Consider the following 1139627-nt stretch of genomic DNA (forward strand, 5'->3'; position numbering starts at 1 on the left):
TTTCCATTTTGAGGCCCTACCACCGCCTGGTCTAACTATCATCTTCTACACTCATTTAATAGGAGGGGAAAGAGACCCCATGAAAGGCATAACCACTCCTCAAAAGCCTTGGCCTGGAAGTGACACACGTTACTTCTGCTCCCATTCCATTGGCAAGAACGTGGCATGGGGCCAAGGGGGCCTGGGAAATGTGGTCCCTGGCTCGGCAACTGCTTCCCAGTGACAGCAACACTGGAAAGGAGAGTTCAGATGTTGCTCTCCCTGCCACTGAGCTCTGTTGAGTTTTCACCAGTCAGGTGGCCTTACTTTTAAACTGTGCAGAGCTCTCTGGATGTGAAGAGTTATCTCCCACTCCATCACCAGCATGGTTTCTTACTGTCTCCTCCATTGCTGAGGTTGTTACAGGCTCTTTTCCAGCCCCTCCCTCCTCCCTCAGCCACCCGGGGTCCCCCTCCTTCTAGTCGCTTGCCTAAACCTGACCTCCTCCAAGACACTTTTCAAGGATCTCAGCATCTTCCATTCTCTGGGCACCCTGTTTGCCATAAACACAAGTAGGAGCACTGTTTGGAGAACATATGTGCCCCTCTCTCATCTGCTTGCTAATGTTTGGTATTCTTCAACAGAGCACCAAGGTTTTCTCCCCACGATCAACACCAAGACTTCAGATGCGTGTACCCAACACTAAGACTTCAGATACATGCACCCTGGGGGAGAGGGCAGATCTTCTCGCACACAGGGGAGTGGTTGACTGGGGGATCCTTATAAGTCCTTGCAGAGGGGAGGGAAGGAGAGCAAGGGGACCCTGGGCAGGGGCAGACAAGGGAGCCAGCTATTGAAAGGGAGGCTTTGGCTATATTTTTCAATTAGCTCTATTTTTCAGTCATATGTTGAGCATCTTCAACTTTTTCTAAACAGACTAATCAAATAGTGTCCACTTATTAAATGCTGATATGGTTTGGCTGTGTCCCCAACCAAATCTCATTTTGATTTGTAGCTTCCATAATTCCCACGTGTTTTGGGAGGGACCCGGTGGGAGATCATTGAATCACGGGGGCGGTTTCTCCCATACTGTTCAAATGACAGTGAATAAGTCTCATGAGAGCTGATGGTTGTACAAGGGGAAACCCCTTTCACTTGCTTCCCTCATTCTCTTTTTGCCTGCCACCATGTAAGACATGCCTTTTGCCTTCCATCATGATTGTGAGGCCTCCCCAGCCACGTAGAATTGTGAGTCCATTAAACCTCTTTTTCTTTATAAATTACCCAGTCTTGGATATGTCTTTATTAGCAGCGTGAAAGCAGACTAATACAAATGCCAACCTTGTGCTGGGCACCACTAGCTCTTTTTATAAGCATGGTCTGATTTATCTTCCCAACAACCTCGTGAGGTAGGAACTCTTATTTTATCCCCGTTTGGCACAGGAGAAAAGCAAGACTCAGAGACATTTAGTAATTTTCCCAAGGTCACATAGCTTCTAGTCATTCTAGAAGAGCTTGGGTTTGAACCTAGATATCCAGCCTCAAAGTCCTCCAGTCCTCTGTGCCTGTGTCTCCTCTTCCCCTGGGATACCCAGCATGGCAGAGGCACTCAATGCTCATTGACTACTCATGTCCTCCTCCACACTTCCCAGCCTTCCGTGCAGTCAGGGTGGGGTCATGAGGCAAACTCTGACCAACAGGCTGTGAATGGAAGTGACAGGTGTCATTTCTGGACCGAAACACTGAAGTGCTGCTGTCCAACCCTCCTGTTCTCTCTTGGCCTTTAGTGGCAACCACAGATGCCATGGTTTGAAATGGTAGAGCCACTAGAAGGAAGTAGCCTGTACAAGGGACAGCTAACCTGGACAGTTACCCAACCTGCAGCAGTTTTGTGTGAACGAGAAAAATACACCTTTGTTGCATCAAGAAGCCGCTAAGATTTGGAGGTCAATGTTTACCTCAGCACACTATAGCCTCTCCTGACCAATACACCAGAACAGGACACTAGATAGAGTAGGGTTCCACTCAGTTGGTTACTAACAAGGTGGTGCTCTCAGACATTTTGTTTTATAAACTTTACAGTGCTCCAGAGTAAGGATGGAACTGAAGGACTTTCTAAAACACAAGTTCCCAGCTGGGCGCAGTGGCTCACGTCTGTAATCCCAGCACTTTGGGAGGCCAAGGTGGGCGGATCACTTGAGGTCAGGAGTTCGAGACCAGCCTGGCCAATATGGTGAAACCCCATCTCTACTAAAAATATAAAAATTAGCTGGGCGTGGTGGCGGGCGCTATAATCCCAGCTACTCAGGAGGCTGAGGCAGGAGAATCACTTGAACCTGGGAGGTGGAGGTTTTAGTGAGCCAAGATTGCACCACTGCATTCCAGCCTGGGCGACAAAGTGAGACTCAGTCCAGTCTCAAAACAAAACAAAACACCAAAACACAACAACAAAAACACCACAAGCTCCCAGAGGCAGGTGGGAGAACACCAAGGGTCTTCATCAGCCCCCTGGGGAGCAGGAGCCCCTTGCCCAGCCTCCCATCCCAGGTTCCCCTCTGCCCTGCATCAAACTTCTCCCTGTTGCTGGTTTCTAGAGCTGTTCCCTCTCTGGCACAGCCCCTCTGTCTCCACCCCGCAGCAGCCGGCTTCCAGAAGCTAAAGCTCAGACACCACTGGCCCCTCCCCAGATGCAACCAAGTACCTGGAAGTCTCCCCACGCCTCACATTGTCTTTGCTTCACATTGTCTTTCAGATGAGTCCCTGGGGATGCGGAGCTCTTGCGATTCTGCCATCTGATCCTGCAATACAGGAAATCACCACTTTCTGGCCTCTGCTGACTGGAGAGCCAGTGTGGCAGGCAGGAAGCTCCAGTCTGGGCTGTCCACTGCCAGGTCAGGTCTGGGGAGAAGGTGGAGAGTCCCAGGCCCGAGATGGGCTCCTGGTTGGGGTGGGGAGGGCCAGGACAGCCAGCGTGTTCACTCCTCCCACAGACGGTTCTACAAACCCTCGTGGAAACTTTCTGTGCGGCTGGCCCTGTGCTTGGTGCTGTGGGAGCACAAAGGCAAGAGATCATGGCACCTGACTTCCAGGAGCCTCCATCCTGCAGGTCCAAGTAGGACATTAGCTGCAGAGAAACAGAGCAAAGGAATAAATAGCAGTCAGGGATTTTTCACTTGCAAGTGACGTGAACCCAGGGCCAGAGTAAGATCTATAGAGAGGCTGGGCGCGGTGGCTCACGTCTGTAATCCCAGCACTTTGAGAGGCTGAGGTGGGCGGATCACTTGAGGTCAGGAGTTTGAGACCAGCCTGGCCAACATGGTGAAACCCTGTCTCTATTAAAAATACAAAAATTAGCTGGGTGTGGTGGCATGCGCCTGTAATCCCAGCTACCCAGGACGCTGAGGCAGGAAAATCACCTGAACCTGGGAGGCGGAGGTTGCAGTGAGATCACACCACTGTACTCCAGCCTGGGCGACAGAGGGTGACTCTGTCTCAAAAAACAACAACAAAACAAAAAAAAAAAAAAAAAGGGAAAGAAAGAAAGAAAGAAAGAATGAACCAGCATGGCACATGTATACATATGTAACTAACCTGCACATTGTGCACATGTACCCTAAAACTTAAAGTATAATAATAATAAATAAATTAAAAAAAGAAAGAAAGAAAGAAGAAAGAAAGAGAGAGAAAGAAAGGAAGAAAGAAAGAAGGAAAGAAAGAAAGAAAGGAAGAAAGAAAGAAAGAAAGGAAGGAAGGAAGGAAGGAAGGAAGAAAGAAAGAAAGAAAGAAAGAAAGAAAGAAAGAAAGAAAGAAAGAAAGAAAGAAAGAGGAAAAAAGCCCTGATATAGCTCTGGCTGTGACTGAGTCACAGCCCCATACCTGAACTGATCCCATAGCAAGCACAGGGTTCAGAAGTGGAGGGGGTAGGAGAAAAGATGGGCTACTCCGACTTCGAGGCCTGGGCCTTATGAGCCTCTCTGGATCCTGGGAGTGGAATCAGCTTCTTCTGGACCACATGTCTGAAGGTGGGCGACAGATATTTCTCATGGAATATTGGAGTGTTTTGATCAGAAGGAGGAAGGATGCTGGGTAGGGTCACAACCAAGGTCTGCTGCTGGTGGGAGAATGGAATACGCCCTCAGAGAAGTATGAACCAAGGGCTGTGGGAATTCAGAAGAGGGAGATGTCATGTCCAGCTGAGGGGGTCAAGGAAGGCTTCATGGAGGAGGAGGCATCTGGGCTGGGCCTTGAAGGATGACCAGAGTTTGGGCATTGGATCTCTTAGGATGGGAGGAAAGGGCATTGTGGGCATAGGGAACAATGTGAGCAGAAACCTGGATGTAAGCCAGAGAGAAGCAGGGGCTGAAGCCAGATGAAGGAAAGGCCTCGAATGCCAAGCTAAGGGGCATGGATTGAATTTGTGGAGCCAAGGATGGGATCATCAGATCTGAGCCCCTGGAAACGCATACTACCCACTCAGGGGCCCGGCTCCCCACCCCCACCCCTGGCCTGCTCTGGGTGCCCACAGATCCCTTTTCCTTTCGTTGAGCTCAGACAAGTCTGGAGTTTTCCAATAGAAATGCTTACTCAGAAATGGAAGAAAAGTGAAAACAGAAAGTGTGATTACAGACCTTAGCTTTCTCCTGCCAAAGTAGACAAGCTTGGTACCTGTGACAGTCCCTCTTCTCTGGGCTGAACCTGCCCTCTCCCCTCTGCCTGCTGAGCCCCAGGAGAGGCGGGGGCTGTGCTGGGGGTAGACAGCGTGCTCTCCCTGTGGGACCCTCAGGCTCTCCAGGGTCCATTCCTGCCCTGCCCTGAATAGTACTTTCTCTGCAGCTGCCCTGGCTCAGGGCAAGGGGGGGCACCCCCAATTCTCACCCCCTAAATTCCTCCCCGACCCTGGAGCCACACTGCTCTTATTATGTCACCAGGAGGTTTTTCCAAGACGTCTGCTAAGAATCAGGTGAAAATCAGCTGAAGGCTGAGTCTGCGCCAGTTCTCAGCCCCTGAAGGGTGGGTAGGGCCATGTCCCAGTCAAAGGTGTGGACTGTGGATTCCACCTCTGTTGCTAAGATGGGACAGAGAAGTCCCATAGCCTCCCGGAGCCTCAGTTTTCTCTTCTGCAATAGAGAACTAATAAGCTCCAGCTCGTAGGATTTGTTGGAGGATTAAACAGTATCCCAGAAGTCACTTACAGGCATGGGACATGTCTGCAGTACGTGGTGACAATGAGGATGATGAAGAAGAAGATAATGGAGATGAAGGAACCACCAGGAGGGGAGACATGGACCAGCAGGGTCTTTTACTTTGGATTGCTCTGAGGTGACACCAGGTGTGTGTGAGTCCACATTGACAGGCTGGGCAGATGGATGGGCGGGGGGTCAGGACGCAGCATGGGGGCTGAGGGCAGCACCATCCCGAACCACACTCCTGGGCTCTGAGCTCGCCTCACGCTGCTGGACTCAGGAGAACCTCAGCATGAACACTCATCATGTCCTCTAGCCTGGAGCTTCCCAAATTAAGGAAGGGGTGGCCTCTGGGTCATTCCAGAAAGCCCTGTGATTCAGACCGTGCCGATGTTACCCTGGGTGGACTCCCTCAGCCTCAGCCTCCCTCATCAGTTAGGGGATCCCAATCAGACTTTTTGGAGGTCAGAGGCTGCCAGGAAAGAGGGCTTTTAACAAGGTTTCTACAAACCTTGAGATTGCTAGAAAGGGCCTGATGGACGGGGTGGGGCAGGCGGGGAGAGGGGGGAGGGGGAGGAAGGCTCAGGTCAGGGGTCACCAGGCCTTAATGATCCCTCTCAGCAAACTAACTTGAGGATGTATTCCAATTGTATTTGCTTATTTATGTCAGGAACATAAACTATTGCATTAATATATTATGCCTATTATAAAAATACGTATAAAACGAAAATTTTAAGAGATATCAATAGGAAACAAGTTAAACAAATGACGTCCCATGCATACAATCAACTATGACTGACCTATTTTTTAAAATGATGTCTTATAACTCGATAATAAGAAGACAAACAACTAAATGTAAAGATGGACAAAACAACCCAGGCGTGGTGGCTCATGTCTGTAATCCCAGCACTTTGGGAGGCCGAGACAAGTGGATTGCTTGAGGCTAGGAGTTTGAGACCAGCCTGGGCAACATGGTGAAACCCCATCTCTACTAAAATTACAAAAACTAGCCAGGTGTGCTGGCAGGCGCCTGTAATCCCAGCTACTTAGGAGGCTGATGCAGGAGAATCGCTTGAACCCAGGTGGCAGAGGTTGTGGTGAGTCAAGGTTGTGCCACTACCCTCCAGCCTGGGCAACAGAGCAAGACTCCCCCACCGCCACCACAAAACTCCCGCTGCAAAAAAAAAAAAAAGATGAAAGACTCTAATAGACATTTTTTTCAAAGAAAATATATGGGCTGGCATGGCTCAGGATATTGTGACACATGCCTGTAATCCCAGCACTTCAGGAGCCGAGGCAGGAGGATTGCTTGAGGCCAGGAGTTTGAGACCAGCCTGGTCAACATAGCAAAACCCCATCTCTACAAAAAAAAAAAAAAATTAGCCGATATAGTGGTGTGTATCTATAGTCCCAGCTACTCAGGAGGCTGAGGCAGGAGGATCTTTTGGGCTCAGAAGCTCAAGGCTGCAGTGAGCTATGATTGTGCCACTGCACTCCAGCCTGGGTGACAGAGGAAAACCCTCTCTCTCCTAACAATAATAAAAAAGAATGGTTAATAAGCACACAAAAATGTTCAATTTCAATTTGTTATTTGAAAAATGCAAATTAAAACCACAATGAGATACCATTTCAAACCCACCAGGATGGCTATAATCAAAAAGACAGATAATAATAACAAGTGTGGTGGAGAATGTAGAGAAAGTGGAAGCCTCATACATTGCTGTTGGGAATGTAACATGATGCAGCCACTTTGGAAAACAGCTTGGCAGTTGCTTAAAAAGTTAAACAGAAACTACCCAAGAGAAGTAAAAATGTGGCCACACAAAGACCTGAATGCTCATAGCAGCATTGTACATTTTAAAAACCCTGTAAATCATCCAAATATGCAAAAGCTGGTAACTGGATAAACAAAATGTGAAATATCCATTCAGTGTAATACTACTCAGCAATAAAAAGGAACAAACTGGCCGAGCGCAGTGGCTCACATTCGTAATCTCAGCACTTCGGGAGGTCGAGGCAGGTGAATCACCTGAGGCCAGGAGTTTGAGACTAGCCTGGCCAACATGGTGAAACACCATCTCTACTAAAAATACAAAAATTAGCCGGGAGTGGTGGCGCACGCCTGTCGTCCCAACTACTCAGGAGGCTGAGGCACAAGAATCGATTGAACCTGGGAGGTGGAGGTTACAGTGAGCCGAGATCGCACCACTGCACTCCAGCCTTGGCGACAGAGTGAGACTCGGTATCAAAAAAACAAAAAACAAAAAGCAAAAAAGGAACAAACTTCTTAAATGAGCTACGACATAGATGAACTTCAAAAATATTATGCTCAGTAAAAGAAGCTAGACACAAAAGACCACATATTGTGTGCTTCCATTTATATGAAATTTCCAGAAAACACAAATCTGTAGAGAAAGCAAATCTGTCATTGCTGGAGCTGGGATGGCTGTGAGGATTCACTGCAGATGGATCCAACAGGACTTTGGGGGATGATGGCAATGTTATAAAACTGGCTTGTGGTGATAGCTGCCCAACTCTATACATTTAAAAAAAAACTGTTGAATAGTACATTTACAATGGATGTGTTTTATGTAAATTATATCATATCTCAATGAAGTTGTTAAAAAAAAAATGAGGAAGCTTGTTAGGTACTGGTTTAGAAAGGTCTCCAAGATTTTTTTTTTCTTTTTGAGACAGAGTGTTGCTCTGTCACCCAGGCTGGAGTGCAGTGGCATGAACTCTGCTTACTGCAACCTCTGCCTCCCAGGTTCAAGAAGCGATTATCCTGCCTTAGCCTCCCCAGTAGCTGGGATTACAGGCATCTGCCACCATGCCCAGCTAACTTTTGTATTTTTAGTAGAGACGGGGTTTCAACATGTTTGTCAGGCTGGTCTCGAACTCCTGACCTCAGGTGATCCACCTGTTTCGGCCTTCCAAAGTGTTAGGATTACAGGTGTGAGCCACCACGCTTGGCCTCCAAGGTGTATTTTTAAATGGAAAAACAAAGCACAGAATACGCTACCATTGGTTTTTTTTTTTTTTTTGGTGTTTTTTTTGTTTGTTTGTTTTTGTTTTTTTTGTGATGGAGTTTCGCTCTTTTGCCCAGGCTGGAGTGAAGTGGCACAATCTCGGCTCACTGCAACCTCCACCTCCCAGTTCAAGCGATTCTCCTGCCTCAGCCTCCGGAGTAGCTGGTATTATCGGTGCCTGCCACCACGCCCGGCTAATTTTTCTTTTTCTTTTTCTTTTTTTTTTTTGTGAGACAGAGTCTTACTCTGTCACCCATGCTGGAGTGCAGTGGCGCTATCTGCTCACTGCAAGCTCCGCCTCCCGGGTTCATGCCATTCTCCTGCCTCAGCCTCCTGAATAGCTGGGACTACAGGCACCTGCCACCACGCCCAGCTAATTTTTTTGTATTTTTTAGTAGAGACAGGGTTTCGCCATGTTGGCCAGGCTGGTCTCGAACTCCTGACCTCAAGTGATCTGCCTGCCTCGGCCTCCCAAAGTGCTGGGATTACAGGTGTGAGCCACCGTGCCCAGCCCCACTGTTTTTTTTTAAAGAGGAACAGGTGTGTATATATAGACTATTATGCAGATTTATATTTATATGTTTATACTTACACATGCCTATATGGATTTGCACAGACGCTCTGGAAGGATACACGAAAACTGGTGAGACTAGGTGTTTTGGGTGAAGGAAGTGGATGGCTTGCAGGCCAGGACTGGGAGAGTGACTTTTGTACCTTTAAATTTTTTCTTTTTAATTTTGGTAAAACACACATAACAAAGTTTACCATCTTAGCTATTTTTTAAGTGTACAGTTGAGTGGTGCTAAGTACATTCGCCTTTTGGTACAACCATCACCACCATCCATTTCCAGAGCTCTTTTCATCTTGCGAAACTGAAACTCTGTACCCGTAAAAGAACTCCACTTCCCCTCTCCCTAGGTTCCTGGCACCCCCGTTTCTCTGTGAAGAAGCCTGCTCCAGACACCTCATATAGTGGAATCACACAGTATTCGTATTTCTGTGACAAGCTGATTTCACGGAGCACAATGTCCTCAAGGTTCACCCATGTTGTAGCATGTGACAGAAGCGCCTTCCCTTTTAAGGCTGAATAATATATGCGTGGGCCACATTTTGTTTATCCATTCATCTCTCCATAGATATTTGGGTTGCTTCCACCTTTTGGCCAATGTGAATAATGCTGCTATGAACATGGGTGTACAAATATCTCTTCCAGATCTTTATATCTTTATTTTATTTTATTTGTCGAGACGGGGGGTCTCCCTCTGTCGCCCAGACTGCCCTCCAACTCCTGGTCTCAGGCAATCCTCCTGCCTCAGCCTCCCAGCGTGCCGGGGTTACAGGCGTGTGAGGCACCGCTCCCGGCCGCTTTACATTTTTAAAGCATATGAAGGTACTACCTATTTGAAAATAAATTTAAACGTAAAAGGAAGAAATACAAATAAATACAAATGGAAGGTGTACAGTTTCTTCCCATATCCCCTACCAAGGTCCCAGCGGGTGGGTCCCCCGCAGGGCAGCAGCCGGCTCGCCCGCGCAGGGGGTCCCTGCTGAGTCACGCGCAGCGGCTCAGCCCGGAGGTGCCCTCGCCTGCCCGCCGCCCACCCGCTCCCCGCCGATTGGCGAGGCCGCATTCCTGCGCGCTGCCCGCGGCCGTCCGGGTGACTCACGGTGCAGGCAGCTCAGGAACGCCCGCTCGCGGGATGAGGCTGCGGCTCGCCCGGCCACGTCCTGAGGCCTGCAGCCGCTGGTTTTCCTATTTGGAAACTCCTTAGACGTCTCCGCTTCCAACAAGCTGGTCTCCTCCCTGGCCCCCAGCAGGCAGGGAAGCCTGCGGAGGAAGCGCCCTCTCTCTCTGTGCGGGGATTCTCAGGCCTGATCTCCTAAGGAACCACGTTCTCCTCTCCTCAATTCCAGATTCCCCAAATGCCTGAAAACCGAGCTTACAGGATGGCGAAATCTGACCTGAACCAACCTGAGATTAAGTTGCAGTTTCACTTATCTGGCTGCACGTGAATACTTACATGTTTGCTGATGGAAAAAAAAAGAAAAAGAAAAAAAAAGTACATGTTTGATTACAAGAATGCGGTCCCAGGTACCCTGAGGGTGCCATTCTATACACGCACCAAATTGTTTCTAAAATCTAAAGAATTCTGAATTCCAAAGCACATCTGGCCCCAAGGTTTTAAGTAAGAAACTGTGGGTCTGTGTTATACCCATTTTACAGAGCAGCCCGGGCTCAGAGAGGTCAAGTCACAGCCGGAAACAAGCCAGTGGGTCTAAGCCCGAGTTCCTGTCTTCCTCACGGGGCTGCACACAAGGCTCTGCCTACCCTGTCTGTCCCACTCCCTCTCCTGTCCTTCCTCTGGGAAGCTCTCCTTGTCCACTACAGCCAAAGACATCATCCTTCTTGGCAAACGACCTTTCCCCTCCTGGGTCACAGAGCCAATGCCTACCACTTACAGGCAGTTGTTGGGAGACAAGAAATCTCAAGTGACTAAGCCCAGACTCAGGGCTCCAGCTCCCCAGGCCCTAGCCTTGGTTTGGCCACTTTTCAGCTGTGTGACCTTGGGTAGGTTACCTAGCCCTTCTGTGCCTCAGTTCCCGCATCCATAAAGGGGCATAATAATGATACCCCCAGCCAGGCGTGGTGGCTCACGCTTGTAATCCCAACATTTTGGGAGGCCAAGGCGGGAGGATCACTTGAGGTCAGGAGTTTGAGACCAGCCTGGCCAACATGGTGAAACTCCGTCTCTACTAAAAATACAAAAATTAGCCGGGTATGGTGGTGCGTGCCTGTAATCCCAGCTACTCTGGAGGCTGAGACAGGAGAATCACTTGAACCTGGGAGGCAGAGGTTCCAGTGAGCCAAGACTGTGACATTGCACTCCAGCCTGGGCGACAGAGTGAGACTCCGTCTCAAAAAAAAAAAAAAAAAAAAAATGAAGGAGGCCTCAGCCCACCCCAAGCCACCCACATTCTCTCCCCATTTCGCTAGTGAATGGAGCAAGTTGGGAGGTGGTAGGTCTAGCTGCGGTGAGGCCCAGACAGGTCATGGTGGATCCGGGCTGACCCTACCCTCATCTTTAAGAACACCTCCTGGGCATTCGTCCGGCCAGCCGACTGCTTTTGGGAGCTAAGAGAAAGAGCTTGAGGTGAATAATCTTTCTGGTGATGCTGGGAGAGCAGAGGACCTTCAAGATCACCTGACCTGACATTTGGTGGATGAGAAAACTGAGTACTCAGGAGGGAAGTGACCTATGAAAGTCACAAAAATCTTTCCTGGTGCAGCGGCTACCAAAAGCCAGTCCAGAGTCCCTGCCCCACCCCCACCCCTACCCCCTGGGTATGGTGTTAGAGGAGAAGGACCCAGTGAATTCAGGACCTGGGAGTTCACAGCCCTCCCCTTACCCAGCTGGGAATCCCCACTGGGAGCGGGGGTCATCTGGGAGGCCTCCTTTCTCCCACATCCCCCACGCAAGTTTCAGTGTGTTTCAGGCCCTGGGCTGGGGCCACCAGGCCTCTGTCTGCCTCCCTGAACAGGAGAGCCACTGAACGTCAACCTCAAACGAATGAGAAAGCTGGCCTTGAACAAGTTTCACTTCCCAAGGGCTGTGGTGGCTACAATCTGGGCAGCGGCATCCCCAGTGCTCTCTTGCCAGCTCCTTGCAAAACCCCGCCCGGCTCACTGAATGCAGGACCCTCCTTCTCCCTTCTCCCTGGCCCCAGGGACTGATCCAGGCCCCCAGCAGGGGAGAAGGGGCCTCCTGAGCATGTACCTCTCCAGCCCATAGAGCCCCCCTTCCAACCCAGCAGTTCCCCAGCCTCTGCCTGCGCAAGCTGGGGTGTCCATGCCAGATAGGACAACACTTTGACCTTCCCAGCATGTCTCCTCTCTGTTCCATCCCCATCCACACATCCACCGCCTTAGCAGAGACCCTCTCCTCTCTTTCCCTGCAGCCTGGCAGCGTGTGGAGTCCTAGTGTGTAGACTTTGTCATCAGACACCCCACGTTCACCTTCTGATGCCACCACTCCTAGCTGTTTGGCAGTTCTAAATGTCTGCAAATTATCTGGCACTCCTCCCGTCAAGAACTGAAGTCTGGCCAGGCACAGTGCTCACTCCTGTAATCCCAGCACTTTGGGAGGCCGAGGCGGGCAGATCACTTGAGGTCAGGAGTTTGAGACCAGCCTGGCCAACATGTCGAAACCCCATCTCAACTAAAAATACAAAAACCAGCTGGGTGTGGTAGCGTGTGCCTGTAATCCCAGCTACTTGGGAGGCTGAGGTAGGAGAATCACTTGAACCTGGGAGGCGGAGATTGCAGTGAGCCAAGATCACGCCATTCTACTCCAGCCTGGGTAACAGTGAGACTTCGTCTCAAAAAAAAAAAAAAAAAAGAAAAGAAACTGAAGTCTGTGTCTTTTCTCCTCAAAGCCGGCACAAGACCTTTTCTCCTGGGTCTCTCTGGCTCTTCAATCCCAAACCCTTTGCTTTTTATAAGCCCTCAGACTCCCTCAGGGCGGTCAGCATTTGTGGAGTCATCTTATTTATTTATTTTGTGGATTTGGCAGTTACATGGGAGTTGTATTTCTATTTTAGTCAGTATCTTTAGATATTTCATTTTAGGAAGACATTTATTTATTTATTCATTTATATTATTTATTGATTGATTTTTCTTTTTGTTGTTGTTTTCGTTTTTGTTTTTTGAGACAGTCTCGCTCTGTTGCCCAGGCTGGAGTGCAGTGGTACGATCTCGGCTCACTGCAACCCCTGCCTCCTGGGTTCAAGCAATTCTCCTGCCTCAGCCTCCTGAGTAGCTGGGATTACAGGTGTGCACCACCACGACTGGCTAATTTTTGTACTTTTGAGAGATGGGGTTTTGCTACTTTGGCCAGGCTGGCCTTGAACTCCTGACTTCAAGTGATCTGCCCACCTTGGCCTCCCAAAGTGCTGGGGTTATAGGGGTGAGCCACTGTGCCTGGCCTATTTATATTTATTTTGAGACAGGGTCTTGTTCTGTTACCCAGGCTAGAGTGCAGTAGCAGGATCACAGCTCACTGCAGCCTGGAACTCCTGGGCTCAAGCGATCCTCCCATCTCAGCCTCTGGAGTTGCTGGGACTACAGGTGTATGTAACCATATCCAGCTAATTTTTTAAATTTTTTTTGTAGAGATTGGGGGGTGTCTCACTATGTTACCCAGGCTGGTCTTGAACTTCTGAACTCAAGTGATCCTCTTGCCTCAGCCTCCCAAAGTGCTGGGATTACAGGCGAGAGCCACTGCGCCTGGTGGTCTGTGATGTTAAACCACGTCAGCTCTTTTTACTATTTAGCTCTCTCCCCTATCCCCCCCCATTAGAGTGTGAGCTCCATGAAGGCAGGGAGGTTTCTTTGCATTGTAATCTGCTGCATCCTCAATGCCTACAACAGTGCCTAGCACATAATAGGTGCTTAATAAACATTCCTTGAATGCATAAGTGAATGGATGCATAACGTGCCCACTACTGTGGGGCCAAAACCAGCTGTAGACTGGGCACTGCTCTCTCCTCTGTGAAATGGAAGCTGTGGCACTGCCTACCCATCAGGGGTGTGGTGAGGTCACTGGAAAGGGTGACCTAATACGTTGCTAATGCTCAGATGGGGATTGCTGGGAGTGTTGCCTTTCTCAGTTGTCACAGGGCCACTAGGCGAGTCCCTCCATCTGGAAAGACAAATCCAGGCTTCCTGTTGCCCCTGGCCCAGACTCCATGAAGACACAAAACCTGTGAGCTTCCTTAGAGATCCCATACTCCCTCCCTGTTTGTACTCCAATTCCAGCTCTGGCCCACTGATCACTTGTTGAAATCCTGGAGTTTCAGGACCAGGCTTCATCCCCTTTATCCCAGGGTCTATCCCCCCTCCTGCCCAGCGCTGGAGAATGGACAATGAGTTGTTCAGAGCGTCCATTGAGATCACCTGATGAAAGAAAGAAAGAAAGGAAGGAAAGAAAGGACAGGAAAGGAAAAGAAAAAGAAAAAGCCAAGACGATGGATCACACAGCCAATGTCTTCCCATTTCCTGCCCAGAAGGTAGGAATCTCATGCTGAGCCTATCAGGACAAAGGAAATGCTGACGTTAAACAGGCCCCACCTGCACACACAGACAAGGTAGCGGTGGCCCTCTGGGAGGCACCTGCTTTCTCTTCAAACAGAGCAGAGAATGAGGGGGTCCTGGTGGCTAATACAGAGCCCCAGGCTCCCCCAACCCTCCTGACGGTTGAAGAGCAGTTTCTGTGCCGTTAGGTGGCACCTCTCTGGTGCCTGCAGAGATTATCTACAAAGGAGCAGGGCTGAAGGGATGGGGCCTGCCCCCTGTGCCTTTCAGCTGTTTACACCTGGCTCTGCCCCAGAGTGTAGAGGAAGGGAGTGAACTGGGGGAGACTAGTGTTGTTGGCCTGGAAAGACCTAGGCAAAACTCAATTTGAGCAGTTTAGGGGTTAAAGGCCGTCCTAGAAAAGCTAGCCTCTGCTAACAGCTAGTTAACTTTGCACCCTCCTTGGGACCCTCCCTCCCTCCAGTGTTATCCTCCCACCATCCCCACATCCTTATCTTACCCCCACCTCTCACTCCTGGCCCTGGGGGGAAGCGTCCCAGCAGCCCTGTTCAGAGGAAGCACCTCGTTGCCAGGACGTGGAGGTAGGCCAATTCCAAACCCTTCTTCCTTCAACCCTTGGCTGCTGCTGCTTTTTTTTTTTTTTTTTTTTTAGAGGCAGGGTCTTGTTCTGTCACCCAGGCTGGAGTGCAGTGGGGTGATCAAAGCTCACTGCAGCCTTGAACTCCTGGGCTCAAGCAATCCTCCTACCTCAGCCTCCTGCATAGCTAGGACTACAGGCACATGCCACCAGACTCACCTAATTTTTTTCTTGAGGTGGAGTCTCGCCGTGTCGCCCAGGCTGGCGTGCAATGGTACAATCTTGGCTCACTGCAACCTCCACCTCCCGGATTCAAGCGATTCTCCTGCCTCAGCCTCCCGAGTAGCTGGGACTACAGGCGTGTGTCACCATGCCTGGCTAATTTTTGTATTCTTAGTAGAGACAGGGTTTCACCGTGTTAGCCAGGATGGTCCTGATCTCCTAATCTCGTGATCCGCCCGCCTCAGCCTCCCAAAGTGCTGGGATTACAGGCGGGAGCCACCACGCCCGGCTACAGCTAATTTTTAAACCATGTGTAGAGACGGGGTTCTTACTATGTTGCTAAGGCTGGTCTTCAACTTCTGCCTCAAGGGATCTTTCCACCTCCGCCTCTCAAAGTGCCTGGATTACAGGTGTAAGCCACCTCGCCCAGCCCCTCGGTTCCTCTGAACACACCAACCACCCATGCCCCTGCCAGTGCTGGTGCCCCCCACCTCCCAGCCACTCCCCCTCACTGGGGCACCTTTAGCTCCTGGCTCACTGCCTGTGGTCCACCCAGCCTCATTCAAAATGACTCTAACATCCACACGGTGCCTCGTCTGCATCCTGACCTCCTCGCCTCCAGACATTACTTTCTCCACTGCACCCAGCTGTCCACTCCCACCGTCACATCCTACACCTTGTCCTCTTTTCTCACAGCACCATCCCTGAATTTTTACCCTGACCACACCTCTTATCCTTCCAGTTCTCTTTCTCTGGGGCAGGTTCCTTCTAAAGTTCTACTTTCTCTCCGGCCATCCAACCCCCCCTTCTTTCCCTCCTTTTCCACCTTGGGGTCCCTGGTCTACCATGTTGATTATTGTCTTGCAACAGCCCCAGCTCTTGTTTCTTGCTCCCCTTGTCGTCTTCAGCTGGCAGAACCTCACTGTGGCAAAGCCAACTGTGCACTTTTCCCCCGGCTGCACCAGGGAAGCCGAAGTTGCTGAGCCTATCTCATAGCCAGGCTGCCTGATGGTGCACATTAACCTGAAATGCACGCATGGCACTGCCTGGAAGCTGTTCCACTTTCTTGCCGGACACTGTCAGAGCTGATCGAATGTAAGAGGTGAAAGAGAGAAGGGATGCAGAAATTAGAAATTTCTGGCTGGGGCAATAGAGTTCTAGTAGTACCATTTTCTGAAATGATGGGGAGAAAGCGGTTTGGAAGAGAAATAATGGCTTCCGCAGTTGGTTCCACAGTTTTACCTCCTACATAGACCCTAAGCTAATGCCAGTCTTTCTGCATCCTCTAACTCTAGCTTGGCCCCATGATCTTGTTAAAATGTCAACCAGAATGCATCCCTCACCTTTGTAGAGGCTTTCTGTGGATTTGCATCTCACTGCAGAATTAATCCAGATGTCTACAAGCCTTTCCCAGTCTGGCTGCTGGCTCCTACCTCAAACCTTCCACTTCCCACTTCACCCCCATCAAACATTCCCATTCTCCGTAGACACCGACCACCTTCCTCTCCTCCTCCAGTGCCTGAGCACTGTCCCACCCAGGACCTTTGTACCTGCCGTGTTCCCTGCCTGTCAATGATTGCACAAATAAAGGGATGTGTGGATGGATGGATCCCTTTCTCTAGGGATGCTGGTACTGGATGGAAAATCACTCTGGAAACTGCCTCATGCTGCACATGGTAGGTGTTTTGCCCTGGCACCACACCTGACACACAGTAAGTGCTAAATAAGTGCTGATAAATGAACTTGTGTCACACGAGGCGGGATTTAGGGTGTGTAGGAAGTGTACACAAAGAGCCAGGGGCAGTGGGGTCTCAGAATAGGAAGGGGGTGAGGGAGGGTGAGGGCTCCCACTGCCCGGCCCTGCCCTGCCTGCTGGGCACTCCATCCTCCGACTGTCTACTCCAACTGCATCCCATCCCCCTCACACATCCTGCTGGTTCCCTGTGCCAGGCCTCTGCTCACCAAGGACCTCCATCCTAGAATGCCTTCAGAAGGGCCAGCTTTCACGGAGCCCTCCCAAGCTAGCTCAGCAATTGCCTGATTCCTTTGCAGTTGTTGATTAAACAGCTACTGTATGTTCACCATGGTCCTGAGCATTCATAATTGGGGAAACAGCTGAGGACAAGATGGAGGGCCCTGCCCTCATGCAGCTCACATTCTAGTGGGACAGAGCAAACTCACCAGAAATCAAAACGTCAACCTCCTCCAGGAAGCCTTCCCTACCCTTGTCCCCAAATCTCTGGTCTCCCTCAGGCCCTATGCCCCTCCCCCACGACACGCACCATCCTGTACTGTGAATTTCTCTCTGTATCTGACTCCGCGTGGGAGATAAGAAGACAGGGTTCTTGCCGTTTCCATCTTATTCTGACCAGCACAAGGCCAGCACTTGGTGGTAACTGTACCTGTGGGTTGACTTCCACCGGTGGAAAAGGTGGGGCTGAGGGACGGGCATGGCCACAGCCAGGGGCTGTGTAAGTGCCTGCATATTTGGGGAGAGCAAGGAGTGCAGGGGAGCGGGGTGAAGTGAGATGCTCATTGTCTCGCCAGATCTTGGAGGGCAGCACAGGTTTCAAAGGGGTTCTATGGCAATTTTCTTGTTAAAGGAATATGGCCCAATTTATCAAACCACAAAGGGAACTGTGAACTCAGTCACACGCAAAGTCATATCAAAACAAGGTGCCCCTTTCTTCCCCCTGCACCTGCTGATTACTTATAAAAGTTTAAAATAAAGCGCCGAGTGTGGTGGCTCAAGCCTGTAATCCCAGCACTTTGGGAGGCCAAGGCGGGCGAATCACTTGAGGTCAGGAGTTCAAGACCAGCCTGGCCAATATGATGAAACCCCATCTCTACTAAAAATACAAAAATTGCTGGGTGTGGTGGTGCACACCTGTGGTCCCAACTGTTCGGGAGGCTGAGGCAGGAGAATGGCTTGAACCTGGAAACTGGAGGTTTCAGTGAGCCGAGATGGCACAACTACACTCCAGCCATGGTGACAGAACAAGACTCCATCTCAAAAAAAATAAAAGCATCCCTTTCTTATGCAGCAAGTGCCTGGCTTAGGGAACCTGTTACCCTTCTGCAATGAAGTAGAAGTTGGAGGTGCTCTTATGGGTGACCTATCCATATAGGGTGCTAAAGGGAACTGGAATGACTTGGGGACATCCCTAACCTTTGAGGCTGACGTCATGGTGATAACCACTCACCCACAACACATCTTGTGGTGCCAGTTCTCCATAAGATGGATAAGGTCCCTAAACACACGGCTGCACGTCTGATGTTCTTATGAGCACGCAAAAGGAACCAGGCCCTCCCTGCCAGGAAGCTGCAGGGAAATTAGAATCATTTGACGAGTTGTCCATTCTTTCATTTGTCTAGTAAGGAGGTACTGAAAGCCTCCTCCTAGGAGCCGAGTATGGTGCCAACAGCTACAGGAATGGCAAACCATATAAATAGCCCAAACAGGATATAATTAGCGTCGGACGTGCACATGTCATGGGTGGAATGATGCAGAAAGAGTGATGCAGCCCCCATCTGGGGCTGGCATCACATGGGACGAGGCGCTTGAGCTAGACATGGAAGGATGAGCAGTGTGATCGCCAGGTGGAAAGGCATTACAGAGGAACGGCATGTGCAAACACCTGGGGGTGCAAGGAGGTGTGTGTGAAACAGCAGGGCTGGTTCAGGGAGCAGCAGGCAGCTATCCCACTCACGCAGTGTGTTTAGTGCTGGGCCTCTTCATCCCCCGACTTAGCAAGTCCATCATTCTCTAAGGTGATTTATAGGTAAGGAAGCTGATGCTCAGAGAGTCTGGGTAACTTGCTTAGAGTGCCACAGCCAGTGGCACAGCTCAGATTCAAAGTCAAGTTTGTCAACTTCACAAATCTGTGTTCTTTTTTTTTAAGCTCCCCTTTCCCAAATCTGTGCTCTCAACTACCATGCGGAACTGTCTTTATAATATGATGCAGGACCTCTAAGCCAGGCATGGCAATTTGGACTTGATCCAAGGCAAAGTTCCTCCAAATACCTGCTATTTGCACTGTACCTTCAAGTTAAAGCTGTCAGAGCCTAGAACTTTCATTTTCTTTCTTTCTTTTTTTTTGTTTTGAGACGGAGTTTCATTCTTGTTGCTCCGGGCTGGAGTGCAGTGACGCAATCTCGGCTCACTGCAACCTCCGCCTTGCTGTTTCAAGCGATTCTCCTGCCTCAACCTCTCAAGTAGCTGGGATTATAGGCACCTGCCACCACGCCTGGCTATTTTTTTTGTATTTTTAATAGAGACAGGGTTTCTCCATGTTGGGCAGCCTGGTCTTGAACTCCTGACCTCGGATGATCCGCCTGCCTTGGCCTTCCAGAGTGCTGAGATTACAGGCGTGAGCCACCACGCCCGGCATCATTTTCTTAATGTTTGTCTTTAAATGTTTCACGTTAAAAAACAAAAAGCAAACAAACAAAAACCCAAAATTTAAGTAATTTTGGTTGATCACGGTGGCTTACCACCGTGGCAAACCCAGAAATTTGGGAGGCCGAGGCGGGAGGATCACTTGAGGCCAGGAGTTCAAGACCAGCCTGGGCAACAAAGTGAGACTCCTGTCTCTACACAGAATCAAATAATTTGCCGGGTGTGGTGATGTGCACCTCTGGTCCCAGCTACATAGGAGGCTGAGCCAGGAGGATCACCTGAGCTCAGGAGGTCGAGGATCGCCTGAACTCAGGAGGTCAAGGCTGCAGTGAGCTGTGATAGCACCACTGCACTCCAGCCTGGGCCACAGAGAAAGACTCTGTCTCAAAAAAAAATTTAAATAATTTTTTATTGATGCATAATGTACATATGAAAGAGTACACAAATCAATCACTTTTCATTTGTGTAAGAACACAATAATTTTTCACCCAGGTCCAAAACAGAATATTATGAGTCTTCAGCAGCCCCCTCCAATGAACAACTCCACAGGGTAACCACTCTCCAAGCTTTAACAGCATAGATTAATTTTGCCTGCTTTTGAGTTTTATATAAATGGAACCATAACAACTGCTCTTTTTTGTGCCTGGCTTCTTTTGCTCAGCATTTGTGTGGCTTAATTCATTTTCACTTGATACAGAATTCTATTATGTGAATATACCACGTTACCCATTCTACTGATGAACATACAGGTTATTTTTCATTTTTGGCTGTGATGAATAAAGCTGCTATGAACATGCTTGTGCATGACTTTGGTAAATGCCATGTACTCATTTCTGCTGGAATTATACCTAGGCATTGAATTCCTGGGTCATAGGGTAGTGTAGATATGTTTAGCTTCAGCAGATATGGCCAGTTTCCAACGTAGTTGTTACAGTTTATATCTTCACTGGAAGTAAATCAGACTTCCAATTGTTCCACACCCCTGCCAACATTCGATACTGTCTTTTTCGCTTTAGCCCTGTGGGTGTATAGTGATATCATGCTGTGGTTTTGCATATCTCTGAGACTAATGAAATTGATCACTTTTCATGTTTATTGGCCACTCACATATCCTCTTTTGTTAAGTTTTAAGGCCTTTGCCCATTTTTATTTCTATTGATTTTTTAAATTGATAAGTAAGAGTTTTTTTTTGTTTTTTTTTTTTGAGACAGGGTTTCACTCTGTCACCCAGGCTGGAGTACAGTGGTGCAATCTTGGCTCACTGCAACCTTCGCCTCCTGGGCTCAAGTGATTCTCATGCCTCAGCTTCCTGAGTAGCTGGAATTACAGGCGTACACCACCATGCCCAGCTAATTTTTGCATTTTTAGTAGAGACAGGTTTTGCCATGTTGGCCAGCCTAGTCTCGAACTCCTGGCCTCAAGTGATCCATCAGCCTCAGCCTCCCAAAGTGCTGAGCCACCGCACCCCGCCAAGAGTTCTTGATATATTTGGGATGTTATTTCTTTGATAGATATGCAATTTGCAATATTGTCTCCCAAATAAATTTATTTTATGGAACATTACTACCATAACTAAAGACCCAATATCACATGTCACATATAGTAGGTAACTGTAAAATAAATAAAATTAAGACCATGTTATCTTTCCATTCTAGCTTGATATCTTGCTGCTGGTGGCTGTGGCTGGGATCCTGATCCCTGCAAAAACGAGAGATTAGCAAGAGAAAAACAGATGTGAAGGATAACAGGGAGACTCTCCTTGGTGTACTCAAAAGGCTGGACAGAGTTAGAGAAGAAACAAGTTCCTCATTTTGCAACTACTAAAGATCACTGCAGTGCACCTTTGGTACATGGTATGGGGGTCCTTGAACCTCCTAGAATCATGCCATATGCCACTCACTTTGTGAGTCCTCCACTTAGGGAAACACAACTGTATGGGATGTGGATGCAATGAGGTTGGTAAGCAGGGGTTGACATAATAAGAGTGGTGTTTTAGAGAAATCAAGTGGCAATGAGCACAGAAGCAAAGGCGGAGGAGGGGAGCCTGAGGGAGGAGCAGTTGAGGAGATCCAGGTGGCAAACGGGGAGGGTCTAAGCCAGGAGTGAGCCAGGGGCTGGGGTGGCGTGGGGTGGGAAAGATTGGAGGTAGAATCTGGGAAAGCAGTGACTGGTTGATGGGTTGATGTGTTAAGTGACACTGGGATTTCTTTTTTTTTTTTTTTTTTTGAGTTGGAGTCTCACTCTGTCACCCAGGCTGGAGTGCAGTGGCACGATCTCCGCTCACTGCAAGCTCCACCTCCCAGGTTCACACCATTCTCCTGCCTCAACCTCCTGAGTAGCTGGGACTACAGGTGCCCGCCACCACTCCCGGCTAATTTTTTGTATTTTTAGTAGAGACGGGGTTTCATCGTGTTAGCCAGGATGGTCTCGATCTCCTGACCTCATGATCCACCTGCCTCGGCCTCCCAAAGTGCTGGGATTACAGGCGTGAGCCACCGTGCCCAGCCAACACTGGGATTTCTAAACTGGGGGACTGGGAGGAGAGAGGTAGCAAAGACAGGAGAAGGAAATTATGGGGAGAGAGGAGATGACAAAATCAATCTGGGATACATTGAATTGGAAGTGTTTACATGACCTCAGAGGGAGATTCATTCATTCATTCATTCATTCGTTCATTCATTCATTCATATTTACCGAACATGTGCTGGCACCAGGCATGCAGCTGTCCATCAGACAGACAAAATTCCTGCTGTAATGGAGCTTAACGTTTGTGGGAAAGACAGATGGGGGAAGGACAGATAAAGACAAGCAAATAAAGAGGAAGTGGTGGGAGGTATGCCTGGGGCTCAGGGCTCCAGGCTGTGGAATGGATTTGGGGCCTGGCAGCAGAAGGGCAGCAGTTACAGCTGGCTGGATGGGTGAGCTTGCCTAGGGAGGGGGCAGAGTGAGCTGAGCAGAGGAGAGGGCGGCCTGCCAGCATTTACAGGCCACAGGGGAACGAGTGCCCACAAGGAAAACCACCAAGGAGCAATCAGAGGGGCAACCAGTCACAGGAGGAGGCTTCAAAGATATGACAACTGGCACATTCATGCATTTATTCAATCTAACTTCACTTGACCCCTTCTGTGTGCCAAGCTCTGGGTGATCAGAAATGAATGAGAAGCCTCTGGAGGTGACAGGTGTGTTGTGTGCCAGTGACGAGACCAGGCCACATGAAGGAGATTCTATTACGAAGTCCACATGCCCATGCATTGTGGGGGCACAGATGATGGGGGCTCACATTTTTTAAGCCTGATATATGCAAGGCCCTGGGGAAGGCTTCGTGGTGGTGGGGCAGGAGGCAGAGAATGGGGGCGAGGGCGTGGCGGCGAGACCCACATGGCTTGCACGGACAGCAGAGGCATCCCGGGAGGCTGGGCATTGGCGTGAGAGCGGAGAGAGTCAGCCAGAGGACAAGGAGCCGAGGACGGGGCAAAGATCGCACAGGGAGAGTGAGCTGAGCTCTGAAGGGCATGGAGGACCCGTGCGGGTTTTGAGGAGAGTACCTGCTGCTCAGGAATGTTCCACCAAGCAGACAGGAGTCAGAGGCGGCTGAATGCCAAGGCCCCTGGGATACTGGGGACAGAGCACCTCTTCCTGGCTCCTCAGCACTTAGCAGGTGCCAGAGCTCAGTAAGCGCCCACTCTGCGCCCTGCACAAGTGCGGGATCCACGCAGCCCACAGCATGCTGGGTAAGGCACTGAGTGGGGGGCGGTGGGGCATCTGGAAAGGCATCTTGCAGGGAGGCAAGAGCCAGGTATAGAGCGTGGGAGCAAAGAGGGGCTAGCACACGCTCCAGGGTCTGGGGAGACTTCTCTTGGGAGAATCCTTGGTTGCTGAGGATGGGAAGGATGGGTGAGGCAGAGGTGCCAATGCCCGGCCCGGTGGCCTGAGCCCAGATCCGCCCTCTGATGGGGAACCCCAGGCCCACAGGGACCTCCCTCTGCCTGACCCCAGACCTCCTCTTCCTGGTCCAAGCCTCACCTCACCTTCTCCTCGACTACATGTCATCAGCCTCATCCCCCAGCCTCGAAGCTCAGGATTGGCCGGAAACATGGGGGCTGGGGTCAAGAGAGGGCGAAGACTTCAGGATTCTCTTGGCCCCATGCATAGCAGCCCAAAACTCCCTCTAACACTCCCTGCTGTTCCCGCCTCGGAATCGCCCCTTGGGCAAAAGGCCTCTGGCGCCCCCTACTGGCAGTTCAGCTTCAAGACTCCCAAGCCCTCACGCTTCAACCCTGTCTGAAGTGAGGTCCAGCCTGAACACTTCTAGGGCCAATTCCAGGCTGCAGAGAGGTGGTGTGGGGCCTGGGCCAGGACGGAAGTCTTGTGATATTTCCTTGAACACCAGCAGCTTCCTAATTGGTCCCCTCCCTCCCTCCTTCAGCCACAGCTGGGAAAATCTCTTTAAAAGCATATTTGTAGGATACCACTCAGGAGTAACAAGTAATGAACTATTGATACCCAACAATGACTTGAATGGATCCTAAGGGCATTATGCAGAGTGCAAAAAGCCAGCCTTGCAAGGTTGCATACTGTATATTTCCATCCATTAACATTCTCAAAAGAAGCAAATTATAGAGATGGATAAAGACAAGGTTGCCAGGGATTAGGGAAGGAGCGGGAGGATGTCAGTGGAAAGGGAAGCATAAGAAGTTTCTTTTGAGATGATGGAACATTCTGTATCTTGGTTGCTGCAGTGCTGGCTATACATGAATCTATGCATGTGATAAAATGTCATGGAATTATACACAAAGACAAACAAAAATGAGTGCATGCAAAGAATGGTGAAATCAAGCAAGGTCTATAGTTAGTTACATCGCTTTCCTGGTTTTGATAAGGCACAATGGTTACGTAAGACGGCACCACCAGGGGAAGCCAGGTGCTGGCTGCACCAGGCCTGTCTGTACTATTTATGTAACTTCTTGTAAGTCAATAATTCTTTCAAAATAAAAAGTTTATAAAAACGGAAAAGCATCTCTGGCCATATTGTCCACCTGGTCATCACCTAGTGGCACCCACTGGGCCATAAAGGATGAAGTCCATTCTCCCAGCAGGGCACAGAGCCCTTCATGGGCTGGCCCTTTCTTCTGGAATGACATTTGCCATCTCTCTTAATATACCAAGCCCTGCTCTGAGACTGGCAACGAAACAAGAATATCCACTCTTGGAGGACACAGGGGGCTGTACCTCACTCACAGCTCCAGTTCTACCCGGCAGGGCCTCTCTTGTTGATACCAGTGGGTCCCCTCCTGTACTGGCCTGAGGAGACAGTCATCTGCTTCTGATGCTCTTGCCCAAGCCAGACAAAAGTACCTTTCCCTACAACACTGCTGGACTGAAGACTTGAAAAAGGACGGCTCCAGTGCTCTGAAAACCAAAGAGTCACTGGCTCAATGTGCTCTACTGTCCACCAGGCGATCTGGCTGCACCCCAGGGGCTCCTCTACAGCCCTTCCACGTCTTGTCCCACCGCAGAGGCTGTCTCACCCCAGGACCCAGGACTATCCTTGGGCCTGAGGAACAAAGACTATCAAGACTTTGCAAATGTTCCAGGTGCAAATGTTCCACCACCAGGTGCTGGGCCGTGCGTGTTGCACATGTCATTTTATAATGGTGAGAAGTTTCTGAGGTAGGCGTGAATTCCTAACTTTACAGATGAGCACACTGAAGTGAACCACTTGCCCAAGATCACTTTATAGGAAATGGCAGAGCTAGGGATTGAACTCCAGCTGTCTTCCTTTTCGTGTATCAGCTCATTAATGGGTATCTTTTAAACACCTTTTTTTTTTTTTTTTTGACGGAGTCTTGCTCTGCCGCCCAGGCTGGAGTGCAGTGGTGCGATTTTGGCTCTCTGCAAGCTCCGCCTCCTGGGTTCACGCCATTCTCCTGCCTCAGCCTCCCGAGTAGCTAGAACTACAGGCGCCTGCCACCATGCCCAGCTAATTTTTTGTATTTTTATAGAGACAGGGTTTCACCGTGTTAGCCAGGATGGTCTCGATGTCCTGACCTCGTGATCCGCCTGCCTCGGCCTCCCAAAGTGCTGGGATTACAGGCATGAGCCACCGCACGTGGCCTCTTAAACACCTTTTATGTGCCAGGCACTGTGCATACGATGGTGAGCAACGACAGAGTCCCCACCATTCTGGGCTTATAGTATCATGGCAGGGAAGTCCAGACAGCAATAAATAATCATGATATATGAGGGTAAAATGACAAATTTAGATAAGAGAAGCATATGGGTCTTTGATGATGTGTAGCAAACAACGCTGACCTAGCTGGGCATTGGAAGGAGCTGCCCAAGGAAGTTACCTGAGCACAGTGCTAAAAGATGACTAAGTAAAGGGAGAAGAGAACTACAAAGAGAACACAGCACATGCAAAGGTCCTGGGGCAGAGGGAGTGTGAAACATTTGTGAAATCGATGGGAGGCCAGTGTAGCTGCAGTCCAGAAACCAAAGAGCATGTAAGGCACAGGACCGAGCAAGTGTTCACTGCAGCCAGACTGTGTTCTCAGAGCCTTGTGAGTATTGTCTCATGGCATCTTCACAACCACCTGCTGCTATTGCATCCCCATTCTCCAGGTGAAAAAACTGGGGCACAAAGGAATGAGTCAGTTATCCAGAAGCATCTGGCAAGGGCAATGTGGAGCTCACATTTGAATCCAGGGAGCCTGACTCCAGAGCCCATGCTCTGAGCCACTGCCTCACACTGGTTCACGAGAGAAGGCAGGCCATGCTGAAGCTTGGTCTTTTCCTTAGATGAGAGGAAAGGTTTTTAGGCAGGGTGATAACTTAATCAGACATGTGTTTTGAAATGAGGCTGGATGCAGTGGGGGCAATGAGGACGCGGGATGGGGAAGGGGGCTGGGAGCTGCTGCAGGGTCCAGGCCGGAGATATTAACCCCTTAGACCAGGAAGGGGCCCTAGTGATGGAGAGGGGTGGATCAGACAGGAAGGACTAACAGATACAGATCGGGCATGGAGGCAGGAGAGACAGATGAGATGGAGGGAGCAGGCCACATTCCCAGGTTTCTGGCTCACCTGACTCGGGGGATGATGGACCCTTTGCCTGGGACAGGTAAAACCCTGGAGGAGTACAAGGTTTGGGGAAAATCACAAATCCAGTCTTGGGCTGAGGACCGTCCCAGAGCAGATGTCAGGTTGTCAGAGGACACCAGGATTGGGAGCTTAGAGAGCAGTCAGGCCAGGCACTATGGATCAGTGAGTCACTGATGCTGTGGGTGTAGCCAGTCTCATCCAGGGAGGGAGGACAGCAGAGGAGGGGTGGACCCCAAGGACTCTGCTTGTACTGGCTGTGCAGCAGAGAATGAGACACATGGCCCGAGGTGGGAGGAAAATGAGGGGAATCTGCAAGCCAAGAGAAAGGGAACATTTCCAAGAATGGGGTGGTCAGCAGAGGATAGGGTGCCACTAAAAAGGCAATTAATACACAGACCCCCAAATATCCAGCAGCTATCAATGGGAAATCATCAGTGAGTTTAGGGGAAGAAACTCAGTGGTGTGATGTGGGCGGGGGGTGGGGTTGAGAAGCGAACAAGAGAAGCGGATGGATACCGTGAGTTTAGATGACTTCTGAGAAGTTTGGCTGCAAAGGGGAGGAGGAGGAGGATGGTGGCAGCTGCAGAGAGACGTGGGGTTGTAGGGGGTTTCAGAGAGAGGCACTTCAGCGTGTTCCCGTGGCAAGGGGAAGTGGCCAGTATGATGCAGTGGATACCATGGGTGCTGCTCAGATGCCCTCTTCCAGCACTGAGCGATGATTTCCCAAAGGACAGGGAGGGTCAGCAGCCAATAGCACTCATCTGAGCCTCTCTCCAGGATGTGTCCTGGGCTGAAGAGAGCTGCTCTGCCCAAATCCATGCCCTCCCTTCTCCCACCTTACAAGGCAGCCCATATCCAGTGGCCTGGCCCCCTGGCCATAATGGGACACAAGACTGAGGCTGTCCCAGCTCCAGGGCTTCCCATGGGGTGGCTGAGGCCTTAGAAGGGGCTGTGCCCCAGCTCAGCTTCTCCCTCAGCCACTCCTGCTGGCTCCACCCCTCAGGCATTGGTCCCGAGATCACGCCCAGCAAGCCCCCTGCCAACGTCTCTGTTTCCTGGGACATTCAACCTGAGACAGCAGCTAAATAGCAAGAAGAGGGGCCAGTGATCATGGATATTTCCTGAAAAAACAGATGAGCTGTACCCTGGAGAAATGTCTGCTCTGAGGTACCGAGGAAAGGAGGCCAGTGAGGCCGTGGTGAGGGAGGGCTGAGCTTTGTGATGGGATGTTAAGTGTGTCCACCATTCCGGGAGGTGGAGGTGGGTCACCTGTTGAGAGAGGGAAGGCTGGGAGGGCCAGGGGTTGGAGGGAATGAAGACCCAAAACAATTGTTGCAGAAGGCGAGAGGGAACAGAAACCCTCAAACATAGCTGGTGGGAGATTGTGCAGCTATAGAAAACAATTTGATGGTTCCTCAAAAGGTTAAAGGTAGAGTTACCTTTTATTCCAGCAATTTAATCCAGCAAACTCCTGGAAAATAATTAATAAAACATGAGTCATAGACTGAGTGTTTGTGCCTCCCACCCCATTAATATGTTGAAGCCCTAACCCTCAATGTGATGGCATCGAGGTGGGGCCTTTGGCAGGTGATTAGGTTCATGTGAGACCATAAAGGTGAGATTAGTGTCCTTGTAATAAATGGAAGTGACTGGAGCTCGCTCTCTTTGTGCCACTTAAGGACATAGTGAGAAGGTGGCTGTCCGCAAGCTGGGAAGAGAGCCCTTATCAGAACCTGACTGTACCGGCCCCTTACTCGAACTTCCAGCCTCCAAAACTGTGAGAAATAAATCTTCTGTTGTTTTAGCCACCCAGTCTATGGTATTTTGTTATGGTAGCCCTAGCTGACCGAAATGATATGTCCACAGAAAAACTTGTACGTGAGTGTTCATGGCAGCATTATTCATATTAGCCAAAAAGTGGAAAAAACCCGGCTGGGTGCAGTGGCTCACATCTGTAATCCCAGCACTTTGGAAGGCCAAGGCAGGTGGATCACGGAGTCAGGAGTTCAAGACCAGCCTGGCCAAGATGGTGAAACCCCATCGATACTAAAAATACAAAAAAAAAAAAAAAATTAGTCGGGTGTGGTGGCGGGCGCCTGTAATCCCAGCTACTCGGGAGGCTGAGGCAGATAATTGCTTGAACCTGGTAGGTGGAGGTTGCAGTGAGCCAAGATCATGCCTCTGCACTTCAGCCTGGGAGACAGAGTGAGACTCTGTCTCAGGAAAAAAAAAAAAAAAAAAAGTGGAAACAACCCAAATGTCCATCAATTGACACATGGATAAACAAAATGTGATGTATCCATACAATGGAACGTTATTTGACAATAAAAAAGAATGAGGGCCAGGTGTGGTGGCTCACGCCTCTAATCTCAGCACTTTGAGAGGCAGAGGCCGGAGGATTGTTTGCGCTCAGCAGTCCGGGACCAGCCTGGGCAACATGGTAAGACCTTGTCTCTACAAACAATACAAAAGTTAAGTGTGGTGGTACACGCCTATAGTCCCAGCTACTTGGGAGGCTGAGATGGAAAGATTGCTTGAGCTTGGGAGGTGGAGGTTGCAGTGAACTAAGATTGCACCACTGCACTCCAGCCTGGGTGACAGAGTGAGACTCTGTCTCAAAAATAAATAAATAAATACAATAAATACAATAAAAAGGAATGAGGTAATGATGCAGGCTATGACCTGGATAAAACTTGCAAACTTCTGTGAGCCCACAGCCCAGTGGGAAGGCCTGGCCACGGAAGCACAATCATATCCAGTGAGCTAAGTGTGATGAGAGAGACACACGCATGAGATCTGAGGAGGGTGTAGGGGGCAGGTGTGAGCTGAGGCTTGGGGGAGGAGGAGGAGGAACTGGCCAGGGGAAAGGGAAGGAGGCAGGAAGACTGTTGGCCCAAAAGTATCGAGGCAAGAAGCAACCTGGAGTGTCCCGGGGCAGCGTGGGCACAGCTGGTATGCATAGGTGGGAGGGGTGGCTGCTGGGTGGAGGATTAAATGGGGAGGAGAGCACCCATTCAGAGGCTGCTGTGATCACCCAGATGAGGGAGACTGATGGAGGATGGGACATATTTAGGAGTAGAAGATTGGGACTCTGGGGACTGGGGCTGCCATGCTCAGAGACAGGGAGCAGGGGTGGTTTGAGCTTTGTTGCAGATGGGTTGCACTTTGGGTGTCTGGCAGCCATCCACATGGAAGTGTCTCCTGAGCAGGTAGATTTTGCACATGACTCGCGAGAGAGCACTCCAAGCTGGTGCTAGAGATTTGGGTGACACCAGTGCAGGCTTGGTGGCTGAGTCTGCAGGGTGGAATGGATGACGGATGGTGGAAGGGAGAGAGAAGCGGGCCAAGGGCACAATCTGGGAGTGGGGGCATCACCATGTATAGGGCAAGCAGAGCACACAGGGAGCTGAGAAGGGAGGGGTGGAGTGGTAGAGAAGACTCATGTAAGCCAGGCACAGTGACTCATACTGTAATCTCAGTGCCTTGGGAGGCTGAGGCAGGAGGATCACTGGAGGCCAGGAGTTTGAGACCAGCCTGAGTAACACAGTGAGATCCCATCTCTACAAAAAGTCAGGCATGGTGGTGTGTGCCTGTGGTTCCAGCTGCTTGAGAGGCTGAGGCAAGAGGATGGTTTGAGCCTGGGAGGTTGGGGCTGCAGTGAGCTATGATCGCACCACTGCACTCCAGCCTGGGCAACAGAGTGAGACCTTGTCTCAAACAAAAAAAAAAAAAAAAGAAAGAAAAAGAAAAAGGAAACCCCATGTTGCTGCAGGCAAAGGAACAGACAGTCCATGTCTCAAGAAGGACAACAGACAGTCCATGTGTTTACTTGCACAGGATTGGGCACGTCCCCAGACTTAGCAACCAAGTGGGCACCATGGCCTTTCTGAGAGTAGCTTCAGGGGCAGACTATAGGCTGCAGGAGGACTTAAGGGCATCTGCTGAGAGGCAGTGGGCTTGGGGAGAGATCCCCGTGGCAGCCCTTATCAGCTGTGCCACTGTCGCTCCTTTTTATAGCTCTCCCCATCCAGACGGAGCTTCAAGAGGGAAGACACCACTTCTACATTCTTTGTGTTTCAGAACAATCCAATTCATTCCAAACCTATTCGATGCACACCTACAGTGCTCACCATGCATGTGCTCAGGGCTGGGGACGTATGACTGAGCCTCGGACTTCTGGTGAGGGGCACGGTAGGTCCCTAGACTGTGCAAATGAAGCTCTGGGCCAGGTTCTGCCACCAACCTGCCATGTGGCTGCAGGTGATTTATGATGTTCTCTCTAGAGGTTTCCTCATTGGTGGTAGGTGATTTCTGAAGCTCCCCTTCATGACAAAAATGTGATAATTCTAGGACCTCTCTGCCTGCTGCTGTATTATTTGCCCACTGAGGCCTTGGCAGGGTCAGAAGCCTGGGGTGGTGAAGGAGATGGTGAGCGGACACCTTTCCAAGATCTCCCTGCCTTTCAGCTCCTTGTCTTGGGGACCCAATGTCCTTGGCCTTAAGGCCCCACATGCTCTGTCCCTTACAGCTCTCCAGCCTCACCTCATACCCATGCTCCCTGGTTTTCTGGGCTCCAGTTACAATGGTCTTCTCTCAGATTTTGTTCTCCCCACAAGCTTTCCTGCCCCAGAGCCTTTACACATGCCACTCCCACTGACTAGCACCCTTCCCTTAACCCCTCTGCTCGACTCCTCTTCATTCTTTACTGCTTCTCTCAAATGTGGCTTCTGCAGAAGCATCTCAGGTCCCTGGGCAACATTCACACCCCATGACACACCTTCCGAGCACTCTACACTTCTGCTAGCTCTTGTACAAATGTGATAACCAAGTAATTATCTGCTTACTGTCTATCTAGTTTCACCCTTGGACTCAAATGAGAGGGGTCCCTGCCATGGGTCCTCTTGCAGGAGAAGGCTCCTGTGTCTGTGGCTCTCCCCACAGGGTGAGGAATCTGGGGAGCCCTCTTGAAGCCTGGACCTGCCCTTTAGAACATGCTTCTGATACATGGGGCCCCAGCATGCCCCGCCCAAATAGCTCCAAGCCCATTCCCTCAAGGGTGGACTACGTCACCAGTGGGGTAGCCAAGCGGCAGCTGGCTGCAGGGGGTATGGGCAGTTGGCACACATGGACTACGATGTCCACATATGTGCCCGTGAGCCTCTGCTTGGGGGAGGAGGGCTCTGTGGGAGGGAAGATGAGAGGGAAGGCTGAGCCCAGGGCCTGCCCTTCTCCGGCCACCACATTTGGGCATGGAACTTGGAAAAGTCAAAGAAGTTTAAATTAGAACCTGGCCTTCCAGGTCATTATCAAGACACATTTGTCAAAGTAGGAGAATAGAACATATTTTATTTAACAGTTGTTAGCTTGATTGATAACTTTTAAATATTTAGACATATGGTATGAGGCCCCTGTGTGTACTCTTGCCCTGGCCCTGTTGGCAATGGGGTGGGCTTGGGTCAGCCTCACCCATCAGACCACAAGCTCCACCAGGGCAGGCAGCCCATGCAGTGCCCCTGCCCAGAGCACAGCACCTGGCACAGAGGAGCAGACAATAAATACCGGCTGTGAGAAACAAATGGGATAATCCAAGCCGAATGCTTGGCATGGTGCAAATGTCCAATAAATATCAGCTGTCATTGTCTGTTGAATAAATGAACAGGTGGGTTGGTGGGGCTGGGGGCCAAGAGCCACAAGCTGAGGTGGCTTGTGTCTGAGGAGGGAAGGGACCCGCTGTTCCCTGGGGTTCACGCTTCCTTTCTTGAGGTTGTGTCCTCCTTCCCCACACCCTGCAGGCCTGCCCAGCTCTTCGTGGCAAAGCGGGCCCCAGATGGGTGTACTTGTGTGTCAGAGTGCCAAGAGGGGCTGGGAGCTCCTGCTAGGGCTATGTCCCCCTCCCCTAGGACAGAACAGCTGGGACAGTTTCCCTCTTTGCCTTCAGGGGCCTCCCCAGGTCCAGACAGAACACACCCAGCTTAGTTCCTTTCTTTTCACATAGGCCCAAAGGTTGGATGGGTGGTAGCTGAAAGAACTGATTTTCCCCCTACCCAGGCTGTACTCTGGTGTGGGAGGAGCCTTTTCTGGGGAATGAGGTCACTCACTGGACCTTGAGCAAGTCACACTGCTGCTGCAGGCCTCAGCGTCCTTGTCTGTAAAATGGGATGGTGTGTGGAACTGGTGCATGCCGAGCGGCAGATGCAAGGTGTGCACTTGGTGAATGGGAAGAAGCCTTGCACAGAACACCAGTGGGTCAAGGACAGCAGAGGCCCGGGACCCCCAACAGGAAAGCAGATGAAACTGGCCCACAGCCAGCCTGTGAGAGGCTCAGGCAGGAGGTCATCCCTGAGGCCTGAGGAGGATAGCTTCAGCAGCCCACACTGAAGGCTGGGTCAGTCCTGTTTCCACAGTGGGGAAGTGATCAGAGCTGCCTCATGACTGGCACAGTGCCAGCACAGGGCCAGGGCCCACAGGGTCTCTGTGAAGGCCTCCACGAGGTGAGGGCCAGAAGCAGCCAGGAAGCCCTCCATCAAACTCCTCCTCCCAGCACCTACCATTCCAGAAAACAAACTCTCACCCCCACACACGCTATCGCACACGCACAGTAGGCGCGATGCAACAGAGAAAAAACCGAATTAACCCCCAAACAGGACGTGACGGGAAGGGAAGGGGGGATGGGGAGTTGGGAAGAAGGAATCACATTTTGCAAACTGCCCACTAGGGGTCACCGTACCCTCAGAACCGAGGGTGCAGAAGTCACACCGGCCTGCGGCTATGCGCTGGCGGAGGGTCCCAGAGAGAAGAAGGCCCGGCTGCGTGGCCTCCGCCGCCCAGCTTGTGTGGCAGGACCGCGGCCGCCGCCCCAGTCACAGGCCAGCAGTCAGTGCGGCGGGAAGATGTCCGCGCACTGCTGCAGGATGAGCTCCACCACCTGGTTCTGGAACACCATGGTCATGGGCATGCTGGTCTCTTCCACCTCGGGCCGCAGCAGCGTGGGCCCGAACACAATGGCCACGCTCTGCACCGACATGCGGTTCTGCTCGCCGTGCTCGATCACCCTGTGGCAGGGGTGGGTGGGTTCAGGGCTCCGAACTGCGAACTGCGGGGAGGCGCTGGGGGCTTCAGCCGGGACCTGCCTCCCCCTTCCCGCGCGGGCCGCCCGGCTCACCGGCAGAGGTGCTGGAAGAGCATCCGCAGAGTGTCGTGGTTGGGAGCGGGCAGCGAGCGCACCAAGTCACGCACACAGCGGCTGCGCCGGGCCTGGTCCTGCAACTCTGGGTGAGGGAAGGTTTAGAGGGAGGGAGTCGGAACGGGAGGTAGGGGGTATCGGCTGGGCGAGGGGAGCCTGCTAAAGGGGTGCCCCGCCACGCCCCTACCCCATCCGCCCCACCTGCCCCAGGTGCTCACTGATGGCCGCAATGAACTGGCGGAAGTGCGAGAAGGGGAAGAGGGGCTCGGGCAGCTCCCGAAAGAAGAGCTTCAGGGCTCCGGTGATAACGTGGACGTCCTCCCAGCGCCCGTCATCCAGGTCAAGGCGCTCATCTGTGGCGGAGGAAGGGAGGAGGACGGAAGGGAAATCAGTACCCCTTGCGCCTTCAGGCCCTGGGGCAGGGGTTGGGGACGGGCCTCACCGTGGTCCACCTTATAGCGTAGCTTCTGGATGGTGGCCAGGTTTCCACTGATGCGGTACAGCCCGTCGATGTCCAGCCCTGGGCCAGAGGGAGGCGCTGATCCCGGGTTCAGGGATGGGGATAGGGTGGGGCTACGGGTCCCTGCTATGACTCCCACTCGGGGCCTCCCGTACTTTCCCCCTGGACCCTGCGTCCATCCAGGGGTCTCCAGCCTGCGGTCCTGGCAGGAGGCCTGCGGGCACCCCAATGCCTGCCGCCCTCACCCCCGCAGCGCACGTACCGCGGGCCTCGACGGCGCGGATGCACTGCTGCACGAAGCGTGGCACCCGGCTCCTCTCGCGCTCACACAGCGCGGCCAGCGCGCAGCCGAACACCTGGTCTAGGGCAGAGGCTCATCAGCTCCTGCCCAGCCTGCGCCCCGTCCCGGTCCCGGGTCCCCGCCCCCCGCAGGCCTCGGGTACCTTTGATGTAGCCCTTCTCCCGCAGCGACTGCAGTGTGGGCCGCCTCTGGAGGAACTTGCGGAGCTTGTGCCGGACCTTGCTCAAGTCGCTCTCCAGGCCCACGGGGCCCAGGGCGGGCGCGGCTGCCGCGGGGAAAGGCAGGACTGAGTCAGGAGGCAGCGCCAGGGCAGGCCAGGCAGGCCCCAGCAACCGTCACTCCCCAGGAGAGGCCTCCTGGAGCCCCCACCCCATCCTGCCTTGCGCACACCTGCATTCGGTCGCGCGTCCTCCTCTTTCTCCTGCCAGCTTCCCAAGCGCTCGCTCGACCCGAAGTCCACTCTGCTGCTCTCGCTCTCCTCTGGGGGCAGCTCTGCGGACTGGATTCCCATAGCCTCAGAGAGGCGGGGCCTTGAGCCAGCTGCGGGTCCTTCCAGGATGGGGCAAGGGACCCGAAATGCACTCCCAACAGGCATGGCCTGGAGACCCTCAGCGAAGAGTCCTCTCTTCCCTTAACCAGGTTAACTCTCCTTACCTCCACCAGTGAGCCTGAGAACATTCACCTCCCTTAGCTGCATGGAGCCCTTAAGGTGCAGAGACAGTCATCCTGTTCTCCCACACCCCTTCCTATCCTGGGGACTCCTACCCACCTGGTGCCTTCTTTCTCTATTTTCCTCAGCTCCTCTAACTGGGTCAGCATTCCTCAATACGTGGCTCCCAGTTCTGAGCCTGCACCTCCAGCTGTGGCCGGAGCACTGCCAACAACTGCACCAATATCACCTCTCTGGCTCTGGATTCCTACCTCTATTAATACAGCCAAAAGCTTCACTCAATGTTGGCTCATAGGGAATTAAGGGTCAAAAAGCCCCAGGTCATTTCCAGGTCAGTAGTTGTCAGAGGGCCCCTGTCCTAGCTCTACTTATGCAATTGGTGTTTTCAGCCTTAAAAAAATGGTCGACTATTGAAATCAATCCTTTAAAATTTTATCTGCTAGTTTCAGCCTGCCATTGGTTGGCTTGCAGAGTATTTATTTGGCCTTCTGCCTCCCGTGAAATGGGAACTTCCTTTAGAATGTGCCCTACCCTCACCTGGAGAGTCTTCCTGCAGGGCCAACCCCAGGGCTGGATTCACAGACTTACAGAAGGCAGTTTCTTCAGCCGCCTACCCTGCCATCCTAGCCATTAGTGGGGACTGCATTTGCATTACCCACTGGTACCTTAGAGCTCCCTGAGCCTGAGCAGAGGGCCCCACTCATAATGGCCACCCCCTCCCCACTGCCCCTAGAGGCCCTGGGCTCTGCTTACCAGCTCCTGGATGCCCTGAGCAATGGCCTTATGCCAGGTGCTGATGATGGCCTCCGAGTCGTGCTGGATCAGGTACTCAGAGCCATCTCGGCTCCGTAGCTGGAGGGACACAAGTCAGTGGGTCATCTCTGGTACCCTGGGTCTGCCCTGGGGGTTGGCCCTAGTTGGGGGTAGGTACAGAGATAGAGGTGACCTGTCCCTGCCCCCAGGCACTCAGAGCTTAATGGAGCAAGGGCCTCACCCCAGGCTAAGTCTTGGATCTCTGCCTCACGTAAAGCAGTGGCTGACAGCATCTCTGTGTTACAGATGAGCAAACTGAGGCTCAGCAAGTTTTAGCTGCTTCCTCATGGGCACACAGCTAGTGAGTGATGAGCACAGAGCTGCATGGCTCAATTGTCTGGTACACTTTCCCTCCCCCATCCTGCCTCCCTGCAAGCCACAGAACATGGCAGGCCTCATGCAGAGCACTGGCCTGCAAACTAAGTGAAAGAAACTTCCTATGTGAGGCCAGGCACGATGGCTCATACCTGTAATCCCAGCACTTTGGGAGGCCGAGGCGGGCAGATCATGAGGTCAGGAGTTTGAGACCAGCCTGGCCAACATGGTGAAACCCCGTCTCTACTAAAAATACAAAAATTAGCCAGGCATGGTGGCGGGCTCCTGTAATCCCAGCTACTTGGGAAGCTGAGGCAGAAGAACTGCTTGAACCCGGGAAGCGGAGGTTACCGTGAGCCGAGATCATGCCACTGCACTTCACCCTGGGCGACAGAGCAAGACTCCGTCTCAAAAAAAAAAAAACAAAACAAAACCCAGAAACTTCCTATGTTGAGACCCCTGTCTACTAGAAGCAACAGTGAATATAGGGAGAGAGGATTTGAAAGCTGATCATGGCTGATCCCAGGGAAAGAAAGGTCTCCCCTTGCCCCTCCCCATACACACACTGAGGACTCAGAAACGTTGTCCCACCTTCTGCAGCCAGGAGTCCCCACCACCTCCCACACTCCAGCCTGGGCAACACATCTTCTGTTAGCCCGCTTCATCATGAAGCATAAATTAAACAGAACACCAGAGGGAAACTTGCCACCATAGGACTGACGCTCAAAGCCCTTTCTGAGTTGGATGGCAGCTTAGTTGGATTCCTTATCAGCCTCTGGCTCTGAGGACCCAGTGTTCCAGGTTAATGTGAATGTTTGGCGGCAACAGCTCACACCAACCCTGCCCTTTTGGTTCAGCGAGAGTCAGAGACAACAGAAACTGTCTCAGACCCCAGGACACAACTTCTAGAATTGGATTGGACTATCTTTGCTGTCCTTTTAAACTTATACTTGAAGACTATTTAAACTGCTTTTTAAAATGAAATGAGGCTGGGCGCAGTGGCTCATGCCTGTAATCCCAGCACTTTGGGAGGCTGAGGCGGGTGGATCATGAGGTCAGGAGATGGAGACCATTCTGGCTAACACAGTGAAACCCTGCCACTACTAAAAATGCAAAAAATTAGCTGGGCCTGGTGGCACGCACCTGTAGTCCCAGCTACTCGGGAGGCTGAGGCAGGAGAATCGCTTGAACCCGGGAGGCAGAGATTGCAGTGAGCCGAGATCGCACCACTGCACTCCAGCCAGGGCAACAGAGCAACACTCTGTCTCAAAGAAAAGAAAAGAAAAGAAAAGAAAAGAAAATGGCATATCTCATCCCCTAGCCCTCCCCTGCAAAGGACAGAGAACCTTCAAGAGGCAGATAACACAGCCTCACTCTAATCAAAGCAGACAAGAGCCCTGCTCAAGATTATCCCAGAGAATGGCTTGACAACACTTCTAAAACAACAGCCATGATTTTTGGCAGCTCTCTCAAAACATAATCAGTTCATATTTGCAAGTTTCATATAGAGGGCAAAGCTGTATCATTACATAGCAATGTATTTCACAAAATATTCACCCCCAGCCAGGCACAACGGCTCATGCCCATAATCCTAGTGCTTTGGAAGGGCAAGGTGGGAGGAGTCCTTGAGACCAGGAGTTCAATCCTGGGCAATATAGTGAGACCCTATATCTAGAAAAATTTTTACAAATTAGCCAGACATGCTAGTGTGCACCTGTACTTCCAGCTACTGGGGAGGCTGAAGTGACAGCATCACTTCAGTCCAGGAGTTGGAAGCTGCAGTGAGCTACGATCAAGCCACTGCACTCCAGCCTGGGCAACACAGTAAGACCCTATCTCTAAGAACAAACAAATAAACAAAACATTTATCCTGCTGACCGCACAGGCAAATGCTAGCAGCTTTTGGCGGACTGTTGCTGAAGTTTTCTGTAACTCGGGGTGACTAGAAAGACCTGCTGTGAAAATTTCCTGGGCCCAACAAAGCCATCCATCCTCAATGATATAAAATTTGGGGCTGTCTCTTGAGGAAAACCCTGGAGCTGCCTACAGGCCGCCCTGCATGGAGGGAGGATGGCCAGCAGTCAACCAGGAGGCAGGGGCTTGTGATTTCCATTCAGGCCTGCCCACCTTCCCACTGGCCTGAGCAGCACCTGCCTTCCAGTCCTTGCCAGCAAAGACAACTCAAAAAGCCCTATTCTGAAACTTTCATCAAAAGTCCATCAGTGATGATCTTCATTGAGAACTGTTTGAAGGATATACCTATCCCTCAAAGTCAGGGGAGAAACATGACTAGCACAGGTGATGTCTCAGACCGGGCATGGTGGCTCACACCTGTAATCCCAGCACTTTGGGAGGCCAAGGCAGGTAAATCACCTGAGGCCAGTAGATTGAGACCATCCTGGCCAACATGGTAAAACCCTGTCTTTACTAAATACAAAAAAATTAGCCGGGTATGGTGGCAGGCGCCTGTAGTCCCAGCTACTCGGGACGCTGAGGCAGGAGACTCACTTGAATCCGAGAGGCAGAGGTTGCAGTGAGCCAAGATTGCACCACTGCACTTCAGCCTGGGCAACAGAGTGAGACTCTGGATAATAATCATAATCATAATCATAATCATAATCATAATAGTGATGTCTCTCCTCAATTTAACACCATAGCAGATATTGTTAGTTGATCACAGAACTCTATCCTGCCAAGCCCAGAGAAGCCTTCAGAATTCTTCTCAAGAAGGCTCCAGGCTAGGCACAGTGGCTCACACCTGTAATCTCAACCCTTTGGGAGGCCAAGGCTGGAGGATCACTTGAGGCCATGAGTTTGAGACCTGCCTGGGCAACATAGTGAGCCCCCATCTCTATAAAAACTAAAATTAGCCAGATGTGATGGAACGCGCCTGTAGTCCTAGCTACTCGGAAGCCTTAGGTGGGAAGATCGCTTGAGCCCAGGGGCTTGTGGTTTCAGTGAGCTCTGACCGTGCCACTGCACTTCAGCCTGGGCAACAGAGCAAGACCTTGTCTCTAAAAACAGAAACAAAAAATAAAAACAAAAACAAAACCCCACAAGACTCCAGACCTACTCATCAGAGTAGCTCATGAGATGAAACCAGTTTTCCAACTTTGCTTTATAGATATCCTGGCTCTAGAACTGAATGGAGCTTGGTGAATAATCAGGAAACTACACTCTCAGGTTCCTTGCAGAACTGTTTTTTCTGAGCTTAGACATGAGGTCATGCTCTTGGCCTTCATCATAATGATGCTACCTGAAGCAGTCCCGGATCCTGAATTAAACCTTCCTGGAGCTGTTTTGCAGGGTACCTGGCATGTGCTTCTAGATCCCATGTTCATGGAGCTACATACAAGAAATTTAAGAGTGAAGGGTTAGGAAAAAGCTTTGATTCCCTCAACATCTGGGTGGGTTTTATTATTTGTTCAACAACAAAGAGACATGCACCTGATAGCCCTTCTCTTTTCACCTCACCTAGCAGGAAAGTCGGAGCTAAATTTTCTTCAGTAACCACCACCTTAGCACCCATACATCATCTGCCCCCTAATTCCTCTCCATCTTGAGTCCCATCTCTTACTTGTTTTTCATGGTCCTGGCTTTTCAGTTAATTTGACAGTTCACCACGTGTGTTTCTGTTGTGATCTGCCTCAAACCTTCTAGGTACTGAGGTCAGGGTAAGAGTAGTTTAAAAACAAGACAACACATGGACAGTGAAGGGTGTGGCATTGGGAGTACCCTTTCTGGGTCTTCTCTCCCTTCCTGCGGGGGTAGCATGGTAGTCTTCTCCACTGCCCCAGTTTATTCACTGGGGATGCGGTCCAGTCGGAAATGGGGCTCTGGCTCAGGGGCAGGGAAAGGGACCTGGGGAGAAAGAGGTTTCCCAACCAGGCCTGTCACAGTAAGCAGCCAGGGACAGGGAGCCTCCTGTCTCTCTCAGGCTGGGACGAGGGCTGCCATTCTAGTCATGAGAATTTCCTCTCCCAGAGGCCCTACTCCTCACCACCCTCCAGGGCAAGGATTATTATTAACTCAGCTCCTGGAGAGGGAACTGCAGAATATGTGATGTTAGAAACAAAGGACAGGTCCCCTGGGGCGGGGGTGCAGCGTTGGCCTTGAGCCCTGAGAATGGTAGCCCCAATTCTTCCCAGGTCCTCCTTCTTGGGGCTTGCCTACAGTAAGGGTCCCACAGCACTGCCAACAACTGCACCAATATCACCTCTCTGGCTCTGGGTTCCTACCTCTATTAATACAGCCAAAAGCTGCACTCAGTGTTGGCTCATAGGGAATTAAGGGTCAAAAACCCCCAGGTCATTTCCAGGTCAATAGTTGTCAGAGAGCTGGCAGGCATCACTAAGCCCCTTCCCTCCTTCTCCCCAACCCCGCCACTCACCTCCAGCACATTCTTCCTACTGGATTTGTCTTTGGGGGCCCAGGAGAGAGTGGCCCCCCTCAGCTCCACTGTGTACTCAGGGGTGGAAAACTTGGAAGGCTGCCTCTGTGGGAGAGGGAGGAAGGTCACAGGGAGCCCTCAGTTCAGATGTGTCTGCTGTGGCACTCTGACCCTAGGAATAGGATGGGGTCACTGGCATGGCCAGGAAACAACTCTGGGGAAAAGTGCCCCAAGTGTTCCTGAACCCAGAGACCCTGATGCTTCTTAACCATGGAGCCTGCTGGCTGGCATGTCCACTGCTGCCCACCCACCCAGGGGAGGACAGGAAAGGAGTGCAGTCTGCATCCCTGCAAGCAGGTGTGCCCACCCCCAGCCTCCCTGCCCTCCAGGCTGGAGCTGGCCACCCTCAAGACTGTTCCCCATCTCCAGTGGGCTAAAACTACTTGTCTTGGAGTGAATCTGCCAGTATCACCCCCTTCCTGCCAAGGCCCAGCTCCTCTGACACTCATGGACCACTCTCTCAGACCTGGTCATCTCCAAGCCAGATTAGATAGAGCAGATGGGGGCTGGGCACAGTGGCTCACGCCTGTAATCTCAGCACTTGAGGAGGTCGAGGTGGGCGGATCACCTGAGGTCAAGAGTCCAAGACCAGTCTGGCCAACATAGTAAAACCCTATCTCTACTAAAAACACAAAAATTAGCCGCACATGGTGGCACATGCCTGTAGTCCTAGCTACTCGAGAGGCTGAGGCAGGAGCACTCAGGAGGGAGAGGTTGCAGTGAGCCGAGATTACACCACTACACTCCAGCCTGGGTGACAGAGCGAGACTCCGTCTCAAAAAAAATAAAAATAAAAATAAAAAAAAGCAGATGGGATGGTCCCTGCCCTGAGGGCCTGGCCTTACCAGGCCGCCTGCAGCCGAGGTCTTTGAGTCCTTGAAGAATGTCAGGACGCCACCCTCCAGCACAGTCCAGGAGGCACTCCAGTGCTTCTTCCTAGGTGGGGGTGGGGAAGTGGGGGTGGCAGGACTTAGATTTGGTCCTGGGCTGAGGGCCCCTCCTACCCCAGGAACAAGTCAGAGCTTAGGAACACAGGCTAGGGCACCCCATTATGAGGGCTGGAATCCCGACTCTAACACCTAGCAGCCGAGGGACCTTGAGCAAGTCACTTTATCTCACAGTGTCTCAGGGTCCACAGAGGACCACTCACGAAGTTGTTGTGAGGATTAATAAGAGCCTGGCATACAGGAAGTGCTCAGTGAACATCGTCACCAAGGCCCACCCTGCCCCGGCCTGAGTGTAGATGGGCTCTCACCGGAGCCGCTTTCCCTTGTCTGCCGTCTTGGTGCGATGGAGCACCCCTGCCTTGTCCAAGGTCTTGGTCTAAGAGAGAGAAGAGAGAGCAGGCGCAAGAGTGTGTAGTTAAGGGGTGAGCTATGGGGAGTAGAGGCTGGTCACCTGCTCAGCTGCCACTCTCTATGGTCTGGGCCCGTGTCTCCACTGAACCCTCCTCGCCAGCACCACCACCTGGCTGGGGGTAGGGGGTGATGCCTACCCTCACAGCAGCTGTGGCAGGAGAGACTTCCTCCCAGCTCCCAACCTCATCCAGCTCTGCTGGGACCTATGGGGGAAGACAGATAGATCCCACCAAGTCCCTCCTCCCAGGAACTCCAGAAGCCCCCCACTGCTTCTGTGGTGGTCCTGCCAGGACCTCAATGGCTCCTCCCCTACCTTCTCCTCTGGAGGGCTGGCCTGGGCTGGGGTGTCACCATCCTGGCTGGATTTATGGATGCTTCGAGGGGCAGGGACAGGGACCTGGGGAGAAAGACACAGTCGTATATGATCTCTTCCTCTCTCCCCAACACCCCCCTTTCCCCAGGTTGTTACCTGGGGCAGCTCCCATCGAACAGAGGAGTCCTCTGGATTGTAGAAGTATGGCTTCCCGTGGGGGTCCTCCAGCCTCACCCACTGTGGGGAGAGGAATGGTCAGGGCCTCCAGCCCAGCTTATGAGAGGGGAGGAAAAGTTTCCCTCTAACCAGGTTCCAAGACAGCACCAGGGAGTCTGGAGGGGCAGGTGCAGGTGACTGTGTTTGGCTGGTTTAGGCTCTGTGTGGGAGCTGCGGTTTAGAGCACTGAGGCGACCTATTAGTGAGGAAGGTTGTGGGGAGGACTCTGAGGCTGTCCGGGTCCATCTGCCCCCTGCCCCTACCTGCTCCTGAGTGAAGTGGTTGGTGTAGAGCATCTGCTTGTCCTGGCTGACATGACAAGACCAGCCGGGGGGTGTGGTCAAGGGAGAGGTAGGGCCGGGCTCACCGAAAGAGCCCACGGGAGAATAGTCCTCCTCGGGGTAACTGGTCAGCGACTCGGGGTAGTCCGTCTCGGGAGTGGGGGGCTGCGGGGAACAGAAGGTGGAGTCAGAGGCTCTGAGTGCCAGTACTGCCTGCTGGCCCTGCCGTTTTGGACCAGGCCCACCCCCTTGCCTTCTGGTCCCTGAGGCTGTGGGAGCAGGAGGCGGGGTCAGAAGCGCTCAGAGGTAGCTCCGCACCTCACCCTCTGGTCCCTGGGGCTGTGGGAGCAGAAGGCGTCAGAGGTAGCCCCGCCCACTCCAGCCCTGCCCCTCACCTTCTGGTCCCTGGGTCTGCAGAAACAGGAGGCGGGGTCAGAAGCGCTTAGAGGTAGCCCCACCCATCCTGCCCCACCCCTCACCCTCTGGTCCTTAGGTCTGTGGGAGCAGGAGGTGGGGTCAAAGGCGCTCAGAGGTAGCCCCGCCCACTCCAGCCCCGCCCTTCACCCTGGGGTCCCTGGGTCTGTGGGAGCAGGAGAAGGGGTCAAAGGCTCTCAGAGGTAGCCCCGCCCACCCATCACCACCCCCTCACCCGTGTGTCCCTGGGCCTCTGGGAGCAGGAGGCGGGATCAGAGGCGCTCAGAGGTAGAACCGCCCACTCTGGCCCTGCCCCTCACCCGCGGGTCCCCTGGGCTGCCAGGGCTCAGGCCCGGCTGCATCTCCAACTCCTCCTCGGGCTCGTTCTCGGCCTCGTCCTCCCAGGCCGTCTCGCCCGTCAGCGGGTTGTAGAAGAACACCCTGCGGCTCTCCTCATCCCAGTACTGGCCCCACTCGGTCTCAAGGCTCACGTGGCTGTCCACCGAGGCAGGGGAGGTGGCTGGGCTGGCGGCACCCTCGGCAGCCTCAAAGGGCGACTCCCAGGTGGTAACTCCCGTGTCTGGGTTGTAGTAGTAGGGGCGCCCGGTGCCCGCGTCCGTGTGCGTCTCCCACACCGGGCTGGGAAGGGGGGCTGCAGCGGCGCCCGGTGAAGTGGCCCGGGGCTGCCTCTCTATGTTCGCGTACACGGGCTCCGGTGGGTCGTCCACCTGCGGGAGGAGAAAGGAGGAATTTTGTGTTTTCAGAAACCTTCCAAAATGGTAACAGAGGTCCCCTCTGGGCAGTGCGATTATAGGGGTTTATTTGTTTTCGCTTTATTTTCTTTAAACTTTTCTGCAGCCTCAAAATTTTGTACAACAAAGCATTTTAAAAATCACGTAAGTTCTTCTGCTCACTGTGACACCATCACTAAGCCGTAAACTCCTTGAAAGGGGAAGTGCCTGTTAGAAGTGGCCTCTTCTTGAGCTTTAGCCCCTTGGGCGACCTTCAGGAAGTCACACTACCTCTCTGCCTCAGTTTCCTGGGTGTAAAATGTCTGCTCTGTCCATTCCGGAAACTGTAGTGAAGAGTGAATGAGGAAATGCTCTTGAAAGTACTTTGTAAAGTATTTAGTGCCCCAGACGGGTGGGTCAATTACATTAATTATATTTATCAATAATAATAAAACATCGATAACCCAGTTCTCACAACTGTGCACTCACAGAGGCAAGTCAGAGGTTGGGCAGGAACTGAGAAGTGGTCTGGGGCGTGCCCCTGTTTATGGTGCCCATTCAGGGCCCTGCTGCATTCTTTTTTTTGAGATGGGGTCTAGCTCTGTCACCCAGGCTGGAGTGCAGTGGCGCAATCTTGGCTCACTGCAACCACCACCTCCTGGATTCAAGCTGCATTCTTACAGCTCCACTGAGAGCTCCCACCCCACCCCACTCTCAGCCCAGAAAGCTCTGGGATTGGAATCAGCACCCTGTCTGGATTTGGGGACTGAACTTTCCAAGGTGAAGTTTGCAGGTGTCAGAACCAATTCCAGACAAGAGAGGGAGACAGGACAGCCAGATGGGCTGGAGAATGGAGGGGCAAAGAGAGGTGAATTGTTTTACTCCACCCCAAAGGAGAGTGAGGGCAGCTGGGGGTTCAATCACATAGAACATAAACCTAGCCATGCGTAAGCCTCCCGGAACAGAGGCTCTCCTGATTCACACCTCAGAGCTCCCTGCTGGCTGCAGGGCAAAGTCTAAGCCCTTAACCAGGCACAAGAGACCGTCCCTCACCGGCCTGTGCTTCCACTATTATTTCCTGCCACTCCTTGCCCCTTGCCTTGAACTTTAAGCTCCAGTAGCACCAGTTGCTAGAGGTCCCCACCGTCCCTGCTGTGTTTCCTCCAGGCCTAGGCTCATCTGCAGCCTGCCCAGGCCCATCTCCACCCCTTTTTTTGCCTGGCTGACTCCAATTCCTTCTTCAGGATTCAGCTGAGGTGCCAGGTTCCAGCCTTTTCCTGAGATTCCCCCCATCCCCGTGCCCCCACATTCAGCCCAGCACCCTTGGCCCCACAGAGGGACAGATGACTACATTCTCAAACCCCAGGCAGCAGCATGGCATACGGAGATTACTACTATTTTCTTTTCTTTTCTTTTTCTTTTTCTTTTTTTTCTTTTTTTTTTTTTGAGATGGAGTCTCGCTCTGTCGTCCAGACTGGAGTGGAATGGTGTGATCTCGGCTCACTGCAACCTCCGCCTCCTGGGTTCAAGCGATTCTCATGCCTCAGCCTCCCAAGTAGCTGGCATTGCAGGCACGCACCACCACGCCTGGCTAATTTTTGTATTTTAGTAGAGATGGGGTTTTGCCCTGTTGGCCAGGCTGGTCTTGAACTCCTGACCTCAGGTGATCCGCCCACCAGGGCCTCCCAAAGTGCTGGGATTACAGGTGTGAGCCACCGCACCTGGCCAATTACTACTATTTTCTAAGCATACACAATACTTCAGGGGAAAGCAGATTTCCACATTTCAATTTTGTGTTTTCGGAAACTTTCCAAAATGCTAACAGAGGTCCCTTCTGAGCACTGTGATTATAGGGGTTTGTTTTTGTTTTGTTTTCTTTGAACTTTCCTGCAGCCTCAAAATTTTGTACTACAAAACTTTTAAAAATTCACAGAAGTTCCTCTGCTGACTGTGACACCATCACTAAGCTGTAAACTCCTCGAAAGAGGAAGCACCTGTTCAGGGTGGTCTCTCCCTGAGCCTTAGGCAGATGCCAAAAAAAAAAAAAAATTCATTTTTCACCAAACTGATGCCAAAAAAGCAAACCAAACCAAAACAATGAAAAGAAGAAGGAAAAGAAGAACATTTGTTTACCCAACAAAGATTCACCTGCTCTGTGCCAGGCACTGTTTGAGGCACGGGGAATACAGCAGGGAAGAAAGGGACACAAATCCTTCCCTGGCAGAGCTGGCACTCAAGTGCACCTGTGTGTAAATGGTGGGGGTGATGAGTAAATGGACAGCATGTCAGTGCTGATCACTGCTAAGCAAGAAATGAAAACACTGTCAATGAAGAGGATGTTACAGTTTTAGACAGGGTGCCAGTCCCCAGGCGCCTGGGGGACAGGGAGAGCTGGGGATCCCAGCCCATCAGTTCTTCTCTCCTCTCCCCTTCCTCCAGGCTGCTGTGTGGCTGAGAGGGGACCCTCCACCCCACTTGTCCTTTCTCTACCCCCACCATAGCTCTGATGTGGCATCCTGTAGTCCAACCACAACAGGCCTCTCACCGGCCCCCAACAGAAAAGGCATCCTCCCACCTCGAAGCGTTTGCTCCAGCCATTCCCTCAGCCTGGAATTCCCTTCTCTGGTTCTCTGCCTACCCAAATCCTGCTCTCTCACGGTGCTCAGCTGACAAGCCTCTCCAGGGAGAGGTCAAACCTGCTGGCACTCTGCTCACTGCTCTGTTGAGGCCCAATGGCGTTCTGCCTTGGTGGGCAGCCAGTTGTCCAACCATCTGCCCACCTCCTCTGCCCCAAAAGGCAGGATTTTCTTGAGAGCAAGACTAAGGATAATGTAGCTGATTCCATTTGCCCCCCAGCAGCTGGGCCAATGCCCTGAAGCACATAGCAGGTCTGCCACAAACTGCTTGTGTACACAAGTCTAACCCATGCCCAGTTTCAGCAACAAACATGCCTGACATGACAGAAGAGCCTGGAATGAGCTTGAGCTTTCTGAGGAGGAGGGTCGGAGCCACAGAAACCAGGAGATTCCTGGGGAGGGCAGGATGGAAGCAGCGGGGAGAGGAAGGCAGAGGAACCAGACACACCTCCCATCCTCCCAGCTGAACGCACTGGGGCAGGAGTTGAAAGGCTCCACCAGGGGTGGATGAGCTGATAAGGAACAGGCTCTTTGGAGCAGGAATTTCTACTTGGCAGGCTGTGGGCCATGGCTCTGGGTCCACGAGGAGTCCCAGGCCAGTGAGGCTGATGGGGTCCTCACACGAAGGAATGTCCCCAGCAGGTACAGAGGAGATTTCGGAGGTAGAAGTTTAGGTCCCCAGCATGACAGGGCTGTCACAAGGAAGAGAAGATGGGGTATCATGCTGCAGGGGCACAGCAGCATTCCTCTGAAGGAAGCATTCTGAGGACTAGGGCTGCCAGAGACACAGGCTGCTTCTGGAGGTAGTGAGGGGCCCTCACTGGAGGTGACTGAGCAGAGTCTACTCCCTGTTAGGGAAGCCATAGCCCTGTGGTGGGTGTTGAACTGCAGTGTCCTTCAGGCCCCTTCAAACTCTGGAACTCTCGGCAGACCCTGCACAGTGCTGAGATAGAGATGCTCTCCTCTCCTGGCAGAGCCTCAGCTGGGTTCTAACCAGCTCCTGGGGCCAGGTGCAGTCACGCCCTCCACATCCTCTGGCCTTCAAGGAGTTACAGGCGCCTGCCACCCCTACCCTCCTCCTTGCTCCTGTTCATGGAGGCCCAGACAAGACCCAGATGCAGCTCATAAGCAGGGGCCTGACTACGGGATCAATGGCTCTTGGGTCGCATCCTAGAGACAAGAAGTGGCCTTCCGACCTCAGGCCAGAGGAGGAGCCAAGAGGGACCTGGCTCTCAGGCTCCAGGCTGCCCAGCCCCCTGGTACTGCCTTACAGTGGTTCACCCCTTATCTCCAGTTCCCTCCCCTGTCCACAAGCAGGTGGCAGCCCTGCCACTCTTGCCCCAAGCTGACCACCTCTTGGATGGGCAGGGCCTCCGAGAAGGAAAGAGAAAAGGAAGTATGAGCCCCAACTTCCAAGAGGCTCCCTGCTCTAAGCCCCAGCTCACCCAGCTCCTAACAGGGCTTGTGGTAGAGGCCCACCGGGCACCCCTTGACCCCAGCATCCCCTACCTGTGCCGGCAAGGCTCGACTCTGCCTCCTGGTCACTTTGGCGATTATGTCCACCATCCTGGCCCCTCTGAACTGCCGGGACAGAGCCCTGGGAAGGTTTTGGGGGTAGAGCCCAGGGGCACTACCCCAGTGCTGGCACAGGGCAACAGGGAAACAAGAAGTTGCCGAGATGGCGGGAGGCTGAGACTCCAGCCCATTTCCTGTCAGGGCTGCGGAAGTGCTGCCTGAGTTGGGGCGGGTGGGGTGGAGGGGCCTCAGGTTGAGGGTATTTTTATGCTTCTAGAAACACTGCTGGCTGCCCCACTCAGTGCTCTAATGACCAGTGAGCCGCATCCGAGGCCCAGACATAGCCATGGTGTGGGCTGCACAGAGGAAGATCACGGCCAGACCCAGCCACAGCATGAACTGCACAGAGAGAATCACGGCTGAGCCTGTGGGGGAGGGGCGCGCTTGCACAGACAGGGTGGGCAGAGGGGGCGCTGAGTGCTGGGGGCCTGGGCTGGCCTGGAGTGGCTCCTGGGGCGGAAACAGGACAATGAGTGGTTGTCCACTCCCTCTAGGCCCAGGGAGGGTGTAATGGGAAAGAGGAAGCTTGTGGGGGGGAGGGGAAGAGTTCCCAAAGAGGAAGGGGTCTGGGCAGATGTGATATCACAGGGAGCTGGCATCTGGACTGTGCCAGCCCCGAGGAGGACAGGAAGGATTCTGACCACATCACTATCTGCCCGCCTGACCACCTGGGTCTGTCTCCTCCAGACTCGGTCACCAAGATGCATATGCCCTCCCACGCCTGCATGCCCACATGTGCCCACTCTCACTTGCGTGTCCACATACGTGTACAAGTATGCCCGTGCCTGTCCCCTCCTCTCTAAGGACCCAGAGAAGAGGGCCAGGCACCAGCTTCTTCCAGGAGGAAGGTTAAATCTTCTTCCTGGCCTCTCTTCCCTTCACCCCCTCGTGTGGGGATGACAGACCCCAGCCACGCACAGTGGACACATGCCCTGAGTAAGAAGTTACAGCCCCTCCTCTGAGCCCATGGGTCCATCTTGTCTTCCCTCCTCCCTTAGAAGTGCTTCCTCCCCAGGCTTAAGGGCCAGGCAGCACTAAGCCCACCAGCCCACCCCTGCTGAAGTCCACCTCCTTTCCTGGTCAGGCTCTGACCCCCACCCTTCCACTCTAGGCCCATTCTTCCTCCTCTGGCCCCCACCCTGGATCTCTTTTTCTCCCCTGCCATGTCTCTCAGCCCCTCTTCTCCTGTACCCACTGTGGGCTGGGGACAAGGACCCCAAGCAGAGCCAGGCACAGTGTGAATGTGGGGCACGAGACACTTGTAGAGATCACACTAGGAGCAAGACTGGGCCCCATGCCCTGCTCTGCCCACAAAAGCTCTCATACCAGTGTCCCATCCCCTGTACCCGACTCAGAAGCCCAGACCCCAGGGGTAGACTAATCCCCTCCTCGCTATCAGGGTGGAGGACAGCAGGAATCACAGAAGGCTGGAGGCCTCATGCTTATCACACACCTGACCCATCTCTCTGTCCCCACCCTGAGGCCAGGGATGAGGACTCACACACACACACACACACACACACTACACACGTGTGCGTGCATATGACAGGTCACCAAGGGTTATGCAACCAGGCCTCAGAGACAGGAATAGCCTCTGTAAATTCCAGAGAGGCCAGAAACTCTGAGCCACCAGGGAGGAGCTGGGTGGAGAGGGGAGAGAAGAGGACAGGTGTGGAACTCAGGCCCTCAGCATTGCCCTGCAGGTAGCATGGGGGGCAGGGACTCCCTATGGCAGAGCCAGGAGTGTCAGTGTCAGGGCTGGGACTGCAGAATGGGCAGCCAGCAACTCACCTGGCATCTCACCTGCTTCTCTTCCCCAGTAGGAAGCTGGGCCCCCATGATGGGGGTCTCCCAGGGGGCTCCAGCCCCAAACTATAGGGAGTGAACAAACTCACACAGTTCCTGCCTGCTCTTGGCCACAGAAGTTGGCTCTCAGGCCCTGTCTCGGATTCCCTCCCCCCAGTGAGAGGAGGTGATGACCACAGTGGCTCCCCAGAGGGGTCCACCTCCCTCCACCACACCCTCATGCCTCTGAGAGGCACAAGGGGGAGGGTCAGGAGAGGTTCTAGAACAAACCAGCTGCACAACACCCCTCCTTTCCCCACTCTGACCTCACTCTTCCCTCCCAAACCCTCATAGGAAGTGCTGGGGCAGGAGCAGGTGCACTAGGAAGACCCAGTCCTCTGGGGCTAGAGGCAAAATGAACGCCTCCAAACCAGGACTTGGCCCAGGAACTGGCTCAGGGGCTGGCGAGGGGACATGGTGTCCTTTGTTGACTCAGTGAGTCTGCTCTGTGCCACCCAAGCCAGGTGGAGGGAGAGCCAGAAGGAATGGTGATCTTTGCCTCAAGGAGCTCAGTCATGTCCACACGACAGGTCCCTCCCCCAAACACATGTTCTCCAGGACAGAAACTGGGTCTCCCTTTAACCATCCCGGCCTGGCCCAGAGCTACATGTCCAGGGGCAGGATCGGAGGAGCTGGGGGTGACCCCACAGGATCCTGGGCCTCAGGCCTCAGTAGGCTTTGGGGAACTGTGCCTAGCTCAGCCCTCTGAGATTCTGATGGAAGTGGTTTGGGCCGGGACCTGGGGAAAGTGTTTAATTTTAAGCCTCCTTGGGTGATTTGACTGTGCCTCCCAGGTGTGGCACCACGGCTCAGTATAATCTTTTTTTTTTTTTTTTTTTTTTTTTTTTTTTTTTTTTAATGGAGTCTCACTCTGTCACCCAGGCTGGGGTGCAGTGGCTCGATCTCAGCTCACTGCAACCTCTGCCTCCCAGGCTCAAGTGATTCTCCTGCCTCAGCTTCCTGAGTAGCTAGGATTACAGGTGCCTGCCACCATGCCCAGCTAATTTTTGTACTTTTAGTAGAGATGGGGTTTCATCGTGTTGGCCAGGCTGGTCTCAAACTCCTCACCTCAAGTGATCCGCCGCCTTGGTCTCCCAAAATGCTGGGATTACAGGCATGAGCAGCCCGGCTGACTCAGTGTAATCTTATTGCATGGATGTGGGGTGAGATTCCAAATGTAACGGTTTCAGGTGAGACCCTTTTCTTGGGCTTGGGGCAGAAGCTTCCATTGATTCAGAGGGAAAAAGAGTGGAGCCGGAGACCAGAGACTTGGACTCTTGTCTAGACTCTACTTCAGCTTCTCGCTGAGCAGCTGCTTGAATTTCTGGGCCTCAGTTTCTTCATGTGTAGAACAGAGCTGTCAACCCTACTCCGTCACAGGGCTGGTTCTATGAAAGAACTGAGCGGGCCTTGGGTTCCCACACCCATGGGGATTGGGGGAAAGCAGGCCTGCACTTCTGCTTTTCTGACTTCGGGTTTCGATTGGGTGCCCTCGGCTCTGGACTCTGTCCCCAGCCTCTGGGTGACCTCATGGGGCTGCTTGCCTGGCCTGCTCCTCCAGGGCGGGGTGGGAGCTGGGGTGGGGCATCCTCAGGGCTCACAACGCTTGTGCTCTAAGTAAGGCTGGCAGACACCCAGCAGGGCTGCTGGGGCCAGGAGGGATCAGAAATGGTCCATGAGGGGCTGGGTGCGGTGGCTCAGGCCTGTAATCCCAGCACTTTGGAAGGCCGAGGCAGGAGGATCACTTGAGGTCAGGAGTTTCAGACCAGCCTGGCCAACATAGCGAAACCTTGTCTCTACTAAAAATACAAAAATTAGCTGGGCGTGGTGGCGTGCGCCTGTAATTCCAGCTACTCGGGAGGCTGAGGCAAGAGAATTGCCTGAACCTGGGAGGCAGAGGTTACAGTGAACCAAGATCGCACCATTGCACTCCAGCCTGGGTGACAGAGCGAGACTCCATCTCAAAAAAAAAAAAAGAAATGGTCCATGAGGGAACCTCCCAGCCAGCGAAGGCTGTAGGGATGAGCCAGACTAGGGAGGTGGGAAAATGAGACCAAGGAATGATCACCTTCTGCCCTCCCCCTCAAACGTATCTGTGTTTGCACCCACCATTCCTTCCCCCTCCCCCAGTGGAAGGCACAGGGGCCTGCCGTCCAAGCCAACCTCCTCAGCCCGGTCCTGAAGGACCCCATAGCCTCCCGCTTGCTCGGAAGTGGCCTCACCTCAAATTTCCAACCCTTCCTTTCTGACTACCTTTGTCCCTTTCTCATTTCAACAAACTCAAGGCCTCTCCATGTTGGTTTTTTTTTTTTTTAGACAGCGTCTTGCTCTGTCACCCAGGCTGGAGGGCAGTGGCACGATCATGGTTCACTGCAGCTTTGACTTCTTGGACTCAAGCAATCCTTCTGCCTCAGCCTCCCAGGTAGCTGGCTAGCTGGCAGTACAGGCCCACACCACCACGCCCGGCTAATTTTTTTTTTTTTTTTTTTAGAGACAGGGTCTGACTATGTTGTCCAGGCTGGTCTTGATCTCCTGAGCTCAAGAAATCCTCCCACCTCAGCCTCCCAAAGTGCTGGGATTACAGGCCTGAGCCACTGCACCCAATTGGTCTCTCCATCTTAAAAAGAAAATGTTGACTGGGCACAGTGGCTCACGCCTGAAATCCCAGCACTTTGGAGGCTGAGCAGGTGGATCGCTTGAGGTCAGGAGTTCAAGACCAGCTGGCCAACATGGTGAAACCCCATCTCTACTAAAAATACCAAAAAAAAAAAAAAAAAAAAAATAGGCGTGGTGGCAGTTGCCTGTAGTCCCAGCTGCTTGGGAGGCTGAAGCAGGAGAACCACTTGAACCCCAGAGGTTGCAGTGAGTAGAGATCACACCATTGCTCTCTAGCCTGGGTGACAGAGAGAGAGTCCATCTCAAAAAAAAAAAAAAAAAAAAAGTTTTGTTCCCTGGACCCAGCTCTGCATCTCCTTTTAACAACTAATTCCTTTTTCCCTTCCTCCTTTTTGAGCCAACTTCTCTGTTCCCTCACTTAGACAATCAGCCCACTGCTTAGAGGCCTTCTACCACTTCCTTGATGATAGATCTGGTCCTCCTCTGGCCTGACTTCTCTCCAGTGTTTGCTCTTTAAAATCCTCTCCTTCTTGGGCTTCCTCAGGCCAGGCCTCCTAGTTTTCCTTCTTTTTCTTTGCTACTGCTCAGCAATTGGGCCCCAGGCTCCACCTCCTCTGCCACGGCCTCATGCTTGGTGTCTCACCTGGCTTCTCACTCCACCGCCTTGGGAGAGCCCAGCCCCACCGGCTGTAGATCAACAACTCGCAGCACAGTCTCCAGGCTCACATAGCCCATTGCCATCTGGATGTCCTTTGTACATGTCGAAAACCGTGTGCCCCAAATCAAATTTGTCCTCTCCCTCCTCCTTCCCCGATCTTAGCATCTGAGTGACATCTACCTCTGTCACTCAAGGTAGAATCATCCTTGCCTCCTGCTGGCTTTGCCTCATCTGACACTGAGCCCCATTGATCCGACCAGCCTAAGCCTTGCAGACCTGCCTACCAGTTCTCAGGTAACACCAAGGTTAGAGGAAGACGGAAACACTGCTGCAAGGAAGCAAATAGACACCTTGCAGGCAGGGCAATGAGTCAATGTCCAGGCAGAAAGAAAGGGTAGGGCTCTTCAAGGGAGATTGAAGAGACAGCCAGATACAAGGCATGGACTTGGACGGGATCCTGAACCAAACAAACCAGCTGTGAGAGAGATGTTTTAGGATAAGGCAGAAATCTGACGATGGCTTAGGTCATAGATGACACTAAGGAATTATTGTTAATTTTCTCAGATATAATAATGGTAGGGTGTTTACTTTTCAGAGATGCATGCTGAAGTTTTTGTTTTTTTTTTTTGTTTGTTTTTTGTTTTTTTGAGACGGAGTCTGGCTCTGTCGCCCAGGCTGGAGTGCAGTGGCATGATCTCGGCTCACTGCAGGCTCCGCCTCCCGGGTTCACGCCATTCTCCTGCCTCAGCTTCCCGAGTAGCTGGGACTACAGGCGCACGCCACCAGGCCCAGCTAATTTTTTTGTATTTTTTTTTTTTTAGTAGAGACGGGGTTTCACCGTGTTAGCCAGGATGGTCTCAATCTCCTGACCTCGTGATCCGCCCACCTCAGCCTCCCAAAGTGCTGGGATTACAGGCGTGAGCCACCGCGCCCAGCCTCATGCTGAAGTTTTTAGGGGTGAAATATGATGTCTAGAATTTATAATTCATCAGCAATAAATAAATAAAAATAAACACGGCAAATATTGTTTTTTCTCTTTTCTCTCTCTCTCTTTTTTTTTTTTCTAGTAGAGCAGCCAGCAAGGAGTTGGCTCCTTGCTATTGTTAAATCTAGGCAATAAGTAACTGTATTCTTTTTTTAATTTTTTTTTGAGATGGAGTCTAGCTCTGTCGCCCAGGCTGGAGTACAGTGGCGCAATCTTGACTCACTGCAACCTCTGCCTCCCAGGTTCAAGCAATTCTCTGCCTCTGCCTCCAGAGTAGCTGGGATCACAGGCGCCCACCACCACACTCAGCTAATTTTTTGTATTTTTAGTAGAGACAGGGTTTCACAATCTTGGCCAGGCTGGTCTCAAACTCCTGACCTTGTGATTCACCCGCCTCAGCCTCTCAAAGTCCTGGGATTACAGGCGTGAGCCACCGCGCCCGGCCTGTATTCATTTCTTAAAAATATTATTGGCCGGGCGCGGTGGCTCATGCCTGTAATCCCAGTATTTTGGGAGGCTGGGGCAGGCGGATCACCTGAGGTCGAGAGTTTGAGACCAGCCTGACCAACATGGAGAAACCCCGTCTCTACTAAAAATACAAGAAAATTAGCTGGGCATGGTGGCCCATGCTTGTAATCCCAGCTACTTGGGAGGCTGAGGCAGAGAATCACTTGAACCCAGGAGGCGGAGGTTGTGGTGAGCCGAGATCGAGCCATTGCACTCCAGCCTAGGCAACAAAAGCTAAACTCTGTCTCAAAAAAAAAAACAAAAATTATTTTTGGCTGGGCGTGGTGGCTTATGCCTGTAATCCCAGCACTTTGGGAGGCCGAGGCAGGCAGATCACCTGAGGTCAGACTTTCAAGACCAGCCTGACCAACATGGCGAAACCCCTCCTCTATTAAAAATACAAAAATTAGTGGGGCATGGTGGCATATGCCTGTAATCCCAGCTACTTGGGAGGGTAAGGCAGGAGTATCACTTGAACCCGGGAGGCAGAGGTTGCAATAAGACAAGATTGTGCCATTGCACTCCAGGCTGGGCGACAGAGCAAGACTCAGTATCAAAAAAAAAAAAATTCTTTTTGTCTGGGCATGGTGGCTCACACCTGTAATCCCAGCACCTTGGGAGGCAGAGGTAGGTGGATCATTTGAGATCAGGAGTTCGAGACCAGCCTGGCCAACATGGTGAAACTCCGTCTCTACTAAAAATACAAAAATTAGCCAGGTGTGGTGGCACTTGCTACTCGGGAGGCTGAGACATGAGAATCGCTTGAACCTGGAAGGTAGAGATTGCAGTGAGCTGAGATTGTGCCACAGCCCTCCAGCCTGGGTGACAGAGCAAGATTCTGTCTCAAAAAAAAAAAAAATTTTGGCCGGGTATGGTGGCTCACGCCTGTAATCCCAGCACTTTGGGAGGCGGAGGCGGGTGGATCACAAGGTCAGGAGATCGAGACCATCATGGCTAACACGGTGAAACCCCGTCTCTACTAAAAATATAAAAAAATTAGCCGGGCACAGTGGCAGGCGCCTATAGTCCCAGCTACTTGGGAAGCTGAGGCAGGAGAATGGCGTGAACTCGGGAGCGGAGATCGTGCCACTGCACTCCAGCCTGGGCGACAAAGCGAGACTCTGTCTCAAAAAAAAAAAAAAAAAATTTTTTTACTTTTCTTCATGTTGGACATTTTCTTTTTTTTTCAGTTTTAAATTTGTTTACTTATTTTTAATATAGAGGCGAGGTCTCACTGCGTTTTTCAGGCTGGTCTTGAACTCCTGAGTTCAAGCAGTCCTCCCGCTTCGGCCTCCCAAAGTGCTAAGATTATAGGTGTGAGCCACCAGGCCCAGCCTATTTGGACATTTTCATAATAAAAAGTAAAAAAAAAAAAAAAAAAAAATCCCTTAAACTTTTTTACTATTCTCCATCCTCACTGTCACTACCATATAAGCGTGTGGTCTCAGCTATTTGGGAGGACCAAGCGGGAGGACTGCTTGAGCCCAGGAGGTTGAGGCTGCAGTGAGCCGTGATCGCACCACTGCACTCCAGCCTGGGTGACAGAGCGAGACCCTGTCTCAAAAAAGAAAAGAAAAAAAAGTTGTTCATTATTTCTCACCTGGAAACAGACTTGCCCTTCCAGCTCCCCCCACCCCCGAAGTGTTACAAAGTAGTTCCTCTCCCTTTCAGACACAGCTCTGGAGCCAGGATTCTGGGAATAAGGCCACTTAAACACGCCCTGTTTCCCCTCTGCTGCCAACTGCGACCTGCTACTGCCTGAGTCAAGCAGAGGCTGGGACAGTGGGTGGGTGGGACCTGGCTGGCACAGGTGAGAGGCTGTGTCTGAGGTGGAGGCTCCCAGGGGAACCTTGGGGCAGGCTGGCCCATCATGGGACCCTGGGGAGAAGGCAGGGTGGCTTTTGTACCCTTGAGCCCAGGAGCTGAGGAGGGCCAAACAGGTGGGCCAGGTAGTCTCTACCCGTAAGGCCAGGGCACCAAGGAGACAGGGAGAATTCCTGCTGGTGTTTTGACATCACAGATGCCCCATGCCCACAGGCCCACTGGCAGAGACCACCATCTCTTCTCCACTCTAGGGCCCCCCCACCAAGTGGGTACTCCTGCAGCTCGACCCCAGCTCTGGGGAGCAAAGTCATATAAACTCACTCTGTGACAGCTCAGCAGGGGGAACAGAGAGAACCACCAAACCAGTTGCCGCCACCAGACCCCAGCACAGCCGGGACCCAGGACGCACTAAAGATGCCATCACAGGTCATGGGGAAAGACAAACTTGTCAGTGAAAGGTCACAGGACAACTGGCTGCCCATCCAGAGATAAACATAAATAAACAAGTATATAAGTAAGGGAGGGTCCACATCTCACTCTGTCCATGCACAATAACCCTCAAAGGATTAAAGATTTAAGTTTTTAAAAACGAAGCCATAAATACAAAGAAGAAAACAAAATCTAATATGCTGTATGTATATACCTATATATAAGCCTATATATTTTATATATGTGTCTCTTTATATAGATAAAAGACTTCAATATGCTGTATGTACATATAAATATATACAATATATACTATGCTGTGTGTGTATATATATAAAAGACTTATGCTGTATGTATATATATATATATATATATATATATATATATATATATATATATGACTTTGTAACAAAGATGCAAAATATAAAAGCCATAAAATAAATGAGTGATACATTGGACTACATAAGTATATTTTAAGAAAACTTGTGTGGCAAAATAATGCTATTAGCAGAGTCAAAAGACAACTCAGGGTGGGGGAGGGAATTACAACTCATGTAATAATAGACAAAGGATTATTTTCCCTAGTATAGAAAAAGCTACTAGAACTCAATAAGAAAAAAGCCCAACAACCCAATACAGAAACAGGCAAAGGATATAAATAGACCATTCACAGAAAAAAAAGGGGGGGAACAAACAGCCCTTAAATATATGAAAAGATAATCTTACTGGAAAGAGAAATGCAAATTTAAAGTACCTTAAGATAATACATTTTATGGTCAGGTTGGCAGAAAACAAAAGTTTGACAACAGTCAGTTGGCAAGGCTTTGGGGACCAGACACTAATTTGTGTTGGTGAGGGCACATTGGTATATGCCTCATGGGACATACTCATCAAATATCTAATATTTATCTTTTGACCCCAAAATCCCACTTCTGCAATTTTTCCTACTTCTACCTGTACATATATAACAGTATTCATTATGACATTGTTGTAACAGCAAAAAATGGGAAATATTCCAAATGCCTGTCAACAGGAGACTGGTAAAATGGATTATTTGTAGTTGTAGGGAAGGAGACAGAACCTCTCTAGGTACAATCTCCAAGATACATTGTCAAAGAAATAAAAAGTAAACAAGGTTTTTGTTTTGTTTTGTTTTGTTTTTTACCTTGTTTTACACATAGGACGGTGTTGCTTGAGAGAGAAAATTAAGTAATCAGATACATAATTATACTAGTTTGTACTCAGAAACTTTGGAAGAATGAAGAAAGAATGAATGAAAGTGGTGACTTTTGAGTTGATGGAGAACAGAGCAGGGAAACAGTGTACATGTGACATTTTTACTATAGACTTTAAAATATTGCTTTGATTTAAAAAAAAACCTGTAAAAATACTATCTAGTAAAATAAATTCAAGGCTATTGGCAAAATAGAGGGGCTGGAGAATGCAATTACAATTTGAATACAAACTCTTAAGGAGACTCAAATCAAGCAGAGTTTTAAAAAAGGACTGATTTTGGCCGGGCGCAGTGGCTCACGCCTGTAATCCCAGCACTTTGGGAGGATGAGGCAGGCGGATCATGAGGTCAGGAGATTGAGACCATCCTGGCTAACACGGTGAAACCCCGTCTCTACTAAAAATACAAAAAATTAGCCGGGCATGTTGGGGGGCGCCTGTAGTCCCAGCTACTCAGGAGGCTGAGGCAGAATGGCGTGAACCCGGGAAGCGGAGCTTGCAGTGAGCCGAGATCATGCCACTGCACTCCAGCCTGGGCGACAGAGCAAGACTCCATCTCAAAAAAAAAAAAAAAAAAGACTGATTTTTAGAACTTAAAATATGTCATTGTACTAGTTGAAGGAGAAGAAATTCACTCTTGAGATTCAAATTTGCAGCCTGGAAGGTCAAGAAGAAACATCAAACCTCAGAGCAAAAGTACAACAAGAATGAAATAAAGAGACCAAAGATAAACTGGGGGGGACCCAGTTGGGAGCGCTCACATGCAAAGGAAAGAAAAGGTAAAAGAAACAATAATCGAGCAACAGTCCGGGCGCAGTGGCTCATGCCTGTAATCCCAGAACTTTGGGAGGCCAAGGCAGGCAGATTGCTTGAGCCCAGAAATTTAAGACCAGCCTGGGCAACAAGGTGAAACCTTGTCTCTCCATAAAATACAAACAAAATTAGCTGGGCACGGTGGCGTGCGCCTGTATTCCCAGCTTCTCAGGAGACTGAGGTGGGAGGATCACTTGAACCCAGGAGGTCGAGGCTGCAGTGAGCCGTGATCGTGCCATAGCACTCCAGCCTGGGTGGCACAGTAGACCCTGTCTCAAAAAAATAAAAAATAAAGAAACAATAATCAAATCAAGCAACAAATAGATGTTCCTAAGCTGAGAAAAGACCGGAGTCTACAGAGTGACAGGTTCTGTAAGCTCCAAATGAGGGTGCTGAGAAAAGAATCCCCATCGAGGCATGTGCTAAAGAATATGTGTTTGATTAGGAACCCCAGAGAAGGGACAGCTGCCAATAATGAAATGGAAAGTGTAACAGGAAGAAAAAGGAAATCGATAACCAGATCAGAGGGAAAAAAACTGCAAGATAAACCAATAAATGTAAAATAAGCCAAAGGTAATCAAATCAAGTACAGTAGATCAATTGTTAAATGAAATGTGAACAGATTGAATTCTCCCACTAAAAGACAAAGAGTCAGCTTGGGTTTAAAAATACAGTGATAGGCTGGGTGCAGTGCCTCATACCTGTAATCCCAGCACTTTGGGAGGGTGAGGCAGGTGGATCACTTGAGGTCAGGAGTTTGAGACCAGCCTGACCAATGTGGTGAAACCCTATCTCTACTAAAAATACAAAAATTAGTTGGATGTGGTGGCGTGTGCCTGTAATCCCAGTTAATCAGGAGGTTGGGGCAGGAGAATCAGTTGAATCTGGCAGGCGGAGGTTGCAGTGAGCCAAGATCGCACCACTGCACACCAGCCTGAGTGACACAGCGAGACTCCATCTCAAAAAACAAACAAAAATCCATGAAAATAATAAAAATACAGTGGTGGCGGGCAACACGAAGAAACCCCATCACTACAAAAAATACCAAAAAAAAAAAAAATTAGCTGGGCATGGTGGCACGTGGGCCATGTGGTCCCACGTTCTCAAGGTGCTGAGGCAGGAGAATTGCCTCAGCCAGGGAGGCTGAGGCTGCAGAGAGCCATGATCACACCACTGCACTCCAACCTGGGCAACAGAGGGAGACCCTATCTCAAACAAAACAAAACAGTGATGTGACATATACAAGAAATTAGTAGTTTCAAAAAATGATAATAGTAGGAAATAAAAGAATGCTAAGCAAGTACAAAAAAAAGATAAAGTAAAATAAGGAGTGGTCATATAAACAATAGAAGGGTGAAATTTAAGGTTAAGCACTAGAATAGGATAAAGAGGGACACCACGTAATGATAGAAAAGCACAATTTGTAACGAAAGAACGCTCGAAATCTGCATCCTCCTGACAGCGTCGTAGTTAAATATAAAAAGCAAAAACTAGGAAAAGCCCCAGAAGAGCTTTATAGAGAAAATGTGAGAGGAAGGTTTAACATAACACATCTCTATCAGAATTAGAGTAAAAGACCCCTGCCCCCAAGCAAAGGATACAAAGGAAATGAAAGTTTGAATAATACAATCAATAAACATGATTTGATGCAGATAGTACCTTATATCCCTTAAATAGAAAATATGCATTTTTCCGGCCAGGCGTGGTGGCTCACACCTGTAATCCCAGCACTTTGGGAGGCTGAGGTGGGTGGATCACTTGAGGTCAGGAGTTGCAGACCAGCCTGGCCAACATGGCAAAATCACCTCTGTACTAAAAATACAAAAATTAGCCCGGTGTGGTGGCGCACACCTGTAATCCCAGCTACTCAGGAGGCTGAGGCAGGAGAATCACTTGAACCCAGGAGGTGGAGGTTGCGGTGAGCCGAGACCACGCCACTGCACTCCAGCCTGGGCGACATCTCAAAAAAATAAAATTAAAATAAAAATAAAAAAAGAAAATACGCATTTTTCTTATGTGTCTGTGAAAAACTTAGCAAAATCATTTACTTGGTCACAAAGAAATTCATAATAAATTTTAAAAGTGGAGAGTTTACACATCTGGAGAAAATGAATGCTTTCCTAGTAAAATATAAAATGGCCAAAATTAACTAGAAGGTGAGTAGAAACTTAAATAAACTAATTACCATTGATGAGAAAAAAAATCTGCCACTGAAAAAGGCACCCGGTCCAGAGGGTTTCATGAGCGGGAACTGTAGAAACCTTTCGAATTCAACTCTGCCAACACCTTCCTCCTCCAGGAAGCACTCCTGGATTTCCCTCTTGCCAACAAGATTCTGGGAGGGCAGCTCCTCCAACATGCCCCCAACAGCTCTCTGCAGACATATCATATCATATCATATCTTCCATACCATAACTGCCATGCCATACAATATCATAACTGGATCTGCTGTTCAATTTCTCCTGGACAGTAAGCTACCTGAGGGCAGGAACCATCCTTTATTTTTCATTGCTCCCTAGCCCCCAGTACAGCGGCTGACATTCACTGACTAGGTGAATATGGTAAATGAAAAAGCAGAAGGCACAATCGTCATTACACTGTGATGTCTCTACGGGAACTGCCCAAGAGATACGCATAAGAAGGCAGAATAAATGGGAAGAAACCAACATGCTCACAGTCATTCGATTGAGATTTCCTCCTATTATTCAAATATTTGTAATGGAGTTAAGCTATTTTTATAGGGAGGGAATAGTAATTTACACATTTAACTGGGCCAAGGAGGAGAAAGGAAGGGGGAGGCTGGGATGATTCTGCAGGCAGGCCCTTCTGCTACCTCTGCTTCCTCTCTCTGGCCCAGTCCCTAGACAGACATGGAGGCCTGGGCAGGGGCCCCTGCCCCCCTCCTTTCATGCCTCACAGGGGACCCCCAGCCAGGAGAGGGCAAGGAGGCAGGGTGGGCACCCACAGCAGCCTCAGCTGGACAGAAGGGTCCTGCAGGCCTCACCCGGCTCAGGCAACAGTTCTGGAAGTTCCCTCAACACCAGAATCCTTCTGCAATCTGGAAACAGAGCTTCCCAAATTTTAGCAAGAGCACCTCTGTGCCTGTGCCCCAGAGCCCTAGTCCTGGCAGCCCTGTTTCCCCTTCAATATGAACCAACAGCCACTGACCTCTCACTCCCCGGCACAGATCCAGCTCCCAATCTCCCTAACATTCAGGCATGGAGACTCGACCACATCCCTGATCATCAGCTACGCCCTGGTCACGATCATGGACTTTCCCATTCCCCAGGGCCTGGCACTGACCACCCATCCAGGCTGGCATTCAGTACTGATGCCCACCCCTCCCTGTACTGGACGCAGTCAGCTCTAGGAAGGGCAGAGAAAACAGGTCTATGGGAGCTAAGCTATGAGGATGCAAAGGCCTAAGAATGATATAATGGATTTTGGGGACTTGGGAGTGGGGGAAGGGTGGGAGGGGGGTGAGGGATAAAAGACTACACATTGGGTACAGTGCACACCAGTCGGGTGACGGGTGCACCAAAATCTCAGAAATAGCCACTAAAGAACTTATTCACGTAACCAAACACCACCTGCTCCGCAAAACCATTGAAATAAACATTACAAAAAACAGGTCTAGAGTGAGGTCAACTGCTGAGGCCTGGGAAGAAAGTGAGGGGGCAGGTGGGCTTGTCCTGGGGCCCATCGCAGGCCCCTGGGCGCTGAAGGGAGCCAAGGACTAAGAGGTGAGAGCCAGGCACAGGCTCCAGCGAGACCTGAAGAGATCATGGGGCCTGCAGGAGAGCCAGGGGGTGCGGGGGGTGGGCAGGGAGATCTCTGGGTGGACAGCAATGTGGGGTGAGGGTGGGAGGGAGATCCAAGAAGCTGCTGTCTCCTAAGTCAGGTCCTAGGCAGGCAGAGGGGCTCCTGGGACAGCCTGGGGCTGCAGGTGAGTCACCGGGAGGGAACTGGGTCAGGTGTAAAGAAACCAGCAGGGCCACCCCAGGGTGGCTGCCCCACCTGGGGGTTGGGGGTGGGGGGTGCCGGAGGAGGGAGTACGAGCAAGGGGCTAGCTAGAGTCCCTTCAACTTGGCCTCAGCTTCCTGCTGTTACCAACACCCCTTGCCAAAGTCCCCCTAGCTGGCCCCGAAGGGGGACAGGAGGGTCTGTCCCAAGGCCAGTTCCTTTCTCTCAGTCACAGTGGCCTCGGGCTGCCCTTGGAGTTTGTCCTAGGAAGTGGGTGCTGGGCCTGGATCCAGAGGGGAGGGGCCCCCAGATGGGTTTTAGGATTCGGGAAAGGGAGGGGAGAGATTGGGGAAACTGCTGTGGCCACCCCCTAGTCCCCCAGGGGCGAGGACTCACTCAGTTCCCAGTGGAGGAGAAGGAATGAGGGCCCCGGGCTCCTTCCAGTCGGGGCTGCCTGCTCATGTGCGGCGCCTCCGGGGCTGCTTGTATAAGAAGGTGCAGCAGCCCGGCTGGAACTTCCCTCCCAGCGGCCAATGCCCCAGCAGCAGGGGCGGGCTCCAGGCCAGCTCCACCTGCCTGGGCCTTCCCACCTCTGGGCGGGGATGGTGACCGCACCCTGAAATCCCAGAGTCAGGACCAAGGGAAGAGTCTCAGAGGCCCCTTTATTGCACTGGCTTTGGCCTGGCTTCCCAGAGCTCCCTGAGTGGCCTCTTTGTGGGAGAGGAGGAGTCATCCCTGCTTACCTCCCCCGTCTCCCTCTATCCCCTCTCAGAAGGGTTTGCTTCTGCCCTCTCCTGGGCAGCAAAAGAACAGGAGATGTCCCTCCTGGGACATCAACTCTTCCACAACAGGGCTGGGCACGCAGGACGCTCAGAAGAAGGAGCATGTGCCTGCCTTCAGCTTGTACTGTTCTTGTTGAGGGGAACAGGGTGGCCAACCCTAAAGGCCACCAGGCTGAAACTGAACCTGCTGGCCAGGGTGGGGCTTGGGGTCAGGGGGCCTGGAACTGTCCTGAACACAGCCACTTCCTGGCCGTGTGAGCTTCGTCGTGTCACTAAACCTCTCTGAACCTCTGTTTGTACTCAGGGCAAATGGAGGTGCCTACGCCTGCCTTCCAAGCTGCTGGGAGCTTAACCCTGGGTTACAAGCCTTTCAGCAAGAGCCCACAGGACTGTTAGCCCCTTTGGGACTGCATCTTACCACACTTTGTCCCCAGTGTCCAGCACAGTGACCAGCCCACCCCAAGTGCTCAATATGCGCGATTAGAGTGCATGGGGAGTGACAAGGCTGTAAAACACCATCCATGGCAGGAGCTCCTCTGTTCTGGGGGTCCCTGGCCCTGTCTGGTAGCCTGCCCTAAGCCCTGAGCTGCTGCCTGACAGAAGGGCATCCCCACACACTCCCCAGTGCCCCCGTGCCATGCCATCCCCACATCCTGCCCCCTCTGTTCTGCACCCACTTTCTTCTGAGATCCCTTCTCAGCAACAACCTTCTCCCCATCTTTAGCCTCCCCATCTCCTGCCCACCCACCTGAGCCTGGGGACGGTTCCATCCATGACCCTACACCCCCTCTGGCCACACTGTGTCTCTCTCCTTCTGCCCGTTGTCCACACACTCAATTCGCACCCTCACTTCACTACTGACCACTGCCCTCTGCCTTCAGCAGCCCCCTGACCAGCTGAGCGTCTAGTGGTCACTTAGGGTAAGTGTTATACGGCCTTTCTCTCACATGACCTTCCTGTGCGTCCTTCTTCTGGACACTTCTTGGCCTCTGAGCCAGCACTCTCATGCTTCTCTTCCCTTTGGCACCTAAATCCAGGTGGGCCCCATCTTTTTTCCACTCTGCTCCTCCCCAAGTCATCCCCCCGTCAGGAAGCAGCACCACTGTCTGCCCACGAGTGCCAGCTGGGAATCTAGAACTCAACCTGATTTCCCTCCCACCTCCCTCGGCCCCCAGACCCTGCCCATCCATCTCCCAAACCTCTGTTTCCACACATGCCCACGAGACCACCAAGAGCTTCAGCCATTCTTGAAGCCCTGGCCACAGGGATTTTTTTCTCAATCCCATTCCTGTCTCTGCTAAAAGCCTCACAGCGGCTGCAGGATAATGTGCACATTCCTGGCAAGGGCCCACGAGGCCCTGCCCGGGTGGGCACCCACTCTCAACCCTATGCTCCACTCTGAGCCCCGGCCCCATGTCTTCTCTTGCTGGCCTCCTATCCAAGAGGGTGAGTCCCCCAGGATCGTGGCTGTGCCTCAGTCCTCTCCAGATCCGAAGGCTCACCAGGGCTTGGCAGGTATTCAGCTAGTTGATGCCTAATGAAGGAGTGAATGGGCCTGGAGGATCATGGTGGGGAAACTCTGCCTGGGACAACTAAGAGCAGGGATGGGGTTCCCTTGCGGGGGCAGGGCCAACTCCCTACCCTGGACTTTGTTGGGGGTGGAGCACCAGGGAGACCCACAGCTGCCTCTTGAATAAAGCTCTGTGGCAGGGAACGTGGTATTATTGCACACATCGCACAGGGGAGGAAACAGGACCAGAGATGCAAAGCGACTTGTGGAGGTCACAAGTGGGGCCAGAGAGCTGCCTGTCTCTGGCCAATGTCCTAGATTCCCCCCCTGGGTAAGTCCCCTACCCCTATCATCGGTGCCCCTCCCTCCATATGCCACTGCAACTGGGAACCTGCTGGGAGCTGGAGGAAGGATGGGCAGAGGGGCCACCTGGCAGGCGCCCTGGCAGCCGGGGTGATCTGTCTTCTCAGGAGATGTCAGGACCTGGGCAGTCTCCTTCCTCTTTGGTCCTGGGGCCTGGGGTGTTGGCCCTTGCAGACCTACAGAGCCCTGGCTCATAGGTAAAGGGCTGCCGCACCTCTGCGCTTCTCAACACACACTCTCTGTGCACTCTGTTTGAGCCAGACCCTGGGCCAGATGCGAGGTTCAAAGAGCAAGGCCATTCCCCCACCTCCAGGGGCTCTGCTCAGATGGGCAGGCACCCTCCCACCGTCACTAGGACAGAGTGGCAGTGCCCAGCCCCGCCCGCCGGGTGCCGTTCCCCACCCTGGCCACAAGGCGGCGGGCTACCGCTGCAGAAGCCTGAGTGAAGGCGGCGGAGACCCAGGGAAGCCAAACCAGGACTACCCAGACAGCCTGGGTGGACCCCCTGCTGCTGTCAAGCGCTTCGAAGCCTTACCTCGTTTAAGGCTCACAACCCTAATCCTTAAGTATTGTGCTTACACCAGAGGACGCTGGGCCTGGGGGAACGTCCTCGCGTGTAAGTTAAGTGGCTGTCAGCAGCTGGCAGGTGACCCAGCAGAATCCAGTTCCCCTTTCCCTAGTCTCAAAACCTGAGCTCTGCATTGTAACGAGTCGGGCGGAGGGAACACCCAGCAGCGGGCCTACGGAGGCGTGTCTCCTTCGTCTGGGCATCCCGGACTCAGTCCTGGCACATAGTGGGCATCAGTGTTCATGGTAATGACATCAGGTACAGCGAAAGAAATCAGAGGCTCCCGAGGATCAGAGGTCATCTGTCCAACCCCTCCCTTTGGGCTAAAGAACAAACCGAGACCCTAAGAGAGGAAAAGAACTGCCCCTAGATCATCACACGGCCGGTGGCAGATGGCAGAACGGTTCTGAGCATCTTTTTTTCCCCTCGGGCTGCCCCTCTCTGAAAAGTTCCTAAAGTTCAAAATGTCAGGGTCGCCTAGAGTGTTCTGAGGATGTAAGACCTGTTTTTAAAACGTGCTCTATTTTCGATTTCCCAGATGAACACAACTGGACTCTGAAGAGGGGGAAAAAAACAACCTCACTTAACCGGACGTCTTTCTGAAACAAACCCATCAAGAGTTCTTTAAAAAAAGGAACTGAAATGCTGGAAGCACCCTCAAAGGGAAGCAGACGCCTGACTTTCACATCCACCCTCTCATCTGACCCCAGACTCCTGGGAGACGGGCAAGTCGGTTGGGCCGGGGCAGGCCCGCAATCCCCCGTTCCGTGCCCAGATGCGCTTCGGAATACAGAACAGCTGGGACTTGGAAAGATAATATGGGGCACACACCTGCAGTAGGTTATATAACCTCCCAGCAGGGCTTGGGGCAGCAGCCGACCATCGAGCTCATTTGCATTTCTGCAGCGAAACATGAATATTCACACAAGTGCGATAAATAAAGACCATCAGCAGCCTCACATCAGTTCAAGCGCAATTTTGCCACCAATTGGATTACGAAAAGCCTCTGGGCTTCCAGGGAGCTTTGGAGCTTGGGAATTGCTGATGAGGGACTGCGGGCGTGCACCCCTCACGTTTCGCGGTTGGGGAGAGGGAGCTCATCCGAAGTCTTCGGACAGAGGTGGGCGTCGTGCCCGACGCTGAGCGGAGCGGGTCTCCTTGCGCCCCGGCTCCGTGCGGGCGCGGTCCCTAGCGCGCCACCCGCCTCCGCGCCCCAGCGCCCGGGGAGGTACCTGCTCTGCGCTCTCCTCCGGCGGCGGGACGTGCAAGTCCTGGATGACCTCGTAGACGTTCTCTGAGTCGCTGCGCGCCAGAGGCCGCGGGCACACCCAGGAGCCCGCCACGCTGCAGGCCTTGAAGCTGCCGCTGCTTCCTAGGAGGCCGGCGGGAGGCGAGACGGCGGCGCAGGCCAGGTCGTTCAGGGACTGCGCGGGCCGCACGGGCGCCGCGGGCCGCAGGTACAGGCAGGCTGGCAGGCCGGGCGCCAGGCTGCTGCGCTGGGTCGCGGCGCCGCGTTGCGCAGGGCCGCACAGGGAGCTGGCTCGGCCTCCGGACTCCTCGGGGGCGCCGTCGGGGCCCGCGGTCGCCGCCGCGCTCACAAACCGGTAGTCGTAGGCGAGCGGCTCAGGGGCCGCGGGGCTCGGGTGGGGACCTGGCGGCGCGGCGGCGGCAGGGTTGCCCAGCGCGGGCAGCTCGCGCACGTACTGCGCAGGCAGGTAGAAGGGGCGGCCGCCGGGCTCACGCCGCACGTGCCACCAGTGCTCGGTGCTGCGCCGCAGCAGCCGGTAGCGCTCATTCGGCCGGATGGCCACGCGGCGCCCGTCCTTGCCGGTGTACTCGAAGGGGTGCTCCACCAGCACGTACACGTCCCCCACCACGTCCGCCGCCATCGCAGCCGCGGCGTTTTCCTGCGGGCAACAAGAAGGAGGGCCGCGGAGGTCAAGACCACCGAGCCTGGAATAGCCCCGCACTCGGGGACAGACTTGGGTTCGAGTCCCGATCCTGCACTCGCCGTTCGCCTTCGGGCCTCAGTTTTCCCATCTCTAAAATGGGAACTTGCATAAAATCACATGTAAGGCTTCCATTCTTACACTCAGTGCTGGAATTAGGACAGCCCTTCGTTCTGTGGGGTTGATTCTAAGATTTGACCCTTGCTTCAGTCCTGCGGTGGGGAGATTGTGGGTAGTCTTGGTCCAAATCGACTGCGAGGGAAGCCTTGGCTTTAAAACGAGGGGTGATTGCCCGCTCTAAGGTCGACACCACGCTTGCTTAATAGTTGACTGCGCCTTAGTTTTCCGTCAGTCAAGTAGGAAGAACACCCCATTTACTGCCGCTCCCCGGCTCTGTCCCGCCTGGAAGCCTCCCGCCCGCAGAGAATCAGCAGAGGGTCTCGTAGCACTGCCTCCCTCCAGCAGCTTGCGCCCCGACCCCCTGGTCAGAGTTGGAATGTGGGCTCTGTAGGGGGCCGAGCGAACAGCTCTACCTGGGGGCTGTCGCTGCCCCCCTTAGTCCGAGGGCCTTGCTGTAGAGGCCTCCGCTGCCAATGCAGGGGAACCGGTTCTCTCGGTTTCTCTTTCCTTCCCCAGCTGCATCACCGCAGACGTGAGCCCGAGCCCGGCCCGCCCAGCCCGGCCCGCACCGCCCCCTGCTCTCCAGCTCTCACGCCGCCCCCCGAGAAAGGCCCTGCCCCTGTGGCCTGTCCACCTGCCCTGTGACCCCTACAGTGTCCCCACGAGTGGCTCCTGGAGAATGCACTCTGAGACAGTGACTATAAGTGCGGAGTCCCAGAGCAGGGCCACCCAAAGCTCTCCGGAGTGGTGGTCATAAGCCCCGCTCCCGCCCGGGCTTCGGGGTGTCAGGGATGGGGGAGAGCCTAACTAAATCTGTCTGCGCCCCTCCACCAAAGCCATGAGTCGGTTTTCTCCGGAAGTGCATGGCCCCTCCAAACTCCCACACTGACCACACCTCTTCCTGCCCCCTAAGGTGGCCCGGACCCGGGGCCAGGAGACCGCCGCTTGCCGAGGCAGAGGAGCAGGTTCCAACGGGGGCCCCAGCAGGGCTCCTCCGCCACTTTGTCAAGCGTTCCTCGACGAGGAAAGGGTGTAAACTGAGTCACTAAGCACGCTGGGCCCCGGAGGCGGGGTCATCGAGCTGCCCGGTGCTGAACCAACAAACCCCAAGCAGGACACTCCCCCGGCGCCCCCTCCCCTTGGACCCCGCAGCGCACTCACGTCGGCTGGGCGGGCCTCAGGGAGCCCATGGGCTGGGTGGGCGGAGCCGGCGGTGGCTGCAGGTTAGGCCCCTACCATCGCCCTGGGCGGGGTTTCCAGGGGCGAGGCCGGAGAGGCTGCGCGGAACAGGAGCTGGCAAGCAGAGCGAAGAGGGACAGGGACGCTCAGGAGTGCTGTCACCGATACCCAAAGCAGCCGTGTCTGGGTGGGGCGAGGAGGAGCCTGAATGCCTCTGCTGGGGACCTTGGGGGGCATTGGGACGAGGCCCAGAGCAGAAGGCCGGCACCTGGAGCCGGGACTGCTGCGTCTGAAGGGGCACTGGCAGGTCGCGAGCGGAGCCCAAGGAGGATGGGACCGCCCCCGCTCCGCCTTCCCCCTCTATTCCCCGCCCCCCCACCCCCCACCCCCCGGGATTTGCTGTCCGGGAGTGCCTGCGTCCCTCCTGTGCGCGGCTCTGGGAATGCCGGGCTGGGGCTGGTTGTCTCGTGCGGGCGTTCCTGTTCCCGGGGAGGTCATTTGCACCCTGAATCACCCACTGCGAGCCCTTCCAACCGGATTGCAAATCCGCCCGCTCCGGGCCCACCTCTTCCCTCACCAGGGCCTTTCCCGGAGCAGCCCGGCCGGGCCTGGAAAAACTCCGAGCGGGATTCCCAGCGCAGGGACGCCCACCGGAGCTCGATGTCTCGGGCTGGATAAGAAGGGGACCGGACCTCGGTTCCTTCCCCGACCCTGGGGAAACGCAGAGAAGGGGAGGGATTGGGGAAGCCGGGAGGATCCCTGGAGCGCGACAGCGCACCAGTCGCCAGGAGGTCCCCTGCGTCCACTGCCCAGGCGACTCAAGCTACAGGGGCGTCAACGCCTGGGTCGGCGCTGGGGGCCTGGGCCTGCTTCCCTCCAGCCCCCAGATGGAGGGCAGCCCTTCGCCTACCTTCTCCTCCCCGTGGGATGCGGCCCGCGCAGCTCCCGCCCCAGCGCGGAGACAAGGGGAGCAGGCGCGCGGAGCTCCCGGGTGCGGACCCGCCACCTGCCGCACCCTTCCCTTCCCAACCCTGCCCTTTCCCCACCCCCACCCCACTTCCCACCCCCAACCCCCGCTCGGCGCCCCACTCCCGACCCTGCCTGCCCGGGCACCTCGGGGCGTCCGCTCGCCGGCTTCGCCTCCACTTGCCCCGGCAGGCGCGCGTGGGCTCGGCGTCCCGCGCTCCCTCCTCGACTGTGCGGCTCCCGCGCTGCCGGGTTTCCTGTTCAACAATATAACCAGGGAGGCACCGGCGGAGAGCGCCGGGCAGAACTTCCTCCCGGACTGGGGCTGGGCTGCGGTTGCGAGAGACAATCCCCGGTGTCCTGGCTTCCTGTCCCCTCTGGGCCGGGCCAGCGCCTGAGGAGCGAAGACGCCACCCCCTCCCCTGCCTTTCCCGGGATCCTGGGCCGCACCTGGCTGTCTCCAGGGAGAAAGAGGCTGCGGGGCTGAGATGGTGGGACTGGGGAGGGCGGGAGCCTCCCCCGCAGGTTCGCCTGGCCAGATTGCCCTCCCACCATCCCCCACCCCCTCTTGATCCTTGTGGGGAAGGAGGGCCACCCTCCAATCCGTCCACAGGGTAAGCTCAGAACAACCTCCAGGAGTCCAGCCCCAGGGCCCTCCGCCTTGGGGGTCTTCTGTTGGAGAATTTTCTGCCTCTCTGGACAAGCAGCCTCGCCCTGATCTGAGCCTGCACTCACTCCAGACATTACAAGCCACAGCCCCAGCACACCCCCTGCCCTCAGGGGCCCCAAGGAACAGTTGTGCCTGTGGACCTGGCTGTGTGTGCCAAGAGCTGGCTGATTCAGGCCAGTGTTCTGGGAGGAAGAAGGGCCCGCATCCCAGGCCATGGCCTCTCTTGACACCACCTCCTGGGGACCCAGGGTTGGGTGGGAAGCTGAATCTGGCCACCCAGATTCAGAGGAACTCCCTTACCTCTATATCTTTGTAAGATATAGTAAGTAAGGAACTCCCTTACCTCTATATCTTTGTAAGATATAGTAAGTAAGGAACTCCCTTACCTCTATATCTTTGCCTCTGCTAGGCATTGCCCACCTGTGAGTCCACACTTCCTCTGAGAATCTGTGTGTCTGAGCCTTGGTGGCACCTTGGGACCCTCCAGGGTGGGCACACAGCAGAACTCAGCACTGGTCTTTGGTGCCCGACATGCTTAGAAAATAGTGGCTGGTGCCGGGCACGGTGGCTCACGCCTATAATCCCAGCACTTTGGGAGGCCGAGGCGGGCGGATCATGAGGTCAGGAGATTGAGAAACCCTGGCTAACACGGTGAAACCCCGGCTAACACGGTGAAACCCCGTCTCTACTAAAAATATAAAACATTAGCCGGGCGTGGTGGCGGGAGCCTGTAGTCCCAGCTACTCCGGAGGCTGAGGCAGGAGAATGGTGTGAACCTGGGAGGCGGAGACTGCCGTGAGCCATGATCGTGCCACTGCACTTCAGCCTGGGCGACAGAGCAAGACTCCGTCTCAAAAAACAACAACCAAAAAAGAAAAAAAGAAAATCGTGGCTGGAGGAATCTTCTCTCCCTCCCTACCTTTTAGGTCCCTCTCCACCTGCAGCACAGCCAGGCAGTGGCTGGCAGTGGTGATGGTCTTTGCGTGGGGTCAGGCAGGTATGATGCCCCACTCTGCTGCTTGGCGGCTGGTAGGCCTTGGGAGTTCTGCCTTATCTCTGCAGCTCAGATTTCTTTCCTGTCAATGGGATAGTAACACCCACTTCACTGGATTATTGGGAAGATTAAATGAGGTCCACTAAGCAGTGCTTACCACATGCCCAGCGCACACAATATATCAGCTATTTTTTTTAAGACAGAGTCTCACTCTGTCTCCCAGGCCGAAGTGCAGCGGCACGATCTTGGCTCACTGCAACCTCCGCCTCCGGGTTCAAGTGGTTCTCCTGCCTCAGCTTCCTGAGTAGCTGGGATTACAGGCACCCGCCATCATGCCCAGTTAATTTTTGTATTTTTGTAGAGACGGGGTTTCACCATGTTGGCCAGGCTGGTCTTGAACTTCTGACCTCAGATGATCCAACCTCCTCGGCCTCCCAAAATGCTGGGATTACAGGTGTGAGCCACCATGCCGGGGTACATCAGCTATTATGACTACTTACATTATATGATAAGCTCTTGGGGGTTGGATTGGAATCTCCAAACCACCTGTCCTCCTTCAGAGAGAAGAGGAAAAGGGGAAGTCTCAGCTACTCAGGAGGCTGAGGCAGGAGAATTGCTTGAACCCGGGAAGTGGAGGTTGCAGTGAGCCAAGATCACGCCACTGCACTCCAGCCTGGGCATTGGAGTGAGACTGTATCCAAAAAAAAAAAAAAAAAAAAGGGAGGGGAGAAGGGGAAACAAGTGGCCTCAGGGGCGCTTTGCTGAGGCTGGAGAGGGCCTGAACCCACCGGCAGGGCAGCACCAGGTCACGTGCTGTGGCCCTCCTCTGGGCCTCCCTCTCCCAGTTTCTCTTCTCTTCTCCGGGCCTACCATCTACTGTCCTGGAGGGAGGTGAAGCCCTTGGGGGAAGCTGGGGCACCTAGATTGGCAGAGGGTGCCACCTTGTAATCTGAAAGGGGCCTTTAAGGACAGGAAATCTCAGACCTGAATGTTGTCTGTTTCCATCCCATTTTACTGCAACCTGATTTCCCTGAGAATTAAGTCTGTTTCCTGCTCCTGTTCTTAAAATGGACAGTGGTGTGGGCCTCCCCTTGGAGGGGTCCCCTGGGCTTCTCCTGGAACTTCTGAGGAAGGTCAGCAGCCAAGTAAAAGTCATTTTGAGCCCTAAAACCATGAGCCCTGAATCGGGGGATCCACTTAAATAACCCTTCTTTCCTGAGCCCCATCTCTCCTTTATTTCTCCTCTGAGAAATGTCCCCTGTATCCTGAGGTTTCACATGATCCAGTGTCAAGGGTCTGTGTTTTGACATTTAAGTCACAGGAAAAGAAGCCACCGGCGTGGGATCAGCTTGAGTTGTTATACAAGTGTGGGTACACCTCCCCAGAGACCCTGAGATCCTACCCCAGGAAGAGCCTGACTGCTGGGCTTGGCAAGGTGGTTTTCTTACTCTCTTCTCCCTGCCCACTCCTGGCATGCAAGCCCTCTGCCTACAAGTGTTTGCCACGGACCTCCCAAGCCTTCCCCCGTGCCAGGGACTAACATGAGGGTAGGGGACCCTGACAGATGGTAACAGATGGCTGGTGGTCTCCCCCCTGGCCGTGGCAGTGTTAGAATTCAGAAGCCAGACCAGTGATGAGAAAGATCAGGTCTTTACTGCAAAATCATTCAAAACTCACACGGCAGCAATTCCTTCAATACATTGCAAAGACTCCTCAGGGCCAGAGCCCTGCTCACTAGGAACAGTGTATTGCATAAAATAACATTTTAAAAATAGTGTGGGCACTACCTTTCTGAGGGAGGGGAGGCGGGAAGAGTCAATGCATCTGAAAGCACTGGCAGCTTCTGGGGAACGGGCCCCCCAGGGCCTCAAACCTGCTGCCTCCGAGGGCACCTTCGGGGAGAATCCTCACAGGCCCAAGCCCTCCCCAGGCCAGGCTCCTGCCCACTCAGGGATGGGGCAATGAGGGCTCTGACTAGGCTGGGCTTGTGGTGGAGCGTTAATGTGGGCCATGGCGGTGCATAACCCAGCTCCTGGCTTAGGAGGCATTGGCGTCTGGGCACAGGTGTGTGCCATGACCGGGAGAAGCTGTGCGCAGCCTCCACCTGCCTGCCACCGTTGCCTCTGTTCTGCTGCACAGGCATCCAGCTCCAAGGCTGGGTGGGTGACTCAGCAGCTAATCGCCCCCAGGGAAGGGTGGGGGTGGGCTCATCTCTGACAGTGACATGCGGCTCTCCACCTGAGGCCTGACTCCAAGCTGAGCGCAGGTAAGACAGCTAGGACTGAGGGCCTGCTAGGTCCAGGAGAGGTGGGGGAAGGCGACAGAGAGACCAGCAAACCCACATTTCCCCGAAGCCTGGAGGGTCTGACCATCACTTTGAAAACAATTCCAGACTCCCACCCCAGCCCCAAGGCCCCTTCAAAGGCAGTCCTGCTCCGGGGAACTTCTTCAGTCTCCAGTGTCCCGGCTGGGCAAGTTCAGTGATGCTTTGGGAATTCATGGCTTTGTGAGGTGGTGGCTGCATCCACAGGGCAGTTCCCCCGCACGCCCTGCACAGCTTAGGACCAGGTCACTTCTCCACAGTGCAGGGCGTGGCTGCCTGCCCTCTCTGGGGTCCTGCCTATCTGTGCCCTGGCAGGGGTCAGTCAGGCAGAGAGTGTGACCCCGGGCACCCACCAAGGTGGGCCTGGAGCATCTGCAGCAGCGCCCCTGTCTGTAGAGGGGTGAGGAGCGCACGGGGATCGGGGGTGGGCAAGACGGCGACCCTCCATAAACCGAGGAGGGCTCAAAGTGCTGACAGTGCTGGTTTCCAGTCATTTCTCCTTCTCCTAATGGGGCCAAGGCCCCAGGCTAGAGAAGAGCTAGGGGCTCTGACGCTGAGAAAGCGGTGGGCTCAGCAGGCGAGACGCACTGGGGTGGGGAGTAAAGAGGACACAGAGGAACCGGGGTCGCCAGGACTGGCCCTGCCCTGCTGAGGGGCGGTTTGGCACTGGCAGTGAGGGCCAAGGAAAGGCACTGGGTGGGCCCATAGACCCTGTCCCAGCAGTGGCCTGCCCACCAGCCACCCGCTACCTCTAAGCCAGGCCTGAGTGGCTCCTGTGCATCCGCTGGGGGTGAGAATGTCTGGATTTCATGGGTGACTCACGTAGGGTCAAGAATAAAAAAATACTTTCTGTTGAAATATGAATGGGAAAAACCCACCTTAAAAAACTAGACCTTTTAATCAGGAATGTGGAATTGAAAATGCTCCCCAAGTCCCCTTTCCACAGTGTTTGGGCAGCCCTAACGGAGGCGCCGGGACGCTGGTGAGCCAGGGCCTGGTGAGTAAACGGCCCTGCCTGCCCCAGACAGGGAGCATCTGGTGGTGGCCACGCCTCCTGCAGCAGAGGGGTGGGGGGAGGGCCAGGGGACACCACGGGGACTTCCTGGGCTTTCTCTGGGAGGCCGGTGCTCTGGCCACATCTGAGGGTCTTCCTGACAAGGGGACACAGCTGTGACACGGTGAGTATCCTGGGCTGATGGCAAACCCAGCCGGGATGGCTGAGCCACACTCACCCCCGGCTTTCAGAGCGGGGTCAGCAGATGGGCATCAGGCGAAAATGTTCTGTTCCTGGTACTTGCGCCGGCGGGCACAGCGGGGGCAGCCCTTCTTCACCACAGCCTGGCAGCTCTGGTGGAAGACGGTCTTGCACTCGGCACACCTGGGGAGAGAGCAGTAGGCCTGCTGGTGCCGGCTGGGCTGGAGGTTGCCCTGTGGCCACGCTGGCCAGCCCTTTTGACCAGAACCCACGATACGGCTGTGATGTACTGTGTAACCCATGCACGCACACCGTGCCTCTCCGTTCTGGAACAGGAGAGTCTTGAAACAGTGCTTACCCATACGTCACACAATGCACACTGATATTCTCTGTCCTATTGCATTTTTTATAAATGCTGCTTGAGATTCATTAAAGATCTCTTGCCTATATTTAAAAAATATTTACGGCCAGGCGCAGTGGCTCACGCCTTTAATCCCAGCACTTTGGGAGGCCGAGGTGGGCGGGTCACAAGGTCAGGAGATCGAGACCATCCTGGCTAACACAGTGAAACCCTGTCTCTACTAAAAATACAAAAATTAGCCGGGCGTGGCGGTGTGTGCCTGTAGCCCCAGCTGCTGGGGAGGCTGAGGCAGGAGAATGGCATGAACCCGGGAGGCAGAGCTTGCAGTGAGCCGAGACTGCACCATTGCACTCCAGCCTGGGCGACAGAGCAAGACTCCATCTCAAAAAGAAAAAAAAAATTTTTTTTACTTACTTTATTTATTTATTTTTCAGAGTCTTGCTCTGTTGCCCAGGCTGGAGTGCAGTGGCACGATCTCGGCTCACTGCAACCTCTGCCTCCCGAATTCAAGTGATTCCCCTGCCTCAGCCTCCCAAGTAGCTGGGATTACAGGTGCCCACCACCACACCTGGCTTACTTTTGTGTTTTTAGTGGAGACGGGGTTTCACCATGTTGGCCAGGCTGGTCTTGAACTCCTGACCTCAAGTGATCCACCTGCCTTGGCCTCCCAAAGTTGTGGGATTACAGGCGTGAGCCACCACGCCCGGCCAAGATGGTATAATTTTAAAAACTCAGCCCCAGGCCCATTCAGGGCTGCATCCCGGCCAGTGGACACCGACAGAAAAAGAACTAATGTTCCCAGTTCAGTTTTCTGCTCCCACATGGGTTGCAGGAAGGTCTGGACAAATTTTTCCATTGAGAGGTTGCGGATAATGAGCAATAACTGGGAACAAGAGTGATCATTTCAGCAACAGACACAGTGGCAGTGGCAGGTACCACCCACCAGGTGCCACTTTGTGCCTGGTCTCATGCCAACAGTGCAGGGTGGTAACTCATACAACCCTCCTCAACCCATGCATACACTGAGGCGCCAGGAGGCTCCACTCAGAGAGCCGGCAGCCACCTCTTCTTTAGGAAGAGAGATGGTTCCATAGAGGCAGAGGAGTCCTGGGAAAGCTTGTCTTGTCCCCTGAGCTGGACTGGAGCTGGCCATGACTGCCCAGAGCATGGGCTGCCCCAACAACTGCACCACCCCTTGGCACAGCACAAAGTGGATGTTCAATAAGTTCCTGCCCACAGAGCGAAGCCTGCTGCCCTGCGTGCTTGGGCCAGGCTGTGGGTGTGGGGAAGGGTGGGGCTGGAAGGCGGCTGGCTGGGTGTCCCGCATACCTGACTGTGGTGTCAAACTCAAAGGGGAAGATGATGTCGTGGTGCTGGCAGATCTGGCAGATGAAGCCGCGCTGGGTGCACAGGTCGCAGTGGTAGACATGCTGGGAGGCAAATTCAATCAGGGCCTTGAGGAATCCTTCATACACCCCGTCTGCGATCTGCGGAGGGCAAGTAGGAATCCTTCATACACCCCGTCTGCGATCTGCGGAGGGCTGGTAAACTGAGGCCCCAGGCCTTTCAAGCAGCTGCACTGAGGTGCCATGGCACCCTGCCTGGAGAACTTCTACCCCCCGTTTCCACACGGGCAAGAAAAGAAAACCTCCCTGAATCAGGCTGAGCAATGCCAGCGTCCAGCCCGTGGGCACTGAGGTCACTGGGGGCTAATGGGATTTATAGCTGAGACCCAAATTCACTGTACCCTCCCCTTGGGGAAAGGAGTATTCCAAACTCTCTTCCCTGTGATCCTGGGGTTGCTGGAGTGCTTGTTTATTCCAGGGGTGCTGGGGGTATCCGTCCCTGCCCAGGAAGCTGGGGCAGCAGGGCAACCCACCCTGAGCTGCAGAAAAGCTACAGACTGCTGTCTTCTTCAGTAAACTACAGACACCCCCTCTTCCATCTTCCTTGCTGACTTCTCTGGGAATGAAGTCTCTCTAGAGGTCTGGGCGGGGGAAGCATGACACTCTTACCTGTTGGAGGTCAGCAACACTGAACCTATGCGGAGATTCCAAGAGATAATTCCTGTGGTTGAGCCTTCAAACAAAACACAAGCGATTCTTTAGAAAGGTTTCCAGAACCCAGGCTAGCCTGTGTTGTTTGTTTACACTCCCCTGGCGCTGCTCACCAGGCAGACACCCCCCGCCTGGGCGGGGCAGGGGCTAGGAGTGTAATTCGGCCTGCCTGGGCTTGGGGCCTGGTCTTCAACGTAACTAACTAGCTGGTGGGACCTTGGGCACGTTACTTAACCTCTCTGAACCTTGGGTTTCCCTCTCTGGGAAATGGAGTTGTCTGGATTAAGTAACTTATTTAAAGCATTTGGCTTGGTGCCAAGCTCACAGTAAACACGTAATTAATCATGAGAAGGAGGATGGGTGCAGACACCTGGGACCAGGAACTGGGCTAAGAGCTTCATACGCATTCATTCATTTGATCCTCACAATAATTCTGTGAGGCTGGTACTATCACAATCCCAACTCTGAGAAGAGGAAACAGAGAGGTTAAATCACTTGCCTGAGGTCACACAGCTAGTAGGTGGGAGAGCTGGAGTTTGAACACAGGGGCCTGGCTCCAGAGCCTGCACCCCTGTCCACCTAGCAAATGCCTAGAGATGCAGGCTGTTGTCATTATTGCCACCATTACATACCAGGGACAGTGCTGGGGACAGCAATGCACAGGATATGGCCTCTGCCCTCCTGTGGCCCCTGGTTTGGCCGAGGGACAGACATTCAAGTGTCTGGTTTCAGTGCTACACTGGTTTCAGTGCTGAGACGTGTCCTAAGCACAGCAGATCCCATTTCAGAGGTGGCCGGGGGAGCAGAGAACAAGGGCTCAGCCGCCAACGCAGCTCTAGTTTCTACCACACCAATGGGAGGGATCCAGGGGGCCCCATCCTGATGGGGAGGAAACACCTGCAGAAAGTCCCTTAGTGCAAAACCTGCCTGGCCTGGCTGTGTGTGTTTACATGGGTACTGGGGGTGGGAGGTTACTCCAAGTCAGAGGATGCTTGGGAACCTGCCCCAGGATGCCCCAGACATCTGGGGACAGGATGGTGCCAGCCCTGGGTCTGGGCCTCCGGGGTGCAAACTGTGGAGCATCTGGAATGGGGGCTTGGCCTTGTCCCAGCTGGTGGCTCAGCTGTGGTCCAGGGGAGCCCAATCCGGGGTGGAGAGGGTGAGTCTCACCAAGCAGCCACACAGGCCAAGATGCCAACTGGCCCCTCAGTTTACCATGCTGGTGTCCCCAGTAAACTTCCTGCACTCTAGGAAGGGAAGCTGCCATTTGTCACCAAGAAAACATGGGACACAGCAGGCTGGGGGGACACAGGTTGGCCTTCAGCTGGCAGGAGGGTGGGCGGATCTGGATGGAGAATTAGCTTTGCCATCTGTCCTCTGACCACAGTCGTGGAAGCCCTGGGAGCCCCTGTGCCCTGGGCCTGTCACCCTCTCAGCAAGGACTTGGAAGTGGCTTCTCCGCAGTGCTCAGTCAAGGCCAGAGGGGAGAGGGCGCTGACCCAGGGGTGAGAGGCCACTTCTCCTGGCCTCCAGGAGAGAAACTCTCATGCACTGGGGCACAGTCAGGCCTACTTGGGGCCTCAGTTTCTCCACCCACACAATGAGGAGAACCCTCTTTGTCCTCTGGCGTGAGGCTGGCTACCTGGGAAAGAGACCAGAGGAATCTGGACGGCTCTCCGGGAGAGAAGAAGATGAGGGGAAAGGTCGAATCTTAGTTCCTGGAACCGATGAAGTGATGGGGAAGGAAAGGGCCAGGCAAGGGCTGGAAGATCCGGGGGACATGGGTGGGGGGCCTGGGTGCCACCTGTCTCCTGAGCCCTGGCTCCTCCTCTGCCCACCCCTTCCCGGCTGTCGGGAGGGACAATGAGGTCTGGTGGGTGGACAGGGTGTGGGGCATTTCTGTGATGGCTTCCTCCCAAGGGCTGGAGAGGACACTGTCAGGGGCTTCTCTGGCCCTTGGAGACATGTCCCAGGTCTGCCGGAGAGAACCCTGCCAGGCAGCTGCCACTAGTGCAGGACAGCTCCTCCCTGACTCCCTGACATCCAAGACCTTCCCATGTCTCAGCCCTCTCCTCTCAACCTTCCCTCTGGCTGACTCGGTCCAGGCCCAGCTCCCTGGGCTAATTACTAACACCAGCTGCCACCCAGGGCTCTCCCCTTCACCAACTGCACTCCACTGGGGCCAGAATGGTCTTTTTGTGTGTTTGTTTTGTGTTTTTGAGACAGAGTCTCACTCTGTCTCCCAGCCTGGAGTGCAGTGGCGTGATCTTGGCTCACTCCAACCTCTGCCTCCTGGGTTCAAGTGATTCTCCTGCCTCAGCCTCCCTAGTAGCTGGGATTACAGGTGCCTGCCACCACGCCCGGCTAATTTTGTACTTTTAGTAGAGACGGGGTTTCACTATGTTGGCCAGGCTGGTCTCAAAATCCTGACCGTAGGTGATCCAACCACCTTGGCCTCCCAAAGTGCTGGGATTACAGGCATGAGCCACCGCACCTGGTCTTTTCAGAGTGGTCTTTTCTAAGCCGCTGACCGGAAGTGACAGCCCTATGCTCAAAACCCTTCAATGGTTCCCCACAGGTGGCAGATCAAATCCAAAGGCCTCGAGGGCCCTTTGAGTTCTGGGCCCTGCACCTGAAGCCCAGCTGCCCAGAGCCCCTCAAGGGTGTCAGTGAGCTGTGCTCCTGCCAGCCTCTTGCTACCGGTCTCTTAGCCAGGAAAGCCAGGTTCTCCTCTGCCCTTTCTACTCTTTTCTCATTTTTCTAAGCCCCAGTTCAACAGACACACAATGCCACTGGTGTGGCAACATGTGTGTGTGGATGGAGTGAGGTGCAGAAACAGGTGGTGGTGGGCTCTGAGAAGGGCTGATTGAATGGTCTGCTTTATTCCCTTTCATAAATTTTCCTCGCTTGGAAGATTGACCTTTGTAAAGAAGAAAAACATTTTAGAAGGAAAAAGGAAAATATCTCTGCATGCCCTCAGCTCAGATGCCATCTCCTCTGGGAGCTCCTCTGGCCCCTGCCAAGGCTGGATCAGGTGCCCTCAGGGCACACACGATGCTGACCCAGGGCCATCTGTGGCCCAGACTCTGGGTCCCTCATGCAGCTCTCACCACTGCTCAGGAGGCCACAGGAACAGAGGAATCACTGGCCCATTTTATAGACGGGAAAGCTGGACCCGGAGAAGTGAAGCAACTTTCCTGACTCACAGTGGGTGAGGGCCTCCCACACTCTTTCCCCTGCCCCATGCTGTTTCCATGGGACTTCCACAGGCATGGGAAGCAGGCTGAGCGCCTAGCAGGAGTACAGCGCTGCTGCCCAGGGATGGAGCAGGAGGGTCAGGGAGAGAGACAGGGCTGCCCCTGGTGCCCACAGAGACAGGTCTGTAAAGCCGATGAACAGACTCTCTCAGCAGGGTGGGGATGGGTGAATGGGGCTGGGGTCCACAACCCACCCCACAGGCATCTGGTCTACACAGGTCTGCATGCCTGTGCAGGTACCTGGCTCCTTGACCAAGGAGGGTGATAAGGCCCCACCTGACCCCAGAGATTTCACCACCTGGTTAGGTGGGCAGGAGGATAGTCTCTCTGGAGCCCTGGGTCATGGACTCTCAGAGGTAGGGAGTAAGTCAGCGCTTGCCAAGAGGTGGAGACCCAGTCACCCACGATGCTTGGGATGGGCAGAGCCTCCTGGGGTGAAGTCTTCTAGGGTCTAGGGTCCCACATGGTGGTCCCTGGAAGGCTTTCTGTTCTTCCAGGCCCTACAGAGGAGACCAAGGCTCAGCTGGCAGCTGTGGGGCCAAATTCTCCTCTCTGCCTAGGGGAGAGCCCCCTGCAGTACCCCTTGAGAGCCCCTGGGGACCTGCTCGAGGCACACCCTGGCCCTGAGGAGGCCCGGCTCTGGGAGCACTGCAGCCAGGATGGAGGAGGCAGTCTTCAGAGAGGCGCTCTCTGGGCCAGCCCTGTGGGGAGGGAAGGCCAGACGGGGGAACCTGGAGGGGCTTGTGAACTGGTCCCTGCCCCCAGAAACCCAGCAGAGGTTGATTTGAAGCCCATTCTGGGCAGTAGGCACCGGCAGGCTTCTCCGCCTGAGGTCTGCCCTCCTGAGGGTGCTGGGAGAGTACAGCCCTGGGAAGACTGCAGCCTGGGCGTGACCTGAGGACTAGGAAGCGTTTATGACAGGCATGGAGAGGCCTAAGTCCCTGTTGAAGCCCAGCATCACATCCCATTCCTGAGCACCAAAGGCCCCAGGCCCTGGGTAAGAGAAGCTTCCTGAAGGGCATCCTGAGGGCCCCGCCCGGATCACGTCTTCTTTGGAGAATTTCAGGAGGGAGGCTGGCATGGGCCAGACGACTGGCTGGTACAGGGAAGAGATGGGAACATCTGGCCCTCACCTGCCTCTCGCCACACTCCCCACTTCCCTCCTCACTGTAGCCAAAGTTCTCCCTGGGCTTTCCACCAACGGTGCCTTCGTTCATGGCCTGTGCGTGCCATTCCTTCTGTCTAGAATGCTCTTTCCCCCTTTGCTTCTCCTTTCTGATTCTTCCTAATTTTTCAAGTCTCACCTTATAAGTCACTTCCTCCAGGAAGTCCTTCCTGCTTTGTCCTCCTCTGATCTGGGCTGGATGTCAAGCCTCTGTGGTTCCAGGACGTCCTGCCTCTCACCCTCACCCCCAGATGGAGTTGCTGGCTTTCCCACCTGTCTCCCTCTCACCCTCACCCCCGGATGGAGTTGCTGGCTTTCCCACCTGTCTCCCTCTCACCCTCACCCCCGGATGGAGTTGCTGGCTTTCCTACTTGTCTTCCCTGCCAGGCCAGAGACTTCCGGCGGGTCGGCCCTGGCTCTGTCCTGCTCATTGTTGGAGCCTACATGCCTCGCCAGGTGTGCAGTGCTTAGTATGTTCTCAGTCCATGTTTTTGAGTGAACAAATAGATACATGAACAAAACCCCAAAATCACCCCCAAAAGATGTGATCATTTCGCAGGCCCAGTGGGAAGATCTCTGCCCAGGTTTCCTCCAGGTGGACGCCTTGCCCTGGGCACTGCCCCTGTGTGTGTGTGCATGTGCACGAGTGCCTGCATGTGTGTACATTTGTGCACATGTGCATGGGTGTGGATGTCTATGCATTTGTGTATAAATTTATGTGTGTGGGTATGTGTGCACATGTGTATGTGTGTCTGTGTGTACATGTGCATATAAGTATGTGTTTGTGTGCATGCATGTGCGTGTGTACGTGCACTCACACGCATACACGTAGAGGTTGCTCACCTCTTGCTGAGCTCCTTCAGGGCGCCACTCCGGCACAGGCCCAGGTAATCCCCCAGGAGCTTCAGCTGCTCCCGTCTCCTCCCAATGAGGTGCATCCGCTCCACATGCTCGTACAGAGACGCGTTCACCATCTGCAGGTTGATGAGGGGCTGGGCCCGGATCTGTGTCAGAAACTTCAGGGCCTGCCTGCAGATCTGGGGGTACCACCAGGCATTGGGGATGGGAAGGAATGGCTGTTCAGTGAGCACTGCCTGGCCAGGTGCCACATGACCTGCTCACTTACCTGAGGGGCTATCTTCATTTTACAGATGGGGAAACTGAGGCTCAAGGAGATGAAGAGATTTGGCTAGGGTCACCCAGCTTGTAAATGGTACAGTCAAGCTCTGAACCCAGTTTATCTGACTCCCAAACCCGCTCTCCCTCTAATGACAAGGGTCACTGCCCCCTCCCCAATCATGCTGAGATGAGGGAGGGACTGCTCTGATAACGCCCCCTCCCTCTGGGCCTCACAGATCCTTCCCACTCTTTCCTGTCCTCCCAGCCCCTATTTCCCCCCACTGAAGGAAACAGGCACTCCCTTCTGTGCCCTGACTCAGGAACCAGGTGACGGGCTGAGTCAGGCTCCAGCCACAGGAAGCTACAGATCAGACACAGCTCACCAACAGGCTTCCCTGAGCTCCCTCGGCTCACACCAGTAGCAACACCGGGACTCCGTGTGCAGCTGAGTGATCCATCTCAGTCTCTCCTGGCTGACAGGGTGTTGAAGGTTCTACCCTTGGCCCTGATCCTAATACCAATGCCAATAATCGAGCGCCTACTATTTGCAAAACACTGGGTCAGGAACTTGACCACATCCTCCCGTCATTCTCAGAACAACACGTTAGGGAGGGTGTCCCTGTCCCCGTTTTCTAGATAAGGAAACGGAGGCTTAGAGGGGCTAACGTAGCTTATACAACCTGCCTGCAGAACCTGCCAGGTTTGAGCTGAGGTGTCATCTCTGAACACCAGGCTGCTGCACTAATCAGAAGCCCCCTCCCCTGCAGTGATCTCGCTGTATCATAAGGACGGAGGAGCTGTTGTCTCCACAGCCGACAAGTGCACAGTGACTAGAAGTCTGGCTTTGGCCTGGCTCAGATCTTTAACATCTTAACTAGTCCTCTCGTTACATATTTTATTTCTGGTGGCTTTGTTTTTGATACTATTATAAGTGATTATCTTTTAAAATAGTAATTTGTTTGCTGATATATAGAAATGAAATTGATTTATTTGACTGTCGTATCCAGCAACCTTTTCAAATTCTGATAAATTGTGTAGGGGAAAAAAAGTCTGGCTTCGGAGTCAGAATGGAATTGAATCCTGCCTCCACCACTTTATACCTGTATGAATTGGTGAAACTTATCCCTCTCTGTGACTCAGTTTCCTCATCTGTAAAATGGGGAAAATGAGAGCAATTAAGGCTCACGGGTTTGGGGCCTTTTCGTTCGCTGCTGCTGCTTTAGTGCTTTGGCCCGGCACTCGGCAGGATGTCAGCCCAGGACTGGAGCTTCTTTTTCATGGGATTATTTTGAATTCAGATTAAAAGAGGTATTCCAGGAGAGCTCCTGGCATAGGGCCTGGCAGGTGGCACATCCCCAGTAAATGTGAGCTGCTATCAGCTGCTGTGTGAGTGCCTGGTGTGGCCCTGTTGTCCCCTTGAGGGTTGGGGGACTAAACTGGCCCTCAGGAGACCTGCCCCTGTATTTGGGGGCTGAGGGGGCCTCTGACCTCTTGTCTCCCAGCTCCACCAGCATCTCTCACCTCCCCCAGCAATGGACAACCTCTTCTTTTCCCAAAGCCTGGGGCCCTGAGGTACCAGCCCCCCAGCCCAGGGACAGCCCAATGGCAAACTCCTGGTGACTTGGGTCAAGCTGCTGTTCTCCAGTCCTAACTCAGCTCTTCCCATGACTTGGCCCCAGGCCTTGGGTGAGGCTCCAGTGAAATAACACACAGGAATGTGCGCTGAACACTGCCAAACACTGCAGATGGGCAGGGGCTTTGTGCTCCCCAGCGACTGTTCCTATCCTGCGGGAATGGAGGAGACAGAAAGAAGCCCCACTCCTGGGCTGACATCCTGCCAGTGCCAGCCAGGCCTCAGCACCAGTGGGTCAGCCAGGCCTCAGCACCAGTGGGTCAGCCAGAACAGCAACGGCGAACAATAAGGCCCCAAACCCGTGGGCCCCCTACTTTCTATCTTGAGTTTCCCTGTCTTTCCTAGGCCAGCAATCTTTGAGAGGGAGAGCGAGCTGAGGATTTCCTGATCTCAGATATGCCTAGAAAACGATTGTACTTTTCTTTTTTTTTTTTTTGAGGTGGGGTTTCGCTCTTGTTGCCCAGGCTGGAGTGCAATGGCGCAATCTCAGCTCACCACAATATCCGCCTCCCAGGTTCAAGAGATCCTCCTACCTCAGCCTCCGGATTAGCTGGATTACAAACATGCGCCACCACGCCCAGCTAATTTTTGTATTTTTTAGTAGAGACAGGGTTTCTCCACGTTGGTCAGGCTGGTCTCAACTCCCGACCTCAGGTGATCCGCCCACCTCAGCCTCCCAAAGTGCTGGGATTACAGGCATGAGCCGCTGTGCCCAGCTAGGATTGTACTTTTCTAGTTAGAAAAGGAAGTGGCACAAGGATGAGGGCAGTGAATAAGGAGATGGCTCAACGGAAGTATCAGGGTCCTGTAAATAGTTAACGTGTTTTATGATCAAAGGGTTCTTTGCATTTTTGGTGATTTTGAGGCTTAATTTCCTCTATGTAGTTAGTTAAATATTTAACACTGAGAGCGAGGGCGGGGACAAGGCAAACAACAAAAAAATCAAAATGAAGCCAACTTCTGCGGGGTTTCCCCGCCCCAGGGAGGTGGAGGTTGAGGTAGAACTGACTGAGAGAATCACCCTGCACTATGATGAAGACACATCCACACATCAGGACTACATAGCTGGCAGGCCCTGGCTCTCCAGAGGAGCAAACAGCTTCTTCCTTGTGTTTCTGTGTCTGTCTTAGTAGAAATCTGTGCCCTTGGAAGAAAACCAAATTTGCACCCCTTGAGGCAGACACTAACCAAGTGAATTAGGTAGATGGGTGGATGGGTGGGTGAATATAGGCAGGAGGTGTGACAGGCCCCAGGGAGAGAAAGGACACTGTTCTTACTGACAGGCACACACTGCCACACCTGCCCTCCCAACAACCCCGACACAGACACTGTTGTTAACCCTCCTTTTACAGATGAGGAAACTGAAGCTAATTTGCTCATGGTAACACAGGTAGGAAAGTGGCTAAGTTCAGCTGGAGAAAAGGAAAATTCTGAAAGACTTTAAGATACATCTTATTCAAAAGCATTTGGTGAACATAAAAAAGTACCCAAGGCATAATATTAAGTGAACCAAGCTTCTTATAAAGCAGTATGAGTCCTGTGTGATCCCAACTTTATAAAAAATAGATGCATATGTCAATAAATGCACAGAAAAGGGTATACCCCGAAATGTTAATAATGGTGATCTCTTGGTTATGACACAGAATTTTGATTGGTCTTTGGGTTTTTCTGTAACTTTAAAATGTTAAACAATAACTGTGTATTATCTTAATAATGGGGGAAGTCACAGAAAAAGTGCTTTTCAAAAACATGAAATAAATAAGCCCATGTAGGGCCTACAGGGGAGTGCAGTCACCTGGGCCTCATAGGGTTGGCAAAGGCAAGGATGACTGCTCCAAGGTATAGCCCTGGCCAGCCCATCTACCCATCCACCTACCTATTCACCCATCCACCCAGCCATCTACCCACCGTCCACCCATCTACCCATCTACCTACCCATCTACCCATTCACCTAACCATCTACCCATCTAGCCATCTGCCCATTCACCCACCCATCTACCCATCTACCTACCCATCTACCCATTCACCTAACCATCTACCCATCTAGCCATCTGCCCATTCACCCACCTATCTACCTATCTACCTACCCATCCACCTACCCACCAAGCCATCCACTCATCCACCTAACCATTTACCCATCTGCCTATCTAGGCACCCATCTACCTACCTATCCACCCATTCACCAATCTACCCAACCACCTACCCATCCATCCATCCACCAACCCATCCACCTAGCCACCTGCTCATTCACCTACCTACCTACCCATCCACCTAACCATCCACCTAGCCACCTGCTCATCCACCTACCTACCTGCCCATCCACCTAGCCACCTGCTCATTCACCTACTTACCTACCCATCCACCTACCTACCTGCCCATCCACCTAGCCACCTGCTCATTCACCTACCTACCTACCCATCCACCTAGCCACCTGCTCAGCCACCTACCTACCTGCCCATCCACCTAGCCACCTGCTCATTCACCTACCTACCTATCCATCCACCTAACCATCCACCTAGCCACCTGTTCATCCACCTAACTACCTGCCCATCCACCCATCCACCTACCCATCCACCCACCCACCTAGCCACCACCTGCTCATTCACCTACCTACCTACCCATCCACCTAACCATCTGCTCATCCACCTACCTACCTACCCATCCACCTAACCATCTGCTCATCCACCTAACCATCCACCTAACCACCTGCTCATTCACCTACCTACCTACCCATCCACCTAGCCGCCTGCTCATCCACCTAGCCACCTGCTCATTCACCTACCTACCTATCCATCCACCTAACCATCCACCTAGCCACCTGCTCATCCACCTACCTACCTGCCCAGCCCCCTAACCATCCACCTAGCCACCTGCTCATCCACCTACCTACCTGACCATCCACCATCCATCTATCTAATCTATCAAATCTATTTTATCTATCTATCTATCATTTATCTGCTGGTGCCTTAAGCAGTTATGTTTGTAGCTGCAGGAAACCATCCTCAAACTCTTTCCTCCTGGGGACCAAGACAGCCACCGATAGAGCCCTGCCCAAGGCTGTGGACAGGCACCAAGCTTTTCTCTTGGTTAGCTCCCCAACATCACAGTGCCTGAACCAGTGACCCTGGCTTCCCTTGTTTAGAGGAGCCAAACTCCTCTAAACAGATGAACAGCAGCAGCAAAGAGGAGTGAACACCCCTCTGTCCCTCAGCAGCTGGGCTGCTGGGCTTGAGACTTACCGGGCGCTTGGTGAGGTCCCAGTTGTGGATGATCCTGGCCGGAATCACTGAGGCATCGTCTTGGTGGCAGATGTCACAGTAATAGAGGCCAGAGAAGGCACAGAGCTTGGGTCGTACAAAGGAGAAGCCGATCTGCCGGGAGCAGCCTGGGGAGATGGGTGGAGAGTGAGTGGTGTGGCCAGAGTCAGCTCCTAGTAACTTGGGAGCTGCTGTGGTGGAAAGGATCTGCTGGTTGATTTTTTTTTAAGGTAGGCACAAACACAAGAATAACCACCACTCGTATTTCCACCACTCAGAACTCCCCTACTAATTAATCTTTACAACAACACACTGTAAGAACTATCATTATTTTACAGCTGAAGAAATGGATGCTCAGAGAGGTTAGGAAATCTGTCTGGTCACATAGTGATGAAGTGGCATGGCTGGCATTCAGATCTGGGTTTGGCTGGTTCCAGAGCCTGAGTTCTGCTCCACTACCCCTTGCTGCCTGTGTCCGGTGTCCCCACTGCTGGCTTGGCAATGCCAGCCTCCTCTAGGTCCACCCCTCCACTCGGGCCCCAGAATGGAAGCAGCAGAGTAGGGGCTGTGGCAAGCAGCGAAGTAGCTGGGGGACAGGGACCAGGGTCGGGGCTGGCAACAGGGAGCGGATGGGCAGCCAGCAGGGGGCAGGGGAGTGTGCACAGTGTCTGATGCCTCGGGACTGTGGGGTAGGGCTGGCTTCAGCCCCCTTGGTTGGAGGTGTCTCCACAGCCGGAGCCAGTGGGAATGGGAGTGGGATGTGCCCTGGGCAAAAAGCAGAGGCCCTGACTCAAACCCTGAACATGTGCCCTAACTCCTCCAAGGGCAGGCAGAAGGGTCCCCGGGCCTTGGGACCAGAGGGCGGGTTCTGCTCCTCACCAGCTGCCTCACCCTGACCTTCACCTGATTTCTTCAAGGTTCCATTTCAGTGACTGTAAAATTCAGCTACTACCAGCTATTTTGTGGGGTTATTACAAAGCTTAAATGAGACAAGGTTCTGCAAGTACCCTGCAAATTATGAAATACAACCCAGATGCCAGTGGTTGGTGTCTGCCACTGAGCCATGCCTGCTGGGTAGAAAGGAAACCCAAACTCCCCGGTGGCACAGTCCCACCCGCTGGTGGGTGGCAGCCATGGTGAGAGTTGCCCCCGCAGCATTCACACCCACAGGCGAGGAACCCTTTCTTGCAAGCCCTGGAGTCCTGGCCCCCTCAGAGCCTGGCCTTCACAGGCTGAAGAGCAAAGTGTGAGCGCTGGGGCAGGCGGGGGAGAGGTCAAGCGAGGCTTGCAGGTGTTTTCTGCAGGAAGCTCTGTTCTGCCTAGCTTCTCCCATCCTCGCGGGGCCAACCGCAGACCAATTCCTTTCAGATGCTTGAAACAGGCTTCCCTCCAGTCTGTGCCAACAGGACAGCTCCCAAACCAAGGCTCAGCTTCTTGCTCTGGCCTTCTGCAGCAGGACAACCCCCTCACAGGTCACCTAAGGGTCCCATGGTGATGGGATGCCATCTGCCCCTGGATGGTGGGGGGAGTGGGAGGGGCTAACAATGGAACATGGGCAGGGGGATGTCACTCAACCTTGAATAAGACCCTAGAGGGATGCCCTCTAGGGTCCTGCCTATGAGCAAAGGCTCTGGGGCCTGACTGTCAGGGTCCCATTTCTGCCTCTGGCCAGGCATGGTTGCTGATATCTGTAATCCCAGCACTTTGGGAGGCTGAAGCAGGAGGAACACTTGAGCCTAGGAGTTCAAGACTAGCTTGAGCAACAGGGGGAGACCCCATCTCTACTAAAACAAACAAACAAACAAACAAAAAAGGAAAATTCTGCCTCTGCCACTTACTAGCTGTGTGAGCTCAGTAGCAGACACCAACCAGGTACTTACCAGCTCTGTGCTTCAGTTTCCTCCCCTATCAACAGAGATGATAATAGTAGCGCCTATCTCTACAGGGTTGTTATGAGACTTAAATGAGATAATCCAAATAAAGCAGCTGGCCCAGTGCCCAGCACAGAAGTATTAGATTTGATGATGAGGAAGACATAGCAGATGTACTGACTTGGAATAACATCCACAGTGTAGGAAAAAACCAAGTTGTGGAACAATATATCCAGCATTCAACACAGCAGCCAAGAGCCCCGTGTGTCCCCTTTAAATGCAAATGAATTTAAATAGAAAATTCAGTTGCTTAACCACACTAGCCACACTTTAAGCACCTGGTAGCACTACATGGCTCGCAGCTATGGCACTGGACACACAGATCTAGGACATTTTCATCATCACAGAAAGTTCTATTGGACAGCACTGAATAGCACGAGCCCATTTTTATAATTAAAAAAAAGGGTGTACACTTATAAAAGCAGCAGAAATATTTGGAAGGAAACCATGCCCCTGCTCTGAAAGAACAGGACGGTAGAGCAAGAAGAAAATGAAGCAGGCTGGGACTCCCTGAGCAGCGCAGTGAGTAGCCAGCCTGCCGCCCATCAGTGGGAGGTGGCAGGAGAGGGACGGGTGAGCAGGGCCCACTGCCTATGAGCAGGGCACTGGCCCCAGCCGGGGCTGGGGAGGAGCAGAAGCTGTAGGGCAAGCCTGATCTGTGGCCTCATCCCTAGGGGAAGGATGGGGGCATTTGCGGGGAGGCAGAAGGGTGGGGAGCCTAAATCAGGAACCAGCAGGAGGTGGAGTGAGGCTGGCAGGCTGGGGGTGGCAGCAGAGCAAATCGGCACCTGCGCAGAAGCAGCCTTGGGAGTCAAGGCCTTTCTCCATGGGGATAGCCACCAGGTACTGCAGCAGGAAGCCATTCTCCCGGGTGGCAAATTTCAGCACCTCCTGACAGTTTTCATCCAGGCTCCCGCCCAGGGTCACCGCCTCCTCGGCTGTCTCCAAGTAGGATGCCAGGACTTTGCGGACCAGATCCCTCCACAGGGCGGCTTCCTCGGCGTTTCCGGCCTGCAGCTTCAGGACAGCCTTGGCCGTGATGATTTTGAAGAAGGATGGGCCCCCAAGGCTGGTGTCTGGCAGGATGTCCCGGATGGTCTCCACGCCGTGGCTGTCACTCAGCATCTTCTCATTGTTCCTGATGCGGAAACATTTCAGAGCCTCCAAGGACAGAGAAAATATATAGGGCATCCAGGTCCTGTCCATGTACAAGTACAGCAGGGACTCCTTGATGGCATCTGGCTCTGGAACCTGGGCGGACGACCAGTCAAACTGTGTGCCCTGGAGGGCCGCGGGCTCCGAGAGCAGGTCTGAGGGAGAGAGGCAGCCCTGGGGCGCCTCGGGGGGTTCCTCAGGCTGGTCTGGGTACTGCACGTTCACCCACTCATCCTCCTGCTGAGGCCGGACCTTCTGCAGGGCCTCCCGCACCCGGTCCAGCCAGTCCTCAGCTTCGTCCTGGGAGGAGGCGCGCAGGGCCAGCTTCTTGCCAGAGAAGACCAGCTCAAAGCGCCCATCACTATGGGCTGGCCCCACAGACTCACAGCGAAGCAGCGAGCAGTTCTCCACACAGGTGTGCTCCTCGTTGCTCAGGTAGAGGCGGAACTCCAGCGGGGAGAGCTCGCAGAAGAGCTCCTTCCAGATGCCCATTGCCCCCCGCCGCTCCACGGTGCCCAGCTTCATGAGACCCCGGAATGGGTTGGACAGTCCTGGAGGCAGAGGCAAAAAGGGGCACATTAGTTGGCGGGCCTGTCTCTGTCCTGCCCAAGGCAGCCTCTGCTGCCTGATGCCCTGCAGTGCATGTGGCCAGTGACTGTCCCCAGAACACAGGCCAGCCACGGGGCACTATCACATGGGACCCTGAAAGCTGGATGGGAACATCCCCATTCTCACCGTCCACTGCTGCTCTTGCGTCCTGTATTTCACTGAGAAAATAAGAGCACCCAAAAGATCCCCTCCACACGCCCTGTTCCCTACACCCACGCCTTCCCTCCTGCTGCCAGGGATGAACCAAGTGTGCTTCTTTCTGCGTGAGGCCAAACCCTCCATTTGTGCAGGAGGTCTCTCCCTTGGCCAACTACTCAAGGACAAGGAGCAGTCCTCTCCTCTGTCACTGCTTTCTTCCTTCTCTATGGGGTGACTCCCATCGGCACACATGCACGCTGTCATTTCTCCCATCTTTAGAAACACCTCTCGTCTCCATGCACTTCCCTAATGACCACCATATTTCTCAGGCCCCTTTACAGAAAACCTGTTTGAAGAGGCATCAAAACTGTTCATCTTGGCCGGAAGCGGTGGCTCATGCCTGTAATCCCAGCACTTCGGGAGGCTGAGGTGGGTGGATCACTTGAGGTCAGGAGTTTGAGACCAGCTTGGTGAACACGGTGAAACCCCGTCTCTACTAAAAATACAAAAATTAGCCAGGTGTGGTGAGCACCTGTAATCCCAGCTACTAGGGAGGCTGAGGCAGGAGAATGGCTTGAACCGGGAAGGCAGGGGATTGCAGTGAGCTGAGGTCACTCCACTGCACTTCAGCCTGGGTGACAGAGGAGTGAGACTCCGTCTCAACAAAACAAAAAACCTCTTGGTCTCTAGTTTCCCTGCTCCCATTCCTTCTCGAACCTGCTCCAAGTAGGCTTCTCTCCCCCCATTCTACTGACACTGTTTCTGAGATGGTCAATGCCCTCCTCGTTGCCAAACCCCAAGGCCACTCCTCAGCCCTCGCCCCCACCCTTCTATCTCTCTGGCTCGGTCCTCCCTGTGGCCTCTCACGTTAGAGTGCCCAGATGTCAGTCCTGGGTCCTTGTCTCCTCTCTGTAGATGCCACTTTCTCACCACTCTACCTGCTCTCAGGCTTTAGCTCCCAATTTTTATCGCCAGCCTGGACCTTGTTCTTGAAATCCACATTCATATATCCACCTGTGCCATACATGTCCACTAGGATCTCAGCTGACATGTCCAGGATGAATTCCTGCTGCCAGCCTGCTTCCTCCTGAATGGTCCTCATCTCACCAAATAGCAAAATTCATCCTTCCAGATGCCTGGGCTAAAAATCTTGGTGTTACCCCAGGTTTTCTTTCTTTCGCAGCCTACATCAGCAAATCCCATTGGCTCTGCCTTCCACACATCCGGAATCCCCGCCTCTCCCCAGCTGCACCCCACCCACTGTCATCTCTGGCCTGGCTTGTGATGACAACCTCCTAACTGGTCTTTCTCCCCTTCTCCCCTGTAGTCCCTCAGCGTAGGAGCCATGATGACCCATTTAAAGGGAAGTCAGAGCATGTCCCTCTGCCCCAAAACTCCACAGTGGCGGCCATCTCCCTTAGCTGAAGCCAAAGTGCTTCCAGTGGCCCACAGGCCTCGTCAGATTGACCTCATCGCTCACTGCCACGCCCCCATCTCCTCTCTCCTGCCACTCTGGTCTCCACTGTCCCTGGATGTGTCAAGCGCAGCCCCAGCGCAGGGTCTTTGCATTTGTTCTCCTTGCTTGAAACACGTACATTGCCTCATGACTCCTTCCCTCTCTCCCCTTGCATCTCCTCAAACATCCCCTTATTGGTGAGGGCTTTTCTGGCCATCCTATATGCAGTGGTCCACTCTCTACCTCTGTAGACAGGTAGAGATTTACTGTCCTCCATAGCACTTATGACCACCTGACCACACACTATGCTTACTTGTTAATTTTATTTCCCGTCTCCTCTACTAGAATCTAAATCCCATGAAGACAGGGACACTGCTTTGCTGCCTGCTATGTCTCCAGCACTTAGAACAGTGCCTGGCACATCACAGAGCCTCAATAATATTTGCTGAATGAATGAGCAGGTGAGTGCCTATGTATCACATGTTGCCCACAGCTCCCTGCTGCCTGGGGTGTGACAACAACCAGGGTGTCCAAAGGACACACAATTCTCTCTCCGCCAGCCTGGAATAGCCTTGGAGATTTCACACTATTCTATGGGGGTTCCCTGCCCCTCAAGAAACCTGATGGCCTAGACCTGAAGCACAGCTTCGCTGGCAGGTTAGAGACCACAGCCATCACACGGGCCAACAGACAAACCTAACAGAAGCCAGCCCGGAGACCGGGCTCTACCCACACAACCCATGCCAGGGCTACCCACAGCAAGGCCCCCTGAGCTGGGCAGGATTCTCTGCTGGGTCACTGCAGACAGAAAATGAGGAGAGAAAGAGACCAATTCTAGAGCGTACTTTTTTTGTTTGTTTTGAAGAGGAAACCCATCATGAAGGTTACTGAAAAATTTGGTTATGGTTATTTAAGGCTTTCTGGAATTTCAGTGTGTGGAGATCAAGCTGACCTTGCTGTAAAAAGCACTGGGGAGGTCGGGCATAGTGGCTCACACCTGTAATCCCAGCACTTTTGGAGGCCAAGGTGGGTGGATCACATGAGGCCAAGAGTTCAGACCAGTGTGGCCAACATGGCAAAATCCTATGTCCACTGGAAATACAAGAATCACCTGGGTGTGGCAGTGCATGTCTGTAATCCCAGCTCCTGGAGAGACTGAGGCACTTGAGCTGGGAGGCAAAGGCTGCAGTGAGCTGAGATTATACCACTGTACTCCAGCCTGGGTGACAGAGCAAGACTCTGCCTCAGAAAAAAAAAAAAAAAAAAAAAGAAGCACTGGAGGACATTAAACAAATAGCAGATCCTCCAGCCTGGCCAACATAGCAAAACACCATCTTTATTAAAAATGCAAAAATTGGCCAGGCGCAGTGGCTCATGCCTGTAATCCCAGCACTTTAGGAGGCCGAGGCGGGGTGGATCACCGGAGGTCGGGAGTTGGAGACCAGCCTAACCAATTTCGAGAAACCCCGTCTCTACTAATACAAAATGAGCCAGGCATGGTGGCTCATGCCTGTAATCCCAACTACTCGGGTGGCTAAAGCAGAAGAATTGCTTGAACACGGGAGGCGGAGGTTGTGGTGAGCTGAGATCACATGATTGCACTCCAGCCTGGGCAACAAAAGGGAAACTCCACCTCAAAAAAAAAAAAAAATTAGCCAGGTGTGGTGGCAGGTACCTGTAATCCCAGCTATTTGGGAGGCTGAGACAGGAGAATTGCTTGAACCCAGGAGGCTGAGGTTGCAGTGAGCAGAGATCATGCCACTGCACTCCAGCCTGGGCAACAAAGGGAGACTCCATCTCAAAACAAACAAACAAACAAAACAAATAGCAGATTTGATCAAGCCACCCAGAGCTGTTACATAAACCAACTACTGAGGGTAAACACGTTTGGAAGGACCATTTAAAACACCTGGGGCTTCATGGGGCCGGATGTGCTCTGAGCTACAGGTGGAATCAAGAGTTTTCTATAATCATAAATTGCATAGTTTTCAGGGAAAATATTTTCCTATTTGACTGGTGAAACAGTATTTTTGTCCTCTGTAGGCAGTTTTGAGACAATATACTACTTTTCCTGAAATGCTTCCCTGAATGAACATGATTATGATGGCATTCTGGAATGAGGTTTTATAACACTTGTGGGAACACACTACCCCTTTAGCAATGGAAAACAGAACTTCACAGCTGCCTTCTGAAAGGCCTGGTCCCTGCAGATGGGACCCACCCGGGACCCTCCTGGTAACCTACCCATCTGTCTCCGGTGTACCACCCGGAAGCTCTTATGCCCCTGGGATGGGGCTGCCTGGGCTTGCCTTCTTCCTGGGGAAGGTACACACGCTTGGTCTAACGCCCCCAGGGAGCAGTTTTTTCTTGGTTCTTGAGAAAAATGCCTGTGGAGACCAGGCCTTGACCCTGGAGTCCCCCTGTAAGAAGCTATTGGGTGGTCTGAAGCACTCTCCAGGGGTTGCTCCCGGGAAGGCCGGTAGAAGTCATCCTCTGAGATCCAGCTCTTGTTTTTCTGTTGGGAAAGAAGACAACAGTTGTTTGTTTTAAAGTTTTTTTGTTTTGAGACGGAGTCTCGCTCTGTTGCCCAGGCTGGAGTGCAATCGCGCAACCTCGGCTCACTGCAACCTCTGACTCCTGGGTTCAAGCGATTCTCCTGCCCCAGTCTCCTGAGTAGCTGGGATTACAGGCGCCCACCACCATGCCCAGCTAATTTTTGTATTTTTAGTAGAGGCGGGGTTTCACCATGTTGGCCAGGCTGGTCTAGAACTCCTGACTTCAGGTGAGCCACCCACCTCGGCCTCCCAAAGTGTTGGGATTACAGGTGTGAGTCACTGTGCCCAGCCTGAAGTTTTTTTTTTTTTTAAGTCTTTATCTAGATATGGCTCTTATATCATAAAATTAACCCACTTAAAGTATGTAATTCGGCCAGCCATGGTGGCTCACACCTGTAATCCCAGCACTTTGGGAGGCTGAGGTGAGAGGATCACCTGAGCCCAGGAGTTTGAGACCAACCTGGGCAACACAGTGAGAACCCATCTCTACAAAAAATAACTAGCTGGGTGTGATGGCACACACCTGTAGTCTCAGCTACTGAGGAGGCTGAAGCGGGAGAATCGCTTGAGCCAGGGAGGTCAAGGCTGCAGTGAGCCGTGATCACGCCACTGCCCTCCAGCCTGGTTGCAGCCTAGGCAACAGAATGAGACCCCATCTCTAAAAAAATAAATAAATAAAGTGTCCAATTCAAACATTTTGGCTTAGTCAGAGTTGGGCAATCGTCACCACCATCTAAGTTTAGCAAATTTTCCTCACCCAAAAAGGAAACCCCGTACCCATTAGCCGTCATCCCCATTTCCCCTGGCCACTCTCAGCTCTAGGCACCTACTTACCTACTTTCAGTCCCTACACACCTGCCTGTTCTGGACATCTCATATAGATGGAACCATACGACACGTGACCTTTTGTGCCTGCTTCTTTCTCTTAGTGGGAGGTTTTCCAGGTGCATCCATGTTATATAAGCATGTTTAAGTGTTCATTCCTTTTTATTGCCAAATAATATTCCATTGTCTCGATCCACCACATTTGGCTTATCCACTCCTCGGCTGATGGACATTTGGGTTGTTTCTACTTTTTGTCAATTATGAATAGTGCTGCTATGATCACTTATACACAAGTTTTTGTGTAGACATGTTTCATTGTCTTGGGTATATACTTAGGAGTAGACTTGCTGGGTCATGTGTAACTCTATGTTTCCCTTCTTGAGGAACTACCAAGCTGTTTTCCAAAGTGGCCGCACCATTTTATATTCCCACCAGCAATGTACGAGGGTTCCAATTTCTCTCCTTGGGAAATCTATCCAAATCCATTGGAATCTACTGAAATCCATTGTCTGTCTTAAAATGGGGCTGTCTTTTTGTTGCTGAGTTGTGTTGTGGGTTGAATTGTGACCCCCCCACAAAAGGACATGTTGAAACCCTACCCCCCAGTACCTCAGAATGTGACCTTTTTTGGAAATAGAGTCTTTGCAGAAGTAATTAGTTAAGATGAGGTCATGTTGGAGTAGAATGGGCTGTTCATCCAGTATGACTGATGTCCTTATAAGAGGAGGAGAAAAGATACACAAAGAGAGGAGAACACCAAGTGAAGACAGAGATACAGAGGAAGAACTTGTATGACAGTAGAACATGTGTGACAGCAGAGGGGAGACAGGAGTGACATGTCTACAAGCCAAGGAATGCAAACGAGCACCTGCAACGCCACCCAGGAGAAAGGCGGGAACAGATTCTTCCTTAGATTCTCCAGAAGGAGCCTCCAGAACGATCAGAGAATAAATACCAGTTTTGTTTTGTTTTTGAGACAGAACCTCACTCTGTCACCCAGGCTGGAGTGCAATGGTGCAATCTCAGCTCACTGCAACCCCCGCCTCCCAGGTTCAAGCAATTCTGCTGCCTCGGCCTCCCGAGTAGCTGGGGTTACAGATGCTTGCCACCATGCCCGGCTAATTTTTGTATTTCTAGTAGAGACAAAACCTTGTCGGCCAGGCTGGTCTTGAACTCCTGACCTCAGGTGACCCACTTGCCTCAGCCTTCCAAAGTGCTGGGATTACAGGCGTGAGCCACTGTGCCTGGCCTATTTTGTTTTGTTTTGTTTTGAGGCAGGGTCTCGCTCTTTGCCCAGACTGGAGTACAGTGGCGCAATCAGGGCTCATTGCAGCCTTGACTGCCCAGGCTCAAGCAATCCTCCTGCTTTAGCCCCACTGAATAGCTGAGACTACAGGCATGCACCAGCATGCCCAGCAAATTTTTTATATTTTTAGTAGAGATGGGGTTTCACCATGTTGGCCAGGCTGGTCTTGCACTCCTGGACTCAAGTGATCCGCCCACCCTTGCCTCCCAAAGTGCTGAGGTCACAGGCATGAGCCACCTGCCCAGCAATGTCTGTTTTTGTTTTTTGTTTTGTTGTTGTTGTTATTGTTGTTGAGACAGAGTCTTGCTCTGTCGCCCAGGCTGGAGTGCAGTGGCACAATCCTGGCTCACTGCAAGCTCCGCTTCCCGGGTTCACGCCATTCTCCTGCCTCAGCCTCCTGAGTAGCTGGGACTACAGGTGCCTGCCACCACGCCTGGCTAATTTTGTTTTGTATTTTTAGTAGAGACGGTGTTTCACCATGTTAGCCAGGATGGTCTCGATCTCCTGACCTCATGATCCACCCGCCTCGGCCTCCCAAAGTGCTGGGATTGCAGGCATGAGCGACCGCGCCCAGCCAATGTCTGTTGTTTTAAACCACCCTGTGTATGGTACTTTGTTATGGTGGCCCTAGGGACTAATTCAAGTTGTAAGGTGCTTTATATATTCTGAATACGAGACCCTTATCAGATTTACGATTTGCAAATAATTTCTCCCATTCTGTGAGGTGTCTTTTCATTTTCCGGATGGTGTGCCCTCTGGAGCACATAAGTTGTTAGTTTTGATAAAGTCTAGTTTATCTATTTTTGTTGTTGTTTTTGTGCTTCTGGTGTTGCATCTTAAAAAACCATTGCCTAAGTCAGTATCACAGATTTACTTCTGTGTTTTCTGCCAAGAGCTGTATAGTTTTAGCTCTTACATTTAGGTTTCTGGTCCATTTTGAGTTAGTTTTTGTGTAAGGTGTAAGGAAGGGGTGTTATTATTTTGCATGTGGGTATTCAGCTGTCCCAGCATGTAGGGTTTCTCAGTCCTGCTTTTGGGTTTGAGATGAGGGAGTCCTGGCGAGCAGGCCTCAGGGTCCTCATTGGCCGCCTCTGTCTCTGCCGCCCACTTCTGTGCAGGCCCCTGCAACCCCAGGCAGCCAGGCCCTGCCCCTTCCCTTCGTTGTTCTCTTTTGAATCTGAAGCTGCTCACTGGCTGGGGAAGATGGGGTTGCGGGGAGCATCTGGGGTGAGTGGGCTTGTGGGAGTGGATTCTGGTTCCTTTTCTCCAGTATTTCAAGTCCTCCCTGGCATTCTGTGCCTCAACATGGAAGGGCAGAGGCAAGGAAGCTGGCTGGGCCACTCTAAGTGGCTGTGTACACAGAGGAAATGAGTCACACAAGCAGTGGGACCAGCCCCACTGTTTTGTTAAGTGCCACTAACCTCACCCTGACATCGCTATTTCCAGTCCCTGAATCAAGACTGCACTCCCTGCTTTGTAAACAGGGAAGGGTTGGTTTGGACAGTTGGATCCATTCAGATGCTACACGACTCCTCAAGCCAAGGGTGGCAAGTTCTGACTCAGGCAACTTGAGGGGTAGCTCACAGAACTAGGTCCCCAGAGACTCCTCCACGGGGCCTTCAGAATTGGCAGGTGCTTCCCCCCTGCCAGTGACAGATGATGTGTCAGTCAGGGCAGCCACTGGGGACCATCCACAACACTAGATTCTGAGCAAAGCCTGCCTAGGTCATCAAGAACTGGGGGACCCCCCTGAGGAAAATGGGTGGGAGAAACAGCTCCCTGGCAACCATGTGGCTGTCCTGGCAGCCTCACATATACCTGGGAAGTTGTGTGATCTCCAGCGCCTGGTGGGAGAGGGCACTGTCCCTGAAGACTCAGCTCAGGAGACATCCATCGCCTCTGCCTGGAAGCTTCTCTCACCCTTCCCCAGCCTCCACCCCTTCCCACCCCCTAGCTGGGTTAGGGCCCCTACTGGGATCCCACAATATTCTGTGCTTACCCTCATTCTAGCATTTATAAGGCTGTTTGGAATGGTTTTCTTGATATCTCCAGCAAGTGCCTGCCCGAGTCATACAAGATGAGGGAATAAATCATGACCATCACAATGTCTTTAACATAAAATAACAAAGGTGGGTCAAGTGGACTGGAAGGAAGGAGACAAATGTAAATTTTAAGATTATGGACATTCAGAATGGGCATGATGGATCATGCCTGTAATCCCAGCACTTTGGGAGGCCGAGGCAGGAAAATTGCTTGAGGCCAGAAGTTTGAGACCAGCCTGGCCAACATGGAGAAACCCCATCTCTACTAAAAGTACAAAAATTAGCTGGGCATGGTGGTGCATGCCTGTAATCTCAGCTACTCGGGAGGCTGAGGCACAAGAATTGCTTGAGCCTTGGAGGCAGAGGTTGCAGTGAGCCGAGATGGATGGAGCTATTGCACTCCCACCTGGGCAACAGCACAAGAGTCTGTGTCAAAAAAAAAAAAAAAAAAGTATATGGACATTCACTGGGGAGGACTTCTCTCTCCTTTGAGGAAAAAGACTACTAGGAAATGTTCAGACACAGTCCATTGAGCACAGCTGCCAGGAAATGAAACTAGGGAACATCTTTTACTCTCTTAAGCAACAGGGAAAAAACAGTGGAAATGCAGGTTCCTCGGAGCTTCTGCACATGGGCCTGGACAGAGCTCTGAGGCTGTGTGCCCCTGGCCCCAGGCAGGTGGGGAGCAGAGAGAGGGTGTGAGAGAGAGTGCATGCATGAACACCACTGTTTCTCTCTTCTCTCCTTTTTTTCTTTTAGAGATGGAGTCTTACTCTGTTGCCCAGGCTGGATCACAGTGGTGTGATCTCGGCTCACTGCAACATTTGCCTCCCAGTTTCAAGTGATTCTCCTACCTCAGCCTCCTGAGTAGCTGGGATAACAGGCTCACGCCATCATGCCCGGCTAATTTTTGTATTTTTAGTACAGACGGGGTTTCACCATATTGGTCAGGCTGGTCTCAAACTCCCGACTTCAGGTGATCCACCTGCCTCAGCCTCCCAAAGTGCTGGGATTACAGGCGTGAGCCACTGCACCCGGCCCCCTTCTCTCCTTTTTTCCCACCACCTTCCGACAACCTGCTCACTCAGGGTCCATGTCTGGCCAGCACCCCGCCCTTTAACAGTGGAGAGAAACCATCATCGACGAAGGATCTATACCAGAGCTGCAACTGCCACCAGCGACCCAAGACAGAGAAATGCCACCTTGCGTTACTAAAGGGCTCATGACACCATATACAACAGCTGAATCCCCAAGAGGAGTGTGGCTGAGGAGTGAGACGAAGGTCTCTGGGACACTTTCAGAAGGATGAGACTTTGTCCAGCCAGTCCTCATTATGCCAGGCAAAGGAACTGCCTGTACTCATAACTGTGGAAGGGGAACCACATACCATGGGCAGGTGGTCCATGGGGGCAGTGATTAAGAGCAAGTCCTAGAACTCACACTGCCTTTTGGGAGTTAAACTGAAACGAACTCACAACCCCCAGATCCCAGACATGCATCACCCTTGAGAGGCCCCTACTCCCTGCACCTCTCCTTCCCAGTGCTTAGCACAAGTGTAATTATGATGTGGATAATCATTTGTCTAATTTAATGTCTGTCCCCAAAGGGCCTTTGTCTGTCCTGTTGTATCACTCTACCCCTAGGACCTAACATGGTGCTTGGCTTATAGTAGGTGCTTTGGGTTCAATGAATTAAAAATAAATGTTTTTAAAAGAAAGACTGAATGGGTCTCTACACTATAAAACTTGACAGCGACCCCAACATCTCCCCCAAAATAACATCAAATAAAAAGCACGTGGCTAACTGATAGAAGTACAGAAAGATGAGGACCACAGGGGCAGACATGCAGGGCACAGCCTGGCACTGTCCACAGGCCAGGAGCCCAGCAGGCCCACATGAGCTGGCAGGCTATTCAGTGGCACCTGGTGACTACCTACTGAATAAGCAGTGAATGAATCCACAACTTCCCTGTGAGACAGACACAGGACGGGGGCAGGATCCGAGATTCTCACATCGGATTCAGCACCAAGCGCTTAGATGTCACATTCCCTAAGCAACCTTCCAGCAATCAGAGTCCCCTGTAGCTGGCACAGAGGCAGAGCCTGCCATGATCACACCAACCTGACCACCCTGTCCACTCGATGGTACACTTCGATGACCCACTTTGGCCTCCCAAATTGCTAGGATTAGAGGCGTGAGCTATCACGCCTCGCCTGAACGTCCATAATCTTAAGTTTCACATTTGTCTCCTTCCTTCCAGTCCCCTTGACTTATCTTTGTTACTTTATATTAAAGACATTGGGATGGTCATGATTTATTCACACATCTTGTATGATTCTGGGCCAGGTACTTGCTGGAGATACCAAGAAAAAGAACCATTCCAAACAGCCTTATAGCTAGGATGGGGGAACAAAATAAACTTAGGAATTGGCATCTCAAGAGTCTCTTGGGAGTTCAAGAACTATTCATCCATGCCTACTTTCTCCCAGGTACAGTGCTTGGTGCTGACAATACAGAAGTGAACAGGCCTGGTGCTCTGTATCATAGAGCTAATATTCTAGTAAGGAAGACAGAAAATAAACAAGGAGACAAAGAGATAATATACTGTAATTGCACATAGTGATGAGTGTTATAAGCAAAGTCAAGCAGATGAATGGGACAGAGAGTCACTGGGGATGGTGCTTTTGAGCTACGGGGGTCCGGTCAGGGAAGGCTGAGACAACAATGAAGTGAGTCGGGAAAGAAGGAACAGCAAATGTAAAACCCTGAGGCTGGGCCGGGCACGGTGGCTCATGCCTGTAATCCCAGCACTTTGGGAGGCCAAAGTGGGCAGATCACTTGAGGCCAGGAGTTTGAGACCAGCCTGGTCAACATGGTGAAACCCCATAATTTTGTAAAAATACAAAAATTAGCTGGGCATGGTGGTAGGCATCTGTAATCCCAGCTACTTGGGAGGCTGAGGCATGAGAATCAGTTGAACTTAGGAGGCGGAGGTTTCAGTGAGCTGAGATTGCACCACTGTACTTCAGCCTGGGTGACAGAGTGAGACTCTGCCTCAAAAAAATTTTTTTTTTTAAAAGAAGCCTGATGTTGGAAGGAGTTCGCTTGGACTATAGAGCTGCAAGGAGGCCGGTGGGTCAGAGCTTAGTGAGCAAAGATGCTATTCTGTCCCACCAGCTTTGAGGCCCTGGCAAGATAAGATGCCTGAGCCTGCAAAGCAGAAGCTAGACCATGGGCAGGAGTGAACTCAACATGCTTAGTGCCACTCTGGAGTCCTGTGGGGCGCACAGCCTGCATCCCCAGCAGACGTCACTCTGCCTCCAGCTTGAGGAAGGGGCTGCAGAGCTTTCCTCTTCAGCCTTCAGCTTGAGTTGGCAGGTGCACAGTCACAACCTTCAGGGTCCTAGAGCATTCATTTTCAGGAAGCAAATCTTCAGGATGTACTGAAGCATCTTCAGGATAGCAAATTCGAAGACTCTGACCCACACTGACAGTTTTGTGATTTACATGGTCATATTCAAGAAACAGTGAGGCCAATCAGATATCCATATGGAAAAATATGAGGTTTGACTTCTAACACCACACACAAAAATTAATCCCAGAAAGATCATAAACCTAATTTTGAAAGATAAATCACTAAAGCTTCTAGAAGATAATATAGGCAAATACCTTCAGATCCTTGGGGGAGATGAATATCTCTTAAATGGGACAAAAACCAAGCAAACCATAAACAAAAAGACTGATAAACTGCACATCATTAAAAGAACCTCTGTTCAATAAAAATACTATTAGGAGGTTTAAAAGTCAAGCCTTATAGACTAGAAAAAGATACTTGATAAATATACTATTTTTGTCCAATAAAAGACTTATATCTGTAATATATAAAGAGTTCCTACAAATCAACACATACACATACAACTCAATTTAAGACCGGAATGACAACTTGGACAGACATTCTATAAAAGAGGATTGACTGGCCAATAAGCAAATGAAAAGGTATCATCATTTAGTCATCAAGGATATGAAAATTAAAACCACTACACATCTACCAGAGTGGCTAAAATTAAAAAGATTGGTAACACCATTGGCCAGGATAAAGAGCAACTAGAATGCTCATTTGTTGCCAATATGAGTATAAATTAGCACAAACACTTTAGAAAACTGTTTGGTGGTGGTATCTATTAAAGGTAAACATAAGCCACCCAAGGACCTAGCAATTCCATTCCCAGGTATATATACCCACAGAAATAAGCACCGAGGTTCTCCAAAAGCATGTATGAGAATGTTCACTACAGCTTTCTTCATAATAGTCAAAACCTGGAAACAACCCAAATGTCCATTAACAGGAGAATGGGTAATAGGTTGCAATATATTTTTACAATGGAATACTGCAGAACAATGGAAAAGAATTAACTACAGCCTCATGCTATATGTACAGCCACACACCACCATGCCCAGCTAATTTTTGTATTTTTTGTACAGATGGGGTCTCACTTTGTTACCCAGGTTGGTCTCCAACTCCTGGGCTCAAGCAGTCCTCCCTCTTGGTCTCCCAAAGCGCTGGGGTTACAGGTGTGAGCCACCACACCCAGCCCCCAAATATTTTCATTTTAACTTGTAATCCATAAAAATGAGATTTTCTATTCTTTTATCATACTAAGTTATTGAAATCCAGCGCTTATTTCACATGGCACATCTCCATTTGGACTTGCCACATTTTAAGTGTTCAACAGCCACACGTGGCTTGTAGCTGCCATATTGGACAGCACGGCTCTAAAACCTGGGTCATGTTGCAAAGTGAGTATGCTCAAGGCCTAGTATTTTCTAAAAACATTAATTTAATAGGCTGAGTGCACCAGCTCATGCCTGTAATCCCAGCACTTCAGGAGGCCCAGGCAAGAAGATCGAGACCAGCCTGGCCAACATGATGAAACCCCATCTCTACTAAAAACACAAAACTTAGCCAGACATGGAGGTGGGCACCTGTAATCCCAGCTACTCAGGAGGCTGAGGCAGGAGAATTGCTTGAACCCAGGAGGCGAAGGTGGCAGTGAGCAGAGATTGTGCCACTGCACTCCAGCCTGGGCAACAGAGCAAGACTCCATCTGAAAAAAATACCAAAAACCAAAAATCAAAAAATATTAATTTAATAATAACAAGTACTAAGGAGGAAATGAAGGTTCAGAGAGCTGAAGTGACTTGCCCAAGGCCTTATGCTGGTGAGTGGTAGTGGTTAAAGAGCTGAGACTGCGGTCAGACAAGAACAACCTTCACAAAGTGACGTGAAAATGACAGGAGATACACACGGGAAGTGATCAGCACAGTGCCGGGCTTATATCTACAGCTCACATGCCAAGAAACAGCCGGGCTTATATCTACAGCTCACATGCCAAGAAACATGAGCCCCATCATCATGATGCTATTAACACTATCACTATGCAGGGAGAGGAAGGCTAACAGGGAAAAGGCAGAGACCACTCAGGGTCACTAGCTGGGGAAACCCTGTGTCAGCTGACATTTCCCAAGACTGCCCCCTGAACGGCTTGCACCACTCACCGGACTGGTGGGTGAGGAAACTACCAGCTTCAGACCAGCTCCGTCATGAGCCTGGGCCTTCTGCAGGCCATTCCCTTGGCCCACTTCTCTGGCTGTCTCGCTGACAGTACTAGAAGGCTGCTGGCCTGAGGTGCTCTCTACAGGCTGCTGTAAGTCCAGGGGGCTGGGCGCCTGGGGACGCGGCTCCTGCACGTGGACACCATCTTGAGTTCCAGAGGCTGCCTGGGCAGGAAGGGGCTCTGCAGGTGCCTCACAGTGCAGGTATGTGCTGGTGTTGAGGCCATGGAGGGAGAGCGAGGCCTGTGGTGTGGGGATCTCTGTTTCTTGGCTCAGTCCGTTGGTTGGCACAGAGTTTACCTGGGCTTTGCTGAATTCCAACAATACCCTAGAAGTTTTAAACAAAGAAACCTGTGTGACAGGTTGTCTGCGATAATGCCCAAGGCAACTGGGGCAGAGGGAAGAATGCAAAACTGCTGTTTTATGATTTAAAACAACCCACACCCTCTAAATGATCCACTGCACTCCCCCTCACGCAGTCCTCCTCTGACACTCCCACCACGTTTTTCCTGGCCAGGATTTAGGCAGACTGCGTGGACAGGTGATTTGTGGAGCCTGGGATCTCAGGCGAAAAAGCTCCCCAGCAGAGGAAGAGGACTTGGTATGAATGAGGACTTACTGGCATTCTGAGCAGGCTAGCTGTGGGCCTGGAGAGCTTGCTCAGCCAAACACATGGTTGTGTGGGCAATCGTTTCCCCAAACATGGTATGCAGCAGAGCCTCCTCCTCCACAGCACAGGGAGTAGAGATGCCAGGACTCTGCCCTGGGGCAGGGACTAGGAGAAGCGAGGGCTAGGCAGGTTTCCTAAGCAAGGTCATACTTTGTTCCTGTGCAGGCACTGGGACAGCAAGGGGAGGTGCAAGGGCTGGTCCCCTCAGAGCTGGACTGGATGTGGAGACAGAGAAGCTTCACATCCCCAGAAACTGCTGCTGGAGCTCAATGTATACCAGGTGTGTGAGGGTGGATATGAGTACACACGAGATGTGCCCCTGCTCACTCTCTATGGTGGGACTGCCACTCCCTGTCTCCTCCGTGCTGCTTCCTGGGGCCACAGGGAGCAAATGTTACTGCCTTGGTACACGTGCATGCACACCACACTCACACATACACACTGCACAGAAACATGCCCTGGGCCCTCTGGAATGTGCACTGACTAGCAACTGCTCCTCCCTCTCCTGAGGCTTCTTCTGAGGATCCAAGCTCCATTTTGAAAATAAACCCGTTTGCTATCTCTTCTGCTTATAAAACCAGTGGAGCATGTCATGGGCAAAGCCTGGTTCAGGTGGCCACAGGCTGTCTAAGGCCCCAAAGCCTCCCTGCATCTGCCCTGATGGCTTGGACTGGGTCCAGAAGATACATGAAGCTCTGCTTAATTTGGGCTTAGGGAAATGAGGATTTTAGAATTCAAGTTGCTTACCTGATTGTCTTTCCAGTGAGCTCTGCACCATCTTAACCCCAAACAACATTTCAAGACATTATGGTCAAGAATAGGTGGCCAATCCATACATGTATAAGTAACTGATTTTGGCCGGGTGTGGTGGCTCACATCTGCAATCCCAGCACTTTGGGAGGCTGAGGTGGGTAGAACCACAAGATCAGGAGTTCAAGACTAGCATGGCCAAGATGGTAAAACCCCGTCTCTACTAAAAATACAAAAATTAGCCAGGCTTGGTGGCAGGCGCCTGTAATCCCAGCTACTCAGGAGGCTGAGGCAGAGAATTGCTTGAACCCGGAAGGTGGAGGTTGCAGTGAGCCGAGATTGTGCCACTGCAATCCAGCCTGGGTGAAAGAGCGAGACTCCATCTCAAAAAAAAAAAGAGTAACTGATTTTCAACATAGACACCAACACATTTTAATGGGGAGGGAATAGTCTTTTCAACAATTGTGCTGAGATAAGTGGATAATCACATGCAAAAGAAAAAAGCTGGACTGCTATCTCACATTGTATACAAAAATTAACTCAAAGTGGATTAAAGACCTAAAGGTAAGAGCTAAAACTGTAAAACTCTTAGAAGGAAAGAGAGGTATAAACTTCATGTCTTTGGATTAGGCAATGGTTTCTTAGATGTGAGATCTACAGCATAAGAAAGCAATAAAAAATAAATTGTAATCCCAGCACTTTGGAGGCCAAGGCGGGTGGATCACCTGAGGCCAGGAGTTCGAGATCAGCCTGGCCAACATAGTGAAACCCTGTTTCTAATAAAAATACAAAAATTAGTTGGGCGTGGTGGTGCGCACCTGTAATCCCAGCTACTTGGGGGGCTAAGGCAGGAGAATCACTTGAACCCGGGACGGGGAGGCTGCAGTGAGCCGAGATCACACCACTGCACTCCAGCCTGGGCAACAAAGTGAAACTCTGTTTCAAAAAACAAAAATAAAAAACGTTTGTGTGGTTTTTTTTTTTTTTATTTGAGACTGAGTCTCACTCTGTCGCCCAGGCTGGAGTGCAGTGGCGCCATCTCGGCTCACTGCAAGCTCCGCCTCCCGGGTTCATGCCATTCTCCTGCCTCAGACTCCCGATTAGCTAGGACTACAGACGCCCGCCACAACGCCCAGCTAATTTTTTGTATTGTTTTTTTTTTAGTAGAGATGGAGTTTCACCGTTTTAACCAGGATGGTCTCGATCTCCTGACCTCGTGATCCGCCTGCTTTGGCCTCACAAAGTGATGGGATTACAGGAGTGAGCCACTGTGCCTGGCCAAAACGTTTGTGTTTTAAAGGATACTATCAAGACAGTAAAAAGACAATTCAAAGAATGGGGGGAAATATTTTTAAATTATACAGAAGGGCCTATTATCCAGAATATATACAGAACACTTACAAATCAACAATAAAAAGACAAATAACTAAATGTTTAAATGGGCAAACGATCTGAACAGACATTTCTCCAAAGAAGATATCCAAATGTTTGATAAGCACATGAAAAGACACTCAACAGCATCAGTCATCAGAGAAATGCAAATCAAAACTACAATGAAATACCACTTTATACCCACTGGGTTGATTGTAATAAAAAAGACAGAAAATAATAAGGGTGGGAAAAGATGTAGAGAAATTAAAGCTTGTATATATTAGTGGGTGGGGGATGTAAAATGATGCAACTACTGCAGAAAACAATTTGGTAGTTCCTCAAGAAGTTAAACATAGAGTTACATATGACCCAGCAATTCCACCCCTAGGTATGTAACTAAGAGAATTAAAAACATGTCTACCCAGGCTGGGCATGGTGGCTCATGCCTGTAATCCCAGCACTTTGAGAGGCTGAGCCAGGCGGATCACCTGAGGTCAGGAGTTCACCTGGCCAACATAGTGAAACCCTTTCTCTACAACAAGTACAAAAATTAGCTGGGTGTGGTGGCAGGCCCCTATAATCCCAGCTACTCGGGAGGCTGAGGCAGGAGAATCGCATGAACCCAGGAGGCGGAGGTTGCAGTGAGCCGAGATCATGCCACTGCACTCCAGCCTGGGGGACAGAGCGAGACTCCGTTTCAAAAAATAAATAAAATATTGAATAAAATAAAATACAACAATACCATCAATTGAGCACTATTGATGCCTCTGTGCCAGGGACCATTCTAAGTACTTAAATCTAAGTACTTAAACCCTCCAGACTATACCTATGCCACTCAGTGATGATTATAATACAGATCCAATCTACACGGAAGAAGCTATTTAGGACAGTCAATTCACTAGGCCAACTGCAATTTGGTTTCTGCCAAACAGAACCGCTTTATATTAATAAATTTCATTTTGAATGTTGTGTCTTTTATGCTTTTCTTTATGTTTGATTTGTGGATGTTTTGATTTTATATGTGTAATGATAAGCACAAGGAATTTATGTCTAATTTAAAGTTACAAATATTTAAATAATGTAACAACTTTGATGAACTCTAAATGTCGGTGAGAACATTTTACCCTTGAAATATACACTTCAAGAAATGCTGGTCTCTGTGGATGCTCAAGGACTAACTTCAAGGCCCAGCTCTATGAATGCTGGTGCTGGCTGTGTGTTTGTGCATCTGTATGTCTTACATTTGCCAGTTACTCACACCACTGTCCGGCATTTGTCTATACATCCTGACCCTTGACCCTCCAGTTTCCCCATAATAGCCGGGACAACACTTCCTGCACAGAGAGGATGGTCACTGATTCAGTGACCTTAAGCTGGAATTTTCCATCACAAGACACATGAGATAAAGGCGAGACATATGACAAGGGATGGCTGGCTGGTCTGCAGAGGAGGCAGACACACAGGAAGGGCTAAGACAGGTGAGTGAACCTAGGTCATGCCCTGTGCCTGGGTCACACTGCAGGCCTGTCATGCCATGGTCCCAGTGGTCACAGGAGGCAGACACTGTTCCTCCCCAATGTATTCTATCTAAATTCCTCCATTTAACATTTGAAAACTCCACCTAATATGCTCAGAAGCCATTTCTGGGACTACGAGACAATCTCCTATATTGTTTGACTAACAAACAATGTGCCTGACCTTCCTGGGCTTGTAAGTGGTGGAACAGGACTCGAAACTAGGTCGGCTCCAAGCCCAGTCCGTAACACCACCCAACGCTGGTGCTCTTTCCATGGTGGGTGAGAACCCTGGAGGGACCTGAACCAAGGCGAGGGCACAGGGCGAGTGGAAAGAAGGTCCCAAACACGTGGGACCTTCTTTTCCGCTGATGCAGCATGGATCCAGCTGAAGGAGGCTTTTAATAAGAAGTTCCCATTTTCCACCTATCAGATGAGCAAATATCCAAAAGTTCACTAATACCATCAGTTGGCAAGGCTAAGAAACAAGGACATTCCTGGTGGAGTGTAAATGGGCAATAATCTGTGAACATTCCATATTAGTCTATCCTTTTGCTCGGCAATTTTGCTTCTGGGAGTTTATGGAACAGAGATAGCTACGCAGAACTAAAAGACCACATACACAAGGTTATTTATGAAAACACAGGCCCCAGCACCCATTAAATACTGGGCTGATTAAGTAAACTAAGGTACATTCATACACTAGAACAATATGCAATAGAAAAAAAAAGAATGAGGCTGGGCGCAGTGGCTCACGCCTGTAATCCCCAGCAATTTGGGAGCCTGAGGCAGGAAGATCTCTTGAGCCCAGGAGTTCAAGACCAGCCTGGGCAACACAGTGAGACCCCCGTCTCTATAAAAAATAAAAATAAAAGAATGAAGAAGCTCTGAAATGAAAAGATCTTCTCCAAAACAAGATATAGAACAGTGTGTATATACTGCCTTTGTAGGAGAGAAAGTAATAAATAAGGAAGAAATTTTAAAAATCTTTTATTTTTTTTTTTTTGGGACAGAGTCTCACTCTGTCACCCAGGCTGGAGTGCAGTGGCACGATCTCGGCTCACTGCAAGCTCCGCCTCCTGGGTCCACACCATTCTCCTGCCTCAGCCTCCTGAGTAGCTGGGACTTCAGGCGCCCGCCACCACGCCCGGCTAATTTTTTGTATTTTTAGTAGAGATGGGGTTTCACCGTGTTAGCCAGAAAGGTCTCGATCTCTTGCCTTTGTGATCCGCCCGCCTCGGCCTCCCAAAGTGCTGGGATTACAGGCGTGAGCCACTGCGCCCAGCTGAAAATCTTTATACTGGTATTTGTTGTAGATGCATTTAGAAATTTGGAAGAATATACAGGAAATTATTATGGTTTTAGGGGTGGGAGGAAAGAACAGGGTAGAGGGAGAACAGGAATGGGAAAGGCTTTCACTGTATATGTTTTAGATTTTTTTTAACCATAAAAAGATTATCTATGCAAATTTTTTATTTTATTTATTTATTTATTTTTTTTTTTTGAGACAGAGTCTTACTCTGTCACCCAGGCTGGAGTGCAGTGGTGCGGTCTCAGCTCACTGCAAGCTCCACCTCCCGGGTTCATGCCATTCTCCTGCCTCAGCCGCCCATGTAGCTGGGACTACAAGGCGCCCGCCACCATGCCCAGCTAATTTTTTGTATTTTTAGTAGAGACGGGGTTTCACCATGTTAGTCAGGATGGTCTCAATCTCCTGACCTTGTGATCCACCTGCCTTGGCCTCCCAAGGTGCTGGGATTACAGGCGTGAGCCACCGTGCCCAGCTGCAAAAAAATGTTTAAAAGGCTGTGTGAAGAAGGCTCTGCCCAGTTCTCTCTTCAGCCTAGTTCATCTGCCCCACATACTCTTCCACACATCTGTCTGTCCCCACCTGTCCACCACCTCCTGCATGCAGCACTCAGGTCCTGTGTCCCCCAGGAGGTATTCTGTGAAGTCACACTCTTATGCGTTATGTTTCATCTATTTGTTGGACGTTTTAAATGTACTCTGACCTATTAGTTTCCTTCCTTCTAGATGAAGACAACAATATTTTACACTGTGCCTTGTAGAGACTAAGTATCTTGTTTTTTTGTTGTTATTGTTTGTTTTCAGTTTTTGTTTTATTTATTTATTTATTTTTAATTTAGAGGCAGGATCTTGCTACATTGCCCAGGCTGGCCTCGAACTGCTGGGCTCAAGCAATCCTCCTGTATCAGCCTCCCAAGTGCTGGGATTTCAGGCATGAGCCACCGCACCCGGCCAAGTAACTTGCTAAAAGTCACCGGGGCAGAGCTGGAGCCCAAACCAGCTCTAAGCTGTTCTAAGTCCACTTTCTCCACTATGCCTGTATTGCCTGCTACAGTTCCCAGCTACTCCAGTCCCTGGAGAAGTCGATGACTCCCTTGGCTTTCTTTAATTACTAATAGAGTTCAGTAACAGACAATCACATGCTATGGGAAGAAAGGGAGGAGGAGAGGAAAGAAAGGAGGGAAGAGAGAAGATGGGAAGGAGTGGGGGCAGCGTACTCACTCTTGCAGAGACCGGTCTGAGTCCTCAGCATTTGCTGTGCCCAGGTCTGAGTCACAGGACATGGGCTCCTCGCAATGGTCTGGACTCTTGGAGCCATTCTCTTGGAGTAAGCAGCTATCAGAGTTTAGGCTGCAGGACAGCTGGGATGAACTGGCCGTGTCCAGGCTGAGGGAGGAGGCAGTCAGCTTCTGGTTCCTCCGTATCTTATGGCCCGAGTGATGGACTTCGATGTCTTCAGAGCCTGAAGAATGGGAAATGGAATCCAGAGATTCCTTCCGCTGTAGTTCTGCACCAGAGGTAGAGAGAGGGTCCAGCTCAGAAAGCGGGCAAAGCCCAGACAGGGCCAATGGGGTGAGCGTCCACTCATTTAAGATGGCAGACTTGTAGGAGAGTTCGAAGGACAAGGACGTGAGGCCCTGCAGGAAGCTAAGGAGGAACTCGCCCTCCTCAGCATCCCGGAGCAGGGCGGTGGGCTGGTAGTACTCATGCAAGCGGGCCTGCTCCTGCAGCAGCAGCTTCAGGTAGCACTCCATCAGGCCATCGTTCAGGGCCAGCCGCAGCCATGCCCGGCAGCGGCCCACATCCGTGTTGACAAACGTCAGGTGCTCCAACTCTGAGATGATGTGTCTGGGAAGGGAGAACAGACGTGTTTCAAGAAACTACCCCAAATCACAGAGATGTGCTTTTATCCACTGGTTAGCAGGAACCAGGAATAACTACTGCAAATAGATACAGGCATGAAAAAATATTGGGTAATAGTGTTTTAGGCCAGATGTGGTGGCTCACACCTGTAATCCCAGCACTTTGGGAGGCCAAGGCAGGTGGATCACTTGAGCTCAGGAATTCGTGACCAGCCTGGGCAACAGGACGAAACTCTGTCTCTACAACAACAACATAGCCAGATGTGGTGGCTTGCACGTGTAGTCCCAGCTACCCAGCTACTCGGGAGGTTGAGGTGGAAGGATAGCTTGAGCCTGGGAAGCAAAGGTCACAGTGAGCGGAGATTGGACCACTGCACTCCAGCCTAGGCAATATATATATATATATTTATATTTATATATAATAAATATATAAATATAAATTATATATATTTATACATTATATATATATATATATTTTGAGATTGGAATTGTGAAAGATAATTTCCATGTTCATTCCAACTACCACGGGGCCCCTGACACATCTGCTCATCTAAGGCATGCTGTCAGAGCTCCTTAAGTGCAAAGTCCTTGGAGCAATGAAGATGCAGGGTAAAGACATGGTCCCTGCCCTCAGGCACAAGGGACTGATGGAAAAAGGCATAAAGTGTAGGAAATCAACAACCCTGTAAGAGGATTGGGGAGCGCTCCAATTACAGCATGTGGCGGAAAAGTGGGTGGTTTGGTTGCAAGGCCAGGAAAGAGAGGGTCTTAAATATCAAATCAATAAGGCAACACGGGGTAATGGCCCCACACCCAGCTGTGCACCAGAACCCCCTGGGGAACTTGAGCAGGATACAAGTTCTGGGACCCCAACCTAGTGAATCAGTCTCCAGGCTAGCATCTGGGAGCCTGTAGGCTACAGATTTTTGTTTAGAAAAGTGACTTGACCACAGTCATGCAGACTGCAGGGTAGATGTTCTGCATAAGGAGATCAGACCCCAGGTGTACCAAACTCAGTCCCAGAATGCCTCCGTCTGATGTACATGCCCCTCTGAGCTACCACAGTCCCTAGCGCAGGTTTATCTCCTCCATGGGAATGTAGACCGCACTCTACTAGGCTCAGTGAGTAAGCTCCAGGGAGCTTCAGCTCAGTAAATGTTGACCAGATGATGGACTCAAGGAAAGACAGAGTGAGATAAGGGGGACAAATAGAAAGCCAGTGTCACCCAGGAAAGAAGAACGTGAGACAAGGCAGTGGCAATCTGCATGGAAAGGAAGATTAGAGACTGACAAGGCTTCTTTTGGGCTGAAGGTGGCATTTAGTAGTCCTCAGAGGCACAGTGCCAGCTACTTGCTCAAAAGCCCAGACAGTTAGGGGCCAAAGAGATAAGTGTCTCAGGGTGAATATTCATATGCTTTTCCTGATTCCACTCTTTATATAATCCCAGCACTTTGGGAGGCGGAGGTAGGCAGATCACAAGGTCAGGAGTTTGAGAGCAGCCTGACCAACATAGCAAAACCCCTCTCTACTAAAAATACAAAAATTAGCTGGGCGTGATGGTGCGCGCCTGTTGTCCCAGTTACTCAGGAGGCTGAGGCAGGAGAATTGCTTGAACCTGGGAAGCAGAGGTGCCAGTGAACCGAGATCGCGCCATTGCACTCCAGCCTGAGTGACAGAGCGAAACTCCATCCCAAAAAAAAAAAAAAAGATTTACAATTCGGATGTTTGAATAATCTAAGGCAGGGTCAGCAAATCCAAGGCAGGGTCAGCCCTTCTGTAAAGGGCCAGATAGTATATTCTTCAGGCTTTGCAGGCCACACAACCTCTGTTGTAACTATGTAACTCTGCCCCAGTGTGGCAAAAAAGGCTGTTCCTGCTAAAGGTGGCCAGTCTCACCTGCTTTTTGTGACCAGTCTCAAAGCAGCCACAGGCTCTTGCCTGAGTGCTGAGGGTCTCAAGATCTGCTGGCACACTGGCTGGGAAGCTTGGTCTAGAGATAAGCCTTTCTAGAAGACACTTTCAACCCCTACCTCACCCTCTCTCTATGCTAGAACACAGGGCACCTCTGTTGGCTTCCTGAACAGCTGGGGAGGAAAAGCCAAGTGTCCCATAGTCTGCTGCTCCTCCGCAAAGCAAAACCTCTCCAGCTAAATCTCACTTGTGGGTGACAGCTTTCAGGAGGGGCCAGAAGACAGGCTGGGGCAGAGGCTTCTGGTGGGCACTTTTCTTCCTTTTTCCTCCGGCCTCAGCTCGGATGTGCTTGGCGTGCAGGCCATGGATAAATACGGCCTCCAGGGCGCTGCACATGGTGTTGGCATCTCCGTCTTCACTAGTGACCACCGTGTCCAGGGACACGTACTGCTTCTGCAAGGCCTTCACGGATCCCACCAGCTTCTTCTTGATGACCTAGGCAGCACCACACAGAACACAGGCCTTTAGCGGAAAATCCTATGGAGAGTCCCTAGAGTGTAATCCTTTAGCTGGTGCCAAATACGTGTGCAACCACATGCACACACATCTATGTGTGTGTCTGTAGATTCCTTCTGCAAAATTAGCACATTGTTAACTACAGCAAAGAAAGATAAAGCATAGAGAAGAAAAGGAAAATCACACACACTACCCAGAGATAATTACTGTTATTGTTTGTTTCATATGTCCTTTAGTATAGATACTTTTTGTTTTTTAGACCAAACTTAAGTGAACTTAGAGCCATATAATCTTGTGTTTAAATATTGGCCCCATCATAGCTGCAGTGATGGGAGCTTGGGTAAATCCATCTAGGACAAGGGTGGGGCTTCCCACCTTTTTTACATGGACAAGCTTCTGTAGAGAATCAATAAGCCAAGAGGCAAAAACAAACAAACAATAAACACCCACACTGCTTTAGAACAATAAAAACATGAGGAGAACAGGAGCATGGTTTACTTTAAGAAAGATCCTAGGCTGGGCGTGGTGGCTCAAACCTGTAATCCCAGAACTTTGGGAGGTCAGAGGCAGGAGGACTGCTTGAGTCCAGGAGTTCAAGGCTGCAGTGAGCTGTGATCACACCACTGTACTCCAGCCTGGGCAACATAGCAAGACCTTGTCTCAAAAAAAGAAAGATCCTAGGCCTGGAAGCCAGAGGACTAGGCTCAGTCCTAGCTGCCAGTAACCAGATGGGCCTCCTCAGACATTCCACTTAACCGCTTTGAGCCTCAATTTCCTTATCTGTTAAAGTGGAAATAATACTTTCTGATTTATAGTACTATGAGGATTCTCCTGAGGACAGGACTACCTTTTTTTTTCTTTTTTTTTTTGGGAAGTGGTTTCTGGTGAAAACCAGAAAACCTACTAGATAAATTCTAAAAAGAGGCTGGGTGTGGTGGCTCACACCTGTAATCCCAACACTTTGGGAGGCCAAGGCAGGCGGATCACTTGAGGTTAGGAGTTTGAGATCAGCCTGGCAAACATGATGAAACCCTGTCTCTACTAAAAATGCAAAAATTAGCCAGGTGTGGGCCGGGCACGGTGGCTCACGCCTGTAACCCCAGCACTTTGGGAGGCCGAGGTGGGCGGATCACGAGGTCAGAAGATCGAGACCATCCTGGATAACAGGCTGAAACCCCATCTCTACTAAAAATGCAAAAAAATAGCTGGGCGTGGTGGCAGCGCCTGTAGTCCCAGCTACGCGGGAGGCTGAGGCAGGAGAATGGCGTGAACTCAGGAGGCGGAGTTTCCAGTGAGCCAAGATCGCACCACTGCACTCCAGCCTGGGCGACAGAGCGAGACTCCGCCTCAAAAAAAAAAAAAAAAAAAATAGCCAGGTGTGGTGGTGAGTGCCTGTAATCCCAGCTACTTAGGAGGCTGAGGCAGGAGAATCACTTAAACCCAGGAGGCAGAGGTTGTACTGAGCCAAAATCGTGCCACTGCATTCCAGCCTGGGTGGCAGAGTGAGACTCCATCTCAGAAAAACAAAACAAAACAAAACAAAACAAAACAAAAAACATATATATAAAAGAGCTGAGTGTGGCACTAAGACTAGTGTTTTATTCATCCTTGTGTCAACACTTGGCACTGTGCCTGGCACATAGAAATACTCAATAAATGTTTGTTAAATGATACACCACAAAATGTACATAGAGTCTTTTGGAAATATAGAGTAAAAATTGAGCATAATTATAAGCATGTGAAAATCACATAAGTGATTGGAAAAGGACTGGAAGGGATTACAGAAAAACTGGTTTGAATTGTTGGGTGATAGGATTATGGCTACATATTTTAATCTTTTATTTTGATTTCAGCCAAAACACTAAATGTTAACATTCTTTGAAAAGTTAAATTTGAAAAAATATAACGGTTTTAATGAGATATAATTCATATACCATAAAATACACCCATTTAAAGTATACAGTTCAATTGTTTCTAGTATATTCACACAATTGTGCAACCATCACCACTACCTAATTTTAGAAGATTTTCTGGCCGGGCACAGTGGCTCACGCCTATAATCCCAGCACTTCGGGAGGCCAAGACGAGTGGATCACCTGAGGTCAGGAGTTCGAGACCAGCCTGGCCAACATGGTGAAACCCCCATCTCTACCAAAAATACAAAAATTAGCCGGGCATGGTGGTGCACACCCATAATCCCAGCTACTTGGGAGGCAGAGGCATGAGAATCACTTGAACCTGGGAGGTGGAGTTTGTAGTGAGTCAAGATTGTGCCACTGCACTCCAGCCTGGGCAGCAGAGGGAGACTCCGTCTCAAAAAAACAAAAAAACAAAAAAACAAAAAAACAAACAAAAAAAACGATTTTCATCACCCCAAAAAGAAATACTGTATATTAGTGATTGCCAGGGGCTGGGAGAAAGGGGAATACGAAGTGAATGCAGTCACTAATCTATTTTCTGTTTCTGTGGCTTTGCATATTTTGTACATCTCACATGAATAGATATCAATACAGCATATGACCCTTTGAATCTGACTTATTTCACTTAGCATATTTTCCATCATGTTGTAGCATGTATCAGGACTTCATCCCTTTTTATTGCCAGAAAATATTCCGCTGCCTAGATATACCACATTTTATTCATCCATTCATCAGTTAATAGACATTTGGGTTGTTTCTACTCTTTTGCTATTATCAATAATGCTGCTATGAACATCCATGTACAAGTTTTTGAGTGGACTTATATTTCTAGTTCTCTTGGGTATATATCTAGGAGTGGAACTGTACACATAACCCTATGTTTAACTTATCAAGGAACTGCCAAACTGTGTGCCAAAGTGGCTGCACTATTTTACATTCCCACCAGCAATATATGAGTTCCAATCTCTCCACATTTTTGCCAGCACTAGTTATTGCCTTTTTTATTACAGCCATCCTAGGGGGTGTGAAGTAGTATCTCACTGTGGTTTCGATGTGCATTTTCCTGATGTCTAATGATAATGAGCATCTTTATTGGCCATGTGTGTATCTTCTTTGGAGAAGGGTCTATTTAAATCCTTTACCCATTTTATAACTGGATTATTTGTCTTTTTATTGTTGAGTTATAAGTGTTCTTTATACATTCTGGATACTAGACCCTTATCAGATATTTGATTTGCAAATATTTTCTCCCATTCTGTGGGTTGTCTTTTCATTTTCTTGGTAGTATCCTTTGAAGCTCAAAAGTTTTTAATCTTGAAATAGTCTAATTTTAAATGTTCTTTTAAAAGCAAGATGTTATTTGTATATTATATTTAAAAAGTACATACATACTTCGTTCAATTGAGCACCTACTAGGTGTTGGGTTAGGGTATACAGGGAGAAATAAGGCATACCCTCAAGAAAGGCATACCCTCATGGAGTCAGTTTGTGCAGCTGTTGTTAGAAGGCTGGGTTGGCCAGGCTTCTGCCCTAGCTCTGGAGGGTCCTGGGGTGGGATTCGGCAGGCACTGGGGGTGGGAGAGTGGGGGTGCAGAGGGGAGGGAAGAGCCTCTGCATGAAAGCCAGCTGGGAAACAGGTGGAGCTGGACTCTCCTGTGGCCAGGACGGGGAAAGGCACGTCTCTGAGAGCTACAGTTTCTTTCAAGCAGAGTTCTCTGAGCTGGGAAGCAGCAGTGGGGAGGAAAGGAAATCCTGGCTTCTCCCCGAAAGCCATCTCAGGATGCTGCTAAGGGACCAGCCCCAAAGCTACCTGACTTCCTGCCTCTCCAAGAGAACAGAGAGCTCTATCTGGAGTACCCAAGATAGCCCAGGAGGGTGCAAAGGGCTGTCCAAGAAAAGGTCCTAGGGGGCTCCAGTGAACTGCTCACAAATAATTACATTTAGAATATCCTAGAAAATGGTAAGTGTTCAGATACATGTAAGTTACCAATTTACCCCCATTACTGAAACAACAAACCAGTGCCTGGGAATATCTGTTTCCCACCCATTCAGTGCTTTGGCCAGACTGTGACCAAATCATGGCCTAAGGGCAGAGGGCTGAAGGGCTGAATGGAAATCCTTGGTCTTCAGGTTACTGATCTTAAATTCCCACTGCTTTTCATAAATCTCCATCTTATCACCAATAAGGTGATCTAGAAAAGACAGGGTCTCCTCAGAGCCTGCTTGTGCTGTAACTTTTTCTCAACCTGGTCTCTCTTGCAGGACAGTGCCCAAGGAAGTGAGCCAAGCCGATGATACAACTGTCCCCTGCAGCCCTTCCCCGCCCTTGATCCTCCCTCACCCACCTACCGGGATGGCAGCCTGGGGGTCCAGTCCATTCTCCACCACTGAAAGCATCTCCACTCACGCAGCTGCTCCCTCAGAGAATCACATGACACCTGAAGAGACAGATGGCAGCCAGATGAATGGGCAGGGAACTTTCCCCCAGCCAGAGTCCATTCCCAGCAAGCAGCAGGAGGTCAGCCTCTCTTACTCAAACTGCAACCAAAAAGGCCTTTGCAGAACACAAAAGTAAAAACTGATAATAGATTTGAAGGAAAGAAACAAGGAAGGAAAGCCCAGGGGGCTTAGTCGTTGGGAGGCAAGGAGTCCTGGGTGCCAGGGGTGGGTCCACCCCAAGGAGTAGGTGGTAAGGGCGCTTCACATCAAATGCTGCCCAGAAAGCCAAGGCCCTGTAGGATTGAAACCTGTAGGCAGGGAACGACAGGCTGATTCAGATACGGAGCTGCAGGTTCGAGGGGGAGGCTGCAGCTGAAGGTGGCAGGAACCCAATGGGACCAGGAAGCAGGGGCTCACAGGCTCACACATCACATTCAGGGGCTGGGTCCTGCAACACCCTGCCCCCACCCCTCACTCCTGTCCCAGTCCAACATCTGCCAGCTCAGCAGTAAAAAGTACCACTGGAACGGCTTCAAAAGGGGAGGGCTCCCTTGCTACACTTCTGCTCCTCATTTGGGCTTCGAGGGTCTGGCTTGAGCAGCACAGACAGGGACGTGTCTAACCGGGATGACCATGAGGTCTCATCGCAGTTTGCCACTAACCAGGTAGGCATGCTCAGACCTCTCAGATGGAGAATGTGTAAAATGCCTGTCACGGGGCCTGATATGTACCTGTACCTGATATGTTGTACCTGGCATCTGTCATCCCAGTGGATGTGGCCACCTAAACCTACAGACCAAGAATGTCATCACCTAAATGAGTATGCAGGAAGAGCTGAAGTCAGTGAGTGGTTAAATCCCTCAGGGCTGCCAGCTTCCTCCTGGAAGTGGGTGGGGTGGGGTGGGGTGGGGTGGGGTGGGGCGGGTGGGGTGGGGACTTTAGCCTGAGCCTGAGGGGGCTGCTGACTGGCTTGGCCCCACCACAGCAACTTGGACAGACCTGGGCCAGGCAGGCACATTCACACGTAAACAAATCTCTAGCCAACTCCTGGCTGAGCATCAGGGGAAAGGGAAAGGTGATGTCTGTCTCAGCTCTCAATCACCGCACAAAGAAGTTAACAAAACCAAGAAAAGTTAAATGGGCTCAGTTCTCTTTACATATATTGCCTAATTTATGTTCCTCCTAAGGACCCTAGGAGTGCTGTTTTATTGTCTCCACCTGACAGATAAGGAAATGGCAGCTGACCCAGGTCAAGGAAGTTCCTGAGGTCCCAGGGCTGATAAGCGGCCTGACTCCACCACCAGCCCCCAGGAGGAAGCCAACCCCAGCCCTAGGAAAACCCGATTCCTGAGTGAGTGCTGTAAACCAAAAATAAAATTCTAAGCTCCCCAACTGCCTGAATGGGCCCCCCTTGGCCAAAGGGATTTCAAAAAAACTGAAAACTGAGTTCAGGCCATGACACGAAGTGGGGCGTGGGCCATGCCTCATCCTAGCCTCTCCCTTTTGGAGCTTAGACACAACTGACCAGCATTAACATTAAAACAGACTCCTAAGACTGACAGAACAGACTCTCAGCAATTAAGATACCAACTCCAACCTGACTGGTCTAACATCACATGGGAGATAACAGGCCCTAAGGAAATCAAAGTATCTTACCCCCAAGTATATTTTTGACATAGTTTGGAATGGCCCTGCAAAGCCATCTCTTGTTGGGAAAATTTATGTCCTGCAGAGATTCCCTTCCCTTTCTAGGCCTTTTCCTGATTTAGAGGAGATTTAACTAAGAGTCTGACACCTTAGAGACATTTACCATCTATTCTCTTGAAGGCTTCATCTACGTTACATGAACCTTGGCTTTCACAACCCACCTTATCTTAACCCCAAGCTTTTCTTCTGCTGACTTTTAACTCTTTAGGCAAAGTTTAACTTTTTCAGCCAATTGCCAATCAGGAAAATCTTTTAATCCACCTTACCCTGTCCCCACCAATGTATACCTTACATATATCAATTTATGTCTTTGCCTGTAACTTCTGCCTGTAACTTGGATAAAAATCAAGCTGTACCCCAATCACCTTGGGCACATGTTCTCAGGACCTCCCAGGACTATGTCACAGGTCATGGCCCTCACATTTGGCTCAGAATAAACCTCTTCGAATATTTAACAGAGTTTGGCTTTTTCATCAACAGTGCCATCACCTCAGAGCTAGGATTCCAGGGGTGGTCTGGGAAGACCCTTTCGCTGGGGGCCGGGAACAGGGGGTGCAGGGGAACATTAAGGCCAGTGTGGCAGGAAAGGTTTCCTGGACAGCCCTGGAGCAGCATGAGGTTTGGAAAGCAGACAGGCAGGCTGGCCCTAAATGGTGGAAGGTGCTCTGATTGGATCTCTGGCTTCTGGGGATAGCAGAGGGCAAACAGGACACAGGGAGTCAGGACCCAGAGCCAACCTCCCTAAGTCAGGTCCCTCAGGAGGAAGCAGGCATGTATGGAGGATGGTTCCTGCAGACCCAGTAACAGGCCGGGTGCTGCAGATGGCCAGAAGAGCCCTCAGTCCTGACTACAGCCCCATCTGACTGCCTCACCCTTCACCATAGTCTGCTCCCAGCTACCCAGGGATTCTCAGAGCCCTCCTCTGGAGACCAGTTCCACATTCTGGCCACGGGGTGACAGGAAAAGGGGGTTGTATGCTGCAGTGACTCTGCATCTAGGGTCACTTCCAGAAACAGGCCTGGTCTTGAGGTCAGGCTCCATCAAGGCTACCCTTTTGCAGCTCAGCAGGCCACGTCCAGCTTCTCTGGCTCCGAAACCCTGGGCTCCAATCCCAGTCCACAATTTCCAGTGGCCTGAGGCCCTCAGGCCCACCCTTCTAGAGAGAGCCCGAAGCCCCAAAGTTGCCCTTCCCTTAACCAGCTACAGGGCCGGGACCCTAAGGACTTAGACCCAATAATTTGAATTATAGCCCAGGCCCATTAAGACCTCATTAACTAATTAGCTGAGAGTGATAGAGTATTCACAGAGTATTCACTGGGAGGAGCAGGCCATTGGTAAGTGAGTGCTCTGGCCAAGTAACAGTATGCTAAGAAGACAAAATAGGCCAGGTGCCGTGGCCCACACCTGTAATCCCAGCACTTTGGGAGGCCGAGGCAGGAGGATCACTTGAGGTCAGGAGTTTGAGACCAGCCTGGCCAACATGGTGAAACCCTATCTCTAATTAAAAAAAAAAACAAAAATTAGCCAGGCATGGTGGCCCATGCCTGTAATACCAGCTACTGGTATTACCAGCTACCATACCGGCTGAGGCAGGAGAACCACTTGAACCCAGGAGGCGGAGGTTGCAGTGAGTCGAGATCATGCCACTGCACTCCAGCCGGGGCAGCAAAGCAAGAATAAATAAATAAATAAATAATTTATGGCATGGCGCCGTGGCTCACGCCTGTAATCCCAGCACTTTGGGAGGCCGAGGCCGGCGGATCACGAGGTCAGGAGATCGAGACCATCCTGGCTAACACGGTGAAACCCCGTCTCTACTAAAAATACAAAAAAATTAGCCGGGTGCAGTGGTGAGCGCCTGTAGTCCCAGCTACTCGGGAGGCTGAGGCAGGAGAATGGCGTGAACCTGGGAGGCGGAGCTTGCAGTGAGCCGAGATCCCGCCACTGCACTCCAGCCTAGGCGACAGAGAGAGACTCCGTCTCAAAAAAAAAAAGATAAAATAAAAAAATAATAATAATAATAATAATTTATGTCTCAAATAAATAAATAAATAATAAACTGAAGCTGGCTGGGCGCGGTGGCTCACGCCTGTAATCCCAGCACTTTGGGAGGCCGAGGCGGGTGGATCACGAGGTCAGGAGATCGAGACCATCCTGGCTAACACGGTGAAACCCCATCTCTACTAAAAATACAAAAAATTAGCCGGGCGGGCACCTGTAGTCCCAGCTACTTGGGAGGCTGAGGCAGGAGAATGGCGTGGACCCAGGAGGTGGAGCTTGCAGTGAGCCAAGATTGTGCCACTGCACCCCAGCTTGGGCAACAGAGCGAGACTCCATCTCAAAAAAAAAAATTAATAATAATAAACTGAAGCTAAGAGAGACAGGGCCAGACAAGAGAAGGGTCACTTGGCCTAAAACAGAGTCAGAAATGCCACAAAATGACTGACAAGAGCTCAGAGAAATCCAGCAGAAGAGCCACTTGAAAATTCACAAGACAGGACTGAGCCTCTGGGGTTCCAGCCACAATGCAGGACACCTCTGTTTGTAGGCAGCCATAGCACCCCACCTATCTGTATCTGTTCCATCATGCTCAGGGAGGCAGGGCTCAGATGGTCAGTGACATAAGAACTCACGGCGGGAATCAGAAGGAGGCTTTGTGTCTCTTGACTGTGGGGACAGTACTGCGTCACCCACCCTGGTGGCCCAGATTCTGAATCTACCATCCTATGGAACTGGTTCCACTTTCTGTCCTCAAAACGCTCTTCATTGACACAAAGAACCAAAGTGAAGAGAGGTGTGGCTTCAAGGAGACCTACCTGAAGGGAGTGAGGCAAAGCTGGGCAACAGTACCAAAGGGCTCTTGAACATGACGGGTGAAATCTTAGCAGGGGAAAGGTGACTGGTGCCATTTAGGAAGCCCCAAACCACACCAAGTCTACTGCCACCCTGTGTATTCATTCGCCTTCACATAGCTCTCCAGAGTGCAGAAAGCAAGCTTCTCTGATGTCCCTCTCTAACCTCATTTAATTCTCACAGCAATCCCGTGAGAGAGTGATTATCCCTGTTTTACAGAGGACAAAACTGAGGCTCAGTAGCAATGGGTCTCGGGTAAGGGACAGAACTCTCTGGTTTCTTCATCCCAACTCCTGCATCTTTCCCTGGACCAAAAGGCCTCAGGTCTTTGGCTCAAATTCAGACAAACTATTACTTCTTCTTTAGAGGTACTCGGAAGCTCCATTTCATCACAGAAGGTCTGAAACCAACAAGAAACAGTTCTGCCAATCAGGTTTATAGCCCCAACCAGCTGAGACCAGGTCCTACCAATGCTCCTAAAGTCTCAGAGCTATACTTTCTTAAATGTTCCAACATAGTTAGGAAGGAACAGTTCCGGTTGGTTTCCTGCATTATACTGCCTGGCCTTCTCTATATGTCCAATTTCACTTCCTCCAGAGATCAAGGAAGCAAAAAAAGAGAATGACTTGGATGAGACTTACGTTAAAAGAAGAAAGGGATAACCTGGTTCCACCACTCTCAAAACACTCCACCATCAGTGAACAGCAACCTCTTCTCTTGAGGGACTCCTCAGCCACTCCCCACGGCCTTCTCTCCACTGCCTGAATTGTGTAACTGGCTGTTCAGAGCCACAGCCTGGCTTTAAGCCATCCAACTGCTGTACCAATTGATGAGTCATGTTTTTTCAATTGGAAAAGAATGACAAAGTTATCCTCTGATTCAGAAAGGCAGCTGATCTTTCAGGCATGTGAGTGCTGACTGAGGAAACTGCACCTCTGTCCACCTGAGGAAAGCTGGATTTCTGTGATGGGTGGAGTGGTGGGGGTTGGAGCTTTGAAGCAATTAAATACCAGATGAAGGGTGAGAAACTTTTAGCTTGTGATTCCCAGACTCAGGGCTAGTGGATGAGGGCAGAATTGTGGAGTCAGTGAACACTAGCTATCTTTCTTTCCTCCCTCCTTCCTTCCATCCAGTATCACCCAGCTTTCCTGTATTCTTGTCCCATATCCCAGAGGATTCTAACAAGGACCAAACTCTGAATGAATGAAAACAGGACCGTTGCCTGACCCATTCACCATTGTATTTCTAGTACCTGGAACAGTGTTTGTCACACACTGGTGCTCAAAAAATAAGCTGTTGAATGAATTGATTAATAAAATAAAAACAAGGCACGGGGTAAGTACCTCCACTTCACACACTGTGGGAAGTTGGGGTATACAACTCTTAAGTGCTGGGGCAACTGTGGAGCTCCTGTCATTAAGCCAAGCTGCCAATAAGGCTGAAAACAACTTAAATATACTGCATATTAATGGGAGGACATTGAAGGTAAACAGCATTCACTTTTCAAAGGAATACGACTATAAGTGGCAAGCAGAGACAGTGTTCTTTGGGGCTCTTTAAAACTGCAATCAGCCAGGTGCGGCGGCTCACGCCCGTAATCCCAGCACTTTGGGAGGCCGAGGTGGGTGGATCACCTGAGGTCGGGAGTTGGAGACCAGCCTGATCAACACAGAGAAACCCCCATCTCTACTAAAAATACAAAACTAGCCGGGCATGGTGGTGTATGCCTGTAATCCCAGCTACTCGGGAGGCTGAGGCAGGAGAATCGCTTGAACCTGGGAGGCAGAGGTTGCGGTGAGCCGAGATCATGCCACTGCACTCCAGGCTGGGGAACAAGAGTAAACTCCGTCGAAAAAAAGAAAGAAAGAAAGAAAAAAGCTGCAATCAAATGGCCCACCCATCTGATGCCGGGTCCTCAGGATTCAGAGAAAATGTGTACCAAAAAGCCCCCAGGAAACTATAAATGCTGAGCATGGGACTTGGGTGCCTCTGGAATGTCCTTCTGCCTCAGCTACTCTGAGATAACATGGTTCCCTGTGTTCATGGAACCCAGATGGCCAAAAGTCAATGATCCAGCACTTAAAAGAAAAGAAAGCGATTCAAGAGCCTCTGTACCCACCTAGGCCTCAGCCTCCCCAGGACCTACTCACCTATACTCTTCACAACAGGTAACGTTGCCTCTGGCACCCATCATATCCCCTGAATTCAGCATCAGGACTGATCTGCCATCAGCTCTGGCAGGGAGAGGCCCTTACAAGTGCCAAGAAAAGGAACACGAACAATATTCTGTGACCACAGCCAACACCACACAGAACTTCCCAGAAGCTCTCCAGGGCGAGAACACCAACCAGAAGGAAGTGACAGCTTCCATCATTCTGTGCTAAGTGAGCTGAGTGAGTGGCCGTCTCTCACCTTCCAGATATTTGAATGATACCTACCATTCCAGCAGCCAGCACAAGTCATTTAATATGAATGCCAAAAACACAATCCCTGAGGACAGGTGCAGGAGACCAGATGCCAGGAAAAACCCCGGCCCCACCCAAGAGTTGGGGAGAGCCCACTGCTCCTCCACCCTTATTTACCACCTGAGCCCCTGCACCCGCCAATCATGCTGCTCAGTCTGTAACTGCGGGTCTGAGTGAGCACCTACATTTGGCTGTTGAGGGGCAGCTGGTGGAGTTGGCAGGCGACTCTGCACTAAGTTCTCAGGTTGAATGGGAGTTGGGTCGAGGGAAGCAATGGACGCAGAGTTGGGGTGAAGAGTTGCGGTGGGTCAGCGGGGGTGAAAGGACATGGAGATGTCATTTTTAACAAGATTGGGTGAGGGTGGTAGGAAAGGAGGCAGCAAGAGTTCGGGACAGTTTGGCAAAGACTTAGGGATGGGCTGTCCTCAGTACGGCAGGAGACGCAAAGGAAGGTATACAGTGGCTAGGAGACTAAGGACGAGAAGACACAGTTAAGACTTGGAATAAGGCTGAGATCGGAGTTATCCAGAAGAAAGCGGTGAGCTCAACAGGGCACCTACTTTGGGGGTGGGTCTTAGATGAGAGGGCGGAGGTAGAATGTTTGGGATGAGCAGATCTTGGGGAGCTAGACGGGGGATGGGGGTGACTGGGATAAGAAAGCTGAGCCAGAAAAGGGGAAACCTGAATGGTGGGTCTCGGGGAGGTAAGCGCGGAGCATCGGGATTACCAGAGGGGTGGGGAGAGAGGATGAGGTGTGTCAGGGCGGGGCGAAGGGACGTGGCCGAGATCGGTGTTGGAACTGGGGTAAAGTGGGGTCACGAGTGAAGCTGCATTTAAGCAAGACCGCTGGTGAGGGGATGCGGGCGCGGGCTGGGGGCTGGACAGACGGAGGGGACGGGGCCACAGCGGCGGTGCAGGGGGAAGGCTGGGTCGGAGAGGAGCGGGCGCGGGCTGGACAGGGCTGAGGGCCCTGAAGCCGGGCAGTCTCAGGGTAACCAGGGGCTGGGAATCGCGGAGGGAGCGGGAGGCCCACCGCCCGTTCGCGCCTCGGCCCTCCCACCACTCCGCCGCCCTCCTCGCATCTTGACCCCCTAACTCACCAAGCGGAGCGAGGAGCGAGGCGAGGGGCGCTCCCGGCCGCGGCAGCCCCTCAGCCTCCGAGCCGACGATGCGGTCTCTCGGCCACTGACAACAGGAAGCGGCGCCCCGGCCCCTGACGCCATCACGTTGGCTCGGCGCTCCGGCCCTGCCCCGGCCCGCGGTGCCAATCGCGCAGCCCGAAGGAGCCTTGGGGCGGGGCCAGCTGCTCCCGGAAGTCCCTGGGAGCTGAGCCCCGGGGCAGATGCGAGGTCTGGGAGGCTGGGGAACTGGGGGCGCCTGCAGGGCGCAGAGAGGCGAAGGCACCGGTGTCAGGGAGAACGCATCCGTTACCGCCCGCCTCCCGCAGGTCTGCGTCAAACTAGATCCTGGCTTCTGGGTTCCTGACCTCGTTTGGCCTCAGAACCATCTGTGCAACATTGGGGCTGTCACTTCGCCTCCCTCAGCTGAAGAGTTCCCACTTGTGAGTGGGACTAATAACGCCTGCCCTATCTTTGCCTCTCCGAGGGCAGCAGTGCAGCCCGTGGGGCGGAGCCCGGGCCCAAATTGGAGCCTCCGCCTTGCGCTTTCAGGATAAACATAGCTGTTTTGACCACACTTTATCCCAAGGGAACGCCTTGAGGTCCCCTTGGGCACTCTCCCGTGTGTAACTCGCCCATTAGCACCGCCTGGCTTGAAGCTTAGGGGTCTGGTTATTCTCTTCTAGCCCGTGTAGAGGATTTCTTTCTTCCTTTCTGCTTTTTTTTTGAGACAGGGTCTCACTCTGTCGCCCAGACTGGAGTGCTGTGGCACGATCACGGCTCACCACAGCTTTGACCTCACGGACTAAGTGGTTCTCCCACCTCAGCCTCCAAGCAGCTGGGACTACAGGCGTGCACCACCACGCCCAGCTAATTTTTTCTTTTTTCTTTTTTTTTTTTTTTTTGCGACGGAGTCTGGCTCTGTCGCCCAGGCTGGAGTGCAATGGCGCGATCTCGGCTCACTGCAAGCTCCGCCTCCTGGATTGACGCCATTCTCCTGCCTCAGCCTCCCGAGTAGCTGGGACTACAGGAGCCCGCCACCACGCCCGGCTAATTTTTTTATGTTTTTAGTAGAGATGGGGTTTCACCGTGTTAGCCAGGATGGTCTCGATCTCCTGACCTGGTGATCCACCCGCCTCGGCCTCCCAAAGTGCTGGGATCACAGGCGTGAGCCACCGCGCCCGGCCAATCTTTTCATTTTTAAAAAAATTTGTTTATTTTGTAGAGACAGGGGTCTCACTGTGTTACCTAACCTGGTCTCCAACTCCTGGCCTCAGGCGATCCTCCTGACTCGGCCTCCCAAAGTGCTGGGATTACAGGCATGAACCACCACACCTGGCCTGTATATCTTCTTTCTAACGCAAAAGTGACATTTCTCTTTCAGATGAACTCGGAACAAAATGTCATAAGTGGTGGCCACAGGTAGTGAAGAGCAGGGCAGGGAGTGTTGGCAGGGACCCATGCTCTGGACACTTTATACTTGCAGGCTTTGGTCAATTGGGAGCCTAGGGCCTGAGTGTGGATGAGGAGAGGTACTGCTACATGCCAGTCCTAAGTGGGCACAGGGGTTGGCTGGGGAACGGGCCAGTTCTTGGAAGCAAGCTTCACTGCCCTCGGCCTGGGCGTCCTGTGCTCTTTTGGCTTCTCTGGGTAGGAAGGTGTCCCTCTTATCTCTGCAAAGTTCAGAGTCCCACTGTCTGCTTTCAAGTATAAAACCAGCACTTGGGGGTATGACCCTGGACTGTATGAGGGCCGCCCTTTCAGTAATTCTCTCTCCAGGAGTGAGAACCTCCCCTTCTCAATTTTAGACTAGATGGGTCTGAGTGTGTTTACTGCAGTTAATGGTTGAGCAGGAAGATTAGAAATAAGGACATAGAGACAAACTATTCTCTCGGTGTTAAACTCATTTTAAACAAAGTGGAAAGTAAGGGATTTAGTAGGGAAATCCTTTCACCTTGGCAAAACGATAGTATACAACTGGCACAGCATAATCCTTGGTGGCTTGGCACAAGCATTCCCTGTCCCCCATCAAGCACATAATGTCCCTCAGTAATTCCACTGCATTTTTGTGCAGCGGCTGTGTGCTGGAGCTGTGGGGAACCCCTCGGTAATCTCTTGTCTGCTTTTTAGGAGCCCCTATCTCCTGGTCTTCTCTTACTTCCCAAGCTACCCTGCTTCTTTGAAAAGTCTTCAGGCTTGCCTACCTCTTCTCAGCTTGCTCTGCATGCCTTGGGGAAGCTGCATAAAGCATGGATCATGAAGGAGGGGGCGCAGAGGAGAGGGAAATGCATGTTTGCACAAATGGACCCTGAGCCCACCAGGCAGGCTCCAGATGGGGGGGAAAAAAAAAAAAAAAACCCTTACATTATCACGTGACTTGCGCAAGAAAAAAGGTACCTGCAAAGGGCCAAGGGACCAGAGAGGAGAACTTGAGAGGTATTCTGGAGGAGGCGACTTTTGATATGAGCTTTCTAGGTGAGTAAAGGGTATTGCAGCTGAAGGGACTGGCTGGTAAGTGGCCAGCACATAGGAATACAGGCTGAGCTCAGGGAAGGGTGCACCCAGAGGTGGGGAGGAAGGTGGGAAGTGAAAAAGGAGGCTGGGCACGGTGGGTCATGCCTGTAATCCCAGCACTTTGGGTGGCCGAAGCTGGTGGATCACTTGAGGTCAGGAGTTCGAGACCTGCCTGGCCAACATGGTGAAAGCCCATCTCTACTAAAAATACAAAAATTAGCCAGGTGTGGTGGTGTGTGTCTGTAGTCCCAGCTACTAAGGAGGCTGAGGTATGAGAATTGCTTGAACCCGGGAGGCGGAGATTGCAGTGAGCCAAGATAATGCCACTGCACTACAGCCTGGGCGACAGAGTGAGATCCTGTCTCAAAAAAAATTTTTTTTAAATAATAATAAAAATAAATAAAAATAAAAGGAAGTGAAAAAGGAAAGGGTAAGGGGAGAGGGCCAGAATGGAAGGGGAGCTGAAGACTGAGCAAGGCAAAGTTGGAGGCCAGTGCAGAAAGGGCTCAAACCATTTGCAAGGATGGTTCACATCCCACTGGTCTGTCAGCTTGGATTTAAAGCACTACCCAGCGTTATTCAAAGCCACACAGGAGAACTGTAGGCATCAGAATGCCCTGGGGACAGGTCCAAAATGCAGATTCCTAAGCCCCACACTAACCCTAAAGAGTCACTCTAGGATGAGGTCCAAGAATTTGGGCTTCACCCCACCTCTCCTGTCCCCTGCCCTCACCACTGAGGACCTAAAGGATAATGAAAGGGGGAAATCTGTGCCCTAAATAATCCCTTTTGGCAGTTACTTTCTGTTTTCAAAGTTCAAGTCTGTCCTCCGGGACTAACCTAGGAGATGAGGGATAAGGGAATTAACATTTATGGAAAATGGAAGAACATACATAGGCACCTGTGTTCACCTAATATTCCTTACCAGCCACCTGAAAGGTGGGTGCTGCCATTATCTCTATTGTATGGATGAGAAAATAGGCTTAAAAGAGGTTAAGTGGCCAGGTGCGGTGGCTCATGCCTGTAATCCCAGCACTTTGGGAGGCCGAGGTGGGTGGATCATGAGATCAAGAGATCCAGACCATCCTGGCCAACATGGTGAAACCCTGTCTCTACTAAAATACAAAGAATTAGCTGGGCGTGGTAGCACGCATCTGTAGTCCCAGCTACTTGGGAGGCTGAAGCAGGAGAATCGCTTGAACCCAGGAGGCAGAGGTTGCAGTGAACCGAGATCACGCCACTGCACTCCAGCCTGGTGACAGAGCGAGACTTCATCTCTTAAAAAAAAAAAAAAAAGAGGTTAAGTAACTTGCGGGGGGGCCACAGCCACAGAAGTAGTAAGTGCTAGAAGTAGGATTCTTACCTAGTTCTTTCTGATTCTAGTTTCAGCTTTGTTCAGTGGATTTTAGAGCCAGGGCTGTTTAGGTTTGAATCTCATCTCTATCCCATATTGTTTGCTGGGACTTCCTTAAAACAGTGTGGGGCCCAGGGCAACCCAATGAGTATGGGGCTAAGATAGCTGACAGCTGCCACCGAGTCAGCATTTTTCACAGGCCCGTTGAGATCGCACTGAAGACAGAAATTTCTAAATTGAATTTTATTGATGTTCAGGAAAGAGAAGTAAGTCACAACGCCCCTTCGCCCTCAGCCCCAAGCAGAGAGCCCAGAGTGTGTGACCTCAGGCAAGTGCCAAAACCTCTCTGAGCCTCAGTTCCTCATTGTAAATAGGGGCTAATGTCAGTTGATGTGAGGAGTAAATATCATGATATCCTGGCTGGGCACAGTGGCTCACGCCTGTAATCCCATAACTTTGGGAGGCTGAGGTGGGTGGATTACTTGAGGCCAGGAGTTCGAAACCAGCCTGGCCAACATGGTGAAACCCCATCTCTACCAAAGATACAAAAATTAGCCAGGCATGGTGGTTCATGCCTGTAGTCCCAGGTACTTGTGAGGCTGAGGCACAAGAATCGCTTGAACCTGGGAGGCTGAGGTTGCAGTGAGCTGAGATTGCGCCACTGCACTGCAGCCTACATGACAGAGTGAGACTCTGTTCCAAAACAACAACAACAAAAAAAAAAAAAAAAAAAGGAAAAGAAAAAAAGAAAAGAAAAAGATGATATCCTTAATGCAAGTTCTGGCCTGTAGTAAGTGCTCAAAGATGAACAGTTGTTACTATTCTAGTTGTGGCTAATTTTCACCCTGCCAATTGGGCAGGTCCTTGCCTTCCATTGCTCTTGTAAGCACTTGAATGAGAGCCTTTCTTGTCTGAACCCCAGATATATTCTTGCTTGGCATCTGATTGAAATAATAAAACTAGTGTTAATGCACCCTCCTCTCTGGACACTGTAATCACTGGTGTGCTCTTCAGTTCTGTTGTAGGAAGCGGTTTCTTTCCACTCTCTCTTTTTTAAAAAATTGATTAAAAAGTGTTGTTATACACACGGTTTACAATTCAATAAAATGAAACGGAATGGGGATGAAACATAACGAACAACAGCAGTTCATTGTCCCTATTGTTCCCACCCTTCTGGGGAGCAGGCTTTCAGCAGAATCTTCTGGTGCTTCTCCCCACATCTCCTGCACGTCTCATTGTTTGTATTTTATTATTTTTTTGAGACACAGTCTCACTCTGTCACCCAGGCTGGAGTGCAGTGGTGCCATCTTGGCTCACTGCAACCTCCCCCTCCTGGGTTCAAGCAATGCTCCTGCCTCAGCCTCCCTACTAGCTGGGATTACAGGCACCTGCCACCATGCCCAGCTAATTTGATATTTTTAGTAGACGCGGGGTTTCACCATGTTGTCAAGGCTGATCTCAAACTCCTGACCTCACGTGATCCACCTGCCTTGGCCTCCCAAAGTGCTGGGATTACAGGCGTGAGCCACCGCGCCCAGCTGTCTCATAGTTTTAGACACTGTCTGTTGCCTTCCTGGTAAACCTGGCAAGGACTTAGCTCTTTTACACCCCAGCCCTGTCCATTCTTGAGGTTTGGGTTTGCCACAATTTGTAGAAAATGAACAGTGTTTACAGAATTGTGACTATATAAATATTATTCACCACAGAGCTTAATAATGTGCTGTGAGGTCAGGCATGGTGGCTCACGCCTGTAATCCCAGCACTTCGGGAGGCCAAGGTGGGCGGATCACCTGAGGTCGGGAGTTCAAGACCAACCTGGCCAACATGGAGAAACCCCATCTCTACTAAAAATACAAAAATTAGCCGGTGTGGTGGTGCCCCCTGTAGTCTCAGCTACTTGGGAGGCTGAGGCAGAGAATCACTGGAACCTGGGAGGTGGAGGTTGCAGTGAGCCGAGATCATGCCACTGCACTCCAGCCTGGGCAACAGAGTGAGACTCTATCTCAAAATATAATAAAATAAAAATAAAATACACTCTGATGATGGCTGCTTCCCCCAAGGGTGCCTCAAGCTCTCTCCTTTTCTTTCAGTGCCATCTGCCATTATCGTGCCATCGTTCTCTTCCAGTGCTCTGGTGGAGCAGGTGGCGCCCAGGCCCACAGTGCCCTCTCCAAGTTCTGTCCTCCATGTGCTCAAGTTATCCCCTAAACTTGTCACATGTGGTCATCCTGGAACTTTGCTTAACTGCTTCCTGGGTTGGGGCCTTTATTTCCTGGCTCCCTTCTCTTCTTGCTTAATTTCCCCTCCCTTTGCTGCAGCACATACTCAGTTAAGAATCCCTTTCTAACATTAAAAAAAGAAAAAGAGAATAGTTCTTGGATCTCCTCATGATAGAAATTATATCTTTAGGCCGGGTGTGGTGGCTCACGTGTGTAATCCCAGCAGTTTGGGAGGCCGAGGCAGGTGGATCACTTGAGCTCAGGAGTTCAAAACCAGCGTGAGCAACATGGTAAAACCCTATCTCTACAAAAAGTACAAAAATTAGCCAGGTGTGGTTGCATGTACCTGCAATCCCAGCTACTCAGGAAGCTGAGGGAGGAGAATCTCTTGAACCCAGGAGGTGGAGGTTGCAATGAGCTCTGATCATGCCACTGCACTCCAGCCTGGGCGACAGAGTGAGACCCTGTCTCAAAAAAAACAAAATAAAGTTGTATCTTTAATATCCATTAACTGAAAAATAAAAATAAAAATAAGGACCAAAAATTACTATGAGGACACACATGCTTTTAAATGAATTTGTGTGTTATTAACCACAGTAACATCTATGAACTTGTGAAAAACTGTTACTGGTTTAGGCTTAAGGGTTTGCCCAGTCTAGCTTCAATGTTCAATGGGTGGGCACGGTGGCTCACACTTTGGGAGGTGGCCAAGGCAGGCAGATCGCTTAGTCCAGGAGTTGGAGACCAGCCTGAGCCACATAGTGAAACCCTATCTCTACAAAAAATTTAAAAATTAGCTGTGCGCGGTCACGCGCACCTGTAGTCCCAGATATTGGAGGGCAGTGGGGGTTGGCGCTGAGGTGGGAGGATCACTTGAGGCCAGAAGGTCAAGGCTGCAGTGAGCCGAGGCTGAGTCACTGCACTCCAGCCTGGGTGGCACAGCAAAACTCTGTCAAAAAAACAAAACAAAACAAAACAGACAAACAAGAACCAAAGTTGGATGCAGTGGCTCATATCTGTAATCCCAACAACTCGGAAGGCTCAGGCAGGAGGATTGCTTGAGGCCAGGAGTTCAAGGCCAGCCTGGGCAACATGCTGAGACCCTTGCCTCTGAAAAAATTAAATATTAATAAAAACAAACCCTAGTAGCTTCAGTCTTTGATTCTCCATCCCTCATTTCATCCCTTTGTCTTCTGGTAATAGAATTTCCTTCTTGTTTTTCTTTTGGGATGAGCCACCTTCGCTCCCTGGGATTCTGCTGGGATTGAGTTACCGCCTTCCGGGCTCAAGCGATCCTCCCACCTCAGCCTCCCAAGTCGCTAAGACCATAGGTGCATGCCACCATGCCTGGCTAATGTTTTGTATTTTCTGTAGAGCCGGCGTTTTGCCCTGTTGCCCAGGAGTTTTTCCTTTAATGTTCTCCTGCTACTTACTAATTCACTTTGTCACCCTGTGAGCTCATAAGAGCAGAGAGATAGCAACAGGAGCTAAAAAAACTCTAAGCTGTGAAAAAATATTAAATATGAAATCATGATAGCTATTAGCTTAATTTGTTTTAGGCAAATTGCAAAGTAATTTTTTGGGAATCAGTGTCCCACTGCAGTGATTCCATATGGGGATTCCTAATTCCCAGTATGTTTTTAAAATAATTTGTAAACACCTAGTACAAACGCATGATATGAAATTCAAGAGGTACAAAAGGGCATACAGCCCTGCACTCTCCCAGTTTCCCTCCCCGAAGGCAACCGCCATTACCAGTTTCTCGTGTGTGCTTCCAGAGGTATTCTTGTCCAACAGAACTTCAGTGATGAAAACAGTTGCCTGTGCTGCCAGTTTGGAAGCCATTAGCCACACGGGGCAGTTGAGCACTTGATATGTGGCTAGTGTGTCTTAGCAGCTGACTTTAAAAAAAATTTTTTTTTTTTTAAAGACTCAGCGTCTTGCTCTGTTTACCAGACTGGACTGCAGTGAGTGTGAACATGGCCTCAAACTCCTATTTATTTATTTTTTGAGACAGGGCCTCACTCTGTTGTCCAGGCTGGAGTGCAGTGGTGCAGTCATAGGTCACTGCAACCTTGACCTCCTGGGCTCAAGAAATCCTCCCACCTCAGCCTCCTAAGTTGCTGGGACTACAGATGAATGCCACCATGTTTGGCTGATTTTTACTATTTTAAATTTTTTGCCTGGGCGCAGTGGCTCATGCCTGTAATCTCAGCACTTTGGGAGGCTGAGGCGGGCAGATCACCTGAGGTCAGGAGTTCGAGACCAGCCTGGCCAACATGGCGAAACCTTGTCTCTACCAAAAATACAAAAATTTGCTGGGTATGGTGGTGCGTGCCTGTAGTCCCAGCTACTTGGAGGCTGAGGCACGATAATCGCTTGAACCCAGGAGACAGATGTTGTAATAAGCTGAGACTGCGCCACTGCACTGCAGCCTGGGTGACAGAGTGAGACCCGTCTCAAAAAAAATAAAAATAAATAAATTTTTTGTAGAAAAGGGGCTTCACTATGTTGCCCAGGGTGTTCTTGAACTATTGGCCTCAAGCTATCCTCCCACTTGGCCTCCCAAAGTGCTAGGATTACAGGCATGAGCCACTGTGGCCAACCTAAGTTTATATGTAAATAGCCATATGTGGCTAGTGGCTACTGTATCAGACCTCACAGTTCTGTACAGATAACGCACAGTGCACAGTAGCATACTATACACGCCCTACTAAATCTTGCTTTGTTCCCTTAACAGCACCTATGCATCTTGGAGATAGATTGTCCCAGTCTGCCTCATTTTTAAAAACTGCTGCATAATATCCTCTTGTAATCCACAAAGGCAATCCCAGACCCAGCCTGGGGGGCCATGGGTCATCACTTTTTACAACAAGCTCTAAAATCTTCCACATATACCATAATCAAGGCACTTCAGAACAACCCTAGGTTCCTCATGCCTCTACTTTTATTAGCCTGGGCCTGACATAGTTGGACATTGAATAGTCACTTCTGGGGGCTGGTGGAAATAATTTACCATGAGTGACTGCCCTAAAATATACTCTCCACCCACGTGGCCCGTGCCTGGCATTCACTAGTGCTGGTGGCATTCTTTAAGGTTGCTCATATCTCTAAGTGGTTCTCCTTTAAAGAGCAAAGTCTCCTGGGAAAGGTGGTCATTAAGCAGAACATCTGGGGCTCATCTTGCTTTTGCCCTGTTGAGAGGGGCCAAGGGACTTGGTAGAGCAGCAGGGGCTCTGACGGTGAACCTCATTGTTTTTAAAATTATTCTTAAGAGGCCAGGTGCGTTGGCTCACACCTGTAGTCCCAGGACTTTGAGAAGCAGAGGCAGGAGGATCGTTTGAGTCCAGGAGTTCAAGATTAGACTGAGCAACACGGGGAGACCTCATCTCTACAAAAAATTTAAAAGAAAATTAATTGGGCATCATGGCACGAGCCTGTGGTTCCCGCTACTTGGGAGGCTGAGGTGGGAGGATCACCTGAGCCCAGGAGGTTGAGTCTTGCAGTGAGCTGAGTTCACACCACTGTACTCGAGCCTTGATGACAGAATGAGACTGTCTCAAAAAAAAAAAAATGTCCTTAAGTCCATGTGGACCCCTGACTAGGTTTGTGCCCTAGACAGCCGTCCTCTGAGGGCAATTCAGGTGGTGAGACTCCAGGTTTAAATGGCCTCCACAGAAATTTCACTAACCTGCCTTGGTGTTTGACCCTGTATAACCCCTTTCTTCTGGAGGTCCCTTTGGGTGGCAGTAGATACAGGATTTGGTGTCTGACAGCTCTGGGGACAGATCCCAGCTCCAAATGGCAGAGTCTCTACAGATTACAAGCCAAATACTTAGCACTATGTGCTGATCTTCAGGAAGTCAGTCTATATTTCATAACAAGTCACATGGGGATAATGAAGGAATGGCCTAAAATGCTCTCAGTAATATTCCTGAGTCATCCCTCAGGGCTGGGCTTGGTGTTATGCATGGCGGGGAAGGGAGCAGAGCTGTGTGCAGAGGAAGATGCAGTTCTTGCCTTGTCAGGATCCCTGACCTGATGGCGACCCATGGTGGAGTCTTCATAGTGACAGACACCACTGTAAAAGCAGATCCAGGTTGTGCAACCCTCAAAGCAGGTCTCCTCACTCACCGGGATAGATAGACTATTGGCCGTACCTGCATCCACCGCTTGCCATGGTTTCGTTGTGGGTGGAGGATACTTTCCTGTCCCCTGGCTTTGGGTTTGCCCACGTGGCTTGCTCTGGCCTTGGAATGAAGCAGAAACGAAAGGCTGCCAGTTCCGAGCCCACGTCTGAAGTCGCCTTAGGTGGTTCCGCGGGCCCCGTGCGCTCCCACCTTCACCCAGAGGGCCTTCTCTGGTGCAGCCGCTGCTTCTTCAGCCTCCGCCCAAAAGGAACGGAGCCCCCTGGCCGATCCGCAGGCCTACAGGGAGCCACAGAGCGCAGCGGCTGGACCAGCATTCAAGCCCAAGCACAGGCCTGCGAGAACCTTGTTCGAGCCGCCGTTTAGGATGGTTGATTAGGACGCGTTGCAGTGGCGGTAGCTCACCAATCCAGTGCGTGCACCCGCTCCTTTATTAGGCTAAAGAACCAGTGGCTCCCACAGGGACCTGATACAACAGTGCGTTAAATAAGGAGCTTATTGAGCTCTCATGTCCTAAGTCAGTGGAGAAGTCCAGGGCTAGTGTGGGGGCTCCGGCGGGGGCTGTGGCCCCCATCCGCATGGAGCCTCCCCATGGTTCACAGGTCTCAGTCTTCGGAGCCTTCGGCCCTGCGAGCCCGAACGGTCCACAGGGCGGCGCCAGACCCTCTTTCGAACGCCATCCTCTTAAAGCCTCGGCTCCAACCGGTTCCACTTCTTCAGGCTCAGGATTTTCACTCTTCTCGAATGGGGGTGGCCCTCCCCCAATCTTCTGAGTCGCAACAGCATCTCCCTCCCTCCAGGACCTCAGAGCCAGAGCTGGGCGAGAGGCCCTAACCTCCGGGGTAGGGTGGAAGCGTCCCTGTGAAGGTGCAGTCCTGCCTCCCATCCCCAGGCGCCGGGCCTCTCCCACCCTCAGCGCCCTGCTCACCTCCAGCTGAAGATGCCAGGGCACCTCTGCTTCCTCCCTGCCCTCTCTGCAGTACCGCCGAGTGTGCATAAAAGGGTTTAATATAGGCTTTGCCGGGCGCGGGGACTCCCACCTGTAATCCCAGTACGTTGAGAGACCAAGGCGGGAGGATCACTTGAGGCCAGGAGTTCAAAAGCAGCCTGGGCAACAAAGTGAGGCCTGTGGAAAAAAAAAAAAAAAAAAAAAAAAAAGAATAAAAGAGGTCCCTTTTTCTGGGAGATTGATATAGGGGAGTGTGAGTTAGAAGGGAGGCATTGAGGATCAGTCATTTAAAGCAGCATCCAAGGATGTTCAAGGCTAGAGATCCACAGGTGTATTTTCAGAAACTGAATTTCCTGGCGGGGCACAGTGACTCATGCCTGTAATCCTAGCACTTTGGGAGGCCAAGGTGAGCAGATCACTTGAGGTCAGGAGTTCAAGACTAGCCTGGCCAACATGGTGAAACTGTTTTTAGAGAAAAAAAAAATTGGCCAGGCATGGTGGTGGGTGCCTGTAATCCCAGCTATTCGGGAGGCTGAGGCAGGAGAATCACTGGAACCCGGAAGGCAGAGGTTGCAGTCAACCGAGATCACGCTACTGCACTCCAGCCTGGGTGACAGAGACTGTCTCCAAAAACAAACAAACAAACACAAAAAAACCCCAAAACCCAAAACAAGCCAGGCGTGGTAGCTCGCACCTGTAATCTCAGCCCTTTGGGAGGCCAGGGCGGGTGGATTACCTGAGGTCAGGAGTTCGAGACCAGCCTGACCAACATGGTGAAACCCCGTCTCTACTAAAAATACAAAAATTAGCCGGGCATGGTGGCGCATGCCTGTAACCCCAGCTACTAGGGAGGCTGAGGCAGGAGACTTGCTTGAACCCAGGAGGCAGAGGATGCAGTGAGCTGAGATCGTGCCATTGCATTCCAGACTGAGCAACAAGAGCAAAACTCCACCTTAAAAGAAAAAAAAAAGAAAAAACAAACAAAACTCCTGAATTTCCCTGTGGATATCTTTTCTCTGGTAGCCTTTTTCAATGAGGGCTAAGTTTTCTCCAATACTATATGGCCTGCAGACCGCTCAGCTTTCATTCCAGTGAAAACATTCCAGAAAAAACTCTGAATCAATCCCAGGTGTTTCTCCAATCAGCTCAGGATGATTGTGTGTTACCTGCTGCCCAGCTAGTGACACCTCTCCAGGCCTCTGACTTAGCTAGGTCTCCATGTCACTCCACCGTAGACTCCCCGCCTTCTTCTTTTGCAAAGCCTCGGACACCCAAACACCTACCAAAAGTGGGTAGGGTGCCAGGACACCTCCAAGTGTAAGTGGGGCTCTCCAGCACACCTGGATGTGGAGGTGTGATGCAGAGTGGTGGCTGCTCGTGACACTCATTTCACCCCTTTCTGTGCAGGTGCCAGAAGCCCAGGAAGCACACATCAAGGCTCGCTTGCCAGCGGGGTGCTGCCAATAAAATGTAGTCACGTGGAATTTGGAATGTGGAAAGGAGGTAGAAGTCATCCTTTCCTCCCCCATAGCAGCAGGTGTGCAGGCTCTGGTGGTCAGCTGGACTCCATACTCCCCCACCAGTCACCAGCCTGGGGACCGTGGGGCTGCAAGGACCTCAGCAGCGGTTTCCCAAGTTTCCTGACTTCTTCCATCCTCTGGAAATCAGCTGTGGTAAAGTAGCCTGAAAGCCAGTGGTGCAACCCCTTCCCCACAACCTTCACCACCTCTAGCCCCTCCAGTGATAAGCACTAATTGCCTATATACAACCCTTTTTTGTTTGAAATATCTAATTTCTGTTTTCCTATCTGGGGTAGTGTAACATAAGAAGAAATATATATTTGGTCTCTGCCCCCAGTTCCTACCACAAAGCTCCTAAAACCCTTGGAAATTCCTGAATGATGGCGGTGCTAAGAGCATTGTCCTTTGTTAGTTTATCATTTTTCTTTTCTCCTAGGTGTTTTTTCCTTTTTAAACTTTTCTTTTAGGTTAGGGGGTACATATGCACGTTCGTTATATAGCTAAACTTGTGTCATGGGGGTTTGTTGTACAGATTATTTCATCACCCAGGTACCAAGCCTAGTACCCAATAGTTTTTTCTGCTCCTCTCCCTCCTCCCACCCTACACCCTCAGGTAGGGCCCAGTGTCTGTTGTTTATGAGTTCTCATCATTTTGCTCCCACTTACAAGAACATGCAGTATTTGGTTTTCTGTTCCTGTCTTAGTTTGCTGAGGATAATGGCCTCTAGCTCCATCTGTGTTCCTGCAAAAGACATGATCTCGCTGTTTTTTATGGTTGCACATCTTTTGTTCTAACATTTGGTCCTTAAACCTGGTTCCTGATACAGAGCTCCTAAATCCCTTGGAATTTTCTGGGTGATAGAAGCGTCCTTTGTTCTCATGAGGTGACTCTTGGTGGGCTCCTTATTTGGGGACTGGTCACCAAAAAGACCTATGGTTGGAAGCGTTGTGCTGTCAGCCCCATTCCCCATCCTCTGGCGTGGGGAATGGAGCTGGAGCTCAATCATGCCTATGTGATAAAGCCTCCAGAAAACTCCTTAAAAGACAGGACTTGGAGAGCTTCCGGGTTGGCGAACACATCCATGTTCCAGGAGAGTGGTGCACCCCAACTCCACAAGGACCCTTCCAGACCTCACCCTGTGTATCTCTTCATCTGGCTTCATCATTTGTGTCCTTTAAAATATCCTTTGTAATAAATCAGCACTAGTAAGAAAACTGTTTTCCTGGGTTCCATGAGCTGTTCTAGCAAATGTTCAAACCTGAGGAGGGAGTTGTGGGGACCTCCAATTTACAGCCAGTTGGTCAGATGCATAGGAGATGCTTGGCCTTGCACCTGGGGTCTGACATGGGGATGGTCCTGTGTGACTGAGCCCTTAACCTGTGGAGTCTGGTGCTCACTCTGCTTAGGGCTTCTCTGCCTTTTTAGTGTCCTTCTAGAAGGCCTTTCCTTCCTCTTGTCAGCTCAGAAAACTTTTCTTCCACTTCCCTTCTTCTAAACCATCCCTTACATCTACTCCTTTCCAGTCGACCAAGAGCAGAACCACGGCTGGCTCCACTGCCACCATGCTGTCCCACACTGTCTCCTCAGGATGTATTCAGATGTCCAGCCCTCCCCCCAGTCTAGGAGCCCCCCCTTTGAGGAAAGGGATGCTGGCCTAGTCAACTCTTTCCCAGCACCAGGCACAGCATCTGGCACGTTCCATCTTTTTCGTGGACTCCCCCCAGGCGGCCTGACCTTCCCTCCTCTGAACCGGTGCATTTCTTGTCTGCATCATGTTTGCCCTAATCAGATATCGCCTTATTTCCATCTTTTAAAAAATGCTTTATTTCTCTGGCAGGCTTCATCGGAATCACAATTTTCATTCATTTAGTAACTGTTGGCCTTGTATCCACCCCTCTCTGGCACTCAGGTCTCACTTAAGAGCTGGCTGTCTGAGCTGTGATTTGCGATCAGTGAGATGGAGACAGAGGCAGCCCTAGGCAGTCATGTTTTGTTCCACCTGACCCTGGGCGCCACTCCCCCTCCCAGGCTACAGGCAGGCATGGGCACCAGCCAGGGAGAGACAGCTCATCCATACTCTGGCCCAGCAGAAACTCTGGGCTTAGACAAAACTGCTCAATTGAGGACAAACTGGGCAAAGTAGAATCTTTCTTTGGGAGTTTTTAGAAATATGGTGGGGTGGCATTTGGGAATAATAAGAATAGTAGCTGGGCATGGTGGTACGCGCCTGTAGACCCCCAGCTCTGGAGGCTGAGGTAGGAGGATCTTTGGAGCCCAAGAGCTTGAGGCAGCAGTGAGCTATGAAGGCACCACTGCACTCCAGCCTGGGTGACAGATCAAGACCCTGTCTGAAAAAAAAAATGTACACATTTGAGATGCATAAAATTTTCTTGTTATATAAAAAAATTATAAGCATCGAAATGCGAAATTATGTAAATATGCCAAAATAGAAACCTGGAGGTGCTTGGAATCCAGACTTTGAGAGCCCAGCAGTGGAAGGATCTCTAGTGTTGGCTTTTTTTTTTTTTTGAGATGGAATCTCGCTCTGTTGCCCAGGCTAGTGTGCAGTGGCCCATTATAAGCTCACTGCAAGCTCCGCCTCCCAGGTTCAAGCAATTCTCCCTCCCTCAGCTTCCTGAGTAACTGGGATTACAGGCGTGCATCACCACCCCCAGCTAATTTTTGTAATTTTTAGTAGAGACAGGGTTTTGCCATATTGGCCGGGGTGGTCTTGAACTCCTGCCTCAGGTGGTCCACCTACCTCAGCCTCCCAAAGTGCTGGGATTACAAGCATGAGTCACTGCAACCGGCCTTGTCTTGGCTTCTTCTCAGCTCCCTGCTTATGTCCAACACTCACCCCTATTAGAGCTGGTGTGGGGAGCTTCTGTTCTGATGACTTAACAGTGTAATTATAGTGCTTAGCGCTGTACCTGGACCACAGCTGGTGCCAATAAACAGGAGCTGCCATCCATCTGCATGTTATTGTTATATTAACTCTTTGATGGCAACCATGGCTTATCCCCCCATCTCCCCATGCCCTACAGCAGGGCAGTAGAATGGTTAAGAGGCTTTGAAGTCTAACAGTGCTAGCTTAAAACCCTAATTTGTTGCTTTGTATGTGTGGCTTTGGACACTTTGGGCAGGTCACCTTCGTTCTTCGAGCCCTGTATCCTTATCTGTCAGATGATGATTTTTTTTTTTTTTTTTTTTTGAGATGGAGTCTCACTTGCCCAGGCTGGAGTGCAGTGGCGTGATCTCAGCTCACTGTAAGCTCCACCTTCCAGGTTCACACCATTCTCCTGCCTCAGCTTCCTGAGTAGCTGGGACTACAGGCTCCTGCCACCACGCCCGGCTAATTTTTTTGTATTTTTAGTGGAGACAGGGTTTCACCATGTTAGCCAGGATGGTCTCAATCTCCTGACCTCGTGATCCGCCCGCCTCAGCCTCCCAAAGTGTCAGATGATTTTAACAACTATGCTTCCATGACTTGCTGGGCTAGATGATATGACTGTAAAATGCCAAACCCACGGTTTAGCATCAAGTAAGCAAATTGTAAATGGTAGCGCTGCTCTGCCTATGACTAGTCTTGTGCTTTAAACTCAAATATTTGTTGGCCTACTGAAGTCACCACACAGAGAAAGATGCTTTTCATTCTCAGTAAAGAACTTTGGGAGATAACTGGGGCAGGCAGCAAGAGAACAGATGTCATATGTCTAGCATCAGCAAACTCATCGGAACTGATGGGCAGCTCACTTTGCTTAGAACCTGCACCAGCATACACACGGGGCTGCTTCCCAGTCACACTGCTCCTGGGAAGGTAGGGGGGCTGCTGTTCTGCAATTAGCGTGGTTCTTTACCTCCTATTACTGAACTGCCAGAGTTCATTTGTGTTCAGTTAGGTAGATGACCAATTCTTGTTCATTCCTATTTTCTTTTGCTCACTAATGTGTTTAACATTCACTAACCTACCAAATGTGATTTATTAGCGACTTTTTCTTTGAAGATGGAGTGGAGGAATCCTAGCACTTTCTGCAACATTCTACTGCTGTTATGGAACAGTGCAGTTATGGATGAGCGTCAGCCGGGGATGGGGAGAGGCTAGGGCAGTACATGTGAATTGAGAGGTAGCCCCACCAGTGTGTTTTCTGAAATACAGTCCCACAGAGGGCAGTCTTGGGAAATTACTGTTCTCACACTCTTCTTGACTCTACCCCTCCAGCACCTCCCTGCTATCCAAGGGTTGGGATTTTTAAAAAGAAAAACAAATTTTTAAAAAAGCAATGTGAATCTTTTGCCATCTTGTAAGGGTGAAAAGCCCCCTACCAAGTCGGGATGAACACTCATGCGTGTGCTTGAGGGCTTGGGAAAAAGACAGGGCTTGGCCCCACAGTGCAGGTAGGCCCAGTGATCCTATGATAGGGGCCAGGAGATGGGAGGTCCCCTGTGGGCAGGAGTTCAAATCTGTGGTATTATATGACTGATGCTTGATGAAGCAAGGGAGAGGGCACCAAAAACAATGGTAATTGTAAAATCTCCACCCCCTGAGGATATGTTTTCAGGTCTGGGTGACTAATTAGACTGGGAAACAAGGGCAGGAACGATGGCCCTGTGCTTGCTCTGCCCGCTGCCTCTGTGGATGTGTGGGCCGCTGGCTTCAGTCCTGCTTTTCTTTCTGATGGTATTGTTTATGCTATGTGTTTTTGCAGGAGGCCTGAGGTGGGCTGGGTTCTCCTCCTATGGCAGGGCTTCACTCTCCTCCCCCTTCTCTGTTGGGGCTTCGCTGTCCCTGGGATAAGAATAACAATGCCAAGGTTTTGATTCTTGAAAGGAGCAATTAAGCTTCTCACCCCCTCCTCATTTTAGATGGGACCTGTGAGGGCTCCGTCATTTACCCAGGGTCCCTGTTGAGGATCTCGTCCTCATTAGATGACTTCTTGTGCAGCTTCCATGCGTGATTATTTACTCTTGTGGCACTGAGAGGTTTGTACATATCTTTAAGCCAGAGCGGCCGTCTGAATGAAAAAAGTCCATCCTAGAAGATAGAAAGGGAAATACTAATTTTGCATGTCCTCTGCCTTCCCTGGCCACAGCAATGAATCCTCCAATGTACCTGACTCTCCCTTCGTGAAGAGCATCTCCTCCGTGGCAGAAACCTGAAAATGCCCCTGGGGAGACACATGCACAAGACAGTGAGTGATGCAGCCATTTCCCACGTATCTCACAATGTACTTCTCTGGTCTTACTAGGACTAAATGAGTATCTCAGTCCATAATCACAGGGAGAAGAACCACCACAGACCACATACCTGGGGTCTTGAAAATAATTCCATGCATGTGGGACTTTCAGAAGCTCTCCCATGTCTGTCCAGAAGGGCCCCACAATATAATGGGGGGACTTTGTATGTGGCTCAGCATGGAGCAGGGGCAGGATGTTCAGTCCCACTCACTCCCTTGGCCAAGTGCCCTTGTGCAGTGAACAAACTGCACAACCATGCTGGGCGGAAGCATTTTATATCAGTCCCCTTTGGACTTAGTCTCACAGGCATCATTTGATGGGGGGGTGGGAGATGAAGTGGTTCTTCCTTTTCTAGATACTTTATTCTATAAGTTGGATCACCTCAAGCAAATGTCTGAGTGCAGCTAGCCAAGTTCTCTATCTCAGTCTTCATACGGCTGGCTGTCGCTGATGAGTGAGTGAGCTACGAAATCAGCTTAAAGCACAACATGTTATTTTTGAATTTGAATAAAATAGGAAAAGGCAGAGTGCATTGTGTGACCATGGGGTAAGACACTCTCCCTTTCTCCTTCTCAGTTTTCCTGTCATAAAAGGACAAACTACTATCTAAGGTCTCCGTAGTTAAAATTCTTTTTTGTTGTTTTTTTTATTTGAGACAGTTTGGCTCATTCCCCAGGCTGGAGTGCAATGGTGCTATCTTGGCTCCCTGCAACCTGTGCCTCCTGGGTTCAAGCAGTTCTCCTGCCTCAGCCTCCCAAGTAGCTGGGATTACAGGCCTGCGCCACCACACCCAGCTAATTTAGTATTTTTAGTAGAGATGGGGTTTCACCATGTTGGTCAGGCTGGTCACGAGCTCCTAACCTCAAGTGATCCCAAAGTGCTGTGATTACAGGCGTGAGCCATCCTGCCTGGCCTTTCTGGTTAAAATTCTGTGAGGTTTGCCTAAAAGGAATAGAGTAGGGACACAAAAACCAGTAAGATGAGAAAATAGTGTTTCCTCAGTTCTAGGATCCAGGGGAAAAAATAAATAAATAAAAGAGAAAATACTGTTTCCTGCCACTTAAGAGGAAGGACTCACATATCCTACCTTCCATCAGCCTTGAAGGAGACAAGTGCCCTCTCTCTCACACCCGGTGGCCTTCCCTTCCCCTTTCCCAGAGCCTCCAAGAAGGCCCCTGGCCTGGCCTGATGCCCACCATCAGCAGCAATAGGCACCAAAACCTTTCTCCTTCCTATCCCTCCCCACCTCCCGAAAGGGCTGGGGACAGCAGGTGTGTCCTTGTTAGTTCCATCCAGCTCAGCTTTGGCTGGGGAGCTAATTTCACTGGAGCCAGGCTAAGCATTAGGGTAAGTAAGTATTTGTCCTGTCTTGGGCAGTTTCCTCACTGAAAAATGAGGGCAGAGTTCTAAGCCCTCCTCTAATTCTAAAATTCTAATTAAAACGTCGCGAGACTAGTGGTGGTGCATGCCTGTAATCCCAGCTACTCGGGAGGCTGAGGCAGGAGAATCGCTTGAACCTGGTAAGTGGAGGTTGCCGTGAGCCGAGATCGCGTCATTGCACTCCAGCCTGGCAACAAGAGGGAAACTCCGTCTGAAAAGAAAAGAAAAAAAAAAATCACCAGACTAATATTTACCTTGAGAATCCTTCTTCATCTTCTTGTAATGACCTTCGGTGACAACACATCTGTTTTAGAAGAAAACGCAATTAAGATTATCTATGACAACAACCACCATCTCCAAATCTGTATTGATTCATTTTATTCATTATAAGTCTCATCTACCTGATGAGGTAACTTTTTTGAAGACAGGAATTGCATACTGTGTAACACTGCTTTGATTCTTCCATAGTTCAGTCATCCTTGCTATCTTGCGGGGGATTGGTTCTAGGATACCGCCCCCACACCATACCAGAATCTGTGGATGCTCAATCCCTTACACATAATGGTGTAGTATTTGCTTATAACCAACACGCATCCCCCCTATACTTTATTTACTTAGCGACAGGATTGCCCTCTGTTGCTTACGCTGGAGTGCAGTGTCATCCTCTGTTACTCAGGATGGAGTGCGGTGTCATGATCACAGCTCACTGTAGCCTCAACCTCCTGGGCTCCAGTGATCCGCCCACCTCAGCCTCTTGAGTAGCTGAGACTACAGGTGCATACTACCACACCTGGCTATTTTTTTTTTTAATTTTTAATAAAGACAAGGTCTCACTATGCTGCCCAGGTTGGCCTCCCAATGTGTTGGGATTACAAGTGTGAGCCACCATGCCTGGCCCCATGTAATTTAAGTCATCACTAATAAAATGTATACATATTGTACAGTGGTGACAGTTGTTATATTGTACTTTCTGTTTGTATTTTTATTGTTTTTTTTTCTTCAAATATTCAGCCTGATCTAGTTGAATCTGAAGATGTGGACCTGCTGATGAAGAGGGCTGACTGTATCTAACTTAGGGTCTTGCATGCAGCTGGCACTTAATACATTTTATTGACTGTTTTAGATAACATTCAACAGATAATTCCTAATAAAAACTCTTAAAAGTAGGAGAAAAAGGAAACCTGAGTCCTTCCTCTGAAGTGGCAGGAAAACTAGCCTGGGCAACATAGCAAGACCTTGTCTCTACAAACACATTTTTTAAATTAGCTGCCTGCCTGTAGTCCCAGCCACTCAGGAAGCTGAGGCAGGAGGATCCCTTAAGCCCAGGAGTTTGATGTTACAGTGAGCTAGGTCACACCATTGCTCTCCAGCCTGGGTGACAACAAGGCCCTGAGAAGGGAAAAAAAAGGAAAGGAAAGGAAAGGAAAAAGGAAAAGGGAAAGGAAGGAAAGAGTAGAAGTATTGGAAAGGAAGAGACAAAACTATCATTATTTGCATATTAAATGAAAAATGTTAGCCAAAGAAGCCTAAGAGAATCAACTAAGATTTTACTGGAAGTAATGAGAATTCAATACAGTGGCTATCTACAAAATCAAGAAATCAGCACACAAACCTCAAATACTTTTCCCATGTACCACCAATAACTAATTAGAAAATGGAAGAAAGATCCCATTTACAATGGCAATACAAATGTATGAAGAATTTAGGAACAAAAATACAAAGATCTTTTATCTAATAAAAGATGTGTAAGATCTATATATGGAAACACTAAAGCTCTTCTGAAAGACATTAACAAGAAATGAATACATGACATGAGATAGCACGTTCCTAGAATGTTCTACAGATGTAAATTCTCAAATTAATCTACAAATTTAACATAATCCTATTCAAATCCCAAGATAGTTTTTGGTGGTGGTTGTTTTTAAGACAGGGCCTCGCTGTGTTGCCCAGGCTAGAGTGCAGTGGTACGACCACAGCTTACTGCATTCTCGACCTCCCAGGCTCAAGCGATCCTCCCACTTCAGCCTCTGAAGTCTCTCATATGGTGTCCAAGAAATGGTGACAAATCTCACAAAGGGACTAGGCTCAGCAGGGCTGGAATATTCAGGGAAGGTGTCAAGAAGAAAGATGAACTTGAGTTGGCTTTTGAGAGATGCATAGGACTCCCACAGGCAGAGTGAAATAAGGGCATTTTAGATGGACAAACACACAGACAAAAGCAGAAATGTGGGTGGTGTGACTGGGGTATGGTGAGGGGCTGCTGTGGCTGGAATGGAGGGCTGCCACAATAATGGAAATGGTAAATGAGGCAAATAAGGTTGGACTGGTGGCATAGCGTCAAGGTTGCCAGCTTTATTAAATCACTCTTCCAATATGCTAGCACTGGCCTGTTGGGAAAAGTAATATATCATGTAATCGAACAAAAGACAAACAGAGGCAAGCTCCAGGAATGGGCACTGTAAACAGGACTTGCCCCAGAGTAGCCAGATGTAGGCTTTAGATAAGTTGATGCAGGCTGAGCATCTCTAATCTGAGGGGGAATGTCTCACGTGGTGTCCAAGAAATGGTGACACATCTCACAGAGGGTCTAGGCTCAAGAGGGCTAGAGTATGAGACGTTCCCCCTCGCCTGCGAACTTAAAAATGTGGCCAACAATTTTTGTAAAAGATGGCTACTCTGTAGTGCTTTAACTGGACCTATTTAGACAATGCCTTACACACTGGAGGACGATACTGTGTAAATCTAATAAGTCTACAAGACAATACTTCTGTCTTTTGGCTCTCTCCTTCCTCTCCAGGGTGATGACAAATCCGTGAGGGTGGAGATTATACCTCTCTCATCATTTCAGCACCAAGGAAATAAATTAGTGGCAGAGTAAGGGTGACTTGATGAGTACATCCAATTGTTGACATAGTTTTGGGTGGAGAAATTTTGCTATTATATCGACTTCTTAAAATAGTCTAGTGGGATTAACTTGGTTTCAATTCACAGAGATCTGGAAGCGAGGATCTTTTAAAAATCCTGAAATATACACTGCAATAAAAGAACAAAGCATACACCTCAGCCTTAAATGACTGAAGAAGTATGTCAAGTAGCAGCAGGTGGGAAAGTGGCTTTGGTTTTCAGTTTGTGAGCTCTGAATCCACACAAAAACAGGACTGCATTCTGAAAACCTGAATTAATTATTGTCCTTACCACAATGAGGCAGAAAAGTATAATCAAAATCATTAGTATTTCAGTCACAATTAATGCCAAGATGAGTTTGTCAGTATAGCCGTATCCTGGAACTTCTTTTGTGAGCTAAAAAAAACAAAAAAACAAAAAAAAAACACACCAGAATGAGAGCTAACTATTCAAAACCCCAGTATTCCAGGTGAGTAGCTTACAGGTTCTATTTTATTTTTTTGAAAGAGGGTCTCACTCTGTTACCCAGGCTGGGGTACAGTGGTGCAATCACCGTTCACTAGACTCGACCTCCCTGGGCTCAGGTGATCCTCCCACCTCAGCCTCCCAAGTAGCTGGGACTACAGGCACGTGTCATCAACCCAGCTAATTTTTTTATTTTTTGTGGAGACAGGCTTTCACTATGTTGGCCAAGCTGGTCTCAAACTCCTGACTTCAAGTAATCCACCCACCTTGGCCTCCCAAAGTGCTGAGATTACAGGCATGAGCTACCACCCCCGGCCTACAGTTCATCTTGTGCCCTAATCTATATTTCACTCTCTACATGAGCAAAGTGGGAGATCACTGTCATGACCAAAGTTACATGGCCAAGATAAGCTATGGCCTGGGAGTCCCAGATTCTTCTGTGTGGGCACTTTCCTGGGATATGCTAAATGATGGGAAATCTGGGTCTCATGTTTCTGTGTGGTCCTCACCTCAAGCGACTTCTCTTTCTGTTCACTCTGGGCTTCCGTGCTCTCATTAATGTAGTTCTCAGTCTTCCATTGGTCCGTATCCCATTCTATCTCAGATGCCTTTACTTCCTGCTGCCCACTGAGAAGCTTCATCAGGTGGCCTGTCCTGGAGATGAGCTTGGCACAGGTCACTTGCACATGGGCCCCAGAGCAGTCCATCTTCAAGGTCCGGATAACATGAGAAATGAGCCTTCTCACATTGTTGTTGGGGATAAGGGACTGTAGCTGCTGGGTTAGCTGAATTTCAAACTGAGCAATGGGTAATTGAAGCTTTTGGGCTCGGGGGACAGGTCAGTGCCCACGTTGTTGTATTCCCATTTTGTCTCAGTTTGTTTAACAGTTGGCCCTAAGTTGAATGCAGTCCCAGCGGAATCTGCCTCAGGAGGATGATTGTAGTTTGTGTTTTCAGAGATGGTGACTTCTGGCATGTTAGTGTTTTCCATAAAAACATTTTCTTCCAAGGCATTTCTTGCAGTTGTGTCTTTTATATTAGTGGTTTCTATAAAATGTTCTGAAGGAGCAGATACTTCCAGAAAAGGGTTTTCTTGAGGACTCAGGTCTCCTAAGGATGAAAAAGCCCCTTGTGAAGGGGAATTTATGAGGCTCTTCGCTGCAGAGAACGGAGGCCTGTTTGCGAGCATCAGTCTACTCAGATAACTTTTCTTTCTGAACTTTGGACTCTTTTTGACCTTGGGTGTTCTGTGGGTCATGCGGAGCGAGTTTTGTGAAAGCGGTATTTTTTTCTGGAATGTGAAATTGGTTTAGAAGCCTTCATATTTGTAACTCTAGCCTTTGCACTTTCTAAAATGGAAATAGTGTGTGTTGTCTTTCAATCTGTCTCTCACCTGTGGTAGGGCTTTTGCAGGGCTGGAGGTAGAAGGCGCGCCCTTGGAGAAGGGTGTCAGCACAGAGACTGCTGCCTTATGCTCTTGGCTGAACGAAGGCTTGGTGTAGATGGCGTTTCCCGCTAACTTCTCAGGCCCCTGCTGTGTGTGAGGCTGTTCCAGCTCCCTTGGGGCTGGACTCCCGAGCCTTTTTTCTTCGGCAGCGTTCTCCACAGATGCCTGGGCACCCTGTTCCCTCCTGATGCTCTGCCTTCCCACCTCTTTGAAGTGCCTTTTCTGGATGCTCATTGGGCCCATGAGGACTCTATTCACTTTTTGCCAGTTTTGGCCTACAGTTTGAATCTTTGCCAGGCTGTTTCCTGTGGTTGGCAGTTTAATGAACGGTAGTAACATTGATTCCACATCTAGGTTTACTGCTGAGAAATATGGCAAATGTAACTTAGTGCACTGATAACATCACTCTCGTCATTGGTGTCTAGCTGCTCACTCCCAAAGCCTGACAAGTTGATGCCACTGCTGTCTGAGGGCTCCTCCGGCTCAACAGTCAGCTCAGTGCTTGTGTAATTCTTCCGGGCTTGTAACATCTTCATGAATGCTCCTTCTGGATTCCCTACAGATTCTTCTTCAGCTGTCAAAAAAGAGACTGCTTTGCTCGTGAAAGATGATGGGATGGGATGCATCAGTCCATAGCTGTACACCCCAGTCACGCAGAGTAGGAGTCAGCAAACATTTGAGTGCCATTCAGAGAGGAGACACACACACCCAATCCTAAACCTATGAAATGGCAACAACAAAAGGAGAAAATATATCTTTTGAAAACACGGCCATCTACTTGGAACATTCCATAGTGTGACATAGAGTAACTCTGCTTAGGATTATTTCATTGATCCCCAGGGTCCAATTGCCCAGTGCTCAGTCAAAGCCCAAGGTGGAAGACAAGTGCTTCCCTGATGAGCTGATGAGCTGGCCTCTCTGCAGACTGCTCCATACCCTGTGCTGTCCTGCCTCAGATGCAGAGAGAGCACAAGGCTCCCGCTCTCCTCGTCCTCGGTGCGCCTGTGTTCTTGCTACCATCACAGCTGAATGCAATGAAAGGCGGTCCTCTGAGAGGAGCAGGGTGGAGATGCTAAAGTGGAGGCCCCCTCCCATTGCTGATAGATCCTCATCTGGCATGCGCTCCACCCTCCCCATTCTCTGCTCCCACATATCGTAGCCCCATCACAGAAGATGCGACATGGAAAAAAGCACTGTGTCCACCCTAGTTCTTAAATTTGGGCAGGGATTTGGGGTGTATGTTAAGAGTTTTTCAAATTTGCCAGATTGTATGCCTATGTTGTTAAATACACAGTGAATCTCTGGTATGATAGCAGTTTCTGGTGGGAGATGCATAGGACTCCCACAGGCAGAGTGAAATAAGGGCATTTTAGATGGACAAACACACAGACAAAAGCAGAAATGTGGGTGGTGTGACTGGGGTATGGTGAGGGGCTGCTGTGGCTGGAATGGAGGGCTGCCACAATAATGGAAATGGTAAATGAGGCAAATAAGGTTGGACTGGTGGCATAGCGTCAAGGTTGCCAGCTTTATTAAATCACTCTTCCAATATGCTAGCACTGGCCTGTTGGGAAAAGTAATATATCATGTAATCGAACAAAAGACAAACAGAGGCAAGCTCCAGGAATGGGCACTGTAAACAGGACTTGCCCCAGAGTAGCCAGATGTAGGCTTTAGATAAGTTGATGCAGGCTGAGCATCTCTAATCTGAGGGGGAATGTCTCACGTGGTGTCCAAGAAATGGTGACACATCTCACAGAGGGTCTAGGCTCAGGAGGGCTAGAGTATGAGACGTTCCCCCTCGCCTGCGAACTTAAAAATGTGGCCAACAATTTTTGTAAAAGATGGCTACTCTGTAGTGCTTTAACTGGACCTATTTAGACAATGCCTTACACACTGGAGGACGATACTGTGTAAATCTAATAAGTCTACAAGACAATACTTCTGTCTTTTGGCTCTCTCCTTCCTCTCCAGGGTGATGACAAATCCGTGAGGGTGGAGATTATACCTCTCTCATCATTTCAGCACCAAGGAAATAAATTAGTGGCAGAGTAAGGGTGACTTGATGAGTACATCCAATTGTTGACATAGTTTTGGGTGGAGAAATTTTGCTATTATATCGACTTCTTAAAATAGTCTAGTGGGATTAACTTGGTTTCAATTCACAGAGATCTGGAAGCGAGGATCTTTTAAAAATCCTGAAATATACACTGCAATAAAAGAACAAAGCATACACCTCAGCCTTAAATGACTGAAGAAGTATGTCAAGTAGCAGCAGGTGGGAAAGTGGCTTTGGTTTTCAGTTTGTGAGCTCTGAATCCACACAAAAACAGGACTGCATTCTGAAAACCTGAATTAATTATTGTCCTTACCACAATGAGGCAGAAAAGTATAATCAAAATCATTAGTATTTCAGTCACAATTAATGCCAAGATGAGTTTGTCAGTATAGCCGTATCCTGGAACTTCTTTTGTGAGCTAAAAAAAACAAAAAAACAAAAAAAAAACACACCAGAATGAGAGCTAACTATTCAAAACCCCAGTATTCCAGGTGAGTAGCTTACAGGTTCTTTTTTATTTTTTTGAAAGAGGGTCTCACTCTGTTACCCAGGCTGGGGTACAGTGGTGCAATCACCGTTCACTAGACTCGACCTCCCTGGGCTCAGGTGATCCTCCCACCTCAGCCTCCCAAGTAGCTGGGACTACAGGCACGTGTCATCAACCCAGCTAATTTTTTTATTTTTTGTGGAGACAGGCTTTCACTATGTTGGCCAAGCTGGTCTCAAACTCCTGACTTCAAGTAATCCACCCACCTTGGCCTCCCAAAGTGCTGAGATTACAGGCATGAGCTACCACCCCCGGCCTACAGTTCATCTTGTGCCCTAATCTATATTTCACTCTCTACATGAGCAAAGTGGGAGATCACTGTCATGACCAAAGTTACATGGCCAAGATAAGCTATGGCCTGGGAGTCCCAGATTCTTCTGTGTGGGCACTTTCCTGGGATATGCTAAATGATGGGAAATCTGGGTCTCATGTTTCTGTGTGGTCCTCACCTCAAGCGACTTCTCTTTCTGTTCACTCTGGGCTTCCGTGCTCTCATTAATGTAGTTCTCAGTCTTCCATTGGTCCGTATCCCATTCTATCTCAGATGCCTTTACTTCCTGCTGCCCACTGAGAAGCTTCATCAGGTGGCCTGTCCTGGAGATGAGCTTGGCACAGGTCACTTGCACATGGGCCCCAGAGCAGTCCATCTTCAAGGTCCGGATAACATGAGAAATGAGCCTTCTCACATTGTTGTTGGGGATAAGGGACTGTAGCTGCTGGGTTAGCTGAATTTCAAACTGAGCAATGGGTAATTGAAGCTTTTGGGCTCGGGGGACAGGTCAGTGCCCACGTTGTTGTATTCCCATTTTGTCTCAGTTTGTTTAACAGTTGGCCCTAAGTTGAATGCAGTCCCAGCGGAATCTGCCTCAGGAGGATGATTGTAGTTTGTGTTTTCAGAGATGGTGACTTCTGGCATGTTAGTGTTTTCCATAAAAACATTTTCTTCCAAGGCATTTCTTGCAGTTGTGTCTTTTATATTAGTGGTTTCTATAAAATGTTCTGAAGGAGCAGATACTTCCAGAAAAGGGTTTTCTTGAGGACTCAGGTCTCCTAAGGATGAAAAAGCCCCTTGTGAAGGGGAATTTATGAGGCTCTTCGCTGCAGAGAACGGAGGCCTGTTTGCGAGCATCAGTCTACTCAGATAACTTTTCTTTCTGAACTTTGGACTCTTTTTGACCTTGGGTGTTCTGTGGGTCATGCGGAGCGAGTTTTGTGAAAGCGGTATTTTTTTCTGGAATGTGAAATTGGTTTAGAAGCCTTCATATTTGTAACTCTAGCCTTTGCACTTTCTAAAATGGAAATAGTGTGTGTTGTCTTTCAATCTGTCTCTCATCTGTGGTAGGGCTTTTGCAGGGCTGGAGGTAGAAGGCGCGCCCTTGGAGAAGGGTGTCAGCACAGAGACTGCTGCCTTATGCTCTTGGCTGAACGAAGGCTTGGTGTAGATGGCGTTTCCCGCTAACTTCTCAGGCCCCTGCTGTGTGTGAGGCTGTTCCAGCTCCCTTGGGGCTGGACTCCCGAGCCTTTTTTCTTCGGCAGCGTTCTCCACAGATGCCTGGGCACCCTGTTCCCTCCTGATGCTCTGCCTTCCCACCTCTTTGAAGTGCCTTTTCTGGATGCTCATTGGGCCCATGAGGACTCTATTCACTTTTTGCCGGTTTTGGCCTACAGTTTGAATCTTTGCCAGGCTGTTTCCTGTGGTTGGCAGTTTAATGAACGGTAGTAACATTGATTCCACATCTAGGTTTACTGCTGAGAAATATGGCAAATGTAACTTAGTGCACTGATAACATCACTCTCGTCATTGGTGTCTAGCTGCTCACTCCCAAAGCCTGACAAGTTGATGCCACTGCTGTCTGAGGGCTCCTCCGGCTCAACAGTCAGCTCAGTGCTTGTGTAATTCTTCCGGGCTTGTAACATCTTCATGAATGCTCCTTCTGGATTCCCTACAGATTCTTCTTCAGCTGTCAAAAAAGAGACTGCTTTGCTCGTGAAAGATGATGGGATGGGATGCATCAGTCCATAGCTGTACACCCCAGTCACGCAGAGTAGGAGTCAGCAAACATTTGAGTGCCATTCAGAGAGGAGACACACACACCCAATCCTAAACCTATGAAATGGCAACAACAAAAGGAGAAAATATATCTTTTGAAAACACGGCCATCTACTTGGAACATTCCATAGTGTGACATAGAGTAACTCTGCTTAGGATTATTTCATTGATCCCCAGGGTCCAATTGCCCAGTGCTCAGTCAAAGCCCAAGGTGGAAGACAAGTGCTTCCCTGATGAGCTGATGAGCTGGCCTCTCTGCAGACTGCTCCATACCCTGTGCTGTCCTGCCTCAGATGCAGAGAGAGCACAAGGCTCCCGCTCTCCTCGTCCTCGGTGCGCCTGTGTTCTTGCTACCATCACAGCTGAATGCAATGAAAGGCGGTCCTCTGAGAGGAGCAGGGTGGAGATGCTAAAGTGGAGGCCCCCTCCCATTGCTGATAGATCCTCATCTGGCATGCGCTCCACCCTCCCCATTCTCTGCTCCCACATATCGTAGCCCCATCACAGAAGATGCGACATGGAAAAAAGCACTGTGTCCACCCTAGTTCTTAAATTTGGGCAGGGATTTGGGGTGTATGTTAAGAGTTTTTCAAATTTGCCAGATTGTATGCCTATGTTGTTAAATACACAGTGAATCTCTGGTATGATAGCAGTTTCTGGATAAACATTACTTGAGGTCCTAAAATGCAGAAGGGAAAAAGCAACTTTTGTCAGATGCCTACTTTGCTTTCATTTCATCTCTAATATTTTGGATGGGGAATCAGCCAAGGCTTCTGACTGCAGGAAGGTCAAGTGTGCCAGTGTGCAGCTGGGTTTCTTTTCCAGAATTAAAAGCATTTTGGGTGGTGGTGAGGGTCAGAGGAAGAAGTAAAGATTGTGAGAAAGTGGAAGAAGCATGGGCTTGGGGAGAACCCAGAATTGGGGCCAGAAGACCTGGCACTAGGCTACAGCACTTAGCACCTCTGATCTTGTTTTTCTTCATCTGTAAAAGGAGGTTAACAAAGCTTTTCTGCCCACTTCTTGGGGAGAAGGGAATAATATAATTGGTAAAAAAAAAAAAAAGTTTTGAAAAATAAGCAACACTGACTTTATGTAACCAAGCATTATTAATTCTCCACCCCATATCACTGGTAGATACCTGTATTCAAGCTATCTGGACATGAAAGCAGTCACATTTTAGAAGTCATGAAGTTGATGCTAATAAACCTAATCTACAGAAACACTCTTGAAAGCCCTTGAGCGTTTGTTCTGTGAACAGAAAGGTTTGAGATTCAGAGCAAGTTCAGAGTTGGATGGTCTAAGAATGGAAAAGACCTCCATTCTATTAGAAGAGTCAGGTAGCAATTTCTGGTTATGGAACCAGAAGCTCTCAGGCTTCAAATAAAACAGCATCACTTGTACTCTCATAAAACTGTAAAAACAGAAAAACCGAAACCGTATCTACATCTGTCCTATAAGGCAGAGAGTACTTGAGACCTCATGAATTTAAAACCACCTTACAAACTACATTGCACTATATGAAGAAATTATCACTGTGGGCAAAGCATCAAGCAGAGAGCACAGTACACAGTGTGTGGATGTTAATGTTATTCTCTAGCCTTCCCATTCCTTTGTCTTGGTCCTTTGTGCATATGGAACAGTTCTATTATTAAATTTTGTAATAGTAACTGAGAACCTGACTCTCAGCAAGGGAGTAGTTCAGAAATTGAGGGAGTTTAACTCTGAATGAGTAAATAAAAATAAAGCAATTATGTCATTAGCTTAAAATTTTATCATCATTAAAAATAAAAAGTTTAAAAACAAATACTTAATGTAACAATTTATCACCGCGCAATTTGGACTCACGACAATGTATGGTGTTTGTCAGACATGCACTGTTGCAATGCAGCTTGACTGTCTTGCAGACAGCCTCAATGCTGTTTTTAAGTTGGCAGAGGCAGCAGGCCATATGGCTAGGTAAGATCCTATAGATGAAAACAGAGAGCAATAAATTAGCGGTAAAGCGGTTACTTGAGTAGGTAAAGGAGGCAGCCAACGCTACCACAGGTGTGGGAAAAAGGTGTCATTGAAGCCTATGGACTGGACAGTTGGGTAGGAACCAGAAGGCCAATAGGAAGGAGGGCAAAGGTGCCCAACTGAAGGGTAAGCATGGCAGTGAGTATGGTATGCCTAGAATAAAGATGGTTGGGATTAGAATTGGGTGACAGTGATTAGTAGTTTAATTCAGAAGTATCTCTTCCCAACTCAAAAGTCTCACTTTGGGCTGAAAGTACAGAGGAAGAAGGTAGACTTTTAAGAAGTCTGAATAAGCCCCCAACTTCTGGAGTCCCTTTCTCAATTCCTGTTGGGAGTGGGAAATATTATAAATTACTCTGGGCATTAAAAATAGCTTAGTTTAACCTCGATTGTGGAGTTAAAAAATAACAAAGATTGCATTGGTCAAATCTGGACAATTTGAGCATTCAAAAGAATAACAACAATAAGTTACAACATATTTAATATAAAGAAGAATCCACGAAGAGTGATATAGAAAAAGAAAGAGGGGGAGTTCTTCTTCAATGAAATAATGCCAGCTAGTAAATGTAGAAGGAATGACAGAATTTTTAAAAGTGTCACTTTGCAACCATCAGTGTAATACAAATTCATTCAGACAAGGATTATCACTGATGCACATTTGGGTGAAAAGACATTTGAGAACAGGATCTTCACTGAACTCAAAGTAACAACCCACAGATTATTTATTAATTACCAAGCGGAAAATTATTATTTTTTATTTTTATTTTGTCACCCAGGCTGAAATACAGTGGCAAAATTATACCTCATTGCAGCCTCAACCCCCCTGGGCTCAAGGGATCCTCCAAATTCAGTCCCCCGAGTAGCTGGGAGTATAGGCTTGCACCACCATGCCCAGCTAATTTTTTTTTTTTTTTTGTACTTTTGTATTTTCAGTAGTGACAGGGTTTCCCCATGTTGCTCAGGCTGGTGTAGAACTCCTGGGCTCAAGCAATCCTCCCACCTCAGCCTTCCAAAGTGCTGGGATTACAAGTGGGAGCCACTGTACCCAGCAAAATAATTACAATGGAGAGATCTGGAAGTTCACCTTGGTCAAGTGATCAAACTTAGTATTACAGGCCATCTGCAGTTACGAGGCAGGAAGGATACATCACCTATGCAGTATTTTTCCCAAAAATGCTTAACTTGAATTTCGTCATGAGGAAACAGACAAATCCGGATTGTGGGACAATTTACAAGACAACTATCTTTGACTCTTAAAAAATGCCAATGTCATGAAAGATCAAAGAAAGTAGAAGCATGTTTTAGATTAAAGGAAATGAAGACATGACATGCAGTGCCTGATCTTTGATTAGATTCTGTACTATTCTTTCATCTTTCTGGCTTGTTTGAATTTTTTTCAATACGTAAATTTGGGCAAAAGAGGTAACTGAGACAATTGATTAATTTATTGTTGTGGCTTATTGGGGGCACTTTCAGAGAGATAAAAACAATCCCTGTAACTGAAGTAAAAGGTTAATCTTAGGCAGTATAGCATGGTCATTAAGAATACAGATTCCATAGCCAGACTATGCTTCAATCTCAGCTCTGCTAATAATGTGAATTTGGGCAAATTGTTAAATCTCTGTTCCTTGGCCTTGTCATTATAATAGTACCTACCTCTAATGAATTTTGAGGATCAAATGAATCCATACCTGAAAAATGCCTGGTGCACAGTGAGTGCTCAATAAGAGTTAACTATAATTATTATGTTGCAGAGGTTGTGGGGGGCCTTTTCTGAGTCCTCCAAAAGGATGGCTTTATTGGGGCCACATTGAGACTGTGAAAACAGAAGAGGGTTTCATGGATACAAGAAGTCTATGAGTTGGGGGTACAATGTATAGAGTTTTAGATTAAAACTGCATCCAATGAGTTGGCCTGACACATCTTTCAAACCTATAGAGGAACAATCACAAGTGACTAGTATTATTCCTTTGGGTCCAGTGGAAGCCTCTGATCTTCATATGGAATGGACCCGGAACCGTAACCCAGCATTTTGTTATATAGCAACCTTACCTCTGCCACAAAGGTGTTTCTTTTGTTTATTTTGAGGCCGGGTCTCGCTCTGTTACACAGGCTGAGTGCAGTGGTGCAATCTTGGCTCACTGCAGCCTCTGCCTCCTGTGCTCAAGTGATCCTCCCACCTCAGCCTCATGAGTAGCTAGAACTACAGGTGTGTGCCACCACGCCTGGCTAATTTTTGTATATTTTGTAGAAATGGGGTTTCACCATGTTGTCCAGGCTGGTCTCGAACTCCTGGGCTCAAGCCACCCTCTCTCTTTGGCCTCCCAAAGTGCTGGGATTACAGGCATGAGCCCAAAATTTTTGGTATTCTTTTTCTGCCCCCAACTTTTTATTTTAAACATTTTCTTTTTTTCCTTTAAGCCTTAGGATGGTTGGGAAACATTTTCAAATGGTATAATGAACACCTGTATAACTTTAATCTGGAATCAGTAGTTGCTAATACTTTGCCACATTTGCTTTCCGTGTGTGTATGTCTATACATTTTCTGGACAAAACCATTTGAGAGTCAGTTGCAGACATAATGACCCTTCACCATTGAAGACTTCAGTGTGCAGCCCCTAAGAACCAAGGCATTCTCCGACATAACCAGAGGACTATCATCACCCAATGGAACTTCATATTATCATTGTCTACTATGTGGTCCATATACACATTTTCACAATTGTCCCAATCATAACATGGCTTAAAAAATTCAGAATCCAATCAAACATCAGACATTACACTTAGTACATGATTCTTTAGTCTCCTTCAATCTAGAACTGTTACCAGGATTGTTTTAAAGTATACTGACAAACCTTTCAGACTACAAGGAAAAAAAAAGTGGATAGCAAAGAAAAAATATGCCACAGAACTTTTCAGGTCAAAAACCCTAAAAGTGACTATGTTGGTAGGAAGCCCTGACTGTGGAGGAAACACTATTTCTAGCATCCTCCATAATTCAAGTTGCTCATCATAATTCGTTGTTCATCTATTTTTTTTTTTTTTTTTGAGATGGAGTCTCACTCTTGTTGCCCAGGCTGGAGTGCAATGGCTTGATCTTGGCTGACTGCAACCTCAGCCTCCCAGGTTCAAGTGATTCTCCTGTTCTGCCTCAGCCTTCCGAGTAGCTGGGATTACAGGCACCCACCACCATGCCCAGCTAATTTTTGTATTTTTAGTAGAGACGGGGTTTTACCATGTTGGCCAGGCTGGTTTTGAACTCCTGACCTCAGGTGATCTACCTGCCTCAGCCTCCCAAACTGATAGGATTACCAGCATGAGCCACTGGGCTGGATGCTTGTCTTTTATCTTTATAAAGTTTTTAAAATTCATGGCTTAATTTGCACAGTTAAAAAAAATAGGACCAATTCTTTTGCTTTATAGCCAAAGAAGAAGGAATAAATCTAAGAGGAGGAACTGGTCAAAACCATACTCCCACTTGTCTTCTTGTATGACATCACAGCCTTTCTTACATTGCATGTAATCACCTGTCCACTTGTGAGGCTCCTGGACTATGAGCGCTTTGAGGGCAGAGACCACATTTTTTTATTTTCCTGAGATGGAGTCTCACTCTGTCGCCCGGGCTGGAGTGCAGTGGCGCAATCTTGGCTCACTGCAATCTCCGCCTCCCGGGTTCAAGCAATTCTCCTGCCTTAGCCTCCCGAGTAGCTGGGATTACAGGTGCCCGCCACCATGCCCTGTCATCCCCGTGCCTGGCATGATGTCTGAAATGTATTAGGCATTTAACAAATGTTTATTGAATAAACAAATGACATTTTGTTTGTATGTCAATAAAATGAATAAATTGATTTTGATGCAAATTTTTATTCCAAAATGCTAGAATCGATTTTCTTTTTAATTCTTTAAGGTGAACAAGAAAAATAAAAGAAACAGGAAGAAATAAAAGAAAATCTGCCTTTAGGTTGACCCAAGAATCATCTTTGTACTTAGGCAGAAATTATAAAAATAATAATTATTACAGTGAGTATCTACTGGGTTGCCAGGTATTTGTGATCAGCAAACACCTTATGTGGTAGATATTATTATTGCCCTATTTTTAAATGAGGAAACTGAGGCACAGAGAGGTTATATAACTTGTCCTAGGTCACCAAGCTATTAAGCAGCAAAGCTGTAATTTGAACTCATGTGTTTATGTATGAAGAAAAAGGGTTTATTTTAACCTTAGGTTTTTAAAAAATTTTTATTTTCGTTCTTCATTCTTTTTCTTTCTCTCTCTTTTTCCTTCCTTCCTTCCCTCCCCCTTCCTTCTTTCTATTTTCTTTCCTTTCCTTTCTTTCCTTTCTCCTCTCCCGTCCACTCCCCTCCCCTCCCCACCCAAACAGGGTCTTGCTCCATTGACCAGGCTGGAGTGCAGTGGCGTGATCTTGGCTCACTGCAACCTCCTCTTCCCAAGCTCAGGTAACCCTCCTTCCTCAGTCTCCCAAATTGCTGGGACTATAGGCACGCACCACCACGCCTGGCTATTTTTTGTGTTTTTAGTAGAGATGGGAGTTTCGCCATGTTTGCCAGGCTGGTCTTGAACTCCTGATCTCAAGTGATCCACCTGCCTTGGCCTCCCAAAGTGCTGGTGTGAGCCACTGGGCCCAGCCTTAATATTGAGAAGACTAAATACAGAAGTGCCTTTCAACCTTCTTCTACTCCTCTGGGAGGACCTCTATGAGAATTACAATTTCTCATTAGCAGGGCATGGCAGCGCTTGCCTGTAATTCCAGCTGTTTCAGAGGCTGAGGCAGGAGAATTGCTTGAACCCGGGAGGCGGAGGTTGCAGTGAGCCAAGATCAAGCCACTGTACTCCAGCCTGGGCGATAGAGCAAAAAAAAGTGGATTACAGTTTCTCTTTTTATGTCTTTCCCCTAATCATTTCCCATGATTAAATAGTTAATTAGTCTATGGTCGATGAGACTTCTTTTTTTAAGAGACACATTCTCACTCACTGTGTTGCCCAGGCTGGAGAGCAGTGGCTATTCACAGCCATGATCCCACTAGTGATCAGCATGGGAGTTTTGACCTGCTCTATTCCTGAACTGGGCTGGTACACCCCTTTTTAGGCAACCTGGTGGTCTCCTTTTCCCGGGAGGTCACCATACTGATGCTGAACTTAGTGCGGACACCCAATCAGCATAGCATGCTACAGCCCAGAATTCCTGGACTCGAAGGATCCTTCTTCCTTTGCCTCCCGAGTATCTGGGACTACAGGCATGTGCCCAGTGAGCCTTCAGACATTTAAAACCATGTTGTAAGTGACATCAGTGAAAATGGTGGAATAAAGACATCGAGGCTGGGCGCAGTGGCTCACGCCTGTAATCCCAGCACTTTGGGAGGCTGAGGCAGGTGGATCACGAGGTCAGGGGATCGAGACCATCCTGGCTAACAAGGCGAAACCCCGTCTGTACTAAATATACAAAAATTAGCTGGGCGTGGTGGCAGGCGCCTGTAGTCCCAGCCACTCGGGAGGCTGAGGCAGGAGAATTGTGTGAACCCAGGAGGTGGAGCTTGCAGTGAGACGAGATTGCGCCACTGCACACTCCAGCCTGGGCAACAGAGTGAGACTCTGTCTCAAAAAAAAAAAAAAAAAAAAAAAAAAAAAAAAAAAAAAGAGACATCCAAAAATTCATCCCTTCATAAAAGCAACAAACACCAAGAAAAGGGCAAAAAAAAAAATTGACCATAATAAACTTTTTCAGAACTCTAGAAATGTAACCAAAGTCTTGCAGCAACCCGAGGAGCATTTATTCAAGAAAAATTTCTGTAAGAACAGTGAGATTTGTGTTAACTTGCCTTAGACCATTCCTCACTCTCTAGCTCAGTAGTTGCCTTGAAAAACAGCCCACATCCCCAAGCAGAGGGAGCAGAATGGAGCTGGAGCTCCTTCAAAGCCTTATTCTCAGTTAACTGTCATGATGTCATCTGTCTGGTGGTTCCCTGGAAGACCTCATTTGAAAGGTTTGTCTTTATTTGACCAGAATGAAAGCTGTCTAGTGCTAAAGCCTCTCCACAGAGGGTGTTTTTGGAAAACAATTACAGACAAGTGTTTTAACATGGCAACTGTATTCGGCAATGAATAACAGTTTGGGGAAAAAAAGCCTAATCGAAAAGCTTAATAGGAAAAGCTGAGTAATAAGATGTCCACAGGAATTTTGAAACACTCTGATATATGCTTGGGAAACTAGAAGTCCATAAGACATATTCCTGGCAATTTGCAATGTCATGCGCATGCATAGGGCAGGCTGCCAGCATGGTCAGGAAAGACCTACTAAGTTCATAAACTCTCACCCCTGGCTGATCTTGAGGTTCTGCACAAGCAAGAAGTGAAAGCTAAGGCATGGCTGTAAATTGTCTAGCTGAGTGCTGAAGGTATGCCCCAACATGTACACAGAGCCCCTTGGCAAAAACTAGGAGACTTATCAGTTCCAAGAATTTAAGTAAATCTTCATTTAATCATTAGCTGATCGGTAAGCTAACCAAGGAGATACTTTAGTGGCAACACATGACATATAATGCAACACTTTACAGAAGAAGTTCAGAAAAGTCACTAAATAAATAGCAACTACTAACACAAGCAGCAGTAACACCAAACCCTGGCAGCATGGATCTGATTTTCAGAATTGCTACATTATATTATTTAAAATATTCAATTTTTAACAAACATTTATGAAAGATGCAAGGAAACAAAGTATGGCCCAAACACTTGGTGGGGGGAGAAATAAGCAGAAATTGTCCCTGAGAAAGACCAGATATTAGACTTACTAGACAAAGATTTTTTTATTTTTTATAGTTGGGGTCTTGCGAAGTTACCCAGGGTGGTCTTGAACTCCTGGCCTCAGCCTCAACCTCAGCCTCAGCCTCCCAAAGTGCTGGGATTATAGGCATGAGCCACCATGCCTGGCCTAGAGAAGGATTTAATTCAGCTATTTAAAATATATTCAAAGAGATAAGAGAAATGATTCAGTTCTGTAGACTAGAAAACTAAAGGAAAGTATGAAAGCAATGTCTCATCAAATAGAGAATATCAATAAAGAGATAGAAACCATAAAAAGGAGTCAAATAGAAATTCTAGAGTTGAAAAGTATGGTAACTGAAATGGAAAAATTATTAGAGGTTCTCAATGGCACATTACAGCAAGCCGAAGGAAGAATGGGGAACTTGAAGGTTAATTGAGATTGTTGACTCTGAGGAACAGAAATAAAAATGAATGAAAGTGAATGGAATCTCAGAGACCTGTTTGTGGAACACATCATCAAGCTTACTAACATACACATAATGAGAGTCCCAGGAGAAGAAAAACAGAAAAAAGGAGAAAGAATATTTGAAGAAATAATGGCCCCAAACTTCCCAAACATGATGAAAAACAATCTGCATATTCAAGAAGCTCAAGGAACTACAAGTAGGAAAAACTGAGGGATCCACATCTAAACATACTGTAATCAAACTGACAGAAGCCAAAGACAGAATATCTTGAAAGCAGCAAGAGAAAAGCAACTCATCACATACAAGGGATCCTCAATAAGATTAATAGCTGATTTCTCTTCAAAAACAATGGAGATGCTGGGCATGGTTGCTCACACCTGTACTCCCAGTGCCTTGGGAGGCTTGAGGCTCAAGAATTGCTTGAAGCCAGGAGTTGGATACCAGCACTGGCAATAGAGTAAAACCCTGTCTCTACAAAAAATTTAAAAATAACTGGGCATGGTGGTGCATGCCTGCAGTCTCAGCTACCCAGGAGGCTGAGGTGACAGCATTGCTTAAGCCTGGGAAGTGGAGGCTGCAACGATGTGAGTGGTTGCACCACTGCACTCCAGCCTGGGTAACAGAGCAAGTCCCTGTCTAAAAACAAAGCAACCACACACAACAGTGGAGGACAAAAGGCAATGAAATGGCATATTCAAAGTGCTGAAGAAACTGTCAACCAATAATTCTATACCTGGCAAAACTACCTTTGAAATTGAAGAGAAATTAAGATATTCTAGATAAATAAAAACTGAGAGACTTTGTTGCTAGAAGACCTGCCCTATAAGGAGTACTAACGTGAATCTGCACAAAGAAATAAAAAGCACTTGCTGGGCGCAGTGGCTCAGGCCTGTAATCCCAGCACTTTGGGAGGCTGAGGCTGGAGGATCACTTGAGGTCAAGAGGTTGAGACCAGCCTGGCAAACATGGTGAAACCCTGTCTCTACTAAAAATACAAAAATTAGCTGGGTGTGGTGTTACGTGCCTGCAGTCCCAGCTACTCAGGAGGCTGAGGCACTAGAATCGCTTGAACCTGGGAGGCAGAGGTTGTGGCGAGTAAAGATTGTGCCACTGCACTCTAGCCTGGGCAACAGAGTGAGACTCTGTCCCAAAATAAAGAAAAAAAAATAAGAAAAAGATACTTACATAATGCAATAATTATAAATCTAGTTGATGAACATAAAGTATATAAAGATGTAATGTGTGACAATAACAGTATAAAGGAGGGGGTGAGAGTGGAGCTTTAGAGAAGCGAAGTTTTTGTATACCATTGAAACAAAGTTGGAATTAATCTGAACTACAACGTTATAAAATTAAGATGTAGCTGAGACTACAGGTGCGCACCACCACACTCGGCTAACTAAAAAAAATTTTTAGAGATAGGGTCTCACTATGTTGCCCAGGCTGGTCTCAAACTCCTGGCCTCAAGCAATCCTCCTTCCTTGGCCTCCCAAAGTACAGGGATTATAGGTATGCACCACTGCATCTGGCCACAAACATTTTGTTTTTTTACTGTTCATTTTTCTTTTTTTTTTGAGACGGAGTCTCGCTCTGTCGCCCAGGCTGGAGTGCAATGGCGTGACCTCGGCTTACTGCAACCTCCACCTCCTGGGTTCAAGTGATTCTCCTACCTCAGCCTCCTGAGTAGCTGGGATTACAGGTGCCTGCCACCACCCCCTGCTAATTTTTGTACTTTTAGTAGACACGGGGTTTCACCATGTTGTCCAGGCTGGTCTCTAACTCCTGACCTCAGGCAATCCACCTGCCTCAGCCTCCCAAAGTGCTGGGATTACAGGTGTGAGCCACTGCGCCCTGCTAACATATCCTCTTTCTAAAAAGCTACATATATTGCAAAGTATTGGAATAGGAATAACATAGCAGTTAGGTTGGGCGTTTGGGTTGATTACATATCTTTGCTATTATCAGTACAATTCTTATCAAAATCCCAGCTGGCTTCTTTCCAGAAAGTGACAAGCTAGTTCTAAAATTATAATGCAATTTAAGGCACCCTAAATAGCAAAATAATCTTGTAAAATAACAAAGTGGGAAGACTCAAATGTCCCAATTTCAAAACCCAAATCAAATCTACAGCAATCACAGTGTGATACTGGAATGTGGACAGACAAATAAATCAATAGAATAGAATTGACAACCCAGAAATAAACCCTCACATTTATGGAAAATTGATTTTTGACAAGGGTGCTACAACAATTCTACGTGGAAATAATGTTTTTTTTTTTTTAAATGGTGCTGGAACAACTGAACATCTATGTGCAAAATAATGAAGGTGGACCCCCTACATCTCACACGATTATAAGAATTGATGCAAAATATGTCAAATACCTAAATGTAAGAGCCAAAACGATAAGACTCTTACACAAAAACATGAGAGTAAATCTCATGACCTTAAATTAGACAACAGTTTTTTCTTCTCCAAACTGGATTTTTTTTCTTTTAAAACAATTTTGTCTTTTGAATTTAATGAAGTATTACTAGCTGAAGGCAGCCTGACATGGTGACAAGAATGTCAGACAGATGAAAGGGACACAGCCTGATTTAAAACCAAACACTGAACCTTTTTAAAGAAGAATAAGACATTTTATACACACACATGACACCAAAAGCACAAACAACCAAAGGAAAAATAGATACATTAGATTTTATCAAAATTAAAAACTTTTGTGCATCAAAGGACACTGGCAAGAAAGTCACAGAACTCACAGGATGAGAGAAAATATTGGCAAATTATCTGTTAAGGTCTAATATCCAGAGTATCCAGAAGATATAGAGAAATTCCTATAATTCAATAAAAAGACAAATCAATTTTTTAAATGGGCAGAGGATGTGAATAAATATTTCTTCAAAGAAGATATATAAATGGCTCATATACACATAAAAATGTTGAATGTCTTAAATCATTAGGGAAATGTCCATCAAAAACTGCAGCGAGATACTACTTTACACTCACTGGGATGGCTATGAGAAGAGACAGACAACGACAGTGTTGACAAAGACCAGGAGAAATTGAAACCCTCAAACATTGCAGATGGAAGTGTAAAATGGAGCAGCCACTGTGGAAATCAGCCTGACAGGTCCTCAAAAAGTTAAACATAAGAGTTGCCATACGATCTAGCAATTCTGCTAGGGATGCACCCTAGAATTAAAAACATGTCCACGCAAAAAGTAGTACATGCATGTCCATAGCAGCATTATTCATAAAAGCCAAAATAAAGTAGAAACAACCACATGTCCACTAAGTGATGAATGGATGAACGGATATAGTGATGGCTCCATACAATGGAATATCACTCAGCCTTGCAAAGGAATGATCCATGCTGCAGCATGGGAGGACCTTAGAAACAACATGCTTCGTGAAAAGAAACTAGACACAAAAGGCCACATACTGTATGATTCGTTTATATGAAAGATCTAGAATAGGCAAATCCATAGGGACTCAAAGTAGATTAGTAGTTACCTGGGCCTGCGGGAAGACAGCACTGGGGAGTGATGGCTAATGGGTACCATGTTTCTTTTTGGGATGATGAAAATGTTCTGGGGTTAGATAATGGTGATTGTTTGCTATACAACCTTGAGAATATACTAACCACCACTGAATTGTACACTTTATAATACTGCGTTGATGGTATGTGGATCAAGTCTCAATGTAACACAAAGAAGCATGTTGTACTGTATAGAACACCAGGTGCCAGAAGACCAAACATGCTGGCAGATGGAAAAAAGAGGAGTGAAGATTCACTCTCCCTTGACCAAGATCAGAGTGAGTCAGTGGCGAGGCTGGGAGCCACACAGCTTGTCCTGCCTTGTGATCCCCCTCCTCTTCCTATTCCAGATGGTTTTTCAGTGCCATTAACTTGTTTTGTAACACTAATATTCAATAAGATGATGTTACAAAGAGAAAGAATGTGAGTGCCACATGACTGGTTAAGTATGGATTCTCAAACTAGGGCTTTAAATATCCTTCGTGATTTTTTTTGGCATGAAAACTTGTAAGACCACTGGTGGGCTCTGTACAAAGTCGGCTACCCCTTCATTCTATATCTTCCTCTGCCCACTTTCCTCCCAGCTATTAAAAATGAATGTAGGCTGGGCACAGCATCTCAAGCCTGTAATCTCAGCACTTTGGGAGGCCAAAGCAGAAGGAGAGCTTGAGCCCAGGAGTTTGAGACCAGCCTGGGTAACAAAGTGAGACCCTGTTTCTATTTTTTTTTAAACACCAAAAATAATGACTGTAAGGCAGTATGTAGCCAAACAACTTGGCAAAGTTTGTTATCTTTCCTCCAAAATTCTCTCACTCTCCAACCTTCCCTCTTTCTTGATAGCTCATCCATAGCCTTGAGCTCAGCATTACCTCTGAACTAGGAAGCTCTTCTCCAGCTGACATTAGGATCTTTGCATTTGTCCCTAATGAAATCAAAATATAGGGCCATTCGATATTATCCTCTTTTCCTCCTGTTCTAAGGCATTCTTTTCTTGACTAAGGTTGTGCCTGGGCCATGGAGAGACTGAGTGGGAACTGGCTCAACGGCTCAAGTTTGAGGACTCTACAGCAACTCTTTTCCACAAACCAAATGATATGAATGTTTTTATTTATTTATATTTATGTTTCCACTTTTTAAAAGTCTTTTTGTAGAGATTGGGGTCTCACTTTGTTGCCCAGGCTGAACTTGAACTCCAGGGGCTCAAGCGATCTGCCTGTCTTGGCCTCCTAAAGTGCTGGGATTACAGGCATGAGCCAGCGCGCCCAGCCTCGAGTGTTTTTAGATTCACAGTAGATGACCATTTCCATTTCTGGTTCAAGTCCTTCATTTTATACATTAAACTAAGGTGCACTGACTCCCAGTCCATCGCCTTTTTGGTATCTTTATGGAAGTAAAATGTGGCAAGCTTTTTTTCAGCCTCAAAGACTGTCTCAGAGTAAAAGTTTAAGAAGTACTGCTCTAAATAATTTTATTAAATATGCCTTATTAGATGAGGAAAACTGAAATATTTTTATACAAGCCTTTTGCTGTAGAACAATGGGACAGAATAAAGGTAGCTCACAAAATAAGGGAACATTTCTTGCCTGTTTTTTTTTTTTCCCTCCAAATTCTTCTGTACAGGTCCAGATAGATGAGCTATGTTTCCTTTCTATTAACTGAGGAGACAGAGATGAAAGGACTGGAGCATGTCATCACTGTCTTAAATGTACTGAAATCCTAACAGCTCTAGCTGAAAAAATGTCCAAAGCAGGCCGTGAAAATAAATTTAAATGACAAACTCCAAAATGATCTATGCTAGAATCCCAAGGCTGTCAGGGAAAACTGGTTCCATGGAAGAAGGTAGTCAAAGAAATAAGCAGATGACCTAGACCCTCACCCAATATGCGCGATGTACTTGGGGAGAAAGTAACCTCTTTCCTTTATTCACCTACATAGGTTCGTGAGCCACACATCTCCCCACACCAAGCTCCTCCATACAAGACCTCGGACTGCATCATGTAAATGCTTTTTCAGGGGCAAAAACTAGAGAATCTGAAATGGTGAGCCTTTTTCCTTTTTTTTTTTTTTTTTTGAGATGAAGTCTCACTCTGTTGCCCAGGCTGGAGTGCAGTGCAGTGGTGTGATCTTGGCTCACTGCAACCTCCACCTCCTGGAGTCAAGTGATTCTCCTGCCTCAGCCTTCAGAGTAGCTGGGATCATAGATGCCCGTCCCCATGCCTGGTTAATTTTTGTATTTTTAGTAGAGACAGGGTTTCACCATGTTGGCCAGGCTGGTCTCGAACTTCTGAGCTCAAGTGATCCACCCACCTTGGCCTCCCAAAGTGCTGAGATTACAGCATGAGACACCATGCCCAGCTGTGAGCCTGTATCTTAATCAAAGTCCTGAGAATAACCTTGAAGAAGACTCCCTTGCAATGAGCAACAACAGAAGAAGCAAGGGACCTGGAATCTGGCAGACCTGGGTTTGAATTCTGGCTCTGTCACTTTCTGGTGAAGTGACTTGAGTAATGAACATGAGCCTTTCTGGGTAGCATTTACAGCACAAAGCAATTTGAGGAATAAATGAAAGAGCACGTGTCTAGTGCCTAGCAATGCGCTGGACACAGTGCCGGTGCTCAGCCATCATGTCACACCAGCACTGACCGGTGAGCATAAACCCTGGGGATGCCCAGAGCTGGTACAGCCAGGAGCTCCAGAAGCGTGGGATTCTCAGAGGGAAGTGGAGCTCACTGCTCTACAGGTCCTATTCAAGTTAGAAAGTAAGATACAATGCACACAAAGCCAAATTGTCATCATTCAGCTCCTATTACAGGGGAACTAAGAGCTGCATTGAAAATTACTTGCAAAGCTTGTAAGTGGTTCTGCCACTTATTAGCCGTGTGAACCTTAGCAAATTACCTAGCATCTCTGAGTTTCAACTTCCTCATCTGCAAAATAGAAATGATAATAATAACTGCATCGCAAGAGTTGTTGGAAAAATAAAAATGAGGTATCATAGGAGGTAACATGTATGGAGCATTTACCATAGGCCAAGCACTGTTCTAAGAACTTCGGACATGTTATCTCACTGGTATAAGTACTTAGGTGCCTACAACATAAACAGCACCTGGTAAATTAAGTATTGAAAAAAATGCTATGGGGCAGAGGAAGAAATGCTAAGCTTCTGTGAGAAGAGAAGACAGCTTGTTACACAGGTGAAAAGAACAAGCTGCAGCTGAGAGAAGAAAAGTATGAGTTGCTAGGTGTGACAATCTCAAGACTTTTCAACCACTACAAATTTAAACAGCCACCCTAAATCACCCCAAAGGACAGACTCGAGTTGTTCTTTTTGTCTTTAATGTTTGCGCCTCTCCGAATCAGAGAAGAAGCTGCCAGGATTCCAGTACATACCAAAACATGATGACAATACCCTCAACTGTGCAAACTTTTGTGCATCTACCGCTATGTAAAGGAAGCTGATGTCAGTAGACTGGGGGGAACAGTAAGGCATGTTTGTGACCGAAGCTCAATTTGCCATCACAGTGTGGCCACACCTACCTCACTAATATTCTAATAGTGGGATAAATAATTCAATAGGGATAAAGCCTGGATTTTCCTCTTATTCTCTCTTAGTGCTTACATTCTTGGCATGATATCGATGTGCCATAGACAAGCCAATATGTGAGTGTACTCTATCTGAATAAAGTATAGCCTTTCTACATTGCAAAGTCATCCAGTTTCTAAAATTATTGTTAGAACCAATGAAGTGACTAAGAGAATTTTAAAAAATAAGCCATCAGTCTGGACCTGTGTATAGGAATGAAGGAGAAGCACTTTAAAGTCAGGGAAAAAATATAAACATACTTAACATTTAGGATTATCAACCATTGCTGCTTTTCCATAAACCATTTCATTCATGATTTCATCTGTAAGAGATATGATTATTGCCCCCATTCAGTGAGGGACTTTGATAGTTAGCCGCCTGGTCCTTCTTGCTTGGATGCCCTGCAAATAAATGTCCTCCTTTCCCCAGTGCAAAACCTCGATATGGTTGTTTGACTTTACTGCGCTTGGGCCAGCAGAATCCAGTTAAGTCCACTAATAAGCTCTTGGCCTGTCTTTGAGATGGATTTCAGATTCAAAATAGACTGACCCTATCACCCTGCTAACTTGGCCAGTCAGTATTTGTCAATAACATAGAGGCTTCATTCAAGAGATTTACTGGGTTGTAACTATTGGAACCCAGGGATGATTTCAGGATTTTGTGGGGCCTGAGCCTTATCTAGTAAAAACATTAAAAAAATTATGACTACAAAAATTTCCAGGGGCCCTCCCAGGACCTTGGAAGGGCCTGTGCAAGTGAGAAGCCTGGAAGGTTAGGCTCTATTCAATTCATCATCGATCAACCACAGCTGGGGCCTCTTTTTTTGTTTGTTTTTTATAAACTTGTGTAATGCAGGGAAATATATTGTTTCAACTTACAAACACCACAAAATGGTGTCATATTGGTCATAAAATTACTGGCACCTTCCCTTGGCATCTTGCCTTTGGAAGGAAATGCAGTGGGCCTATATGTCACATATGCCAAATATGACTGCAGTGTAGCTTTGTTTACCAGGAAGATTTGACTCCAACGGAGCCCAGCCCCTAACATACACTTGATGTGTTGAGACCCTTGTGCCAATCTTTGAAAGTAACTGTGACTTAGTTTGAAGGGTACAGCTCTATTCTGTTTATATGAAATGAGTGCTAGTTTCCAATATCAGCTAGCTCTGATTTTTTCATCACCATGAAGCAAATGCCTTTTTCTGTTCTTTAAGATGAACACAGAAACTCAAGATAAGCAAGTTAGTGTCTCTCAAGTCTTTCTTAACCCAGCCCCCATTCCTGCTTTGTCTTCTCCTTGTCACCCTGCCGTACAGATCCCCACATGGCTCTCATATGTTTTCCCATCAGCATCCGCTTCCTCCTTGAGGAATGAAAGTCCCCTGGGGACAAAGTCCTCATCTTGGTGTGTCTTTGAGATGGATTTTGTAGCCCCAGCACTTAGTACAGTACGTGGCACAAATGGACATGGCACTCTGAATGTTTTTGAATGAATTCATTAATTTTTATCAACTGTGATTCCAGTGTTTTCCTGGTGTTGCCTACGTAATTGTAGTGAAGCTGGCTAGATGATGATGATGATGATGATTATTATTATTATTATTATTATTTGAGACAGAGTCTCACTCTGTCCCTCAGGCTGGAGTGCAATGGTGCCATCTCGGCTCACTGCAACCTCCGCCTCCTGGTTTCAAGTGATTCTTCTGCCTCAGCCTCCTGAGTACCTAGGATTACAGTTGCCTGCCACCATGCCCAGCTAATTTTTGTATTTTTAGTAGAGACAGGTTTCACCATGTTGGTCAGGCTGGTCTTGAACTCCTGACCTCAGGTGATCCACCCACCTCAGCAAAGTGCTGGAATTACAGGCATGAGCCACTGCTCCCGGCCACCAGATTTTTATGAGGGACTCCCAGTGGTATAAAGTGCTTAGTAAAGATGGTGAGTTTAAAACATTTGTATTGATGCTACCTAAACCTCTTGGTGGAGGGACCTAATGAGCCTGTTCTCTGGTGTGAGGGCAAAAGAAAAACAGACCTTTAGTGTACTTTTCCTAAGTTATGCATCAGCAAATTAATGAGGACAGAGGGGAGCATGTGCAGAAACTGCTGCTCTAGTCCAGACACATCCTGAATGCCTCCCTCTAACTTGAAATGAACTGTGTGAAACTAGATTTCTGAACCACAAGGCAGGTGGAAAGTCTTTTCTAAAGTCAGATGTAGAGGAGAATCTTCACCTTGAGTCCCCTTCAGGCCACTGAATATACCCACTCTGATTTGATGGGTATGTTATACAGAGAAATCATAGAATTTTTGCAATTATGGTAGAAGAGTAGTCAGGAAAGTATATGGAATTAAGATACAGCGATATATTTTCTTTACAAAAGTTTTTTTTTGCACAATAGCTTAACATAAACACCATCTTGGCCAGGCATGGTGGCTCACACCTGTAACCCCAGCACTTTGGGAGGCTGAGGTGGGCGGATCACCTGAGGTCAGAGGAGTTTGAGACCAGCCTGGAGGGGAGGTTGGAGGGTAGTGGCACAATCTCGGCTCACTGCAACTTCCACCTCCCGGGTTCAAGCCATTCTCGTGCCTCAGCCTCCCGATAGCTAGGATCACAGGTGCCCGCCACCATGACCTGCTAATTTTTGTATTTTTAGTAGAGATGAGGTTTTGCCATGTTGGCCAGGCTGGTCTCAAACTCCTGACCTCCAGTGATCCTCCCACCTTGGCCTCCCAAGGTGCTGGGATTACAGGCATGAGCCACCATTCTGGCCCTACAACTTTGGATTTGATTCCTGCTCATATGCAGAGTTTCTAACTGCTTAAATGTCTGCAACATTTAGCTGCAAGGAAGGAAGCTTAACACAAAGTCCTCCAGGGAGCAAAAAACTGCACCACCACGCCCAGCTAATTTTTTTGTATTTATAGTAGGGACAGGGTTTCACTATGTTGGCCAGGCTGGTGTTGAATTCCTGACCTCGGGTGATCCACCCACCTCGGCTCCCAAAGTTCTGGGATTACAGGTCTGAGCCACCCCGCCCAGCAACAAGGCTAATTTGAGGGTCACTTCTTTGATGCCTTTTCTTGCCCATGCTATAGGTCAGAACTAGGACAAGCAGAGGAGGTCATATATAAGCTACGTAAGTCTCTTGGCCTCTTTGTACCTTAGCTTCCCCATTTGAGAAAAATGAATGGATCTTAAGACACGCTTTTCAGAGTTGATAATGGGCTTATACCCAGCTACCCAATAATTGTATGAGTTTTTGTACATAAATAGTTGTTTACATGTATTCATCTTCTATTTCACTTACAACTTATGTAAAAACTGCATTCCGTGCCAGGCCTGAAATGTTCCAAAGCTGAGTTCTGTAATTACATTGCAACTAAGATTTCTAAAAAAAAAAGACACAAGCCAAAGAAAAAAAAAATTATTTCAGAACATTTATCATTTGCCATGATTCTAATTTATATAGGATGGAACATAACCTCAATCCTTTCTCTATGCACTAAGGAAATCTGACTGTGGAAGATACTGGCTTATGATTTATACTTTAACACTGCACATGTGGTGCATTAGATACAAAACAGTGAATGCTCAGTAAATACCTGTGTTAAGTGATCTTTATTTCTCTAGAACAGGATTTCACAACTTCAGTGCCATCAACATTTTGGACTATATAACTCTTTGCCATGGGGGTTTGTCTTATACCTTGAAGGATGTTTAGCAGCATCTCTGGCCTTTGCCCACCAGATGCCAGGAGCACACCCACAGTTTTGTCAACCAAAACTGTCTCCGGACATTACCAAATGCCACCTGAGTGCAAAATCACACCACCTGAGAACCACTGCTCTCTGATGATTCACTAAGATCTGTGTAATAATTCTCACAATAATCCTTGCTAGAGACAAAAAGGATTTGCTGTATAATTTTAGTAGCTTTCTACTGGTAAAATTTTAATCATATTTCAAGAATAGCAAAAAGGTTTATAATTAAGTTTTATAAAAATTCCAAATGTAATCAAGTTATATTTGTAACTTACATAAACTTCAAAAATGGTAGTGGTTCAAATGTATGTCTTTCAATAGACTGTATTTTATTGCAGGATAAATCTCTAGGAAAACAAAAATATTGCCTTGATTAGTTATTAAATGTCAATTGGTATGAATAACAGCAAGAGTTTAGAATAATACTGAATACCTATTTTTCATCTCAACTCTAAACGTTTGGACTTGTATTGGAACATTCCAGAGCCCCTAACCCTGCCCATACCTCTCCTAGAGTCTCACCTTCATGGTTTTAATAAATATACAACATAATAGACTTTGGAATTAATTTTTCCTGAGAGCAGTAGACTTGATTAGATGCCCTTTTGTAGTGTCATCAAATCTTAGATTATGAGCTCAAAGATTTTATCTCTATATACACAATTTCTAATATTAAAAAAAATAGTCGGGCCGGGTGCGGTGGCTCAGGCCTGTAATCCAGCACTTTCGGAGGCCGAGGCTGGCAGATCCTGAGGTCAGGATATCGAGACCATCCTGGCTAACACGGTGAAACCCTGTCTCTACAAAAAAAAAAAAAAAATTAGCTGGGCCTAGTGGCACGTGCCTGTAGTCCTAGCTGCTCAGGAGGCTGAGGCAGGAGAATGGCATGAACCCAGGAGGCGGACCTTGCAGTGAGCCAAGATTGCACCACTGCACTCCAGCCTGGGCGACAGAGCGAGATTCCGTCTCAAACAAACAAACAAACAAACAAACAAGTCTCACATTTCTACACCTTCTTAGTTTAGGTCTGTTTTCCTAAGCCACTTCAATATCAGAAGAAATAAAAGACATCCTTTCACATCATTTGAAAGGAAGCTACCCCTTTACCTAATACATAACTTTGAACTAATTCAAATCATATTAATAGAATTAATTTCTATCATATTAATAGAAATTCATTTTTGGTTTTGTATTGCTTTAATATTTCATAAAAAAAAAATTTCTTCAGTTATACAGTGATGGAGTTTGTCCCTCCCTCTTTACCTGGATGGTGTAACGTTGTCTGGCTGATATCTCCATCTCTAGTCTCTCCCTACCTAAACTATCCTGCACACAGTCATCATATAAACTCTCCAGAAGTGGCTTGCAAAGACCAGCATCTCCTGGGAAATTACTGAAGATGCAAATTCTTGGTCCCACTCTAGACCAACTGAATCAGTAACTACGAGGGTGGAGTCCAGAACTGAGTTCTAACGTGCCCTCTCAATGACTGTGATGCAGATCTACCTTACAGCGCTGCTGTGGTAACACGGTTCCCCATGTTGGCTCCTCAGCTTGGCATTCAAAGCTCTAGAAGATCTGGCTCCATTTTCCTACTCTCCCTTCTTGTACTCTACGGGTACTCATGGCATTCCTTGAATACTTTCCTGTGTTTTGCCCTCCCATTTTCCTTTTGCAAGTTTAGAGTATTTTCCCCAAGATGTCTGTCTGATGTTACACAATGGCCCTTCAAAGTCCTATTCAAATGGCATTGTTCTAGTAACATCCTCCTGGGTCCAAATTGAAGGCATTTTTTCCTCTTCTATGTTCGAGAAACAATTTATCCCTCCTAGTGCCCACATCCATTTCTTCTTCTTAATGTAGTTATTTTTTATCCCATTTCTTCTGAGCATAAACTCCCTGAAAGCATGGACTAGGTCTTGCTCATCTGCATTGCCCACCATGTTTAAAACTGACACATGGAAATAAAGCAAACTCAAATATTTGTAAAATAAATGAATAGCTGGGGGAGTGAGTAGAAGGAAAATAACTATTTTAAAGGAAATGTAGTTTTATTATTTCATGGTCTCTGTAGCACTTTGGCATCCACCTGAGGGTCTTTACACCCACTTTCCTTAAGCCTTCTATATTTGAAAGAATCTGTTTGCAAAAGAGCATCACTAATGAGCTTAATAAGGATTAATGACATACAGACCTCTATGGACAAAGGGTAAGAATCAAGCTTTCATAGCAATGAACATAGTATCTTCTTGTCTCTAAACAGACAGAAATACAGGGATCCCTTTCTGGTAACAGGGCTGGGGCGATCGTTATTTTGTAATTAGTGAAGAGTTAGGGGCATTTCTGATGTGCTTCTTAGTGTAAACATTTCTAGCTCTACCAGTTAACCATCATTTTAAACATCTGTTTTAATATAACAATTCCTGAAATGAAATCCTTAATACCAGTCTATTCTCTTGGTAGCTTAATATTCTTGATAATATTATTGATATAATTCAGCTATTTTTAATATTTAAATGTTAATTTAATTCCGATTAAATTACCAAAAAATTCTGGATTAATGATGTTCAAATGAATGCAGGTGGTCTCCATTTTCTTCTCCTTTAGGCAACCATCTGAAGTTAACTTTAGTTCCTTTCATCCTACTAAACCAACTTTTTGAAATTTTTTTTGGTGAAGGTCAGACAGTAAATATTTTAGGTTTTATGGGCCACATATGATCTCTCGCATATTTCTTTGTTTCTTTTCTTTTTCTTTCACAGTCCCTTTAAAAATGCAAAACCCATTCTTAACTTAATGGGCTATTTAAAAATAGACCATAAATTAGATTGGATCTATTGGTTGTAGACTGAATAGAAAAAGAATGATATGTGAACCCTTATAAAACAAGGTTCATATGGGTGTCAGTCACTGCTCAGATTTTCTTACCATGTGAAATGTTTTTGTCTGTATTTTGTCTATATAACTTAAAAACTGAAAATGCACAGGAGGTAGCTAGTGCTAGAGATGGGCTGAGACCCTATACAAACTTACAGAATTGCAGAATTTTATTGCTCAAAGAAATCTGAGAGATTATCTAATTTGAACCCCTTATTCATTTTACAGATAATATGACTAAAAACTCATAAATATAATTAACTAACTTACAAATACTGGAGGGATAGCAGGCCTTCAAATGAATCCTTGTGTAATTCAGTCAAGTTATTTTCTCTGAGAATTCTGGAAAATGAAGAAGTTATTTCTAGATTAAAATGCAAACTACAACTATTTGCTACACAGAACCATCTCCTGCATGTGGAGGAAAGCTGGGTCATGGTCACTTCAAGATGGTGGGATCTGCTCTGCTTTCATTCAAACCTTTTCTTATATTTTCCTTTTTGTGTCCATCTCTCTCCACCACCACCACAAACACACACACACACACTCAAGCACACCCCTTGAAGAGTGGGTTTCTTCCCACCAAATTCTATTATTTCATGCCTCCTCTCTAGATCACAAAATCCCTTTTAGAATCCAACTCTGGGTGGCACCAAGATCAGCAGAACCTCCATTTCCTCCTCTCTTTTCCCAAACCTTATTATGAAAGCCCCACATGGAACCATGTCAGGGCTGCAAGTGAAGCCATTCAACCTTTTTCCCCCCATCAAAAAAATTGGAGAACTATAATGTGCATAAAGTGCACATAACATAAATGTTGTTTATATTTAATTTAATTTAATTTTTGAGACAGGGTCTCACTCTGTTCCCAGACTGGTCTCAAACTCCTGGCTCAAGTGATCCTCCTGTGTCTGCTTCCCAAAGTGCTGTGACTGCAGACATGAGCCACCTCACCTGGCCAAAATATTCAGTTTAATAATTATGAAGCAGATACCCATGTAAACATCGTTACAAAAGATCATTGCTAGCATGCCAGAAGCCCCAGTGTGCCCCTTTCCAATCATATCCCTCTCTCTAACCCTAATAGGTAACCACTATCCTGACCTTTGTAATAATTTTCTTGTTTTTAAAATGTAGTTCTGGCCTGGCGTGGTGGCTCATGCCTGTAATCCCAGCACTCTGGAAAGCCAAGGTGGGTGAATCACCCACGGTCATGAGTTTGAGACCAGCCTGGCCAACATGGTGAAACCCTGTCTCTACTAAAAATATAAAAATTAGCTGGGTGTGATGGAGGGCACCTGTAATTCCAGCTACCCAGGAGGCTGAGGCAGGAGAATCGCTTGAACCCGGGAGGTGGAGGTTGCAGTGAGCCAAGATCGCACCATTGCACTCCAGCCTGGGCAACAAGAACAAAATTCCATCTGAAAAAATAAATAAAGCCATTCTCCTGCCTCAGCTTCCCAAGTAGATGGGATTACAGGCACCCACCACCACGCCTGGCTACTTTTTGTATTTTTAGTAGAGATGGGGTTTCGCCCTATCGGCCAGGCTGGTCTCAAACTCCTGACCTCAGGTGATCCGCCTACCTCCCAAGGTGCTGGGATTAAAGGTGTGAGCCACCGCGCCTAGCATATGTTTATTTTTAATTTAGAACTCATCGTGGCTTGTCTATGTACATTGAAATAATGATGTGACACACAAACTGTTGTGAAAAATGTCAGTTACTTTGAATGTAAGCATTTTTTCCAAAATCACTTATGTGTCTAAACCAATTCCTTCTATAAATCAGTAAGAAAATGATAAAACAATTCAACAGGAAAATGAACAAAGGCCAGAAAACTCAGAGAAGAAACACAAATGTTCAATAAACATATAAAGATACTAAATTAAATTCATGAGTAATCAGAAAAATTCACATTTAGATGGAATCCCTTTTATTCATCCATAACTTCAGCAAAAAGTTGGAGAATACCCAGCGGTGAAAAGGTGTTGGGAAATGAATGCTGTCATATTCTGCTGACAATAGAGTAAGTTGGCACAAAATTTTTGAAGGCAATTAAAATTTTATATCTACATAGTCTTCACCCCAAGAATTCCATTTCCAGATATCTATGCTACAGGAATACTTGCACATGTTCACAAAGAAGCATGTACAGGGATTTCATTGCAGCAATGCATGTAACAAGAAAACTAAGCATAATCTAAACATTCATCAATGGGGGAATTATTAAATAAACCATGATGCATCCATACTATGGATTATGCAGGAGTTTAAATGAATGGGGTGACCCTCTAAGTACTGGGAAGGAAAGAAATCTAAGGCATATCATGAAGTGAAAGAATTAAGTTGCAAGATGTTACCCTTTATGCGAAGAAAAAATTTTAAAACCACAAAACAAATCTATTTTGCTTTATGTAAATATGTATGTAGGTAAATGAGGAAAAGTCTGGAAGCATGTATACTAAATGCAGAGTAGCATTACTTCAGGGATGAGGGAGTAGGGCACAAGGAGAGTTTTTGTTATATCTGTTATTGCATTTTTATATATTAAAAATGGAATCATGGGCTGCGGGTGGTGGCTCATGCCTGTAATATGAACACTTTAAGAGGCCAAAGTGGGAGGATCACTTGAGCCCAGGAGTTCAAGACCAGCCTAAGCAGCATAGGAAGACCCTGTCTCTACAAAAAATACAAAATTAGGTGGGTGTGGTGGCATGCACCTGTGGTCCCAGCTACTGGGGAGGCTGAGGTGAGAGGATCACTTGGGCCTGGGAGGTGAAGGCTGCAGTGAGCTGTGATTGTGCCACTGCACTGCAGCCCAGAGGACAAAGTAAGACCCTGTCTCTGAAAAAAAAACAAAAAAGAGAACAAAAAGGAATATAACCATGTACTATTTGTATGATAAAAAATAAATTTAAATTGCCTCTTATTTTAAAGAGAGCCTACCAAATTTAATTTTAAAATGACCATACAATTGCAATCAACAGTGGTTGATTTGGGGCATGGAGGAGAAATATCTTTCCTCAGAGGTACCGACCTCAAAATTCTGGACCAAGAAGGATCTTACAATGCAGTTAGCTTTTTGTCATATTTGGAGAGAATATACTCACAGTTTCTCAGTCCAACTGTATGCTTTCCATACATTTCCATCAATGTAAGAAATATAGTTTCCTTGGAAATTTCTGTGAAGAAACACAGTTTATATCCTTGAATAGGTAGGAAAACAATGAACACGATAAGTAAAAGAATCATTGCAACCTTGTTGGGGATATTCAGAAACAGAAAATAACACCTGCTTTCTCATTTCCAGAGCTATCAGCTTCCCAGTTTGCACAATTCATCAAGAAATTATGCGGGGTCACTGGCACAAATGATGAGGCATCTCCTGGAAGCTTAACTTCTTATCCATCCCATCTCTTGGACAGATGATGCCAGTTAATTACTTTGAATGTAAGTATTTTATCTAAAAGCACTTATGTGTCTAAACAGACTTCTACAAATCAGTACCAAAATGGTAAATAATTCCACAGAAATATGGGCAAAAGCTTATCATTATCAACAAATGAGAAGAAAGAAACCCTATGCCAGGTAACACCAAAGCTTTGGCCCAGTGCCCTCTGTTGAAACATCCTAGGCTTTTTCTTTCCACTCCTATTACAACTGATCTGATTTGGCCCCTTCACACTTCACTCCTAGATTTTGCTAGACCTTTCTATTTTGTCTCCCTGAATTAAGCTTTTCCTTTTGGACACTTTACATATGGATTCTAAAACAATCCTCTGCATGTCTACACTTGCACATAATGCAAAAAACAAAATAAAATAATCTTCCTGTTTTGATCATGTAATCTCTCTTGCTTGGAAACTTTCAATGGCTTTCCATACCTCATTGTGTAACTTTCAAACTCCTATAGCTGATAATCAAGGTTTTACAGAATCGTATCTTCATTGCTCCCTCACCTAATTCTTTGTAGCCACATTGGTCTACTAAATTCCAACCATACCTGTAGCCATGCGTTTGCCTAGACTGTACTCCCATTTTTCTTCTATTTAACAAATTATAGCTACTCTTTAAGACCCAAGTAAAGTTTTAGCTTACCCATGTAGCATCTCCACACCTCAAGGATCACAGATTCTGGCAAATTCTAGCACCAATGGTCTGCATTATCTTTTAGTACTTAATTATATATACCTCCCTTTTTATGCCTATTCTCTTTCTTCCCTCCTATCATTTTTTTTTTTTTTTTTTTTTGAGATGGAGTCTTGCTCTGTCACCCAGGCTGGAGTGCAGTGGTGCAATCTCGGCTCACTGCAAGCTCTGCCTCCCAGGTTCACGCCATTCTCCTGCCTCAGCCTCCCGAGTAGCTGGGACTCCAGGCACCCACCACCATGCCTGACTAATTTTTTTCTGTATTTTTAGTAGAGATGGGGTTTCACCATGTTAGCCAGGATGGTCTTGATCTCCTGACCTCATGATCCGCCCGCCTCGGCCTCCCAAAGTGCTGGGATTACAGGCGTGAGCCACCACACCCAGCCTCTTCCCTCCTATCATTTTCGTGTTCTGGAGACAGTAGCATACTTGGCCCTGGGTTTGACATAAAACTAGTTCTACATATAGAAAGCTAGGGACAAAAATGAGTTCTGGACAAAACTAAAGGACTGAATAATCATGTGAACAGCCAACTCTCCTACATATGCTAAGCACTGATGAAGTGTTTCATATATTCACTCACCTAAATTTCACAACAATCCTATGAAATGCTAACTAGCATGATCCCCAGTTTAAAGGTGAGGAAATTGAGTCACAGGCAGAATAACTTGCTCTGGGTCACCAAGCTAATAAATAGATCTGGGTTCAAACCCAGGCAGCCTGGCTCCGGAATCAACTCTTAACCACTTAGAGCATCATCACTGAGATCGGGAGAGGGACAGGCTGCTGTAAAGAGGGTGAAGCGAAAATGGGAGGAGAGCAGCGGTTAAGCAATGATGTGATGGGGCTAAATAAAAATGGATACAAAAACGAGTAAAAGACCAGAGTAAAAGGAAAAGACTGGAGAAGGGACCTAACATTAAAAGAGAATGAGGAGAAGGGAGAGTTGACAAGCAAAGGTGAAAGCAGAAAGTCAGTTGTCCATATGGCTTGGGGAGATAAAGAAGGCCCAGGAAGGCCTCCAGGAAAAGGCTGCCATGTCAGGCAGGACACAGAGGACAATTGAGGAAAAGTGATTCTTACAAGATGGTGAAGGTGCCATTGTGGGTGTTGGGCTCTGGCACAGGCACTTGGCGGAGCCTCTGCTCTGGGTTGAGATCAATACATGACAACATCTCATCTCCGCAGGTACAGAGCTCACATATGTTGGTGCTTGTGGAGGCCTTCTGTTCCTCTGGTGCAGTTAAAGCCTTATTTTGGGTGTAACTTTCAGACTGCACCAGTGAATCCTGAGCAGGTTCTAGTTCAGTAGGTGGACCTGTGACTTCAGTCAGGCTTCGATGCAGACTCTGAACCCGGTCTGGATGAGGAGCTGTAGTCTTCTCCAGGGCTGTAGAATGTCCAGTCTCTGTAGTGGGTTCTGGAATGATGGCAAGTCCCAGGTCTGGAGGCTGAGTTGAGGTCTCCTCTGTGGTTGGAGATGGTTTAACCTCTGTAGTAGGTTTTGTAGTTATGGTAAGCTCCAGGTCCAGAGGTTGAACGGTGGCTTGAGTCAGGTGTGAATGCTGAGCCTGACCCTTGTCTGAAGGTGGAAGTGTCACCTCAGGGTGTCCTGGAGGAGGAGCTGTAGTCATCAGGGCTGTAGAAGGTTCAACCTCTGTCATGGATTTTGGAGTGATGGTAAACCCCAGGTCCAAAGGTTGAACTGTGGCTCGAGTCAGGTGTGAATGCTGAGTCTGAACCTGGTCTGGATGTGGAAGTGTCACCTCAGGATGCTTTGGAGAAACTATAGTCCTCTTCGGGGCTGTAGAATGTCCAACCTCCGTAGTGGGTTCTGGAGTGATGGTAAGTCCCAGGTCCAAAAGTTGAACTGTAACGCTGGGTGACACTGGATGCTGAGCTTGATCCTGACCTGGTGTTGGATTTGTTACCCCTTGATATACTCGAAGTTGGGGTACAACTTTCTTAGGAGGCTGAGTTGGGGTCTCCTTCATGGTTGGAGAAAGTTCAACCTCTGTCATGGATTCTGGAGTGATGGTAAACCCCAGATCCAAAGGTTGAACTGTGGCTTGAGTCAGGTGTGAATGCTCTGGAGGTTGAGCTACAACTACATTAGGGAACTCTGGAGTCTGAGCTGGGGCCTCCTGATGGGTTAGGGAAGACTCACCCTCCTCAGCGGTCTGTGGATGCTCAGCTGCAGCCTCCTGCTGGGTTGGAGAGGGGTTCTCATTATTAATAGGTTCCGGAGATTGAAATGAAGTCTCCTGTTGAACTGCTAAAGGTCCAGCTTCTTCTGATGACTCTGGAAGCAGAGGTGGGCCCCCGTGCTGGATGGCGGGAGGTTCTACATCATTACCTGACCCTGAGAGCCGAGCTGTAGCCTCCTGGTGGACTAGAGAAGTTCCCACCTCTGCACTAGGCTCTGCTGCTATGGTGAGCTGCACGTCTGGAGGCTTCACAGAGACACTGGGTGAATCTAAATGATGAGTTTGATGGTGACCTGGAGGTGAAACTGTGACTTCATGATGTTCTGGAGGCTGACCTGGGGTCTCCTGCTGGGTCAGAGAAGATTCGACCTCCCTAGAAGACTCAGAAGGCTGAACTGGCTGCTGCTGCTCACTGATGGAAAGTTCATGCTCCATAGGAGAAACTGGAGGCTCAATTGGGGCCTCCTGTTGGGTTGCAGAAGGTTCCACCTCCTCTGGAAACTGAATTGGGGTCTCCTGCTGGGCTTGGGAAGATTCTGTCTCATTGGTAGGCTCTGAAGTTATGGTAACCTCCACATCTGCAGGTTTAACTGTAATGTTGGGCAAGTGATAATAAGCTTGATCCTCACCTGGAGGTTGAACTGACACCTCATGATTCGGTAGAGTTAGACTCTCCATAGAGGACTCTGGAGGCAGAGCTGGGGCCTCCTGCTGCATTGAAGAAGGTTCTTCCTCAAGGAGCTGTGGAAGCTGTGCTGGGGCTTCTTGCTGGAGTGAAGAGGACTGGATGTCTTCAAGGGTCTCTGGATTTTGAGTTTCGGGCTCTAGATGGAATTGAGAAGGTCCAACTTGCTCAGAGGGCCCTGGAGGCTCATCTGACTTCACCCGGAGTTCTGGAGGCAGGCTACTGGGATACGGTGTATCTGTACTGGAATATTCATTCTGCAAAGTCTGTTTCTGACTCTGAGGTGTGGATAATTGGCGTGCAATTCCAATAATCTCAGCAAGGCTCCAACGCTGAGCTGGATCTTTCTTCAGCTTCTTGGGCGAAACAGGGAGTCTTTCCTGTGGACTCAGCTTGTCCTTTAAATCCTGCTGTGAAGCCAAGAACTGCTCTGGCTCCAGGGGCTGCTCTCCAGCTGAATCCCAGGTGTCCAGGAATGGAACCAAATTTTCAGTCGATTCCTGGGGTGGGGCTGGCATCTCTGAGGAAGCAGAGGGCCCCAGGTGATCAAAGTCCCACGGGTCTGCTGGGAGAGTAGGCGCATGGGGAGATTCCCGTGGGAAATGGGAGGAGTGGGAAGACCAGGACTCAGGCGGCCCCAGGGGATTAGAGGTGAGCTGGAGCGGGTCCTTGACCCACTCCAGAGGCTGAGCCTCCTTAACTAGTAGCCACAATAGTTGCCACATAAGGAGGGGCCATGGGCCCCAGAAACGCAGCCGGGACATGACACACACTAGTGCCGGGCACTGAGCAGAAGACATTCTGGCAGCTCCGAGACGCTCGTGCCCCTTCTAAGCGTGAGCCCCGCCCTGTCTTTATGACACCTTTATTTATGTCACAGATCTGCTCCATGTCACCAGGGCACTCTTATGTCACAATCCCGCCCAAGCACGCCTTCCCATCCTGCCCTGCCGGAACACCCCTCTCCTCCCCTTAGTGAGGAAGGATTTGGGCCTCAGACCCTGGTGGTCCCAGGACTCCAGCGCCTGCTGTGGTGGGGTAGGGTGGGGTAGGGTGGGGTGGGGGCGTGGCAGAGCTTCCCAAGGAAGTCACCGGACCTCGCCTCAGGATATTCAGAAGTGCTAGTTCAGTTCTGGCAGCCTTCCTCCTTTAAGGTGAAATCCGAGAACACTCTTCCTTCCAGGGAGAGCAACTGACCTGCAAAATGGGCGCCAGGATGCACATTACAGTCACTTATTCCAAAGTGTTGCCATTTTCGCTAAACTGTCGCATGTTTGATAATTAATTCACCACCCTATTAGGTAGGGGCTGCCAGGGAATAAGCGAGGACTCCAAATTTTCTGTAGGAGGGGTGTTGGGAGTTGGCAATTCGGTCTGGGAGAGAAGGTTTTAATCCGAGTGAAGAGCCCTTTGCACTAGCCTGGGAGGAGGCTGAACTGTCATCCTGCCTTGACTCAACACAGCCATTCCCCTAGAAGTTACAGCACTTCTAGGGTCACCTGTGTTCAGAGATCTACCCTGTGTGCACACATGGAGAAGAGGCTTAGGTTGTTAAAGTCAGCATGTTAAATCATTTCCTGAAATGCGACTGTAACTAGAACCCAGCTGACTTCCCCCACAGCCGTTCTTACCTATTTTATTACTGTCTGGCATAATTACCAGCATGTAAACTCCAAGAAGGTGCTTCATCTTATTTTAGTGCCTGGCATAGACATAGGGTGCATAGTGATGGCTTTAAAATTGAAGGGGGGCCGGGTGTGGTGGCTCACACCCATAATCCCAGAACTTTGGGAGGCCGAGGTGGGGGGATCACTGAGGTCAGAAGTTCGAGACCAGCCTAACCAACATGGTGAAACTCCGTCTCTACTAAAAATACAAAATTAGCCAGGTGTGGTGGTGCATACCTGCAATCCCAGCTACTCAGGAGGCCAAAGCAGGAGAATCGCTTGAACCTGGGAGGCAGAGGTTGCAGTGAGCCGAGATCACAACATTGCACTTCAGCCTGGGCAACAAGAGAGAAACTCCATCTCAAAAAAATAAAATAAAATAAAATGGAAGAGATTCCAAGATTCACCTCATTTAGGGATGGAGCTATTGTTATAATCAGATTTCTGAAATGAGTGCTGACTTCCTCTCACATTTCACAGGAAGCTAGACTTCTTAAAGCTTGAAGTCTCCTTGGTGGGTTTTATTTAAATTGAATTAAAATAATTATTTTACAGGGAAAAATTTCAAAACACTTTGCAACTTTGGGGTAAAAGTTAAATAAAACACTGTAGCCCCAAGTTAAGTTCCCACTGAAATGAGACTTTTGCTCCTTTTTTTAAAAAAAATTCCATAAATAGTAAATAATGACTGTTTTGAGATTAATTTAGAAACAATCCCTATTTAAGAGCTTTCATATGCAGTCATGCATTGCTTGCCACGTGAGGAGCTTGAGAAATGGGTCACTAGGTGATTTCACCATTGTGCTAATATCATAGCGTATACTTACACAAACCTAGGTGGTGTAGCCACCATACCTAGGGTACACGGTATGGCTTAGGACTCCTAGGCTACAAACCTGTACTGTATGTTACTGTACTGAATACTAAAGGCAACTGTCACAGAATGGCAGGTATTTGTGTATGTAAACATGGAAAATATATAGTTAAAATACTGTGTAAAAGATAAAAATGGGGCCTGGGCACAGTGGCTCATGCCTGTAATCCCAGCACTTTGGGACGCCAAGGTGGGTGGATCACTTGAGCTCAGGAGTTCAAGACCAGCCTGGCCAACATGATGAAACCCCATCTCTACTAAAAATACAAAAATTAGCTGAGTGTGGTGACGCGTGTCTATAATCCCAGCTACTCAGGAGGCTGAGGTAGGAGAATCACTTGAACCTGGGAGGTGGAGGTTGCAATGAGCTGGGATCATACCACCGCACTCCAGCCTGGACAACAGAGTGAGACTCCATCTCAAAAAAAAAAAAAAAAAAAAAAAAAAAAAAAAGATAAAAATGGTATACCTATATAGGGATAGCTCCATTATACGCTTACGGAACCACCATCATATATGTGGTCTACTGTTGACGCAAACTTCATTTTGCAGCACATGATTGTAAATGATTGACAGAAAGATCTTCAGCAAAATATTCCACCCAAGATACGTGGGAGATATTGAGATCCAAGCAATAAGCCATATTTGAAAGGCATTATAGTTTTCAAAAGCTGTAGCGCAATCATTCTTAAGGCCAGTTACCTTCTCCCCACATCTCTGGGATCCTGTTTGAAGGGAGTTCTAACAAGGCCTGTGTTCGAGCAGCCCAGCATCCCTTACTCCTGGAGCGGGGGGAGACTAACCCCTCTCCTGTGTCCACAACTGTAGTAATACAATCCTCGGTTCTGCTCTCCAAACTTCAAATAAGGGGTCAGAGCCAAGGGTTAAGACTTTAGGAAAAGCCCCGGAAATACCCTGCACTCAAAAAGCAGTTTCAGAGTTTCACATTTTCCTGAGAATTAAACAAATTATCCTCCAAATTCTGCTGCTTGTTTTGAATTATGGTTATACTGGCAATGTTATCCAACCCTTGAGTTGTTTTTCTTTTCTTTTTTTTTTTTTCCTCGAGAGAGTGTCTTGCTCTGTCACCCAGGCTGGAATGCAGTGGCATGATCTCGGCTCACTGCAACCTCCGCCTCCTGGGTTCTAGTGGTTTTCATGCCTCAGTTTCCCAAGTAGCTGGGATTACAGGTGCCCACCACCACACCCAGCCAATTTTTGTATTTTTAGTAGAGACAGGGTTTCACCATATTGGCCAGGCTGGTCTTGAACTCCTGACCTCATGATCCACCCACCTCGGCCTCCCAAAGTGCTGGGATTACAGGTGTGAGCCACAGCGCCTGGCCTGTTTGTTTTTTGAGATAGAGTTTCACTCTTGTTGCCCAGGCTGGAGTGCAATGGTGTGATCTTGGCTTACCGGAACCTCCGCTTCCCGGGTCCAAGCGATTCTCCTGCCTCAGCCTCCCGAGTAGCTGGGATTACAGGCATGTGCCACCATTTCTCCATGTTGGTCAGTCTGATCTTGAACTCCTGACCTCAGGTGATCCACCCGCCTCAGCCTCCCAAAGCACTGGCATTACAGGTGTGAGCCACTGTGCCCGGCCCTGTTACCTTTGAGTTTTTATCTCCACATACTTATATTAAACCGTGTAGTTCTTCTTCCCATCTGACATCTACAATCTCTTCACTGGGTCTGTACTCCATAGCTATTTTACCACTTTCTGAAATAAAGTTAGCAAGGATGAATTCAGAATCTTTTTCATTCCAAAACTTCCTGCATATAATGGTAGCAACCCACAATGAGACATTCTTTTAGTTTCTAAAAGCAGGAAATAAGCATTTTCCTGAAAGTTTCCTCATCTCTTCATCATACACTTCGATTTTTGTTTTTCTTTTTTCTTTTAGACAGGGTCTCACTCTGTCACCCAGGCTGGAGTACAGTGGCACTATCATAGCTCACTGTAGCCTGGAATTCCTGGGCTCAAGTCATCCTCCTGCTTCAGCCTCCAGAGTAGCAGGCACTATATCACTGTGCCCGTCTAATTCTCTTTTTTAGAGACATGGTCCCGCTTTGTTTTCCAGGCTGGTCTCGAACTCCTGGCTTGAAGTGATCCTTCTGTCTTGGCCTCCCGAAATGCTGAGATTTCAAGCGTGAGTCATCATGTCTGGTCTCACAGCTCAGTTTTTAACATATGTATGAAATATCAACTGTGTTTGGTTCAAAGGACTTTATGATCTTACAGATAGGAACTAAGGAATAATAACGTAAGAAATAAAAAATGTGGAAATAAAAATGTTCAATCATAACATGATTAAAAGGTAAGGCACCAGGTGGGGGGTCGAAGTAAGTTCAAATCCAAAATAGAGACCACTGGGCTAGTAGACACTTCACATTAGAAGCATGGCTAGGTGTCTACTCCCTGAGAACCAAAATTCCACCAGATACAATGAACAAAGCTTTAGAGAGAGAAAACATTTGAACATTTTACGGGCAGAAAATGGCCCACATACTCTATAGACAATACAATTTCCTTCAAGGCAAACTAGAACTATAAGGCTTTTGGTCTAAGAAGTGAGTGTGTGCAAGGGATACCTTTGCATACTAGGGAGGGGTAGACAACCCACACATTTAGCTTGGTTATTAAATGTCATTACTCAGACTTGACAGTTGATGACCAAGGAAGTAAGACTTTCACTAGAAGGGCTGCCCAGGTTGGAAAGCTGAGAGCAATCAGGGCCACCTCTTACAAGCAAATAAAGGTCTGTAGTAACTTAATTACAATCTCAGTCTCTAAGCCTTCAGGGTTGTGAAGCAGAAAGGCAACTCTGTTCAGGGACTCGTTAAACACCAGGTTTCCTTTGGGCACAGGCTATGACATTTGTGCCACTGTAGAACTGAATAGGAAATACAAGCAGTGCCATTCAACAGCATGACCACTTCCAAGGCTCACAGCAAAGCAGCTGATTATTGTATAAGAATCATATTTGGCCAATATGTCAGTGCCAGAAATGAGAGCTGGAACTGAATTCTCGATTCGAGAAACATAATCTAATAAATTCTTCAGCAGAGTTTATTTATTCAGAGAGAAAACAATCACAACAATAGCATATTTTGTCTGCTTACCTTGTAAGTATAGTTCTGAGTTTTTACACTTGTCATCTCATTTTTTCTTACAATATCAGCAATAAGGTTGATTGGATTACTAACCCCAGTTTGCAGATAAAGATTGCAGCTTAGAGATATTAAATATCTTCAAATCTCTCTGGCCATAAGACCTAAAACTGCATACAAAAATCTAAGAGACAGAGTTAGGACTCAAATCCATGTGTCCAGGGCTTATAATCACTATTCTGTACGATAGGCATGCAATTAAAGAAGACCTGCCTCAAACATTTTCTGTGTGACCTGAGGCAAGTCCTTTTATAGCTATAAACTAGGGACAATATTTGCTGTCATTTTTTCTACAAATGTCACAAAGAACAAATTTGAGCCTGTCGCTGTGAAAGAACTTAGCAAATGAAAGCATCCTAGGGAGTGTTTTAGATATCGATATTTTTATCCAATTAACTTTTCAAAATGAGTTTATTTGCTCACTGAAACTGAAGTACTTCAACGACGATTAAGAAAGTTTTACCTAGAACCACAATCAACAGTTTCTGGAATGCATCTGACAAAGCCTTCTCAATAGCAATCTGGGCTATCTTCCCTTTCATAGGAATGACAACGGTCTTAAATCCAACCCAAACTAATGGATTTAAGATGCCTATCTGAGTGATCATTGCTACATGTTGGTTAAAAAATAAAAATGCATCCACGAATCTTAGCTCATAATCTTCGTGATTAAAGGCAGACAGCACAAGGGTATGGTTGAACGTCTCTGTTATAGGTACATCCTGGCAGGGCCCATTTTTACTGCCTCCATCTAGTTGGGAAGTTCCTAAAGTACTAGAGGGAGACATAAGCCAAGAACCTGGCACATATCTCACATCACCCAGAGATTTAATTCATCAGTTAAGGCTACACTCCTATGGACCCCACCCTCCTATGCATCAAGGGCTGGAATCACTCACTGAAAAAAAGCTTTGTTGGCTGGACACGGTGGCCCATGCCTGTAATCCCAGCACTTTAGGATGCCAAGGCGGGTTGAGGCCAGGAGTTCAAGAACAGCCTAGCCAACGTGGTGAAACCCCATCTCTCCTAAAAATACAAAAATTAGCCGAGTGTGGTGGCACACACCTGTAATCCCAGCTACCTGGGAGTCTGAGGCACAAGAATAGCTTGAACCGGGAGGCGGAGGTTGCAGTGAGCCGAGATCATTCCACTGCACTCCAGCCTGGGTGACAGAGTAAGACTATTTTCAAAAAGAGGCCAGGCACAGTGGCTCATATCTGTAATCCCAGTACTTTGAGAGGCCAAGATGGGCAGATCACTTGAGGTCAGGAGTTTGAGACCAGCCTGAGCAACATGATGAAACCCTGTCTCTACTAAAAAATTTTTTAAAAATTAAAAATTGGCTGAGTGTGGTGGTGGGCAGGAGGGAGGTGAACTGCTTGAACCTGGGAGGTGGAGGTTGCAGTGAGCCGAGATCACACCGGTGCACTCCAGCCTGGGCGACAGAGCAAGACTCTGTCTCAAAAAAACAAAAAAGGTTTGGTACAGATAATCTGGCTCCTCCCTGGGCATCATCCATGAAAGCCTACTCCCCTCCATTAGCCTACAGCCCTGCCTCTGACTTCAAACCCTAAGCCTGAGGGCCATGAATACTAGAAAAAAATCTCAACGTCAGTTATCAATTGAGTACCCTTTCTAGTATCTCTAGTAGACTCTTGTTCCACTGAAGCCCTTCTACGAGTAAAAAAAAGGCTGAATGGGCCGGGCGCAGTTGCTCATGCCTGTAATCCTAGCACTTTCAGAGGCCAAGGCAGATGGATCACGAGGTCAGGAGTTTGAGACCGGCCTGACCAACACAATGAAACCCCATCTCTACTAAAAATACAAAGATTAGCCAGGCATGGTGGTGCATGCCTGTAATCCCAGCTACCCAGGAGTGTCAGGCAGGAGAATCACTTGAACCTGGGAGGTGGAGGTTGCAGTGAGCCGAGATCACACCACTGCACTCCAGCCTGCGCGACAGGGCAAGACTCTGCTTCAAAAAAAAAAAAAAGACAATGTTTACACAAAACTTTCTGTAAATCTTTACATGATGACTTGGCATGGTGGGTGGCTCATGCCTATAACTCCAGCACCTTGGGATCCTGGGGGAAGAGGATCACTTGAGGCCAGGAGTTTGAGACCAGGCAGGACAACACAGCAAGACCCCATCTCCAGAAAAAATAATTAGCCACATGTGGTGGCACACGCCTGTAGTCCTGGCTAGTCAGGAGGCTAAGGTGGGAGGATCCCTTGAGCCCAGCAGTTTGAGGTTGCAATGAGCTATGAGCATGCTACTGCACTCTAGCCTGGGCAACAGAGCAAGACCCTGTCTCTAAAAAATAATAATAAATAGATAAACAAATCTTTAGATAATTTTGTTGGGATAACTGAAGGCTATAAGAGATACATATTTGAAGGACTATTTTAGACGAGATTGGGCGCGTTCAGGGTGGTATGGCTGTAGACTTGAAGGACTATTTTAATACAAAGCAAGTTCTTAACCGAAAACTGGAAAAACATTACTTCCTTCTTCCTCCTACGCTTCTTGGCAGGAAGTACACTGTACAATTTTAAATTTAAAGGTTCTGGCCGGGTGGGGTGGCTCACACTTGTAATCCCAGCACTTTGGGAGGCCAAGGCAGGCAGATCACGAGGTCAGGAGATCGAGACCATCCTGGCCAACATGGTGAAACCCCATCTCTACTAAAAATACAAAAATTAGCTGGGTGTGGTGGTGGGCGCCTGTAATCCCAGCTACTCAGGAGGCTGAGGCAGGAGAATGCCTTGAACCCGGGAGGCGGAGGTTGCAGTGAGCCGAGATCACGCCACTGCACTCCAGCCTGGTGACAGAGCAAGACTCTCTCTCAAAATTAGTTAATTAATAAATCAATTTATTAAATAAATTTATTAATTAATAAATCAATGTATTAAATCAATTTATTAAAGCAATTTATTTACTTATTTAAAGGCTCTGTCAGGTATTGCCTAAGGTAAAAGTCTGTATTGTAAGACAGAAAACCTCTGCCCAGGACTTCAGTAGCTCAGAGAGGGAAAGGCTTGATATGTGTCTGAAAAGACAAGTTTTAGACAGCAAGAAAAAAGAGATCCTTCCCATTTCAACTCCTTACCCTCCTCTACCCCCAATGAAAACAGACCTTCCTTCGCCTTATCCACAGGCTCCTCCACCAAGCCAAGGCCAGACTCCTGCAATCATAGGATGGCAACACCACCTCTAAAGCACAGAACTTCAGGCTTTGCTTCGGAAGTGGCACCATGGTCTCTTCATTTTCCCTTTCTTCAAGGTCAGAAAACTGAAGCTGTTAGGAGTTTTAGTGTTAAGTTCCTTCCGAGGATGTTAATTAGGCTTCAAACTGTTTTGTTCTGAGAAATAAAAACTAAACTCCAGTCATTCAAGCTAACAGTTGAGGTGTTCTATGGCTTCAAAATCAAGTAAGATTTGTAAATGAATTGCTAGGTGCAACCATTACTTATTATATGCCACACAAACAGTGGAGAAAATTATGGACACCACCATCCAAGTGATTGAGATTATTAATTTTAGGTAGCAGGCCAATTCAGACATGTCCACTTATCCTCAATGGCAGGGGGCCTCTCACATCCCCTCCCTGTAACCCAGTTCAATACTTCTGTCTAAAGTCTAGAATTTCAATGTTGAAAGGAGAGCGTGGTTAGTGAGAGAAAATCCACAAAGTTTATCCTGATGATCCTTTCTGACCATCCATTGAAACCAAAGTAGTAATTCACCAGTTCTTGGCATCAGGAGCTGTTTCAGGCAAGGGCCTGATGTGCAACTGCCTTATGTCTGCTGCCAAGAGGAACCTAAAGTCACAAGAGACAGACCCACAAATATCACAGCCTGCCAGAGATTTTATTTTGGATACACCTGAGATTTATCAATACCAACTGTGCAAAGAAAAGAAATTGTTTCAGTCTTCCCATTCAGTAGCTCCTTCTTGAGAACATGACCTGAAGAATAGATAAGATGAACCCACCCATCCCCCACCCCAAGTTACCCCTGCTTAAAGAGGAAATACACATACCTCTATACATTTTACAAGCAACTAAAACAACTAGAGGTTCATCTGCATTTATAAGCTTCTTTGACAATGCAAATATCTACTGAGTGTTAATTCTTGAAATATTTTACACATTTCTGTGAATTTCTTACATCACCAGTTCTTTCTTATGTCTATTTCATTTTGTAAGTGTAGAATATGATTATATTCATGAAACTCAAATGATACAAATAGTCAAATTTATTGTATTAGAAATTAATAAGAATAGTAAAGTTAATTCTTTGTTGATTTGTTTATGCACCTTCCTCTGTCACTGGTTTATAAGCTCCATAAGTGCCAGAGGAAAACATATCTTATTCTTTTTTCATTCCCAGAACAAAGCACAGTTCTTGGCATACAATACAGGATAGATGATCTGTTGATTGAGTGAATGAATAAAACAATGAGCAAGTAAAAAATGAAATTACTTTTTCCCACTGAAGAGAAAGAGAAATGCTTGTTGGGAAGGAGAAATGAAGACTATTTTTTTTTTTTTTTTGAGACGGAGTCTCCCTCTGTCGCCCAGGCTGGAGTGCAGTGGCACGATCTCGGCTCACTGCAAGCTCCGCCTCCCGGGTTCACGCCATTCTCCTGCCTCAGCCTCCAGAGTAGCTGGGACTACAGGTGCCCCCCCACCACTGCCGGCTAATTTTTTGTATTTTTAGTAGAGATGGGGTTTCACCGTGTTAGCCAGGATGATCTCCATCTCCTGACATCGGGATCCACCCACCTCAGCCTCCCAAAGTGCTGGGATTACAGGCGTGAGCCACCACGCCTGGCAATGAAGACTAATTTTTAAACGTTGAGTGCTACCACGGAGACCAGCCTGTATCATGAGTCACAGTGGAGACTTTCGGAACATCTAGGAAACTTCAGAAGGGCTCTGAGCCCCTGGGTGGTACAGACAGTTGTCACCTTGGATAACGTTGCCACAGTTCTTGCTGGCGACCATTTCCCTTCATTTCACTGAAACAAAAACAAAAACAAAAAACCCTCACAGATGCCTTAGGCCTTTCCTTGATTTTAAAACATTATTCTCTTTTCTGTATTTATAAAAACCAAAAAAGACAGGAACTAGGTGCATGTGCTAAAGTAGAAAAGAACACTTAAGGCCAGGAGCAGTTGCTCATGCCTGTAATCCCAGCACTTTGGGAGGCTGAGGTGGGCAGACTGCCTGAGGTCAGGAGTTCGAGACCAGCCTGACCAATATGGTGAAACCCTGTCTCTACTAAAAATACAAAAACTAGCAGGGCGTGGTGGTGGGTACCTATAATCCCAGCTACTTGGGAGGCTGAGACAGGAGAATCTGGGAGGCGGAGATTGCAGTGAGCAGAGACCGGGCCATTGCACTCTAGCCTGGGGAACAAGAGTGAAACTCCACCTCAAAAAAACAAAAAATAAAAGGACCCTTAAACTAGATAACAGTGGGGGTCAAGTAGTAACCCAAGGCTCTGAGTTCAGTAAGTAAATAAATCTAATATGAATGCCCTCTCCTCTCACTCATCTATTAACTTGTAGAACATTTCCTTCATTACTGCATCAGCGATGAGCTTTATGCTGTGAAATTCTCAAAATCTAAAGCTTATGAAGTGGTCTCAAGGTCCAAAGCACACTAAAAACTCATTACTTACAAAATGATACCAAGTAACTGTTTCATCATCTTTACCGTACCTTTACCATATTTGAGTGGCTATGTGAAATGGTCACAGGTTAGAAACACATCATAGTCCAAAAGTTGAAGAATATTCCACAGGTAATCATTTCAGTCACAGGAAGTGGAACCAGGATTGAAGAGGGTGTTGAATAAGCTACAAAAGTGGGTATAGTATACCTGGAGTCATTACTAAGCAGAGTTCTCAGATTTGATCAAGGTTAATTCAATGAGAAATGGAATATATATAGACAATAGGCAACAAGATTAGCAGGAAGCAGTCAGATCAAGTAGCCAATCAGGAATTGAAATCGGTCCTTGAAAATGGAAAGGTGATTGAATTGAGGCATACAATGAGATATCCTTCTGTGGCTCTGGGAAAGTAAAATTGGTTGGCATGTTAACATGGAATAGGATTTCTACAAGGCCGCTTAAAGAATGTTTCCATCCTCTGAGAACTGAAGGGAGTTCCAAATAGGCAGTTTGTGACTGATGATGAGCATGTTGATGATAAAGTCTCCTTTATATAACAGCCGGCAGACGACTTGGTCACACCCACACATCTTAAATTCACATAAAGGTAAATATATGGTCAGGCGTGGTGGCCCACACCTGTAGTCTCAGCACTTTGGGAGGCGAAGGCGGGGGTGGATCATTTGAGGTCAGGAGTTCAAGACCAGTCTGGCCAACATGGTGAAACTCCATCTCTACTAAAATACAAAAATTAGCCAGGCATGGTGGTGCATGCCTGTGGTCCCAGCTACTCAGGAGGCCGAGGCAGGAGAATCACGTGAACCCGGGAGGCGGAGGTTGCAGTGAGCCAAGATCGCACCACTGCCCTCCAGCCTAGGCAACAGAGACTCCGTCTCAAAAACAAGTCAATATAGCTGGGCATGGTGGCTTGTACCTAGCTACTTAAGAGGCTGAGGCAGGAGGATTGCTTGAGGTCAGGATTTAGAGACCAGCCTGGGCAACACAGGGATACTCTGTCTCTAAAAAAATTTTAAGAAGTACCACCACCATGCCCAGCTAATTTTTTTTGTATTTTTAATAGAGACGGGGTCTCACCATGTTAGCCAGGCTGGTCTCAAACTCCTCACCTCAGGTGATCCACCCGCTTCAGCCTCCCAAAGTGCTGGGATTACAGGCATGAGCCACAGTGCCCAGCCGAGAACTTGCATTTCTAACAATTCCCAGATTGTGCTGTTTGGGGAACCATACTTTGAGAAACACTTCCCTATAACCTGATAGGTTATTTCCCCTAAGATCCAGATGAGTAAAAATTAATACACATTAGATGAAATTCCAGAAGTTATCTTCGAACTCTGCTACTCATTGAATGTCATGAAGATATTGGAAAAAAAAGAAAAAAACAAAAAACAACCTTGCTACTCAACGAGGGATTTGCTATTATCACGTTTCAGAGAAATTCAGAACCTCAGGCCTAAACGCAGGCCTACTAAATTAGGAACTGCAGTTTCTCACAATCTTCAGGTGATTTCTATGGTCATTAAAGTTTGAAAAGCTGCCTTGAAACAGTCCTTCCTAAAACTGAAGTGGAGGTGCCGCAAAAATCATCTGGTAAATTGTTTAAAGTAATCCCAAATGCAACTCAAATCTACAGAATCCCAGGTGAAGCTCAGTAATCTGTATTTTTATCCTTCTCCCCAAATAATTCTGATGTGCAGGCAAGTTTGAAAACCACTGCTTTAAAGAAAATGGATACTCCCCTTACCAAGCAGAAAGTAGGATTTTGGAAACTGATGCAAGGGAAGCAAAAAGATGCCTCAGGAGGCACGATTACAACAGGATTGATGCAAACGGAAGCTGAAGCTTAACCAAAGACATTAATATACGCCCACAAAAGAAAATGCTAAGGAAGTCAAGTGGTCTGCATGAATTCTGAAGAAAAATGGAGAACCAAAGAACAAAATTTGTCAATGAATTTCCAGCACAGTCTAGGTTAAGGGAGTGAATTTCTTGACTGAATGGCACAGACTCTGTACCACCTGATTGGCTGTTACCTTAATGGAGGAATTATATTACAATGTATAGGTACTTTAATTAGAATGACCTGGCAGTTACTGAGGCAAAATTTTCCGCTCCTTTGTATTCTGTAATACAAGAAGGATCTACATGGATGTTCTGTTCTCTGAACTGTCTGGATGAACCGGTCAATGGCACTCATCATACCTTAGTTTTTAAATCTGCATTGTGGTCATAATCTGTTATTTAATTAATTTCTCGTATTTTTAATAAAAACGTTGCCTATATATTTTAGACAGAAATTGCCTTACTTTGCTGAAATGCTGAGAAATCCTAGACAGTTTTCAAGGCTTGGCTCAAATGTCACCTCTACTACCCTTTGCTGTGCCTCCTGGCACTGTGCTTCTGACACTTTGTACGGTCCTCCATGACAGCGTGAGCACAATTATATTACAGGCAATTACTCATGCCCCCCTGGCTCAACTGTGGACTCCTTTAGAGCACAGATCATGTTTTATTTATTGTAGCAACTAAAACAATTATTTATTCAACCAATGACACCCATAAACAAAACTACCTGCAGAGGGCAGAGATGCAGGGGTAAAGTCATGCCAAGATTAAACCCCAGAAACCACTGTAGATTTTTCAGAGTTGACTCCTACGTTTTCAGACTTCTAGACTTCAAAAAACAACTCTCTATAAAATGTATGTTTCTAGAAGGAAGAAGTGTAACATTGTCCCCCATTTTTTTTTTTTTTGAGCTGGAGTCTTGCTCTGTCGACCAGGCTGGAGTGCAGTGGTGCAATCTTGGCTCCCTGCAACCTCCACCTCCCAGGTTCAAGCCACTCGCCTGCCTCACTTCAAGTAGCTGGGATTACAGGAGCCCACCACCACACCCGGCTAATTTTTATATTTTTAGTAGAGACGGGGTCTCACCATGTTGGCCAGGCTGGTCTCAAATACCTGACCTCAAGTGATCCACGTGCCTAGGCCTCCCAAAGTGCTGGGATTACAGGCGTGAGCCACCATGCCTGGCCTATAGAGTGCTTTCTATTTGCCAGACATTGTGCTAAGCACTTTAAAATGCATTATTTCATTTTATCCTCAGATCAGCTCCATAAAATAACTACATTACCTCTACATGTATATAGATATATGTATCTATATATACGTATATCTACATACATTGAAAGTCTCACCAGTGTTTTAACTTTTGCTTTCAACCACTATACATATTTTAAAGAGCTTAAGAGGAGAAACAACCGTTTGCGTTTTTAAATTTTCCCAGATACCATTTCTGCTGCTCTTTATCTCTGAAGTTCTAGTATTACCACTGGCATAATTTTCCTTTGGCCTAAAGACCTTCTTTTACTTTTATTTTAGAGCAGAACTTCCGCCAACACATTCTCTTAGATTTTCTTCATCCAAAATGTCTTTCTTCTTTTTCTTTTTGCCTTAATTGTTAAAGGGTATTTTTGCTGGATATAGAATTCTGGATTGACATTTCTCTCAGTACTTTAAAGATGTTCTGTAGTTACTTGAATCGCTGAAAGGCTTAAAGTTGGGGACTGGCTCTATCACATATACGTTTTATAGAAAGGTTCATTACTTTCATATCTTCATTGTGGACCATAGCCTTTATCATCACAAAATTTTGTCTCATTTATGAGTTTTTAAATTTTGCTTTGAACCTAAACTTTTATAACTCCTTTCTATTTCCTACAATGTGGAGTTTATCGCGGACAGCACAGGCAGTTGGAAATATATATCTGGAGTTTAGCAAAGAGGTCTAGGTAGGAAAATGGATCTACAAGTCATTGATATTTTGGCCGGGCGTGGTGGCTCATGCCTGTAATCCCTGCACTTTGGGAGGTTGAGGCAGGCTGATCACAAGGTCAAGAGATTGAAACCATCCTGGCCAACATGGTGAAACCCCGTCTCTACTAAAAATACAAAAATTAGCTGGGTGTGTTGGCACACACCTGTAGTCCCAGCTACTCGGGAGGCTGAGGGAGGAGAATCACTTGGACTCAGGAGGCAGAGGTTGCAGTGAGCCAAGATCATGCCACTGCACTCCAGCCTGGTGACAGAGTGAGACTCTGTCTCAAAAAAGTCATCGATATTTTGGTGGTAATTGAGTCAACTGTTAATTAGGGTAAAGTTGGGGAAACTAAATGCTGAGGACTATCACGTGTAAGAGGGATGTTTGAAGGAGGAATAACTGGTCAAGGAAATCGGGTCATAAGTGGCAACAGGAAATTTAAGAAGGATGTAGTAGTCAAAGGTATCATACATGCATTGTATATGTATGTAGATATATATCTTTCAATGTATGTAGATATACGTCTACATACATACACAATGTATGCATGTAGATATACATTGAAAGTATAGATACATATCTATCTACATACATTGAAAGTGTATATAGATATATACACACATACACACACACACATACATACAATTATAAGGGGGGGCTAGAATAAAGAAACCTATATGTTTGCAATACTTTTACATTTTATTTAGAGGTAAAATGCTAACTCTAAGTAGGCAGGTTAGGTATATATTTTGTAATTCCTACAGCAAAAACATAGCACAGATATAACCAAAAGCCAATTAATAAAACATAACACTAAAAAATATTCAGTTAATCCAAAAATAGGCAGAAAAAAGAAACAGAAGAAACCCCCCAAAAAAGAAATAATCAGAAAACAAATAATAAAAAGGAAACCTAAATCCAATCATTATCAATCATATTAAATGTAAATGGTCCAAAACACATTAATTAAAAGACGCTGTCAGATTACATTTAAAAGAAAAACGAAAAAACAAGAAACCATTTGAAAATATAATGATATGGCCAAGTATGGTGGCTCATGCCTATAATCCCAGCGTTTTGGGAGGCTGAGGTGGGCAGGTGGCTTGAGCCCAGGAATTCAAGACCAGCCTGGGCAACATGGCGAAACCCCATCTCTATTTTTACAAATTAAAAAATAAATGAATATCATGATATCTAGATTAAAAGCAAAAGGGTAGAGAAAGATGTCATTTTAACACTAGTCAAAAACAGTATTATACTACTAATATAGAACACTAATTTTATATTAATATTAAATAATTTTTTTTTCCCCCGAGATGGAGTCTTGCTCTGTTACCCAGGCTAGAGTGCAATGGCATGATCTTGGCTTACTGCAACCTCTGCCTCCCGGCTTCAAGCAATTCTCTGGCCTCAGCCTCCCAAGTACTTGGGATTACAGGCAGCTGCCACCGTGCCTGGCTAACTTTTGTATTTTTAGTAGAGACGGGGTTTCACCATCTTAGCCAGGCTGGTCTCGAACTCCCGACCTCAGGTGATTCACCTGCCTCAGCCTTCCAAAGTGCTGGGTTTACAGGCATGAGCCACTGCACCTGGCCTGTTTGGGTTTTTTTTTTTTTTTCTTTTGAGATGGAGTCTTGCTCCGCTTCCCAGGCTGGGGTGCAGTGGCGTGATCTCGGCTCACTGCAATATCCAACTCCTGGATTCAAGTGATTATCTTGCCTCAACCTTCTGAGTAGCTGGGACTACAGACGTGTGCCACCACACTAGGCTATTTTTCTCTTTTTAGTAGAGATGGGGTTTCGCCATGTTGTCCGGTCTGGACTCGAACTCCTGACCTCAGGTGATCCACCCGCCTCGGCCTCCCAAAGTGCTGGGATTACAGGCATGAGCCACCATGCCTGGCCAAATAATGGTTTTTAATATAATTATTATTACCAGAAATAAAGGTTATTTCAGAATGACAAAGGGGTCAAATAATCGAGGACAAAACTGTAAATGTTTCTGCATCTAATAACAGTGCCTCAAAATACAGGAAGCATAAACAGACAGAATTTCAAGGAGAAAGAGAACAAACCCATAACAATAGTTGCAGACTTCAACACTCCTTTCTCAGTAATCACTAGAACAAGCAGACAGGAAATCAGCAAGGATAGGGAAGACCTTAACACGATCAACCAACTTGACCTAATTATTATTTATGAAACACTTTACCTAACGGCAGCAGAACACATCTTTCCTATTACAAACTGAACATTGACCTAAACAAACAATGTTTCAGGCCATATACAAACCTCTACATTTTTTTTAATTCATCATAATGAGTATGTTCCCTAACCATAATGGAATTAAATTAGAAACCAACAACAAAGATGTCTGGGAAATCCCTAAATGTTTGAAAATTAAACAATACGTTTTAAAACAAATCATGGGTCAAAGAGTAAGTCATAGTAGAAATTTTACAATATTGTGAACCAAATGAAAATGAAAATAAAACATGTATCACAAATTCTAAGATTTGTTTTTAAAAGTGCACAAAGGGGCTGGGTGCACTGGCTCATGCCTGTAGTCCCATCACTTTGGGAGGCCAAGGCAGATGAATCACCCGAGGTCAGGAGTTCGAGACCAGCCTGGCCAACATGGTGAAACCTCATCTCTACTAAAAATACAAAAATTAGCTGGGCGTGGTGGTGGGCGCCTGTAATCCCAGCTACTTGGGAGGCTGAGGCACGAGAATAATTTCAACCTGGGAGGTGGAGGCTTCAGTGAGCCAAGATCGCACCACTGCACTCCAGCCTGGGCAACAGAGCAAGATTTTGTCTTTAAAAACAAAAACAAAAAAATGCATAAAGGAGCACAGTGGTTTAGCCTGGAATCCCAGCACTTTGGGAGGCCAAGGCAGGAGGATTGCTTGAGCAAAAAAATTCAAGACCAGCCTGGGCAGTATAGTGAGAACTCATCTCTATTTAAAAAGAAAGAAAGAAAAATCAAAGAAAATGAGGTATATATGCACAAGAGGATATTATTCAGCCATTTAAAAAGTGAAGTCATCTATAAAGCTTAAGGTTTGGAAAATAAAATCTGTTTGCAGCAACATGGATAGAACTGGAGGACATTATGTTAAGTGAAATAGGCCAAGGGCAGAAAGACAAGTATCACATATTCTCATTCATATACGAGAGACTAAGAAGTTGATTTCATGGAGATAGGCAGTAGAATGATGGTTACCGGGGGCTGGGAAGCAGGTAGGGATGAAGACAAGTTGATTCATGGGCATAAAAATTCAGTCAGATAGAAGGAATACGTTTTAGTTTTTGTTTGCACAGTAGGGTGACTAGAGTCAACAATAACTTAGTGTATATTTTAAAATAGCTAGAACATTTGTTATCTTCCCAATACAAAAAAAAAGGATAAACATCTGAGATGATGGATACCCTAATTAACCTGATTTGATCATTACACACTGTATGAATCTATCAAAATATTACATGTACCCTTATAAATATGTACACTCTACCTTAAGGAAACAGTGAAAAAAGAAGGTGTGGAACAACGACCACAACAAAATCAAAGAGGAAACTCTTTGTGAACTTGGGTTTGTCAGGCCAGGAATCAGCAAACCATGGCCAATCCACTACCTGTTTTTGTAATAATCAAAACAATATAATTGATAATTTGTAAATTATGTGAAATTCAAACTGCAGTGTTCATAAAGTTTTATTGGAACAGCTATTATTCATTTACATATTGTCTATGGCTGCTTTCATTGCTACAATGGCAGAGCTGCAACAGGGACAGCAAGGCTGAAATATTTACTATCTGACCTTTTACAGAAAAAGTCTGGCAAGGTCTGGGTTAGGTAAAGTTGTTAGATGAACACCAAATGTGTAAAAGAAAAAATGTGGTAAATCAGACTTCATCAAAATTTAAAACTTATGCTCTGGGAAAAAGACACCGCTAAGACAATGAACAACAAGGCACAGATGGGGAGAAAATGTATGAACATCACACAGCCTAACAAAGCACTTATATCCAAAATATATAAAGAACTCTTACTACCCAATAGTAAGAAATTGGCCAGGCATGGTGGCTCATGCCTGTAATCCCAGCACTTTGGGAGGCCAAGGTAGGCAGATTGCTTGAGCTCAGGAGTTCAAGACCAGCCTGGGCAACATAGCGAAACCCCATCTCTATTAAAAATACAAAAATTAGCCACACATGGTGGCATGCATCTGTGGTCCTAACTACTTCGGAGGCTGAGGTGGTGGGAGGATCACCTTGAACCTGGGGTCGGGGGGAATGACAGGCTGCAGTGAGCCAAGATCATGCCACTGCACTCCAGCGTGGGTGAAAGAAGGAGACTCTGTCTAAAAAAATAAAAGAGGCCTGGCGTGGTGGCTCACGCCTGTAATCCAGCACTTTGGGAGGCCGAGGCAGGAGGATCACGAGGTCAGGAGATCAAGACCATCCTGGCTAACATGGTGAAACCCCGTCTCTACTAAAAATACAAAAAATTAGCTGGGCGTGGTGGCGGGTGCCTGTAGTCCCAGCTACTTGGGAGGCTGAGGCAGGAGAATGGTGTGAACCCGGGAGGGGGAGCTTGCAGTGAGCCAAGATCGCGCCACTGCACTCCAGCCTGGCGACACAGCGAGACTCCGTCTCAAATAAATAAATAAATTAATTAATTAAATAAAAGAAGAATAACAATAAAGAAAGCAACCCAATTAAACATCTTAAATAAAGATTTTGGTATCTTGGCCAGGCATGGTGGCTCATGCCTGTAATCTCAGCACTTTGGGAGGCCGAGGCAGGCAGATCGCTTGAGCCCAGGATTCGAAATCAGTCTGGGCAACATATCAAAACCCCATCTCTATTAAAAAAAAAAAAACTAGCCAGGTGTGGTGGTGCGCACTTGCAATCCCAGTTACTTGGGAGGCCGAGAGGTGGGAGGATGGCTTGAACCCAGAAGGTGGCGGCTGCAGTGAGTGGTGACTGTGCCACTGCTCTCCAGCCTGGGCAACAGAGCAAGACTCTGTCTCAAAAAAAAAAAAAAAAGATTTTAGTATTTTTCCATAAACAATGATATACAGATGGCAAATCAAAAGATGCACATAAAAAGAGGCTCAGAACCATTAGTCATTAGGGACAAGGAAATTAAAACCAGAAGAAGCTACCACCATATACTTATTAAGGTGGCAAAAAAAAAAAAAAAAAAACTTGAGGCCGGGCGCGGTGGCTCACGTCTGTAATCCCAGCACTTTGGAAGGCCGAGGCGGGCGGATCACGAGGTCAGCATATCGAGACCATCCTCGCTAACATGGTGAAACCCCGTCTCTACTAAATATACAAAAAAATTAGCCGGGCGTGGTGGCGGGCACCTGTAGTCCCAGCTACACAGGAGGCTGAGGCAGGAGAATGGCGTGAACCCGGGAGGCGGAGCTTGCAGTGAGCCGAGATCGCGCTCCAGCCTGGGTGACAGAGCCAGACTCCATCTCAAAAAAACAAAAACAAAAACAAAAACAAAACCTGACAATATCAAGTGCTAGGGAGGATACAGGGCAACCGGAACTCTTCATACATTTGCAGGTAAGAATGCAAAATGGTACAGCTACTTTGGAAAACAGTTTTGGCAGTTTCTTATAAACATACAACCCAGAAATCATACTCCTAGGTATTTACTCAAGAGAAACAAGAATTGTGTTCAGACAAAAAACATTATGGAAATGTTTACGGCAGCTTTATTCATAGCTGCCACAAACTAGAAATAATTGAAATATTCAACTATTGAACAGATAAATGCACTGTGATACACTCATATAAGGGACTGCTACTCAGCAATAAAAAAACTACTGATACAACAACATAGATGAATCTTAAATACATTATGCACTGTACACGTATAAACTAAAAAATTAAAATACCTTTTTAAAAGTCAAACAGGCCGGGCGCGATGGCTCACACCTGTAATCCCGGCACTATGGGAGGCCGAGGCTGGCGGATTACCTGAGGTCAGGAGTTCAAGACCAGCCTGGCCAACATGGTGAAACCCTGTCTCTACTAAAAATACCAAAAATTAGCCAGGCGTAGTGGCGGGCGCCTGTAATCCCAGCCACTCAGGAGGCTGAGACAGGAGAATCGCTTGAACCTGGGAAGCGGAGGTTGTGGTGAGCTGAGATCGCGCCACTGCACTCCACCCTGGGCAACAAGAGCGAAACTCTGTCTCAAAACTAAATAAATAAAGTCAAACAGTACATGAAAAAATAATATGATTAAGAGAGGTTCACTGCAAGAATGTAAGGGTGAATCAATATAACATCTAGTAATATAATTCTATGAATATACACTACTGTAATTAATATGTAGCATGCAGGACGAAAACTATATGATCATCTCAAAAGATGCTCAGGTGTCATTTAACAAAATATAATAGCCATATCTGATTTAAAAAAAAAAAACTTAAACAGAAAAAAAATTGAAATAGGTGAATATACTCAACACACTAAAGGTCTCAAACCAACAGTTAACCATTAAATATCTGCATCAGTTCCATTAAATTGGGATAGCATACTAAGATGCCTATCATTATAACTAACATTTGACATTGTTTTGGAGGAGGTGGTAGGGAATGCAATTTTTTTCTTTTTTCTTTATTACCCAGGTTCCCATCAATGGTAAAGGCAATGTAATTTGAAGAGAAAAAGGAGATATAAATATAAGAAAATCAGATGTGTACATGATTCATGTTTGCAGATGACACAACTTTATTCCTAGAATAAAGTTATTCCAATCAAAGCAAAAGCTACAAGAAACAATTAGAAAAAAGAATAGGTGGCTGAATTCAAAATTAATTTTTTAAATTAATGAGTTTTCAACTAGAAGTCCCCTAGCAGAGCAGGTATTTTCATAGACAAATTAAAGATTAAATAAGATATCATGGCATAAGTGAAAATATTTAGCAAATAAATTATACTTCATCCAATTTTGTAAAAAGTACGTACATATACATGTGCCAGGTGCGGTGGCTCACGCCTATAATCCCAACACTTTGGGAAGCTGAGGCGGGCGAATCACCTGAGCTCAGGAGTTCGACACCAGCCTGGGCAACACGGTGAAACTCCATCTCTATTAAAAAATACAAAAAATTAGCTGGGTGTGGCAGCGAGCACCTGTAGTCCCAGCTACTCAGGAGGCTGAGGCAGGAGAATCGCTTGAACCTGGGAGGTGGAGGTTGCAGTGAGCCGAGATCGCGCCACTGCACTCCAGCCTGGGTGGCAGAAGAGAAAAAAAGAAAAAGTATGTACTTTTTTGCTCAAAAGAAAAAAAAAAAGGTATGTATGTATGTACACATGTCCACCCAAAGATGGTTAACTAATGAGAGGAACCAAAATATTAATGTTCTGGGTTTTCTAAATTTTCTACATTACTTTCCTGATAAAGGGAAAAAGCAAAAATAAAATGTAAAGGTTTTTTTTTTTTTTTTTTTGAGATGAAGTCTCACTCTGTCACCCAGGCTGAAGTGCAGTGGCACGATATCGGCTCACTGCAACCTCCGCCTCCTGAGTTTAAGCGATTCTCCTGCCTCAGCCTCCCAAGTAGCTGGGACTACAGGCACCTACCACCACGCCCGGCTAATTTTTTGTATTTTTAGTAGAGACGGGGTTTCACCATGTTGGCCAGGCTGGTCTCGAACTCTCGAGCTCAGGCAATCCACCCGCCTTGGCCTCCCAAAGTGCTGGGATTACAGGTGTGAGCCACCACGCCTGGCCAAAATTTAAAGGTTTTACTAGATTTCCAGAAGCATTATTTATGAAAGTCAAAGCTTTTTTCCTAAACTAATTATCGAAATCACAGACTAAAGAATGTCAAGAGCTCAAAAATGGGGTGAACAAACTATGGCCGGCCACAGCCTGTTTTTGGAAATAAAGTTTTACTGGAACACAGCCACACTCATTTGTTTACTTATTGTCTATGGCTGCTTTCATCCTACAAGGGCCGAGCTGAGCAGCTGTGACATAGCCAGGTGGCCTGCAAAACCTAAAATATTTACTAATTGGTGCCCTAAGAACAAGTTTGCCAATCCCCTGACCATTAGATCATCTAGTCCATCCTATACTGTACAGGTGAGTAAACTGAGGTCCACACAAGAATGACTTCTCTATGGTCCAAACTCAAGTTAAGTAAGAAGCAAGGAAGACTCCATTTCCATGGTACTTTCCACCACTTGGCCAGGAAACTCTCAAAACAGACATCCTGCTGTTTGGGAGGTAAACCTCAGGGTCTCATATCACATCGCAAGTGAGTGTATTTGCCAATATATTGATGAGAAGAGGACTTTGGGCCTAGTCAGTATCCAAGAACAACTGCTAAAGGTCTGAGTAAACCTTAGTAGACTAGAAAAAGTTAATTTAAAAACCACACAGGCCAGGCGCAGTGGCTCACGCCTGTAATCCCAGCACTTTGGGAGGCCCAGGCGGGCGGATTGCCTGAGGTCAGGAGTTTGAGACCAGTCTGGCCAACATGGTGAAACCCTGTCTCTACTAAAAATACAAAAAAATAAGCCGGGTATGGTGGCATGTGACTGTAATCCCAGCTACCTGAAAGGCTGAGGCAGGAGAACTGCTTGAACCAGGGAGGTGGAGGTTGCAGTGAGCCGAGATCACACCACTGTATTCCCGCCTGGGTGACAGAGGGAGACTCCATCTCAAAAAACAAACAAACAAACAAAAAACAAACAAGCAAACAAAACACATAAGCACAGACTAGGGAAGGTTTAAAAACAAACAGATGCTGAGAGTATAATCTGGTTCAGTCTTTTAAATAGCACACACTGTAACCCAACAATCCAATCCCACTCCTAGGAACCTACCCTACAGAAACACCAGCTTAAGTGACTAAAGATACATCTCTAGCATATTTAAGACAGCACTGTCTGTAAAAGCAAAAAGGGCCTGAATTCTAGGCAAATAAATATTATCAGCAAATGCAGTTATGTGTTAATAAAGAAGGGGGCACTTCATGCCTTTACCTTACAGAGGGTCCTGACCTTCTGCGCATGTAAATTTGTGACCCTTGCCATAAACAATTTCCACTGTTAGGTTTCTTCCGAGACAGAGAAGATTCACAACTCATGCCATTAAGGCAGTTAAGGACAACCAATATACCTGGAAGACGGTAATCTTCCAAGTTACAGAGGATCAGAAATCCAATGCATTTCACCTGGATAATTCAGACTCAAAAGTTCAAATATTTATCTGAAATTACAGTAAAGCCACTTTAAAACTTTTTATTCTTTGTGCAGCACTTTGAAAGCACAGTACAGTCATAAGGTGGAGAAATGAGTAACTTACTGAATGAGACTTTCAGAAGTGTGTGAAATAGTTTTCATGTCTACAAAAACAGGGAAAACTGCACTTTCTTTCTAGTTGTTCTCTTGATTACTGTGAGAAGAGTGTTGAAGTCTACAATATTGTTAAGGATGTGTCTGTTTCTCCTTGGAGTTCTATGAGTCCTCATGTATTTTGAGGCTCTGTTATTAAGTTCATAAACCTTTAGGAAGGATTGTTTTTGGATGGGCTAAGATATTATTCGCTATTTTAAATGTTGGACCATCTCTTGAGACAAATATCCAAGCAAGAATTAGAGAGGAAAAAGGATAAGAGAAATTCCACACAGATTAATATATGCATTTCTGAAATACTTTTTAACTTCCATAAATAGAATATACACACAGACCTCAAAAGAGGCACTATGAACATAGTGAAATTGAGCAAGAAGCCATTATTTCTAGTAAATCATATAAACTGCACCTACTGAATGTTGCCATTTGGTATGAATCACATGGCCAAGCCGTTTCCCAAGTGTGGGAATTACAGAACATATCCATGAGTAGAGAGGAGTCTAAGCATAACTTTCTTAGCAAATCTCAGGGGGGTTCCACAGACAAATAATTTGGCCAGTGACTCCTGCGTAAGAGGTTTTATATAGGAGAACCCAGACACACTACGACATACTAACATCTCACAATTCAGTTTGCATATCAATATTTACACTTTTATAACACTGAAATTCTCTGAGTTATCAAATTTAATTTCTCAACCAAAAGTCTCTGAATCCTAATCCTTCCTTCCCTTCTGGCCTACATATATGACTCTTAGCTTACTTTTACCAGGACTGTGGCAGATTTTCTAACTATGTGTTAACTGACTGCCTCTTCACCCTACCACCAAGAACAACAAATAATGGAAAGTCATCTCACACATGACCCCAAATCTTATTGCAGAAATGCAATACCATCACATACACAAATAATGCTGGGCCCAGAGTCTCCACAAAGGAGGACCTCACTCAGCCAGACCGCTGGGGCTACCCAAGCTGTGCAGGATTTAGGGCAAATAAAAGGCTAGAAAAGGAGATGTTAGGTAAATTCTCACTGGTCTAACAGAGGCAGACTGACTACAGTGAGTCCAGGAGAACTTTCTGTAATGATATGAAATGCCCCAAATGCTCTACCTTTGTGTGGTGCAATACACGTGGCTACAGAGCACTTGAAATGAATGTATAACAGCTAGTGCCACTGGAGAAACTGAAGTTTTCATTTTACTTAATTTTTTTTTTAAGAGATGGGTTCTCACTCTGTCACCCAGTCTGGAGTGTGGTGGCACAGTCCATAGCTGACTAGAGCCTCAAACTCCTGGGCTCAAGCAATCCTCCCACCTCAGCCTCCCAAGCAGGTAGAACTACAGGCATGCCATCCTATGCCCAACTATTTTAATTCTTTTGTGAAGACAGGGTTTTTACAAAACCCTGTTGCTCAGGCTGGTCTTTAACTGATGCCTCAAGTGATTTCCCACCTCAGCCTCCCAAAGTATTGAGACTACAGGTGTGAGCCACCACACCTGGCCTACTTAGTTTTAATTAATTTAACTCTCCACATGTGGCTAGTAGCTACCATACTGGACAGTACAGAGGATGAAAACAACCCACAGGCTTTATTTGACTCAACATTCAGTTCCACAATTACCTGTGCTGCCTACTGCATTCAAGAGATTTAACCAGGCACTCCAGAGACTGAATGGGACTTTCCCTGCCCAAAGTAGGTTGTAATGAAGGAAGGGCCAGATCATTAAAAGGCCATTTCAGTTCCACCTCTTAACAGATATAGATATAGATAAAGGGGTTAAATAATTAAGAGGATAAAACAATCCTTCCTAAAGGTTTATGGACTTTAGGAAGGAGCCTCAAAATACATAGATGCAGAGCCTCAAAATACGTGAAGATTGCTAGAACTTCAAGGAGAAACAGACAAATCCTTCACAATAGCTGTAGACTTCAACACTTCCCTCAGTAATCAACAAAACAAGTAGAAAGTCAGACAGATCTTAATAACACTATCAACAAACTTGACGTAATTGATATTTATGCAATACTCCACCCGACAAGAGCAGAATACAAAATTCTTTTCAAGTACATATGGAATATTCACTTAGACTGACAAAATTTTGGGGTGCAAAACCTCTAAAAATGTTTTACAAAATTAAAGTCATACAAAGTATGCTCTCTGAACAAAATGAAATTAAATTAGAAACCAGTAACTGAAAGATACCTAAAAAAAAAAATCCCCAAATATTTGGCTAAAACAATTAATGCACGAGGTCCTGGAGGTTAAGGGGGTGGGAAACAAAGGAACTCAGCCCCAACTGGGGGTAAAGGGAATGGTGATCAGAGAAGGCAGGCTGGAGAGGGTGATGGATGGGTGACTAGGAGGTGGGTCTGTGAGAACTACGAAGAAATAAGTATTACTAGATCAATTTGAGATGAAGAGAAGAAATAAGGAGTGAACAAGGAAAAGAGAAATAAGGGGGATGTAAAAAGTAAAGTAGAGGTTCCTCTTCAAGACTTTCCTCTCTAATTAAGAATAAATAGTAACTTCTCTTAGAAGCAAAATTTATTCAAAGACCTGTGCTAACATTCTTAAATATCTGCTAGCCATAATAAAGAAATCAATGTACTTTATGTTCTTAGCTCCCACAATTTAGCCTAAATATTTGCCCTGGCACGCTTAGGCTGGTCCAAGCAAGCATTAGGTCATAGCCTGTTCCTCTTCCTTATTTAAAAGTGTTTTTACCTTTCTCAACATTCCACAAGTTACTTCCTCCTTCCTTTGTTCCCCTCTACCTTTGCCTCTTTTAAAAAGTTCTAAGTTACTAACCAATCGGGACAAATACAGAATGTGAGGTCCCGTTCCAGCCAAAGGAAACCGGAAACAGCAGTAAGGTAGATGCGTCAGGTTATAAATGACCCTATCTCCTTTGTTGGGTGTACTCTCATGGCAAAACTGCCCGTGAGTGTACCCTTTCTGCAGGAAGTAAAAATGGCCTTACTAAGTAAACTAAATTTATGTTCAAGTGCTGTTTCTTCACGGCACCGGGGAACAAGCATTTCAAACAGGAGATTTAGAAGTCAGTTCATCCTTGACTCCTTTCCTCCCGCTCACCACATCCCAGCCTAACCAATCTATCTCATTCAGGATTCATTCTAATGCCTGAATTATTTTCTGCCAGGTGCTGTGGCTCACACCTGTAATCCCAGCACTTTGGGAGGCCAAGGCGGGTGGATCACTTGAGGTCAGAAGTTCAAGACCAGCCTGGCCACTTGAACCGAGGAAGAGGTTGCAGTGAGCCAAGGTCATGCCACTGTACTCCAGCCTGGGCGACAGAGTGAGACTCTGTGTCAAAAAAAAAAAGAAAAGAAAAGAAATTAAAATTGAATTTGCAATAATCCAGCAAATAATCCTATTTATATACCTAAGAGAAATGAAAATATATGTATAGATAAAAACATGTACACGAATGTGCTCAGCAGCATTATTCATAATAGCCAAAAAGTGGAAACAGTTCAAATGTCCATGAACTTACGAAATGGATAAGCAAAACATGGTCTCTGGGCACAGAGGTGTGTGCCTGTAACTCTAGCTACTCTGGAGGCTGGAAGGCTGAGGCAGGAAGCCTGAGCCCAGGAGTTTCAGGTCAGCCTGGGCAACATTGCAAGACCCTGTCTCCATTTAAAAAAAAAAAAGTGGTACAGCCATACAATGAAGTGTTATTCAAATATAGTACTGATACATGCTAAGATATGCATAAACCTTAAAAACAGTAGGCTAAATGACAGAAGCCATACATTATATGATTCCACTTAATAAGAAATGTCCGTAAGAGGCAAATCAACAGCAAATGAACGTAATTACTGGCTGCCAGGGGAGAGCAGGAGGGAGGTGAAGAACAGGGAGTGACGCCATAGGCATGGGCTTCTTTTGCAGGGGCGTAAAAACAAGCTGGAATTAGGTAGTGTTAATGGTTGCACAACTCTGTCAATACACTAAAAAAAACCACTAAATTGCATACTTTACAAGGGTACATTTTACAGTATGTAAATTATATCTCCATAAAGCTGTTACCTTTTAAAAACTGAATTTTCATAAATATTGCTTGAAAATCATTCTGCAATTTAAAAGATGTTCAATAAATGTTAACTATTACTGTCGCTATTTTTAAAATGTGACACTCTCAAAATAATATTTGAATATAACTATCAAGAAAAACATAAAAATTGTAGATATATACCAGCAGACAAAACAATTGAAACATTATATTTACACGCATTTTAATTCTTTCTATATGGTCACTTTCGATCTTTTAAAGTGTATTTTAATGTATAATTTTTTTTTAAGTTAAGAAACATGCTGCCTCCTGATGCTTATGTTAAAGAACCAAAAGCATGAAAAAAACTAGAGGCCGGGTGTGTTGGCTCAGGCCTGTAATCCCAGCACTTTGGGAAGCCGAGGCAGGTGGATCACGAGGTCAGGAGTTCAAGACCAGCCTGGCCAACACAGTAAAACCCTGTCTCTATTAAAAAGTACAAACATTAGCCGGGTGTGGTGGTGGGCGCCTGTAGTCCCAGCCACTCAGAAGGCTGAGGCAGGAGAATAGCTTGAACCCAGGAGGTGGAGGTTGCAGTGAGCTGAGATTGTGTCACTGCACTCTAGCCTGGGCGACAGAGTGAGACTCCATCTCAAAAGAAAAAAAAAATAGAATAATTAGTGTCAGTGTTAAGCTAGTGCTGAGATCATAACCACTGTCAACAGGCACTCAAAGAGAAGGAAGAACAAGGTGCGCAACAGGACTCAAGGAAGATCTCCCAGGAAGAGGGATTCGAGCCTGGCTAAGGAGCAGGAAGGGAAAAGGGCATCAGCTAGGATTTGTTCCTGTGTCACCCAGATTACCACTTGCTCACCATGACTACCACTCTCTCACCCCCATGTCTCCATCATTAAGGGTCTTTAGTCAAAGGGAAGACACAGGGTCTTGAGGACTGAGGAAAGGAGGACCTAACAGAAGAGACCAGAGCTCCTGGTCTTAACATCCCCAGTCCTGTTATATGCATGTTTCAACACAAACTTCCAAACATGCCCATGGGTGAGCAGAATTGAACAGCACGAACTGTATGCAAGACTATTTATCACTGCGTAACTAGGACATGCCTCTCCACTACTCACAAATCATGTTGCCCAACTTTTTCAAAACCCTTTTGGCTCTCACTTTAATTATCATGTTTAATCTCTTGAGGTACTGATACCTGAAAACAGATGTCATTAATTTCCCTTATAATCTTGACCTCCCTATTGTTACTGAAAGTACTACCATTCTTAGGGAGGTGTAGGTGATGCATTCCTCTCTCTACATTCTATGTGTCAAGGCCAGAAGAACTCTAGAGTACCTCCTGGACTGATCTTCCATTTAGGACTACAAAACCCACCAGCTATCTTGTCCTTGTCAATCCATCCTGCAGAACAGAAGCTATGCTTCAAGATCTTCTGATCATCCCAATACCCAAAATTAAACAGATTCGAAACAGATTTGAGAGAGAGGGCTACACCAGTGGTTCAACAGCATCTCTGTAATTTGATGTGGTTCTGTTTCATGTTTATGCATGGTGCTGCTGGGAATACAGCATATCTTCTCGGGGTGTCAGGAGTGAAAAAGGCCTGAGGATCACGATCCAGCCCAATCCCTATTCTACAGAAGAGGGGGAAAGTACAGTTGCTATAGCCTGATCCTCTAAGTACTGCCCAACACAACATACAAGGGAGTTTTGATTAATTTCCTATTCACACACTCAGGCTCTTGTTACACCGAGTTACTTGAGACTGCCCACACTTTACTATCAGTGCCTGCCGCTCCCTCCCGCTCTCTCCCCCTCCCTCCCTCAATCTGCCTGTCCTTACTCTCCACATGCCCATCCAGGAAGCCTACACCCACACCAATCCCCTTAAACAGGGTATATAATCTCACCCTCCTTTAAATGCCCACTGCACTTTGTACCTCACTTGTAACGATCAGAAATTATACTGAAAAGATATTAAGTTGACACTGGTGGGAATAATATTGTCAAACCAGTGACAAATTCTGTTTGAGGTAAATCTATGGTTCATTGATGGCATCTCTGCCACTGATCTCCACTGTCACAATCCTTAGAGGACATAAATCACTAACTGTCCCAGGATAACACCAGGGCTTTTGTTTTATGAAGTCATCAGAGGTTCCAAGTTTTAAAATTCCAGGTAAGTATTCTCAGAAGTCTCACATAAGACTGAGACTGAAACACAAGAACCATTCTGTTTTACATACAATTTCTTAAAATTAGCAAATGCTTAATTTCAAAGTGCTGTCAGAACTTTACCAAATGCCTATTGAAAACACTTCCTATATAATCCTTCTCATTATATCGGCAATGTCATAAAATCTATAGGCTGAAGTAATTCTAAATTTAAAAAGTAAAAATAAATTAAAGCATTATTCAGCCATATGCTTTCGGCTAAAGCAAAACTAGGTGGTTGCAATTTTATACTAAAAAGTTGTCATCCTTACATTTTTTCCATAAAAGGAAAACAATCTTCAATAAATAAACCTTTCATGACTTTAGTAATATCAATTAATGCCTCTGCATTGTTATATAACCTACAAAATACTGAGTTATTTCTTATATTAGGAGTTATTTCTTATGTTAGGAATGTCACATGTCAGTAATTAAGCCAACGCTGTAAACTATAAAAATTAATCAAATTACTCTAAATTACCAATAAAGTAAATTCCTCTTTCAGCCTTTGCAGTACAACAGGATTCAAATTCATCAATCATACTTCTTTGTGTGTTATTCAGATATCTTAAACCAGTTCTAAAATTTTTTTCTTCCATCTACACATTTACCTGACAGCCTTCCACCCAGGAAGTACAGACTATAAAACCAATGAAACTAGTACTTAGCCTAAACAACTCACTGTCACGCGTTGTTACTCATTCGAGGCAAGTGGGCATGTTCTAAAAGTTTGGAACTCAAAATGTCACTCACATCCGGGGGGTGGGGGGCGAGGGGAGGGAACTTAAAGAGTGGGTCAATAGGTGCAGCAATCCACCATGGCACACGTATACCTATGCAACAAACCTGCACGTTCTGCACATGTACTCCATTTTGTTTTTAGAAGAAATAAGGAAAAAAAAAAGTCACATCCATTTTACCATAATCTTAAGAAATAATGCTTTGCAAAAGGTAAAACATCCAAATTAACATCACAGCCAATAAAGGAAAACGCCTGGCAAGCAATATGAAATAGCAACTCAAAAACAAAGTAACTCTTGCAATGAAAAACATTCACTGGGCCAGGCCAGGTGGCTCATGCCTGTAATCCTAGCACTTTGGGAGGCTGAGGCGGGCGGATTGCCTGAGTTCAGGAGTTCAAGAACAGTGTGGGCAACATGGTGAAACCCCATCTCTACTAAAATACAAAAAATTAGCTGGGTGTGGCAGCGTGCACCTGTAGTCCCAACTACTCAGGAGGCTGAGGCAGGAGAATTGCTTGAACCCGGGAGGTGGAGGTTGTGGTGAGCCAAGATCGTGCGTGCCATTGCACTCCTCCCTGGGCAACAGAGCGAGACATTCACTGATCAAATTGTCCATCAAAATCCAATTAGAAAAGAACAACAACAACAAAAAACCAATTAGGACAATTTTTAGTTTCCTAAATCCAAAATATTTAGGGGTTATGACACCCACTGTAGAATTATCGAAACTTCATGTACTACAAGTTCTCATCTACTAACAATAATTTATCCAACCAATCTTTGATGAGCACTTGCTATGTGCAAAACACTTACAGGAGCTGCAGAGGGAATACGCTCAATACCTATCTCTACAGAGTTAATAATTTCATATAAGGATAGGACAAGTAGACACACAGTAGGCTACAGGTGTCATTAAGAAAAACAAAATCTCAGGCCAGGCATGGTGGCTCACGCTTGTAGGCCCAGCACCTTGGTAGGCTGAGGCAGACGGATCGCCTGAGGTCGGGAGTTTGAGACCAGCCTGACCAACGTGGAGAAACCCCGTCTCTACTAAAAATACAAAATTAGCCAGGCGTGGTGGTGCATGCCTGTAATCTCAGCTACTTGGGAGGCTGAGGCAGGAGAATTGCTTGAACTTGGGAGGCAGAGGTTGCATTGAGCCAAGATCGAGATTCTACCATTGCACTCCAGCCTGGGCACCAAAAGCAAAACTCCTTCTCAAAAAAAGAAAAACAAAATGTCACAAAAGTATCAAAAGTAAACACATTTTTTTAAAGAACACCTAGCTACAAATTGTAATTTAAGTCAGCATATGCACAGCCATCAATCCTAAATATTATTTGCTAGGCCTTCAAATACGACTTAAAGTTAGCTGAACTGCCCTGCCAAAATGTCTCAGCTCTGTCTAACCAGAAAAAACTTCCTCCAGGGGTGTATGCAATCCAGTCTCCATGTTTCAATTACCGGCTCTGGGTACAAAGACCAACATGTGATTTCTTAAGGTAAAAATTATTACTATAAAAGATGTACTAGCCCAGGCACGGTGGCTCACGCCTTTAGTCCCAGCACTTTGGGAAGCTGAGGTGGGCGGATCATGAGGTCAGGAGTTCGAGACCAGCCTGGCCAACATGGTGAAACCCCATCTCTACTAAAAATACAAACATTAGCCAGGCGTGCTGGTGGGCGCCTGTAATCCCAGCTGCTGGGGAGCCTGAGGCAGGAGAATCACTTGAGTCCGGGAGGTGAAGGTTGCAGTGAGCCAAGATTGCGCCATTGCACTCCAGCCTAGGCGACAGAGCAAGACTCCTTTAAAAAAAAAAAAAAAAGCACTAAAATTAAGTTGGCAAGAATTTACATGTACTCCTTTTTACATATAAGACATAAATATCTGACATTTGATTCATTCCCTTCATTCTCCAGCCAGCCTCCCAGGGCAAGTCTGGCGAGGATTCTGACCATCGGGCAAAAGAAATTACCTTTTTTCAGTTTATGTTAGGACAACCTACGTGGGTTTACATTTGGCTTAATATAATACTACCCTACTTCTCCAATAAGTATTTAAGCATTTATTAAAAAACAGAAACTTTTCAATTTAACCACTTCTACTACCCTAGTCTCTCTGAGAAAGACAGGACACACCTCACTTCAAGGAAAAAAGGGTCCTTTTTCCTCACAAATACTTCCTCATAAACTTTATTTTAAAAATGATTTTAAAACCAGATTCTAATTTAATTAATTTAGATTTGCAAAATTATAAAGGACAAGTCTTGCCGGTTGTTGCTTCGGTTATGTTAATTTCACAATTTAGTACACTGCAACTACGTATTTAATACAAAGCAGCCTTTGGGCGGGGCGGGGCGGGGCGGGGCGGTTAACAAAATGCATCTCAGCACCAGCCTAGAGAAACTTTTCTGTGTGTAAACAGAAGAGGGGTTACCATGGAGAAATTCATTACGGATTTCGGGAGGGCTTTTTCCTCAGAAATAGAGTGAAAAGAATAAGTCGTTGTGTAATAAATCTGATACTGACGCTGTGTGACTTAGAAGTTGGTCCAAAAGTTCATCTTAGGCACTTATGCCTAGATGATCAACTACACATCTTCTGCAACAGGTGACACGAACCTGCATTTCCCAAGCAAGGCAAAGCGATCAAATGAGTTAAGACGCGTGTTCCTGCGGTCTTGTAAATTTTTGATTTAACCAAAACAATTTTGAATCAGATGAATTACCAAATTTCGTTGGGTCTTGTTTGGCTTTCTGCTTTGCTTTTTAATCAGCCATTTACCAGAAACTGTTGCACGGGCCCGTTAGCACTCGAAGAATAAAAACAAACACACAAGACCAGATAAGGTTCCCCTACTAACCCAAATGATCCGTTTCCTTAACATAATTTTAAAACCACAGCTAGGGGTGTGAAAACAGATTGTGGCACACAATCTGTCCAAATCCTTAATTCCCTTTTAAGGAACAGATATATAATAAAAATCCGAAAGGAACCACATTAGAAATGAAAAGAGGTTTGCAAAACAAGAGGCTTCTTTCATTCCAGAAAACTACCAAAACAAGGGGAAAAAATGAAAGCAATGGATATGTGTTTGCCCAAGTTTCAATCTTGCCCGGTGGAGACACTACACTGGTACAAATTCTGAGGAGGAAAAAGAGGAGGTTGGCGGGAGGCGGGAAGAGAGAGCGAGTGTGGCCCGCCAACTGCAACAATGCAATCTCCATTTTGAACAATGCGCCTCTTTCCTCCTATAAATCTGGTTTTTTGCCACTTGATGTGCCCTCGCATTTCCCCTCTGGGGGTCGGCGGGGTTGGGGGGAGATCGGAGCAGGATGCACAGCACACGAGTGAGCAAAGGGGGAGGGCAGAGAAGGTGGGGAAGGAGTCTGCAGCAACTGGGCTGAGTGGGTACCTGGAGTGCTGCTGTAGGTACTATGGCTCCTGACGCTGCTTTCCGTGCAGTAACTGGCGTCCTCCTACACCACTTTGTTGACAGCCCTCCAGACCGCAGCCGTCCGGGCCAGGTGGCTGCCCCCGCCTCCCCCCGGCCGGGGCGCTGGTGCTGGGGTGGGGCCGGCGGCGGCGGCTTTCTCCGGCTACTGCTGCCCATCCTGGGCGAGCTCAGGCGCGTCTTGGGCGCCACCTCAGCCTGGCGGCGACCCACCTGCCCGGGCTGCTACCGCGTTGCCGCGAGCGGAACCCCGGATGGGTCCGGACGTGGGCAGCGGCAGCGGCGGCGGGGCCGGGGCGCAGCGCTCCGCAGAGGGAGCCGCGGGCTGCTTGGTCGGCCTGCCCCGCCGGCCCCTCATGTTGGAGCCGAGGCGGAGGGAGAAGGGAAAGCGGCCGGGAAGGGGCGGGCGCAATGGGCGCAGTGGGGGCGGCTGGGGCCGGGTGGGGAGGCCAGAGGGGCAGGGCAGGAGGGGCCCGGCCTGCGGAAGCGGTTGGAGGGAGAAGGCTCAATCCGAATGGCTGGGGCCCCACTGCGGATCGCCTTCAGCCTCCATCTCGTTTCTTCCGTTAACGGAGCGCGGTCACGTGAGCTGAGCAGCCTACGAGCCTGGGACGGGGCGAGGTGGCGCAGCGGCTGCTTGGGGGAGCGCGGGAGCATTGAGTCGGGGGCAGAGAGCCTGGGGCGCCGGGGCTGGGCGCAGCGAGGCGCGGCTGGACTCCGGGCTTGGTGGCGCGGTTGAGAGAGACGCGCAGCTGGCGAAATGCCCCGCGTCTAAGGCCTTCGGAGACCATAGTCTCCGCGGACCCCTGGCTGGAGCCCAAAGCCGGTCGGACCTCCTCCCTGCGTCTCCCCTTCCGCGGCTCGGAGAGGAAGGCAGGAGAGCCCCCAAATATTCCCCTCCCGCCCTCTAGGGAAACTGAAGCTGAAAGAACCAGCGAAAGAAAAAAAAGTCTCGGAGTGGGGCGGCCCGAGCGACCTAAGGGACGGGGCAGTGGCAGCGACCGAGGGAAATTAGTCGGGGTGGGGGAACAGGGAGACAAGCCCCCAGAATTTAGGAAACTCCTAAATTCTACTAAAAATACAAAAATTACCTGGGCATGGTGGCGGGTGCCTGTAATCCCAGCTACTTGGGAGGCTGAGGCAGGAGAATCGCTTGAACCCGGGAGGCGGAGGTTGCGGTGAGCCAAGATCCTGCCATTGCACTCCAGCCTGGAGAACAAGAGTGAAACTACGTCTCAAAAAAAAAGAGAATAGAGAGCCATGCAGTCCACGCGGGATTGTGAGCTGTGGTGTGAGAGGGTGAAGCCAGAGAACAAGGCGGCGCTGGAGGCGTGGGTCAGGCAGACAGGCATCGCCTGGTGCAGGTGAACGGGCAGAGGAAGTATGGCGGGCCACCCCCAGGCTGGGTGGGCAGCCCGCCGCCGGCTGGGTCAGAGGTGTTCATCGGGCGGCTGCCTCAGGAAGTGTATGAGCACCAGCTATCCTGCTGTTCCAGCGCGTGGGCCGCCTCTACGAGTTCCGCCTGATGATGACCTTCAGCGGCCTGAACCGCGGCTTCGCATATGCCCGCTGCAGCTCGCGGCGCGGCGCGCAGGCCGCCATCGCCCGCTGCACAACCACCCGCTGCGGCCGTCCTGCCCGCTGCTTCTGTGCCGCAGCACCGGGAAGTGTGAGCTGAGCGTTGACTGCCTGCCGCCGAATCTGACCCGCACCGCGCTGCAGCCCGCGCTGCAGCCGCTGGGTCCCGGCCTGCAGGAGGCGCGGCTGCTGCCCAGCCCCGGACCGGCGCCCGGGCAGATCGCTCTGCTCAAATTCAGCTCGCACTGGACCGCTGCCATGGCCAAAAAGGCCCTGGAGGAAGGGCAGCCACACCTCTGTGGAGAGCAGGTGGCTGTGGAGTGGCTCAAGCCAGAACTGAAGCAGCGACTTCGCCAGCAGCTTGTGGGTCCCTCCTTGTGGTCCCCACAGCCAGACGGCAGCCAGTTGGCCTTGGCAAGGGACAAGTTAGGGTCCCAAGGGGCTCGGGCTACCCTGCAGTTGCTGTGCCAACGAATGAAGCTGGGCAGCTCTGTGTTCCTCACCAAGTGTTTGGGCATAGGACCTGCTGGCTGGCACCGCTTCTGGTACCAGGTGGTGATTCCTGGGCATCCGGTGCCCTTCAGCGGCCTCATCTGGGTTGTGCTGATCCTAGATGGCCGGGATGGGCATGAGGTGGCCAAGGATGCTGTGTCTGTACGGCTGCTGCAGGCACTCATTGAGTCTGGGGCCAACCTCCTGTGGTCTGCTGGGGCTGAGGCAGGTAGCATGGTTAAACAGTGACTCCATTCTCTCTCCACAGGCAGCCCGAATGGGCATGCACAGCCTGTGTCAGGCCCCAACCCAGCAGACCTGGGTGGCCACTATCTGACCCCCAAAGGTGGGGAGGGGCATGGGCCCAGGCCCATCAGCCTCCCTGCTGGGACAGGGACCTATGGCACCTGGGGGCAGCTTAGGTTTTGCTTAAGTTGTGGTGATGGGCCTTGCCCTCCCCCTCCCAGCCCAGGGTCCAACCTGACCCAGTTATCTTCCCTGGCCATTCCTTGTCCCACCCCCACCCGATCATACCTTCCCCCCTCTGCCACAGCTTAGCATGAATCTTCTTTATTGTCCTGATTTGTCCTGTTTGTTGGTTTTTATTTGTGGGGAAGGGCAGCTGAGCCAAAGGGGTCAGGAATTATGCCCTTTGCCTCCACCACATGGCATTCTGGTTTTGGTTTCTGTATAGTTTTGGGTCTTTCTATGCTGGTTGTATTTATATTAAACCCCTGGTTAGTAAAAAAAAAAAAAAAAAAAAAAAAAAGGCCGGGTGCGGTGGCTCACGCCTGTAATCCCAGCACTTTGGGAGGCTGAGGCGGGTGGATCACGAGGTCAGGAGATCGAGACCATCCTGGCTAACATGGTGAAACCCGGTCTCTACTAAAAATACAAAAAAAAAAAAAAAAATTAGCCAGGCATGGTGGCAAGCGCCTGTAGTCTCAGCTACTTGGGAGGCTGAGGCAGGAGAATGGTGTGAACCCAGGAGGCAGAGCTTGCAGTGAGCCAAGATTGCGCAACTGCACTCCAGCCTGGGTGACCGAGTGAGACTCTATCTCAAAAAAAAAAAAAAAAACAAGAATAATAGTCTCCAATCCCGTCCAGGTTGCTGCAAATGCCATTAATTCATTCCTTTTTATGACTGAGTAGTATTCCACTGTATATCTATACCACAGTTTCTTTAGCCACTCATTGATGGGCATTTGGGTTGGTTCCACATTTTTACAATTGTGAATAGTGCTACTATAAACATGTGTGTGCAAGAATCTTTTTCGGCCAGGAGCGGTGGCTCACTCCTGTAATCCCAGCACTTTGGGAGGCCAAGGTGGGTGGATCACAAGGTCAAGAGATCAAGACCATCCTGGCCAACATGGTGAAACCCCGTCTCTATTAAAAGTACAGAAATTAGCTGGGCATAGTGGCACACGCCTGTAATCCCAGCTACTTGGGAGGCTGAGGCAGGAGAATCACTTGAACCCGGGAGGCAGAGGTTGCAGTGAGCTGGGATCGTGCTGCTGCACTCCAGCCTGGCGACAGAGCGAGACTCCATCTCAAAAAAAAAAAAAAAGAATCTTTTTCATATAATGACTTAGAAAGACTGAACTCTTACCTGGGCTGTGTGTGTTCTCTCTCTTTTTTAGTTCATTCACTCTAGCTATGTGGGGAGGACATTCAGGCAGTGTGTGGAGAAGTCCAGGTAGTAAGCCAATGAAGTCTTCAACCAATATTCAGTGAGGAACTACAGCCTGCCAACAACCAACGAGTGACCTTGAATGCATATTTTCTCCCAATTGAGTCTTCAGATAAGAGTGCAGCCCCAGGCCACTGCTTGACTGAAACATCCCAAGAGAACTGAGCAGAACCACCCAGCTAAGTCCCTCCCAGATTCCTGACCCACAGAAAGTGTGATATAATAAATGTTTTTTGTTTTAAGCTGCTAAATGTTGGGGATAATTTTTTTTTTTTGACATGGGCCTCACTCTGTCGCCTAGGCTGGAGTGCAGTGGTATGATCATGGCTCATTGCAGCCTCAACCTCCAAGGCTCAAGGGATCCTCCCATCTCAGCCTCCCAAGTAGCTGGGATCACAGGTGTGTACCACCACACCTGACTTTGGTTTTTTTTTTTAAAGTAGAAACAAAGTCTTGCTTTGTTGTCCAGGCTGGTCTGGAACTCCTGGGTTCAAGTAATCCTCCATCTTCACGCTCCCAAAGTGCTGGTATTACAGGCATGAGCCACCATGCCTGGCCCAATTGTTAAATCTTTTTTAAATTTTATTATTTTTTTCTTTTTTGTTCAAAGTGTTAATTTTTTTTTTTTTTTTTTTTTTTTTGAGACAGAGTCTAACTCTGTTGCCTGGGCTAGAGTGCAGTGGCACGATCTTGGCTCACTGCAACCTCCGCCTCCCAGGTTTAGTTCAAGCAATTCTCCTGCCTCAGCCTCCCGAGTAACTGGGATTACAAACACGTGCCACCACACCCAGCTAATTTTTTGTATTTTTAGTAGAGACAGGGTTTTGCCATGTTGGCCAGTCTGGTCTTGAACTCCTGACCTCAGGTGATCCACCCTCCTCGGCCTCCCAAAGTGCTGGGATTACAGGTGTGAGCCACCATGCCCAGCCTAGTGTTAAATCTTTATAACAACATAAGTACGAGGTTGAGACTTATTACCCTGTTTTACAGATGAGTAACTGAGGCACAGAAAGGTTGAGTTACTTGGCCAAGGTTATACAACTAATAATTACAGGATACCAAAACCGCTAGCTTCTGCCAGTGCTCTTAATATAAGGTTGAAAGAAAAAAGAAAAGAGCCAATTAACATAAAACATAGCTGTTAGAAGCCTCCTTCTACAAATGGCGATGAAGTCTAAGTTGATAATCATAGCCGCCTTCTTCCACCACTTCTTCCAATCCCCTTTCGAAGGGTTCTGTGCCTCATAGGGACACTCAATACTTTATTCCATAAGACCTGACTTCTTGGTGGTCTTGTTTTTATTGGGTTGCTCTACTTTTCCATTAACCAGGTCTTAGGGTCAAGAGCCTGCTAAGATGTGTCCCCAGTGAATTTTTGGCTTTCAGACATAGCCTCCTTCCTCTACTAAGTAACAGAGCCATTTTCCTCTTGCTAATCATAGGTAAAGAGGCTAGTTCGGTGATGGTTTTAGTTAGCTCAGGCTGCTATTACATACTGGGTGGCTTAAACAACAGACATTGATTTCTCACAGTTCTGGAGGCTGGGAAGTCCCATATCAGGGTGATAGCATGATTGGGTGCTGGCAAGGGCTCTTTTCCTAGCTTGCAGATGGCTGCCTTCTTGCTATATCTTCACTTGGTGGACAAAGAGAAGAAAGGCTCTCTGGTCTCTTCTTTTTTTTTTTTTTCTTTTTGTTTTGAGACAGAGACTCTCAGATGCTCTCTCTGTCCAGGCTGGAGGCTGGAGTGCAATGACATGATCTGGGCTCACTGCAACCTCCACCTCCCGGGTTCAAGCGATTCTCCCACCTCAGCCTCCCAAGTAGCTGGGATTACAGACTTGCGCCACCACGCCCAGCTAATTTTTGTATTTTTAGTAGAGATGGCTTTTCACCATATTGCCCAGGCTGGTCTCAAACGCCTGATCTCAAGTGATCCACCCACCTTGGCCTCCCAAAGTGCTGAGATTTCAGGGGTGAGCCACTAGCCAGACCACCTGGTCTTTTCTCCCAAAGTGCTGAGATTTCAGGGGTGAGCCACTAGCCAGACCACCTGGTCTTTTCTTTTAAGACACTCATCCCATCATGGGGCACTGTCAGCCTAATTACGTCCCAAAGACCCCACCTTCTAATACCATCACATGGAGGTGAGGGCTTCAACATAAGAATTTGGGGGTCGAGGCGGGGCGCGGTGGCTCACGCCTGTAATCCCAGCACTTTGGGAGGCCGAGGCGGGCAGATCACGAGGTCAGGAGATCGAGACCATCCTGGCTAACACGGTGAAACCCCGTGTCCACTAAAAATACAAAAAATTAGCCAGGCGTGGTGGCGGGCGCCTGTAGTCCCAGCTACTCGGGAGGCTGAGGCAGGAGAATGGCGTGAACCCGGGAAGCAGAGCTTGCAGTGAGCCAAGATCATGCCACTGCACTCCAGCCTGGGTGACAGAGCAAGACTCCGTCTCAAAAAAAAAAAAAAAAAAAAACAATTTGGGGGCTGGGCGTGGTGGCTCATGCCGGTAATCCCAGCACTTTGGGAGGCTGAAGTCAGCAGATCACCTGAGGTCGGGAGTTTGAGACCAGCCTGACCAACATGGAGAAACCCCATCTCTACTAAAAATACAAAATTAGCCGGGTGTGGTGGCGTATGCCTGTAATCCCAGCTAACTCGGGAGGCTGAGGCAGGAGAATCACTTGAACCTGGGAGGTGGAGGTTGCAGTGAGCAGAGATCGCGCCACTGCACTCTAGCCTGGGCAACAAGAGCAAAACTCCATCTCAAAAAAAAAAAAGAATTTGGGGAGGATGCAAACACTTAGCCCATAATAGTAGCCGCCTTCCATCCTTATTGATTCAGCAGCATGAGGAACTTTAAATGGCCAGCTTCGGCTGGGCAAGGTGGCTCATGCTTGTAATCCAAGCACATTGGGAGGCCGAGGAAGGAAGATCACTTGAGCCCAGGAGTTCCAGAGCACTCTTGGGCAGCATACTTGCCCATAGTGTAAAAATTAGCTGGGCAGGGCTGGGCTTGATGGCTCACACCTATAATCCCAGCACTTTGGGAGGCCGAGGTGGGTGGATCACCTGAAGTCAGGAGTTTGAGACCAGCCTGGCCAATACAGTGAAACCCCACCTCTACTAAAAATACAAAAATTAGCTGGGCATAGTGGCGTGCGCCTATAATCCCAGCTACTTGGGAGGCTAAGGCAGGAGAATCGCTTGAACCCAGGAGGCAGAGGTTGCAGTGAGCTGAGATCACACCACTGCACTCCAGCCTGGGTGACAGAGACTCTGTCAGAAAACAAAACAAAACAAAAAAAAAAACAGGCGCGGTGGCTTATGTCTGCAATCCCAGCGCTTTGGGAGGCTGAGGCAGGCGGATCACAAGGTCAGGAGTTGAGACCAGCCTGGCCAACATGGTGAAACCCCGCCTCTACTAAAAAAAAAAATTGCCAGGCGCGGTGGCACATGCCTGTAATCCCAGCTACTCCGGAGGCTGAGACAGGAGAATCGCTTCAACCCAGGAGGTGGAGGTTGCAGTGAGCCAAGACCGCGCCACTGCACTCTAGCCTGGGCAACAAAATGAGACTGCGTCTCAAAAAAAAAAAAAAAAAAGAAAAAAAATTAGCTGGGCAAGGTGGCATGCGACTGTAGTACCAGCTACTCAGGAGGCTAAGGTAGGAGGATCTCTTGAGCCTGGGAGCCTGGGAAACAAGAGTGAGATTCTGTCTCAAAATAAATAAATAAATAAATAAATAAATAGATAGATAAATAAATACATACAATAAATGGCCAGCCTCGGCTTCCAGTTGAATAAAACCATAATAGTATTTCCTGATCTACACATTTCTTCCTTTGGCACTAGGACCTCTGGACCCACTGAGTCCCGGGTCCCTGGCAAGGAAAGCAAAAATTCTTCATGTGAATTATTAGGGGCCACAGTGGGAGGAGCCACTCCCATCTCCTCTCCTCGGTTCCTGGACTCATTCTAGCATGGTCTAAGTCTAGGAACGGCAGTGCTAGCAGAAGTCCCGCAGGCAAGGGAGGCAAATCCACACCCAGAACACAGGTCTGTCGTTGTGAGGATGAGGCACTGTCCTTACACCCCAGTCTGGTCCTACAAAAAAGGATGGCCTCTCAGGGTGCAACCTTCACCTTGGAGCAGCGCCCTCTGCTGGCCGCCTCTAAGATCTGTGGCTACTTGCATCCCCCTTCTAATCTTTCCCTACCTCTGTTGGTTCAAATCATCTCTCAGTTTATTAATCCTTGGAAAGAATTACATAGCGGTTATTCACAGCTTGTAAATTACAATAGAAAGGTTCCTTTCAAATGGTAGAGTTGCACTAAAGAGGAAATTGGGTTTATAAGAAAATGGAGGCAAAGAACTTAAGTTTTAAGAAAAAGCACTTCAAAACAGAAGGGCAAATGGAAAAGGGGGATATAAAACAAACCAATAAAAATACCATCTGAGGGTGTTACTGTCCAAAATTAAAGAATAAGATGCATCACTAAGCCCTTTGCACTCGTGTTGACCTCGTAAGTAAAAATTATTACTTAGAATAATAATAAGTGGTGCACACTACATTCCCTGTCCCTCTTCTAGACTTTTTTTTTGTAGAAGAATCAGAAAACAATTTACTAACCTCCCTGTTTGATATTAAAAACTCAATAGGAAGGTTTTTAATATTTTCTGTCAGTACAAGTTGAACTTGATTGTGTCAACTGAAACCCTAGAGGTTTGTGTATCAGTAGAATGCAAGAACATTGTTAAAGTTGCTTACAATCTTTTTTGTTTTCCTTTCCATTCCATTGTATCAATTTTTTGAGTAACTTTCAAATGGCTAGAAAATGGTCTTTTTGCTTTGCCCTTTTATAGCTGAAATAACCAGCTCCATTCTTTTCATGAGTAGTAAGTTGATATATTTATTTATCAGGTATCTTTCAGTTGTCACTAAATACTGTAGTTTTCTTGTGTTGTATGGAAATTATAGTTCAATTATTCTAATGTGATGGAGTGCAACGAGTCATTGTAGAACTTTTCACCTGTTAATGTTGAAGTTATACCTCTGAACTTCTGCTGTGGATATCAAGGAAATAATAAAGCGAAAACCCTAAGACATTTGAAAAAAAAAAAACCCAGCCTGGGAAACATGATGAAAACCCATCTCTACAAAAAATACAAAAATTAGCCGGGCATGGTGGCACACACCTGTATTTCCAGCTACTTGGGAGGCTGAGGCGGGAGAATCACTTAAGCCCAGGAAGTGGAGGTTGCGGTGAACTGAGATTATGCCACTGCACTCCAACGTGGGTGACAGAGCAAGATCCTGTCTGAAAAAAAAAATCAATGAATCAAAGAATGGTGACCCTAGTAAATACCTGATACTTTATTTATTTGGCTCAATGAAAATAAAAAAGAGAATTTTATGCAAAAATTTCAGACAACTGAATTTTGCCAAATGATTCCATTTACTAAGGATTCCATCTTTGGTTCTAATGTAGCATATATTCCCTGTGGAGGAAATGGATTTCTCCAAATAACTGGATCCATAGTCATGTAATGCTAGTGGGGACAATCACCCCAGCTTAGATACCATCAAATGAATTCCAACATATGTGGGCTCTCCCATTATTTGTCTTCTCACCTGCCAGCCTGCCTCTCTTGGCAATGCTAGGATTCCAGAATCAGGCCCTAAGCTCAGCAAGGGCCTCCATGAGGGCCATATTACACCCTAAGATTCCCAGATGTCTATTTGGAACCACCTTTGACTTACTCCCTTATTTTGCCCCTGAAACTGCATGGGGACAAAGAAGAAATCATAAAAACAGGGATAATGGATATGGCCCTAAGTATTTTAATGTGGCCTATCAATAGTGTCGTCATACCATCCCTGTTTACCAAGCCTTTATGGCAATTTCTTCACCTTGATACTGTTGACATTTTTGGCTGGTCATCATTTTTTTATGGGGGAATTGTCCTGTGTGTTTTAAGACGTTAAGCAGGACAGGTGAGGTGGCTCACACCTGTAATCCCAGCACTTTGGGAGGCTGAGGCGGGCTGATCACCTAAGGTTGGGAGTTTGAGACCAGCCTGACCAACATGGAGAAACCCCATCTCTACTAAAAATACAAAATTAGCCAGGCGTGATGGTGCATGCCCATAATCCCAGCTACTCGGGAGGCTGAGGCAGGAGAATCGCTTGAACCCGGCAGAGGTTGCAGTGAGGCGAGAGCGTGCCATTTCACTCCAGCCTGGGCAACAAGAGCAAAACTGTGTCTCAAAAAAAAAAAAAAAGATGTTAAGCAGCGTCCTTGACCTCTGCCCAGATATTGCCAAATGTCACTTGGGGAGCAAAATTGGCCCAGTTGAGAACCACGGGACTAAAGTAAGCAGAATTATCAGGATAAAACAGACAATTCACCTCTATCATACCAGAGTTTTTTGTTTGTTTTTTGAGACAGGGTCTTGCTCTGTCACCCAGGCAGGAGTGTGGTAGTGTGATCATAGCTCACTGCAGCCTCAAACTCCTGGGCTCTCAGGAGGCTGAGAAGCAGTGAGTCACAATTGTGCCACTACAATCCAGCCTTGGCAACAGAGTGAGAACCTTTCTCAAACAAACAAGAGGAAGAAGAGGAAGAGGAAGGAGAGGAAGAGGAGGAAGAGGAAGAGAAGGAAGAGGAAGAGGAGAAAGGGGAAGGGAAGAGAAGGACAAGGAGAAGGAGAAGAAGAAGATTCTGGGGCTCAAGCCATCCTCCTGCCTGAGCCTCCCAAAGTACTGGGATTACAGGTGTGAGTCACCGAGCGTATTAGTCAGGGTTCTCTAGAGGGACAGAATTAATGGAATATATACAGGAGTTTATTAAGTATTAACTCACAGGATCACAAGGTCCCACAATAGGCCATCTGCAGGCTGAGGAGCAAGGAGAGCCAGTCTGAGTTCCAAAACTGAAGAACTTGGAGTCCGATGTTGGAGGGTAGGAAGCATCCAGCACGGGAGAAAGATGTTGGCTGGGAGGCTAAGCCAGTCTCTCACATTTTTCTGCCTGCTTATATTCTAGCCTTGCTGGCAGCTGATTAGCTTGTGCCCACCCAGATTAAGGGTGGGTCTGCCTTTCTCAGCCCGCTGACTCAAATGTTAATCTCCTTTGGGAACACCCTCACAGACACACCCAAGATCAATACTTTGTATCCTTCAATCCAATCAAGTTGACACTCAGTATTAACCATCACACTGAGCCTGGCCAAAGCTGGACTACTTGTAAGCTTTTGTCTGGAACCGTGATTTGGGAGCAAGTGGCCCGAGGACGATGAAAACTATCAGAGGTGGCTGGGCACAGTGGTTCATGCCTGTAATCCCAGCACTTTGGGAGGCGGAGGTGGATGGATCACTTGAGGTCAGGAGTTTGAGACCAACCTGGCCAACATGGCAAAGCCAGTCTCTACTAAATATACAAAAACTGGCCAGGCATGGTGGCTCACGCCTGTAATCCCAGCACTTTGGGAGGCCGAGGCAAGTGGATCGCCTGGGGTCAGGAGTTCGAGAGAAACATGTTGAAACCCCATCTCTATTAAAAATATAAAGAACTAATCAGGCATGGTGGCAGGCTCCTGTAGTCCCAGTTACTCGGGAGGCTGAGGCAGGAGAATTGCTTGAACCCAGGAGGTGGAGGTTGCAGTGAGCCGAGATCATACCACTGCACTCCAGCCTGGGCGACAGAGCGAGACTCCATCTCAAAAACAAACAATCAGAGGCGCTGACTGCAGTGACAGCCATCCGGCTCTGACAGTTCCTGTGCTTCCAGCTTCTTGCTATTTCAGGGGCTCTGGTCTTGATTCTTGCAGGTTCCCAAACCTGGTCCTACAGCTCCCCACCTCCTGTCTCTTTAGTGGTTTAGTGGGCGCCCCCTCCCCTGTATCTTTCTAGTGAGTTTTAATGTGCTTTGCTTAGGTAGGGCTGGTTTGTTTCCATTATTGGCAACAAGAAGGAATTCGTCAAGGAGTCTAAGAAGTTGTCTGGAGAACCAAGAAAAAGATTTCCTGGAAGCATAGAAAGAGTGCATTTCCGGAAGAAAGATTCATCAAGAATTTCAAACATCAGGGCCAAGTCAAGCAGGACAGGAACTGAAAGGTGCTCCTCAAATTTGCCTATGAAGAGGCCACTGCTGGGGAGGAGTGTGTCAGGCAGCAGTGGAGGGAGGACAGCAAGTGTAAAGGAGACTCTGCAACTTCCACCTCCCAGCTTCAAGCACTTCTCATGCCTCAGCCTCCTGAGTAGCTGAGATTACAGGCGTGTGCCACCACACCTGGCTAATTTGTGTATTTTTAGTAGAGATGGGGTTTCCACACAACCGGAATACTACTGAGCAATAAAAAGGAGTGAACAGTTGTCCCTCGGCATCTGCAGGGTATTGGCTCCAGGACCCCCTGCCGACACCAAAGTCCACAGATGCTGAAGTCTTTTCTATGAAATGACATAATGTTTGTATATAGCCTCAGGTATGCTTTAAATACCTAATACAGTGTAAATGGTATGTAAATAATTATACTGTATTTTAAATTTTCTACTGTTTTTGTTGTCTTACAGTTATTTTATATATTTCATTTTTTTCAAGTATTCTCCATCCATGTTTAGTTGAATCCATGGATGAGGAACCTGCAGATCTGGAGGGCCAGCTGTAGTGATGGGTGCAGCAACATGGATGGTAGCATAATTTCAAAAAATAATATGATAAGTGAGGCCAGGTGAGGTGGCTCACACGTGTAATCCTAGCACTTTGGGAAGCCAAGGCGGGCGGATCACTTGAGGTCAGGACTTCGAAACCAGCCTGGCCAACATGGTGAAACCTCGTCTCTACTAAAAATACAAAACTTAGCCAGGCGTGGTGGCAGGTGCCTGTAATCCCAGCTACTCAGGAGGCTGAGGCAGGAGAATCACTTGAACCTGGGAGGTGGAGGTTGCAGTGAGTCTAGGTCATGCCGCTGCACTGCAGCCTGGGCAACAGTGAGACTCCATCTCAAAAAAGAAAAAATTATGCTAAGTGAAAGAAGTCAAATACAAGAGGCTACATGCTATATGATTTCATTTATAAGATATTCTGGAAAAGGCAAAACTATAGGAAATCAGATTAGTAGCTAACAGGGGCTGATGGTGGGAGGAGGTGATTGACTACAAAGGGACACGAGGGACCTTTTTGAGGTGACAGAAATGCTTTATATTGGGAATGTGGTGGTGGTTATGTAACTATACATTTGTCAAAACTCATCAAATTGTACACTTAAAAAGGGTGAATGTTAGTATATGAAAATTATATCTCAATAAACCTGACTTAAGAAAATAATAAAACAAACCTAAAAACGCAACAAGGTGAAAATAAGTCTAAGAAAAAAATAACTTACAGTTTTTCCAGTTCAACGGTCATCATGAGAATGTTCTTAAGTGTTGTAAGTGGGACTTGCGTTGTTCCCACGTCTCTGAAGAAGAAAGCCGAAACAGTCATGATATGAACCCCAATAAAAAATTCTGTACTTAAAAAGATAATTCAAGGACATGTGATTACTTCAATTTTGGCTTCCCTATAAAACAAGCCAGTTCAACAGTTTATTTGCCGCAAAATTCCAGAGAGCTCTTATTAAAGAAATTAAAGTTGATTTGCATCATCAAATTAATGATATTCAAGAGTAGGTCTTACACTGTTTTTTTTTTTTTTTTACCATTATCTTACTTCTCAGTTTCATATTGCATTCACCCATCTTGAATATTTACTCTTTTCTTCCTTTTTAGAATAATGAACACCTTTTCCCCTTTGCTTTCTTGGTTAAGTAATATTCCTCCATGTGTCTACATGTTCCAAATCTATATGGGTTCTTCAACACTGTTCTCTTTCCCCTGCTGGCTATCTTGACCATTACACATCCTTTCCTTTGCCAATAATGTTTTTCAATAACTCAGTTAAAATTTAAATTATGACATTTTAGCCTAAATGCAAAATACTTAATCTTTGATGAAAAATTTAAAAAGAGTATAAATCATCTCATGACTCCCAAGAGTACTATAGTACTTACCGATATTTTAATGCCAGTAATTTAAAGAGATACGGATCTTCAACAGTTGTCAGAGGATTGCGATTGAGAATTCTGAAAAATGCAATGGAATTAAAATAACCTGCATTTTCAATGTGTGAAACTGCATAAGAAGTTTACATTCATTTTTTGGTATGGAACTTGTGGGTAAAAAAAAAAATCATTTTCTGTTTTTACCTAATAAATCAACATTAGACTCTGTAAAGCATTATTCCTTCGGGAACTACCTAGATCTCTAGGAGATAAAGTAGAGGAGAGAAAGAGGGGGAAAAATAGGGAAAAAAAAGTGGATAGCAAAGAAACAATATGCCACAGAACTTTTCAGGTCGAAAACCCTAGAAGTGACTATGTTGGTAGGAAGCCCTGATTCTGTAGGAAACACTATTTCTAGTGTCCTCCATAATTCAAGTTGCTCATCTTCTTGTTTTGTTTTGTTTTGAGACAGAGTCTTGCTCTGTAGCCCAGGCTGGAGAGCAATGGCTCCATCTCATCTCACTGCAAACTCCACCTCCCAGGTTCAAGCGATTCTCCTGCCTCAGCCTCCTGAGTAGCTGGGATTACAGGTGCCTGCCACCACACCTAGCTAATTTTTGTATTTTTAGTAGAGACAGGGTTTCGCGATGTTGGCCAGGCTGGTCTCGAACTCCTGATCTCAGGTGATCCACCTGCCTCGGCCTCCCAAAGTGTTGGGATTATAGGTGTGAGCCACTGAATCTGACCGCTTGCCTTTTATCTTTATAAAGTTATTAAAATTTATGGTTTAATTTGCAAAGTTAAGAAAAAAAAATAGGACCAATTCTTTTGCTTTATAGCCAAAGAAAAAGGGATAAATCTAAGAGGAGGAACTGGTCAAAACCATACTCCCATCACATACTCCCACTTGTCTTCTTGTATGACATCATAGCCTTTGTTACATTGCATGTAATCACCTGTCTACTTGTCAGTCTCCTGGACTATCAGCTCCCTGAGGGCAGAGACCACATCTTATTGTCATTGTCATCCCTGTGCCTGGCATGATGTCTGAAATTTACCAGACATTTAATAAATGTTTATTGAATAAACAAATGACATTTTATTTGTATGTCAATAAAATGAATAAATTCTTTTTGATGCAAATTTTTATTCCAAAATGCTGGAATCAATTTTCTTTTTAATTCTTTAAAGTGAACAAGGAAAAGAAAAGAAACAGGAAGAAATAAAAGAAAATCTGCCTTTAGGTTAACCCAAGAATCATCACCATACTTTTGCAGAAATTATAAAAATAATAATTATTACAGTGAGTATCTATTGGGCTGCTAGGTATTTGTGATCAGCATTTCACATTTAATCCTCACAATGCCTTATGGGCTAGATATTATCATTGCCCTATTTTATAAATGAGGAAACTGAGGCACAGAGAGGTTACATAACGTCCTACATCACCAAGCTATTAAGAAGCAAAGCTGTAATTTGAAGTCATGTGTTTTAATCTGTATGAAGAAAAAGGGTTTACTTTAACCTTATGGTTTTTTAATTTTTATTTTATTTCTCTTTCTTTCTTTCTTTTTCTTTCCTTCTTTCTTTCTATTTCCCTCCCTCCCTCCTTCTTTCCCTTTCTTCCTCCCTTCCCTCCCTCCCTCTCTTCCTTCCTTCCTGCCTCCCTCCCTCCCTCCCTTTTCTTTTCTTTTTTTTTTTTTTTTTTTTGACAGGAAATGGCACTTTAATAGTTGGGGCCAGGGTGACAGGACCAAGATGGGGCTAGCCTGTGTCAGTCAGGAAGCCTCCCTCTCCTGCTGGGATAGGGCCTTGCGGCAGCTCCTCCTCCCCGCTGAGGTCCTAGGCCTGCCACAGGCTAGCATGCCAGTGAGGTCGGTGGCAGGAGCCACCCAGAAGCCCCGCAGATGACAGAGCTGAGAACAGGGACTTCACTTCCATGTGTTGCCATTTCCTCACTGGAAAGTCCTTGGGAGGTGGCTGGGCTCAGCCTGAGCTCAGGGTTCTTCGGTGGGTGTTGGGACGGGGCAGGGCGGGCACTTGCAGGTGGCACAGGCTTCATCAAGGCAGGACATGGGCTTCATCAAGGCAGGAGCCAGAGCACCCGAGCCCTGGCAGGGGAGGTATGGCCCAGGATGGGGCAGGGCCGTGTGCTCCTGGAACGGACATCCTTCTCTGCCAGAGACCTGCTCCCCAAGCCCTGTCCCTCCCAATCCCCAGGCAGCCCACTCTGCCCTCCATAGATGAATCTAATCCCATATATTACAATAAACTGCATTTGCCTCTCCCCATTGCCCCACCCTCCCCTACCCTGAGCCAGCGGCCCCCACTTCCTCATCCCCTGGCGGTGGCAGGTGCCCCTCCTCAAGCAGTGCCACATCCTGTCAGCAGCCAGCTGTCCTGGCACTGGCCTGAGGGCCGGGGGACGCAGAGGGCGGGGCTGCGCGGCTACTCCAGGTAGATATCTTCTGTGGGGCAGGTGTACTCCACAAACTGCTTGTGAAACTGCTGGAATGCTCTCCCCACGGACTCTGCCAGGGCTTTGGTGGAGTCTTCAGACACAAAGACGTGGCAGGCAAACCGGTGGTCGGCGAGGTGCTTGGTGATGAACCCAAAGTACTTGTTGTTCTTTGGATGATATCCGCGGAAAGAGATGTTTTTTAACTGGAAAAAGTGGCTACATTTATTCCCCTTGGCCTCCTGGGAGTCATCGGCCTTGACACCTATCTTCACACCCCGCACGCTGATCTCCAGGACACAGCTGGAGGGCGGGTTAAAGTGCACGGTTAGCCGGCGGGTGGTGGCAATCTTTTGCATAGCGGCAGAGAGGACGACATCGCCCTTGTGATAGGGAACCTGGACTGAGCCCAGGAACTTCACCCGGAACTGGTCCACCCAGTCACTGTTTTTAGCCAGGGCTGCCATGTGCTCGGGCTCCTTGGTGACTTCGATGGCGTAATAGGCAGTAAAGAAGCCCCGGGCACCAGTGCGCATGTTGTAGGCCTCGTACCAGTAGTCTTCAGCCTGGAGCTCCACTAGCAGAGGGTCATCCACTTCCAGCTCAGGTTCGTCTTCGTGTCGAGGCACAAACCTGAATATGGTCCGGTGGGTCTGCTCCTGCTCCTCCCGGTTGATGATGCAGGAGAACAGCCCGAAGGACTCGGCACTGGAGGAGCGGGAGCGGCCACTCATGAAGATGTTCAGGAACTTCTTGGAGAAATGGACGTCGGGTTCGTCAGGCGTGGAGTCCTTGGAGAGGCAGGCAGGAGGCTGGGGCCGGGAGGCCTCCTCATATTCCTCTCCGATGGCTGACTCATAGGGCGAGGAGACGGAGGCACAGTTGTCATAGACGATGGCCGAGTCACTCTCGTCACTGTAGTCTCCGAAGCACGGCCGCAGGCTCACCGGCTCCAGCTGCGCGTGCTCATCTACCAGCAGCGTGGGCTGTTGGTGGAGGTGCCTCGATCTGTGGTGGGGGCGGGGCTGCTCTGGGGGGGCAGCTCATCGCTCAGGCAAATGGGTTCATGCGGTGGTGTCTGCTCCCCTGTCTTCAGGGGTGAGGATGATCGAGACACCCGATCCTGCCAACTGTACTTTTTGCCCAGAGAATTATTATTCAGTGTGTCCTGAGACAACTGCACCTGCGGAAAGAGGTTGAGCGTGGTGGGCCGCTTGGGCCGGTACGTGTCCCCGCTGCCCGGGCCCTGGCTCTGGCCTTGGCTCTGGCCCTGGCCGCGGGACGCCGGCTCCTGGCCGGACTCGGCCTTGGGCGGCCCCGCTCCCGGCCGCCGGGCCGCGCGCTCCTCGTCGTCGTCCTCCTCGTCGTCCTCGGCCCCGGGAGTGTCCCCCGTCGCGTCGATCAGGTCCATCTGCAGCATCTCGGCCTGCAACCGGCTCCCCGCGCCGCCGCCACCCGCAGAGCCCTCCCTTTTCTTTTCTTTTTTCTTTTCTTTTCTTCTTTCTTTCTTTATTCTCTTCATGTCCCTTCCTCCCTCCTTCTTTCCCTTTCTTCCATCCTTCCCTCCCTCCTTCCTTCCTCCCTCCTTTTCTTCTTTCTTTTTTCTTTCTTTCTTTTTTCTTTCTTTCCTTCATTTCCCTCCCTCCCTCCTTCTTTCCCTTTCTTCGTTCCTTCCTCCCTCCTTTTCTTCTTTCTTTCTTTCCTTCCTTCTTCTTTCTTTTCTTCCTCTCCCTCCCTTTCCCTTCTTCCCTCCTTCTTTTCCTTCCTTCCCTCCCCTTCCTTCTTTCTCTCTCTTTTTCTCTCTCTTTTCTTTCACTCTTTTCGCCTTCCTTCCTTTTTTCCTTCCTTCCCTCCCTCCCTCCTCTTTCTCTCTCTCGCAAAAAAAGAGTAAGCAGACATAATATCAATATATTCATTTACCTCAAGGACTGAGAATAATGAATTTAGTTCATGCAACTATGATTCTTCTTGTCATTTATTCAAGAAACTTTGAGATTCATTCCCATTATAGCTAAACACTCTTGACACTGGGAATATAAAGATAAATAACTCACAGTCCCCACCCTCAAAGGTTTATAATAGAGTAGGAGAAGGGAAACAGTAAACAAAAGTTTGAAGTGTGATATAGTGAAATATATATATTTGGTCTTTGACCTCATTTCCTCGTATACACTTAGAATCTCCAAAGTGATATCTTCTTGTATGCAAACAAATTGACTGGTAGCTTCAGGATGGGGGCTGGCGGCAAAAGACCAAAGCAGGATTAGAGGGTTGGGACTTTTCTTCCCCACCCCCCAACCTCCCAGGAGGTGAGAGGAGCTGAAGATTAAGTTCAGGGACAGAAAAAGCTGCCCTTGAAAATTCAAGGCCTTGAAAATGCAGAATTAAGTTTGAATATGAAAGGGAATAATAGACCCAGTGCTTTGGGAGGCTGAAGCAGGAGGATCCTTTGAAACCAGGAGTTCAAGACCAGCCTGGGCAAGGTAGGGATGCCCTGTCTCTACAAAAAAAATAGAAAAATTAGCTGGGCATGGTGGCATATGCCTTTAATCCCAGCTACTTGAGAGGCTAAGGTGGGAGAATCATCTGAGCCCAGGGAGGTTGAGGCTGCAGTGAGCCATGATTGCACCATTGCACTCCAGCCTGGGTGACAGACCCAGCACTTTGGGAAGCCAAGGCGGGTAGAACGCAAGGTCAGGAGTTCAAGACCAGCCTGGCCAAGATGGTGAAACCCCATCTCTACTAAAAATACAAAAACTAGCCAGGCGTGGTGGCAGGCGCCTGTAATCCCAGCTACTTGGGAGGCTGAGGCAGAGAATTGCTTGAACCCGGGAGGCAGAGGTTGCAGTGAGCCAAGATCATGCTGCTGCACTCCAGCCTGGGTGACAGAGTGAGACTTCGTCTCAAAAAAAAAAAAAAAAGAATAGATTTCCTGTGACCAATTTCGATATTATTTATTTTTAGCCAAACTTATTGACCCAGAATGACCAGTTTAGATAAATCGTGGTCCTGGGATGGAACACAAAAAAGTGGAATTTTATTAGAAAAGGAGAAGGGGAGTGGCTATTGAATATTGATGTTGTGTTCAATATAGTGAGGGTTTTTTATTTTGTTTTTTGAGACAGGGTCTCAGGGTCTTGCTCTGTCTCCCAGGCTGGAGTGCAGTGCACTGGCATGATCATAACACTGTAGCCTTGAACTCTTCAGGCTCAAGTGACCTTCCCACCTCAGCCTCCTGAGTAGCCAGGACTACAGGCATGCACTGCCACACCTGGCTCATTTTTCAATTTTTTGTAGAGATGCGATCTCACTATGTTGACCCGGCTTGTCTCAAACTCCTGGGCTCAAGCAATCCTCCGACCTTAGCCTCCCAATGCACTGGGATTATAGGCAAAAGCCACTACACCTGGCCTGAACTTTTTTATTCTAAGGATTTGCAGAGTTTCTGTTTAAGCCATTATCTTCAAATAATGGTTTTAATTTCTTTTTAATCCTTATGTAAAATACCTTATTTCTTTCTTTCTTTCTTTTTTTTTTTTAGATGGAATTTCGCTCTTGTTGCCCAGGCTGGAGTGCAATAGCACGATCTTGGCTCACCACAACCTCCACCTCCCAGGTTCAAGCGATTCTCCTGCCTCAGCCTCCCGAGTAACTGGGATTACAGGTATGTGCCACCACGACCTGCTAATATTGTATTTTTAGTGTAGATGGGGTTTCTCCATGTTGGTCAGGCTGGTCGCGAACTCCCAACCTCAGGTGATCCATCCATCTTGGCCTCCCAAAGTGCTGGGATTACAGGCATGAGCCATCGTGCCCAGCCCTATTATTCTTTTTTAAAATTTTTTTAAAATTGAGATGGGATTTTGCCATGTTACCTAGGCTGGCCTCAAACTCCTGGGTTCAAGCAATCCTGCCACCTCTTTCTCCCGAAGTGTGGGATTACAGGTGTGAGCCAGCGTGCTTGGCTCTTTATTTTATTTTATTTTATTTTATTTTATTTTATTTTATTTTATTTTATTTTATTTTTTGAGAGAGAGTCTTGCTCTGTCACCCAGGCTGGAGTGCAGTGGTGTGATCTTGGCTCACTGCAACCTCCACCTCCCAGGTTCAGTGATTCTCCTGCCTCCCTCTCAAATACCTGGGATTACAGGTGCCCACCACCACGCCTGGCGAATTTTTGTAGTTTTAGTAGAGATGTGGTTTCATCATGTTGACCAGGCTGGTCTTGAACTGCTGACCTCAGGTGATCTGCCCACCTTTGCCTCCCAACATGCTGGGAGGGTGTGAGCCACGGTGCCCAGCCTTTTATTTTTTATTTTTTATTTTTAATCTGTCTTGATTTTGCTTCCTTCCTAAACAGTTTTGGCTTCGTGATCACGTAAACCAAGAGTCACAAACTGAAATGCCATCAAGGGGCCAAGCAGGTAACAAAATTCAAGTCATACAGGTTCAATGTCTTAGTCACCCCAGGCTACAACAGAATATCATAGACTGGGTAGCCTAATAATACAGATCATTTTCTCAGGGTTCTAGAGGCTAGAAAGTCCAAGATCGAGATTCCCAAAGGGTTAAGTTTCTGGTGTTGATGCAGGGCAGGTAAGCCACAAAACTGGGGCTTAGACTGAGAGGGTTCTTGGCTTCACCCAGGAAATAATTCAAGGGCAAACCGAAGGTGTTAGAGGCCAACTTTTTTTTGTTTCGGGACAGGGTCTCACTCTGTCACCCAGGCTGGAGTGCAGTGGCTCACTGCAGACTCTGCCTCCTGGGTTCAAGTGATTCTCCCGCCTCAACCTCCTGAGTAGCTGGGAGTGCAGGTGTGCGCCAAAACACCCAACTAATTTTTTTGTATTTTTAGTAGAGATGGGGTTTCACCATGTTGACCAGGCTGGTCTCAAACTCCTGGCCTCAAATGATCCACCCGCCTCAGCCTCCTAGAGTGCTGGGATTACAGGTATTACTCACTGCACCTGGCCTAGATGCCAACTTTTATTGAAGCAGTGGCCTATAGCAACAGCAGAGGGACTGCTCCTTGCAGAGCAGGGCTACCCTGTAGGTAGTGTGACCAGAGTAGCAGCTCAGGGCAGTTCTGCAGTCATATTTACATTGACCTTTAATTATATGCAAATTAAGGGGCAGACTATACAGACATTTCTAGAAAAAGGCTGATAACTTCTGGGTTGTCAAGTTGTTGCCATTGAAAGGGGTGGTAGGCTGAGCACAGTGGCTCATGCCTGTAATTCCAGCACTTTGGGAGGCCAAGGCAGGTGGATCATGAGGTCAAAAGTTCAAGACCAGCCTGGCCAAGATGGTGAAACACTGTCTCTACTAAAAATACGAAAATCAGTTTGGCGCTGTGGCAGGCGCCTGTAATCCCAGCTACTCCGGAGGCTGAGGCAGGAGAATTGCTTGAACCTGGGGGGTGGAGCTTGCAGGGAGCCAAGACTGTGCCACTGCACTCCAGCCTGGGCGACAGAGTGAGACTCCGTCTCAAAAAAAAAAAAAAAAAAAAAAGGCGGTGGGGTGGTAACTCTGGGTTCTGCCATGGAAATGGTGGTAAACTGACATGGCGCACTGGTGAGCGTGTCTTATGGAAAGCTGCTTTCATCCTGTCCCTGTTTCAGCTAGTCATCAATTTGGTCTGGTGTCCAAGCCCCATCTCTGGAGTCCAGTTCCACCTCCTACCTCAGCGTGGGCTTTATTACCTGGCTTGCCTTCTTGAAGTAGCTTCATGTGGCAGAGAGAAAGCTAGGGAGCTCTCTGGGTTCTCGTCTCATAAAGACACTAATTCTATTAGATCAGTGCCCAGCTTTATGACCTCATTTGACCTTAATTACTTCCCATAAATCCCCTTTTTTTTTTTTTTTGAGACAGAGTCTTACTCTGTCACCCTGGCTGGAGTGCAGTGGCATGCTCTCGACTCACTGCAACCTCTGCCTCCCAGGTTCAAGCAATTCTCCTTCCTCACCCTCCTGAGTAGCTGGGACGAGAGGTGCGCACCACCATGCCTGGCTAATTTTCGTTTATTTTTTTTTGAGATGGAGTCTTGCTCTGTCGCCCAGGCTGGAGTGCAGTGGTGTGATCTCGGCTCACTGCAACCTCTGTCTCCCGGGTTCAAGTGATTCTCCTGCCTCAGCCTCCCAAGTAGCTGGGACTACAGGCGTGTGCCACGACACCTGGCTAATTTTTTTTTTTTTTTTTGTATTTTTAGTAGAGATGGGGTTTCACTGTGTTAGCCAGGATGGTCTTGATCTCCTGACCTCGTGATCTGCCCGCCTCGGCCTCCCAAAGTGGTGAGATTACAGGTGTGAGCCACTGCACTCCGCCAAGTTTTTATATTTTTAGTAGAGATGTTTTTAGTAGAGATGGGGTTTCACCATATTGGCCAGGCTGGTCTTGAACACCTGACCTCAAATGGTCCACCCGCCTTGGCCTCCCAAAGTGCTGTGATTACAGGCTTGAGCCATCGCATCCAGCCCCACAGTTAATACTTAATGATGAAAGACTGTAAGTTTTTCTCCTAAGATCAGGAAGAAGACAAGGATATTCACTCTTGCCACCTCTATTCAACATTATACTTAAATTTCTAGCCAGGAAATTAGCAAGAAAAAGAAATAAAAGCCACACAAATTAGAAAGGAAGAAATAAAACCATATGTATTTGCATATGACATGATCTCGTATGTAGGAAATTCTAAGGAATCCACAAAACCGTTAGAACAAGTAAACAAATTCAGCAAAGTTGCAGGTGTAAGAGTGATATAAAAAAAATTGGCCTGGCGCAGTGGCTCATGCCTGTAATCCCAGCACTTTGGGAGGCCTAGGTGGGTAGATCATGAGGTCAGGAGTTCGAGACTAACCTGACCAACATGGTGAAAACCCATCTCTACTAAAAATACAAAAATTAGCTGGGGGTTGTGGCACGCACCTGTAATCACAGCTATTCGGGAGACTGAGGCAAGAGAATCGCTTGAACCCAGGAGGCAGAGGTTGCAGTGAGCCGAGATCACACCACTGCACTCCAGCCTGGGTAACAGAGCGAGACTGTCTCAAAAAAAAAAAAAAAGTAAATAAATAAATAAATTGTATTTCTATACAGTAACAATTAGCAAGCTGAAAATGAAACTAAGAAAATTCATTTACAATATCGTTTACAAACACACACTTAGGAATAAATTTGACCAAAGTGCTAGACCTTTTTCTTATTTATTTATCTTTTGGTTCCTAAAGTATCCACACCAAACACAAAATAAAGCAAAATCTTTTTTTTTTTTTTTTTTTTTTTTTTGAGACGGAGTCTCACTCTTTTGCCCAGGCCGGACTGCAGTGGCGCTATCTTGGCTCACTGCAAGCTCCGCCACCCGGGTTCACACCATTCTCCTGCCTCAGCCTCCCGAGTAGCTGGGACTACAGGAGCCTGCCACCGCGCCTGGCTAATTTTTTGTATTTTTAGTAGAAACGGGGTTTCACCGTGTTAGCCAGGATGGTCTCGATCTCCTGACCTGGTGATCTGCCTGCCTGGGCCTCCCAAAGTGCTGGGATTACAGGCATGAGCCACCGTGCCCGGCCACAAAATCTTAATAGTAATAAATTAATTTTGCAAAGTTGGAGGATACAAGATCAACGTACAAAAATCAGTTGTTTATTTATTTTTTAAGAGACAAGACCGCTCCTCTCTCCGGTCCGTGCCTCCAAGATGACAAAGAAAAGAAGGAACAATGGTCGTGCCAAAAAGGGCCGCGGCCACGTGCAGCCTATTCGCTGCACTAACTGTGCCCGATGCGTGCCCAAGGACAAGGCCATTAAGAAATTCGTCATTCGAAACATAGTGGAGGCCGCAGCAGTCAGGGACATTTCTGAAGTGAGCGTCTTCGATGCCTATGTGCTTCCCAAACTGTATGTGAAGCTACATTACTGTGTGAGTTGTGCAATTCACAGCAAAGTAGTCAGGAATCGATCTCGTGAAGCCCGCAAGGACCGAACACCCCCACCCCGATTTAGACCTGCGGGTGCTGCCCCAGGTCCCCCACCAAAGCCCATGTAAGGAGCTGAGTTCTTAAAGACTGAAGACAGGCTATTCTCTGGAGAAAAATAAAATGGAAATTGTACTTAAAAAAAAAAAAAAAAAAGAGACAAGACCGCACTATGTTGCCGAGGCTAGAATGCAGTGATCATTTAAAGGCACAATTATAATGCACTATAGCCTCAAACATGGCCGCAAGCAATCCTCCTGACTCAGCCTCCCAAGTAGCTGGTACTACAGGTGGTGCACCACTACACCTGGCTCAGTTGAATTTCTATACACCAGAAATGAACAATCCAAAAATGAAATTAATAAAACAATTCCATTTGTAATGGCACCAAAAAAAAACTTAGGAATAAATTTAACCAAGGAAGTGCAAACTACAAAACATTATTGAAAGAAATTAAACTTAAATACATGAAAAGACATTGTGTGTTCATGGATTGAAAGACTTACTACTCTTCACATAGCAATGCTTCCCAAATTGATCTACAGACTCAACACAATCTCTATCAAAATCCCAACTACCTTTTTTGCAAAAATGGACAAGCTGATTCTAAAATTCACATTAAATTGTAAGGAACTTCAAATAGACAAAACAATCTTGAAAAATAAGAACAAAATTGGAAGACTCACGCTTCTTGATTCAAAATCTAATTCAAAGTACCAGTAGTTGAGCCCCTGGGCACTGGCATAAGGACTGACATATAGATCAATGGAATAGAATTGAAAGTCCAGAAATGAGTGCCCACATTACGATCAACTGATTTTTTTTCTTTTTTGAGACAGGGTCTCACTCTGTCACCCAGGCTGGAGTGCAGTGATCAAGGCTCACTGCAGCCTCCGTCTCCCGATCCCCCTGCCTCAGCCTCCTAAGTCACTGGGACCACAGGTATGTGCCACCACGCCCAGCTAATCTTTTTTTTTTTTTTTTTGAGACAGAGTTTCGTTCTTGTTGCCCAGGCTGGAGTGCAATGGCGCAATCTCGGCTCACCACAACCTCCGCCTTCTGGGTTCAAGCGATTCTTCTGCCTCAGCCTCCCTAGTAGCTGGGATTACAGGCATGAGTCACCACACCAGACTAATTTTGTATTTTTAGCAGAAATGGGGTTTCTCCATGTTGGTCAGGCTGGTCTCGAACTTCTGACCTCAGGTGATCCACCTGCATTGGCCTCCCAAAGTGCTGGGATTACAGGCGTGAGCCACCATGTCTGGCTTGCCCAGCTAATCTTTTTAATTATTATTTTTAGAAATGGAGTGTGCCTATATTGCCCAGGCCGGTTTTGAACTTCTGGGGCTCAAATGGTCTTCTTGCCTTGGCCTCCCAAAATACTGGGATTACAGGTGTGAACCATGGTGCCCAGCCAAGGTCAACTGATTTTTAACAAATATGCCAAGACAATTCAATGAGAGAAAGTGTAGGAAAAAAAGTCTTTTCAAACAATGGTCCTGGGACAACTGGATACCCACACACAATAGAATGAAGTTGAACCCTCACCTCATATTATCTATAAAAATTAACTCAAAATATAACAAAGCCTTTGTTTATAAAACATTTGTTAGACTGAAAAGTAGAAAACTCTTTTTTTTGTTTTTAGATGGAGTCTTGCTCTGTTGCTCTGTTGCCAGGCTGGAGTGCAGTGGCATGATCTCAGCTCACTGCAACCTCCACCTCCTGGGTTCAAGCCATTCTCCTGCCTCAGCCTCTGGAGTAGCTGGGACTACAGGTGCGTGCCACCACGCCCAACTAATTTTTTTTTTTTTTTTTTTTTTGAGACCGAGTTTTGCTCTTGTTGCCCAGGCTGGAGTGCAATGGCACGATCTTGGCTCACCGCAACCTCTGCCTCCTGGGTTCAAGCGATTCTCCTGCCTCAGCTCCCAAGTAGCTGAGATTACAGGCATGCGCCACCATGCCCCGCTAATTTTTTTGTATTTTTAGTAGAGACGGGGTTTCTGCATGTTGATCAGGCTGGCCTCGAACTCCCGACCACAGGTGATCCACCCACCTTGGCCTCCCAAAGTGCTGGGATTACAGGCATGAGCCACCGTGCCCAGCCCAGTTTTTTGTATTTTTTTAATAGAGACGGTGTTTCACCATGTTGGCCTTAGAGGAAAACATAGACATACATCTTTATGACCTTTGGATTAGCAAGTTTTCTTAGATATGACACAAGTGTTTAACACAGAGCTCCCATATGACCCAGTAATTCCATTCCTAGGTATATATGCAAGAGAAACGAAACAGAAAAACTTAAAACACACACACATATGGCGAAACCCTATCTCTACTAAAAATACAAAAATTTTGCTGGTGTAGTGGCTCATGCATGTAATCCCAGCACTTTGGCAGGCTGAAGAAGGTGGATCATTTGAGGTCAGGAGTTTGAGATCAGCCTGGACAACATGGTGAAACCCCATCTCTACTAAAAAATACAAAAATTAGCTGGGTGTGGTGGCACACGCTTGTAATCCCAGCTACTTGGGAGGCTGAGGCAGGAGAATCTCTTGAACCCAGGAGGTGGAGCTTGCAGTGAGCCGAGATCACACCACTGCACTCCATCCTGGGCAACAGAGACTCTATCTCAAAAAAAAAAAAAAAAAAAAAGAAAGAAAAATTAGCCGGGCATGGTGACAGGTGCCTATAATCCCAGCTACTTGGGAGATTGAGGTGGGAGGATCAGCTGAACCTGGGAAGCAGAGGTTGCAGCCAGCCAGGATTGTGCCACTGCACTCCAGCCTGGGCAACAGAGTGAGACTCCGTCTCAAAAAATAAAAATAAAAATAATACACACACACATATACACATACACCTCTTTATTTCTTCAGTGAGACCTGAAGATATATATCCATAACATAAGAACAGGATGCTATAAAAAATGAACAATAAGAAAGCAAGAAAAACTATCATAAATTAGAAATATGATAGCCAAGGCTGGGTGCAGTGGCTCACACCTGTAATCTCAGCACCTTGGGAGGCTGAGGCGTGTGGATCACTTGAGGCCAGGAGTTTGAGACCAACCTGGCCAATATGGTGAAACCCCGTCTCTACTGAAAATACAAAAATAAGCTGGGCATGGTGGCCCACGCCTGCAATCCCAGCTACTCAGGAGGCTGAGGCAGGAGAATCACTTGAACCCAGGAGGCGGAGGTTGCAGTGAGCTGAGATCAAGCCACCGCATTCCAACCTGGGTGACAGAGTGAGAACCTGTCTCAAAAAAAAATAAATAAATAAAAGCCAAAATTAAAAATTCAATACAAAATTTGAAGGTTGAAGAAATCTCCTAGAGTGTAGTATTTAAATTCTTTTTCTTTTGAGACAAGGTCTTGCTCTGTCTCCCAAGCTGCTGTGCCGTGGCGCCATTCTAGCTTACTGCAAGCCTCAAACTCCTGGCCTCAAGCAAGTCTCATATCTCAACCTCTCAAAGTGCTGGATTATAGGCATGAGCCACTGCAGCTGGCCAGAATGTAGAATTTAAAAGGTGTTGAAAAATATAAAAAATAAGAAAATTGGAGGATTGAGGCTGGTTGAAGGCAGAGGCAGGAGAATAGCTTGAGCCCAGGAGCTTGAGTATAGCCTGGGAAACACAGAAAGCCCATCTCTATATTAAAAAAAAAAATTCTTTTTTTTTTTTTTTTTTTTTTTTTAAGAGAGAGTCTTGCTCTGTCACCCAGGCTGGAGTGCAGTGGTGCGATCTTGGCTCACTGCAACCTCCACCTTCCGGGCTCAAGCAATTCTTATGCCTCAGCCTCCCATGTAGCTGAGATTATAGGTGTGTGCCACCACACCCGGCTAATTTTTGTATTTTTAGTAGAGACAGGGTGGGGGAGTGTTGGGGGAGATGGGGCATGGCAGGGAGGGGATGGCGGGTTTTACCATGTTGGCCAGGCTGGTCTTGAGCTCCTGGCTTCAGGTGATCCTCCCACCTCAGCCTCTAAAAGTGGGATTACAGACATAAGCCACTGCGCCCAGCATTTTTTTTTTTTTTTTAGACAGTGTTGCTGTGTTGCCCAGGCTGGAGTGCAGTGGCACAATCTCGGCTCACTGCAACGTCTGCCTCCTGGGCTCCAGCGATTGTCGTGCCTCAGCCCCCCAGTAGCTGGGATTACAGGTGCACACCATCATGCCTGGCTAACTGTATTTTTAGTAGAGATGGGGTTTCACCATGTTGGCCAGGCTGCTCTCAAACTCCTGGCTTCAAGCAATCCACCTGCCTCAGCCTCCCACAGTGCTGGGATTACAGGCCTGAGCCACTGCACCAAGCCCCAGCTCCAGATTGTGAGTTTCAGAGCCAGGCTAGATAGGATTCAGACTCAGAACTGTGAGATTTCTGCTGCTCAGGCTGTTAACCAGTGACTCATGGTTTTTTTTTTTTTAGGCAGAGTTTTACTCTTGTTGCCCAGGCTGGAGTGCGATGGCTCGATCCCAGCTCATTGCAACCTCCGCCTCCCAGGTTCAAGTGATTCTCCTGCCTCAGCCTCCCAAGTAGCTGGGATTACAGGTGCCCGCCACCATGCCCAGCTAATTTTTGAATTTTTAGTAGAGACGGGGTTTCACCATGTTGGCCAGGCTGGTCTCGAGCTCCTGACTTCGTGATCTGCCCACCTCGGCCTCCCAAAGTGCTGGAATTACAAGCGTGAGCCACCGCGCCCTGCCTGACTTGTGGTCTTTTGAGATTATTTCTGATGTCCCATAGACATTTCAAAAGCAAAATGTCAAAAGCTACACTTGCCTCTCAAACCTTCATTCTCTCTGTGTGATAGGCACCCTCCTTCCCATCTTCCTTCGCTTCCATGGGTCACTCAAAGCTGAAGACCTGCAAGCCATCTCAGGATCCTGTCCTGTATCCCATCAACACTCATCACACCCTCTCAATTCTGGCTCCTAAATACCCCTTGGATTTGGCCTCTCCTCCCCGTTCCCCACTGGCATTGTTTTATTTCAGGTCTTTATGATTTCTTGCCTGGGTTTCTGCAGCAGCCTCCTAACTGCTCTCCCTGACTCCAGTCTTGCCCTCTCTGTTTCATTTTTCATATTGCACACAGGGTGATTTTTCTAAAATGTAAATGTGACCACATCTCTTGCAGGCTTAAAACCTCTCAAAGGTTCTTCACCTCCTCAAGGCTGCAGCACACACCTCCCAGCACAGCTCTGCAAGTTGACCCCGCCCTTCTTCTCCATCGGTGGTTCTCAGAGTGTAGCCCTAAGAGCAGCAGCACTCTGACCCGCTCCATCAAGATCTCTAGGCTTGGAGCTTGCGAGACTATGTAAACAAGGCCAGTTTTTTGTTCGTTTGTTTGTTTTTTGGAGACAGAGTCTCGCTGTGTCACCCAGGCTGGAGTGCAGTGGCTTGATCTTGGCTTACTCCATCTCCACCTCCCAGGTTGAAGTGATTCTCCCGCCTCAACCTCCTGAGCAGCTGGGACTATAGGTGTGCACCACCACACCCAGCTAATTTTTGCATTTTTAGTAGAAATGGGGTTTCAGGCCGGGCGCGGTGGCTCACGCCTGTAATCCTAGCACTTTGGGAGGCCAAGGCGGACGGATCACGAGGTCAGGAGATCGAGACCATCCTGGCTAACATGGTGAAACCCCGTCTCTACTAAAAATACAAAAAATTTAGCCGGGCATGGTAGCGGGTGCCTGTAGTCCCAGCTACTCGGGAGGCTGAGGTAGGAGAATGGCGTGAACCCAGGAGGCGGAGCTTGCAGTGAGCCGAGATCACGCCACTGCACTCCAGCCTGGACGACAGCGAGACTCTGTCTCAAAAAAAAAAAAAAAAAAAAAAAAAAAAAGAAAGAAAAAGAAAAAAAAAAGAAATGGGGTTTCACCACATTGGCCAGGCTAGTTTCGAACTCCTGACCTCAAGCGATCCACCCGCCTTGACCTCCCAAAGTGCTTGGATTACCGGTGTGAGTCACTGTGCCCAGCCAACAAGGCCAGTTTTTATGCACATTTAAGTTTGAGAACCACATTGCAGTTAATCTCATCTGGTTTCCTTTCTTGAACTCCATGCTTTAGCCTCATTGAACCATCAGTTTCTGGAAAATGGTATATTATCCCTCACCTTCTATAATTTGCACATGCTATTCTCTGCCCTTATCCCATGGCAATGGCTTTGTCTGCTTTTATCCATATTCCCCACCTCTGTGGAAACTGGAAGGCAGGGTCACCACCTTATTCATCTTTACATCTTTAGGGTCTTGGACCTGACATACAGTAGGTGCTCAATAACTATTTTATTTCTCTCTCTCTCTCTTTTTTTTTTAGAGAAGGGGTCTCACTCTGTCACCTAGGCTGGAGTGCAGTGGCTCAATCATGGCTCACCTCCCCCTCAACCTCCTGGGCTCAAGCAATCCTCCTGCCTCAGCCTCCCAAGTAGCTGAGACTACAGGCACTCACCACCATGGCCAGCTAATTTTTAATTTTTTTGTAGAGATGGGGGTCTTGTTATGTTGCCCTGGCTGGTCTCCAAATATTGGCCTTAAGTGATCCTTCCACCTCAGCCTCCCAAAAGCGCCACTGCACTACAGCCTGGGCGACAGAGTAAGATTCCATCTCAAAAAATAAAAATAAAGATAATACACACACACATATACACATACACCTCTTTATTTCTTCAGCGAGACCTGAAGATATATATGCATAATATAAGAACAGGATGCTATAAAAAATGAACAATAAGAAAACAAGGAAAACTATTATAAATTAGAAATATGATAACCAAGGCTGGGTGCGGTGGCTCACGCCTGTAATCTATTACAGGCGTGAGCCAGTGAGCCTGGCCATTCAATAACTATTTTCTTAATGAACATTGAGGGTGAGATGAGCAGAAACGTAACTGCTAAAAGCAGGCAACATTCAGCTACCAGGATTTATGAGGGAGAACACAGTAAACTGTGCTATTACTTAGGAATACCTAGAGTCAATGTACATTTATTTTCATTTTACTCTAGCCCCACTGGTGATCTCTGCCCAGTAATCTAACTAAATTGATGACAGTGGGAATAAAAGGAAATCATAGATATGTATTATTGTAAAGGAAAAGAAATGCAAATGAATGGGTACAGGGACAGTCTATACAATTGAAGATCTCATCTCTTCATATATATATATATATTTTTTTTTCTTTTTTTTTTCAAGACAGGATCTTAGCACCTACTATTTGCAAGACTCCCCCTATGTTAACCTTTACAGCAACTCTCGGATGGATGTTTTATTATTGAGAGAACTGAGAGACAGAGGTCATTAAATATTTGTCCAAGATCCTACAGCTGCAACATGGTAAATCCACTGCTATTGGAACTTCCTGTTAAGTGAGTTCCATGGCCCCAAACTGCATTCCCACCCATGTTGCTCACAGATTGGTCACAATGTGGCTCACAGTCATAGGCACAGGTGAATGGAACAACCATTATTTTCGATAATGATTCTGGGGTATCATCTTTGACTCAAAAACGCAAACTGTTATTATTATCTATGCAGTCTACAGCCCTCTGCTCTACCAGCTGAGCTATCGAAGAGTGCACAAGCTGTTATTATATCACAAGATTTTTTTTTTCAGACAGGGTCTTATTCTGCGGCCCAGGCTGAAGTGAAGTGGCTCGATGGTAGCTCACTGCAGCCTTGAACTCCTGGGGTCAAGCGATCCTCCTACCTCAGCCTCCCAAGTAGCCGAAACTACAGGCAGGCACCACTATGCCTGGCTGACTTTTGTATTTTTTGTAGAGACGGGGTTTCGCCATGTTGCCAGGCTAATCTGCAACTCCTGGGCTCAAGCAGTCTGCCCACTTCACCCTCCCAAAGTGCTGGGATTTCAGGCTAGAGCCACCATGCCCAGCCCACAAGATCTAAACGCTACTGTTGAAGCAAAAAGACTTGAAGACAGAATTTGCCCTCCTAATATAAGCCCATGGTAACCTGAACCTCCTTCACCCTAACTCTCATCACAGTGTATTGTGATTACTTATTGAGGATGAAATTTGATTTTCCTTTTTGATGTACTTCTCCAACACAGTACCTGGTATGTGGAAGGCACTCAAACTAGGGCCAACCTGGTGCCAGCTAACCTGGGACTAGTGCAAGCTCCTGAAATTCACCTGGTCAAGGGACACATGTTCACAGGATCTCCTGGGGTTGTGTCACCAAAAAAAAAAAAAAAAAAATTTCACCTGGTGTCTCTAGTCACCATGATTTTCTCTAAAATGCCACACAGAATTCTATGTATGGAATTTTTTTCTTTTCTTTTTTCTTTTTCTTTCTTTTTTTTTTTTTTGAGACAGTCTGTCGCCAGTCTGGAGTGCAGTGGCGTGATCTCGGCTCACTGCAGTCTCCTCCTCCCGGGTTCAAGCGGTTCTCCTGCCTCAGCCTCCCGAGTAGCTAGGACTACAGGTCCGTGCCACCACGCCCAGCTAATTTTTGTATTTTTAGTGGAGATGGGGTTTCACCATGTTGGCAAGGATGGTCTAGATCTCTTGACCTTGTGATCTGCCCGCCTCAGCCTCCCAAAGTGCTGGGATTACAGGCGTGAGCCACCGCGCCCGGCCAAAATTTTTTAAAAATAAGGAAAGTTCAAGTTTACTTTAGATACCATAGTTCAGGATTTAAACTCCTGTCCTTACTTTGGAATGTCATTTTAGATACTTATGTGATTGACTGAGGAAAAAGACATTGTAACTGATCTTATCCCCTTTTAAAAAAAAAACCAGCTAACAATTATTCATTTAGTCTTCTGTACATTGTGTGAAATAAAATATAGAAGACTAGGGGACAGTTTCTGCCCTCAAGGAGCTTATGTGGTTTTTTTCGTGCGTTTTTTTGTTGTTGTTGTTTTTGTTTGTTTGTTTGTTTTTTGACATGTTCTTACACTGTCACCCAGGCTGAAATGCAGTGGTGAGATCTCGGCTGACTGCAACCTCTGCCTCCCAGGCTCAAGCGACCCTCACCTCAGTCTCCTGAGTAGCTGGGACTACAGGCATGCACCATCATGCCCAGCTAATTTTTGTGTGTGTGTTTTTGTAGAGACGAGGTCTCGCCCTGTTGCCCAGGCTGGTCTCGAACTCCTGGCTTCAAGTGATTCACCTGCCTCAGCCTCTCAAAGTGCTGCGATTACAGTCATGAGCCGCCTCACCCCGCCAGTCAGGCTCTTAAAAAATCCATCACACAGGCCGGGCGCCATGGCTCATGCCTGTAATCCCAGCACTTGGGAGGCCAAGTCGGGCGGATCACGAGGTCAGGAGATTGAGACCATCCTGGCTAACACGGTGAAACCCCGTATCTACTAAAAATAACAAAAAATTAGTCGGGCATGCTGGCGGACGCCTGTAGTCCCAGCTACTCAGGAGGCTGAGACAGGAGAATGGCGTGAACCCGGAAGGCGGAGCTTGCAGTGAGCTGAGATAGTGCCACTGCACTCCAGCCTGGGAGACAGAGCGAGACTGTGTCTCAAAAAAAAGAGAAAAGAAAAAAAATCCATCATATGTATTCACTAATTTAATCTTCACAACAACTCTAAAGGGTAGGAACTATTTTTTTTGCCCCATTTTACAGATATGAAATGAGAGGCTGTGTTGAAGGTGTTTTCTGGGGTTGATTTAAATAGAATTAATAAACTCAGAAAAAAGATTCTTAATCGATAAAGGTGGTTTTTTTTTTTTTTTTTTTTGGTTTTTTTTTTTTTTTTTTGAGTCGGAGTCTCACTCTGTCATCCAGGCTGGAGTGCAGTGGCGTGATATCGGCTCACTGGAACCTCTGACTCCCTGGTTCAAGCAATTCTCCTGCCTCAGCCTCCCGAGTAGCTGGGATTACAGGCATGCGCCACCATGCCCGTGGTTTCACCATGTTGGCCAGGATGGTCTTGATCTCCTGACCTTGTGATCCGCCCACCTTGGCCTCCCAAAATGCTGGGATTACAGGCGTGAGCCACCGTGCCCGGCCTTGGCTTTCATTCTTATTGTCCCATGGTTACCAGAGCCTAAAGAGGTAAAGAGGTAAGACCTATGAGGCTCTCACAGTTTTTTTTTTTTTTTTTTTTTTTTGAAACAGGGTCTCGCTCTGTCGCCCAGGCTGGAGTGCAGTGGCGCGATCTTGGCTCACTGCAGCCTCCGCCTCCCGGTTCAAGCAATTCTCCCACCTCAGCCTTTCCAGTAGCTGGGATTACAGAGGCGCGCCACCACGCTTGGCTAATTTTTTTTTTGCATTTCTATTAGAGATCGGGTTTCACCATGCTGCGCAGGCTGGTCTCGAACTCCTGACCTCAGGTGATCCACCCACCTTGGCCTCCCAAAGTGCTGGGATTACAGGTGTGAGCCACCGTGCCCGGCCTCTCTCATAGTTTTATTATTCTATTTTCCACAGACCCTTCCTCCCTTAATTTTCATGCCTCTTTAATATTGTTTCTTTTACCTCACTGACATTCTTTTTCGTCCTCCTACCTTTTACTGTGGGTGTCTTATTACCCTTCTTTGGGAGTTTATCCTTTAGCATGTCATAGATCACTATCTTTAGGCAGAGGACCCTGCATCTTCTCTAGTCCTGATTGTCTACCCTTTCTCAAGTTCCATAACTTCAGTTGCCTCTGGGACACCTTCACTGGGTTTTACAAAACCCTGTTACCGGGAACTGAACATATTAAAAGCTAAGATTCCTCCCCAAATCTGCATGTTGCGCCAATTTTCCTGCCCAATTATCTTGTCTGTCCCCTGGTTTTGCGACCTTATTTAAACATTTAAATCCTTTTCTTTAAATTGGAATCTTGATGAGTGGTGCAAAAATCAATGGATACAAATGATATGCCGAGATATGTAAGTCTTCCGCCCACTGGTTCCCTAGGCACTCAGTTCCTCTCCCAGGAGGTAACCACTGTTGCCAGCTCTTAGAGTGATTTTTGATTCCTTCTTCTACCGGCTCTATCTCAAGTCCTTCCCTGTCTGTGAGATGTGTGCCCTTTCCTTTCCAGGCCCTAGTGAACTGATATCTGGTTGAGTTTATATATAAACATTTATATGTGTATATTTTATATACATATATAACATCTCTCCCTATGGCCTTCCGGCCTGGAGTTTTCATCACGTCGCTTCCTGGATGAAAGAATCTCGAGGGGTGAGGGGCAGGGGTTGGGGGTGATGGAGAAGAGAACCTAAAGGGGACTTAGGTAGGGGGTTCAGAGTTGCCAACTGGCGTGACGCTCTGTCAGGATTCCTATTCCTATTCCTCCCACCTCAGGCCCCCTTCTAGTCCTCTCAGCCAAAAGCCTCTCGTTTCCAAGGGCTGAGACAGAGACAGAGACAACGAGATGCACAGAGACAGAGACGCCAAGGCACCTGCATCCCTCTTCCCCTTCTGTCCCGCCCCATCGCTCTGACGGACACCATTGCTCAGCCAATGGCGCTCACGATGTGCCCCTGAAGGGCCAATGAGCGCCAGAGGAGGGCGGAAGATTCCCCGCCCCCACTTCTAGGCTTGGTTGAACCGTGCAGGTAGGTCCGGGGCTGGGGGAGCTGCCTTTGGCACTGGTGCCCCTGGGGGTGGGGGCACGAGTGGGCCAGGGTGATGGTGAGGTAGAGGAGGTGTCCCTGACCCGACGAGCTCGAGGGAGCGGCCTGGCTGGGAGGCGGGGGGCCGCGGGGCCCGGGGAGCGGGCGCCGCCGAGGGCCCTGGAAGCGGCGGGGCTGGGGGAGAGGGGACGCGTGTGTGGGGCACGGGGACGCCCGCCCAGCGCCCACTCGTAGGCCTGGGACGCGGGCTGCCGGCCGAGTGGCCTGAGGGCCTGGCTGCCCGGGGGGCGGGCCGGGGCCGCGGCCGGGGGCGCGGAGCGGAGCTCGGGGCGCCAGGCCGAGCCGAGGTGGGACGGACCGACGCGGAGAGGAAGGGAAGCCGCATCCCGCGGGGCGCCCCTCCTGAAGCGAGCCGGGCAGCGGCCGCGGGCGCCCCTGCCCTGAGCCCACCCCGCGCTCTGCCCTCCCTAACAATGGGAATGGGGCAGAAGGAGGCGCCCCACTGCGGGGAGGTGAGGGGTGGGTTTGGGACTGGGGTCCGCGGTGGGGGGAGGTGCGATCTCGGGCTCTCGCCTCTCCGCTCCCTCTGGCTCTGGAGTTGGGGGCCCCTGTGGGGCTCTGAAGTCCGCCTGAGACTTGGGTCAAGAGTCAAACTGTCGCCCCCCGCTCCTCCCCCAAAATCCGGTGAGCGGTAAGGAAAGTGATGCCAAGTCTTCGAAGCCTCAGTGACAAACGCATAGCAAGAACACATCCACTCCAGAGGTGTTTATTTTTTATTTTTATTTAAAAAGGGGTACTTTTCGACATTTATTTTTAAGAAGTGGGTGCTGTTATTTTTGTCCCTACGCGGGCAAGCCTCCATTTTAAGCGAAGCAGTAACTGGTTAAGCTGGAATTGTATACAGGCCCAGGACTTGAACGAGGATCCTACCAGAGGTCATTTAGTCCATCCTCCTGCCTCCAGGCAAATTTACCTTCCTCCCACCCTCAAAATTAAGTTGCTCGGTCTGCTTTTAACGATCTCTGGGGAAGAAGGGTCCTTTATTTGTTTCTAGTACTTCAGTCAAGAATAGGTTTTACTTTTCATGTGGAATTGACTCTGAAACTTAAGCATAATCTTGGGACAGTCGGGATGATTAGAGAAGTTTTACTTTACTAAATATAATTAAATGTGGCAAGGGTCTTTTTTAGACGGTTAATTAACAAATCACGTTTAGTGTTTATGAAGTACCCTGGAAAATTACTTTATTCTCTCTGGGATTTTGGCTAATTGTTTGATAAGCAATTTTACATTATCTAAAATACGTGTTACATATTTATTTCTCTTTTTATGTAAAGTATGTTTCTACACACATATATATGGAGACACACATTTGCCCTTTTCTAAAGGGGACTGTATTTTCTATACTTTTTTAGTGCGATGAGGCAAATAGTACTTCAAAATCCCTGCCCAGGTAGCTTAAACTATTTGCATTGTCTTGATTATTTTTTAGTCTAAATGAAAATCCTCTCTTTCAGATACCTTCTCGAAACAAAAGATTTTCCTACCTGCTTATACTTGGTAACCGAGGGAATTTCTAAGACTTCTTGCTCATTTCTGAGTATTGTCTTTATATCCTGACACTATGAATGCTACTTGGATGCCTCTTAAGGTAAGATGTGTTATTTTTTCATTACCAGCCTCATTTTATTCATTTTTCTTTAGAATTGGGAATATTGTAGTTTTTGAATTTGCTATTCTTCACTTCCTTTACCTGCCATTTCTCTTGCCTCTTGTGTTTGCTTCCTAGGATTGATTGGCTATATCTTACTTTGTATCTCTACTGTTCTTTGATTATCGGTGTGAATGTTTTAATGAAGTTCTCAAATTAACTTCCATTATAATGAAAGGCAGTGATCTTTTTAACTTTAAATTATGGCAACTTACATAGTTGTAAAATTATGTTCCGGTCTTAGGATGGGTTGGCAATTCAAACATCTAGGTCCACTTTTCAAACAGGTACTTTAGAGTCATAGGTACTAGGGTGTGTCCCACTCTTGCAAATCAGTAGCTGATTCACGTGTTACAAAAGATGTGTCATTAACCATTTGTTTACTCTGAAACTTCATATAGTATATTAGGGCATTCTAAGACCTGCTGGTTTACACGTATGACTCTTTCAGAGTCCTCCTGCTGCACCCCAGTCCTTTGTGTGACATTTCATACTATTTTTCTCAGCAGGTAGCACTTACACCAAGTTTTATTTCACAGGGTAAACCTCATTTGGACAGTGTGGACAGATGACCTTTAGATGAAAAAGCTCCCATTGATGTGGTTCTCCAGTCTCTTTGGCTCCTCTAATCTCTTGTACATAGATGGCCAAAGAACTCTCCATTAGGACTAAGCAAAGGGCAGAGCTTAAGACTTAAGTAGGTGGCTTCTTTGATTTTCTTGTGACTAAAAATACATTAAAAAATAAAATTAAATAAAAACAAACAGAAAAGACGTAAGGAGGGGATGGGAGGAAGGACAGAGAAGGATAAGGAGTCTTGGAAACCCTCCACCAGCTTCGCCTTTCTTCAGAGTTGGATACTAGCTTAGTTAAGATTGTTGGGTGCTAATCTGCTCTGTGGACTTCCAGATTGATGCAGAGGAGAAATCAGACAATAGTGCAGTGTGTGTAACCTATATATCTGGACTTGTGGGAAATCTTAGGTCATGTAGGCTGAGTTCTCATCTTCATTTATGTTTCAGCTGCTATTGCTGGATAAGAGTGCTTATATTAATATACAGGAAGCCAAAGTGACACAGTTTTTCCAGCATTCTCCCTGTAGAGTTGGAGGGGTTGCATGGGGAATGCAACCAGAAGTTCTGAACCCGTTAAGAATCAGAGGACCTGTGTAAGAGTGTTTCGACTTAGCAAGTGTTGAGCACCAGTGTTGGTGGCCTCTGTCCTCTTTAGGAAGCAGGCAAGGGGATTGAGATCAATACATTGGATTTCATTTTATAGTTTCCTAGGTTTTAACGAATGTATTTGGTACACAAAGCCCTACTTTTAAAGCTATTTCCAGTGTTTAAGGTTTTACCTCTAAATCTCTCTGAACCTGGGTTGTAATACAGTAACCTCAGAAGTTCTACTAGAGGTCTCTGGCATGGCAGGAATAGAGAAAGGAAATCAGCTCCATATCGTGAGTTACCACCTGTTACTACTTAAGAATGCAGTTAGGTGGTTGCCTTAATATTATGTTCCTTACCAATCCTTTGCTCAGTGGGAAACATCTTCTAAGTGTAAACCAATTTTTGGGGGTAATGTTTTCTTCCTATTTTTATTACTTAGAAACCTTAAAAATTACAGTGTTCGTCTGGTCAGAAAAAAAGGTCCTTTTTGCGGGGAGGATAGCATTGAGTTTGTGGGCTGGAAAATAGAAGTGGGGAGAGGGAACTTTATTCTCTTTTTCATTGGTGAATATCCTTAAAACATTTCTAAGATGTAGTTTCAGATTGGAGCTACTTAATTTAAGTAAAAAGAAATGATAGGTTAATTAAAGTGCATATTTTGGAGCCCAAATGTTTATTTTATATAGATCTTATATTTTGTTTCCAATTATCTTATTGTAGAATGAACTCTGTCGTTCTGTCAGGCATTGCGTAAATGTTAGACTGAGTATGTGCTTGTTTCCATGCGTATAGAAAATAGCGTCACACTCACTCAGTCTTCACAAATGAAAATGCCAGAGGAGGCAAGTAACAAGGAAGAATAACTCCAAACCAAAACTCCTCAATTTAAGGCACTCTCGTTAATTAGAAGTTCTCATGGAAATTATTATTTATCCCTTTTTCTCTGTGTTAGGGGTCTGTACCTTTTTAAAGCCTGAATATTTCTAGCCACGACTAAGCAATGTCAGTGATGTTACTAGGGTCTAGTTGTCAGGGTTAGGGCTAAGGAGTGGGTGAGATGGGAGAGGAATAGGGAAAGGAAGGAGAATTGAGTGAGTTGGAGAAAAGAGTGAAATGAAGATGAGGAGGAGAGAAAAGATACAGGGTCTTTAGTGTGTAGCATGGAGCCATCATCAGTTGTCTCAGGTAGTTCTTAGGGCTGCTGGATGCCTTGTGTGCTAGACTGAACTATGGTGAAATGAAGTAAAAACTGTTCTTGACAAGCAAAACGAGAGAATTAAAACATAATTTAATATGATATAGAAAGATCTGCAAGGCAGACAGTTAAGTGATGAAAGCAAGATGCAGAACAGTATGTATGATTTGATACCCTTTGTGTTTTTTGGGAAAAAAAAACAGGAGAAAAAGATAATTTGCATTGGTGTATGTATGCAAAAAAACAAAAAAGATATTTAGGGCTGGGCATGGTGGCTCACACGTGTAATCCCAGCACTTTGGGAGGCCAAGGTGGGTGGATTACCTGAGGTCAGGAGTTTGAGACCAGCCTGGCCAATATGGTGAAACCCCGTCTCTACTGAAAATATAAAAACTAGCTGGGGCGTGGTGGCACACACCTGTAATCCCAGCTACTCGGGAGGCTGAGGCAGGAGAATTGCTTGAGCCTGGGAGACGGAGCTTGCAGTGAGCTGAGATCACGCCACTGTACTCCAGCCTGGCTGACCAAGCGAGACTCTGTCTCAAACAACAGCAACAACACAAAACTTTAGAAAAATAAATAAGAAAATGGTGGCACTGGTTACCTGTTAGGTCTAGGAATTGTTCAGGTAGAGGACAGAGTAGGGAGGAGACTTCTCATTGCATTATATCTTTTTACACTTTCTGATGTTTGTATCAGATTTTAAAAATTAAATAGAAAATTGAAAATTTTAGCTGGGCGCAGTGGCTCACGCCTGTAATCCCAGCACTTTGGGAGGCCGAGGAGGGCGGATCATGAGGCAACATGGCAAAACCCCATCTCTACTAAAAATACAAAAGAAAATTAGCCAGGCATGGTGGTGTGCACCTGTACTTGCAGCTACTTGAGAGGCTGAGGTGGGAGGATGGCTCGAGCCTGGGAGGTGGAGGTTGCAGTGAACTGTGATTGCGCCCCTGCAGTCCAGCCTGGGTGATAGAGCCAGACCTTGTCTCTTGTCTCATTAAAGAAAAAAAAAAATTAACTTGTTCTTAAAGTTTTAGTAAAAACAGGTTTTCATTGTATATCCCCTTAAGTTAGCAATTAGATATAATCTCAGCATTCTTCTTCTTTTTTTTTTTTTTTTATGAAACAGAGTCTCGCTTTGTTGTCCAGGTGATCTTGGCTCACTGCAACCTCCACTTCCTGGGTTCAAGTGATTCTCCTGCCTCAGCCTCCCGAGTAGCTGGGATTACAGGCGCCTGTCACCATGGCCAGCTAATTTTTTTTTTATTTTTAGAGAGATGGGGTTTCACCAGCTTGGCCAGGCTGGTCTTAAACTCCTGACCTCAGGTGATCCACCCGCCTCGGCCTCCCAAAGTGCTGGGATTACAAGCATGAGCCACCGTGCCCGGCCTAATCTCAGCACTCTTAACCGTGTGACTTTGGGCGATTTCTTAATCTCTTAATTTCTTAATCTCTCTGAGATTCAGGTTCCTCCTTCATACTGGAAATAATAACACTTACTTCAGAGGACTTTTGTATTATATCTGTAAAGGACATAGGGCAGTGTTTGGCTCAGTGGACTACTACTTATCGTAATTACTAATTTTTTTTTTTTTTGAGATGGAGTCTTGCTGTGTCGCCCAGGCTGGAGTTCAGTGGCACGATCTCGGCTCACTGCAACCTGCGTCTCCTGAGTTCAAGCAATTCTCCTGCCTCAGCCTCTCAAGTAGCTGGGATTACAGGCACATGCCAGCATGCCCGGCTTGTTTTTCTATTTTTAGTAGAGACGGGGTTTCACTATGTTGGCCAGGCTGGTCTCAAACTCCTGGCCTCAAGTGATCCACCCGCCGTGGCCTCCCAAAGTGCTGGGATTACAGGCGTGAGCCACCACGCTAGCTCTTATTGTAATTACTGTTAATAATAGCTCCTCATAGCCTAGTGGTGAGAGAGAGGGCTCTGGCTATGTGATATTGGGTAAGCTCATTAACCTCTTAGAACCTCGGCATCCACACCGTAAAAAGGGTGTAATGATAGTACCTAGATCCTAGAGTGGACTTTATAAGGATTAAATGAGTTTATTCACGCAGAGTGTTTAGAACAGTACCTGGTAGGTACTTAGTAAACCTGAGCTGCGAATTTTCTTATGACATCTGTTTGCTAAGGCTGCTGCCACAGAGTGACATATGCTGAGTGGCTTAAATAACAGAAATTTATTGTCTCCCTGTTCTGGAGGCTAGAAATCTAAGGGCAGAGGCATGCTTTCTCTGAAGCTACTGGGACAGGATCTGTTTCAAGCCTCTCTTCTAGCTTCTGGTGGCAGCATAACTCCAGTCCTTATGTAGAGTTCTCCCTGTGTATATTTCTTTTGTTTTTTTAGACAAAGTCTTGCTCTGTTGCCCAGGCTGGAGTGCAGTGGCATAATATTGGTTCACTGCAACCTCTGCCTCTCAGGTTCAGGTGATTCTCCTTCCTTAGCCTCCTAAGTAGCTGGGATTACAGTCACGTGTCACCATGCCCAGGTAATTTTTTGTATTTTTTGTAGAAACAGGGTTTCACCATGTTGCCCAGGCCGGTCTTGAACTCCTGACCTCAGGTGATCTGCCTGCCTTGGCCTCCCAAAGTGCTGGGATTACAGGCATGAGCCACAGCACCCAGCCTAAATTTTGTATTTTTTGTAGAGGCAGGGCTGCACCTTGTTGCCCAGGCTGGTCTCAAACTCCTGACCTTAAGTGATCTGCCCACCTCAGCCTCCCAAAGTGCTGGGATTACAGGCGTGAGCCACTGCGCCCAGCCTCCCTGTGTGTATTTCTTTGTGTCCACAATTTCCCCTTTTTTATAAGGACAAGTCATAATGGGATTAGAGTCCTCCCTGATGACCTCATTTTAACTTTATGACCTCTTTGGAGATCTTATCTCTTTCTTTTTTTTCAGAGTCTCTCTTTGTTGCCCAGGCTGGAGTACAGTGGGGTGATCTCAGCTCACTGCAACCTCCTCCTCCTAGGTTCAAGTGATTCTTCTGCCTTAGCCTTCCAAGTAGCTGGAGTTACAGGTGCTCGCCACCATGCCTAGCTAATTTTTACATTTTTGGTAGAGATGGGGTTTCTCCACATTGGCCAGGCTGGTCTCGAACTCCTGACCTCAAGTGGTCCACCCACCTCGGCCTCTTAAAGTGCTGAGATTGCAGGCGTGAGCCACCGCACCTGGTCTGAAGATCCCATCTCTAAGATCACATTCTGAGGTACTGAATGTTAGGAGTACTACATATCTCTTTTTTTTTTTTTTTTGAGACAGGGTCTCCCTTTGTCATTCAGGCTGGAGTGCAGTGGCACTTGGATCACTGCAACCTCCAGCCCCCCATCCTCCCGTATACTCTAAATCAGTGGTCCCCAACCTTTTTGGCACCAGGGACTAGTTTCGTGAAATATAATTTTTCCACAGAGCCGGGGGCCGGAGAGGGGGATCAGGGATAGTTTTGGGATGATTCAGCACATTGCATTTACTGTGCACTTTATTTCTATTATTATTACGTTATAATATATAATGAAGTAATTATACAAACTCACTGTAATGTAGAATCAGTGGGAGCCTGAGCTTGTTTTGCTGCAACTAGATGGTTCCATCTGGGGGTGATGGGAGACAGTGACAGATCATCAGGCATTAGATTCTCATAGGAGCACGCAGTGTAGATCCCTCACGTGCAGTTCACAATAGGGTTCACCCTCCTATGAGAATCTAATGCTGCAGCTGATCTGACAGGAGGTGGAGCTCAGTTGGTAATGTGAGCCATGGGAATGGGACGCGGCTGTAAATACCGATGAGGCTTCTCTCACTCACCTGCTGCTCACCTCCTGCTGTGCAGCCCCATTCCTAACAGGCCCAGTTCTTAAGAGTACTGGTCTGTGCCCCAAGGGTTGGGGACCCCTGCTTTAAATCACCTCTAGATTAGTTATAATGCTGAATACAACATAAATGCTGTATAAATAGTTGTGAAACGCTATTGTTCATGGAATAATGACAAGAAAAAAGTCTGTACATGTTCAGCACAGATGTAGTTTTTTTTTTTTTCCTGAATAATTTCTATCTGTGGTTGGTTGAATCCATGGATATGGAACCCATGGATGTGGAGGGCCAATTCTATAGTAACAAGTCACTGTCTCATTCCTGTCCCTTAACCATTCGGTTCCCCTCGCATAGACAACTTTTTTTTTTTTTTTTGAGACAGAGTTTTGCTCTTGTTGCCCAGGCTGGAGTGCAATGGCTCGATCTCGGCTCACTGTGACCCCTGCCTCCTGGGTTCAAGCGATTCTCCTGCCTCAGCCTCCTGAGTAGCTGGGACTACAGGTGTGTGCTACCATGCCCAGCTCATTTTTGTATTTTTACTAGAGATGGGGTTTCACCATGTTGGCCAGGCTGGTCTCAAACTCCTGACCTCAGGTGATTTGCCCACTTCGGCCTCCCAAAGTTCTGGGATTATAGGCATGAGCCACCATGCCTGGCTGACAAACATTTTTATTTCTTATATATCTGTCCAGACATATTTTATGTATATACTGGCAGCTCTATATACATATATTCCCATTAAAAAACACATTAGTAGTATACTATTCATGTGTAAATATACTTTTTTTTTTTTGAGATGGAGTTTCACTCTTGTTGCCCAGGCTGGAGTGCAATGGTGCGATCTCGGCTCACTGCAACCTCTGCCTCCCAGGTTCAAGCGATTCTCCTGCTTCAGCCTCCCGAGTAGCTGGGATTACAGGCGTGTGCCACCACGCCCAGCTAATTTTGTATTTTTAGTAGAGATGGGGTTTCTCCATGTTGGTCAGGCTGGTCTTGAACTCCCGACCTCAGGTGATCCACCCGCCTCGGCCTCCCAAAGTGCTGGGATTACAGGCATGAGCCACTGCGCCCGGCTGTAAATATGCTTTTTGTAGGTTCTCTTAGTTCAGATGTAGGACCAGTCTGATGTTAGGTTCTTAGGTAAGGACCTATATAAAGATAGTATAAAATGGTACCTAATATTACAAAGCTTTTTTAGGAATGGCAAAGGGATAATATGGCAGCTTCCTCCCTGTCAGTTCTGCATTGGTGACTAAGGATCTCAAATTTCTGGATAATCTGGCTTGCTTAGTTACGACGAGAGACCAGAACTTGCTGATAGCATATGAAATCTTCGGGGGAGTTTTGAATGTTTTTCATTTTTTAATCTGATATGATGTAGCAGACATGACATTGACTCACATGCAAGCCCCAAACATGCCGAAGCTGCGGGAGCTCTCTATCAGCCATAGTAGGCTGCTCTGTTGCCGTTGGTTCAGGCAGCTGTTGAGTGGGCCTGGGAGGCACGGAGGGAAAGGGAAGAGGGCCGGCACTGGTTTACTCTCCTAGACATAGTCGTGAAATCTCATGGTCAAAGGAAACCAAGAAGTCATCTTATCCTGCTACTATTTTCCTTCCAGGGTCTCTTCTGCAGGGTCCCCATGAATTGTGGCTGAAGTTGTGCACAAACAAGTATCTCCAGTGACAGGAGTGCCTTCTGAGGCAGCCATTGCATCTTCATCTGCTGACACTCTGCTAGGCTGACTTCTGTAGTTTTCACCACTGATCTTCAGTCCACCTCACAGAGCTCTATAAAACGCTTAAATCCTCTTTACATCATAGACTTTCAGCTACTTGAAGATAGCCATCAGCCGCTACGTGACTCTTTTCTCCAGGTAAAATCTCCAATTATAGCAGCTGTTCTTCATATGGCCTAGTGTCTAATGCCTTTGCTCTCCTGATCATTTTTTGAATTTTTTCAGTTTGCCCCGGTCTCAGAGTGTGGGATCCAGCACTGCCCATATAACGTTCCCAGGATGTTCTGACTGATGTAGAGTAAGCCTGGTATCACCCATGTCCTAGGAACTGAGACCCCGTCACTACTGGTGATGCAGCCTAGGATCAAACTGTTCTTTTGGCAGCCACTTCACATTTTTGTGTTAAGGGCTTACTCTTAGCCAAACACAAATTTTGTTTTGTTTTGTTTTTTGTTTTTTCCGAGACAGGTTCTCACTCTGTCACCTAAGCTGGAGTGCAGTGGCACCATCTCAGCTCACTGCAACTGCTGCCTCCCGGGTTCAAGCAATTCTTTTACCTCAGCCCCCCCAGTAGCTGGGATCACAGGTACGCGTCACCACGCCTGGCTAATTTTTGTATTTTTAGTAGAGATGGGGTTTTGCCAAGTTGGCCTGGCTGGTTTCGAACCCCTGACCTCAAGTCATCTGCCCACCTTGGCTTCCTGAAGTGCTGGGATTACAGGCCTGAGCCACCACACCTGGCTGACAGATTGTTGTTATCATTAATGTCACATGAACTACTGCCAAAGGCGTCTCCCCTTCTTGTGCTTGGAGGGTGTGTTGGATGCCACCTGTGCCCCTCCCTGGAGATGCTTTTGGCCCCACAGCTTCCTCCAGCCAATGTAGCAGTGACTGGGTCTGTGCAGGTTTTGGTCACCTTCACTCAGGTGTGATGGGGTGGTGCCTTTCTTTGGCCTGCCCCAGGTATCTTTTACTTTTTGGGATGTATTTGATGCTATAGTATGGAATGCTGCAGAGACTTCCGGCACCAACCCCCTGGAGTTGGACTTTATTTCACAGGTTGAGGGCACCATCCTCCACAAGAATCCCCAACTTCAGCCACCAGCTGGCAACAGGTTTGGGGGTCCTCAGCCCACCCTCACTTCTGGCCAGATGGCTACAAATTTGGCGATTTCCACTACCCCCTCAGGTTTGATCACTTGTCAGAATGATTCACAGAATTCAGGGACATGCTATGCTTACAACTACAGTTTTATTAATTGATCAATAAAGCAAAAGGATATAAATGAACCAGTCAAAGGGAAAGACACATAGATCTGGGAGGACACCAAACGCAAAGCTTTCATTGTTCTCTCCCCGTGGAGTCAGGGGCTGTTACCTTTCCAGCACATCGATGCGTGACAATGTATAGAGTATTGCCAACCAGGGACGTGCTCCTGAGCTTCAGTATTTGTCATTTTTATTGGGGCTTCCTTGCATAGGTACGATTGATTGAATCATTGGCCATGTGACTCAAACTTTAGCACCCTCATTTCCCCAGAGGTGATCTTGTTAGCATCCACTATCTAGGGGCCCACTCTGAGTCACCTTGTTAGCATCAACTTAGAGGTGTGGGCCCGCTATGATAACAAAGATACTGCTGATCGGGCGCGGTGGCTCACGCCTGTAATCCCAGCACTTTGGGAGGCCGAGGCGGGCGGATCACAAGGTCAGGAGATCGAAACCATCCTGGCTAACATGGTGAAACCTTGTCTCTACTGAAAATACAAAAAATTAGCCGGGTACGGTAGCGGGCGCCTGTAGTCCCAGCTGCTCGGGAGGCTGAGGCAGGAGAATGGTGCAAACCCGAGAGGCGGAGCTTGCAGTGAGCCAAGATCGCGCCACTGCACTCCAGCCTGGCGGACAGAGCCAGACTCCGTCTCAAAAAAAAAAAAAAAAAAAAAAAAAAAAAGATACTGCTATCACTCTGAAAAGTCCAAGGGTTTAGAGGCTACCTTCTAGAAACTGGGGACAAAGACCAGCCAAATTCATTACTATAAGATGCCCATAGGAATCTCTTGGTGTTCATACCAATGTGACCCAGAAGTATGGGTGGCCTAACACCTGTTGAGTTGTTCTTGAGCAACAGGGAATGGGTACTGAAGGATACTTGTTTCCTCTTTTGTCCTCTGGGTGGACAGTTCTGACAGGCATTTGATATGGCTTCTTAGAATGTCCAACAACGGTGAGCAGTGGTCCCATAGTGGGGGCCCAGCTTGATAACTCGTCCTTCTATTGTCTGTCCCTCCTGCCCTGTTTTACTCCCTCAGCCCCTCATTCCTGATCTCTGGGATCACTTCCCAAAGAACGTACCTGCACTTAAGCTTTTGTCTCAAGTTTTGCTTTAGAGGGCTAGCCCTAGAATGCTTTTATTATACTAAACTTTACATGTTTTAAAAAACAATGTTTTGGCCAGGGGCAGTGTCTCACGCCTATAATCCTAGCACTTTGGGAGGCTAAGGCAGGCAGATCACCTGAGGTCAGGAGTTCGAGACCAGCCTGACCAATATGGTGAAACCTCGTCTCTACTAAAAATACAAAAATAAGCAGGGTGTGATGGTGTGCCTATATTCGCAGCTAATCGGGAGGCTGAGACAGGAGAATTGCTTGAACCCAGGAGGTGGAGGTTGCAGTGAGCCGAGGTCACGCCACTGCATTCCAGCCTGGGCTGCAGCAAGACTCCATCTCAAAATAAATAAATTAATTAATTAAAAAAAAGTTTTTTTCCCTGACGTGGAAATTAAGTGATTAGAAAACGAGACTAACTTTTTCAGGATATATTCTTGTTGTTAATATGGTGCAGGGCTGTGATGCTTCTGCAAAATGTAAGTTGAGTGTATAGCAGGCCTCCTAACTCTAGAGATGATGTATCCTTCCGTATCGATTGCCTTTGTGAAGTCACACACATAAGCAGGGAGAAGTCGTGAAGATACATAAACAGCTGCGTTTTCCAGGCTCAGATCACTAACATGCTCGTGATTTCTTTCTAGGTCTGATTTTTATGGTTGACAGTAATGACAGAGAGCAGATTGATGAGGCCTGGGAAGTGCTAACTTACTTGTTAGAGGACGATGAGCTCAGAAATGCAGTTTTATTGGTATTTGCCAATAAACAAGTATGTTGTTATTGGCTTTCTGAATGCTGGAACTGAAATTTACTGCCAAATGTCTCACTTGTAAATACAGACATTTAAATGAGATGTCTGCCTCCCTCTCTCCAGTACCAACCATAATATCTCCCACCATCTCCTTGCTAGAATGTCTTTTTTTTTATTGAGACAGAGTCTCACTCTGTTGCCCAGGCTGGAGTACAGTGGTGTGATCTCAGCTCACTGTGACCTCCACCTCCCGGGTTCAAGTGATTCTCCTGCCCCAGCCTCCCAAGTAACTGGGATTACAGGCATGCGCCGCCATGCCCACCTAATTTTTGTATTTTTAATAGAGACTGGGTTTCACCATGTTGGCCAGGCTGGTCTGGAACTCCTGACTTCAAGTGATCTGCCCACCTCGACCTCCCAAATTGCTAGGATTACAGGTGTGAGCCACTGAGCATCTACTAAGTTCCAGACTTGGTTTTAGGCTTAAACCAAGACAGATAAAGTCCTTGTGTTCTTGGAGTTTACGTTGCTAGTGGGAAGAGAGTCAACCAATAAATAACATGAAATGTGCCAGGTGTGGTGGCTCATGCCTGTACTCCCTACACTTTGGGAGGCTGAAGCGGGGGGAATCACTTGAGCCCAGGAGTTCAAGACCAGCCTGGGCAACATAGTGAAACCCCATCTCTACAAAAAAGTACAAACATTAGCTGGATGTGGTAGCATGCACCTGTGGTCCCAGCTATTCAGGAGGCTGAGGTGGGAGGATCACTTAAGCCTGGAAGTTCGGGGCTGCAGTGAGATGAGATTATTCCATTACGCTCCATCCTGGGCTACAGAGTAAAATAAATAATAATACGTGTCAAATGGTTTTTAAGTGTTGTGGAAGAAGCAAAAGCATAGTAAAGGGGCAGGGCGGGTGTGGGAAAGACTGGGAATGCCTCTCTGATGAGATGACATCTGAGCGGAGACCAGAAGGCTGGGAGGAAGGGAGCCACACGATTCTAGGAACAGCATGGGAGCCAGTGCAGCTGGAACAGAATGAGCAGGGGAGAGAGAGAGGAGATGAGATTGAATCATATAGGGCCTGTTTTGGAGGAGGAAAAGGGCTTGTACATAAATGTAAAACAGTAAAAGAAACATGGGAGGAAGACCAAGCGTAGAACTATCCAGCCTCAGGACTCTGAGCTAAACTAAGCATGAAAAAGAAGGTAGAAAGAACCACGTGGAATTGTACCAGTCTGAGATGACCACCGTCACATTCTGACATCCTTCCTTCACTTTCTCTTCCATGAGTGCATTCATTATGTAATTGTGATCATACTGTTGTGACAATGTTGCATCCTGTTTTATCACTTTAGATTTATCAAAATCATTGTCTCTTGTTTTCCAACTCTTTGTAGACCTGATTTTAAACGGTGGATGGATCATCATTTGTACAACCGTTACTCTCACTGTTCAGGTTCAATGTCAGTCCAGAGTTTGCACTAGTGAACATATGACTATTAAAGAAAGAAAATGACTCTGGAGGGTGTGTGTGTGTATGTGTGTGTGATTTTTTTGTTTTGTTTTGTTTTGAGACAGGGTCTTACTCTGTCGCCCAGGCTGGAGTGGAGTGGTGCGATCACAGTTCACTGCAGCCTCGAACTCCTGGGCTCAAGTGATCCTTCTTCCTCAGCCTCCCAAGTAGCTGGGACTGCAGGCACGTGCCACCATGCCCAGCTAATTTTTTAATTTTTTTGTAGAGCTGAGATCTTGCTATGTTGCCCAGGCTGGTCTCAAACACCTGTGCTCAAGCTGTCCTCCCACCTCAGCCCCGCAAAGTGCTGGGATTATAGGTATAAGCTACCGTGCTTGGTGCCTCTGTTGTTTTCAATGATAAAAACAGAATGTTCTCATGGTATAAATACGCATACAGTTGAGAATATTCAAGTGAAATATTCTGGTGCTACTATTCATTGTTAAATTTATTCTTTCTCTTTCCAGAGGTCCAACTTTCTCTGCCTGTGTAAACAATTGTATGATTATGTTCTTTCACTTAGTATATCTTGGAAGTCCTTCCATATCAGTACATCTACAGCTACTTTAATTAATTAATTAATTTATTTATTTATTTATTGAGATGGAGTTTCACTCTTGTTGTCCAGGCTGGAGTGCAATGGCGCTACCTTGGCTCACCGCAACTTCCGCCTCCTGGGCTCAAGCAATTCTCCTGCCTCAGCCTCCCGAGTAGCTGGGATTACAGGCATGCGCCACCACTCCTGGCTAATTTTGTATTTTTAGTAGAGACGGGGTTTCTCCATGTTGGTCAGGCTGGTATAGAACTACCAACCTCAGGTGATCCGACCACCTCGGCCTCTCAAAGTGCTGGGATTACAGGTGTGAGCCACCGTGTCCAGCCTTACTTTGTTCTTTAATGCTGATTTATTCAAATTTAGTTTGAGCTTATTCTGTGCCAAGCACATTTCAAGGCACTTGGGATACATCAGAGGACGAGATAGACCAAGATTCCTGCCCTTGTAAAGCTTGCATTCTAGTTAGGGGAGACAGATAGATAGTCAATAATAAATATACTTAAATAAGTAAATGTCGTGATATAGTAATGTATGGTGAGTGCCATATTGAAAAGATGGAACAGACCACTTCGTTGAGGTCTCCGGTCCAGGAGGCTTTGTGGACCATAAGGACTCTGACTCGTATCCTGAGAGAGGGGGAGCTGTTGCAGTTTTGATAGAAGAATGATTCAATCTGATTCACCGATGGCTGGGTTGAGAATAGGCTTCACGGGAGCAAGAGCAGAGAAGTAGGGAGGACAGTTAGGAAGTTATTTCAGTCATCCAGGTGAGAAGCGATGTGGTGTCAGATCACGGCGACAGCTGTGGAGTTAGTAAGTGGTCAGATTCTGGATAAATTTTGATAGTGGAACCGTTAGGAGTTCCTGACAGATTGGCTGTGACATTGAGAGTAAAAAAGTAAGGATAATTTCAAGCTTTTTGGCCTGAGCAACTGGAAGGTTGGAGTTGCCATCAACAGAGAAGACTGTGGGTTTGGGCACGTTTAACAGGGAAGAGCATATTTCGCTATATGGATACAACAGTATACATTGACTTTTGAATGTTCTTTTTCAAGGATCTCCCTAATACTATGAACGCGGCAGAGATAACGGACAAGCTCGGCCTCCATTCCCTCCGCTACAGAAACTGGCACATTCAGGCTACTTGTGCCACTACTGGACATGGGCTTTACGAAGGCCTGAACTGGCTCGCCAACCAGTTCCAGAACCAGAACTGATCAGAAGGATCTATTCTTTGTGCCTTGTGGCCACATCAGCTAGCCTCTGCTGTGTGCACGTGTACGTGTGTGCTGGGAGTGGAGGCAGCTTTCTCACAGTGCCTTATCCATGCCATAAGAAAAGCAGTGTTACATTTTAAGAAACCCAGTGTTAAGTTTTAAACACCACCTTCCATTTCAGTAGCTTTGATGATCATTTTTGCAATTGATGGAGAAGTCCAGAGGGCTTGCTGGTGCTCGAAGGCCAGAGCGGGCTTCATGGAGGCGAGTTGGAGCGGGGACTGAGTTCAGCTGTTGCAATCCTGGTCTGGCGTCTGGAGTCCTGTTAGTCTTTGGCATCCTTTCGTAAAAAGGAAGGAATTGTCATTCTTTTTTTTTTAAAACCATATTTTTACTGTACCTTTTCATGTTTATTTATTTTTTATTAAAAAAATTTTTTTTGAAACAGCCTCCCACTCTGTCGCCCAAGCTGGAGTGCAGTGGTGCGATCTCAGCTCACTGCAACCTCCGTCTCTCGGGCTCAAGCAATCCTCCCACCTCAGCCCCCTGAGTAGCTGAGACTATGGGTGTGCACCACCACACCTGGCTAATTTTTGTATTTTTTGTGGAGACAGGGTCTTGCCATGTTGCCCAGGCTGGTCTGTAACTCCTGAGCTCAAGGGATCCACCCACCTCAGCCTTCCAAAATGCTGGGATTACAGGCATGAGCCACTGCGCTACCGAGAAATCGTCATTCTTTACCACCACTGCTGCAGCTAGCAGCTCACTCTTCAGTGCTTTAAGCAAATGATCCTCAGGAAAGAAAAGGTATTTGCTTATTGCAGGTGCAAAGAGGCTCAGATTGGAACTTTTCCCTGAAACTATATTGTAGCCCAGAGTTCCTGATGTAAGACGCTTTATTTAAAGACATCCGTGAGCTTTTTCACTGGCATATCAATACTTCATAACACTAGGAAGGTATCCAGCCTTTTCCTTATGCTAGTTCCTTCCCTTATTTGCCAGATGGGGACCCTGTGGGGAGGTGACCCAGTGTGAGGCCGAAGCTCTTTCCCAGAGCCCCACAGGCCAGTGGAGGGTCGTGTTTGTGCTCTGGGCATCACCGTCTTGGGTCTCGGTCCCCTGCGACTGCAGCTGCTACATCCCTCCCTGCTCTGAGATAAATGTTCTTCCCATGAAGCAGACGGTTCACTTTTGGGATGGCGCTGTCTCCAGGTTTGGCTGTCTCAGTCCAGATGATGTTTGGTTAGTTTCCATTCCCAGAACCACAAGCCTTTGAGTTCTGAAAGTTTGTGACAGAATCAAGAGGCTAATTTGGGAGATGTGAGATTCCCAGCCCACCTGGTATTGCCCTCGAGTTAGTGGTAAATTTTGCTATGGAAAATATCTCTTGTCAAGACCAAGCTCCGGCGCATTGCCTCCCTCTTTTGGATGGCCATGGCATCTCATGAACCACTTGGAAATGTGTTTTATGTTGTTCTCCAAATATTAATAAAAATATCCCGGAGAGGAGGTTCACTAAGTAGCCTAGAGCTCGTTTGTCCAGACAATTGTTGGCCATATTAGTACCTAAGCACTTCTATTTAAACTTTTTCTTCTTTTTTTTTTTCTTTTTGAGATGGAGTCTTGCTCTATCACCCTGGCTAGAGTACAGTGGCGTGATCTTGGCTCACAGCAACCTCTGCCTCCCGGGTTCAAGCGATTCTCCTGCCTCAGCCTCCTGAGTAGCTGGGACTATAGGCGCCCGCCACCACGCCCAGCTAAATTTTGTATTTTTAGTAGAGACAGGGTTTCATCATGTTGGCCAGGCTGGTCTTTAATTCCTGACCTCAAGTGATTCACCTGCCTCGGCCTCCCAAAGTGCTGGGATTATAGGCGTGAGCCACCACGCCTGGCCTATTTAACCTTCTAAAACTACTTTTTCAAGAAATATTTATTCGAATTATAGAAGATTGGCCAGGCACAGTGGCTCATGCCTGTAATCCCAGCACTTTGGGAGGCCAAGGTGGGAGAGTCGCTTGAGCCCAGAGTTTGAGATCAGCCTGGGCAACATGGCAAGAACCTGTCCCAAATTTAATATAATAAATTTTAAATAAAATTTTAAAAATAAAATTAAATAAAAAATTATACAGGAGGGCCATGTCAGGTGAATTTTAACTGAAGCAAACCTTATTTATTCATAACAATGAAGTTTATATTACTAGGAAAAAATTTCATTCCATGATAAATGTGTGGTATCATGTTTTTCTTCAAAATATTGAATTTAAAGAATGTTCATTGCAATACTGGCAACTAAGTCCAGATTTGCTTTTTAACCATGGAGTAATTTCTGAGAAATATTTGTTTTATTTTATTTTATTTTATTTTATTTATGTTATTTATGTTATTTATGTTATGTTATGTTATGTTATGTTATGTTATGTTATGTTATGTTATGTTATTTTTTTGAAACAGAGTCTTGCTCTTGTTGCCCAGGCTGGAGTGCAATGGTGTGATCTCTGCCTCCTGGGTTCAAGCGATTCTCCTGCCTCAAGCTCCTGAGTAGCTGGGATTACAGGCGCCCTCCACCACGCCCGGCGAATTTTTGTATCTTTAGTAGAGACAGGGTTTCACCACGTTGGCCAGGTTGGTCTTGAACTCCTGACCTCATGATCCGCCTGCCTCGGCCTCCCAAAGTGTTGGGATTACAGGTGTGAGCCACCGCACCCGGCCTCTGAGAAATATTTAGATTGTACGCCTCAAATGGGCAGGGACTGTGTCTTACACTTTTGTATTTATGCTACAGCTTACCTAATACAGTGCCAGGCCTCGTTAAACACTTATTGATTGCTCAGACGATAAAGAACTTGCTTTGGAAGGAGGAGAGGATAGTCATGTGCTTCTGAATGTATTGAACTTCTTGAAATCTCTTTCCTCATCAATTTTAGCAGAGTTTCTATTGAAACTCCTAGGGTGTGTTTATGGAAGACAAACTGAGATGTGCTGTCCCAGCCTTAGGCCCTGGCAGTACGCCTTGCCTTTTCACGGCACACCCACTACAGCCTTTCCCACACTGTGACACTGGAGCTGGTGAGTCAAAGTAAGTATAAGTGGGGAGCACTTTTCAGTACAGTAGTTTTAAGGAAAGACTTGGGTCTCTGAAAGCCATGTTTGCATCCCTGCCATGTCCCTCACTGGCTGCTAGCCTCAGGCCACTGACTCTTAGCCTCTGTATCTCGGAGCCTCAGTTTGCTTAACTGTTAAATGGGGATACTGATACCTGCCTCATAGAGTTATGAGGATTAAGTGTCTCCTACCTTTGAATGTCTTGCTCCGGTGTTTCCCTGGAGATATCTTGTCCAAGTATGAACAGCAGTGCTGGCCACAAACTCATCAGCATTATTATTATTATTATTATCATTATCATTATTATTATTATTATTATTGAGACAGAGTTTCACTCTGTCACCCAGGCTGGAGTGCAGTGGCACAATCTCAGCTCACTGCAACCTCTGCCTCCTGGGTTCAAGCGATTCTCGTGCCTCAGCTGCCCGAGTAGCTGGGATTACAGGCGTGCACCACCACATCTGGCTAATTTTTGTATGAGTAGTAGAGACGGGGATGCACTATGTTGGCCAGGCTGGCCTTGAACTCCTGACCTCAAGCGATCTGCCCGCCTTGGCCTCCCAAAGTGCTGAGATTACAGGCGTGAATCACTGCGCCTGGCCACTTTTAAAACATTTCTATCACCCTGAAAAGAAACCCTGTACCCTTTAGCAGTCACTCCTCATTTCCCCTGTCCTCCGCAGCACTGGGCAACCACTAACCACTGACCTACTTCCTGTCTCTAGATCTGGTGGAGATGCTTTTTAAACTTTTTTTTACTACCCTGTGGTCCCTGAGGAGCATTACACTGAGAAGTTTTCTCCTATTTTGTCTTTCATTCTCCACATCCTCTTTTGTTCTAGTGCATGGCATGGGAAGCCCTCTCTAGGAGGATGCTGTGGCCACACAAGTGCTGGACGAACCGCTGGAGTAGGTGACTTCCAAGGTGTCCTGATGTAGTAGCTATTAGACAAGCTCCTGCATTTGGCCAGTAATTAGCATGCTGCTGCACATTGCCACTAGGTGGTGCTGCTGCTCCATTCCCAAGTAACCCACATGCATCCCTGGCTGGGGTCAGCCTTGGGGTTTCCCAAGTGTAGAGGAATCCATCTCTGTGCCTGTGGTAATGGCTGGACACCAGGAGAGACCCAGAAAACAGGGATATCCTAGAAGAGAAAGGCAAAATAAGCACTCAGAGCAGAGGACATTTGAGTGTCAATAATGAAGGTGGCAGCAGTAATCATGGCTATCATTTACTAAAAATAGTGGATATTGGCCAGACATGGTGGCTCACACCTGTAATCCCAGCATTTTGGGAGACCAAGGTGGGTGGATCACTTGAGGTCAGCAGTTCGAGACCAGCCCGGCCAACATGGTGAAACTATCTACTAAAAATACAAAAATTAGCCAGGTGTGGTGGTGCACGCCTGTAGTCCCAGCTACTTGGGAGGCTGAGGAAGGAGAATCACTTGAACCTGGGAGGTGGAGGCTGTAGTGAGCTGAGATCGCATCACTGCACTCCAGCCTGGACAACAGAGCAAGACTGTCTCAAAAAAAAAAAGTAGATACTGTGCTAGTCACTTGATACACATCATCTCTGATCTTTGCACTGAGCGAGGCATGTGTATTATGTCTGCATTACAAAAGGGGAAAAATTAAGGTTCAAGAAGATAAAGTCACCAGGCATGGTGGCGCATGCCTGTGATCGCAGCACTTTAAGAGGCTGAGACAGGCGGATTGGTTGAATCCAGGAGTTCAAGACCAGCCTGGGCAACATAGTGAGACCTCATCTCTACAAAAAAAATAAAATTAGCTGGGTGTGGTGGTGTGTGCCTGTAGTCACAGCTCCTCGGGAGGCTGATGTGGAAGGATCACTTGAGCCCGGGAGATAGAGGCTGCAGTGAGATGAGACTGAGCCATTGCACTCAGCCTAGGCAACAGAGTGAGACCCTGTCTCAAAACAAAACAGAAATAACAAAAAATAAGGTGACTTGCTGGAGGCCACATGGCTGTGAGCCAAATACAGGTCTGGGTTATCAGGGCTCACATACTTCTAAGTACACCCTACTGCCTTGGAATCTGCTGAAGACCAAGCCCCTGCCCCCAAGCCATGGCAAAGAAGGAGGGAAGGAAGCAAAGGTGCCCAGCGGGGACAACTCGGGGAGGGGCGAGGTGCCCAGGGCCCAGGAAGGCCAAGCAGCATGTGGCAGGGCAGCATCAGGTGACTCCCAAGAAGGAATGAGGAGAGGATATGAGGAAAGAGCCACAGCACAGAGGCCTGCTGTTAGGTCAGCGGAGACCACGGCCCATGGGACCTGGATCTACCCTTGATGCTAACAATGTTCTTTGGGGAAAAAATCTATAATCACAAAGTTTCTGCAACTGGACTGTAGTCATGGTTGCAGAACTGTATAGATTTACTAGGAACCATCAAATTGTTCACTTACAATGGGTAAATTGTACAGTACATAGGTTATCCCTCAGTAAAGCTGTATGAAATTTATAGTCATGAAACTAATAGTGACAAACGAGCTGGGTAAGTAGGTCTCAGCTGTTCTGTAGGCACTTTGAGAAGAGGAAGAGTAGCATCTCGGTTTTAATAAAAGAAAGCCTGGCCCATGGCGTCCAGCTTCTGCTTGAATACTTTCAGTGCCCGGGAGCTCAGTATCTCAAAGCAGCCCACTCCTGTTTAAGAGAACTCTAAACCTTAGAATGTTGAAATACATCATTATTATTCTAGTACTGCTGTGAAAAATAAATGTCTTTGTTTTGCCACATAACATTTCTCTGAGAGCTTGAGGACAGTTATTGCATTTTCCCAAGTCATTTTTATCTCAGACAGAATTCCCTGATGACCTGTAGGTTTTTTGTTTTTTTGTCTTGTTTTGTGTGTGTGTGTGTGTGTGTGTGTGTGTGTGTGTGTGTGTGTGTGTGTGTGTGTTTTGGAGATGGAGTCTCTGTCGCCCAGGCTGGAGTGCGGTAGCATGATCTTGGCTCACTGCAGCCTCCACATTCCGAGTTCAAGCAATTCTCCTGCCTCAGCCTCCCAAATAGCTGGGATTACAGGCGTGAGCCGCCACACCTGGCTAATTTTTGTATTTTTAGTAGAGATGGAGTTTCACCACATTGGCCAGGCTAGTCTCGAACTCCTGGTTTCAGGTGATCCGCCCTCCTCGGCCTCCCAAAGTGCTGAAATTACAGGTGTGAGCCATTGTACTTGGCTCTCCTTGTGTTTTTTACAGGACAAGATTTCCAGCCTCTCCCATTCTCCCATTCTCCTGGTAGCTCTCCAGGAGCTACCCCTTTGATCTGTCCACATCCTTCTTAAAATGTGGGGACCCATGGGGAACCTGAGATTCTGCAGATGCCAGCCCAGTGCTGTGTGGTTAACAATTTGGATCCTAGCATTAAGACCCCGGGTTCAAATCCTTGCTCCACTGTAGGCCAGCTGTGTGACCATGGTTAAAAACATCTACCTTACTGAGCTCTAATGTCATCATCTAAGTTATTGTGAGGATTGTACTGACCCACACTTTCTATCTGCCCAATCCCTTGAGGTGGGCTCAACCTGGGTTGGCAATGGTTGGGCAAGGGAGAGCGATCAAAACAGCAAACTGTCACACTGCTGATAAGCCAAGCAGAGACACAGCCACCATTAGGAGAAGGGGCTCTTCCATCTCTATCTATCAGGCTTTTCTCTCATGGAGCTGTAACCCCTGGTAAAGGAGGTGAGGAACTTGCTGGGGGGAGCACACAAACACCTGCTGATGTGCCTGACTTGGATACCCAGGAAGTTGCTGGCTTTCTCTTCCTTTCCCCAACATTTTTATTTGTTTGTTTGAGGCAGAGTCTTGCTCTGTCACCCAGCCTGGAGTGCAAAGGCGTGATCTTGGCTGAGTGCAATGGCATGATCTTGGCTCACTGCAACCTCCGCCTCCTGAGTTCAAGTGATTCTCCTGCCTCAGCCTCCTGAGTATTTGGGACTACAGGCGTGCGCCACCTCACCCGGCTAATTTTTGTATATTTAGTAGAGATGGGGTTTTGTCATGTTGGCCAGGCTGGTCTCGAACTCCTGACCTCAGGGGATCCACCCGCCTCGGCCTCCCAAAGGGTTGGGATTACAGGCATGAGCCACTGCGCCTGGCTGGCATTTTTTTTTTTCAACATAGTCTCCTCTTGATCTCATCCTTTGTCCACTGCACAAACCCCTCCCCAAAACGATCCCCAAGGAGGGGGGCTCCCGAACTAGATCATCCTAGGGTAGGCCTACCCGGTTCAATCTTAGCCGGGTCTATGGTGCCATCTGATTGAAATCTAACTTGACTCTCTTCTCACTGACCTCTTCGGGGTCCCAGGGGTGTAAACATCCTGCAGCCTTCCGCCAGCCTTGTGTCTTCAATGTTCCCCTCCATTCATGACTCTCCTCACTGTATTTCTACTAACTTACTCTTACATACAAAACAGATCTTTCCCCCTTCCTGTACATCAGATATCATTTTGGATCGATACTACACCCAAGGCTGGGTGTGGTGGCTCATGCCTGTAATCCCAGCACTTTGGGAGGCCGAGGCAGGCAGATTACTTGAGGTCAGGAGTTTGAGACCAGCCTGGCCAACATGGTGAAACCCCATCGCTACTAAAAATACAAACTTAGCCAGGCATGGTGGCGCGCGCCTGTAGTCCCAGCTACTTGGGAGGCTGAGAAATGAGAATCACTTGAACCCAGGAGGTGGAGGCTACAGTGAGCCAAGACTTCACCACTGCACTCCAGCCTGGGCAACAGAGGAAGACCTTGTCTCAAAAAAAAAAAAAAAAAGAAAAAAGAAAAAGAAAGCAGACTACACCCCCGGGTACTTACATAAATGAGATCATTTCTGTAAACACAGCGCAGTAGCAGCATCTAGTATAATAAGCACTCAATAAATACGAGCTATTATTGCTGAGGCAATGCATATTGGGGCTCTTTTTCTCCATCCTCTTGTGTAGCCTAAGTTTGCAGCTGTGTTTGGCAGCCGCCTCATACTAATGAAGCACACTGGGCTTGGGATCATTTCAGACCTGCAGATCTCTTTTGCATGAAATGCAATGGGGCCGGGGCTCCCTCTTCTGCATTTGTGCACCTGCTTTTAAGAACATAATGAATGATTGGCATTTGTCTCTTTTCATTTCATCTAGGCTTTGGCCCATCATCCTAACCTGTTGGCTTCATTTTGAATTTTGGATTTTGTTATTGAATGCATCAGATCTCCCTCCAAGCTTTGCTTCCTATAAATTTGATACCCATGACTCATAAGTCATCATCTGAGTCATGATAAAAAATACTGAATAAGGCTGGGCACGGTGGCTTACACCTGTAATCCCAGCACTTTGGGAGGCCAAGGCAGGTGATCACTTGAGGTCAGGAGTTGGAGACCAGCCTGGCCAACATGGTGAAACCCCATCTCTACCCAAAATACAAAAATTAGCTGGGTGTGGTGGCACCCACCTGTAGTCCCAGCTGCCTGGGAGGCTGAGGCATGCAAATTGCTTGACTTTGGAAGGTGGAGGTTATACTGAGCTAAGATGGCACCACTGCACTCCAGCCTGGGTGACAGAGGAAGTCTCTGTCTGTCTGTCTCTCTCTCTCTCTCCATATATATATATAAAATTAGATGGGGACATACCATCAGAAACTTCCCTCCAGCTTGATTCATTTGTGTAACAGTAACAGATATTTACTAAGCACCTATAATGTGCTCTGTAGTGGACACTGTTCCATTCATTAGATGTGGATGTTCAGCCATCTATGTAACTTGGCTAATCATACTTTAAATCTAGCCCTTATTTCTCCATCTTATCCACCAGGAATCCTGAAAGATTCTATCAAGTGCTTTGCTAAAATTAAGTATACAATATGCGTAGCAATGCCTTCATGTACCAATCCCTCAGCAATGGAAATAAGGTTAATTTGACTAATTACTCCTAGTAAGCCGCTTTGACCACTGGTAACATCTGCCATCTTTTATAAGCCTATCTGATTGCAGATCAACCTCAGACATACCCATCTGTAGTTTCTGGAATCCACCTTCTCTCTCTCACAAACCTGGGCGACATTTGCTCATCTCTAATTTTTCTCCACCCTTCTCAGCTTCCTGACTTCTCAATATTTACAGTAGGAGTTTGCAATCACACAGTAAAGGTCTTGGATATATTTAGTTGGAGTTAAGAGCGTTGGGCTCCCATAAAGCAGTAGGGCTCTCCTTGAGTTTAGTTTATATATATTTAGTTGGAGTTAAGAGTGTTGGGCTCCCATAAAGCGGAAGGGTTCTCCTTGAGTGCTGCATCATCTGTCTTAGATCCCGATTTCCCCATAATCATGTTTATTATCCTTTCCAGGTTGAAGATTATTCTCTCTTCTAAAGAAAATAGAAGAATATTAGGAGAAAAGACACTTGAAAATGTTCACTCTTTTATTCACATTACATCATCTGTCTTGAATAATGGGTCTATCTCTTTCCTGTTGCTCTGGCCCTGAAAAAAAAATTAGCTTTTTAAGGCTGCTTTTGTTACGTGTGCATTTTCTTGTAATCCCGTCATTCTGGGATTTAATAATAATAGTATTAATACCACCTACCATTTGTTGGTTACTTACTGTGTTTTAGGCACTGTGCTAAACGCCTTCCATGTATTCATCTCATTAGTAAACATTTCTGAAACTATTCTTACAATTTGTCTTTTAGTTTTTCTTGTTCTTGTCCTCTTAAAATCTGAGCTTAGCCATGAGCTCTCAGTGAAGCTGCTTGTATTTCTTTAAAAACCCTCTTTGCTTCCTCCAAGTGGAGTGGGTTGTACTTCTGAGGTCAGGACAAACTGGGCACCGGAGGAGTTCAGCCTTCCGAGGCTGCAGGAGGGGTGGGTCCCCTGAGGCGAGCAAGATGATGTAAGGCCTTGACTTGGGGTAACAGACAGCCACAGATGGGAAGAGAGAAGCCAACATTTAACCACGGAAGGATGTGAAGGGCGGAGAGGTGGGTTGAGCACTGGGCCCCGGGTGCGGGGAGTGGGAAAAGGTCCAAAGGTGAAACCTGGGAAGCCTGGGCTTGGGTCTGGAAGTGGAGAGAAGGAAGTCGTTCCAGGGGGAGCTGTGAGCAATGTGAACCCATCATTTCTGTTTTCACCAGCGAGGGTGAGAATTGAGTCCACAGGAGTGGCTCCCTCCTCTGCTTCCTCGACCTGCAGAGGGCTAAGTGGGGCAACGAGCAGGGTAAAACTTTTCAAGATGCTCTGCTCTTAGCAGAATGAGCTGTTCTGACCATTTCCCAAGAGCCAAATTTCCTCATCAGTCCTGAATGTTGCCTCTGTGCTATGATTTGCGTTAAAAAAAAGATACAGTCTCCCCACTGTGTTGTCAAATCTGAAATAAGGGACTGTGTTTTTGCAAAATTCTCTTCCAAGGCCAAGCACAGGGTCAATGTTCAGCAAATATTTGGTGAGTTAATGAATGAAATGAAAGCACTCTCCTTATGCTCCTTGGCTGAGTGATGTGGAGAAGAGTTCCAGAACAATATAATTTAGTTTCTTTCTCCTTTTAACCGAGCCTAGAAATTCTCCACAAGGCATATGCAAATACCCCAGACATGTATTTTTCCAGGCGTGTGTTTTATGTGCAAATACTCCTGCATATGTATGATTTTATTTTACTTTTTGAGACAAGGTTCATTGTCCAGGCATTGTCTAATGCACCAGTGCATTGGTGCCATCTCGGCTCACTGCAGGCTTGACTTTCCGAGCTCAGGTGGTCCTCCCACCTCAGCCTCCCAAGTAGCTGGGATGACAGGTGCACACCACCATGCCCAGCTAATTTTTTGTATTTTTAGTAGAGGTGGGGTTTCACTATGTTGTCCAGGCTGGTCTTGAACTCCTGGGCTCTAGCAATCTGCCCACCTTGGCCTCCTAAAGTGCTGGGATTACAGGCATGAGCTTCTGCTCATATACGTTACTTGTTCATCTGACTGAAGACCCCAAAAGAGACCAGCACCCCAAAGAAGCATGTATTTCTCTTTGGAACCAGAAGCAAACATCCTTCTGTTTGCTTGGGATGCATGGGATGAGCATGCAGTAGGTGTTTAATAAATACTTGTTGACTAATTAGGGGGCATAAATATGTAAAAGTGGTAAATTAGCAAGAAAGAGCTGCAGTGTAGATAATCAAATAACAAAGTTGTCTAGGACAAGAGAATCTATCTCTGAGGGCTCTGTGTAGGAGGAGAGGTGGTGTTGGCTAGTGAGGCAGATCTGCCTTCTAATTAGGCTCCAATCAGGATAGTATTGCAATTAGCTCGGGATATTATAGCAGTTAGCTTCTATTCTTGGAACAAATTCCTGGGAGATTTAAGTTGGGTGGTAAAAGAAGGTTGTCCCAGGAATAAATTTGCTGTGAACCGCTTTGGAGTGACTACTTCATATGTGCCTAATTGAACCGCCAATGTAAACCTGATTGGATTGTTTCCTTCTTTATCAGCGACACTTAAACATGAGCTCAGGAATTTGGACAGCCACTTAACAACAGAACACAGCTCGGGAAATTGCAGATTTCAAATTTCAGAAAAGTCGATGAATTTAGACAACTTGAGTGTCTTCTTTGTGTTAGGGTAGACAGGCTTTGGCCTCCAAGATCTGGCTGACAAGTGCTTGCTGCTGAGACAGGCACTGAAAAGAGTAAAAAATATAATGTCTTCAATTATCTTCCCAGTTATTGAGACACTTAAAAACTCCACCCCAGCCCACCCTGACAGTCTCCTGTAAGGAGCTCAGTTTTCTCTGTGTCAACCTGATGACAGACCCAGGAGGATGTTGTGTCTGGGAATGTTTGCTCTTCCTGGCTGGGGTGAGTAGGGCTTGGCAGCAGAGACAGTGCGAACAGAACCAAGCCACGAATCCTGGCTCTCAGTCCATCCAGCCAGCAGCTTTTCGCTTCATCCTTCACCCTCCACACTTCTTCTCTTTCTTCTGCATCAGGAGAGGCAGATGTAGAGCCCAGAGTTTTTTGTCAAAGAGCCTGAGTTGGAATCCTGCCTGGCACCATCGCTGGGGGGTGACTGGCTTTCTGAGGCCCAGTTTCGTCATCTGTAAAATGGGCATGATAATATCTGCCCAAATCATTTCAGGAGGTTGGTTGTTGAGAAGAGGTGGTGCCTGTACGACTGCCCTAAGCTTGAAAGGACAGCAATCGGTGCCGGCTTTGTAGCTCACAAACTTTACCTTAAATGCTGACCATCACAGGGTCTTGGGACAGGCCCTAGGACCAGCCCCCCCACCCTTGCTGGTGCAGGGCTTCCCTGCAGATGGCGCTGTGCCTGGAGAATGCAGCCAGCAGTAAATCAGGGCAGCTTGATTAAACATGTCCAAGTCTAGTCAAGCCAGACTAGATGTGGGCGTGTTTGGCACTATAGGTGGATCCAGTCTGGATTTCCTTTACCTGCATGTCCTGGGTGTGTATCCCTCACAAAAGTTCCCCCCGCCATCACATTCACACCTCACCAAATTAAGCCACCCAGCCCCCACTTGGCCCCCTAGGAACCACTGCAGCAGGCAGTGTGTTTAATCCCTGTGAAGCATTTTAGCATTAGATGAAGATGACGCCTTGGGCTCCCATCCGCCTGTGACAGAGGCTGCCAGCTCCACTCTTGGAAACACCCTTGTTTTGACTTAGTTTCCCATCCAAGATGAAGGTAGGCAGACTGAAAAAGCCAATGCTAAAAGAAAGAAGACCCCAAGACCCCTGTATGAAGCTTAGAAGGCAAAGGCCTGTCTTCACAGAGCCAGCTAAAGAGCTAGGCTTTGGCGCCACCACATCCTGTTTGGAATCCAAGCTCCACCGTTTAGCATTTGTGTGACCAGGGGCTTGTTAAGGAAGGCCCCAAGGCTCCCTTCCCTGCGTATAAAAAGAAGAGATGGTACCTGCTTTATAGGATGCAGTGGTGAGGGTTCAATGAGAAGAGGCTTGCAATAGGCTTGGTATAGTGCCTGGCACATGGGGATATTCAAATAGTGCTGACTATTAGATCAGGAGCAGACATTGGGGTAGGAGGTATCAGCCCGGGGAGGAGACGACAAGGAGAGTTAGGGAGGGAAGGACGTGCCAGGGAAGAGACGGTGGGCTCTGCAGAGGAAGGCTTCTTGGTACCTCTCGAAAGCTGCTGTGGGAACACACCTTTACTCTGCTGACATTTTCAGACAGCCGTGCTGGCAGGGATCTGGGCACCTGGCAAAGCGAGCTGACCATCTGGCCGGCTGTTTCTGCAACAAAAAGAGATGGTGTCAAAGGTTTTGGGAGCTGGGCTCCTTTGACCCACAGTTGGCACCGGAGGCCAAATAAGTCCTCCTGGAGACCATCACCTTCTCATCAGCAATCTTCCAGCCAGCACACTGCAGCGGCCAGGGAGTGCAGGATTGTCTCCAGGAAGCCAGTGCCAAGGCCAGAGGCCCAGAGCCTGCACTGAGCAAATCGCCAGGGAGTAGTGACAGCCCTTCCTTCCTGGTCAGTGCTCTTGTCCCATGGGGCTACTATCTCCTCTGGATCCTATGAAGACTGCTCCCTGCCACGGCCATGATTACGTGTCACACTGCATGGTTAGAAGGGCAGGTTCTGAGGCCAGGCTGCCTGGGTTCATGCATTAGCTGTGTGGCCTTGGGCAAGTTACTTAGCCACATTTTGCCTCAGTTTTCTGGACTACAAAATGGAGTTGTGAGAGTTCACCAAGTTCATGCTTATAAGGAGATGGCAGCAGTGCCTGGCATTTAAAAAGTGCCCCACAGGTGTTATCTGGGGCTGTTGTCATCTCTGTGGCCAATTGTGCATCGGTTCCAGGTCTTGGGGTCATGTCTGTGTGCTTGGTGCCCTAGGTGCCCCAATATCTAGTCTCTTTTTCTCCCATTAAAAAATCAATCTCACTTCTCTGTCTCCCTATCTTTCTCCCTTTCATCTTCCCTTTCTTAGCACATTATTTATTCAACAAACACGGATGAAGTGCCTGCCCTGTGCCAGGCGCTGGGGAGGGGGAGGATGGGGGGCTACAGAGATGGAATAAACAGTGAGCCCTGCACAGGACCCTCCGAGTGCCCACAGCTAGGCAGAACAGCAGTTAGTCCATGCTGATGCAGGATTCATCATCGTCACGGGGGAGCCAGAATCTGGAGACACCCAGGCCCTGAAGACGGAGCCTGCCCAGCCCCCACCGAAAAGAGAGCTGCTATTGGCCTCAGCGTCCAGGAAGAGCCGGGTGATTCAGCGGGATGGAGATCCTCCTTCCCAAGACAAGATGGGGGCAGCAGAGGTGAGATTCTGGCTGGGAGTGAATGGGTCTGCTGGCTGACAGCTTGGCTGTCACATTCGAAAGCTTATCCGTGGACAGTGCCCCTCTGCCCTGCTAATGACAGGGATGTCACTCACAGGTCTCCCCTGGATTGTGCAGAACCAGACATTGCTGCCTTTGCCTAGGCAGGGTAATAGATATCATGAGGGCTTGGGAAGCTTCGGGGGGAAAGTTAGGCTATCTGCCCACCCCTCAATCATGCCACGCATCCCCAGAGTCACACAGAAATGTTCTTACACACCTCTGTGCCTTGGCATGGCTGCTCCCTCTGCCCAGCCTGCCCTCCCCTGGATCGGGCCTTCTCCATCTGAGCGTCCCACATGTCCCCAAGCCTCAGTCCCCAGGAAGCTCTGGGAGCCTGCAGTGCTCCAGGATCACGGGAGTCCCTACCTCCCACCAGTGGCCCTGATGCCTTGGACATGCTTTTACTACCACACTGTCACACTGGGTGGTCATTATTTGTTTAGGTGTCTGTTCTCCTTACCCTAGACCTTGAGTTCTTGAGGCCAAGAACAGCCAAGTCTCAGCTTTCTCTGCAGGACCGAGCACATAGTGGCACTCCGCAAATGCGTGCTGAGGAATGGATTGTCATTACTGATGTCATCATCCACCCCTGCACAAGTCTTGACACGGAGCAGCCTCCCACCCCTGCTGGAAGCCTGGCTTAAAGTGACCAACCTGCTTTAGTGAAGGGTTGGGGTTTGGAAGGCCCGCTGGATACAAGGATCTAGAATGAGGAGGTCTTTTCCTATTGAGGACCAAAGCTCTCAACTCTTTTTTCCTAATAAACTAGGAGAGACCAGTTTGGAATTGTCTCTAAATGTACAGGATGAGTTTGAGTTTAGGGGTAGCGGAGCCTCTTGTTCCCAACTGAAGGCACTCACGAAACCTGAACTGCACCCACTTGGAGGAAAGTGAGACGGGGCTTCCCAGTGAGAACCCAGGGAGATGCGTCAAAGGCTACAGAGGGAACAAACAAACAAGCAATTTAGTTTAGATTTTTTAATGCAGAAATGAAGTGTTCCGCTTGTTTGCTTTTAAAATGGAGAACAGAGAACATAAAATGACTTCACAAATGAAGGAAGTAATTAGAAAAAATTCCTCCAGTTCTATGTGATGGCCAGTAAAGGAAGAGAGAGCACAGAAAAGATAGAACGGGAAGGGCAGATGGGAAGGAAGGAGAGTACGACACAGAGATGATGACGCAAAGAGAGAGAGTGAAGAAGAGATGAACATGGAACCATCCCTCCACACACACACATTTTGATCTTATGGAAAACCTGCTTTGTAAAATTAAAGTTTGTCTTTTGTTGTTTTTACACTGTAAGAGAGCGATTTGAATACATTTATTGTTTTCTGACTTCTAGAATAAGAAGTTGCCAGGGAGAAGTCCAATGCCATTCTTAGTCTTGATCTTTTTTTATAATCTTTTATTTTGCTCTGTGGAAAATTTTAAGTGTTTTTTTTTTTTTGAGATGGAGTCTCACTCTGTCACCCAGGCTGGAGTCCAGTGGTGCGATCTCTGCTGACTGCAACTTCCGCCTCTCAGGTTCAAGCAATTCTTGTGCCTCAGCCTCCCAAGTAGCTGGGATTACAGGCATGTGCCACCACGGCCAGCTAATTTTTGTATTTTTAACAGAGATGGGGTTTCACCATGTTGGCCAGGCTGGTTTTGAACTCCTGACCTCAAGTGTTCCGCTTGCCTTGGCCTCCCAAACTGCTAGGATTACAGGCGTAAGCCACTATGCCTGGCCTAAATTTTAAGATTTTACCTTCATATACATCACTATGAAATTAGCGTGGGCCTTTTTTCATTCATTGTATTGGGTGCACAATGGGCTCGTAAACTCTGCAGATGCAGGTCATTCAGTCCTAGGAAGTGATTTTGTATTATTTCTTTGATAATGGACTCTCCTCCATTTCTTCTACTCCCTATTCCTTTTGCTGGGCCTCCTAGATGGATCTTCTGCTTTTCTATTTTCTCTCTGATTTTCCATACCTTTATTTTTTTTCCTCTTCCAGGTAGATTTCCTTGACCTTATCTTCCAAATCTTCTACTGACTATTTTATTTATGGGATCAAATTTTCAGTACTTTGCACTGTTTTTCTGATTATTCTTTTTTTTAAAAAAAGTTTTATTGGAGGTACACTTTACATACTCTAAAATTCACTCATTTTAAGTGTCTAATTCAATGATTTTTAGTAAATTTACAGAGGTCTGTAACCATCACCACAATCCAGTTTAAATTATTCTTTTGTGTATAGTTGTTTGTTTTGGTATCATGGGTGAAATGTCTCCTCTTATCTTTGTGTGTGTGTGTGTGTGTGTGTGTGTATGTGTATGTGTGAGACGGAGTCTCACTCTGTTGCCCAGGCTGGAGTGCAGTGGCGCAACCTTGGCTCACTGCAACCTCCACCTCCCAGGTTCAAGCACTTCTCCTGCCTCAGCCTCCCAAGTAGCTAGGATTACAGGTGCCCGTGGCTACGCTCGACTAATTTTTTGTATTAGTAGAGATGAGGTTTCACCATGTTGGCCAGGCTGGTCTCGAACTCCTGACCTCAAGTGATCCACCCACCTCAGCCTCCCAAAGTGCTGGTATTATAGGCATGAGCCACTGTGCCCGGCCATCCTCCACCTGTTACAATGCAGCCAAAAGGCCCTCACTAAATGCTGTCCCCTAATTTCAGACTTCCCAGCCTCTGGAACTGTGAACCAAATAAACTTCTATTGTTTATAAATTACCCAACCCCTGGCATTCTGTTATAACAGCAAAAAATGGACCAAGACAAGGTGATATCTATCCTTGCAGATCCCTAAAAAAAGAGTTCCTGGGAGTTGATGGATCTTTAATACCTGCTTGAGGGACAAACCAGATACTCTTTTGAGAGCCCATCTAATTCTGGGATTCTACCCTCAAGTGGGTCGAGGGGCTCAGAGTTTGCAAAGCTAGAGAGCATCAGGACCAGGGACAGATCCAGGTTTTGTGAAACCTGAAGCTTATACAATTTTCGGTGCTTTGTATAAGAAAAATAATGCAAAATTATGGATGTCAAATTAGATACGGGGCCTAGGAAGGGGCTCGTAAACTCTGCAGTAGTGGGCCTTAAGCATAAGCTTATTAGCCTCCCAATAAAGCCTCCTCTGTCTAGGACAGAACCATATTCCTTTGGAGCCAGTAGATGTCAATGTGTTTTCCCCCAACAGACTTGGTCTTCCAGATTCTACATCTCCCTCATGATTTCCCCCACCCCCCAAATTTCTAACTCAGCAAAAGCTTATTGAATGCCCACTGTGTGCAAGGCATTGGGTTGGGCCACTTCATTACTTGCCTCTGTGGCAGGACTGAGATTATCACCCACCCAGGGAGAAGCACATCTGACTCAAGATGCCCCTGAGTCTGTGCAGGTACCATCAAGGCAGAGGAAGAGTAGGATGGGCACAGAAAACCAGATGGGAAGCAGGGCCACATCTGATCTAAGGACACAGGTGGTCTCCTGAGGACATCAGGCCCCTGTGCTCAGAGGAGAAATCCATGCTGCCCTCTGTCTCACTTCTAAAAGGAATTGTTGCCGCAGAAACTGCACAGAGACGTCAGAAACCTGAGTTGGAGTGGAAGGCTCAGCTGTCTTCCTGCTGCCCCTTTGTCAGACACATCACCCCTCTTGTGGGACTGGAGTCAAATGTCATCACTCAGAGTCAGCAGCCCTGCACTTGGTCTGGAGCCCCGCTGCCAGCCCTGTCCCCACAGTTGTCCCCGGCCCTGTCTGGGCCTTTTTGAGCTGATTGAACTACAGCATCTAGAAAACTCCAGGCCAATTCTAGGTTCTGTCTACAATCTCTGAGTGTTTTCTTTTCTCTTGGAATGTTTAACCAGCAGAAAAGCACACGCCAGCAGTGGTTTCTGAGGCCCTCTTCACCTTGCCAGATGACCAGGCCTTGCCAGGGACCCACTGGGTCTCTGTCATCTCCCCGAGCCTTTTTCCTCATCTGTAAAACTGAGACGAGAACCCCTATGAAGGGCTAGTTTTATGACTGTGGTCAAGGTCAACCTGGGTCTGGGTGTGGGAAGGGGTTACTGATATCTCACAGTCTATCTTCTGGTCTAGCTGCACAGGTGATAGCCACAGGTCCCCACCAGTTAGATGTAGTGTTGGAGATAATCAGGCAGGTCAGGGCCCTCGGATGCCCCAAATTTGCTTTATGGTTTATGACATTCTCCCTTGGTTTGTACTGACAATGCTGGCTGGGAAGGAATAAAAACAGCCAAACTTCTTAAGGTGATTTGCCAGAGAATTTTTATTTGGATACACACTGTACTGAACACAGACCTGAAAATGCATTTTAAAAGGCTTTCTAATGAAGCGAATACAAAACAACTCACACATTAGACAAACCTCTGTGGTATAGCCATACTGGGGAGAGCAGAGGCTTTCTCAGAGAAGGTGGGCCAAGGAAGAGGTGGGGGAGATGTGAGGATGGCCCAAGAAGGTTTAGGGAGGGATGGTTTGGGCTCCCCTCTGAAGTTCACTGTGACCCCTATGTCCACCCAGAGAGCTCAGTGCCCTATCTCTGTTATTTATACTAGTTGCTTCCCAAGCTTCCTGGGCTTTTCTCTAATTTGGGGTGCAATTTAGAGGCCCCACTGATGAACTTTAAAATCCATTGATATTGGGCCAGGTGTGGTAGCTCACACCTGTAACCTCAGCACTTTGGCAGGCAAAGGTGGGAGGATTGCTTGAGGCTAAGAGTTCAAGACCAGCCTGGGCAACATAGTGAGACCCCCATCTCTACAAAAATTTTTAAAATAAATTAGCCAGGCATAGTGGCCTGAGCCTGTAGTCCCAGCTACTTGAGAGGCTGAGGCAGGAGGATCGATTGAGCCCAGGAATTTGAGGCTACAGTGAGCCAAGATTATGCTACTGCACTCCAGCCTGGGCAACAGAGGGAGAACCTGTCTCAAGAAAAGAAAATCCGTTGATATTATATGCAAAACTTTATGGGTGTGAAAAAAATCTTACGTGGCCGGGTTTAGAATTCTTTTCTGGGAAGGGGGCCTGAGCTTTTACCTGCTCTCCAGTGGGTTCAGCACCCACCATGGAAACCATCATGGTAGACCATGCTAAGGCAGGAAAAGGTGGGCCAGCACATGATTCCAGCAGGGCCACTGCAAGAGTGGGGAATGCAGACCACCTCCAGTTTCGGGGTGGGCTGGGTACCCAAAGGAAGATGGAGACTCAAGCCCCAGGATGTCGTTTCCCTCACAAGGTCCATCCCCATGCTACCTGGACAGTAGTCAAGACCCTTCTACGGATGATCCCATTCAAAGCACCTGTTTGGCACCCCTGATGAACCTGGCACTTGTGGGGAACATGAGGAAGGTCAGACATGACCCTTGTCAGCCTGTATGGCGCTCCTAGTCTAGGGGGCTGGGGAAACAGGCACCCAGAGAAATTACAGGGTGCTGTGGAGTGTGCTACACATGAAGGTAAAATAACCGGGCAGCACGGAGGGAAAAGTTAGCTCAGCTCATTCGGGAAGCTGGAAGCCACCCATGGACCTTAGAGTGAAACACCAGCCACCCATGGGCCTTAGCATGAAACACCAGGCTGTGTGACTTCTGAGGACCTCAGTTTCCTTATTAGTACCATATGGCAGTAACTATTTATGGAGTTGGGAGAGTCACATGAAGTCATGTCCACACAGTGCATCCATGGATTGGACCTTCAAGCGGAATTTGCCTTGTGGAAAGATCTAGAAGGACACCAAAAGCAGCAAGGGCAACATGGATAGAGGCATGGCTCGGCAGGGCACTTTGTGCCGACTCAGCGATGGGTCCATGCTGTGACTTGGAGAGACTCACTTTTGATGGTCCAGCAGCGTTCAGGTTCAATGACTCAGTAATTCTTGATTCAATGATGTGGTCATTTGAAGATTTGTGGGTACCGGCGATTAAGTAAGCAGAGTGTTTATAAATCTAGGCTGCTGATAATCATAATAATAATCGCTGCTAAAAAATGATTGAGAGCTTACTATGTGCCAGGCTGCGCACAGCATTTATGGATTAACTCACGGAATCATTAGGTCACGCTAATGGAAGGGACTTGGGTAATCCCTTTGCCAAGGAGCCACCTGTCACCTTTAGTTTCAGTTTATTCCTCCCCCTCCCATTCTTACTCAGGCCTCCCCACCCTTACCTCCCCATAAGTCATGACCCTCTCCTAAAAGTCCTAGAAGTTCAGAGCCAGAAGGGACTTGGAAGATCCCTAGTCCAGTTCCTTTTTATTTTTATTTTTTTTGAGACAGGTCTCACTCTCCTGTCCAGGCTGGAGTGCAGTGATGGGGTGATCACAGCTCACTGAAGCCTTGACCTCCTGGGCCCAAGTGATCCTCCCACCTTAGCCTTCCAAGTAGCTGGGACTACAGTTGCATGCCACCACACCCAGCTATTTTTTTTTATTTTTATAGAGACAGGGTCTCACTATGTTTCCCAGGCTGGTCTCAAATTCCTGGGCTCAAGCAATCCTCCCGCCATGGCCTCCCAAAGTGCTGGGATTACAGGCATGAGCCACCACACCTGGCCTCAGCTCCTCATTTTATACAGGAGGAAATTAAGCCCACAAAAGGAAGGGACTTGCTTTTCTAGAGTACAGAGAAAGGGCCTCTGAGCACCTGTGTAGGTGCTTGGTGAATCCAGCCAGGAGGCCTGATTATCCTTCATTGACTATCCATGTGATCTTGGGTGAGGTTCAGAGTAACAGTCAAGCCAGTGCTCAGCTGGGTGTGTCCACACCTCCCTGGTACTCACATGCACTCCGCTCTTCTTCTGGCTGTCAAGTCCCTAGATGACCCAGGCCACCTCGTTTTCCCTCAGGTCAAGCAGCTGAGGTGGGGGTTCAGGCCTCTCCAGGGCTGTAGCTCAGGCCTCAGGAGGTGCAGGAGACACCTGGGAGGTTCAGAGAGGCACAGTAACTTTAGATGTGTGCAGGTGGCCAGAAATAGCCACTGAGCAGTTCTATGGCCCTGCCCAGGCCAGTACCGTGGCCAGCCTGGGAAGCTAAATCTTCAAGACTAGCTTAGTTAGGATTGCAGTCTGGTTTCCCCAAATCCTTCAAACCCAGAGCCATCCCAGGCTGGAGTGCAGTAGCATAATCATAGTAGCCTGAGCTGTCTTCCTCTGTCTAATCCCTTGACTGTATTCCAATGTCTTCAACCCTGAGATAGACTTACTGATACCCCTGAACTTGTACCTTCTCCCCTTCTCTGTCCCTCACGCCTGCCTGGCCCCATCACGGTCCTTTGCCCTTCCCAGTTGAGCCTCAGCTCTTGCCTGGCTTCACAGGGGTCTCCTCCCTGACGCCTGTTCTCACTTCACAGCCACCTGTAAGTCGACCCTGCCTTAATCTTCCACCAGCAGAATTTGTGTGGGAAAATAGACATAACATAAAATTTACCATTTACCTTTTTAATCATTTTTTTGTTTGTTTTTGTTTTTTGTTTTGTTTTTGAGACTGAGTCTCACTCTGCTGCCCGGGCTGGAGTGCAGTGGCACAATTTTGGCTCACTGCAACCTCTGCCTCCTGGGTTTAAGTCATTCTCCTGCCTCAGCCTCCCGAGGAGCTGGGAATACAGGCATGCGCCACCATACCCGGCTAATTTTTGTATTTTTAGTAGAGACGGGGTTTTGTCATGTTGGCTAGGCTGGTCTCGAACCCTGACCTGAAGCAATCCTTCTGCCTCAGCCTCCCAAAGTGCTGGGATTACAGGCGTAAGCCACCGCACATGGCCCATTTTAATCATTTTTAAGGGGATAATTTAGGGGCATCAATCACATTCAGGATGTTGTACAATCATCACCACTATCTATTTCTAAAACTTTTTCATTGCCCCAAACAGAAACTCTGAACCAATTAAGCAACATCTCCACATCCCCCACACCACCCAACCCCTAGTAACCTCTAATCAATGTTTCTGTCCTGCTAATTTGCCTATTCTAGGTACCTCATATAAGTGAAATATTTGTCCCTCTATATTTGGCTTCTTTCACTTAGCACAATGTCAAGGTTCATCCATGTTGTAGCATGTGTCAGAACATCATTCCTTTTTATGGCTGAATAATATTCCATTGTCTATATACACTTTGTTTATCCATTCATTTACTGATAACACTGGGTAGTTTCCATCTTTTGACTATCATGAATAATGCTGCTGTGAATATTTGTGTACAAGTATCTTGTTTGAGTTCCTGCTTTCTTTCTTTTTTTTTTTTTTTCTGAGACAGAGTCTTGCTGTTGTCACCAAGGCTGGAGTGCAGTGGCAAGATCTCAGCTGACAGCAACCTCTGCCTCCCAGCTTCAAGCAATTCTCCTGCCTCGGCCTCCCAGGTAGCTGGGATTATGGGCATTTGCCACTATGCCTGGCTTACGCCTGGCTAATTTTGGTATTTTTAGTAGAGATGGGGTTTCACCATGTTAGTCAGGCTGGTCTCAAACTCCTGACCTCAGGTGATCCACCTGCCTCGGTCTCCCAAAGTGCTGGGATTACAGGCATGAGCCACCGCGCCCAGTCTTGGGTTCCTGCTTTCGATTCCTTTGGGTACATACCTAGGAGTGGAATGGCTGGATCAAATGATAATTCTATGTTTAGCTTTTTAAGGAACCACCAAACTGCTTTCCCCAGTGAGAGCACCATTTTACATTCTCACCAGCAACATGTATGGGTTCTGATTTCTCCATCCTGAACAACTCTTGTTATTTTTGAAACAGGTTTCTTTCCTTTTCTTTCTTTCTTGTTGTTGTTGAGAAGGAGTTTCGCTCTTGTTGCCCAGGCTGGAGTGCAATGGCACGATCTCCACTCCTCACAACCTCTGCCTCCCTGGTTCAAGCGATTCTCCTGCCTCGGCCTCCCGAGTAGCTGGGGGATTACAGGCATGCGCCACCATGCCCGGCTAATTTTGTATTTTTATTAGAGACGGGGTTTCTCCATGTTGGTCAGGTTGGTCTTGAACTCCCGACCTCAGGTAATTTGCCTGTCTCAGCCTCCCAAAGTGCTGGGATTACAGGCATGAGCCACGGCACCCAGCCGAAACAGGTTTCTTATTCTTTCTAGCAACAGCCCCCTCTGGGTCATCTTCAGGAGGTTTCTGTTCTCTTTAGAACTCGACCTCAAATGGTCCCATCACATCCCAAGTCTCCTTAGCCCAACTGCTGCTGCAGTAGCCCAGGAAGTGGGGTGCTGAGATGAAGGTCCACATCAGCAGGTCTAGGGTGGGGCCCTGGAACTGGCATTTCTAACAACTTTCCAGCAGGTGCTGATGCTGCTGGTCTGGGGATCACTGGAGAACCAAGGCTTGAAGGCATCACATTTTATATTTTGCTCTAGGAGGTTTCTGCTTAGTTCTTTCCCTTCCACATTTGCATAAAACAGAAGCCCCGCAACTCAAGATCTTGTTAGGCTCCGGGGAGGAAGACAGGGAAGGGATTCCTTTCCTTCCTCAATTCCCAGACTCTCTGTCCTGCTCCGTCTGGAATATGAGTGTCCCCTGTTCTGTCTCTGCAAACAAGTCAGGGCCTTTGCTGGGGCCAACAGCGGCACAAGAATTAAAGTTCCAAGTTAGCTTTGGATCAGCTTCAATCGACTTTTCACTCTGGAGCTGTTCTAGGTGAGGCATTGGCATTTTATTCAGTGTGTTAAATGGCTGACAGGCGTTGAGTCTGGTGAAAGATTGCCCTGAAATACCTCCCCCAAGGCCTGGTGTGGGAAAAAAACAATGAAAGCCTGGCCTCTCCTCTGGAGCAGAGAGCCTTTCATCCAGGCCCCAGAGCCGTCCACTGAAGCTCTGTCCAAGGTAGCCAGTCACAGGGTCCTCTGCTTCAGAGCTCCCAACTCTGGCTCCCTCTGACCCGCCCCTTTCTCTTTCCCCCAAACTCTAGCTTTGGAGACCTTTGCCTACTGTTGGCCTCTGGTTTTGGCAAACAGTTTCCAACATCTCAGATTTCCCCATTTTGCATACAAATCACTTCCCTTCTGTGGGCCTCAGTTTCCCCATTGTTCAAATTAAAGAAACGACGAGAGCAATGATTTTGTAACCATGTTCCACAGAGCTCGAGGATTCGCTGAAGGCCAAGGTATACCCCGAGTTCGCCACCTCTGCTTTATTAGAGTGGCCTCGTTTGTATTTGATATCTGAAAGTTCTATGTAAACATCTCATTTGGAAGACAAAGTTCTGCTGGGAAAAAGTAGTTTGAAAATCAACAGCCGAGATGATCTTGAACATTTTCCCCTCTGGTTTCATCTTCTATATTCTATAGTTCTTTGACCATTACATCTTTTCCAAGTCCCAGCCTGCATGTGACACCAGTCTTGAATTTTCCTTGAGCTTCTGGAACTCAATGCTCAGGAACACGTGTTTCTTCCATGACAGGGATAGGGCAGTGGCCGGCTGGCTGAGTGGTGACTGCTGCAGCCCTCTGGCCAGTCTAGGAGGGCATGGCACCTCAAGCAAGGTGGAGTGGGGCTGAGTAGGGGAAGGAGGTTGCAGTGGTCACTACGAGCCTTCCCGGGTGTGTTTGTGTGTGTGTTTTCCACTTGGAAGACGCCACTCGCGAAGGAGTAGGAACCCGTTTCACAGTTCCCGTGACAGTCCTGTGTGAAACACCAGTGAACTCCCAGGCCCAGTGGAGGGTGAGAAGGGAGGTCAAGTGGGAGCCACCCACAAGGATGTTTTCTGGCTATCAAATTGGCCTCATGGGCCTGAAGTTGACACGCATCAGCACGATGAATGAGCCTGTAATACCTGATCATCAGGACAGAAGCAAGCGTACCTGGGATGCTTCTCTGGGAGCCAGAAGGGTGGTAGGAAGAGGGTAAAATATGCTGAGTTGAAATAGCTGAGGCTGTTTCTTCTGGAGAAGAGCAGGCAGAAGGCTAGGGTGGGTAGATGGGGGACTATCTATTTATCAGGCTCAGGTACACGTATCCTTATTGCAGGAAATGTGATGTACAGGCTTCTGGATTTATGGTGAGGGAGAGGCAGGACTCTAAATCATTTTGCAGACCCTGAAGCCCTGACTGGAGGCTTCTCAGGCTGGAATACATTACGTGGTGGGAGCTCCTCCAGTGATGCACCATCAATTGTGGCACCGTGGCTACTCCAGAGGCACTGGAAATATTCAAAGGGAGGAAGGAAGATGGGAACTGTGCAATGGCATTGTATGTGTAAAGGGAGTGCCCAGGCGCCTGGGGTGAGGGTGAAGCTCCCACTGGAGTTCCCATAGTTCTAGCTGTGCTCTGGCACTTAGCTCTGTAAATCTGCCCAAAGACCCTGACAATGGAGTAGAAAGGGCTTTGCAGTCAGACGAATTTGGGCTTGAATCCTAGCTCTACCGATTGGCAGCTAGATGACCTTGAGCAACTTATTTGAAAACTCCTAAATCTGTTTCCTTAGCTGTAAAGTAGGAATAATACCCAAGGATGTCACTGTTTGTTTTTCATCCACAAGCCAATCTCCCTTTCTCCTTTGATTTTGTTTAGATGAAACATTAGGGAAGAAGGGCCTCTCCTGCAGCTTCAGCAAGATAAACTGCAATTGGTCGGATCTAAGCATAATCATGTCATTTTCTTTTAGCTATTGATTGGTTTAGGAGAGGGCATGTGACCTAATTTTAACCAATGAGATTTTTCTTTCTGATTATGTCAAAGAGTCCTACTGTCATCTTCCTACCATAATGTGGTTGGGTGAGGATGTGATGCTTGGAGCTGTGGCAGCCATTCTGCAACCATGAGGTGATAAGCCTAAGAAAGAAAAGAAAACACAGCAAGGATGGTGATGCAGAAAAATAGAAAGAAGCTGGGTCCTTGAGCATTTTGCTGAGCTGTGGAACTGTAATAGGTTCATTGCTCAATGTGCGAGGCAAGTCAATATGCTGAGACACTAGGTTGCAGCAGAGAAAGAAGTTTAATCATAGGGTTGCTGGATGAAGAGAAGGGAAGGAACTTCAAATTTATCTCCCTGAGGAGTTTGGGGCTAGGGTTTTTAAAGGATTTTGGAGTGGGCCAAACTGTGGAGATCATTGATTGGCTGAAGAGTACAGGGTGAAGTCATGGGACAGGGAGATGAAGAAGCTGAATTCTCTTACTGATCCCATTCCTCTGTGAAAAACATCCGAAGTGATCCTTAAACAAAAGCCTTATGATTTTTTTTTGGAGGGGCTGTTAACAGCTTTATTGAGACATATACTACACATACCATACAATTCACCCACTTAAAGTATTCCTAGTATCTTCACAGAGTTGTGCAAACTTCACTACAACCAATTTTAGAATATTTTCTTCACCTCAAAAAGAAACTCTCTATGCTTTTGCTATCACTCCCCAACCCCCTACATCCCCAAGCTTTAAGCAACTATTAATCCACTTTTTCTCTCTATGGATATACCTATTTTGGGCATTTCACATAAGGAATCTAATATATAGTATTTATGACTGGCTTCTTTTACTTAGCATAATGTTTTCAAGGTTTATCCATGTTATAGTGTGTATCACTACTTTATTCATTTTTATGGCTGAATATTATTTCATTGTATGGATACGCTACATAAAATTTTAGGATTCGGCCAGGCGCGGTGGCTCACACCTGTAATCACAGCACTTTGGGAAGCTGAGGGGGGTGGCTCATTTGATGTCAGGAGTGTGAGACCAGCCTGGCCAACATGGTGAAACCCCGTCTCTACTAAAAATACAAAAATTAGCCAGGTGTGGTGGGGGGCGCCTGTAATCACAGCTACTTGGGACACTGAGTCAGAAGAATTGCTTGAACTCGGGAGGTGGAGGTTGCAGTGAACCGAGATTGTGCCACTGCACTCCAGCATGGCGACAAGAGTGAAACTCTGTCTCAAAAAAAAAAAAAAAAAAAAAAAAAAGCTTTAGGATTCTGATGTCAGAGACCCTGTCTGTAGGAGCAATGGGGATGCAAACAGTCAGGATCTAGCACTACCCGACCTTTAGCAACAAGGAAATGGGCCAAAGTGCAGCCTGATTAGTGCTGAATTCTAACTATATTTCTGTCCAGAACCTGGCATGCAACCCTTGTCAACCCTCTGGGGGCAGTGTCAGTTGCTGCATGGACTCTGGGATTGTGTGTGTCTCCAGACTTCTTATCTGAGAGTGAAGAATCTTTATTCCATATGACATTGGCAATTGGGTATTCCATTACCTGCACCTAAAGCATTCCTCCCTGTAGTACAGCAATCTCACAGGGTTGTTGTGAGCATTAAATAAGATAACAAATATGCAAAAATTCCAAGCCTAGAACTTGGTTTAGTGTAGGTGTTCAATACATGCTAATTTCTTCCCTCTCCTCTATTTTAATCTCTTAACTTTAGATTTTTTTTCTACTCTACCAATCTCACAAGATTGTGCTAAAAAACAAATGAGATCATTGTTATTTATTGCCACAATAATGCTGTATAACAAATAGCCACAAAACCTGAGTGGCATACCACAATAAACATTTCTTTAGCCCACAAACGGGAGACACTGTTAACTTGGGTAACAAAGGGGCGGATGCACAGGCCTGTGAATCTACTAAAAGCCATTGAATTAAATGGGTGAATTTTATGGTATGTGAATTACATCTCAACAAAGCAGCTAAAAAGAAAAAAGGAGGATGATTGCAGAGTAGGGAGAGGAGGGAAGAATTACTAGGTGGTGGTGATACCATCCATTTCCTATAAGGCTGCTGGGGCCCCACCATGCAGGACCATTCACAACCCTGCTTGTTAAGGTTTTCTCTGCCATCCTTGAAAATAATCACTGGTTGCATAACGGACGCTGTGGGGAAAGATTCTGCTGACAGCAATTCACTCTGTGGCTGACTTTGCTGGAGCACAAGCCCCCCTATCCCACAGGCCCAGACAGGAGCTGGGATCTCAGTGCATACAAGGAAGTAGAGGCACCAGATGAGAGATGGGAGCATCATCCCAGGGCTGCCTCCTTGGCCAGAAGGTGGCATTAAGGGCTTCTGTCCTGCTGTGTATTTGGAGAGGCAGAGGCATGTGGGAAAGGGAGAAAACGTTAGCGTGTAACAGCGACGAAGGGGCTGGAGCATGGGACCTACAGGGAAGGATGAAATGAACCGGGGTTATGAGCTAGAGAAGAGCAGCAGGAGGGGCAGCTTCACAACTATCTTCAGGAAACAGTTGGGTTATTAACCCCTGCAAGGGGTTATTAACCCCTGTATTAACCCCTGCGAGGGGGCCATGACAGGCTGCTCTCCAGTCTCTTTGAACTTGAGTCTGTAGGAAGCAAAGTTGCTTTCACAGGAAACTGGCAACTGCCTGCAGCATCTGAGCAAGTGCATAGGTCCCTGGTCCATGTGGACATGAGGTTCCCCCTTCCTGTGGAACATTCCCACCCCCACTGAAAAGCAGCCACAGACAGCATGTAAATGAATGGGCACGGCTGTGTTCTAATAACACTTTATTTATAAAAACAGGCCCAGTGAGTGTAGACTCCTGGAGAAAGACAGAACTGGGAGGGCCTCAGAGACCAGTGATTTCTAGTCCTGCCCGCATAGTAAAGTCACCTGAGAAACTTTCAAACACTACTCATATCTGGGCCCCATGTAGAAAGTCAATTTCGTCAACTTTCTGGGGGCCAGACCTGAGCATGGGCATTTATTCAAGTTCCCCAGGTGGTTCTGACATGCAGTCTGGGGTTAAGAGCCACTGCCCCAATCCAACTGCATCATTTTATACATCAGGAAACCGAAGCCCGGAGACAGCCAGCAGGTCTACGTTCTTACAGTCAGTCTGATTTAAGGGACTCCTCCAAAGCGGCAAAGTGCCATTTGGGTCAGATCTCTGACCTGAGCTGCCTCTCGGGGCTGTCATCTTTCTCTCCTCCTGACAGGTGGATTTTCCCATGTAAACTTTAGATCGGCTGATCTAGGAACTAAAATGAAAATGGGGCACCCTGAGGGCCCACTGGGGAACAGAGTTTGGGAGGGAACATGGAGGGCAGTTTTTTGTAAAGGTAGGTTTTAGAGAGAAACAACTCAATTTACTAGCTTTGTGTGACATGGGCAGGTTACCTAATCCAAGACTTTGTTTCTCCATTTATAGAATAGGGCTGATCATAATGTCTGCCTTGTGAGGGTGTTGTAAGGATTAGAAGGGATTATCCATGTAAAATGTTTAGCATTGTTCCTGGCACACAACCAGTGCTAATAAACAGCAGCATTTACAAGTATTTTTATTTTATCTTGGTATTAGATCCATTGCTGTGGGTGCACTTAGCAAAGTCAGAAGCAGGAATCCAGCTGGAAGGTAGAGGGCAGTCCAGGCATGGGCAATGGCCAAAGAAAGGCCATGAGGTGGGGGTGAGCAAGCTGTGATGAGACCCAGCTCTGGGGACCCATTCAAATGTCACCAAACCTGCCTGTGTCCAGACTGCCACCTGGAACCTGCTCCTCCTCTCCCCCAGCTCCTGAGCTTCTGTTCCGCTGTGGTCAGGGTCTTTACTGCACCCTGCTGGATTGGGGAAACTGCCCCTGGTGAGGGCAGGTGTGCCCTGTGTGTTGGTAGCCTCCAAGGGGCCTTGTACCTTGTGTGGCACACAATAGGCGTAGCCAGTCAGGCTGAAAAGGAAGCAGCTTCTAATAAACATTAAAATAAGAGAGGCACAGCAGGGAAAAGCCGTGGCAGGATGGCCAAGGAGCTTCTGTTTGATGCCATGGATGGGAAGCAAGAAGCTGTACTTGGCTGGAGCTCCCCACATACCCCTAAGGGATCCCGTGCTGCTCTGACCCAGGGCCATTTGCTCTGGGAAGAGAGTGCCTTGGTCCTGGGCTGGGACAGGAAGTCTTCCCTGACCATCACTGTCACATCCTTCCATGTGCTCTGCCTGTGGCAGCCCCTCCTCCAGAACTTGCAATCCACCCCGTCCTCACTACTAAGGCCGGGCCCAAGGTGTCTGAGCCCACCGCAGCCACCCTACCTGACACCTGGGCAGCCTTCCCATAGACCAGGGAGCGGGGGAGGAGGGAACAGACCAGTGGGCCTGGAAGGGGACTGGATAGTTGATTTGGGGTCCACCCAATTAGGCTCCAGGTGACTGTAACTGCATTCAGAATCCTGATGCCACCCCACCCAGCTGTACTAACATAGCAGCTTCATGTTCACAGGTGCTTTACTATGACTTGCCTCACTCCAGCTTCTCAAGCCATGCTCTTAACCTCTGATTCCTTTCTCAGGGTTCAGAGCTCTTTTTCAGGTGGGTCACGTGGGGGAAAAGGTTGATTTTTCAGCTGGTGCTGATGTGCCCTAGCCTACCATGCCTGACTGACCCCATTGAGATAAAGGGGACAGAAGACCCCCTGTCTCCTGGCTCCCCAAGACTTGCCTGGAGATTGGGGTGTCATGGGGAATGGCACAGAGAGCACACTAGGTGTTTTTTCTCCAGGCTTGCAAACCCAGCCTGAGGAGGCACCCCATTATCTTAGCTTCAGGGATTGTCCTTCTCCTCCAAGGACCCTCTCCCTGGGCCAGTGTCCCTTCCTCCTTAGTCCCACCAGGGTGGGGAGGCTGCAGAATCCATCTGGAGACAGAGAGCGTGGGATTGATGTGCTGTTTTTAGTTCCGTGGGAGAACTCACAACAAGGGGTTGTAATTTCTCTGCAATTTCCCTCCTTGATGAGGCATCTGTTGGCATGCTGTGAGGAAATTCTCATTGGAGCAGACAGGGCACGTCTATGGAGCCACTTGCATGGGTGTGACAAGGCCTCATCACTGTTTCTGCCTCTCAGAGGTCCTGGGCTTTGCTCTGAATCAGAGGAGCTCTGAATCTGGGGCCCATCCTCCTTCTCTACCTCTGTCCTCCTCCTCTACCACCTTCTCTGCCTCCCTCTCTGGCTGACTCACGTGTGGCCTCCAGCTGTCTCTGCCATGGGTGGCACCTGCCTGTGCCTCGGTCACCTCTTGTTTCTTGCACTGTCCGAGCCTGATGGTCCCCTCAATGGTGACCTCTGAGCTCCAGCACATCCACAAGCTCAGCTGATACTTTCACCCATACCATGTCCTGGAGCTCCAGGGATGAACAGGGAGCCCCCTCTCCACCCACTCACCCTCAGGTAGCTGAGTGCGTGGGTGGGAGGGAAGGCAAGACACTAACGTGAGATGCCTGTGCTTATGGTACAATGCACAGTGGAGTTTGGGAGCTCAAAGAGGGAAACCCTCATCTCTTGGAAGCACAGTGATTGGCAGAGCTGGAGGTCAGACAATTGGAGTTTTGCCCCAGGCCAGCCAAATACACAGGCTATGACATTTGGGGGAAATGATTAGATGTGTGATGGGGAATGTTACACTTACAGGATAGGACATGCTCTCCCATGCAGCAAGTACTTGGCAGGAATGGTTATTTACAATAGGAAGCTCCCAGGCAGTGCACATAATACTATCCTGCTCCTCACTGTCTCCCCAGCCACAACCAGGCACTCCCAAGCTGATGTGAGGACACCTTTATCATCCTTGTCCTGGGCATCAAGGTTGCCAGTTATAGTTCTGGTGGCTCAGGGTGCACCAGGGAGCAGGTGATGCTTTGCCTGAGTCTTGACGGGTGGGCAGGGGTTTGCCAGGCCGGTGAGGGGATGGAGTGCAGGGAGTTCCAGGTAGGAGATGGAGGTGGGCATCATATTCGGAAGAATATACATGGTTTGACCTGGCGAGGGCTTGAGGGTAAAAGGGCAGGAGATGTCCTCAAATGCTGGGTGGAGCCAAACCCTGAAGGCCTTGAATGTCACACTGAGAGGTCATGGCTTTTCACCTCCAGGCCTTTGCTCATCATAGACTGTGCCCCCTCAGGAGCAGGACAAGCAAGGTGCAAAATTTACGGAGACACTCACTCTCAGCCGCACCAGTGCACGCCGGCACCTGATAATGACTGCCTCCTTACTTTGCATCCTAGGTCCCCTTCCTAGGTCACCCTACACACAGCCCTGCTTAGGAGGGAGGTCACTTTCTATTCATCTTTGAGCGTGGGGCCTGAAACAGTGCCCAACCAGAGTAGAAGAGCAAGAAATGCATATAGAATTAATGAACAAATGAATGAACAAATGTTGTTCTCTCTGTCTGGAACATGTTTACCTTCCTCTTGGCCAGTCAAGGTGTGTCATTTTTTTTTTTTTCAGCTTACCTCTTCCCTGCAGCCCCTCCAGGCAATGCTGTCCTGAGTCCTCAGCTCTTATGTTGTATATATGTCCTATTTCCCAGCTGGGTGGTGTTCTTCTGTCTGGAAAAGGACATAGACACGGCAGGTGCCCTGTAACATCTGGGCATCATTGAATGTATCCCAGGCCCTTGGGTGGGAAATAGCCACTGCTGCTGCTGCTGCTGCTGTGAGTTTTGGTTTCCCTCCCTCCACTTCCTTCCCTCTCCTTCATGGGGCTAGACTCAGAGAAGGCTCCTGGAGGTGGTTGCTCCAAACTGCCCCTCCATAGATACAACGCATTTGCTCAGTTCGAGTTCCTGATTCCCCGCTTTGGATGGCTCCCAGCCAGCTGATGCTCATGCAGTCTGGAAGGCTCCAGAGGTCTTCTGATTTGCCCACACCCCCCATCCTCTGGATGGCACTCCTCATCAGGTATGAAACCCATGGGGTCTTGGCTAAAAAAACGAGGTTAAACACAACCACTCCTGGGCTGCAGAAACTCCGCGGATAATCAATGATGTTCCCCAGAAGGGGTCAAGACATTCACATTTTTTTGTCCAGTAGAGAATCTGTTTCAATCAGGAAGCTACTCTTGCTGTCCAGAAAAGTGGGTCAGTCCCCTCCCATGCTCACCTCGTGAGAACAGGGAGGACAGGCACAGGGCATCACGAGGGTAGCATAATTACAGAGTGCCCAGGTCAGGGCGCTGAGCCTGTACATCAAGAAGGAGGCCATGCCCTGGCATCCATCAGAACCTGGCATCCTGCATACTACATCTCAGAGGGCAAAAACCTCCTTGGGAATGCTGTTGCTAAAGAACCAGTGCTCAGGTGAACTTGAAGCAACTGCAGACAGAGAATGAGCAACAAAGGGCTTAGAGACAGTGCCAAACCCCAAACCTCCTGTGCAGCACAAAGACCTTGGGGCCCCCTGAGGAGGTCCAAGCTCCCCCAAATAAGGAACAAACTCCAATTCAATCAGGGAAAGAGCCGGGCATCCTCTTAGCCATTCCTGATAATAGGTTTTTTACTAGCTGTGTGCTTGTTAATTATGCCTGAGTTGCGAGAAAGTTTAAGGCATTGGTAACGAGCTCTGCCATTTACTAGCTCTGTTCCCTCAGGCAAGTTATCTAGCCTTGCTGGACCTTAGTTTCTCCATCTGTAAAACGGAGATAATTCTATCTACCCTCAAAAGGTCTAATGATTCAATAAGTCCTTAGAAAGTCTGGCACATCGTGGATACTATTAAGTATTGCCTGATAAGGATAATCAAAATATTTTCCATATAGTTTAATTACATTGAGCTCTCATTTTGAGTCTGTGAGGGCTAAGTCATTAAAACATCAATCATTTGTACTTTTCATAAAGTCCAAGTTCAAGAACATGTGTAGGTATTACAGCTACCTGAGCCAGGGGGCCGAACCTGACTTCCGAGAGCCAAGATTCTGACGCCCAGGAGGGCAGAACTAGGTAAGCAGCATCCCCTCCTTCCTGGATCCTATTCTTTTAAGGTCCATCCCTGCCAGGTTGGCTTCAAGTCACACAGACACAGCCCACCTTGGCTTTTTCGACCAGGCTGAAGGCAGCCCTAGTGTGTACGGAGTTGGTTCCTTCCGGTGGGTTCGTGGTCTCACCAACTTCAGGAATGGAGCCACGGACCTTCGCATGAGTGTTACAGCTCTTAAAGATGGCACGGACCCAAAGAGCCAGCAGCAGCAAGATTTATTGTGAAAAGCGAAAGAACAAACCTTCAACAAAGCTTCCACAGCATGGAACAGGGACCCAGGAGGTTGCCTGCTGGCTGAGGTTGGGTGGGCTTAGGGGGTGGCTAGCTTTATTCCCTGATTGTCCCCTCCCATGTTCTGTTTCTGTCCTATCAGAGTGCCCTTTTTTCAATCCTCCCCGCAATTGGCTACTTTTAGAATCCTGCTGATTGGTGCATTTTACAGAGCGTTGATTGGCTCATTTTACAGAGCGCTGATTGGTGCGTTTTTCTTTTTTGAGATGGAGTCTTGCTCTGTCGCCCAAGCTGGAGTGCAGTGGCGCAATCTCGGCTCACTGCAAGCTCCGCCCACCGGGTTCAGGCCATTCTCCTGCCTCAGCTTCCCAAGTAGCTGGGACTACAGGCGCCCGCCACCACACCCGGCTAATTTTTTGTATTTTTAGTAGAGATGGGGTTTCACCGTGTTAGCCAGGATGGTCTCGATCTCCTGACCTCGTGATCCGCCCGCCTTGGCCTCCCAAAGTGCTGGGATTACAGGCGTAAGCCACCACGCCCAGCCGATTGGTGCATTTTACAATCCTCTTGTCAGACAGGAAAGTTCCCCAAGTCCCCACTCTACCCAGGAAGTCCAGCTGGCCTCACCTCCAACTAGACTCGGCCATGGGGACCCTGCTTCACCGTTCTGAGTGTCTGCTTCTCTTGGCAATGGCAGAGAAGTTTATCTCCCCTGCTGTGGGGCAGTGGCAAAGTGGAAAGGAGAAAAGTTCAGTATCTGGCAGGAATGTGTTTCTTTAACATTTCTCTGTGCGAGAATGGGAAGAGTGGCACTGGGATGGGTTTTCTGCCATCACTGCTCAGGGCCTAAGAGCCAGGGTGGAGTAGCCCCCTTGCCCTGCTGAACTCGTGAAGGTGAGAATACCATAGGCAGCCCTTGGAGGGTAGGGGAGGGAATGAATAGGGTGGTTTGAAGAAAACTGATCTTGGCTCTGCTGACCCTGGCCTGGGCCAGGCAGCTCCCTAAGGGCATTGTATTATAACTGTTGGTAGAGGGGCTGCAAGATTGTGGGAGCATCCCCACAACCGGGTTGTGTCCAGAAAGTGTTCCCGCCCCTGCCCTTTTTTTTTTGAGACTGGGTTTTCTTATGTTGACCAGGCTGGTCTCGAACTCCTGAGTTCAAGCAATCCTCCTGCCTCAGCCTCTCGAGTAGCTGGGACCACAAGCACGCGCCACCACGCCCAGCTTTCCCACCCTCTTCTTCATCATTTTGCTTTCCTGGCCACAGGAGCAGAGGCTTTTGTGCCTGGCATCTCACCCCTTGGCCCTCTTCCAACCCCAGCTCCAGCAGCTGCCCCTCACTGTGCCTTTTCGGCTCAGTCCTTGCACAGGTGCAACCTGGAATGGCAATGGTGGGAGGAGGAAGTGGGAGGCAAGAGGAGGGGGATAGGTGCTTCAGCCTCCCGGCCTTCAGGGAGTCGATTCTGATGTGTACTCCACACCGCTTCAGGCCCACTTAAGAACCACCTCATTAACCCTCCTCACCCCCTGATTGCTTCACATGGTTGCCTCCCCGGTTAACCACCTGCATCCAAGTTGTCTCTGGCCCTGCTTCCTGGGAGCTGCACGCTCAGATCGCACGTGACTGCCATCCCCGTGAAGGTGATTGGCCAAAAGATAGAGTGTGTCCCCAAGCAGGGCCAATCAGAATCCTCCCCTGGGCAAACACGAGCTGCTCACGTGTAGGCACTGCGTAGGCTGCAGGTGGTGCCCAGCACGTGGAGGCGGCGGGATCTGGGATGTGCGAGAGAGGGTGAGACCCCTGCGAAAGAAGAGACAAGCAGGCGTGAGAGACTAGGGGAGCGTCTTGGGGTTTTGAGCACCTGAGGCTCTGGTTGCTTCCTTGGGTCTATGAGTCCCAGCTTTCCCAGCCACATGAGGTCTAACTTTCCTGGAGCTGGGGTGAACTGGGTCTGTTACTCAACTGAGAGAGACCAGGCTAAGAGGATGTTTCTGTCTTCCCTCAGGAACGAGGGGTCCCTGAGGGAAAGGACTGGGGCTCCTTCATCTCTATGATCCTAGTGCAGTGTCTGAAGGCATCAGGTACGTCATGATGAATGAATGAGTGAATGAATGAGTGAATGAGTGAATGAATGAATGAATGAAGAAAGGAGCGAACGAGAGAGTGGGTACATTGTGGATATCTTTTGCTGTTCTTCCTCCCTGCCATCACTGGGCCTACCTTCAACAGTCTCTTTTCCTATGAAATAGAAACAAGATAATTAGGCTTTAGATGGTGAAGTATTGCAGAGTAAAAAAACTTGAGTAAATGATTCAGGTCCCTTGTATAGGAGAAAAGGTGGGGCAAAGGAAAGATGGAAACCGAAGGCACCTAGTGATGCACACTCTTGATACATTACTTTAAAAATTTTTGACAACCCCACGGAGTAGGCATTATCCCTGTCTTACAACTGTGTAAACTGAGGCACAGGGTGGTCAAGTACTTTGCCTGAGGTTTTACAGATAGTAATCAGTAGACCCGGGGTTTGATTTAAGCCGTTCTCATAGGTGTTAGGTGGTATCTTGTAGCTTTAATTTGTATTTTCCTAATGTCTAATATTGTTGGGCATCTTCTATGTCCTTATTTGCCATCTTGTTTAGTTCATACTTGTTCAAATTTTTTGTCCATTAAAAAAATTGGTTGTTTACTGGTTGTTTATTGGCTTGCTATTGAGTTTTGAGAGCGTTTTTTTTTTAATTTTCTGGATACTAGTCCTTTATCAGATATACGTTTTGCAGATAGTTTCTTTTTTTTATATTTTTTTAAATTATACTTTAAGTTCTAGGGTACATGTGCACAATGTGCAGGTTTGTTATGTACGTATACATGTGCCATGTTGGTGTGCTGCACCCATTAACTCGTCATTTACATTAGATATATCTCCTAATGCTATCCATCCCCCCTCCCCCGACCCCATGACAGGCCCCGGTGTGTGATGTTCCCCACCCTGTGTCCAAGTGTTCTCATTGTTCAGTTCCCACCTATGAGTGAGAACAAGCTGTGTTTGGTTTTCTGTCCTCGCGATAGTTTGCTGAGAATGATGGTTTCCAACTTCATCCATGTCCCTACAAAGGACATGAATTCATCCTTTTTTATGGCTGCATAGTATTCCATGGTGTATATGTGCCACATTTTCTTAATCCAGTCTATCATTGATGGACATTTGGGTTGGTTCCAAGTATTTGCTATTGTGTATAGTGTCACAATAAACATACGTGTGCATGTGTCTTTATAGTAGCATGATTTATAATCTTTGTGTATATACCCAGTAATGGGATTGCTGGGTCAAATGGTATCTCTAGTTTTTGCAGATAGTTTCTATCAGCCTATAGCCTTCTTCATTTTCTTAATGGTATGTCTTGAAGAGCAGAGTTTTTTTTTATCTTGATATAGTACAGCTTATCCATTTTTACTTTTATGCTTGGTCCTTTTTGTGCCCTGGACCTGGAATCTAAACCCAGATCTGTGAATGTCAAAGTCCTTCTTCTTATTACATCTCACGTAGTGTTGCCTCAAAGTCTATTCTAAGGCCAGTGCCAGGCACCATGAGAGTCACCCAAGGAGCTTGCTTACAACTGTGGAGAATCTGCTTCTATGGGCCTGGGTAGACCTGGGAACCTGCATATTTTATAAACTCTCCAGGTGACTGGGTGATCAGCCAGGTGTGGAAGGGGCTCTAATGCAGGGACCCTGACACCCCTGAGCCTTTAGACCTGGTGGCTTCTTGGCCTCTTTTCTCCTCTCCTCTCCTCTTCTTTTTCTCTCTCTCTTTTTTTTTTTTTTTTTTTTTTGGTGGAGTCTTACGCTGTCACCTAGGCTGGAGTGCAGTGGCACAATCTTGGCTCACTACAACTCCACCTCCTGGGTTCAAATGATTCTCCTGCCTCAGCCTCCCGAGTAGCTGGGATTATAGGTGCGCGCCACCATGCCTAGCTAATTTTTGTATTTTTAGTAGAGACAGGGCTTCACCATGTTGGCCAGGCTGGTCTCGAACTCCTGACCTCAGGTGATCAACCCGCCTCGGCCTCCCAAAGTGCTGGGATTACAGGCATGAGCCACCACACCTGGCCTTCTTGGCCTCTTTCTAGCTGCCTCCTGTAAAGTGCTGGTGATGGTGACATTTCTAGGTCTGTTTCTTATGTGTCCCTTCCCCTGCCTTCCTCCCCAGCTCCTTAACACAGTATTTGACATTCAGCAGATGATGAAGACATGCTTTTAAACCAAGCGACCCACTCTCTACCAGTAGAGGCGAGTGGCAACCTCACTCCACAGCTGGCACTAAGCGAGCCAAGTAGAAACCATATAATTACTGACCTTGGTTTAGAGTGCTCTCCTTTAGCTCCTTCCCTCCCCAGCCGTGGGCGGCCACTTAAGCCGGTTGCCTCACCCTCTAGCCCAGCCAGAGGCTTCCACACCTAGAGAAACTGTTATTTTAAAGTAGCTCCAAGATTGGCTCACGGAGTTGAAAAGGACACTTGTGTAAGTGAACAGCTATGGCAGCCTCCAAATAAAAGAAAACTGGATTAATTTGGAACAGGGGATGGGAGTGGGGAAACGAAGTGTGTTTTGGCTTAGGAGCAAAACAAGCATCTAGAGGTTTAGCAACTTTCTCTGGCATGTCAGATTGTGACATGTCATAGGGTCAGAAGTGAATGCTGTAGGGTGACAAAGATGGTCACCTGCTTTCCCCCAGCCAACTGGGACTTCTTGGGGAACAGAAATGATTTCCTTCCCCCACCCTCAAAGGGAGCAGCAATAAGAAAACTAAGATCTATTGCCAGGGTTTTATATTTTATTTAATCCTTCCAATAACCCATAGGGTCAATATTATTCACATTTTTCACATGGGCAAACTGAGGCTCAAGAGGTTATAAGGATAGCCAGGATATGCTGGAGCCAGGATTAGGAATGTAGCAGAGGCTGAGCCATGTAATAAAGAGGCCTCAAAATACACTGCTTTAAAGAATGTTGACAGTTATTTCTTCCTCATAAAACATCTCCAGGTCAGTAGGAAAGCTCTGCTCCAGGCAGTCACTCAGGGACTCAGGATCCTGCTATCTGTGGCTTCACAGGTTTCTGGAATTGGGGTCAGCAATCTTTTTCTGTAAAGAGCTCGATTGTATTTTAGACCATGCAAGGCACGTGGTCTCTGTCCTGACTACTCAACTCTTGTATTGTGACAGTAGACATAGACAATATGTAAATCAGTGGGCATGGCTGTGTTTTAATAAAACTTTATTTACAAAACAGGCTGGATTTTTGGTTCAAGGGCTGTAGTTTGTTGATCACCATCCTAGGAGGGTGGTTCTCAAAGTATACTCCCAGGGAACTAGCAGTATCAGGGTCATTTGGAAACAGAAGTACAGCTTTTGCGGTGAGTGCCAAGGCCCTACTGAATTAGAAACTCTGGGGTTGAGACCCAGTGATGTGTGTTTTAACAAGTCCTCCAGGTGATTCGTATGCATGCTGCGGTTTAAGCATCATCACTGTTATGGGGTCCTACCTCTCAGCCCTGGCTGCATCTGAGCATCACCTGGAGAGTTTTAAAAACTCCTAATGCCTGGGCCATATCTCAGGGCCATTACCTTGGACTCTCTAGGGGTGGAACCAGAACTTTTAAAGCTGCCTGCTGATTCCAGAGTATTGCAAAGCACTGGCCTAGAGCGGCGTTATCACTGGTGTGGTTAAAGCTGGCTTGCCACCTGGCTTCCAACCACACCTGCTTCTCCAAGGTGGGGCACCCAGTGCTCCCTGAGATCTGGGTTTTGGTTTTTTCCTTTGTCTTATCCCCCAACCCCCTGGCACCCTGGCTCCTTCCTAGAAACTCTCTATGGGGCTTTGTGATTAGGGAGGACCTCAGTTCAAGTTTGTCGACTAACCGATCTCTGGTTAGGAGTGTTGCAATACGGGGTTGGGGGGATGACCTGTGCGGGTGAAGGAGTGTGGAATGGAAACAAACCAGGAGAGGAAGGAGGGAGGGGAGAGAGCAGGAGGAGGACTTGGATGTAGAAGCACCTGGCACAGTGGCATGTCACCAAGATTCAGTGAAGGCCAGTTCCCTTCCCCGCCTTTTCCTCCCCAGCTCCATCCAGCACCTGGTAGGTGCACAGCCTTCTGGAGGGAAGGGAATGCTATAGGGTGACAAAGAGCAGTCCCTGGGTGCTGCCAAGCCTTCCTTTATACAGTGAGCACTTAGCGTTGACAGTGTGCCTGGTAGTACAGTTGTCCCCCAGTATCTGTGGGAGATTTGTTCCAGGACCCCCATGAATACCAAGATTATCAGGTGCTCAGATCCTTTAGTATTCTAAATGCTTTATATGAATTAATGCATTAAATCCTCACGGCAACCCGGAGGGTAGGCACTGTAATTACCTCCATTTTACAGATGGGGAGCTGAGGCTTTAAGAAGTTAGGTGACCTGCACATGGTTACACAGGTGGTAAGTGGTTGAGCCAGGAGTCAATTCAGGAAGTTTGGCTCCAGAGCTAAGCTCTGCTGTCTTCTCTTCATAACTGCAATGGTGGCCTTTTTTTTTTTTTTTTTTTTTTTTTTTTTTGAGACGGAGTTTTGCTCTTGTTGCCCAGGCTGGAGTGCAATGGTGCAATCTTGGCTCACCACTACCTTTGCCTCCCGGGTTCAAGCGATTCTCTTGCCTCAGCCTTCCAAATAGCTGAGATTACAGACATGCGCCACCACGCCTGGCTAATTTTTTTTTTTTTTTTTAGCAGAGACGAGGGTTCTCTGTGTTGGTCAGGCTGGTCTCGAACTCCCGACCTCAGGTGATCCACCCTCCTTGGCCTCCCAAAGTGCAGGAATTACAGGCGTGAGCCACTGCGCCTGGGCCCGTGGTGGTATTTTTATTCCCATTTTACAGATGAAGAAACTGGGGCCATGCAACTTGCTCAAGATCACAGAGCCAGGAGGTGGTAGAGGCAGGACTCGAACCCAGATCTCCCTGCCAGCAAAGCCCTTGGATTTGCCAGCTTGCCCCACAGCCTGCATCAGGTTCCCCTCCCTTCTTCCCTCCATCTGTCCACCCAGCTTATTCTGGGTTTGCACGTGTGGGGCTGACTCATAGGGAGCAGGAGAGCCCATCCTCTGGAGTGAGAAGGCAGATTTTATTTCTGTTCAGAGCATCTTGGGCTGGTGCTGGGAGAGCTGCCAAGCCCAGCTGACACATTTTCTTCTGCCAAGGCTACTGAGTGGGTAGGCAGCCCCGGGGGGCTCTAGAGGGCCCCAAGACACCAACTCCTCAGATGTGTCTCAGCACCTAGGGGAAAGATGGGGATACCTGCTTCCTCTGCCTTAACTGCCATCTCTTTCCCTAAGGGAGTTTCCTGGGGCTAAAATTCCAGTTGCTAAAATCTTCCTCATTTCTCTGCTCTGGTCCAAAGCTGAAAGGAACCCCAAGAAGCCATTTGTTCAAGGCTTTTGCTTTTAGGCAATCAAGGTAGTCCTGGTTGTTCCCATTTTACAGATCACAGAAGCCAGCTGTGGTTCTCACTGGCTTGTCCTCCTTCCCGTTAGCCCTATGATACTTCCCAAATGTCCTTTTTCCTATCAGATCATTTCTCCTATCAAATGAGCATAAGAATCCCAGGGCACTTGCTAACTTTCTGGATCACCTGTCCGCTGCTGTAAAAAATTAGGAAGCAGTCGGTTAGAGCTGGGGCCCTTTACCAGATGCAGTGGCTAATGCCTGTAATCTCAGCACTTTGGGAGGCTGAGGCAGGTGGATCACCTGAGATCAGGAGTTGAAGACCAGCATGGCCAACATGGTGAAACCCCATCTCTACTAAAAATACAAAAATTAGCTGGGCGTGGTGGTGGGCGCCTGTAATCCCAGCTACTCGGGAGGTTGAACCTGGGAGGCAGAGGTTGCAGTGAGCCGAGATTGCACCACTGCACTCCAGCCTGGGTGACAGAGTGACACTCCATCTCAAAAAAACAAAAAAGAGCTGGGGCCCTTTAACAAGCACTGCAGGTGACTCTCATCATCTGGGATAATGGGAAATACTGGCACACAGAGACCTCCCAATGGGTGCCAGGATTCTCCCCCACTTAAGGTTCAAACCCCGACTGACTGTCTTAGCTGTGCCCCAAATTGTTACAATTGCCCCCCGCCTCTTGGATGAGTCTTGTGGGTTTGGCGGCTCATTCCCCTCCAAGCCCAACTCAGGCCATTAGAATGGGGCTGCAGGATGGTGTGGTGTGCCTGCATCCCCCACCCCGCCCACCCTTGCCCCTGGCCAGTCCTGCCTTATCCTCCAGGGGCTGTTCGCTGAGGATCATGGAGACCTTGGCAGTGTCCTCAGATCTATGGCTATCTTAGCCTCACTTCAGCCAGACACGCCAACACTCAGGGCTCCCCATTTGCCAAGGGTCCCTAGCCCATTTGTTTCTGTTCTATGTAAGAAAAGCCAAAAGTCACTGGAGAGGACATTTGTTTCAAGTTGTGATGGTTTCATAATATGTCTAAAAATTCGTTGAGCCTCCTTCCTGAAGTGGCAGAGCCTAATTTTCCTCTCCTTGAGTGTGGGTGGACTCAGTGACTTCCTTCTAATGCAGAAAGTAGAAACAAGAATATGTGACTTCTGAGACTAGGTCATGAAAGGCACCATGGCTTCCTTCTCTTTCCTGGATTACTCACTGCAAGGGAAAGCCAGCTGCCATGTTGTGAGGATACTCAAGCAACCCAGTGGAGAGATGGTGAGAAACTGAAGCCTCCTGCCAATAGCTAGCAAAGAAACGAGGCCTTTTGCCAAGAGCTGTGGGAATAAGCCATCTTGGAAGCCGAACCACCATCCCCAGTCAAGCCTTCGGAGAACTGCAGCCCAGGCCAATGTTTTGTCTGCAACCTCATTAGAGACCCTAAGCCAGAACCACCCAGCCAAGCTGCTGCTGAATCTCTGATTCACAGAAGCTGTGAGATACCAAACGTTTGTTGTTTTAAGCTACTAAGTTGTGGGTCATTTTTTAAATGCAATGATGGGAAACTAATACACAAGTCAGGAGCCACAGCCTTCATCGACAAGCTGAGTGGGTAGGTGAGAGGACTGAGGCAGGCGTGGTACCCAAAGACCTGGACAGAGAACCAGCATTTGTCAGGATGGAGTGCAGTGCTTGGATGTGTGTCCTTCCATTTACTGTTAGTGCTATTACCCCTGTTGTCCATGTCAGGAAACTGGGGCTCAGATAGGTCAGGTCATGTGACCAAGGTTGCCGAGCTCATCGGTGGCACAGCCAGGATTTGAGCCCAGTCTGTCTGCTCTGGTCCATACTTTCCCACTCTTGATGCTGTCTTGATGATCTCAGTGATTTTTGGGCAAGACCCACCGCTTTTGGGGCTTGCATAGAACTTGAGCCGACTGCATGCATATTGATGAGAAGGTTGAACCTGGTGCTCTCTGGCCCTGGATTCTCTAAGTAAGGTGTGTGAACCCTGCTCTCATAGCCTTTGCCCTGTAGGGTGCCCCAGGGTAGGTCAGCTCTGTCTGCTAAAGATCTAGTGAGCCAAGGATGAGGATGTGACAGCTTGGCTTTAAGAGCTCCTGTGCAAACGTGTAGCTTCCTTCAGCAATACCATCTCCTGATTCTCCCTCACAGACATGTGTGCCCAGGTCTGTTTGCAATGACACCAACATCACCCCTGCCCTTGGCCTTGCCCCTCTCTTCACCTCCGTCCTGATTCCTGCTCTGTAGCCACACAGATGCCAACAGCTGGCACTTGTCCAAGAAACATGTGCTCAAGGTCAGGTGCAGTGGCTCATGCCTGTAATCCTAGGTTTTTGGGAAGCTGAGGAGGGAGGATTGCTTGAGGCCAGGAGTTCAAGACCAGCCTGGGCAACATGGGGGTCCTTGTCTCTACTAAAAAAAAAAAAAAAAAAAAAAAAGCTGCACATAGTGCCATGCCTATGGTCCCGGCTACTTGGGAGGCTGAGGCAGGAGGATTGCTTGACTTAAAGAGATTGAGGCTACTATGAACCATAATCATGCCACTACACTTCAGCCCGGGTAACAGAGCGAGACCCTGTCTCAAAAAAAAAAAAAAAAAAAAAACAGAAAAAGAAACGTGCTTGGGGTAATGCATGTTGACTCCATCTTGTCACCCAGAGCTCAGCAGGAGGCACCTTCCTGGGAGAGTCAGATCAGGAGTGCACAGGGCTGGACACAAGCACCTGGGGCAGCCTCGGGAAGCTACTGCTCAGCGGCATCAGAAGATCCTGCCCCTCTCCCGGGGCCTGGGGCATTGCACTTGGCATCTGAAGCCCTTCCTCCACACCCCCTTCTGCAGGTGGGGGCAGAGCCCACTCTGGGATGCCTCCCTCTCCACAGCTCCATGCTTTGATGGGACACTCCCCTGCCACCTCTCTCCCAACCACAGCTTCTACCATAGCCATGGCCAACAGCCTCCATTAGCCTGTGCTTGCAGGACAGTCGAGGGGCTGCCTGGAGCCTCCTGCAACTCCACCCTCATCCTGCTCCACCCTCTCCCTGAAGAACCTCCACAGGCTCTTTGGTCCTGTTTGTGAGGAACCTGGCCCCTCATCCTGCTATTCAGGGCCCTCCAAGCTCTTTCCTGGGCCCTACACCGCACCATCCCTTTTCACAGCAGCCTCTTCCTAAGTGGTTTGAATTTTGGGTCCCCAGGCCTCCTCAAACTGAAACCCCATCTGTAGACACCCTGACTCCCCTCCACCCACCTCCCACACTAGAAGTAGAGGAAAGGCAGATGGATGGGGTGTCTGCCCAGCCTGAGGGGCAAGGTGTGGGGACAGGCAGGGAGGGCAGGCCCCAGGATGGACAGATGGACAAGGCATCTGGCTCTCCCTTTTCCTGAATGGCCATGGGAGGAATGAGGTTGCCACCCCATGCCTCTCACAGAGATGCTGTGAGTGTGAATGAGAACAGCTTGTGAGGGGTTCTGACAGGCATAGCCTGGTGCGGAGACCTTTTGTAACCTTCCGGACCTGGCATTGAACCAGAGGACGGATCATGTGACCCATGTTGCTCGGCCCTTTTAGCCTTCCCGGCTCATGGCTCACATCCCAAATACCCTCACGCTCTGCAGGCGCTCTTAACCTGGGGAGGGGTATGGATTTGTTTGAGGGTAGGAGATGCATTGCCTGTCTTAAATCTACAGCTGTATGCACAAATACTTTTTTATTTTTTTCTGGAGTGTTTGCCGCTTTTCAAAGGCTTTGCGAACCATAAAATGGTCTAACTAACTTGGTACCAGCTTTCCAGTCTAGGCCCACCTGGATGTTTACTCCCAGCAAATCTGGTTTCCAAGCTTAAGGGCTGTCAGCATCCATCCTGATGAAGCACTCGCCTCTTCACTTTGAAATTCTAACACCTAACCTGCTTCAGGGAGATCTGAGATCAGATCGGCACAGTGGGTACATCCTCTATCCTTCTCCTCCTAGGCTGACCTCAGTTTCCCTGCATCCAAATGGATCAGTGTCGGGTTACAGCTACACTCCAGGCTACTGACAATGTTCCCAGTGACAGGTAAATCTCCATCCCATGCAAACATCTTGCATCTGAGCAGCCCCTTTCCAAAGATGTTTTCTTTTGTTTCAAACACGAGGGCTTCTGCCTTGTGCAGGAGTTTTAGTGTGTTTCCCAGAACAGAACTCAGCCTCCTAACCTTAAGTATAAATAGGGTTGTTCACAAGCTAATGACTCTGATCATGGCAAGATGACTTCTATCTTGATCTCACCTAAATTCCTCCTCAATCCGTCTTTAACCTGAGGTCTGAAAGCTGACCACAGCATGTTCACAAAAGCTAAGCAGCAAAGAGAAATGGCTTCCCCAAAGACTGTCCTATCCCAGTACAACTTTGTCTTCTTCTTATTATTATTTTAGATGGAGTCTCGCTCTGTCACCCAGGCTGGAGTGCAGTGGCGCAATCTCAGCTCATTGCAACCTCCTCCTCCCGGGTTCAAGTAATTCTCCTGTCTCAGCCTCCCGAGTAGCTGGGATTACAGGTACCCACCACCACGCCCTGCTAATTTTTTGTATTTTTAGTAGAGACGGGGTTTCACCATGTTGGCCACACTGGTCTCGAACTCCTGACCTTGCGATGTGCCCGCCTCGGCCTCCCAAAGTGCTGGGATTACAGGCATGAGCCACTGCACCCAGCCATTTTTTTTTCACATATAATAAGTTCCTGAAAATGTCTAAGAATATAAATGTATCAAAGTTAGATAATAATCTTACACTATGCAAGAAGGAGGAGAGCCTGGCGGTTAAGAATGTGGACAGTGACCTACCTACACGGGCATAAATCTGCCACTTCCTAGGTGTGTGGCTGAGACCTCTCTGTGCCTCAGTTTTCTGAAAGACGGAATGATTATAGAAACCACCTTATAGGGTTCTTGTGCAAATTAAGTAATATATATATAAAGCGCTCAGAACAGGGTCGTATGCACTGAATATGTTAATAATTATTATTTTATGTTTTAAGGTGGATTCTATACTCAGCTAAAAATAATGACAACTCCCTAATTATATTTTGCTTCTAAGAACATTGATCACTTATAATTTATTTCTAAGGCCTTATTTTCTGGCTGAGTGCAGTAGCTCAAGCCTGTAATCTCAGCACTTTGGGAGGCTGAGGTGGGAGGATTGCTTGAGCCCAGAAGTTTGAGACCAGCCTGGGCAAAATAGTGAGACCGCCATCTCTACAAAAAAAAAAAGTAAAAAGTTAGCCAGGTGTGGTGGCACAAGCCTGTAAGTCCCAGCTACTTGGGAGGCTGAGGTAGAAGATCACTGGAACCCAGGAGGTCAAGGCTGCGTAGGCCATGATCATGTCACATCACTCCAGCCTGGGTGACAGTGAGACCCTAAAAAAGAACAACTATTTTACCCCTCACACATGAATCCAGTCAACCAACTTGAGTTAAATGAACACTGGGCTAAAATGAAAACAACTTTCATTTTTTATTTTTATTTTTAATTAATTAATTAATTAATTTTTTGAGACAGTCTTGCTGTATTGGCCAGGCTGGAGTGCAGTGGCACGATCTCAGCTCACTGCAGCCTCTGCCTCTCAGGTTCAAGAGAATCTCCTGCCTCGGCCTCCCAAGTAACTGAGGCCACAGGTGTGCCACCATGCCCAGTTAATTTTTGCATTTTTTAGTAAAAGCCAAATTTTGCCATGTTGGCCCGGCTGGTCTCAAAACTCCTGACCTGAGGTGATCCTCCCGCCTCAGCATCCCAAAGTGCTGGGATTACAGGCATGAGCCACTGTGCCTGGCCTCATTTTAATTTTAATTATATTAACTTTTTGAGACCCTTTCTTGTTTATTACCTAGTACCTATACTTTAAATTTTCCATTTTTGCTCATTTTTACTATCAATAAACACAACAACATATTCAAACAATTGCATCAACAGGCTATACAATATGAGCCAAGTGGAATAGAGATACTTCAAAAATGGGGCTGCTGGCTGGTAGTTTATGTCACCTCATGACATCCCAACATATTTGCCAGTGGATGTGAAAAAGTCCAGATTTGGTGAAGAAAAATCAATTTAGGAATGTCAAAGTCCAAACCTATAACAGTGGTGATGGTTCAAAAGCCAAAAATCCTTGAGGCTGGGACGTATGTCTGGGTTCATGTCAATGATCTTGTTGGAAGAGCAATTTGTTACCATGAAGTAGGAGACAGATAGTCTTCACTTTGATAACAGACCCATTCCAAGAGAGCTGGCTATAAAGAAACTATTCATAGTGTGAGTCACATTTTTTTAAAAATTCCATTATAAAACTAAGACGGTCTTCTAAAGGAAAATGGAGAGCTTTGAAAAGTTTTGGTGGATAGGGCCAGGTCTTTGTCATGCTGGGATTATGGTGAGAGAGATTTGAAAGCACTTTTAGTAATTGCTGTTCCTTCCTGTAGCTGAAGCTTCAAGGGGAGCTTCTTTTCTTTTTTCTTTTTTTTTTAAACACAAGTTTCCACTTTTATTAGTTTTATATAATGATGCACCAAGGTTCGTCTTGGGCCTCAGAATTTAGCTAATGTATGTGTTTTCTTTTCTTTCTTTTTTTTTAAATTTTATTATTATTATACTTTAAGTTCTAGGGTACATGTGCACAACGTGCAGGTTTGTTACACATGTATACATGTGCCACGTTGGTGTGCTGCACCCATTAACTCGTCATTTAGCATTAGGTATATCTCCTAATGCTATCCCTCCCCACTCCCCCTACCCCACAACAGTCCCCGGTGTGTGATGTTCCCCTTCCTGGTCCGTGTGTTCTCATTGTTCAATTCCCACCTGTGAGTGAGAACATGCGGTGTTTGGTTTTTTTGTCCTTACGATAGTTTGCCGAGAATGATGGTTTCCAGCTTCTGGAAATACGGTGAAATTTACGGCAGACTGCCTAAGTTTACAAGGAGCAACAGATACTCCAGGCTACCTCCTCAGTGTGGCCTGATCCCTCCCCCTTTTATTCTCCTAGAGAGTGTCTCACATTATAGCTGATAACACTCACTAATGTCTCCATTTCTTTTTTCTTTTCTTTTCGTTTTTTGAAGACAGGTTTGTTTTGTTGCCTAGGCTGGAGTGCAATGGTGCAGTCATGGCTTATTGCAGCTGTAATCTCACAGACTCAAATGATCCTCTAGCCTCAGTCTCCCAAGTACTTGGGACTGCAGGCATGAGCCACCAGGCCCAGCTAATTTATTTTTATTTTCATTTTTGTGGAGACAGGGTCCCTCTATGTTGTCCAGGTTGGTCTCCATCTCCTGGGATCAAGCAGTCCTCCTGCTTTGGCCTCCCAAAGTGTTAGGATTACAGGCGTGAGCCCCCGCACCTGGCCTTCAGTTCTTTTTCACCACATTTCATTGTGTCCTTTTGCGATTGGGGTTTAGATAGCTAGAGGTGGAGTTCTTTACTTTCCTGACAGTTAGGGTTTATGCAGTCTTGGTATGCTCCCTTCTTTGATGGCTACATTCTGGAAGCTGGGGAAGACGCGTGTAAGCCTGAGCAGTATGTCTGGCACCGAAACATCAAGAGAGCCCTGATGCCACCCGAGGCCTTCACATGTTGACGAGATGGCTATGTATACACAAGGGCTCCTGCGGCGGGCGGAGTGGGGGATGCCATCACCAGATAGAACTTCATAAGACAAAACATCAAATTCCTTCCTTCCCCTCTCTTAGTAATGGTCCGCCCTATTTAATCCTGGGATGTGAGTTCTTTTGGTGATGGGGGTTTGCTGAATTGATAGGGAATGGTGCCAGTGGTTATGTCCGAGTGGCATTGAACCATAGAAACATTTCTGAATGTTTCTTCTATTTCTATCCCCTAATCTTTTCATGCCACTAGGCATGTGAGGCCAACATGGCCTTCTAAGCTTCTACAGTCAGCCTGGCTGCCACTGTCCCTGCATGATTTTGGCGACTCTAAGGAAGTCCCAGAGACCAAGGAGAGTCCAGTCTTGTGGTCCTGGCCAGAACTGAAATTTCACCATTGACTTTGTCATCGTGCTGTGTGCTTCTCCAAACCACAAGGGTTCCTCCTGCTTCCGGGGGCCTCAGCTCTATCCTTGCAGCTCTCGTGAGCCTCAAGTTCTCATGCAGTTTTCAGATTAGGTGGTTCCAGGAACTCACACCTATCTCCTTTCTCCTGTGCCATTGTCAGAGATGACAGCAGATCATGTTCCACAGTGGGAATGGCCAGTTAACATATGCAACACTTCCCTTTGAAAGCACCTTAAGTGGAGAATTCTAGAAAATAAACCAGGCTGGGCATGATGGCTCATGCCTATAATCCCAGCACTTTGGGAGGCCGAGGTGAGAGGCTGCCGAGGTGAGAGGCTCACGAGGTCAGGAGTTTGAGACCAGCCTGACCAACATGGTGAAACCCTGTCTCTACTAAGAATACAAAAATTAGCTGGGCATGGCGGCACACACCTGAAATCCCAGCTACTCAGGAGGCTGAGGCCGGAGAATTGCTAGAACCCGGGAGGCGAAAGTTGCAGTGAGCTGAGATCATACCACTGCACTCCAGTCTGGGTGACAGCAAGACTCCATCTCAAAAAAAAAAAAAAAAAAAAAAAAGAGAGAAAAAAACTTGCCCACTTTCATCAATCTTGGAAGCTCAGACCTTAGTAAAATTTATTTATTTCAAAGAAGGTGCAATAAAATTGTTCAAGCCCACTTGGAAATCCATTGTAAGAGGTGCTGGCATTTTGAAAAATCATTTTGCTGATTGCGAGAGTAATACATGCTCATTGCAAATAATTAAGAAAATACAAAAAGGTACATAGAAATAAAATCTCCCAAGATGTTACCTCTCAGAAATAACCATTATTAGCATTTAATATGCCACTCCTTTTTCTGTGCACAGCAATTTATAAAATTACATGGTACTTTATCTACAATTTTTCATCTTGCTTTTTTCACCTTAAACAACCAGAACATTCTTCCATGTCATCGTCTACTCTTCAAAAACACCGTTTTAATGACTACATAATATTTCATTGTCTGGTTGTACCAGGATTTATTTAGCCAGTTCTCTATTTGCAGGCTTCTAGGAGGTTTCTTATTTTTCATGATTATAAATGATGCTGCAGTGAATATTCTTGTCCAGGAAATCTTTATCTGGGTTTCTGATAATTTCCTTAGAAGAGATTCCAAGAAGGGAAATTGTGGAGTCTCAATTCTGCTGGGTGTTACCTGTCTCCTATGGATGCTCAGAAAGGCGGAGTGGCTCCTGTTACCCTGAGTGGGTAGCATTTCCTGCCGCTAAGGCCTCCTAAAGGCCTAGACCACACAATTTTTATTCCTGCTGGGGAGAGATGGAAAAGGGGCCCCTGAGCCTCCCCAGACAGATCCCAACTACTCACCTGAACCTGCTCCGTACAAAGCAGAGCATCCCCCTGCAGGACTCATTTCATAATTAACTTAGAGACTAAAGCATATTTAATTAACCATGGAAACCCTCCCAGCCATCTGCCTCTGTTTTTATTTTGAGGAAAATGGCAGATTTTTTTTTTTTTCCTTAACTCCCTCTTTTTGGGGATGGAGCTCATTTCCAGCATCTTGGTTCTTGTATAGAGCTGGGTCCTCTCCCCTGCTGATGGCCACTCCAGAGTGTCAGAGTCAGGGGTTAGCTTGAGGTGGGAGGCTGGGTGAGAGGTTGCACAAGGGCCTGGGCTTGGCCTCTAAGGCCAAGTCCCTGCCTGGGGTGAGCTCAGCCAGGCAAAGGTGGCACCCATGCACTACAGTGTGGACCTTCAAGGACCTAGCCTCAGACTCTTGGCTGCTGTCCTAAACTTACAGGGCTGCAGAGAGGGGCAGAGCTCAGAGAAAGAAGCCAACACTCTCATTCCACAGGTGAGGAAACTGAGGCCCAGACAGGCTCCAGGTCAAGCCTGAGCACAGAGATTTTCAGGCCCCTTGTTTGCTTCTTTGTTGTAGCCTCAAAGGAGTGGGGACGGCTTTGATTTCACTGCACTCCAAGGTCAGGGGATTTAAACGGAGTTCTGGGGGCTGTAACAGCCCACAATGTTGGAGCACTTTGAAATGTGCAAAACGCGTTTGCAGATCACATCTCGCTGAATACTCAACCCAGGCTCCAGAGACTCCGGGGTCACGTGACATGCATATAGTCACACAGCTGGTGAGTGTTGAGGCTGTGATGGAAACGAGAAGTGCTTTGGTCTGAATTCCCAATGTAGCAGAATGGCTTTTGTTCTCACAGTATTCGTCAGAGGCCCTGGACTGGGAACTCATAGCGGAAAGGCCTGAAGGAATATTAGTCCAGTTATTTCTAGTGACATCACCTCCTCCAGGAACCTTTCCTGGGCTATCGCCCCAGGCTGAGTTGGGAGGGAGGGCTGGATCTCTGACCTTTTATCAACCCCCACACACCACAGCATTATACCCTAGGGCGCAATACTTCATGCTATACTCCAGGTTCTAGCAAAGGGTCTGGCTTATACTAGTTGATCAGTAAGTGGTATTGAATTGAATGAGATCAAATGTGGACGCCGGTGTAATTGCTTCAGCGCCTCACTTTTCCTTCCCTCAGGAGGTCATCTGAGAGCTCTCTCGGGGTGGATGTCACATGTGCTTTGGGATGGTCCCCAAGGGCTGCCATATGGACCGATCTATGTGCCAGGCTGGCCATGTGCCCCGGATCCTGGAGCTGTCAGAAGGGCTGGAGATCTAGCCCACAGACCCCGGCCAGGTAGCATCACCTTTAATAGATGTGTGGCCAGGCCTGGCAGGGGACTGGGGACATCTGCCACCTGTGCTTTTAGTAAATCATGCCCACCCTCTGAGACTCATTTGCTCCTCTATCAGATGAAGGCAATTTGATTGGACCCTTCCAGCCCTGATGATCCATGTCCTATGACTTTATAATGTCCCCAGGCAGGGGCCAGGAGTGGCAGAGAACCAATCCTCCCTCCCAAATCAGTTTTGGGGGTTAGTCCAGGAAAGCTTTCTGGAAGAGGAGATCTTAGAAATAACTGGACTAATGTTCCATTGGACCTTTCCTCTGTGAGCTCCCAGTTCAGGACCTCTGATAGGGACCAGGGCAAAAAGACGGAGAGTCAACTCCAGCCAGAAGTCAGAAAGCTGGAGCTGCTAACCAAGCTAAAATGTATCCTGCATAGAAAAGACAGTAAAGTACCAGGTTTCCTGGAGCCACTTTAATGTTCCTGCCAGGCTGAAAATCTCTCTCCTTTTAAGATATAAAAGATTTGCTCCCTGACACTCATCTTCAATCATTTTCTGTCTCTCTTCAGCCACTACAGCCTGCATTGAAGGCGAGGGAATCCACGGTGATGAATTAGGCATCTGTAGATATTTCTCCAGAGCTGCATCTGTTAAACCCAAAGCAGGTCTTGGCTCCACTGAAATCAAATTCAACATGAAAAGCCCTCAATGTGGAGCCCTGGGGCACCCCCAGCCCAGAGCCACGCTGCAGCCTCCCCCTGATCCCCGCTCCGTGGCACATCGCACATCACATGGGCCACCTATTCTGTAAATTACTGTAAAATTCTAGTAGAGAACTTATCTTTTTTCCTATCAAGAGAATGACCTACAGAATGAAAAAATAATTCAATGGAGGAAGATGAAAGTAAAATGCAGCTTCATTCAGGGAGCTTTTGGGAGAGAAAAATAGAAAATGCCTCTGTCATTTGCTTTTAAAAATCAAGAATGGGGAGCATGTAACTCTCTCCAGTAAATACAACTAGTAATACAAATGCTCTTTAGTTGTATGCTGTGGCCGGTTCTTGGAGAGAGGCTGAAGGGGAAGGAGGAGGAAGGGGCTCAAGAAGTAGGACAGGGGGAGAGAAGCAGCCAGAAACAGGTGACTAGAAAGAAGGAAAAAAAAATCAAAACTCCGTAAAAGAGAGGGCATGAATGACAGTCGCAGGCAAAGCAACACAAAAATACAGACAAAGAGAAGCATGCACACATCACAGCCCAGCCACTTGATAGGAGAGAGACGGAGATGGGGAGGCTAGAGGAAGAGAAGCAGACACAGAGAGGGACATGGGAGGGAGACAGGCGAAGATGGGCTCAGCAAGCAATACAGCTATTTAAAAACAACCAACACCACAATCGAGGCTTGTTTTTGTTTTTAAAGAAGCAAACATTATCAGAATTATGTTTTCCCAGCATTACTTTTTAATGTGTTTGCATTCCTGTCCAACTTTGAGAAGCTCAGGCATTCTTAAAAATCCATTCTCCTCATTTGCCACCCAGAGAACTCCTCGTTAACAGTTCCCGGCAAGGAGATCTCACACCTCGTGCTGTAACCTTTTCAGATGATGCCGCTGAAAACCTTAAAGTACTGTTGTGTTTTCACAGTGCTGTTGTGTTTTCACGTGGTCACACCTCTCTGTGCAGCTCTATGGGTGCCTTTTGCTCAACCCCATCCCGCCTTTGCAGAGACCACAGATTCAGAATCGAGGATGATCCAGCCAGGGCCAGAGCTGACCATTCCATGCTGCTTGGTGACAAGGTTTGCTCAGCAAATAAGTAATGAAAATAAGATGACAGCGGATGTGTAGAATGAATGAAAAGAAGGAGTGCCAGGCCCTCCAGCCGCATCATACCCAGTAAAAGCTTCCCAAACCTGCCAAGCGCTCTCGCACCTCGCTGCCAGAAACTCCTCTTTCCTCCCCTGCCTCTGCTGTGGGAAACCCTTCCCACCCATCGTTCATCAATCAATTCATTGTATTAAGCATCTCCTCTGGGAATTTTTTCCCAACCCTCCTCCTCCCTGGGGGTTAATCGTTCCTTCATTTGGCTTCCTGTCTTGCTACCTCTGCCGTAGGTCTTAGCATATTTCATTAGAGCAAGATTTCTCAACCTTGCCCTGTTATTTTGGGCCAGATACTGCTTTGTTGGAGGGCAGGGAGGGGCTGTCCTGTGCACTGCAGCTTTAGCAGCATCCCTCTCCTCTGCCCACTGGATGCCAGCAGCCCCACTCCCCTGGTCGCAACTACCAAAACAATCTCCAGCCGTTGCCAGATATCCCTCAAATCACACCCAAAGACACCAAGTGAGAGCAGTTGTTGGGGGTGTCAGCCTCAGAGACAGTGTGGCCTCTGGAGTCTCAGTGTTAGAACAGTGGATGGCATAGAGGAAGCACCTGGATTCTGTAGAAGAAGAATCCGGATGCTTGGACTCTGCCCGTGGGTGGGTAGATAATGAACTGGCCAGTTGCACACGAGCCATGTTGATCGTTGAAACAGGAGTGTTGGTGCATTAGGTCCAAAAGCAAATCCACCAGTCTATTGAATGATGTGTGGGAGACACAAGGAATAAGAAAGAAAGCATCTCTGTTTAAGGCTTTTGTGATCTAGTTCATCAGAAAAGGCCTGTAGCCACGGGACGCTGATGTAAGAATAACGGGCAGTTTGTAATGAGTTCTGAAGCAGTGCAGGTTCCTCTACATGGGTTTAGGTATTTAGAAAAGGGGAAGCCAGGGTGGGCTACTTTTCCTGTGGAGGGCCTAGGGGGCTCCATGGAACTTGACCAGGGCCTTTAAAGATGGGATGGACTTGAGGTTGCGGGGTGAGTGTGGTGTGGCTTACAGCAGAAAGTGTTTACTCCAAGGGGCAGATCCAGCCAGGCCCATAAGTTGGGTCTTGATGCTAGGAGGCCAAGTCTCTTCAAATATGTCCTGAACAGCCTGCAGCAGGGTCGCCTGGGGTTGCTGGTCATAAATGCAGATTCCTGAACCCCCCAGGCTTAGTGACTTGCTATCCCTGGGGTGGGCCCAGGACCCTATTCTGTTTTTTTCACATGCCCCGCCACCCAGCTGATTCTGATGCTCTGTGAAGTTTGAGACCCATTTCCTTGTGGTTGGTGGGGAGTGATTGAACAGTCCTGGTAATAAACTTGGCCTTCCATTGTGTGTAGCCTGTAGGGTTGACTTGGTCCAGCAGAGCAGTTAAGTACACAGGTTGTAGTGCCAGGCTGCCAGGGTGCAAATCTTGGTCCTGTCATTTCTAGCTGTGCAACCTTGGGCCAGTCACTTGAAATCTCTGTGCCTCAAACTTTTCATCCATAATATGGGGTTAACAAGTCCCTACCTCACAAGATATTTGGGAAAATTAAATTAAGTCAAACATATAAATGCTTAGCATGGAGCCTGGCAGATAGTAAACACTCACTCATAAATATAAGTCATCACCATCATCATTATTTTAGCATTTGAGGCTTGCAAAGAGTTTGACAAAGCTGAAGTCTCCTTTATTAAAAATGTGGTCTGTCATCCATGGCCCTCCTCTGCTCCCCTCAGCTTGCCTCTAGTTCCTCCAAAACCTGAAGTTTAATTGCCTGAGCCCTTCTCCAGGAGGAAGATGGACCCTGAGGTGCTCTGAGTGGAGGAGCAGTGTTGGGACGAACAAGGGAGTGTCCCTGGCAGTGTCAGGCCCCTCCCAGTCTTTGGCTCGGAGAGGAAACACTTCTTGCCTCCCCAGCCCTGGGATGGACATATTGGAGGCCCAGAACATCCTTTTGCCACTACCAGATGGCCGTGCCACTCCTCAGCAAGTCTCTCCCAGAGGGAGGCCTGAGCCAGGGCAGAAAAGAGGGAAGAGCAGAAAACAGCTCCGTCTGTGGCAGATGCCATACCCCAGTCTTCTGGTTTTTTGTTTTGTTTTTATATATTTATTTATTTTTTTTTTGAGACAGGGACTCACTCTGTCTCCCAGGCTGGAGTGCAGTGGCATGAACTCGGCTCACTGCAACTTCTGCCTCCCAGGTTCAAGTGATTCTCTCACCTCAGCCTCTTGAGTAGCTGGGACTACAGACGTGCACCACCATGCCTGGCTAATTTTTGTATTTTTAGTACAGATAGGATTTCACCATGTTGTCCAGGCTAGTCTCAAACTCCTGACCTCAAGTGACCCACCCGCCTCGGCCTCCCAAAGTGCTGGGATTACAGGCATGAGCCACCACACCCGGCCCATATCCCAGCCTTCTAAGAGTATAATGTGGCGTTCAAAACCTGGCACACATGCCTTCCTTAGAGTCTTACAATGACCCCAGGAAGTGGGTGGGGAGGCCTTGCCCACCCATTTACAAAAATAACAGCTTTTTGGAGATAAAATTTACATACCATAAAATTCATCCTTTTGAAGTATACAATTCAATGGCTTATAGTATATTCACGGAGTTGTGCAGCCGTCTCCTCTAGCCAATTTTAGAACATTTCATCACCCCCTAAAAAGAACATTTTAATCACTCCCATTTCCCCCTCCTTCCAGCCCTTGACAACCACGAATGTCTTCTCTGTCTCTATGGATTTGCCCACTCTGGACATTTCATATACAAATGGATTCATGCAATATGTGGACATTTGTGTCTGGATTCCTTCACTCAGCACAGTGTTTTCAAGGTTCATACATGTCGTACCATGTGTCGGTATTTTTGTTCCTTTTCTTTTTAGTACTTTATTCCTTTTTATGGTTAAGTAATATTCTGTTGTATGGACATATGACATTTTGTTTATCCATGCATCTGTTGATGGACATTTGGGTTCTTTAAACTTTTTGGCTATTATGGATAATGCTGCTATGAACATTCACATACAAGTTTTTATATGGATGTACATTTTCATTTGTCTTGGGTATAAACCTAGGAGTGGAATTGCTGAGTCATAAGGTAACTCTATGTTTAAACTTTTGAGGAATCACCAGATTGATTTCCATGGTGGCTGCACCATTTATAATCTCAAAAAAAGGGCATAAGCATTCCTGTTTTTTCCATGTTCTTGCCAGTACTTATTACAGGTTGAGCACCCCTAATCCAAAAATCCCAAATCCCAAATGCTCTAAAATCTGAAACTTTTTGAGTGTTGACATGATGCCATCAGTGGGAAACTCCCATGTGACCGCCTGCAGTCAAAACACCATCAAAACCTTGTTTTATGCACAAGATTATTTAAAATACTGTGGAAAATCACCTTCAGACTATTTGTATTAGGTGTGTATGAAACATAAATAAATTTCATGTTTAAACTTGGGTCCCATCCCCAAGATATCTCTTTATATATATGCAAATTTTCCAAAATCTGAAAATTTTTGGTCCCAACATTTCATGTAAGGGGTACTCAACCTGTATCTGTCCTTTTGATTACAGCCGTCCTATTGGGTGTGAATTGGTATGTCATTGTAGGTTCACTCCTTATAGATGAGGAAATTAAGGCTCAAGAGGCAAAGCAACTTGGCCAAGTACACTCAGATAGCCAGGGGCAAAGCCAGAATTCAAACCAGACACATCTCACTTCAACATCCATTTTCTTGTTTTCCTCTTACATCAGGCAGCCCTCCAGCTGAATGATTTTTGTCTGTGCCTGGCCCAGTCCCTGAGTCCAAAGTGGTTTTTAGGATTCACATCGGTTACAGGACCGGGCCATGGTCTGCCCACCTGAAGCTGACCACCTGGTCACTGTTCACTCTCCCAGCCAGTCTGCCGGCCAAAGTCCATTGAACGCCTACTGTGTGCCGAGCTCAGGAGCTGTAAGTAGATTAAGGACGGCACAGAGCCCACTCTCAAAAATGGACTGATTGCTTTTAATGTGTCTCATCAAATGAAAGATGAAATTTTAGACTCTAGATTTACACGGTGCCAGAAAAGTGCAGAAAGCTGACCTGGGAGGAGAAGTGAAAAAGAAGAATGGCAAGGGACCCCCGGCTGGAGAGTTGAAGGGCGATGGCCTGAGCCAGTTTCAGAAAGATTTGGTGCCAATGCTGAGGGCCATGGCCAGGAAGAAGAGGACCACGTTAGAGAGGTAGGTTGGAACTGCTTTCAGGGATGGGGTTTAGCAAGAAACTGAGGAGCAATTAAGAGGGAAAAATAAAGGAGTCAGAAGGAGGAGGGGAGAAAGAACAAGGGCTAATCTGTGTAATTATACAAATATACAGCTTCCATTTAGCAGGCCTCTCTGAGGGGCAGGATCTGTGCTGAGCGCTTTGCATACCCTGCAAGGTACATTGTTAATATTCTTATTTTATAGACAGGAAACTGAGGCTCAGAGATATTAAGTGCTTTCGCCAAGGAATACAGTTGGTAACATTCAATCAGACTTTAAATCCTATTCTCTTAACCACTCGAACGTCTACTGAGTGAGTAACCAAGGGATGCTTATGAGGGAACGTGCCGTCAGGGGTGCTGGAAATAGGAACCAGGCTCAGCTTTCCCTCTGGAAGGCTGGTATTTTTGGAAATAGAAATGCTTTGGAGCTAATGGTTTTTCCTGTAATGGTTTCAGCCTGTTTGGGGTTTTCACGCTTCAGTTTACAGTCTGAGCCACTGGTGTGTACTCATTTATTCCTTTTTACAGGAAAAAAAAAAACCCCAATGAATTTTTGATCAAATTGAGCTTGACTATTTGACCAGTGAATCAGAAAGTCTTCCAAGTCTTAGGAAGGAGGTGGAAGTGAAGATGGAAAATGTATACCCATCTCTCTTCAAGAAGGTAGAGTGAGGGAGGCCCCTCCTGGGGGTTCTGGGACAAAAGGAGTGGAAATTAAACCCACAGGCTGTCTGCAGCAGGATCACCAAGCGCTCTAGGTCATTGCGTCTCTCAGGGGATAGCAACTGGTCAAGATTCTGCTGGTACATCAAACATTCAGCTGCATGATGATGGTCTAGACCAGGGCAGCACATTTTTCTATAAAGAGCCAGATAATTGTAGGCTTTGCAGGACACCTATGGTCCCCATCACACATTTGTGTCTTCCTCCTTCCCCTTCCTCATTTCCTTCTCTTTCCTCTTCTTCCAGAAGCATTTAAAAATGCAAAAAAAAATTAAATTCTTAGCTGGAGGGCTATACAGAAAACAGACTATGGGTCAGATTTGCCTGATGGCCATAATTGGCCAACCCCTGGTCTAGATATCTTTTGGAAACTAACTTGGATGAATTGCTTAACTTTCTGGAGCATTATATAATGTATCTATTGAACACCTACTGTACACATAGCTTCATACCAGTTGCAATAGAAAGAACACAAAGATAAATGAATGAAGAAGCTTTGCTGTAGCTGCTGTGGGTGTAATGTAGGGGAAACAGCAGCAGACCTAGAGCCAGAAGACTTGGATACCAAGCCTACTTCAGTCCCTGAAGAGCCTGCAGAGCCACATCTGTAAATGGGGAAAATAAAGCATCCTTTGCCTGATTAAATAAGCTCAGGAGTAAAGTCATTTTGAAAAGCACTACATAATAGGAACTATATTTAGAGAGTTGAGGTTACACATGCCTATGAATAGTTGACTCACAATATAAAGACTGTATAAAGCTATGATGTCAGAGGTGTTAAGAGAGAAAAGAGATTGACACACTGTCATATAGGACTCCCTATGCCAGGTACTCTCACCTGTGTTAGCCTGTGAGTGATTTAGGCAGTGTACCCATTAGAATTGGGTTTGGCTGCTTCCTACAGGAAGCCCAAAGTAAAAATGGTCTAACCAAGACAAAAATATAACTCTTAGCCTGGGCAATAAAGTGAGACCTTGTCACTATTTTTAAAAATTTTAAAAATAGCCAGGCATGGTAGTGCACACCTGTGGTCCCAGCTACTCAGTAGGCTGAGGCAGGAAGATGGCCTGAATCCAGGAGTTCAAGGCCACAGTGAGCTTATAATTGTGCCACTGCACTCCAGCCTGGGTGACAGAGTGAGACTCTGTCTCAAAAAAGAAAGAGAGAGAGGGAGAGAGAGAGGGAGGGAGGGGAGGGGGGGAGGGGAGGGGAGGGAAAGGGATGCTGTCATTTGAAGTGGAGGTATGCAGTCCAGAACGTGGAGAGCATCCCCACAGTGTCAGGAACCCAGGGTCCTTCTCCTTTGCTCCATTATCCTTGCATGTAACTCCCATTCAACAAAGACATCTCATAGGCCAAAATGGCTGCTTGACCTCCAGCCATTACATCTGCATTCCAGGCATGTGAAAGGAGGAAGGAACAAAGAAGAAAGGGCTAAAGGACATATGCTAGGAGCCTTTCACAAAAATGTACTGGAAGCTGGCTCCAAATACTGCTCCTTATATCTAATTTGCTATACTTAGCAACAAAAGAGACTGTGAAAACCAGTCTTTATTGTGGGTGGCCATGTGCCCAGGTAAAACTACAAGGTTCTGTTTTTAAAGAGGAGGATAATCAACCCTGGGATAAGCAACTAGCTATGGCTATCATAGGTAACAAGTTCATAGAAAGACAAAGTCAGGGAAGGCTTTATTAAGAGAGTGAGATAGCATGGCTTGAGGAAATGAGTTGGAGGTCTGGAGGGAGATAGTGGGCAAACTAGTCTAGTCTAGACTACTCTTGTAGAGGAGGTTTCAGGTTTTAATGCTGGAAAAGATACTAATTAAAATAATACTATAACCAGTTGGGTACCCTACCACCTTGGGTGATGCACCACCCCTTGATGACTTTGTGACTCCTCAGAAGCTCCTCCCCTCCTCCCCCTCCTCTTCCCCTTCCTTCAATATGTCACCCACACAGCCTTCTTCTGCTAGGGCTGCCACTTCCCAGGAGGTGGTCCTCAGGTCTTCCTGAGTGGGTCCCTCAATGCAGCTCAAGCCCATCCACCTTCCCCTGCATCTCCCAGTCCTTGGAGAGACTTGTATCTTTGCTGCACTAAACTCTACAAGTGAGGATTGTTTCCTGCTCAGTACTCTCTTTCTCTCAGCTGTAGACACAGGCTGCTCCAGTTCTCTTGACTTGAGACTCTTTGGGAGGTGACTGGTTGGGCCCTAGTTTCTGTGTTCTTCCAGCTCTGCGGGTTGCAGGTCAGGTTCTTCCCTATATCTCTCATTCCAGCTCCATGACGGCATCCAGCCAGTGGAACACCCACAGTTAGCTTGGGGAGATGGAGATGGGGAGGCCCTGGGTCATCCCAGGCCTCACTACTAGCTGAGAAGTCTAAAAATCCCCACCTCCCTCTAATCACCTCGATGAACCTCTAGCCTTCTCTTTGGCATGGGCTAAGGTGTAATGGGGCAGGGGATGCAGAACCAGTGAGGGACCATTCTCAGCAAGTCCCAACTGGATGGTCTGGCATCTCCCTTCACAGTGTGTGGGCAATTCACACCTGAAGTTCTCAGCCTTGGGACCTCAGAGGAGATTCTAAAACAACAGGGCAAGCCCCTGGTGAATGTCCTCTTAAATATATTCCATTTATTGACTTCTAACTATGTGTCAGGCACAACTAACCCACTACCAATGAAGTCTTTACAGGTAAAGAGACTGATGATGGTGGAAAGGCAGGTGAGGACTGGACGATTCCAGAAAGAAGTCATGAGAAATGAGGCCAGGAAAGAGAGGTGGAGGCAGATGGCAGAGGCTTTAGTGCGGGACTGAGAAGCTCTGACCTTCTCCTGTAAGTGCAGGGAACCATCGAAGGATTCTAAGCATATGTGACGTGGTCTCAGTTGTGGTTTTGGAAACTATCTCCAAGTAGAGTGTGGGAAGGATTGGAAAGAGAGGGCCAAATGTCTTTCCATTAGAGCGTGAGTCCTGGGAAGCAGTGGAGAGGGACTGGGTATGGGGAAAAGAATGAGGAGGAAGAGGAAGGAAGATATAGGGGAAGAGAGGAAGGAGAGGGGACAAGAGAAGGAAAGGGGAAGAAGAAGGGGGAGGAAGAAAGCGAGGAGATTTGATTCCTCTCTTCCTCTCTTTCCTGTCCTCTCCTCTCCTCTTTTTTTCTTTTCTTCTCCTTTTTTTTTTTGAGACAGAGTTTCACTCTATCGCCCAGGCTGGAAAGCAATGGTGTGATCTCAGCTCACTGCAACCTCTGCCTCCTGGGTTCAAGCAATTCTCCTGCCTCAGCCTCCTGAGTAGCTGGGACTACAGGCATGCACTACCATACCCAGCTTTTTTTTTTTTTTTTTTTTTTTTGGATTTTTCATAGAGACAGGGTTTCACCATTTTGGCCAGGCTGGTCTTGAACTCCTGACCTCAGGTGATCCGCCCACCTTGGCCTCCCAAAGTGCTAAGATTACAGGCATAAGCCACTGCGCCCAGCCTGGTCCTTCTATTTCATTTGCTCAACAGAAACATACAATTTGTGAGCACCCACCACATGTGAGAGGGGCTTGGACAAACAAGGTGGACCATCATGGTCCTTGTGAGAGCTCATAACGAGGAAGGGAAGAGGGAAGAGGATGCCAATTGATGTGTACAGGGTCCTCTGGAGCTGACAAATGGCCTTGACAAATACTATCTCCCTCCATCCCTGCACCCGTTCTGTAAAATAAGCAGGACAGACATGCTTATGCTCATTTCATAAATGAGAGAACTCAGCACTGGTTAACTTACTCAGGGTTCTACAGCTGGGAGAAGGCGGAGCTGGGATTCAAATCCAGTGCTGTTTCTGCTACATCAAGTACACACAGGAAAGGTACCCAGAGCTCAAGGGGAAGGTAGAATTTGGCAGAGTGATTAAGGGCTGGATTCCGGAGTCCGACTGTCTGGCTCCAAAGCCTGTCTCCATCTCGCTGTGTGTGAACCGTAGATGAGTTTCTTAACTCTCTATGCTTTAGCCCCTTCACCTGTAACATGTGAAGAATGGTGCCCACCTCCTAGGGTTGCATGAGGCTCACATAAGCTATAGTTCAGGCCTGGCCCAAAGTAAGCACTCTGAAAGGGATTCTGCCATTACCATTACATTTTGAGGTGGGTGGGTACAGGGAGGTGGTCCAGGCAGAAGCAATGAGCCATCTCAAGGGGAAGTGCAGGGACCCAGGCCACTGTCAGGACCTCCTTTCTGGGCCCAGACCCCCTAGATGCCCTGGACCTAGTCTTTTGCTTCCTCTCCTGTATCCTTGCCCATCATCCTCTTCCTCTCCCTTTCTTTGTTCCATCCATTTCCCCTTTCTTCCCTGCTGATCCTTGCTCAGTTCTGTTGAGCCCTGGAGGCTGAAGACTGTGCTAACACTTCCCCACCACCCCCATGTGACTATGGGCCAAGAACCAGCCTTCCAAATTGCTTTGACATCCACTGAGGAGCATGTTCCAGGAATATCAGCTGTTCAGCCGGTCTGCTAAAGGGCATGGTCAGAGCACCTGGCTTTTCCTGTGGGGAGAGGCTTCTGCAGGCAAACGCCTCTCCCTCCTCACTGCCCCTTATCCTGCTTCCCAGTCTGCATGGTCTCTTTTTTATTAAAGGAGACTGGGAGAGAGGCTGAGAGAGAGGGAGGGAAATATTAGAAATATTGTCACAACCTGCTCCCCGGCTTCACAGAAGGTAATCATCAGGAAAGAGACGAGAAGAGAACTGGGCTCTGTGGTTATCTCAGCTATTAGTAGGAGATTATTTGTTCATCAGCCTGTAAAAAGTTCCCAGCTTTGGCAAAGGTAATTACCAGCCTAGGTGGCTGGGCCAGGTCGGGACATGGGGGGAGGTGAAGCTGTCATTTCCAATTCACCAGCCTCCATTTGCTGTTTGGTCAAGAGGTTCAAATGAAAAGGTTAATTAAGAATCAGAGGATTTGCTCATCAGGTTAAGTCATGTATACACAGCACAAAGGGCATGTCTATACATGATAACTGCTTTTAAAGAAACCAATTCAATTCAGCATGCATTTGTTGACACACTCACCTCCCCCACCCCCAACACACTTACAACCTCTCGGGGTTAGGTGTGTGCTAGCCTCTTTGTTTGTTACAGGGGATATGATAGCCGGTGAGGTATGGGTACTTGCTTGGGATATATGGCTCCCTCTGCAATGGAGATCAGCCCACAAATGTGGGGGCTCCAGTCAAACTAGCTACTTGCCTACTGTGTGTCCCTTGGGCAAATAACTCTCTGTCTTGGAGGAGGTTAGAGTAGATCTGCAATTCCTAGTCATAATAGTCTGCGGATTGGGGAAAAGGAGATGCAATAGAACCATTCTGGACAACTTTTAAAAATATACTCCCTACAGGAATTCTGATAGTTGCCCTTCTCCCAATTTCATCCAAGTCTCTTGGTACATGTAGTGGATGCTGTAGAATGTCAACCTGGTCCCTCCTTCAGGATTGAGGTCCTCACTTCTCCAGTTGCAGCTAGGAGTATTGACAGATGATGTCTCTCAGCTAGGTCCCTCTCTAGGAATTGCCTCAGCCAAGGAGAGCCAAGTTCACTTCCTTGGGGCAGCCTGCATCAAACTGTGGATGTGGGGGTGTAAATACCCATTCCTTTTGCTTCAGGACAGGACAACTTAGAAGGCCATCCTAGCTCCAGAACTCCCGGTAGGCTTGGCTGGGACCCTTCATCCCAGCTCAGTTTCTCTCTCTGCCTAATCCCATTTCCTTCCCTCTCCTCCACACCCCCTTCCCTCTCCTCCCCACCCCAAGTTGTTGATGCCAAAAGCAACCTCAATAAATTTCCTGCATGAAAATATCCATTTCAGAGTCTGTTTCCCAGGAAACCCAACCCAAGGCAGCACACACAAAAAATTGAGACTCACCAGATCCAATGATCGGCAGGAGCCGTTCATCCATTCAGCAAACGAGTGTTTGGCACCTATGTTAACTCTAGCCCTAGAAGACGTCCTGGGTGAGGAAAGATTCCAAGTGGGCCTCAAAGAGTGGGCAGAGTGTGGAAGGAGGAGGAGAGGCAATGAATTTAGTGGAATCATTGTGTGTTTTGGAGTGCACACGTGGAGTGACCAACTAGATGTCTGAAATTATCCTGGAGTGCCGAATTACTAATTCCAGCTCTGGAGTGTCCCTATCTGACCTTTAGTGGGTGCAGGATTATTGCCTGTGGAAAATTCTGTCTTGCTTCTGCCATGTGTTATGTCCCAATGGCAACCTGTCCTCACACCCTACCTTTAAAGAGGTGATCTGTCTCCATCTCACAGCCAACATCAACAAGGGAAAGCTCCTACCTCCATGGTATTATTTGCAGCCTTTGTTCTGAACCTATCAATCGCTTCACCCTCTTGGAATCTTCTCTGAATTGTTCCTGAGGCCTCAGCTGCCAGCCTCTTGCCCTACCCCCTGACCAGGGCCTTGCAGGCTCTCCTTGACCCTGATGACTGATGTTTCCCTCCCAACCCTCAGCCTTTGACTCCCCACTCATTTATAATCCAGACACATTCTTCATCACATCTGTCTTCTGCCATGCCAGGGGTCTCCCCAGCCCAGCCTGTCCCAGGCTTTACCTCAGCACTGCCCCAGATGGTCAGGTGCTCTGCTGGCCTATAAGCCCTGTGACCTCAGACTGACTGTGTAGTGTTTAGAGGGGGATCTGGAGCTCTAAAAGGAGTTGGGGATTGTGACTATGACTGGGGCACATGACTGAGATGGTCCTCTTATTCTAATAACAGCAGGAAATGCTGTTAGGTCACCTCCTTTCCAGGGTTCTGCATCTTTACTCCCACCTGGCATAGTTTGGCTTCTGGCTTCCAGTCCAGTATCCCCAGGAAACAGGCAGACTTGAGCAGAGCTGAATCCTCAGTGAGGCACTGGAGACTTTGTCTTAAAGGAAATCAGGAAGGAGAGACACAAAATAGAAAACAGCCTGGGAAGAAGGGGTTCTGTCCATGGTTCTGAAAAAACAATCCCAGGAATACTGTGATTACTTGCTGACCTTCCACCTGAGGCTCAGCGCTCAGCTGTACATTGTGAGGAGCCCAAAGGACATGGGATCCCAGTTCCTGCCATAAAAGGTCCTTTAGGCAAGTTGGACACAATAAAACACCTACATGAGAACACACAGGAATAATTCTGAGCAGTCCAAATAATGATGGGTCTCAGAAAACTGCACATAGGAGAGTTCTGGCTGCCTTGATAAAGGGGACCTTGAGGCAAACCCCATTTTAGGCTCTAGGCCCTTTGAAGAAAAAACCACTTTGTAATGAAATGCTCTTTCTTTAGTCACCATACCATTCCCTGCAGTATTTAAAACCTAAAGGTCTTGGATATAAAACTAGTTTATCTAAATGCAGCAGTGCAGCAGTTTAAATTTAGGTGCTAATGCTATGTTTGAAATGTAAGCATACCATTGGCTTTTAGTTATGTCTTTAAAAAAGGATTGGTGAGTCATTTTTGTCTGGGTGCCCCAGCTCCAGGCCATATGGCCACGGTCTCTCAACCCTTGCTTGTCATAGTCACACAGAGCTGACCCTATAAGCAAGAGGCTCCAGAGCCTCACTTTCCAGGGCAGCCTGAGGCCCTGGGACATGTACACAGCAGCGTGTCTGCCACACCCACTGCTGATGGGAGTGCGCTCCCTCCCCAGGCGCTGCTCTGTCCTCAGCATTGTGAGGATCTTAGTATGCAGAGACAACGCATGGCCTCCCTGCTCTGCTCCCAGCAGGTGCCCTCCCTTGCCTTGCATGAGGAAAGGCTGCAACTTTGAGCTCCCTCTTTAGCTAGGGAGCCTCCCTTGCCTCCCTCACTGGGTCTCAGGAGGAAAGAGCTTGCGTACATCTTCATCCAGCCTCTGTATCTTTGTGGAGGTCTTCTCATTCACAGACAAAAGGAACTGCTTTAGGTCTATCTTCGGAATTGGAAAAATTAATATTCATAAGACAAATACCCTGATCCCTGACCAACCTGATGTCTGAGGGGCAGATCACACATCTATTGACCTCAGTTTCTCCTTTAAAACAAGAGGAGCTGACTGGATGATCAAACAGGTTTCTGCTGATTCATCCTAACAGTCTCTGAATCAGAAGGAGTGGGATGAGTCCTTCTTTACCTTAGATAAATATGTACCCTATCCATCTACCCCACTCCCTGAAGTCTTACCTCCCTGAGAGCCAATACTCAGGGAATTCTGTGTCCATGAGAACACTTCTTTTTTTCCTCTCATCTGGGACTGTTGCTCTCTATTCCATTTGATTTCCTACCTATGGAACTGGGGTAGAAAACATGGATCCTATAGGAACCCTTCACTTATCTCTCCTGAGACCTTCACTAGAGCCAGCCTCTCTTTTGAGCTCTGCTTTAATTTCTTCTAACTACCAAGAGGAAGGGCAGAGGGCATGTCCTGCTCCACAGCCTCACCACCTTGGGAAGATAAAAAAAGAGAAGAAAGAGTCGATTTCCACTCTTCCAGACAAATCCCTCATTTCAAAACCTTCAGGAAAAAACTGGGTGATCCCAGGAGGAGGCTGGCACACAGGGAAGGGTGTGGGAAAAAGACATAAACCTCAATTCAGTGGGTGGTAAAGATTACCCAAGAAGGTTTCTCAGAGAAGCTATCAGAACAGGCATTGAATGAGGATCTGTAGAGATATAGGGAGAAGACAGAGGCATACCTTGTAAAGACAGAAGCAGTAATTGGCAAGTCACTTGTATTTGGGGAGCGGGAGAGTTCCAGTGGGCTCCAGCGGGCTGCGGGAAGAGAGTGAGATGCATTTGGCGAGATGCAGGATTGTGGGGCGGGCAAATGATGAGGGCCTTGCATGCTGGAGTCTATTTTCTGCAATAGGAACAAGAAGGACGTTGATCCTGATGCCGGGTCTCTGTGGGTTGGGTGTTTGTCCTGGGACTCCCAAACTTGGGGAGAATGTAGGGCTCAGACATAAGTTTGTGTAAGTGTGTGAACATGCATGGGAAATGCAATGGATACAGAGTTTCATTTGAGCCATTCTGGCTTGGTCCAAATTTATTTTAATTTGGTCAAGAGTATGAAATCCACATTACTAGTCATTGGTAACTCAAGCCGAGGCTCCAGTGACTGTCAGGCTGCGTGATTGCTTCCCTGCAAGGACAAAGGAGAATGAAGCTTACATGCTTGGTAAATATTGGGGTGGGGAAGAGAAATGGATGTTTTTTCTTTTCAGTCCATCGATTTTGTTATTCTCAATTGCTGTCCCAGTGGACCCACATGCTCCACACATCCCTGAATATTCTCTCACATCTGGCACGACTTGGGACAGGAGCGGAAATGCTGGGAGGGGTATCTGGAGAAGAGTCTGGAATGCTTCTTGGAGGTTCAGCCACGTTTGAATGTGCAGCAGGACTGCCCCAGCCACTCAGGGCCAGTCATCTCTCACTCTTGCTTCCAGTCCCATTTTCTGCCCTACTTTCCAAATGTGATAGTTGCTTTTAGTAGAAATCCACAAGCATTTGCCTTCAGGGCCTCCAAGAGCTCCCCTTCCAGTCTCCCACTGGCTCCCCCTCCACCTGCAGCAACACAGGAGCCAAACCTGGGATTTACCACTGCTGCCCCATCTGCATCAGGGGCCAGTCTTGGGACCTGCAGGAAGGGTGGGGAAAGTATGTTGGGCCTGTTGACATAAGTGAGTCACTGTGAGTGGGAGCAGATGACAGGGAGAGTATGACTCAGTGAAGGGAATACAATGTGGGTGAACACAAGGGGTTTGCAAATTTTTACCTGCCCAAGGGAATGTGGAAACTCAGGGGACTTGGAGCAGGCCCAGCTGGTGCTTACTGATGCCATGTTGGCCCAATGGTGCTGCTGTTTTCAGGTTCTCTCTGGGTAACCAATACGTATGTGGTAGTCTTCCTGAACTTGTCTCTTCTGCATTCTTTGGTGACTCCTTGTATCTTGACCCCTTTAGTCCTTCTTTGCCAGGGAGGGTGGTGAACAGAGGCCTCAAGGAATCCTCAGCCAGTGTCCCAGCTACTGGGTCCACATCCATCAGAGGAGCATGGAGCTGGGACCAGTGTCTTGATCTGAGTTTCAGAACAGAGTCTGCCATAGGGAAAGGCTCTTAAGCATCTGACTTAGTCACTGAACATTGTGATGCTCTGCATAGGTCTCTCTTTTTGGAATATGGGAAGAGGGACAGTATCCTAGATGCTAAGGGCTGCTGCCTTCCTTCTTTGGCCAGCAGCTTGTTGGGAGCAGGAGAGTAAAGTCGTCCAAGCTATACAAGGAAGAAGAGCAGGGGAACGCTGCCACAAGCCTCATGACACTGGCAGCCACCTGCCTCAGGGCCTTTGCACATGCTCTCCCCCTTCCCTTCACATGGAAGGCTCCTCCCCATACACCTGCATGGCCAGTGTCCTCACCTCCTTTAGATCTTTGTTCAGATGTCACATTTTTGGTGAGGCTTCCCTGACCACAGTATTTAAAATGCCACCCTACCCACAGCATTTTCCGTCTTCCTTTCCTGCCTTATTTTTTCCCCATATGCCTTCTCACCAACTAATATACTGTTACTCATTTACTATGTTTATTTTATACCTCCTCCTATTAGAATGCAGGCTTCATGAGGATAGGCATTCAGTCTGTTTTGTTCATTGCAGTATCTCCAATCCCTAGAACAGTGCCTGGCACAAAGAAGGTTCCCATTAATCTTAGTTGAAGATTTAGTGAATTGACCAAGAATATTCTGAGTGCTAGTAGGAAAGGTTATATGCCCAGGCAGGGGTTACCCACTGCAGAGGATGGAGTGGACAAAGAAAGGCTCAGACTGGGATTCAGGGGAGCTGGGTGCAAGCCCCAGCCCTGGCCCTCTCCAGCAGCAAAGTGGAGATAAGCCAGCCCACTCTGCATCCTCTGGGTAATGGAAGTATCATCACTTTGTAAATTATAAAGAGTGGCCTGTATGGCTCTCATCCTGACTCCACTGTGGTGTATGGGCTGACCCTGAGTTGCAGTGTGATCAGATGGGGTTGGGGTTAGTAGAGAAGGTTTTGTGGAGGAAGTGCGTCTTGGGATGGGCTCTAGATATGCAGGGAACCGCACTGGCAAAGGCCCAGAGGAACAAGGAGTTTGGGGTGGGAGACAGGCAGGGCCTCTGTGGAGATTGTTCTGATGCTAATTCAGAGGCACCAGGGACTAGGGAAGCTTCTGCCTTTCGTGGCCACAATTCTCAGGCTAGTTGCCCGGGTGTGAGCTATAGTCTGCTCAAGCCGTGCTTGTTACAGGGAACTGCGACCCACTGCGCTGCCTTGAGTGAAGGGGTGTTGCTGATTGTCAAAGATGACAAACAGGCAGCCTCAAGGCTGTGGAATGGGCTTTTGGAGGCTGGAGCTGGATGAGCAGGGAGCCCTTCTCCTGGGCCCCGTCAGCCTACTCACTTTTCATAAGGTCCAACTTAGCGGCCACTGTCTTTTCCCCCTGTTTGGTTTCAGTCTCCATTCCTGACTATGGATTTCTGTGTGTCTCAATGTTCTCAAAAGAGAAAGCATTTCTAATGCCCTTGAATCAGCCTATGGATGGGAGAGTCACTTGCTCACCTCTCATCCATCTCCTGTAGCCTAGAGGGGACAAAGTCGCATGGTACATGACGGGAGGGCTTCCCTCTTCAGTGCCAGCAGAAAGGAGTATGGATCTAGGAAGGCAGTTGGGCAGGGAAGGCCAAATGGCTAGGACTCAGGCACAAGTCCTAAGACCATCCTGCAGACCAGGGCTCCCAGTGTGGATTCAGGGAGAAAAATAAAAGGGCTGTTTCCACAGTGACCCTGCCTGAACTTTAGGCTGTATCTTATTTTTTTAAATTTCTTTTTCTCTTTTCCCCCCTCATTCTTGCTGTCATCTTATAAGCTTTATCTTTGTGGTCTCTTCACTCCAGCCCGACTCACCCACTCACCAGTGCCTACTTCTGCTCATGTCCTCTCCCTGGCCAACTCATTTCCATTGATTCAAATCCTATCCATCCTTCCAAGCTCAGCTCTGCCCCATCTCCTGCCGGGGTACTGCCTTGATCACTCCAGCCCTTCCATCTCCCCTCCTCTCTTCCTCTCATTCTTATGTCTCTTCCTGGTTATTTTCAGCTTCCCTGACCCTTCATGTAAACTGTCTGGTGATAGATGGCCTTTGTAGGGTCGTCTTGTATTGCCACTTATTTCTGGTAATTTTTCATGCCTTGCTTTCCAATTGGTCAACAGGACAAACATCACACACCCCCTCAGGTCTTTCCTGGGCACATAAAGATCCTTGTAGACATGCACAGCCATTTGCCTTTGGGGCAAGAAGGCTTTAACCACCATCAGGTCAAATCTGAGAGATGAGGAAACAGAAGTCTAGAGAAGAGGAGTATTTTGCCCCAAATCACATAGTCAAGGTCAGCGTGGAATTCAGGTCTCTTGGCTCTTTACCCAGGCAAGAACTATGAGAAGCAGCTTTGGCTGTGAAGTTGGTACCATAGTGTTGCAAAGTACACCAGAGCCAAGGTGGCCAGTGGCAGTTGGGGAGGTCTCATGCATCAGAGAGTGAGTGGCTGCCCACCTGGGTGGATGCATCCCCTGCCTCCTTGCAGGGTCCCAGAGCCTCATATTCTGCCAGGAGCCATCTGTTCCTTTGGAAACTGCCATTTCCCCCACTCAGTTTCCTCTTTTAAAATGCAAACTCCTAAGAGATGGGCTCAAGGGCACAGGCTGGCAGGGAACTCTGGCTGGGTCCCCCTTGGAAGGAGAGGGGGAGTGGTGGCAGAGGAGCCTTACAACTTCACCGTGTCCACTGCCAAAGTGCGCATTTCCTGATTGGCAGGTGGACCAAATAAAAGCCAGCCCAGGGATCTGGGGAGAATAAATCTCAATGAAATGTTTTTTATCAGGGTTCTGCTGCTCTACAAGGAAGATGTGCAGGTTAAGCTGGACAAATAGCAGGCTGAGTGCGGCTGGGCTTTTCCCAGTCTCCAGGGAGGACTCAGGATTGAGCTGCAGGGCCTGGTGATCATCCCAGCCTCAAGGCAAGGGCACAGCTGCGATCCTGCTTGATCTCACCCTGCTTTGTCTGCTTCCTGTGGAGAGCTCCCGCCTTGAGAGTGGGAAGGAATGTGTGATCATCCCCATTGTACAGAAGGGAAGAGTGAGACCCACAGTGACTAAGTGAGTACAGAGAGAATGAGGAAGCAGAAAAGGAATTGGATTGGGGTCTGGGCTTCTGGTCCAGGCTCCACCCTAACCTGCTGTGTGATTTTGTCCAAACCTTTTATCTTTTCTGGGTTTCTTCACTCGAGTGTGAACTTTGGACCAGATCAGTGACTTCCAGATCACTTTTCCTAACCACAATGGGCACATGTTAGCCCTTTCCATGGGCCCGGGCCACTTCCAGTACCCCTATAGGGGCTGTAATGCAAACCCTTATTCCTTTTCCAGAAAGATCATCAGAACAGAGAACCCTGAGAATTGCATTGCAGGGATACCCTTGCCTCTGTTCTAATTTATATAACAAATTCCAAAGCCTTTGCACTCAGTGTTTGGGAATGAATGACCTACAGGGCACCTGGGTCACTGTCTTGAGAATCTTTAGCTTTCCTGGGTTCCTCACTGAGGTGCTAAGATGCCAGGATCCTGGGCATCTGAGTGTACCCTGAGGTCTGGTCTCATCCACTGAGGCAGGAGGCAGAGCTGGGCAAGCCTGGGTGTCCAGCCTCCATGCCCCTCACTGATCAGGGGTCACTGTGGCCCCTCACTCTACCTGCCGCACCTTTCCCAGCAGATGGTAGCTGGGAAAGCAAGTCAAATGCCTGTTTCCTCCGGTGGACTTGGGCAGATCATGCTCTGAGTGCTCCCCAGCCCTTTTCCCTGGATCTCTGAGCTGGCTTTCTCCAAATCTCCACCTCCCTTTCTCTGCGTCTCCGGTGAATACTGCCACACAGGGAGCCTGCTTTACCAAGCCTTACTTGAGTCTTGAGATGCTAATAGATCCCCTGGGAATGGCAGGCTGGAGTGGAACCTGGCATGGGGAAGACAGACTGCGCCAGCTCCCACCAGAGCACGGAGCACTGCAGCTCTGGCACCACTGAGACCCCTGATCAAGGCCATTTCTACCTCTAGGTGGACAAGCCAGGCTCAGGGGCACTGCTGGATTGCCCTGTGGGGGCCTCTAGGCAGCACAAAGGGCCTCCCTGCTGAGCTCAGGCTGGGAATTCTTCTTGCCCTAGGCCCAAACCAGCACTGATTTCAGTCTGAATGTGGTGGCTGCAGTGCAGGGCCCACCGTTCTGATGGAACCTAAAGTCAGAGGAAGAAGGAAGAAAATGACCACTGATTAGTACCTGAGGAGGACAGTGACCTCTTCAGGGATCATCTCATTCATTCCTTACCTCCCAACGGCACTGTGCTGCAGGCAGTACTATTCTATTTACAGGCACAGAGACTGCAACTTGGGGAGGCCAAGCAGTTGGCCCAGGGTCACACAGCCGGCCAGAGGCAGAGCAGGGATTCTGCCAGGCCTATTGCTCTTCCCACTTCACCATATCAGGGGCCTAAACCACAGTAAAGAAAGCCAGGAATTGGAACCCCATTGGTTGGTGGCCCTGTTTCTTCCTTCCTTTGCCCGGGGTGGGTGACGATGCTCTTTCTGCACCACTGCACAACTTGTCATCCCTTCTAAGATCCCAGCCAGGGCAATGCCTACTGTTCAAGAAAGAGAACCCTCATCTCCCACCAGCAGAAATCAATAATTTATGAAATACTGCTTTAGCCAGAGCAGAGAGTGATATATTATAATGCTTCTTAAAATCCAATATTAACAAGTTTTCTAAAGGGTGAAAATATTTGAATTAGGGGAAATGAATGTTTTACAAGCCAGCAGGGGAGCCATCCCCTGAGATGGGCAGGGGGATGGCCGGGGAGGTGGGAGAGCATTGGACTGGGGCTGGGTCAACTGTCCTGAGGCTTTAAGCCAGAAGCCACCATAACTCAAAAGGGATGTGCCCTGGGCAGAGTGGGTGCAGAATCGCATTCCGCAAAGGGTCCCAAAGGGCGTTTATGCTAGATGCCTGCTGGGCAATGGCCAGGGGTGTCGAAGTCTAAGACTATTGTGGTCTTTAAATTCTGCCTATTGGGACCTGCCCCTTTAGAGCAGCTGGTCCTCCAGGCCTTTCTGCCCAGGGGGCTGCAGGCAGGATCACCCTCTGTGCTCAACTATGTTATTGTTCAGCAAATATTTACTGTCCCCTCCTCACTGGGCAGCTTGAGTGGACTGCCTGATGATCCTACAGACCTTGGCTTGGGCTGATGGAATGTGGAGGGCAGGCATATGACTAAGGGCTCCTCCAAGCAGAGGCCTTGAGTGAGTTCATGTGGAAAGCTGGGGCTCTTGGGCTCCAGTCCTGCACTCTGAGAAGAGGCTGTGCCCCAAGGAAGTCACTGTTCCTCACACCTGGATCTGGGATGAGACACCCATGGGGCCAAGCCAGGAGCAGTCACCACAGCCAACCTGCAGGCTTATGAGCTCATTGGTGTAAGACACTGAGATGTAGAGTTGTTTGTCATAAGGCATCGTCACAGAAAAGTCAGCACACCCTCCCCTCCCCACCACCTCCATGCCCTGTTGGAAAAGCATCTCCTGGCCGCTTATCCAGGCACTTTGTTGTCAAATTCATGCCCTTTGAAGGGTACCTGCTTCCCTGCCAGACATGCTCCCCGCAAGGAGAGCAGAACAAGCTCTCCAACTTCTTCCATTGTGAAAGCCCATTTATAGCATCAAATGTTGTCTCTGCCCCCTAAGGTTCAGTGGCTATATTTTTGTAGCCATTGATTGGGACTAGGTGTGGGGAGGAGCACAGTGAGAATAGGCAACTATGAATCAGTTACCCTTTAAAATTGATTATGCTTTAATGTATATTTTATCCAACAGAACAACAGTTTACAAATATTTGAAAAGCAGTATATGAACATAAAAGGGGTAGTGTTTATTCCCTCACTGCTGCTTACCCCTCAGATTCATGGACTCCTTGCAATCTGAGACTCATAGGGACTGCGGAAAGAGAGTGAATTTTGTTGTGAGATCGATTACTTCCCAGCCACTTCAACTGCCTGGATCTCAGATCTCAGTTTCTTCTTCTGTAAAATAAGCACATCTCTGCTGCAGGGTTTTCTGAAGTATTAAGGCGAGCACAGGAATGGTAATATACATGGCAGACATGGGATATACTCAACAATCACATCTTTTTAATTTTGTCTCTGCTGTTTATTCCGCCCTGTGACCTTGGGCCAGATTTGGAGATGACTCTCAGCCTTAGTTCCTTCCTCTGCAAAATGAGGAGCATCATACCTATCTCAGGGGAGACACAGAGTCCTGAACGAGAATGCACCTGGAGCACAGTCAGTGCTGAAATAATTTTCTCCGTCCTTTCTTCTCTGCCAGCCCCTCCTGTCTTCCATGGCCACATGCAAGGCACAGCTTCTCCAAACAGCCTTCCCAAGGCCCCCACTCCACTCAGGAGTCTCCTTTAGGACAAAGCTCCTCTCCAGAAGTGCATTCGTCACAAGCTAAACACCCAACAGCTGATATCAGTAACAGAGGACCGAATCGCAGATTAATTAAAGATCCTGTTTACTCGCCTGCCTCCACCGTGTCATGTGCTCCTTCAACCTACAGCCCTGCACCTTAATTGAAGAGTGTGCAGCAGTTAGGGACAGGCTGGACTTCTCAAACTTCTGCCAGTTTCACACTTGCTTGCATTACCCGGGACAGGCCGAGCCAGCCTGTCCACACCTGGTGGTTTAAAGTGTGGCCAGGCTCTCACCTAAGCCACTTGATTAGTCTTCACAGTGGAATTAGAAATAGAATCCCACCAAATCAGGGCAAAACAAGGCAGGAAGAGTATTTGGTGAAAGCAGGGACCACACCTTTTTTTAAATTTTTTTTCCAAGCACCAATCTTGTATTTTTCTTGCCAATAACTAGGCCACAGTGACCTCCTGCTTCAGTCTCCTGGGGCCAGGACAGGTACTCCTCACCTCTGAGCCCTTGACTGTATCCTCTTGCCTCAGACTTTGCTCTCTGCTCTGAGGACAGTGGCAGGATAGTAATATGAGTAATAGTTAGGACCGGCTGAGCACTCAGTGAGGCACTTAAAGGCAGTTCTACGTGTAGTGGTGAAGAGCACCAGTTCTGAAAAGAAGTTGGGCAAGGCATGGCAGCTCGTGCTTGTAATCCCAGCATTTTGGGAGGCCAAGGCTGGAGGATTGCTTGAGCTCAGGAGTTTGAGACCAGTCTGGGCAACATGATGAGACCCCCATCTCTGAAAAAAAAAAAAGTAGCCAGGCATGGTGGTATTCGACTGTGGTCCCAGCTCCTTGGAAGTCTGAGGTGGGAAGATTGCTTGAACCCGGGAGATCAAGGCTGCAGTGAGCTCTGTTAGCAACACTGTACTCCAGCCTGGGTGACAGAGAGAGACCCAGTTAAAAAAAAAAAAAAGAGAGAAGATGTACAAATGGCCAAAAAGTACATGCAAAAATGCTCTCAACATCACTAATCATCAGGGAAATGCAAATGAAAACTGCTGTGAGATATCACCTCACACCTGTTAGAATGGCTATTATCAAAAAGATGAAAGATAACAAGTGCTGGAGAGGGTGTGGAGAAAAGTGAACCCAGGTAAACTGTTGGTGGGAATGTAAATTAGTACAGCCATTATGTAAAACAGTATGGAAGTTCCTCAAAAAATTAAAAATAGAACTCTCATATTACCCAGCAACCCCACTACTGGGTATATCCAAAGGAAATCAAATTAGTATGGCAGAGGTATTTACACTACCATATTTATTGCAGCACTGTTCACAATAGCCAAGATATGGAATCAACCCAAGCATCTATCCATGAATGAATGGATAAAGAAAATGTGCCTTATAGACACACTGGAACATTATACAGCCTTTTAAAAGAAGGAAATCGTGTCATTGGCAACAACATGGATAAACGTTATGTTAAGTGAAATAAACCAGGCACGGAAAGAAAATGCTGCATGATCACACTTATATGTGGAATCATAAAACGCTAAACTCATAGAAGTAGAGAGTCGAATAGTTGTTACCAGGGACTGGCCAGGGGCGGGGGCCAGGTGCAGAGAGGTTGGGGAGATATTCGTCAAAGAATACAAAATTTCTGTAGATATGAGGAATAAATTCAAGAGATGTATTGTACCACTCGGTGATTATAGTTAATAACCATGTATTGCATTCTTGAAAATTGCTGAAAGTAGATTTTGAGTGTTCTTACCACAAAAAAGGGTAAGTATGTAAAGTAATGCATATGTTGATTAGCTTAATTTAGCCATTCCACATTGTATACATATTTCGAACAACATATTTTATGAAGTAAATGCGTACACTCTTTATCTATTAGAAATATAAATTAAGAAAAAAAAAAGAAAAAGCATACCAGTTCTGATTTTGGGTCTGGTCTCTGGCTGTGTGACCCTGAACACATGACCTAATCTCTCTAAGTCTCAGTTAGGAAACTCATCAGTAAACCAGGGCTGTCACAGCACCAGCTGGCAGGGCTGTCATGGGGACTAAAGGAAGAAATGCTTGTAGAGTGATCGGTGCAGTGACTGGCGCATATGAAGAACCCAGTAAATATTAGACATCATTATATTTTGATAAGATGACTTCTGCCAGTGACCCTGTGGAATAGCTGATCTTATCCCCTGTTACAAGTGAGGAAACACAGACTGGGGAAGTTAAGTAACTTGCCCAAGGTCACACGGCAAATAAGAGGCACCGAGCCCAGCTTTGCGTGCTCATGACCATAGGAAGACACTCTGCAAATGAAGAGATAAATGCCTGCCTGGATGTCCACCACGGAGCCCTATCTGTGTTAGGACATTCTTGCATTTCCATAAAGAAATACCTGAAAAAGAAAAAACAAACAAAAAACCCCAAACAACAAAGTTTAACAAAAGAAAAAGAAATAGGGAAAAAAGTAAAAAATGAAATACCTGGGGCTGGTTAATCTATAGAGAAAAGAGGCCTAATTGGCTCATGGTTCCACGGGCTGTACAGAAAGGATGGTGCCGGCATCTGCTCAGCTTCTGGGACGCCTCAGGAAGCTTCCAATCATGGTAGAAGGCAAAGGGGCAGCTGGCATATTACATAGCCAGAGCAGGGGCAAGGGGCAGGGGAGATGCCACACACTTTTAACCAGATCTTGAGAGAACTCAGTCACCATCACAAGGACAGCACCAAGACATTCATGAGGGATCCACTCCCATGACCCAAACACCTCTCAGCAGGCCCCACCTCCAACACTGGGGATTGCATTTCAATATGAGATTTGGAGAGAACAAACATTCAACCTATAGCACCGTCTCGTGCCTACTGCCTTAAGTGAGTGGCAGAGAGTGGACTGAGGCCTTGGGGAAAGCAGTGAAAAGACTGGGATCAGAGCCACACCCCTCAGGGTTGGCGACCTGCTCTGAGCTTCACTGACTTTAGGACTTTGCAGCCTGAGTTCCCTTGTCTGCACAGTGGGTATGAATGATGCCTACCTGTGGTAAGGATTATGTGAACGCTGGGTGCAAAGCAACACAGCACCATTGTTTAGCAATGTATATGTGGCACATAGTAGATGCTCAAGAAATGTGAACTCCTCTTTCTTCTCCCCTTAAGGTTTTGAAGTTGGGGGGTCCCTCAGTCACCCCAACACCACCCAGGCTGCCTCCTACTCTTCTGAAATGCCAGCCCATCAATCCTGGGCACTTCTGTGGGGCCTTTGGTCTGTGTTCAGCCATCCTGCAGCACAGGCTTGACTGTGGGTGACACTCTGCCAGCTCTTTTCTAGTTCTCTGGGTGACCTTGGTGAATCACTTCTTTTCTATGGGACTCAGTTTCCCTACCTGCCCATAAGTGGCTTGCCCTGGTTCAAGACCCCAGACAGCACCTCTTGGATAGGCTACATCAGCATCATCTGGAAAAATATTTAAAATGCTGAATCCTTGACCCCACTTTCTGGAGGCTCTGCTTCAGTGGATGGGATGGGCCCTGGGAACCTGTATTTTTAATGTTTGGGAACCATCAGCCTGGTCTCTCAGCTCCCCCGCAGTTCCTGTAGGCTGCTCTTCCAAGTGAGGACCATGCGGCTTGCCTTTGTGTGCTCCCCTCCCTTGAGTGGCATGCTGCACCCCAGCCTGAGCTAGGTGGTCCCAGCAAGGGATTAGGGAATGCCGATGGGAAGGAGGAATGACTTTCCAAGCCCAACAGGAATCTTGCCAGATGCCTCGGGACAATCATAAGCTCCATGGGACCTGTTCCCATTTTCTACTAGTGATGTGGCACTTCTCAGCTGGGAAAATGCACGCTGATGTGGGTGGATTTCCTTCTCCTTTTGCCCCCAGACCTGCCTCCACACACACGGGTGTGAGCATACACACACACACTAACATTCACACACACACCAAGGAATCTGATCTGAGGGATTGTCCTGGCCTTGGCCTTGTCTGCTCTTTGAAACAGCCGGATGTATGGAAGTTGCTGGGGGGTGGGGTGGGAGGAGGGGGCAGCTTAACTGTCTCATTTGTTTCAGTGGCTGTGGCTTCATCTACCCGCCAGCGGATGTTGGAGGGGGTCTCTTCCAGAGGGTAGTGGTGAAGCCCAGGAGGGTTCCAGGAACTCCCTCCATGGGAAATGCATGCTTTGTTTGTTTGTTTGTTTTGTTTGTTTGTTTTTAGAAGGAGTCTCACTCTGTCGCACAGGCTGGAGAGCAGTGGCGTGATCTCGGCTCACTGCAACCTCAGCTTCCCAGGTTCAAGCGATTCTCCTGCCTCAGCCTCCCAAGTAGCTGAGACTACAGGCAAGAGCCATCACACCCGGCTAATTTTTGTATTTTTAGTAGAGATGGGGTTTTACCATGTTGGCGAGGCTGGTCTCGAACTCCTGACCTCAAGTGATCCGCCCGCCTCGGCCTCCCGAAGTGCTGAAATTATAGGCCACTGCGCCTGGCCGGTTTTTTTTCGAGAGTGGTGGGGATGGATCATCAGAGTGGGCTTTGAAATGAGGCCAGCAGCAAAGAATCAACAAGAAATGAGGATCCACCGTGCCAGGAAAGCTCAGGGAGACTGCAGGAAGAACTGGGTTTTGTTGCTTTTAAATGATTTCATTTGTTAGAACAAAATCTAAAACCTACAAAAGGGTATCCTGTGGAAAGTGTCCTTTTCTTTCCAGACACACAGCCCCACCCCACATTAGCCACCGTTCCACTTTCTCACAGATCCTTTCAGAGACAGCCTGTGTCGATAAATGCATATGTGTGAAAATTACTTTTATTTTCCTGGAACAGGTAACACAGTTACACACCATGCATATACTTTGTGGGTTTTTTTTTTTTGGCTCCTTGATTTTTTCACTTATCCTGAAGATCTTTCAGCACACAGAGAGAGTTGCAACAGTTTTTATTTATTTATTTATTTAGAGACAGGGTCTCACCCTGTTGCCCAGGCTGGAGTGCAATGGCGCGATCTCGGCTCACTGCAATCTCTGCCTCCTGGGCTCACACGATCCTCCTGCTTCAGTTTCCTGAGTAGCTGGGACTACAGGCATGAGCCACCACACCCAGCTAATTTTTGTATATATATATATACATATATATATATACACATATACATATATATATACATATACATATATATGTGTGTATATATATATGTATATATGTGTATATATATATATATGTATATATGTATATATATATATGTATATATGTATATATATATATATATATATATTTTTTTTTTTTTTTTGTAGAGATGGGGTTTTGCCATGTTGCTCAGGTTGGTCTCAAACTCCTGAGCTCAAGCGATCTGTCCATCTCGGCCTCCCAAAGTGCTGGGATTACAGGCGTGAGCCATTGCACCTAGCCTAGTAGCCACAGTTTTTAAACAGTTGCTTGTATTCTATTTTACAGATAATTCATTTAGTCAATTCCTCCCTTAGCCATTTATCTTGTTTTTCAAGAGATGCTTCAATACAACAGCCCTGCATATACACCCTTTTACATTTAATCTGTGGGATAAATAACTAGGAGGAGAATTTCTGGGTCAGAGGGCATATACATGTTTAATTCTGATAGAGCCAACTTACCTTCTTCAGAGATTGTACTAATTTACACTCTCACCAGCAATGTATGAGGATATGTTACTTTGCTGATTTGACAGGTGAAAAAACACTATCCCCTTGTAGCATAATTTGCATTTCTTTTATGAGTGAGGTTGAACGTTTTTTCACCTGTTTAAAAACCACTAGTTCTTCTTTGTGAACTCTTCTTCTCCTTCTCCTCCTTCTCCTCCTCCTCATTCTCCTCTTCCTTCTCCTCCTCCTCCTCTGCCTCCTTCTTCTTCTTCTTTTTTGCTTCTTGTGAGGTTTTTCCTTTTTTTTTTTTTTTTTTAAGACAGGGTCTCACTCTATTGCCCAGGCTGGAGTGCAGTGGCATGATCTCAGCTCACTGCAACCTCTGCCTCCCAGGCTCAAGCAATCCTCCCACCTCAGCCTCCTGAGTAGCTGGGACTACAGACAGTGCCACCAAACCTGGCTAATTTTTGTATTTTTTGTAGAGACAGGGTTTTGCCATGTTGCCCAGGCTGGTCTCAGACTCCTAGGCTCAAGCAATCCACCCACCTTGGCCTCCCAAAGTGCTAGGATTATAGGCATGAGCCACCATACCACACTGTGAACTGTTCTTATGGCTCTGGAGGAATCTTCATATATATATATATAAAACTAAACCCTTTCCCTGTTCAAAGAGATGCCAGTTTGTTGTTTGCTTATGATATTTTTCCCCTGGAGGAAATATGACTTTTATATAGTCAAATTTGTCAACTTTTTCTTTATGCTTTCTAGGTTTTGTACCCTATTTTTTAAAGGTCTTTCCATCTCCATTTAATTTTTAAAATCTCTCGGTAGTATTTTTATGACTCATTTATATATTTAAGACTTTAAAGCATCTGAGATTTAGATAAGGTACAATGTTTGGGCAAGTGCTTCGTATGTTTTCAAGTATTTTTTCTTTAATGCCAATTAGTTACGAAATTCAGCCCCATAAAAATTCTTTGGGGCATGCAAATGAGATTGCATTTGCTCTAGTTTTTGGGTAAAGAGAGGCTTTTTTTAGAGCAACTTTGTTTTCCAGATAACTACTGAGTTGTTCAATTTTTAAAATACGTAATCCATCGTATCCCCAGTGATTTGAAACACATTCTTTACCACATACCAGATTGGTGTTTCTTTCTGGTTTCATTCTATACTTTTTTTTTCTGTTCCATTGATCTATCTACTCGTGTTGTTTTAATTGCCATTTCTTTATACTGTTTTAAATATCTGGTAGGTCTGGGCCCCCTCACTATTCTTTTTTAGAATATGCCTATTCTTGCTTGGTTATTTTTCTCTATAAACTTTAGAATGGGCTTTACTAATTCCAAAAAGGAAGAACCGGTACAGCTGGTGTGGGTGAGCAGGGGATGCCACCTGCCTCCTCTGGTCCTGGTATGCAGAGTCCAGCAGAAAGAATGATGTCATGCTGCACAGTTACAGGTGGCTCAGGAATGTTCTCCTTTCTCTCCTGCTTAATCAAGGAGGGCTTCAGTGGAAAAGGCAGAGAGGGGAAGAAGAAGCAAGAGAAAAAGGAGAGGTGGAAGAGAATTTTGAAGCAAGGAAGAAGAGGCTTCCTGGCAGAAAGGACTGAAGACACTCTGGGGGAGAAGAGACAGAGAGAGATGAAGCATCAGAAATCAAGGCTGCAGGGAGGGTTCCTTGCGGAGATTGGAAAATGGTGGGTGGGAGAGGAGGTGGAGGCCAGCTGGAAGGCTTGAGCCTAAGGCAGGTTGGGGGTGGCCTGGAACTGATGGAAGATGTGGTTAGAGGGAGTCAGTCTGCCTCTGAGTCATGCGCATAGGACTTCAGTCAGCAAGCTGCCCTGGCTGAGTGGAAGACAGACAGAAATGGAATGAAAGCCAGAAACTCCAACTGTCTTCTCAGGCTGGCCACCAGAGGTGCAGTCTCATGTTCCTTCTGGTTACAAATGATCCCTACCTCCCAGGAAACCACAGTGTGGGGTTTTGAATAGACTGCTGTGCATTTACTCATGGAGAGGAGTCGGAAGCTAATTTTGAGAGTGTATGAAGTAGTTTTACATCCTGGGCTACAACAGAAGCATATCCTGGCACAGGGGTGTTGTGGCTGTGTTTCATTAGGAGCTGTAATTCTCCAGACCAAAGAAAGTGGCAGGGAGCTCAGCCCTGGGAACAGTGGGCACAGAGTCAGGGGATGCCCAGGATAGGGGCGATGCTGGCACTGCGGAAGGAAGCTAGGCCTGCAGGAGCCCGAGTTTGGGCCACATTCAGCCTTGTCAGGGTTGCAAGAAAGGGTGGATGATGAGTGCACGGGCAAAAATGGGCCTGCGGGTTCTCTGTCAAGAGCTTCACTCGCTTCCAGCTAGAGCCCCTGGCAAATGACTTCTCACACCAGGAAGACACCCCTGTGGGAAGACACTCCCAGACCCAGCAGGCCCACGTGCTCCGCAAACGGACCCTGTGCCACAGTTTTTCTCTGCTGCAGTGCCCGGCTTCAGAGCCCCCGTACAGGGTGGCTGGGAAGACCTCTTCCCTGTGCCCCCGCTCAAGCTGGCTCTTCTCTCTGCTGTCTTCTGGGCTGGGCTGACCGGGAAACAGGATACTGCTTTGCCTGCCCTATTGGCCTAAAAACGTTTCCTTCCTCTGCAATTAGAATCATGGAATATCACCGGATCCAATTCCCTCTGAAATTTCTCCCTGAAATTTCAAAGCTCAGAAAGGGCACCCGAGGGTCCCACAGCCACACGAAGTTCTAGGTGTGACCTGCGTCAAAGAACCAAATTTCAACAAGTTGAGTTTAGTAAGTTTAATAATAAGGCCCAATGACACTGTCATCTAATTGACTTTTATTAGGGATTTATGAATCAGGCAGTATTCCATCTAGGAAATGTCTAGAAAGGTGCTCCACCCCATTGGCAGAACAGTTGTTTGAGATTTGTTGTTGTTATTTTGCTTTGTTTTGAGACAGGGCCTCACTCTGTCACCCAGGATGAAGTGCAGTGGCACAATTATGCCTCACTACAGCAGCCTCGAACTCCTGGGCTCAAGTGATCCTCCCACCTCAGCCTCCTGAGTAGCTGAGACTATAGGCGCACATCACCATGCCCAGCCAATTTTAAATTTTTTTCTTTTATAGAGCCAGGGTCTCACTACATTACCTAGGCTAGTCTCAAAACTCCTGGCTTCAAGCAATCTTCCTGCCTTGGCTTCTCAACGTGCTGGGATTACAGGCATGAGCCACTGCACCTGGCCAAGGACAGTTGGTTTTTGTATGGTAACTTGAGCAGGAACAAGAAAACAGCATAGTACAAAAAAGAAGATTGGTTAACATTAGGTTACTTCAGGTTACTTTCCTCGTAAGGGTTAATGCAGAGACTTTCTTCTTCAGCCAACTAAAACTGGCCTGTTTGGGGATTTGGCTACCATCTCTCTCCTGATTTCTTGGAAGGTCAGATCTCATAAGTAAACAACTTAGGTTTCGGTTTGGTCATGTAACCTTAGCATGAGTGACTCCATTTTGGGTTGAGCTATTAGAGCCTAGTGCAGGAGCTTAGTCCAAATCAATGCCCTCCCATACATTTTATTTAACACCAGAATCCAGGTCATTGGCTTCTAGCCACTGGTCTGTCACCTAGTCTAGGTCTCCTCCTGTGTACCACAGGGCACATTCAGTATCCCACCAGGGTGTGGAAGTCGTCTTCCTTCCAGAGAGTCAGGAAACCTTGCTTTTAATGAGCTCAGGGGCCAGCATCTTGAGGGCCTGCGTTTATTTTCAGTTAGAGCGGATGGAATGTTGTTTGTGGTTTGCTTTTTTAATACAAAATGGGCTGTGGAAATGAAGCTGCCTATACAACTCTGTAGGGAGCTGGCCGGCTTTAGCAGAAAATGTTCTTGCCGGGGACCCGAGACTTAAGCTCTATCTGGAAGTTCCTTCCCTGCTCTTGGCCTCAATTTCCATTCTGTAGATGGAGAAGGTTGGATTGAGGAGTGTCTGAAGGCCCTTCTGGCTCTGACTTGCTTTGCTTTTGTGAAAGGGCTATAAGGCCCTTGTCACCGTCCCCAGCACCACAGTGGAGACGGGGTGAGACCCTCCAAAGTCTTTTCCCACAGATGGAGTTGGCATGATTTGTATGAAGCACTCTCAGGCCTCCCCAGGGGGGCCACTCCTGTGCCTTCTGCTCAGCAGGTCTTCATGGGGTGGGGCTGACAGTCTACTCTCCTGGCACTTCACACACAGCTCATCTTTAGAAGGACAGTGGCTTTAGACAGTCTCCCTGGGACCCAGCCTGAGGCCACTGTCCAGCAGGGGGAGAGACAGCCCAGAGATGGAAGCAGCCGGGAGAGCAAAACACTCCTCACCACCAGGCTGGCCCAGCTGGGCTCTTCCTGGCCCAGCGCTGCCCTCCATCGTCCGTGTAGCGGTGGAGCCCCCAGTAAAAGCACTTGCTTTCAAAGTGCCTCAGAGGGAAAAATACAACACTTCACGACATTAGAAACGTGAGAATGGTCACAAGTACATGAAAGCCGTGATGTAAGTCGTGAAATAAAAGTCCAAGTTCTATATGTGTTGAAATAGTATTTAAAAAAGAAAAAACCAGCCAGGCGTGGTGGCTCACACCTGTAATCCCAGCCCTTTGGGAGGCAGAGGCAGGAGGATCGCTTGAACCCAGGAGTTCAAGACCAGCCTGGGCAGCATGTGAGACCCCATCTCTACAACACAATTTAAAAATCAGCCAGGCGTGGTGGCGTGCACATGTGGTCCCAGCTGTTCAGGAGGTTGAAGTGGGAGAATTGCTTGAGCCTGGGAGTTCCAGGCTGCAGTAAGCCATGATTGTGCCACTGCACTCCAGCCTGGGTGACAGAGTGAAAACTGTCTCATGAAAAAATAAAAAGGAAAAAACCAAATTAGGAAAAACTGTAACCCTGCAGCAGCGTAAAACAGGTGACAATGACACTTCTATTACATCACCTGTGACAGACCCCTTATCCTTCATGGATTTTGGTTCATGCCAGTGTGTTGTAGAGTTTTGCATCTGACTCCCTCTCAGTAATCAGCTGGGGATTTTCCTTGGTGTATTAGTTAGTATAAGCCAGGCTGTTGTCACAAACCACCTAACAAAAACTCAGAAGATAGAAGTTGAATTCTCTTTCCTCTAATCAGGTGGATATTTCAAGTCAGTGGGTGACTTCACTCACACAGAAGAACAGGGATCCAGATTCCTTCTGTGGTGTGGCTCTGTTGACCCCTAGTTTAGGTGTCCATGGAGGCATACCCGCTGTCTTAGGGCTTATCTTAGTCCATTCATGCTGCTGTACAAAAATACCTTAGACTGGGTAGCTTATAAACAACAGAAATTTATTGCTCACAGTTCTAGAAGCTGGGAAGTTCAAGATCAAGGTGGCAGCAGATTCGGTGCCTGGTAAGGTCTCACTCTCCGCCTCATAGATGGCACCTTCTCGCTGGCTTTGCATGGTGGAATGGTGGAAGAAGGGAACAAGCTCCCTTGGGCCTCTTTTATAAGGGCATTAATTCCTTAAAAAAGGTGGAGCCCTCATCACCTAATCGTCTTCCACAGTCCCCAACTCTTAATACTATTGTATTGGGGATCAGGTATCAACACAATTCTGGGGAAACATGAACATTCAGGCCAGGGTTCCAGCCTGGAAGTGAGCACCCTTTTTGCTCACATTCTGTTGATGAGAACTTAGGGCTGTGGTCACATCTAACTGCCACGGAGGCTGACTAATGTGGTTCTTAGCCAGGTTCGCACATGCTCAAATCCAACTGTATTACTGAGGAAGAAAGAGAATATATAATTTCATAAATTACCAGCAGTCTCTGTAGCTTTCAAAACTATGTCAACCCAAAAGTTTGTATTTTTCCTCTGCCAGTCCCTTCTTGTGACAATGTCTTTTTAGCAGCATTTCTCCACTATTTACCATCTCTCCCTCACTCTTCTTTCCCCTCCTTCTTTCTTTCCCTCAACACACCCCTCACTCTCACTGTTTTACCTCTTCCCTCACTGAGTACAGAATCCCTAGGATAAACAGGATGGAGTTTCCAAGTTCCATGGGTCAGGACACACCAGACTGGGTTATGGATAAGGACAATGGTATACATTCCTGCCTTCTTTGCCTACACTAGCCCATGAGCACTTCACCCATGCTAAGCCATCTTCGGCCCAAATGGCCCTTGAGCATGCATTTGAAAAACAGGTGGAAGATAAAACAAGAAGCATGCATTGGTTTTGCAGGTGGAAGACCTAGATTTCATGTCCTGCCAGTTACTAATTGTGTGGTCCTGAGTAGGTCTCCTCACTTCTGCTCTGAGTATCTCTTCATTGAAAAAATGGAGCAAATGCAATTTCACCTGCAAACCCCAGAGTTTTTATGAGGCTGAAGCAGGATAATGTTTGGCAAGAGCTTTTTATATTTTCAAGTATTTTTCTTTAATTTAAGCATATTTATTTTATAGTCTGAATTTTATAATTTCAATAGCTGAGGTCTTCTGAAGGTCTAATTCTGCTGTTTGTTTTATCTGCTGATTTTTCACTCAAGGTGGTTTATTTTATCGTGTACCTTGTAATTGTAGGTTGTGAGCTCATATTCACAACCTCTCTCTGTGAGAATCCTGTTAAGTATGACTTAAAAGCGTCAGCTTCAGGGCTGGGCGTAGTGGCTCATGCCTGTAATCCCAGCACTTTGGGAGGCTGAGATGGGCAGATCACTTGAGGTCAGGAGTTTGAGACCAGCCTGGGTAATATGGTGAAACCCCATCTCTACCAAACATACAAAAAAAATTAGCCAGGAGTGGTGGCACATGCCTGTAGTCCCAGCTACTTGGGAGGCTGAGGCAGAAGGATTGCTTGAGCCTGGGAGAAGGAGGTTGCAGTGAGCTGAGATCATGCCAGTGCATTCCAGCCTGGGCTACAGAGCCACTCTGTCTTAAAAAAAAAAAAAAAGTGTCAGCTTCAAAGAGGATTAACATTAACACTCCTGAGTGCTACCAACCTGATCCCACTTTGTAAGTAAATTTCTCAGTTTGGAGTTTTCCAAATCACATATGCAGTCTACCTTAAAACCCCAACCCTCAGAGGAGAAGAGCCTATGACTCTATGATTCCAAATTCTCAGTGAAGGCTGGTTTTTTTCAACTCAGAGCCCAGATCAAGACAGACATATTTCCTTCAGTCCCTCTTTGCTGATGAGTCTACTTTTCCCTCCAAATGTAACCTTTCAAGGATCTAGATTTTATGCTGTGGTCTCACTTCCACCTTCTCACATTGCTTGAGTCCCCATGTGGACTTTAAAATTCAAGACTCTGTGAAGTAACTGAGCTAATGCCTCAAGGGGAGCTTTCACCCTCAGTGTCATCTTAGCATTCTTACTTCCTGTTCTCTTCTCATTTGGGACCCCTGAAGATTGCCATCATTTTCCTGTGAGTTTAGCGCTCACAAGAAGGGTGTTTGTTGTATTTTGTCCAGCATTTCTAGGTGTTGTGCAGTGGGAGGGCTTCTCAGGATGGCCAATGGACTCTGAAATCTCACTGTCTTTCATGCGTTCTTTAATTCCTTTTTCTAATTTTTCCCTTTTCCTCTCTTGTCCTTCCTGTCTCTTGCTCCTTCTCTCCACATTTATCTGCCGGATCTCAGCTGCTGGCACTGTGTGTTCTCAGGGGATACTCTGTCAGGTGTTTTTCAAGGCTCCTGGCTGACCCTCCCCAGCTTCTCCCTTTGGTTCTCTAGCTCCAGACCCCTAACATGGCCACTAAACACCCCCAGCAGGCACCCCACTGCCCCAGATCTGTGCCGTTGGGCTTTATCTTCCGTGCAAACTTGTCAGCATCCCTTTTTATTCATCCAGAGCTCTTCATTCCATCACTATTCAACTTGTCAAAATGTGCTCAGCCAGGAACAAGTTTAGGTCAGAGATTTTAATAATCTCTTCAGAGCTTTCCTCTTTTGAATCATTGTGAATATTATGCATCAGAAAAACTCCAGATTTTGAGCCTCAGACTGGGAGGCACAATTAGGTGCTCAGAGAGGCCAGAATTTGGCCAACTTCTCATTCCCCAAATGGACTCAAGGAATATGAGAGAATTCTGAATGAGAGAGCAGGCAAAATTACCCAAGAGGGAATGAGGCTCTTTGGCTCTAATTTGAGGGTCATTTTTCTTCTTGCTGGCACTTCTCTTCCCCCTGGATTGGGCCCCAAGACCATTCAAGCAGGCTTCTAAGAAGGATTCACTGAAGTGATTTCCCTAGAGGATTGACAGGGACTTTGAAATGTGCTGCCTCTTTTAGAGACTTTGCCTGGTAAGAGGAGGCAAAACCTTAAACCAAAAGGACAAGGAAAAGGAAATCAAACATTGGGGATCGGGGGCCTCCTTCCCAAGGCTACTAGAAGGCTGCCTCTGGATACTCCAGTGTAGAGGCACTGTGACCCCCGCCCACTTCCTCTGCAGTGTCTCATCTGATGCTCATGACCACCCTGTTGACATCATGTAGCTCATGTTTTGTGGGAAACAGGCTGAGCAAGGCAACAGAGGTCCTGTATTGGCTAAGTGCTGAGCCTCATTTAGACTCCAAGCCGGACTTTGAGAAAACCTGTTGATATGGTCAGGCTTTCTGTGCGCACTCAAATCTCATCTTGAATTGTAATCCCCGCATGTGGAGGGAGGGACTTGTAATCCCCACATGTCAAGGGAGGGAGGTGATTGGATCATGGGGGGGTTTCCCCCATGCTATTCTCACAATAGTGAGTTCTCAGGAGATCATATGGTTTTATAAGTGTTTGACAGTCCCTCCTACATGTGCTTTCTTCTCTCTCTTGCCACCGTGTGAAGGTCTTTGCTTCCCCTTCCCCTTTTGCCATGATTGTAAGTTTCCTGAGGTCTCCCCAGCCATGTGGAACTGTGAGTCAATTAAACCTCTTTCCTTTGTAAATTACCTAGTCTTGGATATTTCTTTATAGCCATGTGAAAATGGACTAATACATCTGTCCTCTACCTACCATGCCCAGTCCTCTCCAGGATGCCACAAGATGGGTTGGAAGGCCGATTACTGCAATTGTCCAGGAAAGAGCTGACATCTGTACATCACACTCCAAGAGGCAGCAGACACAGGGGTGAAGCCCAAGGGCTCTAGAGCCAGACAGGCCAAGTTCAAATTCCAACTGTACCACTGAACTAGCTGAGCAACATTGGGCGATGCTTTACTCCAACCACCACTCCTAGCCTTTCCTCCCCGGCAGCCCGTGGAGACTAAAACACCAACCAAATCATTTCACTCCTCTGGTCTCAACTTTCCAACAGCTTCTCATCACTTCTAGAATAAAATCCAAGTGCCTCCTCAAAGCCTTCCAGGCCTACAGCAGAGGCAGCCAGTGCTCACCAAACTCTACATTCTCCTCTTTGTCCCAGGCTCCCTGCTGTGCCACATTTCTCTGCTTCTTTGCGTGGGTGGGGTGATGGTGGATGCGGAGACTTATGCCTTATTCTTGTCAATGGAGTGTGAGTGGAGGTGACATGTGTTAACCCAGGTCGAAGTGGTTGAGAGCAGTGTGCCTTCTCCACACTTTCCCCACATGCCAGCTGGATGGACATCCAGTGAGGACCCTGAGGAAATGGCAGAGTCACACAGTGGAAGATGCCTGGATCCCCAAGTATGCGAATCAGAACTCCTGTACCTGTCTTGTGACAACACTAACTGAACTACTACACAAGCAAAAATTGATTCTTTATTGTGTCACGTCACTGAAACTTGGGTTTTTTTTTTTTTTTTTTACAGCAGCTGGCTTATCCTAACACGAGGCCCTACATCAGTCGACCTCAGTCCAAACCCATGCCTGCTCACCCTCTCCCTCACTGTGCCCCACCACACCACCTTCTCGTAGCTCCTCAGACTCCAAGCTCATTCCCATCTAGTGCCTTGGCCAGGCCGTGTTCCCTCCTCCTGGAATGCTCTTCCACAAAGCTTTACATGATGTTTTTTCTCAGTTTTGCCAGATTTCTGGTCAAATTTTATCTCCTCAGAGGGAGAAGCCCCGACTCCCCTTTTAGGCAGGCCCACCCTCACCAGGCATCACCTTCCCTGTGCTATTTTTCTCCAGAGAAGTTATCAATGACTTACCAGTCTATCAGAAATATGTCTTTGTTAAAATATTTATTATATAGCTCCTCCCTGTGTCTGTCTATCCTGGTGTCTAGAAGAGTGACTGGCACATAGTAAGTCCTCAATAAATATTCTCTGAGTGGATCAATGATCACTGTTTTCTCTGCATCTTTATCCATTTCTCTTTCCTTTTTCTCCTCTGTAAGTTGAGTGTTGTATGCTGAAGACAAAAGGGGATAATGCAGGTTAGTGTGGAACATCCTGGCACAACAGATGTCTGGGAACTGCAGATTCTGTCCTATGTAGGGATAGCTCCACAAGAAAGCCCAGGCTAGTGTCCATGGGTTGCCTGCACCAGAGCCCAGGAGGGTGGTTTAAGCAGGAAGGTTCTTGTTGCTGCCCTCCCAAGAGAGGGAGTGGGGCTGAGCCAGCTGTGGAGCTTGGGGCTGGCTGCCAGCTGCTGAGGTTGACAGCCACATGGAACTTCACCGGGGCAGGTAATTGAACTAGTGGAGTGGGCTGACCAAGAGGAGGGGAGCGTTCCCAGCATTGGGGTGATGAGCCATGGAATTGGCATTGGAGTGGCTGTAGTCACAAGTGGAAGGAATTCATCTGCTGGCACATCCAGCCTGCAGGGAGAGGACCCAGGGGCGCCTGCACTTGTGGCCTGGAGGGAGATGGACAACTTCTGGGGTGCCCTCTGGTTGTTGGAGATGGAGGGCATTGAAGGAGGAGGGGACGGCACATGCGAAGGCATGGAGTTGTGAAATGAGTGCTTGGCAGTTAGAATGGTGAAGTGAGGTAGTGCTGGTGGCCCTAGGATGTAGGTGGAATCAGGACTTGACCCCAGAAAAGCCACATGTGGGGAAAGGGTGAGCGCTGGGCTAGGAGCCAGGAGACCTGACTTTCCACTCCCAGGTCTACCACGATCCATGTATCCTTGAGCTCAAGTGTATCCATGATCCTGCTCAGGTGTTTCACTGCATGACACACAGATGAGGAAACTGAGGCACAGAGAAAGTGATACACAGTTGCATAGTCACTTTCTCTGTGCCTCAGTTACCTCATCTGTCAAACTGATGATAGTTCCCCTCACATGGGGGTGAGGAGAAGAAGAATAAAAAGTGGATGCCTATGCAATTTTCTCCTCACAATGTTTTCAGTTATTATGACTGAGAGGTGGCCAGGAGGAGCTGAGGAATTCCCCTAGGACTTGTGTGTTGGGAGGGCCAAGGGCCAACTGGAAGTGACTGTTGCTGAGAAGAGAGTGGGAGAAAACAGCAGGAGGAAAGCCAACGTGGAGAGGTGGGGGAAGGGAGGAGCTGGAAGCAGTTCCAGCAGGAGACCAAATGTGGGCAGTGGCAGGAGTGTTGATGTTTCCTGGCAGGTGCAGTCCAGTTGCTTTCTATGCCTGCAGTGTGCAAGTGGATTGGGTCCTTGTGCTTGTCCGTGGACCAAGCACAAACATTCTGGTTGCATCTCCATCTAGGTACACGGTAGGATTGCATCCTCCATGCTTTTGAAGTTCTGCCTGCCCACGTGACTTGCTTTAACAAATGATGTGAGTGGAAGTGGTACATGTCACTTCCGGGTGGAAGGTTGAAAAGCTTGTGCCTGATTCACCTTTGAGGCTGATTCTGTCAGTGTCCCTTGGACCCTCCCTGCTGAATTCTACCTGCCAGTGTCTGCATCTCTGTGCCTGAGGGATTTCTCCAGGCCCAAAAAAGACAGCTCAGCCTACATGCACTACCAGCCAGAAGTGCAGGGGAATTACACATTATCACCTTCATCAGCTCTCAGTCAGTGACTCTGGGGAATTGAGACACAAATACCCAGGCTCCCTCGCTCCATGCTGCAGGTGGGATCACTCTGCAGTATGTGCTCCTCACTCTTTCCCTGGGGTATCCCACGGGATTAAGTTCATTCACCCACAGAGGTACCTGGCTTCATATGCATCTTGTATTAGCTGCTTTCCCTTCCCAGTTGCACTTTTCTACTTGATACCAGTGTTTCCTGCACCTCCCAAATAAACGATTGCGCTCACACTGTTGTTTCTGGATCAGCCATGTTCCTCTTTCCTGCTGTCATGACAGTCCGTTGGCCAACCAACTGGCAATTTCCCTGGGGGTGGCTACTCTGTCATTCCAGGCCTTGGGGTAAGGATGAGTAAAAGCTGGTGGACTTATCATGGGCAGGTGGCATGAGTCAGAAACCCATTGAAATTTGGGGGCTGCTTGTTACTACAGCCCAACCTCACCCACCCTGACTGATACAGCCCCTGGCTTCTCACCAAACACCAAAATGATGCATCTAATTTAAGGCATCTTATGAGAAGGAAGGAAGGAAGGAAGAAGGGAAAGGAAGGAAGGAAGGAAGGAAGGAAGGAAGGAAGGAAGGAAGGAAGGAAGGAAGGAGACAGAAGAGACAGAGAACATTTGTGAGTGTGCATGTGTGTGTGCACACTGGGGCAGAATGGAAGGGAAGAGAGGGACAAGTTTGAAGGGAAGACTGGGACAGGAAAAGAGGTGCCCAAGAACCCACTGGAGAGGAGACTTAGAAAGGATAAAAGAACAAGAGGCCCAGATATACAGTGAGAAGAATCCCAGGTCACACAGCAAGTCAGGGGTTGAATTAAGCCTAGGACTTGGGCTTCCCAACTTCCAATCTAGCGCTCTTTCCTCTGAGCTCACTTCCTCCAGAAGGCCCATGGCTGGAATGTCCCTTCTTTCAAGCTCCCTGGGATTGTAGAAAGAAGCACACAGCCCATGGTTCATGGGACCCTAATTACCTCTAGCTGCCACCTTGTTCTCACATCTGGATGACAGAGGCACATCTGTATCACACTGGGCTACAGGCTGGCCTCTGAAGGGTCCATGGGAATGAAAGTTAAGGTTCTTTTGCTTGAAAGCAACACAGATAAACTTTAGCCAGCTCAAGCCACAAGAGGGGATGAACTGGAGAGTGTATTAGGCCATTCTTTGTGTTGCTATAAATAAATACCTGAGGCTGAGTAATTTATAAAGAAAAGAGGTTTGGTTGACTTGTGGTTCTTCTGGCTGTACAAACATAGCCCCAGCATCTGTTCAGCTTCTGGGGAGGCCTCAGGGAACTTTCATTCATGGCAGAAAGCAAAGCAGAAGTAGGCACATCATAGGGCAAAAGCAGGAGCAAGAGGGAGAGTGGATTGTAGGGTGTGCCACACATTCAAACAACCAGATCTAATGAGCACTCACTCACTATCACAAGGACAATACCAGGCCATGAGCAATCTGCCCCCATGACCCAAATACCTCTCACCAGACCCCACCTTCAACATTGGGAATTACAATTCAACATGAGATTTGGCAGGGCCATATATTCAAACTATATCAGGGAGAGACTATGGCTTTTAGCTAACAACATAGGCCTTGGGAGGAAGAGCAACAGAAGCAGCTCTGGAAACCATGGTGCTCTTGTTTGCTCACTGTACAGATAAAACCAATCCACTGAGACAGCAGTACCGCAGTAGAGAAAGAGTTTAATAATCACAGGGCTAGTTAAGTGGAAGGATGGGAGTTTATTACTCAAATCACCCTCCCCAAAAGCTCAAAGGTTAGGGTTTTTCAAAGATAGTTTGGCAGTCAAGGGGCTAGGGAATGGGGGATGCTGATTGGTTGGGCCAGGGATGAAATTACAGAGGGTTGAAGCTGTCTTCTTGTGTTGAGTCAGTTCCTGGGTGGAAGTCACAGAAGCAGTTGAATTAGTTCCTTGGTATGAGTTATGGGCCCAGGTGAAGTCAGTCTGTTACTAGAATGCAAAAGTCCAAAAAATATCTCAAAGACCAATCTTTCATTTTTACAATAGTGATGTCATCTATCAGAGCAATTGGGGAATTTACAAATATTGTGATCTCTGGAGCAGTAAATGATTACAGAAATTCAAGCTAGGGAACAATGGCTGGTTATCATTTAACTACACCTGCATCTTAGCAGAATTCAGGCCTCTCCTATGATCCTAATCTTGTGGACTTTCATTAGTCTTACAAAGGCAGTTTTGTTTTTTTTTGTTTTTTGAGACGACGTTTTGCTCTGTTGCCCAGGCTAGAGTGCAGTGGCACTATCTCGGCTCACTACAACTTCTGCCTCCTGGGTTCAAGTGATTCTTCTGCCTCAGCCTCTGGAGTAGCTAGAATTACAGGCATGCACCACCATGTCCAGCTAATTTTTGTATTTTTAGCAGAGACAAGGTTTCACCATGTTGGCCAGGCTAGTCTGGAACTCCTGACCTCAAGTAATCCATCTGCCTCGGCCTCCCAAAGTGCTGGGATTACAGGCGTGAGCCGCCATACACAGCCTTACAGAGGCAGTTTTGGTCATCAAGCAAGAAGGGGGTTAGTTTTGGGAAGGGATTGTTATCATCTCTGTTTTAAAGTTAACAAAGGCAGTTAGCTTGTGAAGTTGGAGTCAGTTAGCTTAGATTTCTCTCACTGATGCACTTTTTGTAAAGGTGGTTTCACCCTGTGCCCATGGACCTTCCTTCCAGGGGTCACCATTTATGCCTCTCACCTGCTATGTCTCTCAGGTTAAAAGTTCACATTCCTAGGAGAAAAGAATCTGACTGGCAAGCTTCAGTCAGATGCTCTTTGGTCCAGTGAGCTAAGCCCCGGGGTTTTAGCTGGGACCCATGGTTGAGGATGGCCAGTTCCTGGAGAATGGGAGAGGGCACTGTGTGTGAGGCAGACAATGGGGAGTCATGTTTGTGAATGGAGTCTTCTGCCAGTGACTCATATCTCCTCTCAGAAGGTCCTCCTCTTCCTTTTTCCAGACAGCAGGGTTTTCTGTCACTTGATTCAACCCTTACTGAGGCTGTAATTGATGTCTCACAGGTACCGGCCTCTGTGGAGGATTCTGAGATGAAGACAGTCCTCACACCCCTGTGAAGACGAGTGAGTTCACCAAGCACAGCCACGCAAGGTTGAGGGGCCTGGAGCCCTGGGAGAGCCTGGCTGTGGGGGGGTCTGTCGCTGCCAGCTCTGCCTCTTGGTCTCTCCACCCAGACGGGAGATGATCAGGACTGACCAAACTGAGCCACCCAACACAGTCTCTTGTGGACAGGGAAGGCTTCAGCTTTGCCAAGAATTCCAGAGCTGGATTTTATTGACTCATCATACTTGAGATTATGTCAGTGGAGTCCTTTCTGGAGAGGGAGGCCTGCCCTTTGACCTAGCTGTAGAATTGCCCCAGCATTCCCTTAGCTCAATCCCTCCCCTGACCCCCACGCCCTTGGGACTCTCTGTGGCTGTCTCTAGGCCAAAATATCCTCCCACTGTTCAGGAGGGGCCTGGCCAGAGACTCTGTTGTTATTTTCACACCTGTTCTTATAACAATCCCTGCGGAAGAAAAGAAAAATGTCACCTAGATAAAGACAAAAAGCATAAAAAAGAAAAAAGAAAAAAAAAGAGTGACATTTGGAAAAGTTTAGACAGGAATGGCCTGGCCGGGGCTGAAATTGGGAGGAGGGAGAAGGTCAGAGGCTGGGGGATTAGGGACATCTGAGTGCTGACTTGGAAACAGGGGACTCTGGGTTTCTCTTTCATAAGGACCAAAGGCTGCTCATATATGCTAAGCACCTTTCATTCATTGTCTCACCAACAACCATAGGAGGCAGTTACTATTATTAACTCAGATAGAAATAGGGAAACTGAGGTTCAGGGAGGTTAAGTAATTTCCCAGGGTCTCATATTCAGCCTGGACACCGTCTCATATCTGGCTCTAAATAGTAGCCTCTAAGGCTCATTGGATTGGCACTTGCCTCCCAGGACCCCTGTGGTTATGAGATTCAGAGTCCTGAGATGTCTGAGCTGGTCAAAAGCTTTGGGTAATCTTTAAATAAGCAGCTGTGCCTTGCTAAGAGAATGGGAGGCTCCTGGAGAATAGGGTGGCCAACTAGAAAGAAACTAGCTTGGAAGTAAGAAATGACTGGGTCCCATACCAAGCCTGCCTCTTATTACCATGTTACCTCGAACAACTGACTTTACTTGTGTGAGCCTCAGTTTTCTCCTCTGAAAAATGGACTAATAACATTTACACTGGAGTGTGCTATCCAGTGCAGCTCAGGTGCTCCATAAGTGAAAAGATGGTTCCTACCTTATTGCTTCCTTGGGATCTTCCTCCCCAGCACGTAGGCTTTCAGAGCCTCAGTACCATCTCTGATGACTTTTTTGCCAGGGCTCATCAGATGGGGTAGAACTTTCTGATCAGGAACCCACAGCGCACACACACACACAAGCCTCCCCTCATCCTGCGTACAGAGCCAGCTTTGCTCGGGCTTCTGGGAAAGGGGAGTATGGGGATTACTTATTGACTCCAGTATCCAAACCACTGGCTGGACAAGAATGCAGCCAGCCTCAGGAATGACTTAAACCAGGGACTCTGGGGCCACCAGGCATCCCTCCTACTGCCTGGTTCTCTAGGTGTCAGCTCCCTGCTTAGTTAGATAGCTTCTCCCGTGCTGCTGGTCCAAGGCCTAATACTCTCAGTTTCATCACAGTAGACAAAACTCCAATTCCAGTTACAACCAACCAACCAACCAATAGGAGAAGACTCCAATTGGCTAGGCTTGAATTACCCATCACCTTCTCAACCAATTATTGAAACTCAGAGGTAGAAAGGTACTATGATTGGTCAGGGCTGGATCAGGTGATCACACCCAGGCCAATAATTGTTCCAAAATGGCCACTTTACATTTAGATCGCCTAACTAGAATGGGAATGCACAGTGCTTTGCAGAAAACAGTGGTGAAAGTTCATGACTGGCCCGGGCAACTGATATGGTTAGGCTTTGTGTCCCCACCCAAATCTCATCTTGAATTATAATCTCCATAATCCCCACATGTCGAGGGAGAGACCAGGTGGAGATAATTGAATCATGGGGGCAATTCCCCCATGCTGTTCTCGTGATAGTGAGTGAGCTCTCACAAGATCTGATGGTTTTATAAGGGCCTCTTCCCACTTCGCTTGGCACTTCTCCTTCCTGCTGCCTTGTGAAGAAGGTGCCTTGCTTCTCCTTCACCTTCCACCATGATTGTAAGTTTGCCAAGGCTTCCCCAGCTGTGCAGAACCGTGAGTCAATTAAACCTCTTTCCTTTATAAATTACCCAGTCTTGGGCAGTTCTTTATAGCAGTATGAAAACAGACTAATACAGCAACATAGTGAGATGTCATCTCTAACAAATTTAATTAATTTTTAAAGTGGTGAAACGTCCTAGGCAAATGAATAAATATCTTTTACCTTTCAAATCTCAATTCTCTTTCTTTCTAATCATTCCCATCCAATCCTGGAGCACTACACTACTGATATCTTCATTCTGCCATTTCCTGTCCCCTACCCTGGTGTTTAAATCTCTCCACTCTACCTATTGGGCACAGCTGGCCTGATGAATCAACCCAGCCTGCAGGCCTGATGGATTTTCAGAGTTCAAGGAAGTTCTTCCTTTTCCAGCCATCTTAAATGTCTTCCTACCTCTGCCTGCTGTATCAGCAATTTCACTATTGGTGGTTCATTTTTTAGCTTACTATGACTTGTTCCCATTAAAATGCACATCCCTTTGTGAGTATGCACTCACTGTCTGAACAATTATTTATGATTAGTATTAGTGCTTTATCAGCTTTTTTACATTTTGGTGGGGGAAAGGAGGAGAGACTACAGAGGGCTTACTCGTGTTGGAGGGAGGAAGAGAGGCTGTAGAACCTGGAAGCCAATTCTCCTGATTCAATGAGTCTGTTTCAGGTAAGTCCAGGTGATTGTCGGGAAGCCATGGCCATTCTTATTTTATCTTGGAGAAGCAGCAGCGTTTTATCTTTTTTCTGTCTTCAAAGTTTAAATTTTCTTACCTAAAATTTTAAATTTTGAGGTAATTGGGGAATCCTCTACTCAGTTTCCCATGATAGCAACTTGCAAAACTATAATATTACAACCAAGATATTGATGTTAACACAGTCAGGATACAGAACGTTTCTATCACCATGAGGATCTTCATGTTGCCCTTTTATAGCCATATCTACTTCCCTCCCATCCCTATCTTCTCCTTAACTGATGGCAACCACTGATCTGTTATCCATTTCCATAATGTTGTCATTTCCAGAATGTTATATAAATGGAATCATATGTAACTTTGGGGGATTGGCTTTTCTCACTCAGCATAATTCTCTGGAGATTCATCCAGGTTGTTTTGTGTATCAGTAGTTCTTTCTGACTGTATTAATCCATTCTCACACTGCTATAAAGCTACTACCCGAGACTGGGTAATTTATAAACAAATGAGGTTTAATTGACTCACAGTTCCACATGGCTGGGGAGGCCTCAGGAAACTTACAATCTTGGCAGAAGGGGGAGCAGGCACATATTACACGGCAGCAGGTGAGAGACAGTGAGCAAGTGCAGGGAAAACTGTCTTATAAAACCATTAGATCTCGTGAGAACTCACTATCATGAGAGAAGCATAGGGGAAACTGTCCCTGTGATCCAATCACCTCCTACCAGTTCTCTTCCTCAATACCTCGGGATTACAATTTAAGATGAAATTTGGATGGGGACACAAAGCCTAACAGTGTCACTGAGTATTAGATCATGGTAGGATATACCCCAGTTTATTTAATCATTTCTGTGTTGAAGGACAAGTGGATCATTTTCAGTCTGGGGCTAATACAAATAAATAAAGCATCTATAAACATTTATATACAAGTCTTCATTTCTCTGGGATAAATGCCCAGAAGTACAATTGCTGGGTTGTACAGTAGTTGTATGTTTAGTTTTTGAAAGAAACTGCCAAACTGTTTTCCACGGTGCCTGTACCATTTTACATTCCCACCAGCAATGTATGAGTGACTCAGTTTCTCTGAATCCTTGTCAGCATTTAGTATTATTACTGTTTTATGTTAGCCATCCTGATAGGTACATAGTGATTCTCATTGTGATTGTAACTTGCATTCCCTTAATGATGAACAATGAGCATCTTTTTATGTGCTATTTGCCATATGATGTCTTCTTTGGTGAAATATGTCTTTATGTCTCTTACCTATTTTCTAATTGGATTGTTCGTTTTCTGACTGCTGAGTTTTGAGTGTTCTTTATATATTCTACATACTAGTTCTTTGTTGGATATATGGTTTGCAAATATTTTTCCCAGTATGTAGCTTTTTTTCATCTTTTTAATGCTTTTTAATGGGCCTTTCACAAAACAGAAGCTTTTGTGATGAAGTCCAATTTATTAATTTTTCCTTTTATGGGTGATGCTTTGGGTGTTGAACCTAAGAACTCTTTGCATAGACCTACATCCTGAAGACTTCCTCCTGTTTTTTCAGAAGTTTTATAGTTTTATGTTCTACATTTAAGTTAATGATCCATTTTGAGTTAATTTTAGTATAAGGCGTACGTAAGACTTAGAGGCTTTTTTTTTTTTTAGCACCATTTGTTGAAAAGGCTATTTTCCTCCATTGAATTAGTTTTGTACGTTTGTCAAAAATTAGTTGGGCATATTTGTGTGGGTCTATTTCTGGTTTCTCCATTCTGTTCCATTGATGTATATCTCTCTGCCAATAACATACAGTCTTGTAAGTTATCTTGTATCTTGTATGCCAATAACATTCAGTCTTACTGTAGCTATACAGTGATTACTGTAGCTTGATATGAGATGGACTGATTCCTCCCAATTTATTCTTTTTTTTTTCCAAAATTGCTATTCCTATGGTTTGGATGTTTGTCTCATCTAAATCTCATGTTGAAATTTAATTCTCAATGTTGGAGGTGGGGCCTAATGGGTGTTTTGGTCATAGAGGTGGATCTCTCATGAATAGATTAATGGCCTTCTCTGGAGTGAGTGAGTTCTCATTCAATTAATTCCTGTGAGAGCTGGTTGTTAAAAGAGCCTAGCACACCCTCCTTTTCCTCCTCTCTCTCACAATGCCATCTCTGCACACTCTGGCTCCCTTTTGCCTTCTGCTATGAGCAGAAGTAGCCTGAGGCCCTCGTCGGATGCAGATGCCTAATCTTGAACTTGTAGCCATGAGAATCATGAGCCAAATAAACCATTTTTCTTTAAAAATTACCCAGCCTCTAGTATTTCTTTATAGCAACACAAAACAGACTAAGATAGCTATTCTAGTTCCTTTGTCTTTCCACATAAATTTTAGAGTAATATTGTGTATAGCTACAAAAACTTTTGCAAGATTTTAAAAGGAATTGCATTAAACTCATATATCCTTTTGCGGAGTAAGTCAACATCTTTACTATGTTGAATCTTTCAATCCATGAACATAATACATCTCTCCATTTATTTAGCTGTTCTTTGACTTGTTTAATCTTCTTTTTGTAGTTTTCAGCATACAAATCCTGTAGATTTACACTTAAGTATCTCTTCTTTTTCTTTTTGTAGTTGCACATGGTATTGTATTTTTAATTTTGATATCCAGGTGTTCATTTCTAGTACATAGGAATACAACAGATTTTTGTATGTTTATCTCGTATTCTGTGACCTTGCTGAATTCACTTACTAGTACTAATATTTTGTATATCCCTTGGGAACTTCTACAAAAGCAATCATGTTCTTTTCAAATAGGAACAGTTTTTATTTCTTCCTTTTTAATCTGTATGCCTTTTAATTTCTTGCCTTATTGCACTGGCTAAAACTTTCACAGCACTATGTCATATAAAAGTGGTGACAGCAGACATTTTTGCTTTGTTTTCATCTAAGGCAAAAGCATTCAGTCTTTCACCATTAAGTATAATGTTAGCTGTAGGGTTCTCGTTGATGCTTTTCATCAAGTTGAGAAAGTTCTATTCCAATTTTTCTTTGAATTTTATAATGGATGAGTATTGAATTGTTGTTTAATGGGTGTTGACTTTTCAGCATCAATTGATATAATCATGTTAATGTGGTGGACAACTGGTAAATGGATAAACAAACTGAGCAGCCATTTATACATTGTATGGATGTACCAGTTTATTTATCCATTTACCAGCTGAAGGACATTTGGGGAGTTCCCTGTTTTTGGTGATTATAAATGAAGTCTGTATAAACATTCACAAACAGGTCTTTGTATGTAAATGGTTTTCGTTTCCCTTGGGAAACGAAATGCTACTCAAATACCTATGACTGGCATTGCTAATTTGTATGGTGAGTACATGTTCAACTTTATAAGAAACTGCCAAATTGTTTTCAAAACTGTGCGTCATTTTGCATTACCAAGCAATGTGTGCGAGTTCCAGCTTTGTTCAGCTGGTACTTGATATTGTACCTCAGACTTTCAGAGCCCTTCTTTCTATCTCTGCTGTCTCCCCTTCCTGAGTGCCAGAGAAGAGTGGGTATAGTCACAATAGCAATTTTCCAGAAGCAGAAGGGCTGGCTCTCATAATTCCCCTGCACACTACGAACTTCAGAACTGCAGTTTTTGGGAAGGTGTGACAAGTGTGTTGAGCAGAATCAGGACAAGGGCCAAGGCAGAAGGAGTAGTGGGGGCACAGGGTTGGCAGTGAAGGGTCCAAGTGGCAGCAGTCCACAGTGGCAGGACCTGGAACACTTCGTCTGCTCAGGGCTTGTTGGTAGTGGGAAAGGATCACTTGGGGCCCAGGAGGGGGTCCTGCTGCCTCAGCACCCTCCCTCTGCCCTCCTAAGGTTTCCAGCCATTTCTAACAGAGGAAACTGCAATCTCTTGAGATTCCTGCAGGCCCCAGGGAGGGGGAGAGTTGCCTGAGAACCAGAGGCCTGGCTTGGGGCCCAGTTATGTGACACCTGAATCTTGGGGAGAGTGGCTGTGGGACCAGGCCCCTGGGGCCTCCTGGGACAGTTGGGAACAGGGAGGGGCAGCTCAGGTTTCCTCACTGCTTGGTGTGTGACCTGGGCTCCACCCAGGCAGCAGAATAATGCCAGGCCTTAGCCCCTGCGGTGTAACACCTTTCACCAAGAAATTGCTGTCCCGCTCCTGTTCCACAGGGACTGCTCTGGCCTGGACTTTGGGTCCTGTGGCCTAGAAGTAAAGGGACCAGATCTTAGTCAGGCCTCAGGACAGAAGCCGAGCCAGTCAAATCTGGAGGAGGTGCGTGAGGTGTGTGTGTGTATCTGCGGGGTGGGGAGAGGTGTCATGTGGGGACCAGGAGCTGCCCAATATTCAGTTTCAGTTGATTAGCTGTGTGGCCTTGGACAAGTAATTTAGCCTTTTTAGGCCTGGGTTTGCCTGTTTTTGACTTAAAGGTTTGGACTAGATGGGTGATTTCTCAATTGCATTGAATGTCAGCATTACCTGGGACTTGTTTTTATAAACTACAGATCCCTGGGCTCCACCACAAACCTATTGAATCAGCATCTGTGGGCCTGGGGTCCTGGCTTCTGGCTGTGTAACGGGCTCCAGCCGGTTTTTATATGGCCAGTGTGTCACTGATATCTCCAGACCCACTTACCTAAAAGTTCACCAAGTCCAGCAGCCTAGGGCAACCTCTGGTGGAAGACAGAAAGGCAGGTCCAGGAAGGAGGGAGGAGCCAGAGAAGGGGAGCCAATCAGGGGTCAGAAAGATGGGGGGAGGAACCTGAGAAAGGGAGCCAATCAGTGGCCAGGAAGGTGAGAGGAGGAGCCACTCAGTGGCCTGAAAGGAGGAAGAGGAGCCAGAGAGGGAGAACCAATCAGGAAAAGAGGATGCGGCAGGCTGGGATTCTTCTTGCAAGGGAACCTGAAGCTTTAGTCTGGGCAGGCAGCGAGCTGGACTGGTATCAGAGGAAAAGAAGTCTCTACTTTGGCTGCTTCTGTTTGAGTGTGTCTCCCAGCACCATAAGGCAGGTAGAGAGGGCATCACCTTTGTGGTTCAGGAGAAGGGTTAGCACATCCCTTGTCTGTTTGGAGGCTCAAAGTGGGTCTAGGAGAAACTATATCTGCCTAGAGGGAAAACATATCCTGCAAACCCTAAATAGCCATGGGGAATAAATAGCACTTGGGCCCCGGCCATTCCACCCCCTCTGTGTCTGACTCAGCTTGGAGGACAAAAGAGTCCCCATCTGCTGCTTACTGGCTTTGCGTGTGTGAGCAAGTCACTCAACCTTTCTGACTCTGTTGCCTCCTCTGTAAAATGGGAATAATAATTATACCTGCCCTACCCCCACAAGGCATTGCTCTGGGCATCACCTAAGACAAGGGAGGCGAGGGTGCTCCATCAACTGCAGCATGCTGTGCAATCCATTGGGGCTAGGCACTACCAGAACCCCAGGGAGGAAGGGATGGATGGACAACCCTCCCTTGTCCCACAGTTGGAGCATCTGTGCTTAAAAGAAAACCACTCGAGTGATTATCTTTTATAAATTGTTAGATGGTCACAGATAATCTTCCCTCTGACAACCCACCTCAGTTTCAGAGGCAACAAGTACTATATGAATTTGGTGTGATCCTTTCACACTTAAAAATTTTTTTTCACATATATGCGTGGGCTCATGGGAAATATATATTGTGTGTCAGCACGTGTGTGTGTATGTGTGGCTTGTTTTACACAGAGGGTGGCGCAGTTACATATCACACAGCAAAATGCCTTTTTTAAACTCAAGGTTGTATGTTTGAGATCTAATTAGGTCATTTCTTTTATCTGCCATGTACTGTTCTACCTTGAGTCTCTCTCACATGGCATCTGTTTTGCCTGATGTTAAAATTGTTATGGCGCTAAATCATGTCTTTTCTTACCCCTGGCACAGCCAGATGGGCTGCCTTTGGTTGCAAGCCCAGCAGAGTCAGAAAGAAACTAAGGCTGTCAAGGAAACCTAAGGGTAGGTCTTCAACTCTGGGCCCGGAAGGAGCATCACCTCCACCTGGCCTTGTCTGGTTCATTTACAGCCTGCAGGAAGGAGAGGCGGGGAGACGGGGAGATGGGAGAAGGAGGGAGAGAGAGAGAGAGAGAGAATGTGAATATGAGAACGCTGCCCTGCTCCAAGCTCACCTCGCACCTCTGTCTGGGGAAAGTGGAATGGGAAGAAGCAGGTGGCATCCCCATCATCCCAAGGTGCCCTGCTGCCAACAAGACCTTGGGTGTCCATCCTTCTAGTGCAGTAGCACCACCACCGCCACCCCCCTTCAGGTGAAGGTTGCTAACTTTGAAATCAGGATGGGCTACATAATTTGCAGAGCCCAGTGCACATAAAAATGCAGGGCACTTCTTCAAGAAATATTAAGAATGCATTAGGCCAAAGGCAGACTCCTTCTAAGCATGTGGCTCTGCCTGACTGCACAGGTGGCATTCCCATGAAGCTGGTCCTGCCTGAAACTATCCTCTAAGGGAGTCCTGTTAAGGTGTGGGAGAAAGTGCGCAAAGCTCTGCAAAGGGAAATAGCTGTCATTTTGGAAGCCATCAGGATCTTTTAGTGCAGTCAAGCTGAACCATGGAGGTCATGATGACTAACAGTTCCAGACAGGTTGAAAAGCTCTGATTTGTCCCCTCTAGGGTGGGAACTAAGGACTGGAGAGGCTGCAGAGCCAGCAGATAACTCAGAAGGCCAGGGTACAAATCCTCCCTCTGTCCCTGAGGAGCTGAATGACCATGAGTTTGTTGCTTAGCTTCTCTGTGCCTCAGTTTCCTTATTAAGATAAGGTGCCCTCTTCATAGGATTGCTTGGAAGATTAACCCTAAAACTATGGAGAAGCTGAGGACATTTCCTGGCATATAATGTTCGATAATCTGGGCTGATGTTAGATATCCTTTCTGTGAGCTTTGGTTTCTTTCCTAGGATAATATAATGGGGAAAGGTAGAAGGTAAAGATGGATCTAGAGTCAGGAGTTCTGGGTTCTCTGCTACTAACCACCTGCTTACCAAGGCAGGTCACTGTCCCCTTAAGAGTCTCACTTCTAAAATTTAAGGGAGGGGGTGAGGTATGACTTTCCTTCCAGCTTTATAATTCTGTTTCCAAGGAATTCCACCTGTTCCTCTCATTGGTTTATCCCAGTGTACCCAGTGTATTAGTCTGCTTTCATGCTGCTGATAAAGAAATACCCGAGACCGGGCAATTTACAAAAGAAAGAGGTTTAATTGGACTTACAGTTCTATGTGGCTGGGGAAGCCTCACAATCATTGTGGAAGGCAAGGAGGAGCAAGTCACATCTTACGTGGATGGTGGCAGACAAACAGAGTGAGCTTATGCAGGCAAACTCCCATGTTTTAAAACCATCAGATCTCATGAGAGTCATTCACTATCATGAGAACAGCACAGGAAAGACCCGCCCCCATAATTCAATCACCTCCCACCGGGTTCCTCCCATGACACGTGGGAATTGTGGGAGTTACAATTCAAGATGAGATTTGGGTGGGGACACAGCCAAACCATATCACCCGACATTTATTTTCTCTGAGGTTTAAGAAATTTCTCCGCTTATCTGACTGCAAATCTTTCTCATTAGTTAAAGTCCACTTCTTTTCCTGCCCTTTGTGTGAAAACAACTGGTTGGTGACCCATTTTACAGACTCAGAAACTGAGGCACATTGAGAACCATCTGCTCTCCAGGTGGAACAACCCCAGTCCCTTTAATATGCCCTTGCATTGGCCCTTCACTGCACTGTGACCTCTGCCCACTGCACATCCCAGGAATGTCCACCACTCCTGCATTTAGAGACCCACACAGGTCACTCCTGCCAGCCAGGCACAGGGCTCGGCCCCTCAGATCTGTCTAATATTCTCAGTGCCTGTAGGGAAGCAGATCTTGTTACATATCTTGTTTTCCAGCTAGAGAAGCGGGCTCCTGGAGCCCAGACTGAGGGTGGAGTGAGGTTCCTGTAGGTAACTTGTGAGACCCCCTAATGCTGTGAGGCAGAGCCCCAGACCCTGCGACCCTGTGGGGGTCAGCCTTTCCTGGAGAAAAGCTTTCTCCCAGCACTTACCAAGCCTCTCTCCCTGCAGCTGGCATGAGGGATGTTGCTCCTCTGCCAAACCCACACTCTGGGGTGAACACAGCTCTGGGCATGCCAGCTGCTGCCCTGGCCCCTTTACTGCCACTCAGGAAGACACACGTGAGTGCCATTCAGTGCCAGTGTCCTTGTCAGGGGGCAAGCCTCAAACCTGTCCCCTTCCTACCAGGCCCCTGATCAGCTCCAGCACTAGCACAATGCAGAATCAATATCTATTTGGGGGGATTATTGAATGTCCATCTCCTCCACTAAAATAACCTCTTTGGGTGGTGTGTTGGGGCGGGGGCATGACTTGTTCACGGAAATATGCCCAGAGTCTAACACACTTCCTGGCACAAGGAGGTGCTCAGTACACATTCAATGTGTGAGCACATGGATCTGCTGTGATTTATTTATTTTTTAAACTTTATTTATTTATTTGTATTTTGAGACAGGGTCTCACTCTGCCACCCAGGCAGAAGTGCAGTGGCACAATCATGGCTCACTGCAGCCTCAACCTCCTGGGCTCAAGAGATCCTCCCACCTCAGCCTCCCAAGGTAGCTGAGACCACAGGTATGTGCCACCACGCCCAGCTAATTTTTGACTTTTTGTAGAGACGGAGCCTAGGCTGGTCTTGAACTCTTGGGCTCAAGTGCTTCTTCTGCCTTGGCTTCCCAAAGTGTTGGGATTACAGGTGTGAGCCACCATGCCTGGCCCCACTGTGATTTATTGAAAGTCAACCTCTGGCCCAGGCATGGTGGCTCATGACTGTAATCCTAGCACTTTGGGAGGCCGAGGTGGGTGGATAACCTGAGGTCAGGAGTTTGAAACCAGCCTGGCCAACATGGTGAAACCCTGTCACCACAAAAAATACAAAAATTAGCTGGGTGTGGTGGTGCACACCTGGAATCTAAGCTACTAGGGAGGCTGAAGCTGGAGAATCACTTGAGCCCGGGAGGCGGAGGTTGCAGTGAGCTGAGATTGCATCATTGCACTCCAGCCTGGGCAACAAAGTGAGACTCTCTCAAAAAAAAAAAGAGGAAGAAGAAGAAGAAAGTCAGCATCTGGCAGATACTGGCCCTTTACTTTATTAGCAAATTCCTGGAGGCCCATCTTTCACGGGATTACTACACAGGGGTGCTGATTTAGAAAAGTGCTATTTTATGTGTTATGCTCTGAGGGTTCATTCATGCAGGCAGTGTGTAATGAGCACTCGCTACATGCCAGGCCCTGAGGACAGAGCAGTAAAGGAGCCGATGTCCTTGCCTGCATGGAGGTCCCATCCAAGTGAGGAGACAGTTAAAATGCAAACACAGCTGCACGATATTGTCAGGTGATGCTTTGTGCTGAGAAGGATGAAGCGGTAGGGGGGATGGAGAGAGTGGGGTGGGTGGGGTGCTATTTCAGATTGAAGGGTCAGCGAGGTCCTGCAGAAGAGCTTCAATTTAAATGGAAGCCACCACTGAGAACGAATAGGGGGGATTTGGGGCATCCCAGGTGAGGAGTGGGATTCAGAAAGAAGAATTCCTTGACATCCCAGGCTCCTTGGTGAGCCAGTGGGGACACATTCTGCTTGTCATCAAAGTGAATTACAAACTCATCCAGCTCAGAGCCTCTGCCAGAGCCATCTGGGCTGCAGTGGCCTCTTTCAAAGAAAAGAGTTCGCCAACAAGAAAGCGGCACGGCATCCTGATGAGGACTGGGGCTTTAGAGTTCTGGGCAGAAACGTGTTGAAATCCCAGCTCAGGCATGATTGAGGTTCATGTCTTAATCCCTGAGAGCTTTGGTTTCTTTATATGTAGTCGGGAATGATAACAGTGCTTCTCCCAGAGGGTTGTTGTAAGTCTTCAAAGAAACAGCCTGTGTAAAGTGCTGAGCACAGATAAACAGTGGCCTTTACTGCCATTGTCATTCTCTTAGCTCCCAGTGGGGTTCTTTGCTTCTCTTTCATTCATTCCACAATAACTGAGCACCTACTCATTGTCAGGCTCTAGATGCTAGGGTACCCAGAGGAGGAACACCTAAGCTATCCAAATGTGAGCCAGAGAGTGCACCCATCCAAGAGGCAGGGCCCTGGGCATGCATTCCTGCCATTCCAGCTGTGTGAACTTGGCCATGTGGTTTCATCGCCCTGGGCCTCAGCTTTCCCCACTGCAAATAGAGGGCTCAGCTTGCCAATCACTGGGTGATTCTCCTGCTGAGCTCCTGGGCTGAGGCTGGGGCACAACTGTGGAGGGAGCATCTGTAGCCCCAGGTGACCTGAGCCTCAGAGAAAGCTAGCCTGCCTGGCCCGGAGGCTCTGCTGGGAGTGGGGTGGGAAGAAGCCCATGTGCTCGGAAATGGGCCAGGGTCAGTGCTGGGGCCTGTCGCCCCCAAGGACCCTCCCACATCAACCAGAGCTCCTCATGGGGAGGCAGAGGGTACAGCCGCTGAACGTGCCTTCCCAGGAGAAGCTTGAAGTGTACTCAGGATCTTGGCAGGCATCGGGGTTCTGAGGGGTCGTAAGAGGGGCCGCTAGGGACAGGGCTCCAGAGAGGCCTGATGAAGGTGGAGACAGAGGAAGAGGATATCTAGGAGAAGGGGTTTGTCCTATTTCCTCCCAAGTGCCACTTGCACTTCTAGTGCTGGGAGTCATTCATTATACAGATGATTATACAGTCATTCATTATACAGATGGCTGGGGCCACCACACTTCTTCTTTCCTTGCCCTTCTCCTCCTTTCCTACCCCTCACCCTGGGAGTGCCTTGGACCCTGGGATGACCCATTCTAATTTCTTCTCCTTCCACTTACCTGTGCTGGCCGGGTACGGTGGCTCACACCTGTAATCCCAGCACTTTGGGAGGCTGAGGTGGGCAGATCACCTGAGATCAGGAGTTCAAGACCAGCCTGGCCAACATGGCAAAACCCCGTCACTACTAAAAATACAAAAATTAGCCTGGTGTGGTGGCAGGTACCTGTAATCTCAGCTATTTGTGAGGCTGAGGCAGGAGAACTGCTTAAACCTGGGAGGTGGAGGTTGCACTGAGCCAAGATTGTGCCACTGCACTCCAGCCTGGGTGACAGAGTGAGACTCCGTCTCCAAAAAAATCCAAAACCGAAACAACAACAACCAAAAAAAAAAAAAAAAAAAAAAAAACTTACCTATGCTGTGTACCTGCCTCTCTGTGCTATGGGAAACTAAGCCCTAAATAATCTAAATAATTCATTTTATTCAAAAAGCTTTTTTTTTTTTCCTTAGAGACAGGGTCTTAGTCACCCAGGCTGGAGTGAAGTGGCATGATCATAGGTCATTGCAGCCTCCAACTCCTAAGCTCAACCAATCCTCCTGCCTCGGCCTCCCAAGTAGCTGAAACTACAGGCAAGTGTTGCCATGCCCAGCTAATTTTTAAAAATTTTTTGTAGGAACTGTTGACCAGGCTGGTCTCAAACTTTTGGCCTCAACCACTCCTCCCACCTTGGTTTTCCAAAGTGCTGGGATTATAGGCATGAGCCACCACACCTGGCCTCAAAAAGCATTTAATGAGTTCTGTTTAAGGGACTCTTTGGGTGTGATATAGTAAACAAAACAAAGAATCCATATCCTTGTGGAGCTTGCATTTCAGAAAGTGAGTGGACAATAGCAGCTTAACGCAGCACTTCTCCAACCTAGAGGTGCATATGGGATCACTTGGGCATCTTGTTAAAATGCACATTCTCATTCAGGAGATCAGGGATGGGCCTGAGATTCCAACAAATGATGCCTAATGTTGCTAGGCCATAGTTTGAGTGGCAAGGGGTTTTATGTGTTATCCCTCCTGAGATAGCAATGACATGTTCGAAGGAATGGCTCTCTAATATGGAACCCTAGGGAGGTGTTGGTGGAGGTGGCTGGGTATTGAGGACACTGGGGACTCTGGACTGGTCTCCTGGGTGGCTGCCTGCCTTTCTGTGCAGAAGGCTGGCTCAGCTTTCCAGCCCTGGCTTCTTAGCTCCCCACTGTTCCTCCTCAGCCAGGCTGTGGGTGGGAACATCTGGAAGGGATCCCCCGGAACTGGGGGAATTTCCAGGCACATGAGGCTCTGTCAACCCAGCCAGGAACATCCGCCCCTGCCATCTGCTCCAGACGTCATTGCAGAGTCTGTGTGAGAGGAACCCGACAGTTTCCAGCTCCTCCAAGGAGCGTCTGTCTGTGTCTCTGGGTCCTGCCCTGGGCATGTGAGGGGCCTGCCTCTGCTACTGCTGGGGGAGTCTGTTGGGGGCCTAAGTTCCCAAGTGCAAGTCCTGCGTTTTATCTGCTGGGAGATGAGGTGTCTCCAAATTCCAAAGATGCCCTGGGGGTCTTCCCTAGGACGATGAAGGAGGGAGAAGCTGCCCTGGTTGTTGAGAAGCCTCAGCCCAGAATTTTCTCACCCTCATGAGGCAAATTTGTCCAACACACGCTGTGCTCTGCCCTGTGCAACATCTCAGTAATAAATGCCCAGTTTTGTGCACTGATGGCCTGTGCACCGGAGGCTTTACAGCTTGACCTCACTTGATCTGCATGGAAACTGTGAAACTGCTCTTACTCTCACCTCCATACCGATAAGGATGAAGCAGCTCAGAAAAGTCAGGTTACCTATAGGAAGTAGCAGAGCCAGGATTTGAACCCAAAGTCACTGGATACCAAAGCCCAGTGTTAACTCTTCAGTTACATTGGCTCCTTACATATCCTCTAAGAGCAGGTGCTAGCTAAGAGCAGGACTGGATGGGACTCATCCAGCTGAAAGTCTTGCTTCTTCAAACTCCAAGACTTCTCCTGGAGCTTCTCCTCCAGCCCTGTGGGAAGCTCCCGGTCCACGGTTTGGGGTGGTTGTGCCCAGCCCTGTTCATCACATGCAGCTGCATAAGTCTGGGCAGCCTCTCCCTGTTAATGAGAGCGACGAATGACTCTCATCAAGTCTGGGAGTTACTCAGCACCAGAGACAGGTCTCTGGATGTGACTTCCTTCTTAAGAGCAAATGCAAACAGTGGAATGCCTAATCTCAAAGCAAGAGGCCTGGGTGCTCGCTTGGGAACTCCCAGGGGACTCCTGAGAGCAGCTGGCCCAGTCATGGGACGGTGGGGTGGGACAGCCAGGGCTTGGGGTCTGCTCTCTAAGGGAGCCGAGGCTGCAGCAGCTGTCCTCTCCATCCCCTAGCTCCACCGGGATAATTGACGGGGAGAGTATCACCTGATGTTAAAGCCCAGTGTTTATTCCTCTGTTACGTTTCGTTCTCTCTGCCACCATCTCTCAATCCAGCCTCTTAGCATGGGTGCCCCTAGCCCAGGAGCCCTATGCTGAGCTGGCAGGTGGGTTAACGAGTCTTAATGTATAGAACTTGTGCCAACCACAGTGTCGTAGACCCCGCAGGCCTCTAAAGGCCTGTCTGCCTCCCTACCCCTATCATGGGTCAGGCCGGAACTGCAGGACTCAGCAGGCACCATGGTGGCTTGGTCTGTGCCCGTCCTACCCTCTTTGTCTGCTGTGCCCTCAGCTTTAAACCTGAGCCGGGCAGTTGTGACAAGGGAAGAGGGCTCCTTAACCACGATTTGCCAAGAGATGAAGGGCCCCTGAGGAAAGGCTTTTATTTCTGTATTTCAGTTTCACAGCTTGGGGAGATGGGAGATAGCTCATGTTCCCCTGAGGCTGCAAAAGTTCTATGACAGCCAGTCAGTGAGGCTGTTCCCGGTAATGGGAGGAGAGACATTGTCATTGAAGGGGCTGTGCCATCTCGCCTCTGGGGGAGGATGAGGCAGCAGCCCCGCTAGGACACGGGGCAGGGGACGGAATCTCAGCATGTCCGAAAGCAGGTCCAGGCAGTAGACTCGCTGTGTGCCCGGACCAGTGAGGCACTTCTCTGGGCCTCAGATCCCAGTGGGAGGAAGGAGGGAATAATGTCAGAAGTACAGAGAGTTGGTGAGAGAAGAGAGGCTGGGGAGATATCTGCAGGATGGAAGGGAGAAGGACAGGGAACTGGGAAGCAGGTAGCAGGCAAGGACTGAACAGGCCATGGTGTGCTGTCCCAGAGGCTGAAGGACCTCTCTCCATTGGCCCCATACTGCCTGCTGCTCCTGCCTCCTGGCACAGATGCCCCTGCTCTGAGAGACTGTGCAGAGAGAGCAGGTGGGTAAACAAGTCCTTATGTGTAGAATTTGTGCCAGCCACAGTGCCATAGACCCCACAGGCCTCCAGAGGCCTGCCTGCCTCCCTGCCCCACCCTACAGTGGGGGCCAATCTGCTTACATCTGTAGGATCCGCCTACCTCAATCCTGTTTCCAGATGGAGGGTATTTCTGGGGGTTGGTAGATTCTGTATCCAGTCACCTGTTATCTTCTTAGTTCTTTGAAACCCAACCTTCACCTTGGTCCCAGTTCCAGTCTTGGGTTTGGATCCCAGCTCTACAGCCGTCTACGTCTACACCTACCTTCTGCCGTGAGCCCCAAGTCCCTCTTTTTTTGAAATGATCATAGTAGTAGTGCCTCTCTCTTAGGGATCTTTGAGGATTAAATGAGATAACTGGAGCTCCCAGCAAAATACCCAGACATAGGGGTTCCATGATGGCTAGATCACTTCTCCCTCACCCCTCTCAATTAGCCTCTTTGGGTTGCGCTTGTTTCCAGAGGCCTGGGCCAGACAGTTAATAGTTAGGGTGTGTGGAGTGACTGCCCACTGCTGCCTTCAGCAGTAAAGGCGAGGGGAGGAACAAGAGCTGTCATTTATTGGACACTTTCAGAGGGCCAGACCATTGGCATGCAAGCATCATCATCCTCACACCAACCCTGTAAGGAGGATTTTATGAGCCCCTTTTTAGAGATGAGCAGACAGAAGCCCAGGCTTCTTGAATACCCTGCCTGGATCCCATAGCCAGTGAGTGGTGGAGACTGAATTCAGATCCAGCCCCCATTCCCAAGCCGGCTGGGCCCTTGCCACTGTCCCACTCAGTAAGACACAGTGACACTCAGGGGCTGGGTGGCCAAAGGCCACCGGTACCAGGTGAAGAGCACCTATTCTGGAGGCAAAGTCCTCAAATTATCAAAGCTAGGGCAGCAAAGCATGCTCAGATGAACACAGAAACCCAGAGGGGGACAAGGCAAATTATTCCAGGGACCCAAGACCTGCAGGGACGGAAGACTGGTGGGTGGAGACCCAGGTACAGCAGCACCCACAGGACACGGTGCTCCCTGTAGTGCAGGGAAACGCTGGAGAAGCCGGGCCAGCGTGCCCGGGAATGCGGAGGGAGAGGGCCTGTGCTCCTCCTTCTGAGAAACACATGGTTTCCCCAATCTAACAGCGGCCAAAAGGAAAAACTATGTACTCTACAAAATCCACAGTATACACACGACCCGCCAACATTTCAGCATCATCTCTCCGAGAGATCTCTCCCAGAATCCCGCGAAAGAGCCAGGCAACACGCACACTTGCCCAAGGTCAAAGACACTATTCCAGGTATGAATTTTATGGGTAACCAGATGACACTTGAAGCGGCTCAGAAGTTGGCGTGAGAAAAGTCCCCAGTTGTTATTACTTAGTGCGGCCTGGGAGGAAGAAAGGATTCTTTGTAGAGCAATGAAAAGGACCCAGATAGAGGCAAGCCCCTGCCCTCCTGAGCAGAAATCGTCTTTTCCATCAACAGTTTGTGCTCTGCACCGCCCAGCCTCATTGTTCTGTGGCATTCCGCCGGGGGCAAGAACACATTGGGATGCCTCGCCTTCTCAGCACACCGCTGCCTGGATTTCTGTGCAAGGACTTGAATGTAGATTTATCCTAGTCGTCATTATTTAGAAATATTTTGACAAAGTAGTTTATTTAAAGGTACTATGAGTCCCCTCCCTGTTTTTTGCTGTTTATCTTTTCTTTTAAATTTTCTCCCAGAAACAGTGTAATCCTCTAACACAGTTTGCATTGTAAGGCCAGGACAACAACACTGAAATGCAGCGGTGGGGGCCAGGTAGACACATAGGGCACATATCCCCAAGAGAGGCATAAATCCAGGTGGCCGCCAGCACCGAGGGCTCCAAGGCCTGCCATGGCCACAGCCCCTGGGGTATGCTCCTCTCCATCCTCCACCTCCATCTGGGCCAGCACCTGGGCTCTGGTGGTGAGGTGCTAGGACCTCTTTCCACTCCAGAGGGCCAGGGACCAGGATACTCAATAAGGATGTGTTGAGGAGCTGGGGGTATCTGGTGCAGAAGACCAATGAGTCCAGTCGAGGAGCGCTGATTCAGGAAACAAAACACCCAAAATGTCAAAGCCAGGACAGCAAGGCGTAAAAGAGACCGTCTCGACCTTGAAGGGTTTACATTTCCAGCTAAGTAGGTGAGACAAGCATTCTGACATGTTACTGAGGCTGCGGCCTCCATGCAGAAGGCAGTGACAGTGACAGGAAGGTTGTCAGGTTGACTAACATGGGAGAGGGGGTAAAACACACAGCTGCTGCCCTCAGGTGAGTGGCAGCTGGCGGGGGGTGGCATGATCCCAGCATGGCTGCCTTCCATTCTCTCCTTTTCAGTGTCACTTGTCACTCCTCCCGTTGAGGGGTGGAATCTGTGCCTCCCCTCTGCTTGAATCAGGGCTTCTCCCTAGTGATTTGCGCAACCTATAAAATGTGGCGGAAGTGATGTTCAGGATTTCTAAGGCAACGTCCTAAGAACCTTGCAGCTTCTGCCTGGAACTCTAGAGACTCTTGGCACCCAGAGACCTCCATGCAGTGAGGAAGCCCAAGGTGGCCACGAGGAGAGACTGTAGGGGGAAGAGGGTGGAGACCTGTCTGGCCCCCCATTCCTGTTCCCAGCCATTTGAGCCATCCGAGCTTCAGCCATAAACATCCAGGGGCAGAGAGGAGCCATTCCCTCTGTGCCCTGTCCAGGTTCCTGATCCACAGAATCGTGAGACATGATAAAAGCAAAGTATTGTTTTAAGGCACTGAGATTGGGGTTATGTGTGCCATACGTACATCCACAGATAACCAGAACTGGGTGAGGGGACATATGCCAGGGCCAGGGACTCTGTTGACCCAACCCTTTCTCCTTGAGACCACACCTGCCCTCTCTGGCCCCAGACTCCTCCACCATGGCCTCCCTAAGTGCTGACACTCCCATCCCTGGGACCAATCCCAATGCCTGGGCACTTCCATCCCTGGGACCAATCCCAATGCCTGGGCACTTCCCCTTTGAACCCCAATTTGAGAGCAGATTTGCTGCTGAGGTTGGGGGGGAACTAGGGGAACCCCGGGACGGGACAAAGATTCTGGGTAACCACCTCTGGGGCAGGTGTGGGGAGACTGGCCGGGGCAAGGAAGTGGCTGCACAGGGGAAGGAGTGAGCCGTGTGCGCATGGATGGGGGAAGGAGTGAGCCGTGTGCGCATGGATGGGGGAAGGAGTGAGCCGTGTGCGCATGGATGGGGGAGGGAGTGAGCCGTGTGCGCATGGATGGGGGAGGGAGTGAGCCGTGTGCGCATGGATGGGGGAAGGAGTGAGCCGTGTGTGCTCGTGGCTGTGTGCCTTCCTCCATGGAAGAGCTCCCTCGTGCCTGTCTTCCAGAACTCAGGTCCAGCGTTTCCAGCCACCTGCTGGACTCTCCTCAGAACCTCCCACAGGCCCCCCAAATCCAGCACATCTCAAACCAGAACCTGCTCTAAACCCACCCCCAAGGCAATTCCCTGTCATTCCCTATTTCTGCCAAGGGTGCTGAAGTCACCAGGGCCCGTCCAGGTGTGGGCAGCCAACCCTCTAGTGGAGCTGGAGCAGCAATACCTTGCCCACATGGCAGGTGGAGATAGGGGGACCTGTGGGTAGGGACTGAGGTGGGAAGAGTTGTGGCGAAGGAGGTGGGCAGAGCCTGGCCAAGCTCATAGGCAGCCCTAGGATTCCTCCCGGAGAGGTAAGGGGCTTTGGGCTGTGTCCTGGGGGCTGGAGATACCCACAGGAGGCTAACAATAGCTCATCCAGCCTCAGCATCCTCTCTGCCTCTTTGCCACCCCCTTTTGCTCCTGGAGCAGCCATAGGGAAACCCTGCAGCTTCCAGCTCTGCAGGGCCCTCATTCCCCTCCTTCCCCTTCCACTCCACCCATCGCCCGCCCCCACCTCCCCTAAGCCCAGCCTCCTACCACCCCCACACCCATTTGACCCTTTCTCTTCCCCCCTTCCCCTCAAGGCTGCCGACCCGCTGCCCACTGTGGGAGCCAGCTGCCGCCTGTGGCTGGGGACACTGGGAAGGGGGCTGGTGCCACTGGGGAACTACACTTTTAATTTGATTTGCATTAACCTAGATTTTAAAACTGATAATCAATTCGGTTATTGAAAAACTTTTAGGCTGGGTGTGGTAGCCTAAAAGGTGGGAGGATTGCTTGAGGCCAGGAGTTTGAGACCAGCCTGGACAACATAGCATGATCTCATTCCTACAAAAAATAAAAAAATGAGCCAGGCATGGTGGTGCACGCATGTAGTCCCAGCTACTTGGGAGGCTGAGGTGGGAGGATCGCTTGAGACCAGGAGTTTGAGTCTGCAGTGAGCCATGATTTTGCCACTGCACTCTAGCCTGGGTGATAGAGCAAGAACCTGTCTCAAACAACAACAACAAAAACCCTTTTAAATATGTTTGGAACAACTTGGGTATGTGAACCTACCTTTTCGACTGTAAATTTAACAAAATCTAACTGCAGATCTAGCTTATCCAGTGAAATCCTTGTGTGTGAATTAGCGCCCCCATAGTTGCCATATGTATAAAAGAAAGCAAAAAAAAGAATAACATTCTCATTAATAATTTTTATTGATTACATGTTGAAACGATCATATTTAGGATCTATTGAGCTAATACAATAAGCAAAAATATATCTTAAAATTGATTTCATCTGTTTTCTGTTTACTTTTCAATGTGGCTACTGGAAAATTTAAAATTATATACACGGCTGGAGTTCTGTTTCTATCGGACAGCACTTCTTTAGAGCGTGGATCTGCACTCGATCAACAATTCAGCCCTGTGCTGTCCCTGGCTAACCCTTTCCCACCTCCGCCACTTCCTCAGGCTCAATCGCAGCTGCCTTGGGCTCATGTATGGCTGATACCTGGGTGCTGACCTTGGTATAACACACACATGTTTGCAAATACATGTGTGTATTTGTGTGTCATGTGCACGCCTGTCTCTATCCACATGCTCATGTGTACACATCTGCATCCAGACATTATCCTGTTCTCTGCGTGTGAGCACACTCGGGCCAGCCCTTGCTGGACCAGGTGTGCACAGGCAGCATCTGAATGGGAGCCGGGTGCCCATGGGGAGTTGACATGGGGACAGGGCCTCGGGCATAAAGCCTTGGGGCCAGTCATTCATCCCCAGGGGAGGCTGGAACAGACAGTGTTTCCTTGGCAAGTTGATGAGAATGTCATGTAGGACAGAACCCACAGCCGCCCTGAAATCAAGATCGATGACAGCTGCCTTCCCATCCCTTACTGATGAGGTCCATCATTCTATCACGGGAGAGAAAATTAAATTGGTCTGGCAGAGTTTCCTGTTCCTAAAGCCAATTTGGTCGCCACTGTGTAGTGTGTTATACACTTCTGGGTGGCATCTAATCATTTTGTTTATTCATAAATTTCCAAGGTATGGTCTGCAGAGCTAACCACACCACAGGAAATCAGGAGGAGGTACTTGCTCCTCTTCTAAAGATAGGAGGCAGCCTATCCATCCACCATCTGCCCAGCCACCCAGCCATGTATCCATTCATCCATTGGGTCATACAGTTTTTCAACCTGTATATACAGAGCGCCTCCTCCATGCTGGGCAGCGTGTCAAATAGAAAGAACCATGGGATGAGATTAGATTCCAGCACCCACCCCTGGGCAGGTCTCTGGCTTCTCCAGGCCTCAGTTTCTCTCTGTTAATGAGGGAGTTGGACCACAGAGCTCAAGGCCCCTCCTAGCTCTGGCACTTCAGGGCCTGGGGCTGATTTTCCAGGCAGAGAGAGAGGCCCCCTCCCAGACTCCAGGGGCTGCTTGGGGTCAAGAAGGGAACCGAAGAGGACCCCAGGACCATGGGCATCACTAACTCCCACGGCTGAGGTCCCGACTGACAGGAATGGGGTGGCCCTGGAATTTAGAGGAAAAGCTCCCTCGTGCCTCCTTCCCAGAACCCCAATTTGAGAGCAGATTTGAGTTGGCTCAAGTGGGTGTTTGTGGGATTGGTTATGTCTCAGAGATTTGGGGGATCAGGCCAATCAGCAGACTCTGAAATTCGTATTTTGGAGGCTGTGTCTTAGAGTCCCCCACCCTCCAGGGCCGGAGGGTCTCTGGAAGCTCTTTCTGGTTCCTCTCCATCTCCATGGCCAGCATCCGTGTTTGGGCAGTTCCCAGGCTCCCTGCCTTCTTATACCAATAAGCATTCACCACTTGTGGACTTGTCCCGCACTGCCTCCCCAGCCTGCCTGCCACCCTGGACCTGGCCTCATTTCTGGGTCTGCTTCTCCGTGTGCCCATACTGGCTGGGGAGCCCACTCCTGGGCTCTGGCCATCTCATTCAGCTGGCAATCCCAGGTCCCCAGGACCAATGAATTCCAGGCCCTCTCAGAAACCTTTTGCCACAAACCTGGTGATTGGTGGGGAGTAACGGAGCTGTGTTGATCTAGTTACCAAGAGCTCTAAATTACTACCATCAAAATCAGACACAGCAAAACCTTGCTCAGATCCCTGTCTGGTAACATCAGTCTTCATAATGAAGGTGCCTGATTGCAGGCTGTCTTGGCTGTCGGTGGGTGGAAGCAGAGGGACAGGGATGGGGAGAGGGGAGAGGCTTTGTTTCTGAGCTTCACGGCTTTGATCTGCCAGCGAAGAGCAATTTCCTCCGACTTCTCGTCCAACATTCAACCCCCTGCCAGCAAACCCACAAACACAACCCGGGAGGATGATGGCATGGAGAGCATCTCTGAATTCAGGGAAAGGATGGGAGGAAAAGAAGGTGTTGAGAGTGTCTACACTCACCTCCCCAAAAATCCCTCTCTCCACCTGACCTCCTCGCCTCTGTAATGTAGACCATGAATGGACTCTGTTTCAGTCCTGATATCTGCTGCATCCTCTGAGCCTAGCTCAGGGCCAGGCATAGAGTAGTTCCATACATATTGTTGAACAGATGGATTTCTAGCTCTAGGATCACTCTAAGAAGATTCCTGGGCCAGGTGCAGTGGCTCACACCTGTAATCCCAGCACTTTGGGAGGCCAAGGCGGGCAGATCACGAGGTCAGGAGATCGAGACCATCCTGGCTAAAACGGTAAAACCTGTCTCTACTAAAAATACAAAAAATTAGCCAGGCGTGGTGGCAGGTGCCTGTAGTCCCAGCTACTTGGGAGGCTGAGGCAGGTGAATGGCGTGAACCCAGGAGGTGGAGCTTGCAGTGAGCCGAGATTGTGCCACTGTACTCCAGCCTGGGCAACAGAGCAAGACTCAGTCTCAAAAAAAAAAAAAAAAAGAAAAGAAAGAGAAGATTCCTGGTAGTGATCCAATGCAGGAATGGCTGATGGTATCATTTCTTCATTTAATAAACATTTCTTAGGCAGCTCTTAGGTTCCTGGCACCGTGCCAGGCCAAGGACTGAGATGACTAGAAAATCAAATTGTTCAATAGGAGGCATCGAGCTCCTGCTCCACACCAGGCACTGAGATGAACAGGACAGATATTCCTACCTCCATAGAGCTCACACGTTCCTCTCCATGGGAGACAGACAATAAGCAGGTAAATAGATAAATAAGCAAGATGGTTCTGGATTGTGAAGGTGCTATGAAGGAAATACACAGGGTGCTGTGATGAAGAGCAGTTGGGCAGCTTCCTTTGGACAGGGGCAATGCAGGGAGGGCTCTCTAGGACCTGAAGAGTAAAGAGAAAGAGCCAGGAACCAGGAGAGAGCACAGCAAGTGCAAAGGCCCCAGGGCCGGGAACAGCTCCGTAGGTTTGAGGAATGGAAAGGAGGCCAGTGAAGCAGGTGTATAAGATCGAGCGTGAAGCGGTGCTAGCGGAGGTTGGTTAAGTCACTGTCCTCCAGTGGTGATGGCAGACCAGGGAACTATCAGAGCAGAAAGGCCAGTGCTGCCGTGGAAGTGGAATGTGCAGGGAAGCCCGGAACTCAGCCCAGAGGAGGCAACATTGGCGCTGAGACCTAAGACTGCGTGGAATATCTCTTAGGCCCAGCATGGCTTTCCTTCTTGCCATCACTTTGGACATTGCTCCAGGGACTGACTTCCTCTCCCTCCCAGCCAGGAGCAGGGCTCTGGGGCAGTGCCAGCTGGACCCTGCTCCAGCCCAGAGGGACTCCTCCATACGACTTCCCTGCGCTGAAGTTTCTGTCAACCTCTGCTGCTGCTGCAGACAGCTACTGGTTGGCGGTGGCTGGAGTACTCAGGGTAAGCGCTTGTGGCAGATGTTGCTGCGGTGGGGTAATGGCACTAACACGGCGAGTCCCTTTCTTTCATCTCCCTGGTCTCCCTGGACCTTTAACTATCACTGAGCCCAGCATCTAGCAAATAGCCTCATTGCTGTCTTTTATCTAGCTGGCTTTCAACTTGAGACACTCTAAGGGCCTTGCCTGATAGCAGCACCAGGACCATCAGAACTACAGTCCTCAGAGTGGGCTGTTCCAGGCGTTTGAGTAATAATAATAATTATTATTATTGCTATAATAATATATACAATTATAATATCTATATATAATATTTACATAAATTATTGATATGATAATTATTGATGTAATAATTATTGATATTTTTGATGTAATAATTATTGATGTAATTACTGATATTAATGTTGGTGTAATAATAATTATTATTGATATAATAACTGCAACATCAGCTCCCTATTTATTAGGGTCTGGGCATGCCAGACACTGTGCTAAAAAGTTTCTATGCATCATTTTATGTAATTCTCACTACCACATTATAAGGCAGGTATTGGTATGAGGCTCGGAGAGGTTAAGTAACTTGGCCAAGGTTTCACAGCAAACAAGTGCTGGAATTGACGTTAGAGCTAGGGCTGTTCAGGTCCACAGACTCCTTCCTCCGTATTCTAGTGGTTCCCGGTGTCGGGCTGACTGCAGTGGAATCAGCAGGGGAACTGTTTGGAAAGTAAGATTTCCATCCTGGCTAACACGGTGAAACCCCGTCTCTACTAAAAATACAAAAAAATAGCTGGGTGTGGTGGCACCCGCCTGTAATCCCAGCTACTAGGGAGGCTGAGGCAGGAGAATCGCTTGAACCCAGGAGGAGGAGGTTACGGTGAGCCAAGACCACGCCACTGCACTCCAGCCTGGGTGACAGAGCAAGACTCTGTCTCAAAAAACAAACAAACAAAAACAACAAAAATTGGTTGGGGGTGGTGGCTTGTGCCTATAGTCCCAGCTACTTGGGAGGCTGAGGTGGAGGGATTGCTTGAGCCTAGGAGGTCAAGGCTGCAGCCTGGGCAGTGGAGTAAGACCCTATTTCAAAAAAATACAAAGCGTTCTGGAGGTGGTTGCACAACAATGCGAATGTACTTGATGCTACTGAACTATACGCTTGAAAATGGTTAAGATGGTGAATTGTGTGTTATCCTAATAAATTTTTAAAAATTGTTTAAAAAGGAAGAGGAAAACTAAGTGTTAAATTGTGTGGGGATGGTAGACATTGGTAGTTCCCCAGTATTCATTCTCCCCCCTTTTTATTTACTTATTTTTAGAGATTGCTATGTTACCCAGGCTGATCTCAAACTCCTGGCCTCAAGCAATCCTCCTGCCTCAGCCCCGAAGTAGCTGGGATTGCAGGCATGAGCCACTGTACCCAGCTTTCCCCTTTTAGCTGAGTACATGGCTGCCCAGATTAGACACTACATTTCCCAACATCCTTTGCAGGTAGGTATGGCCATATGGCTAAGTTCTGACCAATGGCTATAAGTGGTAAGGTCCTGTGAAAGCCTCCAGAACCTTCCTTAAGCGACAGTGTCTGTCTATTCCTCCATTGGCTGCCAGGAGCATGGGTGCTGCCATTTTGGATCATGAAGTTGGAGTCACACTTGGCAGAGCAATAACATGTGAGATCCTAAAGTTGACACACCCTATTATCTCTTAATTACCTGCTGGGACGCATGAAAGAGAAACAAACTGTGATCTCCTTCAAGCCACACTATTTTGATTTTCTATTATGTGTACCTAAACATAATCCTAATGAATACAGAGGGGTAGAATGAATGCTACTGGGGTTTCGAGAAACAGAAAGGACCAGGAGGGTTGGAACATTCAAAGAAGGCTGTATGGCTAAGGTTGGCCCTGAGCTGTCCTGATGGATGCTGTGCTGCAAGATGAATGAGGCATGGCCCATGTCTTTGAGGGGCTCAGGGTCTAGTGGGAGAAACACAGGTAGACAAATATCTATAGCCAGGGCCATTGCAATTAGCTGACATATGGGCAGCCCTTGGCATCCACCAGGCTGATTACATGGCTCATATTTATTTTTATGTTACGTTACGTTACGTTACGTTACGTTACGTTACGTTATGTTATGTCATGTTATTTTTTGAGATGGAGTCTCACTCTGTCACCCAGGCTGGAGTACAGTGGCGCGATCTCTGCTCACTGCAAGCTCCGCCTCCAAGGTTCAAGCAGTTCTCCTGCCTCAGCCTCGCGAGTAGCTGGGACTACAGGAGCCCGCTACCACACCCAGCTAATTTTCTTTATATTTTTAGTAGAGACGGGACTTCACCATGTTAGCCAGATGGTCTCGATCTCCTGACCTCGTGATCTGCCCACCTCAGCCTCCCAAAGTGCTGGGATTACAGGTGTGAGCCACTGTGCCCAGCCTTTATTTTTATTTTTTTGTGACGGAGTTTCACTCTTGTTGCCCAGGCTGGAGTGCAATGGCGCAATCTTGGCTCACTACAACCTCCGTCTCCTGGATTCAAGCAATTCTCCTGCCTCAGCCTCCCAAGTAGCTGGGATTTCAGGCATGTGCCACCACACCCAGCTAATTTTGTATTTTTAGTAGAGATGGGGTTTCCCCATGTTGGTCAGGCTGGTCTCGAACTCCAGACCTCAGGTGATCCGTCTGCCTGGGCCTCCCAAAGTGCTGGGATTACAAGTGTGAGCCACCGCACCAGCTCATGCCTCAGCCACATCACTGGCAGAGTGTCAAGGGACGCAACAGGAAATTCATGCTAAGTTGTCGAGTTCTGGAAAGCTCTGTGCAGGAAGTGATGTTTTTCTGAGCCTTGAAGAAGGCATGATGGGGAGGGGCATTCCAGGGCAGAGGCACACAAGAGGCAACGGCGTGAGGGTAGTCTGGTGAGGCTGGGCCGGTGGTGGCTCACGCCTATAATCTCAGCACTTTGGGAGGCCAAGGCGGGTGGATCACCTGAGGCCGGGAGTTCGAGACCAGCCTGGACAACATGGCAAAACCCCATCTCTACTAAAAATACAAAAATTAGCCAGGCATGGTAGCATGCACTTGTAGTCCCACCTACTCAGGAGGCTGAGGCAGGAGAATCACTTGAACCCAGGAGGCGGACGTTGCAGTGAGCCGAGATTACACCACTGCACTTCAGCCTCGGTGACAGAGCGAGACTCTGTCTCAAAAAGAAAAAGTGTGGTGCGAGAGACCTGGCAAAGCAGAACAGTCCATCCCTGCACAAGCGGTTTGGGCCTTGTTTACAGGAAGCCATCACACGGACCTGAGAGTGTTCTTGATTAAAAGGAGACTATACCTGGGATGATGGATCTTTCAGATACATGATTATTTAATTTTTTTTTTTAAAGGCCAAATTCTTCCTGGGAAGAAAGAATCAGCAAGGTGCAGAGGAGGCAGGTGAGGTCCTGCCTAGATCGTTAGAAGTCAATGGCTCCGTCGGCATGGCAGGGGAGAGGTCTGCAAAAAGGCCTTTAAAAAAGAAAAATTGCAAATGGTTTGCAAATGTTTATGGATAGGTCCAGAACCATGAATTTTGACAACTAAAGGATTTCCAGAGAGGCTGAGGGAAAAGCCAGAATTGAGTTAAGCAGAGATTTATAACAGTTTTTATTGGATGGAAGGTCCCCATCTGTACTCAGAGATCTGGGTTACATTAAATATCACTTCCAATGAGATCTTGTCTTAAATTTAATGGGCAAAAGAGAGGAGTTAGATAAGTGTTTGTATCATTATTTTAACAAGTCTCTGCTTTATGAGAAAAAAAAATCTGTTTAAGAATAGCAGTGGGTAAATTGTCACAGTTCAGTTACCTGTTCCTGAAGAATCGACTCTCCCCTGGCTCAGGCTCTGTGGTGGTAGCTACTTGATTTACAGACAGGTGGCCAGAGAGAAACTAGCCAGCCCCTCTAGGGCACTGTCCCACCTTGCCAATTCCACCCCTGTTTCCAGAACAGAACATGGGTAGGATGAGGACCAGTGCGAAGGAGAGGGAGGAGGCACGTGTGAGTGAGGGGGCATCTGACTGGGGAGAAGGGCTGTTCTGCAAAGTGGTGGGTATCAACGGCCTTTCATCCTCCTCCCTTGCCCCTGGGGGAGACTTAGATTCTGCAAAATGCTTTTTTCTTTTTTTTTTAAATTAAACTGTTATCACAACTTCCTATGGAGTAGGCAAAGGCATCCACAAAGTGTTATTATCCCGGTTTGAAAGAAAGGTAAGCATCAGACAGGTGATGTGGCTTCCCCAGGTCTAATAGCTGCCAGGCAGTGAAGGAAAGGCCCCAGCACCAGGCAGGGGAAGGTGGGTAACCCAAGGGAAGCCTGGAGTCCATGCAGACGTCCCAGCAGAGGCATGGCCGAGGGAAGAAGCCTCTGCTCCCACTCAGGGGGGCTCATGGGAGCGAAGAAGTGGCAGAGACTGAAGTCTGAAGACCTCCGCTCTGCCTTTCTGGCCCCTGTGTCTTTTTCATGCCTGCTCACCCACCCACAGTGCCCTCCTCCCCCCGGGGGGAGGGGCCGCCCCTTCCTCCCAGGGGCTGTGCCCAATACTAAACAATTTCTGCCCAGGTTCCTGTCTCCACAGGCATCCATTGTCATTATTCTTTTTTTAAAAAAATCGGAATGGATTTTATTAAGAGAAAATCAATACACACAACATAACCTGCAGCAGATAAAGCAGATAAGCTTTCAATGCACAGTCTCGGTGCCTTTTCCCAGGTGTTCCTTCCACTCCCTTAGCCAGAAGCCTTTGTCCGTGGGCATCTGATGAGCCACTTCTGGGAAGCCAGCCTCCCTGCTCCTCTTACCAGCAGCTTTGTTCAGCAGCCCCTTCCCACCTCCCGTCTCGGCTCTGTGCTCCATCCTGGCGGCTAGCCCCAGACCCAGCCAGACCAGCCGCCTGTAGACTCACTCGTCTTTGGCCTCAGGTCAAGGGCCTCCCCAGCAGGCCAGCCCATTGCCGCCTCCCTCCATCACTACATCAGTGTCACTCCTCCAAGAAGCAGGCACTTTGGGGTCAATAGCCTCTGGTCTCCATTCATTCCTGTGTGGCCTTGGACCCATTGCATAACCTCTCTGAGCCTCAGGTTCCTCATAGGTAATAATCTAGACAATAACACTCTTTTCCCTGCATTTTGGGACCAAGGAAATTACCTGGTATACGCAGCAGGCCTAATCTGTGCTCGGCACATAGTAAGCACATGGTGGTGTTTAACTTCCTTCTCGGGGTCCACCTGTGTCCCTGCTCCTTCATTCCATCTTTCTGAGCACTGAATTGCCAGAAGGCTTATCCTCAGAACAGAGCAGCCTACCCCTGTCTGCTCTCCTTGGTGTACCAAGTGCAGTGGGCATCAAGCTCCCCATGAAAGTCCTTGTGCCGAGTCCCCTTAGGAGGGACAGAGCTGGAATTTGGATGTAATGAGCACTCAGAGCATGCCAATGAGAGACAGGGACCAGAAAGTTAGAGAAGGTGAGGGGGAGAAGGAATGAATAAAGGGAGAAGAAAGAAAGAAATCATGGGGGCAGGAAGGAAAGGAAAAAATCTTTTTTTTTTTTTTCTTTTAAGAGACAAGGTCTCACTATGTTGCCCAGGCTGGTCTCCAACTCCTGGGCTCAAGTGATCCTCCCACCTTGGCCTCCCAAAGTGTTAGGATTACAGGCGTGAGCCACCACGCCTGGCCGGAAGGAATCTTTCATTAGCAACAGACATCTTGTTAATTATACAGTGACTGGTACAGAGGAGGGACTCAAGGCCCTTTGTAGTAACAGATGATGGATGGATGGATGGATGGATGGATGGATGGATGGATGGATGGATGGGTATATGGCTAAATGGAGGGAAAGAAGACAGGGAGGAAAGGAAGGAAGAGGGAAGAGGGAGGGAGGGAGAAAAGGTGGAGGTAGTCTGTGTTCTCCTGGTCTGGGCTCCTCTTCCTGTCCAGCTCTGCTCTGCCTTGAGGGGAGATGGGGCTTCCAGGTAAGAGCCGCTCTGAGGAGTCCTGCAGCAAGGACACCTATTTGATTTTGACTCACTGCTTCCCAAACCTCTACCATCATGTAACTTTTTCTTTTTTTAATTAAGAGCACTTACTTTGCATCCTGAAGATACTAAAGTTTTGTACAGTGCAGTTTAAAAATGTTGCTGTGGACTAGAGAATAGAATATTCACACTGGAAGATTGAAGGGGTCATTGAGGTCTCTCTTGAAAACTCCTACTCACCCTTTGAAGCCCACTTCAAATGCCCTTGGCACTGAGTGGTGTTTCCCTACTTTTCCCCCAGGGAGAATTAACTAGTATCTTTATCTGTGCCTCCATGACCCTTATACACCACTTTATTCTGTTTCCTTCACATGGAGTTGGCTGGTTGTGCCCATCCCTGCCAGACAGAAAACTCTTTGAGGGCAGGAATTATGTGCTGCTCAACTGTTTCCCTAGCATCTGGCATGTAATAGGTCCTCAAAACACATTTATCAGCTGAATTAGTCCAAGATCTTTATTTTATAAAGAAGTAAACTAAGACCTAGGCAGCCACCAGGCCTGGCCCCAGGGTTCACCAGCGAAGCTTGGCAGTGGTGTGTGCCAGCCTAGGTTCCAGCTCCCTGACCCTGAGCTGGCTGCCACAATTGCTGGGTTTTCTCTCAGCATTTCTGTTAACAGTCGAGTAAAGAAAGGACTCAGGTAGGGATAAACTGTAGCTAATACCTCACCTTGGTTAAGCAGATGTCAGGGTGGCCATTTCTGTTCCTACATTAACACCACATTTATGTTACTGGCAGCTGCAGGTTTGCTTTAAGGGCTAATAGGCCCTAACTAGGGTCCTGCCCTGAGCCTAGTTGCATAGAGGATTGTGCTTTCTCTTATTCTTCTGTGTCTCTGACTGCTAGTGCCCTAGTGAGGACAGTAGCCCTCAGTTCAATAAGCGGACTGCTAGTGCCCTAGTGAGGGCAGTAGCCCTCAGTTAAATAAGCTGACTGCTAGTTCCCTAGTGAGGACAGTAGCCCTCAGTTAAATAAGGTAGGTGGAGGGATAGCATCTTGAAGATGAGAGGAGGCCACAGAGAACCTAGTCAGCAAGGAGGCCAGGGCTGACCCCTAAAGGACCCACTTCTCCCAAGTCTTCCTCATGGGCCTTGGGGAGGGGGAGCCTGGAGCTCTGAACCAACCTGGTGGGGACAGGGTGGGGAAAGCAGATGTAGGGAGCTGGAAGAGGGTCCTGGGGCCCCGAGGGCCAACACCACCCCTAGACCTGCTTCTGCCCACCTGCAGAGCCTTCGCCCCAGCCTGGGTTGGTTCCTAGCATCTATGTCTGTGCCCCCAGTGAGTGTGGCCTTGTCTCTACATGGAGTTCACATGCAGGGTGTGGCTTCTGGGGGACAAGGGCGGAATCTTATGTTCGATCGGTTAAACAATTCTGGAGGGGGCATGTTTTGTGTGATGCCTGGAGGGTGGGTGGTGACGGGCACAAAGGTTGTGCCACAGGTAGTTTCCTTTTAGGGCGTTTAGGGTCTTGTGACCCTAGATGTGCCTCTCTACCTTCCCCAGGGCTTAGCAGCTAGGAGGGACCCTGCAGGGGCAGAGTGATCGGTGCCAGCCTGGGGCGGGGCTGTGGGGTGGGCAGCCCCCTTCACAGGCTGTCCATGCACTGGGGTGAGATGGGGCCCAGGGAGGGGTGTGGGGGGAAGGATGATCAGATTTTCCCAATGTGAAGGTGTGGGGCAACAGGGATCCCTATGTTTCTAGAGGAGGGGATGGCAGATGTCACCAGTGCCCTACCCTCGTGCCCTCCACTGGGATGACTCTGAGCTGGGGGTCCCACATGCCTCCCTGAGCTCCTCAATGGGATTAAGGTCCAGTCATCAGGCTTTCCTCCCTCCCCTGCCCGCCTTCCCCACCTCCCTACTGGGACCTCCTGGGATTACCTCCCAAATAAACAACCTGCCCTTGAATCTTTTTCACAGGTCCTGCTTCTGGGGAAACTCAAGACAGTATAAATTGGTGCAATCTATTTGGAGAAAGATTCAGCAATAAGTATCAAAATTATAAATGTACGTGTTCACGGGCCAGCAGCTCCACTTCTGGGAATTTATGCCATAAATATAACCTTTCATATGCCATATGATCTATGAATGAGGTTATTTATGGCAGCACTACTTTTAAGAGCCAAAGATTGAAAACACCTAAATGCCCATCGCTGGGGATGAGTTCGGCAGATCAGGGTTCATTCAACTGGCAGAATATTATGCAATCATTAAAAAGGAATGGAGGGGGCTACTCTTTATGGACTGATTTGGAACAATCTCCAAGATAAATTGCTAAGTGGGAAAAAAAGCAAGGTATAGAAGAGCACGTTTGTATAAAACAAAAAGAATATATAGCCGTAATTGCTTACTTATTGGATCGACGATCTCTGCAAATCTACCAAGAAACTGATAACCTTGGAGCCTGTGGAGAGAGGAATTAGGTGGCTGGGAGTGGGGAAGGGAGGGAGATTTTCAGGATATTTCCTATGCACCTTTTGATTTTTGCATCATGTGCAAGTTTGCATTATCTATTTAAAATGTAGTCTATGCAACTAAAAAAAATTATGAAGAATAATCATATACCTGGGTGCCTGCTATAATGATCAGTCCAATTTTAGCTTGTCTCGGGAAAGTTGAACCCATGGCTGGCAGCTTTCAACCTTCTCTTTCTCATTTACCACTCCCATAAGGTGGTTCTGCATCATTACTCCAGGGTTTCTAAATAATTAAAGTAGGCCTGAGTCCAGCCTTCCCCCAAGATGCTGAGAGTCCAAGCCGTCCTTCCCCTATCCCCTACCTGAGACATCAGAAGCTTCTTAAATAGTCCTGACTATTTAAGGGAAGAAGGACAGTTGCAGCCCTTCCTTTCTCGAGTGATTTGAAATGCAGACCACGGTTTTTGGAGAGGAGGAGATGAGGCAGGAGGCTGGAAGAAATGACCTTTTCACATCAGCTCTTCCTGGGTGGGTACCTATATTCCAGGGGCCTGGCGCAGTACCTGGCGCGTTTGTTGGCTGGCTGGCTGAATGTCTTTTTGTCCCAGAATTCCAGGCATGCAGGAACAAGGGGAAAGATGACCCCTCCTTCCAGTTCCTGGGGTCCTAGTCAATAATGGTTGGTGAGCAGAGCTCTGAAGTTGGACACTTTCGGGTAAAAATCCCAGCTGTAGCCTCCTTACTGCTATGAGACCTTAGGTGAATATCTACCCGAGCCTCAGTTTCCTCATCTACGCAATGGAGACAGAGGCCCCCTTTGCAAAGGATTAAATAAGGTTGCATCGGGGTGCTGCACAGTGTGCCCAGCACATAGTAGGCTTTGCTAGGTGTCTGCATATCTCTCCCCCTCCCTTGGCAGAAGGATGACCACTGCCACTGCTGAGACCAGACACTGTCCCCTCCTTGCCACCCTTGACTTGAGGGTGGAAGGAGGACCACCCTCAAGTCAAGGAGGTCCTCCTTCCATCTAACTGAAAACTCTCCGCTGTTACCCAGGCCGGTGCCCTCCTATGCTACTGTCATGCACAAGAGAAAAAGCTCTCAGCTTGTTCCCACTGAGCCTCTTCCAGATCTGAAGCCCCAAGGAAAGTCAAGGTTGAGTCCTGTGGGCCCAACAATGGGCAGCCCCAGGCCCTCTCTCTTTGCTTCCAATCCAGTCTCATCACTTTTCTCCTCTCTGCCCCCTCCTGGGCAGAGCGACTCTTGGTGCAAGGTCAGCTGTGAGCTGTCCAGGGTCCCTGGGCACACTCCTGCTCCTTCTCTGCCCCATTTCCTTCCCCTGCACCCAGGGAGTTGGGAAATAGCTCAGATTCCGATGACAAGGAGACTGGGCCCTAGGCAGAGCAGTGGCTGACAAGTTGCATGTTACAATAAATCCCCACAATTAGACCCTGCAAACAACACCGCTGCTGTCGCATCCCTAATATACAGCAGGGAGTCGGCTCAGTGTTCCTGGCAACCAATTCTTGAACTAAAAATAGTTGGCTGTGGCTTCACCTTTCCCTCCTCAGCATCCAGTCTCCATAGGTGCCAGGGAGGGAATGACCCTGGTGTCCAGGTCCTGCCCTGGTGCTGGAGGGCAGAGCATCAAGGGTTAACCCAGCCTTCACTAATGTGACTGTCAAGGAATTGCCCGCAGGGTAGGGAGTGGGGGTCTTCTGTGGGGGACGGGAGCCGGCCTGAGCTGTTTTAAAGCAAGTAAGGCTTTTTGAGTAGGCAGCCACCTCCTGAGGCCTCCCAATACCACCTCTTCAGCACCCTCTCGCATCCCCACCCGTCCAGCAGCAGCACAAAGGGGCCCGAAGGTGCAGCATTAGGGAATCTAATGGCCTGAGGAATAAGTTCTCGCCCACTGTGACTCCTTGGGCCAGTCACATCTCTGGATTTCGGCTGCCTCATCTGCAAACGAAGGATTCAATAAGTTGATCTGTTTCTGTCTAGATCCTCAGGCATGGTGAGCCTCACAATGGCAAGTACTCTGTCCCAAGTATGCTCACATGCGTCAAAGTCTCTGAAATGCTGACACGTGGGTGTGCAACCCCCCTCGCAGAGCAGTGGTCAGCACGTACAGAGAAGCAGCCCAGCCCTATGTCAGACCCTCTGCCTTAGAACCACTTGCCAATAATAAATCACCCACCACCCCTATGAAACAGGTGGTTCATGAAGTCTTGTCAATCAGTCATACCTTAGTCTAGAAGTCCTTTCCTGGGAGACAGGGGGAAGCATGGAGTCTGGGGTTCCTCCTGGGGCTGTTGGGATATCAAAAGCCTTACCTGGCTTCCCACCATCCCTGTGGAAATCCCCCAAGTGGAAGCCATGGGCCGCCACAAGACGTGGCCCCAGCCCAGCTTTCCAATCTCAGAACGTCATCCCCTGTCCTGGGGTCCTAGGACTCCTCGCTGTTCCCCAAACAGACGGAGCACAGTCCCACCTCCCGGCCTTTGCTCACAATGGTGCCTCCACCTGGAATGCTGTTGCCCCTTCTCCCCTCTGTCTCTCTCCCCTCTGTCCCCTACATTTCTATGTTGGTAGAAATCCTGCTCATCTTTTAAAGTACAAATGGACCGGGTGCAGTGGCTCACACCTGTAATCTCAGCACTCTGGGAGGCCGAGGCAGGCGGATCGCAAGGTCAGGAGATTGAGACCATCCTGGCTAACACGGTGAAACCCCATTTCTACTAAAAATACAAAAAATTAGCCAGGTGTGGTGGCGGGTGCCTGTAGTCCCAGCTACTCCGGAGGCTGAGGCAGGAGAATGGCGTGAACCCGGTAGGTGGAGCTTGCAGTGAGCCGAGATGGCGCCACTGCCCTCCAGCCTGGGCGACAGAGCGAGACTCCGTCTCAAAAAAAAAAAAAAGAAAAAAGAAAAAAAAGAAAGTACAAGTGCCACCAACTCTTTGATGAAGTTTTCCCTATCCCGTGGCTAGAATGAGCCCCTCAGTGTCCCTCTTCTAACAGCATTTGAAACGATGTAGTTTTGGAACCAGAAGAATCTTAGGGACCATGTACAACAGCGTTTCCCAAGATATTTTGACTGTGACTCATCGTAAGAAATCCACTCTGTTGTGACCCAGCACACACACACACACACACAGAGACACACAAGTGCATAAAACACATGTGCATATACATATAGTCCACACTCAACCATAGACACAAATAGACACACGTACACATACATGCAGGTACCTGTGGAAACATGTACAAGAGATGTGCAGCCAAAAGAAGTTTTTTTGTTTCTTTTTGTTTGTTTGTTTGTTTGTTTGTTTGTTTGTTTTTGAGACAGGGCCTCACTCTGTCACCCAGGCTGGAGTGCAGTGGCACAATCTCAACTCACTGCAGCCTCAATCTCCTGAGCTCAAGCGATCCTCCTGCTTGAGCTCTCAAGTAGCTCGGACTACAGGCATGCACCATCATGACTGGCTAATTTTTATATTTTTGCAGAGATGGGATTTCACAACATTACCCAGGCTGGTCTTGAACTCCTGAGCTCAAGCGATCTGCCCACCTCGACCTTCCAAACTGCTCTGGGGTTGCAGGTGTGAGCCACCGTGTCAGCCCAATAAGTTTCTTTGTGTAATACTTACCTCTATTGTGTGCCGTGTTCTGATGCAGTTGCTTAAAGTTTTTTTCTTTCTTCGAATGTTGGTTCTGACACTAAATTTATCTCCCCATCCTGTAATGGGTTGCAAACTGCAGTTTGGAAAATACTGAACAAGTTCGACCCCTTATTTGCAGATAGAAGTACCAAGGTCCAGAGGGAGGAAGGGACTGGATCAAGGTCATGCAGCCAGTTGGTGGCCAGACTCGGACCACAGTCCAGTGTCCTTGATTCACAGCAGCGACCTTTCCTCTGTCACAGAGCCGCTGATGCTATAGCTATTCCTGCAAGGTTGCAGCTCCACAAGTGAAAGGACCTTGTCCCCAGCACCCCCCACCCTGCCCCAAGGGCCTTGTCTATAGTAGGTGCCCAATAAACGGCTCCATTGGACTGACTGCACAATGATGCAAAAGTGGTTTGGAAGTCAATGAGGTCTCTGCTGGAGTGAGGGGTTAATACATTCAGCTGCTGCGGCCTGGAGACAAGGTCAGCTTTAGCTCATTAGTGGGGCTGGGCTTTCCCAGGGCTTAGGGATTCTGCAATTCACAGTGGAGCAGAAATCCTGCGGCTGAGCTGAGGGGGAGGGGCAGAGACAGGGAGGAAGGGAGGCTGGAAGAGAGGTGGAGATCGATCAGCAGGGAGGGGACGTTTTGGGGAAGGAAGGTGGTCAGGGTGGCTGTGATGGTGACAGCGGGTGGCAGGATATGACGGGATATGAGGGGGTCTGCAGCTCATTGAAAATCTGAACAAGCTCCAAAGAGGATGGAACTCAGTCTCCCCCCAGCTCCTCCTGTCTTCCTCTGAGAAGTGGCAGGGGAGGTTGGCGAGGCAATGTGCTGATGAGCACAGAGAAATGAGGGGCGGCGGAGATGCAGAAATGAGTAATTTCCACACAGCTCTGCTTAATATCAGAGTCTGCGCTGCTCAGAGATGGCCAAGGAGCCACTTGAGGCCTCTACAGCCCCCTCCTTCCTGCGACACTCCCCCCTTCCACCCATCAGAGCTCAGGACACTCATCTGTTAATGAGACGGGCAGCTGGTTCCCCACACCCATCCTCGGATGGAGCTGGCAGGCACGGACTCCTCAGGGGCTGGGGGTGCTAAGCCATCCCCTGTGGCCGCCCCTCTGCTTCCCAATGAGGGGTGTGATTGGCACAGATCACAGAGAAAGGAGACAAGCAGGGTAGCCTGGCAGGAGCAGAGTCCTGGCCATTGGTTTACTCATTCATTTGGTGAGTATCCATTAAGCTCCTGCTGTGTGCCGGGCCCAGTGTGAGGTGTGCAGGAGTGTAGCTGTGAACAAGACTGTTGAGAATGTAGCAGAGAAAACGGGCTTTAGACCTTGCTTTGAGCAAGGGAGAGGCCCACAGGAGGCACTGGTGAAGGCTTCCTAGAGGGGGTGAGGTTTAAGGCAAAATTTCCAAAGAAGTTGAGGAGTCTGGAGTCCAGGTGAGGAGTTGAGATGGGACGGGTGGCTGAGGAGGCCTCTCATATATGTGGTTTGGTGGGGCCTCCTCAGCCCCGTGTCTGGGCCTCAGCTTTGCAGCATGGGGAGCTCTGTTGTTTCAGTCGCCTTTAATGGGAATTCGACTCACAATAAACACACCTTCCAAAGACTGAGTCGTACATCAAAATGTCAATTCATTTTTTTTTAATGGAAATATATTTGACAAGCTAAACCTTATCAGCAGCCTGCTTCAGGATCAGAAATCCAGAGTGTGAGCCTCCATGCCACATCACACCAACTAGGAAACTCTGGGCAAACCTTTCATCTTCTATGAGCTTCAGTTTCCTCATCTGAAAATAGGGTTAATCATAGGACTTACCTAGGGGCATGAGGAGGATAAAGTGAGCTATTATGTGTCAAAGTGCTTCATCTCTATAGAAGGACTATACACAAGCTGGTGAGTTCATAAATTTGCATTTATTTATTTATTTATTTTTATTTATTTACCATTTTGAGACAGAGTCTCACTCCGTCACCCAGGCTGGAGTGCAGTGGCATGATCTTGGCTCACTGCAGCCTTGATCTCTCAGGCTCAAGCAATCCTCTGACCTCAGCCTCCCAAGTAGCTGGGACCACAGATGTGCACCCCCATGACTGGATACTTTTTTTTTTTTTAAGACAGAGTCTTACCATATTGCCCAGGCTGGTCTGAAACTCCTGTGTTCAAGTGATCTGCCCGCCTCAGCTTCCCAAAGTGCTGGGACTACAGGCATGAGCCACCACGCCCAGCCTACATTTATTTTCTTGGTAGATGATGAATGTGCATGGTACAAATTCCAAAGGTACCAAAGGACATAAGTTGACCAGTGAGTCTCCTCCCTGGTCCTCACCCTGCCTCAATCATTAGCTACCCAGTTCCCCTCTTTGGAAGCAACCCAAATTATCAGTCTTTGTGTATAACTTTTTTTCTAAAAAGACTCTTTCATATTACAATAATAACGTGTGGTATAAAAAAAATCCAAAGGGAATAAAATGAACACCTTTTATTCCTTCCAGGCTCCCACCCCAGAGGTAACTGTGGGGCAGTCTCTCGTTTAAAGGATAACTATTATTGCTAGTCCTGGATGTACCTCTCAGGGGCAGCCTACTCAGGAGACCAGGTTATAAATGAGAACATGCTGGATTTGCCAGGAAATGGGAAGAAATGATGTCAGGTTCCCAGGGGATATTTTTATCAACTTAGTGAGAGGTGAAGCCAGCTGGACTTCCCAATTCTAGTGAGGACTTGGAGAACTTTTCTGTCTTATAAGAGGTTTGTAAAATGCACCAATCAGTGCTCTGTAAAAATGCACCAATCGGTGCTCTGTAGCTAGCTAGAGGTTTGTAAAATGCACCAATCCGTGCTCTGTAAAAATGCACCAATCAGTGCTATGTAGCTAGCTAGAGGTTTGTAAAATGGACCAATCAGCATTCTGTAAAATGGACCAATCAGCAGGACATGGGTGGGGACAAATAAGGGAATAAAAGCTGGTCACCTCCCCCCTGCCCCCCATCCCCCCCACCCAACCAGCCAGTAGTGGCAACCAGCTCAGGTCTCCTTCCACGCTGTGGAAGCTTCCTTCTTTCACTCTTCCGCTCTTCATGATAAATCTTGCTGCTGCTCACTATTTTTGGGTCTGTGCCACCGTTAAGAGCTGTAACACTCACCGCGAAGGTCCACAGCTTCATTCTTGAAGTCAGCGGCACCACAAACCCACTGGAAGGAAAAAACTCTGGACACATTAGGGCCAAGGAATGAATGGCCCCTGGTCACTCTAGAAAGATTTACCATCCACCAGTCCTTCTGGTGGGGCCCTCTACAGGGTGCTGTGGAGAACACAAAGATGAATGAGAGAAGCATGCGTCTTTCATCTTTTATTAGTAGGACAAAGGACTTAGGTCCGTGGATTCATCCAAGTCTGAAAGGGACAGGAGAGGTCCCCTAATTACCTCTCAGCACCACTGCTATTTCACAGACCAGGAAACCGAGATCCAGAAGACATGATGTGCCCAAGGCCACACAGCAAGGGGATGGCTGGGTCAGGTCTGGCAGGCAGATTTGGGGATACAACCCTAAAAAAGGTGGGAGCTGATGCATGAGAGTGGGGGGCCTGGAGTGTGTGACAATCCAGAAGAGAAGGAAGGAAGGGTACTCCAGGCAGAGCTTGAGGAAAAGCCCCAGAGCAGGGGGCTTGGGAGTGCACAGGATTCACTCTGACTCCCAGCAGGAGGACCCGGAGCAAGGCTGGGAAGGAGGGGTGGACAGAGGTTCTGTTCCAGCCAGGGAGAGTCACCGTAGGAATACAGCAGCCAGAGGCTCAGGGCCCCCAGTGCTGTTAAACTCCAGAGAACATGTTCCTTCTGCAGCCTGCATGGACGCACCTCTGGAGTCTGCACCACACCACTCCCCCTCTGTATAGTTGGCACAGCTGGAGAGGCATGGCCAGAGCTTCACCTTCACTGCTTTTCTTCCTTGAGCCTCTCTGCCTCCTGCCTCTTTCACCCCATAACAGCATCCTTCCCGTGAGGGGAGACTCCCAGGTCTCCTCTGTGACACCCCTATCAATAAGTCCTCCACCTGCATTTCCTCCACGGGGATCTCTGCTAATTTATTTGGGGTGACTCCCATCCTACCTTCACCCCCTTGCCTTGGGACTGTCCCATCAGGCCCCCTGGGGTGGCCTCCCCATCCCTCCAGTTTGCTGGAATCACAGGCAAGGAAAGCCTCATCATGCACTAGCATTTGCAAACTCAGCTCCCAAGCAGCCTGCAGTCGCCAAGGTCTTAGCGGGAAGCGATGGCCCAAGCCCACTAGTATCTGGATAATTTGAGAAGGTCTTGTTACGGGGACTATTTACAAATATGTGCACAAGGTGGGGAGACCTCAAGGGGACATGCAACATCTTGAGGCCAGTGGGAACTCAGCTGTGACCATTGTTAGGTCCAAAAGAAAAAGGGGAGGGAGGGGTTACCACACCCGGTAGAAGAGCCATGGAGAGAGGCTGCCACGGGAGCCGCAAGGACCTCAGTCAAGGGACACAGCCAGCCCATGGCCAACCCACAGGGAGAGAGTTGGAGGGATAAGTACCCAACCTCACCCTCCTTGCTCCAGCCTGGGCTTCCTATTGGCTGAGCCCAGCCAGAGTGGGAAGGTGACGGAGACCTTAGACAGCCCTGAGCACAGAGCAGACAGGGAGGGTGAAGGGTGGATGTGGAGGGGAATGGGAGATCCCCAGCATAGCCACCTACTTCCTTCACCATGGACTGACGCCCATCCTCCCTCCTGTCCTCACGAGTTCTACCAGGCTGTATGCAGCTGATGAATCCTCGTCTCCCAGGTAACACCTCCTTTCCCTCCCCTCCTCGCCACATGACTTAGGAGCCCTCTGTGCTCCTCCTGCAGCTGGTCTGCAGGTGGGAACCATAACCTAAGCCATTATCACCCCCTTGCCCCAACCCCAGGGGAACAGAACCATCTAGCCAGGCTCAGACCAGTCCTCTCATGAAGGAGGGACTCGGGAAGGGGTGGGCATGAGGCCTTCCTCTTCTGGAATGAGCTGCTGCTGTGTAGCCAGTGGGCTGATCCCTGGTCAGCACTTCCCTGGCTCAGGCATGCCTGGAAGGTGCTGGCCCCCATCCAGCTGAGCCACTGGGGCCTGGCCAGATGGCAGGCAGCAATGCCAAAGCTGGCTCTGAGCCACAGGCCTGGCTGTGAAAATTGAGCAACGGGTGGCCCAAGGGAGGCAGATGCCCTCAGCCACCTAGGGCAGAGCCCCAGGTGGCCCAGCCCCATCCTGCTGTGGCTCACCAGACTTAGACTTCAGGTCCACTGAGTCTGGCAGGGGCCCTGGGGCAGCAGCCATGCCCTGGGAAGGCAATGTGGTACAGAGCCAGGGAGGCTGAGAGCTGGGAGCCCGGGCTCGGCTCTGCGCTGCCCCCACACACATGGTCTTTGGAAAATTGCTTCCTCTTCTGAGCAGAACCTTTCTCCCAAATTGAGATCTCCTATAGAACCCCACTATATAAAACTGGTTGAAACAGAAGTGCACCCCACAGCCCCCTCCCTGGGCTCCCCTTCACCACCCCCTCCCTGCACCCAACCTTCAGCACCAGTCCTAAGGCATCTTTTTGGAATCTTGGGTTCCACAGAAAACGGTTTGGACACCATGGTCTGCGTGCTCCCTGAGTGGTCCCAGGCAGCTCCCACAGGCTGTAAGATTTTTAAATGCATATAAAAATAGGCAAAATGTTATAAACTCCCCATGTACCCATCACTTGGATTCCACAATTAACAACTCACAGCCAATCTTATTTCATCAATATCCTCACCTGCTTCCTCCTTTCCCATAGTATTCAGCAAATTCTGGACATCATGTCATTTCATCTATAAATATTTCAGTCTGTATCTCTAAAAGATAATGACTCATTTTAAATATATAACCACAATGTCATCATTACACCTTTAAAAATTAACAACCATTCCTGAAATCATCAAATATCTAAGCAGGGTTCATATTTCCAATTGTCTGTTTATAGGTTTTTGGTTGTTTTTTAAAATCTGTTAAAAGAGTCAGAGTCCAAATGTCCACATAACATATTGCGGCTGGTTGATATGTCTCTTTGGTCTCTCTTTGTCTTGCTCTGGGAGTTAGAAGTGGCCACTGAAGGTCAGGGTGGCCATTTGCATGGGCTTCCTCGGGGGCAGTGAAGACACTCCCAAGAGCCTGGAGGGGAGATTTGTCCTGCCCTGACCCCTTTGTAAGGCCAGAGGGAAAAGGAGAGGAGGGAAGGAGTGAAGGGCTGGGTGAGGCTGCCGCTGCGTCTTCCCACCAGGAGGCTGTAGCTGCCTGACCGGGGTTGGGTGTGGGGCTGTTCCCATCCAGGACTGGGTGGCCTTGAACCCCAGAAAAGGGGGGTGCCTCACTATAGTGAGCAGGACTCAGAAGAGGATGGTGCTCAGAGAGTGCGCTGCCCTGGAGGCAGGAGCCTGGGGCCTAAGCCGCTGGTAAAAATGACCATTAACCAAAAACATTTCGTTTGGCATCTGCTGAGATATGACTTTGCCAGAGGCTGGGACTGCAGTGACGACTGGAAAGCAGTCTCTGCCCTCTGGGAGCTTGACGCACTTGGAATCAGCTAAGCACATACCTTGTGTATTTAACCTCTAGATTTCAATATACCTATCTGTAAAATGGAAAAATAGTACCTCATCTATTAGAGCAGCTGGTTTCTACCAAAGCGCTTTCTAGCTCTAAAGTGGGATTTTATGAAGAGGGAAAAAAGGGACAACCTATACCTATAGTAGAGATGAGGGGAGGGCAGGGTGAGGAACATCCACACTGAAAGCCCAGAGTCTCAAGTCCTGGCTTGCCTGACTACCAGCTGATGCTCCACCATGGCTATCACCCCAGTGCCTTCCCATGGCCCCAGTGCTCCAGAAATGATGGAGTTCAGGAAATGCAGAGTGGTGGACCCTAGCCTCTTCAGACAGGATGGGTCTGGATCACAACCTCACGGAGGAGCCGCATTTCTGCTGTCCATGGTGCCACACTGTTGACAAGGCCAGGATTCCTCAACCTCAGCACATGGGTATTTTGGGCCAGATAATTCTGTGTTGTGAGGGCTGTCTTGTGCACTGCAGGATGTTTAGCTGGACCACAGCCTCTACCCACCAAATGCCAGTAGCACTCCTTCAGCTATGACAACCCAAAATGTCTTTGGATATTGTGAAACGTCCCCCCGGGAGAGAGCCACTGGTCTGGGCTGGAGGGACGCAACTTCTCTGTAAAGATAAGTGGATGTGTGCAGGTCCTGTCCACGCTGATCTTCTGGCTGACATCTATGATGTGTTTTCACTTCCAAGACGCCTTCTCATTCGCCCAACTCTTCTTATTTCAAACCTCACCTTTAAAAAGTGTTTTTTTGTTTTCTCGTTTGTTTGTTTTTTGAGACAGAGTCTTGCTCTGTCACCCAGGCTGGAGTGCAGTGGCACAATCTCAGCTCACTGCAGCCTCCGCCTCCTGGGTTCACGCCATTCTCCTGCCTCAACCTCCCAAGTAGCTGGGACTACAGGCGCCCGCCACCACACCCAGCTAATTTTTTGTATTTTTAGTAGAGACGGGGTTTCACCATGTTAGCCAGGATGGTCTCAATCTCTTGACCTCATGATCCGCCCGCCTTGGCCGCCCAAAGTGCTGGGATTACAGGTATAAGTCACTACACCCAGCCAAAAAGTGTTCTTAAAAAAAAAAAAAAAAAGCAACAAACTTCAATGGCCCTCTTGGCCACACTTAATAAATGCAAAATATGGTAATTGTGCCCAGGGTAAGTTCTCTTGCCCTTGAGTGGTACAGAGTCAGACTTGGAGGGAGGAGGAGGAGCCCTCTGTGGCCCTCACCTGTTGTCACTGCCAACCTCTGTCCCATGGCTTGTCTCCACTCCCCCCTTTAGCCCATCCACTGGGGAAAGCAAAAAGGGAAGACTAACCCCAGAGCATCATTTTCCTGGAGCTGGAGCCTCCTATAGGTGATACCCCAGCTCACCAGAGGGCTAGGCTCAGGTCACCTCTCCATGGTACACTGGAAAATATCTGGAGTGGGAGTTGGGGACGTGAGGTTCCGATCCTGTCTGTGCGGAAGCCAGCTGTGTGACCTTGGGCTCAGAGGTACTGACCTCTGAACTCAGCCTTCTCATCGGTAAAGTGAGGCTGTTAATACCTCCTTCATGGAGTTATTAAAAGAATTAAATGGGAAAATGTTTGTGAAGGAACTACATAGTGCAAATTGCAAGACAAATCTTAATTATTATTATTATCTGTTGTTCTAAGTGAGAGAATGAAGAACATCACACCCCTTATCCAAAGGCCTGGAAAACCCACAGCCCCTCCCCTGCAACCCCCCAGCCTCATCCCATCTCCTGTTCCCAGCCGACCAGCCCCCTCCCCTGCAGCCCCCCAGCGTCATCCCATCTCCTGTTCCCATCAGACCAGCCCCCTCCCCTGCCCTATACTTGTTCCTTGGGCTCTGTCTCTAAGCGACCCTCCCGCCTTGAAAGTCTCCCTCTCTCACATGTCCATACCCACTTCCTTCAATACCCAGCTCCCAACCCACCTCTTCCAGAAAAATCTTTCCTCTGACAAAGGGGGTGAGCTCAAAGCCAGATCACCTCTTTCCCCAACTGAATTACCTATTGTGACCTCCACAACCCCATGCCAAACTAAGCACACTGCCAGGCAGATCTAGGTGAATAGTAACAATGACAATGACGATCATTCATAATATTGAATAATAAAAATAGCAAACATTTGAAGCATTTACTATGTGCTAGGCACTGCGCTAAGCACTTTACGTATTTTAATTCCTCTATCAAATGCCGGTTGGCCACATGGGATTAAACACCTGCCTCTGCCTCCAAACCCCAGCACAAGCATCACCTCCTTGGTAGAGTCTTCCCCATTGGTCTCAGGCAGAATTAATATTCCTGCCTCCACACCCGCAGTGCCTGGTCTATTGTTGACCTAATTTCACTAGCTCTTAATTATTTATCAAAGTGGCTGCTTCCCATTCCAGCCTGTGAACATCTTGAGGGCCAGGACCCTGTTATATTTATCTTTATTAGCCTCAGTGTCCAACAGTGACTGGTACCTAGTTGCTCCTCATTAAATGTTTGTTGAATGAATGCACAGATGAATGGAGTAATTAATACAATATCCCCCAATGTTCATGGGATTTTAAAGAGGCCACTTTCCTAGCCTCATGCTTCACAAACATTCCAGACCAGTGCTACTCCAAGCATGATCTACAGACCGGCACCTGTCTGCAAACTGTGTTGCCAGTTTATGACCTGGTAAGTGCAGAAATTGAGCATAAGCATTTAGACTTTTTTTTTTTTTTTTTTTTTTTTGGAGTGAGAGTTTTGCTCTTGTCACCCAGGCTGGTGTGCAATGGCGTGATCTCAGCGCACTACAACCTACGCCTCCTGGGTTCAAGCGATTCTCCTGCCTCAGCCTCCCAAGTAGCTGGGATTACAGGCATGCGCCACCATGCCCAGCTAATTTTATATTTTTAGTAGAGATGGGGTTTCTCCATGTTGGTCAGGCTGGTCTCGAACTCCCAACCTCAGGTGATCTGCCTGCCTGGGCCTCCCAAAGTGCTGGGATTATAGGCGTGAGCCATGGCACCCGACCCATGGCTCATATTTAATCTCCACAACTATTGCTATCATCCTATTTTTCAGGGGGAACTGAGGCTTATTGAAGTTAAGCAACTCCCCAAGGTCCTAGAGAGCAGTGGTAGGGCAGAGGTGGTGACCCAAGCACTTTGATCCACAGCTCACGCCTCAGCCACATCACTGGCAGAGAGTCAAGGGACTCAACAGAAACATTCATGCTAACTTCTCGGGTTCTGGAAAGCTCTATGCAGGAGGTGATGTTTGTTCTGAGCCTTGAAGAAGGCATAATGGGGAGGGGCATTCCAAGGCAGAGGCACACAGGAGGCAACCGCGTGAGGGGAGTCTGGTGAGGTTGGGCCGGGTGCGGTGGCTGGTTTCAAACTCCTGACTTCAGGTGATCCACCCTTCTCAGCCTCCCAAAGTGCTGGGATTACAGGTGTGAGCCACTGCACCTAGCTACATTTTGACATTTTTAAGCCATTAGACAGAATAGTTTTATGTCCATTTGATGTGCTAGTGTTTAAAACAGGGCTTTCATTTTGTCTTTTTTTCTTTCTTTCTTTCTTTCTTTTTTTCTTTTTTTTTTTGACTGAGTCTCACTCTGTTGCCCAGGCTGGAGTGCTGTGGCAGGATCTGGGTTCACTGCAACCTCCTCCTCCCAGGTTCCAGCGATTCTCCTGCCTCAGCCTCCCAAGTAGCTGGGATTACAGGCTCGTGCCACTATGCCCGGCTAATTTTTGTACTTTTAGTAGGGATAGGGTTTCACCATGTTGGCCAGGCTAGTCTCAAACTCCTGACCTCAAGTGATCCACCTGCCTTGGCCTCCCAAAGTACTGGGATTACAGGCAATGAGCCACCACATCTGGCCTTTTATTGCATTTTTCTAATAATTCATTCCCGCAGTGTTTTGCAATCGCATTGGCCTGTGACAGATTAGAAATTTTAAAATACAGAACCAGTTCTTTGCCACAGTTGTCTGAGAAGTATGGTTCCAGACCAGCAACCTCCCGGGGATGGTTAAGCCAGTGGAACCCCACAGGTAGGAAGTGCCTATTCAGCCCTGCCTCCCTGGGTCTCACCCATCATTACATCAAATCTGTCTCTCCTACTGTTGGGAAGGACATGTGATTGTCTTTTATTCCTGTTTGGAATCCTCACATTTCTCCTGTCTTCCAAATCTGGCAGATTAAATGAATGAAAGCTGATTCTGCTGCTGGCTGGACAGGAAGGGGTGAGAAGGCAAGGGAGGGATGGGATGAGAAGAGAGTTTGGAAAAGGCCATCCTGGGAAAAGAATGCTGGAATGGAGTAGGAGCCTATCCTGAGGAGGGTGTGCAGAGGCTGCTCTGGCTGGGGCTGAGGGAAGGAAGGGTGTAGGAGGGAGGGACAGGGCAGACACTAGCACCTTCACCAAGCCCAGCAGATGAGAGCCAGGCCCTTGAAGGTGAAAGGAAGTAGTTTCAGGACAAATGAAAGGGGATATTGAACCTTTTTACAGAAGGAATGTTAAACGCCAAACTTTCATAACCCCCCTGAGGCTGCCAAGGCCAAAACTATAAATAAGTAGGTCGAGGAATTAGGCAGAAGCCTCCTCCCCTGACCTGTCCGTCAGCGGGATGTGGTGGGGTGGAGGTTAAGTCAGTGAAATCAACACAGACAGGATGAAATGAGCTATCTGTAGACGCCACTTCAGAAAGCGAGAAGGTCTGACTCCTGGGCAAAAAAGTCAGGAAGAGCAAGACTTGATTGCAGTCCAATCAATGGCATTAGCATATTTAAAGATCATGTCAAGGGGAGGATAATGGGGCTCAGAGAGGCAAAATTTGATGGTGTTTATTAAGCAGAGAGAAACACAGAAGCTGGAGCCGTCTAGTCCTTAGAGAGTGTGCTCCAAGGTGGGACCAGGGAGGGAGCAAGGCCTTGGCTGGGCCTGGGCAAAGCTACCAGAGGACCAACCGGCTTCCTCTCCTCTGATTCCACAGCCTACTGCTGCTGGTGAATTTCTGATCAAGAATTCTGCTCCCCACAAAGAACTGCCTAGAGGGTGGGACCAAGCCACCCCTCACACTTGAGCATCCAGTCCACTCCATCGTGATGATGATGATGATCATAGTATTGGTGACTACAGCTAACCCTCATTAAGCTCTCACTATGTGCCAGGCTCCGTTCCAAGCTCTTTACAAATACCAACTCCTTCAAACTCCCCAACCACCCTCAGAAGTAGCGTTTCTACCCCGATTTTATAGATGAGAAAATTGAGGCATTGTTAAATAACTCTCCAAGTTTATACAGCTTGTAAGTGGAAAAGCCAAGATTCAAACTCAGGCCATCTGACTCCAGAACCTGCACATCAGACTGCCCCGCACTTAACTGTTGTTGGTAACAGTTAGTTGTCCATCTGCTTAGCATGTCCATCCCTTCTGGGGTTGGCTGGGGCAAGTCAGGGCCCAACTCGGCACAGCCAGCTCCGGAGCACTAACCTAATGGGGGTTTTGCAAGACTCGGGACTGTGTGCTTCACCTGGAAAGTGCCAGGTGTGTGGATAAGCCATGTGAGCAGCTGGCTTCCTGGGCAATGCCCCTCCCCACTTCAGTGTCCCAGGCCCCTTTAGGGCCCAGCCCTCCAGGCACTGTGAGCTGGGAATGAGGTGAAGGAGGACTAGGCTTACCCTCTGTGTGCCTCCATTTTCTCACCAGTAAACTGTGTGTGTTGGATCTTACGATCTTCTAAAATAACTCCAGCTCCAAATGAAGGCCAGTGGACCCATGAACACGCTGGCTCTTGCCCAGTGTGCTGAGAAGAGGGCAGGAGGGAGGAGTAGGGTGGGCACGGCAGGGCACAGGGTGCAGGGCAGGTGGGTTCAGTTTGATTTCAAAGCCGACTGCCCGCCGCCCCAGGTGCTCTGGTGTACCCAATAGGGGCTGCATTGGCCAGGCGGCCTAGGCTCTGCGGGTGGAGTGAAGATTTCTCTACCTCCCAGTTTCTCCCTTTTCAGCTCTGGTAGGAGAGAGGAAGAGTGAAGAGGAAGTCAAAAGTTCTGTTCATCTGGAAGGGCTGGGAGTTGCTTCCTGGGATGGGGAGCTCCGAAGCCAATTCAGAAGACGGCCCCGGGGTCTGGCGGGGAGGCCCACCGCTGCCCAGAGGGCTCGGCCGGCCGGGAGGGGGCGCTGTGTCCTCCCCACGCCCTGCCCGCGGGCTCCTAGCAGCGTTCGCCGCGCTGCAACGCAATGCGCGCCCGGCTTTCCCCTGGGCAGCGTTCAGTGCCCGCTTGTCCTGCAGGGCACCGCCGTCTCCCTTTCATCCTGGGGCTCCCAGGTCCAAAGGGTTCCCAGATCCAGCCTCTTGCCTGAACCAAAGTGGCCAGGCACTCAGTTTGTAAGATGAACAAATGAAGGAAAGAAGGAACGAATGAATAAGGGCTCATCTTGCAGAGCGTTCGCGTCTCAGCGCGCACCAGGCACATCAGTGCCAAAGGTGCTGGGGGTCGGGCCCAGCGCCCGGCGCGGCTGGAATGGGGGCGGCGAGGAGCTCCTCCTAGCCAGCCGCAGGGCGGGAACTGCCCAAACGCAGGTCGCAGCCTCACTGGGTTCCGCGGCGGCTCCGCTCAGTAGGGACCGCCCTGTTCCCTAGCCCCCAATAGCCTCGCCCTCATAAATTCACCTGAGCACCCTGGCCCAAGTCACCCCAGATCCCTGGGACTTCCCAGGCCCCGACCTCGGCCGGGCGGGAGGCTGATCCTTTACCGCGGCCCCCTTCCCCCATTCCCGGCTTCTCCCCGGGCTGCGGCGGCCGCCACTGCTGCCAGCGCGCCCCGAGGACTGCCGCAAACCCCGGGCGCAGGGAAAGGGGATCCTGGCGGCGGGACACAGAGAGCGGGCCGGGGGAAGGGGAGGGAACGGAGGAGGCGAGGAGGAGCTGGGAGGGAGCCGAGGGGCGAGGCGCGGAGGAGGGACCGAAGGGGAGCGGAGGGGAGAGGGAGGGGGAGGAAGGGGAGGGGACGAGCTGGGCGAGGGGGCGGGGAGCCGAGGCGAGGAGCGGCGCGGACCGTGGGGGAGGTGGCGGGGGCGAGGCCGGCAAGAGGCGGCCGCGGGCCGGGCTGCGTCGGGAAACGGCGGCCAGACTTCCCCGGGAAGGGGCGAGCGAGAGCCGGGCCGGGCCGGGCCGGGCCGCGGGGCCGGGAAGCGCCGAGCCGGGCATCTCCTCACCAGGCAGCGACCGAGGAGCCCGGCCGCCCACCCCGTGCCGCCCGAGCCCGCAGCCGCCCGCCGGTCCCTCTGGGATGTCCGTAGGACCCGGGCATTCAGGACGGTAGCCGAGCGAGCCCGAGGATGGGAGGGCACCCGCAGCTCCGTCTCGTCAAGGTAACAGCCCGCCGGCCATCCCTCGAGCGCTGGCGCCCCCGGCCCCTGGCGGACGCGGGACGGGGCTGGGCTGTGGGTGTGATGGGGGCGGGGGCGCTGGGAGAGCCGTGCTTAGGTCGGGGAAGGCTGGGCTCCGGGGCAGCCTAACTCTCTGGACCTTTGGAGCCAGGGTTGGGTAGGCAGGGGGAGACTCAGGTGAGAAAAGAAATCGTGGCGAAGCCGCCGGGATGTTGGCGGAGGAGGGGGTCCGCCCACCCGGGTAGCCGGCTCCGCGCCAAGAATCGCTCTAGGCTCTCGGGCAGACGCCTAGGGGAGGGGAGGTTCCACCTCCCACGCCCTTCCTGCAGACCTCGGCCCCGGGACTGGAGACTCTGAAGCGGGGTTCCCACCTCGCCCCAGCGCCCCCAAACAGCTCCCCGACTCCGCACGCCCCCGCCCTAGTCTTGGGAGCGCGTCCTGCCCCTTCCCCTCCGCGGCGAGCTGCGAGTCCGGAGAGATGAATGCCGCCCGCGCCTGCGAGCCCTTGATCAATATCGCAGTCTCGGGGGAGGAGACGGTGCCTCTGGCGGCAGTTCCTGTTCCCCGACCGCGGCTGGGAGCGCGACGCTCGTTCTCCGAGCCTGGGCACCCGCGATCCCCGCGCTGCGCGGCCGACCCTGCGACGCGGATCGGGCGCTGGAGTTTAGGAAAGTAGCCAGACCGCACGTCCAGCGTCTGCCCGCTGAAGTTCGTGGGCGGTGGGGGCGGCCCGCGGGTTGTGTGAGCCAGGGAAGGGCCGGGAGGCCGGCAGTCCGGCCCGCCGCTCGTGTCAGGCGTCACTTGCAGCCCCAAGCGCTTTCCAGAGCGTTTTGGTTTTGCAGGGTATAGGCGCGCCCGCTGCAGCCGGCCGGAGAGGCGGGTGGGCCTCTGCGCTGCTGCCGGGACACCCCGCTTCGCGCCAGTCTGGGCATCGCCTCACCCGGGGCTCGGGACTCCGCAGGGTCCGCTCCAGCCACAAACATAGACACCAGCTTGACCCGGCTCAGGGCATTCAGAGCGATTACATTCAAGAGACTTCGGTGGATTTGGGGGAGGGGTGCGGATTGGCGGAATTTCATTTTTCCATCAGTTATTAAACCAACTGTACGTATACCGGCTTACCAAGTGGTTTGAGTTAAACCACCAAGATTTTTAAATGCAGCAGCTGCTGCTTCCTTAGTTGAGACGTTACAAGTTACTGAGATTTTTCTCTAATCCTGCCCCTCCCCAAATATTTATAAATTGATTCTTAAAATGATCAAGGGTTGGTCTTACTGAACCCACATCCCCTCCCCCATCCGTTACCTGAGGGCTAGGGATGAACTCAGATTATTTTCTGGGCGTTCGAGGAGACAGACAGGTGAGGAAGGTAGAAGAAAAACATCCAGAGAGGTCGAGTAGTTGGCACTGAATGGGAATAGTTTCCAAAAGGCTCGCGTGTACCGAAGCCTGGTCTAAATGCACAAACCAGTTAGACCAAATTCAGTCTTTTAAATGGATTCAAAGAACTGAACTGCGGGTGTTTTCTTTTCTTTTTTTTTTTTTCAGGTTTACGCGGAAATAGATCAATGTTCTTTTTCTGGCCTTTCATAGAATTGTGTGCAAATCTCTGTTTAGAATGATCATGTTTTCCTTAAAAAAGTCTTTTTATTTCCTTTGTTCCTACTAGATGGTGGGGTGTTTGCCCTTTATGCCTGGCCTAATAAACTCAGTAGGCATTCAATAAATTCCAGATGAATGTGGGGCAGTGAGTGAATGGCCAGCGAATGCTGGTTTCAAACGTTGGTTACAATTAAATAGTTGCTTTTCTTCTTTTATTTATGTAGCATGTACAATTCACTGGGCATTATTCTACCTGCTTTGCAAATATTAAGTCATTTAGTCCTCCTAACAGCCCTAGGAAGTAGGAATTATTCCTGAGACACAGAGAGGCTAAGTAACTGGTTCAAGGTCACACAGCCAGTGAGTAGTGAAGTCAGAATTCAAACCCAGACACTCTGATAAAAGGCTTTGTTTTGTTTGCTTTTACCAGAAAATATCCTTTTTTTTTTTTTTTTTTTTCAAGACAGGGTCCCACTCTGTCGCCCAGGTTGGAGTGTAATGGTGTGATCATGGCTCACTGAAGCCTCAACCTCCCTAGGCTCTGGTGATCCTCCCACCCCAGCCTCCAGAATAGCTGGGACCACAGGCATGCACCACCACACCCAGCTAATCTTTGTATTTTTTGTAGAGATGGGGTTTCCCCATATTGCCCTGGCTGGTCTCAAACTCCTGGGCTCAAGCGATCAGCCAGCCTCGGCCTCCCAAAGTGCTAGGATTACAGGCATGAGCCACCATGCCCGGCCATTACCAGAAAATATTCGAAGCCACCTAAATCTCACTCTAGAGCTCAGCCAGATGAGAGCTCAGGTAGTTTTGTCAGCATGAGAGTACAAATCTAGGGGATTTAGGGTTAATCCCAAATCCAGCTCCATCCCCAACAAGTCAGCCAGTGTTGGGAAAGGGTCCACTCTGGGGCCTATATTGTGGGCCTCACACTATAACAGTTACAGAGTCCTGGGGGAAAATGTGTGTGAATGGGGAGAGACAGGGTGTGTGAAAGTGTGTGTGTGAGTGGGGAGAGACGATGTGTGTACAAGTGGCCATGAGTCAGGAGAAGACAGACAAGACATTGTCTCTATCCCCAGGGAGGGGCAGGGGCCTGAGCACCTCGGAGTCAGCCACACACCCACTGCATCTCCTCGTAGGGAGATGGAGTGTGGCTGTAAACATGGGTCCCAGTGTCTGTGAGGGGTGCAGAAGGCAAGGCCTCTGGATGGATTCTAACAGGAGAGTGAGCTCCCAGGAGGGAGCTGGCTATTGTTATTCTTATATAAGCCAATTTAGCAGCAATAGGCAAAGTTTGAAAACCAGAATGGAAAATGATTGCAACCTCACTCTTTTAATCTGGCTACTGTATAATTCATTTAAAAAATAACCCCCACAGGTCCCCTTCTCAAGCACCTGTCTGGGCACAGCTGTGGCCATTGGGCAGCCCTCTCCTCAGTGTCACAGCCCAAGTCTGTTTCACGTTACTCCCGAGGCTCTGCAGGAGACTGTCAATGTCTGCATGTTGCCTGTGAGTGAATGGACTTTGCCATCCCTATATCGGTGCATATCTGGGCCATTTCCAAGTTGTTTCTTTGATTAAACGATATAGAGCCAGGTTTTCGAGGGGAGCGTTGGCAAGAGGCATGAGGAACGCGAAACAGTGAGCCCAGGGTGGGCCAGTGGGCTGCTGTGGCGTGCGGGACTGCTGGCCTGGCCACAGACTGGGGGCAAAGACAGGGAGGGGCCAAAAGCCAGGCCAAGCCCCTTGGATTTGAAATGACCAGCCATAGAGAGGAGTGTGTAGATTATGGAAAAGTTGAACACTCACCCAGAGCCAGTGAGGACGAGCTCAAGTGGAAAATCCATTTCTCACCCTCTCTAACATTTGGCTCCTCAAAAGCATCAACCTCCAGGTTCAGCCACACATAAGGAGTTTGGGGGTCAAGGTGCCACCACCCCAAGTGCCCGTGTGGCCTAGAAGGAAGCAGTTAGGTGCCGGGCTGATAATTTCAGCAGCTATTGAAGGGGAAAGACCATCAGCCTGGGAGTCAGTGAACCTGACTCTGATCCCAGCTCTGCCTCCAATCAGCTGTGTGATGACAGGTAGGTCACCTTCCCTCTCTGAGCCACAGTTTATCTGTCTGTAAACAGGGGTATTGGACTGGATTCTCTGTTATCTCTCATGTCTCTGTGAAAGGTCTGTGTTTTCAAATACTCCTTAGGGACATGACCTCACATAGAAAGAGGGGGGTGCCACGAACTGGATTCCCAGCACTCCCCCTTCCCAGCTCTGCTCAAGCTGAGGGACCTTGGAACATGGTACTTGGACCTAAGTACTCTCTCTGGGCTTCAGTGTCCCCAGCTATAAAATGGGGGAAATGCCTAACTCAGGAGGTTGAGGTAAGGACAAAAGGAATTAATACATGGAAAGTGCCTGGAACAGTGCCTGGCACAGTCTGCTTTCAGAAAAAGCTGCAAGGTGGCTACTCTCAGCAGATATAAGTTAATGCAGGAACAGCAACTAGCAGCTCTTGGACATGCAATATATTATATATTTTTTGCATCTTTTACCCTTCACGGCACTGAGCCTCACAATCCGTTGCACAGAGTAGGTGTTTAACAAATGTTTGTCGACTTCATGGATGAGTTTATTGTTGCTTCTTCCATTTGGTATTGTACAATTGGAAAGAACCCGTTTCTGTTCCCACCAGATGCAGATGTCAGGTCGAAACAGAAGGCTGAGAGATGCTTAAACCACCCTAGCAGAAAAGCCATCTCTGATGCAGAAAGGACTAGAACTCCCCCTTAAGCCCACTGTGGTTATTAAAAAAGAGAAAACAACACACAACCAGTGCAGCACCCCAGTGATCTGGAGAATCCCTTGAGGGTAGAGCCTCAGCCAGTGAAACTCCAGCGCTTTTGCCGTGTCTGGAGGAGGGCAGGTCACTAACAGTGATCTGGGCCGTTTCTTCCTCAGTGAAAAGAGGGAGTAGGGTGATCTCTCCCAGCTCTGATTCTACCCTAACTGCTCACGGTATCAACCAAAGAAGGGTGAGCCCATTTTGAACGTAAGGCCAGGTCGAGATTTCAGCTGCAGTTTTAATAGTCAAACAATGAATTTGTTAACTACAAATCATTCTTGTCTACCTAAATTCAGGGAGGTCCCTGTCAGCAGAGTCCCTAGGAATTTTTTTTTTTTTTTTGGAGACAGGGTCTCACTCTGTTGCCCAGGCTGGAGTGCAGTGGTGTGAACACAGCTCACTGCAGCGTCAACCTTGTGGGCTCAAGTGATCCTCCCACCTCAGCCTCCCAAGTAGCTGGGACTATAGGTGTGCATCACCACACCTAGCTAATTTTAAATTTTTTTGTAGAAACGGTCTTGCCGTATTGCCCAGGCTGGTCTCGAATTCTCAAACTCCTGGGCTCAAGCGATCCTCCCACCTCAGCCTCCCAAAGTGTAGGGTTACAGGCGTAAGCCACAGTGCCCAGCCTTCATCCTTTTAAAATGCTTGTCTTTGGACTTGTTGCTCTAGGCCAGCCATCCCTTACCCCACCCAGTGTGGCAGTCAACATCTTCTTGTATGGGTGGGAACAGCAGATGAAGCAAATGTGGGCTTGAATCCTTACTCTGCCCTGAAGCTGTGGGCAAGTCACCTCTTCATCTGTCTAAAGCGGGGGAAATAATACCTGCTTTATGGCATAATCATAATGACCATGAGATGCCAGGTGTGAAATTATGCACAGTTGCACAGTGTCTGGCACACAGTAAGTGCATAATAAATATTAGCTATAGTAGTCACTTAATAAATCTTACCAACTTCCTCAGTCTAAGAAAGGCCATCAAAAGGAGAAGTGGTGAGGGGATGGGGGTAGAGGAAGGGTATTTGGCGTATAGAATCTCTTCCTGCGTCAGAGCACTTTTCACAGTCCCTGGGGAAAAGGGATCAGCTACCAGCCATCAGCTGAGCTTGAAGGTCATAGACAGACCTGAACATCTGGGATATGGAAAAACCTGACAGTAAAAGTAGATATGTAGGGAGGATAATACGAAATGATTCACTCACTGATGCAAACAATCATTTTGAAAATAACTAGCTGGATTCTATTAGACAACAGATTCTTAATCACTTGTTTTCTGAGTATGTGGTATCCGCTTCCACAAAATTGAATGGATGGCAGGAAGGGAGGGAGGCAGACTTCATGAAACAGGCATGTCAGAATCTGGCTTTGGAAGACGGGTTCCCCTTCACGTAGAACTGCGGATTCAAATGCTTTAGCCAAACATGTTCTTTGGCAACTGTCCACCCAGCAGCCATAAAACTGTTTCTGGGACAAATGAAGATGTTTGCGGCTGTTCTTTCTGCCCTATAAGCACAGGCAATTTGTCCATCTCACCCGCCTGGCACTGTTGGGCCCAGAGAGAAGCCTCAGCGAGGTGCTTTGAGATGGGATTTGTGGGGTGTGCATCTGCCCCCCTCCGCATGTCAGCTGGTTTCCAAGCCCCAGCCAGTCTGGTTGGGAGCCAGTGCGCCTAGGTCAGAGCCCAGAAAAACTGGCTAGACTGGTCCAGTCACTTCGTGGCTGCAGAACCAGGGAGGCAGGGCTTGTTCTAGACTGACCGCTATACTTTAGAGTCTACCCACTGGAGTTTTAAGAGGTAGTGGGGGCTATCAGGAAGCACAGTGAGAATCTTAGTTGAACCTTTGAGTGCTGGGATGTCAGGGGCTTTAGGAGAATTGGGACAATATATTGGTCATCATCCCTGGTCAGTACCAAAGCCCACAGAGCTGAAAGGCACCTGCCCAGGGTGAAAGGCTGGGACAAGTGATGGCCGCAGCATTGCCATTTCCAGTGGGGAGTGCCCTCCCTCTGTGATCCATCCACCTCTCCCTCCCTGTTTTCCCAGCCTCTTTGGCAAGGTGTGTGAAGGGCTCATTTCTAGAAAGCCCTTCCTAGCTCAGCAGAGGCCAGAGGTACCAGGCTGGGTGGGGAGCCTGTGCACAGAGACAGGGAAAAGGAGTGTGGCTGGGGGACAAGGGGCTGGGCTGGGTGGGCTGGAAAAGCAAACCGGGTCCAGGCGGGGTTTTACCCTGGGGAAAGGGCTTTAGGAGAGTCCAGGGCCATCTGAGGCACAGTCCTTACAGGTCCAGGCCCCCTGCACTGGGGACCCAACTGCACTCAGAGCACGGGCCTGGCAGGGTGCCCAAGGGCTCGCTCAGGGTGGATGATTTCACTCTTACGGAAGATGCGGAGACAGACAGACAGTGAGAGAAGCAAAAGGGGAGGGAGAAGAAAAAGACCTGCCTGCCTGCCTTGGTCATTCTTGCTTTTAACTTTCTCCCTAGCATCCAAGAGAGCCTATGCCCGGGTTCTGAGGCCAGCGGTGGCATCTCCTGGAAACTTCCTCTCTGTTTCTCACAAGAATTCCTCCACCCATCCCTATCCTGGTGCCTGGGTGCCCGAAGCCGTCCTCAGCTGTTAGGAGAGCCTTCGGCGCAGAGATGCCCCAGATGAGCTCCCGCCATGATCCCTTCCACCACCCCCAGGGCTGCTCCTCCTCCCCAGAAGCAGGGTGCAGAAGGGACAGGATCTGTTGCCTCTGTGGGCCTGTGTGTTTCTCAGTGGGCATTTTTTTCTCTCTCTCTCTTTCTCTCTCTCTCTCTCTCTCACACACACACACACACACACACACACACACACGCTGGTACCCTGGCGAGTGAGCTACTTTGCAGTGTTTGTAACACCCGCACCTGCCACCTCCCTCAGAAGCCACTGTGTGGTCACCACCTCTCCTCTGAGCATAGCCAGACCTGTACGGCAGGTGTGCAATGCCACCTCAAGGCCAGGGTTAGAGGCTGACTTCCAGAGGAGCAGCTGGGCACCTGGGGACCACGGGCTTAGCTGGGTGAGTGACTAGCAGGTTAGACAGCCTCCCCGGCATCCCTCAGCTGCCCGTGCCTGGCTGGGAGCCCGAGAGACTCAGCCACTCCTTCATCTTCCCAGACGGGTAGGGCAAGGCTGGTCCTTGGAGGGAGGCTGGTCCTTGCGTCCTGGGCTTGGTCTTGGTCTAAGCCACGCCCTTCCCCTTCCTCTTTCTGCCAACTCTGCTCCTGTCCCTTGCCTACGCCTCCCAGGTTCTTTTAAGCAGGTACACTGTTTACTGGCCAGGTGCGCCATTTACTGAGCTGCTGTTGCACTAAGGCCCACACAAGTGACCCCATTGAGTCCTCCCATCCCCTTCTAGAGGGGAAAGAACCTGATGCTCCCCTAATCTCTTGCTCCTCACTCCTGGCCCTCTGCCTGAGTCGCACTGTTCTCCTTCCTCCCCTGCCAACCCCTACCCAGCAGAATATACATATATGACACTTCTCTTACAGGAGCTTCTGCCCCCAAGTCTTTCTGTGCCAATCTTCATCTGTCATGTCCACCAAAGTCTTCCTGAACTGGCCCCACCTCCTCCTCCAGGAAGCCCTCCAGTCTAAATCTGTCTCTCACTGGTTGTTCCTTTGTTCTCACCTCATCCCGTCCCCTGGTGTGAGCCTCTAGCTCATCGTGGATCCTGGGCTGTCCCACAACATGGGGTCTTACAGCTCTTTGATGTATCCCCCCACAGGGGGCTCAAAAACACCTACTAACCAGATTCCACATGGACCCCTGGTGACCCACATCTAACCTGAGCCCTTGTTCCCACCGTAGACTATGAGCTCTGCCTAGACCAGAAAGATTCCCTTACAAAACAAAACAAAACAAAAAAATAACAAAACCTCTGTGTGCCCAGAACTTAGTCCAGAACTGTGCACACAGTAGGTGCACAGTAGATGCTGAACTAAATGGAGGGTCTCTCCCTGCTCCCACTCCCCAATGAACGTCTGTCTGAGTGTGGAAGTGCTATGGCGACAGAAGACACAAGTGGCAAGCCAGACAGATAGGTCCCTCTCTGCCTCCGCGTGTGGATTTGTGACTCAACGGCTTATCAAGGGCTACGCGGCAGCGCGGCTTAGTAACATTAAAAGATTCCAGCACTGCCCTGTGTTCCGCCTCCGGTCCCCATAGCACTGGGGGCGTTGTCCACGTGCACGCAAGGGCAGCATGTTGCTTCATGAGCGGTTCTGGACAGGGATGGTGGGAGATGTTGCTAGAGGGAATTGTGGCCCTGGGCTTAGAAACAAAGGGGCAAGAAGGTCTCAGAAGCTGGGGCCTCCAGAGAGCAGGGTCAGGGCACTCTAGCCTCCAAATGGGGACTGGGGAGGCGGCCTAGGTGGCATCCTGGGGTTCCCTCCCTGGTGCTGTCCTGGTTCTGCTGGTCATGAGGCAGGAGTAGCCAGGCAAGGCAGGGGCGCCAAGAGCACTGGCATTCCTGGTACCTTCGTGAGATCCCGTCCGTTGGCATCCCACCCCTCCAGCTCCCTGTGAGTCGGTGTGGGGGTGCAGCCTGGGGCGTCTTTTCTCTCCTGATGGCTGGGGCCTCATGGCCTGACTGTGGAAGCTGCTGCAAGGCTGTGAAATGCAGGGCAGGGGGGCCTAGGAGTGGTGGGGCTCACATGCACCCTGGAGGAAGGACCACTGTCCCTAAAGCTGACAGGGCAGGAGACCTGGGGTTGGAGCTGACTCAGCCACTTCTTGGATGGGTGACCTTAGGCAAATCACATGACCTCTCTGGACCCTTGTGTCCTCTTTACTGGACCGACCACAATGCAGAATGAAAGAGGAAATGCCTGTGCTGCTGCAAGGGGCCTGCTCCCACCAAAGGCCAGTGAGACCTGCTGTTTTCATGGGTGGGAGTCCCACCCCAGGACTCCCCTCAGAACTAAGCCCAACTATCACTCAAGACCCGCCTCCTCCATGAGGCCTTCCCTGGTGAGCCAGGCATCACACTCTGTCCTCCAGCCAAAGCAGGGCTCTCAAACCAGCTGTGGGGAAGGACCACATGGATTTTTCCAATCCATGGCCAACTGGCGTGTGGTCCTGCTGTGTAGCCTGCACCACGTGATTCACCTGGCAAGTCTGACAGCATCTGAATTGGTCTAGACCCTGTTTGACGAGATGAGTCTTGACTGCATGCTCGGATGTCACCGCAGGGATGGATTCACATGAAATGCTTACTCTCCAGTTTTGTACTTCTCAAGTTGTAGACCAGGAACCAATTGTTGGTAGGTTGGCAAACTTGACCAGTCGGACCAGTCCTCACCACCCTTTGAATAGCACGGGCCTAAAGCCCTCCTTTGGGGCCAGAATTCACTGCCTGGCCCAGATCTCTGGTTCACCCTTCACACAGCCTGCCCCTCCTGCCATGCTTCTTGCACTTGTGTGTCTCCATTGCATGGATGTGAGTGATGTAGTGGCTCTTTCTGGCAGCCAAGGCTGGGCGACGGAAGAAGGAAGAACCCTTGTCCAGGAGGAGGAAACTCTTTGGTTTACTCAGACCCCTTACCCAGTGGCGGGTTCTGAGCAGGCCCCTTCCCCCTCCTTGTCACACTCATCAATCTGCACTTGGTGACAAGGTGAGCTGAGGACCCATGATCAGTGGTCGCAGCCCCTAGTGGGGCAAGGGCAGCCTTGCTCTGTGTGGGTTCCCCAAAGCTCACAGGACTTAGCCCCATGCTGTTCTACCCCTTGTCCCCGCACTCATCCAAGGTAAAGGAATCCCACTTCTCCAGGGCCCAGGGCCCAGGACCCGGCTCTGCCTCCTGCCTCTGAGGTGCCGGCCCTGGAGAGGCTCTGGTGGAGCCTCAGCTGGGTGAGCTCAGCTCGCTGACTCTGGGAAGAGGCTGCTGTTCAAGCTCTTTCTGGGCTGCCTCATTCCTCAACTTTGGCTGCATCAGCAGGCAGACCTTCCTGCATCTCCTGTGCACCCCCTGCAGGAGGAGATCTGGAGGAGCTGACCCAGCAGGGCCAGGACAGAGTGAGTCAGGGGAAGGAGTTCCCATCTGCCCAGCTGGCCAGGAAAGGTCGTTTCCACCAGTCCGCTGCCTTCAGACTGAGGCCAGGAGGTGGGAGACTGACTGATCCAAGGTCGCACAGGGCATTCACCAAGAAGAGTGCAATCCAGGTCCTCTTCCTGCCTTGAAGGTGCCTCTCTCTTGTAATCCCACACTCTTCCCAAGGTCCACTCTACAGCCACCTTCCTCCCCTGCCCCGCCCCCATAATGGGCAGGCAGGCAAGTGTCTTCAAAGCTGGGATGGAGCATTGAAACCCTCCAACCCAGGGCTTCCCAACCTCAGCACTATTGACATTTGGGGCCAGATAATCCTTCACTGTGGGGGCTGGCCTGTGCATTTTAGGATGTTTATCAGCATTCCTGGCCTTTACCCATTAAATGCCAGTCGCACCTCCCCCTTCCTGATTATAGCAACCAAGAATATCTTCAGACATCACCAAACGTCCCCCGGGAGGCAAAATGGCCTCCAGGTGAGAATCTCTGAGCTGGCTGAGTTATCCTCACTTCTGTTGATGCTTCAGAATCACTGGAACGCATTTAAAAAACATAAGGGTCCCTGGGCTCCCCACAGGCCTATTGAACCCCAATTTTGGGGGTGAGTTGTGAGAAATGGGATTTTCTGTCTCCCAGGTCAGGTGTCAAGCACTGTCTGGAAATTCTGATTTTGTCTAAGTCACTGCCTTTACAAGCAAAGAATCAGAGGACGGGGCCGTTGCTTGTTTTATGTCTGGTTAGTCCTTATTTCTGCCCTAAATATTCCCTGTTCGGTGGGGTTTGGCGGTCCAGCAGCCCTCTTTAAACTGACCTTTGGCCTTAGAAGGCAGTCGTTTTTCCAGGAAAAACAGCCCCAAAGCCTTTAGCATTTTTAAATAAAGTAGAACCTAATTTTCAGCCACCAGTTTCACTCTTCCTTTCTGGCCCTCTTTAAATCCCTTTTAAAACGCAGCTCCATAAAGGACATCTTTTCTCTGCCGACACCGAAATCCCCCTCACTTTACACTTGTCAGAGAGCGGCTGAGCCGAGAGCACAGCTGATAGTGTCACCTGCGTAGCTGGTGTCTCTGCGGCTGTCCCCACACCTCGGCTGTGCCTCCCACCCACTCAGGGACAGTTTCCCAGTGTCTGGGAGCCACTCACAGCTAACAGCTCCCAGGGGCAGGCACTGGATCAGAACCCTGGGCTGGGCTCCCCTCTTCTGTGAGAGCCAAACAGAGCCCTTCCTGAGTCCCATCCATTGGCAGGGTCCTACTGTTGTCCGCCCCCTCGTTCCCACTGCCAGCTCTGGGGGAGCTGGGCTGCAGCCAGGAGCCAGAGTTTGAAAGGCAAAGGAAACCTGTACCTATGTGTCTTTTGGAGGATCCAGGCTTGTGATGAGGAAGAGGAGGGAAGGGAAGGCAGGCAGGGCAGGCAGGGAAACAGGCTGTGCTGCCCAGGGGCAGGAGCATGGCTCCAATCCCAGTCCCTCCAGTTACTGCAGTCAAAACCCTGGGTAAGTTACTGTCTCCGGGTGCACCAGTCTCTCGTTTGAACAGTGGGGAGATAGTAAAGGCTCTGACTTGCAGGGGTCGAGAAGGATTAAATGAAGAAATTCACAGGGCCTGGCACTGTGCAAGCCTTCAGTAAAGGCTGAAGAAAGAAAGAAGGAAGAAAGAAAGGAAGGAAAGAAGGGAGGGAGGAAAATGGAAGCCAGGGAAGACTGAGAAAGGTAGAGTGGTTAAGACAGGGAGAGAGCAAGATGGGGAGGAGAGAGGCAGGAGGCCGAGAAGGCACGGGCTACAAGAACATATCCATGAGTCAATTTGAGAGCAAATCATACAAAGACGGGGAGCAAGTGAATGCATGAGAGGCAGAAATGAAGGGAAGACAAGGAGGATGGGAGCTACGCTCCGGGCACCCCCTGCCCCCATGCTTAGCAAATCCATATCATTGACCTGGATGTACACTCCATTCCTGTAGGTGACCACTGCTGGCTTCTGGGAAAGAGTGGAGCTGGAAAGTGGGGTACATGCCCTGAGTGGGCAGGGGGCTGGGCAAGGGGCACTTCTGGGAAGAAAAGCCAAGTCAGGAAGGAAGAACGTGCAAAGTTGAGTAACAGAGTGGTGACCATTTGTGCGGCCTGCGCACCTAGTCCCATGCTGTTTTTTCTTTTTCTTTCTTTCTTTTTTTTTTTTTTTTTTTTTTTTTGAGACGGAGTCTCGCTGTGTCACCCAGGCTGGAGTGCAGTGGCACGATCTCGGCTCACTGCAAGCTCCGCCTCCCGGGTTCATGCCATTCTCCTGCCTCAGCCTCCCGAGGAGCTGGGACTACAGGCGCCCGCCACCACGCCCAGCTAGTTTTTTGTATTTTTAGTAGAGACGGGGTTTCACTGTGGTCTCAATCTCCTGACCTCATGATCCGCCCACCTCGGCCTCCCAAAGTGCTGGGATTACAGGCATGAGCCACCACGCCCGGCCCCATGCAGTTTTATATGCACCATATTGTTGAATCTCTCCAGGAGCTTTGGGATGTGAATATTTTATCCCTATCAGCCCCATTTACAGATGGGGAAAATGAGGCTTGGAGAAGTTCGGTGATTCTCCCAAGGTCACACAGGTAGGAGGGGGCAGATAAAAGATTCCAACAAGCATCTCTCCAGCCCCAAGTTTAGAGATTTGAATTTCTACTCTCCTGTACATCCTGGAGCCAGGGCATATTCAGACCTGGAAAGGAATGTAGAGAACACAGTGACCTCCCCATTTTACAGATGAGGTAACTGAGGTGGGGAGGTGACTTCTCTACCATCACGGAGCAAGTTCAGCAGAGTCAGCCCTGTGCTTCCCACCCAGAGTGCTTTTTCCTCTAGCACATCCTTCTGGAGTCCAAGGTGCGGGGCTATGGCGGGAGCAAGGAGAGGAGAGGGAGCTCCTGCTGAGCAGGAGGAATAGAGAGGAAAATGAGAAAAAGGAAACAGCCCCCTACAATCTCCTGCTGGGAATCATCATGAGACCCCATGGTCAGAGGGGGCAGAAAGTGAAAACCCATCTGTTCACTTATTCATTCAGTCATTTATTCATTCAACAAACATGTTGGGGCCTGCTCTGTATCGGGCCCCACTGAGGATACAAAAATAGCCAAACACGGGCTGGGCAGGGTGGCTCACGCCTGTAATCCCAGCACTTTGGGAGGCCGAGGTAGGTGGATCATCTGAGGTCAGGAGTTCGAGACCAGCATGGCCAACATGGCGAAACCCCATCTCTAATAAAAATATAAAAATTAGCCAGGTGTGATGGTGGGTGCCTGTAATCCCAGCTACTCAGGAGGCTGAGGCATGAGAATCTCTTTAACCCAGGAGGTAGAGGTTGCAGTGAGCCAAGATCGCGCCACTGCACTCCAGCCTGGGCGACAAGGCGAGACTCCGTCTCGGGAAAAAAAAAAAAAAAAAGCCAAACACAGGCCTTGCCTGCAGGGAGCTTACAACTCAAGCTTATAACAGTACATCTGGAACCTTGGAGGGGCGTGTGTGACTCTGGAGCTGGGGTCTCATGGCCCTTGCTGCCCTGGGGTGGGAGAGGCAGGTGACCCACTATTTCTAGCCCTGCTGCAAGGTTTTCTTAGGGGAGTAGAGGCGTGAAGTAGCAGGGAGGGCGGGCGGGGGCACCCTGAGCCGGGGCCCCAGGGAGAAAGGCCGGGGGCGGGGAACACCCAGGCTTCCCCCCTCCCTTAACTGTAGGCAGGAGATTTTCCTTTCCATTTTTTCTTCTCTGTACAACAGCAATTTAAGTTAATTAAATGTAACAATAAATTATTTCTCGCCTGCCTGGAATAATCTTTCAGTGCTCACCCACTTTGAGGGGAAGCACTGGCTCTTTGCCTTGAGATGGGAACTGGTTGTGGCTGTCACAGAAAGAGGCTGTGGGAGGAGGGCCAGGCCCGAGGCGGGATGGGGAGAAGCCTGGGCAGTCAAGAGGGCTGAGAAAGGACCCCTGGCATCTCTGTCCTCTGTGCCTAGTCTAGTTTTACTCTGGCTGGTCTCCACCTGTGGGTGGATGAGAAAAAGGTGCCCCATGAGGGTGCCCCTCTGCTGGTACACATCTTGCAAGTCTATCCCCCACTGACCCCTCCACTTGGCACTTCTGTAGCAAGAAATTCTGCAGAAACCACACAATTGCGTGTGGGGCCTGCCCTGCTCTTGTATTCAATTAGTCCGTAACTACAGATATATCCCCCGTAGGTACAGAGACGTTTCTGAAGAGTTGATTGCACTGACGCTTTATTTCTGCAAACCAGATCCCAGTATTTAAATGCAACGGCGGACCCAGCTTTTTACAGAAATCTTCATTTATGACCTCATTTCTTTTTCGCGTTTAGATTTTCTTCTCTTGCCTTTGCTTAAAATAGGCTCCACCTGAACACAGTGCAAAGCAAAGCAGAGTCAGAAGGGTCGGATATTGGGATTGTGGAGCCTGCAGGACCCCAGGACCCAGGACCTTGGCCAGCAGATGGAAAGTGTGGGCTGGGGCCCTTGCCTCTGGGGTCACCAGGTACATCTTCGATCTTGGCCACACTGGAGAGTCAAGGGCTTCTCTGGGCCCCGAGTCAGGGTCCGCCAGAGTCTCCCAGGCCAGGGAAGGCAACAAGGCCTGGTTTCACTCTGACCTGCTGAACCGCCTCCGTGGAACAGGTGACTGTCGGCTGTCTCGCTGGGATGATGAGGGTGACAAGCTGGGATAATTCACTGCTCAGGAACCTGCCATGGTGCTCCAGGCCGACTGGATCCATCTCAACCCAGTGTCTGAGGCCCTCCGCAGGCAGCCTGCCACACCCCTACAAGCTCAGGACCCTCCCCTTGCCGGGAAGGCCCTCTCCCTCCCTCTGACAGCCACGTCCACTCTGCCCCGACCTCCAGCTCACCTCCTCCAGGAAGCCTGCCCTCATGGCCATGGTGCTGACCCCATCTGAAACTCCATGGTCCCCCTGCCCTCAGTCTGTGCCTCATCTTGCCATCGTCATGTATGTGTGTGTCTGTCTGTCCTTCCCCATCTCTTCTGAGTTCCTTTCCTTTTTTCCAAATCATGTACTTAGTCCTGGACTCTTTGAATGAAGGATCCCAGACCACCAAGGGGGTTGGAGACACCACTCAATCCAGTGGATTTCAAACCTAAAAAGCAACTTACCTTTTAAATGGAAAAACTCCTTCCCAAAGCAAGGCTTCCTGAGAAGGCAGAAGGACCTGGCGGAAGATGAGGAGAGGCCAGGTCCAGCCTGCGGGGCCTCCCCCAGGGCCCGGAAGGGACATCAGGAAAGCTGCTCCAGGCCAGCCCTCTGCAGTGGAGGTGCATTCTGGGGCCCAGAACAGCCAAGCTGGGCTGATGACCCTGCCGATGCTTGTAGGGACTTTATATTGCAGATGCAGGTCTCCTGGTTCCCCACAAATGGTCCATCTCCCAGTGAAGTGGGTAAGAAAGACCACATTGCCCCCACTTCACAGATGAGGATGTTGAGTCTCAGAGGAGTCAGGTGACTCACCGAAAGCCACACAGCCAGTGACAGGACTGCCTTGGGGCTCAGCAGAAGGGCGAGGGACCGTGTTGAAGGATGGCTGTCCAGCTGTGGCTCTGCCGAAGGCCAGTGCGGTCCCTGACCCCTGGGGGCTCTGGGGACTCTCCCAAGCTGAGCATCAGTGCTAGCTGTGAAAGGAGAGAGAAAACAGGCTCCCTTTTCCCTGTTCCCCAGGAACTTGTAGGAACCAGGCCTGAGATGCCTCAGCTGCCTCCAGGCCACCCCTCCCTCCCTCCAGTGGCCTTCAGGACCCTCCCCAAAAGGTTAATTACCGAATCATCACATCAAAGGAAATTGCACTTTTGTGCCTTAAAGACCAAACTGAGCTTCAACAACACGGTTATTTATGGTCTCTGATAAGCATTTTCTGGGTGTGATTAACCTTTGTACCAAAATCACACTGGGAATTGGGATGGCAGCTTCATTCCAGCCCCATTCTGTGCTGGCCCTGGGGGTGGGGGTGTGGGTAGCAGCTGCTGCAGGCTGGAGCAGGCCATGTCAGAACCTGGCCCTCCACCCCCTCCACAGGCTCCTGCACCACCTTCCTCCCCACTGCCCATCCCTTCTTCCAAGGCGCTGTCTTGACCTGCGCCTGGCCAGCCAGAAGGCGCGACTGTCTTCATGGTTCATCTCCTTGAAAGACAGCAGGAGCACCTGCTTACTGAATCCCAGCTCCTAAAAACAGTTATGTGACATTGGGTACATCAACTACCCCAGACTTAAAATGGGAGCATGATACCCGCCCAGTCTGCTTTCCCTTCCATCCCAGGGACCCACTAGATCTTTGGAAAATCCTTTTACGCGATGCTATAATTGAGCCGCACGCACCCTTGGCCTCAGACTTTAACCTTGAAGGTTTGGCTCTTTGGTGAGTGGAGAGATTTGTAGCTCAGCTGCAAGTTTTATTTGGAGCCTTGGGGCTGCCAGGCTGTGCACGGAAGTGAGGCATTAGCCAGTGAGTGAACCTCGTGCTCTGCCAGCTTCAGCTTCAGTGCCGTTTTGATTTTCTCTACTAGTTGGAAGATAGTAAATCACATGAAGTCTTGAAAACTTGGTTCTGAAAGGAGCGCCAGTGGCTGGGACTGGTGATGGAGTGGAGGAGCAAGAGGCATCTGAGAAAGGCCAAAAGCACTTTGGTTTGATTTCAGAGAAGATGACATGTTCAGTTCACCCCATTTACCATATGCTTCGACTGTAGTTCCCACTGTTTCAGGGTGCTAGTTGTTGGTGAGAAGTGGAGGAAGCCAAGAACCCTCCCCGGGAAAATGGTTTTCATCACACACACCAACTGCATTTATTTGCAAATCTTCACACTGCCCGCTCCCCAGGTTAAGAATTCTCCGTGTTTTTTTTTTTGTTTGTTTTGTTTTTTGTTGTTTTAGCCCAGCATGGTGGCTCACTCCTGTAATCCCAGCACTTTGGGAGGCCGAGGCGGGCTGATCACTTGAAGTCAGGAGTTTGAGACCAGCCTGGCCAACAGGGTGAAACCTCATCTCTACTGAAAACACAAAACTTAGCTGGGCATGGTGGTGCAGGCCTGTAATCCCAGCTACTTGGGAGGCTGAGGCAGGAGAATTGCTTGAACCCAGGAGACAGAGGTTGGAGTGAGCGGAGGTCGCACCACTGCACTCTAGCCTGGGCGACAGAGCAAGACTGTCTCAAAAAACAAACAAACAAAAAAATTCTCCATTTTAAGGGCAAACAAACAACATCCTTGAAACTTTGGGGGCCTGTTCCTGCCAGTGCAGTAATTGCCTATTGATGGAGATAGAAAACCACAGTGGAGCTTGAAGAGGAGATCAGCGGATGGTGAAGAGGAGATCAGCGGATGGTGGGAGGAAAAATGCAGGAAATCTCTGGACTTTTCATGGAAGTATGATTCAGGAATAAGGCAGAAGCCCTCACAAACCTTCCACAGAGCAAGAGGTGGCACAGGCACAGATTCTGCTACAGAGCAGACCTTTCCAGAGAGGAAAGGTTGGTTTGGGAATTTTAAGAAGCATTTTTCTTTGCATAACGCAACACCAGTCCTCTGTGTTTAGAAAATGCCTGTGTGAACCATCACATTCAAGAGAGGGACACAAGTGTCAGGGTTCTAGGCAGCCAAGGGAAGACTAGCCCTTTGCCTGGAATTTGGCTTCATTTTCTGACGAATCAAGATTTGCTCTGCTCCTCTGTGCACGCCAGGACATTAAGATGCGAGAATAAGAACTTATAGCCTGTATATTTGCCATCTAATTAGTGTCTTGGGTCCTAAGTGCTTTGTGCCGAGGTGGTTTTCGTGCACTTAGGCTGGTCTAAGTGCTCTACTTGTGAGCCTCACGGGCACAGGGTCCAGTGAGTGTACAGAGTGCACTGGGAAAAGGGGTACATTGGAGGGAGAACTGAGCTGCTTTGCTTTGGAGAGTTGGGCAGGTACTACTAAGCAGACGGGCCCTGGAACTGGCCTCTGAAGAATGCAGAGTTGACCAGGTGACCAGGGGTGGGGGGTGGCACAGACTGCATGGGCAGAGGGTTGCAGACATGAGAAGGATCCCAGATACTGGGAGATAATAAGTAATTGGATGGAAATAGAACGTGATGTGCCTTCAAGGTGGGGGATATGAAAGACCGGAGCACGAAGCACAGCTTAAGGATTAGATGGATAAGTGGAATGTCAGGCAATGGGGCTGATATTGTCAAATAGGATGCCTCCAGTTTCTTTTCTTTCTTTTTTATTTATTTTATTTATTTATTTATTTTGAGATGGAATCTTGCTCTGTTGCCCAGGCTGGAGTGCAATGGCGTGATCTCGGCTCACTGCAACCTCCACCTCCTGGGTTCAAGCAATTCTCCTGCCTCAGCCTCCTGAGTAGCTGGGATTACAGGCATGCCACCATGCCCAGCTAATTTTTGTATTTTTAGTAGAGATGGGGGTTTCACCCTATTGGCCAGGCTGGTCTCAAACTCCCGACCTCAGGTGATCCGCCTGCCTTGGCCTCCCAAAGTGCTGGGATTACAGGCGTGAGCCACTGCACCTGGCCAGTGTCTCCAGTTTCTTTAATTTGCCTGTGGCTGAGCTGGCTCTGGGAGCCCTAGTTTGAGAGAGAGAGTGCGTGTGTGTGTGTGTGTGTGCGTGCGCGTGCGCGTGTGTGCATGTGTGTGTGTTGGGAGGTGGCGTGGGCAGATGTGGGGTGGGAAACGAGGAGTGATGATTTCTAGTCCCCTTCTAGAAGGGGCCTCTGGCCCTAGCATCTGAACTGCCCCTCTCCGGGGACAGAGCCGAGCCTGGGTCCTTGCTGATTGCTGAGCGGGCAGTGCAGCTTTGTCATGAGGACACTTTGCTTTCTGCTTAGCTGGCAAGAGCCACCGGCTGGCCTGGTGGCCTCCTCCTCTCTCTACTTCTGCATTTTCACTTGGAAAATGAGGGTAAAGATATTTCTCCATCTCTCTGGAGACTGTGAAGTTTAATTACTGATTAATAAAGTGTTGGAAGTTCCTTGAGGCCAGAGAGATGAATGGGTTTGTTATCATCACTCCTGAGTCCCAGGCGCGAGTTGGCTAACCCCAGTGCCATCTTGCTGAGTGTCCCGTGTGCAGAGCACAGGATGGGGGTGTGAGGCTGGGGTTATGCTTCAGAACCTGGAGCTTGGTCCAGGGCAGAGAGACCCCTATGAGAGTATCAGCAAGGGAATGGAGTGAACAAAACCACTACAAACTCAGGCACTACCGACTCGGGGGACCATGTGGGTGAGTCATGGGTAGTGGGGACCAGGCTCTGACGAGGAGTGGGCACTCTTCCCCTGGACCTTGGAATGTGGGTGGGAGAGAGGGGAGCAGAGTCTGCCTTCATCATCGGGACAGGACTGGGAGGGAGTGGGTACCGTGAAAGGGGGTGGCCCTGGTGGGGTGGGGTGAGATAAGGGAGAACATTCCCGGCAGGTGAACATGGAAAAGGCAGGTCAGTTTGCTTCTAAGGACAGGGAGAAGGTCCTGAGATCCGAAAAGGGTGAGTGGAGAGGAGTCCAGGGAAGAGAGGATGGACACCCCTGAAGGATATGGGGCAGGCAGGGAAGGAGGGATGGCGTCTGGCTTGGGAAGATGGCGCATGAGTGGGGCCCGACTGGAGTGAAGCAAGTGAGGCATTTCCTCAAACCTCAGTAATCGCAATAGATAATTTTTTTTTTTTTTGAGATAGAGTATTACTCTATCGCCCAGGCTGGAGTGCAGTGGCGTGATCTCGGCTCACTACAACCTCAACCTCCCGGGTTCATGCAATTCTCCTGCCTCAGCCTCCCGAATAGCTGGGATTACAGGTGCCTGCCACCATACCTGGCTAATTTTTGTATTTTTAGTAGAGACGGGGCTTCACCATGTTGGCCAGGCTGGTCTTGAACTGCTGACCTCGTGATCTGGCCTCCCAAAGTGCTGGGATTACAGGCATGAGCCACTGCACCCGGCCATGATAGATAATATTTTAATATCATTACTGACTTTTTCCCTTTTTGCCCCAAGCTCCAACATGGCCCAGCACTGTTACTGAGCCTATCTTTCCTTTAAAAAGTTTTTGATATTTTGCTCATCATGGATTTTTTGGCGTTAATCTTTATTTTAAAAAAATAATTATGTTAAAATATTCCGTATCTTGACGACTAAGATTTTCGATGCTCCCTTCACTTTTGCACTCACCACGTGGAGTCCCGGCCCCTTGTGAGAAGGCTGCGTGCTGCCTGGGCTGGCCACCGACCTGCTTCTAGCCTACACCCTAGAAGTCTTTGCTCACCAAGGGACTTGACAAGCCCCTACCTCTCTCCCGATCTTATTTTCCTGCTGTGAAATCCCAAGCTGGCTTCCAGAGCTAAGGGTCTGTGTCTGAGGCTCTGTAGTGAAATTTGCAGTTGGTACAGAAATGGGCTGGGGCTGAGACACCTGGCCATGGGGTTGGGGGCCTCAGAAGGAGCAGACCCCAAGAAGAAACAGCAGAGAAGTGATGAAGAGAGCAGCCTCCCATGAGGCCTCTTGGGCTTCAGGCTCACCACCCTGTCTGGGAACTCTGCTGGTGGCCGGGCACCCAGCTCCCCACAGCCAGAGGGGAGGACCGGTTACAATGCTCCCCTCTCCCTGCCCCTCACTCATGCTTCTTAACCCCTTTTGAATCAAATCCCAGGGGAAACAGCCACCTCTCCTCCAACAACTAAATAAAAACCACTAAGTTCAGATCAGTTAACATATCCTTCTTGAGTGCCTATTGTATACCAGAAACACAATGTCATTCATTCATTTCTTCAGCAAAATTGAGTGCAATGAACAAAATCCCTGCCCCTACAGAGCATGCAGGGCTATTTAAAGGACTTCAATATACATACATCATGTAAGCTTAAAGGGGGTGGGACAGTTAGACCCATTTTTACAGGTGAGGACACTGAGGCACACAGAGGTCAAGTCCCCTGCCCATGGCAACACAGCGTAACGGGGGGCTAGACACTCGGCCTCTCTCTTGACTCTAACCCTGTCGGGAGGGGGGTAATGCGATGGTTGTGTGGGTGGGTTTAGTTGAAGAAGGGGCAGCCCTCCAGGTATAGGGCCTATGCCACTCCCTTCCCAACTGGGCTAAAATTCTGGAATCAGAGTGACACGGAGCCTTCAGGGAGGTTAAAGGGCAAAGGTCTGCCCTAGAATAGGGTGTCCATCTTTCCAGACACATTTATCCCTTACCTCTCTGTGCCTCAGTTTCCTCATCTGCAAATAGGCACAGCCACACCAACCCCAGGGAAAATTTAGTGTCACGGCAGATGTACAAGAGCTTGATAAATGGTGAGGCACAATTTGTGATGACGGATAATTAGGCAGGCGGGGATGAGGGCCCAGGAAACTGTTCACAAAACAAGAGGCCAGCTCTGGAGGAAGGGAGGGAAGTGGGTGCACGCATGGGGATGTCAGCGGCCATGGTGGTCAGCGGGCCGGTGGGAGGGTGTGTGTGTGTGTGCACATGCACACGTGTATATGGTGGGACACCGTTGGACCATGTTCAGGATTCCATGGGGATGGAGGTGGCTTCCTCTGGCCGCACTCAGCCCCTAGGGGTAAAATTCGCCTCTTCCCTAGGAGCCTGGGCTCCTGATCCTGTCAGCTTCCCTGCCAGGCCCCTCCAAGAGCAGGGCAACTCCAGACCCTCCAGGCAGAGAGGACCCAGAAGGAGGAGAGAGGAGATGAGGGGCGGGTGTCTGGGAAGCGACTGGATGTGTGACAGGGTGGGAGGGGAGGCAGGCAGGTGCAGTGTCACCCCTGCAGTTTTCCTGGGTGATGGAGCAACATGCTCATGGCTCATGGCACCTGCCTAATGTGTCCTTCGCCTCCTGTGCCTGCAGGCCCTTCTCCTTCTGGGGCTGAACCCCGTCTCTGCCTCCCTCCAGGACCAGCACTGCGAGAGCCTGTCCCTGGCCAGCAACATCTCAGGTGAGTCCCCTCAACCCCCTCCTGCAAGATTCCTGGTCACCACAATGCCCCCTACCCCAGGTATCCCAGAGCCTGCACACAGAACCATGCCCTAAGGCAGGATTTGCAGAGTCATTTCCTCTCCAGGGCTCCAAGCAATTCTTCACATCTCCACCGAGCACCGTGTTGAGAAGGATCCTGAGGTTGGGTGTAAGGTTGGTGGGGAAGAGCTGCAGTTGGTTAGTAGCACCTGCCGTGGGCACAGGAGTTTGCAGCAAGGATTCTGAGTAGTTATCTTCCCTGCTTTAGGGTGGGCACAGGGGAGGGCATCCCAGCCCTTGCTGCTGAGTTGTGACTCGGGGAGGCATCAAGGGACGGAGGAAAGGCTGCCACAGTCTGTGGCTAAAAATGCCCAGAGTGTAATACTCCACGGTGCTAACCCGTGCCAGGCACTGATCAAGGACTGGAGCTGTATTAACCCAATTTGCACAATGTCCCTCTGAAGTAGGTGCTGTTGCCCCCATTTTACACATAAGAAAACTGAGGCACAGAGAACTAGTAAGCGCCAGAGCCCTGAGTGGAGCACGGGCAGCCCAGCTTCTGGTTGTGGTCTCCAGCGCCGTGCTCTGTATCTCTCCAATAGAAAAGACAGCATAGCTGCAAATATTATTAATATCTGTGTCACTTTACCATTTACAGAGTGCTTTTGCATAATCATCTCGTTTCATCCTCACAAGAGTGTAAAGCCGAACGTTTGTACAGTTGAGGAAACTGAGGCATGGGAGAGTTACATAACCCCCATGGCACCATGCAGCCAGTACATGGCAGTGACTGGGACCCAAATCTAGGTGTTTGGGCTGCCTAGGGCATGTCTTTTAAAACTTTGGGTGTGGTCCTGGGCATGGCTGCTGCTGGGCAAAAATGGAGAGGGTCCCTGCACCTGAGTGTCTTTGGAAGGCTTGTGGACCTTCTATTTAAGTCTTCAAGCCTCTCCTTGATTCACACCAACTCTTTCATGAAGCACCTACTACACAGCAGGCCCCACGCAGGGCACTGGGGGAAACAAGGGGGCTCACAGGCTAGTCTGGGCATCGAATCCACAAATGCATGTGCGATGAGGCAGAGTGGAAGACGCATGCTTGCAAAGAAACAGACGCAAGTGTCTGCAGGCGGGCAGGAGGCCTTCATTTCTGAAGGTGGCTCTGTGGGAACAGGAGGCCTCCACATCTCATGGTAGCTGCTTCCTGGCCAGCTGTTCCTTCACTAGGGAGAGCCTGGGGGCAGAGGAACAAGCCCTGGACTTGGAGAAGGCACACTGGGTCCCTGTGCTGGCTCACAGAAGGTGCCTGGTCATGTCCCGGCTAGGGGTGGGTACTGGTAGCCACAGGGATGAGCATACCCTCAACCCCTCTTGAACCTCACCTTGCCCAAGTGTAGAGGGATAGGGGGGCTGTTACCTGCCCCAAGGATCTCTTATGAGATTCAATGTACTAAGTTTTATGGCAATATTTCACAAACTGTAAACTGTAGAGTGTCATGCCAGTACTAGGTTTGGTTTGGTTTGGTTTGGTTTGGTTTGGTTTGGTTTTAGAGATGGGATCTCACTCTATCACCTAGGCTGAAGTGCAGTGGCACAATCATAGTTTAGTGCAGCCTCGATCTTCTGATCTCAAGGAATCCTCCTCTCTCAGCCTCCTGAGAAGCTAGGACTACGTGCACACCACCATACCTGGCCTAATTTTTAAAATTGTTTTGTAAAGACAGGGTCTCAGTTGCCCAGGCTGGAGTGCAGTGGCACAATCATAGCTCACTGCAGCCCAGATCTGGGCTCAGGTGATCCTCCTGTCTCAGCCTCAGCAGGCTTTTAAAAGGCTTACTGTATAGCTGGAATGAAGGGAAGGTACTTGCCAGTAATTGCTCATAATGATGGAGGGAGCAGGGAGGCTAAGCAGGGGTGGTGCAAATCCAGGGAGGCTTCCTGAAGGAGGAATTTTCAAGGTGAATATTAAGAGACACTGTTAGTGTGAACTGGCAGAAGAGAGCCAGTGCTGTGAGCTACAGCAGGAGGTGAGCAAGGACCAGTAGGTGGGTTTGGCGGAAGGACCAGGAAGAAGTGAGGAGGGAGGAGTGGGAAACTGAGAAGGTGCTAGGAGCCCAGAGCATCTGGCTGCAAAGTTGATTAAGCTGTGCTTGGGGAATGGGGAAGTAAGTTCTTGAGCATGAGTCTGGAGTTCTAGGAGAGAGAGATGGGGAGGGAGGAGAGCTGCTCAGAGGCTGGGCCTGAGAGGAAAGGCCCTATCCCCAGCTCCCCCATGCTCTGGGGCCAGGTTAGGCTCTATCAACTTGTTCGTTATGCTCAGGAGGAGAGACATCCCTGAGCCCACAGAGGTGTCACCTGTCCTTGGAGCCAGCAGGCCATGATGAATAGTGTTCATTCCCTAGTGATTTGTACTCTGTGCCCGTGCCCCCAGCCCAGCCCAGCCTGCCTGGCTGCATGGCACGCGATCCATCACCCTCCACGATGGCCTCTGATAATGGGCCATTTGTCTTCTGACTCGTAGACCTACCCAGACCGACGGGCACTGGTAGAGACAGATGGTGAGGGTGGGGCGGAGGGGCGAGACAGATGGATGGGCGTCTGGCCGGGGCGGCTGGCACCGAGCCAGGGCCTTTGGGGGGCCTTTTACGTGCCTCATGCCAGGAACTGGGAGAGAGTGGGTCCCCAGGGCTGAGGCCTATCATGTGGCAGACCACAGACTTGGCGACTCATAAAATCATGGCATGAGTATGACAATGCCAGGAGGTAATAGAATCATTTACTAATGACATCACAGACAAATAGAATCTGAGTTGACAATTACCTGGGTTCATCAGTTCTCATCTCTGGTCTTAAGGTAGTGAATGATAATTAATAATAGCTAGGCCAGGCACGGTGGCTCACGCCTGTAATCCCAGCGCTTTGGGAGGCCGAGGCGGTCGGATCACTTGAGGTCAGGTGTTCGAGACCAGCCTGGCCAACATGGTGAAACCCCGTCTCTACTAAAAATAAAAATAAAAAATTAGCCGGGCTTGGTGGTGGGCGCCTATAATCCCAGCTACTCAGGAGGCTGAGGCATGAGAATCGCTTGAGCCTCAGAGGCCGAGGTTGCAGTGAGCCCAGATCACGCCACTGCACTCCAATCTGGGCGACAGAGCGAGACTCTGTCTCAAATAATAATAATAATAATAATAGCTAATGTTTATTTAGTGTCCACTGTGTGTTGGACGCCATTCCAAGTGCTTTAATCTCATTCAATCATTACAATACTGTAGTCAGGAATATTTTTATCCACATGTTACAGTAGAGGAACCTAAGGCTCAGAGAAGTTAAACGAGTTGCCCAAACACACTAAGCAGTTACTAAGCAGTGGCTGCAAGATATGAACCATGTGGGCCTGACTTCAGATTTTGCCACCAGCACTGCGTTATGCGGCCACTCAGAGCCAGGGTGCCCAGGGCCCGGTGTAGTCAGCCGTCTAGGGGTGCAGGGCCACCCCTGCAGTTTTCCGTACCCACACTAGGTTTGCACACGGCCCCATATTCTCCTCCATGCCTCCCGTATGCCTGGCACTGTACTAGCTGCTGGGAAGGCAAAAGTGAAGAGCCCACAGACCCGCAGGACAGGAGGGCCATCCACTTGTCCTGATGGATCACACACCCTACAGAGGCAGCTTTCTTCTCTGCCCAGCCAAACAGAAGGCAGCTCAGCCATGAGGTGGCCGAGCAAAGACCAGGTTTCTGCCACCCTCTCCATGCCAGGGGACCCAGGCAGAGGCCCTGCCCATTCATCCCACAGCACATTCCTCTGACTGGGCAAGAACGTGTGTTTCACAGGCTGCCCTTGGGCCACCTGGCTGCTCCCCCTCTGGACAGCCTGGGCTGAGTCCCCCTCCTGGGTTTAAGCCAAATAGGGGGAAGGGCTTCCCAGCCTCAGGGCTGCTGCCAAGTGCCCACCTCCAGAAGCCGCTGATGGGAGACCCGACGTAACTGGGACAGAGCCAGGTTCCAGCTTCCTCTGAAGTTATCTACCATGGGCGGATCTGCCAAGCACACGTGGACCCTGAGCCTGATGGGAGGCAAACTGTGTAACCTACCTGGGGGAAGAAGCCAGTGCCTGATTGTGCACAGCACTAAATAGGCCACCTTCAAAGGGCTCTTACCTGTTCACTAAAGCAGCCCTCCCAGGACCCTGACCCCGCAGGGTTTCTTCCCTGGCAGGTGGGAGCCCTCCACACCTCTCCTCTGCTCTCCCTTTGCAGGGATTTGAGGCAGTCTGACCAGAATGCGGGCCCCACGCATTTGTTCTGTGCATGTATGGGGAAGGAGGAAGATATAGGACCGGTTTTTGCATTACTTTAGTCCACTTGACTCCAGCAGCTCACCCCCAACCTAAAGGCCTGTGGTGACGTGCGCTGGTGAGTGGGTTGGTTCTACTCCCACATCCCCAACCAGGAAAGACCCTGAAGGCGTCTACCTGCCCCGTGAATGAGGGAGTGAGCCACAGAGTGATAGGAACGTTGACACCTCAGACACACCAAGCACACACCTGCTCCGGGGGTCCTTGTACTTGCAGTTGCCTCTGCTGAGAACACTTTCCCCGCAGGTTTTCTCCCTCACTTCCTTTAGGTATCTGCTTAAATGGTAGTACTTTAGAAGCCACCACACTAAAAGAGCACCTTGGTCAGCCTTTATCTCTTTGCACTGCTTAGTTTTTCTCCATAGTATTTCTCACTGGTTAACAGAAATGTGTGTGTGTGTTTGCTGCCTCTCCACTAGAATGTAAGCACCATGAGGACAGGGCATTTATTTGATTCATTATTATATCCCAAGCCCCTTGAACATTTCTTAGGTAGTCAGTAAATAACAGCTGTCTCTTGGTATCCATGGGGCACTGGTTCCAGAACTCCCCATGGATATCAAAATGCAGGGATGCCCAAGTCACTGATATAAAATGGAGTAGTATTTGCATATAACCTATGCACATCCTCCTGTATACTTTAAATCATCTCTAGATTATTTCTAATACCTACTACAATGTAAATGTTATATAAATATAAATAGCTGTTATACTGTACTGTTTAGGGAATAATTTCAAGAAAAAAGTCTGTACGTGTTCAGTACACTTTTCCCCAAAACCTATGGATATGGAGAAACAATTGTACTTGTTAAATAAAGAGCAAAGTCACTATTCCTTAATTTACCAGGAGAGGCACTGTGGGACAGGGAGCTGTCAGGAGGCGTTGGCACCTAACAGCACCTCTGCCTTTGTGCAGCTGGTTGGTAAATTGGCTTGGCTATTTGCAAGGTTGGATTACTCTGGTCCAAATTCCTCCTCATCCCAGGACTATGACGGCTGACTAGGAAAATACCTCCACCTGCCAGGAGAGCAGAAGAGGTCAGGCTTTTGTGGCACTGGAACTGGAGGGAGGGGACATTGGCCCAAGAATCAGAAGGTCCTTGAGGTCCTTATAGCCATCAAGCTGAGTGACACAGAAACTGACTTCCTGCCTTCTCCCCTTCCCAGCTAGGGGATGGACACCCTCTCTGTCCCCAGCACCTGTGAAATGATCTTTCTCTCTGCCTCCTTCTCCTGACTTCCCGCCTGCCTCTCTCTATTTCTTCCTTAGTGTCTTCTTCTCCATCTTTTTTCCTCTGTCTCCCCACCTCTCTCCTGGCCCACTTGGCCTCCCACCTCCCTCCCTCTCCGCCTGTTTTCTCCTCCTCATTGTAGTCGGGTGGCTTAAGTGAGTGGCATGAATTAAGTCGTGCAAAGCGCCTTTCACAGTGCCTGGTTTATATTATAGTAGTGTCCAACAAATGATCCCCCTCAAGTCCTATACACAATTTCCCTTCTGAGGCCTTGTCCCTACAGGGTCCCAGGGACCCCCCACTCTCCTCCTCCCTGGACTCGGTGTCCGCAGGACGCAGGATGGCGATCTGAAATCCTTGTGGGGATTTCAGACACAGAGACACTAAGGCCCAGAGAGGGCAGGACCCCGAGGCCTTATGGGAAGGCACCGAGCCCACAAGGCAGTCCCAGGCCGGGAAGTCCAGTGGACAGTGCCAACTGGCCAGGAGCGTGGCGCCTGAGGCCCTGTCCTGCTGCCTCCTCCCTGCCCTTGTCCTCTAGGTCCCCTCCCTTCTAACTCCACTCCGCGGCTGAGGCCCTTGTGCCTTTGGCCACGCCCCCCCAACCCCCCCACCCCAAGCCCCTGACCCAGCAGGAGTGCTGACCTTTCACTCGGGGATGGGGGAACTTTGTCTCCTCGCCCCTTTTCATTTGGCTTCTCCTCCCCGTTCTTGCAGCCTCTCTCTCCCTTTCTTCCCGTCTCACACAGACTTTCAATTCCTTCCAGGATTTTCTGGGCTCTTAATGTAAAGGTTGCCACTGATGCTGTGTCACCAGCGCCCCCTCTGTGCATCCTTAGGAGCTGCGGGGGCCAGGAGGGAGGGGGAGGCGCGGCGCTGCTGGGGAACTGGAGTCGCAGCTCTGCGATCGAGGGGCAGCTGCCCAGATCAGGGCCAGCTGTGCAGCTGTGGGCAGCACCCTGAGCTGGCATCAAAAGATGAGCATTGAAAATCCACTCCCGTCTCAGTATCTTTGGTTACTGATTGTCTTGGAATAAGCCATTTGGCCACTTTGGCCTCAGTTTTCTTATCTGTAAAACAAGAGAGAATTAGCACCCATGGTGGCATAGTAGGTGGCTGGGAACCATACCACAGAGGAGAGGCAAATGGCTTCTGACCTGCCCACCCCTTGAAGGTCTCCACGTCCCTGGCCAGCTGTGGACGGGGTCAGGCCTTTGGTTAGAGCCCTTAGAGCTCCCAGCAGTGGCCGGTGCAGGTCCTCTAGGCCAGAAGGCCTATCCTCAGTGGCTGGCCTCTGCCTCGGCTCTGGCCTCGTCCTCGCTGTGGCTGGTGCCCAGTCCTTTCCTGCCCTCCGTGCCTTGCGAAAGCAAGGCGCAAGAAGACTGGCCGGGGAAGGGAAGAAGGAAGGGCAGGGGCCACACTGATGGAGAGGGTGTGTTCCGTGTGTTCATTCCAGACGCTGCCACATGGAACATTACATTTGAGCCTAGCTCCCTAGATACTGTGGATGAATGAGTGAGGAGTGAATGAGCAAGCTACTGAGGAAGGTACAATGGTGCCATTAAATGAGATGGCATATGTCATGTGTGCCTGGCACACAGTCAGCCCTCAACAAACGCTGCTCCCTTCCTGCTGCCCCCTTAACTGTCCCTCACCCCCTGTGACTGACTCACAATGTGGCGTAATGGAAAGAGCACTAGATTTAGAGTCCAAAATACCTGCCTATGAGTCTTGGTTCTTTCACCCATTGACCCATGACCTTGGAAAAGTCACCTAACTTCCCTGGGCCTCAATTTCTTCATCTGTAGAAAGGAAATAATCACATTGCCAGATGTATGAAGATCAAACGAAATAGATGAAGAGCTTTGAAACAGCAGGGCATGGCCTCTATACGATCCTCCCCTCCCCGCGGCCACATGCCCCCAGCTCTCCCCCCAAGTCCCTGTCCCCGGGCTCAACACTGTCAGCAGGATCCAGGACAGGTTAAAATCCCAGCCTGGTACGCCGTTGCCTCGGATGGCCCTGCTTCCTCACTCCACTGCTTCCACTGCCACTCCGTGATAACATTCACAGAGACTCCGCTGTGGCACAGCACCTGGGCTTGGCCCACTCCAGCCGCCTGGCCCGCAGTCACCTCGTGTCCATTAAGCCCCAATCCAGATTTCTTTCTCTTTCAATTAAGCCACTTGGCCTGAAGGCCTCTGCCCCTTGAGTCCTGATTTGCACAAATGCCCTATGAATAGCTTTGATTAGAAAGAAAAACCAGCATTTGGTACAAGTGCTGCTCGGCACTGCCCTGAGTCCAGCAGAGAAAGGGAGCCAATTTAACCCAGTGCTGTTTCCTGAGAGACTGGGGACAAGCTAATTTGGGGAGGAGATGGCAGGCAGCCCCAGCCAGGGCTTGGCAGCTGCTAAGGCCTCGGCCCAGGCCTGAAGAGGCTGCCCCCACACGCGCTGGTTCATGGTTCCTGGCCCTCCGTGGCTTGTCTGTCCACTCTTGTGCCAATTCTAGGTTATTAACCTGGGGACACTGGGGCTCAAAAGGACTGGTGTGCCAGCCTCACTCAGAGGGAGGCACTAAAAGGCAGAGAAAGAAGGGGCAGCCTCAGGGGGGTGCCAGGACTGTGCCAGCCCCCACCCTTTGGAGGCCATATCCACCCTCCCCTCCTGAAGTGTCACTGGGCCTCAACTCTGCCCCAACATCCTCTCTCTCTCGCGTGCTCTCTCTCTCTCCTCCAAAAAGCAAATATTTGGAAGGGGACTTTGACATCTTCTTTCTAGTTCAGATGTTTATATCTCTTTGAGTCACAGACCCCTTTGAGAATCTAATGAAAGCCGTGGGCCCATTTCCCCATTAAAATGCATGTATACACCAATATTTTCATTACATTCAGGGTCTCTGTGAACTGTTGAAGTTTCCAGTGGGCTGAGATTAAGAATTTCTGATCTGGTTCAACCACTTGATTTTATTATAGATGAAGACAAGACACTAAGGCCCAGAGAGGGCAAGTGACTTGCCTATGATCTCACAGCAAATTAGTGGCACAGCCCATTCTGAAGCAGTGGGCCCAGACTCCCAGTTCAGTGTGTCCTTTCCACTCCCCCAGATGGTGTCTCCCTCCCTTTCCTCTCCATAGCTCACTTCTCCATCAGTCCTGTCCTAGGGCCCTGCACAGAACAAAGTACACGTGACGTATGGTCAGTAAGTGTGGTTAACAGGCCAGCCGGAAGAAGGAACAGGCCAGCCGGAAGGAGGGCCAACTTCATTTAGCTGATTCTTCCCTGCAGGGCCAGGGTAGATGTGGTTTGATTGCAGAGACGTGAGGGGCTAGGTCAATGATTGGATGGGTCTGTTCCAGGGTGTTCCTGTGATGTCTCAGAGCTCCAGGCTGTCACCATGCGAGGGACCAAGAGAAGTGTCCTTAGGCTACAGAGCAGGGGACCAGAAGCATGCCCAGGCTTCCTCTAAATGCCAGGACCTTAGCTTTTAACACCACCTCCAGCCATCTCTCTTCCTCCTCTGCTCTGGAACCCATGCTGGCTCCCTAGTACCATAGCATCAGATTCAGATTTCTTCCCCTTGTGTCTTCTTTGCATAGGATGAGCTCATTTCTGCACTGGTCATTGTTGTCATCCTGTCCCTAGCTGGTGTGAGTGGGAACGAGTGGGGAGGTGGGCAGAACTCTGGAATGTCCTCTGCCTGCCTGGGGCCTTGGCCGGATATCTTGCTGTGCCTTACCAGCCGTCTCTGCCCCCAGGACTGCAGTGCAACGCATCCGTGGACCTCATTGGCACCTGCTGGCCCCGCAGCCCTGCGGGGCAGCTAGTGGTTCGGCCCTGCCCTGCCTTTTTCTATGGTGTCCGCTACAATACCACAAGTAAGGAAGAAGTGGAGGGTGGACCATCTGCTGGGAGGTGGGACAGGATGGGGAGAGCTTGGAGGTGGGGGAAGGAAGAATGACGATGACAATAACAGTAATACCTCTTGTGGGGATCGCCCCTGTTTTCCAAAGGTCAGCGCTGTATTCTCCTGGGTGCCCTGTGCTCATTACTCGTGATTCTCACAATACCCTTGCAAGACACTATCACGCCTCCTATAACTAAGGCCCCTGGGGCTCAGGGAGGTTAGGGAACTTGCCCCATTGGCAGCTGGTAAGGGGTGAAGCTGGAATTTGCATCCACGTCTGTCTGGCACTTTCTTCTGCCATTAAACTTCAGGTTAGTCTGTTTGAGCCTACTGTAATACCATGAAGCAGGGCAGGAATCATCAGAGCCCCAGCTGTGTGGATAAGAACCTTGAGTCGAGAGGTTCTGAGGCCTACCCCGGGCCCTCCAGCCAGGAGGCAGGGGACCCAGAGTTTCAGATGCACAGGCACAGGCTCAACTTGCATCCTGGATTTGTAGGTGGAGTGGGGCAGGACGGGGTTGACCCAGGGTCCGTCGGATACTTGATCCTCATGTAAACACCTGGCTCCCCGGAGGCCCGAAACCCCCAGAGCCGGGCTTTGCAGCTCCCTGCTATTCCGCCTGCCACTCTCAGAATTAATTTGCTCTCCCCTGTCAATGAGTCAGGTCCCTGCTTATCAAGAGAGCAACAGCTGTGGGCCAGGAGCCCTAACCTACCTGAGGGGAGGCTGGGGGCCTGATCCCTGCAATTGGGGCCTCCTGTGTGCACCCTTGGGTCCTTGTGGTCTTGAACTCAGAGTCCCAAGAGGGCACAGGGGTGAGCCCAGACACCATGTAGTTTACTCCAAGACTCACTGTGTGACCTCCCAGCACATTGTTGCCCCTCATCTGGCCCTCAGCCCCTCATCTGAGGATGGAGAGGGCTGGATGGCTTGGCTTCTAAGATGTCTTCCAGCTCAAAACTCCCAGATTCCTTCTCCTGCCCCTCTTTCCTCTACCAGATGGATTTGGGGTGTTAAGGTTGGGGGCTACAGCAGAGGAGTAGGAAGACCCAGCCAGAAAGTGACTCCCCAGGGAGTGACTTGGGAGGCCAGGGCAGGGCAGGAGGCTGGGGCAGCCAGATCTAGCAGCCTCGTGTGTCTGTACCATGTCCTGGCCATGGGAGGGACTCGGGAGAGGGAGAAGACACACTGGGAGGGGCTTGGGGGCCAAGGGGAGGAAGTGCAGAAAGGAAGAAGGGCCTCTTGGCCAGGTCAGTCCAAGGGGTGCACAGTTGGCCAGCCCCCAATATAGTCAGGCCCATTTTGTAATAAGGAAATTGAGGCACAGAGAGGCTAATAACCTATCGGAGGTCGCAGAGCCTGGAGGCAGGGTCACAGCCCAGGGACGATAACTCTCACGATGCTGGGGGCTGAGTCCTTCTGGAGCCCCTAGGAAGGAGGCAGCATCTGCACATCAGAGGAGCTTCCAGGAGGAGGCACCAGTTCCTGTCATGTCCACTTCCAGAGTGATCCTCGTGTCTGGGCCTACCTGCCCCCACTCCCCAGCGCCACCGCCCAGCCTCAGGTTTCAGATCTGAGTTGGTCACTCCTTCACTTGGAACCCACTCTTGTGTGGCCTCCGTGTTCAGGCTGCTGGGTGGGGCCGGCCAGGCTGTCTGTGGTCATGGCCCTGTCACCTTTTGCAGCCAGCCCTGGCCACCCCCCATGAGTTCCCTCTGCTCCCGTTGCAAAGGGTTACTTGACATGCTCCAGATAAACATTTTCAGCCCTCAGTGCCTGGGCACACACTTCACTTGCTGGCCCTGCCTGAAGTGGCAGTCAGGAGTCCTAAGTTCTCATTCCAGCTGCATCTGCAGCTGGTTAAGTAGCCCTTGGCACAGACCTTCTGTGGGCCTCAGTTTCTACACCTGCAGAATGGGTGGGAGGATTGAGTGTGGTGCTCTCTAGGCTCCCCCGCACTTCCCTCTGTGATCCCAGGAAAGGAGCTGGGGTGATGGCCTCTCGACATGGGGTCAGTCTGTGAGGGCAGGGCTGGAAGACCCCTTTCCAGGTGCCTCCAGCGCCAGATGAGGTGGAGCACGCCCGTGCAGTCAGTCACAAGTGGGTACCCAGAGCTGCACCTCATCATTAAGCACTAATTAATCCATTTACTGATGAGTTGCTGCCAGGACTTCTAGGCCTTCTCCCTAATGCCCTCCCTCCTGCTGCATCTGATCTTCAAAGGGATGGGAAGCATTTCCAAAAATATCTATTTTCCCGTGATTCTTTGGGAGGACTGCTCAGCTCAGCAATTAAAGACAAGGAGGTCGCATCCTCCCTGGCAACGGCTCCCTGCTTGTTGGGCCTGCTTTCTTTCGGATCACCTCCTTTCTCCCCATCAAAGCCTGCTCCCTCTGGGTGACCCAGCCTCTGATGGGACTCCTGACTCTCCCCCACATGTCAAGGGGGGCAAGGGTGTTGAGCAAAGGGGCTCCTCCCACAATATCCACCGGTACCCTTTGATGGGGACAAGGGACACGCTCTGAGTCTCACGTAAGGTTATATAAATACAGCTCCAAGACAATAATAATAAAAATAACAGCCAACATCACATCCCAGGTACAGTTCCAAGCACCTTGTGCATGTTAACTAAAAATATTCAACTCTTGATGTAGGAGCTGCTATTCAGATGCTCTCACTTACAGAGGAGGAAGCTGACAGGTTTCGGGATTTGCCCAAGGTCACACAGCTAGTGGAAGGTAGTGCCAGGATTTGATGCTAGGCTGTCTGGGTCCAGGGGCCACGCTCTTAGCACTACTCCATGCTGCCTCTTAACTCAAGAACCACCCCACCCCATCCCACCACCCCCGGGCCCCTTCCAGCCGGATCTCTGTCCCAAAGCCCCTATCCCTGGAGGTATTTCAGAGCAGCCTCTGGTCCCGGGACTTCCCAGCCATGGCAGAGACACTGGGTTCTCCTGGTTCCTCGTCTCACCCTCCCCTCAGACCTCCATGAAAACCCACTGGGTGAGCCTCAGCCCTCCGGTAACTCATCCCTCATTTGGCAATTGGAGAGAATCAGCAGCCTCTTCACCAACTCTGCCCAAGGGCCTGAGGCTCCCTGAGACTGCGGTCCACTGACATGGAAGAGCTTTAAAAATCCATTTAGCCGGATCTCCCACTGGCCAGCTGTAGCTGAGCAGCTCCTCAGCAGGGGGACCAGGGAGGGGAATGGAGGGGAGTAGTGCGAGAGAGGAGAGGCCACATCTACTTTTCAGCCCTGGAGGCCAGGACGGGCTCCCTATCATCACCTTCTTGTCCTGATGCTGCCAGCAGAGGCAGCTCCCAGGCTGGATGGTCCCTTGGGGATCAGCCAGTCCAGCCCCTCCTTTTATAAATGAGAAGGGGTCCCCAGAGGTCAGTCATGCAGCACGGCAGCAGCTCAGCTGGTCCCAGGGCCCCAGCCTCTAGATCCTCACAGGGTTCTGCCCCATGGGGCTCCAGACTCAAGGACTGGGACTCCAGCAGCTTTCCCAGCCCTGTTCCAGCCCCAAGGGCCACTGGGAGCCACAGGAAGGCCTACAGTGAGGGAGGCTCCAGGTGAGATACTCAGGGCTTCATTTCTCTGCCAGGCAGTTCTGCCTGAAGTCAGAGCCAGAATTAACTCAAGGAAGCATGTTTAGAGCTACTGATGCCAGAGCCGGGTACAGGGTGGGGTGGGGCAACCTCTGCCAGCAGAGAAGATGAGATGGAATTTAGAACTCATGCTGTCCCTTCCCAGCTAGGTTTTAGGACCCTGGAGCTCAAGCCTGGTAGGCATGAAGGAGGGTAAGGGGAACACGTTGGGCAGCTCTGCCCATCCCAGGGCCCTAAAGCCAGGCATCAATTCAGCTCACAGGGCCCCTCCCCATCTCCTTAGAAGGTGACAGGTTCTGGGCCACAGTCCAGGCCGGTGGCTGCACAAACCTCCATATGTCCCTGGGCCACTCTCCTGCCTTCCTCCTTGAGTGACATGGGCCAGGCTAGGAGCAGCTGTGACAGACCTGAGTGATGACATCTCCCCACACACGCCTGTCACCTGTCATTTTCTGTCCAAGAGACCTCCATCATGGATGTTCCCCCCACCCACAGACCACGACCTTCCAACACAGGCCCGCTATGGGGAAGTGCCACCATGGGACCTTCCCCAAGATCTGCCCCATGAACTCTGAGCCCCCATGTGCAGCACAGCCAGTGAGGACCTCCCACGGCAGCCTCTGTGAGATGGCTCTACCACAAGAAGCCCTGTCATGCCACCTGCCACGCGAGCTGTCACCGCATACCCTTCCACCGTGTCATGCCCAGCCTCGTGAAAATTGACTCATGAGGTCTCACCATTTTTTTGCTGTCTTGCAAGACCCCTGAAAAGGAGATTTCTCAGAAGAGCACCTACCTGTCATCTGCCACCACATAATGACTTGCAAAGGAACAGCCCAGGGAGCTGGTCAAGCCTGTCCACGGGCCAGTCCTGTGGGCATGATCATGCCAGCTTGAGTGGGCAGAGCCGGGGGAGCCACCAACCCCTGCTGGAGGCCAATGGGCAGAAAGAGGCAGGAAGATGGGGGTGGTAAGGAAGCCCCTCTCCCCAGCTTCACTACACAACCCCCAGCCAGCAGGTGCCTGTACTGGCCATCTACAGATCCATCTACGCATCCATCTGGGCCAGGATGGTCAGGCAGGGGCCGGGGCTGCCCCGCCATCACTGCCTCTCTCTTCCTTTTCCAGACAATGGCTACCGGGAGTGCCTGGCCAATGGCAGCTGGGCCGCCCGCGTGAATTACTCCGAGTGCCAGGAGATCCTCAATGAGGAGGTGAGGCTGAGCCGAACAAGGCTGCCCATATGGAGGGGAGTCCAGGGTCCCCAGCAGAGTTTTGTGCCTGCTACTTGGAGTCAGGGAGCCAGAGGCTAATGTCAAGGCCCTGCTCTAGTGAAGCTGACTGGGGAGCTGGAGCTGTCAACTTGGAAAAGGCCCATGAGCAGGCGCCCTCGAGGGCAGGCTGGACCAATGGGGCACTGGGCAGGCTCTGATGGTGATGAGATGGGTCCTTGTTCCTTCCTTCCTTCTCCCTGTGCTCATCGGGCAGCCGCTTGCACTGGGCATGGGACTGTCCTGGGGGTGCAAAGGGAGACCAGACTCGGTCACAGGAGTCCCACCCTTTTCCACAACACATGCCTGAGAGATACATCCAGTTCCAGCCACAGGGCTGTATGGAAACCAGGGACGGGATGGAGGTAGCAATGCAGTTTGAAAAAGCCCTTGGAAAGCCTTTTAAAATGTTAAATGTTTTTGAGCAGATATTGCTTACACAGAACTCAGAAGGTACAAATGGGAATACAATGTCCCCTCCCACCCCGTCCCCAGCCACTGGATTCCCTCCCAGAGGCAACCATTTTGCCAATTTCACAAGTGTCCTTCCAGAGACATTCTCCGCATACACGAGTAATTTTGTATACGTATTCTTTTTTGTTTTTACCTGAATGTTGCATGTTATACACACTGTCTACACCTTGCTTTTTTCATATAATCATCTATCTTAGAGATGGTTCCATATCAGTACATAAAGAGCATCTTCATTCTTTTTGCATTTGCATAATATCACAAAATGTACCATAACTTATTTAAACCAGTCTTTATTCTCAGTCTTTAGTTATTACAAATGCTGCTGCAATGAATAATCTTTGAAGGGTGATATTTGGCAGAGGCACAAATATATCTATCCTGGAGCTGCTACTGCCCTCGGTCTCTCCCACCCTGTCTCCTTTCCCACCCGACGCTTTCTCCCTTGGTGCTGAGGAAGACGGGGGTCAAAGGGCAGAAGGGGGGACACCCCAGGCTGTCCGAGGGCCAGGGATTCTGATTGTGGAAGAGAGAGACTGACCTAAGCAGTCCCAAGAATCCCGTCGCCTAAAGATCAGAGCTGGAAGGGACCGTGGAGACTCTCCTTCCCATCTTGAGGTTCCCAGACTTGCCTGGTTATAAGAATCGTCCAGAGGCAGATCTCCTGAGGTCAGGAGTTCAAGACCAGCCTGTCCAACATGGTGAAACCCCATCTCTACTAAAAATACAAAATTAGCCGGGTGTGGCGGGATTACACCTGTAATCCCAGCTACACGGGAGGCTGAGGCAGGAGAATCGCTTGAAACCAGGAGGCGGAGGTTGCAGTGAGCCGAGATTGTGCCATTGCACTCCAGCCTGGGCAAAAAGAGCGAAATTCCATTAAAAAAAAAAGTGGGGCCAAGTGCGGTGGCTCACGCCTGTAATCCCAGCACTTTGGGAGGACGAGGCAGGCAGATCACGAGGTCAGGAGATCGAGACCATCCTGGCCAACATGGTGAAACCTCATCTCTGCTAAAAATACAAAAATTAGCCGAGCATGGTGGCGCATCCCTGTAATCGCAGCTACTCAGGAGGCTGAGGCAGGAGAATCACTTGAACCAGGGAGGCGGAGGTTGCAGTGAGCCCAGATCGCGCCACAGCACTCCAGCCTGGCGACAGAGCAAGACTCTGTCTCAAAAAAAAAAAAAAAAATGGAATCTCCCAGAGCACTTGTCCAAATACAGGTCCCAGGGCCACACCCAACACCTAAGAAATCACACTGTCCAAGGAGGACCTGGGAATCTGTGTCTTTCATGAGTGCCCCAGGGGAGCCTTCTGATGGGGCAAAAGTGAGAAACTCTAATCTAGTGCGACCCGTTCACACTACAGATGGGGAGACTGGGGCCCAGAAAAGGGGAATGATTCACACAAGGTCACGTGGCTCTGGGACATTCCCTTTTTTTTTTTTTTTTTTTTTTTGAGACAGAGTCTTCCTCTGTCGCCAGGCTGGAGTGCTGTGGCGCGATGTCGGCTCATTGCAACCTCCACCTCCCTGGTTCAAGTGATTCTCCTGCCTCAGCCTCCTGAGTAGCTGCGATTACAGGAATGCACCACCATGCTGGGCTAATTTTTGTATTTTTGGCAGTTAAGTCAGAGCCCGGAACCCAGGGCTTTGGAGCCCAGGCTCCGGAGCACAGGCTCTGCAGCCCAGGCTCTGCTTTGCCCACTGCCAGGTATCTGGCGTGAAACAAAGTTAACGGAGAAAGAATCACTTTCCTTCACCTGTAGCTCCCACCCCGGCCTGGCAAGCTTTGGTTAGCCCCACCCCTGGCTTCCTGGCCTCAAGTCACTGAGCTAATGCGGGGCTCTGCTGTCTCCTTCCGGAAGCTGCAGCTAGGTCAATGCCTAGCTTAAAAGACTCACGAGTTCTTCCACGGTGCTGCTCTGGCAGGGCGAGGGGCTGCCTGGCATCTCAGATCCCACAGGCCAGACCTTTGGGTGGCACTCAAGGCTGGGGTGGGTTGGTCAGGCTCCCTGATGATCTGATCTGAGCAGGGAAAGCCCTCAGCTTGCTAAGCCCCCACACAGAGAGCCCACCTGGGAAGTCCTGGGATTGGGAGGAGGGCTCCTCCTGGACTGGGGGAAGGAGGTGGGGTTCCAGGTTAGGAGACTTAGTTGGGCCAGAGGAGATGGCCTTGGCCTTGGCTGGTGGGGTGGGAGTGGGCAAGACCGTTCAGGGATGTGAGGAGCCCGTAGCCTGGCACACAGTAGAGGAGGTGGGAGGAAAGGAAACAGGGCTGGTGCTCAGAGGAGCGGGTCAGTGCTGTCAGTGACTCAGGACCACACGCCATTGCAGAGAGGGATGGTGTCCAGGAGGCACAGCTAAGCCATGAGGTCAGGCTGCAGGCCGCACTGTCTGTCCCAGCTTCACGCCCTGCACTCAACCCTCCTGAGGGTCAGCGCGGGGTCTTCGTGGTTCACCTGTCTCTCCTGCTCTATTGCAAGCCCCTTCTTTTCAGTTGGCTGATGGGGACACTCGGCAGCCCCCATTTTCCCCAGCACCCTTCAAAGGCCTAAGGGCAGTAGGTTAGCCACCCTCAGCCTGCCCTGCAACACCCAACCCTGCCAGGACAGGGGTCTCTACCTCTGTCCACCAGCAGGGTTAGGACAAGGAAGAGGATCGGGAGCCCGGTCTCATCAGCCCCCTCTTTGCATTGCAGTGGGAATAGCACGGACCTTAGGGTTTGGGTTTCAACGGGAACCTGCTGCATGACCTTGAGGAGGCAACTTAACCTCACCAAGTTCCCAAAAATGGTGGCCAGGAATTCAGATCTCTGCCTTCTGGGGATGGAAGGGTGGTGTTGGCCTGTCTTGGCCTATGGGAGACGTTCCATTCACCTGCCGCCCCCTGTCTCTCATCTCCCCTGTGAGGTCAGGGGAGGTTGTAGTGTACACCTGGGGGAGTGACCCGCCCCACCCCCCAGCCCATCCGTGCCTGGCTCTGCCATCTCTTTCCTCTGCAGCCCCTGCTGGCCTGGTGCCTAGCACTCTGGGTAATCGATTAGTTTAATTAGTGAAAATGCCATTCCCTTCTGCCAGCCCCCAGCCTCGCCAGACCCCTCCCAGAACTGCAGAGGAAAGTATCCAATTAATTGAGTGGTAGGTTTCTCAGCTCTGGGCCTGGGCTAAGCCCTAATTAAGCTCCAGCGCCCTGGGGTATCGCAGATAATGGATTCGCAGAAGTCTGCCTGTGAAATGGGACTTGCAAGGGCACCTCAAGGCCAGGCACCCCAGGAGATCTGCCCGCAGCCAGCACCACCAGGGGACAGGCCCCCAACTGTTGCATGCATGGCTGGCCGGGGGATGGCACTGAGCCCCCAGCACCACCCCTACACCTGCTGCCTGTATCAGCACCCTCTCCTCCCCCCACCACCTCCCGCTACTACTGTTCACTCCCTTCCCCACCGTCCAGCCTTCCCCCACCCACCCAACACTTGCACACACTCTATCCCCTTTCCCCACGTTCTGCTGCGCACAGGAGCCTGGGCCTCAGGCACAGCCTGGGAGAGCACACCGTGGTGGGACATGAAACGGATTCTGGGGGTCTGGTTTGTGGACCAAGGTTCACTGCTCACCGTGTGGGGAGAGGTGAGTGGTGGTTGGACCAGGGCTTCTGAACTGCAGAGGTGCTTTTTCCTAAAACCAAGCTCCGATTCCATGGGCCTGGCGTAGGGCATACATTCCACTTTCCTCAAGATCTCTGCGTGCTCCTCTGCGTGCTGTTGCTGGGCCAGGGGCCACCCTTTGAGGATCGAGGGGCTGGAGTGAGTGCCCACTGCAGGGTAAGAGGAGTAGCTCTGGAAGCCTCGGTGGAGAGGACGTGCCAGAATGGAGTGGGCACCAGTGGGGAGCTTGGAAGGGAGGTCTCATTGCCACCAACCCAGAGAGGCATCAGGACGGATCTGGCACTGCAGCGCCTGGGACGAGGTGGTGTCCTGCAGAGAGTCCAGTCAGAGTCAGCCGGGCACAAATTGCTTATTCAATTCAGATCACTGAGGGTACAGCGGAGTGGCCTCTGCCAAGTACCACGCTGTGCCACCCTCCTTAGGGCGGGGTGCCTGCTGGTCTTAGGTCTCCAGACTGGATGGAGATGGAGTGCTGGTCAGGGCCCGAGGGGTAGCTGTGCCCATTTGTCCTTCGGACATCCCAGCTGCTTTGCTGTTATCGTGGCCATCGGTCGGGGTGTCACTGGCTGTCCCTGGGGGTGCTGCTGACTCTCCTCTCCAGGTATCACTGGCCACCTCTCAGGGTGTTCCTGGGTGCCTCTTAAGGCCTTGCTGTCTCTCTAAATAATGCTGGCCAGAACTCTGGTTGTTATTGGAAATGTCACAGTGTCACTGGCTTCTGTCTGGGTGTCGCAGGATGTATTTGTCTCAGGGTATCAGCAGCCATCCCTCAGGCTGTCTCTCCAGCTGTCTTCTCAGGTTGCATGATGCTGATGTGGCCGATGAGAGACAGGGCTTGAACCCGGCCCAGGCCCGACTGCTCAGGGAGGCACACTGAGACTTTGTCCCCCGGGAATGGTTTGGCCTGATTCTCCCTCAGGCTCTTGGAGGAAAGCCCTCTTGGGCGCTATTGTCCCAGCAGGAGGTCCCCCGAGGCTCCTGGGCCCAAAGTGGCGTGAGACCACCCCAGAGAGTGCCTCTGCTTTCAATTCCTGCTTGTCCCCCAAGAAATGTCGCAGGGGGCCGGACACGGTGGCTCACGCCTGTAATCCCAGCACTTTGGGAGGCCGAGACAGGTGGATTGCCTGAGCTCAGGAGTTCGAGACCAGCCTGGGCAACATGGCAAAACCCCATCTCTACCAAAAAATACAAAATATTAGCTGGGCATGGTGGTGCATGCCTGTGATCCCAGCTACTCGGGAGGCTGAGGCAGGAGAATCACTTGAACCCAGGAAGCAGAGGCTGCAGTGAGCTGAGATCCTGCCACTGCACCACTCCAGACTGGGCGACAGAGTGAGACTCCATCCCTCCCCCACCCAAAAAAAGAAATGTCCCTGGGAAACAGGGAAAAGAGGGAGCTTAAAGCCAGGCAGACCCAGGTTCCAGATACCGGCTGCGTGGCGTGGCCAATTATTCAGTCTCTTCTACGGAAAGAACTGGGATGAGAGGAGCAGTCTCCAAGGGCAGCTGTGGGAAAGAAAAGCAGTAGTGTCTGCAGAGCTCCTGGCACAGTGCTCAGCATACAGCAGGTGCTTAACAGATAACTCCTCCCCACTCCAACCCCAAGGGCCCGGTACGGCCTGACTCGGGAGTGAGGCAGGGGCCCTGGAAGGCAGCACTGAAGGGTCTCCCTGCACACTGCGCTCCTCCCGCCCAGCCTGGGCCTGTGAACAAGGCCGGGGTGTTGTGCCATGCTCGGCTCCACACATGTTGTCATTACCCAGGGGCTTCTCAGCATGGATTTGTGGAAAATTTAATAAAAGGATATTAAATACCAGCTCCAGACAGCCTGTGATGTGTGCATATCTTCCAGAGCCTCCGGATTGGGGCATCTGCCGCCAGGCGCTCAGAGACCCTCCCCACTTGCACGGGTGATAGGTACCCTCTCCTCACTCCCCTCTCTGTCTCTGTCTCTCCTGCCTTCATTTACACCTCCCTGGATCCCAGTCCTTTGGAGGCTGGAGTTGCTAATGTAATTACCTGCCATGTTCCAGAAAGCCTCTGCCTGGAAACCAGCTCCAAGAACAGAGCTTCTGTAGCAGCCTCTGGAGAGGTTCCCCAATGAGGGTGCTCCTTCAGAAGGGCCTTGGTGGCCGGGCGGAACTGGGCATAGGGTCTTGGCTTCTCCTGGGATGCCTGGTGGATAGGGCTGGACTTGATCTCTGGTTTCAAGTGGGTTCTGTAATTCCAACAGGAAGGCCTATGGAGTAGCTCCTTGGTGGCCAGTAGCTCCTTGGTGGCTCTGAGAAGATGATGAGGGCCGTTGTGAGCTCAGTGCTTCTCAGCACTTGCATGTCACCCACCTTTGTGCCTCATGATCATTCAGCCCCACCCTAGAGCCTAGAAACGGGGAGGAAGGGAGGTGCTGCCAGGGACCCCTCCCTTCTCAAAGTCACCTGCTTTTCAACACCCGTCTTTCCTTCCTTCACTCACACACTGCTTTGGAGTTTGACTGCGTGTCAAGCTCTTGGTTTCTAGGCCCTGCTTCTTGGGACCTATAAAAGTGTGGATGGGGGCTGTGCTCTTGGGCAGGAGTCTGCAGAGAGCTGGGCATGGGGACTGACCAGTCCCCTATTATGGGCTGGGGACCTGTTTGCAGCCTTCGTATCTTGCCAATCTACATGTGCAGGCAAGAGGTGGTTTTGGAGTTGCGCGACCTCCAGCGCGTCAGCATAACCTCTGTGCTGTTTTCCTACAAAATAAAGCCCAGATGCCTTTCCGGCTCCCCCCACGGGGTTGCCCTGATGGTTTAAGACGATAACAGATATGAAAATCCTCTGTAAACAGGAAGGCTTCACCACTCTTGGAACTCAAGATTGCTGTAAAGAGGAGGGCAGTGACCTCCATCAGTATATTAAATTCATTAAGAAATAAACCCGGGGAATGTGTTACAGTCCTGGGAGAGGATCCTGCTCACTCTGCACAGATCCCCTTGGGCCAGGGATGGGGAAGGCCCCGGAAAGTGAGTTATGGAGCCTAAGGAGACTTTTCTGTGGTTTCTGCTGATTCTGTGGATGCCAGAGCCCAGCAGCTGCCCGGCCCCTCCTTGCTCACAGGAGCAGGCGGCATTGCAGCAGGAGGGATTTAGGGGTGGCTGAGAAGGTGGTGACTCAGTTCAGAAATGGGTGGAGAAGAGAAATCCCGGGAGTTTGGTGTCTCTGCAGCTGAGAGGTCCACCTGGTGTTCTGACTGGGTGGCAGCATGGGTAGATGCGAGTGTGAGGGCGCACCTGTGAGCCGGCCACATGTGCTTGTGCATGCAGGGGCGGGGGGTCCATGTGGAGTGGGGAATCCCACGTGATGTGGAGATTCAGTTCGACACAACACGGAGCAGTGAACACAGCATGGGATTCAGGGACAAGCAGAGCCTCAAACTGGACGGCGTTGCTCTGCAGCGAGGCCTGACCCTCAGCAGATGCTCAGGAAGGGGGAGTGGCCCTTGAGATCATGACCCGCTCCATCCCAGCCACCCCTAGGCGATGTCCTCACAGAGCAGCTCCCATCCAGCAGAAGGCTCACCTCTGCCCCTCTCTCCTGCTCCAGAAAAAAAGCAAGGTGCACTACCATGTCGCAGTCATCATCAACTACCTGGGCCACTGTATCTCCCTGGTGGCCCTCCTGGTGGCCTTTGTCCTCTTTCTGCGGCTCAGGTGAGAAGACCCCAGCACTGCCTCCTCCTGTCCCCAGGACCTAGAGCAGAAGCAGGGTGGAGAAGTGAGAGGAGCAGCTCTAGGTTGGGGTGGGGGTTGCTGGGAGAGGGTGGCAGGGGCTGGCTTATCTGAGAGTCTCAGGTCTCTGGGAACCTCTGGCAGAGCCGCTCTGCCCTCTCCCCAGTAGCTGCTGGAATGGTGGGGAGGGACAAAACTTGTCTTATGTCACCCATACCCAGGCCAGGCTGCACCCATTGGGGTGACCAGGCAGATGGAGCCCTGGAGGTGGGGGCTCCATGGAGTGGTGCCCCATTTCAGGTTCGAAGGTACCTGGGCCCCAGCACTACCGCCAAGGATGCAGGTGGCAGAGCCGGGGATGGGGATGGTTGGGATCAGGAGCCGAGCATCAGGGCTGGAGGCTGGGAGCAGGGCTGACCCCTGTGACTGTCCATCCTGGAATGGCAGGGAGTAGAAGGCACCCCCAGGGGAAGCGGGCATCGCCAGGAATCCAGCTGCCCTGGTCCATGGAGCACAGGCTCCATGGAGTGCCAGGCTCTGCCTGGGGCTTATGTCTGGGTGGGCTGCAGGCAGGAAGGGCTCCATGGGGCATTAGGAGAGCCTGGCTGTCACCTCCCTGTGTGACTTGGCCAGTCAGCCCCACCCTGTGCCTCAGTTTCCTCATCTACACATCTGGGCTGGGGTGATGGAGGTGGCCTACCCCTCATCCTCTCTCTCCTATCGCTCCCATCATCCACCCGCCCTGCTGCACCAGGAGCATCCGGTGCCTGCGAAACATCATCCACTGGAACCTCATCTCCGCCTTCATCCTGCGCAACGCCACCTGGTTCGTGGTCCAGCTAACCATGAGCCCCGAGGTCCACCAGAGCAACGTGGTACGTCCTGGCAGGGGAGCGGGGAGCAGGTCAGGCCAAACCCAGGTCAGAGGAGGGGCCCGCCTGCCCTGCAGAGGAGGAGCCCACAGAACAGGAGTGGGATCCCAGGGTATGCCCTGTCCTGCCCTGGGGAGGCCCAGGCCCAGGGTTTGGTGCCTCCCCTGCCCCCCATCATCATCTCTGGTTGGGGGTGGGGTGGCAGGGCTGGTGCAGGTTGGTGACAGCCGCCTACAACTACTTCCATGTGACCAACTTCTTCTGGATGTTCGGCGAGGGCTGCTACCTGCACACAGCCATCGTGCTCACCTACTCCACTGACCGGCTGCGCAAATGGATGTTCATCTGCATTGGCTGGGGTGAGCTGGGCAGCCACCTCCGCAGCCTGGGCAGTGGCGGCCGCCGGGCTGCCCTCTCCTCCAGACTCAGGCCAGCGGGCTGGGGGGCCTGAGGGATGGAGGTCGGGTTGGGGCGGTAAGGTGTGCACGATAGCCCTCTGCTCCTCTTGGGGGTGGGCGGCAGTAGAAGCACCTTGAAGGAGGTGTGTGAGTTTGAGATCCACCCTGAGTAACCCCAGACCCCCTGGAGCCTGGGCTGCACTGGGGTTCTCCAGGCCCACATCCTCCAGCCCCCGCTGAGGGCTCTGTGACAGCCCATCTCTCCCCCAGGTGTGCCCTTCCCCATCATTGTGGCCTGGGCCATTGGGAAGCTGTACTACGACAATGAGAAGTAAGTCATCTCCTTTCCCTTCCTGACCCCAAGGTTTAGGCTCCCAGCCCAGCTTGGTGACACTCCCCACGGGCATTGGCCATGCTGGCTTTTTCCCCTCAGGACCATGGTTTCTGCATCTATAAAGGGAGAGATCTGGGGGCTGGACTCATTCAGAGGGTCCCTGCCTGTGCTCTGCCTGGGTGGGGCTGGACAAGCAGGACCCAGCCTCCTTTATCTGCCTTGAGCTTACACAGGAAGCAGCCTGGAGCCAGACTGCCCAGGTTCAAATAGCTGTGTGACCTTGGACAGATTACTGCAGTGTGCCTCAGTTTCCTCATCTGTAAAATGGACATGCTACTGCCTCAAAGGGCTGTTGTGGGGTGATATGAGTCCATCTATATTAAGCATTTACAATAGCTCCTGGCACATAGAGTAAATGCTATATAAATGTGTTCTATTAATATTAAGACATCTTAATAAAAGAGTCCATGAATTTAATAGAAGTGGACCTAGATGATCTCAGAGGCTTCTTCCAGCTCTGAAGTTCTTTGGTTCCTTATGAAATGGACTCAGATGTTTCCAATCGTGCCTGGAAACTTGATTTCTGCTGCAGTGGAGCTCAACTTTGGCTCACATTAGAATCACCTGGAATGCTTGGAAAAGTACCAATGCCCAGGCTTCACCCTCAGAGAATCAGGCGCAATTGGTCTGGGGTGTGGCCTGGCACCCAGAAGTCTTGAAAACTGCCCAGGTGATTCTAATGTGCAGCTCAGATTGAGAACCACTGAGAGAGAGCGGGGCAGAAAAGGTGGACATGGATGGCAGGGGAGCCCCAGGACCTTCTTTGCCAAACAAGTGTTCCCGGGAACCTATCTGACTGACGGACCTGGCGTCCAAGTGGCCTCCACCACAGTGACAAGCCCTCTCCTCCCCCATGGAGGGGAGGGGGCCTGCACGGCTTCATTGGGCTGAAAGAGGAGCCTGGAAGATTATCTTGCGTGTTTATGTGGTTGACTCCCTCCTGACTCCCTCCTGACTCAGGCTGGCTGAGGCCTTGGGAAGCCGAGGCAGGCGGATCACTTGAGGTCAGGAGTTTGAGACCAGCCTGGCTAACATGGTGAAACCCCGTATCTACTAAAAAAAAAACAAAAAAACAAAAATTAGCTGGGTGTGGTGGTGCGCACCTGTAGTCCAGCTACTCGGGAAGGCTGAGGCAGGAGAATCTCTTGAACCCAGGAGGCAGAGGTTGCAGTGAGCCAAGATCGTGCCACTGCACTCCAGCCTGGGCAACAGAGTGAGACTCCATGAGTCTCAAAAAACAAAGCAAAACAAAAACTGTTTGGGCTAAAGGAGAAAGTGAGTCTGAGCGGCTCTGAAGCTCCACCTGGTGGTGAGAATTCAACACTGCAACAGAGAGGATCTGGGTGTGAGAAACCAGAAACGAACTTGCAGACCAGAGGCCCGAGGACTGGACCCGGCCCTCAGAAGCTGTGTGTGGCCAGCATGGTGTTTTCTGAAAACTCGATTTTGTAGCCAACCTTTAAAAAATCCAAAGGTTTCATTTACAAATCTCAATTTCTGGCTTATGAGATCTAGCCACTGGGGGTCTTCATACCCACGAGGACATAAGGGCTTCCAGTTTGTCTGGTCCCCACCCACTCCCCAGGCCTCCCTGGAGCTTGCTGGAGGGACACTCGGGAAAATGCAAAGCAATTACCTCCTGCAGCAGGTAGAACCTGTGCAAGTATTCCTCTCAAGGTTGTTCAGGCTGTGACTGGACAGATTCAGGCTGAGATTGCGAACTGCTGGGTGCCCACTGGGTGACAGGTGTGGTGCCACTCCCACCAGCAGCCCCCCAGAGGGCATGCTGGGCCTCAGCCACTGCCAGGGGACTGTGAGGAGGAGCCGAGGATGCAGCCTCGTGTTGGGCCCATGCCCGTTCCCAGCCACTCAGTCTTTCCCACTGTCTACCTCCTGCCCCGGTGCTTGCTTCCAACTTTGCATCTCATCACAGAGGATGCTGTCCGTTCTGCAGATGGGACAATTGAGGCATGGCAGTGGGATCAAGTGACTTGACCTTCTGCCAGGGTTGGAATTGGGACATCTACCTCTTGGCCTCCAGCCCCAGTCCTGTCCTGGCCAAGCACTGTCCCTCCCCATGCCATCGAGGTGGACGCAGATGACCCTTCCTCCCCTTTCCTCTGTGGCCTTCTAGGTGCTGGTTTGGCAAAAGGCCTGGGGTGTACACCGACTACATCTACCAGGGCCCCATGATCCTGGTCCTGCTGGTAAGAACCTGGGTAGGGGCAGGAGACAGGGCCCAGTGGGGAGGGGCAATCAGTGCCAACCGTGGACAGAAAGGACTCCTCTACCTAGAGGTGGGGGCCACCCAAAGAGGGGGCATGGGTCAGAGATGTGCAGGTGCTCATGAGGAGGAGGGAGAACAGCAGGGGCACTGAGGCCAGAGCTGAGAAGCCTGGGTCCCAAGCCTCTTGCACACTCCGGCCCGCTGGTGTGCTCAAATTGCAGATCAATTTCATCTTCCTTTTCAACATCGTCCGCATCCTCATGACCAAGCTCCGGGCATCCACCACGTCTGAGACCATTCAGTACAGGTAACCGGGTACCACCTTCCTCAGGCCTCCCCCTGATGAAACCCCTGCTCCCCATGCCTCTCACGTGCCAGAGACCTGCCACTCCCTCCCCCGACCTGGCCCTCTTTGCCGAGCCAGCGGGCAGCCCGTCCTGGGGTGGGCTGTGACTCCGAGCCTCCCCACCCGCCCCACCCCAGGAAGGCTGTGAAAGCCACTCTGGTGCTGCTGCCCCTCCTGGGCATCACCTACATGCTGTTCTTCGTCAATCCCGGGGAGGATGAGGTCTCCCGGGTCGTCTTCATCTACTTCAACTCCTTCCTGGAATCCTTCCAGGTACAGCCCTGGAGGGACACATCAGCACCTCCTTGGGTGGGGATTCTGCCAAGCAGAGGCCTGGAGGGCAGGAGGCCAGGGAGAAGCAAGGGGCAGCCCAGAGGCTGGGTGGGCAACACCTGCAGCCGACCTTTGACGCCTCCTCTCTCCTCCCCAGGGCTTCTTTGTGTCTGTGTTCTACTGTTTCCTCAATAGTGAGGTGAGGACCCGGGGGCCCTGCAGCGGGGTTCAGGGCTGTGAGGCCTGTTGGGACTGGCGATTGTCTAGAGCCTTCTCCTCCCCTCCCAGGGCTGCCTCTCTCCCTCCCTGCTCCTAGGTCCCTAGGGGTATGCTGCTGGGAGCCCCAGGGTGGCCCCTCCCACCTGTCCACTCCCACAGTGACAGCCCCCTCCTTTGCTCTCAGAGGCCGCTGGCACCAGGCTGGAAGCCAGAGCTCCAGTATCTTTGATGAGCCTGTGAAAACCAGGAAGGGCTGAGCCCTGGGCAGGGGATACATGTGGGTTGAGGGCAGGGAGCCTTCATGGCAAAGGGCATATGGTGCCTTCGTGTGGGTTAGAAAAGGGTGCCCCTTCCCCAGGACATTTGAGAAACCTGTTCCGACAAATATGCAAAGCAGTCGTGTTAAGGCTGTGAGTGTCATCCCCTACTGAGGACTTCCATGTACTCAGCTGACCTGCACAGCCGCTTACCTGCACAGCTGCTCGTGGCGGCCCAGGGGAGGGAGGGGGTCCTGAGCCACAGGCTCAGATGTCGTGCTCCTCCCTGTGCCCACAGGTCCGTTCTGCCATCCGGAAGAGGTGGCACCGGTGGCAGGACAAGCACTCGATCCGTGCCCGAGTGGCCCGTGCCATGTCCATCCCCACCTCCCCAACCCGTGTCAGCTTTCACAGCATCAAGCAGTCCACAGCAGTCTGAGCTGGCAGGTCATGGAGCAGCCCCCAAAGAGCTGTGGCTGGGGGGATGACGGCCAGGCTCCCTGACCACCCTGCCTGTGGAGGTGACCTGTTAGGTCTCATGCCCACTCCCCCAGGAGCAGCTGGCACTGACAGCCTGGGGGGGCCGCTCTCCCCCTGCAGCCGTGCAGGACTCTAGCTCATGAGTGGAAAGTCACCTACAGGACTGGGCCGGGCCCAGGGCCTCTGGCTTCCCTGCCCAATCCTCCCTGGAGAAGGGACATGGGAATGAATTGAAATGGGGCGCTGGACACCTACAGCAGCACGCATGTCCCTCCAAGGCTGTCTTCTCCCAGAGCACAAGAAGGCCAGCCCACTGGGCCCTGGGGCTGCCCTCGGCAACCGTGGGGAGGCCATTTGCTGCCCTGGGGCATCATGGGCAACTCGTGACAGCCTCTGACTCACCACGATGACGCCTCTGGACCTCGGTGATGCCTTCCGACACCACTGGGAACCAAGGGCCCTCACTCAGGAACCCTGGAGACAGAAGTCAGGTGTCATCATCAGACTTGCGGCCACAGCACTAGAGTCACCCCCCCAGGCCTCCAGAACCTTACTGGCACTGTGGCACTGCCACCAGCAATGCCCTGCCTTGCTGCCTTCACCCTGAACATTTAGTACCCTGCAGGCCAGGCCAGCTTCCCCTCACTTAACCACCCCATACCAGTCACCTCCTGCTCCTTTTCCTCTTTTGTGAGAAGATGGGGGCTGGAGGGGGCAGAGTGGCCTGTGAGCAAGAGCCAGGGGTGTCCCAGTCCCAGCCTCTGGGGCAGAGCTTGTAGCCCTGGATGGCCTCTGGGGCAGGACCACTAGCTAAGCAAGCCAGGAGAAGACCCCTGCCCAAGTGGCTCTTGGGACAACGTGCTGCTTACACTCCAGGTGTGGACCGGCCGCAGCCCCCACTGACCTGCCCATGTCCAGAGGGACTGGACAGCCAGGGCAGGGCTTTGGGGGGCACTAGAAGATGAGGGTGTCGGCTGTGAGGCGGGTGGCTGGTATAAATAATATTTATCTTTTCAACCAGCATTTGTGAAGGCCTGGACTCCACAGGGGGCTGGATGGAGAGGGTGTCTCACAGAGGTGGGGGCTGCTTCCCAGCTTTCAGGGGCTGCTGTGTTGCTGAGAAACCTGACCCCACTCTCACCCCGGCAAGGATGGTGCCAGGAGAGCCCCTGAGGGCCGGGAGAGGGGTGAGGGCAGGAGGGAGGGCTTCGAGGAACAGGTGGGTCTGGCCAGGGCCCCCTTAGTTAGGGACAGCTTGTTGTGAGGAGGTGAATTAGAGGGAGAGGAGGGCCACGGTTAGGGATGCAGAGGAGGGACACCATGGGTCAGGGGAAGGAACAAAGGAGACGGGAGTGTGTCCCAGCCCCAGGCAGGAGCTGTGCTGATTGGTGGGAAGCAGAATTAGGATGCTGGGCCACTGGACAGGCTGTGAATGCAGCTGTCTCCACTAGGGCCGCCACAAGAAGCCATCCCTGAGACCCTGAGGTTTCTTGTGCAAACTCGAGGGAAGGGGAGTACAGAGAGGGCAACAGGGAGTGAAGCCAGGCAAGGAAGGCAGGGGAAAGGTGGGGGCTAGAGGGGGACACGGTAGCCTGTGAGCAAGAGACAGGTATGCCCCAGCCCTGGCCAGTGCCGCTCTGAGGTGGGTGGCACACTCAGGCTCCCCTGGCTTGCTGGCTTCAGTGCCCCCAACTCCGGGCCAGAGCTTGTATAGCCCTGGGTGGCCTCTGGGGCAGGACTGACACTCCAACACTGTTGTGGGCGCCTGGAGCTCCCTTCCGCTGGGGAAGCCCTCCCTCATCCCACCCAACAGGTGAGGGAGCTGGGGTATTTATCCACCATCTCCCATCAGCTGCGGGTTGAGGGCTGCTCCCAGGGGGACATGAACTCTTCTGCATTCCCACATCAGGCTACAGAGGGCCAGAGAGAGTTCTCCGGCACAGTGATGTGCGGGTGGGTGGAAGCCAGTGTGTGCTGCATTGGAGGGGCAGGGGGTGTGGGTGGAACACCAGAACTGGACACAGGGCCCCACTGCAGCCCGGGCCTTGTCTCTGGGTCTCTCTAACCAGGGAGGAGAGCCCCGTGGGTGGGACGTGTGTATACACATGTGCACTTGTGCACCCAGGCGCACACAAGAGCTTGCAGTGTCAGGACACCAGGAACAGACAAAGGTGACACAGTGCCGAAAGCCCCGCAGCTCCTGCTGAGGGAGGGCACGTTTCGTTGGGGAGGGCCTGGGCCCGGGTGTAGCTAAGGATATCCTTGAAGGCCCTATGGGGTACTCTGCTCTGCCAATTCTCCAAGCTCTGTGCCCTGAAGTAGAGAGATGGGGTGGGGGACCCAGGGAGCACCGTGACAGAGGTAGGCTGGAGGCTTCCAGAGCAACGTGGGGGATATTGTGGGGAGTGGGAAGAAGCCCAGTAAAGGGTCCTGGCTGCCTGGAGAGACTAGAAGTGACCTGAGTCTCTAATGGCCACAACGGAGACAGCTTTCCCAACTCTGCCTCTCACCCAGTGAAGGTGGAGAAGTGAGAAGGCGAGGCTTTCCCGAGACAATGCCAGTGGGGATGGGATGAGGGTCGCACCGCAGGGGTGGAGGAGCCGAGAGGGTGGGGGTGAGGGGAAGACAGGGAAGGGACGGTACAGACCAGGAAGTGTGGATAAGCCCAGCCAGGCCGCACCCCGCTTTCCTGAGTGGGCTTCCTGGCTGCTCTCACTGCCAGGCACCTTCTGGGCACCTACTGTGTGCTCAGCACTGTGCTAGGTCTTGGGTGAGAGATGAGCAGCCACCCAGGGGGGACCCCAGGGACCCCCCAAAAAACACAAAGCTCAGAGCCTCTGGCTCTGGAAGGCCACCAAGAGGACAGCTCCAAGACAAGTCTGAGGGTCATCGGAGAAGCTGGAGGCGGAATCCCTGGGCAGGCAGATGGAGCCTGGGGCTCCCCTCCCATTGAGAGAATCTGAGGGCGGAGGGGCTGCTTCAGGGAACAGCCAGGAACATCTGAGCCTCAGAACCTGCAGCCCAGAGGCCCAGAGTTCTATCATCTCCCATGGCAGACATGCGCTCTGGGCTTCGTCGCAGAGAAGGCAGCCCTGAGACCAGGCATCTGGGCCATTCTGCTCAGGTTCAGCTTGGGGTGGCGAGGCCCCTGTGGGAGTGAGTGGGGTGTGATGAGCCGAAAAACACACATGCGACTACACAAAGTTGGGGGAGCCACTGGGGACCCTCCAAGCTGCAGTGGTGGGGGAAGGTCGCTGGAGGCCCTCCCAGACCCGGAAGACCTCATGCCTGGAAGAATTTCTCTCCACACCATGCCTAAAGGCTGCGGTCCCCTAATGCTACCCCCACCTGAGCCCATTTCTCCTTGACGTCCTCCTTCATGGGCACAGAACAGTAGTGGAGGAAAAGCCCCACTGTTTTTCCAGTTCAGGCCACCCCCTCCCCGTCCCTTAGTGTGACAGCACAGCCCCTGCCCAGAGGTCCTCAGCCTCCCCTCCAGGCCTCCTTCTCTAGCCCCCTGCTACTGATGGCTCAGCTCTCCTGGGACCAGGACTGGGTGGAGAGTCAGATGGGGAAAACCATGTGTTAGCAGATGAGGTGGGTTTGGAATCCATAGAATAATACCTTCATTGTGGGTATTGTAGATTACTTTGCCATCCACAAACATCCTTATAACATTTGTCTTTTTTTTTTTTTTTTTTTTTTTTACTACGTGGGTAAATCTCTGTTCGGGGCTCTCAGCTCTGAAGGCTGTGAGACCCCTGATTTCCCACTTCACATCTCTATATTTGTGTGTGTGTGTCTTTATTTGTTTATTTTTATTATACTTTAAGTTCTAGGGTAATCCTCAACTAGCCCACAGAGGTAGTAACCCACCTGTTTTGCAGCCAGGGAAACTGAGGCCTGGCAGCTCCCCTAAGATTGAAGGTCTGGTTCCAAGTCTAAGGCTTTTTTCACCCCTCAGTGAACTGAAGGGGCTTGGGTTCTGGGAGGCCAGAACCAATGAAGAGCTCTGTGGCAAGAGGGCAGCAAGGAGGCCTCAGGGTCTCCGTGATCTGGGACGTGCCCCACGTGAAGATGGGACTTCCCCAAAGATGGCCCCACCAGTGTCCAGCCGCCGAGCAATGAGAGTTCTGTGGATCCAGCATCTCCTTCCCCAGCTTCCTGACATCCTCCACCCCCCAGCTCCTTAAAATGATGCTTAATTTCAAACAATGCAGCCGGGGCCACCATCAGCCACAGTGGGCCCCCCTACACCCCAGCCAAGGAGTGTGCTGCTGGCCTCCAGCCCAGGGGTACCTCAGAGCCAGCTCATCCAAACTGCCAACTGACTTCCAACTCAGCTGCCCACACTTGCTTCAAACCGAGGAGAATGCTTTCTACAATTTGCTAACAGCAACACTGATCATTATTGATTGTTTACCGGGCATCAGGTGCTGCTTAGCCCCTCACATGTTTATCTCATTGACTCTTTATACTGCCCTATGAGGCGGGGCTGTTATCCCCATTTAACAGATAAGGCAAATAAAACCCAGAGAGGTTAAGATACCTGCCTGATGGCACCCACGGATGGATGAAAAGCCAGGGAGGCCACACTAGGCATCCGTGAAGCTTAACCCCTATGCAGTGGGAGTTCTTAGTAAGGCTGTCCTCCCAGCCCCACTGCCCCTTCCAATCCCCTCCCCAGGGAAATCCTTCCATCCCCAGTCTGTGGTCAAACAGCATTCAGAGATGAGCTAGCTGAAGGAATTGGAGCCTGCGGAGCGTGGGCCTCGGGCAGCCCACTCCCCAAATCTGGCCTCCAAGCCAGCTCCACCTGCCAGTCTCCCGTCCCCAGCCCCATCCCAGCTCTACCTCAGAGCATCACCTCCCACCCCTGCCCTCAGCTCACCAACACCTGCAGGTCCTGCTGGCAGACCAGGCTCAAGAGAGGCCTGGGCCATATATATTTATCAAAGCTCTCAGTGGCTTGGGAACACCAATGAGACTATTATTTGGAGATAAGGCCAGAGACCACCCTTGGCTGCCAGATAGCAGCCCTACCGGCTTCTGTCCCTCCAAGGGGTCCTTGACTGATCCCTGCTGCCCAGCCTCATTGCCCATTGGGCCAAGGCAGGTGGAGCAGAAGAAGGGGTGGTGGCCTCTTAGGTGCCTAAGGAGCCCAGGTTGGGGGCACGGCAGGCATCAGCTAGGGTGAGGGGGCATGGGGGCAGCAGCTGGTGGGCCTGCCTGGCTCATCCTCATCACAGGGGAAGGGGGAGGGAGTGGATGGCAATCCACTCTAGAACATGCAGCGGGGAAGCTGCTGGGCAGGGCAGCAAGGGCAGGTGAGGGGCCAGGTGAACTAGGCCCCTTCCCCACCCTTCCTGAGACCTGCTGCCTGGGGCCTGCTGGCCCTGCTGCCCTGTGTGTTGAAGATAAATGTTCCAGGTGCACCTAGGTCCTCAAGTAGAAGGCAGAGACACTACCCCAGCCTGCTCTGGGCAGCCACCCCGAGAGCCCAGGCCATAGCTGAGGGGGCAGTAGGGTGGGGGGAGGGAGGGGGAGTTGTGGGGAGCAAAGTCACAGATACAGGGGGTGCCCTCCAGGAAAGGAGTTGAATCTGGAGTGGGGGTGGGGAGGGTGGCGGGACTGAAGTCTTGGAGCGGGATTTCAGCCTGGCAGTGGGCCATGGCCCCAAGGGGCATCAGCCACTCATGTGAGGGCACTGACCAGTGCTCTGAGTGGCCACCAGAGGAATGATTCCAGGGCTGATGGATGGGGGTGGGCACAGGGATGGGGGACCTGGGGAAGCAATGATCAAACATACCCACGAAAGCCTTCTGTGAGTGGGGTCCCAGGCAGAGTCTCGGAGGGAATGAGCCTTCTGCGAATTATCTGGGCCCTGGGCAACCAGTCCACGGGTAGATCTGGGAGAAGGGGCAGGAGCAAGCTCTGCTTGAGGTGTCTGTGCAGACCCCCAAATTGGGGCATGTGCTGGTGTGATGGAGTCCAGAAGAACTAAAATGAGACCTGTCCTGAGGAGAGAGCAGCTGGAGGGGACTGGAGTTGCTCCATTTCGTCTGGGCGCTGTGGCTCACACCTGTAATCCCAGCACTTTGGGAGGCCAAGGTGGGTGAATCACTTGAGGCCAGGAGTTCGAGACCAGCCTGGCCAACATGGTGAAACCCTGTCTCTCCTAAAAATACGAAAATTAGCTGGGCATGGTGGTGGTGCATGCCTGTAATCCCAGCTACTCGGGAGGCTAAGGCAGGAGAATCACTTGAACCCGGGAGGTGGAGGTTGCAGTGAGCTGAGATTGTACCACTGCACTCCAGCCTGAGGGACAAGAGCGAAATTCCATCTCAAAAAAAAGTCCCATTTCAACCATGTTAGTGCACAATTCAGTGACTTTAAATACACAATGTCGTGCAACTGAAACCACTGAGATAGAAAAAGTTCTGGAACTTCTTCATCACCCCAGATGGAAATCCCATACCCACCAGTCACTCCTCATTCTCCCCTCCCCCAGCCCCTGCCCGCCACGAATCTGCTCTCTGCCTCTGTAGATCTGCCTGTTTTGGCTGTTTCACGTAAGTGGAATTAATCGTACAATATGTGTCCTTTTGTGTCTGGCGTCTTCATTTAGCATAATGTGTTTCCACTTAGCATAATGTGTTTCGGCTTAGCATAATGTTTTCAAGGTCCATCCACATGGTAGCAGGTATCAAAACGTCATTCCTTCTTATGGCTGAATGCTATTCCCTTGTGTGGAGAGACCGCAGTTTCTCCATTCATCAGTGGATGGACATATGGGTTCTCTCCACCTATTCCAAGTTATCATGAATAGTCCTGCTATGAGCATGCATGTACACGCTTTTGTTTGAAGGCCTGATTTCAATTCTTTGGGATATATAGCTGGGAGTATAAGTGCTGGGTCATATGATAACTCTGCTTAACTTATCTAGGAACCACCAAGCTGTTTCCTGCAGCGGCTGCACAATTTTCCATTCCCACCAGCAGTGTATGAGGGTCCCAACTTCCCTATATCCTCGACAAAGCTTGTGATTGTCTGGGTTTTGTGACAAAGTGGGTGTGCTGGTTCTTGTTTTTTAAAAGATCCACGACTCCCTGCGTGGAGAACAGGGCCTGGAGTGAGGGTCTAGGTTGCCCATTCGTTGCTGGGGGGCCAGAAAGGGTTTTACTGTCACAGCCCTCCTGTGGCCTACAGGCGAGCCTCCCTCTCCTAACCACCCTCCTGCCAACCTCCCCTTTGAAATGGGAGCACTCGGAAGGGACAGCTGGCAGCCTCCTCCCCTGGGCTCTGCCTGCTTCTCCTCACACCGGCTGGTGGTTTGTTTGCCAGTCACTTGTATTTGTTCCTGAACATGTTTCTGACAGTTCACTTGTCATTGTAATTACTGTCGTAATCTAACTAAATGTTATATTACTGATGAATCAGAAGTGCACTAACAAGGAGAGATGTTTCTTATGAAAATTCAGTCTAATGCTTTGAAGGATACTTTACAAATGAGTCACCAAAAATATTGGCAAATTAGGTGTGGGTGAGATGAGTGTAAATAACTGGGTGAGAGAGAATTGTCAGAATCTCAGATGGGTTCCACTTGCTGACCACTTCACATGGCCCTTTAAACTCACCCTCCACTTCAAAGAATCCACAGCTGATGTTGGAGATGATGTTTCATCCCTGTGGATTTCCCAAGGAAAGCAGTTTGGGACTGCAAGAGATGGACCCGTAATAGAAGGAGAGGCCTTGACAGGCACGGTGGCTCACGCCTGTAATCCCAGCACTTTGGGGGACCAAGGTGGCTGGATCACCTGAGGCCAGGAGTTTGAGACCAGCCTGGCTAACATGGTGAAACCCCATGTCTACTAAAAATACAAAAATTAGCCAGGTATGGTGGTGGGCGCCTATAATCTCAGCTACTTGGGAGGCTGAGGCAGGAGAATCGCTTGAACTTGGGAGGTGGAGGTTGCAGTGAGCCAAGATTGTGCCACTGCACTCCAGCCTGCCTAGGGGACAGAGTGAGACTCCATCTCAAAGAGAAAAGAAGGAGAGTCCTTGAGAAAGATCAGTGATTGGCCAGGCACAGTGGCTTGTGCCTGTAATCTCAGCACCTCGGGAGGCTGAGGTGGGCGATTCACTTAAGGCCAGGAGTTCGAGACCAGCCTGGGCAAAATGGTGAGACACCATCTGTACTAAAATCACAAAAATTAGCTGGGCATGGTGGCACACACCTGTAATCCCAGCTACTCGGGAGGCTGGGTCGGGGGAGAATTGCTTGAAACCAGGAGGTGGAGTTTGCAGTGAGCTGAGATCGTGCCACTGCACTCCAGCCGAGCAACAGAGCAAGACCCTGTCTCAAAAAAAAAAAAAAAAAAAAATCAGCATGCTTACTCCTTAGAGGTTAAAATTACATGTGTGTTGTGGGGCTGCCCACAATTGTGCCCCCAAATAGGCATGTTGAAGTCCTAAACCCCAGTACCTGTTAATGCGACCTTATTTGGAAGTAGGGTGTTTGCAGACATAATCAAGTTAAGATGGTGTCATTAGGGTGGGCCCTAATCCATTATAACTATGTCTTTATAAAGAAGAGAAGAGACACAGAGACACACAGGGAGAATGCCATGTGACAACCTATGCAGAGACTGGAGTGACAGGCCAGGCCAGTGGGGAGAACATGAGGACAATGGAACCTGGACTGCCAAGCTCCAGCCCCCAAATCCCTCCCTTCTGGTTCCGGAGGCCCCAGGGTTACTCTCCCGCACACTAACTGCTTTGAAAACCTCATTCCTCAAATCTACTCCATCATGGGTGGCCTGAAGAAGCCTGGACAGGAGGTCCTGGGTGACCTGTGAGGGCATACACCACAGAGCTGGGTGCAAACCTGCAGAGCCAAAACCTGGGGCTCCTGGCTTCAAATCCACCTCTCACCAGTATTTGAGTTCTCTTTCCAGCGGAAAGTCTGCCCGGCCTCAGAGTTGCAGCCAGGAGAGTGGCTCAGAATCCAGCATGAAAACATTTGGAAGACATCAAGGTCCATTTAACCAGCACAAGAGCCCCAGCCTTCTTTGCTGTGTCAATGTGGGCTTCTCCAAGCCTCAGTTTTACTTATCCATGAAGTGGGTGTATTAAGGTAACGTTAAGTGGCTATAACAAAGAGACTCATGACAAATCAATGCCTTAAGGAAGATCATGTCTCTCTCTTGTAACAGTCCATAGTGCACATCCTGGGCTACTGTTCCACATGGAATCCAGGGACCTGGTTCCCTTCACTTTCTTCCTCTCCATTCCTTAGGACATTGTCCTCCTCGTCATAGACAGACACATCACAGGCCCGTCCTTGTTCTGACTCCTGAGAAAGGGAAAGAGAGGGTAAACCAGGAGCCCCACGGTCTGTCAGCCTAAGCCCCTGATGTAAAGAGTTCACATCATTTTTGCTTAATTTCTCCTGGTCACCTGTCCGTTCCCAACTGTAAATGGAGTTGGAGGTGAATTCTGGTCATGTGCCTGGTAGAAATGGGGACCAACTTTGAGGGACAGCCTCAGGCTGTGCAGATATAATGACACCTCCTTGCAACTGTGCAATAGGTACAGCTAGGGTACCTGGCGCCTAGTAAGCCCTCGGTAAAAGTGCTCAATGTTACTGAGCTCAGAGCTCCAAGGGACCTTAGAAACTCTCTGGCCCAACGTCCTCATTTCTTTACAGCTAAAGAAACAGGCCTAGAGAGGAGTGACATTGGCCTGTGTTCCCCATGGGTAAGGAGAAAAGTTGGTTCAGAATCCTATCTGGCCTGCAAACCCCATGCTCACACCTTTTATTTCAAAGTACCTGGTCTAAACCCACTAGGGTCTGGGCAGAGAGCAGGGTCCATATGACCTCTCCCCTGGTCTCCCAGGGTTGGGGGGCATCATTCTAGAGGGACCCTGTGCCCCACAGCAGCGCCCTCGGCTGGGGACCACACAGCTTTATGACTAGGTAGGTGTGGCCCTGGTTTCCAGGACAGGTGGCCAGACTGCTCTGTGACAAAGGGCCACGCCTGCCCCTGGGAGGGGTATTGGGCTGCCGCCCGCAGATGTTGCAGTAGGAACTGAAGAAGATGGCGTGCCTGGGCTTCCTCCTCCCCGTGGGCTTCCTCCTCCTCATCAGCACCGTGGCCGGGGGAAAGTACGGCGTGGCCCACGTGGTGTCGGAGAATTGGAGCAAGGACTACTGTATCCTGTTCAGCTCCGACTACATCACCCTCCCCCGGGACCTGCACCACGCCCCACTCCTGCCCCTGTATGATGGCACCAAGGCACCCTGGTGCCCGGGTGAGGATTCCCCCCACCAGGCCCAGCTCCGCTCCCCCAGCCAGCGGCCCCTCCGCCAGACCACTGCCATGGTCATGAGGGGTAACTGCAGCTTCCACACGAAAGGCTGGCTGGCTCAGGGCCAAGGTGCCCACGGGCTGCTCATCGTGAGCCGGGTCAGTGACCAACAGTGCTCAGACACCACCCTGGCACCCCAGGATCCCCGCCAGCCCCTGGCAGACCTCACCATCCCTGTGGCTATGCTCCACTATGCTGACATGCTGGACATCCTCAGCCACACTCGTGGGGAGGCCGTCGTCCGCGTGGCCATGTACGCACCCCCAGAGCCCATCATCGACTACAACATGCTGGTCATCTTCATCCTGGCTGTGGGCACAGTGGCTGCAGGCGGCTACTGGGCCGGCCTGACCGAAGCCAACCGGCTACAGCGGCGCCGTGCCCGAAGAGGAGGGGGGTCTGGTGGTCACCATCAGCTGCAGGAAGCTGCAGCAGCTGAGGGAGCCCAGAAGGAAGATAATGAGGACATCCCAGTGGACTTCACGCCGGCCATGACAGGCGTGGTGGTCACCCTGTCCTGCTCGCTCATGCTGCTGCTCTACTTCTTCTATGACCACTTTGTCTATGTCACCATTGGGATCTTTGGCCTGGGTGCTGGCATTGGCCTCTACAGCTGCCTGTCACCCCTGGTGTGCCGCCTGTCCCTGCGGCAATACCAGAGGCCTCCGCACAGCCTCTGGGCCTCTCTGCCGCTGCCTCTGCTGCTGCTGGCGAGCCTGTGCGCAACCGTGATCATCTTCTGGGTGGCCTACCGCAATGAGGACCGCTGGGCGTGGCTCCTGCAGGACACACTGGGCATTTCCTACTGCCTGTTCGTCCTGCACCGTGTGCGGCTGCCCACTCTCAAGAACTGCTCCTCCTTCCTGCTGGCCCTGCTGGCCTTTGATGTCTTCTTTGTCTTCGTCACCCCCTTCTTCACCAAAACCGGTGAGAGCATCATGGCGCAGGTTGCCTTGGGCCCTGCAGAGTCTTCAAGCCATGAGAGGCTGCCCATGGTACTCAAAGTGCCCCGGCTAAGAGTCTCCGCCTTGACCCTGTGCAGCCAGCCCTTCTCCATCCTTGGCTTCGGTGACATTGTGGTCCCCGGCTTCCTGGTTGCTTACTGTTGCCGCTTTGATGTGCAAGTCTGCTCCCGTCAGATCTACTTCGTGGCCTGCACCGTGGCCTATGCTGTGGGCCTGCTGGTCACATTCATGGCCATGGTCCTCATGCAGATGGGCCAACCTGCCTTGCTCTACCTAGTGTCCAGCACCCTGCTCACCAGCCTGGCTGTGGCTGCCTGCCGCCAAGAGCTCAGCCTCTTCTGGACTGGCCAGGGCAGAGCTAAGATGTGTGGGCTCGGCTGTGCCCCTTCAGCTGGCTCTAGGCAGAAGCAGGAGGGCGCAGCAGATGCCCACACAGCCAGCACACTTGAGAGAGGCACCAGCCGAGGAGCAGGGGACTTAGACAGCAACCCTGGAGAAGACACCACTGAGATTGTCACCATATCTGAGAATGAAGCCACCAATCCAGAGGACCGCAGTGATAGCTCCGAGGGCTGGAGTGACGCCCACTTGGATCCTAATGAGCTGCCCTTCATCCCCCCTGGGGCCTCGGAGGAGCTGATGCCACTGATGCCAATGGCCATGCTGATCCCACTCATGCCCCTGATGCCCCCGCCCTCAGAGCTGGGCCATGTCCATGCCCAGGCCCAGGCCCACGAGACTGGCCTGCCCTGGGCGGGACTCCACAAGAGGAAGGGTTTGAAAGTAAGAAAGAGCATGTCGACCCAGGCTCCCTTGTGAACTGGAGGCACTGGGACACACGCCTCTCAAAGGGCTGGTGGAACATTGCAGAGCAAAGCCATGCATGGCAACAAGAAATCAGGGTATCAAAGAGATTTCATATCTACCCAAGGAGTCTCTCTGTTTGTCGGGAGTGCAAGAGAGCAGCAACCACATAATAAGAGTGTGCAGGGCTCGAAGGGTCCTTAGGAGTGGGCACCACCCCCAAATAATGAAGGGGGGAAACTGAGGCTCCAAGAGGGCCTATGACTTGCACAAGTTCAAGCGGCAAGGTCGGGATTTGCATCCAGGGCTCACTGGGCAGCTACTCCCCTCTGCCTGCTTGCCCAACCCCTTCCCAATCCAGAGTGGCAGCTTCTTAGCCTGGCACACAGCCCCCATCCCATCCCTGCCACCCACCCTAGGCTCATTGCCCATCTTCTCTCCATGCTCAGGTCAAACAGAACTCCTTGTCCTCCCCACCCGCTCTCTCTGCATATGCTGTTCCCTCCAGCTGGGATGCCCTTCCCTCTCCAGACAGAAACACTCCAGCCTGGCTCCCTGACTCACTAGAAGATTCCGAAGCATCCTTTACTCCTCAGCTCACATCCATTCTGCAAAACGTCTCTGTTCAAGAATCCCAGGCAGCAGCACCAAGCCCAGCAAGTTCCTGTATGCACCACCCATTCCATCTTCAGGCATTGAGTATGCCCCTACTATGTGCATCGCCATGTGGTGGGCACAGGGAAGGCCTCTGTCTAGCTGGGGGAGGGGGAGGGGTGGGCAGACAAGAAACAAACTTAGAATTGTCTCAAAGAGGTCGGGAGGGGTTGGAGAGGTTGGGCCCAGGGTGGAAGAATTCCGGAGACCAAGGCCTCCCTCACTGACTCTAAGTAATGTTCAAGCCTCGTTGGGTCTCTGTAGTCTCATCTGCAAAATGAGACTTATAATACCATTTCCATCTGGAGGCAGGGGCATGGACGAGATGACCTCCTAAGGACTCTACAGGCTTTTAGGCCATGTAGGGTGCTGATGTGTTGCTTAATCAGAGCAGACAAACTCTGGGGTGAGAAGGCTTCCTGGAGGAGGTGTTTTTGGAGGGGAGGAAAGTGTATCCCAAGAGGCGGTGTGGTTCAGTGGTTAGGGTTCTACAGCCAGGCTGCCTACCACAAATCCCAGCCCTACCACTGACTTGGAGTATCTCACTGAGCAAATGACTTATCCATTCAGTGCCTCTGTTTTCTTGTGTGTGAAATGGGATAATAGGACCTACCATCTGGTTCTTAGGAAGTTTGAACGAGTTGGCCTATGTCAGGTGATTGGCACAATGCCCTGCCTGTCCGAAGAGCCCCCTGCACGTGAGCTATGTTTATATTGCTCCCCTAGTGAAAGCCTCACAGACTCAAACCCAGCTCCTACAAGACCTTGAGGTCCCAGCCCAACGGCCCTCTTCCACCCCTCCAAACCCCTACCGCCACAAGCACACGCCAGACCCACCACACCCCCCATGCTTTTTCCTCTTCTTGGAACTCTCTTTCTGCCCCTTCCTTACCACGCCCCGTGAACTTGGCCTGGCTGGCTGCTCCTCTTCGCAGCCTTTCCTAAAGCATCCCTGTCTCAATCACACGACCAGGCACCTTTAGTTTTCCGATCTTCCCCGGTAGAGGGCCAGCTTTGGAAGGGCAGGGGCCTTGCCCATCTTGTTCATCTGTGTAATTTCAGGGCTCAGAACAGCCCCTGGAGTGTTACAGGTGCTTGATGTATTTGCTGGAGGAATGAACGGATGGATGAATGAATGAATGAATGAATGAGGAGTTGACCAGCCTGAACTGCAGAGGAGGGAATGCTATGAGGGAAGGCCCCACTGCCCAGGCCACCTCACAGGCTTCCTGCAGGACCTTGGTCAGTGTTGACGTGAGACTTGGCAGGCCTGGCTGGGCCCTGGAGTGGGGAGAGAGTCCCAGGGAGGCAGTGCAGGTGGTGGGCCTCTCAAAGCCCCGCTTGCCAGGGAAGAAGTGCAGCCTCTCGGTACACAGCAGCTGAAGGCCCGCTAGACAAGGGAAGCTTGGAGAACCCGGCCAGGCCACTGCGGAGGTGTTGGCAGCCCCTCCCACCGGAGCAGTGGCCATCTGGCCTGGACAGAGGGCCCTCCGCAGGCCCTGGCTCAGCCCCAGCCTGGGCAGCCTCCCTGCTGCTGGCCTGCGTCACGGGGCCTGCCGAGGGCAGCTGCACCCTCTGCCAGGCCCGATGGGAAGGGCTGGACAGAGCCGAGGCCTCCTGGGCTCCCTGGCCCCCACATCCCCCAAAGCAGGAGGTCAGGATAAAGGAACTTCTCTTTCCCAGAAATCCAGTCTGAGGGCTCTGAGGATGCAGGCCTGGAGCTCCGCAGGCCTGCAGGGAGGCCAATGCCTACCTCCAAGGAGAGGGGATTCAGGGAGGGTCTGGGTCAGGAGGCCTCCCCCTTCCCGGCATCCAGACCTGATGGGGAGGTGAGGGCCCACACGGCCTGGATCTGCTGCCTCCATCCCTCTTCCCCAACCCCCAGCTTGCTGCACTGTGCTTGGGCAGCAGAACTGAGGTGCTCACAGGGTCCCAAGGCCAGGCCTGGGGTGGACAGCAGCCCAGGGTGCAGTGGCATCACAGTGCCCAGGTAGCTCTCAGCTCTGCTTCTCACTGGGAATTCGTCCTAGTCACCTAAGTTTCACCACCCCCTCCCCCTGCTGGTTCCCTAGTGTGGCCACAGCCAGGACTGACCAATGTCGGGGACCTCTATGAAGGACACCCCAGCTCCAGAGCTCCCGAGGGCTCACTGGGGCCCCAGCCAACCGGCCCCGAGGCCCAGCTTCATCCTCACCTTCCTGCAGACCTCACTCCCTCGCAAGCATCTCCCCTGAGACCACTGCCCAGCACCTCCCACCCAGCATGCTCCTGAGGTTCATTCCCAGGGAGCCCAAGCTAAGACACAGGGACAGCTGCCTTCTACGTGTGAACTGGAAAAACTATGTGAGTCCCCCCACACACCCCTACATCCTCCAAGCTCTTCTGCCCTGCTCAGGAAACAAGTGTGGAGACGGGGCTGGAGGCAGGTGATGGGCAGGACCTTTCTTCTTCCTCCCAAGAATACTCTGCAGCAACTCTGCCCATTTCACAGATGGGGCTGGGCAAGGACTCTGGGTCTAGAGGCAGCTTGAGGGTTTAGAAAGAGGCACCCAAGCACGGCTGCAGGTCAGAATCATTGGGGCACCTGCCAAAAATCTGGATTCCTGGCCCCACCGATTCTGAGTTGACAGGTCTGGGGTGGGACCAGGCATCAACCATTTTGAGGGACCCCCACCCCCACCCCAGGGTGAACACCTTTAGAGTTTGGCTTCAGCCTCTTGTCTTGGCTGGGCCAGGAGGAGATGGGGAGGAGGGAGACCAAGGCTTCAAGGTGCCGGGGGCCCAAGGCAGGTCCTGCCTTCCATCCTGACATACACATTCAGCTGGGGGCCCTGCAGGCTCCCCTCCCTGAGCCCTGGGTACACCTGACCACACCCGGAGGCTCAACCTCCACCTTGCTCCCCTGGCCAATCCCGGTCTGGGGCAGGAGAAATTGAAGCAACTTTACCAACCAACAATCTTCACTTAACCGCCACATTTCTCAACCCCCACCCCACTCTCTAGCATGTCCTCTGAGGCAGACTTTGTCCTGTTTTGTTCATCATGCACTGGACCTGGCACATAGTAGGTGCTCAATAAAACATCTGTTGAATGAATTCACTGGCTGGATGAATGTCCCCCTTACTAGCTGTGTGACTTTGAGGATGCAAAAGTCTCCTTACCATAAAGTGGGCGTAATAACACCTCCTGCCCCAGGGGTTGTGGTAAGTAATAAGCCATATGGGTGAGGAGCTGAGCCCAGTGCCCGGCACAGAGTCAAGTCTCCTAGATCTTGCCCTGCTGCCCCTGCTGTGCCCTCTGATGGCCCAATGTCCCTACTCCTGCCCAGAGGCCTCCTCTTACTCTGCCAGTCCTCTTCCCAGAGGACAGGGCCAACTCCAGGTGTCCAGACCACGCTGCCACCTGCCAGCGGTGCCCAAAGCTGGAAGCCCCTGCCTGAATGCCAGAGGGACACAAGATACTGCGCATGGGCATATACACACACGCATGCACACACATTTGCATACATACATATACACATGGGCACATACCCATGCTGCACACTTCACACACCCCCACACCCCACACCTGCACACATATACACCCATGCGCACATCCACACACATATACCTGTACTGAACACATGCACATGCCCCGTGCACACCTGTTCACACCCAACACGTGCACACACACACACACACCTCTGGGCTCTGACCTGCTGCGTGTGGTTCCCTACAGATCCAGCCTTTCCCCACCAGGCCTTTCCTGGGCTTACAGGAGTGGGGGTGCTGATCCCTGGATTTCCCATCCCAAAGGACAGGGTGGTCAAGGTCCCTCCCTGCAGGCCTACCCCTTTCCTGGTGGAACAGATCCCCCTTCAAGACAGAACTCGCTGCCCAGCTGCTCTGAGGAGTGTGGTTCGAGGACAGCCTCCTGGGGGCACCTCAGCTTTCTAGCCCGGCTCACTCGTGCTCTTCAGGGGAGGGGGCACAAAGGGCCGGTTACTGGCTGAGCAAGACAGGGGCCCAGGCCCTGGCTGTCTCCACCCAGAGTGGTCTTTGCTTTGATCCCATGGGCTGGCAGAGGCAGCACAGGGCTGCATCCCAGGCTGCCGGCTCCCCGTGCTGCAAGCTGCTTCCTCCTGGCTCCACCACTAACCACCACAGCACCTGCTTCCTGGACAGCCTCACCTGTGATAGGTGAACCCTCAGATGAGACCAGGGCAGGAATAGCCTCCTCAAGGCCACCCCCAGGGCCCCAGGTGGCCCAGCCTCAGGGTCGAGCTGTTTTACACAGGCCAACTGGCATTTCTGTCTGTGACCTTGGTAATCCCAGCACCAGCTTTATGAGCATGGGCTTGGTTTTCTTTTGTTCATGAGAGGGTTTAGTACTGGAGCTTCTGGATTTCTGGGACAGTGGGGACCAGCAAGGACCTGTGAGATGATCTCATCCACAGATGAGGAAAGGAAAGCCCAGAGAGGGCCAGGACCTGCCCAAGGTCACACAGCAATGGGACAGCAGAAACGAAATGCAAGTCTGGTCTCCTGCCTCCCAGCCCAGCAGCTGGGACCAGCTCTCATCCTCAACAGCCCCTCCCTCCACACACCCTGGTCTCTGATTTTGTTCCTCTGAAATCACACCTCCCCCAGGAAAACTCTGGGTCTACCCACTCCTGTGCCCTGGGAGGTATAGCCCCACATTCTCCTTGAGAAGTATCTGTGTGTGTTGCTTGATAAAGGTTCAGCATCAATCCGCTTGCCAGCTAGAAGGAGAACACAGCTGGACTTTGAGACCTGGGTTCAAAGCCCCACATTGCTTTCTCTTGTCATGTGATGCTGGACAACAGAAGCCAGCCCTCTGAGCTTCAATTTTCTCATCTGTAAAATGGGCTGCTAAGACTCACCTAATGGTTCGTTGTAAGGATTAAATGAAGTGAAGTATGTGTATGAACAGCTAACACTGGCTAAGCACTTACAGCAGGGCAGATAAATGCATTATCTCATTACGTGTGACCCAGGTTTGGGGAAAAACTTTCCAGGACAGCACCTGACATACCCCCAAATGCCGTCTTCCCCAAATGAGCTCCCGGAAGTGGAGTCATCCTCTTCCCTTGGTCTCCCCTGCCCACGCTCACTGGGATGTGGTGTGTGGGTGGGTGCCTGGTGGTAAGCAGGGCACCACCGCAGAGCCAAGAAAAGGTTTCCCAAATTCCCCCACGTACTGGGTCCTGCAGTTTAACTGAACCACCAACGTTTTGCGCCTTTTTTCCTGCAACCCTGAACCTTGAATGCTCCTGTGCTGCCACCTACTGGCCAGGAAGATAAGAGCAAGCAGGGGCTCATGGAATTTGGGGATAATTATAATCAGTAATGATATTTAAAATATGTTTAATAAACTAGCAATCAGCAGAGTTCTGAAGCCCCTATTGGGCTCAAGGTTAACGCTTTAGAATCTGGGTTGTTAGAAGGGTGAGGTGCCCTGGAGGAGGTTATTTTGATATTTTATTGAATGAAATAGCCCAAAACAGCATCACTGAATGTCCTTAATGCCTAAAGACGGTCCATGCCCTGACACTTACCCCACCCCATAGAATCAGACCACCATGAATAAGTGTCCTCAGGCCCCCCGGTTCCTGGACTATTTGTACGCAAGATGAGGAGACTCCCCATATGGCCCCTCCCCACCCCCACCCCCAGGTCCAGACCCAGTCCTTGCCCCTGGAACGGGACCTGGAAGGGAAGCAGACAGCTGGGGCTGCTGCTGAGAGAACCTTGGGCTGCTAAAATCTGAGACGTTCTGAGTTTTTGTTTTTGTTTTGGTTTGGCTTGGTTTGGTTTGTTTTTTGAGACAGGATCTTGCTCTGTCACCAAGGCTGGTGTGCAGTGGCATGATCACAGCCCACTGCAGCCTCAACCTTCCAGGCTCAGGTGATCCTCCCACCTCAGCCTCCCCAGTAGCTGGAACTACAGGCATGCGCCACCATGCCCTGCTAATCTTTGTGTATTTTTTGTAGAGATCGGGTTTTGCCATGTTGCCCAGACTGGTCTCCTAGGCTCAAACAATCCTCCCGCCTTGGCCTCCCAAAGTGTTGGGATTACAGGTGTGAGCCACTGAGCCTGACCTGAGACCTTGTTCTGAGAAATGCCTTTAAGTAGTATTCCCCAGGCTCCCAAAGACTTGAATGGCAGCAAAGATTGGTGGGGTTTGGGGGATTGCAGTGAGGTCTGAATAATGGTGTTGGCAGAGCCTCCAGTGATCATCCAGAACTGAGGACAGAGAGGGAAAGCAGCCTGCCCAAGGTCAGACAGCAGACCCAGTGACAAGCCCAAGGCAACCGAGAACCTGGAAACTAATGCAGAAACCCTTCGTAAACAGGAGACGCTTTCTGGTTTGCCTTTCAGAGGCTGCTTCATGAAGCCCCCAAATTCCCCCACATACTGGGTCTTCTTAAAGCAGGAGGCCCCTGGGTCCAGAGAGAAAAGAACTCTGAGCAAAACCCTCAGTCCCTCGTCCAGCCTGGACCCAGGCTTGGCCCTGCCTGCAGTTCCTGACTTGACCCAGACACTGTAGTGAACTCAGGCAGGAGGGGCCACACCTGAGAACCCTCACCCATCACAGCCCAGGTTCTCTTCCCGGCTATCCCCCGGGACAGCCCCAGAGCATGAGCCAAGGGAGTCTGGTCTCCACCTACCTTGCTTAATCCTTAAAGCCAGTTGTGACACATTGAATAATGTCCTCCCCCAAAAATTTGGAACCTGTGATCATTACCTTCCATGAAAGGGAGCAAAGGAGAAAGGACTTTGCGGAAGTGACTAAGCGAAGGATCCTGAGATGGGGAGATAATCCTCTATCGTCCTAGCGGGCCCTAAACGCAAGCACATGGGCCCTTATGAGAGAGAGAGGGAGAGAGAGAGAGACAGAGACAGAGGAGAAGCTGGGCGCAGTGGCTCACGCCTGTAATCCCAGCACTTTGGAGCCCAAGGCAGGTGGATCAATTGAGGTCAGGAGTTTGAGACCAGACTGGCCAACACAGCGAAACCCTGTCTCTATTAAAAACACAAAAATTAGCCAGGCATGGTGGCACATGTCTGTAATCCCAGCTACTTGGGAGGCTGAGGCAGGAGAGAAAGCTTGAATCCCAGAGGCGGAGGTTGCAGTGAGGGGAGATTGCACCACCGCACTCCGGCCTTGGTGACGGAGTGAGACTCCATCTCAATAAAAAAAAAAAAGAGAGAGAGAGGACTGGGTGCAGTGGCTTATGCTTGTAATCCCAGCACTTTGGAAAGCCGAGGCAAGTGGATCACCTGAGGTCAGGAGTTCGAGACCAGCTTGGACAACATGGTGTAACCCTGTCTCTACTAAAAATACAAAAATTAACCGAGCATGGTGGTGGGTGCCTGTAATCCCAGCTGCTTGGGAGGCTGAGGTAGGAGAACTGCTTGAACCCGGGAGGTGGAGGTTGCAGCGAGCCGAGATTGCGCCACTGCACTCCAGCCTGGGCAACAGAGCGAAGCTCTGTCTCAAAAAAAAAAAAAAAAAGAGCTAGAGAGAGAGACAGAGGAGACAGCAGGATTACACACATGGAAGTGGAGAAGGCAATGTGGTGATGGAGACAGATTGGAGTGATGTGGCCACAAGCCAAGGACTGCCAGCAGCCAGCACGAGCTGGAAGGGGTAAGGAATGAATTCCCCCTAGAGCTTCCAGAGGGAACACAGCCCTGACCCCTTGATTTCAGCCCAATGATCCTGATTCCAGACTTCTGGCCCCCAGAGCCGTGAGAGGGTATATTTCTGTCGTTTGAAGCCATCAGGCGTGTGATCATCTATACAGCAGCCACAGACGCGAATCCAGGGTTCAACAGACATCTGTGGCACAGGCTGCCCTTGCGCCCAGAGCTGTGCCTGAGAAGTAAATGGCTCACAGAGCAGACAAGATGAAGACATAACCCAACCACAAAAGCCCCCTGGCCCGCCGGGTATACTTTCCTGCAGGGGAAAGGTGGGCACAGGGGAGTCAGGGAAAGAGAGGCGAGAACTGGAGTCTTGGCTGCAACAGCCAGTGAGTGCATTCTCAGTTCAAGCCACTGCACTGGGCTCCAGGGACTTCTTTCCACTGTTATTGATTGCACTCTAGAGGAAAATTGGAAAGCACAGGAAAGTAGAAAAAAAAATCCACATTACTATAAGCTTTTGTTTTATTTCCATCCAGTCATTTGTTTTCCCCACGCATAAGGGTTTGGTTTTGTTTTTATTTTTTTAATTGTGGTAAAATACACATAACAAAATTTATCAAAGTGTACAGCTCAGCAATATTATTGAATACACTTACAATGTTGTGCAACTAGCACCACCATCCATTTCTAGAACTCTTCATCTTGTCAAACGAAATTCCATACCCACAAACAATAACTCTCATGCCTTCCTCCCCAGCCTCTGGCAACCACCATTCTACTTCCTGTCTCTATGATTTTGACTACCCTAAGTGCCTCATATAAGTGGAATCACACAGAATTTGTCTTTTTGTGACTGACTCATTTCATTTAGCATAATGGCCTTAAGGCTCATCCATGTGGCAGCATACTGCAGGATTCCTTTCCTTTTTAAGGATGAGTAACATTCACTGTGTGTATGCACCACATTTTGCCTAGCCATTCATTCCTCTGTTGGTGGAAACTTGGGTTACTATAAACATTGGTGTGCAAATATTAGATAGTGCAAAATTTATTGTGGTTTTTGCCATTACTTTCAATATCTCTGAGGCCCTGTTTTTAGTTCTTTGGGTTATATACCCAGAAGTGCAATTTCTGAATCACATGGTAATTCTATGTTCAATTTTTTGTTTATGTATGTATGTATGTATTTATTTATGTATGTATGTATGTATGTATGTATTTATTGGGAATGGGGTCTTGCTGCATTGCTCAGGGTGGTCTCGAACTCCTGGGCTCAAGCAATCCTCCCTCAACCTCCCAAGTAGCGGGGATTACAGGCATGAGCCCCTGGCTTTATGGTGTTTGTTTGTTTGTTTGTTTGAGACAGGGTCTTGCTCAGTAATCCAGGCTGGAGTGCAGTGGCACGATCACTGCTCACTGTAGCCTTGACTTCCTGGGCTCAAGCAATCCTCCCACTTCAGTCCCCCAAGTAGCTGGAACTACAGGTGCACACCACTATGCATGGCTAATTTTTTTTTTTTTTTTTTTTAGTGGAGATGCGGTCTCACTATGTTGCTCAGGCTGGTTGTGAGCTCCTGAGCTCAATCGATCCTCCTGCCTCAGCCTCTCAAAGTGCTGGGATTACAGGTGTAAGCCACGGTGCCCAGCCTCTGTTTAATTTTTTAAGAGATTGCCATACTGTTTCCATAGAGACTATAGCATTTTACATTCCCACCAATAGTGCACATGTGTTCCAATTTCTCTACATCTTCATCAATACCTATTTTCTGGTTTTGGGTTTTTGTTGTTGTTGTTTGTTTGTTTGTTTGTTTTGAGACAGAGTTTCGCTCTTGTCGCCCAGGTTAGAGTACAGTGGCACGATCTCGGCTCATGCAACTTCCACCTCCTGGGTCCAAGCCATTCTCCTGCCTCAGCCTCCCAAGTAGTTGTGGTTACAGGTGTGCACCACCACGCCTGGCTAATTTTTGTGTTTTTAGTAGAGACAAGGTTTCACCATGTTGGCCAGGCTGGTCTCAAACTCCTGACCTCAGGTGATCCATCTCCCTCAGCCTCCAAAACTGCTGGGATTATAGGCATAAGCCACCATGTCCAGCCAATTTTCTGGGGTTTTTTTGTATTGTTTTTTTGTTTTTTTTTTTTAATAGCAGTCTTCTTAATAGATATGAGGTAATATCTCATTATAGTTTTGATTGGCATTTTTCTAATGCTCATTTTTCCATGTGCTTATTGGCCATTTGTCTTTTTAAATGGAGAAATGTATTTTCAAAACCTTTGTCCTTTTTTGAATCAGGTTGTTTGTCTTTTAGTTGTTGAGTTTTAGAAGTTCTCTATATATTCTAAATATTAATCCTTTATCAGATATATAATTTGCAAATATTTTCCTCCATACTGTGGGTTGCCTTTTTACTCTGTTGATAGTGTCTTAGGATTAACAAAATTTTTTTAACTTTTATGAAGTCTAGTTTTTCTTTTTTATGAAGTCTGTTGTCTGTGCCTTTGGTGTCATATCTAAGAAATCATTGCCAAATTCGATGTTGGTAAGCTTTTGCCTGATGTTTTCTTGTAAGAGTTCCATGCATAGGTTTATTATTTGTTCATTTCAGTCCCAAGATGTCATCTGTCACCCAGGCCATCTGAATCCTTGTTAAAGAAAAGGGCACAACTGTTCTTTGTCATGTCCATCCAGCTGCAGGACTTCTGATACCTCCCTACCATTTGTCAAACCAACCCCAACTCCTCAGCCTGGTGTTTAAGGCCATCTGCATCCAGCCTTCCCTCCTGACTGGCCTTCCCTCCACTGGCCCCTATACATCCTGTTCACATGGCTCTTCTCACACGCTCACCCTTGCTCCGTGCCTCTGCTCACCTGGAATGAGCTTCTTCCACCTTCCTCTAATTCCTATAAACAAGAATCCACTGAGACAGTCCACATTCCAGGGCCCCTGTGCTGGGCCCTGTCCAAGGTCCTGGAGATGAACATAAACAAGATGTGAGAGTGGCGGGAGAGGGTCATGGATGCATTCTCTTTAAGACTCTTTCGGCTTTGAAGAATAAGAAACTGCTCAAAGTAGCTTAAGCCAAAAGAGAAGCATATTTGAAGGGACACAGGAATTTCTCAGAACAGAAGGGCAAACAGCCCAGTCAGGGCTCATGGGAACTGGGAATTAGAAAGCTTTCTGCCTCGCCGAGCTTCATAATCTCTGGGCCTCCACTTCCTCTTCTCCCCTCCCTGGGCTGGCTGCCTCTGCTCACCCATTTTGCCCTTGTCTCGTCATGCCACTGGCCCCCAACTCCACGTCATTGCCTCTCAGCCCAGGGGTCACCAACAACAGGCAACGGTGTCTATGCAGCCACATTTCAGACTCTCTCGAGAGAATCTACCTGGCTTCCACACTCTCTAGGGACCCTATTTGTTTGGCATCCTGTCACTGACTGTGGGTGAGCCCATGGGTCCCTGACTCAGGTGCCCACCCCAGGTCCAATCAGCTGTGGCTGGAGAGGGAGGGTGAGGAAGGCAGGGGCCACTGGATCACAAGGTTGTTCTTCCTGGAGATTGCTTCTCCCGGATCAGAGTCTGAATTTTATCAGGATCCCTGGGTGAATCATGGGCAGATTAAAGTGTAAGAAGCAGGCCGGGTGCAGTGGCTCAGCCCTGTAATCCCAGCACTTTGGGCCAAGGCAGGAGGATCACTTGAGGTCAGGAGTTCGAGACCAGCCTGGATAACGTGGCAAAACCCTGTCTCTACTAAAAATACAAAAATTAGCCAGGAGTGGTGGTGCGTGCCTGTAATTCCAGCTACTCAAAAGGCTGAGGCAGGAGAATCACTTGAACCCAGGAGGCAGAGGTTGTAGTAAGCCGAGATTGTGCCACTGCACTCTACCCTGGGCGACTGAGACTCTGTCTCAAAAAATAAATAAATAAGTGAAAACAAAAATAATAAAGTGTAAGAAGTGCAGCTGTGGAGCTGCGGTTCTCCGAGAGTGGTCCCTGATCCAGCAGCCTCTGCATCACTGGGCAACTTGTTAGAAATGCAGATTATGGGCCGGGTGCGGCGGCGCATGCCTGTAACCCCAGCACTTCCGGAGGGCGAGGCGGGTGGATCACCTGAGGTCAGGAGTTCAAGACCAGCCTGGCCAACATGGTGAAACCCCGTCTCTACTAAAAATACAAAAAATCAGCCTGGCATGGTGGCGTGTGCCTGTAATCCCAGCTACTCGGGAGGCTGAGGCAGGAGAATCACTTGAACCTGGGCGGCAGAGGTTACAGTGAGCCAAGATCACACCACTGCATTCCAGCCTTGGCAACAGAGTGACACTCTGTCTCAAAAACAAAAGAAACAAACAAACAAAAAAATGCAGATTATGAAGCCCTATCTTAGACCTGCTGAATCTGAAACTCTGGGGGTGGGGCCCAGTCCTTTGTTTTCACAGCCCTCCAGGTGACTCAGATGGGCACCAAAGTTTGAGAACTATTGCCCTAAAGCAGGGATTGGCAAGCTTTTCCTCTAAAGGGCTAGATGGTAAATACTTTAGACTTGGTGGCCTCAACTCTGCTGTCATAGCACTTAAGCAGCCATAACAATAGATAATAAAGAATAGGCACATGTGGCAGGCAGGATTCTCAGGCAAGTCTGGGCCCTTTTTGATTTTTGCTGCCATGTCTTGGCTGACCTCAGTTTCTGGACTTCTGGTTTCTGCTTGACTTGTCATCAAATGACCTTTGTTCTCTCATGGATCTAACACTTGCTCTTCTTGTCTTTATTGGGAGCTCACCTCTCCAGTCTGCCCACAGCTCCCACATGGCTGCCTGGTGGCCAGCACAGCTCAGAAGCATGGGTGACGGGTAGGAAGTGTTGTAGGAACAACAGGTTTGTATGCCCACTGTGCGCTAACAGACCCAGTAACTGAGACAGCAGCGTTGACAGGGAGAAAGAGTTTAATGATCGCAGGGCACCAAGTGAGGAGATGGAGACCCTCAAATCCATCTCCCACAGTAGTTTTGGGTGAGGTCTCTAAGGGGATTGTGGAGGGTGAGCTAGTGAAGAACTGGGGCTGTTGACTGGTTGGATCCTTTCAAGAATCATGAGTTTCAGTGCCCTGGTTGGTTCCTACCTGCGCTCATGCCCCACGGTTGGTATAACAAATTTCCACAAACCAGGTGGCTTAAGACAACAGACATTTCTTTTCTCCCCATCTGGAGCACAGAAGTCTGAAGTTTAGGTGTGCCCAGCAGGGCTGTACTCCCCATAAAGGCTCTGGGAGGAGTCCTGTGTTTCCTCTCCCCACCTCTGGTGACTTTAGGCACTCCTTGGCTTGTGGCAACATCGCTCCAATTTCCACCTCCACTGATATGTGACCTCCTCCGCACCTTTGCGCATTTCAAATCTCCCCCTGCCTTTCTCTCATGGTGCACTTGTCACTGGATTTAGGGCCTGCCTGGAGATCCAGGATGATCTCATTTTGAAGCTCTTCACTAATTACATCTGCAAGACCCATTTTCCAAATAAGGTCACATCCACAGCTTCCTGTGGACATCTATTTGGTGGTTGAGGCACACTATTCAAACCCTTACACCACCCTCCCCATCAAACACACAGGACCAGACTAGGGACAATTGGTGTCTCCACTCCACCTCCATCCTAATCAGAACTACAAAGGACAAGGTTTCTGGTCATCCCCATACTACAGCCAGAGCCAGAAGAACATCTGAGAAATAAGGCATGGCCCCTCTTCTCCAGGAACCCATGGCTCAATGGAAGCAGAGCTGCCAAGAGGAGTGCCATATTTCTACCCCACTATGGCAGTGCCTACCCCTGCCCACTAGCTCCTTTCAGGTTCTGGAGCTATGCCCAGAGGATGAGATAACGCCCACGGGGAGCCGGAGCATCCTGGAGAGCATCCCATCCTGGATGGATGGGTCTTGCAGGGCGCCCAGTGATCCTGACACACACACAAACTCCCTTCTGCAGCTTCCGTTCTCCTAGTGCAGGAGATTTTACAGTTGCCAGGATGGCAATTAGGAAGGGAACGAGCAGCCAAATGGCGCATTCTTGGGCCCCGCAGCCAGCATTCTGTGCTGCCCGTCTCAGTGCCAGGAGGATGAGACTTTCCAGAAAGCAAGCTATGTCCAGACAAGATCCATCCTGAACATTAGCTCAGCAACAATGAGGGAAATGAAGAGTAAGCAGGCCTGGCCTGCTGTGCTTCTCTGACAGATGCTGATAAGAATGGTCCAGCTGGGGACTGCTATACATGGGCCCAGGGAAGAGAGAAGCAGCTGAGAGTTAAGGAGAATTGAGGACAGAGCGTCATGGCAGGAATAAGTAAATAGGTTAGACTTGGGTTATCTTCCCAGATCTGCTACTAATTCGCTGTGCAAGCTTGGAAAGGTTCGAAAAGAACCCCTACCAATCGTTAGAAAAACAAATAATCCAACAGAGAAAATGATGGGCAAAGAATTTGAATAGGCATTTTACATAAAAAATACAGATGGTCCAAAAAATATGAAAAGATGTTCTATCTTCCTAGTCATTAAGGAAGTAAAATTTAAAATAACCAGAACACTAGTCAAAAAAGTAGTGACATCTGAATTAAGTCCATAGTTTAATTAATAGCATTGTTCCAGTGTTAATTTCTTTGTTTTGGTCACTGTGTGTCCACAGTCGGTTCCTTCCAGTGGGTTCGTGGTCTTGCTGACTTCCAGAATGAAGCCTCGGACCCTCGCAGTGAGTGTTACAGCTCTTAAAGATGGCACGAACTCAAAGAATAAACGCAAGATTTACTGTGAAGACTGAAAAGCCAAAGAATAAACCTGCCACAGCGTTGAAGGGGACCCAAGCAGATTGCCGCTGCTGGCTGGGAGAGGCTGTGTTGGGTGGCGGGGATGGGGTTGGCCAGCTTTTATTCCGTTATTTGCCCCCGCCCATGTTCCATTTCTGTCCTATCAGAATGCCCTTTTTTCAATCCTCCCCGCGATTGGCTACTTTTAGGATCCTGCTGATTGGTGTGTTTTAGAGAGCGCTGATTGGTACATTTTACAGGGTGCTGATCGGTGCGTTTTACAGAGTGCTGACTGGTGCATTTTACAATCATCTTGCTAGCTACAGAGTGCTGATTGGTGCATTTTTACAGGGTGCTGATTGGTGCATTTTACAGTCCTCTTGCTAGCTACAGAGCGCTGATTGGTGCATTTTACAATCCTCTTGTAAGACAGAAAAGTTCTCCAAGTCCCCACTCACCCAGAAAGTCCAGCTGGCTTCACCTCTCAATTGTATTGTGGTTAGGTAAGATGCTCACATTAGGAAAAGCTGGAGAAACGGTCTGTGAGAACACTGTATCTTTATAACTTTCTGCAAGCCTAAACTTATTTCAAAATGAAAAGGTAGGCCACGCATGGTAGCTTGCACCTGTAAAAATCCCAGCATTTCAGGAGGACATGGCAAGAGGATTGCTTGAGTCCAGGAGTTCAAGACCCAGCCTGGACAACATAGTGAGACCCCGTCTCTACTAAAAAAGAAAAGATAAACAACAATAACAGAAAACAACAAAGAAAACTGTTTACCCATCTGATACAAAGTTTTTTGGAGAGCACTTTGGCAGTTTGGATTACCGTTTCACTGTGTGTGCCCCTTGACCCAGGAATTCCACAACTTGGTATTCACCCTCCACAAATCCTTGCACTTGTATTCAAAGAGATGTGGCCAAGGGTATTTGTGATAGCCAGGAGCAACCTAAATGACCACCAACAGGGAAAAGTTAAATGATACAGCGTAACTAACCATGAACTACTATGCAGCAGGTAGAAAGAATGCCATATGCTATGTGAGCAAAAATGCAAAGGTTTCCAAAGCAAAAAAGTAAGCTGCAAAACAATATATACGGTATGATCTTATGGATGTAAAGGAAAAGCACAAATAAAGCCATACATCTCTAAATGTATGTATACAAATGTACGTGCCCATCCAAAGTCAGGAAAGATCTCCCCAACATCCCATTAGCCAGAGTTCCCTCTGGAGAGGGCAGTGGGACTGGAGATTGGAATAGATAGGACAGGCGGAGGTCATGACGAAGACTCACTTTTTCTGTATTCTTCAAATTTTTAACAATAAGACTTTCATGTATTATTTGTGCAGTGTTTGTTGTTGTTGTTTTGGGTTTGTTTGTTTGTTTTTTTGTTTTTTGAGACAGGGTCTCGCTCTGTCGCCCAGGCTGGAGTGCAGTGACGCAATCATGGCTCACTGCAGCCTCAATCTCCTGGGCTCAAGTGATCCTCCCACCTCAGCCTCCCGAGTAGCTGGGAGATGCGTGCCACTGCACCCAACTAATTTTTTTTGTAGAGACAGGGTTTCACTATGTTGTCCAGGTTGTATTTTTTTGTAGAGACGGGGTTTCACTATGTTGTCCAGGTTGATCTCAAACTCCTGAGCTCAAGCAATCTCCCCACCTCAGCCTCCTAAGGTGCTGGGATTACAGGTGTGAGCCACCAACAGGTGCTAACCTTCTCCGGCATGCAGTTTTCTTGTTTTTAAAATAGAGTTGGGGCAGGGCCCCCCGAGAGGCTGCTTCCAGCTCTGACTTTCTCTTTACCATGAAGCTGAGGTTGTGTCCTATTATGCCCTCTTTCCACACTCCCCCTCCCCACTCTGCAGCACACTGGTCCAACCAGCTGGCTTCTCTCTATTCCTCAAATTTTCCAGCTCATTCCTGACGTAGGGCCTTTGTCCTGTGGTCGCCTCCACTGGCAAGCTCTTCCCACAGCCTCAGATAGCTGGCTCCTTCTTACCGTGCATAGCTCAGCTTAAAGTTCACCTCTGCAGGGAGGCCTCCCTGACTGTGCAGAGTAACAACAAGGTGGGAGAGAAGGGCAGAGCTGAATCAGAAAGGGCCTGTGGACTAGAGTGAGGAGTTAGGGGTTCAGCCTCAGGAGGGTTTGAAATGCTCAAGGAGGAGGCTAGGAGATGAGGAGTGGGGCTGGGCTGCCTCTGCACATCATCAAAGCCAACACTCAGTCTAATCCAAATCTTGCTAGAGCATAGAACATAAGGTAGAATGAGTCTTTAAGCAACTGGGAGTCATCTCGAGGTAAACAGAACTCCAAGAGTAACGAAGGCCCAGAGTGAATTTATTTTGAGAGAGTTTCCTGTTGGAGTAGCAGACACTCTGCAGTAGTGTTTTTCTCTCTCCTGGGTGGGACTGCCCTGCCTATATGCACTTAAGGCATAGAGTTTCCTGTTCTTGCCTCTTCTCAGAGCCTTGCATTGAAACTCAAATGTATTCTCAGAAATTTCTCTCCACACAATGACATATCGCCTCTGTGCTTTTACTCTCTTTGTCTTTCTCTTTCTCTCAACCATTGTTTTCCACCCATCCTCTTTTTCCTAAACTTCTTAAGATTGTTGGCCATTTCCCTTTCTCCCTCCCCTCTCTATGTTTCTGTGTGAGATCTGCCATCCTTTAACCATTCCTCTTCCCCGGGGTAGCCGGTTGTAGCTGATCCTGCCCACCCTTTCCGGTGGTCTCTCAGCCTGGCCACACCTTCCACGGCTGGGCCCCCCTCACCTGCTCACAGCTGGATTCCCCCAGGCTGAACCCCCAGACCAGCTTGCAGGGCTTCCTCTCTCTTCATTCTTCCCACAAGCCTAGCCAAGAGCTTAACACTCACCAGATGCAAATGGTTAAGTGCAACTCGCTTGGGAAGAGGGGGTGTTGTTGGTTCATAACGAACTGCAGAGGGCGAGGGGCAGGGAAAGCTCCAGCCATGACTCAAACCCCATCGGGCATCTCTCCCCTCCTGTTTCTGTTTCTCTCGGGTGGGCTTTCTCTGGAAGGCTAGAACCATGGACACTGCAGAGTGAGGGTTCATTCCTTCCCAGCTTGGCCATCTGAGAGTAGAGGAGCCTCTTCCTCCAGTTCCAACTAGAAAAATCCCAGGGGTCGGCCAAGCTTGGATCACAGGCTCACTTGCACAGCCAGAGGGATGGCCACCATAGTAGAAGACCCTGACCAGAACCACATAGGGGTATTTCTCCTAAAGACAAGGACATCTATGCTCTAGAAAGGGGAAAAGAGTCCCAGGCAGACAAAACAACAGGTGTCCACACTGCCCCATGTTCAGCCTGGGAACCCAAAAGTCTCAATCAATTTCGAAAGCTTATTTTGCCAAGGTTAAGGAAGCACCCATGACAGCCTCAGGAGGTCCTGATGACACATGCCCCAGGTGGTCGGGGCACAGCTTGCTTTTATACATTTTAGGGATACGTGAGACATCAATCAATATGTGTAAAATGTACATTGGTTCTGTCCGGAGAGGTGGGACAACTCGAAGCGGGGAGCCTTCCAGGTCATAGGTAGGTAATAGACAAACAGTTGCATTTTTTGGGGTATTTGATCAGCCTTTCACCAAATACACAATTTACATATGAGAGGGGATAGAGGAATAGTCCCTTATGCCTTAATGTGGCTCAGTGAATCTGCATTTTTACGTAAACAATAGGGCAGAGGAAGCAATTGGATATGAGTTTGTCTTGGGTGAGCAAAAGAATGACTTTGAGTTCTGTCCTTTGTCCCATACCTGTGAAGATAAGCTATCAATTTACATTGCCAGGGTGAAATTCCACAGAACTGTTTTAGGGTAAAGATCTTGAGGCCCACAAGGAATTTCTTTGTGGACAAATTGTGAGGGGGGTATGGAGCTTTTTAAAAAAATCTTTGTAGCTATCTTACTTAGGAATTAAATGAGAGGCAGTTTGACTGACACACTTCCTGGCTTGACTTTTCCCTTTGGCTTAGTGATTTGGGGGTCCCGAGACTTAACTTTCCTTTCACAAGCCCACATGGCCTGGTCTTGGTGTGTGTGAAGACAGGCTTCTCGGCAGGCAGGTGAGCCCTTGGGAACACGAGCTGCTTCACTTCCCCACCCAGTTGCTGTCTTCAAGAGCAAGTGCTGGCTCCAACAGCCCCTCCTGCAAGGCATTCACTTCTAAGGCACCAGAACCCTTGGAGCTGCCAAGTCTGACTTTTGTCAGCAACAAACCCATACAGGCGAAAGTCATTTTTTATTTTAAACTGTCAAATCTGGGGGCCGATTGTCTCAGAAATGCATCATTTGAATACAAAAGATGGGCTCACACTTCTCTCTAGGATGCTGCTTCTTGAAGAATCATAGTTATTTTTTAGAGCTAAGACCCTTAGAGGTCTTCTATTCCAACCCCCTCATTCTTACAAACAAGGCAATGGGCATAGAGAGGTTGAGCATTTTGCCCAGTTATACCAGATAGTAAGAAGCAAGGGCAATAAGGGAATCCAAAAGTACTAACTACTTAACTAATCCTAACTACTAGGTAGTTAGTAAGTAGTCGGGCAATAAGGGAATCAACACTAGGGGTTTCCATCTGATATTTGCAAACCAGTTCAGAGAAAAACGTGGTAACAAACAATTCTCCTGGTAAAGTGTGCCTCACTTTTTTTTTACTATTTTTTTTTATTTTCGTAGAGACAATGTCTCACTATGTTGCCCAGGCTGGTCTCAAACTCCTGGGCTCAAGCAATCCTCCCACCTTGGCCTCCCAAAGTGTTGGGATTACAGATGTGAGCCACCACGACCAGCCTCACTTTTTTTTTAAGGCTTCAGATTTAAGCCATAGATACTTTTAAACTATATTAATATTAAATCTTAACTTTTCTCTCTTGTGAATTCATCTATAAAATGCTTCATCCTTGTATGTGATTGATCTTCAGTGGTCATGAATCCCAGCTTTACATTTCTCTGGCCATCACCACTACCTAGGGCATTTCGGGACCTGTAAATAAACACTTCAGGGCACCATGGGAATGACGGCTAAAGGAGTTCTTTGTAAAAGGTTCCCTTCAGCCACTGGTCACTCTACCTGGTTAATCTAGTTCGGAGTTTCACGCTTGTCTTCCTCAAAGAGGAATACACCCTTATATTTATAATCGTTCAGTATAATTTTTCTTCTTTAGTTGGTTCTTAATTTTGTTTTCATATTCCAAACCCAAAGTCACCAGCCCTAACTTGCAAGAGAAAGAAGTTACTGTGGATGAACAAGCAAAGCACGTGGGGCCCAAGATGCTATTGTTGGACACAAAAGCCCTTCTATGGCTTTGGGAGAGCCAATCCCCCATCACACAGCGCAGGAAGAAGGGCACTCACTGTGCTCACGCTCTGTGCAGCCCTCCTGAATTTGTAAACAACCCAAACGTTACACAAACAAGTTGTTGTTTTTCTTAGCTTGCTGGTGTTTTTAACTCAATAAAATGTCAATTAACTTCGTGAGCTTTCCTTTAACTCTATATAATCTTTGCGTTTGAATGGCTGCCAATCAAACGCAAAGATAGATGTTTTCTTTGAATATGGGCCAATTTCCGTGTATGCACCTTGTTGTCAGGATCAGCTAGATTATGGTGTAGTAACAATGTCGATATCTCAATGGCTTGACAAAAGTTTGGTTTCCGCTCATGCTACGTGTTCTGTGAGATCAGTGGGGAGCTCGGAGTTTCCACAGTTACCAGCAAACGGAGAGAATTCTGGAGGGCCTCGAACAGGCAAGCAAATGATCTAGCCCGGAAGTGATGTTTGTCACTTTCCTTCACATCTCATTGGTCTGAACTGGTCACATGACCCCAGGCAACCCCAGAGGGCCAGGAAATTCGGGCTCCTTGTGCTTGCCAGGAAAGGAGAGTGGCCCTGTTGAAACCGCCTGTGACTGAGACAGTGAAAGAAATTTGACCTAACCAACTCCATCTTGCTTCTAGCCTCCAAGTTGTCCTTGTTCATTCCTAGGCACAGGCTGAACTAACTTTGGGAGGAGATTATTATAGTTTATAGTTTAAAACAAAGACAATAACAGCACTTTCCCAAAAGAAATTTCCTTCTTGCCTGAGGACTAAACTGCCTTTGTAGGACTGACAAATTAGCCACAAGATTAGAAATTATGCTTTAGGAGTCATGCAGCTGAAAGCTACAAGATTCTGACCCTCCTTAAACTGCTCCTAAGATCAGTGTTTGAGACATTTTGCAGACCCTGCACTTGATGGATCAGCTGGCACCACCCAGATCAATTAAATGGCTCATCTGATCTTGTGGCCCCCGCCCAGGAACTGACTCAGCGCAAGAGGACAGCTTCAATTCCCTATTACTTCATCTCCTACCTAACCAATCAGCACTCCTGGCTCACTGGCTTCCGCCCCACCAAGTTGTCCTTAAAAACTCTAATCCCCGAAACCTCAGGAAGACTGAGTTGAGTAATAATAAAACTCTGGTCTCCCCCACAGCTGGCTCTGGGTGAATTACTCTTTCTCTACTGCAATTCCCCTGTCTTGAGAAATCAGCTCTGTTTAGTCAGCAGGCAAGGTGAACCCACTGGACGGTTACACTGTTGCTCAGCACAGAACTCAGTGTACCCACAACGCTGCACGCCAGAATCCCACCTTCATACCAGGTCCAGGTAACAGCATCTTTGAGGAGAGCCCAGAGCTGAAGCAATTAGTCAAAGGTTTAAGTACCAATTATGAGAGAGGCCCTGGACAGGACTGAGGAGTAAGGAATAGGTATTTAGACCAAAGTGATAGAGGTGCTATAGCATCTAGTGGGTAGAGGCCAGGGGAACTGCTACACATCCTACAACACACAGGACACCCCCACAATAAGACTTACATGTGGCTGGGCACAGAGACTCATGTGTGCAATCCCAGTGGTTTGGGAGGCCAAGGTGGCAGAATCACTTGAGGTCAGGAGTCTGAGACCAGCCTGGGCAACATAGCAAGAACCTTCTCTACAAAAGTAAAAATAAAAGTTTGGGCGCTGTGATTCACGCCTGTAATCCCAGCACTTTGGTAGGCCAAGGCAGGAGAATCACTTGAACTCAGAAGGCCGAGACCAGCTTGGGCAACATGGCAAAACCCTGTCTCTAAAAAAAATACAAAAAATTAGCGGGCATCGTAACACAAGCCTGTAGGCCCGGCTACTTGTGGGGCTGAGGCGGGAGGATCGCTTGAGCCTGGGAGGTCAGGCTGCAGTGAGTTGATATCGTACCACTGCACTCCAGCCTGGGTGACAAAGTGAGACCGTGTTTCAAAAAAATATAAAAAATAAAAAAATTAGCTAGGCATGGTGGTGCCCACCTGTAGTTCCAGCTACTCAAGAGGCTGAAACAGGAGGATCACTTTAGCCCAGGAGTTCAAGGCTGCAGTGAGCTATGATCCCGCCACTGCGCTCCAGCCTGACCTACAGAGCAAGACCTTGTCTCTAAAAAATTTTTTTTAATTTAAAAAACAAAGATGCATGTGGTCTAAAATTGTGCCATGGTCCAGAAATTCTAGATCAGAGTAATGCAAAGTTCACATTTTGGGGGTCGGGGAAGCAAAACAAAAACAAAAATAAATCCCCAAAACACAACAAGCAAAAACATCTGCCTGGAGTTCCACCCCTGAGTGCTGGATTAGCGACCAGGCCACAGCTGCCCTTGTAAGAGGCACGCAGGAGGCCCATGAGGTGAGCTGCTGCAGGGCCTTGGGCACGGCCAGGGACCGGGTACGGGTTACCACTGGCCTTTACTCTCCAAATGTCAGGAGCACTACCTCCCATCAGTGACAACTAAAAATGTCTCCAGACATTAACAAATGTCCCGGGGCAAAATCTCCCCAGGTGAGAACTCTCCTCTAATAGAACTTCCAAGTTGGCCCCGCAGGCACTATTTTGGTGCAGAGGAACCCGTCAAGCTTGACTTTAAATCTGGCTCTGCCACTAAATCACCCAGGGCCTTTCCTCTTTGGGCCCCCGTTTCCCTGTCTGTAAAATGAGAGGATTGAACAGGGCAGTCCCTAGAGTCTGTTCAGAAGTTCTCAGACTGGGACTTGGGTTCTTGCACTTTTCATTTTGTCACTGTTGATGTCATCACACACACACCCACGCACAGAGTGGAGTGAGGATTTCGGCTGCACAGCAGGATGGCCCAGATGATAGGAGGAGGCAGGGGGCGATCACTGGCTGGGAGGATGGCTGGGAAAAGAGGAGGAAGGGGAAAGGCACGCGAGGTCACAAATGCACCAAAAGGCATTTCCTGGCCTAGCCCTGTGCCTCCCTTCTAAAGAGCCATCACAGGACCTAAGGAATAAGAGACAGAGAGGGACTGGTAAAGGATTTTGGGAGGAGAAGTTAAGAGGATAAACAGCAAGCAGTATATACCCAGAAAAGTGCAATGTGCCCAAGAATAGGAGGGAAGTTTGTGGGGTGTGTGTGTGTGGGTGTGTGTGTGTGTGTGTGTTTGTGTGTGTGTGTGCTGTATCCTTGCTATTGGCAAGAAGAATTGAACAGCTTCAATTCAGTTTGAATCAGCCTGTAGCTTAGGAAAAAGTCATTATCGAGGGATTATTGAGTTTGCTGATCTCTTACCGGCCTCTTGCCCCTTGTTCAGTTGTAATCAAAAGACAGGGGTGGGAGGGGGGAAAGGAAGAGATGCCCCCTGCTCCTTAACATTCACGTTTCCTTCTGGTCCATCTCAGAATGCAATAAAGTTTGACAGTGACCTTGAAAGGGAGTGAGTGTTATTTAATAAAAGGCTGTTCAGTCTAAACAATGATTCAGGACTTTTTGAAAGCCAGAAGAGACAGCCTGAATGCCCTTTTCCATGCTAGGTCCTCTAAAAAGGGTTTATGTATATCTTTTATTTGTCTTAGGTCTGTACCTGTTTCCCACCCCCGACCCCCACCTCTCCCCAACCCCCACTAACTGAACACTTTTCTGGGTTGCTAATAAACTGAGCTCCCAGGCTATGCTATGCTCCACAATAGCACCTGTTTCTCAGAAGTATTTCACCCGGCTGTTCTTTCATCCATCCAGTCTGTCAGCCATTCATCAGCTATTTTCAAAGAACCTACTGTGCATCCAGGGCTGTTGATATGGTTTGGCTTTGTGTCCCCACCCAAATCTCATCTCAAATTGTAATCCTTGTGTGTCGAGGGCAGGACCTGGTGGGAGGTGATTGGATCATGGGGATGGTTTCCCCCATGCTGTTCTCATGATAGTGAGGGCATTCTCACAATAGCTGATGGTTTTTAAAGTGTTTGGCAGTTCCACGGCCAGGCATGGTAGCTCACGCCTGTAATCCCAACACTTTGGGAGGCTGAGGCAGGTGGATCACCTGAGGTCAAGAGTTCGAGACCAGCCTGGCCAACACAGTGAAACTCCATCTCTACTAAAAACACAAAAATTAGCCTGGGGTGGTGACGCATGCCTGTAATCCCAGCTACTCAGGAGGCTGAGGCAGGAGAATCACTTGAATCTGGGAGGTGGAGGTTGCAGTGGGCTGAGATCACGCCACTGCATTCCAGCCTCAGTGACAGAGCAAGACTCTGTCTCAAAAAAAAAAAAAGCGTTTGACAGTTCTCCCTTTGCTGTCTCCTGCCACCATGGAAGACGTGCCTTGCTTCCCCTTTGCCTTTCACCATGATTTGAGTTTCCTAAGGCCTCTCCAGTCATGCAAACCTGTGAGTCAATTAAACCTCTTTTGTTTATAAATTACCCAGTCCCAGGTAGTATCTTTATAGCAGTGTGAGAATGGACTAATACAACTGTGTTATGGGTGGAGGGTACAATGGTGAGTAAAATACAGGCCAGGCATTCTGAGTCATCACACGAGAGTGGGCATAGGTATGTTCACAGGCGATCACACCCCAGCGTGGTGAGTGTGGTGAGTGGGACACCCACGGCAACTCCTGACCCTAAAAAGGGAGGGGAGGCCTCCATAGAAGGAGCCCCTGAGCTGAGCCTTGAAGGACACAGGGACTACTCAGGCAGAGATAAGAGAATGATCCGGGCTGTGAAAGACATGAAAGAGACTGGTGATTCATTGAACTGTGGAGAGCAAGATGTGTTAGCATAGTAGCCAGCAAAGTGGGGATGGTGAGGACTGAGACCAAGCTGGCCAACCGAGGCCACATCTGCCCTGTCAAGGGGCTCTGCTCTAGGGCTCTGTCCCTCGTTACCAAGCTATGGTCCATTTTAAGGATTTGCAGTGGCCATGTCCCACGAAGTTACCATGAACACTGAATGAATGAAAGCTGAACCGGGGCTCCTAGGGGAAATACAGCATTAGATTCCTGCCGGCCTCTGATAACATCATCATCAATTGATCAATACATAACCTTTTTATGTGCATTTCTGTTTTAAAATATTATTTAATATATGCTGTTCATTCATTAACATCAAACTCACAGCCAACAGCACCATAATTCATACCTGAATAAAGCTTATCTAACGCACATATTTTCTCTATAAGGCACATCACAGACTTCTTTTTTACTTTTTTCTTTCCTTTAGAAACAGGGTCTCACTTTGTTGCCCAGGCTGAAGTGCAGTGTAGCAATTATAGCTCATTGCAGCCTCAACCTCCTGGGCTCAATAGATCCTCCCATCTCAGCCTCCTGAGTAGCTGGGACTATAAGTGTAAGCCACTACACTCAGTTAATTAAAAAAATTTTTTTTGTAGAGACAGGGTCTCACTATGTTGTCCAGGCTAGCCTCTAACTCCTGGCCTCAAGTGATTCTCCTGTCTCGGCCTTCCAAAGCACTGGGATTACAGGTGTAAGCCACTAAGCCTGCCCCAATCGCAGCCTTCTTGAGCATAGAAACACTAGACAGCACTTCAGCACTGCATTGGAGGGCCATTTTAAACAGTGAAATTGGCCAGGCATGGTGGCTCACAGCTGTAATCCAGCACTTTGTGAGGCCGAGGTGGGCAGATCACCTGAGGCCAGGAGCTCGAGACCAACGTGGCCAACATGGTGAAACCCCATCTCTACTAAAACTACAAAAAAAAAATAGCCAGGCATGGTGCCAGGCACCTGTAATCCCAGCTACTCAGGAGGCTGACGCAGAAGGATTGCTTGAACCCAGGAGACGGAGGTTGCAGTGAGCCAAGATCGTGCCATTGCACTCCAGCCTGGGCAACAGAGTGAGATTCCATCAAAAAAAACAAAAACATAACAACAACAACAAAAAAAAAACAATGAAATCACCAATAAAAAGTACAAAAGTGAAATGCAAAAAATATGTGGCACTAAATAGACCATGAAAAGGACACTCATTACAGTATGAGAGCTGAACAAGAAGGCAGGGTGTTGCTTTGTTTGAGCTCAGCTGGGAACATGTCTCAGAGTAAGCAAAGTCTTTGCCACCCTGCACATGTCCATGAATAGCCACAAAAGTGCCCTGAGCCTTGATTTGGGGGTTACAAACCCATTTTTAGCAAGTAGAAAGATTAGCAAATATTAGAATTATGAATAATGAGGATCCAAACCATAAATATGAACCCCTAAATTCTCTGTACAGCCAATGACTACGATGTGCATGAGAATATTTTACTAGAATATTTTTACTCTCTCTACAGAGATTTCTCCTCTAATATAGAAGAAAGACATGAGTGAATTTAGGGATATCTATGGGTTGAAGGCTAAAGATATGGGAACTCATATACAGCCACACTATACTACAGCAGTGTCCAAACAGACACTGTGTCAGCCTAGAGACAGCCTGTCAGAGGGTGACTTACAGCTCATTTCCTGATGCGAGGCAAGCCAGACAAGATCGAAACCTCAGAGCCCCCAGGGTTTCTCTGCTGTGTCAGCTGTCAGCACTGACACTCTCTGCGTTCATTCCTATGTGGAGGAGCGTCAGGAAGTCAGTGTGTCTTGGACCCACCAGTTGCAGACCGAAACGCAGCAGCCCACCCAGCAATGTGTTGAGAGAACAGTCTGGGCAGCCTGATGCTTCAGAATTTTCCAGAACAGAGTGATAAGTAAACTCCTGGAGCTGCTCAGGCCCAGGGATTCTTGTAGGGCAATTGTGTATTTGAAATGCCAGACATTGCGCTGACAGGTTTTATTTACTATTTTAAAGTACATATTAGAAATCATAAGTGTCAACGTATTTTTTTAAAAAAAGAAAAAAGTAGTATTTGAAAGCACAGATAGTTTCCTGTATGGGGAAAAAAGGTATAGAACACAATTCCTTCAGAGTATAATCTCCAAGCTGATCTGCTGAACTCAGCAGGGACTTTCCTTTGTCATTGAAGTGTATAATTTGTTGCTTAGAATTTCATTTTTAAAGGACGTATGCTACACACAATAGTTGAAAGTGATCATCTGAAGCTTCGCAGAGGGTATCTAACCCCCAATTTTTGTGGATTTCCCCAGTTATGTTTTAATTTTTTTTTTTTTTTTTTTTTGAGACAGATTCTCACTCTGTTGCTCAGGCTGGAGTGCAGTGGCATGATCCTGGCTCACTGCAGCCTCGACCTCCTGGACTCAGGTGATCCTCCCACTTCAGCCTCCTGAGTAGCTGGGACCACCATGCCCCCAAGCCCAGATAAGTCTTGTATTTTTTGCAGAGACAGGGTTTTGCCATGTTGCACAGGCTGGTCTCGAACTTCTGAGCTCAAGCTGTCTGCCATCTCAGGCTCCCAAAGTGCTGGGATTACAGGCGTGAGCCACCATGCCAATCTATTTTTTCATTTTTAATTTAAAACATAGACTACTTTTTAGAGCAATTTTAAGTTCACAGCAAAATTGAGCAGAAAGTACAGAAAATCCCCGTATACCCTCTGCTCTATACAGCCTCCCGCACTATCGACATCCCCCACCAGAGTGGTACATTTCTTACAATCCATGAACCTACCTTGACATGTCATTATAACCCAAAGTCCATAGTTTATATTAGGGCTCACTCTTGCTGTTGTATACTCTATAGGTTTTGACAAATATACAATCACATGTATCCACGATTATACTAGCATACAGAACAGTCTCATTGCCCTAAAAATCCCCCGTGCTCTGCCTATCCATCCCTCCCTCCCTGCTAACCCCTGGCAGCCACTGATCTTTTTGCTGCCTCCATAGTTTTGCCTTTTCCAGAATTTCATATCGTTGAATCCTACAGTATGTAGCCTTTTCAGAGTAGTTATCCCCAAATTCTTGAAATCAATATAAATATTTATTTATTTACTTATTTTTTGAGACAGAGTCTTGCTGTCATCCAGGCTGGAGTGCAGGCACTATCTCGGCTCACTCCAACCTCCGCCTCCCGGATTCAAGCGATTCTCCTGCCTCAGCCTCCCAAGTAGCTGGGATTACAGGCATGTACCACCACGCTTCGCTAATTTTTGTATTTTTAGAAGAGACAGGGTTTCACCATGTTCTCAGGCTGGTCTCGAACTCCTGACCTCAGGTGATCCACCCGCCTCGGCCTCCCAAAGTGCTAGGATTACAGGTGTGAGCCACCATGCCTAGCTAGACCAATATAAATTAATAGGCTGGGTGCGGTGGCTCAGCTTGTAATCCCAGGACTTTGGGAGGCCAAGGCGGGCGGCTCATGAGGTCAGGAGACTGAGACCATCCTGGCTAACATGGTGAAACCCTGTCTCTACTAAAAAATACAAAACATTAGCTGGGCGTGGTGGCAGGCACCTGTAGTCCCAGCTACTTGGGAGGCTGAGGCAGGAGAATGGCGTGAACCCGGGAGGCGGAGCTTGCAGTGAGCCGAGATCGCACCACTGCACTCCAGCCTGGACGACAGAGCAAGACTCCGTCTCAAAAAACCAACCAACAAACTATATATATATATATATATAACTCACCTGCAAATCACTACATTGTAAGCAACTTAAGATCTTAGTCCTCATTGTATTCACGGTGTACAGGGACACTCAAACACCTGTTGAATGGATGGAAAGATGAATAGCCTGCCTCTCCGATTTCAAAAGAAAAACCAGAACACTAATCTAGTAACAGTGAGTGGTTGTACTTAGTATTACTTAGAAAAAGAGATGCTAATTCTTTTTATTCCGAATAAAGAACAGCTTGTAAAAAATGAAGCCCAAGCCAGGAACAGTGGCTTACACCTGTAGTCCCAGCTACTTGGGAGTCTGAGGCAGGAGGATGGCTTGAACCCAGGAGTTCAAGACCAGCCTGGGCAACACAGTGAGAACCTGTCTCCACACACACACACAAATTATCTAGACATGGTGGTGCGCGCTTGTAGTCCCAGCTACTCGGATGGCTGAGTTGGGAGGATCGCCTGAACCCAGAAGATCGAGGCTACAGTGAGGTCTGATCACAGTATTACACTTCAGCCTGGGTGACAGAGTGAGACCCTGTATCTAAATAAAATAAGTATCAATGCCAGACTATAGGTCATGAGATTTGACTCAGATCTTAATATTTTGGTAACTTTTAAATTTCCGATTATATCTTCCATAAAGTAGGATTTCACAACTGATAGCATGGTTTCTGTGAAAGGGATTTCTGCTCACCCTTTTCAAGTTTTGTATTTGGGGCACTCTTCAAATGATCTGTCATTCCCCTATGCCAGGATATCCAGAGTGTCTGCACAAAGCCAAATATGATGAGAAGATGAGCTCATGGATCGGTGATGCCTTGTCCCTATTTCTGGACCCCAGGATCATCCTTGCTTTTTTGACGATAGAGTCATGCTGCTGAGTCATGGGTAACTCAAACCCTCATCTGCAGTTACCTTCTTCTTGCTAGAACCCGGGAAACCTGGACAAGGGGCAGTTGTCACTGGCAGGATAATGGAGGGAAGGGCAGGTGGGAAGGAGGCATCCAGGAAATAGACACACAGAAAGGAACATGTGGGTCTAAACAATAATCAGTGAGAGGTAAGTCCAGGGAAATGAAAGCATGGATCTGCCTCACGTTATATAATTAAGATGTTGAAAATGTCCGCATAAACCAACTCACATTTCATTTGCAACAGGAGAACTGACATTAGGGGAACCTGGTAATGGTTCATTTTGTAGAGTGAAGTATTTGTCTGTAATGTTAATACTCTCTTTCTAATTTAGCTGTATTTTATATTGATATTTCCCAATATTGGCTTTGAGAGAGGGCTGTCGTGTCTCATCAAAGCACCCTGTTTAGCAGACAATTAGGCAGAACAAATGCATGTTAGTCTGTCTAAATATGCCCTGAATTTGGTGTCTGAATTTACAATAGAAAATAAAGGAATGTTAGTCTTGAAGGCTGTCATCTGTTTCGGTAGAAAATGCCTTTTTATGAAAGTGTTTTCATGAAACTATTTCAAAGAGTAAGCTGCTCATGATAACTGGGAAGAATTACCAAGTATGATGGCCTCTTAGCATTATTGTGGCTGTTCCCCAATGTCCCCTTCTCCTCCTATAGCTGGTATTTAGCTGGACACAAGTCCCTGTAATAAAAATATATTTTCCAGCCTCGATGGCAACTTTGTGTGGTAATGTCTAAATTCTGGCCAATAGGATGTTAGCAAGGATGTCATATGTGACTTCCAGGAAATGTCCTTAAAGTAAAGTTGTTCTCTTCCTCATCTCTTCCTTCTTTCTGGGGGCTAGAATGCAGATGTAATGACTGGAGCTCAGGCAGCTGTTTTGGACTATGAGGCAGCATGCTAAGGATGGTAGAGAAATCATACAGCTGGATAAGAGCTCCCTGATGGTCTTGGAGCTTCTAAAACAGCCTTTGACTCCTACTTCTGGACTTCTATGTAAGAGAGAAATAAGAGAAATTGCTGTCCCTTAGCAATCATGGTTGGGCAAGGGAGTAGCAACCGGTGCCCAGGTAACAAACGTGTTCCTCCCTGCTGCACTGTATAATTGCAGCCCTACTTCCTGCTAATGACTAAAGTTAATTATCCCTTCCAAGATGGTAACTTTTCTTTTTGCCTGCTGATGTCTGGACCTAAGGAAGCAGAAGGGCTCAGGCAGCAGCCACAGCTGATAGTTCAATAAAACTGTGCTGTGTCCCCTGGTGGAAGTTTTCCCTTTGGGAGACCAGGACCTCTAACCCTGAAGAGCTTAGAGCTGTAATGATGTGGCGGTAAATGCGGCCACTTCAGTTTTCACCCTTGGTTCCCAAACCCATGTATTTTTTCCTGTCGGGGTTTGTTTTCTATCGCTGCTGGAACCAATTAAAGACTGGGATACGTTCTAAGAAATGCTTCATTAGGTGATTTCTTCATGTGAGCGTCATAGAGTGCACTTACACAGCCTAGATGGCACTAGGTACTACTAAATGCCTGGGCTATATGGTATAGCCTTTTGCTCCTAGGCTACAAACCTGTACAGCATGTTACTGTACTGAGTACTGCAGCAACGGTAACACAATAGTAAGTATTTGTGTATCTAAATGTGTCTAAACATAGTAAATGTATAGTAAAAGCAGTATAAAATAGTATAAACGCAGCGGCTCATGCCAGTAATCCCAGCACTTTGGGAGGCCCAGCCAGGAAGATCACTTGAGCCCAGGAGTTCGAGATCAGCCTAGGCAACACAGCGAGACCTTGTCTCTACAAAAAATCAAAAATTAGCCAGGTATGGTGGCATGCACCTGCAATCCCAGCTACCCAGGAGGCTGAGGTAGGAGGATTGCTTGAGCCCAGGAGTTCAAGGTTGCAGTGAGCCATGATTGCACCACTGCACTCTACCCTGGCAGACAGAGTGAGACTCTATCTCAAAAAATAAAATAAAATAAAATAAAATAAAAAGTTGAAAAACAGTACCTCTGTTTAGGACACTTACCATGAATGGAACTTGTAGGACTGGAAGTTGCTCTGGGTGAGTCAGTGAGTGAGTGGTGAGTGAATGTAAAGGCCTAGGACATCACTGTACACTACTGTTGACTTTTTTTTTTTTTTTTGAGATGGAATTTCACTCTTCTTGCCCAGGCTGGAGTGCAATGGCAGGAGCTTGGCTCACCGCAACCTCTGCCTCCCGGGTTCAAGAGATTCTCCTACCTCAGCCTCCCAAGTAGCTGGGATTACAGGCATGCACCACCACACCCAGATAATTTTTTGTATTTTTAGTAGAGATTGGGTTTCTCAATGGTGGTCAGGCTGGTCTTGAACTCCTGACCTCAGGTGACCCACCCGCCTCAGCCTCCCAAAGTGCTGGGATTACAGGTGTGAGCCACAGCTCCCAGCCTGCTATCAACTTTATAAACACTGTACATTTAGTCCATATTAAAGTTATTAAAATTATTTTTCTTCAACAATAAATTAAACTTAGCACACTGTAACTTGTTTTGCTTTATAAACTCTTAAATTTTTAAACCTTTTTGACTTTTGTAGTAACGTTTAGCTTAAAACACAAATACATTTTCAGCTGTACAAAAATTCTTTCTTTATGTCCTTATCCTATAAGCTTTTTTCTATTTTGTTTTTTTTTACTTGTTACACTTTTCTTGGTAAAAACTAAGACATCAACACACATATTAGCCTAGTCCTACAAAGGGTCAAGGTCATCAGTATCACCACCATCTTCTACCTCCCCATCTTGTCCCACTGGAAGGTCTTCAGGGGCAGTAACATGCATGAAGCCGTCATCTCCTATTATAACAATGCCTTCTTCTGGAATCCCTCACGAAGGCCCTGCCTGAGGCTGTTTCACAGTTAACTTTTTTTTTTAATAAGTAGAAGAAGTACACTCTAGAATAATAATAAAAAATATAGTATAGTAAGTACCCAAACCAGTAACACAGTCGTTTATTATCATTATCCAATTTTTTTTTTCAAATGGAGTCTCACTCTGTTGCCCAGGCTGGAGTGCAATGGCGCGATCTCCACTCACTGCAACCTCCACCTCCCATGTTCAAGTGATTCTCCTGCCTCAGCCTCCTGAGTAGCTGCAATTGCAGGTGCCCGCTACCACGCCCGGCTAATTTTTGTATTTTTAGTAGAAACAGGGTTTCACCATGTTGGCCAGGGTGGTCTCAAACTCCTGACCTCAGGTGATCCACCCACCTTGGCCTCCCAGAGTGCTGGGATTACAGGTATGAGCCATTGCACCCAGCCATCATTATCCAATATTATGTACTGTACATAATTGTATGTGCTAGACTTTTATACAACAGCCAGCAAGTAGGTTTGCATACCGGCATCATCACAAACACAGGAGTAATGTATTGTGCTACAACATCATCACCGCTATGAAGTCACTAGGCAGTAGGGATTTTTCAGCTCCAGTGTAATCTTATGGGACTGCCGTCATAAATGCAGTCCATTGTGGTTGTCTGGTGTATGGCTGTGCTACAAACTCAGTGGCTTAAAACAATGCAAATATATCATCTTAGAGTTCTGTAGGTCAGAAGTCCAACAAAGACCTCACTAGGCTAAAATCAAGGTGTCGACAGGGAGGCTCTAGCAGAGGATCCTGCATCCTTTGTAAAGAATTTTTACCCTTGTAAAGAATTGATGGTTCGGCTGTGCCTTCCAAGCTGTGCTTGACCAATTCTCTCAGGGTAGCCGCTTCTAGATGGAGAAGCCTATGATATAACCAGTGGATCCCGTGGCTGTGGGTTCACTCCCACCCCTCCCCTGCTTCACCTCTTCCAGTTTCTAGAGTAGGTGGACTCCTTAGCACTTGGCCTCTTCCTCATCTTCAAAGCCAGCAACATCACGGCCGGGTGCTGTGGCTCATGCCTGTAATCCCAGCACTTTGGGAGACTGAGGCTGGTGGATCACTTGAGGCCAGGAGTTTCAGACCAGCCTGACCAACATGGCAAAACCCTGTCTCTACTAAAAGTACAAAAAAAAATAAAATAAAATTAGCTGGGCGTGGTGGCACACGCCTGTGATCTCAGCTACTCGGGAGGCTGAGGCAGGAGAATCGCTTGAACCCAGGAGATGGAGGTTGCAGTGAGCTGAGATGTCGCTACTGCACTCCAGCCTGGGTGACAGAGTGAGACCCTGTCTCAAAAAAAAAAAAAAAAAAAAAAGCCAGCAACGTTACATCTCTCTGATCCTTCTTCTGTGTCACATCTCTCACTCTTACTGCAGCCAGGAAATTATTTCCACTTTTAAGGACTCTTGTGACTATACTGGGCTCACCTGGATAATCGGGGATCCACCCGTCATCTCAAGGTCCCTACTTTTCATCACATTTGCAAAGTTCCTTTTGCTATGTACACTAACACATTCACAGGTCCCACATGGTGAAACCCCGTTTCTACTAAAAACACAAAAATTAGTCAGGTGTGGTGGTGTGCACCTGCAGTCCCAGCTACTCGGGAGGCTGAGGCAGGAGAATTCCTTGAGCCCAGGAGGCGGAGGCTGCGGTGAGCCAAGATTGCGCCACTGCACTCCAGCCTGGGCAACAGAGCGAGACCCCATCTCAAAACAAACAAACAAACACACAAACACAAACAAACAAACAAAAACCACATTCACAGGTCCCAGGGACTTGGGCATGAACTTCTTTAGGGCCATTTTTCTACCACAAGGCTGTAAAAAGGTCTTTGATTCAAGGTCTGTCCTGCATCCTGGAGTACGTCTCCTACCCTTGTAAAGAATTGATGGTTCAGGTGTGCCTTCCAAACTCAGGGCAGCTGCTTCTAGATGGAGAAGCCTATGAATTAACTAGAGGATCCCGTGGCTGTGGGTTCAGTCCCACCCCTCCCCTGCTGTAAAGCAGTTCCCTTGGTCTCATGTGACACTATGTGGGACCCTGTACTGGAGAATCAAACACACTGTAAGCCCTCAGATAAGGATACTGGCTTAGGCACCGAAGGCAGGAAAGGCAAATCCGTACTCAGATCATGGGTCTACTCCTGTCAGAACAAATTACTGGGCCTTATGTGTGGAGGGACCCCAACAAAGTCAACCTGCCGGTTCGTCTTTTTGAGAAATGGTCCATTCTGAAGACTTAGCACTGGTCTCTGTTGCGGGAGGTTGGACATTTGGTGGCAGCGGTAGCCTTGGTACATGGGACCCATCCTGCACATAGCATCCATTTCTGTCACCACTGCTGCTTCATTCGTATGTCCATCAGGTCAGCATTGGGACGGCCCATGGCAGAGGCCAACTGGCATCCCCCACTCTCGTCCTCTTGTCTACTTGGTTGTCCACTGTCTCTTCCATAGTAGGTCATCTCTAGTGGGCATTAACACGTGGCACAAAGATCAAGCTTTGTGTGCTCTTTTTTTTTTTTTTTTTTTTCTGGAGACAGAGTTGCTCTTTCGCCCAGGCTGGAGTGCAGTGACGCGATCTTGGCTCACTGCAACCTCTGCCTCCCAGGTTCAAACCATTGTCCTGCCTCAGCCTCCCAAGTAGCTGGGATTATAGGCACGGGCCACCACACCCAGCTAATTTTTGTATTTTTACTAGATACGAGGTTTCACCATGTTGGCCAGGCTGTTCTCGAACTCCTGACCTCAGGTGATCCACCTGCCTCGGCCTCCCAAAGTGCTGGGATTACAGGTACCAGCCACCAGGCCTGGCCCTTTGTGTACTCTTGCCTTTGTCATCCACATGCCTCTGCCCAGATCTCCTTGTCTCCAGTCTTCTAATTGTTCCCTTTCCACATCTATGATCAGCTGGCCAGGCCATTCACCACTACCCAAAAGTTTGTATATATTCTCACCTTGAGCTCTGCTCTGTCCATACAAAATGGGTGAACAGCTACACCACCCAAATCCCTGCCCATTAGGAGGGTTTTGCCTTGCCACTCTCTTTCAAGGCCACCCTTGAGTGAGATTGTAGTACATTTCCTGTCGTTTTCAGCCTAAACCCACAAACCAAGCCAAGCCATTCACAAACCAAACTTGCTCTTTCCTCTTCCATCAGCTGGTCAGAAGGACCCCTCCTATAACCTTAGGTGTGTGTAGAGGGAGGGTGCTGGTGCAACTCCGGTGGGTGGCTTGGGAGTCTGAACAGACTGCACGTGCAGCTTGCTTGTGGCCCAGGTCCTGTCCATGCTCAATCCCAGATGTACAACTTCCATCTAACAATGGATTGTTGCTGGGCTTGCCTAACCTTATAATTTAACTCATCTGATGTAACCCAGTTAATGAAGGGCAGTTCCAGGTGCAAGATCAGTTGGTATCCCACCATCAGGTGCTCCATTTCTACCAGGGCACAGCAGCGTGCCAGGAGTTGTTTTGCCAAAGGCATATGATCCTCCACTGCAGATGGCATGGCCTTGCTCCAGAACCCTGGGAGCCTGCACTGTGACTCTCCCACTGGGGCATGCTACAAGCTCTACACAGCATCTTCTTCATCATCATGCCTTTTGTACTATAGAGTCTGCTGGGTTGATGGCTCAATCGCAAGGCTACTTGCACTGCTGCCTGGACCTACTGCAGAGCCCTTTCCTGTTCTGGGCCCCAATTCAAGCTGACAGCCTTTCAGGTTAACTGGTTATTATTGGTCAAGTGGTATTCCCAGGTGTGGAATATGCTATCTCCAGAAGCCAAAGAGAATGTCTAAGTTTTGTGCTTCCTTCTTCATGGTGAGAAATATGAGATGCAATCATTTGATTTTGACTTTGGATGGACTGTCCTGACATGCTCCTGTCCACAGGACCCCTAAAATTGTTCCTGGTGTGCAGGCTCCTAAATATCTGTAGTATTCATCTCCCACCCTCTAGAGTGTGTGTAACCTACCAATGCCTTTAACATGCTAGCCACTTTTTGCTCCTTTGGCCCATTTAGCAGGATGTCATTCACATAACAGATCAAGGCCATGTTCTGCAAAATGTCCAGATGGCCCAGATCTCTTTGTATCATTCAGGGTCCAAAACAGGGACAGAAGCCACAGAGTAATTTGAACAGGAAAAGTTTAAGATAAAGAAGCAGTGATTCCAACAGAGGAGGAATTATAAGGGTGCTGGTGAGCAGTGCACAGAGGTAGTCGGGGCATCAGGAGCCTGCTTGCACTGAGGCAGAGTAAGGACTGAGGTGTGCCATATCTGTATTAGGGGGGCCCCAGGAAGCAACCCTGCATTATACAGGTGAGCCAGTGCTGGAAGGTGGATGCACAGGAGGAGTCGGTGTGTCAGGAGCTTGATCCCTAGCAGAGCAGTGTAAATCCTGGGTGCATGTAACCTCATTGGGAGAGCCACAGTGAGCTGGGCACCTAGCTGGGGCCAATGCTGTGAGCTCACCAAGGACCCCACACTCTGCGTATGGAGCTGGGGCAGAGGCCCTCTCTCCTGTGCCTCTGGCAACCATACAGTAGAGGCAAGAAGAAGCAAAACCCAAGCATGACAGAAACAGCAAGAAAAGCCTTTTCTTTTCTTTTCTTTTTCTTTTTTCTTTTTTCTTTTTTTTTGAGATGGAGTCTCACTCTATTGCCCAGGCTGGAGTGCAGTGGTGTGATCTTGGCTCACTGCAAGCTCCACCTCCTGGATTCAAGTGATTCTCCTGCCTCAGCCTCCTGAGTAGCTGGGATTACAGGTGCATGCCACCATACCCAGCTAATTTTTGTATTTTTAGTAGAGACAAGGTTTCACCATGTTGGCCAGGCAGGTCTTGAACTCCTGACCTCAGGTGATCCACCTGCCTCAGCCTCCCAAAGTGCTAGGATTACAGGCATGAGCCACCACACCCAGCTGGAAAGGCTTTTCTTTCTGCTTTGTCGCTCTAGGGCATCTACAACAAAGCTTAACCTGATGCTCACCACAAGGGAGAAATGCTTAAAGTGTCTAGCTCCATTATCACAAAGCAGGTAATGCAGGGTGACTTGGAGATGAGAGTCAATACATTGAAAAACTGGCACAGACCAGACTGTGACAGACGGTGGGAAAGTTAATGTATGGGGGGGAGTTGTAAATGTATACTGTTGTCCATTCCATGTGAATGTGGACTATTTTGAATCCTCTTTTCAGATAGGAAGAGAAAAGAATGAATTCTCTAACAATGGCCACACACTATGTGTCTGAAACTGTTCATCTATTCTAGCAAAGATCTGGCATGGTAGGTGCAATGGCAGCTACTACTCCATTTACTTTGCAGTAGTCTAGTGTCATTCCATAGAATCCCTCTTCTCCTACATGAACCATACTAGAGACATGAAGGTAACTATTACCCTTGCATCCTTCAGTTCCCCAAGGGTGGCATTAACCTTCTCAACTCTTTCATCCCGGGATGCAATATTGTTTCTGATTTATTATGTTGACCTGGGTTGGAAGGGGACTGCTTGGAGGCTTCTCAACTACTATAGCTCTTACTCCACAAGCCAGCTCAGTGTGTATATAGGAGAGGATCACACACACTCCAAGAATTCATCCTTGGTTTCTTTTGATGGTGCAGGTTGAGCAGTCCCGTTTTCAGTCTCCCATCTCTCTTTGCCCTCAGGGACTCTGTGCTCTATTACCCACTTCCACAACTCTCTGTAGATCAGGCTCCTGGGCTGTCACTCCACCTGTAGATCACATCCGGGTCAAATATTTCTATCTCGATTTTTCATGTGGGAGATAATGACTGGATGGGGTCCGTGGACCCAGTGGACTCACTGTCAGCCAGACCTTGGCCGGGACTCAATTTATTACCAGGTCTCCAAATACTTCCTCTCTAACGAAGGCCGTGATGATACTTCAGGCCTCTGGTTATCAATGCCAGCTCAGACACTGTGTCTTACAGTCCTCAGGATATTTGGGTATTCCTCTTTTCCCATTTGCCATGGTGCTGCACAGTCCTTCTTAATGAGGAGCCAGGCTTCTTCTCAATCAATTGGTTCTGGATCTGAAAACTACCTCAGGTCTGAAAACTGGGCAACGTGTGACTTTTTACTGGGGTGTCTGCCTTAGCTTCCTGATCATTCATCATGATTTATTCTAATGGTGCAGGTTGAGCAGTACCCTTTTGGGTCTCCCATCTCTTTTTCTTTTCTTTGTTTGTTTTTGTTTTTTTGTGAGACAGAGTCTTGCTCTGTCACCCAGGCTGGATTGCAGTGGCACAAGGTCGGCTCACTGCAACCTCCGCCTCCCAGGTTCAAATGATTCTCCTGCCTCAGCCTCCTGAGTAGCTGGCCCTTCAGGTGCCCGCCACCACGCCCGGCTAATTTTTGTATTTTTGGTAGAGATGGGGTTTCACCATATTGACTAGGCTGGTCTCAAACTCCTGACCTTGTGATCTGCCCACCTCAGCCTCCCAAAGTGCTGGTATTACAGGCATGAGCCACCTCGCCTGGCCTGGTCTCCCATCTCTTTTGCCCCCATGGACTCTGTGCTCTATCACCCACTTCCATAACTCTCTGTAGACCAGGCTCCTGGGCTGCCACTCCAACCTGGCCAGTTACTACAATCAGTGCACTTGCCTGGCTTCTGATGGTGCCCCAGTTGTGCCTCCTCAGGTAGTGGAAGGAATCACAAGAAGACTCCTGAAAGTATACTCACATAGGGCTTTCATAAAACTAAAGAAAATAATATAGCAGGATAAAGGCAAACACCAGGGAGCTGTCCGACATCCAGGCGCATCTTCCTTTCAGGTACATAGGATGTACTTGATCTTAGGATGATAAACCACCAAGATACATGCAAAATGCCTTGGTCTCAGGGAAGTCACAATCTCATCTAAGATGGTTTTTAATATCCTTCTGGTCACATAGCCAAAACCAGCTTGCATGATCAGGCTCAACTAAGATAATCTAACAGAAACCAGGTGAAAATAATCAATCTGTACATTTTCACTTAACAATGGTGACAAGTTGGTACAGAATATCTGTAGTAGTTTTTGGACTCAGTACAGAACTACACTAATCAATGGTTTGCAAATTCCATTCTGGATGGATCACGACTCAGCACTATGGCTTCGGGATCCCCTAGAGATAAGCACAAGGTTGCAGCCAGGAAAAATGACCCCCATACCCACACAGATAGTTAAGGGCCAAACCACCTCTGTTGTTTTGGGTCCTATCATTCTCTCTGCTATCAGTAGGCCTTATTCTATAAGAACTTCTTCAATCCAGTATTGGCCTACAGAGACAGCTAAGTCTACATTTTATTTATTTATTTATTTATTTATTTATTTATTTATTTACTTATGACACAGGTTCTTGCTCTTTCCCCCAGGCTGGAGTGCAGTAGGTGTGATCTTGGCTCATTGCAGCCTTGAACTTCCAGGCCCTGCCTCAGCCTCCCAAGTGGCTGGGACTACAGGTGTGCGCCACAAAGCCTGGTTAATTTTTGCATTTTTTTGCAGAAACGGGGTTTTGCCACATTGCCCAGGTTGGTCTCTCACTCCTGGGCTCTAGTGATCCTTCTGCCTTGGCCTCCCAAAGTATTGAGATTACAGGTGTGAGCCACCCTACCCGGCCTGAATTTTTTATTGATGCTGGTGTCCCCTCTCATCAGTACACTCTGATGTCCTCAGAATGGTTGTCCTCTGCGCCTCCCTATGGAACATTACCATCAGGTGGGTTTTCTGGACTTTTTGCAGTGTGTCTACTCCAGAAGGTTACTGCCCTTCCCCTTGTGACACCTTCCTCTACTGTCCACCAGGACAATGATGGCATTTCTACCCCATTTACTACGGGCTTTATTTTTTATTTTTATTTATTTATTTATTTATTTTTTGAGACAACAGTCTCACTCTGTTGTCCAGGCTGTAGTGCAGTGGCACGATCTCAGCTCACTGCAACCTCCGCCTCCCAGGTTCAAGCAGTCTTTCTGCCTCAGTCCACCAGTAGCTGGGATTACAGGCATTTGCCACCATGCCCGGCTTGTTTTTGTATTTTTTTTTTTTAGTAGAGACAGGGTTTCACCACGTTGGCCAGGCTGGTCTCAAACTCCTGACTTCAGGTGATCCACCTGCCTCAGCCTCCCAAAGTGCTGGGATTACAGATGTGAGCCACTGCACCCAGCAGGCCTTTATTTTTTTCATGCTTCTAAGAGTGAGTTCATAGAATCTCTGGGAGCCTTTGCTAGGATGTTAAATTGTGTATTATGGGATAGAATGCTCCCAAGTCAACACAGTCTCCCTCATCCAATCTCATGTTCTGGCCACCTTGATCAAGCACCCTCAGCATTCAGTCCCACATGTCCTTCCCAGCTTCTTGCTGGTGTATGCTGGTTAGGTCTTGCAGCTACTTTGGGGTATAATCCCTTTTCTCCTTTATTAGGCCCATCATGTCCCTGAGTTATACTGTGACTTAACCCTAGTTTACATTTCATGGCCAGGAGGGGAGGTGGGTTCCTTGTTGACTGTGGGAAAAAGCCTTGGCATTTTCGAGTAGGAGCCAGGGAAGGGCACTTCTGCAGGCTCAGAGCATTCAAGAGAATCTGGAAATCCAAGATTTTCAGGGGCATCAACTCAGATGTCCCTGTTTCACATGTCAGGGTCCCATCCTTTCCCAACAAGGGCTCTGACCTTGATATAGCAGGCCTACCTTGCTTGGAAGCTGCATTCGTCCTTTCTCATGCTGCTAATAAAGACATACCAAAGATTGGGTAATTTATAAAGGAAAAAGGTTTAATTGACTCACAGTTCAGCATGTCTGGGGAAGTGTTAGGAAACTTACAATCATGGCAGAAGAGAAAGCAAACCATCCTTTCTCACATGGTGACAGGAAGAGCAAAGCGGGGTAAGCCCCTTACAAAACCACCAGATCTCATGAGAACTCACTATCACGAGAACACCATGGAGGTAACTGCCCCCATGATTCAATTACCTCCCACCAGGTCCCTCCCACGACATGTGGGGATTATGCGAACTCCAACTCAAGATGAGATTTGGGTGGGGACACAGCCAAACCATATCAGAAGCTTAACCTTCTTTGGAGCATGATTATTCAGTTGAACCTAAGTTCAGTAGTCACCCAGTTATGCTGTCTTCAGCTACTATTTTCCATATGTTTCTCAAACATCTGATATATCACACTGGCTAGTGCACTTTCTTCCACCAGCATACCATCTCAATTTACCACTTTAACAATTGGACTGCCACTTTGTGTCAGGGACTATCTGTGCTCCAACTACTACAAGTGATAAGGTCCTCACTGACAGCCAGGGAGCAAGTGATCCAGCTCTAAAACTCACCTTATCATCTGCTTTCCTAGACCACTCCTAACAACCAACTATTCTGGGTTGAGTTCTCCAAGAGGCAGAGAGTTCAGGATACAGAATGTTGTTTTGTTTTTGTTGTTGTTGCTGTTGTTGTTTGTGTGTGTGTTTGGGCTTTTTTGAGACGGAGTCTCACTCTGTTGCCCAGGTAGAAGTGCAGTGGCATGATCTCAGCTCCCTGCAACCTCCACCTCCTGGGTTTAAGTGATTCCCCTGCCTCCACCTCCTGAGTAGCTGGGACTACAAGTGTGCGCCACCACACCCAGCTAATTTTTGTGTTTTTAGTAGAAATGGGGTTTTACCATGTTGGCTAGGCTGCTCCCAAACTCCTGACCTCCAGTGATCCACCTACCTCTGCCTCCCAAAGTGCTGGGATTACAGGCGTGAGCCACCACACCCAGCCCAGAATGTTTATTAGAATGCACAATTAATACCAGAGGCAGTGGGGAAGGAAGGACTGAGCAGAGGAGGAAGTTGAGTTGTGATTCAACCCAACAACTGCCTGGCTGGCATGGGGAGCTCTGGAGTTAAATAGGGCCATCAGACTTTCCCAGTGTGGGGCCAACATGACTGGGTCTTTATACCCCCACCTCTGTCAGTCACTCAACGTGGTCTCCCTGCAACAAGGTGACTCTTGCAGCCGAGACAATCCCTGAAGGGACAGAGGGCTGAAGCCTGTCTGCCAACAGCACTCCCAGTGGCTGGAACAAGTCCTTCCCTATAGGGGAATCTGGGCGGCACACCTCCATCTCCATGTCCATCACATACGATATCACAGACATTTAAATATTTTGATAACTGTACATAAGAGTTTCCTTTATAATCTTATAGATCTTATTTTATGCATTTGAAAATATTCTTCTGAGACAGGGCTTTTATCATATTGCCATAGGGTGCCACGATATAAAAAAGGTTAAATACTCTCTGATTCAGAAGTATCCAATGATGACTTCTCTCTCATGCATTTAATTGAAAATCTGGTTTTTCTCCTTCTCTGCTAGTTCTCTACCTCTCTCCCCACCTCCCACATCATAGCCTATTCACATATGTCTGAATCTCATGATAGACAAGTTCAGGTTCTTTTCCCAGGTTCTTTTTACCACATCCCCCCACCCCCACATAAAAAGTATATATGGCACAGCCTAGGTTCCACCCAAATCCTTTCTCCTCTTCTTCCTGGGCCCACAACTCTCCTACATACATTGGTATACCTTGCGCTTAGGGATGGCCATGTGACTAAGTTCTAACAGTGGAACATGATCAGATGCCACTTCCAGCCTCTAAGACAGCCAGTGTGTTTCCTCCATAAGCTCCTTCTCTTCCTCCCAACTGGAGACTCTAAATGATGACCCTGCCTCAAGCAAGCAAACAACAAGTCCCTCAGGGGTGGTGTAGGCTGCAAATGGAAGGAGCTTGAGTCCCAAACCTTCCACGGAGAAGGCTGGCTACCAACCTGGATCACTCACCCAAGACTGCTCGAAGAGTTGGTTTGAACCATTGTGTTTTGGGGTCTATTTATTACAACAGTTTAGCTTGCTTTGTGAATAGATTTAGTGGCAGAGCCTCCAAATTCTATAGATACATTGATCTCAGTCCTAACCGCATCTGGAACACCATTAAATAAAGGAATTGCAAACCCAGAGAAGGTAATGAATTTGTCTAAGGTCATACAAGATGGCTAGGATCAGGACCCAACTCTCCAGTTTTCTTTCTTCTCTGCTATTCTGCCTTCTGTGATCCTACATAAGTGGGCATGATTGTATAACATATGCGGCCATGAGATTTCTCTTTCAGCAAGAGAAAGGGACAGGAAGAAAGAGAGGGAATGCATTTTCTTGGCCTGAATTAGTGTGAGCCATTAGTTACCTACATTGACTAAATTATCTGGAATGAACATTCAACTCTACATCACATATAGTTAAAATGACAGATCTGCTTAAGATTGTTTCTAGCATACGTTATTTCAATTTAGGCAAATGTGACCATTCAGTGTGAGGGGACCATACTGTCATTAGGTCCCTGTCAGTTCTCAATTATACTGTTATCTTAGAGGGGGAAAAATGTGAAATTTGAATGTAGACGAGTGTTGATTTGACTGCTACAGTTTATTTTACGTATAGAAATAAAATAATGTGTAGCAAAAGCATTATTACAAAGATGATAATGAAATAACTAGTATTTATAATAGTATAATAGTATAGTATTTATAATAGTATGATAGTTTAATGACTATTTGTCAGATGTTGTGTAAGAAACTTTATACACACACACACACACACCTCATTTAATTCCTGTATCAATCAGGATACAGGACGCTGTGGTAACAACTCCTCAAATCTCGGTGGCTTGCACAACAAATGCTTATTTCTTTTTTTTTTTTGACACCAAGTCTTGCTCTGTAACAGGCTGGAGTGCAATGGTGCAATCTCGGCTCACTGCAGCCTCTGCCTCCTGGGTTCAAGCGATTCTCCTGCCTCAGTCTCTCGAGTAGCTGGGAACACAGGCACGCGCCACCACATCTGGCTAATTTTTGTGATTTTAGTAGAGATGGGATTTCACCATGTTGCTCAGGCTGGCCTTGAACTCCTGACCTCAAGCGATCCACCCACCTCAGCCTCCCAAAGTGCTGGGATTACAGGCATGAGCCACTGCGCCCAGCCCCAAATGTTTATTTCTTGCTCATGTGACATGTACTTCCTCGAGTTTTTCCTTCCTGAGATCTAAGCTGAAGGAACAGCTCTCTGGAGCCACGCCATTCTGGTGGCGGAAAGGAAGAGTAAAAGTGGTAGAACCTTGCAATGCTCTTGAAGCGCCTATTTGGAATGTCTACATCATGTAAATGGTAATGGACAAGTATGTATAATCCCCACACCAAAAAAAGGGGACACTATTGGGGACAATAACCACATTTCAATGCTGCAAGACGGATATTGACTGCACCCCCTTCCCACTTTCAGAAAGAAGAAGAGTAATTTTGCTGAACTCCTTCTAGAGACTGGAAATGTCCCTTCCAGTTGGGGTGATTAGGGAAGGCTTTGGTAAAATTTGAGCTAGAGTTTGAAGGTTAGGTAGACTACTGGTGGGTGAAGAAAGAACAAGGACCTTTGTAGGCAAAGGAAAACCTCAGAATTACAGAGGTGGAAAAAGAGTTCTAGTCAAGCCACTTCAGCTGGCTACAGAGTAGGTGGGAAAGAAAATGGGAGGACAAGGGCTCAGATGATGGGGGGTTGGGGCATTGGGGGGACACTTGAAAGCTAAACTAAGGGGTTGAACTTAATTTAGGAGGCAGTTAGAAGCTTTTACATATTTTTGAGCAAGAGAGTGACATAATTAAAATGATCTGGGCCAGGTGTGGTGGCTCACACCTGTAATCCCAGCACTTTGGGAGGCTGAGGAGCTTGGGTCACCTGAGGTCAGGAGATCGAGACCAGCCTGGCCAACATGGTGAAATCCCGTCCTACTAAAAATACAAAAATTAGCCGGGAGTGGTGGCATATGCCTGTAATCCCAGTAGCTGGGAGGCTGAGACAGGAAAATCGCTTGAACCCGGGAAACAGGTTGCAGTGAGCCGAGATCGTGCCACTGCACTCCAGCCTGGGCAACAGAGCGAGACTCCATCTCAAAAAAACAAAACAAACACACACAAAAAACCAAAAATAAATAAATAAAATGATCACTTCTGAATACTGATCTAACTAGGGGTTGCAGGGTGGGCTGATATAGGGAGAAACTGGAGAGCAAGGAGATCACTAAGGTCCCTACATGTCCAGAACCAAGATAGAGGTCTTGAACTAGGATGGTGGCAGTTAGAACAACAACAACAAAAAGTCAATTCCAGGCTGAGTGCAGTGGCTCATGCCTGTAATCCCAACGCTTTGGGAGGCTGAGGTGGGAGTTAGAAAGCAGCCTGGGCAACACTGCAAGACCTCCTCTCTAAAAAAAAAAAAAAAAAAAAGTTAGCCAGGTGTGGTGGTGCCCACCTGTAGTCCCAGCAACTCAGAAGGCTGAGGTGGGAAGATTGCTTGAGCCCCAGGAGTTCAAGCTTGCCGTGAGCTACGATTGTGCCACTGCACTCCAGCCTGAGCAAGACCTTGTCTCCAAAAAAAGGTCAATTCCACTGACTTTTCTAAGGTGTACACCATCAAGGGGCAGCTCCATCTCCAGGCCATTGGCTCATGAGACATTCTGTAGTCAGAAGGCTAGGGCAGATTGCTTTGAGCAAGCCCCCATGGTGGTTCTCACTCCTACTTCTTTGGGTATATGCCCCTCTGTTTAAAAATAAAGTTAATATGCATTTAAAAAAAAAAAGGAGAAAAAGGTCAGTTCCAGAAACTGTGTGAATAAAGCATTTTACTTGCTTTTTCTATTAATCTATAACATATGTTGATTTTTTAAAAAGAATATAAGAGCTATGCAAATTGGAGCTTCAAGACAACTTCCCATCTCCCTAGGAGGAGATGGCTGCCCTAAACCCCCCTACATAGAAATCATCCCACTGCTTGGGCTTAAACTTGATGTTGGGGAAATGAAAAATCCAAGCTAAGGCCGAAGCCTGGGGCCTGGGCGACCAGCAGAATGAGGACCACTGGTCAGTTTCAGGCTGAGGTGCGTCTTCCAGGGGACAATCTCTAGCTGGCCCTTAAACATTCAGACTTCAAGCTCTATTTACAGCATAAAGGTGTTTCAAAAGACGTGATACAAATAACTGCAAATGCTCTGCGATGTGTTAAGCACTGTTTGAAATTCGTCTAATTTAAGATTTTTTTTTCTGACGTAACGGTTAGATTCACGTTTCTTTTTTTTTAAGTACAGTTCTACTGTATTGTAACTGAGTTAGCTTGCTTTAAGCCGATTTGTTAAGGAAAGGATTCACCTTGGTCAGTAACAAAAAAGGTGGGAAAAAAGCAAGGAGAAAGGAAGCAGCCTGGGGGAAAGAGACCTTAGCCAGGGGGGCGGTTTCGGGACTACGAAGGGTCGGGGCGGACGGACTCGAGGGCCGGCCACGTGGAAGGCCGCTCAGGACTTCTGTAGGAGAGGACACCGCCCCAGGCTGACTGAAAGTAAAGGGCAGCGGACCCAGCGGCGGAGCCACTGGCCTTGCCCCGACCCCGCATGGCCCGAAGGAGGACACCCACCCCCGCAACGACACAAAGACTCCAACTACAGGAGGTGGAGAAAGCGCGTGCGCCACGGAACGCGCGTGCGCGCTGCGGTCAGCGCCGCGGCCTGAGGCGTAGCGGGAGGGGGACCGCGAAAGGGCAGCGCCGAGAGGAACGAGCCGGGAGACGCCGGACGGCCGAGCGGCAGGGCGCTCGCGCGCGCCCACTAGTGGCCGGAGGAGAAGGCTCCCGCGGAGGCCGCGCTGCCCGCCCCCTCCCCTGGGGAGGCTCGCGTTCCCGCTGCTCGCGCCTGCGCCGCCCGCCGGCCTCAGGAACGCGCCCTCTTCGCCGGCGCGCGCCCTCGCAGTCACCGCCACCCACCAGCTCCGGCACCAACAGCAGCGCCGCTGCCACCGCCCACCTTCTGCCGCCGCCACCACAGCCACCTTCTCCTCCTCCGCTGTCCTCTCCCGTCCTCGCCTCTGTCGACTATCAGGTAAGCGCCGCGGCTCCGAAATCTGCCTCGCCGTCCGCCTCTGTGCACCCCTGCGCCGCCGCCCCTCGCCCTCCCTCTCCGCAGACTGGGGCTTCGTGCGCCGGGCATCGGTCGGGGCCACCGCAGGGCCCCTCCCTGCCTCCCCTGCTCGGGGGCTGGGGCCAGGGCGGCCTGGAAAGGGACCTGAGCAAGGGATGCACGCACGCGTGAGTGCGCGCGTGTGTGTGTGCTGGAGGGTCTTCACCACCAGATTCGCGCAGACCCCAGGTGGAGGCTGTGCCGGCAGGGTGGGGCGCGGCGGCGGTGACTTGGGGGAGGGGGCTGCCCTTCACTCTCGACTGCAGCCTTTTGCCGCAATGGGCGTGTGTGTGTGTGTGTGTGTGTGTGTGTGTGTGTGTGTGTGTGGAGGGGTCCGATAACGACCCCCGAAACCGAATCTGAAATCCGCTGTCCCTGCCGCTGTTCGCCATCAGCTCTAAGAAAGACGTGGATCGGGTTCTAGAAAAGATGACTCCCTGCACGCCCCTCCCTGCACCTCCCGAGCAGTGATTCCGACAGGGCCTTCACTGCCCCTGATTTTAGGCGGGGGCCGGCCCCCTCCCCTTTTCCTCCTTCAGAAACCCGTAGGGGACATTTGGGGGCTGGGAGAAATCGAGGAGATGGGGAGGGGTCCACGCGCTGTCACTTTAGTTGCCCTTCCCCCTGCGCACGCCTGGCACAGAGACGCGAGCAGCGCCGTGCCTGAGAACAGTGCGCGGATCCCACTGTGCACGCTCGCAAAGGCAGGGTTCACCTGGCCTGGCGATGTGGACGGACTCGGCGGCCGCTGGTCCCCGTTCGCGGGCACGCACAGCCGCAGCCACGCACGGATGGGCGCGGGGCTGCAGGTGCATCTCGGGGCGGATTTCTTTCTCAGCGCTCGGAGCGCAGGGCGCCCGGCGTGTGCGCTCCCTGCCGGAGGCGCGGGGCTGGCGCGCAGGGCTCGCCCCTCACTGCGGCAGTGGGTGTGGACCCTGGTGGGCGAGGAAGGGGGAGGATAGGCTGTGCCTCCTCCCACTCCCGCCCCCAGCCCCCCTTTTTTTCCCCCTCGGAACGCGAGGTGCCATCTTTTTTCGGCGTGTCACGTCTTTACGGTGCCATGCCAAACCGGGTGGCCGGGCTTCATAGGACAGGGCGGGGCCTGGCATTAAAGGGAGGGGGACAATCAGCGCTGAAATCTTGGCGTTTTGCTGCTGCGGGCGTGAGCACTGGGGGCGTTCGCCCAGCACCTTCTTCGGGGGCTCTTTGCTTTGTCTGTAGAGGTTACGTGATCTGCGCTCCCAGCCCTGGTTTCTGGCTTTTATTCTGAGGGTGTTCAGTCAACCTCCCCCCTACGCCCATGCGCCTCTCTTTCCTTTTTCGCTCCTCATTTCCGAGCCCATTGTTGGATCTCGAGGCTTGCTGGGTTCGATGAACTCGAGTCAACCCCCCGACCCCCGGCACGCATGGAACGGGCGTGACCGCGCGCAGCCTCGTCTCGGAGTCTGCCGGCGCCGGGAAGCTTCTGAAGGGATGGGATTCGAGTCTCCGTGCGCGCTGCGGGCGGCGGCAGAGGGATCTCGCCCCTCCCTACACCCCAAGTGTCCTGAGGGCCACGCCACACCAGGTTGCCCAGCGAGGGACGCTGGCTACCCATCCGGGGATGGGTGGGGAGCCCTGGCGGGGCCTCTCCGGCTTTACGCCCTGTTGCTTCGCCTGGCCGGAGAATGTGAGGAAGGGGCATAAGGTTACTGGTGCTTCGGCCACACCCATCTTTCTGAGCCCACTGGACTGGGCGCAGAGGGGGGATTGCCATGGAAACCACAGGTGTCCGGAGAGGGGATCTTGGGGCTGGCCTCACCCCTTCCCTGCGGAGATTGGGGACCCTGGGGTAGGGGGAGCCGCGCCCAGTCGGCCTCCTGGAGGACACGGGAGGAAGCCCCGAACCCCCGCGCCTGAGGCTGTTTCTGATTGGCCCCTGGAGGCCGCAGACACGCAGATAGGCGGCCCTGGGTGTATTTTTATTAATATTATGTCCGTACTGATTAATATTATTTATCTTAAATAAATTTCACCCGTGTCCAAGTTCACCGCGCCCCCAAAACCGAGTCTGGGGCGGCAGGGGGAACTCCTGGCCAACGAATCCATGCCTCGCCCTCCTGTGATGAACCTGGTACGCACGGTTTTCTGGTTAATTCTATCGCTGAAAACTGGTGCGGGGGGCGCACTTCTGAGACGGAAGAGCATCTAGGAGCTGAATCCTCCACGCGGGTCGCCCAGGTTGATCTGAATTTCTGGGGAATGGCTTGGCTGCCCGCCCGGGACCAGGCCGACCCTCCTTGACGGTGGCGTAGAGGGCTGGAGCCTGGGTACTGCGAGGCTCCTCGCATGGCTGGGCCCGCCGCGAGGGGTTGCAGAGCGGCTCAGGGATCGATTCAAGCATCGTCTCTCCTCCCTCGCCCCCAGACAGAGCTGGGCGCGGGGTTCCCCTTCCAGATGGAGCGAGGGTCTCGGGGTGGCCCCGGAAAAGGGGAGCCCGCGGCCACGGCTACGTATTGCCATCTCGCGAGCAGAGATGTCACCTCCTGCCTTTGGAGGAAAGGGAGCCCGGTGGGGATGAGCGCATTTAGCCCAATGCTGGGAACAAAGCGCACTCCGCGCTTCTGCGATTTCGCTCCATTTTGAAATGTGTTGGCGCTTTGGTGGGGCCGCTGCGGTGGGCAAGGCCGGGGGCGCTGTTAATGGAGGAACCTCAGGGGGACGGTCCTTCGTAGGAAACTCTATCCTGGCTCTGCGCGCGCTTTAAGGAAATGGCTTCCCTCCAGGACCTCGAGGGATGCAGCTTTTGCGCGGATGACGGTGGGGTGCTGAACCAGCCGGTGCGCCTCTGGAAATGTCTGGGCACGGATCCTGGGGCCATCGACGACTCCTCCCCATTCCCAGCAGGCGGGAGCTCTTACATTCCGAGCGAGTGACCCCTCTCACCCTCTGGCGCTCACACACCTGTAACTCCAAACCTCCGTCTCAGAATGGTCCAGGCTGGAAGGGATGATGGGGGCTCCGACAGCGACTGCCTAGCTCACCCCTCTGCGTGCTCAGGCTCCAGGCTCAGCAGGACCAATTTGAGTTCTATCTGATCCCCCTCGGCCCCTTAACTGACCCATCCTACAGGAGACAGGGAAATGTCTTTCCTACCGCGGTTGATTCTGGGGTGTCATTTTGTGTTTTGTGATGGCTGCTTATATTTACTGTATAAGCATTGTATTTACTGTATAAGCATTGTATTATAATTACTGTATAAGCTGCTTATATTTACTGTATAAGCATCTCCAAATCCTCCCTCTACGTAAACAAATTAATGGATAAACAGATAAGTGTATCCCCTGCCCCCACCCCTGCTACGCAGGTCCGGAGTGACTCTTGAAGCTCATACATTCCTTGGCCAAGTTTGCTTCTCTAACAGATGTTTATATAGCAATAACCTGGCTTGGCTCTTGGGTTCACCTTTGGACGATTTGGGGAAGGGGCTTGTTGGCTTTGCTGGGTTTTGGATGAGTGACAGTCCATGACTGTTCCTGCTGGAAGGGCGTGACTTTTAAGTGGTTTCTAATATCAGGCATTGCTCCTCCGACAGGAACAAAAGAAATGGATACTGCCCATAAATTGTTAGAAAACTTAGAATCGCTTTGATTGAGGAAAGGTTAGATTTATTCCGGTTGGAAAAAGTGGCCTTTCTATTAAACGTGCCCTTTGACCCTCATGCCCTTGGAGGTCGGTGCCAGCCTGGAGATGGGATAAGATTGTGGTTTTCCTTCTGCCTTTTTAACATCTGTTGTTACAGTCCATTTGTTGAAAATTTAAAGAAACTGTTTTATTCCACTTTCCCTCAGCATTTATGTGTGTGGTTTCAGTAGCTCTGTGGCTATATGTACGAACACGTGTTATTTTTCCAATTGGACATGTGATAATTTTCCAACTGGACCTTGCCTTCTATTGATGTATTTATTTAGCATCTTCCTTACTCCCTCCTTGAAAAAGAATCACTCAAAAACAAATAAAAACAGCCGTAGGGGCCTAATACAGTGCTAGACATACAAGAGGTATTCGGTCCATACCAAATGGATTTTATCCATGAAGGATAAATGGGGAAATACAGTGGGAAGCAGGTGGGAAACTGCGTTTGACTCTGCTCTTTCCTCCACCACCACTTTCCTCATCACCGTGTTCAGAGACCCCCAAAGCCCCCTCACACTCCCAGAAACACCCCCCTGGCCACTCCTAACTTGCCATGCCCAGGAGTTAGGTGCTTCCACTAGTGACATGGAGCTGGCGTTTGGGGGGCACCTCAGCAGGTGACGGGAAGAGAAGACCCCAGCCTCACCAGCTGGGCTGCAGCAGGGAGAGGAGTCCTCATGTTCCAGCAGGGACTCTCAGCTGTTTTCCTGTAAAACCATGGTTCTCAACTGGGGGCCACTGAGATGTCTAGAGAGATGTTTTTGTTTTCACAACTCGGGGAGGGTGCTACTGACATCTTGTGGGTAGAGGCCAGGAATGCTGTTAAACATCCTACAAGGAAGGCACAGGACAGTCTCCTACATCAAAATATGACCCAGTCCCAATGTCACCACTGCTGGGGTTGACACTGGCACTGCTATCTTAATTACATTCATTGAGTGTCTTTTAGGAGGCCCTATTCTAAGTGCTTGCTAAGATTATCTCATTTAATCCTCACAACACTTCCGCTATGTAGCAGGTGCTGTTATTATCTCCGTGATGGGGAAACTGAAGCACAGAGAGGGTTAGTAACTTGCTAAAGGTCACAGAGCCAGTGGGTGGTGGAGCTGGTTGCCTGACACTAGTTCCCTCCCCTCTCAGCCACATGTGGGTTTACTTGGCCATTGTGGACTAGTCTGGGAACCCAGATATGATCTATAACATTGACCCAGTAGAATATTGATTCCAAAACCACTGTCTCACAAATGAATTTTTACAAGAGTCTGTAATCGGAGCATGACCCAGAATAAGGTTAGGGAGATGTGGAGTTAAAGCTCTCAATTTCTTATCTGGCCCCGACACAGAGAGCAAGGCATTTCACTCTACATTGGTGCTCTGTTTATAAAACAAAGAGCAAATATCTCTTCCTAAGGTCCTTAAACCTCTTCCCCCAATCCAGGGTTTCTGGACTGCTCTGCCATATGACGGGGCAGCTGGTTTGATTGACCCAGGGAAGGCTGGAAATCAAGACTGGGGGATCAAGACGTAGATTCAGTGTGGCCAAGGTCAAGTCTCTGAGGTTTAGGGACATCAGATCCCCAGCTTAGGTTCTGTACCTCGGCAAGGTGAAAGCGTTGGCGCCCACTGATGAGGCCTGCTCTGAGATTGTGGGTGTGGGTTGAGTTGGGTGGGCATAGGCAAGTCCTCTTGTAAGAATCTTTTGGCAAAGATGGGCCTGGGAGGCTTTTCTCACTTCCTGGGGCCCAGGCTTTGCAATAAGTATTCCATTATACTGTGGTACCTTGGGGCTACCTGAGAATCCTCTGTCTCGCCCCTGTTGCCTTGCCAAAGAGTTTGCTGTCCAAGAATTCCTTTCCTGTCTCCAGGTGCCATGCTCCTGCCACCTCTGCCAGGTTCCCTGCCTGCCCAGATGGCTCCCAACTGAGTGTGAGGAGGAATTTGAGACAGGTTTTGAGCTTTCTGGGTTCTCCAGTTAGGAAACTTTCTGTAAGCATGCAGATAGAATGGGCTTCAGCAAAATACAAACTCGAACAACTTCCATGTATAGTCCCTTAATTTTCTTTGCTTTTTTCATATTTCATCAGGCTCCATGCTGAGCCCAATCAGGGACCCGATAGAAATCCAAACACCATGTCAGCGAGTCCCCAAGAAATGCATTTTGTGCCAAGGCTATTCAAGGAAGGTTTGGGAGCAGCTCAAGGGCAGACACTGTTACCCTCCCCCAGGTCCCCAGTGCAGGGCAGTGTTCTGCATGTGGAGGCAGTTTGGCCTAATGGTTAAGGAGGTAGGCTCTGATCGGGCCTCCTGGGCACAAATCCCAGCTCCCTGCTCACTGTGAGACCTAAGCCATATTGTTTAGCTGCTTGGAGAGTTTTTTGTCATCCACAACTTGGAGTATGATGGTACCTGTCTCACGGGTTGCCATGGGGTTCACACAAGCTAACCCGGTACTCACTAGGGCCAAGCACATAGTAACTGCTCAGTAAATGGCATCATCGGCGGTGTCCTGTGGATGAGTGCTTGTGATTGGCTGAATGACCAGAGGGGTCTAAAGATCCTGGTGATGGAATCAGTTGTACAGATAAATTGTTACACTGAGTAGGGATCAAGATAGGAAAAGTCGGCAACTACCCAGCTCCCCTGCACCAAACTGGGCAGAAGTGGATCCTCTGAAAATTGCACACACCCATGTTTAAATGTACACACAGAACTCTTGCCACAGGCAAGCGGAGATTTGTCATCTGCTGTCCCTGCCTCATCTTCTTCCTGAAATCCACTCCATGCCAGGAATAAACTGCATGCTCTCCACCAGCCCAAACTGACCTGCCTTCCCGCCAGCCATCCCGGGCAGGGTGACCTGGCTTAGTACATCGGGTTCAGAGATCTTTCCAGTTTACTCGTTGAATAAAAAGTGAGGGCTGATCGAGAAAGTAATGGCAGTCAGGGAAGGCGAAGGAGGTAAAGAAGAGATTTTACAAATGAAGTAATTCAACAGAGTGCTGACATTGGTAAACTGGCAAACAGATTTCAGGGTGGTTGGTTGAGAGTAGAGTAGAAAAGGATTAAATAAAGCAAACTTGTGGTGTACTGAATCTTAGGAATTCCATGTATCCAATAAGTATAGTCATTTATGAATTAATAAATTCGGCCTAAGAAGCCTTCTTATCGCTTAAATCAAGACTAAGTAACAATATATCAGTTTTAAAAAGTCATTATATCAGAAAATCATTTAAATGATACACATAGATTTCCAAGATTTTACTTTAACCGAAACTATATAAATGTGAATTTGTTCACCCATCTTTTGACACAGGGCTCAGGTCTTCTCTTGGTGTCTGGATCAGCCAGTTGAAATTTCTTGTCTGTTTTGCCTATGCCACATTAATAATGCACTGTCTGGGTCCTCCGATTTCAGTTTGGATTTTGGGTTTACATTGTGGAGTCATCTGAATGCAGAATCCTTCAGGGATTTTACTTTTTTTTTTTTTTTTCATGGTCTTTACCATCCCATTTGATAGTAAATATTACTCACCTTTATGAAGTCTTTCCAAAACATTCAACTAAATTTTCTTAAAATCATTGAATGATTTGAAGAGCTTATTCCTCAGCACTTTTACTCCATCAGCTTGCACCTTATTTTTTAATCTTTTTTTGAGACGGAGTCTCGCTCTATCGCCCAGGCTTAAGTGCAATGGCGCGATCTTGGCTCACTGCGACCTCCACCTCCTGGGTTCAAGCAATTCCGCCTCAGCCTCCGCCGTAGCCGGGACTACAGGTACACACCATAATGCTCGGCTGATTTTTGTATTTTTGTAGGGATGGGGTATCGCCATGTTGGCCAGGCTGGTCCCGAACTTCTGACCCAAGTGATCCACCCACCTCGGCCTCCCAAAGTGCTGGGATTACAGGTGTGAGCCACCGCGCCCGGCCAGCTTGCACCTTATTTAGGATATGTGATTATTATAGCAAGTCTGGTGTACATACAAGATTTTGAATGGGCACAGATGACCTTTAGTAAGTGCTTGGCTGTGATAAGAGGCAGTCCTGACTGCAGATCAGGCTGTGTGGACCCCAGCCTTGCATGTTTACAGACCTTCATGTCTTATTCTTACAGGGTATCAGAAGAACACCTACTGGGGAAACTTATAAATTAGTAAAAGGTGGGCATTCTCCCCGCCCATCTTCTGTCTGTCTGCCAGGACTAGCACAGCACTTTGAAGTCATTCACATAGAATCCCAACTTAAGAGGGTAAAATCCTCCTCAACAGACTGAAAATAAGTTTAAATTCCCTTTGCTATATTAACTCCCCTGAGGAAAGAGTCTTAGATCAATGTCCAACACTAAAAACAGTTTTAAATCAGCAAGTGAGAATTAAATCTGAAGCAATTGATAATAATGTTTCATTCATTCCTCTCCTTTGGCCCCGTCCACCCTACTGCTAAATCCAGGCATCAAAGAGAAGAGGGACATAATTATCTCTAGTCCCAGCTGCTGGTTTTCCTTCCAGCCTATGGCCCAGTTTTCTGTTTTACTGAGAAGGCTGGTGATGTTATCTTGGGATCTAAGTCTGCAGTTTCACCACAAAAAGTCCAGGGATGCACTTTCATGCTTGTGTCCTCCTCCCTGGGATAGCAAGGATATTAGAAGACCCCTGGCTCTGTAATTGCTTGTCATGTGCTCTACAGACGCCACAGAATGCCAAGAACGAAGTGCTGGGAAGGACAAATTCATGGAACCGTGGGACGGTGCTCCTCCCCCAGCGTAAAGGACAGCTCCTCCTCCTGAATTGGAGCCAGCGTTCTAAATCATGTGTCAACAGAGTTGTCCTGGATCGGATCCAGTTCTGCCATTGATTTGCAGGTCATTTCAGTGGTACCTGTTTCCAGTTGTTCTTAATTGAACAGTGGCACCAAACTATTGTCTTGCCTCATCCCCCTCCCATGGCCTGTCCCCCAAAAAGAGACTTCTTGGGTAATTAATCAGGGCAACATCAGGCAGTCTGGGCGCGGTGGCTCACGCCTGTAATCCCAGCACTTTGGGAGGCCGAGGCGGGCAGATCATGAGGTTAGGAGATTGAGACCATCCTGGCTTTGTGAAACCCCGTCTCTACTAAAAATACAAAAAATTAGCCGGGCGTGGTGGCGGGCGCCTGTAGTCCCAGCTACTCGAGAGGCTGAGGCAGGGGAATGGCGTGAACCCGGGAGGTGGAGGTTGCAGTGAGCCGAGATCGCACCACTGCACTCTAGCCTGGGCGACAGAGCTAGACTTCTTCTCAAAAAAAAAAAAAAAAAGGAATCTCTTTGGTTTTATATATATTTTTTTTATATATATAATATATATTAAAATATAATATATATATTTATATAATATAATATATAAATATATTATATATTATATATTTTATATATTATATATTATATATATTATATATTATATATTTATATATTTATATATTATATATATTTATATATTATATATTTATATATATTATATATTTATATATAATATATATTATATATTATATATTATATATTATATATTATATATTTATATATATTATATATTATATATATTATATATTATATATTTATATATTATATATTTATATATATTATATATTATATATTATATATTTATATATTATATATTTATATATTATATATATTTATATATATTATATATTATATATTATATATGTATATATTATATATGTTATATATTATATATATTTATATATATAATATATTGTATATATTATATATCTAATATATTATATATATTATATATATTATATATTATAATATATATTATATATTATATATTATATATATTTTTATATATATAATATGTATAATATATAATATATATAAAAACATATATAATATATATTATATATTATATATATATTATATATATTATATATATTAAATATATTTTATATATATTATATATATATACACATATATATATATAAATGAGGCCAGGCTCGGTGGCTCACACTTGTAATCCCAGCACTGTGGGAGGATCACTTGAAGCCAGGAGTCTGAGACTAGCCTGGGCAACAAAACAAGATCCTGTCTCTACAAAAGGAAACTGTAAAAATTAGCTGGGCATGATGGCATGTGTCTGTAGCCCTAGCTACTTGGGAGGCCGAAGCAGGAGGATCGCTTGAGCCCAGGAGTTCAAGGCTACAGTGAGCTATGATTGTCCCATAGCACTCCAGCCTGGGTAACACAGCAAGGCCCTGTCTCTAAACTTTTTTTTTTTAATTCTATTTATATTTACATGTATTTAAATGTGAATATTCACTACCTATTTGTTGCATGCCTGCATTTTTTATACTGGGCTTGCCAAAAACCCGAACAGCTTTCTACTTTGACAATGTATCAGAATTTAAATCAGCAATATGTTAATAAGCCAAGCAAAGGTTATATATGCAAATAAAACTGTTGTCTATAACCTCCTGTTACACTGGGGCACAGCAAAAGTCATGGTGTAGTCGCATGTGAACCTGTCCCTTTCATAGCTGCTCATTGCCAGGAAACATCAGGAATAGCCATTTGGAAGAGTCATCAGCCCTCCCACCATCCGTTTTCTGTCTTGTCTTTTCCCTATGAGCAGGGGAAATTCCACGCTGGCCCCAATCCCCAGTGCAGCGGCTCAGCCTCTGCCTCTGCTGCTGGTCCCCATGAGGCCAGCTTAGAAACGGAGGATTTTGCAGAACATCCCTAAATCCGCTTGAATAATGAAGTGATCATTCATAAACTCACCTGAACCTTATTAAAACCTATTTAATATTTTTCCTGGATAATCCTATAGGGATAACTTGCCTCCTGGGCTTCTCTCCACCGGGTTCAGTTCTTCCTTTAGTGGTGAAGTTCCTCCCTTCTTAGCATCTCAACTGTGCCTGAGAAAAGGCCAGTGGCGGCTGCACTCTGTTCCCTGTGGAGTGTTAATAAAGACTGAATAAATTGAAATAAATCCCTTTCAATGTCATTAAGTGCTATAAATAATCATGAACCAATGTTCGATGGCTGATGAGAAATGCAAGAAAAAATTTTTAATCAGTAGGATTCATAAGTTGACAATCTGGGCCAAGTTAAAAAAAATAAAAATAAAAAGACTTTTAAAAAGATCTTATCGTTTGTTACCAGTAAGACTGAATTCCAGAAGCAAGCTACTCCCTCATTTGTGGGCCCCTGTTATCACTGGCTGCTTAGGGTTGCCAAGCCCTGAATTCATTTGTCAACTAAGAGATTTTTGGCCAAGATTAAGATTTCCCATGCCTCCATATTTCCATCTGAGAAATGGAGATTATACTGTCTTCCCCCTCAGAATGGATGATAATGTGGTCTCTCTTCTGTTCGCATAGTCATAGAACTGAAATAAAACAACTTAAGAGAATTCCTTTGAGCTTCTCAGAAGTGCTGCAGGGCTGGGGGATGCCTCCCAGGAGCCGCAGTCAGGTGCTGATCTGAAGTCTTTGGTGGGCTGACTTTAGCCTGACCTGAAATAGTATAGCTGCTGCCACCTGGCTCCCTTAGCGTCAGTCAGACGGTGCAGCTGGTTCCTAGGGGTGAGGGCTGAGCCAGCAGGGTCCGTGCCCAGGAGGGATGCATGGGTGGCCACAGCCCAGCCTGCACTGATCTTGTCTGTCCCCTTCTTTGGAAGGAAGGAGCCCCAAACCAGGGTGCAAGACAGTGGGTGGGGGTGCCTTGAGCATGACCTCAAGTGATTTCCAGCCCCTGCCAGTGCTGACTTCTCTGGGGAAGGGCTGGGACTTCCTTCTGGGCTCAAGTCACGACCCTTGGATGGAATTTCCTGGGAGCTTTTCTGTTTTTTCTGGAGTTTTCAGTTTTTTCCTAACCAGACAGGGACTTGGTACAGAATCTCATATTCTAATTATGCCTAGGAGCAGCCTCTCCCCACCACTCACAGTGTTTAGCATGTGACAGGAATCGATTAAGGCATGAGTGATTAAATTAAAGCCAGGCATTGACTTGGATGGTGTAATATTCTGACATCTGTTTGGTGTCAAAGGCACGGGGCAGGCGCGTTAATTGAACTGCTTGCACCTGGCATTTGAATTGAGCCAGAGCGGGGCTAAAGTCAGTTTGCCTTCACCCTGTAAATGGAGGGTTTCTCCGGAGCGTGGATGGTGGGAGGTATTTCAGGGTGTATGCATAACCCCCACCCTGACAATGGCCCATCTCTTCTCCAGCGTGGCCAGGTTTGAGTGCCAGTCCTGGGTGTCCAGTGGCCCCATAGCCTTGCGTTTTAGTAAAATGCTGCCCCCATTACCACCTGGTCTGTGCACTTCGGTCACTGGAATTTGCCATCTTCCAGTCCCGAATGTGGCAAGCCATGGAGCCTTAAGCTCTTCTCCCTCCACATCCTGGAACAGACCCGCCAGTTTCTTCCAGGCATTGCCTCAGTTTGCCCCTCTGTTTCCAGTCACACTCTCACCAGCGATAAAATGATTTTAGACCTTATCATCTCACCCTCGGATCCTTATGGAAACAATAATGAGTTGTTCCCTGTTTCAATTCCAAAATTCATATCCAATCCGTTTTGCATGCCATTGCCAAATTCCTCCCAGAGCAACCCCGTCACCTGCCCTGGCCCTCTCCAAGTGTGGTCCTGCCATGGGCATCGCCTGCTAAGCCAAGCTGGCCTCGAGCTGCCTGCCCGGGTCCCCACACCTTGGCTCACCTCCCTGCCCAGTCCCGCCTCCTGCCAGCCTGCCCTGTGGCTCCTTCATAGATGCCGTGCTCTTTCTGCCCCTTGCTCACCCATGGCAGCCTTGCCCCTCTCTCCCTGCCCCACCCCCTATTTAAATTGACCTGACCTTCCTCAGTGTCCATCTTCCCCGAAGCTTTCCCCAGCCTTGGCACTCAAGGTCCAGAGGCTACGCGTTTCCTCTCACCTGTGGCAGCGCCGTGCTCCCCAGTGCCTCACAGTTTCCTTCTTGCCCCCGCTTCCTGTGTAGGACTCATCTGCCCACAGGTTGCACGTCCTGTGAGGGCAAGGACTGTGTCTTATGTGACTTTCCTTCTCCAGTCACAGAGCTGGGCACATAGATAGCTCAAAACCCTCTTTATTAACACAGTTGGATGTTGAGAAATCAAACAGGCCAATGTCAAATGAGCTCTCCTTATTTAAATCAAGTCAGTTCTCCACCTCCTAGCACTCAGTTCCAGTACTCTATATACATGGAAATAATAAAAAACACATTTCCTTTGAAACATTCTATAATCGTTCCTTTGCCCTACTTCAGACCAACTTAACGCACTCCCCATTGGTCCAAATGAGTTTTGCTATACGAAGATGCTGATAATAATAGCAGCAGTGGATTATTCTGCTAAAACCATTGCCTCGTTAATCCTCAGTCCCGAGGTGGGGATTATTATCCTCATTTTGCAGAGAAGCAAACTGAGACTCAGAGATTTCACAGCTGGGGAGGGAGCCAGCTCATCCCTCTGTCCAGGCCCAAGCTCTCTCCCGCTTGCCTTCCTGCCTCTGCAACCTCAGAGCATCCCCCATCTGGTTCTACTGCCTGTGCTAGTCGTGCAGGAGCCAAAAGACACGTCTTTAGTGCTAAGGACTGGAGAAGCCATGCCCTCCAGCCTCTGTGAATGGGTCATATGTAACATGAGCCTGGAGAAATTATTTGAAACCAAAGGCAAGCCTCTAAACCAGGCTGCTGCTTCATGGCGCCGGTGACGGCAGAACCAAATTTAGTGCTGTGGGCAGGTCCACACTTATCAAATAGAGAAGCTCATTTTTCTTCCGGCTCACATCAAGCATGAAAAATGTTCACACATACCCCCCACACACACATGCTTTCCGGAGGGGTCCATGTGGCTAGAGGCTGGAAGATGTGGATGAGAGGAGCCTGGCAGGTAAGCCCAGGGAAGATGACATTCAGCTTCCCAGACAGCATCTACAGGGAGAAATTTAATTAAAAGTGGGGCGGTTTCCCTGAGCAAGGCAGACAAAGTCAGCCCTCTACTGTTAAGAAAAAGGGTCACAGTGAGAGGGGAGGTGAGGAGACTGAGTCTGTATTTTCTAGTCTGTTGGGCTACACTACCTGATCCCCCTTCCTCAAAAATCCACTTTACTTTCCCCATGTCTACACCAATGTGGTTCACACTCTGGGACCAGGAAAAGGGGGAGTGATGGGGAACAGAGAAGGGAGGAGCTCACACAGCTGAGGCTGGGGTTATGCATATCGAATTACTTAGAATTTGCAACCTCACAGGGTACTTTCATGGCGTTGAAATACACTTCCCACAGCCACCCTCCCTCTAACTAAAAGCAAGAGTCATTTCTCAGTTCTGGTCTTGCCTCCCACGTTCTCCTCCACATTTAAGAAAATCCACCAGCTACAAAGTGAAGATACCATATGTGATATCCCACCCTAGTTTCTGTTTTATCAGGGTTTGGAGCAGGTGGAGCAGGCAGAGGGATCATTTCAGCCTATAAATTGTATTAAGGGTGAGTACTGAGTCATTCTTCAAGAAAAGTTTTAGAAGCATCCAAAACTGAAGGGTGGAGCCACCTGGAGACAGTATCATCAGTCCTGGCCCCGAGCATGGCCTGCATAGGCCCCCATGGATCCCAGCGGGAGCTGCAGAGTGCGGGCACCTTGGCACACAGCCCTGAGTGCAAAATTAGGAGCTGGGCAGAGGGCATCTCTCTGTCGCCATTGGGCAGCCCAGGGCACACTGGTCATAGCCTTAGACCACGAACACCCTGTGCCCGGGGGACAGATGCAACCAGTGTGCCCTGGGCTGCCCAATGGCAACAGAGAGATCGACACCTGGACCCCATGTCACGGGGACTCCACTACTAAGGCTCCTAAGACTGCCACCTTCCAGTGGGATAAGCCCTGCCTCCTACTGGGCCCACAATGTGCAGAGAACACTTGGGACTACCTGGCTTTCTGGATACACAAATATTGATCCAATCTGGACTAATTAGAAGGTCAGTCCCAATAACAAATCGAAGTCAGCTGGGCGTGATGGCTCACTCCTATAATCCCAGCACTTTGGGAGGCTGAGGTGGGCAGATCATTTGAAGCCAGAAGTTCAAGACCAGCCTGGGCAACATAGCAAAACCCTGTCTCTACTAAAAATACAAATAATTAGGCTGGGTGTGGTGGCTCATGCCTGTAATCCCAACAGTTTGGGAGGCTGAGGCAGGTGGTCACCTGAGGTCAGGAGTTTGAGACCAGCCTGGCCAACAGGGTGAAACCCCGTGTCTACTAAAAACATAAAAATTAGCCAAGCATGATGGCATGTGCCTATAATCCTGGCTACTAGGGAGGCTGAGACAGGAGAGAATCGCTTGAATCCAGGAGGTGGTTGCAGTGAGCTGAGATGGTGCCACTGCACTCCAGCCTGGTTGACAGAGCAAGACTCTGTCTCAAAAAAAAAAAAAAAAAAAAAAAAGCCATGCCTGGTGGAGCACTACGTGTAATCTCAGCTATTTGGGAGGCTGAGGCACGAGAATCACTTGAACCTGGGAGGCAGTGGTTGCAGTGAGCTGAGATCGCGCCACTGCACTCCAGCCTGGGCGACAGAGTGAGTGAGACTCCATTTCAAAAAAATAATAAATCTGAGTCACTTTAATATTGTTATTTGGATGTCAACCTCTAGGTGTTTGAGACAGGAGAGTGATATGGGGGCACTGGAAACACACAGGCACGGGGTGTCCTCACACTTGGGTAGCCCACACGATGTGATTTCAGGGTGCTGGGAGGTCCCCCCACTCCCCAAATTACTAACAAGTGGATAGTACTTTACAGTTTATATGATCTCATTTGATTCTTAACATGAGCCTGTGAGTGAAAAATTCCTTCCCCTCTTCTACAGATTAGGACGTTGAGATTCAGGGAGGTTCAGAGGGATTCAGGGAAGTCAAGTGGCACCTGGAGTCCCGTGGCTAATTTGAGGCCGGTAGGGGATTCGAACCCAGGATTTGTGCTTCTTATGCCTGGGCTTCTGCTCCCTGGGGCATGGTCTTCCCCCTAGCTTTCCCATTCACTGCTTTAGCCTAGGGGTCCTACCCTTTATTAAACTGCCAGTGCCTCACTGCTTTTCTCCCCCAAAGACAAAAAAAAAGTGTTTTTGCTTTTGTTTTGTTTTTCATGGGCAGAGACCTGGAATTTCAGCTTGAGAATTTGTGCCATATGATAAATAAATCAACAGATGGCTTTTTCCTTAAAAAAAAAAAAAAAAAAAACTAAGATGTATTTGCAGTGAGGCATAATTTGTACCAAAAAGTGCTCACCACACTGTAGTCATGGGGGCAGGAGGCAGCCGCGGGTGAAGGGAGAAATCTTGGAGTCCAGGCAGCCCCCTTCTGGGCTGAACTGGGGAGCTGGGGGTGCTGCCAGCCCTGCCAGGTTCTCCTAGGAGGCGGCAGCTCATATGGCTGTGGGAGGAGGCAGAGGGAGCCTCATATGCACCCACATTTCCAGGGATCTAGAAGACAGAAGGAGGAAAACCACCATCATGTTAAAGCAGACAGTTAGGTAACACATCCTGTAATACAAGTTATTTTTTCCACATCTAAAGGCTAAAAATAGTTGTTAGAATTTAAAGATAATTGGTAAATGAGTTTCTATCCTTCTAGTTTCACATCAAATGGAATCATGCTGCCTTCACATCACTAGTGCCCGTTATTTGTGTTTAATTTCCACAATGTTGTCTAATTCCACTCTTTGGGCTTCCCCAGGGATCCAGCCTCCCTCACTCGCCCATCGCAGGGAGATGCTTTATTCATCTTTGTGTCTTCTGTGCCGGGCATAGCGCATGGCACAGAATAAGCACTCAGTAATTGATTCACGAGTGAATAAATGGATGAGTGGGTGAGTTCAATATTGACTACAAAAACCCTAAGGCCACACTGGTGAGTGGCTGCGCCTGTAGTCCCAGCTGCTGGGGAATCTGAGGCAGGAGGATCTCTTGAGCCCAGGAGTTTGAAACTAGCCTGGGCGATATAGCGAGAACCTGTCTCAAATGACAAAAACAGGGCCAGGTGCAGTGGCTCACGCCTGGAATCCCAGCACTTTAGGAGGCCAAGATGGGAGGATCACTTGAGGCCAGGAGTCCGAGACCAGCCTGGGCAACATAGGGAGACCCTGTCTCTACAAAAAATTTTTTAAAAATTAGCTGGGCATGGCGGTGTGCGCTTGTAGTCCCAGCTACTCAGGAGGCTGAGGCAGGAGGATCACTTGAGCCCAGGAAATTGAGGCTGCAGCGAGCCATGATGGCACCACTGCACTGCAGCCTGGGCGTCAGAACGAGACCTGCTCTCAAAAAAACAAACAAACAACAAAAAAAAAGGCTTTCTTAAAGAGACTTGAGAACAGAAAGGGGAACAGATACATAACTTATATATTTATTTGTTCATCTTTCCACCTTCCTGGAGGGTGGAGGGGAACAGGTCTGTATTTGGAGTTTTGAATGCTAAAAGTGGGAATACATGTACTGTTTGCCATGATCTGTTCAAAAGTTAAGCCAAATGCCTTAGATTCTCCTGAAAACTGGAATGCCACTGTAAACTATAAGCCCCACTTCAAAGATAAAAGATCTTGATGAACAGGGCTGGGTCTGTGGACTGGGCCTCTCCCCACCACACAAGGAAGGGTGGTGCCAGTTGAAGGAAAATCACTTAAATCCTTGCTGTCTCCTAATAAGGTGTGGTCCCAGGTAGGGCTGTCAGAATTAGCAAATTAAAACACAGGGCATCTGTGAAAATTAGAATTTCAGATAACAACAAATAATTGGCATAGGCTGCATAATGTCCCTCAAAGATATCAGGTCCTAATCTCCAGAACCTGTAAATGTGATCTTATTTGGAAAAGGGGTCTTTGTAGATGTGGTTAAATTAAGGATTTTGAGATGGGGGGATTATCCTGTATTATCTAGGTAGGTCCTAAATGCAGTCACACTCATCCTTGTAAGAGGAAGGAAGAGAGAGATGGAAAACACAGAAGAGAAGACAATGTGGTGATGGAGGCAGAGATTGGAGTGAGGTGGCCACAAGCCAAGGACTGCTGGCAGCTACCAGCAGCCAGAAAAGTCCAGGAACCAATTCTCTCTTGGAGCTCCAGAGGGAGTGTGGCCCTGCTGACACCTTAGCTTCAACCTAGTGATCCTGATTTTGGACTTTGGCCTTCAGAAGTGTGAGGGAATGAATATCTGTTGTTTTAAGCCACCAAGTTTATGGTCATTTCCTACAGCAGCCACAGGAATCAAAAACAGTAAGTATGTCCCATGCAATGTTTGTGACACACACCAAAAATATTACTTGTTGTTCACCTGAAATTCAAATTTAACTGGGTCTCCTGTATTTTATTTGGCCAACCTAGTTCCCAGGCCCAAAGAAAGAGGCTTTTGAAATTTGCAAGAAAGCTGGTTGGAGCTGTCAGAAAGTGGACTTTGTAAACACAGTACCACCGAACCAATTTGAACTGTACTACCTCTAGACAAAAGAGAGGGCAGTCAGACAGTTGTTCGTGATTTCTTCTTTCAACAGTCATTTGAGCACTTACTACAAAACAGAAGCTATGTGTAAGGGTGGAGGCGTTAGCTGTTAATCAGGACCTCCAGGCTAAGTTTCTGTATTAGTCCGTTTTCACGCTGCTGATAAAGACATACCCGAGACTGGGGAATTTACAAAAGAAAGAGGTTTAATTGGACTTACAGTTCCAAGTGGCTGGGGAAGCCTCACAATCATGGCAGAAGGCAAGGAGGAGCAAGCCACATCTTACATGGATGGCAGCAGACAGACAGGGAGAGAGAGCTTGTGCAGGGGAACTCCTCTTTTTAAAACCATCAGATCTCGTTAGACTTATTCACTATCAAGAGAACAGCACAGAAAAGACCTGCCCCCATGATTCAGTTACTTCCCACCAGATCCCTCCCACAACATGTGGGAATTCAAGATGAGATTTGTTACCATATCAGTTACCAACCCTTCCAGATAAATCACGTGAAATATCGCCATTAACAGAGTGAGCTCAGGTGGTTCTTCAGTGCATTTCTGATACCTGAACCTTCCCTGGGAATTTCACAGACCATCAGGCTCTCCACCCTTTGATAGCAGGATAGCAGGGCCCAGGTTCTGCAGGAGGAGATGTTACCACAGGCCTGAAAGGGAGGGAGGGGCAGATGCTACAGGAAGATGCTGGCTCTGGATTCGCTGGAGGAGCTTTCAAGGGAAGTAGATACACACTGTCTCCATCATTTCATGTCCATCACACTCTAAAATGCTTTGGACAAGAAGCAAATGTTAAAGACAAATGTGGCCCATTTTCCTGTACAAAGAGGGCTGCTCCCATGCCAGGCTATTGGCACTGGTGGGCATGAGGCTTCTCTGCTGCCCTGGCCGGGGGGTTCTCTCACTCACCATTGGCTCTCTGACACCTGGAGAGACCACCACCCTTGGGCTTTCATGATGCTCACAGAATCCACACTGTTGGAGCTTTAAGGAGCCTGGATCAACTGGAACAGGCAGGGAGTACTAGGACAGCCCAGCATTGCCCCAAAATATCCAGGCCTGATAAAAGAGAAAAACAGGTAGCTCACAGGAAAAGGATAAAAAAAGGAGGAGGGATTTAACATGAAAAGGTGCTTGATCTCCCTCATAATAAAAAGACTGCTGATTCCATCCAGGCAAGTGACAGAAAAAAAAAAATTAATTTAAAAAGACTGCTGATAAAACCACAGCGAGACACTGCTGCTCAGGGATCTGAGGGTGTGGGCAGCCAGGCTGCCACGCATCATGGGTCGGAGAGGAAGACCACACCCCTGGAGCAGAGGGCGGCTGATCTGTCAGATGCCCTTTGACAGCACCTCAGCTTCCAAGAATTAACCCTTTCTATGTGAGCAGAGGCATCCATGGGGGGACACACTGGTGAATCATCTGTTATGTAGAAGTCTGGAAAACATCAGGATGGAACTGGTGAAATAAGTGTGGCCTCTGACGGAATGGAGCGGTCCGTCTGCACTGCTGCGGGTGCCCCTCAGATCCTGTGGGTCAGTGAGAAAAGCAGTGAGGAACAAGGCAGGTACTGTGTACTGTCCTCTGCGTGCAAGGAAGGCCAGCGCATGCAACAGAGTCCACACAGACATAGCCTAACTCTGGAAGGAAGAATGAGAATGCAGTTTCAGTGGTGGCCTCTGGTGGGGAGAAACTGGGTGAAGGGAGATGTCATTTCCATTTCTCTACTATTAATTTTGTATTACCATGCTTAAATGTTACTTTTTACCTTTTTTTTTTTTTTTGAGACAGGGTCTCTCTCTGTTGCCCAGGCAGGAGTGCAGTGGTACAATCATGGTTCACTGCAGCCTGAACCTCCCAGGCTCAAGCAATCCTCCCACCTCAGCCTCCTGAGTAGCTGGGACTATAGGCACGCATACCACCGTGCCCAGCTATTTTTTTTAATCAAGATGGAGTTTTTCTATGTTGCCCAGGCTGGTCTCAAGCTCCTGGACTCAAGCAATCCTCCTGCCTCAGCCTCCCAAAGGGCTGAGATTAAAACGTGAGTCACCCTGCCCAGCCAATTGCTTTTTAAAAAAGATTAAATGCATGTATACGCTCAGGCATCAGCACACTTGGAAAGGATGAAAATATCCGGAAGAAGGGTTCTTTTAAAAGGCTCCTCAAGTGATGCTGGCAGGCATGACGAATGTCCCTGGTCACAAAAGCTCTGATCTGGCCTAACCCTGTCATGTTAGAGACTGGAGTGCGTGTGTGTGCGCGCAAAGTGTGGGGGGATGGGGGTGAGTGTGTGTGGTGTGTAAGCATGAGTGTGTATGTGTGTGGTGTGGGGGTGTGTGCTGTGTGAGCGTGTGTGAGTCTGTGTGTGTAGTGTGTGTGTGAAGTATGTGGTGTGTATGTGTGACGTGAGGTGTGTGTGGTGTGTGAGTTGTGTATGGTGTGTGCATGAGCATGTGTGTGGGCATGTGATGTGTGTGTGGTGTGTAAGCATGTGTGAGTGTGTATGTTTGAGCATGTGTGGTGTGTTGTGATATGTGTGTGGTGTGTGAGCATGTGTGTGTGATGTGTCTGTGTGTGGTGTGTGTGAGCATGTGTGTTGTGTGTGTGGTGCATGTGTGTGGCGTGTGAGCGTGTGTGTGCATTGTGTCTGTGAGCATGTGTGAGTGTGTGTGTGTTCAGCATATATAAGGCATGTAACTGAACACAGCACTTTAGAGGGCTCTCCTGGAGTCAGAGGGGGTGGGTAGGAGGAGAAGGGAGGTGGGCTAGTGTGCTGAAGTATCTACTCCTTGTCATAGTCTGTGACAACCCAGACTAGCCCATGAGCCACCCTGTTCCCTGCATTTCCAATGAGACCTCGGTGGACATGTTCCCTGAGGTGAGGCTGACTGATGTCATTTGACGATCTTGATGCCAAATCCTTTTATATCAAAAACAACCAGAACACTCTCTTTTCTCTTAGTGCTTTCACCCAGATGACCACATTTCATCCTCCCAGCCACTCTGGGCCAGGTGGCACTGCTGGTTTGAAAGGGAGGTCTCCCCTGGAGTAACTTCCGTGGGCGGATTCACACCCTGCCCACAGTCCTGTCCCAGTCAGCCCACCATGGTGGTCTCCGGTTCCTCCAGAATTCCCGCTTTTCAGCTCATCCCCACATTCCCGGAGGGACTGAGAGCGCAGCCCCAGGGCCCTGCTCTTTGGGGGCCGTCTCTACACCCAGAGAAGCAGCAAGGCATTCCTAGGTTTCTCTTTCAGATGCAGAACTTCAGTGTTCAGAGATGTTCCCACTGGTCCTGAGAGGGCTCAGTTCAGCTTTAATGACTGCGCTGTTGCGTGTGCTCTGCAGAGGGCGGGTGGCCCAGCGTGGCTGACTGCAGTTTTCCTGACGTGGAGCCCGAGCCTGCCCCGCTGTTTATTAATTAAGGATCACTCTGCTTGCAGAACCCTGAACTCCCCAGAACTGTGAGGTGGGAGAACCCCGAGAGGCCACCTGGCCCCACTTCCCACCTGCTGCCCAAACCCCCTCTCTGCCTTCCTGACAGTCACCCCAACTCCCAGTGATCCCCATCAACCATCTGACAAGGGGACTGAGAGGGAAGAGAAAGGAGGGGCCCAAAGAGGAAGGTAAAACTGTCGGGAACAGCCCCCAAATGTGTGACAGCCTTCAGTGGAGTTGCCCACTTTCCCTTTTCTCCTCCCTGCAGGACCTCCCTTCTCCCCAGTCCTCCCCAACTTCTGAGGTTACATTGAGAAAAGTCTGCAGAGAGGTGCCAGCATCACAAGGTGTTAAGGACCACGAGTTTGGCATTTTAACAGATGCCAGAGCCACTTGAGAAATGTGGTAACTAAGCCCAGAGAGGTACAGTTAACCTCCCCAGAGTCACACAGCAGGTTCATGGCAAAGCTGGACTAGCACAGGTGTCCTTCCCCTGCAGATCCCCTTCTGTGCCCCACATCACCTCCCTCCAGTGTCTGGGCCACCTGGAGATGGGCCCTCAGACTCACCCGGCCAGAGGTGCCATCTCATGGGAGAGGTCTGGCCAGGAAGCATCGATATTTGAGATCCCAAGAAATGAAGACTTGGCCTGTCAGATGACAGACTTCGGTCATGGGAACACGTGATCTGTTTTACACATGCGTCCCCTCAGCAGCAGCTTTCCAGAACATTCCCACTTTCTTCTGTAGTGAGAAGAACTCTTTCCCTGCAGCCTCCTGCCCAACTCCTCCTTCAGTGTCTTTGCTTCAGTGTCTTTGATAAACCATTCTGCTTTGCAGAGTGCGAGCTCTGCCTTGCAGGGTTCGCATCTGCCTGTGCTGAGTAACCAACGCTAAGGTCGAGTGGTCGGTCACCTCTCATAAGAGCTAGGGTTGTCTCATGCTGATGACTAGGACTTGCCCTCAAGGAGAAAAATAAATCAAAACAAAAGCAAAAACAGCAAACATGCATCTCTTAAAGAAGGCTCTGAGTCCAGGTAAATTTCCTTCCACTGAAGCAGCCAGGCTGAATTCGAATTATCTTTGCCCCTGCTTAAAAACTAATGCAAATTTTCCTAGAGAATATCCACTAATTCCTGGAGGGGGCATGGGCATTCCTGATGCCCATGAGAGGACCATTTGCTCTTCCCTCAGTATGCTAAATAACAGAAGCGACATTTGTTGCTGGAAAGTATCAGTGAAGTTAATAAGGTTTTTCTTGCCCAGGGTGAGGGAACAGTTCCCAATGACAAATGCTGTATGGGAAGGGGCTGTAGAACTGCCAGCCCCTTTGGTCCATCCGTAAAGTGAACTCTGTGGATCCTGGAGGATTCCAGCGTCTTTTTTTTTTTTTCTTTTTTTTTAAGACAGAGCCTTGCTGTCACCCAGGCTGGAGTGCAGTGGCACGATCTCAGTTCACTGCAACCTCCGCCTCCCGGGTTCAAGCGATTCTCATGTCTCGGCCTCCCGAGCAGCAAGACTACAGGTGCGCACCACCATGCCCGACTAATTTTTGTATTATTAGTAGAGACGGGGGTTTCACTCTGTTGGCCAGGCTGGTCTCAAACTCCTGACCTCAGGTGATCCACCCGCCTCAGCCTCCCAAAGTGCTGGGATTACAGGCATGAGCCACCATGCCCAGCCAGCATCTTTCATTTTTCTGTCTGCTTTGGCCCTTTCCTCTCTCACTGTCTTCCTTTTCCATTTCCAAAGTCAGTCCATCTCACTATTAGCACAAAAACTGCTAGAGCGCTTGTCATTGGTCATCTCTCCCTGCACCTGGCTGGTCTGTTCTTGGCCACTGAAGCGTTTCCCCCAGCTGTTGCTTTAATCATTTTATTGTTATTATGCCTTACTTAAGAAATGGATATGAGATGCATTTACCTGTCTCTTCCTGCCACTCTGCAGAGCCAGTAAGATGTGGTGGAAAGGGCCCAGGCTTTGGAGGAGGGCTGGCTGGGGTTGGATCTTGGCTGCCCCCTACTAGCTGTGTGACCTTGGGTAAGTAGCTGGACCTCTCTGAGCCTGGTTCGGAATCATAGCACCTCTCTTTCAGGGCTGCTGTAAGGAATAGCAGTGGTGTGTATAAAGCAGAGCGCACAGCCAGCAACTGGCCCCTAGCCACACTGCTGAGCACCTACTGTGATAAGCTGCCATTGTGGTGTGTGAAGCAAAGGGGAAACATGCCTGCTGTAGTGAGCTTCCTGTAGGGCAGGTTGTAGAACCAGAGGTGGGTTCCAAGGTTACAAAGGGACTCTTAGTGTATTAGTCTGTTCTCACATTACTATAAAGACCTACCTGAGACTGGATCATTTATAAAGAAAAGAGGTTTAATTGGCTCACATTGGCTGGGTGCGGTGGCTCACGCCTGTAATCCCAGCATTTTGGGAGGCCAAGGCCGGCGGATCACTTGAGGTCAGGAATTTGAGACCAGCCTGGCCAACATGGTGAAACCCTGTCTCTTCTAAAATAAAATACAAAAATTAGCTGGCCATGGTGGTGTGCGCCTGGAATCCCAGCTACTCAGGAGGCTGAGGTGGAAGAATTGCTTGAGCCCGGGAGGTGGAGGTTGCAGTGAGCCAAGATCGCCCCACTGCACTCTAGCCTGGGCAGCAGACTGAGACTCTGTCTCAATAAAAAAAAAAAAAAAGAAAAGAAAAAGAATTGCAAGAAATAAATTATTGTTTATGAGCTATATGGTCTGTGGTACCTTGTTGTGGGACTGGGAGTCTTGGCGTCTCCCTGACCCTGCCTGTTGCTGCAGCACCGCTCAGCCCTGCCTGCTCCCTACCTGCCTCCCCTCGGCCTCTCCTGCCTCCACCGGGCCCCTGGTGCCTCCTCTAGAGACAGTCCTCCTGGGACCGATTGTGTTCTCACTTACACGAGGCATCCAGGACTACAGATAACCAGAGGAAGGGGCGCCCCCCCCGCCTGCCCTCCTCCCTGGCATCCTCACGCTGCAGAGGTCAGAGCCTCATCCCAGCCCCTTACCTGCCCCTACTCTGTGGAGAACCGTGGTCAGTTCGCCAGGCCGGATCCACGAACGGCCTTGTGGAAGATGGTGAGCTCACACCCAGAGCTGGCTCCGATGACCCTGTCTCCTTTACATGTTTCTACCTTCCCCTCCCTACCTTCCCCCACTGCTGGGCGCAGAGTGGAGGCAGATGAGGTTTAAAGCTCAGAAGGGCTTAAACGGGTTGGGGCGCAGTGGCTCATGCCTGTAATCCCGGCACTTTGGGAGGCCAAGGCAGAGGATCACTTGAGCCCAGGAGTTCGAGACCAACCTGAGCAACATAGTGAGACCGCGTCTCTACAAAAAATAAAATAAATAAAATTAGCTTTGCAGGGTGGCATGCACCTGCAGTCCCTGCTACTCAGAAGGCTGAGGTGGGAGGATCGCTTGTGCCCAGGAGTTTGAGGCTGCAGTGAGCTATGCTGGCACCACAGCACTCCAGCCTGAGTAACAGAATGAGATCCTGTCTCAAAACAAACAAACAAACAAACAAAAGAAGGCTTAAAGGGGGCTCCAGGTGGGCTTGGCAGCACAAAGCTATGAAGTTCTATCTTAGACACAAGTTCTGTTACTGGGCCTTTGCAGGCTGGCCTGGGTACCTGGCTGCCATAGACAGGGAACCTTCCAGATGAGCTGCAGGCGTGGAGCACAGGAGCCAGGGTGCTCTTCCTGGGCTCTGTCCACAGGCAGAACGTACACAGTCTTTGTACACGTCCGGCGGCTCTGGTGCCTATTTTTGTTTGTGTTTTTCTTTTGTTTGGGGGGATGGATTTGGTTTCCCCCGAGCCCTCTGTCCTCCTGTCACCTGGCTGGTGCTCGGCAATGTTGACCAGCTGCCTGGCTGGAGTTGGCAGTGGCTAAGGCTGTGACAGCTAACATGTTCCTGAGTCCTCTCATTTCTTCACCATAATGCCCTGTTGAGTTTGCAGATACTGTCTCTGTTTTTATCTCCCGGGGAAACTGAGGCTCAGAGTGGCTAGGCCACCTTCCCATGGTCCCTCAGCTCATGAGGGCCACACAGGGCATTGCGGTGGCCTTCTCCTCAGCCTTGACCCTCCGGCCCCAGCATTGCTGCCTCAAGGGGTCTCCTCTGCTGAGCCGTGCACCTTCTGCCTGGCAGCTCCAACTCTGTGGCTGTGTTCAGTGGCTCAGCACTGCCCCTTGACCCTCCCTGGCCTTCTGCGGATGCCAGACTGGAGCACTCTGACAAGGTCTGGGGTGGTTGTATGGGTCCTGTGACCTCTATACACCTCCCAGTGCCTGGGAATCCTGCAGATACACCCTCCTTAGCCGTCCCTAACCATAGAGGACATTTCTGAGGTCCCCGAGAGAGTGGGGCACCCCTGCAGGATCCAACTGCTGGGCCCAGGAAGGATAGCAGCAGCATGAGGGGTTCCATTAGCCACAAACTCACGGCATGGAACCTTCACCCACCTCGCCCCTCATCTGCTGTTTAGCACCTGGCACGCCGTGTATACTTACTGATTATTACATTTTAATGGCAAATTATAGTGGCAAACGTATGCATCTTTGCACAATTGTTGTACAGCATGATGAACAAGTCATTAATAGTAAAGAATAAATGTGAAAGTGAGAAAAATCTGACTGCCAAAGTTTTTACTCCTTCCTTCCCTCCCCAGACTTTTAAATGAAAGTTTAGGGATAATCCCTTAGTTGTCCTGCTAGTAGGACTTGCAATTAAAAGAATTGGGCCAAGAACACTTCTACGCTTCTCCTTTTAGGTTTGGGTGTAAATTCGGGGTATTTCTCACTGATGAAAGCCTGGTGCAGGGCAGACCGTGGGAAGCTTTCATTTCCGGAATGGACCATCAACATCCCTTGGAGAAGAATTCTCTTCTCCAGACCCAGACCTGGTGTCCTGGCACCCATTGGGCAAGTGGGTCCTAGAAGACAAACCTGGTCAGAGCCTGGAGGCTGCTTAGCATTCCCCACGCACATTAGCAGCTCGGAGAGCTCAGGAAGCCGCAGCCCCTCCTTGCCTCACCAGCCTGGATCAGGACAGCATCCCCTGGAAGACACACAGGGCCTGGCCTCTGATTACCCAGCCTGGAGGGAAAGCTCAATCGAGCATCATGTCACCCGGTGCCCCCATGCAGGGTGGCACTGGTGAGACCCCCAAGCCAATGATACCACCTCACAGGAGTGCAGGCCCATTGTGGCCAGATCATCTTGACTTTTCAAGATAAATCAGAAATCGTATTTCCATGAGATATCCCTATTTGCAAGTGATGGTGACTAAATTAGAAGTTTTTGAATATTGTAACATGTTCGTAGGCTGTTTGTCTGGTTTAAACTCTATCTGGAGGAATTCAAGCTAGACTTCAGGAATAACTTCTTGAGGCAAGGATTTTGAGACCTTAGGGAAAGAAGGACGTCTTGGGGGTATTCTGACTGTTGTCCTCCTGGAAGGGAAGAACAGAGAACTAGAAGACTGCCCTTAGCGAAGTTCAAAGCACCTAAGCCCGGGACCCTCAGCAAGTGTTCTTGAGTCACAGATTCTCCCTGAGGCGCCTCTTTCTGGCTCCATAGAATGGCTGATTCTGTAACTCGGTGAGTTTGCTTTTTTTTTTTCCTCCATCACCCAGGCTGGAGTGCAGTGAAGCTGGAGTGCCGTGGAGCGATCACTGCAACCTCTGTCTCCCAGGTTCAAGCAATTCTCCTTCCTCAGCCTCCCAAGTAGCTGGGATTACAAGCATGCAGCACCACACCTGGCTAATTTTTGTGTTTTTAATAGAGACGGCCCGAAGTGCTAGGATTACAGGCATGAGCCACCGCGGCCAGCCATAACTCTGTGACTCTTGTTACAAAGGCCTTATATTTTGCTCTTTGAGGGTGGTTTTGGTTTGATGCCTGTTGGTTGCCATCTTTTAACTAGGGATGTTTTATCAAAATGCCCAGCCAAAGTGTCCAAACAAATTATACCTTAAAGTTTGAAAATGTCTGGCACTTCTAATTCAATGCCTGTTGTGCCAGGCACTGGGCTGCTGAGGAACTGAGTCCCGTCCCTGCAGGCTAGCTAGAGAACACACACACACACACACACACACACACACACAGAGTGGTCTTACAAGTCAGTTTTATATTCTACCTATATGCAATAAAGGTATTATTATGTTGAGGTGCCTTGATATAAAAATTTTTCTTAAAGGAGAGGATGCCTAAAACAGGCATTACCTGAAACCTCCTCTCTCCAGCATTGGTTGTCTTCTGTCATGACTCAGGGTTTTCACTGAGAATGGGATGGAAATGTGGTCTAAAGATAGGGCCAATGTTGGGACTGGATCCCCTCTGGGAAGTCAGACCAGGCTAGGGCAGGTCCTTGAAGCCATCAGGAAAAGCCTCTGGAGCCAGAAACAAAACAAAAAAAAAATGGTGTTAACTAAACTCAGTCTCAAATCCTGAATAGGACTCAAGTCAAGCAAAATAATTAAAGGAGTTAGCAAAGGGCAAGTCAGAGAGACCGAGCAACACCAATGTCTTCCGGGAGCCCTGTGGCGAGTGACAGAGCCTGGACTCTGGAGTAGAACTCATCTTGTGTCTTCTTCTGCCACTCGTTAGCTGGGTGACCTTGAGCCAAGCCCCTTAACCTCTTGGACCCTATGTTCTTATCTCTAAGTAGGGGCTGGTAATATCTTCCCCTTTGAGGAATGCCCTCTAAGGGGTGTTGTGAAGATTCGGTAAGGTGGCAGGGGTAGGACTCCTGGCCAGAAACAGGCACATAATAAATGCTAAGTCTCTCCTTCTCTCCACCTGCTGGATGCTGTAGATACTAAGGATTTCGATGTGAATGAGACAAAACCCCTGCCTTCCAGGAGCCTTTGAGAATCAGAGAACTAGACCCATTTCCAGAACAAGGGGATGCAGGGTCTGGATAAAGTTTTGGGGATCAATAGAGCAGAGGGCTCCCAGAGGATCCCATAGGGTTGACTCCTAACTCAAGGGCATGAGACAACCCCCAGGAAGGGCACCCTGGAAGGGGTCCGGCTGTCCCTGATTTACTTGTGGGCACTGGGGGAATGCCCGGAGCCATCCAGCCCTCAGGGCTCTGTGTGATTCTGGGTTCCTCCCATAAAAGATAATCAGATTCTTTCACGTTAATGTCTTTCTCCACCTCATTGCACATCATGCAGCTATTCATTGACTCAGCAAGTATCAGCTTTGCATGCGACCTTGGCCTACCCACTTTAGCTTTTAGTAATAGCTCCCTTCTTGAATAATACAACCAGTGGGGAAACAGAACCTAACTCTTACCTCTGGGAGGCTTATTTGCTTTGAGAACATATGTCCTGCAGTTTTGTTCATATGGCAGTGAAGTTTCGTGCACACACTCTAGAGCCAGGCAGCCTGGGTTCAAAGCGCAGCTCTGCCAGGTCCTAACTGCATGAATTTGGGCAAGTCGCTCAACCTCTCCATGCCTGAGTTTCCTCATCTGTAAGATTGGAGCAATGGTAATACCTGCTTTTTAGGGTTGAGAAGAGAATTAAATGAATTAAGATGGGTAAAGTGCTTAGAGTGGAGCTTTGCAAGTAGTAAGTGCTATGTAAGTGTTCGATTTAAAATGAAAGACCCTTAAATACATTCTTTGTTCATTTCACAAGCCCTTCATTTCACAACCTTACATTTCACAACCAAGCTCTGTCTCCCCTGGAATCCAGCCATAACTCTGCTCACAAGTGTGAGACAGGCCCCAGCAGAGCTGCACGAAGAGGAGAGAAGGCAGCCCCCCAGACTCCCAACCCCCTGTCCAAGATGGCAAAACCAGAACACAGCCTCTGTACCACCCCAGCAGGTATTCAGAATCTGCAATCTCCAAAGCCCACTTCAATTGTAAATGTAGAGCCACGTGCGCTTTAAGTCACCTGTCACTCTGGAGGCTCTTTTGCTCAGTTCCTCACCATTAGCAGGGATGACAGGGAGTGCAGGAGTGCGGTCGACTCCCAGATATTGGAGAGCGCTGGGCTAGCTGCCCATTCTCCCGGCCTCCACTCCTCTTTGCTGTCCAGCCATCACTTGCTCTTTGAAGGCAAACAAAACAGAAAACAGTGCCAAAAGTATGGGAAGAAAGCCAGCTTCTCCCCTGGGGTGCCTGTGATGCCATGCCCACCCTCCCTGACCACGCAGCCCCTGTGGACCCTCAGGGCCCCAAGCCCCCATTTCCATCACATGCGTACACCCATGTGTGTCCATAGCCGCCCATCTCAGTCAATAAGGCTGCTCCTGCCCACTTGGAATAGTGGTGACAACCAGGAGTGGCTTATGGGAACTATCCCAATGGCCTGACAGCATGTCCGCTGCAAACCGCTGAGGTAGGACACTGCCCTCATGTCTAGCTGATCAGCAAGAGGCGCAGTTGCTTTCTTAGGTAACATTGCTGCTGTGTCCTGGCCATTGCTGGGGGGTGGCACTTAATCTACACCAGAATTTTCCCTCCTGTATCTTCCAAGCTGCTTGGATCTTGGTGCTGAATTAGGTTGGACTTTGTCTTGTGGGGAAGGGAGGACTATAGACCCTCAACGTAAGCAATGGTCAGACTATTCTAAGAAAACTCGCCGAATTAAAGCATGAGGTAAATTTAGTTCTGACTTCTGTCCACCCCACTGCCACTGTCCCCTTTTATCCCATGATCCCTTGCTTTTCTTTTCCTCCTCTCTCCCTATCTCTTGTGTTTGACGCATGATAGGAATTCAGAAATATATGTTTGTGGATTTGTTTATTCACGTAGCAAACCATTTCTTGAGTGCCTACCATGGGCCAGGTAGAATGGGCGGCCCCGGGCTGCAGTGGTTTCTTCAGCCCCTCTCCAGGGTTTACACTGTGCAAGACGGTTTGTGATGGGTCCTCCCATCGAGGACCACACTCTTCTTTCTCTGTGCCCCTTGGTCCTCAGTCTCTGACCCCACTTCAAAGGCAGCATTCACTCAGGGAAGCTCCCATACAATGCTAGTCAGAGTAAAAGTTTGGACAAATTGCCAGGAAGCAGCTTGTCAGTATGCATAAACAGCCTTTAAAATATTACTACTCTTTGACCCAGAATTTCACTTCTAGGAATCTGTCCTAAGGAAGTAGTCACATGCAAAAGATTTATGTACCAAGATGTTCATCAAAGTGTTGTTTTATAACAGGAAGTCTCAGAAGCTGGATAAATATCCAACCTCTGGAAATGGTTAGATAGAATAGTATGTAGCCATTAGAAAATTATGTCTATGGGGTTTAAAATGTCATGGGAAAACACTTCTGACATAAAAGAGCATGAGAACTGTATATTTAGCATAATCTTAACTATGTTTTAGAATGCACAGGAAAAAAATGTACAAACATATTCATAGTGATGTCTCTGGTGGTAGGATTATGATCAGTAAGTACTTCTGTCTCTTCATATTTTCCTGTATTTGATAATACATGCATATGTTGTTTTTAAAATAAGAAAAATTTTAAGTTTAAAATTGGAGCTGAAAAGTGTTTTTAGGTCAGGCGAGGTGGCTCACACCTGTAATAGCACCACTTTGGGAGGCTGAGGCAGTCAGATCACTTGAGCCCAGGAGTTCGAGACCAGCCTGGCCAACATGGTGAAACCCCATCTCTACTAAAAATAAAAAAATTAGCCATGTGTGGTGGCACACATCTGTAATCCCAGCTACTTGGGAGGCTGAGGCATGAGAATTGCTTGAACCCAGGAGGTGGAGGTTGCAGTGAGCCAAGATCGTGCCACTGCACTCTAGTCTGGGCAACAGAGTAAGACTCTATGTCAAAGAAAAAAAAAAAAGAAAAGCCTTTTTAAACAGTAGCAGACATAACTATATAATCCTTACTAAGCTGTCGGTCAAATTTTTATTTATATATTTATTTTATTCATTTATTATTTTTAGACAGGGTCTCACTCTGTTGCCCAGGCTGGAGTACAGTGGCGTGATCATGGCTCTCTTCAAACTTGACCTCCCGGGCTCAAGTGATCCTCCCATCTTAGCCTCCCAAGTAGATGGGACCACAGGTGCATACCACCACACCTGGCTAATTTTTTTTATTTTTTATTTTTAGAGATGGTGTTTACTATGTTGCCCAGGCTAGTCTCAAACTCCTGGGCTCAAGCTATCCTCCCACCTCGGCCTCCCGAAGTGCTGGGGTTACCAGCATGAGCCACTGTACCCAGCCCTCAAATTTTTAAAAATCTATAAGAGACATTATTGGACAATTAGAGAAATTCACATATGGACTTATAATAGTATCAGAGTGTGTGGTGTGATGGTTCTGGAGGGAATGGACTTTTTCTTTGGAGACAGGCTTTTCTATGCCCACCCTTTTATCTTGCTAACTTATCATCATCCAGGTTCCAGCAGAAACATTACTTCCCCCAGGAAATTTCTTAAGGGTGCAGTATCATGATGTCTGCAGCAAATTCTCAAATAGCTCAGGAAAAAAGTACGTGTGTGGTATGAGTGTGTGTATGTATGTGTGTATATATATACACATATATACACATATATATACATATATGTGTATATATATACATATATGTGTATATATATACACACACATACACATATATATACACACACACATACATACATGTATTTTTATATAATTATATATGCAGAGAGTGCAAATGTTGCCAAGTTAAAGATTGGTGAGTCTAGGTGAAGGGAATATGGTATTTATTGTATTATTTGTGCAACTTTTCTTAAGTTTGAAAATTTTCAAAACAAAAAATTGGAGGAAGAAGGCATGCCAGTCTACCCCAAGCCCTCCATTGGAATGCTGAAAATCTAAACAATGTGATTTGGCAATTTCATTTCTTTTCTGTTGTGGGCCAGTAGTCCTTAGATGTTGGGGAAGGGGGTAGTCGCTGAGGTGTGGTTGACTTAGGATGGAAGAAGCAGAAGTCAAGACTCCCAGGGTCAAAGTGGTTTGCTCTGCTGACCCAAGTGTGGGAGGCCCAGAGTCAGCGTTTCAGGTGTGCTAATTCAGCATGGTTCTATTCACGGCCAAAGTCCACCCTGGGCACCTCTCTGGCAGCAATCTTGGGTGACTCTACTAAGGCCAGGCCTCCATGACCCTATGTCTGGATCCCATATCTCCACCTCTCCCACTGTCTCAGGAACGGTGCTTAGCTTTTTCTTTTCCCTCTCCTGTCTTCTTTGCCAGCATGTAGAAAGTTTAAATAATTCCCCTCTTTACAACAAAACAAAACATACCCCCTTCAGTCAACCACCCTAGCTCTCTTCTCCTTTTCCCAGCCAGATTTTTTTAAAAGCATCCTAGGCCAGGCGCGGTGACTCACGCCTGTAATTCCAGCACTTTGGGAGGCCAAGGTGGGTGGATCACAAGGTCAGGAGATCGAGACCATCCTGGCTAACATGGTGAAACCCCATCTCTACTAAAAATACAAAAAAGTAGCCGGGAGTGGTGGCAGGTGCCTGTAGTCCCAGCTACTCGGGAGGCTGAGGCAGGAGAATGGCGTGAACCTGGTAGGCGGAGGTTGCAGTGAGCCGAGATGGCGCCACTGCACTCCAGCCTGGGTGACAGAGTGAGACTCCGTCTCAGGAAAAAAAAAAAAAAAAAAAAAAAAAGCATCCTCAGCACTTTGGCAACTCCATCTCCTCCCAACATGTCCCTGTTACTGGAATCCAGCCAGGACTCAGCCCCGATCTTTCTACTCTAACCAGTTGTCTCAGTTAACAAGGACAGGTTTATGCTGCAGTGACAAACAAGATCCCAAATTCTTGTGGCTTCACACATCTGGCACCACCTCATCTTCCAGCCTTAGGAGTCATCTTTTAGTTCCTTGAAAACTCTTTACAGTTTTCTGTTGGGGCCTTGTCATATACTATTCCCCTGGAATGTTCTTTCCTATCCCCTCCCTTTCACCTTGCTAACTTGTGCCCATCCTTCAGGTCTCAGCAGAAACATCACTTCCTTGGGGAAGTTTTCTCCAACACCCACACTACACAGGTGTCCCATCTACACTCCTATGACTTTGTGGTACTTGTCTCACTTCATTTTCCACTGCCTTCCCCACAAGGCACCTGCACAAGGGCAAGGACCGTACCACTGTACCTATGTCACTCATTGCTGTGGTCACCTGCACTCTGGCTGCCTACCTTAACTACACATTAGAATCACCTGAGGAGCTTTTAAAGCCACAATGCAAGACTCCACCCTAGGCCAATTGGATCCAAATCCCTGGGGTAGGGCCAGACATCAGTGGAGTTATATATACATATATATATTTTGTTTGTTTGTTTGTTTGTTTTTTGAGACAGAGTTTTGCTCTGTCACCCAGGCTGGAGTGCAGTGGCGCGATCTTGGCTCACTGCAAGCTCCGCCTCTCGGGTTCACACCATTCTCCTGCCTCAGCCTCCTGAGTGGCTGGAACTACAAGTGCTCGCCACCACGCCCAGCTAATTTTTTTGTGTTTTTAGTAGAGATGGGGTTTCACCGTGTTAGCCAGGATGGTCTCGATCTCCTGACCTCATGATCTGCCTGCCTCATCAGCCTCCCAGAGTGCTGGGATTACAGGCATGAGCCACTGCACCCGGCCATCAGTGGATATATTTTTAAAGCACTGCAGAGAATTCTGTTGCATCAGCTTGAGAACCACTGATCTGCCTTGTGCTTCACATTTAAAACTTTTTTTTAATGAATAAATAAACCCCAAAAAATTAATCTCCCTAAGCCTCCCTAGAAGATAGGATGGTAAGGATATTTTCCTAGGTAAAAATATGTTAATTTCATATTTCATGAAATTTCATGTTTCATTTCAATCAAGCTCTGTCATACACCTTACATGGGGCAAGCCCAGTGCCTGGGCAGGGTGTAATTATACTCATTACACAGGCAAGGAAAAGTCACATTAGGTGATGGAGCACAAATAGGCAGTTAATGGTTTCAGGGCTAGTTAGGATATGTTTGTCTTTCAATTGCAAGTAATAGAAGCCCAAAGAAATTGGTTATTTATATAATATAATTGATTGGTTCCCAAATTTGAAAAATTCAGGAATAGACCCAGCTTAGGTACAGCTGGATCCAGTCACTCAAACAATGTCACAAAGAACCCTTTGACAGGAATGTATCCTGTGTTGACTCTACTTTGCTCTGAGTAGTCTTTCCCCAGGTGATGATAAAAATGGTCATCATCGCCAGGCTTGTGTCCTGTTTAGTAGGAATATACAAGAAGAGCTCAGTAAATGCTGGCCCCACCACTAAGCAAAAACAAAACTTTTGTTGTTGTTATTGTTGTTTTAAATAACAGCTTAGACCTTTCTTCTTTCCTTGTTATTCTCTTTCATCTGTAATCCAGTTTTCTACTTCTGAAGTATAGAATGTTCTGATGATTTATTCTTCATTACCCACAACTTGCACATGTTTATTTAAAAATGCCAGGATTGCCTGGCCGTTGTGTGCTGTTAACCTTTGTTTGCTGTTAGTGGATCCCTGAAGTTCAGGCTCCCAGGGGAGCAGATAATGGGTATCCAGTTCCTGCAATATCCACCCTCTGGCAAGCCAAGTTCCTTCCTGGGTAAGGTTTTGCCTACCTGCATTCCTAGGGAAGTTTCTGGGCCTGACCACCAAGCCAGCTCTGAGAAGGGGTGCATAAGCCCCACCATGCTTTGGCTCTGTCCCTATAGAATATTTTATGTTGTTACTGAAAACTAAAGGAAGATGGGTGCGGTGGCTCATGCCTGTAATCCCAGCACTTTGGGAGGCCAAGACAGATTGATCACTCGATGCCAGGAGTTCAAGACCAGCCTGGCCAACATGGTGAAACCTTGTCTCTACAAAAACAAAACAAAACAAAAATTAGCCGGGTATGGTGGCATGCACCTGTGGTACCAGCTACTCAAGAGGCTGAGGCACAAGAATCTCTTGAACCTGGGAGGTAGAGGTTGCAGTGAGCCGAGATCGCACTACTGCATTCCAGCCTGGGTGACAGAGCAAGATTCTGTCTCCAAAAAAAAAAAAAAAAAGAAAAGGAAAGCTAAAGGAGAGAGACTAAAATGATATCAGGTTCCTGGAGAACAAACAGACATGATTTTGCTTCATGGCAGGACAGCCGGAAGAAGTGGGATTATATCCTCACATTACAAATAAGAAAACTGAGACTCAGAATGGTTAAGTCACTTGTCCCAGGCCACACAGCCAGTAAATTACAGAAACAGAATTTGAACCCAAATCTTCCAGCTCCAAAGCTTGTGTTCTTTTCACTACCTCCTGCTTAATTTTTTAATTTCTAAGATTAGACCCTTCATCTATCCATGACACCTGCCTGTCATCCCCTGAAAAAAGGTGAACGCCGTTCAGAAATTTTTCTAGCCTGAGCTCACTCCCAGTTCACTTATTTTTGCTTTGTCATGGCTGCCCAGTCCCCACTTGTAGACCAGGAATAGGTCATGGCTGCGGGGACTACACGCTGTCGCTGCTGCAAGGGCCGGCCTCTGTTTCCGGGGCTGAGTGGGGGCCAGACCTGCCAGGAGCACCATCTTCTGTGGGTCCTGCCTGGATGTCACATCCCGGCCCCAAGAAGTCACTGCAAACCTTCGTATTATTGAGCTTCACATCCTAGAATTTGCTGTCACTGTGGCTGCTGCATGAAGTTGTCCTGAGAGAAACGGGCATTGTCATTAACAGGGAAATTGATGGTCTGGGGGAAAAGTCATCCTCATTCTCTTGCAGATCTATGGGTGATTGAGACTGGCTGATGTTGAAGGGGTTTCTCAGCCATCGTGTGCCATGTTATGGAACAGTGGTGTAGCCAGCCATTTGACACCCAGCGCTGACCTTTGTTTAACAACCTCACCTATATATGACAAAATGATTGTCAGAAATAATCGTGTAATGAAATGACTGTAATAATGGCCAGAAAAGAAACGCAGATAGTAAAATGTTTCTCTTGTTGAACTCTGTACATATAATTGCACCAGGATTTTTTTCAAATAAAAAGTAAATATTATACTACAAAAAAGGGAAAAAGCACAAGCATTTATTAAATAGCTTTCTATATCTTTCTGAGTTTTGATCCTTTGATTGCAGACTGATGTAATATTTTATGTAAATCATTGCTTGGTTACTAAGTGAACTTTAAGAAAAGTGAGACGTCTGCAGAAGTTGCCCATAATTTAGCAGCTACTGTATTGTACCATTGATGTACGGCTTTATTTTCTTGATTAATTATTTAAACAATATAATTCACAATTTTAAAATAATAAATTTCCACTTAAAATGGTATTTAAACTCAGCAAAATATATCATCTATGAGTAAAATTTGTATTTACCAAGCAAAAATATTACAGTTTGTGGTTCACATGCTGTCTCACTGTTTTAAATTTTAAATACAAAAACTCCAAGTAGGCTGGGTGTGGTGGCTCACACCTGTAATCCCAGTACTTTGGGAGGCTGAGGCAGGCATATCGCTTGAGTTCAGGAGTTCAAGATTTGCCTGGGCAACATAGTGAGATCCTGTCTCTACTGAAAACAATTAGCTGGGTGTGGTGGCACATGCCTGCGGTCCCAGCTACTCAGGAGGCTGAGATAGGAGGATCACTTGAACCCTGGGGGACAGAGGTTGCAGTGAGGCAAGATTGCACCACTGCACTCCAGCCTGGGTGACAGATTGAGACCCTGTCTCAAAAAAAGAAAAAAAAAAAAGAAACACAAAAACTCCAGGTGGTCGCACAGAATGACAGGACTGAAGTAACTTAGCTCCAATTTCTGTCTTCATAATCACTGTCCTACCATTGTCTGTGCTTAGAATCTACTTGCTTAATGCAGGAACATGTGTTCTCACAGAGATGGAAAATGCAAATGGCGCCAGAAGCAAGCTGGAAATTCTGAACCATTAAGAATTTACTCTCTGCCAGGCACGGTGGCTCACGCCTGTAATCCCAGGACTTTGGGAGGCTGAGGCAGGCAGATCATCTGAGGTCAGGAGTTCAAGACCAGCCTGGCCAACATGGTGAAACTTCATCTCTACAAAAATACAAAAATTAGCCAGGCATGATGGTGGGTGCCTGTAATCCCAGCTACTCGGGAGGCTGAGGCAGGAGAATCGCTTGCACCTGAGAGGTGGAGGTTGCAGTGAGCCGAGATCTATCTGCACCATTGCACTTCAGCCTGGGAGACAGAGTAAGACTCCATCTCAAAAAAAAAAAAAAAAAAAAAGAACTTACTCTCAAAATAAATACGTGTGGCTGACTCCACATATGGTAGGGCCAACTGTATAACTAGAAGTTCTCCAAATAACTTCTGTGGAGAAAAAAAAGTTTATTAAAGGTTAACTTTTTTAAAGTGCTAACTAGAACCTTACTAACACTGAGATCGCACCAATTGTTTATAACTTAGACAGGGCCGGGTGCAGTGGCTCATGCCTATAATCCCAACACTTTGGGAGGCCGAGGCAGGTGGATCACTTGATGTCAGGAGTTCGAGACCAGCCTAACCAACATGATGAAACCCCATCTCTACTAAAAATACAAAAATTAGCCAGGCACGGTGGTACACGCCTGTAATCCCAGCTACTGGGGAGGGTGAGGCAGGAGAATCTCTTGAACCCAGGAGGCGGAGATTGCAGTGGGCCAAGATCGCACCATTGCACTCTAGCCCCAGCAACAAGAGTGAAACTCTGTTTCAAACAAACAAACAAAAAAAAAAACCTCTTGGACCAGGAAAATATTTTTTAAGGGAGGAGTATTTTATCACTGGCATTGTTTAGGATTGCAGGCACATGATGCTAATGAAAAGCAGACTAACTATTAGTTGGTTTTATTACTGTTTTTGAACTCTCTCTCTCCCTTTTTTTTTTTTTTGAGACAGAGTCTCTCTCTCTGTCACCCAGGCTGGAATGCAGTGACTGCAGTCTCAGCTCACTACATCCTCTGCCTCCTCAGTTCAAGTGATTCTCGTGCCTCAGCCTCCCGAGTAGCTGGGATTACAGGGCACCACACCAGGCTAAGTTTTTGTATTTTTAGTAGAGGCAGGGTTTCACCATGTTGCCCAGGCTGGTCTCAAACTCCTGGCCTCAAGCGATCTGCCCATCTTGACCTCCCAAAGTGTTGGGATTACAGGCGTGAGCCACCGTGCCTAGCCCTGTTTTTGAACTCTCTAGAGACAGTCCAGCCCCTTATTACTTGTCCTGAGGCAGCTGCTCCCTTCACCTGGCCCCCCGCATTGTGTTCCGGACCCTTGTCCTGGTGGTGCTAAAGAATATCTCTGTCGATCCTTTGGGGACTGGGGAAACTGAGGCCCAGTGCCACGCGATGCCATTTGTTCAGGGAAGATTAGGTCATCTGCTAGGTCCCCAGTCACTTGACCTTCTTCCCAGACAGGAAGAAGCTGCTCTGGGTCTCTCAGTGCTCCACGTGTCTTTGCACATTGAAATGTTTTCTGATTTTTTTTTTTTTTTTTTGCTGTTACATTTACTTTTAAAAAATAACAAGCAATAAAATGTTACATTTGAGAAGGTTGAAATGAGAATTGATTTGAGTTAAATTCTAGCAGATTTTTCTTAGAAGAATGATATCATCATCTCCAGCTACCTGCAATTGATCTACTCTGAATTAAGAAAGAGACTTCCATTTGTTGTTTATATTTTGCACTCTTGATGTGTTTCTTTAAATTATGGTCATGGGCCAGGTGTAGGAGCTCACACCTGTAATCCCAGCACCTTGGGACTCTGAGGAGGGAGGATCACTGGAGGCCAGGAGTTCAAGACCTCGTCTGTACAGTAAATTTTAAAAATTAGCCAGGCATGGTAGCATTCACCTGTAGTCTTAGCTACTTGGGAGGCTGAGATGGGAGGATTGCTTGAGCCAGAACTTTGAGGCTACAGTGAGTTATTTTCACGCCACTGCCCTCTAGCCTGGCTGACAGAGCAAGACCTGCCTCAAAAAAATAAGTAAAAAATAAATTAAATTTCAATCATTAGCAGTCATTAGGATATTTAAATACAGTATGTTGAATCAAAGTTACGCATGTGTGTATTTTTTTTTCCAGAGAGTTGTTTATCATGTGGGTTTTAATTTAACTTTAAAAAAATGTTGGCTGGACAGTTGCCCAAATGGTATCATCAGCCATTTGGTTGAGAACGTATGTCCTGCGGGCTCCTCTGTCACTGGAGTTTTGCTAGCTGACAGCCACTGGCTAGTTAGAGACTGCAGTCAGCACAGATGCAGGCGTGGACTTGCGCACGTAACCATGTCAATGCAAAGCCATCACTTCTTAAAAATTCTGAACCCTGCTGTCTGAGATGGTGGTGCAGCGGATAGAACTCTGCTCTAAGAGGCAGTAGCTAATTCCATGTCTTCTTTGCCCTTGACTAGCTGAGTGACTTTGCACATGGGGCTTGCCTCTCTGTTGCCTTGTCTGCAAAGTGGAATCATCTTTTCCTTGCTAGACAGAAGGTGGACCCTGGACCTATGGCCTTTTTGAGTTTCCCCCCCGCTTCTTAGAAGGACCTCTGATCCTACTGAGTTTAATACCCACGGGTTAATAATTGGGAAAAGCAAAGGAAGCGCTTCTGTTTAGGTAATTATATGCATGTTTTTGTCTTTTTCTGGCTGGAAAGATATCCAAGCCACTGGGAAGGTCCGTGGCTACCCAGGGTAGCCCTCTCTGGGGAGGGCTGCTATATCCAAGAGCCCCTCATGAGAATTTGAAAATCGACCATGGTAGGGCCTGCTGACTTTTGACAGCTAATGGTGTGCTGAGAATTGTCCCTCCAAAGATGCCTTTCCATTCCCTCGGGAGAGTCTGGGCAGCCCCTACTGGGGGCTGGGATGCTGGCTCTTCCCTCAGCCTCCACCCCAACTGCTCTCTTCCCTCCTCCCCTCCCCAGCCCCCTAATTTCTCTCACAAGGCTTTGTTCTGCAGCAACCTTTCCTAATGCAGTCCTGGCCTCTTCGCAGCTTCATTACATAACCTTCCGTGGACTCCTGGTCCAAGGATCACCCCAGAAAGCCAGTCAGAGGTAGGCACGCAGCTGGGGTCCATTTACTTACCTTCCCCACCCCCTCGGAACTCAGAGGTGGTGCAGGAATTTGGACTCCAAGAATTAACAGCTCCACCACCATCACCAGAGCCAAAACTCAGGATGCATGTGCTTCATCTGCTGCTTATTTCCAGCTGAGAGCCAGTGGTGCCATGGTTCCTTAGGGAGCCGGTCCCCTGATGCCGGCTCCTGGCCCCAAATCTCTCTGATCCGGGCTCTTCCAGAATGTCTTGTCTCCACCATCGCCTTTGACCAATGGTGTCCCTTTGCCTGGTAATGTCCCCTTTGCCTGATGATGGCCCTGTCACTCCTCTCTTTAGCACAGAGGAGGCTGTTTCATCCCTTCAAGCCTGCCCTCCCTTCAAGTCTTAGCTCAAGTTCACCTTCTCCGCAGAGCCTTCTCCAATCTTCTTGACTACGTCTCCTCTCAGCTCCAGCAACCTCTGTCTCTGGCACTGATTCCTTACTTAGCTAAGAGAATCACAGACACTTGGGGCTCAGGACAATCTGCTTTCTCTCTTCTTACCCATGGCCTTGGACTGTGTGTACCTCTTTGTCTCCACTCCCAAACCCAACCCCCAGAGGGCAGAGAGCATGTTGTCTGTCCCTTTGCTCAGCATGAAGCCATGCGTGTGGTAGATCGGCAGAGTTCCATAACTTGTGTTGACCGAGGGGTCACTTTGCTCTGAAATTACCCCTGTGTCCTTCAGTATTTGCACAGATAGCTTCCTGGCCAGACCGAATATATCCAAGGGCATGGCCCACCTCTGCTCCTGTTTCCAGGTCCCTGGTGGGGGTTAGTTCATGCCTTCCTCATAATCTGCCCACTGGCCTGGTCCTCAAGGTCTTCCCAACTGCTCAGCCAGAGTTGAGAAAATGGGTCGCTCCATCCTGTTTGTGTCGTTCTCTCCTTCCTGGCCCACTCTCCTGCCCACAGGTATCCAGGGGCTGCCTGTAGCATTAGAGGACATACATGCACATGCGTGGGCATGGGACACTCACGTAGCCTCCAAGCACAGCATCAATAATGCATTCTGTGCTTTATAGCATGGAAAGCTGCTCTAAACTTTATTACACAGTGGACATGTCTGAAGCAGCTCCCAAATCCACCCCTGAGTGTGTTGGAATTGGCAAGCCTATCACTTGGGAGTCTAGTTTTTTTGTTCGTTAATAATAGATGCTTCCTGTGGCCCCAGCTTGGCAATTTTGATTTAAAGTGATCTTAACTGAAGAGACTAATGGACGGGTCTGAATTTGTGCCTTTTAAGCACAAAGTATTGCTCTTAATTAACTGGATTCTATCCTTTGAGCAGGCAGAGGCCTTCCCCCAAGGGCGTCATTAACGATCCACATCTGGACATCTTCCAAAGCCTTCTTCTGTTTCAGGCCAACCGCAGGTGTGTTCCTGAACACCCAGGAGGCTATGAGAGCCACATATGCCTCCCAAATACACACAGTGTGCATGCCCAGGGACATAGAGCAGTGTGCAAAGTCCCATTCCATCTCTCTCCACCTGGGAGAGGATGGCTCTTCTGTCTGATTCATGGCTCAAAGTGGTAAAGGAGCTCCCCACTCCCCGTCCCACGCCTACTCAGAGTCTGCAAATATGTATGCGATATGAGAGCTCGTCAGTTAGCTGTCTTCAGTGTGGCGCACATTTGAGGAGTCTGACTCCCCTCCAGCACAGGCCAATGTGCACTGCTCTCCTATCTTTGTACCCCCACTGTTGCACTGTGCAGAGGTTGGAGCCATAGAAGTACCAGAGCTGTGAAAGGAGAGGCCCCCTCTCACCTCTGCCCTGGTCTCCATCCCCACTTTCTCTAGGAAGCTAGTAGGTGCTGACAGGGGAGAGAAGGGAGGGGAGGGGTCCAGAAACAGTGGCTCATGCCTGCAATCCTAGCACTTTGGGAGGCTGAGGCAGGAGGATCATTTGAGGTCAGGAGTTTGAGACCAGCCTGGGCAATGTAGCAAGACCCTATCTCTACAAAAAGAAAAAATGTAATTAGCTGGGTGTGGTGGTGGGCACCTGTAGTCCTAGCTACTTGGGAGGATGAGGTGGGAGGATTGCTTGAGCCCAAGAGTTTGAGGTTACAGTAAGCTGTGATTGCACCACTGCACTCCAGCCTGGGCAACAGAGCTGAGACCCTATCTCAAAAAAAGAAAAAAAAAAAGAAAGGAGAGAGAGAGAAAGAAAAGAAAAGAAAAAAAAAAAAGAAGGGAAGGGAAAGCCCAGAAGAGTGTGGGGAGAGGAGGCGGCCGTCATTCTGGGGCCCTCAGTGTGCACAACCAGATAACACATGCTCTGTGGGCTTTTGTACCATTTTGCTTGAGCATAAAGAAAGGAAGGCTGCCCCTAAATAGAAAGCACTCTGGAGGCAAACAAATCTGACTCCAATCCTGGCCCTGCCACTTTCCCAGCTGAGGACTTAGACAAGCACCCTAGCCTCTTGGACATTCTCAGAGCCATCTGCTGCAAGTGGGTGCTGCCATACCCACCTTACTGGGCAGGCTTGGGGGACCAAGGGTGGTAAATGGCTCAGTCTTTCATGATGCGGCCACACAGCAGGTGCGCCATCCAGGTCCATTTCTTTCCTTCCTTTCCCCCAAATCAAGTTGTCATTAAAGTACTAGTCCACATTAATGAAATCAACTGTATTAATTTTCTATTTGCTGCTATAATAAATCATCAGAAATTTAGTGGCTTAAACCAACACAAATGTATTACCTTACAGTTCTGGAGGCCAGAAGCCCTCCATAGGTGTCACTGGGCTGAAATCAAGGTTTTGGCAAGGTTGCGGTCCTTTCTGGAGGGTCCAGGGGAGAATCCATTTTCTTCCTTTTTCCAGCTTCTAAAGGTTTCATGCATTCCTTGGCTCATGATCTTCTATAGCTATAGTCAGAAAAATTTTCCATCAATCATCTTCAAAGCCAGCAATGGCAGGATGAGTCCTCACATCACCTTGCTCTGACACCAGTTCTCTGCCTCCCTCTTCCACATGTCAGGACCCTCATGATTACTTTGGGCTCACTCTGATAATCTGGGATGATCTCTCTATTTTAGAGTCAGCTGACTGGGAACCTTAATTCCATCTACAACCCCAATTCCTCTTTGCCATGTACAGTGACATATTCACAGGTTCTGGGGATTAGGACGAGCCTGTCTCTGAAAGGCTACTTTACATGAAAATTCATTTTTTTAATTAAGATTTTTTTTTCCTCTTGAGACAAGGTCTCACTCTATGGTTCAGGCTGGAGTGCAGTGGTATGATCACAGCTCACTGCAGCCTCGACGTCTCTGGGCTCAGGTGATCCTCCCACCTCAGCTTCCCTAGTAGCTGGAACTACAGGGGTGAGCCCCCATGCCCAGCTAATTTTTTTTTTTTTTTTTTTTTGAGACAGAGTCTCACTCAGTCACCCAGGCTGGTGTGCAGTGGTGCAATCTCAGCTCACAGCAACCTCCGCCTCCTGGGTTCAAGTGATTCTTGTGCCTCAGCCTCCCAAGGAGCTGGGACTACAGGTGTGCACCACCACGCCCGACTAATTTTTGTATTTTTAGTAAAGATGGGGTTTCACCATGTTGGCCAGGCTGGTCTCAAACTCCTGATCTCAAGTGATCCACCAACCTCAGCCTCTCAAAGTGCTGGGATTACAGGTGTAAGCCAACATGCCCGGCCCCAGCTAATTTTTAAATATTTTTTTTGTAGAGATGGGGTTTTACCATTTTGTCTAGGCTGGTCTTGAACTCCTGGGCTCAAGCAAACCTCCCACCTTGGTCTCCCAAAGTGCTGGGATTACAGCATGAGCCACTGCACTCGGCCTTAAGAGAAGATTTAATAATTAATACTTTACAACAAGATCTGGAAGAGGTGGGATGAGTAACTAAATGAGGATACAAGTAACCCGGGTCATATTTGCTAATACCCTTGGTCACATTGAACTTGATATCTTATCAGATTTTCCTAATCAGCTCCTTTAGCAGCAGTGTTGCAGCATCTTATCTCATTTTGTTTTTTGTTTTTTTGCCTAGCACATGCCTGTAAATCACTGGATTGAGGTGTTTAGATGTTTGTTGTCCTTTGGATGCTTCTTATAAATCCATATTTCATGGCTCCCTGGAAAGTGCTATGCAAATGATAAGCTGCAAGGATGGAAAGGAAATTGCAGTGCTCCTGAATTGTAAATGGGCTTTTACGAGGAGGTTTCTAATTACTCGCTCTTTCTCTTGAACTGAGGAGTTGAAGTGTAGGTGGCAGATCCATAACAGATAATCATGTGTGTGATGTGACTTCAGCCTGAGCGTCGAGGACCAAGTCACAGAGCAGGAACAGCCACTCTCCAGTGTCCTTGGGGCTACGTCTGAGGAGAACCTGGGATTTCATATATGACCTGCACTGGCTGGGGGGCTCTCTTGACGTAACGTGTTCCCTCTGAGCATGTTACAGATTCTGACATTCTTATGTTCCTTCTGTGGAGAGACATGTACTTAGTGACCTAACTCACTTTAGCATATTTTTGCTCATCGTTTGTGTAGCTTAAAGGAATCAGATAATTACCCCCTCCCCACTACTTTCGGAAGCACAAATGCAATGCCCTAGAATTGTACTGGGGACTCAAAAAGAAAAGAGAGTAGTAAAATCTATTAAAGGGGACAAAGACAGCCTATATACTACAAGCTTTCTATTTTTATGGCAGAGAATGCCATTTTCTAAGTAAACAGAGAACTGCATTTGACCTGCAATATCAAATGCATGGATTTGATGCTTTGGAAAGCAACTGTTTTCTGCGTTAATCTGGGTGTCTTCCGTGAAATGTCCTCCTGCCTTTGGCTTAAACACTAGCTTTGTCTACAGCCATTCCATCCTGAACCTGCCCAATCTTGTCTGAATCCTGGTTTCACCACTGACAAGCTGTGTGTCCTTGGGCAAGTTACTTCACCTGTCTGTGCTTCAGAGTCCTCATCTGTGAGTTGGGGAATCTGGACAGAATCTACCCCATAGGGCGTAGTGAGGATGTGTTGAATTATCCCAAGTGGCTACACAGAGTAAGCACTCAAATGATGTCATCGTTGTCATGATTGCTGTTACCAGAGCCTAGAGTTCATTCTGATACTCGAGTCTGTGGCCCATCCAGCCCAGGTAAGGAATAGTTGGAGGAGTTGGGCATGTTCAGCTTGAAGAGGAGACGACAGGGGATATGGGATAGTTGAATCTGTGAAGGGCCCCCTGGGATGAAGAACTGGCATGTTCTGTGTGGCTCCAGGGCACTGAGCAGGACCCATTTGCCAAAGTCTCAGGGACACAGTTTCTAGCTATAGACAGAAAAATTTTCTGTCACTCAGAGGATGAAAATAGAATGAGCCCCCTTAAGAGGTAATGAGCTCCCTGTCATTGGAAGGATTCCAGAAGAGCTAGGTAACCACTTTAGGTGCTATCAAGGGGCTTTTTTCTTTAAAGTCCTTTCCAAAAGCTTCTGAGATTGCATAAACAATAGGAAGCCATCTTGGTGCTTTAACACAAACTCTCCCCAGTGATGAGGGTTGAGCCAAAGCCAGATTGGCAAGCAGAGAGGAGACTTGTGTACAAGGAGTTCCTCGAGTCAATTGCTTTTTCCTTGTTCTAGCCAGCCAGAGGGCTCCTGTTGGAAAACAGGAGACCGGAGAGGCTGAGGCCTGACCAAACCAGCTTCTGCAGGCCAGCTGGGAGGCCACAACTCCTACCTACGGGAAAACTGAAGGGCATCTCTATTTTTAGATTAGCAAAAGAAAATAAATTTAAGTTTGAGTCTCCTTTGCAACTTTTAAAAGACATCTTTATTGAGATGATCATTCACATTCTATAAAATTCCCCCACTTTGAGTTACAATTCAGTGGTTTTAGTCTTCCTTGATGATTTTGATGGTCTTTTCTTAAGGCTCTTGGAAGACCCAGAAGCCTCTCAGACACAGGTGGGTGTGGAGGGCGTAGCACAGAGGCAGACTTCTCATTTCCTGGGTCTCCCCTTTAATGACTCTCAGAGACCCCTCCTTCCCCCTGCCCCTGGCTTCTACCCCAGGGGTGTAGAGTTTTGCCATTTTCCAAGCAGAACTTCATTTCCTCTTCTGTGTCTACACTCTTTGTGCTTCTTTCTTGCCAGCTTTTTCTCCTTTGCCCGCCCTTCCTTCCTTCCTTCCCTCCCTCCCCCCTTCCCTCCTTCCCTCTTTCCCTCCTTCCCCCCTTCCACCCTTCCCCCCTTCCCCCCTTCCCTCCTTCCTTCCTTCCTTCCTGCCTGCCTTCCTTCCTTCCTTCCTTCCTTCCTTCCTTCCTTCCTTCCTTCCTTCCTGGTATGTGACTAATTTCTGTTTCAGGACATAAATGTTGTCCAGGCTGTTCTTTGGTCTTTCTGTTGGATAATGGACATTTGGCATTGAGAGAGGCTGCTTTTTCTGAAATCATGTTCTTGGGGCCCAGAACCTAGGTGTGTGCTTCTGACTTTGTTTTCTTCCTGATCCAAATTCTGATATGTCCATTTAAATTGATCTAGACCCACAGGGCACTGTGGGACAGATCCTCAGTGGAACATGACTCTGTAACGAGAGCATTTTGTTTTGTCAAAATGAGAACATATTATTGCCTTTCATCTGATTGTAAACATAATACATGTTTATAAAACAGTATAATGAGACAAAAATGTAGACACTAATAAGGGAAAATCTCCCTAATTGTATTTCTCTTCACAGAGAAAGCCCCTGTTGGGCATATATACTCTAGTTTGTTTATTTGTTTGACTACACATATATGTATTCTTTTCTTATGTATAAAAATTCTGAACATGCACATTTCTGCAACTACTGTTTTCACTTGATGATGCATGGACCTCTCTAGAGTGTACGTTTCTTCTTCCTTACAAAGCAGTTGGCTTCGCCCAGGGTGCACCAGGACACGGTTTTGGCTCTGTCCCCAGGGTGTCACGGGACCAGGGGATGATCTCACAGGGTCTGCCATCTGCCCTGCCTGGCCGGAGGCTGCATCGAGAGGGCCAAGGGGCACCACGTGTCGTGGGTACTGTCAAACAAGAGCCTTCAGAGCCTTCCACAGTCTTTCTTTTGCTTCCCAGCATTGCTTCCCCGCTGGTGGACTCTGAATCTAGAACTAGCTCCAGGCGCCTCTCCAAATTCAGACGGGAGCTGGGGCACTATTATAATGCAAATCTAGGCAAAGCCCTCCCAATACCAGGATCCAGAATGGGGTGGGGCCCTTTGCCCTGAAAAGCTGTTTAGTTTGAAAATACAAACAGGAGACAGAAAAGTTTGGCTAAATTAATGGATAAAGTTTTAACGATGGTAACCATAGTAGGGTTCATCGACAGCCAGCGATGGTTCTGAACACTTGACATGTATTAACTCACCTAATCCCCACATTTTACAGACAATGCAAAGGAGGCTCTGGGAGGTTGAGTGACTTGCCCCAAAGTCGCACAGCTCCTAAGTGAAGGATTCGGAGTGGACTCCAGGCAGCCTGGTCTGACTCCCTGCACTGCGCTGTGCTTATCTCTGGCCCCAATGCCGCCATGCAGAAGTGTCTGGGGGCACTTTGTCTCTGTCAGACAGAATTCGGAGATGTGTATGCTTGCCCTGGTATGGCACTTCTCTTTTTTTGAGACAGAATCTCACTCTGTCACCCTGGCTGGAGTGCAGTGGCATGATCTCAGCTCACTGCAACCTCCGCCTCCCAGGTTCAAGCAATTCTTGTGCCTCAGCCTCCCAAGTAGCTGGGATTATAGATGTGCACCATCGTGCCTAGCTAAATTTTTGTACTTTTAGTAAAGATGTTGTTTTGCTGTGTTGGCCAAGCTGATCTCGAACTTTTGGCCTCAAGTGATCTGCCTACCTCAGCCTCCCAAAGTGCTGGGATTACAGGCATGAGCCACCATGCCTGGCAGTGTGGCACTTCTTACGTGTGTTCAGCGGACACTGTTTATCTTCTGTCCCTCCAAGACGGTGCTGAGCTCAGGTCGTTCATTACTGGCAGACAACTGCTGATTTCCAACAGAATTGCCATCCTCTTCTCCCCTGCGACTTTCAGAGTGTGACCTCAGACTCAAAAATTAGAAGTGAAAACATCTTAAAAACTATCACCTTTTCTTCCTAATCCTCCTCTCCCCTCCCTGTCTTCCTTGTTGTCCCCATCTAATGAACTATCATGGCAAAAAGAGCCCATTTCTGGTCATTTTCTGTGGCCTTTCAAACTCCCACCTACCCCACTGCTCCTGGGTGCATTACCCGAAAGCTGAGACTTCAGTGCAGAAAGTGCCAGGCCCTCTGTCCCCCCAGATCGCCTTCCTTGTCTTCCCTGTGCTTGCCTGTCACATTGTGTGGGTTCCAGCGCTGGAAGGAATGAGGAACAGATTCTCTGGTTCTCCTTTTGAAGTTTACCTTCGCTCCACCACTTCTGAGACCTTCCCGGAAGTTGCCCCTTGTTTCTCTCCTCTCCAGGGCTGCCCCAGAGCTGCCTCTCACCTCTTCCTGCTGTCACCCCACCACCATCAGGGCAGAAGTTGGGACAAAGCCTCTCCTACTGGCTCCTGCTTTTCTCCCTTAGGTCCAGCCTCCTCTTCTCCATCTTCAGGAGTCTCCTTCTCCACTCACACGTCATGACTTCAGCACCTCGCATCAGTCCAGAATATGACTGCTTGTTCAAGTGCCACCTTTCTCATGCATTTTTTTCTAGTGACAATCACAGCCACCCTGTGGGGCAGGAGTGTCATCATCCCCATGTTTCAAATGAAGAATTGCAGTTCAGAGAGGGCAAGTGACTGGCCCAGCCTCAACAGCTAGCCAGTGGACCCCACCAGGGCTTCTGACTCCAGTCCGGGTTCCCTTTCCACCCAAATCCATGGAGGGAGCTGAGCCGAGAACAGGTGTCCTTCAGGAAGACGTGAAGCCAAAGCCTCCACCTCCAAACTCAGGGGCCCAGGGAGTCCAGGCACCCATCCACTCACAAGGCTGGATATGGTGCATTCCAGGAGAGGGGTTGGGGGCGAGTGGCCTCTCTGTGTACCCGTGGGGATAGATGCGCAAGTGGCATCGCCACATCGTGAGTCCTGGCTTCATGGGTGAGCTCCAGGTCCAACGAGAAGCCAAGCAGGGGGCCCTTCAAGCTCAGCTTTGGGCCCGGGTCGGGGTACAGGGTAGAGCGGGCCTCCCCAGCCCCTGCCATGAGGCCAAGGCAGTGCATCGTTCGCAGCGTACATTCAGAAACCAAAGCCTAGGAGCTGGTTATCATTCCGGTTTACAGCTGATGGAAGAGCAGGTGCTTCCGAGAACCCACAGTGCTCTTTGGCCAGTGACCCAAGGGTGCCTCTGAGAGGCCTCGCAGCACCCGGAGGTGCTGCTGAGGCAACGCCCTGACTGTAAGAAGGACCATTCATCCTCAGAGAGTGGCCGTGATGCTGCTGCGACAGTCCCACCATCCCTCCCGACTCTCACTCCCAACAGACTTCCCACTGTAAAGCTGAACTCTCCAGCAAATCACCTCTCGCCAGACTCTCTCCTCACTCTCTCTGGGTCCACTAGAGGTTCCTCAGCCTCTCTTTGCCTTGGTTTTCCCAGCTGTAAAATGGAGCAAAGAGGGCCTATGTACCCACAAAGGTGTGGTTGGAGCGACTCCTCCTACATTAGGGCCTCGAGTGGGGCTTCATGATTGGTTGGTGGAGGTCTCCAAACCCACCCAGTGCCACCGAAGGCTGAGACTGCAGATGCAATGCCACAGGTGTCCTTCCTCAGCCTGGGCAGCTGAACATCATGTGTAAAACGGGGATAATAAGATAATAACAGCCCCTTGCACCTATGTGGCTGTGAGGATTAAACAAGATAAATGTGTAACAGTGCCTGGCTATAGAAATATTTACTCTTGTTATTAAGGGAAGAATATGTGTGGCTAAAAAGGGATCGAAGATGTAAAAGCCAATCCCTCCCCCTCTAGCATATTTAAGGGTAATGTTGAGTTGGTTTGTGGACCATTTGCTGCCTGTTAGAGCTGGAAGGTAGGGACCCCCTCTCAACAGCGATGCTACAAATTATACCCATTGGAGGTCAACCAAAAGACAAAGCTTATTGGCTGGACATGGTGGCTCACACCTGTAATCCTAGCACTTTGGGAGGCCAAGGCAGGCGGATCACTTGAGATCAGGAGTTCGAGACCAGCCTGGCCAACATGGTGAAACCCCATCCCTACTAAAAATACAAAAATTAGCTGGGCGTGGTGGTGCACACCTGTAATCCCAGCTACTCAGGAGGCTGAGGCAGGAGAATCACTAGAACCCAGGAGGTGAAGGTTGCAGTGAGCCGAGATCGCACCACTGTACTCAAACCGAGGCAACAGAGGGAGACGCAATCTCAAAAAAAAAGAAAAAAAGACAAAGCTTGTTAATACCAGCATATTGTTAAGGGAATAAAGTAGGCTGCAGAACAACTGGTGTAATATGGTGCCATGTAGGGAAAATTACATGTGTGCATAGGAGAGGGGTCTGCAAGGTTGTGCCCTAAGATGTTAGAGTGGTTCCTTTGCTTTTCTCTTTTATAATTTTGTATTTGACTTTTAAATAAGGACCATAAATCACTTTTATAAAATACATTCTCTCCAGCCCCTACTACTCCTTTAAAGAATAAGAGTGGTTTGCCCAAGAAAGACAGTTTTTTTTGCTCTGGTTTTCTTGATTCTGACATCAGAGGAAACTGCTTCTCATCCACTTGGGGCTCTGGGTTCAGGGGATTCATTTCAGGCAGATTAAAGTGGTGACCAGGGGCATTCGTGGACACAGGGAGGGACAGGAGCACCATCAGTTTGTCTCACACAACCACTGTCATCCTCACTGAAGGCTGTTGCCTGATCAAAAACAGTATTGGGCCAGGCACGGTGGCTCACACCTGTAATACCACCACTTTGGGAGGCTGAGGTGAGTGGATCACTTGAGGTCAGGAGTTCGAGATCAACCTGGCCAACATGGTGAAACCTTGTCTCTACTAAAAGTTCAAAAATTAGCCAGGCGTGGTGGGTGCCTGTAGTCCCAGCTACTTGGGAGGCTGAGGCAGGAGAATTGCTTGAACCCGAGAGGTAGAGGTTGCAGTGAGCCGAGATGGCACCACCACACTCCAGCCTGGGCGACCGAGGGGGACTCTGTCTTAAAAAAAAAAAAAAAAAATATATATATATATATATATATATGTCAAAAATGGGGTAGTTTTTAGATCTATAGTAGTTCTAAAAACAAAGGCCATCCAAGCATGACAGATTTACAAGCACTATTGGCTATTCCAGTAGTTACAATGGAGGAGAGAAGCTTTTAGTTAAAACAAACAAACAACACAACAAACCCAGAAACCTTAGGTCAAAACCAAAATTGTCCTCTCAGACACAATCTGGGAATTTTCTCATGACAGTGGGCATTAGCCAACTGACATCAGCAGCAACCATCCGTGTGCACACAGTGGCACCACCTCCTCCCAAAAAGCAGCCTTCATCTATGCCCTCATACAATCGTTGATTATTCTCTTTGGATTGAGGCCCGGAATTATTTAAGTTTCTTCTTGCCAGCATGAGTCTTTCCTTTCTGTATGCTCCTTATCTTCTCTCTTTAATTTGGCAGTTCTGCTTGAAATCTGGGTCTTTCATTAGTAGTAGTTCAATTTGGTTCCAGAACATTCTGTGGTGTGATGCAATGTGACCAGAGCTCACACTTCAGAGCTCTTCAAGGGCCAGTCTTACTGAGCACCTCCCAGTGGCTGCCTGTGTGCTGGGCGCCACTTGTGGTGGGCAGGAGAGAGGAGGGGACACAAAAGGAGACACAGCTCCTTCTTAGAAGCTCAAAGTTGGGGACCAGCTGCCACAGAAGAGTATGTTTAGCATCTGAGACACCAAGATCCAGCGTCACAAGGGTGTTTATTAAGCCTCCTCATCTCTTTCTTTTTCTTTTTTTTTTTTTTTTTCCTCAGGCAGTCTTACTCTGTCACCCAGGCTGGAGTGCAGTGGCATGATCTCGGCTCACTGCATGCAACCACCACCTCCCGGGTTTAAGCAATTCTCCTGCCTCAGCCTCCCCAGTAGCTGGGATTACAGGTGCCCACCACCACACCCAGCTAATTTTTGTGTTTTTAGTAGAGACAGGGTTTCACCATGTTGGTCAGGCTGGTCTCGAACTCCTGACCTCAGATGATTCACCCACCTCGGCCTCCCAGTGTGCTGGGATTACAGGTGTGAGCCACCGCGCCTGGCCTTGCTGTTGATTCATCTATAGTATGTTTGACTTGATGACCTCCAGTTACCTTAGACAGAGGTTCTCATCTAAGCTCCAACTTTCCATTTCCTTTGTCCTCGTCTTTCCCCTTAACCCCTCCACATTTCTCTCAAAATCACCCCACTTCTAAAAAATACTGTTTATTTTTCTTTTAAATTTCAAATTATCTATACTCATTGAAATAAATCAAAATAGCATGGAATAAGCGAAAAAAATGGATCCCACCCTTCCCCACTCCCATTCCCTAGGGCTAACCATAGTTAACCATTTAATGACTAGGTTTTTTTGTTGTTGTTATTTTTTATTTATTTATTTTGAGACAGAGTCTTACTCTGTCACCCAGGCTGGAGTGCAGTGGTGTGATCTCGGCTCACTGCAACCTCTGCCTCCCAGGTTCAAGCATTCTCCTGCCTCTGCCTCCTGAGTAGCTGGGATTACAGGTGCCTGCCACCACACCTGGCTAATTTTTGTACTTTTGGTAGAGACAGGGTTTCTCAATGTTAGCCAGGCTGGTCTCGAACTCCTGGCCTCAAGTGATCTGCCCACCTTGGCCTTCCAAAATACTGGGATTAAGGTATGAGCCACCGCACCCAGCCCTCCTGGGCTCTTTTCCTTTAGTTGCACTCGCTCCCCGCTCCTGGAGTAGAGGGATTTCCGAGAGACTGTGGGCTCCAGCCTTCACCTAGGCCCAGGACTAGGATGCCTGCCCTAACATTTATCTTTATACCTTAAAGCAAAACAGCTGGACCATAAGCATTCAAGAACAAACTGTGAATAAGGAGAAAGTTCTCCCAGGAAACAAGAGCTTTAGTTCTGTTGGGCCAGCCCTTATATTCCTTAGCTGTTACCAGTCACTGCTTGATTTAATCTCGGCTATCACTTGGCCTGACAGGTCTGCTGCTGGTGCCAGGATGTCTGGGTTTTGAAGCCTGGCTCCATTACATACTTCCTGTGTGACCTTGGGCAACTTACTCAACCTGTCTGTTCCTCAGTTTCCCCAGCTGTATTATGTCAGCATAATAGTTTGTTGTGTGAATTAAATGAGGTAATAACTGGAAATGCTTCAAACATGGTTCCTATCATGAGAAATCCTGCTTTCCGCCTAAATGTGCTGGAAAATTCCTGGTGGTGCAGAACAGGAGACCAGAGCAAAGGAAAGACAGGGTGCAGAAGCCAAAAATTACCTTGGAGAACAAAGCGCATGTTAAGGTTATTTTTGGATTCTAGGTTTATCTCTGCTTGGTCTTCAGTTACCTGCAAGAGATCCATTTAGGGGATTTTTGTTTGTTTTTAACGATAGCTTTATTGAGATATAATTCATATGCCATAAAAGTCACTCTTTTAAAATGTTTCCGGTATATTCACAAGGCTGTGCAGCCTTCCCTGTCCTTGATTCCAGTCTGAGTTTTTAACTGAAGGGATAAGGAGGACCACGCTTTCCCCAGACCAGAACCGCGGGCCAGGGGGCGATTCTGCTGAGTCACCGCGGGCGCCTGGTGCGCGGCGGCGGAGCCCGGGACCTTCCTTGGCTGCCCCCTAGCGAGGGCCGCAGCGCAGCCTGAGACACCCGCCGGGGCCGCTCCACGGCCGTCGGATTTAGACTGGAAGCTCGGTCCAGGTCCCCAGCTTGATGCGCCCGCGGTGTAGGAGACCAGCCCGACTCGGGCTTCCCCTGAGCCCCTGGACTCTTGACTCCAGCAGGGCCTGGGTAATGAACGTCAGCTCCCCTTTCCCAAAGGGGTTGCTCTGTTGGGAAGGCACCCGTTTGATACAGTAGCATAGAGATGGGTTTTAGCATCAAAATATCAGAATTCAAGCCTTGCTCTCTGCTTACTAGCTGTGTGACCCTAAAAAGGTTTCTGAACGTCTCTGAGCTTCAGTTTCCTCATCATTCCTTCTCACGGGGTGGTTGTGAGCATTACAGAGATCCTCTCTGTGAAGCCCCTGTGAGTGGCTCATCCTGAGGGCTGAAATAAACATGTTATTAATAATCCAAAACTGGCAAGGGATGTTGACTGGTCCCCCTCCCTTGCCCAAGGAGCTTTCTAGAACCTGAGTTATCATTACCAAACTGTACTGCCTTGAGTAAGAAAGTTAGAAGGAATGGGAAGGATGGTGGCAGGTGGAGGAAGGCGGATTGGTCATCACCTCCTTGCAGCAAGAAACAGCCCCAGATCGTGGGAAACCTACAGACCTGCTAGACAGACTAGGAGCAAAAGCTGGGGCTTTAAGAATCCCCAGGGAGGTTCTCCTGAGAGAGTAGCCAGTTGGATTTTGTAAGCAGAGATTTGTTTGGGGAGGAGGTGACAACGTAGGGAGCAGAGGGGCAAAGCTGTCGGGAATCCTGCCTTGAGGGCAGGGATGTGTGTTGGGGGGAGTTGGGTCACTGGGGCTCGGTGGCCTTGGGCAAGTTTCTACCTCTCAGGTCCTTTACCCACCTAGGGTCGCCATCCTGCCCACCTCACAGGTTACAGTGAGCCTGGATGCACTGTCATGGGCAGGTGCCCAGGAAAATGGCAGACATGTTCCAAACAGCACGCAGCATTCCCCAGTGATGCCCAGGGTCACCTTGGAGGTGGGCGAGATGCCTGGGGTTTCTCGTCCACCCCACAACACCTCAGGGGACAGCCAAAGCTGTCCCTTCAGGTAAGCTGCACAGAAGATGTGAACTCTGCTGCAAAGACTCTATTCTTTGGGAGCAAAAGGGACCCAGGGTCTCACCTGCACATCCCTGTCCCTGAGGGCCTAGGGGTTCTTGGAGGCCCCAGCCTTGGCAAAATGAGGAAGAAGGTGAAGGTTGTCTGGGCCCCTGCCAGGCTCCTTCCTCGGCCACGCACTCCCCTTCCTGCACACACACCCTTCTCCCTCCACCCCATCTCCATTGTTGTCAGAAAAGTCACAATAAAAAGGTCCATATTGTCTAGTTCCCATACTTTTAATTTTTAAAATTTTATTTATTTATTTATTTATGTATTTTTTGAGACAGAGTCTTAACCCAGGCTGGAGTTCAGTGGCATGATCTAGGCTCACTGCAACCTCTCCCTCCTGGGTTCAAGTGATTCTCATGCCTCAGCCTCCCGAGTAGCTGAGATTACAGATATGTGCCACTATGCCCAGCTAATTTTTGTATTTTTAGTAGAGACGGGGTTTCACCATGTTGGCCAGGCTGGTCTCGAACTCCTGGCCTCAAGTGATCTGCCTGCCTGAGCCTCCGGAAGTGCTGGGATTTCAGGTGTGAGCCACCGCACTCGGCTCCACACTTTTCACTTATTAAAAGACTGTGGTGTCCATCAATGGATGAATGAATAAACCAATGTGGACTATCCCTCCCATTACCCAAGGAATGAAGCACGGAGCCGTGCCAAGATCTGGATTCACAGTGAAAGAAGCCAGTCACCAAAAGCCACGTGCTGTGTGACTTCCCTTATACGAAATATCCAGAAGAGATACATCCATGGTGACAGAAAGTAGATGAGCAGCTGGGGACTGGCGAAGGGGAGAAGGGGGAGCAGCTGTCTATGAGGTCCAGCCTTTCTTCTGGGTTTGGTGAGAATGTTTTGGAACTAGATAGAGGTGATAGTTGTACAACATTGTGAATGTACTAAATGCCACTGAATCATTCATTTTAAATCGTTCTTTACGTTGCATGAATTTTAAGTCAATCAAAAACAGTTGTTTGAAAAGAGAAAAGCCTATGGGTAGCGGCAGCAGTGATTGGATTTATGATTCGATTCCATGGCTCATCCCTCCCCTGCCTCACCCCCTCGCCCTCCGACGTCTTCTTCTTTTACTCTGAACTGTTATCTTTGTTCTCATCTCTCTCTCTCTCTCTCAACCCTGCAGACACTTTTCCCTTTCTTTGTCTGCCCCCACCCTCCAGATTTCCGTGTCTCCAGTGTCTCCCTACGAGGCATGAATTGAGACTGGGAGGGTGTGATTCTGAAGAAGGCACCAACAGTGACTCAGCTAGCCCCTTCCCCCACCCCGCCCCCCGGGCCTCAATTTAGCTAAAAAACCACAGGGACGGACTCAGGAGGCAATACCTTTCCAAGGGTCCCTAAAAAATGTCCCATTTTAGTGTCCAGGTTTCACTCAACTTTAGTGCCTCCCCTAAAATGTGTTCCTTACCTCCCACCCCACTGCATCTAAGTCACTGCCTGAGAAAACAGGATTGAGGAAAGGAGAAAGGAAGAGAGAGAGAGAGGAGGAGAGAGAGAGAGAGGGAGGAAGGCTGATGGATTTAGAAAAGAAGAAAACAAGTGGTCTGAGGAAAACAGCCTTGGTGTGTTTATTTTCCTGTCTGTGTATCGCTTCTCGGCCTTTTGGCTAAGATCAAGTGTATTTTCCTGTCTGTGTGTCTCGCTTAGATTACAGGGATCTGTGGGTGATGACACGTCTGGTCCAGGCTGCGTAGTCACCTCAAGGGCATGCTTATTGATGTGTTTTTCAATTCACTATCTTTGCATGGGAGTCCCAGGCCAAGAGGCACAGCTGCGCCATTTGTCTGTTGGTTTAGATATCCTTTATCCAGTTCTTCCAGAGAAATCATCCTGCCCTTCTGGAGGAGGTGGGCAGCAGGGGTCAGAGATGGGAGGGAAAGGAAGGAGCCAGGTCCTTGGCTAGGATGCCAGGGTCCCCTGCCTCTCACCTGGCCTGGGCTGGAGGCCTCCTGCTGTCCTGTCACTGATCACTACCCCGCCCCAGCCTCCTGAGTTAGAAGACACAGGCTAAAGTAGAGTATTTCTTCATTGAAAAACCCATACAAAATAAAGGTTCATAAAAAATAAAAATTTAGACTGGGTGCTGTGGCTCACACCTGTGATCCCAGCACTTTGGGAGGCCAAGGCAGGTGGATCGCTTGAGCCCTGGGGTTCATGACCAGCCTGGGCAACATAGTGAAACCCCATCTCTACAAAAAATACAAAAAATTAGCCAGGCATGGTGGTGCATACCTGTGGTCCCAGCTTCTCAGCCTATGGACCCACATAGAATACAATGTCAGCATAAGAAGGGAGCCCTGGGGTCACCAAATGGTTTGGGCGGCAAAGAACCTGAAGGTTGAGAGAAGTGGCTTGGTTACCCAGCTGTTGGATGTGAGACCTGGCCACTGCTTCTTCCATACCCTAGACCTGCACCCTGACATCTCAAGTAAAAAGTTGGGGGATGTTTTATGGTCCAGGATGAAGGAAGGGCAGTGAGGGGCAGCGGAGCATCACTTTGCATTTCTGTCTGCCTCTTACTGGCTGTGTGACCTGGGGCAGGTAACTTCCCAGACTCCTGGGAATCATAACACCTATGATGATGATGATGATGATGATGATGATGACACCTACCTCAAGGATTGCCCTGAAGGGTCACAGAGATGCCTGCAAGGCACCTGCATGGAGCAAGCGCCCCTTCTCTGGCAGGTGCTGGGTGAGCACTACCTGCTGCCAGGCCCTGGGGCTATGGCACTGCGTGACCCTGCAAGTCCTACCTGGCGAAGCTGTCGTTCTTGTGCTCAGTCAGTGTTGGTTGTAAGACTGAGAAGAGTCACTTCATTTTGCTCTCCAGGGACATCTTTCTGGGTCCTATTTTCTGCCTATGTCAAGTAGCGCCTCAAGGATGCTCCTGAAAATGGGCTTGTCTTTCTTAACATGGCAGGTAGGTCCCAAAGCATTAGCATGGGGCAGCTGACCTAGCCCAGCCAATGCAGTGCAGTGACTCTTGCAACCGAGTCTAATCAGAAGGTCCATGAACCTACGAGCATTTCCTGTCCCAGGATCAGGGTGGAGGCTGAGCCTCCCTGCTTAGAGATTCTTCCCATGCATTCCACTTTTTTCCCCAAAAGAAAATATTGACCCTTGAGAGGCACACAGTTTATTTATTTTGCATAGTAAATAGTAGCCTGTATTTTAAGGATGAGTTGATTTCTGCATCAGCCCCTGTAGGTCATCAGCCTTCTATTGGTGCATCTGACTCTCTCTAGCCCTGCAGGGATGGTGGAGGGGGAGGGGAAGGAGGGATCTTTATTGGAAACCAGGACAGTGAGACTCATTGCCCTGTCATCTGCTCTGTGGTGCTGAATGAGGCAGCCCAACAGAGAAATACCCTGAGCGAGCATCCCCAGCCTCCAAAACAGTGGCGCATTGCCCTGAGTCCTGGGAATGACCTTTGATTCTCCTGCTCCTGACTTGGAACCCATGGAAACCTCTAGAAGCAGCTGAGGAAAACCCAACATGAAAAGCAGAACTCCACACTGAGAATATAGGAGGTGATCGGAACATACAATGATTCTTGCTAAGACCGATTCACAGTTTTTCTTTTTTTTCGATCGAAGAAATACTGGAGAAGCCTAAAGAAGGAGTCTAAAAACTCTGGCACGTGGGCCAAAACTGTCCTTGAGCTAAGAATGATTTTCACATTTTTAAGTGGTTGAAAAATGAAATAAAATAAGATGATGTTTTGTGACACATGAAAGCTATGGGAAATTCAAATTCTAATATCTATAAATAGTGTTTTATCAGAACACAGTCATGCTCATTTATTTATGCTCGATGGCTGCTTTCCCGCTACAATTACGTTGAGCAGTTACAACAGAGACCACGTGGCCCACAAAGCCTTACAATATTTACTATCTGGCCCTTTCCAGAAAAAAATGTGCCGACTCTTGACCTTAACCTCAGCAATTTGGGAGGCCGAGGCAGGCGGATCGCTTGAGCTCTGGAGTTCATGACCAGCCTGGGCAACATAGTAAGACTCCATCTCTACAAAAAATACAAAACATTAGCCAGGCATGGTGGTGCACACCTGTGGTCCTAGCCACTCGGGAGACTGAGGTGGGAGGATCGCCTGAGCCCAGGAAGTCGAGGCTGCAGTGAGCTGTGATGGCACCACTGCACCTCAGCCTGGGCGACAGAGCAAGACCTTGTCTCCAAATAAATAAATAATGCAAAGTAAAATAAATAAAACCATATAAAAAGGAATCAATTTAAAATTATAATGAAAGCTGGCCGGGCATGGTGGCTCACGCCTGTAATCCCAGCACTTTGGGAGGCTGAGGTGGGTGGATCACGAGGCCAGGAGATCGAGACCATCTTGGCTAACACGGTGAAACCCCGTCTCTACTAAAAATACAAAAAAAAAATTAGCCGGGCACAGTGGCGGGCGCCTGTAGTCCCAGCTACTCGGGAGGCTGAGGCAGGAGAATGTCTTGAACCCGGGAGGTGGAGCTTGCAGTGAGCCGAGATCGTGCCACTTGCAGTCCAGCCTGGGCGAAAGAGCGAGACTCCGTCTCAAAAACAAAAACAAAAACAAAAACAAAAAAAAATTATAATGAAAGCCAAGGGGCATAGTAGAACAAATTTTCTAGAGCTCATTAAGTCAAATGAGTCACCAGTTAGTAAAACGCAGTCACGGGGAAGAGAGGGCAGGATTCTTTGAAGCAGCGGCTCTCCTAAAAACAACCCACCCTTGTCCAGCTGCCTTCCCTCCTGAGGGTGTTCCCTTTGACTGTGTGACCCCCATCCCCTATTTCCCAACCGTCCAAGCCCACCTCTAGCATAATACGAGCTTTTAATCCCTCTCCCTGACCCCAACCCGATTTTGAAGCCCAGTCTAGTATTTTCTCAAATACACTTCTTGGCTCCATTCCTTCCTTTCCATCACCTCTGCCTTTTCACTGCATGCTTGGACCACTGCAGTCAGCTCCCTATGAACAGTTGCTCTCTACCCATCCAATCGGCCCCGCCTGCTGCTGCCAAATTCACCGAGGGCACCTCTGTGGTGCTGCCTGTGGACAAAGTCCAAGCCAGCCACCTCACCCACCTACAGGTGAGTGGGGAGCAGCCAGCGTGTCCAGTGGTTTACCCCATCGCCACAGACTTGGTGATGTGTCGATGTGCAGAGAAGGGGTGTTGGCAGCCACAACACAAGCAACCCCGCCCCATGTGAGATCTAAGATGGGCGTGCTGGGAGCCACCTCTGAGAATCCAACAGAAGGCAGAGGGGAGAACGGCTCACACGGCACAAACACTCCTTCCTTTTTTTTTTTTCTTTTTCCTTTTTGAAAGGAGTCTCACTCTATTGCCCAGGCAGGAGTGCAGTGGTGCAATCTCAGCTCACTGCAACCTCCGCCTCCTAGGTTCAAGCGATTCTCCAGCCTCAGCTTCCCAAGTAGCTGGGATTACAGGTACACTCCACCATGCCCGGCTAATTTTTGTGTTTTTAGTAGAGACGGGGTTTCCCTATGTTGGCCAGGCTGGTCTTGAGCTCCTGACCTCAGGTGATCTGCCTGCCTTGGCCTCCCAAAGTGCTGGGATTACAGGTGTGAGCCATGGGGCCTAGCCTCCTTCCATTTAAATGTATGCCTAATTTGCCCATTGAGAACGGCTGAGACGCATTTTAAGTGGCCAGGGTCTACTTAGAGTTAGTGCTCATGACCAGGCCCAGGTCAAGCCTGGCTGGCCAGATGGTGCCTTTGACCTGCTCTGTCTCTGTGCAAAGGAATGAGCTGAAGGATGGGGGTGCAGTGTGTGGGCAGTGGGCTGGGGCTGGCAGGACTCAGTGACTAAGGGAAGAGAACTTTCCTCACTACCAGCCTGTCTTTTCAGGGCACCGCGGGGGGCTTTGGGACTTGGTGATGAACACAGCACAGAGAGCTGTCCAGCATGCGGGTCCCTGGCTTCTCACACTTCCCAGGCTCCTTCAGAGGCTCTCTCCAAAGGGAGCTGCTCTCTCTAGAACCCATGAATTTGGAATATAGGCAACCACTGCATTGGGGACCACTGACCTCAAACATAGAGACCAGAGCAAATGGGGCTCATCACGTGAAACTCATCTGGAACTCTAGCAGGTTCTTTTATATATATATATATATATATATATATATATATATATATATATATATATATATTTTTTATTATTATACTTTAAGTTCTAGGGTACATGTGCACAACATGCAGGTTTGTTACATATGTATACATGTGCCATGTTGGTGTGCTGCACCCATTAATTCATCATTTACATTAGGTATATCTCCTAATGCTATCCCTCCCCACTCCCCCCACCCCACAACAGGCCCCAGTGTGTGATGTTCCCCTTCCTGTGTCCAAGTGTTCTCATTGTTCAATTCCCACCTACGAGTGAGAACATGCTGTGTTTGGTTTTTTTGTCCTTGCGATAGTTTGCTGAGAATGATGGTTTCCAGCTTCATCCATGTCCCTACAAAGGACATGAACTCATCATTTTTTATGGCTGCATAGTATTCCATGGTGTATATGTGCCACATTTTCTTAATCCAGTCTATCATTGTTGGACATTTGGGTTGGTTCCAAGTCTTTGCTATTGTGAATAGTGCCGCAATAAACATACGTGTGCATGTGTCTTTATAACAGCATGATTTATATTCCTTTGGTTATATACCCAGTAATGAGATGGCTGGGTCAAATGGTATTTCTAGTTCTAGATCCCTGAGGAATCGCCACACTGTCTTCCACAATGGTTGAACTAGTTTACAGTCCTACCAACAGTGTAAAAGTGTTCCTATTTCTCCACATCCTCTCCAGCAGCTGTTGTTTCCTGACTTTTTAATGATCGCCATTCTAACTGGTGTGAGATGTTATCTCATGGTGGTTTTGATTTGCATTTCTCTGATGGCCAGTGATGATGAGCATTTTTTCACGTGTCTGTTGGCGAACTCTAGCAGCTTCTTTTCACAAGTTCATGGAGAGAGGTTTCCCACTGAGGGAATCACATCTGTCTGATCAAAAGAGGCTTGGGAAATGGCTCTCCTGTTCATTCCCTGAAAACCTCTGATGGAACCACTGCCACTGTGGCAGCCCCAGCACTGGCACCCCAGCCATGATTGGTGCCCCAGCCACATCTCTGCTGTGAGCCCCAGAGCCCTGGTTAATTAATCATCCACGTGTTGATGGGGAGAGGCCCATTCACAAAAGCGACATAAAGCCCAGGGAGACGTGGCCGTGGCAAGAAGGGTGTGGGACTACATTCCGCCCCCAACTGAGAGATTCAGAAACCAGAAAAAAATGGAAAAACATACTGTGCTCTTGGGTGGGAAAACTAAATATCATGAAGGGAGCAATTTTTATAGTTTTGGCCTATAATACAATTCCAGCCGAAATCCCAGTGGAACTTTGAGAATTTGCAGGAAAAAAAAAAATGTCTAAAGTACATCTGGAAGACAAACTTACAAGAAGGTCAAATAATTTTGAAAAAGAAAATGATATCTAAGCCCACCTAGAGAATAAGACTTGAGATCCAAAGCTAAATCAGGAGGCTCTAGCAAAATTGACAGATAAGCAGGACAGAGTGCATGGTGCATTCACCTGGGGAAGAGGGCAGATTGGTCTACAAATAGGCCTGGGTCCACTGACTTTAGCTGTTATATTTGGGGAGAAACTTTTCAACCTCACTCCATCTTAAACCTAAAAATATTCCAGATGAATTAATAAATATAAAAAATTAGACCACTAAAAATGTAGAAGAAAATGGATGATCTTTCTATACCATAGAGCAATGGAATAAATCACAAAGGAAAACAGATTTGACTATATAAAACTTAAACCCTGCCCATCAAAAACCATCAGAAACCAAAATAAAAGGCAACCAACTGGAGAAGATAGTTGCCACAAATATGATCAAGGGTTAATGTTATTCATAAATTAAGAGCCCACACAAGTCATTAGAATAAGCACTGAGACCTGAACAGACAAGCAAAAAGAATGAGAGTGGGTCGGCGCGGCGGCTCATGCCTGTAATCCCAGCACTTTGGAAGGCTGAAGCAGGCGGATCACTTGATCCCAGGAGTTCCAACACCAGCCTGAGCAACATGGTGAAACCCTGCCTCTACAAAAGTCATAAATATTAGCCGGGTGTGATGGCACACGCCTGTAGTCCCAGCTACTCAGGAGGCTGAGGTGGGTGGATCACTTGAGCCCGGGAGGTAGAGTCTGCAGTGAGCCAAGATCACACCGCTGCACTCCAGCTGGAGCAACAGAGTGAGACCCTGACTTAAAAGAAAAAAAAAAAAAAAGAGGAGAAAAATGCTGATCTCACTAGTAATTAAAACATCAGGCCAGGCGCAGTGGCTCACACCTTTAATCCCAGCACTCTGGGAGGCTGAGGCAGGCAGATCACTTGAGATCAGGAGTTCTAGACCAGCTTGGCCAACATGGTGAAATCCCGTCTCTACAAAAAATACAAAAATTCGCCAAGCGTGGTGGCACATGCCTGTGATCCCAGCTACTCGGGAGGCTGAGACAGGAGAATTGCTTGAACACGGGAGGCAGAGGTTGCAGTAAGCTGAGATCGTACCATTCCAGTCCAGCCTGGGCTACAGAGCGAGACTCTGTCCCAGAAAAAATTAAAACATCACATATTTAAACAACTCTAGGATATCATTTAAAAAAACATTAATAGACTGTTTTTTAGAGCACTTTTAGGTTCACAGTGAAACTGAGTGGAAGGTACAGAGACTTCCCGTATGTTCCCTGCCCTCCACGTACAGCCTCCCCCACTGCCAACGTCCTGCACCAGAGTGGTACACTTGTTACAACCAATGAATCCTCATTAACATATCATTATCACCCAAGTTCATAGTTTACATTAGTAAAACATCATCTTTCATCTATAAGCACAAAAATTTTTTGGCATTTATTTAGGTGTATGATTAACTCAGTGTTGACAAGACTCACACTTCATACCCACTTGCACTGCATCTGAGAAGCAATTGGTGTCTACAGCCGCTACACCCTCAACAAGCCCGATCTTGTTTGAAAAGCAATTGGTGATGCTTCTCAAAATTCTATGGACAAAGTCAGCCGGGCATGGTGGCTCATGCCTGTAATCCCTAAACTTTGGGAGGCCGAGGCAGGCAGATCACCTGAGGTCTGGTGAAACCCTGTCTCTACTAAAAATGCAAAAATTACCCAGGCATGGTGGCTGGGGCCTGTAATCCCAGCTACTCGGGAGGCTGAGGCAGGAGAATCGCTTGAAGCAAGGAGGCGGAGGTTTCAGTGAGCCAAGATTGCACCACTGCACTCCAGCCTGGGTGACAAGAGTGAAACTCCATCTAAAAAAAAAAAATTATGGACAAAGTTTTTCAAAAAGATATTTAATGCAACTTTATTTGTAATATTGGAACATCTGAGGCCATTTCAGTGCTAACTATTAGGGGATGGTTAGGAAAATATGGTACATATGTGGAAAGGAACATTTGGTAGTTAGTGCCCCTGATGTTTACAAAGGCTTTTAGTGACCAACAAATGCTCATGCTATAATCTTATGTGAAAAAAGCAAGTAGCATAATTGCAACTATATTTTTAATGCATAGAATAAAAGGCTAGAAGGAAATATCACAGATCCTTGACATACATTCCCAAACCTTTGTAAATCCGCGGATTCATGAAAACAGACACATTTGCACAAGTGCCTGATCTTTTCTGTTATACATTCATTAGAAGTCAAGCCCTGGTGCCACAAAGTATCTGCCTTTTCAAATGTGATCAGAATGTTCTCTTTTGCTTCAAGGCCATTTTTCACGAAGCAGTGGCATTTTTGCCTCTTCATCAGAGTCACCGTGTGCCCTGGAGGACTGAGAACAGCAGAGCCGTTTTAGGATGGGACAGGGCAGCCAGGAGGATTGGGCTCACTCCCTACTGAGTGCCTCACTCCCGTACAGCCCCCATAGAGGAAGAGGGGTTCAAATTTATTCCTCAGCCAGATGGCATGTGCCGCCTGTCCTGGAATTTCACATCACTTATGATGGACCAAAATTCCAAAAGCTGAATCCATGATTGTCAAAGTCTGGTATGGCAGGATGTCAACAGTAATCGTTTCTGGGCAGAGGGATGATTTTCTCTTCCCATCTTGCTTTGTATAAATACATTTTCTATAATAAGGTTGTATTACTTTTCTCATCAAGAAATAGCAAAGTACTGTTTTACTCAAAATATGAATAGAGCCAGGCATGGTGGCAGCTTATGCCTGTAATCCCAACACTTTGAGAGGCGGATATGGGAGGATCACTTTAGCCCAGGAGTTTGAGACCAGCCTGGGCAACATAGTGAGACCCCCGTCCCCACTCCCCCAAAGAAAACCCACAAAGCATTTATCCTGGATTATTCACAGGGGCCAAAAAAAAAAAAAAAAATTCAGGCCTCCTATAGCCATGAGCTACGAATATGAAAATATGCAAATGTGTAAGAAAAGCCAGCACATCCGATTTTTACTTTTACTTTCACACCTCTGTCCACCATGTTCCAAGAGAAGAAACTTGGTCATTGAAAGGAATAGATCAAATCCAAAGAACAAAACCACTGTGCTCATTAAACTTCTTAGTGTTCACAAAGCTTTAGCTGCAGGTTGAATGGGGCAACCCGAATTGGCTGGCTCACCTGGGCTGCAGGGAGCAGAGATCGCGACACTGCACTCCAGCCTGGGCAACAAAGCGAGACTCTATCTCAAAAAAAAAAAAGTTCATAAATTCAAAGTTATGAATTATTTTTAAAATAATAATAATTTACAATAAAGATGAGGACAAAGTGTGAGTAAATGGTGGTTTCTATCCAGCTCTGTTGAGCTGAAGTGGCATCTCCCTGCTGGGGCTTTTGGGGAAGAAGGGTGTGTGTTGCTCTTCAGATCCCAAGCCTCATGCCCCTACTGGGCCCTGTGGGGTGCTTCTCAGCCCACCAGGAGAGCCACCGTTGGAACACACACGTGGGGGACCTGGTGGGTGCCGGTGTGGTGAATGGGGGCCACAGCCTGACTCCAGGAAGCCAGCAAACTCGGAGCTGGAGGAGTCAGGACACCCCCGATGAGTCAAGAGTTGGTTTTGCTGCCAGTTGACATCTGATTGAACCATCTCTTCACTTCTCCGTGCCTCACTTTCCTTACCAGACAGGCTCTGCTGATGCTGTCCCTCTCCTGTTCAGTCGTGCCCTCACCGTTAAAGAGAAAGAGCAAACTGCTGGGCAGCAGCATTGATTTTTTTAATGAAGTGGAAAGAGAGCTGGGAATAACAAGTCGGGCCCACCTCACCTGCCTCACCTGGTGGGTTTATTTGTTTTGTTTTTTTTTTTTTGTTTTGAGACAGAGTTTCACCCTGTCACCCAGGCTGGAGTGCAGTGGTGTAATCTCAGCTCACTGCAACCTCCACCTGCCAGGTTCAATTGATTCTCCTGCCTCAGCCTCCCCAGTAGCTGGGATTACAGGCACCTGCCACATGCCTGGCTAATTATTGTATTTTTAGTAGAGATGGGGTTTTACCATGTTGGCCAGGCTGGTCTCGATCCCCTGACCTCAGGTGATCCACCCACCTCGGCCTCCCAAAGTGCTGAGATCACAGGCGTGAGCCACCATGCCTGGCCGTCACCTGGTGGTGTTGAATATGAACTGCTGCGGTGTTGGTAAATTAAGCAAGCAGATAGATGTAAATAACGCTTGGGCAGGAATATGGAGCACGGGATGAGGATGGGCGGCCAACTGTTAGAGAGGGTAGCAGGGAGGCTGAGATCTGCCTGCCATGAACTGGGAGGAGAGGCTCCTCTCTCTCTTCACCCCCACTCTGCCCCCCAACACTCCTCAGAACTTATCCTCTCCTCTTCTTTCCCCAGGTGAACTTTGAACCAGGATGGCTGAGCCCCGCCAGGAGTTCGAAGTGATGGAAGATCACGCTGGGACGTACGGGTTGGGGGACAGGAAAGATCAGGGGGGCTACACCATGCACCAAGACCAAGAGGGTGACACGGACGCTGGCCTGAAAGGTTAGTGGACAGCCATGCACAGCAGGCCCAGATCACTGCAAGCCAAGGGGTGGCGGGAACAGTTTGCATCCAGAATTGCAAAGAAATTTTAAATACATTATTGTCTTAGACTGTCAGTAAAGTAAAGCCTCATTAATTTGAGTGGGCCAAGATAACTCAAGCAGTGAGATAATGGCCAGACACGGTGGCTCACGCCTGTAATCCCAGCACTTTGGAAGGCCCAGGCAGGAGGATCCCTTGAGGCCAGGAATTTGAGACCGGCCTGGGCAACATAGCAAGACCCCGTCTCTAAAATAATTTAAAAATTAGCCAGGTGTTGTGGTGCATGTCTATAGTCCTAGCTACTCAGGATGCTGAGGCAGAAGGATCACTTGAGCCCAGGAGTTCAAGGTTGCAGTAAGCTGTGATTATAAAACTGCACTCCAGCCTGAGCAACAGAGCAAGACCCTGTCAAAAAAAAAAGAAAAGAAAAAAGAAAGAAAGAAATTTACCTTGAGTTACCCACATGAGTGAATGTAGGGACAGAGATTTTAGGGCCTTAACAATCTCTCAAATACAGGGTACTTTTTGAGGCATTAGCCACACCTGTTAGCTTATAAATCAGTGGTATTGATTAGCATGTAAAATATGTGACTTTAAACATTGCTTTTTATCTCTTACTTAGATCAGGCCTGAGTGGCCTCTCTTTAGCAAGAGTTGGTTAGCCCTGGGATTCTTACTGTAGCCACATTAATAAACAACATCGACTTCTAAACATTCTATAATACCATCTTTTGGCCAAATTGACTTCGCCTCTTCCTCTCTCTTTCCAAATGAAATGTGTTTCATTTCACTGTCAGACCACATGGTTGGGGACCCCACAGAGCACACAGCCCTCCCTCTGCCTTCCCATGCTGGCCCTTCACCCACTGCTGGAGTGCCAGGTTGGTCCAAGGGTTGGACCAAGTTGTCTGAGGTTGTCTCAAGGTTGGTCGAGGCTGTCTCCGCGCTGGGTTGTGCTACAAGGAGCCCTTCTTTCCATGGGTGTGGCTGGCAGTGAGTGCTCACAGCAACAGCCCACAGTGCAGCCCGAGGGCAGGATGGACTCAGTCCCTGCCTCCATACCCATTTCTAAGGAGGCAAAATGGCAAACACTCTACTTTTCTCTTTTAATGCTAAAAATAAGAAAACACCTTGCAGCCCAGGGTATGGGTAGTGCATGGAAGCCGTGGAGTTGTGAGGTGGGAAGTGACCTCTGCTGGATATGTCTATTCAGGAAGATTGCTGGAGTGGGTGGGGTCTCTGGGAGGTCCCCTGAGTGTGGGAAGCTGGGACCACCAGCTTTCTCGCACAGGGAGTGGCCATCCCAGCTTGGAGAGGTTCCAGGACTGGTTGGGAGGCACGTTTCAGATTTCTATCTGTTGAATCAGCGAAGATATTGGATTATGAGGAATTTGGGAATTAGGAAAGTGGGTGCAGGTGGGTTGGGGGTAGGTGAAGGAAGACATGGGCGTATTGGGGGAGCAGGGGCTGCTCAGAGGTGTTCCAGAAGCTCTGGGTGAGGAGGTGAGAGGGACCGGGGAATGCAGCTCGGCCCAGCCTCCCTGCCTGAGGTCAGCCATCACGTGGTGATGGCAAGATGGAAATGTGCTTTCTGACTGCTCCAGCCAGTGCTGCCAGATTCAGCTCCCCAGGGAGGGCACCTGAGAGGCTCCAAGCCAGGAGATCTGTTTTCTCCTTTGTTTTGTTTTTTTTTGTTTTGTTTTGTTTTATTATACTTTAAGTTCTAGGGTACATGTGCACAACGTGCAGGTTTGTTACATATGTATACATGTGCCATGTTGGTGTGCTGCACCCATCAACTTGTCATTTACATTAGGTATATCTCCTAATGCTATCCCTCCCCCCTCCCCCCACCCCCTGTTTTCTCCTTTGAATCCTTCTTAGAGGCCGGGCGCGGTGGCTCACGCCTGTAATCCCAGCACTTTGGGAGGCTGCGGCAGGAGGATTGCTTGAGCCCAGGAGTTCCAGACCAGCCTGGGCAACATAGTGAGACCTCGTCTCTACAGATAATAATTTTAAAAATTATCCGGGCATAGTGGCATGCACCTATAGTCCCAGCTACTCAAGAGGCAGAGGCAGGAGGATCACTTGAGCCCAGGAGGCGGAGGTTGCCGTGAGCCAAGATCCCACCACTGCACTCCAGCCTGGGCGACAGAGACCCCCATGTCAAATAATAATAATAATAAATAAATCCTTCTCAGTCCCTTCCTCACTGTGTCCCCCTCCACTGAATTTTTCCACCTCCTCTCCCACTTCCCCCACTCCCGCTTTCCCTCTCCTTCTCTCCCCACTCCATCTTTTTCTTTCTCTGCTGTTTCTCGTCCCTCCCTCCTCTCCATCCCACAACACTGCCTACCCTGTCCCTGCCCCACCCTGGTGCTCAGGATGTGTGAAGTGAGGGGTGGTAGCCCCCAAGACCTCAACCCCGAAGGTTAGCCTGTTGAAACCACTTTCTCCCAGCTGCCCCCCTGGCAGTTGGTGCTGCTGGGGGAAACTGGGATTGGGGGCCAGATTTTGCCTCTTTTCCTGACAAAGAGAGATGAAGAGTTCTCTCACCAGGTGCCTGGGACTGGGGTGTGGGTGTCCCAGCCTATCCCAGCGCATCTGTTCTGCATCATGATTAATAGTGCTGCTTTCAGCCGGGCGCGGTGGCTCACACCTGTAATCCCAGCACTTTGGGAGGCTAAGGTGGGCAGATCACAAGGTCAGGAGTTCGAGACCAGCCTGGCCAACATGGTGAAACCTCGTCTCTACTAAAAATACAAAAATTAACCAGGTGTGGTGGTGGGTGCCTGTAGTCCCAGCTACTTGGGAGGCTGAGGCAGGAGAATCACTTGAATCTGGGAAGCAGAGGTTGCAGTGAGCCAAGATCGTGCCACTGCACTCCAGCCTGGGTGACAGAGTGAGACTCCGTCCTAAAAAAAAAGGAGTTTTGCTCTGTCGCCCAGGCTGGAGTGTAGTGGCGCCATCTCGGCTCACCGCAACCTGCGCCTCCCGGGTGCAAGCGATTCTCCTGCCTCAGCCTCCCAAGTAGCTAGGATTACAGGCGCCTACCACCACGCCTGGCCAGTTCTTGTATTTTTAGAAGAGACGGGGTTTCACCCTGTTGGCCAGGCTCGTCTGGGACTCCTGACCTCAGGTAATCCGCCCACCTCAGCCTCCCAAAGTGCTGGGATTGCAGGCATGAGCCACCGTGCCCAGTCAACTCCTTCTCAAAAAAAAAAAAATAGTGCTGCTTTCTCTTTCAAGTGTCCTGATTTGGGTGATAGTAAATGCCACTCTACTTATAAGGGATCTACCTCAGAATGCTAATTGGGACATTTTTGTAGCACTCTACTGTTGGCAGCAGGTGATGCTCACAACAGCCCGTGAGGGTGGATGACGTCCGCTTCACAGATGACAAAGGAGCCTCATGCTCAGACCGTGGGCTGCCAGAGCAGGTCCATGGCTGCAGCCCCACATGGACCATATTTCCCCCTTGTCACTCTTTCCACCAAGCTCCCTTGGAACTTCAGTTATTAAGCTCTCTTGGGTGGAATCCAAGTTAGAATCACAACATGTGCCTCATATGGATTGTGCCAGTGAAAAATGACATTCTATTTAGAGGCAGGGCAGCCTGGCTTAGAGTCAGTTTAAAATATGTATTATGCTGCAACAAATGTACCATGATCCTGTAAGATGTTCACAACAAGGGAACTGGATGTGGGGTATACTGTCTGTACTAACTTCACAAGTTTTCTGTAAATCTAAAACTGTTCCAAAATAACAAGTTCGTTTAAAATTAACTCCAGGAGACCAGGTACGGTAGCTAATGCCTATAATCCCAGCACTTCGGAAGGCTGAGGCAGGTGGATTGCTTGAGCCCAGGAGTTTGAGACAAGCCTGGGCAACATGGTGAAATCCTGTCTCTAAAAAAAATCACAAAAATTAGCCAGGTGTGGTGGCGCATTCCTGTAGTCCCAGCTACTTGCGGGGCTGAGGTGGGAGAATCATCTGAGCCCAGGAGTTTGAGGCTGCAGTGAGCTGTGATTGTACCACTGCACTCCAACCTGGGCAACAGAGCAAGACCCTGTCTCAAAAAACAAAAATGAAATAAAGTCCAGGAAAGAAGTAGGTTTTACCACTCTTATTTTCTGAAGAGAAAACTAAATTTAATGTGTAAAGTGAGGACAAGTTCACCAAGTTAGTGTTTGAGTTGCCTAAAATATGTTTGCTAAAACTATTCAAAGCTTTCACATAAAACATGATCAGAAGTTCTATGCCAAAACATATGTGTGTGTATATATATATGCACTATATATACTGTATATAAAAATGCAAAATCTAAATTGCCAACCTTTTAGAAATTGCTCTGAAAGGAAAGCATTTCAAGATAATTTGCTTACCCAAAGAATATACTTTCCAAGAAAGCAAGTAATACTTAAGGTGTTCATAATCCTCATCAAATTAATTCTTGCTACTGAAAGCTTACAAGGAGCTGTTTTGATGTCGGGTGTGACAGGTTTGACTTGGCAGAAGGTGTCACTTTACTAACAACATTTTAAATAAGTGACAGAAGACAAGAAACTACACGTTAAATGCCAGAACAAAGAGTGTCTAAGTGGATGCTAAGAGTTGAAATATGGCTGGATACCTGCCCAAGAGAGCTGAAAAGTAGATGAAAGTTGGTTACCTATAAACTAGTGCACCCTAATGAATTAAAAGGTGTTGATGAGTTAACTTGTTATGCCTTCCAGATAAGACATGCAAATGGGGCTTCTTCCTCCTTCACTACTTCCAAGGGATTTAACAAGGAGACCAATGCAAATGATAAGGACTGTAGGGCTCAAGCTGGGGACAGATTGGGGAAAGGGGGACCATCATGCCCATATAGATGTCCCTGTGCCCTGGCAGTCAAGGCTGCTGAAAAATAACAAAACCCAGAAGTCTGCGTGATGCTGCCTCTCCATTTGTCCAAAGCCTTCTTGCGGCAGTTTGCAGGCTTTTGCAAAAGCTCCAGGACCAAGGAGCTATGTTCATGCTGGAAGCTTGTTCAGGATTAGCTGTTCTTTGTGGGATGGGTGCAGCCAGGGCCAGGTGTCCAGGGACAGTGTTTTAACAAAGGGCATGAGGTGTCTGATCTCACAGTGGAACTCCACTTGCCTTTTTTTCATCTTCTCATTCTGCTTCATGCACAGAACCAGCCCCATCCTGAAACTGACTCTAAATTACTCCCGCCCCAGGTGGAGTGCCTTTCTCGGAGTTCAACAGAGCCTTCCTGTCGCCCAAGGGACAACTCCACTGAATGCCCAAGCCACACCCAAAACCTAACAAGTAAAAACCAAATTCTGTGCTCCCCCATCCTGGGCCATTCCTGGTTTCTCTACTGCTGTTGGTGATACCACCATCAGCTTGTCCATCATGACCCTGGCCAGTTCCTCCCACAACCCTCCACAGCACCCAGGGACCTCACCTCCATTCCATCCGACACAGATCTCCTCACCACAAACCTTGGTTTTGCAACAGCAGCCATGAGACCTTTACACCCTCCGCCCTTCATCCTGTCCCCCACTGAGGCCCCAGAGCCATTCCTTAAAGCAGCGCGCCACAAACTATAACCCACAAGCCAATTCTGGTACCCAGCCTGTTTTGCACAGCCAGTGAACTGACAATGATCTTTTCATACAGCCAGAAAAACAAAACAAAACAAAAAACAACAAAAAAAAACCCCACCATTCTGAGCATGTGACTTCCATGTTCAAGATGTCTCATGTTCAGAAAGGCCCCTGGAAAAGGAGGAAGGGGAGCTGGGCACAAAGGGAGACCCTCTCAGCTGAGCTCCTCCCATCCAGACATTTTCCTGGACTTCCTATCCAATGACTTCCCTTAGCTTCTTATCAGCCACCCCTGTCTGCCCAGGAGGCTGGAAGATGTGGCCTTTTAACTGGGCACAGCTCTGTCCTCTATCATATCAGGGCTCTGTTCCCAAGGAGGGTAGAGAGAATGGACACCAGGTGGACCCTCAGCAGTCTGTGCCACAGAGGGAGTGTTTGCAATTTCCAGACTAAAAGTCCCCATGTGCTTGACGGGGTATGTGACTACAACGTGATGCTTGACTTTTCCTCATATGACCAGAGCCACTTTGTCCATCTGGTACAATGTCAGCTATCTGCTAGGGGCCCTCCAGGATTCCCAGTCAATTCCATATCTGCATCACCACCATTGGCACTAAATAAAATAAAATACTCAAGTTCCTGCTGGTGAGCATGAGCAGTGCTACACTGGGCCCTTCAACCAAGGTGACATGATAATGACTGAAAATAATCACTGCCACTTATTGGGGACGTCTCATCTGCCAGGCATGGTACAAAGTGCTTTAAATAAGCATTCAACAATTTCATGCTGACAGAAGCCCTGTGAGCCAGTGGAGCTACTACTATGCCCATTATACAGGGGAGAAAACTGAGGCAGAGAGAGGTTAGGTAATTCGCTCAGCCTCACACAACCAATAGGTGGTGGAGCCAGGATTTGGGCCCCATCTGCCTGACTCTCTAGAGGCTCTATCTTCCAGTCTTCCAGAGTTGAGTCTAAGCCATGAATAGGACAATTAGACAGCAGAGGAAACCCATTCAGCCACCATGTGCATGAAGAGTAAGGAATTTCTGTCATACAGAGGGGAGTGAATTCACTGAGCTGAGAGCTGAGGAACCATTGATCTGATGGCTGAGACACCACTGGGAAGACTGGAGAGGCTTTTCTGGGCATGCAGTGCCAGGCACAGGAGGAGCTGAGGGAAGATGACTAAGAGGTACTGGCAAAGAATTCAGAAATTCTGATGGAAGCTTTACATGTTACCATCACATCCATCCATCTATCCACCCATCCATCCACCCATATCTTCCTCCCTCCACCCAATCATGCATACATCCAGTCATCTATACACCACCCACCCACCCATCCATCCATCCATCCATCCCTTCATCCATCCCATCATCCATCCAATTATACATACATCCAATCATATATCTGTACATAATCCATTCTTCCCTCGGTTCATCCATCCATCCATTCATCCATCCATCCACCCATCCCTTCCTTCATCCTTCCTATCATCCATCCAATCATATATCTGTACATAATCCATTCTTCCCTCGGTTCATCCATCCATCCATTCATCCATCCATCCACCCATCCCTTCCTTCATCCTTCCTATCATCCATCCAATCATACATATATCCAATCATACATCTGCACATCACCAGCTCATCCATCTATCCATTTATCCATCCATCCTTCCTTCCATCCATCATTCATCCATCATACATACATCTAACCATACATCTCTACATCATTCATTCTTCCATCGATTCATCCAATTATCCATCATTCCTTCCTCCATCCATCCCATTATCCATTTGATCATACATATATCATCTATACATCATCCATTCATCCATCCATCCATCCATCCACCCATATCTTCATCCAATCAATCATACATACATCGAATCATCTACACATCACCCATCCATCCATCCATCCATTCATCTATCCACCCATCCATCCATCCATCCATCCATTCATCTATCCACCCATCCATCCATCCATCCATCCATCCATCCATGTAACCATCCAGTCATATATCCAATTACACATCCATCCAGTTATACATTCATACATGCATCTAATCATTCAATTATACATACACACATCCATATAATTCTACATCCAATTATACCTCCATCCAATTACACATTCATACACCCACCTAATAAATTATTAATTCATATATCCATCCATATAATTATACATCAATTATACATCCATCTAATCATTCAGTAATTCACCCACCATCCAGTCATCTATCCAATAATACATTCATCCAATCATCCATCCATCCATCCACCCATTCATCCATCCATCCGTCCGTCCACCCATCATGGTATGAGCCATGATTTACCACGATGGTCCCCTGTGGACAGCCCAGGTGGGGCAGAACTGAAGGGAAGCCCAGGGCTGCCCCCATAAACATTTGCCTCCTTTACATGGATGAGAACTAGATCCACATGTATAAATCCTCATGATTTGAAGGTGCTTTTACCAACATTCACTCATGGGATTCTCCCAGGAGCTCTAGGAGGAGGCAGGTAGAGTTGAGGTCATCTCACGCATTTTACAGATGAGGAAACGGAGGCCCTGAGAGGCAGGTCCAAGGCCACCTGACCAGAAAGAAGTGGAACTGGGACTTGAACCCAGCCATCTTGCCCCTTGGTCCCATGCTCTCTAGCCTGTAACTCCTGCTTCCTGGTGGGGCATCTCCAGGAGGACCCTATCGGCTGGCCATGGGCCTGCCCTGGAGTCTTTTGCTCTGTGTGGCCATCCTTCCTCCCTCAGGAGAGTGTGTGCTCCCAGAGCACAGGCTGTATCTTCTGAGCATTTTGTCCCTTCCCAGTACCTAGCACTCAGCTCTGTATACATTGGGCTCTCAAGAATTCTCAACCTTCCAGAGTGTAAGGCCTTGACCTGCTCAGCCCTGGATACTGCATGATGCATTGATAAGCCCATAAAATAACCAGGGCAGATTGACTCCCAGTGGCCAAAGTGCCACAGGGAAGGGACAATTCAGCCCTTCTAGGAGGAGGAGGAGGTAGTTTTCTCATTTCTATTAAGGCAACAAAAGCTGCCTTACTAAGGACATTCTTGGTGGAGGGCGTGACTGTCAACCACTGTGATCATTTGGGCCTCTCTTGCCCAGGCTTCCCATTCTGAAAGGACAGTTTTATTGTAGGTACACATGGCTGCCATTTCAAATGTAACTCACAGCTTGTCCATCAGTCCTTGGAGGTCTTTCTATGAAAGGAGCTTGGTGGCGTCCAAACACCACCCAATGTCCACTTAGAAGTAAGCACCGTGTCTGCCCTGAGCTGACTCCTTTTCCAAGGAAGGGGTTGGATCGCTGAGTGTTTTTCCAGGTGTCTACTTGTTGTTAATTAATAGCAATGACAAAGCAGAAGGTTCATGCGTAGCTCGGCTTTCTGGTATTTGCTGCCCGTTGACCAATGGAAGATAAACCTTTGCCTCAGGTGGCACCACTAGCTGGTTAAGAGGCACTTTGTCCTTTCACCCAGGAGCAAACGCACATCACCTGTGTCCTCATCTGATGGCCCTGGTGTGGGGCACAGTCGTGTTGGCAGGGAGGGAGGTGGGGTTGGTCCCCTTTGTGGGTTTGTTGCGAGGCCGTGTTCCAGCTGTTTCCACAGGGAGCGATTTTCAGCTCCACAGGACACTGCTCCCCAGTTCCTCCTGAGAACAAAAGGGGGCGCTGGGGAGAGGCCACCGTTCTGAGGGCTCACTGTATGTGTTCCAGAATCTCCCCTGCAGACCCCCACTGAGGACGGATCTGAGGAACCGGGCTCTGAAACCTCTGATGCTAAGAGCACTCCAACAGCGGAAGGTGGGCCCCCCTTCAGACGCCCCCTCCATGCCTCCAGCCTGTGCTTAGCCGTGCTTTGAGCCTCCCTCCTGGCTGCATCTGCTGCTCCCCCTGGCTGAGAGATGTGCTCACTCCTTCGGTGCTTTGCAGGACAGCGTGGTGGGAGCTGAGCCTTGCGTCGATGCCTTGCTTGCTGGTGCTGAGTGTGGGCACCTTCATCCCGTGTGTGCTCTGGAGGCAGCCACCCTTGGACAGTCCCGCGCACAGCTCCACAAAGCCCCGCTCCATACGATTGTCCTCCCACACCCCCTTCAAAAGCCCCCTCCTCTCTCTTTCTTCAGGGGCCAGTAGGTCCCAGAGCAGCCATTTGGCTGAGGGAAGGGGCAGGTCAGTGGACATCTGATCTTGGTTTAGTATCCTTCATTTTGGGGGCTCTGGGTGTGGCCTGGGCCTCTGGACTTTGGCCACGGTGTTTGTTCCAGCCCTTCTCCTAACCTGTCCTTTCCAGACACTCGGCATCTAGGTTATTAGCACCTCGCATACTTTCTGACATGCTCCTCAGTCCTGATTTTGACCATCTTCTCTTGCTTCCCATCTGTGTCAGTCAAGACTGCATTTGGCTGTAAGAAACAGAAACCCCAACTAACTGTGGCATTTACATGAAGAGGTTTACTTTTCTCACATAATCAGATGTCTAGACTTGGCCAGCACCTCAAGGGTCATTGATGCTCTCCTGTCTTTATTTTCTGTCATCTTTAGTGGTTGGATTGTTGCCTCATGGTTACAAAGTGGCTGCTGCACTTCCAGGCATCACATCTGCCTTTGAAGCAGGAACAAGTTGCAAAGTAAAGTGGCCAAAAGGGCCCTGAAACTAAATGTGTCCCCTTAGGAAAGCAGGAGTTTTCTTGCAAGTGGCAATCTTCTGCTTATGTCTCATTGGCCAGAGCTGGGTCTTACGGCCACCCCTTGCTGCGAGCAAGGCTGGGACATTGAGCATTTTGCCGTCCAACCTCTTTAGCAGAATAAACCAAGGGGGAAGAACGTTAATAGTGGCTTTTGAGTCACTAGTTGGCAGTATCTGCCCCTCTATCTTTCCATCCTCCCCATGGAGTTTCAAGGTTCCTTTCTCAGTACTTCTTCAGGCTCTGCACGTTCATTTGGATCTTGTGTCTTGGGGTGAAAAACTGGCCCAAGTGTCTCCCCAAGCATCCACCTTTGGATTAATTTGGAAAATGGCTGTCAAGTGCCCGCCTCTTGCTTGGTATAATGCTACAGCTTTAGAGGACGCAGCAGGCATGGGCCTTGCCGCTGAGGTTCTTAGCCTCATGAGAATATCCAGATCAGATTCTCTTGGCTCCTTCTTAGAGCCAGTGATGCAAGACACTTCCTGCTCATCTTGTCGGGACGGTTTTACAAGTTGCCTGCCATCCTGAGAAAGTCTACAAAACGATGCCAGACCTCATGCCAGCTTCCCAAGCCTTGACTCTCAGTGCTCCCTCAACAGGATTCTGGAAGAATCTCCCAAACAAGTCGCAATGCCCTCTGGACCCTGTGCAGGCATGAGACTCAAGAGCATTGGCTCCCACCCCTGGTGGAGGGAACACTGCTGGGGCTGGGATCTTGCCTGGTTGCTCCGCCTGCACCCAAGACAACCATAATTAAAATGTCCTTCATTGAACTTGGAAAGCCTTCAAAGCTGACAACTCCTTATGTGTACCCGGAAAGGCCTGGGAGTGTGCCAGGGCATTGCTCGGGAGGGACGCTGATTTGGAAGCATTTACCTGATGAGAGACTGACAGCAGCTCCTGGTAGCCGAGCTTTCCCTCCTGCCTCTGCTGTGAAGGTGGACCCATCCAACAGTCAAATGCCTGACTCTGGACAGGAGCGGACCTATTTATTGCCATGCAAGGGACTCTGCACTTTTGAATTGTGGGTCATGGGCTTGGATTTAGGGGTTAGAGCTGGGAGAAGTCTTGGAAGTCACCTAGAGATGACACTGCCATTTTGCAGATGAGGAAACCGTCCAATCAAAATGGACCAAGGACTTGCCCAAAGCCTCACAGCAAAACCATAGGCCCCCGCACTAACCCCAGAGTCCCTGTGCTGTCTTAAGGATCATATAGTTGTAAGCAATCATCTGGTTTTCAGTATTTCTTCTTTTAAAATGCCTGGGGCCATGCCCAGCAGTCTGTTTCACTGCAGCGTTTACACAGGGCTGCCGGGCTTTCCTGGTGGATGAGCTGGGCGGTTCATGAGCCAGAACCACTCAGCAGCATGTCAGTGTGCTTCCTGGGGAGCTGGTAGCAGGGGCTCCGGGCCCTACTTCAGGGCTGCTTTCTGGCATATGGCTGATCCCCTCCTCACTCCTCCTCCCTGCATTGCTCCTGCGCAAGAAGCAAAGGTGAGGGGCTGGGTATGGCTCGTCCTGGCCCCTCTAAGGTGGATCTCGGTGGTTTCTAGATGTGACAGCACCCTTAGTGGATGAGGGAGCTCCCGGCAAGCAGGCTGCCGCGCAGCCCCACACGGAGATCCCAGAAGGAACCACAGGTGAGGGTAAGCCCCAGAGACCCCCAGGCAGTCAAGGCCCTGCTGGGTGCCCCAGCTGACCTGTGACAGAAGTGAGGGAGCTTTGCGTGTTTATCCTCCTGTGGGGCAGGAACATGGGTGGATTCTGGCTCCTGGGAATCTTGGGTTGTGAGTAGCTCGATGCCTTGGTGCTCAGTTACCTCCCTGGCTGCCTGCCAGCCTCTCAGAGCATTTAGGGCCTTCTGGACTTCTAGATGCTCCTCATCTTGCCTCAGTCAGCGCGTCAGTTCCAGAGACTTCTCTGCAGGGTTTTCTGGGGCAGGTGGTGGCAGACCCGTGCCTTCTTGACACCTGAGGTCAGTCCACCCTCCTGCTCAGACTGCCCAGCACAGGGTCACCTCCCAAGGGGTGGACCCCAAGATCACCTGAGCGCACAGAGGGTGCAGATGACTGGACCACACCTTTTGGTGATCTTAATGAGGTGGTCCCAGAGGAGCTCAGACATGCAATCTAGCATCCAGTTCTGGGACTCTGTCTCCTTTTCAAACGTATTCATGTAGAACAGGCATGACGAGAATGCCTTGTCAACATGGGTGATGGGGAATCAATCAGACAGGGCGCCGGGCTCAAGGCTGCAGTCACCCAAGAGTGGCTCAGCCCACCAGGCCCTAGGAAACGCCTGCACAGCCTGGAGCTCCTGGAGTCATTTCCTTCATGTCTTCTTCACTGCACTTACGTAAAGATGCCAGCCATTGGTTTGGTGATTTGGAGGGTGCCCAGTTGCCCAACAAGAAATGCAGAAGAGGCCTAGCCAGGATTTCACCAGCAGTGGAGAGTAGAGAAGATGTGGCCAGAAAAGAGTTTCCTTTCCCTCCTAAAGATGGTACTCCCTGCAGCTACTGGGGAAGCCTGCAGCATTCTCTAGGGCTCTGTGTGTTGAGAGCAGCCCCACCCTGGCCCCTTCTGAGTGCATTTCTGCTTTGTGACTTGATCCGTGAAGTCCCCTGAGATGGGCAGAGGGGATGTCCTCGAAGCTGGGGCAGAGCCTCATCCTTGAACGTGAAGGACGTTTGAAGACTGTGGCATGATCACAGGATGAGATCACAGGGAACTTGAGTTTCTCTCCTCCTCTCCCTTCACAGTTATTTCACTGAGGGAAATCCCTCCCCTGCCCAGAATGAAAACTCTAGCCAACTCTTGACTTTTCCATCACTCCAAAGTAGTTGAAAGTACATTAGTCTCCACAGTGGCAAAACAGTGTGCAAAAGCTAAATAATTAGAACAGCCAGTCCCATGTGACAGTCAAAGCTTCTAACTCCATTCAAAGTTGCAGCCATTCCCCTCGAGGGCTGGCAGGGAGGGGAGGGGTAAGAGAAACAGGAAGGTTCTTACTGAGTTGGTCCTGGTGTGAGCTGCGTCACACTCCCTGCAGAGGTTTCAAGGAGACTCTCTCTCTCTCTGTCTCCATGGGGACCTTATTTGAATTCTTCTACTCTTACCCCAGCCTGCCATCTCCAGCTATCCTCCCCTGAAGAGCCCTTCTGCTGCGCTGGATTCTGGTGGCCATGTCATCTCCTCGGCCCCGTGGGAGTCTGAAGATCTGGCTGCAGCCTCACCTCTGAGGTCCTGCTAGTTGCCACCTCTTAAACATGATCTGAGGCTCCCATGCACTCTGACCTGTGCCCACATGGGGCCCACGGGAAACACGCTGGCAAGCAAACTGTGGGTGTGCAGACGGTTCTCAGGGCTGCAGCACCTGTCCTTTGCTCTGCCCCCAAAGCAAGGCCAGCCCATCTTCCATCCTCTAGTGTTCCTTGGTGGGGCCCTGACCACAGTCCACCAGGTCCCTAACCAGAGGGGACACACACCAGGTGTCCTCAATGTATTGCCTTGAAACAGTTGTGCTGGGACTGTGATGGGGGGTGGCCATGTAGCCACCCCCACCACCCCCAAGCCACTCTCTCCAAGGAAATCCTCCTAAAGATCCCTTTACATCCTCCATGTGGTGGGGAGGTTCTAGAGTTGGGTGCATGTGTCTTCAGCTACTGACAATGCAGACCTTAGTTGGCACCTCGCTCTGGCCTATCCTGTTTGCTGTTCTTGGCGCTCCAGTGAAACTCCCCATGGGCCATCCAGTTGGGGTGCAGTGTGGCCACCCCCTTGCAGGTTCCTGCCTTGCTGGAGAGCACAGGGCCCTCCTGGCTCTTGTAAAACACTCCCCATGGTACAGAGAGGCCAGCAGTGATGTGAGGCCCAACCTCCCTCCATGGTGTTCCCAAGCAGCTCCCTTTCTGGGGTCAAGGGGTGGCAAAGACAGTGCAGCGTCCAATTTCTGACTCAAGCCGGGCCTGGCTATCGCAGCTCTGCACTGTGTGTGACAGCAAGGCAACTCACCCAGTGCCGTGGCAGTGACCGTGTCCGAGGAAGCCTCCTCACACCCTCTGTCTCAAGGACTCTGGCATTTAGCTGGACTTGCTGTAGCTCTGAGCCTTTCTGCCATTGCCATCACCTTGTCAGAAACTCAGGCCGAATCTGCACTCAGAGTTGTGCCCAGGCAGTTGAGCCAACACTTGCTCAGCGATATTGTCACATGACAAGGCACTGTCACCACTGGGCATCGTGGGTAGCGCAGTGTCGGCTGGATGGACCCGGAGGGTGTCTGTGTCATGCTAGTGCTAGTGATGGGAGCCCCGTGAGCCCATTGCCCGCCCTCCCATGCCCTCAGCAGCTGCCTGGGGACAGCCAATGGCCTGGGTGTTTCTGAGGCTACCACATGGCTTCCAGGAAACTCGAGAACCTTTCTCTCCCTTGCCTACACTCTTCACACAGGCCTGTGCTGGCCAGCGGTGGGGATCCGGCATTCCTATCTTAGGTGCAGAGAGTGACTGACTCATTGCAGGCCTGGGAGATAAGACTGATGGCCCAGCCAGCAAGATGTATGGATTTCTCAGAGGCAGTGGCCTCTGTCATTGTCCTCAGGAAATGCTGGTGATTCTGGTGGCCTGAGGTCAATGCATGTCAACGTGGCCAACTTGCCTTATAAACTTTTTTTCTGGACAATTGCGTGCACTGTCCTGTAACAGTGTCCTGTTGTTTATGATGCAGAAATAGGTGTTTTTAAAGCCTATTGATTTTGGTACTATTAATGTGGTCAGGAACTTTCTCAGTCTTTCTTGTTTGGGGTGAGCTGTGGCTTCCTAAACAGGAACCCAAGACACCCCCAAAAGCTGCTCACCAGCACTGCCAGCCTCCCTCTTACCAAGTAGCACCCGTTCAGGACATTCTGCGAAAGGCATTTGCCCAGAAGTTGGGAGGAAGGAAATGTAACATTTTGGGGCACCTACCATATGCCAGGCACCAGGCTAAACGTGTTCACACAAATTCTCTTACTAACCCTCACCATCCTTCTACAAGACAAACTAGTATCTTCATCTTGGGGTTCAAGATGAGGAAATGGAGGCTCAGAGAGGTTGAATGAATGCCGGTGCCTGGATATGAACCCCATCTGCCTGACTCCGCAACCCAGGCAAAGTCTTTCCTTGAACTTCCCAGCAGCCACTGCTTAGACACAGCCTCCACAACCATGGCTCAGCAGCAAATTGCTTCTCTGACCTCACTCAGCCTGTGTGTCCTTGTTGAGTGAGGCATTCAGGACCCTGGTCCCAAAGTGGAGAAAGTCTTTCCTACTAGGTCATAGCTACACCTGCATGTGGGTGCTGTGCCTTTTGTTTAGTGAACTTTTATCACCAGCATCCTCAGCAATGACATTTGCAGAGAAGCCAGAGCTGAGGCACCTTGGTATTCTTGGGATGTGACTTTCCTGAATGTTTAAGGGAAAATGCCCGAAGGTACAGAGAGCTTGGTTTCTAGTAAACAATAACTGTCTTGCTTTTACCCCCCTTCATTTGCTGACACATACACCAGCTGAAGAAGCAGGCATTGGAGACACCCCCAGCCTGGAAGACGAAGCTGCTGGTCACGTGACCCAAGGTCAGTGAACTGGAATTGCCTGCCATGACTTGGGGGTTGGGGGGAGGGACATGGGGTGGGCTCTGCCCTGAAAAGATCATTTGGACCTGAGCTCTAATTCACAAGTCCAGGAGATTTTAGGGAGTTGGTTCTTATCAAAGGTTGGCTACTCAGATATAGAAAGAGCCCTAGTGGTTTTTTTCTAATACCATTTCTGGGTAATTCCTAAGGCATTTAGTGTTCTGAAAGATGCTAGCCTTGTCCAGCCTGGGAGTTGAGAATGAATGTCTAACAGAAACTCTAGGCCGGGCCTGGTGGCTCACGCCTCTAATCCCAGCACTATGGGAGACCCAGGTGGGCAGATCACCTGAGGTCAGGAGTTTGAGACCAGCCTGGCCAACATGTGAAATCCTGTCTCACTACAAATAAAAAAATTAGCCGGGTGTGGTGGTAGGTGCCTATAATCCCAGCTACTCAGGAGGCTGAGGCAGGACAATCGCTCGAACCCAGGAGGTGGACGTTGCAGTGAGCCGAGATCGCATCATTGCACTCCAGCCTGGGCAACAAAAGCAAAACTCCGTCTCAAAAAAAAAAAAGAAACTCAAATATGTGTGACAGGCGATTCTCACTGCAGGCTGCCCTGTGGCTGATCCAGGAGCAAGGCCTTAACCATGTCATCCCCAAGCGATTGCTTGTAAACTTTCTTCTGTGCAGCCTTCAACCCTTATTATGATTTTCTTCTCAGGAACCAAACTGCTGTATTCAAGAAAGGCAGCTTTGTGTAATCATTTATCATAAATATCTTAAGAAAAATCCTAGAGATTCCTAATTTTAGGAAATGGGAGACCTATGGTACTGATATAATGTGGGCTGGGCTTGTTTTCTGTCATTTGCTAGATAAATGAACTTGAGAGCCTACTGTAAAATGTGGAAGCTTCTAGATTGCAGAAGGGCTGGAAAGACACTGTTCTTTTCTCCCGAGTGATGGGATCTGTCCAGTATTTAGAGCTGCCTCTGAGGCCATCTGATTCTAGGAGACTCTGCCTCGTTGAGGATATTTTGAGGCCTAACTACACATTCCTGCCCCCAGAGAGGTCACAGCCTATAGCAGGCTGATGTTTCTCATGTCACATGGCACAGAAAGGCACATTTTCGTTCTCAGGCTAACAAAGAGCTTCAAAAACTATTAGAAGGGACAGTGGCTATAAGAGAAGAACCTCAGTCAATGTGTGAAATTAACTAGGAACCTGGCTCCTGTTTCTTTTAGGTCATGTTTTTCAGCTTAGGTAAAACTAGAGGCTTTGATAAAGCATGACCTCTAGAAATCATTGCTTTTCATAAATGGAAGTGGGTTTGAGTTTTTTCTACTGATTGTTAGTGCAGGTGATGTCTACATGCCCCCAGAACATATTCCATGCAACAAAAAAAGCCCAGGTCACCGTCTTTGCTGGGAACTTGACTTTTGTGCTCACTGAATTTTAAGCTTTCTGACAGCAGCCTGGAATCATGGAGGGATAAAGTACCTATTAGTAAGATGGAAAAAGGTGTTTCAGGTTGGAGCTGCAGTCTGTTGAGAGTAAGCTATGGGAAGGCCTGTATACGAGGGGTGGACTTTTCTTCTGTAAGTGTCCAGAGACCAGGCCTCCTGAAGAGGGCATGGGGGCTTAACTTACCTGGACTACTGTGTTTACAATACTCATTTATCTTGAACTCCTCCTAACCCCTGAGAATTGCTACATTTAGTATTTGCTGAGTACTTCCTAGCATCCTAGGGAATCAATAGAACATTCTCCCAACCAGGCTGGGTGCGGTGGCTCATGTCTGTAATCCCAGCACTTTGGGAGGCCAAGGTAGGCAGATCCCTTGAGGCCAGGAGTGCAAGACTAGCCTGGCTGACATGGTGAAACCCCGTCTTTACTAAAAATACAAAAGTTAGCCAGGCATGGTGGTACACACCTGTAATCCCAGCTACATGGGAGGAGTAGGAGGCAGGAGAATTGCTTGAACCTGGGAGGTGGAGGTTGCTGTGAGCCGAGATCATGCCACTGCACTCCAGCCTGGGCGACAGAGTGAGTGAGACTCTGTTTAAAAAAAAAAAAAAAAAGAACATTCTCCTAACCTGGCTTCTTCCTCCAGGGGTGTAATTAATCATGTCAGTTTCCTCATTGATACACACACACACACACTACAATCCTGTATCCATTACTTTTCAAGGTACATTTACTATTTACGTTTGGGGTCCTTGTCTCTTTTTTAATAGTGTTTCTTAAAGTCTTGTATTATATCAGAGTACAGTAACATCCCAGTCAAGAGCACTCTAGTAAGCTCTAGGAGGAAAGCGACTTCCGGAAGGCAGTGGAGACCTGTCCTGTTGGGGCAGCATAGGGGCAGCCCCTGCCTCTGGTCAGTTCTGGCGCTCAGGCTCAGGGTTGCCTCTGGGCTGTTCTTCCCAGAGACTGACAAAGGGCTCCCATAAGGCACCTGCAGAGCCTGTGAGAAGCTGAAGTCAATGTTTTCCTGACACCAGTTGATCTGTGCAGGATCCATTGATTTAACCACCTGCTGTGTGGCATGCACTGTGGTCGATGCCAGGAACAGGAATTGGAGGGGCCCATGAGCATGGCCAGTATCACAGGCTGGAGGTGCTGCTGCGCTCTGACCGGGCCTCTTGGGGATGAGCCCATGTCAACCACCTTGCCTCCGATGGGGTCGGGCCCACAGGTTACCTTTGTGTGTCCATGACCACACCTTCCTCCCCGACCTCATCCAAATCTCTTTCTTTTCCAAGCCCCTGAATCCTTCAGGGCTGCAGGTTTTGTTTAAAGCAGAGCTGGTGAGTTGCATAGGTTGTTGCATTGGGACTAGATGGGGTGTTCAAAGAGTTGGGAGTTAAAAAACATAAAGGGTATTTATTAGGAGAACCAAGGAGTGTAATTCTCCTGTTCTTAATATGCGGCCAGGTTAATGAATGTCACGTGAATGAACCAGAAAAAAATGAAGTGTGCCCTTGATCAGCTGGGTTGGTGTGCAGCAAGCTGTGTGACCAGGGGACAGCAGTGGTCCTGAGGGCCGTCACTGTCTGCCGTGCAGAGCCCTTCCTCCCACGGGGGCCTACCTCACCTGTGCCAAGGGCTTGTCTGTGGTCAGTGACCTGGATAGATCTGAATGGGGCTTCTTTTTCGAGGAGTCTTATGGCAGGTCTCTCAGTAAAGACTCCATTCTTGATGATCACACATTTTGGATTTTCCAAATCTGTCAGAGAATGGGCTTGAGGCGGGGTTTGTGGGCACTAGTTTCACTGGTTTCATTTACCAAAAAGGGGAGCAGAAGTCAAGTATGGTGGCTCATCCCTGTAATCCCAGAGGCAAGAGAATTGCTTGAGCCCAGGAGTTCGAGACCAGCCTGAGCAACATAAGGAGACCCCGTCTCCACAAAAATGAAAAATAACATTTTAGTCAGACGTGGTGGCATGCATCTGTGGTCCCAGCTGCTTGGGAGGGTGAGATGGGAGGGTTGTTTGAGCCCTGGAGTTAAAGTTGCAATGAGCTGTGATTGCACCACTGCACTCTAGCCTGGGTGACAGAACGAGACCCTGTCTCAAAAAAAAAAAAAAAGAAAGAAAGAAAGGAAAAAAAAAACTCATGCCTGTAATCCCAGCACTTTGGGGACCGGGGTGGGCAGATCACGAGGTCAGGAGATCAAGACTATCCTGGCCAACATGGTGAAACCCCGTTTCTACTAAAAATACAAAAATTAGCCAGGTGTGGTGGCACGTGCCTGTAATCCCAGTTACTCGGGAGGCTGAGGCAGGAGAATCGCTTGAACCAGGGAGTCAGAGGTTGCAGTGAGCTGAGATCGTGCCACTGTACTCCAGCCTGGGCGACAGAGTGAGACTCTGTCTCAAACCAAAAAAAAGGGGTGGGGGGCGGGGGCAGGAGAACAGTGAGAGGTAGGGAGAGGAAAGGGGATTCTCGCTACACCCAAACCAGATACCATCTAGAGGCTAGAATCTTTGGGAGGCTCAAATTCCCTAGAAAGCAGGAGAAGCTTCTGTAGCCCTCCCGCTTTCCCAGTAGATTAAGCCCAGGGCGGCTCCAGATGTGTGACATGCTCTGTGCCCAACCAGAGCCCATCATAGGCAGAGGAATAACACCCACACCAGAAGGGCCCTCGGAGGTCACCACGTCCAAGAACCCTCTTTACAGATGAGGAAACTGAGGCCCAGAGAGGGGAGAGCCACCTAGCGAGCTGGTGGCGGCTAGACCAGGAGAGCTGTCATTCCAAGCAAGCAAAGGCAACGAGACGAGCCCAGAGCTGTGCTCCCATCTCTTTGTTAGGGGGCCTGGGATGCCCTCTCAGTGTCATTTTGTCCAGGATGATGCTCCCTCTCTTAAGCGATTAATGCGCCCTTGCTAACCTTTTGCTATCGCTGCCTCTTCAAACCAGAGGAGTTGAGAGTTCCGGGCCGGCAGAGGAAGGCGCCTGAAAGGCCCCTGGCCAATGAGATTAGCGCCCACGTCCAGCCTGGACCCTGCGGAGAGGCCTCTGGGGTCTCTGGGCCGTGCCTCGGGGAGAAAGAGCCAGAAGCTCCCGTCCCGCTGACCGCGAGCCTTCCTCAGCACCGTCCCGTTTGCCCAGCGCCTCCTCCAACAGGAGGCCCTCAGGAGCCCTCCCTGGAGTGGGGACAAAAAGGCGGGGACTGGGCCGAGAAGGGTCCGGCCTTTCCGAAGCCCGCCACCACTGCGTATCTCCACACAGAGCCTGAAAGTGGTAAGGTGGTCCAGGAAGGCTTCCTCCGAGAGCCAGGCCCCCCAGGTCTGAGCCACCAGCTCATGTCCGGCATGCCTGGGGCTCCCCTCCTGCCTGAGGGCCCCAGAGAGGCCACACGCCAACCTTCGGGGACAGGACCTGAGGACACAGAGGGCGGCCGCCACGCCCCTGAGCTGCTCAAGCACCAGCTTCTAGGAGACCTGCACCAGGAGGGGCCGCCGCTGAAGGGGGCAGGGGGCAAAGAGAGGCCGGGGAGCAAGGAGGAGGTGGATGAAGACCGCGACGTCGATGAGTCCTCCCCCCAAGACTCCCCTCCCTCCAAGGCCTCCCCAGCCCAAGATGGGCGGCCTCCCCAGACAGCCGCCAGAGAAGCCACCAGCATCCCAGGCTTCCCAGCGGAGGGTGCCATCCCCCTCCCTGTGGATTTCCTCTCCAAAGTTTCCACAGAGATCCCAGCCTCAGAGCCCGACGGGCCCAGTGTAGGGCGGGCCAAAGGGCAGGATGCCCCCCTGGAGTTCACGTTTCACGTGGAAATCACACCCAACGTGCAGAAGGAGCAGGCGCACTCGGAGGAGCATTTGGGAAGGGCTGCATTTCCAGGGGCCCCTGGAGAGGGGCCAGAGGCCCGGGGCCCCTCTTTGGGAGAGGACACAAAAGAGGCTGACCTTCCAGAGCCCTCTGAAAAGCAGCCTGCTGCTGCTCCGCGGGGGAAGCCCGTCAGCCGGGTCCCTCAACTCAAAGGTCTGTGTCTTGAGCTTCTTCGCTCCTTCCCTGGGGACCTCCCAGGCCTCCCAGGCTGCGGGCACTGCCACTGAGCTTCCAGGCCTCCCGACTCCTGCTGCTTCTGACGTTCCTAGGACGCCACTAAATCGACACCTGGGTGCAGCTGCTCCACTCCCTCGGCCTCCTCCCGTGCTCAGGCTGTGGCCGCACGCGCCCCTCACGCTTGCCCGCCACTCTGCATGTCACCAGCACCCCCGCTCCGTGCTACCCACCTTGTTTGACTCTCTGGCCACTTGATTTGTCCACAACGGCCCATCAGCCCACAGGAGGTTTGGTGGGTGCCTTCCACCGACAGGATGACGGGTGCCCTCATGGTGTCTAGAACTCTCCAACCCTCCCATGTAGGCATAAGCAGCCCCACTTTGCAGATGAGGAAACGGAGGCTCAGAGAAGTACAGTAACTTGCCGAAGGCCAATGAGTAGTAAGTGACAGAGCCAGGTTTGGGATCCAGGTAGGTTGTCTCTGAAAGACACGCCTGTCCTGCATCCCACAACGCCTCCCAGGAGGTGCTGGAGTGTGGACGCCTAACACAGAGATGTGCAGGGCACACACAGCAGGTGACACACACAGCATCCAGAGGTGGCCCAGAGCTCATGCTGTGCCTTTGGCCCAGTGCCCTGCCCCCACCCACTCTGCCTTGTGGCAGGAAGACAAGGAGCAGACACAAGATCTCCCTGGTCCACATGCCACCACCTCCCTCTGCAGAGGACAAGGGGATCCTCATGCTGGCATTGGAGGGGGTTGAGCAGGGCCCACCTTGAGCCCTCAGGAGCACGACCACAGCAGCCCTGCAGGGAGGGATTGGTGGGAGGAGAGTCCCAAGTATCAGGGAGAGGAGAGTTGGTGTCCCACAGGAGACCTCAGAGCCACAAGGCGAGCTTGTTCATAAATTTGGGACCCTTAGCATTTCACAGTTATTTGCAGAGCCCAGAAATGGATGTTACTGAAGCTCACAGTTGCAAGCATCTGTTAAATTTTTATTAGATTTTACTTTTAGGGAAAACTTTGAAATGCTATAAAGAAGCCTGTGTTTAAAAGTTAAGACAGAGGCTGGGGGCGATGGCTCACGCCTGTAATCTCAGCACTTTGGGAGGCCAAGGCAGGTGGATCATTTGAGGTTAGGAGTTCGAGACCAGCCTGGCCAACATGGTGAGACCCTGTCTCTACTAAAATTACAAAAAATTAGCTGGGCGTGGTGGCGGGCACCTGTAGTCCCAGCTACTGGGGAGGCTGAAGCAGGATAAGTGCTTGAACCCAGGAGGCAGAGGTTACAGTGAGCCAAGATCACACCACTGTACCCTAAGCCTGGGCGACAGAGTGAGACTCTGTCTCAAAAAATAAAATAAAATAAAGTTAAGAGAGAAAAAAATATATCCTATATCCTTTGTTAAATTCCAAAACAGTAGGGGACAAATAACTGACTTGACAGGTTACTACAATATTTCCTGAAATGATGTTTTCTTGAATACTGGCCTACTAGAGGTTCATAGGTGTGTTTGGATTAAAAAAGAGTTCCATGGCCCAGTGACTGGGGGAAAAAAATAAAAGACTAAAGTAAGTTAAACAGGCTTTTCTGCTGCAGGACTTGTCAGAGCCTTTAATGTACTAATGGCCATTGTGACCCTCTGAGAAGGTCACAGAGTGGGTTTCCCAAACTTACTTGATTCTACCTGCTAACATTTCCTGGAGGAAGTTTGGGAAATGCCGATTTAGCAGATTCTTTTGTTGTGCCGTGGATGGTGCTGGTTGATGTGGGCAAAACAAAGAACACGTGAGTCAGATCCGCCTGGGGCTCTTACTAAAGTGCAGGTTCCCAGGTGCCACTTTAGGCTTACAGACCCAGTTGTGGGGTAAGCCTGGGAGTCTTTTAGCAGGTGATTCTGCCACATAGTATAGTTGGAAAACCTCTGGGCATACTCATTGCTGGTCCCTCTAGAAATCCAGGTGACAATAGCCAATGAGAAGCTCCAAGAGACCCAGTTGTCCATGGGGTAGAGGGAATGTGATATTGAAACCAAAGAAGAAAATCTATGATCAGTTTTCAGCAGTGACTGTCAAGAGAAGGAGAAGGGTGAGTTAGCGCTGATGCTGGCTGACAGGTCAGCGGGTTGGTTTCACCAAGGAGTGTGATGAAGGCTGATGTTGTCTGTGGGAATGTATGATGGTAACTGGTTTGTAGCTAATTTGGGGAAGCAGTGAGAATTCGTGCCCTTTGAAGACCAGTAAGTGGCAAGAAACCCACCAGGCCTGGCTCAGGGCTGGGCTGGGCTTGGCTCGTCTCAGAGCAGCTGGGGCTGGTGGCCAAAGCCACCATTAGTGAGGGGCAGGCCCTGGGGGTACAACCAGCAACTAGGGGACAAAGACAACCCTGCCAGCCTCTCCTATTCTGGAGGCGTGTGACCAGAAATGGAGATGGGTTGGTCAGCATAAGATGGCCAGGAAGGTGGAAATCAGGACTGCTGGCAATCTAGCCACATGGGCAGGGGAGCCGGGTGGTTCCAGGCAGTTTCCAAGGCCAAGAGGGTGAGCAGGCACCTCACAGGGAATCAGGGCCAAGCCTGGCTGCAGTGTGGAGACAATGCACCCACCCCCATCCTTGGATCTTGCAGGAGGCTGGGTCCTCACTGAGCTACCAACATCCATGGCCCTGAGGCTTTTAAAACACCCATCCATGGAGTGGGGCTGGTCCCAGTGGGGTGAGGCTGACCCTGGCAGAAACAGGGCAGGAGCCTGTGGGTTAGGGAGACTGCACCTTCCTTAGATAGCCTCCATGCCATCATGTCCCCGTGACAGTTTCTGCTGCGTCCCCTCTGCATGGTCCCACCCTCGGCCAGCCTGCTGCCCCCTCTTGCCAGGTTGCGCTAATCAGTGACCCCAGTGTGCTGTGTTGATACTAACAATGCGAGGCCTAGCAGATTCAAGGGAAAAGAGAACCAACTGGGTTTCCACCAGACCCAACTAAACAAACATGGACCTATCCCAGAGAAATCCAGCTTCACCACAGCTGGCTTTCTGTGAACAGTGAAAATGGAGTGTGACAAGCATTCTTATTTTATATTTTATCAGCTCGCATGGTCAGTAAAAGCAAAGACGGGACTGGAAGCGATGACAAAAAAGCCAAGGTAAGCTGACGATGCCACGGAGCTCTGCAGCTGGTCAAGTTTACAGAGAAGCTGTGCTTTATGTCTGATTCATTCTCATATATAATGTGGGGAGTATTTGTCACTAAAGTACAGCTGTCATTTAAAGTGCTTTGTATTTTGGGGCAGGCTTTTAAAAAGTCCAGCATTTATTAGTTTTGATACTTACCCCAGGGAAGAGCAGTTGGCAGGTTCATGAAGTCATGCTCCTAATTCCAGCTTTCTTAGTGTACTTTCAGTGAGACCCTGACAGTAAATGAAGGTGTGTTTGAAAACCAAACCCAGGACAGTAAATGAAGGTGTGTTTGAAAACCAGCCCTAGGACAGTAAATGAAGCCATCTTCTCACTGCATAAACTGCACCCAGATCTTCGCCCATCCTTCTCAGTATTTCACTTCACCCATTGTTTACTGTCTCAATGACTGGGGAAATGTCTGGGGAAATGCTCCCGTAATTGCACAGTGGCGTTTTTCCTGGAAAATCCCACCATGGCTCTAGATAAGACCTATTTTTCTTAAAGGTATCTAAAATTTCCAGCATAAATTCTGTCTGAAACACCTGAATTTTAATCAGTACTGGAGCCCGGAGGGCATCTCCAGTTGCCACATAGCTCTGAGCATTCAGTGGTGTGTTGAGGGCTGCTCCCGGAAGTGCCTGCAGAGTCAGGGCTCCCCAGCCTCATCTAGTGAGGCAGTGGAAGGGCCTGTGGGGATTTGGAGAGCTGGCCTGGGTCTCTGAAGTGATAGTGACAGCTGCTTGTCAATCACGGTGCACATTTAGTGCTGGGGGCAGGGGGCAGGGAATACCAGCCTCATGCATGCATGCATTCATTTGTTCCTTCCTTCATTCATTCATTCAGTACACATGGGTACAACATCCCTGCCCTGGAGTTGCCCAGAGTCTAGGGAGGGGAAAGATCTATTACCCTGGGCCTCGGCCAGCTGGGGAGTGCTGCTGGTGGAGAGGGGCCGTGTGCAGCGAGGGAAGGAGGAGTCGTCAATACCCCCACCCCAGCTTTGCTTTCTTGTCATCAGCCCCAGGGCCCCAGCCTGTGTCCCTCCTCTCCCATTGCTACTTCATCTCCTGGGTCCTCCTTACCAAGCCTGACCACACAGAGGGCCTTGGCCGCTTCCATGGGGAATTGGAAAGCAATAAGATAGCATCCCCTAGAAGCCCAGTGAAGTCTGGGACAGGACCCTTCTCTGAGCTCTGACTTGCTCTTGGAAACACTTCGAGGCTTAGCCTCCCCACTTTGTTTCCCGAGAGTGTGACCTGTTCCCCTCCAAACACCCCCTTCTCCTCCAGGGCCATGCCCACCCGTCAAAATCCCCCACGGGCAGGACGAACTGTGGGTGTCAGTCACCATCTATCCTGCATCCTGGTTCCAGGGCCCCCCCCAGCCCCGCCTCCATAGGGACAGGCGTGCAGACACCCGTCCCTGGCTGCTTCCTCTTGTGGAATGGGTTCAAAAGTAAGCAGTGTTGTTTACACTGACAAACTGAAAAAAAAAGAAAAAGAGATAACATTGGAGGCTTGGCACAGTGGCTCATGCCTGTAATCCCAGCACTTTGGGAGGCTAAGGTGGGAGGATGTCCCCAGCCCAAGAGTTCTAGACCAGCCTGGGCAACATAGCAAGACCCCATCTCAAAAAAAAAATTTAATTGGCCAGGCAGAGGTGGGAGGATCACTTGAACCCAAAGGGTGGAGGCTGCAGTGAGCCGTGATGGCACCACTGCACTCCAGCCAGGGCAACAGAGGGAGACCCTGTCTCTAAAACAAACAAACAAACAAACAAACAAAAGAGTTAACATTGGCCAGATTAGGATTCACCAGATAGTGTTAATATTAGTTTGATTTGAGACTTTAATCAGAAAGCACATGTGTGGTGGGGGTGGGTGTAACCTAAGTCAGGTAGAATCTTTCCAACTTGGGGGGGGCACACTCCTGATTGTAGCCATATGAGTCTGTCAGTGTGGTGGAAGAGGCCATGGGTTAATGGGCAGGTAAAAAAGCACCTTGCCTGGAATTGAGTAGAAAGTAAGGCCCTTCAGACCCCGTGACACACTTGGGGACATTTTCTTGAGTAACATCCTAAGATTCATGTACCTTGATGATCTCCATCAACTTACTCATGTGAAGCACCTTTAAACCAGTCGTCTCCAAATTCAGGGGCACAGTAACATCCAACAGGCTGGAGAAAGAACGTACTAGAACTTCCATTCCTTTTTCATGTCCTCTTCTAAAAGCTTTGTCAGGGCCAGGCGCGGTGGCTCACGCCTGTAATCCCAGCACTTTGGGAGGCCGAGACGGGTGGATCACGAGGTCAGGAGATCGAGACCATCCTGGCTAACACAGTGAAACCCCATCTCTACTAAAAATACAAAAAAACGAGCCGGGCGTGGTGGTGGGCGCCTGTAGTCCCAGCTACTCGGGAGGCTGAGGCAGGAGAATGGCGTGAACCCAGGAGGCAGAGCTTGCAGTGAGCCGAGATTGCACCACTGCAGTCCAGCCTGGGCGACAGAGCGAGACTCCGTCTCAAAAAAGAAAAAGAAAAAGAAAAAGAACTGTGATTGGGGAGGACGGTCACTTTCCTGTTCTTACTGATCAGAAGGGATATTAAGGGTACCTGATTCAAACAGCCTGGAGATCACTGCTTTCAACCATTACCTGCCTTATTTATTTTTAGTTACTGTCCTTTTTTCAGTTTGTTTCCCTCCTCCATGTGCTGACTTTTATTTTGATTTTATTTATGTTTATGTTTAAGACATCCACACGTTCCTCTGCTAAAACCTTGAAAAATAGGCCTTGCCTTAGCCCCAAACACCCCACTCCTGGTAGCTCAGACCCTCTGATCCAACCCTCCAGCCCTGCTGTGTGCCCAGAGCCACCTTCCTCTCCTAAATACGTCTCTTCTGTCACTTCCCGAACTGGCAGTTCTGGAGCAAAGGAGATGAAACTCAAGGTAAGGAAACCACCTTTGAAAAGAACCAGGCTGCTCTGCTGTGGTTTGCAAATGTGGGGTTTGTTTATTTGTTTTTTAGCCTCAAAGACCTTTCTTCAAATGAGTTCTGGCATAGAAGCACCGTGTAAAATAGTTAGAATTCTGGGCAAAGGGGAAAAGAGAGCTGGGGGCCATCCCTCTCAGCACCCCACAGGCTCTCATAGCAGCAGCTCCTAAGACACCTGGTGGGACCTTGGTTTCGAAATCGCTACTCTAAGGCTGGGCACGGTGGCTCACACCTGTAATCCCAGCTCTTTAGGAGGCCGAGGAGGGTGGATCACCTGAGATCAGGAGTTCGAGACCAGCCTGGCTAACATGGCAAAACCCTGTCTCTACTAAAAATACAAAAATTAGCCGGGCGTGGTGGTATGCGTGGTGGTAATCGCAGCTACTCGGGAGGCTGAGGCACAAGGATTGCTTGAACCCCAGAGGCAGAGGTTGTAGTTAGCTCCAGCTTGGGCGACAGAGCAAGACCCTGTCGCAAAAATTGTTTAAAAAACAAACCCAAAATTGCTACTCTCATTGGGTTCCTTTGCCCATTCCTGATTTTGGCAAGAGAAATGCTTCCAGATTGCCCTGATCTGGGTAGGACAGCATCACGCCATAGCAACACTGCCCCGTGAGCTCACTGCCCCCTCAACTAGCTTGTGGTCCTTGGTTAATGTCAGTTTCTTTTTTGAGTTTGTGTTATGTCTAAGGGTCATCTGCTGGGTAACGGAACCCAGGGACTGCCCTAGTCCCTAGACTGTGCCATGCCCGACTCTGCCAGCTTTGTCAGTGATGCTGGTGCTCGCCTCCTCGGGTGCTCGCCTGGTCTGAGCACACCCAAGGAGTTCTTGAGGCCTTAGGGTTGTTTGCGAGAGAATGAAAGAACACGACCTAGCTCTCTTTAGCATCCTTGGTCAGGTTCAACACTGCCCCCAGGGGCCTCTGGTGGAGCCAACCACCATCAGCCAAATAAATCCATAATTAGAGTCAGAAAATGGATGTCTGCATATGTGTAGTGCACTAATGTCCTGCCGATGATTGACATGGAGTGGAGAGTGACCTGATCATTGCTGTGAGCTCTGCTGGCCTTGGCACAACTCATGCTGATAACTAATGCACACAGTTCCTCTGGGAGGAAATGTCCTCAGGGAACTTGGAGTTTGGGTGGGGATGTGGGTTTGTGTGCCCAGCAAGCCCTTGTGGTTGTAGCAGACACTAGTGGCATCTAGGAGGCAAAGGGTCACCCCAGTCTTAGCCACGTTTTGAGTCAAGGTGGCGGAGTGGGGCTGGTGTTGACTCTTGGTGGCAGTAACTTTTCCCAATGGTGAAAAACCCCTCTATCATGTTTCATTTACAGGGGGCTGATGGTAAAACGAAGATCGCCACACCGCGGGGAGCAGCCCCTCCAGGCCAGAAGGGCCAGGCCAACGCCACCAGGATTCCAGCAAAAACCCCGCCCGCTCCAAAGACACCACCCAGCTCTGGTAAGAAGAACGTTCTCTTGAATCTTAGAGGAAGCTGAAGCTCTCAGAGGTACAGCCTTCATTTTAGGAGGCCTTAGGCCACTGAGAATGAATAACCCCTGGCAGCTGGTCAGCAGCTTGCAGTTTACTAAGCACTGGAGTCTTCATTGCCTTCTCAGTCCTTTTGATTTCTGAGGCAAATGTTGAATCCCTACCTTTTTTTTTTTTTTTCTTTTGAGACAGAGTTTCGCTTTTGTTATCCAGGCCGGAGTGCAGTGGTGTGATCTCAGCTCACTGCATCCTCCACCTCCCAGGTTCAAGCGATTCTCCTACCTCAGCCTCCCTAGTAGCTGGGATTACAGGCACCTGCCACTATGCCCGGCTAATTTTTTGTATTTTTAGTAGAGACAGGGTTTCACCATGTTGGCCAGGCTGGTCTCGAACGCCTGACCTCAGGTGATCCACCTGCCTCGGCCTCCCAAAGTGCTGGGATTACAGGCATGAGCCACCACTCCCAGCCTGAATCCTCACTTTTTATCAATGAAGAAATTGAGGCTGATTCTGCAGCATGATAAAAAAAAATACAGAAAAAGGAAAAAAAAGAAAGAAATCGAGCCTCTGAGAGTTTGCTTGACTGAGTCTAACCAGCTCATTTTAAACCCGAGGAAAATGCAGTCACATGACTACTAAGTGGCAGCTCTCGGAGCCTCTCTGGCCCCAAGTCCAGGGTTCCATAGAGGCAGCCCCAGCATGGCATGTTTTCAGTCCCCAAATGAGACTCTGGAGACAAATGTCTCTGGAGACAGAGCAGCAGCCTGGATAAGTCACAATGGGTGACGTCACTCAGGGCTCAACCCCTGGGCAGCTTAACTTGCTAGGGACGTTAGGAGTCTGCTGCAAAACCTGAGGGTCTTAGCTGAGCAGTCACAGGCTGGGCCCGTTGCCCTGGGCTCCTGTGAGTAAAACCCAGTCAATTTTGAGTACCCAGTAAGGCATCCATTGAGTTATTTTGCAGCCAGGAGTGCTATTAAGAACAGTCGCGGCTGGGCGTGGTGGCTCATGCCTGTAATCCCAGCACTTTGGGAGGCCAAGGTGGGCGGATCACCTGAGGTCAGGAGTTCGAGACCAGCTTGGCCAACATGGCAAAACCCCGTCTCTAATAAAAATACAAAATAATTAGCTGGGCGTGGTGGCGGGCGCCTGTAATCCCAGCTTCTCAGGAGGGTGAGGAAGGAGAATCACTTGAACCCAGGAGGCAGAGGTTGCAGTGAGCTGAGATCGCACCATTGCACTCCAGCCTGGATGACAAAAGTGAGATTCCTTCTCAAAAAAAAAAAAAAAAAAACAGTCGTCCTCTTTGGGGATTAGGGACAGCCTGCCTGCCTGCCCGAGCACTTCTCTCTTCCATTGCCCCAGTGAAGTATTCCAGGCCCCTGGGTTTAGACTCTGCACCATGTAGGGGTGTCTGACCTGCACTTGCTCCTTGGTGGCACGGGCAGCCTATGGCACTTGCTGCGGGCTGTGACCAAAGCCTGGCCTGGATCTTGGATCTTGGTGACTCTGCTTCTCCCTGGCCTGAGGGAGCTGCCCAGAGCCTGCCCACCACCTGCTGCGTGTCTTTGCGGTGGCATTTCTCGCACACATGCCGTGCAGTGGCACCCCCAAGGATGGCCATTCACTAAGGCCCATTGTTTTTGTCTTTTCGCTTCGTGTTTTCTGGCCTGGTGTTTTTCTCATATACATGTGATCCAGGGATAATTCCCAGAATTTTGACAGGATTTTAAGTAGCGTTTGGATCCTGCTGTTTTTTTTTCACTTAACATCGGGCCAGTTGACTCACACTCTGTTTTTTGTTGTTGTTTTTTTGAGACGGAGTCTCACTGTGTCACCCAGGCTGAAGTGCAGTGGCACAATCTTGGCATACTGCAACCTCTGCTTCCCAAATTCAAGCAGTTTTCCTGCCTCAGCCTCCTGAGTAGCTGGGACTACAGGCACAGGCCACCACGCCCTGCTAATTTTTGTATTTTTAGTAAAGACAGGGTTTCACCATTTTGGCCAGCCTAGTCTCGAACTCCTGACCTCAAGTGATCCGCCCACCTCGGCCTCCCAAAGTGCTGGGATTACAGGGGACTCACACTTTGTAACAACCTGAAACAACGTGATGCATTTCCCTTTGGGTCTTACCTGCTCTTCGGTGGCTGCCTGCAGGTGGAGAGACCCTCCCCCTTGGGCCCCTCGACCTTGTTTCAGAATGGGGCCCCTGCTGGGCCAGCTGTGGGTGCCTGCCACGTGAAGGACTCATTAAGGCCCTGTTTAAGCCTGATGATAATAAGGCTTTCGTGGATTTTTCTCTTTAAGCGACTAAGCAAGTCCAGAGAAGACCACCCCCTGCAGGGCCCAGATCTGAGAGAGGTACTCGGGAGCCTACTTCGCTGGGAGCAGCCTCCCTTTGCGTGTGTGGCCATTCACTGGCTTGTGTTTCTAGAGCCGGGAGGACCCTTTTCTGCAATGCAGGGTTCACACAGGGTTCGCAGCCTGAAGATGGAGCAGTCCGAATTCTCTTCCCTGTGCAGTTTGCGCAGCTGTGTTTGTCTGATGGGCTTTCTAATCCTGTGTGCTCTCCTTGACTTCAGGGACAATGGCATTACAGGCATGAGCCACCATGCCTGGCTGTCTCCCTATGTTTCAGATGAAGACATAGGCTTAAGGAGGTCAGGTGACTTGCCCACGACCACTCTGTAAATAAGAGGCATGAAAAGTATTTGGAGCCACCACCACCAAGCCCACTGGTCACCCTGGGTCTCTGAAGTCAGGGAGGCAGGAGGATGGGAGGTCTGAGGAGGCAGAGAGGCTGAGCCTGGAGGCCCTGGAGGCCGAGGCCCCATCTGTTGTTTCCTTATGTGGAAAATAAGAGGCTTCGTTTGTCCTATTGCCACAGAGCGTACTACTTCAGGAACATCCAAGACATGGAAATCCGCAGGGCACGGTGGCTCACGTCTATAATCCCGGCACTTTGGGAGGTTGAGGTGGGAGAATCGCTTGAGGCCAGAAGTTCAAGACCAGCCTGAGCAACATAGTCAGACCCCGTCTCTATAAAAAACATTATTTTTAAAAAAGACATGGAAGTCAAATTCTAAAAACTGGTGCTGGCTGGGTGCGGTGGCTCATGCCTATAATCCCAGCACTTTGGGAGGCCGAGGCGGGTGGATCACCTGAGGTCAGGAGTTCAAGACCAGCCTGGCCAACATGGTAAAACCTCTACTAAAGAAATCTTTACTGAAAATACAAAAATCCAGTCTCTACTAAAATAAGTCTCTACTAAAAATACAAAAATTAGCCAGGCGTGGTGCTGCACACCTGTAATATCAGCTACTCGGGAGGCTGAGGCAGGAGACTCGCTTGATCCCATGCAGCGGAGGTTGCAGTGAGCCGAGATCACGCCATTGCACTCCAGCCTGGGCATCAGAATAAGACTCCGTCTCAAAAAAAAAACCACAAAAAAACAAAACAACAACAAAAGAAAACTAGTGCTTATTCGTCACTGGCCAAGCTGCCCATTGGCTACATGGGTGCTTCAAAGAGCTGCCCTTCTCCAGGTCTGGCCAGCAGGTATGTGTTACAGCAAATGCCTGGGGCAGCGGCAGGGGCATTGCTGCGGGAAGCTTCTGGACTTGCAGGAAAGCTAAGTTCTCAGACTGCAGGGGAGCTAAGCACACCTCGGCACAGGGTGAGGCCTGCGGTTCTCAGACTTCAGTCTTTGTGGAGCTTGAGAAAAATGAGGCTTTGCAGGTCCCACCCCTAGAGATTCTGCTCTATCCACTCTTGAAGGGGATCGAGAAATTTGCATTTTGCAACTCCCACTTTCCTCCTTGAAAGCTCCGGAGATTCTGACGCAGGGTTCCGTGGGCCACACTTTGGAAAATACAGACCCATGAGATAGAATACCAGACTGTTGAAGTGTAACGGGGGCCTGGGAAGTGCAGTAACAGAAGCAAGTTTGAGGGTAAAGGACACCCAGAGGAGGGAGGGACAGCATCTGCATGGAGAGGAGAAGAGACCCCCCAGCAGCTTCCAGGGTGTTGGAAGGGTGCGCTAGTAACTGCTATGCATGGCAGGTGGGGAACTGTACGTCAGGGCACAGCAGCATGAAGCGGTATGGCTCGTGTGGACAGCTAGGGACAGGCAGGCGTGGAGCAGGCATCCTGTTCTGAAGGCCAAATCCCACAGAGGAGCCAGGGTGCTGGCAGGAGCCCTGAACTAGCCGAACAGCTGAACAGCTGAACATTCACCCTGTGGGGAAAGGGTCAGAAGCGTCCAGGCTTGAGGGCACAGCTGGGTCTCGTCACTGCATCACCCTTATTTAGGATAAAGGCCCTGAAGAATTGTATTAGAGGTTGGCAAAGCATATCTACCACCTCCTGGAGCCACGCTGGCCGCAGGGATTATAATTATTTCCATTTTCAAATTAAGGCCTCTGAGCTCAGAGAGGGGAAGTTACTTGTCTGAGGCCACACAGCTTGTTGGAGCCCATCTCTTGACCCAAAGACTGTGGAGCCGAGTTGGCCACCTCTCTGGGAGCGGGTATTGGATGGTGGTTGATGGTTTTCCATTGCTTTCCTGGGAAAGGGGTGTCTCTGTCCCTAAGCAAAAAGGCAGGGAGGAAGAGATGCTTCCCCAGGGCAGCCGTCTGCTGTAGCTGCGCTTCCAACCTGGCTTCCACCTGCCTAACCCAGTGGTGAGCCTGGGAATGGACCCACGGGACAGGCAGCCCCCAGGGCCTTTTCTGACCCCACCCACTCGAGTCCTGGCTTCACTCCCTTCCTTCCTTCCCAGGTGAACCTCCAAAATCAGGGGATCGCAGCGGCTACAGCAGCCCCGGCTCCCCAGGCACTCCCGGCAGCCGCTCCCGCACCCCGTCCCTTCCAACCCCACCCACCCGGGAGCCCAAGAAGGTGGCAGTGGTCCGTACTCCACCCAAGTCGCCGTCTTCCGCCAAGAGCCGCCTGCAGACAGCCCCCGTGCCCATGCCAGACCTGAAGAATGTCAAGTCCAAGATCGGCTCCACTGAGAACCTGAAGCACCAGCCGGGAGGCGGGAAGGTGAGAGTGGCTGGCTGCGCGTGGAGGTGTGGGGGGCTGCGCCTGGAGGGGTAGGGCTGTGCCTGGAAGGGTAGGGCTGCGCCTGGAGGTGCGCGGTTGAGCGTGGAGTCGTGGGACTGTGCATGGAGGTGTGGGGCTCCCCGCACCTGAGCACCCCCGCATAACACCCCAGTCCCCTCTGGACCCTCTTCAAGGAAGTTCAGTTCTTTATTGGGCTCTCCACTACACTGTGAGTGCCCTCCTCAGGCGAGAGAACGTTCTGGCTCTTCTCTTGCCCCTTCAGCCCCTGTTAATCGGACAGAGATGGCAGGGCTGTGTCTCCACGGCCGGAGGCTCTCATAGTCAGGGCACCCACAGCGGTTCCCCACCTGCCTTCTGGGCAGAATACACTGCCACCCATAGGTCAGCATCTCCACTCGTGGGCCATCTGCTTAGGTTGGGTTCCTCTGGATTCTGGGGAGATTGGGGGTTCTGTTTTGATCAGCTGATTCTTCTGGGAGCAAGTGGGTGCTCGCGAGCTCTCCAGCTTCCTAAAGGTGGAGAAGCACAGACTTCGGGGGCCTGGCCTGGATCCCTTTCCCCATTCCTGTCCCTGTGCCCCTCGTCTGGGTGCGTTAGGGCTGACATACAAAGCACCACAGTGAAAGAACAGCAGTATGCCTCCTCACTAGCCAGGTGTGGGCGGGTGGGTTTCTTCCAAGGCCTCTCTGTGGCCGTGGGTAGCCACCTCTGTCCTGCACCGCTGCAGTCTTCCCTCTGTGTGTGCTCCTGGTAGCTCTGCGCATGCTCATCTTCTTATAAGAACACCATGGCAGCTGGGCGTAGTGGCTCACGCCTATAATCCCAGCACTTTGGGAGGCTGAGGCAGGCAGATCACGAGGTCAGGAGTTCGAGACCAACCTGACCAACAGGGTGAAACCTCGTCTCTACTAAAAATACAAAAATACCTGGGCGTGGTGGTGGTGCGCGCCTATAATCCCAGCTACTCAGGAGGCTGAGGCAGGAGAATCGCTTGAACCCAGGAGGCAGAGGTTGCAGTGAGCCGAGATAGTGCCACTGCACTCCAGTTTGAGCAACAGAGCGAGACTCTGTCTCAAAACAAAATAAAACAAACCAAAAAAACCCACCATGGCTTAGGGCCCAGCCTGATGACCTCATTTTTCACTTAGTCACCTCTCTAAAGGCCCTGTCTCCAAATAGAGTCACATTCTAAGGTACGGGGGTGTTGGGGAGGGGGGTTAGGGCTTCAACATGTGAATTTGCGGGGACCACAATTCAGCCCAGGACCCCGCTCCCGCCACCCAGCACTGGGGAGCTGGGGAAGGGTGAAGAGGAGGCTGGGGGTGAGAAGGACCACAGCTCACTCTGAGGCTGCAGATGTGCTGGGCCTTCTGGGCACTGGGCCTCGGGGAGCTAGGGGGCTTTCTGGAACCCTGGGCCTGCGTGTCAGCTTGCCTCCCCCACGCAGGCGCTCTCCACACCATTGAAGTTCTTATCACTTGGGTCTGAGCCTGGGGCATTTGGACGGAGGGTGGCCACCAGTGCACATGGGCACCTTGCCTCAAACCCTGCCACCTCCCCCCACCCAGGATCCCCCCTGCCCCCGAACAAGCTTGTGAGTGCAGTGTCACATCCCATCGGGATGGAAATGGACGGTCGGGTTAAAAGGGACGCATGTGTAGACCCTGCCTCTGTGCATCAGGCCTCTTTTGAGAGTCCCTGCGTGCCAGGCGGTGCACAGAGGTGGAGAAGACTCGGCTGTGCCCCAGAGCACCTCCTCTCATCGAGGAAAGGACAGACAGTGGCTCCCCTGTGGCTGTGGGGACAAGGGCAGAGCTCCCTGGAACACAGGAGGGAGGGAAGGAAGAGAACATCTCAGAATCTCCCTCCTGATGGCAAACGATCCGGGTTAAATTAAGGTCCGGCCTTTTCCTGCTCAGGCATGTGGAGCTTGTAGTGGAAGAGGCTCTCTGGACCCTCATCCACCACAGTGGCCTGGTTAGAGACCTTGGGGAAATAACTCACAGGTGACCCAGGGCCTCTGTCCTGTACCGCAGCTGAGGGAAACTGTCCTGCGCTTCCACTGGGGACAATGCGCTCCCTCGTCTCCAGACTTTCCAGTCCTCATTCGGTTCTCGAAAGTCGCCTCCAGAAGCCCCATCTTGGGACCACCGTGACTTTCATTCTCCAGGGTGCCTGGCCTTGGTGCTGCCCAAGACCCCAGAGGGGCCCTCACTGGCCTTTCCTGCCTTTTCTCCCATTGCCCACCCATGCACCCCCATCCTGCTCCAGCACCCAGACTGCCATCCAGGATCTCCTCAAGTCACATAACAAGCAGCACCCACAAGGTGCTCCCTTCCCCCTAGCCTGAATCTGCTGCTCCCCGTCTGGGGTTCCCCGCCCATGCACCTCTGGGGGCCCCTGGGTTCTGCCATACCCTGCCCTGTGTCCCATGGTGGGGAATGTCCTTCTCTCCTTATCTCTTCCCTTCCCTTAAATCCAAGTTCAGTTGCCATCTCCTCCAGGAAGTCTTCCTGGATTCCCCTCTCTCTTCTTAAAGCCCCTGTAAACTCTGACCACACTGAGCATGTGTCTGCTGCTCCCTAGTCTGGGCCATGAGTGAGGGTGGAGGCCAAGTCTCATGCATTTTTGCAGCCCCCACAAGACTGTGCAGGTGGCCGGCCCTCATTGAATGCGGGGTTAATTTAACTCAGCCTCTGTGTGAGTGGATGATTCAGGTTGCCAGAGACAGAACCCTCAGCTTAGCATGGGAAGTAGCTTCCCTGTTGACCCTGAGTTCATCTGAGGTTGGCTTGGAAGGTGTGGGCACCATTTGGCCCAGTTCTTACAGCTCTGAAGAGAGCAGCAGGAATGGGGCTGAGCAGGGAAGACAACTTTCCATTGAAGGCCCCTTTCAGGGCCAGAACTGTCCCTCCCACCCTGCAGCTGCCCTGCCTCTGCCCATGAGGGGTGAGAGTCAGGCGACCTCATGCCAAGTGTAGAAAGGGGCAGATGGGAGCCCCAGGTTATGACGTCACCATGCTGGGTGGAGGCAGCACGTCCAAATCTACTAAAGGGTTAAAGGAGAAAGGGTGACTTGACTTTTCTTGAGATATTTTGGGGGACGAAGTGTGGAAAAGTGGCAGAGGACACAGTCACAGCCTCCCTTAAATGCCAGGAAAGCCTAGAAAAATTGTCTGAAACTAAACCTCAGCCATAACAAAGACCAACACATGAATCTCCAGGAAAAAAGAAAAAGAAAAATGTCATACAGGGTCCATGCACAAGAGCCTTTAAAATGACCCGCTGAAGGGTGTCAGGCCTCCTCCTCCTGGACTGGCCTGAAGGCTCCACGAGCTTTTGCTGAGACCTTTGGGTCCCTGTGGCCTCATGTAGTACCCAGTATGCAGTAAGTGCTCAATAAATGTTTGGCTACAAAAGAGGCAAAGCTGGCGGAGTCTGAAGAATCCCTCAACCGTGCCGGAACAGATGCTAACACCAAAGGGAAAAGAGCAGGAGCCAAGTCACGTTTGGGAACCTGCAGAGGCTGAAAACTGCCGCAGATTGCTGCAAATCATTGGGGGAAAAACGGAAAACGTCTGTTTTCCCCTTTGTGCTTTTCTCTGTTTTCTTCTTTGTGCTTTTCTCTGTTTTCAGGATTTGCTACAGTGAACATAGATTGCTTTGGGGCCCCAAATGGAATTATTTTGAAAGGAAAATGCAGATAATCAGGTGGCCGCACTGGAGCACCAGCTGGGTAGGGGTAGAGATTGCAGGCAAGGAGGAGGAGCTGGGTGGGGTGCCAGGCAGGAAGAGCCCGTAGGCCCCGCCGATCTTGTGGGAGTCGTGGGTGGCAGTGTTCCCTCCAGACTGTAAAAGGGAGCACCTGGCGGGAAGAGGGAATTCTTTTAAACATCATTCCAGTGCCCGAGCCTCCTGGACCTGTTGTCATCTTGAGGTGGGCCTCCCCTGGGTGACTCTAGTGTGCAGCCTGGCTGAGACTCAGTGGCCCTGGGTTCTTACTGCTGACACCTACCCTCAACCTCAACCACTGCGGCCTCCTGTGCACCCTGATCCAGTGGCTCATTTTCCACTTTCAGTCCCAGCTCTATCCCTATTTGCAGTTTCCAAGTGCCTGGTCCTCAGTCAGCTCAGACCCAGCCAGGCCAGCCCCTGGTTCCCACATCCCCTTTGCCAAGCTCATCCCCGCCCTGTTTGGCCTGCGGGAGTGGGAGTGTGTCCAGACACAGAGACAAAGGACCAGCTTTTAAAACATTTTGTTGGGGCCAGGTGTGGTGGCTCACACCTAATCCCAACACCTGGGGAGGCCAAGGCAGAAGGATCACTTGAGTCCAGGAGTTCAAGACCAGCCTGGGCAACATAGGGAGACCCTGTCTCTACAATTTTTTTTTTAATTAGCTGGGCCTGTTGGCACTCTCCTGTAGTTCCAGCTACTCTAGAGGCTGAGGTGGGAGGACTGCTTGAGCCTGGGAGGTCAGGGCTGCAATGAGCCATGTTCACACCACTGAACGCCAGCCTGGGCGAGACCCTGTATCAAAAAAGTAAAGTAAAATGAATCCTGTACGTTATATTAAGGTGCCCCAAATTGTACTTAGAAGGATTTCATAGTTTTAAATACTTTTGTTATTTAAAAAATTAAATGACTGCAGCATATAAATTAGGTTCTTAATGGAGGGGAAAAAGAGTACAAGAAAAGAAATAAGAATCTAGAAACAAAGATAAGAGCAGAAATAAACCAGAAAACACAACCTTGCACTCCTAACTTAAAAAAAAAAATGAAGAAAACACAACCAGTAAAACAACATATAACAGCATTAAGAGCTGGCTCCTGGCTGGGCGCGGTGGCGCATGCCTGTAATCCCAACACTTTGGGAGGCCGATGCTGGAGGATCACTTGAGACCAGGAGTTCAAGGTTGCAGTGAGCTATGATCATACCACTACACCCTAGCCTGGGCAACACAGTGAGACTGAGACTCTATTAAAAAAAAAATGCTGGTTCCTTCCTTATTTCATTCCTTTATTCATTCATTCAGACAACATTTATGGGGCACTTCTGAGCACCAGGCTCTGTGCTAAGAGCTTTTGCCCCCAGGGTCCAGGCCAGGGGACAGGGGCAGGTGAGCAGAGAAACAGGGCCAGTCACAGCAGCAGGAGGAATGTAGGATGGAGAGCTTGGCCAGGCAAGGACATGCAGGGGGAGCAGCCTGCACAAGTCAGCAAGCCAGAGAAGACAGGCAGACCCTTGTTTGGGACCTGTTCAGTGGCCTTTGAAAGGACAGCCCCCACCCGGAGTGCTGGGTGCAGGAGCTGAAGGAGGATAGTGGAACACTGCAACGTGGAGCTCTTCAGAGCAAAAGCAAAATAAACAACTGGAGGCAGCTGGGGCAGCAGAGGGTGTGTGTTCAGCACTAAGGGGTGTGAAGCTTGAGCGCTAGGAGAGTTCACACTGGCAGAAGAGAGGTTGGGGCAGCTGCAAGCCTCTGGACATCGCCCGACAGGACAGAGGGTGGTGGACGGTGGCCCTGAAGAGAGGCTCAGTTCAGCTGGCAGTGGCCGTGGGAGTGCTGAAGCAGGCAGGCTGTCGGCATCTGCTGGGGACGGTTAAGCAGGGGTGAGGGCCCAGCCTCAGCAGCCCTTCTTGGGGGGTCGCTGGGAAACATAGAGGAGAACTGAAGAAGCAGGGAGTCCCAGGGTCCATGCAGGGCGAGAGAGAAGTTGCTCATGTGGGGCCCAGGCTGCAGGATCAGGAGAACTGGGGACCCTGTGACTGCCAGCGGGGAGAAGGGGGTGTGCAGGATCATGCCCAGGGAAGGGCCCAGGGGCCCAAGCATGGGGGGGCCTGGTTGGCTCTGAGAAGATGGAGCTAAAGTCACTTTCTCGGAGGATGTCCAGGCCAATAGTTGGGATGTGAAGACGTGAAGCAGCACAGAGCCTGGAAGCCCAGGATGGACAGAAACCTACCTGAGCAGTGGGGCTTTGAAAGCCTTGGGGCGGGGGGTGCAATATTCAAGATGGCCACAAGATGGCAATAGAATGCTGTAACTTTCTTGGTTCTGGGCCGCAGCCTGGGTGGCTGCTTCCTTCCCTGTGTGTATTGATTTGTTTCTCTTTTTTGAGACAGAGTCTTGCTGGGTTGCCCAGGCTGGAGTGCAGTGGTGCGATCATAGCTCACTGCAGCCTTGAAGTCCTGAGCTCAAGAGATCCTTCCACCTCAGCCTCCTGAGTAGTTGGGACCACAGGCTTGCACCACAGTGCCCAACTAATTTCTTATATTTTTTGTAGAGATGGGGTTTCACTGTGTCGCCCAGGATGGTCTTGAACTCCTGGGCTCAAGTGATCCTCCTGCCTCAGCCTCGCAAATTGCTGGGATTACAGGTGTGAGCCACCATGCCCGACCTTCTCTTTTTAAGGGCGTGTGTGTGTGTGTGTGTGTGTGGGCGCACTCTCGTCTTCACCTTCCCCCAGCCTTGCTCTGTCTCTACCCAGTCACCTCTGCCCATCTCTCCGATCTGTTTCTCTCTCCTTTTACCCCTCTTTCCTCCCTCCTCATACACCACTGACCATTATAGAGAACTGAGTATTCTAAAAATACATTTTATTTATTTATTTTGAGACAGAGTCTCACTCTGTCACCCAGGCTGGAGTGCAGTGGTGCAATCTCGGCTCACTGCAACCTCCGCCTCCCAGGTTGAAGCAACTCTCCTGCCTCAGCCTCCCTAGTAGCTGGGATTACAAGCACACACCACCATGCCTAGCAAATTTTTATATTTTTAGTAGAGGAGGGGTGTCACCATGTTTGCCAAGCTGGTCTCAAACTCCTGGCCTCAGGTGATCTGCCTACCTTGGTCTCCCAAAGTGCTGGGATTACAGGTGTGAGCCACCACGCCTGCCCTTAAAAATACATTATATTTAATAGCAAAGCCCCAGTTGTCACTTTAAAAAGCATCTATGTAGAACATTTATGTGGAATAAATACAGTGAATTTGTACGTGGAATCGTTTGCCTCTCCTCAATCAGGGCCAGGGATGCAGGTGAGCTTGGGCTGAGATGTCAGACCCCACAGTAAGTGGGGGGCAGAGCCAGGCTGGGACCCTCCTCTAGGACAGCTCTGTAACTCTGAGACCCTCCAGGCATCTTTTCCTGTACCTCAGTGCTTCTGAAAAATCTGTGTGAATCAAATCATTTTAAAGGAGCTTGGGTTCATCACTGTTTAAAGGACAGTGTAAATAATTCTGAAGGTGACTCTACCCTGTTATTTGATCTCTTCTTTGGCCAGCTGACTTAACAGGACATAGACAGGTTTTCCTGTGTCAGTTCCTAAGCTGATCACCTTGGACTTGAAGAGGAGGCTTGTGTGGGCATCCAGTGCCCACCCCGGGTTAAACTCCCAGCAGAGTATTGCACTGGGCTTGCTGAGCCTGGTGAGGCAAAGCACAGCACAGCGAGCACCAGGCAGTGCTGGAGACAGGCCAAGTCTGGGCCAGCCTGGGAGCCAACTGTGAGGCACGGACGGGGCTGTGGGGCTGTGGGGCTGCAGGCTTGGGGCCAGGGAGGGAGGGCTGGGCTCTTTGGAACAGCCTTGAGAGAACTGAACCCAAACAAAACCAGATCAAGGTCTAGTGAGAGCTTAGGGCTGCTTTGGGTGCTCCAGGAAATTGATTAAACCAAGTGGACACACACCCCCAGCCCCACCTCACCACAGCCTCTCCTTCAGGGTCAAACTCTGACCACAGACATTTCTCCCCTGACTAGGAGTTCCCTGGATCAAAATTGGGAGCTTGCAACACATCGTTCTCTCCCTTGATGGTTTTTGTCAGTGTCTATCCAGAGCTGAAGTGTAATATATATGTTACTGTAGCTGAGAAATTAAATTTCAGGATTCTGATTTCATAATGACAACCATTCCTCTTTTCTCTCCCTTCTGTAAATCTAAGATTCTATAAACGGTGTTGACTTAATGTGACAATTGGCAGTAGTTCAGGTCTGCTTTGTAAATACCCTTGTGTCTATTGTAAAATCTCACAAAGGCTTGTTGCCTTTTTTGTGGGGTTAGAACAAGAAAAAGCCACATGGAAAAAAAATTTCTTTTTTGTTTTTTTGTTTGCTTGTTTTTTTGAGACAGAGTTTCACTCTGTCGCCCAGGCTGGAGTGCAGTGGTGCGATCTCCGCCCACTGCAAGCTCCACCTCCCGGGTTCATGCTATTCTCCTGTCTCAGCCTCCCAAGTAGCTGGGACTGCAGGTGCCCGCCACCACACCTGGCTAATTTTTTTGTATTTTTAGTAGAGACGGGGTTTCACCGTGTTAGCCAGGATGGTCTCAATCTCCTGACCTCGTCATCTGCCTGCCTCGGCCTCCCAAAGTGCTGAGATTACAGGCGTGAGCCACCGTGCCCGGCCAGAAAAAAACATTTCTAAGTATGTGGCAGATACTGAATTATTGCTTAATGTCCTTTGATTCATTTGTTTAATTTCTTTAATGGATTAGTACAGAAAACAAAGTTCTCTTCCTTGAAAAACTGGTAAGTTTTCTTTGTCAGATAAGGAGAGTTAAATAACCCATGACATTTCCCTTTTTGCCTCGGCTTCCAGGAAGCTCAAAGTTAAATGTAATGATCACTCTTGTAATTATCAGTGTTGATGCCCTTCCCTTCTTCTAATGTTACTCTTTACATTTTCCTGCTTTATTATTGTGTGTGTTTTCTAATTCTAAGCTGTTCCCACTCCTTTCTGAAAGCAGGCAAATCTTCTAAGCCTTATCCACTGAAAAGTTATGAATAAAAAATGATCGTCAAGCCTACAGGTGCTGAGGCTACTCCAGAGGCTGAGGCCAGAGGACCACTTGAGCCCAGGAATTTGAGACCTGGGCTGGGCAGCATAGCAAGACTCTATCTCCATTAAAACTATTTTTTTTTATTTAAAAAATAATCCGCAAAGAAGGAGTTTATGTGGGATTCCTTAAAATCGGAGGGTGGCATGAATTGATTCAAAGACTTGTGCAGAGGGCGACAGTGACTCCTTGAGAAGCAGTGTGAGAAAGCCTGTCCCACCTCCTTCCGCAGCTCCAGCCTGGGCTGAGGCACTGTCACAGTGTCTCCTTGCTGGCAGGAGAGAATTTCAACATTCACCAAAAAGTAGTATTGTTTTTATTAGGTTTATGAGGCTGTAGCCTTGAGGACAGCCCAGGACAACTTTGTTGTCACATAGATAGCCTGTGGCTACAAACTCTGAGATCTAGATTCTTCTGTGGCTGCTTCTGACCTGAGAAAGTTGCGGAACCTCAGCGAGCCTCACATGGCCTCCTTGTCCTTAACGTGGGGACGGTGGGCAAGAAAGGTGATGTGGCACTAGAGATTTATCCATCTCTAAAGGAGGAGTGGATTGTACATTGAAACACCAGAGAAGGAATTACAAAGGAAGAATTTGAGTATCTAAAAATGTAGGTCAGGCGCTCCTGTGTTGATTGCAGGGCTATTCACAATAGCCAAGATTTGGAAGCAACCCAAGTGTCCATCAACAGACAAATGGATAAAGAAAATGTGGTGCATATACACAATGGAATACTATTCAGCCATGAAAAAGAATGAGAATCTGTCATTTGAAACAACATGGATGGAACTGGAGGACATTATGTTAAGTGAAATAAGCCAGACAGAAGGACAGACTTCACATGTTCTCACACATTTGTGGGAGCTAAAAATTAAACTCATGGAGATAGAGAGTAGAAGGATGGTTACCAGAGGCTGAGGAGGGTGGAGGGGAGCAGGGAGAAAGTAGGGATGGTTAATGGGTACAAAAACGTAGTTAGCATGCATAGATCTAGTATTGGATAGCACAGCAGGGTGACGACAGCCAACAGTAATTTATAGTACATTTAAAAACAACTAAAAGAGTGTAATTGGACTGGCTAACATGGTGAAACCCCGTCTCTACTAAAAATACAAAAATTAGCTGGGCATGGTGGCTCACGCCTGTAATCCCAGCACTTTGGGAGGCCGAGGCGGGCCGATCACGAGGTCAGGAGATCGAGACCATCCTAGCTAACATGGTGAAACCCCGTCTCTACTACAAATACAAAAAAAAGAAAAAATTAGCCGGGCATGGTGGTGGGCGCCTGTAGTCCCAGCTACTCGGGAGGCTGAGGCAGGAGAATGGCGTGAACCCGGGAGGCGGAGCTTGCAGTGAGCCGAGATCGCGCCACTGCACTCCAGCCTGGGCGACAAGGCAAGATTCTATCTCAAAAAAATAAAAATAAAATAAAATAAAATAATAAAATAAAATAAAATAAAATAAAATAAATAAAATAAAATAAAATGTATAATTGGAATGTTTATAACACAAGAAATGATAAATGCTTGAGGTGATAGATACCCCATTCACCGTGATGTGATTATTGCACAATGTATGTCTGTATCTAAATATCTCATGTACCCCACAAGTATATACACCTACTATGTACCCATATAAATTTAAAATTAAAAAATTATAAAACAAAAATAAATAAGTAAATTAAAATGTAGGCTGGACACCGTGGTTCACGCCTGTAATCCCAGTGCTTTGTGAGGCTGAGGTGAGAGAATCACTTGAGCCCAGGAGTTTGAGACCGGCCTGGGTGACATAGCGAGACCCCATCATCACAAAGAATTTTTAAAAATTAGCTGGGCGTGGTAGCACATACCGGTAGTTCCAGCTACTTGGGAGACCGAGGCAGGAGGATTGCTTGAGCCCAGGAGTTTAAGGCTGCAGTGAGCTACGATGGCGCCACTGCATTCCAGCCTGGGTGACAGAGTGAGAGCTTGTCTCTATTTTAAAAATAATAAAAAGAATAAATAAAAATAAATTAAAATGTAAATATGTGCATGTTAGAAAAAATACACCCATCAGCAAAAAGGGGGTAAAGGAGCGATTTCAGTCATAATTGGAGAGATGCAGAATAAGCCAGCAATGCAGTTTCTTTTATTTTGGTCAAAAAAAATAAGCAAAACAATGTTGTAAACACCCAGTGCTGGCAGCAATGTGGTGAGGCTGGCTCTCTCACCAGGGCTCACAGGGAAAACTCATGCAACCCTTTTAGAAAGCCATGTGGAGAGTTGTACCGAGAGGTTTTAGAATATTTATAACTTTGACCCAGAAATTCTATTCTAGGACTCTGTGTTATGAAAATAACCCATCATATGGAAAAAGCTCCTTTCAGAAAGAGGTTCATGGGAGGCTGTTTGTATTTTTTTTTTCTTTGCATCAAATCCAGCTCCTGCAGGACTGTTTGTATTATTGAAGTACAAAGTGGAATCAATACAAATGTTGGATAGCAGGGGAACAATATTCACAAAATGGAATGGGACATAGTATTAAACATAGTGCTTCTGATGACCGTAGACCATAGACAATGCTTAGGATATGATATCACTTCTTTTGTTGTTTTTTGTATTTTGAGACGAAGTCTCATTCTGTCACCCAGGCTGGAGTTCAGTGGCGCCATCTCAGCTCACTGCAACCTCCATCTCCCGGGTTCAAGCTATTCTCCTTCCTCAACCTCCCGAGTAGCTGGGTTGCGCACCACCATGCCTGGCTAACTTTTGTATTTTTAGTACAGACGGGGTTTCACCACGTTGGCCAGGCTGCTCTTGAACTCCTGACGTCAGGTGATCCACCAGCCTTGACCTCCCAAAGTGCTAGGATTACAGGAGCCACTGTACCCAGCCTAGGATATGATATCACTTCTTAGAGCAAGATACAAAATTGCATGTGCACAATAATTCTACCAAGTATAGGTATACAGGGGTAGTTATATATAAATGAGACTTCAAGGAAATACAACAAAATGCAATCGTGATTGTGTTAGGGTGGTAAGAAAACGGTTTTTGCTTTGATGAGCTCTGTTTTTTAAAATCGTTATATTTTCTAATAAAAATACATAGTCTTTTGAAGGAACATAAAAGATTATGAAGAAATGAGTTAGATATTGATTCCTATTGAAGATTCAGACAAGTAAAATTAAGGGGAAAAAAAACGGGATGAACCAGAAGTCAGGCTGGAGTTCCAACCCCAGATCCGACAGCCCAGGCTGATGGGGCCTCCAGGGCAGTGGTTTCCACCCAGCATTCTCAAAAGAGCCACTGAGGTCTCAGTGCCATTTTCAAGATTTCGGAAGCGGCCTGGGCACGGCTGGTCCTTCACTGGGATCACCACTTGGCAATTATTTACACCTGAGACGAATAAAAACCAGAGTGCTGAGATTACAGGCATGGTGGCTTACGCTTGTAATCGGCTTTGGGAAGCCGAGGTGGGCTGATTGCTTGAGCCCAGGAGTTTCAAACTATCCTGGACAACATAGCATGACCTCGTCTCTACAAAAAATACAAAAAATTTGCCAGGTGTGGTGGCATGTGCCTGTGGTCCCAGCTACTTGGGAGGCTGAAGTAGGAGAATCCCCTGAGCCCTGGGAAGTCGAGGCTGCACTGAGCCGTGATGGTGTCACTGCACTCCAGCCTGGGTGACAAAGTGAGACCCTATCTCACAAAGAAAAAAAACAAAACAAAAAACCCAAAGCACACTGTTTCCACTGTTTCCAGAGTTCCTGAGAGGAAAGGTCACCGGGTGAGGAAGACGTTCTCACTGATCTGGCAGAGAAAATGTCCAGTTTTTCCAACTCCCTAAACCATGGTTTTCTATTTCATAGTTCTTAGGCAAATTGGTAAAAATCATTTCTCATCAAAACGCTGATATTTTCACACCTCCCTGGTGTCTGCAGAAAGAACCTTCCAGAAATGCAGTCGTGGGAGACCCATCCAGGCCACCCCTGCTTATGGAAGAGCTGAGAAAAAGCCCCACGGGAGCATTTGCTCAGCTTCCGTTACGCACCTAGTGGCATTGTGGGTGGGAGAGGGCTGGTGGGTGGATGGAAGGAGAAGGCACAGCCCCCCCTTGCAGGGACAGAGCCCTCGTACAGAAGGGACACCCCACATTTGTCTTCCCCACAAAGCGGCCTGTGTCCTGCCTACGGGGTCAGGGCTTCTCAAACCTGGCTGTGTGTCAGAATCACCAGGGGAACTTTTCAAAACTAGAGAGACTGAAGCCAGACTCCTAGATTCTAATTCTAGGTCAGGGCTAGGGGCTGAGATTGTAAAAATCCACAGGTGATTCTGATGCCCGGCAGGCTTGAGAACAGCCGCAGGGAGTTCTCTGGGAATGTGCCGGTGGGTCTAGCCAGGTGTGAGTGGAGATGCCGGGGAACTTCCTATTACTCACTCGTCAGTGTGGCCGAACACATTTTTCACTTGACCTCAGGCTGGTGAACGCTCCCCTCTGGGGTTCAGGCCTCACGATGCCATCCTTTTGTGAAGTGAGGACCTGCAATCCCAGCTTCGTAAAGCCCGCTGGAAATCACTCACACTTCTGGGATGCCTTCAGAGCAGCCCTCTATCCCTTCAGCTCCCCTGGGATGTGACTCAACCTCCCGTCACTCCCCAGACTGCCTCTGCCAAGTCCGAAAGTGGAGGCATCCTTGCGAGCAAGTAGGCGGGTCCAGGGTGGCGCATGTCACTCATCGAAAGTGGAGGCGTCCTTGCGAGCAAGCAGGCGGGTCCAGGGTGGCGTGTCACTCATCCTTTTTTCTGGCTACCAAAGGTGCAGATAATTAATAAGAAGCTGGATCTTAGCAACGTCCAGTCCAAGTGTGGCTCAAAGGATAATATCAAACACGTCCCGGGAGGCGGCAGTGTGAGTACCTTCACACGTCCCATGCGCCGTGCTGTGGCTTGAATTATTAGGAAGTGGTGTGAGTGCGTACACTTGCGAGACACTGCATAGAATAAATCCTTCTTGGGCTCTCAGGATCTGGCTGCGACCTCTGGGTGAATGTAGCCCGGCTCCCCACATTCCCCCACACGGTCCACTGTTCCCAGAAGCCCCTTCCTCATATTCTAGGAGGGGGTGTCCCAGCATTTCTGGGTCCCCCAGCCTGCGCAGGCTGTGTGGACAGAATAGGGCAGATGACGGACCCTCTCTCCGGACCCTGCCTGGGAAGCTGAGAATACCCATCAAAGTCTCCTTCCACTCATGCCCAGCCCTGTCCCCAGGAGCCCCATAGCCCATTGGAAGTTGGGCTGAAGGTGGTGGCACCTGAGACTGGGCTGCCGCCTCCTCCCCCGACACCTGGGCAGGTTGACGTTGAGTGGCTCCACTGTGGACAGGTGACCCGTTTGTTCTGATGAGCGGACACCAAGGTCTTACTGTCCTGCTCAGCTGCTGCTCCTACACGTTCAAGGCAGGAGCCGATTCCTAAGCCTCCAGCTTATGCTTAGCCTGCGCCACCCTCTGGCAGAGACTCCAGATGCAAAGAGCCAAACCAAAGTGCGACAGGTCCCTCTGCCCAGCGTTGAGGTGTGGCAGAGAAATGCTGCTTTTGGCCCTTTTAGATTTGGCTGCCTCTTGCCAGGAGTGGTGGCTCGTGCCTGTAATTCCAGCACTTTGGGAGACTAAGGCGGGAGGTTCGCTTGAGCCCAGGAGTTCAAGACCAGCCTGGGCAACAATGAGACCCCTGTGTCTACAAAAAGAATTAAAATTAGCCAGGTGTGGTGGCACGCACCTGTAGTCCCAGCTACTTGGGAGGCTGAGGTGGGAGGATTGCCTGAGTCCGGGAGGCGGAAGTTGCAAGGAGCCATGATCGCGCCACTGCACTTCAACCTAGGCAACAGAGTGAGACTTTGTCTCAAAAAACAATCATATAATAATTTTAAAATAAATAGATTTGGCTTCCTCTAAATGTCCCCGGGGACTCCGTGCATCTTCTGTGGAGTGTCTCCGTGAGATTCGGGACTCAGATCCTCAAGTGCAACTGACCCACCCGATAAGCTGAGGCTTCATCATCCCCTGGCCGGTCTATGTCGACTGGGCACCCGAGGCTCCTCTCCCACCAGCTCTCTTGGTCAGCTGAAAGCAAACTGTTAACACCCTGGGGAGCTGGACGTATGAGACCCTTGGGGTGGGAGGCGTTGATTTTTGAGAGCAATCACCTGGCCCTGGCTGGCAGTACCGGGACACTGCTGTGGCTCCGGGGTGGGCTGTCTCCAGAAAATGCCTGGCCTGAGGCAGCCACCCGCATCCAGCCCAGAGGGTTTATTCTTGCAATGTGCTGCTGCTTCCTGCCCTGAGCACCTGGATCCCGGCTTCTGCCCTGAGGCCCCTTGAGTCCCACAGGTAGCAAGCGCTTGCCCTGCGGCTGCTGCATGGGGCTAACTAACGCTTCCTCACCAGTGTCTGCTAAGTGTCTCCTCTGTCTCCCACGCCCTGCTCTCCTGTCCCCCCAGTTTGTCTGCTGTGAGGGGACAGAAGAGGTGTGTGCCGCCCCCACCCCTGCCCGGGCCCTTGTTCCTGGGATTGCTGTTTTCAGCTGTTTGAGCTTTGATCCTGGTTCTCTGGCTTCCTCAAAGTGAGCTCGGCCAGAGGAGGAAGGCCATGTGCTTTCTGGTTGAAGTCAAGTCTGGTGCCCTGGTGGAGGCTGTGCTGCTGAGGCGGAGCTGGGGAGAGAGTGCACACGGGCTGCGTGGCCAACCCCTCTGGGTAGCTGATGCCCAAAGACGCTGCAGTGCCCAGGACATCTGGGACCTCCCTGGGGCCCGCCCGTGTGTCCCGCGCTGTGTTCATCTGCGGGCTAGCCTGTGACCCGCGCTGTGCTCGTCTGCGGGCTAGCCTGTGTCCCGCGCTCTGCTTGTCTGCGGTCTAGCCTGTGACCTGGCAGAGAGCCACCAGATGTCCCGGGCTGAGCACTGCCCTCTGAGCACCTTCACAGGAAGCCCTTCTCCTGGTGAGAAGAGATGCCAGCCCCTGGCATCTGGGGGCACTGGATCCCTGGCCTGAGCCCTAGCCTCTCCCCAGCCTGGGGGCCCCTTCCCAGCAGGCTGGCCCTGCTCCTTCTCTACCTGGGACCCTTCTGCCTCCTGGCTGGACCCTGGAAGCTCTGCAGGGCCTGCTGTCCCCCTCCCTGCCCTCCAGGTATCCTGACCACCGGCCCTGGCTCCCACTGCCATCCACTCCTCTCCTTTCTGGCCGTTCCCTGGTCCCTGTCCCAGCCCCCCTCCCCCTCTCACGAGTTACCTCACCCAGGCCAGAGGGAAGAGGGAAGGAGGCCCTGGTCATACCAGCACGTCCTCCCACCTCCCTCGGCCCTGGTCCACCCCCTCAGTGCTGGCCTCAGAGCACAGCTCTCTCCAAGCCAGGCCGCGCGCCATCCATCCTCCCTGTCCCCCAACGTCCTTGCCACAGATCATGTCCGCCCTGACACACATGGGTCTCAGCCATCTCTGCCCCAGTTAACTCCCCATCCATAAAGAGCACATGCCAGCTGACACCAAAATAATTCGGGATGGTTCCAGTTTAGACCTAAGTGGAAGGAGAAACCACCACCTGCCCTGCACCTTGTTTTTTGGTGACCTTGATAAACCATCTTCAGCCATGAAGCCAGCTGTCTCCCAGGAAGCTCCAGGGCGGTGCTTCCTCGGGAGCTGACTGATAGGTGGGAGGTGGCTGCCCCCTTGCACCCTCAGGTGACCCCACACAAGGCCACTGCTGGAGGCCCTGGGGACTCCAGGAATGTCAATCAGTGACCTGCCCCCCAGGCCCCACACAGCCATGGCTGCATAGAGGCCTGCCTCCAAGGGACCTGTCTGTCTGCCACTGTGGAGTCCCTACAGCGTGCCCCCCACAGGGGAGCTGGTTCTTTGACTGAGATCAGCTGGCAGCTCAGGGTCATCATTCCCAGAGGGAGCGGTGCCCTGGAGGCCACAGGCCTCCTCATGTGTGTCTGCGTCCGCTCGAGCTTACTGAGACACTAAATCTGTTGGTTTCTGCTGTGCCACCTACCCACCCTGTTGGTGTTGCTTTGTTCCTATTGCTAAAGACAGGAATGTCCAGGACACTGAGTGTGCAGGTGCCTGCTGGTTCTCACGTCCGAGCTGCTGAACTCCGCTGGGTCCTGCTTACTGATGGTCTTTGCTCTAGTGCTTTCCAGGGTCCGTGGAAGCTTTTCCTGGAATAAAGCCCACGCATCGACCCTCACAGCGCCTCCCCTCTTTGAGGCCCAGCAGATACCCCACTCCTGCCTTTCCAGCAAGATTTTTCAGATGCTGTGCATACTCATCATATTGATCACTTTTTTCTTCATGCCTGATTGTGATCTGTCAATTTCATGTCAGGAAAGGGAGTGACATTTTTACACTTAAGCGTTTGCTGAGCAAATGTCTGGGTCTTGCACAATGACAATGGGTCCCTGTTTTTCCCAGAGGCTCTTTTGTTCTGCAGGGATTGAAGACACTCCAGTCCCACAGTCCCCAGCTCCCCTGGGGCAGGGTTGGCAGAATTTCGACAACACATTTTTCCACCCTGACTAGGATGTGCTCCTCATGGCAGCTGGGAACCACTGTCCAATAAGGGCCTGGGCTTACACAGCTGCTTCTCATTGAGTTACACCCTTAATAAAATAATCCCATTTTATCCTTTTTGTCTCTCTGTCTTCCTCTCTCTCTGCCTTTCCTCTTCTCTCTCCTCCTCTCTCATCTCCAGGTGCAAATAGTCTACAAACCAGTTGACCTGAGCAAGGTGACCTCCAAGTGTGGCTCATTAGGCAACATCCATCATAAACCAGGTAGCCCTGTGGAAGGTGAGGGTTGGGACGGGAGGGTGCAGGGGGTGGAGGAGTCCTGGTGAGGCTGGAACTGCTCCAGACTTCAGAAGGGGCTGGAAAGGATATTTTAGGTAGACCTACATCAAGGAAAGTGTTGAGTGTGAAACTTGCGGGAGCCCAGGAGGCGTGGTGGCTCCAGCTCGCTCCTGCCCAGGCCATGCTGCCCAAGACAAGGTGAGGCGGGAGTGAAGTGAAATAAGGCAGGCACAGAAAGAAAGCACATATTCTCGGCCGGGCGCTGTGGCTCACGCCTGTAATTCCAGCACTTTGGGAGGCCAAGGTGGGTGGATCATGAGGTCAGGAGATTGAGACCATCCTGGCTAACACAGTGAAACCCCGTCTCTACTAAAAATACAAAAAATTAGCCGGGCGTGGTGGTGGGCGCCTGTAGTCCCAGCTACTCCGGAGGCTGAGGCAGGAAAATGGCGTGAACCCGGAAGGCGGAGCTTGCAGTGAGCGGAGTGAGCAGAGATCGCGCCACTGCACTCCAGCCTGGGCGACAGAGCGAGACTCCGTCTCAAAAAAAAAAAGCACATGTTCTCGCTTCTTTGTGGGATCCAGGAGATAGAGAATAGAAGGATGGTTACCAGAGGCTGGGAAGGGTAGTGAGGGGATGGTGGGGGGATGGTCAATGGGTACAAAAAAAATAGAATAAGACCTAGTATTTGATAGTGCAACAGGGTGACTATAGTCAATAATAATTTAATTGTACATTTAAAAATAACTAAAAGATAGCCGGGTGCAGTGGCTTACGTCTGTAATCCCAGTACTTTGGGAGGCTGAGGTGGGCGTTTGAGACCAGCCTGGCCAACATGGTGAAACCCCATCTCTACTAAAAATACAAAAATTAGCCAGGCATGGTGGCGGGCGCCTGTAATCCCAGCTACTCGGGAGGCTGAGGCAGGAGAATCACTTGAACCTGGGAGGCAGAGGTTGCAGTGAGCCGAGATCTTGCCACTGCACTCCAGCCTGGGTGACAGTGAAACTCCGTCTCAAAAATAAAAATAAAAATACAGCTGGGCACGGTGGCTCACGCCTGTAATCCCAGCACTTTGGGAGGCCGAGGCGAGCGGATCACAAGGTCAGGAGATATAGACCATCCTGGCTAACACGGTGAAACCCGGTCTCTACTAAAAATACAAAAAATTAGCCAGGCGTGGTGGCAGGTGCCTATAGTCCCAGCTACTCACAAGGCTGAGGCAGGAGAATGGCATGAACCTGGGAGGCGGAGCTTGCAGTGAGCCGAGATTGTGCCACTGCACTCCAGCCTGGGCGAGAGAGTGAGACTCCGTCTCAAAACAAAAACAAAAACAAAAACAAAAACAAACACACAACAAAAACCTAAAAGAATATAAATGGATTGTTTGTAACACAAAGGACAAATGTTTGAGGGGATGGATACCCCATTTTCCATGATGTGATTATTATACATTGTGTGTCTGTATCAAAACATCTCATGAGCCCCATAAATATATACACCTAACTATGTACCCACAAAAATTAAAAAAATATATTTTTTAAGGTGAAGAGGGAGGCGAGATGCTGGCCTTAACCCCTAACCCGTTGTTCTCCCTGCAAGCTGTCCACAGGGCCTCTCAGACTCGAGGTTCAGCTATATGGATGCATGAGCTTGGTCCCCAGCCAACATGGGAGACACTTCACCATCGGCAGCAGCTACAGCACAGGAACCCTGGGTCACTGCCATGTCCCCTCTGTGACTTTGTTTAAACAGAAAATGATGCTCTGGGCCGGCTGTGGTGGCCCACACCTATAATCCCAGCACCTTGGGAGGCGGGGGTGGGCAGATTGCCTGAGGTCAGGAGTTGGAGATCAGCCTGGCCGACATGGCGAAACCCCATGTCTACTAAAAATACAAAAACTAGCCAGGCATGGTGGCACATGCCTGTAATCCCAGCTACTTGGGAGGCTGAAGCAGGAGAATCACTTGAACCCAGGAGGCAGAGGCTGAGTGAGCCAAGATCGTGCCAATGCACTCCAGCTTGGGTGAGGGAGTGAGACTCCGTCTCAAAAAAAAAAAAAAAGAAAGAAAAAGAAAAGAAAGTGATCCTACTGGAACCATGCTTACTCCCCTCCCCACCTCACACTGTGTAGAAATTAGTGCTGTCGGCCAGGCGCGGTGGCTCATGCCTGTAATCGCAGCACTTTGGGAGGCCAAGGCAGGCGGATCACGAGGTCAGGAGATCAAGACCATCCTGGCTAACACAGTGAAACCCTGTCTCTACTAAAAATACAAAAAATTAGCCGGGCATGGTGGCAGGCACCTGTAGTCCCAACTACTTGGGAGGCTGAGGCAGGAGAATGGCATGAACCTGGGAGGCGGAGCTTGCAGTGAGCCAAGATCGCGCCACTGCATACCAGCCTAGGTGACAGAGTGAGACTCAGCAAAAAAAGAAAGAAAGAAAGAAAGAAATCAGTGCTGTCTATACTTCTTTCTGCAGTGATGGAAATATTCTGTATCTGTGCTGTCCAGTATAGTAGCCACTAGCTACATGTGGCACTTGAAACATGGCTGGTACAGTTGAGGAAGAGTGGCTGCCATATCGGACGACACAGCTATAGATTCTGTCACCCCACCCCGAGAGTCCAGAGCGGGGACTTCTGCCTTAGGCCCTATTCAGGGCTGATTTTTACTTGAACCCTTACTGTGGGAAGAGAAGGCCATGAGAAGTTCAGTCTAGAATGTGACTCCTTATTTTCTGGCTCCCTTGGACACTTTGTGGGATTTAGTCTCCCTGTGGAAAGTATTCCACAAGTGGTGCCACCACCCCAGCTGTGAGAGCAGCTGGGAGCTGCTTTTGTCATCTTTCCCTGGAAAGTCCTGTGGGCTGTCTCTTCCTCATGCCTTGTCCCATGCTTGGGCATGGTGTCAAGCGTCAGGAGGGAGAAAGGGTCCTTATTTATTTATTTAGAGAGGGACCCTTCTTCTGTTCCCAGGCTGGAGTGCAGTGGTGCGATCTCGGCTCACTGCAACCTCCGCCTCCTGGGTTCAAGTGATTCTCCTGCCTCAGCCTCCTGAGTAGCTGAGATTACAGGCACATGCCAACATGCCTGGCTAATTTTTTTTTTTTTTTTTTTTTTTTTTTTTTGAGATGGAGTTGTACTCTCATTGCCCAGGCTGGAATGTAATGGCACAATCTCGGCTCACTGCAACCTCCACCTCCTGGATTCAAGCAATTCTCCTGTCTCAGCTTCCCAAGTAGCTGGGATTACAGGTGCCCGCCACCATGCTCAACTAATTTTTGTATTTTTTTTTTAGTAGAGACGAGGTTTCACCATGTTGGTCAGACTGGTCTCAAACTCCTGACCTCAGGTGATCCACCTGCCTCGGCCTCCCAAAGTGCTAGGATTACAGGCATGAGCCACCACGCCCGGCCTGAAAGGGTTCTTATTTAGTGTGCATTTTGACATTCAATTTAATTCCAAGGTCTTGTGGGGTCATGGTTTACAGGATGTTGATATAGAAAAGACTTCACTTAATGGGCCGGGCGCAGTGGCTCATGCCTGTAATCCCAGCACTTTGGGAGGCCGAGGCAGGCAGATCAGGAGGTCAGGAGATTGAGACCATCCTGGCTAACACAGTGAAACCCCATCTCTACTGAAAATACAAAAAATTAGCTGGGCGTGGTGGCAGGCACCTGTAGTCCCAGCCACTCGGTTGGCTGAGGCAGGAGAATGGCATGAACCCGGGAGGCGGAGCTTGCAGTGAGCAGAGACCATGCCACTGCACTCCAGCCTGGGCGACAGAGCAAGACTCTGTCTCAAGAAAAAAAAAAAAAAAACAGACTTTACTTACTGGAAGCCAACCAATGTATATTTAGAGTAATTTTTCCTGGGCTGAGCTGTCATTTACTTTTGCAGTATCTCAAGAAGAAGAGTTTACAGTGTAAATATTTGATGCACACTTTGATTATATAGATGAAGCAAACTATTTTCAAGAGCTTTGCAAGGACTTACTTGTATCCAAACACCATTCTAAAGGAGTCTTACCTACTTCTAAAGGCTGGTCTCTACTTGGAACCACTTGCTTGGCCCTGGTTCAAGTCCTGCTGCAAACCTGGAAGTCCTGTCATTGTCTTCTTCCCTCCAGAGCAGTGGCACCCAATCTAATTTTTGCTGTGCCCCAGCAGCCCCTGGCACTTTGCCCTGTAGACTGCAGACCTCATGTAATGTATGTTAAGTCCACAGAACCACAGAAGATGATGGCAAGATGCTCTTGTGTGTGTTGTGTTCTAGGAGGTGGCCAGGTGGAAGTAAAATCTGAGAAGCTTGACTTCAAGGACAGAGTCCAGTCGAAGATTGGGTCCCTGGACAATATCACCCACGTCCCTGGCGGAGGAAATAAAAAGGTAAAGGGGGTAGGGTGGGTTGGATGCTGCCCTTGGGTATATGGGCATTAATCAAGTTGAGTGGACAAAGGCTGGTCCAGTTCCCAGAGGAGGAAAACAGAGGCTTCTGTGTTGACTGGCTGGATGTGGGCCCTCAGCAGCATCCAGTGGGTCTCCACTGCCTGTCTCAATCACCTGGAGCTTTAGCACGTTTCACACCTGGGCCCCAACCTGGAGAGGCTGACCAATGGGTCTCAGGGGCAGCTCGGTTGCTGGAGTTTTTGTTTTTATTTATTTTTATGTATTTAAGGCAGGGTCTCTGTATTAGTCCATTCTCACACTGCTAATAAAGACATACCCAAGACTGGGTAATTTATAAAGGAAAGAGGTTTAATGGACTCACAGTTCCACATGGCTGGGGAGGCCTCAAAATCATGGCGGAAGGCAAAGGAGAAGCAAAGGCATTTCTTACATGGCGACAGGCAAGAGAGCGTGTGCAGGGGAACTCCCATTTATAAAACCATCAGACCTCATGAGATTTATTCACTATCATGAGAACAGCATGGGAAAGACCCGCCCCCATGATTCAGTTACCTCCCACTGGGTCCCTCCCATGACACATGGAATTATGGGAGCTACAATTCAAGATGAGATTTGGGTGGGGACACAGCCAAACCATATCAGTCTCCCTCTGTCATCCAGGCTGGAGTGCACTGGCATGATCTCGGCTCACTGCAGCCTCTACCTCCCTGGGTCAGGTGATCTTCCCACCTCAGCCTCCCAGGTAGCTGGAACTACAGGTACCTGCCACTATGCCTGGCTAAATATTTTGTATTTCCTGTGGAGACGAGGTTTTGCCACGTTGCCCAGGCTGGTCTTGAACTCCTGAGGTCAAGCAATATGCCCACCTCGGCCTCCCAAGGTGCTGGGATTACAGGTGTGAGCCACAGTGCTCGGCCTAAGTCACTGCAGTTTTTAAAGCTCCCAGGTGATTCTTCAGTGCAGTCAAAAGTGAGAACTGGCTGGGTGCGGTGGCTCATGCCTGTAATCCCAGCACCTTGGGAGGCGAAGGTGGGCAGATGGCTTGAGGTCAGGAGTTCAAGACCAGCCTGGCCAACATGGTAAAACCCCATCTCTACTAAAAATACAAAAGTTAGCTGGGTGTGGTGGTGCGTGCCTGTAATCCCAGCTACTTGGGAGGCTGAGGCATGAGAATTGCTTGAACCCAGGGGACAGAGGTTGTAGTGAGCCGAGATCGTGCCACTGCACTCCAGCCTGGGCAACAGAGTGAGATTCCATCTCACAAAAAAAAAAAAAAAAGCGAGAACCACTGTCCTAGGCCCTGATGTTTGCAGGCAACTAAAAAAGGAAGTGGACATCCCCAGTCAGCTGTGGCGCACCAAGAACAAGTCATGGGAACATAACCTAATTTTCTAAATGGGTTACTAGGCACTTAGAGCAAAACAATGATGCCGAAATCCTGATTTCAGCAAAGCCTCTGCCTGCCTGTCTTGGAAGTATCCACATGAGGCTGCTGGGGCCTTGGTGTCCCCAGCAGTTTCTAGTCTCTAGGTCTTGCTGTGGGTGTCTGTGCAGTGAGGGTGTGTGTGGCGCTGGGTGAGCTCTGTCTAGGCCTGGCACAGGATGCGGTCTGGTAGCTGCTGCTTCTCTTCTGCAGAAGCGCAGCCAAGCACCCTCTGGGGTTTCAGGCCCACACCCAGCCTGAAGTTCTGGGAGTGGCTCACTTTCCAACCTTCAGGGTCTCCCAGCAGCTGACTGGGGAGTGGTGGAGGGAAAAGGGATTGTATTAGTCCGTTTTCACGCCGCTGATGAAGACATACCCGATACTGGGCAGTCTAAAAGATAGAGGTCTGATGGACTCACAGTTCCACGTGACTGGGGAGGCCTGACAATCATGGTGGAAGGTGAAAGGCTTGTCTCACACGGTGGCAGACAAGAGAAAAGAGCTTGTGCAGGGGAACTCCCCTTTATAAAACCATCAGATCTCGGGAGACTTATTCACTATCATGAGAACAGCACGGGAAAGACCCTCCTCTATGATTCAATTACCTCCCACCAGGTCCCTCCCACAACATGTAGGAATTGTGGGAACTACAATTCAAGATGACATTTGGGTGGGGACACAGCCAAACCATATCAGGGCGTCCCAGAAAGGGTATAGGGTCTGAGACCCAAGTCAGCATGAGAAAGTATGCTTCTCATGGTGGCCCAGTTGGGTGGAAGTGGCAGCCGGGCCGTCTTTCCACCAGGCCACTCAAGTAGCAGCTGAGAGACCCCTGCCCTGGCCAGTCCCCGCCCTCCCCTCTTGCCACTGCCTCTGGTTCTGAACAGATGGGCACCCTCATCTTGTATTTGTGATTAATGTCTAACAATGTAGTTTTGTGAGAAGGGTTTGCTGATACAGCCTTGCTGCAGATGCTGCGAACTGTGGCCTGGGGCAGACCTTACCTCCAGACACGCCCTGAGGCAGGGGAGGGCACTGGCCCGTAGCTGGCCGAGAGCTCTCGGGTTGCGCGACAGGGATACTTTTCAGCGGCTGGGTCGCTATCCAAAGTGAGAAAACGAGGAGGGACCAGGAGGCTGTCCGCCTCAAGAGATGTGGGGGCCAGGTCCAGTTATCTGGGGAAGCAGTAAGCTTCTCTGCTGTTTCTAACCCCAGGCCTCCCCTGGTCTAAGGCAGGGCCTCCCAGCCTCGGGGCACTTTAAAGATATCTGGGCCTGGCCCCATCCCCACAGTCTGACTGAGTGGGTCTGGATAGGGCCTGAGCATTGGTGATTTCCTGGGTGAAAGGAGGCCCCTCACAGTCTCTGGAAGCTTCTCTGTGTTAGGAAAAGCTCTGGGCTTGACTCTGCTTTGAAAGTCAAGATCCGCAAATCCTCTCAGCCTCAGTTTCTCCTTCAGCAAGATGAAATGGAAATGCTGTACCTACGTCCCGGGGTGGTTGTGAGACCCAAAAAAGACAATGTTCTGGAAGGTTCCTGGTGCGTTGCAGTCCTCTAAGAACCTGAGTTAGAGCCACGCTGAGTCTCAGCTTCTTGGCTCCTTCTGTTTCAAACTCGTCCATGTGATAGCTCAGGAAGGGTAGGCAGGGCCCTGCCCCCTACTCAGAAAACACCATCCTGGTCCTGGGGATCCCCGCAGCATTAGTCCCCTGTTTTCCCAGTGTATTGAGAAAAATTGCTAACAAGCAGTGGGGCACACCACCAGCCTCCTGGGTTCCTTTCAGTTTGGGGATTTTTGGACATTCCCAGGAATGTCTTAAAAAACACTTCAAAAAACATTAACATAAATATTTTTATCAAAGCCTGTATTAAATGGTCTTTCAAGAAAATACAGTAACAGGTCAGGCATGGTGGCTCATGCCTGTAACCCCAGCACTTTGGGAGGCCAAGGCAGGCAGATCACCTGAAATCAGGAGTTCAAGACCAACCTGGCCAACACAGCCAAATCCCATCTCTACAAAAAATACAAAAATTAGCTGGGTGTGGTGGCACACACCTGTAGTCCCAGCTACTTGGGAGGCCGAGGCAGGAGAATTGCTTGATCCCGGAGGCGGAGGTTGCAGTGAGCTGAGATCGTGCCACTGCACTCCAGCGTGGGTGACAAGGTGAATCTTTGTCTCAAAAAAAAAAAAAAAAAAAAGATAAAATACAGTATACAGTAATAGAGAACAATCCTTTTTTCAAAGTAGTGACCCCAAATGAACAAAATATGCATCTAGCTTAAATGCGAACCTGGTTTTCTCTACGCCCATTCAAGCCCCTGCAATAGGGGCCCTTCACCCCGCATCCATGGACTCCTAAAATTATATGGAAAATGGCTGTGTGTGAGTGTGGATGGACATGTGCACACATATTTTTGGCTTTACCAGATGCTCAAAGAGCCTAGGACCCAAAAAGGGCTGAGAATGACCGTGTCGGCCACTTCAGGGTCATCAGGAATTGCTGTGCACTGCTCACTTCTCCAGTGAACACTTTCTGCTTCTGTGTTTCCTGGTATCCTTTGGGACTCCTGGCTAGGTCATGTGTTTCTCTACTTTCAAAAGGGCTTCAGCCAGGCACGATGGCATGAGCCTGTAGTCCCAGTTGCTCTGGAGGTTAAGGTGGGAAGATTGCTTGAGCCCAGGAATTTGAGGCCAGCCTGGGCAAGTAGATAGGTAGATGATTGATAGATAGATAGATAGATAAATAGATGGATAGATAAGTCGCTAGACAGTCATCCATCCACCCATCCACACATAAAAAGGCCTTTGTCATGTCATGTTTTGTGGCCCACCTGCCAGTGTTGCCCACAGTTGCTGCCCCTCCAAACTCATCAGTCACTGGCAAACAGGAGGAATGTGTGGCTCATGTCTGGGCATCAGTGGCTGTGGGAGACATCCTTGATCTTCTCCAGCTTCTCCTTCCACATTTTCCTTTGCAATCTGGCAATATCTATTAAAATAAAATGTGCATGCCTTTTGACCTAAGAGCTTCACTTCTAGGACCCACTTACACGTGTGTGACATGATGTTCATACGGGTTTATTTATCTGAGGTTGTTCATACACACCATTGCCTGTAATCACTAAAGGCGGGAGCAGCCTACACATCCATCCACAGAGGAGTAGATGCCTTTTGGTACATCCGTGGCGACGGAATACTAAGCAGCCTGTGTATCTATACACTCACACGTGTTTGTTTATGTGTGGAATATCTCTGGAGGGTACACAAGAAACTTAAAATGATCACTGTCTCTGGGGAGGGTACCTGGGTGCCTGGGAGGCAGGTCAGGGAAGGAGTGGGCACAGGTATTACCAATTGGAAGACAATAAAAACAACAGCTCCTGGCCAGGCGCAGTGGCTCACGCCTGTAATGGCAGCACTCTGAGAGGCTGAGGCGGGCAGATTGCTTGCGTCCAGGAGTTCAAGACCAGCCTGGGCAACATAGCAAAACCCCGTTTCTATTAAAAATACAAAAAATTAGCCAGGTGTGGTGGCATGCACCTGTAATCCCAGCTACTCGGGAGGCTGAGGTGGGAGAATCACCTGAGCCTGGGAGGTCAAGGCTGCAGTGAGGTGAGATTGTGCCACCGCACTCTAGCCTGGGCGATAGAGCAAGACCCTGTCTCAAAAACAAACAAAAAACAGTCCCTGGCACTCTGGGCCAGGCCTGGCAGGGCAGTTGGCAGGGCTGGTCTTTCTCTGGCACTTCATCTCACCCTCCCTCCCTTCCTCTTCTTGCAGATTGAAACCCACAAGCTGACCTTCCGCGAGAACGCCAAAGCCAAGACAGACCACGGGGCGGAGATCGTGTACAAGTCGCCAGTGGTGTCTGGGGACACGTCTCCACGGCATCTCAGCAATGTCTCCTCCACCGGCAGCATCGACATGGTAGACTCGCCCCAGCTCGCCACGCTAGCTGACGAGGTGTCTGCCTCCCTGGCCAAGCAGGGTTTGTGATCAGGCCCCTGGGGCGGTCAATAATTGTGGAGAGGAGAGAATGAGAGAGTGTGGAAAAAAAAAGAATAATGACCCGGCCCCCGCCCTCTGCCCCCAGCTGCTCCTCGCAGTTCGGTTAATTGGTTAATCACTTAACCTGCTTTTGTCACTCGGCTTTGGCTCGGGACTTCAAAATCAGTGATGGGAGTAAGAGCAAATTTCATCTTTCCAAATTGATGGGTGGGCTAGTAATAAAATATTTAAAAAAAAACATTCAAAAACATGGCCACATCCAACATTTCCTCAGGCAATTCCTTTTGATTCTTTTTTCTTCCCCCTCCATGTAGAAGAGGGAGAAGGAGAGGCTCTGAAAGCTGCTTCTGGGGGATTTCAAGGGACTGGGGGTGCCAACCACCTCTGGCCCTGTTGTGGGGGTGTCACAGAGGCAGTGGCAGCAACAAAGGATTTGAAACTTGGTGTGTTCGTGGAGCCACAGGCAGACGATGTCAACCTTGTGTGAGTGTGACGGGGGTTGGGGTGGGGCGGGAGGCCACGGGGGAGGCCGAGGCAGGGGCTGGGCAGAGGGGAGAGGAAGCACAAGAAGTGGGAGTGGGAGAGGAAGCCACGTGCTGGAGAGTAGACATCCCCCTCCTTGCCGCTGGGAGAGCCAAGGCCTATGCCACCTGCAGCGTCTGAGCGGCCGCCTGTCCTTGGTGGCCGGGGGTGGGGGCCTGCTGTGGGTCAGTGTGCCACCCTCTGCAGGGCAGCCTGTGGGAGAAGGGACAGCGGGTAAAAAGAGAAGGCAAGCTGGCAGGAGGGTGGCACTTCGTGGATGACCTCCTTAGAAAAGACTGACCTTGATGTCTTGAGAGCGCTGGCCTCTTCCTCCCTCCCTGCAGGGTAGGGGGCCTGAGTTGAGGGGCTTCCCTCTGCTCCACAGAAACCCTGTTTTATTGAGTTCTGAAGGTTGGAACTGCTGCCATGATTTTGGCCACTTTGCAGACCTGGGACTTTAGGGCTAACCAGTTCTCTTTGTAAGGACTTGTGCCTCTTGGGAGACGTCCACCCGTTTCCAAGCCTGGGCCACTGGCATCTCTGGAGTGTGTGGGGGTCTGGGAGGCAGGTCCCGAGCCCCCTGTCCTTCCCACGGCCACTGCAGTCACCCCGTCTGCGCCGCTGTGCTGTTGTCTGCCGTGAGAGCCCAATCACTGCCTATACCCCTCATCACACGTCACAATGTCCCGAATTCCCAGCCTCACCACCCCTTCTCAGTAATGACCCTGGTTGGTTGCAGGAGGTACCTACTCCATACTGAGGGTGAAATTAAGGGAAGGCAAAGTCCAGGCACAAGAGTGGGACCCCAGCCTCTCACTCTCAGTTCCACTCATCCAACTGGGACCCTCACCACGAATCTCATGATCTGATTCGGTTCCCTGTCTCCTCCTCCCGTCACAGATGTGAGCCAGGGCACTGCTCAGCTGTGACCCTAGGTGTTTCTGCCTTGTTGACATGGAGAGAGCCCTTTCCCCTGAGAAGGCCTGGCCCCTTCCTGTGCTGAGCCCACAGCAGCAGGCTGGGTGTCTTGGTTGTCAGTGGTGGCACCAGGATGGAAGGGCAAGGCACCCAGGGCAGGCCCACAGTCCCGCTGTCCCCCACTTGCACCCTAGCTTGTAGCTGCCAACCTCCCAGACAGCCCAGCCCGCTGCTCAGCTCCACATGCATAGTATCAGCCCTCCACACCCGACAAAGGGGAACACACCCCCTTGGAAATGGTTCTTTTCCCCCAGTCCCAGCTGGAAGCCATGCTGTCTGTTCTGCTGGAGCAGCTGAACATATACATAGATGTTGCCCTGCCCTCCCCATCTGCACCCTGTTGAGTTGTAGTTGGATTTGTCTGTTTATGCTTGGATTCACCAGAGTGACTATGATAGTGAAAAGAAAAAAAAAAAAAAAAAAGGACGCATGTATCTTGAAATGCTTGTAAAGAGGTTTCTAACCCACCCTCACGAGGTGTCTCTCACCCCCACACTGGGACTCGTGTGGCCTGTGTGGTGCCACCCTGCTGGGGCCTCCCAAGTTTTGAAAGGCTTTCCTCAGCACCTGGGACCCAACAGAGACCAGCTTCTAGCAGCTAAGGAGGCCGTTCAGCTGTGACGAAGGCCTGAAGCACAGGATTAGGACTGAAGCGATGATGTCCCCTTCCCTACTTCCCCTTGGGGCTCCCTGTGTCAGGGCACAGACTAGGTCTTGTGGCTGGTCTGGCTTGCGGCGCGAGGATGGTTCTCTCTGGTCATAGCCCGAAGTCTCATGGCAGTCCCAAAGGAGGCTTACAACTCCTGCATCACAAGAAAAAGGAAGCCACTGCCAGCTGGGGGGATCTGCAGCTCCCAGAAGCTCCGTGAGCCTCAGCCACCCCTCAGACTGGGTTCCTCTCCAAGCTCGCCCTCTGGAGGGGCAGCGCAGCCTCCCACCAAGGGCCCTGCGACCACAGCAGGGATTGGGATGAATTGCCTGTCCTGGATCTGCTCTAGAGGCCCAAGCTGCCTGCCTGAGGAAGGATGACTTGACAAGTCAGGAGACACTGTTCCCAAAGCCTTGACCAGAGCACCTCAGCCCGCTGACCTTGCACAAACTCCATCTGCTGCCATGAGAAAAGGGAAGCCGCCTTTGCAAAACATTGCTGCCTAAAGAAACTCAGCAGCCTCAGGCCCAATTCTGCCACTTCTGGTTTGGGTACAGTTAAAGGCAACCCTGAGGGACTTGGCAGTAGAAATCCAGGGCCTCCCCTGGGGCTGGCAGCTTCGTGTGCAGCTAGAGCTTTACCTGAAAGGAAGTCTCTGGGCCCAGAACTCTCCACCAAGAGCCTCCCTGCCGTTCGCTGAGTCCCAGCAATTCTCCTAAGTTGAAGGGATCTGAGAAGGAGAAGGAAATGTGGGGTAGATTTGGTGGTGGTTAGAGATATGCCCCCCTCATTACTGCCAACAGTTTCGGCTGCATTTCTTCACGCACCTCGGTTCCTCTTCCTGAAGTTCTTGTGCCCTGCTCTTCAGCACCATGGGCCTTCTTATACGGAAGGCTCTGGGATCTCCCCCTTGTGGGGCAGGCTCTTGGGGCCAGCCTAAGATCATGGTTTAGGGTGATCAGTGCTGGCAGATAAATTGAAAAGGCACGCTGGCTTGTGATCTTAAATGAGGACAATCCCCCCAGGGCTGGGCACTCCTCCCCTCCCCTCACTTCTCCCACCTGCAGAGCCAGTGTCCTTGGGTGGGCTAGATAGGATATACTGTATGCCGGCTCCTTCAAGCTGCTGACTCACTTTATCAATAGTTCCATTTAAATTGACTTCAGTGGTGAGACTGTATCCTGTTTGCTATTGCTTGTTGTGCTATGGGGGGAGGGGGGAGGAATGTGTAAGATAGTTAACATGGGCAAAGGGAGATCTTGGGGTGCAGCACTTAAACTGCCTCGTAACCCTTTTCATGATTTCAACCACATTTGCTAGAGGGAGGGAGCAGCCACGGAGTTAGAGGCCCTTGGGGTTTCTCTTTTCCACTGACAGGCTTTCCCAGGCAGCTGGCTAGTTCATTCCCTCCCCAGCCAGGTGCAGGCGTAGGAATATGGACATCTGGTTGCTTTGGCCTGCTGCCCTCTTTCAGGGGTCCTAAGCCCACAATCATGCCTCCCTAAGACCTTGGCATCCTTCCCTCTAAGCCGTTGGCACCTCTGTGCCACCTCTCACACTGGCTCCAGACACACAGCCTGTGCTTTTGGAGCTGAGATCACTCGCTTCACCCTCCTCATCTTTGTTCTCCAAGTAAAGCCACGAGGTCGGGGCGAGGGCAGAGGTGATCACCTGCGTGTCCCATCTACAGACCTGCAGCTTCATAAAACTTCTGATTTCTCTTCAGCTTTGAAAAGGGTTACCCTGGGCACTGGCCTAGAGCCTCACCTCCTAATAGACTTAGCCCCATGAGTTTGCCATGTTGAGCAGGACTATTTCTGGCACTTGCAAGTCCCATGATTTCTTCGGTAATTCTGAGGGTGGGGGGAGGGACATGAAATCATCTTAGCTTAGCTTTCTGTCTGTGAATGTCTATATAGTGTATTGTGTGTTTTAACAAATGATTTACACTGACTGTTGCTGTAAAAGTGAATTTGGAAATAAAGTTATTACTCTGATTAAATAAGGTCTCCATTCATGGATTCCAAGGACAAGAAAGTCATATAGAATGTCTATTTTTTAAGTTCTTTCCCACGCACCCTTAGATAATTTAGCTCAGAACAGGAAATGATAGTATTAATAAAAGCTGGACATCAGGATTAACAGCTCTCTCTGGGGCCCTGAAGGTGAGAGTTCTCAGACTTGCTCATTTGCAGTTGCTTCTTTGTGATGCTGGCAAACCATCCTAGTCCCATTCAAAGGGCAATACAAAGCCTTGTGGCTGACCTCACGATGCAGCACTCAGTTTGCAAGACCGGCACCAGTGTATGCAAACCTGAGAAGGTTGGGGATGAGGATATGGGATCTTTCATCCCTGGAAATTTAGTCCAGAGGCCTGGGGCTGGAGCAGAACACCAAGCCAATCAGCTTAATGAATGGCTTAGATTCCTGCTAGGTTTGCAGAGCTGCCTTCTTTCCTTTGGTACCTTATTATAGATTGAGGAGTATTTCTGCTAAACCAAGATAGGGATAACCAGATAGCATCTTCATAGCAATGCCACAAAGGAAAACAAAAACAAAACAGTAATCCATCATATTATTCCTTAGTAACTATGCCAAGGTCATGATACTGAATCCTTAGATTGTTTCAAAATACTACTTTTCTTTGCTCTTCCTGATGTGTTTGCCACCGCAGGCAGATGTTTAAGTAAAACAGATTTTAACTGCAGCTACAAAAGCAGCAACAGGCCAGCAAAAGAGAAGTGCTATCTCAGAGAGCATGGCTTTCAGAGCCACAAGAGACAGCCTCACTGGCTGTTTCAGCTTGACTGCCATGCAAAGAAGAGAGCAGAGGGAGAACCAGCCCCACCCACTTATTCATCTTGTACAAAAAAAAAGCACCTACCAGCCTAGGCTACATAGTGAGACACTATCTCCACAAAAAACCCACGAAAACTAGCTGGGTATGGTGGCACATGCCTACAGTCCCAGCTACTGGTAAGGCTGTGGTGGGAGGATCTCTTGAGGCCAGGAAGGAGATCCAGGCTGCAGTGAGCCAAGATTGCACCACTGCACTCCAGTCTGGACAATCGAGCAAGATCCCATCTCAAACAATAAAAAAAAAAAGCGTGTAACCTCCTCAGAAGAAAGATGTTATAATCTCAGGCAGCAGGCAAGAACCAATCCAGGCTCTAAGCAAATTATGTATCTCACTGACCCCACCAAACCTCAGAAAAATTTAACAGTGAGAAGCAAAATCTCCTTTAAAGAGCAACTTAGAACAGATAGAAAATATCATACAGCTGACTTCACTAGAGAGAAAGTGCATCAACTGCTTTCACTCAACAAAAAGAAAAAAGAGATGATCAATGCAGATCCCCTCTCCTCCTGGCAGCCCTTACCCTCAGTGAAAAGCCACCACCATTCTCTCTCTGGTGGCCATCAGATCAACCTGCGGCGTTCCCACAAGACAGAATGGAGATTTTCCAAGGTATAGAGCAAGTCAGAGTACCCCAAAGAACGGCGGCAGAGAGCCAGCTCCGAAACTGCCAACACTACCATGCATACACAGTTCAGTAAGTCAAGAAAGGCCTGGTACACAGCATTCTGTAACTTTTTTTTTTATTTTTTTCAATTTTTCCTTCTTTTTTTTTTTTAAGCACTAGTCTGTGCTTTGCGAACAGAATCAAGACATTAACAAAGATCAGCTTCTCTGAAGAAAAGCATTTCTATAGAACAAAGACAGCTACATGTTTCGCTGCCATTACACAGCTCCAAAGCAGGAAAAGAAAATATTTACAAAATACAAGGTTTTTTTTTTCCATTTTTTGTTTTTGTTTTTTTTTTCAATGCTAAAAGGGTTATTCAGAATTTTCAACCTTATAAATAGAAGAAGCACTTTATGCATAGGGATATGGTGCATTATTGTATTTTTTTTTAAAGAAACAATGACAAACCCTTTAACTTGCAAACAGAAAAAAAAATCACTAATGTTGAAAATTGTGAAAAAACCCCAACCATTAAGCAGTTGTCTACTATTTTTATACGATTACAAAATGGCCAAAAAAAAAGAGTCTTCTCCCCCCTCCCCCTTTTTGGTGATGTGATCATACAGGAGACAGGCACAAGGTTAACAGAGAAGGGTGAAGGGGGAACAATGGGAACCACAGCTAGGACCAGACAATGTTCCACAGGCAAGGGGAGCGTGAAAGACCAAGAGTGGAACTAACACCGACAGGGATCTGGATGTGAAGGAAACATGGCAAAGTGAATCAGAGGGAAAAAAAAAAAAAATCACACAGGGAGATGGCTGCTCACTTCCCACAACCCCCAGTTTGCAGGGGAGTGGGAATAGAGGTTAAGTAGTCCTAACCCTACCTTCAAAGATCAGGATAGGTGGTAAAAATATTCCAAGTGGAAGGACGGGTTGTGGGTGTGTACATGGCATGGGAGAGCAGACAGGGAAGGGTACCAAGGGGCATGAGGAGGGGAACCTGAGCAGCCACAGCCAGGTTACTGCAGTGAAAGAGTCAAAACAGAGAAGACCAAATGCAGATGAAACAAAAAATCAGTCTCTTAAGTTCTGGGTGAGAAAGGAAAGGTGTTCTGCCAGCTGAGCACTCGGGGAGAGCAGCTGGCAGTTATGGCAGAGAGGCTCTGGTGGGGATGTTCCAGCACGAAAAACCAAGGGGACCCAGCCAGGAGGGCCACAGCAGAGCCAAGCCACAGATGGGAGGGGAGGGGGTAAGAGTCCAGAGCACCCTGCCCCATTCCACCCTAGCTCAAGAAGGCCATGCTAAACTGTAGCCCGCCAGGCTGTTCTGCCCTGCCCACAGGTGTGAGGGAGGGGGTGGTCATCTAAGATCAGTAAGTCCAGTGATTCAACAGTGCAGAGGATGTGCCAGGACCAGGCCAGCAGGGTCTCATCCTGAACTTCTGTTTGCCAACGGGAGGAAGTGCTCAGGTGTGTGACAAGAAAACATGGAAACAAAAACAAAACAAAAATTAAAACAAGAAAAAAAAATACCAAAGTAGGATCTAAATTCCTTAAGTTCACTAAAAACTGTGAAAATTTCCGGCATATGATGTTTGAATATCAAACGCAGAGATTTCTGAAGCTTTAATGCCAATAGTTAGTGAGTCTGTTTAGATGGCTGTCTCCCGCTCATCTGTGAGTCGGGCGCTGAGCTGTGGCTGCTGCCACCAGATGCCGACTCTTGAGGGGGACAATGGGAGGCGAGGTGGGCGCTGCCTCTGTCTCCCGGCCAGTCTTGCTGCCTGAGGTGCGTCGAGTGCAGCGGGCTGCTCGCTCCTGTGCATCCAGCTGGTCCTCACACTCCGCCTGGGGACTGTGCGCCAGGGGGAAGGTCCGCCGCTCCCAGGGCTGGACAGACTGTAGGCAGACAAGTTGCTCTTTGAGGACCCAGTCCCAGCCAGCCTGCTTCCTGCTCCAAGGCCCTGCCACAAACCTTGTGGCCTGGAGCCTAGGACCAGTCTATCTAGTGTTCCTGCGACAGTCTGGGAACACCCCTCCTAGGGTATACCCAGACAACTGTATTGATCATTTAGCAGTGATCAATACAGTTCCACTGAACGTTGAGGAGATCAATTTAAGTGCAGCCCTTTGTCCCTTCAAAAGGGGGAGGGGATGGCTAGGTCCCTCTTCAGCAGATGCTGCCCCTTCCTGGTTCCATCCCCCAACCATGCCAACCCCACCCAAAGGCTGCGTCCCTTACCTGTTCATCCAGCCCCAGCTCTGGTGTGGAACAACGGGTATCCTCACTGGCTAAGTGTCGCGGAGTGTCCCGAGCCACAGGGGTGAGGGGTGCTGAGTGCAGTTCCGGGCTAATGGGGCTCCTAGGGGACTGACCATGGGAGTATTCTGACAAAGAGTGGCTACTGCTGACATCAGGGGAGGCAGGCTGGGGGGTGGAGGGGTTGGCACTGCCCAGCTGGGGGGTTGTCCGGCCGTCTGATGACCTGTAGGACCTGCACACCAAGGAATGCAAATCTGAGTGCCTGGGAAATGTTTACTTATGGGGGTAGAGGGCATGAAAAAAGCATCCCCACTGGAGGAGTTGAGGCAAACAAACACCAACAGATTTTCCTTAGGATCCAGCAACTCCCATTTCTTCCCACTATTCTCTGGAGGGGTAGGTATACAACATTTACCATCCCAAGAAAAAAGCATGGCTGAACAATGCCAGGTGAGTCCATAGCAAAGTGCCTAGTGAATTCAGGAGGTTAGGGAGATTCGTGTAGACTTTGAAAACTGTAGTCAAAGAAAAAAAAGTAAAAGTAAGAGCTCCCAAAACTTTCTACTTGAGAATCCCGAGGGTTTCTGCCACTGTTAACAATAAATGGAGACAGGGTAGTGATGGACGTTAAGGGGGGGCAGTTTCTTCAAGTGGCATCACAAAGCCACTGTCCAAAGGAAGGTTAACTTGTAGCGAGGCCTTCCAAGCTCCCCGGGTTGAATCACCATGACCCCCCAACTGTCTTCCAAATGCCACAGATCATGGGAATTCAGAATTACATAGTGACTTCTCAGCAAGGATCTAGCACTTGGCTCCTTATATCTCCACTAGTTCCATGTATCTCCACTAGTTCCAACAAACACCAAGGAAATTCTGAGCTATTTGCCACTGCCAGTAGATGAGTATGATGAGCAACCAAGAGGCAGTAGCAATTCCATGGACTCAAGTAGGGCCCAAACTCCCTGTCCACCCTCTCTCCACAGGCCCTGGGGACCCAAGCCTGCCCCATCACCTGCTGCCCCGCCGCTGGGGTGGCACACTCGTGGTCCACAGCCACCGTGCCCTCTCCATCTCCTCACATTTGGCATGCAGGGCGGCGAAGGCTGCGTCGGATAGGTCCTCAATCTGCAATAGAGCAGCTTCATCGATCCCCTCTTTTCTCCAGGAGTTAAGAACCAGTCCCACCCCATTCTAGGTTCTTCCCGGTCACGACAGGAATACAAGGAGCTTGCACTTCACACCCACAAGTCTTCAGGCCATTTAGGGTGTGTGCACTCATATGTATGTGTGCATGTGTACACACGTGTTCTTCTAACAGAAGAACCAGGCCATTACCTCTTCATTCTCCTCATCAGGACTCCCCTTCAGAGACTGAAGATCAACCTCCCGCCAGCTGCAAAACCAAGAACAGACAATCATGAGATGGCAAGCAGGCTAAAACTGGGGGCAGGGTCAAAGTGTCCATGCAAGGATGAGAATCCTGCACCTGTGGGTGACACTGCTCTCTGCCGGGTAGGCTCTGCCCTATCACAGCTCAGTCTCCCTACCCTGTCAAGGCCTGTGAAATTGGCCACCTACTCAAATGCCCAAGAAGGCCAGAAATGAGAGAAGCGGCCTAGGGTAAGGCTGAGGCTGAGAGACTGTGACAAACACAAGAAAAGAAACCTGTTTAAAGAGGACCACCACTGTTCAGGACCAGCTGATTGCTCCCATATGGAAATGCATACCCAGGGTTGCCTAATCTTCTGTTTGGCAACAAAAGCTGGAAACAAAGATTTTTATGTGAAATCCTGCTTTGATGTTGACAACAAATTCAGTATTTTAAAACATACTGTATGTGTTGACAAAACCGGTCTCTAGACCAGTAAGTGAATGGCCTACCAGGCTGTGACTGCTGGTTCGTTTGGTGTATTCCTATAATGGAATGAGAGAGAACTATATACAGAAATAATTTCGTTCTTATCAGATAAGAATTTCTCTTAATGAGAAGACAGAACCAAAGACTAGGGCCCAACTCTTGGTCAGAAGAGAAGAGGGAAAAAGGGCAATAGCAGGAAGAATGGGGAGAGGAGCCAACTATTCTGAGCTTCTACCTGGGCGTAAGGATTTCCTTGTATTGCAGTTTCTCTACGCGAGTTGTTGCAGCAACAGACATTGGGATGACAATGTTGTTAATATCAAATGAGCTCTCTCCCCTTCTCCTCCTTACTGGCTGCTGCTGTAAGATAAAAATTAAGTTTAAAAGGAAGGTACAATTTTACAGACATCAAATCATTCATCTAAGAGTTAAAGCAGGATCACCAATAACCAAGCATCTGGGTCCTTGGGTTGAAGCTGAGTAATGACCATAGCAGCTGCTCCCACCTAGGAGTCAGTCTCCAACAGCAAAAAACCTCACGGAGAAATACCAGGTGGTCATGAGGAGTTAGTCCCATTCATAAGTCCCACTGGTCACCCTCTTCCTTCAAGGGCTCATGCGTAAATTTCATAGGGGTGGGTACCTGGGATCTTAACTGTTGGGGTTCCTACTCTATATACACCTCTATTAACCTCCTCTCCTTTTACAATCTTTATTTCCTTCCTTTATCCCCGTTTATGACTTAAGACTCATAGTGGCCCCTCCCCTAAAAGCAATGCTTGAAAGCTTATGCTGAAAGAGGCCCAAAGGATAGGCCCATCTCAATACATCATCTAACCTTGGTTGTCATGAATGCACCTCCTTCTCAAAGATCTGAACTCTTCAGCTAAATCTGCACCCACCATCTGCCCAGTCTTTATGTGATTTCCCCTCTTTTGATGATTCTTGGGGAAAGAGCTGAGAGCTTTCTAGCTGTATCAAAGGAGATGAATGGAGGGAAACTAAAGAGGAGAACCTGACTATACCTCACATTCCTGGTGAAAGGAAATTTGCTTCTATAGGAAATAGTTGAGAAGACCAAACTCTTGGAAAAATAAGACTTCCAAGGATCGAATATCAGAGGCAGAGGTAAGCATCTACAGTAGCTGGGAGACTAGGGAACTAAATGGCTTAGTCTCTTGGATGGAGGAAGAAGTCTACTAGCTGCTGCTGCCCAGATAGTTAATACCCTATCCTGAAACAGAGACTAGCAACTGAGCTGTGAGAGGCCAGAAGGAAACAGTGGCATAACAAACACGCTGCCATGGCAACAAAACAGCTGGAAAACACCTAAGAGGCTGCATTTATACCTAAACCACCAAGTGTGGTCAGTCCACAGGGAAGGGGTTGGAGGAGTAAGAAGTCCCCTATAACTAACCCCTCTATCCTCTGTTCCTGGACGGTGAGATACCCTTTATTCATCCTATCATCTTAGGACATTCTCAGAGAATGTTAAAAGTCAGCACTTCCTGGGCCAGAGTTTCAGTCACTGTCATTTATAACTTCAGATGACCACAATGCCCTTTTCACTTCAATTTCTTTCTCTATCAAATCAGATGACTGCCATTGACCTCAGAAATTTAGGATATCTGGTTAACCAAAATGGTTAAACAGACTTTTGGGGATCTTGCCTGAGTTCTGTAGCTGAGGATTAGTGATCTCATACCCAGAGACCTCTGCCACTGCCAGATCTGTGCTGAAATTATACATCCCACTACAAGAAATGCATCTTAAGAAAGCCTCAAGAGAGACAGCCTTCCCAGTATCTTGGTCAAGAATAAATGTGAAACTGCTGGCAGAAACAGGTATACACTTTCCCTGAAACTTCTTGGGCTTGTTGTTAGTACCTTCGAGAAAAAGATACTGGAGCAGGTTGTGGGATGGTTCAACGGGCTCTTATCTCATCCTCTGCCTAGACACACCCCCTATTATGTTAGCTACTCATTAGGTCTAAATTAACTACTATCTCCTATTTAGAGCCAGAGATAGAGAGCAGGTGATGAGAATAAAACTGGTTCCCAAACTTGGTTGTATATCAGAAGCAACATTAAGGAGTATTTTTTAAAAAAAAAAAAAAGGTTCTAGGACTCCCCCCCGCTCTTTTATAAAATCAGAATTTTGTTTGTTTGTTTGTTTAAGAGATGAGGTCTCACTATGTTGTCCAGGCTGGACTCAATCTCCTGGGCTGAAGAGATCTTCCTGAGTAGCTGGAGCTACAGGCATGCAATATCACAGCCAGCAACAAATCAGATCTTTAGAAGTGTCTGGTTGGTTGGTTTTGTTTTTTAAAGCTGCTGAGGTGATTCTGATGCAGCTACTGGCTTTTGGGAAGCACTGACAAAAACACTCGCTCTCCTCCCTACCTTTCTCCAGTGTCCTCTGGCTTCTTTACTTGATTTCAAGGAGAGCTGGCCCTTTGTATCCATGGGTTCAACCAATTGTGGATTGAAAATATTTGGGGGAAAAAAATTGTGTCTGTACTGAAAAGGTACAGATTTTTCTTTTCATTATTCTCTAAACAATACAGCATACTATTTTTATAGCATTTACATTGCATTAGGTATTATCAGTAATCTGGAGATGATTTAAAGTATATGGGATTTAAAGCATACACATAGGTTATATGCAAATACTATGCCATTTTATATTAGGGACATGAGCAACAATAGCTTTTGCTATCTATGGGAGGTCCTGGAACCAATCCCCACTGCAGATACTGCAGATACTGAGAGCCTGCTGTTATCTGGCCTATCTTCTTTCTTTTTTTTTTTTTGAGACGAAGTCTTGCTGCGACGCCCAGGCTTGAGTGCAATGGCTTGATCTCCGCTCACTGGAACCTCCGCTTCCCAGTTCAAGTGATTCTCCTGCCTCAGAGTAGCTGGAACTATAGGCACATGCCACCACGCCCAGTTAATTTTTGTATTTTTAGTAGGGATAGGGTTTCACCTTATTGGCCAGGATGGTCTCGAACTCCTGACCTCAAGTGATCCACCCGCCTCAGCCGCCTCCCCAAGTGCTGGGATTATAGGTGAGCGCCACTGTGCCTGGCCTATCTTCTTTTACATAAATCCAGAGTCTTTGAAAAAACTTGGCAATGAGAGAGCCTCAGGGGTTAGCATAGTGCTATACACAAAATTTTTACTCAATAAATGGTAAAAATTTCAAGTGATCCAGGCCTAAGTTAACATTCTCCAGACACAGAAATATTGAAGTGCTCACCAAGTCCTGAATCTCTGAGTTCAGATTTTCTATCAGAATTAGTTTAGACTCTTTTTTATAAATACTTTGGTTATCTGAAACCCTTTGCTGCTGGATAACTGAGTATGTGAGGGACACTACACACCTATTTAGATAAAATTTGTGGGTTACGGGGGTAAAGAAAGTCGAAGAGCAAAGAGACCATTTGGAAAAGATTGATTTGTAACAGCAAAGAGAGAACAATGTGAATTCCTACCTGATCACAGGAGCCTAGTGAGTCCATTTTATGAGCTTGGAAGTTTCCTGATCTAGGCTCTGAAGGAACTTCCTAAGTTGCCTCTGCAATACCCTCACCCAGGCTTAGCCTGTGTAGTGTAATGGTAAAAGAGCTGGCTCTACAGTCAGGCTGCCTGAGTTTGAATCATAATTATAACCCTCACAAGTTGCCTTGACAGTTTTCATGCATATAAAATGAAATCCACAGTACCAACCTACATCTCAAAAGGCATTATAACATGTAACACATGTAAATCACTGATCACTGGTATGTAGTAAGTGTTCAATAAACATTACAGTTGCAGACTTTTACATTTACCATTACATTACATTGTAATTATTATACAAAAAGGACCCTTTGAGTAGGTCCATAGCAGCTACAGGTATGTATGTTCCAAGAGGGCACACTTGAGGAATTAAAATATTAGAATGAAATTAAAGGAAATGTGTCTGGAATAGCTGTGCAAACTGCTTCCAGATGGAGTGTGGTATCGTAAAATCTGGTGTGTGCATGCCAAATGTCCTGCCATGGGGGCCTGCTGGATCTGTAATTCTGCTCTGTATACCTAAAAAGCATGGACTCTGCCTTCTCCCTTCCCTTCTCTTCTGGTACCCTCACGCCTAGTGTTTATTCTTAGTACTTCACCTCCACTCACCCAGAGAGTAAAACCAAGGAAATCAAACACTGCTTCCAACGCCCATGGGAATCTCCCCTCTACCCACCCCTCCTCTCTTGTTCACTTCTTGGGCCAACAGGATTAGGGCCACGGAACTGTTGAGTCCTGTGTGAAACTTAGTCCAACAGATCTTGAATAGTCACAGATCACCTTAAGAGTTTGTCCCTGCATCAAGCTTTCTATGGATGGCTCAGCATAAATCCATCTCTGCTATGAAAAACAACTCAAGAAAAACAACAGAAGGTCAAGTACCATGACTTTGACTTAAAAATGGTACAGACATACATACATATGTCATGATGAGCTGAGATCCTATAAATGCCCTGGGCTTTATAACCCACCCTCACACTGTCCTCTGGAGCCACTTGAGTGAGCTGTGACCTGCAGAGGGGGTGTCCGGCCAACCCCACACAGGTACTTACCGATGTGCTGGCTGTAACCTGTGAGCTAGAGCTGGCGGGTGCAGGGGAATCTGAGGAGGTGGAGAGCTGTCGCACCAAGGGACTGTGTGGAGGATGGTGGGTGGCTGCCAAGTAGCTCGAACTGCTCATGTCTGTGTGATGCTTCAACACTGCAGAAGTCAACAGAAAAGAGAGAAATACATGGCTATCTTAACCAGCGTTACTTCTAACACAAGCTTGGAATGGCAGCAATACATACTAAAGGCAAAAATGTTTTCTATGCCTAGAGGATAAAAAGGTGAAGCACACTAGCTGTGGGAAGTAGGGGCAGGGCAGAGGTTGCTGTAGCAGTTAAGAAGTGACCTCCATTTAGAAGCAGTAGCGTCCCTCTACTCTGCTTTCCTAGAAAGTGAAGGACAAAGCTGGGGGTAATTAAGAGAAGCCTAGGCTGCCCCAGAAAGCCCTGAGCAGGTGCAGTTGCAGGTAGAGGTGCCATGGGCCTGGCCCTACCTTCACTTCTCTCAGATGAATGGTCTCGCAATCTCATTTTGCTGTGGTTTGGGTCATGCACGGGTGGTGGTGGGTTGAGCAAGCGCTCTGCTTTTGGCGCTGTCACTCGCTCCACCATGGGCACGGCCCCCACATCGTCTAAGTGCTGCCTGTGGGTCCTGTCAGGCCGGGTTTGGTGATGGGACAGCTCTGAAGAGGGGAACAGAAAAAGAGCTGTGAAATATGTCCTCTCAAATATTTTCTTATTCGAGTTCCAAGCTCTCGAGTTCTCTCTAGGCCAACGCCGTATACCCAGGGCAGCAGGACAGTCCTTCAGGACTGAAGTTTCTAGTAATTTGCACAATGGCTAGGATAGGCACAGGGAGCCCAGAACCAGAGAAACATGTCACCAGGATACAGAAGACACCTGCCCGTAGATGAACTCAATGCCATGCCATTGCTGGCTGTTCACTGAGCATTTTGGGTCTTGCTCCAAGATCCATGGTGTCTAGAATAGCTCCCGAAGTCCATCTGAGAGCATCCAAGACAAGCAGAAGCAGTCACTGTGAGCTGAATTTTTTATCGGTCAACTGCCTCTCCCAACCCCAACATGCATGCAAACTACAAATTTGAGAATATAAAAGGAATGAAAAGTCACTGATACTCTGGGGGACTTCCCGGCTCCCTGACACTTACTGGCTGTTGTTAGGAAGGAGCTGACCAATTTGTGCCTGTCCTTACGAGCTGAATCTGGCAGACTGCCCGGCATGGGTGCTCTGTGCTTAAGCGATAACTTTTTGGGAGGTTTGATTTTGTCAAAAGGCTTGTTCTGCCACTGAGATTTCAGCATGCTCTGGAAATGCAGGCTTGTGGGAACATCTGCAAGAAACATAAAATGCTACAGGTTAGTCCAAACACCTGGCCTCTCTAGTGTTCAAGACCTACACTCCATCCTCCTTTAATTTGCCCAGTGGCCTGACACTTGGCAGGGCAAGTGCTGTCATATGGAAGATCTGTTTACGTGAACATTACTGAAGGTCATTCTTCTATTTGCAAGCAGGTCACTTTAGCTTTTTACTTTCAAGTCCCAAAGGGAAACAAAACAAGACACCTTTTTGGTTTGGTTGATGGAGTTTTTGTTCTTGTATCCTTGTTTGTTGAATTTACTGGTTTGAAAACATCCTGTTTCTATTCTAGAGATTTAAAAACATATTTAAGCCTACTTCTTTTCTATCAATATAAAGTTAATCAGGATGCAATTATTCAACAATATTCATTATCTATGTTATCAGGCACTGTACTGAGTACTACATACTCTCTCCAAATAAGAACTACATACCATTCTCTCTTTCCTTCCTCTGTGGCTCCGCCAATTCCCATCATGAGATTATCGGGGATTTTTAGCTGACTGGTTAATGTTCAATATCACAAATCAACATCTTTTGGACTGAATTTTTTATGCTGTTTCTTATCTTTCCATTTTCTTAGATTTTTCCCAAGAATATATCCTTGAGCAATTCCTTTAGAAAAGGAATTTCTAGATTTAAACCATTTTCCTCTCAAACATTTAAAGCTATTCAATTCTTCCGTGTATTCTAATATCCAGTGCTATATTTAAGAGGGAATCGGATTCTTTCTTACTTGTAGGTGGTCTGGTTTTTGCCTTTTAAGCTTCTGCAAAAAACAACAACAAACTTGTGGTATTACACTGACTCTACAGATCAATTTGGGGACAACTTCCATGTGTTCCACCACCAATACTGAATCTTTCAATCGACTGACGTGGTATCTCTCTCTCCATCTATTTACGTTTGTCTTGATTTTCTCTTGACAGCGTTTAGTTATTGTTGACATACCGGTCTTAAATACAATTTGTTAAGTTTATTCCTAAGAATTAATGTTTTCTGATGGGCAGAAGTTGGAAGAGTTTGCAGGGTTCAGAAGAAGACAGGAAGATGAGGGAAAGTCTGGAACTTCTTAGAGATTTGTTAAATGGTTTTGACCAAAATACTGATAGAAATACGGGCAGTGAAGGCCAGGCTGACAAAAGTCTCAGATGGAAATGATTAAAGATAGTACCTTTTAAAATTTCAACTTCAGTTCTTCATTACTAGTATATAGAAGTACAATAAACTGCTATATAATGACCTTGTAGCCTGTGAAACTACTTCGTTATAGACTTTTTCTTGTTTATTCAGTAGGATTTTCTATAGACATAAGTACATCATCTACAAATGGAGACTGTTTTACCTTTTCTTTCCAATCTGTATTCCTTTTTTACTTCTTGCCTATTACTCTGACTGGAACCTCTGGTGCTGATGTACAACTTTTAGATTTTCCTTTTCATGTTTTCAATATTCTGACATTTCACCACCATGGATAGCGGTGTGAGTCTGTTTTCAAGCTTCTGCAAAGCTTTCCAGGGATATTCAAATCTAAAAGCCAGCACATTTTTCCTCACCTCCCAGTTCCTCCTGGGAATCGGTAACCACTTGGGGCATGCTCAGAAGTTCCCGCCAGAGTCCCTATCCACTGCTTCAGAATAGAATGAAACACCACTACTTCAAGGAAGAAGGCTCTGGTGGGGTGAGAGGACAGGAAAGGAAAATCTAACCTAGCTATTCCAAAATGAGTCCAAATTTATCACCCAGACAAATGCCCAGGTCCTATCACTACTCCTTCTGCCCTTTAATTCTGGGTCAAAAACCTCCTGTAATCAGTTCCCACCTCACAGCAACTTACTCCTGGCATGTGCTTTGGGCTATCTTTCTATTTATTTCTTCACAGTTATCTTGTCTTTATCCATCTTTCAAAAATAATTACAAATTCCAGTCACTGATAGCATGTCTTCTAGAACTATTAGAAATTTATTTTGTGTGTGTGTGTGTGTGTGTGTGTGTGTGTGTATATTTTTTTTTTTTTGAGACGGAGTCTTGCTGTCGCCCAGGCTGGAGTGCAGTGGTACCATCTCGGCTCACTGCAAGCTCCGCTTCCCAGGTTCATGCCATTCTCCTGCCTCAGCCTCCTGAGTAGGTGGGACTACAGGCACCCGCCACCTCGCCCGGCTAGTTTTCTGTATTTTCAGTAGAGACGGGGTTTCACTGTGTTAGCCAGGATGGTCTCGATCTCGACCTCGTGATCCACCTGCCTCGGCCTCCCAAAGTGCTGGGATTACAGGCGTGAGCCACTGCACCCGGCCTGTTTAATATATTTTCTAAAAGCTTATGGGGTTTTGGGTCCCATAGAGCACAGAGGATATGCTCAATCTGAACTGAGGATAAGAAGGCAGGGAAGAGACGTCTAAATTAACATTACTGAACCCATTATTATCTGCCAGGCACTGTGTGTTTATCATCATGCGTGTGCCACTTAATCTTTGTAACAGTTCCATGAGGCAAACACAATTATGCTTATTTTAAAGATAGGGAACAGGTGCAGAAAGGTACATTAACTATGTCCAAGGTTACATAGTTTAATGAGTAACAACCAACTTTCAAACTCAAGATTATACAACCCTAAAGCCCATACTCTTAGACAATATACCTTGAGGCTACTCACTGATCCAGAGGATGGAGAGGATTCTGTAGTAAAGTCAATTATTTCTCAAATTACTCCCAAGAAATAGACAGTACAAAATATTTTCCAAGCCAGTTCTGCAGAGTAAAAGAAATTTAGCCACTCCTGCCTATGGTATAGATGATGAATTTCATGACACTGAATGTTATGCCTTCGAGGACTGAATGTTAGGCCTTCCAGGACTGGAATAAAAATCTGAGTTGGGGAAAAAAAAAAAAAAAAAAAGCTAACATTCTCAGGGATGATTTTTCCCAGTGGGTAAGCACCCTCAGCTCCATGATTGCTGGGCTTTATGACAGTGAAACAAATTAGGAAAACTATTAAAGTTTTAATGAAAACAAACATTTGCTACCTGTCCAAGTGTAAAAACACAGTCTCTGAGGACAGTGCTGTCTTCTCAAACATTTTTCATAATCACTCTTTTCCACACTTAAAAACTCAGCTATACCAAATCCTAGGAAATAAAGCATTGTCTAGAAGCATTCGGCCCTGTAAAACAATCTGAAAGCTGGGCTGAGCTGGAATGTATAAAAGAGGCTCAAGAAAGGAGACGAGGTCACTTCTGCCCATCCCACAATACCCCTTTGTCAGCAGAAGAGTTACTCCCACTTGGCAAAGGCTGTGTATGTTTTGTATATATATGTAATGGAACTCCAAAAAACATAGATTTTATTTTTTCCTTTTATTTTCCCCCATCGTTCTCCCAAATCTGAAAATGAAGCCAGGAAAAAAAAAAGGGACAGGGATATGAGAGACCTGGTTATAGTGAAAACAGCAATGACTAGAAACAAGTAGGCCTGGATTCAGGTCCTGGTTCTATCTCGAGTAGAAGGAGAAAGCAAGAACAAATCATTCAGCTGGGCTTTAGTTCCACCTGTGAAATGAGGCAGTGGGGCTAGATCAGGGCTGGCAACATTCTAGCATTCATTCTCTAACCCTCCTGTTGTACTGGAGGTACAAACACAGCTGTCTTTCCTGTTGTACTGGAGACCTCAGATTCTTCCCAAACAATACATTAAATAACTCCAGACAGTTACTGTCAATTCATTTGAATAGGCACAAGAAAGGACATCTATTTGTTACTGCTAGATTATATGACTGCTATGAGTCTCTCAACTCTAAAATGTTTAGTCAATGACTCTTCAACTGGAACTCCACTCCTAAACCCTTCCCCTCAACTAAATGCTCTTAAGTGCAAGTTGGCACATTGTAGAACCCAAGTCATGGAACACTACCTTGTACTCTCCAGTTGACGTATTAAGCGGAATCAAGAGCGATTCCTCTTTAAACCCAGTATAAACAGTTTAAGGAACTCCAGCTGCTAGACTTTGTTAGAAGTTTGCTGTGTTGCCTTTTAATTGCTTCCATGTTAAGAGTGAACAGGAACCCAGTTAGATCCCCCAGTCAGTAAAAAAAAAAAAAAAAGATATCTTAGGAATTGCTGGTTGAGTTCATATACTAACTAGTAAGTGATAATACCTAGGTTCTGTGAAGAGTTAAAAATCTAAAATAGACTGGATACGGGACCTGAAAGTAAGCAAAAAAAGGGATATGAAATGGAAGAGAACACACCAGAGATCCATTCAGCTAGAGGTCTCCTACATTCCATACCCACATAGGTAAACTGCTATTTTCAGAGAAGAGGGTGCTGATCCTTATCAGGTAAATAACAGGAAAATAAGACGAATTACTAATGTCATCCTTAAGTTACTGTTTCCTCAAACAAAATGAAAGATGAATGAGAAGACCCTGACTTCAGGATGACTAGGGTCTGACATTCCACGATTCACCTGGCTGTCTGGCTCCTTACTTTCCACCATTTTCTCAGGCGCACTTTTTCCGGGTGTTTTGTAATGCTCACTTCTTCCTCCTGCTGGGAAGTTGCTGTAGCCTCATGTGCAGGGTTTGGCAAGCTCTCTCAAAATACCACAGATCTTCATGGCCAGCAGGTGGTGCTCTTATTAAGCCCCTTTTATAAAGTTAACAAGCTTTTCTCCAAGGTTATATATCCTCTACATTTCCAACTAAGGATTAACTGGATTTGATTACTTGAGGTGATAAAACAAAGCCCCCTTCCTGCTGGAATACTAACAGGTTATTATACCCTAGTCTCTCCACCTTCCACAGCCAGGCGTAGAGTTGGCTATAACACAGTCCCTCAATTTCTATCACCCACACACACTTAATGAGAGGGGCTGAGGTACAGTCAAGGTGCGAGGCACAACTCCAGGATGAAAAGCAGCAGTTGGTTGTTATTCTAACAAACTACACAAACTGGTTAGGAAACAGCACTAAAACTACTTAAAAAAATATCTGTCCTATGGGGCCAGAAAACAGCTAAGTATCACATTCAAACAATTTTCTGCCTTTATGTCTGGTATAAATGTAACTATATGGAATCAATGAATCAAAATCATTTTTAACCTTGTTATGAAAAAAAAAAAAGTTGGAAATCCTGCCACTTTAAAACATCTTCTAGAGAAGAGGTTGTAAGGGTGGCCCAGTAGTAAAATCTACCACACAAATGTTTGACCTACACAGTCGTATGCCAAGCTGCTAGCCTTCACTGTTATTTACTGCTATACAATGATGTACAGGGAATCCCAAGACTTCAGGGGGTGTGTTATTTACACGGGATATTATGTGAATGGTGCCCTTTGGAGTTGGCTATCTCTGCACCCATGGGAATCTTCTGATTTCCAAATGGACTGCATTCTGAATGTGGCAGTTGTTTGGGTCAAAGCAAAATTATTCCAACAGGAATAATATTAGACATGGTAATCAGGTCTTCAGGTCAACCAACTGAGGTGTAATTAATCTACAGGCAAATACAGTAGTTAATAGAGCCTACATGTAAAAATATATATATATCTCCACAGTCTCATAAGGAGAATTTAATGACCAACTTTTTCGTCCAAACCCCAGGGCCATAGCTAGAAGCTCTTCGTGTGTGTGTGAGACATAGACAGAAAAACAAATAGGATTAGATGCAGGAAAATAAAAACCATAAAGACCAGAAAAGGGGGAGTGTTCCCTATCTTTCTTTCCATTCCCCCTCATTGCTGCCTGTAGTTGCTCTGAATGATGGTGTGGGAGGTGTAAGGTATGCGGCAGGGCAGCATTCATGTCAGATCTATAGTGTCCTGCAGTCAGCAGGACAGAAAATGTTCAAGGGAAATGGAACCTCTTAGTAGAGATGCTGAATGATGGAACAGGAGCTGAGAGACACACAGTCTGGGTATATCTGAGGGTGGGGGAGGTTATTTGCAACTGTATGTGGTAATGCTGTTGACAAAGAAATGACTGTTCTGTTTAGCAGGTGATATCCAATGAGTGTGCTTAAGTGTCCGGGCTTCCTGTCCTTCTTCAAGTATGAGACTATACAATTCAACACAGTAATTCAGAGAGTAACCCAACAAACATTCCTAAGTCTTCCTAGTGGCGCTGTCTGTAGCCAGAATCCCAAAAAGGGTAAAAATCTGACTCCTCTTAATAATCTGTCTGGAAAGGAACTTGAAATATAGTAAAAGGAAGGACAGGCATCAGATAATCTGGGTCTGAACTGTGAAGGCATTCAAACCCATTAGCCATTTAGTTTTAGATAAGCCACAACCTTACCAAGCCTGTTCCTTGAGCACTAACACTGAAGTAACACCTTACAAAATTTCTGGGCCGGGCATGGTGGCTCATGCCTATAATCCCAGCACTTTAGGAAGCCAAGATGGGTAGATCGCTTGGGCCCAAGAGTTTGAGACCAGCATGGGCAACACGGGGAAACCTCTTCTCTACTAAAAATGCAAAAAATTAGCCAGGCATGGTGGTGTGCACCTGTAGTCCCAGCTACCCACTGAAGTGGGAGAATCACCTGATCCTGGGAGGCCGATGCTGCAATGAGCCAAAAACCACACCACTGCATTCTAGCCTGAGTGACAGAGTGAGACTCTGTCAAAAAAAAAAAAAAAAAAAAAAAAAAAAGCCAGGTGCGGTGGCTCATGCTTGTAATCCCAGCACTTTGGGAGGCCAAGACGGGTGGATCACGAGGTCAGGAGTTCAAGACCCTCCTGGCCAATATGGTGAAACCCCCATCTCTACTAAAAGTACAAAAATTAGCCGGGCGTGGTGGCGCGTGCCTGTAGTCCCAGCTACTCAGGAGGCTGAGGCAGGAGAATTGCTTGAACTTGGGAGGCGGAGGTTGCAGTGACCCGAGATTGCACGACTGCACTCCAGCCTGGGTGACAGAGCAAAACTGTCTCAAAAGTAAAAAAAAAAAAAAAAAAAGAATTTTGAAAGCAGCATATGAGACAAATATGAGAAGAGTACTACAAACTTTAAAATGCTATACAAATAGTAACTGCAGTTACATGGGCTACATAAATCCAATGGCAAGGGAAGGTAAAAGTCAGTGACTCTGGAATCTGAAGCACAGAGGAAAATGTTTTAGTGTTTTCCACTCATTGTGTTCAAGTTTATTTATTGCTCCACCAGCTCCTGACTATCCATGTGTTCCAGGTTTTCTGTTTCCTTTCTCTTACAAGAAATCACATGGCCACAGGAATATTACACCACATCCTTATCACAGCTAGGGGGTTTTGGTAACAAAAGCCAAAAATCCCGGTATCTACTGGATTTAGGTGGCCAGAAATGCAATCATTTGAAGAACAGATGCAGAACAGGGGATTATAGTTATCTAATGTTTGATCAACTGTCAATTAGAAGGATTCTCTCTAGGACAAGGGTTAGCAATGATTGTTTTTATAAATAAACTTTTGTTGCAACACAATCAGGTTCATTTGTTCACATATTGTCTATGGCTGCTTTTGTGCTACAATGACAGGGTTGAGCAGTTGTGACATGAACTGACATCAATTATATGGCCTGCAAAGCCTAAGATATTTACCATATGGCCCTTGAAGAAAAAGTTCAGGCCGGGCGTGGTGGTTTACACCTGTAATCCCAGCACTTTGAGAGGCCAAGATGGGTGGATCACTTGAGCTCAGTTCAAAACCAGCCTGGGCAATATAGCAAGACCCCATCTTTGTAGGGGGCGGGAGGCGGGGAAGCAGGTTGTGGTGGTGCACACTTGTAGTCCCAGATACTTAGGAGGCTGAAGTGGGAGGACTGTTTAGAGCCCAGGAAGTCAAGGTTGCAGTGAGCTGTGATCACTCCACTGAACTCCAGCTTAGGGCACCGAGCAAGACCCTGTATCTAAAAAATAAAAATTAAAAAAAAAAAAAAAACAAAAAAAAAACTTACAGACTACCTGGGAGATATTATGAAGAACAGCATGGAGCCCTTATCCTCAGGGAGATTACATCCCATCCCTTCCCCACTCCCCCCGCCACCAAGACAGGGTCTCACTACCGTTCCCCAGGCTGCAGTGCATTGGCTCAATCATGGCTCACTGCGGCCAAGACTTCCTGGGCTCAGCTGATCCTCCCACCTCAGCCTGCTGAGTAGCTGGGACGACAGGCGTGTGCCACCACGCCCAGTTAATTCTTGTGTTTTTAGTAGAGATAGGGTTTTGCCATGTTGCCCATGCTGGTCTCAAACTTCTGACCTCAGATGATGAACCCGCCACGGCCTCCAAAAGTGCCAGGATTACAGGTGTGAGCCACTGTGCCTGGTCCCTAAAATTTAAATAACAGAAAGCAAATACACAAACAGCCATAACATAATTCATTAACATATTGATAAAACACAATAGGGTAGGTGCAGTGGCTCCTGACTGTAATCCCAGCACTTTAGGGAGGCCGAGGCGGGTGGATCACCTGAGGTCAGGAGTTGGAGACCAGCCTGGCCAACATGGTAAAACCCCATCTCTACTAAAAATACAAAAAAATTAGCCAGGCGTGGTGGCATACGACTGTAGTCCCAGCTACTTGGGAGGCTGAGACAAAACTGCTTGAACCCAGGAGGTGGGGGCTGCAGTGAGCCAACATCACACCACTGCACTACAGCCTGGGCAACAAAAGCGAGACTCTGTCTCAAAACAAAACAACAACAAAAACAAAAACCCACCAGTGATTTGAGAGGAAATTCCTACCTTCTGTAGGCTGGGCACAGATCATGAGATTACGTGAAAATTCAATGAAACCAATCCAGATTATGAAAGCGCTGGCTTCCATCTAGAATAGTGGTTTCAAAATGTCTTTGCTCATGCACCCCCATTTGATATGTGATTTTTAAAAAATCATAATTTCAGATAGTTGTAAAGATTATATTTGAATACTACATAATGCTTTAAAAACATTTTTATCAAAACTTTGGCATGTAAATATATTTAGCTTCATTAATTGAAAAAAAAAACTTCTTTTAAACTTATTTAGCTAATCAGACTTTAGATATTAACTCAGTATTTATTCTAAGACAGACAAGGAATAGGACCATGTAACTGAGCTCAGACCCATCCCAGCCACTCGAAGAGTTAGAGGGAAATCTCTTAGTTGCAATCTTTTAGTGGTACCCTCTGGTTTGGTAGATCTGTTGCAGTCTTTTTGGAGAATTCTAAGAGAAGACTTGGTTGATAGGAGTTCCTGAGTTATCTCTATTTTATTTTTAAAATTCAAAACTTTTTTGCTTAATACCTGGGAGATTCTCCTTCAGGTGCTGAGAACTCTTAGAAATGATCTCTTTATTTGTTGTCCCCACCATCCAAGACCTTTTTTTTTTTTTTTTTTTTTTTTTGAGACAGTCTTGCTCTGTCGCCCGAGCTGGAGTGCAGTGGCATGATCTTGACTCACTGCGACCTCTGGCCTCCAGGTTCAAGCGATTCTCCTCCCAAATAACTGGGATTACAGACATATGCCACCACGCCCTGCTAATTTTTGTATTTTTAGTAGAGAAGGGGTTTCACCATGTTGGCCAGGCTGGTCTCGAACTCCTGATCTCATGATCCGCCCGTCTTGGCCTCCCAAAGTGCTGGGATTACAAGCGTGAGCCACCACACCTGGTCTCGAACTCCTGACCTCAAGTGATCTGCCTGCCTTGGTCTCCCAAAGTGACGGGATTAAAGACGTGGGCCACGACACCGAGCCTCAAGATTTTTACACTCTGGGGCAAGACCCATAGTGGGACTCAATATGGCCAAAAGGAATGCTCTTCTTTTGTCAAGTGGGAGAGGTACAGGTATGGGAAGGGAGGTGGGAAAGGAGGGCTGTCAGACACAGAGATTTAACAGGGAGGCAAACTTTAGAAAGACAGTACAAGCTAACAACGAAGATTTGTGCTTATCTACACCCTGCAAAGCTGTCGCGTTACCACATAAATGCCAGTATGAAGATATTCTCCTAGAACACTGCCGTCCATCCTACATTATATCATGGCACGCACAGACAAAACTTTTTTTTTTTTTTGAGACAGAGTCTTGCTCTGTTATCCAGGCTAGAGTGCAATGGTGCAATCTTGGCTCACTGCAACCTCTGCCTCCCAGGTTCAAGCAATTCTCCTGCCTTAGCCTCCCAAGTAGCTGGGATTACAGACAGGCACAACCACGACTGGCTAATTTTTTATATTTAGTAGAGACGGTGGTTTCACCATGTTGGTCAGGCTGGTCTAGAACTCCTGACCTCAGGTGATCCGTCCACCTCAGCCTCCCAAAGTGCTGGGATTACAGGCGTGACCCACCACGCCTGGCCCAGACAAAACATTTTTAAAGATATACTAAGCGTATTTTGGACCAGATTACTGTGGCTAGAGGCAACTGAGCCCAGATCCCTCCTAGCTACTTGAAGAGTTAGAAGGAAATCTCATATTAAGTTGCAACCTTTTAGTGGCACCTTCTGGTTTGGTGGATCTGTTACAGTCTTTTTGCAAAATTCTAAGAGAAGACTTGGTTGACGAAAGTTGTACCTTGAAAGTATCTGAGTTGTAACTGCACCTTGGCTGATTTTCTTTCACCTAGAAGTCTCTCAAGTTTCTTTCATTAGACTTTCTAGTCTGTGGTCTTTCTTACCATCTGGAAATGCTAGAACAGGATGAACACAAGAGTCCAACTGGGAAAGACGTTCCAACAGAGGGGCTTCATAGTGAATTTCGGGAGGCATGGTGTTGATGCTGCCTGAACCACACAGTGCGCAGGAGGGATTCACATCACAGCCAGGGCGGATTGTGCTGTTCCGGTGAACCTGTGAAAAAAGCCAAACAAAACTGACAATTCAGCATCTGATAAAAAGCCAGCTACCCATTTGTTATCCCCATTTGTTATTGAGAAGTTAGCTCCCCATTTGTTATTGCGAAGACCTTTCTAGATACTTGTGTGACACTACTAAAAGGATGTTTGATTAGTTTGTTAAAAGATTTCCATTTGTCTAACACACTGACCTTCAAAGTGGGTAAGGAAACTTGCTTCCTTTTCATTGATGAAATCTAACTACTTGAAGCTCTAAGTGCTTACCTAGGTATCAAACTTCTGACAGTTTAAAAAGATACTAAAACTGTGCTTTCTGAGAACACTTTATAAACTCTGCATGCTTTCACGACCTTGATGGTCCGCTAAGACGAACAGTTGGTTCTTGATTCCCAGGTGGGACATTACTTGCTTTCTTCAGCAAATTTATCCACCTAGGAGCCTTCAATTACCAACCACACCTCTTCTCTTCTTTTCACACCTCTTCTTCAAAAGACTTTCAGGTGGTCTCAAGCCAGGTGGCAAGCTTCCCTGAAGCTTGTAACTTAAAAGTAACTTATTAACTACTCTTTAACCTGGCCTAAAATCCACTGTTACAAAGCTCATACCTAAGTAATAAAATAACATTTTGTACAGCAAATGCTCACTTTCATAGTCTTCATGTTAGATTAATTCCAAAGGGTAGAAATTATTTCCACTGAACTTCCTTTGTGCACATGTGGGCAGAATAATTGATAACCTCTCCAGGTAAGTCCAAAGTTAAATATGAACTAATTTAAGTCTTCAAAAGATTGAATTCTGTATAAAAACTGAACATCTACAATTTTATACTTTGAGCAAATTTCAGGTCATGCTGAATGCAGGATCCCTACATTCTAGTGTTAGGATGAACAAGTCTGGCATTTGCCAAAGCCTAACTCATAAAGTCACCTGGACACACAGCCCCAGAAAAAGAAACTTGCATGTTGAATGGCACTATAAGAAGGCATCCTAGGTGCAAGCTCAGTAGTAGAACAAAGACAAAAAGCATCAAAACTCTACTAGCAAAAACTCTAACATTTACTAGAGCTCCATTTATTTTCAGCAGAGACATCTCGAAAGCCTTTTATGGATTTGTGTAAGAGAAAGATATACATAAGAACAATGTGGTCTTTATCAACATTCCCCCGACATTCTATTGTAACCACATAGAGAGGTGGCACGCAAATAAAGTCTTTTAAAGGTTAGACTGGGCAAATCACACAGAACTAGAAGCCACTGAAAGGGAGTGATACCAACTAGGCATGCTACTTTTGTGTAGACAATATTAACTGGTATTGTTTTGGGAAAAAAAAAATCCCTGTATCTATGTAATCAGAGCTGGCTTTCTGGAGAGGATGACATTTTGAGGTAAAGAGAAATGAGTAGGTAGAGATGAAAATGAGATCACACAGTGGGTGAGTGGGAGGATTTAGGAAAATTGGTTAGGATCCAAAAATTACACTGAAACTTTCAATATTCAAAAGAGATTATCTCACTCCAGTAGGTATAGCAAATAAAAAATAAAAAGAGAGAGACTAGAAACCAACCCATGACATCAACTAGCTCTCCATATGGGACATTTAACAACACTACATTTTATGGCTAGAGTGTATCACTTAAGTCAAAGTCAATATTGGGAGGCCAAGGCGGGTGGATCACTTGAGGTCAGGAGTTTGAGACTAGCCTGGCCAACATGGTGAAACCCCGACTCTACTGAAAATAGAAACGTCAGCTGGGTGTGGTGGTGGGAGCCTGTAATCTCAGCTACTCGGGAGGCTGAGGCAGGAGAATCGCTTGAATCTGGGAGGCAGAGGTTGCAGTGAGCTGAGATCACACCACTGCACTCCAGCCTGGGCGACAGAATGAGACTAAGTCCAAAGACAAGCAAACAAACAAAAAAACAAAACAACAACAATAAAAAAATTCAATAGATGTGGCTAGGCGTGGTGGCTCACAACTGTAATCCCAAAACTTTGAGGTGGGAGAGAGGATTGCTTGAAGCCAGGAGTCTGAGACTAGCCTGGGCAACACAGTAAGACTCCATCTCTTAAAATAAAATTTAAAATTAAAAAAAAAAAAAAAAAAAATTTAGCCCAGCATGGTATTGCATGCCTTTAGTCCCAGCTACTCAGGAGGCTGAGGGAGAAGAATCGCTTAAGCCCAGGAGTTCAGGTTATAGTGAGCCATGATTGCACCACTGCACTGCAGCCTGGGAAAAAGAGTAAGATCCTGTCTCCAAAAAAAAAAAAAAAAAAAAAAAAAAAAAAAAAAAAAAAAAGGCTGCGCATGGTGGCTCACGCCTGTAATCCCAGTACTTTGGGAGGCCAAGGTGGGTGGATAACCTGAGGTCAGGAGTTCGAGACCAGCCTGGCCAACATGGTGAAACCCCGTCTCTACTAAAAATACAAAAAACTGGGCATGGTGGTGGGCACCTGTAATCCCAGCTACTGGAGAGGCTGGTAAGAGAATCACTTGAACCTGGGAGGCAGAGGTTGCAGTGAGCTGAGATTGCACCACTGCACTCCAGCCTGGGGAACAAGAGCAAAACTCCGTCTCCAAAAAAATTTAAAAATTTAAAAAAATAAAATAAAGGGTAGAAATTCTACTTATAACTTGACAAAAGGGTAATGTGCACACATGTAACTTAAACAGTAATCTCACTTTTAAATTAAAAACTGTAAAGTACTAATAGAACCCGAGGAGTATATAAAAATATATTTAATACTTATTTTTTTTTTGAGACAAGAGTCTTGCTCTGTCACCCAGGCTGGAGTGCAGTGGCGCAAGTCTGCCTTCCAGGTTCACACCATTCTCCTGCCTCAGCCTCTCAAGTAGCTGGGACTACAGGCGCCCACCACCACACCCAGCTAATATTTTTGTATTTTTTTAGTAGAGACAGGGTTTCACCATTGTTAGCCAGGATGGTCTTGATCTCCTGACCTCGTGATCTGCCCGCCTCGGCCTCCCAAATGCTGGGATTATAGGCATGAGCCACCGCACCCGGCCAAAGATATATTTAATACTTATTAAAGGATACATTTTGGAAAATTTTTGAAAGAAAACTTGAATTCATACCCATGTTGCACAAATCCACACCAAGAATCTATCCTGCAGACAAACTTAAGTGTACACACGCACACGCTCTTCCACTGAAACAAGATGCCAAATCATCTGCATGAATTCATTTAAGTTAAAAAACAACAAGAACACATACAATATTGTGTTTTACAATAAGAAAACAAATTTTTAAAAATATCACAACAGATGGTGTGCATGTGTAGCCCTAGCTATTTGGGAGGCTGAGGTGGCTCACTTGAGCCCAGGAGTGAGGAGCTATAGTGATCATGTCCACTGCACTCCAGGCCTGGGAGACAGAGTGAGTCAGTCTCTTAAAAGAAAAAAAAAACAAGGATCTCCTGGGCTCAAGAGATTCTTCTGCCTTAGCCTACCAAGTAGCTGGGATTGCAGGCATGCACCACCACGCCCAGCTAATCTTTTATATTTTTAGTAGAGACGGGGTTTCACCACGTTGGCCAGGCTGGTCTCAAACTCCTGACCTCAGATGATCCACCCGTATCAGCTTCCCAAAGTGCTGGGATTACAGGCGTGAGCCATCGCGACCGGTCCCAGTCATGAAATCCTATTGGCAGAATCCAACCACTTCATACCACCTCAACTACACTCAATCTAGTCCAAGTCACTATCTTTTCTCAAATGGGTTTCTTCAAGCCTCCTAACTGATCCTCCTCCTACTGGTTCTTACTTCCAAATCAATCAACACAGTAATCAGTGTAAATCTTGTTTTAAAATCTCAATCACATCATACCAACCTCATAATCTTCCAAATGACTTCTCATCTCACGAGGAATAGAAACCAAACTTCTTGCATGGTTCCCACAAGGTCCTATAGTATTTGTCGCCTCTATCCCCTCTCTCTGACTTCACCTCATTTTTTTGTTACTCTCCTAGCTGACACTACCAGTTACTCTGATTTCCTTGCTATATTTCTCCAAGATAGCAGGCAACCTTCCAGATCACAGGCCTCTGCACTTGGCTCTTCAACCACTAATTCCATGGTCATTCTCTCACATCGTGTCTTTTTCTTTAAATGTCAGTATTCAAAGTAACTTTTTTTTTTTTTTTGAGATGGAGTCTCGCTGTCGCCCAGGCTGGAGTGCAGTGGTGGGATCTCAGCTCACTGCAAGCTCCGCCTCCTAGCTTCATGCCATTCTCCTATCTCAGCCTCCCGAGTAGCTGGGACTATAGGCGCCCGCCACAACACCTGACTAATGTTTGTATTTTTTGTAGAGACAGGGTTTCACGGTGTTAGCCAGGATGGTCTCGATCTCCTGACCTCGTGATCCGCCTGCCTCAGCTTCCCAAAGTGCTGGGATTACAGACGTGAGCCACCGTGTCCGGCCCAAAGTAAGTTTTATTTAGAAATACAAGTGAAAGGCCAGGCGCGGTGGCTCACGCCTGTATTCCCAGCACTTTGGGAAGCCAAGGCAGGTGGATCACCTGAGGTTAGGAGTTCAAGACCAGCCTGACCAACATGGTGAAACCTCGTCTCTACTAAAAATACAAAAAATTAGCCGGGCATGGTGGCGGGCGCCTGTAATCCCAGCTACTCGGGAGGCTGAGGCAGAAGAATCGCTTGAACCCAGGAGGCAGACGTTACAGTGAGCTGAGATCGCACCACTGCACTCCAGCCTGGGCGACAAGAGCAAAACTCCCTCTCAAAAAAAAAAAAAAGTGAAAAAAGATTATATTCTTGACTGTAACAACAAAAAATGCCCTGGAATAAGTTTAACAAGAAATTTAAGCACAAAGCTTAAAGATATTGATATTCTACAAATTAATGCAGAATCTTAATAGACTTGAGGGGGGAGGGGAGACAAGGCAAAGGGGATTTAAACAAATAATCTAAAAGATACAACTGAAAGAATGTAAGGAACCATTCCCCAAAATTTCTGATAAGCAAAAATACAGGGGAGTGATCTGGCCTATTACATGTTTTATAGTTACAGTAATTAAAATAATCTGCCCTCGGTTAAGAAACAGAAAATTTAAATAAAAACAAAAATTGACCAAAGTATATATGACAGTTTATTGTTTAACTAAAATAATACTTTTAAATCAGTTTAAAAAAACAAAAGGAGGTATTACTTTTTCAACAAATGAATCAGGAAAACCAAGAGGTCATACAGAAGAAAACGGCTGCATTTCTGCCTCACACCAAAATTAATTCTAAATAAAGATTTATTCATTTTCATTTTATTTTATTTTTTTGATACAGAGTCTCGCTCTGTTGCCCAGGCTAGAGTGCAATGGTGCGATCTCGGCTCACTGCAACCTCCATCTCCGGGTTCAAGTGATTCTCCTGCCTTAGCCTCCCAAGTAGGTGGGATTACAGGCACCCACCACCAAGCCTGGCTAATTTCTGTATTTTTAGTAGAGACGGGGGTTTCGCCATGCTGGCAAGGTTGGTCTCAAACTCCTGACCTCAGGTAATCCACCCACCTTGGCCTCCCAAAGTGCTAGAATAACAAGTGTGAGCCACCGTGCCTGGCCCCAAATAAAGATTTAAATATAAAAACAAATATTATACTCAAATCTAAAAAAAAAAAAATTGTGAAGCAATATATAGTGGTTAACAGTATGAGCTGTGGAGCCAGACTGCCTGGGTTTGAACCTTGACTCCGCCACTTACTAGCTGTGTGGCCTTAAGACAAGTTACTGTGTCTTCATCTTTACTAACAGGAGAGTACCTGATAGAGTTGTTTTAAAGATAAATAACTCACAACAGTATCTGGCTCTCGACTCTTAATCACTTTTGTAAAACCGTAAGTATAGCTACTGATAGAACATTTACCATCAAACTTGATAGAACATTTACCATCAAAGATCTTGATTTCAAAATTCTAGCTTCTTAACACTGTATAATATGATCATTGATAAGTCACATGACATCCTTAAATTTTCTCACTTGTTAAAAAGGACTAATAATACCAATTTCATGGGAGTGTAGGAAAGATCAAATGACTCTGTAACTGTTAAAACATTACACAAATGTTAGCTAAATTAGTATACCGCATGATTTCTCAACAGCTGGCACTTCTTTGTTGTGGGGCACAGTCCTGTGCACTGTAGATATCTAGCAGCATCTCTGTCCTCATGGTGCATGTGCCTCCCTACTCCCCCAATTTGTGAAAATGAGTAATTACTACAGATATTGCCAAATGTCTCCTGTGAGGACAAAATCACTGAGAACCATGAGGTTCAAATTACGGTCATCCCGTCTAGAAAAATTCAAAGCACAGGCTCCCATTAAATATTAGTGGTGAGTCACAGTAAACATAAGACTCAGTAAAAAAGGAAAACAAAAAAAATAAAAATTAATAGTAAGAACAAAGCTCTCAAAGACTATTGTCAAGAACAAGCCTGAAGAGAGCTTCCCCTACCAAAGATCAGATAACGTTAGCATCATAAAGAAAAGACTACAATGGCTTGAAATACCTCAAATATGTTTCAATCAATGACTCACAGCCCCTTCATGAAAAACTTCAGTGACTGTCCTTAGAGGATAGTAGAAAACTAATTTGTTATTTTGAAAATTGGTAAATAAAAAAAAACAACAAATCATGCTTTCTTCTGTACAAACTGTACCTCAGGGTAAACAAATAGTTGAAAAGGACAATTTTCCCTTTATAAACATATTCTATCTAGCTAATAAAAGAAAAACAGAAATGATACAAGTAGAATATCACCATTCTTCAGCTTCCAATTTAACAATGGGTCCAGGCAATGATCACCAGTGGTTGATAACAAACAGTTTAGTCATTACGTGTCTTCTGATACAAGCATAAGGCGGCCACCTTGTGTTTTCTCACGAAACTAAAACTGGACTTATTCACGTTTCTACTAGTTTTCAAGAAAAACAAGGGACAGAAAAACATCACTGTTTTTTAAATGCACTAAAAATAAGATGGATTAATAAATGGAAGGATGATTGTATGCTAAAATGTTAGTGGTAGAACCTAGGGAGTAGCTACATAGGTGTTCACTGTAAAATTCATTCAACTTCGTATCTGAATAATTTCATAACAAAATTTGGAAAAGAAAACAGTGACACCACAGGACTTCTGCTTCTAGCAGAGTAATAGTGATCAGATTTACCTTTCAGTCATAAACCAGAAAACTGGACAACAGGCAGTATAACACTGAGAAATAAATGGGGTGGTCTCTAAGACTGCCCTGGTTTTCCGTCTGGAAGTACATTCTAGACTGCAGGGCAGGGAGAGGATCTGAAGCAGAGTATAATAGCTTCACTGAGTTGAGGAAGCAAATTCTCACTAGATCAGAATTCAGAGACTAAGGAAACTGAAAATTGCAAGGCAAAATTCTTGAGAGGAGGAAGCTTTACAGAAAAAGAGCCCCAGAAATCTTCATAAGATCCCCCTGAGTGTTTGCTAAATATTAAAAGGTGCATGTAAAGGGTGAAACTATCAGGCCAGGCAAGAGCAACTAGGCAGCTGTGAGCTGAAATGGTTTCCACAGCTAACACAAGCCTGAGAGGCTTTTAAACTGTGACCAGCCAAAGTTGCATAGAGAATTCAAGACAGAAGATCCTGCTTTAGTTGTGGAGCTAGACTACTAAGGTGGCCAACTCCTCACCTGACCTAACAAATGACAAGGAATTTACCTGCCAGCAAAACAAAGCCTCTTTAAAGGAAGATGGCACAATCCACATGCTACAAGCAGGGAAAATTATTAATTGGATTTTCAGCTTAAAACATAAATAAAACATTGTTAGATATGCCAAGAGGCAAGAAAATACTACTATAGGGATAAAATTTTTAAAAGAAAGTAGGCTGTGGGAAACTAAGGTATCAGATAAATGAAGTTTTCTCAACAAATAAATCACCTATATGGATAGCTTGTATCAAACCAACACTCTCACTAATTGGAAAAGCCAGATTTAAAACACACACACACACACACACACACACACACACACTCTCTCTCTCTCTCTCTCTCTCTCTCTCTCTCTCTCTCTCTCTCTCTCAAAACATAAGAAAAATGCTGACATAATGACAATATTGAAAGCTAAGATTCCAGAGAGGAAAAGAACCTGGCCAACATGGCGAAAACCCATCTCTACTAAAAACACAAAAATTAGCTAGGCATGGTGGCACGTGTCTGTAATCTCAGCTACTTGCTGAGGCAGGAGAATCGCTTGAACCTGGGAGATGGAGGTTTCAGTGAGCCAAGGATGTGCCACTGCACTCCAGCCTGGGCAACAGAGCGAGACTCCATCTCGGAAAAAAAAAAAAAGAAAGAAAGAAAAAAAAAAGAGCAGAGCTTTTGGTACTCTTGTAGGGCTGAATGGATAACACTAGAGACTTGAAATGTCAAATTATCAATAAAAAGAGGACAGGGAACTAAGCATGACACACTTCCAAGTACCACCCTCCCAAAGAAAAAGCTGAAGTTGTGAATGGTAGGAGGCTACAAAGCTAAGTGGAAAGTCTCTGAAAAGGGCAGAGATGTTTCTGGCAGTCTCGTGAGGAGACTAGAATTAGATCTCAGGATATGCTAAGAGGAAAGGAGGCTGGGCACAGTGGCTCACACCTGTAATCCCAGCACTTTGGGAGGCTGAGGCGGGCAGACCACCTAAGGTCAGGAGTTCGAAACCAGCTTGGCCAACATGGTGAAACCCCGTCTCTACTAAAAATACAAAAATTAGCTGGGCATGGTAGCACGCGCCTGTAGTCCCAGCTACTTGGAAGGCTGAGGCAGGAAGGAGAATCATATGAACCCGGGAGGCAGACGTTGCAGTGAGCCAAGATCATGCCATTGCACTTCAGCCTGGGTGACAGAGCGAGGCGAGGCTCTGACTCCAAAAAAAAAAAAAAAAAAAAGAGAGAGAGAGAGAGAGAAAAGGAAACTGATCAACACATGTTCTCAGCTGGAACTAAGAGAGAGAAACAGACTGTTATCTTTTTGAGACAGAGTCTAGCTCTGCTGCCCAGACTGGAGTGCAGTAGCTTGATCTTGACTCACTGCAACCTCTGCCTCCCAGCTTCAAACCATTCACCTGCCTCAGCCACCTGTGTAGCTGCCACCACAGCTGGCTTTTTTATTTTTGAGATGAAGAGATTGCACCACTGCACTCCAGCCTGGCGACAGAGCGAGACTCCATCTTGGGGGAGGGGAGGGGGACAAAAAACAAACAACAACAACAAAAAATCAGCCTGTGCAACACAGTGAGACCTGCATCTCAATAAAATAATGAGATAAAATACTTGATACACGAAGAAATTCCCACGTTCCCTTAATTAATACTGCAATGCTATCAATTCTCTTTGAAGGAATTCCCAAGAAATACTCAATTTAATACTTATGAAGGAATTAATACCAAAGTAAAACTCTATTCACCATTTTCTGTTAATCATAGCATATTCGTCCAAAACACTAAAAGAATTCTTTTGGCTCAAGGACAGGTTATAATCATTTGCTTTTGCTTTGCATTTGATATTCGTTATCTAACTCATCCACTGTTAACATGTGGAAAGATTTTCAAAGGTTTGGCAACTCTATCACAATCAAGCATATCCCACAACTGGCTCTTGAAGATCCATCAGAGTGAAGAAACAAAACGTGTAAGCTTCTATTTTATCTCAGTCTTTCAAAATTTATTTTGTATGTGTTTTATAATGTATATATAAAACACCGTCATAACAGTTTAGAGGTAACTGTTCCAAGCACAGAGTGATTTCTGAGTATTCTTTTAGTAGCTTTATGTCCTAAGGTACAATTTTCTACATGGCATGCTTGCTCCTTTCCAAATGTCTAACTAGTATGAAAAAGTTGGTTGGGCCTCCAAGGTCTATTGCACTCTGTCAAGGAAGAACGTATCAAATTATTAACTTTTAATACTGACTCATATTCTAGTTCATTAGTCCTCAACCATGGTGTCATGAAACTGGATTTAAATAGGTGGAATCAAAACTAGGAGGCCTAGAATCATATATTAACACCTTTATTTACCCTGATGTCTACAGGAAACCTGGTCATAGCCATGAGAGAATGCCCTGTACAAAAATGTCACTCTTCAAGTGTGATACAATGGGAAGAAGAGGAGGACTACTCGGAATTCTATGGAAGCCAGCTTTAAAATTTGGCCCAGAGCAATCCCCCCTATGACAACAAGGACTACAAAATTCTAAAATGATGCCAGTACACTGCCAATTTGTTAGGAAATTGCTACTTTTTAAAAAATTGAAAGAAATGCTATTAAGGGCAATAAAAATTTCAAGGGTATGTTAGTAATAAATGTAGCCATTACCTATTCTACTGGTTATTAGTACAAAAAAACCCAGCCTTTTCAACCATTCATTTCCAAACACTGATGGTTTCCACTGCCAGACTATACACAAGTTTCTAATGGTCCACAGTAAATTGAGAATGAGAACAATGCAGTAAATTATTAATAAAACTACATTCTTTTCTTTTTTAAAAAAATACTATTTGTCTTATGGTTTAATTATAAACATAATTTTACTTAAAAAATAAAAAGCAACCTTATTTGAAAATTGGCTGGTACCAATTTTATTTTAATAACTTTATTGATCTGAAATCTTAGTACGTTTAGGTTAAGTTATAAACACCTACTTCACTTAGGCACTGGGCCAGGAAAAGAACATAATGGCATATAAGAACTTTCCACTGGAGTGCTTCTTCATTCACTTAGATAATTACTAACATCCACCATACTAGACCCCTAAAGTGATGAAACACACAATAAATAGCAATATAGGCTATTCAGTAATTACAACTAGTAATTCCGTCATTTTATAATAAAATTATGATTTAGGAAGTACTCCATGTTCTCCATGAGCCTTACTCTGATATTCACTTACCACACCCTAGTGGTTATTCCTTAGATTACATTTAAAATATTCCACATTCAGAGTTGTAGAGGCCTTAGACTATTATCTCCTCCAGGATTACTACTGTTAGTCTGTCTTTCCACCTCCAGTCTCTTGTGCCAATCCATCCCAAACATAATAGTTACAGATTGGCCGGGCGCGGTGGCTCACGCCTGTAATCCCAGCACTTTGGGAGGCCAAGGCGGATGGATCAGCTGAAGTCAGGAGTTCGAGACCAGCCTGGCCAACATGGTGAAACCTTGTCTCTACTAAAAATACAAATATTAGCCAGGCGTCGTCGTGGGTGCCTGTGATCCCAGCTACTCAGGAGGCTGAGGCAGGAAAATTGCTTGAACCCGGGAGGCGGAGGCTGCAGTGAGCTGAGATTGTGCCATTGCACTCCAGCCTGGGTGACAGATCAAGACTCCGACTCAAAAAAAAAAAAAAAAAACAAACAAACAAAAAAAAAAAAAAAACATGTTACAGCAGATTTACCTCCCCCAAAATAGCTTACAACACTTCTCTGCTCAAAAATTTAAAACTTATAGACTGAAACCCAAATCATCAGTTTGGGCATTCAAGGCTTCCTATTTATTTACTGATAGATCTCATTTCTCTTTATTCCCAACGAGTTTAACTTACTGAACACTTTGTTTTAGTCATTGATTTTAAGAAGTACAAGTGATATAACAACAGCTTTTTTTTTTTTTTTTTTTTTTTAGATGGACTCTCACTCTCTCACCAGGCTGGAGTGCTGTGGCGAGATCTCAGCTCACTGCAACCTCTGACTTCTTGGTTCAAGCGATTCTCCTGCCCCAGCCTCTCGAGTAGCTGGGATTACAGGCACGTGCCACCACGCCCAGCTAATTTTTGTATTTTTAGTAGAGATGGGGTTTCATCATGTTGGCCAGGGTGGTCTTGATCTCCTGACCTCATGATCTGCCCCACCTTGGCCTCCCAAAGTGCTGGGATTACAGGCATGAGCCACTGTGCCTGGCCAGCCTTTTTAAGGGCAAAAGAGTTACTGCACTAAACGTGCATCTCAATTTTAAGATATATTCCAGCCATAATTCAACTAAGCTGATAGCCCTTTAAAAACACAGTAATTGGGCTGGGTGTGGTGGCTCACGCCTGTAATCCCAGCACTTTGGGAGGCCGAGGCGGGTGGATCACTTGAGGTCAGGAGTTCGAGACCAGTCTGGCCAACACGGTGAAACCTCATCTCTACTAAAAATACAAAAAATAGCTGGGCGTGGTGGCGTATGCCTGTAACCCCAGCTACTCGGGAGAATGAGGCAGGAGAATCGCTTGAACCCGGGAGGAGGAGGTTGCAGTGAGCCGAGATCGCACCATTGCACTCCAGCCTGAGCAACAGAGCAAGACTCCATCTCAAAGAAAAAACAAAACAAAACAAAACCTCAATGAGTTCCCTCAAGTATGTTTTATTTGGTTCTGGAATGCAGTAGAGATCATTTAAGATGCAGGTAAGGAAAAAATATTAATCACTTGCTTTGTGTGTTCTGTACTCTGTACTCACAATAACTGTGAACTCACTGTCATGTAACAATATTAGAACATAATTTACCTGTTAACTTCTTTGCTGTCATTAGAAAGTAAGCTCCATGAAGATAAGGGCTTTGTTTTCCTTACCAATGCAACCTGGCTGCCCTGAATAATACGGTGGGCATTCAAAAATGCTGTTGAATAAATCTGTCTGGAAAACCGAGCAATTCAAGATGACAGAAGACAAGATGCTTGCTCATCAGCAAATACCACTGAGGTCATGTCATGAGTGAGGAGCCATGTGAGACACAGAAAGCAACCTAGACAGAAGGAATGGGGTGTGTCTCTAACTCTGGAAGAACTCCAGCTTTCTGCTAGATCTAGTACATGGTATATTTCCCAAAGTCAACTAATTTCTCTGTCTTATTTTTCATGCAGCTTACTTTTGTGTCAGGATGATTCTGTTTTAGAAAGTGGCATTGGAACAAAAGGATATTTAGTTTTATGCCTATCTCTTGCCTAAGCTACCTTTTATAATTTTATATGTACATTCAAAACTACATTCGTTCTTAGGCATGGATCAGAAGAAGGTTGGCTACTTCACATATTAAAAAACAAAATCCAGGAGGCCACCACATACTTCAGAAAATTTTTATACGACTCCTGATGTCATGCCATAGTGGCTGGTAAACTGCCAAAACAGAGGAAGGGTGCTTTATTTTCATGAGGTGGCGGTTTTTTTTTTTTTTTTAAAATGTAAAAGCATTCTGTGTTAAATTCATCAAGGAATTGACAAAAAGCTATTTTCCTACACTTGACAGTAATATACTGTTTTCTGACATTCCTGTTATCAACTCCTCTGAAAATCTTTTAGAGATATACGACTATTAGTAAAAAAAAAAAAAAAAAACAAAAAAAAACTGAGACTGAAATGTCAATATGAAAACCCTGCCAAATACCTTATTCTTATCTATTTCTGCTATTTTGATATTTCAGGTAGAGTCCGAGGAATAGACAGGAAGAAATGGTATCGCCTGACAGTCAATTCTACAATTCTTTTCTTTAAAGAGAACATGGCAAACTTACACAGTACAACTGCATACTAGAATAAAACAAGGAAAGTACTGAAAATTCACCATGCAAATACTAATTGTTCCAGCAATTCTCTCATCTCCCTTATTTGTCATTAGCAAATATGTTGCTAGTGGCTCTCTTAAGAAAAATTCCCATTCTCTGCTCTCTTTTACAGCAACATTCTTTGAAAATGTTATCTACAATGGTTCCCTCAATTCCTTCTGTGGCCTTGTCTCCTGAAACCACTCCAACCATGCTTTAATTCACCTTTCTCCCTCTACCAAAACTGCTCACCAATGTCTGCAACAACCCCACCCCACTAAATTCAATGGTCTCAATTCTCAGCCTTCATCTTACTGATCCTGTCTGTAACAACTGACACAGACAATCCCTCCTCCTCCTCCCTCTCCAAAACACTTTCTCCCCTTGCCTTTCACATACCACACTCTCTTGGTTTTTCTTCTACTTTATTCGTCACTCCCTTCCCAATCCTTTCCTCATCTTTCACAGGAATGAGGAGGAATACCTAAGCTCTGGAATACATCAAAGGGCTAATCCATATACCTCTTCTTTATCTGAGCTCTCCAGCACTCTCTATTCCCTCCTCTATTGCATTTCTCTCTCCAGGATTTTTTTTAATTAATTAATTTTTTATTATTATTATACTTTAAGTTTTAGGGTACATGTGCACAACGTGCAGGTTAGTTACATATGTATACGTGTGTTTTTTTTGTTTGTTTTTTTGTTTTTTTAAAAGACAGAGTCTCAATCACTCTGTCATCCAGGCTGGAGTGCAGTGGCACAACCATGGTTCACTGCAGTGTCAACCTGGTGGGCTCAAATGATCCTCCCGCCTCAGCCTCCTGAGCAAATGGACTACACACGCTCGCCCACAGCAGGCTTTTTTTTTTTTTAAAGATATGGGGTCTCACTATGTTGCCCAGACTGGTCTCAAACTCCTGAACGCAAGTGATCCTCCTTCCTCAGCCTCCCAAAGTGCCAGGATTACAGGTATGAGCCACTGTGCCTAGCCTCTCTCCAAGATTTAATGCTATAGGACACACTGCAGAGTTCATTTATTATTTTCTTTCTCTTAACAACTAGAATATTTCATAGGGTAAGCACTTTTGTCTGTTTTGTTTAGTGTTGTATACCCAGTGACTAGACAGATTTAGCTCGTTGCAGGAAGCCAATAAATATTTGTTGAAAGAATGAATGAACAACAACAAAAGTGGTAACAATAACAGCCACTTTGTACGAGGAACTTATCAACCAGACATCCCAATAAGCATGTTACATATATTTCATTGAACCCTCAAACAACCCTATGAGATCTCTGAGGCTTTGGAGAGGAGTGGAAGTCAGGGTGGTTAACATGCACCAAATTACCAAACTACTAAGTGGTAGTACCATGATTCAAACCCAAGGTTATCATCTTCAAAGATAATGCTCTTAATTCCTGCACAGTACCAATTTTACTGGAATATTATTATCTCATTAGTTTTGGAATAAAGGCAACTGCTATTTGAAGAGTCAGCAATCTAAAATTCCCTACAGTTGTGAATTAATCTCCATTTCCTTTGTGAAGACAAACTTTTTTTTAGTAATATCAATTTAAAAACTTTAGTGAAGATTCCTTTTTTTCTCAGGCAGGGTCTCACTCTGTCACCCAAGCTTAAGTACAGTGGCACAAATACAGCTCAAAGCAGCCTCAACCTTATGGGTTCAAGCAATCCTGCCTCGGCCTCCTGAATAGCTGGGACTACAGGTGTGCACCACCATGCTTAATTTTTAAATACTTTGTAGAGATGAAGGTCTCACTATATTTTCCAGGCTGGTATTCAATTCCTAGGCTCAAGCAATCCTCCCGCCTTGGCCTCCCGAAGTGTTGGGATTACAGGCATGAGCCACTGCACATGGCCAAGATTCTTTTTTAGGGCAAAGGATTCTATACTGCCATTTTCAGTGATAACAGTGAAGGTGAGAGGGCACACTATTCTCCTTCAAAGTGTTAAGGGCAGTACTTAAACTTTCAGTCTCTCCCATTTCTATTAAAAAGCTCAAGACAGTGGTTTTCAAAACTAGCTGCAGAGTCACCGAGGAGCTTTGTGTTTTCTGAAAACAAGATTCCAACATCCAACTCCAGAGCAAACAGGGCCCAGGAACCTAGTATTTTATAAAGCTCCCCAGAAGACCTTGGTGGTTAGCCAAGTTTAGAAAACACCAAAGTTGGCAAGAGACTAACTCTATCTGAGCATCTGGCTCACTGCTTGACAATGACCAACTCTCATCTGTACCGACCTTCTTGGAAAGAGGAACGATGCTGTTGGGTCGAACAAGCCTCCGCTTCTTACAGCTCAGTACAGGACGTGTCCGGGCTGCCACACAGGTGCCATCAGATGATGAAGAGACGAGATTCAGTCGTTGCTTCTTATGTAATTGTTCCTCAGCATCAGAGCTGTCACCTGGAATGTGGTCTGCCAAGACAGGCTGAAGACTATACAAGGGGAAGGAAGAGTATTCTCAGAACACACAAAGAAACAAAATAAATAAACAACAAGAAAACACAAAGAAACAAAGCCTCTTATACTAGTTCAACCTCTATTTGCTAATGTTCAGACACAAAGAAGCATTCTAGAGCAGAAGCAGGTCTCCTCTTGATGTCTGTTAATCTACCTGTGTGTGCTTATGTGTAAGGTTCTTGGTGCACATTAACTACATCATGTCTGAAAGATAAAAGTCAATAAATAAACTCAAGTTCTAGTGATTGAGTTCTCCTCTACATCAAACACACGAGTAAATAAAGTCTAGAGAACTACAGTTGGTTAGAAAATGATGAATTTTGCAAATGTTAATGGGCTTCCTTAGAATCAGTTCTATGAAACCCGAATTTTAAGGGTGTTGTACACATCATTCACTTGTACAGAATCTCCCTGAATCTTTTGTTTTCTCCCTTGAATCTTCATAAATACAGATTTACAAACATAGCCCTTGGAGATCTAATCTGTCCTAAGCAGAGGAGGTTAATATAAGCACTTCTGAGGAATTCCTGCAAGATTAAAACAATAATAATTCACAGTAACTGTAGTGTCTTTTATTTTACTCCATGCCCACTCCATTTTAGTAGGTAAAAGGAAAATATACAATTAATTAAAATGCACTGCTTCATTATACAGTGAAGATTAAAAATGTTACTAAGTGATAAGGCTTCCGCTTCTTTAAACCAGGGTCAGTCCTGGCTAAAGAGAACTAAGAGCTCCAAAACACCTTTACAAGTCTACTAAGTGTAGGAAGTAGAAGAGCTAAAACTTACGTGTTAATAACTCCATTGACAGGTCTGAGTGCTCCACATGATTTGGTAGACAGTGACTCTGAAATATGACCAATAATAGGGGCACCATGGTTTTCCAATGGCTGAGAAACAGACTCAATCTGATTAAGAAAAAGGAAAAAAGAAATTAACATGTACCCAAGCGCACCCCTGCCTGAAAAGCACCACCACTTCATTTGCACAAAGCACCTAAAACTTCTGATGATCAATTTGAAAAACACAACTTGAATGACTGAAGAAAAAGAAAATAAGAGAATCAGTGGTCAGGTATGATGGCTCGCAACTATAATTGCAGCACTTTGGGAGGCCAAGGCAGGAGGATCGCTTGAGACCAGGAGTTTTGAGACCAGCCTGGGCAACACAGCGAGACCTCATCTCTAATTAAAAAGAGAGAGAGAGAGGTTGACAGAGAGAAGGAGAATATTATATTAGCTTTTGCTTTGGGGGGAAGAGGGATGAGGAATCCAAATGTACAGACTAAAAGTAAGTACCTATTGACAGGAAAATGACCTCAATAATTCTATGGAACAGAAGCTTAGCAAAACAATTACACAGTAACATAAGCTTTCAACTAATGATCAAGAAGGATATACTAACATCAGTATCAAGATGACTAAGAGGAAATTTAAATGTAGTTAATATCTGCTTAACTCTAACAGAGTATGCTAGAAGCTTGTTTTCTAAAAACTATGCTTTGTTTAAAAATATACACACAGGCCGGGGATGGTGGCTCATGACTGTAACCCCAGTATTTTGAGAGGCAAAGGTAGGAGGATCTCTTGAGCCCAGGGGTTCAAGACCAGCCTGGGCAACATGACAAAACCCCATCTCTACAACAAAAAAATACAAAATTAGCCGGGCATGGTGGTGCGTGCATGTAGTCCCAGCTACTCAGGAGGCTGAGGTGGGAGGAGGATCACCTGAGCCAGGAGGCAGAGGCTGCAGTGAGCCATGATCATGCCACTGCACTCCAGCCTGGGTGACAGAGTGAGACCCTGTCTCAATGAATAAATAAATAAATAAACACACACACACATTTTTCCCTGACAGAAAACAAAGTTAATAAAATCTCAATGAATCTAATTATCTGATGCTATCAGATACTAACTATTGTCTTTAGAGTATTCAAATCAAATATGTTTAGAATATAAAATGAAATAACAGATGAGAAAGAATAGAAAAAGTGTGATTTGCAGTATTCAAAACAAATTATATATTTACTAGGCTCAAAACGGATAGGAACAGTATGAATGCCAGTCATATAGCACCTCTGAGGTATAGGCAATAAAGCAACAGATGCAGCTATCCCTCAGTTCTAGCAATTGTTGAACTATCCCAGAAAGGCTATGGGTCTTTGACTCCTTACTTTATTTTTTTGAGATGAAGTCTCGCTATCCCGCCCAAGCTGGAGTGCAGTGGCATGATAGCAGCTCACCGTAGCCTCCACCTCCCTGGTTCAAGCGATTCTCCTGCTTTGGCCTCCTGAGTAGCTGGGATTACAGGCACACACTACCATGCTCATGTAATTTTTGTATTTTTAGTAGAGATGGGGTTTCACCATGTTGGCCAGGCTGTTCTTGAACTTCTGACCTCAACTGATCTGCCCTCCTCGGCCTCCCAAAATGCTGGGATTATAGGCGTGTGAGCCACCACACCTAACCTGTCTCCTTACACTTGAACTGACTCTGGGGCACGCTGAAGTTCTCTTTCCTATAAAAGCTTTCAAGGTAAATATTCCTATAAATGCTTCCTACAAATGCTTTCAAGGTAAATATTTTGAGGCTGAAATTCTACTTTTCAATACTGATTTCTTTTGTCTTTATACCCCCAAGGATAAAACACCAAAGGACTGAACCTGAAAGTAGTCCTAGACAAGCATCAAAAAGAACAGACTGAGGCTGGGTGTGGTGGCTCATGCCTGTAATCCCAGCACTTTGGGAGGCTGAAGCAGGCAGATCACCTGAGGTCAGGAGTTCGAGACCAACCTAGCCAACATGGTAAAATCCCATTTCTACTAAAAATACAAAATTAGTTGGGCATGGTGGCGCCTGTCTGTAATCCCAGCTCCTCCGGGAGGCTGAGGCACAAGAATCACTTGAACCCAGGAAGTGGAGGTTGCAGTGAGCCAAATCACGCCACTGCACTGCAGCCTGGGAAAGAGAGAGAGAGAGACTGTCTCCAAAACAAAACAAAACAAAAAACAAACAAAAACAAAAAACAGATTGGGAAGATAATCTAAAAGTTTTAATACAAATTATCCTAAAATACAGATCAAACTATATACACAGACAAGTCATATAAGTATGCTACAATGAGTGAACACCGAGAAAAGGCTGTCTTTTTTGTTGGATATCCTGTACATCTACTAAGATATCACAAACATCTTGAACAATTGTCAATGCTATCAAAAATTACAGTAAATCTGGCATAGACACATTGCCTTAAGCTCTATGCAGATTTCCCTTGGAAAGCAACACGGTATTAAGCAGCAAGAGCTATAAGGATATTCCTATCTTCTGACAAAATATTCTAACCAATTTTTAAAAATCTACCCTAAAGGAGTAACTCAACAAACACAGCCCCAAAAATCTTATTCACAAAGGTGGTCACTGCAATGATATCTATCAATAATCTAAATGTTGTAAGCATTATAACTATAGTTATCAGTTGTGGTACACCAAATCAAAATATTAAAAAGAATCATAAAGGATATTTCTTCTCTTATGGAAGAAGAGATTTCAAGAGAAAAAAATAATAGTTTAATATAGTTGTAGTGACTAAAAATATACATACACAGATAACAACAAGACAAAGAGTGTTACAGTTGTAAAACTATTCTGAAATTTTCTTTACATTTTAGGTAATAGTTTTATATTAAAAAGAAACCCCCATAAAACCAAATACCCTCCTGAATGCTAGTAAGGATTTACTACACAGGGGAAACCTCAAAAAGGCTAAACAAATATGGTATGACAAAGAACAAGAAAAATCAAAAGAATTTAAGATTCAGGTTGGTATTAACTAACAGATGTATAACTTCAGGCATGTTATAGGTATTCTAGATTTCAGAAGTTCTGGTTTAGATGAAAAAGTTTCCTTTCAATAGAAAAATGCTGTTTAAAAATGCTGTTTGTTTTTATTTCGGCATTAAATTATGGCAGTGATTTGATTTATATATGGTATATATAATTTATATGGTATATTTGATTTATATATGGTATATATAATTTATATGGTAGTGCCTTCACGTGTTCTAGAAGGTACTACGTTTAAGTAACGGGTTGACTGACTCTCCATTTGATTAAGTTTTTCTGGTAGGGATTATGAGATTTAACTGCAAGAACACTTGTCAAGATAAAATGTTGCCATTCTCTAACAAAGTCTCATTTCAAAACATTTATCTTTCTTATACAAAGTCTAAAGAAGAATATGTCAAGTAAAATCACCAGTAATGTCACGATCCATATAGCTAACTACTACTGCTATAACAGCCTGTCTTGTTTCTCATGTCTGCAGGTGTATATATTTAAATGCTATTCAGCTTTAACATGAATGTTATTGATTTTCTTATAGAAACCTGAATCTTCCTGGAGTAATTCAGCCCCCAAATCAAAATTGAAGTCAACAGGCAACACATTATTAACATGGAAATGTTGTCAAGAACATAGAGGTATACAGAGGTCAAGAGCATAAACATCAGAAAGGGACTGTGGCTGGCCTGCATTCCCAGCCACAAAAAAGAAAGCACTGGATACTCAGGAAGGATCTACTTAAGATCTTGGGAAATTCTGTAATCAAGCTAGTATCCAACAGCAGGCATTTGGACATGTCCTGCAACCCATCATCAATGCAAAGAGCTTAAAATATTAATCCCAATCACAGTGTTCCATTTGGAAAAAGAAAAACATAACACACAAACACATGTAATTTCACCTAGCTCCTTAAATGCAGGCACTCTCCCTTGAGAAAAAATGAACATTTCCTATCCTGCAGTCTAAAAGGCTGCAAATGCAGAGGATAAACATTAACAAACACTTAAGAAATATTAAATCCGCATACTAATTTCAGCTTATTACTACTGCAGTGGTTTACATCATTAGTGTTTTTAGAAAACTAAAGCATGACTGAGATATCTGCTATCCAATAGGCAACTGCAAAAAGGATGAAAGAACTTAAGACTCTCCTACCTAGAAAATAAGGATTATCACTGAAGCTTCCATTTGAATTTTATTTGATGTTGAGATGAACTCAGGGTTTATGCATCCCACAGCCAGAAAGAAAGAGTAGAAAAGCTAAAGTGGTAGACAGAGTGCCTCTGTAATCCCCTCCTCTCCAAAGCAGGGCCCTAGGGGATTATCTTTTGGAGTAATCTTACAGTTAAAGGTAGCAAGGAGGGTTGCTGAATTGCTCCCCCCACCCCTCCCCCCGCCCCGATTGAAAGGGCCAGGTGTACAGCATAAAATTACTAACATAGCAATGAGATTCAAATTTGTTATTCACATAAAGCAGGCATCTCATTCATTACTCCACTCTGGGCCAGATCAAGTAAGCGTGACAAAGAGGCCTTGAATGAAAAGCTAAAACTAAATAGTTTTTACGGGGGTCGTTTTTTCTAGGGTCTAAGAACCAATGTCTACTAGATTTGTTTCACCAAAAAGTAGAGAGGGTTAAGGGGTAAAAACAGAGAGCCACACACTTAAAAGCACACAATAAAATTAAACTCTACCTGCAAATATGTATTTTTACTTTATTCAATTAATGCCATGTCACACCTGCTTGCAATGTCATTTTTTAAATGTATCACATTCGTTTGGCTAGAAAAGTCAACAGTTCAGTTTTGGTTAGTTATTCCCTTTCTGACAAACATTAAAATGGAAAGAAAATGCTAACTGGGTGACAGGAATTTAACTTATTCCTGGGTTAAAATAGTTTTTGACTTTGTATGATTGATTTCATGTCTCAAGCCCACCCCACCCCCATTTCAATGATACTGAGCATAGTTTCGCTTAAATTCACCAAAATATTGCTGGCCTATAAATAGTATACTAGCCATTTCCATTAGCTAGCACCATGGCCATAAAATTGTACTAAACAAGAAGTGGAATGTTCTGAAAATTCCATTTTCACTAAGTTATTGCCTAGGCTTTAATTTCTGCCTATGTGGGGCTATGTGCCTCACTTTCCGGCTTCTGCAGGTTGAGGATAAAAGAAAATCTATAAAATTACATTATAACAATTTTGAACTCATTTTTTTAAAGTTTTGATTAGCATAATGCTGTTACTAATCCAATGGTTCCTAAGCCTAAGATTTATGTTTACCAACACTTGAAAATAACTATCTAGAATTTAAAGAAATATAGCAAATGCAAAAATGCATCTTAAATTCTTATTGTTCAACTTATTTATCCATAGCCCAATTTATTATAAAAGACCTAACTTGTCAGTGTTTTCTAACACTGTGGGTCAAATATTTCTTGGCCAATATCTGTCCCTTTACCTTCTATCCCAAAACCCTTGTCAGGCCAATGAACTACTCACTGTCCCTAGAGACTGCAAAACTTCAAAGAAAGGAAGAGTATTCCTACTTACACCAATGGAATGAAGATGTATCTTGGACTGTGTAAAAAGAAACAGCAATAGCTTACATTTTTAGCATGCCTTTCTTCTGAGAAAGCATTAGCTCTTCACTTAATAGTACACTTGTTTTTCTCATCACTTCTGTAAAGTAGGATGAGCAAGGAAAGGGTAAAGGAGCAGGATCATTTTACAAACAGAAACTAACACACAAATAATGTGTTACTTGTTAATTGCCATAGAAGCAATGTTTTTCGCTAAACAAAACCCTCCTTAACGTCAAATCTAGTATTTTAAAAAATATTTATCCAAGAAGGAGATTTTAAAAAATATATACATGTGTCTGCTCATCGGTGCAAAAAAATACAGGAAAGATAAGCCAAAACGTACTGAAATTGCTAACCTACAGGACGTTGAGTGAGAAAAGGATATAAAGAAGAATGTATAGCTTTTTTAGAACCACAGTAATGTTTCCCATACAAAAATAAAAATTAACAATGCGGGGTGGGGAAAACAGGGAAGGCTAGAATTGAATACTGTAGTAACAAATGAACCTAACTGTATTACAAAACAACATAACCATACTGAAAGATTTGGTGGAAGGAAATAACTAACCTACGTAACTTCAGAAAACTGTATTTTGACTGCATAACAGTTAACATACTGTACAAAAATATTGTACTCTAGTTAGCAAATGTGTTTTTCACAGGGGTACTAGATGACAACTGTGAGACTATACGGGTACTAGGATTAAACGAGTATCAATAAGGAAGGGGGAAGGCTGCTGTGTTGAACTGGTATGAACTTACGGTTTTTTATATATATATACAGGTTAAGTAGATACAGAAATATAGATGTGTGTGTATGCACCTGTGAGCATAGATACATATGTTTCCTTGCTTTGCCTTTTGAGACATCCTAGAAGCAGTGACACTTACGAAGTAACAATGAGCACAACTAGTACTCAGATTTTAGTTCCTAATAAAAGGAACCTGAGCTGAAGTAGGCAAAATACAAGAGGAACCTGGAACATCTAGTATTAGAAAGTATTTCAAAATATAAGCGGTACATGCTAAAAGGACACAGGAGCCAATCTGAAAGAGCGCCCAATACCCAAAGTTGAGATAACTGGAGCAACTGTATAAACAGTAATAGGTTATAATCCATTAAATAAAATAAATATCCATGGGACCATCCTGATATTCACAACTGAGTCAATGAATGAGTAAATAAATGAGGGGGGAAGACACCTCTTCCTAACAGAATTCCATTTAATGCAGGTAGGAAGTAGAACAACCACCCTTTAGTAAACAACACAGCAATAATTGCTGTAGGAAAAAGTCATCAGTGAACAATAAAATTATGAGTAAAAATATAATGAGCAACAGAATATTTACATAGTGTCTCCCTATAAGACAGTCATTTATTCCAGCCAGGGCAAAATGGCAAAACCTTGTCACTACAAAAAACATAAAAATGTGCCAGGCATGGTGGCACATGCCTGTGATCCCAGCTACTTGGGAGGCTGAGAGATGGGAGGATAGCTGAGCCAGGGAGGTGAAGGCTGGAGTGGTGATTGCGACACTGCACTCCAGCCTGGGTGACAAAGTGAGACCCTATCTCTAAATAAATAAATAAATAAATAAATAAATAAATAAATAAATAAATATTGTCAGTTATTACAAAGGGAAAAATGCTAATTTTACAGAGGAGAAAGCTGTCAGGCACCACCTTAACCAAGGGAACAAACCTATCATCACTATTAGAAAGACAAGTCAAAATCATGAACCCCCTGTGGTGTAGAGAAGGGTACAGTATCTTCTGTGGCATTCCTGTAAAACAATGCGTAACCTCTAATAATGAGAAAACACCAATTTGTGGAACGCTATACAAAATAACTGACCAGAAATCTTGTATCCAAGTAATGAAATACAAAAACTGAGAACTCTCACATATTGAAGGACATTTAGAGATGCAAAAACTAAAAGCAATGATAGATTCTGGACAACAGAAAGGACATTAATAAGAAAACTAATAATACAGAAATTCAAATAAAGTATGTCTATTACTTTGTATAAGTTCAATGTTAATTTCAATGTTAATTTCGTGGTTCTGATAATTAACGATTATTGTGACAAGATGTGTTAAGATTAGAGAAAGCTCCGTACGGAGACTCTGTACTACTATTTCAACACACACACACTCTCTCTTTCTTTCTGACACAATCTCGCTGTTGACCAGGCTGGAATGCAGTGGCACAATCTTGGCTCATTGCAACCTCTGCCTCCTGGGTTCAAGTGATTCTTGTGCCTCAGCCTCCCGAGTAGCTGGGATTACAGGCGCACACCACCACACCTGGCTAATTTTTGTATTTTTAGTAGAGACGGGGTTTCACCATGTTGGCCAGGCTGGTCTCAAATTTCTGTCCTCAGGTGATCTGCCCACCTCTGCCTCCCAAAGTGCTGGGATTTTAGGTCACCGTGCCCAGCCTAAAATCATATTTTAAAAGAATGAAGAAAAAATGTATCTAGCATTAATAAAACAAACTTCATTCATACATAAATCTGTACAGTCTACAGGTTCCTATCAGTTACAGTACTCACTTAAGATAAATATAGAATCCATTCTGAATTGGCCAAAATATCCAACACTCCATCACAGAAAAGTATTTGCAGTTACCTGATAATGCCAGGCTCTTTCAAGCCTATGCTGCATTACACATTACTCCCTACACCATGCTTCAGCAAGTCCATAAGACTCAGAAAAAAGTCCATCCTTCCCTAGGAAACTACCTTTACTGACTCCCTCCAGCACTCCCATTTTATGCTTGTTGGAAGAACAAGAAGCACTCAAGAAAAGATAGATACCTGGTTCTACTTAGTCTTTCAGACACAAAGTGCAGTCTGGAACAATGACAATTAGCTTTTACTAACTTTCATTATCTATCAAACATTGTTAAAAGCAAATTATAAATTTTAAATTAACTTTGTAAGAAGGCTAGAAATCAGGTAGTAGGAGGAGAGTGTGACTCCTCCAATTTGGTTCTTGTTTTTAAAAATTGTTTTGGCTACTGGCCAGGTGCAGTGGCTCACGCCTGTAATCCCAGCACTTTGGGAGGCCGAGGCAGGCGGATCACTTGAGGTCAGGAGTTCAAGACTAGCCTGGCCAACATGGTGAAACCCCCGTCTCCACTAAAAATACAAAAACTAGCTGGGTGTGGTGGCACACGCCTGTAATCCCAGCTACTCGGGAGGCTGAGGCAGAAGAATCACTTGAACCCAGGAGGTGGAGGTTGCAGTGAGCCCAGATCACACCACAGAACTCCAGCCCGAGTGACAGGGAGAGACTTCATCTCAAAAAAAAAAAAAAAAAAAATTGTTTTGGCTCTTGAAAATACTTAACATTTCCATACATACTTGAAAATCAATGTTCAATTGTTACCAAAAACAACACAACATAAACCAAAAAATCTTGCTGGGATTTTTCACTGGGTTTGCATTGAATCATTGTGTCTAACATTGACTCTTCTAACACATAAATACAGCATACATCTCCGTTCACTTATGTAATCTTTTTCAGAAGTTTTATGGTTTCAGCAATAAAGTCATTAACGTCTTTTGTTAGATTTATTCCTAAGTATTTTATGTTTCTTGATACTACCGCAAATGGAACTGTTTCTCCGGGTTATTTTTCAGTTGTTTGCTCTAATAAATAAAAATAGAATTGACTTTTATATATTGACCCCGTACCTGGAGACCTTGGCTAAATCTCTAATTCTCACAGGTTTAGGGAATTCCATGGGGTTTCTAAGTATCATATCTTCAAATACAAGCAGTTTTGCCCTACCTTTTCCAATTTCCATGCCTTTAATTGCTTTTTTCTTGCAATATTGCATTAGCCAAGACAGAGTACAATGTTTTTGTTTGTTTGAGGCAGGGTCTCACCCCGTCGCCCAGGCTCAAGTACAGTAGCATGATCTCAGCTCAGTGCAACCTCCACCACCTGGGCTCAAGCAATTCTCCCACCTCAGCTTCCAGAGTAGTGAGGACTACAGGTGCACGCCCCCACACCAGGCTCATTTTTGTATTTTTTTGTAGAGATGGGGTTTCGTCAGGTTGCTGGAGCTGGTCTTGAACTCTGAGGCTCAAGCGACCCGCCCACCTTGGCCTCCCAGAGTGCTGGGATTACAGGCATGAGCCACTGTGCCCAGCTTACAATATTTTTAGGATATATTTTTTTCCTAATTGTAGACCAACAAAACAAGCACTTTCACCAAGTAGTGTGATGTTAGGCGTTAGGTTTTTTTCCTAATTTTTAAACAGCATCACAGCTCAGGAATAAGGTCTTCACCTTTGATTTTCACGATTTTTACTACAATGTTGTGATTCTCATGGTTATTATTCTTGAAGTTTCATGATTTTTTTATTTTATTTTTGAGACGGAGTCTCACTCTGTTGCCCAGGCTGCAGTGCAGTGCCATGATCTCGGCTCACTGCAACCTCTGTCTCCTGAGTTCAAGCGATTCTCCTGCTTCAGCCTCCCGAGTAGCTGGGATTACAGGTGTCTGCCACCACGCTTGGATAATTTTTGTATTTTTAGTAGAGATAGGGTTTCACCATGTTGGCCAGACTGGTCTCAAACTTCTGACCTCAGGTGATCCACCCACCTCGGCCTCCCAAAGTACTGGGATTACAGGCATGAGCCACCGTGCTCGGCCTAAAGTTTCATACATTTGTAAACTGACTGTTTAAATTCAAAAATCCAGTCATTAAGTTCCTCAATTTTTTTCCATCTTTTTTTTTCTTTTTCCTCATGACTAAGAATCATATTCTCATGTTTATTCATATGTATGGTAATTTTCTATTATATACAGACAATGTATGCAATACATTATAGAGACTCTGAATTTAGTTAGCTTTTCCTAAAGAGTGTTGATTTTTGTTCTAGCAGGCATACTACTACTACCTGGTTACCTTCATTTTGTGGAGCTAGTTTTGTTTTTATAAAAGCATAGTGGAGTCTATTTTGGTTCCCTCCTTAATCCTATGGTGAATGCCTTCGTCCTGGGAAACATTCTTTAACTCTTTAAGTGTGAGCCTTTATTGGTTTCAATCAAAGCCCTCAGGTTTTTGCCAAGTCTAGTTGGAATTCGAACTCCAAATTCTGCCTTCCCTGCATTAGGCAATGATGATCTTCTCTGCTCAGCTCTTTCAGCCTTCCAATTACTGCTTTCCACTATGCCCTATAAAATCTTCCCTAAACATGTGCAGGTCAGGGGTGAGCACAAAGATCTGAAAGGGGCTCAAATAGATTGTGGGCCTATGCCCCTCCCCATCTCCCATAGCTCCCTCTTTGCCACTATTCCCCTCCTTCAATTTCTACCTACTTGGCAGCCCTGAACTCCATCCTCTGATAATATACAAACAAGCCCATGAAGCAGTGACTATTGAATTCTAGAAGCTCTGGGGCACATGGACTGAGAATGCTCTCATCTCTTCCTGGCAATACTTTCTGTCTGAAATTTTGCTGACATTGTTGAGTAATTTACCTAGTAATATGCACAGGTTCCAAGCTTGCCCTTCTTTGCTCATTACTTTTTCTTAAGCAGGGGAAAGCAAGCTTCTATTTGAAGAGAGAGAATGAGAAGGTGGGGAAGATAAGAGGCATGTTTCAATACACTAGAGAACAACTCTCAACCGCTTTTTACATGCTCTCTTTCCAAGGGCACACCCTCTTTGTTCAAAAGGAGTCTTAAATTTCACAGAAGCATTTATCTGTACACACGACTTATCGGCAGCTACCAAGCTAGAGGCCCGTTAAGTTTTCTCTCCCTCAGCTAGCCTTACACCTTTAAAACTGCCTTTGAGTCAGAAGTCAGAATGAAGAGGTTAAAATAAAAAAAGAGGCATTTTTCTAGGCATTCCTCCTTAGGTCTTCCCTTTCTCTAACCCACTACTCTGTGGTATAAAAACAGTACCCACTTCCCTAACCCAGAAAATATTCCTTGATTTGCTCCATGACTCAAAAAAGGTTCACCCATGAATTCAGTCTCCAGTTCTTTTGCTCATAGGTTGGGTCCTTTTAGAACAACTTAGTTCAATAATATCTGTACTGTATTCAAGACCCAAGCAGATATATACTGGTTCTGTCAATAAACAATCATCCTGTTTGGAAATAAAGCAAAAAGACTATGTATCCTTGCAGTGTACCACTGGGACATTACCTAACAAGCCCACCCAGGAAACATCTGACTCTCCATAAATTATTTAACTTTGTTTTACCTACTATCTATAATTGATTAGGGCCCAGAAGTCTTACTGGATGTTTATTTTAGAACGCTGACAAGTTAAAGTTGGTTTGCATCTTGTTGAAAACAATGTCCAAAGTTACAGCTTTATTGTTCTATAGGATATTAATAACTTTTGTATGCTACTGAGTAATCATATTCCTGCATTCTTCCTTTTTATCTGGTATTAAAATACTGTTAACAGTTTGGCCACCATCATGATTCCCTTGTTATTCAGTAAATCACTATATATTTAGGAATTATGTCTAGGCTGGTGCAGTGGTTCACACCTGTAATCCCAGCAGTTTTGGAGGCCAAGGCCAGCGGATTGCTTGTGCTGAGGAGTTTGAGACCAGCCTGGGCAACTTGGTAAAACCCCATCTCTACAAACAATACAAAAATTAGCCAGACATGGTGGCACATGCCTGTAGTCCCAGCTACTTGGGAAGCTGAGGTGGGAGGATCACTTGAACCTGAGAGGTAGAGGCTGCAGTGAGCCAAGGTCGCACCACTGCACTCCAGCCTGGGTGACAGAATAAGACCCTGTCTAAAAAGATGGAAAGAAAGAGAGAAAAAGAAGAGAGAGGGGAGAGAGAGACAGAGAGAGAGAGAAAGAAAAAGAAAAGAATTATATCTAATGTTTTGAAACTATATTTTGACAATTCTAAAGACGCTGATTTTTTTGTTAATTCCAGCTGAGTTTCAGAAATGAGAATAAAAAAATTAAACATAACAGAAAATACCTCTGACATTATTATTTTTAAACTACAAGTCTTCAAATATATTTTTGGGTAATAAACAAGCACAGTCCAGGAGTTTGAGGCTGAAGTGAGCTATGATTGTGCGATTACACTCCAGCCTGGGTGACAGAGCAAGAGCCTGTCTTAAAAAAAAAAAAAAAAAAAAAAAAGGAATAAATACACCTACCTCCATTTGGGGAAAAAATTAACAAAATGGAAAACAGGCTGGTTACATGTGGGTATGAAAACCTACAGTTGCCCTCTGTCCCGGGCAACCTAATTTTTTTTTTTAAGCAAAACTGAGAAAAGTCACTTTCCTAAAATTTAAAACAAAACAAAACAAAAAAACCTGGGGAACAAACAAGCAAAGTTAAATACTGCCTTCTTATACAGAAAAACTTTGCCTGGCAATTGACATACGCACAGCTTTGCAAATATTTGGCATTTTAAAAATTTAAGTCAATAGCTTTTAAGAAACATATGCTCTGCGCCCATTCTACTAATAATAAACAATGGAAATGTATTGTCCCTGCTCCCCCCACCCCACCCCCCAACCCCTGTCTTCTCTTAATACTTTCTGAACGCTTTTCAGAAAGCATGGATATATTCATAAAGGGTAGATAATTCACGAAAACAGGGAAGGGGTAATCTCTCCTTGACAAAATAGTGACAGTGTATACTTAGTTGTTTTCATTATTTATTTTACTCAATCCAAAAAGCATTCTATTGCACAATGTTGAAACTAGTATGGCCAACACAAAGGGAAAGATGGTCTTGACCTTCAAGAATCTTACAATTTAATACACACACAGGAATCTTACAATTTAACACACAAGTAAATGAATGAAGGGTAGGGAAAGGACCAAGCTCCTAAAGAGTGTGTGTGTACAAGTGAATCTGTATAAACTGTCTCACAATCACTGTGGATTTTTTAAGACAATGAGGATTAGTAACACAATGGAGGACTGTTATGCCCTGTCCTTCAGAAGTGCTGAGGTAAGAGAAAACATGACTACAGGGAGATTACTCAAAAAAGTTTGGAATCCCTAAATTCTATATACAAATATATAAGTATCTACATAGAACTTACTCCCCTATCACATATGCCTCATGTTTCATGTTTCCTGTACCCATACCACCAATGTATCTATGTTTCCTTTCTCACTTAACAATTTTTACCCTGATTAGACCATTCACTAAAAGTTTCATTAATAACTTAAAAAAGATCTGTAAACAGCATGCAATGAACTTATATTATAGACTTAAATAGTGGCAAAACTTGGCATTCTGCTCTTTAATTTATTCAAAACTACTTTCCAGTTAAGAACTATCAATCTTCTAGTGTCTTCACATTTATCTCTAGCAACAGTGGCTGGCTTTCAAAATTAGGTGAGAGATCTTTCCAAGATCTAAACATCTCCAATATCTGCCTCAGAGAAAATTTAGTTTCCACCACATCATGCGTTCCTGCTAACAATGATTAAAATAAATAAAAGAACTATAAGGTTGGTTTATTTGCGGATACAAGAACAGCTTGCTTAACTCACCATTTAAAAAGCCATCACTTCACACTAGCTTTATTATCTGAAGCATAATCAAAATAATAAACTACGGTTGTGGGACTTTGGAATTTCTAATTAAGTTATGGAGACTTAAATCAAGAAATATGAATATTCATAAAACCCAGTAACCTTTTAGGCAAAGTAAAAAAGTGAAAAGAACAAGTGCTCTTGGAATTCAGAAAGAAAATTAACTATGGTATTGAGAGAAACCAGGAAAGAGAAGGAATCACAGTAGAGCTAGGATACAGAAGGAAACAGAAAATGACAGTTTAATGCTCATTATAGAATAACAGTGAATCACCCACAGAGACCATTTTCAGTGTTCTTGTGAATTTAACCTCTAGTCTAACCTTTTAATGAAAAGGCTATAATATATTAGAGTGGCCCAGAAAGGTGACCTTATGTCTCAGGTGTCAGAGCCACACCCAGGTCTCCTGATTCCCAATGATACTCCCTAAAGCCTTACTTGCTCTGGCTGTAGTGTTTTGAGAATTGGAGCTGCTTTTAATCCTATGGTCAGCTACACAGCTGCAGGATGGGCCCTAGATTCCCTATTCAGGAATTCAGATCTTAAAACACCAAAAGTGATAAAAGTAGATACAGTTCCCCTTCTTCAGCCAATGCAAGGATCCTAGTTACAGAGAAAAAACGGTGTGCCAAGACAACACCCTTAATTCTCACGCATTTCCCCCTTTCTATCTTTTATACTTACCAATTTATCAGTCCCATGATCTGTCTTCACCTCAGAACTAAGTGGAAGAAATAAGTCTGTTGTATGCTCTGGGGGAGGTACCTCCCCAAGAACTATCAACCCCTGCAGGATAGAGAGGAGAAAAATAGCATAAGTGAGCAGTATAAACTTCAAATTTAATTTAGGAGTTAAGTCTCAAAAGGACTGTTGGTGTACTAGAGGCCCCCTCTTCCTCACCCTATGGTTCAGAAACAAACTACAGCAGCAGCAGCTTTGTTTTCCCAAAGAGCTATTTCAACAAGCAGCAGACCCAGGCTCCCCTCTCTGCCACTTGACTGCTCTGACCTACATGGCTCATCAGCCATTTAGCATCTTTATTCATATCTTTCAGATATGAAATCTTTACCAGATTATGGCATTTATACCATATTACTAGACTCCACTAGATTAACAGCAGCAATGCAGTTTTTGTAGCCAACAAATGCAGTTTATGACTTACTAAGCTGAAAATGCTACTATTCTTAATCATGTACTCCACCAACTATACCTGCACAAACAAAACTGAATGAAACAAATGTGGAACAGTCCCCTACAATTTATGAGAAACCAAGAGCTTCTTAAAAGCTGGCCCAAAGGAACCTGCTTTTTTCATAAGCATAAATATTACTTCAGATTAAGTTCCTGCTTGACAATTTCAAATTCAGACCTTTGGAAATTCATTCCAGGAAACAATTTACATAAAAAGAAATTAAAAATGAACCCACAAGTCCTCCCCATTGTACATATAATGAGCCAGGATGGGTAAAGGCAGAAGGTATCTTATTATTAAAAAAACAAAATACTACATATGAATCCCACCATGTATACCAGAAGAGGTGACAAAAATAAGGCTATGACACTATATAACCGAAAGACTGGGATGCAAGTGATCAGGGTTCCCAATCTCTTTCTCTGGTCTAAAAAATAGAGATCTAACTAGATTAAGAAGCTCTTAATGGAAATTTATTATCAGAATCACCTGGGGAACCTTATCAAACTATACTGGCTTAGGTCCAACATCTACTCAGTACCTCTGGGGGTGGGGCCAGGTAGTCTACCTTTTTATGGGGGAAGGGAGGCAGGACATGGTGGGTACATGGAGGTGGGTGTCTCTCTCCTCCCCCACCCCGCCAACCCCACTATGTTACCGAGGCTGATCTCAAACTCCTGGGCTCCAGCAATCCTCCCACCTCAGCCTCTGGAGTAGCTGGGATGACAGGTGCCTACCACCATGCCCAGAGGTGGATATTCTACTATTCTTTAAAAGCTCCCCTGGTAAGTCCTAAACTTGTAAAGTTGAAAAACACTAGACTTGATTAGTTTGGGCTCAAAGAACATCCTAAAGTATAGATTTGGGGGACTAGGGATTGTGACTATTAGTCTTAGCTCTCTAGGCCATACGACAGACTCTTATGAGCCACTAAACCAGATGATCCATCCCTGGGGTCCTTGTAACTAAAAAACCAATATGAAATACAAGCTGCAGAAAAGGGGAAAACATTAAGAAAGAAAAATGGAATTTTATTTCAGTTTTTAAAAAAGAAGTATGTATCTCTTTTTCTCTTGAAGCAAAAGAAGCACTGCCTCCCTATTCTGGAATATGACTACACTTAGCCCGTATCAAAAATGAATTGGAGGGTCCCGGAATGGCGGCTCACACCTGTAATCCCAGCACTTTGGGAAGCTGAGGCGGGTGGATCACCTGAGGTCGTCAGGAGTTCAAGATCAGCCTGGCCAACATGGTGAAACCCCATCTTTACTAAAAATACAAAAATTGCCCAGGCGTCGTGGCACATGCCCATAGTCCCAGCTACTCGGAAGGCTGAAGAAGGAGAATCGCTTGAACTCAGGAGGCAGAGGTTGCAATGAGCCAAGATCACACCATTGCACACCAGCCTGGGCGACAGACCAAGGCTCTATCTCCAACAACAACAACAACAACAACAAAAATGAATTGGAGGCTGGGTGTGGTAGATCACACCTGTAATCCTAGCACTTGGGGAGGTTGAGGTTAGGAGTGCGAGACCAGCCTGGCCGACACAGTGAAACAACGTCTCCAGTAAAAATACAAAAAATAGCTGGGCGTGGTGGTGAGCCCCTGTAATCCCAGCTACTTGGGAGGCTGAGGCAGGAGAATCGCTTGAACCTGGGAGGTGTAGGTTGCAGTGAGCCAAGACTGTGCCATTGCACTCCAGTCTGGGCAACGAGAGCGAAACTCCACCTCAAAATTTTAAAAATTAAAAAAAAAAAAAAAAAAAAAAAAAAAGAATTGGAGTCTCCTCAGAAACAAGAGAAAGGCCATTAACTAGTAAGCAAGAAACATTAACCCTAGCCTTTAAAATGAGGTTTCTCTGGTTAAAGAACTTCTGCTTCAAAATATTTTCTTCCCTAAATCAAAAGCATAAGATATACCTTACAAACTTTATCACATCCAAATAAAAACTATTTGCAAAAGACAGTTATCTTGTACACCACTGCCTTCTCAAAACGTTGTATTCAACAGATATTCCCTACTTAAGGGCCCAAACTGTCTTCCTGCTTCCTGTACAAAGCATGCCAAAAATCATTTTATTATTCAAATTTTCCCATAACCGGTTCCTAAGAACTTTTTTAAAGATCAATTTCCAACTACTTTCCCCAAATATTTGTTAGTGTTATACCAATCTCATCATCTCCTAGACAAATGTTTCAATGAATGTGAAGCTGTTGCTGCTGCTGGAGGTAAGGGTTATTAGTCAGTAGAAGGTTAAAAAAAACTGAATTAAAGGTTAACACATGAGCTGTTCATCTTTATTTATACTCATTTTTATATTTTATCAGTCCAAATTGCCGTTCGTCCTTCCAAAGAGATTTTCAACAAGTCCCACCTCCTTCCAAGAAAATGTCCCGGGTTAATGAGTTCCTACTTGCTTTATCCACACTGCCAGACCTCCTAAAGCACGGTGATTGTATCTTACTTTCTGTGTATTTAAATCTCATTTCCAGAGCATTCATAATCTTATGCCACATTATTTATTTCACTTATTATTGCCTCAGTTTCTTGTTTGTTGAGACAGGGTCAAGCTCTGTCACCTGTGCTGGAGTGCAGTGGTGTGGTCACGAATCACTGTAACCTCCCCCTCCCGGGCTCAAGTGATCCTCCCACCTCAACCCCATAAATAGCTGGGATAACAGGTGCATGCCACCACATCCAGCTAATTTTTGTATTTTTTTGGTAGAGATGGGGTTTCACCAAGTTGCTCAGGCTGGTCTCGAACTCTTGGACTCAAGTAATGCACTTGCCTCAAACTCCCAAAGTGCTGGGATAACAGGTGCAAGCCACCACACCCAGCTAATTGTTCTATTTTTTGGTAGAGATGGACTTTCACCATGTTGCCAAGGCTCGTCTCAAACTCCTAGACTCAAGCAATCCACCTGCCTCGGCCTCTCAAAGTGCTGGGATTACATGTGCAAGCCGCTGCACCCAGCCTTTAATTGTTAACTAATGTTAGTTTATTGAAGATGTGGACAAAATACAAATATATTTAAATGACCCATGTCCCTTAGCAGAGTCATACACCAAGAAAATAAATGCATAGCAAATATTTGTTGAGTTGTATAATTTTTTTCCTAACAGGAAAATATTAACTTTATAATAATTATAGCCAGAAGATAAATAAATCTAACAATTAGATATAAAATTACTCCTTCAATTTTTCTTTTTCAGTTATATGAAAGTAAGGACGCAGTCAGTATTTTCCAAAGGGAAGAATTTTTCCTTAAACTACAGAATAATTTCTAAATACAACCCTCAGATAGATTATGAAGACATCTCCTAAGAGAGTATAATAAAACTTGGTAGGGACCATCTATTCATCGACATAATTTTATAGACCCACAGAGGATGTAGGTCAAAGCTTATGTCTCTACAGGCCAATACATGGCAGAACTGGGGCAAAAGTCTGCATCTAACTAATATTTCATTCCTCTTTTGTTCAGTTAATTAAATCATTTATCCGCTCATCAGCATTTGTTAGGTACTAAGGATACAAGAAAAAATGAGAGACCTATCCCTCTCCCCTAACCCATCCTTCAAAGTGCTTATTACGTTCTAATACTGCGGCAAAGAAAAACAATGTAAATAGGTAAATGTTATGTACTACATTAGAAGGTATTAAATGCTAGAGAGAACAAAATATAGGATAGTGAGGGGATTAAGAAGTGGAAATGGTGGGGTTGGTCGTGACGGCTCATGCCTGTAATTCCAGCACTTTGGGAAGCCAATGGAGGAGGACTGCTTGAGGCCAGGAGTTCAGGACCAGCCTGGGCGACGTGGCAAAACCCTGTCTCCACAAAAACAATAATAATAAAAATTAGCCTGGTGTAATATCACACCTGTAGTTCCAGATATTCAGGAGGATCACTTAAGCCCAGGAGAGAGAGAGAGATACAAGTGGGAGGGGGTACTACAGGCGCATACCACCACGCCTGGCTAGTTTTTTGTATTTTTAGTAGAGAAGGGGTTTCACCATGTTGCCAAGGCTGGTTGCAAACTCTTGGGGCCAAGAGATCTACCCGCCCTGGCCTCCCAAAGTGCCGGGTTGCAGGCATGAGCCACTGTGCCCCTGCTTGAATGTTTATTTGAAGACAGAATCAACCAGCTATGCCAATGTGCTTACAAGATAGGAGGGAAAAGAGTCAGAGACACTGCCAAGGTTTCTAGCTTCCACAACCAGAAGAATGGAACTCTTCTTCATTTGTTCAGAGGACATTTGAATACACATTAGTTTTAATTAAACCTATTTTTGAAAATATGTGCTCAAGTGTTACACTGAAGCAACCAACAATCATCCATACACTGTCCATTGCCCCCAAGATATGTAAGTTCACTATGGCATTCAAAACCAAACACTGGATCCTCTAATTTAATACTGTACCTCACACCAAAAAGGATGAAAACAGCTAAAAAGAGGCTGAGCAAATAAAAAGCATCCAAGTAGGTAAGAGTCATTCATGCAGGTAGCATCTATTGAGTGGCTACCACGTGCAAGGTAGTGTGAAAACACAGTAATAAAATAAAAACAGATTCTACCATAAGGAGCTTATGTTCATCTAGCCTTGAACAGACAAAGAGACAAAGTATTATGACAGTACTATAACAGAAGTTGAGAGAAGGTGATGTCAGAGCAGAAAAGAGCCTAACTGAAGAGACTGATGAAAGTGAGGCTTTACAGAGGAGGTCTACATAATTACTTAACATTCCCCAAAATATATTTAATATATTTTGAGCTATACTTATTCATTAACTATACACTTAATGACTTTGCCCTTTTCTGTATACAATGTTTCATATGCCACAATAACACTTATTTCGGATAAAGTTTACTCATGTTTAATAACCATGAAAAGAAAGGTTAGCATTAGCTGAGAAAACTTCATAATGTTCTACTCCACACCTGTCATGCTACCCCAACATGGGCTTCCCTAACATTCCAGGTTTAAACTGGGTCAGTGTTGAATAGCTGTGCCATTAGCCTGGTGGCAATAAACTTAGGGCTGCTGTACTATGAAATAGCAACCGGTAGAAGCCGAAGAAAAAGGTCAAGAGTCTCCTTTTCCTTCGCCATGTCCCGAGTCAGAGCCAGGATCATGCTTAGGCTGCACAGGCCTAGAAAACTCCAAGAGTGAAGCAAGCTTCTGCTTTACACAAGGACCAAAGGAACTGGAATGGGTCACAGTTACATGCAGCCTTAATACCTCCTAAGTGACTCCTCTGTGGATGAACCCTCTCTCAACTGTATTTGCAATACAGCTAACAGGCAATTTCACATACTTCCTTACATCACTCTATCAGGTCAATCTTCCCTATGCATCTCAAGACAAACCAGTGACCCCACTGCAGACCAGTTCCACAAGAATCACCCTGGGCTACCTGGAAAAGATAAGTTGTCTAAAGTGCTTTAAAAAACCCTATTAAGATGAGAACTTCAACAGCTTTATGAAAATTTTGAAGAGAAAGGTGTTATAAGCTTCTGCAGTTCCCATTCAACTCCTTCCCTATTCAAAAGTTTCAATGCTCTTCCACCTCCCATCCTCAATAACATTTCCATCCTCAGCTACAGCTGTGTAATCTCAAAGAGTAGTCAGAAGAGGAGATTTTAAAAAACAACGTAAGAGTCAAGCCAGTGCTTCTGGGAGGCCAAGGCAAGGAGGATCACTTGAGGTCAAGAGTTTGAGACCAGCCTGGACAACACAGCGAGACCCCATCCTTTAAAATAAAAAAAACCCTTTAACAATTAGCTAAGCATGGTGGGACTTGCCTATGGTCCCAGCTACTTGTACTTGCAAGGCTAAGGTAGGAGGATAGCTTGAGCCCAGGAGTTTCAGGTTACAAAGAACTATGATCTGGCCATTGCACCTCAGCCTGGGCAACAGAGCAAGACCCTGCCTCTTAAAAACTGCTTAGTCCCTATTCTTTCCCCTCATTTACCAGGTGTGAAATTTCAACAAACATGTTTCAGTGAAATGATGAAAAGGACACAACAGCAAAGTATGTTAGAAAAAAAATGCTTTGGAATCAGATAAAAAGTCCTGAGTTTAAATTTAGCTCTGCCTTTTACAAGCCTCTGAAGATTTATTCTGATCATTAAACGAACATACATGAGTAAACCTTTAATTAGTATACACTCAAGGTACGTATATTGTTTTCGTTTCTCCTTCTAAAGCATGGAAGAGTTTCTTTTTAAAAAACAAGCTGACAAACTATGAAAATTAAAAGAGTACAACAGCATGCAGAAGTAGTACAGAGGAGTTCCTAGAAGTTATATTCTTTCTCCAGAGAGCAATATTATTCCCAAAAGGGACTCTACTCACTTCACAGCTTGGAAGGTAATACCTACCTTCTGACAGAACAGAAACTGGTGTCTGGATCCTAGAATCACCTAGCAGTAGTCACAAATACTTTTTTTTTTTTTGGTAATACGCCACTTAAATAAAATTAATGTTAATAAGCAACAAAGTAAATCCTTAAAAAGAAAAGCCCCACCATCCCTCCAATCTCCCACCCGAAGACAAATTATAACTCAACAGCCTATCACCAAGATTCAGCCTATCACCTAGGTTCATCTCAAAAAAAAAAAAAAGACCTGTGCAACCCAGGAAGTGCTGGGAAATCTTGGTGCAGCATGGAAAATATGAACACCAACCCACTTAACCAAAACACATAGGAAAAACTTTCTTCCATTTCAGTAACTAAAAAAAAAACCCAAGCACTTAAAGTGATTACTAACTTGAGCAATAGCTCTGCACTCACTTGGATGTGTAACCATGAACAAACTACTTGACTGCTCTGATCTTCCATTGTTTATCTTGAAAATCGTGAATGAGAGTAAAATGCTTAGCACAGTGCCTGACATATCACAAGTGCTCAAAAACTTCTATTAATTATAGTGTTACATAAAGACTAAATGCATGTGAATATATCATTGGGGGAAAATTCCATGGCTTGTTAGAGCAAGTTGAATATTGTCTCTTCCAAATTTATGTTCACCCAGAACCTGTGAATATGACCTTGTTTAGAAAAAGGGTCTTTGCAGATGTAATCAAGTTATGAAGAGCCATTTAGTGTGGGCTCTAAATTCAATATGACTGGTGTCCTCCTGACATGGAAATCTACACAGATGCAAAGAGAAAGATGGTCATATGAAGATGGAGGCAGCAACTGCAGTGATGTAGCTACAGGCCAAGAACACCAAGGACTAGCACAATATCAGAAGCTGGAAAAAGACAAGGAAGGATTCTTCCCTAGAGCCTCCATAGAGACCATGGCCCTTTTGACACCATAATTTCAGACTTCTGGCCTCCAGAACGGTGAGAGAACACATTTCTGATTTTTTAAGCCATCCCATTTGTGATAGTTTGTTATGACAGTCTAGGAAACTAATCCATTTGTTGAAAAAGAAATGTATAAATACGACACGTAAAGCTGTGAATTTTCTTGATGCATTACTTATTGGAACTATCAACCTAGTTTTATTCTTCCTATCGGAACTCTGAGAAGTAAAAGATTATCTATGATGTTGTATTTTACAGACCAAGAATCTGAAGCTCAGAAATGTTAAGTGACTTTTCTTCTCAAGGTTCATGTAAGCAGCTGGTAGCAAAGCCACGATTAGAAACAAAAATTTACCAAGTCCAAGTATGGTGCTTAATACAATACGCTTTGAATGATGAAACTCTTGGATAAGCAACATACATTCATGTGCCAAATAGCATTATGGTCAATGACAGACCACATATACAATGATGGTCTTATAAGATTTTAATACAGCTGAAGAATACCTGTTTTAGCACAAAGCACTACTCCTGTGTTTGTGGTGATGCTGGTGTAAAGAAACCTACAGTGCTGCTATTAGAAGTATACCACATACAATTATGTACACTAAGAATATAATAGCTGATAATAAAAGCTATGTTACTGTTACACTTATTTCTTATGATAATAAAAAGTGTTATGTATTTACTATACTATACTTTTAATCGTTATTTTAGAGAGTACTTCTACTCATTAAAAGAAGTGAACTGTGAAACAGCCTCCAGCAGGTCCTTCTGTTGGCACTGTCACAGGCAATGAAAGCTCCGTGTGTGTTGTTGGCCCTGAAAACCTAACAGTGTAACAAGATGTGAAGGTGGAAGACAGTAATACCGACAAACCTGACCCCATGTGGGCCTACGTTCATGTGTGTGTTTGTGTCTTAGTTTTTAGCAAAACAGTTTAAAAAATAAAACTTTCATTTTAAAATGGAAAGTTTTAAAGATAGAAAAAAGCTTGTAGAATAAGGTGTGAAGAAAATATTTTTGTACAATTACAATGTATTTGTGTTTTAGGCTAAGTGTTATTACAAAAGAGTCAAAAAGTTTTAAAAACTTAAAAGTTTATAAAGCAAAAAGTTATAGTAAGCTAAGGTTAATTTATTATTGAAAAAAATATTTAAAATAAATGTAGTGTAGCCTCGGTGTACAGTATTTATAAAGTTTATAGTAGTGTACAGTCATGTCCCAGGCTTTTCAATTTCAGTTACCCTTCACCCACCGACTCACCCAGAGCAACTTCCAGTCCTGCAAGCTCCATTCATGGTAAGTGCCCTATACAGGTGTACCATTTTTATCTTTTCTACTACATTTTTACTGTATTTTTTCTATGTTTAGGTATGTTTAAATACATAAATCTTTACCACTAATTGCCTACAGTATTCAGTATAGTAGCATGATGTACTGGTTTATACCCTAGGAGCAATAGGCTATATACCATATTGTCTAAGTGAATAGCAGGCCATACCACCTCAGCTTGTATGTATTAAGTATGTATATATGTAAGTATGTATGTATGTATGTATATGAGACAGAGACTCGCTCTGCTTTGCCCAGGCTGGAGTGCAGTGTCGCGATCTCAGCTCACTGCACCCTGTCTCCCAGGTTCAAGTGATTCTCCTGTCTCAGCCTCCCGAGTAGCTGGGATTACAGGCACCCGCCACCACACCTGGCTAATTTTTTTGTATTTTTCATAGAGACAGGGGTTTCACCATGTTGGCCAGGCTAGTCTCGAACTCCTCACCTCAGGTGACCCACCCACCTTGGACTCCCATGCCTCGGCCTCCCAAAGTGCTGAGATTACAGGCGTGAGCCACTGCGCACGGCCCTCAGCTTGAATTTAAGTGCACTTTATGATGTTCACGCACCAATGAAATCACCTAACAACACATTTCTCAGTTTCCCTTTTGTTAAGCAATGTGTGATGGTATATACAAAACTCCAGATTATTTTCCAGATATTTAGAAATACTTTTCAGATATTTTGATATTTTGAAAGTTTCTGAAAATTGCTCTGTCATTACTTCTGAGTGATGAGCTGAAGAATAAAGCATGAACCAAATGAGGTGAGTATCTTCTTATACACAGCTAGTGAGACTATAAACTGACACTGCCAAAATACTTCTCTGAAGAATGCATTAAGAACATAAAAGAGCATTCATACCTTTGACTGAGATAAAGATATTTATCATGGCATATTTAATTTAAATAACAAATGTAACTTAAATAGTCAACAAAGAAAGCCAATAGCATGCAGCCATTAAAAATGTTTTCCAAAAACCAACTGGGAAATATTCAGGGCACATACGTAACATGACTGTATTTGAACAAATTACTTATGTGCTAGGAAAATGTACCATAATGTTGGTAGCGAGATAATTTTGAGCTGTTGGGTTGTTTTTTTTTTTTTGGGGGGGGGGGGGGAGGGTGGGTGTCTTTTATACTTCTATGTCATTTCAGTTTCCTGAGAATTGATACACAGTATTTCATCAATTCTAAGAGGTACTCTCCCCACATGTCAACAACTTTTAAATCAAGATGCATTTTACAATTTCTGTTATGCCCTGGTTTAACTGAAATAATTTCTTTGTCGTACTTAAAACAATGGTACATCTTACAATCAATAGCATCTTAAGTTCTATGAAATGTAGCAGTTTTATAACAAGGAACTAAGATGATATAACATATACACATATATAAACCCACATATATATTTATGAATGTATATAAAAAGATGAAGCAGCACTTATGACTACTATTATACTAATCTCAGTTGTTACTAAGAGACTCTAGTTCTCAAATATAGAAAATCCCACTTAACTACTGGCTATAAAAACCTAGAAACAGACACTGAAGAGGTGTCTCTGATAGAGAAAGACTGTGTTTTTCTCCTCAGTACAGGCATATCCAGTCACCTCCTAGTTATTCTTAGTCATCATTCCAGTTCAAGTTCTACAAATCTCACTTTAAAATTTCCTTTGTGAAGACTTGGGAAAGCAAAATATGCACCAAATCTAGAATGTTTATTAGTTTTGTTCCAGCTAATTTTTAAATAAGTAAATCAGGATTTAATTTGTATGCTACCCTAAGGGAACAAACTAGTAAGAATAAAAAAGTGAGCCCTCTGGACTGTGTCCTCAATTAAAGTATGCTCTATTGAACTTTTAGGGGGAGGGGGAATATATATATATATATGTATCTCCAATCTGGAAAGAAGCTATAAGTCCGCAGTGACATTTTTAGAATAAAAGTTTAAATGATTAGATAGCCCACAGAACTTTCACTTCAAACCCTGATCATTCTGTTCATTTTATCAGTTGATCAACCTTCAACTTTTGGCCTACTAATTTAATGGATACTGTTCACAGGAAAGCCATTTTCTTAAGGCTTTGACTAGTACTAAGGTCAAAAAGGCATTTTGACCCTTATTTTTAGTAGCAATAGACTTTTTCTAGACATGGGTCTACATAAAGATAGAGCTCAGCCACACCAAGCTAATATAAAAAATACTTTGCAAGAATGTAAGCTTCATGAAGGTAGGATTTTTGAGAACACTGCTGAGACACAGTAAGCACTTAAAATAATGGTACATCTTACCATCAGTAGCATCTTAAGTTCTATGAAATGTGGCAGTTTTATAACAGGGAACTAACAAATATAAATCTAACAAATATGACAGTTAACATCAATGGCTTGCTTGCATTATTCAGTCTGTTTTCCTTGTTTCCTGTTAGCTCAGATACCCACACAGTTTTGTTCTAAATACACGTTCAGTTAAACATTATATTCTAATAGTGTTTTCCTTTTTATGAGACAGGCCTTTCTTAGTTGTCCAGGCTGGAGTGTGGTGGCACAATCTTGGCTCACTGCAACCTCCACTTCGTGGGCTCAAGCGATACTCCCACTTCAGCCTCCTAAGTAGCTGGGACTACAGGCACATGCTATCATGCTCAACTAATTTTTGTAATTTTTGTAAAGACAAGGTCTCACTATGTTGCCCAGGCTGGTCTCGAACTCCTGAGCTCAAATGATCCTCCTGCCTTGGCCTCCCAAAGTGCTGGGATCACAAGAGTGAGCCACCACGCGCAGCCACATCAGGTTCTTAAATTAAACCACTATATCAGGTCATTAAACCATTTACTTTGCAATAGTTAAGAAGAGGGTTATGGGGGTTACGAGGTGGGAGGGGATGTGAGAAAAGCGATATTGATAGTTTTCGGCAGCATTTAAAAACATCAGATACTTATCCCTTACCTTATTAGCACGTATCTGTTTGTAAATGTCTGTTTGCTGACGAATTCGATATTCCAAGTCAGAAACATGAGCCTGAAGCCAGTTCCAGCGGCTGACAATAGCTGCCCGGTCTGCAGCCCATTTCCATTCTGACCTGCGTCTCCTAAAAGGAAATAAACTGAGTGAAATCCAAGAGTAGCAGTAATATCTATACCAGATTGGGGGGTGGGGAGTGGAATTTAACTTTTAAAGGCCCTTGCAGAGACTAACTCTAGTGTCAAGAAAAACCCAAGAGAGAGACAAGACACCTCCCGCTCATCAGGATGCACATGGATATAAACTTCCAAATAGGTATTTCCCAAATTAAGTGGAACTGCGTTCTAGCATCCTGATCCTGTGGCACACAGTTTCTCTGAAATCCCTTTAATTTCTCTGGGACAATAAAATTATTGTCCATGCCAAAATAAAACATACATTAAGAATAATCTATACAGGAAATCCAACTGACACTAAGAATTATTAAAACTAATAAAGAATTCAGCAAAAGTGTTCAGTAAAGAATATTTAAAAACTAATAAAGTAGAAAATATCATTAAGTACCATTCATAACACCAACAAAACTAATGATATATTAAATATCTTTACAGAGAAAATAACGCCTGAAAGCATGAAGATCTATACAAATGGTAGGACACATTTTTTTAGGATGGCGATTCTCATGAACATCTATAAATTCAAAGAAATTCCAATCAAATTGCCTACAGTATTTTTAATGAAAGCTGAGAAACAGATCTAAAAGTTCACATGGAATAAAGGACCAACAGCAAGAAATTTGCAAGAAGGCATGATGCAAATACACATTACCAGACAGCCAGATTTGCTGCAAAACTATAGAGAGCCTCAAAACGTAGAACTAGATACATAAAAGATAACGGGAAATTTTTAAAAAATCAGATCAGTGCAGAAACGATCAAACTACTCAATAAATAGTACTAAACTGGCCAGTTCTTTAAAGGAAAAAGTAAAATTAGTTCCCTTCTTCATGATATAATTACAAAATTTTGGCATTTCAAATTGCTAAATATGAACAGCCAAACTTAAAAGAATATCTTCGGGACTTAGAGCAGGGAGCATTTCTTAGATAATACACAAAGATTTCACCTACTTTTCAACATACAATAGAAAATCTAATAAAGTTAAAAGGCCAACTACATTTTGGTGGAAGATATCTAACACATATAACTGACGATTAAACATCAGAATATGTAACAGAACTCTCAGAAATAGGATAAAAGAAAAAAAGACAATCTTAACAGAAATAGGAAATTCACATAAAAGGCAAATAATAAATATATAAAAATGTGTCATCTCGTTAAAATTTGGTTAAAATATAAATATTAGGTAAAACATTAAGATGCTGTTTGAAATCTGGATGGGAAAACGCACAGTCTCATAAAGCCAACAGGTGGTGAGAAATGGAAAAGAGCAATTAATATATTGCTGGTAACAGTTAAAATTGGAACCACCATTTTTGAAAAATAATTTGAAAATACTTAGCGAGGTGTAAAATGTGCATACCCAACCATCATGATACTGTATTTTTTTTTTTTTTTTCCTGAGAGGCAGGGTCTCACACTCTATCATTGAGGCTGGATTGTGGTGGTGCAATCACAGCTCACTGTAACCTAGAGTTCCTTTGCTTAAGCTATCCTCCCACCTCAGTCTCCCAAGCAGCTAGGATCAGGAGCATACTACATACCTGGCTTTTTTTTCTTTTTTTTTTTTTTTTTTTTTGAGATGGAGTTTCTTTCACTCTGGTTGCCCAGGCTGGAGTGCAATGGCGCAATCTTGGCTCACCACCAACCTTCGCCTCCCAGGTTCAAGCGATTCTCCTGCCTCAGCCTCCCGAGCAGCTGGGATTACAGGCATGCGCCACCATGCCCGGCTAATTTTGTATTTTTAGTAGACACGGGGTTTCTCCATGTTGGTCAGGCTGGTCTCAAACTCCCAACCTCAGGGGATCCGCCCACCTCGACCTCCCAAAGTGCTGGGATTACAGGCACGAGCCACTGCACCCAGCCCTGACTAACTTTTTTTTGAGACGGAGTCTTGCTCTGTCGCCCGGGCTGGAGTCCAGTGGCATGATCTCGGCTCACTGCAAGCTCCGCCTCCCGGGTTTACGCCATTCTCCTGCCTCAGCCTCCGGAGTAACTGGGACTACAGGCGCCCACCACCACGCCTGGCTAATTTTTGTATTTTTAGTAGAGACGGGGTTTCACTGTGTTAGCCAGGATGGTCTCGATCTCCTGACCTCATGATCCACCCACCTCAGCCTCCCAAAGTGCTGGGATTACAGGCGTGAGCCACTGAGCCTAGCCCCACTGGCTAATTTTTAATAAAAAATGTTGTGGAGATGGGGTCTTGCTATGGTGTCCAGGTTGTTCTCTAACTCCTGACCTTTAGCCTCCCAAAGACACGAGCCACTATGCCCAGCCATGAAATTCTGTTTCTGAGAACATAAACTACACATTCCTCTGCATAAGGAAACAGGTTCACTGGAGGAGAGTCTGTAATAGATAAAAACTAATTATATTCTAATTCTGCTGAACTTGGTAAATAAACTATAATTTATTCATTTAATAGTTCTATAGTAATAAAAATAAACGACATCTGTATGTATCAACATGATTAAATCTAAGAACACAATGTTGAATGAAACAACTACAAAAAAACTAAACAAGATTAAGTACACACAAGTAGTGAAGGAATTTGATGAAATACTATCTAGCAATTTATTTACTGTATGTATCAACATGACCTAATCTCAACAATGGGGAATGCAAAAGCTGCACAAAAATAAACAAATAAACATTAATAAGGATTGTTACCAATACAGATAACTGATGAATATATTTTAAAATGCCTAAAACTGACATACAACAAATTTACAATCAAGCTCCTCATTATCTCTGGAAAGGGGATGGAGAAGTTGGATTTTAGCTCTACCTATAATGTTTGACTTCTCATGTAAAAAAACAAAGATGGAAATGTGACAACATTAACATTGTTTAAATATTACACTGGGGATACATGGTGTCTACTATATTCTGTAATCTAAATATTTCATAATCTACCACAAAACTATTTTCCCAGAAAGCAGCAGCAGTCACACAGCCCTCAGCCCCACTTCCCATCAGGATACACACACTCACTGCTAAAACTTATGACTATAGGTGAACTTGAACACAGTCTCCCATAGGGGCAAAATACAAAATGTCAAAAATAAAAAAGAACAAATCTGACCACGACAGAGTAAGACATGAATTAATACTTAATCATACCATAATAATTAAGACCAAGGGTAGTAATGGTATTTTAACTTTTGTATGGACCAAACATAAACCATTCAAACCAACCACTGTGATAATTATCAATTATGTCTCTTCTTTTAGAAAGAAAACATTTTACAGTTCCCTAATTTTGATGGAACCACTTCAAGATAAAAAGATACTTTTAAAGTACAGTTATCTGCTTCAATGTTGGCTGCAGGTCTAGCTCTACCCTAAATCCAGGAAATGATCTCAAGAGATCAATAAGAAACTAGGGATCATTCTTGAACAACAAAAATGCCCCCTACCCACAAAGAGACAAAACTAGTTAACCCTCGTATTTTATTCCCACCTTTCCTTACTTTTCAAGGCTTACCACCTTTCTATCCTGCAAAATCTTTTGGATTTATAGATTCCTTTCATTCCTAAAACTACCACCACACCAGGTCCCCATCTATCACCACTGGGCAACCCCAACAGCCTCCTTAGCTGCTCTTCCCAACACCAGTCAATCATACTACTTTTCCTCAATCAACTCCCCTCACACCTTTTTCATCCTGGCATTCTAATGTTTAAGGAACCATGCAGCTCCTTTGAAAATACAAAAGGAAAAGAAAATTACTTAAAACATTTTAGTTCGCAAGAACTTTGATAAATACACTTTTTCTTGGATATTAATGAAGGTCTTATGTCCCCTACACAGGTATTTACCTAAATAACAATACAAAGCGAGCCTCCTGATAATATGTTTTGGATAATATGGTTAATAAACTAATTAAAGAAAGGCAAGACAGCACTAAGGAATACTAACAATTCCCAATTTATGAACAAGTTTCATTTTACAAGTGTATCTGTGATGTGATGGTTTAGAACTCGAAGTGATTTCCAGGAGAAAGTTGTTACAACATTATTCTTCCATAATGCTGCTCAAACTCTCATCATCTCCAATGAAAAATGGAAAACCACAACTCAAGCGTCCAAGAAGTATCTTGTGTTCAAAATACCAGCAATATGAGCAGAAAGCTAAACTGTTATTAAGCATGAGAGGTGTACAGTTAACAAGTCTGGATAAGATATGAAGATGTTACCATACTCCAGTGGCAGAGCAGAGCACCACTAAACAGTAACACAAGAATAAGAGCTTCACATCTTTTGTTCCTTAACAAATACAAGCGGCCGGGCGCGGTGGCTCACGCTTGTAATCCCAGCACTTTGGGAGGCCGAGGCAGGCGGATCACGAGGTCAGGAGATCGAGACCATCCTGGCTAACACGGTGAAACCCCGTCTCTACTAAAAATACAAAAAAATTAGCCGGGCGTGATGGCGGGCGCCTGTAGTCCCAGCTACTCGGGAGGCTGAGGCAGGAGAATGGCGTGAACCCGGAAGGCGGAGCTTGCAGTGAGCCGAGATTGCGCCACTGCACTCTCGCCTGGGCCACAGAGCGAGACTCCGTCTCAAAAAAAAAAAAAACAAAACAAAAAAAAAACAAATACAAGCTATATAAACTCAGCTTATCAGAGGTAAAGATAGACTTCCTCCTCAATATTCGAAGTGTAAATTTATCACTCTGACAATTTACAGCTCAAAACAAGGGACACACATTGAACATTAGGGACATGTTTAATGTTATACCATACAGACTTCAGGAAAGAACACAGGACTAAGGTTGCAGAATAATACTTTAAATACAATGAGGACTTGGTTTCTAATATAGTCATTATCAATAATGAAGAAAATCACGTGGATTCTAACACTGATGAGTCAACTCATTCCTGATGCTTGTTTCTGTGCTATTAGTGAAATAACTGTTTTAACTATGTGCCTGAGTAGGACACTAGAATGCCTTAGAACGTTTGATTTTACCGTGTGCTTTATCCTAGTCCATACAAAAACATGTACTATATATACTGTAGTTATCACCTGAGTGGGAATTCTTTTCAACTCGTATTTTGCTCATTGCTTTTATAAACTTTTTATTGGTAAAAATGGCTTTGTCACCATGTGCTATACAAAAATTCATTAAAATGTTACATGATGAATTACTTTTTGGTTACCTAAATGCAGTATCAATATTTGCTTTTGTGACACCACATGAATAGTACACCTTAATGTTAACCAGCTATGTGCTAGTATTGGTTTACATAAGAAATATTTGTTGTATATAAATATTTCATTAGCTATGAACTTGTACTTTAATCGTTCTTTTTACACAGTTAGACTATTACCACAGAGAATTGAGAATGCTCTGTTGACTCTAAGAACATAGATCTTTCCTGTGTTTGTTTCACACTGCTTTTGAGCTAGGTAGTGAGTACCTGTGAATGGTTTTTTGTTGTTTTCTTCATGTGACTCAACAATTTTAAGACTTCTCATTGGTGAAATCTATGGTGAAACCCCATCTCTACTAAAAATAAAAAAAATTATCCAGACGTAGTCGCGCACGCCTGTAATCCCAGCTACATAGGAGGCTGAGGCAGGAGAATTGCTTGAATCCAGGAGGTGACGGAGGCTGCCGTGGGCCCAGACCACACGCCACTGCCCTTCAGCCTGTACAACAGAGTGAGACTCCCTCTCCCCAAAAAAAAAAAAAAAAAGCGCCCTCTATAAACACACTTAAACCATACAGTAAAAGTAATTAATTTTTTTCCTTGCAAATTCAGGGTTCAGCTTACATGTTGGCTAAAAATTAATTTTTGTTTTTAGTTCTTTAAAGTTATTAATAGTCAATGGGTTTAAAAGGGATTATCAATAGATCAACTCTTTTGTATTTATTAGATAAGTAGCACCAAAAGCTAGACATTGAACCACATGGAACACCACATGTTGACTACCAGGCCTAGTGCCTCTAATTAAGTCACCTAATTCTATTCTAAGATGGGAAATTTGTATGTCAATCCAGTAGAACAGGGCTGGTGGATTATGCTTCTCTTCCCTGATGTATTAACATAAATTTTTTTAAATCTCATTAAGGCAACAAACATGCCAGAAAAACCCGAATGGTGGTAATTTCAACTTTGATTCTGATTTCAGTCCCATCTCGATTCTTTCCTTTTAATGAAACAAAGGTTCTATTAGCCAACTAAAGTAAAATGACTGTTCACAGTGAGCTACACAGTGCTACATTCACACTGGTAGATAAATTGACAAAGGATTATGTGCTACTTCCAAGTGTGCAGGAAATCCTGAGACATCTAAGTTCTGAAATCTCCAGGTTATTTAGATAACTTTTAAAAACCAAAAGATTCAAATAAAACTGAGATCATCCCAGAGCGTACAATTGCCAGATTAACAGTTTTCAGGGTAAGAGTTAGGGTCACTGTGGGGCAGGAATGAGAAATCTTGAAATTGCTGAGTCACATGAAAAAAACAAAAACAAAAAACCACTCACAAGTACTCACTACCTAGCTCAAAAGCAGTGTGAAACAGAGGGAAGATCAGGAGACAAGTTCTCACTTTTACTTACTTTATGTGATCCTAAACATATAAATTGACCTCTGCAAATAAGAACAACATCTGCTTCACAAAGTTGTGATAGCCATACAATGATGTAATCCTAACTGCAACCTAAAATGTATGTATTAGATAAGAATAACAATTTAGTCAGCTGGGCACGGTGGCTCAGGCCTGTAATCCCAGCACTTTGGGAGGCCGAGGCAGGCAGATCACAAGATAAGGAGTCTGAGATCAGCCTGACTAACATAGTGAAACCCCGTCTCTACTAAAAATACAAAAAAAAATTAGCCGGGCTTAGTAGCACGCGCCTGTAATCCCAGCTACTCAGGAGGCTGAGGCAGGAGAATCGCTTGAACCCGGGAGGCAGAGGTTACAGTGAGTCGAGATCGTGCCACTGCTCTCCAGCCTGGGGGACAGAGCAAGACTCTGTCTACAAAAAAAAAAAAAAAAAAAAAAAAAGAAATAACAATTTAGTCATTATAACCATGGATTTAAATTCCGTATCAAAAAGGTACAAAAAAGGAAGAAAAACAGAATAAGATTAAAGAAAAACCTCTCAGATAAATTCAGGAAACAAGTGTTTTCAGTTAGCAACAAGCCATATTCTGAGAGTTTCTTGAGCTTTGAACTTTAGAGTCATCTAAAAGTTCCACTCTAAACAGAAAAATCAAAGTAGTCTATTAGAATAGACATTGCATTATCAGTGACATTACCACCAAATTTAAAAAGATGGAGGGGATAAAGCACAAGGAGAAAAAGAAGAGAACCAAACTGTCCAGAGTTAAATATCCCACATTTTAGTTGTAAAGTAAAACCCAGGAAAAAACTCGGATACATACTTCGTCTTAACCCATTCTCATCTGTCACATGACCTAGGTTGTGTCAGCTTTCTACAGATATCTGTAGTAATGTGGAACAAATGTACCAGAGCCAATACTTTTTTTTTTGAGATGGAATCTCGCTCTGTCACCCAGGCTGGAGTGCAGAGGCACGATCTCAGCTCACTGCAACCTCTGCCTCTCGGGTTCAAGTGATTTTCCTGCCTCAGCCTCCTGAGTAGCTGGGATTACAGGTGCCTGTCACCATGCCTGGCTAATTTTTGTGTTTTTAGTAGAGATGGGGTTTTGCCGTGTTGGCCAGGCTGGTCTCGAACTCCTGACCTCAAATGATCCGTCTGCCTCAGCCTCCCAAAGTGCTGCAGTTACAGGTGTGAGCCACAGCACCCAGCCCCAGAGCCAATTCTACCTAAACTGCCAATTCATCCTGACAGACCCTTGAAATTGAACACAGCACTTTTGTCTTACTACTTCAACTAGATTACCTCTAATATTTAAATGAAATTTGTGTAGTTTTGGTAGTTTATTTCAGCCAAGCATTTAGCCCACCATGAACTCACTCTATCCTTCTTCCTTCCATTTAACAAATATTTAAGCAACTATTAGTTACCAAGAATTAGACTAGGTTAGGGATGCAAAAACAAGAACTGTGGCTAAAGTTTACAATTTAATGGGGCAGATAGATGTTAATAATCAAATAATCATATAAAATATACGATAAGAGATCCTAACTATGTCAGATTTAGACTGGGGGATCTAGAAAGACTTGTGATATAAATATTTAAACAGACCTCCAAAGCATAAAATAGGACTTGGATGCACAAACTGGTAGGGCTTGGGGATGTGGAGCAGAAGACATTAGGTGGAACTGTGGTGTGTCACAAAGAAACGACATGTATACAATGGTTATGTGGTTAGAACTCCAACAGTGAACAACGAAAAGAATTCATTCAACTTGACAATGGATACAGGTAGGCAGGGCCAGGTCACACAGAACCTGGCAATCCATGTTAATCTTATAAAACAATATAAGCAATCCTCATCTTTCCTCATGCTCTTTTATTTATCTCAGACCCTGTTTGAATGAAAATTTACAAATACAAGCTAAAAGATAATAAACTCCCACAAAACCATCAACCAATTTCAACTATCAACTTTTGGCGAATCCTACCTCATCTATAACATCTATCTCCCATCCCTATGAATTATTTTTAAGCCAATTCCCAACATCACATCATCACCTCTAAATATTTCGGTATGTTTCCAAAATGTAAGGTCTTTTAAGAATATATACCAGTATATTTTATAATCTAAAAAACAATAATTCCTTAATGTTAAATATCCAGTTACTGGTTAAATTTCCTGGATTGTCTCAGTTTTCTCCAAATCAGAGTCAAATAAGATCCACACAATTCATTTACTTAATACATCACAAGCTCGTAACACGCTCCTCCTCATTTTCTTTCCTCACAATCTGTGGAAGAGACAGCACTATCTGTCCTTTAGAATTTCCTCCATTGTGGATTTTACTGACTGTGCCTTTAACACAAAGCCCATACTTCTAAACTTGATAATTTGACACCTCTAGGCTGGCCGTGCTGGCTCATGCCTGTAATCTCAGCACTTTGGGAGGCTGAGGTGGGTAGAGCATTTGAGATCAGGAGTTCAAGACCAGCCTGACCAACATGGTGAAACACTGTCTCTACTAAAAATACAAAAAAATTGGCCAGGCGTGGTGGCCTGGGCCTGTAGTTCCAGCTGCACGGGAGGCTGAGGCAGGAGAATTGCTTGAACCCAGGAGGCAGAGGTTGCAGTGAGCCAAGATCACGCCACTGCACTCTAGCCTGGGCGACAGAGTGAGACTCTGTCTCAAAAATAAACAAACAAACAAACAACCTTTAGTAGTTTGATACATTTCATTTTCTGTAGGTCAGCTGATAAATTTTTTTTGTACATTAAATTTTTACATGTTTAAGATTGAGATATGTTTTAAAATACACTCAATCTTTTAAAAATCATTTAAGGTACTTTAAACTCCTTTCAATACCCGTCAGTCAGATTTTTCATCAAACATGGTAAACATATACATATTATATACTCTGCCTAGCACAATAAAAGAAATGTAATTGTTTGTCATACCCTATGCAAATTTCCAACCAGAAAATACCCAGAAGCATCTTCTAACACTAAAACCCACGTCTCTCCAGGAAAGTTTTTCCTTGTGCATCGTACCTCACAATTCACTCTTTGTCCTCTTCAAGCTTAGTTGGATCCTCTTATTTTGTTATTTGTATGTGCTATTATTTCCAAGTCATGTCATATATATAACTGGTCTCCAACTAGATTATCCATGCCTCCTTATGGGAACTACCATGTGTTTTAACTGTAAGACAATTTTTAATGATGTCTGTGCACATGTAGTTTACAAGTAAATTTGCAAAAAATATAAACAATATGAGAGAGTTTTAGCTGATGCCTTATCCTGTTTAATTCTCAAATGTTTATATTTTAAAAACACTTAACTGAAGTATTCTAATGGAGGAAAAAATGGCATGACAAAGAAGTATGGAAATGGCTTACAGTTCTTGACTGGCTGTAGGACTGAACATGGAATTTGAGCATGAAGATTTTGAGCAAAATACTAGGCTACTTACTGTGTCTTTTTTCTTTTTTTTTTAGACAAAGTTTTGTTCTTATCGCCTAGGCTGGAGTGCAATGGTGCGATCTCGGCTCACTGCAACCTCTGCTTCCCAGGTTCAAGCGAATCTCCTGCCTCAGCCTCCCAAGTAGCTGGGATTACAGGTGCCCGTCACCACGCCTCGCTAATTTTTTGTATTTTTAGTAGAAACAAGGTTTCACTTGGACAGGCTGGTCTCAAACTCCTGACCTCAGGTGATCCACCCACCTCGGCTTCCCAAAGTGCTGGAATTACAGGCGTGAGCAACCGCACATGGCCTACTGTGTCTTCTTTAGAGAATAAGACTGTTATGTTTCAAGAATAAAGCAAATGACAAATAGTGAAAGGCTCTCAGTTATTCAAAGTACTGCCATTCCAGAGCAGCTCCTCCAGAGTGAATTAATTTTCTGTCTACTTTTCTTCCTTTCAAAAGTTAAACTGAGGTTAGAATGTTCAAATTCTGTATGTGATACTAATTTCTCTTTCAAAGAGATTGCTTGAGGCCGAGCATGGTGGCTCAGGCCTGTAATCCCAGCACTTTGGGAGGCTGAGGCGGGCAGATGACTTGAGGTCAGGAGTTCAAGACCAGCCTGACCAACATGGTGAAACCCCGTCTCTACTAAAAATACGAAAATTAGTAGGGAATGTGGTGGGTGCCTGTAATTCCAGCTACTTGGGAGGCTGAGGCAGAAGAATTACTTGAACCCTAGAGACAGACGCTGCAGTGAGTGAGATCACGCCATTGCACTCCAGACCAGGTGACAAGAGTGAAACCCTGTCTCAAAAAAACAAAAACAAAAAACCCCAAAATGATCACTCGAGCTCAGGACTTCGAGACCAGCCTGGGCAACAGGTGAAACCCCATGTCTCTACAAAAAAATACAAAAATTAGCCGGGAATGGTGGTGCAAGCCTAAGGTCCCAGCTACTCAGTAGGCTGAGGAGGGAGGATCGCTTGAGCCTGGGAGGTCAAGGCTGCAGTGAGTCGAGACTGCGCCACTGTACTCCAGCCTGGGCAGCACAGCAAGACCTTCACACACACACACACACACACACACACAGAGCAAGGCCTTGACACACACACACACACACACACACACACACACACACACACACCCCCCCAGAAGGGTGAAGGAGCAGAAAAGTACAGTGTATTGAGGCAGGGTCCCCCTTTCATCCCTACTACCCCAGTCCCACATATTCCACAGGGAGAACTTGCCTCCGGCTATCTCTAGAAGAATGAGAGAATTTTAATACTAAATCCAACAGAAAAACATCTTCTTTCTCACTTTGAAAATACGGTTTATTGGAAAAGAGTATGGTGTCTGGAGTCAGTGAACACTGAGTTCCAAATCCTGGCCCCACCACTTAGCTAGCTATTATCATTGAGCCCCCAGTCAGCTACTGAGAAATCAAACAAGTTCCAACGCACAATCTCCAGGAATAATGCTCCAACTTTAGTAAGTCTAAGAATTGCCTGAGAGAGTTAAGTCTCACGTACCTTTATGAAGAAAAAGCCTCTTAGTTATTATGTAAGATATCTATGAGACCATACTTTTTTTGTTTTGTTTTGTTTTTGAGATGGAGTCTCGCTCTTTCGCCCAGGCTGGAGTACAGTGGTGCGATCTCGGCTCACTGCAACCTCTGCCTCACGGGTTCAAGCAATTCTCCTGCCTCAGCCTCCCGAGTAGCTGGGATTACAGGCGTCCACCACCACACCTGGCTAATTTTTGTATTTTTAGTAGAGACGGGGTTTCACCATGTTGGCCAGGCTGGTCTCAAACTCCTGACCTCAGGTGATCTACCCACCTCGGTCTCCCAAAGTGCTGGGAATACAGGTGTGAGCCAATGCGCCCAGCTGAGACCATATTTTCAGAAATAGTCCTTAAAGACACTGAGGTTTAGCAACAGAACCCATCTTCAAGAAAATGAGTTGAACCAAAAATTAATTTGTTAATAAACTTACCAGTTCTTAAAAATAAATGTGGTAAAAAGGAACAAAACAAACAAAAAAGTGAATAAATAGAAGAAACCCTGGTACAGGCAAGGTGGTGTAGACTCTATTCTTTCTCCCAGCTCATCCCTGTTCTAAGCACAATTATAAATCCTGCAAATAACACAAGAGGCAATCAAAGGAAAACTCTGAAAGATAGAAAAGGGAAGGCAAACTAGTTAAAGGCCCCAGGACTAAAGGAACAACACAGTGACAAAAGCATCTAATAAACACTATCCAACCGAAAGAAGGTAACCCAAGTTTGGCATTTCCTGGCTTCCAAGAGAGCAACAAAGAGCATCTCAGACAGGCTCATTCCCTGCCTCCATATAAGGGAAGTATTTCCTTCAATACCAGGGAAGCACTGCAGCAACAGCAAGGGGGATGGATCAGGAGGTCTGCTAATAATAGGAAGCCAGAGGAAACGTTATTGCCCCATTTCTCTATTTCTTTTTACGGCAAATACTCATTATTCTAATTTGTCTCTTCTCACTGTTTCTTTAACACAGGGTTTCAACCCACTATTGCACCAAAGCTGCTGGTCAAGGTCACCAATGACCTCCACTGTACTAAATCCAATTTCCACATTTCAGTCCTTACCACCCTTGATCCATCACCAGTATCCAACAAAGGTGAGTACTCCCTCCTTCAAATACTTTCTCCACTTCTCTTTCAAGACATACTAACCTGGCTTTTCTATTGTCTTTTTGAATTCCTTGTAAGACTGCATATGCGAAATCACTAAATCTTCTTTCCTATACTTCCTTTCTAGGTGATCTTACCCAAACTCATGGCTTTAAGTATCCAACTATGTTTCTGACTCCCAAATTCCTACCTCGAGCTGAAATCGCTCCCCTCAACTCCAGATTCCTGTTTCTACCTGCCTACTCAACACTTCTATTTGAATGTCTAAAAAGTGTCTCAAACTTTACATGATCAAAATGAAGTTGATACTTTCCCCTCCCCAACTCCTATATGCCATCCCAAACCTGCTTCAACTAGATGGATCTGTTCAGGTCAAAAACCTCCATGTAATCCTTAATTTCAACCCCCCACCACCTCTATCTCTCTCATAAACACACTCAATTGGCAAATCTTATTGGCACTGTCTTCAAATATATCCAGTATTCAGCCACTTCTTGCCACTTCATTGTTAGTACTTTGGTTGAATCTTTCTAGATGAGTCCAAGAGCCTCTAAATGGGCTTCTAGCTCTCACCCTTGACCACTTTCAGGATATTATCATGAACATAGCAGCCAGCCTAATATTGTATAAAAGGATAAGTTCGATCATGTCACTCCTCTACCCAAAACCTAGCCTAGTTGTTTACCATCTCTAAAAACCCAAGTCCTGACAACGACCCTGTAAGGCCTCAAACAGAGAGCCTCTATCACCCAATCCCTGCTACCTCTCTGGCCTCATCTCCTGTTCTCCTCCTGGCTCATTCCATTCCAGTCACTGCTGTTTGCTGAACATGTTAGGCAAGCTGTCACCCACAGGACCTTTTATTTGCTATTCCTAAAGCAGATATCCTCACTTTCTTCAGGTCATTTCCTTACATGACACTTTATTAAGGCTTTCCCTTAACTGTCCTATAAAATTGCAACCCCTCTCCAAATACCCCCTACACACCTTTCTTTCCCGCTTCCTGGCTTTATTAATAGAACCTTCATGAAAATTATTTTTAATTATCTATCTTTCTTACTGTCTGTTTCCCCCACTAGAATCATATCCGGAAAACAGAGATTTTTGTCTTGTTCACCATAATATCTCTGGGTGCTTGGAACAATGCCTAGCAAATGGCAGGTACTCAAATATTTGTTCAAAGGGAAGGAAGGAAGCAGGAAGAGAGAGGGAATGAGGGTAACAGGCTGGAACTATGATCCTAACTTTTCCTTACAAAAGATTAAAACCAAAGTAATTCCAGACTGAAGCTAACCCCTTTTCTCATCTGGTGCCAACAGACCTCATAAAACTAACTCTGGCCTCCTCATAAAACTAACTCTGGCCTCTAATGCTGAAAGCGAGTCAAGCAATTATAGTCCACACTCTTAGTCCAAGTATACACAAACCAGGGAAAATAAAGCTATATTACAAAGTGAAAACTACTAACAAGATATTTGAGAGCTCTTCTTTTTTTGGAGATAGGATCTTGCACTGTCACCCGGGCTGAAGGGCAGTGATGCAATCATAGCTCACTATAGCCTCAATCACCTGAGCTCAAGCAACCACTCTCACCTCAGTCTCTGCAGTAGCTGGGACCTCAGATGTGCACCACCACGCCCAGCTAATTTTATTTTTTCATAGAAATGGAGCCTCACGATGTTGCCCAGGCTGGTCTCAAACTCCTAGGCTCAGGTGATTCTCCTGCCTCAGCCTTCCAAAATGTTGGGATTACAGGTGTGAGCCACTGCACCCAGTCTAATCCCAACCATACACAACTTGAATGGAAACTTGCTGAGGGTACTATAGATGTTCCAGAGTAAAAACGTTTCCGCTTTTACACATGGTAAAATACAAAATTCTCACATCTCAATTTCTATGCTTTTGCAAACCACTTACTAACAGAATCGTGAATTATATGATACGTGTAAGATAGTTAAGTTTTATTGGCAGATTTCGATTCTGCCACATCAAATTGAAAAATATTCTGTCATGTTCATCATTATATATTATATAAATTTGCCTCCCTCAAAAACCACACCCCCACCAAAAAAAAACCCTTAAGAAATAATTTTTAATGACATAGACCTCAAAGGTTGAGCTAGTTTTCAGTTAAAGAATGACTGAGGGCACAAAGGTGGACATTTTTACCATCCTAAAAATTGGAAGATATCACTCCCAGGGTGGCTGTGTGATTTCAATGACATAACATTTTTAAAGTCTAGCATTCCATTATAAGTGCTCAGTAAATGGGAAGTTGCTGCTGCTCTTACAAGCTTCTGACTACCATACCTGGTTGAACTAACTCAGTTACCACAAGGTACTCTATGCCCTTACATCTAATGACAAATATTTGTTTTGAAAAACGTATACTCCTTAAACACACTTGAGAAACAGGAACCAGAGACCCAAGTACATTTTGTTCTGAATCAAATTCCAGCATGCACAGCAAAGTGCATGTAGAGGGGTGAGAGGGTGACTAGGGAGACTGCTTCAATGGGAGATTATTCTGCAGTAGTGCCTTAACTGTAGAACAGTGATGATGATAAACTCATCCTAAATTTAGGACTACTGACAGGAACAAGTGACCACAGTAACTGTTCATCTTAAGTCGTAAAAAGCTTTCTGGCAATACTCATCTTCAAAAAAACCTAGCATGTAGGAAAAATCTTTTATGTGTTTGAATAAGGGTAATATAGTTAAAGCTAAAGGCTTAGATTTTTAACTGGTCTAATGAGAGAAAGCACAGTAGTCATATAATAAGAAGGTTTATGTTTTACTTCATTTTACTAGTGTTTCCTCATGAGAATTAAGTAACAGAAATTATAGGAATCACAAATGAAGTGCTTACTCCATGCAAAACACTGGTCTGGCACATTACAGATATTAATTCACGAAATCCTCATTAAAACCCTGTCAAGTGGGTATTATGATCATCACTGCCCCATTTTTATAATAAGGAAACTAAGACAATAAGGCTAAGTAACTTGTCTAAGGTCACACCACTAACAAGCAGAGCCAAGACTTGACATAGGTGCTCTGGGCCAGAGTTTTTGTTAACAGTTGGAATATACAAATTTACAAGTATTACTGCCAAATCAATTTTCTCAAAAATAAGTCAAAGTGGAGGAAGGGGGGAGATGACCCTCTGAATTCACTAAGGTTCTGTGAAAAGATGCTGAAACAAATAAAAAGAGTATTTGATTGTCAAATATATGCTATTTAGAAATACTAATGGAAAAGAATACTGTGGGCAAGAAAAGAATCACAAGTATTTGTGCTGAGTTCTGAAAGGAGAGAAATAAGGTTGGGGTGGGAGGTGGGGAAAGCAGGTCAAGCATGGAATAGAGCATGAATAAAAATGCACAGTCAGAAAAGTAAAAAGCTATGTCCTAGATACAAAGCAGTAGTAATAGGTAGAAATAGTATTACAAAAACAGCAGTGTCACTAGGTATCAGGCACTCAATGCATAACTAAAGAGAACATAAAAATAATTAAAACTATAGTGAAACAAATAACAAGAACATGTCATATTCCTGGTTGTGATAACTACCTATCATAATTGTAGTTTTTTTCCCTTAAATTATTAAGTTGGAGCAGTTATTTTACGTCTGATGCATTTCTTAAGCGGTTTTAAAGAAGGGCATAGAATATGTGATGATAAATTTGACACAATAATTTGAGTTCATGTGAATGAGTGTTCAAACATTGCCAAGAAAACACTGAAAGATAATTTTTAAAGATGGAGTTTCGCTCTGTCGTCCAGGCTGGAGTGCGATGGCGTGATCTCGGCTTACTGCAACCTCCGCCTCCCGGGCAAGCCATTCTCCTGCCTCAGCCTCGCAGGTAGCTAGGACTACAGGCATGTGCTGCCAAGCCCAGCTAATTTTTTGTATTTTTAGTAGAGATAGGGTTTCACCATGTTGGCCAGGCTGGTCTCAAACTCCTGACCTCAGATGATCCCCCTGCCTCCACCTCCCAAAGTGCTGGGATTACAGGCATGATCCACCGTGCCCAACCGAAAGAGAATATTAAGGAAGACTCTGCCCAACCAATTATTAAAATTGCCATTATACAACAAGTATAATCAATAGATACGGATGGTATTTGAACTAGACTAGACAAAGAGATCAGCAGACCACAAAATACAACATATACATCCAAGTATACATGGCAACGTAATATGCAAAGATGACATCTCAATTCTCAGAAGAAAGAACATTGTATTTAATTGTTGATATTGATATAACCAACTACACATTTGGGAAGAAAGGAGAGGGAATTCCTATCTTACACTACACACAAAAATAAATCTAAAGTGTGTTAAAGACTTTAGCATAATCACTGCATTGGGAGGCATTCTTAAAGAACAGAAGAAAAGCAGAAACCAGAAAAGTTTATTTTTTGGAAAATTAATTAAAAATTCTCATGCTCTCTGATCCACTTTTCAAGATTCGATCCCACAGAAACGAGAGCACCAATACAATAATGTTTACTATCAAGGTAACTGAAAGCAACTGTATTTCCCAAAGGAGAATGGCTGAGTATATTATTGTACACCTCTATAGGGAGTGTTATATAATCATTAAGAATGAAGACAGGCACGGTGGCTCACACCTATAATCCCAGGGCTTTGGGAGCCCAAGGTGGGTGGATTGCCTGAGGTCAGGAGTTCAAGACCAGCCTGACCAACATGGTGAAACCCCATCTCTACTAAAAAATAAAAAAATTAGCCAGGCATGATGGGGTGCACCTGTAGTCCTAGCTACTCAGGAGGCTGAGGTAAGAAAATCGCTTGAACCCAGGAGGTGAAGGTTGCAGTGAGCCAAGATCAAGTCATTGCACTCCAGCCTGGGTGAAAAGAGTGAAACTCTGTCTCAAAAAAAAAAAAAAAAAAAAAAAAAAAGAATCCAGACCGGGAGTGGTGGCTCACGCTTGTAATCTCAGCCCTTTGGGAGGCTGAGGCGAGCGGATCACCTGAGGTCAGGAATTCGAGACCGGCGTGGCCAACATGGTGAAACCCCATCTCTACTAAAAATACAAAAATTAGCCGGACATGGTGGTGTGTGCCTGTAGTATCAGCTACTCAGGAGGCTGAGGTGGGAGAATCGCTTGAACCTGGGAGGCAGAGGTTGTAGTGAGCCAAGATCACACTACTGCATTCCATCCTGGGTGAGAGTGAGACATTGTCTCCAAAAAACAAAACAAAACAAAACAAAAAACTGGGCAGATAAATTTTTTTTTTTTTTGAGATGGAGTGTCACTCTTGTTGCCCAGGCTGGAGTGCAATGGCACAATCTTGGCTCACTACAACCTCCGCCTCCCAAGTTCAAGTGATTCTCCTGCCTTAGCCTCTCGAGTAGGTGGGATTACAGGCATGCGCCATCACGCCGGGCTAATTTTGTATTTTTGGTAGAGACAGGGTTTCTCCATGTTGGTCAGGGTGGTCTTGAACTCCCGACCTCAGGTGACCCGCCCACCTTGGCCTCCCAAAGTGTTGGGATTACAGGCGTGAGCCACCAGGCCCGGCCGGGACAGATAATTTTAGACATCAATTTAAGTGGGAAGAAGACTACAAAGAATACAAAGAAACTAGCAATGCCTGAAGACATTTTTTGTTGTCACAACTGGGGGTGGGGGGATGGTACTTGGTAGAGGCCAGAGATGCCGCTAACCATACTACAACACAGGACAGTTTCCTACAAGAAAATGTCAGTAGAGCTGACACTAAGAAACCTTGCTGTATATGAACCACTGATAAGAATAAAATCTTAGCTTTCCAAGGTCAATCTTGCCTTTTAGCCCCATCATGGCCCCACGTGTTTGCAGGTTCTTTGGCTAAGCCACCAAATAGCTGTTATGGTCTGTTAACAATCAAATGAATGGCAAGGGAGAAGTTTAAGCCATGACCCAGCATTTAAAAAATAATGGAAAAGAATACAACAGAAAACTAAGAGTATGCAGCATGCAGAGTATGTGGGGAAAGTAATTTTTGTTAAAGTTAGGCATATGCAAGCCTTTGTGTCTCTCAAATTTACCTGTAGGTATAAGTGGGGCAAACTGTTTATCGCACGGTAGATCATGCTCAAAGAAAGTCATTCAAGATACTCCTCAGTTCTCTCATCCAAAAAACTCATGAGTTGGACTAAAAAAAAAACAAAAAAACCTACGAGGCACTTTCTTTATAAAATGTTAATGAATTTATGATCATCTGCATGAAGTCTACCCTGTATGTACAGATGTAACCTACATGGGAGGGGGTACAGTCCTTATAGGTAGACACCTGAAAGGCTCAATTCATTTCAGATGTTTCAAGAAAATTCCTTAGTCAATAACATTCACATAGACTTTGTAAGATCTTGATTAAGCCATGAGGCCAAATCTAAATCTAAATCACCCACTCAGAAAGTGCCAAAAACCTTAAAACCAAAAGAAACATTAGAGATTATCTATCTCTAAGCATCTCAATTTTTAAATGAGTAAAATGAGCCCAAAATGGGGCCCAAAGGATTAAATGATTTGCCCAGAGTCATAAGCCAAGTCAGACTGTCAAACCGTTAAAGCAAACTGATAAGAAAAAGATGCTCAGGGCCAGGCATGTTGGCTCACGCCTGTAATCCCAGCACAATGGGAGGCCGAGTAGGGCAGATCACAAGGTCACGAGTTCTAGACCAGCGTGGCCAATACGGTGAAACCCCGTCTCTACTAAAAATACAAAAATTAGCTGGGCATGGTGGCAGGCGCCTGTTGTCCCAGCTACTCGGGAGGCTGAGGCAGGAGAATCGCTTGAACCCAGGAGGCGGAGGTTGCAGTGAGCCAAGATCGCGCCATTGCACTCCAGCCTGGGCAACAGCGAGACTCCCTCTCAAACAAAAACAAAAACAAAAAAACTAAAACATCTAACTGAATCAGGCTGCTTAAGTATCAAAATAATCTTAAATATCTGAAGAGGAAGAAGGATAAAGATTCCCTAACATGCAGAACTAAAACTAGAAAAACTTTATTCTAATGTTCTTAGACTACTATCAAATTCTCCCTAGGACTTCTACATTGCTGATAACAGCTTACAATATTTTTCCCAGTTTAGTTAAGACCACATGTCAGTATTTTATTACAATCTTTCAAGCAAGAAAGAAGGTCTCTGATATACTAATTTAAAGACATATACACTCTTGATAGAGCTATATTAGGAAATGGCAATGGCTAATTCGTAAACTAGATTTTTAAAAAATGACAATATCTTGTTTAAAGTTATTAGACTATGACAGTCATCTGAGTGGGGAGGTAACTAGTTCCCCAGCAGAAGCCTTAATCCCATTAAGGTTTATCAGACAAGTGTATAACAGAAATGTTCATTTCTTCTCAGAAGGAGGTTATGAATTATATCACACGGATTCTGTTTAGATGAGGTTTAGAACAATTTTTCTTTTTAACAGTTTCTCCTTTTGATTTAGACACTCTCTAAAGATCTGTCCAGATTTAGGTCCATTTCACTGAAATTTTGTACTAAAGTCCACGAATTTTTTTCATTTTTTCTTTGGCAAACAGGTATTTTTGTAAACCCAAGTTTTATTTATTTATTTATTTTGAGATGGAGTTTCGCTCTTGTCATGCAGGCAGGAGTGCAATGCACAATCTTGGCTCACTGCAACCTCCACCTCCTGAGTTCAAGCGATTCTCCTGCCTCAGCCTCCCGTGTAGCTGGGATTACACGCGCCTGCCACCACACCCAGCTAATTTTTTTATTTTTAGTAGAGATGGGATTTTGCCATGTTGGCCAGGCTGGTCTCACACTGCTGACCTCAGGTGATCCACCCATCTCAGCCTCCCATAGTACTGGGACTACAGACGTGAGCCACCGTGTCCAGCCTGTAAAGCAAGAATTTTTAAAGAGCAAAAAGAAAGTGCAGATTTTCTGTCTCCTTACTACAGATGAGAAAATAGTATAAAGCTATCGAGTGTCAACAGTTCTATATTACCCCCGTCCCCACCCCCACTGTACTGCTCCTGAAAGCTAAACAGAAATCCCAAGGAAAGTATACATTCAAGGAACGAAGATAACTTTAGATATGTATTACATGATGCATATACGGGTTTTCAGTGAACTATATGTGATTTCAAACTAAATTAAAAACAAGGCTTTACTATGACATTATGAATGAAAAACAGTTTATTTATAGGATACTTTGACTCTACTCAAAAAGTATGCTTAAACAATCCAACAACTTTAGGAAAGCCAACCGATAAATCTTTGCAATCAGGCAGAAATACTAAGGCATTTAAAAAACATACCCAGACCGCTTTTAACATTTACCCCAGAGATCTCTAGGCTCATCACAGAGGGTAACCACAAAATGCTTAAGCTGCATACAGACATCAGGCAAATGCCACATAACTGCTGGACAGTAAGTTATCACCACAGTAGTTACCAATGTGACAAAGCAGAGGATAAGGAGCATTCAGAGTTGGAAACTACGGTGGAAACGTTTCCATTTATGGCACATTTTCTGATTGGTTTTATAACTCATGTTACTAACTATAGAATCATAGACGAGAAGAATCCCCGGAACCAAGCCTCTTATAAATAAGTCAACTGACCTGAAAAACTTACGACAGAGTGAAAACTAGACCCAACTTCAAACTGAGATAGGATTTTATACTTCACAAAAATTAAAGTTAGTTATTTAGATTTTATTAGAAATAGCTCAGCACGTAAAGTCCTCAAAGGAAACAGACATACAGTCAAAAAAAACCATTACTGCGGGGCGCAGTGGCTCACGCCTGTAATCCCAGCACTTTGGGAGGCCAAGGCAGGCGGATCACGAGGTCAGAGGATCAAGACCATCCTGGCTAACACGGTGAAACCCCGTCTCTACTAAAAACACAAAAAATTAGCCGGGCGTGGTGGTGCGTGCCTGTACTCCCATCTACTAGGCATGCTGAGGCAGGAGAATGGTGTGAACTCGGGACACGGAGCTTGCAGTGAGCCGAGATGGCACCAATGCACTCCAGCCTGGGCAACAGAGCGCGACTCCGTCTCAAAAAACAAAAACCAACAACAACAAAACATTATTAAACTATAATAATGTTTTCTATCAAGACACAAAATATTAAAAGTAGATCAGGAAGGAATAATAAGTCAATTCATTATCAACCTTGTGACTCTTCTGTCCAGCCTCTTCCAGAGGTTCCCTTTACTTTTAAGTGCAATGCAATCTTTAACCTTAACTCTAAAAACTCATTTAGAGTCCTCCAATTTCTTATCAGTTTTCCAATACAGCTCAAGAACTTTTCCATCAGTGAATAAAAGTTGCATTACTTTTCCCTTTCACAGCTTGTTGGCAGGGAATTATTTTAAATGTACAACAAAAATCTATAAATCTGTAGCTTCCAAAAGAGTGTTTGAAAATATATTTTAAATGGCAAAATAATCTCAGTAATCAACAGTAATACTGAAGTAATGTTTGAAAATTACATTTTTAGAAAGTATAAAGTTACATTTATTACAAGTGAAGAAAAAAATTTTTATGAGGGAATGTTTTTAAAAAGGGTTACAAATTCTTTGACACTTCTCCCAATGAGAGGCAGATTTCTGTCAATTCCCCCTCAAATCTGAGGGAGCTTGTGACCACTTTGGTCAACAGAATATGGTGGATGTGGTACTAGATGACTTTCCAGGACAGGTTATAAATGGGTATGCAGCTTCAACTGAGCACAGAGACTTCATGTTAAGAGATATTATAACCCTGAGAATTCCATGCTGAACAGCCATGTGCACACAGTACTTGACGAAGCAACCCAGCCAAGCAAAGCTTTCTAGCCATTCCTTAAAAGCTGCCAGACTTATGGGTGAAGAAACTATCTCACAAATTTGTGTATGGACTCTCCTTCCAGTAACGTAAATTCCAAGAGAGTAGGAATTCGTCTTTGTTTTATTCACTGATGTATCCACACCATTTTAATAGTTTCCTTTTATGTATGCAGTAAGCATTCAATAAAGGTCTGTTAAATAGATATTAGTGATGGTGGCAGTGGCAGGTGGAGAAGGGGATATCCTATTCATGAATAGTTCACAGCAGTAACCATGTGCATGCCTCGCAAAGCAGCCAAAGATTTTCAGAGAGTCTATCTAATTCCAATGAAAAGCCCAGGCTTTTAAAACGGTATTTTACAAAGACTGATGGATCTGACTAAAGAAATTTAAAACTTCTATCATTCAAAAACCATAAAAATTAAAACATAAATAAATAAAAAGCTAGGGAAAACAATTTGCATTTTAATTATGCTTTTAAAATGCAAAAAAACCCTTTCAAATAACTCAAAAAGACACAAAGATTTACAGATTTCTTTATATAAAAAAGTGACAAATAAATACAAAAGAAATACACTACTAAATCAACCAAATAAAATAATCCAAGAATGTCTTTTTTGTTTATTAAATTGGAAATTCTTTAAAAACTACTATCTGTTAGGCTTCAGAACACTGCTGACAAAACAGCAGTTTCATTCTGGAGAACATAACATTTCTCAAAAGCCTTAAAACTGTCATTATCCCATGACCACTCCCCACTACCCCCACCCCAGAAAAAGTCCACATCTAGAAATTTAACCTAAGGTAATAATCTGTGATATGAAGCAAGCTTTACACACAATGTTTTTAAACTCTTAGATAAAAGAGCACTAACTGAGGGTCATGTTCCCGACGTTAGTTTTATTTGCTTGTAGTTGGGTTTTCTTCGGCCTTCACAAGTGTGTCAAAAAAAATTCAGTAAGTTGCCAGCATTTTAAAATCTATTGCACACAAACACAAGATCTGCCAGCACTGGGTCTGCAAGCCTCTTAATGACTATTAGCTAAACAGTAGCCAATCCCTTCAGATGTGGCACATGATACACAGTTCAAAATCATCCCTAATCTGAAAGCTTGGTTCATTTACATTAGATGCTTTATCTTCTAAAGTTATCTCAGTTGGAAGCCCTACACTAGAGATCAAACTTTAAGCATGCAGGGCTTGCTAAACGCTGATTGGTGGGCCCCACCCCCAGAGTTTCCGACTCAGGACATCTGAAATGGGGTCCCAGAATTTACATTTCTAGCAGATTTCTAGGTGATGGTCCAAAGACTACACTTTGATGGTCTAGAGACCACATTTTGATGAACTTTCCTTGCTGAAGCCAGAGAGAGGCCTAGCATCCTTTGAATTACACAATTACAGGATACTTAAACAATATTGGAGATTCCATTAATGGGGGAGGGAGGCAAGGAAGAGTAGAAAAGCCGACGGATAAACAACCAATAGTCAGTGCACTGCTTCCCTCTATCAGAGGTGGAAAACCATTGCCCTACACTAAATTTAAGAATAATCCTAGATTAAGTTGCTAGTCCAAATTTTCTATTCTACATTCTTTCTCATGGGCCTTATCCATTTCTCAAGGTTTAATGACCTCTTCTACACTTCATGGATAAAATAACAGGGGTAAACAAAAATTGTGGTAAAAGATCCCACGTAGCTCCAATATTTTATGACTAACAAATGTGTATCACCAGCCTTAATATTTTCTACTGAATTTGCTTTCTCCAGCTGGATCCTATACATAGCAGCTTTTGCTGAATGCTTCCTTTGTTCCGGGCATTGTGCTACAACATTACATGACTTTTCATCATTTCATCATTATAACAACTCTATGAAACGGTGCCTACTATCCCCATACTACAGATGGAGAAAAAGAGGTCATTTGTCAAGGGGTTAGGTCATTTGTCAGAGAAGCAAGCACAGGTAAAATCTACATCTGTATACGGGTAATCTGGCTCCAGAGTCCTCAATTTTCTTTTTCTTTTTTTTTTTTTTGAGATGGGGAGTCTCGCTCAGTTGCCCAGGCGCAATCTTGGTTCACTGCAACCTCCGCTTCCCAGGTTCAACTGATCTCGTACCTCAGCCTCCCGGGTAGCTGGAATTACAGGTGCACGCCACCACGTCCAGCTAATTTTTGTATTTTTAGTAAAGACGAGGTTTCACCATGTTGGCCAGGCTGCTCTCAAACTCCTGACCTCAAGAGAGCTGCCCACCTCGGCCTCCCAAAGCGCTGGGGATACAGGCGTGAGCCACCACACCCGGCCCAGAGTCCTGAATTTTAACCACTACACTTCATCTAAAATTCAACTTGTACAAATTCCAATCTTTCATCTAAAACTAGCTCTTCCTCTAAACTTGCCTACTGTCAATGTTTTCACCTTCCTGCTCAGGCTGCCAGGCTCCAAATCACTAAGTTCCTACCATAATTAAGTCCTTCTACATTTCACATCTGTCTTTTTCTTTTTATTTCAATTGACCTAAATGTCCTTATTCACCCTTCACCTGGCCTCTAAAATGCCTAGTATTTCTGCTTCTAGTCTTACACCCAACGGTGCTCCTCACTCATTGCCTATGGGTCAAAGGCCAGCTTATTTAACATCAAATTCAATTTAAGACCTTACCTACCTCTTGGATCCATTTCTGTGGTTCCACAAACAGATTAAAAATTATACTTAAAACACACCAACACACATGCAGAGCTTTATTTCTGAAGAAGAAGAGAGAGGGGTGGAAAGGAAAAAACTTAAGAAACAATGTTCAATCTGAAAGTATCACTTCTAAGTGGAAGGCTACAAGGGATAATTAATAGCTACCAAAACTGAACACTGAAACATCACATCCCTCTTTCATGGAGCCATGTAAGTTAAAAAAGAATCTTAAACTGTTGAGGTATATCAACATAGACAAAATCTGAATGCCAAAGTGAGTTTCACTCTAGGATCAGGTTATCTGGCAGCTCCTGAAACAGGACAGTTTCAGGAACCCTGTACAAACCTCAGTGAAATGAAATAACTTCAAGCTGTTTGTTACAGGGGACTCTTGTGTCTTTTAGTCTAAGTAAAAGCAGCAATTTTCTACAATATATTTATATAAGCTGTGCATTTCCATGAAAGAAAGGAGGTCTACTGTGGATATATGCTTGGTATGAAATTATGTCAGAAACAAGTGGGAGCGAGGGGCAAGTCAACATGCTGTCACTAAATAAAAGACAGACCCCCAGAAATGACCTCAACAATCAAAGAAAACATGATAGTGTAAGTTAACATGATTAATTTTTTAAATTAATAGACTATATTTTAAAGTAATTTGAGGTTTAATGAACTGAGTAGACAGCAGAGTACCCATATACCCTCCCTTCCATTTCCTTTGCACATTTATTATACTTAATGAGCCAATACTTGCATATTCTTATTAACCAAAGTCCATTTACATCAAGGTTCGCTTTGTTTTGAATTTTGACAAATGTAAAACATGTACTTACCACGAAATTTTACAATATGCAATACCAAAAAATACAGCTAGATTCAAAGAGAGAATGTTTCAGCATCTCATTATCTTTATCACAGTAACATAAACTGAACTCCGATCTTCTCCCCTGCTCCCACCTAGTTTTCCCAGTCTTCCCATCTCAGTAAAGAGCAATACCTTCCATCCACTTGCTCAGACCAAAAATTCCTTCCTCTTTTATAACCCATACATCCAGCCCATCAGCAAATCCTACCTGCTCTAACTTCAAAATATATCCAGAATTGAACCTTAATTCTCACACTTTACCACCACCACTGGAACCCAAGACACCATTCTCTCACTAGGTTATTATAGTAGCCCCCTAACTCTTTTTTTTTTTTTTGCTTCTGTCCACAAACTAATCAGATCATGTCACTCCTCTACTCAAAGCAGGAACTGGCATTCTACCTTAGAGCAAGAGCTACAATCCTCACAACAGGCCTACTAGGTTCCACACAACCTGTCTCCACCTACCTCAGTTCCCTTTTCTGTCTATGACTTCACCTCCTGTGTCCTCTTCACCACTTGCTGTTGAAGCTACACTGGTTTGCTTGCCGGATTACTTCAGGCAGTCTCTGTCCTTAAAGTTTTGGCACTGGCTGTTCTTTTTGTCCAAAATATCTTCCACAAATGCTCACACAGCTGACTTCACATCCTGACACAAATATCACTTTCATAGTTAGGCCTTTTTCCCTGATGACCCTATTTATCACTGCATTGTTTTCCCCTGTACTCCTTATCCCTCTTACCTGCTTTATTTTTTTCTGCATAGCATTTGCTGCAACCAAATATATATTCTACTTTGTTATTTTATTGACCCCCCCACCCCACTAGAAAATAAATGCAGCAACTGAGGTTTCTGGCCTTAAAAAGCACTTAGTAATTATTTGTTGAATGAATAAACTATGGTGTACAGATTCTCCTCAACTTACAATGGGGGTTTTGTCCCAATAAACCCATCATAATTTGAAAATATCATAAGATGAAAATGCATTTAACGCACCTAACCTACTGAACATCAAAGCTTAGCTGGGCCTACCTTAACGTGCTCAGAACACATACATTATCCTACAGTTGGGCAAAATCATCTAACACAAAGCCTATTTTATAACAAAGCATGAATAACTCATTTACTGAAGACTGTACTGAAAGTGAAAACAACGGCTGTGGGTACTCAAAGTACAGTTTCCAGTTTTCACACGATAATAAAGTTGAAAAACCATAATTTGAACTATAGTAAGTTGGGGACCATCTGTCAAGGTTCCTAAAGGTGACATACAGGTGCTAGCAACTACAGTCTAAAAAAATAAAGCCCCAATTCTCAACAAATCAGTAACTGATTCTGGAAACACAGAAGTTCCTTTGACTCTCTTAAAGGCTTCAAGCCCCTCTATCAGAAAAAAATGTCTACAGTTTGAGGAGACTAGCCTGCTGCCTTCGGGATGTCCCCATCTGTTTTCTAGCCACTAACACAGCCACAAAGCATACCACACTTAGGAACAGATCTATGGGTAGGACACAAGCATATTTAGGCTGCTATCATAAAGATAAAGATGCATTCAGCCATAAATACTTAAACAAGTATTCATACTGGAAATATGAAACACTTTTAATCATATTCCTAACAAAAGTACCACGAGATTAACTGGCTGAGAAATAATGGGGGTGATCTCCTATCGACTACAAAAGTGGGTTAGAAACTGAAGTAATCTAACCTCATCAAGCAAGTAAAGCTTCACTTTACTGCACTTTGCAGATGCTGTTTTAAAAAAAAACAAATTCAATGTTTATGGCAACCCTGCATCAAGCAAGTCTATTAGCGTCATTCTTCCAACAGCGTGCACTCACTTCATGTCCATGTGACACATTTGGGTAATTCTCACAATATTTCAAATGTTTTCATTATCTGTTATGATGATCTGTGATCAGTGATCTCTGACACTGCCATTGTAATTTCTGGAGGTACCACGAACCGCACCCATAAAAGATGGAAAACTTAACTGATAAAAATGTGTGTTCTCACTACTCCACTGAATGGCCATTCCCCTGTCTCTCTCCCTCTCCTCTTGTTTCCCTATTCCCTGAAACACAACAATATTGAAATTAGGCCAATTAGTAACTCCTCAATGGCCTTTAAGTGTTCAAGTGGAAGAGTCTACAGCTCTCGCTTTAAATCAAAAGCTAGAAATAGACACTTGCGGATGTTTTCTGGTAAAATAGCTGAAAGAAAAGAATTTTTTTTAGAGACGGGGCGCAGTGGCTCATGCCTGTAATCCCAACACTTTGGGAGGCGGCGGCAGGCGGATCACCTGAGGTCAAGAGTTTGAGACCAGCCTGGCCAACATGGCGAAACCCCCTCTCTACTAAAAATACAAAAATTATGTGGGTGTGGCATTGCGCACTTGTAGTCCCAGCTACTCAGGAGGCTGAGGCAGGAGAATCACTTGAGCCCGGGAGGCAGAGGTTGCAGTGAGCCAAGATCGTGCCACCACACTCCAGCCTGGGCGGCAGAGCGAGACTCCATCTCAAAAAAGAAAAAGAATATATATTTTTTAAAAGCTAGAAGTGATTAAGCTTCTGAGAAAGGTATGTTGAAAGCCAACATAGGCTGAAAGTAAGGCCTCTTGTACCAGTTAGCAAACTTGTAAATGCAAAAGTTCTTGGAGAAAATTTAAAAAGTGCTACTCCAGTGAACACACAAATCGTAAGCAAGAGAAGCAGCTTTATTGCTGATATGGACAAAGTTTTAGTGGTCTGTATAGATCAAACCAGCCACAACATTCCATTAAACTGAAAGCCTAATCCAGAACAAGACCCTAATCCTCTTCAATTCCATGAAGACTGAGAGAGGTGAGGAAGCTGCAGAAGCAAAGTCTGAAGATGACGGAGGCTGCTTTACGAAGTTTAAGGAAATAAGCCATCTCCAATAACCTAAAAGTGCAAGGTGAAGCAACAAGTGCTGATGGAGAAGCTGTGGCAAGTTATCCAGAAGATCTAGCTAAGATCATCGATGAAGATGGCTCCATTAAACAACATGTCAGCAATGTAGAAAAAACAGCATTCTATTGGAAGACACAATCCAAAACTTTTGTGGCTAGAGAGTAGAAAGGAGAAATCCTGTCTTCAAAGAGAGGAGAATGCTTGACTTCAAAGCTTCAAAGGACAGCCTCTCTTGTTAGGAGCTAATGCAGCTGGTGATTTTAAGGTGAAGGCCAATGCTCCTTGACCATTCTGAAAATCTAAGGCCCTTAAGAATTACACTACATCAGCCAGGTGCAGTGGCTCATGCCTGTAATCCCAGCACTCTGGGAGGCCAAGGAGGGAGAACTGCTTGAGCCCAGTAGTTGGAGACCAGCCTGGGCAACACGGCAAGACCCCGTCTCTATAAAATAAAATAAAAACAAATTATGCTACATTTACTCTGCCTATGCTCTATAAATGAAACAACAAAGCCAGGATGTCAGAACATCTGTTGACAGCATGTTTTACTGAATATTTTAAGTCCACCATTGAGACCTCATGCTCAGAAAGATTCCTTTCAAAATACTGCTGCTCACTGACAATGCACCATTGCCGGAGAGGTCTGAAAGAGATGTACAAGGATATAAATCCTGTTATCATGCCTGTTAACACAACATCCATTGTGCAGCCCACAGATCAAGCAATAATTTCCACTTCTAAGCCTTATAATTTAAAAAATACATTCTGTAAGGCTATAGCTGCCATAGATAGTGATTCTTCTGATGAATCTGGGCAAAGTAAATTGAAAATTATTCTGGAAAGGATTCACCATTCTATTGAGTCACTCATGATTCATGGGAGGAGTTCAAAATATCAACCCCAACAGGAGTTTGGAAGAAGTTGACTCCGACTCTCATGGATAATCGAGAGGTTCAAGACATTGCTCGAAAAAGTAACTGCAGATGTGAAAAACACAGCAAGATAACCAGAATTAGAAATAGAGCCTGAAGATGTGACTGAACTGCAATCTCGTGATAAAACTGAAACAGATGCAAAGTTAAGTTGACTCTGACTCTCATGGATAACTGAGAGGTTCAAGACACAGGTCGAAAAAGTAACTGCAGATGAGGAAGAAACAGCAAGATAACTAGAATTAGAAATCGAGAATTAGAAGGAAAGAAAGGGAAGGAAAGAAAGGGAAGGGAAGGGAAGGGAGGGGAGGTAGGGAGGGAGGGAGGAGGGAGGGAGGAGGGAGGGAGGAGGGAGGGAGGGAGAGAGGGAGGGAGGGAGAGAGGGAGGGAGGGAGGGAGGGAAAGAAATTGCCACAGCTTCCCTAACCTTCAGCAGCCACTACCCTGGCTAGTCAGCAGCCATCAACATGGAGATAGGACCTTCCACCAGCAAAAAAGATTATGACTCACTTCATGAAGGCTCAGGTGATCGCTGGTATTTCTTTTAGCAATAAATATTTTAAAATTAAGGTAGTCCACTATTTATTATGACATAAGCCTACTGCATACTTAACAGACTACAGTATAGTGTAAATGTAACTTTTATATGCAATAGGAAACAGAAAAAGCCCATGTCTCTCACTTTAGTGTGATATTCACTTTATTGCAGTACTGTGGTCATCTGGAAATGAACCTGTGATATCTCTGAGGTATGGCTGTATTTTCATACAAATAAAGGCACTCCCCCTAAATCTAGAGTCTAGATCCCAAATACATCTGTCCATATAGGGGGTACCACTCCCAAGACCAAAGGGGTGTATGGCTCCTATCTCCAGCCGTACCAAATCATATATACAGTGTAATATCTGGTTACTCTTTATTCAGGACAGCTACATTCAAAGGAAACATAAAATGGGCAGAATAAGGACTCCTTGCTCATTAACAAAACAAAGCCAACTCTTATGTCAGAGTACCCTTTTGATCAATTAGTGTGATTATGTTCACTAGTAACAGATTCTACCATCATTGTTGTCCATTTCATTTCCATTCTCAAGCTTTAAAACCCCAAAAGGACAGAAAGAGATACTACAGGCTAGTATTAGTAATACTAAAAATAGTTACCTCTTATTGAAACCTGAAGGGCCTGGTACTTGACATATATCATTTTCTAATCTTTATATGAACTCAATAAAGCAAATATTGTTATTTCAACACTATTACATATTAGAGACTGAGCAATCTGGACAAAGTCACACAGCTTATCAGTACCAGTAGGAATTCAAACTCAGGTCTGACTCAACAGTCTGCATTCTTAAATATACCTCAATAAAGCTGTTGAAAAAGTAAAAGTCGGCCGGGCACAGTGTAATCCCAGCACACCTCAATAAAGCTGCTGAAAAAGTAAAAGTCGGCCGGGCACAGTGTAATCCCAGCACTTTGGGAGGCCGAGTCAGGCGGATCACCTGAGGTCAGGAGTTCGAGACCAGCCTGGCCAACGTGGTGAAATCTGGTCTCTACTAAAAATACAAAAATTAGCTGGGCGTGGTGATGGGCGCCTGTAATCCCAGCTACTCGGGAAGCTGAGACAGGAGAATCACTCGAACCCAGGAGGCGGAGGTTGCAGTGAGTCGAGATCGCGCCATTGCACTCCAGCCTGGGTGACAAGAGTAACTACGTCTCAAAAAAAAAGTAAAAGTCTCCATCTTTCCACTAGACCACACTGCTTTTCTCAATCTTTATGACAAACATGTAAGGCATATTGGGTTCTGGATAATATGTCAAGGAGATATACTATTTTGGAATATTTTGGCAAATAAAGGGGGGCTTTAAAACATGAAATTTTTTTTTCTTAATAAGAACTGTAATCTATTTCCCCAACTTCATTATTAAGTGAGTTTTAGGCCTAGGTCTTCCAGAACAGTTTCCTCCAAAACATACAGTGTAATATCTGGTTACTCTTTATGTGTGCATAAGAAATGTCACTGTGACAAATGTTATAAAGAAAAAATTTGATTACCCTAAAAACAAATACATAAACAGCCCGCAAGTTTAGCTCCTAAAGTAGGAAAGAATAATGTGAAAATGTTTCTGGCTGTACCACTCAACAAAAATTTGCCCGCCAATAAGGAATCCTTTCTTCAAAAATTGGTCATGATCATTAGCCAAACTGTAACCAGTAACATCCAGCTGGATTATGGAGCTAATAAAGAACAACAGAGGGGATCCACAGGAAATTCAACAGGTAATTTACAACTGGCTCTCTCATCAGACTGGCAGACTGGGTCTAATCCAAGGTCAGATGACATGGGGGATTATGGAAGCCAATAACAATCATATTTAAATAAATGTCCTTTACAGAACATCACCACTTTCCTCATAAAAAGTTCAAAGGACTATTTTCACCCCTCACAATTACAGTAAGGATAAGAAGCCCAAGCACAGCTTGAAGCAGCAAAATTTTCTGAAAAGGAATTGAATTCTGTGTTCTCTTCAGGATCTTCCTTTCCCAATAATGGGGGTATTAAATTTCACTTATAAATCAAACTGAAAGGGAAAAAAAGAACAATAAAAAATGAGCTGGAAAACCTACATTCATCATCTTCAAAACAACATCAAGTTAGAAACAGTTTTAAAGCAATGTTACAACTCCTTTAGAATCTGGCAGGTTTTCTGGTTTTTACCAGATCCCGCTCCGGCAACAACAAAAAAAGAAACAGTTTTAAACAGTTTTATGGGCGTGGTGGCTCACACCTGCAATCCCAACACTTTGGGAGGCCAAGGCGGACAGATTGCTTTTCAGCACAAGAGTCTGAGACCAGCCTGGGCAACATGGTAAAATTTTGCCTCTATAAAAAAATACCAAAAAATACCAGGCATGGTGGTGGCACACTCCTGTAGTCCCAGCTACTTGGGAGGCTGAGGTGGGAGGACTGCTTGAGCCCAGGACAGCAAGGGTGCAGTGAGCCGAGATTGCACCAATGCACTCCAGCCTGGGCAACAGAGCCAGACCCTGTCTCAAAAAAAAAAAAAGTTAAATGCTGATGACTGAATAGAACACAATTCTCTGTAAATTCTTCAATGTGATAAAGCATTTCCTACACCAGTTACCAGTGGCAGCACCTAATAAGACTTGAGAGCAACTTAATACTTCACCCTCATGTATGTATGAATTTAAAATAGAACATCACAATAACTACGAAGATACCCAAACACCCCTTCCCTAATTTTTTTTTTTGGTACAAACAAAGTCTCGCTATATTGCCCAGGTGGATCTCAAACTCCTGGGCTCAAGTGATGCTCCTGCCTGGGCTTTCCAAAGTGCTGGGGTTACAAGCGTGAACCACTGTGCCTGGTCGCTTCCCTAATTCTTAACATGTCCCACAAAAGATTCTGCTTGATCTTGGCCCCCACTATATCATCACTATCTCTAGTAAATAGACTCAAAGCCTCTGCTTTCTCTGTGGCTCTAGCCACACTGGCAGAGACCAAAGGAGAGTTCAATGATAGGCCCTCTCACAGAACCTTGTGCCTTACCATACTTGTCAGTTACAATTTTATTCACTCGATTCAAGCATTTTTTGGATGCCTCATATGTTTCAAGGTACCTTTGTTACAGCAGTGAACAAGGCAAAGCCCCTAACAGGAGGAAATTCACATTCCAGAGGTAAGAAGAGAATTAAAAAGCCAAAAAAAAGTGTGTGTATGCATATATATGTGCATAAGAAATGTCACTGTGACAAGTGTTATAAAGAAAAAAAACACAGTAAGAGGACAGAGAGTGAAGTTGTCCTTGTACAGTTGACAGTCAATAACACCTCTTTTAACAGTAGTAGAGACCTGAACAGGGTGAAGAACAGAGCCAAGCTGACAGGAGATCTGGATTAAAGCTTTCCAGGCAGAAGGAATCGAAAATAGGCGGGAATATACTTAGCTTGTTGAGCAAGGCAAACAGCATGGCTGGAGCACAGAGAGCCAAAAGAGAGGTGATAAAGACAACACCAATGAGGTAAATAAAAGCAGACAGAACTTGGATCCTCTAGAGCCTGCAGCTCACGATATGGAGTTTGAATTTTAGTCTACGTGTGACAGGAAGCCTTTGAAGAACTTTGAGGAGGGACACGGATGTGTTATCGACACACTATAAATGACCAGTAACTTCAGAAGCAAGGAGGCCAACTGGGAGGCTGCGAAGGTTGTCCAGGCAAAGGATGATAATAGCTTAGACTAGGGTGATGGTAGCAGTCAAATGAGGAATGTTATTTATTTTCAGAATGTAATCTGAAGGTGGAGCCAAGATTTGCCAATGGAATAGAATGTAGAGATGAAAAGAAAAAAAAATCTATTCATCTCTGCATCCCCTCAGAGAATGTACCTGACCACCATGAAAGCAAGGGCCATGTTTGTCCTATTCAGGTCCTTGAACAAAGGAACAGTGCAGTATGTTCTAGTTGAATTAATAAATGACCTGCTTCTTTCCCTACAGAATCACAATATTGGCATTTATTTTGGCTGGCAAATACTGGTACGATGTCAAGCATGGAAATTAAGCACCTTAGGAGAAGAAAAGGGAGTTAAATAAAAAAGAGATCCATGTTTCACTGAACTTGCAAATTCAACTCAAAGCACCACCTGTCTGAAAATGGAACGTATATATATAAAAAAACTGCTCATTAAGGAAAATAAATCACAGTATCTCAGCAACAGTGCTTTGTCGTGAGTTACAAGATTGGCTACACCATCTGACAGGATTACTTAAATTGACAAAGACCTGCCTCACCAAACACAGCTAGAGGTCCTTGGGTCCTTGTGGTACTGGTATCAGGAATCTGATAAATCAGTCAGAGTGTGGAGTGTTTTTAAAACACAGACAAAATATATTTAGCAAGCAAAGTCTGTTAAAGGGAAGATTGGAGATCACTTTAAAAATAATTCAAAGCCTACTCTAAGTATTTGCAAAATTGTAAGATTATATTTCTGTGCTTTTGAATAAGATTCAGATTGGACAGTCTCAACTCTCCCTTGTGGGAGAGGGTAGGGGTGGGGGTGGACCTGTTTTCTACTAAGAAATTTATAGGACTCTCCAAAAACAGAACTTAGGGCAGTACTCCTTAATAGTGACCATACATTAGAATCATCTAGGGAGGGCTGGGCACAGTGGCTCACACCTGTAATTCTAGCACTTTGGGAGGCCGACACAGGCAGATCATTTGAGCCCAGGACATCAAGACCAGCCCGGGCAACATGGTGAAATCCCATCTCTACTAAAAATACAAAAATTAGCCAGGTATGGTGGCATGTGCCTGTAGTCCCAGATGCTCAGGAGGCTGAGACGGGAGAATCACTTGTGCCCAGAAAGGTAGAGGGTGCAGTGAGCTGAGATGGTGCCACTGAACTCATGCCTGGGCAAAAGAATGAGATCCTGTCTCCAAAAAAAAAAAAAAAAAAAAAGGAATCAACTAGGGAGGCTTTTAAAACATGAATGCTGGAGACCCACACCAGATAAATTAAATCAAAATTTAATCGGGGGTGGGTCCTGGGATTTTCCCTTTAAGTGTTTCCCACGTGATCTGAATGTGCAGCCCAAGTTGAGAATCACCAATTTACAGCAATAAAGTTTAAAGTAGAGGATTTAAATAAAAGTCTTTTAAAGAAACAACACTTTCAGAAGTCAACAAACTTGAGCCTTCATGTTAACACGTGGGGGTCACAGTGGGCATTTTGGAGCACAGATAAAAGGACCTGCTTTGGAATTGTAAAAGGCTGTTTCATACATACAAACAGTTCAGGAAAGGATAGAACGAAAACAAAAACAAGAAACCTTGATTAACCCCACCACATTCCTTCCCAAGGGCTTGAATTTTTTAACCGAACACTACAATAGCAACAAACCTAGAGAGTCAGTTCAAGACGGCTTCTCCCTGTAATGCTGCCTTAGAACTCTACAGAACAGCAGTCACTGCTGCACAGCTAAATACATCTCCAGCCAAGGAAATCTAGACATAGAAGATAGAAAATAACATCCCAGTTTGTCCCTCCTCTTTCCCCTCCCTCATCACATATCAACAGCTAACTTTGAACACATCTGTGGTTCACTGTACCACTTACAGGGGTACAGAGGAATGAAATTACCAGTCCTCACTGTAAAATAAACACATTTCTTTAAGAAATTCTATAAAGCACAAGAGGAAAGCAAAACCTTAGTAAACTGACAAATGTTCCCATTCTCCCAGCACATGAAGAAGACTGCCACAGTCTTTTTCAATTACACTTTGAAACCCTCTGTCCTGGTTTTCAAGCACAAGCTGATCTTCACCTCATTATAGATACTCAAACTGCCACCCGTCTTATTTTTAAATATCAGAGAAGTGACAAAATTCTATCTATGATCAAGGATGTATTATAAAAGAGAAGAAATTTTGCCTGGTTTTTACATTTATTTAAGTCCCTTCTACAATGAATAAAAATGGTTGTTCAAATCAATGGGTGAATGGGAATACAAATAAAATATGGGTAGCATTTTAAGGCATGGTATTAAGGCTAACATGATGTCCATCTAACATCCAGTTTCTGAAAATCTGAAATCAGAACACAGGACCTTTTCATTTCAAATTTACATTAAAGTTCAGCTCACTGATTAAGCATTTCCCTCAATAAAATTACATTTGTCATACCTTAATTGTGCAAAAGCTGCAAACTGGTAAAAAACTTGAATGCCATGGCATGATTATTCAAAAATAACTGGTACACCCTATGCCTGAAACCTGAGTGCCTACTGTGAACCTGCCAAAATGATTACAATGACAACCCATCATCTTCATCACATGAATTACTGCAATGTGAACAGTATTCTGCTGAGCACTATACAGTAATCAAAAGACAAGCTCCACATCCTCAAGAAGCTTATAAATTTGACTGAGGAGATAGGGCTGATAGGCAAGATAGCAATAAAACACATAATAAGGGCCTAAATCATGCAGTACAAACTAAGTTTTGAATACCAGTTCCCAGCTTGCAGTCTCAGACATAGATAGCAACACCACCACCACCACCCTTGCCAAGCCAAGTAAGTAAAAAGTAAAATGAGTAGGCTAGGCACGGCGGCTCATGCCTGTAATCCCAGCACTTTGGGAGGCCGAGGCAGGTGGATCACAAACTCAAGAGATTGAGACCATCCTGGACAACATGGTGAAACTCTGTCTCTACTAAAAATACAAAAATTAACTGGGCATGACGGCGCGTGCCTGTAATCCCAACTACTCGGGAGGCTGAGGTAGGAGAATCACTTGAACCTGGAAGGCAGAGGTTGCAGTGAGTCAAGATCGTGCCATTGCACTCCTGCCTGGGCCAAAACAGCAAAACTCCATCTCAAAAAAAAAAAAGTAAAATGAGTATACAGGAGTCCTAAAAACTTGAGAAACCAAAGGAAGCAATTCATTTGGTCAAGAGAAAGGTCAGGGCAGTTTCAACCTTCCCATTTATTTAGCTGTGTGACTTTCAACAATTTACCCAACCCTTTAAAGGAAGATAGTACCTACTAATTACCATGAGAACCAAATGAGATAGTGTATATAATGCGCTTTGCACAATGCCTGGCACATAGTCTCAAATACTGCCTATTATCATTACTGTTAGAAACAGTAAAATCCTAGTGTTGGCAGGGGCCTTTCAATAATCCAATTTTCCAGTCGAATAGTTCTCAGGGTGTAGTTACCATCAGCATCATTTGGGAAATTGTTAGAAGCCCATACTCTAGGGCTCCACTCCAGACCCACTGAATCATAAATTATCAAATCTGCGCCCAGTAATCTGTGTTTTAACAGCACTCCAGGTAATTGTGATGACCATTAATGTTAGAGAATTGCTGCCCTAATTAAACCCTCTAATTTTACGTATAAAGAACATGGAGGCCAGGTTCAGTGGCTCTTGCCTGCAATCCCGACATTTTGGGAGGCCGAGGTGGGAGAACCACTTGAGTCCAGGAGTTTGAGACCACGTAATATAGTTAGACCCTGTCTCTGAAAAGAATACAAGAATTAGCTAGGCATGGTGGCATGTGCCTATAGTCCTAGCTGCTCGGGAGGCTGAGGCAGAAGGATCACTTGAGCCTGGGAGGTCGAGGCTGCAGTGAGCCATCATCATACCACTGGACTTCCAGCTTGGGCGACACAGCAAGACCGTGTCTCGAAAAAAACAAAAGTAAGCAGATGGAAACCTGAAGAGATAAAATAACCTGCTCAAAACCACAATCATGGAGACTGTTTGTTTAGGGTCCATTATATGCCAAGTACCAGGGTGACCACTTTTTACATTTTTAACATCAGGTCCTCACAACAGCCCAGCTGGGCCCCAATTAACAGAAGAAAAACTGAGGTTCAGGTGTGAGATGGATGGAGTAATTTGTCAAAGGCGGCTCAATTTTTAATGGGCAAAATTAACATTCAAATCCAAGTTGTATGTGATCCCAAACCCTTACTGAAACCAGGACCACTGAGTGTTCTGAGGGAACGATACCAAGCACACGCCCAGACTTCCCCACCCAAGGGCATCGTTCTTTTCATTCTATCATACCACCTTAGCTGCAATGATTTTACCATGAAACATAACCAGAAATTAGCACTTTAAAGCAACTCTCAGAAGACAGGTGGTAAACGATTCTTCACTCCAACTAGAAAGGAAAAAATGACAACATACTATGAAAAAAGCTATGAGGCAGGAAAAAGCACACGTCAAGGCATGGAGATACGGATATAGACTAGGTAATTTTGCAACCACATAAGTGAAAGAAAATTTGCTATCCAATCTTCCTATTCTCTACTCCCAAGAGCCTAGTGCTTTTGTATAGTTTTCAGCTCAGTAAAGTGCCTCCAGATTTATAAAAGCTCAATGACAATAACAAGGTATCTTTATTACAAAATAGTTGTTAAAAGTTTGATTCGAAAAATTTTAAGGAAACCTTTCAGGTAACTGAAAGTGGAGGGTAGGGGCGCGACTCATGAAGGAGTTTTTTAACCAAAGAAATGATATGATACATTTTTAAATGACCACTTCAGTTGCAATATAAAATAACAGATTTTGGAGGAAAATGTCAATACAAGGATATCAATTATCAATTATTAGGTTACTATATTGGTTCAAGGAGAGATGATGGTGGCTGTGGAGATGAGTGAAATCAACAGATCCAAGATATATTTTAGAGAGTATTGTAGAAGACTAGGAATGGGAGTGACCAGACAGGAATGAAGACTTCTAGACTTACTGCACACTGTCATGAGGAAGGATGGGGATGGAAGGGTACAGTGGAATAAGCTGGGTTTTAGCAGAAGGAATCAAGAGCCCCATTACAAACACATTAAATGGCCTGGCGTGGTGGCTCACGCCTGTACTCCCAGCACTTTGGGAGGCTGAGGCAGGCGGATCACCTGAGGTCAGGAGTTTGAGACCAGCCTGACCAACATTGAGAAACCTTGTCTCTACTAAAAATACAAAACTAGCTGAGCGTGGTGGCAGGTGCCTGTAATCCCAGCTACTGGGGAGGCTGAGGTGGGAGAATCGCTTGGACCCTGGAGGTGGAAGTTGCAGTGAGCTGAGGTCGCGCCACTGCACTACAGCCTGGGCAACAAGAACAAAACTCCATCTCAAAAAATAAAAAATAAATAAAAATAAACACATTAAACGTTTATAATGTATTTACAAGACTAACAATCAGATAAAGTCTGAACTTCAGAAAGGAGATAGAGCTGACCTGAAAATATAAATTACGAACTATTGTTATATGAATGTTACTTAAAAGACGAGGAGGCCAGGTGTGGTGGCTCATGCCTGTAATCCCAGCACTTTGGGAGGCCGAGGCAGGTGGATCACTTGAGGTCAGGAGTTCAAGACCAGCCTGGCCAACATGGCGAAACCCCACCTCTACCAAAAAAAAAATACAAAAATTAATCGAGCACGGTGGCATGCACCTGTCAGCCCAGCTACTCAGGAGGCTGAGGCAGGAGAATCACTTCAATCTGGAAGGCGGAAGCTGCAGTGAGCTAAGGTGGTGCCACTGCACTCCAGCCTGGGCAACAGAGTGAGACTCGGTCTCCAAAAAAAAAAGGGCAGAAGATGGGGCGGAAGAATAGAGATAGGAAAGAGGAGGATGTTGAGAACTAAACCCTGAGGTACTTTTAGTATTCAAAGTGTAGGGGGGTCTGGAAATCTTGTAGAGACCAGTAGGGGTTGGAGTATGACATCTTCCAATAATGAATTCTCGTTGCTGTCCCCTTATGGGTCTGGGTCTACCTGATAGTCTCTTCTGGAAGTCGGTATCACTTGTGCTTAATTTCTACTCTTTTGTGCCCTCTATACAGCCTCTACTACAAATCTTTTTTGAAGAAGCACAGGGAGAAATAACTTGGGGAAAAAAAAAAGCCTATCTTTTAGAAATAGATTCTGAAATATTTACAGATGAAATAATATGTTGTACAGAATTGGCTTCAAAATAGTCCAAGTAAGGGGTGGTCTAGATAAAAAAAAAAAGAACAGCTCTGAGTAGATGCCTGTTACAGTTGGGCAATGCACACATGGGAAGGTTCACTGCACTGGTCTCTCTGAATATTTCACAATAAAACATAAAACATAGTATGGAAGGTTGGCAAACACAAGTCCATGAGAAATCTCTCCATCTTACCCAGATTAACGAGAGATACAACCAAGGATCCACAGGTTTGATGCAGACATTCTAAAAGATTCAATTATACCAAGACTTTAAAGGTGACAGATTTTTTTCCCCTCAACTATACATTTTTTTTTTTTTTTTTTTGAGACAGAGTCTCAACTCTGTTGCCCAGACTGGAGTACGGAGCCATAATCATGGCTCATTTCAGCCTTGACTTTACTGGCTCAAGCGAGCCTCCCAAGTAGCTGGGACTACAGGCATGCCCCACCATGCCTGGCTTTTTTTTTTTTTTTTTTTTTTTTTTGGTAGCGACAGGGGCCTGCTATGTTGCCCAGGCTGGTCTCAACCTCCTGGGCTCAAGCCTCAGCCTCCCAAAAGTGCTGGATTATAGGTGTGAGCCACTGCACCTGGCCTATATTGCTATCTTAAAATGTCTCAGTGACCCAACAATTTGCCAAAGAGCATGTAGAGCAAACTAGGCTCTATTCAGCATTTCCATTTCTTAATGTATCTATTTGATTTCAATAAAATTTCATCATTTTGAAGATCTCTCCCATTAGCTTGGGAAACTACAGAAACATGCACATAACTACTGAGAAGGTATCAAGTGTTCCTACACTAGTTTAAAAAAATCATTCAACACCCACATAAATTCTGATATGCACTAGGCTGAACAGCTGTTAACCACTGAGAAGCTGGGCACTGCATCCTCTCCCTGGGTCAAAACTCTATATGCTAATCAAACAGGGTCATGTATTTGGGAAAATAATAATCCATGGTAAAAGTCACAAAAAGACCTTAATTTTAAAATGAGAATTCCTAATCTATACATTCTTTAAAAAATCTAGGGTATATAGGTTGATGTACCTTCCTTGATCAAAACTCTTACTTCTCTGAAGCCTGTCAGAGTATTTTCACCACAAGGCTTGGATTAGGTTTCATTTTACATATGCATGCACATGTTCACATACCCATAATCATCCTTCTTAGTAGTATATAGAGACGGACCATATCGTTACCCTCTTCTGCTCAAATAAATGTCTTCCCCTACAAATGCTAAGGAGTAAAATGATCCAGAAAAAGTAGAAATTTGGCATAATCAGCACTGACTTCCTCAACGGTAACATACATGACATAAACACATTAGGTAGACTGGATGCCCAAAGGCCAATCCAACCTCATGTCTTCCTGGCATTTCTCAGGCCTTTCTCGTCACCCACCCCACCTAGGTTCCACGTTTCCAAAAAAGTTCCATGAAGATTCAGGAAAAAACAAAAAGGGAGGAAAACTCATTTTATTAAATTTACATCATATCCTTCTTCCCAGGGTTCAAAATTAAATAAAACCAAAAGAAGAAAACCAGAAAGACAAAAGCACTTTTGTCCAAGGTGGCAAAACACAAGAGCAATTTAACTGCCATTATGAACCAACTTATACTAAAATAGTATTTCCTGGAATGTGTATAAATTAAAAAACAAAACAAAATGTTCATGGTTACTTTTACTTTCAGGGTTGGGAACTGAATCCCACAAACAGCAGCTAAACCTCAAAAAAATTGTAATTCCCTAATTATTTCCAGATTAAAACACTTCTCTTGAACACATGTTTCTGCTGTTCTTTGGGGTGAGTGTAGGGCACAGCTGGAGTACAGTATAACACAGAAACAGCAAGTGCACTAAGAGCATCAAATCCTTCCCCCCAAAATTGTTTATCTCTTCCAGACTCCTATTCACACTTATTCCCCTGACTTAATTTTAATTCTGCCTCTTGGCCCTCTTACCTTGTCCCTTTCTACCCTACTCACTTATTCTCTATTCATCCTCATTCTCTGAAATGATAGTCAAAATAATACTTCATGCTAAAGCATTTTCTTAAATATTTCCAGATATTCCAACTTGTTATGATCTCCCACTTCTTTAAACCAGAAGCTATTACTACTTTTAGAGTGCATACCTATTTCTGCCCCATATTTATCACATACAACTTACGTATGATTTAGTTAGCATCCTCAAACTTAGAAAATGATTCTCGCAGCCCAGCAAAAATCCTTACTATAGCAGCCAATCAATATCTATTGAAAAATACATGTACCCCCTCGATACAATTGTCATAAAAGTTTTCAGTGTGCACTTAATTTGATAATGTCACTTCCATCTTTCTGTTTTGAAAACTGTTTCGCCGGGCGCGGTAGCTCATGCCTGTAATCCCAGCACTTTGGGAGGCCAAGGCAGGCTGATCACAAGGTCAGGAGATCGAGATCATGGTGAAACCCCGTCTCTACTAAAAAAAAATACAAAAAATTGGCCAGGCGTGGTGGCGGGCGCCTGTAGTCCCAGCTACTCAGGAGGCTGAGGCAGGAGAATGGCGTGAACCCAGGAGGTGGAGCTTGCAGTGAGCCAAAATCACGCCACTGCACTCAGGTCTGGGCGACACAGCGAGACTCTGTCTCAAAAAAAAAAAAAAAAGAAAATTGTTTCATAAGAATGACTCATCCTTCAAAGGAAAAATTCAGATGAAAAGGTGTCTGCACTATGTAGTGTGTTAAAATTTGTTCTCAAGCCTCTCCAGCTACCCTCAGGAGTGAACAGTGGCAAACTGCAGCTTAGGCTAGTGAAGTGATCTGCCCTACACCATCAAGTTAGCCAAGAATAGAAGCCACATTTCCTGACTCCTGCCTTGACTCCTGATCTCTTTCCACACATGCAAATACAAGTTCAGCATCCCAAACCCAAGATCCAAAAAGTTCCCAAAATAGGAAACTTTCTGAGTGTCAACATGACACTCAAAGGTAATGTTTATTGAAGCATTTTGGGTTTCCAGATTTGGGATGTTCAACTGGTAAGTACAGCTGACCCTCTGTATTCATGGATTCAATCAATCAAACAGCAAAAATATTTAAAAAACAATGTCTGTACTGAATATGTACAGACTTTTTCTTCTCATTATTCCCTAAGCAATACAGTGTAACAACTATTTACATAGCATTTACACTGTATTAGGTGTTATAAGTAATCTAGAGATGACAAAGCATACAGGAGGATGTGCATAGGTTATACACAAATACTATCCCATCTTATATCAGGGATTTGAGCACTGTCAGATTTGGTATCCACGGAAGTTCGTGGAACAAGTCATCCAAGAATACTGAAGGATAACTGTATAATGCAAAGATTCCAAAATCCAAAACACCTCTGGTCCCAAACATTTCACATCAGAGAGACTCCACCTGTAATGGCTTTCAGTTCTGTAAATCAACAGCACATCTAGTTGTGTGAATACATACGTGGCTAAGGTTCAAAGTACTTTAAAAGTATTAAGTCCAAGACAAAGATGAGATAGTATTCCTCACCTGATCCAAGGGTCACACCTGACAGTAAGAACTGGAGTCAAAGGATCATCACTGTAACCCATCAACATAGGTACAGTTCACAATATTAGGAGAAGTCATGAAGTAACATACATACAGGACACACATAAATTTCACCTCTAACCAGGAATCCTGTGATAGAATTCATTAAACCTATTCTCACTCAACTACCCCCAGTGGCTTATGAATCAATCCTAAAGGCATCAGACACAAGACTATTACCATTACAAATTTCTAATCTGCTAAGAAGTCTTGAGTTTTAAGGAAGAAACTAGTGCCAATTCATTAAAAAGGAAGGCAGAAAAATGGAAAACCAGAAGTCTTTCATTGCTGCTCTATCCCCATAATCTAAAACAATACCTAGGACATCACAGGAAACCAATGTCTATTTACTAATGTCTATTTACCTCTTAGCCTTTATTAAAGTGAACTCATAGTATTGACATTATTTTCTCATCCTCACAGGGCATTTGACCACATTTTGGAACCAAGTTTAAAATCTTTCATAGGCCAAAAAAAAAAAAAAAGTATATAATGACTAACATGCTTTAAATACCATGACAAATATAATTAAATACTTGCTCTCACTGAATTCAAAATTTTTAGTTCCCTCAAGGTGAAGTTACTCATTTTCCATTATTTCTCTCTAACATCAATTTCTCCACCAGATTTCCTCCACCTGTGCCACTACTCACCCATCTAAATGTGCACATGTGTACTCAAGCATTCAATGAATTGCTTATTATGTACTACTCAGCACGAAGAAGCAGAGGAAACCCAGCCTTTGGAGTGATATGAACCTGACTCTACTTCTTGTTTTAACCAATTACTAAGCCTTGTGACCTCGGGAAGTCAATCATTATGTCTAGTACTCCTGTTGCCTAACTGTAAAAATGTGAAGGATTATTACGTACATAAAAGCATAATACCAAAAATAGGCACTAACTGATTGTTAGTTTCCGTCCCTCTCCTACAACAGCACCCTGACTTTGGAAACTAACCCTCCACGAACTGAAAGCATTCTCAGAATATACTGTCCTTAAAAAAAGAGGAAGGAATGAAGGGAAAGAAAAGAAAAGAAAAAGGAGAGAGGGAAGGGAAAAGGCAAAAATTTTTAAAAATACTTTTGGTCCTGGTTTACAGGCCACCACAATAATTCAAGTAAATTAGCATAATCCAGAGAGACAAAAACTTTTTCTATTTTTTACTACACCAAAAAAGCTCATAATAAAATTTCAAAGTATTAAAAAATAAATGAAAGTAATCCCTTCCCTTCCTCCATCCCAACCCATCCCATCCCTCAGAAATAATCACTGTTAGCACTCTGGTGTGCACATATACACATACACATACATACATATATATTTTTGTTGCCAAAATTTTACTGCAGATATCTGGAAAATAAAGAGTAGCATAAAGAAGAAAAATATGTAATCTATACAACCGGAAAAAATTTTAAGCTGCAAATAAGTTTCCACAACTAAATTTACATTGTAAAACACATGATGGGGAAAAAAAGGTCTTTACAATAAATATGGTACAAGGACAACTGAATATCCACTATCCACAGGCAAAATAAAATTGGATTCCTACCTCACACCATACAGAAAACTAACTTAAAGTCGATCAAAGCCCTACTTAAATGTAAGCATTGAAACTCCTGGAAAAAAGCATAGGAGTAAATTCTTCATGAACTTGGGTTAGGCAATGATTTCTTATGCTGTGACACAAAAAGCAAAAGAAACAAAAAAAAAACATAAATTGGACTATATCAAAATTTAAAACTTCTGTAAATAATAATCAAGAAAATGAGAATACAATCCACAGAATGGAAGAAAATATCTGAAAATCATCTATTTGACAAGACACTGGTCTCCAGAATATATACAAAAAACACAATTCAACAATTTTTAAAAACCAAATAACTTTAGAAATGAGCAAAGGATCTCCAAAGAAGATATACAAATGACCAATTAAGCACCTGAAACGATTATCAGCATCATTAGCCATTAGAGAAATTAAAATCAAAACCACAATGAGATACCACTTCACATTGACTAGCATGGCTATAATTAAAAAGACAATTAGAAGCATTGGCAAGAATGTGGAGAGAATGGAACCCACAAATATCGCTCATGGTAATACAAAATGGTAATATAAAATGGAAAACAGGCAGTTCCTCAAAAAGTTATACACAGGGCTACTTTATGTGTTAAATGCTGAGGATGCATAAAGGATCAGAAATTCAGATAAAGCATTCCCAGAACAGTGATTGATCCTGTTTGTTTAAAAAAAAAAAAAGACAATGTACTCAACAATTAACTAAAGTACTTGTATTTCTCTTTACAAAACTAAGTTATGTAAGAACTAAACATTTTAAATTGAAAATTGTTTATCTGGTTCTTTGAACTGAAAATCCTTTTATATTCCCACCTGTGAGTGTACACAACAAGGTGAAGCAAATGCATTAAACCCAGTAGGTCTCAGGACAGGAAGCATTTACACTCAGAGGCTATCCCACAGAGCAAAATCCACACTGAAGACTAAATCATTTCACAGAACCCTAGATTTAGATAAACTTGGAGACAGGAGAGCAGCTGAAGAGCCCTTCTCTTTCCTCAAGGTTGTCTACACATCTAAATCAACTTCACTGGGGGAGCATAGGGGCTGCTTAAGGGTCTAAGACAAATAAATTCTTCTATGCAATACTTTACATTTATTTACAAACGGTCTATCTTACACTAAGCTCAAAATATTCCACTGAGCTACTGCAGAAAATCTGGGTGCGAAATAAGAAAAGACAATCAGAGAGTGTATACTCATAAAAGGAATTAAAAAGAACAAAATGCCCAAGAATACAGTATCCTCACAAAAAATACCCTAAATGAATCTAGTAAAAATTTGGCAACCCATATTCTGGAAAGATATTCTTTACAAGTTAACCTGTATGTCTTATGCAACTTCCAAAGTCCCAAAGAAAGTAATACAAAATTAAGTGGTTTTGAGATACTAGTCAGCTTTTTCGGAAAGAGGGTTAGAGAGGACTTACTTCCTTGTATTATGAAACAAAAAACGCTCTGATGAATTAAAAGGGTAGTTTCTTTCTTTATTTCTCTTTTTTTCAGACAAGTCTCACTCTGCGTGCCCAGGCTGGAGTGCAGTGGCATGACCTTGGCTCACTGCAACCTCCACCTACCAGGTTCAAGCGATTCTCCAGCCTCAGCCTCCCGAGCAGCTGGGATTACAGGTGTGTGCCATCACACCTGGCTAATTTTTTTGTATTTTAGTAGAGCCAAGGTTTCACTATATTGGTAAAAGGGTAGTTTCCAAAAATAAAAACATGTACAAGGAAATTTAAAATTCTCCTATTAGTGTCTGGAAGGATGAAGAATTTCTACTATTTTAGGTTGAGAAAGAAAGCTAAAGGCAAAAGATCAACAGACAAAAATTTAAACAATTTATAATTTCTAACTTATCCAAGTTTGACTCCAATATTTTTACCAAAGGATAAATATCTCTGCTTCAAAGAATCATAAAAACATTACAACAGCCTGGCACAGTGGCTCATGCCTGTAATCACAGCACTTTGGGAGGCCAAGGCAGGAGGACTGCTTGAGTCCAGGAGTTTGAGACCAGCCTGGGCAACAGAGCAAAACCCCATCTCTACAAAGAAAAAAAAATTTTTTAATAAGGGGGGCATAAGGGTGCACTCCTGTGGTCCCAGCTACTTGTGAGGACCACTTGAGTCCTGGAGGTTGAAGCTGCAGCAAGCTACGACTATGCCACTGCACTCTAGCCTGGGCAACAGAGCAAGACTGCAGACTGTATCAAAACAAAACAAAACAAAACATTACAACATATGAGAATGTTCAACTTCACTAATACTTTCCCAATGCAAATTTAAGTAAAGATAGTATTTTTTATTTATCAGTTTAGCAAATATTTTTAAAGGATCCTCCATGCTAATTGGAGTGTGGTTAAACAAAAAACCTGCTTGTTACACTGCTGGTATGACTACAACTGGGAACCTTTTGGAAAGCAACCTAACAAGATATATCTGTAGTCTTCTGAATTGTTCACACTCTCTTTTATTCTTAGATTCATACAATATAAATAAATACAAAAAGCAAAGCCTATGTGCACAAACAGCAAGCATCAGAAAGTCCATGAAAAGAATAGTACAAGTATATAGTAAAGGAATTAACTTATACTTTGCTTTTCAAACTATGTTCAATCCAATAGATTTCTAAATATGGCAAGTTTCTAAAAATCCAACTCCTTAAGTACACTGTAAAGACATTTATGCACACAGCTAAAATATACTCAAACTAAGAAGTCCTCAAAGGCCGTAAGATACACTAAAAATATAATACCTCCCAGTGAAATAAAGGGAAAAGCAGAAGTCAGGTGAGAATATTTACATATATGTACCCATTCAGCAGTTCTGTAGAAGTCATTATCTTCTTTGGGAGGCCGAGGCAGGTGGATCACCTGAAGTCAGGAGTTCAAGACCAGCCTGGCCAACATGGTGAAACCCCGTCTCTACTAAATACACCAAAATTAGCCAGGTGTGGTGGCAGGCGCCTATAATCCCAGCTACTCAGAAAGCTGAGGCAGGAAAATCGCTTGAACCCGCGAGACAGAGGTTGCAGTGAGCTGAGATCACGCCATTGTGCTCCAGCCTGGGCAACAAGAGCAAAACTTCGTCTCAAAAAATAAATAAATAAATAAATAAAAAGGCCGGGCACAGTGGCTCACGCCTGTAATCCCAGCACTTTGGGAGGCCGAGACGGGTAGATCACGAGGTCAGGAGATTGAGGCCATCCTGGTTAACACGGTGAAACCCTGTCTCTAGTAAAAATACAAAAAATTAGCCGGGCGTTGTGGCGGGCGCCTGTAGTCCCAGCTACTCAGGAGGCTGAGGCAGGAGAATGGCGTGAACCCAGGAGGCAGAGCTTGCAGTGAGCCGAGATCACGCCACTGCCCTCCAGCCTGGGCGACAGAGCGAGACTCCATCTCAAAAAAAAAAAAAAAAAAAAAAAAAGAAGTTGTTATCTTCCCAGTAGAAGAGATGAGAAAATTTGAGGTCCAGATTGGTTGAGTGATATCCGAGGACCACAGAGCTAGTAAAATTATGGAGCTAGAACTTGAAGTCTGATTCCAAATCACATGTTTCCTATGCTACCCCAAACAAAGGGAGTATTTTCTACAGTGGCATTACAACAGACCAAGTAACAGCAGAGGTAAAACAAGTTTCACATGTCTGTGGCTCTTTGTTTTTTACAAGTTTTTATTACTTTGTCATGGGGGGGAAAACGAAAAATTATAATTAGGTCAAGGAAAGATATAACTATACTACTACTATCATTCTGAAGGAAGGGAAGGTATACCTTCTAAGTCCTGCATAGTTTAAAAATTCCCATTACTTGCGAGACCAGGTGAGACTGCACAGTTCTAGACTTCCTATCGTGTGCCAAAACTCTAGGGATAATCAAAAAATGTTTGTTGAATGAACGCTAATTTAAAATAGAAAAAGAAATTCCAGATTTCCTCCTCAGTACAAGAGGCCTGCAACAACAAACTTCTGAAATACCAGCAGTCTACTAATTGCATATTCAAATTTAAACCACAGAAAGTTGAATCAACTCTGCCAATTTCTGGGACTCTCTAAATGAACTCTTAATACAAAAATACATACTCAGGCTCAGCATTTTTTCTAATCATTTACAAAAGTAAAAGGACGTCAGGACAAGTTCTGGTGAAATTTTATAAACAGCCATGAATTGCAGCTGTAGACTGCCAGATACATAACCTGTATATGACAGGGGGTACCACGTGGAAATTAGAGACATCCCCCTTCACCAAAAAGATTATATCCAGGGGATACTACATAATAAAAAAAAAATCTGAAAAATGTAATGGGATTAAGATCCTTTAGAATAGGCTAGTAGTGATGATTTTGCTTTTTCAGTCCCCTCCTCACAAACAAATGATGATGACACTGCCCTTAGCTTTCTATGTGCAAAGACAGTATTAACCTTCCCAGGCCAAACTTACGACTACACCTTTTCCACACGAAATGCAAGGCATTTCTAACTCCCCAGATTACCTCACATTCGTTGGATGCCACACAATAGATTATAAAGTATCAAGATATATATTAATTTTTAAAAGTTCACCAGGAGTTGGATATTCTAAACTGGGTTTCTGATTCTTAACAGTGAGAATGAAGTCAAGCTCCTTATTTGGTGGTTAGAGGAGAGGATTTGGCCAGAAATAATTCTTTTAGGATTGACAGACAAGTACTACTTAAGTTCTATCATCTCATCCAAAAACTTGCTTCTTATATTCTGCTTTTAACCCGATCTACACAATGAAAAGCCACGGAGACTAGTTTTGCATGAAAGCAAAGGACTTTTCTAATATGACTTCAGAGCATGCCATGCTTTAAAGTCCATGTTCAACCACTTACTATCATTTTCCAACTCACTCTCTATGGGCCCATCCCATATTTCAACTACAGGTATACCTCCTGGCCCTTTCTATTTCATAAGCTTCTTTGGAAGACAAATCTACTGATTTATGCAATAAACTTTCTACCTCTACTTAACCAATTTGATAATTTAATAGCTGGAGATAATTCTAAATTCCCCAAACCTTAATCAAGAATTTTGGAAAAAAAGAGCTATCTAGAACAGTTATCTTCCTGAAAACACTGTTGTGCTAAACTGAAACACAGCCTTTTCTCAAGAGCTAAGCAGCTACTTGGGTCTACATTTTAATGCACTAAATAATTTTATAAGATCATGTTTGAAACCAAAAAACCCAAAAAGGATTGTCAAGCTAGGTCAGCTTACAAAACCCCTTCTGTTATGAACTAGGAAATCAAACAACAAAACATAAGCTCTAGGAAATGAGCATGGAGGTGCTCCATCCATACTAGCTTTTCCTTGTTTTTTTCTTGAGAGGAGTGACTCTCTGTCACCCAGGCTGGAGTGTAGTGATGCAATCCTGGTTCACTCCAACCTCCACCTCCTGAGTTCAAGGGATTCTCCTGCCTCAGCCTCCCGAGTAGCTGGGATTACAGGCGTCGACCATGACACTCAGCTATTTTTTGTATTTTTAGTAGAGACAGGGTTTCACCATGTTGGCTAGGCTGGTCTCAAATTCCTGACCTCAAGTGATCCTCCCACCTTGGCCCCCTCAAAGTGCTGGGATTACAGGTGTGAGCCACCGTGCCAGCCCATACTAGCTTTTCTGAAGCCTCTTTACTCATTCTTTTGTTCTCTACTCTAGCAGCTAAAGACATCTCCTAAAGAAACAACTAGTGTGCCTCCATACAACCCCTCAGTAAGCACTCAGTATTGAGACTAAACTGTGAAAAGCACTAAAATAAATGCATCATTCATCTATGACCTTCTGAGAATACCACCACCTCATATTTGAATAGACGTCTAGTTTTCATGAGAACTTTCACGCACTCATTTGATCCTCTTTAAAAACCACAGGAAACAGGGCAAGCCATCTTATCAGCTCTATTTACAGAGAGGGAAATCAATTTGAAAAGGTTACATAGCTTAATCAAGGTCACAAAGTGACTGACTGGCCAAGCTGGTACTCAGTCTTATGATAGTCCAGGGCTCTTTCCTCTACACTGATCCTAAATTGAAAAAAAAAATTTTTTTTGGACTGCTCCTGCAAGGTAGGGCTACCCCATAGGCAGAGAGTAGCTGAAAAATTCTGTATGTGTCTATCACAAGAAGTTGAGGCCGGGCGCGGTGGCTCACGCCTGTAATCCCAGCACTTTGGGAGGCCGAAGCCGGCGGATCACGAGGTCAGGAGATCGAGACCATCCCAGCTAAAACGGTGAAACCCCGTCTCTACTAAAAATACAAAAAATTAGCCGGGCGTAGTGGCGGGCGCCTGTAGTCCCAGCTACTTGGGAGGCTGAGGCAGGAGAATGGCGTGAACCCGGGAGGCGGAGCTTGCAGTGAGCCGAGATCCCGCCACTGCACTCCAGCCTGGGCGACAGAGCGAGACTCCGTCTCAAAAAAAAAAAAAAAAAAAAAAAAAGAAGTTGACAGGCCTAAAAGGTTTCACATTTAGATGTTTCTTTTTTTGGAAAAGGTGAAGATCTGGCTGGGCACAGTGGTGCACATCCTTAGGTAGTTCCAGCTACACAGGAGGCTGAGGCAGAAGAACTGCTTGAGCCCAGCCTGAGCAACACAGTGAGACTCCATCACTAAAAATAAGTAAATAAATAAATCACATAAAAAATAAAAAATTTTAAAAGGGGGTAAAGAGCCAATGAATTGACTAAGAAATGTGTTGTTTCAAATCAGAATGACCTTGAAAAGCCATAGTACTTGCATGCAAAAATATGATCCGATTTAAAAAGTCAATATGCTTAAAATACAACAGAAAAATCAACCAATATATGTATTTCGTATTACTGGTTTAAAATTTCTGAATATGCTGTAAAGAGAAGGAGGTGAAAAACGTCAACCAGACTGGGGTGGTGGCTCATGCCTGTAAACCCAGCACTTTGGAAGGCCAAGGTGGGTGGATCACTTGAGTTCAGGAGTTCACGACCAGTGTGGGCAAGGTGGCAAGATCCTGTCTCTACAAAAAATACAAAAATTAGCCAGATGTGGTAGCATGCGCCTGTAGTGCCAGCTACTCGGGAGGCTGAGATAGAAGAATTGCTTGAGACTAGGAGGCAGAGGGTGTAGTGGGCAGAGATCATACCACTAACCCCTCCAGCCTGGGTGACAGAGTGAGACTCTTTAAAAAAAAAAAAAAAAAAAAAAAAGAGAGCGAGAGAGAAAGAGGCAGAGAGAGAGAGAAAGATCTCAACTGATAAGATACTACATAATCACATTATCTCTTGCTTGACCAACTTAACAAATATTTCAAAATGTTTATAAAAATCAAAATGGGTCAGCATTGGAAGAAGTTGTAAGTAAAATTCAGGTGTTCTCCACATGAGGCAACTGCTGTTAATAGAAGACTATATGACGGTATTTTCTCGAAGTTTGGTACAAAGATCAAAAATAGAATCACAGGCAAAACCCTTGAAAGGCTTAGGAATCTGAATTTTTAAGTACTAGGTTGTTGATGAATATAAAATTTAAAGATGTGTATTTAGGGTAGAAATAACCTTGACCTTGGTAGCTGTGGAACTTGTGTGGTTACTCGTTCTGGGCCCTGGTTTTCCCAATGGTAAAACAGAGGAGGTAGGGACACAAACGTCCTACTTCATAGAAAAGTTATAAGACTTTAAAGGCGATGGTTTATAAAAAGTAATTAGCACACAGTTTTGACACACACTAAATAATAATTAGCTACTATGGTGGAAATTTTATTTCTATTTAACACTTCTGACATTAGCAAATAGTGTACCAAACAGACATGCTTTTTACATAGTTACATGATTCTTCTCAACAACCGCTCCCCCGAAAGAAAGCAGTTTTTAAGAGGGTCACTCTCATGATTTGAAGAGAACTGGGAGAGGAGGAACATAAATCAGTTCTGTCACATTTTAAGGATTAGAATTTAAACATTAAAAACAATTTTAATATGTTCACATATATAACTATCACCTGGTTGGACCATGACAAAAACCCACCCCTAACCATAAACAAGGGTAACCTATCATTTATCAAAAACAGGAAACGTTCCTATCTCTCAAGATCAGCGCTCTGAACTAATTATTTAACATAAGGTCATTTTTACGAGTTCACATGCTGAATGGCTTACAATTAAAAGCCTCTTCTAACCCAAATCACCATCCTCCTTCACTTACCTTTTTTTTTTTTTGAGATGGGAGTCTCCCTCTGTCGCCCAGGCTGAAGTATAGTGGCACAATCTCAGATCACTGCAACCTCTACCTCCTGGGTTCAATTGATTCTCCTGCCTCAGCCTCCTGAACAGCTGGGTACAAGCACCCACCATGCCTTGCTAATTTTTTTTTGTATTTTTAGTAGCGACAGGGTTTAACCATGTTGGCCAGGCTGGTCTGGAACGCCTGATCTCAAGTAATCTGCCCACCTCGGTTTCCCAAAGTGCTGGGATTACAAGCATGAACCACCGTACCTGGCCTGTTGCTTACACTTAAAAAAAAAAAAAAAAATTCCTCCCCTCTCCCTAGACTCCTAACCTAATCAAGTTACCAAATTCAAAAAATTATTTTATCTCACCCATTCTTGCCTCTTTTTTTCTTTTTTTTTTTTTTTTGAGACGGAGTCTCGCTCTATCGCCCAGGCTGGAGTGCAGTGGCATGATCTTGGCTCACTGCAAGCTCCACCTCCCGGGTTCACGCCATTCTCCTGCCTCAGCCTCCCAAGTAGCTGGGACTACAGGCGCCCACCACTGCGCCCAGCTGATTTTTTGTATTTTTAGTAGAGACGGTGTTTCACGTGTTAGCCAGGATGGTCTCGATCTCCTGACCTTGTGATCCGCCCGTCTCGGCCTCCCAAAGTGCTGGGATTACAGGCGTAAGCCACTGCGCCCAGCCTGCCTCTTTTTTTCTACTAGGGCTATCACAATTCTGGCCTTCATTTCATTTGACAGGAAGGCATGGGTTTATACCCTAACCAGAACAACAATGAACAGGATTTCTGCCTCCACTCCTCTAATCCAGGGGTTGGCAAACTTTTTCTGTAAAGGGCCAGATGGCAAATATTTAGGCTTTGCAGGCCACACAGTCTCCGTCTCAACTACACAACTCTTGCCATTATAGTACTAAAGCAGCCACAGACAATATTCAAGTGAATGAGTATGACTGTGTTCCAATAAAACTTTACTTACAAAAACTTGCCTTAGACTGCATTTGGCATACAGGGCATAGTCTGTTGATTGTGCTAATCCAACCAACTAATATCAACTTTCCTAAATTCCATCACAGATCATGTGATTTCTGATTTAAAAGTCACTTTCCTTGGCTGGGCACGGTGGCTCACGCCTGTAATGCCAGCACTTTGGGAGGCCATGGCGGGTGGATCACGAGGTCAGGAGATCGAGACCATCCTGGCTAGTAGTAGAGATGATGAAACCCCGTCTCTACTAAAAATACAAAAAAAAAAAAAATTAGCCGGGTGTGGTGGCGGGCGCCTGTAATCCCAGCTACTCGGGAGGCTGAGGCAGGAGAATGGTGTGAACCCAGGAGGTGGAGCTTGCAGTGAGCTGAGATCGCACCACTGCACCCCAGCCTGGGCAACAGTGCGAGACTCCATCTCAAAAATAAATAAATAAATAAAAAATAAAAGTCACTTTCCTTACCAAAAAAAAAAAAAAAATAGAACTTAACATTCCTTGGCCTGATACTCAAAGGCTTCCTCCATGAGTATAATCTTCATTAACCTTGGTCATTTCCTTTTTCTCATACTAGATTCCAAATTGTATTCCATGATTGTGGCTGCTTATACTGCTCTAATTCCAAACCTTTGCTCAATTTGTATACAGAATGTCCTTTCTTCTTTCCCTCTAAACACCTACATCTCCCTTGCTTCCCACACTACCACCTAGAACTAAAATCCATCTATCCTCTAAGAAGTCTCCTTCCCTTTACCCAGAAATTCTTCTTCAGCAGAACTTCTATGGCACTTAATCTGTATCTTTTCTGACAATGATTGCTTTGTATCTTTTACCACAGTGAATTATATCTTAGATCCCCTAAGCCTGTGGGCAGAATTTATTTACAAGTCATCTCTGTATTTCCCACAGCACTTTACAATCAAGAGATAAAAAAACAGGTATTATTGTTTCAAAGAAAATATTCCTACAACTAAATTCCTTTACATAACATAGCACTGTTAATAAGACCAAGACACACTTATTCTGTATTAAAATGTTACCTAAAAACTAATGACACTGGCTCAACAAATTAAGCCTTCAAAAATTAGTCTCCATCTTATTACCCAGAGGGCAGCATGGCAAAGTGGGAAAAGGAAAAAAGGACAAGATTGACATCCTGATTCTGCCATTGTTGTTAAATTTCTGCTTCCTTATCTTGTGAAACAGATGTTACCACTGCCTACCTGGGAAAACTAGGAATAACGACTACAGTAAATTATTATGCATTATGGCTTTTATAAACAGAAATTTAAGAACAGCTAAGTTAACTGCAAGATCCCTATTCTGTCAAAAAAAAAAAAAAAAAACACGAGTATCTTGTGTTCAGCATTATGAATATAAAGAATAAAGACATGAGCAGTCTCATAACATAGACAAGTTCAGTCTACTGTAGATCCTTTCACAGAGAAGTAATACAACATACTGAGTGCTAACCTTCCAGCTATTTCTAAAAAGATGGAAGTCCAAGGTTATTTCTAAATTATTTTAAGCATAAAGCTAAATATTTAAGAATGAGTTATAACTGAGTTTCTACCAAATTAAAACAACGATGCTTACAACAGCTTACAGGGCTCCTGATCTCACCTTCTACCACTCATTCTATACCTGGATCAGCATGCATGCTCCTGCCACCCCGGGCTTACTGATGAAAATCCAACAAACCGGGCTCAGTCCCATCTTAGGGCCTTTGCAAGTGTTCTCTACACCTTGAATGCTCTTCCTCAAGATCTTCACAGGTCTTGCTCACACACTTCATACAGATCTCATTCAAACTGTCACCTCCTCAGAGAGGCTTTCCCTGACCACCCTATTAATATAGACATCTCTCTCCCATAACCATCACTTTCAATCTCCTTAGGCTCTTTCCTTTTTATATCTCTTTATAGCACTTGTTAACTAGCCTTCGGTCATTATTTACTTATCTGTCTTCCCTAGTAGGATAAAACTCCCTGAAAACTGTAATATCTTATTGGCTGCTGTACTCCTTGTAACTAAAATCATGCCTGGAACACACTGAGTACTTGATACATATTAATTTTTAAATTGATGAATAACATTTGTGAGTGACGAGGAATATTCATCATTGCAACTTACATAATTTCTTAAACCAGCTGCTTACAATTAAATCTAGCATGTTGAGGCTACTCCTAGAACAGGGGTTCTTAATTTGGGGCTTTAGGGAATCATTAATACCCATGTTTCTGGAAGGAAAATCTACAGCTTTTCTTTAAATGGTCCCTAATCTGAAAAACATCCTAGACCAGTGATTTATGACTCTGGCTACATCATGGAATCTCCTGGTGAATTTTAAACATACAGATGCTTGGATCCCATCCCAGAGGGTGTATTTTTTCTCATCTGTGGTACAACCACAGGACTTCTAAAAAATTACCCAGGTGATTCTAGTGTATAGCAAAAGTTGAGAACCATGCAATTTGAACACAACAAATGTTAACTGGGTGAGAGTCCTCAAAGGTACTTACAGTGGGAAGAAAACAAAAATTGAAAACTATGAATTTTGAGGGAATTGGCATTGCTGGCAAACAGATCAATACACAAGTTCCTGAATAATTCTGTATCATAAAAACATTTTAAACAAAAACTAGTAGCTCTACCTCCACTTAAATACTAACCTGACATTGAGATTCTAGAGCTTACTCCCAGAACACAAATAACACCTTTCACTTAAAACAACGTATTTCAGACAAACATTCACTTCTTAATAACTTACTTATAAAAACCTAAAACTATCAAGAAAACAACAGAATACTTTTTGAAGACGAATCAGCTATATTACAACTATGAAGCTCTTTGTAGTTTTATTCCTAAAAATGCCTTTGAAGCAACACATTTCCACCAATTAATGTCCTCATTTAGCCTCAACTGTTACACAGGATGACAGGCCCTGAATTTAGGTGAAACTAATACTGACAATAGACACAAAGGGGGGGGGGGGATTTCAGAGATTTATTTAGATCATGTCAAAAGGGTTTGAAAAGAGCAGGTGTCAGACTGACACAGGTGGTAAATTGTTTTCTTTTTGAAGTCAAACAAGCAAACATTGAGTAATAAGCGAATTCACTGATACCAACCGAGGGTTTCATAAGTTACTGGTTTTTATACCTTCATCCAAGTAGCCCTTTTAAAAAAGGGATTAGCAAGATAGAGAGCAAAACAACAAAATGTTAAGTATTTGTAAAATAAATAAATCCAGATGCTTAAATCCACAGTGATAAATAATTTTAAATTATTCCTGGATACTTAGAATCACGATGAAACTCATTCCATCTATCCCTTTCTTTCTTTATTCTTGGCTGTATGGAGATACCTGCTGACACAGAAGCACCAGGTCATGAGCACATCTGACATAAAACATTACAAACTTAAAGCAGTATTTTTTAAAATCTAAAGGGCTTAGGGAAGACAGCCATGCTCCTAGCTATGAAGCCTCTGTGGCTTGACTTCCTGGTCATATCACAAGGATTTTTTTTTAAAGTATTATTCAGTTCCCTTGTTGAGTAAGTTAATTTACTAGGAAAGTGCAAACAAAGACATACATGCAGGTACGCAGCTCATCAACGCATTTTAGTTGTGGGGAAAGATCAGGCTTAGGAGACACGAATAATTATAAAACTATTAGAGCTGGAAGAGCCCTCTTTAAATTTCCCTTCTAGAAAGATGGGCACAAGGAAATCCTTAGCTTTCTATGTCGTTTTACTCGGTAAAATAGTACACTCTTATTAGTAACTTTATCTTTTATCAAAAGCCTGTGGAAATAAATGTTCTGGGATTAACTAGTAAATATATAAATAAAGCCACAGAAACATATTCCCAAAATGTGGGCTGGAAATGAAAACAGAACAGCATGGGATACAAAACCCCACTGGCTGTTTACAAAATGTTTCGTGTACATGACTTTTATGTAATAGGAACAGAACACTAGTATAGGAAATGAAGACTACATGGAAGGGCTGGCTACTTGGAGGTGACGGAGTTAAAGATTTCATGAACCATCAAAAGACCAGGTCATTTATACACTAGATTATCAAACCAGAAAAAGTCTGAGTCCCCTCATTCCATTACATTTGAAGAAATGAGAAGCACCAAAAAAATAAAGTATCAATACAAAGAAGAGAGAGAAACTAAGACAATCTGACCCTGAAGGAATCGCAATGTGGAGGGAAAACCCAGCCCTAGGAGTTAATTGTCTAAGTCAGGTAAGAAAAGAGTGAAAAAGTTGAACAGCACAACAGACTATTTCATGAACACCAGATGCCTCGATATGTAAGGGCTTTAAATAAAGAGAAAACACTCTCCTCATGAGCTGCTGCTTCAGTGCCTAGTTCTTCACTCAACTATACCCCCCTCTAAATCAGATGCAGCATTTTGAAATCGACCTCACTCCCTTAACCACACTTAATTTTTGGAGTAGAGGTTAATGAACACACCAGGATAAAACGATGTCTAGTTTGGCAGGAGTGGGAGTACAAAAGTAAGGGGAAAAAGACAAGAAAGAACAAAGCACTGGTTCGCACACCTCTCTCCACCCCAGTTAAGCTGTGGAAAGCTGACTGGCATATCCACATGCTTAAATTATACGTTACTGGCAATGAGGGAAGTGGGGAAATGCTAACATTCTGATTTGTCCCTTGACAAATGAGGGAGGATATTCCCCCCTCAGGGTTGCACTTTAAGAATTTCTACTTGCAATGCTCACTGCAGCCTCGACCTCCCAGGCTCAAGTGATCCTCCCATCTCAGCTTCCCGAGTAGCTGGGACTACAGGTGTGAACCACAACATCTAGCTCATTTCTTGTGGTTTATTGTACAGATGGGCGTCACCACGTTGCCCAGGCTGGTCTCGAACTCCTTGAGCTCAAGTGATCCCCCTGCCTCAGCATCCCAAAGCACTGGGATTACAGGCCTAAGCCACCGTGCCCGGGCTCTCACCACAATTATAAAAAGAGAGAGAATGAAGGGAAGGGTAGAATTTCCTCTTTAAAAGTGGTCTGACTCACCAAACCATCTTCACTGCAAAGCCTTAAACAGTACCAGAATACAGGAAAAGGATATTGTATGCTTTTCTTAGAGCTGGGACAAAGAAATGAGAGGGTGTGGTGGGGGGAAGGAGTAAACAATCAGAGCATAAGTAACCCATATTATACATGGTTTATATGATGCCATCTCCAGGTTTAATCTTTCCCTTTTATTATTTTATGATTATTTTAATGGAGATGGGGTCTTGCTATGTTGACCACACTGGCCTCAAAGTCCTGGCCTCCTAAAGTACTGGGATTACAAGGTATAAGCCACCACGAGCAGCCTAATCTCTCAATTTTAGTTTCCTTACCATAAAACAGACACAATGCTTACTATACAATTAAAATATGCTATAAAATAGTAAGTGAAATAACTATACTAAAAGGCATTCCTGGCATTCAGAAAAGTTGATGGTAGCATCCTTTCCCCCTCAAAGATAGGTACAGGAGGCCCTAATCCAATAGTTCTCAGCCAGGGATTTTTTTTTTTTTTTTTTTTTTTTTGAGATGGAGTCTTGCTCTATTGCCCAGGCTGTAGTGTTGCCATCTCGGCTCACAGCAACCTCCACCTCCCGGGTTCAAGCGATTCTCCTGCCTCAACTTCCCAAGTAGCTGGGACTACAGGCGTGTGCGACCATGCCCAGCTAATTTTTCTATTTTTAGTAGAGACAGGATTTCGCCATGTTGGCCAGGCTGGTCTCGAACTCCCGGCCTCAAATGATTCGCCCACCTCGGCCTCCCAAAGTGCTGAGATTACAGGTGTGAACCGCTGCTCCCAGCCTTGGGGATTATTTTGACCTTACCCCAACCCCCAAAAGGGCACATATAATAAAGTCTGGAAAAATTTTGTTGTCTCAACTAGGGTGAGGGAAGGTCCTACTGGCATTTAGGGGGTAGAGGCCAGAGACGCCATCAGGCATTCTTACAGTGCACAGAATAGCTTCCCATGACAAATAATTATTAGTCCCAAAAGGTTAATGGTGCCTCTGTTAAGAAAACCTGCCTAAAAAACATTCATTTTTGGAAAAACCACATAAACACAGAAGAGGAGCATAACACTCTAGTTCCTACAGTCTATTAAAAAAAAAAACTATTTAAAAGATATTACAGGCTAAGTGCAGTGGCTCACACCTATAATACCAACACTTTGGGAGGCTGACACAGGAGGATTACTTAAGCCCAGGAGTCTTCGGCTGTAGTAAGCTATGATCACGCCACTGCACCCCAACCTGGGTGATAGAGTGAAACCCTATCTCTCAAAAGAAAACATACTCTAAGAACAATCCTTTCTTGTGATAGCTATTACTCAAATGACAAAAGCTGGGGGAAATACCTTGTAAATATCAGAAAAAAACTTCTCCTCCTAAGTAGTTTAAAAATATGCAGATAGGCGGGCACAGTGGCTCACACTTGTAATCCCAACACTTTTGGGAGGCCAAGGTGGGCGGATCACCTGAGGTCAAAAGTTCAAGACCAGCCTGACCAACATGGTGAAACCCCATCTCTACTAGAAATACAAAATTAGCCGGGCATGGTAGTTCATGCCTGTAATCCCAGCCACTTGGAAGGCTGAGGCAAGAGAATCCCTTGAACCCAGGAGGCAGAGGTTGCAGTGAGCCGAGATGGCACCACTGTACTCCAGCCTGGGCGACAGACCGAGATTCTGTCTCAAAAAAACATTAACAAAGAATACTCCAGATCATCCAGAAAGTCAGTATCTGATAGTGTTTATATGGAGAACTCCTGCACTGGAATGTAAACTCCTAACCCTAGATCCATCTCTTCTCAGGTCTTCCTATCACCTCAGCCTACAGCAGTCAATCCTTCCCTCTAACCACTCCCTCCTCCTAAGATTTCAGCATTTAATGCCTGTACCATGTATCTAATACTTAGTACACAATGCCTAATTCTTGTTTTTTAATTTTTATTTAAAATACTAAAACGAAACAGAGACGGGGTCTCGCTATGATGCCTATTCTGGTCTAGAACTCCCGGGCTCAAGGGATCCTCCCAAGGAACTCGGCCCACAATGTCTAATTCTAATGCTTCCTCTTTTACTTGAAAGTGGAGGGGAAGGCTGGGAGCAGTGGCTCACACCTGAAATCCCAGCTACTCAGGAGGCTGAGGCAGGAGAATCGCTTGAACCAGGGAGGTGGAGGTTGCACTGAGCTGAGATCACACCACTGTACGCCAGCCTGGGTGACAGAGTGAGACTCTATCTCCAAAAAAAAAAAAAAAAATCAGTCACATAAATTACTCATTGAAGACAGGAACCAAGTTTTCAATTCTTCTTAAGTGTTTTCATCATTCCTGATCTAACCACCAGAGAAGTGTTTCCTTGCCCTTTGGTGGCAAGGTTAATCTTGGTGATAAATGATCCTGAAAGGCTAGTCTCCAAATAATTAGAACCTTGAAAATGTTTATATTTTTCTCTGCTCGGAAAATTCTGGAACCCCTTTTCTAGGACTGCCACAAGGACACTTCTGACTATCCTCAATGATGACACATTTTAGTTTCCATTCAGATTACCAATTATGGTAACTCCCCTGATCACTGTTTAAGTACTACTTATTAAAGGAACAAACATTAAGCTATTGCTCTTGGAAGGCCAGCCTGCTAGGAAACACCCAAGAGCAATTCTGTACCTTATCCTTCCCTAAATTAGTCAGCCAATCTTACCATTCAAGGATGAAATTAAAGGCATTTATCTCATCTAGTAATACCATCAGTAAACCATGGAAGCTTAAATAATCTAACATTGCTTTGGACATTATGGAAATGACAACCTCAGCACCTAATAAAATGTAAAACCAAATATATACATATCATGTCAATGTCTTGAATGTACAATTACCTTGAAAATTTCAAAGTCACCTCACATTTCTCAACTCTTGGACCTGAGACCTGCTTACTATCAAGTTATCATTGAGAACAAATTAAGAATTCTCAATTGAGAGGTCACCTGTTGCACTAAGCAAACCGCCTGCAAATACTAAATTAGCTTTTCTACTTACACTATCAAGTCAAATTACTTCTGGTAATGCTTGAGTGTATTTGCATGAGATCAATTTCATATACAGTTGGGCAGAAGCAAAATGAGTCTTAAGCAAGCTTCATTCTGTTTTCATCTTACAAAGAAAAGACTGGCCTGTCCTCCCAGCCTTTTGAATAAGGATCTTGAAAAATTCACTACGCACAGGGTGTGCCCAAAGAATACTTGCTGGAAAAATATGCTGGGAGAGTGCCAATTTAAAAAGAAAAACATTTTCGCCCAGTTGGAAATCTAGAGAAAGAATAGTTGTAGCAATTCAGCTAAAAACTCTCAAGACCTGAAGAAAATTTTAGAAAAACCCCAGATCTTTTTGTTATTGGAGTAAAATTCTATGAAAGGCAACTAAATGAATCAATGAAGTATTCAACTATGCTAATTTTATGCACCTAAAAAGCAGTAACTGAAATTCTGCCTTTGACATTTGACGGTGCAAAAAGCACTAAGTACCTTATTTGTTCTACATAAATGAACTTTATAATCTGCAATAGTTTTTAAATCAACTGTTTCTGGGAAATAATGAAAGCATTTTATTTTCCTTTTTAAAAAAGCAAGAATAACAAAACTTCTTTATTGTTTTGCTTTTTGGGAGGAGGGGTTGGGGGAATTGGGATAAATTTTTGTTTTCCATTAGAGACTTTTTTTTTTTTTTTTGAGACAGTCTCGCTCAGTCGCCCAGCTGGAGTGCGGTGGCACGATCGATCTCGGCTCACTGCAACATCTGCCTCCCAGGTTCAAGTGATTCTTGCACCTCAGCCTTCCAAGTAGCTGGGATTACGGGCATGTGTCACCATGCCCAGCCAATTTTTGTATTTTTTGTTTTGTTTGTTTTTGAGACTGAGTCTCGCTCTATCGCCCAGGCTGGAGTGCAGTGGAGCAATCTCAGCTCACTGTAACCTCCACCACCTGGGTTCAAGTGATTCTCCTGCCTCAGCGTCCCGAGTAGCTGGGATTACAGGTGCCCGCCACCACACCCGGTTCATTTTTGTATTTTTAGTAGAGACGAGGTTTCACCATGTTGGCAAGGCTGGTCTCAAACTCCTGACCTCAAGCGATCTGCCTGCCTTGGCCTCACAAAGTGCTGGGATTACAGGCATAAGCCACCACACCCGGCCAAGAGACTTATTTCTGAAGCATAACACTCCAGCAATAGCTTGATTAAGCTAAAAAGATACCCATCTGTTACAGGCCTTTGTCTTCAGTCTCTCACTACAACACCCACCCCTTTCCAGGTCCACTCAGAACCTTACGCTCAGATTTTTTTTTCACTGCAATAAGTGAACACAACAAAAAATTACAGTTACTACAGGGACACACTGGTCCCAGGTTGCCTCATGAGAAAAGCAGGTGAGTAGGCCTGCTGGAGCTTTGCACTAACTCTATGGACCCTGTGGAAACTGCATGCAATGCAGGCTACATGGAGGGTCACCGGGCTGCTCACTATACCTCAGCAAAGCAAAAGGCCTGCCTATGCCTATGACAACAGCCTTTCCCATCACAGCCTGGTCCCACCACAAAACAACAAGCAATATTCTTCCAAAAAGTACAGTCCTAATTTTAAAAGTGAGGAACTCGAGCCTAGGTAGACAAAATGTAACAATTCTTAACAGTTGTCCAGAATTCTTTCTACTCTCTTACTCCCCTTTTAGTACTAATACCACAAATGCTAAGAAAAATAACCTCTAGTTCATCCTTCAAGTTTTCTGGTACTTGCCAAATCAATAAAAATAACATGTGAAATGTTAATCACAAACCACCTACTCAGACACTGAAATGACACAAATACAGACTAAGTAGATGAAAACCAATCAGGATAGTCCTCAACTATTCTTTCAATATCCTTTCAAGTTCTATGGTAACTAGATTTACCAGCAAGAGTTTTCTTGAGGAAAATACTAAACACAAAGCACATGCTTACAATTCACCTGTAAGCACAAGTTAAGAATAATGGAGAAAGAACATAAAATACCTTCATAACTCAAAAGAGCTCCTTTTCCAGCAACTGGGGAAATAGTTGTTTGGGGCTTTTCCACATAAGATATAAATCATCCCTTTCGAATGTCAAAAATGTTTAATTTAGCCATTTGATGGGGAAAAACCTTTAATAGTTCACTTCTCTAGAGTGTTTATTACAGTAAAGGAAAACTATTTAAACTTCCCACCATCCCTCCTGGTCAATGCTGGTGTCCACCCACGTACTGTGTGGTCAGAGAGCTGTCTAAAGGAGTTACAGCAAACAGCAAAGCTATGTGCCTTCAGGTTGCTCCATTTCTCAAAATAGAATCTTTTTTCTGCCCTCTCTCTATCAGTTCCAGGAGTTATCTTCTATTCAGAAGATAGAACATGTATGACCACAAGCAAATTATTTAACATATCTATAGTCTTGGGTCTCAACTGTAAAACAGGGTATCATCATCATATGGAAGATTTAAAGACAACAAACCTAAACCACCTAACATACAGAAAGGTGTGATCAATAAATACTAATTCCTTTCTTTTCTTCCTTTTTTAAAAAAAATAACTTCAACCACTTCCTAGATGTTAGTCTGCCCTAGCAAAATGTCCCTCCTCTACCCATCCAACTTTTTTTAAGACAAGGTCTCACTCTGCTGCTCACGCTGGAGTGCGGTGGTGCAATCTCGACTCACTGCAACCTCTACCTCCCAGGCTCAAAGCAATCCTCCTACCTCAGCCTCCCGTGTAAGCTGGGACTATAGGCGCATGCCACCACGCCTGGCTACTTTTTTTTGTAGAGAAGGGGTTTCGCCATGTTACCCAGGCTGCTCTAGAACTCCTGGGCTCAAGAGATCTGCCCGCCTTGGCCTCCCCAAGTGCTGGAATTACAGGAGAGAGGCATCACGCCCATATAACCCATCCAACTTCTACTCCACAAAAGAAAATGAGTAATTTTCTTTTACTCATATTGTAGGCTTAAGGATGTATCTGGTTAAGATACATATGGCCATTATACCTTTCCTCAAAAAATACGTATTACCAAATTAATGTATAATAGTCTTCTGAATATAAACATAAATGCCATTATTTTACATGATGGTTGGTAGACCTCTTTTCATCAACCAAATCTAATGAACAATTTGATTCTGTTTACACTAAAAAAGCTAGTGCTTATGCCCAGGAGATAGGTAAAGAGCCTAGATTATTATCTTGATCTCTTATTAGCTGTTTGACATTAAGTTACTTAAACTTTCCATTCTGCAGTTTGAGTCTGTAAAATTAAAATTATCTATCTCATTGTACTGTTGGAGGATTACATAAATTAATTTGTAAAAAGCTCTTTATAACTAAAGAGCTAAAAACAATTCAACAAATGTGGGCTATTATTTCTCTACCAGAATGTCTCAACTCTGTTGTCTGCTTAGGCAAAGTTGGTTAAAAACGTTGTTCCCAGCAGGGCACAGTGGCTCACACCTGTAATCCCAGCACTTTGGGAGGCCGAGGTGGGCTGATCACGAGGTCAGCAGATCGAGACCATCCTGGCTAACATGATGAAACCCCACCTCTACTAAAAAAAAAAAAAAAAAAAAAAAAAAATACAAAAAATTAGCCGGGTGTGGTGGCAGACGCCTGCAGTCCCAGCTACTTGGGAGGCTGAGGCAGGAGAATGGCGTGAACCTGGAAGTTGGAGCTTGCAGTGAGCCCAGGTCATGCCACTGCACTCCAGCCTGGGCGACAGAGCGAGACTCTGTCTCAAAAAAAAAAAAACCTTGTTTCCTAGCTCACCCAAATCAGTTCGGTCAAAATCCTCCTGGGTTCTCAGGTTTAAGACTAATTCAGTCCCAAAGGCCCTAAACTCTGCCACCCTGTTTCTTCCCAGGATACATCTCTTGTAAGTACCTGAGAAACAAACCGGAAATAGCAATTAAAGGGAGAGCAAGGAAATGGCACTACATATACAAGGGTATTCAATTCCCTGGCACATGCCCTCTATTCTTTTAGGCCTAAGTAAAACAACTTATAAGAACATGATTTTAAATGAACTATGACACCTCTCTCTAGTTGCCATTCCCCAATCTCCCCATTTCCCCCGCCCCCAAAACAATTTTCTCTACAATTCCTCTTACCTGAGTTCTGAATATAATCTACATGATTACTACAATGCTACTAAATAGGCTGCTAGAGCAAACCACAACATTCACAATTTAATAGCAAATTTTCAGTATATTCTGCTTGCAGAGCAGACCCTACAACTTTCATCAGGCTTAAAATAATTTCAAAGCAATTTTGTCTACCATGGTACAAGAAACCTTTCTTCACACTTATAGAAATATAAAATCAAACAGGACACAGTTGCCACAAAGCCTTAACTAATGAGAATCAAAACTGGTAAGATTTATTCTTATGTTTACTATATACTAAACCCCCTTGGTTTCAAATCTATATAAACTCAATGTTTTCTTTACATTGGATATGTAAGCATAATTTTCCCAGATGCACAATAGAAAATTGGAGAAAGATAATTCACTGGTAAACATGAAAGGGCATGACCTTAGGCATGAATTTCTACCCAGCTTGCAAAATAATCTAGTCCACTTTGGTCCATGTTTAGGGAGGTGGGGAAATGAATTAAAGTACCATCCATTTATAACAGAATGTGGACCCATGCTTTCCCTTTTCTAGTTAAAACTATTTGTTTTATCACACTGACAGAGCCTAATCGGGGGCTCTACAAAGGACACTCCAGGTATACCCAACAAAGGAAAATATTTAAATAAAAATTAATGAATGCCTACCTCATCTGCTCCTTCTCCATCTTGACATATCCATCCAATGTAGTTACCCCTGCCAAACAAAAATCTGGGAATCACCCATGGCACCTCTTCCCTTTTGCTCACCACATGCAATCAGCCACAAGCCCTCATCACCCCTACTTCCAATAACCAATTCTCTTAAATCTTTCCTGCCAAAGGCTGAGTCCACCATTCAGCTAACTGGTTAGCCTAAATTCACCTCTATTCCCCTTCTCCACACAAGCGGGGTCTGAAAAATACAAATCATGTAAGCCATGTCAATGGCTTCACAATAAAAATTTTAACTTTATATAATCAACAAGGCCATCTGTATGATCTGGCAACTAGCTACCTCTCTGGTCTCATTTCTCACTACTTGTAAAATACACTATACTTTGCTCTGTTCTTTGAGAGTCAAGCACCTTCCATTTCCAGGACCTTAGCATGTCTTGTTTCCTCAATGAGCAGCAAAGCCCCTTCTCACCCACCAATTCCTTCTTATCCTTCAGGTCTCAGCTTACATGTCACTTCCTTCAGAAGACTCACCATCACATCCCCATCACATGCTGCCTAGATATATCCAATATGCACCCTCAGATCACTCTGAACTTTGTTCCTGTAGCACCCACAACAATCATAAATATATCATCTATGTAATTACCCGCTTAAATATTAATCTCTCTCTAATCTATATTCCCCATGAGGGCAAGACAAGGATTGTATCTTTCTTAACCACTGGATCCCTAGCATCCCAGCATGTAGCAGGCATTCAATGTAGAGTTAATGAATGAATTAATCAAATCCAAACTCCTCCAATGAAGGTTTTCAGGTCTCTACAGAGCAACTCCTCCCCCATTTATAGAAGATTATTTGGAAGCTTATTTCCTCACTGTTTTTTATTTTTTCAGACACAGGGTCTCACTTTGTCGCCCATGCTGGAGTTTAGTGGCACAATCATAGCTTACCCAAGCCTTGAACTCCTAGGCTCAACCCATCTTCCTGTCTCAACTTCCTGAGAGCTGGGATTACAGGCTCAAGCTACTGCACCCAGCCATTTCCTCATTTTTAACACTTGCTGGAACTTGTAAGGAATACAGAAACCTTCATTTTTAAGACTCTAGTAAAGAACCTGGACTCTCATGAGCTCTTAAGATTATTTTGCAAACTGAGTACTGAAATGCTTCTGGTAACCATCTATTGCTGTAGTCAGCCAGGCTTAAAACTTCAATCACCTATGATGATCCCTCCCGTCATTGCCCCCACACATCACAGTTATTAAGTCCCATTCAATTTACCTCTACATCATTTCTGGAATTATCTCTTTTTCTTCTCACATTACATTTACCATCTGTACCTATAATACTATGTCTTCAACATATCCCATTCCCATGGTGCCACCAAAGCCCTATACCTTTCAACTTGTCTTCTCTGTGTGCCCTGTGCTTTCTGCCTATACTGACCTCTCAGTAGGTCACAATCAAAAGAAAACTGTCTATCAAAATCTTTGCCAACCTTCAAGGTTCATTTCTAACATCACTAAGTGCCAGGCACTGTTCTAAACATTCATCTTTGTCTTACTAAGTTCTTCACTCCCTTCACTCTTTAAACTTCTTGAGGATACAAACTTAGCTTATTCATCTGTTATCTCTTGTGTCTTACACATTTACTTACTCCATAAGTACTTATTATATGACTTTAACACTACCATAAAAGAGTACGTTCACTTCAGAGAACAAAAACAACAATCACAAGGTGGCAGAAAACACTATAGCAACTATATCTACGGTAAATGGGTAACACCCAAATTCCTGATGCCTAAGTTCCTTTCTTCAGAATCCCACAACAAGCACTAAGAATGATTTTCACTACCTACGTTTCTTCTCAGGAAAAAAATGAGAAGAGAATAGAAGAAAAAAACACAAGTTCCTACTTCTGCCACTTGACGTCATGTGCAGATTAGGAGAAAAGCCAAGGGGCATTAAATCAAAGGTGTTCAACAAATGAAAGTTTACTCAGCTCTGAAGTAAATTCTGTAAGAATACAATGAAATTATTCCCACATTTCTATCCCATACATCAAGAAATAAGATAATCACTTTAATGGACTATGAAAAGTAAATCAACCAAAGAAATGAATGAAGGCATTAGAAGAACCAAAGCTTTAAGTCACAAGTCAAGAAACCTGTTTTGTTTCAACTTATACCAGTGCTTTGCTGGGTTCTTTGCCTCAGCTTCCCCCAATGCAAAAAAATGGTGATGAGAATAGTTTCATTCATGTTATTTAAAGATAAACAGTCACATTTCAAAGTAGTTTGAGACCTAAAGGTCACGTAGGGTCAGCTCCCTCACTTTAATTAGAAAAATGGTTACATTAGTCCTATAGCTAGTTTTTAGCAGAAGAAGGGTTTAGCTGAGAAGACTTGGGTATCCTGGCTGATGTTCCTCCCAACCCACCACTTTATGAAATGATAAAGAGTAGAAAAATGATAGCCGGGTGTTTGGTGCATGCCTGTAGTCCCAGTTACTCCTGAGGCTGAGGCAGGAAGATCACTTGAACCTGGGAAGCAGAGACTGCAATGAGCTGACATCACGCCACTGCACTCCAGCCTGAGTGACAGAACAAGACTCTCTCTCAAATATATACATACATACAAACATACATAAAAAGTAAAAAATGACAAAGCAATTTGATTGCCACTTTGGCAACATCATCTGTGTATTCTTAATAAATTCAAGTAAGAGTTACTTTTTTTTATTTTTATTTTTACTTATTTATTTGAAATGGAGTCTCGCTCTGTCGCCCAGGCTGGAGTGCAGTGGTGCGATCTCGGCTCACTGCAAGCTCCACCTCCTGGGTTCTGGCCATTCTCCTGCCTCAGCCTCCCGAGTAGCTGGGACTACAGGGGACCGCCACCACGCCCGGCTAATTTTTTGAATTTTTAGTAGAGACGGCGTTTCACCGTGTTAGCCAGGATGGTCTCAATCTCCTGAACTCGTGATCCACCCACCTCAGCCTCCCAAAGTGCTGGGATTACAGGTATTTTTATTTTTTTTTTGAGACACAGTTTCACTCTGCCACCCAGGATGGAGTGCAGAGCTGAGATTTCAGCTCACTGCAACTCCTGCCTCCTGGGTTCAAGTGATTCTCGTGCTTCAACCTCCCAAGTAGCTGGGATTAAAGGCGTGCACCACCACGCCTGGCTAATTTTTGAATTTTTGGTAGAGACGGGGTTTCACCATGTTGGCCAGGCTGGTCTCCAACTCCTGACCTCAAGTGATCCACCCACCTTGGCCTCCCAAAGTGCTGGGATTACAGACATGAGCCACCAAGCCAGACCAAAAGCAACAATATAGAACATTCCAAAGTATCTAAAAAGCAAAACCTATAAACACACTAGTAATTCATTTTACCATGAGGTCTTCATAAACTCCAAGAGGATAAAATTCCCCAGGAGGGGCTAGGCACAGTGGCTCTCGCCTGTAATCCCAGCACTTCGGTAGGCCAAGGTGGGTGGATTACCTGAGGTCGGGAGTTCTGAGACCAGCCTGGGCCACATGGTGAAACCCCGTCTCTACTAAAAATACAAAAATTAGCCAGGCATGGTGGTGGGCGCCTGTAATCCCAGCTTACTCAGGAGGCTGAGGCAGAAGAATTGCTTGAGCCTGGGAGGTGGAGATTGCAGTGAGCCGAGATCATGCCACTGTAACTCTAGCCTGGGCGACAGAGTGAGACTCTGTCTCAAAAAAAAAAAAAAAGGGCTGGGCACAGTGACTTACACCTGTAATCCCAGCACTGTGGGAGGCCAAGGCGGGTAGATCACCTGAGGTCAGGAGTTCGAGACCAGCCTGAGCAACATGGCAAAACCCTGCCTCTACTAAAAGTACAAAAATTAGCCGGGCGTGGTGACAGGCACCTGTAATTCCAGCTACTCAGAAGGCTGAGGCAGCAGAATCACTTGAACCCGGGAGCCAGAGGTTGCAGTGAGCCAAGATCGCGCCACTGCACTCCAGCCTGGGCAACAAGAGCAACATTCGGTCTCCAAAAAAAAAAAAAATTCCTGAGGGTGAGAAAACTCACTGCAATCAAGACCATCCAAAATTCAAATAAGCGCTTTAGTGTCACTGAACTGCATCCATAGTCTATTTTTACCCAACCCTGATCTGAAACAGACTTCAGGAGACTATTAGACAAAACACAGGTTAGCATAAATTCAACCAGAAATAAAAACATGAAAATAGGGAAACAAAATGAAGCTATTAAAAAGGTACAAGCTTAGCTCTAAATTTCCAGATGTCAATAGGAAAAAAGAAACCTAGTGAACAATTACAGCACCCAGGTAATAAAAACAGACTAAAAGCTTAGACAAACATACAATTATTCTTGGCTGCACATCTTTCTCCCTGAGGTCTTTATAAAGAAGGCATTGCAGAATACAGAGAATATCCTCAACAATATTTCAGTAATCACAATGAAATGTTTTATGAGGTTATTTTTATACTGAACTTCAAGATAAGCCTAGAGTAACGGTTGGGAGAAAAAAAAGAAAAAAAAAATTTCGGGGACAGAGAGAAAAAAAGAAAGGAAAAAAAAAAAAACTTAGGAGAGAGAGACCTACATAATGTGGTCCAGGTACCCAGAACACTGCTGATTTAAGAGCACAATTAAGAGAATTTCTGGAAAAAAAATATTATTTTAACAAGTAGTTACTATATAGAAGTTTATAAGCACAGGACCCAGAAAATGAAAAGCAAATTTAGCAAAATGTGGAATGGGTCCAGGAATTAAACAAAATTGCAGGGAAAAAAAAACAACTCTAAGAGGGAAAAACAAAGAATATAAAAGAAAGAAGAGCAAGCACAACTCAGCAAGTACATTACATACATATGATAATTAAATGCTTTTATTTCTACATCTACAATTAAGAATTAAACATTAAGATATTTACGGAAGCATGCAGCTTCCTTCTTAATCCCATAATCAAGGAGATAAAATTTAAATTCCTGTACCTTCCACAGTGATGAAATATCATTGTTTAGTGACATCATATCAAACACAACGTACTGCAGAATTTTCAAAGCAGTTATATTTCCACTGTACCAAGAAAGGAAGATATGTGAAATATTTCATGAAAATTTTCCAAGAAGAGTTTAAAACAAAAAGGGTAAGAGTTTTTAAACCAGACATAAAATCAGTCAACCATAAAAATTAATTTAAAAAACTCTCTCTAAAGTCTCATTTAGCAATATAGTTTACTGTCAAGCATAATACAATGATAAACATACAATTTGCTAAACATTCAACAACATAGAAAAATTAATCATTCTATAGCTAGCATGTACCAACGACACAGAATGGATCACTGTTTCTCCTCTGGGAGGTGGGAAAGAAAAAAACAATTGAATTCTTAGTGAAGAAAGGGATTATAATTTCCACAGAACTATCCACTTGTAATTTAAGCAACATCATTTAAAAACAGCTCATTCCAACAGTCTCCTCTACTAAATATTTTCATCAGGGCTGCCTAGACGAAACCTAGCCCACCACTCTATCTTGGGCAAAAGAGTAAAATACAGACCAGCTACTGGAAGGGTGGGGGGAGCCAAAATTCACCAGCTGGGTCAAGTTCCTGAAGAATTAACTAACTACATTCTAGGATTCATTTCTCAGCATCAAAGAACAACTTTTTCTTCTTCTTTTTAAATTAAAGCAATGCCTCCATTCTCATTGTCTGGTCAACTGCTGAAAACCTTTAAAACACTCAGAAGATCAACAAACACTTGGCTAAATAAATACCAGCCTTAAGAGTCAACCCGGTGATCTTGCTCAACAAGAACTTTAAAGTATTTATGCTTTACTGGTGGTTTTAGTTTAAATACAATTTTTTTTTTTTTTTGAGACGGAGTTTCGCTCGTTGCCTAGGCTGGAGGGCAATGGTGCGATCTCAGCTCACCGCAACCTCCGCCTCTCACGTTCAAGCGATTCTCCTGCCTCAGCCTCCAGAGCAGCTGGATGTAGAGGCGTGTGCCACCACGCCCAACTAATTTTGTATTTTTAGTAGAGACGGGGTTTCTCCATGTTGGTCAAACTGGTCTCGAACTCTCAACCTCAAGTGATCCGCCCGCCTCAGCCTCCCAAAGTGCTGGGTGGGATTACAGGAGTGAGCCACCGTGCCCGGCCCTAAATACAATTACAATGTGCAAAAAGAGCATGTACTTCAGAGTACTTTCAGTACCCAAATATGATCTAACGCATGAAAATTCAACTTTTTAAAGTATCAGTTGATTTAATTGCAAGAGGATTCAACTGATCCCAAAATGTTTCCTAAAAGCCATCCTTTGGCTGTTCTTATACACTTCACACCCTTCCAAACCATAAACCATTATGTGAGAAGAATGCTCAGAACTAAGTAGTGAATGAATGGCCTTAAGGTTTTTCCAAGTCATTAAACTATCCTACAGAATAAGAAAAATTCTCAGGTACTTTTATTTCATTGGTTTGTAACGCTTACCTACAACAGTACCAAAACTCAGAAATGTTTTCAATGCAACGTATCCTGAAAACAATACGCTTATAGTGTCTAGGTGCTTTTCTGTTACTCAAAATAAGTGCATGCAATTTAAAATCCTTTAACTACAGTGTTTATTATACCTCTAAGCACAAAATATTTAACGTTAACCAAGATATTTTTAAAGCGGTGATTTAAACAGCAAAGTTAGTGGGGATAATGCCATGAATATTAGCAAGCTGAATTAAGCTACTAATCCATTTAAAGAAAGATGGGTTACGGAAGAAGCAAGCCTCTGAAGCATTTGCTTTAAATCTAAATACAGAAGTGGACTTGAGCACAGTGAACTAACAAATGATAATAGAACTAGGTCTACAAGGAAGAAATTCAGCAAAAATTATCCATTTCTTCCTTCAAAATAGAAAAAAAAAGTTTCATTTCAGATACAATATCCATGCAGATAATATAAACAAAATTGGGAAACCAGAAAATTTACTTTTAAAAATCATAGCTGTCTCAACAACCAAACACTCCAGTGAAAATCTTCATCACCTTTTAATACAGTCAAGGAAACACCAATTCTTCCCACATATTCATCTTTTTCAGCCTTCTCTAGTAAGCCAGCCTCTAGCAAAGAGAAAATGAAAGATCTGCTAGTCAATTATCCTGCCCCTCTTTTCCAACTCCTCATGCTCTCTCTCAAATCTGATATTCCTAAGGAGATAAATGCACTTATTTAACATGTATCTTTAAGTATGTTATAATATAGTACTGCTTTATTTAATTAAGTACATAGATGCTGAATTGGGAGTGACAGGAATGAAACGTCTCTGTCTCCACCATGCCAATTTGGAGTGCCACCCATAAAAAGCTTATGTAAAATTTTCTCAAACCAACAGATTTAGAAAAACCAGTAAGATGAGGTGGGCGGATCACGAGGTCAGGAGTTTGAGGCCAGCCTGGTCGACACGGTGAAACTCAGTCTCTACTTAAGAAAAGAAAAAAGAAAAAAATTAGCCTGACTTGGTGGCGGGTACCTGTAATCCCAGCTACTTAGGGAGGCTGAGGCCCGAGAATCACCTGAACCCAGGAGCCAGAGGCTTCAGTGAGCTGAGATCGCACTACTGCACTCCTGCACTCCAGCCTGGGCGACAGAGCGGAACTGTCTCAAAACAAAACAAAACAAAAAACAACAAAAAAAACAACCCAGTAAGAATTTATTCCAAATACATCAATACATTTAACTCAGCTTAACAAATCTGCTTAAAATGGGCTTTTTTTTTTTTTTAATAGGAAGAGAGTCAGGTTGTGAAACTAGACTGTGCTTGGAGGCGATGTATTAAATATTCTGAAGCATTTTCTAATTGTCAGTCCTTAAAATGTAAGAAAATCTCAAGTGTTAAAATTGAAGACTGGGTGTGCTCTCTGCTGAAAGTTCAATCAAAAGCAACTGTAATTTCCTACAAAGGTAACTAGGTCAACTCAGCATTTGTCCCTGCTTACTGGAAACAACAAAATCTCAACAATCAGGCCATTAACTTATCATGTCCTATATATAGTTTCAAAAGAAATCTAAATTCACTCTTAAAGAGGTACTAGTACAATTTTACACATAAGATGTCTCCTAGTTATTTTTCTTAGACTTCAAAAGGAAATTACCACCATTTAGACTACAACAATACAACCCTACAGCAAAAGTATCTTCCCCTTCTTCACTAGCATGTATATGCACTCATCTACCCAACATCAGGGAAAAAACAAACAGAACCTAGACACCTATGTACAAAGAATCACATTCTCTCCATAATGGCGATTCATTCATTCTTCCTTGTGCCAACATTTCTCAAGAATGCTATCATGCATGAGGTCTACTCACAGGGGTACATGACGCTGCTCGGGATCAGCTCTGGTCAGTTCTTCCTCTTCAATATCAGACTCCCCTCCTGAACTACTGTCAGTGACATCTGAATCAAATGCCTGTTCACTGCACCTCAAGTTGGCTATGCCACTAGCTGTAAATCTCTCCAATTCTTCTGAAATTGAATTGCTTTTCAGAAAGTTGCTAAGTCCCTCTGAAGTGGTGGTCTCACTGGCAGCTTTTCTCAAGGCAGCTTCAGCCTTTCGAGTCAGCATCAACTGGCTCCGTGGTCTCAAGGATTCCAAGTTTGGCAGTTTGCTCAAAGTCTTCTCCAAAAATCCACCCAGCTGATGTTGTATATGCCTCTCAACCTGCTTGGCTTGCACAACCTGTAAGCGCTTTTGTAATCTGCGGGCACGGCTCTCAATGTCAGCCTGTCGCCGCAGTAAAGCTGTTATCCTTGTGTCAGAATCTAAAGCACTGAAAAGAATGGAAGACAGGGGAGACTTTTTACCCTCCAATTTGACACCCCCCAAGTTAGAGCTGGAGTCTGTACCAGGTGATAATCTACTGCTTCCTTGAAGTGCCGGCTGTTCCATGGAATTGACAGAGGATTTGTTTGCAGTGCTATTATTGCTATACAAAGTTGTGTGTTCTACATCAAGGCTTCTATGTGGAAGAGTGCAATTGGTCATACCCCCCTTCAAGTCCCCAGATTCAGATCCTCCCATTTCACCCCCATGAAGAGCAGATGAAGTGAGAGCCCGTTTTCCCCCATTGAGGGAAGTGGAATTGTCATGATCAGAATGTGTTGAACTTTTAGTCAATTTCTTAGCCAACCCATTTACAGGTGCTTGTGGCAGAGCTGTCTGACCACTCGTATTCATGGTTCTAAGATTTTCTAAGGAAAACTCCAAAACTGGCTGTCTCCCCAACAGCTCAGCTCGGAGTTCATAGGACTGAGATAAGAGAGGATGAGATTTAAGGACTGTCTGCTTGCTGAAGACCCCTTGCAACTTCAAAGACTCCTTTGAGGGAACAGATGTTACATCAGAGCAGAGATAAGATGCCACCAGTGGTTGCAGCTTTCCCAAGTCTTCCTTGGTAGGATTATTTCGGAAATCTAGGCTGGGATCCTCTGCAGCAATGGCTTTTCTTTTGGTTCCGTTGGCAGCAATAAGGATGTTGGCGTTGCCGTTATTTTCGGCACTGCCAGGGGACAAGGTAGAGGATGGGGGAGCCAGTTTGAACCGGATATGGTGTGCTTCAGCTGCTGCGTCAGTGAGAGCGGGCGCCATCGCAGCCATTCAGCACAGAGAGACAGGAAGTCCAGCCTCTCCCGATGCCGAGGCCGAGGCCAGCTCCACGGCCCCTTACTGCCTCCCCAGAGAACAGACTAGAAGAGAAAGGAGAAAAGAATATTAGAAATACAAGCACTTTTAAAAACATGTATATTTTTAACAAAAGCACTACTTGAGGCTGTTGTCTAAACTGCCTCCAGAAAGAAAACACTCTGGAGCTAACTGTACCACAGTTATTCTAGAGACCCAAATATCTTTCATCTGGGAGAAAGGGGGAGGCAAAATCCCTGCACAAGGGAAGGAAGAATTGCACCCTTCTTGTCATTTGTTACCACAGATTGAAAGGTGCCAAAACACAAGTTCGATTCAGAGAAAATCACAGATTGTTAAAATTAAATCATCTCCATTAAAAAAAAATCTCTTTAAGCTTGTTGAAATAAATGGATTTAAAGCAAGACACATCAAACTAAGCAATAATTAAACAGAAAAAAATTAGTAAGGAATTCCCGTGTTCACTAAAAAAAGTATGCCAAATATCACAGGTCTGTGCATTTTTCTGGCCAGGGAATCCAGTTTTCATCAGCTTCTCACTTCTCTAGAAGTATAGATTATACTACAAAGCTAACTGTACCACATCTGTAATACCAACTTGTTTCATCAGTTTTCTTTTCTTTCAGATCAAAGTGGTCATCAATATCTTCTCTACTGGCTTCTTCCTCTCAGCCTAGGAATTTACTCAAGTATCTTCTGCCCTCAGTACAGCCTCTCTCTCATACTTAATTGCCCAAATATCTCTCTTTCCCTTTACCCCAAAACTTCTCTAAGAATAGTATAAATAACTGTCTCTGCACTCTTCACTCTTCCATAATCTGGATTTCACCCCCTACTGCTCTGGCAAAGGTGACCAGTAATCTTATTATCAAATCCAATGGTCAAACCTCAGTCCCCATTCTATCTGACTTCTCTGAAGCACTGGACAATACCGACCTTCTTCTAATTCTTTCCTGATGTCCTTGTACTATCATCCTCTTCTCTTCCTCCTGGACCCTTAAATGCTGGTGCTGCACAAGGTCCCTTCTGCCCTCTTCTCTCTCAACAACCACTAGTATGGTGAGGTTTCTTAACCATAAGAAAAACTTCTGAGCTGCACTAATCAAGATTCCTATAACCTCTATGTTCCTCAAGCCCCCTGAAGCTCAGAATTCACTTTCTCCTTCCAGCACACTATTCCGCATCCTGTTTCATTACCTTAAGTAATGACACTGCTTTTATTTAGTAACCAAGCTAAAAATCTCAGTCATTTGCCTCTGTTTGATCCCCCTTGATCTATGTGGTCTGGGAGCCAAAGGAAACATACGTAAAGAACTAAGCCAGTTGTTCTTTAAAGTGTGGTCTCTGGACTTCTGGGGATCTCACAGGCTATTTTGGAGGTTCGTGAAATCAAAGGTATTTTCATAGCAATACTAGAATATTATCTGCCTTTTACACTGTGTTGACATTTGCAATCAGAGTACAAAAACAAAGGTGAACAAAACTGCTGGTACATTATTAGCACAAATCAAGGAAGAGGCACCAAACTATACTAATAGTCATTATACTCTCCACTCAGTTTTTCTTTTTTTAAGGGAGTTCCACTTAAGATGTCCTTGATGAACAGCAAAAATTATGAATTATCTTGAGCCTTTAGTGCATTTTTTAAAAATATTCTTTGTGATGAAAGGGAAAGTATGCATAAAGCACTCTGCTGCTTTATGAATTCTCAGGAAAAAGCACAGTACAACTGAGTTGCAAAATGAACTAGAGCTTTGTTCATGGAACACGATTTTTACTTGGCAGAACTACTGACAAACATTATTTGAAACCTGCTTCACTAGCAGACATTTCCTTGCAAATGAACAAAGTGAACCTGTCACTTCAAGGAAGACCACTGACGATATTTGCTGCCAATAATAAAATCTGAATTTTTTAGGCAAAGATTAGTGTTTTTGAAAACTTGTATCAACAATCATGAACTTAAACATTTTCCCAATATTTTATTTGGTGGGTGTGGATGTGTGTGTGTGTGTTTAACAGAGTCTTGCTCTGTCGCCACGCTGGAGTGCAGTGGTATGATCTCAGCTCACTGTAACCTCTGCCTCCTGGGTTCAAGTGATTCTCCTGCCTCAGCCTCCCGTGTAGCTGGGACTACAGGCACGTGCCACCACGCCTGGCTAATTTTTGTATTTTTAGTAGAGACAGGGTTTCACCATGTTGGCCAGGATGGTCACAATCTCCTGACCTCATGATCCGCCCACCTCGGCCTTCCAAAGTGCTGGGATTACAGGCCTAAGCTGCCACATTCGGACTTTCTGAATATTTTAAAAGCCATTTCTGATTTAACAGACTTGTGACGATATTAATGAACGTGAATTTTTGATTGCATATAATGTAATGTGTAACATTTGGAAGATCTGCATAACCCAGTGAACGATAAAATGTCCAGTGAATGTCAGGAAATCATGCATGGGTAAAAAGTTTAAGTGCAAGACAAATCATTTATTTGTTGCTGTTATTTTGAAACAGGGTCTAGCTCTGTCACCCAAGCTAGAGTGCAGCGGCACAATCATGGCTCACTGAAGCCTCAACCTCCTGGGCTCAAGTGATCCTCCTGCATCAGCCTCCTAGTAGCTGGGACTATAGGTGTGTGCCACCATGCCCGGCTAATTTTTTGAATTTTTGTAGAGATGGAATTTCATTTTGTTGCCCAGGCTGCTATCAAACTCCCAGCTTCAGCCTTCCAAACTCCTGGGATTATAGGCATAAGCCGCCATGCCCAGCCTGAATTACTTATTAAATATTTTTTAAATTTCTCAAAGTTTATAAGAAAAACAATTTATTTGCTGTTCTCAACAAATTTTAAGAGTTAAAAAAGGGTCCTGAGACCAAAATGCTTGTGAAATCACTGGACTAAGCACCCCCCTCCCTGCCCCAAATGAGGGCAATCTCCAATTTAATCAAAAATGCTTATCTTTGGAGCAATACCAACACAGGATGGTAGGCCCTACAGGACCACAGTAAGCTTCTTTATAGTATGACAATTTGAATCATTAACATAAAAATACTCAAATAAATGACTGAGAAAACATTATTCATAAAAGCACCAATATACATATGGGTCGAATCTGTCTTATTGCTGTGTGTGTGTGTGTGTGTGTGTGTGTGTGTGTGTGTGTGTGTGTGTGTGTGTTTCTGAGATGTAGTCTCGCTCTGTCGCCCAGGCTGGAGTGCAGTGGCGTGATCTCGGCTCACTGCAACCTCCGCCTCCTGTGTTGGAGTGATTCTCCTGCTTCAGCCTCCCGAGTAGCTGGGACTTCAGGCATGTGTCACCATGCCCAGATAATTTTTGTATTTTTAATGGAGATGGAGTTTCACCACGTTGGCCAAGCTGGTCTCAAACTCCTGACCTCAGGTGATCCGCTTGCCTCAGCATCCCAAAGTGCTAGGATTACAGGTGTGATCCACTGTGCCTGGCCTCATATAATTATTAACACCAAAAGTTTCTTGTTCCAGGGTTGTATTTTAACCAACACTCTTTATGAACTAGATTTTCAGGGCTTATGTAGTTTTCTCCTGTGGGCTTTCTGGCATATGGCATTCTGTGTGGCACAAATTATTCTATGTTGTCTTTTCCCATTTCTAACTTTAAATATAATACTAATTACTAATATATTATTAAACATTGTGTTACAGACCAGTTGACAGTACTAATTCCTGTTATTAAACATTGTGTTATAGACCAGTTGACAGCTGGACCAATATAGTTGTTAAAAATATTTTGAGTCACTTTTATAATATGCAAAGGGTTTTTCCCATGGACAAACGAAAATCACTACCAGATAATTCCCATCAATTCAATCTCCTCCCCTTTTGAATGTCAATATGTAGTTGATATGAGCAATGCAAGGAGGCATATTATCAGTGCCAGATGATTAATACAACATGTGAAGAGTAATTGTACCCTACTGCCTGACAGCACTACAGTAAGACTTAGCAAGGGCAGGAAACAGCTTCCCTCTGAGGACCCAAGCAAGGGCACAAATATGCTTTATGACTTACATAAAACTTAGGAAAACCCAGGCTCACTCCAGCACAAATGAAAAAGAGGGTCATAATTAACATCACATCACAGAAGGTGCTTAAGTAGTAAACTTCTCAAAGTTATTCTGAGATTATTCAATTCTTTAAAGCTTACAACTTTAAGAAAAAATGCCGGCTTAAATCCCATCTACTCCAGCTGGGCACAGTGGCTCACGCCTGTAATCCCAGCATTTTGGGAGGCCGAGGCAGGCGTATCACCTGAGGTCAGGAGTTCAAGACCAGCCTGGTCAACATGGTGAAACCCTGTCTCTACTAAAAATACAAAAATCAGCTGAGTGTGGCGGCGAGCGCCTGTAATCCCAGCTACCTGGGAGGCTGAGACATGAGAATCACCTGAACCCAGGCAGCAGAGGTTGCAATTAGCCAAGATTGCACCACTGCACTCCAGCCGGGGCAACAAGAGCAAGACTCCATCTTAAAAAAAAAAAAAAAAATCCCATCTACTCCAAGACTTCTCTGAAATGATGTCTATGAACTTGACATTAACATATACACTTCAAAGACAATAGTTTATTTGATTTGCACTTTATCCTTGGTCTCAATATCCCCATAGGATACACAGCATAGTGTAGTTACTAAAACAATCATCTAAGTAAGGGGGTGGGGGAGGAGAGAGAGTGCAGAGAACAGGAAAAAGTGACCACTTTTTCCGAAAAAATTCCCATTCCTAATTCCTAAATCTTGAGATTTCTATACCAAAGAAATACCATTTATTGACTTGACATACCTTTATTGACTCGAAATACTATGCTAAGATTCAACATTACTCCCAAAGATATTCATAAGTAAGAGGAGCACTGACTCAAGTGAGCAAATCTCAGTTCCCATCCTGGCTCCACCTCCTGTAGGTTACTTAACTATTCTGTTCTTTAAGTCTCCTCATCTACAAGTAACAGAGCCTTCCCGACAAGGATGCTATGATGATGAAATAAGATACTTTCAATTACTTGGCCACGTACCTGGAGCAACCACCCAGTATTATTTGCACTTTTATTACACTGGAAACAAAAAGGAAACATAGAAGGAATGAATTTCCATGGCTTTTTAATGCACCTAGTTTGCAATTAGCTACAATTGCCATAAACCACCACCTAAGTTTAGTACTTTAATCTTTTCCCTGTTATGTCTAGACTTACTTTTAATATTTCATGATGTTGTTTATAATAAAAAGAAAACTGAATGCCAAAAACTCGGTTAAATTATTAAATATCCATACAATGGAATACTGTGCAACCCTAAGTGTGGCAGAGCTATATTTACTAACATAGAAAAGTGCTTGCTTCATTATTAAATGAAAAAAAGTTACAAAACAAAACACAGTATCATCTCAATTTTGCTTTAAAAAGTCATTGGTTAAGATTCTTTTGTCTTTTGTTTCTTGGCTTATGTAAAGTCTCCACCATAAACATGTATTACTTCTATAATAAAATGGAGAGAAACAAAAAGAAAACAATGGAAATTCTTAAAGAGCCAATAACTAAGTAAAACAAAATCACAGTAACATTCTTTTTTTTTTTTTAAGAGATGGAGTCTCGCTCTGTCACCCAGGCTGGAGAGCAGTGGCGTGATCTAAGCTCACTGCAAGCTCCACCTCCCGGGTTCACGCCATTCTCCTGCCTCAGCCTCCCCAGTAGCTGGAACTACAGGCGTCCGCCACCACGCCCAGCTAGTTTTTTGTATTTTTAGTAGAGACAGGGTTTCACCATGTTAGCCAGGATGGTCTCCATCTCCTGACCTCGTGATCTGCCCACCTTGGCCTCCCAAAGTGCTGGGATTACAGGCATGAGCCACCACGCCCGGCCCATAGTAACATTCTTAAATTTAATATACAGAGCAAAACAATGATTCCTATCCCACTTGACCCCTACAAAATTCAAAAAGCTTCAATCTTTGACAATGTAAAGCAGGGAAAGACTGTCAAATTTAAGCAGTTCTTAGAGAAGCTCAGGGCTAAAGGAAAAAAAAACGAAAAACAAAAAAAGGAAGCAGTTCTACACAAACAGCACAACAGCCTATCTGATAAATCATCTTTCTCCAAAGAATACAAAGCCTTAAAAGCTATAATTAACTGATTAATCCTCATAACAACCTGGGCAGTAGAATTAGGGCTGAGATTATAATTTCTAATTTACCGGTGGGGATAAAGTCAGACTGTACATTCAGAATAAAAATTCAAGCCCCAAATATCCCAATTTTTAGTTCATTCAGTTAGTAAACTATAATCTGACAAATACAGATGGAGCTGCTACACCTGCTGTCACTCACACAAATTGAGATTCTGCAGTAAGCTTGTACAGATAAAAGAAAAGGCTACCTATTCAAGGTCATTTAGCTATAAAAGGTTGGGCTAGATAATCAATAGTTTCTCTCTCAGTTTCAAAGAAGTATTTTAGGGTCTGGAAGATGTTAAATGCACTCAGCAAGCAAATACATTTCGGAAAAACTTCCCAGATGGAGACTCACAACGTATTGCATCATACTGAATATGCAAATGTTTACCTTTACCAAACTTTTTTAACAAGCACCTTTTTCCATTACATCTATTAATATCAAGCAGAAACATCATTGTGAGAAATACAAGTTGGGATAAAGTTCAAATATGTGACCTCTAGGGTCCCTTCCTATGTTAATTCTATTATTCTAAATTGCACCATCGGTCCAAGGACAAACTTCTACCTAACACAAGTGGCACTTGGGAAGCAAAAATATACTTCTAGGATAGAGTTTCTCAACCTAACCACTAACTGACATCTCACGATGAGTAATCTATCACAGGGGGCTATCCTGGCAGTAGCATGTTTAGCAACATCTCTGTTTTCCACCCACTAGATGCTAGTAGTGCCCTTCTGAAAATTATGACAATCAAAAATGTCTCCAGACATGTCAAATATGGGAGCTGGGGGGTTCAACATCACACCTCCCAACAGAGAACCATATCCTAAAGATTATACACACACATATATATACTCTTTCAAAAGCAAAACGTATCCAGCTGCTTCAAATACTGTAAGTCAGAACTAACTCCACACCCACAAATGAAAACCTCATTTATTCCCAGTCAATTTCCAAGACAAGACTCCAGATACACAAGAATAACCTGGAAGCATCCACCTTGCAAAAATATTTAGCTGCAGAGAACAAAGGGGAAGGAATAGGTCATCCAGGTGGCCAACAAGTATTACAACCACACTTGCACTGAAAGCAAAAGCAAAAATCAGATGGGGAAGAAAAGTTTGCCCATAATGTGGCTTCTACTAACCTCTTCCTTCACCATTACCTCATTTCTCTACACAAAGGACGGAAAGAAACAGCAGGAAGGATGATTAGGGAAGTGTCCATGAAGTTGCCGCAATTTTAGCTGAGACTTGAAAATTAGCTAAAATGTCATTATGCAAAAGGCTAGGACAAGAGAATGGTAATGTGGCATTCTAGTGAGAGGAAATGGCATAAGAAAAGGCAACGCTGTGTGGGAAAAGGCGACATTCTGAAGGTTAAAAGAAATGAACAATTTGGGCCGGGCGCAGTGACTCATGCCTATAATCCCAGGACTTTGGGAGGCTGAGGCGGGTAGATCACCTGAGATCAGGAGACCAGCCTGGCCAACATGGCGAAACCCCATCTCTACTAAAATTACCAAAAATTAGCCGGGTGTGGAGGCGCGCACCTGTACTCCCAGCTACTTGGAAGACTGAGACAGGATAATTGCTTGAACCCAGGAGGCAGAGGTTGCAGTGAGCTGAGATCGGGCCACTGCACTCCAGCTTGGGTAACAAGAGCGAGACTCCATCTTAAAAAAAAAAAAAAATTAACAATTTGCTTAAAACACAAAGCATATTTTAATAGAGGAAATAGTAGAATGAAGGTGGAAAGGCAGTTTGAAGCCAGATCCTTAACGGACAGCCTTTAATAGCCTTAATTCAGACTTAAAGACAGTAGAGGGGCCAGGCACAGTGGCTCACGCCTGCAATCCCCGCACTTTGGGAGGCTGAGGCGGGTGGATCACCTGAGGTCAGGAGTTTGAAACCAGCCTGGCCAACGTGGTGAAAACCCGCCTCTAATAAAAATACAAAAAAATCAGCTGGGTGTGGTGGCGGGCACCTGTAATCCCAGCTGCTCGGGAAGCTGTGGTAGGAGAATCGCTGAAACCTGAGCGGCAGAGGTTGCAGTGAGCCGAGATCGCACCATTGCACTCCAGCCTGGGTGACAAAAGTGAGACTCCATCTCAAAAAAAGAAATAAATAATAAAAATAAAAATAAAAAATTTAGCCGGGCATGATGGCAGGTGCCTGTAGTCCCAGCTACTAGGGAGGCTGAGGCATGAGAATCACTTGAACCCAGGAGGCAGAGGCTGCAATGAGCTAAGATTGAGCCACTGCATTTCAGCCAGGGCGACAAAGAGAGGCTCTGTCTCAAAAACAAAAACAAACAAACAAAGACAGCAGAGGCCAGGTGCAGCGGCTCAGACATGTAATCCCAGCACTCTGGGAGGCCAAGGCAAAAGGATTGCTTGAGGCCAGGAGTTTGAGACCAGCCTGGTCAACATAGCGAGATCGAGTCTCTGAAAAATAAAAAGTATATACATATATATATACACACACATATATATGTATATGTATATATAAAATAATGACAGCAGAGTATCATTAAACACTTTTTAAATGGGAGTGAAACATCAGACTGTGCTTTAGAGAGATCAGTTGGGTAGGATGGATTGAAAGTAAGTAAAAAGGCATCTATAGATGGCAAAGACCAATAAAAAAGCTACCACAATAATCCAGATAGGATGCAATGAGAACTTCAACCAGAAAATAATAGTCAAAGTCTCTACCAAAGCTTAAATCCAGAAATGTGAAGGGGCCAGTCTAACAAAAAGGCCAAATATATGACAAACAAAAACATGATGGCTTATAAAGAATGGAAAGAAAGCTCTCTTTTCCTTCATAATTTCATCTCCTTTGTGACGAAATCCTTCTTTTCTCACGAAGCTTTTCAGGTTTGGTATGTCCTCTCTATACTTCTAACACTATCAGTCTAGCCCAGGTCCTCATCAGCTCCTGTCTAGATTATCACAACAGCTTCCTGACTAGTGCCTCAGTGCCCCAAACTATCCTTTACCTTTTTATCATCTCACTTTCCTACTCTGAACAAGTTCCTCACACTTTTTTTTTTTTTGAGACAAAGTCTCGCTCTTGTCCCCCAGGCTGGAGTGCGATGGCGCGATCTCCGCTCACTGCAACCTCCGCCTCCCAGGTTCAAACGATTCTCCTACCACAACCTCCCGAGCAGCTGGGATTACCGGTGCCTGCCACCACAGCCAGCTAATTTTTTTGTAATTTTAGTAGAGATGGGGTTTCACCACGTTGGCCAGGCTGGTTTCGAACTCCTGACCTCAGGTGATCGACCCGCCTCGGCCTCCCAAAGTGCTGGAATTACAGGCATGAGCCACCACACCCAGCCCCTCACACCTTTTTAATGAGTTCAAATTCTTCAAGATGAAACTTAACGTCAGGGCAAGCACATCAATTGATACGGACCCAGAACTCCCCACAGATTCCCAACTCCGTATCTTTGCCTATGTTGCTACCTCTACCTGGAAGGTCCTTCTTCTACTTTTTTTTTTTGTCCCCAAACTTACTAATTTTTCAATACATAGCATCTCCACAAAAACTTCTTAGACTCTTCCAATTCATATCACTTTCTTCCTGCTTGAATTGTATAATGCACTTAAAGTCACTGTCATTCAGTTCAAATTATCTGAATTTTCCCTAATTGTTAACTAATTCTATTTCCAAGACAAGCAAAATTCCTTAACAGCACCCTTCTTTAGCGTGCTAACTTTATCGAGAGCTTGGTACATAGTAAGTGCTGTAAGCCCTAAATGACTGGACTAGAGAAGTCAAAAAGGCCTCGTGGGGGTTGCCCTCAAGTGTAAGATTTTACTAAGAAGAGAAAAAGGAGGAAACACGAATCAAAAAATTGACACAATCAAAATAATGGGAAAGACGTGGGGCATGATCCACAAAACAACTTGCATGAATCAGGTGGTATATGTACAGCTTCTCAAGAGAAAGAGAGGAAAAGAACAGTGATTTGTGATGAAGTACTGCAAGCTACATTATGGAATGCACTGCAAAGTATTTATTTTACATATGAACAAAAGTAGATTTGTTGTGGAATACAATGGGGAAGGAGAGACAAAATTTTTACTATAAAACAAAGAGATAATGTGTGTCACCCACAAGACCATTATCAATTTCCTTGGCCAACAGGGCTTCTTAACTGAAAAAGCTTTATATTACTAAAGGAATCATTCCTGAGTGCAGGATAGGTTATTACAAATGTTGTTCACTAACATTAATTAGCGTTTTACTATGTCAATCACTATGCTAAGTATCTTACATATATTCTCTTAATCTTCACAATAACAATGTAAGGTAAGTACTACTGTCCTCATTTTATAGATGCTCAAAGAAGTTAAGTAATTTGCCCATGATCACACAACTATGAAGTTGCAGGGGCAGGATCCATAATGCTAAAGCCGATGCTTTTAACTACTACACTAGATAGTTTAAGGCTTAAACTGAAACGGTCTTAACTGCCTGACAGTAAATTCTGAATTTTAGTCTTTAGAGGAAAGTCAGTCAAAGAACACCAACTACCTACTGAGTATCTCCAATAAATATTAAAATGCCTAGAGTATTCAAAGCACCACAGTAAGTACATACAAGGATGACAAGCAGCAGTAAAGAGAGACACTACTGTGTGATTTGGGGGATGGAGGCAATCCTCATACAGGCTGAGAAGTAGGCGGAGTCAGAAAATGCTTTTCAGAAAAAAGAACATCCAGGCTGAAACCTAAAGAATGAGTAGGAGCTGGGTGCAGTGGCAGGCGCCTGTATTTCCAGTTACTCAGGAGGCAGGAGGATGGCTTCAGGCAAGGAGTTCAAGGCCAGCCTAGGCAACATAGCCCCCATCTAAAAAAGCCACCCAAACAAAAACACTAATTTTTTTTTTTTAAATGATGGCCTACCATGGTAGCTCACACTTATAAGCCCAGCACCTTGGGAGGCCAAGGCAGGAGGATCGCCTGAGCCCAGGAGGAGTTTGAGACTAGCCTAGACAACACACTGAGACCCAGTCTCTAAAAAAATAATAATTAGCTGGGCATAGTGGGAGGGTCACTTGAGCCTGGCGGGTGGAGGTCGCAGTGAGCTGTTATCACGCCACTGCACTCCAGCCTGGGTTACAGAGCAAGATTCTGTCTCAAAAGAAGGAAAAGAGGAGAGGGGAGGAGAGAGGAGAGAGGAGAGAGGAGACAGGGGAGAGGGGAGAGGAGGTGAGAGAAGAAAAGGAGGGAAAGAAGGAAGGAGGGAGGGAAGGAAGGGAAGGAGTAGGGCCGGGAGAGGTGGCTCACGCCTGTAATTCCAGCACTTTGGGAGGCCAAGGCAGGAAGATCACTTGAGGTCAGGAGTTTGAGACCAGCCTGGCCAACACAGCGAAACCCCGTCTTTGCCTGTAATCCCAGCTATTCAGAAGGCTGAGGTACAAGAATCACCTGAATCTGGGAGGCAGCGGCTGCAGTGAGCTGAGATGGCACCACTGCACTCCAGCGTAGGCGACAGAATGAGACTGTCTCCAAAAAAACAAAAAGAAAGAAATGAGTAGAATTCAGCATTGCCTATACAACTACTTCAAGCATCCCATATTCAAAACCCATTCCCTGCCCCAACACCAAATCCAAAACTTCCTCCTGCTCCTCAACATTGTCTATTTGAGTTAATCATGACCTCAAATCACCAACTTACTTTTTACCATAAATATTTAATTTAAACATCTACTAAATGCCAGATACAAGATAGTAAAATATAAATTAGGTGTGAAGGTAGCCTAGCTTGATAAAGTACTGTATTTCACCTGAAGGGGTCAAGGAAGGCTTCTAGAAAAGATGACATACTGACTGAATTTTGAAAGGTGAGGTGGTGCACAGAGGGTGAGGGTTGGCAACACACAGAATGACAGGCACATTCATTCCATCCTTGGTGCCAATGCCCTAGTGCAGAACCTCATTATGTACTATAGTAATTCAGGCAGTAATAATCTCCCAACTATTCTTCCTTCTTCCTGTCTCAGCAAGCCTCTAATCTAGCGTCCACTACCAAAATGATTATTAGAAAGGGAAGAAAAAAGGAAAGGAGGGGGTAAACCTAAATCTAACCATTTAAAATCTTTCACTGACTCTAGAGTAAGGATGAGTCCAAATTCCCCACACACCATTATCTGTCCCCTTTTTACATTAGACCTCATCTCCAGCCTGTCCTCACTGCAGCCACCTGAAACATATGTTTCCTGGCTCTTCTATGCCCCTGCACCTTTACTCATGCTACTCTTTCACGGTTCAGCTCAAGGTTACATGCTCTTTCAAGTATTCCCCATTACTCCCAGGTTGAGGTGGGGTCCCTCCCTCTAGGCTCTTACCTGCACCCCCATGACACCCTGGCTATTGCTCATGGTACAATATAAACTCACAATTTTGTCTTGTCTCTTTCTTCCCCAGAGTATGTACTTTTTTTTTTTTTTTTTTTTGAAACAGAGCCTCTCATTGTCACCCGGGCTGGAGTGCAGCGGCACAATATTGGCTCACTGCAACCTCCACCTCCTGAGTTCAAGCGTTTCTCCTGCCTCAGCCTCCTGAGTAGCTGGGATTACAGGCACCCGCCACCACATCTAGCTAATTTTTTGTCTTTTTTAGTAGAGACAGGGTTCCACCATGTTGGCCTGGCCTGACCTCGTGATTCGCCAGCCTCGGCCTCCCAAAGTGCTGAGATTACAGGCATGAGCCGCCACGCCTGGCCAACTATGTACTTCTTAAAAAAGGAGGGTTATAGCTTGTTTTATCTCTGTCCCCTACAAGCAGCACAATGCCTGGCAGACAGCAGACCAACACACGTTAAGCAACCTGAGCATTCTATGCTAAACCCATCAGATGAAGATCCATTAGGACGTTAATGGGGATGTCTGAAGTGATCAACCACCTAACAAGAAGAGGCATCAACTGAACCTAGGATAGGCTTCACCCACTACAAGTTCCAGTTATTTACTTGACCAAGCACCTGTACCCAGACTAGGAAACTTTTTAACTACACTTTTTAAGCTATTATTAAATGTGGTTACACAGCATTATAAAGGTAATAGCCATCAAAATCACAAATGTAATTGCTCAAACTTTTACCCAGCAACTGCACTTCTAGAAATCTATTCAACAGAAATATTCTCATAGGTACTCAAAGATGTATACACAATGCTTTCACTGAAGAACTGGAATACAAAAAAAAAACCCTAATTAAAAAGATCAAGCCATATAACAAGTATGATCCCATTAAACATATATATATACACATATATATACACACACATATATACACACACACACACACACACACACACACACACACACACACACGGATAGGCTAGGCCCCATGGCTCATGCCTGTAATACCAGCTACTCTAGAAGTCAAGGTGGGAGGACTGCTTGAGCCCAGGAATTCAAGACCAGCCTAGACAACATAGCAAGATACCATCTCAAGAAAACTTTTTTTTCTGAAGGATGTCTATATATCAAACTATTAATGGTGTTAATCCTACTTCTATGCTAGCACTGAATTCAAATTTCCTACCACTCTTTAGCTGACAAAAGACAGAGGAAAAAAAAATCATACTTTTTATCATATCTCTTTCCAACAAGCCCTAATGGTTGGTGTAAGTGCTCCTGAACAATCCTAAAATCAGCGACTTCTGGAAGATTTTAAGAATTCTAAAGGAGGCCGGGCGCGGTGGCTCATGCCTGTAATACCAGCACTTTGGGAGGCCGAGACGGGTGGATCACAAGGTCAGGAGATCGAGACCATCCTGGCTAACACAGTGAAACCCCGTCTCTACTAAAATGCAAAAAAAAAAAAAAATTAGCTGAGCATGATGGCGGGCACCTGTAGTTCCAGCTACTCGGGAGGCTGAGGCAGGAGAATGGCATGAACCCAGGAGGCAGAGCTTGCAGTGAGCTGAGATCCCGCCACTGCACCTCCAGCCTGGGGCACAGAGCGAGACTGTGTCTCAAAAAAAAAAAAAAAGAATTCTAAAGGAAACAGGTTATTCTGGGAGGGTCCATGGCCAAATTCCTGAGTTCCCACTGAAACCTACCTTATACCTTTAGAGAAAAGTCAATTAATGACTTTTAAAAGTACATTTTTCCAATGCCAATAAAATGTTAAGTCAATACTAATATCCATTTTTCATTCTCTTGGGAGGCAAGGGGTAAGGAGTAAATCACTAAGTGCAAAAAAATACAGTCCAATTTTTTGGAGACATGCTTAAGGTCTTCAAAGAGCTTCAGTTCTCCATGGTAACATATGGAGAGTTTAATGAAACTTTCCTGACAGTTCAACTTATCAGACTGGTATTTCTTTTTTCTTTTTTTTGAGACGAAGTCTCTCTCTGTCGCCCAGGCTGGAGTGCAGTGGTGCGATCTCGGCTCACTACAACCTCCGCCTCCAGGTTCAAGCAATTCTCCTGCCTCAGCCTCTTGAGTAGCTGGGACTACAGGCATGCGCCACCATGTCCAGCTAATTTTTGCTGTTTTTTTTTTTAGTAGAGACAGGGTTTCACCATGTTAAGCCAGGCTGGTCTCAAACTCCTGACCTCAGGTGATCCGCCTCGGCCTCCCAAGGTGCTGGGATTACAGGCATGAGCCACCACACCCAGCCCAGGCTGGTATTTCTATGAAGTGTCTCTCCTATACTAGAAACCAGAAACTAGCTACAGTACTTAGCTTTGAGCCTCTTTCCCTTCACACCCTCTGGTGGAGGTGCTAACAAACAGTCACAAAGGCCAAATAACAAGCAGCAAGAGGAAAGTCTAGATATGAGTTCTTAGCAATTTTTGGTTTAACATCCTAACAACAAAATTGTTATTCCTCTTTTTTATTCCCTAATACTTACCTTCCAACTGAATTTAACCAAGTCTAACCTTAAGCTCTCCCCTTTTTAAAAAGGAATTAAAAGGTGAGGGACTCCATTAAGTTTGATGTCACTCAAGCAACTTTTTCCAAATAAGAGCAGAATCTGCTGTAATTAAAATTCAGAGTAAGATCTCATTTTGGATTCCTGGTTCAGGTTACAAGAACCAGAGTTTTTAAAATAACATTTAGATAAAACTGCACTCAATCTACCTCCACTTTGCATTTCCTGACCCTCAAAATCTTGGAAAGAAACTTTAATTCTAAAAAAATTACAGCCAGGAAAAAAAAGGGTAAGTTCACAGTCAGCAACAATAAAATACACAGCTAAATAATTTCCTGGTAGAGGGCTTTCAAATGTTAACACTGTGGAAGCAGCTTAAAATCTTGGAAAAGCAAGGCTTGCAGAAAGTAACATTTATTAAACAACTATTTTGCCGCATTGTGCTACTAAATGGGGAAGGTCTACTCTATTTAAAAGGTCTCTTCCACCTTAAAGGGACTCTTTGCATAAAGGTTTAAAATCTTCATATAAAATGTTTGATTTTTTTCTTTCAGACTGCCCAAACTCATTTGTTTTTGATTCATAAACATGAGCTGTGTTTTCTACTTTGGTCAAGTCAGTTTCCGCACTCTATTTTAGCTTTACCTTTATTCTACCAAAGACAAGAAAATGCTTAATAAAAAAAAATATATATTGCAGCTCTTTTTGGAGTCCAAGTATTTTGGTAAATCACACCTTTTGGCTTATTTTCTCCTATGTATTTTGTTCTACATCCTAAAAGGCACATGGCTTAAAAAAGAAACAAATAATAATAGTTACCCCCTGCCATACTAGTCATCTCCTATGACCCACAATCCTCCCCTCAATCTGCAAGTGACACCCAAGGATATCACTTACCTCCTATATCTTCTGATAGCCTTCAAACGCTGGTGAACTCTAGTACAGTGGATATTTGTCTTTTCTAATTCATACTGTCTTCTACAGCCATAGTGTGGTTCAACTGAGTTTTGATCTCACATTTCAGGGAATGGGAAGTACTGATGAGGGAAACTTATCTTGTCATATAAACTATTGTTCTGCACAACTTTTAGTATGCCCAGAGGTATATACGCAACTTATCAGCATAGAAACTGTAATTTAAACATACATCTTCAGAAGCAACATGAGAACTAAAAAAGTCTTAAAACAGACTTCCAAGAAACAGTTATGAAGTCCAATTTTAGGAAAAAGACATGATCCAAGTGTTCTTTGCACTGACACAGTAGGCAAGCCAGGTGTCTGGGGCCATTTTACTTAAGAACCTGCCCTGTACTCCTTTCTTAAGGTAAGTAAGTAAAGAGGCACTAAGGTAAAATACGCTTCCCAAGACATAGACTAATCAAATCACTCAAGGCAGGAACATTTAAAATGAAGAAAGAGTACAACGAAAGCTGCTTTAAAACTCTAAATAAGACAAGCAAGGGGCCAGGCCCGGTGGCTCACGCTTATAATCCTAGCACTTTGGGAGGCTGAGGTGGGTGGATCACCTGAGGTCCGGAGTTCAACACCAGCCTGGCCAACATGGCAAAACCCCATCTATACTAAAAATAGAAAAAAATTAGCCAGGCGTGGTGGTGGGCACCTGTAATGCCAGCTACGCAGGAGGCTGAGGTAGGAGAATCGCTAGAACCCTAGGGGTGGAGGTTGCAGTGAGCCAAGATCGCGCCACTGCACTCCAGCCTGGGCAACAGAGCAAAGATTGTCTCAAAAAAAAAAAAAAAAAAAAAAAAAAAAAAAAAAAGACAAGCAAGGTTATATGCTCCCGTTGCTCAACCTACTCAGGAGGCTAAGGCAGGAAGATCACTTGAGCCCCGGAGTTCAGGCACTCTAAACTGTAGCGCACAATGATTACATCTGTGCACGCCAACCTGGGAATCACAGCGAGACCCCGAGACCTCGTCTCTAAAATGAAAAAGAAACAAAATCTCTAAACCACTCAATAAGATTTACTCTGGGGCAATCAACAGACAACCACTTATTCAGTTTACCCTAGTCCCTCCCCTCTAAACTCAAGGAATGGAACGGAGAGGTCCTTTGTTGGGGGGTGGAGAGGGACAATAAAACTATATACATCTATCTAGCAAGAAAGTCGCTTATTTCTGTGTCTTAATGGACTCACCAAGAAGAAAAAAATAGCCCCTACCCATCTCCCCACAAGCTGAAAAAACATAAAAGGAATACGCATTACTCTTTAAACATGGCGTTTACTATGTTTAGAAAATCCAGTGTGGATTAGTTTGGTGTTTTATAGCACATTTTAAAAATTGCTTGTCTAGGCTAAGCGTAGTGGTTCATGCCTGTAATTCCGGCACTTCTGGGAGGCCGAGGCAGGTGGATCACTTGAGGTCAGGAGTTCGAGACCAGCCTGGCCAACATGGTGAAACCCCCGTCTCTACTAAAAATACAAAACTTAGCTGGGCATGGTGGCACACGCCTGTAGTCCCAATGGCACATGCCTGTAGTCCCTGCTACCCAGGCGGCTGAGGCACGAGAATCGCTTGAACCTGGGAGGCGGAGACTGCAATGAGCTGAGATAGCACCACTGCACTCCAGCATGGGCGACAGAACGAGACCCTGCCTCAAAAAAAAAAAAAAAAAAAATTGCTTGCCTGATATAACAAGGTAACTAAGCTTTACTCGCAAAGGGGCCTAATCAGAACCTCTCAATACTAAAATACCTTCTCAAACAACCACAACACCCCTATGTTTACAGAGTACACAAATCAGGTCATAACGAACAGAACAAACCTAAAACTTCTTATTCACTTTAAAATGCAATTAAAACCTGTGGTCAACTCAATCCTCTACAGAAGACGCAGAGACACTGGTTACAATGTAGCATTACTAGAGATGGAAGAGTAGCCTTAGTGACAGTGAAGAAAAAAGTTTAGTATAGTTACTTCACTTTCTTCTCACCTTGATATGAGTTCACAAGTGAACTAAGGCCTACTCATTTTCTAACTTCCAGAATTTTCCTCAACAGGAAACACTCACGTAACAAAGAGTGCTCTGCAGGTTTAACCAGAGAAATAACATGTGTAGGCAGGAAGAAAGAAAATCAGACAAAAATTTAACATCTCACGTTGGTAAAGCACCAAAGTCAAATACGAATGTTCTGAACGTGGCTTTCAGAAAAGATGCAAGAAAACTTCTAAAATACTTCACTTCAGTGGACTCATATAGATGGAAAGACCGAAAATCCCACCCTACCATAAAGGCTCTAATAATTCTTAACTGATCATTCTTTTAACTGGTCACAATCACAGACACTGGTATATACTCAAATGAGGTGGCCATCAGTGACAACCATCTTCACCATAATATAGACATTAAGAACCTTTGTAACATTTAATGTTTCCCTCCAAGTAGTTCAAAAAATAAAAAGTCAATCACCTCAAATTATGAGGTACTAACAAATACACCAAATATGCTAAAGGTCGAAGGAACGGCACACTTTGTTGCATAAACCTAGTGGAAATCCAATTCAGAATTTCATGACTGAAGGTAGTTATTCCACATTTATAATACATTTTTTAAATTCCCAAGGGATGAGCATTTTTACCTTGCCTTATTTTTAGAACTACACATCACACTGCACATATCACATGACATGATGTAACTGTTAGCAAAGAAAATGGTCCAAACCATTGACAATGTACATGGTAAATCAGGATCAATGCATACTCAAGAACCACATTTCGTATTTACTTTAAAAAAAAAGTTTCTTAATTCAAAATGTTTTTTCAAATTGAAAAAATGTCTAGTAACCTATGTAGAAAAAACCAGAAATGTACTTCGTATTTTATAAAATAGGAGTTTACCCAATTATGGGAAAAACTGATATAAAGAAACAGATAAAGGAATAACATACTTCTAAAACTACAGGATTAAAAGTAAAAATTTTCTAGATCAACACCGAAATGCTAATAAATACACTTAGCATTAGGCACAAAACAATTACTACTCAAAAGTATTCACTGTTGATAGGTTAAAAAAATAGTTTTAACTGACAACGCCTGTAGACAATTGAAATTTTCTAAATTGGTCAGACAGCATGCTAGAAAAGGAACCAAGTAGAGCCTATAGGAAAGGGGAAAGGGAAAACACACCCACTTAAGCCTTTGTAAATAGTGGTCCTTTAACTGACCCAAAAAGCAGAGAAAACAGAAATTACAGACCATCCTGACAAATGGAAAACATATTCTAACGTACTAGTTTCCATACTTGAAAGGACTTTCAAAATGAAGTTCAGTAGCAATCTATAACTATATCATGATTATGCAAGGCAAAGATTATGTAATTTTATCGTTTATTTTAAAATGTTCTCCGACTCTAAAACTAAAACAAGTAAAACGTTTTGATCTCTCCAAAGCGAAAAGGAAAGGTTCCTCTGAGCTGCAATTTAAAAATATAAACACACACCCCAAAACAAACAAAAAAACACAATGATTGCTAGCCACGTGACAAAGGAGATGGCAACACCAGGATTGTGAATGGAGGGGAGGGAGGCGAGGCTGGAGGAAGAGAGATTTCTCGGAACTTTGGGGACCGCGGCAGTCGGTCTGCCGACCCTAGGAGCACTAAACTCCAGCCCCTACGAGTTGTGCTTCTAACACCCTCAAGTACAGTTTTATTAATAAGTCACAGAAAATGCTCCAGTGACCTCCAGGATAAAGGGGGGTGGGGGGGACCGAGGAAAAGGAAAGAGAGCAATTTAAAGTGGCGCCATCATGTCACCCCTTCTCCCCTAAAGCAATCAGTAAGCAATAGTTAAGTAGCACGTTTCTCTATAAATCCACATTGGGATTCCAACATTGGAAAACGAGGATTTTTAAGTAAGACACGGGAGTAGCGCTGTTTATCGTATGGAAAACAAACTATTTGCTAAGAATCAAAAGACCGTCAGCCGGAAAACAGGCCCCCAAAAAGGCAGTTAAGATTCCAACTCACTTAAAAGCAAATAAATCCCTCTTCCTCTTTAGTTTAAAAAAAAAAAAAGTCCGCCTGAGGGAGACTACATCTGAAAACGTAAGTGACCTGAATTTACAGGCAACAAAAATAATAAATGAAACAATCAGAGTTGTGATACAAACCGTGCAACGCGCCAAGATGTGTGTTTCGAGCAGAGAAAGGCCTTTTGCAGTCAAGAGAAGTTCAAGGCGAGAGCCAGAGTTTGTTTGGGGGGTTCTTTTACGGGAATAAATCATGTTCTTCAGGCCGCCTTTTTAAATAGAACGCCAAAGGAAAAGCTGGCGAACGAGGCGGCAGCTCCTGGGGAAGGGCCCCCGCACACCCCCGCCCTTGGGGCGACTCCCAGCCCGGACCCGCAGCAGGGAAGCCCGGAGAGGCCATTTAAAGTTCCGGGGGATTTTTCTACCCTGCCCTGCCTTTCTAGTTACAACTAACAAAGAGAGAGAGAAATGGGAGCCACAGGGAGAGCGAGGAGAAGGAGAAAGGGCAGCAGGAGGAGGAGGAGAGGAGCAGCAGCAGCACCTACCACGTGATGGAGGAGCGTAGCCCGGGCGGATTCAGCCCCACAAAATGGGCGCAGTTTGCAAACAGCCCCCCGGCCTGGGCGCCGAGGGCCAGCGGCGGGCGGGGGCGCGCGACGGCGGCTCCGGCCCGGGCCCGCCGCTCTCCTCCCCCCGACGCCCGGAGCCGCCCTGACTTTCCGGGCGGGGGGGCGAGGCAGAGGGGGAGGGGAAGGCGGCGGCGGGGAGCGGCTGCTTTTTCTTCTCTTTCGGGCCCTTTCCCGGCCTTGCTCCGCACCGACGGGGCCCGAGCACGGCTGGAGACCGCAGCCCGGCCGGGAGGGCGGGCGGGCGGGGGCAGAGAGTGAAACCGCCCCCCCGCCCCGCACAAACAAGCACCGCCGTCTGCAGCCCGAACCCGCACCCAGGCCGCCACCCCCGGCCGCCTCTTTCCAGCCGGGGAGCGCGCTTCAGCCGCCCCCCGCGCCGCCGCGGCGAGACGAGTCGGCTTCGCTACGGTGCTCGGTTCTCCCGCCGGCTCGGCGAGCGGTGGCGGCGGTGGCGGCGGCACTGGGAAAATGGCGGCCGAGCTCCTTTTCCCTCCCCCCCTTTAATCTGAAGCGGAGGGAGAATGGAGCGAGCGAGCAAGCGGGCGAGCGCCGGGGACACGGGGAGGAGGGACAGCAGCGCCTCCGCCGGCTGCGGCTGCGGCGGCGAAGGGCCGCTCCACCCCGGCGCGCCGCCAGGGGGCGCCCGCCGCGCCGCCCCCGCGGGCCGCCAGGAGGCGCGGCCGCCGCCGCCTCAGTCATGGCTCCTCGCCGTGGCCGATGTTTTTGTACCTCCATCTGCGGAGGCCGCGGCGCCCGGCCCCAGCTGCCCCGGACGTGCGGCGACGGCACGCAGCACTGCGGCAGGGGGAAGCCAGCCCTCGCTGCGGCCGAGGTGAGTCTAACCTGAGGCACTGACGCCGTCACATGCCCTCCGTGCTGGGGCCGGCGGTGCGGCTCGCCAGTTGAGGGGCAGGGCGGGCCGGCGCCGCGGAGCGAGAGGACGTGAGCGAGGAACTGTTTGCACTGTGTAGTAAAGAGGGTAAGGCCGTCGGCACCACACTATTCCAAGGCTAACCCTGCAGAAAGCTCCCTGACCAGTGAAGCGGCTTCCGCCGCCCGCCCTTTGTCCCTAGCAGCCAGCCTCCGTATACTGCAGCACGGCTGGGCACTAGCCCCAGCACCGCGCTCCGCAGCCACCAGAGTTGGGCGGGGTGGGGAGGGTGCACGTAGTCACTGCGCAGGCCCCAGCCAGGGCCCGCGCCGGGCCAGCCCGGGAAGGGACAGCCGGGAGCCAGAGGGGAAGTGATGGCCCCGCCGGCGCCGGGCCCGCTGGGAACTGTAGTTTTCGTGAAGAAACACGCGTCTTGTTTTGGGTGTCATGGCTTGGCAGATCCGCCAAAACAGGCAAATGGCATTACACAATGAGTATTTATGCTTCCTGCCGCCACCAAAAGGAAGTTCACTGCCATGCTAAAAGTTTAACAAAGAACTCCATAAAGAAACACAAGTCTCACAACAAAAAGCCAACTTCCCACCTCGTTACCAGAGTTGGTTTAAAGTGGTGGCACCTTATCATTTCTCATGACCAGTTTATCAGTACAGAACTTTATATTGTCCCCAAAATAGGACCTTTAAAATAATGGAACCTTTCCTAGACTTAAAGAATTCATAAACATAATGTAATACAAAGTGTCACACAAAGTGTAATTCTACCACCCTTTAAAGTTGCCAAAAGATGAGTGGAGTATCTTGAGATTTAAAAGACTAATCTAGGATTCATCAAAACTGGCTTAAATGACTGAAGAAAAAATCGTTCAAATCATTAAATCATCAAATTCGGCAGATAAGAAGGGTATGTATGCTCTACTACCAAAAAGGAAGACGCAAAATGCTTCACACTTTTTTGTGGCTTACCAGAACCAATATCCGGCATTATACGTCACTTCTGCTTATCAAAAAACACCCTCACAGTCGTTACAGAACGGTTTTAGTCTTCCCACAAAGTTACACTAACTCACCTGCCCCTGCAACATCTGCACCTAGGTTTCTGCGAATTTCCATTTGTACTCCTAAAATCACACTCTCAAGCATAGTCATAGTTCTCAAATACCAAAGGCAGGCAGTTTGGAGTCATAGGGTCAAATTACACAAAGAATAAACTAATATTTGTATACACATCCAAAAGAGGTCTTTAGTCTTGGATTTTTAATTTACAACCCTGGGGAAAAACTTTGACTTTTTTATTGTACACACATACACACATAAATAGTAATTCCACAAAATACAGTAGAAGGGTATTGGACCAACAGATGGCGAACTAGAGCCCCAATCTGAGGCTCCTGAAATCTAAATTAGCAGAATGAAAAATACCAAATAAGGCAAAGCCCTTTGCAGCGTATACTTAAATATTAAATTCAGACACACCATAACAAAATAATCTTACTGCTGCTCCAAATTTTTAAGACTGAACTGTCAGATTTAATTAGGCAACCAAATAAGCAAGATTATATGAAATATATTTTTCTAATGGATTAGGAGAAAACTGGAAAATGCTCATTTTTAAAACCATGTATTTGGGGGAACTATAAATTCCAGTTTCCCCTTTCTCTCATTGCTTAGTGCAAGAGTCAAGAGTTCACAGGGTTTATGGCACTTAAATCAGTCAACCTGTTGTATATTCTTATCTAAAATCAGACATCTTTCTTATTAGGCATCCACTTGTACTTTTATTTTTTTGACAGGGTCCTGCTCGGTTGCCCAGGCTAGAGTGCAGTGGTGCAATCAAACTCACTGCAGCCTCCCAGGCTCAGGCGATCCTACCTCAGCCTCTTGAGTAGCTGGCACTACAGGCATATGCCACCATGCCCAGCTGTTATTTTTTTCACTCCTTTTTGTTTTGGTAGATACAGAGTCTCCCTATGTTGCCCAGGCTGGTCTCGAACTCCTGGACTCGAGTGCTGGCATTACAGGCATGAGCCACCACACAAAAATCTTATGAAGAGAAACAAATTTTCTTAAATTTCCCCCCAAAAAATAGTGGATGTCCAAAAGGCTGATTGAAAACACCTACATACAAAATAAAACAAACAAACAAAAAAAGATTTAAAGAAAAAGGCCTGGTGCAGCAGCTCACTCCTGTAATCCCAGCACTTTGGGAGGGTGAGGTGGGAGGATCACTTGAGCTCCGGAGTTAGAGACCAGCCTGGGCAACAGAGTGAGACCCTATCTCTACAAACAAAATTTTAAATTAGCCAAGTGTGGTAGCATGTGCTTACAGTCCCAGCTACTCCAGAAGCTGAGGGGATTGCTTGAGCCTGGGAGGTCAAGGCTGCAGTGAGTCATGATCATGCCATTGTAGTCCAACCTGGGCAACAGAGCGAGACCATCTCAAAATGAAAAGTGATAAAAAAATAAAAACACCAACATATTTCAAATCACTCTTGGAATAGTCATGTTGACTCTCCAATATCCACTCTATTCTGATTAGTTTTAACCCATTCTCTTTGCCAATGATTGGTTAGGAATGGCCATGAGATGTGAGTAGAAGCCCCCTGGACAGCCTCCAAAAGAGAACTGTGAGAAAAGGTTCTTCAATCCTAAAAATGATGGAGGAAAAAACAGTCCCTCTTCCTCAGACAGTGACACCTCAAACTGCTACAGTCACCTTTGCAGCAAGCCTGAAGATGCCACCAACATCAAAGGGAATAGAGAGTTGGTCCTTGGTGATAGCATTAAGCCACTGTATCAACCAATCCTGACAATTTGTATGACTTCTGGATTTCCAGCCACATTACAACAATGTAACAATAAACATTTATTAATTGCTTAAGCCAATTTGAGTTAGGTTCCTTATATAATAAATGAAGTCAAAAAACAATGATTGAGTTCTAATGTTTTTTAGTATTTGTATCTTACTTTATGATTACAGTATTTTATATAACTAATCTTATTATTTCTTCCTCAGAAAAGACATTCCATGGCCAGGCATGGTGGCTCACACCTATAATCCCAGCACTTTGAGAGGCCAATGTGAGAGTATTGCTTGAGCCCAGGAGTTTGAGAACAGCCCAGGGAAAACAGCAAAACTTCATCTCTTCAAAAAATAAATAATAAAAAAATTTAGCCGGGGGTGGTGGCATACACCTGTAGTCCAAGCTACTCAGAGGCTCAGGCAGGAGGATCACTTGAGCCCAGGAGGTCAAGGCTGCAGTGAACCATGATCACGCCACTGCAAACCAGCCTGGGCAACAGAGCAACACCCCGTCTCCAAAAAAAGAAAAAGAAAGGAAGGGAGGAAGGAAAGAAAGAAAAAAGGAAAAGGTGTTCCCTCTTACACACAGCTCTGTATCCATCCATCTTTGTCTGTGTTCTCTCTACCTAGAAAAAGAGGACCATCCCTCATTACCACCATTCCTTGTTAATTCCTCTCTCCAATCCACCTACAACTCATGTTATCCTCTTATATTCCACCACACCACTGTTATCGTCTACTCACTTCACTTGACAATAATGTAGGCTGGGCGTGGTGGCTCATGCCTGTAATCCCAGCACTCTGGAAGGCCAAGGCAGGCAGATCACCTGAGGCCAGGAATTCGAGACCAGCCTGGCCAACATGGTGAAACCCCGCCTCTACTAAAAATACAAAAAGTAGCCAAGCATGGTGGTGCACGCCTGTAGTTCCAGCTACTCGGGAGGCTGAGGCATGAGAATCACTTGAGCCCGGAAGGCAGAGGTTGCAGTGAGCCAAGATCACACCACTGCACTCCAGCCTACGCGACAGAAGGAGACTGTGTCTCAAAAAAAGAACCAATAATGTACAGAGTTGGCACTACATTACCCTTGGTTAAATGCTGTCTGTAATTCCTCTGAGTTTGTTTTCATATACCAGTCTTGCCACCTCAAGCCAGCCTGAAAGCCCTTGCAGGCAGGAACTGTGGTTGTTCTAATTTAAGATCTGTAACTCATCTATAGATAATAAACGTATTCCAAAAAGGCACTCTCTACCTTCCCTGCCACAGACCTTCTAAACAAGCCAGAAATTCCTAAACAGAATAATCTCACAAATTCAGTACCTCGTATGTCCAAACTAATCTCAAAAGGACAATGAATAACTTTTTTTGCACTTAAGAAAAAGCAATTATTATATATTAACTCAGGACAAGTTCTAAAGCCTAGGCCATTTAGTTTCAAAAGCACAGGGGCCCATTTTTTTGGTTACTTACCTAGGACCTAGCCCAGGGCCTGGCACAAAAGAGACACATCATAAGAACTGACTGAATAAATGAAAAAGGTAGAGTGTAGTACTTAAGCACACAGGACCTAGGTAGCCCGATTCTAATCCTGCCTCCCTCACTTATTCTTTGTGTTACTTTGGGCAAAGTACGTATTCTGCTCTGTAAAATGGAGATAGTAATACCACCTACCTCTTAAGTTTAACTATTATTATTAGTGAATGAAGCTATTTTCCACAGTTCTAAACTTTAAAGGTTAAAATCTGAGTGAAGCAAAAATCAGCACCTCTTTCCTAATTCAAACTTCAAACACCTATCTACTTAGGACTTGGACCTACTTTAATTAAAAAAAAAAAAAAAAAAAAAAAAAAAGCCTGGATGTGGTGACTCACACCTGTAATTCTAGCACTTTGGGAGACCGAAGCAAGTGGATCACCTGAGGCCTGGAGTCTGAGACCAGCCTGGGCAACATGGTGAAACCCTGTCTCAACTAAAAATACAAAAATTAGCCTGGCATTGTGGCACATGCCTATAGTCCTAGCTACTTGGGAGGCTGAGGCAGGAGAATCGCTTGAACCCACAAGGTGGAGGATGCAGTGAGCCAAGATCGCACCACTGCACTCCAACCTGAGTGACAGAGCGGGACTCTGTTTCAAAAACAAAATCCCTGTCTAGACTCTAGCAAACAATGTTTTCATTCATGAACTTAGATAACACTATATATAAAAATACTTTTAGCTCCCTAAAAACATATTCTGAGAATGATTATTTACAATCATAAATCTAATGCCACATTAAATACTTCAAATACATTTAATTCAACAAAAATCTAGTGAGTACCTATTAAGCTCAAGAATTTATTCTAGATATCACAGAAATGAACACATAAACCTATGTAAAAACCCATATTAAAATTATAAAAGAAACATCTTTAAGCTGAAACTGAGGCATGTTCTCACATTAATATTTAACCAGCTAAATATTAAATAGCCAGAGTCAACTAAACCAAAGTTAAGAAATTTAAGTCAAAAAATTTAGGATGTAGAAGGAATATGTTCAGCCGCCACATTTTATTAGTGTGAAAATGAGGCCAACAGAAAGAAGCCAGTTAAGAGATTGCCAAAGCGTCAAAGCTGGAATCAGGGTCTCTCAGTCTTCAATTCTCACTTTTCCCACTTCTAATTCACCAGTGCTACTCAATTGGTGAACTGGATGTGCAAACATGCTAAAGGCATTAAACCTAAACCATACTACCTATTTCACAGTGTCACAAGTATAAAGATTTAGCCAAATGCAAGTAGAAGAAAATCCTCATACTGATTACAATGACTACAAAGCTCAGAAATCAAGATTTTTTTTCATTAAATGGAGGCCTTAGCTGATTCAAAATATCATACAGTATTTTTATGTACTGACTGAATCCAGTAGAAACAAACTTTCAGTAAGATTAAACAAAAGCATTTCATAAATGGCAAAGTATTACAAGAATGCATAGCATTCCTTCATTTCAATCCAACCTAACAAGATATTTTCCTCCTCATACTACTGATACAAACTGCAGGATTTACATAAAGATATTATTTTGCCATCTCACCACAGAACTGACCCAATAATTCATACAAAAGAAAAACTAATTATTAGGCAGCCTCCTAATTTAACTGTGTTAGTAATGAGAACAATACTGTTGTAGGTTAAACCTAAATGTACTAGTAAGTCTAGAAATAATTTACTTTAGGATAATTCAGAAGACAACATTAAAGCTCAGCTGAATACAATTATATCACTGAAAGAAACAAGTCAGGTTCTCTCAGGCCATCAGCTATTGTTAAAATCTAACACCCAAGATTGTTGGTCTTCTCCACAGTGGTGGATTTAATAGCAGCTACCAGCACTCATTTCTAGTGCAAGCAGTTTAAGCAGGATTTTATACGAACATTTTAATAAAGTTCCTCAATGAGTTTACACACACACACACACACACACACACACCCTGATTATTTTGGTGAATTTTAGTTAATTCTAATGTTTTTAACTTTAGAATATTTTAAAATTCTCAAATAACTAGAATGTGTGAACGTTCAATGACCAAACATAGAAGGAGTATTCTAATATACTGATTTTGCAGATTAAGCAATCTACGCAGGACCCAAACTTTTTATCAGATAATAAAGCTGAGTGTCAGAATTTGGCCAAAATGTACCAAGAAACTACCTGAGTTCTTTTCCAAAGGAAACATAAAGGTAAATATGCAGAACTTCAAGGCAGCTGTGAGCAGCCAAGTTGTGGAGGGCCTGACAAAAGTGAGTCAGAAGGGAAAATGTTCAAAGAGAAAAGGAGGCAGCAGGTGTACAAGGCAAAACACACCTTAAAAAATATCTTTACAGGCTGGGTGCGGTAGCTCATGCCTGTAATCCCAGCACTTTGGGAGGCCAAGGTGGGCAGATCACGAGATCCGGAGATCGAGACCATCCTGGCCAACGTGGTGAAACTCCGTCTCTACTAAAAATACAAAAAATTAGCTGGGCATGGTGGGGGGCACCCGTAGTCCCAGCTACTCGGGAGGCTGAGGCAGCAGAATGGCATGAACCTGGGAGGCGGAGCTTGCAGCGAGCGGAGATCACGCCAGTGCACTCCAGCCTGGGCGACAGAGCGAAACTCTGTCTCAAAATATATATATATATATATTTTTCTTTTTACGTCAGTTGCTGATTCTAAGTTATGATGCAACTTGTAAAATCTTGTTCTGATGGCATGGCAAACCTAGGGACTTTGGAAGATGGCAGACCTGTTTCCTCCAATGAAGCAGCATACCATTCTTGGAAAGGGAATTACTTTTTTTTTTTTTGAGACACAGTCTCACTCTGCTGCCCAGGCTGCCAGGCTGGAGTGCATGGCAAAATCTGGGCTCACCGCAACCTCCACCTCCTGGGTTCAAGCGATTCTCCTACCTCAGCTGCCCAAGTAGGTGGGACTACAGGCGCGTACCACCATGCCCGGCTAATCTTTGTATTTTTAGTAGAGACGGAGTTTCGCCATGTTGGTCAGGCTGGTCTCAAAATCCTGACCTCAGGTGATCCGCCCATCTCAGCCTCCCAAAGTACTGGGATTACAGGCGTGAGCCACCACGCCCAGCCTAGAACATTATTTTTAACCCACTAATTCTTGGATTCTTGAACTTGTTTCTATGTACACTCAGGAACATACAGCTACAAACGGGGAGTAACCAAAGCCACTGAATATATGCAGGAGCAACTTTTTTGGAGTATCAATTTAATCAAGGATTATAGTAAAATCAGATATACTTTTGTTAAAATAAACACAAATATATTACAGGTTGACCATCCCTAATCTGAAAATTCAAAACCCTCCAAAATCTGAAACTTTTTGAGTGCCAACATGACACCTCAAATGGAAAATTCCACACGTGACACCTTTGCTTCTGATGGTTCTCTGAACCATCAGAAACACTGTTTATTTCAAGAACAAAATTATTTTAAATTTTGTATAAAACTGGTCGGTTGTGGTAGCTCATGCCTGTAATCCTAACACTTTGGGAGACCAAGATGGGAGGATCATTTGAGCCCTGGAGTTCAAAACCAGCCTGGGCAACATAGTGAGACCCTATCTCTGAAAAAAAAAAAAAAATTAAGTCCAGGTACAGTGGCTCAGGCCTGTAATCCCAACACTGGAAAGCCATGGCAGGTGAATCACTTGAGCTCTGGAGTTCAAGACCGGCCTGGGCAATGTAGCAAAACCTATCTCTACCAAAAACACAAAAAATTAGCCAGGCATGGTGGCATGCACCTGTAGTCCCAGCTACACAGGAAGCCAAGGTGGGAGAATCACTTGAGCCTGGAAGGTGGAGGCTACAGTGAGCAGAGATGGCGCTACTGCACTCCAACCTGAGTAACAGAATCAGACCCCATCTCAAACAAACAAAAAAATTAGCTGGGCTTGGCACCGTGCATCTGTACCAGTTAGTACCAGCTACCTGGGAGGCTGAGGCAGGAGAATGACTTGAGCCCAGGAGTTCTAGGCTGCTGTGAGCTAGGATCACATTACTGCACTCCAGCCTGGGCAACAGTATGAGACATCATCTCTTAAAGAAAAAGGTAAAAAAAAGAAATTATCTTCAGGCTATGTGCATAATGTGTACATGAAACATAGAATTTCATGTTTAGATTTGGATCCCATCTCCAAGATAGTACATTATGTACATGCAAACATCCCAAAATCTGAAAAATCTGAAATCCAAAAAACTTCTGGTCCCAAGCATTTCGGATAAGGGATATTCAATGTATACAGAGCAAAAGGCAGAATTCTCACTGTTTCAAGATAGAAAAGGAGTCCTCAGAGAGATATGTCCTGCTTGTAACAAACAGCTCCAAACAGCCCTAGACCCTGAAAAGTACTTTAAGGAAAGATAAAGAGGTACTGGTTTAGACCATTTATAGATAAATATGCATGGCTAAAACCCCTGAATGTAATCCTTCCAGGCAGAAGATAAAACCTGAAATCTAACGTATAAATTGTCATGGGTACAATATTATAAAAGAGACCATAAGTTACCGAGAACATGACTGGAATTCAGGAAATGCTAAAGGTCCTGTCTTATCTCTGTAACTCATTTACAAAGAAATCATGTATGATTTTCTCAACTGCAATCTTTTTTGTTTCTGAATTAGACTGACAAAAATTATAGAATATAATATTCAATATTTTCCACCATATTCCAAATTCTCACTATCACATTTAAACACAATTTTATCTAATGAAATGTGTCCCAAATGAACCAACTTTAACCAGCATCAGAAAAAATAAAATAAAATAGTTAAATGAAACTGTATCTTCTTTGGTATAAGAAGTCCTTCAGGCCAGACGTGGTGGCTCACATCTCTAATACTAGCACTTTGGGAGGCCGAGGCCAGTGGTTTGCTAGAACTCAGGAGTTCGAGACCAGCCTGGGCAACATGGTGAAAACCCGTCTCTACTAAAATACAAAAAATTAGCCAGGCGTGGTGGCATGCGCCTGTAGTCCCAGCTACTCGGGAGGCTGAAGCAGGAGAATTGCTTGAACCCAGCGGGAGGTAGAGGTTGCAGTGTCAGTGAGCTGAGATCGCGCCACTGCACTCCAGCCTGAACGACAGAGCAGACTCCGTCTCAAAAAAAAAGAAAGAAATCCTTCAGCACAGAGGGTAGGAAAAAACAACTACTCACACTTCCCAGAATACCTACCGTGGCAATACCAAAATATGACCATGCTTGTTAATATTTGGGCTACGGCATTAAATGTTTATAACATAACACAAACACTTGTAATCCAAATGTGAATGATTATCTTCAATTTTCAGTAAAATAAGACCCTATAAAAGCCCTACCATTAATACATATTCATTCATAAACATACTGAGTACCAGTGGATGTTAAACACTGTAGAATCTCTAAGGAAAGAATACTCGGTCACTTTATAAGCTATGTGGTAGTCAAGAAAAATCCTTTCTACTCATTGATACGTTAAATGATCAAAAAATCCAAAGCTAAAAAATGATCAGAGAACAATGAAAAAATTTTAGTGGCTTTATGCTTCCAATTCCATTTTCTTCTGGACTCTTTTCTGAAGCTTGCCTAAATCATCCCAGGAATGCTAAAATTGGGTGTTATTTATGGCATAACCAAAATGAAATAACAAAGTAAGTACCCCAAATAAAACTAGGAGAAAAAATCCAGGGAACCAAGCAGGCAGTAAGGATCTAAAGTTCTATACTTGGAACCTCTACCCTGAATGTTAAATAATAGATGTTTTTTAAATAGTTGACTACCAAGTGTGGTGGCATGTGCCTGTAATCCTAGCTACTTGGGAGGCTGAGGTGGAGAGACTACTTGAGCCTAGGAGTTCTAGACTAGTCTGGACAAATAGCAAGACCCTGTCTCACGGGTAGGGGAGCAGGGGAAGGCAACCAAGCTGGGTGTGCCATGTGCCTCTAGTCCCAGCTACTTGGGAGGCTGAGACAGGAGGAGTGCTTGAAACCATAGGCCACTGTACTCCAGCCTAGGCAACATAGGAAGACCCTATCTCTAAAACAAACATAAACAAAAAGGCCGGGTGTGGTGGCTCACACCTGTAATCCCAGCACTTGAGGAGGCTGAGTTGGGAGGATCACTTGAGGTCAGGAGTTCGAGACCAGCCTGGCCAACATGATAAAATTTTTGTATCTTTAGTCTCTACTAAAAACAAAAATTAGCTGAGTGTGGTGGCAGGGGCCTGTAATCCTAGCTACTTGGGAGGCTGAGGCATAAGAATCATTTGAACCTGGGAAGTGGAGGTTGCAGTGAGCGGAGATCACACCACTGCACTCCAGCCTGGGTAACAGAGCAAGACTCTATCTCAAAAAAACAAACAGTTATATCTTTAATTATTATCTTCATTCAGTAATTAGGCAATTAGAATTTACAATTGCTAAATGAATGTTCAAAGTTCAACCAAAATTAGTCCAAGATGAAGCCAAGAACACATCTCAACTCATTCAATAAAGCCATTATTACTCTGATGCCAAAACCAGACATAGATATCACAAGACAACTACAGACCAATATATCTTATGAATACAGATGTAAAAGTCCTCAACAAAGCAAAATGAATCCAGCAACATATTAAAAGGCTTATACACCATTGCTAAGTATGACTTAATCCCAGGGATTCAAGGTTGGCTTAACTTCTGAAAATCAATTAATGTAATACACCATATTAATAAAGGATACAAACCACATGATCATTTGAATAGATGCAGAAAAAGCACTTAACAAAATCCAACATGCTTTCATGATAAAAACACTCAACAAAGTAGAAATTGAAGAAAACATCTTCAATCTAATAAAAAATACCTATGGGGGAAAAAAAGAATACCTACAAAAACCCCATAGCTAAAATCATACTTAATGGAGAAAGCCTGAATGCTTTCTCCCTCAGGTCAAGAACAAAACAAGGATATCCACTCTTACCACTCTGTTTAACACTGCACTGAAGGTTATGGCCAGGGCAAATAGGCAAGAAAAAGAAATAAAAATCACTCAGGCTTAAAAAAAAGAAGGAAAACTACCTTTATTTGCAGATGATATAATCTTGTATATAGAAAATCCTAAGAAAATCCCACAAATAAACTATTAGAGCCAATAAACACATCCAACACAGTTACAGGATACAAGCTCAATATACAAGTAGTAATCGTATTTCTATACACAAGCAATAAGCAATCTGAACATGAAAAGTTTTTAAAAATTCCACTTACAATAGCATCCCCCCGCCAAAAAAAAAAGACTTAGAAAGCCAAGCACGATGGCTCACACCTGTAATCCCAGCACTTTGGGAGGCCGAGGCAGGCGGATCACTTGAGGTCAGGAGTTCAAGACTAGCCTAGCCAACGTGGTGAAACCCCGTCTCTACTAAAATATAAAAATTAGTTGGGTGTGGTGGCAGGTGCCTGTAATCCCAGCTACTCAGGAGGCTGAGGCAGTGGAATCACTTGAACCCAGGAGGCGGAGGTTGCAATGAGCCGAGATCACACCACTGTACTTTAGCCTAGGTGACAGAATGAGACACTGTCTCAAAAAAAAAAAAAAAAAAGACTTAGAAATAAATTTAACAAAAGCAGTGACAATCTTATACTCTGAGATATATAAAAATTACAAAAGAAGTTACAGAAATCCTAACTAAATGGAAAGGCCAGGTGTGATGGCTCACACCTGTAATCCCAGCACTTTGGTAGACTGAAGTGGGTGGGCTGCTTGAGCGCAGAAGTTCAGGATCAGACTAGGCAACATGGCAAGAACTCATCTCTACAAAAATACAAAAATGAGCTAGATGTGGTGGCATGCACCTGTAATCCTAGCTGCTTGGGGGGCTGAGGAGGGAAGATCACTTGAGCCTAGTAGGTTACAGCTGCAGTGAGCCATGATTGCATTACTGTACTTCACTGCAGCCTGGATGACAGAACAAGACTGTGTCCCCCAAAAAAAAAAAAAAAAAAAAAAGGAAAGATATCCCATGTTCATGGATGAGAATGGATCAGAAGATACAACTCTGTTAAAATGGCAATATTCCCTAAATTGATCTACAGAATCAATGTGATCCCAGCATACCCAAAAGAAATTTGAATAGGAAAAACAAAGTTGGGGGACTCACACTTCCTGATTTGAAAACATAATTCAAAGCTATGGAAATCAAGACAGTGTGGTAGTGGCATAAGGATAAACATACAGATCAATGGAATATAAGTGTGGGTTCAGAAATAAACCTTTACACTGACAGTCAATTGATTTTATGACAAAAATGCCAAGACAATTCAGTGGAGGAAAGAATGGTCTTTTTAAGCCAAGTGCTGTAGCTGACACCTATAATCCCAGCATTTGGGGAGGCTGAGACAGGAGGATTGCTTGAGGCCAGGAGTTTGAGACTAGCCAGGGCAACAAAGCAAGACCCCCATCTCTACAAGAAACAAACAATGGTCTTTTCAACAAACCATGCTGGGACAACTGAATATTCACATGCAGTAGAATGAAGCTGGACCACTATATCTCACACCATACACAAAAATTAATTCTAATTAAATTTAAACACGGATTATAGACCTAAATGTAACAGCTAAAACAATAAAATTCCTAGAAGAAAACAAAGCTAATCTTCATTTCATTTGGTGGCCTGACATCAAAACCACATGCAACAAAGGAAAAAACAAGTAAATTTGGCTTCATCAGAATTATAACATTTTGTACATTAAAGGACACCATCAAGAAATTGAAAACACAACCCATAGATGGGAGAAAATATTTGCAAATCATGTATCTCACAAGGGATTTGTATCTAGTATATTTAAAGAACTCTTACAACTCAACAATAAAAAGAGAATCCAATTTTAAAATGGGCAAAGGCTGAGCATGGTGGCTCACACCAGAAGGAGAGGATCCCTTGAGGCAAGGATTCTGAGACCTGCCAGAGCAATATAGCAAGACCCTGTCTCTACAAAATAAATTAATAATAATAAAAAAAAACAATTAGCCAGGCATGGTGGCACACACCTGTAGTCCTAGCTACTCAGGAGCTTGAGGCAGAAGGAACCCTTGAGTCCAGGAGTTTGAAGTTCCAGAAACTATGATTGGGCCGGGTGCGGTGGCTCACGCCTGTAATCCTAGCACTTTGGGAGTCCAAGGCGGGTGGATCATGAGGTCAGGAGTTCAAGACCAACCTGGCCAAGATGGTGAAACCCCATCTCTACTAAAAATACAAAAATTAGCTGGGCGTGGTGGTGGGTGCCTCTAATCCCAGCTACTTGGGAGGCTGAGGCAGAGAATCACTTGAACCCAGGAGGCAGAGATTGCAGTGAGCCAAGATAGTGCCACTGAACTCCAGCCTGGGTGACAGAGCAAGACTCCATCTCCAAAAAAAAAAAAAAAGAAAAGAAAACTGCGATTGGCCACTGCACTCTAGCCAGAGTGACAGAGCAAGACCTAGCCTAAAAAACAATAGTGTATAAAAATAAAATTAAAATGTGCAGAGAATTTAAATAGACATTTCTCCAAAGAAGATATATGAATGGCCAATAAGCACATGAAAAGATCTCATCAGGTTGAGCACAGGGGATCAGGCCTGTAATCCCAACACTTTGGGAGGCCAAGGTGCGGGGACTGCTTGAGCTCAGGAGTTTGAGACCAGCCTGGGCAACATGGTAAAACCCCATCTCTACAAAAAATACAAAAAGGCCAGGTACAGTGGCTCATGCCTTTAATCCCAGCACTTTGGGAGGCTGAGGCGGGTGGATCACCTGATGTCAAGAGTTTGAGACCAGCCTGGCCAACATGGTGAAACCCCGTCTCTACTAAAAAGACAAAAATTAGCCAGGTGTGATGGTAGGCGCCTGTAATACCAGCTACTGGGGAAGCTGAGGCAGGAGAATCACTTGAACCTAGGAGGCGGAGGTTACAGTGAGCCAAGATCACACCACTGCACTCCAACCTGGGTGAAAGGCAAAAATCCGTCTCAAAAAAAAAAAAAGTTTCAAAGATAAAACAAAAATCTTGTTAAAGATAAATACACGAGATGCTAAAGAAATAATCTACTTCTTCAAGTCATGCTATCAATTTGCACCAAAATTTTCATTTCCTATGTGTAGGTGTTGAGGGTCTTGTACCCATGATAAATGACATACACCTGTTCTGGGCTGACTTTTGTTCCCCAAAAGAGATATATAGTACTCCAAGGGGCTGGGCACAGTGGCACATGCCTGTAATCCCAGCACTTTGGAAGGTCAAGGCCACAGCATCGCTTGAGCTCAGGAATTCAATATCAGCCTGGGCAACATGGCAAGACCCCGGCTCTACTAAAAATATAAAAAAATAGCCAGGTGTGGCAGTGCACACCTGTAGTCCCAGCTACCCGGGAAGCTGAGATGGGAGGATTGCTTGAGCCTGGGGTTTAGGGGGCTGGAGGTTGCAGTGATCCAAGTGCCACTGCACTCTAGCCTGGATGACAGAGGGAGACCCTGTCTCAAAAAAAAAAAAAAAAAAAAAGATATGTAGTACTCCTAACATTCAGCACCTCAGAACCTGATCTTAGAGACAGGATCTTCAGGCCAGGTGGCTTCCCTTCCTCTCCGCGTCAGTCTGTCCCACCTCAGCTCAGCCCACCGGAGACAGAGGGTGCAGGAACCTGGAGGCGGAGGTTGCAGGAAGCCGAGATCCTGCAACTGCACTCCAGCCTGGGCGACACAGCAAGACTCCGTCTCAAAAAAAAAAAAAAAACCTTACAACAAAATGATGCAGCCCGGGCGCAGTGGCTCACGCCTGTAATCCCAGCACTTTGGGAGGCCGAGTGGGGCGGATCATTTGAGGTCAGGAGTTCGAGACCAGCCTGGCCAACATGGTGAAATCCTATCTCAACTAAAAAAAAACCAAAAACTACAGAAATTAGCCAGGCGTGATGGCGCATGCCTGCAGTCTCAGCTGCTTGGGAGGCTGAGGCAGGAGAATTGCTTGAACCCGGGAGTCGGAGGTTGCAGTGAGCCAAGATTGCGCCGATTGCACTCCAGCCTGAGTGACAAGAGCAAAACTCCATCTCAAAAAAAAAAGAAAATGCAAAGTCACCTAAGAGACAGTTTAAATACATAAAAAGCTCGATGCCAAATAAAACTGGATGGGTCACTTGATAAGTGGGATTGATAAAAAGCAAGACAGCTGATATTATATAATTCTTATTTGCTTCGATATTTACTGGGGAAGGTAGAGGGGAAAAGCTATCTAAATTACTCTTAATAAGCATACAAATCTCTAATAGTGAATCAAATGCATCATTAAATATACTAAATTCCTCAAACTGATATGTCAGATGTCAGGTAGTCATGAAGACCCAAAATAGTCTCCATGGGTTTTTTGTTGTTGTTTTTTTGAGACAGAGTCTCACTCTGTTGCCCAGGCTGGAGTGCAGTGGCACCATCTCGACTCACTGCAACCTCTGTCTCCCGGGTTCAAGCCATTCTCCCACCTCAGCCTCCCAAGTAGCTGGGATTACAGGCATGTGCCACCACATTTGGCTGATTTTTGTATTTTTAGTAGAGACAGGGTTTCACTATGTTACCCAGGCTGTTCTCAAACTCCTGACCTCAAGTGATTCACCCAACTCGGCCTCCCAAAGTGCTGGGATTTCAGGTGTGAGCCACCACGACCAGCCCCTTCTCTGTGTTTTAAAGGCATTTAAGTATAAATTATTAAACTGCAGGACAGAACATATTAGCTGACGGTCATATGAGTGACCTTCTCTAAATGCCAGGAGGATAGAATCCACTTTTCCTTTATCAATATTTTCCTTGCTCAACTTCTGACATATTAGGTACTCAATAAGTATGTGCTGAACCAAAACGAACAAAAAAATGCTGTCATCAAAGTAACTTCCATCTACTCAAGTAGGCTGCAACTTCAAACTGCCCAAACTAGCAAATCTCTAATAAAGATGGGCTCAGAAGACATATCAGCATGAATAACCTTCTGAGGAAAAGACAACATGGATTCTAAAAGTGGACATCACACCACACCAGTTCACCCAAATTCTCTGAGAAAATAAATATGTGTGGCTGGGTGACGGTGGCTCATGCCTGTAATCCCAGCACTTTGGGAGGCTGAGGCGGGTGGATCATGAGGTCAGGAGATCGAGACCATCCTAGCCAACATGGTGAAACCCCAACTCTACTAAAAATACAAAAATTAGCTGGGTGTGGTGGTGAGCACCTGTAGTCATAGCTACTCGGGAGGCTGAGGCAGGAGAAACGCTTGAACCCGGGAGGCGGAGGTTGTAGTGAGCCGAGATCGCACCACTGCACTCCAGCCTGGGCAACAGAGTGAGACTCTGTCTCAAAAAAAAAAAAAAAAAAAAAAAAAAAAAAGACCTGAGTGGCCACAGGATGAGAACATTTACTGTAGACTGGACATAACTGAGACACAGAAAATTATAGGTAGATGCTGAGGTACTTCCCCAAATGAAGAAGTAAAAACAGAAGATTGAAAATTTTTTTAGAAATGCTATATTTAACATTTTAATATATTGTACAAAAAATATACAGAGAATTCCCCATTTTGCAGATGGGATGATGAGATTCCTAATAATGAAATACCACACGAGTTGGAAAAATAAGGGAACGGAGTGATGGAAAGGGTTTCTAAATATATTAAATGAGAAACATTTGCAAAAACTAAGATTTATATTCAGCTTAGAGAATGCTTTGGCAAGTATAAAAGCTGTCTAAATATGTGAAGGGTTATCTAGCAGAAGACAAACCAGACTTGCTCTAAGCAGTTCCCGTGTAGACAAAATTGGGCCCAAAGTGGCAATTCCAGAAGGGCACGCTTCAACTCAAGCTTTCTAACCATCAGACCTAACTAAAAAGGTGGTTCTTACCTTGGATTACCTCTAAGAGCCCACTGAGATATGAGTGTTAAAAAATTACATGCGAGGAAATGGCAGGTATGTTACAGCATGGACAAATGAAAAGTAAGGCATTTACAGGAAAAAAAATCTAAGCTATACTTAAAAGACTCATGCCTTCAAGTCAAAAAAGGAATTTTTGAATAATTATAGAATATTCCCTAAAGACAATGTGATGTTCTATGCAAAAAAAAAAAAAAAAAAAGGGAGGGAGGGAGGACCAAATCCTATTAGGAAAAAACTGTAAATCAAGGGTACCCAATCGTTTGGCTTCCCTGAGCCACACTGGAAGAAGAGCTGTCTTGGGCCACACATAAAATACACTAAAGTAACAATAGCTGATGAGCTAAAAAAGAAAATCTTAAAAAAAATCTCATAATGTTTTAAGAAAGTTTACAGATTTGTGTTGGGCCACATTCAAAGCTGTCCTGGGCCGCATGCAGCCTGTGGGCCATGGGTCGGACAAGCTTGCTGTAAATAGAACATATTTTCTTATCCTTCTACCAAATCACAGTGTAGTTATAACTAAAATGCAGTTCTGAGTAGTTATCATAAATCCAGAAAGGGAAAGCAATGCTGACAAAGATCCTGGAAGGAGGTTTCACTGGAGATTAAATTAAAAAGTCAAGCATCTTCAGTTGAGAAACATGAAAGCAAAGGGGCAATGTGATCAAAATCAGAAAACGTATCAATATGGTAAATACTAATTTATTCACCTTTTATGCTTGAAAAGTATTTCTTTATATAACAGATAAAAGAAACTTGTGGATTGTGTTACCACAATCTACAAGTTAAAAATAGATTCAAGTGCTCGGATAAATGTAGGTATATTAGGTCCATTCAGGTCCTACAGGATAGAAGTGCTATCAGACGTGAGGCCCTAAATTTCTGAGGTTAACATCTTAACAGATAACAATGTTTCACCTGAAAACATCACTTGGTGCCAATTTAGACAGAACAATTGGTTGGACAGACCCCGGACAGACAGACTCAAGGAGGCTGGTTGGTATAGACTTCCTTCCATTCTTTTACCTCAGTATGTATGTGTGTGTAATATATACATACATATTATACTAGAACATATATACATTCCTTATCTTTATACACTTAGAATGCTCCTTATATAGCTCTGCACCCTGAATTTTTCATTTATCATTTACTCAACATCCTAAGACATTAAAAATTCTTTTTTTTTTTTTAGACAGAGACTTGCTCTGTCAACAGGCTGGAGTGCAGTGGCACCATCTCAGCTCACTGCAACCTCCAACTCCCTGGTCCAAGCAATTCTCCTGCCTCAGCCTCCTGAGTAGCTGGGATTTCAGGCACGTGCCACCACGCCCAGCTAATTTTTGTATTTTTAGTAGAGATGGGGTTTCACCATGTTGGCCAGGATGGTCTCGATCTCCTGACCTCATAATCCGCCCACCTCGGCCTCCTGAAGTGCTGGAATTACGGGCATGAGCCACCGCACCCGGCCAGAAAAATTCTTTCAAATACTATTCCATGGTTGTAAATGTCCATCCTTAAATATACCATGATTTATTTTCCTATAAATCTTGCTGCTCATTTAGGTTTATTCTCAATTCTCACTAATATGAATAATGTTACAATGAACATCTTTGTTCACAAATCTTTCTATGTATCTTAATTTTTCCCCTTTAGGATAAATTCCTAGATGTGCAATTACTGAATTAAAGAACGTTTTTAATTTTGCCAATATATGTTGCCAAAATATCTTTCAAAAAAACTAGGCCCAATGCACACTCCACTAGCAGTTTCAGAGATTGTCCCCTCACCACCTTCGACAGCACAGTCAACTGTAAATCTGATAGGTTAAAAAAAGAGTATGTCATTTAATCTGCATTCCTTTGATTACTTATCAGGATAAAAATGTTTCTCATATGCTTCTTGGTCATTTGTATTTCTTCCTTATGAACTCTGATCATGTTCTTTGCCAGCAAAACTTTTCTTTCTCTTGGCCGACAAACTTTCTGTGGAAAACCAGCTGAGATGGAATCATTTAAATATCAGCAACTGCAGCTCCCCCTGCTGACAGATAAATTACCACCACCATCAAGTGCCCAGTAAAAAAAAGTGAGCTAGAACCATACGCTTGCCTGTCTTCTGGGCTGCTGCTACAAATACAAATTATACACGGTAATAAAAAAGAAAATACTGTGTATCTAAACTCATACTTAACAGAGCTGTGATGGAGAAGGCAAGGGGGACAAGCGTTTTATTTGTTTTTTGTTGTTGTTGTTGTTGTTGTTGTTTTTTGAGACGGAGTCTCGCTCTGTGGCCCAGGCTGGAGAGTAGTGGCGTGATCTCAGCTCACTGCAAGCTCCGCCTGCTGGGTTCACACCATTCTCCTGCCACAGCCTCCCGAGTAGCTGGGACTACAGGCACCCAACACCACGCCCGGCTAATTTTTTTTTTTTTTTTTTTTTTAGTAGAGACGGGGTTTCACCATGTTAGCCAGGATGGTCTTGATCTCCTGACCTCATGATGGGCCCGCCTCGGCCTCCCAAAGTGCTGGGATTACAGGCGTGAGCCACCGTGCCCGGCCCAAACGTTTTCTAATGTGCAGGAACTAGGCGGGGTGCAGTGGCTCACACCTGTAATCCCAGTACTTTGTGGAGGCCGAGGTGGGTGGATCACCTGAGGTCAGGAGTTCAAGACCAGCCTGGCCAACATGGTGAAACCCTGTCTCTACTAAAAATATAACAATCAGCCGGGTGTGGTGGCACGTGCCTGTAGTCCGAGATACTCAGGAGGCTGAGGAACGAGGATTGCTTGAACCCAGGAGGTGGAGGTTGCAGTGAGCCGAGACTGCGCCACTGCACTCCAGCCTGGGCAACAGAGTGAGACTCCATTTAAAAAAAAAAAAACTAATATGCAAGAACTAATGTCACAAACAATTCTAAAAATCAATTCCCTGCCAAATATACTACCTGGCACATATAAACATCACAGACCTAAATATTCATTTCCCTATACTTTAACTATGTGAAAACACTCTAAATTACCAAATGACACTGGGTGGTCAGCAAACTAGTTCTCTTTTTCCAAAAGCAAAAACAACAAAAACACTTTTGCCCTTTAGCATTCAAAGAAAGAGTATTAAAAATCTTAATTCTTGGCAATCCTTATTCCAAAGTTGCTTGCACTTATCAGACTGGGACCAATAGATCCAAAGAGTAAGGCCAAGACTGGCAAATGCATGTGACTCTCAGCTTTTCCACTGATACCCTCCTAAAGATGCATGTCCCAAGTCCAGCAATACAGTCTTTAACACTCATTTACTAAGTGCCATCAAGAGCAAGCAGTGATGGCCGGGTATGGTGGCTCACGCCTGTAATGCCAGCACTTTGGGAGGCTGAGGGGGGTGGATCACCTGAGGTCAGGAGTTCGCAACCAGCCTGACCAACATGGTGACACCCTGTCTCTACTAAAAATACAAAAATTAGCTGGGCGTGGTGGCAGGCACCTGTAATCCCAGCTATTTGGGAGGCTGAGGCAGGAGAATCACTTCAACCTGGGAGGCAGAGGTTGCAGTGAGCCGAGATCGCGCCGTTGCGCTCCAGCCTGGGCAACAAAGAGCGAAATTCCGTCTCAAAAAAAAAAGAAACAAAAACAGCAAGCAGTGAGGATAAAAGACAAGAGCAAGTCCTCACTCTCAAAGAACCTAGACACTAGCTGGGTTCAAAGTGGAGCAAACTAGCAATCAGTACAATAGAAGTGCTAGGTCTGCATATGCACACTCACATGCACACACACTAACAGTTTCAGAGATTGTCCCCTTACCACCTTTGACAGCACAGTCAACTGCAAATCTGATAGGTAAAAAATAGTATGTCATTTAATCTGCATTCCTTTGATTATTTATCAGAATAAAAATGTTTCTCATATGCTTCTTGGTCATTTGTATTTCTTTATGAACTCTGATCATAAAGTGATAATACCTGGGTCCAGAGGAAGCACTCAGTGTCAGCTACTGTTATTACTATTATCACTACTGTTATTTTGTTTTAAGGCTAATCAAGTGAAGCAGTGGGAGTGGAGAAGGAACAAAGAAATCTGTAACTGGCTGTGATCAATTAATAGTAAACACCAATATACTTGGACCAGCCACTACTGTTATTAAAGACTAGGGGGAGTAAGTTTCCAGAACAGGGTAGAGTCCATCTTAAGCAGAGGTAACTGCTTGTGTGAAGACCCAGAGGCAAAGAACAACAGGGTTCACAGAAGGAACTGGGCACAAGCTATCTGTACTACTGCGTACAGGATGCTCAGGAAGAAGTGGAGAGATGATCTGGCAAAACATTTCAACTCTACCTTCAAAGCTAGTTGAGCCATGGTGGAAGAGGGAGGGATATGATCATACGCTTGAACATGCATTTTACAAGGATCATGTTGGCAGCGACTTGGAAGAGAGAAAGCAGTCAAGGAGAATGATTACAAGACAACAGAAGGTCACGCAGCCAAAAGGGCGATGAAGGTCTGGACTCAAAAAGGAGAAGTAGGATGACTAGGAAAATATTATGAGCTAGGATCTCAAGAATGTGGTGACTAGAATGGCACAAGAAGGAACCCAGAGGCCTCTCAAATCCCTGATTTGAGTGACTGGCTGGGTGACACTACCGCTCACTAAGATACGAAGATAGGAAGAGGTTGGACTGGGGAAGTGGATAAGATCATTTTAAAATGCCCATAAGATGGCCAGATGCAGTGGCTCACGCCTGTAATCCCAGCACTTTGGGAGGCTGAGGCAGGTGGATCACCTGAGGTCAGGAGTTCAAGCCCAGCCTGGCCAACATGGTGAAACCCCATCTCTACTAAAAATACAAAAACTGGCCGGACGTGGTGGCGCACACCTGTAATCCCAGCTACCCGGAGGCTGAGGCAAGAGAGTCGCTGGAACCTGGGAGGCAGAGGCTGCCGTGAGCCGAGACCGTGCCACTGCACTCCAGCCTGGGGGATAGAGCGAGACTCCGTCTCAATAGTAATAATAATAATAAAAAAATAAAATAAAATGCCCATAGGACATCCAAGTAGAGATGTCCAGGAAGCAACTGTGTATATGGGATTGGAGATCAGAAAACTAGTCAGAGCTGGAAAAACACACATTTGCAAATCATCGGCATATAGACGGCAAGTGAGGCACAAGTTTATCTAAGGCATTCCTCATAAACTGCACAGGGTGAGAGGAAGAAGGGTCAAGGGAAGGCAAATACTAATGTTTTTAGGAGCAAAAGAGGAAAAAAGTCTGCAAAGAAAACCAAGAGTATGGGCCAGACTTGGTGACTCACACACTTTGGGAGGCCGAGGCAGGTGGATCACCTGAGATCAGGAGTTCGAGACCAGCCTGGCCAACATGGTGAAACCCATCTCTACTAAAACTACAAAAATTAGCCAGATGTGGTGGCGGGCACCTGTAATCCCAGCTACTGGGGAAACTGAGGCAGGAGAATTGCTTGAACCCAGGAGACGGAGGTTGCAGTGAGCCGAGATCACGCCACTGCACTCCAGCCTGGGCAAAAGAGCAAGACTCCGTCTCAAAAAAAAAAAAAAAAAAGTTTCAAAGATAAAACAAAAATCTTGTTAAAGATAAATACATGAGAAGCTAAATAAATAATCTACTTCTTTAAGTCATGCTATCAATTTGCACCAAAATTTTCATTTCCTATGTGTAGGTGTCGAGGGTCTAGTACCCATGATAAATGATATACACCTGTTCTGGGCTGAATTGTGTTCCCCAAAAGAGATATGTAGTACTCCAGGGGCCTGGGCACAGTGGCGCATTCCTGTAATCCTAGCACTTTGGGAGGCCAAGGCCACAGGATCGCTTGAGCTCAGGAGTTCAATATCAGCCTGGGCAACATGGCAAGACCCCATCTCTACTAAAAATATTTAAAAATAGCCAGATGTGGTAGTGTGCACCTGTAGTCCCAGCTACTCAGGAAGCTGAGGTGGGAGGATTACTTGAGTCCAGGGGTTAGGGGGCTGGAGGTTGCAGTGATCCAAGTGCCACTGCACTCCAGCCTGAATGACAAAGGGAGACCCTGTCTCAAAAAAAAAAAAAAAAAAAAAGAGATATGTAGTACTCCTAACATTCAGTACCTCAGAATGTGATCTTAGAGACGGGATCTTCAGACCAGGTGCAGTGGCTCACGCCTGCAATCTCAGCACTTTAAGAGGCCGAGGTGGGTGGACCACTTGAGGTCAGGAGTTCGAGACCAGCCTGGCCAATGTGGTGAAACCCCATCTCTACCAAAAATGTAAAAATTAGCTAGGCACGGTGGCGAGCACCTGTAACTCCAGCTACTTGGAAGGCTAAGGCAGAAGAATCACTTGAACCTAGGAGGAGGAGGTTGCAGTAAGCTGAGATCACCCCACTGTACTCCAGCCTGGGCAACAAAGAGAGACTCTAAAAAAAAAAAAAGAGATAGGATCTTCAAAGAGGTCATAAAGTTAAAATGAGGTCATCAGAGAGGACTCTAATCCCAATATGACTTGTCCTTATAAAAAAGGGGAAATTGTGGACACAAAGAAATACACACAGGGAGGCTGGGCGCCGTGGCTCACGCCTGTAATCCCAGCACTTTGGGAGGCTGAGGTGGGCAGATCACTTAAGGTCAGGAGTTTGAGACCAGCCTGGGCAACAAGGTGCAGCCCTGTCTCTACAAAAAATACAAAATTTAGGCTGGGTGCTGTGGCTCATGCCTGTAATCCCAGCACTTTGGGAGGCCAAGGCAGGCAGATCACCTGAGGTCAGGAGTTCAAGACCGGCCTGGGCAACATGGTGAAACCCTGTTTCTACAAAAAATACAAAAAATTACCTGGGCATGGTGACACGTGACTGTAATCCCAGCTACTTAGGAGGCTAAGGAAGGAGAATCACCTGAACCTGAGAGGCAGAGGTTGCAGTGAACCGATATTATGCCACTGCACTCCAGCCTGGGCAACAGAGCAAGACTCTGTCTAAAAAAACAAAAGAAATACACACAGGGAGAACTCTACATAAGGACTGGAGTTATGCTGCCACCAGAAGCTAGAAGAGAGGCTTGAAACAGATCCTGTCCCAGTTGCTTCAGAGAAAGCATGCCTCTGCCCTTAGATTTCTAGCCTCCAGAACAGGGAGACAATAAATTTCTGTTATTTAAGCCACTCAGCATATGTCACTCTGTGGCAGCAGCCTTAGCAAACAGATGTCATAAGAAAATTCGCAGCTCAGGTTTACTAAGTACCTACCAGGTGCTGTTCTAAACACTCTGCGTGAATAAACTCATTTAATCCTTATAAAGTCCACTCTAGGATCTAGGTACTATCATTATACCCTTTTTACAGTGTGGACACCAAGGTTCTAAGAGGTTAATGAGCTTACCCAGTATCACATAGCCAGAGCCCTCTCTCTCACCACTAGTGTATGAGGAGCTATTATTAACAGTAATTACAATAAGAGCTGGCGTGGTGGCTCACGCCTGTAATCCCAGCACTTTGGGAGGCCAAGGCGGGTGGATCACTTGAGGCCAGGAGTTTGAGACCAGCCTGGCCAACATAGTGAAACCCCGTCTCTACTAAAAATAGAAAAATAAGCCGGGCATGCTGGCATGCGCCTGTAATCCCAGCTACTTGAGAGGCTGAGGCAGGAGAATTGCTTGAACTCAGGAGACACAGGTTGCAGTGAGCCGAGATCGTGCCACTGAACTCCAGCCTGGGCGACACAGCAAGACTCCATCTCAAAAAAAAAAAAAATTAGTAATTACAATAAGAACAGTAGTAGTCCACTGAACCAAACACTGCCCTATGTCCTTTACAGATATAATACAAAAGTCCTCTGAAGTAAGTGTTATTATTTCCAGTATGAAGGAGGAACCTGAATCTCAGAGAGATTAAGAAAATCGCCCAAAGTCACACGGTTAAGAGTGCTGAGATTAGGCCGGGCACGGTGGCTCATGCCTGTAATCCCAGCACTTTGGGAGGCCGAGGCGGGTGGATCACCTGAGGTCAGGAGTTTAAGACCAGCCTGGCCAAGCTGGTGAAACCCCATCTCTACTAAAAATAAAAAAAAAATTAGCTGGCCATGGTGACAGGTGCCTGTAATCCCAGCTACTTGGGAGGCTGAGGCAGGAGAATCACTTGAACCCAGGAAGTGGAGGTTGCAGTGAGCCAAGATCACCTGGACAACAAAGCGAGACTCTTGTCTCATAAAAAAAAAAAAAGGAAGAAGAATGCTGAGATTATATCTAATTGCTAACTTAAGGGGATATACAATGAAAACCTGTTTTTACTAAAACTTTAAGAACAAGTTAATTTTTTTTTTTTCTTTAATGAGACAAGAGACAAGGTCTGGCTCTATCACCCAGGCTGGACTGCAGGGGCGCAATCACAGTTCACTGCAACCTCCACCTCCCAGGCTCGAGCCATCCTCCCACCTAGGCCTCTCAAGTAGCTGCAACTACAGGTGCACACCACCATGCCTGGCTAATTTTCTTTTGTATTTTTAGTAGAGATGGGGTTTTGCCATGTTGCCCAGGCTGTTCTCAAACTCGTGTGCTCCAGCGATCTGCCTGTTCAGCCTCCTAAAGTGCTAGGATTACAGGCGTGAGCCATCGCGTCTGGCCAAGTTAAATTTTTTAATGCCTGACTTTGCAGTTCAATACTAGAAATATACATCTATAAATTCAAAATTCTTGAAGATCCCAAGAGAACACATGTCCTAGATTATGGGCCCTTTTGCGTGTGTATCCCCTCAACCACTGTTCAAGAACTATTCTCTCGGCTGGGCACGGTGGCCCACGCCTGTAATCCCAGCACTTTGGGAGGCCGAGTTGGGCGGATCATGAGGTCAGGAGATCGAGACCATCCTGGCTAACACGGTGAAACTCCGTCTCTACTAAAAATACAAAAAATTAGCCGGGCGTGGTGGCGGGCGCCTGTGGTCCCAGCTACTCGGGAGGCTGAGGCAGGAGAATGACATGAACCCAGGAGGCACAGTTTGCAGTGAGCCGAGATTGCGCCACTGCACTCTAGCCTAGGTGACAGAGTGAGGCTCCGTCTCAAAAAAACAAAAACAAAAACAAAAAAACTATTCTCTCAGTTAGAACCCTTGCCATTTCTCTGACTTCCAGACACAGAAAGAGAAGAAAAGGAAGGATTGAGATGCTGTTCTTTAAAATTTTTTTTTTTTTTTGAGACGGAGTCTCCCTCTGTCGCCCAGACTGGAGTGCAGTGGCACGATCTCGGCTCACTGTAAACTCCGCCTCCCGGGTTCACGCCATTCTCCTGCCTCAGCCTCCCAAGTAGCTGCAACTACAGGCGCCTGCCACCACGCCCAGCTATTTTTTTGTATTTTTAGTAGAGACGGGGTTTCACCGTGTTAGCCAGGATGGTCTCGATCTCCTGACCTCATGATCCGCCCGCCTCGGCCTCCCAAAGTGCTGGGATTACAGGCGTGAGCCACTGCGCCCAGCTAAAATTTTCAATTTTCTATTTAATTTTTAAAATCTGATACAAACATCAGAAAGTGTAAAAAGATATAATGCAATGAGAAGTCTCCTTCCTACTCTGTCCTCTACCTGAACAATTCCTAGACCTAACAGGTAACCAGTGCCACCATTTTCTTATTTATTCTTCTAAAGGTTTGTGTTGTTGCTGTTGTTTGAGACAGAGTCTCGCTTGGTCAGCCAGGCTGGAGGACAGCGGCGTGATCTCAGCTCACTGCAAGCTCCGTCTCCCGGGCTCAAGCAATTCTCCTGCCTCAGCCTCCCAAGTAGCTGGGATTACAGGTGTGTGCCACCATGCCCCAGCTAGTTTTTATATTTTCAGTAGAGACGGGGTTTCACCATATTGGCCAGGCTGGTCTCAGACTCCTGACCTCAGGTAATCCACCCACCTTGGACTCCCAAAGTGCTGGGATTACACGTGTGAGCCACCATGCCCAGCCCTAAAGATCTTTTTTTTTTTTTTTTGCATACATACACCAATGCAAATTATCTTTTTCTCCTGTTTTTTTTTTTCCAAAAAACACAAAGGGTATCAAATCATACATACTGTTCTGCATCTTGCTTTCATCACTTAACTGTCTGCCTTGCAGATCTTTCTATATCATATTAAATTATGTTTTAATTCTCTCGTTTTGCTTGTCAAGAACAGTTTTTACTTCATTTCACCATAGTTCAGTCTAGCACACAAGGCATCCAGCAGCCCTAAGAACTACCTGAAACAACTGATGATGGCTCCATGCTACACACTAAAGACCCTGTATCTTTTCTCTCCTCCTCATCTTCATTTCACTCTTTTCTCCGACTCACTCAATTCTCCTTCCTTTCCCTATTCCTCTCCCATCTCACCCACTCCTTAGCCCTAACCCTGACAACTAGACCCTAGTAACATCACTGACATTGCTTAGTCGTGGCTAGAAATATTCAGGCTTTAAAAAGGTACAGACCCCTAACACAGAGAAAAAGGGATAAATAATAATTTCCATGAGAACTTCTAATTAACGAGAGTGCCTTAAATTGAGGAGTTTTGGCTTGGAGTTATTCTTCCTTGTTACTTGCCTCCTCTGGCATTTTCATTTGTGAAGACTGAGTGAGTGTGACGCTATTTTCTATACGCATGGAAACAAGCACATACTCAGTCTAACATTTACGCAATGCCTGACAGAACGACAGAGTTCATTCTACAATAAGATAATTGGAAACAAAATATAAGATCTATATAAAATAAACATTTGGGCTCCAAAATATGCACTTTAATTAACCTATCATTTCTTTTTACTTAAATTAAGTAGCTCCAATCTGAAACTACATCTTAGAAATGTTTTAAGGATATTCACCAATGAAAAAGAGAATAAAGTTCCCTCTCCCCACTTTTATTTTCCAGCCCACAAACTCAATGCTATCCTCCCCGCAAAAAGGACCTTTTTTTCTGACCAGACGAACACTGTAATTTTTAAGGTTTCTAAGTAATAAAAATAGGAAGAAAACATTACCCCCCAAAATTGGTTTACACTTAGAAGATGTTTCCCACTGAGCAAAGGATTGGTAAGGAACATAATATTAAGGCAACCACCTAACTGCATTCTTAAGTAGTAACAGGTGGTAACTCACGATATGGAGCTGATTTCCTTTCTCTATTCCTGCCATGCCAGAGACCTCTAGTAGAACTTCTGAGGTTACTGTATTACAACCCAGGTTCAGAGAGATTTAGAGGTAAAACCTTAAACACTGGAAATATCTTTAAAAGTAGGGCTTTGTGTACCAAATACATTCGTTAAAACCTAGGAAACTATAAAATGAAATCCAATGTATTGATCTCAATCCCCTTGCCTGCTTCCTAAAGAGGACAGAGGCCACCAACACTGGTGCTCAACACTTGCTAAGTCGAAACACTCTTACACAGGTCCTCTGATTCTTAACGGGTTCAGAACTTCTGGTTGCATTCCCCATGCAACCCCTCCAACTCTACAGGGAGAATGCTGGAAAAACTGTGTCACTTTGGCTTCCTGTATATTAATATAAGCACTCTTATCCAGCAATAGCAGCTGAAACATAAATGAAGATGAGAACTCAGCCTACATGACCTAAGATTTCCCACAAGTCCAGATATTTAGGTTACACACACTGCACTATTGTCTGATTTCTCCTCTGCATCAATCTGGAAGTCCACAGAGCAGATTAGCACCCAACAATCTTAACTAAGCTAGTATCCTACTCTGAAGAAAGGCGAAGCTGGTGGAGGGTTTCCAAGACTCCTTATCCTTCTCTGTCCTTCCTCCCATCCCCTCCTTACGTCTTTTCTGTTTGTTTTTATTTAATTTTTTTTTTAATGTATTTTTAGTCACAAGAAAATCAAAGAAGCCACCTACTTAAGTCTTAAGCTCTGCCCTTTGCTTAGTCCTAATGGAGAGTTCTTTGGCCATCTATGTACAAGAGATTAGAGGAGCCAAAGAGACTGGAGAACCACATCAATGGGAGCTTTTTCATCTAAAGGTCATCTGTCCACACTGTCCAAATGAGGTTTACCCTGTGAAATAAAACTTGGTGTAAGTGCTACCTGCTGAGAAAAATAGTATGAAATGTCACACAAAGGACTGGGGTGCAGCAGGAGGACTCTGAAAGAGTCATACGTGTAAACCAGCAGGTCTTAGAATGCCCTAATATACTATATGAAGTTTCAGAGTAAACAAATGGTTAATGACACATCTTTTGTAACACATGAATCAGCTACTGATTTGCAAGAGTGGGACACACCCTAGTACCTATGACTCTAAAGTACCTGTTTGAAAAGTGGACCTAGATGTTTGAATTGCCAACCCATCCTAAGACCGGAACATAATTTTACAACTATGTAAGTTGCCATAATTTAAAGTTAAAAAGATCACTGCCTTTCATTATAATGGAAGTTAATTTGAGAACTTCATTAAAACATTCACACCGATAATCAAAGAACAGTAGAGATACAAAGTAAAATATAGCCAATCAATCCTAGGAAGCAAACACAAGAGGCAAGAGAAATGGCAGGTAAAGGAAGTGAAGAATAGCAAATTCAAAAACTACAATATTCCCAATTCTAAAGAAAAATGAATAAAATGAGGCTGGTAATGAAAAAATAACACATCTTACCTTAAGAGGCATCCAAGTAGCATTCATAGTGTCAGGATATAAAGACAATACTCAGAAATGAGCAAGAAGTCTTAGTAATTCCCTCGGTTACCAAGTATAAGCAGGTAGGAAAATCTTTTGTTTCGAGAAGGTATCTGAAAGAGAGGATTTTCATTTAGACTAAAAAATAATCAAGACAATGCAAATAGTTTAAGCTACCTGGGCAGGGATTTTGAAGTACTATTTGCCTCATCGCACTAAAAAAGTATAGAAAATACAGTCCCCTTTAGAAAAGGGCAAATGTGTGTCTCCATATATATGTGTGTAGAAACATACTTTACATAAAAAGAGAAATAAATATGTAACACGTATTTTAGATAATGTAAAATTGCTTATCAAACAATTAGCCAAAATCCCAGAGAGAATAAAGTAATTTTCCAGGGTACTTCATAAACACTAAACGTGATTTGTTAACTAACCGTCTAAAGAAAGACCCTTGCCACATTTAATTATATTTAGTAAAGTAAAACTTCTCTAATCATCCCGACTGTCCCAAGATTATGCTTAAGTTTCAGAGTCAATTCCACATGAAAAGTAAAACCTATTCTTGACTGAAGTACTAGAAACAAATAAAAGACCCTTCTTCCCCAGAGATCGTTAAAAGCAGACCGAGCAACTTAATTTTGAGGGTGGGAGGAAGGTAAATTTGCCTGGAGGCAGGAGGATGGACTAAATGACCTCTGGTAGGATCCTCGTTCAAGTCCTGGGCCTGTATACAATTCCAGCTTAACCAGTTACTGCTTCGCTTAAAATGGAGGCTTGCCTGCGTAGGGACAAAAATAACAGCACCCACTTCTTAAAAATAAATGTCGAAAAGTACCCCTTTTTAAATAAAAATAAAAAATAAACACCTCTGGAGTGGATGTGTTCTTGCTATGCGTTTGTCACTGAGGCTTCGAAGACTTGGCATCACTTTCCTTACCGCTCACCGGATTTTGGGGGAGGAGCGGGGGGCGACAGTTTGACTCTTGACCCAAGTCTCAGGCGGACTTCAGAGCCCCACAGGGGCCCCCAACTCCAGAGCCAGAGGGAGCGGAGAGGCGAGAGCCCGAGATCGCACCTCCCCCCACCGCGGACCCCAGTCCCAAACCCACCCCTCACCTCCCCGCAGTGGGGCGCCTCCTTCTGCCCCATTCCCATTGTTAGGGAGGGCAGAGCGCGGGGTGGGCTCAGGGCAGGGGCGCCCGCGGCCGTTGCCCGGCTCGCTTCAGGAGGGGCGCCCCGCGGGATGCGGCTTCCCTTCCTCTCCGCGTCGGTCCGTCCCACCTCGGCTCGGCCTGGCGCCCCGAGGTCCGCTCCGCGCCCCCGGCCGCGGCCCCGGCCCGCCCCCCGGGCAGCCAGGCCCTCAGGCCAGTCGGCCGGCAGCCGGCGTCCCAGGCCTACGAGTGGGCGCTGGGCGGGGGTCCCCGTGCCCCACACACGCGTCCCCTCTCCCCCAGCCCCGCCGCTTCCAGGGCCCTCGGCGGCGCCCGCTCCCCGGGCCCCGCGGCCCCCCGCCTCCCAGCCGGGCCGCTCCCTCGAGCTCGTCGGGTCAGGGACACCTCCTCTACCTCACCATCACCCTGGCCCACTCGTGCCCCCACCCCCAGGGGCACCAGTGCCAAAGGCAGCTCCCCCAGCCCCGGACCTACCTGCACGGTTCAACCAAGCCTAGAAGTGGGGGCGGGGAATCTTCCGCCCTCCTCTGGCGCCCATTGGCCCTTCAGGGGCACATCGTGAGCGCCATTGGCTGAGCAATGGTGTCCGTCAGAGCGATGGGGCGGGACAGAAGGGGGAGAGGGATGCTGGTGCCTTGGCGTCTCTGTCTCTGTGTATCTCGTTGTCTCTGTCTCTGTCTCGGCCCTTGGAAACGAGAGGCTTTTGGCTGAGAGGACTAGAAGGGGGCCTGAGGTGGGAGGAATAGGAATAGGAATCCTGACAGAGCGTCACGCCAGTTGGCCACTCTGAACGCCCTACCTAAGTCCCCTTTAGGTTCTCTTCTCCATCACCCCCAACCCCTGCCCCTCACCCCTCGAGGTTCTTTCATCCAGGAAGCGACGTGATGAAAACTCCAGGCCGGAAGGCCATAGGGAGAGATGTTATATATGTATATAAAATATACACATAAAAATGTTTATATATAAACTCAACCAGATATCAGTTCACTAGGGCCTGGAAAGGAAAGGGCACACATCTCACAGACAGGGAAGGACTTGAGATAGAGCCGGTAGAAGAAGGAATCAAAAATCACTCTAAGAGCTGGCAACAGTGGTTACCTCCTGGGAGAGGAACTGAGTGCCTAGGGAACCAGTGGGCGGAAGACTTACATATCTCGGCATATCATTTGTATCCATTGATTTTTGCACCATTCATCAAGATTCCAATTTAAAGAAAAGGATTTAAATGTTTAAATAAGGTCGCAAAACCAGGGGACAGACAAGATAATTGGGCAGGAAAATTGGCGCAACATGCAGATTTGGGGAGGAATCTTAGCTTTTAATATGTTCAGCTCCCGGTAACAGGGTTTTGTAAAACCCAGTGAAGGTGTCCCAGAGGCAACTGAAGTTATGGAACTTGAGAGAGGGTAGACAATCAGGACTAGAGAAGATGCAGGGTCCTCTGCCTAAAGATAGTGATCTATGACATGCTAAAGGATAAACTCCCAAAGAAGGGTAATAAGACACCCACAGTAAAAGGTAGGAGGACGAAAAAGAAGGTCAGTGAGGTAAAAGAAACAATATTAAAGAGGCATGAAAATTAAGGGAGGAAGGGTCTGTGGAAAATAGAATAATAAAACTATGAGAGAGGCCGGGCACGGTGGCTCACACCTGTAATCCCAGCACTTTGGGAGGCCAAGGCGGGTGGATCACCTGAGGTCAGGAGTTCGAGACCAGCCTGCGCAGCATGGTGAAACCCGATCTCTAATAGAAATGCAAAAAAAAAATTAGCCAAGCGTGGTGGCGCGCCTCTGTAATCCCAGCTACTGGAAAGGCTGAGGTGGGAGAATTGCTTGAACCGGGAGGCGGAGGCTGCAGTGAGCCAAGATCGCGCCACTGCACTCCAGCCTGGGCGACACAGTGAGACCCTGTTTCAAAAAAAAAAAAAAAAAAAAAAAAACAACAAACAAACTGTGAGAGCCTCATAGGTCTTACCTCTTTACCTCTTTAGGCTCTGGTAACCATGGGACAATAAGAATGAAAGCCAAGGCCGGGCACGGTGGCTCACGCCTGTAATCCCAGCATTTTGGGAGGCCAAGGTGGGCGGATCACAAGGTCAGGAGATCAAGACCATCCTGGCCAACATGGTGAAACCACGGGCATGGTGGCGCATGCCTGTAATCCCAGCTACTCGGGAGGCTGAGGCAGGAGAATTGCTTGAACCAGGGAGTCAGAGGTTCCAGTGAGCCGATATCACGCCACTGCACTCCAGCCTGGATGACAGAGTGAGACTCCGACTCAAAAAAAAAAAAAAAAAAAAAAAAAACAACACCTTTATCGATTAAGAATCTTTTTTCTGAGTTTATTAATTCTATTTAAATCAACCCCAGAAAACACCTTCAACACAGCCTCTCATTTCATATCTGTAAAATGGGGCAAAAAAAAAAATAGTTCCTACCCTTTAGAGTTGTTGTGAAGATTAAATTAGTGAATACATATGATGGATTTTTTTTTCTTTTTTCTTTTTTATGAGACACAGTCTCGCTCTGTCTCCCAGGCTGGAGTGCAGTGGCACTATCTCAGCTCACTGCAAGCTCCGCCTTCCGGGTTCACGCCATTCTCCTGCCTCAGCCTCCTGAGTAGCTGGGACTACAGGCGTCCGCCAGCATGCCCGACTAATTTTTTGTTATTTTTAGTAGATACGGGGTTTCACCGTGTTAGCCAGGATGGTCTCAATCTCCTGACCTCGTGATCCGCCCGACTTGGCCTCCCAAGTGCTGGGATTACAGGCATGAGCCATGGCGCCCGGCCTGTGTGATGGATTTTTTAAGAGCCTGACTGGCGGGGTGAGGTGGCTCATGACTGTAATCGCAGCACTTTGAGAGGCTGAGGCAGGTGAATCACTTGAAGCCAGGAGTTCGAGACCAGCCTGGGCAACATGGCGAGACCTCGTCTCTACAAAAACACACACACAAAAATTAGCTGGGTATGATGGTGCATGCCTGTAGTCCCAGCTACTCAGGAGACTGAGGTGAGGGTCGCTTGAGCCTGGGAGGCAGAGGTTGCAGTCAGCCGAGATCTCACCACTGCATTTCAGCCTGGGTGACAGTGTAAGAACCTGTCAAAACAACAACAACAAAAAAAACAAAACAACAACAACAAAAAAACGCACGAAAAAAACCACATAAGCTCCTTGAGGGCAGAAACTGTCCCCTAGTCTTCTATATTTTATTTCACACAATGTACAGAAGACTAAATGAATAATTGTTAGCTGGTTTTTTTTTTTAAAGGGGATAAGATCAGTTACAATGTCTTTTTCCTCAGTCAATCACATAAGTATCTAAAATGACATTCCAAAGTAAGGACAGGAGTTTAAATCCTGAACTATGGTATCTAAAGTAAACTTGAACTTTCCTTATTTTTAAAAAATTTTGGCCGGGCGCGGTGGCTCACGCCTGTAATCCCAGCACTTTGGGAAGCTGAGGCGGGCAGATCACAAGGTCAAGAGATCTAGACCATCCTTGCCAACATGGTGAAACCCCATCTCCACTAAAAATACAAAAATTAGCTGGGCGTGGTGGCACGGACCTGTAGTCCTAGCTACTTGGGAGGCTGAGGCAGGAGAACCGCTTGAACCCGGGAGGAGGAGACTGCAGTGAGCCGAGATCACGCCACTGCACTCCAGACTGGCGACAGACTGTCTCAAAAAAAAAAAAAAAAGAAAAAGAAAAAAGAAAAGAAAAAAATTCCATACATAGAATTCTGTGTGGCATTTTAGAGAAAATCATGGTGACTAGAGACACCAGGTGAAATTTTTTTTTTTTTTTTTTTGGTGACACAACCCCAGGAGATCCTGTGAACATGTGTCCCTTGACCAGGTGAATTTCAGGAGCTTGCACTAGTCCCAGGTTAGCTGGCACCAGGTTGGCCCTAGTTTGAGTGCCTTCCACATACCAGGTACTGTGCTGGAGAAGTAACATCAAAAAGGAAAATCAAATTTCATCTTCAATAAGCAATCACAATACACTGTGATGAGAGTTAGGGTGAAGGAGGTTCAGGTTACCATGGGCTTATATTAGGAGGGCAAATTCTGTCTTCAAGTCTTTTTGCTTCAACAGTAGCGTTTAGATCTTGTGGGCTGGGCATGGTGGCTCTAGCCTGAAATCCCAGCACTTTGGGAGGGTGAAGTGGGCAGACTGCTTGAGCCCAGGAGTTGCAGATTAGCCTGGCAACATGGCGAAACCCCGTCTCTACAAAAAATACAAAAGTCAGCCAGGCATAGTGGTGCCTGCCTGTAGTTTCAGCTACTTGGGAGGCTGAGGTAGGAGGATCGCTTGACCCCAGGAGTTCAAGGCTGCAGTGAGCTACCATCGAGCCACTTCACTTCAGCCTGGGCCGCAGAATAAGACCCTGTCTGAAAAAAAAAATCTTGTGATATAATAACAGCTTGTGCACTCTTCGATAGCTCAGCTGGTAGAGCAGAGGGCTGTAGACTGCATAGATAATAATAACAGTTTGCGTTTTTGAGTCAAAGATGATACCCCAGAATCATTATCGAAAATAATGGTTGATCCATTCACCTGTGCCTATGACTGTGAGCCACATTGTGACCAATCTGTGAGCAACATGGGTGGGAATGCAGTTTGGGGCCATGGAACTCACTTAACAGGAAGTTCCAATAGCAGTGGATTTACCATGTTGCGGCTGTAGGATCTTGGACAAATATTTAATGACCTCTGTCTCTCAGTTCTCTCAATAATAAAACATCCCTCCGAGAGTTGCTGTAAAGGTTAACATAGGGGGAGTCTTGCAAATAGTAGGTGCTAAAATCCTGTCTTGAAAAAAAAAAAAAAATATATATATATATATATATATATATATATATATGAAGAGATGAGATCTTCAATTGTACAGACTGTCCCTGTACCCATTCATTTGCATTTCTTTTCCTTTACAATAATACATATCTATGATTTCCTTTCATTCCCACTGTCATCAATTTAGTTAGATTACTGGGCAGAGATCACCAGTGGGGCTAGAGTAAAATGAAAATAAATGTACATTGACTCTAGGTATTCCTAAGTAATAGCACAGTTTACTGTGTTCTCCCTCATAAATCCTGGTAGCTGAATGTTGCCTGCTTTTAGCAGTTACGTTTCTGCTCATCTCACCCTCAATGTTCATTAAGAAAATAGTTATTGAATGGCCAGGCTCACTGGCTCACGCCTGTAATCTATTACAGGCGTGAGCCACCGTACCCAGCCTTGGTTATCATATTTCTAATTTATAATAGTTTTTCTTGTTTTCTTATTGTTCATTTTTTATAGCATCCTGTTCTTATATTATGGATATATATCTTCAGGTCTCGCTGAAGAAATAAAGAGGTGTATGTGTATATATGTGTGTGTGTATTATCTTTATTTTTATTTTTTGAGATGGAATCTTACTCTGTCGCCCAGGCTGTAGTGCAGTGGCGCTTTTGGGAGGCTGAGGTGGAAGGATCACTTAAGGCCAATATTTGGAGACCAGCCAGGGCAACATAACAAGACCCCCATCTCTACAAAAAAATTAAAAATTAGCTGGCCATGGTGGTGAGTGCCTGTAGTCTCAGCTACTTGGGAGGCTGAGGCAGGAGGATTGCTTGAGCCCAGGAGGTTGAGGGGGGAGGTGAGCCATGATTGAGCCACTGCACTCCAGCCTAGGTGACAGAGTGAGACCCCATCTCTAAAAAAAAAGAGAGAGAGAAATAAAATAGTTATTGAGCACCTACTGTATGTCAGGTCCAAGACCCTAAAGATGTAAAGATGAATAAGGTGGTGACCCTGCCTTCCAGTTTCCACAAAGGTGGGGAATATGGATAAAAGCAGACAAAGCCATTGCCATGGGATAAGGGCAGAGAATAGCATGTGCAAATTATAGAAGGTGAGGGATAATATACCACTTTCCAGAAACTGATGGTTCAATGAGGCTAAAGCATGGAGTTCAAGAAAGGAAACCAGATGAGATTAACTGCAATGTGGTTCTCAAACTTAAATGTGCATAAAAACTGGCCTTGTTGACTGGGCACAGTGACTCACACCGGTAATCCAAGCACTTTGGGAGGTCGAGGCGGGCGGATCGCTTGAGGTCAGGAGTTCGAAACTAGCCTGGCCAATGTGGTGAAACCCCATTTCTTTTTTTTTCTTTTTCTTTTTTTTTTTTTTTTTTTTTTGAGACAGAGTCTCGCTGTCGTCCAGGCTGGAGTGCAGTGGCGTGATCTCGGCTCACCGCAAGCTCCGCCTCCTGGGTTCACGCCATTCTCCTACCTCAGCCTCCCGAGTAGCTGGGACTACAGGCACCCGCTACCATGCCCGGCTAATTTTTTTGTATTTTTAGTAGAGACGGGGTTTCACCATGTTAGCCAGGATGGTCTCGATCTCCTGACCTCGTGATCCGTCCGCCTTGGCCTCCCAAAGTGCTGGGATTACAGGCGTGAGCCACCGCGCCCGGCCTGAAACCCCATTTCTACTAAAAATGCAAAAATTAGCTGGGTGTGGTGGTGCACACCTATAGTCCCAGCTGCTCAGGAGGTTGAGGCGGGAGAATCACTTCAACCTGGGAGGTGGAGATGGAGTAAGCCAAGATCAAGCCACTGCACTCCAGCCTGAGTGACACAGCGAGACTCTGTCTCCAAAAAACAAACAAACGAACAAAAAACTGGCCTTGTTTACATAGTCTCGCAAGCTCCAAGCCTAGAGATCTTGATGGAGCGGGTCAGAGTGCTGCTGCTCGGAGGGCTACACTCTGAGAACCACCGATGGAGAAGAAGGGCGGGGTCAACTTGCAGAGCTGTGCTGGGAGGTGTGTGCTGCAGCCTTGAGGGGGTGAAGAACCTTTGAGAGGTTTTAAGCCTGCAAGAGATGTGGTCACATTTATATTTTAGAAAAATCACCCTGTGTGCAATATGAAAAATGAAACAGAGAGGGCAAGACTGGAGTCAGGGAGAGCAGTTAGGAGGCTGCTGCAGAAACCCAGGCAAGAAATCATAAAGACCTGAAATAAAACAATGCCAGTGGGGAACGGGGAAGAGAGGCCAAATCCAAGGGGTATTTAGGAGCCAGAATTGAGAGGGTGTGATGAGTGTTGATGGGATACAGGACAGGATCCTGAGATGGCTTGCAGGTCTTCAGCTTTGAGTGACCCATGGAAGCGAAGGAAGATGGGAAGGAGGGTGCCTATCACACAGAGAGAATGAAGGTTTGAGAGGCAAGTGTAGCTTTTGACATTTTGCTTTTGAAATGTCTATGGGACATCAGAAATAATCTCAAAAGACCACAAGTCAGGCAGGGCGCGGTGGCTCACGCTTGTAATTCCAGCACTTTGGGAGGCCGAGGTGGGCAGATCACGAAGTCAGGAGCTCAAGACCAGCCTGGCCAACATGGTGAAACCCCGTCTCTACTAAAAATTCAAAAATTAGCTGGGCATGGTGGCGGGCACCTGTAATCCCAGCTACTTGGGAGGCTGAGGCAGGAGAATCACTTGAACCTGGGAGGCGGAGGTTGCAATGAGCTGGGATCGAGCCATCGCACTCCAGCCTGGGCAACAAGAGTAAAACTCTGCCTAAAAAAAAAAAAAAACCATGAGTCACTGGTTAACAGCCTGAGCGGCAGAAATCTCACAGTTCTGAGTCTGAATCCTATCTAGCCTGGCTCTGAAACTCACAATCTGGAGCTGGGGCTTGGTGCAGTGGCTCAGGCCTGTAATCCCAGCACTGTGGGAGGCTGAGGCAGGTGGATTGCTTGAGGCCAGGAGTTTGAGAGCAGCCTGGCCAACATGGTGAAACCCCATCTCTACTAAAAATACAGTTAGCCAGGCATGATGGTGTGCACCTGTAATCCCAGCTACTTGGGAGGCTGAGGCACGACAATCGCTGGAGCCCAGGAGGCAGACGTTGCAGTGAGCCGAGATTGTGCTACTGCACTCCAGCCTGGGCAACACAGCAACACTGTCTAAAAAAAAAAAAAAAAATGCTGGGCGCGGTGGTTTACGTCTGTAATCCCACTTTTAGAGGCTGAGGTGGGAGGATCACCTGAAGCCAGGAGCTCAAGACCAGCCTGGCCAACATGGTAAAACCCGCCATCCCCTCCCTGCCATGCCCCATCTCCCCCAACACTCTCCCACCCTGTCTCTACTAAAAATACAAAAATTAGCCGGGTGTGGTGGCACACACCTATAATCTCAGCTACATGGGAGGCTGAGGCATAAGAATTGCTTGAGCCCGGAAGGTGGAGGTTGCAGTGAGCCAAGATCGCACCACTGCACTCCAGCCTGGGTGACAGAGCAAGACTCTCTCTTAAAAAAAAAAAAAAAAAGAATTTTTTTTTTAAATATAGAGATGGGCTTTCTGTGTTTCCCAGGCTATACTCAAGCTCCTGGGCTCAAGCTATTCTCCTGCCTCTGCCTTCAACCAGCCTCAATCCTCCAATTTTCTTATTTTTTATATTTTTCAACACCTTTTAAATTCTACATTCTGGCCAGCTGCAGTGGCTCATGCCTATAATCCAGCACTTTGAGAGGTTGAGATATGAGACTTGCTTGAGGCCAGGAGTTTGAGGCTTGCAGTAAGCTAGAATGGCGCCACGGCACAGCAGCTTGGGAGACAGAGCAAGACCTTGTCTCAAAAGAAAAAGAATTTAAATACTACATTCTAGGAGATTTCTTCAACCTTCAAATTTTGTATTGAATTTTTAATTTTGGCTTTTATTTATTTATTTTTTTTTTGAGACAGGTTCTCACTCTGTCACCCAGGTTGGAATGCGGTGGCTTGATCTCAGCTCACTGCAACCTCTGCCTCCTGGGTTCAAGTGATTCTCCTGCCTCAGCCTCCTGAGTAGCTGGGATTGCAGGCGTGGTCCAGCATGCCCAGCTTATTTTTGTATTTTCAGTAGAGACGGGGTTTCACCATATTGGCCAGGTTGGTCTCAAACTCCTGGCCTCAAGTGATCCACATGCCTCAGCCTCCCAAGGTGCTGAGATTACAGGTGTGAGCCACTGCACCCAGCCTTGGCTATCATATTTCTAATTTATGATAGTTTTTCTTGCTTTCTTATTGTTCATTTTTTATAGCATCCTGTTCTTATGTTATGGATATATATCTTCAGGTCTCGCTGAAGAAATAAAGAGGTGTATGTGTATATGTGTGTGTGTATTATTTTTATTTTTATTTTTTGAGACGGAGTCTCACTCTGTTGCCCAGGCTGGAGTGCAGTGGCACAATCCCAGCTGGCTGCAACCTCTGCTTCCCAGGTTCAACTGATCCTCCCACCTCAATCTCCCAAGTAGCTGGGATTACAGGCACCTGTCACCATGCCCGGCTAATTTTTCTTTCTTTGTTTCTTTTTTTTTTTTTTTTTTTTTTTTTTGAGATAGAGTCTCTGTTGCCCAGGACGGAGTGCAGTGGTGTGATCTCGGCTCACTGCAAGCTCCACCTCCTGGGTTCAAGAGATTCTCCTGCCTCAGCCTCCCAAGTAGCTGGGATTACAAGCGTGTGCCACCACACCCAGCTAATTTTTGTATTTTTAGTAGAGATGGGGTTTCACCATGTTGTCCAGGCTGATCTCAAACTCCTGACCTCAAATGATCCACCTTCTTCAGCCCGCCAAAGTGCTGGGATTACATGCATGAGCCACCACACCAGCAAAATTTTTGTATTTTTAGTAGAGATAGGGTTTCGCCATATGTGTGTGTGTTTTAAGTTTTTCTGTTTTCATTTCTCTTGGCATATATACCTCGGAATGGAATTACTGGGTCATATGGGAGCTCTGTGTTAAACACTTGTGTCATATCTAAGAAAACTTGCTAATCCAAAGGTCATAAAGATGTATGTCTATGTTTTCCTCTAAGGCCAACATGGTGAAACACTGTCTCTATTAAAAAAATAAAAACTGGGCCGGGCATGGTTGCTCATGCCTGTAATCCCAGCACTTTGGGAGGCCAAGGTGGGTGGATCACCTGTGGTCGGGAGTTCGAGGCCAGCCTGATCAACATGCAGAAACCCCGTCTCTACTAAAAATACAAAAAAATTAGCAGGGCATGGTGGCGCATGCCTGTAATCTCAGCTACTTGGGAGCTGAGGCAGGAGAATCGCTTGAACGCAGGAGGCAGAGGTTGCGGTGAGCCAAGATCGTGCCATTGCACTCCAGCCTGGGCAACAAGAGCAAAACTCGGTCTCAAAAAAAAAAAAAAAAATTAGTTGGGCGTGGTGGCGCGCACCTGTAGTCCCAGCTACTCCAGAGGCTGAGGCAGGAGAATGGCTTGAACCCAGGAGGTGGAGGTTGCAGTGAGCTGAGATCATGCCACTGCACTCCAGCCTGGCAACAGAGCAACAGAGCAAGACTCCATCTAAAAACAAAAAAAAGAGTTTTCTACTTTTCAGTCTAACAAATGTTTTATAAACAAAGGCTTTGTTATATTTTGAGTTAATTTTTATAGATAATATGAGGTGAGGTTTCAACTTCATTCTATTGTGTGTGGGTATCCAGTTGTCCCAGGACCATTGTTTGAAAAGACTTTTTTTTCTACACTTTCTCTCATTGAATTGTCTTGGCATATTTGTTAAAAATCAGTTGACCTTGGCTGGGCACCATGGTTCACACCTGTAATCCCAGTATTTTGGGAGGCCAAGGCAAGAAGACCATTTGAGCCCAGAAGTTCAAAACCCGCCTGGGCAATATAGGCACACTCCATTTCTAAAAATAATTATTAAAAAGATTAGCTGGGCAGGCCAGACATGGTGGCTCACGCCTGTAATCCCAGCACTTTGGGAGGCCAATGCAGGTGGATCACCTGAGGTCAGAAGTTCAAGACCAGCCTGACCAACATGGAGAAACCCCATTTCTGCTAAAAATACAAAATTAGTCTGGAGTGGTGACTCATGCCTGTAAATCCCAGCTACTAGGGAGGCTGAGGCAGAAGAATTGCTTGAACCCAGAAGGCGGAGGTTGTGGTGAGCCGAGATTGCGCCATTGCACTCCAGCCTGGGCAACAAGAATGAAACTCTGTCTCAAAAAAAAAAAGATTAGCTGGGCGTGGTGGCACATGCCTGTGGTCCCAGTGACTTAGGAGGCTGAGGCAGGGGGATCGGGAGACGGAGGCTGCAGTGAGCCTTGATCACTGCACTCCAGCCTGGGTGACAGAGTGAGACCCTGTCTCAAAAAAGAAAAAAAATCAGTTGACCGTAATGTGAGCACTCATTTCTGGACTTTCAATTCTATTCCATTGATCTATATGTCAGTCCTTATGCCAGTGCCCAGGGGCTCAACTACTGGTACTGTGAATTAGATTTTGAATCAAGAAGCGTGAGTCTTCCAATTTTGTTCTTATTTTTCAAGATTGTTTTGTCTATTTGAAGTTCCTTACAATTTAATGTGAATTTTAGAATCAGCTTGTCCATTTTTGCAAAAAAGGTAGTTGGGATTTTGATAGAGATTGTGTTGAGTCTGTAGATCAATTTGGGAGGCATTGCTATGTGAAGAGTAGTAAGTGTTTCAATCCATGAACACACAATGTCTTTTCATGTATTTAAGTTTAATTTCTTTCAATAATGTTTTGTAGTTTGCACTTCCTTGGTTAAATTCATTCCTAAGTTTTTTTTGGTGCCATTACAAATGGAATTGTTTTATTAATTTCATTTTTGGATTGTTCATTTCTAGTGTATAGAAATTCAACTGAGCCAGGTGTAGTGGTGCACCACCTGTAGTCCCAGCTACTTGGGAGGCTGAGTCAGGAGGATTGCTTGTGGCCATGTTTGAGGCTATAGTGCATTATAATTGTGCCTGTAAATGATCACTGCATTCTAGCCTCGGCAACATAGTGCAGTCTTGTCTCTTAAAAAATAAATAAATAAACAACTGATTTTTGTACGTTGATCTTGTATCCTCCAACTTTGCAAAATTAATTTATTACTATTAAGACTTTGTGGCTGGGCACGGTGGCTCATGCCTGTAATCCCAGCACTTTGGGAGGCCAAGGCGGGCAGATCACGAGGTCAGGAGATCGAGACCATCCTGGCCAACACGGTGAAACCCCGTCTCTACTAAAAATACAAAAAATTAGCCAGGCGCGGTGGCAGGCACCTGTAGTCCCAGCTACTTGGGAGGCTGAGGCAGGAGAATGGTGTGAACCCGGGTGGCAGAGCTTGCAGTGAGCCAAGATAGCGCCACTGCAGTCCAGCCTGGGCAAAAGAGTGAGACTCCGTCTCAAAAAAAAAAAAAAAAAAAAGATTTTGCTTTATTTTGTGTTTGGTGTGGATACTTTAGGAACCAAAAGATAAATAAATAAGAACAAGGTCTAGCACTTTGGTCAAATTTATTCCTAAGTGTGTGTTTGTAAACGATATTGTAAATGAATTTTCTTAGTTTCATTTTCAGCTTGCTAATTGTTACTGTATAGAAATACAATTTATTTATTTATTTACTTTTTTTTTTTTTTTTTGAGACAGTCTCGCTCTGTTACCCAGGCTGGAGTGCAGTGGTGTGATCTCGGCTCACTGCAACCTCTGCCTCCTGGGTTCAAGCAATTCTCTTGCCTCAGTCTCCCGAACAGCTGTGATTACAGGTGCGTGCCGCAACCCCCAGCTAATTTTTGTATTTTTAGTAGAGATGGGTTTTCACCATGTTGGTCAGGTTAGTCTCAAGATGTTCTTTTTTTTTTTTTTTTTTATCATTTTATTTATTTATTTTTTAATTTTTATTTTTTTTTAAATTTATTTTTTTATTGATAATTCTTGGGTGTTTCTCACAGAGGGGGATTTGGCAGGGTCATGGGACAATAGTGGAGGGAAGGTCAGCAGATAAACAAGTGAACAAAGGTCTCTGGTTTTCCTAGGCAGAGGACCCTGCGGCCTTCCGCAGTGTTTGTGTCCCTGATTACTTGAGATTAGGGATTGGTGATGACTCTTAACGAGCATGCTGCCTTCAAGCATCTGTTTAACAAAGCACATCTTGCACCGCCCTTAATCCATTTAACCCTGAGTGGACACAGCACATGTTTCAGAGAGCACAGGGTTGGGGGTAAGGTCACAGATCAACAGGATCCCAAGGCAGAGGAATTTTTCTTAGTGCAGAACAAAATGAAAAGTCTCCCATGTCTACTTCTTTCTACACAGACACGGCAACCATCCGATTTCTCAATCTTTTCCCCACCTTTCCTGCCTTTCTATTCCACAAAGCCGCCATTGTCATCCTGGCCCATTCTCAATGAGCTGTTGGGCACACCTCCCAGACGGGGTGGTGGCCGGGCAGAGGGGCTCCTCACTTCCCAGTAGGGGCGGCCGGGCAGAGGCGCCCCTCACCTCCCGGACGGGGCGGCTGGCCGGGCGGGGGGGCTGACCCCCCCCCCACCGGTCAGGTTAGTCTCGAACTCCTGACCTCATGATCTGCTCACCTAGGCCTCCCAAAGTGCTGGGATTATAGGCATGAGCCACTGCGCCAGGCCAATTTTTTTTATATCACTCTTACACCTGCAACTTTGCTGAATTTGTTTACTTGTTCTGACGGTTTTGTGGATTCCTTAGAATTTCCTACATACAAGATCATGTCATATGCAAATACATATGGTTTTATTTCTTCCTTTCTAATTTGTGTGGCTTTTATTTCTTTTTCTTGCTAATTTCCTGGCTAGAAATTTAAGTATAATGTTGAATAGAGGTGGCAAGAGTGAATATCCTTGTCTTCTTCCTGATCTTAGGAGAAAAACTTATAGTCTTTCATCATTAAGTATTACCTGTGGGGCTGGATGCGATGGCTCAAGCCTATAATCACAGCACTTTGGGAGGCCAAGGCGGGTGGATCATTTGAGGTCAGGTGTTCAAGACCAGCCTGGCCAAGATGGTGAAACCCCCATCTCTACTAAAAACATCTCTACTAAAAATATAAAAACTTGGCGGGGTGCAGTGGCTCACACCTGTAATCTCACCACTTTAGGAGGCCGAGGCGGGCAGATCACGAGGTCAGGAGATCAAGACCATCCCGGCTAACACAGTGAAACCCATCTCTACTAAAAATACAAAAAAAAAAAAAAGAAAATTAGCTAGGTGTCGTGGCACACGCCTGTAGTCCCAGCTACTTGGGAGGCTGAGGCAGGAGAATCGCTTGAACCCGGGAGACAGAGGTTGCAGTGAGCCGAGATCACACCACTGCGCTCCAGCCTGGGCGACAGAGCAAGACTCCATCTCAAAAAAAAAAATAAACGTAAATTAGACAGGCATGGTGGTGCGCACCTGTAGTCCTAGCTACTCAGGAGGCTGAGGAAGGAGAATTGCTTGAACCTGGGAGGCAGAGGTTGCAGTGAGTCGAGAGCATGCCACTGCACTCCAGCCAGGGTGACAGAGTAAGACTCTGTCTCAAAAAAAAAAAAAAGGATTTATGGGAAGTAATTAAGGTCAAATGAGGTCATAAAGCTGGGCACTGATCTAATAGAATTAGTGTCTTTATGAGACGAGAACCCAGAGAGCTCCCTAGCTTTCTCTCTGCCACATGAGGCCACTTCAAGAAGGCAAGCCAGGTAATAAAGCCCACGCTGAGGTAGGAGGTGGAACTGGACTCCAGAGATGGGGCTTGGACACCAGACCAAATTGATGACTAGCTGAAACAGGGACAGGGTGAAAGCAGCTTTCCATAAGACACGCTCAACCAGTGCACCATGTCAGCTTACCATTTCCATGGCAGAACCCAGAGTTACCACCCCACCGCCTTTTTTTTGAGACGGAGTCTCACTCTGTCGCCCAGGCTGGAGTGCAGTGGCACAGTCTTGGCTCACTGCAAGCTCCACCTCCCGGGTTCAAGCGATTCTCCTGCCTTAGCCTCCCGAGTAGCTGGGATTACAGGCGCCTGCCACCGCGCCAAACTGATTTTTGTATTTTTAGTAGAGACAGTGTTTCACCATCTTGGCCAGGCTGGTCTTGAACTTTTGACCTCATGATCCACCTGCCTTGGCCTCCCAAAGTGCTGGAATTACAGGCCTGAGCCACTGTGCTCAGCCTACCACCCCTTTCAATGGCAACAACTTGACAACCCAGAAGTTATCAGCCTTTTTCTAGAAACGTCTGTATAGTCTGCCCCTTAATTTGCATGTAATTAAAGGTCAATGTAAATATGACTGCAGAACTGCCCTGAGCTGCTACTCTGGTCACACTACCTACAGGGTAGCCCTGCTCTGCAAGGAGCAGTCCCTCTGCTGTTGCTATAGGCCACTGCTTCAATAAAAGTTGGCATCTAGGCCAGGTGCAGTGGGTAATGCCTGTAATCCCAGCACTCTAGGAGGCTGAGGCGGGTGGATCATTTGAGGCCAGGAGTTTGAGACCAGCCTGGTCAACATGGTGAAACCCCATCTCTACTAAAAATACAAAAAAATTAGTTGGGTGTTTTGGCGCACACCTGCACTCCCAGCTACTCAGGAGGTTGAGGCGGGAGAATCACTTGAACCCAGGAGGCAGAGTCTGCAGTGAGCCACTGCACTCCAGCCTGGGTGACAGAGTGAGACCCTGTCCCGAAAAAAAAAAAAGTTGGCCTCTAACACCTTCGGTTTGCCCTTGAATTATTTCCTGGGTGAAGCCAAGAACCCTCTCAGTCTAAGCCCCAGTTTTGTGGCTTACCTGCCCTGCATCAACACCAGAAACTTAACCCTTTGGGAATCTCGATCTTGGACTTTCTAGCCTCTAGAACCATGAGAAAATGATCTGTATTATTAGGCTACCCAGTCTATGATATTCTGTTGTAGCCTGGGGTGACTAAGACATTGAGCCTGTATGACTTGAATTTTGTTACCTGCTTGGCCCCTTGATGGCATTTCAGTTTGTGACTCTTGGTTTACGTGATCACGAAGCCAAAACTGTTTAGGAAGGAAGCAAAATCAAGACAGATTAAAAATAAAAATAAAAAATAAAAGGCTGGGCACCGTGGCTCACGCCCTCCCAGCACGTTGGGAGGCAAAGGTAGGCAGATAACTTGAGGTCAGCAGTTCAAGACCAGCCTGGCCAACATGATGAAACCACATCTCTACTAAAACTACAAAAATTAGCCAGGCGTGGTGGTGGGCACCTGTAATCCCAGGTATTTGAGAGGGAGGCAGGAGAATCACTTGAACCTGGGAGGTGGAGGTTGCAGTGAGCCGAGATCACACCACTGCACTCCAGCCTGGGTGACAGAGCAAGACTCTCTCTCAAAAAATAAAATAAAATAAAATAAAATAAAATAAAATAAAATAAAATAAAGAGCCGAGCACGCTGGCTCACACCTGTAATCCCACACTTCGGGAGAAAGAGGTGGCAGGATTGCTTGAGCCCAGGAGTTTGATACCAGCCTAGGTAACATGGCAAAATCCCATCTCAATTTTAAAAAAATTTTAAAAAAGAATAATAGGGCTGGGCACGATGGCTCATGCCTGTAATCCCAGCACTTTGGGAGGCCAAGATGGATGGATCACCTGAGGTTGGGAGTTTGCGACCAGCCTGACCAACATGGAGAAACCCCATCTCCACTAAAAATACAATATTAGCAGGTCGTGGTGGCACATACCTGTAATCCCAGCTACTCGGAAGGCTGAGGCAGGAGAATCGCTTGAACCTGGGAGGTGGAGGTTGTGGTGAGCCAAGATCGTGCCATTGCACTCCAGCTTGGGCAACAAGAGTGAAATTCCATCTAAAAAAAAAAAAAGAAAGAAAGAAATAAGGTATTTTACATAAAGATTAAAAAGAAATTAAAACCATTATTTGAAGATAATGGCTTAAACAGAAACTCTGCAAATCCTTAGAATAAGAAAGTTCAGGCCAGGTGTAGTGGCTTGTGCCTGTAATCCCAATGCATTGGGAGGCTAAGGTCGGAGGATTGCTTGAGCCCAGGAGTTTGAGACAAGCCGGGTCAACATAATGAGATCGCATCTCTACAAAAAATTGAAAAATGAGCCAGGTGTGGCAGTGCGTGCCTGTAGTCCTGGCTACTCAGGAGGCTGAGGTGGGAAGGTCACTTGAGCCTGAAGAGTTCAAGGCTACAGTGTTATGATCATGCCACTGCACTGCACTCCAGCCTGGGAGACAGAGCAAGACCCTGAGACCCTGTCTCAAAAAACAAAATAAAAAACCCTCACTATATTGAACACAACATCAATGTTCAATAGCCACTCTCCTTCTCCTTTTCTAATAAAATTCCACTTTTTTGTGTTCCATCCCAGGACCACGATTTATCTAAACTGGTCATTCTGGATCAATAAGTTTGGCTAAAAATAAATAATATCGAAATTGGTCACAGGAAATCTATTCTTTTTTTTTTTTTTTTTTTTTTTTTTCAGACAAAGTCTCACTCTGTCGCCCAGGCTGGAGTGCAGCAGCATGATCTTGGCTCACTGCAACCTCTGCCTCCCGGGTTCAAGCAATTCTCTGCCTCAGCCTCCCAAGTAGCTGGGATTACAGGTGCCTGCCACCACGCCTGGCTAGTTTTTGTATTTTTAGTAGAGATGGGGTTTCACCATCTTGGCCAGGCTGGTCTTGAACTCCTGACCTTGCGTTCTACCTGCCTTGGCTTCCCAAAGTGCTGGGTCTGTCACCCAGGCTGGAGTGCAATGGTGCAATCATGGCTCACTGCAGCCTCAACCTCCCTGGGCTCAGATGATTCTCCCACCTTAGCCTCTCAAGTAGCTGGGATTAAAGGCATATGCCACCATGCCCAGCTAATTTTTCTATTTTTTTTGTAGAGACAGGGCATCCCTACCTTGCCCAGGCTGGTCTTCAACTCCTGGTTTCAAAGGATCCTCCTGCTTCAGCCTCCCAAAGCACTGGGTCTATTATTCCCTTTCATATTCAAACTTAATTCTGCATTTTCAAGGCCTTGAATTTTCAAGGGCAGCTTTTTCTGTCCCTGAACTTAATCTTCAGCTCCTCTCACCTCCTGGGAGGTTGGGGGGTGGGGAAGAAAAGTCCCAACCCTCTAATCCTGCTTTGGTCTTTTGCCGCCAGCCCCCATCCTGAAGCTACCAGTCAATTTGTTTGCATACAAGAAGATATCACTTTGGAGATTCTAAGTGTATACGAGGAAATGAGGTCAAAGACCAAATATATATATTTCACTATATCACACTTCAAACTTTTGTTTACTGTTTCCCTTCTCCTACTCTATTATAAACCTTTGAGGGTGGGGACTGTGAGTTATTTATCTTTATATTCCCAGTGTCAAGAGTGTTTAGCTATAATGGGAATGAATCTCAAAGTTTCTTGAATAAATGACAAGAAGAATCATAGTTGCATGAACTAAATTCATTATTCTCAGTCCTTGAGGTAAATGAATATATTGATATTATGTCTGCTTACTCTTTTTTTGCGAGAGAGAGAAAGAGGAGGGAGGGAGGGAAGGAAGGAAAAAAGGAAGGAAGGCGAAAAGAGTGAAAGAAAAGAGAGAGAAAAAGAGAGAGAAAGAAGGAAGGGGAGGGAAGGAAGGAAAAGAAGGAGGGAAGAAGGGAAAGGGAGGGAGAGGAAGAAAAGAAAGAAGAAGGAAGGAAAGAAAGAAAGAAGAAAAGGAGGGAGGAAGGAACGAAGAAAGGGAAAGAAGGAGGGAGGGAGGGAAATGAAGGAAAGAAAGAAAAAAGAAAGAAAGAAAAAAGAAAAGAAAAGGAGGGAGGAAGGAAGGAGGGAGGGAAGGATGGAAGAAAGGGAAAGAAGGAGGGAGGAAGGGACATGAAGAGAATAAAGAAAGAAAGAAGAAAAGAAAAGAAAAAAGAAAAGAAAAGGGAGGGCTCTGCGGGCGGCGGCGGCGCGGGGAGCCGGTTGCAGGCCGAGATGCTGCAGATGGACCTGATCGACGCGACGGGGGACACTCCCGGGGCCGAGGAGGACGACGACGAGGAGCGCGCGGCCCGGCGGCCGGGAGCGGGGCCGCCCAAGGCCGAGTCCGGCCAGGAGCCGGCGTCCCGCGGCCAGGGCCAGAGCCAAGGCCAGAGCCAGGGCCCGGGCAGCGGGGACACGTACCGGCCCAAGCGGCCCACCACGCTCAACCTCTTTCCGCAGGTGCAGTTGTCTCAGGACACACTGAATAATAATTCTCTGGGCAAAAAGTACAGTTGGCAGGATCGGGTGTCTCGATCATCCTCACCCCTGAAGACAGGGGAGCAGACACCACCGCATGAACCCATTTGCCTGAGCGATGAGCTGCCCCCCCAGAGCAGCCCCGCCCCCACCACAGATCGAGGCACCTCCACCAACAGCCCACGCTGCTGGAGCTGGTGAGCCTGCGGCCGTGCTTCAGAGACTACAGTGACGAGAGTGACTCGGCCATCGTCTACGACAACTGTGCCTCCGTCTCCTCGCCCTATGAGTCAGCCATCGGAGAGGAATATGAGGAGGCCTCCCGGCCCCAGCCTCCTGCCTGCCTCTCCAAGGACTCCACGCCTGACGAACCCGACGTCCATTTCTCCAAGAAGTTCCTGAACATCTTCATGAGTGGCCGCTCCCGCTCCTCCAGTGCCGAGTCCTTCGGGCTGTTCTCCTGCATCATCAACCGGGAGGAGCAGGAGCAGACCCACCGGACCATATTCAGGTTTGTGCCTCGACACGAAGACGAACCTGAGCTGGAAGTGGATGACCCTCTGCTAGTGGAGCTCCAGGCTGAAGACTACTGGTACGAGGCCTACAACATGCGCACTGGTGCCCGGGGCATCTTTACTGCCTATTACGCCATCGAGGTCACCAAGGAGCCCGAGCACATGGCAGCCCTGGCTAAAAACAGTGACTGGGTGGACCAGTTCCGGGTGAAGTTCCTGGGCTCAGTCCAGGTTCCCTATCACAAGGGCGATGTCGTCCTCTCTGCCGCTATGCAAAAGATTGCCACCACCCGCCGGCTAACCGTGCACTTTAACCCGCCCTCCAGCTGTGTCCTGGAGATCAGCGTGCGGGGTGTGAAGATAGGTATCAAGGCCGATGACTCCCAGGAGGCCAAGGGGAATAAATGTAGCCACTTTTTCCAGTTAAAAAACATCTCTTTCCGCGGATATCATCCAAAGAACAACAAGTACTTTGGGTTCATCACCAAGCACCTCGCCGACCACCGGTTTGCCTGCCACGTCTTTGTGTCTGAAGACTCCACCAAAGCCCTGGCAGAGTCCGTGGGGAGAGCATTCCAGCAGTTTCACAAGCAGTTTGTGGAGTACACCTGCCCCACAGAAAATATCTACCTGGAGTAGCCGCGCAGCCCCGCCCTCTGCGTCCCCCGGCCCTCAGGCCAGTGCCAGGACAGCTGGCTGCTGACAGGATGTGGCACTGCTTGAGGAGGGGCACCTGCCACCGCCAGGGGATGAGGAAGTGGGGGCCGCTGGCTCAGGGTAGGGGAGGGTGGGGCAATGGGGAGAGGCAAATGCAGTTTATTGTAATATATGGGATTAGATTCATCTATGGAGGGCAGAGTGGGCTGCCTGGGGATTGGGAGGGACAGGGCTTGGGGAGCAGGTCTCTGGCAGAGAAGGATGTCCGTTCCAGGAGCACACGGCCCTGCCCCATCCTGGGCCATACCTCCCCTGCCAGGGCTCGGGTGCTCTGGCTCCTGCCTTGATGAAGCCCATGTCCTGCCTTGATGAAGCCTGTGCCACCTGCAAGTGCCCGCCCTGCCCCTGTCCCAACACCCACCGAAGAGCCCTGAGCTCAGGCTGAGCCCAGCCACCTCCCAAGGACTTTCCAGTGAGGAAATGGCAACACATGGAAGTGAAGTCCCTGTTCTCAGCTCTGTCATCTGCAGGGCTTCTGGGTGGCTCCTGCCACTGACCTCACTGGCATGCTAGCCTGTGGCAGGCCTAGGACCTCAGCGGGGAGGAGGAGCTGCTGCAAGGCCCTATCCCAGCAGGAGAGGGAGGCTTCCTGACTGACACAGGCTAGCCCCATCTTGGTCCTGTCACCCTGGCCCCAACTATTAAAGTGCCATTTCCTGTCAAAAAAAAAAAAAAAGAAAAGAAAAGAAAAGGGAGGGAGGGAGGGAGGCAGGAAGGAAGGAAGAGAGGGAGGGAGGGAAGGGAGGAAGAAAGGGAAAGAAGGAGGGAGGGAGGGAAATAGAAAGAAAGAAGGAAAGAAAAAGAAAGAAAGAAAGAGAAATAAAATAAAAATTAAAAAACCATAAGGTTAAAGTAAACCCTTTTTCTTCATACAGATTAAAACACATGACTTCAAATTACAGCTTTGCTTCTTAATAGCTTGGTGATGTAGGACGTTATGTAACCTCTCTGTGCCTCAGTTTCCTCATTTATAAAATAGGGCAATAATAATATCTAGCCCATAAGGCATTGTGAGGATTAAATGTGAAATGCTGATCACAAATACCTAGCAGCCCAATAGATACTCACTGTAATAATTATTATTTTTATAATTTCTGCAAAAGTATGGTGATGATTCTTGGGTTAACCTAAAGGCAGATTTTCTTTTATTTCTTCCTGTTTCTTTTCTTTTCCTTGTTCACTTTAAAGAATTAAAAAGAAAATTGATTCCAGCATTTTGGAATAAAAATTTGCATCAAAAAGAATTTATTCATTTTATTGACATACAAATAAAATGTCATTTGTTTATTCAATAAACATTTATTAAATGTCTGGTAAATTTCAGACATCATGCCAGGCACAGGGATGACAATGACAATAAGATGTGGTCTCTGCCCTCAGGGAGCTGATAGTCCAGGAGACTGACAAGTAGACAGGTGATTACATGCAATGTAACAAAGGCTATGATGTCATACAAGAAGACAAGTGGGAGTATGTGATGGGAGTATGGTTTTGACCAGTTCCTCCTCTTAGATTTATCCCTTTTTCTTTGGCTATAAAGCAAAAGAATTGGTCCTATTTTTTTTTCTTAACTTTGCAAATTAAACCATAAATTTTAATAACTTTATAAAGATAAAAGGCAAGCGGTCAGATTCAGTGGCTCACACCTATAATCCCAACACTTTGGGAGGCCGAGGCAGGTGGATAACCTGAGATCAGGAGTTCGAGACCAGCCTGGCCAACATCGCGAAACCCTGTCTCTACTAAAAATACAAAAATTAGCTAGGTGTGGTGGCAGGCACCTGTAATCCCAGCTACTCAGGAGGCTGAGGCAGGAGAATCGCTTGAACCTGGGAGGCGGAGTTTGCAGTGAGATGAGATGGAGCCATTGCTCTCCAGCCTGGGCTACAGAGCAAGACTCTGTCTCAAAACAAAACAAAACAAAACAAAACAAAAAGATGAGCAACTTGAATTATGGAGGACACTAGAAATAGTGTTTCCTACAGAATCAGGGCTTCCTACCAACATAGTCACTTCTAGGGTTTTCGACCTGAAAAGTTCTGTGGCATATTGTTTCTTTGCTATCCACTTTTTTTTCCCTATTTTTCCCCCTCTTTCTCTCCTCTACTTTATCTCCTAGAGATCTAGGTAGTTCCCAAAGGAATAATGCTTTACGGAGTCTAATGTTGATTTATTAGGTAAAAACAGAAAATGACTTTTTTTTTTACCCACAAGTTCCATACCAAAAAATGAATGTAAACTTCTTATGCAGTTTCACACATTGAAAATGCAGGTTATTTTAATTCCATTGCATTTTTCAGAATTCTCAATCGCAATCCTCTGACAACTGTTGAAGATCCGTATCTCTTTAAATTACTGGCATTAAAATATCTGTAAGTACTATAGTACTCTTGGGAGTCATGAGATGATTTATACTCTTTTTAAATTTTTCATCAAAGATTAAGTATTTTGCATTTAGGCTAAAATGTCATAATTTAAATTTTAACTGAGTTATTGAAAAACATTATTGGCAAAGGAAAGGATGTGTAATGGTCAAGATAGCCAGCAGGGGAAAGAGAACAGTGTTGAAGAACCCATATAGATTTGGAACATGTAGACACATGGAGGAATATTACTTAACCAAGAAAGCAAAGGGGAAAAGGTGTTCATTATTCTAAAAAGGAAGAAAAGAGTAAATAATCAAGATGGGTGAATGCAATATGAAAATGAGAAGTAAGATAATGGTAAAAAAAAAAAACAGTGTAAGACCTACTCTTGAATATCATTAATTTGATGATGCAAATCAACTTTAATTTCTTTAATAAGAGCTCTCTGGAATTTTGCGGCAAATAAACTGTTGAACTGGCTTGTTTTATAGGGAAGCCAAAATTGAAGTAATCACATGTCCTTGAATTATCTTTTTAAGTACAGAATTTTTTACTGGGGTTCATATCATGAATGTTTCGGCTTTCTTCTTCAGAGACGTGGGAACAACGCAAGTCCCACTTACAACACTTAAGAACATTCTCATGATGACCGTTGAACTGGAAAAACTGTAAGTTATTTTTTTCTTAGACTTATTTTCACCCTGTTGCGTTTTTAGGTTTGTTTTATTATTTTCTTAAGTCAGGTTTATTGAGATATAATTTTCATATACTAACATTCACCCTTTTTAAGTGTACAATTTGATGAGTTTTGACAAATGTATAGTTACATAACCACCACCACATTCCCAATATAAAGCATTTCTGTCGCCTCAAAAAGGTCCCTCGTGTCCCTTTGTAGTCAATCACCTCCTCCCACCGTCAGCCCCTGTTAGCTACTAATCTGATTTCCTATAGTTTTGCCTTTTCCAGAATATCTTATAAATGAAATCATATAGCATGTAGCCTCTTGTATTTGACTTCTTTCACTTAGCATAATTTTTTCTTTTTTGAGATGGAGTCTCACTGTTGCCCAGGCTGCAGTGCAGCGGCATGACCTAGACTCACTGCAACCTCCACCTCCCAGGTTCAAGTGATTCTCCTGCCTCAGCCTCCTGAGTAGCTGGGATTACAGGCACATGCCACCACGCCTGGCTAATTTTTGTATTTTTAGTAGAGACGAGGTTTCACCATGTTGGCCAGGCTGGTTTGGAAGTCCTGACCTCAAGTGATCCGCCCGCCTTGGCTTCCCAAAGTGCTAGGATTACACGTGTGAGCCACCTCACCTGGCCTCACTTATCATATTATTTTTTGAAATTATGCTGCCATCCATGTTGCTGCACCCATCACTACAGCTGGCCCTCCATATCTGCAGGTTCCTCATCCATGGATTCAACTGAACATGGATGGAGAATACTTGAAAAAAATGAAATATATAAAATAACTATAAGACAATAAAAACAGTAGAAAATTTAAAATACAGTATAATTATTTACATACCATTTACACTGTATTAGGTATTTAAAGTATACCTGAGGCTATATACAAACATTATGTCATTTCATAGAAAAGACTTCAGCATCTGTGGACTTTGGTGTCGGCAGGGGGTCCTGGAGCCAATCCCCTGCAGACACCGAGGGACAACTGTTCACTCCTTTTTATTGCTCAGTAGTATTCCAGTTGTGTGGAAACCCCATCTCTACTAAAAATACACAAATTAGCCAGATGTGGTGGCACACACCTGTAATCTCAGCTACTCAGGAGGCTGAGGCACAAGAAGTGCTTGAAGCTGGGAGGTGGAGGTTGCAGAGTCTCCTTTACACTTGCTGTCCTCCCTCCACTGCCGCCTGACACACTCCTCCCCAGCAGTGGCCTCTTCATAGGCAAATTTAAGGAGCACCTTTTAGTCCTTGTCCTGCTTGACTTGGCCCTGATGTTTGAAATTCTTGATAAATCTTTCTTCCGGAAACACACTCTTTCTATGCTTCCAGGAAATCTTTTTCTTGGTTCTCCAGACAACTTCTTAGACTCCTTGACCAATTCCTTCTTGTTGCCAACAATGGAAACAAACCAGCCCTACCTAAGCAAAGCACATTAAAACTCACTAGAAAGATACAGGGGAGGGGGCGCCCACTAAACCACTAAAGAGACAGGAGGTGGGGAGCTGTAGGACCAGGTTTGGGAACCTGCAAGAATCAAGACCAGAGCCCCTGAAATAGCAAGAAGCTGGAAGCACAGGAACTGTCAGAGCCAGATGGCTGTCACTGCAGTCAGCGCCTCTGATTGTTTGTTTTTGAGATGGAGTCTCGCTCTGTCGCCCAGGCTGGAGTGCAGTGGCATGATCTCGGCTCACTGCAACCTCCACCTCCCGGGTTCAAGCAATTCTCCTGCCTCAGCCTCCCGAGTAACTGGGACTACAGGAGCCTGCCACCATGCCCGACTAGTTCTTTATATTTTTAATAGAGATGGGGTTTCACCATGTTCGTCTCAAACTCCTGACCCCAGGCGATCCACTTGCCTCGGCCTCCCAAAGTGCTGGGATTACAGGCGTGAGCCACCATGCCTGGCCAGTTTTTGTATATTTAGTAGAGACTGGTTTTGCCATGTTGGCCAGGTTGGTCTCAAACTCCTGACCTCAAGTGATCCATCCACCTCCGCCTCCCAAAGTGCTGGGATTATAGGCATGAACCACTGTGCCCAGCCACCTCTGATAGTTTTCATCGTCCTCGGGCCACTGGCTCCCAAATCACGGTTCCAGACAAAAGCTTACAAGTAGTCCAGCTTTGGCCAGGCTCAGTGTGATGGTTAATACTGAGTGCCAACTTGATTGGATTGAAGGATACAAAATATTGATCTTGGGTGTGTCCGTGAGGGTGTTCCCAAAGGAGATTAACATTTGAGTCAGCGGGCTGAGAAAGGCAGACCCACCCTTAATCTGGGTGGGCACAAGCTAATCAGCTGCCAGCAAGGCTAGAATATAAGCAGGCAGAAAAATGTGAGAGACTGGCTTAGCCTCCCAGCCAACATCTTCCTCCCGTGCTGGATGCTTCTTACCCTCCAACATCGGACTCCAAGTTCTTCAGTTTTGGAACTCAGACTGGCTCTCCTTGCTCCTCAGCCTGCAGACGGCCTATTGTGGGACCTTGTGATCCTGTGAGTTAATACTTAATAAACTCCTGTATATATTCCATTAATTCTGTCCCTCTAGAGAACCCTGACTAATACGCTCAGTGACTCACACCTGTAATCCCAGTACTTTGGGAGGCTCAGGCAGGAGGATGGCTTGAGCCCCAGAGTCTTCTTCTTCTCCTTCTCCTTGTCCTTCTCTTCCCTTCCCCTTTCTCCTCTTCCTCTTCCTTCTCTTCCTCTTCCTCTTCCTCTCCTTCCTCTTCCTCTTCTTCCTCTTGTTTGTTTGAGAAAGGTTCTCCCTCTGTTGCCAAGGCTGGATTGTAGTGGCACAATTGTGACTCACTGCTTCTCAGCCTCCTGAGAGCCCAGGAGTTTGAGGCTGCAGTGAGCTATGATCACACTACCACACTCCTGCCTGGGTGACAGAGCAAGACCCTGTCTCAAAAAACAAACAAAAAACTCTGGTATGATAGAGGTGAATTGTCTGTTTTATCCTGATAATTCTGCTTACCTTAGTCCCGTGGTTCTCAACTGGGCCAATTTTGCTCCCCAAGTGACATTTGGCAATATCTGGGCAGAGGTCAAGGACGCTGCTTAACATCTTTTTTTTTTTTTTTTTGAGACACAGTTTTGCTCTTGTTGCCCAGGCTGGAGTGAAATGGCACGATCTCGCCTCACTGCAACCTCTGTCTCCCGGGTTCAAGCGATTCTCCTGCCTCAGCCTCCCGAGTAGCTGGGATTATGGGCATGCACCATCACGCCTGGCTAATTTTGTATTTTTAGTAGAGATGGGGTTTCTCCATGTTGGTCAGGCTGGTCTCAAACTCCCAACCTTAGGTGATCAGCCCACCTCAGCCTCCCAAAGTGCTGGGATTACAGGTGTGAGCCACCTCACCTGTCCTGCTTAACGTCTTAAAACACACAGGACAATTCCCCCATAAAAAATGATGACCAGCCGAAAATGTCAACAGTATCAAGGTGAAGAAATTGCCATAAAGGCTTGGTAAACAGGGATGGTATGACGACACTATTGATAGGCCACATTAAAATACTTAGGGCCATATCCATTATCCCTGTTTTTATGATTTCTTCTTTGTCCCCATGCAGTTTCAGGGGCAAAATAAGGGAGTAAGTCAGAGGTGGTTCCAAATAGACATCTGGGAATCTTAGGGTGTAATATGGCCCTCATGGAGGCCCTTGCTGAGCTTAGGGCCTGATTCTGGAATCCTAGCATTGCCAAGAGAGGCAGGCTGGCAGGTGAGAAGACAAATAATGGGAGAGCCCACATATGTTGGAATTCATTTGATGGTATCTAAGCTGGGGTGATTGTCCCCACTAGCATTACATGACTATGGATCCAGTTATTTGGAGAAATCCATTTCCTCCACAGGGAATATATACTACATTAGAACCAAAGATGGAATCCTTAGTAAATGGAATCATTTGGCAAAATTCAGTTGTCTGAAATTTTTGCATAAAATTCTCTTTTTTATTTTCATTGAGCCAAATAAATAAAGTATCAGGTATTTACTGGGGTCACCATTCTTTGATTCATTGATTTTTTTTTTCAGACAGGATCTCGCTGTCACCCACGTTGGAGTGCAGTGGCATAATCTCAGTTCACTGCAACCTCCACTTCCTGGGCTTAAGTGATTCTCCCACCTCAGCCTCCCAAGTAGCTGGAAATACAGGCGCGTGCCACCATGCCTCCATTTTCTTTCTTTTTTTTTTTTTTTAATTGATCATTCTTGGGTGTTTCTCGCAGAGGGGGATTTGGCAGGGTCATAGGACAATAGTGGAGGGAAGGTCGGCAGATAAACAAGTGAACAAAGGTCTCTGGTTTTCCTAGGCAGAGGACCCTGCGCCTTCCGCAGTCTTTGTGTCCCTGGGTACTTGAGATTAGGGAGTGGTGATGACTCTTAAGGAGCATGCTGCCTTCAAGCATCTGTTTAACAAAGCACATCTTGCACCGCCCTTAATCCATTTAACCCTGAGTGGACACAGCACATGTTTCAGAGAGCACAGGGTTGGGGGTAAGGTCACAGATCAACAGGATCCCAAGGCAGAAGAATTTTTCTTAGTATAGAACAAAATGAAAAGTCTCCCATGTCTACCCGCCTCTACACAGACACGGCAACCATCCGACTTCTCAGTCCTTTCCCCACCTTTCCCCCCTTTCTACTCCACAAAACCGCCATTGTCATCATGGCCCGTTCTCAATGAGCTGTTGGGTACACCTCCCGGACGGGGCGGCTGGCCGGGCGGGGGGCTGACCCCCCCACCTCCCTCCCGGACGGGGTGGCTGCCGGGCGGAGACGCTCCTCAATTCCCAGACGGGGCGACTGCCGGGCGGAGGGGCTCCTCACTTCTCAGACAGGGCGGTTGCCGGGCGGAGGGGCTCCTCACTTCTCAGACAGGGCGGTTGCCGGGCGGAGGGTCTCCTCACTTCTCAGATGGGGCGGCCGGGCAGAGACGCTCCTCACCTCCCAGATGGGGTCACGGCCGGGCAGAGGCGCTCCTCACATCCCAGACGGGGCGGCGGGGCAGAGGCGCTCCCCACATCTCAGACGATGGGCGGCCGGGCAGAGACGCTCCTCACTTCCTAGATGGGATGGCGGCCGGGCAGAGACGCTCCTCCCTTTCCAGACTGGGCAGCCAGGCAGAGACGCTCCTCACTTCCCAGACGGGGTGGCGGCCGGGCAGAGGCTGCAATCTCGGCACTTTGGGAGGCCAAGGCAGGCGGCTGGGAGGTGGAGGTTGTAGCCAGCCGAGATCACGCCACTGCACTCCAGCCTGGGCACCACTGAGCACTGAGTGAACGAGACTCCGTCTGCAATCCCGGCACCTCGGGAGGCCGAGGCTGGCGGATCACTCGCGGTTAGGAGCTGGAGACCAGCCCGGCCAACGCAGCGAAACCCCGTCTCCACCAAAAAAATACGAAAACCAGTCAGGCGTGGCGGCGCGTGCCTGCAATCGCAGGCACTTGGTAGGCTGAGGCAGGAGAATCAGGCAGGGAGGTTGCAGTGAGCCGAGATGGCGGCAGTACAGTCCAGCATCAGAGGGAGACCGTGGAAAGAGAGGGAGAGGGAGACCGTGGGGAGAGGGAGAGGGAGGGGGAGGGGAGGGGGAGAGGGAGAGGGAGAGGTGCATTTTCTTATAAACCCAATTTCCTCTTTAGTGCAACTCTACCATTTGAAAGGAACCTTTCTATTGTAATTTACAAGCTGTGAATAACCGCTATGTAATTCTTTCCAAGGATTAATAAACTGAGAGAGGATTTGAACCAACAGAGGTAGGGGAAGATTAGAAGGGGGATGCAAGTGGCCACAGATCTTAGAGGCGGCCAGCAGAGGGCGCTGCTCCAAGGTGAAGGTCGCACCCTGAGAGGCCATCCTTTTTTGTAGGACCAGACTGGGGTGTAAGGACAGTGCCTCATCCTCACAACGACAGACCCGTGTTCTGGGTGTGGATTTGCCTCCCTTGCCTGCGGGACTTCTGCTAGCACTGCCGTTCCTAGACTTAGACCATGCTAGAATGAGTCCAGGAACCGAGGAGAGGAGATGGGAGTGGCTCCTCCCACTGTGGCCCCTAATAATTCACATGAAGAATTTTTGCTTTCCTTGCCAGGGACCCGGGACTCAGTGGGTCCAGAGGTCCTAGTGCCAAAGGAAGAAATGTGTAGATCAGGAAATACTATTATGGTTTTATTCAACTGGAAGCCGAGGCTGGCCATTTATTGTATTTATTTATTTATTTATCTATCTATTTATTTATTTATTTAGAGACAGAATCTCACTCTTGTTTCCCAGGCTCCCAGGCTCAAGAGATCCTCCTACCTTAGCCTCCTGAGTAGCTGGTACTACAGTCGCATGCCACCTTGCCCAGCTAATTTTTTTTTTTTTTGAGACGCAGTCTCATTTTGTTGCCCAGGCTAGAGTGCAGTGGCGCGGTCTTGGCTCACTGCAACCTCCACCTCCTGGGTTGAAGCGATTCTCCTGTCTCAGCCTCCGGAGTAGCTGGGATTACAGGCATGTGCCACCGCGCCTGGCAATTTTTTTTTTTTTAGTAGAGGCGGGGTTTCACCATGTTGGCCAGGCTGGTCTCAACTCCTGACCTTGTGATCCGCCTGCCTCAGCCTCCCAAAGCACTGGGATTGCAGACATAAGCCACCGCGCCTGTTTTTTTTGTTTTGTTTTGTTTTCTGACAGAGTCTCTGTCACCCAGGCTGGAGTGCAGTGGTGTGATCTCAGCTCACTGCAACCTCTGCCTCCTGGGTTCAAGCGATTCTCCTGCCTTAGCCTCCCAAGTAGCTGGGATTATAGGCGCACACCACTATGCCCAGCTAATTTTTGTATTTTTAGTAGAGGTGGGGTTTCACCATGTTGGCCAGGCTGGTCTCAAACTCCCGACTTCAGGTGATCCACCCACCTCGGCCTCCCAAAGTGCTGGGATTATAGGTGTGAGCCATCAAGCCCAGCCCTGCCCAGCTAATTTTTACACTATGGGCAAGTATGCTGCCCAAGAGTGCTCTGGAACTCCTGGGCTCAAGTGATCTTCCTTCCTCGGCCTCTCAATGTGCTTGGATTACAAGCATGAGCCACCTTGCCCAGCCGAAGCTGGCCATTTAAAGTTCCTCATGCTGCTGAATCAATAAGGATGGAAGGCGGCTACTATTATGGGCTAAGTGTTTGCATCCTCCCCAAATTCTTTTTTTTTTTTTTTTTTTGAGATGGAGTTTTGCTCTTGTTGCCCAGGCTAGAGTGCAGTGGCGCGATCTCTGCTCACTGCAACCTCCACCTTTCAGGTTCAAGTGATTCTCCTGCCTCAGCCTACCGAGTTAGCTGGGATTACAGGCATACGCCACCACACCCGGCTAATTTTGTATTTTTAGTAGAGATGGGGTTTCTCCATGTTGGTCAGGCTGGTCTCAAACTCCCGACCTCAGGTAATCTGCTGACTTCAGCCTCCCAAAGTGCTGGGATTACCAGCATGAGCCACCGCGCCCGGCCCCCAAATTGTTTTTTGTTTTTTTTTTTTGAGACGGAGTCTCGCTCTGTCACCCAGGCTGGAGTGCAGTGGCATGATCTTGGCTCACTGCGAGCTCTGCTTCCTGGGTTCACGCCATTCTCCTGCCTCAGCCTCCCGAATAGCTGGGACTACAGGCGCCCGCCACCACGCCTGGCTAATTTTTTGTATTTTTAGTGGACACGGGGTTTCACCGTGTTAGCCAGGATGGTCTCGATCTCCTGACCTCGTGATCTGCCTGCCTCAGCCTCCCAAAGTGCTGGGATTACAGGGGTGAGCCACCACACCCGGCCTCGGCCCCCAAATTCTTATGTTGAAGCCCTCACCTCCATGTGATGGTATTAGAAGGTGGGGCCTTTGGGACGTAATTAGGCTGACAGTGCCCCATGATGGGATGAGTGTCTTAAAAGAAAAGACCAGGTGGTCTGGCTAGTGGCTCACCCCTGAAATCGCAGCACTTTGGGAGGCCAAGGTGGGTGGATCACTTGAGATCAGGCGTTTGAGACCAGCCTGGGCAATATGGTGAAAAGCCATCTCTACTAAAAATACAAAAATTAGCTGGGCGTGGTGGCGCAAGTCTGTAATCCCAGCTACTTGGGAGGCTGAGGTGGGAGAATCGCTTGAACCCAGGAGGTGGAGGTTGCAGTGAGCCCAGATCATGTCATTGCACTCCAGCCTCCAACCTGGACAGAGAGAGCATCTGGAGAGTCTCTGTCTCAAAACAAAAAGAAAAAAAAAAGAAGAGACCAGAGAGCCTTTCTTCTCTTTGTCCACCAAGTGAAGATATGGCAAGAAGGCAGCCATCTGCAAGCTAGGAAAAGAGCCCTTGCCAGCACCCAATTGTGCTATCACCCTGATATGGGACTTCCCAGCCTCCAGAACTGTGAGTAATCAATGTCTATTGTTTAAGCCACCCAGTATGTAATACTGAGCTGACTAAAACCATCACCGAACTAGCCTCTTTACATATGATTAGCAAGAGGAAAATGGCTCTGTTACTTAATGGAGGAAGGAGGCTATGTCTGAAAGCCAAAAATTCACTGGGGACACATCTTAGCAGGCTCTTGACCCTAAGACCTGGTTAATGGAAAAGTAGAGCAACCCAATAAAAACAAGACCACCAAGAAGTCAGGTCTTATGGAATAAAGTATTGAGTGTCCCTATGAGGCACAGAACCCTTCGAAAGGGGATTGGAAGAAGTGGTGAAGAAGGCGGCTATGATTATCAACTTAGACTTCATCGCCATTTGTAGAAGGAGGCTTCTAACAGCTATGTTTTATGTTAATTGGCTCTTTTCTCTTCTTTTTTCTTTCAACCTTATATTAAGAGCACTGGCAGAAGCTAGCGGTTTTGGCATCCTGTAATTATTAGCTGTATAACCTTGGCCAAGTAACTCAACCTTTCTGTGCCTCAGTTACTCATCTGTAAAACAGGGTAATAAGTCTCAACCTCGTACTTATGTTGTTATAAAGATTTAACACTAGGCTGGGCATGGTGGCTCACACCTGTAATCCCAGCACTTTGGGAGGCCGAGGAGGGTGGATCACCTGAGGTCAGGAGTTCAAGACCAGACTGGCCAACATGGCAAAACCCTGTCTCTACTAAAAATACAAAAAATTAGCTGGGTGTGGTGGCACGTGATTGTAATCCCAGTTACTCGGGAGGCTGAGGCAGGAGAATTGCTTGAACTAAACCTGGGAGGCGGAGGTTGCAGTGAGCCAAGATCGTGCCACTGCACTCTAGCCCAGGCAACAGAGTTAGACTCTGTCTCAAAAAAAAAAAAAAAAAAAAAGTAACACTTTGAACAAAAAAGAAAAAAATAATAAAATTTAAAAAAGATTTAACAATTGGGCCAGGCATAGTGGCTCATGCCTGTAATACCAGCACTTTGGGAGCCTGAAGAGGGAGGATTACTTGAACCCAGGAGTTCCAGACCAGCCTGGACAACAAAGCAAGACTTTGTTTCTACTTAAAAAAAAAAAAAAAACACCAAAGTCAGGTGTGGTGGTACACACCTGTGATCCCAGCTACTTGGGAGGCTGAGATGGGAGGATCCCTTGAGCCTTGGAGGTTGAGGCTGCAATGAGCCATGATCATACCACTGCACTCCAGCCTAGGCGACAGAGTGAGGCCCATGTCAAAAAAAAAAAAAATGATCCCCAACATTTAGCAGCTTAAAACAAAAAACATTTATTATATCACACTTTCTGTGGGCCAGGAATCTGGGAGGGACTTAGCTGGGTGGTTCTGCTCAGTTCTCTTGGGATGTTTCAGTCAAGCAGTGGCCTGGGGCTGCACTCTTATCTGAAGACTCAATTGGGAGAAAATATGCATTCAAGGTCACTCATTGGTTGTTGGCAGGCTGTAGTTCCTTACTGAATATTGGTTGAAGACTTCATTGGCTTACTACCTGGACTTCTCCATAGACTGCTTGAATGTCCTCCCCACATAGCTAGAGTGAATGACTAAAAAAGAGAGAGAACACACACAGCCCAGGTAAGAGTTCAGTCTTTCTAAGTCATTATATGAAAGAGATTCTTTTTTTTTTGAGATGGAGTCTCGCTCTGTCGCCAGGCTGGAGTGCAGCGGCACGATCCCAGCTCACTGCAACCTCTGCCTCCTGGGTTCAAGTGATTCTCCTGCCTCAGCCTCCCAAGTAGCTGGGATTACAGGCGTGTGCCACTATGCCCAGCTACTTTCTGTATTTTTAATAGAGATGGGGTTTTACCATGTTGGCCAGGATGGTCTTGATCTCTTGACCTTGTGATCCACCTGCCTTGGCCTCCCAAAGTGCTGGGATTACAGGCGTGAGCCACCACGCCTGGCCGAAAAAGATTCTTGCACACACATGTTTATAGTAGCACTATTCACAATTGTAAAAATGTGGAACCAGTCCAAATGCCCATCAATCAATGAGTGGCTAAAGAAACTGTGGTATAGATATACAGTGGAATACTACTCAGTCATAAAAAGGAATGAATTAATGGCATTTGCAGCAACCTGGACAGGATTGGAGACTATTATTCTTTTTTTTTTTTTTTTTTTTTTTTTGAGATAGAGTCTCACTTGGTCACCCAGGCTGGAGTGCAGTTGTGCAATCTTGGCTCACTGCAAGCTCTGCCTCCTGGGTTCACACCATTCTCCTGCCTCAGCCTCCCAAGTAGCTGAGACTACAGGCGCCTGCCACCACGCCCGGCTAATTTTTTTTTTGTATTTTTAGTAGAGACCGGGTTTCACCATGTTAGCCTGGATGGTCTCGATCTCCTGACCTCGTGATCCGCCCACCTCAGCCTCCCAAAGTGCTGGGATTACAGGCATGAGCCACCGCACCCGGCCTATTTTTTTTTTTTTTTTTTTTTTTTTTTTTTTTTTACTAACCAGGGGTTTAACATAAATACAACCAGCATAGAAAGACCCAAAACTATACAGAAACCAAAACCAGAATGCCATGTGGTGGAGGCAAAGGGCAGAATTTCTGACCCCTTTGGCTCAGCTGCCCTTCCCCACAAATAAAAACCAACAAAGAGGACAAATCAGGACAATAAAGAAGATTCATGCTAAGCTGTGGCAGAGGGGGGAAGGTATGATCGGGTGGGGGTGGGATAAGGAATGGCCATGGAAGATAACTGGGTCAGGTTGGACCCTGGGCTGGGAGGGGGAGGGCAAGGCCCCTCACCACAACTTAAGCCAAACCTAAGCTGCCCCCAGGTGCCATAGGTCCCTGTCCCAGCAGGGAGGCTGATGGGCCTGGGCCCATGCCCCTCCCCACCTTTGGGGGTCAGATAGTGGCCACCCAGGTTTGCTGGGTTGGGGCCTGATACAGGCTCTGCATGCCCATTCGGGCTGCCTGTGGAGAGAGAATGGAGTCACTGTTTAACCATGCTACCTGCCTCAGCCCCAGCAGACCACAGGAGGTTGGCCCCAGACTCACTGAGTGCCTGCAGCAGCCCTACAGACACAGCATCCTTGGCCACCTCATGCCCATCCCGGCCATCTAGGGTCAGCACAACCCAGATGAGGCCGCTGAAGGGCACCGGATGCCCAGGAATCACCACCTGGTACCAGAAGCGGTGCCAGCCAGCAGGTCCTATGCCCAAACACTTGGTGAGGAACACAGGGCTGCCCAGCTTCATTCGTTGGCACAGCAACTGCAGGGTAGCCCGAGCCCCTTGGGACCCTAACTTGTCCCTTGCCAAGGCCAACTGGCTGCCCTCTGGCTGTGGGGACCGCAAGGAGGGACCCACAAGCTGCTGGCGAAGTCGCTGCTTCAGTTCTGGCTTGAGCCACTCCACAGCCACCTGCTCTCCACAGAGGTGTGGCTGCCCTTCCTCCAGGGCCTTTTTGGCCATGGCAGCGGTCCAGTGCGAGCTGAATTTGAGCAGAGCGATCTGCCCGGGCGCAGGTCCGGGGCTGGGCAGCAGCCGCGCCTCCTGCAGGCCGGGACCCAGCGGCTGCAGCGCGGGCAGCAGCGCGGGCAGCAGCGCGGTGCGGGTCAGATTCGGCGGCAGGCAGTCAACGCTCAGCTCACACTTCCCGGTGCTGCGGCACACGAGCAGCGGGCAGGACGGCCGCAGCGGGTGGTTGTGCAGCGGGCGATGGCGGCCTGCGCGCCGCGCCGCGAGCTGCAGCGGGCATATGCGAAGCCGCGGTTCAGGCCGCTGAAGGTCATCATCAGGCGGAACTCGTAGAGGCGGCCCACGCGCTGGAACAGCAGGATAGCTGGTGCTCATACACTTCCTGAGGCAGCCGCCCGATGAACACCTCTGACCCAGCCGGCGGCGGGCTGCCCACCCAGCCTGGGGGTGGCCCGCCATACTTCCTCTGCCCGTTCACCTGCACCAGGCGATGCCTGTCTCCCTGACCCACGCCTCCAGCGCCGCCTTCACCCTCTCACACCACAGCTCACAATCCCGCTTGGACTGCATGGCTCTCTATTCTCTTTTTTTTTTTTTTTTTTTTGAGACGTAGTTTCACTCTTGTTCTCCAGGCTGGAGTGCAATGGCGGGATCTTGGCTCACCGCAACCTCCGCCTCCCGGGTTCAAGCGATTCTCCTGCCTCAGCCTCCCAAGTAGCTGGGATTACAGGCATGCGCCACCATGCCTGGCTAATTTTGTATTTTTAGTAGAGACGGGGTTTCTCCCTGTTGGTCAGGCTGGTCTCAAACTCCCGACCTCAGGTGATCCACCCACCTCGGCCTCGCATAGTGCTGGGATTACAGGCATGAGCCACCGTGCCCCGTCTATGGAGACTATTATTCTCAGCGAAGTAACTCAGGAATGGAAAACCAAACATCGTACGTTCTCACTCATAAATGGGAGCTAAGCTAGGAGGATGCAAAGGCATAAGAATGACACAGTGGACTTTGGGGAATCAGGGGGAAAGGATGGGAAGGGGGTGAGGGATAAAAGACTATTAATTGGGTGCAGTCTATATTGCTTGGGTGATGGGTGCACACAAATTTCACAAATCACCACTAAAGAACTTACTTACGTAACCAAACACCAGCTGTTCCCCAATATCCTATGGAAATAAAAATTTTTTTTTAGAAAAAGAGTTCGGTCTTTCTGTAACCTAATCTTGGAAGTGTATATTATCACTTCTTCCATAGGCTATCAGTCTCCCAGACCAACCCTGCTACAGGGTAGGGGAGACTACATGGTATGTGAATACCAGAAAGTGGGGGCCACTGGGGACTGGCTATTTGGAGGATGGTTACTACAAACTATATTTGTAATTTTTTTTTTCTTGAGATGGAGTCTTGCTCTGTTGCCCAGGCTGGAGTGCAATGGCACGATCTCAGCTCGCTGCAACATCCACCTCCTGCGTTCAAGTGATTCTCCTGCCTCAGCCTCCCGAGTAGCTGGGATTACAGGCACGCACCACCACACCCAGCTAATTTTTTGTATTTTTAATAGAGATGGGGTTTCTCCATGTTGGTCAGGCTGGTCTCAAACGCCTGACCTCAGGTGATCTGCCCGCCTCGGCCTCCCAGAGTGCTGGGATTACAGGCCCGAGCCATGGTGCCTGGCTATATTTGTAATATTTTAACCACTAAAAAAAAAAAAAAGAAGAAGAAGAAGAAGAAAAAGAAACAAGTATGGGAAAATATTAAGATCTGATAAAACCGGGTTATACTTATGCAGGTATTCATTACATTATTCTCCATAACTTTTTAAATGTTTAATAATAAAAGTAAAAATATTTTCCCCTTAAAAATGTGCAGAGCATACCTCAAATAATGTTGACAAAGAATCCTAAAGACAATTATTATTATTATTATTTTTTGAGACAGGTTCTTGCTCTGTTGCCCAGGCTGGAGTGCAGTGATGCCACCTGAGCTCACTGTAAACTCCGTCTCCCGAGTTTAAGCAATTCTCCTGTCTCAGCCTCCTGAGCAGCTGGGACTACAGGCGAGCACCATCATACCTGGTTAATTTTTATATTTTCAGTAGAGACGGGGTTTCATCATATTGCACAGGCTGGTCTTGAACTCCTGGCCTCAAGTGATCCACCCACCTTGGCCTCCCAAAGTGCTAGCATTACAGGCATGAGCCACTGCACCGGGCCTCTCAAACTCCTGACCTCAGGTGATCCACCTGCCTTGGCCTCCCAAAGTCCTGGCATTATAGGCGTGAGCCACTGCGCCCGGCCGATCTTCCTTCCTTTCTCCCTTCCCCTCTTCTTCTTCTTCTTCTTCTTCTTTTTTAATTAATAGAGATGGGATTTTGCCATGTTGCTTAGGCTGGTTTCAAACTCCTGGGCTCAAGCTATCTGCTCGCTTCAGCTTCCCAAAGTCCTGGGATTAAGGGCGTGAGCCACTGCGCCTGGCCCCAGTAAGGATTTAAAAGCTCAGGAATTATTAGTCAGCTTCCTTTTTTGTTCATCCTGTTGTTTGTTCATTTCAGTCTATTCCCTTTTTATAATTTCCTTCTTCATAAGGACTATTTCTCCTTGTACTTTTGTGAGAATTCCCGTAACTTGTAATCCCAGCTACTTGGGAGGCTGAGGCAGGAGAATCACTTGAACCGGGAGGCGGAGGTTGCGGTGAGCCGAGATCAAGCCATTGCACTCCAGCCTGGGCAACAAGAGCAAAACTCGGTCTTGGAAAAAAAAAAAAAAGAAAAGAAAAGAAAAAAGAAAGGAAGGAAGATCCTCATTGGACAGAGCAAAAAGCAGAATTGATGGCACTGAAAATGAAATCAGCAGCTGATGTACAAGTTCCAGAATGTCTCCTAGAGTAACAAGGAAATCCGGGTGTGGTAGTTTATGCCTGTCATCCAAGCACTTTGTGAGGCCAAGGAGGTTAGTTAGCTTGAGCCCAGGAGTTGGAGACCAGCCTGGCCAACATGGTGAAACCCCATCTCTACAGAAAATATAAAAGTTAGCTGGGTTTGGTGGTGGGTACCTGTAGTCCCAGCTACTCTGGAGGCGAAGGAGGGAGGATCACCTGAGTCCCGCGAGGTCAAGGCCACAGTGAGCCTTGATAGAGTTTTGCCACTGCACTCCAGCCTAAGCAACAGTGAGACCCTGTCTCAATAAACAAACAAACAAACAAATAAATAATTGTAGAGACAGAAGATAAAATGGAGCCCGGTGCAGTGGCTCACGCCTGTAATCCCAGAACTTTGGGAGGCTGAGGTGGGCAGATTACTTGGCCCAGGAGTTTGAGACCAGTCTGCCCAACATGGTGAAACCCCGTCTCTACTAAAAATACAAAAATTAGCCAGGCATGGTGGTGTGTGCCTATAATCCCAGCTACTTGAGAGGCTGAGACAGGAGAATCGATTGAACCCAGGAGGTGGAGGTTGCAGTGAGCTGAGATCACACCACTGCACTCCAGCCTGGGTGACAAAGCCAGACTCTGTCTCAAAAAAAAAAAAAAAAAAAAAAGGCTGAGCACGGTGGCTCATGCCTGTAATCCCAGCACTTTGAGAGGCTGAGCCGGGCAGATCACCTAAGGTCGGGAGTTTGAGACCAGCCTGACCAACATGGAGAAACCCCGTCTCTGCCAAAAATACAGTATTAGCAGGTCGTGGTGGCACATGCCTGTAATCCCAGCTACCTGGGAGGCTGAGGCAGGAGAATCGCTTGAACCTGGGAGGTGGAGGTTGCAGTGAGCCGAGATTGTGCCACTGCACTCCAGACTGGGCAACAAGAGTGAGACTCTGTCTCAAAAAAAAAAAAAAAAAAAAGAGAGAGAGACAGGGTTTCACCAGGTTGGCCAGGCTGGTCTTGGACTCCTGACCTCAAGTGATCTGCCCGCCTCAGCCTCCCAAAGTGCTGGGATTACTGGTGTGGGCCACTGCATCTGGCTCCCACCATCTCTATTAAAATAAGATAAAATAAACATAAAATAATGAACCGACAAAATAATAATACAATTCATTGTAAGTAAAATGCTATCCTGAGTTCTGTGAGTCATTCTGGATAATTCAAATTCTCTAGAATTACCACCTCAGCTGACTTTTTTTTTTTTTTTTTGTAGAGACCAGGCTGGTCTTGAATTCTTGAGCTCAAGTGATCCGCTTCCCTCAGTCTCCCAAAGTGCTGGAATTACATGTGTGAGCCACTGAGCCTGGCCTACAAATTCTTTATTATACAACACACAGTAGATGCTCAATAAATATTTGCTAAGCAGAAACATACACTCAAAATACCAGAAATTATCAAGGAAGTTGCCAGTTGGTCTCTTGGGTTCTTCCTCCCGACAGGTATACACACCTATTGTAAAGATGAACACATTAGGCTGTGAGAAACCAATACTGTTAAACATTCCAATCAGGTGACAAACTCCCTGGGCTCTGGTTTATATTACCAAGCAACCTGATGATAACTTGGCTTCCTGTGTGGCTTGTTTATAGAAAGAGAATGCTACCCAGGCTGACGTGAGTTGCATTTCTGAGTTGATTTCTCACTGTAAATTAATAAACTGGCATTCTGGCTACATAGATCAGTCTCTTTGAACTCTTTGTACCTTCCACCATTAGTGTGATTTCTAAGGCTGCAAGCCAGACACTGCCCAAGACCCAGCACTGGACTCTGGTGAGTTCTTCCAGCTGTTGCCACCCCAGGAGGCTCTGGGAGCCCCTGGGAACCATCCAGCTTGCTCTCTGTCTCTACATTTCAGGGTGTGGGTTTCAGGGCATTCACAACATTCCTGCAACAGAAGAGTTTTGGGAACACCCCCAGCAGGATGTGGGTGATTTGAATGTATGTCAGAGATGTGGTTGTAACTGAGAAATCTTAAGCCTAGTGAATTTTATTCCACTTGACTTAAATAAAGAGCACGTGAAAGAAGGGGATCTGAGGACATCTATGAACAGGGCCCCGAGGGCATGAACTTACTAGTGTTTATATGACTAGTGTTTATCTGGGCCTGTCTAGTCTGGAGAACCTGACTCTGGTGTACCCAAGCTTTGCAGTGGCTGTAGAGGTTTGCTCTTTTGGAGGGAGAAGATAATTCATTCCTCCAACACCTGAATGAGGGTAGATTAACCCACCTCCTTCAGCTGCAATTTGGCAAATTTCTCTTCTTTGATTTAATGCTCAACGGACAAATTTCCTTTCTTCTTCTTCTTCTTCTTCTTCTTCTTCTTCTTCTTCTTCTTCTTCTTCTTCTTCTTCTTCTTCTTCCTCTTCTTCTTTTTTTCTCCTCTTCTTCTTCTTCTTCTCCTCCTTCTCCTTCTTCTCCTTCTTCTTTTCTCTTCCTTCTCCTCCTCCTTCCTCCTCCTCCTCTTCCTACTCTTCTTCCTCTTCCTCTCCTCCTCCTCTTCCTCCTCCTCTTCCTTCTTCTTCTTCTTTCTTTTTTTTTCGGTTTTGAGACAGGGTCTCCGTCACCCAGGCTGGAGTGCAGTGGCACGATCTCGGCTCACTGCAACCTCCACCTCCTAGGCTCAAGCGATCCTCCCACCTCAGCTTCCCATGTGGCTGGGACCAAGGCGTGAGCTACCATGCCCGGCTAATTTTTGTATTTTTTGTAGAGACAGGGTCTCTCCATGTTGCTCAGGCTGGTCTTGAACTCCTGAGCTCAAGAGATCCTCCTGTCTCAGGCTCCCAAAGTCCTGGGATTACAAGCACGAGCCACCATGCCCGGCCTCAACAGGCAACCTTCTGATTAATAATTAGACCTCTGTGCCGGCCGTCGTGGCTGATGCCTGTAATTCCAGCACTTTGGAAGGCCAAGGCGGGTGGATGGCTTGAGGTCGGGCGTTTGAGACCAGCCTGGCCAACACGGTGAAACCCCGTCTCTGCTAAATATACAAAAATTAGCCTGGCATGGTGGCGTATGCCTGTAATCCCAGCTACTTGGGAGGCTGAGGCACGAGAATCGCTTGAACCCGGGAGGCAGAGGTTACAGTGAGCTGTCATATATAATGAAACAGTTTTACTAAACTTAGGAAGCAGTGACTTGGTGTCTCTAGAAATTGCCTAACATACACATTCCAGGATACATTCTCTGTCATCTGGAATCTCCTCCCTTCCACAAACCCACGCTGTCTTAAGCACTATTTTCCTATTTGTTGTTGACCTAATCTAGAAAAAAGCGGCCATCACTCTTTCTCCCCCACTCAGTCCCTCAGTCCCGAAACACCCTTATTCTCCGCACTTGTCACCCCACCCTCTGCTGCCCCCACCGCAGCGCGCAAACGCACACGAGTTTAAAGTTTAGGCTGTGATGCTATCCTCGCCCGCAGATCACAGGACAGACATTCTCGGGGACAACTTTGCGAGGCCATGTGCTCGTCCCCCTTAGGAAGGAAGAGGGAGAAATCCCTGCGGCTCGGTTTTGTTCCAATGGTCTGCTCAGCGAGTGATTCCCGTTTCCCCAAAGGCTGCCCCTCATTAGCATGAACGGGGACGCGGGTGTGGAGAAGGGGTTAGAGGAGAGAAAGCAAGCAAAAGCCCAGGCTCACTTTTAGAGCCTGGGAACCCTGTCTGCAAAAATGACAGCTAGAGCTTTCTGGCTCCTCTGTTTAATCGTCGGATCATCCCCCGAAGCTCCGGTGGAGAGAAAAAGTAAGATCGGTGTAGTGCGGAGCCCTGGGAGCGGAGCGGGGATCTGGGGAGGGGGCGCCCAGGCCTCAGCCGCCGGCCGACAACCGGGCCACCTTCCGTGAGGCCGCACACGCTCCCACAGGCCCGCGCCTGGCGCAAGCCGAGAACCGCGCGTCGCCGCGCCGCGGGCCCGCGACGGAGGAAGCCCCGAGACGCGCGCGCTCACGGGCCCTACGCTTCCCCGCCGCCCGGCCGCGCGCGCGCGCCGCCGAGGGCCCCGCCGGCCCTGCCCACCCCAACCGGCCGCGCGCCGTTGTGCCGGCCCCCGGCTCGCCGCCCGCGCCGCCGCCGCGCCTCAGCTTCAGATTCGGCCTCAGTCAGCCGCGCAGGGACGCGGAGCCCGGCGCCGAGCTCTGCGCTTGCGCTTGCCGGGCGGGCATGGACGGGCGAGAGGCGTTCTGCAAGCGCGAAATCGGTGAGCCCGGCCGCCGCGCCGCCGCCCCGCGAGCCTTTCCGAGTCCCGGAGAATCCTGCACGCGAGATCCCAGGGCGCCCGACCCATGCGGGCCGTTTCGCTGTTGCTAAAAACCAACGCCCAGGGACTGGGAGAGGAACTGGGGTTCCCAAACTGTTTTTTGGAAGCAGCGATGAACGGGATAGTGCATGACGTGGACGTGCTGGGCGCGGGCATCTGGCTGGTGACCCTGCTGGTGGATCGGGACGGGCTGTACAAGATGAACCGCCTGTACCTCACTCACCCCCGACGTCTTCTTCTTCCGAGTCCACATGTTAGTCCTGGACTCCTCCAGCTGCAATAAACCGTGTCCAGAGTTTAAACCTGGTATTGAAACTGAGCTGAATGACGCTGCATATGTACTTTATACCACCGTTTGTAACGTGGGTGCCACAGCCCGGGCTGTGGGTCGTCCAGTCTTTTTTTGGGACGGATGGGGGACAGTATTGTAACATGATTAGGATTTAGACGACAGGTATTATTTCCGCCACTGTGATTTAAGCACCGTCAGCCCCACCCCCACGGGTGAGAACGGCAGCTGTTGGCACAAAGCGGGCTGTCAATAAATAGATGTTGACAAATGGAGTGAGCGACCACCAAACACCATTGCCAGAAGGGACTGTACAGAACTGAGTTTAGAAAAGCTGCTTTTTTGGGGGAGTGTGTGGAGGGTTGGTAGCGGGGAATACCCACTCCCACATCTTTTTTTTTTTTTTTTTTTTTTTTTTAGACAGAGTCTCGCTCTGTTGCCCAGGCTGGAGTGCAATGGCGCCATCTCAGCTCACTGCAACCTCCGTCCCCCAGGTTCAAGCCATTCTCCTGCCCTCAGCCTCCCAAGTAGCTGGGATTACAGGCTGAGCCACTGCGCCCAGCCCCACTCCCACATCTTTCTAGGCATGTGCTCTGGGAAATCCTGATACAATGTGATAAGGACCTTTGTTCTGTAATGTGGGCTGGTTACGTATTGCTTTCCCTTCCCCACACCCCGTGCTACTTTTTGTATTTTTAGTACAGATGGGGTTTCACCATGTTGGCTAGGCTGGTCTCAAACTCCTGACCTCAAGTAATCTGCCCGCCTCGGCCTCCCAAAGTGCTAGGATTAAAGGCGTGAGCCACTGCACTGGCCTGGTTGGGTTGGTTATCTTCTAAAGGTCGCTAGACTGTTTCCACCTTGCCTGTAGACTAAATATCAGTTTCAACTTGTGCAGCAAGATAGTAGATTGCAGCTTAGGTATTTCTTAAAGGCCTTATATTTTCTGTTTCATGGCATTTAAAAGACGCTATGAATTAATGTTCTGGTTATTTTGTCCAGGCAGCAGGTATATTGTGATGGGCCACATCTACCATAAGAGAGGGCAGCTTCCTACAGCTCTGCTCCAGGTCCTGAGAGGCCATCTCTGTCCAGGGGATGGACTGCTGAGGAGCAGCAGCAGCTATGTGAAAAGGTTTAACCCAAAAAGGGAAGGGCAAATTCAAGGTGCAATTCATACCCAATGCATTTGAAACAACCATCCTGGCATTTCTGGATCACAAGAGACATCGGCAACAAGACATGAAAGGTCTATCTTCATGTAATGGGTCCTCCTTTAGAAGAGAGCCCAAAGCTACTCTATGAATGACCTGCATAGTTACAACTGTAATCTCGAAGGTGTCACTTTGTTATTTACAAGATGCTTCTTAAATGGGCTGCTCCTGAGCTCAGTGTCAAGGTGATTCAACTGTTGTGCCAGACAGTGATTTACACAGCTCAGATAACTGACCTGTCTAGTTAACAGATCACTGCTTCATGTTTTTAAATATTTTAATTTAATACATTCTTTAGTAGAAATAGTCCACAAAACATTTTCCTGAATTTAAATACACAACTTTTATATCATGTATCAAACCTGATTTTATATTCAAACCTGATTTATATTCAAAACTTATATGTGAAGATTAAATTCTTCACATAACAGTAAGCGCACTAGTCAAAAGACATTTACCTATGAAACGTCATTTAGATCAAACACAAGGGTCAAAGCCCAGGACAAGGATTAAAATTTTACACTTAAAAAGTACCAAGCCGGGCGCGGTGGCTCACACCTGTAATCCCAGCACTTTGAGAGGCCGAGGCGGGTGGATCACCTGAGGTCCGGAGTTCGAGACCAGGCTGACCAACATGGAAAAACCCTGTCTCTACTAAAAATACAAAAATTAGCCGGGTGTGGTGGCACATGCCTGTAATCCCAGCTGAGGGAGGCTGAGGCAGGAGAATCACTTGAACCCAGGAGGCAGAGGTTGTGGTGAGCCGAGATCGCGCCAGCCTGGGCAACAAGAGCAAAACTCCGTCTCAAAAACAAACAAAGTGTACAAAAGGGCCAGTGTGCGGATGGGTGGATTAAAAAAATAAATTTTAAAAAAGTGCCAAAGGGCTTACTTCAGGCAAAAGTGTTCCTGATGTACCAAAGAGTAAGATATAGTTTATTTTCATGCCTCCCTGCTCCTAATAATGTATGTTTTGTGCTGAACTGGCAGCTATCCCAATGTGAACTGTATTCTGAGTGTATCTGATATCATTTTTCTATTAAGACCAAGTATAATGTTTGCTTGTAAAGCAATAAATCTTGCTTTGAAATTAGACCTTGGATGCACCTGTTTATTTTTGTTTTGTTTTGTTTTAGCCTTTGAGCCCTAAAGGTTTGAGAAAAAGCCTTTCTCAAATTCATTCCCCAAACCTTGGAACCAATATTAACCAATGACAGCTCACAAGCAAGTGAATTCTAAACATTTTTCAGTTGGTTTTAAAAAGGTTTAATCACTAGCTAAATTAAATATTGATTTTATACCTGAGTCCACAAAGACATGAGAGTATTTTTTCAGAAGATAAGGCTGTACTTCAGTTTATAAGAAGTACGGTGAACAGAGACACCACTAATGCATAGATGAAGATGACTGCCTAAAGAGAGACAGGGGAAGGAATTTCACTGGAGAGAGAGCAGCCTATTTGGCCTCACGGTGATGCACTCAGGAAGGTCAGAATGTGTCCTGACGCTGTCCATGGCACCCAGTAGTAGCACTGTACACATAAAGGACATCCAGGACGGGACGCTAGGGAATCACAGGAGCCAAGAGGCAACAGCCTAACATTACAATACCTGATACTATTATTTGTTCCAATTATGGGGCAGACAGGTAATAAAGAGTTGAGAGGTTCTGAGTGTTCTATGGTAAAGCACTACTGAGAGATTTCTAGAGTATTTTCCAAAAATGAGTTTTGTCCAAATTTATTATAAATTTTACTAGAATTGCTTTTTGGGAGTCAGATGCATTATTGCATGATAGAATTATAGCTAATGAAGAGCTTCTGAGCTAGTTTTCTTTAAGATAAAAAAAATTAACTCAGGCATAACTCAGGCCAGTCAAATCAAAGTTGAATTTTTAAATGTCAAAAGGCTAGGCCGGGAGCTGTGACTCACACCTGTAATCCCAGCACTTTGGGAGACCAAGGCGGGTGGATCACAAGGTCAGGAGTTTGAGACCAGCCTGGCCAACATAGCGAAACTCTGTCTCTACTAAAAATACAAAAATTAGCTGGGCATGGTGGTGCATGCCTGTAATCCCAGCTATTGGGGGGCAGGAGGATCGCTTGAACCTAGTAGGCAGAGGTTGCAGTGAGCCGAGATCATGCCACTGCCCTCCAGCCTGGGCAACAGAGCGAGACTCTGTCTGAAACAACAACAAAAAGTATATCTATATGGCTAATTTCTTTAGTTGAATTTGGTTCAAATTGGATCAAGTGGTATAATCTTCTAAGAAAAGTCTTTTAGTATCTCACTCCAAGTATCTAGAAATACCTTAGAATGTTTCAAATTATTAAAAATACTTCTCGGTTGGCTCTTCCCTCCACCTCCTCAAGTACTTCATTATTTTATCCATGGAATATCCCCATTCTCACATTAAGGGCAAGAAATCTGAGACCTATGGTAATAGTTTCTTTTTTTTTTTTTTTTTTGAGAAGGAGTTTCGCTCTTGTTGCCTAGGCTGGAGTGTAATGGCATGATGTCAGCTCACCGCAACCTCTCCCTCCTGGGTTCAAGTGATTCTCCTGCTCTAGCCTCCCAAGTAGCTGGGATTACAGGCATGCGCCACTTTACCTAGCTAATTTTTTTTTTTTTTTTTTTTTGTATTTTTAGTAGAGATGGGGTTTCTCCATGTTTGTCAGGCTGGTTTCAAACTCCCAACCTCAGGTGATCCACCTGCCTTGGCCTCCCAAAGTGCTGGGATTATACGTGTGAGCCACCACGCCCAGCCGTATCATGATAGTTTCAATCAGGAAGAGTGAAAGCTGTAATAACCATGTAACTTTGTCTAACTAAGTGTGCAGAGATCTGAAAGTCCACCAGGTTGGCTCTTTAACATAAAGAAGTAGAGAGTTTGCCTAAAGGAATTAGCAGAAATAGGGAAATAACTTTTATTTGCAGATCCCAGGAAGGTAGATTACAAACAACAGCAAATCTTAGTGTCTCTAAATAACACTCTAGGCCATTTGGAATATAAAAAGGTAATTATTTTACTTCAGAAAATATCTCCAAAAGTTCACTTTTTTTTTGAGACAGAGTCTTGCTGTGTCGCTCAGGCTGGAGTGCAGTGGCACAATCTCAGCTCACTACAACCTCTGCCTCCCCAGTTCAAGCCATCCTCCCACCTCAGCCTCCTGAGTAGCTGGGACTACAGGTGTGTGCCACTTGTCCAGCTAAATTGTTGTATTTTTAGTAGAAACAGGGTTTCACCATGTTGGTCAGGCAGGTCTCTAACTCCTGACCTTGTGATCTGCCCGCTTCAGCCTCCCAGAGTGCTGGGATTATAGGCGTGAGCCACCATGCCCAGCCACAATTTTATTTAAACCTCCTGTAGAATTTGGATAGGAGAATAAAAGCTTTACCAATAGGAAAATACTTTTCATGAAATGGTTTCAAGGATTGTGAACTTGGCAGGTGAAGCATAACAGTTATTGAAAATACTTTTAGCCAAGGAAATCTACTGATGCAAATTAAATATATTTACAAGCCCAAGGCCTGTGGTAGAAACATCCTAAGAGTATCACAAATGTACAGTTTACTGCCTGGATTATTGAAAGCAAAATAGCTGTGTTATATAGATCTTAATAGCAGAAGCTTTCAAAGATTACTCACAGAAAAGCAGCTTTCAGAACTCATTATGTTCTAAAAAATGTATGTTTTTCTTTCTTTTTTATTTTTTTTGAGATGAAGTCTCACTCTTGTCCCCCAGGCTGGAGTGCAATGGCGTGATCACGGCTCACTGCAACCTCCGCCTCCCAGGTTCAAGTGATTCTCCTGCCTCAGCCTCCCTAGTAGCTGGGATTTCAGGTGCCTGCCACCATGCCTGGCTAATTTTTGTACTTTTAGTAGAGATGGGGTTTCACCATGTTGGCCAGGTTGGTCTCAAATTCCTGACCTCAGGTGATCCCCCCTGCCTCGGCCTCCCAAAGTGCTGGGGTTACAGGCGTGGGCCACCACACCTGGCCAGGAATGTGTGTTTTTCAAAAATTACTTTTGAAAGACTAAAGCCCTATAGTTGATAAAACTATAAAATGTCTTTATGTATTTGTATGGTGATAGAAACTGTAAAACACTTTATACCATTAAATACACATGAAATTAATATCTTCCTGGTCTCAGGATTTCCATAAAATTTACCCTTTTTAATTTGGCAATGCTAACAGCTACAGAAGACATATTACCACCAACCAACCGTTGCTTCATTAGAAACTGCACCAAATCCAATGTCAAAAACATTACTTTATTTTTCTAGTATGAAATGTCCTATTACATACAAAAGAATTGCTGTTTAGAATTTGCCACAATTTGTTGAAAACATAGCAATCTATTGCCTACAGGTAGGAAAGTTCTTGCTGCAACAAATTTTAAATGATTAAGCCCATATATATTTCTATATATATGAATAAATAGTGCAGAAATACTGTGACGTGATGAGATGCAGAATAATTTTATAATTCATTAAAATGTAGAATTCTTGCATCAGCACAGTGCATACAATATGTAACTTTTTTTAAAAAGTAAAAGGACAAAATAATCCATATTTAAGTATTTCCATCTTAATATTTTAAGCAAAAATGTTTTCATGTTTTCATATTGAGTGATTAGTCTCTTTAGTTTGTAAACATAGGTTTAAGTGACATCTTCATGTACAAAAAGGAATGGGCTTCATTAGATAAAATTAAGCCAGAATAACCTGTACACCTGAGCCTGTAATAAGAAAGAATTGGGAACTGTAGCAACATCTTTCTTTTAAGAAACCAAGGTCTGGGAAAGGTTTTGCATAGCAGGGAAACGTTGAAAGGAAGGAAACTTTTAAAAGCAATAATTAGATAAATTCCAGAAGTTGATAGGACAAAGCTAATATGAGTTAGAATAAAATCTAGTAGAATTTTTGCAAAGCTGCATAATCCAGCTATGGCAGATTTTATAGAAGCTATTACCACAATGCAGTAATACAATGTGTAAGAACATTGAAAGGAAGAACATGCAAAATACATCTTCCTCATTTTCTTCCTACTGCTTACACTACTTTTCCTTACATGGAAGAAACAAACAAACCAACAAGCAAAAAACAAACCCAATCAACAAATAACACAGAGGATGAGATCATCTAACAAAAAATGTCCTTCATACAATATAAGTAGCTGTCTGTAATTGGTAATTTGCCCAGTATCACAGAATGTACAGATGAAGGCAATGTGTATCTTGTCGCATTACCTTTTTCGTTAGTATGATCAACTGATGCGACAGGATTAGCACCCCTGAAGATTCTTCTCTGACGTGATGACAATTGACTGGGAATGATAAAACGAGGGGCCACTGCTGTCCAGGAGAATTCCAGGTACAATTAGATTCTTTTGCCTTTCATGACCTTGCAGCCCTCCCTCCCCACAGAGGCTTACAGATAATCATTAGCACACATTCAAAGACACCTCTGTCTGTGGGAGAAAAACTATCTCCATTTATTTTGTTTCACATACATCCATAGTTGAATTTTAATACAAAAAGAAAAATTAGAATCTGACAAATGTTTACAAAGAAGATACCTTCAAATAGATTTTACTCATTTCAACCTGGTGTGGAGTAATTGACAAATTGTACTGTTATATTCAAGTCACCAGAGTCTGTAGTCCAGGACCACTTAGCCCAACCTTTATGCAAGCTTGATTTTAATCTACCATGAACAATAAACTCATTGTTGATTCGCAGTTGTGTGTGTGTGCACATGTGTACATAGCAGCTCCTTTCATAGAAAGAAAAGACATCTAGAGGTTGTCTTGTACTTTTACGTACAGGAATCATTGATAAGATATGGATGGATTATATGTAACCGTGGCTGGATTTTATAAGAAAAAATAATTAGTTGACAAATGAGGGCAGCAATAAAAAAGCATCTTTTTTGCAACAATAAATAAATACAGTCAAAAGTTTTCTTTGAGACTCTAAACCAGCTTCTTCACTGAAGAGCAGACGTGGCATTTCCATGGAGTTATACTTGACCCCACAGTATCATTGTTTCTTGCTTTCTTTTTCTTTTTTTTTTTTAATAAACAAAATTTTCTCGCTTCTGCCACAATAATAAAACCATTTGATCTTGACAAGATAATGGTGTCGTTGACTTTTCTTTTTTCTTTTTCTTTTCTTCCTTTTTTTGTTTTTGAAACGGAGTTTTGTTCTTGTCACCCAGGCTGGAGTGCAATGGCTCAATCTCGGCTCAATACAACCTCTGCCTCCCGGGTTCCAGCGATTCTCCTGCCTCAGCCTCCCAAGTAGCTGGGATTACAGGCATAGGCCACCATGCACAGCTAATTTTGTATTTTTGGTAGAGACGGGGTTTCTCCATATTGGTCAGGCTGGTCTCGAACTCCCGACCTCAGATGATCCGCCCGCCTTGGCCTCCCAAAGTGCTGGGATTACAGGCGTGAGCCACCGCACCTGGCAACTTTGCTTTTTTCTTGTCCATTGGACAAAATTGGCCAATAATATAATTGGACTGTTATGACCAATAAAAACAAAGTTTAGGTCAAGTCTTGTCAGGATAGCCTCACTAAAAAGATCTGGCTCCTTAATTTAAAATAGTTCAGGCAACAAGATTCTTGCTGTGTTTTATGTTAGGTTAACATGCTGAACTTTAGGAAGCTGTAGACTGCAGTTTGTTGTTGTGAGACCTACAGAGTATAGAAAAAGGGAACAATTGAGCACCTTTCATTTTTGAAAATGATGCTTTATGCGGATGCCAAAGTAAATAAATCTGGAAGAAGCAGCCATGTTCTTTCATTCACCCTTGGCAAGCGAATAGAAAAGAACGATTAAGAAATTTTTAACCTATAATAATAAAACTTTTCACTGTACACTAAGCATAATAGCTCACTGGAAAAAGCCAATATTTAAAATATGTATGTATATATATTTGTCTAATAAAGATTACAACATTTTCAGGCAACTGGACAAATAGAGACATTTACAGAAGCATTACCATTGTGGTGAAAGGTGCGTGTGTGTGTGTATGTGTGTGTTTATTTACACGGATGAGGGGAATATAAAGGGAAAAATTATGCTAAAACAAAAGAAAAAGCAATTTTAAAATCATATTTTTCTATTAAAGTCCAGAAAGTCTCCCAGTTTCACACAGTTTTATTCACAATTTTTTTTTTTTTTGAGACGAAGTCTCGCTTTTGTCCCCAGGCTGTAGTGCAAAGGCGCGATCTTGGCTCACTGCAACCTCTGCCTCCCAGATTCAAGCGATTCTCCTGCCTCAGCCTCCCGAGTAGCTGGGATTACAGGTGCCTGCCACCACACCCGGCTAATTTTTGTACTTTTTGTAGAGACGAGGTTTCACCATGTTGGCCAGGCTGGTCGCAAACTCCTGACCTCAGGTGATCCGCCCGCCTCGGCCTCCCAAAGTGCTGGGATTACAAGTGTGAGCCACCAAGGCTGGCCTCACAACTTTTGTCAGTAAACCAAATTACTGTACAGTTACCAGGACTAAGTCAAAGGACTTTATATTGCAATAGCAGATAAATTTATATTGCAATAGCAGATAAATACAGTATTCCAATAGTTTACAATTTTTAAATACATTGTTTCACGTGGCTGCTAGAATAAATTTTTTACCACTATACATCGTTAACATTAAAAAATTATATTAGCTAACCTGACTTTTTGGGGGGCAATTTTGGATTACGTAATCACAAGGTACAATAAAACAGTGACCCCAACATCCAGTTCTGATTCCAGTTAAAAATTTAGACTAAAGATATCACAATCCGTAAGAAAAGAAAGAATATGGATGGTATAAATGATGAATTATAACAAAGTGCAGTAATGAAAACAATGTGCAAACAATGCTGGAGATCATAAATTACAATGGGAAAATATGGCAAAGGAAATTCTGGAAACCCATAATAAAATCAAGTTTCAATAACTGGCTAGTTATGTTTCATTCTACCTTAAATCTGGAAAGCAATAGAAATTCCCTAAAAATGCAACAGCAAGTTGTCTTTATACAATTCTTTGCATTGTAATTTTTTTCTTTTTTTCTTTTTTTTTTTTTTTTTGATTTGTTTGTTTTGAGACAGGGTCTCACTCTGTAGCCCAGTCTGGAGTGCAGTGGCACAATCATGGCTCACTGCAGCCTCAACCTCCAGGGCTCAGGTGATCCTCCTACCTCAGCCTCCTGGGTAGCTGGGACTACAGGCACGTGCCACCATGCTCAGCTAATTTTTTGTATTTTTTGTAGAGATGGGGTTTCCCCATGTTGCCCAGGCTGGTCTCAAACTCCTGGGCTCAAGTGAGCTGCCTGCCTTGGCTTCTCAAAGTGTTGAGATCACAGGTGTGAGCCACTGCACACAGCCTAATTTGTTTATTTAAGCAGAATTGAGCAAACGTCTCCATTCAGCTCCCATGTGCTTTATTGAAAATTATGTCAACTTCAGTATATTAAAAAGCTACATAAAATAACCAGGTGGCAAGAAGACATCCTAAGTGGCCCCTACACTATGCGGGCCCAGCCTAGGTCTCCTTTGCTCCTTTACCAAATTCCCTTTGTCTTGCCACAGGCCCCAGGACCTCCAAGCAACTTCCTCTCCTTCATCAGCAGTTGCCAGCAGTCATCCTCTGGGCTCTGCCAGCAAGTTGGCAGCAGGGTAGGATTCACACCCCTTGGCTTCTACCTCACAGTTACCACCAAAGGCCTTTCCAATTTAAAAAAGCAATTTTAGAAATTGAACCAGAGGAATAACCACCATGTACAAATCAAAAAGCATAGAGGGGCTTATAATGAGAAGTTGTGCTCCTCTGTCCTACCTTAACTCCCTCTGAAATCCAGGCTCCCTATGATCAATCCCCTTGACCTTTCAGTTCTCTGGGTAGATTTCTTTTCTTTTCTTTTCTTTCTTTCTTTCTTTTTTTTTTTTTGAGACAGAGTCTTGCTGTTGCCCAGGTTGGAGTGCAGTGGTGGGATCTCAGCTCACTGCAACCTCCTCCTCCTGGGTTCAAATGATTTTCCTGCCTCAGCCTCCCGAGTAGCTGGGATTACAGGTGCCCACCCTTACGCCTAGCTAATTTTTGTATTTTTAGTAGAGACAAGGTTTTACCATATTGGCCAGGCTGGTCTGGAACTCCTGACCTAACCGCCCACCTCAGCCTCCCAAAAGTGCTAGGATTACGGACATGAGCCACCATGCCTGGTCTGGGTAGATTTTTTTTCTTTTGAGATGGAGTCTCGTTCTTGTCGCCCAGGCTGAAGTGTAGTGGTGTGGTCTCCACTCACTGCAACCTCCGCCTCCCACGTTCAAGTGATTCTTCTGCCTCAGCCTCCAGAGTAGCTGGGACTTACAGGCGTGCACCACCATGCCTGGCTAATTTTTGTATTATTAGTGGAGATGGGGTTTCACCATGTTGGCCAGCTGGTCTCGAACTCCTGACCTCAGATGATCCACCCGCCTTGGCCTTCCCAAGTGCTGGGATTACAGGCATAAGCCACCATGCCCAGCCTGGGTAGCTTTCTTATACTGCTCTTTCTTGTTTTATCAACTTTCATTTAAGCCCTGTGATGGCAAATGAGAGCCAAGCTCACTTAACCATTTTCCCACCTCCATTTTTGAGTCCTAGTCTTTTTTGTTTTGTTTTGTTCTGTTTTGTTTTATTTTGTTTTTTTTTTGTTGTTGTTTTAAGATGGAGTCTTGCTCTGTCACCCAGGCTAGAGTGCAGTGGTGTGATCTCAGCTCACTGCAACCTCCACCTCCTGGGTTCAAGCGATTTTCCACCTCAGCCTCCTGAGTAGCTGGGATTACAGGCGCTCACCACTGCGACCGGCTAATTTTTGTATTTTTAGTAGAGATGAGGTTTCACCATCTTGGCCAGGCTGGTCTCAAACTCCTGACCTCGTGATACACCCGCCTCGGCCTCCCAAAGTGCTGAGATTACAGGTGTGGGCCACCGCACCTGGCTGAGTCCAAGTTTTATTTCCCTATAATTTAAAAATTATATCATTCCATGCTTTGTCTGTAGGCTGATTCTAAAAGTTGAAAACCAATGTCATTATTTTTATTTTTATTTTTTTTGACACGGAATTTTGCTCTTGTGGCCCAGGCTGGAGTGCAATGGCATGGTTTTGGCTCACTGCAACCTCTGCCTCCTGGGTTCAAGTGATTCTCCTGCCTCAGCCTCCTGAGTAGCTGGGATTACAGGTGCCTGCCACCACGCCTAGCTAATTTTTGTATTTTTAGTACAGATGGGCTTTCACCATGTTGGTCAGGCTGGTCTCGAACTCCTGATCTCAGGTGATCCACATGCCTTGGCCTCCCAAAGTGTTGGGATTATAGGCATAAGCCACTGTTCCTGGCCCAATGTCATTATTTACATTATTACGACAATGTAAATATTTTTCTCTATACCACCTAGTCCTTTGCTAATAAGGCATTCTTTTTTTTCTTTTTTTTTTTTTTTTTGAGACAGAGTCTCGCTCTGTCGCCTAGGCTGGAGTGCAGTGGCACAATCTTGGCTCACTGCAACCTCCACGTCTCAGGTTTGAGCAATTCACTTGCCTCAGCCTCCCAAGTAGCGAGGATTACAGGTGCCTACCACAATGCCTGGCTAATTTTTGTATTTTTAATAGAGACGAGGTTTTGCCATGTTGTCCAGGCTGGTCTTGAACTCCCGACCTCAGGTGATCCATCCACCTTGGCCCTCCAAAGTGCTGGGATTACAGGCATGAGCCACCGCACCTGGCCTTTTTTTTCTTTCTTTCTTTTTTTTTTTTTTTTTTTGAGATAGGGTCTTGTTGTGTCGTCCAGGCTGGAGTGTAGTTGCATGAACATGGCTCACTGCAGTATCTGTCTCCTGGGCTTAATCCTCCCACCTCAGCCTCTGGAGTAGCTGGGATCATGGGTGCACATCACCATGCCTGGCTAATTTTTGTATTTTGTAAAGATGGGGTTTCCTCATGTTGCCCGGGCTGGTCTAGAATTCCTGGGCTCAAGCATCCTCCTGCCTCAGCCTCTCAATGTGTTGGGATTACAGGCATGAACCACCATTCCCAGCCAACAGGCCCTCCTACACAACTTTTTGTTTTTAGTGGCGTTTCTAATTGCCTTTCATTTTTATCCCTGACATTCTTTGGCTTAATCATAGCCTTATGTTTTTCTGTCTTAAACAAATTATCTAATGCATGAGTCATTGTCTTGCCCTACTGACCCTCTGGGGAGTGCTCCATTCTCCTGCTAGGATTTGGATTGCTTACCGCACAGCCTGCTGTACAAATGTCACCTTGAGTCAGAGTAATTCTCATTGCTTTCCCTGAACCTCTTGTTTTCTGAACCCAAATAAATAAAAATGTCTGGCCAGGCGCGGTGGCTCACATCTGTAATCCCAGCACTTTGGGAGGCCAGGGCAGGTGGATCACTTGCCTTGAGACCAGCTTGGCCAACATGGCAAAACCCCATCCCTACTAAAAACACAAAAATTAGCCAGGTGTGGTGGCAGGCGCCTGTAATCCCAGCTACTTGGGAGGCTGAGGCAGGAGAATCGCTTGAACGCGGGAAGCGGAGGTTGCAGTGAGGTGAGATTGCACCACTGCACTCCAGCCTGGGCAACAGAGTGAGACTCTGTCTCAAAAACACAAAACAACAGAAAAATTTCTAGCCCAGTGCAGTGGCTCACGGCTGTAATCCCAGCACTCTGGGAGGCCAAGGTTGGCGGGAGGATCGCTTGAGCTCAGTTCAAGACTAGCTTGGGTCATATAGCAAGACCCTGTCCCTAATTAAAAATATATATTATTAAAAAGAAAAAAATTTGTTTCCTTATTTTTGATAGCACACTTTTTTTTTTTTTTTTTTTTCCTGAGCAGAGTCTCACTCTGACACCCAGGCTGGAGTGCAGTGGTGTGATCTTGGCTCATTGCAGCCTCTGCCTCCCTGTTTCAAGTGATTCTCATGCCTCAGCCTCCTGTGTGGCTGGGACTACAGGCATGCGCCACTATGCCCGCCTAAGTATTGTATTTTTAGTAGGGACGAGGTTTTGCCATGTTGGCCAGGATGGTCTCGAAATGCTGACCTCAAATGTTCCATCCGTCTTTGCCTTCCAAAGTGCTAGGATTACAGGCATAAGCCATTTCGTGTCTGGCCAATAGCACACGCTTTTAAAAAATACCTGCCAAGAAAGGGTACCCTGAGTCCTTACATGACTGAAAATGTATTTATTCTGACTTTACTTGACTGTTTGGCTGCACATAGACTTCTAGGTTGAAAATCATTTTTTCTTAAACTTTTAGATTTATTCTTCCATAATCTTCTAGCACTAAATGTTGTAGCGGAAAAATCTGACACCAATCTAATTCTTGTTTTATAGATTGTCTGTTTTATCTAAAAGTTTCTTTTATTCTTAATGTTTGGAAATTTTATAGTGATGTATGTAGGAGTGAGTCTTTTTCCATTTGTCCACCTGGCTTATAATGTTTATCAACTGACCCCTTGCTCCCCCCACCCCTCATAGAGTGCAGGGGCTTTAATTTATTCACTGCTAAATTCCCTGTATCTGGCACACATCAGGTTCTCAATAGTCATTTGCTGAGTGAATGAATTTATTCTGCTAGAATTTAAAGTCCCGTGACTCGCATCAGCTCAGAAAATTTTTCTTTTATTCTTGTCTTTTTTTTTTGAGACAGGGTCTCAATCTGTGATTCAGGCTGGAGAGCGGTGGTGTAATCACAGCTCACTGCAGCCTTGAACTCCTGGGCACAAGTGATCACAGCTCACTGCAGCCTTGAACTCCTGGGCACAAGTGATCTTCCTGTCATAGCCTCCTGAGTAGCTAGGACTACAGGTGCACGCCACTATGCCTGGTTAATTTTTAAAATTTTTGTAGAGACATGGTCTTGTTATGTTGGTAAGGTTGGGAATTTTTTCTTCTTCTTTTGTGAGAGTCTCACTGTCACCCAGGCTGGAGTGCAGTGGTGTGATCTTGGCACACTGCAACCTCTGCCTCCTGAGTTCAAGCAATTCTCGTGCCTCAGCCACCTGAGTAGCTGGGATTACAGGTGTGCATCACCACACCTGGCTAATTTTTGTATTTTTAGTAGAGATGGGGTTTTGCCATGTTGGCCAGGCTGGTCTCAAACTCCTGACCTCAGGTGATCCACCCGCCTCGGCCTCCCAAAGTGCTGGGATTACAGGCATGAGCCATCACGCCTAGCCTAGTTTTACAGATTTTGTAGTTTCTTGTTTTTGGTCTATAACCTGCTGCCTACTTTTCTTGCTTCCTTGCCTATATATATATTCATTTATTTTTTAATTCCTTTGCTGAGAATAAAAATTGGATACTTTAGCTGGGCTTGTCCTTCAGTTTTTTTGTTTTTGTTTTTGTTTTTTTTTGAGACGGAGTCTCGCTCTGTCTCCCAGGCTGGAGTGCAGTGGCGCAATCTCGGCTCACTGCAAGCTCTGTCTCCCGGGTTCATGCCATTCTCCTGCCTCAGCCTCCCGAGTAGCTGGGACTACAGGCGTCTGCCACCACGCCCGCCTAATTTTTTGTTATTTTTAGTAGAGACGGGGTTTCACCGTGTTAGCCAGGATGGTCTCGATCTCCTGACTTCGTGATCCGCCCCACTCGGCCTCCCAAAGTGCTGGGATTACAGGCGTGATCCACCGCACCTGGCCTCAGTTTTTTGTTTGTTTTTTTTTTTTAAACAGGCAAGTTCTTGCTGTGTCACCCAGGCTGGGGTGGAGTGGCTCGATCATAGTTCACTGCAGCCTCAAACTCCTGTACTCAAGTGATTCTCCTGCCTCAGCCTCCCAAGTAGCTGGGACTATAGGCACTCATCACCAAGCCTGGTTAATTTTTTTTTTTTTTTTTGGTAGTAGAGACAAGGTCTCATACTGTGGCCCAGGCTGGTCTTGAACTCCTGGCTTCAAGCTATTCTCCCCACTCGGCTTCCCAAAGTACTGGGATTACAGGCATAAGTCACCTTGCCTGGCCTTTCACTTTTATTTTAGGTAAACTGCTTTTAAAATACCCTCTTAGAAACCATCTTCCTTGCTACAGAAGAGAGAAAGCACCCCGTGGCTTTTCCTCAAAGGAAGATCACTGTGGGGGCTGGGCGCGGTGGCTCATGCCTGTTATCCCAGCATTTTGGGAGGCCGAAGCGAGCGGATCACCTGAGGTCAGGAGTTTGAGACCATCCTGGCCAACACAGTGAAACCTCATCTCTACTAAAACTACCAAAATTAGTCGGGTGTGATGGCACGTGCCTGTAGTCCCAACTACGCGGGAGGCTGAGGCAGGAGAATCGCTTGAACCTGGGAGGCAGAGGTTGTATTGAGGTGAGATCACACCACTGCACTCCAGCCTGGCAACAGGGTGAGACTCCATCTCAAAAAAATAAAATAAAATAACCGAGTATGCACAATTCAACTGTAATAGATACTATCAATTTACCCTCCAAAGTGACCATACCAATTTATACCCCCACCAGCCTTGCTAAAAGTATTCTAAGATATTAATTTTATGGTTAATAAAATATACACTGAGACTTCTGAAAAAACTTCAAATTCAACTCATGTGTACCCACAGGTTCCTTAATAACACCATAATAATCTGGTGCATCATTAGGGTCTACTGGTTCAAGGAAAGGCTGGGCCATCTTATGGGCCTATAATGAAAAAGTAGGCATTCTTATTGTCAGTGAAAACACTAATTCCATTTAAGATTCCCAGTTGAGTCACTACATCAATGAACCCAAAAGTCAGTTTTAAATGCGATACATGAAATACTTTATATTAGGTGATTTCTGCTCTAGTAATAAGTTACCTAAGATGAGCTTCCTCTGCAATAATGGTACTCAAAGCTTGGTCGGAAGACCTTGGTGTGGTGAAGGGGTGGGTTGCCCCTCCACACCTGTGGGTGTTTCTCGTTAAGTGGAACGAGAGACTTGGAAAAGAAAAAGACACAGAGACAAAGTACAGACAAAGAAATAAGGGGGCCCAGGGTACCTGCGTTCAGCATATGGAGGATGCTGCCGGCCTCTGAGTTCCCTTCATATTTATTGATCATTCTTGGGTGTTTCTCGGAGAGGGGGATGTGTCAGGGTCATAGGATAATAGTGGAGAGAAGGTCAGCAGATAAACACATGAACAAAGGTCTCTGCATCATAGACAAGGTAAAGAATTAAGTGCTGTGCTTTAGATACACATACACATAAACATCTCAATGCCTTACAAAGCAGTATGGCTGCCCGCGTGTCCCACCTCCAGCCCTAAGGCGGTTTTTCCCTATCTCAGTAGATGGAACATACAATCGGGTTTTATACCGAGACATTCCATTGCCCAGGGACGGGCAGGAGACAGATGCCTTCCTCTTGTCTCAACTGCAAAGAGGCATTCCTTCCTCTTATACTAATCCTCCTCAGCACAGACCCTTTAAGGGTGTCAGGCTGGGGGACGGTCAGGTCTTTCCCTTCCCACGAGGCCATATTTCAGACTATCACATGGGGAGAAACCTTGGACAATACCTGGCTTTCCTAGGCAGAGGTCCCTGCGGCCTTCCGCAGTGTTTGTGTCCCTGGGCACTTGACATTAGGGAGTGGTGATGACTCTTAAGGAGCATGCTGCCTTCAAGCATCTGTTTAACAAAGCACATCTTGCACAGCCCTTAATTCATTTAACCCTGAGTTGACACAGCACATGTCTCAGAGAGCACGGGGTTGGGGGTAAGGTTATAAATTAACAGCATCTCAAGGCAGAAGAACTTTTCTTAGTACAGAACAAAATGGAGTCTCCTATGTCTACTTCTTTCTACACAGACACAGCAACAATCTGATCTCTCTTTCTTTTCCCCACAGTGTGGGGGGTGGAACACAAGCTTAGAAGTCACAAAATCAGTATTCTGGGCCCTACATGATGAGCTGTCACTGAGTGATGCTGGCATTGCAACTGCTTCTGTAACAGGTGGGATGGGTTCAAAGTGTGGAATCATTACCACAGCTGATTAATGATGAGGTGGCAGAGATGTGATGTTAGATAACATTCAACCACACATTGAGACTACGATTCCCTTTTTAGTTTCTTCAATTCTTGTGATTATGATAAAAATAGAAGAAAGTTTCAATCCAATGCACTATATCCTTTTATTTCCCCCCATTGTTTTGAGACAGGGTCTCGCTCTGTCATCCAGGCTGGAGTGGAGTGGCACGATCATAGCTCACTGTAGCCTCCTGTGCTCAAGTGATCCTCTCACCTCAGCCTCCCAAGTAGCTGGATAAACAAGTGTGTGCCAACATGCCCAGCTAATTTTTTATTTTTATTTTTTGTAGAGATGGGGTCTCACTTTGTTGCCCAGATTGGTCTCTAACTAATTGACTCAAGTGATCCTCCTGCCTTGGCCTCCCAAAGTGCTGGGATTATAGGTGTGAGCAACCACACTGGCCTTCTGTGTCTTCAATACACCTGTATCACTTGCTAATCCTGCAAACCATACCTATCCTGGTTTTCTTTTCTTTCCTTTTTTTTTTTTTTTTTGAGACAGAGTCTCACACTGTCACCCGAGCTGGAGTGCCATGGCTCGATCTTGGCTCACTGCAACCTCTGCTTCCTGTGTTCAAGCGATTCTCCTGCCTCAGCCTCCCTAGTAGCTGGGATTACAGGCTCACGCCACCACACCCGACTAGTTTTTTGTATTTTTAGTAGAGACGGGGTTTCACCATGTTGGCCAGTCTGGTCTCAAACTCCTGACCTCATGATTTGCCCACCTCAGCCCCCACAAAGTGCTGGGATTACAGGTGTGAGCCCCCGTACCCAGCCACCTTTCTGTCTTTCATAAGGAAAATAATAACTATAATCTAATCATACTGTTTCTCAATCCATGGGAGTGAGAGGAAGTTTCTTTAAAAATAAAATGTATAAAGAAGTGAGTCACGTTAGATTATCTGAGTGTTAGATAAGCTGAGGTGGTGTGGGGATATGGTAAAGCTCATGACACTGGTATGTGAAGGACTGAAGTTTGTCAAGCCCTTCACTAGACTAGCTGAGAGTCAGTAAATAATCACTCTAAGATTGGAAACTTGAAATCCTAACATTGGAAACTTGAAATCCTAGAAATGCTTCCAAAATTATGCCAGCTGATTTCATTTTCAAATGCTGCACACAGAGGGGCTCTCATCTGTAAGGAACGGAGCACCCTCTTCAACTCCTCATCATCCTTCTCTGTTAGTGGTGTGAGCACTGTCATGACATCCTCTGTTGACTGGCACTGTGGACAGACATACTCATCAATGAGCTCTGCCTCACTCTGCAAGATGCCAATGCAGCACCCATGGTACCAATTCTGACACCGATCATGGCCAATAAAAAATCTGCAAGATCCGAAATGGAAATGTGAGTTCAAAACAGATGGGATGATGTTACTTATAATAAAGCATGCACCTGAAAATTTGCTAAACCCTGGGATATAAAATAGTTTTAGTATTGTGGTTTTAATACTTTCAAGATCGACATTCCAGTACATTAATTTAGTATTTTTGATGTTAAGAACAAGCAGTAAAAAAATTTATAAGAACACTGTAATTTTGGAGAACCAATTTAAAGATAAATATGAAACATTCAATTGATTTTAAAGCTGAAAACAAGTCACAAATCTTTCAACTAGTACTGTACCATGTGGGAGTTCAAAATCCTATAAGGTAATAACAGAGTCTCAAAGCTTATACCCAAATTAGTGTTTTTCTAACCTATAATAAAGCACCATTTCAAACACTGATAAAGTCCAAACAAGTCAAGCTAGTTTAATCTCATTAATTTCTATGTTACATATTGAAGAATCAAATCTACCATTAAACCACATTTTCCCCAATGTGTCTCAAACATTCACTATGAAGCAAGATAAATTTTGAAGGGTAGGTAAAAAGGGAAAAAGAGAAAAAAAAATGAAAAGGAATTTGTAATGTAAGTGTATAACAAATGTAGAAAAAATCTGCTTTTTATTTTAAAGTAAATAAGTAACCAGTCAGAGCAATTTGGCTTCCTAAATTATTAAATGTGATGCTCTTATTAGAACTCACTGTGACTGCAGGTGTTCTGCAGATACAGTACAATTCCTCACTGCTGCCCTCTTGTGCCCATTTACAATCATTACAGATGTACACATCCATTTTCTTAGCCTCCTTTTCTGCGATGCCAACACATTCTCCATAATAGCAGTTAGTACAAAGATCACAGCCAATATAGAACCTAGAAGTATTCACAACGAAAATGACAATGTAATTGTCGTTTTGAGCTGCATGGTACTTAAATCTGTCTTCCCTGCCTTGCTTCATTTTTTTACAGGATAACTTCCTGCTATGAGTCAGCTAAACATTCCTGAATCCAACCATTCTACCCCTGGCAAACTCCAGTATCTGATGCTCTATCACATGTGCAAACAAAGTCACTCACATGGGTTTCAACAAGTACACTGCTTAGTGAAATATGGGTCTTTAAAAACATACTGGAATTTGAAAAAATAAACCACACACTGATGGTAATGTCTTCCTCTGAATGAATGTGTGCAAAACTGTAACAGGCACAAAAACCAAAGCCAAAGAATCAAAGACTTACACCTGTCAAACCTATTCCACAGAAGCCATTTCAATATCAGGGCTATTTCTTAGATAGGTTTAAAAATGTATCTCACAATTTAAATTTGAAAACAAAGCAAAGCGCAAACACCAAGTAGAAGTTACACTACAAGGACCATGCAGGTCAGCCAGGTGTAGAAGATAAACGGTCAAAATATGCTAAGAAGAAGAAAACTAAGAAAGGTACATAGAGCAATTCAATCTCTACCAGGTTTTCTGAATAAACATTGGAATTTAATCGAATTAAAAATAATTTCTCATAATGGAATATGGCATGGGCCACTTTTTCAGTTAATATAATGTTTGTGACAATGTGGGCAGTGGCCTGGCTAGTTAACGGGTAGGGAACGTGGAAGGAGCTGCTTCAGTTCAACATCGGGGACATGGTATGGGGAAGGATGCAAAGATAGTTATCCAGAATCTGTCTACACTGCTTGGCAGGGTCTACACTGCTTGGCAAGGCGGAGCTGTGTAAGTGTGTGATTGTGGAGTGCACAGTGGCCTCTGTAATAAAAGACGTAATGACAAAAGAAAAAGTAAATGTAACAAACGCTTATACAGTGTGTCTACAAGTGTTGATAGGCACAGTGTAGGAACATCATGTCAAAGTCATAGTGAGAATTACCATGAATCACAGGGAAGCAGGCTGGCTTTGCCGATACCATTGGCACTCCTAGCTCTACCAAGGCATTTCTTGGTAGATTCACCTAGAGGAATGGAAGTCGTCCTCAAGCTTCAAATTGACCTGCTTCATGAATGTGAAGGAATAATACATGGCTATGTAGTTTATCCTGTTACCACTAACTTTTTTCTTTTGTCTCGCTGTATAACCCAGGCTGCAGGGCAGGGGCAGGATCACGGCCCCCTGCAGCCTGGACCTCCCAGGCTCACATGATCCTCCCACCTCAGCCTCCCGAGTAGCTGGGACTACAGATGTGCACCACCAGGCCCGGCTTTTTTTTTTTTTTTTTTTTTTTGACGGAGCCTTGCTCTGTCTCCCAGGCTGGAGTACAGTGGCATGATCTCGGCTCACTGCAACCTCTGTCTCCTGGCTTCAAGCAATTCTCTTGCCTCAGCTTCCCAAGTAGCTGGGATTACAGGTGTGTGCCACCACATCTGGCTAATTTTTGCATTTTTGGTTGTGCCACGTTGGCCAGGCTGGTCTCAAACTCCTGACTTCAGGCGATCCACCTGCCTTGGCCTCCCAAAGTCCTGAGATTACAGGTGTGAGCCACAGGGCCCAGCCTCTTTTCATATTTTTTAAAAAAAGTTTTAATGAGCAGTGAGGACGACCAGAGGTCACTTTCGTCACCATCTTGGTTTTGGTCGGCTTCTTTACTGCATCTTGTTTTTTCTTTTTTTTTTTTTTTGAGACTGGGTCTCACTCTGTCACCCAGGTTAGAGTGCAGTGGCACAATCTCGGCTCAGTGTACCCTGCACCTCCCAGGCTCAAGTGATCCTCCCACCTCAGCCTCCCAAGTACCTAGGACCACAGGCACGTGCCACCAAGCTCAGCTAATTTTTTGTATTTTTGTTAGAGACAGGGTTTCACCATGTTGGCCAGGCTAGCCTTGAACTCCTGACCTCAGGTGACCCATCTCAGCCTCCCAAAGTGCTGGGATTACAAGCGTGAGTCTCTGTGTCTGGCCAACATACTATTGTCTCAATATGCATTTTGCCATACTTTTTAAGTGCATCTCTTCTGCTATCCTGTAGTACAACTTACTCTTGGAAATGATCAAAGCAAACTATATTACCCTAGGGACAAACCCATTGTGATTGGCATCCACGAACAAATTTGGTGTAAAGAAATCATATCTATGACCAAGAGGGTTTCTTTCTTATTTGGAGATAAGAGTCTCACTTTGTCACCCTGCCTGGACTGCAGTGACATAAACACGGCTTGCTATAGCCTTGACCTGCCAGGCTCAAGTGATCCTCCTGCCTCAACCCCTTCAAATAGCTACAGGTGCTCACCACCATGCCCAGCTACTTTTTTTTTTGTAGAGATGGAGTCTTGCTGTGTTGCCCAGGTAACTTACCTCCTGAGCTCAAGTGATCTGCCTGCCTTTGCCTCCCAAAGTGCTGGGATGACAGTTATGAGCCACTTGTACCCAGCCATAAGAATATTTCTTAAAATCTGACTTAAAATTTTTTTAAAAAATTCTTTTAGAGATAGGGTTTCACCATGTTGGCTAGGCTGGTCTCGAACTCCTGACCTCAGGTGGTCTGCCCACCTTGGCCTCCCAAAGTGCTTGGATTACAAGTGTGAGCCACTGTGCCCAGCCAAAATCTGACACATTTATAAATTTCTACAATAATTTTAAATACCAAAAATATTCCCAAAACGTTTCATCATGATTATTTTTCTTCCTAAATCTTATAGTCTCTCAGAAAAATAACTTAGCCCACGTTTCCTTTAAAGAGTTTTTAATTTTTTTAATGAAGGGCCGAATTAATTTTATTTTTCCTTCTTTGAAAAAATTCATCCAGCACACTGGCTCACACCTGTAATCCCAGCAGTTTGGGAGGCCGAGGGCGGAAGATCACTTGCGTCCAGGAGCTCAAGAGCAGCCTGGCCACATGGTGAAACCCCATCTCTACTAAAAATACAAAAATGAGCCAGGTGTGGTGGCGCATGCCTGTAGTGCCAACTACTTGGAAGGCTGAGGTTGGAGGCTCCTTTAAGCCTGAGAGGTGAAGACTTCAGTGAGCTGTGATGGCACCACTGTGCTGCAATGTAGATGACAAAGTGAGACCCTGTCTTAAAACAAAACAAAACAAAACTTTTTTTTGGAGACAGGGCCTCACTTGATCGCCCCGGCTAGAGTACAGTGGTGCTATCATGGCTCACTGCAGGGTCGACCTCCTGGGGTCAAGCAGTCCCCTGGCCTCAGCCTCGCCAAGTAGCTGAGACTACAGGTGTGCATCACAACACCCAGCAAATTCCTTTTTGTAGAAACAGGGTTTTGCCATGTTGCCCAGGCTGGTCTCAAAATCCTGGCCTCAAGTGATCCACCCACCTCAGCCTTTTAGAATGCTGGGATTACAGGCTGTGAGCCACAACTCTCTTGGCCTATAAATGATAATTTAAGTGAATCTCTGAAGCTACAGTTTTTTGTTTCGAGATGGAGTCTCGCTCTGTCGTGCAGTGGCATGATCTCGGCTCACTGCAACCTCCGCCTTCTGGGTTCAAGTGATTCTCCTCCCTCAGCCTCCCAGGCAGCTGGGATTACAGGTGCCTGCCACCATGCCTGGCTAATTTTTGCATTTTTAGTACAGACGGGGTTTCGCCCTGTTAGCCAGGCTGGTCTCGAACTCCTGACCTCAAGTGATCGTTTCACCTCAGCCTCCCAAAGTGCTGGGATTATAGGCATGAGCCATTGCGCCCAGCCTCTGAAGCTATAGTTTTATAGATTCTAAAGCAGAGACTTCATATAGATGTCTATGAAAAGCCAAAAACAAACAAAAAACCCACAGGAAAACCTGATTCCCCACGCCAAAATTTCAAGGATTTGCCTAAAGGTAAGGTCCATCTGTACCTGAAATAAGTTTGCTGTGCCTCTTTTTCTGCAGGGTAACCCAGCCCTATGCACCAATCATTACATGACTACCTCAGGAAGCTTTTAAATATATCACAAATATTTTACCAAATAAACCTGAATGGCCCTGGTTTAATGAATCTGCTTCTCTGTCTATAGACTATCTAGTCTCATAAAGTCAAAAGAGAAGCAATGTGACAAATTATTCAACAGCCCTTCTCTATTTATAGAGAGAGACTGAACTTCTTCTTTGGTTAGAAAGAAAACCTTGAGTTTCATTTCCTAGTTCATATATTTTTATAACATCGTGGGACGGATTTTGGGAGAACCAAGATGGTATAGCGGGTGCACACTTTGATCCTCCCTCTCCCTTCAAGAACATACAAGTGAGAGTAAAATATAAAAAAGAGAAATTGAAAAGACATAGTCATGCTTAAATAAGTTACAACAATCTCAATGGAACAGACACAAAACTGTGAGCAGGACTAAAACTGCAGGCCTTCTAGACTCCAGATGCAGAAGGAGGAAGTGGTGGCTGAACACTAACAGTAAGAGTTTCTCGGGGGTAAGGGAGGCTAACATGCTGTGTGTGAGGCAGTGATAGGCTCCCTGCTGGAAGTTAAGGGTTGACTGGGCTACACTGGGCTTCAGGAGAGAAGAAAACAACACTCCTCTCACTCAAAATAAGCTTGCAAAATTCAAATGTTTGAAAATGAAAATGTGTAATATGAAAAAAAGACAACCAGGGCCCATACGGTGGCTCATGCCTATAATCCCAGCACTTTGGGAAGTCGAGGAAGGAGGATCACTTGCTTGAGCCCGGGAGTTTGAGACCAGCCTGGGCAACATGGCAAAACCTTGTCTCTACAAAAAAACAATGACAACAACAATAACAACAAAAAACACCCCAAAATTAGCCAGAGATGGTGGCATGGCACGCGCCTGTAGTCCCAGATACTTGGGAACCTGAGGCGGAAGGACTTACTGATCTGGGTAGGGGGAGGCTGCGATGGGGTGTGATTGCACCGCTGCACTCCAGCCTAGGAAAAAGAATAAGGCCCTGCTTCTCAAAAAGCAAAAAAAAAAAAAAAAAAGCCAATAAAATCAATGGTCTAATCTGAATTCACTCCAAATGAAATTATAGAGCAATTTGACAGGCCAGGCCCAGTGGCTCACACCTGCAATCCCAGCACTTTGAGAGGCTGAGGAGGGAGGATCACTTGAGGTCAGGAGTTCAAGACCAGCTTGGCTAACATGGTGAAACCCCGTCTCTACTAAAAATACAAAAATTGGCTGGGTGTGGTGGTGGGCACCTGTAATCCCAGCTACTTGGGAAACTGAGGCATGAAAACCACTTGAACCCAGGAGGCGGAGGTTGCAGTGAGCCGAGATCATGCCACTGCATTCCAGCCTGGGTGACAGAGCAAGACACTCTCTCGAGGAAAAAAAAAAAAAAGAAAAGGAAAACAACTCAAGGGTTGGATAACATTGCCAGTATAACCATAATTCAAAACAAGCAGCAGAATTTGGAGGATAATTTGTTTCATTCTCAGGAAAATGTGAAACTCTGAAACTGCTTTTTGAGTGCAGGGTATTTCCGGGGCTTTTCCTAAAGTCTTAACCCTTGGCTCTGACCCCTTATTTGAAGTTTGGAGAGCAGAACCGAGGATTGTATTACTACAGTTGTGGACACAGGAGAGGGGTTAGTCTCCCCCCGCTCCAGGAGTAAGGGATGCTGGGCTGCTCGAACACAGGCCTTGTTAGAACTCCCTTCAAACAGGATCCCAGAGATGTGGGGAGAAGGTAACTGGCCTTAAGAATGATTGCGCTACAGCTTTCGAAAACTATAATGCCTTTCAAATATGGCTTATTGCTTGGATCTCAATATCTCCCACGTATCTTGGGTGGAATATTTTGCCGAAGATCTTTCTGTCAATCATTTACAATCATGTGCTGCAAAATGAAGTTTGGGTCAACAGTAGACCACATATATGATGGTGGTTCTGTAAGCGTATAATGGAGCTATCCCTATATAGGTATACCATTTTTATCTTTTTTTTTTTTTTTTTTTTTTTTTTGAGATGGAGTCTCGCTCTGTTGTCCAGGCTGGAGTGCAGTGGTATGATCCCAGCTCATTGCAACCTCCACCTCCCAGGTTCAAGTGATTCTCCTACCTCAGCCTCCTGAGTAGCTGGGATTATAGACACGCGTCACCACACTCAGCTAATTTTTGTATTTTTAGTAGAGATGGGGTTTCATCATGTTGGCCAGGCTGGTCTTGAACTCCTGAGCTCAAGTGATCCACCCACCTTGGCGTCCCAAAGTGCTGGGATTACAGGCATGAGCCACTGTGCCCAGGCCCCATTTTTATCTTTTACACAGTATTTTAACTATATATTTTCCATGTTTACATACACAAATACCTGCCATTCTGTGACAGTTGCCTTTAGTATTCAGTACAGTAACATACAGTACAGGTTTGTAGCCTAGGAGTCCTAAGCCATACCGTGTACCCTAGGTATGGTGGCTACACCACCTAGGTTTGTGTAAGTATACGCTATGATATTAGCACAATGGTGAAATCACCTAGTGACACATTTCTCAAGCTCCTCACGTGGCAAGCAATGCATGACTGCATATGAAAGCTCTTAAATAGAGATTGTTTCTAAATTAATCTCAAAACAGTCATTATTTACTATTTATGGAATTTTTTTTAAAAAAAGGAGCAAAAGTATCATTTCAGTGGGAACTTAACTTGGGGCTACAGTGTTTTATTTAACTTTTACCCCAAAGTTGCAAAGTGTTTTGAAATTTTTCCCTGTAAAATAATTATTTTAATTCAATTTAAATAAAACCCACCAAGGAGACTTCAAGCTTTAAGAAGTCTAGCTTCCTGTGAAATGTGAGAGGAAGTCAGCACTCATTTCAGAAATCTGATTATAACGATAGCTCCATCCCTAAATGAGGTGAATCTTGGACTCTCTTCCATTTTATTTTATTTTATTTTTTTGAGATGGAGTTTCTCTCTTGTTGCCCAGGCTGAAGTGCAATGTTGCGATCTCGGCTCACTGCAACCTCTGCCTCCCAGGTTCAAGTGATTCTCCTGCTTTGGCCTCCTGAGTAGCTGGGATTGCAGGTATGCACCACCACACCTGGCTAATTTTGTATTTTTAGTAGAGACGGAGTTTCACCATGTTGGTCAGGCTGGTCTCGAACTTCTGACCTCAGTGATCCCCCCACCTCGGCCTCCCAAAGTTCTGGGATTATGGGTGTGAGCCACCACACCCGGCCCCCCTTCAATTTTAAAGCCATCACTATGCACCCTATGTCTATGCCAAGCACTAAAATAAGATGAAGCACCTTCTTGGAGTTTACATGCTGGTAATTATGCCAGACAGTAATAAAATAGGTAAGAACGGCTGTGGGGGAAGTCAGCTGGGTTCTAGTTACAGTCGCATTTCAGGAAATGATTTAACATGCTGACTTTAACAACCTAAGCCTCTTCTCCATGTGTGCACACAGGGTAGATCTCTGAACACAGGTGACCCTAGAAGTGCTGTAACTTCTAGGGGAATGGCTGTGTTGAGTCAAGGCAGGATGACAGTTCAGCCTCCTCCCAGGCTAGTGCAAAGGGCTCTTCACTCGGATTAAAACCTTCTCTCCCAGACCGAATTGCCAACTCCCAACACCCCTCCTACAGAAAATTTGGAGTCCTCGCTTATTCCCTGGCAGCCCCTACCTAATAGGGTGGTGAATTAATTATCAAACATGCGACAGTTTAGCGAAAATGGCAACACTTTGGAATAAGTGACTGTAATGTGCATCCTGGCGCCCATTTTGCAGGTCAGTTGCTCTCCCTGGAAGGAAGAGTGTTCTCGGATTTCACCTTAAAGGAGGAAGGCTGCCAGAACTGAACTAGCACTTCTGAATATCCTGAGGCGAGGTCCGGTGACTTCCTTGGGAAGCTCTGCCGCGCCCCCACCCCACCCTACCCCACCCTACCCCACCACAGCAGGCGCTGGAGTCCTGGGACCACCAGGGTCTGAGGCCCAAATCCTTCCTCACTAAGGGGAGGAGAGGGGTGTTCCGGCAGGGCAGGATGGGAAGGCGTGCTTGGGCGGGATTGTGACATAAGAGTGCCCTGGTGACATGGAGCAGATCTGTGACATAAATAAAGGTGTCATAAAGACAGGGCGGGGCTCACGCTTAGAAGGGGCACGAGCGTCTCGGAGCTGCCAGAATGTCTTCTGCTCAGTGCCCGGCACTAGTGTGTGTCATGTCCCGGCTGCGTTTCTGGGGCCCATGGCCCCTCCTTATGTGGCAACTATTGTGGCTACTAGTCAAGGAGGCTCAGCCTCTGGAGTGGGTCAAGGACCCGCTCCAGCTCACCTCTAATCCCCTGGGGCCGCCTGAGTCCTGGTCTTCCCACTCCTCCCATTTCCCACGGGAATCTCCCCATGCGCCTACTCTCCCAGCAGACCCGTGGGACTTTGATCACCTGGGGCCCTCTGCTTCCTCAGAGATGCCAGCCCCACCCCAGGAATCGACTGAAAATTTGGTTCCATTCCTGGACACCTGGGATTCAGCTGGAGAGCAGCCCCTGGAGCCAGAGCAGTTCTTGGCTTCACAGCAGGATTTAAAGGACAAGCTGAGTCCACAGGAAAGGCTCCCTGTTTCGCCCAAGAAGCTGAAGAAAGATCCAGCTCAGCGTTGGAGCCTTGCTGAGATTATTGGAATTACACGCCAATTATCCACACCTCAGAGTCAGAAACAGACTTTGCAGAATGAATATTCCAGTACAGATACACCGTATCCCGGTAGCCTGCCTCCAGAACTCCGGGTGAAGTCAGATGAGCCTCCAGGGCCCTCTGAGCAAGTTGGACCTTCTCAATTCCATCTAGAGCCCGAAACTCAAAATCCAGAGACCCTTGAAGACATCCAGTCCTCTTCACTCCAGCAAGAAGCCCCAGCACAGCTTCCACAGCTCCTTGAGGAAGAACCTTCTTCAATGCAGCAGGAGGCCCCAGCTCTGCCTCCAGAGTCCTCTATGGAGAGTCTAACTCTACCGAATCATGAGGTGTCAGTTCAACCTCCAGGTGAGGATCAAGCTTATTATCACTTGCCCAACATTACAGTTAAACCTGCAGATGTGGAGGTTACCATAACTTCAGAGCCTACCAATGAGACAGAATCTTCCCAAGCCCAGCAGGAGACCCCAATTCAGTTTCCAGAGGAGGTGGAACCTTCTGCAACCCAACAGGAGGCCCCAATTGAGCCTCCAGTTCCTCCTATGGAGCATGAACTTTCCATCAGTGAGCAGCAGCAGCCAGTTCAGCCTTCTGAGTCTCCTAGGGAGGTCGAATCTTCTCCGACCCAGCAGGAGACCCCAGGTCAGCCTCCAGAACATCATGAAGTCACAGTTTCACCTCCAGGTCACCATCAAACTCATCATTTAGCTTCACCCAGTGTCTCTGTGAAGCCTCCAGACGTGCAGCTCACCATAGCAGCAGAGCCTAGTGCAGAGGTGGGAACTTCTCTAGTCCACCAGGAGGCTACAACTCGGCTCTCAGGGTCAGGTAATGATGTAGAACCTCCCGCCATCCAGCACGGGGGCCCACCTCTGCTTCCAGAGTCATCAGAAGAAGCTGGACCTTTAGCAGTTCAACAGGAGACTTCATTTCAATCTCCGGAACCTATTAATAATGAGAACCCCTCTCCAACCCAGCAGGAGGCTGCAGCTGAGCATCCACAGACCGCTGAGGAGGGTGAGTCTTCCCTAACCCATCAGGAGGCCCCAGCTCAGACTCCAGAGTTCCCTAATGTAGTTGTAGCTCAACCTCCAGAGCATTCACACCTGACTCAAGCCACAGTTCAACCTTTGGATCTGGGGTTTACCATCACTCCAGAATCCAAGACAGAGGTTGAACTTTCTCCAACCATGAAGGAGACCCCAACTCAGCCTCCTAAGAAAGTTGTACCCCAACTTCGAGTATATCAAGGGGTAACAAATCCAACACCAGGTCAGGATCAAGCTCAGCATCCAGTGTCACCCAGCGTTACAGTTCAACTTTTGGACCTGGGACTTACCATCACTCCAGAACCTACTACGGAGGTTGGACATTCTACACCCCCGAAGAGGACTATAGTTTCTCCAAAGCATCCTGAGGTGACACTTCCACATCCAGACCAGGTTCAGACTCAGCATTCACACCTGACTCGAGCCACAGTTCAACCTTTGGACCTGGGGTTTACCATCACTCCAAAATCCATGACAGAGGTTGAACCTTCTACAGCCCTGATGACTACAGCTCCTCCTCCAGGACACCCTGAGGTGACACTTCCACCTTCAGACAAGGGTCAGGCTCAGCATTCACACCTGACTCAAGCCACCGTTCAACCTCTGGACCTGGAGCTTACCATAACTACAAAACCTACTACAGAGGTTAAACCATCTCCAACCACGGAGGAGACCTCAACTCAGCCTCCAGACCTGGGACTTGCCATCATTCCAGAACCCACTACAGAGACTGGACATTCTACAGCCCTGGAGAAGACTACAGCTCCTCGTCCAGACCGGGTTCAGACTCTGCATCGAAGCCTGACTGAAGTCACAGGTCCACCTACTGAACTAGAACCTGCTCAGGATTCACTGGTGCAGTCTGAAAGTTACACCCAAAATAAGGCTTTAACTGCACCAGAGGAACACAAGGCCTCCACAAGCACCAACATATGTGAGCTCTGTACCTGCGGAGATGAGATGTTGTCATGTATTGATCTCAACCCAGAGCAGAGGCTCCGCCAAGTGCCTGTGCCAGAGCCCAACACCCACAATGGCACCTTCACCATCTTGTAAGAATCACTTTTCCTCAATTGTCCTCTGTGTCCTGCCTGACATGGCAGCCTTTTCCTGGAGGCCTTCCTGGGCCTTCTTTATCTCCCCAAGCCATATGGACAACTGACTTTCTGCTTTCACCTTTGCTTGTCAACTCTCCCTTCTCCTCATTCTCTTTTAATGTTAGGCCCCTTCTCCAGTCTTTTCCTTTTACTCTGGTCTTTTACTCGTTTTTGTATCCATTTTTATTTAGCCCCATCACATCATTGCTTAACCGCTGCTCTCCTCCCATTTTCGCTTCACCCTCTTTACAGCAGCCTGTCCCTCTCCCGATCTCAATGATGATGCTCTAAGTCGTTAAGAGTTGATTCCGGAGCCAGGCTGCCTGGGTTTGAACCCAGATCTATTTATTAGCTTGGTGACCCAGAGCAAGTTATTCTGCCTGTGACTCAATTTCCTCACCTTTAAACTGGGGATCATGCTAGTTAGCATTTCATAGGATTGTTGTGAAATTTAGGTGAGTGAATATATGAAACACTTCATCAGTGCTTACCATATGTAGGAGAGTTGGCTGTTCACATGATTATTCAGTCCTTTAGTTTTGTCCAGAACTCATTTTTGTCCCTAGCTTTCTATATGTAGAACTAGTTTTATGTCAAACCCAGGGCCAAGTATGCTACTGTCTCCAGAACACGAAAATGATAGGAGGGAAGAGGCTGGGTGTGGTGGCTCACGCCTGTAATCCCAGCACTTTGGGAGGCCGAGGCGGGCGGATCATGAGGTCAGGAGATCAAGACCATCCTGGCTAACATGGTGAAACCCCATCTCTACTAAAAATACAGAAAAAAATTAGTCAGGCATGGTGGTGGGTGCCTGGAGTCCCAGCTACTCGGGAGGCTGAGGCAGGAGAATGGCGTGAACCTGGGAGGCAGAGCTTGCAGTGAGCCGAGATTGCACCACTGCACTCCAGCCTGGGCGACAGAGCAAGACTCCATCTCAAAAAAAAAAAAAAAAAAAAAATGATAGGAGGGAAGAAAGAGAATAGGCATAAAAAGGGAGGTATATATAATTAAGTACTAAAAGATAATGCAGACCATTGGTGCTAGAATTTGCCAGAATCTGTGATCCTTGAGGTGTGGAGATGCTACATGGGTAAGCTAAAACTTTACTTGGGTCTTAAAGAGTAGCTATAATTTGTTAAATAGAAGAAAAATGGGAGTACAGTCTAGGCAAACGCATGGCTACAGGTATGGTTGGAATTTAGTAGACCAATGTGGCTACAAAGAATTAGGTGAGGGAGCAATGAAGATACGATTCTGTAAAACCTTGATTATCAGCTATAGGAGTTTGAAAGTTACACAGTGAGGTATGGAAAGCCATTGAAAGTTTCCAAGCAAGAGAGATTACATGATCAAAACAGGAAGATTATTTTATTTTGTTTTTTGCATTATGTGCAAGTGTAGACATGCAGAGGATTGTTTTAGAATCCATATGTAAAGTGTCCAAAAGGAAAAGCTTAATTCAGGGAGACAAAATAGAAAGGTCTAGCAAAATCTAGGAGTGAAGTGTGAAGGGGCCAAATCAGATCAGTTGTAATAGGAGTGGAAAGAAAAAGCCTAGGATGTTTCAACAGAGGGCACTGGGCCAAAGCTTTGGTGTTACCTGGCATAGGGTTTCTTTCTTCTCATTTGTTGATAATGATAAGCTTTTGCCCATATTTCTGTGGAATTATTTACCATTTTGGTACTGATTTGTAGAAGTCTGTTTAGACACATAAGTGCTTTTAGATAAAATACTTACATTCAAAGTAATTAACTGGCATCATCTGTCCAAGAGATGGGATGGATAAGAAGTTAAGCTTCCAGGAGATGCCTCATCATTTGTGCCAGTGACCCCGCATAATTTCTTGATGAATTGTGCAAACTGGGAAGCTGATAGCTCTGGAAATGAGAAAGCAGGTGTTATTTTCTGTTTCTGAATATCCCCAACAAGGTTGCAATGATTCTTTTACTTATCGTGTTCATTGTTTTCCTACCTATTCAAGGATATAAACTGTGTTTCTTCACAGAAATTTCCAAGGAAACTATATTTCTTACATTGATGGAAATGTATGGAAAGCATACAGTTGGACTGAGAAACTGTGAGTATATTCTCTCCAAATATGACAAAAAGCTAACTGCATTGTAAGATCCTTCTTGGTCCAGAATTTTGAGGTCGGTACCTCTGAGGAAAGATATTTCTCCTCCATGCCCCAAATCAACCACTGTTGATTGCAATTGTATGGTCATTTTAAAATTAAATTTGGTAGGCTCTCTTTAAAATAAGAGGCAATTTAAATTTATTTTTTATCATACAAATAGTACATGGTTATATTCCTTTTTGTTCTCTTTTTTGTTTTTTTTTTCAGAGACAGGGTCTTACTTTGTCCTCTGGGCTGCAGTGCAGTGGCACAATCACAGCTCACTGCAGCCTTCACCTCCCAGGCCCAAGTGATCCTCTCACCTCAGCCTCCCCAGTAGCTGGGACCACAGGTGCATGCCACCACACCCACCTAATTTTGTATTTTTTGTAGAGACAGGGTCTTCCTATGCTGCTTAGGCTGGTCTTGAACTCCTGGGCTCAAGTGATCCTCCCACCTTGGCCTCTTAAAGTGTTCATATTACAGGCATGAGCCACCACCCGCAGCCCATGATTCCATTTTTAATATATAAAAATGCAATAACAGATATAACAAAAACTCTCCTTGTGCCCTACTCCCTCATCCCTGAAGTAATGCTACTCTGCATTTAGTATACATGCTTCCAGACTTTTCCTCATTTACCTACATACATATTTACATAAAGCAAAATAGATTTGTTTTGTGGTTTTAAAATTTTTTCTTCGCATAAAGGGTAACATCTTGCAACTTGATTCTTTCACTTCATGATATGCCTTAGATTTCTTTCCTTCCCAGTACTTAGAGGGTCACCCCATTCATTTAAACTCCTGCATAATCCATAGTATGGATGCATCATGGTTTATTTAATAATTCCCCCATTGATGAATGTTTAGATTATGCTTAGTTTTCTTGTTACATGCATTGCTGCAATGAAATCCCTGTACATGCTTCTTTGTGAACATGTGCAAGTATTCCTGTAGCATAGATATCTGGAAATGGAATTCTTGGGGTGAAGACTATGTAGATATAAAATTTTAATTGCCTTCAAAAATTTTGTGCCAACTTACTCTATTGTCAGCAGAATATGACAGCATTCATTTCCCAACACCTTTTCACCGCTGGGTATTCTCCAACATTTTGCTGAAGTTATGGATGAATAAAAGGGATTCCATCTAAATGTGAATTTTTCTGATTACTCATGAATTTAATTTAGTATCTTTATATGTTTATTGAACATTTGTGTTTCTTCTCTGAGTTTTCTGGCCTTTGTTCATTTTCCTGTTGAATTGTTTTATCATTTTCTTACTGATTTATAGAAGGAATTGGTTTAGACACATAAGTGATTTTGGAAAAAATGCTTACATTCAAAGTAACTGACATTTTTCACAACAGTTTGTGTGTCACATCATTATTTCAATGTATATAGACAAGCCACGATGAGTTCTAAATTAAAAATAAACATATGCTAGGCGCGGTGGCTCACGCCTTTAATCCCAGCACCTTGGGAGGTAGGCGGATCACCTGAGGTCAGGAGTTTGAGACCAGCCTGGCCGATAGGGCGAAACCCCATCTCTACTAAAAATACAAAAAGTAGCCAGGCGTGGTGGTGGGTGCCTGTAATCCCATCTACTTGGGAAGCTGAGGCAGGAGAATTGCTTTATTTATTTTTTCAGATGGAATTTTGTTCTTGTTGCCCAGGCTGGAGTGCAATGGTGCGATCTTGGCTCACTGCAACCTCCACCTCCCGGGTTCAAGCGATTCTCCTGCCTCAGCCTCCTGGGTAGCTGGAATTACAGGTGCCCTCCATCACACCCAGCTAATTTTTATATTTTTAGTAGAGACAGGGTTTCACCATGTTGGCCAGGCTGGTCTCAAACTCATGACCGTGGGTGATTCACCCACCTTGGCTTTCCAGAGTGCTGGGATTACAGGCATGAGCCACCACGCCAGGCCAGAACTACATTTTAAAAACAAGAAAATTATTACAAAGGTCAGGATAGTGGTTACCTATTAGGGTTAGAGAGAGGGATATGATTGGAAAGGGGCACACTGGGGCTTCTGGCATGCTAGCAATGATCTTTTGTAATGATGTTTACATGGGTATCTGCTTCATAATTATTAAACTGAATATTTTGGCCAGGTGAGGTGGCTCATGTCTGCAGTCACAGCACTTTGGGAAGCAGACACAGGAGGATCACTTGAGCCAGGAGTTTGAGACCAGTCTGGGAACAGAGTGAGACCCTGTCTCAAAAATTAAATTAAATTAAATATAAACAACATTTATGTTATGTGCACTTTATGCACATTATAGTTCTCCAATTTTTTTGATGGGGGGAAAAAGGTTGAATGGCTTCACTTGCAGTCCTGACATGGTTCCATGTGGGGCTTTCATAATAAGGTTTGGGAAAAGAGAGGAGGAAATGGAGGTTCTGCTGATCTTGGTGCCACCCAGAGTTGGATTCTAAAAGGGATTTTGTGATCTAGAGAGGAGGCATGAAATAATAGAATTTGGTGGGAAGAAACCCACTCTTCAAGGGGTGTGCTTGAGTGTGTGTGTGTGTGTGTTTGTGGTGGTGGTGGAGAGAGATGGACACAAAAAGGAAAATATAAGAAAAGGTTTGAATGAAAGCAGAGCAGATCCCACCATCTTGAAGTGACCATGACCCAGCTTTCCTCCACATGCAGGAGATGGTTCTGTGTAGCAAATAGTTGTAGTTTGCATTTTAATCTAGAAATAACTTCTTCATTTTCCAGAATTCTCAGAGAAAATAACTTGACTGAATTACACAAGGATTCATTTGAAGGCCTGCTATCCCTCCAGTATTTGTAAGTTAGTTAATTATATTTATGAGTTTTTAGTCATATTATCTGTAAAATGAATAAGGGGTTCAAATTAGATAATCTCTCAGATTTCTTTGAGCAATAAAATTCTGCAATTCTGTAAGTTTGTATAGGGTCTCAGCCCATCTCTAACACTAGCTACCTCCTGTGCATTTTCAGTTTTTAAGTTATATAGACAAAATACAGACAAAAACATTTCACATGGTAAGAAAATCTGAGCAGTGACTGACACCCATATGAACCTTGTTTTATAAGGGTTCACATATCATTCTTTTTCTATTCAGTCTACAACCAATAGATCCAATCTAATTTATGGTCTATTTTTAAATAGCCCATTAAGTTAAGAATGGGTTTTGCATTTTTAAAGGGACTGTGAAAGAAAAAGAAAAGAAACAAAGAAATATGCGAGAGATCATATGTGGCCCATAAAACCTAAAATATTTACTGTCTGACCTTCACCAAAAAAAATTTCAAAAAGTTGGTTTAGTAGGATGAAAGGAACTAAAGTTAACTTCAGATGGTTGCCTAAAGGAGAAGAAAATGGAGACCACCTGCATTCATTTGAACATCATTAATCCAGAATTTTTTGGTAATTTAATCGGAATTAAATTAACATTTAAATATTAAAAATAGCTGAATTATATCAATAATATTATCAAGAATATTAAGCTACCAAGAGAATAGACTGGTATTAAGGATTTCATTTCAGGAATTGTTATATTAAAACAGATGTTTAAAATGATGGTTAACTGATAGAGCTAGAAATGTTTACACTAAGAAGCACATCAGAAATGCCCCTAACTCTTCACTAATTACAAAATAACGATCGCCCCAGCCCTGTTACCAGAAAGGGATCCCTGTATTTCTGTCTGTTTAGAGACAAGAAGATACTATGTTCATTGCTATGAAAGCTTGATTCTTACCCTTTGTCCATAGAGGTCTGTATGTCATTAATCCTTATTAAGCTCATTAGTGATGCTCTTTTGCAAACAGATTCTTTCAAATATAGAAGGCTTAAGGAAAGTGGGTGTAAAGACCCTCAGGTGGATGCCAAAGTGCTACAGAGACCATGAAATAATAAAACTACATTTCCTTTAAAATAGTTATTTTCCTTCTACTCACTCCCCCAGCTATTCATTTATTTTACAAATATTTGAGTTTGCTTTATTTCCATGTGTCAGTTTTAAACATGGTGGGCAATGCAGATGAGCAAGACCTAGTCCATGCTTTCAGGGAGTTTATGCTCAGAAGAAATGGGATAAAAAATAACTACATTAAGAAGAAGAAATGGATGTGGGCACTAGGAGGGATAAATTGTTTCTCGAACATAGAAGAGGAAAAAATGCCTTCAATTTGGACCCAGGAGGATGTTACTAGAACAATGCCATTTGAATAGGACTTTGAAGGGCCATTGTGTAACATCAGACAGACATCTTGGGGAAAATACTCTAAACTTGCAAAAGGAAAATGGGAGGGCAAAACACAGGAAAGTATTCAAGGAATGCCATGAGTACCCGTAGAGTACAAGAAGGGAGAGTAGGAAAATGGAGCCAGATCTTCTAGAGCTTTGAATGCCAAGCTGAGGAGCCAACATGGGGAACCGTGTTACCACAGCAGCGCTGTAAGGTAGATCTGCATCACAGTCATTGAGAGGGCACGTTAGAACTCAGTTCTGGACTCCACCCTCGTAGTTACTGATTCAGTTGGTCTAGAGTGGGACCAAGAATTTGCATCTTCAGTAATTTCCCAGGAGATGCTGGTCTTTGCAAGCCACTTCTGGAGAGTTTATATGATGACTGTGTGCAGGATAGTTTAGGTAGGGAGAGACTGGAGATGGAGATATCAGCCAGACAACGTTACACCATCCAGGTAAAGAGGGAGGGACAAACTCCATCACTGTATAACTGAAGAAATTTTTTTTTATGAAATATTAAAGCAATACAAAACCAAAAATGAATTTCTATTAATATGATAGAAATTAATTCTATTAATATGATTTGAATTAGTTCAAAGTTATGTATTAGGTAAAGGGGTAGCTTCCTTTCAAATGATGTGAAAGGATGTCTTTTATTTCTTCTGATATTGAAGTGGCTTAGGAAAACAGACCTAAACTAAGAAGGTGTAGAAATGTGAGACTTGTTTGTTTGTTTGTTTGTTTGTTTGAGACGGAATCTCGCTCTGTCGCCCAGGCTGGAGTGCAGTGGTGCGATCTCGGCTCACTGCAAGGTCCGCCTCCTGGGTTCATGCCATTCTCCTGCCTCAGCCTCCTGAGCAGCTAGGACTACAGGCACGTGCCACTAGGCCCGGCTAATTTTTTTTTTTTTTTTGTAGAGACAGGGTTTCACCGTGTTAGCCAGGATGGTCTCGATATCCTGACCTCAGGATCTGCCAGCCTCGGCCTCCGAAAGTGCTGGATTACAGGCCTGAGCCACCGCACCCGGCCCGACTATTTTTTTTAATATTAGAAATTGTGTATATAGAGATAAAATCTTTGAGCTCATAATCTAAGATTTGATGACACTACAAAAGGGCATCTAATCAAGTCTACTGCTCTCAGGAAAAATTAATTCCAAAGTCTATTATGTTGTATATTTATTAAAACCATGAAGGTGAGACTCTAGGAGAGGTATGGGCAGGGTTAGGGGCTCTGGAATGTTCAAATACAAGTCCAAACGTTTAGAGTTGAGATGAAAAATAGGTATTCAGTATTATTCTAAACTCTTGCTGTTATTCATACCAATTGACATTTAATAACTAATCAAGGCAATATTTTCGTTTTCCTAGAGATTTATCCTGCAATAAAATACAGTCTATTGAAAGACATACATTTGAACCACTACCATTTTTGAAGTTTATGTAAGTTACAAATATAACTTGATTACATTTGGAATTTTTATAAAACTTAATTATAAACCTCTTTGCTATTCTTGAAATATGATTAAAATTTTACCAGTAGAAAGCTACTAAAATTATACAGCAAATCCTTTTTGTCTCTAGCAAGGATTATTGTGAGAATTATTACACAGATCTTAGTGAATCATCAGAGAGCAGTGGTTCTCAGGTGGTGTGATTTTGCACTCAGGTGGCATTTGGTAATGTCCGGAGACAGTTTTGGTTGACAAAACTGTGAGTGTGCTCCTGGCATCTGGTGGGCAAAGGCCAGAGATGCTGCTAAACATCCTTCAAGGTATAAGACAAACCCCCATGGCAAAGAGTTATATAGTCCAAAATGTTGATGGCACTGAAGTTGTGAAATCCTGTTCTAGAGAAATAAAGATCACTTAACACAGGTATTTACTGAACATTCACTGTTTTGTATCTAATGCACCACGTGTGCAGTGTTAAAGTATAAATCATAAGCCAGTATCTTCCACAGTCAGATTTCCTTAGTGCATAGAGAAAGGATTGAGGTTATGTTCCATCCTATATAAATTAGAATCATGGCAAATGATAAATGTTCTGAAATAATTTTTTTTTTCTTTGGCTTGTGTCTTTTTTTTTTAGAAATCTTAGTTGCAATGTAATTACAGAACTCAGCTTTGGAACATTTCAGGCCTGGCACGGAATGCAGTTTTTACATAAGTTGTAAGTGAAATAGAAGATGAATACATGTAAACAACTATTTATGTACAAAAACTCATACAATTATTGGGTAGCTGGGTATAAGCCCATTATCAACTCTGAAAAGCATGTCTTAAGATCCATTCATTTTTCTCAAATGGGGAAGCTAAGGTACAAAGAGGCCAAGAGACTTATGTAGCTTATATATGACCTCCTCTGCTTGTCCTAGTTCTGACCTATAGCATGGGCAAGAAAAGGCATCAAAGAAGTGACCCTCAAATTAGCCTTGTTGCTGGGCGGGGTGGCTCAGACCTGTAATCCCAGAACTTTGGGAGCCGAGGTGGGTGGATCACCCGAGGTCAGGAATTCAACACCAGCCTGGCCAACATAGTGAAACCCTGTCCCTACTATAAATACAAAAAAATTAGCTGGGCGTGGTGGTGCAGTTTTTTGCTCCCTGGAGGACTTTGTGTTAAGCTTCCTTCCTTGCAGCTAAATGTTGCAGACATCTAAGCAGTTAGAAACTCTGCATATGAGCAGGAATCAAATCCAAAGTTGTAGGGCCAGAATGGTGGCTCATGCCTGTAATCCCAGCACCTTGGGAGGCCAAGGTGGGAGGATCACTGGAGGTCAGGAGTTTGAGACCAGCCTGGCCAACATGGCAAAACCTCATCTCTACTAAAAATACAAAAATTAGCAGGTCATGGTGGCGGGCACCTGTGATCCTAGCTATCGGGAGGCTGAGGCACGAGAATGGCTTGAACCCAGGAGGGGGAAGTTGCAGTGAGCCGAGATTGTGCCACTACCCTCCAACCTCCCCTCCAGGCTGGTCTCGAACTCCTGTGACCTCAGGTGATCCGCCCACCTCAGCCTCCCAAAGTGCTGGGGTTACAGGTGTGAGCCACCATGCCTGGCCAAGATGGTGTTTATGTTAAGCTATTGTGCAAAAAAAAACTTTTGTAAAGAAAATATATCGCTGTATCTTAATTCCATATACTTTCCTGACTACTCTTCTACCATAATTGCAAAAATTCTATGATTTCTCTGTATAACATACCCATCAAATCAGAGTGGGTATATTCAGTGGCCTGAAGGGGACTCAAGGTGAAGATTCTCCTCTACATCTGACTTTAGAAAAGACTTTCCACCTGCCTTGTGGTTCAGAAATCTAGTTTCACACAGTTCATTTCAAGTTAGAGGGAGGCATTCAGGATGTGTCTGGACTAGAGCAGCAGTTTCTGCACATGCTCCCCTCTGTCCTCATTAATTTGCTGATGCATAACTTAGGAAAAGTACACTAAAGGTCTGTTTTTCTTTTGCCCTCACACCAGAGAACAGGCTCATTAGGTCCCTCCACCAAGAGGTTTAGGTAGCATCAATACAAATGTTTTAAACTCACCATCTTTACTAAGCACTTTATACCACTGGGAGTCCCTCATAAAAATCTGGTGGCCGGGAGCGGTGGCTCATGCCTGTAATTCCAGCACTTTGCTGAGGTGGGTGGATCACCTGAGGTCAGGAGTTCAAGACCAGCCTGACCAACATGGTGAAACCTGTCTCTACTAAAAATACAAAAATTAGGTGGGCATGGTGACAGGCAACTGTAATCCTAGGTACTCAGGAGGCTGAGGCAGGAGAATCACTTGAAACCAGGAGGCGGAGGTTGCAGTGAGCCGAGATGGCACCATTGCACTCCAGCCTGAGGGACAGAGTGAGACTCTGTCTCAAATAATAATAATAATATAATAATAATAATCATCATCATCATCTAGCCAGCTTCACTACAATTATGTAGGCAACACCAGGAAAACACTGGAATCACAGTTGATAAAAATTAATGAATTCACTCAAAAACATTCAGAGTGTCATGTCCATTTGTGCCAGGTACTGTACTAAGTGCTGGGGCTACAAAATCCATCTCAAAGACACACCAAGATGAGGACTTTGTCCCCAGGGGACTTTCATTCCTCAAGGAGGAAGCGGATGCTGATGGGAAAACATATGAGAGCCATGTGGGGATCTGTACGGCAGGGTGACAAGGAGAGGACAAAGCAGGAATGGGGGCTGGGTTAAGAAAGACTTGAGAGACACTAACTTGCTTATCTTGAGTTTCTGTGTTCATCTTAAACAACAGAAAAAGGCATTTGCTTCATGGTGATGAAAAAATCAGAGCTAGCTGATATTGGAAACTAGCACTCATTTCATATAAACAGAATAGAGCTGTACCCTTCAAACTAAGTCACAGTTACTTTCAAAGATTGGCACAAGGGTCTCAACACACCAAGTGTATGTTAGGGGCTGGGCTCCGTTGGAGTCAAATCTTCCTGGTAAACAAAGCTACACTGCAGTCATATTTGGCATATGTGACATATAGGCCCACTGCATTTCCTTCCAAAGGCAAGATGCCAAGGGAAGGTGCCAGTAATTTTATGACCAAAATGACACCATTTTGTGGTGTTTGTAAGTTGAAACAATATATTTCCCTGCATTACACAAGTTTATAAAAAACAAACAAAAAAAGAGGCCCCAGCTGTGGTTGATCGATGATGAATTGAATAGAGCCTAACCTTCCAGGCTTCTCACTTGCACAGGCCCTTCCAAGGTCCTGGGAGGGCCCCTGGAAATTTTTGTAGTCATAATTTTTTTAATGTTTTTACTAGATAAGGCTCAGGCCCCACAAAATCCTGAAATCATCCCTGGGTTCCAATAGTTACAACCCAGTAAATCTCTTGAATGAAGCCTCTATGTTATTGACAAATACTGACTGGCCAAGTTAGCAGGGTTAAAAGGTCTGTCTATTTTGAATCTGAAATCCATCTCAAAGACAGGCCAAGAGCTTATTAGTGGACTTAACTGGATTCTGCTGGCCCAAGCGCAGTAAAGTCAAACAACCATATCGAGGTTTTGCATTGGGGAAAGGAGGACATTTATTTGCAGGGCATCCAAGCAAGAAGGACCAGGCGGCTAACTATCAAAGTCCCTCACTGAATGGGGGCAATAATCATATCTCTTACAGATGAAATCATGAATGAAATGGTTTATGGAAAAGCAGCAATGGTTGATAATCCTAAATGTTAAGTATGTTTATATTTTTTCCCTGACTTTAAAGTGCTTCTCCTTCATTCCTATACACAGGTCCAGACTGATGGCTTATTTTTTAAAATTCTCTTAGTCACTTCATTGGTTCTAACAATAATTTTAGAAACTGGATGACTTTGCAATGTAGAAAGGCTATACTTTATTCAGATAGAGTACACTCACATATTGGCTTGTCTATGGCACATCGATATCATGCCAAGAATGTAAGCACTAAGAGAGAATAAGAGGAAAATCCAGGCTTTATCCCTATTGAATTATTTATCCCACTATTAGAATATTAGTGAGGTAGGTGTGGCCACACTGTGATGGCAAATTGAGCTTCGGTCACAAACATGCCTTACTGTTCCCCCCAGTCTACTGACATCAGCTTCCTTTACATAGCGGTAGATGCACAAAAGTTTGCACAGTTGAGGGTATTGTCATCATGTTTTGGTATGTACTGGAATCCTGGCAGCTTCTTCTCTGATTCGGAGAGGCGCAAACATTAAAGACAAAAAGAACAACTCGAGTCTGTCCTTTGGGGTGATTTAGGGTGGCTGTTTAAATTTGTAGTGGTTGAAAAGTCTTGAGATTGTCACACCTAGCAACTCTTATACTTTTCTTCTCTCAGCTGCAGCTTGTTCTTTTCACCTGTGTAACAAGCTGTCTTCTCTTCTCACAGAAGCTTAGCATTTCATCCTCTGCCCCATAGCATTTTTTCAATACTTAATTTACCAGGTGCTGTTTATGTTGTAGGCACCTAAGTACTTATACAAGTGAGATAACATGTCCGAAGTTCTTAGAACAGTGCTTGGCCTATGGTAAATGCTCCATACATGTTACCTCCTATGATACCTCATTTTCATTTTTCCAACAACTCTTGCGATGCGGTTATTATTATCATTTCTATTTTGTAGATGAGGAAGTTGAAACTCAGAGACGCTAGGTAATTTGCTAAGGTTCACATGGCTAATAAGTGGCAGAACCACTTACAAGCTTTGCAAATAATTTTCAATGCAGCTCTTAGTTCCCCTGTAATAGGAGCTGAATGATGACAATTTGGCTTTGTGCGCATTGTGTCTTACTTTCTAACTTGAATAGGACCTGTAGAGCAGTGAGCTCCACTTCCCTCTGAGAATCCCACGCTTCTGGAGCTCCTGGCTGTACCAGCTCTGGGCATCCCCAGGGTTTATGCTCACCGGTCAGTGCTGGTGTGACATGATGGCTGAGCACCGGCACTGTGTCCAGCGCATTGCTAGGCACTAGACACGTGCTCTTTCATTTATTCCTCAAATTGCTTTGTGCTGTAAACGCTACCCAGAAAGGCTCATGTTCATTACTCAAGTCACTTCACCAGAAAGTGACAGAGCCAGAATTCAAACCCAGGTCTGCCAGATTCCAGGTCCCTTGCTTCTTCTGTTGTTGCTCATTGCAAGGGAGTCTTCTTCAAGGTTATTCTCAGGACTTTGATTAAGATACAGGCTCACAGCTGGGCATGGTGTCTCATGCTGTAATCTCAGCACTTTGGGAGGCCAAGGTGGGTGGATCACTTGAGCTCAGAAGTTCGAGACCAGCCTGGCCAACATGGTGAAACCCTGTCTCTACTAAAAATACAAAAATTAACCAGGCATGGGGACGGGCATCTATGATCCCAGCTACTCTGAAGGCTGAGGCAGGAGAATCACTTGACTCCAGGAGGTGGAGTTTGCAGTGAGCCAAGATCACACCACTGCACTGCACTCCAGCCTGGGCAACAGAGTGAGACTTCATCTCAAAAAAAAAAAAAAAAAAAAAGGAAAAAGGCTCACCATTTCAGATTCTCTAGATTTTGCCCCTGAAAAAGCATTTACGTGATGCAGTCCGAGGTCTTGTATGGAGGAGCTTGGTGTGGGGAGATGTGTGGCTCACGAACCTATGTAGGTGAATAAAGGAAAGAGGTTACTTTCTCCCCAAGTACATCGCGCATAGTGGGTGAGGGTCTAGGTCATCTGCTTATTTCTTTGACTACCTTCTTCCATGGAACCAGTTTTCCCTGACAGCCTTGGGATTCTAGCATAGATCATTTTGGAGTTTGTCATTTAAATTTATTTTCACGGCCTGCTTTGGACATTTTTTCAGCTAGAGCTGTTAGGATTTCAGTACATTTAAGACAGTGATGACATGCTCCAGTCCTTTCATCTCTGTCTCCTCAGTTAATAGAAAGGAAACATAGCTCATCTATCTGGACCTGTACAGAAGAATTTGGAGGGAAAAAAAAAAACAGGCAAGAAATGTTCCCTTATTTTGTGAGCTACCTTTATTCTGTCCCATTGTTCTACAGCAAAAGGCTTGTATAAAAATATTTCAGTTTTCCTCATCTAATAAGGCATATTTAATAAAATTATTTAGAGCAGTACTTCTTAAACTTTTACTCTGAGACAGTCTTTGAGGCTGAAAAAAAGCTTGCCACATTTTACTTCCATAAAGATACCAAAAAGGCGATGGACTGGGAGTCAGTGCACCTTAGTTTAATGTATAAAATGAAGGACTTGAACCAGAAATGGAAATGGTCATCTACTGTGAATCTAAAAACACTCGAGGCTGGGCGCGCTGGCTCATGCCTGTAATCCCAGCAATTTAGGAGGCCAAGACAGGCAGATCGCTTGAGCCCCTGGAGTTCAAGTTCAGCCTGGGCAACAAAGTGAGACCCCAATCTCTACAAAAAGACTTTTAAAAAGTGGAAACATAAATATAAATAAATAAAAACATTCATATCATTTGGTTTGTGGAAAAGAGTTGCTGTAGAGTCCTCAAACTTGAGCCATTGAGCCAGTTCTCACTCAGTCTCTCCATGGCCCAGGCACAACCTTAGTCAAGAAAAGAATGCCTTAGAACAGGAGGAAAAGAGGATAATATCAAATGGCCCTATATTTTGATTTCATTAGGGACAAATGCAAAGATCCTAATGTCAGCTGGAGAAGAGCTTCCTAGTTCAGAGGTAATGCTGAGCTCAAGGCTATGGATGAGCTATCAAGAAAGAGGGAAGGTTGGAGAGTGAGAGAATTTTGGAGGAAAGATAACAAACTTTGCCAAGTTGTTTGGCTACATACTGCCTTACAGTCATTATTTTTGGTGTTTAGAAAAAAATAGAAACAGGGTCTCACTTTGTTACCCAGGCTGGTCTCAAACTCCTGGGCTCAAGCTCTCCTTCTGCTTTGGCCTCCCAAAGTGCTGAGATTACAGGCTTGAGATGCTGTGCCCAGCCTACATTCATTTTTAATAGCTGGGAGGAAAGTGGGCAGAGGAAGATATAGAATGAAGGGGTAGCCGACTTTGTACAGAGCCCACCAGTGGTCTTACAAGTTTTCATGCCAAAAAAAAATCACGAAGGATATTTAAAGCCCTAGTTTGAGAATCCATACTTAACCAGTCATGTAGCACTCACATTCTTTCTCTTTGTAACATCATCTTATTGAATATTAGTGTTACAAAACAAGTTAATGGCACTGAAAAACCATCTGGAATAGGAAGAGGAGGGGGATCACAAGGCAGGACAAGCTGTGTGGCTCCCAGCCTCGCCACTGACTCACTCTGATCTTGGTCAAGGGAGAGTGAATCTTCACTCCTCTTTTTTCCATCTGCCAGCATGTTTGGTCTTCTGGCACCTGGTGTTCTATACAGTACAACATGCTTCTTTGTGTTACATTGAGACTTGATCCACGTACCATCAACGCAGTATTATAAAGTGTACAATTCAGTGGTGGTTAGTATATTCTCAAGGTTGTATAGCAAACAATCACCATTATCTAACCCCAGAACATTTTCATCATCCCAAAAAGAAACATGGTACCCATTAGCCATCACTCCCCAGTGCTGTCTTCCCGCAGGCCCAGGTAACTACTAATCTACTTTGAGTCCCTATGGATTTGCCTATTCTAGATCTTTCATATAAACGAATCATACAGTATGTGGCCTTTTGTGTCTAGTTTCTTTTCACGAAGCATGTTGTTTCTAAGGTCCTCCCATGCTGCAGCATGGATCATTCCTTTGCAAGGCTGAGTGATATTCCATTGTATGGAGCCATCACTATATCCGTTCATCCATTCATCACTTAGTGGACATGTGGTTGTTTCTACTTTATTTTGGCTTTTATGAATAATGCTGCTATGGACATGCATGTACTACTTTTTGCGTGGACATGTTTTTAATTCTAGGGTGCATCCCTAGCAGAATTGCTAGATCGTATGGCAACTCTTATGTTTAACTTTTTGAGGACCTGTCAGGCTGATTTCCACAGTGGCTGCTCCATTTTACACTTCCATCTGCAATGTTTGAGGGTTTCAATTTCTCCGGGTCTTTGTCAACACTGTCGTTGTCTGTCTCTTCTCATAGCCATCCCAGTGAGTGTAAAGTAGTATCTCGCTGCAGTTTTTGATGGACATTTCCCTAATGATTTAAGACATTCAACATTTTTATGTGTATATGAGCCATTTATATAACTTCTTTGAAGAAATATTTATTCACATCCTCTGCCCATTTAAAAAATTGATTTGTCTTTTTATTGAATTATAGGAATTTCTCTATATCTTCTGGATACTCTGGATATTAGACCTTAACAGATAATTTGCCAATATTTTCTCTCATCCTGTGAGTTCTGTGACTTTCTTGCCAGTGTCCTTTGATGCACAAAAGTTTTTAATTTTGATAAAATCTAATGTATCTATTTTTCCTTTGGTTGTTTGTGCTTTTGGTGTCATGTGTGTGTATAAAATGTCTTATTCTTCTTTAAAAAGGTTCAGTGTTTGGTTTTAAATCAGGCTGTGTCCCTTTCATCTGTCTGACATTCTTGTCACCATGTCAGGCTGCCTTCAGCTAGTAATACTTCATTAAATTCAAAAGACAAAATTGTTTTAAAAGAAAAAAAATCCAGTTTGGAGAAGAAAAAACTGTTGTCTAATTTAAGGTCATGAAATTTACTCCCATGTTTTTGTGTAAGAGTCTTATCGTTTTGGCTCTTACATTTAGGTATTTGACATATTTTGCATCAATTCTTATAATCGTGTGAGATGTAGGGGGTCCACCTTCATTATTTTGCACATAGATGTTCAGGTGACGCCATTGCACTCAAGCCTGGGCAACAGAGTGAGACTCCAATGGAGACGGGGTTTCAGCACGTTTATCCGTTTATCAGGCTGCTCTCGAACTCCTAACCTCAGATGATCCACCTGCTTCAGCCTCCCAAAATGCTGGGATTACAGGCATGAGCTACCATGCCCAGCCAATAAATGAAAACTTTTTCACTCAAAAAAACAACAATTGTAGTGAAACCATAGATCAGTTTGGAGAATCATGCTATTATTATCTGCTTCATGTTTACAGAATACTCCGTTGAATTTGGTTTGCCAGATTTTGTCAAGCATTTTTCCATCTACATTCGTAAGAAATACTGGTCTGTAATTTTTTGTGTGTGATGTCTTTAGTTTGGATACCAGGTTAATATCACCCTCATAGAATAAGTTAGGAAATGTTCTCTCCTCATCTGTATTTTGAAAGACTTTATGAAGGATTGGTGTTAATTCTTCTTTAAGTATTTGGTAGATTCACCAGTGAGGCTGCCTGCTGGTCTTCAGCTTTTCTTAGTGGAAAGTTTTTTGATTACTACCTCAATCTCTTTACTTGACATAGGTCTGTCTATTCAGATTTTCTGTTTTTTTCTCAAGTCAGATTCAGTAGTTCATATCTTTCTGGTAATGTGTCTTTCATCCAGCTTATCCAATTATTAGCATATATTGTTTATATGTATAATCCTTTTTATTCATATTATAATCCTTTTTATGTCTCTAAGAACAATAGTAATGTCCCCTCTCATTTCTAGTTTTAATAATTTGGTCTTCTGTATTTTTGCAGTGCAGTGGCTCATACCTGTCATCCTAGCACTTTGGGAGGCTGCGGTGGGAGGATTGCTTGACCCCAGGAGTTCAAGGCCAGCCAGGGCAACATACTGAGAGCTTATCTCTACAAAAAAAATTTAAAAGTTAGCTGAACGTGGTGGCACATGCCTGTAGTCACAGCTACTCAGGTGGCTAAGGCAGGAGGATCACTTGAGCCCGGGAGATCGGTGCTGCAGTGAGCCATGATTGTTCCACTGCACTCCAGCCTGGGAAACAGAGTGAAAACCTGTCTTGAAAAATGAACAGTAAGAAAACAAAATGTTTGTGGCCAGATGCAGTGGTGCATACCTATAATCCCTGTACTTTGGGAGGCCAAGGAAGGAGGATTGCTTGAGGCCAGGAGTTTGAGACCAGCCTGGGCAACATAGTGAGACCCTATCTCTAAAAATTTTTTTTAGTTAGCCGAGTGTGGTGGTGCGCACCTGTAGTCTCAGCTACATCTTAATTTTATAACGTTGTAGTTCAGATTAATTCCAACTTTGTTTCAATGGTATACAAAAACTTTGCTTCTCTAAAGCTCCACTCTCACCCCCTCCTTTATACTGTTATTGTCACACATTACATCTTTATATACCTTATGTTCATCAACTAGATTTATAATTATTGCATTATGTAAGTATCTTTTTCTTTTTTTTTTTTCTTTATTTTGGGACAGAGTCTCACTCTGTTGCCCAGGCTAGAGTGCAGTGGCACAATCTTTACTCGCCGCAACCTCTGCCTCCCAGGTTCAAGCGATTCTAGTGCCTCAGCCTCCTGAGTAGCTGGGACTGCAGGCACGTAACACCACACCCAGCTAATTTTTGTATTTTTAGTAGAGACAGGGTTTCACCATGTTTGCCAGGCTGGTCTCAACCTCTTGACCTCAAGTGATCCTCCAGCCTCAGCCTCCCAAAGTGCTGGGATTACAGGCCTGAGCCACTGCGCCCAGCCAGTGCTTTTTATTTCTTTGTGCAGATTCACGTTAGTACTCCTTATAGGGCAGGTCTTCTAGCAACAAAGTCTCTCAGTTTTTATTTATCTAGAATATCTTAATTTCTCTTCAATTTCAAAGGTAGTTTTGCCAGGTATAGAATTATTGGTTGACAGTTTCTTCAGCACTTTGAATATGCCATTTCATTGCCTTTTGTCCTCCAGTGTTGTGTGTGGTTGCTTTGTTTTTAGACAGGGTCTTGCTCTGTTACCCAGGCTGGAGTGCAGTGGTGCAACCACTCACAACGTTGCAGCCTCCACCTCCCAGGCTTAAGCAATGCTGTCACCTCAGCCTCCTGGGTAGCTGAGACTACAGGCATGCACCACCATGCCCAGTTTTTTTTGTTTTTGTTTTTTTTAATTTTTTTTTATTGATCATTCTTGGGTGTTTCTCGCAGAGGGGGATTTGGCAGGGTCATAGGACAATAGTGGAGGGAAGGTCAGCAGATAAACAAGTGAACAAAGGTCTCTGGTTTTCCTAGGCAGAGGACCCTGCGGCCTTCCACAGTGTTTGTGTCCCTGGGTACTTGAGATTAGGGAGTGGTGATGACTCTTAACGAGCATGCTGCCTTCAAGCATCTGTTTAACAAAGCACATCTTGCACCGCCCTTAATCCATTCAACCCTGAGTGGACACAGCACATGTTTCAGAGAGCACTGGGTTGGGGGTAAGGTCATAGATCAACAGCATCCCAAGGCAGAAGAATTTTTCTTAGTACAGAACAAAATGGAGTCTTCTATGTCTACTTCTTTCTACACAGACACAGCAACAATCTGATTTCTGTATCTTTTCCCCACATTTCCCCCTTTTCTATTCAACAAAACCGCCATTGTCATCATGGCCCGTTCTCAATGAGCTGTTGGGTACACCTCCCAGATGGGGTGGCGGCCGGGCAGAGGCGCTCCTCACATCCCAGACGGGCATGCCCAGTTAGTTTTAAATTTTTTGTAGAGACAGGGTTTTACTCTATTGCCAGTGCTGGTATCCAACTCCTGGCTTCAAGCAATTCTTGAGCCTCAAGCCTCCCAAGGTACTGGGAGTACAGGTGTGAGCAACCATGTCCAGCACCTGCATTGTTTTTGAAGACAAATTAGCTATTAATCTTATTGAGGATCCCTTGTATGTGATGAGTTGCTTTTCTCTTGCTGCTTTCAAGATATTCTGTCTTTGGCTTCTGTCAGTTTGATTACAGTATGTTTAGATGTGGATCCCTCAGTTTTTCCTACTTGTAGTTCCTTGAGCTTCTTGAATATGCAGATTGTTTTTCATCATGTTTGGGAAGTTTGGGGCCATCATTTCTTCAAATATTCTTTCTCCTTTTTTCTGTTTTTCTTCTCCTGGGACGCTCATTATGTGTATGTTAGTAAGCTTGATGATGTGTTCCACAAACAGGTCTCTGAGATTCCATTCACTTTCATTCATTTTTATTTCTGTTCCTCAGAGTCAACAATCTCAATTAACCTTCAAGTTCCCCATTCTGTCTTCAGCCTGCTGTAATGTGCCATTGAGAACCTCTAATAATTTTTCCATTTCAGTTACCATACTTTTCAACTCTAGAATTTCTATTTGACTCCTTTTTATGGTTTCTATCTCTTTATTGATATTCTCTATTTGATGAGACATTGCTTTCATACTTTCCTTTAGTTCTCTAGTCTACAGAACTGAATCGTTTCTCTTATCTCTTTGAACATATTTTAAATAGCTGAATTAAATCCTTCTCTAGGCCAGGCATGGTCGCTCGTGCCTATAATCCCAGCACTTTGGGAGGCTGAGACTGAGGTTGAGGCTGAGGCCAGGAGTTCAAGACCACCCTGGGTAACTTCGCAAGACCCCACCTATAAAAAATAAAAAAATCTTTGTCTAGTAAGTCTAACATCTGGTCCTTCTCAGGGACAATTTCTGCTTATTTCTCCCCCAACCACGTGTTTGGGCCATACTTTGTTTCCTTGCATCTTTCATAAATGTTTGTTAAAAATTGAATATTTTAAATAATATAATGTAGCAATTCTGAAAATCAGATCCATGCTGCCAGGGTTTGGTGTTACTCCTGCTTGTGTTAGTAGTTGCTATTTATTTAGTGACTTTTCTGAACTTCTTCTGTAAAGTCTCGCATTATATGTCATGTGTTCCCACTAAAGTCCCTCCTCGGTTAGCTTACCGATCAGGTAATGATTAAATGAAGATTTACTTAAATTCTTGGAACTGATAAGTCTCCTAGTTTTTGCCAAGGGGCTCTGTGTACATGTTGGGGCATACCTTCAGCACTCAGCTAGACAATTTACAGCCATGCCTTAGCTTTCACTTCTTGCTTGTGCAGAACCTCAAGGTGTCAGCCAGGGGTGAGAGTTTATGAACTTAGTAGGTCTTTCCTGACCATGCTGACAGTCTGCCCTATGCATGCGCGTGACATTCCAAATTGCCAGGAATATGTCTTATGGACTTCTAGTTTCCCAAGCATATATCAGAGTGTTTCAAATTCCTGTGGACATCTTATTCCTCAGCTTTTCCTATTAAGCTTTTTGATTAGGCTTTTTTCCCCCAAACTGTTATTCATTGCCGAATACAGTTGCCATGTTAAAACACTTGTCTGTAATTGTTTTCCAAAAACACCCTCTGTGGAGAGGCTTTAGCACTAGACAGCTTTCATTCTGGTCAAATAAAGACAAACCTTTCAAATGAGGTCTTCCAGGGAACCACCAGACAGATGACATCATGACAGTTAACTGAGAATAAGGCTTTGAAGGAGCTCCAGCTCCATTCTGCTCCCTCTGGTTGGGGATGTGGGCTGTTTTCCAAGGCGACTACTGAGCTAGAGGGTGAGGAATGGTCTAAGGCAAGTTAACACAAATCTCACTGTTCTTACAGAAATTTTTTTTGAATAAATGCTCCTTGGGTTGCTGCAAGACTTTGGTTACATTTCTAGAGTTCTGAAAAAGTTTATTGTGGTCAATTTTTTTTTTTTTTTTTTTTTTTTTTTTTTTTTTTTTGCTATTTTTTTTGGTATTTGTTGCTTTTATGAAGGGATGAATTTTTGGATGTCTCTTTTTTTTTTTTTTTTTTTTTTTTTTTGAGACAGAGTCTCACTCTGTTGTCCAGGCTGGAGTGTAGTGGCATAATCTCATCTCACTGCAAGCTCCACCTCCCGGGTTCACACAATTCTCCTGCCTCAGCCTCCCGAGTAGCTGGGACTACAGGCGCCTGCCACCACGCCCAGCTAATTTTTGTATATTTAGTACAGACGGGGTTTCACTTTGTTAGCCAGGATGGTCTCGATCCCCTGACCTCGTGATCCGCCTGCCTCAGCCTCCCAAAGTGCTGGGATTACAGGTGTGAGCCACTGCGCCCAGCCTGCATGTCTTTATTCCACCATTTTCACTGATGTCACTTACGACATGATTTTAAATCTCTGAAGGCTCACTGGGCACATGCCTGTAGTCCCAGATACTCGGGAGGCAAAGGAAGAAGGATCCTTTGAGTCCAGGAATTCTGGGCTGTAGCATGCTATGCTGATTGGGTGTCCGCACTAAGTTCAGCATCAGTATGGTGACCTCCCGGGAAAAGGAGACCACCAGGTTGCCTAAAAAGGGGTGTACCAGCCCAGTTCAGGAATAGAGCAGGTCAAAACTCCCATGCTGATCACTAGTGGGATCATGGCTGTGAATAGCCACTGCTCTCCAGCCTGGGCAACACAGTGAGTGAGAATGTGTCTCTTAAAAAAAAAAAAAAAAGTCTCATTGACCATAGACTAATAAACTATTTAATCATGGGAAATGATTAGGGGAAAGACATAAAAAGAGAAACTGTAATCCACTTTTTTTTGCTCTGTCGCCCAGGCTGGAGTAGAGTGGCTTGATCTTGGCTCACTGCAACCTCCGCCTCCTGGGTTCAAGCAATTCTCCTGCCTCAGCCTCTGAAACAGCTGGAATTACAGGCAAGCACTGCCGTGCCCTGCTAATGAGAAATTGTAATTCTCATAGAGGTCCTCCCAGAGGAGTAGAAGAAGGTTGAAAGGCACTTCTGTATTTAGTCTTCTCACAATTAAGGCTGGGCCCAGTGGCTCACACCAGCACTTTGGGAGGCCAAGGCAGGCGGATCACTTGAGATCAGGAGTTCAAGACCAGCCTGGCAAACATGGTGAAACTCCCATCTCTACTAAAAACACAAAAAATAGCCAGGCGTGGTGGTGCGTGCCTATAGTCCCAGCTATTTGGGAGACTGAGGAAGGAGGATTACCTGAGCTTGGGAAGAGGACGTTGCAGTGAGCCAAGATCACGCCACTGCACTCCAGCCTGGTCAATGGAGCAAGACCCTGTTTGGGTGGGGAGGGGAGGGGAGTGGAGGGGAGAGGAGAAAGGAAAGAAAGGAAAGGAAAGAAAATAGAAAGAAGGAAGGGGGAGGGAAGGAAGGAAGGAAAAAGAGAGAGAAAAAGAATGAAGAACAAAAATGAAAATTTTTTAAAAACCTAAGGTTAAAATAAACCCTTTTTCTTCATACAGATTAAACACGAGTTCAAATTACAGCTTTGCTGCTTAATAGCTTGGTGACCTAGGACAAGTTATCTAACCTCTCTGTGCCTCAGTTTCCTCATTTAAAAATAGGGCAATAATAATATCTACCACATAAGGTATTTGCTGATCACAAATACCTGGCAACCCAGTAGATACTCACTGTAATAATTATTATTTTTATAATTTCTGCCTAAGTACAAAGATGATTCTTGGGTTAACCTAAAGGTAGATTTTCTTTTATTTCTTCCTGTTTCTTTTATTTTTCTTGTTCACCTTAAAGAATTAAAAAGAAAATCGATTCCAGCATTTTGGAATAAAAATTTGCATCAAAATCAATTTATTCATTTTATTGACATATGAACAAAATGTCATTTGTTTATTCAATAAACATTTGTTAAATGCCTAATACATTTCAGACATCATGCCAGGCACGGGGATGACAGGGCATGGTGGCAGGCACCTGTAATCCCAGCTACTTGGGAGGCTAAGGCAGGAGAATTGCTTGAACCTGGGAGGCGGAGATTGCAGTGAGCCAAGATTGCACCACTGCACTCCAGCCTGGGTGACAGAGTGAGACTCCGTCTCAGAAAAAAAAAAAAAAAAAAAAAAATGTGGTCTCTGCCCTCAAAGCGCTCATAGTCCAGGAGCCTGACAAGTGGACAGGTGATTACATGCAATGTAAGAAAGGCTGTGATGTCATACAAGAAGACAAGTGGGAGTATGGTTTTGACCAGTTCCTCCTCTTAGATTTATTCCTTCTTCTTTGGCTATAAAGCAAAAGAATTGGTCCTATTTTTTTTTAACTGTGCAAATTAAACCATAAATTTTAAAAACTTTATAAAGATAAAAGACAAGCAGCCAGCCACAGTGGCTCATGCCAGTAATCCTATCAGTTTGGGAGGCTGAGGCAGGTAGATCACCTGAGGTCAAGAGTTCAAAACCAGCCTGACCAACATGGTAAAACCCCGACTCTACTAAAAATACAAAAATTAGCTGGGCGTGGTGGTGGGTGCCTGTAATCCCAGCTACTCGGAAGGCTGAGGCAGAACAGGAGAATCACTTGAACCTGGGAGGCGGAGGTTGCAGTGAGCCAAGATCGAGCCATTGCACTCCAGCCTGGGCAACAAGAGCGAGACTCCATCTCAAAAAAAAAAAAAAAAAAAAAATAGATGAACAAGTTGAATTATGATGAGCAACTTGAATTATGGAGGATGCTAGAAATACTGTTTCCTCCACAGTCAGGGCTTCCTACCAACATAGTCACTTTTAGGGTTTTTGACCTGAAAAGTTCTGTGGCATATTTTTTCTTTGCTATCCACTTTTTTTTTCCTTGTAGTTCTTCCCCGCGTTCTATCCTTTATCTTCTAGAGACCTTGGTAGTTCCCATAGGAATAGTGCTTTACGGAGTCTAATGGTGATTTCTTAGGTAAAGACAGGAAACATTTTTTTCTTTTTTACCTACAAGTTCCATATCAAAAAATGAATGTAAACTTTTCATGCAGTTTTACACATTGAAAATGCAGGTTATTTTAATTCTATTCCATTTTTCAGAATTCTCAATCACAATCCTCTGACAACTGTTGAAGATCCGTATCTCTTTAAATTGCCAGCATTAAAATATCTGTAAGTACTATAGTACTCTCATGAGTCAAGAGATGATTTATGCTTTTTAAATTTTTCATCAAAGCTTAAGTATTTTGCATTTAGGCTAAAATGTCATAATTTAAATTTTAACTGGGTTATTGAAAAAAAGTTATTGGCGAAGAAAAAAATTAAGAGGATGTATAATGGTCAAGACAGCCAGCAGGGGAAGAGAACAGCATTGAAGAACCCATACAGATTTGGAACATGTAGACACATGGAGGAATATTATTTAACCAAGAAAGCAAAGGGGAAAAGGTGTTCATTATTCTAAAAATAAAGAAAAGAGTAAATAAGATGGTGAGTGCAATATGAAAATGAGAAGATAATGGTAAAAAAAAAAAGTGTCAGTTCTGCTCTTGAGTATCATTAATTTGATGATGCAAATCAACTTTTAATTTCTTTAATAAGAGCTCCCTGGAATTCTACAGCAAATAAAGTCTTGAGCTGGCTTGTTTAATAGAGAAGCCAAAATTGAATTGTTAGGTACAGAATTTTTTATTGGGGCTCATATCATGAATGTTTCGGCTTTCTTCTTCAGAGACATGGGAACAACGCTAGTCCCACTTACAACACTTAAGAACATTCTCATGATGACTGTTGAACTGGAAAAACTGTAAGTTATTTTTTTCTGAGATTTATTTTTACTTAGTTGGTTCTTTAGGTTTGTTTTATTATTTTCTTAAGTCAGGTTCATTGAGGTATAATTTTCATATAGTAACATTCACGCTTTTTAAGTGTACAGTTTGATGAGTCTGACAAATGTATAGTTACATAACCACCACCACATTCCCAATATAAAGCATTTCTGATGCCTCAAAAAGGCCCCTACTGTCCCTTTGTAGGCAATCCCATCCTCCCACCATCAGCCCCTGTTAGCTACTAATCTGATTTCTGTTCCTATACTTTTGCCTTTTCCAGAATGTCTTATAAATGAAATCATATAGCACATAGCCTCTTGTGTTTGGCTCCTTTCACAAAGCCTAATTTTTTTTTTGTTTTTGAAATGGAATCTCACTCTGTCGCCCAGGCTGCAGTGCAGCGGCATGACCTAGGCTCACTGCAACCTCCACCTCCCAGGTTCAAGTGGTTCTCCTGCCTCAGCCTTCCGAGTAGCTGGGATTACAGGCGCATGCCACCACACCTGGCTAATTTTTGTATTTTTAGTAGAGACAAGGTTTCGCCATGTTGGCCAGGGTGGTTTCGAACTCCTGACCTCAAGTGATCCGCCTGCCTCAGCCTCCCAAAGTGCTAGGATTACAGATAAGATCCACCTTGCCTGGCCTCACTCAGTAGAATTTTTTTTGAGATTATGCTACCATCCATGTTGTTGCACCTATCACTACAGCTGGCCCTCCATATCTGCAGGTTCCTCATCCATAGATTCAACGAACCATGGATGGAGAATATTTGGAAAAAATAAAATATATAAAACAACAATACAACAATAAAAACAGTAGAAAATTTAAAATACAGTATAATTATGTACATACCATTTACACTGTATTAGGTACTTAGAGTATACCTGAGGCTGTATACAAACATTATGTCATTTCATAAAAAAGACCTCAGCATCTGTGGACTTTGGTAACTGCAGGGGGTCCTGGAGCCAATCCCCTGCAGACACCGAGGGACAACTGTTCACTCCTTTTTATTGCTGAGTAGTATTCCGGTTGTGTGGAAATGCCATCTCTACTAAAAATGCACAAATTAGGCAGGTGTGGTGGCACATGCCTGTAATCCCAGCTACTCAGGAGGCTGAGGCACGAGAAGTGCTTGAACTTGAGAGGTGGAGGTTGCAATGAGCCGAGATTGCACCACTGCACTCTAACCTGGGCGACAGAGTGGGACTCTGTCTAAAAAAAAAAGTAAGAAATAAAAATGTTTTCTGAAGAGCAGAAGTTTTTAATTTTGACCAGCTTTAAGTTAGCATTTTTTTCTTAAATGGCTTGTGATTTTTTGTTTCTTACCTAAGAAATCTTTAAGAACCTGTTGTCTAATCCAGCGTCTAAAAGATTTTCTCCTATGTCTTCTCCCAGAAATGATACACATTTAGGTCTATGATCCATTTTGAGTCAATTTGCATATGTGATGTATCTTTTTTATTTTTTATTTTTTTGTAGAAATGAGGTCTCAGTATGTTCCCCAGGCTGGTCTCGGACTCCTGGTCTCAAGTGATCCTCCTGCCTCACCTCCCAGAGTGCTGAGATTACAGGCATGAGACACCGTGCCTGGCCTTCTTTGCAGGATATATATATAGATATAGATATATATATAAATCAGCCAGGTGTGGTGGCACACGCCTGTAGTCCCAGCTACTAGGGAACCTGAGTCAGGAGGATCACTTGAACCCAGGAAGTGGAGGTTGCAGTGAGCCAAGATGGCACCACTGCACTCCAGCTTGGGTGACAGAGCAAGACCCTGTCTAAAATATATATATATTTATATATATGTACGTGTATATATGTATATGTATGCCTGCAGGGCCCTATTGTGAGTTTGTTACACAATTTACTGCAACTTCAATTGTGCCACCAGCCCCCACAATATGGCAAGCTAAATAGAGACTCAGTTATGCTAGGGCTGGTTGAGGGAATTTTGCAAGATTAGCATGGAAAGGGCCCTTCATTTAGCACTCTGCTCCGTTCATTTTTGTCAGGTCACTTTCTTATCTTGACCAGGTTGTCAGATCTCTTTTACTGCTCTAGCCTCACTTTCCTCAGCCTCCTGCAGCATCTTCCCCATCAGCTGGATCCCTTCCTCTCTGGATGAAGTCCCCTTCATCGACCAGCTTTCTCACTTAGTTCTCTAAGATAGTGAGGATCTGTCTGCTTTTTTCTTGACCATTATTGGATAGGAAAAATGCTCTCATCCTCTGTAATGATTTGTCACCAAGGCCATAAAGACATTGAACTAACTGTCTTATGGGAGTTCATTATTGGAAGTCTTCAGGAGTTTACACATTTATGTACAAAGTAAGTAGGCCAGCTCATTTGAGTCTTGGCTCATGTGTAATGATCTTTCATGTGTATTGAAAAATTATTCTCAAGTATACCTCAGGTCATTTACAGTCTCAAAGACTTGTCAGTATACTTTAAAACAATCCTGGGAACAGTTCTAGATTGAAGGAGACTAAAGAATCATGTACTAAGTGTAATGTCTGATGTTTGATTGGATTCTGAATTTTTTAAGCCATGTTATGATTAGGACAATTGTGAAAATGTGTATACGGACCGCATAGTAGACAATGATAATATGAAGTTCCATTGAGTGATGATAGTCCTCTGGTTATGTCGGAGAATGCCTTGGTTCTTAGGGGCTGCACACTGAAGTCTTCAATGGTGAAGGGTCATTATGTCTGCAACTGACTCTCAAATGGTTTTGTCCAGAAAATGTATAGACATACACACACGGAAAGCAAATGTGGCAAAGTATTAGCAACTACTGATTCCAGATGAAAGTTATACAGGTGTTCATTATACCATTTGAAAATGTTTCCCAGCCATTCTAAGGCTTAAAGGAAAAAAAGAAAATGTTTAAAATAAAAAGTTGGGGGCAGAAAAAGAATACCAAAAATTTTGGGCTCATGCCTGTAATCCCAGCACTTTGGGAGGCCAAAGAGAGAGGGTTGCTTGTGCCCAGGAGTTCGAGACCAGCCTGGACAACATGGTGAAACCCCATTTCTACAAAATATACAAAAATTAGCCAGGTGTGGTGGCACACACCTGTAGTTCTAGGTACTCAGGAGGCTGAGGTGGGAGGATCACTTGAGCACAGGAGACAGAGGCTGCAGTGAGCCAAGATTGCACCACTGCACTCAGCCTGTGTAACAGAGCGAGACCCGGCCTCAAAATAAACAAAAGAAACACCTTTGTGGCAGAGGTAAGGTTGCTATACAACAAAATGCTGGGTTACGGTTCCGGGTCCATTCCATATGAAGATCAGAGGCTTCCACTGGACCCAAAGGAATACTACTAGTCACTTGTGATTGTTCCTTTATAGGTTTGAAAGATGTCTCAGGCCAACTTATTGGATGCAGTTTTAATCTAAAACTCTATACATTGTACCCCCAACTCACAGACTTCTTGTATCCATGAAACCCTCTTCTGTTTTCATAGTCTTAATATGGCCCCAATAAAGCCATCCTTTTGGAGGACTCAGAAAAGGCCCCCCACAACCTCTGCAACACAATAATTATAGTTAACTCTTATTGAGCACTCACTGTGCACCAGGCATTTTTCAGGTATTGATTCATTTGATCCTCAAAATTCATTAGAGGTAGGTACTATTATAATGACAAGGCCAAGGAACAGAGATTAAACAATTTGCCCAAATTCACATTATTAGCAGAGCTGAGATTGAAGCATAGTCTGGCTATGGAATCTGTATTCTTAATGACCATGCTATACTGCCTAAGATTAACCTTTTACTTCAGTTACAGGGATTGTTTTTATCTCTCTGAAAGTGCCCCCAATAAGCCACAACAATAAATTAATCAATTGTCTCGGTCACCTCTTTTGCCCAAATTTACGTATTGGAAAAAATTCAAACAAGCCAGAAAGATGAAAGAATAGTACAGAATCCAATCAAAGATCAGGCACTGCATGTCATGTCTTCATTTCCTTTAATCTAAAACATGCCTCTACTTTCTTTGATCTTCCATGACATTGGCATTTTTTAAGAGTCAAAGATAGCTGTCTTGTAAATTGTCCCACAATCCGGATTTGTCTGTTTCCTCATGATGAAATTCAAGTTAAGCATTTTTGGGAAAAATACTGCATAGGTGATGTATCCTTCCTGCCTCGTAACCGCAGATGGCCTGTAATACTAAGTTTGATCACTTGACTAAGGTGATCTTCCAGGTCTCTCCATTGTAATTATTTTGCTGGCTACAGTGGCTCCCACTTGTAATCCCAGCACTTTGGAAGGCCGAGGTGGGAGGATTGCTTGAGCCCAGGAGTTCTACACCAGCCTGAGCAACATGGGGAAACTCTGTCACTACTGAAAATACAAAAGTACAAAAAAAAAAAAATTAGCTGGGCATGGTGGTGCAAGCCTATACTCCCAGCTACTCAGGAGGCTGAATTTGGAGGATCCCTTGAGCCCAGGGGGGTTGAGGCTGCATTGAGGTATAATTTTGCCACTGTATTTCAGCCTGGGTGACAAAATAAAAATAAAAATAAAAAATAATAATTTTCCCCTTGGTAATTAATAAATAATCTGTGGGTTGTTACTTTGAGTTCAGTGAAGATCCTGTTCTCAAATGTTTTTTCACCCAAATGTGCATCAATGATAATCCTTGTCTGAATGAATTTGTATTACACTGACGGTTGCAAAGTGACACTTTTAAAAATTCTGTCATTCCTTCTACATTTACTAGCTGGCATTATTTCATTGAAGAAGAACTCCTCCTCTTTCTTTTTCAATATCACTCTTCGTGGATTCTTCTTTATATTAAATATGTGGTAACTTATTGTTGTTATTCTTTTGAATGCTCAAATTGTCCAGATTTGACCAATGCAGTCTTTGTTATTTTTTAACTCCGCAATCCAGGTTAAACTATTTTTAATGCCCAGAGTAATTTATAATATTTCCCACTCCCAACAGGAATTGAGAAAGGGACTCCAGAAGTTGGGGGCTTATTCAGACTTCTTAAAAGTCTACCTTCTTCCTCTGTACTTTCAGCCCAAAGTGAGACTTTTGAATTGGGAAGAGATACTTCTGAAACTACTAATCACTGTCACCCAATTCTAATCCCAACCATCTTTATTCTAGGCATACCATACTCACTGCCATGCTTACCCTTCAGTTGGGCACTTTTGTCCTCCTTCCTATTGGTCTTCTGGTTCCTACCCAACTGTCCAGTCCATAGGCTTCAATGACACCTTTTTCCCACACCTGTGGTAGCGTTGGCTGCCTCCTTTACCTACTCAAGTAACCGCTTTACCGCTAATTTATTGCTCTCTGTTTTCATCTATAGGATCTTACCTAGCCATATGGCCTGCTGCCTCTGCCAATTTAAAAACAGCATTGAGGCTGTCTGCAAGACAGTCAAGCTGCATTGCAACAGTGCATGTCTGACAAACACCACACATTGTCGTGAGTCCAAATTGCGCGGTGATAAATTGTTACATTAAGTATTTGTTTTTAAACTTTTTATTTTTAATGATGATAAAATTTTAAGCTAATGACATAATTGCTTTATTTTTATTTACTCATTCAGAGTTAAACTCCCTCAATTTCCGAACTACTCCCTTGCTGAAAGTCAGGTTCTCAGTTACTATTACAAAATTTAATAATAGAACTGTTCCATATGCAGAAAGGACCAAGACAAAGGAATGGGAAGGCTAGGGAATAACATTAACATCCACACACTGTATACTGTGCTCTCTGCTTGATGCTTTGCCCACAGTGATAATTTCTTCATATAGTGCAATGTAGTTTGTAAGCTGGTTTTAAATCCATGAGATCTCAAGTACTCTCTGCCTTATAGGACAGATGTAGATACGGTTTTGGTCTTTCTGTTTTTACAGTTTTATAAGAGTACAAGTGATGCTGTTTTATTTGAAGCCTGAGAGCTTCTGGTTCCATAACCAGAAATTGCTACCTGGCTCTTCTAATGGAATGGAGGGCTTTTCCATTCTTAGACCATCCAACTCTGAACTTGCTCCGAATCTCAAACCTTTCTGTTCACAGAACAAACGCTCAAGGGCTTTCAAGAGTGTTTCTGTAGATTAGGCTTATTAGCATCAACTTCATGACTTCTAAAATGTGACTGCTTTCATGTCCAGATAGCTTGAATACAGGTATCTACCAGTGATATGGGGTGGAGAATTAATAATGCTTGGTTACATAAAGTCAGTGTTGCTTATTTTTCAAAACTTTTTTTTTTTTTTTTTTTTTTTTACCAATTATGTTATTCCCTTCTCCCCAAGAAGTGGGCAGAAAAGCTTTGTTAACCTCCTTTTACAGATGAGGAAAAACAAGATCAGAGGTGCTAAGTGCTGTAGCCTAGTGCCAGGTCTTCTGGCCCCAATTCTGGGTTCTCCCCAAGCCCATGTTTCTTCCCCTTTCTCACAATCTTTACTTCTTCCTCTGACCCTCACCACCACCCAAAGTACTTTTAATTCCAGAAAAGAAACCCAGCTGCACACTGGCACACCTGACCTTCATGCAGTCAGAAGCTTTGGATGATTCCCCATCCAAAATATTAGAGATGAAATGAAAGCAAAGTAGGCATCTGACAAAAGTTGCTTTTTCCCTTCTGCATTTTAGGACCTCAAGTAATGTTTATCCAGAAACTGCTATCATACCAGGGATTCATTGTGTATTTAACAACATAGGCATACAATCTGGCAAATTTGAAAAACTCTTAACATACACCCCAAATCCCTGCCCAAATTTAAGAACTAGGGTGGACACAGTGCGTTTTTCCATGTCGCATCTTCTGTGATGGGGCTACGATACGTGGGAGCAGAGAATGGGGAGGGTGGAGCGCATGCCAGATGAGGATCTATCAGCAATGGGACGGGGCCTCCACTTTAGCATCTCCACCCTGCTCCTCTCAGAGGACCGCCTTTCATTGCATTCAGCTGTGATGGTAGCACGAACACAGGTGCACCGAGGACGAGGAGAGCAGGAGCCTTGTGCTCTCTCTGCATCTGAGGCAGGACAGCACAGGGTACGGAGCAGTCTGCAGAGAGGCCAGCTCATCAGGGAAGCACTTGTCTTCCACCTTGGGCTTTGACTGAGCACTGGGCAATTGGCCTCTGGGGATCAACGAAATAATCCTAAACAGAGTTACTCTATGTCACACTATGGAATGTTCCAAGTAGGTGGCCGTGTTTTCAAAAGATGTATTTTCTCCTTTTGTTGTTGCCATTTCATAGGTTTAGGATTGGGTGTGTGTTTCTCCTCTCTGAATGGCACTCGAATGTTTGCTGACTCCTACTCTGTGTGACTGGGGTGTACAGCTATGGACTGATGCATCCCATCCCATCATCTTTCATGATCAAAGCAGTCTCTTCTTTTTTGACAGCTGAAGAAGCATCGGTAGGGAATCCAGAAGGAGCGTTCATGAAGGTGTTACAAGCCCGGAAGAACTACACAAGCACTGAGCTGATTGTTGAGCCAGAGGAGCCCTCAGACAGCAGTGGCATCAACTTGTCAGGCTTTGGGAGTGAGCAGCTAGACACCAATGACGAGAGTGATTTTATCAGTACACTAAGTTACATCTTGCCTTATTTCTCAGCGGTAAACCTAGATGTGAAATCACTGTTACTACCGTTCATTAAACTGCCAACCACAGGAAACAGCCTGGCAAAGATTCAAACTGTAGGCCAAAACCGGCAGAGAGTGAAGAGAGTCCTCATGGGCCCAAGGAGCATCCAGAAAAGGCACTTCAAAGAGGTAGGAAGGCAGAGCATCAGGAGGGAACAGGGTGCCCAGGCATCTGTGGAGAACGCTGCCGAAGAAAAAAGGCTCACGAGTCCAGCCCCAAGGGAGGTGGAACAGCCCCACACACAGCAGGGGCCTGAGAAGTTAGCGGGAAACGCCGTCTACACCAAGCCTTCGTTCACCCAAGAGCATAAGGCAGCAGTCTCTGTGCTGAAACCCTTCTCCAAGGGCACGCCTTCTACCTCCAGCCCTGCAAAAGCCCTACCACAGGTGAGAGACAGATCGAAAGACTTAACCCACGCTATTTCCATTTTAGAAAGTGCAAAGGCTAGAGTTACAAATACGAAGACGTCTAAACCAATCGTACATGCCAGAAAAAAATACCGCTTTCACAAAACTCGCTCCCACGTGACCCACAGAACAACCAAAGTCAAAAAGAGTCCAAAGGTCAGAAAGAAAAGTTATCTGAGTAGACTGATGCTCGCAAACAGGCTTCCATTCTCTGCAGCGAAGAGCCTCATAAATTCCCCTTCACAAGGGGCTTTTTCATCCTTAGGAGACCTGAGTCCTCAAGAAAACCCTTTTCTGGAAGTATCTGCTCTTTCAGAACATTTTATAGAGAAGAATAATACAAAACACACAACTGCAAGAAATGCCTTTGAAGAAAATGATTTTATGGAAAACACTAACATGCCAGAAGGAACCATCTCTGAAAACACAAACTACAATCATCCTCCTGAGGCAGATTCCGCTGGGACTGCATTCAACTTAGGGCCAACTGTTAAACAAACTGAGACAAAATGGGAATACAACAACGTGGGCACTGACCTGTCCCCCGAGCCCAAAAGCTTCAATTACCCATTGCTCTCGTCCCCAGGTGATCAGTTTGAAATTCAGCTAACCCAGCAGCTACAGTCCCTTATCCCCAACAACAATGTGAGAAGGCTCATTGCTCATGTTATCCGGACCTTGAAGATGGACTGCTCTGGGGCCCATGTGCAAGTGACCTGTGCCAAGCTCATCTCCAGGACAGGCCACCTGATGAAGCTTCTCAGTGGGCAGCAGGAAGTAAAGGCATCCAAGATAGAATGGGATACGGACCAATGGAAGATTGAGAACTACATTAATGAGAGCACAGAAGCCCAGAGTGAACAGAAAGAGAAGTCGCTTGAGGTGAGGACCACACAGAAACATGAGACCCAGATTTCCCATCATTTAGCATATCCCAGGAAAGTGCCCACACAGAAGAGTCTGGGACTCCCAGGCCATAGCTTATCTTGGCCATGTAACTTTGGTCATGACAGTGATCTCCCACTTTGCTCATGTAGAGAGAGAAATAGATTAGGGCACAAGATGAACTGTAGGCCGGGGGTGGTAGCTCACGCCTGTAATCTCAGCACTTTGGGAGGCGAAGGTGGGTGGATTACTTGAAGTCAGGAGTTTGAGACCAGCTTGGCCAACATAGTGAAAGCCTGTCTCCACAAAAAATAAGAAAATTAGCTGGGTTGATGACACGTGCCTGTAGTCCCAGCTACTTGGAAGGCTGAGGTGGGAGGATCACCTGAGCCCAGGGAGGTCGAGTCTAGTGAACGGTGATTGCACCACGGTACCCAAGCCTGGGTGACAGAGTGAGACCCTCTTTCAAAAAAATAAAAAAGAACCTGTCAGCTACTCACCTGGAATACTGGGGTTTTGAATAGTTAGCTCTCATTCTGGTTTTTTTTTGTGTGTTTTTTTTTTTAGCTCAAAAAAGAAGTTCCAGGATATGGCTATACTGACAAACTCATCTTGGCATTAATTGTTACTGGAATACTAACGATTTTGATTATACTTTTCTGCCTCATTGTGGTAAGGACAATAATTAATTCAGGTTTTCAGAATGCAGTCCTGTCTTTGTGTGGATTCAGAGCTCACAAACTGAAAACCAAAGCCACTTTCCCACCTGCTGCTACTTGACATACTTCTTCAGTCATTTAAGGCTGAGGTGTATGCTTTGTTCTTTTATTGCAGTGTATATTTCAGGATTTTTAAAGGATCCTCGCTTTCAGATCTCTGTGAATTGAAACCAAGTGAATCCCACTAGACTATTTTAAGAAGTCGATATAATAGCAAAATTTCTCCCACCCAAAACTATGTCAACAATTGGATGTACTCATCAAGTCACCCTTACTCTGCCACTAATTTATTTCCTTGTTGCTGAAATGATGAGAGAGGTATAATCTCCACCCTCACGGAGTTGTCATCACCCTGGAGAGGAAGGAGAGAGCCAAAAGACATACGTATTGTCTTGTAGACTTATTAGATTTACACAGTATCATCCTCCAGTGTGTAAGGCATTGTCTAAATAGGTCCAGTTAAAGCACTACAGAGTAGCCATCTTTTACAAAAATTTTTGGCCACATTTTTAAGTTCACTGGTGAGGAGGAACGTCTCATACTCTAGCCCTCCTGAGCCTATACCCTCTGTGAGATGTGTCACCATTTCTTGGACACCATGTGAGACATTCCCCCTCAGATTAGAGATGCTCAGCTTGCATCAACTTACCTAAAGCCTACATCTGGCTACTCTGGGACAAGTCCTGTTTACAGTGCCCATTCCTGGAGCTTGCCTCTGTCTTTTGTTCGATTACATGATGTATTACTTTTCCCAACAGGCCAGTGCTAGCATATTGGAAGAGTGATTTAATAAAGCTGGCAACCTTGACGCTATGCTACCAGTCCAACCTTACTTGCCTCATTTACCATTTCCATTATTGTGGCAGCCCTCCATTCCAGCCACAGCAGCCCCTCACCAAACCCCAGTCACACCACCCACATTTCTGCTTTTGTCTGTGTGTTTGTCCATCTAAAATGCCCTTATTTCACTCTGCCTGTGGGAGTCCTATGCATCTCTCAAAAGCCAACTCAAGTTCATCTTTCTTCTTGACACCTTCCCTGAATATTCCAGCCCTGCTGAGCCTGGTCCCTTTGTGAGATTTGTCACCATTTCTTGGACACCATATGAGAGACTTCAGAGGCTGAAGTGGGAGGATCGCTTGAGCCTGGGAGGTCGAGGATGCAGTGAGCTGTGGTCGTACCACTGCACTCTAGCCTGGGCAACACAGCTAGGCCCTGTCTTAAAAACAGCCACCACCAAAAACTATCTTGGGATTTGAATAGGATTACGTTAAATTTGTAGATTAATTTGAGAATTTACATCTGTACGACATTCTAGGAACGTGCTATCTCATGTCATGTATTCATTTCTTGTTAATGTCTTTCAGAAGAGCTTTAGTGTTTCCATATATAGATCTTATACATCTTTTGTTAGATAAAAGATCTTTGTATTTTTGTTCCTAAATTCTTCATACATTTGTATTGCCATTGTAAATGGGATCTTTCTTCCATTTTCTAATTAGTTATTGGTGGTACATGGGAAAAGTATTTGAGGTTTGTGTGCTGATTTCTTGATTTTGTAGATAGCCACTGTATTGAATTCTCATTACTTCCAGTAAAATCTTAGTTGATTCTCTTAGGCTTCTTTGGCTAACATTTATCATTTAATATGCAAATAATGATAGTTTTGTCTCTTCCTTTCCAATACTTCTACTCTTTCCTTCCTTTCCCTTTTCCTTTTTCCTTTCCTTTCCTTTCCTTTTTTTTCCCTTCTCAGGGCCTTGTTGTCACCCAGGCTGGAGAGCAATGGTGTGACCTAGCTCACTGTAACATCAAACTCCTGGGCTTAAGGGATCCTCCTGCCTCAGCTTCCTGAGTGGCTGGGACTACAGGCAGGCAGCTAATTTAAAAAATGTGTTCGTAGAGACAAGGTCTTGCTATGTTGCCCAGGCTGGTTTTCCTGCCACTTCAGAGGAAGGACTCAGGTTTCCTTTTTCTCCTACTTTTAAGAGTTTTTATTAGGAATTATCTGTTGAATGTTATCTAAAACAGTCAATAAAATGTATTAAGTGCCAGCTGCATGCAAGACCCTAAGTTAGATACAGTCAGCCCTCTTCATCAGCAGGTCCACATCTTCAGATTCAACTAGATCAGGCTGAATATTTGAAGAAAAAAAAACCAATAAAAATACAAACAGAAAGTACAATATAACAACTGTCAACAATGTACAATATGTATACATTTTATTAGTGATGACTTAAATTACATGGGGCCAGGCATGGTGGCTCACACTTGTAATCCCAACACATTGGGAGGCCAACCTGGGCAGCATAGTGAGACCTTGTCTTTATTAAAAATTAAAAAAAAAATAGCCAGGTGTGGTAGTATGCACCTGTAGTCTCAGCTACTCAAGAGGCTGAGGTGGGCGGATCACTGGAGCCCAGGAGGTTGAGGCTACAGTGAGCTGTGATCGTGACACCGCACTCCATCCTGAGTAACAGAGGATGACACTGCACTCCAGCGTAAGCAACAGAGGGCAATCCTGTCGCTAAGTAAATAAAGTATAGGGGGGATGCGTGTTGGTTATAAGCAAATATTACACCATTATATGTAAGGGATTGAGCATCCACAGATTCTGGTATGGTGTGGGGGCGGTATCCTAGAACCAATCCCCCGCAAGATAGCAAGGATGACTGAACTATGGAAGAATCAAAGCAGTGTTACACAGCATACAATTCCTGTCTTCAAAAAAGTTACCTCATCAGGTACATGAGACTTATAATGAATAAAAGGAATCAATACAGATTTGGAGATGGTGGTTGTTGTCATAGATAATCTTAATTGCGTTTTCTTCTAAAACAGATATGTTGTCACCGAAGGTCATTACAAGAAGATGAAGAAGGATTCTCAAGGTAAATATTAGTCTGGTGATTTTTTTTTTCTTCTCTTTTGAGATGGAGTTTCCCTCTTGTTGCCAGGCTGGAGTGCAATGACACGATCTCGGCTCACGGCAACCTCCACTTCCCAGGTTCAAGCGATTCTCCTGCCTCAGCCTCCCGAGTAGCTGGGATTACAGGCATGCACCACTAGTCTCGCGACGTTTTAATTAGAATTTTAGAATTAGAGGAGGGCTTAGAACTCTGCCCTCATTTTTCAGTGAGGAAACTGCCCAAGACAGGACAAATACTTACCCTAATGCTTAGCCTGGCTCCAGTGAAATTAGCTCCCCAGCCAAAGCTGAGCTGGATGGAACTAACAAGGACACACCTGCTGTCCCCAGCCCTTTCGGGAGGTGGGGAGGGATAGGAAGGAGAAAGGTTTTGGTGCCTATTGCTGCTGATGGTGGGCATCAGGCCAGGCCAGGGGCCTTCTTGGAGGCTCTGGGAAAGGGGAAGGGAAGGCCACCGGGTGTGAGAGAGAGGGCACTTGTCTCCTTCAAGGCTGATGGAAGGTAGGATATGCGAGTCCTTCCTCTTAAGTGGCAGGAAACAGTATTTTCTCTTTTATTTCTTTTTTTTTCCCCTGGATCCTAGAACTGAGGAAACACTATTTTCTCATCTTACTGGTTTTTGGGCCCCTACTCTATTCCTTTTATGCAAACCTCACAGAATTTTAACCAGAAAGGCCAGGCAGGATGGCTCACGCCTGTAATCACAGCACTTTGGGATCACTTGAGGTTAGGAGCTCGTGACCAGCCTGACCAACATGGTGAAACCCCATCTCTACTAAAAATACTAAATTAGCTGGGTGTGGTGGCGCAGGCGTGTAATCCCAGCTACTTGGGAGGCTGAGGCAGGAGAACTGCTTGAGCCCAGGAGGCGCAGGTTGCAGGGAGCCAAGATAGCACCATTGCACTCCAGCCTGGGGAATGAGCCAAACTGTCTCAAATAAAAAAAAAACAACAAAAAAGAATTTTAACTACGGAGACCTTAGATAGTAGTTTGTCCTTTTATGACAGGAAAACTGAGAAGGAGAAAGGGAGAGTGTCTTACTTACCCCATGGTCACACAATGCACTCTGCCTTTTCCTATTTTATTCAAATTCAAAAATAACATGTTGTGCTTTAAGCTGATTTCGTAGCTCACTCACTCATCAGCGACAGCCAGCCATATGAAGACTGTGAGATAGAGAACTTGGCTAGCTGCACTCACGCATTTGCTTGAGGTGATCCAACTTATAGAATAAAGTATCTAGAAAACGAAGAACCACTTCATCTCCCATCCCCCATCAAATGATGCCTGTGAGACTAAGTCCGAAGGGGACTGATATAAAATGCTTCTGCCCAGCATGGTTGTGCAGTTTGTTCACTGCACAAGGGCACTTGGCCAAGGGAGTGAGTGGGACTGAAAATCCTGCCCCTGCTCCATGCTGAGCCACATACAAAGTCCCCCCAGTATATTGTGGGGCCCTTCTGGGCAGACATGGAGAGCTTCTGAAAGTCCCACATGCATGGAATTATTTTCAAGACCCCGGGTATGTGGTCTGTGGTGGTGGTTCTCCCTGTGATTATGGACTGAGATACTCATTTAGTCCTAATAAGACCAGAGAAGTACATTGTGAGATACGTGGGAAACGGCTGCATCACTCACTGTCTTGTGCATGTGTCTCCCCAGGGGCATTTTCAGATTTCTGCCATGGAGGGGATGCTCTTCGCGAAGGGAGAGTCAGGTACATTGGAGGATTCATTGCTGTGGCCAGGGAAAGCAGAGGACATGCAAAATTAATATTTCCCTTTCTATCTTCTAGGATGGACTTTCCTCATTTGGACAGCCGCTCTGGTTTAAAGATCTGTACAAACCTCTCAGTGCCACAAGAATAAATAATCATGCATGGAAGCTGCACAAGAAGTCATCTAATGAGGACAAGATCCTCAACAGGGACCCTGGGTAAATGATGGGGCCCTCACAGTTCCCATCTAAAATGAGGAGGGGGTGAGAAGCTTAATTGCTCCTTTCAAGAATGAAAACCTTGGCATTGTTATTCTTATCCCAGGGACAGCGAAGCCCCAACGGAGGAGGAGGAGAGTGAAGCCCTGCCATAGGAGGAGAACACAGCCCACCTCAGGCCTCCTGCAAAAATACATAGAATAAACAACAACAGTTACTAAATGAATGAAAATTGTGATTCCGATGAAGCCTGCCAGAGAAACAAAGCATTTTTTAAAAGAGGAAATAAGGTGATATCTGATTAGGGCAAACATGATGCAGACAAGAAATGCACCGGTTCAGAGGAGGGAAGGTCAGGCCGCCTGGGGAGAGTCCATGAAAAAGATGGAACGTGCCAGATGCTGTACCTGGTGCTGGGAAAGAGTTGACTAGGCCAGCATCCCTTTCCTCAAAGGGGGGGCTCCTAGACTGGGGGGAGGGCTGGACATCTGAATACATCCTGAGGAGACAGTGTGGGACAGCATGGTGGCAGTGGAACCAGCCGTGGTTCTGCTCTTGGTCGGCTGGAAAGGAGTAGATGTAAGGGATGGTTTAGAAGAAGGGAAGTGGAAGAAAAGTTTTCTGAGCTGACAAGAGGAAGGAAAGGCCGCCTAGAAGGACACTAAAAAGGCAAGAGAAGCCCTAAGCAGAGTGAGCACCAGACTCCACAGGTTAAGGGCTCAGTCACACAGAACCATCCGCATGTCAGACCCCAGGTGCAAGGCCAAGCATCACCTATGCATCTGACCAACTGGCTGTAAATTGGAGGTCCCCACAACTCCCTCCTCAGGTTTGAACATTTGCTAGAACAGCTCATGGAACCCAGGAAAACAGTTTTCTTACTAGTGCTGATTTATTACAAAGGATATTTTAAAGGACACAAATGATGAAGCCAGTTGAAGAGATACACAGGGTGAGGTTTGGAAGGGTCCTTGTGGAGTTGGGGTGCACCACTCTCCTGGAACATGGATGTGTTCGCCAACCCGGAAGCTCTCCAAGTCCTGTCTTTTAAGGAGTTTTCTGGAGGCTTTATCACGTAGGCATGATTGAGCTCCAGCTCTACTCCCCACGCCAGAGGATGGGGAATGGGGCTGACAGCACAACGCTTCCAACCATAGGTCTTTTTGGTGACCAGTCCCCAAATAAGGAGCCCACCAAGAGTCACCTCATGAGAACAAAGGACGCTTCTATCACCCAGAAAATTCCAAGGGATTTAGGAGCTCTGTGTCAGGAACCAGGTTTAAGGACCAAATGTTAGAACAAAAGATGTGCAACCATAAAAAACAGCGAGATCATGTCTTTTGCAGGAACACAGATGGAGCTAGAGGCCATTATCCTCAGCAAACTAAGACAGGAACAGAAAACCAAATACTGTATGTTCTTTTAAGTGGGAGCAAAATGATGAGAACTCATAAACAACAGACACTGGGCCCTACCTGAGGGTGGAGGGTGGGAGGAGGGAGAGGAGCAGAAAAAACTATTGGGTACTAGGCTTGGTACCTGGGTGATGAAATAATCTGTACAACAAACCCCCATGACACAAGTTTAGCTATATAACGAACGTGCATATGTACCCCCTAACCTAAAAGGAAAGTTTAAAAAGGAAAAAACACCTAGGAGAAAAGAAAAATGATAAATTAACAAAGGACAATGCTCTTAGCACCGCCATCATTCAGGAATTTCCAAGGGTTTTAGGAGCTTTGTGTTAGGAACTGGGGTCAGAGACCAAATATATATTTCTTCTTATGTTACACTACCCCAGATAGGAAAACAGAAATTACTCTAGATATTTCAAACAAAAAAGGGTTGTATATAGGCAATTAGTGCTTATCACTGGAGGTGCTAGAGGTGGTGAAGGTTGTGGGGATGGGGTTGCACCACTGGCTTTCAGGCTACTTTACCACAGCTGATTTCCAGAGGATGGAAGAAGTCAGGAAACTTGGGAAACCGCTGCTGAGGTCCTTGCAGCCCCACGGTCCCCAGGCTGGTGACTGGTGGGGGAGTATGGAGTCCAGCTGACCACCAGAGCCTGCACACCTGCTGCTATGGGGGAGGAAAGGATGACTTCTACCTCCTTTCCACATTCCAAATTCCACGTGACTACATTTTATTGGCAGCACCCCGCTGGCAAGTGAGCCTTGATGTGTGCTTCCTGGGCTTCTGGCACCTGCACAGAAAGGGGTGAAATGAGTGTCACGAGCAGCCACCACTCTGCATCACACCTCCACATCCAGGTGTGCTGGAGAGCCCCACTTACACTTGGAGTGTCCTGGTGCCCTACCCACTTTTGGTAGGTGTTTGGGTGTCTGAGGCTTTGCAAAAGAAGAAGGTGGGGAGTCTATGGTGGAGTCACATGGTGGAGACCTAGCTAAGTCAGAGGCCTGGAGAGGTGTCACTGGCTGGGCAGCAGGTAACACACAATCATCCTGAGCTGATTGGAGAAACACCTGGGATTGATTCAGAGTTTTTTCTGGAATGTTTTCACTGGAATGAAAGCTGAGCGGTCTGCAGGCCATATAGTATTGGAGAAAACTTAGCCCTCATTGAAAAAGGCTGCCAGAGAAAAGGTATCCACAGGGAAATTCAGGAGTTTTGTTTGTTTTTTTTTCTTTTTTTTTTTCTTTTAAGGTGGAGTTTTGCTCTTGTTGCTCAGTCTGGAATGCAATGGCACGATCTCAGCTCACTGCATCCTCCGCCTCCTGGGTTCAAGCAAGTCTCCTGCCTCAGCCTCCCTAGTAGCTGGGGTTACAGGCATGCACCACCATGCCCGGCTAATTTTTGTATTTTTAGTAGAGATGGGGTTTCACCATGTTGGTCAGGCTGGTCTCGAACTCCTGACCTCAGGTAATCCACCCGCCCTGGCCTCCCAAAGGGCTGAGATTACAGGTGCGAGCTACCGCGCCTGGCTTGTTTTGGGTTTTGGGGTTTTTTTTGTGTTTTGTTTGTTTGTTTGTTTTTGGAGACAGTCTCTGTCACCCAGGCTGGAGTGCAGCAGCGTGATCTCGGTTGACTGCAACCTCTGCCTTCCAGGTTCAAGTGATTCTCCTGCCTCAGCCTCCCGAATAGCTGGGATTACAGGCACCCACCACCATGCCCGGCCAATTTTTTTTTTTTTTTCTAAAAACAGTTTCACCATGTTGGCCAGGCTAGTCTTGAACTCCTGACCTCAAGTGATCCGCTCACCTTGGCCTCCCAAAGTGCTGGGATTACAGGCATGAGTCACTGTGCCCCGCCAGGAAATTCAGTTTCTGAAAATACACCTGTGGATCTCTAGCCTAGAAAAAGGGACCTCTTTTATTCTTTTTTTTTTTTTTTCCAGAGACGGGCCTCACTTTGTTGCCCAGGCTGGTTTTGAACTCCTGGCCTCAAGTGATCCTCCCGCCTTGGTCTCTCAACGTACTGGGATTACAGGTGGGAGTCCCCGCGCCCGGCAAAGCCTATATTAAACCCTTTTATGCACACTCGGCGGTACTGCAGAGAGGGCAGGGAGGAAGCAGAGGTGCCCTGGCATCTTCAGCTGGAGGTGAGCAGGGCGCTGAGGGTGGGAGAGGCCCGGCGCCTGGGGATGGGAGGCAGGACTGCACCTTCACAGGGACGCTTCCACCCTACCCCGGAGGTCAGGGCCTCTCGCCCAGCTCTGGCTCTGAGGTCCTGGAGGGAGGGAGATGCTGTTGCGACTCAGAAGATTGGGGGAGGGCCACCCCCATTCGAGAAGAGTGAAAATCCTGAGCCTGAAGAAGTGGAACCGGTTGGAGCCGAGGCTTTAGAGGATGGCGTTCGAAAGAGGGTCTGGCGCCGCCCTGTGGACCGTTCGGGCTCGCAGGGCCGAAGGCTCCGAAGACTGAGACCTGTGAACCATGGGGAGGCTCCATGCGGATGGGGGCCACAGCCCCCGCCGGAGCCCCCACACTAGCCCTGGACTTCTCCACTGGCTTACGACATGAGAGCTCAATATGCTCCTTATTTAACGCACTGTTGTATCAGGTCCCTGTGGGAGCCACTGGCTCTATAGCCTAATAAAGGAGCGGGTGCACGCACTGGATTGGTGAGCTACCGCCACTGCAACGCGTCCTAATCAACCATCCTAAACGGCGGCTGGAACAAGGTTCTCGCAGGCCTGTGCTTGGGCTTGAACGCTGGTCCAGCCGCTGCGCTCTGTGGCTCCCTGTAGGCCTGCGGATCGGCCAGGGGGCTCCGTTCCTTTTGGGCGGAGGCTGAAGAAGCAGCGGCTGCACCAGAGAAGGCCCTCTGGGTGAAGGTGGGAGCGCACGGGGCCCGCGGAACCACCTAAGGCGACTTCAGACGTGGGCTCGGAACTGGCAGCCTTTCGTTTCTGCTTCATTCCAAGGCCAGAGCAAGCCACGTGGGCAAACCCAAAGCCAGGGGACAGGAAAGTATCCTCCACCCACAACGAAACCATGGCAAGCGGTGGATGCAGGTACGGCCAATAGTCTATCTATCCCGGTGAGTGAGGAGACCTGCTTTGAGGGTTGCACAACCTGGATCTGCTTTTACAGTGGTGTCTGTCACTATGAAGACTCCACCATGGGTCGCCATCAGGTCAGGGACCCTGACAAGGCAAGAACTGCATCTTCCTCTGCACACAGCTCTGCTCCCTTCCCCGCCATGCCTAACACCAAGCCTAGCCCTGAGGGATGACTCAGGAATATTACTGAGAGCATTTTAGGCCATTCCTTCATTATCCCCATGTGACTTGTTATGAAATATAGACTGACTTCCTGAAGATCAGCACATAGTGCTAAGTATTTGGCTTGTAATCTGTAGAGACTCTGCCATTTGGAGCTGGGATCTGTCCCCAGAGCTGTCAGACACCAAATCCCGTATCTACTGCCACCCAAAGGGACCTCCAGAAGAAAGGGGTTATACAGGGTCAAACACCAAGGCAGGTTAGTGAAATTTCTCTAGAGGCCATTTAAAGCTGGAGTCTCACCACCTGAACTGCCCTCAGAGGAAGGCTGTCTAGGGCACAAACCTAGTCAGGGGTCCACATGGACTTAAGGACAATTTTTTTTTTTTTTTTTTTTTTTGAGACAGTCTCATTCTGTCATCAAGGCTCGAGTGCAGTGGTGTGAACTCAGCTCACTGCAAGTCTCAACCTCCTGGGCTCAGGTGATCCTCCCACCTCAGCCTCCCGAGTAGCGGGAACCACAGGCTCGTGCCATGATGCCCAATTAATTTTCTTTTAAATTTTTTGTAGAGATGAGGTCTCCCCGTGTTGCTCAGTCTAATCTTGAACTCCTGGACTCAAATGATCCTCCTGCCTCTGCTCCTCAAAGTCCTGGGACTACAGGTGTGAGCCAATGCACCTGGCCTCTTATGAATAATTTTAAAAACAATGAGGTTCACCGTCAGAGCCCCTGCTGCTCTACCAAGTCCCTTGGCCCCTCTCAACAGGGCAAAAGCAAGATGAGCCCCAGATGTTCTGCTTAATGACCACCTTTCCCAGGAGACTTTGCTCTTTAAAGGAGAACCACTTAGAGATATGAGCAACCTTAAAGAATGCCACCAGCACTAGTGAATGCCAGGCACGGGCCACGTGGGTGGAGAGTATACTTTAGGGCAGTCACTCATGGTAAATTATTTCCACCAGCCCCCAGAAGTGACTATTCAATGTCCAACTATGTCAGGCCCAGGCTAATAAAAGTAGAGGCATGAGGAACCTAGGGTTGTTCTGAAGTGCCTTGATTATGGTACATGTGGAAGATTTTAGAGCTTGTTGTAAAAAGTGATGACCCATGGCCCCCCAGGCTGGGTCTGGGATTCCCTTTGTGGATTACAAGAGGATATTATGCAGCAGTTTTTAAAAATGAGGCAGACTGGGACAATCTATCTCCAAGATGCATAGGTGCTGTTAAGGGAACAAAGCAAGATTTAGTAGGGCGTGTATAGTATGCTACTGTGCGCTGTGCGTTATCTGTACAGAACTGTGAGGTCTGATACAGTAGCCACTAGCCACATATGGCTATTTACATATAAATTTAGGTTGGCCACAGTGGCTCATGCCTGTAATCCTAGCACTTTGGGAGGCCAAGTGGGAGGATAGCTTGAGGCCAATAGTTCAAGAACACCCTGGGCAACATAGTGAAGCCCCTTTTCTACAAAAAATTTATTTATTTATTTATTTTTATTTTTTTTGAGACGGGTCTCACTCTGTCACCCAGGCTGGAGTGCAGTGGCGCAGTCTCAGCTTATTACAACATCTGCCTCCTGGGTTCAAGCGATTATCGTGCCTCAGCCTCCAAGTAGCTGGGACTACAGGCACGCACCACCATACCCAGCAAATTTTTGTATTTTTGGTAGAGACAAGGTTTTGCCATGTTGGCCAGGCTGGTCTTGAACTCCTGACCTCAGGTGATCTGCCCGCCTCAGCCTCCCAAAGTGCTGAGATTACAGGCATGAGCCACTGCGCCCAGGCAAAAAATTTAAAATTGTAAAAATCAGCCAAACATGGTGGCATTCATCTGTAGTCCCAGCAACTTAGGAGGCTGAGGTGGGAGGATTTCTTGAGCCCAGGAGGTCAAGGTTGCAGTGACCTATGACTGCACCACTGCACTCCAGCCTGGACAACAGAGTGAGGCCCTGTCTCAAAAAATAAATAAATAGGAGTTTGAGGCCATGTTCACACATCACTGCAGTCCAGTCTGGTAAACAGAGCAAGACGCTGAGTCTTTAACAAAAAAAAAAAAATTTTTAAAGTCAGCTGCTAAGACACACTAGCCACATATCAAGTGCTCAACTGCCCCGTGTGGCTAATGGCTTCCAAACTGGCAGCACAGGCAACTGTTTTCATCACTGAAGTTCTGTTGGACAAGAATACCTCTGGAAGCACACACGAGAAACTGGTAATGGCGGTTGCCTTCCGGGAGGGAAACTGGGAGAGTGCAGGGCTGTATGCCCTTTTGTACCTCTTGAATTTCATATCATGCGTTTGTACTAGGTGTTTACAAATTATTTTAAAAACATACTGGGAATTAGGAATCCCCATATGGAATCACTGCAGTGGGACACTGATTCCCAAAAAATTACTTTGCAATTTGCCTAAAACAAATTAAGCTAATAGCTATCATGATTTCATATTTAATATTTTTTCACAGCTTAGAGTTTTTTTAGCTCCTGTTGCTATCTCTCTGCTCTTATGAGCTCACAGGGTGACAAAGTGAATTAGTAAGTAGCAGGAGAACATTAAAGGAAAAACTCCTGGGCAACAGGGCAAAACGCCGGCTCTACAGAAAATACAAAACATTAGCCAGGCATGGTGGCATGCACCTATGGTCTTAGCGACTTGGGAGGCTGAGGTGGGAGGATCGCTTGAGCCCGGAAGGCGGTAACTCAATCCCAGCAGAATCCCAGGGAGCGAAGGTGGCTCATCCCAAAAGAAAAACAAGAAGGAAATTCTATTACCAGAAGACAAAGGGATGAAATGAGGGATGGAGAATCAAAGACTGAAGCTACTAGGGTTTGTTTTTATTAATATTTAATTTTTTCAGAGGCGAGGGTCTCAGTATGTTGCCCAGGCTGGCCTTGAACTCCTGGCCTCAAGCAATCCTCCTGCCTGAGCCTTCCGAGTTGTTGGGATTACAGATATGAGCCACTGCATCCAACTTTGGTTCTTGTTTGTCTGTTTTGTTTTGTTTTGGTTTGTTTTTTTGACAGAGTTTTGCTGTGCCACCCAGGCAGTGACTCAGCCTCGGCTCACTGCAGCCTTGACCTTCTGGCCTCGAGTGATCCTCCCACCTCAGCGCCACCCCCCACTGCCCTCCAATATCTGGGACTACAGGTGCGCGTGACCGCACACAGCTAATTTTTAAATTTTTTGTAGAGATAGGGTTTCACTATGTGGCTCAGGCTGGTCTCCAACTCCTGGACTAAGCGATCTGCCTGCCTTGGCCACCTCCCAAAGTGTGAGCCACCATGCCCACCCATTGAACATTGAAGCTAGACTGGGCAAACCCTTAAGCCTAAACCAGTAACAGTTTTTCACAAGTTCATAGATGTTACTGTGGTTAATAACACACAAATTCATTTAAAAGCATGTGTGTCCACATAGTAATTTTTGGTCCTTATTTTTATTTTTATTTTTCAGTTAATGGATATTAAAGATACAACTTTATTTTGTTTTTTTTGAGACAGGGTCTCACTCTGTCACCCAGGCTGGAGTGCAGTGGCATGATCAGAGCTCATTGCAACCTCCACCTCCTGGGTTCAAGAGATTCTCCTCCCTCAGCTTCCTGAGTAGCTGGGATTGCAGGTACATGCAACCACACCTGGCTAATTTTTGTACTTTTTGTAGAGATAGGGTTTTACCATGTTGCTCAGGCTGGTTTTGAACTCCTGAGCTCAAGTGATCCACCTGCCTCGGCCTCCCAAACTGCTGGGATTACACAAGTGAGCCACCACACCCGGCCTAAAGATATAATTTCTATCATGAGGAGGTCCAAGAACTATTCTCTTTTTCTTTTTTTAATGTTAGAAAGGGATTAACTGGGTATGTGCTGCAGCAAAGGGAGGGGAAATTAAGCAAGAAGAGAAGGGAGCCAGGAAATAAAGGCCCCAACCCAGGAAGCAGTTAAGCAAAGTTCCAGGATGACCCATGTGACAAGTTTAGGGGATAACTTGAGCACATGGAGGACAGAACTTGGAGAGGGCACTGTGGGCCTGGGCGCCACCTGCTCCGCCAGAGCACTGGAAGAGAACGAGGGCACGATAATGGCAGATGGCACTGAAAGAAAAGGAGAGAGCTTGAGGCACCCTTGGGGGAAGCAGCCATCATCAGAGTGTATTTTATTTTTATTTTATTATATTTTGAGATAGAGTCTCACTCTGTTGCCCAGGCTGGAGTGCAGTGGCATGATCTCGGCTCACTGCAACCTCCACCTCCCAGGTTCAAGTGATTCTCTGCCTCAGCCTCCCAAGTAGCTGAGACTACAGGGGGGCACCACCACACCCGGCTAATTTTTGTATTTTTAGTAGAGATGGGGTTTCTCCATGTTGGCCAGGTTGGTCTTGAACTCCCGACCTCAGGTGATCCGCCCACCTTGGCCTCCCGAAGTGCTGGGATTACAGGCGTGAGCCACCATGCCTGACCTCACAGCACATTATTAAGCTCTGTGGTGAATAATATTTATATAGTCACAATTCTGTAAACACTGTTCATTTTCTACAAATTGTGGCAAACCCAAACCTCAAGAATGGACAGGGCTAGGGTGTAAAAGAGCTAAGTCCTTGCCAGGTTTACCAGGAAGGCAACAGACAGTGTCTAAAACTATGAGACAGCTGGGCGCGGTGGCTCACGCCTGTAATCCCAGCACTTTGGGAGGCCGAGGCGGGTGGATCACGTGAGGTCAGGAGTTTGAGATCAGCCTTGACAACATGGTGAAACCCCGCGTCTACTAAAAATATCAAATTAGCTGGGCATGGTGGCAGGTGCCTGTAATCCCAGCTATTAGGGAGGCTGAGGCAGGAGCATTGCTTGAACCCAGGAGGCGGAGGTTGCAGTGAGCCAAGATGGCACCATGCATAGGTTTTATGCCAATACTACACCATTTTATATCAAAGCCTTGAATATCCAAGGATTTTGGTATCTATGGGAGGTCCTGGAACTAATCCCCCACAGATACCAAAGGATGAGTATACACCTTTTCTTACTTTCGAATTTTGAACCAGACAGATACGCTGCAATTCAACAAATTAAAATAACTGAACCTACAATCAAGGAGAAAAATATTTATCCCTAATAACTAATGGACCATCTTACGCCGTCTATAAAAATATCAATTAAGAAATCACGGCCGGGCACAGTGGCTCACGTCTGTAATCCCAGCACTTTGGGAGGCCGAGGCGGGCAAATCACTTGAGGTCAGGAGTTTAAGACTAGCCTGGCAAACGTGGTGAAACCCCATCTCTACTGAAAATATAAACAAATTAGCCAGGCATGGTGACGGGCACCTGTAATCCCAGCTACTCGGGAGGCTGAGGCAGGAGAATTGCTTGACCCAGGAGGTGGAGGTTGCAGTGAGCCGAGATCACACCACTTCACTCCAGCCTGGGTGACAGCAAGACTCCGCCTCAAAAAACAACAACAACAACAAAAAACGCGGTGATACACGCCTATAATCCCAGCACTTTGGGAGGCCAAGGCGGGCGGATCACAAGGTCAAGAGATCCAAGACCATCCTGGCCAACATGGTAAAACCCCATCTCTACTAAAAATACAAAAATTAGCTGGGCATGGCGCGCACCTGTAGTCCCAGCTACTTGGGCGGCTGAAGCAGGAGAATCGCTTGAACCTGGGAGGTGGAGGTTGCAGCGAGCCGAGATTGTGCCACTGCACTCCAGCCTGGCGACAAAGCGAGACTCCGTCTCAAAAAAATAAAAAAGAAATCAGAAACTGTTCAAATTCCAATCTATACAAGTGAAACCTACACAGTTAAATGTCTTAATAGAGAGCTAAAAGCATTAAGTTCTGTCATACTCAACATACTGATGAAAAAAATTTGAACTAAAAGACAGCCTGATCTTTAGAAACTGGCAGAAAAAATAGGGGCTGCATCCAAGACCACTCACGGCACGTCCATTCTTCCAGCAGCTCCCAACTGCTATTTTATGAAAAGTCCAAATTTCCCACCCCAAGGTCCTAGAGTACAGCCAGCTCCCTACCATCAAAAACAATAGCTACCAAAACTCAGTAAAATTAGGCTTGTTATGAAGAGAAGATTGAAGAAATAAAGGTATTTATTTCATCTTGGTATTTGAATGTGGAAACTCCCAGTAGGGTAAGAAAAAAGAATTCTGCCAGAGAAATGATGAAGTGAAACCTCAAACAATTTGGGCTTTTGAGTGCCTACTGTCATCCAGCCACGAAATGAAGCATTTTACATAAGTAATTTAAGCCCAGTGATGCAGGCAGTAAGTATTATCTCCATTTTAAGATGAGGAAATTGAGACAGACGAGATTACCTAACTCTCTCAAGGTTTCACCACAGAGCTGTGGTTCAAACCCATGTGTTCTAGTTTTATTACAGTTAAGAAACTGCAAGAGTTTGCCAATTTGTCAAGTGCCAGTCCAAGATAAATGGACACTCTGAGTATCAAAAAAATACATAATCTGCAGATCAAAACACGAAGATACAAACATCTAAGAGTCACCATGGAAGTTGCGGGGCATCCAGTGGTTTTTCTGAAAATCCATGAAGGAAAAGAATAAAGCATTTTTCCAGCCTTTCTTCTACAAACTATATTTCAGGGAAACCAAATATTTGATGAGGGAATTCTTTGTTTAGAAGGATTTTAGCTAATAAATGCAGAGGAATAACAAGATTTAGGAGGGGGGAGAAATCACCATTTTGTGACTTCTAATAAAATAATGGGTCTAGGCAACAGTTTTCAATGGATGCTAAAACGATTAGGTGAAAAGTTGATGGAGAATTTTAATTCAGGGGAATTAGGCTGATACCATCTGAAACCATTTGGCATCATTAAAAATGTGACAACCTGGTGGCTGCCAGGGAGGAAGGGGAGAGGGTGGGGGAAGAACAGAAGTTATAGTTTATGGGCACAAAGTTTTGGTTTTACAAGATGAAAATAGTTACAGAAATGAATGGTGGTGATGGTTGCAGAATATTATGACTGACTATACACTTAAAAATGTTTAAGATAGAGCTGGGTGCAGTGTTGCACACCTGTAGTCCCAGTTATGCAGGAGGCTGAGGTAGGAGAACCACTTGAGCCCATGAGTTCGAGACCAGTCTGAGTAACATATAGAGACCTCATCTCACAAAAACATCACTACCACAAAACAAAACAAAACAAATTGTTAAGATGCTAAATTTTAAGTTATGTGTATTTTACCACAATAAAAAAAAATGAGGCCGGGTGCAGTGGCTCATGCCTGTAATCCCAGCACCTTGGGAGGCCGAGGCGGGTGGACCACAAGGTCAGGAGTTCGAGACTGGCCTGGTCAATATGGTGAAACCCTGTCTCTACTAAAAATACAAAAAAACTAGCCGGACGTGGTGGCTCACGCCTATAGTCCCAGCTACTCGGGAGGCTAAGGCAGGAGAATCACTTGAACCCAGGAGGCTGGGGTTGCAGTGAGCCGAGACTGCACCACTGCACTCCAGCCTGGCCAATAGAGGGAGACTCCGTCTCAAAAAAAAAAAAAAAAAGAAAAGAAAACATAGTTACCCAGCAATTCCACTTCTAGGCATATACCCAAAGAACTCAAAGCAGGGACTCAAACAGATACTTGGACATGAATCTTCATAGCAACACTATTCATAATAGACAAAAAGCAGAAGCAACTCAAGAGTCCATCGATAGATGAATGGATAAACAAAATGTGGTATATCCATAAAATAGAATATCATTCAGCCATAAAAGGAATTAAGTTCTGATACATACTACAGCATAGATGAACCTTGAAAACATTGTACTAAGTGAAAGAGGCCAGGCAGCTAAACTTCCAAAGACTAATATACAATTCCACTGAATAGGCAAATTCATAGACAGAGGATAGAATAAAGGCTAATGAGGGGTGGGGGAGAAGAGAATGGGCAGTTATTGCTAATGGATACAAAGTTTCTGTTGGGGATGATGAAAAAATTGTGGAACTGGACAGTGGTGATGGTTGTAAAACACGGTGAATGTACTTAATGCCACTGAATTGTACACTTAAAAATAAACTTGTAAATTTTATATTATATATACTTTGCCACAATAAAAATTTTTTTAAAAATGTCTAAGTGTGACAACCGAACTTCTGTGTTAGGATAGGAAGAATACTTATGAAGTATTCTTGCCCCTGAAATGAACCAAAATCTAATCAAGTCTCTAGAATAAACAACCAGTTCACAGGAAATCCACAGATAGCCAAGCAAGTTAGATGGCACCATAATAAAGTAATCAACCAAATCCAGAATGTGGAATAAGCAGTTAAAAAAAAAAAAAAAGGGGGGGGGAGGCCAGGCGAGGTGGCTCACACTATGGTCTCAGCACTTTGGGAGGCCAAGGTGGGCAGATGCTTGAGCCCAGGAGTTTGAGACCAGATTGGGCAACATGGTGAAAATCCATCTCTATAAAAAGTACAAAAAAATTTGCTAGGTGTGATGGTATGCACCTGTGGTCCCAGCTACCTGGGAGGCTGAAGTCAGACAATCGCTTGACTCCAGGAGGCAGAGGTTACAGTGAGCCAAGATTGTGCCACTGCACGAGACCCTGTCTCCAAAAAAAAAAAGGAAAAAAAAAGGCATAGAGAAAGAACAACTGCTGTAGAATAAAAGACTAAAGAGGCAAAACAACAAAATGCACTGTGCGAACTCTGATCCAGATGCAAACAAAGCAGATGTAGAAAAGATGTAGAAAGGATACTTTTTTTTTCTCTTTTTTTTTTTTTTTTGAGATGGAGTCTCGCCCTGTCGCCCAGGCTGGGGTGCAATGGCGCAATCTCGGCTCACTGCAACCTCCGCCTCCTGGGTTCAAGAGAATCTCCTGTCTCAGCCTCCCGAGTAGCTGGGATTACAGGCATGCACCACCAAGCCTGGCTAATTTTTTTTGCATATTTTTAGTAGAGACAGGGTTTCACCATGTTGGCCAGGCTGGTCTCCAACTCCTGACCTCAGGTAATCCACCAGGCTTGGCTTCCCAAAGTGCTGGGATTACAGGTGTAAGCCACCACACTCAGCCAGGATACATTTGATACAACTGGAGAAATTAGAATAAGGACTAGGTGCTAGATATTAAAGAATTATTATTAATTTTGGAGATGTTATAATAGCATGAAGATTTTATATATATATATATGCCTTATCAGTTGGAAATGAACACTAAAGGACATATGAATAAAAGGCATCATGTCTGGGATGGGCAAAATGCTTATAACTGTTGAGGCTTGGTGATGGGTACATGGGGGTTCGTTATGTTATCCTCTCTGTCTTTGTATTTGTTTTAGATTTTCCACTAAAAAAGTTAAAAAAATAAATGCACTACTTTGAGAAAAAACATTCTAAAATCTATAGCCTGGAAAAGATAACTGCAAATAGAGTTAATTGCCAAAGGTAACAGCTAAAACAATGATATAAAATATAAAGGGACAGTCGACTTGGGTATTTCATCTGGAAAGACTGACGAATATGTAAGTCTTTACTATCAAGTACATGCAGGAGAATCTTCAAAACAAACAGACTCCAAATAAATTCTAAAATGAGAAATTTGTAGATTCCATATGGTTAATATTTTACATGAAAATCGGGGTGTAAAAACTATAGTCAGCCCTCTGTATCCACAGATTCAACCCACCTTGAACCAAAAATATTAAAAAGTAATAACGCAGGCCGGACACGGTGGCTCACGCCTATAATCCCAGAACTTTGGGAGGCCGAGGCGGGTGGATCACCTGAGGTCGGGAGTTCGAGACCAGCCTGACCAACATGGAGAAACCCCGTCTCTACTAAAAATACAAAATTAGCCGGGCGTGGTGGTGCATGCCTGTAATCCCAGCTACTCAGGAGGCTGAGGCAGGAGAACCACTTGAACCCGGGAGGCGGAGGTTGTGGTTAGCCGAGATCGCGCCATTGCACTCCAGCCTAGGCAACAAGAGTGAAACTCCGTCTCAAAAAATAAATAAATAAGTAAATAAATAAAAATAATAACGCAACAGTAAAAAAAAAAAATACAAATAATACAGTCTAACTATATAGCATTTACATGCTAGTAGACATAAGAAGTAATCTAGTAGTGATTTAAAGTAGACAGGGGGGCTGGGCACAGTGGCTCACGCCTATAAGCCCAGCACTTTGGGAGGCCAAGGTGAGCGAATCACCTGAGATCAGAAGTTCGAGACCAGCCTGACCAACATGGTGAAACCCCATCTCTACTAAAAATACAAAAATTGGCCAGGCGTGGTGGTGCATGCCTGTAACCCCAGCTACTTGGGAGGCTGAGGCAGAAGAACCACTTGAACCTGGGAGGCGGAGGTTGCAGGGAGGCAAGATCACACCACTGCACTCCAGCCTGGGCAACAGGGCAAGACTCTGTCTCACAAAAGAAACCTCCCCAGTAAGTATAAAGAGACCCTAAGAGAGGAAATGGCTGACAGTGTAAATAGAGCAGAGCACCAGAAGGTATCACTTCAAGCATCCGTCTTTAGAGACATTTCACAGAAACAGTATCGAGGCTACAAACCGAATAATCTTTACCTTTTGTGTTCTGGAAAAAATGCTGCCACAGAGGTCTGATTTTGAAGTGGCTGCCAACATCCCAGACAGCGAAGGTGTTATTTTTATATTCTACTGTCTCCACACAGAAACCTAAATGAAACATGGGGAAAACATTTAATTATGATTTGTGCTGGTTGAACAATTCAAAATAATTTCAACATGCGGACAGTACTTTTAATTTACAAAGCAGCCTGCTAGTCAAAGATCTATAGCCTTCAAAGAGAATGTGCTGGCCCCCTCGCCCATTCATCAGGACAGGTGTCTCAAACCTTCTCTACTCTCCAATCTCTAGCCACGCACCTGCCCTTTCTCTCAGCAGGAGACTATCACAGTGTACTTCAGAGCAGAGAAGCCGCCGATGGGAATGACTTCCACTTCCACCATACAGTGTAAAAGCCAGTCTACATCTTTACCCATGCTTTTCTTCCTCCCTCTTGGAACAACAGAAGAAGGTAACTCTCTTCCACCAACTCCCTCCCTCTATGAGCCAGATCCACCCTACCCAGACTGTCTGGAACTTTTTACTATTCCTATTCTCTCCCATATCTGAATATCTCCAATCTGTTCACCTTGGCATGCTTAAGCCTTTTACATCTTTAAAAACAACAAAACAAACCTTTCCTTGATCCCCACATCTTCATCGCACTCTCTTCCTTCACATCTTCACCCTCTATTTGCTTTTTTTTTTTTTAAGAGACAGGGCCTTGCTGTGTTGGCCAGGCTGGAGCACAGAGGTACAATCATAGCTCACTGCAGCCTCAAACTCCTGTGCTCAAGGGATCCTCCTGCTTCAGCCTCCCAAGCAGCTAGAACTATAAGCATGAGCCACCATACCTAGCTAAATTTAAAAAATTTTTTGTAGACACAGGGTCTCACTATGTTGCTCAGATTGGTCTAAAACTCCTGAGGTCAAGCAACCTGTCCACTAAGCTTTCTTCGGTCCTCTCACGCAACAGCACCTTAGCTCTGCTCCACCATTGGGTAGCTGGTTTTCAGTAAGGTCAGCAGTGATCACCAGGTCAATAAATCTAACACAGGCCTTCTCAGTTCTTCCATAATTTGATCTTCTATCTGACGCTACTGCTCACTCCCTCCTTGACACCCTTCCCCAGCTTCCCTTTTCCTTCTATCTCTATGGCTGTACTGTCTCAGTCTCCTTAGTGAACTCAGCCACGTTTAACTGATCCTGCAATGATGGGAGTCGCCCTGGCTCTCACTGGCCCCATCCACTCTCCTCTTTCTGCACCCCTCCCTAGGCAATCTCACTCACTCCCACGACTTCATTCCTATCTCTGTACTAACTCTGAGATTTATATCCCCCAACCTAGCCCTCTCTCCTGAGCTTCAGGCTCATAATCTAACAGCTTTGGCAAATGTCTTCAAGGCCCCAAAACAAGGTGATCAGTCAAAAATGGAATTTAAGGTCCCTACCCCCAACCTCCTCCTCTGCTAGTTATCCCATCATTGACTTCGTTCCACAAGCTGATAGCCTGAGAGGTGCCCTGGAAACATCCGATGCTCGCACCCCTAGAACCCTACTACCACACCTTATCAATTCAACCCCTTCAACAACTAATAGTCACCCTAACCCAACAGACCATCATTTCTAGCCTCAATTCCTGAAACCATATAACTAATTTCACCTCAGCCACTCTCCCTCTCTCCATCCGGTCACCATCTTCTAAACAAAGCAATAGCTTAAAAACACATAGTGTGGTCACGTCATTTCTCTACACATTTATGTTTGATTGGAATATTTTCAAACTTAAAAAAGAAAGAATAATCGCCCCAAAAAATAAAATTAAAAATTAAAAAAAAAAGAAAGAATAAGCCGAGCACAGTAGCTCACACCTGTAACCCCAGCACTTTGGGAGGCTGAGGTGGGCAGATTGCTTTGAGCTCAGGAGTTTGAGACCAGCCTGGGCAACATGGTGAAACCCTGTCTCTACAAAAAAACACAAAGATTAGCCAGGCATTGGTGCCGTGTGCCTATAGTCCCAGCTACTTGGGAGGCTGAGACAGGAGAACTGCTTGAAGCAAACATTGCAGTGAGCTGAGATCACACCACCGCACCCCAGCCTGGATGACAGAATAACATCCAAGAAAGAAAAGAAAGAAAAGAGGAAGAGAGAGACAGAGAGAGAGAGACAGAGATGGGAGGGGAGGGGAGGGGAGGAAGGAAAGGACAGAAAAGGGAGGGAGGGAGGGAGGGAGGGAGGGAGGGAGGAAGGGAGGAAGGGAGGAAGGGAGGAAGGGAGGAAAGGAAAAGAAGGAAAGATGTCCCCTTAGCGGCTTCCCACACCCAAATCCCAAACATGACTGTCAAGACCCAAGCAAGCTGGGTCTGCTCACCTTCCAAACCTCAATTCTAGTCATGCCTTATTTTAGTGAGAGACACTCGTTACATTGCAACAATCTAAATTCTTGCTAAATAAATAAATACAATGCCATTCCAATCCTATAATGATGGTAGGGGCAGGGGCAGGAAACTTAGCAAAATTATCTAAAATTTAACCTGGAGAAATAAACAAGTAAGCATAACCAGGAAATCTCTGAAAATGAGTAATGAATTATTTTTAAGGATATGCCAAGCCCTAGTAACACTTGAATAGAGTTCAAATATAAATGCAACAGGTACTTGCCCAAAAAAAGACACACATACCAGTGAGAATTTAGTATGTAACAAAGAAGGCATTTCAAATCAGCATGGAAAAATTATTCAATAAATGACATTGAACAACTGTCTACCCCAGCACCGTCCAATACATAGTCACTAGCCATTTGTGACTATTTGTTTATGTTTTTGTTTTATTTTGTTTTGTTTTTGAGACAGAGTCTCGCTCTTGTCACCCAGGCTGGAGTGTATGGTGCGATCTCGGCTCACTGAAACCTCCGCCTCCCGGATTCAAGTGATTCTGCTGCCTCAGCCTCCCAAGTAGCTGGGATTACAGGCGCCTGCCACCACGCCCATTTTGCAATTTTAGTAGAGACGGGGTTTCACCATGTTGGCCAGGCTGGTCTCGAACTCCTGACCTCAGGTAACCCGCCTGCCTCAGCCTCCCAAAGTGCTGAGATTACAGGCGTGAGCCACCATGCCCGGCCTATTTATTTATTTTTTGAGACACAGTCTTGCTCTGTAACCTAGGTTGAAGTGCAATGGTGCAATATCAGCTCACTGCAACCTGTGCCTCCCGGGCTGAAGTGATTCTCCTGCCTTAACCTCCCGAGTAGCTGGGATTACAGGTGCATGCCACTACTAATTTTTGTATTTTTAGTAGATATGGGGTTTCACCACGTTGGCCACGCTGATCTCGAACTCCTGGTCTCAAGTGATCTTCCCACCTCAACCTCCCAAAGTGCTGGGATTATAGGCATAAGCCACTGCGCCTGGCAACGTGGCTATTTAAACTTAAAGTTAAAATCAAAAATCAATCAATAAATAAAAATAAATAAAAAATAAACTTAAAGTTAAATACAATTAAAAGTTCAGTTCCCGGCTGGACACAGTGGCTCATGCCTGTAATCCCAACACTCTGGGGGGCCAAGGTGGACGGATCACCCGAGGTCAGGAGTTCGAGACCAGCCTGGCCAACAGGGTAAAACTCCGTCTCCACTAATAATACAAAAATTAGCCGGGTGTGGTGGCGTGCACCTCTAATCCCAGCTTCTCAGGATGCTGAGGCAGAAGAATGACTTGAACCCAGGGGGCGGATGTTGCAGTGATCTGAGATCGCGCCACTGCACTCCAGCCTGGGTGACAGAGCAAGATTCCATCTCAAAAAACAAAAAAGTTCAGTTCCTCAGTTGCATTAGCCACATTTCAAGCACATGAACAGTCACATGGCTATTGGCTACGACACTAAACAGCACAGACACAGAACATTTTAATCACTGCAGAAAGTGCCTCCTGGGCAGCACTGGCTTATCCATTTGAAAAATTTAACCAAATTACTACCTTACACACAACCATCTCATAACTCGAACATTCTCCTCGGTTTCCCACTCCTCAATCGATGCAATCTCTGCAGCTACTGCCCAAGTTGAAAGTTGATCATTTGGAGACCAGGTGCGGTGGCTCACGCCTGTAATCCCAGCACTTAGCCGGGCAGATCATTTGAGGTCAGGAGTTCCAGACCAGCCTGCCCAACATGGTGAAACCCTGTCTCTACCACAAATACAAAAATTAGCCTTGCATGGTGGTGAACGTCTGTAATTCCACCTACTCAGGAGGCTGAGGCATGAGAATCGCCTGAACCCAGGAGGCGGAGGTTGTAGTGAGCCGAGATCGCGCCACTGTACTTCAGCCTGGGGTGACAGAGCGAGACTCTATCTCAAAAAAAAAAAAAAAAGAAAGTTGATCATTTGAGTCCTGTGCCTAATTCAATATTCAGAACAGAACAGTAGTAATGTTCACATGCCACCTGTGGGGTGTATCCTCAGTCAGAAGTTTGGATCTAGAGGCAGTTCACAAGGCAAAGATTCAGTTCTGTCAAAACTCGCTTTGTAAATCTCTTAACAAGCCCGTAAAACACAGTGCTGGTTCACAGTAAGAGCAGTGCAGCCAGCTTGTCTATTTCTCTAGTTGGACATCATCTCAAGCAGCTGGTTTGAGCCAGAGTGAAGAAAAATCACACTCCATCTCTAAGCACTGGGAGCGTACTTGGTGTAGAGATGAGATGCTGCCACTAAGGAAGGCCAGCTGGAACAGAGGCTGACTGAGGAGGCACCAGCAGATTCCCAGCTCCCACCTCAGCCTTCTGCTGGGACACTAGCTGCGAGGAATGAGGGGCAGAACTACCCTCCCTGTTTTGCCCATTATCTTTTTCTTTTTTGCCAAGCAAATGGGGTTAAATTTGCTTAGCCTCCATGTGTTCACATGTCTCCCTTGTGAACCTAAGAATGTGCAAGCCACTAGAAAAGGATACATAACCTGGCCAGGCGCGGAGGCTCATGCCTGTAATCCCAGCACTTTGGGAAACCATGGCGGGAGGATCGCTTGAGCCCAGGAGTTCAAGACCAGCCTAGGCAACATGGCAAAACCCCGTCTCTACTAAAAATACAAAAATTAGCTGGGCATGCTGGTGCACGCCTGTAGTTCCAGCTACTCAGGAGGGAGATGGAAGGATCACTTGAGCCCAGGAAGTTGAGACTGCAGTGAGCAGAGATGTACCACTGCACTCCAGCCTGGGTGACAGAGTCAAAAAAAAAAGAAAAGGATATATATAACCTGGTTTTTGGCCTCTAAAAATGTATGCTCATGGAGTAGACAAGATTTTTAAAAAGAATTATTCAATAACATAAGAAGCATGTAAAAATAAAACATATTTCTCTGGTGAAACAGAACCTAAAAAATATATATAACATACTAAATTGTAAACTGGAATTGCCACAGGTCTTTCATTAACTTACCTACTGTAGGGACGGCAGGCACAGTCTCCCCCAGCTTCAATTTATACAAGATGGTGGTTTTTCCAGCTGTATCCAAACTCAATATAAGAATCCGCATCTTTTTTTTCCCAAGTAGACTTTTAAAGAGCTTTTCAAAAATGTTTCCCATTGTAATTTAATCGAATTCTGTAACATGACAAGAAAAGCAAGCCAAATAATTGTTCTCTGCAGAGATATAGAAGCAACACGCAGAAAATACAAGTGTCAATTAGAAATGGCTCCCAGGAAAAATTCAACAATTTTAGGTACACTTTGGCCAATGAGTAGTGAGTCTTGTCTTCAAAGGGAAACTCAACTAAACCTTTCCATGCCTTACCAGAAAATTCTATTTTCCACTGCAGCATCCAAGAGGGATATGCAACATAGCCTCAGCACTGCTATGACAGTGGCAGCCTTTAGTCATTTAGTACAGAAGTACAAGGCCAGGTGCGGTAGCTCACGCCTGTAATCCCAGCACTTTGGGAGGCCAAGGTGGGTGGATCACCTGAGGTCATGGGTTCAAGACCAGCCTGGCCAACATGGTGAAACCCCGTCTCTACTAAAAACACAAAAATTAGCTGGGCACGGTGGTGCACGCCTGTAGTACCAGCTACTCAGGATGCTAAGGCATAGGAATCACTTGAACCTGGGGAGGCAGAGGTTGCAGTAAGCCAGGACCACGCCACTGCACTCTAGTCTGGGCAACAGAGCAAGACTGTCTCAAAAAATTAATTAATTAATTAATTTTTTTTAAAAAACAAGTACAGAAGCAATGATACAACAAATACAACTATACCTCATTCTAAACTCTACTGAAATGAGAATTTATGAAACAGAGAAGCTTTTTATTTTATGCAATATAAAACAAAGTCTTTAAGACAGGTTAAACAACAATATCCCTTGGAAACGTAGTAGTTCCTTATGGCTAGCAGACACCTTGGAAATAACCTAAGAAATTTCAGAGGCAAAGAAATTCAGCGTTGGGAAGCTTCACTGCCAAGAGAGATAACTTGGCAGAGTTGAGGAGGCACCACAGCATCCAGTTTTCGTTTGAGTTTTTTGTTTTGTTTTGAGACAGGGTCTCGCTCTGTCACCCAGGCTGGAGTGCAGTGGCACAATCACGGCTCACTGCAACCTCAACCTCCCCATCTCAAACAATCCTCCCACCTCAGCCTCTGGAGCAGCTGCGACCACAGGCATACGCCACCTCGCTCAGCTAATTTTTGTATTTTTTGTGGAAATGAGGTCTCACTATATTTCCCAGGCTAATCTCGAACCCCTGGGCTCAAGTGATCTTCCCACCTCAGCCTCCCAAAGTGCTGGGATTACAGGCGTGAGCTACCAGGCCCAGCCAGTATCCAGTGTTCTATTGCTGTAACTATCACCTTACTCTCAACCAGTTCTTAGAACTTTTTATTTAAGTATAATTTACATACAGATATAAACATACATGATAACTGTAAAGTTCAATACATTTTCATGAACCAAACACACCTATGTAACCAAATCAAGAAAAGATGATTTATCAGGCTGGGCACAGTGGCTCATGCCTGTAATCCCAACACTTTGGGAGACCAAGGTGGGTGGATCACCTGAGGTCAAGAGTTCGAGACCAGCCTGGCCAAAATGGTGAAACCCCGTCTCTACTAAAAATACAAAAATTAGCTAGGTGTAGTGGCACACACATGCAGTCCCAGCTACTCAGAAGGCTAAGGCACAAGAATCACTTGAACCTGGGAGGTGGAGGTTGAAGTGAGCCAAGATTGGGCCACTGAACTCCAGCCCAGGGCAACAGAGTGAGACTCCATCTCAAAAAAAAAAAAAAAAAAAAATGATTATCAGACCAATTCTCCTTGTGCCTCCTCCCAGTCATTACTCCATAAAAGGTAATCACTATATTGACTTCTAACAGCATAAATGTTCAATATTTTATTTTTCAGTAGAAATCATGGTAGGTTATATAAAGTAAGTCAATAGTAAAGTCAGACTAACTTACAGAAATTTACAGTCTCTTTGAGATCAGCCTACTTGAAATGTGAGCTTGACATTCTAAGTAAAGACTTACAAGCAGTGCTGGGTCTACACCTCTAACTAAGCTCTTGGAAGTCTGTAAAGATCTTCAGACCAGGCAGGGTGGCTTACCCCTGTAATTCCAGCACTTTGGGAGGCTGAGGCAAGAGGGTCACTTTAGTTTTTGCTTACTGAGATAACAGAAGACAAGGGAGGATTGCTTTAGGCCAGGAGTACAAGACCAGCCTGGGCAACATAGCGAGACCCTGCCTCTATTTTTAAAAATAATAAAACAAAAAAAAATTCAAAAAGAAAAAGACATACATCCTTGTTCCAGAGACTGTGATTTATTTTCTTTTTAAATTGCTAACCAAAGAAAGCTTTACTCCTGGGCAGGGGAGGAGGAAGACACAAGGAGGATAGCCAATCTCCCATTCATTCGGACTCTGGTAACCACAGAGCGGAGGTAACCAAATTCCACAGGCCTCACCGCTGAAATTCAACAGTGGCCAGCAGTAGCTTAATATCATGGATTACGCCCAAGTACACAACATTCCTTTCTAGGATGAGAGAAAGCGAGCACAGAATTTATCCTGTTCACAAATGTGGCGTAAGTGACCAAAGAATGATAAATGTTTTAATCATTCAAAGAAAGTCCATTATAGGTCTATAAAAGTCCAGTGCATTGCAGCACTCAAAATCTTGCCGGGCGACAAAACTAGAGATTCCTTTTCTTTGTTTCGAAAAACAAATCTCACAGATGAGGAGACTTTTCAGGAACATGCTGGGGGAGGGAAGGTACTTCCCGCTCAGATGCCCCTTGAGGCAGCTAGTCCCAATTCCCCCTGCCAACCGCACAGACACACCACCTTGACCTCCCTCTCCCTTCTCTTTCCTCTTATTGCTACTCATGTGCCCCAGGCGCCCGTGGTCCTGACACCCCTGCGCCGCTGGAGACCCCTCTAAGGTAAGATGGCTCCGACTACAGGGCCTTTTTGGCACGCTCAGTCTCCCAGCCCCAAGCGCCAAAAGTGCATTAGGGAGAAACGTCGGCACGACGTCAAGGGCGCGAACAAGCGTGGTGGCCCAGGTGAGCGTGCGCGGCAGCCAGGCACGCCCGGCTCCCGGGGAAAGACGCCCCTTTTTTGCCCCGGCTGCCAGGCCGCTCCTTCTCAACTTGTGCGCCCCTGGAAGAGCAAAGAGAGGGCCCTGCGTGGAACCTATGAAGCCTCCTTCGGTTCCTCGCTGCTCCGGCCCTAGAGAGGGCGAAGAAGGAACAGCGGAGCCCAATCCCTTTCCGAAAGCCACCGCCGCCCTCCAGTTTCTGGCCCGCAGACGAAGTGGAGATCCAGCCAGGTCTTGAGTGCTGCCGCCCCATCCCTGCAGCCGGAGACTCACCTGTTGCCACTCAAGGTACCGCTACCTACAACACCGCCGACTCCGCGGCCTTTAGGATTTCAGCTCAGTTCAGCTAAACCACGACAGGCGTGGGGGCAGGAACAGCAACCAACCAATCACCCACCGCCTCCTGGAGCTTTTGCACCAATGAGCTCGAAGTTTTGTGAGTGACGACATATCTGGCCAATGCAAAGAAGAGTAAGGGCCTGGGAGGGAGGGAGCGCCGTAGGCGACGCCATGAAGCTCTGGCAATACCATGTTCATCTTCAAATCACAGTTAAACGAATTCTGGCGAGACACGCCCACGTCCCCCACCCCCGATGCCATGTGCGACCAATCAGAAAAGCAAAAGGATTGTCTATTTGCACGGCCAATCAGCTGGGAAAATCGCCGAGGTTTGAGCTAACCTCGGAGCGTCCACACCAACCGGGAGGGGACATGTGGGCCGGGCCAAGTTAATAGTGCCATGGAAGGAAATTTACCGCGGTTGAGTTAAACGTAGACATTAGTTTGGGGCGGTGTTCCGCGTAGGAAATACCACACACTGACACTGAAATTAGGCATAAGGAAGTTTTCCTATTCCGCCTGAGGCTAGACTGCCCTCCCACCTCTACACAGATTTTCAAGTTGGGGAAAATACTGGCCACCCGCACCTCGTTAAGACGTCGCAGAACCAGTCCTCGTTTCCGAGAAATGCTTTCTATAGTCAGTTCCCTAAATGCCCAACTTGTTAGCTAAAGAGGTTACAAACGCCTGTAAATGGTACATAACTGAAATCATCAGAACAACAAACATCTATTAAACATATACTATGTGCCAGAAACTATATCAAGAACTTCAGCAGGCCCGGCGCGGTAGCTCACGCCTGGAAGGCCAAGGCTTTGAGCTAGGAGTTCGAGACCAGCCTGAGCAACATGGCAAAACCCCATCTCTGCAAAAAAAAACAAATTTAAAATTAGCCGGGCATGGTAGCGGCTGTAGTCCCAGCTACTCGGGAGGCTGAGGCAGGAGGATCACTTGAGCCCAGGAGGTAGAGGCTGCAGAGAGCCGTGATCACGCCACTGCACTCCAGCCTGGGTGACAAAGCGAGACCCTGTCTCAAAAAACACGAACAAAAAAAGTTAGAAGATACTGCTAGAATTGACTAAATAAATAAATAAATAAATAAGAAAAACAATGTTACCTGCAGGACCGTAACGCCCAGTGAATTACAAACTATTATCCCTGGCCAGACGTGGTGGCTCACACCTGTAATTCCAGCACACTGGGAGGCCGAGGCGAGCAGATCACCTGAGGTTGGGAGTTCGAGACCAGCCTGACCAACATGGAGAAACCCCATCTCTACTAAAAATATAAAATTAGCCGGGCGTGGTGGCACACGCCTGTAATCCCAGCTACTTGGGAGGCTGAGACAGGAGAATTGCCTGAACCTGAGAGGCAGAGGTTGCAGTGAGCCAACATCGTGCCACTGCACTCCAGCCTAGACGATAAAGCAAGACCCTGTCTCAAAAAAAAAGAAAGAAAAGAAACTATTATCCCTGCTGTTTTACAGAAAAATATTAAGTAGCCTGGGTCTGTCCCACTCCCACACCTTAATCTTTTTCTTTCTTTTTCCTTTTTTTTTTTTTTTTGAGACAGGGTCTCACTGTCGCCCAGGCTGGAGTGCAGTGGTGCGATCTCGGCTCGCTGCAACCTTTGCTTCCCAGGTTCAAGTGATCCTCCTGCCTCAGCCTCACAAGTAGCTGGCATTACAGGCATGTGCCACTGCGCCTGCCTAATTTTTGTATTTTTAGTAGAGACAGGGTTTCACCATGTTGGCCAGGCTGGTCTTGAACTCCTGGCTTCAAGTGATCCACCCACCTCAGCCTCGCAAAGTGCTGGGATTACAGGCATGAGCCACCGCGCCTGGCCACCTTAATCTTTTTAAGCAAATACAGAATGGAAACTGCCCTCACAGGATTAAGGAGAGTTACAAGCCAGGCTTTAGGCAGCATTATATATAGTTAGCTGTTATCCAGGGTGCACAAGTGTACTTTGACCCACTTCCCTGCAGCTGCTAACTCACTGAACATCACTCCACGTGCTAGACCACCTCCTACCTGTTTCTCCATGGTTCTTACCATGAGTAAGAATTTCTGACGCTAGACTCATAAGATCGTTTTGCCCAAGAACGGGTTGTTTTTCAGATCCTGAATTCTGACGTCCCCAACCAAGGAACCCACTCAGCACAAGAATGAGGTTTCTTGGTCTCCCTGTCTCATGACTTCGCCCTTCACTTCTTGACCAATCATCGATCCCCACACTGCAGCCCCTGTCCAGAGGACTTAAAAACCCTGCCCCCCAAACCTCTCAGGGAGGTGGATTTGAGGCTTCTTCCCATCTCCTCATTCAGATGCCCTGTGATTATTAAACTCTTTCTTTGCTGCAGCCAGGTGTCTCTGTATGCTGACTCACTGTGCATTGAGCAAACAAAACTATTAAATTACAGTACTACTTACTCTTCTAATTACAGTGCTTATATGTATGAGGGTTAATATAAATACATATGACTCCTTAAAAATTAAAGTATGTTTTTTCTGACTATAAAAATTATACATAACCGGGTGCAGTGGCTCACACCTGTAATCCCAGCACTTTGGGAGGCCGAGGCGGGCAGATCATGAGGTTAGATCAAGACCATCATGGCCAACATGCTGAAACCCCGTCTCTACTAAAAATACAAAAATTAGCTGGGCGTGGTGGTGCATTCCTGTAATCCCAGCTACTTGGGAGGCTGAGGCAGGAGAATTGCTTGAACCCGGGAGGCGGAGGTTGCAGTGAGCCGAGATAGAGCCACTGCACTGGGTGCAGAGCCTGGGTGACAGAGTGAGACTCTGTCTCAAACAACAACAACAACAACAAAAAACTCATGCTAGTTTAATTTTCATTTATTTGATGACTTGCTATTTTTCCAAATGTTTACTAGTATTTTTATTTCATCTATTAGAAATGATATATTCATGTCCTACTGACTTCCAAGGGAAAGATAGAAAGTTGTTTTGCCAGGAACTATGAAGGTTGTTTGAATGGAGTCATCATAACCTAAAAAAAAGGTGAAATAACGAAGGTGAGATTTTTACTTACCATTGTTTGTTCCTACAGAAGGAATGCTGGAGCTGATAATTATGAGAATTTATCCTTCCATCCCTCATAGCCTAAGAATATTCATTATTTTCCCAATATCTGCACTGAGCCTGTAAACCAAAATGTATCTGAGACATGTCTCAATCAATTTACAAGTTTATTTTGCCAAAATTAAGGATGCTTACCTGGGAGACAGGCCTGTGCCTTTTTCCAAAGGTGATTTTGAGGGATTTAGTTTGGTTTGTTTGTTTGTTTTTGAGCCAGAGTCTCACTCTGTTGCCCAGGGTGGAGTGCAGTGGTACAATCTTGGCTCGCTGCAACCTCCACCTCCCAGGTTCAAATGATTCTCATGCCTCAGCCTCCCAAGTAGCTGGGATTAACAGGCGCGTGCCACCACTTCTGGCTAATTTTTGTGTTTTTAGTAGAGACGGGGTTTCACCATGTTAGCTAGGTTGGTCTCCAACTCCTGACCTCAGGTGATCCGCCCACCTCAGCCTCCCAAAGTGCTGAGATTACAGGTGTGAGTCACCGCGCCCGGCCAGAAGGATTTAATATTTTATTTATTTATTTATTTATTTATTTATTTTTATTTTTGAGACAGAGTCTTGCTCTGTCACCCAGGCTGGAGTGCGGTGGCACAATCTCGGCTCACTGCAACCTCCGCCTCCTGGGTTCAAGCCATTCTCCTGGCTCAGCCGCCCCAGTAGCTGGGATTACAGGCGCACACCACCATGCCCAGCTAATTTTTGTTGTTTTTAGTAGAGACGGGGTTTCACCATGTTGGCCAGGCTCGTCTCGAACTCCTGACCTTATGATCCACCTGCCTTGGCCTCCCAAAGTGCTGGGATTACAGGCGTGAGCCACGGTGCCCAGCAAGGATTTAATATTTAAAATGGAAAAGCAGGCTGGAAGGGAAAGAAGGAGAGTATGGTCACATTACTGAATTCACATGTTGCAAGAGACAAGGAGCAAGTAGGGGAATAGTCAATTATGTATTACTCTCGTGCTTACCATAAGATAAGGTGGACATAGAGTAGTTAGCTGCAGTCAGTCCTGCTTAGGAATGAAAGGAAAGGCAACTTCTTGCATGACTCAGCTTTCAGCTTAATTTTTTTTCTTTTGGCAGAATGAATTGGGTTCCCAAGTTTTTATTTTCCTTTCACAAGCCTCTGAATAAACAAAGTTCCTGCCCACATGGCATTCAATTGCTAAACAATTATAATCACATAAATACATACACATATACGTATATGTTTTATATATATATATATATATAATATATATTTAATACATACGTCCGGGTGCAGTGGCTCACACCTGTAATCCTAGCACTTTGGGAGGCTGAGTTGGGTAGACTGCTTGAGCCAAGGAGTTCAAGCCCAGCCTGGTCAACATGGTGAGACCCCATCTCTACAAAAAATACAAAATACAAAAATTAGCTGGTCATGGTGGTGTGCACCTGTAGCCCCAGCTACTCAGAAGACTGAGATGAGAGGACTGCTTGAGCCTGGAAGGCAGAGGTTGCAGTGAGCCAAGATAGTGCCACTGCACTCCAGCCTAGGAGACAAAGTGAGACTCTGTCTCAAAAAACAAACAAACAAAATACATTCATATAGAGAGAGAAAAAGAGGGAGAATTTTATAATGATATGCATGAGGAATGTATAGGGGAAGAGGCTAAAAATAGGCCGAACTTACTAGTGAATATATTCAGGAGGTAGGACTGTGATTGTTTTTAAGTGATCGAGGGAAAATAGTGTACTGATTTTAAAATGGAAAACTCAACTTATTTTTTAAAAATTAAAACTCTGACAAGAGGGAGGTTTAATTGAAATCACAGTGGCTGCTCAGGGAAGTTTATAAATCTCGAACTGCAACGACTCAATAAGCATGAATTGCTTGTGATGATATTGACTTAATAGAGTTATTTTTTCCTTAATAGAAAACACATCTTATCAATATAATGTTATTTGTAAAGCATGGAAAGGACAAAGTGCTCTTGGGAGAAGTAGAAAGAGAATTTCACTCTGAGAAACCTATTTGGAGAAAGCTCCTCATCTCTGGCTTAGACTTTAAAATTAGTTAATAGTGTAATTAGGGATAGTTGTAGTAATAGTGGTATTGGTATGGTAGTTAGAGTTTAAATGTCACACAGAATACCCAGACCACCTTCCCCCAAGTGCCACTAAACTTATTCTTCTAATCAAACCTCTGCTCAAGGGATGTCTTCTTCCTCTCTTGGAAAGCTGTGTTCCTTACCTCAGAAACAGCCCTCCATAAACCTGCCCTTAAGAGAATCCTTGGCCAGGCACAGTGATTCACGCTTGTAATCCCAGCACTTTGGGAGGCCAAGGCGGGTGGATCTCTTGAGGTCAGGAGTTCGAGAGCTGTCTGGCCATCATGGTGAAACCCTGTCTCTACCAAAAAATAAACATTAAAAATAAAAAAATTAGCCAGGTATGGTGGTGCGTGCCTGTAAATCTCAACTACTTGAGAGGCTGAAGCAGAATTGCTTGAACCTGGGAGGCAGAGGTTGCAGTGAGCTGAGATCGTTCCACTGCACTCCAGCCTGGGCAACAGAGCAAGACTCCATCTCGAAAAAAAAAAAAAAGAGAGAGAGAGAGAATCCTTAAGACACGCCTTCTTGGATGCCCTCTGGAGAAATGTCAAGAGTAGCCAATATAGTCACCCCAGTCGGCTGTGGTGTGTGGGCCTCTAGTGTTTTAAGGTTCTAGGCAACTTAGCCCCTCCCAGGAGATGCTGATTTACTTTTCTCAAGGTGCATAAAGTCTCATCACACCAATATCTGAAAAATCTCTTTTCAAAGAGATGCAGGCAGCCTTCCAGCCCCATGATGTTAATACACAGGGTTAGGCAGCCTGGCAAGTGCACTGGGGCCCCCACTGAAGGATCATCTGGTTTCCATAGCAACAGTCCTTCCTTTCCACGGAGGATTCTATCATCTCTCCTGCTCACTCAGGCTTTCCAGAATGAATTGTTTTTTGTGACTATAGGTGTTTGTCCTTGATCCTGCAAAGAGAAAAGACATATTCATTTAAAACAAACACCCCCCACCCCGCCCCGCAACTGACTGCAGCTAGAATACTGCATTGCATCAGCTGGTCTTCCTTTCATTTAAAAATTCCATGTCCTTTCTCCATTTTGCTCCGTTCTCTAGCTTTATCCATCATTTTAGAAAACAGGTTTCTCTGACAGAAAACAAACAGATGGCAACTCCATCATCCTAAAACTGGCTGTGACGGGGCTCTAAAATTAAGTGTTCATGGGGCTCCCAGAAAGCCTAGGCTTGCATGGTATGTGTGGCTGACCTGTGAGTTACGATTGGAGGGGCAAGAGAAGGCTTTCTATACACAGATGGCTCCCCATACAGTGTCACAGTCTCTGAAGTGTTGCCTTTTGAGGTTTGTTTTCTTAGGTCAGGCACTGCTGTCCTGTCAGTATTTTCCTAAATTGCCAATACTCCTGGGAAGAGTAATACGTTAGGTTACTAATACTGAAAGAACTTGGGAAAGAGAGGAGGGGGTGCAGCGGGAAGGGAATAAAAGGGGCTCTGAAGACCACCTTTGTGTGCTTCACAGTGACATCTTCTGCAAGAGGGGAAGTGCAGGTCTTCATCTCTCTCTTTGTCTCTCTCTGTCACACACACACACACACACACACACACACACACACACTGCAGGACGCCTTCTGACAATTACAATACAGTAGTGAATTCACCGAACAGGACTGTTCCCTGAAACACCTACATACAATCCCGCTGGAAGACCTTTGAAACAGCCCTGCAGTGACTAAAAACTCTGTCCCCAGTGCCACTTGTTTAACCCTACAGTTTCCACAGACTAAAGGTAGTTTTCCTTTGGTTAATATGAAAACACCAAATAGTCAGATTGCTTTGTTAAATAAAGTGGATTACGGTGAATCTGTTCACTTCTATGTTTTATATTGCCCTCACTCCACAAATCACAGAAGATATTTATTTTTCCCCCAGTTAAATTCTGTTACCACAACCATTACAAACAAATGTCTATATAACCAAAATGTTAGTCAGCCCCATTCCAATGGAGCACATTTTAAGTGATGTTTAATGGGACATAATTTGAACATAAAATTCTATCTGTGCACTGTTTTCAAGTCTTTGAATCAGGCCTCCACCTATAGATGTTGGTTACCTATCAGGGAGCAACAGGTGATGCTAAGGATCACTTTGTAAAAACCAGGAATCACATCCCTGTAACTGACAGGAAACTGACTATATTCATCAGGGTTCTCCAGAAAAATAGAACTAACAGAATGTGTATATACATAGGAGGAAATTTTGTTTAAGGAATTGACTCGTGTGATCGTGGAGACTTTGGGAGCCCAAAATCTGATGGGAGAAGCTGGCATGCAGGAGGCCCAGGGAAGAGTTACAGTTCTAGTCCACAGGTAACCTGCTAGAGAATTCCTTCTTGTTCTGGATGAGTTTGGCCTTTTGTCTATTCAGGCTTTCAAGTGATTGGATGAGGCCCACCTACATTATGGAGGGCAACCTTCTTTACTCAAAGTCTACAGATTTAAATGTAAATCTCATCCAAAAACACCCTCACAGAAACATCCAGAATAATATTTGATCAAGTATCTGGGCAACATGGCCAAGCCAAGTTGACACAGAATTAACCGTCACACTGGATCACAAGGGCTGTGTTCAGCAAGAACTGACCTTGGTCAAACCCTGCCCCTGCCCTTATGCCCCACTCTTCTTCATTCTGGGTCCTGCTATTTCCATTTTATCATGTCTTCATCTTCTTTCCCCACCTTTCAGGTACCTTTCCTCTCTGACCCTATCCCTAGACTCACCTCCTACCCCCCACTCAAAGCCCTTCCTTCCTTAAAAAATGATGTTAGTCATTACACTTTAGGATTTAAATTAATCATTCTGTTAGCCGTCTTACTAACTTTCTCACTGTGAAAGGAAAGCATATTAAAAGAATTTCAGGGATCGACGAAGAGCTGAGGGAGGTATTTTTCTAGGAAGAGAAAGTGACTAACAGAAATCAAGACAAAGGGGGACAATCAGATTTTTCAGATGACAGAAAGCAGGTAAACTCTAGAGATCTAGAGAACTAGCAAATGGTCTCTTCAGGGTGTCATCATTGCAGTAAATGAGCTCTAGCTATTTCTGTCTTTATTCTTCAGGGTATTCAAGATTGCAGTTACTTAGGAGAGACAGAGCATCTGACTGATTGAACTTGGGTTCTGTATTCACTCCTGGGCCAGGGGGAGGCAGGGTACCTGGTCTGACAGTCCTTCCAAGGCTGCATGAACCAGAGGAGCTGTTACCAGAAAAGGGCAGAGTGAATTTGGGGCAGCAAAAACATTTATTGCTTATCGACTATCACTGCAAGGATTACTCAGAGGGTGATGCAGAATCAGCACCCCTCTATTTCTAAGATGACCTTGAATGTCAGAGCAAGGCACAAACAGGTTGCAGAGACATGTGGAGTATCTGGAGCACTGTCTCAGGATCCTTCCTCTCCTGCTGGATGCTAAGGACCTTAAGGACAAGAGCTATCTTTGCTTGCAATTTATTTGGCAGGCCCTGCAGGGCTGTGCAAATGATTCTATTTAATTTTTACTACTTGTGAGAAGGCACAGAGGGCTTTGAGAGGGCACAGAGGGCCTCTTATAATGGGTAGATATGCACATTAGCTGATACACTGGAAACTTTCCAGCAGGCATATCCTTCCAAGATGATAAATATTCTTCCTTGTTGGAGAAATTGAAGACATTTGTACTTGCAATCTAGCTTATCTAGTAAAACAAGACAAACTAACCAGTGATAGGGAGAAACATGTTTGCATTATTTTCCAACCTTGAAAATAATGTCAGATTATTGGACTGAGAACCAATGTCATCTTCTGGATCTTGTAATTATTTGGACAAAATCTCTTTGATTCTAGGTTCAAAGTCAAGGTGTCAAAAAAAAAAAAAGGATACAACTGTTAAGCTTATTTAATTATACCTCTCACTGTACAAATAAGGAAACTAGGCCAGGCGTGGTGGCTCACTTCTGTAATCCCAGCACTTTGGGAGGACAAGGCCAGTGGATCACCTGAGGTCAAGAGTTCGAGACCAGCCTGGACAACATGGCAAAACGCTGTCTCTACTAAAAATACAAAAATTAGCTGGGTGTGGTGGCAGGCGCCTGTAATACCAGCGACTTGGGAGGCTGAGACAGGAGAATAGCTAGAACCCGGGAGGCGGAGGTTGCAGTGAGCCGAGATCATGCCACTGTGCTCCAGCCTGGGTGACAGAGTAAGACTGCGTCTCAAAAACAAACAAACAAAAACAAATAAGGAAACTGGGCTCAGAGAGATGAAGGTACACAGGTGATGGGTAGATAGGGACAAAGAAAAGAACCTAACCCTTTGGACTCCCCAAGCCATTCTAATATTTGTTTTTGTAAGTTAGTAGCTTCTGCACGTTAGTATGTCAGAACTCAACTAGTTTCCTATCTTTCCTGATAACCTCTCCGACCCACCCATGATTTAGCTAACATCTGATTTGGTCAACCAAGCACCCTGGTCCTCAGGTTCAGTGTGAGACTTAATGAAATAGGCGTGAATTTTTTTTTTTTTTTTTTTTTTAAACGGAGTCTCGCTCTGTTGCCCAGCCTCGCAATCTCAACTCACTTCAACCTCTGCCTCCGGGGTTCAAGCGATTCTCCCACCTCAGCCTCCTGAGTAGCTGAGATCACAGGCGCCCGCCACCACGCCCGGCTAATTTTTGTATTTTTAGTAGAGACGGGGTTTCACTATATTGGCCAGGCCGGTCTGGAACTCCTGACCTTAGGTGATCCACCCAAAGTGCTTGGATTACAGGCATGAGCCACCGCGCCTGGCTGGCATGAATTTTTTCTTCTGTCCCTAGTTCATCTTCAGGTCACTGTCTGATTTTATTAGTTCTCAAATTTAAATCACTATGCATGCTCAGCTCTTCTAGTTATTTCCCTTCTTTCCTCATGTTGGGAAAAAAACCCCGATTTATTCTAATTGTGAGAAATGAAAGCGAACAAATCCTATCATTCCCTATTGTCTTGTGCAAATATGAAGAGAGATATGATAGTGGGGTAAATAAAAGCATCAGGGAATCCATTCGGCAGAATCTTTCTCCTCTCAGCGTGCTTGCAGTTAGATATTCTGAGATTCCAGTGGAGAAATGGTATGGTGGAAACATTGAGGTTCAACAAGGCTCAATTTAGGGCATATTTTATTCAGATTCTACCATATATATTGTCTAAAATGAAACAACACTGGGGAATGAAAAGGTTGGTCGAAGATGCAAGTTGCCTTTATTAAATAAAGACAAATATTTAATAAAAATAATGTATAAAAATAATCACAATTCACTTTCAAATCTGAAAATACTGAGTTTTCCAGGCTACACATAAATAAAACTGCCAACGATGACAATTCCAGCAACTAGGAAAACAAGTACGCCTACAAAGAAAAGTGAGAAAATTCATGGAGAATTTGAACTCAGAACCAACTCCTCGGAGCTGATCTTTTTTGGGGGAAGCCAGGGAACGCGCCGGGCGCTCTCATCAGCAAGACCATGTTTAAAGAGAGTGTGGAAGCACAGACCAAAATGGACATTCGAGGGCGAACAGCAGCTGGCAAAGGGATAAGTGATCCGAAGCATTAAAGCCCTTGAGACAAATTCCGGCGCGAACCGCCAGTGGGGGATGAGACTCGCAGGCGCAGCCCTCCAGGCCCCGGCGGACTGACACGCACGTTGGAAACGGAGTCACCCACCACAGCCCCGCAGCTCCAGCCAAAATGGCGCCGCCGCTCTGCCCACCCCGCGCACCCCAGGCGGCCGCCGAGCCCGCGCGCGCGCCCTGTGGAGCGAGGACGCCGGGGACGCGGCCAGGGACGCGCGCGTCCTCACGGCGGTTGCACGCCTGCGCGAGGGCGGGCGGCGGGGGCGCGCGCGCGGCGGGGGCGGGCTTTGCCGAGCGCAGAGCTGCAGCCGCCGAGCCGGACGTGTCCGCGAAGATGGCGGGCCGGGTGAGTGCCGGTCTGGGAGCCCAGGCTTGAGGCAGGGGCGCCGGGCTCGCGGGCACTCTGGGGTCCAGGCGGCCCCAGAGGAGTGGGAGTGAATCCGAGCAATGGGGCGCGAGGCCAGAGCGGGACTTGAGGGTAGCAGGGGAGCGGTGGCAGGGGATTAGCCCTCCTCAACAACTCCACCCCCCTCGAGGGGAGATGACCCCTCGTTACACGCGTCTGCTGCGCCTCCCGTCATCCTCCCTTCCCATCCCTTGGGGCTTGTTCCCTCGTCCTCCACACAGCCGCAGGGTCGCGGTCGCCGAAGCCCCCTCTGACGGGCTCTGGGGGTCTTTCCGCACCCCCTTGCGAGGGCTTATTAGGGGGCGCCGGAGTAACTGCCGGGAGCACCTCTGCTGCATTCGGGGCAAGGGGTGTAGGAAGGATCTTCAGGAACCCATGTCTGGCTCTTCACAAATTAAAGGTCGTTGGGAAAGAGGAGGGGGTGCCAATGACTTTTAGTGTTAAAGCCCGGCCATCTGGGGGACCTGTCAACTGTCGGGTCAGGCAGGAATTGGCTTTAGCTTGGAGTGAGGATGGATTTGGGGTGTCACGTTTTGTTTTTATGGATGACACTCGCTTCGAATGCAGCAGGATATGCTGTAGTTTCAGGGTTTTAAATTTACTTCCTCCTTTAGCCTTTAGGATCGTTGGGTAGGATGGGTTTGGCGAGGAGAGAGAGCTGGTTGAGTGCTGTATTGCAGTCTGCCTTGAGCTAAAAGCTCTCAAGGGATGAGTCCTGCCCGGAGATTACACTGGTCATAAACCTGAGGACATTAACTGCGTCATTGGGGGTGAAAGATGTGATTGACTGATCTATTTATAACAGAATTTTTGAATAAGTTTGCATAGATTTATGCATATATGCAAATGCCCTATCTGAAGGGACTTGTAGGTCATGAGATTCTAGAGTAAGAAGGGATCTTAAAGGTCATTTAGTTTGGCTTCTTTCTCTTCCTTTTCCCCATGGCCTCTCCTTTTAAGGCTAGTCCTTCTGCCAGTACTTCAGACCCTATCTGTATATTCACCTGCTCCTTCTTAACATAATCAAGCTTCTCTATCTTAAACCCTTCCCCCACCCCCACAGCTGTCACCTTTTCCCGTCCCAGTTTACAGCAGGAAATTTGATAGAGTTGTCTATATTTATTGTCTTCCATTTGCTTACCACCTACTCACCCTTCAACCTACTGCAGTCTGATTTCTGCCCCATCATCCCACTGAAACCTGTCCCTCAACTTAATTGATACCTTTCAATCCTTATCTTATTTGATATCTCAGCAGCGTTTGACGTTGTTGACCATGGCTTCCTTGACGGAAAGCACTCTTCACATGTGTTCTGGAATGCCTCGCTCCTGGTTTGACTCAGACCTCTCTTTTGCGGCCTCACCCTCCTCTACTTTGTTATTCATTGCTGGTATTCCTCAAAGGCCGTCTTCTCACTCTCAATTTCCCGCTCAGGCAATTTCTTCTAAGCCCATAGCTACAACTGTCTATATGCCAGTGATTCTCAATATTTTACCCCCAGTCCAGACCTGCCCTTTAAGTTTCAGGTTAATATGTCCAACTGCTTATTTAAAATCAAGGTCCCGAAACGCAGCTTTTTCAACTCCGAACCCAGGATCTTAGCCCACCTAACTTGTGTAGATACTCCTCGACTTAACGATGGGGCTACCTTCCGATAAACCCATTGTAAGCTGAAAGTATCAGAAGTTGAAAATGCATTTAATACACCCGATCTACCGAATATCATAGCTTAGCCTAGCCTGCCTTCCTTACACATGCACAGAACACTTACATTAGCCTACAGTTGGGCAAAATCATCTAACATAAACCTATATTATAAAATGTTGAATACCTCATGTCATTTATTACTGTGCTGATAGTGAAAAACAGAATGGTTGTGTAGGTCTTCAAAGTACAGTTTCTGCTGAATGCCTATCACCTTTGCACTATTGTAAAGTTGAAAAATGTTAAGTCAAACCATTGTAAGTCAGGGACCATCTGTACCTATCCAGTGAGATAGGAATATCTCACTGAATGATACCATCATCCACCCAGTTATATAGGCTGGGAATCTGAGGGAGGGAGAGGGTGGGTAACCCTTTATATCTCTCTTTTGCTGTACCCATGTCCTCTGCCCTATCCCCCGGTAAAATTTGTCAGAGTTCTGCTCCTGCCCCCCATAAAGGTATTTAATTAGGGCCAAAGACTCTGGTTTGGGGGAATGGTTGCTTTAGACTAGTTCCAAGTCACCCACTGGACTATCTGGATTGGTCACATGGGTTCTGTCATTTTAACCTAAAAATCTCCAGTCTGTCCACCTTTCCACATCTTCATTTTTACCTCCTTTTCCCAAACTACCATCATTTCTGGTCTGGACTACTGCAGGAAGCTTCCAAGTATTTTTTTGTTCGTTTGTTTGAGATGGAGTTTCGCTCTTGTTACCCAGGCTAGAGTGCAATGGCGTGATCCCTGCTCACTGCAACTTCCGCCTCCTGGGTTCAAGCCATTTTCCTGCCTCAGCCTCCTGAGTAACTGGGATTACAGGCGCCCACCACCACACCCGGCTAATTTTTGTATTTCTAGTAGAGACGGGGTTTTACCATGTTGGCCAGGCTGGTCTCGAACTCCTGACCTCAGGTCATCCACCTGCCTTGGCCTCCCAAAGTGCTGAGATTCGTGCCCGGCCTCCCAAGTAGTCTTCTTAGAGCATGTGGCCCACCTCCAATTCATTCTTGACCTTCATTGTTCCTTCCCGTGCCTATTACTACTTAAACCCCTCCTCAGCAGCATCCCATTACTTTTGGGAGAAAACCAAATCCTTAATGAGGCCTTCAGGACTCTTTGTGGTTCTGCTCCTGCTTCTTTCCACTCATTCTCTTACTCTGTGTGCTCAGGTTATATGGTAAACGAGCCTTTCAATTCCTTGAACCTGTAGTTTCTCTTACCACAAGGTCTTTGCGAGTGGTGTTTCCTTTCTTTGTAACGTTCTTCCCCCCAACCATTTACCTCCTACTCAGACATCACTTAGCTACTCAAGGGAGGCCTACTCTGACCCCACATTATAAGTCAGGATCCTTTGTTATATACTCTTGAAGAACTGTATTCCTCTCCTTAGAGATTTATCTTTTTGTTACTTTGAGTGTGTGTTATTATTTGCTTCTACCACTTCACCTCAGTGAAAAGCAGAGAACATACAAGTTATTTAGTCATTATCAACTGCGCTTTGTGTACCTTGTGGGACTTAGGTACTCAATACATTTTTGTTGAAAATGAATCAGTCTCTGAACACTCTGGTGATAGATGGTATATTACCCTAAAGCTTGCCTGTAATGTCATACAGCTATGTTAGGTCTTTGTTATCTGGAGTTCCATGTAACTTTTATACGTAGTTACTATTTCTGCTGTTTCAAGCCATACGGAACTAAACACAATTCTTTTTCCATGTAATAGCTACTCAAGCTACTCATTTACTTGAATACAGGTTACATATCTCCTCAGATTTTCGATTTTGCAAGTTAAACATCCCCCAATTCCTAGCATATTTCATATTCCAAACCCTTCATCATTTAGGCTACCTTCCTCTGGAAGTAACCTAATGTTACTGTTTTGTCAACCTTTCTTCTAAAATGTGCCCAGAGTGGAACACAGTGATCAGAGAAGAATGTACTTAAGCTATTATTGTCTTGAGATGGACACTACCATTATTCATACCAGATAAAATTGTATTAGCGTTTTTTCTATAGTAAATCACATTCTTGGCTCATACTGAGCTTGTAGTCAGTGAAAACTCATGTTCTTTTAAAATCAGCTCCCTAGCTCCATTCTAGGTTTAGAGCAGTTTTATTGAACCTAAATCAAGACCTTATCCTTTTACAATTCATTTTTTTAGGTCAGTGCATGTCTGCTGTTTGTTGAGGTAATCTGGATTCTTAGTTCTTTCATGTTAGGAAACATAATAGCTGTCTCTTCCAGTTTGGTTAGATCTGTAGGTTTAATCATGACTTCTGTTTCTACGTTTGAGTTATTGGTAAAGGATAGAATAAGACAGGGTCAGAAATAACCCTTGGACATGCTGCCAGTGACATGCCTCTAGACTGATACCCATTAATACACTTGGGCACTGTTGCTTAAATACAGATGTGTCTCATTTAATTCCAACAAAACAACCTGCAAAGTAGGTAGTATTATCTTTGTTTTTTTGCAGAGAGAAAGAGAGAGAGATTTAGTAACTTGAGAAGTTCACATAGCCAGCAAGAAGCAGGGTCAAGATTTGAACTCAGATCAGCCTGGTACTGTTACCTAGTTCACCAGCTTAGTTGCAAGAGTGTAGTAAAGACTAGGTTTACCTCACCTAGAACTTTTTGGACATAATAATGTTCAGAAACTATCTTCTACCTTTTGGAAAATCTGAAAAACTTTGGCCCATCTGATTGTCTATCATTTCTTCTGATAGCCTTTATTTTCTAGTAACTACTGAGTGATTTTTAGCAAAAATAGTTCACCTTGTTGCAATACTTTTATTTGTGCATATTTATGGAGTACATGAAAATTTTTTTACATGTGTATAATGTGTAGTGATCAAGTCAGGGTACATGAGTCCAATGTATTAAGTATAGTCATCTACTCAGCTATCAAACATTGAATTTATTCCTCCTATCACTGGATCTTTTTTTTTTTTTTTTGAGACGGAGTCTTGCTCCGTCACCCAGGCTGGAGTGCAGTGGTGTTATCTTGGCTCACTGCAACCTCTGCCTCCCGGGTTCAAGCGATTCTCCCGCCTCAGCCTCCTGAGTAGCTAGGATTACAGGCATGTGCCACCACGCCCAGCTAATTTTTGTATTTTTAGTAGAGACAGGGTTTTACCACATTGGTCAGGATGGTCTTGGACTCCTGACCTGGTGATCCACCCGCCTTGGCCTCCCAAAGTGCTGAGATTACAAGTATGAGCCACCGCGACTGACCTCATTGGATCTTTTTACCTTTTAACCCACTTCTCTTCAGCCTTTCTCTCCCTTACTCCGCCTTCCCGGTCTCTGTTATCTATTTTTCCACTCCCTGCCTCCTTGTGTTCAAATTTTGTAGCTCCTACATATATGTGAAAGCATGCAATATTTGTCTTTTTGTGCCTGGCTTATTTCACTTAAGAGAATAACCTCCAGTTCCATCCACATTGCTGCAAATGATATGATTTCATTCTTTTTATGGCTGAATAGTATTCCATTGTGTACATGTATGACATCTTCTTTATCCATTCATCTGTAGATGGACACTTAGGTGGTTGATTCCATATTTTTGCTATTGTGATAGTACTGCAATAAACATGCAAGTGCAGCTATCCCTTTGATACATTGATTTCTTTTCCTTTGTGTAGATACCCAGTAGTGGGATTGCTGGATGGAAGGTAATTCTATTTTTAGCTTTGAGAAATCTCCATACAGTGTTCCTTAGTGGTTGTACTAGTTTACATTCCCACCGACAGTGTATGTGAGAGTTCCCTTTTCTCTGCATCCTTACTAACATCTGTTACTTTTTGTCTTTTTAATAATAGCCATTCTGACTGGGGTAAGATGATATCTCATTGTGGTTTTGATGTGCATTTCTCTGATAGTGGTGTGGAACATTTTTCCATGTCTTCTTTTGGCCATTGTATGTCTTCTTTTTTAATGGGATTATTTGTTATTTTCCTTTTGAGTTGTTCGAGTTCCTTGTATGTTCTGGATATCAGTCCTCTGCTTGATGAATACTTTGCAAATATTTTCTCCCATTCAACAGGTTGTCTCTTCATTCTGTTGATTATTCTTTTGCTGTGCAGAAGCTTTTTAGTTTGCTTAAGTCCCATTTGTTTAGTTTTCTTTATGTTACCTGGGCTTTTGATGTCTTAATCATAAATTCTTTGCTTACACCAATGTCCAGGAGTGTTTTCCCTAGACTTTCTTGTAGTATTTTTATAGTTTTGGGTCTTAAAATCTTCAATCCATTTTGAGTTGATTTTTGTATATGGTGAGAGATAGGGGTCTAGTTTCACACTTCTGCATGAAGTTATGCAATTTTCCCAGCATCATTTATTGAAGACAGTGTCCTTTCCTTAGTGTGAGTTCTTGTCAGTGTTGTTGAAGATCATTTGTCTATAATTATGTGGTTTTATTTCTGGATTCTCTATTCTGTTCCATTGGTCTACATGTCTATTTTTATACCAATACCATGCTGTTTTGGTTACTATAGCTTTATAATATATTTTGAAGTCAGATAATGTGATGTCTGCAGCTTTGTTCTTTTTGCCCAGGTTTGGTTTGGTTGTTTGGGCTTTTTTCTTTTTCCTTTTTTGGTCCCATATGAATCACATTGGTATTTTGATAGGGATTTCATTGAATCTGTAGATTGCTTTGGCAATATGGTCATTTTAGTGATATTAATTCTTTCCACAAGCATAGGATGTTTTTTGATTTATTTTCTTTCATTGGTGTTTTGTAGTTTTCTTTGTAGAGATCTTTCACCTCCTTAGTTAAATGTATTCCTAGGTTTTTGTTTGTTTTCGGTAGCTATTGTAAATGGGATTGCCTTCTTAATTTCTTTCTTGGCTAGATCCTTATTGATGTATAGAAATGCTACTGATTTAAAGGTTTTCTAAACCTACAGATATATAATCAGCAAAGAGACAATTTGACTTTCTCTTGTCCAGTTTGGATGCCTTTCATTTCTTTCTCTTGTCTGATTGTTCTGGCTAGGATTTCCAGTACTGTGGTGAATAGGAGTGGTGAAAATGGGCATCCCTGCCTCATTCCAGCTTTTAGAAGAAAGATCTCACCTCTCCTCATTCAGTATGATGTTAGCTCTGGGTTTGTTGTGTATAGACTTTATTATTTTGAGATATATTCCTTCTATGCCTAATTTGTTGAGAGTTTTTTTAATCATGAAGGGATGTTGAATTTTATCAAATGTTTTTGTTGTTGTTGCAATACTGTTTTTTTTTTTTTTTTTTTTTTTTTTTTTGAGACAGAGTCTTGTTCTGTTGCCCAGGCTGTAGTGCAGTGGCGCGATCTTGGCTCACTGCAACCTCCACTCACTGGGTTCAAGCAATTCTCCTGCCTCAGCATCCCTAGTAGCTGGGATTACAGGCCTGTGCTACCACACCCAGCTAATTTTTCTATTTTTAGTAGAGACAGGGTTTTGCTATGTTGGCCAGGCTGGTCTCGAACTCCTGACCTCAAGTGATTTGCCTGCCTTGGCCTACCAAAGTGCTGGGATTACAGGCGTGAGGCACTGAGCCCGGCTGTTGCGATACTCTTAATGGGTTTTATATTTCCTTTTTGTGGGGGACAGTTTATTTTGCATTCTTACTACTTTTGATATTCTGACATCATCTTATAAGTGGGATTTATATTCACTATGTAATTGAAGTTTTTTCCAATGAAGCACCGTATATAGTTTATCTGGGAAATTGGCTGAAGAATAAAATGTGTGATGTTATTCAGTGTACAGTTTCTAGGTCATCAGAAGATACCACTACCTTCCCACTACTGGAAAAGAAAAAAGAAAAGTTTTCCACAGTGCCTGAACTGTTTTGTATGCTTATCTTTTAAAATTGCCAGAAATCTCACTTACTGGAGATTCAGCAGTCCCTTTCTGAAAATACACATACTTTAGTGCAAATAAAGCCAGTGGATCTCTTTCTTCATAAGTCCTTAAACCTAATCGAGGTCATCTGTTTGGCAGAGATAGGAGTAAGATAATGTGAAATAGGAACCAACGAGAGAGAACTTGCTTAGGAGTTGAAAGGGGTATGGAAAGATGTTAGAGGTAAAATTTGTCGAATCTAGTGTTTTGACTAGGGCAGGCCAGAATATTCAGTATCAGTATCAATATCAGAAGCTTTTGTAGCCTTTGTTTAGAAACCTAGTCATTTGGCCGGGCGCGGTGGCTCACGCCTGTAATCCCAGCACTTTGGGAGGCCGAGGCGGGCGGATCACGAGGTCAGGAGATCGAGACCATCCCGGCTAAAACGGTGAAACCCCGTCTCTACTAAAAATACAAAAAATTAGCCGGGCGTAGTGGCGGGCGCCTGTAGTCCCAGCTACTTGGGAGGCTGAGGCAGGAGAATGGCGTGAACCCGGGAGGCGGAGCTTGCAGTGAGCCGAGATCCCGCCACTGCACTCCAGCCTGGGCGACAGAGCGAGACTCCGTCTCAAAAAAAAAAAAAAAAAAAAAAAAAAAAGAAACCTAGTCATTTATAACATTTTGTGGGTGAATGACATCATTACCAAACAAACTTTCAGATGAAACTTTGGAACTCAAGCTGTAAATTGTGGATAGCTCATGTGCAGTACTACAAATCAAAACAAATACTATAAAGTGTTTGGTAGTCCATTTCCTGAATGAAAGTTTGTCCAAAGTATATCAACTTTCTGCAGTCTTACATGCAGTAGTTATTAGTTTTGTGTATCGCTTTAGTGGATATTTTTAAAAGTATCTTCAAATGCAATGAATTTTAGGAAACAAAACAATTCTTTAAAGCATCATTAGATAGCTTCTTCTTTCTGAAACCCAGAGGAATTTATGTATAGGATGACTCTTTTTTTCAAGTAGTTAAGTTAAGGTGCAAAAGTATAAGGTAAAGTATATTATCTTACCATTGAAAATTTTGGCAGTGGCAGAAGAGCGAACCCTTACAAATACCTTCATTGGGCAATACACTAAGCACTTGCTGTAATGCTTTTTAAAACATCTATACTCTGGCTGTGGTATTTTAAGTGAAAATCTCTCAGTGAGATACTCTTTCGTATTTTAGTACTGATATCCTTAATATTGCTCTGAGAGCTACCTTATACTGACTTCAGTTTCCTAGTGATTTAAACTACTAATTTCCAACTTATTTTTTTTTATAGTGAAAACTAAATATTCCTTTTGTAGATGTAACCATTTCTGGAAGCCCTAAGTATTTTTGAATGAGTATAATTCATGCACACTTTAAGAGATTTCAAGCATGACAAGTACAGTGAATAACATATATCCATGTGATTACCACTGAGGTTTAAGAAATGTTAACATATGATATCTGCTTCAGATATTTATCTTTTTAAAAATAGAACATTACAGCTGGGCATGGTGGCTCACACTTGTAATCCCAGCACTTTGGGAGGCTGAGGCTGGTGGATCACCTGAGGTCGGGAGTTCGAGACCAGCCTGGCTGACATGGAGAAACCCCGTCTCTACTAAAAATACAAAATTAGCCGGGCGTGGTGGCACATGCCTGTAATCCCAGCTACTCGAGAGGCTGAGGCAGGAGAATCGCTTGAACCTGGGAGGCAGAGGTTGCGGTGAGCGAGATCACAACTCCAGCCTGGGCCACAAGAGTGAAACTCAGTCTCAAAAATAATAATAATAAATAAAAAATAGAACATTACAGATCCAATTGACTCTTCTTTGTATTGCTCCTTTTTTTTTTTTTTTTTTAGTTTTATTTAAAAATTTTTTTTAGAGGCTGAGTCTCACTTGGTGGCCTGGGCTGGAGTGCAGTGGCGCAGTCATAGCTCACTGCAGCTTCACACTCCTGAGCTCGAGCAATCTTCCTGCTTCAGCTTCCTGAGTAGCTTGGACTAGCAGAGGTGTGCCACCACATCTGGCTAATTAAAAAAAAGTTTTTAGAGATAGGATCTCTCTGTGTTGCTCAGGTTAGTCTCAACACCTGGCCTCAAGTGATCCTCCCACCTCAGCCTCCTGAGTAGCTGTGGTTGTAGGTGGCAGCCACCACACCTGGCAGTATCCCTTCTTGAGACCACTGACCTTTCCCAGAAGTAATCACTGTCCTGAAGTTGGTATAGATTCTTTCTGTCTACATCTATGCATGTTTATGCTCAAAAACAATATATTGCTTTGTGTGTCTTTAAAATGTATATAATGGTTTTATGCTATATCTTTCTTTCTGCAACCTGCATTTTTCACTTAAAATAATTTTGAAATTTAGTCCTGTGGATATATAGTGAGCCAATTAATTCTGCTTAGCTACTCTGTAGTCTGTTTTGTGAATATACCACAATCATCTACTTTCTTATTAGAGGACAATTTAGGCAGTTCCAATTTTATTTTTCCCGGAATGTACATTATTTTAGTCGAGTGCCATTGCCACATTAGCGATATTTTGGTTAGTGAGGGACTGCAGATAGGAAGGTGATCCCAAAAGATTATAATGCCATATATTTACTCTACCTTTCTATATTTACATATGTTTAGTTACACAATTACCCATTATGTTACAGTTGCTTACAGCATTTGGTGCTGTAACATGCTGTACAGGTTTGTAGCCTAGGAGCAATAGGCTATACCGTATAGGTTTGTGTAAGTACGCTCTATGATATTCATATAACGATGAAATCACCTAGTGACACATTTCTCAGAATGTATCCCTATTGTTAAGCAACACATGAGTGTGTGTCTCCATGCATATATGTGTAAGAGTTAGCATGTGTGTCCAGAGGTAGAATTGCTGGGCGATAAGTCATACTCATCTTTACCTAGTTATGCCAGTTTATACTGTCACTAGCAGTATATGAGTACCTGTTATTTATATCCTCTCCAACACTTAATATTGCTGACATTTTAACTTTTACAATATAATAGGTGTAAAACTATTGTTTAAATTTGCATGTTGTCCTCATTACTAGTGAGATTAAGCATTTTTCATATTGGTCATTGGGATTTCCCCTTCTGTGAATTACTTTTGTATATTTGCTCATTTTTTCTGTTGGGCTGTGTATTTTTTTAGTGATTTGTATAATTTTTCGTTTTTTGGGGGGTAGGGTATGCTTTGGATTCTAATCCTTTGTTGTAAATAGCTTCTCTCAGACAGTGATGGTCTTTTCATGATGTTTATAGAGTGTTGGATTTAAATTTTATAGTTATAATTACCCTTTTTTTTTTTTTACCTTGGTGATTTGTGCTTTTATGTGTTTTTCAGGAAATCTTTCTCCACCCTGAAGTCATTTTCTTATAAAAGTTTTAAAATTTTGCCTTGCACATTTTGGTGATTGATCAGGAATTTATTTTTGTGTTTGGTGTGAATTATGAACTAATTTTATCTTTTCCATATGTATAACCAGTTGTCTCAATATCATTTATTGAGTCCATTTTTTTCCTTTACTGATTTGCAATGCTATCTCTGTATTATATCCAGTTCCCATATACGTGTGGGTCTAAGTGTCGACTCTATTCCGTTTCATAATTCTTTTTGTCCATATTTGCATCAATAACACTGTTTTAATTGCTGTAGCTTTAAAATTATTCTTGTTATTTCATAGGGCGTACTTTCATTACCTTTCTTAATTTGGCATTTCTTGGCTCTTTTCCGTACGAATTCTGGGAACAACTTAATCCCCACTCCTTTAAAAAAAAAAAAAAAGACACTTTGGCCTGGCATGGTGGCTCACACGTGTAATCCTAGCACTTTGGGAGGCTGAGGCGGGTGGATCACTTGAAGCCAGGAGTTCAAGGCCAGCCTGGACAACATGGCAAAACCCTGTCTCTACCAAAAATTAGCGGGCATGGTGGCACACGCCTGTAATTCCAGCTACTTGGGAGGCTGAGGCATGAGAATCAGCTTGAACCCAAGAGGTGGAGGTTGCAGTGAGTTGAGATCGTGCCACTGCACTCCAGCCTGGGCAACAGAACGAGACAGTTTTTTGTTTGTTTGTTTTAAAGACACTTTTAACCTTCCGCTATGGATTTTTGACCTACATTTTTCCTCTTGTATTTTATAAGAGTAGACACAGAGAGCACTTCAATAAAATTCAGCTCAATAACTTTATTAACCTGATCTCCTTTTCTTTGACTTTAAGCTGAAAGTGTTAATTTCTCACAACTTGTGCTCTATAGATTTGAAACCAAATCAATTAGCATCAGCTGTTTATGAGTAATGCAGGGTATTTTGGTCTTTTGCTAAATTCAGAAAGAAATGTTAAAGTGCTGATGGATTTGCACTAGCTGTATAGATCTTTGGTGGAGGAGGAAATGGGAAAATTATTAATTTCAGGTAAGAAGTCATTTTTGAAATGCAAGATTCATTTCTTTTTAAAATCACCACATAATAAAAACTTTAAGGGCTGCATTGGTGGGTTTTTAAAAAAAATTGTGAAGTGTTTTTAGTGTTATGTGCTGACAAATATTTTTGTAGTTGCTTTGACAAGCAATGAAACTACCAATTATCACTAATTCTGAGTCTTCCAATGAACCTCTGTGTCAAATTTTTAAATTTAATTATCCTATTTTTCTCCTAGAGAATAATATTGATATAATTTTGTGAACCATAGCAGACAGTTCCCATTGCTGAGAATAGAGCCTGGTGTGGGGATATTATGATTCTTGAATGGTTGAACAAGACATTTGCTTCTGAACATCTTAGTAAATTATCACTTCTGACAATGTCTGTAGTTTGAATTTTGATATTCTCTGCCAAGGTATTGAATACTCTAAATAATGTTGTTTATTCTATTATTTAAATCATTAGTATTATAGATCTAGCTTTAAACAGCTGCTGCACTCCAGTCCTTTTTCTTCACCTGCAGATATTGAGTCTGATAACTGTTTTGTATACATAGCCTTTCAGTAAATCTACTTATCAGTCATCAAATTAACTTAATTATAAGTTAAATGATGAGATGGACCAAGAGTGTTATTGAAATCTCATTTCCACACATTTCTTCTCTTCTTTTGTAGAAGGTAATGAAATGAACCTGTCAGTGTTCCTGTTTTTATGAAGTTTATTTCTCTTAGTACAGTGATTCTGATAGTGGGTTCTGCAGACCAGCAAATTAGCATTATCTGAGAACTTGTTAGAAAAGCAAATTTTCAGTTCCCACTTCAGGCTGACTAATTTAGAAACCCTGGGGTAGGGCTTAGCATTCTCTTTCAATAAATTCTCCAGGTGATTCTGATGTATGTTAAAGTTGAGAAGCATTCACTTAGTGTTTTGAGCTCTCCAATTTAGTTCCTTATAAATTGTTGAAGATATTTTTTCCAGATTTCTTTCCAAATATGTGCTCAACCTTGTTACTGATAGGTTTCAAGGTTATCGTCTTCTTCCCATTAATACCTTCATCTATATCCAATTTTCAAACTTTTAAGAAAGCATGGCTATTTTGCTGCAGTATGGTGAATTAGGTACTCTGACTGACCTTCCCAGATAAACAATTTAAAATTCTAGATAATTTTTTTTTGGAGGGAGGACAGGGTCTTGCTCCGTCACACAGGCCGGAGTGCAGTAGTGTGAACATGGCTGACTGCAACCTCGACCTGTTGGGCTCAAGCGATCCTCCCACCTCAACCTCCCGAGTAGCTGGGGCCACAGGTGCACACCACCATGTCCAGCAAATTTTTTTATTTTTTGTGCAGATGGGGTCTTGCCTTGTTGCACAGACTGGTCTCGAACTCCTGGGCTCAAGCAGTTTTTCCACCTGGGCCTCTCGAAGTGCTGGGATTACAGGTGTGAGTGACTGTGCCTGGCAGATGAAATATTTTTTAAGTAAAAACCTTATGTGCATGGAGATAGCTGGCTGAAAAGTAAGGAATAATCAGGCCAAAAACTATGTGAAGGTGAAAACCCAGAGATATAAGCCAAGTACTGCTGCCTTGAGGACATTATTTGCAAATGACATTACTTGGAAAACCTAGTTAACTTGTGCTTGTGCCTCAAGAAGCTCAGAGAACGGAAGATAAAAGTAGTTTTCTGGTAGAACGTCCCACCTCTCCTGGTAAAGATGGTACCCCAAGGGTCTATACATCATAATAAATGAGAACTAGTAATAAACGTACCTTGTCTAAGGATCGGAAAGAAAAATTTCCTGCCTCAAACTTTGGTGGTGATGGGAAGGGTACAGAAATTCCCTGAGAAGTTTTACCCACAAGCTGACCTTCATGCAGGTTTGAATCCTGATTTTATATTACCTGGATGGTATGAAAATCTTAAGCCAGTAATTAAATATAAAAGTGGTACAAGAGTGACGATGCCTTAAAATGCCTAAGAATGCCTAAAAAGCAGCAAATACAAAGCTTCTTGGGAGAACCCATCTTGATCTTAGGATTTAGAAAATTCCTAAACATAAAGCTGTAAGAAATATGAACTCACATTCACAAAATGCAGAAAGAAATAAGATGCAATGAATGAGAGGAAGCAGAAACAATAAAGAGCAGAATCAGAACCTGCAAAGAGTTCACATATTGGAGTTAGCAGACACAGATTATAAGTACATATATTTAATATGCTTATAGAAAAAAAGAAATTTAAAATAGGAATGAGGAGCAAGTATACAAAAATGACCAGTGTACAAATTTAATAACAGATTAGACACAGCTAAAGAAAGATTTAGTAAAGTGGATCTGAAAAAATTGCAGTATAGAGGCAAGAAAATGAAAAGTAATAAAAGAGTTAAGAGAATACAGAGGGTAGAATAAGAAGGTTCAGTCTAGTCAGAATTCTGGGGCAGGGGAGCAGGGGCATGGAAAAGAATGAGGCAGAGGCAGTATTTGAAGAGATAATGACAGAGAACTGATGAAAAACAACCTACAAATTTAGGAAGCTAAAGAATCCCAGAAAGGATAAAAAGAAAAAAAATTCACACATAAACATTTTTTAAAGAAACTACATGATACCATAGAGAGGTCTTAAAAGCTGTCAGAGGCTGGGCATGGTGGCTCACGCCTGTAATCCCAGCACTTTGGGAGCCCGAGGAGGGTGGATCACCTGAGGTCAGGAGTTCAAGACCAGCCTCAACGTGGAGAAACCCTGTCTCTACTGAAAATACAAAATTAGCCGGGCGTGGTGGTGCATGCCTGTAATCCCAGCTACTCAGGAGGCTGAGGCAGGAGAATTGCTTGAACCTGGGAGGTGGAGGTTGCAGTGAGCCGAGATCGTGCCATTGCATGCCAGCCTGGGCAACAAGAGCAAAACTCCATCTCAAAAAAAAAAAAAAGCTGTCAGAGAAAAAAGATATTACCTTCAACAAGTATTTGGCTGTCAGCTGTTTTCCTGTCTATAATAATGAAAGCCATAAGACAGGGAGTAATATTTTCCATATGCTTAGAGAAAATAATTGTCAACCAAGAATTGTATATCTTGTGAAGAATGGGGGCAAAATTAGACACTTTAAAACAGACAAACACTCAATGTTGTAACCATCAAACCTTCCCTACTAGTGGAAATTCAGATCAATTTCCTGAAGGCTAAAAAAAAAAAAAAAAAGTGACCACTGATGTAAAGTCTGAGATTTAAGAAGGATTGAAGAGTAAAGAATAATGGTAAATCTGTGGATATATTGAAATAAATATTGGCTTTATAAAATGATGTATGCGGAGGTTTTAAAAATAGAACTAAATAGGCCAGGTGTGGTGGCTCACGCCTGTAATCCCAGCACTTTGGGAGGCTGAGGTGGGCGGATCACCTGAGGTTATGAGTTGGAGATCAGCCTGACCAACATGGAGAAACCTCGTCTCTACTAAAAATACAAAAAAAAAAAAAAAAAATTAGCCGGGTGTGGTGGCGCATGCCTGTAATCCCAGCTACTCAGGAGGCTGAGGTAGGAGAATTGCTTGAACCTGGGAGGCAGAGGTTGCAGTGAGCCGAAATCACGCCATTGCACTCCAGCCTGGGCAACAAGAGCAAAACTCCGTCTCAAAAAAAAAAAAAAGAACTAAATATATGATAACAACATCCAAATCAAAAGAGTGGTTAAAGTATTTTATGATCTTTATACTGTTGAAGAGAAAGGTAAAGCTATTCAATTAACTTTAGATTTTGATAGGTATGTGTATTAGTATTTTCAGAGTAACTACTAAAATAATATAAATATTAGGAATAATTTATAGCAGAAAAAACAATTTTTAAAAGGCAAGGAAGAAGTGAAAAACATAGAAAAGGTCAGATAAAGAGGAAACAATAAAATATAGAAATCAAATCAAATATATGGTAGACTAAATGCTTCATTCAGACAAAGAATGTCAGATTGGATTATTTAAAAGCAAGCAGGCCGGGTGCAGTGGCTCACGCCTGTAATCCGAGCACTTTGAGAGGCTGAGACGGGTGGATCACTTGAGATCAGGAGTTCGAGACCACCCTGGCCAACACGGCCAGCTGGCCATGGCCAGCTAATACAAAAATTAGCTGGGTGTGGTGGTGCACACCTGTAATCCCAGGTACTTGGGAAGGTGAGGCAGGAGAATCACTTGAACCCAGGAGGCGGAGATTGCCGTAAGCCAAGATCATGCCACCGTACTCCAGCCTGGGCAACAGGGTGAGACTCTGTTTCAAAAATAAATAAATAAATAAATAAAAGCAAGCAAACAAACTTACTGAAACAACACAAAATCCAGCTATAATTTTCAAGAGAGATAGCTAATACATATGAATGTAGAAAGATAGAAAGCAAAAGGATGGAAAAAGTCTATCAGGCAAACTCTAACCAAAAGGGAGGTAAACTAACTATATTAGCATCAGACAATATGATCTTTCAGACAAAAGAGACAGCTAGAGATAGGTCCCTCAACAATGAGAAAAGGTTTATTTATCCATAAAGGTAAAAACAATTCCAAACTTGTGTGAACCTAATAATTGCCTCAATATACAAAGAACAAAATGACACAATTATAAGATGAAATAGACAAATCTACCATGGTGAGGAGTTTCAAAACTCCCTAATTGAAAAATTAAAAAGACAAAATGGTTACAGCTGAAAATTAAAATTAAAAATTCATTTTCTCGGTTGCAATAGCCATTTTTCAAGGGCTTACTAGTGACATGTGACAATGGCTGCTGTATTGGACAGCACAGAAAGTACTTTTGCACTGCATTAATTTAGAAGACTTAATATAATTAACAATATTAATAATTGAGTATTGAACACCACATCCAAGGTGCAGATCTCTGAATAATATCTGATCATAATGTGGGCAAGTTAGAAATTAATGACAAGAAAAGGCAGAAACATGGGAGACAGGTGAAGATTTCTTAAACAGAATATAAAAAGCACTAGATACAAAGGAAAAAAGTGATTAATTGGATTTCATCAAAAGACACTGACTTAGTTTGCTTAGGCTGCCATAACACAATACTATAGACTTGGTGGCTTAAACAAAAGAAATGTATTTTCTCACGGTTCTGGAAGCTGGAAGTTTGGGACCGGGGTGCCAGTATGACTGCGTTTTGGTGAGCACTGTCTTCGTGACTTGCACACAGGCTTCTTGCCACGTGTCTGTGTGGCGGAGAGACAGCAAGATCTCACCATCTCTCTTCCTTTTCTTATAAGGCCACAGTCTTGTCAGATTAGGGCCCTTCGCTTATGACCTAATTTAGCCTCAATTATCTCCCAAAGTCCCTATCTCCAAAATAGTTGGGGTGGGGGAAGCGCCTTGACTAATGAATTTTGTTGGGGGCAGTGGGGAGTGCACATTTCACTCCATAGTAGACACCATTGAGGAGAAAGACCAGAGTGGAAGAAGGTATTTGAAATACATGTATTTGACAGCCAGGCACGGTGGCCCACACCTGTAATCCCAGCACTTTGGGAGGCCGAGCCGGGCGGATCACGAGGTCAGGAGATCGAGACCATCCTGGCTAACACAGTGAAACCCCGTCTCTACTAAAAATACAAAAAATTAGCCAGGCGTGGTGGCGGGTGCCTGTAGTCCTAGCTACTTGGGAGGCTGAGGCAGGAGAATGGTGTGAACCCAGGAGGCGGAGCTTGCAGTGAGCCGAGATTGCGTCACTGCACTCCAGCCTGGGCGACAGAGCAAGACTCTGTCTCAAAAAAAGAAAAGAAAAAAAGAAATACATGTATTTGACAAGGACTTGTACCTGGAATATATAAAGAACTACAAATCAAGAATAAAAAGAAAGGACAGAAAGCCAATGGAAAAATGAACAAAGGATTCAAACAGGGATTTCACAAAGAACTTACCTGTAACGTATGTTAAATGCTCAACCTCATTAGTCATCAGAGAAATACAAGTTAAAACCTCAGGGAGATATTACTACACACCCACCAGAAAGTTAAATTAAGAACACATTTGTCATGACAATTCTGGGTTTGATTTTGTTTTGTTTTTTGAGATGGAGTCTTGCTCTTGTCGCCCAGGCTGGAGTGCAGTGGCATAATCCCAGCTTGTTGCAACCTCTGCCTCCTGGGTTCAAGTGATTCTCCTGCCTCATCCTCCCGAGTAGCTGGGATTATGGGCACCCACCACCACGCCTGGCTAATTTTTGTATTTTAGTAGAGATGGGGTTTTGCCATGTTGGCCAGGCTAGTCTTGAACTCCTGATCTCAAGCGATCCACCTGCCTTGGCCTCCCAAAGTGCTGGGATTACAGGCATGAGCCCACGCACCTGGCCTGTCATGACAATTCTAAGTGGTGATGAGGATGTGCAGCAGCTGGAACTGATGAAAATGCATGAGCACAACCTCTTTGGAAAACTAGCAGAATTCCCTAAAACTGAATGTAGGCATGATGCCCATGACCCAGCACTTATAGTCCTGGGGGTGGGAGGAGTGAATATATTTCTATTCATGATTTCTATCTCTGATGACAGAAATTAAGCTAGTGGGTATCTGTGGTTGAGTAGAAGGATAGTGACTAGGAGCGGGCAGTATGAGATGCTGGTAATGTCCTCTTGACCTAACTGTTGGTTACCCTGGGTGTGTTCACTTGTAGAAATTCATTGAGCCAAACACGTACAATGTATGCATTTTTGTGTATATATGTTCTTCTTCAATAAAAACTTGATTTAAATAATGTTCTTTTTCTTAAACTGGGTAGTAGGTTTATGGTGTTTTATGTGTTGCCTGTGTTTTATACATATTTTATTCCTGTTCAGTGTCCAAAAAATATAAAAAGTAGTCACTGCTTTGTTGTTAATTTGAGCATCTCCTGCACCTAGCACAGTGCCTGGCACATTATAGATATTTATTAAATATTTGTTCTATGGAAAAGAAGTAGGCTAGTAATTTCTTTTTGCTTTCCAACAGCCAGTTTTTGATTCAATTATTTGTAAATATGATTTCTACTCAGTTGTTTCTAAATAATAAAATATGTAAATACTATTATGTTTATATTTATTAGTAAGCTGAATTTATTAAATGAGAAACCTCTCAATATTAAGGACACATCATAAATTATTAGCATGCTGTGTTATAATGACTAAAAGTAGTATCAACAATTTAGATAAGTATAGTGTGGCCTTACGGATGTAAGTCCGTAAGATCATGCAGCATTGAAGATGTGCAGTTTACTAGATCTTCTAATATTCTCGGGTGTCTCACTGTTTCTTTTTTCTTTTTTTTTTTTTTTTGAGATAGGGTATCACTTTGTCACCCAGTCTGGAATGCAGTGGCGTGATCAGGGCTCACTGTAGCCTTGACCTCCTGGGCTCAAACCTCTCACCTTAGCCCCCTGAATAACGGGGATTACTGATTTGTGCCACCAAGCCAGGCTAATTTATTTTCTTTCTTTCTCTCTTTCTTTCTTTCTTTCTCTCTCTCTCTTTCTTTCTCTCTTTCTTTCTTTCTTTCTTTCTTTCTTTCTTTCTTTCTTTCCTTTCTTTCTTTCCTTCTTTCTTTCTTTTCTCTCTTTCTCTCTCTCTCTCTCTCTCTCTCTCTTCCTTTCTTCCTTTCTTTTTGTAGAGTTTGGGTCTCACTATATTGCCCAGGCTGGTCTTGAACTCCTGGCCTCAAATGATTCTCCCTCCTTGGCCTCCCAAAGTGTTGAGATTATAGTTTTCAGCCACCGCACCCAGCCTCACTGTTTTCTTCAGTTGTTTCTGAACAACTGGAATCTCAGCTGTCTTTTTCCATTAAATCCCGTGTTCGTTCCTCCATACCATGCTGCCTCTTGCCCATTTTTGCATTTCTCCTTTCTGCTTTCCTGAACATCCTGAGTCTTACTGGGCTGGCATTCCCTTGTTGGGACAGGGGAGAGGCTCTAGGCCTTGGATCCTTGTTCTGATTCCTTCTCCAAAGAGTTTTCCCTTTTTCTTCCCCTTTCAAAACAACATAAGTGCAAAAGCTTTGTCAGGATGTTGGGAATTAAAAAAGCTTCAGAAACATTTTGATTCATTTAACAACATTACTCTGAAACTTTTTAGAGTAAGAGTACCAAGTCACTGAATAAGACGATCTTGAAATTAAACGATATTTTACAGTTTTAAAAACACCTTCACAGATCTTTTCTTATTAGATTCTCAGCACAACCTTATGAGTTGGCACTGTCAAAATTCAGTTCAACAAACAAAATCCAACTAACAGGAAAACTCACAGCTAACATCATACTTAATGGTTGAAGACTGAAAGCTTTCCCCCTTAAGATCAGAACAAGACAAGGATGCTCTTGCCACTCCTATTCAACACTCTATTGGTGGTTCTAGGTGGGGCAGTTAAGCAGGAAAAAGAAAATACATTTATATCAGAAAGAAATAAAACTATATTTACCGATGACATGATCTTACATGTAGAAAAATCCTACAGAATTTACCAAAAAAAATTGGAACTAATAAATGAGTTCAGCAAAGTTGCAGGATACAAGATTATTATCTAAAAATCAGTTGCATTCCTATATGCTAGCTATGGATAATCTGAAAATGAAATAGAAAAAATTCCATTTATAATAACATCAGAAAGAATAAAATACTTATGAATAAAGTTAACCAAAGAAGTACACTAAAAAGTACACTAAAAAACAGAAAACATGTTGAAGGAAATTAGAGATCTAAATAAATTGAAAGACGTCCTGTGTTCATGGCTTGGAAGACTTAATATTGTTAAGATGACAGTGCTACCCAGATTTATCTACAGGTTTAATGCAATCACTATCACAGTTCAACTGCCTTTTTCCCGGAAATGGACAACCTGATCTTATAATTCATATGGAATTGCAGAGCCATATTTGCCACAACAGTCTTGAAAAAAAGAGAACAAAATTGTAGGACTCATACTTCCTGATTTCAAAACTTATTACAAAACTACAGTAATCCAGATGGCATGTCACTGGCATGAGGAGAGTCTTGTAAACCAATGGAATGCAATTTAGAGTCCAGAAATAAACCCATACATTTATGGTCAGTTGATTTTGACCAGGGCGCCAAGATCATTAACTGGGGAAAGAATAATCTTTTCAACAAATGTTGCTGGGGCAACTGGATATCTACATGTAAAAAAATAAATTTGGATCCCTGCCTCACATCACATAGGAAAATTAACTCAGAATGGATCAAAGACCTAAACCTGTTAAGTTCTTCGAAGGAAACATAGGTGAAAATCTGTATGACCTTGGATTAAATGGTGATTTTTAAAGATATAACACAAAAACACAAGCAGTGAAAGAAAAAGGTAGATAAACTGGACTTTGTTAAAGTTAAAAACTTTCATGCATCAAAGGACACTGTAGAATGAAGACAACTCACAGAATGGGGGAAAATATTTGCAAATTATATCTCTGATAAGTATATATATTTTATATATATGTTGTTTATATCCAGAATATGCAAAGAACCCTTTCAACTCAACAAAGATAAGACAATGGAATTTAAAAATGGGCAAAGCATTTGAATAGAATAGACATTTCTCCAAAGAAGATGTACAAATGACCTATAAGCACATGACAAGATCTTCAACATCATAGTCCATAGGGAATTACAAATCAAAACCACAATGAGAGATAACACTTTACACCCTCTAGGATGGTCATACTTTTTTTTTTTTTTTTTTAAAGACAGTAACAAGTTTTGATAAGGAAGTAGAGAAATTGGAGCCCTCATTGCTGATGGGAATGTAAAATGATGCAGCTACTGCACAAAAGTTTTGCAGTTCCTTAAAAAACTAAACATAGAATAACTCAGCAATTCTACTCCTGGGTATAGACCCAAGATAATTGAAAACATATGTTCATACATTAACTTGTACATACATTAACATGTGGCATTATTCATAGTTGCCAAAAAGTGGAAGCAACCCAAATGTCCATCAGCTGATGAAATGATAAATACAATGTGGTATATCCATACAATGAAATCTTATCCAGCTGTAAAAAGGAATGAAGAAGCCAGGTGCAGTAGCTCACAACTGTAATCCCATTGCTTTAGGAGGCCACGATGGGAGGATTGCTTAAGGCCAGGAGTTCAAGATTGGCCTGGGCAACATAGACCCAGTCTCTACAAAATAAATAAATAAAAAGAATGAAATACTATTACGTGCCACAACATGAACCTTGGAAACATTATGCTAGGTGAAAATCCAGTCACCAAGATGACGAATTGTATGATTCTGCTTACGTGAAATGTCCACAATAAGCAAATTCATAGAGACAGAAAGTAGATTAGTGGTTGAGAAGGAGTGAGAGAAGGGATGAATTGAGATTAACGGCTAGTAGGGACAGAGTTTCTTTTTGGGGTGATGGGACTGTTCTGGAATTAGATAGTGATTATGGTTGTACAACATAGTAAATATACTAAAAACCACTCAAAGGCTGGGTGCAGTGGCTCATGCCTATAACCCCAACACTTTGGGAGACTGAGGCGGGAAGATTGCTTGAGGCCAAGAGGTCAAGACCAGCCTGGGCAACACAGCAAGACCTTGTTTCTACAAAAAAAAAAAAAATTGTTTTAATTACCTGGGTATGGTGGTGTGTGCCTGTAGTCCCAGCTACTTTGGAGGCTGAGGTGGGAAGATCACTTGAGCCTGTGAATTTGAGGTTACAGTGAGCTGTGATTGTGCCACTGTGATCCAGCCTGAGTGATAGAGCATGACCCTGTCTCTCAAAACAAAACCCTCCAAAAAACAAAAACCACCCAAGTATACATTTTAAATGATTAATTTTATGTGAAATATATCAGCTGGGCGTGGTGGTTCACACCTGTAATCCCAGCATTTTGGGAGGCAGAGGTGGGCGGATCACGAGGTCAGGAGATGGAGACCATCCTGGCTAACATGGTGAAACCCCGTCTCTACTAAAAATACAAAAAATTAGCCAGGCATGGTGGCACATGCCTGTAGTCCCAACTACTCAGGAGGCTGAGGCAGGAGAATTGCTTGAACCCGGGAGGCAGAGGTTAAAGCAAGCCGAGATCATGCCACTGCACTCCAGCCTGGGCGACAGAACGAGACTCTGTCTTTAAAAAAAAAAAAAAAAAAATCTCAAAAACGGCAATGAGAACTCAATTAATATTTATCATACTGTATATTCCCTGAGTGGTGCAGGAGAATCAGAGCTTAGAATCTTGTGAGGAAGGCATGGTACTTAAATAAGTCTAGTGTAAGGCAGCTTGTAATAAGTAGTACTAAGACTGCTGAAGAAGCACAAATAAAGGAGATATTCTATCTTACTAGGAACCAGGGAGTTTCACAAACTTGGCTTTGCAAGGTGGGAAAGATTTTCACAGGTGGAAGGGGTTTGAAATAGGGAATTCAGTCAAAAGGAATAGTGTGAGTGAAGGAATGGAGTTTGGAATGTGGGGTACATGGGGTTGGGGTGGGGTATTGAGGTAGATGACGCAGAAAAATAAGTTAAAGATAGATCTTGCATAGGTGGCTGTGAGTAGCATGCTAAGGAGTTTGGGCTTTATTACTTATGAATCATATTTTTGGTTTCAGGTCATGTCTGGTGGCAGAGGGAAGGCTGAATTGGAGGAGAACAAAAGCTAGAACCAGGGACAACAATTATTACCATTGTAGTTTTTTAGGAGAGGTGATATGGCTGAACTAGGTTATGGTTGTGAGGCTGGAAGGGAGGCACATCCACGTGACAGTGCAGTAGACTTAGTAGACTCTTGATTGTTTATGTGTGCATTCCAGGGATAGGCAGTGAAGGGAAGAATGACCCTGAAATCTTGAATTTAATGACTTGAAAGGATAATGATGGTATTAACAGATGAGGAACATAGCAAGACAAACAAATGAAAAAGTGAATACTGAGGAGAAGGAGGTACCACTGAATTTGGCATTTAGTCATTGGTGATTTTGAAGACAGCAGTTACAGTAAAGTGGCTGCTGGAAAGGATTTCAAAGAATGGTTGAAGAAGATAGCCATAGGATGAGAACATGGAAGGCAAGGAAGGGAGACTTGAGAGATTTGGTAATAAAGAGAAGAGAGAAAAGGGTGCTAGTTTGAAATGAGTTAAAAGAACTACAGAGTAGAATTAAAATAAAGTAGAATTATGGGATTTTTGCTTTTTAAGTGACCCATGAGAGGCTTACTGGCAGTGTGCCAAGATTCAAGAGAGCAAAGATTGGCAGGGTGGGATTAAGTGATGGGATAGCCGGGTGCAGTGGCTCATGCCTGTAATCCCAGCACTTTGGGAGGCTGAGGTGGGTGGATCACTTGAGGTCAGGAATTCGAGATCAGCCTGGCCAACATGGTGAAACCTGTCTCTACAAAAAATACAAAAATTAGCCGGGTGTGGTGGTGGTTGCCTGTAATCCCAGCTATTTGGGAGGCTGAGGCAGGAGAATTGTTTGAACCTGGGAGGTGGAGGTTGCAGTGAGCCAAGATCGAGCCACTGCACTAACTCCAGCATGGGTGACAGAGTGAGACTCCATCTCAAAAAAGAGAAAACAAAAAACAAAAAAAAACGACGGTAGGGAGCCTTCTGCCTCTTTAAACATTTGAGATGCATGTCCTGAGATGCTTCTGTGAAGTTAAGAATATTAATTTTTTGATACGAATCTGACAAAACTAGACATCAAAATATGCCATATATGGTAATTAAAACAATGTGGTATTAGTATAGAAAGCAGACAAATAGTTAATGAAGTAGAACAACCAACCCAGAAATAGAACCAGATACACCTGAAAACTTCATATATGAGGTTTAAAATCAGTGTGGAAAGCTGGAAATCACCCATAGTTTCGTTATCCAGTCAGTTGTTTTTCACATTTTGGTGTGTTTCCATTTAGTTGGTTTGCCATACTTTTTTAAAAATAATGCTTTAAGGCTGAGCGTGGTGGCTCACACTTGTAGTCTGAAGCAGGCAGATCACTTGAGGTCAGGAGTTCGAGACCAGCCTGGCCAATCTGATGAAACCCCATCTCTACAAAAAATACAAAAATTAGCCTGGTGTGGTGGTGCTTGCCTGTAGCCTCAGCTACTTGGGAGACTGAGGTGGGAAGATGGCTTGAGCCAGGGAAGCAAAGGTTGCAGTGTGCTGAGATGGCGCCACTGCACTCCAGCCTGGGTGATAAAGCCAGACCTTGCCTCACAAAAAAAAAAAAAAAATGCTGTAAAGTAAAAGTTCTGTATACAATTCTGTGATATGAACCCTACCTTAGTGTGTTATGAGGATTTTGATCCTTATATGATATGATATATATAATCAAGTGCGGGTACGTTGTAGTTTACAGAACCATTACTTTGAAACAAGACCTTTAGGTTACTCCTAATTCATCACTGTTAAAATAATGCTGTAGGGAAAAAATTACACATAAAAGTTTTCTATATTTAAAATGATTTTTGTGAGACAAAGTTTATTTATTGTAAAAACAGTTCCAGCAGTTCAGAATTGTAAAGAGTTTTACAGAATTGTAAAGAGTTCAGAATTGTAAAGACATTTTCTTGTCTTTCTCCTTGGTGGTAACCACTGTTAACAGTTTAGTGTGTATCTTTTTTTTAAGTTTAGTTTTTATTTTTTTGTAGAGACAGGGTCTTGCTTTGTTGCCCAGGCTGGGGTGCAGTGGTGTGATCATAGCTCACTGCAGCCTCATACTCCTGGGCTCAAGCAGTCCTCCCACCTCAGCCTCCCAAGTAGTTGGGACTACCGGCATGTACCACCACGCCTGGCTAATTTCTGTATCTTTTGTAGAGACAGGGTTTCACCATGTTGCCCAGGCTGGTCTGGAACTCCTGGGCTCAGGCGATCCCCCTGCCTCGGCCTCCCAAAGTGTTGGGATTACAGGCATGAGCCACTGCACCTGGACTAGTTTCTTTTTAATTTCTGAGTAGTAGTCAATTGTATGGCTCTCCTATAATTTCTTCATTCATTCATCTTTTGGTAGACATTCATGTTGTTTCCATTTTTAGGCTATTATGAGTACAGCTGTTGTGATCATTTGTGTGCGAGTCTTTGTGTGGATATATTTTCATTTCTTTTGACTAAAAACCTAGGGGTGCACTTGTTGGGTCACATTAACTTTGTAGAAACTGCATTGCATCTTTGCCGATATTGAAAGTTGTCAGCCTTTTATATTTTTCTGTGCATGCTTTTCCCCCCAAAAGACCAAAATGGGAATTGTTTTTCTTTTCATTATAAACTTGTAAAGGAATTTTAAAGTTCTAAGGGATGCCAGGCAGGAGGTTCATCTATGTGAACAGTTATTAGTTTGAGATAGATAATGTCAAGGATATCCCTAAAGGCTTTTCAAGAGATAACTATAGGACATATAAGTTTAACTTATTTCTACCCCATCACTTCTAGTCACATGTGACTTCAGAATTTTAACAGAAATTATTATTATAGGAATATGTAGCACAGAGGGATTCCATAGGCCTGAAGATTAGTACTGATGGCCTTTCTTGCATTATTCTAGGCTAGTGCTATCCGATGAAACTTTCTGCAGTGATAACCACTAGCCACAGGTGGCTTTTGAAACGTAGGGCTAGTTCAACTGAAGAATTGAATTTAACTTTAAATTAATTTGAATAGTGAAATATGTCTAGTGATTACCGAACAGTGTAGTTCTGAAATGTTATTTTTCAGGAAAGATCCTCTAGCAAGAAGTAGTTGAGTGAGACCTGTTAGCTGAGCTGGCCCTGGGGCAGGTTTGTGTTTTCAGTCCTTCCCTTTCCTGTGGGAGAAATGAAACCAAAGCCTAGAGCACCACAGAAGAAGAACCAGTGGATTCATAAGGGTGACAGTTCAGGTAGGGGAAGCTGTTTGGTAATGAGCTCTTTTGGTCAGATGCCACACTATTTTTCTTTCTGTTTATTTTGCCCTATTAAATTATTTAGTAAATAGTAAAGCGTACTTTAATCCAGTTTTTAAAGTGGACGTTTGGATGAAAGTATGTGATTTAAATTCCAAAACTGTGCAGTGTTGTCCAGAAGAGTCCTGATTAAATCACCCCAGTTTCTTTGATGAAGATAAGCAAATAATTTTATTTTTTGCTGTAATCCCAGCTACTCGGAAGGCTGAGGCAGGAGAATCGCTTGTACCAGTCCGGAGGCTGCTGCCCTCTCACAGGGCTTCCTCCTCTTGCACAGACGCACCAGTGCCTTCAGCCCCACTGGTCTCCCTCTTCTCCTTTCCTGGCCCCTGCTGGCCCAGTAGATGGGCCACTGGAGGCCACTAGATGGGGACTGGGGAATGTGATGTTGGCGATCTGCGGTATCTTCAGGGTGACAGCCATACCCAACGCGTGGGACCTGGCTTCCACATCTATAGACCTGACCTAAGGAAATATGTGGGCGTGTGCATAAGGATGCCATCTCAGAACTGCATATTAATAAAAAGCTGAATCAAACAGTGTCCAACAAGGGTGGCTGTTCCAGCTGGTCATCTACAATCTCAGCTCACTGCAACCTCCGCCTCCTGGGTTCAAGCAATTCTGCCTTAGCCTCCCGAGTAGCTGGGACTACAGGCACACACCGCCACACCCGGCTAATTTTTTGTATTTTAGTAGAGATGGGGTTTCACCATGTTGCCCATGCTGGTCTTGAACTCCTGAGCTCAGGCAGTCCTCCCACCTTGGCCTCCCAAAGTGCTGAGATTATAGGCGTGAGCCACCGCACCTAGCCTGTACTTTCATTTCTTAATAACTGCATGACTGTAGTGGTTGGCTTTCATTATTGTTTCCTAGGGGCAAGGTCAATGTTAGAAAAATTGTGGAATTTTCCCTTGGCATTGCTGTGGTGAGTAGACAGCTACTATTTATAGAGACTTATACTTCGTTGAAAAAATGAGATACCATGCTTGGCTTACCATAAAAACACAGATGTTTCTGGATTCCAGTAGGGAGGCCTTTTGTTCACAGCATCTGTTTTGGTTGGCCAGCCAGATGACTTCTGTGGATTTTTTCACTCCTTTTGAAGGACACTTGACAAATAAACAAGTTTATAAATGAAAGAGTTAACAGCATTTTGTAAATTTATTTTATTACTTTAGCTATATCGTTCTGTATATTTTGAACTATCAGATCATTTTAGCTCAATTTTATCACTTCCTAAATAACCTTGAGACGATCAGTCCTTTGTTACATGTTCTTTGGATTGTTTATTCTGCAGTTGAGACAGATTTTTATTGATCTATAAATTTTTGTGTTCAACAAACATTTAATGAGTATTCACTGTGTACTAGGCCCTGTACTAACACTGGGAACTACATATGTGAGCAAGATATAGTCTCAGTCTTTGAGAAGTTTAGTGTCTTATATGCAGTGCAAACATGTAGACAGAATAAAATTATAGTTGAGTGCTTCCATTTGAAGTTTATTTCATCAGTTTAGTGGGGAGGGGTAGGTGTCTAGGAATGCCTTCCAGAAAAAGTAGTGTCTAAGTGGAGAATTGTAGAATGAGTGGGAGTTGTCCAGGGATGGAACAGGGGTTAGTGGCGGAGATTATATAAAAGAAAGAAGCTTGCAGGTGAAAATGACCCTGGGAAAGTGGGAAACTGAAAAAGTTCAGTACATTTCTGTCATATGGCTGATCAAGCTGTGACTGGGCAAAATGCTGTCAGCATTTGTTGAACACATAAATGCTGTCTCATTCACAAAGGAGACTTGTGACCTAGACTTTATTCATCTTGTGCTAAATTAGTGATTTCCAAACATTTGATCATGAATCTCATAAGTAAAAAATGTTTTGATTATGTATCCTCATATATTGATTATATGCCAATATTTGTTTATAGATGATATGTAGTACTAAAAGTTATATACGCAGTAGAACATGTATAGAAAACAAAAAAAATTAAAAGGATGAGCTAAAGATGGCATGTACAATATTCTCACAGTGTTAATTTTACTGAAAATACGGAAAGTAGGCTGGGTGCAGTGGCTCACGCCTGTAATCCCAGCACTTTGGGAGGCTGAGGGAGGCAGATCACTTGAGGTCAGGAGTTTGAGACAAGCCTGACCAATATAGCGAAATCCCATCTCTACTAAAAAATACAAAAATTAGCTGGGCATGGTGGCACACGCCCGTAATCCCAGCTACTCGGGAGGGTAAGGCAGGAGAATTGCTTGAACCCGGGAGGCGGAGGTTACAATGAGCCGAGATCATGCCACTGTACTCCATCCTGGGCGACAGAGCAAGACTCCATCTAAAAAAAAAAAAAAAAAAAAAAAACCCAGAAAGTAAAGTGGTACATCATTATTTAAAATCTTCGTTTAATATTATGTGATACAGCTGCTCAGAGGGCTGTTTCTAAATTCAGTTTATTTTGATACTTTAATGGCAGTCAAAGCCTGGATCAAAATGGAAGAATTTGGCTGCACTTTCTAAATCATATTCTTTCTTTCTCCAAACTTATTCACTATTTATGGAAATGCTTTATTGAAATGTGGCTGGTAAATATCCATCTATTAGTTTTTCTTGCAGATTAATAAAAATATATTATACTTTTATTGTGTTAATAAATGGGTTCCAAAAATCACTGTTAAGTCTTCATTTGGAAGATATTTTAAAAAGTTTTAGAATATTCTGTTTCTGACTTTATAAAGCATGAAGATACGAGTTTTTGGTGTCTTTATTTTTTAGATTTTGTATATATTGTTTCAACAGCAGAATAACTTAGCAATGGAAATGTTTCCAATTATCCAATTTTGAAATGCTCTATTAGGAAAGATTTTTTTTTCTCTCGCTCTCTTTTTTTTTTTTTTTTTTTTTTTTTTTAAAGATGAAGCCTCTCTCTTGTCCCCAAGGCTGGAGTACAATGGTGCCATCTTGGCTCACTGTAACCTCCGCCTACTGGGTTCAAGCGATTCTCCTGCCTCAGCCTCCCGAGTAGCTGGGATTACAGGTGCCCGCCACCACGCCCGGCTAATTTTTGTATTTTAAGTAGAGATGGGGTTTCACCATGTTGGCCAGGCTAGTCTCAAACTCCTGACCTTAGGTGATCCGCCTGCCTCATTCTCCCAGAGTGCTGGGATTACAGGCGTGAGCCACTGCACCCGGCCGATTTTTTTCTCTTTTTCTTTTTTCTGGAAAAGCTGAAAATAATTCTGACATGTTGCTAAACATTTTTATTTTGTAGGGGCAGAGTGAGTTTTTTTGTTTTTTTAATATCTTCTTGGTAGCATACTACTTATAACCTCCTCAGAAATATTTAGCAAGTTTGGAACTCTAGTCTTTTTATTTTAAAAAAATTGTGTAACTCATCTACATTTAACAAATCTTTTAAATACATTTCTTGTGGTAACTAGTGAATCTGTGTGGATTTAAAAACAAAAAAAAGATTATGAGGCCAAGGCAGGTGGATCACTTGAGGCCAGGAGTTTGAGACCAGCCTGGCCAACATGGTGAAACCCCATCTCTACTAAAAATACAAAAATTAGTCAGAAGTGGTGGTACACAACTGTAGTCCCAGCTACTCTGAGCTGAGAATGCGCCACTGCATTCAATTCTGGGCGACAGAGCAAGACTATCTCTCAAAAAAAAAAAAAAAAAAAAAATTCAGTGGCTACTCTCTATCTCCCAGAGTATAGGAAGATTCTATATTCATACAGTTAACCTCAGTGACATCTGAGGTACCTTGTTCTGACTTAATTGCAGCAATAGTTTACCTGTGAATGAAGCTGTTAAAGGCTTTTGTATCAGATGCTATCACTGTAACTTTGTTCTGGAATTTTTTTTTTTTTTGAGATAGGGTCTCGCTCTGTTGCCCAGACTGGAGTACAGTGACACGATCTCAGCTCACTGCAAGCTCCGCCTCCCGGGCTCACGCCTTTCTCCTGCCTCAGCCTCCCAAGTAGCTGGGACTACAGGTGCCCGCCACAACGCCTGGCTAATTTTTTGTTATTTTTTAGTAGAGACGGGGCTTCACCGTGTTAGCCAGCATGGTCTCGATCTCCTGACCTCATGATCCACCCACCTCGGCCTCCCAAAGTGCTGGGATTACAGGTGTGAGCCACCGCAGCTGGCCAGAATTCTTTTTTAAAATTCCAGTCAAAGCAGTCATTTCATCAGTGGTTACAGTTTTCCCATAAAGCACCTTGTTTCATTTACAGTTAAGAATACCTCCCTTTTAATACATTGTTCCTTGGTATCTTACAAAGTTGTATTTCCTGTATATTTCATAATTACCCAGCAAATACCCTAAGATGAAAGAATCATCTGTATTTTTATCCAATTGTATAGCAAACCCCACACACTGTATTTGTCCTGATATCTTCAAGTCTTTAGGGTTTTCTAAGAGCTTTTGACTATACTTACCAATAAAAGAATACATTTAGTTTGTCACCACTTTTATTTCTGTGTATAATTTCAGCTATGGTCCTTGGCTTTTTTTAGGGAAACCTTAGCAGTTTCGACACTAACTTTCGTACAATTTTGTGAAGTGTCACATTAAATAGCCTGTGACTTTAGACATAGGTGGAAAAATTATAGACGTTTAACTCTTGCAGTGAACACTTAAAAGCCTGGTGGATTATGAGGACTTTGTTCGTGCCATCAGATTATATCTTAAGGTAGAGTAGACATGTAGAGTGAGGTTCATCTTTAATAAAAAATGGGCTGGGTGCAGTGGCTCACACCTGTAATCTCAGCACTTTGGGAGACCGAGGTGGGTGGATCACAAGGTCAGGAGATCGAGACCATCCTGGCTAACACGGTGAAACCCTGTCTCTGATGAAAATACAAAAAAATTAGCCGGGCGTGGTGGTGGGTACCTGTAGTCCCAGCTACTTGGGAGGCTGAGGCAGGAGAATAGCGTGAACCCGGGAGGCGGAGCTTGCAGTAAGCCGATATCGCACCAGGGCAGTCCAGCCTGGGTGACAGAGTGAGACTCTGTCTCAAACAAATTAAAATAAATAAATAAATAAATAAATAAATAAATAAATGGTGTGGCTGGACGCAGTGGCTCACGCCTGTAATCCTAGCACTTTGGGAGGCCGAGGCGGGCGGATTGCCTGAGCTCAGGAGTTCGAGACCAGCCTGGGCAACGTGATGAAACCCCCGACTCTACCAAAAATTCAAAAATTAGCTGGAGCATGCCTGTAACCCAGCTACTTGGGATGCTGAGGCATGAGAATCGCTTGAACCAGGGAGGCAGAGATTGCAGTGAGCTGAGATCCACCATTGCACTCCAGCCTGGGCAACAGAGAGAGACTGTGTCAAAAAACAAAACAACACATAAATAAGAAATTGTGTGAAGTCAATATAAATACCAGTACTAATATTTTATTTTTATACCCCAAAGGATTATCGTATAATACAAACACCCTTCAAGTACACATATCCCACTTTGGAGACTAATGCCCTAAACAACAGGGATAATGATATTGAAACTGGCCTTTTAGTTAAAATAAAAGCAAAGCCAAAAATAATTCACTTTCCTCTATAAATTTATATTTGGGAGACACATTTAAGAATAATCGTCCTGGCCAGGTGCAGTGGTTCATGCCTGTAATCCCAGCACTTTGGGAGGCCAAGGTGGGCGGATCGTGAGGTCAGGAGATCAAGACCATCCTGGCTAACACGGTGAAACCCTGACTCTACTAAAAATACAAAAAATTAGCTGGGTATGGTGGCGGGCACCTGTAGTCCCAGCTACTCAGGAGGCTGAGGCAGGAGAATGACATGAACCCGGGAGGCGGAGCTTGCAGTGAGCCGAGATCACGCCACTGCACTCCAGCCTGGGTGACAGAGTGAGACTCCATCTCAAAAAAAAAAAAAAAAAAAAAATCAGCTTTGGCTTGAGGTTTGAAGAATGAACCCTTCAGTCATAGACTATGACTACCTGTCATAGCTCACTAGGAAACCCTAGGGAATCATGGAAGGGTTATTGGTTAAATATATTATATAAAGGAACATTTTGCTAGTTGCTATTGACCAAAAAGGCTGTTTTTTTTTTTTTAAATATAGTCTGTAATTATTTTTGTTGAAAGATATTTGGAAGATGGTTTTTCTCAATCTATAGGAGATACAGTTCGTAGCCACCTGGGATCTCTTATAAAAAGATACTTTTTCATAGTATACTCTTTATAATATGCATAACATTTCATAATATACTTTTGATAATATACATAAAATTTGATACATAAGTTTACCAAATTTATTGAATTTACTTCAGTGCATTTTTATTAGTCAAGATTCTTTGGAAGATATGGAAAGCTAATTCAAAAAAGCTTGAGCAAAAAAAATTTGTTGGCTCGTAACTAATGTTCAGGACTGGTCTCAAGAACTTGGTTGCCAGATCTGTGTTTCCAGGTTATCTATTAGCTTGTCTGTGTCTCTGTGATAGTTTTACCCTTTTAGAGTGGAAAATCTTCCTCCTTGTGGTGCTCTGGCTTGCAGAAGAATGCCTTTGGTCTAGCGCCAGCATATATAAAATCCTGTGGGTGGGATAGAGTAGATGTGGTTGCATGTGTGCTGACTGGCAGTCTCACTAAACCACATGGAATGGGAAAGGAACAGTTTCCCAAAGGAAGGGTTTGCTCTTAATGCAGAGGAAGGGATGCTGGGAGTCAAAAATAATAGATGTTCATTATAGCAATGAGTGATGAAGAGAGGACAGAAAGGCATAAAATATTCTTTAAGGGAATAGAACATGACTTAATTTGATTTTCCTAATCATTGATTCTTACAGAGCATGCAAGCGGCAAGATGTCCTACAGATGAATTATCTTTAACCAATTGTGCAGTTGTGAATGAAAAGGATTTCCAGTCTGGCCAGTGAGTATCTGACTTTGTTTTCTTTTAACCTGCTAAGTGGCATTCGGGAAACTTCCAGAGAGTCATTTTTAGGAAACGTTGGAAAATATTTTTAAAAAATTCTTGCTGAGTTGGAAAATGGAGAAGATGAGAAAAAGTTATGTATTTGAATCATTACTGTGTCAAACTTTGATAAATACTGTATAATGTTTTAAAAATGTTTTATGTATAAAACTCTAGTTTTCATCAGTTTTCTTAGTAGAGCTAAACATACTGGTTGTATGAATCATATATGGCAGAGTTGTTAGGTGTTTGGTTCTGGCAAACTCAGATTGTTTGAGTTTTCCTGGCTCTACCAATTACAAACTGTGTGACCATTTCTGTACCTCTATGTCCTGATCTGTAAAATGGAGATGATCTCTTCCTCAAGGTAGCTATGAAGATTGAGTTACATAAATAAAGCACTTAGAACAGTTCCCAACATGTTAACAATCCCTTAGTAAATATTAGCTGTTATGATTATTATTACCATGATAATCCAAGAGACATGAACATTGGAAGATGGGCTGGGTATGGAGGCTTACGCCTGTAATCCTAGTACTTTGGGATGCCAAGGCAGGCTGATTGCCTAAGCTCAGGAATTTGGGACCAACCTGGCCAACATGGTGAAACCCCATCTCTACTAAAAATAAAAATTAGCCAGGCATGGTGGTGTGCGCCTGTAGTCCCAGTTTCTCAGGAGACTGAGGCATGAGAATCACTTGAACCCAGGAGGCAGAGACTGTAGTGAGCCGAGATCGCGCCACTGCACTCCATCCTGGGTGACACAGCGAGACTCTGTCTCAAAAAAAAGTAAAGGAAAAAGAAAATTGGAAGCTGCAAAGCAAATGTAGAATCCTTAAAGGCATTTTGCACTGTAATTTATTTTAACTGATCCATATCACCGCACTGCCAGGACTTCTAAAGACCCTGCTGCAAGTTCAGTGCCATCCATATGCTTCTGAGATTGGTACAGATAAGGAGATGAAGGGGCTGTAGGGAAATAAGAGGCAAGGTGGTAGGGTTTTAACTGAGCATTTTTCTTAAAATGTTATCTGTGAAATACCTGAGTTTCACAGAGTTAGAAATGCTAATCATCTTTGGTTTCCAGCTTCAGAGTAAGAGGCTGTACTATATGGTGATATTAACATTGTTTCCAGTGCTAAACATTCTGTGATGCTAAATTGAGCACAGGATTTTCAACAGATAAACTGAAGTATAGATAATCAACGTGAGAATTTGTGGAATTCTTTTACATATGTTAAATGTTCACTGTACTCATGGTGGGGTTACTCAAAATGTAGTTGATATAAGGAACATGTGTTCTAGTGGCAAAAAAAATACGTATAGAAACATTAGCCATTGATGTGAAAAATTACAGCATTCTGAAAAGATAATGTTTAAAAAGATAGTGAGCTAGGCATGTTAGGGCATGCCTGTAGTCCCAACTACTTTAGAGACTGAAGCAGGAGAATCTCTTGAGCCCAGGAGTTTGAGGCCAGCCTGGTCAACATAGCAAGACCACATGTATTAAAAAAAAAAAAAAAAAAAAAAAAAAAGATACTGCTGCTGCATAACAGGATTTGAAGCTTCTATCTTACACATAGTACTTTTTAGTTACCTGGTATAGGAGATTATCATGAGAGGACTGTTTTTTTTTTTTTTACAGGTAATTTCTGAACAGGGAATTAGCACAAAATTTTTTAAAACAGTAAATATTGATATCTACATGAAAGCTGATGTATTTTGGGAATTTTTTAAATCTTTTTTTTTTTTATTTTGTAGGTTGTTTTTGTTTTAGCCTGTTGAGAGAGTCTGCAAATAAATTTAATGAGTAGTCTAAAAACTAACTTTTTTTTGATTGCTATATCCTAGCTCTTTTATCTTTGGCTCTCTTCTCCTTATTAGGATGTGAAGTAATTCTCAGGAGAGGAAATGCATCTAGTTTTTACTTGATATCAAGGACTCTAAATCACTGGCTTCAGTTTTATGTAAACTGGAAATGTAAGGAAGTTGGTATTTTGGATGGTATTTTGGCTGGATTCTACTTGATGAGTGTTTGACCCAAGGTGCTCCTTATATCTGGAAAACATTTGGGATTGCTGATAGTTTGGGAAACTAAATTTGTGGTTCTATTTCTTCAAGACACAGATAGTGTCGTTTCCACCTGATACTCATTAAATATCAGTTTGACAAGAAATACATTTTGAAATTATGTTCTTCATTTCCTTCAATGTGGAGTACTAACTGTGTTTCTGTCCTTTAGGCATGTGATTGTGAGGACCTCTCCCAATCACAGGTACACATTTACACTGAAGACACATCCATCGGTGGTTCCAGGGAGCATTGCATTCAGTTTACCTCAGGTAACTCAGATGTTAATTTGTTCTCTTCTGTTTTTGAAAGTCATAGAATATGAATAATCTGTTCATTTTAAGCAAGCATCACCCTGTGACTGTATTGATTCATATTGAAGAAAAATATCTAAGTATTATATAAGGAATTTAAAGATACAGTCTTCTTTTTTTTTTTTTCTTTTTTTTTTTTAAGACAGGGTCTCGTTCTGAGACCCAGGCTGGAGTGCAGTGGCACGATCATGGCTCCTGGTCTCAAGCAATTCTCATACCTCAGTCTCCCGAGTAGCTGAGACTACAGTCTTGTACCACTGTGCCTGACTAATTTTAAAATTTTTTGTAGAGATGGTGTCTTAACTGTGTTGCCCAAGCTGGTCTTTAACTCTTGGGCTCAAGTAATCCTCCCACCTTGGCCTCTCAAAGTGCTGGGATTATAGGGTGTGAATCATCATGCCCAACCTAAAGACAGATTCTTAATTGCCAGTTTTTGCTATGGCTGCCTTCTTTTGGCTTGATTTTTTTTCCCTAATTTTTAAAGATTTTGCAGTAAAATCAGTCAGCTATCACATAAAGCGTCAAGTTATTTTAATGTTAACTGCCAGGGTAATAGAAAAGTAGAAAACATTTTATTTGTGAAGTTGATATCTAAGAATGGTGATTTTATAATGTGATGGCGTTATACTAAAGAATTTGGAAAGAGTCTCAAATTACAACATAATTTGCTAGGCTCCCATAACAACTGGATGGGTTGTGATTACAGTTACAACTGTTGATGGATTCTGTGGAATCCAGAGAATTAGATTGCTTAGTGCTGTCCCAGGCACATCATACATAATATAAAGCACCAAGAATACTAGTCTGTATCCTCTTCTCCCTTATCATTTTACTCAGGCTGCTGACTGTCCCCAGTCCTAAGTAATGTAAATGGAATTCCTACCTCCTCCTAGTATGCTAATGAGCATTGGTTGACTTCCCTGAAGGTTTAGAGAAAGAGCTCAAACACTCATTTAAGAACTATTAGGCTGGGTGCAATGACTCATGCTGGTAATCCCAGCACTTTGGGAGGCCAAAGCTGGTGGATCACTTGAGTCCAGGAGTTCAAGACCAGTGGGCAACGTGGCGAAACCCCACCTCTACTAAAAATATAAAAATTAGCTGAGTGTGGTGGTGCATGCCTGTAGTCCTAACTTCTTGAGGGGCTGAGGCAGGAGGATCACTTGAGCCCGGGAAGTTGAGGCTGCAGTGAGGCGAGATAGTGCCACTGTACTCTAGCCTAGGTGACAAAGTGAGACCCTGTTTAAAAAAGAAAAAAACAAAAACAAAAACTATTAGATGGGCCAGGTACCTCACGCTTGTAATCCTAGTGCTTTGGGAGGTGGAGGAGGATCGCTTGAGACCAAGAATTCCAGATCAGCATAGCGAGACCCTTGTCCCCCGCACTAGTCTCTACAAAAAAAAAATTTTTTTTAATTAGCTGGGCATGGTGGCACATGCCTGTAGTCCAGGCTACCTGGGAGGCTGAGGTTGGGAGGATCACTTGAGCCTAGGAAGTCGAGGCTGTAGTGAGCTATGATTGTGCCACCATGCTCCAGCCTTTGCTCCAGAGTGAGATTCTGTCTCTTAAAAAAAAGGGAAAAAAAAGGAACTATTGAAGATCTCTTGAAGCCCTCAAAAATTACAGGAAATTTTCACTTACTATTCCACCTGTCTGTTTGATGCCTCTTCATTATCCAGACCACTTTCACGTTTGTTTCTATAGATTAAAAGTTTGGGATATTCCAGGGTTCTCCAGCTTTTACAGAGTTCCATTTGGGATTCTGATTGTTAGCAATAGCTTGAGGTGTGACAGTTTCTCCTTGTCTCTGTTTTGTAAAAAAAAAAAAAAAAATTTCCCCGACATTCACTGTAGGCCAGCCTCTATTCTAGGTACTTTGGCATGTGTTAGCTCATTTAATTCTCCAAACAACCTTATACAATAGCTACTGTTGTTATCCCTAAGGACTGTTGTATTAGTCCATTTTCATACTGCTATGAAGAAATTCTGGAGACTGGATAATTTATAAGGAAAAATGAGATTTCATGGACTCACAGTTCCACATGGCTGCAGAGGCCTCACAATCATGGTGGAAGGCGAAGGAGGAGCAAAGTCATGTCTTACATGGCGGCAGACAAGAGAGCGTGTGCAGGGGAACTGCCCTTTATAAAACCATCAGATCTTCTGAGACTTACTCACTATCATGAAAACAGCATGGGAAAACCCACACCCATGATTCAGTTACCTCCCACTGGGTCTCTCCCATAACACATAGGGATTATGGAAACTACAATTTAAGATGAGATTTGGGTGGGGGCAAAGCCAAACCATATCAGCTGTCTTTGGGATTGAAGTACAGAACCTAAATGTGGCTTCCTTGTGACTTAAAGTCTAAGCTTAACGAGCATGGTGCTAAATTTCAGGTTGGCCAGAAGTGGGATGGGGTTTTACAGAAGAGGTCTTCTGGGGGAGGTGAAGGGCAGAGTGGAGGGAAACAGGATGTGGTAAGAAAGCCACAAGGGAGAGCACTTGTTGCACATATTCACAGTTCAGTGTCTTCTAAATTACCCGCCACAAAGTCTGCAGTGTTTGGATGGGCAGGTGAACTACTGATTTTCAACCAAAAATTGTTTTTCTCATTGTTCTTTGGAGTGTTATCAGTAATTACTAATTTTGAATCTATACCAAGCAAACCCCAGATTCCTGCCTAAACACAATCTGGCCTGCCTTCATACTTCTTGCCATTGTAAACAGTAGGGATTTGGGAAAGCCTGAAATCTAGCTGTAAATGTCTAAAAATCTTCTGGCTAGTATACAAAGAGTAGCCATGACCATCTAATGATTTCAGTCCCTGACTGGGTTTCAAAATAGATTTTCTGACCAGTTTTAATTTAGTCTTCATGAATTGAATGTCTTCCTTTTTGAGATACTGTAACAAACAGTAAAACTAACTGCAGCAGTACATTTAGAACACTGAAGTGTGATCTGATACAGTGAAGACCTTCTGTAGCATCATATTGTGCAAAGGAACATCCTCCTCAGTGGTGCCAGCTTTACTGCAAAAGGCAAGCTTTGCACGTTTTGAAACAGATGTTCAGATGTAAACTGTAGCACATGCTTTACTTTCCTAGGGTAAGTAACAAAGAACCATTACTGGGTAGCTTAAAACAACAGAGATTTATTCTGTCACCGTTGTGGAGGCCGGAAGTCTGAAATCAAGCTGTCAGTAGAGCTATTCCCTCTCTGAAGGCTCTAGGGAAGAACCTGTTCTGTGCTTAGCTTCTGGTGTTGCCGGCAATCCTTTGGTGTTCCTTGGCTGTAGCTGCATCATTTCAATTTCTGCCTCTGCTATCACATGATGGCATTCTGTCTGTGTGTCTATGTCTCTTTCTTAGAAGGACACCAGTCATATCGGCTTAGGGTTCACCCTAATTCATTATGACCTCATGTTAACTTGATACATTTGCAGAGATTGTATTTCTAAATAAAGTCACATCCACAGGTGTTGGGGGCTAAGACTTCAACATACTTTGGAGGGGGAGAGCACAGTTCAACCATAATAGCATACCATGTTTTGATCTTTGAGTGTATTCCTAAAATTCATTAAAATTCCTCTTTTTCTCTTGTCTAATTTTGATGGCTTTGGTTTTAAGTATCTTTTTTTCTCCTTTACAGAGAAAATGGGCTGGGCTTTCTATTGGGCAAGAAATAGAAGGTAGGTATATTTTTTAGCCACCTGATAAAGATTTTCTATGTGATTTTCTCACAGTTATTGAGATCTGTACAATTTTCTATTACTAGTGGTCAGATCTTAAACATTCATTGTATCAGAAGACTGGTTACATCTATGAGAATGGGAAGGAAATAGTTATGGTACCTCTGTTCCTATATCTTTTATGAAGTGTGTGATAAGGTCGTCATAGTTCAAGGCAAGGAAAGCAATTTGTGACTTCCAGTTGGGGGCGTGGCGGGGTGGAAAGACTAAGCTGCTAATAGATAATAAGCCAAAGAACTAATAAGCAAAAAGTGGCATTGTCTCAGGCAATGTGGCAAAGTTAGGAAATGGAGTATGAGTCGTCTTTAGTCAGATGATTTTATGTCAACTTCATGGATACAGTAGGGGAAGGAAAGAAAATGCAAGTGTAATTAAACCAGCTTTTCTTCTGCTTGTCTTTAAAACTTAAAAAAAAATTGTATTTATAGAAAGGTTGCAAAAATAATACGAAGAATTTCTGTATACTGCCTTTACCCAGCTTTACCAATTGTCATATTTTCTTTATCATTCTGGCTCCCTGTCTTCCTCTCTGGGTCTCTGTCTCTCTCTGTACACACACACACACACACACACACACACACACACACACACATCTTTTATCCTACTCCTCATTTAGGAACCTGACAACTTGTAATTTTTTCTAAGTTAGATGGAATTTAAACATTGGGGTTATTTTATTTTATTTTATTTTTGAGATGGAGTCTCGCTCTGTTGCCAGGCTGGAGTGCAGTGGCGCAATCTCGGCTCACTGCAACCTCTGCCTCCAGGGTTCAAGCGATTCTCCTGCCTCAGCCTTGCAAGTAACTGGGACTACAAGCACTTGCCACCACACCCGGCTAATTTTTGTATTTTTAGAAGAGATGGGGTTTCACCATGTTGGCCAGGCTGGTCTCGATCTCTTGACCTCGTGATCCACCTGCCTTGACCTCCCAGAGTGGTGGGATTACAGATGTGAGCCACCACGCCCAGCCAACATTGGTGTTATTTTTAGTTAGCTTTTTCTTTGTGGAAGTATGAACACTTGTTAAATTTAATGAGAAAGTGGGGTAGTATGTAGCTTAGGTTTCTAATTTTCATAAATTAATTTTTCTAAATATGAGGCTAAGAGTACTTAAAACTTTGAATCTAGATATTTTCTATTGTGACAAGATACAGAAATTCAAGATTATAAATTTTGATGAGTTGAGAAATGTGTTTTGCGGTTTAAGTTATAAAAGCATTCTTCTGCTAACAGAAATGCTTATCTGGATTGTAAAGTCAGATCTTTAAAGAAGTGGCTCAAACAGACTTAATAAGCAAAATTGTAAAACCCAGTGATAGGTGGGACTAAAGTGGAGTAAGCTTGAGGGAAGGTAGGGTTTTGGGGCCCAAGTGATGTGGATGATGTAGCCATAAAGATAGAAAACTGGTTTGGTTTAAGTAGTGATGTAGACCAAGATAGGATAGGAGGTGTGGTTTGAAGGAGTGCTCAAGTATTCTGGAATGGGAGTTCCGTAAGGTGAAACATTTTAGTCAAATCAGTGATTTTAGTCTGAGGGAATCTTCTGGAGGAATCATTTAGTCGGTCTTCTTTCCATCTGGCAATGCCATATTTTAAGTGTTACAGGCTAATGTTTTGACCACTATATATACACCTATTATTGTAAAGTCCAAGTTTATTCAAAGAACTGGATACACTTATTTTTTGCTTATAAAATCTTTCTTATTAGTCTTTTATATTAAATTACTATTAGCCGTAAAATAAGAAAACATTCTCAATCTTCTTTGATCCAGGATGAAATCTTCAGGACTCTTGTCCCTTTGGGACTGACCATGGTGCTGACTGTGGTGCTGCCTGGGATACTGTCCATGGTGCTGCCCATAGCACTTGAAATTGTAACAGTTTGGTCTTTTCTATTTAGGAACATTGGCCTTAAATTAAAATGCATTTGAAAACTACAGTCAGTGCATTACTACAGTCAGTAGTAATTATATTTTTATTTATTTATTTTTGAGATGGAATCTCGCTCTGTCGCTGAGGCTGGGGTGCAGTGGCATGATCTCAGCTCCCTGCAACCTCCTCCTCCCCAGTTCAAGCAATTCTGCTGCCTCAGCCTACTGAGTAGCTGGGATTAGAGGCATGTGCCACCACACCTGGCTAATTTTTGTATTTTTAGTAGAGAAGGGGTTTTGCCATGTTGGCCAGGCTGGTATCGAACTCCTGACCTCAAATGATCCACCTACCTCAGCCTTCCAAAATGCTGGGATTACAGGCATGAGCCACCACGCCTGGCCAATATTTTAAATATACTTATTCAAATTTCTCAGTATGAAGATGACATGAATATATGTATATACACACATATATATGCATTATGACATTATGATATTGTTTTGGTGTCTTTAATGCACAAAATGGTATTATACTGTACAAACCTTTCTGCAGTAGACTTTTGTCACTCAATATTATGTTTTCAAGGGCCATCCACCTTTTTTTGAGATGGAGTTTTGCTCTTGTTGCCCAGGCTGGAGTACAGTGGTGTGATCTTGGCTCACTACAACCTCTCCTCCCAGGTTCAAGCAATTCTCCTGCCTCAGCCATCTGAGTAGCTGGGATTACAAGCACTCACCCCCACGCTGGCTAATATTTTCTATTTTTATTAGAGATGGGGTTTCACCATGTTGACCAGGCTGGTCTTGAACTCCTGACCTCTGGTGATCCACCCACCTCAGCCTCCCAAAGTACTGGGATTACAGGTGTGAGCCACCACGCCTGGCCAGGCCGTCCATCTTTAATAAATATACATAAAGTTGGTTTTTGTTTTTTTGTTTTTTTTTTGTTTTTTTGACAGGGTCTCACTTGGCTGGAGTGCAGTGGTGCAGTCGTGGCTCACTGCAGCCTCAGTACCTGGCTAATTTTTTAATTTTGTGTAGAGATAGGGTTTCACTGTGTTGCCCAGTCTGGTCTCTAAATCTTGGACTTAAGTGATCTTCCCTCCTTAGCCTCCCAAAGTGCTGGGATTGCAGGTGTGAGCCACCGTGCCTGGCCAAGTTTTAATTTCAATAAAAATTGCTGTAAAGTATTCTACATTATGAATATACTACATTTTATTCATTGTTCTCCTACTGATAAACATTTTTCAATGTTTAAGTACTATAAATAATGCTGCAATGAACCTCCCTGTAGATGTGTTGTTAGACAAATGTTCTAGCATCTTTCTGGGACAGACATCTAGAAATGGAATTGCTGAATCATCATATTCATTTTTACATTAATATTTCAACCTATAAATGTTTTCAAACTACATGAGGGAAACAACTAAGCTCTTTTGCCTATCAAAGTTACTCAGCATATAACCTGTACTTTCTAGGATTTTTTTTTTTTTTTTTTTTTGAGACAGAGTTTCACTCTTGTTGCCCAGGCTGGAGTGCAATGGTGCGATCTTGGCTCACTGCAGCCTCGCCTCCCAGGTTCAAGCGATTCTCCTGCCTCAGCCTCCTGAGTAGCTGGGATTACAGGCATGCACCACTGCGCCCGGCTAATTTTGTAGTTTTTAGTAGAGACGGGGTTTCTCCACGTTTGTCAGGCTGGTCTCGAACTCCCGACCTCAGGTGATCCGCCCAACTCAGCCTCCCAAAGTGCTGGGATTACAGGCATGAGCCACCGTGCCTGGCCATTCTAGGAAATGTTAAGAAGGAGCAAGCCATCCAGAATTGGAGACAGGAGAGTATTCTGAAACTTTTAGCCAAAATTTGAACTTATTATTTGATCTTCAGTGAGTTTTATGTTCCTTCCTCAGGCTTTGTTATTTTGCTTTTGAAGTAGTTAAAATATGTATATGTCCCCCTTTAAATACAGAAATCTGATTATACAAACAATTTCATTTAAAGAGTTTACAGAAAATCGGCCGTTCGTGGTGGCTCACGCCTGTAATCCCAGCACTTTGGGAGGCCAAGGCAGGCAGATCACTTGAGGTCAGGAGTTCGAGACCAGCCTGGCCAACATAGTGAAATCCTGTCTCTACTAAAAATGCAAAAATTCGCTGGGCATGGTGGTGTGCGTCCGTAATCCCAGCTACTTGAGAATCTGAGGCACGAGAATCACTTGAACCCGGGAGGTGGAGGTTGCGGTGAGTTGAGATCGTGCCACTGCACTCCAGCCTGGGTGACAGAGCAAGACTCTGTCTCAAATATAAAATAAGAGTTTACAGAAAATCCTTGTACATAACTCAAGGGTCTAGAATTTAAGAAATAAGTTTAGAACAGAATTTAGAGTGTGAAACGACCATAAAGACTTATCTAGTTCAGTCTTGATTTATAGATGTGACAAATCAAGGCACAGACAACTTAAATTATTTACTTGGATTCTTCTGATTGCTAGCAGAATCTGTTGAAACACACATACTCAAAGTCCCTTTGAAGAAAACAGCTTTGTTTGTAAACCACTAGAATCTTTGCAACAGACATTTAATACTGCACAGTGACTTCTTTTGTTTACCTCTTGCTATTTGACCTCAGTAACTCACAGAAATGCCATGCCTGTTGTTCAAAGCAAGTGTGAAAAAACAGTCTTTGTTTATAACCTGCTTTTGTGGTGAGAACTGTAGAAGCTCACTTACCCAATGTGACTTGGACTGGTAATTAAGTGAAAAGTTGGTTAAAGGCTTTTTCTTGGAGGTGTGGTCCATGGATTGGAGTTCTGTATTATCTTTTGTGCATACACTTTACCCGTAATTTCCAGGTGGATTTCTTTGAAATGGCTGGAGAACTTAGACTTTGTAGAGCATCTGAGAGTGCCAAAACCTCTTGGATTTTTGTAGAGTTCACTCCCAACCTTTTCTAATTTTAATGCTTATACCTAGTTAGCAGTATTTTTTTTTTCTAGAAGAAACACTTCATTTAAAAAATTTTCCCAAAGCTTTCAACTTATAATATCTATTCTAGAATGTCAAAGTCATTGTAATAACAGTTCAACAACCAGGCCTTCAGAAGTTTTTATACTATTTAATTATATTTCATAATTAACTGTAACAAGTGTAACTAGCACAGACAGATACCAGAATGAACTTGGTTGACCCATGATGTGTAGCAACTCCTGTCTACAAGCTCTGAGCGTTAGGCAAACCATAGGCTGATGGGTATATGTTGGAGGGATAAAAGTTGGTCAGCTTTCTGATGACTCAGCTCAGTGGAGGTTGCTTAAGAGAGCTGCTACTGTATCCTTAAGGGGCCATTGGTAAATTTTAGGACAAGTATCTTCAGGGAACCTAAAGGGAAAATAAATTGTGTGTGTGTGTGTGTGTGTTTGTGTGTGTGTGTGTGTGTGCGCGCGCGCGTGTGTGAAGCCTTATTGAAGAGTAGCAATAGACTCTTTCTTACTAGGCGTAATCAAGTTGCCCTCCTGGGGAAACTCAAATGCAAAAATCCTCTTGAACTTTTCTGGGTAGCCTACTCTACTCTTTCCTAATAGTACCACTACAGTATACAGCACTGTAAAATTTTTTGCTTTAAAAGTTTGTTTATAAACTGGCATTTATAAGTATACTTTTTGAGCTGATTTAAGAATCAAGTTTTTTTTTCTAGGGAAATGCTTCTTTGTAATTATCTGTCACTAGCAAAATTTGTTTTAACATATATTTTTCTAAAAATATGATATGTAAACTGTGTTGTAGTTGTACAATTAAAGGTTTTTGGTCGAACAGTTATTACATGATGTAAAATCATGTGTAACACTTTAATATTAATTACATTGTAACCTAAAATTCATTTTAAAACTTTTTATGTGGCTTGAACAGGAATTTTCTTATCCAAAGCTTTGTATGTATGCTTTATTGCCTCCTTTGTTATTAGCATGGAGACCATGGGTTTTCTGTTATTGTTGTTTCATTTAAACAGTTCATGAATATATTAAGCACCTGAAAGAAACTGTTAGATGCTGTTAATAGGAAGAGGAGTTAAAAACCTCGTCCTTGCCCTTATCTACATGTGTACATGTAGAACTTACTGTAGTTCCCTAGATGTAGCAGGTGCTCAGGAAACATTTTTGTAGTAGTAAAAAAGAAATGTCAAACTCTAACTTGCTCTGGAGCAAATTCCGCTAGTAAACATTGTTTTTCAAGCTTCTTTTTTTTGCCTTGCGTCCTACTTTCTTAGGCCAAAATAATTCATCCACATCCCACCTTAGCTGTTTTTTTGTGTCAAACAAAAATCTTATTTGGAAATAGCATGTTACGCCAACTGTGTTGGGGCATCCCATACTGTATTGCATTAAATGAGGAGAAAGATGCAGAGGCCATGTGGGGAGGATTGTGATCCTGATAAGAGTGGGATGAGGGATAACAACAGAGAGACTGCCGTTCAATATTTCTTTCTTTCTTTTTTTTTGAGACGGAGTCTGGCTCTGTTGCCCTAGGCTGGAGTGCAGTGGCGTGATCTTGGCTCACTGCAAGCTCCGCCTGCCAGGTTCACGCCATTCTTCTGCCTCAGCCTCCCAAGAAGCTGGGACTACAGGCGCCCGCCACCACGCCCGGCTAATTTTTTGTATTTTTAGTAGAGACGGGGTTTCACTGTGTTAGCCAGGATGGTCTCAATCTCCTGACCTCGTGATCCGCCCGCCTCGGCCTCCCAGCGTGCTGGGATTACAGGAGTGAGCCACCGCGCCCGGCCTGCCATTCAGTATTTCTAATTAATTCAGATGGGGAAGAAAATCTCTAGTGACTATTATTTTTTAAACCTGTACCTGTGTGTCCCTCCAGTGAAGGCCATTTAAACCCCATTTTTGGTGAAGTAGTTTATGATTCATTTATGTGAAACTTTTAGTTACTAGAAACACTACAGGTATTTTGTACTCCTGTGATTTTTAAAAAAATGCTTCTTTTTTTCCCCTAGTCTCCTTATATACATTTGACAAAGCCAAACAGTGTATTGGCACAATGACCATCGAGATTGATTTCCTGCAGAAAAAAAGCATTGACTCCAACCCTTATGACACCGACAAGATGGCAGCAGAATTTATTCAGCAATTCAACAACCAGGCCTTCTCAGTGGGACAACAGGTAGTTTTTAATTTTCTTTCATTCCTTTAACTTTATAGGTATTCTAATTTCTGCAGTTTTCCAAAATTAATTCCACCTTTTAAAAAGTGAGAGGGGCTTTGCGTATCAACTCGTATATCCAAGGTGAGTGATAAAAGTGAGGGAGATGTATTTACTGAACTTCAAGGAGTCTGTTCAGAAAAATTCTAAAGTAGCTTTTAGATTAAAATGTCATGTATAATTATAGCAGCTTTTCCCTCAGCAAATTTGGGAACCCTGTGGACATATATATCTGAAATTCCTTTTTATATCATAGGACATTTGTTTTGCCTCTGGAATGTCTGTCTCTTTCACTAATATAGTTCTGTAGAAAATGTAGCTCTTGGCCAGACATGGTGGCTCATGCCTGTAATCCCAACACTTTGGGAGACTGAGTTGGGAGGATCGTTTGAGCCCAGGAGCTCAAGATCAGCTTGGGCAACAAAGTGAGACCCTGTCTCTACAAAAATTTTTTTAAAAGTAGCTGCGTGTAGTGGTCTCAACTACTCAAGAGGCTGAGGTGGGAGGACGGCTTGAGCCTGGGAGGTTGAGGCTGCAGTGAGCCATGATTGTGCCACGGCACTCCAGCCTGGGTGACAGATCGAGATTGTCTCAAAAAAAAAAAAAAAGTTCTTATTTTGGTTATGGGCTTATTTGAGAATCTTAAAAAACTGAATTCCTGCTAGATAGGAAAAGGATATAGTACATTATTTTAAAAAGAGTACTAGAATTGGAATGAACCTCAAGAGATTACCTTATGTAACTCCACATATACAAATGAGGAATTTTATTTTTTTATTTTTTAAAATTTTATTTATTTATTCATTTATTTTTTGAGATGGTGTGTTACCCTGTCATCCAGGCTGGAGTGCAGCGGCACCATCTCAGCTCACTGCAACCTCCGCTTTCTGGGTTCAAGTGATTTTCCTGCCTCTGCCTCCCGAGTAACTGGGATAACAGGCATGCGCCACCACACCCGACTAATTTTGTACTTTTAGTAGAGATGGGGTTTCACCATGTTAATCAGGCTAGTCTCGAACTCATGAGCTCAGGTGATCCATCCGCCTTGACCTCCCAAAGTGCTGAGATTACAGGCATGAGCCACCATGCCCAACCATTTTTTTTTTTGTATTTTTAGTAGAGATGGGGTTTTGCCATGTTGGCCAGGCTGGTCCTGACCTCAAGTGATCCTCCCACCTCGGCCTCCCAAAGTGCTGGGATTACAGGTGTGAGCCATCACGCCTGGCCAAATGAGGAATTTAAGATCTAAAGAAGGTAAATGGTATGCCCATGGCTACACAGCTAAGGGACATAGTTGAGATAAGAATTAATTAAACACATATTTGATAGTACCTAGTGCCTAGTACCAGTCACTGTTTTAGACACTGCAGATCGGCAGTGAACAAAATAGATATGATCCCTGCTGTCATAGAACTTACTTTCTAGTTGAAGAAAACAGAAAATAAGACAGGAATACCATGTACAGTTAGGTCTCTGATGAAAGTAGATCAGGACAATTCACCAGAGAGCTATTGCGGTGCTGTTGTGTATTGGATGACCAAAATTGTGCTCAGATTGCCTAGCTAAACTTGATGGTTTTTACCTTTGCTTTTAGTTTTAGTATCCTAATAGAAAATGTTTAGGAGAATGTTTAATAGAAAATGCTTTGGTATTTATAATAATTTAAAACTCAGTAGCATGTAGAAGTCAGTAAATCCATGAAAGAGAATCTTTCGTAATTCAGAGAAGAAGTAAATATCTTACTCCAGATCACTGTCCTTAACTGTTTCTTCTCATTTGTGGTATCTCGTAGTAGCAGAATGGACAGACAGCCCAACCTGTAATATTTACCATTATACCCCAGCACATAGAAGAAGACCAAACTTTTAGAAGGGACTCAGCAAAGATTTGGTGAATGAGTAATTGAGCATTCAGAAGCTGTCTCTGCACTTGTAGGGCAAGCATTTTGTACTAGTGATAGAAAAGCAGGAATTGTAGAGTCACAGACCCAGGGTTGACTTCTGGCGCTCTCATTTACTGTGACTTTGAGCCTTGTTGCATAGCCTGTTTCTGCATCTCAGCTTCCTCACTAGTAAAATGGAGTCGTAGTTTCTGCTTCCAAGAGTGTTTGTGAATATTATATAACTGGCTGTAGTGTTTGAATAAAATACTAAGAAACTTTATTCTTTGTTAGAAATAGTAAATGTGGTACTCTTGAATTACTTTAGGTGGCACTCTGACATTTAAATTAGATATTTTTTATCCATGTGGAAGAAATTTTAAACATGAGTTTTGCAGTCATTTTGTAAACACTGATCGTAAGTGCTAATTCCCTTTTCTTCATTGGCTGTGAGTAGTTTGTTTGAGGAGCAGATTGGAGAGGAGTATATAAGATAAACTGGTTTTCTGCATTTGAAAAACATTGGTGATGATCTGAGGATCAAACTATTATATTATGAAGTGATTTTTCTCCCCTTACCTCTTTTCTACATAGCTTGTCTTTAGCTTCAATGAAAAGCTTTTTGGCTTACTGGTGAAGGACATTGAAGCCATGGATCCTAGCATCCTGAAGGGAGAGCCTGCGACAGGGAAAAGGCAGAAGGTAGCTTTTATTTCTGATCATCTTTACTAGATCATCTTTATAATGTAATTTGTGCAGATTGATTATAATTTTCCTATCTGTTGCTTAGTGATTTTTTTCATATTGTGTACCCTTTTAAGATAGTAGGGAGAAAAAATTGCTTTCATAGCCATCATTGTTATTAAAATATAGCTTAAAATGTATTTATTTGCAGACCTAATATTAATGTAAAATGTAGACATATATGTACATATAATTTGCTTGAATGCAGATATTTATTGTAAATAAATAATAAGAAACGCATTATTGGAAAGATATAGGCATGGAAATAAGGCATGTAAGAATTGTAGAAGAAAGTTATGAGAAAAGTAAAAGTAGCTCAGATGATAGTCTGGAAGGTTTGCTTTGCCCAGAGAGACCTCATTTCCCCCTCACTTTTGGCCTTGCTTTGAGAAGTCCAGAAGTTTGCTATTAGACTACTAATTATTGTCTTTCTCTACAGATTGAAGTAGGACTGGTTGTTGGAAACAGTCAAGTTGCATTTGAAAAAGCAGAAAATTCGTCACTTAATCTTATTGGTAAGATTTACAGTTTTTAGAAGATTTGAAATGAAGTGGGCCTATTTCTATATGTAACTCAACTACAGTGATTTCCAAATGGGGAAAGGAAAGAGGGGCATCTCTCTTGAGAGAGTTTATCACAGAAGCATGGGGTATTTCCTGTTGGTCAGTTTGCTGATGAAAACGTTTAAAACCTTCATCTGGATCAACTTTGTCCAATAGAAATAGAGTGTGAGCCACATGTGTAATTTTTAATTTCCTAGAAATTGCACTAAAATAAGAAACAAATTAATTTTTTAACTTTTAATTTTGAGATAATTTTAGGTTCACAGATTTGCAGAAATAGCTCAGAGAATTTCTGTATGCCCTTTACCAGCTTACCCTGATGTTAATGTCTTATTTGACATTTTCAAAAGTACAATGATAAGAAATGAACATGGTTTCATTTCTGCTAACTAAACTACAGATTTTATTGAGATTTCACCAGTTTTTCCATTGTGTCCTTTTCTGTTCCAAGATCTAATTTAGGATCCCATATTGCATTTAGTTGTTCTGTCTTTTGAGTTTTCTTCAGTCACTGACAGTTCCTCAGACTTTGTCTTTTATGACTTTGAGAACTGGTCAGTTATTTTGTAGAATGCCCCTCACTTGGTTTTGTGTTAAATGAGATAGCATCATCATTTCTTTTAGTGATTAAGTGATGAATGTGCAGGTCAAGTCTTCCCAGCAGATTCATGGTTCAGTCCTACTCTTGTACTCTAGCACAATTTTTGTCATATTAAAACAATTGCAGCTTATTCTCTGAGAATAGTAACTCACCAGAATAATGTGACATTAACTGGGCATTAATTCTTATTTTTGGTTGATTTAACTATGTTGATGTCTACCCTACTAGAGAGTAGAGGGTTTTCATTGGTTGCACATCATCATGTCCAGGGTCACTTAACAGTCTTTGAGTGCGTGGCCTTTATTTCCTGGTCCACAAATTACCATTCCCCCTTATTGTTTTTTGTTAATTATAAAATATTTTATTTATAAAATATGGATAGGCATTCGAAAACAATTCACACACTGTAAAATTTGGTTCTGTTTTCATAGTTTTGTAATTTGCTTTTTTTGCTTAGCATGTTTCAAACATCTTAAATATACACCTATAACATGATTTTTAATGCCTGTATGTCATTTTATGAAGGTAGGATGTATTTTCCTGTTATTGATCTAGTACATTTATGAAGTGATTTCTTTGTATTTTATTTTTGTGTACCTTTTGTTAAGATATCCCAAGGGAGTTGCATAACTTTCATAGGTATTTCTAAGTAATCCATGGGAAAAAAATTGTGTAGTTAATTGGCATTCAGTAAATTTTGCCCACAAGAGGGCAGTAGAGTGTAAGAAAAAAATATTTTTCATCGCTTTCCAAAGGAAATCTTAAGGCCTCAAAACTCTAACCATAAAATTATCATCTAGTATAAACTTTTAAAAAGCGTTACTTTATTTTTAATTGACAGATAATAATTGTATATATTTATAGGGTACAATTTGATATTTTAATACATGTATACATTGTAGAATGATCAAATCAGGCTAATTAACATATCACCTCAAATATTTAGCATTTCTTAGGATAAACTTTTTTTAATGTGACATTTTCTTCCCTGGTTTTATAAAAACCATATTATTACTTTATTTTTTGTTTATAATAGAGCATACTAAGGTACTTAATTTATTCTTTGTTTGAAATAGTAAATGTGGTTCTCTTGAGTTGCTTTAGGTGGCACTCTGACATTTAAGTTAGATAATTTTTGTCCTCTTGAGAATTTTTAAACATGAGTTTTGTAATCATTGAAGTCTTTAGGATGATTTCAGACTTTTGTGTCCAAGTGAAGAGAAAGCAAAGAAGACATCAAACTTGTTCAGTATATTTCCTTAGGCTGAGGGGTTATATGCCCAATTACCTGTATAAGCTTAATCTGGATAAATATATGTATTTTAAAATAAACTTGCGTTAGGAGACTTCAGTGACTGCGAGATTTCAGTTGCATTTCTGCCAGCTAGTGTTGTCTTCATCAGATATGGCATTTCTTCTGATCAACCGAGTTAGTTAATTTAGTTAGATTGAAGGTTAATAAAACTAAGTTTTATGGACTGATACAAATAGACTACAGCATAAGTTTAGCTAGTCATTTTGACAGTGTGTTACCATATATGGAGATCAGACAAAGTAGATAGCATAGCAAAACTTACCCTTCTGACTGTAAAATCAGCTAAGATTATATTGTTCGTTTTGTATATGTAAGGGTAGCTTTTCTTTATTCATTTAGGATGCTCAGGGAGTTCTGTCTGTCTTTTTAGACTTAGTGATAAAGTCCTTGTTTCACATTTGATAATATTCGTTTGACATAGGCAAAGCTAAAACCAAGGAAAATCGCCAATCAATTATCAATCCTGACTGGAACTTTGAAAAAATGGGAATAGGAGGTCTAGACAAGGAATTTTCAGATATTTTCCGACGAGCATTTGCTTCCCGAGTATTTCCTCCAGAGATTGTGGAGCAGATGGGTAAGTTTAAAAAGGAAAATGTTATAAAATCTTGTGTTGTTAAAAAAATTAATGCAATGAAGAATCTCTTTTCAATAGTTTTGAAATTATTTTTCAGACCCATTATTTTTGTCTTTTTCTTTAAAAATGAACAGATAAATTTTCTGAAAAACTTTATAATACCAGAACTTTTAAAATTACATTTTAATTTTATGGGGAAATCATAGAAATAAGACTTGTGGTGGCTCCATTTTGTTTATTTATTTATTGAAGAATGCTTTTCTATGGGGCATATTTAGAAACTTCCCCTGACAGTAATAATACTAGTAGTGACTCCATTTTATTTATTTATTTGCGTAAGAATGTTTTTCTATAGGGCATATTTAGAAAGTTCACCTGACTCTAAAGATCACTATGGGTCAGATGTACCCTGCTGAATAATAACTATCTATTAGGCTGTGTGCATTGTTCTGACATTAGCTGCCGTTCCTTTTTATTGTACTGTTGCATTACCCAGTTAGTACATCTTCATACCTAATAAATGGGTACTTGCATATTTTTAAATTAAATAAGTTTGATCCAAAAAGACAAATGCAGGATATACATTGGAGTTTCTATATTGCATACAAAGAAGTGCACTATTCGTTTACCACTTTCTTCTTGAAGGTTTATTTAATTTATCTGTGTGAAGTGACTTTATTTGCCCAGTGGAAATGCTGTCATGACTGTTTTCATGTCCATATCATTCGTTGGATTGGAATGTGAGCAACAGAATATCTGAGAAAGGAATGTATAACATAACAGCTTCTGGCAGACTATTAGTGTAAAAACAGCATCCAAAAAAAAATGGAAGGAATATGAATATATTACTCCGCTCATCCCCATCATTCTTTATCTTTAAATTGCTACTGGAAGATAAAAGTATATTTATTATAGTGGGGATAAGAACTGCTTTCTAGGCACTAAGTGCTTGGATTGTATTAGCCTTCTATTGTTGGTAGCCTTTCTGCCTGGTCGCTCACTCTGATAAATTACAGGCACGGCACACACCTGTTCACTGAGTAAAGGTCGAGTTTGGAATTGGATTAAGAGAAAATGACAGAGACCCTCATCACCTGAGTTTTATACACCTTGAAATGGCAATAGCATACTTTTTATCTCAAAGATACAAAGGCCACGTCCATTAAAAGCAGAATTTTAATTGGGAAAATATTTTAAAATGTGGTAGTTCACTATCTTGGTAATGTGTATTTTCGATCAAGACATGAAAATATTGTTTAAGTGTATTTTGGGTAAAAGCAGGGATAAAAAGATGATTCCAAATGTTGTAAGTTATTCTTGTGGAATGTTTTTACTGGTTTTCAGAACTGAGATCTAGTGCAGGAAGAGTCTAATGATTCTGTTTCTTAGAACATTTATACTGTTTAGCCAAAAAGTAGAAAAATAACTGCATTGGTAGTAAGCCGTCTCTTTTAATTATAAATGTTTTCTCACTGTTTGGAAGCTATTGAAGATAACAGTTATTCAGATACTAGTTTGCTATTTGTGCATTATCTAGATCCTGCACTTGAAGCTACGCGCAACGTCAGTATGCGTTGGGTAGATAATGCGTAAAGGAGTTGGTCTCACATTGGTCAGTTTGTGACCTTGCCAGCTGTTGGAGAGTTTTAAATTAAATCAGAACAGATTTGGAATTTGTTAGTGAATTTCATCTGTTTCTGATATCCGTATTGAAATGAGCTGAATTACAGTAGTGTGCTTTTTGTTGTTTTTGATGTGTTTTTTGACTAAGCACTATGGATTTGAATTTTGTGAGTGCCACTGTCCAGAACCTTTTTTATGGATTTATTTTTCTAATATTTTTACACTAATTTAATTAGACAAAAAATGAATTCTATCCTTTTGGAAAAGTTTTTTTTTTTTTTCTCTTTATGGCTTTTTGCCATCAGGAAGCATTTGTTACCAATTTCATTGAAAAGACAAACTAGTATAAAGCTGTCCTGGCTTTTGAGCTGAATTGAAAAACTTATTTTCTTTATTCTGGATGAAGTTTCTGGGTATCTAAAAAAAAGTAAAGCTTCTTCTTTTTTTTTTTTTTAATGGTTAAATGGCTGAGAAATAATTCTTTTGTAATGCATGTATAATTCCCTGTCTTCCAATAGAGGCTTCTTTTTTCCTTTGAATTTTGGGGGAATTATATAGTAAAATCCTTTCTTGCACTCCAATTACAGTGTGGTTATAAAGTTCTCCTTAGGCTTTGGTAAAGGTATATAAATAAAAATGGTTATATTTTGACAGAATATAAATAAAATTATACAAATTATTTTTATGCATATTCTGTGTTGTTTTTTTTTTTGACATGTCAGGTGGGAACAACATGGATTTTTTTCCCCCACTCTTTGTTAACTAAATAGACAGATCTATATGGTTTGGGGATTCAGCTGGACACTGAGTATGACTGGTTAAATCAGTTCTAATTTTTAAAAAAGATTAGAAAAGAATAATTTATGTAGGTTATGGGGCTTTTTTGTTTTAAGCAGAAAACTTTACTTTTGGCTTGAGACCAAATTACTGTCTTTACCATGGAGTCTAAAGTGATGTCTACTTCGTAAACAGGAATCTTAACTAAGTGGATTTTTTGCCTATATATCAATTTTCAAATTTACAAAGTGATAAATTTAGAATATTCTTCTCTTCTGTCATTATGTTCATCAGACTGATAATTATGCTTCTAGGTAACAGAGTTCTTTCTTTTTGTCTATAAAACTTCATGTTGCCTTTTCAAAATTGAAAAATATAGTTTAGCTACGAACAGAATGTTGCTGATGAGATATAGGAGGACTAAAGGACTTAACGAGAGGCACACAATTAAGCAGTAAAATTAGGGAACCAATGAGGTAATATACTTGAAAATAACTGTCATGGAGTTTCCAATCTGTTAGTTTCTCTCTTGAAGGTCTTTCAAATAGGTAGTGTATACCTTAGGCCGGGTGCGGTGGCTCACTCCTGTAATCCCAGCACTTAGGGAAGCCGAGGTGGGCGGATCATGAGGTCAGGAGATCGAGACCATCCTGGCTAACACGGTGAAACCCTGTCTCTACTAAAAACAGAAAAAATTAGCCGGGCGTGGTCGCGGGCGCTTGTAGTCCCGGCTCCTCGGGAGGCTGAGGCAGGAGGATGTGTGAACCCGGGAGGCGGAGCTTGCAGTGAGCCGAGATCGCACCACTGCACTCCAGCCTGGGCGACAGAGCGAGACTCCATCTCAAAAAAAAAAAAAAAAAAAAAAAAAAAAAAAAAAAAAAGAAGAAGATAATGTATGCCTTTCTGCTTTTGTAGTTTTGTTATATTTTTGTAGAATTAAAATCAAGGAAACCCTTAAAGGAGAAAGGAAGTCACATAAAGCTCTCTAGACTGAGGGATAAAGGAAAAGGGATTATTTAGGGGAATATCAATTTAGACTTTTGTTTTTGTTATTGTTTTAATCAGAGTAACTGTTGAGTTTTCCCCTTGTCTGAAGCAGTTGAGCTCACCCAAACCCAAGTGGGGCAGCCCTTCCTTGGAAGGATATGAGAGCAACGAGCGAAGAAAACTAAACCTATACCTTGCACTTAGTAAATACCAAATAGATATTTAGTTAGAATGCCTTCCAACCCCCCACAAAACAGATTTTTAATTAAGAATTACCTTAAATCCATAATTTTATGGGCTAATAGAAGCCACATTTGAGTCCCAGGGTAGAAATGTGAACATCAAAGCTGGTATCTGGAAGTATGGGTGAATAAATTCAACAGCTGATTGCTGTCTTTCAGCATATTCAGGTGTTAACTGAATAGATACTGAATACTTGTGTTCGGACATTTACCACACTTATTCCCCTGTATGCAGTTTTGTGGACAGTGTTCAGGATAAATAAATGATTGATTACCTCAGTTCTCACTGTAGCTATTTTGTTAGCAAAGATAGCGTTTCTGCCAAGAAACTTCATTTTTTCAGCATCCCTGGCAATTCTCTCTAAATTATAAATGTCAAAGCAAAAAAACACATCGTTTTCAATGAACAGTGGAATAATTGTTAAAGAATTAGTCAGCATCTCTTAATGTAATCCTGGGAATAGGTTCACATCTACCCAAGGAAAGACCTAGAAGGAAAAGGATGTAAAGAGGGAAGACCTCAGCCTCACACTGTCTTTCAGTGGATCTGTGGGGTGTAGATGTTCAGGCCACCTAGTGGGGAGGAAAGCCACTTGTTATGGTCTTGTGCCCCCATTCTTTGAAACTGACACTGTGTTCTTTTTGGTCTCCTTTCCCCAGTGTCTCCCTCTGTAAGCCCATTTTCAATCGTATTTTTAAGGTTTCTTTTGAAATTCAAGAGGAAAGCAACTCTTTTCTGATATCATAAGTGAAATTGTAGTTACTCTATGAAACAGAACTGCTGAGAAGATAAGGAACCTTTCAATCACACAGACATCTTTCACATACTAAAAACAGTGCAAATAAAACATAGTGGAAGAAAGGGCACTAAGGTTTTGTGCATGCCATATTTTGGAGAGAGGGAGTTCTTGCTAAGATTAACATAAACACTGACACTCTTAAAATGCATTTTCACACCCCCACTCATGAGGAGAGATTGCATTTTAAATGGGGGTTAAGACATCCAGGCGAACTCCAGGGCTCTGTAAAAGGAACCCTAAGGCTAAAGAGCTTATCTGAAATTTGAAAAAAAGAAAAAAAAATGAAGCCTTCTGACATTCATCTTTTTTTCTTGTATTAGTCATAACTTGCTTTTCAGCTATATTTTAGGTTTTGAATGCCAACCTGACATCTGTTCAAGTCTGCCTGTAATTTATTAGCAGAGGAAAAGACAGCAGTTGCTCACTAGTTAGAGATGCAAAATTTCTGCCTTCCTGTTCTCCACTAAGTACTTATAGATGATACCTGGATACGAAGAATGTAATAATTTACTGAAAACTTCAGGTCAGGAAATTTATAAAGATTTTTTTTTAATTAGAAGAATAAAATGGCTTAAGACCATGTGATTTCAAAAATCTCTAGATCAGGATTTAGAGACAAAACATAGACCCTAAAAAATACTTTAGATAACTTTCTATAAATTGTAATTTTTTTAACCTTGAATTAATTTTTCCATTGGTTTTAAATTTTTAAGTTAAATGTATATTTGAACAGCAGTTGTGCTTATATCTGAAAGTCAAACTGTATGTAAATTCACCTGGCATTTTGCATTTATAGACAGACTTTAAGAAACAAATCTTTTGGAGAGGTAGTGCTGTCTACAGAGTCACCAAATGGATTAGATTTCCTGGCAACTACAGTTGAGTTACTTACAGATCAACAGTTGGGTCACTACAAAGTTGAGATCTAAGTGTTAACCTGAGTGCCCACCAGTAAGAAACCGGTTAGAGGCAATCTTAAAATGATATAGCTCCAAATGTAGAGACATGTTTGTGTTAATAAAAAATATATAAAAGCAAATGCATTCTAAAAATCTCTAAGGACATACATTAAATTGAAAAAAGGTTTATGGCTGAATGTGGTGGCTCACACCTGTAATCCTAGCACTTTGGGAGGCTGAGATGGGAGGATCACTTGAGCTCAGGAGTTCAAGACCAGTCTGGGCAGCATAGTGAGACCTTGTCTCATTTATTTATTTTTTTAATTTAAAAATTTAATTTAAAAATTAAAAAAAGTGTTTACTTCCATGGAAGGGAAGCTAAGATGGGGAATAAAGGGAAAGTTTTGTTCTTTTACTCAATTTTACCTTTATGTCTGAATGTTTTATTGTATTTCTAATGTGTGATTTTAAAAGCCAACAGACAAAAGATAATATCACAGTATGTTTCTTGGGGTGACTCTACCATCAGCATGGAAAGTCAGCAGGAAACAGGTACATCCTTCCGCCTTCATGAAGTTTTCTGTGGAGGAGGAGAGTGCAGGGTAAAAGGCCTGGATTCCAAGGGCTTTGCTGGCAGCCCCTTAGAGGGTAGACAGAACACCTATCCTATTTGGTCAAGAAGAGAAAAAGTTTCTCCATATATAACAAACTGCTTTCCCCCAGAATGTTCTGCATTATAGTAATGGTGTAAGTAGTCTGCCCTTCAAACATGAGAACATTTGCATCCAGGCCTTTAGGCAGCCAAGGCAGCATTAAAGAAGAAAGAGTGGGAGCAGAGCAAGCTGAGGGAGAGCAGAGCTTCTGACATTTGAGGAACTGGGCGTGAATTTGTTTTTAGTCTTCAAAAACCATTCTCTTGAGGAATCGAATTCCCATGACTCCTGAAGTGAAGCGGTTGGTGTTTTCTCCCGCGTTACTCCCATACGTAAGTTGGTGATTATAATGAGGGTGGTGGCTAATACTTATATAATGCCAGACGCTGTTCTGTGTGCTTTATTATTGTGTTTATTAATCCTCACAACAACCTTCAGAAGTAGACACTGTATTGTCTCCATATTATGGAGCAGGAATCTCTGTCTCAAAAAGGTGAAGTAATGGGTCCAAGACACACAGCTAGTAAGTAGTAGAGTCAGATTTGAACCCAGGCAGTCGAGCCCCAGATTTCATTTCCTTAACCATTACATGTTATTCTCCCATGAAAGCCCATCGTGTAAAACCATTTTAATGGGCTTTCTAGCTTCACTTTTTTGGGGACCTTTGAAGCAATCATTGAGGCAGCCTTTGTTCTAGCCAAGGGCCAACCATGGCACCATTGAGATTTTGAGCTGTATAATTATTTGGTCTGGGGACTGGGTGTCCTTTGCATTGTAAATAACTAACTTTTCTAGTAATCTGATGTGTTCAAATTGTCATGAGCTCAAGAGACATGAAGATTTGGTGGTAGGCTGTAATACCTAATGCCACTTTTTTCATGTGTTTTTTGTCACGTGTTGTAGCAGAATACAGGAAGGAAGGAACTGGAATGGGTGTGTCAGAGAAGCTGTCTTAAACTGTCAACCTGGAGAGGGAACATAAATGTTAAAATTAAATAATCATTAAAAAATTAAGCAACGTAACAAGTGATATCAAAGGCCAGTATTTGATTAAGTGCCAGATGAGCAGTACAATTGATAAGCCCTACAGGAACTGAAAGGGAATCACATCGAGAAGACTTCATAGAAGAGGCAGAGCTTGAGTAAGGCCTTAAATGCTGAGCGGTTTTGGATAGGAGGAGGGAAGGGGATAGTTGTCCATATCCTGGGAAGAGTGACAGACTAAACACGGTATAGACTTCATGACTTAGACCAGTCTAACAGAGCTGTTGTTTGGAAGAAACAGGAAATAGGATTAAAAAGTTAGTTTTGGGTTGGGTTGTGGAAATCTGTGAGGAGATGTGGACTCTTTTTAAAGTACTGTCCCTGTTTAAGCTTCCAGACAGACTCAGAACCTTCCAGACAGACTCAGGTGCTTCTCCTGTGTTTCCCTGCACCTTGTATATACTTAGAATCCAGCTGTGTTCTTAATGTAATTATTCATTTGCATTACACTCCTAAGGCAGAATTTCTTAACCTTGGCACTATTGACATTTTAGGCTGGATAATTCTTAGTTGTAGGGCGCCTGACCTGTGCATCATAGGATGTTAAGCGCCATCCCTGGCCTCTACTTGATGTCAGTACTTCCCTTCCTCACCACTCCGAGCCCCAGTGACGATTAAAAGAAATGTGATGAAACTGTCCTGTGTTGAGAACCATTGCTCAAAGGCCTTTGAAGGCACAACTGTAATGTCTTCTTATCCATGTATTATCAACATCAGGGGTGTTGGGATGTAGGTTGCAGGTCATTGTTGGACCATGAACCACTGTTACCAGTCCACAATAAGACAAATATTGGAAATTAAGAATAAGTAATTACAAATGTTTATAGCAATTTGACATTATCACAATTTTTTTAAAATTATATTTTACAAAAATGTTGGTCTGCAATGGATTGGAAATTTAAAAGGAAAAAAAATACAGCTGGACCTTAGCATACATAGTTTGAGAAGCACTGGCCTATGTAAATATTTGCAAAATGAATGAAATTTTTTGAACAGATGCCTTAGAGAAAAGGTGAGGCGAATAGTCTTAGAGACCAGTAGACTATTGCTGTCCAGTGTGTGGTACTTAGAATCTGGATTGGGGTGAAGGCAACAGGAATGGAATGGGAAGAAAATACATGAAAAAATTGCAGACATGAAACTGGCAGAATTTGGCAATAGTTATTGTGGGTGACAGAATTGGAGGTGAGACTCAGGTCTTGTGAGAAAATGTTGGAAATGAGAAACTCAGGAGAACATAGTTTTGGAAAAGTAGAGAATATCATTGCACATATTTTCAATATCGTGAAAGGAAACTGGAAGCTGAACTGAAGAGAGGAAGAATTACTGGCATTTCAATTTATTGAAGCCTAGCTTCAATCAGTCTGCACGTGTTTAGGAAACACACTGTTGACTACTTTTGCTTGAAATACCCTCTTTACTTGGCTTTTCTCACTCCAAGCATTTCTGGTTTTCCTTTTACCTCTCTGGCTGTCTCTTTTCAACCTCTTTTGTGTCCCTTAAAATGTTGGGGTTCCTCAGGAGTCTGTCTTTGACCTATTATTTTTCTCTAATTATTCTCCTCCAAATTAATCACATCTGTTTCATAGCTTCAATTAGTATCTTTATGCTGCTAACTCTCAAATATGCATATGCCACCTCGGTCTCAGTTTAGAACTCTGGATTTGTACCAGCATAATGTGTTGGGTATTTCATGATCACATAGTAAGCTTGAAATTAAACACATTCAGTTGCCCCCTCAGTCCTCTCTAAACATGCATCTATATCTGTGTTTTCTATCTCTGGCAATACTCTAGCCAAAAATCTGGACACCTTTAACTCCTCTCTTTCCCTCACCTCCCACTTCCAGTAAGTCGCAGAATAGACCGTCAATTCTGCAATCTCCGCAATCTCTCTGAAATCCCTCCAGTTCTCTCTACCTCGCCCTGCCACTCTTCCTTCAGGACACCATTATCTCTTGCCTGAATTGCTCCATAAGCCCTCAGCCTTGCCCTTCTCTAATCCATTCTCCACACTGTAACTGGAGTGATTTTTATAAAAAGGCAAGTCTGATCCTGTCACTGCACTGGTTCAAACTCTTTAGCAGCCCGCCTTAACTCCTTACATGGTTTACAAGCCCTGTGTGATCTGGCTCCTGCTAAACTTTCTTGCTTCGCCTCTCAGCCCGTGCCCCTCCCCCATACTCTGGGTTCCAGCCAGCCTGTGCTATTTTCAGTTCCTCTAATTTGCCATGCTACTTTCTCTTACCTCTATATCCTAGGGTTATTTTTTTTTGCTTTTTTTTTTTCTTAACCATCTTTTCATCCAATTCCTGTTCACTCTTCAGGCCAAAGCTTTGAACTCACTGTTTCTAGAATGAGTAGGCTTTAATGTTCCTCATGTGTGTTCTAATAGCTCCATGTTATTTTATGCATTATTACATTGTATTATAATTGCTTATTACATGTCTGTATTCCAAGTCCTCTCTCCATGTCCCTGCCCTCACAAACATAGTATACCTTCAGTAAGGAATAGGCCTTGTTTATTTTGGTCACTGTCGTATTCTCTCCTCCCGGCATGGTGTCTGGCTTATAAGTTTTCAGGAAATAAATAAATGCCAGGAACTTGATTAATCTTGATTAATTAAATAGAACACTTAGACAGTTTGATCCAAGCCCTGCCCTCATGATACTTACAGTCTGTGTGGGAGTAACACTGTATTTGCACATCCCAAAGCAGTACTGTGTAAAACATAAGGTGCATTGTGAACCAGATTAGCAAAGTAGGCCACATGGAGAAGCAGCAGATGCATTTAAAGAGCAAGACTGAGCCATATCTTTAAAAGTCAAAGCAGATATGATGTTTATAATTCATTACTAAATCCATGTAGATCCTCTTAGATTCTGAATTTAGGAAAGACCTCTTGGATTGGTCCTGAATGGCACTAGGCTCCAGAAATAAGAAAAGGAAGAGTATTTTCTTGGGTACTTGTGAGCTACCATTTGCTTCATTGGGAACTGCCATTCTTATGTAAGGGCACTATAACAAGAGTGTTCACATTTAAGGGCATCAGGTCAATATTGCGTCTGTGTGAGTTTGTGTGCATGTGAATGCACACATGTATTTTCTATTTTTAAATAGAAACACATTATAAAAATAATGCATCCTCATAAAACAGCACAGATAGAGTAAAAAGTGAAATCTCCCTTCATTCTACCCACTCCAGTTTTACTCCCTCTCTTAGAGGTAGACACTGTAAAGAGATTGGTATGAATTTTTCAAACCCTTTCCTAAGTATTTATACAATAATATATAATCAATCCATTCATTCATTTATTGAGACAGGGTCTTGCTCTGTTGCCCAGGCTGGAGTGCAGTGGTGCAATCATACTCCGTTGCAGCCTCGCACTCCTGGGCTCAAGTAGTCCTCCCACCTCCACCTGCCAAGTAGCTGGGACTACACCCAGCTAATTTGTGTGTGTGTGTGTGTGTGTGTGTGTGTGTGTGTGTGTGTGTTTGTGTAGAATTGGAGTCTCACTATGTTGCTCAGGCTGGTCTCAGACTCCTGGCCTCAAGCAGTCCTCCCGCCTCAGCCTCCCAAAATGCTGGGATAACAGGCATCAGCCACTGTGCCTGACTTTTTTTTTTTTTTCAACCTAGTAGTGTATCTTGGGTTTTTTTCTGTGATAAAGCACACAGATAACATTTTATTTTTTAAAAAGTTAAATAGTATTAGCAGATCTGCATCCACACAAGTCCCGTCATGGTAAGTTAGCGTCTCTTCCTCAGCAGTAAGAAGGCTCCTAGGCACACACCAGAACAAGGTTGGCATTGCGTCTCCTTTCTACTCACTTGTATGGCCCTAGGCTTCTCAATGCGGCAGGGCCCTGGGCGCTCAGCTACTTGAGCCTTGGTACCCTTGCCTGAAAAATTGTTTATTGGTAGGTAACATTAATGTGTGTAAGTTTTCTAACACAGTACCTGGCTGACTGTCAAACACTCCATGGATGATAGTTACTTGGTATGATTATATTGCCAAGAGGCACTTTTGGAGCTCTGTAAAAGGCAAAAATTTATAACCCAATCCCTTTAATCTAATGTTAAGATGTGTTTTCTTCTTATCTTAAATTTTGTTGCTGTTGAAAATAGTTAACACCTGAGATTTTCCTCCTATGCTGTTTTATAATTACCCATTTTGAACAGTGTTTGTTGATAAGGTAGTCAAGGGGACACTTCGAAATATTTTTTCTTTATTTGTGAAGTCATACTTTGGCTGATTTATATTTAATTTTTATCACATTACATCGGAGAGGAGCAGATAAATTTTCTATCACCTCTATAAATTTTCTATCACATATAAGAAAGTGTATCTTATATGTGATACACTAACTTGGAAAAACAACAGCTATCTTGATAGACACAATAGAGAATAGGATGTCAGAGGAAGAGAAGAATTAGAATGTTAACAATAATGCTAGTAAAAAGCTACCCAGGACTTAAATGGTATTATTTGAGAGTACTTCTACCATGATTCAAATAAGACTTGCCTTGGAATTCCATATGATTTGTTACTTAGAGCAGTCTACCTTTAATATGTTTAATATGGTCATACTTTAAAAAAAAAAACCTGCAAGAAACTTGGGTTTCACGTTTTTGCTTTTTAAAGAATTAACATAATGTTATTTCAGGTTTGTAAAGGAAGTTACAGAAGATAGCAATAAATCCCTTCCATATACCATTTTAGTCATAGTGCAAAATTAGGCATTGAAAATTATTATGGGTACTGTATTAGATATTCAAAGATTTATTTGTGGCTTTGACTTCTTTACCAACACCTCTGGCTTTAATACAGTATCTTTTATCAGAGCAAGTAATAGTTTGAATCCTTTTCTTACAAATCCTCTTTTTACTCAAGTGACTGCAAACTTATAAAGATGCACACATCTGTAGCTTGAACGTCTATGCTATTTGCTCAAGTATTTACTTGAATTTATCCTCGATGATATGATTTTTTTAAGTGCTTTGATTTTAAATTCTATCTAGAATCCCATCATGAGGGAGAAATCTTAGCAAGACTTAAGCACCTTTTCATAATGACTGGTTACTGTAGGATAAACCTATAATTAGTATATTGCTAATCCACACGTTAGATATATCCCATCAAATTTCAAATATACACAGGAGAATTATCCACATTGAAGGTTATTAGTGCATTCCAGGGACATTTCCATGTTGATTCACAACTACCCCTTTACCTTACACTTTCCTGTGTTACTAGACGTCTCTTTCTGTAAAACTTCTCTTTGTTGTTACTTTTTACTTTTGTATGTGTTACCTGATTACTTTGGCTTCCTCTGTGACTACTGAGGGAGCCAATTGTGGCTGTGATGAGCTTAGAGAAAGGGAGATGGGGAAGACTCGCTTAAATGAGTTACAAATTCTCTGTAGTCTGATCTTTATCTGGCTATTGCAGTATGACCATGGGTGATACTAAATGAAATAGAACTCAACTCCCCAAAATTTGGATTTGTCTTATAAGTCGTAATGGCTCCAGGTGGGATACTGTGTCAGACCAAGGATAGGCAGATGATAGTTTATTGCCACAGTCAAAAGATCGAACCCTTTTTTTTCATGTTATCTAGAAATGAATCTTTAAAAAAAAAAAAAAGGAATGGGTTGAACTTATAATATTTTAGCAACTCATAAAATAACTTGAAGAAAAAGATCATTTGGAAGGAGAGACAAAACAGACTGAAAGACATTGTTTAAATTTATGACTTTTATTATCTTACTTGAATGCTATTTTTGCCCCTCTCGCTATTATTAAACCCTTTGCTTCCTGTTTTCAGTTGCTCCTGTCAAGGTATGAATTTTTCTTTGGATGATTGTCATCTATTTCATATTATCTAGTATTCCTCTCTATTATGAGAAAATCAAAAGTAGACAGTGTATCTATAGCTATAGATTTAAATGCACTAAGGTAATTATATATTTGAATCAGAGACCTAAGGAATAATCTAGTGTAGCATTTACCAAATTTATTTAAACTTAACATGCTTACATGAAGACAGACCTATTTATGTTTCCAAGGAACACCAGTTTGAGAAATGCTGATCTTACCTGTGTCATTCTTATTTTGTAGATGAGGACATTGGGACCTCAGAAGAATAAGGCAACTTATTTAGGCTAAAGTCACTGCTTGTCTACTGGGGCTGGAATCCAGGTTGCTTAGTCTGGTGCCCTTTAGGCTTCATGATTCAGCCACTTAAGACAATTTGATTTATTGTTGGGCTTTTTAATTCTAGATTTCATAACTTGGATATGAAACTGTACTTCCCAGTCTCCAAAATAAGCTTCACTGTTTTCTGGAACGTGAATTAGATTCAGAAAGCCCCTTACTGCCTTTAGATTATTGCAGCCTCCCCAGTGGGCCCCAGGGATCCAGGAAAAATATCTTTGTTTTTCACCTAGTCCTCTCCTCAGCTTTTAGAGGGACTCTTAGATCTATGTTTATGAAAAGACTTTTATTAGTTCTTATAGTTGTAGTAATGCATGTTTATTGTAGAAAATTTCAAAAATGTAGATGAATAAGAAGAATAAAACAATCACTCAGTGTAAAAAACAAAAAACCCTGAAAAAGTACCATTAATATTCTGGAGTATATCATCCAGCTAGTTTTAGCTGTATATACATAGAGCCAAAAAAAAAAAAAAAAGCATTTTGCTGTTTTATAACTGGTTTTCTCCCCACTCAGTAAGTTAACAGTTTTTCTTAAATATTCTCTACAACATTCTTTATTTTGTAGAATGATAATGCTGTGGTTTGTTTAATCAATCCCCTCTAGTTAGAAATTGTATTCAGTTTTTTACTATTATACACTATGTTTAACAAGCACCTTAGAAACTAAATATTTCTACACATTCATATTTCTTTAAGATAAATTCCTGGAAGTAGAATTGCTGAATCAAAAAGGATTCACAAGTGTAAATGTTTTTGACATGCACTGCCAAATTTAGACTTCCTTTTTGAAAAGTCAAATGTTAAGGAGATCAAAGCAATCACTAAGCAGGTACTCTGGAAGAGAAATAGAAATATAAAAAATATAATGGTTTCATGAGAAACTAATAGACAAGGTTCAAGAGACTTGGAGTCTAGTTTTGGATTTGTCATTGAATGGCTGTGACTTTTGGGTCTTAGTTTCCTCATTATAAAAATGGGAAGATAGACTAGAAATAGAAACTTTTTCAGAATAGTCACCTTATGAATGTTGTTTCAGTGAAATATAAAGGTCTGTACATAAGTTCTGCAGGGAAGATGCCATGTATTTGCTCATTCTTCAAGTTTCAGCTTGATTGCCTTTGGAAGGTCTGTCACACTTAACGTCCTCCTAATAGAAGTAATTGTTTTACTTTTTGGCTCCTCATAGCCCTTTTTAAATGTTGGTTCTGTATAGTTGTATCTTTGATTTTTAATATTGAGGTATTTGTAACAGAGGTTATCTTACTCATCTCCTGAAAGCACTTGGCTTAGCATAGTTCTTGGGTATATAATAGAGACTCAGTAAGTATCTGTGGAAGTTGAGAGTGATACCTTGTTCCCCAGTGTATAACAGCAAAGCCTAGCCTCCTCCTGTTGAGCATTGTCTGTTCTCGCTTTGAAGAGCTCACCACATTTCTTCAGTTTGTTTTTGTTTTTATTTTATTTTATTTTATTTTTTTTTTTTTTGGCGGGGTGGGGTCTTTCCTATTCAGTAACACAGTGGTTCTCAGTCTTTGGTGTGTATCAGAATTTTTTTTTTTTTTTAGAGTTTTGCTCTGTTACCCAGGCTGGAGTGCAGTCGTGTGATCTCAGCTCACTGCAACCTCTGCCTCCCAGGTTCAAGCGATTCTTGTGCCTCAGCCTCCCGAGTAGTTGGGATTACAGGCACATGCCACCATGCCTGGCTAATTTTTGTATTTTTAGTAGAGACAGGGTTTCATCATGTTAGCCAGGCTGCCCTTGAACTCCTGACCTTAAGCGATCCACCCACCTTTTCTGGTATTACAGGTGTGAGCCACCCTGCCTGGCCCAGAATTTTTAATGTTAAAAAAAATACAGATTTCCAGGCTCTCAAGTACACTGAATGTGAGTGTCAGGCACAAAGCCGAGACACAGCGCTGTCAATAGCTGAGCTCTCCTTGGGGTTTTAGCTTTGTCAGGCAAATTGATATTCAAGTTCCAGGTCTGCCACTTACCAGATGTGTCTTCCCCTTACCAGGGGAAGGTCACTTTACCACTGTAAGCCTCAGTACCTCTTCCTTAAAAAGAGGGTAAAAATAATACCTTAGCTCATAGTTTTAAAAATGATTACGTAAGAGAACATATTAAAACACGTAGTATAGCCCTTCCCATATCTGCAGTTCTGGCCTTGATCTGTAACTTCTTGGATCTTATATGCATTTATTATTTATTTGTTTCTTTTTAAAATAACATTTATATTTTTTCAACTTTTAGAGGTTAATATGTTCATTATAGAAAACTGAAAAACACAAGAGGCATATAACTAAAAAATCATCCATAACAGAATCAGTTTACATTCTGATGTATCTTTCCAGTCCTTGTATGTGTATACATATATACATAACTGAGTATACCTTTTTACATGGTTACACTTATATAGTATGTGCCATGCTTTCTTGCATATCATGAGTACTTGAGTATCAAAATACTCAGGGCTTTAGGATTCAGACATTGGTAAATATTCACGATACATTTTCTTATCTTTTGTGGGGACAAAAATATCTTAAAAAACAAAATGGCAACAGGTCTCTGGAAATGCATATTGGCAGGTTTATAGTTAAATACTGTGTTCACTTAATACCCAATATAAAATGAGATACAAAGCAGTCAAGTAAGTATAATGCTTCTTAGATAGTTCAGTATGAGATCTGCACTATTAAAATATTACCAGAAATGATGTTTCTACTTAATTATTTAACAATTCATATAGTATTCACAAAGTATACCAAGAAAAAAGCACACATATGTCAGTGGTTATAATCAGATTGTAAATATGGACATATCTATATATATCTCTTCCCTTACCTTTCTTTCTGCCCCTTCCTTAGCAATCCAGTACGTACTGATGTATACTGCTCATAGGTGGTTTAACATTGCCATTTCCAAGATGCTTCTTTTCTAATGAAATTAATTTACTATCTAGTTAATTCACTAGCTCTATTTTATACATTGTCACCTCATAACATCTAGAAAGCTTAGTGTTGTGAAGTAAGGACTGATAAACAGAGGCACTTTACTAAAAAATCACTTCCTAGAACTGCGGCTACAATATGAAACTATCTTCTAGATATGAACATACTTGCAAAGAACCTTCCTTTTGCCTTTCTTCTTCCTTCTTCAGCTCAATGAATAAGTACAGAAATGCATATAGCTCTACGAGATGGGTTAACAACAGTCACTCCCAGACAACAAGCCTTGCTAAAAACTCTAACAAGAGGACATTTATCAAAGAATTATTTTACTTCTTAAACTTTCAGCATACTTTGGGCACTTCTCAGCATTGGGGCCTTGTTTGTCCTTTGCATACTCAACAATGCTAAGTAAATGCACTTGCAGAACGACGAGTAGATAATCTGCATTTATCTCAAAACACACTGGCACAGAACTCTTCCACCGTCACTTCCTGTCTCTCCCACCTCCTTTACTACCCAATGAGCAAAGAATATGTAGCTCAAAGAGATAAAAGTTTAACAGTTCCATTCTAAAGACAGTCATTCCTGTTAATTGACATAAACTTACTTAAAGTGTGTTATTTTGTGAAGACTACATGTTTCAAACGTCTACTGTATAATGATAGCATTGATTAAATTGTGTGCATATAACAAAGGCTATAATCTGAAAGTATCTTCGAAATATGAATATTATAGCCAAGTACACTTCACCTTCTCACTTCCTTCTTATCATTATCAGCCCAAAGGACAATATCAGCGTTCCAAAAGTTGTTTTCAGAAGATAGTCTTACCTATGAAGTTTTCGGGCATACAAGAAAAGTATATAATATGTTTTAGTTCATCATCTCTTCTTTTGTCAAACATTAGCAACCTCTTTATCATCTAGACAACAAGATGTAAAATTAGGACTTGCTTGTTCATTGTACAGATAACCCTCAATGGGTTATGTCTCAGCAAACCCATCGTAAGTTGAAAATATCCTAAGTTGAGAGTGCATTTTTGACTTACAGTATTTTCAGTTGACTATGGGTTTATCTTGTCGTAACTGATTGTAAATCGAAGAGCATTACCAAATGCATATTGCTTTTATACCATCATAAAGTAAAAAAAATTGTTAAAAGTCAAACCAGTTTAAGTCGGGGACCATGTGTATACACTATGTGCACAGCAAAGTAAAATAAAATGCACAGAACATGCAGGTAATCTTGCCTAACTACAAACACATGGTATAGAACCCTTTATTCCTTCCTACACTTCCTTTGCCTTCCTCCTCCCTCAGTCCACAAGCACAGATCTGTACCACTCAAAGAGGAGGTCTAATAATCCCATTTCCGAAAGACAGTATTTCATTAAATTTATTAATTCCTTTTATCCAGGCATTTAGTGGTCATTTTTAGATGACCTTTACCACATATCTTCAGATGCTTTCACCGTCCGCCATAAGAATTTTTACTGAAATGAATTCTTGAAATGTTTAAAACTTTGTTACATTCTTTCTCGTTCCACAAGTAGTTATCCCTTCCCAGTTACCTTTCTTTTTTAGGTCTGTGGAGTCATGATACATCTATCCCCTTTTCCTTTGTTTTTCATGCATTTGTCAAATTTATTATTGAATACTCCTAAATTTTTTCTGCCTTTATCATTTGTTTTTTCTTTTTCATTGCTTTAGTCAGTTACCCTTGCACTACAGCAGTAGCCTCTTTATTATCTTCCTTGCCTTTAGTCTTCTTCCTTTCCATCCTGGAATATTTATTTCAGAGCTTACTGTACAAAAATACCAGATTCTATCAGAGAACATTAAAGGAATCACAGAATCTCAGTATTGCAAAGGATCTTAGCCATCTAGTGCACACACCTGTTTTTTATTTGAATCTCTTCTACATTTCTTTTTATTATTATTATTATTATTATTATTATTATTTTTGAGATGGAGTCTCACTCTAATGCCCAGGCTGGAGTGCAGTGGTATGATCTTGGCTCACCGCAACCTCTGCCCCCCTGGTTCAAGAGATTCTCCTGCCTCAGCCTCCCAAGTAGCTAGGATTACAGGCGTGCACCACCATGCCTAGCTAATTTTTTGTTTGTTTGATTGTTTGTTTGTTTGTTTTGAGATGGAGTCTGGCTCTGTCGCCCAGGCCGGAGTGCAGTGGCATGATCTCGGCTCACTGCAAGCTCCGCCTCCCGGGTTCACGCCATTCTCCTGCTTCAGCCTCCCTAGTAGCTGGGACTACAGGCGCCCGCCACTATGCCTGGCTAATTTTTTGTATTTTTAGTAGAGACGGGGTTTCACTGTATTAGCCAGGATGGTTTTGATCTCCTGACCTTGTGATCCGCCCGCCTTGGCCTCCCAAAGTGTTGGGATTACAGGTGTGAGCCACCGTGCCTGGCCTTTTGTATTTTTAGTAGAGACGAGGTTTCACCATGTTGCCCAGGCTGGTCTCGAACTCCTGAGGTCAGGTGATCCACCCGCCTCAGCCTCCCAAAGTGTTGGGATTACAGGCATGAGCCACCGTGCCTGGCCTTTTGTATTTTTAGTAGAGATGAGGTTTCACCATGTTGCCCAGGCTGGTCTCGAACTCCTGAGGTCAGGTGATCCACCCGCCTCGGCCTCCCAAAGTGTTGGGATTACAGGCGTGAGCCACCGTGCCTAGCCTTTTGTATTTTTAGTAGAGACGAGGTTTCACCACGTTGCCCAGGCTGGTCTCGAACTCCTGACGTCAGGCGATGCACCCGCTTCGGCCTCCCAAAGTGCTGGGATTACTCATGCCTGGCCCTCTTCTGCATTTCTGCTGAGTAACTTCTGCCAGGTTCCTTAGGCTAAGCTTAAGTTCCTCCAGTGACAGGAATCTCACTCCCTCCTAAGGCTACATTCCTCTTTTGGACAACTATAGGTTTAAGTTTAGTCTTCCTTATGTTAAGGTAAGATGTATTTGCTTGTATCTTCTCCTACAAGCTCTGGTTCTTCCCCTGAAACTACACAGAACAAGCATGATACTACTTCTTTATGAACACTCTTTAGGTATGAAGAAAGCTATTGTCCAGACTTCCCTGCAGATTCCTCTTTTCTCTAAGCTAATTCTCCTAAGCTTGGTTGGTTTTTTCTAGCCAGTCTTTTTAGCCCTTTACCATCCTATTCACGTTTCTGTGAACTTTAACATTTATGTATATTAATGTTAAGCTGTGAAACCTAGAATTTAGTGGAGTAATGCAAATGTGGTCTCTGTTGTAAAATAGATCAGAACTATTTATTCTTTATTTAAAACACTAGTCCTTTAATGTAGGCCGAAATTGTGCTAACATTTTTGACATCGACATTCTATCTTAATGCTTATCTAATTTACTAATGAATGAAATTCCCAGTCATCTCTCACAAAACTGTATCTCCCCCAGCTGTACTCAAGTACAGAAAACATCTATTCTTGATAACTTTTATCTTGTTAGAATAGCTCTTTTCTCTTCTATAGCTACAACTTGTCAGTGTGTCCTTATCAGCTTATGATTTAATTGAGGCTATAGAACATATACACTTAAAAAAAATAAGCTAAGAACTCTTAGAATAAAACAACATAATGTATTGTCAGTTGTAACCATGAATGATGTTTTTCAAAGTGTGTCCTCTGGCCTACATTAGAGTTACTTAGGGCGCTTGTTAAATATTCAGTTTCACTCCAGACTTAATGAATTCAGATTTCTAGGAGTGATGTCTGGAAATCTGCATTTTAACAAGCTCCATTGGACATTGGTGCATATTAAAGGTTGACAGCTGCTACTCTAAGTACTGAAGGATTGAGCCCAAAGATATGATCAGAATTAGGTGGCATTAATAAAGGAGGTGATTTCTGGGGACAGAAGAACATGAACTGTTAGAGTAGGTAGAAATTCCAGGTGTAGTAAAGAAGAAATAAATTGTCTGCTAGGGAAGATATTTGCTAGGCTGAATTAGGGGCCCAATAGAACAGCACATAAAAGGAGTTAAAAGCTAAGGGACGGAAGGAAAAAAAACAAAGAAAGAAAAAACTATAAAATTCTGAAACCAGTAAAGATACATGCTGCCATTTGGCAGCAAGGCAGACCTGCTATAGAAGAAGCATGATCTTTGTCATCAAGAATTCATGAAATACCAGGCAACACCCTATGAGGGAATGTAAAAGGGTGGGGGTGTCAGCAAAGATTAGTTTGGAGCATTGCTACACACATCTCATCTTTAGTTCTAGGCTATCTAATGAGAAAATCTATATTAAATCTAAGTTGACTGATTTGGATATAGACCAGTCGGATGGTAGACAGCTTGCACAGCTGCTTGGTGCTCAGGAAATAGGCTGTTTTCACTAGCATAGCAAAACTCAGAGTGCTCTTGGCATTTTGAAGTTGGTGGGACAACAGCAAGTCTCTACCAGACAGAATAGTGCCACGAAAATGGATGGTCAAAGTCCCGACTGCCCAGATGGTATCAGGAGTAGTGGTCTTGGTCTTAAGTATTTCCATTTCTTAAAGATTTCATAAGTGCACAGATAAACAAGTGTAGATGACAACCTATTTTAGATGTTGATTGAGAGTCTTAAGGCCAGGCGTGGTGGCTCACACCTGTAATCCCAGCACTTTGGAGGTCGAGGAGGCTGATCACTTGAGCCCAGGAGTTTGAGACCAGCCTGGGCAACATGGTGAAACCCCATCTCTACAAAAGAATACAAAATCAGCCAGGCATGGTGGCATGCACCTGTGATCCCAGCTACTCGGGAGGCTGAGGCGGCAGGATGGCTTGAGCCTGGGAAATGGAGATTGCAGTGAGCTGAGATAGTGCCACTGCCCTCCAAAGCCTGGGCAACAGAGTGAGACCCTGTCTCAAAAAAAAAAAAGGTTTTTGAAACAAAAGGCCCTCCTATATAATGAGTCAATGAAAGTTATGCTCTTAGAGTAAATAATTATATTGTACTACTGAAATGGTAAGTCAAGTAGAACTAAGAAAATACTCATGACTCTAGTTCCAATTTACAATTTTCAACAGAACCATAAGAGAAGTTGTAATTATGGAAACTTAAATGATCAAATATTAATTTGTGTCCAGGCGCAGTGGTTCACACCTGTAATCCCAGCACTTTGGGAGGCTGAAATGGGTGGATCACCTAAGGTCAGGAGTTCAAGACTAGCCTGGCCAACATGGTGAAACCCCATCTCTACTAAAAATACAAAAATTAGCTGGGCATGGTGGCACCTGTAATCCCAGCTACTCAGGAGGCTGAGGCAGGAGAATTGCTAGAACCTGGGAGACGGAGGTTGCAGTGAGCCGAGATTGTGCCACTGCACTCCAGCCTGAGCAAGACTCTGTCTGAAAAAAATATAATAATAATAATTATGATTATATTTAAAAGATCAAATATTAATTTGTGATTATATTTTCTACAAGGGCATGCACTATTTAAAATTGAGCACTCAAATCTGGTTTGCACAACTGCACAGAGAAGCTTGCAAGACTGCCGAATATGTCCTGACTTGCTACTAGTCTTTTGATAGCCTCCTTCTTTGGCAAACATGGCTAGTCTGCATTTGTACTGGAAGCCACTTGGGATTCCTCTTTAAACATCAGTCATTGTTCAAAACCCACTTCGCACTTCTTTCTCTCTTTATAGATCATGTTGCCCCCAAAATGAACTGAACACTCTTATCTTAATGCTAATTTGACAGAGACCACTTCTAATTTATTATCATCCTGCTTACTCTTATATAAAATTAGTGTTTGCTATAGTTTTTTCTCCCTTTGAATACCTCAAAGTTGACTGACAGTTTTTCCTCAACGCAGCTTGCCTCTGATAACATCCAGAAAAAATGAAGAAAATATACTGCTTTGTAAAATAGAAGAGCTTAACAAGTACAAATTTGTCACTTTTTTCGGGTGTTTCGAAAGAGTGTAAACAGTAAACATTGCTGTTTATTTCTTGTGTTTCAGAAGTAAGGCTATGTATTTTTATCGAGCTATTTACAATTTACATATAAGATGTAAGTATTTTCATGAATCATTTTCATCAGTGGGGTGGATATACCTATCATAGCGGATACGGTCCTATTCTGACTTTTAGATCAGAAATCACTTTCAGTTATTTGTAGCACACACCTTAAAGCCTATTAAAGTTCTCCCCACCAAAATTTGTATTATTATAATCACTGGATGTCAACACCTGTGGCTCAAACAGTATCCAAATTTTGTATATTGTTGGAGGATTGCTGATTTAACTGAGAGTTGTAGCTAGAAATAAGGTGAGAAAGAATATACAGGTAATACTAATCCACCTCAAACTAAGAAGCAAAGGATGGTGGATGGGCTATGTTGATCTAGCGTTGCAAAAACACTTTTGGATGAAGTGCCCAGAAATAGCCCCAGTTCCTTTCACTAGAATCAGCTTGTCCCAGGTGAATGCCGGCAGAGCAGGGTGTGTGCTCCCCAAGAAAGGGCAGTGACCGCTTTCCAATGTCTGGCAGTTAGGGGCCATGAGAGTAGTTGCAATTGGCAAGATAAAGGGGAACTTTGGAAAATAAATATACTTATGATAGAGGAGGCAGGAGAAAAGGTCAAGGGCTGTACACATGTGGAACTGATAATCATGGTAGCTTGGCTTCTATGAATGGGTACATGTTGACCCTTAAGTGAGCTTAGAAAGCTTGAGAAATCAGTATGCGTGAACTGTTTGAGGCATAAGAAAGGCAGGATTTTAAAACTTTTTTTTTAATTTGTGCAAATTTATGGGATACATGAGAAATTTTTTACATGTATGTAATATGTAGTGATCAAGTCATGGTATTCAAGGGATCTGTCACCCCAGTACAATATATTCTTATTAAGTATAGTCATCCTACCCTGCTATCAAACATTGAATTTATTCCTCCTATCTTACTGTACGTTTGTACCTTTAGCCTACTTCTCCTTAGCCTCCCTTCATCCCCAGTCACCCTCCCCAGTCTCTGTTGTCTACTTTTCCACTCTCTACCTCCATGTGTTCAAATTTTTTACCTCCTACATATACGTGAGAACATCTGATTTTTGTATTTTTGTGTTTGGCTTATTTCATGTAAGATAATGATCTCCACTTCCATCCATGTAGCTGCAAATGACATAATTTCATTGTTTTTATGGATGAATTGTATTCCATTGTGTAGAAGCAGGCAGAATTGACTCTGATAGTAGTCTAGCTGGAAGAGAGGCTATAGCTACAAAGAATCTTGACTTACCAAAACACTAGTAACATGTCTGTGAAACTGCTGTAGTCTAACTCATTTACTACTATGTTAATTTGGAGCGTGAAGTTCATCAGTGGAATGGGTACTATAATTTGCGAAGTTCAAGTGACAATTCTGGTAGATAAAGTTTTAAGGAGCAGATGGTCACAACTGTCAGTCTCAGAAGTAATTTGGTAAGTAAAATAGTCATTTATTTGGAAGTTTTTTGGTAACCTAATTGTGATCTAATTGTCACCAGTTGGGAGTCTAATTCCATTTTCATCACTCATCTGCAGAAAGGTGAGAGAAATAAGCTATTAATTAATAGCCAATATTTACGAGCTCTTACTATCCACCATAAAGTATGCTAAGTGCTTTATGTGCATTATACTTAATTATAGTAACTTTCTGAGGTAGTTACTATTATTATTTCCAGCTAGTTAGTGGAAGAACCAGGATTTGAATCCAGGCAAACTGACTGCAGAGCCCTCACTTTTAACACTACACATAAAACTGAGTTTATTTAACAGAAAACACTGTCCTTTAACCTGAGATTGTGTCTACCTTTCAATACTAAAATGTACTTTTTATATGAAATGGTGGTGATAGATGATGTCAGGTTTGATTTTCTTTTTTTTTTTTTTTTTTAAGAAATCTTTACCTTGCAAAACTAAAACTAAAACAACCCAATGACAGCACTGCTCTCCAGTTTAAAGAAAACAAACGTTCTTTTGCTAGTTGTGAAATCTAAATTTGAGAACCACTGACTAGAAAAGTGGGACTCTTAGTAATTTTTAAAGTTCTTTAGAGATTTTTCACCTGATTTATTTTCTGATTTCAACCTCCTTGTTTTCATTAACCTTTTCCTTAAGTCCACCTCAGCCACTCATTCTTCGATTATACACAAGACTTTGTTTGCCATTACCAGCAACCACACCACTTTGGGGATCTCAGATGTAAGCATCTTGCTCTCGCGCTGCCTCCCATTTTTCCTTGCTTACTCCTAGCATTTCTCCTGTTACCAACTCCAGCAACTTGGACCCCACTGGAACCTCCAGTATAATTTATTCTATCAGTTCCCAATCTTTTTGTTCTCTCTCTCCTCTTTCCCCAGCTTAACCTCCATGGTCTATCACATATATCCTCTTTGTATACACCCTTAGCAGCCTTGCTCCTCATCTTCTGTTGTCAAATCCACAAGTGTTTCTCAGCTACCTGCCTACTCTGTGCCAGTATTCTCGCTGTTAAGCATGGCTTAAGAAAAACACAAAACCACAGTGTCTGATCTCACTTTAAATTTATGAACCAAATCTCAAGTGAGCCCTCAGTATTTCTTGGAACAGATATTCCTAGTATTCCTTCTGTATTTCCCTAGTCCAATCCATTTATTCTCCTATTCTCTGAGATGACTAGTTCTTCTTCTCTATTTGGCTCAACCCCCAAGCACCACCTCTTCCATCTTTACCAGCAGCTGATGACCTGGAATCTTTACTTCACGGAGGAAATAGAGGCAAACAGAAGAGAACTTCTTCATCTTCTTCATCTTCCCACCACAAGATGTATGATTGGTTGAATGAGAGAAAGACTGTGATGTCCTAGAACTTCAGTTGCTCCTATATCCAATGTAATTAGCAACTTAAATTCCAAAACCATATATAAAAATCGATTTTTGGCCATTTGAGATTATACTCTTTACTACCACTTTCCTTTCTCTTATTATAACCAAGAGTTGTTACTATGTTTGTGCCTCATCCAAATAAAAAGTAGGTATTTTTTAGAAAATGATTAACGGGAGCAATTAGTAAAACAAGCAGTAAAATACCCGGATACAGGAAATTGAGCCAGGCTTGCTGGTATGTGCTTGTCCCAGCTACTCGGGAGGCTGAGTTGGAAGGATCGCTTGAGCCCAGGAGTTCCAGGTTATAGTGAGCTGTGTCACACCACTGAACTCTGGCCTGAGTGACAGAGTGAAACCCTGTTTCTAAAAAAGTACTTGACATAGGATATTGAGAGAAGAAATGCTTTGGAACTATGTTTGATTATACCCTTAGCCCACCTTAGTTCTTACTTAAGTAAGTTATAGATGAAGGAGAAAAGATGGGAATCACTTTGAAGATTAAGGCCTCAAACTTTGTGGAAAATGGAGGAAAAAATGTTGAAAACAGTCATGTGATAGTTTTTACCTTACACTTTTGATGGGAAAATTAGATAATAGAATTGAGCTATACGTATGTTGACTGCACATTACATTAATTTAATCCTGTTATTTACCTCATATTGCTAACCTTTAAAATTAAGATTTGAAAAAAAAGAGATGGGTAAAACCAAAAAGGTCAAAATTTGTATGCCAGCTTAGATGAAATTTGTATTTATAGAACTGAATAAGAATCTACACCTTACCTAATACTGTGAATTGCTTATGTAAATACAACAAAGGATGGTCCCTCGATGACCTGAATCTCATATGCTGAGTTCACTTAGTAACAGCGTCCGTCTGCTCAGACACATTTTCCCAACTCCCCATGTGCTTTCCAAACCTTTACCATGTTTCCCAGTATCCTCTCTTCATCCCTCATTTTGTTGATGACCTAGTTCCTGCTTCACATAGTCAACAGAACCCAACAGGAATAACCTCAGCTTTCTTCCTCCTTGTCCCTTTATTTAACTGGTCTCAGAAGGAGAGGTGTCTTTACAAGCTCTCCCTCTCCATTCCTCCTCTGTTGCCAAAGTTCCTGAAAGTGTGGTCTCCATATCTGCTTATGCTACTTAGTTTTCTTCTAAGTGAAAGGTAGGGACTCAACCCCAAATGCTCTGACCCTGTTCGAAGACCCTGTGGCCTAGAGCGGCATGTATTTCCTGATTTCTAAACCTAGTGCCCTTTTTCCAGGCCTCATCCTCTATCACTGCAGCATTTATCTCTGTTGTCACATTCTTCTGCTTAAAACTTTTCACAGCTTTTCACGTACCCAGGGCAGGCATTCAAAAATATTGAAGCAGTAGTTTTGATGTCTTTTCTGAGCTTTCACCAGTATTTTTAATAGGCACTACTGCCTAAATGTCAAATGCCTTATAGCCAAAAACAAGTAATGATTTCCTGTAATCTCCAAACTGATTCCTCTTCCTCTTGCTATGTCTTGGTATCCCTGAGGTTACCATCATTTTATCCATGTACCCATGCTAGATGCCTCAAGGTCATCCTTGACTCCTCTTCCTTCTCTGGTTTCCATTTGGTTTCTAAGCTTTGATGAGTATCTCCCGCATCTTCTTTTCTTTTTCTACTATTTCCTATGACTCTTGCCTCTTTCTGTTTATTGTCTTTTGTCTGGATTATTTCAGTAATATGTTCAGGAGTTTCTAATTTGGATTCCATGGATGGACCTCAAAGGATTAAAGAACTCTCTCAAATTTGTATGCAAATTTTTTGTGCATGTGCATTTTCCTGGGGAGGTCCATTAGACTGTTCTGTGGGAAAGAGAGGAATAGAATGAGAGACAATGACAATTTAAATCAGGTCCACTGATTTCTCGTTCTATACCTGGCCTTTGTTATTTAGGTCACTAACCTAAGGCACTTATCTCTGAGGAGTGAGGTGGCATGTAAGATATTAAGAATAAAACAGCAGCATTAGTCAGTCCAGCTGGGCAGTCAGTCCAGCAGCCAGAGATCAGAGGCTCCTCAATATCAGATCCAGGCTTTAATATCCTAGAGAAGCTCAGGAGAAAGCTGGGGCATCAGCAGGAGCAGAGGGTGTCCTCCCGAGGCCCCTGGACCCATTTGTTCCTGTGCTTCCAAAGGACTTAGAGGGATATGAAAACTTAACTGGCAAGAATCCAGAGTGAGTTGGTATCCCCAGAAAAAGGTTCAGAACATTCCCCCAGCTAGCCTCCCCTCCTTTGCCTGTTTGGTCTCTCGTTCTTTCTCCACTCTGCCAACACAGTTAGCTTTTAAATACATATCTCCTGGTGTGCCTTCCGTGATTGTCACTTACACCTAAGGGTGATTAGACTAATCACCCAAAAATGTGGGGTTTTAATCACCTATGAAACAAGTTAAAAAATCATGGTCATGGTTTCAAGGCCTGCCAGTTAGGAGCCTGCCAGCCTCGTCGCCAGGCACTGCCCTCTCCTCACTTCCAGGGCTCTGGCTACAGCAGGTTACTACTGGCTGTTTCGAGAGAACAGTGTCTGTGTCCATATCCCTATGCCTTTGATCATGCTAGTCTCTCTCTTTGGGGTGGCATTTCCTCTCCATTGCCTGTGAACCTCCTACTCATTCTTCCAGGCCCACAATGGATGTTAGCTCTTCACCTGAGTCCATTCTTAATTTTCTGCCATCACTCTGGCAGAATCAGTATCTCTTGGCTAGAGTCCAAAAACATTTCATACATATCTCTGATAATGTCATATTATATTGTAGATAGCCTATTTTTATTTCTGTCTTTCCTACTAAGCCAGAAATGCCCTACAGCTAGGGACTGTCTTTTTCATGTTTGTATCCCTAACAGCTACCTTTGCATCTAGTCTAAACATGAGCTTAGTACACTTTTGTTGAATGGAATTAGTTATAAAGAGTTTTTATGACTCATTTAAAATTAGAGACCAATGCTTACTTAATAAGTCAGAATAGGCTGTAATAATAATAGTAATAATAAAGTCCCATTTCCACTGCTTATTCAAGTAACAGCTTCCTTTGTGGAAGTACATTTTGAAAGACTTCACATGTCAGTGTATATTTTTGATGTGCTCATTTGAGATCCTAAAAGAATTATAGTTCTAAAGCAGACTAGAGCTTCTATTACATTCCTGTTGAAGTTATATTAAATATATTCTATCGTTTCACATATCTGTATTATATATAATAAGTTGCATGGGTAAACATTTTATCTCTTTTAAACTTCATGGTAATAATTTGTGAATTGTTTATTTTATAATATCTGAGTAAATTTAGTTCAAAACACATTAATTTGAGCATTTTCTGTGTACAGAAGCATAGTTGCAAAGTTAAGATTCTTGTGTTTATGTTGTTTTGTTAAATTCGGAAAGTCTCAGTCATTGCAAATGTATTTTTTTTTTAAGTATTTAAATTAGCTCAGCTATGAGAATAAGCACAGTCCATAAATTAAGAGCTTCAAATAATTTTTTAAAATCCTTCATATTCTTTGAGTTTTGTAGGAAAAGAATCAACAGTTTACTTATTCAGCCTTTCCTGAAGTCCATAGTAGGTGCTGGGCATCATGCTGGGTGAATGAGATAGTACTTGCATTTGAATAGTTTACAGTCTTATAGCGAAGAAGCCATGTAAACAGAGAATTGCAATATAAACCTTGGAGGAGAGGAAGGAAGACTACTTTGAGAACCGAGATTAGGTTGAGAATGGATGAGTCTGCTGATCAATTTATAGATAAAGAAGCAGAGAGGTGAAGTCTTTTTTTTTTTTTTTTTTTGATATGTGAAATAGGAACCTAGGTTATCTCTAAGAATTCATAGCAGGGGGTAGCTCTTGAGAAGAACAGTGAAGATCTGGATAATTAATAAGGAGAATTAGAGATGAGCTAACAAAGACAAGTAAAGAGTGGCATGAGAAAGCAGTGAGCATAGAACTGAAACTGGATAGCATGAAATTCTGGAGGTATCAGTCAGTAGCACAGTGGTATAATTTTCTCCAGCTGTGCTATGGAGAAATTATACACATTGTGGCCAATGTGTAGTGAATAAAGCCATATTGTATTCAGGGACTATGGGGTGGTTATAACAGAAATTTACAAAGAATAAATAGTTAAAAGTCCTTCAAAGAAAGCATGGCTTACTAGGGAAGGCAGTATGGTTAAGAGGAAGTTGATAAACTTGGAGAAAATGTAGAAGTCAAGAAGTTGGAGATCAGAAGGGCTGGTGCTTTGTAGGAACTCAGAAAATCTTCATTTTCTTCTTTCTGGATGTCCTCTCCCTATGAATGTTTCACCACCACCACCTGCCTCAGCTACAGTTTATACATATGAATAGTTTCAAATCATGATGGTAACAGTTGGCTCAGAGGGCAAGATTAGGAGCCAGACTTCAACGTGCTGCTAATCCAGCGTGTCCCTGTAACTTAGATGCTGGTAGTGCTTGGTGGTATTGGCCTCTAGGAGAAGCTCAAGGCTTCTCCTGTTATCTCCCTACCACTCATACTTGGAGGGTGAGTCAAAGGCCAAAAAGCATTTTATTGGGCAGTGGTTCTTAGGGAAGGGATTTACTCTGTGATGCAGAGGGTTAAGACTGTAAGCCATCAAGTGTTTCCCCTCCCTCTCCATGTTCAACCAAAGGCACAGTTCTTATTACTTTCAAGGATTTAAAAAGGAGTCTTTTCTCAGCATAAAGGAGGAAGTGAAGACCAATTTTGACAGCCCAAAGGGTCTTCCTCCTCAGAATCTAAAATTTCTAATAGAGTTGTTTGCATCTTGTGATTTTACTTGAGTCATCAAATGTATTGTACTTTTTTTCTTAAAGATATACTTTTTAATGCTTTCATTTCAGATAAGGACAAACCATTTTCCATGGCGACACACTATTTATATTGCATTTTCAGAAATTTCCCTTTTTACCCATACTTAGGAGTGTGACACTGAAACCTGATAATCTATTATTTCACAGAGTGCTTTTTTGGGTGTAATATAAAGATATTATATAATTTTAATAACCTTTGAGGTACAAGTGGTTTTTGGTTACATGGATGAATTATATAGTAGTGAAGTCTGAGATTTTAGTGCAGGACCCATTGTCCAAGTAGTGTAAACTGTACCCAATATTAGTTTTTTATTCCTCACTCCCCTCTCACTTTCCCCACTTCTTAATTTTCTGCCATCACAATGTGTTGCCCAGGCTGGTTTCATGCCCTCACTTTCCCCACTTCTGAGTTTCCAAAGTCTATTACTCTGTACACCTTTGTGTACCCATAACTTACCTCCCTCTTGTAAGTGAAAACATATGGTATTTGATTTTCCATTCTTGAGTTACTTCACTTAGAAAAATGGCCTCCAGCTCCATCCATGTTGTAGCAAAAGATGTGACTTCGTTCTTTGTTATGGCTGAATAGTATTCCATGGGATATGTGTGTGTGTGTGTGTGTGTGTGTGTGTGTGTGTGTATACACATATATGATATATAATAATTATATATAATTTATCGTTATATGTAAAACAAAGCAAATTTTTTATTTTTATAGAGACAGGGTCACAAAGTATTGCCCAGGCTGGTTTCATGCTCCTGGGCTCAAGTGAGCCACCACACCCAGCCAAAAATAAGTAATATTTCCCAGTTAGACATTTTCAGAGTAAAAAGTATTTGTTCAAAATCATAGCATGAATGGACTCTTCCAGAGACCTTTAACTGGCAGCATTTCCCCCTCAAACTTTAGTACAGTTATAGGAATTGTTTCTGGATTTTTGGCTGTATATTCTTGTTCATGGCTCATGGACATTAACATATGTGAATGGCATCACTGTGTTTTTCCTAAAGTGCATACGAAGAAGAAAGAACACTTTCCTTTAGAGTCTTACTTAGATTCTAGTTAGCTGATATAAGACTGTTTTCTTTTCCTTTTCAGGTTGTAAACATGTTAAAGGCATCCTGTTATATGGACCCCCAGGTTGTGGTAAGACTCTCTTGGCTCGACAGATTGGCAAGATGTTGAATGCAAGAGAGCCCAAAGTGGTCAATGGGCCAGAAATCCTTAACAAATATGTGGGAGAATCAGAGGCTAACATTCGCAAACTTTTTGCTGATGCTGAAGAGGAGCAAAGGAGGGTAATGTGAACATAAGTGTGATTTAGTAAAAGTTTATCACTCGCTATACGATGAATGAGACCCAGAGTTATGGAGACAAACTTGTTGCTTTGATTTATATTTTGAAGCAACTTACAGGTAAATTTACCTAGTACCTAGGTTATATATGGCACTGCACCAGGGACTGTGGAAGATTTACGTGATGAGCAGATGTTGTTGCCCACATATTCCTATAAACAAAGGTAGGTGATTGTGTAAGCCAGAGGTTTTGCAAAAATAGGTCATGAATATATTTTCAGGTGACACTTTTATTCCATATTGCTTCCAGAGACTTGTGCTCATTTATCCTTTGGAAGAAAAGGGGAAATTAAATCCATAAATAGACTTATGAAATCGTATTATGTAAGGTTCATATGCAAAAAGCTATCTTACTTAACACTGAGTCTTGCTCAGTTATAGAGTGACAGGATTGAGTTGTCAGAGCTCAAAGGAAAGCTTGATTTGCGTCTCAGAAATGAAATTATTTAAAAATCAAGCTAGAATTTACTAATTCTGATAGTTTTACATGTCAACTTGACTAGGACATAAAGTGCCTAAATATTTGGTAAAACATTTCGGTTGTGTCTGTGAGGATGTTTCTGGATGAAATTAGCGTTTGAGTTGATAGACTGAATAAAGCAGATTGCCCTCCCTAATGTGGGCAGGCCCCATTCAATCAGTTTAAGGCCTGAACAGAACAAAAAGGCTTACTTTCCTGCAAGTAAGAGGGAATTTCGACTTGCCTGGTTGCCCTGAGTTGGGACATTGGTTTGGATGCACACCGAAACATCAGCTCTTCCTGGCTTGGAGGCCTTTGGGCTGGAACTAAATAATGCGTATTAGCTCTCCTGGGTCACCAGGTTGCTGACAGCAGATCTTGGGACTTGTCAGCCTCTGAAATTGTAGATTTATCCCAAGGAATTGGCTAAAACGATTATGGAGGCTGACATATATATGTGGGTGTATATGCATACATACATATTCATAGAGATTTATCATAAGGAAAACACACACACACACACACACACACACACGAACATTCTATTGGTTCTGTTTGTCTGTTCTGATTAATTATCCTAATACTAACATATTTTTTTCATTGACAGTTTAAGAACAATGCCATGAGATTTCTGGTTCTAGCAATACAGTAGACTAGGTAACCAGAAAACCTTCCTTCTATAAACACCTTCAAATGCTAGGTATACACTGTACCCCTTAAATATGCACAGTTATGTGCCAATTAAACACAAAATAAAACTTTTAAAAGTTCTGGGTAAAACATAACTGAAATCATTTTAAATGCATAATTGAGCTCTTCAGAAAGAAAACTGGATCTCCAGGAAATTAGAGTCGTAAGATACGGGCTGCAGCTTTTGGTTTCATAATATATGGGTTTGGGTTTTAGTACCCACTAGGGAACAGAACATGAGTCCTTGAATCCATTTACAGTGTGGACTAGGAACTGGTACCTTCAAAGGGGTTGTGTCTATGAAAAGAGTGGACTAGAAAATATCTGCTGCCACCACAGGGAAATTAACAAAAAATATTTAACTGCCTGGGTTCTGGAATGGAAGCTGGGAAATCTCCTATGGGAATTCTTCTTCTTCTTTTTTTTTTTTTTTTTTTTTTTTTTTGAGATGGAGTTTTGCTCTTGTTGCCCAGGCTGGAGTGCAATGGCGTGATCTCGGCTCACCACAACCTCCGCCTCCCAGGTTCAAGCAATTCTCCTGCCTCAGCCTCCCCAGTAGCTGGGATTACAGGCATGCACCACCACGCCCAGCTAATTTTGTATTTTTACTAGAGATGGAGTTTCTCCATGTTGGTCAGGCTGGTCTCGAGCTCCCAACCTCAGGTGATCTGCCCGCCTTGGCCTCCCAAAGTGCTGAGATTATAGGCGTGACCCACCGTGCCCGGCCTCCCATGGGAATTGTAAACCATGGATCCTTGTTCATGCTGGTTTAGAATTTGAATGAATGTATGCTACCTATGTGGCTTGAAACCCGAAGCTGAGAAATTAGTTAAAAAAATTATTCAGGTGCAGTGGCTCATGCCTGTAGTCTCAGCTACTTGGAAGGCTGAGATGGAAGGGTCACTAGAACCCAGGAGTTCTAGGCTGCAGTGAGCTCTCATTGTGCCATTGCACTCCAACCTGGGTGACAGTGCAAGACCCTATGTTAAGGAAGAAAAAAATTAGTCCTGGGCTAGTGATAGCATAAGTTGTCAGATATAAGCAAACCCCAGGGGGTGCTCCAACAACCTAGGCTGAAAGGAATAGAAAAAGTAGTCATGAAAATTTAAAACTCAGCAACCAAGTTTAAGATAAGACAACAAATTTCAGCTGAAGAGAGAAGTGGTAAACAGAAGAATAAACCTAAAGAAATCACCCAGAATGTAGCACAGAGAGATAAAGGGATGGAGAAGATGAAAGTTGAGATGAGAGAGTTAAAACAAGAAGTCCAGATAGAATAGTGTAGAGGCATTATTCAAAAAGAGAATGACTAAGAATATTCTAGAATTAATAAAGACATAAGTACTCAGATTCAGGTAGCACCATGAGCCTATATGGGATAAATGAAAATTAACTTATTTCTAGACTTGTTATAGGAGAATGCCAAAGAAAAAAAATCTTAGTAACAAAAGAAAGACATGGAGATGACTTACAAAGGGGTATCCATTATGTTGATAGCAAACTTTTCCATGACAGAAAGAGAGAACAAAAAACAGTAGAATAATATCTTCAGAGAGCTAAGTGAAAATAACTGTCAACTTAAAAGTTAATACCCAGCTTAATTCTCATTCAGGAATGAGGGTGAAATAAAGACTTTTTTTCTTCAGGCAAAGGATAATAGAATTAACTAGTTGCAGAAGCTTGTTGGAAGATTATGAAGCAAGATGTACTGAGACTGAAGGAAGTTGAACCCAGAAGGAAACAGTAGAGCCAAGAAACAATGATGAGCAATGAAATTGGTGAAAATATAGATAAAGTCTGGGAGTTCTACTTCTAGTAGTGGCAAATTAGGTCATTTGAGTCATGTGTTCCACTGAAGACTACCAGAAAAGCTCAACACAATATTTAAACATGTTTTGCTTGAAGGTATCAAAGAAGAAAAATGGAGGCCTAGAACAAAGGTCCTCCTGGTATACTGGGTCACTGTTCCTCTCGAGATATTAGCCAGTTCTGCAGGAAGCTGCTAAAACCTAAGCAGCCCTTTTGACAGGCTAGTGGGAGTAATGGGGGCAGAGATTAGTGCCCATGGCCCCTAAGGAGGGGACACCTGATGAACATAACTCATTTTGAGTCAAGACCCTGAAGGGCTACACCATAGGAGCAAGGGTTAACCAGGAGTAGACATACTCTCACTGGGGCTGCAGATCAGCTTTGAATCATGTCAGTCCCTAAAATTAGATTGAGGGTTCCTAAATTGCTAGTGCCCCTAGGCATCTGGCAGAATTGTAAATCCTTCCTGGAAGAAAGTGGTATCATGTAAGGTCACAAATTGTTTCTAGTTTGCAAATGCAATGTCTGGCTTATAATCAAAAGCAACTGGAAACAGATACACAAACAACATCAAGAAAAAGAAAAGATGGTTCAAACAGCCTCTAGATATTGGAATTCTCAGATACAGACTTTTGAAATAATTATACTTACCACATTCAAGGGGATAAAAGACAAGACAGATTTTTGGCAGAGAACTGGAAACTAAAAATAAACAAATATAAATTCTAGAACTGAGAAAATCAGTAAGTAAAATTAACTCAAGTGAATGAGTTTAAATAGCAGGTTAGACACATCTGAAGAGAGAATTAGTGTACTGAAAGATATAAGATGAAAATAACCAGAGACAAAGAATGAAAGGAATTAAGAGAGAGTAAGAGAGAGAGAGAGAGAATACCGTTTAAAGGTCTGGTGCGTGTATTTAAAGTTCCAGAAAGGCAAGAGAAAGAGGATGAATCAAAATCAGGATTTGAAGAGAAAATGGTTTAGAACTTTCTAAAACTGATGGAAAACATTAGTCCATAAATTGCAGAAATGATATGAACCCTGAGCAGGAGAAATACCAAAGAACTCTACATATATAGGCATTATTGTTAAATTGCTGAAAACCAAAAATGAGAAAAATCTTAAAAGGAGCTAGAGAGCAAAGGAAAATTACCTTCAAATAAGCAACAACTAGCTAGTAGCTGTCTTCTCAATAGAAATGATGGAAACAAAAAGTCAATCAAAGGCCATTTTTAAAGAGCTGAAAGAAAATAACTGTCAACTTAGAATTTTATATCCAGTAAATGGATGAATGATCATAGAAATATATAATGGAATACAAGGCAGTAATGAAAATAAATAGCCTACAGCTATATACAGTTGTGAATCTCACAAATAAATTATTGAGCAAAAGAAACCAGATTTCAAAAAGAACACATACTGTGTGATTCCATTTATAGAGAGCTTACCTAAAGTATAGTGTTTAACAACACATGCTTGGGTGGTAAAACTATAAAGGAAAATGAATTATTACCATAAAAATCAGATTGTGGTTACCTATGGGGAAAGGTCAGGGAGGAGTGCTTGGGAGGGGTTGTGAGGAGGTGCTCCCAGGATGCTAGCAGTATTCTGTTTCTTATGATTACGTAGGCGTTCATTTTGTGACAGTTCATTGAGGCATATATTCACATTTTGTAACTTTTCTCTATGTGTGATGTATTTTGCAATTAAAAGTTTTAAAAATAAATTTTAATAGCATTCACTGAGAAAAACAATAATGATATGAATATTTTTAAAGGATAGAACTAAAATATGGAAAAAAACGTTTGGGAAGTAGATTAAATTCATGTAAGCTCCTTATATTATTGGGGAAGATGGTAGGGAGTTTGAGACCAGCCTGGTCAACATGGTGTAACCCCATCTCTACTAAAAAAATACAAAAATTAGTTGGGCTTGGTGGCGCACAGCTGTAATCCCAGCTACTCAGGAGGCTGAGGCAGGAGAATTGCTTGAACCCGGGAGGCGGAGATTGCAGTGAGCCAAGATCGTGCCACTGGATTCCAGCCTGGGTAACAAAAGTGAAACTCCATGTCAAAAAAAAAAAAAGAAGCCAATAATGTTAGTTAACATTAAGTCAAATGTGCATGTGAAAGTTGTACATTGTGCCCAAACTTTTCCAAAGCATAGGGAGGAGCTGGGAAAGAAACAATGGAAACTCAAATACTTTAGAAGGCAAGAAAGAAATAACAAGACTCAAAGACAATGTGATGATAATAAAAAGGTAATTTTAAAAACAATTTCATTTATAGCAGAAATCAGAATGTAAAGTGCCTAGGATTCGATCTAGCAGGAAATGTGCAAGACCTTTAAGGAGAAAATTCTAAACATTTTTGAAAATCTTTTTTTAAGCAGCTAATAAATGGTAAGATATAACATGTTCATGTATGGGAGAACTGACAATGTCATAAAAATGAGTTCTGCCCATCTTGGTCTGTAAGTTGAGTGTATTTCCAGTGAAGCCTAATAGGAATTTTTTAACATTTGACAACTTGATTCTAATTTTTTTTGAGGCTTGAAGAGTTATGAGAATTTTGAAGAATAATGAAGATTTACTTTTATCACATATCAAGACTTACTAGAAAGCAATAGTAATTGAAACAATGTTATATATTCATGTAAAAACAGACCAAGGAAACAATAGAACACAGGAAGGAAGAGCCTGCTCTATGACAAGTGATGATACAGATCAGAGGGGAGTAATAGGCTGGCTGTGCCTTAAACGGAGCTGAGATAATTGACTACCTATTTGGAAAAAGATAAAATGCAATTCCTACCTCACAGCATACAAAATTGCAAATGGATTTACAAAAAAACAAAAACATAAAAGCCTACTAAAATTTATAGGAGGAAAACTTATTTAGAAGAAAAATAGGCAAAAATGTTTTAAGATTTGAGGCTAGGGAAGAATTGATACAGAAAGTAAATCCATTGGAAGTGTTAATTTGGCTACATTAATATAAAGAAAATTCTGTATGACAAATTACACTGAATACAAATGTCTCAAACTGGGAGAAGATATTTGCAGTGTATATAATCTACAAAGAATTGGCATCCTCTATAATAAATTCTCTATAAAAAGTCTTGTATAATAAGAAAAATATAAATACCACAATTTAAAAAAACTGTCGAAGGATTTAACACGTAGTTCTCAGAGAAAGAACACAATTGAAGAAAAGCAAATGAAAAGATATTCAGGAAAATGTATAATAAAAGAGGGATTATTTCTTAAACAACCTGGCAAAATTTACAACAGCTGGTAAAACCAAGAGTTTGTGGGGTTATGGAGAAACAAGGTCTCATATACATTGCTAGTTGGAGTATAAACTAGAAGAATATACCAAGTGGGTAGTATCTTGCAAATAAATTTGACATCTTACAAAAATGAAAATGCACAAACCCCATGAGTTCTACTTCAAGACCACTACCTATGATAAACAACATGACATGTACCAGGATGTTGATTGTCATGCTATTTGTAATAGAGGGAAAAGAAACATCATTACTCTTCCTTAGTAGGAAATGGAATAGCATACAGATATTAAAATGAATATGCTGAGCACAGTGGCCCACGCCTGTAATCCCAGCACTTCAGGATGCCAAGGCAGAGGATCATTTGAGCCCAGGAGTTGAAGACCATCATGGGCAACATAGTGAGACCCCACCTCTACAAAAATTAAAAATTAGCCAGGCATGGTGGCACATTCCTGTGGTCCCAGCCACTTAGGAGGCTGAGGTGGGATGGTCACTTGTGCCGGGGAGGTCAAGGCTGCAGTGAGCTGTGATAGTGCCACTGCACTCCCGCTTGGGCAACAGAATGAGACCCTGTCTCAAAAAAATAAAATGAATAATAGATTTACATAGATCGACATGAATAACACTCAGAAATATAACATCCCGTCTTCAAAAAAAAAAAAAACCTAGTAAGCTGTACTGAATTAATCTATCCTACCATTTAAAATTTTTGTTGAGGGTAAAATAATATTAAATATTCCCTTTATAGCAATCCTCTTAGTGCTTTAAGTCTGCTTGTTGGGTCCTTAATTGTTTCAATTTTATACAAGGTCGTTTCCTTTCCTGCTTTCCAGCATTTCATTAAGTTCTTGTTCAGGTCTCCAGCTAGATCAGTCTCATTGGTTCTAGCAGGTGTGGGTCTTGGTGGGTTGGTGCAAGTCCATTCACTATTTCAACTCTTCAGAAAGTCCCGGAACCAGTCAGTTTTGCAGTTCATTCCTAATACTAAGATTGTTTCTGCTTCACTTATCTTTTTAACTTACCTCAGTGTACCAAGAAAAACAGTCATCACCATATACTATCTAGGTTGAATAAACTCCGCTTAAAAATTATTTTAGATTATTTTCCAAATAATTTACAAAATACAAGAATAAAGAGATAAAAAACTATTAAAAATTAAATAAGAACTTAAATATATAAATAAAATTTTTATGCCATGTTTCCCTGGTCTTGAGGTGTTTTGGATTTTGGTTTTTGGAATATTTGCATATACATTAAGATATCTTGGCGTTGGGACTCTGGTCTAAACATGAAATCCATTTATGTTTTGTATATACCTTGTACACACAGCCTGAAGGTAATCCTGTACAATATTTTAAATAATTTTGTTACTGAAACAAAGTCTGTGTACATTGAACCATCAGAAAGCTAAGGCATCACTATCTCAGCCACTAGATGTGGATGGTCTGTGGTTGGTTGGCATCACCATTGTTTCTGAGTGTAAATTTATATGCCTGATAAATAATCGTTTTCATACATGTATTGAGACACAAGTACTTAACAGTAAAAAATATGACACACCATTAATACAGTGAAAAAATAGTGAGTTTAGGGTAACTAAGCAGCACAATGGCATCACCAGAATACCTGGATAAGCTGTTAAACAACAGCAACACCAAACAGCAACAGTTTCAGTCACCACCTACGATGTTGTGGGGGGCTTTTGTTTTGGTTTGGTTTTTTGAGATGGGGTCTCACTCCATCGCCTAGGCTGGCATGCAGTGGCACCATCATGGCTCACCGCAGCCTCAAACTCCTGGGCTCAAGCCGTCCTCCTACCTCAGCCTCCCGAGTAGCTGGGACTACAGGTGTGCACCACCATACCTGGCTAATTTTAAAAATCTTTTTGTAGAGACAAGGTCTCCCTAGGTTGCCCAGGCTGGTCTCAAACTCCTGGGCTCAAGCGATCCTCCTGCCTGAGCCTCCCAAAGTGCTGAAATGACAGGTGTGAGCTACCATGCCCAGCTGATGTTGTGTTTTGATTAAAAGATTATCATACAGTAACCCCCTGTGTGTGGTGCACCTTTCAGATTTTGGAACATTTTGGATTTTGAATTTTTGGATTAGGGATACTCAACCTGTATACCCCAAATGGGCAGGAGCCTCTGAATGCAGTAACTGTTCATCAGCTGTCCTGCATGAACTTACAAATACTGATTCTAAGTTTCAAATACATCTTTGTTGGCTTCTAAATTATTATTACTTCTGGTTCTTCTTGCACTTACAGCATCAAAACATAATGCTTTAAGAATTTTTTTGAGATCTTTGGCTCCTAATTTTGTTGAAGAGAGGATGACCATTATATGTTCCACAGTTGCAAAACATTTTTATTTTTAGATTTGTAGATACCTTTCAGAATGATCAATTCTGTTTTTTATGGTCAATCCAATTTTTTAATGTCTACTTCATCTATTTCTTCTGGCTATCTCTCTGTAATACCTGCCTTCAGCATCTGTCTACTTTTAAACTATATCAAGAAAATTTGGTGCACAAATGAAATAAAAGATGAAAGAATACTGTCATGTGTCCTTTTAGCAAAATGGGATGGCCTCATTTCTTGTCACAAGATATTCCACAAAGAAGACTTTCTATTGAATAAGTAACTGAATGAAAATGCTTTGTCCTTAGATTAAAAGTATATTATTCACTCATTGATTCTTGAGTTTGAGAAAATGTATGTAGGGCATCATCATCTGAAGACACATAGACTGAGATTTTACTTATAATCATCAATTTCAGCATCTTTATTAGAGTCCTAAGTGCTCCTATCTTATTCTTTGTGTTCAACTTCTGACTCATCTAATAATTCTAAAACAGTTTCCTCAGATTTTCTTCGTCATTCTGGCTAGAGAACTTACAAATGTTAATGCTTAATCGTATTCAATAAAATGTAGAATGAGGTCACAAAAGATGTTAGCTCCAGACTTCTTTTATGCCTTCTTGAAAGATAACACATATCTTGCACAACACAGTAAGAAAACTGAAGAGTGATGTCATAGTGATACTTGTTTCACTGTTTCTAAGTAATTTAGTCATTTTTTATTATACTTTAAGTTCTGGGATACATGTGCAGAACTTGCAGGTTTGTTACATAGGTATACACATGCCATGGTGACTGGCTGCACCCATCAACCCGTCATCTACATTAGGTATTTCTCCTAATGCTATCCCTCCCCTAGCCCCCCCACCCACTGACAGGCCCCAGTGTATGATGTTCCCCTCCCTGTGACCATGTGTTCTCATTGTTCATTTCCCACTTATGAGTGAGAACATGTGGTGTTTGGTTTTCTGGTCCTGTGTTGGTTTGCTGAGAATGATGGTTTCCAGCTTCATCCATGTCCCTGCCAAGGACATGAACTCATCTGTTTTTATGGCTGCATGGTATTCCATGTGCCACGTTTTCTTTATCTAGTCTATCGTTGATGGGCATTTGGGTTGGTTCCAAGTCTTTGCTATTGTGAACAGTGCCTCAATAAACATGTGTGCATGTGTCTTTATAGTAGAATGATTGTAATGGGATTGCTGGGTCAAATGGTATTTCTGGTTCTGGATCCTTCAGGAATCACCACACTGTTGAAACAGCATGGTACTGGTACCAAAACAGATATATAGACCAAAGGAACAGAACAGAGGCCTCAGAAATAATGCCACACATCTACAACTATCTGATCTTTGACAAACCTGACAAAAACAAGCAATGGGGAAAGGATTCCCTATTTAATAAATGGTGTTGGGAAAACTGGCTAGCCATATGCAGAAAATTATACAAAAATTAACTCAAGATGGTTTAAAGATTTAAATGTAAGACCTAAAACCGTAAAAATCCTAAAAAAAACCGTAGGCAATACCTTTCAGGACATAGGCATGGGCAAAGACTTCATTCTTCTATTTTCTTATTTTAATCCTTTTTAAGCATAGTTGAGAATAATTGATGAGTAATGATGTAATTTCTAGTGTGATGAAATAGCATAATGTGTCTTAGATTCATAAAAAGATCTAGTAGATCCAAATGGCAATTGTAAGATAGAATTTTATTCTATTTTTTTAAATATTGGGTTTTTTGTTTTGTTTGTTTGCTCTTTGGAAAAAGGAAAAAAGTCATGAGATATCAATTTTTATAAATAGTACTACTTAAAACAGAAACTCAGAAACTGAGATTGGGTCTAACGGACCCTAATGAGATACTGAGGATTAAACACTAGGCAGAAGTGAGTTAAAATGCCATATGGAGAAGCATTTTATAACATCTCAGTTGTGATAGTTACCACATGGCTACATAGGTAACTTTGGTGCTGTTTTTAAAGTTGCAAGCAATTTAAATATTAAACTACTGATGATAAAATTGAGTTAGCAAAGAATTTCCAGTTCGATATTAATTATAGCCAGCCTTTTCAGTTATACCTTTCTCACATCCAGAAATGGCTTGATGTACTCAGCTAATGACCTCATGCAGGATATATATGTGTGTTACATGATAAAGAAAAACATCACTTCTGTAATTTTGGACAGTCCACACTGACGGAGATGAACACTTGCATATAGGTCAAACTAGTTAAATACAGAACAGCCGCTTTTGAAAGCTGTTGCCAGGGCTCAACAGCGTCAGCTCTGTTTCTATGGAGAAAGACTTTGCAGATGTTAAAAACAGAGCTAGAAGCCAATGAATGGAAGAGGATTGTGCTGTGGAAATTTAATTTTTTTGATAAAGGGTTTATTGATGAATCAGCTATATTAGTCTGTGAACGTTAATCTTGACATCTTCTTTACCCAATTCCCAATTTCTTGGAATAAGATCTTGCTTTTATTTAAGTAACACACAATGTAAAATTTGATGTTATTGTACTGACTAGGTGGGGTAAGGGACCTGATGACAGGTAACAAGATTAGTAAGGTTCTGAAAAGGTCAGAATTGTACTGAATTATGTTTAGAACAGATTGCCTCCATGATCATTTAATCAAACAGTGTTCGTATTGTCTTTGTCCTTGTCCACATACGTGATTTTTGAGGTTGGGCTGAGAAGGAAATCATGATTCCATCAACAACATAAGGCACATTGACAGTAAAACTCATATATTATAGCAGCTTTTTGTTTCATGCTGTATAGGGCAGACAACCTTGAAGAAAAAAAAAACTTTAAAAAATAATGTAAAATTTCACAGTTTTTCAGTCACAAACAGAAGTATCCTTGTTGTCACTGAAGATGACAAGAATTAATATCCTGCTGTATAGAAGTACTTTGGCAAAGTTAAGGTTGTAGTTCCAATTCCTCATTTCCAATTTTTTCTCCAGATGGAAAGATGAACAGTTTTTGGTATTGAATTTTTTTTTAGGAAGCAAGTTATTTATCATTAGATATCTATTCAGTAAATGCAATGATACAGAAAAATGAAGTTTTTTTCCCTCAGATTTGAAATTAGGTTTTAAAATATGGAGGGAGAACAATTTGTAAGTAATGTTCAGGAACAAAAATAAAACCTAATGAAACTTTAGAAACTTTGATGGACATCTGTCATCCTACATACAATTGCATTAAAGAATAGAATTTATTATTATTTTATCTGGTTTATTATGCTGTAAAATGAATTTTTCTCTTTTTGTATGTAGTTTTATGAAATTTCATACATGTATAGATTCATGGAACCACTGTAAAAATCAGGATGTAGAACATTTGCATCACCCCCAAAAACTCCTTCATGCAGTCCCTTACTGGTCACCCTTTCTTTTTAGTAACCCTGGTAACTACCAATGTGTTCTCCATCCCTGTAGTTTTATCTTTTCAAGAATGTCATATAAATGGCGTCATACACTATGTAACCTTTGGGGACTGGCTGTCTTCAGCATAATGCCTTTGAGATTCATCCAAGTTGTTGCATGTGTCAAACATCCCTTTTTATTGTTGAATAGTATTTAATTGTGTGGGTGTACTATCATTTGTTTATCTCTTGACCCACTGAAGGCCAATTGGGTTGTTTTCTAGTTTGGGGCAATTATGAGCAGAGCTGCTATAAACCAAGTAGTGGAATTTTTAGGTCATATAGCATTTTATCTATTTTTTATTTAAAAATATATATTCAGGGTTTGTTTTTGACCCAGTTGAATTTCCTTCAGGTCATTTTTGGAACTCTTTCTTCCTATGTCTGATGTAACATTTCATCTTTCATCTTTGTCATTTTTTTATTCCCCCTTTTCTTCAGATTACTATAGGTATATTCTGGTATTGTAGCCCAGAATCTGTCCTGCTTTTATATTCCTCCAGCTTAATTATATGATCCATCTTCTTACGGTATCTACGGCTTGCTACAAGACTATTCTTTACTATTTGCAGAAGACGTTCAGATGTATCTTGCTATCCTTTTTTATTCAGTTGTGTATATCTTGTTCTCTATTTGGAGGCCTTTCCAAATAGATGTCTTGTTAACTCTTTAATCTTATCATGCTAGAAACAAACAAACAAAAAAAATTCCCTTGTATCTTTTCCCTTCTGCAGCTTCCTTATCATACTACAGGGTAATTTCTTTTCTTCACTGTCAGTCTTCCACCCTACATGCAAGCAATAATCAAATCTAGCATTTGCTGTTTGGTCATCACCACTCCTGTCACCAAAATTCTCATTCTGTTTAGATTCTGCTTGCCTCATTTATGTACCATTATTTGTTTCTCACTGACCTTCCAAGTGCATACTTCTTTTCATCCTAAAGCCAAGAATAAAATCATTTTATATAAAGAGCATTCTACTTTGCAGTTCATTTACTGATGTCCTCTGTTTCAGTAGGAAGGCCTAATTCTAGATTTCAGTCTGTCATGATAGTACTATAACTTCTGCTTCTCACATTAGGTAAATTTTATTATCCCTTTTATAGGACCTTGACTGCCTCTGGGCCTTCTGTTCAGTTGAACCCACATGCTTCTAACTTCTTAGCTATTAGACCCTCTCTTTCCCCTTTTATATGTCTTTGTTTTGGTACAGCTTCTCATACCCAAAAGCAGGTATACCTGTTAGTAAGGAGGATACAAGTTGTATTTGTAGGTGGTATGATTGTCTACCTAGGAAATTCAAAAGAGTCAGATTTTTTTAAAAACTTAGATATTATAAATAAGAGTAAAGTAGCCATATATAAAATAAATACATAAAAATATATTTCCTTCATACTTCTATACTGTTTCTGAAATATAATAGAAAAATCCCATCACAATTGCCACCAAAAAACATAGCTAGGAATCTTTATGAAGGAATGAAGGAATTTAAACAACAAAAACTATAAAACTTTATTGGGAAGCTGGGCCCAATGGCTCATGCCTGTAATCCTAGCACTTTGGGAAGCCAAGGTGGGAGGATCACTTAAGTCTAGGAGTTGAAGACCAGCCTGGGCAACATAGTGAGACCTTATCTCTAAAAATAAAAATAAAAATAAATTTTAAAACTTTACTGAGAGACGTAAAAGTGTTGAATAATTGGAGAGGCATTATTCTTCTAAAAAACCAAATATGCTATACAGATTTTAGTATTTCCTAAACTTAGATATTTAACCTAATTTCAGTCAGAGCTTGGGTTTTTGTCTGTTCTTTATTTTTTTATTTTTAATTGGTGGAGGTTATTCCCCCTCATAAGAATGATTCTGATGTTCATTTGGAAATACACATGGTTGGAAATAGCCAAGATAGTTATGAAAAAGAAGAATGTATAGAGGAGAAGAGCTTCTTCAATGTACTACTGTAAAGTTATGGAGATAAAAACATGAATGAATCCATTGAGCAGAGTAGACAGGCTGGTAATAACCTAGCATACATCAAAGTCCAAACCTTGGTATGATGGCAGCTCAGTCAACGAAGAAAGGAGGGATAATTTAGGGAACAATGCTGGGTCGGTTATTTGAAGAAGAATTAGTTGGCTTCTCACTTTACTTGTACCATACACAAAAATAAAACACCAGATAAAGAATTATATGTAAAGCAAAAATTTAAGAAAAGAAAATATGTGACCATCAGTGTCTGTAATGGGGAACAATTTTAAGGATAAAACTAATGAAAATACCATAAAAATAAAAATTGTGCTGGCTGTTTAGTAGAAACAGAAAACGCCTTCCACTTACCGAAAATATACCATAAATAGGCTGGGCACAGTGGCTCTCGCCTGTAATCTCAGCACTTTGGGAGGCCGAGGTGGGCAAATACCTGAGGTCTGGAGTTTGAGACCAGCCTGGCCAACGTGGTGAAACCCTGTCTCTACTAAAAATACAAAATTAGCCAGACTTGATGGTGCACGTCTGTAATCCCAGATGTGAGAGGCTGAGGCACGAGAATCGCTTGAACCTGGGAGGCGGAGGTTGCATGAGCAGAGATCATACCACTGCACTCCAGCCTGAACGACAGAGCGAAAGTCCATCTCAAAAAAATATATATACTTATATATATGCACACATGCCATAAAGAAAAGACAACTGGCAAACTAGAATAAAGTAGTTACAAGTATAATAATGGCCCTAATGTATAAATCATTTTTTAATCAATAGGAAAAGCTCTTGAATTTCAACAGAAAAGGGTATAGAAGACATATCAAATACTAATAAAATTACCAATGGTAAAAACATGATTTTTTAACAGCACCAGCCCCTTCAGTAATTAGATAAATGTGATTTAAAAACAACAGAAAGATACTATTGTCCATCTATCAAATTGAGAATTACTTTTAAAGTGTTTCTAATATTCATTACTTGTGGGAATATACCAAGATAGGCACTATCAGGTACTGTGCTGGGATTATAGATTGATAAAACCTTTCTGGAAAAGTGTTTCTACTTTTTCAAGTGTTCCTATTTCAAGGGCCTTAAAATACTTAACACACCTTTTAACCTAACAATTTGCCTTTAGCAAGTATTCATCTATATTGTCAAGCGTTTAAGTATAAAAATGTTCATTGTAGGCTGGGTACAGTGGCTCACATTTGTAATCGCAGCACTTTGGGAGGTTGAGGCAGGAGGATCACTTGAGTCCTGGAGTTCAAGACCAGCCTGAGCAACATGGCAAAACCCCATCTCTACAAAAAAAAATAAAATATTTTCCAGGCGTGGTAGCACGCATCTGTAGTCCCAGCCACTCGGGAGGCTGAGGTGGGGGATTGCTTGAGCCCAGGAGTTTGAGGCTGCAGTGAGCTTTGATCGCACCACTGCACTCCAGCCTGGGCAACAGAGTGAGATCCTGTCTCTACAAAGAATGAAAAAAGAAAATGTTTATTGCAGCAACATATATAATACTAAAAACTTAGAAATAATTAAATATCTAACAGTAAGGAATGAATATGGAGTAGGAGAGTTAAACTGTGAAACCATTCATATGATTAAATATTATAGAGCTATTAAAAATCATATCATCGGCCAGGCGCGGTGGCTCACTCCTGTAATCCCAGCACTTTGGGAGGGCAAGGCAGGCGGATCACAAGGTCAGGAGATCGAGACCATCCTGGCTAACACGGTGAAACCCATCTCTACTAAAAAAAAAATACAAAAAAAAAATTAGCCGGGCATGGTGGTGGGCGCCTGTAGTCCCAGCTACTCGGGAGTCTGAGGCAGGAGAATGGCGTGAACCCGGGAGGCGGAGCTTGCAGTGAGCCAAGATCACGCCACTGCACTCCAGCCTGGGCAACAGAGTGAGACTCCGTCTCAAAAAAAAAATATATATATATATATATATTGTATAGGGATGGGAAAGGGTTTAAAATAATACCTGTACTGAAAAACAGGATGCAAGGTATTACATAGCTCCATTTTGGCTGAGTTTGAGATGATTGTGATTTCTTTATTTTTTGCTATTTTCCCACATTTTTTATAATTATATATTTTGCAATTGGAAGCAAAAATAACCATTGAAAATCGTTTTCAAAGAATAATATTCAAGAGAATACAAGGTGCAGTAAGTTCTTAATATTTAGTTAAAATATAGAAATCTGTGGACCATTAACAGCACTTATCTTTAGGTAATGTAATGATGTTTTATAGATGGGTCTTTATTGATGGGATGTCACTATGTTGCCCAGGCTGGTCTTGAACTCCTGGCCTGAAGCAGTCTTCCCACCTCTGCTTTCCAAGTAGCTGGGATTACAGGCACAAGCCATGGCAAATGTAGTATATTTTAATTTATGTTTTTAGTGATGGAATCTCACTGTGTTGCCCAGGCTGGACTCCAGCTCCTGGGCTCAAGGATTCCTCCAGCCTCAGCCTCCAGAGTAGCTGGGACTATAGGCACGTACCACTCTGCCCAGCTTTATTTTTACACTTTATTTGTTTTACAACTTTTGCTCTGTTAACAAATCTACTACTCCTTTAAAAAGTTAAAAAACATTCTCTTATTAAAACAAAGATTAGGCTGGGCATGGTGGCTCACGCCTGTAATCCCAGCACTTTGGGAGGCTGCGCTGAGTGAATCACCTGAGGTCAGGAGTTCGAGACCAGCCTGGCAAACATGGTGAAACCCCGTCTCTACTAAAAATACAAAAATTAGCCAGGAGTGGTAGCACATGCCTACAATCCCAGCTACTCAGGAAGCTGAGACAGGAGAATCACTTGAACCCGGGAGGCAGAGGTTGCAGTGAGCTAAGATTGCGTCATTGCACTCCAGCCTGGGCAGCAGAGCAAGACTTCATCTCAAACAAACAAACAAAACAACGATTATATCCTTATCAGAGATTTAATGGATACTAACCATATTTAATCCTCAGTCTCATTATGCTCATTTAATTTTTATTATCCGTATGTTGTCATATTTAGGTTATGTTCATTTTTTACCAGTTTTGTTAATCCCTAGTGTTTTTTGTTTTTGAGACGGAGTCTCACTCTGTCGCCCAGGCTGGAGTGCAGTGGTGCAGTCTCGGCTCACTGCAACCTCTGCCTCCTGGGTTCAGGTGATTTTCCTGCCTCAGCCTCCAGAGTAGCTGGGATTACAGGCACCTGCCACCACACCCAGCTAACTTTTGTATTTTTAGTAGAGATAGGGTTTCACCATGTTGGCCAGGCTGGTCTCGAACTCCTGACCTAAGTTGATCCATCCTCCTCTGCCTCCCAAAGTGCTGGGATTACAGGCAGGAGCCACCGCACCCGGCCGTGTTTTTTGTTTATAAAAGAAAAAATTTCCAGAGTGCACTTTACTCCCTGATAGGAGACTAAATTACTTAAATATAAATTTTAGAAGGTACGTGTTAAATTAACCTAATGAATTAGTAGCATTCAGAAGTGTTTGTATCTGTTAAAGATTCAAAATATACAAACTAATTTCTTTTAATGGTGATTCTATTTCTAGTAAACTAAGGCAGAAATCATTATGCAGAAGAAACAGCACCCTGTTAACCATGTTCTTTTTATAAACCGTCTCTGTTCTCACTTTATTGTTAGGAAGGCGTAATCTGTTTTCATGTAATATAAGTACATGTGAGTCATGTTGAGTTTCTTCACTCATTTGTCCAATTCCCAGTCAACCTGTAGGTGGAGTTAACCTTTAGTTACATAATATAACGAAACAAACATTAAACCTACTGCTTCTGGGACAGTCTTCTCACCAAAATTCAGGGAAAATGGGAGGGTGTTGCCACTGACTGACTTAATGAAAGTATCTGACAAATGTAAGGTCTTTCAAATAGTGAGATAAGAAATGTATATAAATTATTTGATCGACTACTTACTTTCTATCTATACACACACACTATCAGTATATAATGTGTATTTTCATTTTATAGCTATTAAATATGAGGTTCTAGAATGAGTTTTCAGTTTGCAGAATTCTGAGAATCTAGTTCCAACACCTTTGAGAGGACAACAACCACAATTGCACTTGCCATATTTATTAGTCAAAATGAAGCGAAGTCAATCTGTTGAAAGCTTTGTTTTGTTTTTCTGATTAGTTTGTTTAATAAGACATTCAAATTATGATCTTTAATATAATTTCTTCCCCTAATAGCTTGGTGCTAACAGTGGTTTGCACATCATCATCTTTGATGAAATTGATGCCATCTGCAAGCAGAGAGGGAGCATGGCTGGTAGCACGGGAGTTCATGACACTGTTGTCAACCAGTTGCTGTCCAAAATTGATGGCATGGAGCAGCTAAACAACATCCTAGTCATTGGTATGTTTACTTTTTAAAAAAGTACTATTCATTCAAAAACGTTAGCCATAAGTTCTGAATTAAGATGTGTGTAGGTTGTGATTAAACTGTTTTGCCAGTGTTTCCAAATTAGAATCCAGTGATATTGAAGAATCTATTGTAATGCCTAGGCTTAATAGGAAAAATAAAAGATGGATTTCAGTCACTTGTAGGTTTAAGCTTATAGCTCACCCACAGGTGAAAAAGATGTAGGTTGAAGCTTATAGCTCACCCAAAAATGAAAAATACACATGAAACAATGGAATGCAGTGGTTTTCAAACTGGGTCTTGCAGGCCTTCAGGGGTCCTCAGAGGTGCTTTCAGGGTCAGTGAGGGCCAGGGAGTGCGTTTCAGATCCTACATCACTATTATAACTTCCTCTTTTAGCTGTTTTATGTACTGAGGTGCTTCTGAAGATGACTTCTGGGGAAAAAAAAAAAAAAACACCCTGCTGTTTTATGAAGTCTGAAAACCACTGGCCTGTAAAAAAGAGAAGGAACTTTGGAGTCAGAGAGATCGTGTCACATTGCCCCTCTGTCACTTTGACAGATTATTTACCCTTTGAATCTTAAATTTTCTTTTTAAATACTGGAAGTTTTCATAACATTTATATTCCATTGGCTTATACAGTAGTGAAATAGTAAAGCAAAGTCTCCTTAGCTTGTTAGGGAAATTACTATTCTTACATATACTAAAAGGACATTTGATTTTATTTTTGAACTCTGATCATTTGTTGTTTTGTTTTAACATCTGTGTTCAGGAATGACCAATAGACCAGATCTGATAGATGAGGCTCTTCTTAGACCTGGAAGACTGGAAGTTAAAATGGAGATAGGTAAGGAGATCTGTCACTGATTGGGTGTGTGGTGGGGGGAGTGGAGGCATTTAGAGTTCATTAACAGGAACAATGTCATATGGTGTAGTATTTTTTAGAAAAGGTTTATATCATGAGAAGTAGATGTTTACATGCTTGAGTACCTATAAGGAAAACATTAGGATCATAATAATCTCCTCTAGGCTGGGCGCAGTGGCTCACACCTGTAATCCCAGCACTTTGGGAGGCTGAGGCAGGTGGATCACTTGAGGCCAGTTGTTCGAGACCAGCCTGGCCAACATGGTGAAACCCCTTCTCTACTAAAAATACAAAAAACTTAGCCGAGTGTGGTGGTGTGCACCTGTAATCCCAGCTACTCGGAAGGCTGAGATAGGAGAATCGCCTGAATCCAGGAGGCAGAGGTTGCAGTGAGCTGAGATCGTACCACTGCACTCCAGCCTGGGAAACAGAGCGAGACTCTGTCTCAAAATAATAATAATAATAATAATGATAATCTCCTCTGATGGTGCTTTCGAGACTAGGAAAATGCCTATTTTATTTTTAATTTCATCAGGCTTGCCAGATGAGAAAGGCCGACTACAGATTCTTCACATCCACACAGCAAGAATGAGAGGGCATCAGTTACTCTCTGCTGATGTAGACATTAAAGAACTGGCCGTGGAGACCAAGAATTTCAGTGGTGCTGAATTGGAGGGTCTGGTGCGAGCAGCCCAGTCCACTGCTATGAATAGACACATAAAGGTCAGGAAAATCAGCTAAACAGATTATAAACATTATGCCGGTATTCTTTCTCTTTCCTTTCAAGCATATCAAGGGGTAGGGAAATGCTGACTTTTGGTGGAGAAGAGATGGTAAAAGGAATAAGAATTAATTGTCAACTGCTAAATCTTCAGAGTAGCAGGAAGGAAGATAATGTTTGCATCTGCCCTGTAGTAACCACTGACTCATCTACCTTAGGTCATCACCATCTGACACAGACACGTAAAGTGAAAATTTTGAAGAAGTGTTTTTAAATCTTTGTATTGTATTAAAAGTTGTAATATGGCCAGGCATGGTGGCTCATGCCTGTAATCCCAGCACTTTGGGAGGCTGAGGCGGGCGGATCACAAGGTCAGGAGATCGAGACCATCCTGGCTAACACGGTGAAACCCCGTCTCCACTAAAAATACAAAAAATTAGCCGGGCATGGTGGCGGGCACCTGTAGTCCCGGCTACTCGGGAGGCTGAGGCAAGAGAATGGTGTGAACCCAGGAGGCAGAGCTTGAAGTGAGCTGAGATTGCGCCACTGCACTCCAGCCTGGGTGACAGAGCGAGATTCCGTCTCCAAAAAAAAAAAAAAAAGTTGTAATATGTCAGAGGAAGTGGGAGTTTCCACGTACTAGAATTTTGGGGGCTGCTTTATTCAGCAAATATATTGAATAGTTGATGTGTTCAAGCTATTGGGCTGGAGACATAAAGATAATTGTGAACTCTTCCCTCAAGGAGTTCAGAGTCAGGAAAATGGACATATTTTCAAATTAGTACAATAATATTGTAGTTACCATGGTAGAAATACGTACTAGGATACTTTTATTTTGATAAAGTGCTCTTGATCTTCCATCTCTTCTCTCCTTTAGGTTTTAGTTACCACCTGTAGACAGATTTACTGAACATATCTGTCTCCTACTTTCAGATTTGTACTAAATACCCTCACCTAGATGTTTTATCAGGTCTCAGATTTAATATTGCAAAACCAAATTTATTGTCTTTTTTACTACTTTCCTTTCTGCTCGCATTTCCCTGTTTATCCCAATTTCCCAGGCTTAAAACATCAGGATTATCTTTGATTCCTGACACTCTACTGTGCCCTAGGTCAAGTCACTTGCCAAATTTTTTCAGTTCTGTCTTGGCAGTGCCTTTTAGTTCTCACTGCCACTACCCACCTTCTCTTTGATTAACCTTCCTGTATCATATCATTCAACCATTCAGACACTTTCAGTGATTCCCCATCATTTACAAAACAAAGTACAGGCTTCTTTTGGGTCTTTTGGGTCCTCTAGATCTGACCCTAACTGGCCTTTCCAAATGTGCTCCTGATTATTCTCCACATACTTCAGCCAAACTTAAATAATCACCGGTCATCAGACATTAATTTATTTTTCAACATCTCTGCTTTGGTTTTGTTTTTTTTGCATCACTGAGGATCTTCATCCTCTACGTTTACCTGTCTTTTCAAAACCTGGCTCATATGCTACCACTGTCCTCACACCTTTTCACATTTTCCCTTTCAAGAATGTTATACCCGTTTCCTTCTTGAAATAGTAATGTATCATTTATGGTACTGTCAGTTGACTTTGGTTCACAGTAGATTTATTCGGCATCTACTGCATGCTAGACCCTGTGCTAGGAGTTAATACCCCAACTGCAAAGAAGTAAAGTACCTACCATTAAGCTGCCCTCAGTCTAACCCTCCACGTGCAGTAACAGAAAGTACATGCAAGGCAAGAGAGTGAACGCATGTCAGATATGGTCAACTTGTGGGGTGAGAGAAACCTTCATATGCATGTCTGTTGGTAGAGCAGGGCCTTTTAGGTAGAGGGAACAACATATGCAAAGAAGCAGAGACACAGAATAGCATAGTGCGTTGGAGTAGTTTAGTATTGCTTCAGCATGGAAGTTAGGGGAGGGATGGTAGAGAGATTGTGGGGGATAAGTCAGGAGACTAAAGTAGGGATGGAGCACAAAGAGCCTTTTATACTCTGCTAAGAAGTATGGACTTTTTTTCTGTGAGTAGTGCTAAGCCATTGAGTTTTAAGAATAGCAGTGACATAGTGTTAAAACATAAGATCACTCTGGCAGCTCTGTCGAGTGGAGTAGTTAGAGGAGTGGAGTTGGCGACACAGGACAAGAGGGGGAGCTTTTATAACAGTTCAGGCAAGAAATAAAAGCCTGAACAGTTAGGTTGAGTATGTAGATATTTGGGTATATCCTATCACTGGTTCTAGACCAGGAATCCAGCCAACTACCAGTTTTTATAAATAAAGGGCTTTTTTGGAACAGTACACATTAATTTGTGTACTGTCTATGGCTGCCTGCATGCTACAGTGGCAGAGTTGAGTATTTGCAATAGGGGCTGCATGGCCCACAAAGCCTATTTTAGTGCTTTTATTTTAGGTACTATCTGCCACTTTACAGAAGTTTGCTGGCCCTTGTTCTAGACTTTAAATCCTTATCTTATTCACCTCAGAGTCTCCCATAGTACCCCAAATAGATCTAAATAATGAGCACATGGTAGGTGTCCAGTAAATTATTTTTCTTTTTTTTTTTTGAAACAGAGTCTTACTCTGTCGCCCAGGCTGGAGTGCAGTGGCACAGTCTTCGCTCACTGCAACCTCTGCCTCCTGGGTTCAAGTGATTCTCCTGCCTCAGCCTCCCAAGTAGCTGGGACTACAGGCATGTGCCACCACGCCCAGCTAATTTTTTGTATCTTTAGTAGAGATGGGGTTTCACCATGTTGGCCAGGCTGGTCTCAAACCCCTGACCTCGTGATCCGCCCGCCTCAGCCTCCCAAAATGTTGGGATTACAGGTGTGAGCCACCATGCCCAGCCAATATTTTTTAAATGAGTAAACTTACGTAACTATTCTGAATCACGCTCTATCCATAAGTCATAATTTCCCTACATAATAGAGGTGGATTTGTTCTAGCTCAAGAATGCCAAAGGTTTGGATGGTGTGGGAATATTGTATTGGGTCTTTATATAATGGATCCATTCAGGGACTATGTTTTTATTCTTCCTTGTTTGTTTGTTTTGAGACGGAGTCTCACTCTGTCGCCCGGGCTGGAGTGCAGTGGTGCAATCTCGGCTCACTGCAAGCTCCACCTTCCAGGTTCAGCCATTCTCCTGCCTCAGCCTCCCAAGTAGCTGGGACTACAGGCACCCACCATCACGCCTGGCTAAGTTTTTGTATTTTTAGTTGAGATGGGATCACCGTGTTAGCCAGGATGGTCTCGATCTCCTGACCTCGTGATCCGCCTGCCTCGGCCTCCCAAAGTTTTGGGATTACAGGCGTGAGCCACCATGCCCGGCCATGCTATACTGTTTTAATAAGAAGAGATGGCAACTTCAAGAAAAATGATGTAAACAGTGTGAAAACTGGTCCCTACCATACTGATCTTTCATCTCAGACCACATGGGTGCATCTTGATGTAATCCACAGTAACTAGTTTACTAGTTGTCATATTTTTCATATGTGTTGGCCATGGAATTTTTCTCTTATTTAGTCATCTGTCATTTTAACTACAATAATCCTATCCCAAAATTTCACTTTAAGCCGTTGTCTCAGTAAGAAACATGCTTTCTTCAAGCATATATTGGGTTTATCTACATATGAGGCAATGAGGGATGGTGGGAAGATCGCAGATATCGTAGTCAGAAGGTGTGGTTATGCATTATATTTCTTCCACCTTTTTGTTTCTGACCTGTCAAGGGGAGACACTACCTATCTAATCAGATTTTTATGAGAATGAAAGCAAATACTTTATATAAAAGTGCCTTGTAAACTCTATAAATGCTAGTTATCTCCATTTTTTTAATTGGCTGATTTGAGAGGATATCAGTACTTTTCAATATATGAATTTCTGATTTTTATTGACTCTTTGTAGTTACACATTTTCTAATTGTAAAGCTAAAATGTTTGTCACCCTTGTACATAATATATTATCCTTCTGATTTGCAAGTAAGCAGTAGTGCAAATAGTTCATGTTTCCATCACTTTTTTCCACATGATAGAATTATCTGTAAGCTTCAGGTGATATGTATTGACTTGCGATCATTGCTCCTTGTACCAAACAGCTCCTAACTTTTCACCATATCAATGGAATAACTATGTAGGCACTTTAGGGATGAGAAAGCTATGTAAGACACTAACCTTACCCCCAAAAAGAAATATTACTAACATTTCATCTTCTGCATTTTAAAAAATCTGCATTGTCAGAAGGTCTTTAAAGACTATTTTTCCAATGACTCGTCCTTGGCTAAACAAAAGAAGTACAGTTTTAGTCTTCCATTGCTATAGATGTTTGTAGCTTTAATAGTGATTGATGAATAAATATTTAAATTGAAACTTATAAAGTTGTTACTGAACTTTAAAACATTCAAAACGTACAAGTGTTATGATGTTCTTTCTTTGTATTTTAAAAATCCATTATTGGTGTTATTTTGCTTCCTTTTCAAAAGATTGAGGCCTAAAGAAAGATTTAGTCAGGTGGACTAAACAGGTCTTTCCTGTTAAACTGTTTTTTCAGGTTTTCTGAGACAAGTGGAAAATCTGGTCAGAAACACCTGTTGTTCATGTCATTTATACTTGAACCTATGATTGCGGTCAACTAAAATTCATGTGACATTTGGTTGTTTTTATCTTGAAAGGAATTTCTGCTTCAGGTTGAGAAGATTCATAACCCAAATTTTTTCTCTAATCTGTTGTGAGGAAATAAACTGAGGACACACACACACACACACACACACACTTTCTCTCACATACACTTTCCACCGGAGTCAAAGCTCTAAGTTATGTTTACAGAATTTCATAAAATTATTTCTTATTTTTTTGCAGAATTTTTGATTGATTAAGGTCATTCTACCCTTAATTTAAGAGGAATGATAAGAACTTTGAAAGGTCAGATTTAAAAGGTTATGAAATTTAAGGGTGACCACTTGATATTTGCTAGTGTTGAAATACAAGTTTATTAGTTTCTGCAGGTATAAGCTGAAAGATGCTGCCTCTTCTATATTGATTAGCTGTTATAAATAAAATGCAGGAAAAATGTTGCTAATTCAAACAAATGAGAAAAGGTTTTCTGAAAAAGTAAAAATTCAGAATTATAGACTTTTTAAAATTTTACAAATTTTGATAAAATGCTAAAAGTCAGCTAAGAGCAGTCCTTAGAAAATTTATTTTAATGAGCAGGTAGGAATAATTGACAATTGGAATATTGATGGCTTACAATTATGTAACTTACAGAATTCCTTATGTGCCTGAAAACAGTTTGTTTTGAAATACTTCTTCCCCACACCCATCTTAATTCACTTTTAAGAAAGGACTCAGCAATTAATTGGGTGAGTCTTTTCTTAATAATTAGCAAAATGACAAGTTTTATACCAGCTTCAGTCCTAAAATCTATCGTATTTTTTGGCAAATTTTGAAAGATGGGCAAGATTTTTCTTTCATACTGCTGTATGTATCTATCATTTGAATTCGGTTTTACTGTAAGAGAATCAGAATGCAAAATATTATGGTAAAAACCTAGGCCTGTGTAGGAAAGAGGTGTTTAAAGTGAGGCTGGTAGCTTTGTTGAGATTTTAATGTTTCGGTCAGAGCTCTTGTCTTCCCTTTGGCCTGAGAGTTTGTATCTTGTAGAATCCTTTCAGATGTATCAAAAAGTTTGAATCAGAGTTAAAACTTTTATATAAGGGTATCTAGGAAGGAAGTCCTGTATCTGCCTTTTATAACTTATGGAAACCCCCAGGTTTGTATAAGTATAAAATGAGATAATGTGATATGGTGAAATGAGATAGTGTGTATGAACATACTTTATAAACTATAAAGAACTGTAGACATTTGTATATTATTAATTATCATAATTCTTTCACGGATATGCTTGTTTCCTGTGACACCATTTTTCTTTTTTTCTTTTTTTTTTTTTTGGAGATGGAGTTTTCTTCTTGTTGCCTAGGCTAGAGTGCAATGGCGTGATCTCGGCTCACCACAACCTCCGCCTCTCGAGTTCAAGCGATTCCCCTGCCTCAGCCTCCAGAGTAGCTGGGATTACAGGTGTCCACCACCATGCCTGGCTAATTTTGTATTTTTAGTAGAGACAGGGTTTCGCCATGTAGGTCAGGCTGGTCTCGAACTCCCGACCTCAGGTGATCCGCCTGCCTCGGCCTCCCAAAGTGCTGGGATTATAGGTGTGAGCCACCGTGCCAGGCCCATTTTTCTTTTTTTAAACTTAGAAATGCCAAATAAATGCGATTAATATTTATCAAACCTCATATGTGCCAATATAAGCCCTATTAATAATTTAAATGTTTATGTTTTTTTGTTTGTTTGTTTTTGTTTTTGAGACGGAGTCTCACTCTGTCGCCCAGGCTGGAGTGCAGTGGCGCCATCACAACTCACTGCAAGCTCTGCCTCCCGGGTTCACGCCATTCTCCTGCCTCAGCCTCCTGAGTACCTGGGGCTACAGGTGTCTGCCACCACGCCTGGCTACTTTTTTGTATTTTTAGTAAAGACAGGGTTTCACTGTGTTAGCCAGTATGGTCTCGATCTCCTGACCTGGTGATCCTATTGCCTCAGCCTCCCAAAGTGCTGGGATTACAGGCGTGAGCCACCATGCCCAGCCCAATAATTTAAATGTTAATTGTTCTATTGAAGTAAAATATTTGTCTCTTTGTTACTTTTTACTTTATTTTTAAAAGTATAGAAGTTATAGATGATGGCTTTCTTTTTGTAAAAGATTCAAGAATGTCAAAGCATATAGGGAAAAATGAGAAAGGCCATCTCTAACACCACTTTCCTTTCCCTCTCCAGAGTTAGCCAAAATTTGGGATATATCTTTGAAGTTTGTTTTCTTTATATAATATTTACATTCATATACGTATGTGCTTTTTTAAAAAAATGAACATTAATGGAATTATACTGCAGTTTACATTTTTCACTTGCAAATATTCCTTGGATAGCTTTCTGTGTCAGTGTATGTAAGTCCCCTTCATTATTTTGGACAAATGCAGAGTATTCTAGAATATTGCCACATAATGGAAAATATAAGATCCATGAACACAGGGACCTTTTCTGTTTTATTTACTGCTATGACTCCAGTTCCTCAGATAGTGCTTGGTGTCTGGTAGGTATTCAGTAAATAGAATTAATGAATAATTTATTTAACATATGGATTATTTCTGGTTGTGGCTGTTGAAAAAATACTGTTGTGAAAATGCTTACTTGCCTCCCTGTGCACACAAGGAATCATTTTCTAGGGTAGCCATCCAAATGTCTTTTCAAAGACATGGTTTCATTGTCTTCTAGTTTCTAGTGTTGCCAGTGAGAGTTATCATACCAATCTCGTTCTGGTTTCTTTGCAGGAAACCTGTTTTGTCCCTCAGAAAGGTTCTAGGACTTTCTCTTCACCTTTGGTGCTCTGAAAGTTTACAGCAGTGGGTCTGGACAGATGTGTGCTTCTTTTCATTTATCCCGATCATCACTCACTGAACCCTTTAAACTGCAGAGGCACACCTTTCTTCAGCTATAGGAAATTTTTTTCTCTTCTGTCTTTTATTGTTTCTTCTCTATGACTCTTTCTGTTCTCTCCTTCTGAGACTCCTGTTAGATCACAGTTAAAACTTATGGATATTTCTTTCATGCTTTGTAGCCTTTCTGTCTCACTTTCTGTCATTTTGTGGGATTTGGGGCGGAAGGGAAGATAAATAACTGTGTTCTGTTTGCCATCTTCACCCAGCTTCCTGCCATAGTTCTTTTTATCCCACAAGGATGACTTTTTTTTATATCTGTCACTTCATTTGTCTCACAGTCTCTTCCTAAAAAAAATATGACTCATATTTCATAATAATTGATGGAAGGTTGATATTTATTTAACATGCGTTTGTTTTATAGTCAGCTTTTTTTGAAAATGCTTTTTTTTTCAAAGCCATGATACCAATTTAAAAATTAGGCTGTGTTGTTTTGTGCTATTGGTAGTGAGCCCAGTCGCTTTAAAACACGTGTTGGTATCTTAATCACTCATCTGGTCCAGGCAGCTCCAAGTGCTGATAAAGGCCTTGATGCTTCTCCAGATGTCTAAATGCTAGCTCCAGGTGCAGTAAGCAGACTATTTGGAGCTGGCACATAGATTCTGAAGCACAATGTATTAATACAAATGAAAGTTTTAGGTTCTTGGTCTCCTAGAGTAATGGTTCTTAAGCCTGGTTCAGTACCAGAATCACCTGTGGTACTTGGTAAAACTATAAAGACCCTCTAATAGGCCTGTTAAATCAAAATCCCGTGGGGAATGGGACTGAGCGCCTGTATATCTCTGAAGGCTCTGGAGGTTATTCTGATATGCAGCCAAGTATGGCTGTGTTTTCATTTCTGTATATATTTTCTTTTTGTATGGATTTTTCACTGTTCTTACTCTCTGTATGTATTTTTTCTTACTCATGCCTCATGAGTTAAAATGGCTATACAGTGTCCCTTGGTACAGATGTGTTCTAATTTACATAACTGATCCCCTCTTGGTAGACATTATTAATATGCTTCCCATCTTTTTTCATAACAAGTTACTTTAGTAGATATACTTGTACATATAACTTTGTACACATTTGTGAATATATTTAGGGGATAAATTACTAGAAGTGGACTTGTTCAGAGGATATATATATTTGTGAATTTGAGAGATGTGTTTTCTTTGATTCCAATTTTTAAAATTGTTTTAAAATGCCCATAAAATTGTCCGGGCGTGGTGGCTCACGCCTGTAATCCCAGCACTTTGAGAGGCCGAGGCGGGTGGTCACAAGGTCAGGAGATCAAGACCATCCTAGCTAATATGGTGAAACCCTGTCTCTAGTAAAAATACAAAAAATTAGCCGGGCGTGGTGGTGGGCACCTGTAGTCCCAGCTACTCGGGAGGCTGAGGCAGGAGAATGGCGTGAACCTGGGAGGTGGAGCTTGCAGCGTCCGAGATCGCGCCACTGCACTCCAGCCTGGGGGACAGAGTGAGACTCCGTCTCAAAAAAAAAAAAAAAAAAAACAGAAAACCATAAAATTTACCGTGTAACCATTTTAAATGTACAATTCAGTGGCATTAAATACATTCTTAATGTTGTGCAACCATCACTACCATTCATCTCCAGACCTCTTTTCATCTTGTAAAACTAAAACTCCATACCCATAAACAGTAACTCCCCATTCCTTCCTCTCCCTATCCCCTGGCAGCCACCATTTTACTTTCTGTCTCTTGGATATCAGCTACTCCAGGAACCTCATATAAGTGGATTGTACAGTATTTGCTTATTTAACTTAGCGTATGGTCCTCAAGGTTCGTCATGTTGCAGGATATCAGAATTTTCTTTCTTTTTAATGCTGAATAATATTCCATTGTATGTACGTAACACATTTTGTTTATCCATTCCTCTGTCAATGGTCATATGGATTTCTTCCACATTTTAGCTATTGTGGGTAATGCTGTCATGAACAAGGCTGTACAGATATCTCTTCAAGACCCTGTTTTCAGTTCTTTGGGGGTATATACCCAGAAGTGGAATTGCTGGATCATATGATAATTCTATTTTTAATTTTATGAGGAACCACCATATTTTTGTTTTCCACAGTGACTCAACCATTTTACTTATGTTCCCACCAACAGTGCATAAGGGTTCTGATTTCTCCGCATCCTCACCAACACTTCTTATTTTCTGCATTTTTGTGGTAGTAGCCATCCTAATGAGTATGAAGTGAAATCTCTTTGTAGTTTGGATTTGCATTTCCCTAATGATTAGTGAGGTTGAACATCTTTTCATGTGCTTATTTAAGGCCATTTGTATATCTTCTTTGGAGAAATGTTTGTTTAAGTTCTTTGCCCATTTTTTATTTAGTTTTTTGTTGTTCAATTTTGGCAGTTCTCTATGTATTCTGGATATTAATCCCTTATCACATATATGGTTTGCAAATATTTCAGATTTTTTTATGTGTGAAAATATGCTTTTAAATCCTCAAGAGTTACGTTCTTAAATTGAATATATTCTTAACTATTCTTAAATCTTGGAAGTCCTTACATTTTGTTTTTATCTCTTCTTAGGCCAGTACTAAAGTGGAAGTGGACATGGAGAAAGCAGAAAGCCTGCAAGTGATGAGAGGAGACTTCCTTGCTTCTTTGGAGAATGATATCAAACCAGTGAGTATGCCCATTGAGTGATATATAGGCCAAAAAGTAATGATAATAATAACTCAGGCGAAACGTAAGTGCCATTTACTCAGTATTATGGAAGGTTATAGCATATGCAGTTTCATAAAATGAGAAAATTTTAGTATTGGAAATGTTCAGTATGAGAAACATCTGTACAATAATCCTAGTGGCTGGTGATATTATTTACTGAAATATTTTCATGATAGGAAGCTTACCATCTTGTAAGGCAGGCCATTCAATTTTGAGACTTTCCAGTTATTGTTTTACTTTATATTGAACTAGAACTAATTTTCTTATTGGTTCTTATACAATCCCAAGCTACAGAAACCTAACTTCAGTCCATCTTCCATATGTCAGTTATTAGGATATTTAAAATTAACTCTCATATCCTCCTCTGTCTCTCTCTCTCTCTCTCTTTCTCTTCCTTTCCTCAGCCTCTTCCAAGGCATCCCTTTTTCTTGCTCAGTACATTTAGTTTCTCTGACTACTATAGTTTCTAAGACTTAAAAAGTGTCAGTTTTCTTAAAACGCATTCAAAATGGTCATAGTTGGAGCTTTAGAATACAGTTTAAGGTTATTAACCCATTTTCCTATAAAACAACTACTAACATTTGAGTAACTTTTGTTTAGAGTCCTGTGTTAATACAAAAACAAATTGTAGAAAGTCCCAGTTCTTAAAGAAGTGTGTGCTTTTCTTTCTTAAATGGACCTCAGGTCCATTAAGATTAATCTTAATCTTTATGACACACTGTTATTAGTCTGTATTTTCATGGCGTGTAAAATAACATATGGTATATGTAGTTTTCTGGGACTTGCTATTTATTAAATATTTTATTACCAAGAGTCATCTATATCAGGGATCCCCAACCCTCAGTACTGGTCCATGGCCCGTTAGGAACTGGGCCACACAGCAGGAGGTGAGCAGCAAGTGAGTGAGCCTCATCTGTATTTACAGCCACTCCCTATTGCTCGTGTTACCACCTGAGCTCCACCTCCTGTCAGATCTGTGGTGACATTAGATTCTCATATGAGTATGAACCCTATTGTGAACTGCATATCTGAGGGATCTAGATTGCACACTCCTTATGAGAATCTAATGCCTGATGATCTGTCACTGTCTCCCATCACCCCCAGATGGGACCATATAGTTGCAGGAAAACAAGCTCAGGGCTCCCACTGATGCTACATTATGGTGAGTTGTATAATTAGTTCATTATATATTACAATGTAATAATAATAGAAATAAAGTGCACAATAAATGTAATGTGCTTGGGCTGGGCATGGTGGCTCGTGTCTGTAATCCTAGCACTTTGGGAGGCTGAGGCGGGCGGATCACGAGGTCAGGAGTTCGAGACCAGCCTGACCAACATGGTGAAACCCCATCTCTACTAAAAATACAAAAATTAGCTGGATGTAGTGGTACGTGCCTGTAATCCCAGCTACTCACGAGGCTGAGGCAGGAGAATCGCTTGAACCCAGGAGGCAGAGGTTGCAGTGAGCCAAGATCGCACCACTGCACTCCAGCCTGGGTGACAGAACGAGACTCTGTCTCAAAAAAAAAAAAAATGTAACGCACTTGAAACATCCCGAAACCACCTCCTCCCCCAATGGAAAAATTATCTTCTATAAAACTGGTCCCCGATGCCACAAAGGTTGGGGACTGCTGATGTATATGATTTCTTGTAGCTAGACATCATTCATTTTCATGCTGAATAGCATTCCATTGTGTGAGTACCACAATTTATCTATTTTCCTGTCAATTGTGAATGTTACCAGTTTTTTGTTATTAAAAAAAGATTTGTCGTAAGAATTCTTGAATGAATTTCTCTTATTTAGGAATAAAATTATTAGGTTGTTGGATATATGAATGTCCCGCTTTAAAAAAACATTTCCCAGTGGTTGAACCAACACTGCCCCCAATACTGTGAAACATATCCTCTTGTTCTGTATCCTCTCCAACACTTGGTATTATCAGATTTATTTTTTATTTATTTATTTTTTTTGAGATGGAGTCTCACTCTGTCGCCCAGGTTGGAGTGCAGTGGTGTGATCTCAGCTCACTGCAACCTCCATCTCCCGGGTTCAAGCAATTATCCTGCCTCAGCCTCCCGAGTAGCTGGGATTACAGGTGCTTGCCACCATGCTTGGCCGATTTTTGTATTTTTAGTAGAGACGGGGTTTCACCATGTTGGCTAGGCTGGTCTCGAACTCCTGACCTCAGGTGATCTGCCTGCCTCGGCTTTCCAAAGTACTGGGATCTCAGCATCTGTTTGTTTTTAAACCTTCCCTAGTCTGTGCTTATGTGTTTTGCTTGTTTGTTTTTTGTTTGTTTGTTTGTTTGTTTGTTTTTTGAGATGGAGTCTCCCTCTGTCACCCAGGCGGGAATACAGTGGTGTGATCTCGGCTCACTGCAACTTCCACCTCCCTGGTTCAAGCAGTTCTCCTGCCTCAGCCTTTCAGGTAGCTGGGATTACAGTCACATGCCACCATACCCGGCTTATTTTTTTGTATTTTTAGTAGAGACAGGGTTTCACCATGTTGGCCAGACTGGTCTCAAACTCCTGACCTCAGGCAATCCGCCCGCCTGGGCCTCCCAAAGTGCTGGGATTACAGGCGTGAGCCACTGCGCCTGGCCTGTGTGGTTTTTAAATTAACTTTTTCTAGTCTACTAAGGTTTACTCAGACCTTTAGCAGTTGTTCTTGGATACTGACTAGGCCCAAAGTCCTCTTCTCATCAATGTATTGGCAAATACACTCACTTGCGATGTGATATGAGACCCTGAGGTTTACCTCCCAAACAGCAGGATGTCTGTTTTGAGAGTTTCCTGGCCAAGTGGTGGAAAGTACCATGGAAATGGAGTCTTCCTTGCTTCTTACTTAACTTGAGTTTGGACCATAGAGAAGTCATTCTTGTGTGGACCTCAGTTTACTCACCTGTACAGTATAGGATGGACTAGATGATCTAATGATCAGGGGATTGGCAAACTTGTTCTTAGGGCACCAATTAGTAAATATTTTAGGTTTTGCAGGCCACCTGGCTATGTCACAGCTGCTCAGCTCGGCCCTGGTAGGATGAAAGCAGCCATAGACAATAAGTAAACAAATGAGTGTGGCTGTGTTCCAATAAAACTTTATTTACAAAAACAGGCTGTGGCCGGCCATAGTTTGTTCACCCCATTTTTGAGCTCTTGACATTCTTTAGTCTGTGATTTCGATAATTAGTTTAGGAAAAAAGCTTTGACTTTCATAAATAATGCTTCTGGAAATCTAGTAAAACCTTTAAATTTTGGCCAGGCATGGTGGCTCACACCTGTAATCCCAGCACTTTGGGAGGCCGAGGCGGGTGGATTGCCTGAGCTCGAGAGTTGGAGACCAGCCTGGCCAACATGGCGAAACCTCGTCTCTACTAAAAATACAAAAAATTAGCCGGGCGTGGTGGTAGGCGCCTGTAGTCCCAGCTACTTGGGAGGCTGAGGCAGGAGAATCGCTTAAACTCAGGAGGCGGAGGTTGCAGTGAGCCGATATCATGCCACTGCACTTCAGCCTGGGTGACAGAGTGAGACTTCATCTCAAAAAAAAAAAAAAAACCTTTACATTTTATTTTTGCTTTTTCCCTTTATCAGGAAAGTAATGTAGAAAATTTAGAAAACCCAGAACATTAATATTTTGGTTCCTCTCATTAGGTAACCATCTTTGGGTGGACATGTGTACATACATACATACTTTTTTTTTTTTCTTTTGAGCAAAAAAGTACATACTTTTTCTTTTTTTCTCTTCTGTCACCCAGGCTGGAGTGCAGTGGCGCGATCTCGGCTCACTGCAACCTCCACCTCCCGGGTTCAAGCGATTCTCCTGCCTCAGCCTCCTGAGTAGCTGGGACTACAGGTGCTCGCTGCCACACCCAGCTAATTTTTTGTATTTTTTAGTAGAGATGGAGTTTCACCGTGTTGCCCAGGCTGGTGTCGAACTCCTGAGCTCAGGCGATCCGCCCGCCTCAGCTTCCCAAAGTGTTGGGATTATAGGCGTGAGCCACTGCACCTGGCACATGTATATGTATGTATTTTTTACAAAATTGGATGAAGTATAATTTATTTGCTAAATATTTTCACTTATGCCATGATATCTTATTTAATCTTTAATTTGTCTATGAAAATACCTGCTCTGCTAGGGGACTTCTAGTTGAAAACTCATTAATTTAAAAAATTAATTTTGAATTCAGCCACCTATTCTTTTTTCTAATTGTTTCTTGTAGCTTTTGCTTTGATTGGAGTAACTTTATTCTAGGAATAAAGTTGTGTCATCTGCAAACATGAATCATGTACACATCTGATTTTCTTATATTTATGTCTCCTTTTTCTCTTCAAATTACATTGCCTTTACCATTGATGGGAACCTGGGTAATAAAGAAAAAAGAAAAAAATTGCATTCCCTACCACCTCCTCCAAAACAATGTCAAATGTTAGTTATAATGATAGGCATCTTAGTATGCTATCCCAATTTAATGGAACTGTTGCAGATATTTAATGGTTAACTGTTGGTTTGAGACCTTTAATGTGTTGAGTATATTCACCTATTTCAATTTTTTTTCTGTTTAAGTTTTTTTTTTTAAAATCAGATATGGCTATTATATTTTGTTAAATGACATCTTAGCATCTTTTAAGATGATCATATAGTTTTCCTCCTGCATGCTACATATTAATTACAGTAGTGTATATTCATAGAATTATATTAGTAGATCTTATATTGATTCACCCTTACATTCTTGCAGTGAACCTCTCTTGATCATATTATTTTTTCATGTACTGTTTGACTTTATTTATTTAGTTTTGAGACAGAGTTTCGCTCTTGTTGCCCAGGGTGGAGTGCAGTGGCGCGATCTCAGCTCACCACAACCTCCGCTTCCCAGGTTCAAGCGATTCTCCTGTCTCAGCCTCCTGAGTGGCTGGGATTACAGGCGCCCGCCACTACGCCTGGCTAATTTTTGGTATTTTCAGTAGAGACAGGGTTTCACCATGTTGGCCAGGCTGGTCTTGAACTCCTGACCTCAGGTAATCCGCCGGCCTCGGCCTCCCATGGTGCCGGGATTACAGGTGTGAGCCATCGCGCCCGGCCCGTTTGACTTTTAAATAGGTATTTTAATTTTTTAGTTTATACGTGTACAGTGCATAATGTATTTAAGATTCATCTGTGTTGTTGTATCAGTAGTTTCTTTATTGCTGAGTAGCAGTCCTTTATATGAGTGTATCACAGTGCATTTATCTGTTCAATAGTTGAATATTTCAATTATTTCTAGTTTGTGGCAGCTATGAATAAAGCTGCCGTAAACATTTCCATAATGTTTTTTGTCTGAACACAATTCTTGTTTCTCTTGAGTAAATACCTAGGAGTATGATTTCTGGGTTGTATGTTTATAAGAAACTGCCAAAACTGTTTTCCAAAGTAGCTGTACCATTTTGCATTCTTACCTGCAAATGTATGAAGAGTTCCGGTTGCTCTGTATCCTCCCTAGCACTTGATATTTTCAGGGTTTTGTTTTGTTTTTTTTTTTTTTTTTTTTTTGAGATGGAGTCTGGCTCTGTCACCCAGGCTGGAGTGCAGTGGCGCGATCTCGGCTCACTGCAAGCTCCGCCTCCCGGGTTCATGCCATTCTCCTGCCTCAGCCTCCCGTGTAGCTGGGACTACAGGCGTCTACCACCACGCCCGGCTAATTTTTTTGTATATTTAGTAGAGACGGGGTTTCACCATGTTAGCGAGGATGGTCTCGATATCCTGACCTCGTGATCCGCCCGCCTCGGCCTCCCAAAGTGCTGGGATTACAGACGTGAGCCACTGCGCCTGGCCTCAAGTTTTTTTTTTTTTTTTTTGGCCACCTTAATAAGTATATGGTGGTAGCTTCTTCTGGTTTTAATTTCCTTGTCCCTAATGACTAATGGTTCTGAGCCTCTTTTTATGTGCATCTTTTGATTTGCCATCTGTATATCATTGTTTATGGAAAAATACTAAAATCTTTTTTTTTTTTTTTTGAGACAGAGTCTTGCTCTGTTGCCCAGGCTGGAGAGCAGTGGCACAGTCACCACTCACTGCAGCCGCCACCTTCTGGGTTCAAGCCATCCTCCCACCTCTCGGCCTCCCAAGTAACTGGGATTGCAAGTGCGCACCACCACACCTGGCTAGTTTTTTTTTTTTTTTTAATAGAGATGGGGTTTTGATATGTTGCCCAGACTGATTTCGAATCCTGGGCTCAAGCGATCTGCCTGCCTCGGCCTCCCAAAGTGCTGAGATTACAGGCATGAGCCACCATGCCTGGCCAAGATACCAAAATCTTTATTTAAGATGTTTAATTGGGTTGCTTTCTTTATTGTTATTCTTCTTTTATTTTATTTTATTTATTTATTTATTTATTTGAGACGGAGTCTCGCTGTGTCGCCAGGCTGGAGTGCAGTGGCGCGATCTTGACTCACTGCAAGCTCCCCCTCCCGGGTTCACACCATTCTCCTGCCTCAGCCTCCCAAGTAGCTGGGACTACAGGCACCCGCCCCCACGCCCAGCTAATTTTTTGTATTTTTAGTAGAGACGGGGTTTCACCATGTTAGCCAGGATGGTCTTGATCTCCTGACCTTGTGATCCTCCTGCCTCGGCCTCCCAAAGTGCTGGGATTACAGGCGTGAGCCACCACACCAGGCCTCTTTTATTTTTTTAGACAGAGTCTCGTTCTTTCACCCACGCTGGAGTGCAGTGGCATGATCTTGGCTCACTGCAGCCTGTCATTCCCCTCGACTCCAGGTTCAAGGTGATCCTCCCACCACCTCAGCCTCCGAAGTAGTTAGGACCACAGATGCATGCCACCATGTGTGGCTAATTTTTGTATTTTTAATAGAGATGGGGTTTCGCTATGTTGCCCAGGCTGGTCTTGAACTCCTGAGCTCAAGCAATCTGCCTACCTTGGCCTCCCAAAGTGCTGGGATTACAGGCATGAGCCACCATGCCTGGCCAATTTCTTACTGTTGGGTAGTAAGAGTTCTTTATATATTTTGGATATAAGTGCTTTGTTAGGCTGTGTGATGTTCATACATTTTCCCCATCTGTGCCTTGTGTTTCATTGTCTTAGCGGTGTCTTTTTCCCAGAGCATAAGTTTTAAATTTTGATGAAGTCTGATTAACCACATTTTTTCTTTTACACATTTGGTGTTCATCTAACAGCTCTACCTAACCCAGACCTTGCCAGACTTTTTCTGTAAAAGGTCAGATAGTAAATATTTCAGCCTTGCTGTCCCTGTTGCAGCTCTGCCATTGTAGCAATGAAAGCAGTCATAGACAATATGTAAATGAATGATAATGGCTGTTCCAATAAAACTTTATGAACACTGCAGTTTGAATTTCACATAATTTACAAATTATCAATTATATTGTTTCGATTATTAGAAAAACAGGTAGTGGATTGGCCATGGTTTGCTGATTCCTGGCCTGACAAACCCAAGTTCACAAAGATTTTCCTCTTTGATTTTGTTGTGGTCGTTGTTCCACACCTTCTTTTTTCACTGTTTCCTTAAGGTAGAGTGTACATATTTATAAGGGTACATGTAATATTTTGATAGATTGATACAGTGTGTAATGATCAAATCAGGTTAATTAGGGTATCCATCATCTCAGATGTTTATCCTTTTTTTTGTATTGGGAAGATAACAAATGTTCTAGCTATTTTAAAATATACACTAAGTTATTGTTGACTCTAGTCACCCTACTGTGCAAATAAAAACTGAAACGTATTCCTTCTATCTTGCTGAGTTTTTATGCCCATGAATCAACTTGTCTTCATCCCTACCTGCTTCCCAGCCCCCGGTAACCATCATTCTACTGCCTATCTCCATGAAATCAACTTCTTAATCTCTCATATATGAATGAGAATATGTGATACTTGTCTTTCTGCCCTTGGCCTATTTCACTTAACATAATGTCCTCCAGTTCTATCCATGTTGCTGCAAACAGATTTTATTTTCCAAACCTTAAGCTTTATAGATGACTTCACTTTTTAAATGGCTGAATAATATCCTCTTGTGCATGTATACCTCATTTTCTTTGATTTTTCTTTCTTTCTTTTTAAATAGAGATGAGTTCTCACTATACTGCCCAGGCTGGTCTTGAATTTTTTTGCTCAAGCAATCCTCCTGCCTTGGCCTCCCAAAGTGCTGGGATTCCAGGCTAAACCACTGTGCTCCTTTATGCGTTTTTTTGTTTTTGTTTTTGTTTTTAGAGACAAAATCTTGCTCTGTTGCCCAGGCTGGAGTGCAGTGGTGCGATCTTGGCTCACTGAAGCCTCCACCTCCCAGGTTGAAATTATTCTCGTGCCTCAGCCTCCCAAGTAGCTGGGATTACAGGCACCCACCACCACGCCCAGCTAATTTTTGTATTTTTAGTAGAGATGAGGTTTCACCATGTTGGCCAGGCTGGTCTCGAACTCCTGACCTCAGGTGATTCGTCTGCCTTGGCCTCCCAAAGTGATGGGACTACAGGCATGAGCCACTGCGCCCAGCCCCTTTGTGCACTTTTAAAAACATATCTTAGAATTTGTGATACATGTTTTATTTTCATTTTCATTTGGTTCACAATATTGTAAAATTTCTACTATGACTTACTCTTTGACCCATGATTTGTTTTAAAACGTATTGTTTAATTTTCAAACATTTAGGGATTTCCCAGACATCTTTGTTGTTGGTTTCTAATTTAATTCCATTATGGTTAGGGAACATACTCGTTATGATGAATTAAAAAAAAATGTAGAGGTTTGTATATGGCCTGAAACATTGTTTGTTTAGGTCAATGTTCAGTTTGTAATAGGAAAGATGTGTTCTGCTGCCGTTAGGTAAAGTGTTTCATAAATAATAATTAGGTCAAGTTGGTTGATCGTGTTAAGGTCTTCCCTATCCTTGCTGATTTCCTGTCTGCTTGTTCTAGTGATTACTGAGAAAGGAGTGTTGAAGTCTGCAATGATTGTTATGGGTTTGTTCTCTTTCTCCTTAAAATTCTGTCTGTTTATGCTTCCTGTATTTTGAGGCACTGTTATTAGATGCAGAAACATTTACAGTTTTGTCCTCTTGATTATTTGACCCCTTTATCATTCTGAAATAACCTTTATTTCTGGTAATAATCATTATATTAAAAACCATTATTTGGCCAGACATGGTGGCTCATGCCTGTAATCCCAGCACTTTGGGAGGCCGAGGCGGGTGGATCACCTGAGGTCAGGAGTTCGAGTCCAGACTGGACAACATGGCGAAACCCCATCTCTACTAAAAAGAGAAAAATAGCCTAGTGTGGTGGCACACGTCTGTAGTCCCAGCTACTCAGAAGGTTAAGTCAAGATAATCACTTGAATCCGGGAGTTGGATATTGCAGTGAGCCGAGATCACGCCACTGCACCCCAGCCTGGGAAGCAGAGCAAGACTCCATCTCAAAAGAAAAAAAAAAAAACAAAACAAAACAGGCCTGGTGCAGTGGCTCATGCCTGTAAACCCAGCACTTTGGAAGGCCGAGGCAGGTGAATCACCTGAGGTCGGGAGTTCGAGACCAGCCTGGCTAAGATGGTGAAACCCCGTCTCTACTAAAAATACAAAAATTAGCCAGGCACGGTGGCAGCTGCCTGTAATCCCAAGTACTTGGGAGGCTGAGGCCAGAGAATTGCTTGAAGCTGGGAGGCAGAGGCTGCAGTAAGCCAAGATCATGCCATTGCACTCTAGCCTGGGTAACAGAGCAAGACTCCATCTCGGGGAAAAAAAAAAAAATTACTTAATATTAATATAAAATTAGTGTTTTATATTAGTAGTATAATACTGTTTTTGACTAGTGTTAAAATGACATATCTTTCTCTACCCTTTTGCTTTTAATCTAGATATCATGATATTCATTTATTTTTTAATTTGTAAAAATAGAGATGGGGTTTTGCCATGTTGCCCAGGCTGGTCTTGAATTCCTGGGCTCAAGCCACCTGCCCACCTCAACCTCCCAAAACGCTGGGATTATAGGCGTGAGCCACCATACTTGGCCATATCATTATATTTTCAAATGGTTTCTTGTTTTTTCGTTTTTCTTTTAAATGTAATCTGACAGCGTCTTTTAATTAATGTGTTTTGGACCATTTACATTTAATATGATTGATGATGATTGGATTTAGGTTTCCTTTTTATTATTTGTTTTCTGGTTATTTCTTTTTTGGGGGGTTTCTTCTGTTTCTTTTTTCTGCCTATTTTTGGATTAACTGAATATTTTTTAGTGTTATGTTTTATTAATTGGCTTTTGGTTATATCTGTGCTGTGTTTTTGCTGTAGGAATTACAAAATATATACCTAACCTACCTACTTAGAGTTAGCATTTTACCTCTAAATAAAATGTAAAAGTATTGCAAACATATAGGTTTCTTTATTCTAGCCCCCCCTTATAATTGTATATATGTGTGTGTGTATGTGTGTATATATCTATATACACTTTCAATGTATGTAGATATGTATCTATACTTTCAGTGTATATTATATCTACATGCATACATTGTGTATGTATGTAGATGTATATCTACATACATTGAAAGATATATATCTACATACATATACAATGCATGTATGATACCTTTGGCTACTACATCCTTCTTAAATTTCCTGTTGCCACTTATGACCTGATTTCCTTGACCAGTTATTCCTCCTTCAAACATCCCTCTTACATGTGATAGTCCTCAGCATTTAGTTTCCCCAACTTTCCCCTAATTATCAGTTGACTCAATTACCACCAAAATATCAATGACTTTTTTGAGACAGAGTCTCACTCTGTCACCAGGCTGGAGTGCAGTGGCACGATCTTGGCTCAGTGCAACCTCTGCCTCCTGAGTCCAAGTGATTCTCCTCCCTCAGCCTCCCGAGTAGCTGGGAATACAGGTGTGTGCCAACACACCCAGCTAATTTTTGTATTTTTAGTAGAGACGGGGTTTCACCATGTTGGCCAGGATGGTTTCAATCTCTTGACCTTGTGATCAGCCTGCCTCAACCTCCCAAAGTGCTGGGATTACAGGCATGAGCCACCGCGCCCGGCCAAAATATCAATGACTTCTAGATCCATTTTCCTACCTAGACCTCTTTTCTAAACTCCAGATATATATTTCCAACTGCCTGTGCTGTCCGCCATAAACTCCACATTGTAGGAAATAGAAAGGAGTTATAAAAGTTTAGGTTCAAAGCAAAATTTAAAAACTCATAAATGAGACAAAATTTTGTGATGATAAAGGCTATGGTCCACAATGAAGATATGAAAGTAATGAACCTTTCTATAAAATGTATAGGTGATAGAGCTGGTCCCCAACTTTAAGCCTTTCAGCGATTCAAGTAACTACAGAACATCGTTAAAGTACTGAGAGAAATGTCAATCCAGAATTCTATATCCAGCAAAAATACCCTTCAACAATTAAGGCAAAAAGAAAAAGAAGAAAGACATTTTGGATGAAGAAAATCTAAGAGAATGTGTTGGCGGAAGTTCTGCTCTAAAATAAAAGTAAAAGAAGGTCTTTAGGCCAAAGGAAAATTATACCAGTGGTAATACTAGAACTTCAGAGATAAAGAGCAGCAGAAATGGTATCTGGGAAAATTTAAAAATGCAAACGGTTGTTTCTCCTCTTAAGCTCTTTAAAATATGTATAGTGGTTGAAAGCAAAAGTTAAAACACTGCTGAGACTTTCAATGTATGTAGATATACGTATATATATCTACATATATATACATATATATGTATATACATGTAGAGGTAATAATGGTAGCTATTTTATGGAGCTGATCTGAGGATAAAATGAAAGAATGCATTTTAAAGTGCTTAGCACAATGTCTGGCAAATAGAAAGCACTCTATAGGCCAGGCATGGTGGCTCACGCCTGTAATCCCAGCACTTTGGGAGGCCTAGGCAGGTGGATCACTTGAGGTCAGGTATTTGAGACCAGCCTGGCCAACATGGTGAGACCCCGTCTCTACTAAAAATATAAAAATTAGCCGGGTGTGGTGGTGGGCTCCTGTAATCCCAGCTACTTGAAGTGAGGCAGGCGAGTGGCTTGAACCTGGGAGGTGGAGGTTGCAGGGAGCCAAGATTGCACCACTGCACTCCAGCCTGGTCGACAGAGCAAGACTCCAGCTCAAAAAAAAAAAAAAAAAAAAAAAAGGTGGGGGGACAATGTTACTCTTCTTCCTTCTAGAAACATACATTTTATAGAAGTTGTTTTTTGAAGTCTAGAAGTCTGAAAACGCAGGAGTCAACTCTGAAAAATCTACAGTGGTTTCTGGGGTTCAATCTTGGCATGACTTTACCCCTGCATCTCTGCCCTCAGCAGGTAGTTTTGTTTATGGGTGTCATTGGTTGAACAGATAATTGTTTTAGTTGCTACAATAAATAAAACATGATCTGTGCTCTAAAGGAGTCAACAGATGAGCCAGGGGGGCATGAGTAATTGCCTGTAATATAATTGTGCTCACGCTGTCATGGAGGACCGTACAAAGTGTCAGAAGCACAGTGCCAGGAGGCACAGCAAAGGGTAGTAGAGGTGACATTTGAGCCCAGCCTTGAAAACTGTCTAGGATTTCTCAGCATTTCAGCAAAGTAAGGCAATTTCTGTCTAAAATATATAGGCAAAGTTTTTATAAAAATACGAGAAATTAATTAAATAACAGATTATGACCACAATGCAGATTTAAAAACTAAGGTATGATGAGTGCCGTTGACCGGTTCATCCAGACAGTTCAGAGAACAGAACATCCATGTAGATCCTTCTTGTATTACAGAATACAAAGGAGCGGAAAATTTTGCCTCAGTAACTGCCAGGTCATTCTAATTAAAGTACCTATACATTGTAATATAATTCCTCCATTAAGGTAACAGCCAATCAGGTGGTACAGAGTCTGTGCCATTCAGTCAAGAAATTCACTCCCTTAACCTAGACTGTGCTGGAAGTTCATTGACAAATTTTGTTCTTTGGTTCTCCATTTTTCTTCAGAATTCATGCAGACCACTTGACTTCCTTAGCATTTTCTTTTGTGGGCGTATATTAATGTCTTTGGTTAAGCTTCAGCTTCCGTTTGCATCAATCCTGTTGTAATCGTGCCTCCTGAGGCATCTTTTTGCTTCCCTTGCATCAGTTTCCAAAATCCTACTTTCTGCTTGGTAAGGGGAGTATCCATTTTCTTTAAAGCAGTGGTTTTCAAACTTGCCTGCACATCAGAATTATTTGGGGAGAAGGATAAAAATACAGATTACTGAGCTTCACCTGGGATTCTGTAGATTTGAGTTGCATTTGGGATTACTTTAAACAATTTACCAGATGATTTTTGTGGCACCTCCACTTCAGTTTTAGGAAGGACTGTTTCGAGGCAGCTTTTCAAACTTTAATGACCATAGAAATCACCTGAAGATTGTGAGAAACTGCAGATCCTGATTTAGTAGGCCTGGGTTTAGGCCTGAGGTTCTGAATTTCTCTGAAATGTGATAATAGCAAATCCCTTGTTGAGTAGCAAGGTTGTTTTTTGTTTTTTTCTTTTTTTTCCAATATCTTCATGACATTCAATGAGTAGCAAAGTTTGAAGATAACTTCTGGAATTTCATCTAATGTGTATTAATTTTTACTCATCTGGATCTTAGGGGAAATAACCTATCAGATTATAGGGAAGTGTTTCTCAAAGTATGGTTCCCCAAACAGCACAACCTGGGAATTGTTAGAAATGCAAGTTCTGGGCCGGGCACTGTGGCTCATGCCTGTAATCCCAGCACTTTGGGAGGCTGAAGCGGGTGGATCACCTGAGGTGAGGAGTTTGAGACCAGCCTGGCTAACATGGTGAGACCCCGTCTCTACTAAAAATACAAAAAAAATTAGCTGGGCATGGTGGTGGTACTTTTTAAAATTTTTTTAGAGACAGAATATCCCTGTGTTGCCCAGGCTGGTCTGTAAATCCTGACCTCAAGCAATCCTCCTGCCTCAGCCTCTTAAGTAGCTAGGTACAAGCCACCATGCCCAGCTATATTGACTTGTTTTTGAGACGGAGTCTCTGTTGCCTAGGCTGGAGGGCAGTGGTGCGATCTTGGCTCACTGCGACCTCCGCCTCCCGGGTTCACGCGATTCTCCTGCCTCAGCCTCCTGAGTAGCTGGGACCACAGGCATGCACCACCATGCCTGGCTAATTTTTGTATTTTAGTAGAGATAGAGTTTCACCATGTTGGCCAGACTGGTCTTGAACTCCTGACCTCAAATGATCCACCCGCCTTCGCCTCCCAAAGTGCTGAGACTACAGGTGTGGGCCACCACGCCTGACCATATATTTACCTTTATGTGAATTTAAAATGTGTGGGCGTGACCAAGTCGTCTGCCGGCTGTTATATAAAGGAGACTTTATCATCAACATGCTCATCATCAGTCACAAACTGCCTATTTGGAACTCCCTTCAGTTCTCAGAGGATGGAAACATTCTT

The 1139627-nt window shown here is 45.9% G+C and overlaps 12 protein-coding genes, 12 long non-coding RNA genes, 1 other non-coding gene and 13 pseudogenes across 193 annotated transcripts in view, besides 61 other annotated features; 21 read left to right on the plus strand and 17 right to left on the minus strand.

Moving 5' to 3' along the window:
* Window positions 1–1245: 1245 nt before the first annotated feature.
* On the minus strand, window positions 1246–4519 carry LOC105371796 (uncharacterized). The gene is made up of 3 exons (XR_934786.3): window positions 3856–4519; window positions 2681–2777; window positions 1246–1680 (listed from the first exon to the last, which is right to left on the minus strand). It is a non-coding gene; the product is annotated as an uncharacterized LOC105371796 (long non-coding RNA).
* Window positions 9216–10415: an enhancer, noted in NCBI's record as "P300/CBP strongly-dependent group 1 enhancer chr17:43448585-43449784 (GRCh37/hg19 assembly coordinates)". NCBI's record gives its function as "activates an origin of replication core promoter dependent on BRD2, BRD4, P300/CBP, MED14 and CDK7 cofactors, with strong dependence on P300/CBP, by STARR-seq in HCT116 cells {active_cell/tissue: HCT116}" and the evidence as "EXISTENCE:reporter gene assay evidence [ECO:0000049][PMID:35650434]".
* Window positions 9216–10663: a biological region, named in NCBI's record as "P300/CBP strongly-dependent group 1 enhancer GRCh37_chr17:43448585-43449784".
* Window positions 9365–10013: an enhancer, noted in NCBI's record as "OCT4-NANOG-H3K27ac-H3K4me1 hESC enhancer chr17:43448734-43449382 (GRCh37/hg19 assembly coordinates)". NCBI's record gives its function as "activates a minimal SCP1, AML or CMV promoter by ChIP-STARR-seq in naive H9 embryonic stem cells {active_cell/tissue: H9 hESC(naive)}" and the evidence as "EXISTENCE:reporter gene assay evidence [ECO:0000049][PMID:30033119]".
* Window positions 9760–10054: an enhancer, noted in NCBI's record as "tiled region #455; HepG2 Activating DNase unmatched - State 1:Tss". NCBI's record gives its function as "activates a minimal TATA promoter and a strong SV40 promoter by Sharpr-MPRA in HepG2 cells {active_cell/tissue: HepG2}" and the evidence as "EXISTENCE:reporter gene assay evidence [ECO:0000049][PMID:27701403]".
* Window positions 10014–10663: an enhancer, noted in NCBI's record as "OCT4-NANOG-H3K27ac-H3K4me1 hESC enhancer chr17:43449383-43450032 (GRCh37/hg19 assembly coordinates)". NCBI's record gives its function as "activates a minimal SCP1, AML or CMV promoter by ChIP-STARR-seq in primed H9 embryonic stem cells {active_cell/tissue: H9 hESC(primed)}" and the evidence as "EXISTENCE:reporter gene assay evidence [ECO:0000049][PMID:30033119]".
* Window positions 11322–11894: an enhancer, noted in NCBI's record as "H3K27ac-H3K4me1 hESC enhancer chr17:43450691-43451263 (GRCh37/hg19 assembly coordinates)". NCBI's record gives its function as "activates a minimal SCP1, AML or CMV promoter by ChIP-STARR-seq in naive H9 embryonic stem cells {active_cell/tissue: H9 hESC(naive)}" and the evidence as "EXISTENCE:reporter gene assay evidence [ECO:0000049][PMID:30033119]".
* Window positions 11895–12466: an enhancer, noted in NCBI's record as "H3K27ac-H3K4me1 hESC enhancer chr17:43451264-43451835 (GRCh37/hg19 assembly coordinates)". NCBI's record gives its function as "activates a minimal SCP1, AML or CMV promoter by ChIP-STARR-seq in naive and primed H9 embryonic stem cells {active_cell/tissue: H9 hESC(naive and primed)}" and the evidence as "EXISTENCE:reporter gene assay evidence [ECO:0000049][PMID:30033119]".
* Window positions 14306–15111: an enhancer, noted in NCBI's record as "H3K27ac hESC enhancer chr17:43453675-43454480 (GRCh37/hg19 assembly coordinates)". NCBI's record gives its function as "activates a minimal SCP1, AML or CMV promoter by ChIP-STARR-seq in primed H9 embryonic stem cells {active_cell/tissue: H9 hESC(primed)}" and the evidence as "EXISTENCE:reporter gene assay evidence [ECO:0000049][PMID:30033119]".
* Window positions 22876–23843: an enhancer, noted in NCBI's record as "H3K27ac-H3K4me1 hESC enhancer chr17:43462245-43463212 (GRCh37/hg19 assembly coordinates)". NCBI's record gives its function as "activates a minimal SCP1, AML or CMV promoter by ChIP-STARR-seq in naive H9 embryonic stem cells {active_cell/tissue: H9 hESC(naive)}" and the evidence as "EXISTENCE:reporter gene assay evidence [ECO:0000049][PMID:30033119]".
* Window positions 31905–70867, minus strand: ARHGAP27 (Rho GTPase activating protein 27). Of its 54 annotated transcripts, none has more exons than NR_169601.1 (21): window positions 70749–70867; window positions 70213–70346; window positions 69618–69749; window positions 67620–68294; window positions 43673–44080; window positions 42921–43103; window positions 42598–42678; window positions 42442–42525; window positions 42266–42331; window positions 42026–42093; window positions 41616–41706; window positions 40711–40815; window positions 35946–36044; window positions 35292–35445; window positions 34913–35021; window positions 34665–34787; window positions 34484–34582; window positions 34204–34281; window positions 33980–34114; window positions 33741–33846; window positions 31905–33630 (listed from the first exon to the last, which is right to left on the minus strand). NR_169601.1 is itself a non-coding variant. In XM_011524468.2 (21 exons), the coding sequence occupies exons 4-21, from the start codon at window positions 68274–68276 to the stop codon at window positions 33453–33455; spliced, it is 2769 nt and encodes a 922-aa protein (XP_011522770.1). In that variant the 5' UTR covers window positions 68277–68294; window positions 69618–69749; window positions 70213–70346; window positions 70749–70867; the 3' UTR covers window positions 31905–33452. The 54 variants fall into 54 exon arrangements, 33 of the variants coding, with proteins under 33 accessions (XP_011522770.1, NP_001269219.1, XP_047291502.1 ...); XM_011524468.2 differs by lacking the exon at window positions 35292–35445 and adding an exon at window positions 35177–35225 and having other exon boundaries at window positions 34913–35071; NM_001282290.2 differs by lacking the exon at window positions 35292–35445.
* Window positions 32458–33117: an enhancer, noted in NCBI's record as "H3K4me1 hESC enhancer chr17:43471827-43472486 (GRCh37/hg19 assembly coordinates)". NCBI's record gives its function as "activates a minimal SCP1, AML or CMV promoter by ChIP-STARR-seq in primed H9 embryonic stem cells {active_cell/tissue: H9 hESC(primed)}" and the evidence as "EXISTENCE:reporter gene assay evidence [ECO:0000049][PMID:30033119]".
* Window positions 33749–33906: a silencer, noted in NCBI's record as "fragment chr17:43473118-43473275 (GRCh37/hg19 assembly coordinates)". NCBI's record gives its function as "represses an EF-1alpha promoter that drives an FKBP-Casp9 reporter gene in an ReSE screen in HepG2 liver carcinoma cells {active_cell/tissue: HepG2}" and the evidence as "EXISTENCE:reporter gene assay evidence [ECO:0000049][PMID:32094911]".
* Window positions 49623–50123: an enhancer, noted in NCBI's record as "H3K4me1 hESC enhancer chr17:43488992-43489492 (GRCh37/hg19 assembly coordinates)". NCBI's record gives its function as "activates a minimal SCP1, AML or CMV promoter by ChIP-STARR-seq in naive H9 embryonic stem cells {active_cell/tissue: H9 hESC(naive)}" and the evidence as "EXISTENCE:reporter gene assay evidence [ECO:0000049][PMID:30033119]".
* Window positions 49623–50153: a biological region, named in NCBI's record as "H3K4me1 hESC enhancer GRCh37_chr17:43488992-43489492".
* Window positions 49966–50153: a silencer, noted in NCBI's record as "fragment chr17:43489335-43489522 (GRCh37/hg19 assembly coordinates)". NCBI's record gives its function as "represses an EF-1alpha promoter that drives an FKBP-Casp9 reporter gene in an ReSE screen in K562 erythroleukemia cells {active_cell/tissue: K562}" and the evidence as "EXISTENCE:reporter gene assay evidence [ECO:0000049][PMID:32094911]".
* Window positions 61713–62219: an enhancer, noted in NCBI's record as "H3K27ac-H3K4me1 hESC enhancer chr17:43501082-43501588 (GRCh37/hg19 assembly coordinates)". NCBI's record gives its function as "activates a minimal SCP1, AML or CMV promoter by ChIP-STARR-seq in primed H9 embryonic stem cells {active_cell/tissue: H9 hESC(primed)}" and the evidence as "EXISTENCE:reporter gene assay evidence [ECO:0000049][PMID:30033119]".
* Window positions 62220–62724: an enhancer, noted in NCBI's record as "H3K27ac-H3K4me1 hESC enhancer chr17:43501589-43502093 (GRCh37/hg19 assembly coordinates)". NCBI's record gives its function as "activates a minimal SCP1, AML or CMV promoter by ChIP-STARR-seq in primed H9 embryonic stem cells {active_cell/tissue: H9 hESC(primed)}" and the evidence as "EXISTENCE:reporter gene assay evidence [ECO:0000049][PMID:30033119]".
* Window positions 63469–64039: an enhancer, noted in NCBI's record as "H3K27ac-H3K4me1 hESC enhancer chr17:43502838-43503408 (GRCh37/hg19 assembly coordinates)". NCBI's record gives its function as "activates a minimal SCP1, AML or CMV promoter by ChIP-STARR-seq in naive and primed H9 embryonic stem cells {active_cell/tissue: H9 hESC(naive and primed)}" and the evidence as "EXISTENCE:reporter gene assay evidence [ECO:0000049][PMID:30033119]".
* On the plus strand, window positions 66560–67346 carry LOC124904016 (uncharacterized). The gene is made up of 2 exons (XR_007065825.1): window positions 66560–66645; window positions 66926–67346. It is a non-coding gene; the product is annotated as an uncharacterized LOC124904016 (long non-coding RNA).
* Window positions 67651–68151: an enhancer, noted in NCBI's record as "H3K4me1 hESC enhancer chr17:43507020-43507520 (GRCh37/hg19 assembly coordinates)". NCBI's record gives its function as "activates a minimal SCP1, AML or CMV promoter by ChIP-STARR-seq in naive H9 embryonic stem cells {active_cell/tissue: H9 hESC(naive)}" and the evidence as "EXISTENCE:reporter gene assay evidence [ECO:0000049][PMID:30033119]".
* Window positions 68152–68652: an enhancer, noted in NCBI's record as "H3K4me1 hESC enhancer chr17:43507521-43508021 (GRCh37/hg19 assembly coordinates)". NCBI's record gives its function as "activates a minimal SCP1, AML or CMV promoter by ChIP-STARR-seq in naive H9 embryonic stem cells {active_cell/tissue: H9 hESC(naive)}" and the evidence as "EXISTENCE:reporter gene assay evidence [ECO:0000049][PMID:30033119]".
* PLEKHM1 (pleckstrin homology and RUN domain containing M1) lies at window positions 72206–128718 on the minus strand. 14 transcript variants are annotated; one of them, XM_047437188.1, is made up of 13 exons: window positions 127234–128718; window positions 120434–120522; window positions 115897–116144; window positions 113097–113723; window positions 106206–106590; window positions 96166–96436; window positions 91352–92269; window positions 88615–88760; window positions 83467–83660; window positions 78160–78223; window positions 77474–77631; window positions 75821–75966; window positions 72206–72347 (listed from the first exon to the last, which is right to left on the minus strand). In XM_047437188.1, exons 2-12 carry the CDS (start codon window positions 120479–120481, stop codon window positions 75855–75857), a joined length of 3171 nt encoding a protein of 1056 aa, XP_047293144.1. In that variant the 5' UTR covers window positions 120482–120522; window positions 127234–128718; the 3' UTR covers window positions 72206–72347; window positions 75821–75854. The 14 variants fall into 14 exon arrangements, 12 of the variants coding, with proteins under 12 accessions (XP_047293144.1, XP_047293146.1, NP_055613.1 ...); XM_047437190.1 differs by lacking the exon at window positions 72206–72347 and having other exon boundaries at window positions 73897–75966; window positions 113097–113382; window positions 113584–113723; NM_014798.3 differs by lacking the exon at window positions 72206–72347 and having other exon boundaries at window positions 73897–75966; window positions 128649–128718.
* Window positions 73836–74489: an enhancer, noted in NCBI's record as "H3K4me1 hESC enhancer chr17:43513205-43513858 (GRCh37/hg19 assembly coordinates)". NCBI's record gives its function as "activates a minimal SCP1, AML or CMV promoter by ChIP-STARR-seq in naive H9 embryonic stem cells {active_cell/tissue: H9 hESC(naive)}" and the evidence as "EXISTENCE:reporter gene assay evidence [ECO:0000049][PMID:30033119]".
* MIR4315-1 (microRNA 4315-1) lies at window positions 113360–113432 on the minus strand. Its single transcript, NR_036199.1, has one exon. It is a non-coding gene; the product is annotated as a microRNA 4315-1 (primary transcript).
* On the minus strand, window positions 117039–117085 carry LOC124904113 (uncharacterized; annotated as a pseudogene).
* LOC105369225 (uncharacterized) lies at window positions 128869–201227 on the plus strand. 9 transcript variants are annotated; one of them, XR_002958152.2, is made up of 5 exons: window positions 128869–141523; window positions 146462–146560; window positions 172197–172258; window positions 183802–183941; window positions 196404–196646. It is a non-coding gene; the product is annotated as an uncharacterized LOC105369225 (long non-coding RNA). The 9 variants fall into 9 exon arrangements; XR_007065814.1 differs by lacking the exon at window positions 172197–172258 and having other exon boundaries at window positions 128888–141523; XR_007065816.1 differs by lacking the exons at window positions 146462–146560; window positions 172197–172258 and having other exon boundaries at window positions 128897–141523; window positions 192156–196646.
* On the minus strand, window positions 143880–158520 carry LRRC37A4P (leucine rich repeat containing 37 member A4, pseudogene; annotated as a pseudogene). Its single transcript, NR_002940.2, has 6 exons — window positions 155858–158520; window positions 155175–155279; window positions 151865–153522; window positions 151182–151286; window positions 148241–148290; window positions 143880–146536 (listed from the first exon to the last, which is right to left on the minus strand). The product of NR_002940.2 is annotated as a leucine rich repeat containing 37 member A4, pseudogene (transcript).
* On the plus strand, window positions 163847–173968 carry LOC102724345 (ARF like GTPase 17A pseudogene; annotated as a pseudogene).
* Window positions 191707–197067, minus strand: RDM1P1 (RDM1 pseudogene 1; annotated as a pseudogene).
* Window positions 222348–223292: an enhancer, noted in NCBI's record as "NANOG-H3K27ac-H3K4me1 hESC enhancer chr17:43661717-43662661 (GRCh37/hg19 assembly coordinates)". NCBI's record gives its function as "activates a minimal SCP1, AML or CMV promoter by ChIP-STARR-seq in primed H9 embryonic stem cells {active_cell/tissue: H9 hESC(primed)}" and the evidence as "EXISTENCE:reporter gene assay evidence [ECO:0000049][PMID:30033119]".
* On the plus strand, window positions 223861–225421 carry DND1P1 (DND microRNA-mediated repression inhibitor 1 pseudogene 1; annotated as a pseudogene).
* On the minus strand, window positions 238098–239859 carry MAPK8IP1P2 (mitogen-activated protein kinase 8 interacting protein 1 pseudogene 2; annotated as a pseudogene). The gene has a single exon (NR_026901.3). The product of NR_026901.3 is annotated as a mitogen-activated protein kinase 8 interacting protein 1 pseudogene 2 (transcript).
* Window positions 238588–239285: an enhancer, noted in NCBI's record as "H3K4me1 hESC enhancer chr17:43677957-43678654 (GRCh37/hg19 assembly coordinates)". NCBI's record gives its function as "activates a minimal SCP1, AML or CMV promoter by ChIP-STARR-seq in naive H9 embryonic stem cells {active_cell/tissue: H9 hESC(naive)}" and the evidence as "EXISTENCE:reporter gene assay evidence [ECO:0000049][PMID:30033119]".
* Window positions 246537–246984, plus strand: RPS26P8 (ribosomal protein S26 pseudogene 8; annotated as a pseudogene).
* Window positions 256480–257459: an enhancer, noted in NCBI's record as "H3K4me1 hESC enhancer chr17:43695849-43696828 (GRCh37/hg19 assembly coordinates)". NCBI's record gives its function as "activates a minimal SCP1, AML or CMV promoter by ChIP-STARR-seq in primed H9 embryonic stem cells {active_cell/tissue: H9 hESC(primed)}" and the evidence as "EXISTENCE:reporter gene assay evidence [ECO:0000049][PMID:30033119]".
* Window positions 258326–284228, plus strand: LINC02210 (long intergenic non-protein coding RNA 2210). Of its 6 annotated transcripts, NR_138259.1 has the most exons (7): window positions 258326–258369; window positions 259905–260038; window positions 267901–268155; window positions 274280–275683; window positions 277390–277517; window positions 278386–278452; window positions 283898–284228. It is a non-coding gene; the product is annotated as a long intergenic non-protein coding RNA 2210 (long non-coding RNA). The 6 variants fall into 6 exon arrangements; NR_138260.1 differs by lacking the exons at window positions 274280–275683; window positions 277390–277517; window positions 278386–278452 and adding exons at window positions 268243–268315; window positions 268486–268603; NR_138257.1 differs by lacking the exon at window positions 283898–284228 and having other exon boundaries at window positions 274280–275398; window positions 276914–277517; window positions 278386–280304.
* Window positions 258343–473825, plus strand: LINC02210-CRHR1 (LINC02210-CRHR1 readthrough). Of its 2 annotated transcripts, NM_001256299.3 has the most exons (15): window positions 258343–258369; window positions 259905–260038; window positions 267901–268155; window positions 445007–445094; window positions 454460–454579; window positions 459352–459437; window positions 467212–467318; window positions 468091–468211; window positions 468414–468567; window positions 468877–468937; window positions 471135–471207; window positions 471449–471534; window positions 471711–471846; window positions 472004–472045; window positions 472621–473825. In NM_001256299.3, the coding sequence occupies exons 8-15, from the start codon at window positions 468182–468184 to the stop codon at window positions 472759–472761; spliced, it is 723 nt and encodes a 240-aa protein (NP_001243228.1). In that variant the 5' UTR covers window positions 258343–258369; window positions 259905–260038; window positions 267901–268155; window positions 445007–445094; window positions 454460–454579; window positions 459352–459437; window positions 467212–467318; window positions 468091–468181; the 3' UTR covers window positions 472762–473825. The 2 variants fall into 2 exon arrangements, with proteins under 2 accessions (NP_001243228.1, NP_001289945.1); NM_001303016.1 differs by lacking the exons at window positions 258343–258369; window positions 459352–459437; window positions 471711–471846 and adding an exon at window positions 310824–310899.
* Window positions 270942–277399, plus strand: ARF2P (ARF GTPase 2, pseudogene; annotated as a pseudogene).
* Window positions 295674–308912, minus strand: LOC105371802 (uncharacterized). The gene is made up of 3 exons (XR_002958155.2): window positions 308827–308912; window positions 307065–307160; window positions 295674–295820 (listed from the first exon to the last, which is right to left on the minus strand). It is a non-coding gene; the product is annotated as an uncharacterized LOC105371802 (long non-coding RNA).
* Window positions 342875–344074: an enhancer, noted in NCBI's record as "P300/CBP strongly-dependent group 1 enhancer chr17:43782244-43783443 (GRCh37/hg19 assembly coordinates)". NCBI's record gives its function as "activates an origin of replication core promoter dependent on BRD2, BRD4, P300/CBP, MED14 and CDK7 cofactors, with strong dependence on P300/CBP, by STARR-seq in HCT116 cells {active_cell/tissue: HCT116}" and the evidence as "EXISTENCE:reporter gene assay evidence [ECO:0000049][PMID:35650434]".
* Window positions 357800–358094: an enhancer, noted in NCBI's record as "tiled region #9533; HepG2 Activating DNase unmatched - State 20:ReprD, and K562 Activating DNase unmatched - State 20:ReprD". NCBI's record gives its function as "activates a minimal TATA promoter and a strong SV40 promoter by Sharpr-MPRA in HepG2 and K562 cells {active_cell/tissue: HepG2 | K562}" and the evidence as "EXISTENCE:reporter gene assay evidence [ECO:0000049][PMID:27701403]".
* Window positions 369653–372676, minus strand: LOC107985028 (uncharacterized). The gene is made up of 2 exons (XR_001752915.2): window positions 372281–372676; window positions 369653–369941 (listed from the first exon to the last, which is right to left on the minus strand). It is a non-coding gene; the product is annotated as an uncharacterized LOC107985028 (long non-coding RNA).
* Window positions 383507–384173: an enhancer, noted in NCBI's record as "OCT4-NANOG-H3K4me1 hESC enhancer chr17:43822876-43823542 (GRCh37/hg19 assembly coordinates)". NCBI's record gives its function as "activates a minimal SCP1, AML or CMV promoter by ChIP-STARR-seq in naive H9 embryonic stem cells {active_cell/tissue: H9 hESC(naive)}" and the evidence as "EXISTENCE:reporter gene assay evidence [ECO:0000049][PMID:30033119]".
* Window positions 384174–384839: an enhancer, noted in NCBI's record as "OCT4-NANOG-H3K4me1 hESC enhancer chr17:43823543-43824208 (GRCh37/hg19 assembly coordinates)". NCBI's record gives its function as "activates a minimal SCP1, AML or CMV promoter by ChIP-STARR-seq in primed H9 embryonic stem cells {active_cell/tissue: H9 hESC(primed)}" and the evidence as "EXISTENCE:reporter gene assay evidence [ECO:0000049][PMID:30033119]".
* Window positions 389630–390541: an enhancer, noted in NCBI's record as "H3K4me1 hESC enhancer chr17:43828999-43829910 (GRCh37/hg19 assembly coordinates)". NCBI's record gives its function as "activates a minimal SCP1, AML or CMV promoter by ChIP-STARR-seq in primed H9 embryonic stem cells {active_cell/tissue: H9 hESC(primed)}" and the evidence as "EXISTENCE:reporter gene assay evidence [ECO:0000049][PMID:30033119]".
* Window positions 395773–396273: an enhancer, noted in NCBI's record as "H3K4me1 hESC enhancer chr17:43835142-43835642 (GRCh37/hg19 assembly coordinates)". NCBI's record gives its function as "activates a minimal SCP1, AML or CMV promoter by ChIP-STARR-seq in primed H9 embryonic stem cells {active_cell/tissue: H9 hESC(primed)}" and the evidence as "EXISTENCE:reporter gene assay evidence [ECO:0000049][PMID:30033119]".
* Window positions 400791–401291: an enhancer, noted in NCBI's record as "H3K4me1 hESC enhancer chr17:43840160-43840660 (GRCh37/hg19 assembly coordinates)". NCBI's record gives its function as "activates a minimal SCP1, AML or CMV promoter by ChIP-STARR-seq in primed H9 embryonic stem cells {active_cell/tissue: H9 hESC(primed)}" and the evidence as "EXISTENCE:reporter gene assay evidence [ECO:0000049][PMID:30033119]".
* Window positions 409596–410204: an enhancer, noted in NCBI's record as "OCT4-NANOG-H3K4me1 hESC enhancer chr17:43848965-43849573 (GRCh37/hg19 assembly coordinates)". NCBI's record gives its function as "activates a minimal SCP1, AML or CMV promoter by ChIP-STARR-seq in naive H9 embryonic stem cells {active_cell/tissue: H9 hESC(naive)}" and the evidence as "EXISTENCE:reporter gene assay evidence [ECO:0000049][PMID:30033119]".
* Window positions 422317–473825, plus strand: CRHR1 (corticotropin releasing hormone receptor 1). 6 transcript variants are annotated; one of them, NM_001145146.2, is made up of 14 exons: window positions 422317–422574; window positions 445007–445094; window positions 454460–454579; window positions 459352–459437; window positions 467212–467318; window positions 467558–467644; window positions 468091–468211; window positions 468414–468567; window positions 468877–468937; window positions 471135–471207; window positions 471449–471534; window positions 471711–471846; window positions 472004–472045; window positions 472621–473825. In NM_001145146.2, the coding sequence occupies exons 1-14, from the start codon at window positions 422542–422544 to the stop codon at window positions 472759–472761; spliced, it is 1335 nt and encodes a 444-aa protein (NP_001138618.1). In that variant the 5' UTR covers window positions 422317–422541; the 3' UTR covers window positions 472762–473825. The 6 variants fall into 6 exon arrangements, with proteins under 6 accessions (NP_001138618.1, NP_004373.2, NP_001138620.1 ...); NM_004382.5 differs by lacking the exon at window positions 467558–467644; NM_001145148.2 differs by lacking the exons at window positions 467558–467644; window positions 472004–472045.
* Window positions 423044–423544: an enhancer, noted in NCBI's record as "H3K4me1 hESC enhancer chr17:43862413-43862913 (GRCh37/hg19 assembly coordinates)". NCBI's record gives its function as "activates a minimal SCP1, AML or CMV promoter by ChIP-STARR-seq in primed H9 embryonic stem cells {active_cell/tissue: H9 hESC(primed)}" and the evidence as "EXISTENCE:reporter gene assay evidence [ECO:0000049][PMID:30033119]".
* Window positions 430064–430564: an enhancer, noted in NCBI's record as "H3K4me1 hESC enhancer chr17:43869433-43869933 (GRCh37/hg19 assembly coordinates)". NCBI's record gives its function as "activates a minimal SCP1, AML or CMV promoter by ChIP-STARR-seq in naive H9 embryonic stem cells {active_cell/tissue: H9 hESC(naive)}" and the evidence as "EXISTENCE:reporter gene assay evidence [ECO:0000049][PMID:30033119]".
* Window positions 444370–444871: an enhancer, noted in NCBI's record as "H3K4me1 hESC enhancer chr17:43883739-43884240 (GRCh37/hg19 assembly coordinates)". NCBI's record gives its function as "activates a minimal SCP1, AML or CMV promoter by ChIP-STARR-seq in naive H9 embryonic stem cells {active_cell/tissue: H9 hESC(naive)}" and the evidence as "EXISTENCE:reporter gene assay evidence [ECO:0000049][PMID:30033119]".
* Window positions 444872–445371: an enhancer, noted in NCBI's record as "H3K4me1 hESC enhancer chr17:43884241-43884740 (GRCh37/hg19 assembly coordinates)". NCBI's record gives its function as "activates a minimal SCP1, AML or CMV promoter by ChIP-STARR-seq in naive H9 embryonic stem cells {active_cell/tissue: H9 hESC(naive)}" and the evidence as "EXISTENCE:reporter gene assay evidence [ECO:0000049][PMID:30033119]".
* Window positions 451480–452336: an enhancer, noted in NCBI's record as "H3K4me1 hESC enhancer chr17:43890849-43891705 (GRCh37/hg19 assembly coordinates)". NCBI's record gives its function as "activates a minimal SCP1, AML or CMV promoter by ChIP-STARR-seq in naive H9 embryonic stem cells {active_cell/tissue: H9 hESC(naive)}" and the evidence as "EXISTENCE:reporter gene assay evidence [ECO:0000049][PMID:30033119]".
* Window positions 461546–462047: an enhancer, noted in NCBI's record as "H3K4me1 hESC enhancer chr17:43900915-43901416 (GRCh37/hg19 assembly coordinates)". NCBI's record gives its function as "activates a minimal SCP1, AML or CMV promoter by ChIP-STARR-seq in naive H9 embryonic stem cells {active_cell/tissue: H9 hESC(naive)}" and the evidence as "EXISTENCE:reporter gene assay evidence [ECO:0000049][PMID:30033119]".
* Window positions 478445–478654: a silencer, noted in NCBI's record as "fragment chr17:43917814-43918023 (GRCh37/hg19 assembly coordinates)". NCBI's record gives its function as "represses an EF-1alpha promoter that drives an FKBP-Casp9 reporter gene in an ReSE screen in phorbol 12-myristate 13-acetate-treated (for megakaryocytic differentiation) K562 erythroleukemia cells {active_cell/tissue: K562(+PMA)}" and the evidence as "EXISTENCE:reporter gene assay evidence [ECO:0000049][PMID:32094911]".
* MAPT-AS1 (MAPT antisense RNA 1) lies at window positions 481353–533510 on the minus strand. Its single transcript, NR_024559.1, has 2 exons — window positions 533477–533510; window positions 481353–482158 (listed from the first exon to the last, which is right to left on the minus strand). It is a non-coding gene; the product is annotated as an MAPT antisense RNA 1 (long non-coding RNA).
* Window positions 482800–483784: an enhancer, noted in NCBI's record as "H3K4me1 hESC enhancer chr17:43922169-43923153 (GRCh37/hg19 assembly coordinates)". NCBI's record gives its function as "activates a minimal SCP1, AML or CMV promoter by ChIP-STARR-seq in primed H9 embryonic stem cells {active_cell/tissue: H9 hESC(primed)}" and the evidence as "EXISTENCE:reporter gene assay evidence [ECO:0000049][PMID:30033119]".
* Window positions 482878–485064, plus strand: SPPL2C (signal peptide peptidase like 2C). Its single transcript, NM_175882.3, has one exon. The coding sequence runs from the start codon at window positions 482904–482906 to the stop codon at window positions 484956–484958; it is 2055 nt and encodes a 684-aa protein (NP_787078.2). The 5' UTR covers window positions 482878–482903; the 3' UTR covers window positions 484959–485064.
* Window positions 483785–484768: an enhancer, noted in NCBI's record as "H3K4me1 hESC enhancer chr17:43923154-43924137 (GRCh37/hg19 assembly coordinates)". NCBI's record gives its function as "activates a minimal SCP1, AML or CMV promoter by ChIP-STARR-seq in primed H9 embryonic stem cells {active_cell/tissue: H9 hESC(primed)}" and the evidence as "EXISTENCE:reporter gene assay evidence [ECO:0000049][PMID:30033119]".
* Window positions 532494–533379: an enhancer, noted in NCBI's record as "H3K4me1 hESC enhancer chr17:43971863-43972748 (GRCh37/hg19 assembly coordinates)". NCBI's record gives its function as "activates a minimal SCP1, AML or CMV promoter by ChIP-STARR-seq in naive H9 embryonic stem cells {active_cell/tissue: H9 hESC(naive)}" and the evidence as "EXISTENCE:reporter gene assay evidence [ECO:0000049][PMID:30033119]".
* Window positions 532551–666331, plus strand: MAPT (microtubule associated protein tau). Of its 29 annotated transcripts, NM_001123066.4 has the most exons (15): window positions 532551–532683; window positions 600318–600467; window positions 609856–609942; window positions 612382–612468; window positions 616372–616437; window positions 621175–621927; window positions 625037–625092; window positions 627875–628072; window positions 629457–629583; window positions 631921–631974; window positions 634396–634661; window positions 648307–648399; window positions 652240–652321; window positions 656615–656727; window positions 661953–666331. In NM_001123066.4, exons 2-15 carry the CDS (start codon window positions 600335–600337, stop codon window positions 662166–662168), a joined length of 2331 nt encoding a protein of 776 aa, NP_001116538.2. In that variant the 5' UTR covers window positions 532551–532683; window positions 600318–600334; the 3' UTR covers window positions 662169–666331. The 29 variants fall into 29 exon arrangements, 28 of the variants coding, with proteins under 28 accessions (NP_001116538.2, XP_005257419.1, NP_058519.3 ...); XM_005257362.5 differs by lacking the exon at window positions 631921–631974 and having other exon boundaries at window positions 620863–621927; NM_016835.5 differs by lacking the exon at window positions 631921–631974.
* Window positions 533380–534265: an enhancer, noted in NCBI's record as "H3K4me1 hESC enhancer chr17:43972749-43973634 (GRCh37/hg19 assembly coordinates)". NCBI's record gives its function as "activates a minimal SCP1, AML or CMV promoter by ChIP-STARR-seq in naive H9 embryonic stem cells {active_cell/tissue: H9 hESC(naive)}" and the evidence as "EXISTENCE:reporter gene assay evidence [ECO:0000049][PMID:30033119]".
* On the plus strand, window positions 533780–536795 carry MAPT-IT1 (MAPT intronic transcript 1). Its single transcript, NR_024560.1, has one exon. It is a non-coding gene; the product is annotated as an MAPT intronic transcript 1 (long non-coding RNA).
* Window positions 535152–536036: an enhancer, noted in NCBI's record as "H3K4me1 hESC enhancer chr17:43974521-43975405 (GRCh37/hg19 assembly coordinates)". NCBI's record gives its function as "activates a minimal SCP1, AML or CMV promoter by ChIP-STARR-seq in primed H9 embryonic stem cells {active_cell/tissue: H9 hESC(primed)}" and the evidence as "EXISTENCE:reporter gene assay evidence [ECO:0000049][PMID:30033119]".
* Window positions 544024–544523: an enhancer, noted in NCBI's record as "H3K4me1 hESC enhancer chr17:43983393-43983892 (GRCh37/hg19 assembly coordinates)". NCBI's record gives its function as "activates a minimal SCP1, AML or CMV promoter by ChIP-STARR-seq in primed H9 embryonic stem cells {active_cell/tissue: H9 hESC(primed)}" and the evidence as "EXISTENCE:reporter gene assay evidence [ECO:0000049][PMID:30033119]".
* On the minus strand, window positions 558915–573981 carry LOC105371800 (uncharacterized). 7 transcript variants are annotated; one of them, XR_007065818.1, is made up of 4 exons: window positions 573447–573981; window positions 562356–562475; window positions 561712–561889; window positions 558915–560801 (listed from the first exon to the last, which is right to left on the minus strand). It is a non-coding gene; the product is annotated as an uncharacterized LOC105371800 (long non-coding RNA). The 7 variants fall into 7 exon arrangements; XR_007065820.1 differs by having other exon boundaries at window positions 561712–561915; XR_007065822.1 differs by having other exon boundaries at window positions 561712–561918.
* Window positions 580408–580908: an enhancer, noted in NCBI's record as "OCT4-H3K4me1 hESC enhancer chr17:44019777-44020277 (GRCh37/hg19 assembly coordinates)". NCBI's record gives its function as "activates a minimal SCP1, AML or CMV promoter by ChIP-STARR-seq in primed H9 embryonic stem cells {active_cell/tissue: H9 hESC(primed)}" and the evidence as "EXISTENCE:reporter gene assay evidence [ECO:0000049][PMID:30033119]".
* Window positions 626806–626997: a silencer, noted in NCBI's record as "fragment chr17:44066175-44066366 (GRCh37/hg19 assembly coordinates)". NCBI's record gives its function as "represses an EF-1alpha promoter that drives an FKBP-Casp9 reporter gene in an ReSE screen in phorbol 12-myristate 13-acetate-treated (for megakaryocytic differentiation) K562 erythroleukemia cells {active_cell/tissue: K562(+PMA)}" and the evidence as "EXISTENCE:reporter gene assay evidence [ECO:0000049][PMID:32094911]".
* Window positions 630634–631195: an enhancer, noted in NCBI's record as "H3K4me1 hESC enhancer chr17:44070003-44070564 (GRCh37/hg19 assembly coordinates)". NCBI's record gives its function as "activates a minimal SCP1, AML or CMV promoter by ChIP-STARR-seq in naive H9 embryonic stem cells {active_cell/tissue: H9 hESC(naive)}" and the evidence as "EXISTENCE:reporter gene assay evidence [ECO:0000049][PMID:30033119]".
* Window positions 637247–637691, plus strand: STH (saitohin). The gene has a single exon (NM_001007532.3). The coding sequence runs from the start codon at window positions 637277–637279 to the stop codon at window positions 637661–637663; it is 387 nt and encodes a 128-aa protein (NP_001007533.1). The 5' UTR covers window positions 637247–637276; the 3' UTR covers window positions 637664–637691.
* Window positions 647624–648127: an enhancer, noted in NCBI's record as "H3K4me1 hESC enhancer chr17:44086993-44087496 (GRCh37/hg19 assembly coordinates)". NCBI's record gives its function as "activates a minimal SCP1, AML or CMV promoter by ChIP-STARR-seq in primed H9 embryonic stem cells {active_cell/tissue: H9 hESC(primed)}" and the evidence as "EXISTENCE:reporter gene assay evidence [ECO:0000049][PMID:30033119]".
* Window positions 661499–662117: an enhancer, noted in NCBI's record as "H3K4me1 hESC enhancer chr17:44100868-44101486 (GRCh37/hg19 assembly coordinates)". NCBI's record gives its function as "activates a minimal SCP1, AML or CMV promoter by ChIP-STARR-seq in naive H9 embryonic stem cells {active_cell/tissue: H9 hESC(naive)}" and the evidence as "EXISTENCE:reporter gene assay evidence [ECO:0000049][PMID:30033119]".
* Window positions 662735–663352: an enhancer, noted in NCBI's record as "H3K4me1 hESC enhancer chr17:44102104-44102721 (GRCh37/hg19 assembly coordinates)". NCBI's record gives its function as "activates a minimal SCP1, AML or CMV promoter by ChIP-STARR-seq in naive H9 embryonic stem cells {active_cell/tissue: H9 hESC(naive)}" and the evidence as "EXISTENCE:reporter gene assay evidence [ECO:0000049][PMID:30033119]".
* On the minus strand, window positions 667913–863364 carry KANSL1 (KAT8 regulatory NSL complex subunit 1). 30 transcript variants are annotated; one of them, XM_047435801.1, is made up of 17 exons: window positions 863338–863364; window positions 861668–861801; window positions 808852–810229; window positions 800474–800522; window positions 732557–732698; window positions 720438–720539; window positions 705546–705664; window positions 704534–704729; window positions 688530–688701; window positions 677699–677881; window positions 677024–677212; window positions 676535–676683; window positions 672158–672282; window positions 671400–671457; window positions 671077–671189; window positions 670044–670296; window positions 667913–669700 (listed from the first exon to the last, which is right to left on the minus strand). In XM_047435801.1, exons 3-17 carry the CDS (start codon window positions 808859–808861, stop codon window positions 669473–669475), a joined length of 2088 nt encoding a protein of 695 aa, XP_047291757.1. In that variant the 5' UTR covers window positions 808862–810229; window positions 861668–861801; window positions 863338–863364; the 3' UTR covers window positions 667913–669472. The 30 variants fall into 30 exon arrangements, with proteins under 30 accessions (XP_047291757.1, NP_001180394.1, NP_001392801.1 ...); NM_001193465.2 differs by lacking the exon at window positions 800474–800522 and having other exon boundaries at window positions 672158–672279; NM_001405872.1 differs by lacking the exon at window positions 800474–800522 and having other exon boundaries at window positions 670044–670164.
* Window positions 781826–782026: a silencer, noted in NCBI's record as "peak2868 fragment used in MPRA reporter construct". NCBI's record gives its function as "represses an SCP1 promoter by STARR-seq MPRAs in K562 erythroleukemia cells {active_cell/tissue: K562}" and the evidence as "EXISTENCE:reporter gene assay evidence [ECO:0000049][PMID:32103011]".
* Window positions 786604–787105: an enhancer, noted in NCBI's record as "H3K4me1 hESC enhancer chr17:44225973-44226474 (GRCh37/hg19 assembly coordinates)". NCBI's record gives its function as "activates a minimal SCP1, AML or CMV promoter by ChIP-STARR-seq in naive H9 embryonic stem cells {active_cell/tissue: H9 hESC(naive)}" and the evidence as "EXISTENCE:reporter gene assay evidence [ECO:0000049][PMID:30033119]".
* Window positions 787106–787605: an enhancer, noted in NCBI's record as "H3K4me1 hESC enhancer chr17:44226475-44226974 (GRCh37/hg19 assembly coordinates)". NCBI's record gives its function as "activates a minimal SCP1, AML or CMV promoter by ChIP-STARR-seq in naive H9 embryonic stem cells {active_cell/tissue: H9 hESC(naive)}" and the evidence as "EXISTENCE:reporter gene assay evidence [ECO:0000049][PMID:30033119]".
* On the minus strand, window positions 788925–800467 carry LOC107985027 (uncharacterized). Its single transcript, XR_001752923.1, has 2 exons — window positions 799464–800467; window positions 788925–790963 (listed from the first exon to the last, which is right to left on the minus strand). It is a non-coding gene; the product is annotated as an uncharacterized LOC107985027 (long non-coding RNA).
* On the plus strand, window positions 831570–834720 carry KANSL1-AS1 (KANSL1 antisense RNA 1). The gene is made up of 2 exons (NR_034172.1): window positions 831570–831735; window positions 834365–834720. It is a non-coding gene; the product is annotated as a KANSL1 antisense RNA 1 (long non-coding RNA).
* MAPK8IP1P1 (mitogen-activated protein kinase 8 interacting protein 1 pseudogene 1) lies at window positions 881602–883241 on the plus strand (annotated as a pseudogene).
* A 2799-nt stretch (window positions 883242–886040) lies between these two features.
* On the plus strand, window positions 886041–975791 carry LRRC37A (leucine rich repeat containing 37A). 12 transcript variants are annotated; one of them, XM_047437200.1, is made up of 16 exons: window positions 931987–932026; window positions 932734–932833; window positions 933411–935739; window positions 937791–937862; window positions 940635–940706; window positions 943506–943577; window positions 944226–944306; window positions 960319–960390; window positions 960950–961024; window positions 966389–966507; window positions 968447–969978; window positions 970549–970653; window positions 973542–973591; window positions 975293–975347; window positions 975426–975565; window positions 975672–975791. In XM_047437200.1, exons 3-16 carry the CDS (start codon window positions 933413–933415, stop codon window positions 975718–975720), a joined length of 4821 nt encoding a protein of 1606 aa, XP_047293156.1. In that variant the 5' UTR covers window positions 931987–932026; window positions 932734–932833; window positions 933411–933412; the 3' UTR covers window positions 975721–975791. The 12 variants fall into 12 exon arrangements, with proteins under 12 accessions (XP_047293161.1, XP_047293156.1, XP_047293162.1 ...); XM_047437205.1 differs by lacking the exons at window positions 931987–932026; window positions 932734–932833; window positions 933411–935739 and adding an exon at window positions 886041–886156; XM_047437206.1 differs by lacking the exons at window positions 932734–932833; window positions 933411–935739 and having other exon boundaries at window positions 931996–932026.
* DND1P2 (DND microRNA-mediated repression inhibitor 1 pseudogene 2) lies at window positions 897050–898610 on the minus strand (annotated as a pseudogene).
* Window positions 897674–898220: an enhancer, noted in NCBI's record as "H3K4me1 hESC enhancer chr17:44337043-44337589 (GRCh37/hg19 assembly coordinates)". NCBI's record gives its function as "activates a minimal SCP1, AML or CMV promoter by ChIP-STARR-seq in naive H9 embryonic stem cells {active_cell/tissue: H9 hESC(naive)}" and the evidence as "EXISTENCE:reporter gene assay evidence [ECO:0000049][PMID:30033119]".
* Window positions 904967–907807, plus strand: LOC100132570 (chromosome 17 open reading frame 58 pseudogene; annotated as a pseudogene).
* Window positions 912013–922953, plus strand: LOC124904014 (uncharacterized). The gene is made up of 3 exons (XR_007065823.1): window positions 912013–912088; window positions 915306–915392; window positions 922580–922953. It is a non-coding gene; the product is annotated as an uncharacterized LOC124904014 (long non-coding RNA).
* Window positions 912181–999784, minus strand: ARL17B (ARF like GTPase 17B). Of its 5 annotated transcripts, none has more exons than NM_001103154.2 (5): window positions 999673–999784; window positions 996247–996411; window positions 990817–990927; window positions 937523–937662; window positions 912181–913415 (listed from the first exon to the last, which is right to left on the minus strand). In NM_001103154.2, exons 2-4 carry the CDS (start codon window positions 996392–996394, stop codon window positions 937544–937546), a joined length of 378 nt encoding a protein of 125 aa, NP_001096624.1. In that variant the 5' UTR covers window positions 996395–996411; window positions 999673–999784; the 3' UTR covers window positions 912181–913415; window positions 937523–937543. The 5 variants fall into 5 exon arrangements, with proteins under 5 accessions (NP_001096624.1, NP_001339698.1, NP_001350734.1 ...); NM_001352769.1 differs by lacking the exon at window positions 912181–913415 and adding an exon at window positions 923273–924962; NM_001363805.1 differs by lacking the exons at window positions 912181–913415; window positions 937523–937662 and adding exons at window positions 967659–968595; window positions 977506–977771.
* Window positions 921705–922580: an enhancer, noted in NCBI's record as "NANOG-H3K27ac hESC enhancer chr17:44361074-44361949 (GRCh37/hg19 assembly coordinates)". NCBI's record gives its function as "activates a minimal SCP1, AML or CMV promoter by ChIP-STARR-seq in primed H9 embryonic stem cells {active_cell/tissue: H9 hESC(primed)}" and the evidence as "EXISTENCE:reporter gene assay evidence [ECO:0000049][PMID:30033119]".
* Window positions 921705–923455: a biological region, named in NCBI's record as "P300/CBP strongly-dependent group 1 enhancer GRCh37_chr17:44361168-44362367".
* Window positions 921799–922998: an enhancer, noted in NCBI's record as "P300/CBP strongly-dependent group 1 enhancer chr17:44361168-44362367 (GRCh37/hg19 assembly coordinates)". NCBI's record gives its function as "activates an origin of replication core promoter dependent on BRD2, BRD4, P300/CBP, MED14 and CDK7 cofactors, with strong dependence on P300/CBP, by STARR-seq in HCT116 cells {active_cell/tissue: HCT116}" and the evidence as "EXISTENCE:reporter gene assay evidence [ECO:0000049][PMID:35650434]".
* Window positions 922581–923455: an enhancer, noted in NCBI's record as "H3K27ac hESC enhancer chr17:44361950-44362824 (GRCh37/hg19 assembly coordinates)". NCBI's record gives its function as "activates a minimal SCP1, AML or CMV promoter by ChIP-STARR-seq in primed H9 embryonic stem cells {active_cell/tissue: H9 hESC(primed)}" and the evidence as "EXISTENCE:reporter gene assay evidence [ECO:0000049][PMID:30033119]".
* Window positions 926161–926661: an enhancer, noted in NCBI's record as "H3K27ac hESC enhancer chr17:44365530-44366030 (GRCh37/hg19 assembly coordinates)". NCBI's record gives its function as "activates a minimal SCP1, AML or CMV promoter by ChIP-STARR-seq in primed H9 embryonic stem cells {active_cell/tissue: H9 hESC(primed)}" and the evidence as "EXISTENCE:reporter gene assay evidence [ECO:0000049][PMID:30033119]".
* On the plus strand, window positions 957676–957956 carry RN7SL656P (RNA, 7SL, cytoplasmic 656, pseudogene; annotated as a pseudogene).
* Window positions 999700–999994: an enhancer, noted in NCBI's record as "tiled region #7330; HepG2 Activating non-DNase unmatched - State 24:Quies, and K562 Activating DNase unmatched - State 9:DNaseU". NCBI's record gives its function as "activates a minimal TATA promoter and a strong SV40 promoter by Sharpr-MPRA in HepG2 and K562 cells {active_cell/tissue: HepG2 | K562}" and the evidence as "EXISTENCE:reporter gene assay evidence [ECO:0000049][PMID:27701403]".
* The window catches only part of LRRC37A2 (leucine rich repeat containing 37 member A2), a 676337-nt gene continuing 547498 nt past the window's right edge, over window positions 1010789–1139627 (plus strand). For 2 of the 3 annotated variants that reach the window (XR_007065300.1, XM_047436147.1), the window contains exons 1-13: window positions 1010789–1010863; window positions 1044661–1044746; window positions 1047031–1047130; window positions 1050828–1050867; window positions 1057795–1057961; window positions 1060474–1060581; window positions 1061063–1061138; window positions 1063524–1063679; window positions 1094704–1094903; window positions 1113197–1113362; window positions 1114141–1114215; window positions 1114769–1114956; window positions 1125042–1125137. Coding sequence is in view for 2 of the 3 variants with exons in the window: in XM_047436147.1 (XP_047292103.1) it covers window positions 1010852–1010863; window positions 1044661–1044746; window positions 1047031–1047130; window positions 1050828–1050867; window positions 1057795–1057961; window positions 1060474–1060581; window positions 1061063–1061138; window positions 1063524–1063679; window positions 1094704–1094903; window positions 1113197–1113362; window positions 1114141–1114215; window positions 1114769–1114956; window positions 1125042–1125137 (1470 nt within the window). In the remaining variant the exon portion in view is untranslated. Of the gene's footprint in view, window positions 1010864–1044660; window positions 1044747–1047030; window positions 1047131–1050827; window positions 1050868–1057794; window positions 1057962–1060473; window positions 1060582–1061062; window positions 1061139–1063523; window positions 1063680–1094703; window positions 1094904–1113196; window positions 1113363–1114140; window positions 1114216–1114768; window positions 1114957–1125041; window positions 1125138–1139627 lie in introns of those variants that run through there. The other variant, XM_047436145.1, reaches the window with a different exon arrangement.
* NSFP1 (N-ethylmaleimide-sensitive factor pseudogene 1) lies at window positions 1010810–1061094 on the plus strand (annotated as a pseudogene). Its single transcript, NR_033799.1, has 7 exons — window positions 1010810–1010863; window positions 1044661–1044746; window positions 1047031–1047130; window positions 1050828–1050867; window positions 1057795–1057961; window positions 1060474–1060581; window positions 1061063–1061094. The product of NR_033799.1 is annotated as an N-ethylmaleimide-sensitive factor pseudogene 1 (transcript).
* Window positions 1129692–1130193: an enhancer, noted in NCBI's record as "H3K4me1 hESC enhancer chr17:44569061-44569562 (GRCh37/hg19 assembly coordinates)". NCBI's record gives its function as "activates a minimal SCP1, AML or CMV promoter by ChIP-STARR-seq in primed H9 embryonic stem cells {active_cell/tissue: H9 hESC(primed)}" and the evidence as "EXISTENCE:reporter gene assay evidence [ECO:0000049][PMID:30033119]".
* The window catches only part of ARL17A (ARF like GTPase 17A), a 79433-nt gene continuing 78092 nt past the window's right edge, over window positions 1138287–1139627 (minus strand). The window contains exon 6 of the transcript XR_934479.3: window positions 1138287–1138375. The gene's annotated coding sequence lies outside the window, so the exon portion shown is untranslated. The remainder of the gene's footprint in view (window positions 1138376–1139627) is intronic.

The sequence above is a fragment of the Homo sapiens genome, chromosome 17, assembly GCF_000001405.40.
Source record: "Homo sapiens chromosome 17, GRCh38.p14 Primary Assembly".
NCBI classification, from domain to species: Eukaryota; Metazoa; Chordata; class Mammalia; order Primates; family Hominidae; genus Homo; species Homo sapiens.

What these genes read in the sequence shown, in the direction of transcription:
- SPPL2C (NM_175882.3), top strand. Translation starts at nt 482,904, where the DNA reads ATGGCGTGCCTGGGCTTCCTCCTCCCCGTGGGCTTCCTCCTCCTCATC.
- ARL17B (NM_001363805.1), bottom strand. Translation starts at nt 996,394, where the DNA reads ATGGGAAACATTTTTGAAAAGCTCTTTAAAAGTCTACTTGGGAAAAAA. An exon ending in GCCTGCCGTCCCTACAGTAG is followed by an intron (nt 990,928 to 996,246) that starts GTAAGTTAATGA and finishes TGTTTCATTTAG; the next exon opens with GTTTCTGTGTGGAGACAGTA. An exon ending in TTTTTTCCAGAACACAAAAG is followed by an intron (nt 977,772 to 990,816) that starts GTAAAGATTATT and finishes CTTTCTGTGCAG; the next exon opens with GTGCCAGAAGCCCAGGAAGC.
- LRRC37A (NM_014834.4), top strand. Translation starts at nt 933,131, where the DNA reads ATGTCTTCTGCTCAGTGCCCGGCACTAGTGTGTGTCATGTCCCGGCTG. An exon ending in CTTCGCGAAGGGAGAGTCAG is followed by an intron (nt 975,348 to 975,425) that starts GTACATTGGAGG and finishes TCTATCTTCTAG; the next exon opens with GATGGACTTTCCTCATTTGG. An exon ending in ATCCTCAACAGGGACCCTGG is followed by an intron (nt 975,566 to 975,671) that starts GTAAATGATGGG and finishes TTCTTATCCCAG; the next exon opens with GGACAGCGAAGCCCCAACGG.
- PLEKHM1 (XM_047437188.1), bottom strand. Translation starts at nt 120,481, where the DNA reads ATGCTTTCAGTGGTGGAGAATGGACTGGACCCCCAGGCTGCCATCCCG. An exon ending in GGTACACCGGAGACAGATGG is followed by an intron (nt 92,270 to 96,165) that starts GTAGGTTACCAG and finishes CTCTGCCTCCAG; the next exon opens with GACTGTCCAACCCATTCCGG. An exon ending in CTGAAGGAGCTCAGCAAGAG is followed by an intron (nt 78,224 to 83,466) that starts GTGAGCAACCTC and finishes TTTTGTTTGAAG; the next exon opens with GCTCAACCACAGGAATTATC.
- MAPT (XM_005257362.5), top strand. Translation starts at nt 600,335, where the DNA reads ATGGCTGAGCCCCGCCAGGAGTTCGAAGTGATGGAAGATCACGCTGGG. An exon ending in GAGCACTCCAACAGCGGAAG is followed by an intron (nt 609,943 to 612,381) that starts GTGGGCCCCCCT and finishes GGTGGTTTCTAG; the next exon opens with ATGTGACAGCACCCTTAGTG. An exon ending in AAAGACACCACCCAGCTCTG is followed by an intron (nt 629,584 to 634,395) that starts GTAAGAAGAACG and finishes CTTCCTTCCCAG; the next exon opens with GTGAACCTCCAAAATCAGGG.
- LINC02210-CRHR1 (NM_001303016.1), top strand. Translation starts at nt 454,556, where the DNA reads ATGGTGTCCGCTACAATACCACAA. An exon ending in TGTCCGCTACAATACCACAA is followed by an intron (nt 454,580 to 467,211) that starts GTAAGGAAGAAG and finishes CTCCTGCTCCAG; the next exon opens with AAAAAAAGCAAGGTGCACTA. An exon ending in CCATGATCCTGGTCCTGCTG is followed by an intron (nt 471,208 to 471,448) that starts GTAAGAACCTGG and finishes CTCAAATTGCAG; the next exon opens with ATCAATTTCATCTTCCTTTT.
- KANSL1 (NM_001379198.1), bottom strand. Translation starts at nt 810,140, where the DNA reads ATGGCTGCGATGGCGCCCGCTCTCACTGACGCAGCAGCTGAAGCACAC. An exon ending in GTCAATGGAGTTATTAACAC is followed by an intron (nt 704,730 to 705,545) that starts GTAAGTTTTAGC and finishes CCCCTTGTATAG; the next exon opens with TCTTCAGCCTGTCTTGGCAG. An exon ending in AGCTGGGGCTGGATGAACAG is followed by an intron (nt 669,701 to 670,043) that starts GTAAGGGACGCA and finishes GTCTGCCTACAG; the next exon opens with TCTGTCCAGCCCTGGGAGCG.
- ARHGAP27 (XM_011524468.2), bottom strand. Translation starts at nt 68,276, where the DNA reads ATGGCGGCGGACGTGGTGGGGGACGTGTACGTGCTGGTGGAGCACCCC. An exon ending in GTAGGAAGAATGTGCTGGAG is followed by an intron (nt 36,045 to 40,710) that starts GTGAGTGGCGGG and finishes GTGTCCCTCCAG; the next exon opens with CTACGGAGCCGAGATGGCTC. An exon ending in CCGCGCCGTCGAGGCCCGCG is followed by an intron (nt 34,282 to 34,483) that starts GTACGTGCGCTG and finishes CCTCTGGCCCAG; the next exon opens with GGCTGGACATCGACGGGCTG.
- CRHR1 (NM_001145146.2), top strand. Translation starts at nt 422,542, where the DNA reads ATGGGAGGGCACCCGCAGCTCCGTCTCGTCAAG. An exon ending in CGCAGCTCCGTCTCGTCAAG is followed by an intron (nt 422,575 to 445,006) that starts GTAACAGCCCGC and finishes CTGTGCCTGCAG; the next exon opens with GCCCTTCTCCTTCTGGGGCT. An exon ending in AGGAGATCCTCAATGAGGAG is followed by an intron (nt 459,438 to 467,211) that starts GTGAGGCTGAGC and finishes CTCCTGCTCCAG; the next exon opens with AAAAAAAGCAAGGTGCACTA.
- STH (NM_001007532.3), top strand. Translation starts at nt 637,277, where the DNA reads ATGAGTGAGGGTGGAGGCCAAGTCTCATGCATTTTTGCAGCCCCCACA.